The sequence below is a fragment of the Muntiacus reevesi genome, chromosome 15, assembly GCF_963930625.1.
Source record: "Muntiacus reevesi chromosome 15, mMunRee1.1, whole genome shotgun sequence".
In the NCBI taxonomy this organism is placed as follows: domain Eukaryota; kingdom Metazoa; phylum Chordata; class Mammalia; order Artiodactyla; family Cervidae; genus Muntiacus; species Muntiacus reevesi.
This window is the reverse complement of record NC_089263.1, coordinates 51711145-52629566: the sequence shown is the minus strand read 5'-3', so window position 1 is coordinate 52629566 and position 918422 is coordinate 51711145. Positions and strand designations below refer to the sequence as shown.

The following is a 918422-nucleotide window of genomic DNA, read 5'->3' as shown; positions in this document are numbered from 1 at the left end:
GGATCCAACCAGTGAGCCTTGGTCAGACTTCAAGAAGCCACCTTTCTGTGGCTTTCTGTGATATCTCTCTTTTCTCTTTAATGGATAACAAATCATCAAATCCACAAATAAAATTCCCCAGCGTGGACTATATGGAGGCAGGGGGATGGATAATCAATTCCTAGCAGAATCTGACATACTCAAAGCCTCAATGTAAATACATCTCATCCATGCCTGTCACAGATGACTGAAATTCTGTTAGCAAGTCATTCCTCTGCTTTATCTAAGCAATCCAATTCTGCAAATATAACCTTCAGATGTGTTTAAAAAGTGGATGGGATAATAACAGCAAGTGGCAGCACTATTTGTAGTAAAAACAATTTAGAAAAAACAAATAGAGGATGATTAAATATACGGAGGACTTGTTAAACAGAGGAATAGCTAAATTCTGTTACATCCATATCATCTGTCCATACCATACATAGATAATATGCAACTTAATAATTAAAAGAATGAGCCTACTCTATACACCTCAAATGAAACAATCTCCAAAGGTGTACAATGAACAAGGCAAGACGAAGAAGTCCATGTTGAGTAACACCCACACAATCGATCAGTTCAAATGCATGGAGACCAGCTCTGGAAGGATGGAGAAGTTTGGTATCGGTGGTGGCTCCAGGGAGGGAAATTGGGTGGATGGGAACCTGAGCAGGAGTAGTGGCTGCCACACTATTTTTTGTGAATGGCACCCTCTGGAGTTGTGCCATAAGGCGGTCCTGGTGGACAAAGGACTCTGCAACCTTGACTAGCACAACACATAAGTATTACCTAATAAAAAATGAAATTTAAATTTAAACTTATGCTCAGAAGGTACTCAGGTCATAGTACTAAAATAAGCTATTCCTTATACTTCTGAGGATTCACTTATTTTTTTCATTCATTCAGGAAATATTTATTTAGTTCCAACCATGTAGGGTATGCTGAGTACACAGAGGTGAGTAAAAGAGACCTTACTCCTATGTGAAAGGCATGTATTCCTGGGAGTGTGAATATCATCAGCTATCACTCACCGAGTGCCTGCTGGGAGCCCAGGGTCCATGCAACAGGCATTGTGGTCCCAGCACTGTTTCGGGGCTGGCTGACTGCATGCTAAGCCTGCGTCTCCACTTAAGAGGGGATCATTCACCCTCTGTATCTATTTTCTCATCTGTAAACAGGGACTAATAACAGTTTATTCCTCTTGAGTTGTGATAAGGATGAAATTAGCTGACACTTGTGTGGTTCTTAGAACAATTCCTGTCTGGGCTCACTGTGCAAGTATTGTGTGTGTTTATTACTCCTTGCCCAGCCCAGCATGCAACAGATACAGCAGGAATGAGACAGCCACAGCCCACATGCACAGAGGGTTTACCATCTCTGGAGACAGACATTAAACACATCATTACCATTGTGTCTGTCTCCAAGGGAGAGTCAGAAAAATAAATAGGTAACTATCACCGCTGAGCGCTCCTGGGCCATGAGGACTGCAGGTGGAGGAGGAAAAATGGCTGAGCCTAAAGGAAGAGTCGGGGTTCAACTAGCAGAAGGGTGGGGAGGAAGGGTGTTCTAGGCCAGGGCACAGCTCGGGCAAAGGCACGGAAGCACGTGGAGGGAACAAGCTTCTGGTGCTGTTGGAGTGTATGATGCAAGGGAGGAGGTGCTGGGCGCAAGGGCTGGAAGGGTAAGCAGAGGCCAGCTCGTGAAGGAATTTGGATTTATCCCCAGAGCAATGGGAACTCACAAAGGTTTTCAGCAACAGAGTGACTCAGTAAGACTTGCCTTTTATGAAGATGGCTCTGACTACAGGTAGCATTGACTGCAGGGAGGGCAAAGCTGGAAGCAGGCAGATGAGAGAGGACGCCAGGTCAGAGAGATGAGCATCTAGAAAGCCTCCCGCCCAGAAAACAACACTGCAGGACAGAGGCTGCCTTAACTCCTTCATGTACCCTGCTGGACCAGCCCGTGCTCAGTGGACGTTACTCCTGTGAAGTGGGGACAAGGGATCATACACACAAGGGAGAAGGCTTTCTATTTCTCTTCAGTTCTGCCAGGACAGGCCTTTTGGTCTGTTTTATTCCTTGCTGTATCTCCAGTGCCAACAACAGGGCCTGGCACATTAAAGGCACCCAATAAACGCTCACCATCGGGGAGGTGGGGATGGCCAGAGCAAATAGGATGTACGAGGGCAATCAAGAGGATGCAACCAGGGAGGCAGGAGATAAACCATGAGGTTCAGCAGCCAAACAAGCAAGTATTTCAAGGATTGATTTGTGGTCACAAATTTCAAGGAGGATAAAATCTTCCCTGGAAGTCCAGTCATTAAGAACCTGCCTTCCAATGCAGGGGACGATAGTTTGATCCCTGGTCGAGGAACTAAGATCCCACAAGCCACAGGGCAACTAAGCCGGAACATTGTAATTACTGAGCCTGCGCTCTACAGACCATGCACCCCAACTAGAGAAGCCTCTTGCTGAAACTAAAGAGGCCTGCTTGCCATAACAAAGTCCCAGCACAGCCAAATAGCAAAAAGGGAGGATAAAGTTCAATAGGCGTCCATCAGATTTTGTAACTCTACTACCATGACAATGCTGTCACAGCTCTGTCAGCCAACAAGCACAGGGAACATCACATACAAACACATACAGATCGTATCTAGGACCCGACCTTGAGGGGTACAAAAATAGTAGAAGACATAGCCCATTTCCTTGATGCTCACCGTCTAGTCAGGAAGATCTCTTTATTCACAACATAGTTCACAGTATTTAAAGAAAAAAAAGAAAGTGAAGTCGCTCAGTTGTGTCTGACTCTTTGCAACCCCATGGACTGTAGCCTACCAGACTCCTCTGTACATAGAATTTTCCAGGCAAGAGTACTGGAGTGGGTTGCCATTTCCTTTCTCCAGGGGATCTTCCCAACCTAGGGCTCAAACCTGGGCCTCCCACATTGCAGGGTAAAGCAGACGCTTTACCGTCTGAGCCACCAGGGAAGCTCTATCACAGAATTACAAAACTCTATTTCTGATTTCTGTAGCTGTCCCCTGGATCACTTCACAAGAGTCCTATAACTTGATAATGTAAGCATGGAATAAATAGGTTTACAGACCTTGTTTTCACTCATTAATTCTTGAGGTAGGACTTGCTCAGTGTTTGCCAAGAAAGTTGCCTAAATACAACTGCGAATTTGCAAAATATATGTTGCTGTAAGGAAGAAGGCATCCTAGCTGTACAAATATTTCATAAAAATTTTTTCATTACAATAGCAGAGACAAAGGATTGGGGAAATGCTGGCAGTCATGATTAGTATTGTCTAATTAATAGGTCAGATACAAGTACACCCAATATGCAAATGACTGTTAACAATAACAAGTATCAATACTTTGAACCAAAGTCAGTAGCGGTCCCTTTTACTTCTTCCTCCTAAACAATTCAGTGCTAAAGTCATTAAGTGGAGCAGAGAGGTAGGAGTTCCTGGCAGGAATGGAGGGCAGGAAGTCATGAAGGCCCAAAGTGGGGGTCAGAGCCCAAGTGACAAGGAGGACTTACGCAGGGAGAGTGGCCTGGCCTGTGCTATCACCAGCTGATCAGGGTAAGGGGGGGATTCTTCAGAAGGCTGAGGAATGGTTGCCTGGAATGTGGTGTCAGAGGGTAAGGAGTGTATCTGTGTATATATGTGTACAAAGGGTAATTATATTCCTTAGCTTTGCCTGGGAGCAGCAACATCTCAATAGGAATGAGCACATCTACTGTCCAGAACTTGGATTCTAAATACCATTTTCCATTAAAATGTGGGACTTCCCTTATGGCTCAGTAGATAACAATCTGCTTGTTAATCCTGGGGACACAGGATTGTGTCCCATCCGGGAAGATTCCACAAGCTATGGAGCAACTAAGCCCAGACACTACAACTCCTGAAGCCTGCACACCCTAGAGCCAGCAAGTTGCAATTACTAAAGCCCATGTGCCTAGAGCCTGTGCTCTGCAATAAGAGAAGCCACTGCAACAAAAAGCCCATGCCCTGCAACTAGAGAGTAGCCCCCGCTGTCTGCAACTAGAGAAGGACCACATGCAGTCAAAAATAAATTAAAGAAACAAATACAAATAAACATAGCAATGTGTACATGTCAGAAAATTTTTTTAATTAATTAATTTATTTATTTTACTTTACAACATTGTATTGGTTTCGCCATACATTGACTTGATTTTTTAAATGAATTAAGTCTCCTTGGAAAAATGACTGATTCTAGAACTGGGACAAGGACAAAAGATGAGCCTATAACATCTTGTCATTCCAGAAAGTGAGGATGTGCTCAATGAATGATGGGTCCATGTAGGAAGGGCACAGATCAAAGGTGTTCTCACTAGTCAAACTGGGAATAAAGTGACCTTTAAAATAAACAATGAAGAAAAAATAAATAAAATAAATAATGATGGGAATGGAGTATAACTCACTAATATAGGAATCCGTAAGTCCACAAGGATATAAAAATAAAGCTGATGAGGCATGGGATGTTTACCTAGGTTCCAAGTATCTCCCCATAAAATACCTATTAATTACAAAGAGGTAAAGACTAACTTTATAATGGAGAACCCTGGTAGACACCACCTTAAATCATGGGATCAAAGCACTCATCATTAGTATAGGAACAAATCAAAACATTGAACCTCTTGCCAGGGTGTAAGGAGAAGAAGGCAGTGTCACTGCTGTGACATTTCTGCCAGAGATGCATCACCTGAATCTGACCAAGAGGAAACCTTAGAAAGACTTCTACAAAGTCTGTGATCTTCAAAATGTCAAGGTCATGAAAGTCAAGGATAGACTGAGGGGCTGTTCTTCCAGCCTGCAGGAGACCAAAAGATATCACTTCACGCAAGAGTGATTCTGAATTGGATCCTTTTGTGATAAAAGACACTATTGCGATGACCGGCAAACCCTGGATGAAGTCTGAGGCTTCCACGGTGGCTATGAATCTGTGTGAACTTCCTGGTGTTGGTGGTTGTTTGATGAGGTGGAAGAGTATTTTTGTTTATAGAAAAACACAAGAAAGCTTGGGGCTGGTGCACTGGGATGACCCAGAGGGATGGGATGGGGAGGGAGATGGGAGGGGGGTTCAGGATGGGGAACACATGTACACCCATGGCGGATTCATGTCAATGTATGGCAAAACCAATACAATATTGTAAAGTAATTAGCCTCCAATTAAAATAAATAAATTTATATTAAAAAAAAGAAAGCATGAAAAGATGATAAGGATCAGGGTATCTTATTCTCAAGCTGTCCTTGCAATTTTTCTGTCACTTGGTGACTGTTTCAAAATTTTTAAATGATAAGAAATACAGAAAATTTAAATGGTAGGTAAACAAAGTGCGGTATATACATACAATGGAATATTATTTAGCCTTTAAAAGGAAGGCAACCCTGTCACATGAGGCAACATGGGTGAATTTTGAGGACATTATGTTAAGTGAAATAGCAGGTGAGCAGGTGAAGGTCATTCAGTCATGTCTGACTTTTTGTGACCCCATGAACTATACAGTTCATGGAATTCTCCAGGCCAGAATCCTGGAGTGGGTAGCCTTTTCCTCCAGGGGATCTTCCTACCTCAGGGATCAAACCCAGGTCTCCCGCATTGCAGGCAGATTCTTTACCAGCTGAGCCACCAGGGAAGCCCTCGTGAAATAAGAGGAGTAAGTCAGTCACAAAAGGACAAACACCATGTGGCTCTATTTATATGGGATACGAGAATAGGCAAACTCACAGAGACAGAAAACAGAAGAGTGGTTGCCGAGGTGAGACAGGCTTGGGACGTGGGACTCTTTGCTGCAGTGCTGCAATGTTTGCACCTGGACACACCTCTTCTAGAGCAACAAAATGCAAAAAAAAATTATGAGACTGAAAATAACTTCATGCATGTGCAGTTGGGGCAAATTCTGGACCCAAAAAGGTACAAAGAGATAAAAAAAAAAAAAAAAAAAAACCCCACCTGCTACTTCTGAAGAGCTTAGAACAAAAACAGGATGCTGGGACTTAAAATAGGATACTGTTCATGCCCCTTGCACTCAACACCACCCAAGGGGTGGGCAAAATACCTAAGCCACCCCTCCTGCTGGACCCCTGGACACTCCCCTACCCTTATTCCATATAAAGAACCAGCTCACCCACACCTGAGAGAGCAAGCAATCAAGGGATCCTGTTGTTTGTTCTCACTTCCCCTGCTGAAGCAGGGGCCCCAGTAAAGCCTTGCTTGGCCTCTAGTCAATTTCTTGTCTGGCCTCTGTTGTTCGATCGCTAAGTTGTGTCCAACTCTCTGTGACCTCATAGACTGCAGCACGCCAGGTTTCCCTGTCCTTCACTGTCTCCCACATTTCGCTCAAACTCATGTCCATTGAGTCAGTGACACCATCCAACCATCTCATCTTCTCTTCTGTGGTCCCCTTCTCCTCCTTCCTTCAATCTTTCCCAGCATCAGGGTCTTTTCCAATGAGTCGGCTCTTTGCATCAGGTGGCCAAGGAATTGGAGTTTCAGCTTCAGGATCAGTCTTCCAAAAAATATTCAGGACTGATTTCCTTTAGGATTGATTGGTTTGGTCTTGCTGTCCAAGGAACTCTCAAGAGTCTTCTCCAACACCACAGTTCAAAAGCATCAGTTCTTTGGCACTCAGCCTTCTTTAAGGTCCAACTCTCACATCCGTCCATGACTTTTGGAAAAACCATAGCTTTGACTTTATGGACCTTTGTCGGCAAAGTGATATCTCTGCTTTTTAGTATGCCATCTAGATTTATCATAGCTTTTCTTCCAAGGAGCAAGCGTCTTTTAATTTCGTGACTGTAGTCACCGTCAGCAGTGATTTTGCAGTCCAAGAAAATAAAATTTGTTATTGTTTCCACTTTTTTCCCATAGTCAACTTTTATTGACTGAGGAAGGCCAAGAGCTCTGGTTGGTAACATACAGCTGGGGGGAGGGGGGAATGGGGAATTACTGCTTAATGCGGACGGATTTTAGGACAGGGATGAAGAAAAAGATCTGGAGGTAGATGGTGGGGACTGTTGTACAATGTGTGTGTACTCAATGTCACTGAACTATACACTTAAAACGGGTTAAGATGCTAAGTTTTGTGTTATATATACATTTTTCCCACAATAAAAATTAAAAAGGGAAACCGATGGCTAAGTTACACTCACATTAAATGTTTAGTTTCAAATTGTTGGTGGGAAAAGTGACACCTGAGTTTATGCGTGTCTTGAATTAAATATCAAATAGTCTCTAACTCAGACTTCCTGTTCCAACATCATAGGAAGAATCTTATCTTGGAAAGGAAGGTTTCTGTGTTTATGTTTCACATGGCCAAACATTAACTTTATCACTCTGAAAATTTGGGAAAACTCTTTCTGCCAAACCTGACTGTGAATGTCCATTCTTAGAGAGTTACAGAAGATTTGAGAGCCTTGTTCTTCAAAGCAAATCTGCTTGTAGTTACTAAGCCAAATAAAGCAATCCAACCCAGTGGCAGAACTCCAAGGTATGACAGTGTTATGGTGAGAAAGGCAAGCCTGTCTATTTCAGAGTTTGCTTGGCCTGAAAAACTGCAGCACACATGTTTGCTTATTAAGTTCAGAGATTCTGCAGTGCTCAGTCACACCCAATTCCTGTAACCACGAAGCAGGACACAGGGGACCCAGAGGCAGTTTACATGTACGATGCTACTAACAGTGAGTGTAGGGTCATGTGGTTTCACGGATGAGTCCTAGGGATAAACCAGGAAGTTGTTTTAATGTCTGACTACCCTTCCACTGCACAGATCCACCAGTGGCATGACCTACAAGCCTCCTTTAAGGTCACCACTCTCTAGTTGGATGAGCGGAAGGCTCCATGAATGTCCACTGCTTGGGAAAGGACTGGCCGAGTGATAATGACGAGACACACTGCCTATATCCACAGAAGATATACTGAGCTAAATAGCCAAGCACTTCGATTCACTGGGGCTCAGCCTCATCATGTCAAGTCTCAGATATGCCAGGATAGACACTGCTTTAGAACCTTCCAATGCAATGATTTTCTTTTTGTTTGGCATGTGGGATCTTAGTTCCCTGACCAGGGATCAAACCTGTGCTCCCTGCTTTGGGAGTGCAAGTCTTAATCGTTGGGCCACCAGGGAAGTCCGCCAATGCTATGATTTCCATAATCTGTAATTACCTAGGCAGTAATTCGTGAGTTGATGGTGGTATGATTATCAATTTTTTTTAAAAGATTCATTTCTTAAGAGTATGTGTGTGTTTCTTTAATTGAGAGCAAAATTATCTTGAATTGGTCATTACTTATAATTACTAGTCTCAGAAGTATACTTTAATTCAGAATTATAGTCATGCTGCCCTGAAGGATGTATGCCATCTGACAGTGTAAATGTATGAAAACAAACGTATATAATAGAGCCCTATTGCAGAAGAATATATGATGGGACACACATAACATAAGTCCTTTAAACCTAATCCTCTTATGCCAGGTCTAATATAAGACAGTTCAGTTTAAAGGGCATTTGTACATACGGGTTATATTTCAGAAGATGTAAAATTGGCCTAAATCCAAACAAAACCAAGCTGAGTTCCAAAAGGATCATTTACATACATCTATAGACAGCAAGGAGATCCAACCAGTCCATCCTAAAGATCAGTCCTGGGTGTTCATTGGAAGGACTGACGCTGAAGCTGAAACTCCAATACTTTGGCCACCTCATGCGAAGAGCTGACTCATTGGAAAAGACCCTGATGCTGGGAGGGATTGGGGGCAGGAGGAGAAGGGGACGACAGAAGATGAGATGGCTGGATGGTATCATCGACTCGATGGACATGAGTTTGAGTAAACTCCGGGAGTTGGTGATGGACAGGGAGGCCTGGAGTGCTGCGATTCATGGGGTCGCAAAGAGTCAGACACGACTGAGCGACTGAACAAAACTGATAGACAGCAATGGGCTTCCCCAACAGTTTGGGGTAAAGAACCCGCCAGCAATGCAGGAGCCACAGGAGAAGTGGGTTAGATCCCTGGGATGGGAAGATCCCCTGGAGAAGGGAATGGCAACCCACTCCAGTGTTCTTGCCTGGAGAATCCCATGGACAGGGGAGCCTGGCAGGCTACAGTCCACGGGATTTCAGAGTTGGATACAACTGAAGCAACTTAGCGTGTACCTCACAGACAGGGATGCTGAGACGGTTATATTGATTCTACAGGATGGCTCAACCAGTTCTTTCAAAGGGTGTTTCAGTGCATCCAGAAACAGCAGAGACTGGGCCTGAGTCTGTACTGCCCGAGGGAGGGTTCAGAAACTGAAAGCACAACCTGAGATGTTAATAATCCCCTTCCCGCTCTGCTCTCTGGTTGAGAAATCCTCTGAGATTTCATTTTATGAGTATTGCTGGCCACCAAATGTCTGGGATTTGATCCCAGTTGTAAAAGCTCTTTATTACCATTGCATAAAACCAGGCACAGTTCCCCACCCAGTCAGGATGGGGACAGGGCGCTCCCATCAGTGGTGACAGGAACCTTGGCGGTGTTAGTTTAGAGGTCACTATTGGCCCAGATTGCTTCCCAGGTGGCTCAGTGGTAAAGAATTCACCTACCAATGGCAGCAGACTCTGGAGATGTGGGTTTGATCCCTTGGTCAGGAAGATCTCCTGGAGGATGAAATGGCAACCCACTCCAGTATTGTTACCTGAAGAATCCCGTGGACAGAGGAGCCTGGTGGGCTACAATCCACGGGGTCACAAAGAGTCAGGCAGGACTGAGCAACTGAGAACTGCACAATTGGCCCAGATGAAAGCCAGAGCTACATAAGCAGTCTCTGGGTCGACTCAGAGAGGGGCCCCTCAGGTGCCCTTGGAGGGAGGTGTGCAATCAGGGAGCTCAGACAATCATGAATACTTGAACTGTAACTTCATTAAGCAAGGAACTATTTTTTTGTGAATGAAGACCAAAGGTTTCTGCATTTTGGCTTCTTCTTTGTAACAGAATAACGTTCCCTTTGACTAAAGTTTGTGTTCCTCTTGGCACAGGCAAGGCATGCAGTAATGTTAGTTTCTCACGATGCTTTAAGTTTCTCTTAGTGTTTTCCTTTTTTGTTCAGCTTCAGTGATTTCCACTATCCTGCCTTCCAGTTCACTGATCCTTTCCTTTGCATCATCTAATCTACTATTGATTCCTTCTAGTGTACTTTTCATTTCAGTTATTGCATTCTTCATCTGTTTGGTTCTTTTTTATATAATTTCTCACTCTTTGTTAAAAACTTCTAACATCTCACTCTGCTCATTCAATCTTCTCCCGAGTTCTTTGAACATCTTTATGCTCATTACCTTGAACTCTCTACTGGGAAGATTGCCCGTCTCCACTTCACTTAGCTCTTTTGGGGTTTTATCTTGCTCCTTCATTTGGAAGATATTCTTCTGCTGCCTCATTTTGCCTAATTTACTGTTTTTATTTCTAAGTATCTGGTAGGTTGGTTTCATTTCCCAACCTTGGAAAAGTGGGCTTTTGTAGATGTCCTATGCATCCTAACAGCACACTCCCCTCTGGTCATCAGAGCTACATGCTCTAGGGGAGCCCCCTATCTGGGTTACGTGGGCCCTTCTGCTGTTGGTGGTCTACTGTGGGCAGTCTGATAGGTACGGCTGGCCCTCAGTTCCATTGGTTACCAGGCCTTTCCTTGTGTGGAGGCTGCTGGCCCCTGGTTGGTGAGGCTGGGTCACAGGCTACTGGCTGAGGGGCCTGGGATCCTAAGGCTAGTGTTGGCCCACTGGTAGGTGGCACCAATTCCTGACACAGCAGGTTGCAGGGTCTAGGGTGTCTCAAAGCTGCTGCTGGCCCACTAGTGAGTGGGGCCGGATACTAGGATAGCTAGCTTAGAGGTTGAAGGTGGTATTGGCCTGCTGGTAGGTGACTTTGGGGCCCAAGAGGTCCCAGAGACTAGTGATAATGTGCTAGTAGGCTGAGCAGGGTTCCTGGGTCTCTGATTGTACAGCCCTGGGGTCTTAGAGCTGGTGGTGGCCTGATGCTCAGCAGGGCTGGTACTGGCCTGTTGGTAGGTGGGCTGGGTCCTGGTACAGGAGGCTGCACTATACAATTCTCCTATCTGATAAATGTATTCTGAATATGTCTTCCAACCCATGACTTGCTTTTTCTTTCTTTCTTTTTTTTTAAGTAGTGCCTTTTGTGGAGCAAAGGTTTTAATTTTGATAGTCAAATTTATCTATTTTTCTCTTTATGGTTCAAGCTTTTTGTGTCCTCAAAAACCCACGCCAGTCCAAAGTTACAAATATTTTCTCCTGTTTTGTCTTCTAGAAGAGTTTACGTTTACTTTTTACATTTAGGTCCATGATCCAGGTTAATTTTATTTGGTTCACTGGCACATGCCAGGTCAGAAGTCAGAGGGCTTCGTGGTCGATGTTCCAAAAGGCTGGTATATCAGAAAAGAGGCAAGAAGCTATGAGTCAAAAACACAAACAGAAGTACAGAAACAGGAACTGACATGACATAGAAAGGCAGGCGAGGAGACAAAGGTTAGCAAAGCAACGCATCTGGAACAGTTTGGGTCAGAAGACAGTGGGAGACAACAGTAGATGGAGGCCCTCCATGGAAGACCTTAAAGGCTAGACAGCAGAATTCTGATCTGACACAGTGAGTGATACAACTATTCCAAAAGTAAGGTTGGAGGGAGATCTGGTTTGCTTAACGGGGTAGGACTAACTGAAAGAGTTCAGGGCAAGAAGACTAGTTAGGAAGCTCCTGCTTCCTTTCCAATCAATTCTCTATTCTGCAACCAGAGTGATTTTTTTTTAACTCAATTTGATCAAATAACGCCTCTGCATGTTGAATCACTGAGTCTGAGACGCTCAAGATATCAAAGATGATACCAAAATTTCTAACCTCAGTCTCAATAATGGCTGCATGAGCATTACAGGGACCAAGAAGGTAGCAAAGGGATGCAGCCTGGAAAGGAGGCGTGAGCTCTGTATGGTTTATGAATAATTTGACGTAGTAGTTAAATGACAGCTAGAATTTGGCCAGGTTATGACGGGGGAGGCAAAGGCAGGAATTTTCATGTGCAGAGTGTTAGAAGAACTGCACAAGGCTGATTTTCAAATTACAGAGGCAGGCATCAGTGAAGGAGGAAATGGCAACCCACTCCAGTATTCTTGTCTGGGAAATCCCTTGGACAGAGGAGCCTGGTGGACCACAGTCCCTGGGGTTGCAAAGAGTCAGACACTTTACAACTAAACAAATAAAAAGGCAGGTGTCAGGGAGTCAGCGGAGACAGGCATGAGAGGAGTTAACTATACCTGTTTAGAAATGGACCAGGAAAGGTGGCAAGAGGAGAGTCAGACAACCAGGAGCAAAGGGCAAAGCAGGCTGGCTAGAACTGGGACCGGATCTTAAGCATGAACACAGACAGAATCCCATCCTGGAAAGAAGGCAGGTCAGAAATAAGGAAGTAGTTGTGGAATAATAGCTAACTTAACACTAAACATTTCTTTTTTTGCTGTTGTTAAACAATGTGGTAGACATTGTTCAAAGCATTTAATGAATTCATTTATTTAAACTTCACAAGAATGAGAGAGGTAACTATTATTGTCCTCATTTTATAGATGTGGAACCAAGGCACAGAGAAGTGACTTGCCCAAGGTTCTACACATATTAAATGGCATAGTCAGGACTTGAGATCATGGTAATGAACACTTATTTCAAGCCATGGTTTTTACATATATGCATTTGTTATGTATATGAGCATTGTGTACATAAACACACAATAAGGGTATTTAAAAAAAAAGCAATATGTTTCCCACCCTCCTTCTGGCATGTGACCTTTTCCCTGTTCAAGCAAATGTATGTAATGCCTCAAGGAGGATTATGGTTGTTAAAGGGAAAAGAGGTCATTTACTGTTAGGCTTCAAAACTCAAAATTGATTTTCTTTTTTTTCCATCTGTAACAAAACAACAGTTTTGGGAAGGATTTTTTCTGTATTCAAACAGCTTTGATTTATCAAGAGCTTGCCTTGGCCCACCATAACTTTGGTACAAGATACAGGCAGGAAGGATTCAAGTTAGGATAGGAGAAATAGCCCACACCCAGGAAACAGAAGAAAGGGTCTTTCTCACAGAATGAGGAAAGAAAAAGCAGCGTGTGTGTCATAGATTCCCTCTTGTCATGGGCTGAACTGTGTCCCTGCAAACCCACACACTGAAGTCTCAGCACCTAGTACCTCAGAATGTGACCTATTTGGAAATAAGGTCTTTAAAGAGGTAATTAAGTTACAATGAGGCCATTAGGGTGGGACCCTAATCCAATATGACTGGTGCCCTTATAAGAAGAGGGAGAACCCCAGGGATGCAGGAGCACAGAAGGATAACCATGTGATGACAAAGCAGCAAGAAGGAGGCCATCCGCAAGCCAAAGAGAGAGGCTCCAGAAGAAACCAACCTGCTAGTATGTCAACCTTGGGTTTCTAGACTCCAGGACCAGCAGAACATAAATTTCTGCTGCTTTTAGCCAACCAGTCTGTGCTGTTTTGTATGGTAGCTGGAGACAACTAACACACCCTTCTAGACTGAAACCCTTTAGGGAGGAAGTTTAAAAAAAACAACAACAAGGTAAATATGGGGGGAATCCCAGAGAAGTGGACCTTGTCTCTCACTTCCAAGGACAATTTCAGGCTCCCTTAAAGAATTTCTGTGTTCTTATGATTGCTAGAGGGAAGGGATAGTTAGAGAGTTTGGGATGGCCATGTACATACTGCTATATTTAAAATGGATAGCCAACAAGGACCTAACTATATAGCACAGGAAACTCTGCTCAATATTATGTGGCAGCCTGGATACATGTACACGTATGGCTGAGTCCCTTCACTGTTCATCTGGAGCTGTTATAACACTGTTAATCGGCTATCAGTTCAGTTCAGTTGCTCAGTCGTGTCCGACTCATTGCGACCCCATGAATCGCAGCACGCCAGGCCTCCCTGTCCATCACCAACTCCCGGAGTTTACTCAAACTCACAACCATTGAGTTGGTGATGCCATCCAATCATCTCATCCTCTGTCGTCCCCTTCTCCTCCTGCCCCCAATCCCTCCCAGCATCAGGCTATACTTCAATACAAAATAAAAAGTTCAAAGTGTAGGGGGAAAAAAGAATTTCTGTGTTCTAACAGCCCAGGTAACAAACCGAAAATGGCAATTCAGAATAATAAATTGGAAGATACACAATGTCACCTTCCTGGTATTTATGAAGCAGGGATTTCAAGATTTCCAAAGATACTCTGATAGTAGCAATCAGTACACCTAGCACCTAGACTTTGTCTCTAATATTGTTTTCTAATAAAAGGAACTAGGGCTCTGTGGAGAAGGATTCTAGGACTAGGGCAGGAAGTATACAAAATAAGCCAGAGCATCTTGTAGTGACAGAAACTAAGGAAGGGGTTTGTGACAATGATGGGGTATTATGTCCAGAGGCAAATGAAAGAGCTCCCAATGGCCAAAGCTGGAACAATTTGAGCAACAAAATAAAGTAGCGGTGAATTATAAACTAAAGTATAAAATAAATATCCATGAGTTCATACTGAGATAAATAAAGAATTGAATAATAAATAAGGGAGAAGAGACAAAGGTCCATGCAGAAAAATTGCAACTAATTTACAGAGATACTCTGCCCTTAAGGAGACAGAATATAACTCCCAACTCATTAAGCACTGGCTGCACATAGCAATCTCCTTTCAAAGAGAAGCATGGAAAAGGAGGAAAAAAGAGTAACTTTACAGCGAAGAAACCTGACAAACACTACCTCAAGTCAGGTGATCAAGGTCAACATTGAGAGATAAGTCATCTTGAGAGATGTTCTCTTGATATGATGAGAATTGTACTTCATTCTGCCATCTTCCTCCCCCAAACCATAACCTGAGACTAATCCTGAGAAAAGAATCAAACAAATCCCAGTAGAGTGGCCTTCTACAAAACGCCTAACCAGTAATCATCAAAACTCAAGATCAGGGCTTCCCTAGTGGCTCAGTAGGGAAGAATCCGCCTGACAAATGCAGGAGATGTAGGTTTGATCCCTGATCCAGGAAGAACCCACATGCCATGGAGAAACTAAGCCTGAGCTCCAGAGTCTGCAAGCCACAATTACTAAGCCCACGTGCTGCAACTAATGAAGCCCACACACCCTAGACCCGTACTCCACAATAAGAGAAGCCACTGCAAAGAGAAGTTTGAGCACTGCAATTAGAGAGTAGCCCCCCTCGCTGCAACTAGAGACAAGCTCATGCAGCAACAAAGACCCAGCACAGCCAAAAATAACTAACTAAATAAATAAAAATTACAAAAAAAAAAAAAAAAAAACTGTCAAGATCATAAAAAATAAAGTCCGAAAATAACTGGAAAAAACTAAAAGAAGCCTAAAGAGACATGACAACTAAATGTAATGTAGAATCTTAGATGGGATCCTGGAACAGAAAAAGGGCATTAGGGAAAAACTGAGAAAATCTAAATAAACTATGGACTTCAATTATTAATAATGCATCAATTGTGGTGTTCAGTCACTCAGCCATGTCCGACTCTTTGCCACACCATGACTGCAGCATGCCAGGCTCCTCTGTCCTTCACTATCTCCCAGAGTTTGCCCAAATTCATGTCCAATGAATGGGTGATGGCATCCAACCATCTCACCCTCGGTTGTCCCCTTTTCCTCCTGCCTTCAATCTTTCCCAGCATCAGGGTCTTTTCCAACGAGTCGGCTGCTCACATGAGGTGACCAAAGCATTGGAGATTCAGCTTCCGCATTAGTCCTTTCAATGAGTATTCAGGGTTGATTTCCTTTTGGATTGACTGGTTTGATCTCGGGACTCTCAAGAGTCTTCTCCAATACCACAGTTTGAAAGCACCAATTCTTCAATGCTCAGCCTTCTTTATGGTCCAACTTTCATATCTGTACTTGACTGCTGGAAAAACCATAGCTCTGACTATTTGGACCTTTGTTGGCAAAGTGATGCCTCTGCTTTTTAATATGCTATCTAGGTTGGTCACAGCTTTTCTTCCAAAGAGCAAACGTCTTTTAATTTCATGGCTGCAGTCACTGTCTACAATGATTTTGGAGCCCAAGAAAATAAAGTCTGCCAGTTTCCATTGTTTCCCCATCTATTTGCCATGAAGTGATGGGACCCATTGCCATGATCTTAGTTTTTTGAATGCATCAATAGGGGTTGATTAATTATGACAAATGTGCCTCGTTAATGTGAAATGTTAATAACAGGAAAAACTAGGTGTGGGGTATGAGGAAACTGTACTATCTTTGCAATAATCCCATAGATCTTAAATGTTCTAAAATAACTTTTTTTTTAAAGGTAATTTGAACAAGGGCCACCTTGCCAAAACTCCCTACACACACATCATACCTAAGGCAGCTATCTCATCAGGACAAATGGAGTTTTGGTTTGGAACATCCACAGAGTGGGGAAGGGTATACAGGGAGGTAATGCGACCTATGGATCCTGATCTCCAAAAGGCTGTGAAGCAAGTACCGAGTCAGGCATCCAAACACCACTATTGATCTTAAGATAAAGTCCCTTGAGGAACCCTCAAACCACATGCAGATTTGAGGCCGCTGCCCACACTTCCCTGGGGATATAGAAGATCTAACCTACATCTCAGATGACACATCTAACCACTGTGACAATGAGAAACTTAATAGTCAGGATACCTTAGTTAGGCTGTAACTAAGGAACTCTCAACGTGACTGGCTTATACAATGGGAATTTTTTTTTAATTTTGTTTATTTATTTTTGGTTCTGCTGGGTCTTCAATACTGCTCTGGCTTTTCTCTAGTTGTGGCAAGCAGGGCTGCTTTCTCGTTGCAGTGCTCGGGCTTCTCACTGTGGCGGCTTCTCCTACTGAGGAACACAAGCTCTAGGATGCACCGGTTCTGGGGCTCTAGAAGACAGGCTCAGGAGTTGTGGTTGCACGGGCTTAGCTGCTCCAAAGCATGTGGGATGTTCCCAGGTCATGGATTGAACCCATGTCTCCTGCATTGGCAGGCGGATTGTTTACCATTGAGCCACCAGGGGAGGCCCCAAGAATTTTTCTTTATTTGTGCCAATTTGCTGTTGTAACACTCTGCCATCTTCATCTTCAGTGCCTCAGCCATTCCTTAGCTAACTATTCTGGGACTCTGGTTACTCTGATTTCAGGTATAATGTGGTGAAGCAACAACATCTGGCAGAAGAGACTGCCTCTTCAAGTGTGACTCTTCGAAGAGTACTTCTCAGGTATTTAGTAGAATGTCCCTGAATGTGAGTTTGTCTGATGCTTTCTCATGATTAGACTGGAGATTTTTGATTTGGGGGAAGAATATCACAGAGGTGCAAGTACAACTCTTTCAAGGAGCAAGGAAGTTTCCCCTCACAACTCATTGCCAGCCCCTTCATACACTAATCACTGGGAATAATGAAATTACCATTATCAGTTTAGACCAATCAGGACATAGCCCTGAGTCATCAGGAAGGATATACACAAAACCAAAGGGGTACAAATGACTACTGAAGGGGTCAGCACCAGTGTGCACTATATGTAAAAACCCTGAAAGGCAGAGAGAGCTTTTGCTTTAAAGAGACTACATTCACATGATTAAACATGAAAACAAATCTAGTTTAAAAAGAAAGACACTAATTGTCAAATTTACTTCTTCCTCCAACATTATCACCATCCAGAAGGATTTTAGATCATTTACACATGATAAATCTCTCTTCTCAGCTCTTGAGGGAGCAGCAGGAATAAAGGAAACACCTCTAAAAGGAAAATTTCATCTATGGATCATCTAGATACCTAGGGCAATGTTTCCCAAACTAGCGTGCTTTGCTACATTCTTCTGTACCATGGTAACAACCAGGCCACGAAAACAGTAGTCTGTGATCAAATTAACTGATACAGAATAAGTTAAACAAAATTAAATAGGCTTCTTTACTAACTCATCTCTCAGAGCCTTTATATGCTAGCAGGATTATAAATTCCAAGAGGAGGATATACTACTTACACTGTTCAACATTTTCCTCCAAAAAGGTTTTCCTTTTTTGTCCTGACCATCTATGAACAATTTCTAGGACAGTATTCTATTTAACACCACCTTGAGAAATACTGCTGTAAGGGGAAAACAAAGACCCAAGAATACAGTTTATTATTATTAGACAGTTGCGGGGTGGTGGTGGGGATAACTAGAAAGGAATAAGCATACTGAAGAAGAAAGGAAGCAAATCCACAGAATTCAATGATAAAGATGCAAGAAAGGAGATAGTTTCCAAAATGTTACGACAATCAATTGAGAAACTTAACAAAATAAGAATAAAAATGCTTTTTGATTTGACCAGGAAGACTGCCATTTGTGACCTTCAAGCAAATAGCTTCAGAAAAGAGGAGGAAAGAAGGATGGTATACAGAATGAAAAAAGTTAGGATGGGGGTGAAAAAAGAAATACATGAAACATTTATAGACCACCACTAACTAGAGTTTAGCAAAGAAAGTAAAAACAAAGACATTGGTTGATTGGGAGAACAGAGTATATAGAAGAATACAAAAAATTTTAGAACAGCGAACACCTACATGTGGTTGAAGGTAAAAGTGAAAACCTACTGAAAGAAACTGATAATCACAGTCCAATAGAAGGAAGAAATGAAATCCAGAGTATAAATTACTAGAAAAGACTTATCTTTCTTTACAGATTGTAGAGAATTTGACGAGTAATGCCTAACCATCCAAGTCTGAAGATCTCCTTTTAATACTCCAAAATTTCATGGATTTCTGCATATTCCACCCAAGAGAATTTTTCAGTGTGTAGCTAAGTTTGCTGATCTGTTACTCCTCTCAGAAGCTATGTTACGGTGAAGGTGTATCCTGTTGAAAAGTACTTACCTGAGGGCCTCAATCTTCATGAAATAAGAAACGAGGTAGAGGCTGGTGACAATAAGAAAGTTGGGAGCGCAGGAGATTTTAATTCATAATGATTAACTATAAATAATTGACATACAAAATAAAAACATATAATGGAAACACACACAGACACACACAAAAACAATGTGAAGATTAACAGGGTCCAGAAAGAAAGGTATGTATTATACTTATCCCATCCAGAAATTTTCACAGGTCTGGCATATCAACAAAAATTGCATACATCGTAAGTTAATAATATAGTTCCCAATATGCTGGTGAGAAGAAAGACTACTCAGCATGGGTCTAGTTACAGTCTAGCTTTAAAGTTTCACAATTTAAACCAAGTATGGCTTCCCAACAGTAACCCTAAAAGTTAAGCATACAAAATTGCATTATTATTTCCTTTTGAGGTCAGTTAGACAACCCACTGCAGTATTCTTGCCTGGAGAATCCCATGGTTGGAGGAGCCTTGTAGGCTACAGTCCATGGGGTCACAGAGTCGGACACGACTGAGCAACTTCACTTTCTTTCACTTTCAGGACAATGATATGAGATTCTGTTGCTTAGAATGTATTTTTAGATTATTTCGGGCTAATTTCACAAACAATTCAAACTGAGTGCATAGTTTTGAATTACCTATATCCAAGTTACAAGTGTGGCTCATATATGGCTTCACAACCCACCTATAAAAATATTTTAATCACAAAAAAAGGCAGCAATTCTGACTCTTTAACTCCTTAATACATAGCCCTATAGAGATTTAAGAGAAGTTAGACTGCTTAAAAAAATATATGGTGATCGCCATAAGTATAAGGGTTAGAGGAGGCCACATTCTTTAAATAAAGAAATTAATAATGATCAGTGTGCACGAAATAAAGGAAAAGGCAACAATACTCACACCAAATTTGGCAGTCTCTAGATCTGTGTATCTTTAAAGGTAAGGCGTCCAGCCACATAGATAGGCGAGATGATTAGCAGCTGAACTTGGAGAAAAGGCGGCATCCACGTAGACGCCACTCTGAGAACCAAACACTTAGAAGTTTCATCTAGCAGGGACCGGAAAATGTGGCAGTGGTAAACCAATTAAAGCCTGACAGAAATAGGGTTGTTAGCAGTAAAGAGAGCCTCCAAGGCTGCAATTCTGGAAGGCAGAGGCAGCCACGGCCAGGCGAACACCCCCACCACGGAGCTGAAAGAAACTACGGGGGCTGATGGAAAAGGGTTCGTCCTTACCCTGTCAACCCACATCTTTCCCCCAGGCCCTCCCTGGTCTGCAGCCGGCTGCTGAGGCGGCCCTAATCGGCCTCTTTCTGGTCAACCTGTTTCTTGTGCGAGTCCACCTAGAGCAGGAGGTCCGAATTGGGTTTTCCTGGCGCCCGCGGACCACCTCGGTGCGCAGGACCCGGCCCTGCACTTCTGCCAGCTCCTCCTGAAGCAGGACGTGGCGGGAGGAGATTCTCCAGTAATTGAAGGCGGGGACCGCGATCACCGCCAGCAGGACCAGCAGACCCAAGGAGGGCAAGGCGGCCGGCCCGCCGGTTCGCCCTGAAGCCCACCATGGGGCCGAACCAGGCTGTGCCCCCGAGCCTAGGCGCCGACACCTGCGGGCAGAAGCCCATGCCTCGGCTGATGAGTTGCCTCGGGGACACGGACCCAGCGCCCACTGAAGCTGGAGGCGGCGGATCCGCCCGCCCGCGAACAGGAGAAGGGGGCGGGGCCGCAAGCCGTAGACCCTCCCCGTCCCCGCTTCAAATCCTGCCAAAGCGCGTTCCCTAGGCTTTCAACTAGACCCCGCGCAAGCTGGGCGGAACCAGGAGAACCCGGCAGCCCGCACCCCAGGCCCAACACCTCAGGGTTAGGAGGCGGGAAAGAAACCGGAATCGGGTGGGCTTAATTCTGGCCCCAACCATTGGCTGGCTCCAGGTCGCCAGGGGAGCCCTTTCCTAGGTTCCCCTGACTGTGGCTCACATGACCTTCTTCTTGTCAAATTCAGACTTAAATTGAAGAAAGTAGGGAAAACCACTAGACCATTCAGGTTATGACCTAAATCAAATCCCTTACGATTATGCAGTGGAAGTGACAAATGGATTCAAGGGATTAGATCTGATAGACAAAGTGCCTGAAGAACTATGGATGGAGGTTCGTAACACTGTACAAGAGGCAGTGATCAAGACCATCCCCAAGAAAAAGAAATGCAAAACAGCAAAATGGTTGTCTGAGGAAGTCTTACAAATAGCTGAGAAAAGAAGCTAAAGGCAGAGGAGAAAAGGAAAGATATACCCATCTGAATGCAGAGTTACAAAGAATAGCAAGGAGAGATAGGAAAGCCTTCCTCAGTGATCAATGCAAGGAAATAGAGGAAAATAATAGAATAGGAAAGACAAGATCTCGTCAAGAAAATTAGAGATACAAGGGAAAATTTCATGCAAAGATGAGCACAATAAAGGACAGAAATGGTATGGACCTAACAGAAGCAGAAGATATTAAAAAGAGGTGGCAAGAATACACAGAACTATACAAAAAAGAACTTCATGACCCAGAAAACCATGATGGTGTGATTACCCACCTAGAGCCAGACATCCTGGAAGGCAAGGTCAAGTGGGCCTTAGGAAACCTCACTACGAACAAAGCTAGTGGAGGTGATGAAATTTCAGTTGAGCTAATTCAAATCCTAAAAGGTGATGCTGTGAAAGTCCTGTGCTCAATATGCCAGCAAATTTGGAAAACTCAGCAGTGGCCACAGGACTGGAAAAGGTCAGTTTTCATTCCAATCCCAAAGAAAGGCAATGCCAGAGAATGATCAAACTACTGCACAATTGCACTCATCTCACACGCTAGCAAAGTAATGCTCAAAATTCTCCAAGCCAGGCTTCAACAGGACATGAACCATGAAATTCCAGATGTTCAAGCTGGATTTAGTAAAGGCAGAGGAACCAGAGATCCAATTGGCAACATACATTGGATCATGGAAAAAGCAAGAGAATACCAGAAAAATATCTACCTCTGCCTTATTGATTATGCCAAAGCCTGTCACTGTGTAGATCACAACAAACTGCAAAATTCTTCAAGAGATGAGAATACCAGACTGCCTTACCTGCCTCCTGAGAAATCTGTATGTAAGTCAAGAAGCAAGTTAGAACTGGACATGGAAGAACAGACTGGTTCCAAATTGGGAAAGGAGTACGTCAAGGCTGTATATTGTCACCTGTTTATTTAACTTCTATGCAGAGTACATCATGCGAAATGCTGGGCTGGATGAAGCATAAGCTGGAATCAAGATTGCCAGCAGAAACATAAACAACCTCAGATATACAGATGACACCCCATTTATGGTAGAAGGTGAAGAACTAAAACGCCTCTTGATGAAAGTGAAAGAGGAGAGTGAAAAAGTTGACTTAAGGCTCAACATTCAGAAAACTAAGATTATTGCATCCGGTCCCATCACTTCATGGCACATAGATAGGGAAACAATGGAAACAGTGACAGACTTTGTCTTTTGGGGCTCCAAAATTACTGCAGATGGTGACTGCAGCCATGAAATTAAAAGATGCTTGCTCCTTGGAAGAAAAACTATGATCAACCTAGACAGCATATTAAAAAGCAGAGACATTAGTTTGCCAACAAAGGTCCACCTAGTCAAAGCTATGGTTTTTCCGGTAGTCATGTATGGATATGAGAGTTGGACTATAAAGAAAGCTGAGCGCCAAAGAATTGATGCTTTTGAACTGTGGTGTTGGAGAAGACTCTTGAGAGTCTCTTGGACTGCAAGGAGATCCAACCAGTCCATCCTAAAGGAAATCAGTCCTGAATATTCATTGAAAGGACTGATGCTGAAGCTGAAACTCCAATACTTTGGCTACCTTATGTGAAGAACTGACTCACTGGAAAAGACCCTGAGACTAGGCAAGACTGAAGGCGGAAGGAGAAGGGGACAACAGAGGATGAGATGATTGGATGGCATCACTGACTCGATGGACCTGAGTTTGAGTAAGCTATGGGAGCTGGTGATGGACAGGGAAGCCTGGCGTGCTATAGTCCATGGGGTCACGAAGAGCTCTACACGACTGAACTGCTGAACTGAACTGAACTGTTCACACCTCCTCTTCTCGTGAGAAAGTGGACTTGTCTCGCTCCTTTCAGTCTTATCTCGCGCGATTTACCTCTGTGTGGAAGTGTGTGGTCCGTTTGGTTGTCTGGGTTAGCTCTTGTACCTGAACTGGAAGGTCTTCGACTTTTACCTGGTGAATGTCCTTGACCCACGGTTTAGGCCCTCATGAGAGTTTTTGTTTTTGAGGACGTCTGAGGCTGTGACCGCCATGTAGGGAAAACTTAGGTGACCCGCAGCAGAAGGGGAGACAAGAAAGATTTTGTAATTGCTTCAGTAGATTTTCTCGCTTGTGCTGACATTGTGAAGAGAAGAAAACAACCAAAAGAAAATGACCATGAAGTAGCAGTGTCCCAAATTACAGAGAAAAGCAAGAAGAACTAGAACTAAACTTTATGACTGAAAGGGGCGGTGCCAGCCTGGTTTCCAAGATTACTGCCTTCACACTAAGCGAAAGAACTTCAGAAAGGGTGAGCTTTTAGAAACTGTTCCTAAACTCACTGTTGCTTTTGCCTCGAGCTAGGCTTCCAAATAGAAAGTCCAGAGCTGCCCACAAAAAATAATAACTCATGCTGTTACTAATAGCAAGCATATTCTAGGAGAAAGATAATAGCTCTCTTACAAATTGTTTCTGCGTGCTTTGTTGTTGTTTAGTCAAAAATTTGTGTCCCATTCTTTTGGGATCCCATGGATCCCAAAATCCCATGGATTTTCCAGGTAAGAATATTGGGTGTGGGTTGCCATCTTCTCCAGGGAACCCTCCTGACCCAAGGATTGAACTAGTGTCTCCCGCGTTGGCAGACAGATGTTTTACCATCTGAGTCACAAGGGAACCCCGTTTCCATGTTATCCTCTCAGCAACACAGTTTTATGGATGAGCACAAATATGTCCCAGAAACTTTTGCAAAGTCCTGTATCTTGAGACAGAATTAGGCTTGGATTCGGATCATTGGTATCTAACATCTTTCTTTGCTCTTTGCGTTATAAGAGGCTACGAGGCTAACTGTTGCTATATGTTCGGCTTTAATTACAGTGATGCAGAAAAAGCCCCTACTTCTTTTTGTTTTTTTCTGCATACTTCCTTTGTCCTTACATGAAAGTTTTAAAAGTTATTGACTCTATCCTGTTTAAGGAGAAGGTGGAGCTGATTTATTTTTTCAGTCATCAGGTTCAAGAATGTACATGTGCATAAAACCCCCCAAATGCAAAAACTTTGGTATCTTCATTCAAATCAGAGTGGTATGATTTTGAGGCAGGAAGACTTGTCATAGAATAATTATTCTGTGCTTCCTATCCATTTCAAAAATAAAGTTACCTGCCTAGTAGTCCTAGAGTAGCCTGGAAAAATTATTACACCCTCAAAGAGTGATGATTTCTCTCTCACAGGTACCAAAAAAACCCCCCAAATTTTTAGTATTTACTTTACATCTAGCTTGAGTCCTTTGCTCTGGCTTCGTAAGATCCAAGAAAGGACAACCAGACTTTGGCAGGAAAAAAAAAAAGCAAGGCCAAAAATGGGAAATCCTTGATTATAGTGGACACCTATCCTTTCCTCAATTTCATATTGGCCTTGCTTTGCTTAGCCCAGCCAATGAAAATTAATCTTTAAAGTGATGTCAACTGCTTAAGATGTTACTCTTTCTTTATAGAAAGTGTTTTCATTTTTATATGAGATTCTAGCATGTAAAAGTGTGTTATGACTTTCACATTCACATACATTTTTTCATCAGGTGCTTAACTCTTTGCTACCATTATTCCATTTTACAGATGTGGAAGTAATTTGCCCAGAGTCATACATTTAGTAAGTGGCAGGGCTGAAGCTAGAAAACCAATCCTCTTCCCACCCTTTCCCCAGGGAAAAAAACTTATTTTTAATCTGCTTTGATGCTTACTTCTTCAAGTTCTTCTCCCTATTAAACAGCCCAAACCAGGTATTACCAAGACAGTGTACAAATGCTCTATTTAGGGGCTTCCCAGGTGGCTCAGTGATAGAAATCCTTGTGCAATGCAGGAGATGTAGGTTTGATCCCTGGGTCAGGCAGATGCCCTGAAGAAGAAAATAGCAACCCAGTCCAGTATTCTTGCCTGGAGAATTCCATGGACAGAGGAGTCTGGTGGGCTACAGTCCATGCGGGTTAAAAAAGACTTGGACATGACTTACGAACTAAACAACAAGACAGCATAGATGGTTCTGAATTCGGTATTAAACAAATTGAGGTAAAAATCAGCTCTTTAAACCAGGTGGTCAAGGTTAACAGCAACACTGATAAGTTGTGTTGGTAGTATGTACCTTTGATATGTGCTGAGAGTAGCGCTCTGTGGTCTTCCTCCCCAAAACCCTGTGACCCTATCTAATCACAAGGAAAGCATCAGACAAATCTCAACTGAGGGACATTCTGAAAAATGCCTGACCAGTAATAATCCTACATGCTATCAAAGTCAACAAAAAGAAGGAAAGTCCGAAAAACTTTCACAGCCAAAACAATGTTATGTGGTATCATAGATAGGATTCTGGAATGGAAAAAGAACATTAGGTAAAAACTAAGGAAATTTTAATAAACTTGGACTTTAATTAATAATAATGTTTTCTTGGTTGATTGTCACAAATCTACCATGCTATTATAGGATGTTAATAACATAGGTGACTAGATGTTGAGTATATGGGAAATCATATTTTTACAGATTTTCTGTATTTCTAAAATTTTAAAAATTAGTTTAAAAAAGTTCCTATTGGGGGGATATCTTTTATGATACCAAATACAGACATAAGTATATTCATATAATTGGAAAGGCAGTATAATCACAGACAAACAATGTTTTAAGATTTAAGGGAAGGGTAAGAAGCTATTACAGAGTAGCAAGGGAGATTAAATCATAGGAATTTTGTTTTTATATGGGGTCTTCCTTAAAGGCAAAAATTATGTCATTTATTTCTCTTTTACAACTCTGACATTATCTTGAGCTCCAAACACTGGCAGGTATTGTTTTCAATATATGTTGACTCATAAAAAATTTAACTCCCCGGATTTGAGCAAAGTAGACTATTTTGTTGCTTATTCTTCAATATTTAGGATATTGAGTAGAACTAGGTTAGAGGAGGTGGCAGCTCATAGAAACAGAAAATACACAGATGTCTAGGCAAGTTGTTTCCATTACAAATGAAAAAAAAAGAAACAAAATGGTTTAAACAATAAATAAATAAGTAAAGTTGTGTGTGTTTGTGTGTGTAAATAGATTCAGTTCAGTTCAGTTGCTCAGTCGTGTCCAACTCTTTGCAACCCCATGAACCGCAGCACGCCAGACCTCCCTGTCCATCACCAACCCCTGGAGTCCACCCAAACCCATGTCCATCGAGTTGGTGATGCCATCCAACCATCTCATCCTCTGTTGTCCCCTTCTCCGTCTGCCCTCAATCTTTCCTAGCATCAGGGTCTTTTCAAATGAGTCAGCTCTTCCCATCAGGTGGCCAAAGTATTGGAGTTTCAGCTTCAACATTAGTCCTTCCAATGAACACCCAGGTCTGATCTCCCGTAGGATGAACTGGTTGGATCTCCTTGCAGTCCAAGGGACTCTCGAGAGTCTTCTCCAACACCACAGTTTGAAAGCATCAAATAGATAGATACTAGGATAATTCACAGTACTGTTGGATGAGCAGCATGAACTGAGTTTTTCTTTTTCTGCCCTCTGCTTGAATTTATTCTCTCACTTCAGAGGGCCTTTTTCCTTGTAGACAGAAAATGTAGCCCCAGCATCCTTAAGGATACATCCTGTCAGTCCTGTGATCTGAGAAGCAAGGGAGTTCTGTTTTCTAGCTTTCAGTACAAAACTGACCAGGGAAGGATTCTAGTGTCCAAGCCTGATCATGTGCATGCCTCTTGTACGCATCACTGTGGCCAGAGAAGTGAGGTGTTATGATTGACCCATTGACACTCCTCTGTTGCCAGTGGGCAGTCTGATACCAAGAAACAGAGTGTTGGATAGACCAAAACAAATTATGTCGTGGCTTGCAGGATCTTAGTTCCCCAAACTAGATTGAGCCTGGGTCCCCCAGCAGTGAAAGTGCCAGCTCCTAACACTGGACCACCAGGGAATTTCCACAGTTTTCTTTTTCTTGATGTGTATTACCTCCCTTCCAATTAAAGTCAGTGATTAAATAAAGACATGATGAGGTCACAGGTTGGGTTCCCCAGGAAACAAACTCTGAGATTGAGTTCAGTAATAGGAAGGTCTTTATTTGTTTGTTTATTGTTAAGGCAGTATTCCTTAAAACTTTCCACAGAAAGAAAGGATGGGCAGAGAGAGAAGTTGGGCTGCTGTGAAGTCAGAGAAAGCCTCAGCCAACTCCCTGAAGAGCTCTGAAGCTGGGATGACCCTTTAGGGTTGTCCTGAGTTGGATGGGTCCAGACTCTTATATCCCAACATGGACCAGGTTTTGGATAGTTAAGGGGAAAGGTCACAGGCACAGGAAAGGGCATGATATTAGCATGGGTGATGGCCACCAAGATGCACCACCCAAATCGCCTTTCAGAAAAGAAAGACTTTCCCCCCTAGCTGCTAGGAGTGCTGTCCACAGATAGCACTCAGTTATCAGCCCCCCTCAGAATTACTTCAGTTGAAAAGCATTACCTTGTGAAGAGAATGCCCCCTTCCCATGGCAGCCAGTAGTCGTCAAGAGAACGCACAAATTTGTTAAGCTACTTCCCTTTATCAGACCCATTTCCTACAGTTGTAGAGCAAGTGGCAATATACTGTAAGGGGTAATGTGGGCTCTGGAGTAAGAATGTGTGAATTAAAATTCTCCCTTTGTTCTCAATAATTTTGTAACATCAAGCTAGTTACTTAAACTCAGAACCTCAGTGTTCTCATTTTCAAAATGGCATATCAGTTAGGATAAAGTTCGACTCCATATAAGGGGGGAAATTAGTAACTTAAATGAGATAGGATTTTCTTCTTTTTCACATAAAATTAATTCAGAACCAAACCATCTAGGACTGGTATGGTAGGCTTCTTCCAGATCACTGCTCTATCGTCCCTACTGTATGGACCTCATCTTCACTTCCAGACATTTTTGGTCCAGGAAGCAGGAAGGAGAAAGGGTACACCTTCCTCCAACATTTAAGAAAACCTCTCCAAGTGTACATTTTCGTTTATTTCTAATGGCTCTAAACTTAGTCACACAGTCACCACAGCCCCTCCCCAGAGACCAAGGAGGCAAGGAAATATATCTTCCAGCAGTAATATCCTCATTTGAAAATGAGGGTCTTTTAGTAAAGGAAAAGAGAAGAAAGGTATAAGGAAGCAAAAACAAACTGTTATAAATAGGGTAATCATAATGTTCATCTCATATGGTCGTTGTGTGAATTAAATTAGTTACACATGTGCAGCACTTAGAACAGGCACTTAGCAAATATTCAATAAATGTTGCTACGGCTGTGCTCACTTTGGCAGCACACATACTACAATTGGAACAATGCAGAGATTAGCCTAGCCTCTGTGCAAGGATGACACGCAAACTCATGAACCATTCCGTAAGTTCTTGTAGAGACATGGATGGACCTAGAGACAGTGAAGTAAGTCAAAGAGCAAAATAAATACCATCTTTAATGCATATGAGTGGAGTCTAGAAAAATGGTATAGATTATCTTATTTGCAAAGCACAGAGAATAAATGTATGGATATCATAGGGGAAAGGAGGGGTGGGAGCAATCAGGAGATTGGGATTGACATGTATACGTTATTGGTAGTTTGTATAAAATAGATAACTAATGAGAACATACAGTCTAGCACAGGGAACTCTGCTTGATACCCTGTGCTGACTTAAATGCAAAGGAAGTAAAGAAAAAGAGGAGATATACGTATATGTATAGCTCATTAAGTTTGCTATGCAGCAGAAACTAACACAACCTTGTAAAACAACCATAACCCAATAAAAATTAATAATAATAATGTTGCTACTACTGTTGCTATTACCATAGCAGTGGTTTTCAGTTTGTGGTGGGGGCATGAGTGAATCTATTTGTTCACTAACCTTTGTCTGTATATTGAATAAATAATTTCTGCATAATCTCACCACTTTTTAAAAAAAATCTGATCTGCTATGGTGATGAATAAAATAAAAACTTTAAAAAAATTACTAGTGACTTCATAACCTTTTCCATTATATATTTTCTTAATCAGTGAACACTATATATATACTTACTCTCACATGAGTATAAACTATCTGTACAGTTTCTGACATTATAAAAGAAGTTCTTAGAGTCAAAATATTGGTAATCTCAAGCCTAAAGGGTTGTGGTTTTAGTAAGACCGTAACCCAGCATCTATCAGCCTTTCCAGCCTTATTTTTCCCCTGTATCTTATGCCCTAGCTCTAAGGATATCCTGTTTTTCAGGCTATATTATGTCTCTGACCCTTTGTTTGTTTCATATTGGAAAGCTTCCCCAACTTACTTTCTTTTTTTCATTACCATTTATTGATGAATTTCTCCATTATTAATTACAGTAGTACAAATCTCTCAGATACCCTTATGATCACAATTATATTATTACTATAATTGTTGATTGAGAAAATACTCACTTGAAAATTTTATTATGAAGTGAGTCATCTTCTAAATGAAAATTATTTTTTTATTGAAGTATAGTTGATTCACAACATTGGGTTTGTTTAGGGTATGCAGTGTGATTCAGTTATATATATTTTTCAGATTATATTATGTTATAGATTATTACAAGATATTGAATGTAATTCCCTGTGTTATACAGTAAATCCCTGTTACTTATCTTTTTGATGTATAGAAGCTTGTATCTCTTAATCCAGTGCTGCTAATTTGTTTCTCCTTCCCTCTTCACTTTGGTAACCATAAGTTTGCTTTCTATGTCTATTTGTTTCGTATATAGATTCATTTGTATTATTTTTTAGATTCCACGTGTAAATGATATCACATAGTATTTGTCTTTATCTGACTTACTTCACTATAATACTCACTAGGTCCATCCATGTTGCTGCAAATGGCACTATTTCATTTTTATGCTGAGTAATATTCCTTTGTATATATGCACATATGTACATACCGCGGGCTTCCCGGCTGGCACTAATGGTAAAGAACTCATCTGCCAATGCAGGAGACATAAGAGACACGGGTTTGATCCCTTGGTTTGGAAGATCCCCTGGAGGAGGGCACAGCAGCCCACTTCAGTATTCCCGCCTGGAGAATGCCGTGGACAGAGGAGCCTGGTGGGCTATGGCCCATGGGGTCACAGAGAATCAGACACAACAAGCAATTTAGCACGCATGCATACATACCACATCTTAAGCCAGTCATCTGTTGATGGGCACTTGGGTTCTTTCCATGTCTTGGTTATTGTAAACAGTGCTGCTATGAACACTGGTGTGCACATATCTTTTCAAATTAGAGTTTTCATTTTTTTCCAGATATATATCCAGGAGTGGGATTGCTGGCTCATACAGAAGCTTTATTTTTAGCTTTTTAAGGCACTCCATACTATTTTCCATAGTGGGTGCACCAATTTACATTCTTACCAACATTATACCAGAGTTCTCTTTCTCCACACCCTCTCCAGCGTTTATTATTGGTAGACTTTTTGATGATAGCTATTCTAATTGGTATGAGGTGATATCTCATTGTGATTTTGATTTGCATTTCTCCAATAATTAGCAAATGTTGAGCATCTTTTCATGTGCCTGTCAGCCATCTGCACGTCTTCTTTGGAAAAATGTTTATTTAGATCCTCTGTTGATTTTTTGATTGGATTGTTTGTTTTTTCAATATTGAGTTGTATGAGCTATTTGTATATTTTGGATATCAACCTCTTGTCTGTTGCATCATTTGCAAATACTTTCTCCAATTGTGTAGGTTGTCTTTTCATTTTGTTGATGATTTTCTTCACTGTGCAAAAGGTAGTTTGATTAGGCCCATTTGTTATTTTTTGTCTTTTTTCACTCTAGAAGACTGATCTAAGAAGATATTGCTGTGATTCACATCAGAGAATGTTTTGGCTATGTTCTCTTATAGGAGTTTTATGGTGTCATATCTTATGTTTTGGTATTTAAATAATTTTGAGTTTTATTTTTGTATATGGTATGAAGGAGTGTTCTAATTTAATCAATTTATATGCAGCTGTCCAGTTTTCCCAACATCACTTGTTAAAGAGATGATCTTTTCTCCACTGTATATTCTTGCCTTCTTTGTCATAGATTAATTGACCATAGGTGCATATATTTATTTCTGGGCCTTCTATTATGTCCCATTGATCTATATGTCTGTTTTTGTGCCATTTCACTCTGCTTTGATTAGTGTAGCTTTGTAGTATAATCTGAAGTCTGGAATGGTTATCTCTCCAGCTTTGTTCCTTTTCCTCAGAATAGCTTTGGAAATTCTGGGCCTTTTCTGGTTCCATATATTTATGATTAGTCATTCTAATTCTGTGAAAACATCATGGGTATTTTGATAGGGATGACATTAAAACTGTAGAATGCTTTGGGTAGTACAGCTATTTTAACAACATTAATTCTTCCATTCCAAGAGCCTGGAATTAAATGAAATTTTTAAAAAATTCACTATTATGGCGTTATGTTATTGGAATCCTTGAACTTTGTTCAAGGCTTTATATCATGGAGTGTGCATTAATTAAATTCACTAATTACTTAATCAAATGTTGAGTGCCTGCTGTGTAATGAAATAATGTTATAGGTAGGCGGGGGTCTCAGAGCACACAGCAGAGCCAGAAAGATCCTCCTGAAGCTTTTAGTCTCTTCTTCCTTTACCAACACCCAACGAAGAAACTATTCAGTCTACCTCCTTTAAAATGCTTTTGACACCTCCCATGCCTTGGTGCTCCCAAGTAGGAATGACTACTATCTTATTGTGCCTCCGCGATGTTCTTTAGGTTTCTACCATAGCAGTTTATTTTGCCATGACATATCTGCCAGCTACTAGACTTTTAATATTAGTAAATATTTTCTGAAGGACAATATTAACTGTTAGTATGGAGTAGGCTGTGATTTTGTTTTGACATCATATCATTATGCTTTCTTCCCACTTCCAATAGCAGCCCACTTCTTTCTTCCCAGTTTCTTTGAATTTGTCTGAAACACTTTCTGAATACTCTTAACCATTTCACCTCTAAAAAAATATTCTGAAATTATGGAATTTTAGAACAGGAAGGGGTTTTAAAGACTGCTTAATTTGAAACTTCCATTTTGTAAATGAAGATGAAAATCAAGAGAAATAATGTGACTTACTCAAAACTATTCTAATGGTTAAAGACTGACCTCAGATTAGAATCCAAGATTTCTTCAAGATCCAGTGTGAATCCTCTCTGAGATCTTCCTTCAAGTTCCAGCTCAGTTCATATCTTTCTCTTCTGAATTATGCACTCATTGTCTACAACTGCATCACTTTGGCAAAAATCATTTGACCTTACACTGTTACTTTGTTCTTTCACATTGATGTATCTTGCCTGGCCAGTTAACTATAAACTCCACAAAAGACAGATTTTGTCACTTTTATTTTCTCTCTTATCAGGTAACACAGTAGATAGTAGACTGGCAGTAGGAATTCAGTAACTATTCATTAATCAGCACTTCTCACACGTCTTTCCAAAATAGAGTGGGTCTTGTTCCTTAACATTTTGCTTCCATTTCCTTTGTAAATTTTAAAAACCAGATTTAGATTCTTGGCAACCAATGGAAAGCTTGTCATGGCTCTGCACAGACTGCTACAATGTGTTTTTTTTTTTCTGGACTTGCAGAAAATTCAAGGTTTCTGCCCCCCCCCCTCCTTTTTTTTTTTGGTACTGCAATTCATCTAATCTTCTAGCTGTTTGATGGCTTTCTCTGCTAGACATTGCTCTTTAGTCACCCAATTAAATATGGTCCCATTTAATGCAGTGAAACTTTATGTGAGACTAATTTCAAGTGATCATCCTGTAATTTTCCAAACCTCCTTTTGTTAATTTTCGTCCCCTGATACAGTGTACTTGCTGCTGTTGCTAGTATGGCACCCCAATAAATCATCCTGCACTGATATTCAGGCAGAAGACACAGCTATGAGCAGGGCTAGTCATATGTCATCTAGTGCCCTTTAAACAGATCCTCATTTAGCCATTGTCTATGCTCTAAGTAGAAGCTAAAAGCTTTTTTCTTAACCTACATAATTTTTCACCGAATCTGTTAATTTCAACATGTTTGTGTTGTTCTCAGCAGTGCAGTCCACTGATCTATATCAAGTAAACATGATGACGGGTTGAACTCACTTCACTGTTCCTCTTCAGGTACTGTGTTTTGATTTGTCAGTATCTTGGAGATACTGATAACTCAATGAAACTTTGAGCCATGGCATGTAGGGCCACTCAAGACAGACAGGTGATAGTGGAGAGTTCTGACAAAATGTGGTCCACTGGAGAATGGAATGCCAAACCACTTCAGCATTCTTGCCTTGAAAACCCCACAAACAGTATGAAAAGGCAAAAAGATATGACACTGAAAGATGAACTCCCCAGATTGGAAGGTGCCCAGCATGCTCCTGGAGAAGAATGGAGAAATAACTCCAGAAAGAATGAAGAGATGGAGCCAAAGAGAAAACAACACCCTGTTGTGGGTGTGACTGGTGATGGAAGTAAAGTTTGATGCTGTAACGAGCAATATTGCATAGGGACCTGGAATGTTAGGTCCATGAATCAAAGTAAATTAGAAGCGGTCAAGCAGGAGATGGCAAGAGTGAACATTGACATTTTAGGAATCAGTGAACTAAACTGGACTGAAATGGGTGAATTTAACTCAGATGACCATTATAGCTACTACTGTGGGCAAGAATCCCTTAGAAGAAATGGAGTAGCCATCATAGTCAACAGAGAGTCCGAACTTCAGTACTTGGGTGCAAACTCAAAAACTGCAGAATGATCTCTGTTCGTTTCCAAGGCAAACCATTCAGTATCACAGTAATTCAAGTCTATGCCCCAACCAGTAATGCTGAAGAAGCTGAAGTTGAATGGTTCTATGAAAACCTAAAAGATTTTCTAAAACTAACATGTCCTTTTTATCATAGAGGACTGGAATATAAAATTAGGAAGTCAAGAGGTTCCTGGAGTAACAGGAAAATTTGCCCTTGGAGTACAAAATGAAGCAGGGCAAAGGCTAACAGAGTTTTGCCAAGAGAACACACTGCTCATAGCAAACACCTGCTTCCAACAACACAGGAGAAGACTCTACACTTGGATATCCCCATATGGTCAATACTGAAATCAGATTGATTGTATTCTTTGCAGCCAAAGATGGAGAAGCTCTATACAGTCAGCAAAAACAAGACTGGGACCTGATTGTGGCTCAGATCATGAACTTACTATTGCCAAATTCAGACTTAAATTGAAGAAAGTAGGGAAAACCACTAGACCATTCAGGTATGACCTAAATCAAATCCCTAATGATTATACAGTGGAAGTGACAAACGGATTAAGGGATTAGATCTGATACACAGAGCGCCTGAAGAACTATGGACGGAGGTTCATGACATCATACAGGAGGCAGTGATCAAGACCATCCCCAAGAAAAAGAAGTGCAAAAAGACAAAATGGTTGTCTGAGGAGGCCTTGCAAATAGCTGAAAAAAGAAAAGAAGTGAAAAGCAAAGGAGAAAAGGAAAGGTATACCCCTTCGAATGCAGAGTTCCAAAAAATAGCAAGGAGAGATAAAGACTTCCTCAGTGATCAATGCAGAGAAATAGAGGAAAATAATAGAATGGGAAAGATCTTTAGATCTCCTCAAGAAAACTAGAGATACCAAGGGAACATTTCATGCAAAGATGGGCTCAATAAAAGACAGAAATGGTATGGACCTAACAGAAGCAGAAGATATTAAGAAGAGGTGGCAAGAATACACAGAACTATACAAAAAAGAGCTTCATGACCCAGATAACCACGATGGTGTGATCACCCACCTAGAGCCAGACATCCTGAAAGGTGAGGTAAAGTGGGCCTTAAGAAGCCTCACTACGAACAAAGCTAGTGGAGGTGATGAAATTTCAGTTGAACTAATTCAAATCCTAAAAGATGATACTGTGAAAGTGCTATGCTCAATATGTCAGCAAGTTTGGAAAACTCAGCAGTGACCACAGGACTGGAAAAGGCCAGTTTTCATTCCAATCCCAAAGAAAGGCAATACCAGAGAATGATCAAACTACTGCACAATTGCACTCATCTCACACGCTAGCAAAGTAATGCTCAGAATTCTCCAAGCCAGGCTTCAACAGGACATGAACCATGAACTTCCAGATGTTCAAGCTGGATTTAGTAAAGGCAGAGGAGCCAGAGATCCAATTGCCAACATCTGTTGGATCATCAAAATAGTAACAGAGTTCCAGAAAAACATCTATTTCTCCTTTATTGACTACGCCAAAGCCTTTGTGTGGATCACAACAGTCGAAAATTCTTCAAGAGATGGGAATACCATCTGATCTGCTTCCTGAGAAACCTGTATGCAGGTCAGGAAGAAACAGTTAGAACTGGGCATGGGACAACACACTGGTTCCAAATCAGGAAAGGAGTACATCAAGGCCATTTTGTCACCCTGCTTATTTAACTTATATGCAGAGCACATCATGCAAAATGCTGGGCTGGATGAAGCACAAGCTGGAATCAAGATTACTGGGAGAAATATCAATAACCTCAGATATGCAGATGATACCACCCTTATGGCAGAAAGTGAAGAGGAACTAAAGGGCCTCTTGATGAAAGTGAAAGAGGAGAGTGAAAAAGCTGGCTTAAAACTCAACATTCAGCAAACCAAGATCATGGCATCTGGTCCCATCACTTCGTAATGAATAGATGGGGAAACAGTGGAAACAGTGACAGACTTTATTTTGGGGGGGCTCCAAAATCACTGCAGATGGTGACTGCAGCCTTGAAATTAAAAGACACTTTCTCCTTGGAAGAAAAGCTATGACCAACCTAGACAGCATGTTAAAAAGCAAAGATATTAGCTTGCCGACAAAGGTCCATCTAGTCACTATGATTTTTCCAGTAGTCATGTATGGATGTGAGAGTTGGACTATAAAGGAAGCTGAGCACCGAAGAATTGATGCTTTTGAGCTATGGTATTGGAGAAGATTCTTGAGAGTCCCTTGGACTACAAGAAAATCAAACCAGTCCACCCTAAAGGAAATCTGTCCTGAATATTCATTGGAAGGACTGATGCTGAAGCTGAAGCTCCCATACTTTGGCCACCTGATATGAAGAACTGACTCATTGGAGAAGATCCTAATGCTGGGAAAGATTGAAGTCAGTAGTAGAAGGGGATGACAGATGATGAGATGGTTGGATGGCATCACCGATGCAATGGACATGAGTTTGAATAAGCTCTGGGAGTTGGTGATGGGCAGGAAAGCCTGGCGTGCTGCAGTCCATGGCGTCACAGAGTCAGACATGACTGAGTGACTGAACTGAACTGAAGAGGCAGCACATGGCATCCCAAGACAGAACAGAAGCCAGTGTTTGCAGAAGAACACATTTTCAACAGAATAGTGTAGTAACTTTGAAATAGTAATATGTTTTGAAATATGTCTGTAAACACTTTCTTATTAACATTATATCAGTGTTCACAATGTTCTTTCTTTTACCATCTGGGCCTTATTAGGATTATTTAAAGCCTATGTTAAAAATCACTGCTATTTTAAAGAAAATCTTTAAAAATCTTAAAAAATTTTTAAAACTTTTTAAAAATCTTTAAAAAATCTTCATTTCCATAGCCACGTAACCTATTGCAAATTGTATGTGACTAGATGACACCCTGTACACAGTATGCTACTCCGTGCCTTGAACACATCCTGTTTCATTCTCTTTCCTTGAAAGCGTTCTGTTTTCATTCTCTAAGCCTTTAGGGATCCTGTTTAGTTCCCAGAACCCATTCCCCCTGCACTGGAGGTGTGGAGTCCTAACCACTGAACCACCAGGGAATTCCCTGTGATCCTATTTGAACATATCTTCCCCAGTGATTTCTTCTTTGTGTCCTACTGCACCTAACTCACATGTCTGATAGTACACTTATTATACCTGTATTACAGCATTTAGGTTATATATTTATAGAGTTTATATATATATAGTTTATATAAATATAAATACATTTATATTTATATAAATAAATAAATCAATTTATAACTAATTTACAATTCATCTAACTATAATTTATAATTAAATAAATATATTTATATATAATTAAAATTAAATATAATATACAATATACATGTAATTTAATAATTTCTCTCTATATGACAATATATATGATTTAATAATTTTTAAAGATTTATATATAATTTAGTTACATATATTACATATAATTATATTATAATTATATAATATATAATATTATATATATTAAGTATATAGTATATGTATTATAGATTATATATTTATATATTATAATATATATTACACTAATTACAATTATATATATAAATAATTTATCTATTATATATTATAATTATATTATATAATTATATTTATAAATTTATCTAATATGTATTTAATATATAAATATATATTTATATATAATATGTATTATAAGTACATATTATATTTATATAAATAGATATAATAAATACAATATATAAATATTAAATAACATATAATATATTAAATGATATGTAATAGAATATGTAATATATAAATTAATATATATAAATATATATATAATATATAGATTATATATCAATATTTTATAAATATACAAATATAATATATAAATATAATTATATATAATTTTATTATATAGAATATATTCTATATAATATATTATTATAATTATATCAAAATTATTATAATAATATATAATATTATATTATAATATCACTTTATATAATATATATTTATTATATTTATATTTATATAATATAATATATATTTATTATATTTATATTGATATAATATAATATATATTATGTATATATATTACATATAATGTATATTAATTTATATATTACATATCATATTACATGCTACATATTATATAATACATTATTATATTATATATTGTATTTATTATATATATTTTTATATATTGTATATATAAATATGTATGTCATATATATTTATATAAAAATATATAATTAAATATATATAATGATATAAATATGATATAAATAATATATATATAAATGTTTATATAAACATATATAAAATATATATTATGGCTATATAAATGTATAATATATAACTATATAAATATATATATGTATGATATACATAATAATGTATAAATTTATAAATGTATAATATATGTATTATATATTTTATATTTGTATATATATTATATATTTGTATATATATTTGTATATATATATGTATTATATTTGTATATATATAAATGTATTATATTTATATAAATATATATAAATGTATATATTTATATATACATTTATATATTTGTATAATATATACATTTGTATATATTATATACATTTATACATTATACAAATATATATATTTGTATATATATTTGTATATATATTTTACATTTATAAACTTATACATTATTATGTATATCATATATATTTATATTTATATATATATTTATATATATATATTATATATATTATATTTATATATATTTGTGTTTATTTATATATTTATTTATATATATATTTATATTTATATATTATATATATTTGTATATTATATATTTTTATATTATAAAATATATATTTATATATATATAAATATATATATATAAATATATATTTATATATATAAATATATAAAAATATTTTATAATATAAAATATATAATATATAAATATATAATATATTAATATATAGATATAGAATATATACAATAATATATAAATGTATAATATAAATATACATAATATATAATATGTTATAATATGAATATAATATATTATGTATAATATACAATTATACATAATATAATATAATACATATTGTATATCAAATTAATATGTAATAAATAATTTATATAATATATAATATAATTAATTTATAATATATTATATACATAAAATATATGTTCAGAGAAAGCTTTGGTTTTTCCAGTAGTCATGTATCCATGTGAGAGTTAAACTATAAAGAAAGCTGAACACTGAAGAATTGATGTTTTTGAACTGTGGTGCTGGAGAAGACGCTTGAGAGTCATTTGGACAACAAGGAGATCAAACCAGTCCATCCTAAAAGAGATCAACCATGAATATTCATTGGAAGGATTGATGCTGAAGCTGAAGCTACGTACTTGGCCACCTGATGCAGAGAACTGACTCATTGGTAAAGACCCGGATGCTGGGAAAGATTGAAGGCAGGAGGAGAAGGGGGCGACAGAGGATGAGATGGTTGGACGGCATCATCGACTCAATGGACATGAGCTTGAGCAAACTCTGAGAGATAGTGAAAGACAGGGAAGCCTGGCATGCTGCAATCCATGAGGTTGCAAAGAGTTGAACACAACTTGGCGACTGAACAACAACCACAGAATCAGAGAAAGGAACAATGAGGGCATCGCCGGGAGAAATGTTCACAGCTCATCCTTATTTGGTTTCTACTCTTTTTCTGCCCGAGCCTTGCTGTATTTTGTTTTAAAGCTTTCCCATTTTTGTTGCTACCATGCCTCTCCATTGACAAGAGTGAGATGCATTGAATCCCACGTTGATTCTGAAAGAGAAAGTGTTTTTAAATTGATACTAATGAAATTTGAGGGTATTACGTCTCCGTGGGGGGTTGTCCTGTGCATATATTCCTAGCTTGTACCCATTAAATGTAAATAGGATCCCCTCCCCTCAATTATGACAACAAAAAGTGTCTCTAGACATTGCCGAATATCCCTTGAGGGGTAAAACGACCCCTAAATTAGTACCACTGCAATAGAGGCATGAAATGTCTTTCACCTTTTAACTCAGTTTAGAGAAAGAGAAAATGTATTTAAAATAAAAGTTAAGGACTTCCCTGGTGGCTCAGTGGTAAAGCCATCCACCTGCAATGCAGGAGATGTGGAACACACGGGTTTGATCCCTGGGTTGGGAAGATCCCCCCGGAGGAGGAAATGGCAACCTACTCCAATATTCTTGCCTGGAGAGTCCCATAGACAGAGGAGCCTGGAGGGCTACAGTTCATGGGGTCGCAAAGAGTAGGACACGACTGAGCATGCAGGCAAGGAAACTAGGGGGGAGAAGAAAAACACAAAATTATAGCATTTAATAAACAGTTGTGATGGTTATTCAACATTGATAATGTGTATCACGCCACTGAATTGTTCACTTAACAACCGTTAAAAAGGTAAACTTCATGTTTTGTATCTTTTACTACGATCATTTTCAAAAGCATAGTATTGGTCAAGAATAGAGTTTTCTGAATCTAATTTAGCAAAACTTCAATAACAGTAATGAGATGAGCATTACTACTATAGTGTCATGTACCTAGACTGAGATTCTTTCCCTTCCCTTAGCACTGTCTAAGGAGCTCTGTCTGAAAGTCCACTTCTTGGAAAGCAAATATTTTAATTTCTGTTTTACGCCAGCAAATATTTTAATTTCTGTGTTGAGGCAGACCTCCTAGCCTCAAAGGTTGCTGATTAGCTCATGGCTCACCATTATAAGGACCATTGTAACAGAAGGGATCTTGGAACTGAGCCCCCCACACAGCAACACTGAAGCCCAGGCACCCTAGAGCCCGTGCTCTGCAACAATAGAGACCACCACAATGACAGAACCGCAACTAAAGGGTAGCCCCTGCTCGCTGCAACTAGCGAAAGCCCCAGTGCAGCAACGAAGACCCACACAGCCAAAAAAACAAAGGGGGATCTTGGATATCTTGTTTTACAAGTATATAAGGATTAAGCCTTACTCAGTCGTGTCCAACTCTTTGTGACCCCATGGACTGTAGCCCACCAGGCTCCCCTGTCCATGGGATTCTCCAGGCAAGAATACTGGAGTGGGTTGCCATTTCCTTCTCCAGGGGATCTGCCCAACCTGAGAATCAAACCCAGGTTTCTTGCTTTGCAGGCAAACTCTTTACTATCTGAGCCATCAGATGGTAAGCCCAAGCCATCAGGGAAGCCCAAGTTGAGGTCAAAACAGGTTTTGTGACTTGACCAAGATCACAGAGTTCCCTGAAGGATGTGCCAGGACCAGAACCAAGATATCCTACTCAGAGTTTGGTATTCATGTTTCTAAATAAATCATTCTAAAGCCTGTCCATAGAGATATATTTTTATCAGAGACTGCTGATGCCTTTTTTGAATTATCGTTATTTTTATAAAAGGGAAATGTCTAATGGGAAGAAAATGAATGCAGATTTACTGCAGCGAAAGCAACTAAATAAATATATCCTTGAGAAATGACTGAGGAGCAACAGCATCTATTGTGTGGAAATAAGATATACTAGTTCTACAAATGAGATGGATATGCATTTGTATTGTTTTAAAAGATTTTGAAGACTTTCTTTCAAAAAACTCTGTTTCAACTGTGCATTTTAATTCCTATTCTCTGGGCTTTCGAACATACATTTCCTGCCAAGGTTTCCACTACATCCTGATCTGGAGGTGCCTATTCATCTTCAACATCTGTAGACACCTTTTTCTTTACTTAAAACACAAATCAAATGTGAAAACTACCCTGAACTTCAATTTCCCTCCAAGAAGGTATTAGACATTTCCCTCTCTGTGTTTCCATAGCAACTTACATACATAGACATTTCACCTACAATTGGCTTTCATACTACAAACTAGATGTAATTCAATATGTAAAGAATGTGAATTGCAGTGCCTAGACTAGCTGCAGGTTCTTGGCAGCTAGGAAACTGCTGCCGCTTGTGTTGCTGTAGGAATGTATGGCTGAACGAATGGCTGGCGGCTCAGTTCATGAACTGGACTGGAATTTGTTTTGCCTCTTATTTCACTTATATCTTTTATCACAATGGGTAATAAAAGTGATAACAGTGTGTATAAGAAGTGCTGGATTAATGATAATATTGTGTACAGCTAGGAAAATAAAGGCCATGACTTGCACAAAAGTCAAGGGTAATAGGATCTTTCAAAAGATATGCAATGTCATTAGAGTGTTGGATTCATATCATTAGAATAAATGAGTTGAAAAATTATCTTTCTGAAACATAAGTGCTTGGAAAACTTCAGTGCCAAAGATGATACCAGAAATTTAAAAGTTTCAGTGTGTGAAGTTAAAGGACCATGAGAAACGTTCAGCCTTGTTTTTATTTTTTCTGTTTTAATCAACCAATCTGTTATTTTAGGCCAAAATAACAAAAACATCTTCATTACTGAAAATTCTAAAGAGCAATAACTTTATTATTTTTCTTTGTTATATCTCAATTCTTCTCACTGAAATAATCACTTAAAAATATTTTTTATTGACATACAGTTGATGTAAACTATTATTTAAATTACCTGTGTATGATATAGTGATTCACAATTTTTAAAGGTTTTATTTATTCCATGTATGGTTATTATAAAATATTGGCTTTATTCCCCATATGGCACCCTATATCCTTAAAACTTATTTTATACATAATAATTTGTACCTCATAATCTCCTTCTTCTTTCCCTTTCTCCACTGGTAATCACTAGTTTGATATATCTGTGTCTGATTCTTTCTCATTATATTCACTGGTTTATATTTTTTAGGTACCACATAGAAGTGATTTTATATAGTATTTGTCTTTCTGTTTCTGACTTCTTTCATTTAGCATGATACCCTCCAAATCCATACATGCTGCTGCAAATAGCATAATTTCATTCTTTTTTACAGCTGATTAATATTCTATTTTATATATATACACCGTATCTTCTTTGTCCATACATCTGTTGGTGGAAACTTAGATTACTTTTATATCTTGGCAGTTGTCAATAATGCTGCTATGAATATTGGAGTACATGTACCTTTTCAAATGAGTGTTTTTCAGATATAAATCCCTGGGCTTCCCTGATGGCTCAGACAGTAAAGAGTCTGCCTGCATTGTGAGAGATCTGGGTTGGATTCCAGGGTGGGAAGATCCCCTGGAGAAGGAAATGGCAACCCACTCCAGTATTCTTGCCTGGAGAATCCCATGGACAGAGTAGCCTGGCTGGCTACAGTCCATGGGGTCTCAAAGAGTTGGAGACTGAGTGAGTAATACTAATCAGATATATATATGCAGAACTGGAGACACTTTTATAATGCAATTTTTAGATAATGTAACATTTAGTAGGAACCCAACTAATGCAAATAGCAAAATAGTATCTTTATTTGTTGCTCATTTAATCCTACCTTGTAACACTTTGTGTATCTCTCATCTTTTTAAGATTGTAAGTTTCTCAAGAACAGGAATCATGAGGTGCATTTTTTTCTAAATTTTTTTACTGGAGGCTAACTGGAACAATAGACTGGTTCCAAATTGGGAAAGGAGTATGTCAAGGTTATATATCATCATCCTGCTTATTTAACTTATATGAAGAGTACATCATGCGAAATGCAAGGCTAGATGAAGCGCAAGCTGGAACCAAGATTGCCGGGAGAAATATCAATAACCTCAGATACACAGATGATGCCACCCTTATGACATAAAGTGAAGAGGAACTAAAGGGCCTCTTAATGAAAGTGAAAGAGGAGAGTGAAAAAGCTGGCTTAAAACTCAACATTCAAAAAACGAAGATCATGGCATCCGGTCCCATCACTTCATGGCAAATAGATGGGGAAACAATGGAAACAGTGACAGACTTTATTTTCTTGGGCTCCCAAATCACTGCAGATGGTGACTGCAGCCATGAAATTAAAAGACGCTTGCTCCTTGGAAGAAAAACTATGACCAACCTAGACAGCATATTAAAAAGCAGACAAAAAATAAATAAAATAAAAAAATAAAAAGCAGACACATTGCCAACAAAAGTCCATCTAGTCCAAGCTAGATTTTCCAGTAGTTTTTCCAGTAGTCACATATAGATGTGAGAGTTGGTGCAAAAACAAAGCTGAGTGCCGAAGAATTGATGCTTTTGAACTGTGGTGTTGGAGAAGACTCTTAAGAGTCCCTTGGACTGTAAGGAGATCCAACCAGTCTACCCTAAAGGAAATCTGTCCTGAATATTCATTGGAAGAACTGATGGTGAAGCTGAAACTCCAGTACTTTGGCCACTTGATGTGAAGAACTGACTCATTGGAAAAGACCCTAATGCTGGGAAGGATTGAAGGCAGGAGGAGAAGGGGATGACAGAGGATAAGATAGTTGGATGGCATCACCAACTCAATGGACTTGAGTTTGAGCAAGCTCCAGGAGTTGGTGATGGACAGGCAAGCCTGGTGTGCTGCAGTCCAAAGAGTTGGTCTCGCCAAGAGTTGGAAAATTATGAATCACTCACAGGTATCATATGTCCCCTCCCTTTGAACCTTTCTCCCATCTCCCACCCCATCTCACCCCTCTGGGTTGTCACAGAGCACTGGGTTGAGCTCCCTGTGTCACACAGCTAATTCCCACTGGCTCTCTATTTTACATATGGTAATGTGTATGTTTCCATGCTACTCTCTCAATTCATCCCACCTTCTCTCTTCCCCACATGTGTCTAGAAAAAAGGTACTGATGAATCTATTTGCAGGATAGCAATGGAGATGCAAACATGGAGAATGGACTTGTGGACACGCATCTTTAAATCCTATCCTCCCCTTGGCGTCACTAGAGGAGCACCAAACCTAACATAGAAGCAGTCAATACTTTTCTTCCTCCTACAGAATATAATAGAGATAAAAGATTCTGCTCTTTAAAAAAATAATAATAACAACAACCTTTTTTGGTTGTGAAATAGGACTCTCATTTAGCCAAGTGCACAATACAAAAATGAATAGCTCAGCAAATTATCCCAAAACAAACTCCCATGTAACCACTGTCCAGTTCAAGAAAAAGAACATCACCAGCAAGCCTCTCTCAATTATTGTCTCCTTTATTCTCCCAAAGGTAACCATTTTCTTGACTTCTCCAAGCATGAGCTCTAAAACCCTGTTGTTCGGTCTTCCCTGTTTTTTTAAAAAAACTTTCTACAAATGGAATAACACATTATGTATTCTTTGGTAGTAGTTTCTTTTATTCATCTTTATGTTTGTGAGGTTTATCCATAATGTAGGTTATAATCGGTTCATTTTAATTTGCTGTATATCTTTCCATTATATGAATATATCACATTACATATTTATTCATTCCACTGTTGATGTCATGTTTGGGTTGTTTCCAGTTTGGAGAGAATACAAATAATACTTTCATGAACATTTATGTACATGTCTCTTTGGTATACATGTGCATACATTTCTATTGTGTGTCAGACAGTTGAATTGCTGGGTCATGGGATATGTCCTTAACTTTAGTAAAGTCAGATAGTGGTTGTATCACTTTTGCCAGCAGAATATGAAAATCCCCAGGGCTTCACCTGCTTACCAACCATTGTTATGGTTAATCTATTTAAGTTTAACTATATTAGTGAATATGTAGTATTATCCAATTGCAGTTTTAATTTGCATTTCCTGATTACTAATGAACCTGGGCAAATTTTACATCCTTTGGCTATTTTATTGGCTATTGGCTTATTGGCTATTTTACATTTTTTGTGTGTGTGAAATGCCTGTTCAAATCTCTTGCATATTTTTCAAATGGATTGTTTACCATATTTTTAATTGATTTCTAGTAGTCATATACTCTGGATTCAAGCCTTCTGTCGGTAATATATAATATAAATTATCTTTTTGTTATCTTTTTGTTGCTTGTCTTTTCATTCTCTTAATAATGTCTTGTGATGAATCCGTTCAGTCAGTTCAGTCACTCAGTCGTGTCCGACTCTTTGTGACCCCATGGACTACAGCACTCCAGGCTTCCCTGTCCTGATGAATAGAAGTTCTTAATATTAACTTGAGTCAAATTTTCCAACTTTTCAAATTTTCCAACTTTCAAATTTATATTTAAATTTATGTGTCATGTTTTTGATGTTTTCTTACACCAAAATCATGAAAATGTTCTGTTTTATTCTCTAGAAATTTTTTTTTAGCTTTTAAATTTATATCAACAATCCATCTTGAATCGATCTTTATGTATGCATGCGTGCTAAATCTCTTCAGTCGTGTCTAACTCTATGCAACCCTACGGACTGTAGCCCACTAGACTCCTCTGTCCATGGGATCCTCCAGGCAAGGGTACTGGAGTGAACTGCCATGCCCTCCCGCAGGGGATCTTCCTTACCTAGGGATCGAACTGGACTCTCTTAGTCTCCTGCATTGGCAGGCGGGTTCTTTACCACTAGTGCCAACTGGGAAGCCCTGGTCTTTATGTATGCTATGAGTTAAAGATGAAGTTTCTTTTTTTCTAAGATTCTACTATTATTTATTGAAAAGACTGTTCAATCTGCACTTCTCTGCACTACTGTCTTTGTGAAAATCAGATGTTGATCAATGTACGAGCTCTATATTCCATTCCATTTGTCTATCCTTGCACCAACACCACACTGTCTTAATTCTTATAGTTTCATACTGTCTTTATATCTGGGAGAATAAATTCTCTTTTCTGGTTCTTTACAAGGGTCTTGGTTGCTTCTGCTATTTTGTATTTCTACTTAACTTTTAGAATCAGTGTGTCCAGTGGCGCTTTTATCTCTCTCCTAAGGCTGACTTTCAGCTAAGCTTCACTAGGATGATGTTTAGTGAGAACTTGACTGGCACTGGGCTTCCCTGGTGGGTCATTAGGTAAAGAATCCACCAGCAATGCGGGAGACCTTGGTTCAATCCCTGGGTTGGGAAGATCCCCTGGAGGAGGGCATGGGAACCCACTCCAGTATTCTTGCCTGGAGAATCCCCATTGAAAGATGAGCCTGGTGGGCTGCAGTCCATGGGGTCACAAAGAGACACGACTAAGTGACTAAGCATAGCACATTTACTGGCACTAGCACTTTGAAAGGATATAACATAGTTAGGAAAACATGGGCTGTGGAGTCAGACTTGAATTGGAGTTTATTTCTGCCATTTTCTATTAGTTGGGCCATTAGAAGAATCTGGGCTAGTTTTTGTCTGTTTTGATCAACCATCTGTTACTTCTAGTCCACAATAACAAGAATATCTTTATTACTAGTATTAAAATTAGTATTAAAATTCAGCACTGCACAGGTATGTTGACATCAGAATGGATGTTTCTCAGCCCTGCTTAGGAATGTGTCAAAGCTATCACAACAACGTGCAGACATTGTGTTAGTCAACATCATTGATCATAACACAATGATAGGTCAGCATCATTGCTTGGGCAGCGTAACGGTAGCTTGTGCCTCAACTTTTGAACTTGACATTTGTAGTTGCTTATAAACCAATTAAAATTCTTTTCTTATTATCTTTTTACCATACTCTCAGGACATACATTTTAACTCACAAAACACAGTATCATATATGGAAATTATAAAGTTATAATGAATACCCACGGATCTAACATCTGATATCCAATCATGTACTCCTCCTCTGATATGTTAACTGGCACCTTATTCAAGCATCTTTGAGAATTTGACCTCTCTAATTTATATTGTTCATTTAATACTCACTTAAAGTATTCTTAAACTTAGTATAGACAGCTGCATCCAGCTTCAATATGTGATTATTTTTTCAGCTCATTAATGCTATGAAATCTGTGAACATATTTATTTAGAAAAATTGGCAGGCAGGAGGTTTTGTCTCCAATTCTATCTACACCTCTAAGTGTCTGTGTATAACTGTGGCTGCATATGGCTTCTTACACACATTCAGAAGCGAATCCCAGTTTTTCCCCTTTCTCTGTATCTCTCTCTCTCACACACACACATATACACACAGGAAAAGGATTTAGAAAAAGAAAAGATAAAAACAACTTCCATCTGATCCATCCACCATCTGTCCTTTCTACCTATCACTGGAAAATTGGGTAAAATATTCAATCTTGTACTCATTTCCCTCTTTTAGTCCCTATTCTTTTATTCATGCTCGGTGGGAGACAAAGAGGGTGAGCAAAAGGGCAGTTCATTTTTTCCCACTGCATTATTTCCTTTCTCAGTCACCCCTTCTTGCTGTCAGCTGGCAGGAGCCATCAAGAGATGCTCTTTTAGGTGACGTAGGGAACTCTGGGCATTTTGTGGGATGAGTCTCATAGGAGAAAAGCAGAGAGGCTGTCAGCCAGGGCTACTACTGCCTTTCTGTCACCAGGTGGCACAGGAAAATGTGTTCTGTCGAGTAGCCCAAAAACTTATCAGACAGATGGGTTTGTAGCATCAGAGCTTATACAACATGCTCATTTAATTCATGGGACGTTTATTTTTTGTATTTGGCTCTTCAGTTTCAGGAACACATGTCTTTATGGCTGCAACATTTTACTTCCCTCTTACCTTGATATGCATATGTATTTTTGTGTATTAGTGTGTGTATATAATATACATCTATATGTGTGTCTATATGGGCTTTCCTCATGGCTCAGCAGTGAAAAGTCCCCCTGCAGTGCAGGAGATGTGGGTTCAATCTGTGGGTCGGGACGATTTCCTGGAGAAGGAGATGGCAACCCACTCCAGTCTTCTTGCCTGGGAAATCCCATGGACAGAGGAGACTGCCAGGCTACGGTCTATGGGGTCTCAAAAGTCAGGCATGACTGAGCAACTAAACCACCTCCACCATGTGTCTATATAGTGTAGTTCAATTCAATAGGCATCTATTAAGTATTCAGTACTTACTATGTGTCAGGCATCAAGCACGCAGGATAAATAAAATATGGTCCCTGCTCTCAAGGAGCTTATGATCTAATAGTATTTGTCTTTCTGAAGAGAAGCTTTTATACTTAGGAATTATGTTCATTAAGTTATACCACACAGAGTATTAAACCTAACAGGACTTTTGAGAAGGCACAGTTCAGTGATAGGAAGAAGAGAACTAATTTGTGTATTATTCACATACAGTTTTTAGTGTTTTAATTAAATAAAAAATAGTTTTAGGCTTGTAGAAGAGTTGCAAAGATAGCACAAATCTATATTCCTTATACTCTTCCTATACATCTACACGGAAATTCCTACATACCTTCTTCCTAGGTTCCCCTAATGTTGGTATGTAGCCATGGTACATTTTTCAAAACTGGGATATTACCATTCGTACATACTTTTACCTGAACATAGACTTAATCAGGATATCAGCAGTTTTCCACTAGTATACCTTTTCTGATCCAGGATCCAATCTAGGCTCCTACATTGCATTTAGCTGTCATGTCTTTTAGTCTCCTCTAATCCCTGACAGTTCTTCAATCCATCTTTGTCTTTCATGACCTTGACACTTTTGAGTAGTACTAATCAGAAATTTTGTAAACTGTCCCTCAATTTAGGTTTGTATGATGCTCTCTCATTATTAGATTGATGTTAAAAATTTTGGAGAAAAACCTCACAGAGGCAATGTCCTTCTCAGAGCATCCTTTATCAGGGTTATGTGATACTGTCATGTCTAATTACTGGCAATATCAACCTTGATTATTTGGTTAAGGTGCTGTCTGCCAGGTTTCTCTACTGCAAGGTTACTATTTTTTTTCTCTTTGTAATTGAGAATTGGAATTTTGTCTTTGTAATGTTCCACAATAGTTAAGAATAATTTAAAATTTACAGAAAGGTTGCAAAGATAGTACATAGGGTTCCTATAGACCCTTCACTCATTTCCCCCTATTTTTAACTCCCTACATATACATTTATCACAGCTATTGAGCCAGCATTGATACATTACTGTTGAATAAGCTCCATACTTCATTTCAATTTTACTATTTCTCTCAGTGATTTTGACATTTGATGATCTTGCCTATAGCAATTGTTACTGTGGTGTTCTAATGGTGATTTTCTATTTCCCTCATTTTAAAAATATAATTAATTTGAATACTTCTGAAAGGAAGAGTTGTTCCTTCTCCCCCTTTTATTTGTTCATTTAATCATTTATGCATATCAGTGTGGACTCATGGATATATATTCTATTCTTCAGGTTATAATGCTGTGCTGTGCTCAGTTGCGTCCGACTCTTTGCAACCCACCAGGCTCCTCTGTCCATGGAATTTTCCAGGCAAGAATATTGGAGCAGGTTGCCATTTCCTACTCCAGGGGATCTTCCCAACCCACGGATCAAACCTGGGTCTCTTTCGTTTCCTGCATTGGCAGGTGGATTCTTTACCACTAGCGCTGAAATCATTTACCTCGGATTGGGACTTGAACCTACATGGTTGGGATTCAAACCCAGCCAAAACCCATTTTGGGACTTAAACCTACTTGGCTGGGACTCAAACCCAGCCAGAACTCTGCTTGGGACTTGAACTCAGCCAAACCCCACAGTACCTGGTTTCAGGACCTAATGAAGCTCAGGTTCTTGATGTCTCATCGCAGAAAGAATTCAGTGACAGACAAAGTGATAGGTAAGAAGTGGATTTATTCAGATACAGAGAGAAGCTCACTCCACAGAGAGAGTGTGGGATTTCGCAGAGGGGGAATGCGGCAGCAAAATTTGGTGTGGTTAGTTTTTATAGGCTGGGTAATTTCATATGCTAATGAGTGGGAGGATTATCCCAACTATTTTTGGGAAGGGGTGGAGATTTCTAGGATTTGGGCCACTGCCCACTCCTGGTCTTTTAACAGTGGACCTGTCACGGCACCTCTGGGTGTGTCGTTTCACTTGTTGAGGATTAAGGTCTAGCCTTGTCTGCCATCTTGGTCCCATTTGATTCTAATCAGCTTATGTTGTGTCCTTGGACTATGTCACTCTTTCAAAAGTTGTCCCTGCCCCTTTCTCTTCTGTTACAGCACCACCGGGAAAGCCCTAATGTAATAATATTTTACTTTATTGACTATAAATTATTCTAGCTCTGGCCACTGGGAGCACTTTCAGGTCACTTCTGTGTCCTTTTGACATGCTTCTACCTCTTTTCCTTTTTTCAGTGAGGGAGCCCTTCCTTACTTTCTGGCACTGTGTGTATAATTTTTATGTAAACCTAAAAGACACTGTCATTTAGGAGGTTATCTTTTCATGAAATTCTTATTATTTTCTTCCTGGTTGACATCTTAACCTTTTTTTTTTTCCTTTCCTTACTCTTATCATTCAGACATTATGAATATCCCAAATTACACTGAAAGGTCAAGGTGTGGAAAATATACTGAGAAGGGAAAGAGGATAAGATCTATGTGGACAGGGCTTGCTTTCCTGTTTCTTTTTCACTTAATGCCCATGGGCAAGTTGCCCAGCCTCTCTAAGTCTTAGTTTACCCTTCTATAAAATAGTGATGATAGTAATGATATTTGCTTTGTGAAGTCATAAAGATTAGATAAATGTCATAAGATTTTAAAAGTACCTTTTTATTAATAAAGTTTTATATGAAAGTTATAGAGTTATCTCGAGTTATCTCTGTATCATAGTACAAGAGCTCTGTATCCTATCCTTTTAATTATCTGGTACTGGTTGTTAAGAAAATGTTTTTATGGTTACACAGAGAGTTTCATTCAAGGGAGAATAATGAACAATTGAAATTGTGCTAGCCAAAAAAAAAAAAAATATGAGCCTGGAAGTGGATTAAAGTATTTACTCAGATGTTGTTTCACATCTATAACTCTATTTATTCAGAAAACCCAAGGAGTATGCTTGTAATAAGCATGACCCCTCTGTCTTTCAGACATAAAATGAAGCCCTTGTCCTTATTAAAATAAAACTATGTCAGGATCAAATTTTTTTTTTTTCTCCAAAGCCATGCAGTATGTTCACTCAACAAATATAAACCATCATATGGAAACAATTCAAGTTGGAGAGTCTGGTGGTTTGCTCAGAGCGATCACCCCTGCCTGTTCATCAATTGGTGAGATTAATGGAGTACTCATAACATACAAACAATACCTGCTGCAGGAAAACACCCAGGAGGTAACAGCAGTTGTAGCTGCCCTTGGCCAGAGTGAAAACCTACCCATCATTTCTGGAACTTGAAGCTAAAGAAGGAAATAGTTTTGATGGGGCTTTCTCAAATCAAGTTGGAATCTAAAGCTTACGAGAATACGTATAATGTGACTACAGAGAAACTTACATGGGAGCCAGGAAAAGACAGAGTGAACCAAAAAAACCAAGATCAATGGAGAAGAGTTTTGTTTTCTCTTTTTTTGTGGCCCTTTTCTTTTTCCCCTCTCTTTTTTCTTTCTTTCTTTTCTTTTTTTTTTTTAAAGTCTTTATTGAACTTGTTACACTATTGCTTCTGTTGTTTATGTTCTAGTTTTTTGGCCCCAAGATGTGTGGGATCTTAGCTCTCCACCTAGGGATGAAACCCACACCCTGGCAATGGAAGGCAAAGTCTTAACTGCTGGGCTGCCGGGGAAGCCCCTCTCCTCTCTTTTTTTTTTATCCAATGTCTTATTGCCTACTTTAAACTCTATTTGACTTGATCCAATTCTTGATGGACAGAGAATGACTCTGAAGATCAAATGAGTGTTTTATGGTACAATATTTGAAAGAAATTTGAAAGAACATTATTAATCCTTTAAAAAATGTTTATTAGCAGCACATAGTGTCCCTTTATGGTTTAGCAAATCTAAAATAACTCAGTAATATACCATCTAATCTTTTGTGTATAATAAACTAAAAATTGGGCTAATACAGTGATACTATTGAAAACTTACAGCTTCTGATTCTAGCCTCGCTCTGGGGCCCTTTTCCCTCCCCCATGAAGTCTTGAGAATCCCTTGGACTGCAAGAGATCAAACCAGTCAGTCCTAAAGGAAATCAACCCTGAATATTCATTGGAGGGACTGGTGCTGAAGCTGAAGCTCCAGTATGTTGGCCACCTGATGTGAAGAACTGAGTCATTGGAAAAGACCCTGATGCTGGCAAAGATTGAGGGCAGGAGGAGAAGGGGATGACAGAGGATGAGACGGTTGGATGGTGTCACCCACTCAATGGACATGAGTTTGAACAAGCTCCAGGAGATGGTGAAGGACAGAGAGGCCTGGTGTGCTGCAGTCTGTGGGGTCACAAACAGTTGGACACGACTGAGCAACTGATCAACAACAATGAAGTCTTAGCAATGACATTAAAGCAGTGATTTTGAAAGGAACTGCAGCATTATCAAGAAAGTAAAGAACACAGATCAGGAACCCAAACTGGTTTACCACATAGTAGCCAGAGCCTCTCCTCTTGATCCCAACTCTGGCCTCATATTTGTTGCCCCAATTTTTTTTTATTGTTTTCAGCACAAACTCTGAAGACTTTGAACTTCAAATTCTCAAGTTGAATATGATCTCCACATACCTGCCTAAAACCAAAAAGTGGTCAATGGTTCACCCCTTCCTTGATTTTTGTGGCTGTGGAACTGTAACCAGTCTGCACTATGACATTTCAGCACTAAGTGGAGCCAGACACCCAACGGCCTTAAAACTTTCAAATCAGCTCACTTAACCTAAGTTTTCTGTGGGGTTTACAAATGGATAGAACTGGAGTTTTATGGTGAATCATTTATTTAGTATATTTGAATGCCCAAGCCTCAGGGAACAGACACCAGGTGAACAATTTGTTTAGCTCATCTCCCATGGATTAAAGAAAACGGATCAGATAAACACAAACTCATTCAATTGTTTGTACATCACAATTCCCAAGCGCTCTACCCTTTGTTGCAGACTTCTGCATGACAAAGGCCTAGCCTTTGGTGATTCAGATCTGCAAGACAAGAATGGGCCCATCTGGGGAAGAGCCCTGGCTAAAAGGAAGATTTGTGAGAATGTTTGTGTGATGCTTTTGCAAGCAACTATGTAACTGACATTGGGACAGATTTGGCCAGGGCAGAATATTGAGTTGTGGGAGTAGGAGCCAGTCATGGGGTGATGATGACCATTGAGGTGACTGGTGGAGGAGTGAGAAAGAGTCACAGGCCAGTCTTATCTAGAAACAGCACAGAGACTGAGCAAACCGTCTAATTCTTGAGAGACACTGAGGTCCTAAGTGTGAAGGAGATGAGCTGTGTGCAGTTACTCTACAGCTTTCTGCCTTACTTTCCTTGTCTGTGACAGGCAGTGAGAACGCTTAGTTCCACCTCCACTTCTGTTTCAGAGACATGGTGAAAGGAAGTTACAAGGTTTAAAAATCCCTATTTTTCAGTTTCTGGGGACTAAGAAACTATCTTATGTGTGAGGAACTTGGTAGGACGTGCTACTATAAAGCCAAATGCATGTGGAATCTAAAAAACAAAACAAACAAATGAATATAACAGAACAGAAATAGACTTACAGATTCAGAAAACAAACTAGCGTTTACCAGTGGGAGGAAAAGGGGGGGGGCAGGGACAAGATAGGAGTAAAGGATTAAGAGGTACAGACTTGTTGCTGTTCGGTTGCTAACTCAAGTCCGACTCTTTGAGACCCCATGAACTGCAGCACGCCAGGCTTCCCTGTCCTTCACCATCTCCTGGAGCTTGCTCAAACTCATGTCCATTGAGTCGGCAATGCCATCCAACTATCTCCTCCTCTGCGTCCCCTTCTCCTCCTGCCTTCAATCTTTCCCAGCATCAGGTTCTTTTCCAATGACTCAGTTCTTCGCATCAGGTGGCCAACATACTGGAGCTTCAGCTTCAGCACCAGTCCTTCCAATGAATATTCATGGTTGATTTCCTCTAGGATTGACTGATTTGATCTCCTTTCTATTTTACAGAAACTTTTAGTACAGTACAATCTGTAAAAATATTGAATCACTAAGATTACACCTGAAACTAATGTAATATTGTAAATCAACTATACTTCAAGATAATATTAAATTTTAAATGAAAAATTACTAAAGTTAGGCTTCCCTGATGGCTCAGTGGTACAGACTCCACCTGTTAATGCAGGAGACATGTGCTCGATTGGGTCAGGAAGATCCCACAAGCCAAGAAGCAACTAAGCTTGTGTGCCACAACTTTTGAGCCTGTGTTCTTGAACACAGGCTTGCTCCGCAGCAAGAGAAGCCACCACAAGCAGAAGACTATGCGCCACTGGAGAGTAGCCGCTGATCTCTGCAGCTAGAGAAAAGCCCGAGGAGCAATTAAGACCCAGCATAGCCAATAAATAAATAAAATTATTAAAAAAAAAATTTAAAACGTCAAGTGCCTACTAGAAGCCCAGCACTGAGCTTGACAGTTATCAGCTAGGATGACCGATGGCCAAATGAAGCAGTACTTGATGCTTTCTCATCCTACTTTCCTTTATTTACTCCTTTGTGCAATGAACATTTACAAATGCCTCTTTTATGTCAGGCCTGTGATTGGCACTGGGAAGCCAGCAATGAAAACCTTACTATTCCCACAAGAGCTTGTTGTCTGTATTATCTGACCAGTAGTATATTACCATATGAGAAATAGATCACCAGTCCAGGTTTGACCCATGAGACAGGGCGCTCAGGGCTGGTGCACTGGGACAACCCTGAGGGGTGGGATGGGGAGGGAGGTGGGAGGGGGCTTCAGTGTGGGGGACACATGTACACCCATGGCTGATTCTTGTCAATGTATGGCAAAAACCACTACAATATTATAAAGTAATAAGCCTCCAATTAAATAAATTGTTTTTTTAAAATGCTAACAGTTACAGGGAAATGCAGCAAGTGCTATGATTGGGTGGGAAGAGGGTTCAGTGCGGGGATAGAGTCTCATGCAGACTGGGGTCAGAGAGGGCCTCCAAAAGGCTGTGGCATTTGAGACAAACCTTGGAGAATATAAACAGAAAACTAAGGGGAAAAGCTCAGAGGCATGAAACAGCCTACTAGTAGCAGTATCTAATAATAAGCTACAACTGAAAAGAGTATATGAAGAAAGGCTAAAATGAGGAGTGCAGAACAGAGTTGCCTTGAAAGGATCAGAGGAGCTCACCATGAGGTCCTGTTTGTCCCTTTATTAACGCATCACTTCCATTTGACTTATTAAAGGAGGAACTGTTCTGGACATTCTCTTCCAACTTACGGTTGGAAGGAGTGGGGTAACTGTTTATGATCAAGTCCCTAAGGGCAGCAGAGTGAACTGGTCTCCCTAACGCCATTAGCTCAGGCCTTTTCTCTCTCTCCTTCCACTGTCAACTCCTAAAATGTGTGAGACATGTGAGAGGAAGACCCAGGAGGGAGGGGACATATGTATACATAAAGTTGATTCGCTTTGCTATACAGTAGAAACTAAAAAGCAATTATATTCCAATGGAAAAAAAAAAATAAAATGTGTGGTCCACACTCACTGTCCCTATCTACTTCTCTCCTATCCCCTTAGTCTCTTCTTGAACTTTGACTTCCATCCCTGAGAGTGCTTTCTATAAGACAACCAGTGTTCTTTTTTCCTTTCAATGTTATTTAGCTCATATTCTCTTTTCAGCACATATTCTTATGACCACGTACTCTGATGGACAAACCTCTCCTTTAGTGTCTTTTCACGGTCCATCATTATCTCCTTTGTCAGCCTGCCTCCCCCCTTTCAATCCGCACTTGTGTATGGCTCTAAAGTGGTGTCCTTGACCTGACTTTGTATTTATTCTCTTGTTCATTTTTTTGTTCCTCCTATTGCCTCTATATCTTCTTCTCACAAATTCTAAGACTTAAATTTTAACCTGTGCTTAATTCAAAAGGCACAATTATGTGCAGGTTAAAAGCATGGATTCTAGTGTCAGAATGTCTGAATTCAAATCCTGACTCTTCTACTTACTGGCAGTGTCCCCTAATTTCCCTGTATGTAAAATGGGAATAATAATAAAACTTAACTTCATTGGATTATTGGAGGATTAAGTAAGCTCATAGTAATATGCATAGAATGGTGCCTGTAACTCTTACATAGTTTATAAATATTGATGATCATTATTATTAGATTCTAGAATAATTTTTTAATCTGCTCTCAGTACATCTTCACTTGCATGCTCCTTCAATCTATTTATTTCTTACTTTCAATTCCTACAGCTCCTCTCTTTTCCTTGTAGAGAAGTGGCTAAGAGTATGGTCATTTGGGTCAAACATGAGTTAGCTTTTCAGTTCTACTTCTTACCAAAACCATATGACCTCTTATTAATGTACTTCATCTCTCCAAGCCGTCTCCTTATCTGTATCTATATCATAGGACTGCTGTGAGGATTAGATGAGGCAGTGTATGTAAAGGAGATAGTATAAACAAAGTAAACAGTTAACAAAGAATAGTTATTCCATTATTGTTACCACCAGATCTTCTGCATTTAGCACAAATACTACTAAGCACAAAGCAGGCTCGGGTTGCTCCAAGCAAAGTGCTACCTTCCTCTTCTGAATTTTTGTATTAATAGCATTTGTTATCTGTAACATTTATTTGACAGTTAGCTTATATCACTGTGTATTGTCATTTGTGCTCAGTCATTCAGTTGTGTCTGACTCTTTGTGACCCCATGTGCTGCAGCCCACCAGGCTCCTCCATCCATGGAATTTTCCAGGCAAGGATACTGGAGTGGGTTGCCATTTCCTCCTCTAGGGAATCTTCGCAACCCAGCAACTGAACCCATGTCTCCTGCAGTGGCAGGTGGTTGCTTTACCACTGAGCCACCTGGGCAGCCCCTATTGTCTTCTCTTCCTGGTTTAAGTGTAAGCTCTTTCAAGATAAGGACCTTCTCTTACATCTCCTGTAGCTTTAGCATCTAGCTCAGTGTTTGGTAAATAAATGGTGATGGACAATCCATATTCTCTTCAAACTTCAAATGCCAAATTGGAGCTGATTATCCATACCCCTTCTCAATTCCTCCTCCTAATTCAGAAACCTTTGACACCACTCATGAATTTCTCATGTACAAAATCTTCCTGTGTTCCCTCAATTCTGCATGTGCCTGGCTCAGTGCCTAGCACAGAGTACTTGCTCAGTAAATGTTGAATGATGATTGAATGAAAATTGCTAGATGCTCATTTTATATGTGTTAGATTTTCCTCTTTTTTAAATTCCTAATCATACTGCCCTAATGCAGATTCTCATTGATTGTGTCCAGAATATTGAAATAGCTTTCTATCTGGCTCCCTAAAGTGAAAGTGAAAGTCGCTCAGTCGTGTCTGACTCCTTGAGACCCCATGGACTATACAGTCCATGGAATTCTCCAGGCCAGAATACTGGAGCGGGTAGCCTTTTCCTTCTCCAGGGGATCTTCCCAACCCAGGGATCAAACCCAGATCTCCCATATTGCAGGCAGATTCTTTACCAGCTGAACCACAAGGGAAGTCCAAAAATACTGGAGCGGGTAGCCTGTCCCTTCTCCAGCAGATCTTCCCAACTGAGGAATCCAGCCGGGTCTCCTGCATTGCAGGCGGATTCTTTACCAACTGAGCTATCAGGGAAGCCAATGTTCTTCTTTAATTTTAATATAATTTACCTGTTACTACTATACAAATGTTCCTAAAATACCATTTCTATGCCCAAATATTACCTCATTTAATTCTTACAGCAATGCTAGGAGGGTGATTTCTCTACAGTTTGTGGCGCTTTTTTAGCTGTGGAGTTTATAAGTAGCAGTTTACCCTCTAAGACTAGTTTTCAAAGTCTTCCCGGTCTGGTCGCACTCTACTTATGCCAGTATTTTCTCTCACCAACACCCCTCACGAACTCCATGCTTCACTCTGAGCTGGTAGCACTAGTTCTACATATTTTCCTTCATACCCACTCCTGATACTATCCCAAACCCTGTGTCAGTGACGGTCTCAATCATGAAACACCTTTATATGTCTTTTTACTTCAGAGTTTCCCCATCTTTTATTTATTTATTTTTTCATTTATTTTTATTAGTTGGAGGCTAATTACTTTACAATATTGTAGTGGTTTTTGCCATACATTGACATGAATCAGCCATGGATTTACATGTGTTCCCCATCCCAATCCCCCCTCCCGCCTCCCTCTCCATCCCATCCCTCTGGGTCTTCCCAGTGCACCAGCCCTGAGCACGTGTCTCATGCATCCAGCCTGGGCTGGTGATCTGTTTCACCCATGATAGTATACTTGTTTCAATGCTGTTCTCTCTAAACATCCCACCCTTGCCTTCTCCCACAGAGTCAGAGTTTCCCCATCTTTAAAAAAAAAAGTATTTATTTTATTTCCTTGGCTGCGCTGGGTCCTAGTTGTAGCATGTGACCTCTGAGTTGTAACACATGGGATCTAGTTCCCTGATCAGGAATCACATCCAGGCTCCCTGCATTGGGAGCACAGAGTTTTGGCCATTGGGTCACCAGGGAAGACTCTCCCTATCTTTTAAAAAGAAAGCAGAGTCCTGTCATGAAACTTTCTTGGACTTTTGAAACTTCATTTATTTCTGTCTTCTGCATATAACTCCCTTGTAAACTTATATAACTTCCATATAAAATCTTTATTATTCTACTTAGCATTTAAGTATTTACTCCAATTTATTACTATACAATTATTTTATGTGGGTTAGTTAGTATAGTCTCCCTATTTGTATCATATATCATTAAGAGACGACTACATGAGTTACAAGTCTGTATGTTCTTCTGTGTCTAAATGAGCTAAGTACATAATAGAAGCTCAAAAACACTTGGTTGATTATACTGTAGAAGCTAATTTGATGAAGTTGGTGTTTTGGGAAACACAGCTTTCTCAAATCTTGATCCAAGAAAAGACCTGTAATATTTCCAAATAACTTAATCAAATGTCAGATTATAATGTCTGTCTCCTTGACTAAATGTCTCAATATCATTTATTTGAATATGAAGTTTGCCATTGATGAAAACTCTCTCCCAGATTTATATTTTTCTTATTTGAGTGTGATAAAAAAAAGTTTCATAAAAGAGAATGAGAAATTACAGAAACCAAACAACACCTTAAGTTTCTGTTTCTAAAAGCCAGCTCAACAAGTAAGCTCAAAGATGTTCCTTTCAATCCTTCCAACATTAATACCATGGCGAGTGCATGGTTGCTCTCCCACACGATGCGTCCAGGTTCCAGACATGCCAAGACCTGAAAATGTAGAGAAATCTGTTAGGCCCAACTGCAGTGCTAGCTGTGTTGGATGCTAAGAAAGGCATTCTGCTATGAGAAAAACAGACCAAGACTATAAAGTGCTTTCCTTTCAAATCCTAGTGGAAATCTGAGGTTGTATGTCTTGACATAGTGTGCCACACTGTTTTATTTTGTTCTTCCTTAGGGAAATAGCTCACATCTTTTTTTCTGAAAACTCAGAATTCATCGGGGTCATCTACCTACTTCAGTTCAGTTCAGTTCAGTCGCTCAGTTGTGTGTCTGACTCTTTGCAACCTGCATGAACCGCAGCACGCCAGGCCTCCTTGTTCATCACCAACTCCCGGAGTCCACCCAAACCCATGTCCATTGTGTCGGTGATGTCATCCAACCATCTCATTCTCTGTCATCCCCTTCTCCTCCTGCCCTCAATCTTTCCCAGCGTCAGGGTCTTTTCAAATGAGTCAGCTCTTCACATCAGGTGACCAAAGTATTGGAGTTTCAGCTTCAACATCAGTCTGTCCAATGAACACTCAGGACTGATCTCCTTTAGAAGGGATTGTTTGGATCTCCTTGCAATCCAAGGGACTCTCAAGAGTCTTCTCCAACTCCATAGTTCAAAAGCATCAATTCTTCTGCGCTCAGCTTTCTTTATAATCCAACTCTCACATCCATACATGACCACTGGAAAAACCATAGCCTTGACTAGATGGACCTTTGTTGGCAAAGTAATGTCTCTGCTTTCTAATATCTACCTACTTAGAAGTTAACAAATATAATAGATATTAAGCTATACACCAAAACCTCAGCTTGTATGTATCTAGGGGAAGGGGAGCTTGAGATGCTGCCCTCTTCCACGTGATCCTCTATCACTCCTTGAGTATATGTGAAGCTAGCTGGGCAGGGGTGCCTGTGCTTAAGTAATTCTTATCCCACCTCCATGGTTTTAGCCAACTATTTTTCCTTTAAATTGATTATTTTTATTTACATACATTTACCTAAAAGGAAAAATGACTCTATATTACTCCTGAAAATAGAAAAATCCCGTTTCTGTTGCTGTAAGTAGAATGTAGCCATGAATATAAATGTAACAAAAACAAAACCTTCTCATCAAATTCCAGCTAGATACTTTTGGTTTCTGAGCCCTACTTGGCTCACTCAGTGTTATCGAAGCAGATTGGTAGATGTTAGAGAGGTGTTAAGACATAATGATGTTAAAATGAGATTTTTTTTTTTCTTGTCAAAACCAGTGTTATTATAAGAGAGGTGAAAGGGAAATAATTTTCTCATTGCCCAAGATAATTACGATGTCATCACCACATATCATTTAAAATTATCTCCAGTGTATCTCCAGATTGGGATATACTAGGCTAGAGAAAATTTAAGTTGAATCACTTTTTTAAAAAACTGAGAGAGAATCCTCCCAAAGGAGGTATCCTTATGCCATTAAAGATTGTCATACACTTGTATTTTTAAATCCATAAAGCACAGTTCTGTTAGCTTTTTTTTTATTCTAGGATTCCACATTAGAAAGGCTAGGGCTAATAAAAGAAGTCCTTTCAGTGTAGGCATATCTCCTTTTTTGAAAATTCAGAATTCATGGAGGTCATCTAACAACTAGAAGTTAACAAATATAATAGATATTAAGCTATACAACAAAACTTTGGCTTGTAAGTCCATAACGATTTGAAGGGAAACAAGTCAGCAGAGGTAAAATGGAGAAACATTTTAGGATTGTAATAGAGGAATTGGGAAAAGGCAGGAAGGAGAAAAGTGCATTAGGAAACCTGGGTAGGTCCAAGTAAGTCTTCTGTTATTTTTTAAAAGGCGTTTTCAAAGTAGCATGATCAATTGTCCCGGTTTTCCTGAGACTGGGGAATTCCTTGGCACACATGACTTGTATAATTGGGAAAGTCTTGGCAAACTGAAAGGAGTTGGTCATCCTCTTTCAAAATCTTTCTTCAAGGGCTTCCCTGGTAGCTCAGAGGTAAAGAATCTGCCTCCCAATTCAGGAAACACAGTCGATCCCTGATCTGGGAAGATCCCACATCAGTTCAGTTCAGTTCAGTCTCTGATTCGTGTCCAAATCTTTGTGACCCCATAGACAACAGCAGACCAGGCCTCCCTATCATCACCAACTCCCGGAGTGTACCCATACTCATGTTCATTGAGTCGGTGATGCCATCCCACCATCTCATCCTCTGTCGTCCCCTTCTCTTCCTGCCCTCAATCTTTCCCAACATCAGGGTCTTTTCCAATGAGTCAGCTCTTTGCATCAGGTGGCCAAAGTATTGGAGTTTCAGCTTCAACATCGTTCCTTCCAGTGAACACCCAGGACTGATCTCCTTTAGGATGGACTGGTTGGATCTCCTTGCCATCCAAGGGACTCTCAAGAGTCTTCTCCAACACCACAGTTCAAAAGCATCAGTTCTTCGGTGCTCAGCTTTCTTTATAGTCCAACTCTCACATCCATACATGACTACTGGAAAAACCATAGCCTTGACTAGATGGACCTTTGTTGACAAAGTAATGTCTCTGCTTTTTAATATGCTGTCTAGGTTGATCATAACTTTCCTTCCAAGGAGCAAGTGTCTTTTAATTTCATGGCTGTAGTCACCCTCTGCAGTGATTTCAGACCCACATGCTGAAGAGCAACTGATCATGTGCCCCCAACTGTTGAGCCTGTGCTGTAAAGTCCGGGAGCCCCAAATACTGAGCCCACGTGTTGCACATACTGAAGTCCTGAGCCCTGGAGCCAGTTCTCTGCAACAAAAGAAGCCACAAGAATGAGAAGCCTATGCACCACAACTAAAGAAAGCCCACGCAACAACAAAGACCCAGCACAACCAAAAATAAATAAATAAGCAATTAAAAAGAAAAGGTTTCTTCAAGCATACGTAACAACCAGCACAGAAGTAGACGTTTTCCTTCTGTGGGTGTCGGAAGGTATATTAGATTATTGCTATAAGAGCATCTGATAGACTTTGCCATTCCCAAAGTCTAGAAATCACTTTGGGAATATTATTAAGTACCAAGCCTTTTCCTTAAAATTGTTATTAGATTTTTCTGACTAATAAAACTGATGAATGTCCACTTCCAACACCTTCCCCTTTCATTTACTGTCTGTCCCCTAAGTGCTAAGTGCTGCATACATAATAATCCCTCTAGGGATTTGGGGCATTATCTGTACATGGTTGAAATAGAGTAACCAGAGGCATTTCAGCAGGAAAACTCTCCAGTTCAGCTTGCCAGTGTCATTTTAACAAATCATCTACTTGTCTCTTGACTTCTTACCACTTAGTTTATAGGACAGTGTGATTAAAGTAGTCACTAAAATGCCTCCTTTGTGCAAGAAATTTTGCTAATTTAATTCTAAGATCTTTTTATAAACCACATGTAAAACTGAGTTATACATCTCTACTTTATTGAAAATCAAGATTTGGAGTTTTTTCAGATCTGTGCCTTGAAGATATCAATTTTCTATAGGGAAATGATTACCGTGAAATTTCTTATTGTATATTTTCCAAACATCTCTCATGAAAATTCTAACAGAATTTCCTAGGTGGAAAATACAATATAGTATTATTATTCCACTGTTTGTTATATAGTAACATCATTTCTTCTTAATGGCATTCTTCTCATTCATTTATTGCATTATTTTAAAAATTAGTAAACACTTTCTTTGACCCAGTAGTAGGAACTGCAGATACTGGAACAATACAAAGTCTTTGCCTTTGTGGAGCTCACGTTCTGGTGTCTTTGAGACACTTAAAATGGTAAAAATAGGAGGAAAAAGTCTCTAAAGCATGAAGCTCTGTGTACTTACAGGAAAAGGATTAGCTAGCCAAATAAATCTTACCTATTTTTAGTCATCAGATCTGAGGTATCAAATGAATAATTTAGAACAGAATAGTTTAGAATAAGAAGTGATTCATACTGGAGTAGAATCAGAATAAAAAGAAAATAAAAGTTAGACTATCCACTCTTTCTGTCTTCCTTGGAGTAGAGTTCTACAAAAAGCAATCTTTTGATGTGAACATAAGCTTACCTTCCCCTGAATCTTTTCTTTAAGTTTTTTTTTTCTTTTTTTTAAGTTTATTTATTTGGCTGCACTGTAGAATCTGGGTTTAGTTGCTTTAGTTGCTTTGTAGCATGTGAGACCTTTGTTCCCAGACCAAGAATGGAATCCATGTCCCCTGCATTGCAAGGCAGAATCTTAACCACTGGACCACCAGGGAAGTTTCTTTCCTGAATTTTGTCTAAAGTTCTTGATAAACAGCTTTGCTGAATATAGCTTGTTTTTTTCCTTAAGTTTCACTATTTATCTATTACACATCTTCAACTTTGCTTCATGGATAATCTTCTGTGTCCATGATATTCTTGAGAATATCAAGAATTTTACTGGGCTAGATTTTATAAGCAAATTTTTTGTTTTCTTTCTATTGATACAGGGCCTTACCACTGAATAAAAAAACAAAGGAAACTATATGTCATTTCAAGATTCTTTTGGCAAGGAACATAACCACTATTACACACAATAATAATGAATTCATTATGCATCAACAATGTGCAGGAAATTAAAGATAGTAGAAAAGATAAATAAGGTACAGTCCTTGGTCTTAAAGAAATTACCATTACTGTGTCACATTCTAGGGACTAGTAGAGATACAGAAGTATTCAGGAGGGTTCTGGAGTAGACGAATTTTTATCCTGATTTTCCTTACTAACAGAACTCTGGTTTTGACCAAGAATTCACCCTTCCATATGCCTCAGGAGAAAGAAATTCAATTCTATGTTGGATACTTGATTAATTAATTAATTAACTAATCTAATTAATCAGGATAGGTGGTAATTTAGTTGTTAAGTTGTGTCCGACTCTTGCAACCCCATGGAATATAGCCCGCCAGGCTCCTCTGTCCATGAGATTCTCCAGGCAAGAGTACTGAAGTGGGTTGCCATTTCCTTCTCCAGGGGATCATCCCACCCCAGGAATCGAACCTGGGTCTCCTGCATTGCTGGGAGATTCTTTCTCAACTGAGCTATGAAGGAAGTCCAATCAGGATAATCCCTCCCCTTTTCATATAATTGACTTAAAAAGAGGTTTGTGAACAAATTTTAACAAGTCATAGGTGTTTGTGGAAGCTTCTGGAAATGGAAATTCATTGATCTGGCAGGATGTTAAGAAGTAGAATGTAGCCTCAAAAGCTATTGACAACGATCTTAAGATTACTGAAGAAGAAGAGAGGGTAGCCTGAGAATGAAGCTGTTATTAAGGAAGGCAAGGAGACCTATGGAAAAAACTTGAGTCCTTGATCACAATTTTTCCACGGGGTTAACCGACCCTGAAAGATTCTCCCACATCACTCTGGCTTTCCAGTTTTGTGAACCCATCTACTTTCTTATAATATTTACAGAGAACATCCCACTTGGATGCAGGTTCCAACTTTGAAAAACATAATCTATTTGGGGAGGCAGAACTTACTGTATTTCATTGACTTGACAATCTACTTCATTTTCCCCACATATTAGTATCTCTGAAATCAGGATGTATCTCTGAAATCAAGGTATTGTCATAAAACTGTTCACAGCCAAATGGCAGCCTATCATAGTTGCCAATGCCTGTGCATGCGTGCATGACCTTCATCATACCATTCATATTACTGATGCTTAAATTGTAGGTATTATTTGAAATACATATATTAAGTTTGTGTGTGTGTTTAGTTGTGTCTGACTCTGTGACCCCATGGACTGTAGCCCGCCAGGCTCCTCTGTCCATGGCATTTTTCAGGCAAGAATACTGGAGTGACTTGCCATTTCCTACTCCAATATGTTAAGTTTAATTGCCATTTAAAATTAATCATAGTTACATCATGATTCAGAACTGAAATAAAAGCTTATTTTATCTGCAGTAAAGCAGTGAAACATACATTTTATATAGATGAGCCCATATTCATTCTTGAAGGAAATACAGTTTCATAGTTTCTCACAAATACTTTATAAGGACCTTGGAACTAAAGACGCCCACAATAAGTGAAGCTGTGTTGCATTCTGTCATTGACATTCATGCAGAAGGAATGCCCATGATACACCAAACAAAACACCTGAAAGTAAGAAAAAGATTCAAGTTCTTTGGGAAAGATACAAGAAATTTCAAACTCGTGAGAGGCTTGTGTTATGGATTCATGCATAAGGCACTGTGTCATAGAGAATGGAAATATTACCAGCTATCTTTTGCTTGTAGGAAACATTGCCAAATTGGTTTTTGGATAGATTGTGGTTATACCAGCTGCATATGAGAATTCATTTTCCTGAAATAGGGAAAGAGTTTTTAATAATTTGACTCTCTATTATTACTTTTGTTCTCAAAAGCCAGATCAGCTTCTTTTCTTTACATAATTCAGGCATTTTGTTCTCTAAATGAAAGGACAACCCTGTTACTGGAGATAGTATTATTTAGCCCTGATAAAAATCTGTTTTGGGACTTTCCTGGTGGTCTACCGGTTAAGATTCAGTGTTTCCAATGCAAGGGATTCAAGCTTGATCCCTGGTTGGGGAACTAAGATTCCACATGGTGTGCGGTATGGCCAAAAACCCCACATCTGTTTCAAATACTATGTGGTATCACTTAAATGAAGAATCTAAATTTTTTTAAAAAAAGGTCAAACTCATAGAATATGAGAGTAGAATAGTGGTTGGCAGGGCTTGCTGGGTGGGGGAACAGGGAAAGTTTTGTAAAAAGGTGCAAACTTTTTTTCAGTTATAAGATGAATAAGGCCTGAGGAGCTAACATATAGCACAGTGACTACAGTTGATAATACTGTATTGTATAACTGAAATTTGCTAAGAGAGTGGAACTTGGATATTCTCAGACCCAAAAAGAGACAAATAGGTGAGGTGATGGATATGTCAATTTATCCTTTGGGGGGAATTCTTTCACAATGTGTACACGTATATACATTAAATCATTATAATGCACACTTAAAATATGTTACAACTTTGTCAATTATCTATCAATAAACTGAAAAAAATAAGAACCTGAGAAAACCACTCACACATTGCAACCTGCACCTCTCAGCATCAATTGAGCTGACTAGATCCTTCTTTCTCCTGGAATTCTCATCTGTAGTATCCATAGGATGACCTGTATTTCCCTGGAAATGCTCATGTGTGGTAGAACGGAGGTTTCTTTATTGTTTGTGTGTTTGAAATGTTTACAGACATATGGAGAGCGTGGAGAGACTGCTATCTACTGGAACTAGATCTCTAGATAGTCCCTAAGAGATTTAATTCTACACTACGGAGAATATCCTCTTCAAAGCCAGATCTGATACTCCTGCCTGTGGAATCACGGACAAATAGCTCAGTCTGATATACAGTTTGATAAAGCTAGCCTAAATTTCCAGCTTTATCTTGCACCACACCCTTCCAAAAATGCCATTCCTCAGTCACAGCGGAGTACTTGCCTTTGCCCAAATCTCCCTGTAGTCTCTTCTCTCCATACCTTGGCTCCTTCTTCCTTGTGGAGTCCTTTGCCATCATCCTTCTGATGGAGTTCCTCCCACCAAGTACTGCTATTTTACATCTTCTTAGTAAGAGCTAATGTCTCCCTTCCTTATTTTTCTACCATTTTCTTTGCATATTGTGTCCCGCTTACACTTAGTTTATCTTGTATTAAAATTAAGAGTGAAACAGATCACCAGCCCAGGCTGGATGCATGAAACGAGTGCTCAGGGCTGGTGCACTGGGAAGACCCAGAGGGATGGGATGGAGAGGGAGGTGGGAGGGGGGATCGGGATGGGGAACACATGTAAGTCCATGGCTGATTCATGTCAATGTATGGCAAAAACCACTACAATATTGTAAAGTAATTAGCCTCCAACTAATAAAAATAAATGGAAAAAATACATAAATAAAATTAAGAGTGATGTGTATGTGTGTGTGTTTGCTCAACTACACTGTGGGTTTCTGAAAGCAGTGAACCAATTTTTAATTAATTTTATTCATTCAATAATGAATGGAGACAGCCTCTGCCTTAAATGCAGTCATGAAATTTCTGGTCCATCAGAAAAGTCAGACATTAACCAATAATTATAAGTATGTTGAGTATAATGATGGAGAAATGCAGATTTTTTAAAAATACATTAAATTTTTATTTATTTTTAAAATTTTTGGCTGCCCTGGATCTTTGTTGCTGCGCGCGGACTTTCTCTGGTTGCATTGAGCGAGGTGGGCCACCCCCCATTGTACTGTGCAGGCTTCTCACTGCAGTTGCTCCTCTTGTCATGGAGCACAGGCTGGAGGGTACACGGCCTTTGTTGCTGCATGGCATGTGGGATCTTCCCAGACTAGGAATTGAATCCATGTTCCCTGCATTGGCAGACAGACCACCAAGGAAGTCCCAGAAATGCCGATTTTAATAAGAGCGTATAATATGGGACAAAATTTAGTCTGAGGAATTAGGGAATGCTTCCTGGAAGAAATTATGTTTATAGCAAATTCTAACAGAGAGTAGGAAATAGCTAGGTGAAAGTGGGAAGGAAATTGAAAAAGTGCATGGGAGCAGTCTCTAAGAAATATGAGACTTCAGAAATAATGATATGTTCTAAGTACTGGAAAAAGTCAGGGTTATGAGGATTTAATGAATGAGGAGGTGTGACTTGATATGAGGCCTATAGAAGTAGTCAGGAGCTAGCTCATGCAGTCCTAATAATTTATTATTTTATCCTATGGGGAATAAGATACTGGAGTTTTTAATCAGGGGAATGAGGAGGTCAGAATTATGTTGTTAAAAGTGCACATGACTGCAATATGAAGAATAGATCGGAGCCATGAGTAGATGTGGGAATGTCAGTTGTTTAGGGGTTTTTTGAGGGGGAGAGGAGAGGTTAGGACTGGTTTTGTTTGTTTGTTTTTTGGTAATAATCCAGACAAGAGACAATGGTGATTTAGATCATTAGATCTTCGTAGGTCCCACAATGTTGAGTGCAAGGGCTTCTGTCCAGTATAGTTAGTTACAGAAATGCTTCTTGAACTGAAGTATGTTAATTGACACATCACATGTAAATCACAAGACAATGTCAGGAAGGCATTTCAAACAGTCGGGCGTCTCCTCCCGGTGACCTCCTCAGGTCGCTGAGTCCCAGGGTCTGATGCGCTAACTATACTTATTTAGGGGATTCCTGGAGATTCCATATCAGGAAGAAACTGCTGTAGCTAAAACTACTGCCAGCTACATTTTATGCGAAACTCCTCTGCAAAGGTCAGTTGTTAGGTATTGGTGGAGATGACATTCCTTTCAGCTTTGAGGAAGGAAGCTCATACTTGCTCACTAGCTGGCTGCTGCTTTGGTTGCTAATGTTTCAAAGTATGCAAATAAAATCTCTCCATTAGCTTACTACATAAAAACACCGGACTATGCTTTTCACCTTTTGCGAAGGTAGAAAATCATATTCCAGGTGTGAAATTTGATTATTTTGTACCTTAGTATTTTTTTTTAATTTCAAGATAACCATTTACCATCAAAAAGGGAAGCATTGTAATGGGTATGCATAGGTGTGATTCAAGAAGAAAAGTCAAGGATAATTTCTTCTTTTTCACATTTTTATCTTGAAATGAACTTAATTACAATATATTAGAAAATGTTTTGAATATTTTTTAAAAAGATGAACAGAGGGCGCAACAGCCAGTTATCTAATGCATAATTATCCAGGGAAGCTGCTAAGTATACCTATATCTATATGCTTTCAGTTACCAAATGTTACAATATAATGACTTCAAAAAATAATTTTACTTATTTTGGGCCGTGCTGGGTCTGCGTTGCTGCGTGGGCGTTTCTCTCGTTGCAGTGATCTGGGGCTACTCTCTAGTTGCAGAGCTTTGGTCTTCTCTTTTGCCTCCCAGACTCTAGAGCGCAGGCTCAACAGTCACATTGCTCGGGGTAGGGGAGGACTTAGCTGCTCCTGCGGCTTTGGCGGGCGGATTCTCTACCACTGAGCCACCAGGGAAGCCCTATAATTACCTTTCGATCAAGCTTCTTCTCACTGTGACAAAACAAAAAGGTTGATGCCATTTCCTTTCAACCCAGTGTTCTCATCTGTAAAGTGGGGATAATAATATGTACTTCATGAAATTGTACAGATTAAATTTTTTAAATGCTATATTAAAAAAGTACATAAATATTTGACTATTAAACTAATATATAGAAATCATACTAAGATGCTCTGAAAACTAGCTTTGCATAGCTAATCTCCTCTACTCAACCTGAAAGATTTGATATCATTAAAGAAATGATTACTTTACAGATTGGATTAAGGGAAATTTTTATATAAAAATTTTCCAGTGTTACTGAAATATAATTGGCATATAACATTGTAATTTTAAGGTGTATGTATGTTGACTGATGTATGTATATATTGCATAATGATTATCACCTTCAGTTCAGTTCAGTCTGGTTCAGTCGCTCAGTCACGTCTGACTCTTTGTGACCCCGTGGACTGCAGCATGCCAGGCCTCCCTGTCCATCACCAACTCCCAGGGTTTACTCACACTCATGTCCGCTGAGTCGGTCATGCCATCCAACAATCTCATCCTCTGTCATCCCCTTCTTCTCCTGCCTTCAATCTTTCCCAGCATCAGGGTCTTTTCCGATGAGTCAGCTCTTTGCATCAGGTGGCCAAAGTATTGGAGCTTCAGCTTCAGCATCAGTCCTTCCAATGAATATTCAGGACTGATTTCCTTTAGGACTGACTGGTTTGATCTCCTTGCAGTCCAAGGGACTCTCAAGAGTCTTCTCCAACACCACAGTTCAAAAGCACCAATTCTTCGGCACTCAACCTTCTTTATAATCCAACTCTCACATCCATGCACAACTACTGGAAAAACCATAGCTTTGACCAGACAGACCTTTGTCAGCAAAGTTACGTAGCTTTAGCCAAAAGTATCATCACATCACATAATTACCATTTCTTTTTTTCTTGTGAGAACGTTTAATATCTTCTCTCTTAGCAACTTAGAAGTATATAATATGGTATTATTAAATATAATCTCCAAGCTCTACACTTAGACCCCCAGAACTTATTAATCTTATAACTGTAAGTTTGTACCCTTTGACCTAGACAAATTTTTAAGTAGTTGCAATTAGTCTTTGATTCACTTGTCTGCTCCTTTTCATTCTTCAGCTGCTCCCTGGTTCATTCTCTTCCATATTCATGGCGTTCTCATGATGATTTCTGGTTGCTCATTTCTTCCTGCAGCAGTCTTTTCAGACCTAATCTCTCCCAAGGTATTGAATAATATACTGAGTTGTCTTTTCCTCTAACCTTATTTAAACTCTCAACCTCTTCTTGGGACTGACCTTAGCTAGGTGTTAGGAAGAAAGTACTCTTACTAAGCTAATTTGAATTGAAGCGTTTACTTAATTTTGTCTTTCTGGGTATATTTACTTTGAAAACAGGATAATCATTAATCTAACTTGTGACTTGGTAGTGGAATTTTAAACTCTGTATAGGAGATGTTTTTAGGTCAGGGAACAATTTTGCCTGGTGGGTTTTCCTGGTGGCTCATTGGTAAAGAATCTCCTGCCCATGCAGGAGACGTGAGTTGACATGGGTCCAATCCTTGGGTCGGGAAGACCCCTGGAAAAGGAAACGCCAACCCACTCCAGTATTCTTGCCTGGGAAATCCCATGGACAGAGGAGCCTGGCAGGCTACAGTCCATGGGGTCCCAAAGCATCAGATGTTACTTAGTGACTAAACAAAAACTTAAAGCGGTAGTTCTCAGTCTTAGTTGTATGTTAGAATCAAGCTTTTAAAAGATGTCTATTGCCAAGACCCCACTTTTGGAGATTCTAATATAATTGGTCCACAGCGGGACCCAGGTATTAACATTTTAAAGCTTCCCAGAAGGATTCTAATATGTAGCTAGCATATTAGATTTGAGAACCACCAGGTGAAAATGACTTTCTTGATTTAACTTTCAATACTAAAAAATTTCCATTTTTATGTTATGTGAGTTTAAAACATATCAATTTATGTTTACTGTATCTGGTAAAAAAGAAGACTAGGAAAAAAATTAATTGAAAGATAATAGAGGGAAGCCCAAATAATTATTTATTATTATAAGTAATTATTTATAATAATAGTAATAATAATTATTGTGTCATCAAAGCCAAATCCCACAAATTATTAATGAGAAAACAGACTCACATTATTTAAGTTACACAGAGATAGAGCCAGGATAAACTTTAAATGACAAATGATTGGATATTTTAAAATACCCTACTTTTTGAAATTTAATTCACTTATTGATGGACTAATGGCTCAGATGGTAAAGAATTTGCCTGCAGTGCAGAAGATGAGGGTTGGATCTGTGGGTCGGGAAGATCCCTGGGAAACAGGAATGGCTGCCCACTCCAGTATTCTTGCCTGGAGAATCCCATGGACAGAGGAGCTCTGCAGACTACAGTCCACCTGGTCTCAAGAGTCAGACATGACTGAGCGACTAACGCACGCAATGGACTAAACTTACTTTAGAATATGATTCATTATGTAAATGACAAAAATCCAAGCAATGCACAAAGATATAAAATGACAAGCAAATCTCCAAAACCACTTCAAATCTCACGTTCAAAGGTTGCTTTTAAAAAATTTTCTCCACAAAGAGTATAACCATTATCTTCCACAAGGCGGCAGTATTGCCTACTCTTCAACAACCTCCCCAAGGCCTGATGGAAAAAAAGTGAAAGTCGCTCAGTTGTGTCTGACTCTGTAAGATCCCCCGGACTGTGTAGCCTGCCAGGCTCTTCTGTCCACGGAATTCTCCAGGCAAGAGTGGGCTGCCATTTCCCTCTCCAGGGGATCTAACTGACCCTGGGATTGAACCCAGGTCTCCTGCATTGCAGGCAGATTCTTTACTGTTTGAGCCACCAGCTCGACTTCCCTATTATCCAGGGTGGACTTTGAAGACTCAGGCCCTCCCAGAGAAGAATCAGGCCCTTTCACTAAAATGTCCCATTAAAGATTCCTGATCCGGGATGAAAACCAGAAGTGAACAAAGAAGCTGTAACTGTATGAACAAATGGTGGGCATAGATCAAGATCTGAGGCAACCAATGGAAGCACAAGGCAAGGGGCTTTCTGGAAATCTGTGGGTTACCCCTCTCTGTGGAGGTATAAAGGGCTGGGTCCAGTTTTGTGAAAATGTGCATCCAACTCTGTCATGCACAAAAATTTCCTTTTGCGACAGACTGATCTGAGGCTGTAGGACGCGGTTAAAGGCTTCTATGGTATCCCTATGGCTCCAGGAGGATGTGGGCTGCTAGAAAAAAAGCCTGGATCTTTTGATAGTGCCTTTGTAAAATGTGTTGAGGGGATCATGTTTGGGTTTCTCAAACCTTGTAGATTCCCAGCTGGGAACAGATGATAAACAAACATGTTCTAGTTTTTGTCACTAAATTCTAGATTCATAAGGAGAATAATTTCTATGTAATAAAATGTATCTTCTAGAATGAAAAGTTTATAACTGGAGGCATCTTTAAAGAAGAGAATGACCCTTCTTTGTGATGTTCAGAAATGGGCTTCTCCATGACCTAGGAGGGGATGCAACTGAAGAAAATCATAATGTGATCAGATCTTAGGAAGAAAACTCTTTTTAATGTCCTTAGAGCCTTGAGATTATTGAAGCAGGGATGGGACCTGGGGCAAGGAATGGAATATGAGTGAGAAGGGTTATGGAAGGGAAATTCTATCCCCAAGGAGAACCTAGGCAAACCAGAGTAAAAGAGATATGTGGGAAACACATGATGGACTTTGCCAGAAAAATCTCTAATAACTTTGAGCGATAGTGATCTGTTTGGGATCCTTTGAAGTAAAGGGTTTATTCTCCAACACAGAACATAGAGCAAGGACCAAGAACTCGATTTTTGCTTTTCAGAATCAAAGGACTGTCTAAAACCTTCCAAGCTCTTAGATCAACTAACTTATAGTTGAAAAGGTCGTTTGGTAACCAGTGGCAGATGCTGTGCCTAACTGCAACGAGAAGCTAGACAGACATCATATTAAAGATCATGAGTGATGACGTCAGTTCAAGTTAAAATCCTTACTTTCTACGAGCATTTTTCATTTTAGGACCCCCTGTTGTTCAGTCGCTAAGTCGCTTCCAATTCTTCATGACCCCATGGACTGTAGCACGTCAGGCTCCTCTGTCCATGGGATTCTCCAAGCAAGAATACTGGAGTGGGTTGCCGTGCCCTCCTCCAGCGGATCTTCCTGACCCGGGATCAAACCCATGTCTCCTGCATCTCCGGTATCGGCAGGCAGATTCTTTGGCAGGGAAGAGTTGAATTGACGTTTTGAGACTCACAATATTTAAGGCACCCTAGTGATTTCCAAATGATGTGCCTGATTTCAACTATGAAGTTACATTCTTTTTTTTTTTTTGGCATATGGTATCCGAACTTCACTCTATGTTAGGGCAGTTGGCAATGTGTCCAGTCATCATGGCTTATAACTTTGACCATTTCCTTCATGAGGCTTAGAAATCCTAATTTCTGCCTAGTCCTGGCAGAAATTTGATTGATAAACAAAAGAAATGAGATGTTGACCTGCATTTTCTGGGTTTGAAGCTACAATAAGTTTTGCACAGGGTATATATAATGTAAGTAATCCCATACCTCAAATTGGAAATATGAAACCTGATCAGAAATCAATAAGGAAACTTGATGTGCTCCAAGACACTAAAGGAGAGGCCCGTGAAAGGAATCTTGTCAATAATGCAGGCAGAATGCCATGATCATTACCACAGAGTTTGTAGGACTATGAAAAAGTATTTTTAAAAAGACCACTGTGTTCTCTTAATTTCACCTGAATTCAAGTAAAAGATTAGTGTAAAAACCAAGAAGGGAAGAGCAATGCCAGTGTCCTGTCATGCCCTTCTTTGCTCTGGAGCCAGGTGCTCAGTAACCAAGAAAGATGCTCTTAGTGATCAGTAAGAGCGTGTATGATTCATCATCTGAGAAGATTTCCTGCTTGATAGATTGCTCATCAATATCTCGTTCCCCTTCTTGTGGGGGGATCACATTTACCCATCCTCATGAACTCAGATGTCACCATGTCTTACTCTGGCCTTTGATATGTGAGTGGAGTCTTTGGGGGTTCCTCTGGCACAAGTTTTAAGAGTCAAAGCAGGCTTTTTTCATTTTGTTCATGTTCCCTTTTTCCTCTGCCATGATTACCAGTAATATTCCAGATAGAAGTTGCTCTAGCAGCCTGGGTGCTAGAGTAAAGGTTTGTGATGTAGAGCCAGTCTCCTTTCTTGATGTCTATTGCCCCTGTTGTGCAAACAAGATGTGAACTTTTATTGTTTTAAGCCACTGAAATTTTGGGGTTGCTTGTCACTGCAGCACAACTGGCCCATCCAACCAGTCTGATTTGTTCAGTCTATTACATACATTCTCAGTGGAAAGAATATTGCCCCCAATGGGGCAAAAGTTGATTCTTAGAGGGCAGAAGAGCCTTACTCTTATGTATAAAGCAGAGATATACATACAATATGTAATAAATATACAATGTATCTGTGGTATTAAATTTTCACGGGGCTAGGGGTGGGGAACTGGACTTCCCTAAAGGCTTTTCTGGTGGTTCGGATATTCAGGAATCTGCCTGCAATGTGAGAGACCTGGGTTCGATCCCTGGGTTGGGAAGATTCCCTGGAGGAGGGTGTGGCAACCCACTCCAGTATTCTTGCCTGGAGAATCCCCATGGACAGAGGAGCCTGGAGGGCTACAGTCTGTGGGCTTGCAAAGAGTCAGACATGACTGAGCGACTAAGCACATGGGGTGGAGAACTAGGAAAAAAAAGTCTAAAAATGCTCATTTGGATACAATAATGAAATAAAGGTTGAGAAACACTGGTCTGTTGGCAAAAAGTAATGGTCAGCCTATCTTTAAAGAGTCTAATCCAGAGATTCTCAATTCTGGTAGCATATTTGAAGCTCCTGGAGAGCTTTTTAAAAACACTGATACCCAAGTGTGGTTCTCAGAGATTCTAATTTAACTGGTAGAATCCACATTTTGGTATTTTTTTAAAAGCTCCCAAGTAATCCTATTCGCAGATGGGGTTAAAAACCACTGGACCAGACATTCTCTAAGACAAAGCAGCATTTCTTTCCCCAGGAGAGGTACCACATAAATAGCAGAGAAATAGCACAGTGTGCTGGAAATAGCTGGCGTGGAGTACAACTCACTTCTATTTTAGAAGGGCTATTCTGGCCTCACACCAGGTAACAAAAAGCTGGATTCATCAAGGAGAGACAGCAATGTCCAATTTCTGTATCTTATCTTTCCCATTTCATGACACACTATTTGAATGCAGAGGGTCTTTTATGACTCATTTGGAAAACACAAGAAGGGAAAAAATATGGCTGTAGTTATTCCTGGGTTAGTACCCATAGTCAGCATTTTCTGCATAGATGCAATTTAGAAATCATCTCTATCTTCAGCTCCTAAAATTTTAAATTCTTACTGAGTTAAAAAGCTATTCAGCATGGAATCTTCTTTATCCTCTATACCCAGGGGAACTCTAGATGCCAGGGGAACACTTTCACATAGATTGTGCAAACTAAAACTTACATAATTTTTTTGAAAATTAAGAAGATAAAGCCCTTTATTCTTCTTAGAAAGGGATCTTGGTAGCTAAATAACAGTGGCGAAGGATTATCATGGCCGAATTCAGTCATTAGATAGATGTACCATCACTTATTCTTTCCTGAAATGTCACTTGGAATTGACAGTGATATGTCTGTCAATGACTCCATTTCCAGCCAGGAAATCAAAATTATAATGTATTGATTAAAAAGGATATCACTTTATATTTTCCTTTTATATATCTTCACAAGAGATGGCATTTACACTGGTCTCACTTTTTTGGAGGTTCTGACTAAAAGGTGTAGATTGTCTTTCTTGTTATTTTTGGTCACAGAACACTTAGTTTAAGGGCAAAGGGTGGAGATACTTGCAGGCATTACTTGTGAAATTTCTTGAAGCTGGAAAGCAAAATTTCTAGGAAATTCTTCATGAGAAGGAGAGAGTCAGCATCAGTTGTACAAGTTGATAAATGCTCACAACTAGCTTGTCAACACTTTGTTGATGATTTAGGCACATGCAGAAATGAGAAAATCAAGTGTTTAAGGTTATCTATAGAGACAGGGTAGATAGATGCAGAGAGGGATAAAATGTGAATCTAAGAAAGTTTAAATGCTACCTCATCTGTGATTCATCATTATCCAATTCACAAGAAAGACAACATTATATTATAATAAATCCTTTTCAAAATGCCTACGGTCCCCACTCACTAAAGGGAGGAGAGCAACTGAGTGTCATATGATGCTGCTCCCAAAACCATAGCTCATTGGGCAAGAAGTAGAATCTTGGCCTGAGTGAGGTTGGGCTAATTATATCCCCTCTCCTGGATATTTGGAATTGGGATTTATCTTGGGCAGTGGAGCTAGTAAGTGACAAAGAGCTGGGGCTAGACTGCTGTTGTCTACCAAGAGACTGCAGCAGAGAAAGTCAATCTTCAAGAGAAGAAAAAGATATTATTGAGCTTAGAAGAGATGAAAAGACTACCTTTAGTCCATGACTTTAGAGTTCCAGGTCAAGTCCCTTGCATGTGAAGTTCCATGTCAAGACCTGGTTGTCCCATCATCCTTGGTTCTGCAAGATACTCCTGTATCCTTTTAATCATTACCCCTTGTGCTTGAGCTAATTTCAGTGGGTCTCTGTTCCTTCTGAGCAATTATCCTTGATTACGAGTGTTCTCCACAACGAACAGCTAAAATCTATGAAGGACATAGGCCACATTTACTGCAGATGTTCAGCTTCTTAAAATTTTGCTTTAAATTATCCACATTAGCCTTCTGGTCGATGAACTGGCTGTTTAGTATAACAGATGCGGCAGGCTTTGTGAGCAAATGGGTCAGAAAGAAGTGCTGAATGGCATGAAATCTTTGTAGCAATGGGCACATGTTTTACCATACATGTTCAAAACAAAAAGGCAAAGATCCAAACATGCAAAACCTTATGGTTGCATTTTTCCTTCTTTAACCTAATTAAGCCCTTAATAATATAGCTAGATTTAAAGGAGATTTGCATAGCAATTTAATGTCTCCATTATAAAGGGTTTGAAAAGATGGTAAGGTGGATAGAATAATCAGCTCTATCAGTTCCATTAATTTCTGGCCCCCTTTTGCTTCTGCTTCAGACCCCTGACACCAATTATGCAAATGTGTTCACACAGTGTCTGGTTGCTTTTGCATTGTAATTTAAATGTAGGTGTCTTATGAAGACAAAAGGAAATTCATTGTCCTTTTCAAAATTTAGAATTTTAACAGATTCACTGATTTTGTTCCTGTCGAATTACCAGGCAGCTGGAGAAACAGCTGGACCAGTTTCTGAACGCCAACAAAAAAACCCCACAAGACTGAATTACAATAGGGGTTTTCATCAGAATTTTATAGTATTGTTAATAAATACAATACACACTTTAGTAGTAGTTGGCTGCTTTCTTGTTTACATTAGCAAATGTATTGTAAAGATGAAGTCAGATGCACTAGGAGTTGCTTGATTCACTGAGAGAAATCATTTTGGACTTTATTTTAAGGATTACAAAGACCATCCTGAAGGAAGATCTAAAGATCTCTGTCTTAGTTTCCTAGGGGCGGTAGAGCTTGGTGGACCTTGAGGATTGCTTGGTTTAACACCCAGTTCCACCAGCCGTGTGACCTTGTAAGTTACTTGACCACTCTGTGCTTTCATCTTCTCATTTGTGAAATGGGGATAAAACAGTGCCCACTTCAGTGGCCAGTGGTGAGGATTAAATGAGTTTGTTTATAGCACTTAATATGGCGCCTAGCTTGCCTGGTGGCTCAGACAGTAAAGAATCTGCCTGCAATGCAGGAAACCTGGGTTTGATTCCTGGGTTGGAAGATCCCCTGGAGAAGGGATAGGCTACCCACTCCAGTATTCTTGCCTGGAAAAGTCCATGGACAGAGGAGCCTGGTGGGCTGTTACAGTCCATGGGGTCGCAAAGAGTCGGACATGACCGAGTGACGAACACACATAGCATACATACATACATACAGTATGTATACATACATACATACAGTATCATTAGTCATCATTATACTCCAATATGCAAAATCTTATTGTTTTCCTAAAATTTCAGCCAGTGGAACTAATTGTTCCAATTAGTGCAATATCCTGTCAAACCCAGTTAGTGATTCAAAGTATGGAAATAAACATATGTCTGCCTTTTTACAGGCAGACCAGTATGGGTAAGGAGGGGTATAGAGTCATGCATGTATATGCTGCCTTGATCTCAAAGATCAGGCTTCCTACTTCCTTATGAGAAACACATCCGTCCCAGTAGGTTGGCTGGATGACTGTCTCATCTTGAGACAGGGCCAGCACGTTCTGGTTAACAGTAAGTGGACAAGGTACACTGGGTCAAGACAGTACAAGGTGGACCCAACTGCAGGCTCTGGGAGGAAATCCTTGCCTCACTGACACACATCGGAAAGACATGGAAATAGGGAAGTGAGGGTGTCCTGGGGAGGCAGTTGATGACAAGGAGAAATAACTCTGGTTAGAGAGTTTACCTAAATTGTATTTAGGTAATCCAGGTAATCTGTGTCAGAATTAGAGTGTGTTACTGGAACCACAGCAGCAACGGCAAATTACACTGGGTGTTGGGGTACAGCTTGGTTAGGATGGTCCTAGGGGTGGTTTGCGTAGAACCTTCATGTCCAACTGGAAGGGGGAGGAAGAAAAGAATACCAGGATGTTTACGAAGGAGTGAACTAGTCCTTTAAGTAGTTTCTTTCATCTTCTAAACTGTGTGGAACAGAAAGCACCATAGATCTTCTGGATATTTTCTCAATGAAGGAATGGAGATCTTTAGGAATACCTTATATCAGTCCTGCAAACATGTCTGAGTAATAGGTATGAGAAACAAAATAAAAAGAACTATGCTCCTACAGAATTATTAGATTTCTCCAGGCAGTAAACTCTGAGAGATTGAAAGCTTCCTTCTCTCTCTCCCTTTCTCTTATGTCCAGGAAAAAAACTGCTTCCTAACATGCAAGGAAGAACTAGACTTATTTAGCATGACATAAAAACCTACTTTGAAAATTCATATTTTTTGATCACCAAGATTAGGGAAGCACAATGGCTTTTGGAATCAGAATTGCACTAGTTGCAAAGGAAACTGATCTTCTATGAGAGTTGTTGTTGTTAAGTCACTCAGTCATGTCCAACTCTTTGCGACCCCATGGACTGCAGCACACCAAGCTTCTGTCCTTCACTACCTCCCAGAGTTTGCACAAACTCAAGTCCATTGAGTCAGTGATGCTATCCAACCATCTCATCCTCTGTTGCCCCCTTCTCCAACTATATGAGGTGGATACTGCTCAAATATCATTGTGGTTGCTCTTGAGCTAATGAGCCTCCCTAACTATCATTGATCATAACTATTTCTTGTTGCAGAAAAGAATTCCTTTTCATACCTACAATCATAATCTGTGTCTAAATTATGTAGGCAGATAAACTGAGCATTTGGAAATCAGAGACTCTAAGGAGTGTACTCGGTAGTCAATTAACATTTGCTGAATGAATGAGATGTTCAGCGTGCATTACAAGATAATGGTGATGACAATGGTTAGAAATGAAGGAGGAAAAGGAAAGAGGCAGGGAGAGGAAAGAAACAGCTGTAGCTCTAAGGCAGCTGGCATAGCAATTACTGCTGCTGGAGCGACCGCAATACACTTTTAAATTATTCTGAGGTTGGTTCTCCAGTTTGCATATCACCTCAGATTTTTGCTTCAAATGTCCCCTCCTACTGATTATCCTTTAGTTATCCATTTAATGTCTATTAACCCATAGGGAAGATGAGGGAACAAAAGATTAATGTTAGCGAAAAGTTTTCCAGTATTTTCTTCATTTCATTCTCACAGCAACTCTATAAGAGAAGGTCTCTTGTCCTTGAAAAACCCGAGGCTTAGCAGTAGTCTCATGGTCACAGGGGTAGTATGGAGCAGAGCTAGAATTTGAACCATGGGCTGTCTGAAACTAGAGAGTGTGCTCTTACAAGTACACTTTCCTGCTTCCACGCTACTCAGACTTCTAACTTGATTCCAGTCACTGTAAATGTTCCCAGTACTTTATAGTTTTGGAAGAAATTTATTGGAGTAGGGTTGCTTTACAACTTTGTTGTAGCTGCTGCTGCACCAAAGCGAATCAGCTATACGTATTCATATATGCCTGCTTTTTGGGGATTTCCTTCCCCCTTAGCTCACCACAGAGCATTGAGTAGAGGTCCTTGTGCTATGCAGTTCTCATTAGTTATCTATTTTGTACATAATACCAATAGTGTATCTGTCAATCCCAATCTCCCAGTTCAGCCCCTCCCTACTTTCCCCCTTGGCATCCATACATTTCTTCTTTGTGTCTGTGTCTCTATTTCTGCTTTGTAAACAAGATCTTCTGTAACATTTTTTTTTTCAGACTCCACCTATATTCATTAATATGTGATATTTGTTTTTCTGACTTACTTCACTTTGTTTGACAGTCTCTAGGTCTATCATGTCTCTACAAATGACCCGATTTCCCCAGTGCTTTATAGTTTACAAATGTTTTCATACTCCCTCTTCCTCCTTCCCTCCCTTCCTACCTTCTTCCTTTGTGTGTGTGTGTGTGTGTGTGTGTGTGTGTGTGTGTGTGTGTGTGTGTGTAAATGTGTCCCGCATTGGTCTCTTACATTAATTTTCTTCTTGTATCTTTTGGACTCTTAAGCCTCAAGGTGCCCTGTGCCGAAATGTTCTGAAGTCAAAAAGTTCTACAAGGTCTATTAACGAAAAGAGCAATTCCCTAGGCCCCGACATTCTCGGCCCGCTCCCCCAGAGTCAATAACTGTCAGCTACTTCAGCTGTTTCTTTGGGTATTTGTTTCAGCATTTCTAAATAAGATGCTTATATTGCTACTTTCAACTACTTCAACCTCAGCCTACTCCAGTTGCATACTTACACACTTTTCTATCCACTCTTCCAATACAGTTATATCATTTTGTTGGTTAAGTCAAATCAATATGTATGTTATTATGACTATGTAAATGCCTACATACTTACCTTTCCTTTCTGTTTTTCATGGAGTTATAGACGGGGCATCTCTGGTGGCTCAGTGGTAAAGAATCCACCTGCAAAGCGGGAGACGTGGGCTCAATCCCTGGTTCAGGAAGATCCCGTGGAGGAGGGCATGTCAGCCCACTCCAGGATTCGTGCCTGGAGAATCCCATGGACAGAGGAGTCTGGTGTGCTGCAGTCCATGGGGTCAAAGAGTCAGACATGGCTGATGCGACTGAGCACCAATACATAGAATTATAAACACACGCTTTGTTTTTACTTTTCACTTCATTTCAATTATCACTAGCTCATAGCCAAATTCTCCGCTAAAGGTGTATTTCTTTTCAATGTAGTCGGACACATTAGGTAGTCTATCAATTTCGCCTTCTTTGAGACACGTGAGAGCCTTCTGGTTTTCACCATTTTGACTTTGATGCTTCTCTAGACTTGCTTCACAGTTGTTATTCTGGGATCGAACTTCGCCATTATTCTGAGAGTTTACATGTTTCTTTCTTGTGTCAGATCTCATTCCCAGAATCCTACATGTCTTAGCTTTTGATGTTTTTTCCTTTCTTTTATCTCCTTTTTTCCAATGATGATTCCAATATTACAAGGGCTAACAATAAAAAAAGGTTTTTTTCTCACTTTCAGTAGATATCCTCTGTAGGTTGGCTGTAGCTCTGCTCCGTGTTAGCTTCTTTCCAGGATCCAGGAGCAGTCCTGATCTGGCCCACACCCACCTTTTGGGAAAGAAAAGAGCAAAGATATCCATAATTTCCATTTGCATTTAATTGTTCAAAGCAAAGTAATAGCCAAGTTTGATGTCAGTGGGAGGGGAAATATAATAAAACTGTAATTCTGATGGAGAAGGGCAGGGCATATTCTGAACACATAACACACCTTCTATGTGTTCCTCCTTCATCTGCTCCCACATTTTTGGACAGCCATCCTCCAAAAGCTTTCTGAAGAAGGGTGCATAAAAGCTAAATTTGTTGAGATCCTGTATGTCTAAAATATCCCTTTTAATCAGTTAACAGCTAATTTAGCTATAGAATTTTAGATTGAAATGATTTTTTTTCTCAGAATTTATGGGTATTGCTTTGCTATCTTCTTGATTCCAGTGTTGCTGTTTAGAAGTCCAATGTAACCCTAATACTTGTTTATAACCTTTTTCCCTTCTGAAAGTTTATTTTTGTTCCCACTGATCTGGAATTTCACAGTGGTGTGTCAGTGTGGACTTGCTTCCATCCATTGTGCTGCATACTTGATAAACTCTCTAAATTTGGAAATTTATGTCCTTCAGTTTAGAAAATTTTCTTGAATTACACCTTTGATAATTTCCTGCCCTCCACCATTTTACCCCCATTTCTATTCACATCTATTGTCATGTCTCCTGTCTTATTTTATACTTAGAAAGGCTCTTTTTAATTATCTGAATGTGTTTTTTTCTAAATGGCATTTGACACTTACTTAAAGAATGCAATGTCTTCTCCTGTCTCAATTAGGATACCTGTGCTCATGTTCATCGCTTCAGTCACGTCCGACTCTGCGACCCCACGGACTGTAGCCCTCCAGGATTCTCTGTCCATGGGGATTCTCCGGGCAAGAATACTGGAGTGGGTTGGCATGTTTTCCTCCAGGGGATCTCCCCAAACCATGGATCAAACCGGTGTCTCCTGTAAACCGGTGTCTCCTGTGGCTCCTACACTGCAAGCAGATTCTTGACCACTTAGCTATCTGCGAAGCCTCTCTATTAGGATGTTTACTAATAATTTGCTTTTTGAACATTTCCTTTTTCCTGCTTAGTCTTTTCATCCTTTAAGTTTCCTGTTCCCTTTTTGTTTTGGCTCCTATATTTTATGTTAGAGTAATTACTTAAACTCCTCAAATTTCCGGTGATCCCATCCCTAGTTCAGAAATGCTATTTTGCCCTTTTCAGAAAATTATTTTCCAGCAAGTGGAGAAAGGAAGTCTCTTGGCTGCACAGAGTAGGGTAGAGAATGATTTCTTAAATGGACTTTCAAACAATCTTCCTGCTTTCAATTTTGTCTCCACTTCCTAAAGCACCTGTTGCATCAGTTTCTAAATATTTTGTGAGTTCTACATGTAAATCAGATTGCTTCTCAGCCTTCTCCTCTGCTAGATTTGGATTCAACTTTCTTGGGTCTGCTCAATTATTAACTCACCTATATGCTTTCTGGTTCCCAGAATGGTATTACTATGGCTCATTTCACATTGGTCTTGTAGGTTTACACTTTTAAAAAATCCCTTATTATTGTTTTAATAAATTTGGAATGAAAGTAGAGGTAAATGCATGTGCTCAACCTACTACTTTTAAGCAAAAGTCTCATGACTCTGTGAACAACCAGGGAAGACATTATTATCCCCATTTTTTTTTTTTTTAAAGGAGAAACAGAATTCAAACGACTTGTCAGGATTACACAGCATATAATGCTGGATCTAGGGCTTGTATTCATTCTGGTCATTTGACTCCAAGTCCAACGCTCTTTCCACTAAATTCCTAAAAAAGAAAGCTGTATAATGTCATTGTTAAAAGCACCACCTTTGGCACCAGAGACGTGGGTATGAGTTCAGGTTTTGCCTCTTGATAGCTTTATTCTTTTGACAAATTGTTTAGTCTCACTACAATGAAAATTTCTCATTTATAAAATGGGGAGGATATCAACAGCACAACCTCACGACAGTGTTTTGAGGATTCAATTAGACAATATATGTAAAGTACTCAGCAGAGCTTCTGGCATATAGTGAGTGCTCCCTTATTACTGTAATGGAAAAATTGAAATGATAAGATATAATAATGATTTGCAGTTTTAATTAACTGAACTATGTTCAGGGAAACTTTTAAATTAATTCTGCAGACATTTACTGAATAATTAGCATGTGCACTGTGGAATGTTTATTCTTCCTTTCTCTTCTATGCGAACCTCTTAATGAAAACATCTTTGATTAATATCTACTCCAAAACTAGTTGAGCTTAGATGACAAATTTCTGAGTAAGGATAGAAGAATTGGGCAGGGTCACAGAGTTTTCTATCCATCAACATAATTAACAGCAACCAAAAGGCATTTACAAAGCCCCAAATTCACCAGCAGCTAGAACAAGGTAAAGAATGAAACCTTGCTCATAAATGAAACAAATGTTATAAATTACTGATAAGAGAAACAGAGTATTCTGGTGGTCAGGTGTGGCTTCTCTCTCTGTCCCTATTCCTCAGAAGAAGAAGAACAAGAGGAAAAAAGTGTGGGTTTTTTGAAATTAATTTTTTTATTGGAGTATAGTTGATAACAATGTTGTATTAGTTTTTGCTGTATAGCAAAGTGAGTCAGATATGTGTGTGTGTGTGTGTGTGTTGTTGTTGTTGTTGTTCAGTCGCTAAGTCCTGTCCATCTCTTTGCAACTCTGTGGGCTGCAGCACTCTAAACTTCCTTGTCTTTTACTGTCTCCCAGAGTTTGCTCAGACTCCTGTTCATTGGGTCAGTGATGCCATCCAACCATCTCATCCTCTGTGTGTGTATATATATATACGTATCCATTGTTTTTAGATTCTATTCCCAAATAGGTCATTACAGAGTACTGGATACAGCTCCCTGTGCTATAGAGTAGGTCCTTATCAGTTATCTATTTTATATATAGTATCATGTGTGTGTCGATCACAATCTCCCAATTTATCCCTCCCCCTGAGGGTAGGGGATTTGACAACATTCTGAGGTTCTCTATCATGCCTTCACTAATTTGTGAAGAATTCTGAGGGTGTAGACAAGGGAATGAGTAAAGAAATGGGGGTACACAAGAAAATTGTTTTAGAATGGAAGTCTCCATAAATCACCATGGTACCTCAGCAGAGATTATAAGGGCCTCTAGAGCTTTCTTTTTTGGGGGGGCTCCAAAATCATGCGGATGGTGACTGCAGCCATGAAATTAAAAGATGCTTATTCCTTGGAAGGAAAGTTATGACCAACCTAGATAGCATATTAAAAAGCAGAGACATTACTTTGCCAACAAAGGTCCATCTGGTCAAGGCTATGGTTTTTCCAGTGGTCATGTATGGATGTGAGAGTTGGACTGTGAAGAAAGCTGAGCACCGAAAAATTGATGCTTTTGAACTGTGGTGTTGGAGAAGACTCTTGAGAGTCCCTTGGATGGCAAGGAGATCCAACCTGTCCATCCTAAAGGAGATCAGTCCTGGGTGTTCATTGGAAGGATTGATGCTGAAGCTGAAACTCCAATACTTTGGCCACCTCATACGAAGAGTTGACTCATTGGAAAAGACCATGATGCTGGAAGGGATTGGGGGCAGGAGGAGAAGGGGACGACAGAGGATGAGATGGCTGGATGGCATCACCGACTCGATGGGCATGAGTTTGAGTAAACTCCGGGAGCTGGTGATGGACAGGGAGGTCTGGTGTGCTGCGATTCATGGGGTTGCAAAGAGTCGGACATGACTGAGCGACTGAACTGAACTGAACTGAGAGCTTTCTACTTCCCAGGTAACCAAGTTGAGCAAAACTGATACAAAATACACAAGAGTATAATACACCCCTGCTTGGTTATATTGGGCTGAAACTGACCATTTTACAAGAGAGCAGAACTAATAAGATTAATAGCATGGAGGAAAGACTTGTGGAAATCACAGTGAATAAAGAGTGAAAAGGCATAGAAATTTAAGAATTTGAAAGAAATGAAAGATATAGTCAAATATAATCCGATACAGGGCTAATTGGAGTCTCAGAGGAAGAGAACTCAACAAATTCAAAATAATAAGAGGTATTATACGAAATCCCCCACCATCTACAGGAGGGAAAATTGATTTAGAACAATTAACATAGAGATACGTTATACTCTCATTGAGTTCTTAAACTTCAGGTTTAACTGTATATAGCCTTCAGGAATCTTGGAAGAAAAGAAAATCACCTATAAAAGAAAAATTTTGACTCAACTCAGACTTCTTCAGAGCAAATGTCAGGGAAAAAAAAGACACAAAAGACATGGCTACAAAATTCTGAGAGAAGGAATGTGAAGAAAATGTGTGCCACAAGTAGTATTTCTGCTCAAGTATTTGCTCAAGGCAACAGGCAGACAAAAAAGAACTCAGGGAATGTGGCCATTAACCATTCTTGAAAAAACTATTTAGTAAAGAAATCCCACCCATTCAGGTTGTGAATAAAAAAAATAAAAAACCCAGGAATGATGATACTAGGAAAAAAGAATTGGTGGTAAGCACTGAATCCATTTGAATACAGAAGTGAGACTAAACAACTAAACATGGTTGCCAAAAACTGTAAATGTTATAAACCCTGACAAAATAGAAATGGTATAAACCACAAAAATTGGGAGTTGAAGTACAGAGGGTGGGAGGAAGTATAATAATGTTAATTACCTCATTTTGCTGAACAAGTAGTTAATTGACACTATTAATCAAGAAATATGGGCTGTACTGATTTTTTTGTTTGTTTATGTATTTTCTTTGCCCTTATTTTTGGGCTATTTTTCATATCTTTGCTGCTGCTCCCCTTTATGTCCTTTTTAAAGCCAATATGCATTGAATATTAATCTACATAAACTGAATACTTAATAAATGTTGTTGAGGCGATTTTGCAAACTTCATGGGACTGTAAATTCTTGAAGATTGGGAATATGTTTTATTCATCTTTGAATTCTCTCAGCACCTGGCATGGAAACTTGCATATGGTAGATCATCAGTAAATTTTTTTGAATAAATGAATTAATTTGCTTTGTTTCATATACATTTTGTTGCTAGAACAATGGCTGGCTGGAAATATAAGGAAAATGAACCATAATTGGAGAATACGATAAAGCCTGTCACCCACATCTGAGAGACCTATTATAAATGTTCCTGATGCCTCATTAAAGACATTCTATTGTTTTCAGAATGCATTTTTCCCCAGTAAATAATCTCTGCTCACTCTAATTTAATCATTCATACAGCTTTCAGAATGATCATTTCCAAACTCAGCTCTGATCCTGTCACTTCTCTGCTTAAAACTTCCCCATGCTCCCCTACTGTCTATAAAACAGAATCCAAATTCCTGTGCATAGCACTGAAGGTCCTATGTGACCTGGCCTCAGTCCATCTCTTCCCAGCCAACGCACCTCACATGTTATCCATTCAGGAGTACTTGCAAGTTTTGGAACATGCTATATACGAGGATGAGATGGTGGGATGGCATCACCGACTCCAATGGACATGGGTTTGGGTGGACTCCGGGAGTTGGTGATGGACAGGGAGGCCTGGTGTGCTGCGGTTCATAGGGTCTCAAAGAGTCGGACACAACTGAGTGATTGAACTGACTGACTGACTGACTGATATACATGTGTGCTTCTATATCTTTGCTCATGCTGTTTCCTCTACTTAAAATGTCACTTTTCACCCCATATCCTTCTCTTTTCTTGCTGTCAGCAACCATCATGATACTGCTCCTTTCCTTAGAACCCAACTCCATTACTTTCTCTGTTAGGCTTTGCTGTCTCCCATGCTTAAATAACTGTACTGTTTGTGGTTCTTCTTTCTTTCTATTATATTTAAAAAATTTTGACTGTGCTGGGTCTTCATTGTGGTGCTCAGTCACTCTCTAGCTGCAGGGCATGGGCTCTAGAGTGGGAGGGCTCAGTAGCTGCCGTGAAGGGGTAAGCTGCCCCATGGCACGTGGCATCTTAGTTCCTGGACAGGGGATTGAACCTGAGTCCTCTGCATTAGCAGGCAGATTCTTAACCACAGAACCACCAGGGATGACCCTGTTGTTCTTCTGTAGTACTTGCTCATGCTCCATTTACTGTATTGTTTAGTCACTAAGTCATGTCTGACTATTCGAAACCCCGTTGACTGTAGCCTGCTAGGCTCCTCTGTCCATGGGATTTCCCAGGTAAGAATACTGGAGTGGGTTGCCATTTCCTTCTCCAGGGGATCTTACCAACCCAGGGATCAAAGCTGCCTCTCCTGCATTGGCAGGCGGATATTTTACCATTGAGCCACCAGGGAAGCCCCTCCATTTATTGCATTATAGCTAATTGGACATGTATCAAACACTGTCTGCTCGCTCGTGATCTTCTTGGTTTGTACATTTCCTTTCCCCATATCCTTTGGGCTGTGTCTTATGTATTCTAGAAAGCTGTCACAGAGAATGTGCCTGACACATAGTAAATGCTCAATGGATGTCTGTAGCTTGGAATTTAAAAAGTACATGCATTTCTTACATTTCCATGTAAAAATAGTAATTTTAAGTAATGAGGGCTAAACTGAAAATACTAAGGGTTGGTAGAAGGTAGAAAAGCTGTCTCTTAAGCTGTGGTTTTCTGTCCTGATAAAAGAGAAGTCTTTAGAGGTAGACTGCTCTGGGAAAACTCTGTGAGTCGTTTTGCTCCTCAAATTAAAACAAGTATATGTATATTACTCTTGGAAAACTATGAAGTAACCATTACCCTGATTGTAGATGCTTTACACTGAAAAGCAGTACTCCATTTGGATATGCATGTCTTTGGGTGTGGAGAAGGAGCCTGCTTCCCCCGACACTGATGCGGACAACTACAGAACTGTTTCTTCCCTCTGTTGACTCAGACCATATAAGTATCAATATGGGTTTCCCTGATAGCTCAGTTGGTAAAGAATCCATCTGCAATGCAGAAGACCCCGGTTCGATTCCTGGGTCGGGAAGATCCCCTGGAGAAGGGAAAGGCTACCCACTCCAGGATACTGGCCTGGAGAATTCCAAGGACTGTATAGTCCATGGGGTCGCAAAGAGACAGACAAGACTGAGCGACTTTAACTCTCTCACTCATATGTCAATATATTGTTGCTTCTATAGAGATATGGATATCCTTGCTTGAGTTCATGACCTAGGGGAACAGAAGCTGAGGTCTAAAGGATACATTAAAGCAAAGACAGGCATGATCCCTCCCACTTCCTGGAGAAACAATTATGCATGGTACTAAACTGGTTTTGGTGAGACTCTACCTACAAAGACTAAGTCAATCTTTGTGAGAAATGCACTGTTGTTGGACTGCTGTGTTCTAAGGTGATAGCCTAGTTGGGTCAGAGGTCAAGGTCACAGTCCTGGGGCTGGAGGATGGGGTTTCCTCTGAAAGAGCAGATATTCCTATGGTCTGTCATCCAAGGGAGACACTATACCTGGGACAAAAAATCGGCCTTTGAAAGTGGACCTTAAACTGGGTGAAGAGAGTTGTTTTCTTCTCTGAGCTTCACAGTGGTTGGGCCTGGATGCTCCAGACATGGCTAAGGGAACTCTTGATTGAGAGGGGAGCTGCATGAACCCAGACATATGGACCCAGGCTGGAAACTCAACAGTAACGCAGGCCTGATCTAGTCCACAGGGCTCTGAGAGCAGTCATGTCATACCCGTGTTAGTGATGTCCTGGTGAAGAGAGGGTAGTACCCCTTCCTACCAAATCCCAAGGCAATGCTGAAGATGGCATTGGCTGGAGAGAGCTCAGTGTCCCAGAACGCCAGGGTGTGGGACATCTGAAGCAGAGGCAAGAATAGTTCAGTTATTTCAGGAATATGTGGGTGACAGCACCTCTCCTACAGACTCCTCTGTAGTGGAGAAGGGAGGGAAACTCCAAAGGGGGTGGGCTGACATCTTGGTAATTTGAAAGGTGGGAACTCAGAGCTATTGTAGCTGGGGATATTTTTGAGGGGAATTTTATTTTAAATATGACTTCCCTTATAGTCGAAAATTCATGAACACTATGATACTCTGATTTTCAAGGCCATACAAGGCCTTTTATTGAGCAAATCCTTTCCATTCTGGGTATCCTGCTCAATAGGCTTGAGAAATACAAAGGAAAATAAAGTATTCCTCTATTTGATTTTACACGAGCCCTTTCTTTTTTTGTTCCTCTTAGGCTTCGGTACTTGAGCCTTTTTGTAGAGGCATAGGAGAAACCAGAAACTAACTGATGGACTCTTGCTTTTCTTCTATTATTTTTCCATCCTCTGTTTTCTTCACAAAATGTTCTGTATCAGAGAGTAAGGGAGGGTTTTAAGTTCTTTCTGGATATTATGCATTAGCATGATGAGTATCTGACTGGTCTTTCAATGAGGTGAGCTGACATGATTTTCTTAGGCTAGGCAGGAATGTTACTTAATGCACTGGCATAGCAGCCACAGTCTCATCCCTGTCGATTGTATTTACGGTCATACTTTGAAAAAATACTGCATTCAGCTCTGTAGAGCTATCCTAGATTCATGGTGCTTTGTCTTTTTATTCTAACAGCTGCTTATTTGCATAACCTGTTAAAGATGCTTTCCTGTCATCACACTACTGGTCTTCCTCTAGCTTTTTGGACATTTTTTCTTGCTTGTGTAGATTTTACATCAAATATAAACTTTTCCTTCAATAAAACTTTGCCCATCTGAAGACTTTCATCATCTTCTCCCAACTACACAATAAAGTTGAACTCTATAGAATATCACTTTGATGTATTAACAATTGCACTTGTCTCTAAGACCTTTCTGAAATTCTCTTAGTTTCTTCTCTTGGGGTTTAGATGCAGTAAAATATCTATCAATTCCATTTACTTCATTTAAAAAACATTTATTGAGTATTAATATTATGCTGCAGGGCTAGGCTATCTGCTGGAGCTACAAAATAGAATAACTCACACCTGGTTTTATGGATAGACTACTTGGCTTACTGGTTCTAGTTTCTAAAATAATGCTTCCAGAATTGCACTATGAACCTCCTCTTACAGCACCTGAATGCCATTAGGGAGAAAGCTACTCATAATGAGGAGAGCAATCCAAGATACAAAGGAGGACAGGGTGGGTCAGATGCAAAAAATAAGGGGCGGGGGAGGGGGAATAAATCCTGGAATACAAAGATACTAGAGAAGAAGCATACTTTAATGGTTGAACATTTTTCTTGGTTAATGTAGGGTTTTATTATTGTTATGCTTTACCTGCAAACAATAGCATAATTGAAAATAACAGGAAATTATTGTATTTCATTATTTTTCAATTAATATATTTATAAATGTTCTTTGTTGCTTTGATCCTTTTGCAACATTTCCTCCCAAAATCTTTTGGGAGAATACTGTCTCAGTGAAATTTTTGTAAAGAACATGAAGTCTTTAGATATGAGGTCAGAGAAGGCAGGAGATAATTTTTTTCCTTTGTGATGTGTACCTCCTTACATACTCTGCTGTTTTGTTGAGGAAGTACGAAAACATGATAATTCTAGTCCTAAAGGTGTAGGTAGAGGATCCATCGTTTCCTCTGCATTATATCGGCTGAAGGACCACGTCCCAGTCTCTTCCTTTTGTCTTGCGAAAATAAAAGGAGGAGGCAAACGGTGTTTGAGTGGAGGGTTTCTAGGGTTAACCCTCCGCGAACCCTGCAGCTTTTACTTAAGCAGCCCCTGTAAAACAGATGTTCTCCAAAATAAGAGGCGTGGAGCAGAGAAGAACGTCCGGCTGTCGTGGGGTTCAGCAGCGCAGGTGGGGGCAGCCGCCTGGTCCAGAGCCGAAGGTGCCTGCATTCTGCAGGTGCAGGCACTGGAGCTCTCAGCGCTCAGGCACCAGAGAGGCGGGAACCGCGGCGTTGCAGAGCGTGCGACTTGGGCCCTGAAGACGAGGCCAAATATATTCCAAACAGCTGACATTGATCATGCCGATTGCCCGCACCTGGCCCGGGGGAGGGAAAAACAGCCTCTATCCGAACCGCAGAGAGAAAAGGAGCCCCTGGTTTGGGACGCCAGAGGGCGGGTCTGACTCCTCGGTCCAACTGCTTTGCCGCGATTGCTTCCCTGACCTGTCTATCATCGCAGTGTTCTGTTTCTATTGGCTCTTCCGTCTGCCACTCGGTTCCGCCGCGCTGACCCCCATTGGCCTTCCTCCGGCCGAGTCTCCGCCCCACAAGCAGGACACGGGCAGTGGGGCGCGGAGCAGAGCGAGTCCGGCGCTTGCTCTGGGCTGGGGGAAGGCGGTGGCGGAGAAGGAGGAGGAGCCGGGCGGGCAGGAGGCAGCGGCGGCGATCGCGCTGGGGTGATGGGGCAGGTGCCTGGGGCCGGCGCGGAGCTGCCCGGCTGAGGGGCGCCTGGTGCGGGGTCCGCAGCGCCGCCGCGTCTCCCCCGGAGGCGGGCGGGCGGGCGGGAAGATGCTGAGCAGGTTGATGAGCGGCAGCAGCAGGAGCCTGGAGCGCGAGTACAGCTGCACCGTGCGGCTGCTAGACGACAGCGAGTACACCTGCACCATCCAGGTCAGTGCGCGCCGCCCGCCCGCCCGCCGGAGCCCCTCTTCCCCCGAGTCTAGCCGGCTTGGCCCGCGGCCGCCCCCCGGGGGTCGTCCCAGACCCCAGCGCTTTGTCCGCCGCTGGCTGCGGCGGACGGCCCCGCCGGTGCAGGGCGCCTGAGCCCGGGTCCGGGGTTGGGTACCCGGAGCTCGGCGCCGCTGCGGCGCGAGTCCAGGCGTCCTGGACCCCCCAGCTCGTCCCCTGCGCTCTCCCGAGGTGAGGGCGCCCCAGCCTGGCTCCTCGAACCCGCAGATGCGGTGAGCACCTTCCGCGGGCGTCCGGAGGGGGGCGGAGAGGGCTGGAGGCTCTTTCCCCGGCCGCCCCGTCGGGGGACGGGGAGTGGAGGGGGAGCGGTGCAGGCTTTGGCTTTCTGGCCGGGCAAGGACGGCTGGCGGCTTTTCTCCTATCTCTTTGACTGGAAGGATGATGGTGTATGTCATAATCTCCCCCCCAGCATTTGTGAGTCAGAGCTCTCCGAAGGTAGAATTGAACGCGTAGCCCATACAGAGTGGCCTGTTGAAGGGAACCCAGCCCCTTGGGCTTTAAAGATTTAACCCCCCTATCTCCCCGGCTTTTCGCTCCCCAAATCTTATTCAGCTGGGCAATTCTGGGGGGCGCGAGGTAAAGATTTAGCAACAAGTCCCAGCGATTTGAGGGTTGGCATTGGCGAGAATCGGTGACTTACAAAAAAAAAAAAAAAAAAAGGGAAAAAACGCCAACAATACGGTACTGCTGCACGGCATTCTTCGGAACCTGGTGTTTTTGAAGGGATTTTTACAACCTCCTGCTGGGTGGCACGTCAGGAGTAGTAGTCTTGCCCAGGAATGCAGTCGCTGCCCTCTCTCCTCCTCTATAAAGTCAGGAATAGAAACCGCTGACAATGCTCCGGCGCGTAGTTCTCAGTCGAGAGGGTCCTGTGTTCACCTGCCCCGAACTGCTCTTTCTGGAGAAGCAGATTGAGTTGGACCCGGAGGGTCTCACCTGATCTCTCGCCTCTGCAGCAAAACCCCGAGAGAGCTTCTCATCTCAGATGTGGCAGGCAAGAGCTGTCTGCCCGGGTCCTACTCTCTTTGTCTCCCTCCCCGCCTCCCCCCAACCCCCATTAATTATTTTTTTTTTTGCTGACAATGCTCAATAGCGGAAAATAGCGGTGTGTGAGAAAGACGCTGGATAGTATATGAGAGCAGCTGCTGTCTGCTGACTCCGTGCTCAGTTCTGCCTTCTCTCCACTTTCCTTTTTCTCCCACCTCCAAAACCCAGCTCTGGGCATAAGTGCTGACCTCTGCCAAAGATTTATGAGGGTAGGGAAGGAGAACAAAATCTCTTTTTCAGGCCCCTTAAATACAGATTAAGCAGTCATAAAGATGCTAGCCATAAAGTGAAAGGATTTTTGTAGTAGAATATGACAGAGAGATGTTGTGTATTATATCCTTACTGAATGAGTGACATGCTACTTTTTGTTTCTGTCGTATCTTTATGTGTCATGTACAAGTGTTTTGTTTTTGGTGGGAGTGGGGGGAACCAGAGAAAACATAGATTGAGTTGACATGTTTACTATTTGAATACATTGTGTAGAGCTTTAAAAATCTTTATTTTAAAAATTAAAGCATCTACCACAATAGCATATCAAGGGCAGTGTGAGATTTAGATTTTATGAGTTTAAAAATACTTTTGGGATATATGGTGAGATAAAATTTCTGGGGCAGATTATTAACTTTTGCCGAGATAGAAAGTACAAATAGAACACCTCTCCATTTAGTGATAACCTTGTGGTTTTAAGGTATCACAACAAGGCAACTAGTTATTTTTCCCAGTTAGTGGAAAATCCAGTTGGCAGATTGGTATTATACTTGTGGGTAGTTTTTATTACTGTTGAGGAAAATATTTTTAAGTTGATCAGGAGTTATTGGTTTTATGCTTTCTGTGTGCTACTGTGGTTGTGTTTATTTTCCTGCTGGTCTTAATTTTACATTGTTACAATTTAATATGTTATAAAAATTTAGGCTGCTTAAAAATTAAGCCTGATGTAATATGCCCAGACTGTCATAAGTGTTCACTATCTAGATGTGTCAATGATTGTGCATTGTGTTTCTTTTATGAAAATTTAAAAACACAGAAATTCTAAAGTATATGTATTATTGTCATTCTTTGGTGCTACTACTGTGAATTGCTTTTGTTTTTACCCATGTGAGGAAATGTGGATAAGACAGTATTTTAAGTGAAATTAATATTTTGAGCATATACCTTTTTTGAGCATTTAGAGGTTGAGCTTTTCTTAACAACTTTTCCCCCTTGTATATTTCTATTATGTGTGTGTGTGTGAGAGAGAGAGTGCACACATGTACTTATTTGTCAAACACTGGGCACAGGGTCTTTTTTTTTTAAATCAGTGTGTGTCACTTATTAAATTAAAGCAATATTTACATCATTTAGGAATTACAGTACCATATATTATATTAAAAAATTGGTGATAGTTTAAACTTTTCCTAAAAGTGTTGTATGTCCGTGTTTTTCTTGAAAATAAGGTATCTAAATGTCAGTACTTCTTGAGGTGATCAGAGACCACATAGGGTATTACAGAACCAGAAGTGTATTATTGGCTTAGAGTGTTAGTTACATTTGGTAAATTTCAGTTTGTAGGAAATTCTGTCAAAGTGTTGGTCTAGCCTTTTGTATTGCAGCAGTTATACTGATCTGGCATTTATGATGTGATTATTAAGGTAATAAAAATTCCTTATATCCTCTCAATGAAGGTTGCCACAGTTACCAGCCTGTTCTTTTATTCTTTCTGATATGCAAGTATATTTGTGGACCATGAGAAATGAAAGTATACATAGAAGGGTTGTAGTATAATTGCCTCCTTGTGAAGAACATTGTTAAGAGTTCCCTGCCAGTTTTGAAGGTCATTGCCTCATAAGTGCAAATCTGGTCCATATTTTTCACAAATCTCTTTCTCTTAATCACATTTATTTAGTTACCACATTTACTACCTTACCTTATTACTTTATTTGGGAGAAAATAGGAAAAATGAAAAGGCTACCTAGTATTTTTGAACTCCCCAAATGGAGTCATTTAGGTGCTTAGGCATGTAATATCCTCAAGAATAGATTTTTAAACTATCTTTCAGGCTATAATAGTTTATAAAATATTAAGACTATCACAGAAATGCCGGTAGAAGTATGTATCAAAAATATATATTGCCAAGTCAGAAATATTAATTACGTTTTTTGGTTATTGGTGAAAAGTAAAGCTACCCGAGAAATGAGTCTGATTTTACTGGGAACATACTGAAATAACAACTGATTAAGCAGTTAGGTTAGATTAGTTTTTCCAGTTAAATAAGGTACAACCATAAATGAAATGTACATGCAGAGGCAGTTCTAAAGTGGAACCAAGATGCGGATTTGATTGTGGCTCAGCCACTTAGTAACTGTGGGACCTGGAGTACGGAAGGGAATGTTGAGGGGGAGAACAAATGTGTTGATCCTTGCACCTGCCAGGTGCTTTGCCTGTATTATTATCTCATCATCCTCACATCAGTGTTATGGATTGATTATAGACTCATTGTACCAGCTAAAGAAAATGGGATTGCGGATTGATGGGAGAGCCTGTATTTGTTGAATGGCTAACTGTGTACTAGTTTCCTGCCAGGTGCTTTGCTTCTACCTTACATCACCCACTGAGAGGTAGGTGGTATTGTCCTTATTTTACAGATGAAAATCCCAGATGAAGGAACTTGCTCAAAGCTAGTAGGTGGCTGTACTCTAAACCACAGTCCTTTTGCTTCTAAATCCCATCTTTGTTCCTTTTCTCCATTCTGACTCCTTAAGGCACTTCACCTGTCTGTACCTTAATTTCTTCATCTATAAAATGGAAATTTAATACTTACATCACAGTAAAGACAAAGTTACTTGGAAAATTACTACAAATAATAAAGAACACTTAAATAGCCTACTGTACTTACTTTGTGCTTTAGTCTATTCAATTCAGAAATAGAACTGAAATGTTTTACTGTTTTAGAAAAATAAATGAACTTCAGCTGTAAGTGCTTTTAAAATTATTTATGATTAATTTCAATAAAACTGTAAAATCCTGTGCTGGCTTAAGTGAAATCTTTATTAGAACTCTTCTTTAAAATCAAGAGTTCAGGTTTGCTTTCCTTCTACTCTACAAGGTCTTTGGCTTTAGAGGGACGTTTATTGCTTGAACCATGGCTTGTCTTTTCTAAGAACTTCTTGATAAGTGGAATCCTTGGTTTCATTAATGCAAAAGGGATGTTCTTAGAGAATTAGGGTAATTTTATTAACAGACGAAAACACAGAGCTGATGTATTTTCATGAATATTGGTTTTTTAAAACTTTATTTTAAAAAGTAATTATGCAGTCTCAGGATCTCTGTTACAATAGCAAGTCAGTCAGAATCTAATTCTTAAAACTAAGTTCCAAAATTAGCTTCCTAGGATCCTAAAAGCACTTGTATTCTGTTTCTTAATTGGTGCATTAAAACATTTATTGTATAAAAGTAATGCAAGTCAGTCTGTTTGATACAGAAGGTAAATTCTAGGCATGTATTTATGCTTTCATTCTTTTTGATTTTGAAGAAGTCCTGTTTAAGGAAGTGTCAGTGTTCATCCAAGAGGAACCTAGAAGCAATCACTACAGAAGATTTTACTCAAGGGTATTTGTATGAATTTGCATTTTGTTAAAAGCTTGGAATGAGTATGCTAGATGAGGCAATTCACTATAGTGTATAATAAAATATAATGTGGCTTTTGAGTCCTCTGTTATATTGTCCAGAGACAATGTATCATGTCTATGATATTAATGTCATACTTTAAAAAAGGAAGTGTTTGCCAAAATAAAATCAGACAACCCGAGGCAAAAAAACAGTAGTTTTTCATGTTTGTAGTGATTTATGTAGAGGTCTTAAAATGTGCAACCCAAAACAAGAAGCATGACATTATTTTAGAGGCAATTTACCAATGATATATTAAAATATTTTTGATTATTTTAAGAAATTTATTTTCTGATAGATCACACTTTAATCTATAAAGGAGAGAGTAAGCGGAGGCTATAAATCTTAAACCCTCAGAATTACAGCACCTAGTTCAGTGCCTTCCATAGTTTTAGTTCAGTAAATACTTTTTCTAATTTGTGCCACGGGACTGCTGGGTTAACTAAAACACTTTAAAAGTTATTACACCTGAAAACAATAAGCATTTTCTAACAGTTGTATCAACGTAACCCTTTCTGGAGTTTCAACCCATTCCATTTCAAACCATTTTGCTGTGTAGCCCCCCTTTCTGATGAGAAATTACAGTATGTAAATGTGGTATTTTATGAAGCCTGATAACTTTTTGTCATTGTCCTCTGTGGAATTAGTGGGGCTTCAGTCCAAAACCACTATGATTTTTTTCCTGTCTCTTAGGATGTCAAGCCTTTCAGGTACCCTCACTTCCCCATTTCTGCAGGTTTAGAAGGCTTGCATGAAATGAATACGGTGTAGTACAGTGTACATGGGGGTAGTACAGTGCTTCATAGGTGTAGTGTATGTGTACAGTGTACATGGATAGAGGTCTGCTAGAATTAGGATACTGAGTATAGGTATCACCACAGCCACAGAAATCTTCACTCCTTTCCCTGACATCAGCACCGCATAAGACAACCTCCTCACAGTCTCATTTCCTAACCTCTTGCCCGGACAGGAAGTGAACCATGCTTGCCAATCTGTTTCTAATTATGCCTATTTCAAGTTGAATTCATGTTCTCGCTGATGGGCTCATCTGCAACATTCTGTTGGACTCTGCAGAGGCTGTCTCCCGGAGCAGCTTCCTGTGGGTGTCTCTCCCTCAGCTGTGCCTAGCCAGAGCTTGTACAAGAGATGGGAATGTCATGGAGGATTGGCAGCAACCTTACAGCTTCTGTATCTCACCTGCATGGTGCCTGGGGAGGAGGGTGCTGCTCTCTCGGAGGCCAAGACGCAGTTGTTGCTCCTTTGTTTTATGGGGCGCAAGTCAACCACCTGAATGGTTTTCTCATGCAGTGGAGAAATTTGAAGAGTACTAAAGCATCTCTGTCCAGGTGGCGCTAGTGTTAAAGAACCTGCTTGCTGTTGCACGGGGCGTAGGAGACGCAGGTTCAATCCCTGGGTGGGGAAGATCCCCTAGAGAAGGAAATGGCAACCACTCCAGTATTCTTGCCTGAAGGACCCCATGGACAGAGAAACCTGATGGGCTACAGTCCATGGGGTCTCGAAGAGTCAGACACGACTGAAACGACTTAGCATGCACAAAGCATCTCCGTCCTATGTTGTAAAGTGAATGGTGTTTCTCCTAAGAAAGCAGAACACCTTGTCATATGTCCATTCTAGCTACTGAAGCAGACCTTCCATTCTTTTAAGACCTAAGCCGTGGTGGCCAATAGGTCATTTTGAACTTTGACAGACATTTTATATTTGGGTAGAGCCAGAGGTAAACTGGGGTGAGCAGTTTCTCTGGGAGGATAATCCCCAGATTTAAATTATGGACCTCTTGCCTCCCAAGGCAGCCATGTGATCCTCATTATTGCCAATATTTTGAACAAGATAGGCCCCTTGCTGTACTGTTTTACTTTTGTGGTCCTTCCAGCTTAGTTGTCTCATATCCTAGATTTGGCAGGTAGGAACGTGAAAAGATTCTTAGGTTCAGATTCTCCCGGCCTTTGCTTGCTACTGCCGGACTAAACATCAGCTTGTGTGAAGTCCTCTAAGGAGATCCTTCTGTGCCATGCTCATACAGGCAAAATAATTGGGCCACATGCTTGGCAACCACCGAGTCTGTGTACAATAGCTCCATTCACTTGTCTACAGAAAACACCCCTTTGACAAGTGATTATAGCTTTCGTGCCCCCCTCTGCTTCTGACTCCTGCATTACCATGACCTCATCTGTTGCTCTGTATTTAGAGGCACTCTGGACCACTCCAGAAATGCTTTAGTACTTTTCTCTCATATGTTCAAGATCATTTCAGGTTAGGTAACCACTGCCTACCCAGGGAAGCCAGAACCCAGGATAAGGACCAAACCTAGCTATCCTTCTACCTTATTTGAGCCGTCTTACTGTGTCACAAGTCAGGGGCTCATTTCTTTTTGTAGAAGTCATGAACCGTGTTAAAAGTAAGGAGAGTGGGTGGTTTAAAGTTGCTGCTGCTAAGTCGCTTCAGTCGTGTCCAACTCTGTGTGACCCCATAGACGGCAGCCCACCAGGCTCCTCTGTCCCTGGGATTCTCCAGGCAAGAACACTGGAGTGGGTTGGCATTTTCCTCTCCAATGCATGAAAGTGAAAAGTGAAAATGAAGTCACTCAGTCGTGTCCGACTCTTAGTGACCCCATGGACTGTAGCCTACCAGGCTCCCCCGTCCCTGGGATTCTCCAGGCAAGAATACTGGAGTGGGGGTTGTCATTTCCTTCTCCATTGGTTTAAAGCAGTGGTTCTCAAAGTGTGGTTCCTGGATGAACAGCGCCAGTTTCACCTGGGTGCTTGTTAGAAATGCAAATTCTTGGCTCCGCTGCAGATCCAGCGAATCAGAAAGTTGGGGGCTGGAGCTTAGCTGTTTGCTTTAACAAGTCTTCCAGCTGACACTTAGCTTGCTGAGGATTGAGGATCCCTCCTGGGTCACACACATATTTAGTAGGGAACATTGATAAATATTATTGATTGATTGGATATTAAAAGTGCAGGAGAAGCCAAGAGTGAATCTCATATTTCTGACTTTCTATTTCTGAATGGCCTTAACTGATTCTCTAACTTTGAAAGGCAAAAGGTTATTTGCAGATATGCATACCCATTTTCAAGTGGGCAGGAGTCTAAAGATGGGTCTTAATTCCAATTTGTTGCTCTTACATTATTGATTATTTTATTATTCATCTTCTCTGACCTATAAACAATATGATTATTTCATATTTGTATACTGTTTTTCAAAAGAAATCTTCACAACTTAAAGCACTAGAGGGACAGGAATTGTAAAGGTCCCTGTTGTCCAAGGTCTTACAGTCTAGAGAAGGACTGCAAACATGTAAATAGCAAACTATAAAACATCACAAAATTCAGGGCTTATACAAGGTGATATGCTGTGGCAGTGCAAATGTGGGGGACTTGAGACTAATAAATATTTTTCAAAGGAGATGAGGTTTGAACTGGGTCATGAAAAGTTGCCAAAAGTAGAAAATGGGCTATGGGGATGGGTAAAGGGCATTCCAGGCTGAGGTAGCAGCAGGCTCCCTCTAGGTAGAAAAGCTAAAAGTGTAAAGCCAAATATACTTAATCTTTCTTTTACTATGTTGATCTGACTTGGTCTGGCACAGTTGAGTCAAAGAACAGGAATCTACTTGCCTAGGAAAAATTACTGTCAGTGAATTTCAATCATTCTTGACAAGCTCAGAGGAGTGAATGTAAACTAAAAATAAATGCATAAAGCTGGCATTGAATTAAATCTAATTCCAAAACTGTAACACAAATTAAGATTCCTCATAAAGCGATGGCATCATATAAAGAAAACGTGCATTGGGATAGCAATCTCAATTCTGTGGCTGCAGCAAGCGCATGTGAATTTTATTTTCAAGAAATGTCATATTTGGCATCAATTTGTTACCTGACAAAAAAAGAGGGTATCAAATTCTAACATCCAGCTAATATTTGAAAATCCTTTGACCGATACAGTGTAGCCTAGATCGTGTATTAAGAGTCTGGAAATGTGACCCATGGAGTCCTAAGAGGCACTTTTTTTTTTTTTTTTTTTTTTAGCATTTCTAACCCAAGTGGCCACCCCAAATAGCTTTTCTAGAGGACAGAAGAGTACTTCCCTGGATTCTTCCATGTGCCCCTGCCTGCCAGCTCTGAAGTTCCCAGCCCTACACAGGGTGCACTTTTAGCACTCAGCACAATGCCAGGCTAGAGCTTTGGGGATGGGAACCTCCAAGAAAGCACTGTTTGGCATTTGGGCAATCAATGTTCGGCAGAATGCCAATGCTAATCGGTTATTTTGCTCTGGAAAAGGAGAAAAAGGAGGGATAGTCTACAGACTGATGAATAGGGGAATGACTGACAATATGAGCACCGCATATTGTTGGAGAGATTAAGGAGGCTTGCTGTGAAGTGGTGTTATGGGAGCCAGATAAATTAGCAAAAGCCCATGGGCCCAAGACCTGAAAGAAGTAGTGGTGCCTCAAAGCAGCATGCCCCAGGGCACACTCAGATGTCTGGCCATTTTCATTGAATTTGTGGTAGGAAAAAGCCAGATCATTCAGTTCAGTTCAGTTGCTCAGTTGTGTCAGACTCTCTGCAACCCCATGGACTGCAGCACGCCAGGCCGCCCTGTCCATCACCAACTCCCGGAGTTTACTGAGACTCATGTCCATTGAGATGGTGATGCCATTCAACCATCTCATCCTGTCGTCCCCTTCTCCTCACACCTTCACTCTTTGCCATCATCAGGGTCTTTTCAAATGAGTCAGCTCTTCACATCAGGTGGCCGAAGTATTGGAGTTTCAGCTTCAACACCAGTCCTTCCAATGAGCACTCAGGACTGATCTCCTTTAGGATGGACTGGTTGGAACTCCTTCCAGTCTAAGGGACTTTCAAGAGTCTTCTCCAACACCACAGTTCAAAAGCATCAATTCTTCGGTCTTCAGCTGAACACTCTTAGTCTGGTACTCATTCTGGCCCTTAAAAGTCTGGCAAATTATCCTTTGCCTCCAAACAGATGCAGAGCCTGTTTCTCTGTAGCCTGATTTTAACTCAAGGGCCTTTAGTCTGGGCCCTAGCCTAATTCTGAGGACGCCTAAGTGGAAGAGTTGACTCCAGGAGTCCCAGAGTATTCCAGATGCTCTAGGCAGGAGGTGTTAGAAGATTCTTATTTTGTCACACAAGAGGTAAGCCAAGCAGGTAAGGACATTGATCACCACACAAGGAAGCAGAAATAATCAATTCACTGAAGGATCTCAAGTATTTCTAGGGGATGAATGAGGCTGGAGAAGACATCCAGCCTGCCTTCTTTCAGATTTTTGCCTCTAGAAAATTCTAAAACTCCCTGAGGTTGTTTTGGAATTAGAGGTTCATAGGTCAAAGGACCTATGGACTGGCAGTGATGCCTGGAATGTTATCTTGAATCTGCAGTTTCGCAGTATACACTCATCTGTACAATGGAATATCCCATCAGCACTCTGGGAGGCCACTGAGAAGAAATCTGTCTGTGTGAGAGAGAAGTCTGATCAAAACATAAGGTAGTTCCGTATATTAAAGGATGTGGATTGCATTATGCTTCAGTGTATATTTACATACATCACAATCACACCTTTTTTTTTTTTTTTTTAACACTTCCCTCCACCAACAGGAGGTGTGGTCACCACACAAAGAATATGACCGTAAGCAAAAATCTAAATCTTCAATCTATGCCCAGTTTCAGATTCTAGTACATGTGCAGTAAGTTAAAAAAACAAAAGTGAGCATTTGCTTGCTGTAACTATATGACATAAGTTTGAGCTGACTATTGTCATGTCAGATTTTATAAGCAGAATAGCTGATCAACATTTCCTTTGCTTATTTTTAGATACACCTTGGATAATTTAGGTAATTTAGCTTCTTTAAATGAATAGCCATAGCACAGAAAACACATCTAGGAATTGTTTTCTAATAACTTTATGGTAAAGGAGAACACATATTACCTGTATTCCAATTTTTGATATTGGTGCTAGACAGTCTGATTATTTGAAAGAGACAGATGTAATGATATTATATTGTCTTGCTGCAAATTATATCTTTTAGTATGTCATAAAATGTAATGAACTATTTCTACTAATAGTGTGTCTCATATAAGATCCCTTTAGCTTGTGGTCAAAAGAAAATGGCAAAAGAAATTGAAAAACTTTACTTTGTCTTCACTTCTTGATTTCCACAATTTTCCTTCCATCTTTTCTGACATGATAGCTCTTCTGTCCATCTCTTATTATGTTCTTTGTTTTATGCTAATTTATACTCTAGGCCATTCATTTAATACATTCTCTTATCACCACTTTTAATTGGTATCACTGACAAGTTATACCTTTGCTTATGGTCAGATTCTTTGTGTGGTGGCCACACCTTCTATTGGTGGTGCGAGGTGTTAGGAAAAATAAATGTGATTGTAATGTATGTAAATACACTGAAGCATAATGTGATCCATATCCTTTAATTTTGTTGTTTAACACAAAAACATATGTTGGTTAATTAGAATTTGAGACAGTGCAAACAAATGAAAATCTGTATTGTATAAAGTGATATTTTGAGGCTGGACTGAATATTGTATGTTTAGATTTTCTATTAATTTTTTGCAATTATTTATAGTTAATGGGCTTCCCTGGTGGCTCAGATGGTAAAGAATCTGTCTGCAACACAGGAGAACTGGGTTTGATCCCTGAATCATGAAGATCCCCTGGAGAAGGGAATGGTTACCCACTCCAGTAATCTTGCCTGGATAATTCCATGGACAGAGGAGCCTGAGGGGCTCCAGTCCATGGGATCGCAGAGTTGAATGTGACTGGGTGACTCACTCACACACACACACACTTACAATGGATTAATAGACCCAATGTCTACTGTAACTTCAGGTCTGGTTCTTGAGGCCTGGATGGACATGGTAGGGCTGTCCATGGCCAGGAAAGTCTTTATACTGGACAGCTAAAGTCAGTGAAACTGGAGAGAGAGTTAAAATTGTTGACTAGAGGGAGAAACAAAAGATTAAAACCAGAGAAACTGTTGGGATAGAGCAAGATGAGCCATAAGCAGAAATATCTGGTCAGAATTTGGAGGGAGAATCTGGGGAAGCAGGATGGGGATAATGAAAGCATATTGGAGATCTGTTTTTTTGTTGTTGCAGCTGAATATGAGAAGATGCTTAATGGTTTAAAGGAGGCTTCTGGGCTTGGCCCCCATGTAGAGGTGATATTTAAGATGTCTACCTCCCTGACCAAGACTCCGCCAAAGAGCACTGAAGTTGGGTCTAGGGTCCTCTACTGGGTTCAGACAGTAAATATTTAGTGCTGAATCATGGGAGGTGGGGTTGGGGGTTGGTCCCAGGGAAGAAAGGAGAAGCCGCTGAGGGCAACGGCTATTTGTTAACTGGTAGAGAGAGATTTCAATATTTCTGTGATCATCACGGTCTTATTGATAGCATGCCAAGCTGAATTCACTCCTCACTCCCTCGGGCTTCTCCTGTTAGGTGGGGTGAGATGGGAACTTCCAAGAAGTCACAGGAGCTCTGCGTTTTTGAGGCATGATGGTGCTCTGGATGAATTCAGCCTTTCTCTTTGGACTGTAGCCTTGGTGATGGCAGGAATCAGGGCTTCCATTGTCTTGCCCGGCTCTGCATTTGTGCCTGTCAGATACAGGGTCTTTAAAGGTCTAGGGTGAAAGTGCCTCCAAATGCAACTCTGATCAAATCCTTCGAGCTTTTCCCATTGCCTACTGGTTTATTATTTAGTTAGGCCTTTGGCATGGCATAGGAGGCCTTCTGTCATCTCTGCCGACACTCTCCCAAGCCTTGTCTCCTGCCATCCTCCATGTGCGTTTTCTCCCGCTGCATGAATCAGTCTCCCATCACCTCCTCCTTCCAGGGTAGATACCCAGTGTTTCTCGGTAGTGCCTTGGGGGGACCTTATTGGAGACCTACCACACTAAATTGTGAGTGTTCACTCACACATCTTCCTTTCTCTAGACTGTGAACTGTTAGAAGGGCAGAGGTTATATTTTTGTACAGTTCGTATGTAAAGTCTCACCTTGGAGTCCAATAAATATTGATAATAGATGTGCATGAATGAAAATGTTAGCTCTGATAAAGGGGATTATTAATAATGCAAATGTAAGGTTACCTCTGACTTGAAATAAATAGATTTTTAAAAATGAACAGATTTTCTGGTCTTTAGAGATATGTTCTGGTGACTTAAAAGGTGGTTATTTAGTGATGCTAGCTTCACAACTCTAGATATATACTAAAAGCCACTGAACTGTACTCTTTAAAATGGTAATCTTATGATGTGAATTTCATCTCAATTCACATGTCAACTTCTTAGTTTTGACAGTTTACTGTAGTTATATAAAATGTTACCATTGGGGGAAGTTGGGTGAAGGACACATGGGACATCTTTATACTATCCTTACAATGTTTTCTATCATGATATAATAATAAAAAGTTTTAAAGTGGTTAAATTAGTTTTCATGAGCAAATATGTTTATTGTTTAGTTAGGATTTATGGTTTAGAATGACTAGAAAGTTTCCTCGCTTGATTAGGATGCAGTTACTTTTCAAAATTATGTAGAGTTTTTAATAAGCAGATAGATACATTTTGTCATATGACACTTGAAAATAAAATGTTTTCAATTATATTCTAATAAGACAAATTAAGGGATAGAAATGATATCTCAGTAGTCTTTTTTGCATCCTTTTTTCCATATGATTTTCTGTTCCTCTCCTTATGTTTTTGTGACATGATTAATTACAATTAAAATGAACGTACTGACAAATTATGTGTATCATAACATGGTGCCACTCTTATGTGTTAGAGAGTTACTTGATATAGTGTCCATATTATGTACCTTAATTGTACTATGTGTTAATTGATCCATTTAAAATTTTATTGAGTACTTACTGTGTTTTGGGCTCTGTGATGAGCACTTTATGTGCATCGTTTCATTTACTCATATATATTTAATAGAAAATATTATTGCCCCTAATTACAGATGAGTACAATAAGGCTTAGAGGTGTTAAATAACTCACCCAGTGTTACATAGCTAGTCGGTGCAGGAGCTGGGATTTGAACTTGTATCTCTGACCTCAGAGTTGTTCTTACTCACTGCTCTATGATGAAGCAAGTAATATAGTCCAGTGGGAAAAACACTGATGTGGGGGAGTCAGGAGCCCTGTGTTAAGTGCCTGACTGTGACTGATTTACTCTGAGGCCTTGAACAGGTAACTTAAGCTTTAAGACACAACTGAGCCTCTCATCTGCAAAATGAGACTCAAATAGAAAACCCCTCAAGTCTCTTTTAGCACAAACATTTGTCCATGGCTCAGTAGTGTTTTTCTTCGTGTTCCCTCTGTGAAGGATATTCTTTATAAATGCAGATATTCCTTTTAAAGAAAGAGATGTCAAAAAAAGAGCTTGGTGACTGCTGCAGTCTATGTTCTGGGTCTGTGTTTTGCAGAACACAAAATATGATTTTCTGTACTCATTCAACAATTAGATCTGGGGGATTGACTTATGCCCATCAAGTCCTAAGAACTTTTTTCGGTAATCCCGAATCTGTTTGTTAATCATATAGTAAGGTACTGAAAACTAGTTTCTGCCATTGAAGAAACTTCTTTTTGGATCAGAGACTTTGGAAACCCAAATTAAAAGCTATTTTGGAAGGCAGAGAAAATCAGATGATTTTGAGGGATATTATTCTAGGTTGTGCCAAAGCCTTGTAAGCTGTCTCTCTGCTCCATAGTAGGGTTCTAGTAATTGTGTATCTACCAGAATCAGCTTTTCTGTCTCCCTTGAATGGTGCTTACTGAATGCTCATGGTCTTCTCTTTAGCCCTTTGCCCACTTCTGCCCACTTCATGTAGATTATTGTACATTTGTTAATAATGCAACTTAAGTGTTTTGTAAAGTTTTTTTGAGGTATATCCTAGATGATATTCTGTTTGGATGTTTCTTAAGACTCTACCCGAAATGCCATTTTTCCCTCCTTAGTTAGTGGACTTGGCCAGAGAAATTGATAATATGTTTGTCTTTCAGGAGGCCTTTTTAAAAAACTGATCTCGAATGTTAAGGGGGAATTCTGCCATAGTCCTCAAATACCACTCTGCCATATAGAGTGGTATGGAGAATTCCATGGACAGAGGAGCCAAGTGGGCTACAGTCCATGTAATCTCAATGATATCCATAGGAGGCATGCTCCATATATGCTGTGGGCTACAGTCTATGTAATCTCAATGATATCCATAGGAGGCATACTCCATATATGCTGTGGAACTTAAAGAGTCAATTCTGATGTGTTTTAAAGGTTTCCACTATTTTATTTGCTCTCAAGTTTCCAAATACTGTTTTCCACTTTGCCTACAATATAAACCTGCCTTTTAAAAAAGTCAGATTATTCAGATTATTGGGGTACTCTTTACATAGAGTAAAAATTCACTCTTTTATAGGTGTACAGGTCTTTGAATTTTAACAAATATGTACGGTTGTATAACCAACATATATAGAATATTTCCACTATCCCATAAAATTTCCCACGCCCTTTTATGGTTTCTCCCCTCCCACTTCCCTGGATCTCTGTCATGCACTAATTGGGTTTCTGTCCTTATAGTTCTGCCTCTTCTACAATGCTGTAGAAATAGGATCATACAATACATAATCTTTTGAATCTGACATGGTAAAGAATCTGCCTGCAATGCAGGAGACCCAGGTTTGATCCTTGGTTCGGAAAGATCCCCTGGAGAAGGAAATGGCAACCCACTCCAGTATTCTTGCCTGGAGAATTCCATGGACAGACAAGCTGAGTGGGCTACAGTCTATGGGGTTACAAAGACTCAGACATGACTGAGTGACTCACTTTTTTTCTTTCACTTAGCATAATGCTTTTTTGAGATCTCAATGCAAATTATATATCATAAAGTTAGTCTTTTTAAAGGATACAATTAAACAATTTTTAGTATATTTACAGAGTTGTACAATAATCAGCATAGTCTAATTTTAGTGCATTGATATAACTTCCAATTAGCTGTCATCCTCATTTTCGGTCTCCTCCTCCCAACTCTCTGCCCCTGGCAAGCACCAATCTCCTTTCTGTCTATAGATTCTGGACATTTCAAATAGATGGTATCACTCTATATATATGGTCTTTTGTAACTGACTTCTTTCACTTGGCATAATGTTTTGGAGGCTCATCCAAGTAGTAACTTATGTAGGTACTTCTTTTTTATCACCAAATGATTTTCCATTGTATGGACGTATCACATTTCCTTTTATCATTCATTGGTTGATGGAAATTTGTGTTCTTTTTGGCTTTTATAAAGTTTTATTTTATTTTGGGCTTTTATAAAAAATGCTATGATCATTTATGTACAAGTTTTTGTGTGGTTGTATGTTTTCATTTCTCTTGGATATGCTGTGAACATTTACATACAAGTTCTTGTGTGGAAATATGTTTTTATTTCTCTTGGATAGATACCTAGGAGTGGAGTTACTGGGTTCTATGGTGACTTGATGTTTAGTGTTTGAGGAATTGCCAAGCAGTTTTTCAGAGTGACTGCATGAGAGATCCAATTTCTCCACATCCTTTCCACTCACTATTGTCTTTTTGATTATAGCCATTCTATGAGAGTGAAGTAGGATCTCATTGTGGTTTTAATTTGCGCTTCCCCGATGACTAAAGATGTTGAATATCTTTTCATGTGCTTATTAGCCATTTGTGTGTCTTTCTGGGAAATGTCTAATCTCTTTTGCCCATTTTTTAAATGGGTTGTCTTTGTTATTGAGTTGTAAGAGTTCATTATGGATACGAGCCTTTATCAGATAGATGAATTCCAGATATTTTATCCTATTTTGTGGGTTGTCTTTTATTTTCCTGGTGATACCTTTTGAAGCATAAAAGGTTTTAATTTATTTAACTGAATTTATTTGGCTGCACTGGGTCTTAGTTGTGGCATGCGGGATATAGTTCCCTGACCAGGGATTAAACCTGGGCTCCCTGCGTTGGGAAAGCGAAGTCTTAACCATTGGACCTCCAGGGAAGACCCAGAGGTTTTAATTTTGATCAAATCCAACTTTAATCTTTTTTATTGCTTGTGCTTTGGGTGTCAAATTTAAGGAATCACTGACCTAACTCCAGATCAGGGTTTACTCCTGTATTTTCTTCTAAGAGTTTTGTGTTGTTAACTGTTACATTTGAATCTATGGTCCAAATAGAGTTAATTTTTATGTGTAATGTGAAGTAGGGGCCTAAATTTATACTTTTACATGTTGACATCCAATTGTCCAGCAGTTTTGGTTGGAGAGACTATTCTTTCCCCATCAAATTGTCTTGGTCCCTTTGGCTGAGGCTCAGTAAGACCATAAATGTATGTGTTTATATCTGGATTCTTATATTCCATTGATCTATCTTTATGCCAGTACCACACCGTCTCACTGTTTGGGTTGCTTTAGCTTTGTGGTAAGTTTTGAAATTGGGAAATGTGAATCCATCAACTGTGTTATTTTTAAAGATTATTTTGACTGTTCTTAGTCCATTGCATTTCTTTATGAATTTTAGGATTTGCTTGTCAATTTCTGCACACACACACAAAATTCCAGATAGAATTTTGTACTGAACCTGTAGATCAGTTTGGGGAGTGTTGCCATCCCCTTAACAGTGTTAAGTCTTCTGATATATGAACATGTGGTGTATTTCAATTTATTTTGGTTTTTTAAAACAATGTTTTGTAGTTTTTCAGTGTAAGCATAGTGCTTTTGAAATATCTTCACATTAGTGCATGTGTCAGCATTTTGTTCCTTGTCATTGCAAAGTACTATTCCATTTTATGGATTATATCACAGTTTGTTTATCCATTAACCAATTGATGGACATTTGGGTTAATTCTATTTTTTTTGGTAATTATGAATAAAGCTGTAGATGATACTCACATGTGAAAGTGAAAGTGAAGTCGCTCAGTCGTGTCCGACTCTTTGTGACCCCATGGACTGTAGCCTACCAGGCTCCCTTGTCCATGGGATTTTCCAGGCAATAGTACTGGAGTGGATTGCCATTTCCTTCTCCAGGGGATCTTCCCAACCTAGGGATAGAACCTGGGTCTCCCGCATTGTAGACAGATGCTTTACCATCTGAGCCATCAGGGAAGTCATTCACATGTAGGTTTTTATTTAAACATGCGTTTTCATTTCATTTGAGTAAATACCTAAAAATGGAATTGCTGGTTGTGCATAAGTATATGTTTACCTTTATAAGAAACTACCAAGCTGTTTTCCAAAGTAGTTATACTATTTTGCATTCCCACCAGCAATAAATAAGAGTTTCCTTTGCTCCAAGCCCTCACCCGCACTTAGTATTATTAGGTGTTGTTTTTTAAAGTATTTTGATAGGTGTGTAGTCGTATTTCATTGAAATTTTCATTTTCATTTCTCTAATGATATATGCTACGGATCGTAAGGTTCATGAAATCCTAAACTTTTGGAGTTGGAATAGACATGAAAGAGTTCATTCTTGGTTTTTATGTTGTGTTCCTCAGACATATTTCATGGGCTGTCTGAGGCTGGGCTTGGAGGTTGGGGGACCTAGGAGCATTCTGAGTGCGTGTGGATCTGAGCTCCCTGCCCAGAAGAACTCTACTTTTCCCATTTTTATATTGAATTCCCATGTAATATGCTATTAGAAAAGAGATACCTCTGTGGGGGAAAAAAAAATGTTTGAAAGCTAAAGAATTCTTTCTCTAGAGGACAAAACTGAGACCCGGAGAGGTAAATTGACTTAAGGTCATATAGATAGTCTGGCATAGGCTTATAATCCAGTGATTTTTATTTTGCAAAGTATTATCTTGTCATGACTCTAAAATTCTAGTATTTATTGACTTGAGGAAGAATTATGATAAAAAGCCTCATTAAGATTTGTTTAAATCATAAATATTTAAAAAACAGGTTTCTCTTATACTGAAAAATAGTACATCAAAACTAAGTCATCTTTCATGAGTTAGCTGCACTCAAAGTGTTTTTTTCTTCTTCTTCCTTTAGGAAACCAATTTATAGTACAAAACCTTTTAAAATTATTGTGCTTAGTTTCTAAGTAGTGTTGAAAATGTGGCACAACTGTCAGAGGTTATAAATGACAATACATTATGAAAATAGGTGAGGGAACAAGAAGGGATTTACCTTGGGGAAACAGACATTATATTTTGTTATCAGTTTTGACAAATACCAGCAATGGCTCATCAATGTTGAAAGGGTAAAATTGAATTCATTAGGTGCAATCATAATGGTTAGAATAAGTTATCTTTTAGAAGAAGGGTTCAGTTCTGAAATCCTTCCTTTATTGAGATTTTCCCAGAAATTACTAGAGTGTGAAAGCAATTCTATGCTGACAGTCTGAGATTGAATTCAGGACTGATGAGTAAGCAGTGCATGATTAGATTGAGCAGAGTTTTATTAGAATGCCTTCGGTGGATTTGAGTAGAAGTTTTATTTAGTAATGATATTGTTAAAGGTGCATCATATTTGGACTCAGAAAACTTAAAACTCGAATCTTAGTTCTGCTTCATATCACATTTGTGACCTTGAATGAGTTACTTCTGTGACTTTTTCCTATGTTTTTTTTTTTTTAATTCAATTGTAAGGGATGACAGTGATATCCACCCAGCCTACTTTTCATAGTTGTATAAGGAGAGAAAAAAAAATCAGAAAAAAATATGAAAGTACTTTGTAAATTTTAAAGTATTATTCAGATATAGTGTTATAAAAATTTTTAGAATTTTGATATATGCAGGATTTTTAAATGGTTTTTCTTCCTGATATTTGGCCATAAGTTACTTGTTTTTTTTTTTTTTTTTAATTGAAGTGCAGTTGATTTACAGTGTTGTTATATCAGGTATAGAGCAAAGTGATTGTTTCATATATATCATTTTTTTTCAGATTCTTTTCCATTATAGGTTATTGTAAGACTCTGAGTACAATAGGCCTTGTTGTTTATAGTAGTGTGTATCTGTTAATCCAAAACTCCTAATTTATGCCCCTGCTAACCACAAATTTGTTTTCTATGCCTGTGAGTCCACTTCTGTTTTGTAAATAAGTTCATTTATGTCATTTTTTAAACTTCCATATATAAGTGAGAGCATATGATATTTGTCTTTAACTTACTTCACTTAGTATAAATCTTTAGGTCCATCCTTGCTGCTGCAAATTGCATTATTTTGTTCTTTTTTATGGTCGAGTAATATTCCATTTTGTGTATATGTGTGTGTTTCTATATATATACTTCTTCTTTATCCATTCTTCTGTCCATGGATAATTAGATTCCTTCCTTGTCTTGGCTTTTGTAAGCAGTGCTTCTAATGAACATATGGGTGCATGTATCTTTTCAAATTAGTTTTCATTTTTTCCAGATAATGCCCAGGAGTGGGATTGGGGGGTCATATGATAGCTCTATTTTTAGTTTTTTAGAGGAACCTCCATGTTTCCCATAGTTTCTGCACTAATTTGCTTTCCCACCAACAGTTTAAAAGGGTTCCCTTTTCTCCACACCCTCTCCAGCATTTATTATTTGTAGACTTTTTAATGATGGCCACATGACTGGTGTGAGGGGATAGGAAATACCTCATTGTAGTTTTGATTTGCATTTCTTTAATAATTAGCGATGCTGAGCATCTTTTCATGTGCCCATTGGACATTTGTATGTCTTCTTTGGAGAAATATCTGTTCAAGTCTTTTGCCCATTTTTTGATTGGGTTGTTTGGTTTTTTTGATATTATGCTGTTTGTATATTTTGGAAATTAATCTCTTGTGGGTCAAATCATTCACAAATATTTTCTCCCATTCCCTAGGTTGTCTTTTCATTTTCTTTATAGTTTCCTTTGCTGTGCAAAAACTTTTAAGTTTAGTTAGGTTCTATTTGTTTATTACAATACTTAGATTCTTTTTGCTTCTGTCTCATGCCTTTGGTTTCTATGGTAAGTTTTCCTCTTCCTTAGTCCTCCTCTTTTTCTTTCAAATAGATGACCCTTCCTCACTGGTGTCTACTAGAAGAGATGACTGTGTTAGTTTCGTCTTAAGGAAAAGATGACCTATCTTATTTTGTACAGATATTTTGCTTAACAAGCCTGGCTGAAGTATTAAAGCTATAGGCTGCACATAGATTTTTAAAATTTGGTATTGAATTTCCCTCCCTCACGGTTGTAGAGTTTCTTATACTACTTACTGTGTTTCCTCTGGGCTGTCTGCTCCCTTCAGGTGTGTTTGACACCTAATACACCTTTACTTCGGTTAAGTCCATTTGTTGGTTTATAGTAGTAATCAGATACCTTATCAAGATTTACTTCGTGGACATGAATGGTGGAGTCATACATTTCCACTCCCCCAGTACTGTCGAGAGATTTCATTTGCTGATCTGGCTCCTCTCTCTTAGATGGAGTTAAGGGTCTTTGTCAGTCTTCAGAAACTGTAGACCCTGGAAACAGCTGCCTTCTCTGTTGGAGAGATGGCAGTATCTTCCATTTCTGATATCTGAGCTGATGAAGTTGTCAATCATAGCATTCTTTCTTTTCTTTCCTGGTTAAGAGAAGAGAAAAATTTTACCTGAGAATTTTCAAAGTCATTTTGAGTGGCTACTCACTGTCTGTCTTATTAATTTCTTTTTTTTTTAATTAAGTTATTTTAATTGGAGGATGATTACAATATTGTGATGGTTTTTTGCCATACATCAACATGAATCGGCCATAGATTTACTAATTTCTTTTTATTCAAGTTAATTTTTAAATAGTCGTATAATTTAAATATTGAAATACTACTTCATTATGAGACTTATTAACACTTCTTTCTTAGGTTTGCCTTCATCATTTGAAGTAATTTAAAAATAACACATGCCATTTTTTAAAATTAGAGGCTAATTTTTTTTTAAAAAGTCAGTGAATTTAATTTTAAAAGCAAAGGAATAGAAATACTAGTGTATTCATAATTTATTTTGAACTACCACTGGGTTATGTTACACTTTGCATTTTAGAAAACACCATTCATATACTTAAATAAAAAGAATTTATAGGTTAGGAGTTTGAGATTAACACACTACTATATATAAAATAGATAAACAACAAGGGCTTATACATACTATATAAAATAAATAACAAGGACCTACTTTATAGCACAGGGAACTATATTCAGTATTTTGTAATAACTATAACAGAAAAGAATCTGAAAAAGAACAGATGTATATGAAACTGAATTAATTTGCTGTATAACCGAAATTAATGCAGCATTGTAAATCATCTGTACTTTAATAACAAGAAAAATGATACATAGGCATACTGTGTTAAAAGGCAGCAGGTAGCAGTATTCTCTTCAGTGATGATATTCTAGGGTCATTTTGTTCACAGCAGTCTTTCTTGGGGGTTGGGAAGAGAGAGCCTGGAATGGAGTAGATGAAGGTGCCTGTGCCAGTTGAATTCCTCATTGGGAATTCAAAGGTTGGTATATGCTTTAATCATTCACATTTAGGGGAAAATTATATCTTGGCCTAGAGAAATCTAATTTCTAAAAATACTACAGAGGCAGCATTCTCAGTATGCATTATTGTATGCTCCATAGTATATTAAAAACAAAACCAGAAATGCTGGATCCCAAAATACAGCCTTTTAATTATAACCAAAAGCTCACAGTTTTGAATACTAAGTAGATTAGAGAAATTCATAACCAGTAAAATCGGGCAGTTTGAACAGCTTGATCAGTAGTTTGGTTGCCAATAGAATGACTTCTCTAAAATATCACTTAGGCTTAGTTATAGTGGGAATTATAACATGGCTTTCATGTTTTTCCCTAATCTATAAATTAAATTGAATTCTAAAAGTGTCACCGTTTTGTGGTAACAGTGTGTTTTGTATTTAGATGTTTTATGCAAAAAAAAATGTGCACTAACAATTTAAGAAGAGCAGGTTCTTCTGCTTAGGACTATAGGGCATCTCTGTGAACTTGTGACGAAGCTGTGAGTACTGTAGATTTTAATAGTTGTGTGTCTGTGTGTGTTTTAAACAGAGCCACATGAATGGGATATGTCAACTAATGTAAGTATATCTTGAGCCACAGAATAGATGACTTTTTAAAAAAATTGATTGTAAATGGAAGCATTTTTTTTCATTTTTATTTATTTATTTATAAAAAAAAATTTTTTTTCATTTATTAGTTGGAGGCTAATTACTTTACAATGTTGTAGTGGTTTTTGCCATACATTGACATGAATCAGTCATGGATTTACATGTGTTCCCCATCCCTATCCCCGCTCCCACCTCCCTCCCCACCCCATCCCTCTGGGTCTTCCCAGTGCACCAGGCCCGAACACTTGTCTCATGCATCCAGCCTGGGCTGGTGATCTGTTTCACCCTAGATAATATACATGTTTCGATGCTGTTCTCTAGAAACATCCCACCCTTGCCTTCTCCCACAGAGTCCAAAATTCTGTTCTGTACATCTGTGTCTCTTTTTCTGTTTTGCATATAGGGTTATCGTTACCATCTTTCTAAATTCCATATACATGCAGTAATATACTGTATTGGTCTTTATCTTTCTGGCTTACTTCACTCTGTATAATGGGCTCCAGTTTCATCCATCTCATTAGAACTGATTCAAATGCGTTCTTTTTAATGGCTGAGCAATATTCCATGGTGTATATGTACCGCAGCTTCCTTATCCATTCTTCTGCTGATGGGCATCTAGGTTGCTTCCATGTCCTGGCTATTATAAATAGTGCTGCGATCAACATTGGGGTGCACGTGTCTCTTTCAGATCTGGTTTCCTCAGTGTGTATGCCCAGAAGTGGGATTGCTGGGTCATATGGCAGTTCTATTTCCAGTTTTTTAAGAAATCCCCACACTGTTCTCCATAGCAGCTGTACTAGTTTGCATTCCCACCAACAGTGTAAGAGGGTTCCCTTTTCTCCGCACCCTCTCCAGCATTTATTGCTTGTAGACTTGGATAGTAGCCATCCTGACTGGCGTGTAATGGTGCCTCATTGTGGTTTTGATTTGCATTTCTCTAATAATGAGTGATGTTGAGCATCTTTTCATGTGTTTGTTAGCCATCTGTATGTCTTCTTTGGAGAAATGTCTGTTTAGTTCTTTGACCCATTTTTTGATTGGGTCATTTATTTTTCTGGAGTTGAGCTTCAGGAGCTGCTTGTATATTTTTGAGATTAATCCTTTGTCTGTAGCCTTTGACAAAATTCAACATCCATTTATGATTAAAACTGTCCAGAAAGCAAGAATAGAAGGAACATACTTCAACATAATAAAAGCTATATATGACAAACCCACAGCAAGCATTACCCTCAATGGTGAAAAATTGAAAGCATTTCCCCTGAAATCAGGAACAAGACAAGTGTGTCCACTCTCACCACTACTATTCAACATAGTTTTGGAAGTTTTGGCCACAGCAATCAGAGCAGAAAAAGAAGTAAAAGGAATCCAGATAGGAAAAGAAGAAGTGAAACTCTCGCTGTTCACAGATGACATGATCCTCTACATAGAAAACCCTAAAGACTCTACCAGAAAATTACTAGAGCTAATCAACGAATATAGTAAAGTTGCAGGATATAAAATTAACACACAGAAATCCCTTGAATTCCTATACACTAAAAATGAGAAAACAGAGAAATTAAGGAAACAATACCATTCACCATTGCAACAAAAAGAATAAAATACTTAGGAGTATATTTACCTAAAGAAACAAAAGACCTATACATAGAAAACTATAAAACCCTGATGAAAGAAATCAAAGAGGACACAAACAGATGGAGAAATATACTGTGTTCATGGATTTGAAGAATCAATATTGTCAAAATGGCTATACTACCCAAAGCAATCTATAGATTCAATGCAATCCCTATGAAGCTACCAATGGTATTTTTCACAGAACTAGAACAAATAATTTCACAATTTGTATGGAAATACAAAAAACCTCGAATAGCCAAAGTAATCTTGAGAAAGAAGAATGGAACTGGAGGAATCAACCTGCCTGACTTCAGACTCTACTACAAAGCCACAGTCATCAAGACAGTATGGTACTGGCACAAAGACAGTTCCATATAGATCAATGGAACAGAATAGAAAGCCCAGAGATAAATCCACGAACTATGGACACCTTATCTTTGACAAAGGAGGCAAGGATATACAATGGAAAAAAGACAACCTATTTAACAAGTGGTGCTGGGAAAACTGGTCAACCACTTGTAAAAGAATGAAACTAGAACACTTTCTAACACCATACACAAAAATAAACTCAAAATGGGTTAAAGATCTAAATGTAAGACCAGAAACTATAAAACTCCTAGAGGAGAACATAGGCAAAACACTCTCCGACATGAATCACAGCAGGATCCTCTATGACCCACCTCCCAGAATATTGGAAATACAAGCCAAAATACACAAATGGGACCTAATGAAACCTAAAAGCTTTTGCACAACAAAGGAAACTATAAGCAAGGTGAAAAGACAACCCTCAGATTGGGAGAGTATGGAAGCATTTTTAAACAAACTATTCACGAAAATCTGTGGCAAATCCTGTAGTTAAATGAAAAATCATATATAAAGTAATATATAGCTCAACCTAGTTTTCATGGTATAGGTGTTGTATAACCAACTAGGTAAAATAACTCTTTTTGGAATAGCAGACAAAAGCCAATAGCTTATCTAAGGGCATAAGCTCCATCAGAATTTGCTGGTAGGGGTCAGAGAGAGAGCCTGATTTGTTTGCCAGTGATCCTGGGCCTTGAAATGCTTTGGGGGCCAAAAAGAAAATGAGTAAATATAAGGACTCCCAACTCTACCAAAAGGGAAAAATCTTGGGAAAATGGAAATTTATTTCCATGTTTAAAGAGATAGCTGAGAACAATTAGGGAGTTTTTAAAAATGGTGGGAAAAGTAAGTTTTGGAAAATCTATATTTGAGAGGAAAACCTATAAAAGTAACATTTAAAAATCAGAAGGAACAGTTTATGCACTGATTCTGTATTCTCTGCAGGCATAAAGGGGCGTGCGGCTGCTGTATGCAAGGCAGTAGGCAAGACTGAATATTCTACCTCTGCAGGGATTTCAGTAATGACAGTATTATTTTCCTGTAGTATTACTTCTGTATGGAAAGGAGTTTTAGTACTGTATATAAACAGGGAAATAGTTATAGTTACCGTATTTTTTAATGAGTATATTCAGATAATCTAAATTTGGTATTATCAGAAATTATATATAAATAGCTACCATACTTGTGACTACGAAATTCCTCATTTTGTCTTTGTGTCATATTGGAATTCACGTATTTTGATGCATGGTGATGAAGCAAGGGTCTCCAGCAATCTCCTGCTGTCAAGTAAATTCCTATAAAACTGACTGAGCAGGTCCTGGGGTGGCTTCATGTGACACCTGCATTTACTTGGAAGAGATGTGTACTTGAGTATTTTCAGGTTAACTATTCTCAGCAGCTCTCTGCCAGTTCCTTTCCTTCCTTTCAACTCTATTTTCTCAGAAATTTGATTTCTCTAAACTCCTTCTTCCACTTGGTGATCTTAGATCTCAGAGATTTTTTTTTTTTAAGTCTCCTCAAAATATTTTTTGGGAATTCCAGTTCCAAAGGAGTTATTTAGTTAAAGGTAATCTTCATGTAGGGTCTGGAGGAATGGAGGAGCATCTTGGAGATCTTTTTATATTTTCCTGATGGAAGACAAAGGATGTTGCATGTCCTGAAGGATTACAAGCGGGGTGAGTGTTAAGAGATGATTAAAGCCTTACAGGAAGCCTGGAGTAATTGGAGATGAAGGGAGTAGATTCAACTGTAACACAGAAATATGTGTTTTATTAGGTGCATATGTTTTATACTTATCAATTTCTATTGAATAATATTAAAGCTCCCTCATCCAGGGCTTGTGCATTTTCCATGTGAATTCTCTGGCCAGTGATTGCACATGAGTGCAGGAGAGATCAAACACAGCAATTTGAAATAAGTGATGGGGAGGAGTAGCCTAGGAGATCTTGACATGATATCGATCAGTGAACAACAGGGAGAAAAGAAATCTTTGAAGTAAAGGAGGCCTGTAGCAGCAGGTGAGTGTATGATGGAATAGCACTTATTTAGTTGGCTTGGCAGAAGAGGAACTAGGGTATTAAGATCAGCACAAAAAAAGAAAACTACAGGCCAATATCACTGATGAACATAGATGCAAAAATCCTTAACAAAATTCTAGCAAACAGAATCCAACAACATATTAAAAAAATCATACACCATGACCAAGTGGGCTTTATCCCAGGAATGCAAGGATTCTTTAATATCCGCAAATCAATCAACGTAATACACCACATTAACAAATTGAAAGATAAAAACCATATGATTATCTCAATAGATGCAGAGAAAGCCTTTGACAAAATTCAACACTCATTTATGATTAAAACTCTCCAGAAAGCAGGAATAGAAGGAACATACTTCAACATAATAAAAGCTATATATGACAAACCCACAGCAAGCATCACCCTCAATGGTGAAAAATTGAAAGCATTTCCTCTGAAATCAGGAACAAGACAAGGATGCCCACTCTCACCACTACTATTCAACATAGTGTTGGAAGTTTTGGCCACAGCAATCAGAGCAGAAAAAGACATAAAAGGAATCCATATAGGAAAAGAAGAAGTGAAACTCTCGCTGTTTGCAGATGACATGATCCTCTACATAGAAAACCCTAAAGACTCTTCCAGAAAATTATTAGAGCTAATCAATGAATATAGTAAAGTTGCAGGATATAAAATTAACACACAGAAATCCCTTGCATTCCTATACACTAACAATGAAAAAACAGAAAGAGGAATTAAGGAAACAATACCGTTCACCATTGCAACAAAAAGAATACAATACTTAGGAGTATATCTACCTAAAGAAACAAAAGACCTATACATAGAAAACTATAAAACACTGATGAAAGAAATCAAAGAGGACACAAACAGATGGAGAAACATACCGTGCTCATGGATTGGAAGAATCAATATTATCAAAATGGCTATTCTACCCAAAGCAATCTATAGATTCAATGCAATCCCTATCAAGTTACCAACGGTATTTTTCACAGAACTAGAACAAATAATTTCACAATTTGTATGGAAATACAAAAAACCTCGAATAGCCAAAGTAATCTTGAGAAAGAAGAATGGAACTGGAGGAATCAACCTGCCTGACTTCAGACTCTACTACAAAGCCACAGTCATCAAGACAGTATGGTACTGGCACAAAGACAGAAATATAGATCAATGGAATAGAATAGAAAGCCCAGAGATAAATCCCCGAACATATGGACACCTTATCTTTGACAAAGGAGGCAAGGATATACAATGGAAAAAAGACAATCTCTTTAACAAGTGGTGCTGGGAAAACTGGTCAACCACTTGTAAAAGAATGAAACTAGAACACTTTCTAACACCATACACAAAAATAAACTCAAAATGGATTAAAGATCTAAATGTAAGACCAGAAACTATAAAACTCCTAGAGGAGAACATAGGCAAAACACTCTCCGACATAAATCACAGCAAGATCTTCTATGACCCACCTCCCAGAATATTGGAAATAAAAGGAAAAATAAACAAATGGGACCTAATGAAAATTAAAAGCTTTTGCACAACAAAGGAAACTGTAAGTAAGGTGAAAAGACAGCCCTCAGATTGGGAGAAAATAATAACAAATGAGGAAACAGACAAAGGATTAATCTCAAAAATATACAAGCAACTCCTGAAGCTCAATTCCAGAAAAATAAACGACCCAATCAAAAAATGGGCCAAAGAACTAAACAGACATTTCTCCAAAGAAGACATACAGATGGCTAACAAACACATGAAAAGATGCTCAACATCACTCATCATCAGAGAAATGCAAATCAAAACCACAATGAGGTACCATTACACGCCAGTCAGGATGGCTGCTATCCAAAAGTCTACAAGCAATAAATGCTGGAGAGGGTGTGGAGAAAAGGGAACCCTCTTACACTGTTGGTGGGAATGCAAACTAGTACAGCCACTATGGAAAACAGTGTGGAGATTTCTTAAAAAACTGGAAATAGAACTGCCATATGACCCAGCAATACCACTTCTAGGCATACACACTGAGGAATCCAGATCTGAAAGAGACACGTGAACCCCAATGTTCATTGCAGCACTGTTTATAATAGCCAGGACATGGAAGCAACCCAGATGCCCATCAGCAGATGAATGGATAAGGAAGCTGTGGTACATATACACCATGGAATATTACTCAGCCGTTAAAAAGAATTCATTTGAATCAGTTCTAATGAGATGGATGAAACTGGAGCCCATTATACAGAGTGAAGTAAGCCAGAAAGATAAAGAACATTACAGTATACTAACACATATACACGGAATTTAGATAGATGGTGGCGATAACCCTATATGCAAAACAGAAAAAGAGACACAGAAGTACAGAACAGACTTTTGGACTCTGGGGGAGAACGTGAGGGTGGGATGTTTTGAAAGAACAGCATGTATGTTATCTATGGTGAAACGGACCACCAGCCCAGGTGGGATACATGAGTCAGGTGCTCGGGCCTGGTGCACTGGGGGGACCCTGAGGAGTAGGGTGGGGAGGGAGGTGGGAGGGGGGATCGGGATGGGGAATACGTGTAACTATATGGCTGATTCATGTCAATGTATGACAAAACCCACTGAAATGTTGTAAAGTGATTGGCCTCCAACTAATAAAATAATATTTAAAAAAAAAAAAAAAAAAAAAAAGATCAGCACCTAGGAGGAAATCAGATAAAGGGTGGGTAGAGGTGGATTCAGTGTAAAACCTCGACCATCAAAAATGAAGTGTCTTTGGGAAACTAGTCAATTCCAATTCTTTGTTTTGTCCCAGCCTCCAAACATAAATGCGTCTATAATTTTAACTCTTATTAACTCCCATATATTAATACATTTAAATAGATTCCTGGATTCTGATTGGGCAGTAAAAATATAGTTTATGTTCATTATCAGGTAGTGGAGCTGTTCACAAAAAAAAGTTTTACACCAAATAACTGTTCTTGTCATTACTACTATTGTTTCAGTAGTGTTTGCCACCAAAAATAAAACTGACTGTAACACACAAAAATCAAACACAAGAATTGTGAAATTTCTTTGAACTGGGCAGTGAGCAAGTTTGTATGCATGTGATTTTCCTACCAGTCCTTGTGAGAACTTAATTAAGTGCATGATCTATGTGTGAAAGAACTTTAAACTTGGAAGGAGCCTCATACACAATGTGGTCTGACTTCAGAGTTGTGGAGATTGAAAAATGATATTAATTGAATGAGAACATTAATTTCCTCTTAATTGAGGAATCAGTCAGCCTGAGACTTATATTTAAACAGCTGTATAGACTACATCATGGTCTGTTCTTTTCTGTGTAATCGGTTGCTGCAAGAGGTATGCTTTCTCAGTGTAAACAATTTGGTTTATTCTAGCAGTTGTCCTAGTAGTTAAATAAATTGCCCCGCCCCCTTCTTTCAATGAAAGGTTGTTAATTTTTAATTGGCAATAGGGTTTCTAGTTACTTGATTAGAAGATTGAACTATTCATTGATATTAGCGTCAGACTTCTTAAAACAGAGGTTAAATAGCGTCGGTGTTCTGCTTTGTTGAACATGGACTTTCAGTGACTTCACTATACATTTGAAGTTAAATTTTATTAGTACAGAGCCTTATTAAATTGCTTAGAAAGCCTCAGAGAGAGGGACCTTGGAATGAATATCATGTGGTCACCCATAAGGTACCCAATAGATATCTCTGATATGCCAGACACTAGGCCAAGTATAGAGGATGAAGAATGAAGGAAGTCAGGGTCACCAGGTGTCATTGCGAGAGAGCCTTGTTGCTGTCCTCTCCTTTTTGGACCATCGTTAGTAATGTGAATACTCTCCCCTGCTGAGCACTTTTCTTAACCCAGTGCACTGGGCAGCCCATACCAGTTGCTTGGCAGTGCAACCTGTTGGCCCTTTTGTCTATTTATTATTATATTGAAAAGCCCCATTGGTAAGGACTGTTTTATTAGAAAAAAGTTACAAATTATGGAGTAAATTGGACTGAAAGAGGTCAAAAGATATTAAACCTTTGGTCTTTGTATCAGTTGGGATGATTCATTGACTTTCAGAAATATCAATGAGTTTACTCAGAAGCAAACTGACAAAGTTTACTAAAAGCAAAGTCAGAAGGCAGTTTCTCACTTTGGATAAGCTTTAATTTCTAAATTAGCAGTAAGAGGAGTCACTAGAAGAAATTAGAAGTATTTGTTTAATTTTTGCATTTAATTTTTGCATCTTAACTTTCTAAGAAAGATAATGGAGGAAGGAAGAGATCAAAAGATGAATCACATGAAAATCAAAAATTTCATCATGTCAGAAGCATCAAAAGCAAAAGCTAAATGGTAAGCAAAAATTTAGAATTTTCCAGTTTATTGTGATCCACACAGTCAAAGGCTTTGGCATAGTCAATAAAGCAGAAATAGATGTTTTTATGAAACTCTCTTGCTTTTTTGATGATCCAGCGGATGTTGGCAATTTGATCTCTGATTTCTCTGCCTTTTCTAAAATCAGCTTGAACATCTGGAAGTTCACGGTTCACATATTGCTGAAGCCTGGCTTGGAGAATTTTGAGCATTACTGTACTAGTGTGGGAGATGAGTGCAATTGTGCAGTAGTTTGAGCATTCTTTGGCATTGCCTTTCTTTGGGATTGAAATGAAAATTGACCTTTTCCAGTCCTGTGGCCACTGTTGAGTTTTCCAAATTTGCTGACATATTGGATGATTGCAGCCATGAAATTAAAAGATGCTTACTCCTTGGAAGGAAAGTTATGACCAACCTAGACAGCATGTTAAAAAGCAGAGACATTACTTTGCCAACAAAGGTCCGTCTAGTCAAGGCTATAGTTTTTCCAGTGGTCATGTATAGATGTGAGAGTTGAACTATAAAGAAAGCTGAGTGCTAAAGAATTGATGCTTTTGAATTGTGGTATTGGAGGACTCTTGAGAGTCCTTGGGACGGCAAGAAGATCCAACCAGTCCATCCTAAAGGAGATCAGTCCAGGGTGTTCATTGGAAGGACTGATGCTGAAGCTGAAATTCCAGTACTTTGGCCACCTGATGCAAAGAGCTGACTCATTTGAAAAGACCCTGATGCTGGGAAAGATTGAGGGCAGAATGAGAAGGGGACGACAGAGGATGAGATGGTTGGATGGCATCACTGACTCAATGGACATGGGTTTGGGTGAACTCCGGGAGTTGGTGATGGACAGGGAGGCCTGGCATGCTGCAGTTCATGGGGTTGCAAAGAGTTGGACACGACTGAGCAACTGAACTGAACTGAATCATGTTTGCAAAAATCTGATAATTCAGAAGGTAATTTAATAAAAATTTAAATGTATATTATAATCTGAACTGTAGAAAATAAGTCATAGAAAATATATAAAGATATATTAATTTCCTGTTAGCTGTTGTTGTTACCACAAACTTGGTGATTGAAAACAGTAAACATTTATTCTTTCAAGTTCTGGTGGCCAGAGATTCAAATTAGTATCACTGGGCTGAAATCAAGATGCTGGCCAGTCTGTATCTCCCTTCAGAGGCCCTAGGGGAAAATCTGTCCCTTGCCTTTGCTGGCATTCCTTAGCTTGTGGCTGCATCACTCCAGTTCAGTTATTTTGCCTTCGTCTCTTCTTCTGTGTGAAACCTCCCTTTGCCTCTCTTGCATAAGGACACTTGTGTTTTATGCATTCATGGCCCACTTGGAAAATTAAGAATAATCTCCTGAATGTGACTTAATCACATCTGTAAAGACCTTTTCCAAATAAAGTAACATTTTCTGGTTCCAGGGATTAGAACTGGTATCTTTGGGGACAATTATTCAGCCTATTACAGAAGGTTACACATCAAAATTTTAATGGTTTTTATCTCTGGGTATTGAGATTATGGAGGATTTAAATTTTATTTCTTATACCCTTGTCTTCCAGGAAGGCTTAGGGAAATATTAACTCCATGAGCTTCTCTTAACCTGAACCAGACAGGATTTAAACTTTTTTAATTCTTTGACTATCAGGTCACTCTATTTGGAGGTTCAGAAGGGATTTAAAAATATTAAAAGTGTGACTCTTTTCCCCTTCAATTTTATGATGGTTTGATTTAGAAGTTGTACCCAATCAAGACAGTTAAATAGAACTCCATTATTATTTGGCCTGCCATGGATTGCTTTTTAAAGACTTTCAACCACTAAACTATATTTAGTAATAATTGATTTTACCATTTTAATTAATGAAGGACATATGTACATGTCAACTAGAATTTCTAATTATTATGAATAACCAAATCAAAGAAATCTTGAGTCAATATAGAATTTTCATTGGGCTCTTTAAAATATTGAAAATACATCATAGATTATCACTATTCTGTTTGCTGGGGTATCTTTAATTGACATCTTTATTCCTAAATTTTATAAGAACTCTGGGTTAAGAACACCCTTAGAATTTATTTCTTAGAATGTTTTTAGTAGGTATTTTAATTATTATTCTCTTTCTTAGGGAAGTGTAGTATGAGTATTACCTACAAAATTAACTGTTGAATCAAAAATTAAACTTGTAAGTTTCTTTATCTTTGATAAAACCATCTGTGCTTTTATCAGTATCCTTTAACTTTTGGATATCATTTAGAATTTCTGTTTTTATATTATTAGGTACCCCAATTTACCTTTCATCTTTAACTCACTTTTAACTTTGCTTAAACTGTCTTCTGACTTTTGAAAGAAGCAAGTGTTCCGTTTCATTTTGATGGACAGGTAGCAATGTGGTGAAATTTTAGAACGTAAAGACAGGGAAACTCAGCTGTGTTTATAACCGTAGGTGCAAATAGAGTCTGACCTATTCATTTCTACTCAGATTTGGTACTTCTTGAAGGTATCTTCATTCATTTCCAGGATCACGCAGGAGTTAGGTACCCCAGGTTGCTAGAAGGTTGAAATTATTCCCATCCAGCTGAAGATTTCTATTACTAATATTGCTACTGTTGCCACTTTTATGAAACCTTACTATTCTCTTCTCCTTTGAATTCCCCAAGGCCTTTTTTTAAGAAGTAAAGAAAATGAGGGGGAACTTTAATATTAGGTTTGAGACTACATAAAAAATGGTTAGCTTGTGAGGTAGAGAGTGGATTTTGATTCTTTAGGTTATTTTGCTTTGTTAAATGTCAAGGTGGTCATTGACAAGTCACATATAACAAATATAAAATAAAATTTAACAAGTATTTCCTTTGTGTTACATTTTACACTAGAGTTATAACAGAGCAGGAAGATTTCCTGCCTCAAAGAGTAAGTGTGTTATAACCAAGTTCAAGAGTTCATTTGTGAGGTTTATTATAGGCTGCAGTATCTAGCTTCCCCTGATTTCATGCACATTGGATAATATCTCCATAATTTATCCAGAATAGTGCTATTTCACCAATACTAGCTATTTTAAGTGGATAGTATTATTCATCATTAAAATAGTATTATTTCACCAACTCTAGCTCTTTTAAGTTGACTTTCCTTAGTATGGGTATAAATATATACACTGAATGCCTGAGAATTTTAATATTATTTTAAGCATTAAATTACATTTAATTATGATCAATGCCTTAGACTGGAATTCATGTGTTAATACTTGGGAAACATGCTTGCAAAATGACCACAAAATAATAGGGTTAAGCAAATCTATAATTTTGAGAACTTCCAAAGGTCTAGCAAAAGATAGTAGGATTCTGACAGGACCAGGGTGCTTGCTTGTAGTATGACCAGAGGAGAGTAAGTGCAGAGGTCGACCTTTCATGCTCAAACTGTGTCAGCAGAGTTAGGATTAGACTTCTGTATTTCACATAGAAGTGTTAAGATTTTTTTTTCTGAGCTAGCATTTTTTCTACATATTGAAACATGTATCTTAACTTTACCTCTTTTAATACTTAGAGGCTGAATGGATTGGAACAGCCCTTGGCCATGTTTTTATAAACTTGAGAGTCATGAAAATAGGTTTGGAGAATGATTTTTCTCCTGTAGAATGAATTACCACAAGATGAAAACTAGTTGCAGCTTGGAGTTGCTGTTAAGTTGGGAACCTAGTTAATTTAAGACAGAAGGTACTGCTGAAGTAGCATTCTGCTTTTTATTGTATCCTGCCGTAATGATACTGCTGGCAAAGGAGAAACAAAAGTGAATTTATATACATATATTTATTTAACTTTTTCCTGAACAATTTTTCTTATAATTTTCTTGTGAAATTGAGAGGGATGCTATCTTTATTTTTACAAATGTGCCAAAGGGGATACTTGAAGAAAAATTAAATATATATATCTGAGCATATGTCAGTCTTTAAAATGTTTTATGCTTGAAAAAAATGTTTCCTCTGAACATCCCATCCTATCAAGGGTGAAACAGATCACCAGCCCAGGTTGGATGCATGAAACGAGTGCTCAGGGCTGGTGCACTGGGAAGACCCAGAGGGATGGGATGGAGAGGGAGGCGGGAGGGGGAATCGGATGGGGAACACATGTAAATCCATGGTTGATTCATGTCAATGTATGGCAAAACCCACTACAATATTGTAAAGTAATTAGCCTCCAATGAATAAAAATAAATGGAAAAAAAGAAAAAATGTTTTATCTTGGAGAAAAGTACCTTATCTCCTCTGTATTGTCTTAAGATTCCTACCATTTAAGCTTCCAGAAGTTAGAGTATAACTATTTTGATAAAAACATAGAAATTTATCAAAATAATTTTATCTTCTCTCCTGTAGGTGAGAGCTCAAATATCCATCAACTAGTGAATGGATAAGCAAACTGTGGAACAGCCATAAAATGGAATAGTACTTAGCAATAGAAAGTAACTAGCCATTGATTATGCAGCAACGTGATGAATTTCAAATGCATTCCACTAAGTGAAAGAAGCCAGATACAAAAGGGTTACATGCTACATAACTACATGCTATGACATTCTGGAAACAGCAAAACTGTAGGGACAGAAATCACATCAGGGATTACCAGGGATTTGGGACAGAGAGAACGAATTGTCTACAAACTAACATGGCAACTTTTTTAGATGATGGAAAATGTTCTATATCTTGATTGTGCTGGTGACTATATGACTGTAACATTTGTCAAAACATATTACTTTAAAAAGGTGCCTTTTACTTTTTGTAAATTATGTTCCACTGAATCTGACCAAAAAAGAACTGTAAGTGGGTCCTCAAAAAAAATATTAATTTACTGTGCTTCGATTAATGTCTGCTACCTGTTAACCATTAGCCCATGGTATCAAAGTTTTTAGTTGCAAGCAACAGAACTGACTTTGGCTGATTTGAACAGTCAGAGAGAAATATAGTGAAAAGACATTGGCTAGCTCAGAAAATTTATATAAGAGAGGTACAAAGCAGGTTTGGAAAATGGACAACAGCAAGGCCGGGTAGGCAGCACCCGGAACCAAGAATAACACCATAGAGGCTATCTGGAGAGGACCCTGCTGCCTCTGTCTGTGATGCCACACGTTGCCCCACTGTTGTCAGGGTACTGAAGCTAGGTACCAGGGCCACATTGCTGCCACTTTACACTCCATATTGGTGCCACAACCTTCTTAGCTGCGTGTGTCTGCCACCAAAGTGTATTCTTCTTGGTCCCTGCTGCTTCACTATCTCAGCTTCAGAGTCAAGGTCCAGGGCCGAAGTGTTTGATTGGCCAAGTGGAAGTCATGTGCTCTATTCTAGCTACAAGGAAGGCTAGGAAAGTGAGATCTGACATTTTCAGTTTCTATAGTATCCCCCACCAAGGCTCATAAAGTTAGAAGGCAGAAAAATCCATTATGTCTATGCATCAAAATATGGGGTAAGTTTTAAACTTTACTTTCTGTAGCCCTTATCCTGCTAGGGAATAGGCTAACATTCTGTTAATTTTTATTATTGTATGATACTCTCTTTGAGTATGCCACAGTCCAGTTTCATATATAATCGCTGATTTACAGGCTAATTTCTGAAAGCCTCTATTATTTTTATCTTAGAGCAGTTTTAGGTTTATGGCAAAATGGAGAGGAAGGTAGAGGGATTTCCCATAAACATGTAGCTTTCTCCATTATTAAGGCTAATTTTTTTCCTTTAAAGTATTATTTATTGAGGCAATATTGGTTTATAACGTTATATTAAGTTTCACGTGCACAACATTGTATTTTAACACCATACAGTGTGCTCACCACCGGAAGTCTCGTTTCTGTCTGTCACCATACCATTGATCCCCCTTACCCATCTCTGTCTCCCCTCTGATGTCCCACCGCACCTGGTAACCACTACTCTGTTTTTTGGTATCTATGTGTTTGTTTTTGTTTGTTCATTTATTTTTACTTATTTTTTATGCCCCATGTAGAAGTGAAATCATATATTTGTCTTTCTCCATCTGACTTCTCTCACTTGGCATAATACCCTCAAAATTCATTCATATTGTCACAAATGGCAAGATTTTATCTTTTTTATGGCTGAGTGGTATTCTACTGCATATATATATTTATATTTATACACACACACCACATCTTATTCATTCATTCATCTGCTGATGGACATTTAGGTTGTTTTCATATCTTGGTACTATAAACAGTGCTACCATGAGCATAGGAGTGCATGTATCTTTTTGAATATTTTTTCATGTTCTTCAGATAAATACGCAGAAGTGGAATAACTGGGTCATGTGGTAGTTCTATCCTTAATTTTTGGAGGAATCTCTGTATTATTCTTCATAGTGGCTGCACCAATTTGCATTCCTACCAACAGTGCATGAAGTTTCCCTTTACATCCTTACAAACATCTGTCATTTCTTGCTTTTCTGATAATATAGGCTGACTTTAAAGAATAGTTCTGAATCTGCAAAGAATGACCAATAATGTATGCTTTGAACATGGTAAGCAGTCAGTGTGTGTGTGTGTGTGCGCACACTCAGTTGTGTCCAACTCTTTCCAACTCCGTGGACTGTAGCCCACCAGGCTTCTCTGTCCCTGGAATTTTCCAGGCAAGAATACTGGAGTGGGTTGCCGTTTTTCTTCTCCAGGGGATCTTCCTGACCCAGGGGTCGAACCCAGGTCTCTTGCATCTCCTACATTGGCAGGCAGGTTCTTTACCACTAGTGCCCACCTGGGAAGCCCAAGTAGTCAGTAAATGTTGTTAAACAAATCCATAAAAGTTTGAAAGAGTATGTTTTTCTTATAACCAAAAAATGTGCTTAAAAAGACAAAAATAATCAGTACACAAAAGGAACTGATCGTGGGTACCACAATCAATTGGTGGAATCTCAAGCTAGATCATCATTTGGAAATGCATCAGTAGACTACATGTCAAAAGATGAATTGAGAGAAATCTTGGCCTTGTCTTCTAGGGATTTGCTAAGGTAATCACCCCAGGCACTCATAAGTAAGGATGTTCAGGAAAACTGAAGAATTCACGATGGGGATGAGCAGATACTGTTTGGGAGGAAGTGAGGCTGCAGAAATGAAGAGTGGCGAGGACAGTGAGGAGCAGGAGGTAGAGAAGCCTCTCGTCTTGCTTTCCTAGGAGATGGTGCAGAGGCTGAGGAGCAGCTTAAAATGGAGCACTCAGATCTGAGAGGCTTCTTGTTAGAAGAAAGGCAGAGGTAGAGAACGTGGGGTTAGAAATGGATGATGATGTCTATCAGCATTTAATTTGGTTGTTATGACTTGAAGTGGAGGCACTTGACTAGGCAACCTTCAGGGCTCTAATCAGCTGCACAATTCCTTATGCAGCAAGAGAGGTGGCCTCGTGAAAAATCCCAGCACAGTGGAGAGGAGTGGGAGACAGGGCCGCGTTTTACCCTTACGTGAGCCCCTGCAAACGTTGTTAATCACTAGACATTTGCATTCTTCTCTTTCGGATCCGGTAAAGAATGAACACTTGGGTATTTCATGCAGGTTTGGTTAGCATCTTGGCAGTCTTATTTTTCTAAATGACGTATCAGTATTTGTTGTTAGTTTCCTGATGGCGGTCGAGTTTGTGCTTTGTACCTTATGGCTGTTTCTTATATACAAATAGATCGCTTATGCAGTTCCTGAGGTCTTACCTTCATCCTGACTTTCTAAATGTTCTTAAATGTCCCAGATGTATATCAGCATGCTTTGTTTACCAGCATTTGTCTTTTAAAAAGCAAAATATAAGAGACATAATTTAGTTTCTATACAATTCACCCTTTTAAAGAGTACAGTTCACTGGTTTTTAGAATATTCATAAAATCGTAAGTCTGTTTCCACTTTATATTTTTATTCTTGCCACCCCCAAAAGAAACCCTTTAACTGCTAGCAGTCACAATCTATGACCTCCTATCACCAGATCCTGGCAACCACTAATCTATTTTCCATTTCTATGAATTTGCCTGTTTGGGGAAATTTCATATAAATAGGATCATATATTAATGTACGTGGCCTTTTGTGAAAGACTTCTTTGACTAGCATAACGTTTCCAAAGTTCACCTACTTGTAGCATGTATCAGTACTTCATTTTCTTTAAAAAAATTTGTGAAACATACATAATAGAAAGTTCAGCATCTTAACAATTTTGAATGGCCAGTTCTGTGGCATTAGGTACATTCACATTGTTGTACTTCGTACTTCTTTTTTTTTTTCTGAATAATAGTCCACTGTATGGACATACCACATTTTGTTCACCAAGTCCTCATTTGGTGGACACTGGATCATTTCCACTCTTTGGCTGTTATGTTCTGCTGTGAACATTTGTATACTAGAATTTACTTTCAATCTGAAATATTTCAATCATGATGAGGAAGAATGAACTTTGTACTTGTATTTTAAGCACATCTCTTAGATTGATGAGATAATGTTAATGTGTCCCTGGGCAATCACCTCCTTCTCTTGGCCTATGAGCAGGTGGTATTATCCCCGTTTTGGAGATGAGAAGACTTTGTGTAGCTCTAAGTATTGTTGTGAAAAGTAAATGAATATGTAACAGTTAAGACCAGTGAAAGTTAAGAGATCTCTTCACACGGCAGGTCCAGGGGATAGAAATTGGCTTTTATTTGTTTTGGCCGTACTGTGTGGCTTTGGGATTCCCGAACAGGGCTCAAACCCATGTCCCCTGCAGGGCAGAAGCACAGAGTCCTAGCCATTGGACAACCAGAGAATTCCTGGAAGTTGGATTTTAGAAAAGAGGGAAAGAAAGGAGGGATGCTTGGGCACTATTTGATATTTAAAGTTAGTTTTGGGGCTTCACCCAGTTTTTTTCCTCTTTCTGTTGTCATTCCTTCTCTCATCACCGGAACTTTCTGACAACAGTTCCACGTGCTCCTCTTCCTCACTTTCCCTCGAAACTCTGCCCCTGATATGATGAATTGTCAGCATGTTTCACCCACCTAAGTGAACAACAAACCTATCTTGCTTAGTTTGTTTGTTTTTTGGTGGCAGGTGTGTGTGTGTGTGTGTGTGTGTGTGTGTGTGTGTGTGTGTGTGTGTGTGTGTGTGTGTGTGTGTGTGTGTGTGTGTGTGTGTGTGTGTGTGTGTGTTAACCGGAATGAAACTGTAAATGATGGAAATGCTTAGTAATCTAAAGGAGAGATTTTGAGGCAGGACAAGTTTTCTTCATTCAGGGGGGTATGGGTGTGTGTGTGTGTGCGTGCACGCAGGAACCTGAATGAAGATGTAAATTATGGAAATGCTTAGTAATCTAAAGGAGAGATTTTTGAGGCAGGACAGGTTTTCTTCATTCATACCACTCAACCTACTGCACCTCTTTATTTAAAAAAGATACTTCAAGTAGGGAAGTAAAGGAGAGGAGTCTGAGGTTCTTATAACTCTTTAAGGAAGTGTCTACCTAAAAATCCCAGGGAAGAATGGCAGATCATAAGGCCCATAAAGGTGACAGACAGTTCATTACAAAATCAGAGTCAGAGGAGAAAGTCTCTTGGCTGAACCTCATTTCCAGAGAAAATAATGATTTTAGTGGAGAGTTTGTAGAAGGTGGGAAAGGAATGTTGGAATAGGGAGCAGATTTGGAGTTTGGGACATTTATTTTATTTTGGGGGGGGGGCATTGAAATAGAAGCAGGACTAGTTGAGATCAGTCCCATCTCTGATGGAGAAAGAAGTTGATCACCACCAACCAATGGAAGTATGCCATCCCAATGCCTTCCAGGAAATTACCAACGGTAGTAATTTATACAATCACTTATTGTTTGCTTAATTACCATGCATCACTATAATGATTATGCACTGTCAAATTATTGTTGCATTTTATTTTATTAGAAAACTGTACTTAACCTTCATAGTTAGGCATGTCGTTCAGTTATTCTCAATAGAAAGTATTACTGGTGGGTTAGAGTGTTGATATTCAGGTGAGACTTTGTGGCACTTTTTAAATCTTAGCATTTTTTAGCAATCATTTAATGAAGCAATGTGCTGGACCCTGAGTATTACCGTGAAAGCCAAGGTTTCAGCCTAAAAAGGCTCCTAAGCAGGTGAGTGAATATCAAATCACCCTAATAAACTGTGCTAAGTATTCAGAGGTATGAACAGGACACTTGGGGAACCCTTGGCTCAGGATGGAGTGATCAGGGTAGCTTTCTAGAAGAAATAACAGTTGAAATGTCTCAAATAATAAGTAGGAGCTGGTTGAGCACAGAAATTGAGGGAGCTGAAGGACATTACAGATAGAAAGAATGGCATGGACACAGATGGAGGCATCTTTGCCTACATGCGTTGCCAACTTGGGCTTCCCAGGTGGTACTGGTAAAGAACCCTCCTGCCAGTGCAGGAGACATAAGAGACATGGGTCCGCTACTCGGGTAAAGAAGATCCCTTGGAGGAGGGCATGGCAACCCACTCCACTATTTTTGCGTGGAGAATCCCATGGACAGAGGCTACAGTCTATAGGTTTGCAAAGAGTTGGATATGACTAAAGCCACTTAGCATGCAAGCATCGCTAACTCAGGAAGGCCAACTCAGTAAGTGTCCATGGGATAGGAAAGGACATAAAAAACAGTACCCTTGATCCTGCTGACAAAGAGTACATGGTTCACTTACTGGAGATGCATTTATTCCTTTGTGCCACCAGGGGGTCATTTAGTGAATTACCTGCCTCTTCCATTGTACAATATGGTACGCTAGTGGCTTGATAAAATTAACATACCTGCAACAAGTGAGCAATTTACTTTCTTATAAAATCAGGCCTTGTAAATTGCTATGTATTCTTTTTATCTGGTTATATAGGTTTTAAAAAAGAATCCAAAGAATTTCATGGACAAAGAATCTTCAAATAAAATGGTTAGATGTTCCTAGTTGTCATGAAAATGTGCTTAATTGGTGATGATGGCTTTAATGCTTAATAGTTTGAAAAGCTCTACTCAAACCTAAATGTCCAACAATAGGGGATCGATTGAATAAATCATGGCATATAATCAGATACTGTTTAGCCTTAAATATGAAGTTATGGTTGAGTGTTATGACATAGATGATCACCATGTTGCTAAATGCCCAAGAGGAGCCTGCAAAAGGGTTAGTGAATAACATCGTATCACTTTTCTAAAATGTGTATTAACTGATACACAGGCCTCAGTAGCCTGGAAGAATAAAATAGGTCCTTTTTATGTTCTGTACTTGTTATGCTATGTGCTCAGTCATATCCAACTCTTTGCAACCCTATGGGCTGCAGCCCTCCAGGCTCCTCTATCCGTAGGATTCTCCAGGCAAGAATACTGGAGTGGGTCCTCATGCCCTCTTCCACGGGAACTTCCTGACCCAGGGACTGAACCCCCATCTCTTAGATCTCCTGCATTGGGAGGTGGGTTCTTTGCCACTAGCGCCACCTGGAGTCTCCCAATGACAATAACTCATCTTGCCCTTTCCTTCCCAACCTGTCAGATTCCTTTCTATCCTGTGAAACTTCCCAGTTATTTCTGAGAGTCCTAAATGTGACAGTGGCCGCTATGAAGTGGCAGCCTTGTTGTTTGTCTTTGACTCACCTTTGTTAATAGATGCTGCCCTTGATGAGCCTCCCCGAAGGTACTGCTGAGAACTTCAGGGCCTTGACAGATGCCTCTTTCCGCAGGAGTCTATCAAAGCCCTTAATTTTGGCGTGACAGAGAGGTGCTGGGCTCTGTTCAGAGACGTGGAACAGTGGCTTCTCCACAGAGCTGGACTTTGATGCAGAAGTCCACAGACACACTTAAGAAATCCTGCAGTTCCTCTAACTGCTGGTCTTCATCCTTCATTCAGAAGGGTTCAAACTTGGAAGACCGAACCAGAAGTTACCATGCTCCCCAGTCCACCTACTTTCACTTTCTGAGTGAAGGGCATCAGAGAGTGCCTTTGCTACAGCCAGAAACCTGAGAGGCATTCCAGACTCCTCCCACTCCTTCACATTTAGCCTCCAAGTTTACTTATTCTTCTGTCATTCCATCTTGGAAATCTGTTAATTCTTTTTGTATCCACTGCCTCTCCAGAGTTCAGACTTTGATTTTTCCTCTGGTTTATATTAATAGTCTCCTAATCACTCATGAATCTTCCAGTCTTTCCCCTCTTCTAGTTATCTTTTATACTCCATTAGCATGGAATATATAGCCCTTTATGGTCTAGCCCAGGGCTTCCCTTGTGGTTCAGCTGGTAAAGTATCCGCCTGCAATGTGGGAGATCTGGGTTCAATCCCTGGGTTGGGAAGATCCCCTGGAGAAGGGGAAGGCTACCCAGTCCAGTATTCTGGCCTGGAGAATTCCACGGACTATATACAGTCCAGGGGTTGCAAAGAGTTGGACACGACTGAGCGACTTTCACTTCTATTTTATGGTCTAGCCCTGATACAGCGCGATCATTTTTCCTGCCACTCAGTCTTCTCTATAGATATCTCATTCGGTGTTTCTACACACTCAGACATCTGTCTTTATTTCTTTTTTAGCATTTTAAAATTGAATTTGGCTGTGCTGGGTCTTCCTTGCTGCGAGGACTTTTCTTTAGTTGCAGAGGGCTACTCTCTAGTTGTGGTGTGCAGTCTTCTCGTGGCAGTGGCTCCTCTTGTTGCAGAGCACAGGCTCTAGGGTACTCAGGCTTCAGTAGTTGCGGTTCCTGGGCTCTTGCGCACAGGCTCAGTGGTTGTAGCACACAGGCTTAGTTGCTTTATAGCATGTGGGATCTTCCCGGCTCAGAGATCGAACCTGTGTCTCCTGCAATGGCAGGCAGGTTCTGCACCACAGGGCCACCAAGGAAGCCCCATCTGTGTCTTTTTAAATGGTGGTAAGACATACATAATTTTTTTTTTTACCATTAAAAAAACGTACAATTCAATGGCATCAAGTACATTCACAATATTGTGTAACCATCACCACTGTCCATTTCCAGATCTTTTTATCATCATCCCAAACAGAACTGTTATGCCTTTTTTTGCCTCACTGCGAGGCATGCAAGATCTTTGTTCCCTGACCAGGGATGGAACCCGTGCCCCTGCAGTGGAAACGCAGAGTCCTAACCCCTGCACTGCCAGAGAATTCCCTGAGCTGCTGTGTCTTTTACATGCCATCTTCCTCCAAGTAGAATGCCCTGTCCCCACCATTCCCACCTGGATTCCTTCTCAGTATCTCTCCACACTTAAATCTAATGCCACCTCATCTGAGAAACTTACCCCAATTCTTTAAACTTGAGTTTGGTGCTTGCTTTTTTGTCTTCCCATGCCACTCATAAACCTGTCATGATGTATCTATGATATTATGATTGTTGACTTATGAGGTTCTTTTCCACTAGACCCTTGAGCTCTTTGAATGACAAGTCTGACTTTGAATGAAGAGTCTTTTATCTCTGCATCCTTAGCTTCCAGCACTGTGCCTGCTGTGAATAAATGATTGGACTCAGCTTCCTATCAGCTATGCAAATTAGCGCTTGCTCACATGCTAGCTTTGAATGAAAATCAGGTAGCAGGTCTAAAAGAAATTTCATAAATATAGGCTCTTTCTCCTTTCCATTAGCTATTCATGGAAATTTGTTTTTGAGGGCTGCTTTGAGTAGGTAATTTCTCAGGCAGTTGCACACAGTCTCCTGTTTATGATTTTAGAGAGTGATGGGCTGAGTTAGGAGTAAACAGTAACTGGGTGGGGGGCGGGGCGTGCTAAGAATTACAGGGAATGAAAATTTTACAAAATGCTGCATGTATGTGTGGTCTTCAGTATCCAGAATAGTGAGTTTTGCAGAAAGAAACTCACAGATGGTTGCTTTGGGGGGAAGGGATAGTTAGAGAATTAGGGAAGGTCATGTACGCACTGCTACATTCAAAATGGATAACCAGCAAGGACCTACTGTATAGCACAGGGAACCCTGCTCAATGTTATGTGCCAGCCTGGATGGGAGAAGGGATTTGGGGGAGACTGGATACATGTATATGTATGGCTGAGTCCTTCCGCTGTTCACCTGAAATTACCACAACATGGTTAATCAGCTATACCCTAATATAAAATAAAAGTTTAATGTTTGAAAAAAAGAATAGTGAGTTTCCAAGACTACTGTTTTGTCAAGTTATGAAGTATGAAAGAAGGAAATGGGCATCTTGCATGCGTGCTAAGTTGCTTCAGTCATGTCCAACTGCATGACCCTAGACACTGTAGCCTTCTGGGCTCCTCTGTCCATGAGGATTCTCTAGGCAAGAATACTGGAGTGGGTTGCCATGCCTTCCTCCAGGAATGGGCATCTTACCTTGGTGCTATTGGATGGAAATTCAGAGAAAAGACATTGGAATGAGTCAAGATAGTAGGCAGGGCTTAAGGGCACGGCAATTGCTTTTTCTCTTCTGTTCAGTTTTTTCTCTCAAGAACCGGAAAATAGACAGGGACAGTTCTTAAAAGACAGAGCCACTACCAATTCTGTTTTGGAGCCCTGAACTTTTCATGGTAGTAGTTCAGTGTTTCACTTCTGGTTATAACCTCACTCTGATGTGAAATTCTGACTTTGTCAGAAGGAGTGGGACAGAGGCTCTAAAATTCCTAGAATAAAACTTAGGTATGTGGATCTATCATCCATGCACTTTTATTGCACTTCCGTTTGCTTTAAATTGAGTGGAGTAAAATCCTAAGCATATCATTTAAAATCCTGTTCAGCCAGCTGCTTGGCTAGAAAGGTCAATCTTCATCACTCCATTTACACTGAACAAACATATTTGTGGCAGCAAGAGAGAAGATCTGAATCAAGAAAAATGTAGTCCAGTAGAGTGATTCAATTGTCTAATCAGGCATCTGACTTGAACATAATTTGAAGGGTCCTTGAAGTTTCTTTTTTTAAAGGCTTGAAATTAGAAATTCGCAATTGACACAACATGAGTCATGCAGATCTGATTGAGGTTCCTGCATTTCCTTTTTCTTTCAACTCTTGAATTATACTCTCATTTTCTTTCCTATTTGGTGTCTAGCGGAAAAAGGAAGTGAGAGTAAAGTGAAATTAGATGGTACATTTTCATATTGTAGATCTAGTGGTATTGTGGATTTATGATTTATGATATAATGACTTAGTAGTTTTTCACACAACACATTTAGAAATTTCTATTTCAATACATTGAAAAAGTAGTGACTTAGTGTGATTACCTGTTTAGGACTTTCTAAGTCATCATTGTTACTTAGATTCTTTTCTTTTTTTGCGTGTTTTTTAGCTCTCTAACTTAAATATGTATGAAACAACCTGATTGTTGTTTTTAAATGCCTGTCTCTAAGATTTAGCCTAATTTATCCACTAGTAATTTAGGGTCACATTGTACATTGATGTAACTGAATGTCTTTTTGCTCCCCAAATACGTCATTTAAAAAGTAATTAGCAACTCAGTAAAAGGGCGTTCAACAGGAGTCCTTTCTTCTAGAGTGCTTATCAAAAGCACTTAGTTTAAAGATGTTTTATGTTTTCTGAACAAAGCTGATACTGTAATTTTGTTGATTTATTTGTCTAAAAGTATGTACAAATTAGAGGAAATGCTTTTCAAGAAAGAAAGCATGTAGGCACTGTTGCCTGCAGGGTACCATGGTGGTACTAATAATTTAAACATCTGTTAGGACATTCATATAATCAAATGATGCACAGCTATTTAAAGAGGAGTAATTCTGAAGAGTTAGTCCTTAATGTGAAGGAACCTCATAGATCACAAATATAGAGTATGTCTTACCCTGATGCTGATGAGTTATTCTTGAACATTTGGTCAGTGGGGAGTACTTTGGATCCTTTAAGTGTTTGGCAACATGACCTGTGCTTTATAAGAAGCTGAGGATGCGGACTTCTGAAGAAAGGAGGCTTCATACAGAGACTTAAGAATGAAACGTATCTGAAGGCGTTTGAGTTCAGCTCAACATAAAGATAATTAATGTATGCAAAAGCTATTGTGTAGGTTTAACATGATGTGGAAGATGTAATCATAATGACATTTTAAAATTTGAGAATAGAATGAAGAGTTGATCTCTGTCCCATCCCTGACCTCCAGTCTCCTGCCTTGCCCTCTCAGTGACAGCTACTGTTACTAGCTTCTCGTGTGTCTCGAAGTGTCAGTTTAAAAGGTGTATTCTCAGTATTCATCACAGTGCCAAACAGAATTCCATTTTCATACTACCAAATGGCAAGGGAAAGATGAGACTTCGCTTTAGAAGCAGGAGCCTATACTGAGGACATATAGGTATTTTTCAACTTTCTTACATTATGTGTTACTGGAACACATATAAAAGTCAAATGGTGAACCTCAAAGAAAAATATTAAGTGCCAGAAGTTACCACAAAATCCTGAACTTTGTGCCTACTTTATAAAGAATAATCTTTGAGCCATATTTGCAGTTTAAAAAATTATTAATATATGTACTTTTTTTTTTTTTTTGCAATTGGCATATAGTTGACTGGCTTTTGTCCATTGAGATGAAACATGGTCTTTTTCAGTACACTGAAAGCTTTAATCTTTGCCTCACTGGTTCTGCTTTTATGATACTATACTGTTTATCACTAGTAGCAACTTTTTTTTTCTCCTTTCCTTTGGAGAACTGTCTGCATGTTTCATTATACTCCTTACTGCATCTAAACAGTGGTCACTATAAAAAAGTGGGGGAGGGGTTAAGTTCGTGAATTAAAAATATTTAAACTTTTGAGAGCATAGAAGATGCTTGTTATGGATGAAGGTTTAGGGATATTTTAAAATTGAGAAAATCATTCTAGGTCAAAGTTTCCCAAACATGTTGACCATGGAACATTTTAAAATGTAAAAATGAAATATATGTGATGTATAATTAATGCAAAACTGTTTTACAGAAGTGTTAGTTTCTGTTGGAAATCAGAATTTGAATCTTTTGCTTTTTTCTTTGTTATAAATATAAAGAGTTAATTCACAAGCAAAAAATTTAGTTAAGAACAAAAAGAAAAAAAATTAAAAATATTTTATAGTTTTTGGTTTTAAAAACCAAGTTAAAAATGAAAATAGTATTTTGTATTTTGTCCATATCTACTGTTTACTCTTAGGAACCATGTTGCTTAATCTGATCCTCATAGCAGATATAACATCAAACCTATTCATTAATTTTGTTTCTTGTACCATAAGCCCATTTCAGAAAGACTTCTTATAACAAAGGAGAGAACATGAGCTTCAGGTTTTCAATCATCAACTGCTCTTGAAGTATGCAGCCCTAAAAATTATAAATTATTTCATGTTGGACAGCTCATCTTCGAATTTTTTAGAAACCAAGTACTGTGATTATTAACTTCACATTGAAGTGTTCTGGCTTTTTGGTCACTTGGGTCATCATATATGGATTATGAACTAGCCATAGGTCTATGTGGTATAAATATTCAGTACAATAAAATACCACAAATATAACTGAAACAGAATGACAGAATTCACAACACAGACCAGCATTTATTGAGGTGGCTATACATGTTCGTAACTGTTTGTTGGAAATTTTCTGGGTAAATAATTGGTCACACTTTCTTGGCATTGTCAAGTATGGTGCTATTGTGTACCATTTATTTTTTCCCTCACTTTTAAAAAATAAACTTTCAAGCCAAAATATAGTATTTTTATGTACACATATTTATAAAGGAAAATGCAGATAATAAATGTGTAACTAGAAGAGTTATCACAAGGTAAACATGTCCATGTAACTAGCACCCAGATCAAGAAATAAAACTTAACACCCCAGAAGCCTCCCTCATGACTAACCCTTTTCCCTCATTACTACCTTTCTTTCTACCAAAAGGTAATCACTGTCCTAATAGTGACATGTTACTTTTGACCATTTTAAATTACTTTATTATATGTCTTTTGTATCTGTTTTTTCCTCAACATATTATTAATCCAGTTTTATCTATGCTGCTGTATATGTTGGTAGTTTATATTAATTACTGTTATATTCCAGTGTATAAGTATACCATAGTTTATAATGAACTTTTGTTCTCAGTTTCAAGCTATTACAAATAATTCTGCTATGGACATTCTTATGCATTTTTTAATATATGTATGCATGGTATATATATCTAGGAATAGAATTGCCAGGACATACAGTATATTTATATTCAACTTTAATATCCTACCAAATAGCTTTCCTATGTGGCTTTACTACTTAAATGTTTTTCAGTAGAATATGTCTGCTGTGCTACCTTCTCACCAACACATGATATTATCCATCTTTTATTTTAGTTCTGGTAAGTCTGTGGTGGTGTCTCATTTTGGTGTTAACTTTATATTTCTCTGATACCTACTAAATTTGGGCACCTTTTCCATGTGTTTACGGATGGTTTTTTGGATGTCCTTTTAGTGAAGTATCTGTTCAAATACTTTTTTTTCTTCTTTTTACATGTAGCTTTACTGAGGCATAATTCACATACTATACTAGTCACACATTTAAAGGGTACAATTCAGTGGCTTTTAGTATATTCACAGAACTGTACATTCATCACCACATCAATTTTAGAATTTTTCTTTGTGCCTAATAGAAACCTTGCACTCCTTAGCTGTCGCCATCCAACCCTTCCTTCTCAGCACACTCCTCCCTGCCTGTCCTGGGCCCATGGCAACCACTGATCTACTTTCTGTCTCTATAGATTTGCCTGTTGGACATTTCCTATAAATGGAATCATACAATATGAAGTCCTCTGTGATTGGCTTCTTTCACTCCACATAATGATTTTGAGGTCCATCTATATTTCATCATGTATCAGTACTTTTTTATTACTGAGTAATATTCTGTTTTCTGGATATACTGTCTTCTTTTTTATAAACATTGATGGGCATTTGGGTTGCTTTCGCTTTTTGGCTATTATAAATTATGCTGCTATGAGCATTTGTATATAAGTTTCTTTGTGCCAGAACAGGTTTTCTCTCTCTTGGGTTGTGCATTATTTCTTAAAAGATTTGCATTCAGCAATTACTCTGTAAAGGTGTTCACTCTTTTGATTAGATATATATTTAAAATAATATTTAAAATAAACATTGCTAACGTCTATCATGTTGAACATACTTTCCTGTGGCATACCTTTGTTTCAAGGAACACAGTTTGAGAGAGATTTCTAAGTGGTCATGCTCTTCAGTAAAATGATATGTGAGGACAGGAAAGACGGGAGCCAAGAATCAGTGAGTAATAAGTGCTAAGCTTTGGATTCTCATTTCATAGAATATATTTCAGTTTGAATTTCATTGTTGAAGGAACCATAGTCAATACTGAGTGTTATTATCTCTTGGAATGGGATTGAGGGTAAATAAGGATTTTATAGAAGCCAGAAGATCTAAGAAACAATTGGGAAAGAACTGTGATTTCTGTAATTTTTCTGTGAGATATTTAGGGCTCTTCATCTTTTAAAGCTGTCATAACTTTATAGAATTTGCTTCATACAGGCCCTTCTTTATAAAGTATCAGAGTATGAATTATCAGGACAGACAGAAAAGACATTATATACTGGTTGCGATAAAGGCTTTATCCATAGTGTTGCCTGTTTTGCAATGAAAACAGTTCCCTAAAACTTAATTAGCAGTATATACCAAGCCATTTTCACTCAGAACCCTCTTATAAATGTGCTCTGATTATAAATCATAAATACTGTTTTATACTATTGAATAGGATTGAAACTCGAATTAATCTCAAAGAAAAAGCTTTTGGTTTCCTAAGTAACCAAACATGTAAACAGATAAAGAAGTAACATGGTAATTAGGGAAAACCAAAAAATTTGGGTACTGAATAGGTTGGTCTGTTCTTGACACCCATTTTCTAAGTCATGTTAAAAGACAGAATTATTTCAAGTTAAGTTCGCATCAAAGTGAGAATTCAATTCCATTCTCATTATGAAAAATCATAATGTATTAATTTTCTCCATGGTAATAGAGCATTAAATTTTAAGTTGCCATTTCCATATGGAGAACTCCTTTGTGTGATATACATTTTTTCTAATAAAGATGATTAAAATGAAAGACAAGGGGCCGATTATATTAGTGGCCAAATGTGTTCACTACATTACATGTATTAAATCTTGAACTTTCTCATTCAGTTTGGCAGAATTATCCTTGGTAACCATGTGTCCCTGCTGCTTATTCAACATCATTGGACCGCTAGTGGATGATCAGAACTGTAACTGAGCCACATGCTGCCGAATCCCAGACTCTCAGTAGTGACTTCTAGGGCTGGGTTTCTTAGAACTGGAGTCCTGTTCAGATAAATGTTCCCTGAAATGGATTTCACTCCACATTTTCTGTTTGGTAACGTACGTTTCCATTTACCTTGTGCTGACAAACCTTATTCTAAACTCTTACCAGCAACTAAGCCCTGGTAGGTTTAGTGATATAAGAACACTCCATTTATGAAACTTTTGCTCAAGCAAACACAGTATGAATTGTTAGTCACTCAGTCATGTCTGATTCTGTGTGACCCCATGGACTGCAGTCTGCCAGACTCATCTGTTCATGAAATTTTCCAGGCAAGAATACTGGAGTGGGTAGCCATTCCCTTCTCCAGGGGATCTTCCCAACCCAGGTCTCCTGCCTTGCAGGCAGATACTTTACCAGCCCAGCATTTATGAAACTTTCATTCAAGTTCAAGCAAATACCATAGTGAGAAGTAATATACTAACTGAAACAACGATTTTAAAGAGATGTTAGACTTGAGAGAGTTAAGTGTTAATGGGCACACAGGGTGATGGTGACATGACAGATGATCATTTCTCATTCCCACCTTAGCCTGTGGGGAGTCGCTGGTGCATTGGGTTCTGCTCAGCCTTGCTATCAGCCAGCTCTCTGATGGCCTGGGGCATTAGGGCTGCAGGACAGATGTTTGCAGGAGGACTTTCCGGGTAGGTCTGTCATCCAGAATCATTAGTGAAGCAGCAGTAACAGAGAAGGAAACTGCTGTAGCTTATATATCCTCATGGGAGTCTACACCAGACATTTTTATTGTAAATCTTAGTAAACTGAAAAGAGTAAGAGCTTTCTGCCTCCAGAACACCTTACCAGGATAAATTCATAAGTCTGTGATGCTGTGACTCTGGTCAGGTTTCACCTAGAACTCTTTCCTCGCTTGTCTTTCACCAAACACCAGCTTTCTTTGCAGCCTGGCACAATAAGGGAGGGCTTCCCAGGTGGCACAGTAATGAAGAACCCGCCTGCCAATGCAGGAGACGTAAGAGATGTGAGTTCGATCCCTGGGTCAGGAAGAGCCCCTGGAAGGGGAGATGGCAACCCACTCCAGTATTCTTGCCTAGAGAATTTCATGGACAGAGGAGCTTGGCCAGCTATAGTCCAGATGGTCGCAGAGTTGGACTTGACTGAGCGCGCACACACACACACACACACACAAAATAAGGGAACAGCATGGGCTTCCTCAGTCTTCTCAGAGTTTGGAAGGCTTGGATGCCATATGAACTTGATGCACTGCATTGCAAGTTCTTCCATCTAGAAGGATTTTGTTTAGAGAAAAGGAATGGAATGTCTTAAATATAACTGTCGAATATTTATGAATTATGCAAGCATTCAAATGTCAAGCTGCTTATGGGAAGATGTGTTTGAAATAGATTTGTGCTAAAAGGTGGTTACATTTTCAAGCTAATCCACAGAAACCATTTAGCTCAGGATGTACCTGCAAAGAGAAGTTGTTATCGCCTAGAATCCTTTAGGGTGCCTGAACCACCAAGTCCCCTGGGCCCAAGACACTTGATAGCTTAGTTTTGCATCACACAAAGTCCCCTGAGTGAAGCAGTTCTTGCCTCTGCTCACTGATTCGTTGCCAGACTTTTGTCTCTCCCATGTCTCAGCACTGCCCACTGTCCATGTCTAGTTGGATAAGAGGCAGTGAGCAGTCAGCCCAAAGGCTGATAGAATCAGAGGCCGAGTGGGCGTTGTTTATTTATTTACAAGTTCCTTTTCCAGAGGGGTTTTGCTTTTTTTTTTTAAAAGAGATATTTATGAAAACAATATGACTTCCTATATATCCTCAACATACAGAGCTCTTGTTCTTAAGCAGAAGCTATGTTTTCGTGTGTTTTGTCTTGCTTTTTTTAAGGGAAAGCAAAGAGAAGAGAAGCCCTGCAGTGAGGTGTGAAGAACACTGACCTGGGCATCAGTACAGTTAGTTTTTAATTCTGATTTCGTGCTCCACATTGGGAGCCTGTACCAATGTCTTAAACTCTGTTTATGTGTAAGAGGTAGAGAGATGGAGGGACAATCTACGGATTCCTCCAGTTCCCAGATACTCTGACCATAGCACCCAGTGTATTCTGCACCTTCTTAGAGTTGTAAGGGTTTGTGAAATGTCGTTGTGGTGTCTGATGATGTCCAGTGAAGCTTGAGAAGGATGAAAAAGGATGAGTCCTACTTGAAAGAGTTAGACCCTGGAAAACCAAGACTGTGCTCGTGATAGTGGAACCTCATGACCCGGGTTCTTGCTCCAGTTCTGTTACGAAGTAATCGTGAGACTTTGGGCTCTCAAATTCTTTGGGTCTTTTGTTTCCTCTTTAAAGTTTAGGTGGTTACATTAGGTGGCTTCTAGATTATCCTTCTGTTCTCAGATTCTACTGATATCTCTAAGAAACTAAGTGTTGTGTGGTAATCATGACATCTAAATGATTCAGTCATCCTCATTTAGCTTCTGGTATAAAAGAAATTGCCACACAGTTCAGTTCAGTTGCTCAGTCATGTTTCGACCTCACGGACTGCAGTACACCAGGCTTCCCTGTCCATCACCAACTCCCAGAGCTTGCCCAAACTCATGTCCATCGAGTCAGTGATGCCATCCAGCCATCTCATCCTCTGTTGTCCCCTTCTCCTGCCTTCAATCTTTTCAGGGTCTTTTCCAATGAGTCAGCTCTTCTCAACAGGTGGTCACAGTGTTGGAGTTTCAGCATCAGTCCTTCCAATGAGTATTCAGGACTGATCTCCTTTAGGATGGACTGGTTGGATCTCCCTGCAGTCCACGGAACTCTCAAGAGTCTTCTCCAGCACCACAGTTCAAAAGCATCAATTCTTTAGCACTCAGCTTTCTTTATATGGTCCAACTCTCATATCCAAACTTGACTAGTGGAAAAACCATAGTTTTGACTAGACTGACCTTTGTCAGCAGAGTAATGTCTCTGCTTTTTAATATGCTGTCTAGGTTGGTCATAGCTTTTCTTCCAGGGAGCAAGCATCTTTTAATTTCATGGCTGCAGTCACTATCTGCAGTGATGTTTCTTAGCTCCTGGTGGAAAGGAAATTACTGCACAGAAACAGACAAAGTACAACACTATGAATGCCTATGGTATTAGACACTAGTAGGCTCTGGAAGACTTCCATAATCATGCATAGTAACTGGCTATTGTGGTTAGCTTTAGGGCTTCTGTATTTCCATTTCTCATTCACAATCAAGAAAAAGAACTTTAGGCAAAGGTAATACTGTCTCCAATCCAGTATTGTACTAGATCCCTCTGGTATAGTTTGTTGGGAAATACCTATTTCTTTGTCTCCAGACTTGGTTTTTGCAGTTAATAATTCTCTAACAATATCTTGCTTGTCCTCTAATAATTCTCTGATAACATCTTGATTATTAATGGAGCCCCTGGGAAGGTGCTTTAAGTAACAAAATATTTATTCTAACTAATTTATTCTAACTCACTTTATGGGAAGTGAAAACTTTTGATTGTGTGTCCCTCTCTATATACACAGTATCTTTATAGACAGCTGAGTTTTCAGTCCCAGAGTGGACAAGTCTGTATTTAGAGATGCCAAGAAAGCTAGCTGGAAGTAAATCTCTTAAGTGCTCATGTGTGAACTCAACAGGGAGATCAAATGAGAAGTGGTTCAAAGTTGGGGGATGTACGAGGATGGCAGACTAATTTTTAATCTCCAGTTTCAGTGTTCGGGGTACACTGTGAGTGACGTTTTCTCTGTGGTCAGGCAGAGTGTCTTCTGTTGTCTTGGAGCTGAGTTTTCCAACTCTTTCTGGATTGGGACACATCTTTTACCCTCCACTTAGGAAGAAGTACAAAATTTGCCTAGTCATATCCAGTACACCTTCTCCTAATTTAAATAGTCAAAGTAATTCTTATGAATTCAGTTATCTTTTTATTTTACTTATTTTTGTTGTTGTTGTGCTGAGTCTTTGTTGCTGTGCGTGGGCTTATAGCTATGGGGAGCAGAGGTTACTCTTGGTTGCGGTGCACGAGCTTCTCATTGTGGTGGTTTCTCTTGTTGCGGAGCACAGGCTAGAGGTTGACTGTGAAGCTCCAGGCTTCAGTAGTTGCGGCTCATGGGCTTTAGTCTGGCTCAGTAGTTCTGGCACACGGGCTTAGTTGCTCTGCAGCATTTGAAATCTTCCTGGACCAGGGATTGAATGCGTGTCCCCTGCATTGGCTGGCGGATTCTCACCCAGTGTACCACCAAGGAAGTCTGCTAGTTATCCTTTAATATTTATCACCCTCCCCATACGCTTCCTACCCCACAGGGCTCCATTTCTTAGAGTTACTAGTTTAAAGTTATCATTATGTGATTCTGGCCTACACATTTGGCGAGATACATTATGTCTTCCATAGAGATTATGGTAACTATGTTATAACAGTGTGGAGTTCTCATAATTTGGTCTTTTGTAATTTATACTAATTTCTAATGAATATGCTTATGAAATTCTTAATAAACTATGAGCATCTGAGAGAAGCAGCACAAGTTATCTGATGCTACCATCGTTTACCAAAGCCAAGTTATGTCAAAATTCGTGTTACTTCTTCTCAGAAAGGTTTAGTAGGTTGAAAGATCATGGCAATGCAATAAGAACAGTTTCTCTAAAACTCAGTAGAACATGTACCCACATGTCATAATATTTTTAAGGTGAGATGGAAGAATGCAGACTGCTAATATAAATAGGCAGATGAGTATTAATGAGTCAATGGAGGAAATTTTCTGTTATCATACCTATAGGGTTCTCTGTTTAGAACTTCTTGATCAACATTTTTGTTAGTTCTTTGGATAAAACCATCCTTAAAAGGCATGCTTGTAGATTTTATGGATGACACAGTATGGAAAAGGGTAATGAATGCATTGGATGACATAGGAAGATATAGAAAAGGTCACCACAGACAAAGACAACTGAATTAATGATAGCATTAAATAGATTTAAAAATAAAGCCTTCCATGTGGAGGAAATAAAAAACCCTATAGGTATAAAAAACCCTATGCAAATAAACCCCCAATGGAGCAATTTGCTGAAGTGTAGCAGGCATGAAATGATTTAGAAGTTTAATATTGACAGATGGCATGTACCGCCTCCATCAGTTCTATACTATAGTAACCAAGTAAAGCTAGTGTGGTCTTAGGTAGGCTGTGTTACCAGCAGTCTAATAACAGGACCGGGAAAGTGATGCTCCAGCCCTACAGCTGCCAGATTACAAGGAGAATGCAGTTACAAGGAGAGTTCAGAGTGCCCTCAAGGAGAGCAACTAGGATTGTTTGGAATTTAGAAACAGAATCAGGAGGGAAAGTCAAAGGAACCACAGTGTTGTAACTCCTTTCGGAAGTTCTCTGGTTCTGCTTTTCACATTTAATTTTTTTTTTTCTTCCCATCAGTTTTACTTGGCTATATGGTAGGGATCTAATTTGCCATTAATTGCCAGTTATTCCAGCACCTTTCATTGAATAATCTATTTTCCCCCTCAATTTGGACTGTCATCACTGTCCAATATTGTTTCAGTGTACGCGCTTGAGCATCTTTCTGTTGGTTTGCCTGTCTATCCCTGGGTTAGTATCTCATGATTTTGATTATTTTACCATTTTATTCAAAATTATCTTGGCTATCCTTGGCTTTTCATTCTTCCATGTGAATTTTAGAATGAGCTTATTAAGTTCTCTAAAAATTCCCTATCAGAATTTTTGCTGGAATTGTGTTGATTTTTTTAAATGGAGTAATTTGAGAATTGATAACAATTCCTTCAAGTATTCCTGTTTATGTACATTGTATATTTCTTTATTTAGTTCCTCATTTGAGACTTTAATACAGTTTTATACTTTGTCAGATTCACACACATAATTTGTTGAATTTATTTCCAATTGCCTTATAGTGTTTATTGCTGTTATACTTAATTTCTTTTTTATTTTATTTTTTTAATTTTTAAAATTACATTTTGAATTAGTTACTACTGGTACTTAAGGACACGATCAGTTTTATAATTAGTTAATTTTTGGTTGCACCGGGTCTTCATTGTTGTATGAGGGCTTTCTCTAGTTGCAGAGGCCGGGGCTACTCTTCATTGTGATGCACAGGCTTCTCATTATGGTGGCTTCTTTTGTTGCAGAGTTCAGAATCTAGACACATGGGCTTTAGTAGTTGCTATATGCAAGCTCAGCAGTTGGGTCTTAGTTATTCCACGGCATGTGGAATCTTCTCGGACCAAGGATCGAACTCATGTCCCCAGCATTGGCAGGTGGATTGCTATCTCTTGTGCCACAAGGGAAAGTCAGAACAGTCAATTTTTGTAAGTTGATTATACACTCAGCAACCTTACTGAATTCTCCGTTAATTCTGATTGCTGATTCCCTTGGATTTTTTTATGAGAGAGTTGATAGCATGCAAATAATGACAGCTTTGACATTTCCTTTTAAATTCTTTTATCTTGTATTTTTTCTTCATTACTGTCTGGGATCTTCAAAACAATGTTGACTAGAAGTGGTAATAATGGACATTGTCATTCTCGATTATCTCTCTTTACTCCTTTAGCTGCATTTTTACAAAGTTTGATATGTACTACTTTCATTATTTTTCAGTTCTAGTATTTCATAATTTCTATTTTGATTTCATCCCTATGAGTCCATTTTATTTATGAATATAATTTATTTTTCAGTACATTTAACATTTTCTAAACATATGATTGTTCTTTATTTACTGTTTGTGTTTTTGATTATCTATATTGTACTTGAGGAATGTGATTAGTATGAGATTTATTCTTAGAAATTAGTTGATGCTACCATTGAAACCTAATTCATAGACCAATATTAAATGTCTTATGTATGTGTTTATTCTTTTTCTGTTTGGTGTTTGGTTGTGTGTGTGTGTGTGTGTGTGTACATAACATCAAATGTTGTTGTTGTTGTTTAGTTGCTAAGTCATGTCTGACTCTTTTGTGACCCCATGGACTATAGCCCACCAGGCTTCTCTGTCCATAGGGTTTCCCAGGCAAGAATACTGGAGTAGATTGACATTTCCTTTTCCAGGGGATCTTCCCAACCCAGGGATTGAACCCACGTCTCCTGCATTGGCAGATGGGTTCTTTACCACTGAGCCACCAGGAGCCCCAGTATCAAACTTCATATTGTGTTTAATTTGCTGTATTGTTAGGGAATTTTTGTCTGCTTGGCTTGTCATTTTCTGATAGTGGAATGTTAATCTCACAACTGTAGTTTTGTTACTTTATCCTTGTTAATTGCATATGTTTTCATTTCCTACACATCTGAAGAGACTATATAATTGACTACAAGTCCATTTTATCTTTGTAGAATATCTCTTATCATTATATAGTCTCTTTTGTTCTTATTTTTGTTTTATATTTTAAGTTCTGTTTTGTCTGTTAAGATTGTTTTGCCAGCTTTCCCTTGTTTAATATTTACCTGATATATTTTTTCACCATCTATTTTCAGATTTTCTGGATCATTTTGCTTTAGATATGTCATTAGTTGGATTTGTTAAGTAGTCTGATAGACTGTCTTTTAATAGATGAGTGTGTGTGTGTGTGTGTGTGTAGAGAACTGAACTCCTTTTGCCATTTTTATTTTCTCTTTATTTTCTTAATTTCTTTTGTACTACTTTTTAAATTTAGACTTATAAAATTGTCAGTATCTTTTTTTGGTTCCTCCACTGATTTTAGAAGCCATAGATGGCATTTCTGTTTTTGTATGATCATTCCTAAGTTTTTAAAAAAATTTTTAAATTGAAGGATAATTGTTTTATAATATTGGGTTGGTTTCTGCCAAACATCAACATGAATCAGCCATAGATACACACATGTCCCCTCCCACCTCCCTCGAACCCGTCTAGGTTGTTACAGAGCCCCAGTTTGAGTCCCCTGTGTCTTTTAGCAAATTCCCATTGACTATTTTACATAGGTGATGTATGTTTCCATGTTACTCTGTCCATCCCCCACCGTGTCCATAAGTCTATTCTCTATGCCTGTGTCTCCATTGCTCCTCTGAAAATAATTTTCATCAGTACCATCTTTCTAGATTCCATATATATACATTAGTATACGATATTTCTTTTTCTCTTTCCGACTGACTTCACTCTGTATAACAGACTCTAGGTCCATCCAACTCATTAGAACTCACTCAAATGCATTCATTTTTGTGGCTGAGTAATATTCCATTGTATATATGTACCACAGCTTCTTTATCCATTCATCTGTCGATGGACATCTAGGTTGCTTCCATGTTCTAGCTATTGTAAATAGTGCTAAGTGAATATTGGGATACGTGGGTCTGTTTCAATTTTGGTTTCCTCAGGTTATATGCCCAGTAGTGGGATTGCTGGGTCATATGGTGGTTTTATTCCTAGTTTTTTTAAGGAAATCTACATGCTGTCTTCCATAGTGGCTATCTCAATTTACATTCCCACCAACAGTGCAAGAGGGTTCCCTTTACTCCATACCCTCTCAGGCGTTCATTGTTTGTAGACTTTTTGACGATGGTCATTCTGACTGGTGTGAGGTGATATCTCATTGTAGTTTTGATGTGCATTTCTCTAATAATGAGCGATGTTGAGCATCCTTTAACATTCACGCATAACTACAAAATTTTATATCAGAGTTTAAAAGGATCTTGGTATACTTGAACCTCTCCTTCTTTTCTAGTTCCACTTGTAAAAACTGCTTAAGGTATAATTTGCATATCTTCCAGTTCATACATTTAAATGTACAATTCAGTGTTTTTTTAGTTTATTCATAGAGTTGTTCAGCCTTCTCCATGATCTAATTTTATAACACTTCTGTCCCCCTTAAGAGAAATTCTGTTCCCTGGCCTACTCTCCATTCCCTCTTCTGTCCTCCCAATCCAGGCAACCACTCATTTACTTTCTTTTTAGATATACCTATTCTGAACATTTCATATAATTGGAATTATATAATATGTGATTTTGTTTGTTACTGGCTTCTTTCACATAGCCTATTTTCAAAGGTTCATGCACATTACCACTTTTTTTAATCATGAAAAAATAGTTATTTTATTTATAATCTATAATTATATACATTTGATAAAGCATTTTATCAGTTTGTGGTACCATCAGCATACCTTGCTTCCTTCTTTGAGCTCTTCTTTCTGAAGTACATCCTAAAATGTATCAATTCCTTACTGAGAATCTGTTAGTGAAAAACTCAGAGTCATTGCAGGTCTCAAAATGTCTTTATTTTGCCCTCATTCTTATGAACCTTACCTGGGCATTGGATTCTAGCTTGAGTGTTCTTTTAACACTTTGAACATATAATTCCATTTTCTTCAAGGCATCTATTATTGCTGATAAAATATCTGCTGTCAGTCTAATTGTTATTTTTGAGTAGGTGATATTTTTTTTGGCACCTTGATGTTCTGCAGTTTCACGATATGTCTCAGTGTGGATTTATTTGTGTTTATCCTGATTGGTACTGAGACTGCACTTTGAATGTCTGTGTTTTATGAATGCTTTCCCTTTCCTTATCTCTTTGAGGATCCTGATATTTTAAGGTCATTTCAGATTGTTCTATTATTTTCATTTTGTCCTGAGTGAGTTAATTTCTCAATAGTTGATTTTCTTGGTAATTGCAATGTCAGTTTTCTTCATGTATTTTGAAATTTTGCTTTGACATCTTAACTTGAGTGAGAATTATTACCCATCTCACCTTACTGAGTCCAACCTACTGCTTTTGTGGATGCCTCCATCTGGTTGCACTAGGTAACTCTGGATTCCTGATCTTCATAATAATGGTGATAATGTACAACAGCCACCGAGCGAGCAAGTGGCTGGCTTGGATCCTGCCGCTCTTGGTGTAGAGTTTTACGTAAACTGCTTTATTTCCTTCAGTCTCATTTCTGGAGTTCTGCCCACTCCCTGGTTTTAAGCAATGAGCCTGGCTCCAGTTCCATGCCTTAAGTGAGGCACTTTTAATTCTCATTAACCTACAGAAGCTGAATTCCTGGCCCTCTTTCCTTGTTTCTAGACCTGGAGCTCATTAGACCTCACTTACTGCTTTGTGTTTCTGTTCCATTTATAGTCCCTGGAAATATTTATGTGTTTATTTAATTTTTACTTTTCAGCTGTGCTGTGCAACACATAGGACCTTAGTTTACCAACCAGAGATTGAACCCATGCCACCTGCAGTGGAAGCACTAAGTCCCCGCTGCTGAATCTCCAGGGAAATCTCTGAAAATATTTATTTTAGCTAATGTATTGCAATAGACCATAAAGAAGGCTGAGCACCGAAGAACTGATGCTTTTGAACTGTGGTGTTGGAGAAGACTCTGGAGAGTCCCTTGGACAGCAAGGAGATCAAACCAGTCAACAACTGAACAACAGTAAAAATTACAATAGAATTTAATAAGATTTACTGTCATATCCCAAGGTTTGGCTTTGGCATATCTTCAGTTCAGTTCAGTCACTCAGTTGTGTCTGACTCTTTGCGACCCCATGAACTGCAGCACGCCAGGCTTCCCTGTCCATCACCAACTCCCAGAGCTTGCTCAAACTCATGTCCATCGAGTCAGTGATGTCATCCAACCATCTCATCCTCTGTCGTCCCCTTCTCCTTCTTCCCTGTCTTCAGTCTTTCCCAGCATCAGGGTCTTTTCCAGTGAGTCAGTTCTTCACATCAGATGGCCAAAGTATTGGAGGTTCAGCTTCAGCATCAGTCCTTCCAATGAATATTTAGGACTGATTTCCTCGAGGACTGACTGGTTGGATCTGCCTGCAGTCCAAGGAACTCTCAACAGTCTTCTCCAACATTGCAGTTCAAAAGCATCAGTTCGTTGGTGCTCAGTTTTGTTCATAGTTCAACTCTCACATCCATACATGGCTACTGAAAAAACCATAGCTTTGACTAGATGGACCTTTGTTGGCAAAGTAATGTCTCTGATTTTTAATAAGCTCTCTAGGTTGGTCATAGCTTTTCTTCCAAGGAGCAAGCGTCTTTTAATTTCATGGCTGCAGTCACCATCTGCAATGATTTGGGAGCCCCCCAAAATAAAATCTCTCACTGTTTCTATTGTTTTCCCATCTATTTTCCATGAAGTGATGGGACCAGATGCCATGATCTTCGTTTTCTGAATGTTGAGTTTTAAGCCAACTTTTTTACTATTCTCTTTCACTTTCATCAAGAGGCTTTTTAGTTCTTCTTTGCTTTCTGCCATAAGGGTGGTGTCATCTGCATATCTGAGGTTACTGATATTTCTCCCAGCAATCTTGATTTCAGCTTGTGCTTCATCCAACCCAGAATTTCACATAATGTACTCTGCATAGAAGTTAAATAAGCAGGGTAACAATACACAGCCTTGACGTACTCCTTTCCTAATTTGGAACCAGTCTATTTCCCCATATCTGGTTCTAACTGTTGCTTCTTGACCTGCATACGTATTTCAGGAGGCAGGTCAGGTGGTCTGGTACTCTTTTCTGTTAAAGAATATTCCATAGTTTGTTGTGATCCACACAGAGGCTTTGGCATAGTCAATAAAGCAGAAGTAAATGTTTTTCTGGAATTCTCTTGCTTTTTCAATGATCCAGTGGATGTTGGCAATTTGATCTCTGGTTCCTCTGCCCTTTCTAAATCCAGCTTGAACATCTGGAAGTTCACATACTGTTGAAGCCTTGCTTGGAGAATTTGGTCTATCTGGTAGATGAAATAACCGAGTATATGTTTCAGTCTCCTTCTAGTATGCCTTCCTTTATCACACAGACTGAAAAATAAATATTTTGCAGCATGTTTCCTTACATCTAGAGTTCCTGATGTGATTTGGATTGTATTGATTATATTCACTTCTAAGAAACTTGAATTCAGAACCGAGTTAAGTGTAGTATATAGTATAGAGAAAGGATATCTGATGCTGGGAAAGATTGAGGACAGGAGGAGAAGGGGGTGACAGAGGATGAGATGGTTGGATGGCATCATTGACTCAGTGGACATGAGCTTGAGCAAACTCCAAGAGTCAGTGACAGACAGGAAGCCTGGCATGCTGTAGTCCATGGGGTCACACAGAGTCAGACACCACTGAGCAAACGGAATAACGGTAGTACATCTGACGTAAGTTTTGCTGGAGCAAATCCAGTGGCTTAAATTTTGTGGCTATTTATGTTCCCCACATTGTAGCCCTCAGTTCCCTAGAGCCTACATTCCTGGCAGCAACTTTCTGATCTCTCTAACTGAAGCAAAGGCATCTTGTTCTTTGAGCCAGCAGTCACACTGGTGGCTGCCTAATTTCTGGACTGTGGCTAAGGAGGTAGAATCTGGTCCAGGACTTGGCACAGCAGCACCCTGCTTCCTTAACTGTCTGATCGTGGCCAAGGTGGCAGTTCCCTTGGCAGGCCATTTCTGGGTGGACTCTGAGACTTGTTCCTTAGGGTTAGTATAGAGGCTGTTCTTCCAACCCTCCTAGTTATTTTGTTAGCACCTAAGTATGAAATCTGCTTCTGCTTAAAGTACCAGAAGATTTTCATACCTGCAGCTGAACCCTAACTGAGATGGCAGCTAGGATTTTACATTTTTTGCTGTTTTATTTTTTGTGTATTGCTGTTATGTGAGTAGTGCAGAAATACTGAGGTTGGGTGTGGAGGTGGAGGGAGCCATGTGGCCTTCAAGTGCGAACTTACACGAATATCTTATTCAAACTCTCTTTCTCTTGTGTTGTTTTTCAATTCCAAGTAATTTCTTTTAGGTCCTGAACATGTAAAACTCTTCTGATTTATATAGCTTTCTGAACCATAACATTCTAAAACTGAAATAAAATGGTGGCTGTTACCCTTGAGGAGAAAGAAGTCAGTATATATTCAAGGTTCCAGTGCAGTTTGATTGGCCTAAAGACATTTAGAAGATGTAGCATGTCTTTCTGCCATTGGAAGGTAATGAAATGGTATGTTCTTTGAAGATTATGATGAATTAATATGACCAAAAAGTAGAAAACACCATATAGTTACCCTCCCTGTTTTCTATCTACTTTTATTATTATCATAGCCAGTTTGCTAGTTATAGACCTAGAGAAATAAAACTCTTCCCTAGGATTTATAGAATAAAAGTAAATATTCACTCTATCCATCTTTTTAAGACTCTTCTGGAATTCCTGAAATTCCAGTAACATTATGAAAATGTTACTTGCATTTGACAGAAAATCTTCCTTTCATAATTTTTCTCACATGTCTTTGTGGTCACCAGAACTTTCCTGTATCAGGTATGCATTTTGAATAATATTGTGACTCCAATTAGGGAAATAGGCAGAAATGTCTTTTAAATGTTATGCCTCATTTACAACTTGTCTCATTGTTCCCTTTCCCTTGCAATTATTTAAAAAATTGTGCCAGAGTCACAACACAGAGAAATGTTTATAATACGGTGAAATCTAAAACAATTAGGCCTTAACAACATGTCAACATTATAATTACTACTTTGAAAAATTATTTATGTGCAGGACTAAGGACTGGAAAGAAATATGAAAAAAATTGGAAAGAGATGATGCATTCTAGAGGGCTTGTTTTGTTTAGAGTAGACTTGTTTTGACTCCTTGTTTCTGGAACCTGCCTTTCCTCTCCTCCATTTGTGAAAACTAGGAAAACATTTATCTCTAGGCTTTGGCACTACTCTAGTTTTCTGTAAATTGTAAAAAAATTATTGACAGTGGTTCTGTGAACAACATATCTGTATATTAAAAAAAATATTCTGAGATGTCATTTATATAGACTTGAGGACTCTCCAACTCCATACAGATGGTAAGGGACCACTTAAGTCAGTTCGTTCATTGAGTACCTACTATGCCCCAGGTTCTGATCCAGGCACTGAGCATGTAGCAGTGAACCAAGCAGACAAAATCTTTGCTTTCAAGGTACTTACGTTCTAGTGGTGTAAATAGACAACAGATAAATATAGGATATAATATTCAGTGATGATAGTACTTTAAAGAAATAAAGCAGTGTGAGAGGATAGAAATACTATTTAGATAATCACTGAAGGCCTTTCTGAGGAAGCATTTGAGCAGAGACTTGACTGAGATGGGCATGCGGGCTCTGGGAGAGAGGCCCTGAGGCAACAGCAGATGCAAAGGCCCTGAGTTGGCAGGATGCCTAAGCGAGAGACAGCAAGAAGGTTACTGTGGCCAGAACAGAGGGAGCAAGGAAACCAGCAGTAAGAAATGAGATTAGAAACATTAGACCAGAAGGGGGTTTGGATAGACGTAAAGTTTGGATAACTATATAAGGCTGAAACCTGGCTTGGATTCATCCTTTGGTCAGTAGAGGTCATCTGTGCCAAAGAAACAAAGCCTTATTTATTTATTTTTTTTTAATTTACCTATTTACTTACTGATCGTGACATTACTGTGAAATTTGTAGCATAGAAATAAGAATTTCTTTTCAATGTTAACACCAACACATTCAGGCCAAGCTGGTTTCCTGTTTGCTTGAGTCAGGGTTGTAAATACATCTATATGTATGTCTGTGCACCCTGTTCTTTGAAGTTCTAATTGCGAAAAGCTACACAAGAGATGCAGCTATATTCTCTCCCTTTTTGTTTATCTGCAGTGGCTCCATAGTTGTAAACCAGTTTCTATGCTATAACTTGTGTTAGCTACTCAAAGTTTGAAAGAAATAGGCACCTTCTTAAGTGCTGATTTTACAAATTCCCAAGTAGGCGTCACAACTCTAACAAGTAATGCACAGTATGGAAAGAGTTCTTCTAGAGTCATTTGCTGGACTTCAGCACAGGTCCACTTTGCCCGCCCTGCACCACACTTCCCCATTTTCTCTTTAGTTTCCTCGAGTCACCCGAGAACGGCTCTCCCTCTGTAGCTTGGATGTCTCACTTGGAACTTTTCTGGGGTGGTGAGACAGAAGTGTAATCCCTGGGAACATAGGTAGGCAGGAATGTAGGCCGGGTCCTGGGGAGGGCTCTGACCCGCATTGCCCGTGTGGGGCAGACGGCTGTGAAGGGGAAGCGGAGCTGCTTGTTGAGGGCCCGTGGGTGAGTCGCGCTGCCTCCGGGGGTGACGGGAATGCCAGTCTGTCACGGGTCTCACCCGGCATGGGGCACAGGTGTGGTAATGATGGCAGGTGGAAGTGACCTGCGGGGGTGTGATGGATTGAGAGGCGAGAGGCTGATTCTGGTAGCGGTGTAGCCCGCATGGAGCTGCAGGAGGGGCGACCATACTAATTATCTAGCGAGGCCCAAGCCGCCCCATCATCTTCACGGGGAAGGGAGGGATTTGTGTGGGAAAGAGCACCCACGCTGTAGGACATTGACATTGAGAATCCTTGGGTGAGCTCCCCAAGCTGGGATTCCTCAAGGATCACCTATTACAGAAGTTTGCTGAGTCATCTGTGTTATCCATGGCTCATTTGTTCCCTTGCCAGAAGGATCCTAGACCCTCACCTGGGGAAATGCTGCAAGTCAGAGCTTCTAGACTGACCTTCCTGCTGGAGAAAGAGCAGTGCTGGGAAAATCAGAGAGGAAAAGGTTCTGGGTTCTGTTCTGGGCTCTAGTTAGGTTTATTTTTGTGGTGTGGACTGTTGTGAGGAGCTTTATCCTTTAAGCTTATCCTGCAGAATCTCTTGATGTCCTTGGAAATGACTCTAAGCTGTCTCTCCTTGTTTGGAGCTAATGGGATATTGAGGAGGAAATTGAGTTATATTGTCATCTGGGGACTGCAGGGAATCTCTAAGGATTACTTTCACTTTTTGTTTATTTTAAATAAAAAAAAAATGCCTTTGAGGTATGGATGGCAGGGTAAAGACATAATTACAGGAATTGCTGTCACTCCTCACTGGATTCTTCAGTCACAGCCCAGAGTTGTTGCTAAAGTTCCATAGCCCTAGGGATAATGTCTGTGATTCCTTTGCTTATTACATTTTTGGGACAATGATTCTTGCACTTGTAGAGTTTGACTTCTGGTAAATCAAAATGGTCAGGTTCCAAGCTTATGAAGTGGTTATTAAAGTGCACAAAAACTGAAGCTTTTACTTTAGACACAAAATTGCTTTTTACTAGATGGAATTTCTTGAATTGATTTTTTAAAAAATTCTCTTTAATTGGAGGATAATTGCTTTACAATGTTTCATTGGTTTCTGCAGTACAACAATGTGAATTAGCCGTAAGTATACGTATATACCCTCCCTCTTGGGCCTCTCTCCCTTGAATTGACTTTTTATTTTTTTTAAATTTATTTATTTTAATTGGAGGCTAATGACAATACTGTAGTGGGTTTTGCCATACATTGACATGAATCAGCCATGGGTGTACACATGTCCCCCATCCTGAACCCCCCTCCCACTTCCCTCTCCATCCCATCCTTCAGGGTCATCCCAGTGCACCAACCTTAACTTTTTAAAATGGCATGTAAGTAGGCATCTGTTTGTTCATTTTACATTGCACATTTTTCCAGTAAAATTGACCTTGATCCTTCAGGACTACTTGGATTAGGGTTAGTCTGTAGTCTCAGTTGTGTTATCTTAAAATAAAACTTGTTTGAGATTTTTTTATAATGTAGAAATGTTTTATGCCCAATACTGTTGACTTTTGTCTCTGTAAGAGTGTTAGAGCTTGACTAACATTCTGCTTCTATGTCTTAATTTTATAATCCTGTTCTTTTTTTCAATGATACTTCTTTGTGAAAATTAATTTCTTAATTCTTTAGTACTAAATAATTATTATTAAAAATAGCTGTCCATCTTGGGCAATTTGGGATGATTACCCTTTTTTTCCCCTCAGGGGAATCATTAAAATATGACTGCAATGATTCCGTCTGTACATTGGGGGTGAAATTACCTTTTCTTGTACCTTGGCACAGCTGCTGAAGAAATTAATTAAAAGTTGAAGTGTAATTAAAAATGGAGGCAGAGTGGGAAAGCCAGATTCCTCCAGCTGCCTCCTTCATAGTCGTAAAGTTCTCTTAAAATGACAATAACATCTGGTGGGTTATTTTTATTAATGGGTCTCATTTAAGGGAAAAAAGAGCCAACAAGTTGGGAGCATTCAGTAGTCATGGAAGTGGGAGGTGGTGATGGTTAGTCAGTGCCTTTCAGTTTTGGGAATGGTCGCTGAACACACCAGATTGGGATTTGGATATTTCTCTCTTATGACTTCCATAATAAAAAAGCATTTGTTAAATGACTGTATGTGAACATGTTTTGTTTTGTGCTATGTGGAGAGAGCGCTCCTTTCTGGGTGTTTGTGTTTTAAAGTGAACAGTCACGGCTTGAACACTCATTAGGATCAAACGTCATATAGATACTTGAAGTGTTTATAATGCATGAATGCAGTCGTCCCCAGTGACTGATCTGAGGGAATTTTATTAGTTTAACAGTCTAGTGGCTGAATGTTTCCTTCACTCCTTGTTACTTGGAAACATTTTTGTAAAGAAGACTAATTTCCACAGTGATTTAAGTGATGGCTGGTCAAAGGGTTGGTCTGCTGAGAGTAGGAGGGCCGTAGTGTGTGAGACAGCCAAGAGACAGGATAAAATGATGGACTGGTGAAGAGGATGAGGTTTAAATACATTTTAATGAGGAAAAGGGTTTATAGGAGAGTAAGAAGAGATGAGGGTCCTTGAAGTGCAGTGACAGGAATGTGAAACTCAGATGATGGAGTTGGTTCCTGGTCAATAGGATAATATGATGTTCCTGCAAAAGTATATGAAAGGATCTCACCAGTGTAAGGAAGAAGAAGCTGTGTGTTTTGTTTTGTTTTTTTGATTCCACATTTTATTAGGAGCTGTATGACACTTCCTTGAATACATTATAGTCTCTAAAACTGTGACATATATGGACACCTTATCTTTGACAAAGGAGGCAAGGATATACAATGGAAAAAAGACAACCTCTTTAACAAGTGGTGCTGGGAAAACTGGTCAACCACTTGTAAAAGAATGAAACTAGAACACTTTCTAACACCATACAGAAAAATAAACTCAAAATGGATTAAAGATTTAAATGTAAAACCAGAAACTATAAAACTGCTAGAGGAGAACATAGACAAAACACTCTCCGACATAAATCTCAGCAAGATCCTCTATGACCCACCTCCCAGAATATTGGAAATAAAAGCAAAACTAAACAAATGGGACCTAATGAAACTTAAAAGCTTTTGCACTACAAAGGAAACTATAAGTAAGGTGAAAAGACAGCCCTCAGATTGGGAGAAAATAATAGCAAATGAAGAAACAGACAAAGGATTAATCTCAAAAATATACAAGCAGTTCCTGAAGCTCAATTCCAGAAAAATAAATGACCCAATCAAAAAATGGGCCAAAGAACTAAACAGACATTTCTCCAAAGAAGACATACAAATGGCTAACAAACACATGAAAAGATGCTCAACATCACTCATTATTAGAGAAATGCAAACCAAAGCCACAATGAGGTACCATTACACGCCAGTCAGGATGGCTGCTATCCAAAAGTCTACAAGCAATAAATGCTGGAGAGGGTGTGGAGAAAAGGGAACCCTCTTGCACTGTTGGTGGGAATGCAAACTAGTACGGCCACTATGGAGAACAGTGTGGAGATTTCTTAAAAAACTGGAAATAGAACTGCCATATGACCCAGCAATCCCACTCTTGGGCATACACACTGAGGAAACCAGATCTGAAAGAGACACGTGCACCCCAATGTTCATCACAGCACTGTTTATAATAGCCAGGACATGGAAGCAACCTAGATGCCCATCAGCAGACAAATGGATGAGGAAGCCGTAGTACATATACACCATGGAATATTACTCTGCCGTTAAAAAGAATTCATTTGAATCAGTTCTAATGAGATGGATGAAACTGGAGCCCATTATACAGAGTGAAGTAAACCAGAAAGATAAAGAACATTACAGCATACTAACACATATATATGGAATTTAGAAAGATGGTAACGATAACCCTATATGCAAAACAGAAAAAGACACAGAAGTACAGAACAGACTTTTGAACTCTATGGGAGAAGGTGAGGGTGGGATGTTTCGAAAGAACAGCATGTATATTATCTGTGGTGAAACAGATCACCAGCCCAGGTGAGATGCATGAGACGAGTGCTCGGGCCTGGTGCACTGGGAGGACCCAGAGGAATCGGGTGGAAAGGGAGGTGGGAGGGGGGATCGGGATGGGGAATACGTGTAATTCTATGACTGATTCATATCAGTGTATGACAAAACCCACTGAAACGTTGTGAAGTAATTAGCCTCCAACTAACAACAACAACAAAAAATATATATATATAATAAACAGAAAAAAAAAAAACTGTGACATACAGTCTCGGATGGCCTGCTCTGATACAATCACATACAGACTTAGGTTATTTCAAGGATTTATTGTATTAATTTATGCATTTTAGTTTTTATCACAATGTTTAATCTAAAGTGCTTTTTATAGTAAAGAAGAAGTGAAATCCATAACACCTATCTTAAGGAAATACTATTATCTTTAACACTAAGCCTGGTTTTCTGAGCTGTCAGTTGGAGCCATGTTTCTTGAAAAACTTTTTTTAAACTGACCAAACTGGATTGTGTCATTTTAACATGGTAACATATATATCAGGTAAAAGGACAATGTGATCCTGGGACTGATTATCACTGGGAAGCAGGTTAAGAGAGGTGAACTTTTAATGAGACTTTGGTGTGCTTATGATACACAAAATCATTGCAGTAGCTGACCTGACTTATATTGGTTTTTTGATAGCATCTGCTTACAACTCTATGGGAATTTCTTCAAGTGAAAGGTAATTTATGGAACTTACTGATAAGACCACGTACATTTTAAAAAGCTTCCTATTGCTTTTAGATATACTCAGGAAAGGCCAGGATGTCCAGGGCTTCACCGTTAATGTGCTTACCCTGTAGTCAGTGGTGGCAGTATAGCAGTGAGTCAGTTCTAAATGAAAGCAAAAATAGAATTGGTAGGGCACGATTGGTGCCCAGTGCTTTATCCGCTGACCATTGACACACAGAAGAGGTCGTAAAGATGATGGTGGAATTTTGAAGCTTCATGAGAAAGAGTGAGATTTTATCATCTTCGGATTCTTTTTCTTTCTTTAGCAGAAAAAAGGCTTTCATTTCATCTGAATGTCAAATTGAAAGTAGTTGGTATTCATCAGACCACCCTTCTCCCTTCTAATGTCTAAGAATTTTAAGATCTCAGAAGTTAATAGCTGAAGCTTCATCCTAGGTTCCAAAGGCCTCTAAGTAAAGTAAAGAAATTTTAAAAAGTCAGCTTAACCTCAGCATTTAGAAAGAAACTGAACAAATCGTCTGTCACTTACAAGAACACAAGGTACTAGGGCAGTAATCAAAATGACTCTGAAAATCAGTCATGTCAGATCCATTTCCTATTCTATAACAGGACAAAAGACCCATAGACACAGATGAAATAGTCTGTCTCATGGATTCTGTTTCACACCAGGACCCATGGATGCTCAACTACTTTGTAGTAAATGGCACGGTACAGTTGACCCCCCCACATCCGTGAGTTCTGCATCTGCATGTTTTGAGGGCCAACTGTATTTTTTCTTTATTCTTCCTTTCTTCCTTCTCTCATTTCTTCCCTCCTCCTTTCTTTTTTTAGGGTTCTGAATATTTCTTTACATTCTTTATATTGCCACCTGGAATTATTGGATCATAAAATGTGAACAGTTTTATAATTCTTACTGATTACCTGTTACTGATTATTTTTCAGAAAGATGGAGCTAACAAATGGTGTCACTAAGTCTGAAATAGTTTATTCAGCATCAGACTTCTATAATTTCTGTTTTGCTAGTAAAGCAGTAGTATTTACAGCCTATTTTAATGAGCATTTATTTAATTGCTATCAATGTGTTTTCCCACATGATTAAACTTTCCCATTTGTATTTTCCTTTTCAAAAATTTTTTCTTTGACCACTTGTGGTTTTTGTTTTGTCCTTATTGTATATTTCATCTACATTTATGGACAAGAAATGTTTACCACTTTTTAAAAATTTGTATTCTTTTCTGTATCACTATTATAGTTTAGTAAACTGATGTGTCCTTTAAAATTTTTTTCTCTGAGATGTTTTCTTAATCACCACAAAAGATTAATTTTCTGGTTTATTTTATTTTAAAAATATTCATAGAAATTACCAATATACTAGGCAAGATGTCTCCAAATTTTTTGTACTAATTGTTCTAATGTTCAGTTATTCCAACATTTAAGTGGTGATTTCTTTTCCCAAATGATGAGTTACTATTGATTTCTCACTTGTTCTATATTAAATAAGCAATATCAAATGAATCTATCCCATTTTGTGGATCACTTATTAAGTCTGTTTCTTATCATTTTGATTAATGTTTACTTCATTGTATCCATAACTTTTTTTTCATAAATACTTCTTGCCGTCTTATTTTCCATGTTTCATCAGGCTGATAATCCATGAAAACACAAAAATATTTTAACTAGTGTTAAACTAAACTTATTTTTCATTTAGGAGCTTTATTATCTTTGCAATGCTTATTAGCCTTATCAGTTTGAAGTACAGCTTTTTACTAATTAATGTCTTCTTGTATTCTGCCATCAACAATTAATCTCTTTCCTTAAATATCTTAAATTTTGTTAAAGGTTTTTACCTTTTATTAATGAATTTTTATTTTTCTCTACATCTTTTAGTTACATGTCACTATAAATCAAGAATGCAGTTTGAATACATTTATTTTATATCTTATAATGAAAAGCATGATATTGTCTAGACTATTTTAACCATCATATAAAGAATATTTTTTAAGAATCTTCTCCCATGAAGCCTGGAGACATTCAGGAAAGATACAGCAAGTTATAGAATTTACCAGGAAAGGGTCTGGCAGAAGGCAAAGAGGGCAGGGAACAAGAAGTTAAGAAACAAGCTTTAGAGGCTTGGTGGTTGGACTCTTGTCCATCTATTGGAGACTCCTAGACTTAGTCCTACTACATTTAGACCAATGATTATTGGCTTGAAGATTGAAACCAGATTGATATTTCAACACTAGTGCGGCAGTAGTGTTTTTAGTGGCCTTTCCCACTTTGTGAAAGTGCTTTTCTCCCTCTAATCGTTGTTTGTTGTTCTTTCTTCCATAGCCAATTTGAAAAATGCCTCCTCCTTTGGTTGTTTTTACTTCTTTGGCATTTATTCACTTCACACCCACTGACATCTGGCTTTTGCCCCCACTCTACAGAAAAGCCCTAGTTAATGTCACCAGTGATCTAACTACTAGATGCTGAAGATAACTTTTCAACCCTTATCCTAATTGGCCTTTTTGCAACAGCTAACATATGACACAGCTAACCATTTCTTATTTGATGCTTTCCCCTAAATCAGTCTAAACATTTCTCTTTTTCTGTTCATCCTTTTCCACTTCTCTGAATTGGTTTTTTTTTTTTTTTTGCAAGTTCTTTTTACTTTCTCCATGTTGGAGATTCACAGAGGTCTGTACTTGAATTTCTGTTTCTCTCTTTATTTTCTTTGAGTAGTCTTACCCTTGGCCTCAGTTTCCACTACCACTTAAGATACTGATGACTACCCGACCTGTAAGTTTATTGAGTTCAGGTTGTATTCCTAAGCCCAAGATATGTACACTCAAACTCAGCACGTCCAGATTGAACTCTTCATCATACCTTCAAGATCTGCTGCACTGACACAATCACTGCTTTGAGAGAACATCTTTATTATCCATCTAGTTACCTAAGCCAAGTGTGTAACTTATCCTGTAATCCTTCTGTCTCACTTAGGCATTAATCTGTTACCACATTCTGTGTTTCCTCTTTAAATCTCTCTTAAACTTGGCCCACCCACCTTACCCTCTTTGCTACTGTCTTATTTCAGGTCTTCATCATTCATGCCTAAACTTCAGTAGCTTCTTATCTCGGCTTCTTGCCTCTGGACAGCCATTTCCTAATTAATCTATACAGTGATTCCAGAGAGATCTTCCTAAAACTCCATATGCTAATGTCATTCTTTTTCTTGGGAATTCTTTAATGGTTTTATTACTGTCAGAATAAAGCCCAGACTCCTTAGCATGATCCATAGGTGCCTTAATGATTGGAATCCTCCATACCTGTCCACATTGTGTCCTGGCCTTCCCTGACAGGTGTTTTATGCTCAGGCCATATTGAATTATCTGTACATCTCTTGACTATTCCTACTTTGTGTCTGCAGATTCTGTTCCCTTGAGTTATGCTTCCTCTTCTTTACTTACTCACATCCTTTGAGAAGCTCATTCATTCATTCAGTATTTTTTTACTACCTGTTGTGTGCTAGCCATGTTTCAGATGTCAGAGATAGTAATAAAACAGACCAGAATCTCTGCCCTCATGGAACTTTACATTCTGGAAGAACTAGAACTGGGTTAGGTGCCTTTGTCCTTTCACAATGTCTTATCCATTAAAAAAAAAAAAAAAGAAAAAAACCAACTTTTTCTTAAATTCAGCATGAAGTAGAGGAAGTTAGCCTCTGTGATTCTAGCATATCTATTCAGGGCCTTTCTTCTCATATCCTCCCCAGGAGACAGTGTCACTGCTAATGCATAAATTGCCCTCTCTCTCATCCATTATCAAAACCTGTTCTCATGAAAGGAATGGAAACTTACTCCTTTTATAGAGGGTAAAAATGAGAGTTTAAGTACCATCCCTCCCAGGAATATTCCATTCCAAAAAGGCCAGAGAAACCTTATACTTGCATCAAATTGCTTAAAATCAAGTTTAAATTTTGGGACAATCTGCATTTTTCAATACTGTTAAAACTGAAAAAAAAAGAGAAAGAAAGTAAAAGGATCCTGAAATAGAACCAGTTAGGTTAAGGTGTAGTCACTCTGAGTCTGAAGTCAGTGGCCTTCAGTTTTTAACATTGTGACTTATTTCATGAGAACCTTGAGCCCATTCATACGACTTCTTTATTCCTAGTTGTCAGCTAGGGACAAAAATACTGTTTACTTTCTTTTCTTGGATCTTGGGAAGATTGGTAAGCCATTTGGGAGGAAAAGTGTCATATAAATCTAATAAATTGTAATAAATCAACAATAATAATTTAAAACTATTCTTAGAGAACAGGCTCTGTACAAAGTTCTCTGTAACACCTTTATGTATGCCATTGGGTATCTGATTGATTCTGAGCTTGTGACTGCCTAGTTTATGAAGATTTTCTGCTTGGGGTTTGGGTTTGAATTCGATTTTGAATAAGAGAAGTAAATAAGCTGATAAATGGAGGTAAGAATTCAGTAAAGTGAAAAATATAAGGGTCGGAAGGGAAGAAAAGAGAGGTTCTTGGGAACATGAGTATGGGGAGCAGCAAGAAAGTGATTAAATATGAAGATAAGATACTGCAGAAATTGCAAATGAAGCACCTATGATAAAATAGTAAATAGTATTAAGCAAAGTTGGCCTTGCAGTGGTCAGAGGAGGAGACCATCAACATGTTTTGGATTTTTCAGAGCTTGAGAAAGACACCTCCCTCTGCTTTAGAGTATATTTTCCATTTACTAGGCCGAACATCCTTTTAAACGTCTTTGGCCTTGGGCAATGCATATATGTAGGAAGAAAAAAACTTAGGCTCTTTGTTGACTAACTTGGTCTACCTTGAGATCTGGCTTAGGGTAGATCGTGCTCTGGAGTTATGTACTATTAATAATATGGAGTTATCTGGGACCTATTAAAGAAGTTTTCATAATTGTTTCTTTAATTTCTTCCTCATAGTTTTATTCTAAATCACAAATGGAGAGCTACTAGAATATATGAAGCCTCCTCAATCTCCAGCCCTAGCAAGCTTCATTAATCTTTGAGATATTTGTTTCTGCAAAGAACAGTGACAAAAAAAATTGAAATGGAATCCATTATTTATTCCTTCCTCTAATTCCTCAAAGCAGACCGTTAAAGCTGTGTGCACATTTGAAGAAGAAGGTAGAAGACATATTAGTGATTGAAACTGCTGCTATATTTAGAAATGCCTTTTAATTTTAATGTTTGCGACATAAGTATCTTGGGCAAGAAGTACAAATAGCTGCTAGAACTCCTGACTGTACCTACATCATTTTCCTTTTCATCTGTCCTGGTCACGCCAAGTCCCTCATCTTCATGAAATAGGTACTGCTGGACCATCTCTGCAGAGTTGCATACATGGAAGCACAGTCCAGCAACCAGGAGGAATTAAAAAGGGATCTCAGGCTTGACTTGCTTCTCTCAAAGAATATGAAATAAAAATCTAGTTATGTTTCTTGCAATCCCCTCTATTCTTTTCTCCAGATCTTTTACCTTAGGGCTGCTCGGACATCCCTTCCTTACTTAAAGACTGAGCTATTTTTCAACCTGATTGTTTTTGTTTTCAGGTAGTCTCTACACTCTTTATTAGATAGGCAGACTTAGTCTTTCTAGCTTCTTTAATTATTTTTCTCCATTCCTTGTCCATTATATTACATTCTCTACATTACATTTTCTACAACGAAACAGACCACCAGCCCAGGTGGGAAGCATGAGTCAAGTGCTCGGGCCTGTTGGGCTGGGAAGATCCAGAGGAATCGGGTGGAGAGGGAGGTGGGATGGGAGACCGGGATGGGGAATTCGTGTAACTCTATGGCTGATTCACATCAATGTATGACAAAACCCACTGGAAAAAAAAAAAAAAAAAAAGATAAATCCAGAAACTGACAGAATAGGCAGAAATGCTTCCCTATTTCCTCTCCAGTTCTGCCCTTCTCTGTTCATTCTCGTGATTCTGAATCACAATAAGTCCTGGCAAACTGGGCATTACAAAACAGAACTTTCCTTAGCTGGCTGTGAAAGGGGTGAGGGGCAAGTTGAATGGGTGGAGACAAAATGAGTTTTGTCATCTCCTTCTCCGAGGAGTGCATTCGCACTTTAATAAATCTTGTCGTGGTTATATAAGTTGCTTTGAGGATCCAGGAATTCTATTTTCTGGGTCCAAGGGAGGAAGGATGCAGACAGAAGAGAGCAGTAACCAGCAACAGGGGAAATGGGAGCATAAAGGAGATAATGCTAGCTTGTTCTCCCTTTCTCCCACCTTGTTCAGTTGCAAGGAACAAGTTCCTTCTTTAACCCTTTAGCTGGTTAACAGAAGTCTGTTATGCTGGCAGCATCACATCTAACTGACACATTCAGATCCCCTGGCTGTTAAAGCCTCATAGGGTGCAGTCTCTGCCAATTATTAAGAAAAGATAAATATATATTGAAATATTCTTCCATATTCCCAAATAAATCATCTTTCCTTCTCTTCTTTATCCCCTCCACTTCCCTTGGTGAGCACATATATATTATATTAGCATGTCACATTGAAGAAGGCAGATACAAGTGATGGGAAAGAACCTGAACTGGCAACAAGCGATAGCTTAGACTTCAATGATCATATTAGCTGCTTTGATCAGTCATCTTATTAGCATAATCCAGAGAAGGAAGGACTTGTCTTACTGTTCCTTGTGTACTTTTTCATCATGATGATTGCCTCAGAACCTCTATCTGCTCCTTATTCCATTGACTCTAAGTTTGAAGCCCCTTGAAACTGCGCCTACCTTCACAGCAGCATTTTTTTCCTGCAAGTGTTTAGAACTCAGCTTTCCTCTGATCTTGTTTCTCTGATCTGAGTCCACCTGCTTCCTATCCTTTAAGAAAGCCTCAAAATTTGTGATCCGCTTAGCCCTCTTCCTTGCTTTCACTGGAATTCTGAATTCATTCTTTTAAAGTATTTTCTTTCATCTCATTGGCTTTAGAATAGAAAGGGGTTTAGTTTTGATGTCTGTAAGGTCTGTTATCGCAATCCAGTCTTAGTTTTTATTATTTTACATATATTTCCATGGCTTTGCTTAATGTTACCCTCTATGTGTGATTGACTAAAAACATTCTTAAAAATCTGAACATTATTCATAGTTTTCTTTGCTGGAAAGAAACACATTTCCAGCTCAAGCATATTAAAAACTATCAAATATATTAAGTTGACTTTGTAAGGCAGTCCTAGATTTAAAAGAATAAAGTGCAGCATGACATAGTGTCTGAGTAGTGCAAATGACTAATGTTTTCATGGAGATAAAAGTTGATATTGATAACAAACTGTTTTCCTGATTTAAAGATTTTACAAATTTATTTATATTTGGCTGTGCTGAGTCTTTGCTACTGTGCGGGCTTTTTCTCTAGTTGTGGCTAGCAGGGGCTACTCTTCAGTTGCAGCTAGCACAGACTCCTCTCTAGTTGCAGTGTGCAGGTTTCTCATTGCGATGGATTCTCTTGTTGCCAATCATGGACACTAGGGCACTTGGGCTTCCGTAGTTGCAGCTTCTGGGCTCTAGGGCACAGGAGTGGCACATGGGCTTGGTTGCCCCATGGCATGTGGAAGTTTCCTGGATCAGGGATCAGACCTGCGTCTCCTCCATTGGCAGGCAAACTCTCCACCACTGAGTCACGAGGGAAGCCCTTTTCCTCATTTATATTCCATGTGACACATGGACGATATTAGGATAGATCTGCTTATGGGAAGAGTACATTGCATTTGTATAATTTGGCTTATGTTCTAGCATTTTGTGCTTTTAAACATTATAACATAAGCATTTTTCAAAGTTGCAGGGCAGGGTTCAAAGTGGCAGACTCCAGGCTAAATCCAGGCTGTACTCATGTTTGTTTGACTCTCATAATATTGGCTCACTCAGTGTTTGTTTGTTTTTTTAGATTGAATTGTCAATGTCTGATGTCAAAATATTTCAAAGAGATTTTCAAAGAGATTTTGACTTCCAGATTCTTTTGAAAAATTAAAAGATTTGGCAGCATTGGATCCTCTTTCTCCCATGGCAGTGAATGAGTGGTGGCGGTGGCTGCCCTTGTTGGCTAGGAGTTCACCATAGTCTTCCTCATTCTCTGTTGTCTCTTAAAACAGTCTGTTTCTATTTTTATCCTTTCTTTCCTGGTCCTGTGGTCATTTGAGTTTGTGACCCCTGCTCTGTGTAGTCTTTGTAACCATTGTTTTAAATTATTAAGAAATATCTGTAGAGTAAGTGTACTATAATGACAGTTTCCTTTGCTTTTTTTTTTTTAAGTGTATATAATTATGTGATTTTCAACCTAGTAAACATATTTTTTCCACGTTGGCATTATACCCTAGAAGCAAGTGTATGGATTCAGAAAAGTGAAAACAGTTATATGGCTCTTGATAAATACACAAGGACCTCCTCAATAAAGTTAGCTAATGTTGGAATTAGAAAGAGGAACCAACAGAGAAGTCAGAGAAAGGCTGGCTTCTCATCCACCGTGTCCTGGTGGGGATCACATCAGTTTAATTCCAGTTTCTATTTTTATTGATCCAGTTAGTAATCCAAAGATAGCTTGGTGAACACTGAATCAGAGTAAAGGACTGCAAATAGTTTTTTTTTTTTATTTAATTTTTATTTTATATGAGGTATATAGTTGACTTACAGTGTTTTATTACAGATGTACAGCAAAGTGGTTAATTTATACATACACATATATCCATTCTTTTTCAGATTCTTTTCCCGTGTGAGTTATTACAGAACATTCAGTAGAGTTCCCCATACTTTGCTGTAGGACTGTCTATCTGTTTTTATATAGTAAGGTGTATTTGCTAATCCTAAACTCCTAATTTATCACCCTCTCCACCTTTCTTTCCCCTTTGGTAACCAATACGTTTGTTTTGAAAGTATGTGAATCTCCAAGTAGTCTTGAAAGCACATTATATTATATTTCAGTGGAAACTGACATGTTAAAATTGCTTTATAATATAGAACATCTCTCTCTCAAAATCATAATGCCTGCTGAGTCAGTATCCATTTCCCTTAGTCAAGGCAGGGTAAATACTGCCATATTCTTCTTTGTAACACCTCCCTCACCTTTCTAGAAAATCTACTTATACTGCCATCTTCTTTTAAAAAAAAAAAATTATTTGGTCTTAGTTGTACCACGGCTTCTCAGGTGGCTCATGATAAAGAATCTGCCTGCCAAGTTGGAGGTGTGGGTTCGATCCCTGGGTCAGGAAGATCCTTTGGAGAAGGAAATGGCAACCCACTGTGGTATTTCTTACCTGGAAGATCCCAAGGTCAGAGGAGCCTGGCAGGCTATAGTCCTTGGGGTCGCGAAGAGTCAGACACCAGTTAGCGACTGAACAACAGCAGCAGCAGTTGTGGAATGTGGGATCTTTAGTTGCAGCCTGGGGAATCTAGTTTCCCAACCAGGGATCGAACTCGAGGCTCCTGCATTGGAAGCACAGAGTCCTAGCCACTGGACCACCAAGAAAGTCCCTGCCGTCTTCTTTTAACACATTCTTTCTTCATACAAATTTCAGTAACATTAGGTTACAACTTTATTTCAAATAAATCATTTTTGCTGAGCTACCTAATCATCTTACTGGACCTGAAGTAGAGGGGCCCAAATGGCCTCTTTATGATGGATGACTTTTACACAGGACTAATGCCATCCGTTATGTCTACCCTTTCTAGATTTGTGTTCCGTTTTCATCTTCCAAGCTCTGTGTAATCTTGGTTCTTATGTGCTGATTAAACCAGTCCGCCCAATATAGTTCACATATATTATTTTATCCCTTTCAGTCCCTGTGTCAGTCCTCAGAATATGATGAAAACCATTTTTGAAAATGAAGAAGTTGATGATCAGAACATGTAAGTGACTTGCTTAAGGTCAAAAAACTAGTTTGCAGTGGAGTTGAAAATTATACCATGATTATACAGTCTATGGAATTCTCCAGGTCAGAATACTGGAGTGGGTAGCCATTCCCTTCTCCAGGGGATCTTCCCAACGCAGGGATTGAACCCAGGTCTCACGCAATGCAGCCGGATTCTTTACCAGCTGAGCTACCAGGGTAGGCCCAAGAATACTGGAGTGGGTAGCCTATCCCTTCTCCAGCATATCTTTCTGACCCAGAGATTGAACTGGGGTCTCCTGGATTGCAGGCAGATTCTTTATCAGCTGAGCTACCAGGGAAGCCCTACACCAGGATTATCTCATTTCAAGTCTTTGTTTCCAAAATAAGCAGTAGTCTGGAGGCCAGAAGATCAAGACAGTGACCTCAGTGATTCAGAAACTATAAGGAGCTGTGATCCTAAAGTGCAGATTGTTCATTTGAAGGTCTCTTGTGCTCCTGTGGTGACAGCAGGCTTCTCTGGATTGAGTATAAGTGGTACAGAATGCCACACGAGGGTTTCTCAGGGAGGTAGCTGCAGTCTGTTGGTGAGAGTCTTACGTATTAGGTACCTCTGGTCCTGTCAGAGCAGCTGCAGGACAAAAGCTGAAGAGAGATTTTTTTACAGAACCATTTCTGTAAAGACCCCCTTCTCATCTGGCTAGACACAAAGGTAGTCACTAGTAAAGCTTCACTTGTCCCTGAAGCATTTTTATTTTAAAAGACAGTTTCGAAATAAGACAGAAGGGACAAATCAGAAGGGATGTGATGGTAGATGGGGGATTCTTTGCTCATTAAAAATTTTTTTCAAGATACTGAGAAGATTGAGTTATGAATTTTAAAATAATGAACAATAAGCCTAATATAAGAATGCCAATATTCCCTTTAGGCCTTTTATTCTCTTAAAATTATTTCTAAAATTATATAATAGAAAGATTTTTGTATAAAACTAATTTTATTATGAGTTCATTCTAGTTCCTGTACACTTAAGATAGTCATTATAGCAAAACCTTTAAATATAAAAATGATATATATTTCTGTCTCCAGGGACTTCTGGCATTTTTGTATGAAAAAGGAGGAAGAAGTATTCAACAAATCATTTTTCTGGCATATGGATTTCCAAGTTGGCGAATATATTTCCTAGCTTATTATTACACCCCAAATGACTGAGAATGGGGGGAGCACTGAAGTAGCATCTATTTCTTTTGTAGAGACTAGAAACAAGATACTTGTTTTACTTTTTCAACATGTTAGAATGAGTGATTAAGAATAACTAAATATTTTATTAGAGTTGAAATAAAGTTGGAATCTAGCTTCCATAGGCCTAGTGACCTTGAGATTTACAGAGAAGCTTAAACTCTGTCTTTATTGACTGGTATGTATTTGAAATCTTTGAAATGTATAGCTGAATTAGTTTACTTTCAGTGCATATATATAAATCATAATTAAAATTACTAGTCTACTAGTCTCTACTGGAGCAAGGTCATCATTCTAATCTTGGTGGCTGAAACCTTTGTAGGCATGGAAAATTTGTTTTCCATGAAGTCTGAAATGATTACTAGATTTGTATATACTTTAGCTTTAGTAAAAATTTGAGACTACCTTCAAATGTGTGGAACTTTTTGACATGCAAGTTACTTTAAGGGAAGAACCTTCAAATGATCTGCAAATGCTACCAAATGCATTTCCAGATGATACTAAGACAAATAGACATGTCTTCGTAAATAAGCGCTGTCCTATGGACTTAAAAAATTCTTTACATTTACATTTTTATGTAAAGAATTTTTAATGTCCATAGGACAGCATTTTTAAATCTAGAGATCTTATTTTTAATAGTCTTTTAGTCTTAGGATTACCATCATGAAAGAACACACGCTCAGTATCTCAAGGATACTGCTAGCAGCTGCATCAAAATATTCGTAGGGACTTTGTTTATAGACAGGATGAAAACTGAAGATCAAGAGAAAAAAAAAACTGATCAAGCCCTTGCAGGAACAATTTATCACTCTGCAATACCTTTGGCAATTTCTGAAAATGCATGCTGGCAGGAAGTTTTTTTAATTACCAAAACCATCAGATCATTTGCTTGGTTCTTTTAGAGTCAGTGAAATATATGAGTGGGTAATGGAGTCTATCCAAGAAAAAATGAGCTAAGCACAGCGCCTGGCACTGTCTCTGTTGCAGATGGAAGGCCAGATGAGCAGGGGCAGTCAGCTGTCAATCATTAGGCTCATATATAGAATCACATGTATGTGCTACATATATATGTGTGTGTGTGTGTATGTGTGCGTATATATATGTTTGCTTGCATGCTCAGTCTTGTCTGACTCTTTATGGCCCCACAGACTGTAGCCTGCCAGTCTCCTCTGCCTATGGTATTTCCCAGGCAAGAATATTGGAGTGGGTTGCCATTTCCTTCTCCAGATCTTCCCAACCCAGGGCTTGAACCCGCATCTCCTGCATTGGCAGGCAGATTGTTTACCACTGAGCCACCAGGGAAGCCCATATATGAGAGTTAAGAAAGAAAAAATATTATGTAGTGCTTAAGAAGACATTATACTTGCAGTGGTTTGCATTCCTGGAAAAGGCATTTTAAGTGGAAATGATTTTTTATTTTAATTTAGCTTTCTTTTTACAGTAACATTATTATAAGGGTTATATGCTTGACTAGAGGAGAGATACTTGAGTCTTTATACAATTGGCTATAACTGTAATACTTAATCAGCTATTAATGATAGAAAACTATAATAATGATGGCCAGTCACTTTTCAAAGATAACACATTTTCTCATTTAATTCCTCACACTGTTATCTTCATTTTGCAAATGAGCAGACTGAAGTTTGGAGAGGTTCAATAATCTAAGGAAGACCATAGGGCCAGGAAGCACTGCAGCATGGCTTCATTAAAGGGATTAGGAAATGCTTACTCCTTGAGAGTTTCAGAGAGAGGTATAAGGAGCAATGAAAACAACTGAGGCTAGATGGGTTATGATGGAAAAGGACAAATGGTCTGTGCTTTTGCTGGTTTGAAAGCAATAATGGGATGTCTTTCCCAGAGGGTTGTATAAGTGATTTACTTAGCAGAATGGCAGTAAATTGAGGACTATCTGTACTGTAGTTGTGAAATATATGAAATTCTTAGAAACATAGGTAACGAAAGAATTTGCTTTGCCGGAATAATAATAGTAGCAACTTAAAAATAGTTTGGGGCATCATAATGAATAAATACCTGCTTATTATTGCAACAGGATGTGTACTCCATGGTACAGATTTGCTCTTGGTGCATGATGACATTCAGTGTATCTGTAAAATAGATTAGAAGAGCGAAGGTAATTATAAAGTGTCTGTGAGCTATTCATAACCGGAGTATTCAAGAATAAGATGGGACAGACATACAGATGGGTCTAGTATGTAGAAAACTAGAAAGAGTGTTGCTCTCATAACACCAACCGAAAAAAGTCAGATAATATACAAGACCATAACTTTTCTTGAACCTATTAGAGAGCTGAGTTTGTGAGCAATCAACTAGTCTAAAATATAGGGATATACAGGTACCTCCAGGGAGGACAGGATGCAACCCTGGCTTACCTGTGGCAGAGCATGGGAAGAGGATGGGACCACCACAGAAGTGAATAAGAACTCAGCTATAAATTATGACAAATTTTTAAAGGTGGAGTGTGGGCTAGGATGGAACGTATAGAACACCTAAAAGTTGCAGACACAAAGGGTATTTGTGCCTACTTACAGTTCACATCAGGATCTTCTTTTGTATATTCGTTGGAAAGTTTGGGAGCAGGAGTGGCAGACCAGAGAAATCCTGCCTCAGTTCTGCAGGAATGGGGAGGGGACCAGCTGCTGCTGTGGATAAGATACAAAGCTCTGCTCATACCCTTCTCTAAGAAGAAAAAAAAAAGGCCTTCATCTTTTTGTCCCAGTGGACAGGCAGAAACCCTTTGTGGTTGGGCAAAAAGAAGATAAAGTACTTTGTAACTATGAGGGAATAAGGGGGAACAATCTGGGATCCAGACCATTAAAAGTCTTCTATGTGATATATTCAATACAAAAAGTTATGAAATATACAAAAAGACAAGGCGGCGGGGGGGGGGGAAGCCCACTTTCAAGAGACAAAGCAATCAACAGAACAAGACTTAGAAATGACCTAGATGTTTTAATAATTATACAGGGAATTTAAAATAACTGTGATTGATAAGTTAAAGGATCTAGTGGAAGAGATGGACAACATGCATGAATAAGTCGGGAGTTTCAGCACAGAGGTAGAGCTCTGAGAAAGAATCAAATGGCAATAGTAAACATTAAAAACACAGTCATAGTGTTGAACGCCTTCCATGAGCTCATCAGTAGACTTTCCATAGCTGAGGAAAGAATCAGTGAACTTGAAGATAATCAACAGAAACTACTTAAATAAAAAACAGAAAGAGAAAAAAGAATGGGAAAAAACACCCCAAAACAGAACAGAGCATGCAAGAGCTCAAGAACAATATCACATGATCTAATATTTTAATATGCCATATAATTGGAATCCCAGAAGAAAAAGACAAAGAATGTGCAGAAGAAATATTAGAAGATATACAGTTGAGAGTTTTCCAAAATTAATGAAATGGAGGACATTAAACCATGGCTCCAAAAAGCTCAGAGAATCCCAAGTAGGATAAATGCCAAACAGAATACACACATCCTAGCTAGACATATCATATTTAAATTTCTGAAAACCAAAGATGAAGTGAAAATCTTGAAGGCAGCCAAAGAAAAAAGGCACATTATATGCAGAAGCAGAGATATTAATTAGAGCAGACTTCTAGTCAGAAACTTGGCAAGTCAGAAGACAATGAATGACATCTTTAAAACGCCGAGAGAAAAAAAAGAAAAACTGACACAAGAAACAGGATATTAAATAATAAAGGTCAGTCCTCTAGGAAGAAAGAAAAATTGTTTCTGCACCTAACCTCAGAGCACCTAAATATGTAAAGCAAACATTGACAAAACTGAAGAGAGAAATAGACAATAATATAATAACAGTGGAGGACTTCAGTACTCTACTTTCATTAATGGATAGAATATTCAGATAGAAAATCAGTAAGGAAACATTAGATTTGGATTGCAATGGAAATAAGGTCATATGCAGAACATTCCATCCAACAGCAGCAGAATATTCATTCTTCTGAAGTGCATGCAGAACTTTCTTCAGGCTAGATAGCATATTAGGTTATAAATCAAGTCTTCAAATAGTTAAGACTGAAATCATACCAAGTATTTATTCTGATCAAATGGAATGAAACTAGAATTCAGTAGCAGAATAAAAATTTGAAAATTCACAAATATGTGTAAATTAAATAACATACTCTTGAACAACTAGTGGGTGAAGAAAAAGAAAATTAGAAAATACCCAGCACAAATGAAAACAAAACAAAACATACCAATAGCAAAAGCAGTACTAAGAAGGAAATTTGTGATACATGCCTACATTAAAAAAAAGAAAATCTCAAAAAACACAACTTTATACTTTTTAGAGCTAGAAAGATTCTTAGACTCCTTAGCCTTTAGGACAGACTAAACTCGAAGTTAGCAGAAGGAAGAAAATTACACAGATTGGAGCAGAAACAAATGAAATAGAAAACAGACAAAAGAAAAAAAAATCAATGAAACCAAGAGTTGGTTTAAAAAAAATTGACAAACTCTCAGCTAGACTAGCTAAGAAAAATGCAGAGAAGAATAATGTCCAAAATGAAAGAAGAGGCATTACAATTATGTCACAGAAATAAAAAGGATAAGAGATTACTATGAAAAATTACATGCCAAGAAACTAGATAACTGATAACAATTGGATGAAGTCCTAGAAACATGCAACCTATCAAGACTAAATATGAAGAAATAGAAAGTCTGAACAAACCTATAACTAGTGTGGAGATTGAATCAGGAATCCAAAACCTCCCAACAAAGAAAAGCCCAGGATCAGATGCCTTCACTGGTGATTTCTACCAAATATTTAAAGAAGAATAAATGCCAAGTCTTCTCAAACTCTTCCAAAAAAAAAAAAAGAGGAGAGAATAGTTCCAAACTCATTGTATGAGGCCAGTATTACCCTGAAAGCAAAGTCAAAGAAACATTGGATTTGAATAACAATGGAAATAAGGTCATATATAGAATATTCCATCCAATAGCAGAAGAATATACATTTTTCTCAAGAGCGCATAGAACTTTCTTCAGGGCAGATAACATGTTAGGTTACAACCATAAGAAAAGAAAACCACAAGCCAATATCCCTGATGAATATTGGTGGGAAAATCCTCGATAAAATACCAGCAAACTAAATCTAACAGTACGTTAAAAGGATCACATAGCATGAACAAATGGGATTTATCCCTGCAGTGTGAAGATGATTCAACATGCAAAAATCAGTTAATGTAATGCAATATATTAACAGAATACAGGATAAAAACCGTATGATCATCTCAATAGATGCAGGAAAAGCATTTAATAAAATTCAACACCCTTATGCAGATACAACACAAAATGGATTAAAGTCTTAAACTTGAGACCTGAAACTATAAATAAACTCTTGGAAGGAAAACATAGGAGAAAAGTTTCATGAGATTGGTCTCGGCAATGATTTCATGGCTATGACACCAAGAGGACGGATAGCAAAAGCAAAAATAAACAAGTGGGACTATATCAAAATTAAAAAAAAAAAAAACTTCTGCATAGCAAAAGAAACAACATAGTGAAAAGGAAACCTATGGAGTGGCAGGAAATATTTGCAAATCGTATATCTAATAAGAGTTTAATTTCCAAAACATATGAGAAACTCCAACAACTCAATAGCAGGGAAAAAACCCACCTAATAACCCAATTAAAAATTAGTTAAGAATTTAAATAGACATTGCTCCAAAGAAGACAATCAAATGGCTAATAGATACATTAAAAAAATGTAAACCATCACTAATCATCAGAGAGATGCAAATCAAAACCGTAATAAGGTATTACTTCATACCTGTCAGGATGGCTATTATAAAAAGAGCAGCAAAACACAAGTGTTGATGAGACTGTGAGGAATTTGGACTGTTTGTGCACTGTTGGTAGGAATGCAAAATGGTACAATCACTATGGAAAACAGCATGGAGATTCTTTGAAAAATAGAGCTACTGTATGATTCAACAGTCCCACTTCTAGATATTTATTCATAAGAATTGAAATCAGGATCTCAAAGAGATGCTGGCATTCCTGTGTTCAATACAGCACTATTTCCAATAGCTGTGACTTGGAAATAATCTAAACACCCATCAACAGATAAATGTTAATAGTTAAAGAAAATGTATTATGTACATCCAACGGATTACTGTGTGTGTATGTGCTCAGTCTCCAGCAGTGTCCAGTTAATTCTTAACTTACCCCATGGACTGTAACCTGCCAGGCTCCTCTGTCCATAGAATTTTCCAGGCAAGAACACTGTAGTGGCTTGCCATTTCCTACCCCAGAGTATCTTCCCAACCCAGGGATTGAACCCACCGTCTCTTGCGTCTCCTATATTGGCTGGTGAGTTCTTTGTTACTACACCACTTGGGAAGACCGTAATGGATTATTATTCATTCTTTAAAAGGAAGGAAATTCTGCAATGTTAACAACATGGATAAATCTTGAGAACATTATGTTGAGTGAAATAAGCTAGCAACAGACAAACACTGCATGATTCCATTTAAATGATATATCTAAAATAGTAAAATTTGTAGAAACAAAATGTGGAATGGTGGGTGCCAGAGGCTAGGGGAAAGGAAACTTGGGGAGTTTATATATATATAACTATATATCAATGGATATATAGTCTTGCATAAGCAAGATTAGTTAAGTTCTAGAGATCTTCTGGGCAACATTGTACCTATAATTAATACTATATTGTGCACTTAAAAATTTAAGAGGGTAGGTCTCATGTTGAGTGTTCTTAACACAATTAAAATTTAAAGGAAAAACTGGTAACTTTTTAAATGTATATTTTACTACAGTTTAAGAAAAAAGGAGAAATCAAGATTTTTCGAGAATAGGCAGGATGAAAAGAATGAAAAAAATTAGTGACAGCAATACTTCATGGTTAATGTGATTAAATAAGGTTTAAGCCATGTCTTCAGTATTGAGAAGTTAAAATTATTCAAGGAGCATGCTTATTAAGGATAATAAATTACAGGAATAACAATATCAAAATTAATAAGAATAGTGAAAGTTAAAGTGTTAGTCGCTCAGTCGTGTCCGACTCTTTGTGACCCCATGGACCGTAGCCCACCAGGTTCCTCTAGTAACTAACATTTATTTAGCATATATTATGGACCAGACACTGTGATGAACGCATTCACAACTTTTTTGGTAGTGGACAGGAAATAGTTTTGGCTTTGCAGGTCACATGCAGTTTCTTTTGCATATTGCTCTTTGGTTTTTGTTTGTTGGATGATTTTGTTTTGTTTCTGCATACTTTTTAAAAGTGTGAAAACTATTCTTAGTCTGAAGACTACACAAAAGCAGTCTGCAGGCTGAATTTAGCCTGGGTCTGTATTTGACCTGCATCTGGTCTTGACCTTAAGTGTTTGACCTCTGCACATAAGACTGCTTAACAAAATTCAAATGAGTTGTATATCCCTGAAAAGTTTGTGTAAAAGACCAAAAGCAAATGCAAGTTGAAAATTAATTGTCCTATTTCCGTGGCTTTTGTTGCTGTAGAAAGGATAATATCATGATATTAATGAAATAGCAGTATAACCAAGTCCATATTACTTTCCAGTCCTGGCCTTCATGTAGCATATTTTTAAGGACACTAATTTTTAATGCATTTTCAGAATGTAAAAATAACTTCAGCCTTCCTATTTTAAAATCTTACCATTTTTATGATCTAATAGGATGTTAAAATTTTATCAGTTGGATTCCAATCATGAAGTTCCATCAGAGCTGTCGCTCTTTTTACCCCCTGACCATATAGCATTTGAACAGCTTTTTTCAGCCAGTGGTGTAAGGCAAGAGAGAACAGTTCCACAGAGAAGAGTCCTGTAAAAAAGAGCACATGAGGGTTGAGAATGCCAAAGAAGTGAAAATGGGATGAGATGGAATTGTCAAAATGGTGCATTTCATACCTAAAAGATCAATTTTTATTTAAGCTTTTGTTCAACTTTTGGCCTGCAGCATTGTTCTTGTTTTTGGTTTTGTTTGTGCAGTTACTTATAGCTTCTTTATTATTTCTCTGAATACTGGTACTGGTGTATTATACTTTATTTTTGCTCTTCCTTTTCTTTGCCTCCTTGTCGCCAGTAATTTTCCCTAACTGTGATAAGGTTGTCTCTTCCTTCCCGTCTGAGATCTTTTCATTTGCCTCTCACTCCTCTCAAACACTGTAACTATTATATGAATGAAAATACATTTATAATTTAAGAAACGAAAACTTCACTATACCATATATTATGGTCTGGGCCCTTGGGGTTCCCGAGACCCTTTCAGAGAGTCCTGGGAGTCAGTTATTTTCGTAGTAATGCTCAGAGTTACTTATGTCTTGGATTAATATATGTTTTCCAAGTTTATCAGTTTTAACTTCTAATGTGGTAGTTATTTATTGATATTCCATATAAACAAAAGCTTTTAAAATCCTTAGTCATTTGTAAGCAGTATAAATGGCTTTAGAAATATAAATCTGCTAAGAGAATAGAACTTAAGTGTTCTCTCACACACATTCAAAAAGTAAGGTGGTAGGTGTGGTGTGTTAGATGGGGCATCCTTTCATAATATATGTCTATATCAAATCACCCCTATGTACACTTTAATTAAATTGCTAATAATTTTATATGTTCATTGTATTGATATTTCAGTAAAGCTGGAAAAAAAAAAAAAACCTCACAGTTTAGTGGAGAAGACATACTCTTCAAGGAATAAGTATAGTTGGAGGCAGTAAGTACAGATTCACATATCATGAGAATCCAGAGAGAAGGACACTTAGCTAATTGTGATTATGTTAATGGTAGTAGAAGGGATCAGTGAGAAGTTAGAACCACATCTGCTAAGGCTTCCCAGAGGAGTTGACCACTGAACCACTGATTTTAAAAATCAGAACAACAACAACAAAAAAATCAGAACAAGTTAGCTAGGTGGAGGACATGATAAACATTCTCAAAGAAGCAGCAGAAACCGAAGAATGAAGACAAAAGTGCAGTGTGTGCAGGCAGACACAGACACTCAGTGTTACTGAGTGTCAGGTGGGTCTCATGGAGGATGGAGCCGAGGTCAGAAAGGTGGCAGCTGGAGGCTAAAGAGACCTTGGCCATTTCTGCAGTCAGGATGACTGCTATCCAAAAGTCTACAAGCAATAAATGCTGGAGAGGGTGTGGAGAAAAGGGAACCCTCTTACACTGTTGGTGGGAATGCAAACTAGTACAGCCACTATGGAAAACAGTGTGGAGATTTCTTAAAGAACTGGAAATAGAACTACCATATGACCCAGCAATACCACTTCTGGGCATACACACTGAGGAATCCAGATCTGAAAGAGACACGTGCACCCCAGTGTTCATCGCAGCACTGTTTATAATAGCCAGGACATGGAAGCAACCTAGATGCCCATCAGCAGACGAATGGATAAGGAAGCTGTGGTACATATACACCATGGAATATTACTCAGCCGTTAAAAAGAATTCATTTGAATCAGTTCTAATGAGATGGATGAAACTGGAGTCCATTATACAGAGTGAAGTAAGCCAGAAAGATAAAGAACATTACAGCATACTAACACATATATACGGAATTTAGAAAGATGGTAACGATGGCCCTATATGCAGGGCAGAAGAAGAGACGCAGAAGTACAGAACAGACTTTCGAACTCTGTGGGAGAAGGTGAGGGTGGGATGTTTTGAAAGAACAGCATGTATATTATCTATGGTGAAAGAGACCACCAGCCCAGGTGGGATGCATGAGTCAAGTGCTCGGGCCTGGTGGGCTGGGAAGACCCAGAGGAATCGGGTGGAGAGGGAGGTGGGATGGGGGACCGGGATGGGGAATACGTGTAACTCTATGACTGATTCATATCAATGTATGACAAAACCCACTGCAAAATAAAAAAATAAAAAAATAAATAATAAAAATAAATAAAAAAACCTAAAAAAAAAAAAAAAGAAAAAAAAGAGACCTTGGCCATTTCTGGCCTTTTAGGATGTCCTAGAAAGGAAAGGAATTTTTAAGTCTTTTCAAGCACATATTCGGTTTTAATGCTTTTTTCTATACTTGAAGAGTTTGGTTTATTAAAATAATAAGAGCTGATGAGTGTCAGATTAACTTCTAAATATTTCACACATATCAATACTTTGTAGTCATCCTCATTTTACATATGAGAAAATGAAAGCTCACAGAGGTAAAGGATGCGTAGCTATCTAGAGGGTGAAATGATATTAAGTGCAGGCAGCCTTCCTCCAGAATCAGCACTCTTCACCAGTATGCCCTAGCACCTCTCATACAAAAGGAAAGGAGGAAGGTCTGAGAGGTGAACAGCTAGTTACAAAACTGTTCTCAAAAATGAAAACTAGCTCTGTGAATGTGCTGGAAACTACTGAAGTGTGCAGTTTGAAGGGGTGACATTTCTGGTTGTGTGAGTTATACCTCAATAAAGGAAGATCCTTATGTTGAGATGCACAGAGCTTTTATAGATACAACTCAGATGAAAAAAGTCAGTCTCTGGCTTATACTCTGACAATAAAGCCCTTTTATTAACATTTGTTGATAGACATTTAACAAATGGGATCTTAATAGGCTTCTGTGAAAATAACTGCTTGGAAGCTTCAGATATGGGTTATGAAGATATATGTGTAAACCGGGTCATAACCCTTACTTGGTATATGTGACAATTCAAAGATTTCTGCATGAATGAGTATGAAATTAGCTTCCTCCATATCGTGACTTTGTCTTTCTGTTTAGTTTTCTACCAGTGACCTTCTACTGCATTCTCTGCTTTGTGTTGTCTGTATGTGGGTTTATACTTTTGTTTTAAAATCAAGGGCTTAATGTCTTTTAATGTTTGTTTGTAAATATTGGTTTCTAATAGGCTCTGTGATACCTTGAAACAATAGGCAGAAAAATAAGCTTTAGTATACAGTTGTTTTACTCCAAATTGAAAAGCACTTTTGAAGTTTGTGGTTTTTCTTTGGAAAGCATTTAATTTTATTTTTCTGTGAAATAAATTTAACCACAACTTTAAAAACACAGTAATGAACTTAATAGGAAGGAATCGTGTGGTAAATATTCACCATCCATTTAGTTCTAATGGGCAGTAATGATGATGTATTTTCTTGTTAAAGCTAATGAATGTAAAAAATATTTCCAGCTTTTGAAAGGCCAAATTAAGAACTGCTAGAGCTAAGTAGGGTATCCAGGAAAGAAAGAATGACAAGTGACACATAAATAGTGGACAGGTAAACCAATCTTTAAATCCTCAAACTCAGCTCAGCAACAAATGACAAAACATGTTAGCAAATCTGTCTCTTTTTGTTTTGTTTTGTTTTAGCAGCCATTTAAGTCTAACTCTGACAGTTTCTTACAACTAGCGCATTTCATTTTTTAGACATTTTGCTTTGCTGAACTTTGAACTAATTTGAGTGATAGGTGGGTCTTCCCTGGTGGTCCTGTGGCTAAGACTCCACAATTCCAATGCAGAGGGCCTGGGTTCCATCCCTGGTCAGGGAACTAGATCCCACATACTGCACCTGAGAGTTTTCATGTCACAGGTAAGAGTTTGCATGCCACAGCTAAAGATCCATGTGCCACACCTAAGACCTGGCACAGCCAAAATAAATATTAAAAAAATTTTTTTTAACTTGAGTGATAGGCTCTTGACTTCTAATAAGGTACTATTTATTATGAATGTTTTAGCAACATTATTCATAATACTCTAAAAGTAGAAACAACCCAAATGTCCATCCACTGAGAAACTAGGTAAATAAAATGTGGCATATCCATGCAATGGAATATTATTTGGCAATAAAAAGAAATATACATTGCAGCATGAATGAGCATTGAAAACATCATGCTAAGAGAAAGAAATCAATCACTTAAGACTGCATACTGTATGACTCCATTTGTATGAAATGTCCAGATTAGGCAAATCATGGAGACAGGAAGCAGATTCAGGAAGTCGATTACTGGTTATCTGGGGTGGAGGCGGGGTAAAGTTGGGAATCAGTAGTAATGGTGTGGGGTTTCTTTTAGGATGATAAAAATGTTCTAAAACTGATTGTGGCGAAGTTTGCACAATCCTGTGTATATACTTAAACTCATTGAATTATATATGCTTTAATTGAGTGAATTAGTGTGAAAGTGAAGAGCGTCAGTCACTCAATCATGTTCGACTCTTTGTGACATGATGGACTATGGTCCTCCAGGCTCCTCTGTCCTTGAAATTCTCCAGACAAGAATACTGGAGTGGGTTGCCATTCTCTTCTCCAGGGGATCTTCCTAACCCAGGGATTGAACGTGGGTCTCTTGCATTGTGGGCAGGTTCTTTACCATATGAGCCACCAGGGAAGTGTGAGTTATATCTAAATAAAGTGATTTGATCTATCCATCCATCTCTCTCTTATCTCAACAGTTAGATCGGTAATTTGAAGACTGAAGGGTTTGAAAATGCATGTTGTGAAGGGAGGAAAAAGCTAAAGACTATATAGTTCAGATACATTACTTTGCCAACAAAAGTCCGTCTAGTCAAGGTTATGGTTTTTCCAGTGGTCATGTATGGATGTGAGAGTTGGACTGTGAAGAAAGCTGAGTGCCAAAGAATTGATGCTTTTGAACCGTGGTGTTGGAGAAGACTCGAGAGTCCCTTGGACTGCAAGGAGATCCAGCCAATCCATCCTAAAGCAGATCAGTCCTGGGTGCTTATTGGAAGAACTGATGCTGAAGCTGAAACTCCAATACTTTGGCCACCTCATGCGAAGAGTTGACTCACTGGAAAAGATCCTGATGCTGGAAGGGATTGGGGGCAGGAGGAGAAGGGGACAACAGAGGATGAGATGGTTGGATGGCATCACCAACTTGATGGACATGTGTTTGAGTAAAGTCCAGGAGTTGGTGATGGACAGGGAGGCCTGGCGTGCTGCCATTCATGGGGTCGCAAAGAGTCGGACATAACTGAGCGACTGAACTGAACTGAACTGATATAGTTTGGAGTATGTCTCATCAAAATTTTTCCATAAAACTGCTTAATAATTTGAATAGAAATTTTCCCCATGGAAGGTTAAAAGCCCCTATATTGTGTGGTCATTTTATTAATATTTAATTCCTGGTTTTTTTCTCCTTCTGGAGAAACTTTGAACCCTGGCAGGTCTATATTGATCCAACAAGGTCTCAGAGACTTGCACTGTTGGAGCCGTGGATACCTGACCTGGCTTTGTTCCCAAAGCTATATTTAGGTTTGGGCAAGTGACATGAGGACGAGGTAGTCAATCTATTGGCCACAAGGAGGTTTTTCTTTGATTGACCATATGTGTCTCATTGTCTTAGCCAGGTCTCTCTTTCTTGGATAACAGAAGGAAAACCTTCCAACCACATCTTCTGGAATTCTTTTCTATCCCTCTCCAGTCTCCCAGGGTATGAGGGTAGGTGTAAGTTTTCTTCCAAAGTCATCATCTCCTTTTGTCCATTTCCCTTCTTCATTCTTTCTAGGGCTCTAGGCCTTGGACCAAAAGATTGTGACTGGTGAGCTTTTCTGACTTGTTCACTCTTTCAGGCACACACAGTGGACAGCTGGGAACCCAGCCAAGCTCTCTGTCTTGTTGCTTGTCTGAGTGGTCCCCAAGTGAGTCAGTGAGCCCCTAAGTCCAATGCTAACCATCCATTTGATTAGTGGGATGAGTAGGCTGGACTGGAAAACCTTCTGAACTCATACAGAGTTACCTTTGGATTCTTTTTTGTCTGCAAGACAGAATGGAAGGTTGCTTGGGAATTTCTGGCAAGTCTCTTATCTTCAAACAAACAAGCAAATAAATAAAAACTACATTTCATTTCAAGCGAGGTCAATTTCTTCCTTTCCTTTTCCTGTCAAAGAGTAGTCTTCATTTTCTTACCCTGATTTATCCATGGCTCTTTCAATTTAGCTTTCATTTCTATTGATTTGCCAGATTGGTTTACTGGAAATAACACTCTTATAAACTGAGGACCTCCTTCAAGCCCAAATCCACAGTCTGCATTCTACTTTACATTAGTTATAATGCTCCAGACCTCTCTCTCCTTCTCAAAAACTCACTCTTCCTTGGACTGGAACTGAACTGATGCTTAGTGGATTCAACCTTTTCTCACACTAAAGCACCAAGGATTACTTCTTTCAACAGATCCATCTTTGTCTCTTGCAATGAACTCTCATCCCATAATTGGAGTATTCTCTTAAGGCTCTATATATGGGTGCATGACCAACTGCATCTTGTATATATCTAGACCTTGTGGTCCAGGGCGCTGGGTATGTCCAACAGGTTAAAGATACCTGCAAATAATGGATATTGGTATTAAGTTAACCCTAAAAATGCATTCCAGGGACTTCCCTGGCAGTTCAGTGGTTAAGACCGTCACTTTCCAGTGCAGGGGCTGAGGGCTTGATCCCTGGTCGGGGAGCTGTGATCTCACATACCTCCCAGCCAAAAAACCATAAAACAAAAGCAATATTGTCACAAATTCAATACAGACTTTAAAACATGCACTCCAGCCTATAGCAGGTGCAGGCAAATACTGTTTGACTCTACTTGCTAGAGGTATATAGAATAGTCAAATTCATGGAGTCGAAAGTACACTGGTAGAAGCTAGAGACTGGGGGTGGGAGGACGGGGAATGAGGACTTTGCGTCTAATGGGGACAGTTCAGTTTAGGAAAGTGAAAAACTCGGGAGATGGTTGACAGAGTTGCACAATGATGCGAATGTACTTGGTACCACTAAACTGTACAGTTAAATATGGTTGAAATAGTATGTTTTATATTATGTGACTTTTACCACAGTTTAAAAAAAATTTTTTTTAAAGAATAGATAATGGTGCCAAGTGCACTGCTCCTGCCATTGTGTTTGATGTGGCAATCACTATAAAAATCAATTAACAAGGCTTTCAACTTGTCAGTATTGTTCAGCCCTGTAGTACCTTAAGTCAGGGTTCTCTAGAGAGTGCAGGATAACAAAAGGTAATGGTTTAAAATAAAATTCTGGATTCCCTCCAAACCTGCAACTCATGGTCTCTTGAGTGGGGCCCAGGAATTTGAATTAAAAAAAAAAAAAAAAAAAAACCCATCCAAATGATTCTGATGCAGTTGTTCCGTTTATCACTCTCAGAGCCAACAATATTACAGTCCCCTTTTCTTTAGTTATAAGCTGGGCTTCCCTGGTGGCTCAGCTGGTAAAGAATCCACCTGCAATGTGGGAGACCTGGGTTTGATCCCTGAGTTGGGAAGAACCCCTGGAGAAGATAAAGACTACCTGCTCCAGAATTCTGGCCTGGAGAATCCCATGGACTATATAGTCCATGGAGTCGCAAAAAGTCGGACATGACTGAGTGACTTTTACCTCACTTCACTTAGTTATAGGCTACATCCCTAGGGAATAAGGAAAAACTAATGGTAATTTGTAAAGTATGGTGTAAATTACCTAGGACCTGGAATATATCTATTTCTGAAATAACACAGCACTCATCACCTTATATTTGTTCATCCTCGCCCTGGGAACAAATACATCCGTTACCATTCTTTATAGTGAAGATCTAACGGAAGCAAGCATACCAGTTCTATTGGTCTATTTCTGCCTTCACAGGAGTTTCAGAATCATCTGTAAAAGGCCTGGAATTCAGAGGCACCCACGGGAATTAGCAGCAAGAAATATATAGTAAGTAGGTTAGTTAATGAGGTTATGGTGTTAGTGTTGTTTCACATTGTTTAAGATACTGCACTATGCCTGCATTTGGGGGCAAACGTATATCCTCTAACATTCTGACTTGATTTGTTTTGATTTTGTACACTGCTTGCTATCTGCAAGCTTTCTCTTTGCTCCCCCTTTCTGGGGGAAAGTCCCACAGAGTTATATGAATAGCTGCCGGGTCACAAAGCTGGCTTCTCTAGCGTGACACTGCAAAGCCTGAAGGGCTAGCTTATTTATAACCACAGGAGCTAGTTCTCTGGTCTAGACTTTTTAGTCCAACAAATAGAAAGAATCCAGAAAAATCAGAATTCTTTCTGTACGGCACCTTCTTCGGGAGGCAGAATCTCAAGCTCAAAAGTGAGGCTGCCTGTGGCTCCCATCTGTCTTAGGAGATATCAGGTCCTCATTTGCTGTCTCATTGACAGGGTTGTTGCTTTCTTTGGTTACCTTCTTTGGTACCCAAGAGGCCTTGGGTGTGGTGTAAGCTCAGTAAAATTAATAATGTAGGTGGTTTTTAGTTCTGAGGATTAACTTGTCAACAGTTTATATTTTTAAAAGTTGTACTAGGAGAAAGTATATTGTGTTCATAGGGGCATGTGCTTCATTATTAGTAACTTTCATGCCTCTGTGAGTGCTCTGATGTACCCTAATTATTTCTAGTCCTTTGGATTCCGTTTGCTGCTAGGTGACAATGTGGATGTTTGGGATGCAAAATAGTAATTAAGGAGGCATCAGATACAGTCAGGGTGATTGGGTTTCAGCTCTAGTAAATAAAATGTAAACTTTTCCCCTCAGTCCTCTATCTTTTAAAATGAGACTTTTGTATATCCTCTGATGTTGTGTTCCTACTGTGGCTAGACTCAGAATTTAGGACGGGTTTCAGAGTGTTAAATACGCTAAGCCACCAAGAGGCAAAACCAGCAAAAATTGCTTAGTCACAATAGTTTGGTTAAACTCACACAAGGTTGTCTTTTTAAATGTTGTAGAACTCAGTGGTTCTTCAGGGACAGTTCAGGGTTGTTTAGATGTGTGTCTGACTCCAGAGACAGTCTTATGGCTGCTTTCATGGCAAGCCAGAGGCCATCCTAGGGCTAGCCTCTGTAGTAGTTGCAAGTAGACAATGAAAGGCAATGATTTTGTATCTTGGATACTGGTGAGGCTGGGCAACAAACAATCTCCATATCTCCTAAGGGAGTCAGGCTACCCAGTCAGTTTTGAGGAAAGGAAAATAGGATGACGATATGAGTCAAAACATAGCCCAAGATCCCAACTTGGCCTCTTTTTCCTGTTCTCTAGAACTGGACTACACTTGGTTTAGTGCCTTTATTTCTTCTGACAGTCACATGATCGAAATTCATGTGGGCCAGAGAAATTACATCGGTCTCCCAAGACGGGGCATGGTAGAAGGCTTTGATGTGTACTCAAAATGTGGTCCACATCCTAGCAGCACCGTCATCACCTGGGACTTTGTTATACTCTATAATCCTCTTCCCAGACCCACTGAATCAGAATCTGTATTTTAAAAAGATCCTCAGGACTTCCCTGGCAGTTTAATGGTTAAGACTCTGAGCTTCCAATGAAAGGGGCATGCATGGGTTCAATTCCTTATCAGGGAATTAAGATCCCACATGCTATGTGGTGTGGCCACAAAAAATGGAAAGAAAAATCTCCTAACGATTTGTATGCATGTTAAAGTTTGAGAAGTACTGACATAGAGAATTATGGCTAGTACTTATTGATCATGAACACACTACTTTCCAACCTCTTTTGATCATTAAAATGTCTGTGATCTTGCCAGAACTTACTGGAACTACAACATATTGATGTGAGGGAAGTGTTTATATGTGGGAGTGATTGGCTTCCATACAGAAGCCTTGTAACACCCAGCATAAACCGTTTTTGATGATACTGCCCTTAACTTGGGAACCTGAAGGATAATGTCATATTTTGGATATCCTGCTCTACTTTGATACACTGAGAAAGTGGAAAGCAGTTCCCTGTTCTTCATCTGCAAAGCAAGCAAATTTACTCTAGCAAATAGTTGATTTTAGAAACACGAAAGATAATTTTTATATAAAGTTTTGTTCTGCACTAAGTATGTAATTTGTTGGCAAAAGGTGGCTTTTGCCACCTTTAATTATGCCTGATGCATATGTCTAATTACTATAAGATATTATTTTTAAAAGAATTAAATGAGTGTAAAAAAAAATATGGGCAGTAAGGTAAGGAGTAGGGGCTCACTTTAGGTCACAGTTGTGTAGTCTGCCAGGCTGCTCTGTCCATATAATTCTCCAGGCAAGAATACTGGAGTGGGTTGCCATTTCCTTCTCCAAGGAGTCTTCCCAACCCAGGGATCAAACCTGGATCTCCTGCATTGCAGGCGGATTCTTTACCAACTGAACCACCAGGAAAGCCCACAGTTGTGACAGGATCTCTCTATGTGGCATCAGAAATATCAGATAACTGTTGGTAGGGAAATGGTACATTTGCATTTGGGGTTCACAGTCATCCAACCCTGTAAGTGGAGGCAGACCTGAGGCTGGGCAGAAGCTCCCTCCTGGATTGTTTTTCTGTCGGTGTCTTCTTTTCTAGAGAGTATGGTTTCTGTTCAGTGAAGAGTCCAGTGACCAGGGAGACTCACATGAATTAGCACTGAAGCTTAGACTTTAGATTCGGTTTGTTTTTTTGTTACTCTGAACTTTGGGGAGTATGACATTTATTTTTGGGCTGCTTTAGGCATTTGGCTTCCACTGATGCACATACCACAGGGTCACACCAGGTCTGGGCCGCTGCGGGGCCTTCCTCCTGTCCTTTAAGAAGATGACATTTTACATTAGGATACAGGACACATGTCATTCAAAGGCCATTCCGCAGCTCCCAGAACACAGGGACTCACTGAGTTTGCCACGGTTGCGTGCAAATGTTTGAAAAGTCAAATGCCTGTCTGAAACAGTGTGTTAGGCTGTTGTTGAAGGAAAACAAGAACAAGCTAAAATCAGTGGTTTTGGGGAAATATCTGGCATGATTTCTCTGGCAAGCGTAATTTGTCCTTGTACCCATCTGGACACACATAAGCGGTCTTTTTGTCCACAGAAGAAGTTTGCACTCAGTTGACAAGTTACTAGTCTGAATCTCTAGGACACACGCAGATCATTCCCGCAGGTGTATTTGTTTGTATACACACTTGTGTATTATCACTATAGAGCACCGAAGACAGAGCCTCCCCCCGGCTGCCTTGCCTTCTTCAGAGAACCTCTCTGTAGCTGGCACTGGCAGCACTTTTTGTTTCTTCCAAGGTTAGTATACGTGTCAGGCTGCTGGTGCTCCGCTTCTTGCCTGCGTGGCCACATCATTCCAGCTGTTGCAGTCTGGGCTCAAGTAAGTCTTACAGCCCAGACTGCCTCCCCAGTGTCCTCCAGACAGCACAGTTGCAGAGGAGATTGACACCTTAGAATTTGTCATTAAGCCTGTGGTTCCTACCAGGTGAGAACAGCTAGTCCTTTTCTCCACTTGGATGGTGGTGGTTTAGTCACTAAGTCATGTCCTACTCTTGTGACCCTGTGGACTATAGCCCGCTGGGCTCTTCGTCCATGAGATTTCCCAGCAAAAATATTGGAGTGTGTTTGCCATTTCCTTCTTTACGGGGTCTTCCCGACCCAGGAATCAAACCTGGGTCTCCTGCATTGCAGGTGGATTCTTTACTGACTGAGCCAGCAAGGAAGCCCTCTCACTCATCAATCCTGCCAAAGTGTATTTTACCATCAGAAGTCCCATCTTAGACAACAGGGTGGTTTTTTGGACTTCTTGTTCTCTCCCTATCTTATGTGGAGAGAAAGAAAATCCTGTGTTCCATAAACTAAAATGATGGCATAAAAATTTACGTGATATCAATGAGTCTGTGAATAAATTCCTCTTGCTATCCATCCTCTAATTTTTGGCGACCGATTCAACTATCAGGTTTTTTGCACTTTCCAAAGCAGACCCCACACTTGGTGGTCGGGAGCGCCTAATCAGATGTGACGAGGGTCACTCACTGCCACCCCCCCCACTGCCTCTCTTCTTGCTTCCGTTGTGTTCCAGTGAGTAGTGGACATGTGGGAAACAGTCCTGACTGTTTGCACAGTGACCTTAAGCACATTTGTGGTTTATGAAATGGGCTGACCAAGGACTGCCTTTTTGAAAACTCCCATCTACAAAATTGATTTCAAAGAAACTACTAAATCAATTCTTCAGTAGTATGCTGGGGAATTTGCTTCAGTCGGTATTTTTAAAGTGTACATACAGGAAGAGTTCTGCCTATTTGATCAAATAGGTCATTTTGAGTGGGAACGATGGACATCGTTCACTCTCACGTGTATGGCTGGCATGTTGTGCAGCCTTCCTGGGGTCTGCTTTGCATCAGGGTGGGCTGTCAAGGCCAGGCCATACCCCATCAGGGCTGCCTTGAGGGCAGCAAACAATTGGAGGGGCTCTGGCAAGAAGGCGAAAGCATAAAGGGGCAGGTCCTTCATGACTGGGTTTTCCAGTTGGGCAGACCGGGAGAAGCAAGGTTGCTGAGCTCTGGGAAAGCTCCAGAGCCTTGCTGCAGGAGGGTGTGCTTGGAGAGGAGCCAGAGGGTTTAGTGAAGGTCAGAAAGCATGAGCCAGAGAGAAGATGAAGTATAGGGGAATGAGAGCCCTGTTCAGCCACATCTGACAGGGGCTTTCTCTTGGATGTGAAGTCAGGGTCGTTCTTAAAGTCACACCTAACCATCTGGAGAAACGGAGTCCTCTGGGGATCCTCAGTGTAGCATCCTCGGCCTGTTCCTCAGAGATTATGACTCGTTGGTGTCAGAGCTGCTCCTGAAATCTATGTTTACCAGTCCTCCAGGTGAGTCTTAGGATTGGGTGATTTTGGGAAACACTGCAGCTGGACTACATTTATTTTGTTAGATGGCTGTGTTGGCTGGCTCCTCAGGGATCCCTGTGAGTGATGAACAGTGAATCACTGCATCATGGTAATATTAAATCAATAGATGTGATAATTCCTTTGATGCTTCCCAAAGAGGCCAATTCAATATGTCCCTCAATGAATTTTCCTAGAACTGTTTATCAGCCCACTTGAAATTTGCTAGATGAACTTGGTCTAATTAAAGACAGAAAAAAATGACTTCTCTGAACTCATTGCCCCTTCATCTTTCAAAATGTCTTTCAGAATATTCATGTCCCTATATCCGCACCTCAGAGTGAACACTAGCAATAAAATGAAACAGCAATCCTAGGCTTTGGACTTACATTATGGACATAAAGCTTCTAAATACGTGTAGGCGAAAATAATTTCTGCTATAATAAAAAAGTTAAATAGAATGGAAAATAAATCTCTTAGAGTTCAATACACTGATGGTAGATAACTTGTGAGTTGTAGCGGCTTGATCAACAGTGAAGGGTTTCCAGCACACTGGTAAGGAGGAATTTTGTGACTTAGTACGTTGTTTATATCTTAGGAGTAGCTGGCTATAGGTGTCTGAAAGAAACTTGAGCAAGCCTTAGCAGAAAGAGGGGTTTGTGATAAGGATATAGGGGTTGGCAGACCAAGAACAAGAGAGCAGCTGGGCCTTAGGAAGATAGCGCAACTAGGGGGCAAATAGGAAGCCAGCCCAGATCTGTGGTTCTTGTGCTCCTTCTTCCTGTGTTTTTGTTTGCCCATCTGCTTCTTTCTTATCTGTGTGTGGACTTGTTTCTCTGCACCACCATCCACTTGGTACAAAAATGACTACCCCTGATGGTACCTAAGTTACTATGTCACCCCTGTTACAGTTCCAACCTCTTGGAGACCTTCCTTGACTTGCTTGTGGTTCTTGCTCCACACTCTCAGGAGAGGAAATCTAATGGGCCTGGCTTGAGTCAGGGTGCCTTCCTGGGCTCACGGTAGATACAAGGATGCCAAAGTCCATATGTCTCTGGAAATACAGAGTGGGAGGTGGAGATGTGATCCTTGAGAAAGGAGGATCCTTCTGAGGTGATCTGCTCACCCCAAAACACAGTTACTGTGATATATATTGCTGAAGATTTCTGTGACTTTTCTTTTCCCAATGAAACAAAATTGTATTTCTCCATTAAGATATCAGCATGGTGGCAGTGTTTTATCACCAAGGTATAGCTTCTCTGTCCTTTCTCATATACTAACAGATTTTGTCATTCCTGCCTTTCTTCATCTGACTGATCCCTGTTCATGTTCAAGTTTCAGATTAAATGACTCTTTTTAGGAGAAGAACTCATCAGTCAGTTTTCCTTGCTTTTATATATATCCTTCCCTTCCCTTATCCCTGTTGAGATAAATTATTTTTGGATTGAAGGAGGAAAGGAAAAAGAGTTTAGAAATGTGCACATCCTTGAAAATGAACCCTAGGCTTTGTACTTCCTACCTAATTTATACAAATTTCCATGCTAATAAAAGAGCAAGACAGAGCTAGAACAAATGCACAATTGCTATTGTTGTCATTTAGTCTCAAAGTTGTGTCTCTTTGCAACCCCTGAGATTGTAGCCCACCTGGCTCCTCTGTCCTTGAGATTTCCCAGGCAAGAATACTGAAGAGGGTTGCCATTTCTTCTTCCAGGAATCTTCCCGACCCAGGGATTGAACACAGATCTCCTGCTTGGCACGCAAATTCTTTACTGCTGAGCCACCAAGGAAGCCCAGCAATTACTATGATATAAAGCAAAATAGAAGTTCCAGAAGAATGGTATAGGAGATAACATAAGGATATGGGGTCATTGGAAGTCTCTATGAAGGGAATTTTCCTTGAGACAGACCTTGAAATACAAGTTGACTTTCTAGAGGTAGAAGTGGCAACAGAGAGAGGATCCTAGTTACAGAGGTCAGAATAAACAGAAGCATAGATGTATCTGAATTCAAGGTGTGCAAAATTCGTTTCACTAGAACTGAGGGTAAAGGTGCATTCAGAGAATAATCTAGAAAATGTCGCTTAGGGTATCCTTCTTTGGGCAGAGTTGAAATAGGAGGGAAGGGGGCACAACCTTTGAAAGAATGACATAGTCATAGGATATGACATAAACTGGTTAGAGCCAACTAGGTCCAAGATGGCAGAATATTCCTCTTCCAGTGGACCCTGAGCCTCATTATCCACTCATTGTGTTGCTTTCACATTAAAATGACACACCCCCTAGCAACTTGACAGTTCTGAGGCTGACCTTAAAAGGTCAAAAAGTGGTCAGTGGCCTAATTCCTGGAAACCCCCACCTCTTCCCTGAAATAGTTAGAATAATCCTCCCATTCATTAGCCTATAAAGTTACTCAGCCTGTAAAGTGACCCACGCTCTGTCTGTGGAGTGTGTTTTTCTCTAAATAAATCCGCTCCTTTCCTATCACTTTCTCACTGAATTTTTTCCGCAATGAGACATTAAGAACCTGAGCTTCATTGAATCCTGAGACCAGGTGTGTGATCTCATTGAAAAGACTGTGGGTTCAAGTCCCAATCTGAGTTGCACAGAGTAAAGAAATTACACTTAATTCCATTGGCAGTAGGGAGCCATTGACAGATTTTGGATAGAAGAAATACATCATTAGAATGTAAGCTCTGTAAGGTCAAAAACCAGCATGCCCTTTTCTCTGAATTTTTAGCATCTGCCATTGCATCCGATATAAAGAATGTGTGCTTAACAAGTATTCGTGACTCCATGAATGATCAAAACCATTTTTTAGCAACATTGATCTAACAGCACCAGATAGAACGAGTTACAGGGGAAGATTGGAAACTCCAAGAGCAATTTGGAGATGAATACACTAGTTTGGGTGAGAATTGATGAAGACCTCTCAGCTAGAACAGAAAGGATGGAGGCTGCCTGCAAGATACCTTGGAGGTAGAATCTGAAGGACCAGATACACCAGAGGGAAGAGACCTTTTCATTTAAGGGCTTGGGTTCCTAAAGAGGTTGAGGACCATTGCAAAACCTGAAATGTATTGTTTTATGAGAGAAAAATAGGAAATATTTTATTCACCTGATTTTTTAAATTAAAAGTTGAGAACATTTAACCTAGATCAACCAAGTGATTTAAAAAAAGAAAAATTTGGCTGTGCTGGGTCTTAGCCTTGACCCATGGGATCTTTTTTTTTTTTTTTTCTTTCTTTTGCGGCATGCCATATCTATTTCCCTGATCAGGAATTGAACTTTGGCCCCTCTGCAATGGGAGTGTAGAATCTCAGCCCCTGGACCACCAGGGAAATTCCAGAAGCAATTTTTAAAAACATATACTTCAAAGCCTGCTTGCCTGTGGCCCTGTGTCTTCAGACAGTGAGCCTCTCCCTCGATGTTCCATGGAGGATGTCAGGCCCGAACTTTATCCTAAAATTCTTTCATCCATGGGCACTCTCTGTATTTTCCCCTTCTTCTCTTGACTGAGGGGGGAAACAGGAGAAAGAGAAGGAAGGGCTGAGGCAGCATACTGTTCTAAAGAAAAACACACAAAAACTCAGTTACAAAAGCTTGCTGTATGCAGAAGGAAATTAAGAGCTGCAACTGGCCTCCGGTTTCCTTTCTCCAACAACAACAAAAATGTTTGTGGAAAAAATGAGTTTTTAATGAAGCAGCCACCCTTCTTATAAGGGTATAGATTGTAAATCTCCTGAAGATAACCTTCTGGGACTTACTATGGTACGATGCTTTCAGTCACTGATACCCATTTTTTCCCCCTCATAAAATCTTGTTCACATTCATGTGCTGTGATTTCTCTTCATTCAAAGCCACTTGTGTTTAAGAAGGTGGAGGAAAATGACTAAGAGAAGCTTTCATTAAGGATCGTAGGCCCTCTGCTAGGTACTAGTAATGAGAAGTCAGTTCAGTTTTCTTGCACTTGAGGAATTTATAATTCTAGTTGAGGAAACAGAAAAACATACATATATGAAGTAAATAATATTACAAAGCATATGCTAAGTGCCAGATGAGCCTGTTTTCATAGTATTTGCTTCATAAATGGAGCAAAACCACCAGTCAGGTACACCGCACCACTTAAGTGGATTTAATTTATCATTTTCTTCTCCTTAAGGAAAACACTTAAGGATTTCCTACAGATCTCATTGAGAGAGAAAATCATGTTTGACAAATTAAATAGAATAGAATTATTAGTAGCTTACAGTTGCTATAAATTGATCTCAATTGCTTGGTACTTGAATAATGACACAGGTTCTTTGATTTATGCTGTAACTCCAGTGCCAAGAGTTTCCATAGTTACAGCGCCCTTTGCGCAGGGTCCCTGAGCTGGTTGTGTTAGATAGTCTGAAATTGCCCATTTTCTCAGATTGAGTATTTGCCGTCTATAGCAATGGAAAGAATTTAGTAGTTGTGCTAGGGATCCACAGTGCTCTTTTTAAAGATTCAAAACAAGGAAGGTAGAGTGATTAAAATATAGCCTTTCCTTTGGAAATGAGTACAATAAGACTTAATTTAAAGACTCACACCTTCAGGGGAAAATTGTGGTTATTCTTCTCTCCGGTAATTCAGAGAAGGCTTCCGCTGCATTTTGTCTTTAGTAAAAAGTATCTTGAGCTGGCTGAGCTGGCTGTTGTGGCTAAATATTGTATGTGCTGAAATAGAGTTACACATCAGAATGTAAAATCTGGCTGTAATACACATAATTAGAGTTGGTAACATATGTGGGGTGTCTAGAGTGAGAAGTACTCACTAGGTATTTTATTTATGCCATTTCAGTAATTTCACAGGTGAGTCTTTTGAAGCTCTAAGAGAGGAGTTAACTTGCTTATGGCCCTGCAGCTCAGAAGTGCGGTCTAAAGTTGTCCCCTGACGTAGCTGACATTGACCAGTACCACAGGTTTTTAGATTCCTGGCATCGCCATAGTCTGCCTCTGGCTTTAACTCCAGAATCGCTGAGTTTCACATGGAGATGGAGACTGGAGGAGGAGTTCCCTAACTCACAAATTTAGTTCCAGTAAATTGAGGGTGCATTGAGTATGTGTGTGTGCAAAACACATTTGTGTGTACACTGCTGAGGGACAGTGTTGGCAGTCTTTGCTCTCTTTAGAGGAGGACGGGTGGAAGAGAAAACGTTACTAGGCCCTTAGATCTAATCATCTGCTTTCTCATCTCTCCAGCCTTATAATATGCAGTTCTGTCGTCTTGACTTAGCTGGCTGCGTGTACTGTAGGCATCCTCCAATGAAAGTGTTACTGTTCCTGACCGTCACAATTATTTTCCTCTGCTTGCTCTGACTGTTGAAATCCACCCCAATAAAATGCCACCTGTTAGAAGGTGATCAACTTTTTAAAGGATAAGCAGGAGCATGCTTAGTTATCTCCTGGGACCCCTGGTATTGACAAGGAGTGGCAGTTCCACATTGTATATATACTTATAACCCTTGTAATAGCTTTATGTCGGCTTTCTTCATATTTTACTTAGCAGTTTGGACCCACAGAGAATTTCAAAGCCTGTCTGAGATTGTGAAGTAGGTTAGCGCTGAGAGCAAAAATAATTTTGGGAAATATAGGTAGATCCAGAGACCAGGGTCACTGCCTTTCTGTCCTTTGTTGATACATTCTTCCTATCAGCCAGCCAGCTTTTACCTTTCTCTAGAATTCTGAGTTTTTAATGTCAGTGTATTAAAAAAATTAGGATTAATATGAAAGTTTATCTCCAATATTGTACTGTACAGAATGGAACATCTATTAGCAATTAGTGAACCTATAGGACACATCATTGCTAACCAAAGCCCATGGTATGTATTAAGGTTCACTGTTGATACTGGACATTCTATAGCTTTGGATAAATGTATAAGGACATATTTCCATCGTTGAAGTATCAAACATAGTTGTGTCACTGCCCTAAAAATCCTCTGTGCACCACCTAAAAACCCACGCTTTTAACTATTGCATTAAGTTGTTCCTTATAATGTTTCACTTTGCATATTTCAGAGGAGCTGTCCTGTGTCCTAAGTACTTTCCCCTCTGAATTCATGGTATATGTCGATTACATGTTCTTAAATTTTTTTTTCATTTATTTTTATTAGTTGGAGGCTAATTACTTTACAATATTGTAGTGGTTTTTGCCATACATTGACATGAACCAGCCATGGATTTACATGTGTTCCCCATCCTGATCCCCCCTCCCCATGTTCTTAAATTTTATCTTAGGTTGTTTTTCATTAGTATATTATTATTTTCTGTAAATCCTGCTTACTAAGCTTGATTGTAAAACCGGTGGGGTGGGGACTAGCACTTAACCTCTGTCTAACCCTGACTCTGTGTGGCCCTTATGTTGTCAGTGCTGTGAATGATGATTTTGTGCAATGAATGGAAATCCTCTCCAGAGTAGCACTCTTGGAAGGCCACCATCCCTCTTGCAATATGATGTTTCTTAAAAGTTATAATTTCTGCTTTTTTAATGACACTCTCATCCTCCCTCACCCCTACCAGTTCTACCTTTTAAATATCTTCATGGAAGTGTTCCCTCAATAGGCCAGTCCCTCTTTTAAAAAATTGTAGTAAGAGACATAAAATTTACCATTGTGATAATTTTTAAATGTGCAATTCAATGGCATTAAGTACATTTACAGTGTTGTGTAACCACCACCACCATCACCACTATGTAGTTCTAGAACATTTTCTTCATCCCAAAAGGAGACCCCCTTTTCATTAAGCTGTCCCTTCCTGTTTTCTCCTACCCAGGCAACCACTAATCTCCTTTCTGTCTCTATGGATTCACCCATCCTGGATATTTCATATAATGGAAACATACAATATGTTGCCTTTGGTGTCTGGTATCTTTCACTTTGCATAATGTTTTTAAGATTCATCCACTTTGTGGCTTGTATTAGTACATCGTTCATTTTTACAGCTGAATGATATGCCCCTGTATGAATATACCACATTTTGCTTATCCATTCATCTGTTGATAGGCACTTGAATTCTTTCCACGTTTTGGTTGTTGCGACTAGAGGTCCTATGAGCATTTGTGTACAAGTATTTGTTTGAACACCTCTTTTTAGTTCATTTGTGTATATGCCTAGATGTGGAATTCCTGTGCCATATGGTTATTTTATGTTTAGTTTATTGAAGAATTTTCAATATCCCTTCTATAATGTTACATATATTATATAACCCATAATGATACTGCTACTTGTAATTAAATACCTCCCTTTCTTTCCTAGAGCTAATTGGTCAGTGTGTGAGTATGTGCTAAGTCACTTCAGTTGGGTCCAACTCCGTGTGACCCTGTGAACTGTGGTCCTCCAGGCTCCTCTGTCCATGAGATTCTCCAGGCAAGAATACTGGAGTGGGTTGCCATGTCCTCCTCCAGGGGATCTTAGAAGGTCTTCTTAATCATACCTCTGAAACCCCTTTTCTCAACTTCATTTAAGCCATCAGACTCTTAATGTATCTTACCAAACCAATTGCTGATTATGTGACTTGAGCAAGTTATCCTTTGTGTCTCAGTTGCATTATTGATAAAGTGGGGGAAGAATCTCCATATAGAGGTACAGTAATAGTAAAGTGAGATAATATTGATATAGGCCATGCTCTTAGTTTTATGTTGTCGCGTGAGGACTCAGTGAATGTAGCTGTTGTCAAGAGTCTTCTAACCTGTCTCTCTTCCTCCGGTCCACTAGCCATATTGCTGCAATAATAATCTTCCTAAAATGCAAACCTGACTGTGTTGCCTCCCTACATGTTTTCAGGTTTACTGAGCTATAATTTGACAGCTGTTACTTTATGTCCTTTTAAAACTCTCTCTGTCTTCCAGACAAAGTCCAGACTCCTTAACTTAATTTGAGACCCTCTTAGTTGGCTTCCATCCTGCGTGGACCCTTATATTTTCATGACCATGTCTACACACCCCCATCCACAGGGCTTCCTTAGCATCAAGTCATTTGTTTACTCTTCTGTTTTTTTTAACTTAATGTTTTATTTTGGTCTCTGAGGAATTCGATTATTTCCTTGAAAACTTGGCTGTATATTTAAAAGAATCTTCTCTGTATTTTATTCTGAATTTCACTGAGATAGTTTCAAGGAAGCTTTTCAGATTCCCTCTATTGTCATAAATAAAAAGTCCTTTTTATAGTTCTCATCTCATCTCCTATCTCTTCCCTTTGCCTTCATACAGGACTCCTCTGGGCCTGAAACTGGGGTCAATTCATCTTTATATTACTAGGGTCTGGGACTCAGCTGTTATATAATACATTTAGTGAATTAATGAGCATTCTCCAGGCTACAGTGTTTATTTGGAAGACTTGTGAATTTTTAAAAATTCACAACAAGCTACTAGCTGTAGTTGTTAAATAATAATCTATATAAATGCCAGCTGCTAAGTGAAGTTTGTTCACATGGGAACATTTCCCAGTGGCCGTATTAGATTTCCAAGGGTAGATGTCTTTGTACTCAGATCACAGGAATTTATGTAGCCTGATCCCTGGATGTGGTTTACACATGCTGCTTCCCAGACTGTGTACTGTAGTCACAATATTTCAGCAGAATTATAAATATAATTCCCATGTGAGTGATGGCCTCTGAGTTTTATATTCAGGGGGGTACCCTTAGAGTTGCTGTCAGTTACTCGCTAGAGACATAATAATTAAAATAATGTCTTACATTTCCATAGTTCTTAAAAAAAAAAAAAAACTCTATTGAGGTATAACACATATACCATACAATTCATGCATTTAAACTGTATGTTCAGTGTCTCAGTAGATCCACTGAGTTGCGCAACCATCCTCCCAATTGGTTTTGGAACATTTTATGCTCCCCTTGTATTTATTTTTAGTCATTTCCTGGTCTCCTCTTCCCTCAACCTGGTCACCATTAATCTACTTCACGTCTGTATGAATTTGCATGTTGTGGACATTTCATGAAAATGAATTTATACAAAATGTAGTTTGTGTCTGGCTTATTTTACTTAGCATGTTTGAGGGTCATCCATGTTGTACGTGTCAGTTCCTTTTAGAGGCTGAAAAATATTCCATCGTATGAATATTCCACATGGTGTTTATCTGTTCATCCATTGCTGGCTGTTTAAGTTGTTTCTACTTTTAGCTAATATAAGTAATGCTGCTATGAACATGTGTATACAAGGGGATTTTTTGGTGGATGTATATTTTCATTTCTCTCGTGCATATACTTGGGTCATATGATACCTCCATGTTTAACCATTTTAGGAGCTGCCAGATTATTTTTTCATGGTTCTTTTAATTTAAGAAAATAATACTTACATCTCCTGGCTTATTTTTATAATATCTTAGATATTTAGAATTGTTCTTCTCTCCATTTTAGAAATGAGAAAACCGAGGCACAGGAAATTAAACTTGTTTGCCAGTGGTTACACAGCTAATAAAGATTGTGTCTTCTAACACCTGTAGTGGCCATTATTCACTGAGCTTCTCAGCTACCATTTGTATCTAGCTACAAATAGAGGGTGGGGGACAGGGAGCTGGATAGCAATGCGTTAAAAATATTAAAAAGTGTCAATCTCATAAGTTATGTGATCTTAGTTATGTGAATAGAAACATCTAAATAGGTGTTTGAAACAAGGGAAGATATAATGCATTTGTCCTTACTATTTAACTATTCCATGGCTAAAATATTAGTTTCCATCTAGGATGATGTACATTAAGACAGATACTGTCAACCTAGAGTTTGTTCAGCGAAGAATAGCCAATGAAAGGCGTGAACACCATTAAATAGGATTAAAGGTTATATTCTCCAGTGATAGTTCTGGAGAGAAGACTTAGAAGAATGTGGTAGCCTCTTTTGTATTAGAATATCTCTCGTGTAGATCCTATATAAAAGAAAGGTTTAGAGATGGACTGTCTTGTCCCAGAGGGAAGAAGTAGGAAGTTACAAGGAGATAGATGTGTTCCAATATTTATATCTGAATTCATATCAAAATAATTTCTGACAGTTGGAGTTAGTTGCAAATGAATTGGGCTCCCTTGGGAGTTCGTATAATTCTCTGTCAATAATAGTATCCAAACAGGAGCAAGATGACTGCTAGTAGAGAATTCTGTTCAAGTGATTCAGCATCCTGTGAGTTGTATTAGATGATTTTTGAGGTTCCTTTCAACCACAAGAAACTGCTATTTTGATGTCTAGAGAAAACAAAAGTAGAGGAAGCTAAATACAGCCTGGAAAACAGTGGGCGTGTAAAAGGTAAAGATGGGTTCATGATCATACTCTTGAAATTTGGTAGCCAAATCTTTAAACTTCAGTGCAGTGAGGGACCTCATTAATCACTTCACCTATGTCCCCTTATTATATAGATGGGGATACAGATACAGAGTTTATTCACCTTCAGGTCAGTTCAGTTCACTCAGTCGTGTCCGACTCTTTGCGACCCATGAATCACAGCATGCCAGGCCTCCCTGTCCATCACCAACTCCCGGAGCCTACTCAAACTTATGTCCATCGAGTCGGTGATGTCATCCAGCCATCTCATCCTCTGTCGTCCCCTTCTCCTCCTGCCCTCAATACCTCCCAGCATCAGGGTTTTTTCCAGTGAGTCAACTCTTCACATGAGGTGGCCAAAGTACTGGAGTTTCAGCTTCAGCATCAGTCCTTCCAGTGAACACCCAGGACTGATCTCCTTTAGGATGGACTGGTTGGATCTCCTTGTAGTCCAATGGACTCTCAAGAGTCTTCTCCAACACCATAGTTCAAAAGCATCAATTTTTTGGCGCTCAACTTTCTTCATAGTCCAACTTTCGCATCCATACATGACCACTGGAAAAATCATAGCCTTGATTAGACAGACCTTTGTTGGCAAAGTAATGTCTCTGCTTTTTAATATGCTGTCTAGGTTGGTCATAACTTTCCTTCCAAGAAGTAAACGTCTTTTAATTTCATGGCTGCAATCATCATCTGCAGTGATTTTGGAGCCCAAAAAAATAAAGTCTGACACTGCTTCTACCCAAGGTCAAATGCTCAGTGAGTGGCAGAGTCTGGACTAGGATCCATGTTGTTTTAAAATAAATAAAAGAATTATTCATGTCAACAATTAGAGAAAGCACAAATAACTTACTGGATAGAAATACTGACGGATCCAAGGATCTGGTCATAACCAGATGTATTATTAATGAAAGCTAGATATGTTCAGGATGTCTTTCTAACCTTTAGAGGGCAAAATCAAAGAGCGTGAATGACAAGCTTTGCCACAAAACTCACCCTGGTGCCGCTGCCAGAAGATATTGAACTGAATGAACCATTGATCTGACACGGTGTGGCCCTCTAAACTGTGCTCTATGTCTGTATGTTTCTTTCTGTCTTTGCCTTCATCATTGTTTTTGAACGTCCTATTATTTTCATAGTTTGGTCCTATGGATCTTGCTTTGTTCTAGGTTCACCTTTATCTGAGTGTCTTAAGTGTTAACACACACAGCAGATGCACTGAACAGCAAAGGATTCAAAACTTCTAACACTGATAGCAGTAAAAAAAAAAAAAAAAAAAAAACACAGTAAAGCATTCAAGAGCAATGAAATAAAAATAGTGGGGGGAAAAATTCCTGCGCTCAGTGGAAACCCTGCTAGGAGCTTGCCAGCCGGTTCGGAGGCCTGTGCAGGACCACCAAAGTGGTCAGGTTATGCTCAGGTGTGCCAGACTGTGAGCAGACGGCAGTTCTGCCTCCCAAATTTAGGCGCAGAGCCTGAGGATATCATGACAATTAGTAACCAGGTAAGACTGGCGTGAGAAATGAAATCTAATCTTGATCATTATTTTGAATATTTTAAGAGGAGTTTATCAAATAAGTTTTCTCCCTTAAAATGGATGCTGTTTAGGGTCCTGGGGACGTCTTGATTCCCTCCTGCTCTTTTCTGTGGGACTGCATATCTTCATCTTCCCCACAGCATCCTAAAGAGAGTATTAGTTTGCATATTTCTAGTTTTCTTTTTGCTGTTTTGTTATCACTTGAAATACCCTGTGCTACTTACGTATATCCACTGAGGTCCAAAGGTAAAAAGAAGGGCATCTTGATCTCTCCTTTAAAGAGTATGATGAGGGCTTCCCTGGTGGCTTAGCAGTAAAGATATGCCTGCCAATGGAGGTTTCATCCCTGACCGGGAAAGATCCCACATGCCATGGGGCAGCTAAGCCCGTGTACCACAGCTACTGAATCTGTGCTCTGGAGCCCTGGAGCCACGACTGCTGAACCCACGTGCCGCAACTTCAGAAGCCTGTACACCCTGGAGTCCCTGCTTCGTAATGAGAGAAGCCCCCACAGAGAGAAGCCCTCCCACCACCACTAGAGAGTAGCCCCTGCTTGCAGCAACCAGAGAAAAGCCGGTGCAGCAGTAAAGACCCAGCATAGCCAAAAGTTAATAAATTCTAAAATGATAATAATAAAATAAAGCAATGCCTAAAAATGCTTAAAAAAAAAAGTATGATCAGAAAGCGTTTGAGAAGCCTGTCATGAATTATGAGTGTTTTCAGTAAATCGTTGACAGAGTATCTTCAGCCACAGAATCCTGAGAAATTTTGTTTCGTAATTGCATCACACTCCTTTGGTACCATTCGTTGGAGTCAGAATTCACTGGGGAAAACACTAACTTAATTGCCAAACTTTATCTCGCCTCCTTTCAGCACACCTGCAAAGTGCTTATCATAATAGGAATTATGCTTGTTCCAAGGAGAAGCTATCCTTGTGAATTAACCAATTAGCCAGTGTTCCATATCTTATCTTTCATTCCCATGCCTATGAATTTTTTCTCTCCAAGTACCGACACTTGTTTGTGAGCTTGTAAATTGAAATGTATGTATTCCTTTGCTTGACATCTCATCACTGCATAATATGACCTTCAGCTATGCTTTCAGGAAGTGATTATTAATGTCTGGGTAAAAAAATCTGCAGGCTGTATGTGGAAACTGATTTTTTTTTTTTAATTTTTTAAAGAAAACTCCCACCTTACAGTGTTTCTTGGCATATGAAACAAGATAATCTTCAACAGAAATAAAAGATACTGGAATGAGATTTGTACAAACATGTTTCTGAAAAGTCAACACATTTGACTGTCAGTTACAGAGAAGATCACCAGAGATAAAGCACTGATCCCTCCAGGGAGGAGGACTGGTTGTCACTCGGCAGGAATCCTGGCTGACCCAGCATGGGTCACACTCTGGGGTGAGGGGAGGGTGGGGCGATATCACTCCAGAAAAGTCACCCGAGAGGACTTTCAAAACAATGCATTTGTTTGGTTTTGCCATTTCAGACTTATTCGTGATTGGTGGATCGAGTGTATTTGAAGGAGATTTGCTGCAACCCTAAAACTCTGTCTGTGTTCTGATATGAGCTAGTGGAGGAAGGGGGCTCTTTACTTTGTTTTTCAGAGTTAACATGAGCAAGAAAAAATTTGCATTAAACTTTGATCAGTGTTCAGAAACCAAAATATGCAAAGAAATTGTTTTGTTGTCTCCACATTATCTCCATGAAAGAATTCATGGAAAAAGCAAATTTCAGAGTAATTTCAAAGCCTGTTGCGGTCGTGAAAGATCTTAGGATGTTGGTGGTGATGTTCCGGGTTCACTTTCCCTCCTCATTGTCCTCTGAAGCTGTGTATATGCAGCAGATGGACCAGCCTGTGGCACAGCTGACCCATTAATTTTGACCGTGTTCATTATTAGAAACTTTCATTGGTTGTGCTGCAATTCACAGCAGCCACTGAGATGGCCAAAATAAATGGATTTTTCAACACCTTATAAGCCATTCAGTTATGGCACAAAAACACAGACAGAAATGTCGGTCCAGAATTTTATTTGAGAAGGGACCTAAATCAACTTGAGCAATAATTTTTAAACACATACTAATAATTTTTTTTATTAATCCTTGAGTTCCTAAGCACAGAGAAGGAATCTCAAAGGATCTTAGTAAATGTGAAATTAATTACATGCTATGCTTAGTCGCTCAGTTGTGTCCAACTCTTTGCGACCCCATGGACTGTAACCCACTAGGCTCCTCTATCCATGGGGATTCTCCAGGCAAGAATACTGGAATGGGTTGCCATGCCCTCCTCCAGGGGATCTTCCTAACCCGGGATCAAAGCCAGGTCTCCTGCATTGCAGGCAGATTCTTGACTGTCTGAGCCACCAGGGAAGCCCGTTATATACATTATAAATAAGGAAATGAGCCGTGGTTCACTTTTGTATGGGAAAGATTATAACTAGTGACTTCTTCGTGTTTATTGTTACTGGCTTATTGCTGGATTCCACCTAACAGTCTCTTTGTTTCCTGGAAAGATGATCTCAGATGTCTTAAAGAATCACAATACTGATTTGCTTTTCATTGTGTGGAACAGTGAATTTTGCAGCTACACATACTTCTCCAGGTTCATAGTAGAGGATTTTAAGCAGTCAGTGAAGGCAGAAAATTAAAGGAGAGAAAAATCCAGTGCAAGCTGTTCAAAACCAATCAGTAGGAAATTATGTAAACTTAATTAACTAGGGCATCAAGGGAAGGACTATGGAGTATAATGAAATATTTCTGAAATGAGGCAAAGCAGCCAAACTAAAACAAGGTTAGCTGAAGTGTTTCCAGAAGGAAGGGGAGGAATATCCTCCCTGCAGAAGGATATGCTTGACCTTGTGCCTTATTTTTGTCTGTGAAAACCTGTGCCAGTATTCTCAAGAAGAGATGGACGTACCAGGACAGTCCAGAGCCAAGTGACTCCACAAGGGGAAGGTTCTGGTTTGTACTTTTTACCGAATGATGTTCATGTAGCAAAATGGATTCTGAAATAAGACATTATGGTCCAGATATAAACCTCTGACCTTCCATTTACAAATGGACCAGAATAATTAGCCAGGATTTAGATGAAATCTGTATATTTCAGGTCTAGGTAGACCAGATGGAGAAAGACTGTAGGTTCTATCCATTGCTCAGATGCAGTTAAATTTTTAAAAAATATTTATTGAACCCCTTTTCTAGTGATGTGCTAATGCTGCATGGGACAAAGAGCTGAGTAAGGCGTTCATTCTATTGCCCTTTAAGAGTTTCCAGTCTATTATGGAGGCTGAGACAAGTACACAATATAACAGACAGAGGTACAAAATGATACTCCAGTGACAGAAGACTCCTACTTATTTGTCTTTAGTCCTGTTTTCTTTCTTGAGGCCCAGATCTGAAGGGTCCACCGCCTTTTGGACTTCTCCCTTCAACTTTTCCTCCAGTTTTTAAAATTATGGTAAAATATGTGCAACTTAAAACTTACCATCTTAACCATTTTCAAGTGTACAGTTTAGTGGTATTAAATAACGTTGATACTATTATACAACCATCACCACCATCCATCTCCATTACCTGCTTAAAAATAACTTCCTACTCTTTCCTCCCTCCAGCCCTGGCAACTACCATTCTACTTTCTGTCTGTATGAATTTGACTATTTTAAATACCTCATGTAAGTGGAATCGTACAGTATTTGTCTTTTTGTGACTGGCTTATTTCACTTAGCATAATGTGATCAAGATTCACCCATGTTCATAGCTTGTATCAGAATTTCCTTCGCTTGTATCAGAATTTCCTTCCTTTGGCTTGAATAATATTCAAGCCAAACTTCAACAGTACGTGAACTGTGAACTTCCAGATGTTCAAGCTGGATTTAGAAAAGGCAGAGGAACCAGAGATCCAATTGGCAACATCCACTGGATCATCGAAAAAGCAAGAGAGTTCCAGGAAAACATCTACTTTTGCTTTATTGACTACGCCAAAGCCTTTGACTGTGTGGATCACAACAGACTGTGGAAAATTCTGAAAGAGATGGGAATACCAGATCATCTGACCTGCCTCCTGAGAAATCTGTATGCAGGTCAAGAAGCACAGTTAGAACTGGACATGGAACAACAGACTGGTTCCAAATAGAGAAAAGAGTCAAGGCTGTATATTGTCACCCTGCTTATTTAACTTATATGCAGAATACATCATGCGAAATGCCAGACTGGATGAAGCACAAACTGGAATCAAGATTGCTGGGAGAAATAACCTCAGATATGCAGATGAAACCTCTCTTATGGCATAAAGTGAAGAAGATCTAAAGAGCCTCTTAATGAAAGGGAAAGAGGAGAGTGAAAAAGTTGGCTTAAAACTCAACATTCAGAAAACTAAGATCTGGTCCCATCCCTTCATGGCAAATAGATGGGGAAACAGTGGAAACAGTGGCAGACTTTATTTTGGGGGGCTCCAAAATCACTGCAGATGGTGACTGCAGCCATGAAATTAAAAGACTCTTGCTCCTTGGAAGAAAAAGCTATGACCAACCTAGACAGCATATTAAAAAGCAGAGACATTACTTTGCCAACAAAGGTCCATCTAGTCAAAGTTGTGGTTTTTCCAGTAGTCATGTATGGATGTGAGAGTTGGACTAGAAAGAAAACTGAGCACCAAAGAATTGATGCTTTTGAACTGTGGTGTTGGAGAAGACTCTTGAGAGTCCATTGGACTGCAAGGAGATGCAACCAGTCCATCCTAAAGGAAATCAGTCCTGAATATTCATTGGAAGGACTCATGTTGAAGCTGAAACTACAATTCTTTGGCTATCTGATGCGAAGAGGTGACTCATTTGAAAAGACTCTGATGCTGGGAAGGATTGAAGGTGAGAGGAGAAGGAGATGATAGAGGATGAGATGGTTGGATGGCCTCACTGTTGTGATGGACATGAGTTTGAGTAGGCTTCGGGAGTTGGTGATGGACAGGGAAGCCTGGTGTGCTGCAGTCCATGGGGTCGCAAAGAGTTGGACACGACTGAACTGAACTGAATATTCTGCTGTATGTATATACCGTGTTTACTTAAACATTCATCTGTGGATGCCATTAACTTTTGAGCAGGGAAAGAAACGTAAACTTTGATTTCCTGGTTACATCAGAGGTAGTTAGAAACCTAGAAAAACACACTCACAAGTGGTTTGTTTCCTCAAAGCTCTTGTTTATTTGAGTAGTAAATATAGAATTTAAAACTTTTAGGAACCCATGGGAAATTATATTTATTAAATATAGATATGGGCTTCCCTGGTGGCTCAGATGGTAGACCCAGGTTTGATTCCTGGGTTGGGAAGATCCCCTGGAGTATGGATGTGAGAGTTTTACTGTAAATGAGGCTAAGCACCAAAGAATTGATACTTCAAATTGTGGTACTGGAGAAGACTCTTGAGACTCCCTTGAACAGCCAGGAGTCCAAACCAGTCAATCCTAAAGGAAATCAACCCTATTGAATATTCATTGGAAAGACTGATGTTGAAGCTACTCTGGCCACCTGATGCAAAGAGCCAACTCATTGGAAAAGACCCAGATGCTGGGAAAGATTGAGGGCAGGAAAAGAAGGGGTCAACAGAGGATGAAATGGTTGGACGGCATCATGGACTCAGTGGACATGAGTTTGAGCAAACTCCAGGAGATAATGGCTTCCCTGATAGCTCAGATGGTAAGGCATACACCTGCAATGCAGGAGACCTGAGCTTTTTCCCGGGGTCTGGAAGATCCCCTGGAGAAGTAAATGGCAACCTACTTTAGTATTCTTGCCTGGGAATTCCACGGACAGAGGAACCTGGTGGGCTACAGTTCATGGGACTCACAAAGAGTCAGACACGACTGAGTGACTAACACACACCAGAAGATAATGAAGGACAGGGAAGCATGGCGTGCTGCAGTTCATGGGGTCGCAAGGAGTTGGACACAACTTAGTGACTAAAAACATCAACAAATATACGTACACAATCTCCTATACACACAAATCCATTGTGAAAAGGACAGACTCTCGAAAATCCTGTCAAGTTTTGAAAGATAAACAGTGCATATATGAACTCTTAATTTAAAAGTTAGGTTTGGAAATACATATAAAATTTTATAAATAAAAGATTTACAAAATGTTATCTACTTGTGATCTCAGAGACATACTATTATAGATTGAATGTTTGTGTCCTCCCCAAATTCTTATGTTGAAACCCAATCCCCAGTGTGACAGTTTGGGGCCTTTGGGAGGTGATTAAGTCATGAGAGGGAAGTCTTCATGAATGGGATTAGTGCCTTTATTAAAGATACCCCTGGAAGCCCCCTTGCCCCTTCTGCCGTGTCAGGACACAGAAGACGGTAGTCTGTGAACCAGAAATTAGGCCCTCATCAGAAACCAGACCTGCTGGCATCTTGATCTTGGAATACCTAGCCTCCAAAACTATGAGAAATAAATTTGTTTTGTTTACAAGCTACTCAGTTAATGGTATCTTGTTACAGCGGTCCAAAGATACTAAGACACATGCTTTACATTTTTTTAAACTGTGGTAAAACATACATGCCATTTTAATCACTTTTAGGGATGTAGCTAAGTTCCACTACGTACATTCACATTGTTATGACAACATCACCACTATCCATCTTCAGAACTTTTTCACCTTCCCAAACTGAATCTCTATACCTATTAAATAATAATTTTCCATTCTGTCTTCTGTCTCTCTGAATTTGATTCCTCTAAGTACCCCATTTATGTAGAATCATATAATATTTTTTTTGTGATTGGCTTATTTCACTTAGCATAATGTCTTAAAGTTTCTTCTGTGTTGCAGCATGTGTCAGAATGATATTCCTAAATACCACATTTTGTTTACCCATTCATCTGTTTATGGACATTTGGTTTGCTTCCACCTTTTGGCTATTTTGAATAATGAGTATACAAATATCTGTTCAAGTCCCTGGTTTTTCAATTCCTTTGGGTATATATCTAGAAATAGAACTGCTGGATCATATGGTAATGCTATGTTTAATTTGTTTAGGAAATAACCATATTTTTTCAGAGTGACTGCCCATCTTGCATTCCCATGACCAATGAAAAGGGCTCCAATTTCTCCATGTTCTTGCCACCACTTTTTATTTCCTGATTTTTGAATACTAGCCATTCTAATAGGTGTGAGGTGATATCTCATTGTGGTTTTTTAAAATATAACTTATGTATTTTTGGTTGCAATGAGTCTTTGTTGCTGTGCATGGGCTTTCTCTAGTTGCAGCGAGTGAGGGCTTACTTCATTGTGCAGGGCTGGCTTCTCATTGCAGAGCACAGACTTGAGGTACACAGACTTCAATAGCTGTAGCATGTGGGCTCAGTAGCTGTGGCTTATGGGCTTAGTTGCTCTGTGGCATGTGGAATCTTCCCAGACCAGGTATGAACCTGTGTCCCTTGCACTGGCAGGCAGATTCTTATCCACTGTACCGCCAGGGAAGTCATCTCATTGTGGTTTTGATTTGCATTTCCCTAGTGATGAGTGTTGCTGGGTGTCTCTTCATGTCCTTATGAGCCATCTTTTTTTTTTTTTTTTTTTTTTTTTTTGCGAGGGGTGGGGGAGAAATGTCTATTCAAGTCTTATTCCCATTTTTAAATTGGATTATTTCTTGTTGTTCTTTATATATTCTGGATATTAATCCTTTCTCGGATGTGACTTGCAAATATTTTCTCCCGTTTTGTGGGTTACCTTTTCAATCCATTTATAGTGTTTTTTTGATGCACAAGAGTTTTTAATTTTGATGAAGTCAAATTTATCCATTTTCGCTTTCGTTGACTGAACTTTTGGTTGTCCTGTCCAAGAAATTATTGCCAGATCCAGTCATAAGCTTTTCCCCTATGTTTTTTTCTAAGACTGTTATAGTTTTAGCTCTTCTACTTAGGTCTTTGATCTATTTTGAATTGTCCTTTGTGTATGGTGTAAGATAAGGGTCCAATGTCATTCTTTTACCCACAAATATCTCAACATCATTTGTTTAAGAGACTATCCATTTCCCAGTGAACAGTTTGGCACCTTTGTTGTAAATTGTTTTACCATATATGGGAGGGTTCATTTTTGGGCTCTCTATTCTGTCCATTGATCTGTTCCTTATGCAAGTACCACACTGTTTTGATCTTGTACTGTAGCTATCAGTTCAGTTCAGTCGCTCAGTCGTGTCCAATACTTTGTGACCCCATGGACTGCAGCACGCCAGGCCTTCCTGTCCATTGCCAACTCCCGGAGTTTACCCCAACTCATGTGATTGAGTCAGTGATGCCATCCAACCATCTCATCCTCTTGTCATCCCCTTCTCCCACTTTCAATCTTTCCCAGCAACAGAATCTTTTCTAGTGAGTCACCTCTTCGCATCAGGTGGCCAAAATATTGGAGTTTCAGCTTCAGCATCAGTCCTTCCAATGAATATTCAGGACTGATTTCCTTTAGGATGGACTGGTTGCATCTTCTTGCAGTTCAAGGGACTCTCAAGAGTCTTCTCCAACACCACAGTTCAAAAGCATCAATTCTTCGGTGCTCAGCTATCTTTATAGTCCAACTCTCATGTCCATACATGACTACTGGAAAAACCACAGCTTTGACTAGATGGACCTTTGTTGGAAAAATAATGTCTCTGCTTTTTGATATACTGTCTAGGTTGGTCATAACTTTTCTTCCAAGGAGCAAGTGTCCTTTAATTTCATGGCTGCCATTACCATCTGCAGTGATTTTGGAGCCCCCCAAAATAAAGTTTCTCACTGTTTCCGTTGTTTCCCCATCCATTTGCCATGAAGGGATGGGACCAGATACCATGATCTTAGTTTTCTGAATGTTGAGTTTTAAGCCAACTTTTTCAGTCTTCTCTTTCATTTTCATCAAGAGGCTGTTTAGTTCTTCTTCACTTTCTGCCATAAGGGTGGTGTCATCTGCTTATCTGAGGTTATTGATATTACTCCCAGCAATCTTGATTCCAGCTTGTGCTTCATCCAGCCCAGCATTTCTCATGATGTGCTCTGCATATAAGTTAAATAAGCAGGGTGACAATATACAGCCTTGATGTACTCCTTTCCCTATTTGAAACCAGTCTGTTGTTCCATGTACAGTTCTAACTGTTACTTCCTGACCTGCATGTAGCTACATGTGTGTGCTAGGTCGTGTCCGATTCTTTGCAACCTTATGGACTGTTGCTTGTCAGGCTCCTCTGTCCATGGGATTTTCCAGGCAAGAATACTGGAGTAGGTTGCCATGCCCTTCTCTAGGGGCTCTTTCTGACCCAGGGATTGAACCCACATCTCCTGTGTCTCCTGCATTGACAGGCAGGTTCTTTACCACTAGCACCACCCATAGTAAGTTTTTAAAATTTGGAAATGTGGAGTCTTCAACTTTGTTCTTTTTCAAGATTGTTTTGGCAATTCCAGTTCCCTTGAGCTTCTGTATGAATTTTAAGATAGTGACATGCTTACTTATGGTCTTTGAAATATTTTATAGAAAGTCTTTGACATTTTTATATAAATTTCCTTTTGAGGTAATCCTCTCCTGCTTATCTGAGTTTAGAGTATGCAAGGTCTGATGATTTAAGCCAATATAGGGCTGTATGGTTTTCTCTAAGCCCTTAGAAGAAAGGGGTTATAGGATATAGGATTTGGAAAATATATTTCCTTTCTAGAGAAAAATACATTAAAGAAGAGGTTACCCAGAGGAATCAGGTGGAGAGGGAGGTGGGATGGGGGACCGGGATGGGGAATACATGTAACTCTATGGCTGATTCATATCAATGTATGACAAAACCCACTGAAAAATAAAAAACAAAAAAAAAAAAAAAAAAAAAAAGAAGAAGAGGTTAACATGTCTTTAGTGACTTAAAAAAAAAAAACAAACAACTCTAGCTGGAAAATACTTAGCATTTACCCTGGGAGTAAACTTTATATCTGTTCCCCTCCCTCCACCCTCTGTTTTCTCAATAATCTTATTTTTTACTTTGCAAATGGATAAGATTGGGAGATTTGTCTGTAACAGTCTATATAACACATGTGTGTAATATGCAAGCTATGCAAAATTACCTAAATCTTTAGGGGCTGCCTTTTGTTGTTTAAGGATACATAAATCATGATAACTTTTAGATAAGTTCCTCTCATATTCATAGCCTTCATGAAGTCTACATCGTTATTTTCTGAAGCAGGTGTTTGTTAATTGTTTTTCAGTGAAATTTTAAAAAGAATTCATATCTATTTTATCCTGTCCAATAATAGGCAATGTTTGAAAGAACTTTTCGGACTTAGAGTTGCTCAGTATGTCTAGTTTTCTCTCTTCCCTATTCAAAGGAAAAGTACTTATTAAATTTGTTAGTGATCATGTTTTTGAGTATTCCGGACTCTGTTTAATCACTTTGGTAAAAAGTGAGAAGTTTATATTTTCCTGTCAATTTATTTAAATTGTCAAATTTCTTTTGGTTTTGGACTCCAGAATGCTGCAAATCTTTTTTAATTTTGCTGTTACTTATCTGATCACTTATGATCATTTTTTTTATCATAATGCATGTAAGAAGTTCTTTGAATCCTCTTCAGCAGGTAGAGTAAGACCAGCTCTATCCTGGGGAAATCTGGAGTATCTCTATCATTTTTACTGGTATCTCCTCTACCATTCAGGTCATGGTGTCCTCTTTTTGGAATAAACCTGACCATCCACATATCTCACGCACATTTAGAGGTTGTGGAGATCTTGCCAGTTTTCAAAATACTGTGGAATTTAATTTGCTCATTAAAGGTGGCAGCCACATCAATTTTACCTGATTAATTTCCAGTAAGTTCAAAATGTTGTAGATATCTTAATAGATACTGTGTAACTTGTATATTTAAGACAGGTTGTTATCTGTAAGTCCAATTTGACCACTTGAATTTTTTCAATTATAATGAGTTATTGCAGAGTAACTGGTCTCACTGCATGGTTGATCTAGTTTGGCTACAGGAGCAGTGGGAAAAAGACAAAAATTAATGGGAAATGATTTATTTTGCCATGCTATAAAGCTATGATCTGGATACAAGAAATGTAAAATACTCTTTTAAATGAAAAGACACATATTTAAATACATGTGTGTACTTAAGGTTTTTTAAAAAAACATTTAAAAATAGTCAGTGAAAGATCAATGTGTAGATTTTTAAAGGTGTGAATATGTCCATCAAAATATCTGAAGTGGTCCATAAAATGTATGTTTTAGATGTCTAGGATGGTTCACCCATGTAAAAATGTGGTCTTTCCCGCAGTTCAGAGGCCTTAAAGACCCACAGAGTGCACACTGACTCGGCTGACACTGCTTGAGGTTTGGTCCAATCTTCTGGATCATAGACATTTTCCAATTTTAGCAAAACCCAAATGAACTGTGGTTTGTGTCACTGAAATTTCCTTTATCATCATTGTCAACAATTACTGTTTATTCACCATCATTAATATGTAATACAAGAGAACTAAGTGCATACAGACTGTACTTTAGAGATTCCTGGACCACTCGTCTGAGTTGCTTGGTGAATTTAGATAGCTAGTTTCATTATTATCATGGGCTTACAAAATTGTCAGCTATGAAAATTTAGCCTATAAAAGGATTCCTTGTCCTTTAAAAAAAATTTTTTAACTGCTTTACAGTTCCTGCCATCCATCAACATGAATCAGCCATAAGTGTACATATGCCCCCTCCCTCTTGAACTTCCCCCCAGCCTTCCACCCTATCCCATCTTTCTAGGTTGTCACAGAGTTTGAGTTCCCAGAGTCATATAGCAAATTCCCACTGGCTATATATGGTGTTGGAGAAGACTCTTGAGAGTCCCTTGGCCTGCAAGGAGACCCAACCAGTCCATCCTAAAGGAGATCAGTCCTGGGTGTTCATTGGAAGGACTGATGCTGAAGCTGAAACTCCAGTACTTTGGCCAGCTCATGCGAAGAGTTGACTCATTGGAAACGACCCTGATGCTGGGAGGGATTGGGGGCAGGAGGAGAAGGGGACGACAGAGGATGAGATGGCTGGATGGCATCACCGACTCGATGTACATGAGTTTGAGTAAACTCCGGGAGGTGGTGACAGACAGGGAGGCCTGGCGTGCTGCGATTCATGGGGTCACAAAGAGTTGGACATGACTGAGCGACTGAACTGAACTGATATATGGTAGTGTTTATGTTCCCATGTTACTCTCTCCATTAGTCCCACCCTCTCCTTCCCCACCTCCCCATGTCCATAAGTCTGTTATCTATGTCTGTGTTTCCATTGCTGCCCTGCAGATATGTTCATCAGTACCATCTTGATTCTATATATAGTCATTAATGTACAATCCTTGTCCTTTCAGCACAGAGAATTCCAGAAACACTTTATTTTCTATTTTTCTCTTTCCAGTTGAGACTGAATGTAATAGTGCTTTTCGGAAAACTTGCTTCCAGGAAAGTTAACTCAGAGATGTGGTGTCCCTTAGTGATTAACGGTAGTCAAAGATACAACTTTGGAGTTAGACCTGTGTTCAAGTCCCAGCTCTGCCACTACTGCAGTTTCAAAATGGGAATAATTATAGTCTCATAAAATTTTGGTGAGAATTAAATGAGATAATTACTGAAAAGTGCTTATTTATTCAATCTGGCACAAAATAAGTACTCAATTAAATATGACTTTTGTTACTATTGTGATTCATTGTTTGTTCTACATATAAAAGCAGTATGTCTTCTTTTGGAAATCTTGGAAATCAAGATGAAACTTTAAATCACACATATCATACCATGACAGTAATAGTGATAAAATTATTAGTGTATTGCTTTGTAGTCTTTTCTTTATATATATGTATATATAATTTGGGGTATGCATATGTACACAAATGTAAGTCTGCAGATAATAACTGTTCAGTAAAGAGTTTTTGAATGCATTCGATATGGTAGAATATATCCTTAAAAAATAGTTGCAAATGTTTTCTCATAGCTGTACCACATTTTATTTAGCCAACTCCCTATCCCTAAAACAATAGAAAGATTTTTCTATTACAATAATCCTTCATGTAAACATTTGTATTTATAAATCTTTATATATGTATCTAATCATTTCTTTAAATGCACCTTTGTAGAATTACTGCATCAGCAGTTATGAGCTTTATAAAGTTTTGGAACATATACCCAAAATGTCCAATATGAAAGTTGTCCCAAGAACTGTGTTGACTTTCTAAATGTTGCCAATCCAATATGTCAAAATGGTCTTCTGCTGTTTATTTTTTACAATCTTTTATAGTTATGATTCATATTTTTGCTGTATCACAATTGAACATTTTTATTCTATATTTAAGAGTATTTTAAAGAAATTCCCAAATACAAAAAACCTCGAAAAGCCAAAGCAATATTGAGAAAGAAGAATGGAACTGGAGGAATCAACCTGCCTGACTTCAGGCTCTACTACAAAGCCACAGTCATCAAGACAGTATGGTACTGGCACAAAAACAGAAATAGAGATCAATGGAACAGAATAGAAGCCCAGAGATAAATCCACATACCTGTGGACACCTTATCTTCGACAAAGGAGGCAAAGATATACAATGGAAAAAAGATGACCTCTTTAACAAGTGGTGCTGGGAAAACTGGTCAACCACTTGTAAAAGAATGAAACTAGAACACTTTCTAACACCATACAGAAAAATAAACTCAAAATGGATTAAAGATTTAAATGTAAGACCAGAAACTATAAAACTCCTAGAGGAGAACATAGGCAAACACTCTCCGACATGAATCACAGCAGGATCCTCTATGACCCACCTCCCAGAATATTGGGAATAAAAGCAAAACTAAACAAATGGGACCTAGTGAAACTTAAAAGCTTTGCACAACAAAGGAAACTATAAGCAAGGTGAAAAGACAGCCCTCAGAATGGGAGAAAATAATAGCAAATGAAGAAACAGACAAAGGATTAATCTCAAAAATATACAAGCAACTCCTGAAGCTCAATTCCAGAAAAATAAATGACCCAATCAAAAAATAGGCCAAAGAACTAAACAGACATTTCTCCAAAGAAGACATACAGATGGCTAACAAACACATGAAAGGATGCTCAACATCACTCATTATTAGAGAAATGCAAATCAAAACCACAATGAGGTACCATTACACGCCAGTCAGGATGGCTGCTATCCAAAAGTCTACAAGCAAGAAATGCTGGAGAGAGTGTGGAGAAAAGGGAACCCTCTTACACTGTTGGTGGGAATGCAAACTAGTACAGCCACTATGGAGAACAGTGTGGAGATTCCTTAAAAAACTGGAAATAGAACTGCCATGTGACCCAGCAATCCCACTCCTGGGCATACACACAGAGGAAACTAGATCTGAAAGAGACACGTGTACCCCAATATTCATTGCAGCACTGTTTATAATAGCCAGGACATGGAAACAACCTAGATGCCCATCAGCAGACGAATGGATAAGGAAGCTGTGGTACATATACACCATGGAATATTACTCAGCCATTAAAAAGAATTCATTTGAATCAGTTCTAATGAGATGGATGAAACTGGAGCCCATTATACAGAGTGAAGTAAGCCAGAAAGATAAAGACCAATACAGTATACTAACGCATATATATGGAATTTTAAAAGATGGTAACGATAACCCTATATGCAAGACAGAAAAAGAGACACAGATGTACAGAGCAGACTTTTGGACTCTGTGGGAGAAGGCGAAGGTGGGATGTTCTGAGAGAATAGCATTGAAACAAGTATACTATCAAGGGTGAAACAGATCACCAGCCCAGGTTGGATGCATGAGACAAGTACTCAGGGCTGCTGCACTGGGAAGACCCAGAGGGATGGGATGGGAGGGAGGTGGGAGGGGGGATCGGGATGGGGAACACATGTAAATCCATGGCTGATTCATGTCAGTATATGGCAAAAACCACTACAATATTGTAAAGTAATTAGCCTCCAACTAATAAAAATAAATGAAAAAAAAAAAAAGAAATTCCCATTCCTTCATAATGATTTTTCTCAAACAAAACCTCAGCTGCTTTAGTAATATCTCCTGTCCCAGAGTGGTACACCATCATTCCTGAGAAGAAAAGGAAAAATGATTGTGTGTGTGTGTTAAGTGGAAGGTGGCTTCTTTGATTTACATAAACATAAAGCCATGATAGGTAATGACAGTTTACTCTTAAATTGTGTTCACTTACCATTGACATGGATGTGCTACAACCTGTCATCCTTGGCTTATAGATCTCCCCAGGGGAAATGTTCCAGGACAGTGAGCAAAAGAAATGCTTTCTGGGGAAAGAATCAGGGCAAGAGTGTTGTGATTTCAGACGTCACAACTTTTCCCTCTAGCAGTTTATATCCAAGAGCAAATCTCTGCTAGCCAAGCAGATGAAGCCAGCATTTCTGAGTATATGTGATGGCTGGAATTGAGATTTCTGGTGACAACTATGGGCCTCTATCAGATACCCGTTTCTGAACATCTCAGACTGGGAGATGACTAGAAGGAGGATTGTTTTACACTCAGAGTCCAGGAACCTTCTATTCTTGTTCATAGGGTTTTTAATTTTTCAGAGCATTTTCCTCTGCCTATCAGGACTTATGTGCTCACAAATTCCTGCCCTCTCACCAGGGGAAGGAATGACTGAATTTAGAGAGTTGGTTTTTTGAATGGGACTATGATTTTCCATATGGAACTTCTATAGAAGAAATGGGTCAAATAGAGGACTTACAGGGGAAGCAACTCTGAATGTTTACATGGATACATGCGTGTTTGTTTTCTTTGATAGGTTAGAACCTATGTAAAAGGAGCATACTGTCTAAAGTAAGAGGATAGTGTTCTATGGTCATATCATCATTTGAGTATTTGTCACTATGTTTTTCATTACAAATTTCAAAAAGCATATTGGATCAAAACTCACTTAAATTAAGAGGGGAAATGTGTTATTTTATGATACTTAAACTCTGTATTTGGAAATAGAGGATTAAGAAACATCGATCCTTTAATATATGTAATAAACTCTAACCATTCAAGGGTTGAGCAGTGTCTTGTTAGAAGCAATTTATTTTCCATTAAAATGGATACCACTTAGAATTTGCAGTTTGAGGTCTACTTGGCTAAGACTGCATTTCCACCCAATACTTTAAAATTGTTGTTCTCCAAGCCAGGGAAATGATATTTTCTGGGCCTACATATGATGGCTCTGTACCAAACCATCAATATCTAATAACCTTCCAAGGCCTGTGTGGTTTCTCAGAGATTTATTATGTAGAGGGGAGAAGCGAGCAGGTTCTGTTTTATACTGTTTAGGACCTAAGAATCACCCTCTTCCCTCAGGATTCACTTGTACTGAGGCCTAGGCACAGAAAAGCTGGCTGGTCGTCATCCTGAACTGCCTCAGTCCTTGCTTTAGTTCAGACTGGAGCCTCATGAGGGACCCCTCAGTGCTCCATTTCTTTGTGTTTGAGGTATAAGTTCTAGATTTCTGAAATGTACACCTAGGGATGCCTGGTGAGTGCATTAAAGCTGACATCATTATAAAAAGTGAGTAGGAGATGTGCATTTTGTGAGAAAGTTGAAATTTTCTTGTATCCTAACTACAGTTAAGGGGAAAATCATAAATTAAAATACCACACCACCAACAACCAACTTCCCCATTAACGGATAAATAGACTTTGCATACGGCAGTTGGAAGGCACCTAATCGATTATCTCCTTTATTGGATTGTGACCATGGACGTCTCAATGTTAACCCTGTAATACTAAGGCCTAGAGGAAAACCTGGCTCAGGTAAATATACAGTGAATATTAGCTGAAAGAATAATTCAGTGACCTAGCTCTGTGATTTGCATTTTTTTCCTTTGCCAAAGATCTTTTAAATTAATTTTGTTTCCCATGGCCTTCGAAATTTAAAAGATATCCTGCCTTGCCTTGATCAAGTAATAATTGATTTGTTTTCTTATTTTATTGACTGAAACCAACCAGGATTTCTAGTCTACATGAGAAAATCATGGTCAGTTAAGACTGTAGTTCCAACTCAGAAAAAAAGAAATTTGACATTTTATTTAGATGATGTAGCAAATAAACTTTTCAAAATAAAAGTATTTTACAGCCCAGTATTACTTTTTGGAAGTCTCCTATGAGTGTGAGCATCTAGACTAAAAATTAATGATTTAGTCTAACCTACGTATCTTATAAACTTGTTAAAGTGTAAAGAATTAGGGTGAAATGAGTTATTGGCAAAGTCAGACTAATTGATTCCCATTTCCCAGTGTGAAGCATCTAGTGGTTATATAGGCTAGGGCTTAGAGAAGATACTCTGGAATGAAGGCTTAAGCTACTGGCTCTCTTTTATGAATACTGTTCGGATTGTGCTGATTAGAATAGGTTACAAGTAAAATCCCATTTTAACACATGCTTTATTATCTCATACTTAGTTGCATATAATGTAATTGCATATCCCCATGATCTAGCTCATAGTTCATACTAATGTTTCGTTGTTAATGGATCCAAAATTCTATAAGGTAAAAATAATTCATTTGAATAGGTGTCATAGAGGACCCATTTTGTCTGAGAAGAATGCAGGAACACCCCTTTATGGCCCCAGGAGAGGGACTTGCTTGAGGGAACATATCATCAACTTAAGATCAGGCTGTGACCCCAGCACAGATTGATTCGAGAACCAATGGCATTGGCCTTTGTATAAAGCCAACAGAGAAAACCAGGGGTGAAGCTATACAGTGAAGCAACGTCAAGGGTTTGAAGTGGGTCAGGATTCTAGTGTCTGTGATGTTTTGCATTTTTACTGTTACATATTCACTTGTCAGCATATTAATAGATGGTCAGTAAAACTTGAATATCAAAAATGTTAACCACAAGTCCCTATTTGTGCAGAGAATAGAGAGGAAATCATACAACGGGGAGAGAAATACCAAAACTTACCTGAGAGATGAAATTTTTACAGTTTTCATGTTTTAAAATGTTTTTGAACTATAATTTATAGGCAGTAAAAAGCATAGGTTTTTTTTTCTAGGGAAAATTTGGGACAATGTTATCTTTGAAAGAGACTTTATCTAACATCCAGAATCATAGTCCAATTAGTGAAATGAATCTCTTCCAACCTGAGCATCGTCATTTGGATGTTAGTATGGAAAAAAGAAATGCAACACGGCAAATTCTGGAGTCCTACAAAAGCAAACACGAGAACTTCTCACTGAAAGCTTTTATAATGGACATTAGCAGTCACCAATTCTAAGCTTTTTAGATCTGGTTAAATTGTCCAAGACAGTAAGTTTCCATGATAATTTTTACCTTTCTCACCTTTGAAGGACAAGATGGTCTAGCTTGTTTCAAATTCCTGTATTTAATTAACAAAGGAAAGTCTTGCAGGCAGTGTTGTGACAAGTGGCAGGAAGGTGCAAACATTTGCAAGATGGGGTGGGCTGGGCTCCTTTTCCACCAGGCAGTTCCCACGCACTGCGAGGCATGCCCTGCTCTTTGCTCTCTGACTGTTTTATGTCACACACAGAACTGCTAGGTTTTAGAATCATTAAAAGAGGACCGATGAAGTTAATAAGTCCGAAACATGTTCTCTGACTATTTGTATAGTCAACTCTTAAGAAATATCTTGAAGTTAAAAAGAAAATCCAGCATTAATAGTAAAGATGCAGTTTTTGCATATAAGCACTTGTGTGTGTGTGGAGAAGGCAATGGCAACCCACTCCAGTACTCTTTCTTGGAAAATCCCATGGACGGAGGCGCCTGGTCGGCTGCAGTCCATGGGGTCGCAAAGAGTCGGACATGACTGAGCGGCTTCACTTTCACTTTTCACTTTCCTGCATTGGAGAAGGAAATGGCAACCCACTCCAGTGTTCTTGCCTGGAGAATCCCAGGGACAGCAGAGCCTGGTGGGCTGCCGTCTATGGGGCTGCACAGAATCGGACACGACTGAAGCGACTTAGCAGCCCCAACTTGTGTGTGTAGTGGAATATTAAAAGATTTTTTTAAATGTTTTTTCTGATTATTAAGAATAAGATTAGTATACCTTCATTAAGACAATGCATGACACAGATTCAAATAAAACTTGATGGGCTGAAATGATGGAACAAAGCTTAAAGAGATGCTTCAAGACATGCTTAAGCAGAAATAAATATAAAATCCTGAACTTAGGTTCCAAAAATCAACTCTGGGTATATAAGATGGAGACAATAGCATTTTATGGCCAACCCCCCGCCCCCCAAGCCAAGAGATTTTAGTTAATTATAATAAGTTCATTGTAAAGCAAAGTAGTAAGACATTAGCCCCAAATGCTTATATTAAGTTGCATCACATAGGGAGGAGAGAGTTTTACAGTACCTTGTGTGTTATTGTCAGAACATTAGTTTTGTGTTCCATTCTGGGGGTTACATTTTAGGAAGGGTGTTGACCAACTGAGGCAGACTGGAAGGATGGTGGCAAAGTAATGAGGGGACTAAAAAGTGCCCGAGAGACTGAATCAGAATAACTGGGCAAAAGCATAAGTAAAATCATGGTTCTTGCCTCTGGGGGAAAAAACCCTAGAGATTATTTAATCTGGGACTCTTACTTTTGACATGAGGAAACTGTCCTGGGTCACGGGGACAAGACAGGAGCAGACTGGTTTCCAAAAGTGTTACATGATGAGAGAGCAGGTGCCCGGCACATGACCTGCTGTGTGGAAGGGGGCCCATGTCTTTCCTAGCTTGAAAAGTCGGAAGCAAGACCAATATTTGGAAGTTGGAGGAAGGATTTGAGCTAAAAATAGAAGCAACAACTTCTTAGTGATTGCACCTGCCTAAAATTGAAATAGACTGCCTTGAAAAGCAGTGAGCTGCCCATCACTCGATGTGCTCAAGCAAAGGCTGGGAATGTAGAGGTGATTCCTTCTGTGCAGGAAGGGTTGGGTTCCACTAGTTTGTTATTGCAGTAACTTTTAATTGCAAATAAGAGCTAACATTTATTGAGTACTTATGGAGTGCTGTGCTGAAGTAGCCTATATGTATTACCTCTTTGATTCTTAAAATACACGAGGAGGCTGAGCCCCAGAGGACCACTTGTTTTTTTGCCTATGGTCATGTGTTAGTACCTGGTGAGGTGGGATTCAAATCCAGGGCGATCTGCCTCCAGAGGCACTTTTGCTAATTTCTGTGCCGCAGCTGACCCTTAACTGCAGTTCTCTGACTAACATACATATGTATTAGATCCATTTAGGTCCTTTCTTTCATGACTGACAACATTTATGAACAGAAGGAGTCTCTCAGTAAGAGAGCCAAGTTTGCATTTGGGGGTCTGGTTTCTTGTGGGATTTAGGTGTCATGAATGTGCCCTGCAAGCCTGTGTGCATTCATGGTCCTTGATAATAAATCCTCTGGAAATAGACAGCCATATGCAATTTCTGAGCCATTTCAGGAATGGTCAGCATGATATTAAACTACCTGTTTATCAGATCACCAGCCCAGGTGGGATGCATGAGTCAAGTGCTCGGGCCTAGTGCACTGGGAAGACCCAGAGGAATCGGGTGGAGAGGGAGGTGGGAGGGGGGGATCGGGATGGGGAATACGTGTAACTCTATGGCTGATTCATATCAATGTGTGACAAAACCCACTGAAAAATAAAAAATAAAATAAAATAAACTACATGTTTATCGTTAAGAGAACTCTTGTTCCAGAATCTACTCACTTTATATATATTTTTTAAAATTTCTCCTTGGTAGGTGTTCCAATCCCTGTATTATAAATGTGAAAATTGTATGTAAATTTTGATCTACCTGCAGCCCAAACTGAACTATTTTTTAATTGAACTTTTTATTTTGACACAGTTGTAGATTCACATGCAGTTTTAAAAAAATAATAAGAGATATCCAATGTACTTGCTAACCAGTTTACCCCCAGTAGTAGCTTGCAAACCTATTGCACAGTATCACAAGGAAGGTATTGACGTGGATATATAGTGAAGATAGAGAACGTTTCCATTACCTCAGGGATCCCTCTTATTGTACTTTGCTCTCTTTCACCCTCCTATCTCTTGCTCTGACAACCAGTAATCTGTTCTTCACTTCTATACTCTTTGTTATTTTAAGAGTCTCATATAAGTGAAATCATACCATATATAACATTTTGGGGTTGTTTCTCTTCACTCAGCATAAATTCCTTGGAGATTCGTCCAGGTTGGTGCAGGGTAACAGTAGTTTTCTTTTTATTGCCCAGAAATATCCATGGTATAACTCAGGTTGTTTAACCGTTACCTGTTAAAAGACATCTGGGTTGTTTCAGTTTTCAGTTACTGAATAAGGCTATTATAAACATTTGAGTAAACATTTTTTTTTAATTTCTCTGAGATAAATGTCTGTGAGTGCAATTGCTAGGTTATATGGTAGGTTGGTATTTTGTTTTATAAGAAACTGCCCAACTTTATTACAGTGACTGTACCATTTTATAATTCTATCAGCCAAGTATAAATAGCCCGGTTCTTTGCATCCTCGCCAGCATTTGGTGTTGTCATTATTATTTATTTTATTCTAAGAGATGTGTAATGATAGCTCATTGTGGTTTTAATTTACATTTCCCTCGTGGCTAATGACGTTGAAAATCCTTTCATATGCTTATTTGCCACATGTATATTCTCTTCAGTGAAATGTCTGTTCTTCCCCCTCCTCCATTTCCTGATTGGATTGTTTGCCTTTTTACAGTTTGGTTTGAAAGACCCCGAGTTTCTATAGAGATTTCCATTTCAACCATGTGCTCTTCATTCCTTCTGTCATACCTGCCGTGCCAATTCCTTGCCCAGGGTAACTACCGTAGTCTGACTTGTGTGACATTTTAGAGCCTAGAAAAGTCACGATTCCATTCTGAAGAGATGTAGAACAAAATACAGGTCGTCTGAATTGACAGCTTCCTAACAATCTTTTTTCTTAGACACAAGTCACATGTCATAAAATTCACTTGTTTAAGTTGTACAAATCATTGATTTCTAGTATATCCCCGAAGTTGTACAAACATTATGCTGTGTAATTCCAGAATATTTTCATCACTACAAGAAAGAAACCTTGTTCCTATTACAGTCGCTCTGAATTCCCCTATTCTCCCATCCCTCCAGTTCCTGGAAACCACTAATCTTACTATCTGTCCCTGTGGATTTACCTGTTCTGAACATTTAATATAATTCAGTAATACAATACGTGTCCTTTGTGTCTAGCCTCTTTCAATTAACATAATGTTTTCAAGGTTCATCCATGTTATGGCTGATATCAGTATGTCATTCCTTTTTATGACTGAATAATACTCTGTTATATGGCTATCCCACATTTTACTTAGCTGTTAGTCAGTTAATATTTCTACTCTTTGTCTATTATGAAGAATGCTGCTATGGATATTGTGTATAAATTTTTGTGTGGATATACATTTTCACTTCTTTTGAGATATACCTAGGAATGAAATTACTATGTCATATGGTAATTCTTATGTTTAACTGTTTGAGAAAATGACAAACTTTCTCAGAATGGCTGTACGATTTGACATTTCCACCAGCAGTACATTTCTCTTCACCTTCACCAATACTTGTTATTTTTATTACAGCCATTTTAAAAAATTTTAAATTTATTTATTTGTTCACTGAAGGATAATTGCTTTACAGAGTTGTGTTGGTTTCTGCCAAACATCAACATGAATCTATAGTCATTCTAATGGGTGTGAGATGATACCTTTGTGATTTGCATTTCCCTAATGGCTAATGATGTTGAATATTTTTACATATTCTGGTTGGATATTTGTATTACTTTGGAGAAATGTCTATTCACATTCTTTGACCATTTTTAACTTGTTGAATTGTAAAAGTTTTATATTTATATTCTGGATGCTAGACCTTTATCAGAGGATTTACAAAGATTTTCTCCCATTCTCTAGCTTGTCTTTTCACTTTCTTAATGATGTTTCTTGGAATCACAAAGGTTGCTAATTTTTAATAAGCTCATTTTAACTATTTCTCCTTTGGTTGCTTTTTTTTTTTTTTTTTAAATATTATTTATTAGTTGGAGGCCAATCACTTCACAACATTTCAGTGGGTTTTGTCATACATTGACATGAATCAGCCATATAGTTACACGTATTCCCCATCCCGATCCCCCCTCCCACCTCCCTCCCCACCCGACTCCTTTGGTTGCTTTTGTGCCTTAAGCAGTTTTTAAACAGTGTTCTTTTACTCTTTATTATGCCCGCTTTGATCTTTTCCAAGTGCTCCGCATTGACAGTAAATAGTCAGTCTCCCCCTAGTTCCTTTAGTAGATGCAGATAAACTTGCCTCCGACTTTCTGAGAAGGCTGTGACTACTTGCCATAAATTCCCCAGCTTCCTTGGTCCCAACTTCATAAGTTTCTACTTTTCGTTCTCCCTCCTCTTGTCACATTCTCTTTTGGAGAGAAAAGTTTTGTTTTTCCTTTTTAAGATGAACACCTCCATCTGGGCTATTTATTTCATCCCCTCTTCTTAGACTTTGATTCAATGACTGGCCTTTCTCTCCCTTCTAGCATCAATAATCTCTCCTCTACTCTTCTTTCTTTTCTCCCTTCATATAACCTCAGCTCCCTGTTTCCCTTTTAAAGAAAAATAGGGAGGGGAACATTCCCAAGTTTTATTTTTCCTTAAACCTAACAACCTCTTTGCCTTTTCCTTTTCATCTTGAAGGAGCTGTCTCGCCTCCTCTGAAATATTGCAGTAACCTTTTCAGTGGTCTCCAAGTCCCGAGTCTCCCACTTTGACTCATTGTACACACTTTCCATCATATAAATCTTCCCAAAATGAAGTTCGTCTCACCTAACTCTCCAGCCTAAAAACTTTTGATGACTCATTTAATACCGAGTTATCCCCGGGACTCCTCAGACTAATTTAATTCAGAGTCTTTGTAATATCCTGTCAACCCTGCCCTGAACATAGCTCTTTAGTTTCCTGTCTAGAGTCTGCTCTTCTGAATGCCTGTTTTCCTGACTCTTCTATGAAAATTGTCTTTACTAGAATGCCTTTTTTCAACATCTCCTCCCCCTTCCACCAGAGGGCACTCTATAATCTTTAAATCCCTACCGCATTGCAAAGTTTAATGTGACCCTTATTACTTGCTGTATAGGACATGGAACTCTGCTCAATGTTATGTAACAGCCTGGATGGGAGGGGGGTTTGGGGGAGAATAGATACATGTAAATGTATGGCTGAGTCCCTTCGCTCTTCAGTTGAAACTATCACAACGTTGTTAATCGGCTATACCCCAAAACAAAATAAAAAATGTTTTAAAAAATGGATTGTAAGCTCTCTGAAGGCAGAGACCAGTAGCTTGTCTACCTTTGGATCTTCTCTAGTAACCAGACAGAGCTTTTGCACTAGTAGGTACTCAGTAAGTATCTCTTGACCTGATGAAATTTGAGTTGAAAACAAGAACCAGGGCCATCCACATCCTTGGAGAAAAATCTGGAAAAGATAAGGCAGAAAACATGAGGTAGACAGGGACTGGTGAAGCTGAGCAGGTAATTTATGCTTTAGCTTTACAGTGAATCAGAGTACAAACTCAAAACCTCATTTTTCTGAGTGTCGGTTTTAAAACTAATCATTGCTTAGCAGATGTATTCTTTATTTTCAAAACCCCAAGGGTAAAACACACATGCATGCAAACACACACACACACGCAAACACACACACACACGTATACAGTGGAACCAGTTGAGTAGAGGATGATGTAGAGTCACCTTATGTGACAAATTGAATCATCTGTTCAGAAACATGGCCCTGAATTGTTATGAAGGATGTCGTGATCACTTCTCGATTATGGAGAAAGGAAGTAGTGAATTGCAGGAACTTTGTAACCTCTAAAGTAATATATATAAATTTACCTTTAAAAGTTTAAAAGTATTTCCTGCAAAGTGTGGTTCAATTTTATATGCTACTAGTTGGTGGGTAGTGGTGGTCTCTCAACTGCCTTTTGAAGCAACTCAATGAATTTGTGGGTCATGAAATCAATATCATCAAAATCAATGTGTACTCAAGGATAAACCTAATTTCAAATTTTTATACTGAAAAACTTTTAGGTCAACCCATACACTAGAATGTATTCACACCTCTTTTATTTGCAGAGTATTAGGTTTCTAATAGTATCTATTAGGTATTCCAGTAAGGTAAATTGATTAAATATTTCCCTGTTTGGATAGGATAACTGAGAATTGATTTTGTTTACATTTTTAGGGCTGAATAGGAATGTGATGCTCTTCTTACTTTATCTTTTTGGAATATTCAAATTTGTTTCTAAATAGTAAGCTATTAAAATCCAGGAAACTGTTTTTCTTTCTTTCTTTTTTTTTTTTTTTTTGTAACCTTTTCCCTAACAGAACTCCTTTGGTATTGCCCTTAGTCAATAATACTAATCATGACAGTCCCTTTTATCTGTTGAGTGCTTGCTAAGGGGTAGACACTTTCCTAAACAATGTGTACCTATTATTCCTTTTAATTCTCGTAGCAAGTTTGTGAGATACTTTCCTCTCTTTTCAAAGGAGAAAATGCTGCTTCAATAGTTGGCTCAAGGTCACACATTACATAGGTGGCGGAGCCAAGACTGGAACCCAGGCAGTCTGACTCTAGGGTCTGTGCTTCCAACAACCACACCATTTTCTGCAATAAATATGTATTCACAGTGATGCTAATTAGAACCAAGCTGTGCACATCGCATATGTGCAGTGACATCCTGTCTATGTTTTTGTTGTGTAATGTACCCAGGATACTATGAGCCCACAGCTGGTGTCCATTAATGATAATGGTGTGGGAATTCAAAAATAATTTCCAGAGCATCCTGGGTACAAGGCATTACATAATTTTCATTATTCAGTGATCTTTAAATTCTGGGGCTTAAAATATACTTGTTATTTGGAGACCCAAAATAGTTCTTTTTTTAAAAGTTGGATTTGAAATGGAAGTAATGGTGCAGTATGCTATTTCAGTTTTACTTCTTCTAAGCTGTTTATCTACTTATGCCTCTCTGAAGGGAGAGGTAGAGGCAATTTTCAGATTTTCTTTATTTCAAACTTATTGGATGGGAAAAAGTAAATATAAGTTTTAAAACTTCTTAAGGAACCTTTGCTTTATCTTCAGGTAAAAGTACTATCCAATTTTCTACCACTACTTTTAAATACATTATAAGTATCTGGATAGGAAATAATAAGTAGCAATGAAAAAGAACGAGGTAAAACATCAATAAATAAATAAATAAAATAAAAAGAACAAGCTAAATAGATATGTTCTCACAAGGAAGGATGTGCAGAATATAATTTACTAGTGTAAAAAGAGCAAGTCCCAGAAATATGTTCAATATTTTTCACCTTAAGAACCTATTAATATAAAGAAAGTATATTTGTAAATGTATAGAAAATTGTTTGGAATCATATACACCAAGCTGTCAACTATGGTTAACTTTAGGAAAAAGACTGGGATGGAGGGAAGGAATGAAGTAGGACTTTTAAATTCTATATATTTCTGTTTTATTTGAAATTATATGTGCTTTTATTCCTGTTTTGGTTGCATTGGGTTTGTTTGTCTTAAAAAATAACTCTCTAAATACAAAGAAGTACAAAGATAATAAAACATACTCTCATATACCAGTCACCCAAAATAATGCTCATTTTTTTCTCATACTTTGGAAATTTTTAAAAACTAAAATTATATAGTTGAAGTCACCTATGTTCTCTTCCCAGTTCTAATACTTTGTTTTCTTCCCTGAGGCTAACAACTAGCATCAGGATCTGGCCAGGCCAATATCTTCAGGTCTAGTTAAAACATTTTTAGTACTGCAGTGGGCCCTCCATTTCTGTGGGTTTCATATCTACTCATCCTACCAGCTGCAGATCAAAAACATTTTGGGAGAACAGTTTTCTAGAAAGTTTCAACAAGTAAAACTTGAATTTGCCTCGCTCCTACAACTATTTACATACCTTTTACTTTGTATATACAATTCTTTATCATTTACATTGTATTAGGTATTACAAGTAACCTAGAGATGATTCAAAGTGTACAAGAGGGTATTATAGATTATATGCAAATATTATGTCATTTTATACAGGGAAAATGAACTTCCACAGATTTTGGTGTCCCTGTAGTCCTGGAATCAATCCCCCACAGATACTAAGGGAGGAGTATATATTGTATCCAATAATGTGAATATATCACAATTCATGTCACCTTCCACAGAAAGATATTCGGGCTGCTCCCCTCATTTTTTCATCTCCTATGGATGGTTCTTCAATGGACATTCTTTATGTACCTGTCTTTTTATGTACCCGTGTGAGAGGTTTTCTAGGTCCAGGCTTCCCAAACTTTTTGTCTGTCGAGTCAAAGAATTTTTGCACGGCAGACTGGTAAGCAGATGAGAGGTAAATGACAGGGTCTCTGGCTAAGCCCAGCCGCCATCCCAGTGGCTCAAGGAGTCATTATTTAAGCACATCAGGACCATCTTGCCATATCACACCTTTTGAGAAATTCTGCTTTGGGGCCTTATCTCTCAAACTTCCTTTATTTTTAAATTTTCACTGGAGTCGAGTTGATTTTACACTGCGTTTCTGCTATGCAGCAAAGTGAATCAGTTACACATGTACATATATCCACTCTTTTTTAGATTCTTTTTGCATACAGGATATACTCATTTTCAACTTTGCTAGATTCAGTTGACCCTTAAACAACTTGGGTTTTGAACCGTGGGTCCGCTTACATGTGGGGTTTTTTCTACAATGGGAAATTCCCTGATGGTCCGGGGGTTAGACTTTGTGTTTTCAGGGCCGTGGGCCTGGGTTCAATACCTGGTCTGGGAACTAAGAACCTGCAAGCCATGTGGCACAACCAAAGAGAAAATAAATAGTAAGAACAAAACGATAACAAATACTGCAGTACTACATCAACCTCAGAATGGTGGAACCCGCAATTGTGGAACTTTGGACATAGAGGAACCATTACAGGAGGTCTATACATTTGTCACTGTGCAGTGGGTCAGAGATCCTAACCCCCATATTATTCAAGGGTCAACTATATTGCCAAATTACTCTTCAAAATGATTGTGCTGGTTATTATTCTTCTGCCAAGCATATACAGGGATTCCCTTTATTTCTATTTTTTCACCTGCAATTAAAAGTTGTCAAGCTTTTTTAACATTTGCCAGTCTGGTCTGGTGGATTTAATTTGCAGTTCTCTAATTACTAATGAGGCTGATCATCTTTCCATGTTTACTGGCCACATGAGTTCCATCTTCCATGAATAGCTTAATTTTCTTGTTGATTTGTGGTAGTTCATCACAAAGTCTGGATATTAATTCTTTGTTATATATCTTGCAAAGGATTTCTCCCAGTTTATTCCTTATCTTTCTTTCTTTTTTTTTCATTGAGGTATAGTAAATTGTTAGTTTCAAGTGCACCACAAAGTGATTCAGTTATATGTGTATAAAAATTATATATGCACACACACATATTCTTTTGCAGACTATTTTCCATTATAGGTTGTTGCAAGATATTGAATTTACTTCCCTGAACTATGCAATAGGTCCTTGTTTATATTGCTTTTCTTTTTAACTTCATTTTTGATGTAAATTGATTGTATAAAAATTTATACTTTTAATGTGATCAACTTTATAAGCCTTTTAAAATATGCCTTATTTAAGAAATCCATTAAGGTGTCTATGCTGAATAAAGATTTTCCTGTACTAGCTTTAAAAGTTTTATACCTCAAATTTAGGCCCTTCTACCTATTTGGTATTTATTTTTGTGTAAAATATAGGGTGGAGTTCTAAATATAACACATATAATTTTGTGTGTGAGTTTGCAAATGAAAAACCTGTTATCTCATCCATTTATTCAACAATTCATCCTTTCTCTGATTCTTTGAAATCTTTCCCCTGTCATATGCCAAGGACCATGCCTGTTTGATTGTATTATGCTTTTTCTTTGTTTTTTTTTTTTTAGGATTGTTGAAGATGATTATCAAGGTCACTAAAGTGGTAGGAAAAACTTAGAAAGTCATCCTGATACTGATATGAGGCAGTGAGTTATGCCTACATTGACAATATATTTTATCATCCTAATTCACTTCTGAGAATGAAAGTGTATTCTTAAGATAATTAAAATTACATAATTTTCAAAATATTTACTTCTTGACTGAAAATTGGTTTTATTACATTGGACTATAAGACAACCTGTTCAAAAACCATTTTCCTAAAATATTTTTTTCTAAAATATATAATACATATACATTAAAATAAATTTTAAAAGCTATGTATTGATTATCTGAACTTTCAGAAATAACAATCAAAACAGTTATTCTTGGCATACTCACTCTAAAAACTTTATCTGTTAGCATGTCATTGGTCTTTTTCTGAAGAATATGTTTTAAATGACCTTATTGTTTTTAGTTTTTGTTTTAGTGTTTTTACTAAATTGCTCATGCTTGTCTTCAAAGTTGCATTGTATGGTTCATAAATGTAGCATTATTGACTCTTCTATATAAACCACAATATTATTAACTGAAAAAAATACTTCCTCTAAGATGCTGAGATACTTAATAAACTCAGAACAAATTCTATTAAATGGAGTCTGTTTTTTGTTTTTGTATTAAAGTATTTAAGTACATGAATAAAATCATGCCAATGAGTTTGACAACGTAAATGAGATGACAAATTTCTTGAGACATCCAGGAAGAAATAACTGGAGTAGCCTCATATCTTTTTAAAAAATTCAACTGATAGTTAAAAATCTTGAAACCAGGAAAAAAAATCATCTAGTCCTAGATAGATATAGTGATAAATTTTACAGTTGTATACAAACTCTTCCTAGGTGGCTTTTTAAAGAAGAAACTGACAAACTGATGCTAAAAGTTGTATGGAAATGCAAAGAGCCAGAAATAGCAAAAACAGTTTTGAGAAGGAACAGTGGAGATGGAGGTCTTATACTACTTGATTTTAAGACTTAATGTAAAGCTACAGTTAATCAAGATGATATGCTTTAGACTCAAGAATAAATGTCAATATTACATCAGTGGAACAGAGTTCAGAGTCTAGAAATGGACCCACACAAAACAGTCATTTGATTTTCAACAAAGGTACCACGGAAAAATTGGATATCTAAGTATGATAAATGAAACCTCAACCTTATCACACTCCTTATACAAAATTACTTCAAAATGAATCATAGTCCTAAACATAAGAGCTAAAATTTCTAGGAGAGAATATAGGAGAAAATCTTCATAATGATGGGTTAGGCAGAGAATTCTTTGAAAGGACACATAAAAGGCACACATCATAAAAGGAAAAAAATTAATAACTTGAACTCAATTAAAATTTGTAACTTTTGGCCTTTGAAATACACTGGTAAGAAAGTGAAAAGACAAACCACAGGCAGAGAAAACTTTATAAAACATATGTCTGATAATGGACTTATGTCCAGAATATATCAATATCACAGATCATTAAGACTATAAGCTCAGTTTTTAAAACACTTTACCAGTGGAGATATACAAATGGCCAATACCCACTTGAGAAGATCCTCAGTGTTGTTAGTCATCAGGCAAATGCACATTAAGACCACATGATATGGCAATACACACCCACTAGAATGACTATAACTAAAGATTTATAATATCAAATGTTGAGAATCTGGAGCAAATACAATTATCATATACTACTGGCAGGAGGGCAGTGTGATACACCCTCTTTGGAAAGCGGTTTGGCCATTTCTTATGAAGGTGAACATACTCTAAGAATATGACTCGTCAGTCTAACTCCTAATGTGTGTCTATGTAAAGATTTATATGCAAATGTGCATCAGATCAGTTCAGTGCATAGCAGCTTTATTCATGATAGCCCCAAAATGGAAATAGCCCAAATGTTGTTCAGCAGGTAAACTGTAGTAAATTCATATAGTAGAATACTACTCAGCAGTTACTAAGGCAGAAACTCCTGATAAAGGCTACAGGATGGGTGAATTGCAAAAGCATTAAGATAACAGAAGCCAGAAACAAAGGATCATATACTGTACTATCCAATTTTTTTATGAAATTCTAGAAAAGGCAAAACCATGGGGACACAGAACACAACAGTGGTTTCCAGGAACTGGAGAGTGGTGAAAGGATTGACTGCAAAGGATACAAGAGGACTTTCTGGAGTGTTGTGAATGCTTTATATCTTAATTGTGATGATTGTTACATGACTGTATACAGTGAGTCAAAATTCATTGAATGTATATACATCAATACTATTGAGGTGTGAAATATTATTGTCAATAAACTACATCTATAGAAGTTTAGAAATATTTCAACCCAAATATTTTCATAAACATTGTCTCTTTGCCTCCATTCAGAATACCTTCTTAGATAAATATTATTACAAAACAAATAAGCTGTATCTTTGATTCTTTTTAATGTTCAATTTAGATGCTGTGAAACTATATGCTTTTTCAATTTTATTCTAGTGCAGAACATAAATTCATCCAGTTAAAATTAGGTGTACCAGCTAAAGATTCTCCCCACAAGTTGAGATTTTTCAAAACACACTTGAGAACAAACTTCCATTATTGGAATTAACTAATTTTCTGTCCAGAATTGAAATGAACGAAAATAATTTCACTATTGAAAATGAGCAAAATTAATTTAGAATAGTCATTGATCTAACTGAAAGATCATGCATCACAGAATATTATATATCTTATATATTTTCTGCAGCTGCACTTAATTTTTTCAGGCACAAGTTTTTTTTTCTTTGTTTTTACAACAGCTACTAACTTGTTGGCTAGAAGCTGGTGGCTTGGCTTCCCTGGTGGCTCAGATGGTAAAGAATCTTTCTTTGATGCAGGAAACTTGGGTTTGATCCCTGAGTTGGGAGCAACTCAGGTGATTTGGGGCTCCAAAATCACTACAGATGGTGACTGCAGCCATGAAATTAAAAGACACTTGCTCCTTGGAAGAAAAACTGTGACCAACCTAGACATCATATTAAAAAGCAGAGACATTACTTTGCCAACAAAGGTCCATCTAGTCAAAGCTATGGTTTTTCCAGTGGTCATGTATTGATGTGAGAATTGGACTACAGAGAAAGCTGAGCGCCAAAGAATCGATGCTTTTGAACTGTGGTGTTGGAGAAGTCTCTTGAGAGTCCCTTGGACTGCAAGGAGATCCAACCAGTCCATCCTAAAGGAAATCAGTCTTGAATATTCATTGGAAGGACTGACTGAGGCTGAAACTCCAATACTTTGGCCACCTGATGCAAAGAATTGACTAATTGGAAAAGACCCTGATGCTGGGAAAGGTTGAAGGCAGGAGGAGAAGGGAGTGATAGAGGGTAAGATGGTTGGATGGTATCACTGACTCGATGGACTTGAGTTTGAATCAGCTCCGGGAGTTGGTGGTGGACAGGGAAGCCTGGCATGTTGCAGTCCATGGAGTTGCAGAGGGTCAGACATGACTGAGCGACTGAACTGAACTGAATGTACAGAGTGGTGACTGATGAACAATACTATATTATATACTTAAAAGTTGTTAAAGATAACTAATTGTGTGCACATGTAATTGTGTGGGGGATGGATGTATTAACTAACTTTATTATGGTAATCATTTAACTGTGCACATACATATAAACACACACACATATATATGTATATATATTTTAGAAAACTTCACAATGTACACCCTAACCTGATAAATGTTCTATGTCAGTAATGTCTCAGTAAAGCTGGGGAGGGGGAAGACCACCCAGATTTGAAATGTTGTTATGAAATAACTTAAAGGTGTATGCATGCTATCAGCATGACTTACTACTGGTGATGTAAAACTTGTCACCTGACCAAAGCCGTGTTTGCCAGATTTCTACCCGGTGAAGTAACTTATCCTTCCCTGTCCACCAGCCCTCCCCCCACCCCCCGCCCCAGTCTACCACTACTATTTGTCATACTTCTTTGGAACTCACTAAGTCCAGCTCACACTCAAGAGAGAGGAGGGAAGAATTAAGCTCTATCTCCTGCAGTGGGCGGGGGCACGGGGTGCAGGGGGGTGGCGGTATCTCTGTAAATTATTTAGAGTTCTTTTATAAGGAGGATTTATCTTCTCTCTCCCATTTATTTATCTATTTTTCTATTTATGTCAATATCAGCTCAGGCCTATTTATATTCTACTTTGTGTTGTAAACCAAACTATGTTATTTATTTTATTGCTCGGATTGTTTGAGCTTTAGTCATTCTTTCAGGTTGGCTCTAAATTCCTTTGACACGCCCCTGTCCTTTTGTTTTATTATGTACTTCCTTAACCTTATGGTACTGCTATTTGCTCTGGGCTTATCTTGCGCTTTTGCCCCAGCCTTAGAATCATTTATTTACTCAAGGAACTCTGGTTTCTTTTATCATAGAATGGTATTTAAAAACCAAGATCTGGGCCCTAGGTGTGCTTACTGTAGTAGTGTGACTGCTCCTAGGGTCTCTCAGCAAACAGAGCTAGGAAACGTCTAAGATATATATATTATTATTCTGTATCTATCTTCATGTATATTAAGCTAAACATGAGTTTATATTCATGTCTTTGACTCTAATAATATTTATAATATTTTTAACTCTTAACTCAGTACTACATGGCTTACTTTGGCCTGCCTCCCTTGCATCCTTTCTAATAGTAGGAAACCTAAATCCCACCACCCACCATTCATTTACTTATTCACTCGACTCCTCTGTATGTGCGGCTACTAACTTTTGAAGTAAATGCCAATATTTCTTCATAAAGATTATATCTTCTAGTTTTAGTTCGGGCAGTGATATCTCTACACCCCTGCTCTGGTAGATGGAAGATGTCAACAAATGTTTTGTGTAGGGTGCCTGCTCATAATCCACTTACTTGAGAAAGGAATTTGGGACTTAATTTTTCATTAAGCGTGCACATTTTAAAAGCTCATTGCTGCTGAAATGAAAAATGAAAAATTTTGCAAAGTATTACAAAATGAAAAAGCACCCCCAAACAGTAAAATACAGTCTTTGTTTACTCCAGGAAAATTAATGACATAAGCACTGTAGAAGGAATACTCTACTGTTTAAATACTTTAGAATGCGACTTAGACTGTGTTTTCTTCACATATATCTAGCCTGTTGCTTCTTATATTTCCCACTGACCCTGGAAGCCTGGCACCTTTATGTATCTCATAACACATGGATGGCATGGGTTACAGTGTGATTGGCTTGTATAGCAGGTGGATGGCAGTGGGCAGCAGCATCAAATACTTCTCCTGTGACCGTCAAGACAGGGTAGGATGAACTGTGCCTAGCCACTGTGTTCTTGCACATTTCATTTTACCAGCAGGCACCTTGCATGATGTCTCTGAAAGGGCAGTGCTAGTTGTTTGTATCAGGAAACGATGGTGCAAAATGATTGCTGATCACCTTGCAGATTAAACAACATACAGAAAATGTATCTCACCACTTGACAAGACCATGGAAGAGGCTGCAGAGTTCAAAACAAAGAGCCTACCACACCTGTCACAGCCTATCCAAGCTTATTTTATTGTGGCGAAAAAATAATACTTTTTGAAAAGTAGATACTCTGAATCAAATATCAGACTCTATGGAATTCCCTGATGGCAGGTGTAAACTGTAGTGGGGGACAGTTGGGATGAATGATCACACATTTATGACCTAACAGAAGTCTTAGACGCTTCAGAGTACAGGGGATAATGATAACACTCTGCAAAGGGTGAGTCTAATAGTGGCAGACCATGGGCACCCTTGACTGCTTTTTATCTTGGTGAAGCCTGGGATTACCCCACAACTTCTCTTTAGGACTGAGCCTCTGGGAGTAACCAGGGGCATTACAGTTTGCCTTCTTAGATCCCAGACTGATACTACAAACTCTCTCAAATGGCTTGAAACCTGTCCCAAAAATCTGCCCCTAGATTTTGACTGCGGGGGAGTCAGAGTTAAGTCACTGTGATGTTGAGAGAAGCTGGCATGTTTGGGAGTTGCGAGAAAAGAGCACTATGATAAAATCACATTTGTAAAGCACATGGGGGAGCGAGGTGAGAGATGTGGGATTTCCCCATTGATGTATCTTTGAGTCAAGAGCTGACAATGTGGGAGGATACTGTTGAACTCATCTGAGCTAATCAAAAGCAGTAGCTAGTACACAGTGAGAGCTTCAGTTGTTAAATGCAGGGAAGAGTGCACTAGTTTGGAAAGTTATATTACATGCAAGAGAGGATGTCCAAGAACTATGGATGATAGAATCATCAGTTTCTTCCTTCACTGAGCTTATATTTTTAAAGGGATGTAAAATGTTTTCACATAGGAGCTTGCCTCATCTACTCTCTAGAGCACAGGCTCTTAAACCAAGTGTTCTGAGATTCAGATTTGAAGAATAAGTTAGTATTCCAGGATTTTCTTTTTTTCTTATTTTGCATAGTTACATGTCTTCCGACCTAGGCTTTTTTTAGATCAGCCTCATAGAATGTGTGCATGTTAAGCCGCATCAGTCGTTTTCTCCTCTTTGCGACCCTGTGGACTGCAGCCCGCCAGGCTCCTCTGTCCCTGGAATTTTCCAGGCAGAAATACTGTATGGGTTCCCATTTCCTACTACTTTTCCTTCTCCTCATAGAATGATCGTTTCTATCTTCTTCTTCTGTTATGGAATGAAATTTCTGTTGTGCCAGGTCATTAAGGAATAAGCAATTCGGGGCCTAAAAAATAAGTTTGCTGTATAGTTGAGGATTTGATGATGTATGTTCCCAATTTTTTACTTTAATTTTGAATGAAATTGTTTCTGAGAGGTGCCTTTTTAAACAGAGATGTTTTTTGGCCAAAAGATATGTGAGATCTTAGTTCCTTGGCCAGGGAGCACAGAGTTTTAACCACTGGACCACCAGGGAAGTCCCTAAACAGAAAGTGTTTATCTTGACTTGATCTCTTCTTGACTCAGGGTCATGTTTAGGAATGTCAGTGTTTTGTGCTGTGCGTATCTATGGGGCTTGGGACATGGAGCTGATTTATTTAGTCTGCAGCTACAAAAGCTCTGTGGGCTTCCCAGGTGGGCCTTAGTGGTAAAGAATCCATCTGCCAAGCAGGAGACATGAGTTGGGAAGACGCCCTGGCAACCCACTCTAGCATTCTTGCCTGGGAAATGCCATGGACAGAGGAACCCAGCAGACTACAGTCCACAGGGGTCGCAAAAGAGTCAGACAACGACTTAGCAACTTAACAACAGAGCTCTGGCTATGAACAGCCCCCTTTCCCCAGGGCCCCTTGAACTGCCTTGATTGACAGGCTTCTGGATGGATGTGCGTGTCCTTAGACTTTTTTTGCTTTCTCTTTCTCCCCTGCCTTCCCGGGCTGTTGGTGAGCTGGTAACTCTTTGTTGCCTTAGACTGTAGAATGAATTTCATTTGGGCCTCTTTCTGCAACTGGCTTTCTTCTGTGCCAGTGTCTGCCACTTGCAACCTTGCCACCTAATCTGTCACTGTTTGCCATCTCTGCTTCTGCTTCCAGTCTCTGTAGCTGTCTGACAGCTCTTTCCCCTTCACTTCTTATCTTTTCCTATCCTTTCTCTTCTCCTTTGTGCTCATGGACATTGTCAGTAAATCAGAGAAAGGCTTTTCCTACAAATAGCCATCTGATCAGCCTGCAGCTCTTTAGCACTTTGGCCTGTTTTTAGAGCCTAGTTTTTGTAGCCTCTGAACCTTAAATACGTTAAGAAAAGAAGATGCTTCTGAACTTGAAGCCATGGACTTATCAAGTGACCTGTCTCCATATAAATGAAGTTTTATTCTATATCTTGCGAAGTGTGGTCATCCTAGAGTGTATCTTTTGTTTTAAAAAGGTAGACTAATTTAGTGTTCATGTTTCTTACCCCTTCTTGAATGGATCCCATTATTTGTTTAATTTTTCAAAATATGACAGCGTATTGGATTGATATTCTCAAATGTTTGAGGCCCAGAGAAAAGACCAGCTCTTCCATTGGAGTCTTGCTAAACCTTCCTAGTGTCTGTTCAGACTCTATCACAGCATTTATTCACCTGGCCTCACAGTATGCATGTTCTGTCTTAGCGTGTTAGGGGCTCTTTGAAGAGGAGAGAATGGGTATATACTGGTGTCATTTTTTAATTTCTTGCTTTACTACTGCTCTTAAAACAGTACCTTGTATCTAATAGCTGTCCCCAAACTGTTCTGTTGACGTGAATAACCCACTCTGCCTCCCAGGTGCCTTTTGTAGTTTGAGCCTGAGGCTAACTGAGGGCGTCTCCCACTTGGGTCATTTCACACTTGCTCACATTGAATCTCCTCTGCCAGTTGCCCAAATTCCTAAATTCTTCCTACACTCTATCTCCAAAGAGTCTGGCTATTTTGCTGCTTAGAGGAACTTAGTGTCAAACAGAAACCAGAAAAAGTTACTCTGTACATCCTCTTCTACAGCCTTTTTAAAGATATAAATAAGGTCTTTACAGATCTCTGTCCTTAGGGATAAATGCTCATTTGTTCTTCACACAATTTTTTTTGTCTCTGAGCCAGTGCACTCCCCACAATAAAACAGGCCCACTACTTTTTAAATAGCCTTATTGAGGTATAGTTAACATAGTATACAGTTCACACATTTAGAGTAAATAATTCAGTGTTTTTTAGTATATTCACAGACTTGTGCAACCATCCCCATAAACTAATTTTAGGATATTTTCATCATCTCCAAAAGAAATCCCGTGCCCATTATTAGTCATTCTCCATTTCCCCAGTTTCCAGTTCTAGGTGATCAAGAACCTACTTTCTGTCTCTACAGACTTGCCTATGCCAGACATTTCATGTAAATGGAATCATACTATATGTGGTCTTTTGTGACTGACTTTTTTCACTTGATACTACTGATTTTTAAAAAGACTCTTGTATTTATAACTTTTCACAAAACAGATGTGGTCTTAGAACACTCATAACTCCTTCTGTGGCCTACTTTTATCGGATTTGTGATATTTGGTTAAGTTGCAAAATATACTGTCACACATCAAATAACACTGACTGCTGATGGTATTGAAAATGGCCCTGTTTCAGAGCCAAGAGAATTTTGCACAAGATTCAGTTAAAGTTATATTTCATCAGTCTGCTTCACACTATTGCTGTGATCAAATGAAATGGGATACAGTAGGACTCAGTGGTTTTCACACTGACCCGTGTTCTAGTGGGTTATTTGAGGCTTTGAACTGTATAATCCTAAGGATCATAAAGCGTTGGAGCTGGAAGTGACCCAGCAGTCACGGTTTAATCTCTTTCTCTGACTCCTATCCCATTTCACAGGTCTCAGAATGTTACAGATCTCAGAAGGTCAACTAGTTAATTAATAGAGCCAGTTACAGCAAGATTAGAACTGTGTATCTCCGTTACTAATCCAAGGTTCTTTCTCTTACTTCTTTTTGGCCTGACTGCTGTTTTAGCCTCGGTTCTCTAGAAGCCAGAGCCTGAGGGCAGGAGTTCAATGAAGATTTATTTGGAGGTACAATCCCAGAACAGTGAGAGTAAGAGAAAAGCAATGAGAAGGGAGAAGCTTTGAGAAACAAAGGGATTGGATTGTGCTATCATGACGAGCCTCAAAGGGATTACACTGGTTGTTCAGCAAGTGCGTGTGCTCGACCTTATGTGGTGTCTCCAGACAGGATAGATGGACAGTTCATGGGAGCAGGGAGGGAGAGGGTGTGTATCTGCCTGGACCCTTTCTGCTGTTGTTTCTGATTATCAGAGGTCACCTTGTGGTGAGTTAACTCATGGTTCCGAACTGTGTCATCCTGCCTCACTGATAATCACTTGGAAAGCCAGATTCCATGCCTTCACATAGAATTTTATCCAAGTTCGAAAGTGGTAGGAGAATCTAGAAACTCAGTGTACATGGCTAGTTAGCAGTCAACGGGGAGGATCTTCGTCCCCAGCAGCGTCCCTGCTTGGCTTCAGGGACAATGAGCCAGTGGTCTGGAGGGGAATTGAGGAGGTGCAGAAGCTAGTGGCTCAGTTGGTAAAGAATCTGCCTGCAATGCAGGAGACCTGTGTTTGATCCCTGGGTCAGGAAAATCCCCTGGAGAAGGGAATGGCAACCCGCTCCAGTATTCTTGCCTGAAGAATCCCATGGACAGAGGAGCCTGGCAGGCTACTGTCCATGGGATCGCAAAGAGTCTTAGACATGACTGAGCAACTAACACAACATACAACAGAAGTTGTGTTTTATGTCTTGGCAAGATAATATCCTTCCTAGCTTAGGCTCCTGAAGTCATTCATGAGCTAATACATCTGAAGGATTTATTTAGATTGACAGTGACCATCTTTGTTCTAACGAGATGTTGTTTCATGTTGCTGTGGTTGAGACTCTTCAGAGTATTGAATATTTAGAAACCCGTAACAAAAACCTTTAATTAGGAAACTTGTACTATTGACCACCTCTCTTCTCTACAGTATAGAAAACACCTGGAAAGACTTTTCATAATTACAATTGCTCAGTACCTAGGTGTCTGTATAGGTTGTTCCACATGGAGAGATCTACTCTGCTAGTTAGATTCGTATTCTTCTCCAACTTATAATTGAGATTTCTTCTGCTCTGATCTCTTAAAATTTGCTTTCACTATATTTACCCTACTTTCTCTCATTTATATATCACTTCAGAATTATTCTCTCCTAGTTTGATTCTGTGGTAATTTTCACCCTAAATGTCATTTGCTTTTTATAAATTCTCCTGCTTCCTAGAGTTAAAAATGCTTGTTGACTGTCTAAACATGGGTTAGAGTACTAGGTTTGGGCTAAATTGTCCAGAAGAATCTTGACAGTGGACAAAGAGATGATTAAATCTTTAAGCTTTTCAGTGAATAATAGCTATTGAAAAATTTAAAGTGAGCTTGGAAACGTTTGGAGATGAGAGGATCATATATTAATTAATGAATAAAAGAGGAGGTTATTTCAGTGTGGGAACAAATGGTAAGAAATACCATGACAAGGAGGCCAAAAACAGTGGTTAAATGGTAACTGTGGTATAGAAAATGAAGATCACACAAAGAAAAGGAGATTTTTGTAACAGTAACACTAGTAGAATCAGAGAATTTCAGAGCTGGAGGAGGCTTTAGAAATAATTTAGTTCAATCCAGTTTATGCAAGTGAAGAAAATGAGGCTGAAAGAGGTTGAGTGACTTAAGGCCAAACAACAGGCTCAGATCCAAGATTTGAAGTCAGTTCTTTAGGCGGATGGTTGTTCCTCAGCTGCTTTGTACCACAAAGTACCACATCTCCTCTGAGAATGTTCCTCGCTTCTTTTCCTAAAGACTTCTACAGTTATTTTGACTATTTGGTGGTTTTTTTTTTTCTTTTTACCACTGTATTTGGTAAAATTAAAGATTTTTGACTTTTTATTTACTTTTATTTATTCAAAAATTTTATTTATTTATTTTGGCTATGGTGGATCTTGGTTGGTGTGTGGGCTTTTCTCTAGTTGCAGAGAGTGGGGGCTACTCCCTAGTTGGGGTATGCGGTCTCCTCGCTGTGGCGGCGCCTCTTGTTGTAGAGCATGGGCTCCAGGGCACACGGGCTTCAGTGGTTGTGTGTGGGCTCAGTCGATGCCATTCCTGGGCTCTCGAGCACAGGCTCAGTAGTTGCAGCACACAGGTTAGTTGCTCCATATCATGTGGGAATCTTCCTGGACCAGGGATGGAACCCGCGTCTCCTGCGTTGGCAGGAGGATTCTTTATCACTGAGCCACCAGGGAAGCCCTTTATTTACTTTTAACGTCTCCAAATACATTGGGCATTAGAGCTTAGAATTTATATAATGACTTCATACTAATAGTGTAGTATCAATGGAAAAGCTTCATCAAGAAAATCAAGCCAACTTCATAGCTGAGGAGACCATTAATAGTTTAATAAATGAATTTTAATGGTTGCTTTTCTCATAACTTCTTTTCAAGACCATATATAAACCCAGATCTGATCTTAAAGATATTTGTCTGGAGTTCAAGCAGTTTCTCTTGTACGATCCTTCTGCAATGCTTCTATAGCATATTGGTGCCAATGGCATCAATTCTGGGCCAAACAAAATAAAATACCTCTCTGCCTCCCTTCCCACAACACACACCCTATCTTTATTCAAGCTCTCCTAGCCCTTCCGCTGGTCACAAGACTTTATGAGAGGAACATGAGCTGAATTTCAGACCCCCATGACCAGGTGCCTCGGGCAACTCACAAACTGTGAAATCTTGGGAGACAGCTCAGTGTTTTTGGAGGCAGCTCAACGTTTTTGTGTACCCTTCACCTTTGTGATTTTAGGATTATGTTTATGAAAACTGACATATTAAAATTGTATCCTAAAGAGTTTGCATCTCATTAAATATGGGTACAATCTAATTTTTGAAACCATGTCCAGTTCTCTATAAAGAAGCTAATTCCATTTTCTGGAGGAAACCCCTGTGAAAATAGCACTTGGTCACAATCTATTAAATAATTCTTTGTACTAAATGTTTTCTCATTCATTCAAATCAGTTTCTATAAAGAAGATGTTACTTTGTCACTTATGTTTAGTTAGTTAATATGTATTTGAATAGAATTTAGGTAAAATCTGGCAATCTTTCCAAGTTACAGAGGTTCCGATTTTTGTGGTTTCAAATGTCTCTGGAGGGCAGACAATTGCAGCGAAGAGAATATGGAGCCTGGGATGTGGGCTGTTCTGCACCTTAATTCTTTCTTCCCTCAATGCCTCATTCTCTACCTGTAAGTCAGTAAGTAGGAAAACAAGATGACATTAAACCAATATTATTCTTCATATCATTAATAGCTGTTAGTCTTTTACCATAACTACCAGAGATTTTGTGTTTTTCAAGTAATGAGTAATGGTATACACTTTATGTCTTGTTAAGGCACAAGGAGGTAAACACCTGTGCACATATCCCTTTGGAGTGTCTTCTATGAAACACACAATATTAATAGCAGTAACTAGCGTAGTTGGGGCTTACAGTTTGCCATTTGCTTTTACATAAGTGATGCCATTTAATCCTGACTGCAAGTCTGTGAAACAGGAATTATTATTAATCTGATTTTGTAACTTGACTTGCCCAGTGTGGTTCCTCTCCGGTACAGTATCCTTTCCTATGCTATTTTGTTTATGTTCGTGGCTTCAGTTATCACCCAGCTGTATCAAATTTATGTCACCAACCCTGAGCTCTAGATTTTTTTAATCCAATGATATTTTTGGCCTCTCCACTTGGATGTCTCATAAATACCTCACATTCAGCAAATCCAAAACTGAACTCATGGCCTCCCTGTCAAACCTGGTGCTCTTCCAATATTTTCCTTATTAGGGAATGACATCACCATCCACCATCCAATTGTGCAAAACCGGAAACTCAGTTCTTGCCCTGAAACTGTTCTTTCTCTTGCCTCATAGCCCAAGTGTCACAGTTCTTTCAATTTTGCTTCCTATGTAGTCCTCAAATATGCCCACTTCTCTCTGTTTCCACTGTCACTCCTCCAGCCCAAGCTCTCCAGCATCATTTCTTCATCCTGCTCCAGCAGCTTCACAATTGTTCGCCTCATACTAGAGCTTCTTGCCCACTCATAATCTATTCTCCACACAACATCCAGAATGATCTTTACAAAACACAAATCTCAAAAGGTCACTTCCTACCTCCTCCCTGCTTAAAACCCTAATGAGTTTTACTTCAGGAACTTCTCGTTCCTCTTAAAATAGAGACCAAATCTTTTATTTGGTAAGGACGTGTGATCTAGTCCCTGCTTCACTTCCATCCTCCTCTTTTGCCAGGTTCCTGAGTGCTCTTCTCTGGGCTTTTTAATACACCACGTCCCCTCCTGCCACTGACCATTGTACATGCTTTCCCTTTGTTTGGATTTGTCTTCTTGCTGCCTGTCACCCCGTTACCTGCTACTCTACCTGGTTTTAGTACCATGAATCCTAAGTCCCCAGCAGATCTAGACTCCCTACAATACTCTCTCACACTGTCTTCTTTCTCTTCTTATGCACCTGACTACATGGGCTTCTCAGGTGGTGCTAGTGGTAAAAAACAAAAACAAACAAACAAAAAAAAACCTGCCTGCCAATGCAGGAGACATAAGAGACTCGATTCCCAGGTTGAGAAGGCCCCCTAGAGGAGGGCATGGCAACCCACTCCTGTATTCTTGCCTGGAGAATCCCATGGACAGAAGAGCCTGGAAGGTTACAGTCCATGGGGTCACAAAGAATTGGACAGGACTGAAGTGACTTAGCATGCACGCGTGCACCTAGCACAGTTGCAGCGCTATACTTATTTGTGTGATATTTTAAAATTAATATTCATCATTCTCACCAGACCATGAGCTTCATATCACGGACTGTGTCTGGTTTTGTGTACTATTGTATCAGCACATCTAGGACTGTGCCCAGTACGTAGTAGGTCCTTCATATGTGTTTGTGAACGAGTGACCCAGAGAATTTGATACATACTTTCTAAAGCCTTTTCTGGTCCTTACATCCTCTGATTCTGTAAGAGGCAGAATGCCTCTGGGTAAGTATGCCATTAGGTAAGTATTGCTGAAGTCTAATCGTTCACCCTTTATGAGAAATGGTAACAATATCTTTTGTTGAGATTGAAACTGATCCATGGGAGTGAGGCTTCCTAGAGATCAGAGAAGGCTTATTGGTCTCTAATATCATTCCTAGACTCTATCACAGGGTGCCCTGAACATTCTGATTCTGAAAATGGAGAGAAATGTATAAAAAGAAGTGGCTGTAGAAACAATGACACTCAAGTAGCGACTAGCACACAACAAGTGTAACTAGCACGCAGTTTTTGGGTGCTAATCCTTTCTCCAGCACCAAAGATCCTTGGAGAAATGGCTGATTCCAGGACTGGGGCAGGAAATATACAAGATGAGCCTGGAGCATCTTTTAGTGCTGGAGAGTAAGAAAGTGTTCAAGAGAAACTCATCCGTGGTATATATTAAAGAGACACAGTAGCCAATGCAATGAGTTCCTACTGGTCAGCTTGAGCAGCAAAGTAAAATAGTATTGTATCATAACCCAAGGTATGAAATAAATATACATGAGTCTATACTGATACAAATAAATGAATGCCTAAACAAATGGGAGAAAATAGAAAAATCTGTAATAAATGAATGATGATGAAAGGACAAATCTCCCATGCAAGAGAGCCCAAGTAATTTATGTATCTCCTTTGCTGTCAAGGAGATGAAGCATAAATCCCCACTCCCACACTTAGGGTGTGTTGTTTATAGTGACTTCCTTCCAAAGGGTACAGCGTAGAATGGGAGGGAGGGAAAGAGTAACTTTATAATATGGAACCTTGACAAACACCACCTTTGCCAGGTGATAAAGATTAATATCAACAGTGACCGGTAGTGTTCATTATATGCACTTTGGTATGATGCGATGAGAATGGCACTTTAACTCTCTGGTTTTCCTCCCCCACATTTGTAACCCCAGAATGATCATGAGGAAAACTTTAGACAAATCACAATTGAGAGACATTCTGCAAAGTACCTGACCAATATTCCTACAAATAGGAAGATCATAGAAAACAAGGAAAATCTTAAAAATTGTCACAGCTAAGAGGAACTTAAGGAGACATGACTACAAAATGTAAAATGGTTCCTTGGATGGGGTTCTGGAACAGAAAAAAAGAACATTAGGTTAAAACTAGGAAAATACGAATAAAATGTAGATTTTGGTTAAAAATAATGTATCAATATTTGTTCATTAATTGTGATGAATGTGCTGTACTAATGTAGAATGGTTTAATGGGAGAAGAAACTGGGTACAGGATAAATGCACTGTTTTTGCAAATTTCTGTAGCTCTAAAACTTTTAAATTATTTAAATGTTCTTTTTAAAATGTAGCTGAATATATAAACTAATTAGGAGATGAAACATGGGGAAGAGTTAGAGAACACTGTGAATTTCAGGGTCAATAAGAAATCATCAGTTTAGGATCTAATTGTTTGCTTTGTAGGTGTGTCTGTGGCCCACTTGGGGTAGATTTCGGATAAGTTTTTCTTAAAGGAAAATACCCTTTATTCATCAGATATCCCTCAAGTATAACTCACCCATAATTTTCTGTTTCTAGCGTTTTGAGTTTCTTTCACATGAGCTGAAAAAGTCTAAAAATGTAACCACCCCCTTTTTGGCACTCTGCTGAAGTTGAGAAGAAACCATTTATATGGAAACTAGAATAGCTGGTATTTCAGACTAAGGTAATAAGCTTCAGCATTAACAATTCATGGATGTAATTTTTTGTGAAAATGTGGTTTATATTAATCTTCTACTGGTGTTTCTAAATTTGATATTTTAAAAACTCCATTCACTCAACTAAAGTTGTTTGTGTATTCACATACAGGGTGATATGGTGGTCAGGAATGCCACTTATACACAGATCCTGCTCACAAAGAGTTTTATCATTTAGTGCTGGAGACAAGATATGTTTATCAGCAACTATATTCTTCAGTAGAAGTTTGTAACTTTCCAATAATGATGTAGATAAAGTACTGTCCAAGATAATTAGTGGAAGAGAGGTTACGCCAAATAGGACTCATGAAAGAAATAGTAGTTTGACTTGGTCTTTAAATAATTGCCGACTCCACTAAAGCAGAGTTTATGTATTATTAATTTGTGTACATCTTGCACATAGTAGGTATTCAACAACATTTGTTGGATGACTGAAGACTTTGTAAATGCAGAGATGGGAGGAAGGAAAGACCTTTTAGTCCTACCTGTTGCTTCTAACCACGTGATAGAAGCCCAGTGCCTCTGTGTATCTTATTTTTTCTTTGCCAAGTTGATTCTTAGTTAACACCTGAGTTAATTTGATTTTGTCAGTTGCCGTTCTTGCATCTCAACAAATATATCATTTACAAATACATTATTTGCAAAGGTTTTTACAGTGGCTAGGATATGGAGTGGAGGAGCAGAGCCAGTCTTCTATTCAGTCAGAGGGTTCTGTTTTTCAGGAGCCCACTGTCCAGGCTGAGATTTATTTTGGCTACTTATAGTTTTGTTTGCCTTTTTTCTTTGGACTGCTTTAAGGCTTGTGGAACTCTCTACCATAGTGGTACAGATTCAGGGAGAAAAATAAAAATCAAATGAGTCATCTGCTTCTAAGTAACTCTGATCAGGGTTCTGGTGAAGGAGGTTCAGTTAAGTACAGTTCAGCCGCTCAGTCGTGTCCGACTCTTTGCGACCCCATGAACCGCAGCACGCCAGGCCTCCCTGTCCATCACCAACTCCCGGAGTTTGGTGAAGGAGGTTAAAACTGCCTAAAATAAACATTGCGTATCATCTGTGGATTTCAGTTATATGGGTTCTTTCTCTCATTTCTATGGATCTTTAAGAGGTAGCTGATAGCATATCTCAGCCATTTTTAGGAGGTTTTCCATTATTGTACTATTGTAATTTAGTTTTTTTTTTTTTTAAGTGATCCAAATTTTTAATCTACAAGTAGTGACAATAATGCATCCTGCTTTTCCCCCACAAATACAAAGTACTTTAATGGTGGATTTCTAGGGATACAGCTATAATAAAAAGTAGCATAGATAAAGCACCAAAACCAAAAGTTACAAAATAAAAGATAGGTACATTAGACTTCATTGGGCTTCCCAAGTAGCATAGTGTTAAAGAACCTGCCTGCCAATGCAGGAGACACAAGAGACGTGGGTTCAATTCCTGGGTCGAGAAGATCCCTTGGAGTAGGAAATGGGAACCCACTCTAGTGTTCTTGCCTGGAAAATTCCATGGACAGAGGAGCCTCTAGGGCTGCAGTCCATGAGGTTGCAAAGAGTCAGACACAGCATATATGCACTTAGACTTCATTAAAATAAGAAAGTTTTGTGGTATAAATGATACCATCAAGAAAGTTTTCCAAATAAGATGTACAAATGGCCAGTAAGCACATGAAAAAGTGCTAAGTATCATTAGATCTTAGGGAAATTAAAATCAAATCAAAACCAGAATGAGATGCTGTTTCACACCCCCTCGGATGGATATAGTAATAAAAAAGAGAGATAATACAAGCCTTGTGAGGGTGTGGAGTAACTGTAACCCTTCCGTATGATTGGTGAGAATTAAAAATGGTACAGCCATTTTGAAAAACAGTCTGGCAGTTCCTCAAAAAGTTAAATATATAGAAAGTTACCATATGATCCAGCAATACAACTCATAGGTACATGCCCAAGTGAAATGAAAGCATATATCCACACAAAAACTTGTACACAAATGTTCATAGCAATTTTATTCATAATAGCCTAAAAGTGGAAACAACTCAAATGTCTATCAGCTGAGAAATAGTTAAACTGAATGTGGTGTATCCATGTAGGAGAATATTGTTTGTCAATAAAAGAAAGTACTCATGCATTCTGCAACATGGATGAACCTCAAAAACATAAGTGAAAAGAAGCCAGACACCCCCCCAGAGGTCATGTGTTATATGATTTATTTATATGAAATGTCCAGAATAGGCAAATCCATAGAGATTCAAAGTAGATTAGTGGTTTCCAGGGGCTGGTAGTTATTGGGAGAAATGAGAATTAGCTGTTAATGGATATGGGGTTTCTTTTAGGGGAGAAAAGTGTTCTAAAATTAGATCCTGATGATGGTTGTACAATCTTGTAAATATACTAACTACCACTTAATTATATACTTTATATGGTGAATTAAAGAATCAACCTGCAATGCAGGAGACCTGGGTTTAATGAGGAGGGTATGACAACCTGTTCCAGTATTCTTGCCTGGAGAATCCCCATGGACTAAAGAACCTGGCGGGCTGCAGTCCATGGGGTCACAAAGAGTTGGACACGACTGAGCAATTAAGCACACACAAAGTATGTGAAGTACATCTATGTCAATAAAGCTATTGTCCTCAGCATAGAGACAGTACTGGCATGCTGGACATGTACAGCTAACTCTAAATAAATGTTTTCTTTAAAATGGTTGCGTCCAGTATTGGTATGCAAAAGTTACAGGGAAGTCCTTTCTCAGCCTGCACGGATGCTCCTCGAATTTTAGAATTAAGGGAAATTGAATTTGGCTAACCTTAATACAGCTTTCAAATGTATTAAATTTATACACTGTGTAGTTTCCAAGAATTAGCAAATTCCAAAAATGTGAAAAGGTTAGGAACTGCTTAGAAACATTGTAGTGACCATTGCTATTCTTAGAAAGGTAATTACACCAACATTGTATTTCAGTTCCAGAGTCAACAGAAACTATTTCAAGTAACCTTGCAAAAGCCAGGAAAGCTACTAGGAAGGAAAATTAGGAAATTAAATTAATATTAGCCTCTTGAGTCAGTACTTTTGTGTGTGGTCCATTGTACTTTTCGATTTGCCTTGAATTGACTTTGGTAACTAGATGTTGAATTAAGGAAACAGGTGGAAATGCATACCATATTGAAAATATCCTTGTAGCAATAAAGCTCTTAATACATTTTCCATCATGTGTCTTGAAACATTATTTATGCTGGATGTATGATTTGTCTACTTCCATTTTTAATATAACGTAATAGTACATTTGTAACTATTTGTTATTTTTTCCTCTTTTCATTTTCTTTGACTTCTGTCCTACTTGGTCTCTATTCAGAGCTAAATTAAACATGCCAAAGCTTTTCCTTTTGTAGAACATTGAAGAAGAGAAGAATTAGACACCTCTCTCCCTGCTTCAATGAAAGGAGATCTTCATTCATTCAGGAATTGTTTATTGAGTGTCTGCTCTCTGCAAGGCATTAGGCTCAGTCAGTTCAGTTAGGTCTCTCAGTCATGTCCGACTCATTGCAACACTATGGACTGCAACATGCCAGGCTTCCTTGTCCATCACCAACTCCTAGAGTTTACTCAAACTCATGTCCATTGTGTCAGTGATGCCATCCAACCATATCGTCCTCTGTCGTCCCCTTTTCCTCCCGCCTTCAGTCTCTCCCAGCATCAGGGTCTTTACCAATGAGTCAGTTCTTCATATCAGGTGGCCAAAGTATTGGAGCTTCAGCATCAGCCCTTTCAATGAATATTCAGGACTAATTTCCTTCAGGATGGACTGGTTGAATCTCCTTACAGTCCAAGGGACTCTCAAGAGTCTTCTCCAACACCATGATTCAAAAGCATCAATTCTTCGGCGCTCAGCTTTCTTTACAGTCCAACTCTCACATCCATACATGACTACTGGAAAAACCATGGCTTTGACTAGATGGACCTTTGTCGGCAAAGTAATGTCTCTGCTTTTTAATATGCTGTCTAGGTTGGTCATAACTCTTCTTCCAAGGAGCAAACGTCTTTTAATTTTGTGGCTGTAGTCACATCTGCAGTGATTTGGGAGCCCCCAGAAATGAAGTCTGTTACTATCCCCATCTATTTGCCATGAAGTGATGGGACCAGATGCCATGATCTTAGTTTTCTGAATGTTGCATTTTAAGCCAACTTTTTCACTCTCCTCTTTCCCTTTCATCGAGAGGCTCTTTTGTTCCTCTTCGCATTCTGTCATAAGGGTGGTGTCATCTGCATATCTGAGATTATTGATATTTCTCCTGGCAATCTTAATTCCAGCTTGTGCTTCATCCAGCCCAGCATTTCTCATGTGGGCTTGATGTGCTCTGCATATAAGTTAAAATAAGCAGGGTGACAATATACAGCCTTGACGTACTCATTTCCCAATTTGGAAACAGTCTGTTGTTCCATGTCCAGTTATAACTGTTACTTCCTGACCTGCATACAGATTTCTCAAGAGGCAGGTCAGGTGGTCTGGTATTCCCCTCTCTTGAAGAATTTTCCACAGTTTATTGTGATCCACACAGTCAAAGGCTTTGGCATAGTCAGTAAAGCAGAAATAGATGTTTTTCTGGAACTCTCTTGCTTTTTTGATGATACAATGCTTGTTGGCAATTTGATCTCTGGATCCTCTGCCTTTTCTAAATCCAGCTTGAACATGTGGAAGTTCACGGTTCATGTACTGTTGAAGCCTGGCTTGGAGAATTTTGAGCATTACTTTACTAGTGCGTGAGATGAGTTAAATTGTGCAGTAGTTTGAGCATTCTTTGGCATTGCCTTTCTTTGGTATTGAAATGAAAATTGACTTGACCTTTTCCAGTCCTGTGGCCACTGCTGAGTTTTCCAAATTTGCTGACATATTGAGTGCAGCATTTTCACAGCATCATCTTTTAGGATTTGAAATAGCTCAACTGGAATTCCATCACCTCCACTAGCATTGTTTATTTGTAGTGAGCTTCCTAAAGCCCACTTAACTTCACATTCCAGGATGTCTGGCTCTAGGTGAGTGATCATACCATCATGGTCATCTGAATCATGAAGATTTTTTTTTGTATAGTTCTTCCATGTCTTCTTACCACCTTTTCTTAATATCTTCTGCTTCTGTTAGGTCCATACTGTTTCTGTCCTTTATTGTGCCCATCTTTGAATGAAATGTTCCCTTAAAAATATCTGTAAATTTCTTAAAGAGATCTATAGTCTTTCCAATTCTATTGTTTTCCTCTGTTTCTTTGCACTGATCTCTGAAGAAGGCTTTCTTGTCTCTCCTTGGTGTTCTTTGGAACTCTGCATTCAAATGGGTATATCTTTCCTTTTCTGCTTTGCCTTTCAGTTCTCTTTTCTCAGCTATTTGTAAAACCCTCCTCAGACAACCATTTTGCCTTTTTGCATTTCTTTTTCTTGGGAATGGTCTTAATCCCTGCCTCCTGTACAATGTCATAAACCTCTGTCCATAGTTCTTTACACTCTGTCTATCAGATCTAATCCCTTGAATCTATTTCTCACTTCCACGGAGGAGATGCCCCTTGTTCAAGGGCAGAGAAGCCCCAACAAGACAGTAGGCACTGGAGTGGCAGCTGCTTGGCGCTGGAGCGACTTTGAGGAGATACCCCACGTCCAAGAACAAAGGGGAAGCCCCAGGAAGATGGTGTGAGGGGTGAAATCATGTTTAGAATCAAACCCCGTACCTGCCAGAGATGCTCAGCGGGCTCGAACAAGCCTTGTGCACACCGGGACCCAGAGACCCCACGGAGACTGAGACAGAACTGTGCTTGAGGGTCTCTGGAGGAGGTACAGGTCAGCAGTGGACTGCCGCAGGGACAGGGCTCTGGGTGCAGCAAACTTGGGTGTGGCGTAAGCCCTCTTGAAGGAGGTCGCCGTTAACCCCACCATAGAGCTACCAGAACTTACACAGGACTGGGGAAACTGACTCTTGGAGGGCACAAACAGACCCTTGTGCGCACCTGGACCCAGGAGAAAGGAGCAGTGACCCCACAAGAGACTGACCCAGACTTGCCCGTGAGTGTCCGGAGCCTCCAGCAGAGGCGTGGGTCGGCGGTGACGTGCTGCAGTGTTGGGGCACTGAGTGTAGCAGTGTCTGCATGGGACCTTTTGAAGGAGGTCACCATTATCTTCATTACCTCCACCATAGTTTGGCCCCAGGTGAATAACAGGGAGGGAACACAGCCCCACCCATCAACAGAAAATTGGATTGAAGATTTACTGAGCATGGCCCCATCACTTCATGGCAAGTAGATGGGGCAACAGTGGAAACAGTGATAGATTTTATTTTGGGGGACTCCCAAATCACTGCAGATGGTGATTGCAGCCATGAAATTAAAAGACGCTTACTTCTTGAAAGAAAAGTTATGACCAACCTAGACAGCATATTAAAAAGCAGAGACATTACGTTGCCGACAAGGGTCCATCTAGTCAAAACAATGGTTTTTCCAGTAGTCATGTATGGATGTGAGAGTCGGACTATAAAGAAAACTGAACACCAAAGAATTGATGCTTTTGAACCATGGTGTTGGAGAAGACTCTTGAGAGTCCCTTGAACTGCAAGGAGATCCAAACCAGTCCATCCTAAAGGAAATCAGTCCTGAATATTCATTGAAAGGGCTGATACTGAAACTCCAATACTTTGGCCACCTGATGCAGAGAACTGACTCATTGGTAAAGACCCTGATGCTGGGAAAGATTGAAGGTAGGAGGAGAAGGGGATGACAGAGGATGAGATGGTTGGATGGCATCACTGACTCAGTGATCAGTTTGAGTAAACTCCGGGAGTTGGTGATGGACAGGGAGGCCTGGCGTGCTGCAGCCCAAGGTGTTGCAAAGAGTCGGACACATCTGAGCAACTGAACTGAACTGAGTATGGCCCCACCCATCAGAATAAGACCCAGTTTCCCCCTCAGTCAGTCTCTCCCAGCAGGAAGCTTCCATAAGCCTCTTATTCTTCTCCATCAGGACAGACAGACTGAAAACCACAATCACAGAAAACTAACCTATCTGATCACATGGACCACAGCCTTGTCTAACTCAGTGAAACTGTGAGCCGTGCCATGTAGGGCCACCCAAGATGGACGGGTCATGGTGGAGAGTTCTGACAAAATGTGGTCCATTAGACAAGGGAATGGTGAACCACTTCAGTATTCTTGCCTTGAGAACTCCATGAACCAGTATGAAAAGGCAAAAAGATAGGACACTGAAAGATGAAGTCCCTAGGTCGGTAGGTGCCCAATATGCTACTGGAGATCAGTGGAGAAATAACTCCAGAAAGAATGAAGAGATGGAGTCAAGGCAAAAACACCACCCAGTTGTGGATGTGACTGGTGATGGAAGTAAAGAGCAATATTGCATAGGAACCTGGAATGTTGGGTCCATGAATCAAGGCAAATTGGAAGTGGCAAAACAGGAGATGGCAAGAGTGAACATCGACATTTTAGGAATCAGTGAACTAAAATGGACTGGAATGGGTGAATTTAACTCAGATGACCATTATATCTACTACTGTTGGCAAGAATCCCTTAGAAGAAATGCAGTAGCCCTCATAGTCAACAAGAGTCCAAAATAAGGTACTTGGATGCAGTCTCAAAAACAACCGAATGGTCTCTATTCGTTTCTAAGGCAAACCATTCAGTATGAGAGTAATCCAAGTCTATGCCCCAACCAGTAATGAGGAAGAAGCTGAAGTTGAATGGTTCTATGAAGACCTACAAAACCTTCTAGAACTAACACCCCCAAAAAAATGTCCTCTTCATTAGAGGGGACTGGAATGCAAAAGTAGGAAGTCAAGAAACACCTGGAGTAACAGGCAAATTTGGCTGTGGAGTACAGAATGAAGCAAGACAAAGGCTAATAGAGTTCTGCCAAGAGAATGCACTGGTCATAACAAACACCTTCTTCCAACAACACAAGAGAAGACTCTACACATGGACATCACCAGATGGTCAATACCAAAATCAGATTGATTATATTCTTTGCAGCCAAAGATGGAGAAGCTCTATCCAGTCAGCAAAAACAAGACCAGGAGCTGACTGTGGCTCAGATCAGGAACTCCTTATTGCCAAACTGAAACTTAATTTGAAGAAAGTAGGGAAAACCACTAGACCATTCAGGCATTGGGCTAGGCTTCAGGTTTTTCTAAAAATAGTCAAGGAGATTACTACAAAGCTGAACTCTGCAACACAGTTTAATGTAACATCACAGTGCCGTGAATGATGGTAGCAGCAAAGAGACAAGACTGTTGTAGGTGAGAGAGAGAGATAATTCCATTGAACTCTCTGTGACAGTGACAAATGGCAGCAGACCCTGTTCAGGCCCTAATCATGAGCTGAAGAATGACTGCATTTCCCAAGGGTAAGATAGTGCTTTGACCTGATGTTAAAGCCAGCTGTTCTCATATTCAGGATATAACAGCATTGTATTCATATATCAAAGAGAGTGGATGACAAAATGACAATCACTGTATTTCTCCTCTCTACTCTTCTCCTTCTGCCCTTTTCTTATCCTCTAAATGTCCTTCCTGACCTTTCCTATCTCAGCTTTATTTCTCCTCCTACCTATATACTGTCTATTGAAGGATAGTCTACATTACCAGTTTTATTATCACTAATATTTCTGAAGAAATTGTCTGGCTTTCCATATTGAGCTTAAAGGACATATAGATAAATATGGACATAAACATAATCCACTTTTTATTCCGTTTTCCCATTCTCTTTTACCATTTTAAATTGTTTTAACTACGGTTGATGTGGGTTGAGCAGTCTTTTGGCATGAATCATTTAAGCATAGTCAGAATACACGATACACACCAGAGGGGGGGAGTGAATCTGTCATAACATGTTAGCCATTTCTCTTCTATTAGAAAAGACGTATGACAGGAGAAAGTCCTTTCCATAAATGCCATATCTAAAAATCTAAGGTTAAATTGAAAACTATCTCGTTAAAAATGATGAAGTTTGCTAATTATTCAGTAATGCCACTTCTAATCCTCCTGGAAAAAGAGAATTGCTTTCCTGGACACATCTGTCTAATCCTAGAGAGACTGAATTCTAACTCCTGATGAGTGAGTGAAAGTTGCTCAGTCATGTCCGACTCTTTGCGATCCCATGGACTACACAGTCCATGGAATTCTCCAGGCCAGGATACTGGAGTGGGTAGCCATTCCCTTCTCCAGGGGATCTTCCCAACCCAGGGATCGAACCCAGGTCTCCAGCATTTCAGGCGGATTCTTTACCAGCTGAGCCACAAGGGAAGCCCAAAGTGAGGGCCTGCCCTCTCTGAGGTATAGGATTTTGTAAATTATAAGACTACAAACTGAATTGGATAGTTCAACTAATTTTTCCCACTAACCAGTGAGTGTAGTCTTGGAAGGAAAGTCAGATTAGTTCTAAGCAAAATAAAGGAATTTTGTTTTTCTTTGCAAATCAGATTTGCACTGTGAGCTGTTGTGTGTTGCAGATTATATTTAAGTGTCAGAGGAAGTGTAGTCATCAAAGGAGTTGAGACAGAATATTCAGAAGTAGGCATGTGTTCATGAGAAGCAAGGAAAGCAAGAGTTAAAAAAAGAGCTGTAGTCATCAATGTTGCACGATAATTAACAGGGAACATGATGATTGAGATGCGCCTGTTGGATTTAACAGCAAGGAGGATAGTAATGGACTTTGTCAGAACCTTTTAGTGGCCTCGTGGGGCAGGGGTCCTCATTAAAACACAGGACTGAAGAGAAGAGTTAGTATCTAAGGATTCTGAACAGCACTGCTTCTCCTCACTGGAAGCCCCTGAATAAAGCAAAACAAAAACAGAAGAGTAAGGCTTAGAAAGAGACAAAAATAACATTGTTACAGATGATGCAGTTTTTCTTTTTTTCTACTAGAAAAATCCAAGAGACTCTACAAACTACTGAGTACAAGAATATATAAAAATCAGAGTTTGATTTTTCTTCCACGCCCTTGGCATGTATTTATCTTGTTTATGCCTCTTAGTAACTACACTGAAGTACAGTGATCATCCCTATTCTATTGATAAGGAAATGGTGGTACAGAGAGGTTAAGTAACTAGCGCAGTCACACAGCCACGTGGGTAAGAGGACTTGAGTCCAGGCTTGTCCAGCTGCGGGACCCAAACTCTTAACCACTGCTCCCCACTGTCCTCAAAGACAAGGGACAGAGTAGTTAGAAGAGACACGGGATACAAGGAGAGGGTTTTTTTTGAGGTTTTTTTTTTTTTTTTTTTAAGAGATAGGTGAATGTTGAGTGTGCGTGTGAGTGATGGGGATGAGAGAGACCGATTAATGGAACTTAGATCTGAAGGAGACAGAAAAAAAAAATGAGATAAAAAAAAAAGAACCACCTCAGGTCACATTCGACCTTGGTGGGGAGAAAGGATGTGTCCTCCACTGACACTCGGTCAGGAGTGGTGCTGTCTGAGCAAACGGTGGAGTTTGGAGGATGGCATTTCTGGTGGTGTTCTACCCCGCTGACGAGCGCTCTCTGACCGGCTGTGAAGGGCAGTGCTGGGTTAGGAGCTTTGCCTGTAATTTTTGTGACGTGTGACTCAGCTGCTCTCGCCAGAGGCTTCTCTCAGGTCAGCACTCATTTCTCACTTAGTTCAGCCAAGCAGCGTCTTCAGAGAGGGTTTACTATGGGGAAGGTCTGTCAGGGGCACCCATGTGACATTTTTGAGTCATTCTGTTTAGTTGGCTCTAGGACAGAATAAGGGCCTCTCAGCAGATGAATAAGAAATACCAGACTGACCTCAACTTCCTGAGAGACTCGAAGATGGCACAGAGCTTCTTCTCGGGTTTGTGATACATAGACAGAAAATAGATCTTTCGACTTAAGCTCAGCCTTGTTCAGTTGGCAGTTGGTTCGAAGGAAAATAGAGTAAGGCACCAAGCCCTAACCAGGGAAGCAGCCGCACGATTGCACATCACTGATGGTGTAGATGGCAAGGAGTCTCCAAATCCTGTTCCTTCTGTGGGCTAACAACACTAGTAGGCAGATAATAATCAACAGACCTTCTTTGGATAAGAAAGTAAAATATCCTTCAGGAGACACAACACATTTTGACACCTCCAAGCAAACGCCAGAAGAATTTGGCAGAAGACATTCCAGCAAATGCCAGCCTCTCAGTCAGCCAGGAGGCTGTGTGCTTGGCTCACAGCCAGCCAGGCACATGCACAGACTCAGGGGTCCTCCCTGACACCCCGGGGGTAGCACGTAGGACCACGTGCCCGGTGTAGTATGCGTTCAAACCCGAACTCAGACTGAGCCTTGGTAGTATACGACCTACTCCAGGGTTGATTTCATTGCTCCGTGATTATAAATTTCTTAAGAGTCTCTGTGGCCTTCTGTCAGCTTGCCATGGCAAGACAACAGCAACAAAAAATGTACACTGTGGGTTTATGGAGAGCGTCCTCTGGGGATGGGCACTGCATCTTGTGACTCAGCCAGTTACAAGAAGAGCCTCCGGTGGCAGGGTGGCTGCCGGCTCCTCCGGGCGTGGAATGGAGTCTGGAACCTGTTGCGTGTGCTGGGAGGAAGTTGGCCCTTCTAGAGGTAGGACAGGTCGTTGGCAAAAGTGGAAAGGGGGAAGAGGAGGATTCTAGCGAGAAGTGGTATCAGCATAAAGCAGTGGCAATGGGGACTCTTCGAGTCAGCCTCATTCAGTTTTTCAGGGCCAGAGATCGCCAAAAGAGGGGACTGATGCACAGGCGGATGAGGGGGAGACAGGCTCTGTAACTTGGGTTCAGGGAAAAGGGACTCCTGATTACAGGCAACCAACTGCTAGGTTAGAGCCCGACTGAGCCTGATAACCGAACTCGTTAGTATTGAACCAGGGCTGCTTTTATTATTATTATTGGAATATAATTGATTTACACTGTTAGTTTCTGCTGTACAATAATGTGGATCAGCTATGTGTATACATATATCCCCTCCCTCCTGAGCCTCCCTTCCACCCCACCCCCATCCCACGCCCCTGGGTCATCACAGAGCCCAGAGCTGAGCTCGCTGTGTTGTGCGGCAGCTTCCCACTCGCTATCTCTTGTATGCGTGGTAGGGTGTATATGTCGGTGCTGCTATCGCAATTCGTCCTTCCCCCCTCCCCCTTCCCCATGTCCACATGTCTGTTCTCTACCTCTGCGTTTCTGTTCCTACACTTTGACTAGGGCTTCTTAAATCTCTTGCCTCTCAGCTCCCAAACTTCAGACTGACCCAAACCCTAGAGAAAGAGCTAGATTTGAGATAGTTGATGTTTCTGAGGATTTGGTATGGAGATTGAGGCTGGGGGTGGAGGGACATGGAAACAGGCAAGCCCTGTATCTCCCTACCCCAAAGAGTGCTAACTAAGGGGGAGATACTTTCTCTGGGACAGATGCACACATAAGCCCATTAACACCCAAAGGAGTAAGAAAGGGGATACAGCTTTCTCTCTATAATCCCTTACTGTGAAATTGATGCAGAAACAGGTGCTAAGGCAGGTGGTCAGTGAGGGCAACGTGACTCCATTTACCTGTCTATAGAAGTCCGTGAACTTGAGCGTAGGCCAAGCGGGACTCCAAGGAAAATACACAGACATTACTTGGTCAGGCTAACAAAGCATTTAAGTCACTAGTCTGATCATTCTAACTGGAAGACCTGAGAACCTAAATTACTTGGCTGGAGAAGGAAGGTTGAATGAACAGTAGTCTTCCCTGCATGACTGGTGACCTTTAAGATCCTATTGTGACAAATTCTATCACTGTTCTTTTCAAGTAAACCAGATTCAATTAGACACCTGCCTGAAAAGTATATTTTCGTTGACTTTTGATTATCAAAATTGGAATCTTTTCACGCCCAGACTATTGCCAAGGAAGCAAGAGCAGAAACTTCGACTCTGCAGCCTGGCTACATTCCAGAATCCTGTGTGACCAGGCATACTCCTGAAATCTTTCTAACCACCAACTTCAGATACGCTGTATCTGTGACCTGTTGTGTTTTCCTGTATGTTGCGAGTGCTTCAGGGAAAATTTATACTCTACATCGAGCAGGTGCAAATGAGTCATAATCATCATTTACTGAACATTTACTAGATATGGGATACTGTGCTAAGCCCCAAACATGAATGATCTTGTTTAATTTTTTAATAAATCTTTAGGGATGAACCATTTTCCCTATGTTATAGAGAAAACTAAACTTAGCTCAAATAACTTGCCCAAAGTCACCAAATTAGTAAAAGGACTAGAATCTGAACTCAAGGAGTTTGACTGCAGTGCCTATGATTTTAATCATTGTATTCCATTGCCTTTCATCTCTCTACTTTTGAAATTAAGTCAGAACTAAAACCATTTTTTAGATACTAGAAATGTTTAGCTATGTCGTTTCCTGAGGGAAAAAAAATCTCACAAAGCAAAAGGAAATAATGGGATAAATGAAAGCCTCTATTGAATATGCACAGTGCAAATCATAACACATGAAAATATTAAGCATAGCGCTCACTAATGCAGTATCAAGAAAGAGACTTATGTAAAAACTATCATTTGTGGTATTTGTTGAGACACTTAGAAGAGAATTTGTCCTTTATTGTCAGTTTGAGAAGCTTTAATAGTCTGTTTTCTGGCCTGCTGGAATATTTAAAAAGCTTCTCAAGGGACTGAGCTGGCTAGTATACAGCCTGCTCCTGGCCATGTTATCTGTAGAACAGGGACAGAGTCATCAGTTGAGAAAAACAAAAGAAGACGTCCCTGTCTTTAGTTTCTCTAATGTCTTTGAAACATCCAGGTAATCTTAAAGTTAATGCGGAAGAAGGTGCACAGTGACTAAGGAATACCACAGATACAGCCACCAAATACTGGAGTACACGAAACAGAACAGAAGAGCACTAACATCACTGATTTTGTTTCTGTGTTTTCGTAGGGAAATAATGGAAGAGCTGTCATTTCCACAGTTTGTGTTCCTGCGGATGAGGGGCCCCAGGCAGACTCACATTCTTGCTTATTTCGAGGAATTCAAAGGCAGCCTTCATGGGCTGCCTTGTGTGATTGCTTTCGTCAGCCAGGGCAGGGGGGGCCCAGAGCACGTGGGGGTCTAATCACTCTGCCAGGCCTTCTGATTAGGACACTCAGTCAAACTAACAGCCCTCCTGCATGCTCAGGGCTTCTCCTTCCTTCCCTCCTTACACTGGCCCCTTTTGAAAAAACTTGTAGTCTGAAAGCTCCTGTCTTATTAGCCGAGAATAGATTTCTCCTCCCTCTTCGGTTCCAAGCCTTTCTTCTCTCGCCGGCCTGCCTCAGACTTCACCTTCTTTTGTTCGGCATCCCTCGTCCCTTCCGTGTAAGCTCCATGTGATAGACTGCAGATCCGCCCTCAGACTCTCCCCAGGGTCACACTGTGCCAGCCTCCTCCTTCACCTCCTCTTTTTGGGGGGACAGAGTGGGATCCGTGGTGTGGCTGAGCTTTGCTGGCAGGCAGAATTGCCTGTGATTTAGAATCTAACTAAGAAAGCTTAGAAAGCAAAACGTGTTGCTTTTTCCCAGCATTGGCTTCTGTTACCACAAAGCTTGAGCATAAAGCAACAAGGAGCTCGAAACTGCAGTAAGCCCATCCAGGTTTGCTTCACTCATCCAGGGCTTTGGAGTCATTAACACATCAAACATTTCTAAAAGCACGGGTGCCTTATATCATAAATCGTATCAGTAACACCAGGTATTTTCCACTGTACCTTACACTGCTGTCCAAGGAGAAGTAAATAGAAAAATAAACAAATGATAGAATGAGGCAGCTTTGTGATTCTCCTCTTTGTCATACCCCAGTGTAGGATTGCGTTACGCAAATCTTATCAAAACACCAATTTCCTTGGTTCCCCTCCCTTAACCCTGCAAGTTCAACAAAAATTCATTTCATTTAGTTTTTTTAAAAATGACTATGGTAATGACCACATGTGTGTGTGTTAGTCGCTCAGTCATGTCTGACTGTGGGAATGAACAATGACCATGTATGTCTGATATTCTGCTAGGAATTCTGTTAGGAAGTATATACAGTATATATCTGCTATCAACTTTTTTGTTTCCCATGTTCAAAATTTTGTGAGAGATCAGGTTACCAAGGCAGAGTATTTGTGACTCATTCATCCATTTATTCATTCATTACAAGACACACTGGAGGTTAGCACACAAAAATAAGACGTAGTCCATACGCATGAAGAGTTTATCATCTCAAGGAGCCTTTTCATTCATTCATAAATGCAGTCCTTGCTGATCATGTTCTCAGGCGTTCTCACTTGCAGAACACTCTGGTCAGAATGACCTGTAGGGCTTTTAAAAACTGGTATTGCCCAGACCCCACCCTGCTTAGTCAAAACTGCCAGGCATCTGTTTGATTTTTTTAAGCTTTACAGGTGATCCTGGTGTATAGTTAGAAGCCTGAGAAGCAGAGTTCATTGCGGTGGTTCATTGTTTCAGTGAGCACACATCCCCACCTCAATCCTGTGTAACCTTGTATTTTATTTACCATGTTTTCTCTGTCATTCCTTGTGATGCGCTGCGTATGAATCCTAGCCACAATGGTGCCTACAGGCTCAGTAGCTCCAGTCCTGAAATTATCTTGGGGCAGGTAAAAATCAAGTTGCCACGAAATGCCAAAGTTAGTTTATTGGTTCAGACATCACCCATTCGGGTTCCATAACCCTCAGTGCTCTCTTGTTGTGACTGCGAGGTTGAATCCTACACAGCTATTCATGTTTTGCTTTGTTTTGTTTTTCCCTTGAGGCAAAAGGTGCAGCAGTTATCCAAAGGGCTTTGAAACAGGGAAGCAGATGTAAGTTAAATATGGTGATGGGAGCCATGTCATAAAGATTATAAGCTTGTTTCAGGAATGAAGTGGGGGGTGCGTTGGCTTGATGCCACGAAGAAACTGGCATTGTCTTCTTAATTCAGTCTGCCTAGCTGACACCATTACCTATTAATCTATCTCCTCTCATGTGTGGCCTCTCATTCATTCCTTCATTCAGTGAACATTTCTTGAATCCTTACATCGGGCACTGTGTTAGGGCTGTGGATATAACAGTGGACAAAATAGAAGTTGTTCAGCTTATTTCTTTGAGCCTTCCCGAGAGAAAGAAGTAGCCTTCATTATTTTGTCAATATCACGATGTCCATCCTTCTGAGCTTCTACCACTGATTGGCAGGGAAGACAAACCACCTACATATCCAATCCACTTTAAAGCTTCGGCTGACACAACGATTCCAACAGTCCCTTGAGGTTGTGTCACACAAATAACAAGCCTGTCGGTCTCTGGGTCCTGGGGCACTGTCCCTCATCCACTTGAGTGCTGCCTGCTCTGCGGGCATCGCGGCTGAAGTGTGGCTGGAGGCTGCCTGCTCAGAACCCTGCCCAGCTCACTCTGGCTGGCTGGGCTTCACCTTGACTTCTTCCAGTTGCATACCCCTGAGTCTTCTTCCTCTTGTCATCTTGCAGGATCTGAGCCTCAGGGGACCTATGGGGTCTCAGGACACCTAAGCATCAGGCTCTTCTCTGCCAGCCCCGCTGTAACACTGAGTTGCCAGGTCGGTGCCCCGTGTGGTAGTGGAGGCCACCTGAGAATTGATCTTGTCCTAGAGTCTCAGACAAGCAAGAAGAGAGAGCAGGCACTCAGCCACTGGTTTCCTCCTCACTTAACAGGTCCTACGGATAGGGAAATCAGAGCTGCCTTGCTGCCCTTCCCCAGATCTCCCAGGCTCTGCAAGGACAGGGCTTTCTCTGACATTATATCCTCCTCTCTCCATAGACCTCCTGTGGCTGAAGAGCTAGATGGGATATCTTCTCTACATTCTCTTTTCCGGTAGGCTTGTTGGTTAATAAAGCAAAGGGAGCGGTAAAGGATTGTGGAAAATCCTCTTGCAAAACACCTTGGCTTGCAAGGCTGCTGTCTTCAGGCAGGGTGTCCATTCTGTTGTTGTGTGCAGTTGTTCATTCTCCATTCCTGTTGCCATGTGACTTGCGGCACCTCCTACGAGAGGAGTGCAGAGCCTTGCCCCATTGATGTGGGGCGGAGACAAGTGCTCTTGTTGGTCAGTGGCATGTGAGCAGGTGTGATAGGGGCTGCATCTGAGCAGAAGCCTTGCGAGTCGGCGCTGGTTCCACCAGCCCTCTTGTTCTGTTCCTTCTTCCATGAGGGGGCCCCACCAAAACAGGAGCTTCTCTGTCAGCCTGGGTCACACAACAAGCTGACCCTGGCCTGCAACCAGGCTCTAATGTGAGTAGGAAATAAAATTTTGTTGCTTTCAGCCACTGAGATTTGGGGTTATTTGTTGCTGTATAACAAAGCTGACTAATATACTCCATAAAGTTTTGCATATCAAAAGCCAAATGTCACTTCCTTCTTTCTATTTTATATTCCTTCTCTAATAAATCGTTATCTCTCCCCAAGCAGATGGACGCCTTGAGCTAGAAAGGGTGAAGGTTATGCATTCAGAAAGGCAAAAGAATAAAGCATCTGAATTCTTTTCAAAATATTGCCTGGTTACATGAAGAGAGAAACTTCATATGGAAAACAAACTGTGATATTTTGGGTTTTGTTTATTTTTGATTTTGTGTGTGTTTTGCTTTTGGGGTTGTTTGCTCCGAAAGAAAAAAGTAATCATCACTGTGTGTGTGTGTGTATATATATATACACACCATATATACATGATGTGTATTCTGTGCATACAGCACATGCAGGTGACAATTAGAAAGTGGTTATAAAAAGAAAGTAACATTTTGAGGTTATATTGTTACAGAGAAGTAATATGTAGAAGAGGGTGTTAACTTCATACCTGTGCATGTGCTCAGCTGTGTCCGACTCTGTGACTCCATGGACTATAGCCTGCCAGGCTCCTCTGTCCATGGAATTTTCCAGGCAAGAATACTGGAGTGGGCTGCCATTTCCTTCTCCAAACCTCATACAGTGGCCAGTAACTTCTGTGCTATGGTCTTAGAGTTACGATCCATGGTTTGTGATCAACCACAGGATCCTTCTGTCCTTATTGTTTGATTGAGCTCAGATTCCAACAAACAGCAAGGATTATTCTTGCCATTTTTCATCCCATTGTATTTTAGGGATTTGCAAGCAGGTAAGACTAACTTAGTGGTGAACACACCTGCTGTTTGTTTGCTTATGGCAGAGGCAAACAGAAGAACTGAGAGACAATGAGGAAAGAACTGTTGGTCCCACAGTGATTATTTTGGCTGCACCTGTGCCCAGGCAGTAATCACCTCGAGCAGACAAATGTTAGAAAAGGTAGGAAAATGTAGTAGCTTTTTCCTTTAGAAACGCTTAGAGTTCTGCTGGGTTTGAGCAATTGGAAGATTTCCCTGCTGCTGTGGTTCATTTCTGGCCTTGCATACAGAACTGCCCACTATTTTCTGTTTAAGGAAAAGCATTTCTCCATGCTCAAACCTGGGATTTGGTAAGAAAAAAAAAAAACAGGAAACTGAGTGGGGCCCTCCTGGGTACCAAAACTCTTCTGTGTTCCCTGTTGTTTATAGGGAAAAAAAAAAATTGAGGCTCTCTTTTAGGCCTTCAGTGAGTTCCAGAGAGCGGACTCAAGCATTGACAAGACAGCAAAGTCACAGGACCCCTAGTTCCTCCTGAAGGGATATAGATAGCAATCTGATGCATATCTTTGAGTTATTCTGCAAAAACTAAGACCCCCACCCAGGTGGAGAACAGTGAGTGCATGCTGACCACAAGTACACAGAGCCCCGACAGCTTGGAACCAGAAGATTAGGATTCTGGAGACGCTACCCTGTTACCTCACCATCAGCCAATCAGAAGAAAGTCACATCCTTACAGCACCTGCTCCAAATATTGCCTTTTAAAACTCTTTCCTGCAAACAGTCAGGGAGTTCGGGTCTTCTGAGCATGAGCCACCCATCATGCTCCTTGCTGGGTTCTTGCAATAAACCTTTCTCTGCTCCAAACTCCAACATTTCTGTTTGTGTGGTCCCACTATGCATCAGGCACACAAACTTAGGTTCAACAACAAAAATAACAGTCCTAATATTTTTGAAGTCCAGCTTCAGATACTGTGTTGTGCTGGACAAACTTTACAGCTGGATTTGATAATTGACCTACAAATCTTATGAGTAACTAAATTATAAACCTAAGAAAAGAGTAAAGTAAGGCCTGCTGCTGCTGAATCATTTCTAAAATAATGTGCTATGAATGTGGAAAGAAACCAACTAGCTCATGAGAAATATAGTAATAGATATTCTGGTATATTCCGGTACAGTCAAATGCTATTTTAAATTATAAGTAGATAAAAGTATAAGTGGAGCACATTTTATTCAAAATAAAACATACTTAATGAAATTTGTTTCAGTAAAAAAAAAAAAAAAAAACAGACTGGGAATGATCGCCTGGGCCTATATAAACAAAGGTCATGAGAAAACGCTGTATTTTTTCTTGGTCAAATTTCAGAATGCACCTTGTTTAAGAAAGAAAAATCATGCCTTGCTGATGCCCAGAAAGTCAGCAAGTGAGCAGCCACCAAACCTGGCTCTCTGGACCAGCGGCCCCCTCGCCTGTCACTCATTTGCCATCTGCATCTATTTGCTGCCTCTGTGCCAGTCAGATGCTCTGTCTCCTATTCTCCTAACCCACCTTTCTCTGAGTAATTCTTCCACTGAGTCTTGTGCACCATATTTTATTCCAAAGCCAACAGGATTCCATATTTATACTCAGCATATACCTAAGCCATGAATTACCTCTTAGTGCATAGAATACTCTGATAACCAGAAAAATGAATGCTCAGTTTCTAAGTCAGTTGTCCCTGTATCTTGGCAGACTGGAGATAGATGTATCTAATTTCCATGCCTCTCTGCTTTGTCTGCTGGAACAGGGGGCTCTTTCATTTCTATCTTCCTCCAAGGCCTGTTCATACGCCGTTTCTCTGTGGAGCCTTGGTCACTTCTTCTGAACCCCAGCTGGATGTTATCACTCTTATCTCTGCACTCCGCTAGCACTGAATCACTGTTTTTCTCATAGAAATGTTAGCGATACTTGGCTCTATATTACAGTTATCTGCATTCATTGTGTATCTCTCCTCATAATGTTGATGGTGATAGCAGCCACCATATGTTGAGACCTTTCTGTTTGCCAGCCCCTGGGCTAACACTTTATATAACGGGTGTGCTCAGTTATGTCCGACTCTGCAATCCCATGAACAAGAGCCTGCCACATTCCTCTCCCCATGGAATTTTCCAGGCAAGAATATTGGAGTGAGTTGCCATTTCCCGCTCCATGGAATCTTCCTGACCCAGGGATTGAGCCCATGTCTCCTGCGTCTCCTGCATTAGCAGACAAATTCTTTACCACTGTGCCACCCAGGAAGCCCTTATACCTCTCAATAACTCTGTGAGTTGAGTATATTATCATCTCACTTTTACAGATGAGGAAATTGAGGCTAAAAGACCTTAAGCAAGGTGGGCTAAGATCATAGAGCTAAATATGGTAGAGTCTCCTCAACTCCAGAACAAGTGCTTATAATCACTCCTCTGTTACTAAGTTATGAACTTCTTAAGATTGTGAGTTGAGGGAGAATGGTGGAAATTCAACTTTTACTAAATATTTAATCTGTACCTGATGCTTGAGTCGGAGCTTTCAGGTACATTATCATATGAAGTAATGTTATCTTCTCCATTTATAGATGATTATAGTTCACAGTGAACAAAGCTAAGAAGTCATGGAATAGACTTTGAAAGATATTTATGGTATGTGTAACTGGAAAAGAATTGAGAGCCAGAATATAAGCAATAAAGAAAAGACCAACTTCCTAATTAAAAACATGAGCAGGAAGTTTACTGAAGGAAAACCCTGTAACAGACAAAAACACTTGAAATATTCAACCTCTTTAATAATTAGGGAAATGTAAATTAAAGCAATGAGATACTACTTCATTCCCATACTGTTGGCAAATATTAAAATGCCTGACATCTAGTGTTGGTGAATGAAAATGCTCCTACAATGTTGGATGCAAAAGAGGATAATATATCAATCTGGAGAGCAATTTGTGGTAGGAAGATGATCATACCCTGTGACCAGCAATTCCACCTTTAGATATACACCCTAGAGAGAGTCTCCTAGGAGGCATGTTCAGTGCCAGTATTATTTGGGGAATTGGATAAATTGTAGTATTTTCATAAAGTTGAAAATCATAGGGAGTGAAAAGAAATGGTTTGCCAGATATCTGGAGGGTTCTTCTCTTTTTTTCCCGTGACTGAAATTTTTATAACAGAATAAAAGATGAAACAAAGCTCAGATTTTAGACCAAGTTTTGTACATTGTAACACCTAATAATTGCTTTTTGAATTAAACATAGTGCATAGCGTTAACAGCAGTCACAGTATACGGAATGCTTTCTTATTCCTAGGTGCTGTATATACTTCACACTCTGTTTTTCCAACAACCCTACAATGCAGCTATTGTTAGATCAGCTAGTAAATGAGGCCCAAGGAGGTAAAGTGTGTCTTCTTTTTTGATCATGCTGATTCTCAGAAATGCACTGAGTATTACCTTTGTATATTGAAAGCATTAATGTTCCATATTTTAAAATCAGCTAATAACTTGATCTCTCAGAAGAGCCTAGTTTAATATTAGTAAAAAGTGAAATTCAAATGCTGCCAAAGTTATATTCTCAAAGACTTTCATATTTGTTAATCCCCCTTATAATTTCATTTTCCTTTCATCCTTCCTTGGAAGGATCAACGCTTTGTTGGGAGTGTGTGGACCATAAATAAGTCCAACTTCCTTTAAAGAGGGTTTTCAAAATTCAGTCTACAGTTTTTTAAGTCTAGATGTAAACAAATGTTGAGAGAGAGACTCATTTCCTACAGAAAATAGATTAAAAAATGTGCTAAAACAACCTCTTTCTCACAATAAGACATGTTCTTCATCACAAGGTTCAGAGTGCTTTGCAGTGGTTTGCCTGTTGCTATCTCCCTCTTCTGGCAAAGCTATTTTCTATCCAAAGCCCTTCGCTTTCTTGTTCTTGCCTCTGAGCCTTGGTACATACCGTTTTCTCTGAATAGAATGTTTTTTCTCAATATTGTTGCTTAGGACTCCTTTATCAGGCTATCGCTGGTAATGCCTCATTTGTAGCATTTCCTAAGACACCCTCCAGATAGGAGGTGCTGGGGGACCTGAGGAAATTTACGAGAGATAAAGATATCCTTGGTAGTACATTGACAAGGCAGGGACATCTCTCAGAAAATCTTGATCACAACCTAGGAGTGTGCATAATTGGTGAAGACCAAAGAAAGGGGCTTTTTTAAAAAGTTGAAGCTTAGTTGATTTATAATATTGTGTTAGTTTCAGGTGTATAGCATAGTGATTCAGTACTTTTGCAGATTATACTCCATTATTAGTTATTAAAAGATAGTATAATTCCTTGTGCTATGCAGTAAACCCTTGTTGCTTATCTATTTTATATATAGTAGTTTGTATCTGTCATTTTACTACCCCTAATTTGTCTCTTCCCACTTCCTTCTCCCCTCTGATAACCACAAGTCTGTTTTCTATATCTGTGAGTCTATATTTTTGCATATGTATTCATTTGTATCATATTTAAAGTCCACATGTAAGTGATATCATATAGCATTTGTCTTTCTCCAACTCATTTCACTTAGCATAGTATTCTTTTTTTTTTAATATTATTTGTTTTATTTTTTTTTTAATATTATTTTATTTGCATAGTATTCTTTAGATCCATCCACATTGCTACAAATGGCAGTATTTGATCTTTTTATGACTGAGTAATATTCCTGTGTGTGTGTGTGTGTGTGTGTGTGTGTGTGACAGAGAGAGACAGAGACATCTTCTAAATTAAATCATCTGTCGAGGCATATATGGGTTGCTTCCATAGCATATAGTGGGCTTCCCTGGTGGCTCAGTTAGTAAAGAATCCGCCTGCAATGCAGGAGAATCCAGTTTAATGGGTCAGTAAGATCCACTGGAGAAGGGATAGGCTACCCACTTCAGTATTCTTGGGCTTCCCTTGTGGCTCAGCTGGTAAAGAATCCACCTGCAATGCAGGAGACCTGGGTTTGATCCCTGGGTTGGGAAAATCCCCTGGAGAAGGGAAAGGCTATCCACTCCAGTATTCTGGCCTGGAGAATTCCATGGATTGTATAGTCCATGGGATCGCAAAGAGTTGGACCTGACTGAGCGATTTTCACTTTCATAGTATATAATACAATGAACATTGGGGTACATATTTCTTTTAAAATTAGTGTTTTTGTTTTTTTTCTAGATATATACCCTGGAGTGGAATTGCTAGGTCATGTGGTAGTTATATGTTTAGTTTTTAAAGAAGCCTCCAGACTGTTTTCCACAGTGGCTGCATCAATTACATTCCCACCAACAGTGTACAAGGGTACCCTAACCTTAATATCATCTCCAGCGTTTGTTATTTGTAGACTTTTGATGATAGCCATTCTGACAGGTATGAGGTGATTTCTCATTGTAGTTCTGATTTGCATTTCTCTAATAAATAGTGATGTTGAGCATCTTTTCATTAGCCATCTGTATATCTCTTAGCCATCTGTCTGCCTGTTTTGGAAAAATATTCAGATCTTCTGCCCATTTTTTAATTGGTTTTTTTTTTTAATTGGAGTATATCTGATTTACAGTGGTGTGTAAGTTTCAGATGTACAGCAAAGTGATTCAATTATACATCTATTCATTCTTTTTTAGACTCTTTTCTCATGTAGGTTGTCACAGAATATTGAATGGAGTTCCCTGTGGTACATAGGAGGTCTTTGCTGGTTATCTTATCTTATATATAGTAGTGTGTGAATGTTCATCCCCTTTGTAACCATTAGTTTGTTTCCAATATCTGTAAGTCTGTTTCTGTTTTTTTAATAAGTTCATTTATATCACTTTTTTAAAAAAATTACATTCCACATATGAGTGATATTATGTGACTTTTGTCTTTGTTTGACTTCAGTTCAGTCGCTCAGTTGTGTCCGATTCTTTGCGACCCCATGATCCACAGTACACCAGGCCTCCCTGTCCATCACCAACTCCCAGAGTTTACCCAAACCCATGTCTGTCCATTGTGTTGGTGATGCCATCCAACCATCTCATCCTCTGCCATCCCCTTCTCCTCCTGTCCTCGATCTTTCCCAGCTTCAGGGTCTTTTCAAATGAGTCAGCTCTCCGCATCAGGTGGCCAAAGTGTTGGCATTTCAGCTTCAACATCAGTCCTTCCAATGAACACCCAGGACTGATCTCCTTTTAGGATAGACTGGTTGGATCTTCTTGCAGTCCAAGGGCTCTCAAGAGTCTTCTCCAACACCACAGTTCAAAAACATCAATTCTTCTGCGCTCAACTTTCTTTATAGTCCAACTCTCACATCCATACATGACTACTGGAAAAACTGTAGCGTTGACCAGACGGACTTTTGTTGGCAAAGTAATGTCTCTGCTTTTTAATATGCTGTCTAGGTTAGTTATGACTTTCCTTTCAAGGAGCAAGCATCTTTTAATTTCATGGCTGCAATCACCATTCACAGTGACTTTGGAGCCCAGAAAAATAAAGTCAGCCACTGTTTCTACTGTTTGCCCATCTATTTGCCTTGAAGTGATGGGACCGGATGCCATAATCTTAGTTTTCTGAATTTTGAGCTTTAAGCCAACTTTTTCACTTTTATCAAGAGGCTCTTTAGTTCTTCTTCAATTTCTGCCATAAGGGTGGTGTACTTAATATAATAATCTGTAGGGTCATCCATGTTGCTGGAAATGGCATTATTTGATTCTTTTTTATGATTGAGTGATATTACATTGTAAATATGTACCACATTTTCTTTATGCATTTCTCTGTTGATGGACATTTAGGTTGCTTCCATGTCTTGGTCATTGTTAATAGTGCTGCATTGGATGTTGGGGTGTGCATGTTTTTGGAATTACAGTTTTGTCTACATATATGTCCAGGAGTGGGATTGCTGGGTCATATGGTAACTCTATTATATTTTTAGTTTCTGAAGAAACCTCTATACTGTTCTCCATAGTGACTGTACCAGTTTACATACCTGCCAACAGTTTAAGAGGGTTCCCTTTTCTCCACACCCTCTCCAGCATTTATTGTTTATAGACTTTTTAATGATGGCCACTCTGACCAGGTGAAGTATTATATCATTATAGTTTTCATTTGCATTCCTCTGGTAATTAGTGATGTTGAGCATCTTTTCATGTGCTTCTTGGCCATCTGTATGTCTTTTTTTAATTTTTATTTTATATTGGAGTATAATTGATTAATAGTGCGTTAGTTACAGGTTACAGCAAAGTGATCCAGTTATATCCATACAGGTATCCATTCTTTTTAAAATTTTTTCTCATTTAGGTTATTGTCGAATATTGAGACAAGGGCTATACAGTAGATCCTTGTTGGTTATCTGTTTTAAATATAGTAGTATAGGGGATTTCCCAGCATCAGGGTCTTTTCCAATGGGAGGGATTGGGGGCAGGAGGAGAAGGGGACGAGAGGATGAGATGGCGGGATGGCATCACCGATTCGATGGGCATGAGTTTGAGTAGACTCCAGGAGTTGGTGATGGACAGGGAGGCCTGGCGTGCTGCGATTCATGGGGTCACAAAGAGCCGGACACGACTGAGTGACTGAACTAAACTGAACTGATAGGGGATTTCCTGGTGGTCCAGTGGTTAGGACTCCATGCTTCCACTGCAGAGAGCACAGGTTAGATCCCTGACTGGGGAACTAAGATCCCACATGCTGTGCAGTGTGGCCAAAAAATTAATTAAATATAGTAGTGTATATATGTCAGTCCAAAACTCCCAATCTATACCCCCCACACCCTTTCTCCCTGATAACTATAAGTTCATTCTCTAAGTCTGTATTTCAGTTTTATAAATAAATTCATTTGTATCACTTTAAAAAAATTAGATTCCACATATGAGTGATAGCGTATCTTGGTCTTTCTCCGTCTGATTCACTTCACTTAGTATGATAATCTCCAGGTCCATCCATGTTGTTTCTTTCGAATCACGGCACAAGGGGTTCTCTGGTTGTGGTGTGTGGTCTTAGTTTGATGTGGGATCGAACCCTTGCCCCCTGCATTGGAAGGTGATTCTTAACCACTGGATTCTTACCATCAGGGAAGACCCTTTCCCATTCTTTAGGTTGTCTTTTTGTTTTGTTGATGGTTTCCTTGGCTGTGTTACAACTTGTTTTCCTTTTGAGTTTAATCAGAACCCATTTAGAAGGGGGCTTCTTCCTTCTCCCCACTGCAACATTCCTGCATATCTACAGATTGAGCAGCTACTAGACCTACTGACTCCTTCTGTTCTACTCTCCCATCTTTATTCTCTCCAGAACTTCCTGCATCCTTTTTCCCCAAATTCACCATCTTTACCTTTGAGGCATTTTTTTTTTCTGATCTCCATACAGCCATCCTATAACAACCAGATATACCTTGGAACTTTCTGATACTAATCTGATAGTTATTTGCTTATATGGAAAACAGTATGTTGTCGTTCAGCCGCTGAGTTGTGTCGGACTCTTTGCGACCCATGGACTGCAGCACACCAGGCTCCCCGTCCTTTACTATCTCCTGGAGTTTGCTCAGATTCATGTCCATTGAGTGGGTGATGCTATCTAACCATCTTATCCTCTGCCACCCTCTTCTCCTTTTGCCATTGATCTTGCCTGGTATTAGGGTCTTTTGCTACTGTAGAAATAGGGCTAGACCACTGGAGGATCTAGAGTTGGACTGGATCTTCCATTTCATGTATGACCCTGAGCCAGTCTCTTTTACGCCTCCCTGTTAGAAGGAAGGCAAGCTCATTGGTATGCTGGAGCCAGCCTGTCCTGACTCACAAAATCTGATTATTAAATTTTCAGTAACTTTGTCAGCTGTTGCTTTTTTTTTAATTTTTCAGGCATCAGAATATTCCTTATTTTATTTCTTGCTCTTTTTTAAATTGTGTTGAAATTTATATATATAATACATAAAATTTTTATTTTAATAATTTTTAAGTCTGTAGCATTAAGTATATTCACATTATTGAACAACCATTACCACTTTCCAGCTCCAGAAACTTTTCATTATCTTGAACTGAAACTCTGTATTCATTGAACAATAATTCCCCTTCTCCCTTCCCCTGAGCCCCTGGTAACAGTTATGCTACTTTCTTTTTTAAAAAATCTGTTTATTTTTATTTGGACGATAATTGCTTTACAATGCCGTGTTGGTTTCTGCCATATACAACCATGAATCAACTATAGGTTTACACATGTCCCCTCCCTCTTGAACCTCCCTCCCACCTACCACCCCAGCCCACCTCTCCAGGTTTCCAGTTTTCAGTTCAGTTGTCATTTAGTTGTGTCTGACTCTTTGCAACCCCATGGACTACAGCACACCAGGTTTCCCTGTCCATCACCAAATCCCAGAGTTTATTCAAACTCATGTCCATTGAGTTGGTGATGCCATCCAACCATCTTACCCTCTGTCGCCCCCTTCTCCTCCTGTCTTCAATCTTTCCCAGCATCAGGGTCTTTTCCAATGAGTCAGTTCTTCACATCAGGTGGCCAAAGTATTGGAGTTTCCACTTCAGCATCAGTCCTTCCAATGAATATTCAGGACTGATTTCTTTTAGGATTGACTAGTTTGATCTCCTTGCAGTTCAAGGGACTCTCAAGGGTATTCTCCAGCACCACAGTTCAAAAGCATGAGTTCTTCAATGTTCAGCTTTCTTTATAGTCCAACTCTCACATCCATACATGACTACTAGAAAAACCATATCTTAGACTAGATGGATCTTTGTTGGCAAAGTAATGTCTCTGCTTTTTAATATGCTGTCTGAGTTGGTCATAATTTTTCTTCCAAGGAGCAAGCGTCTTTTAATTTTGTGGTTGAGGTCACCATCTGCAGTGATTTTGGAGTCCCTCAAAATGAACTTTCTCACTGTTTCCATTGTTTCCCCATTGTTCCACTTTTTGAGTACTGCAAATAATGCTCCCAAGGACACTGGTTCAAACGTTGTTCAGTTCTCTTAGGTATATGGCTAGAAGTGGAATTGCTGGGTCATATGATAATTCGGTGTTAAACTTTTGAGGGACCACCATACTGTTCTCCACTACAGTTAAACCATTTTACATTCCTGTTTACAGTGTGTGAGAGCTGCAGTTTCTCTGTACCCTTGCCAGAGCTTGTTATTTCTGGTTTTTTCTGTTTTGAGTTTTTTTGTGTACCAGGAGTTATCCTAGTGGATGGGATGTGATGTCTCATGTGGTTCTGACCTGCATTTCCCTGATGGTCAGTGATAGTGGACACCCTCTCACGTGCTCACTGGCCATTTCTGTATCTCCTTTGGAGAAATCTCTATTCAGACCCCTTGCCCATTATTAACTAGGATTGCTTGCTCTTTTGTTGTTGAGTTTTAGGAGTTCTTTACGTATTCTAGATATTAATCCCTTATCTGATACGTGACTTGCCAATGTTTTCTCCTGTGCATTGCCTTTTTACAAAAAAAAAAATGAAACAAAAGAAAAACACCATGCAAGCTATTACAAATTAACCTATATAAGCATAAAATTAAGTTATATTTTAAAAACATAAAATGCTCAAAACTTACCATTTTATAATTATCTGTGCTCTCGCATGCATTTACGGCTATTATCTGAGTGGCAGAAGTACTTTACAGTGGTGCGCTGTTGTCCTTTTTTTCCCCAACTCTGAGTTAAGTGACTTTGTACTGATAGCATAAAATTGGTCATGATAGGAGTACTTATAGCACCAAAATCATCCAATGCTACAAATCAGGGTCTAGTTTATTATTTTGTTGATGATCTGAATTTAAGAAAATGATGAATAAAATGTTCATAATTTACTGTCTATGACTGTCACATGAATAGCACGAAAATTGAGAAAATATTCTTCTAATGTTTGAAAACTATTAATTTAGCAAAGTAGTCACTCAGATTATTGAGAAATGAGTGACATTCCAGCATAGGACTTTGCTGTTTCAATTTTGTCATCTTCGTGAACGTGAAGGAAAATGTTAAGTCATACCTTCATGGTGAACTTACACTCAAAGAGTTGCTTACTTACAGACACCACTGAGTAAGCTCCATAAGAGCAAGAACTTTGTCCTGCTCATCACTATGAACAGGGAACCTAGAAAATACCTGACTTGTTGAACAAGTGAAGACATTTAACTTCTCAATGTCTCAACTTCTCACCTGTAAATTAAGGGCAGTGTTCCCAAGCTACTGTCACATTGGGGTGAGGGAAAAGCCAAGGTGATAATAAAGATGAAAGTGCTTTATAAACAAACAACACTAAACAATGTAAAGTAGCGTTATTAAGATATGATGTGATATGATAATACACACTGAGTATGTATTTTCTTTCTATGTTGGTTAAAGGACTCTTTAATGAAATAAAGATTTTTATACAGACCATTTGTTTCACCCAAAGAAAACATATATTACTCACTCTATCTCTCTGAATACTTGGCAACTTTTTCTTTTGCCTGGTTCAATTCTAGGTGCTCTAGAAAATACCAGAGAAATATATTCCTTGCACTGAATGGGTGTATAATCTGCTTATAATGATAATTTACATTAACTAATCTGGAGAACAGAAGAAAATTAAGTAATAAATGTTTGGTATTAGGCACTCTGCCAAGGATTTTAATGTGTATTCTTTTTTTTTTCTTAATAAGATGCTAAAGATACTGTGGATAGTATAATTTTTCTGATTTTAAGAACTCTCTGTAATACCTCTGAAGTAGCATAGATTTTCTTGTCCAGGGCATCTTGAATGGTGGTATTTGATCATCATCAGTAAGCATTTAATAGATGATTGCTGTGTACTCTCACTGTGCTAATAAGATTGTCAACGTTATGATTTACGAAGTTGGGTGAAATACAGTCTGTTAGAGAATAAAAATAGACAGCGGAGAGGCATTAGGAATATATATCCACACAAACTATTAGCCATCTCTCTGACTCTTAACAGTCTGTCTTACTCTGCCAAAAATTATTTCCCTGGAATAAGCTGTCTGTGTCAGGAGGACCAAAACATGGGGGGCCAAGGGATGTACAGGGCAAAAAGCTGTATATTTTCTACATGATAAAATATAATGGAAAAGAAGAGGATTAGGGTCAAGGAAGCTAGGACTCTCTCCTCCACCCCTGTATACTTTGTCTCACTCCTTAAAATCAGACTATAATTCTTGGGGTACAGTCCCTGGCTGCTGGTTATGGTCTTGGTATTAAACAAGTACATAGTTTGAGAAGTTAGTGACAGGACTTTTTTTTTTCCATTTATTTTTATTAGTTGGAGGCTAATTACTTTACAATATTGTAGTGGTTTTTGCCATACATTGACATAAATGAGCCATGGATTTACATGTGTTCCCCATCCCGATCCCCGCCCCCCACCTCCCTCTCCACCCCATCCTTCTGGGTCTTCCCAGTGCACCAGGCCCGAGCACTTGTCTCATGCATCCAACCTGGGCTGGTGATCTGTTTCACCCTTGATAATATACATGTTTTGATGCTATTCTCTCAAAACATCCCACACTCGCCTTCTCCCACAGAGTCCAAAAGTCTGTTCTGTACATCTGTGTCTCTTTTTCTGTTTTGCATATAGGGTTATCATTACCATCTTTCTAAATTCCATATATATGTGTTAGTATACTGTATTGGTCTTTATCTTTCTGGCTTACTTCACTCTGTATAATGGTCTCCAGTTTCGTCCATCTCATTAGAACTGATTCAAATGAATTCTTTTTAATGGCTAAGTAGTATTCCATGGTGTATATTGACCACAGCTTCCTTATCCATTCGTCTGCTGATTGGCATCTAGGTTGCTTCCATGTCCGTGACAGGACATTTTTAATGATATGCCCCAAACTTGCATTCTTTCTTTTCAAGGTTCCATATGCACAGACCACAGTCAGATTTTCCTGCTAAGGGTTATTTACCCACATGCCTAACCTTAATCAAATTGCCCCTCATCACTTCATACAGACAGGTATTAAAAGTAACTCCACATTAAAGGAATTGGCCCTCCCCTTTTTAAAAATCTAAATCCCACTGAGACATGGAACAAACAGATTTGTGTTTAACTGCTTAACTGTTCCTTTGAGACAAAAATGATATTTTATGTTTATATATTCTATTTATATTAACTTTTGTGAAAAGGGTCTTTTGAAGTTTATTTCCATTAAGTCTCAAAGTCTAATCCCTTGATCTAAACCACATTAAATACTTTGATGGCAGCCTGTGCTTTGAACAAATATTTCAAGTAGATAACATTAACCTAAATAATCCTGTTGTCTAATATATTCTCAGATAAAATATTGATTTAAATGCTAATACAGATGTACAAGGTTCTATTTACTTATTGCTCTTTCCTTCTACACAAAATGGATGAACATTTAGCCTTTCTAGACAGTGGGACTTGTTCTGCAGCCTGCAGCAGGATTTGAGAGCCATGTTTACCTTCCCAAAGGCTTCAAGCTATTAAATCAGTGACTTGCCAAAATCAGTACTTGATACATATGCTGACTGATTTACAGTATACCCTGTGATCCATACTGATTAATATAGTGAGTAAGCAGACAAATATAATCATGATAATAAAGAACTGGATCTGAAAGGTCTTAACAATTTACAGAGTACTTGCACATACGTGATCCTGTTTGAGCTCCTCCAAAATCCTATGAACTCGATTCAGCAGGTATGATTATCATCCCTTTTTATCCAAGGCCCCCTGTTTCTAATGAGCTACACTTGAACCCAAGTCATCACACTCCAGGGCCTGTGCAGTTTCCGTAATGCCATGCTGTATCTCTATTACCTCAGTCAGTTCAGTCGCTCAGTCATGTCCAACTCTTTGCGACCCCATGGACTGCAACACGCCAGGCTTGCCTGTCCATCACCAACCCCCAGAGCTTGCTCAAACTCATGTCCATCAAGTTGGTGATGCCATCCAACCATCCCATCCTCTGTCATCCCCTTCTGCTCCCACCTTCAATCTTTCCCAGCACCAGGGTCTTTTCCAAGGAGTCAGTTCTTCACATCAGGTGGCCAAAATACTGGAACTTCAGCTTCAGCATCAGTCCTTCCAATGAATATTCAGGACTGATTTCTTTTAGGATTGACTGGTTGGATCTCCTTGCAGTCCAAGGGACTCTCAAGAGTCTTCTCTAGCACCACAGTTCAAAAGCATCAGTTCTTCGGCGCTCAACTTTCTTTATGGTCCAACTCTCACATCCATACATGACTACTGGGAAAACCGTAACTTTGACTATACAGACCTTTGTTGGCAAAGTAATGTCATTGCTTTTTAATATGCTGTCTAGGTTGGTCACAGCTTTTCTTCGAAGAAGCAAGCGTTGGAATATCACCTATTTCAGGGTATATTGAAGAAATACAGTATTTGCATATAAAAACATTAACTGTCTTATATAAAGACTATAATGGTTTCTTGGTAAAACACTTCATTAGCATAACAAATTCCTGTTACACAGCTTGGTACTTGTTGGTCTGTGTTCTAAGCCATTTTAGTGGTTCTTAGTATTTTCCGCTCTCTGATCAGGTCTGCCACATTTTGTCATCTCTTTGGGTTTGCAGATGATGTTGTTTAATGCAGTTGCTCTGTAGAAAATGAGACAGTGGTGAGGACTGCTAGCATAGCTGGTAGGCAGAGAGCAATGCTGCTTTGGGTCCTGTGAGCTGGCTAGTCTTTCCTGTTAGACACTAAACAAGGAATTTCTTCACATCTTGTCACTTTCTAGACCCGAATATTGCATTCTAAACCTTTTTCTGTGCTCTAGCAAGATAATAAGGGTAATGCACATATGAATCAACCTTTCATTTCCTTAAAAGGATAATCCTGCAGTAAAGGAGGAAATGACAGCTACTCTGATCTTCGAATACCAGGCAAAAGAAAACCATTCCTAAGCACACAGTCCTTCAGTATAATGTAACCTTTTCATTTAACAAACATTTTCCCCTAGTAACTCTTTCTGCTGGCACACCATGAAAGGAAGCATGTAGACTTGGCAGTTGAACCCTGAAGTTTGTGTCTAAAAAATTATTGCAATTTATGTGCCAGGAGTTTAAATGACATTTGTCATTTGGCTGGGCAAAGACATTTCCAAAATTAAAAAGGATGACCTTATTTCACTTAGTGAAATGAAAGGAACTCTTTAATGGAACCCATTTTGAGTAGTTGTTCATAGTGCAACGCTGTCAAAAAAAATGAGAGAGAGTTGTATTTTATATTTTTTGTTATCAGAAGAAAATACACTCCTAAAATAGTCTCAGTAGGACTTGCTTGGTTCTCACCGAGAACCTCATAATGCCATTTAAAAATTCCTATTCCTAGGTGAAAATTTGGCACAAATTTTTTTTTGAGTTGAAAAAAATGGTCACAGCACAATTGATTATCTATAAGAGAAGCACTGATAAACTCTGGGAATATACCTTTTTCATAATTTAGATGTTTCCAGTAATGATAGTTTTAACTTCTGGTATTTGAGAAAAATTTAAAAGTTGGAAATGCAAACTGCAAAATATTGACTTTCAGAAATCAGTGTGTGCTTTCATTGGAGAACAAACTTTTACAAAATCTCTGAGGTGGGGAATGAGACAGGAAGGGGGCAGGACACAACCTTTAAAAGAATGATGTAGCCCTGGAGGTCACAACGCAAGCTTGTTAGAACCAACTGGGTCTAAGATGGTGGACAAGTTGACTTCCACTAACCCTTGAGTCTCATTATATGCTCCTTGTAATACATTAGGTAATTGACACACCCACAGGTGCTATGACAGCTCCAAGGCAGAACACAAAAGGCCCAAAAGTGGGTGGTGGCCCAATTTCAGAAAATCCCCTGCTTCCGCGAAATAGTTGAAATAATCTTCCCACTTATTAGCCTATAAAATTATCCACTCCTATAAAAACTGACAACCCTGTACCCTGGGACCTCTCACCTTTTGAGATGGCCCACACTCTATCTATGGAGTAGTATTTTAGGTAAACCCCAAAGATGATCATGTTAAACTTGGATTAATTTATCTCCCCGGCAAGTGGACATCCTATTAATTGAGATCAGTGAATGCCACTAGTGGCATGTACTGTGATTCTTTCCCCCAACGCTTCTTAACATCATATCTTTTCAGTGCAGATGTTTGGGAAATTGGTCACTGAATTTGAAAGAAGTGTATCTGTGTTATGTTTTTTTTTTATATCTATAAATAGGGGTGGCTAGGCATGTTTAATTTGGTAGGAAAGCTTTATCACTTAATGCCATTTTCTGTTACAGACTTGAAATACATTCAAGTTCTATGATGCTTCCTCACTAAATGTAATTAAAAGTGTGTAGCTTGCAAAACCTAAAGTTGTCCAGAGAACGATGCTGTCTGCAATCTTGAGGGAGATTTAGAGTCTGTGCAATACCTAGGAAGACTGTGGAAGTTTGCACTCACGCAGTCATTCATTCATTGGTGCACACATGCATGCTTGCTGTGGCGTTGATCTCTCCCTGTCCCACTTCCGCCCCAGCACCCGTGATGCTCCCTGTTATCCAAAAGGCTCAAGGTCCATATTTACTGCTTCATTAGGAGCAAGTCCAGTCTGGAATGAGTCTTTTGCTTCCAATCCTGGCTGGCATTCAAAAAAGCATTTAGTCCTCTGGAGCCTTGCATGAGCATCAGACTTTAGTCTTCCTGACTGACTCCACCAAGTGAGGCTGGTCTCCCTACCAGACCTTTCTGCCCACCTCCAAATAGACTTGCATGAACCTCCCAACAATAGCCACCAAACACCAAAAACTGTGGTACTAAGATCTTGACAGGCTCCATCCTGCCATAACCAATTTCATGTCTGATTGCTACTCATCACTTATCTTCCATGTACAGAAAGCTGGTCATAAGTGACCCCAGTACCTGCATAAGCATTTCTGCTTTAACACGTTCACCCATCCTCTGGACTACTTTCTCTCTGTCTGTCTCTTTCTTTCTTTCTTTCTGATGTTCTCACTCTCTCCATAGCCTATCAAAAGCATCCCACCTCTGTTTTGAATTTCCAATGATCTCCACCTCACCCTCATTTTCTATTTCACTTATAGACATTACCACACTTATCAGGTGGTGTTCCTCTATTTTCTATTCTATGTCAACCTTGAGTCTTTTCATGAGATCATAAACTCCTGTGAGGCCAGAAATGATTTCAAATGCTTCTTTTGTGTTCCTTATTGTCTCTATCAATAATAAATACTTATTCAGTAAGTAGCCCTTGGTAATACCCAGTGACATAATAGTGATAGAATTTATTGAGCCCTTACTCTGTATTAGGCACCGTGTACATTATCCTGTTTAGTCCTCCCATCAACTCCTTGAAATGAGAACTCTGATTACATCCTTTTTTTCACTTGACACTCAGTGAAATTACACAGGTAGTAAGTGGTAGGGGTGCAAAGGTTTAAATCCAGACCTGTCTGACTCACAGCCCGTGAAAATAAACAGCTACATTTCATTCGTCTTGGGTGTTTCTTCTCCTGGGGGACAAAATCTAGACAAGCAATAACCTTCTAGGAGCCTGGGGATTCCTAGAGGGACTTATTCATTCATTTTGTCAATATTTGTCAGTATCTATTGAATCCTTAATAGGAAGAGGCTTTAGAAACTTGCACATAATTGTGGAAGTGGACAGATGGTGAGTTCAGGGAGGAAAAAGAAGAGGCAAGCAGTAAAGACAGATGGATGCTCACAAATATGAATTGAACAACTCATTTGTTCCCTCTTTTTAAAAAAAAAATTTTTATTGGAGGATAGCTGATTTACAGTGCTCTGTTAGTTTCAGATGCACTGCAAAGTGATTCATTTCTATATATACTAATATTCAGTCTTTTTCAGATTCTTTACCCATGTAGGTTATTACAGAATATTAGTTCCCTGTGCTATACAGTAGGTCCACTCATATGTAGAATCTAGTTAGAAAAATGATACAGCTTATTTACAAAACAAAAACAGACTCACAGATTTAGAGAGCAAATTTGTGGTTACCAAAGGGGAAATGTGGGGGAGAGGGGATACATTAGGAGTTTGGGATTCACGTACATACACTGCTGTATACATAAACTAGGCAGCCATCATTCCCTCTCTAACCCTGGAGTTGAAACCTGACTTGTGACCCTACCCCACGCCCAGTGAAACTGCTCCTCGAATGCCCGGCAGCCTTTCCCCAAGTCCTGTCCTCTCATCTGGCTGTGCCCCTCCGGAGGTGACCGCCCACGGCTTCCTGAGCCTCTTGCCTCGGTTATTTCCTGTGACAGTCTGCTGAGTCTCCGATTATTGCCCTGCCGACTGCTCTCTCTGTTTCCTTGTCAGGCCCGTTTTCTCATCCTCTTTGCAGGCATCCCCTCAGGTTCTGCCCCTGACCCTCGTCTGTCCTTGTAAACGCTCTCCTTGGTAGCTCTCCTCCATCTCCGTGGTGTCAGCTCCCATTTGTATGCAGGATGCTCTGTCATCGGTAGCTTCAGCAATCCAGACCTCTCCCCAAGGCTTTAGTCCCACGTTTCCAACAGCCTGTCAGGTAGCTTCAGTCAGTTCAGTTCAGTTCATTCGCTCAATCGTGTCCAACTCTTTGCGACTTAGCACTTCAGTATATCCAAAACCGCACATCATCTGTTTTCTCAAGCCTCCTGTTTCTCTCCTGGGGACCCTTTTCTTGAGAGACATCAGCATTCTCCAAGTGACCTTTTACTCGTCTCTCTTGATGATCCCCACGGTAGTCAGCAGTCTGGACCTGTTGACTGTATGTCCTCAATAGCCATTGCCTCTGTCGCTTAATTTCCATTCCCACAAACTTCGTTACTACTGGGTTAAGCTCTCTGGAGAGTAGCTCTGAGCATCATTAATTCTCTAGTCAAAACTTTTAAGGACATAAAGTATTAAGAAGAAAGAAATGAAGGGAGGGAGGAAAGAAAGAAGAAGCCTCCTTAACTGGGCACCCAAGACCACAACCTTCCTTCCTTCCTTCCTTCTTTCCTTCCTTGATCCACCAGCCACAAGCACAGACCTCTGCCGCCACTGGCCACACACTCTCATGACCTCTCTAAACATATGTGTGTCTGGATACCTCTCACTTGCATTTCAGTTATTAGCGTTTATGTTCCTCTCCACTATGAGAGATGCTGCTGCTGCTGCTACTAAGTCACTTCAGTCGTGTCTGACTCTGTGCGACCCCATAGATGGCAACCCAGCAGGCTCCTCCGTCCCTGGGATTATCCAGGCAAGAACACTGGAGTGGGTTGCCATTTCCTTCTCCAATGCGTGCATGCATGCTCAGTCACTTCAGTCGTGTCCGACTCTATGCAACCCTATGGACAGCAGCCCACCAGGCTCCTCCGTCCGCAGGATTCTCCAGGCAAGAATTCTGGAGTGGGCTGTCCATTTCCTTCTCCAGAGAGAGATCATGGGCTGTCATCTTGTTCACCTAGGGGCCCCGATGTACCCAGCAGCGTGCTTTAATGCATAGTAGGTACTCACGGAAGTGTTGATTAATGAAGTGTAACCTTGACTGCGCCTGCCCCCAGTTACTGCTTTTGCTCAGCATAAAGGGTAAATGGAAAATTTCTCCATTGTATGTGGCTTAGGTTTACCTCTGTTGCCTCTTTCTTTGCCTCTGTCAGGAACATGGTTTGTGGGGTCTGATGTTTGGGGGAGGTTCTTGCACAGCTTCCTCTATGAGATTAGCCGTCACTGAAGCCATGTAGAGCCTCTGTCATGGCTATTTCCAGGCAACCCACCGTGTTCTGCAGCCACTTTGGTCTATTGTTGAGTGTGAAGTGGGGACAGAAGGCAACTTGCTGCCCTCTAGAGTATTTCGGGTAATTCATAGCCAAGCCATCCATGGCAGAAAGTTCCCTTGGCAGAACAGATGCAGCCAATTCCAGAGATTGAATCTGATCAATCTTCGTGGATGGCTCTCTTATAAATAGAAATGAATCCTTGTGGCCAACATGGTGCATAAATTGTATAATAAATATTTCAAAGTCCCTTCGAAGTTCAGGTTATGCTATTAGAGGAGTAGCCTGTTTACCCTGACTAATATATTCAGGTTCTAAAATGATACATCATAAATCCAGGGTTTATTCCTGGACAGGGTTCTTACTTGAATTTCTGCCTTCTTTCCTATCCTGATGAACGACTTAGAAAGGAACATAAAGGTATTATCTATCACCTTTTCCCCTTAAACCTAAAACCTGAAACAAATTCTTACAAACTATACTCTGGGCCTTAGTACCTCAAAGTTCCTAGGACCCATTGCCCACCCACCAAAAAACACCATAACTTTAAAGAGCTACAGAAATACAAATGTCTCTCCCATCTCTATGATTTCTTTTCCACTCCTATGGAGGTTCCCCGACCCAAACCTGGCGATAACTTCTTGGAGTAGTTCTTACTCTCGGAAACATCATCATTTAGATGTCCTTGATGTGCTGCTATGATTCATCTCCTCAGAAACCTTGAGAAAGGAAAGAGAATGTGAGCCAAGGCAGCAGTGATTCATTTCATTTATTCTTTACTTATTCACTTCTTTTTGTTCAACAGCACATTATTTACTATTTGCTAGGCACTGAGGTTTGAGGATGGGAAAGACATGGTTCCTGCCCTCAGAAAACTTACTGTTAATGGAAGAGTGCCACTAAATAGTCAAATGTAATGTTTCTTAACTTTTTTTAGGTCAGAGACTCCTGTGAGAATTTTAAAAATATTTGTTTGTTTATTTGGCTGCATTGGATCACAATATCTTCACTGTGTTATGTGGGGTCTTTCATTGCAGTGCATGGACTCTCTAGGTGTGATGTGCAGACTTCGTTGCTCTGTAGCATGTGGGATCTTAGTTCCCTGAACAGAGATTGAACCCATGTCCCGTGTATCACGAGGCAGATTCTTAACCGCTAGACCAGCAGGGAAAACCACTCCTTCAAGAATTTAATGAGATTATTAACTTCTCCTTCCACCACTGAAAATAGATACATACAAAATTTTGACTACAAAAACCACTGATGTACCCCACGTGAAAAATATCTGGCCCTCATTACCACATGTAAAATAGATAGCTCGTGGGAAGTTGCTTGTATAACACAGGGAGCACAATCTGGTGCTCTGTGACAACTTAGAGGAGTGGGATGGGGGTGGGGTTGAAAAGAGCTTCAAGAGGGAGGCGACATATGTGTACTTGTGGCTGATTCACGTTGTTGTATGGTGGAAACCAACACAATATTGTAAAACAATTATCCCCCAATTAAAACTAAATTAAAAGAAAAAACCTATTATTGTAGGTGCTAGGAAATGCAGTGTGTTAGGATGTTAATCTCCATTTTTATCAGCAGACAGAGAAGTGGAAGATTTTTTAAATAGTGCTCTCAAAATGGGAAAATTCATCAAATGTGTACATTAACTCCTAATGAAATAAATTCTAGGCCCTCACACTATTTAGAAATTAAAAGCAGAAGCCTCGTATGTAGATTCACACAAGTTATATAAAAGCAATCCAATTTTCTCTGGAACTCTTATTTGATATTTATTTGAAGCCCCTTGGACCACTGGAATGGAAATGTTATTTACGGAATTTCTGATGAGAACACCTTCCTCCTTGGGGGAGAATGAATTTGAGAATCATTGGCCCAAACTGCTGTTATGCATTAAAAATCAAATTATGGCTTACAAAAAATCTATAATCAAGCTATACTGCCAAAATAGGAGATGAAGTAATTCCTGGGGCTGGAACCTCACTAATTTCTTCATTCAACATTACCAAATGTTTGTTGAATGTCTACTGCATGCCAGGCACCATGATGGACATGTGGAGTACCTCAGTGAACAAAACAGACAAGAATTCATGCTCTCAGGGAGCTTAAATTCTGGCTGACAGCCAGCAGTGGATGATGAATAATTAACATAATAAATGAGTAAATTATATGGTATGTGAGAAGGTGCTTATTGTTAGAGAAGGAAAAAACTTAGAGCAGCATAAGGAGGATAGCCCTGGTGGGTGAGGTGTAGTGTCAAACCCAGGAGTCACTGTGGGCCTCATTTAGCGAGATCCAGCACTTGAAGAAAATGAAGAATTGTTTTTTGCAGAGCAAAGGGCTTACATGGGAGTGTATGGCAGACAGCAAAGACGGTTGAGACGAAAGTGAGACATGATCATGTAAGGCCATTTGAGGCCATTGACTTTGGCTTTTACTCTGAGTGAAATGGGAGGCCCTGCAGGGTTTTAGTGGAACAGTGATTTGCATTTTATTTTCTTTCAAAACAACTTTATTAGAGTTGATTTACAATGTTGGGCTATCTTCTGCTGTGCAGCAAATTGTGTCAGCTATGGATGTATGTGCATATATCCACTCATTTTTAGATTCTTTTCCCATGTAGGTCATTTCAAAGTATTGAGGAGAGTTCCCTGTGCTATCCAATAGGTCCTTATTAGTTATGAGTGAAGTAAGTCAGACAAAAAGAGACAAATATCATATTATATTCCTTGTATGTGGATTCTAAGAAAAGGGAACAAATGAACTTATTTACAAAACAGAAATAGAGTCACAGACACATAAAACAAATTTATGTTCACCAGGGGAGAAAGTGGGGAGGGAGGGAAGGATAAATCGGAAGACTGGAATTGACAGGTATACACTACTATATATAAAATAGGTGACCCGCATTTTGTCTGGCTCCTGTGTTGACATAAGATTAAGATGCAAGGAGGTCAGGTGGGAGAAGTCTAAGCCTGAGATAGTGGTGGTGGCTTGAATCAGCATGGTTGGTAGAAGTGGAGGTGTTGGAAAGTAGTTAGGTTGTGAATGTATTTTGAAGGTAGAAATGACAAGGTTTCTTCTCAGATTAGATACAGGGTATAATGCCAGGCTGGATGAAGCACATGCTGGAATCAAGACTGCCAGGAGAAAATGTCAATAACCTCAGATATGCAGATGATACCATCCTTATGGCAGAAAGTGAAGAAGAACTAAAGAGCCTCTTGGTGAAAGTGAAAGAGGAGAATGAAAAAACTGGCTTAAAACTCAACACTCAAAAAAACTATGATCATGGCATCCAGTCCTATCACTTCATGGCAAATAGATGGGGAAACAATGGAAACAGTGACAGACTTTATTTTGGGGGACTCCAAAATCACTGCAGATGGTGACGGCAGCCATGAAATTAAAAGACGCTCCTTGGAAGAAAAGCTATGACCAACCTAGACAGCATATTAAAAAGCAGAGACATTACTTTGCCAACAAAGGTCCATCTAGTCAAAGCTATGGTTTTTCTAATAGTCATCTGTGGATATGAGAGTTGGACTATAAAGAAAGCTGAGCCATTGCTATCCAAAAGTCTACAAGCAATAAATGCTGGAGAGGGTGTGGAGAAAATGGAACCCTCTTACACTGTTGGTGGGAATGCAAACTAGTATAGCCACTATGGAAAACAGTGTGGAGATTTCTTAAAAAACTGGAAATAGAACTACCATATGACCCAGCAATACCACTTCTGGGCATACACACTGAGGAATCCAGATCTGAAAGAGACACGTGCACCCCAGTGTTCATTGCAGCACTGTTTATAATAGCCAGGACATGGAAGCAACCTAGATGCCCATCAGCAGATGAATGGATAAGGAAGCTGTGGTACATATACACCATGGAATATTACTCAGCCGTTAAAAAGAATTCATTTGAATCAGTTCTAATGAGATGGATGAAACTGGAGCCCATTATACAGAGTGAAGTAAGACAGAAAGATAAAGAACATTACAGCATACTAACACATATATACGGAATTTAGAAAGATGGTAACGATGGCCCTATATGCAGGGCAGAAGAAGAGACGCAGAAGTACAGAACAGACTTTTGAACTCTGGGAGAAGGTGAGGGTGGGATGTTTCGAAAGAACAGCATGTATATTATCTGTGGTGAAACAGACCACCAGCCCAGGTGGGAGGCATGAGTCAAGTGCTCGGGCCTGGTGGGCTGGGAAGACCCAGAGGAATCGGGTGGAGAGGGAGGTGGGATGGGGGACCGAGATGGGGAATACGTGTAACTCTATGGCTGATTCATATCAATATATGACAAAACCCACTGAAAAATAAAAAAAAATTAAAAAGAAAAAGAAAAATGATGTGACGATAAGGGAAAAAAAAAAAAAAAAAGAAAGCTGAGCCATGAAGAATTGATGCTTTTGAACTGGGTTGTTGGAGAAAACTCTTCTGAGTCCCTTGGACTGCAAGGAGATCCAACCAGTCCATCCTAAAAGAAATCAGTCCTGAATATTCGTTGGAAGGACTGCTGCTGAAGCTGAAACTCCAATACTTTGGCCACCTAAGGCAAAGAACTGACTCCTTGGAAAAAACCCTGATGTTTGGAAAGATTGAAGGCGGGAGGCAAAGAGGACGACAGAGGATGAGATGGTTGAATGGCATCACCAACTTGATGGACATGAGTTTGGGCAAGCTCTGGGAGTTGGTGATGGACAGGGAAGCCTGGTGTGCTGCAGTCCATGGGGTCACAAAGAGTTGGACACGACTGAGCAACTGAATTGAACTGATTGATGTGAGAGAAAGAAAGAATCAGGGTTGAATACAAGATTTTGTCCTGAACAACTAGAAGCATAGTGTTGCCATCAACTGAGTTGGAAAAGGCTGTGGGTGGAGCCCATTTGGAATGAAAGAGCTAGAATTTAATTTCCCAGTGTTACATGACTTGGGAATTCTCAAACTACTTTTGGTGCATCTGGGATTAAGCTCATAAGTAAAGGTGAGGTCTCTCCCTGTCAGAAAAGGGAATTACAAGTGTGGAAAGAGGAAAGACTGGAATGGACCATGTGATGTTGGATTAGAATTGTAATTATCAGTATAAACTCACAGTTTTTCATATATAGATACATAGGTATAGAAATGGATATAAATATACATTCTCAAACATATTTTCTTAAAACTCTATCACTGAAAAGGCTGGAAAGGAATGGCATTCCACAAACAACGAGCACACAGCACCTAGATGTAGGTTTTTAAATATCATTCTCCACTAGAGAAATCAGGTACTCTGGAGAAATAGCCGATTCCCGACTGGGTCAGAGAAAGTAGATGAGTCCAGGACATCTTACTGCGCCAGGAAGTAAGAAAGTACTCAAATAATAATACAGGCATGTTGAGAAGACACAGGAACAAACCTGAAAGAATTCCACTGGCCAAATCTGGGACTATAGCATTAGCTTAAATATGAGTATGACCTGTAGATAAGATAATGTTATTGTATCAGTATTACTCTCCTGATTTGGATAATTGCACTGTGGTTATGTTGAAGAATGTCCTTGTTCTTAGGAAACATCATAAGTATTGGGGGAGTAATGAGCCATCATGTCTGCAACTTACTCTCCAATGGCTCAGAAAATAACACTGATATATATCGCCACATATATGGGTAGAGAAAGAACGCTTAAGTAAATATGGGAAAATGTTAACAGGGAATCTTGGTGAAGGGGATAGAGGATTTCTTAGTATTATTCTTGCAAGTTTTCTGTAAATCTGAAATTATTTCAAAACAAAAAATTACAAAGAGAAGTTCGGTGTTGGACATACGGAGTTTGCATAGCAGACATCTAAATGGAGATGTCACACAGACAGTGCCATATCCTGGAGTTTGAGATAAAGGTTTGGGCTGAAGATAAACAATTGAGGGGTCTCCATTATAAATGGAGTTTAAGGCTATGAGAATTGACAAGACTACCAATGGATTAAGTTAAGGTAGACCAGAACCAGGGACTGGGTCCTGGAACAATTAAATAATTTATATTTCCCTCCAATAATGCTCTTTACTTCACTTTTAGTCAGTTATCAGAGATGAAGAACTTGGGATTTGTCTAAAAGCCAGTTGTAAAGCTAACAGGGACACTGTTAACAGCTGAGGCATGGAATTGATGTGTGTTTCTATCTGCAGTATTCAATGACCCCCAGCTCAGTTTTTCTGCAGATGTTTTGGTGCCTGATTACCAGCAGGTTGTCCACAGAGATTATCTGTGTTCTAGAAAGCAGTGTCATCTTGCATGGTGAATGGCAGCTGGGTAGAAACAGGCCTGCCTATCTCACAGCAGGGCAGAATTTGGGAATGCAAACAGTCTTCCTTTCAGAAACTGCAGGCAAACTTTGGGATGCTGAAATCAGCCCTCCTCGCCCAAGTCAGTTTCCCAGTAGAAAGCGGCTGTGCTGCTGCAGATAGAAACCCCTGGCTGGCCGTAATTAGGTCTAGAAGAGTATCCCCTTGTTTCCGCTTTAGTGTGCAAGCCTCAGTGTCAGCCACTGTGACTGGCAGTGGGATTTGGGGGACTGTACTTAAAGTGAGTGAACCAGTGAGCCTGACAGTCCTGACAGTCCCCGCCAACTACTGGATCACGTATATACTGTCTCTGATCGGTATGCTTGTTTGAAACTAACGTCAAAGGCAGTGTGTAGTGTTGGCACTAATTTTTGACAAGAAACTAGAAATAAACCCTTTGTTCACCGGTCCAAAGATTTGCCATCAGAGGAACTTCTGTCTATCCTTTGATACCTTCACTGTGCCCTGGAAAATGTTTCTGTGCTTATCTTCCAGGAAGCACCATTCTTTCCATCCAACCAGTAATAAGCATATCTCAATCTTATACAGCACTTTGTAACTTACAAGCCCTTGTATATCCGTTGTCTCATTTAATCTTGACAACAGAACAGAGAGAGCCTTATCCGCATTTTATAGAGAAAGAAACATAGCTGAGATCATATACCATCAGTAAGCAACTGTGACTCCGTTTTCCCTGGTGGATTGGTATAGAAAGTATCTGAGTTTCCACATTGACCCAGTTGAGGAAATATAGTTTTACTAATTGCAATCATCTAATAAAGTCTCTCCAAGTCTCTGTGATGGAGGAAATACCTCACACAGAACATACAGGAGAGATGGACATACACACATTATTGACACTGTGTGTAAAATAGATAACTGATGAGAACCTGCTCTATAGCTTGGGGAACTCAGCGCTCTGTGGTGACCTAAATGAGAAGGAAGTCTAAGAAATGGGATATATGTGTACATGTAGTGATTCCTTTTGTGCTATAGTAGATACTACCACAACTATACTCCCTATCACAAAGTTGTAAAGCAACTATACTCCAACAAAAATTAATTTTTAAAAAAAGCAACATCAAGGAGAAAAAGTTTTTAAAGACCTACTGGAGACGGATGGAACTTCTCAGTCTCGTGAAACTTGAGAAATGTTATCTTTTGTTGTTGTTTGAAAACAACAGAATCATATGAACTGAAATGATTGTTGCTTGTGTTGTGTATGACCATCCTGGTTTTTCCTGAAAGAATGGAGATGTTTTCTTATCATTATTGGCAAGTATCCTCTAAATTATCAGGACAATACTATCACTGTTAGACGTTAGCATTACAAAGACTTATCACTGGCGCTCAAGCCCAGGGAATATAGTCATTCACTTGGGCAACAGAGCTACATCAAGAAAACGCAGGGGAAGGGAGACTGTAGGCAAGAAGAGAATTTCTTATATGGAGAAAGACTAGGTTCCATCAGCGGTTCTGGCATCCTGGGTTGTTGCCAGTAGGCACCCTGAAGGAGATGTGACGAATGATACAAGACAATGCATTGGTAAGAATATATCCTTTACAGCCTTACTGTAGAATGAGGAGTTTCTATTGTGATCCATTCTGCTTTCCTAGAACCAGAAATATGTTTTCTTGAGAAATGCTAAGCGTACTCTTTCAGTGTGGTTTGGGGAGAGGAGTGGGCGAACAGGACAACAATGAAGCTTTAGAGATACAGAGCAAAGATGCTGTGAAATACACCATTTTTGGTGAAAACCAGATAAAACTTGAGAGACACCATCTAGGCCTTTATTATCACAAAGATCATTTTCCTTCTGGTGCCAGCAACATTCTTCTCATAAGATTGGCCCCCTGTGTTTCCCCCCTTGAAACTGGGAGCTCAATCCTTCTCTCTTTTCCTTGGACCCACCCTGACCAGAGTACACCCAAGCGATTCTTAGCTGTGTCTGTGCATTCTAGCTCCGTGTCTCTCACATTAACCCCACACTGGAATCATTGAGAGCTTTAAAGAAATACTGATATATGTATTATTTTTTAAAGAGCTCTCCACATGATTCTAATGTGTAGACCAAGTGGAGAATTCTGTTCAAGAGCAGTGATTCTCAAGCTTTGATGTGCAAGTGAGTCATCTGGGGATCTTGTTAAACGGAAGTTTCTGGTTTCAGTAGATCCAGGCTAGAGCCTGAGCTTCTGCATTTTTAACAAGGTACCAGGTGATACAGAACACTTTGAGTAGCAGTGTTCTACAACAAGGATTCTCAAATTCTGGTCATAAGAATTTGACAAGTAACAAGTAACAGGATCACCTGGAGAGACTTCTCGTATCCTATTCTGCATGTAAGGAGCTTAGAAGTCACCATCCTGTCCTGAAAGTTAAAAAAAACTGAATAGTCTGAAAATTCAACCACTCTTCTTGGATCCAAAAGAGAGGAGAGGATACAGGGCAAATCAGTGCCCCTACCACCAAGATTATAGGGAGTGAATATAGTGAATATAGGGAATATAGGGAGTGAATATAGGGAGTCACAACTTACCAGAACAGAAACTTCCAAGAGGACCAGTGTCCTGGTAGAAAAATCTGAACTATAATTGACAAATTGCAAGAAGTTCAGCATGGACAACTATGAGAGTTAAACTCTAGGGGACCCATACATAGGAGGTTTCCCATAACATTGTGAGATTTGCCACCAGGAGCTCCTCCAGGTTCACACAATAAACATCAGAGAAAAATTTCCTCATGTTTCCTGCAGGCAGGCCGGAGGAGTGGAAGTGGGGATGAGAAAAGGGACCATTTTTACATACACCAGAGCACTCTATTCTTCTTAATAAGGCTGACCCTAAGAGAAGCTAGTTAACCAGATGGGGCTTCCCTGGTGGCTCAGTGGTAAAGAACCCGCCTGCCACTGCTGGAACATAAGTTCGATCCCTGGGTCAGGAAGATCCCCTGGAGGAGGAAATGGCAACCCATTCCAGTATTCTTGTCTGGGAAATCCTATGGATAGAGGAGCCTGGTGAGCTACAGTCCATGGGGTCCAAAGAGTCAGCCACAACTGAGTGACTGAGCACCCACACATGCAACCTACTCAGATATTATCAGAGCCTAACTGACCTAGGGAAAGAAAATACCCAACTCCAACCCTCTGTAGCCATCCTATCCCAGCTAAACAGGGGGAGGAAAAAGCTGAGAAATACTTCTGAAGCTCACAGTCCAGAGGCACAGGGTCACAAAAAGACTGAGGTCTAATCGTAGGAGTTTAGTATGCTTCCCCTCACACATGCCTTCTCATCATATTACTAAAAACTTATTTATAACAGTTCCCTGTACCCAGTACATCATGTCTGGCTATCAATTAAAAATAAAATACAAGGCATTCTAAAAGACAAATAACGCAATTTTAAGAGATAGAGCAAGCTTCAGAACCAGACATAGTAGTTGTTGGAATTATCATACTGGAAATTTAAAACAACTGTGATTATTTTGCTAAGGGCTCTAATGGATAAAATAGGCCCATGCAAGAATGAATGGACATTGAAAGCAGAGTGATAGAAATCCTAAGAGCCAAAAAGGAATACTGGAGATAAAAACTGCTATGGCATAAATGAAGAATGCCTTTGAAGGGTCTATTAGCAGACTAGACATGGCTGAGGGAACATTCTCTGAACTTGAGGATTTCTCAATAGAAACCTCCAAAACTGAAAAAGCAAAGAGAAAAAAAAGACTGGAAAAAAAAGTGTATCTAAGGACTTTGGGACAACTACAAAAGATGTAACATACATAATGGTAATAACAAATGGAAAAAAAAAAGAATAAAGTATTTGAAATGATAATGACTGAAAATTTGTCCCAAATTAATGTCAAAACAAAGATCAAGGAAGCTTAGAGAACACCAAGCAAGACAAATGCAGAAAAGACTACACTTAGTCATATCATTTTCACATTACAGAAAAATCAAAGAGAAACAATCCTGGATTTTGTAAACTATGGATCTGGGGTGATTATGCTGTATCAGCCTAAGTTCATCAATTGTAATTGTGTACCAGTCTGCTGGGGGATATTGATAATGAGAGATTCTATGCTTACTGGAGAGCAGGAGGAATATGGGAAGTCTCTATATCTTAGTCTTAATTTTGCTATGAATCTAAAACTGCTGTAAAAATTTTTTAAATCATCTGGTGAATTTAGAAAGCAGACCAATAATGATCCCTACTCAGACTTATGAAGTCAGAAGCAATAGGAGGTAGGGTCTAGCAAGCATGGATATTTTTTAGGCTCCCCTAGTGATTCCACTCTGTAACTAAATACGGGAACCTTCTGATTCCACTCTGTAATTAAATATGGGAACCTTCATTCTAAATCGGCATTGTGTTGTTGTTTGGGCACCAAGTCGCCTCTGACACTTCGGCAACTCCATGGACTGTAGCCTGCCAGGATCCTCTGTCCATGGAATTTCCCAGGAAGGAATACTGGAGTGGGTTGCCATTTCCTATGCCAGGGGATCTTCCTGACCCAGAGATCAAACCCACGTCTCCTGCAGTGCCAGGTCGGTTCTTTACCACTGAGCCACCAGGGAAGCCCCAAATCTGCATTGTTACTAGCCACTAACCACTTGTGGGTATTTCAATTAAAATTAAATTAGACAAAAAAAATCAGTTTCTCAGTTGCATTAGCCACATTTCAGGTTGCATCAAGCCACAAAGTGGTTAGTGGCTTAGAGAGTGCAGATATAAAACATTTCCATTAACGCAAAGTTCTATCAGCCAGCACTGTGAAAACTCTAGACGCAGCTCTATACAACAGTCTGAAAATAGAAGTTCTCTTATTTCTAAACTGTTACATTCTGTTTTCTTAGTTTTAAAAAGATCAAATTTCATCCAAAAAGAAGCCAGATAAACTGTTTGAGTTTATAATAGTCGTTTTCAGACAACTCTGTTCTCCCATCTCCTAAGAGAATGTTCTGTAAGCTTGTAAAAAATACATTGGTTGATCAGTGCTGTCCGTTCTTTATAAACAGAGATACCTGTGTTAGAAGTTGAAGCAAGGTTTGTACATGTGTGATAGGATGTGGGCTAAAACATTGTCTGTTAAACTCTAAAAGTGTTTGGTGACATGTCAACATTAAATTTAAAAGAAAAAAGAAGTAATCTTATAATCTAAAGTTCTTTTCTTTTATGAATTCACAACGTTCTCTTCAAATAGACAATCGGTCATACTCAGGTCATGTCCAGCCAAAATTGGGTTGTTTCTGCTGTAGGGACTATTCTCAAGTCCAGGGGTCCCCAGCCTCCAGGATCCAATGCCTGATGACCTGAGGAGGAGCTGATATAATAATAACAGAAATAAAGTGCACAATAAATATAATGCACTTGAATAATCCTGAAACCATCCACCACTCCCGAGTCTGTGGAAAAATTGTTCTCAATGAAACTTGTCTCTGGTGCCAAAAAGGTTGGGGACCAGTGCTCAAGTCTGAAACTACACATCAAATTAAAACAAAAGCAAACTCAGAAAAACCTCCCTTTCAGTCCGCTGAAAGAACAATTTCAATTCTGGTGTGAGACTCCAGAATGGAGAATATTTATGGTATTTCTGAATCAAAATTTATAACAGAAAGCTAGTATTCTACTTCCAATCATATGTATTTTTTTAAAATCAAAGACACTTTATTTTCAAGTAACTCATAATTAATGAAGTTCTGTGCCTCTCATACTTCATCTTGCTGGGAGCTATGGGCAGTCAGAGTTTGGGTTTTGTCTATCACATGTTTTCCCCCTGGAAATCCAGTAACTGGAAGAAGGTTGCAGGGCTAGGACATTACACTGTGTTAGAGATTTTATTATCAAGCCATCTCCTGAAGAATACTGGAGTAGATCTCAAGTTTTAGCAGAGCTGATATTTAAATGGAGATCGGAGAATGGGAGAATGAACAACTCAGTGTCCTGTTTAAAAATACCCAGTCTTCCCTCACCTGGTAGGCCTGATCATTCTTAGAGGTGAAGAGATTGTGTTTCTTGTGGCAACAGTTGTCTGGGTTATAGTTCAAGAATTGTCAGAACTGAAGAGAGCGCAAAAGGTCTGGTTTTGTCTTTACTGTGAATGCTTTGTCCCGGGAGGGCATTTGTAAGCCGGGTTTGGGAATCAGTTTCTGTGAGTATCTGTGCTTCACACCCATCCCAGGGCTCTGAGGCAGTGCTGGTCTGAGTGCATGGGATGCTGCAGGAAGGAGCTGTCCCAGGCACTCAGGGCTCATTTGTATGGATGTGCAGATGCTGTGGGAGCTGTATGCATCTAAGCTGCTGCAGTCCCCATCATAGAGCCTCGTAGAAAACAGGATTGTTCCACAGCTTTGCTTTCCCATCAGCGTTCCACCTCACAATCTAGCACCCTTTAACCAGAGAGGATCCGGGACAAAGAGCCCTGAATGTACCAAGCGTAGAACAATTTAAGTACAGTGCTCAGAAATAATTGGCCACTTAGGATAAGATGAAGTCCCGTAATGGTAAAAAATCATAGCATCTTAGCTCTGGCAGAGACCTTGAAAGGTCATACAGACCATCTTCCATTTGCCTGTCTTCAAAACTTAAACCATTCTGGGTGGATAAGAACCGATTCTGTGATGTAGGCCCTCCAGGAAGAAAATCACACAGCTCTCTGTGCGAAATGTTCTGATATGTAGTACCTTTCTCATGGTTTGTAAGTTCATTCTTCAGTGAACCCAGATCAGTCCCATTGCAGTTAAAACTGGTTTTTATTGGTTTATTCTTTAGTGGAGATGTATAATGACTAGTCAGTATCTCTTAAGACAAAGTCTCTGAAGATCAGCCATAGGTAAATTAGCACTTCAACCTTCTTTTCAGACAGAAATCTCGGGTTTTTTGCATATTTTCTGATGGCCTGTTTTTTAGCCTCTTATTAATTATTGTTTTCATCTTCTCCTTCCAGTTCTGTATGTCAGTCTTTGGTTGTAATGTCTGAACTGAATCCAGTGCCGTAGAAATATCTGACAAGTACATAGTATAACAACAAGCTCACCTCCAGTTCCTAGATACCAGAGGTTATTGCTTTGCACAGTAGTGTGAGGCTGTAAGAATGACCATGCAGTCTGAGACTGGATAGTATGGTTTTAATAACTGGTGGGAAAATTGATACATAAATGTGTGTTGAAACCTTTAAAAAAAAAAAAACTGTGGCTGTTGGTTATATATGTACAGAGATATTAAAAAACCATGGTCTAACTAGTATTAAGATACTGTAATTTAAAACATTAAAAATTTAAGTGCCTCACTTCTTGGTAAAAGACTTTTCCTGGGACTTCCCTGGCCGTCCAGTGGTTAAGACTCCACACTTCCCCTAAAGGGAGTGCGAGTTTGATCCTTAGTTGGGGAACTAAGATCCCACATTCTGAGTGGCGAGGCCAAAATTTGTTTAAAAGTTAGATAAATAAATAGGGCCAAGATGAAAAAATACTGAAAGAGGCAAGACCAAACAAACCCAAAAAACCACACCCAGAGTGGTGTGAGTAGTTCTTGCTTTGTCGTATGACTTGCATCCTGGGCACACATCCCTTGCATGCTTTGGCAATTTGGTACACTCCTTCCTAAGTCTGGATCAGCTTCCAGCATTTTTTTTTTTTTCCTTTGTGCTATCAGTGTCATGAAATAGCTCCAAGAGCTGCTTTAATGTGAAGTTTTTTTGCCAGCTTCCCTTCCTCTGGGACATCTTCTGCTTCCCATCACAGCCACTTTCCTCATTTGTGTTGATGAGTTTGCCTTCCCTCGGTTCCCCTGTTGCGTGTGTGTAGTCTGATGCAGCAATGTCAACAACTCCCGCTCAGCTCCTCCTTCTATAACTCTGCTTACATTCCAGCATTATCACTTTTCTCTTCTTTATTTTTAATGTGCGTTTATTTATTTATTTTGGCTGTACCAGATCTTACTTGCGGCATGTGAACTCTTTAGTTCCAGCATGTGGGATCTGATTTCCCCACCAAGGGAAGTGGAAGTGCCGAGTCCCAGGCACTGGGCTACCAGGGAAGTCACTGCTTTTTTTATTCTTTGCTACATGTTCATCTTTGTTGACCGGTTCTGTTTTCCCATTATCAGGTTCATCACTGGGGGAGGCAAGGAGACACCCCATGGGACACTCTGTTGTTTGTGTGTAACAGACCCACAGCGACCAATCACCATCAGATTTTGGAAGAAGAGATGTGATTTGTCACCAATCATGACACATATTCGTTATTTATGCTGTGATATGTGAGCTGAAGAGCAAGCAGTGAAATTTGTACCTTCTCACGTACAGCTACTGTCCCTTGGCTGCTGAAATTGGAACCCTGTTCTTGGAGAACTTGTGTTATTTAGCTAAACTACTGTAACTGAAATTCTGGCATTTTAGAACCATGCAAAATAAGAATGGCCTTATTCAGTTCCTACATGTACCCCAGGTCAGTGCTAATGTTCTGGTTCCTGGTGTTTGTTATCCACGCTAACACTTAAGGTCTTTTTCTGACATACAACCCTGCCAACTTCATCATAGTGACGTTTTCTTTTCTCACCAGGGATACTACATTAGGTTTTTCCCCTTTGATTTCATATTTTTGTTTCCACTAGGCAACAATCCTTCAGTCTCTGAAGTTTCTTGGAATTGATTCCCCTCCCAAGTTTACTAGCATTTGCAAATTAGACATTTCCCCACTCATTAATGTGAATACTAACTATCCTCACAGAATGTCAGTTCCTTATTACCTCCCAGATTGACTCGGCCAGTTCAGAGTTATCCTTTTGATCATGCAGTTCAGTCAGTTCTGTTAGCTTAAGGCCAGTGGTTCCTGGTTATTGTTCAGCATTAGGATCTTCCAAGGAGTTTTACAAACAACTCCCCAAGCTCTTTGAGGGTCTGGGGAAGGACCTGGGAGTCAACGTGCCCCCATGTAATTAGCTATGTTTGGTCTATAATATAACCTTGTCTTCCTAGTTCTTAGTAACCTTATCATAAACTAATAGAACTGACACACATGTTAGAGATCATTTTGTCAAACCTACTCATTTTAGAAGTGAGAAAAGAAAGAGACACAGAGACGCCAGATGACTTGGCCATGGTCTCATAGTTACAGAGTGAGAACTGGAACCCGTGTTTCCAGACTAAATTCAGTACCCTTTCTCCCTGATTTCCATTAGTTAGATCACAGTCAGGATCATTGACTATCATCTTAAAGCTCTACTGTGGTAATTTTTTTTTCCTTGGTATGAGTGAATCTGTGTATTAACTTGTGAGGAGAGGTGCTTAACTAAGGTTCTCTGTTATGGATGGGCAGGGTGGAGGTCAGGATTTTTTACCTCACAGGTGCCGTGGGCCCTGGAGAAGCTTTGGGGACTTCAGTTCTGTCAGGCTCTGGGGCTTGTATCCTGTCGGCTCTGCGCCTGCCCGCTGGCGCCCAGCCTTCCGCCTCTGATATGCTTCGATATCTGCCTGAGTTGTACACAGCGTGTCTTTCCAGAGGCTGTTTGTGTAACTACCAACACCGCCTGACAGGAGTCGGGGAACGCGGGGTGGGGTGGGGATGTCCTAGTCTGTGAAGCTTTTTCTATTTCCACAAGACATTCTTACAACTAAACTAAGACTCCAGCCTTCAGGTTTGCTGACAGAGGAAATTGAGTCTGTCTGTCATTCTGAGAGAAGAACTAAGGAGTCAAGCATGTATCCCTTTGATATGTCTTATGAGTTCATGAAAAATGAATGGGGATTGCCGAAGAGAATGTATGAACAGTTAATGTTTACATTCTAAACCTGGCGTGGAAAAAAAACAAAAACCGAATTTGTCTACCTCCTAATCTCCCTGAGCTCCCCTGTCAGAGGCAACAGTGTTTGAAATGTTAATGTGTCTGGTAGCCATTTTAAAGAAGGAGTTGCTGCTTATTCCTGTGAAGCTGAAATCCAGGGCCTTGCTTCTACATTTTCTCACCTTCTCTCAAGCACTTGCTGCCCCCGCCCCAGCTTCCCGCTAGACCCCAGAGGATAAAAGACAGTATTTCATTGAACCATGGCATTTTGGAGCTGGAAGAGGTATTAACATTGTGTTTCAATTCCAGATTCTTAGTTTTCTCCCCTGAGAGCCCAAGGGGTCAACCAATTTGGCCACGGTCACGTGACTTGTTTGGAACTGGACCTGACTAGAGTCTGGCGCAAGGCTCCTGACTCACAGGCCAGTATGGTTTTGACTGCATCGTATTGCACGTAATAAAGCACATTTTTCAGGCTTCTTTTAATACAGAATCCTAGTGATTGGGCAGTTGTGAGTTTTGGTCTCCATGACAGACTTTGAGAGGAGATGGGACTGCTGTCCTACAGCTGGAGAAGGCAGATTAGTACTTTTCTACTGAATAGAAGATGGAATTTGGAAAGTGTCCTGTGTGACTGGCATTGAGGTCCCTGCTGTCTGGGAGATGGGCCCGGACTCCTTGCCTAACGCCAGGGGCCAGAAAGGGACTGTTCAGTTTCTGGTAAGGGTCCGCTCACTCAGGGCGGGGCCCAGAGTTAGGCTACTTGTAAAGCACAGAAGCCCCAAGCCAAGGAAACTAATGTGAAAACTGGTCCAAAGACTAAAGGAGAAAACAAAAAAACAGCCATGGCCACAGCCTCTCCACTGAGATGACTTTTCAACTCAGGGCCCCAGAAGGATTCTTAAAAAAGGCAGCTCTCCCTGGAGATGAGCTCACAGGAAAAACAAAACCCATTTGCAGACAAAACCAAGAACCTACAGATAACAGAACAACATGAAAGAAATTTTAGAATAAGTCCACTTAAAATGTTCAAGAGGCAAAGAAGAAAGTCTTATGAACAGCACATTAGGAAGGATGTTCTTCATTATCCAATTGATTCTACGTGGAGATATTTACCCAAAATGTAGTATTTCTGAGATTGGTTTTACAGGCAAATCAGGTTTGAATCCACTGAATATTCCTTGGTGATGGTGATTTTCCCCCTTTTAAATTGTTTTTGTCTTTCCCTATCTTCACCATAACTGATGTATAAACACCATTTAGCTTCTAAAAGCACGCCCAGCTTCCCTGAGGGTGGGTTCCCTGTATAGACTGCCATTTCCCTTGCTTGGTCCTTGGAAGAATTAGTTCTGGAATGTCATCTCTCCACGTCCCTGGTGTGTTCCATCTCTGATTTATTCTGACATTACCAGCTCAGTCAGTATTGCAGGCTGAAACTATTAAGTGACAGACTTTACCCTCCACATTCTTTTCTATGACTCAAGTTTTTCCAGAAAGTTCCTGGAACCATAAAGAATTATCCATGAGTACCTTTCACAGTAACATGTGTGTGTGTCTGCACATATATGTGTGTGTGCTCAGTCACTCAGTTGTATCTGACTACTTGTAACCCCATGGACTATAGCATACCAGGCTCCTCTGTCCATGGATTTCCCAGGGAAGAATACTGGAGTGGGTTGCCACTTCCTTCTCTAGGGATCTTTCCACCCCAGGGATCAAACTCACATCTCCTGCGTTGACAGATGGATTCTTTACCACGAACCCCCTCTGGGAAGCCCCCTTCATAATAGCACACTCTTTTAAAAATATTCCCAGGCCCTACTGAGAAGTTGTAAAAAAGATTCCACTACTTATTTAAGTTACAGCTCACCCTGAAGACAGACCAAAATATACAGAAACATCTATTTTGATTATATGTAGATGCATCCAATCCTGGGATGATAGGGAAACATCTTAAAAAGCTAGAAGTTTTGGAAAAGAAACCTAGGGAAATTTAATTTGCAATTGAATGCTCAGTTTTATCTTTCCCAGTAAAGGTTAGCTTCAATTAATAAATATTTTTAACATGAAGTCATATACCCTCATAAACAAAGAAACGTTACCTTCTGTTCTTTGGGAATCATACCAGCAGTTGATTCTAGGTAATAGTTTTCTTTTTATTTTCTGTTTTCTTTCAAAGCTTTTCAGTATAATTTGTGAGTAGTCAAAGTGTTCTTTGGGGTTTCCCTGGTGGCTCAGTGGTAAACACTCCGCCTGCAAGTGCAGGAGACATGGGTTTGCTCCCTGGTCCAGGAAGATCCCTTGGAGAAGGAAACAGCTACCCAGTCCATATTATTGCCTCAGAAATCCCATGCAGCCTGGCGTGCTACAGTCCATGGGGTCACAAAAGAGTGGGACATGACTTCATGACTCAACAACAACCATAAAGTGTTCTTTGAGCTCCTAGTTGGGTTCTTTAAGCCCCATTTCTTTCCCAGTGAAGTATGAAACTAAGTTCTCTAAACAGAAAGCAAGGTATATAGAATATACTTTGAGAGAGAGAGAGTCTATACTGTATATAGAACCAGGTATCTTCACCCCGTTCTGTGAATGCTATCTAGTTCTCAGCAGTCCTGCCATCTCTATGCTCTATTTAGACACCTGAAGTTTTCTGTGTCTTTCTAGTCCCTGACTTTGCAGAAGCAGAGATCAATCCAGTTTCAGTTTGGTATTTTTAGCTGGTCACTAGTTCAAGTGTTACAAAACAGTATTGTCAAAGACTTTCTTCATAAGATTTAATGAGGACCAGAAACAACGTGTTCATCCTAAGTTACTTCAGTCGTGTGCCACTCTTTGCAACTCTGTGGACTGTAGCCCACAACGCTCCTCTGTCCATGGGATTTTCTGGAGTGGGTTGCCATGCACTCCTCCTCTAGGGAATCTTCCTGGCCCAGGGACTGAACCCGCATCTCTTACATCTCCTCCATTGGTAGGCAGGTTCTTTACCACCAGCACCACCTGGGAAGCCTGGGATTTTCCTGGAAGCAATGTCTTTCCAGAGAAATTTTAAAGTAAGATACCTTTAAAGGTCTTCCAGGTCTTCTTTCAAATTTTCTCCAAAGATAAATGATCATGGAGGGAAAAAAAAAAGATTAAAGTCTGTAGTGTCCTGGCTTTATCCTACATGAAAGCATTTAATTTTACTATAAGTAAGACCTTTTCTTCACTACTTTAAAATTCTTGTGATCCATGCTTTCTTTAATACAGTAGATTATGTGGCATTTTATAAAGTTCTCTGACATGCTTATCAGATAATTTTTCTGCTACTGTGAGATATTTTTCTGTTTCTTCTCCAGAATACAAGATGATTCTAAGAGCTCACCCAATCTTACTGTTCATGTAGAATATAGATATTTATTAAGACATTGTATAAGTTTTAGAATGAAAATGTACTTTCCCCCTTCTCAATAGAAATATCCTTAGGCAAACTCTATCTCAATAAATGGACCTCCCATCTCCCCATCTCCACTCATGATCCTTCCATCACCAAGTCCTATCCATTTTAGTTTCTAAGTGCGAGTGAAGTCACTCAGTCGTGTCAGACTCTTTGAGACCCCATGGACTGCAACCTACAGGCTCCTCAGTCCATGGAATTTTCCAGGCAAGAGTACTGGAGTGGGTTGCCATTTCCTTCTCCAGGGGAATCTTCCCAACCCAGGGATTGAACCTGGGTCTCCCACATTACAGGCCGACGCTTTACCATCTGAGCCACCAGGGAAGCCCTCTTTTAGTTTCTAAAGAACTGTCAAATCTGTCTACTTCTCATCTTTTGCCAGAGCCATTGACTAGATGGATGGCATGCTTGCTTAGTCGTGTCTGACTCTTTGTGACCCCATAGACTGTCCTCCACCAGGCTCCTCTGTCCATGGAATTTTCCAAGCAAGAATACCATAATGGGTTGCCATTTCCTACTCCATGGGATCTTCCCGACCCAGGAATTGAACCTAAGTCTCTTGCATCTCCTGCTTTGGCAGGCCGATCCTTTACCACTGCATCACCTGAAAGAGCCGCCTAACTAGACTCCATAATTTTGTTCCTTTGTGATAACTCATAGTCTGATCCTGTCAACTCCTTTGCTTAAAAACTCTTCAGTGGCTTTCTTTTGCTCTTAGGGTAGTAACCCAGATCCTTAAAATTGTCTCCAAGGCTCTGTAGCACCTGACCTCTATCTCTTCTTCCACATCTGCCCCACTCAGGGCTCAACCATCCTGCTCTTCCATCTCCTTGAATGTTCCTCATTGCTTTTCTATTCAAGGTCTTTGCACATCTGTTCTTTGTGCCTGGAGGACTCTGCTCACCATTCTCCTTTCACTGGGGTATCGTCCATACGTCCTTCACATTAAAGCTTTTCCTCAAAGACTTCCCTAACCCCCAGACCAAGTCAGATCTCCCTCATTATTCCTCTTCTGTTGTCCCTGTAGTTTTCCAGTGTGAAACTTTCGTAGTAGATTTGAGGATCTGTAGACCTGTGCATTATTACTGTAATAATAGTTACACCAGGGGTTACACCATTTTGCTTATTATTCTGTTTGCAGCCACAAGCACAGTACCTGTCAGGGTAGGTGCTAAATCAATGTTTTTTAATAAATAAATGCCTTTTACATATAGTATACATATAATGAATACATGAAATGAGTACCCACGGTGTCTGGCCAGGGTCAGCTCCAGTCTTAACTTTAATGAACCCTTTCATTCATTGAAAGTGAAGGTGTTAGTCACTCAGTCGTGTCCTACTCTCTTTGACCCCATGGACTGACTGTAGGCCACCAGGCTTCTCGGCCCGTGGGATTCCCCAGGCAAAAATACTGGAGTGGGTTGCATTTCCTTCTCGAGGGGATCTTCCCAACCCAGGGATCAAACCCAGGTCTCCTACACTGCAGGCAGATTCTTTACTGTCTGAGCTGCAAGGGAAACCCCTTTCCTTCATTAAAATAGCATATATCTTCAACTTCCTGAGGTGCCCCCAACTGAGAACCAATCTTATTTTTTAAAATTAATTTACTTGGCTGCACTGGGTCTTAGTTGCAGCAGGCAGGATCTTTAATTGTGGCATACGAACTCAGTCGCAGCCTGTGGGATCTAGTTGCCTGACCAGGGATCAAACCTGGGTCCCTGCATTGGAAGCACGGAGTCTTAACCACTGGACAATCAGGGAAGTCCCTGGAACCAATCTTAAGATGAAGAAGACTGATTTCTGATACATGGTTTGGGTGTTTATATATATGTTCACATGATTACTTTGTTTCACATGTAAGAGGGGAAAAAGTCAAAAGACTAGAGAGGTGTCAAAGTGGAATACCCTAAGTCAGGGTGCATTAAGAGAGAGCCAGGGAAGGTTCTTTTTTAAAAAAATAATTTTGTTGATTTGTTTATAGCTGTGCTGGGTTTCATTGCGGAATGGGCTTTTCTCTAGTTGCAGCAAGCGGGGCTACTCTCTAGTTGCAGTGCACAGGCTTCTCGTTGCAGTGGCTTCTCTTGTTGCAAAGTGCTCTAGGACACTCAGTAGTTACGGCCCATGGGCTTCAGTAGTTACAACTCCCAGGCTCTGGAGCACAGGCTCAACAGCTGTGGCACATGGGCTTAGTTGCCCCACGGCTTGGGGGATCTTCCCGAATCAGGGATGGAATACATGTCTCCTGAATGGGCAGGCAGACTCTCTACCACTGAGCCACCAGGAGGCTGCCAGGGCAGGTTCTAATTGAGTGCTTTTTGACTCTGATTTTAAGGAACCAAAACAACTTCAGTGGTAACAGAAAAGACATAAGGATGTGAATAGGGAAATGGTAAAGACTTATGAGGGATATTGTGGTAAACATAATAGGTTATTTTCACTTAAAGTAACTCTTCCTAAAGAGGGCACATTTGCTTTTCTAATGCCAATAATCTAAAGATTGAATCTCTTAAGCCCAACCAGTACTGTCCATTTTCTGAAGGACTTCTGCACAAGTGGAAGGCAGAACTTTCTGTTACAAAAGCTGAGACCATTGAGTCCTACTTACACTTAAGTAGTTCAGTTCACTTCAGTCGCTCAGTCATGTCCAACTCTTTGAGACCCCATGGACTGCAGCACACCAGGCCTCCATGTCCATCACCAACTCCCAGAGTTTACTCAAATTCATGTTCCTTGAGTCAGTGATGCCATCCAACCATCTCATCCTCTGTCATCCCCTTCTCCTTCTGCCTTTAATCTTTCCCAGCAACAGGGTCTTTTCAAATGAGTCAATTCTTAGCATCAGGTGGCCCAAGTATTGGAGTTTTAGCTTCAGCATCAGCCCTTCCAATGAATATTCAGCACTGATTTCCTTTAGGATGGACTGGTTGCATCTCCTTGCCAGTCCAAAGGACTCTTAGGAGTCTTCTCCAACATCACAGTTCAAAAGCATCAATTCTTCCGTGCTCAGCTTGCTTTATAGTCCAACTCTCACATCCATACATGACTACTGGAAAAACCATAGCTTTGACTAGATGGACCTTTGTTGGCAAAGTAATGTCTCTGCTTTTTAATATGCTGTCTAGGTTGGTCATAGTTTTTCTTCCAAGGAGCAAGTGTCTTTTAATTTCATGGCTTCCGTCACCATCTGCAGTGATTTGGGAACCCCCAAAAAATAAAGTCTGTCACTGTTTCCATTGTTTCCCCATTTATTTGCCATGAAGTGATGGGACCAGAGGCCATGATCGTAGTTTTCTGAATGTTGCATTTTAAGCCAACTTTTTCGCTCTTATCTTTCACTTTCATCAAGAGGCTTTTTAATTCTTGTTGGCTTTCTGCCATAAGGGTGGTGTCATCTGCATATCTAAGGTTATTGATATTTCTCCCGGCAATCTTGATTCCAGCTTGTGCTTCATTCAGCCTAGCATTTCTCATGATGTACTCTGCATATAAGTTAAATAAGCAGGGTGACAATATACAGCCTTGACATACTCCTTTTCTTATTTGGAACCAGTCTGTTGTTCCATGTCCATTTCTAACTGTTGCTTTTTGTCCTGCATACAGGTTTCTCAGGAGGCAGGTAAGGTGGTCTGGTATTCCCATCTCTTGGAGAATTTTCCACAGTTTGTTGTGCACAATCAAAGGCTTTGGTGTAGTCAATAGAGCAGAAATAGATGTTTTTCGGAAACTCTCTTGCTTTTTTGATGATCCAGAGGATGTTGGCAATTTGATCTCTGGTTCCTCTGCCTTTTCTAAATCTAGCTTGAACATCTGGAAGTTCACGGTTCACGTACTGTTGAAGCCTGGCTTGGAGAATTTTGAGCATTACTTTGCTAGCCTATGAGATGTAAAGGCATTACTTTGCTAGCATGTGTGATATAAAGACAATATAATGGTACATAAAATGAATAAACAATTATCTTGGGAAATCATGCTAATAATCAATGAATTTATAAACTAGTATTTCCAAGTGGCAACTGGAGGAATTCAAATGGAACATCTGAGAGTCTGAGCAGTGAATGGACTTTGAATTCATCCGTAAGCTGATATTTCCCAGTTCCTTTATCCTAAATACTCTATTCTCCAATTGGAGGTTGGTTTTGTTCTTCAGCCTTGCCCAATTGAGAATAATATAATTATAATTATAATATAATTTAGAATAAAGTTTTGGAATACAACTTGCCCAATTCTTGTGTTGTTGAATAAGAAATATTCTCCCTTATCTCAATATTTTATCATTCTGGTATATTTTCCAGACTTACTTAACATTTGTGAAGAACAGTGGGTAAATGTAAGCAGAGATCACTGCATAAATTCTTAATAAAACAGAAAATATACAAAATACTCAGAGTACCTCCACTAATGCCTCATGACAATCCGTTTGGACTTTGGGGACCAAGAGAACGAAGCCACCCAATAGTTTTGTGTATCACTGTCTAGGTTTCTTTCTGGTCAGTAATGTGGTGATGTTTGCAGATTTACTATCTCTCCCCCGACCACCGCCCCAACCCATGTGGAGTAAACTATTTTGAATCCGGAAGGAGGTTGACTCTTTTAAGCCATGGAAGGCTGTGTTTAATTCCCAGTTCCTTGACTCTAGTGTCTGTCCCTTCTCCTGGGAATAGAATCCAAGTCATTATGGGTCAGAATATGTCTGTAAAAGCCTAGGATTATAGAACAAACCCTAGGAGATAGTGAAGGACAGAGAAGCGTGGCGTGCTGCACTCCATGGGGTCACAAAGAGTCGGGCATGACTTAGCGACTGAACAACAGCAACAAGGGTTATAGAAGCTGCGTGAACAGCAACAAGGGTTATAGAAGCTGCGTGAACATGCCTTGGGAAATAGATTGAACCCTTTGTGGAAGCAATTTCTACAGTGTCAGAAATAGTGCATTGCCCTCGAAAGCACAGGCTTATTTATTGGCATTTAAGGGAACAGTACTTTCATATGCCTTTAAGCAAACTTCATATGTAAAAACTACACTTATTCAATAGTGAAGATTAAAGAACTTTTTGTTTTAAAGTTGGCAAATGTTTTATTTAAAAAATCAAATTTCCTGGTACAGTTTTTAAAACTCTTTTTATTATAAAATAAAACACAGACATGGAAAACCATGTGAACCAAATGTATGGCATAGTAAATTATTATAAGGTGAACACTACCACTTTAGACTGAATATTTGATCCTTCCCCAAATTCATAGATTGAAGCCCCCATCCCCTATATGATGGTATGTGGAGTCGGGGCCCTTGGGAGATAATCAGGCCATGAGGGGAGGGTCCTCATGAATGGGAGTAGGACCCTTATAAGAAGAGACACAGAGAAATGGCCTGACTCTGCCATGTAGGGACACTGAAAGAAGACAGCCATCTGTGAACCAGTAGGAGGGCTCTCGTCACTTCCCAGCCATCCTGGTACCCTGACCTTGGATTTCCCAGCCTTCAGAAGTGTGAGAAATAAAACGTTTGTTGTGTAGGCAAGAACTTTATTACAGCAGCCTGAGCTGGCTAAAACAACCATCCAGGTCACCCAGTCCATGTCCCCATCCATATGCCCTCACTCAGTCATAGTCCTTTCCTTTCCTGATAAGTAACTACTGCTCTGACTTCTGTAGAAATCACTTTTCCTTGCATTTTTATCATCTTATCACCCCAGTGTGCATTCCTAGACACTATACTTGAGTCGTTTCCATTTTTTGTTGTTGTTGTTTTTTAATTTTGTTTTTTTAATTTAAATTTATTTTTAATGGGAGGATAATTACTTTACAATGTTGTTTTCATTTCTGCCACACATCAACAAGAATTAGCCATAGGTATACTTTTGTCCCCTCACTCTTGAACCTCCCTCCCACCTCCCACCCCATCCCACCCCATCCGGTGTCACAGAGCACCGGATTTGAGCTCGCTACATCATAGCAGCAAATTTCCACTGGCTACCTAATATTACATATGGTAATGTGTATGTTTCCATGCTACTCTCTCAGTTCATCCCACTCTCTTCTTCCCTTACTGTGTCTACATGTCTGTTCTGTGTCTGTGTCTCCACTGCAGAGAGGTTCATCAGTACCATCTTTCTAGATTCCATGTATATGTGTTAATATATGATATTTGTTTTTCTCTTCCTGACTTCACCCTGTATAATAGGCTGTGGGTTCATCCACCTTGTTAGAACTGCGAATCGTGTCCATTTTTCTCAGTGCATTTTAAATTGTTCAGTTAATTTCTAATTAACTTACAATTCTTTCAGGGAAATGTTATATAAAAGAGGGCGCACCTTAAGTCCACTTATCTTTCCCATTATAGTAAAGGCATTTGTGAACTGAGACATGATGCCATTACTCTTGAAATTCATGGAAAATGGCCTCAGCCAATTTGCTTGCTTTGTTTGTATGGGCGTGTGAAGGGCACCCCCAATAGGTATGACTGACTGTCTCCAAAAAGGAAAAGAGAAGGAAAATCTAAAGAAGAAAATCTTAAGGGACAAAGAAACACATCTTCAGTTATTTATTAGTTAGTGTGGCAACATAAGGGTAAAAGGAGAGAGAAGGGAAAGGAGATGATGTCACATCCTACCACATCTCAATTTGCTTAGACTCTGAATTTTAGAAAGTGTAAATCTTAGAGAAGGAGTAAATGGTAGATGAAAGATAGGATTAGGAATCAGAATGTGGTCATTGCAAATATTCCCATAACCCAGCTCAAAGGCGGATTATCAGTATAAATTATAGAGAAGAAATAAATATCACCAAATGAGTAGTTTGGATAGGGTTAATTATAAAAAGGACAGTCCCTGAAACTTCAGTTGGAATCATATAAAATTTTAAAATGAAATTAGATAGATATAATAATAAATACTATCATTTTCCACAGCCTATGAAAGTGCAGGAACTTCCCCCATTTACACATAGGTTATATTCCAAAACTTTATTCTAAATTGGTTTATATTATAGAAGCCTATATTATTCCAGAGATGTAATATTGTAAATGGTCATGAGATTTTTAGGTTAGCCCACAAAATATCATTGAACTCATGGAATAACTAGTGAACTGTATTTTTTGTAATGAAAAACAGCAGAAATGCAAGTGGTTATAGGACAGTTTGTTTAAAAAAAAAAAAAAGAAAGAAACCCAGTATTAAATAATACAGTTTTTTAAAGTTTTGAATGTGGTGCTTAGTGAAAATCACATTATCAGAGGCTAATATGGGGGCTGATGGAAAGTTTTACAGGATTTTGAAGTAGGCTTTTGGACATTTTCAGAGGCTGTATACACGACTCACTAATTTTTTTATCATTTCTTCAAGTCATGTCACTTTCATGTTTACTGAAACCAGCATATAACTAGATCTTACTCTTATAGCTATAATTTGGATCATCTTTGTGTTTACAAGCTGAGTGAAGAATGAGAGGAGAAAGGAAAAGATGAAAATGTTTTGAGTTGGAAAAATTGTATGATAAGATAAATTGTGGGAATTGTGGACACATTTTTCTTTTCTTTATTAATCCTTTAGCAGTAAATATGTTTTACTTTTATAATGAAAACATTTAAAATTTCTTTTTAAAGAATGTGTAGAATGAGGAAAACACTGCCGAGATGGTATTAATTAAACTGGAGTTCAGGAGAGAGATGGGTCACCAACAGGGGCAGTTGAAGCTATAGAAGTAGATGGAAGGGAATTCCCTGGCAGTCCAGTGGTTAGGACTCTCTCCTCCCACTGCCACGGCCCAGATTCAGTGCGTGGTTGGGGAACTAAGATCCCACAAGCTGCAGAGTGGGACCAAAAAGAAAAGAAGTGGATGGGAAATCTCAGACTTCATAGAATAAGGAAAGAGATTAGAAGAAGAAACCATGAACAGCAGCAACCTTTAAGGGGTGAAAAAGAAAAAGAGTCTGAAATAGTAAACAGGAGACACACCAACCAGAATAGTACCCTAGAGGTCTACATGGAAGAATGCTTTAAGGAGGAAGTATTTGTCCATTATCCACAGAGACGAGGAGAGGCTGGGGGTGCTCACAGGTATGGCTAAAAGAAACAATATCATTCTTTCTACACTCCCAGGACACTCTCAGTTGATTGCTGGTAAGGAAAAGGCTCTCCCTGCTGACTGGCAGGCTTACGGGCACTGACAAGAATGACAGTTTCTGTTCATCAGCCTTATCATTACAGGCCCACAGCACTGTACAAACCAATCACAGATTTCATCTAGTAAAACTAATTGCGTATTTAATGTGGGGAGAATAATTTTCTCCCACCTACACAAGGCTGAAGTCATAATTAGCTTTCTCTCTCCAAAGGGGGTTTAGAAAGAGTGTGATGAACAAACAGTATATGAATCAGGAGGATGCAAGCTTAGAGCAACCTAGGAAAAATGTGTGGGTCTATTTCTGGGCTCTTTGTTCTGCTGTGTTTGTTTTTGTCAGAACCATGCTGTCCTGATTATTATAGTTTTATGATACATTTTGGATTCAGGTAGTATTAGTCCTCCAAATTTGTTCTTCTTATGCAAAATTGTTTTGCCTATTTTAGGTCCTTTGTATTGCCACATGAATTTTAGAATTGGTTTGTTATTCTTCAGAAAGACTGCTGAGATTTTGACAGCAGTCACACCAAATCTATGGATCTATCTGGAGAGAATTAATATCCTAACAATACTGAGTCTTAAAACCCAGGTACACATCCCTGCATTTGTTCAGGTCTTATTTAATTTCACTCAGTGATGTTTTGTTGGTTTTGGTGTAATTGTTAGAGTTTTTAATATTGCTAATCACTTGCATGTGAAATGTTATCTCGCTTAGGTTTTAGTGGAGGTCCCTGATCACTGCTGGGATCAAGCATCTTTTGAGTGATTATTGGCTCTTCAGGTTTCCTCTTCCCTGGATTGCTTTCATATTGACCCTATGTTGTATTTAGCAAGAATATCTCCATTTGGATATTTTTAGGGTCCCCCATTTTTCAACTATTTTTTTGTTTTTATTGATAGTTTAATTTTTTGTTGTTGTTGTTTAGCTCTCAATACTGGTATAGTAATTTAGGCTTAGGCGCAAATACCTCTTTACATCTTTCCGTTCCTTATTAATTTTATCCTCTTCTGCTTTCTGCCAGTTCCAGTCTTTCTCCTGTGTCCTGGATGTTCTAACTGAGATAACTTTTGAGAACTCTGATTTGAAAGCAAAGCAGGAGGTCACTTCACTTGTCAGCGTCCCTTGAGCGATGCCTAGTTTATCTCTTTGCTCAGCTAATCTGCTCATTCCTCGTGGTTCACTGCTCTGGACATTCTGTGAGTCTGTTCCAACTGAGCACATTAAAAGAGAGAGACAGTTGTGCGTCGCTGGGCAGAACTTGGGTAGCCTGGGGTTCTCACCTTTGAGGCAACAGGCACCTTGGCTGCTTGCTCAGCGACTCTGGGTGGTGATTGTCAGAGGCACAAGAGCCTCAGTCATTGTCCTGTGAACTTGCTTTGAGCAGCGGAAGGGATCTGCCCATACCAGTTAGTCAAGAAAAATTTGTTGATTGATTTTTTTTAATTTATTTTTTAATTGAAGGATAATTGCTTTACAGAATTGTAAATTGCTGCACATTGGTTGATTGATTTTGGTTTAAAAGTTTGGTTTCCGTAGGCTATAAAAGAGGCATCCTGTGATTTCTGAATCAGTGCTACCTGGGTCTGGTGGTGTCTTACAGAACATTCTTTACGTGAATTACAGCTTATAAATTGGTAAGTTTTGCTTTTCAATACTTCAGACATTTGTTGAGCACTTACTGTGTGCCGAGCAGCGTGTCAGGGACCTGCATTATCAGGATGAAGATAGGGTGGTCCTTCTAGCTTACAGATGCCAGAATGTAGGCAGAAATTAGCTAACTCCAGTGCTTTCTCAGAGAAAGAAAAGGGAAGGTAAAGGCAGGAGTAGCACCATTCTAAGACGCAAAAAGCAAGCAGTGTTTACTTATAGAAACTTGGTCAGGAAGAATAGCTCTAGGGAATTAGATGAATATCTGCAACATGTGGTTTCTGGACAACTAGACTGGAGACGAAAAAAACAGACATTGAAAGAAGCTGGCAGTCAGATTTCTGTGCTCCCAGACACTTGCTCACACTCTTCTCTTCTAGAAGATTTTCCATGACCCTTTCCATTTGGCCAGCTCCCACCCATCCTTAAGGACTCATCTTAGATTTTATTTCCTTTGGGAAGGCTTTCCTGCTTACTTCCCACCTCAGCTCGGGGACCCTCTTATGCGCTTTCATAGCGCCCTACCATATGCCCTGACTGTTCCGTTTACCACGCTCCATCACAGGTGCCTCTCTATTTGTGTGACTCCTCCCAGGAGACCACAGACACGCCTTGCTCACCATCATATTGATCAGTGCTGTGTCTAGCACTGTATAGGCCTGTGGCAGGCACTCATTAAGTAGCTGATGAAGACATGAATAAACAGCGAAGTATGTGGTAAGTAAATGAATAATGATGAACAGATGAAGGGTGGTGAGGGGGAGTGTTTAGCCCAAAGAAAGAAAAAGCCTAAAGATGAGGATAAGGCTGAGGGGACTGAAGCTGGAGGGACAAACACTGTGAGGGAGCATCAGTAACCGGAGGAGGGACTCGCTCTCTTTTTGCTTCTGATTGGGATCAGTCTCCGTGTCCTCCACGGTCCAGGTTAAAGTTATCAAAAACTGATTATGTGCACTACTAATATGTAAATCAAATATTCTTCAGTTAAGAAAAGAAAAAGCCAATTATGTGCCTGGCTGTGTCCTACATGTCCTGGGAATTACGGTCTCTCCTCGAGGGTAGGCTGGTGCCTTCTGTCATTACCTACTGGAATAGATGGGATTAAAACATAGAGCTCCCCTCTAGATCTCCTTGCTCTATTAAGCAGCACCTTTTAGAAAATAGTTGTTCAAATGGCTATAAATCAAACTCACCCAAGAGATGACCCTCTATCTTGATGGCGTGCTTTGTTCAAAGCCTGATTCACTGTAGCTATGACCTTTCTCTGGCTGAGCTGTGGAGTGACTTCCAAAAAAAATTTAATTTGATATGTTTCAACAGGATCTTGATATACTGAAACAGTAGGCTAACGTCCATGTAAAGAAGTGTACTAGGCATAATAAGCCCCATATTTAGTTCTAGCCATTAATTGTACAAATCGAAGATTGAGGAATGTCTGGCTTAGTAAAGGAATGCTTGAAATGGGGTTCTAAATACACACAAATTGAACAATGTAAGTTTCCCTAAAATCAAATACGGGTTTAGGGTTTTCTTAAGGGAACTATAGTGTTCAGATCAAGATTTGATAGCTTTACTGCATTAGAAAGTTATAATATCCTTGGAGTATCATGTTCAGTATGATCTTCTTAGTTAAAGAATACGAGCAAACTAGAAAATAACCTGGGATATTCACCAAGACCTAGAAATAAGTCATGTGAAGATCCAGTTATGAGAATTAGGTATTCAGCCTGGGAAAGGGAAGACGTGCTATAGTATCGTATCTGAAGGGCAATCTTGTGGAAGGCTGAGTAGAGGATATTTCTGTTCCTTTGGAAGCAAAATTAGGATCGGTGGATAGAACTTACAAGAAGGCATTTCTTCTCATTGTCAAGAACTTGCCACAGTCCACACTGTTCAGAGATGCAGTGGACTAGTATGTGAGGTGATTATTTCTCTGTCCCCCAGGAGAAACTGGAAAGCACCCTGAGAGCCGAGCTTTATGGTCGTGCAGGTTGGTTAGTGCACAGGGCGACTGGCCAAGGGGGCAACTAAGGCTGATGTCCAGCCAGTGCTGCAGTGGTTACATCGTGTGTCCTGGCCTTGGTCCCCTAGAGGAAGAGGCACCTTTATATAGTTCACCAAAAGGTACTCCATGTCTAGCAGATACAGAAAGATTTCCTCATCAGGTAAGAAGACAGCTTAGTAACTGGTAACTCCCTGATAACTTTTACCATTCAAGAAGAAAAAGTTAAAAAAAAGCAAATAGATTTTATTTAACCCCAAAGAGCATAATTTAATTATACTTTTCAAATGTTGGTGCATTCGAAGTTCTCCTTGACTCTCTCCCCATGAGCATCTTTGCTGCGCTATGCAGGAGGGGATGAGAAGGATGGAGTTGGATGGTTAACTCCATCCAACTTAATAAGTTAATAAGTGCTTAATAAGTGCTCCCAGTAACAAGGGTGAGCCATGCTATGTTTGAGGCATACCCAGTGCCGAGTCATATCTTTCTTTGGAGATGAAACACTGTTCAAATGTTCCGTGCTAAAAATTCTTATATTTAAGTGTAAATTTTTAAAAGCCGGATATAAAATTGTACATATAATATCACTTCAACTCTGTTGCATAGAAATTTTCTTGAACCAAAACAACCAAATAGTAACAGAGATCTACTCTCTGCAGGATGGAATAATGGGTGAGATTTATGTATTTTGTAAATGGAAAACAAATACTTTAAAACAACCTTTCTTTCACTTTGAAAACTATACATTGAAACATTTCATTTCACCCTGTTTCTCCACATATGATATTTAAAAAAAAAAAAAAGTTCTCTTTTTCAACTTCCCATGACCCAAACTTGCCTGCTATACTGAGCTGATGGATTGGGTTGGTTGGGTGAGTTACCCTGGAATGTCTAGACTGATCGCTGAATTATAGTTGAATTATCTTACTAGCACATCAGAATTTGATTTTGATTTCACCCGCCCACCCTGTTAGAAGATTACTCACCAATGGGATTCACACCTTCTACATTCTCATTTCTTTGATTGCATTACTACCACATACTACCAAAACAAAGTGCAATTAAAATCTTTGAGGGAAAAAGACACCTCATTGACTGAGGAAATGCTCCTGAAAATGAGCTTCAGAAACAGACCGGGGTAAAATGTTATATCCAAGAAGAGTGAGTTTCCCTAGATACCATACATGTTGAAGCAGGAGAAGGCGTAAGCTGAAAACAAACATTTGATGCAGTGCTTTTGACTCCTAAGCTGTGTTCCGTCTCCAGTCCAACACTGGAAGAGGAACATTTCAAAGACAAAGAAAAGAAGCCTGAAGCAGTTTAGCGAGAGTGAATCGTCAGAAGTGCTGGCAGCAGATAGGCCCCGAGCATCAGGCTAGCAACCCGGGTTGTCTGTGATGTTTCTGGAAATAGAGGTTTATCTTAAATCTCCACCTAGTTCCCATTTTTAATTTTAGAACTCTCTTTATCTAGTTCATCAATCACATTACAATGGAGTAATTGTAGAAAATTAAGTATAGAATCCAGTCTCCCCGTTTTCTGTTGCTCTCCCTTTTATGAATCCAATCTCCCCGTTTTCTGTTACTCTCCCTTTTATGAATCCAGTCTCCCCGTGTTCTGTTACTCTCCCTTTTATGATTGCATTTTGTCAAATGTAGTTTGTGTCTCAGTCAAGACACTCGTGTGACTGTGTCTGCAGCAGTCTGCTTTGACTTCATTCTTGTGTGTGATCCAGGTGCGTCACCAGCTACAGGGCTTGTTCCAGTTGCTGACATGCTGCCAGGACAGAGATTTGCCCCAAGTTCCTACTGATTCCCACTGAAAAAAGACCCTCACTCTGGGGAAGGGACAGAAAAACTGGCAATAATTAAAGCCAGTTGGCAGGTTTCATGATGAAGGGCCCCGTCTGAGAGAGGAGGTAGTCCTATTGGAAAGCAGAAGAAATGAAATTACATTGCTCCAACAAAAGCATATCTATAACCATTATAGCTCTTACCTCCAGAAAATCTTAGGAGCGAGCGTTAGTGTCATTCATCTTTTCTTAACCAGGAAAACATCCAATTAACTAATATAGGCCCTTCCTATTCCCATAGTTACAGGCTTATCAGTGGCATATGTTCTATCTGGAAAGTCATGGATTTGGTTACAGGCCACATACAATCCTCTCAGTCCTAGTTACAGTTATTTATTGGCTAAGACATTTAAAATGAGCCCCTTTAAAGAAGACCTTTCAGTGTTTTTGAGTATATGAGACAATTTGTATTTGTAGATTGCAATCAAAAGATTGCAATATGAATTTGTAGAAATCCCACTAATTTATTTGGAGAAATACCACCTAGGGGGAAGGACCAAATCTGTCTTGTTCTTTATCTGCATCCTCAGAACCTCATACAGAACCTGGGTACAGTAGATGTGGATCAAATGAATGAATGAATCTGCAAGGCTATCAAATTCCAAATAAAGAATCAAAGCAATTTAAACCTCTTTTTTTGGGTGTCTTTAACAAAGTATATCCTTCTCTCTAAATCTGTATTAAGGCCTCTGGATAAAATTGATCAGTTCTTATTCACCCACAGTCCTGTCTCACCCCTGGTAGCATAAAGTAATGTTACTTTAGGTACCAATTCAGAATAAAAAGACAACTAACAGGATTTGGGATGAAAGCAAAGATTTTTCAGTGTCGTTCAGTTATTAACTTTAAAATTCTAAATAGAATTTTTCCTGAGCAATGTAAGAATAAATGATTATAAAGTTATTGTGCCCCAAGCAAAGGAAATCTTTTTGCAATTTTAGGAAAAACTTGTTAAACATAGAAATATATTATTTTCCCCTCAGAGTACAGAAAGAAAAACAGCATCCTTTAGTCCCTAAAATTACCCTGCATCTTCCGTATCCATTCACAGTAGAATAATGTGGATGGATCCAAGGCATTCTATTAAAACCGCCTTTAGGAAATCTGCTAGCACTTTATGTACAGTAAATGGATTGTCATCATTCCAGCTTGGAAAAGAGAAACATACAGAGTAGAATGGGAGTCAGGAGAACAAAAGAAATATATTTCACGTACGAGAGGCTTGCAAAAAATGAAATTCCCAGGAAATTCTTCTGAGAAAGGGGTCAATTGCTTTGCTCCTCACTTTCTCACATCTCGGTAAGAAAAGTGCTCTGCAAGACAGCATACATCCTCCTCAGTTTTTCAATTAAAGTTAAAGATAGAAAATATTCCATTGTAAGGAATACAACCAATTTTGAGTTCTTCTTTAAAACATCAGCTGGGCCTTAAGCATAAAAGAATCACCATGTGATTTGAAGGATTTGCTGCAAATAATCAGGAATGGGAGACTGCAGATGAGACTAGAATGGTTGTGAGTTTATTATTGATAAAGCTGGGTGATATGCATATAGGAGTTCATTGTACTAGTCTCTCTACTTTTGTATATATTTGAAATTTTCCATTAAAAAACCTAAACATTAATCCTTCAAAATAAAAAAATCTGAGATTAGCATGGTAGATACAGGTACATGGAATATGGAATCAGAAGCCCAATACTTCTTATGCAGGTGTCAGTCCCAAAGTGTATCAATACTAACAGTGTGACCTTGGGTTTGTTACTTCGGGTCTCCAAACCATGGTTTCAACATCTGAAGAACTTACCTAGCTCGTGGGGTGTCATAAGGATAAATGAATGAATATTTCTAAAAATACTATGTAACTTGCAAATTTATACAAAACTGTAAAGTTAAATAATTCTTAATAGAACTATAAACCCATCCAAAGTTATTTGTGCATTACTTTCCCCAAATTTAGATTTAATTAAACCAGTTCCATCCAGAACCAAGCTCAAGTTTTTCTACATCTAGAGCAGCAGAACAAAACTGAAATATCTTCTTTCCCTCTGTTTCTATCAGAGATCTGAACTGTTGCTCTGCGTGCATGCCTGCTAAGTCGCTTCAGTCGTGTCTGACTCTTTGCGACGCTCTGGATCATAGCCCACCAGGCTCCTCTGTACGTGGGATTCTCCAGGCCAGAATAATGGAGCGGGGTGCCATGCCCTCCTTCAGGGGATCTTCCCAACCCAGGGATTCAACCTGTGTCTCTTAAATCTCCTGCATTGGCAGGCGGGTTCTTTACCACTAGCACCCCCTGGGAAGCCCCTGAGTTGTTCTTCTAATCAGCTCCTAACTGATCTTCCTACTTTCCCTCTGCCCTCTGCAATCTTCCTGAGATCTACTTGCAGAGAAGTCTTCCTAGAACACCACTTAGATCATGTGATTTCCTTGCTCAGAAACATTCCTGGATCCCCACTGCCCCTTAGGATTAAATCCAGTTTACCTAACCACCCTCTCACAGTTTCCAACATTTGGACTCTAACTTCCCTTTCCAGCTACCTCACATTGCTCACGTTCTCTTAACCTTCAGCTCCAAGCAACAGGCTTACTCTATGGTGTTTTTGTTCCTCATTTCTCTCCTTGGAATACAGTAGCCTTTTACTCACTGTCTGCCCAGATTTTTTTTTCCATTGGATGCATTAATCTTCTCTTTACTTTCTTTGTAATTAAATTTATTTAATTTTAATTGAAGGATAATTACTTTACAATATTGGGTTGGTTTCTGCCAAACATCAACATGAATCAGCCATCGGTATCCCTATGTCCCCTCCCCCTAAACCTACCTCCCACCTTCCTCCCTACCCCACCCCGTAGATTGTTGCAGAGCCCCGCTTGAGTTGCCTGAATCATATGGCAAATTCCCATTGGCTGTCTATTTTACAAAAGGTGATGTGTATGTTTCCATGTTACTCTTCCCATACATCCCACCCTCTCCTTCCTCCCTAGCCTACTGTGTCTATAAGTCTGTTCTCTATGTCTGACGTCTGTGTCTCCATTGCTGCCCTGCAGATAAGTTCATCAGTACCATCTTTCTAGATTGCATATACATGCATTAATATATGATATTTGTTTTTCTTCTTCTGACTTACTTCACCCCATATAACAGGCTTTAGGTTCATGCACCTCATTAGAACTGACTCAAATGCATTCCTTTTTATGATTGAATAATATTCCATTGTGCATACGTACCACAGCTTCTTTATCCATTCACCTCTCAGTGGACATCTAGGTTGCTTCCACGTCCTAGCTGTTATAAATAGCACTGCAATGAACATTGAGGTATATGTGCCTTTTATTTTGGTTTCCTCAAGGTGTATGCCTAGTAGTGGGATTGCTGGGTTACATGGTGGTTTTATTCCTAGTTTTTTAAGAAATCTCCATACTGTCTTCCAGATTGGTATATCAATTTACATTCCCACCAACAGTGTAAGGGAATTCCTTTTTCTCCATGCCCTCTCCAGCATTTATTGTTTGTAGATTTTTTGATGATGGCCATTCTGACTGCTGATATTTCATTGTAGTTTTGATTTACATTTCTCTAATAATGAACGATGGTAAGCATCTTTTCATGTGTTTATTAGCCTTATATGTTTTCTTTGGAGAAATGTCTGTTCAGGTCTTTTGTACATTTTTTGATTGGGTTGTTTGTTTTTCTGGTATTGAGTTGTATGAGCTGCTTGTATATTTTTTTAAATTATTACTTTATCAGTTGTTTCATTTGCTATTATTTTCTCCCATCTTTTCATCTTGTTTATAGTTTCCTTTGCTGTGCAGAAGCTTTCAAGTTTAACTAGGTCCCTCTTGGTTTTGTTTTTATTTCCAATACTCTAGCAGGTGGGTCATAGGAGATCTTGGTGTGATTTATGTCATAGACTGTTTTGCCTATGTTTGCCTCCAAGAGTTTTATAGTTTCTGGTCTTACACTTAGGTCTTTAATCCATTTTGAGTTTATGTTTGTGTATTCTGCCCAGATTTTATCAATCCCTAAGAGTCAGCCTAAATCCTTCCTCCTCCAGGATGTCTTCCTAAACCTTTTGAGGCTATATGATGTCTCTTTTTTCGCAGTCTTAAATATGTTTGCTTTGGCAATTAATTGTGTGTTCTGTCATGATATCACTTTCATTGTTATATTAAAGAGTTATACCTGCTGTTATTTAACTTCCTAGCCTGTTCAATTAGATTACAGACTCTTAGAAGGAAAGAATTGAGACTTTTGTGTCTGCGTCAAGACCCTGTGCTTTGCATATAGCAGGTACTTTGATTAACTTATTAATATTAATAAGTGCTATTTTTAAATATCACTTGAACTAAAGTAGAATTGTTTAGTCCCTGGTGTGGCCAATAGTTAGTGTTTTAATACTGCCCTCATTTGTATTTTTTTGGATCTTAAAAATGACCTCAATTTTAAAAAAATTTTATGTGCTACCTTATAGAGTAGAGTTGTGGGGGAAAGTTCAGTCTTACGTGTTCCACAGATCCAAATTCAAATCCCAACCTAGACACATTAGCTATGTGAAATCCTGGCAACTTACATGACCTTTTTATTCCTTATCTTCCTCAGTCATAAAGTGGAAGCAATAGTAATAGTTGCTTTGCACAGTTGAGCACAATAGGTATACAGTGCCTGGTCAATAAAAGGCAGATAATATCTTAGTGTACATCGTAGGGTTTTGATAAATTGTCAAAGTGAAAGATCATGGTTCTATCTAACTCTTGTGGGTTAGGATGCAGCAAACATAGAACAGAGTCAGAAAAAACCTCCACCCCCTTCTCCAAGCCTTGCCTCGATGCTCTCTGTTTGCACTCGTACATCCTCAGCCATAAGGATTATGGGCTGAATATAGCTGCAATCCCTAATTGTCAATTTAAAAAGTCCTACGTCCCCAGACCATTTTTCATCCCATTCTGTAGCAGGTGAGTTCCCCTAGTGCTTATTTGGAGGCGCCCCCTCAACCCAAACCATAGCTCAGTTATACCCTCTTTTTTTGCTTGCTCTTTTATCTCATAGCAACCGTGATCGTACTTAGTTCTTGCGCATTCTTCTACCTGCAGTTATATTAGGTTTGCCAGCGCTCAGTCTGAACCATGGGCTGTAAATCATCATGTTTTCATTTATTCAGTGATCCAGGGTTGCCTCTTCTAGACGAGACCCACAACAATGATATAGACAGTCTTCAGCCATAAAGCCCAATATTGTCTATACTTCTGGATATAAAACTAGCAGAATACAAGGGTCGAAAGAGAATTATCATAATCTGAAATTGGCCATGCTCTGTCCTTTGAGAGCATGCTTCTGGATACGTGCTTGCTTACACATATGAAAAAGCATCAGTATGTGGAAAAGGCCAAAATCTAATATGCCATTATTGAAAATCCTTGTTAATATCAGGATTCTGTTATTATGGCCATTTTTAAAAATATTTAATACTGTATTATTTTCATGCTTGAAAACAAACAAACCAAAAAAAATGTTCAGAAAAAAGCTCAGGGAAAAAAATAGATGCATAGTTATCAAAGAAATGAATAGTGGAAATCAAATCATAAGAGGATCATGTTATGATATATAAGGACTTTTGATTGTTGAGTCCCACCCATTGTGTGGAGTGCATTTCTGAGATGGATCCCTTGTGGCTAATCTATTTAAAATTGATCTATAACCAGCAAGTGGTCGTCTTATTTAATCTATGGTTATAACAGAAGTTGCATTCACAAATGCTTTTAAAGGGGCAATTTTAAAAATAGGTTACATTTTTTTCAGATACAAGATTAGTCTTCAATTTGTCCACTTTTGCTACTCAGTCTTGAGTCATAAAAATGGACTCAAATTCTAAGTTATATTTGTTTTTCTACTGCTCATTATCACTGATCATTTTTTACTTATCTTTTATTGATTGTAAAACAGACCAAAGGAAAACTGTTGGTTTCCATTATATGGACCTCATTTTTTAAAAATAATCATCTAATTGGAGGATTTTAGTGAGTGTGGATAGAAATAACTTGCTCTTTCATTAGTACCAAGTAATGGGTCTTGCCAACTAGAACCCATTAAAAGAGAAGAGAAATATTGAACTTAAGTCCATTCACTGTATTTTGCTGGTCTTTTAACAAGCAAAAAGGTCCAGAAAAAAGTTTTAGAGGATTGCCAGGAATCTCAACACACAGTAATACTATCAGTGAGGTGCCCTTGGAACCTGAAAGGCAGCCATATGTCTATGGATCTAAACACATCCCTAGAATGATGGAGCATTAGTCCCGGTAGGGACTTTGGTCATCGTCTGAACAACCAGAGTTAAGAACCCTTGGGTCTCCTATCCCAGTTCACCCTGCATTCATCCCACTGCTGTATTTGCAAAGTTTTCTGTATCAACAATTAAATAAGTCCATTGCAATTATTTTCAGGCACATAATGGCAGTTTTGCTAACACTACCTCAGTATCAATCGATTTCTTTGGAACTGCCAGGACTGTATTTGGTTTATTTTTAAAGCCAAGCAGTTTTTTAAACCTTAAAATACTTCGTTTCCAAAACCTAAAATGCTCTTTATTTAGTCCATGATGAATATTTGAATAGTGTTAAATTTATCATCCTGGCAGTACTCACATTGTACTTGTCATTAATTGTGACTCATCAAAGAATGTTTTGATGTTGAGTCCTTGGCTAACAGATGGCTCCGTTGAGAGGAACTGAGGTAGTCAGCTACGAGGTCCAAGGAGAGAGACTTCTTACATAATTAGTCACTAGAAGTTGTTTGAATTTGTAAGAAAGCAGTTTTCTGTGATGGTGGGGAGTGGGCTTTGTACTAAGATAAAGAAGTCCTCCTCATTTCTACTCTGTTCAGAGAATGGATGGAAGAGTTGACCGCAGTGTTGTTGGTATGCCCAGTGTGATTTGGATTAACATGAGTGGCCAGCAGAGAGACACAAAGTCTAGCACTAAGATGTTCTGTTTCTACCAAGTCTGTCATTCTGAAAATCCTTAGTCATAGAGACCACCACGCAGGAAAGAACAGGCCCTCAAACAATAGTGGTGTCAGTAACAACTCAGTAACAGTGTGAGCCGACAAAACCTGCTTTTAAAAAGCATCATGTCGGAGGCAACAGAAACAGGCAAAACCTATCCCCTTCTTCCTCTTTCTTTCACCTTTTCCTTTTTTCCTTCCAAGATTACTTTTCCTTACCTTTTTACTTAGGTACATCAATGGTACTCAAGCATGAGCAGCCCTCAGTACTTAATTCAGCATCTGTGTGCCAGCATTTATTAACATGAGTCTAGAGAAGGAAATGGCAACCCACTTCAGTATTCTTGCCTGGAAAACCCCATGGATGGAGAAGCCTGGTGTGGGCTATAGTCCATGGAGTCACAAAGAGTCGGACACGACTAAATGACTTCACTTTCACTAATAGTCTGAATCTAGTGTGTGCACAAGTGAGTCATTCTTTGGAGTGGCATTTGGTGCTTCTTTAATTTATGTAAGATGAAAAGGAACATACATTGTAACATAAATGGAATGAAGAAAAATCTGATAAAAATTTCAAATCCTCTTAGATCACAAATAGCCTTAGTTTCTTCATCTATAAAATAGGATAATAATATATACCCCCATGGAGTTACTCAAGAATTAAGCACAGTGTCTCGCTCACAGTAAGGATTCAGTAAATCTTCTCTGTGTTTAGAAAGAAAAGTAAACTAAGTAAGTAGGTGGTGATGTTTACTTGCTTGCTAGCACAGGAAACATGGGGAAAATGATAAGAAATCAAGGCAGACTGGTAGTTGAACTAATAATCAGTGCGAAGAGGTTATTTTAAAAGGATGTTTGGCAAGAACGTGGCATTCAACGTCAGGTGGTCATGCTGTGACTACATCACTGGAGTGTTAGTTTGGTTTGGAGCGACAAGCCTTTAAAGCCCTGAGAGAACTAAATCAAGTTATATAAATGCCTGCGTGGCTTCTGGAAGGTCCATAAGGAACAATGGAGAGAATCAAAGATTTGACATAGAGAACCTGGATGTGAGCCTCTGCTCAGCACTTTCTAGGCACTTAAGTGGCTCAGTGGTAATTCGGATTCCTACAATGTAGGAAATGTGGATTCATTCCCTAAGTTGGGAAGCTCCTCTGGAGAAGGAAATGGCAACCCACTTCAGTATTCTTGCCTAGAAAATCCCACGGAGAGAGGAGCCTGGTGGGCTACAGTCCATGGGGTCGCAAAAGAAATCAGACATGACTCACCAACCAAACAACAACAGCAAGCTAGAAATTATCACAGATACTTTAATAGGCAACACACAATCTCACTTAATTTTCATATCTATAAAGAAGATTAAGGATAATTTAAAAATCTCAGATAATTTCTGTAAATATGCACTTTGTAAACTGCAAAACACTATCTGAATCACTTTTTAAGGAGATAATGGGGGAAGATATTTACTCCCCCCAAAAAAGGTTGACTAAACTCCCTCCTGATAGTACAGGTAAAAGAATAGATAAGGAGTAGATGATGGTAATTCTTGTTTTCATAGAGGAGAGTTGAAAGAAATGAATTGATAATTGTATAGTCAGTGTTGGAGATACAAAAGAGAAAAGGCCTAAATATAAAGTTATATAAACAGTGGACAGAGATTAATGAGTTTTGCTTGTTCCTCTCCTAAAATTCATAGATTCATAATTTCCAGCCTTTGGGGAAAGAGACAGACACACACAAATAAAGTGCTATGTAGCATCTTTAACAAATGAAAATGGTTTCAAATTCGTTTTATTTGATGCTTTGGAATGTTGCCAAGTTCAGGTTCGGAGACCATAAGATAGGCAGTTATATTTGGGAATGTTTTAGTTGACATGTGACCCAGGAATGGTATCATAGATTGAATGGCTTCTTGAGATTCCTTCGTTCAATCTATTTTTCTTAGTTGAGCAGATGTTTCTAAGCAACTGAGATGCTGAAAACTTTGGAGCAGAAAATGTCATCTCACATCATGTGTATTTTAATTGGTTTGATTTCATTTAATTTTTTTTTTTTACACAAAACAGCTGAATATAAAAGAACTAAAATTGTGGAGGAAAATTCTGATTTCCCTTCTGATGAGCTCTTTGTACAAGAGCTGATTCAGTCCCTTCAAGTATTAAGGGGAAAAAAATGTGTCTGGATTAAAACATTAAAAATAGAAACATAAATTCCAAGACTTAAGTCTCTTGAGTTATTTGACATTTGAAGTAATTTCCCCAAAGTAATTTCCTTTGTAAAGGTTTATAAATTTATGAGAGAAAATACCTTACCCTAGCTAGAGATTACTGTGTCAAATAAGAATAAACAGGGATTAGAGAAAACCAAGCATTAGTTTAGAAATAGATCTGCCCTAAGTGTGATGGGATCATATTCAAATTATTAAATGAAATAGTGAGTTGTGCCCTCCTTTCTTCTTATCTAAAACTTGAATGACTGTAGCTCTGAGTGACTTTCTGAAGACCTGTTGTTTACATGTACCAGTTACTTTTCCTTATATCTTTGCTTTCTTTGTTGAGAACTTCCCCCCAAAATACACGAACTCCAAATGAACCCCAAGTTATCCATCTGAAATTCTGAAAACGTTTGGATTCTCTCATATATCCAAGACCCCAGGAAAACACTCTTTGAAGTTGCCACCTTATTCTTGGTTATAACCAGAGTAGATACAGCCCATTGGAAAACAAGCAACATATTGAACAGAAAAATAATGTGTTCCTTTATTGGAAACTAACATATTTTTCCCAGAGATTGATTGCTTGCGAAATGTATTAAGAAGTTGTATGCTGAGCAAGACAAACCTCACTTAAGTTTCATGGTTTGCTGATCTACACACAAAAACAGCCCCTTTTGCAAAGCAGATCCCTTCAGCAATTTTTCCATATTACTCTACATGCATACAAAAATACAAATCAGACCTTCAGCCACTCACTGTAGAAAGCTCATAAGATCAACAGAAAATCCCTCATGATAACTGAATCTCCACTGGCTTTCTCTGCTTGGTCAAATGCTTAGCATTTTTGGTTTGAAATGATAACTTTATTTTAAGCCTGAGAGAGCAGTTGACTTGCCCTTGATCTAATGATACTGAGCAGCTGCCAAAGCCTGTTTTATATCCACAGGAGAAGACTGTCCCCTGAGAGGGGACACGTAACCATGCACGTCTCTTTCAAGATGTCTCTTTGGGTACCATGTCAAGAAGTGACTTTCCAAGAGGGGGGAAGGATCTGTGTTTGGCTTTTTTTTTAATTATGCCTCTGTACGCAAAAGAGAGACTGTGTTAAAAATTTGAGATTTTAAGAAAATTCTTATTACTTAATTTGCATTTACAGTGCACCTAAAGCTTGGGACAAAATTTTGGATTTTTTTATTTTTTAAGCAAAATATACCAAAGACAAAGAAGTGGATTCTCATATACAATAAAATGACATTTTTTTCCTTCTAAGTTCCAGAATCAACAGGGACATGATTTGCATCAGGAGATGCAGGAAGAGGAGGCATAGTCCCTTTAGCTGATAACAATTATAGCTTCAATTTTCTGATGATTTCTCATGTAAAATGCTTAGCAAACTACCTAACACACATAAGATTCTCAATAAATGTCTATTAAATGAATGAGTGCTAGGTGCTATGCTAAGTATGTTATATAATTTGTCATGTTTCATTTCACATGAAGATGCATATATATCTTCATGATAAACATAAAAGACACTGAAACTTCATTTAAAATTTACCCACTGTCACACAGCTACTGAGCATGGCAGCCAGGATTCCACACTAATCTGACTCCAAAACCTATACGTAATATATCACACCCACCTACCTACCTACACGCATGCATACACACACACAGTGTCTGAGTTCACTGTCTTTTCAGATTGTCATGTTTCAGACTGTCTTAGTGCCTTTCCTGTACTCTCCTTGTCAGATTTACTCAACACTATTTTATATGCATTTAATCTCATTTCAAGACATTCCCTAAACCAGACCCTGTTGTACGAGAAACTCCCCCCTTATTCTGGGAATTGTTCTTCCCATTATTTGTGGAGCATCTTAAATTGTATTATCCCAGAAAGTCTTCCCTGAGTATTTTGTATTTTCCCTGAGCCTACAACATGCTGAACTGTTACTATTAGTCACTCAGTTGTGTCCAACTCTTTGCGACCCCATGAACTTAGCCTGCTAGGCTCCTCTGTCTATGGGATTTTCCAGGCAAGAATACTGGAGTGGGTTGCCCTTTCCTTCTCCAAGGGATCTTCCGGACCCAGGGATTGAACCCGGGTCTCCTGCATTGCATGCAGATTCTGCACCGTCTGAGCCACCAGGGAAGCCCTACAACATCCACACCTCCTTTTTCATGTATGAATTATTTCAATATTTATTACCTCCCCCCCCCCGCCTTCACTGACCTCCTGTTTTCATTTATCCAACATTTTAGATTTATTGTTTCGTAACTAGAAGGAACTTCAGCAATCCTCTAATCCTAACTCCTGATCAGTTTCTCTAGCTTTGCTTACACCATGTGCCTGAGACAGGAGGACTCTACATCTGCTTAGTTGCTGCCACAGAGGTGAGCTCAGTGTGGTCGAGATTACCTTGGAGAATTGCAGGGGAATACTGAGAGAGGTTCCAGCGTAGATGAGATAAAATTAACCCATGTCTGTTGCACAGCGTTCACGGAGCACTCACCGTGGTCAGGGCATTACTTCCAGGCCTTGGGGTGGGCAAACAGTGAGTGGGACACAGTCCCCACCCCCGAGAAGCCTAATTTAATGATTATTCCTTGTGGGGTAATGAGCCTGCTGCACGAATGTCTGTCCAAAAAAAAAAAAAATACATGAGTTTAGAGGCAAATGTTTTGAGCCTTTAAAGGAAGGAAATATCATTGACAATTGGAAGGAATTTGAGAAGATTTCATGAAGAAAGGTAAACTCATGTTAGGCCTAGCAGGATGGTAGGAACAGTCTTGTTAACGGGACCCTGCTAGACAAGCCTATTTCATCTAGCCAAGGGAAGGCGGATGTGGCCAGTGCCAAGCTCAATAGAAAAGAGGTGCTACAGAAATGCAAAGTAAAATGTCATAGTTGTTGTTCAGATATGGCAAGCCAGGATGAGTCACCTCCCCTTCCCCACACACATTGTCACCCAACACGTATTTTGGGATGGCGTCGGGGTGAGTAAAAAGCAGCACTGTGTACCTTTTGGAATCATTCTTTGGCCTACCCTTTATTACTCATCTTACTTTGGCCCCCAGATTCTCACTTCATCCTCTTGCTCAGCCGCTGTGTTTGGATAAGGAATCACATGGGGCAGCTGAATAATTTGGGGTCTGTAAGGCAACCATTGAGTCACTGTGCTTGGGTAAGCCAGGGGCCATGCCATGTGCTTTGGTGATCTTGCTCATCTGCCTCGGGCTTCAGCCTCCAGCAGACCTCCATCTCCTCGTCAGTGGACAGACAGAGGCATCTCTGGTCCAGAAGAAGGTCCTGGATCACTGTCCGTGTGATTCTGTGCCCATCCCCACGACAGCACGGGAGCAGGATGGATAAGAAGTGCACAAGCTGAGTAGCCCTCTTCCTGGTGACATTTAATTGAATCTGGGCGCTAACCAGGCTTGGCTGAGGAGCTTTCTTCCCATTGCGAGTCGCTCAACTCTGCCAGATTGCTTCTGTAATGATCATTCCACTGAGGCAGCACAGAACTTTTTCATAGAATGAGTCCTTGGGTGAGGATCAAGAAACCTGGGAACTGGTTTCAGCCGTGTCACAAACTTTAGAAAGTATTAGTTGCTCAGCTGTGTCTGACGGTTTGTGACCCCATGGACTATAGCCTGCCAGGTTCCTCTGTCCATGGAATTCTCCAGGCGAGCATACTAGAGTGGGTAGCCATTCTCTTCTCCAGGGGATCTTCCTGGCCCAGGGATCAAACCCAGGTCTCCTGCATTGCAGGCAGATCCTTTACCACCTGAGCCCAAGTCACTTAATTTCTGTCAATTACATTTTCTTCATTTATAAATTAGGAAGAATGCCCACCTTGCCAGTCGCCATGAATTTTTTTATGAGACTGTAAAACCACATAAGAGCTGAGAATGCCCTTTGAAAGGTTAAATATGTGCTGAATATTACTATGACTGGAGTCTTACTGTTAACACACCTAAGTGCAAATAATACCGGCCCTGCAGGTAACACATGAAAGGTACAATGTGGGAACTTGCTAAGCTGTCTTTCTGTTTACACAAGGAGTGTAAATTGTAACGAAGGTGTGAGGTTATTGTTGTTGCTATTGGCAGGGAAAGTTGAAGATGTAATGGGAGGGAAATGGGTGTGAAGAGCAGGTGCGTAGGAAGCAAAGAAGGATCTACAAGGCTTGGTGAGCAGCATAATCTGTGGTGGTGATTCAGGACGTCAACCGCGCAGAACAAAGTGTCGGCAGTGTAGACCAAAGGAGTGGAGATTCTCCATTTGTGTTTCCCTGTGGCTCTCTGACCAAGCCTTCTCATTGTTGATCTTTAGGTTGTGGGGTAGACGCGGCACTTGCTTCCTAGGTGTGCTTGCCTCTGCCACCAAGGACTGGGTCTTACTTGGATGGGGCAATGCTGCCAGAGAGAAGCCCAGAAAGCAGGAGTGAGGATTTTTGTAGGGAGTGGGGGTGCTTTGCTGGGGCTTTGTTTTGGCACGAGGGCTCTCAGTTGTGGCACACGGGTCCACGAGTTGCACCACAGTACGTGGGATCTTAGTCCCCAGGCCAGGGATCGAACCTGTGTCCCCTGCATCGGAAGGCAGATTCTTAACTGCTGGACCACCAGGGAAGGCCCGGAGCGAGGGCTTTTAATGCAGCCATCCCATCCCTTCCCCCTTTCTCTACCTCAGCAGGGTCCGGAGTTGTGCTTCCCTGGGAATGCTCTGAGAATGCTTTAGCAGAAACCAAGACTGCACTCTCCCTCATGGCCCCAAGCAGAACAGCAGGTAAAGAAGAAAGTCATTCCTGAGACCACAGGACAGAGGCTCAGTGGAACTTCTCAAGGTCTAGCCCCTGGCTTCCCAGGTTCCCCAGCAGTAGCAGGCAGAGACCCATCTTCCTGATCTAGATGACTTCCTGATCTAGATGACTTAAAGCAGATTTAACGTGCTTCTCAGCGGCCCTTTCTTTCTTCATTCTGCTTTCTGCTGATCTCCAGTTTTCCTCAAGGAGGCAAATAAACTATTTTTCAACTCTATTCACTTCTCCTGCTCACCCCTCTTCCCTGATAGATTGTCCAGGTTCCAGCTGCCTCCAGCAGCCTCTGACCGAGGTGCACCCTGCCACATGTGTCCCTTTGACCATCCTGATGAAAGAGGACCCAGCTCAAAGGTTGCATGCCCCCTTTATGTTCATAGAACGTCTTCCTGAGACATTTCAGGAAAGTGCAGTCCTCATCCCTGAAAGCTTTTCTGCAGTGCCGAAGCCTGGGTCACCAGGCATTCCCTCTGCATGATGGCTGCACTCCCAGACCATCCAAAATGCAGCAGTGCACTGAGAGAGACAGTCTGCTGAGGTGGTTTTGGTTTGCCATACCCTGATAAGGAGATTTCATTCCCTCCTTGCTGGCCGAGTTATATAGAGTCATTACATAAGTACTGCCGTGACACTGGGCGCAATCTCATTTAAAAAAAAAAAAAAAAAAAAAAGCTGTATAAAGAACAATTGAGTTGTGATGGAGAATATTCATTTTATTCCAGTTGACTCTGATCCATGTAATAGAGCATTAGCCTGAGCACGAATGCCGGTGTTTCTCTGGCTTCCTGATGAAATGTCTTTGGAATATATATTTAGTGCAGCTCACGCTTATGTGGGGCAGGAGAGAGAGTCAGATTTTCCCACCTGGGGAGGAAGTCGCTCGCTGTGCTGAGCAGATTGTTGCTTGATCCTGCTCCTCCCCGCGGAGCCGCTCGGCCAGCTGGGACGGGACAGTCTGTGGCAGGACGACCACAGGGCGGCTCTGAACCACTCACACCTACAGACGGATGCCCTGACAGACTTGGGCCTGGAAGAGTGTGAGGCCGTCACAGTTCAGCCTTCCCTCTAGGATGGGAGAGAGGCCTGGCCGAGAGAGAATCCATCACAGGTTAGTGTTTTTCTTCAAAGAGGTATAGTGGGCAAGCTCTTTTTTAGTACAAGGATGTTCTTGGTTGATGGCCTGTGAATTATCCCTACTGAATACCACTCACCATAACAAACAAGAGCCATGCTAGGACCTCCCTGCTGATCCAGTGGTTAGGAATCCACCTGCTGATGCAGGGGACACGGGTTCGATCCCCAGTCCTGGAAGATCCCACATGCCTCGGGGCAACTAAGCCACTGCAGTGAGAAGCCCAAACACCAAAACTAGACAGTAGCCCCCACTTGCCACAAGTCGAGAAAGCCCATGTGCAGCAACAAAGACCCAACACAGCCCAAAATAAATTTTTTTTAGAAAAAGAGCTATTCTAAATAGTTTTTGATATGGCAGCCTAATACTCAAAAGCACTGAGGAGCAACAATATCTTAATACATTTGTACCCCCTCCTGTGTGTGACATGCTTTAAGAATTCAGTTGCCTGTGTTTAATTATCCAGAGTCTAAGCCATCTAATACCTGAAATCTGAGCACTATGAATTCTTTTACTTTAAATATTTTTCATCACACAAAAAGTCAACCTCACGGAACATTTAGAAATTATGAGAAAAGCTCTCAACCTCAGCATCTTAAAACACTGATATAATTATCATTTGCTCTTATTTCCTTCTAGTCTGTTTTCATCTTCGTTCTTGTATATGTAATCAGAATGCTCTATATTGTTAAGTGCTTTTCCTCTGCCCAGGTCGCCAGATGGCCCCACTTGAATTTTATCTGGTCACATGCCATGTTTACAGGAAAGAAACTAAGGTTACTCAGTCTCTGTTTATATGAAGAGCATTATATCGTAGCGTGTATATCCCTCTTGTTCAAAATCAGTATCACTTGGCCCATAATCAAAGTACCAGAAAGGCAGTTAGGGGAGCACTCTGTTAAGCACCCAGCTTCCTCTCTGGTTATGAAAATAGCTGAGCAAGGCAACTGGAGAGAACCATCGAGAATCTGGAGTTTGCTGTCACTGGCACGGATGCCCCAGCTGTGCTTGTTGGTCAAGATCTCTTCATCATCTCAGGATGCCAGGTCCCAAGCTGAGCTCGCTCTGAGGGGCGGGGGACTCAGCTCCATCAGATGGAAATGCTTGGCCTCTGCCTCTGTCATTTAGGAGCTGCAGGTGAAACTGAGGCTAAGAAGCACAGTCAGTGCCTCTCTTACTGTGACCCTGCCAAGAGGCTTGTGTGTGCGTGCCCGCACACGTCCTGTCCCCAGGCATGCCTGAGACAGCTGAGAGAGAGGGCGCAGATCCATCATCACCAGGGATCTGTCATCAGCTTCTGTCCTGGTGTAGTTCAGGCAAAGGTGTTCATCTGCACAAATGCATCTTTTAAAGGGTGAAGCCAATGTCTGTCCCCAGACAAAGAAGACCTGCTGTCCTTTCTCTTGAGAATGGGAGTGGGTATAGGATCTCATTCAAGGAGGACGTGCTCCTCCCTGGTCACGTGCTCCTCCTGCCCTCACCCCTCCAGACTCACTGTCCTGCAGAAGGTTCTGGACCCTGTGTGCTCCAGAGATCTGAGGGGTCTCTGCAGGGGCTGCACCAGCTGCTGCTGCCTCTTCAGGAAGGGTTGGGACCCCTGAGCGGTGGGGGTGTTGGTCATCAGAACCTGCAGTGTAAGACGGCCTCCCAGCCCTGCTGCACGCCAGAGGGGAAGAAGGAAGCGGTTAGAGACACTGAGGCATCCTCGTGTGGAGCAGCTCATCATCACGAGAGCCAATACACGTTCCAAAGCCCCTGGGCCTCCCTGCCAAGCTGTGGTCTCCATGCAACATGCAGCTGTATTCTTTCTTTTCTCGTCCTTGTTTTTCTTACAAGTAAGCAGAGCTCCCTGAAGTGCATTCACTTTCCAAACATGTACACGTCAGGACGTGAGTGATCACTTCTGTCTGTAATGGATCCTTGTGTCGAAGGTATTTTCCTTGTGTATCACGCTATTCAACTTAGGACTTCTAATGCATGATTCATGTGTGTTTAAACAGTCATTGCCTAATCGGACTGTTTCACCTTTGGGACACAAGTGAGTATTCAAAGCAGACGTACAGAAAACGTCGTCAGCCTGTGCAGAGTAATCCCACAACTCCAGCGCTGCACAAGGAATGAACCTCCTGAGACTCACATGGTGCCCGGCCAGAGCTATGATTTCCACTGAGCTGCAGTGTCTTCTCTGTTTGCAGAACCATTTAATTCAGTGTTTACTGAACACCTACTAGGCAAGGCCCCATGAGTTGTAGAAAGGGGATAGGATGTGGGCCCTACTAAAGGGAGCTTACAGTCTAGTGGGACATAGAATATGTTCATGAATAGTCACAGCACTGGGTGGAAGGTTAGGAGGAGGACCTTAAGACTGATGTAGAGGAGAGATGGAAAGGCCATTGTGGAGGGGCCTCACGTGGACCGTGAGTGTGTGGATGGGCCTGAGGGGAGGAGGGCAGGGAGTGAGGAGCTTGCAGTTACCAGGAGCAAGCAAGTTACAGAGAACTTCTCAGGAGCCGTGTGGGGGCTGTTCGAGGCCTGAGTCACCCACACAAGCATGAGGAGGTGAGCTCACGCTGGGGCCTGCGGCGCCCCCTCTGTGAGCCTCCTGGAGTTCCTGCCCTGTGGGCGCTGCTCCCAGCTCTGCAGCCCTGCTCCTGCTTGCTGCTGCTCTGGGCCTGTGAGGCTGGAAAGCCAGAGGAGTGGCCCCGCATTCTAGATATTTATTTACAAAAATGTGATTTGAACCTAATGATCTGTGGGCAGATGGCAAATAGGAAAAGACACTAAGGTGGCTGACTCTGAACATTTCAGTCATTTTCATTTTATCTCGTTTGCAGCCCATCCAGGGCCTTAGAGGATACGCATGTGACTCTTGACAGAGTCCAGCCCCTTCAAGTGGGTCATGCCTGAAAAATGGATGAGGACTCTCGCTCTAAGGGATGTTAGCGAAGGGACAGGGTCGGGCCTGTCCTTTTCTGAGAATTCTTAGAACCGCTTGCACATAAATAGAACCTGAAGAAATGGAAACTTGGCTTGAAGATGTCTTATAGGGAGAGAGTATTGGTATGTGTGTATATTTATGCATACTTCAAAAAAAAAAATGACACCCTCTTTCTGGAAACTGCTTTAGAAGTTAGGCTCATAATTGCTACATGATTCAACCACCAAATTACTGAAATGTTTCCCTCAAGGAGTATTTGACATTTTATAGAAATTTTAATAGACTGAAGTGAATATGTCAAAAATTCAAACATTTTAAATTCTTTCACTTATTCATACTTGACTCTAGAAGGAAGAAGAGCTTCCAGTAGGTTTCTTTTTTTTTTTTTTTTCCTTTGACTTAAAAATAATGGTGGGGATCAGAGTCTAATCTCCAGGAGGACTCAGGACTTCCACCACGATGTCCTAACAGATTTCCAGGTGGCAGCCAGGTGTTAAAGTACCACACATTCGCAGTCCCTTTTTATCCTGTCAACCAATTTTTGGTTATTTTAGAAAATGCCATATGGCACGGTGATTTTGTATTTGGGTTCTATAGTTAAACTGCCTGATTCCAGCTCCTAGCTCAGTCACTGACTGTGTAATAATCATCACATTGCCAACCTTCCCTGTGCCTTAGCTTTTCTGTCTGTTTAATGGGCTTGATAATAATGCCTGTCTCATACGGTTGCCATGACGATGAAGCAATACTTGTGAAATGCTTAATACAGGGCCTGACACATAACACTCGGTCAGAGCTGCCTTTCTTTTTGCTTCCCTCCCTGCCTCTCGTACTTATCCACCTGCAGGAGGATAAACACGAAGATGGCTATTTGAAGAGCAGCAGCCTGGCCGCTTTTTCGCTTTTGCTAACAGCTGGGGTAGAGGGGTTTGAAATGTGGTTAGGGTTTGAGTTGTCTCTTAATTTTCAAATATCCCAGCTGCCTCTGCCTCATCAACAAGAAAATTTAATTTATCAAAACTTTAACTTTCCCGGGATGACTCTCTCCCTCTCTGGCATAATGTGCAGCTGAGCTTTCTCCCTGGATCTGAGGTTTGTCCTGCCTTTGCCTTTCTGAATAGCTCTGTCAGTGATTCAACTCACCAGTTCCCTTGACTCCGTCTCCATCATCCTTCATCACTTGTTCATTCTTCTTCCTCTTTTTCATGCCTTCTTTATTCCTTGAAACCTCCTTAAAACCAGAGATCATAAAAACCACCATTTTAAAACCAGAATTTTAAATTTCGAATGGATTTTCTTTTGTAAATTGCTTCTTACCACACAACACCTAAACTCTATGGGAAAGCAGTTTTAACTGTCGTATTTTGCCCAACTTGAAGTTGTCAGCATGAAATCGAGATGACAGCTTTTAAATATGTGGAGTTTGGAACACAGTATAAATGGTAATTTTTGTAGCCATGCGTGGCTTTTTGTAATCTACCAGTAGTATATTTCCAAGCTAATATTCTTCACACATATGCTCAGATCCAAGATAAATATCCAGCAGTCATCCCTGTGAAAGGCTTGCTAAAAATGAATCATTCAAGACGTTTATGCCAGGAAATGTAGGTTTTAAAGGATATCATACAATAAAACAGAAGTCACTTAAGTACCAGTGTTCATTAAATTCTACTCAAGTGACACATTTACAAGCAGTCACTTCTGTAGATAGTTTTTGTTTTCTTTTGGACTTGTTCACCCCAAATTGACAAGATGCTTAGAAATTTAAAAACTTGTCCTCTTTAGCATGTGGTGAAGCAGGAGAAGTAGTTAACTACCATTTGAAATGGTGTCATTCAGTATTTGAAAGACCGAAATTTCCTATGAGACTTCCAAAGTATCTACTTTAATTAGCTTTAGTGCATAAATTAATCGAGTCACCATTCAGAGTGCCTGCCTCTGTCTTTAAAAACGAGCTGGGGGAGAGTTTGAGGCACAGAGAGGCTGTGTGACCACCCCTGGCCAGAAGGGGAGCGAGCAGGACAAGATGAACCAAGACCCCAGTCAATCCCTCTGTCCCTGCCTCATCGAGGACTCTTGCTATAAAAAACTTCTTCCCTCTGCTGCCCCAGCCCCCAGACCTTCCTTCGGAGCCCAAGACAGCCCAGCCTCTACTCCGTTTCCTCTTCCCACCAACTCCCAGACGTATCGTTCATGTTTTCTTTTGCATCTTACATTAATACGTTAGTGACATCCGAGAGGCTAGGACAAAGGAGAACAAACAGGGGCTCTGAGCCTGAAGTTTCTCATCTGAAAGATGGAGAGGATTGGAAACGTGTGTGCATACAGTGCGTGGCACACGGTTAGCTCAGACTCTGTCGTCCTAAAATGCCCCCCTTTCCTTCCTGTTATTTCCACATGTATATAAATATGCAACTGTGACAGGAGAAAGCTATTAAGTGATAACTATTTACAGTCATGCGGCGCACCCACACACGTAGACGCACCCCACCACACCAGGAGGGAGAGCATCCTGCCACTGAAAAGCTCGACTGCACTGTCTTTGTTGTGATGAGCAGAGAGCTGGATAGAGCTGCAGATTTGAAGCAGTTGAGAACTTTATCTGCAAAAGAGAGAGAAGGGAGAGGGGGCTGGTTGGGACCTGGAAGAAGGAGATGTGAGAGGGGAGGATTTGAGTTAGCTACCTGTGTAAGTGAGACTGGGAGAAGACTTGGGAGAAGACTTGGGGAAAGCTTTACTCTCTGTCATGCTGTGAGCCCCGCACTCCACTCCCTAAGAAATGTTCACAAGGGCTGTGTTACACTCCAGGATGTTAGGAGCTGGGTGCCTGTAGTTGACCGTACATGACGCTGAAGGCGTTTTTGGTATCGGTGTCCTCACGGCGGGCGCAAAACAGGAGTGGCGGGCATCAAAGGGTCAGGTTCCAGCAGCCTCTTCCCTTCCTACTGATATTTAATGTTATAGGCAAATATAAGTTCATATTTTCTTAAAAATTGAGACATCCTGAGTGGTAATTTAAATCAGTGCCCCTCCGCTTACAAGTGGCGATGGCTTTGACTTTTGTGTAGTACTCTTTCTAATTCTTTGGGTTCAGAAGCAACATATATTTTTTGCTTTTGTGCTGGGTCTTCATCGCTGCATGGGCTTTCCTCTAGTTGTGGCAAGTGGGGCTCCTCTCTAGTTGTGGACTTCTCGTTGCAGTGGCTTCCGTTGTTGTGGGGCTCATGCTTCAGTGGCTGTGGTTCCCAGGCTCCAGAGCACAGGCTCAGTAGTTGTGGCACATGAGCCCAGTTGCTCCAAGGCATGTGGGATCTTCCCAGACCAGGAATCAAACCTGTGTCTTCTGCATTGGCAGGCAGATTCTTTATCAGTGATCCACCAGGGAAGCCCTTCAGGAAAATTTTTTATTTAAAAAAAAAAAAGAAGGTGAGGGTGGGATGTTTCGAAAGAACAGCATGTATATTATCTATGGTGAAACAGATCACCAGCCCAGGTGGGATGCATGAGTCAAGTGCTCGGGCCTGGTGCACTGGGAGGACCCAGAGGAGTCGGGTGGAGAGGGAGGTGGGAGGGGGGATCGGGTTGGGGAATACGTGTAACTCTATGGCTGATTCATATCAATGTATGACAAAACCCACTGAAAAAAAAAATTAAAATAAAATAAAAAATTTTAAAAAAAATAAATAAAAATGTAAAAAAAAAAGAAAAGAAAAAAAAAACCAGCGTCAAAATGTTTAGGCAAAGTTTCTGCTTCCTTTAATGGCCAAGTACTTCCTATTGAACTAACTCACCACAAATAACAACTATAGATGCTGGACAAAGTATAAAACACAACCACTTCAAGCCTCCAGGGCATGATTGGAAAGCAGCAGAAACTAAAGGAGGGTCTACTTTGATGGTGAGAAAATAGCAGTGGGGGGTCTTCCCATTCTTTTACAGCTTTTCGCTTGAGGGTATGACCCATTTGCTGTCATGTAAGGCAGAAAAAACTCGTAGAAACCCACGGTTTCTATCAAACCCACAGAGATCATAGTTTGGGATAACCACAGCAGCTGGAAAGGGGAGAAGAAAATTCTAGTAAGGAGAGACACAGACAAGGGAAATTCTGTGCACAAATTCTCCCCAAATCTCTGGCTGACCCTTGACTATTCACGCCTGGGAGAGACTCCAAGGAGCCCGTCTGAGACTTAAAAACTCAAAGCTTTATATCTTCTCTAGGTAGCATCTCCTTTTTTAAATGATGCAAGTAAATTCTTAGTTTATTGACCTCTTGGTTTGGTGTGCAGCTGTGTGCTGGGGCAAGTTAAGGATGGTTGAAATTTGACTTTGAGACCATCATTTCCAATATTAGTGAAATTCCATACACACATGAAACCATAACAAGGATGTTTATGTGAAAACATGAAATAACACAGGCCACATTCAGGGCCAAAGGTCTGTCATGCGCAAAGTGGGACTTTGCCCTGAAAGAGTTGCATTAGTTTCCGAGGGCTGCTATAACAAATAATCACAGACTGAGTGGCTTGAAACAACAGAAATTTACTTTCTCACAGTTCTAGAGACTGGAAGTTTGAAATTAAGGTGTCAACTGGGTCATGTTCCCTCTGAAGTCTCAGAAGAATCCTTCCTTTCCTCTTCCTAGCTTCTAGCGGTTACTAGCAACCCCGTGTCCATCTTCATCTGGCTCTTCTGTCTGCCTTCTGTCTACTCATCTGTCTCCATGTGGCCTTCTTATAAGGACGCGATCCATTGAATTTAGGGCGCATCCTAATCCAGGATGCTGCTGCTGTTGCTAAGTCCCTTCAGTCGTGTCCGACTCTGCGCGACCCCATAGACAGCAGCCCACCAGGCTCCTCTGTCCACGGGACTCTCCAGGCAAGCGTACTGGGGTGGGTTTCCATTTCCTTCTCCATAATCCGGGATGACGTCATCTTAACTAGTTGCAAAAATCTTATTTCCAAATAAGGTCACATTCTGAGGTTCTTGATGGTGGTGGTTTGGTCACTGAGTCATATCCGACTCTTTGCAACCCCATGGACCGTAGTCCACCTGGCTCCTCAGTTCATGGGATTCTCCAGGCAAGAATACTGGAGTGGGTAGCCATTTCCTCCTCTAGGGATTCTTCCTGACCCTGGGATTGAGCCCGTGTCTACTGCTTGGCAGGCAGATTCTTTAACACTGAGCCACCTGAGAAACCCTCTGAGGTTCTTAAGTAGACCTAAATTTTTGAGGGGGTAAGAGGAACACTTTTCTACCCAGTACAGAGGTGAATAAAAAGTATTATGAAATATCCAGAACTTCAAGTTCTGGGTCTAAATAATCCTTAAATATTGAAGCACTCTCTATCTCGTGAAACTCTGTTATTCAGGAAAGTGTGTTGTGTGTTATGATGATGAATACCTAATTACTCATGACTCATCTATATTTTAACTTTTGTTGTCATTAGAAGTAACAACAGTTTAATTTTATCATTATCATTTAAAATTAAGACTCTGCTAAGTAATCCTGGCCTTCTCCTGGCTATTTCTCCCTTCCATTGTTCCAAATGAGTAAAGTTAAATGAATTTGGGGGAGAATAGGGTTATAAAGCCCTTGACATAATCTGTTCTCTAAAGCAAAGCTATTCCATTAAGGAGACCTAAATTTAGGCTGTCAAACCCCCATAGACTGAAAAGCTAGTTGTTAAAACTTATAATGAGTTTGGAAATGCCTGCATCTCAGTGGTGGCCCTTGTACTAGATTACTCTCGGAGAGGGAGGGGGAGGTAAGGACTCTTGTCTCTGAGGCTGTCATTTCAGAGATTAGTTGGAATTCCATATTTTTGACCTTCACAAATTCTTAAATTGTAAATTCATAGCAGCTGTAATTTGTAAAAAAAAAAAAAAAAAGAAAAAGAAAAAACAGTATATGGACAAATCACCTAATGGCAGATCAGAGATGACTAATTTAAAATATTTAAATCAATTTAAAAGAACCAAAGAGGAAACATCCTCTCTCACCCCACCCCCACCCTTATGCCAGCCACCCTGGCATTTTCTTAACAATATCCCTGAGTTAGAGAAAATGCAAATGAAGCTTTTGAGATTCAACTTAAAGGGAAAACATTTTGCAGCTGTCACGGCTAATTTGGCGATAAATATAAGTACCAGTCATTCTCTTAATATATTTCTTGAAGAAGAATGTTAGCGATGAGAAAACCATTGCCTCCAGAGCGCCTACTGATAGGCTAAGTCATGAGATGTGTTTTTGTATTTCCCTATGCCTGAAATCAGCTCTCCTTGGTGTGAAAGTGATCACCGATCTAACACTTGAAGTTGGTGCTGAGGCTCAGCTGCTGGCGGGAGAGGAGCATCCCCACAGGGTTTTGTGCACAATTAGTCTCAGTTCTGCTGAGGCCAGTCCAGGGAAAAGGCACTCTTAATGGGATTTGTTAGATATACTTTACAACTTTTAGTTTTACAGCTTTTATTCAGTCAAGACTTCTTTTCTTGAGTGCTTGCTGTGTTTCAAGAACCAGGCATACCAAAGGAGTAAGACAAGGTCCCTGTCCCCCCACCCTGCCCCCATGACAAATTAGTAGATCATTACAACATCTTGAGAGGGGTGGTATGCCCAGAATACCATGGAAAATCACAGGAGAGCATCTAAAGCTAACTTTAAAGAAATGTACAAAGCTCTGTTCATACAAACGTGACTTCTGTGTCTTAATAATTGAATTCAACAGTGTTACCTATAAGGAGGAAATGTATTCTAGTAAACTTATTTTTTTTAAGACAAGATTTCCCAAAACCACTGTGCTCTAAAAATAAACTAATGTAATGACTGATCTGAGACATCTTAATTATTTCCTTAATTAATTCAGTAGTCAGGTCTTGGAAGAATTAATGACCCACTCACCAAAGTCATTGTGATAATGCTCAATTTAAAGATAACTTTGCAACCTATTCTCCCAGGCTCCTTACTGAACTGAAATTGTGGACCTTGCCTTCCAGTTCTACTTGTCAATCACACCTCTCTTCAGATTTGTCACTGAAGCACTGTGTATTCTGCCACCTAAATATTTCTTTGATCTATCCTATTTTTATCCTCATCATCATTATCTTAGTCTGTGTGTCCATCAAAGCTCATCAGGGGACTTTTCTGGCCATCCAGTATTTAAGACTCTGTGATTCCACTGCAGGGGGCATGGTTTGATCCCTGGATAGGGAGCTAGGATCTTACATGCTGGGCAGCACAACCCACAAAAATTTGGAAATAGTTTTTTTAAAAAGGCTCATATGGACCGTTACAATGACTTTCTATCTGATCTTCCTTTTTGAAACAGAGAGTCTTGTTTTTAAATGAATTTTTATTGGAGTATAGTTGCTTTACAATATTGTTAGTTTCTACTATACAGCAAAGTAAATCAGCTCTCCATATACATATATCCCCTCTTTTTTTGGTTTTCCTTCTCATTTGGGTCACCACAGAGCCCTGAGTTGAGTTCCCTGAATTATACATTAGGTTCTCATTAGTTATTTGCTTTATACATAGTATCAATAGTGTATATAGGTCAGTCCCAATCTCCCGATTCCTCCCACCCCACCCCCTCCCTCTTTGGTGTCCTTACACTTGTTCTCTATGGGTCTCTATTGCTGTTTTGTAAATAAGATCATCTATGCCATTTTTCTACATTCCATATTACGCATTAATATACAATATTCATTTTTCTCATTCTGACTTATTTCAAACTCTCTTAGAGTCTTGCTGTCTTCTAATCCTCCATCAACATGAAACCCGTTTACATCTTAATTCCCACTTAAAATCTCGGCACCCCTTGCCATCCCTGACAGAATAAAGTCCTTAGCATAGCACATGCAGCCATTCAGCACCTGAGCCTTATCTGCCCCTCTGTATTTCACCTTGATCTCCTGCAGCAGACCCTGTGCCATGGCAGGTGGTAAAACCCCTAGGACATGCCCTGCTCCGGGCGTGCTATTCTCCGTGCGTTTCTCCCACTCGTGGGCTGGCAAGCTCTGTGCATCTTACAGGACTTGGTTTGTCAGTCCCTTCCTTTGTGAGATCTTTCTGGTAGTCTCATTCTGTCCCACTTTCCCGGTACATACCTCTGTTAGGAAATTTATCTCCTCACTGTAATGTGTGAGAAATTCTTCCCCTCGCCAAAATAAGGTTCACCTCTAGTGAAGGGAAAATGGGGAGGATCACCCCTTCACTCTTCATCTCTGGAGTCCTCCTGGGCAGGGAGATGAGGTATCAGTCATATGGCTTCAAAAGAATTCTTCTTTTTTTCCATTTATTATTATTAGTTGGAGGCTAATTACTTTACAATATTGTAGTGGTTTTTGCCATACATTGACATAAATGAGCCATGGATTTACATGTGTTCCCCATCCCGATCCCCCCTCCCACCACACTCCCCACCCCATCCCTCTGGGTCTTCCCAGTGCACCAGCCCCGAGCGCTTGTCTCATGCATCCAACCTAGGCTGGTGATCTGTTTCACCCTTGATAATATACATGTTTCGATGCTGTTCTCTCAGAACATCAAAAGAATTCTTACATGAGGTGCAGGAAGGACTTGAACATACAGAGAGACTGCTTAGACCCCATTCCATTGGCTCTGTCCTCTTACACAGTTTGATGTCACCTGCTTTCCTCGGTAGACACCTTTGATAAGTTAAAAGGAGCACCTTGGAAAACAACATGTTAGACACTCTACCTGAGGAGAAAGACCCCTAGAGCCCAATAAACTTGGCATCAATGCATCATTTTGCTGGGGCAGCAACATGTCTTGCTATGAACTGATGACTTCCTCTGGCCTGTACTTGTATTAAAGATTAAGGATGTCTGGAGTGTGCAAAGGAAGAATAAGATTGATAATAGCCTTTAGGGGGATGGAAAGATCGCGTGTGACCTCTCGTGTGACACCCAGCCCCTGGCTCAGCTCCCTTATCTAGGGGATTCAGGGTTCGTTACCAGTTGATCTCTAACCTCCTGTGTATAAAGATTTGAAAATGTTCTGATCCCCTCAAAAAAAAATCTAAAAGAAAAAAACATAAGAAATCTGGCTTTAAATGCTGCTTATTTCTTATTCATCATTTTCAAACACTATTGAGTAAGTTATTGGTTTCCTGTTAGGTTTTGAGGAGTTTTCCCCATTTGCTTAGCCTCTTGGAAAATCCTGGCGTCTCTTTTTCCAGCAGGAATGGCTTTCTTTTTTTGTAATTTTGGTTGCACTGGGTCTTCGTTGTGGCACACAGTCTTAGTTTCCCCATAGTGTGTGGGATCTTAGTTCCCCAACCAAGGCTCAAACCCATGTCCCCTGCATTGGAAACTGGATTCTTAACCACAGGGCCAACAAAGGAAGGTCCCAGAAGTGGTTTTCTGCTTGAAGCAGGCCAATAGTGCCCAGGTCTGAGAATCATAATAAATTTCAAGCAGTGGGCTTTAGCTATGCATTTGGACATGAAGTCCAAGGATATAAATCCAACCCTAAAGTGCATGGAAGGATGGAACTGTAGGTTCCTTCCACAGGGGCCATATGAGAAAAACTGATAGATGGGAGTCCAGGATAATGGAAGGATGTGAACTTTGGGGCAAGGCAAGCCTGAATTTGAGCCCCGTACACTAGTTGTATGGTCCTAGATATGTCATTTAACTCATTAGGCCTTGGTTTCCTCTTTTGTAAAATAAGATTAATAGAAACCTTTCAAATGGAATTGTTAGCATTAGAGAGAATGTTTGTAGAATGTTTTGCACATTTCTCTTAAGAAACAGTAATTATGATTTTGGTTTTGTGTTGAGAGTGACATAGTGGATTCTGATGTCCCGCCCAGTCCCCCGGGGGTGCCATTGGCAGTGGTCCACATCCCGTGATTGCCCAGGGAGGGGTGTACAAGGCCTGGCTGTTTTGGTTCTGAAGGACCGTTCTAGCTCCAGAGCTCACCGTGGTGTAGCCAAGTCGACACCCGGCCTGCCTCACAGTTTGCCTTCTCCCTCTGCCTAGCCCAGCTTTCTTTCCATGGGTGTCAATTCCACGAGCACTCCTTAAAAACATCCTGTGTGCTAAACCCCATTTATCACCTGTTGATCTGAAGCCCAAAGATCCTGGGCACCTTGGCCAGGCATCAGGAAGTATTTTAGAAAGACAGGCAGAGCATCAGAAAAACTGTGAGAGAAAGAAGAAACGCCTAGAGACATGAAATTTGCCCATAGGGAGATGTCTGATAATTTCCAGAAATTAAAAACATCCTGAATCCTATGCTCCATGATCCTAGGAGCACGGCAATGTTTTCCAACATCAGCTGCCTGAAAGGAACTTGGCTCCGAGAGTCACATCAATATAATTACGCAGATGTAATGATTAGTCTTTTCCAGTATTGAACTTTTAATTCCCTTTCCAATGGCAGGGACCCAGCTAGAGACCTTCCTGGAAGCAGAGCTGTGTTTCCCTTTCCCTGGAAGGATCTAAGAGGACTTTTCCGTAGTTCACAGCAGAATGTAAAATGACCAGACTCATTGAGTTATAATAGTTTCACGTAAATGGTCTTCACTGTCTCAGACCTGCTAGAGGCAGTTTCCAGAATTGAATGAATTCTGTTTAGTTACTCTTCCCATTTACTTTGAGCAATGACCCTGAGTTTTTTTAAATTAATTAAACTAGCAATAAATGTCTTAATAAACATTACTTTGTAAAATTACTGGATTTACCCTTTTTTTCCCCACTCCTTTTTTTTAATTCTCACTTAAGACAAACCTGGAGCGTGATAACTCTGGTCAACTGAAAAGAGAATCAAGGACTCTGGGCCACAAGGGGACATGAGATTATTTAGACAGAGGGAAACTGAGGCTCAGAGAGAGAGAGGACTTGCCCAAGAGATGGCACTCAGGATTCGCCTTTCCTTACTCCCTCATGCGCCAGCTCCCTGCTCAAAGCTGAACACCGAAGACTTGCATCCCTGGCATGGAACCCATCTCATCCCCATCCACTTCCCCATCCCCTGATAGAGGTGCATCTGTATCCTCTCCCAGCAAAGAGAAAGGAGAAGACTGGTTGGTCATGACAGCCCAGACAGAGGGCTGACTGAGAAGCCTTATTAAGGAGCACAGATCGGGAAGGAGGCAGCAGCAGGCAGAGGTCTGGGGCAGCTCCCAGCCCACCTCCTGGACAAGAGACCCTGGAGACCAAGAGAGAAAAGTTCTGGAACAGACTCTAGCCCCTGGCAGAACTGAGGCGAGAAGGGAGCTCTTTCTCTGAATTGGGTTTGATGATACCTGCCAGCTTTATTTTCTGATGATCTAGTTCATGGCAAAAGGGCAGTGAATTTTGTGCTACTTAGCCATTGAAAGTAGATGGTAATTGGGGACTTGAACTTTGCAGCCAGAATTGGGCAGCTGCCCACTGTCATGAAAGGCAGAATTTGGAAACCTGGCAGGAAAGAACAGAGTGCCTCTTAGTATTAAATTCCCAAGCCTAGTGCACTGAAGTTGGTACTCTTGGTACAAGAGAACTTGAAAGATAAATAAAAGTGAGAATCGTACCAACAGAGTTGGATTGTGATGGAGTTCAAATACCTACTTTCTCTCCCCCACACTCCGGCAGACTTTGCCCTGTAAGCTGCTAGTGACCAACAGGTGCTGGAGAAGGGTGGATCTAGCCCTGTGAGCCCCAGACCATCAACTTTGGCATCACTGGATCTCATTAGGCCCTCTCCAGACCCACAAAACCAGATAGTCTAGAAGAGGGATGCAGCATTCTGTTTTAACAACTTTCCAGGTGGTTCCAGTACAGGCTCCAGTTGGCAACCACTGGTCCAGAGCATGGTATGGTGCTGAATTTATTAAGGAAACTCTGTTTTCAAAAGAGCTAGCCGTTGCCTCCTACCTCACCTCTCCTCTCCACCCCGCTCCACCACTGACATAGCTGCTGTTGGGAGATTTGGGGTTTGCCCTATTGCTTCCACCAGCCTCAGCATTTGCACAGTAAACCATCTTCCCACCATCTGCTTGTCTTTTGGCCCCAGCTGTCTCACTCCTCTCCTGGGACTTCCAGTTTTGTTGTTCCAATGAAGCTGTCACCACTTATTGCTGGGAAGGGGGGTAGGGCATCCATCAGTGGGACCAGAGACCAAGAGCTGGCCCTGGAGCCCTCCCTCAGAGTCCTGTCTGCTCTGATGAGAGACTTTTCAAGGGAGGCCCTGGCTGTCCTCCTCAGGAGAAGCCGTGAGAATGACCAGTCTGGTCCTAGCTAAGGACGCCAGCAGCTGTGAGTGACTGGGTGAGCTCCAGGGAACTTGGGCATCCTAACTGGGAGCCGTGAGCTCTACTTGTCCCTACCTCCCCCTTCACCTGCCAGCAGGATGGACAGTCATCTGCGGACTCCAGGAGGAAGTCCACTGGATTCTTCTCCCGTGTAGGTTATTAGAGAGTATAGAGTAGAATTCCCTATGCTGTCCAGAAGGTCCTTATTAGTTATCTGTTTCATGTATAGTAGTGTGTCTATATCAATCCCAATCTCCCAATTTATCCCTTTCCCCGGGGTAACCTTAAATTTGTTTTCCACATCTGTGACTTGATTTCTCTTTTGTAAATAAGTTCATCTGTACCATTGATTTTTAGATTCCACATATAAGGAATATCATATGATATTTGTCTTCGTCTATATGTCTTACTTCACTCAGTATGAGAATCCCTAGGTCCATTCATGTTGCTGCAAATGGCATTATGTTGTTCCTTTTTATGGCTGAGTAATATTCCGTTGTATATATGTACCACATCTTCTTTATCCACTCCTCTGTCGGTGGACATGTAGGTTGCTTCTATGTCTTGGCTATTGAAAACAGTGCTGCAGTGAACATTGGGGTGCATGTATCTTTTTAAACTATGGTTTTCTCTGGATATAAGTTCAGGAGTAGGATTGTGATCATACAGTAGTTCTCTATTTAGATTTTAAGGAACCTCCATACTGTTCTCCATAATGGTTGTATCAATTTACATTCCCACAAACAGTGTAGGAGGGTTCCCTTTTCTCTGCACCATCTCCAGCATTTATTGTTTGTAGGTTTTTTTTGCCATTCTGACCGGTGTGAAGTAATACCTTATTGTAGTTTTGATTTGCATTTCTCTAATAATTAGCAATTATTGAGCATTTTTCATGTGTTTTTTGGCCATCTGAGTGGTCTTTGGAGAAATATCTATTTAGACCTTCTACCTACTTTTTGTTTGTTGTTGTTCAGTCACTGAGTCGTGTCTGACTCTTTGCGACCCCATGGACTGCAGCATGCCAGGCTTCCCTGTCCTTCACTATCTCCCAGGGTTTGCTGCAACTCACATCCATTAATTCAGCGAGGCCATCCAAACATCTCATCCTCTGTTGCCCCCTTCTCCTTCTTTCCTCAGTCTTTCCCAGCATCAGGGTCTTTTTCAGTGAATCAGCTCTTCACATCAGGTGGCTAAAGTATGGGGAGCTTCAGCTTCAGTATCAGTCCTTCCAGTGAATAATTTAGGATTGACTGGTTTGATCTCCTTGCTATCCAAAGCTCTCTCAAGAGTTTTCTCCAGCACCATGTTTAGAAAGCATCAATTTTTCGGTGCTCAGCCTACTTTATGGTCTAAATCTCATATCCATATGTGACTACTGGAAAAATCATAGCTTTGACTATATGGACCTTTGTTGGCAAAGTAACATCTCTGCTTTTTAATATGCTGTCTAGGTTGGTCATAGCTTTTCTTCAAGGAGCAGGTATCTTTAATTTTGTGGCTGCAGTAACCATCTGCAGTAATTTTGGAGCCCAAGAAAATTAAACCTGTCATTGTTTCCATTTTTTTCCCCATCTATTTGCCATGGAGTGATGGGACCAGATGCCATGATCTTAGTTTTTTTATTTATTTATTTTTTATTTTTTTTAACATTTGGACATAATTTTGTCTTTAGAATTTATTATAGATCTTATAGAATTTATAATATATTTTTGAATTTTAGTTTTTTTAATATTGAGTTTTAAGCCAGCGTTTTCACTCTCCTCTTTCACCTTCCCCAGAGATTTTTGTTTGAGTTGTTTGTTTTTTTTTGATATTGAGCTGCATGAGCTGTTAGTATATTTTGGATATTAATCCCTTGTTGGTCACTTCATTTGCAAATATTTCTCCCCTTCTATGGGTTGTCTTTTCATTTTGATTATGGTTTTCTTTGCTGTGCAAAAACTTTTAAGTTTAATTAGGTCCCATGTGTTTATTTTTGTTTGTTTTTTTTCATTAGGCAGTGGATCAAAAAAGATACTGCTGCAAAATTGTGTCAGAGAATGTTCTGCCTGTGTTTTCCTTTAAGAGTTTTATAGTGTCTGTAATTACATTTAGGTCTTTAATCCATTTTGAATTTTTTGTGTGTATGGAGTTAAGAGTGTTCTAATTTTCATTTTTTACATGTAGCTGTCCAGTTTTCCCAGCACCACATATTGAAGAGACTGTATATTCTTGCCTCCTTTGTCATAGATTAGTTGACCATAGGTATGTGGGTTTATCTCCGGACTGTCTGTCTATTCCATTGATCTATATTTCTGTTTTTGTGCCAGTACCAAACCGTTCTGATCACTGTAGTTTTATAGTATAGTCTGAAGTCAGGAATCCTGATTCCTCTGGCTTCATTTCTTTCTTTATTAAGATTGCTTTGGCTGTTCAGAGTCTTTTGTGTTTCCATACAAATTGTAAAATGTTTTGTTCTAATTCTGTGAAAAATGCCATTGGTAATTTGATAGACAATACATTGAATCTATGTATTACTTTGGGTAGTACAGTCATTTTGACAATATTGATTCTTCCAATTCAAAAACATGGCATAGCTCTCTATCTGTTTGTATCATCTTTTATTTCTTTCATCAGCATCTTATAGTTTCTGCATACAGGTCTTTTGCTTCCTTAGGTTTATTTCTGGGTGTTTTATTCTTTTTGATGCAATAGTAAATGGAATTGTTTCCTTGATTTCTCTTTCTGATCTTTCACTGTCAGTGTTTAGGAGTATCAGAGATTTCTACGTATTAATTTTGTATCCTGCAACTTTACTGAATTCATTGATGAGTTCTAGTAGTTTTCTTGTCATGTTTTTAGGATTTTCTATGTACAGTATCATGTCATCTGCAAATAGTTGGTAGTTTTACTTCTTTTCCAATTTGGATTCCTTTTATTTTTTTATTCTTCTCTGATTGCCATGGCTAGGACTTTCAAAACTATGTTGAATAAAAATGGTGAGAATGAGCACCCTTGTCTTATTCCTAAACTTAGAGGAAATACTTTCAGTTTTTCACCGTTGAGAATGTTAGCTGTCAGTTTGTTATATATGGCTTTTATTATGTTGTGGTAGGTTTCTGGAGAAACTTCTATGCCCACTTTCTGGAGACTTTTTAACATAAATGGATGCTGAATTTTATCAGAAGCTTTTTCTGCATCTATACTAGATGATCATATGGTTTTTATTCTTCAGTTGGTTAGTGTAGTATATCTCATTGATTGATTTGCATATATTAAAGAGTCCTTGCATCCTTGAAATAAATCCCACTTGATCATGGTGTATGATCCTTTAAATGTGTTGTTGAATTTGGTTTGCTAGTATTTTGTTAAAGATTTTTATATCGTTTTCATCAGTGATATTAGCCTATAATTTTCTTTTTTGTGATATCTTTTGTTTTGGTATCAGGGTAATGGTGGCCTCAAAGAATGAGCTTGGAAATGTTCCTTCCTTGGCAATTTTTGGAAGACCTTCATAAGGATAGATGTTAACTCTTCTCTAAATATTTGATAGAACTCATCTGCGAAGCCATCTGGTCCTGGACTTTTGTTTTATGGGGTAGTTTTTTAATCACAGTTTCAATTTTAGTACTTGTGATTGGAATGTTCATATTTGCTATTTCTTCCTGCTTTAGTCTTTAAAGTTTGTACCTTCCTACGAATTTGTGCATTTCTTTTAGGTTGTCCATTTTATTGGCCTATAGTTGCTTGTAGTAGTCTCTTATGATCTTTTGTATTTCTGTGCTGTCCCTTGTAACTTCTCCTTTTTTGTTTACAATTTTCTTGATTTGAGCCCTCTCTCTTTTTTCTTGATGAGTCTGGCTAAAGGTTTATCAATTTTATCTTTTTTAAGAACCAGATTTTCGTTTCATTGATCCATTCTATTGTTTTCTTCATCTCTACTTTCTTTCTATTCTGATTTTTATGATTTCTTTCCTTCTACTAACTTTGAGTTTTATTTGTTCTGCCAAGCCTCCAAAGGGTTTGGGTTAATTTCATATATTTGATATTTTCTGCTTCTGACCTTGTCTGGGAAAAATAACTTTGGGATAAGGCCAAGATGCAAATCTGTGCCTTGAGAGCCCCATGGAGAACATTTCCAAAGGGGTGGCCATCCCCACAAGCTCAGGGGTGCTGCAAAGGTGGAAATGTAGCCAGGCCCCACCTGAGTGTTCTTGTCCAGGGAGAACATAGCCTCGTCACTAAGGCCTTGTCATGTACAAGTCCACTCAGCCTAAAGGAAGAAGAGGTTACAGGAGGCAGAGGAAGTTAGTCGGAAAAATGCACAGGGTCCTTATGCCTGTTATGTCTCTGGTTTTGATCCTCGTAGTAATCCTTTGAGAGATGTAGTGTTAACCTTGTTTTGTAGCTAAAGAAACAGAAGCTCAGACAGATTAAGGGACAGGCCCGAGGTCACAAGCTGAGGAGTGCCGGAGCAGGGCTTTGGCTCCAAGCCCAGGGCTCATCCTCAGTGAGCCTTCCCAGGGCCCTTCCCCTCTCTGCTCTCTTTGCCTCCACCTCAACTCCAAGGGAATACTAGTGACCTGATAGGATAACTGAAAAGGCGACTGTACCAGGACTTAGAAATCCTGGCCTCTTTCATCATGGGATGTGTCCCACTGAGAATTCACCACGTTTCTTGGTAGTGGCCAATAAACAGTTCCCTGCTGAGGGTCTGAGAGGCTGAGGGAAAGGCTGCAGGATTGTGAGAGCCAGTGAGGATGCTGAGCTTGACACGGCGCTCCTGACCCCAGCCACACAGGCCACTCCCCGTAACCCCGGAAATTCCTGGGCTTGACAAATAGCATGTGCATGTGTCCTTTGGGAGAAAAAAAAAAGATAATAAAATGTATTGTCAGTTTACTGTCTTTAGCGTTGGGTGCAAGGGGATGTCTGTTTTTTTTTTTAAGTAGTTGTTTTTAATTTGTTTTATTGAAATAGTTGATTTACAATGTTGTGCTAATTGCTGCTATATAGCATAGTGATTCAGTTATGCACATATACATTCTTATTAACATTATTTTCCATTATGGCTTATCACAAGATATTGAATAGAGGTCCCTGTGCTATACAGGAGGACCCTGGTGTTCATCCTTTCTGTATATAATAGTTTGCATCTGCTAGTCACAAACTCCCAATCCATTCCCCCTCTTCCCTCCCCCTTGGCACCCATGAGTCTGTTCTCTCTGTGAGTCTGTTTCTGTTTCACAGATAAGTTCATTTGTGCCATGTTTTAGAGTTCACATAAAAGTGATATCGAATGATTTTTGTCTTTCTCTTTCTGACTTCACTTAATATGGTAATCTCTAGATCTGTCCATGTAGCTGCAAATGGCAGAATTTCCCCCTTTTATGCCTGGGTAGTATTCCCTTGTGTGTGTGTGTAGCCTGTCCTCTTTACCCATTCATGGGTCAACAGACATTTAGCTTGTTTCCATGTCTTGACTGTTGTGAATAGTGCCGTTGTGAGTGTAGGGGTGCATGTTATCTTCTTGAATTATGTGTGCCTCGTCGCTCAGTTGTGTCCAACTCTTTGAGACCGCAGGGACTGTAGCCCACCAGGTCCCTCTGTCCATGGGGATTCTCCTCCAGGCAAGAATACTGGAGTGGGTTGCCATGCCCTCCTCCAGGAGATCTTCCCAACCCAGGGATCAAACTCAGATCTCCAGCATTGCAGGCAGATCCTTTACTGTCTTTTGAGTTGTAGTTTTGTATAGATATATGCCCAGGAGTGGGATTGCTAGATCCCATGGCAACTCTACTTTTAGTTTTTTTAGTTTTTTAAGTTAATTTATGTATTGGGCTGTGTTGGGTCTTAGTTGCAATGTGCAGGATCTTCCACTTCTGTGCACAGACTCCAGTTACGGAGCATGGGCTTCAGTAGTTGTGGCATGCGGGCTAAGTTTCTCCAACCCATGTCCCCTGCCTCGCAAGGTGAATTCTTAACCACTGGACCAACAAGGAAGACCCAATTTTTAGTTTTTTGAAGAACTTCTGTACTCTTTTCCATAGTGGCTGTACCAGTTTGCACTCCAAGGGAGTGTTTATTTGCCCCCCAAATGCTGGGCTTTTCTTACAAATAACCTGATGTCTGACATAATGTGGTATAGAAGGCATAGTTTTATGAGAGGGGGTGTGTGTGTGTGTGTGTGTGTAAGAGAGAGAGAATATGAGCTTCACACATAATGCTGAGTTGTTGTTTTTTTCCCCTAACAAGTTTGGCTGAGTTTTCGTAATTCTACAGCTGTGACATGACTAAGTCCACTGAGATATTCAATACTGGCTGGAAAAATACAACTGAAACTTATTCAATCAGCAGCAAGAAACAATGACACTTCTAAGAGTCACTTTTCTATAAAGGTGGTCTCAGTGTAGGAAAGATGGACACGCTTGCTCTTCTTCAGGCTCAGCTCAGATTTTTTTTTTCTTTCTTTCTGGCAACTTCCCCAAGTACAAGGAGTCCACACAGGAGCAGGGGCGCCTTGGCTGTGAAACATCATCACTGATAACTCAATAAGTCTCACCCTCTCCTTTGCCCTGCTCTTACGAGCTGTCTGACAGCCGCTTTGAGGGGTCTGCTCAGAGGATCTTAATCGCCCCTGTGGAGTCTGGCTTGGGCCATCTGTGCTGACAGAACGTGTTGCCCTCCCTCCCGTGACGCTGACTTGGGCATGGGGACCTCCATGTTGCAGATGGAATGTGTTTTCCCTGCCCTGCGTGCACGTCCTCTGCCCACCACACCACGTGGCACCGAGCTGACCCGAGCCAGGTCGGCCAGCGGGGCTCCCTGAGGCTCCACGCCTGGCATCGGAACCTACAGATGGCTCTTTGCATCATGGAAAGCACCCCGACTCTCTCAGTCTGCCTGTAGAGTGGGGAGGGGCGGGCTATTGGTTTAAGAAGGTGCTGTGTTTATTAAGGACTAGCCGGGCAGGCGGCTGCAGGAGTCCGGGTGCATGCCGTTCCTTTCTCCGTCTGAACTCCGACTTCCCTCCTTAGGCCCCGGTCTCTCCCCCAAGAAGCCACATGGCCACTGGTCCCAGGGCGGTGCTGGGACCTCCTGGTGCTACAGTCTAGATGCCAAGTGCTTGCACGGGCCCCTGCCTTGCTGCCAAGCCCTGGAGTCTGTCTCCGCTGAGAGATGGGAGCTAGGGCTCCTCTCCGGCCCTGCCCTGAGCTGCCCGGCATTTCTCCATGGAGTTGAACATCCACCCCCCCACCACCCCATCTCCTCCCGGAGCAGGCCGTCTGCTTGTCTAACTGCAGCCTCAGCAGTTCCTGGACAGATTTTGTTGGTTTACAACTAAGCAAGAAAAGTGGGCTCCTGGGCCCAGAGCTTGGCAGGAGTTCTGGCCCTTCAAAGAAAATGGAAATGGAAAGTGCAGCGGTGAAGCAATCCAGGGCCCTGCTGGTCGTGTCTGTGCCCCAGAAGGCCCGGCCGCTGTAGTGTGCAAACACCGGGGCAGAACGGCACCACAGGAATCGATTCACACTACTCGGCTCCGCGTGCTCACGCCCTGGCCCTGAGGAGATGAGCTAACGTGGCTGTCCCCCTGTGACATTAAAGTACTTTCAGCATCTGCTCCTGAACCCGGCAGCTGGCAGTGCTCACATGCCCTTGGAGGACACAGATGAGAAAGCCAGTCTTGAGCCCACAAGGAATGTAAAGTTAGGCCAGAACAGAGGCTGGGGTTTCCTCCCACCCCGGTGCCTCACCCCTCTGAGACCCCCAAGGACAACTCATTCCACTCGTGCTCCCTCCATCCTGGCATGGCCTTTCCACACCCCTGGACTCTTGTGTTTTGGGGACGGGGGAGCTGGTGCCACCTCCTGCAACCCTCCATCTCCCCTCTACCTTCTCAAAGGGCCCTGAAGCCATGGCATATATATACTATATCGTCCCCTTAACTGCCTGGGACCCAGGATCTGAGGAGGGCGTGGTGTCTCTTGCTTTCTTCATGACTCAGGTAGTTGGCACTTACAGTCTGCCTGCCTTCCGGATAAGTGGGATTGCACAGGGTGAGGCCCAGTGAGTAGGGGGCTTTCTACATGTTAGCCCCTCTGATCAGGGTGCACCAGGCCAGAGTCCCTGGGATCGACCCTGTGATGGCTTTAAAAAAACTGTTCTCCTGCCCAGGGATATTGATTGTAAGGCAGAAAATGCGATTAACCTTGAACAGTTTAGGTCACTGGCCCAGGCCTGCCTCCTGCCTCAATGCTTTCACTGGAGAATAGACAAACCGTGGAGAACCAGACCAGGCACTCCAGGAAGGCGCACGAGTATGAATTCTCCAGACCTCAGAGTTGCAGAACGGATCTGAGGGGATCATGCATCATTCTGGACACCGTCTAGACAGAATTAAGAGGTTGCCTGTCTATGCACTAAATATGTGTGTAGGTGCTGCTGTGGTTCATAAAATGTAAATTTATGTCTTAGATGGGTGCTGCATACGCTCTTTTGCCCTTACTCATGTCCTTGTGAGGAGAATCACCTCCGAGATTTAGCTGGATTCAGGCGCTCTGCCTCGGCTCGCTTGTCCCGAAGATAAACGGCCTCGGGCTTGGAGCCCCGGTTCTGTGACTAAACAGTAATCACCTGTCAGCGTGAGTGCCTGTTTCCCCAGTGTAATCAATGGCACAACATCCAGCACAGAGCACCCGGGCGAGCGGCGGCCAAGGGGGAAGGAGGTGGGCTCGCTGGGCTTTGCCGTCCCACCAGAGGAGAAGGCTGGCTGCCAGACAGTAGTCCGGGAAGCGCCCGCTTAAGGTGGGGAGACCACGGAGAGGGACTCCTAGACACGGCGGGCATCTGTAAGTGCAGGCCAGGAAGTTTTCAATCTCCAAACGCTAGGCGCTGCCAGAGGCCTGTTGTGGGGACCCACCACGAGGTCCCCCTGAATGTGACTTCCCCCAAAGGCTGCCTGGGGCCCAGCCACCAGCCATCAGCCACAGGCCCGGTGCTCCAAGGGAGGGTGACTGCAAGTCTGCATGGCGGGTGCCCCAGCGCCGCCTTTGTGTTTCTGCTGGGAATTTAAACTCCATGGGGTTCTCCTCTAAGGAAGAGCTCTGCCCACGCCTCCCTCCCCTCCTTCCCTCCAGCCTTGGTGACACAGCAAGGAAGATGCTTGTCTTCATTAGTCTCCGTGACTAGCTCAAAACCATGCGTCCACCACAGGTAGGGTAGGCAGGAACCTGAGAGAACTCTCACTTCATGGTGGGGAGCAGGGTTTTCACCAGATGCTGGGAAATAGGAAGAGACCCTTTTGTACTGATACAGGGATGTACATGTGTGGCTGATATTGTTGTTGTTTTTTGTGACTACCTGGAGAAAAGCCAGTGCTTCCTTTTCCTTCCTGTGAAGTGGAACAACTCCAAGGTTGGATCTACCGAACTTAATGTTCTTACCAGCTAAGAGCCATGCAAGTGTATTTGAGCCACCAACTTGTGAGACCAAGTTGTTTTTATGGAATACGTAGTTCTTATTTAAAAGTCTGTGTGATTTCTATCACAGAAGCACAATTTCCCCATGGCTGCCTCAGGCTCCTGCTAGTATGGTTGTTGTGTGCAAGAAAGCCAACTTCTTCAGGTATTAAATCTTCCCCCAGGGTACTTCCCTGGTGGGCCAGGGAAGTTAAGAATCCGCCTGCCAGTGCTGGAGGCACAGGTTCCATCCCTGGTCCAGGAAGATCCACAAACCAAGGGCCAACTAAGCCTGTCCGCCACAACTGCTGAGCCCATACACCCTGGAGCCCAGCTCCACAGCACGAGAAGCCTGCAACTAGAGAAAGCCCAAGCGCAGCAGTGAAGACCCAGCACAAAATAAATAAATAAATAATCAATCTGAAAAACTCATCCCAGGATAGACAAATTAGGGGTGTCGGATTAACAGACGACTATAGGGCTTCCCTCATAGCTCAGTTGTAAAGAATCCGCCTGCAATGCAGGAGACCCTGGTTCAATTCTTGGGTCAGGAAGATCCCCTGGAGAAGGAAACAGCAACCCACTCCAGTATTCTTGCCTGGGGAATTCCCATGGACAGTGGAGCCTGGCAGGCTACAGCCCATGGAGTCGCAAGACTCAGACACGACTTAGCGACTAAACCACCACCATATATAAAATAGATAAGCAACAGGGATATACTATATCATGCAGAGAATTACACCCATTACCTTGTAATAGCCTATCATGAGGTATAACCTGCCAAAATGCTGAATCGCTCTGCTCTTCACCTGAAACTAACATAATCTTATAAATCAACTGTACTTTGATTAAAAAAAAAAAAAAGAAACCTCACCCCCAGCTGATCACAGTGTAGTAGCCAGCTTGGTACAGAGGAAAATTGGTAGAGAAAAACGTTCATAATATGCGCTGTCTCTTAGTATTCCATTTCAATTGCTTTGAGAGGGAGAATAAGTACAGGACATGCTGCTTGAGATAGGGTTAAGCCTATTTCCTCCGTTTAAAAATGAGTTTAAGCTCCTCTCACCCTCCGGTCGATCAGTAAGGAACGAGTTGACAGCCCTGCCCACAATGACAATTGTTCTTAGAGTCCTTTGAAAGATCTGGTTTTATGGCCTGTCATGCTGAAGTTCCAGGGTGATTCACGACAAGGCTCTGTTGTGAGAGTAGCTTTTTCTGGTGGGAGACCCAAGGGTGTAAGAATGGGGACCGCTGCCTCGGGGTTGTGTCGTGAGAGGGAGTGCAAGGCCTGCAGAAGAGGAGGGAGAGGTGCCCACGTGACACCGCCTTCCTTGGTTGAGCTGTCCCCTCGCTCATCCTTCCAATCCTGCAAGGATAAGCTTCTTAATATACACGCTGAGAGATCTATTATCCTGCCCTAGTTCTTTTTGAAAAGTATCAGGTGAGCTGGCAGAAGGGAAATAATGAGGGGTAAACTATTTTCTTTTATATTTTTTTAATGTATTTTTATTTGTTTGGCTGTACCGGGTCTTAGATGCAACATGCAAACTCTTAGTTGCAGCATGTGGAATCTAGTTCCCCGACTAGGGATTGAACCTGGTCCCCATGCATTGGGAACATGGAGTCTTAGCCATAGCACCATCAGGGAAGTCTCTGAGGGGTGAATCTTCTGAAGAGGTCTTGAAGATCTGCCCATTCTTAGAGCAGGACCAGGCCCTCCCATAACACCCCATGGCCTTGGGCCTTGTCCCAGGTGAGATGGTTCGGATCTTACAAGACCACCTTGATTTCGATGCAGCACTCAACACAGATCCCCCAGAGACGAGCATCTTGGCTGAGCTGCAGAGACCGCTGGGGAGAGGCCCAGAGACGCTGACTTGCAGAGCTCCCACTGTCCTGACACTTACCTGCAAGTCATTCTCCTCCCAGCCCATTCCAGGCAGGTCCCTGAAGGAGAAGGTTATGGGTTTGGAAGTGAGGGACCTAATTTCCTGACAGTCTGTAAAACCTTCTGGCCACCCCTCCACCTGCTATTCACGGATTCAGCAAATAAGCATTGAGGACGTCCCTGCCATATGCCAAGCCCTGTGCTGGATTCTGAGGGATAGCTTCTGTCCTCATGAAAACTGTAGTCTAGGAGGAGGAAATGGCAACCCACTCCAGTATTCTTGCCTGGAAAAGTCCATGGACAGAGGAGCCTGGTGGGCTGCAGTCCATGGGGTTACATGACTGAGCATGTGTGCACGAGGGTGGAGGGAGATGGGTTGGTAGCAATAAAGTGGTAGAACTAAAAAAAAGAAAAGAAAACTGTAGTCTAGAAAGGGAGCAGATGATAGTAAAAAGTAATGAACAGTACACTGACAGACTGTGGTCAGTGCCATGAAGGAAATAAACAGGATAAATAAAGGACCTACAAAGAGACGAGGAGGGGCCATTCTATAGGGGAGAGACTTTTCTGCACCAGAGACATGTGAGCTGAGACCTCAGGGAGATGAGGAGTGGAGGGAGGGCATCCTAGGCAGAGAGGACGCAAAGATGCAGAAGAGCCTTGACATGCTCAGGAGCAGAAAGACTGTGGCCAGAGATGAGGGAGAATGGTTTAGGGGAGTTCAGAGAGGAAGCCAGAACTAGCTTATGCAGGGCCTTGAGGCCACGGTCAAGAGTTTGGATTTTGTTCTGAGAGCAAGACAAGCCCCTTGCTGACAGCATTATGCAGGAGCGATAATGTAATTAAAGATCACAATGTGCTCACTGCAGTTAAAAACTGTGAGGCGTGTGTATATGCGCTGTTACAGGAAGAGTCACAAGAGACCCTACGTGGGGAAAAATCCCAAGAAACAGAATTACAGTATAAAATATGCCGCTGATTTTTTTAAAAAGAGAAGATGTATATGTATATATAGGCTTGCCTGGGTATAAAATATAACCACATTAAAGATACACAAGAAAAGAAGAAGATCCAAGTTTGAGATGAACTTTTGGGAAGAGAACTTCTAACAGTGTATTTCAAATTGTAGGTCACAACTCAGGAGAGGTTCTGAAATTACCTTAGTGAAGTCATAGATAGCACTTAAAATATCAACCTACATCTTGCATAGTAAGGAGAGCATTTTGTGAACGTTGTTTTAATTATGTGTGTATATACATAACACATGTACACGTATATAAGTGACATATATACATATTCATGTACATATGCATACATGTGTTGGCTTGCAGTATAAAATGTTCTAAACTAAGCATTATACAGTTGAAAATGTTTGAAAAATACATCTTGAGGATCTTCATGTGGAAAAGTTGAGAAACGTGACTTAGTGATTTTTCACTAAGTTTTCTTTACTTCTGTCTTAGTTTCCTCATCAGGCTTCTCTTCCAGATAATCCTCTTCAAATTAAAAAGAAAAAAGTCAAAACCAAAAAAAAAAAGAAAAAAGATACCCAAGAAGCTGGTAAGGGTTTGCTCCTGGGTGGGGAACTGTAGCACAGGGAGTGAGGTCCAAGGGAGACTTACTCTTCATAGTATATGCTTTTGTATGGTTGACTATCTTACTATGTGCCTGCATTATTTATTCAGTTAAAAAAAAAAAAGTTTATCTAAATGGTGGTCACCCTGGCCGCCGTGTGGAGCGAGGGAGAGCCCAGAAGCAGAGGACCAGCTAGAAGGCTCTGGCCGGGTCCCCGGTGAGAGACGGTGATGGCTTCATCTGTGGGGTTGGTGATGGGGATGGAGACAAGCTAGACTCGGCATGTTCCACTCAACAGTCTCAAGGAAAGCTGTGTGCATTTGAGGAGGGGACTGGGCCTGCCTGACTCTGTCTGCCTTCTCTGACATCTTTGTGGAAGGAAGGGTTCTTGAGCTCTTTCCAGGTGCTAAAAGCTTCAGAATTCCCAAGAATGTTGAACCCATCACAACATGGAGGACACAGTTATGGACATAACTGTGTATCCCTTTCACGTCCTCACGCAACTGTCACAAGTGACCTTTAATGACCATCAAAACACAGTTACACTCCATTTCTCAGTGGAGCTTGCTTTCTTTGCAGAGAGATGCCAAAGGCCAATACCTGTTTGACCTGCTCTGCCACCACCTGAATCTACTGGAGAAAGACTATTTTGGGATCCGCTTTGTGGACCCTGATAAGCAGCGGGTAAGTCCATATTCAAAGCATGGATGGGGGAGAGGGTCAGTCGGTAAGCTTGAGGCCTTGTCATTCATGTTCAGAGCTTAGCCTCAGCAGTCGGGGGGCCAACTGGACCCTGCAGTTGGGTGTCATCTCTCCAGATCATGTCGTGAGACCTGGAACACCCTGCAGCAGAGCTCACCGGGCGTGGTCCATCGATTGTTAGACACTGAAATGACAACCTGGAGAGCTGAAGTTGTTGTTGTTCAGTTGTTCATTCGTGTCCGACTCTGCGACCCCTTGGACTGCAGCACACCAGGCTTCCCCATTCCATCTCCCGGAGTTTGCTCAAACTCACGTCCATTGAGTCAATGATCATCCAACCATGTGGTCCTCTGTCAACTCTTCTCCTCTTGCCCTCAGTCCTTCCAGCTTCAGGGTCTTTTCCAGTGAGTCAGCGCTTTGCATCACAGGGCCAAAGTATTGAAGCTTCAGCTTTAGCATCTGTCCTTCCAGGGACTATTCAGGGCTCATTTCCTTTAGGATTGACTGATTTGATCTCCTTGCTGTCCAAGGGACTCTCAGGAGTCTTCTCCAGCACCTCAGTTTGAAAACATCAATTCTTTGGTGTTCAGCGTTCTTTATGGTCCAGCTCTCACATCCATACACAACAAATGGAAAAACCGTAGCTTTGACTATACAGACCTTTGTCAGCAAAATGACGTCTCTGCTTTTTAATATGCATGAGAGCTGAAGAGATTTGCCCAAAGCTGCCCAGTTAGAGGCAGAGTGGCTGGGCTGGTGTGGTAGCCCCAGAGCCCAGGGCACAGTCTGAGGCTGTCCTGCCCCTTCCCCGGTAAATGGGCACACTCGCCTTGGTCTGGTTAGGAGGGGCCTCACCTGAGTGCCACAGCAACCCTCTCCGGGCAGGACAGAGATGGAGCCTAACTGATACAGGCTTTTTGGCCCTTGCAAATCCTGCAGTTCTTCTTCACCTTCCAAAGACAGTGGTGTGTGAAGAAAAAAAGGGTAAAATGTATCCTGTTCAAGGGTGAAGTGTGTCCTGTCCATTGTTTTTCACTTAGAATGTGTTTGAGGATAATAAGAGAGTATGTTGAGATTACAGAGATTTAAAGCCAAAGGAGATAGAGAAAAATAAGGAAAAGGAGAAATAAACTTTGATGGAGTGGCTGCCGTGTGCCAGGCTCCATGTGGGCACACACCTAGACCTTTGAGCCGATGGATGTTGAGCGCTGAGGTGTTATGCATGAAGCTGAGAGCTTCACATAAGTTATTGCATCCTTCCCATGAATGAGATGCGTACCGGCAGTTGACCATCCACTCTCCAGACAAGTGAACAGTCTCCCGCAGGTTGCCTCACTTGCCCAAGGCAATTGACAAAGCCTGTCTCCTGCTCGGACCTGCCTGATGCCAGAGCCTGTGTGGTTTCTGGGATTCCCTGCTGAATTCCTGCCCTATAACCTCTAAAGTGACCTGATTCTGTGCCTTTGTTGAGGGTTTAAGCAGAGCAAGGAGGCTTGCAAGGGTCCTTGAGCATTGTGAGGAAACAGACCAGTAGAGAACTGTCCTTCTATATCTACTGATCATGTTAGAGATGGAGGAGGTGAGCTCCCCAGCTCCCCTTAGACCTCTTTCCCCGAGCACCAGGGAGGCAGAAGCTGGCACTCACACCCATGACGTCACTTCCTGCTCTGCGGGGGTCTCTGTGGGGTCTGGGATTCCTCTGGCTACGCTTGGAGGAGCTGCCCTCACTCCCCGTCCTCTGTTGTGCCTCGGGCCCTGGGCTCATCCTGATCTCAGCCTGTCCTTCGAGGCCCCCAAATCTGAAGACTACCACACGGGTCCATTCACCCAAATACAGGTGGAAGCTCCCATCTCTGAACCTTCTTTTTACTCTTCTCCTAACCCCCCTCCCCAAGCCAGTGTTATGAATTTGCTAGTGATTCTGGGACCCGGATTTAGCCAGACAGCTGCAAAAGGTCACCCTGACCCTCACCATATTTTGAGGGATGCTCTCAAGATTTTTCTACCAGACCCTTGAAGTCCCTTAGACAAGCTTTCCACTGCCTGGTCACCGCTCTGAGTCTCATCCAGCCTCACTTCTTTCAGGAATCTCACTCCAGTACAAACTCTTCTCTCCACCTACTGCCCAGAGGAATAGCCTCTTGTCATTCAGCCTCTCTGCCTTCTGCTGATGACGGATCTGTCATTGCACTTAGTTGTGTTGGTGGGGTTGTGTCAGTCACTCAGTTGCGTCCGACTCTTTGTGACCCCCTGGTAGTCCACCAGGCTCCTCTGTCCATGGAATTCTCCAGGCATGAATACTGGAGTGGATTGCCATGCCCTCCTCCAGGGGATCTTCCTGACACAGGGATGGAACACAGGACTCCTGCATTGCAGGGGGATTCTTTACCATCTGGGCCACCGGGTCAGCCCACAGTCTATCTGCCTTTGCTTATTTTAATCTATGGGTCCACTGCCCCGGGCATTCTGTCTTCTGAGCCCCAGACATGTGCTGTGTTCATCTCACTGTCCACAATCCTGGTGTGCTCTGCACCGGCTGGCCTCCTCCGCCTTCCCAGGCACGGCCTGGAACCCCAGTCATTTCCGTGCAATTTCATCCCATGCCTTTCCTTCCCTGGGAAGCCACGCTGCGGTGGGCCGTGTAATGTGAGAAGGACCTCTTAACCACATTGAGTGGCTATAATGAGTTGCCAGCCTCGTGGGAACTCAGATCAGAGGGAAGCAAGAGAGCCGAGTGTCAGCTCAGATTATCCACGTGGAGCTGATGGGAGAGCTGGCTCTTAGTGGGTCCATTAACTGCACGAACCGCGGCCCAGCCCAGAAGGTGAGATCTGGGCACCAAGGGAGGCCAGGATGTGTCTGCACGGCCCCGGCTGCTCTCCTGCCAGAGAGAGGACTCTGCCAAGATGCTCCACGGGACTGAGTAAAAGTCGCCAGAAAAGAGAGGTGAGGACTAGCTCCTCCATCCATCTTACAGCTGAATGTTGAACGCCGAGCTGGTCACCAGTGACACAGCGGGAAACAGGCAGAGTTTCCTGCCCTCCCAGAGCTTGTGGTCAGTGCTTTTAAGCTACTTCCAGATAATCAAGCCCCGAATATCAGCTCTTCCAGCTCCCTGCAAATTTTCAAGTTTCCTGATTAGCACAAAAGCAGCAAACATCAATAATGCATTTTGTAAGGCATCCATGTAGAAGTGGGAAACTGATAGAGACCCGTCTCCTTGCTTCCTTACCCAAACATAAGTACCTTGGGGGGGAAGAAAAATGTGTTGCTACTGTGTCCAGCCTCTGTGAAAATCCAGGGAAAACAGGATACTACATTAGTTGTGGTTGGGTATCTTACAAGACTTAAATTTTAAACATCCCTGGATGCCAAGGAATTCTGAGTATGTATTCCCTCACACGAGGGCTGGCAATGCGTTGCTCAAACAAAAACGAAATACACACCAATCCCTGCCTTCTCACCATTTATGAAATTCCACCTGCCAGCGCTTTCGAGAGCTGCTCCCAATAGCCTCTGTGTGTGTCATCACTTCCCCACAACCCCACCGCATCACACAGACACACACAACCCATTAAAGGGAGCCGTTCGCTACCCAAGCCAAGTGGAGTTCTGTCCCCAGCACACACCCGAGCGTTCACTGCTGCCCATCGGTACACCAGCAACATGGCTCAGAACCCTGGCGCCCCATCTTGGAAGGCGGCATTGCTAGGGGGCCCCAGAAATGGCATCTGAAGCTGGAACTCTTCCCCCCTTCACAGCTGGTTCCGTGGGGAGCTTATTTCAGAAAATCCTATCACTCTCTACTCTCCAAACGTGCATATCACAGGCTCCTGAGCCGCTTTCACCCTGGGCTACAATCTGTCTAGCTATTTAAATCGAATGCAGCAAGATATATTTGACACTGCTTCTCATTAGGGTTTTCTTGGTCTGTGTTCTCTGTTTCAGCATTGGTTGGAGTTTACAAAGTCTGTGGTGAAGCAGTTGAGATGTAAGTACTGTCCATGAAAAGCTGGAAGCCTCACCCCCAGGGAGGGCGGGAGGAAACCTCCCCCTTGTAGTGTGTCTTGGGAGCCTTCCTCTGTTCTGAGCGGAAGTCGGCCCTAAACATGAGAGGATCTTCTGATGGTCCAGAGTCCTGTGCGTCCAGTGGGGCAGGGAGTCCCGTCGTCTTCCGGGGAGGGTCTTTGCTAATGGACACCTCTTTTCCTCTGCAGCCCAGCCTCCATTCACCATGTGTTTCCGTGTGAAGTTTTACCCTGCAGACCCTGTGGCCCTGAAAGAAGAAATAACCAGGTAAGGCTGGTTATTACATCCCTCAGCCTCCAAGACCTGTTGGGAAGGATAGGAAAGAGGGGCCATAACTTCCTAGGTCCTCTGTTTGGAAAGCTCCTAACTTGGCTAGGCAAGAATTCTTCCTAAATATAGCCTTGCTTCTACGTTTCATTTCTGCATGCTCTCTTTGCTCATCTTCTCAGTAGAATTGCAACAGATAAGGTTCTTTCCTTCAAGAAGTGTGAATACTTCATCTTAATCTGGTCATCTGCAAAGGTAACTGGAGTAATGAATTTCTCAAAAGCATTTTTTTCTTTCACCAATGATGTGGTCACCAGGGATGTTTTGGGAGAGGGCTGTGTTGCTGCTTATTGGGGGGCTTGAAATAGACTCCAGCAGCCTAAATGGCAAAGCAAGAAACTGAAAAACAAGCCGGAAAACGCTGAAGATTTTAAATTCAAGTGGGAGACATCCAGGGTGCTGATGGCCCAGGCTCGTGATAAACTCTTCATTACGGGGATCATGTTACAGAGAAGGCAGGCAGCTGCATGGCAGGAACCATGTCTCGTCCAGCACCACTTGAGGATGAGAAAAAACCTCTATGCCCACGCCATGCTACAAGAGGTTCAGTGAACAGGAGAGGCACCGCTTCCTCGAGGGCTTGGTACATCTGAGCTGAATTCACTCTAAAAGTCTTGCCTCAAAGGTTCGGGCACTCTCTGAACTGGGACTCTTAATTTTTCTATTAGAAAGATCTGATTTTGACATTAACAAAACCTTGACGTTTCCCTGTAAAGGGTGGAGCCCTCGGTAAAGATTCGATGCTAGGAAGTCCTCGAGCCAAGGAGGAGACGGCTACGCCAGCCGGCTCTAACCCCTCCCTTAAAATCTTAGAGACAACAGGGACTTTCCAAGTGGTCCCCTGCAGGAGGCGTGGGTTCGATCCCTGGCCGGGGAACTAAGATCCCACATGCAGAGCAGTGCAGCAAAAAACAAAACCAAAAACCCTTAGAGACAGCAAAGACTGGACGAGGTCGTTGCCAGTGCAGAGACTGCTGGTCCTCTAAGGCCTTGAGACCTGTTTCTAAACCCTGAACCCGCCCAGCCTAAAGCACTGGGGACAGTACCTTGTGCAGTTAGAACCAAATCTCATGCCCCTGAGCTAGGCACCTGCAGACTGCAGGCCCTGCTCATCCACACGGAAGTGGGCGTGCCTCCCACTTGGCTTTCGAAAACCAAGCTCATCCATATTCAGGAGCAAGCCTGTAGCGTTAGGCAGGAGAGTGAGGGGTGAACCACGGTGTTTAACCACTTAAGCAGAGAAGAGTTTTGGCAAAGCACTGGCCTGGCCTGCCCACGGGACACTAGTGGGAAAGAACCTGCCTGCCAAGGCAGGGGACGCAAGAGACACAGGTTCGATCCCAGGGTTGGGAAGATCCCTCTGGAGGAGGGAATGGCAACCCCTCCAGTATTCTTACCTGGAGAATCCCATGGGCAGAGTGGCCTGGCGGGCTACAGTCCATGGGGTCAGACACAGCTGAAGCGACTGCGCACGCCCTGCTCATGACTTCCAGAGTGTTTGCCGTAGCTCTCCCCTCCCCCTTCCCTCACCTCCCTCCTTCCCCCCTTCTCTCTGGAAAGAGGTGGGGAGGCCAGGGCCAACCCTGAAGACCACGCTCCTGTCCATGTGTCAGGGCACGTTTAGCACACCTTTGTTGAGAGCCTAACTCCCCGCCTCCTAACACCCAGCATCAGGATCACCTCGTCCACACCTCCCTGGACTATCAGAGAGGATGAGAGGGATTGGTCTAATAACCCAGAGGGCTGCCCACGAGAGCACGGCAGACACACGGCCTTCCGATTTGATTGAAAGACAAAAATACACAGTTCTCTCGGCCGTTAAGAGGAGATCTTAACCATAGACTCTTCTAAAGCAAATGTCACTGCATAATACTCATGTGCCCCCCCTCCAAAGGCAGCAGAGACCTGGGGGCTCAGATCCTGTTCTGTTACTTCTGTGTGGCCTTGAGCATAAAATCCTTAACTTCAACAACAAAAAGAAAATCCTTAACTTCTCTGACCTTCAGGTTCCCTATTTAAAATGAGGATGGCAATAGCACCTCACAGCTTTGTCGGGAGGATTAACCACTACACCGGGTCTTATACTTTTTAATGCACCCCCAGGGAGCCTTGGCATTGAGCCAAGGCTCACTGTTCACTGCCAGGTCCGTCACATGGCCTGTGGACCCCAGGGGATCCGCACAGGCCACAAGTTCTGGCTTTGCTCCCTTGTTGATGTGATAATCCCCACCCCTCTTCTGTCCCAGCTAGCGTCCTGACACTTAAGCAGCTGAGGCCTGAGAAAGCCAGGGTCAGGCTTCTCTTCAAGCCAGCAGACTTTAAAGACAATGGCAAGAGTGTGAACTCCACCCCGCTCCACACACATGTATGCCCACCGTCCTCCACAGGGGCCCCCAGCCTCCAGGATCTAATGCCTGATGATCTGAGGTGGAGCTCAGTAATAATAATAGAAGTAAAGTGCATAAGAAAGGTGATAGCTTGAATCATCCAGAAACCATCACCCTCCACCCTCCCTGGTCTATGGAAAAGTTGTCTTTCATGAAACCAGTTCCTGCTGCCAAAAAGGTTGGGGACCAACACTCTACTCTTTTCTCCCTGCTCTCCGCCTCAGCGGCCCTCCTTCCCTCGGGCACATTTTTTCCAGGCGTTGCCAGGAGTGTGGCTCTTAGGGCGCCTGGGTCTGCTTTGGAGTCTGTGTCTCTGCTCCCTGAGGCATTCTTTGGAGGCCTGGGCTTAGCTGCATCTAAGTGGGTGCCTGCCCTCGCCTCATTCAATGCCCACAGTTCACTCCTGGCTTAGAGCCCTGCACCCCACCTTCCTGCCAGACTAATTTAGCTGTCAGTGTGTTTCTTCCGGGCAATATTGGTCCTAAATTTCACCGCCGTCTCGGCTGTCCCCAGAAAGCCAGGCTGAGAGGAGGGATGAAGTAGGGAGTAAAGAACTGTGCTTCAATTTATCTCTTGGATTCTTCCCAGATGATAAATTTAGTTGCCAAGTCCTGATTAATCTCTTTTGTCATTTTTTAAAGTAATAAATAGATTTTCTTGTCTGAGCTAGAGACCAGGCAGAGAAAATGGGGATTAGGCACCAGATTTAGCTTTTAACAACGGCTGCAGGTGTTCGAACTGGTTGAAAGATCAAGCGATAGGAGGAGACTGAGTGCCAATAGGGCCCCACCTTCCAAGGAAGCAAACAACCCCGACACATGTTTGAACAGGTGCTCAAAAAATGTTAATAGATTTTTTTAGGCCATTTAAAAAAAATGTTAATAAAGTGTATAGGTAATTTATTCCAACAGTGAACATCACTTGAGCTTTGCTTAGGCTAAGATGGGTTGGCAAACTTTTTCCGGAAAAGGCCAGATAGTAAGTATTTTAGGCTTTGGGGCCATATGGTCCCTGTCACAACTACTCTGTTCTGCCATTGTCATGCAAAACCAGCCGTAGACAACACATCCATGAATGAGCATGGCTGTGTTCCAGTCAAATGTTGTTTCATCTCACTGGGGACCCTGGTCGCAGGCTTAGTTTGCCAGTCCTGGGCAAAGGAATCAAGAAGACCTGAGTTCAAATCCCAGATCGTTCTTTAGCTGGATATGGGACAAAGCAAGCAGCGCTGCCTCTGATCATTCCCTCTCCTCGTGTAGGAGACAGGGATTACAAACAGTAACCACCTCATCGAGTTGCTGTGAGGATTAAATGAAAGAGTGCATGTTAAAGGCACACAGCATATCTAAAAGATGACGGAGGAAAATCTGAGTAAACCACTGGAATGTGAGCTCCATAGAAGGAGGACTCTGTTTCTCTGCTGTATTCCCAGCCGCTGTGCAGTGCCTGGTACAGGCGTGTGCTCCAAACTGGATGGGTGGGTGGGAGGGAGGGAGGGAGGGTGAAGAGGCATAGGATGTATAAGCTCTCTGAAAGTGAAAGTGAAGTCACTCAGTCGTGTCCGACTCTTTGTGACCCCACGGACTGTAGCCCGCCAGGCTCCTCTGTCCATGGGATTTTCCGGGCAAGAATACTGGAGTGGGTTGCCATTTTCTTCTCCAGGGGATCTTCCCAAGCCAGGGAGCAAACCCAAGTCCCCACATTGCAGGCAGACGCCTTACGGTCTGAGCCACCACGGAAGTCACAGGCTCTCTAGAAGAATGTTAAAGGTAATGAAACATGAATCTCTAATTCCAAGGAGCCCACAGTCTAGTATTGGGGAGGAAGACATACTAAACTTGATCACAGTCAGGGAAAAGGAGGGCAGAAAATTGAGGAAGCCAGGGACAGAGAGGAAGACAGGGCCAAAGGGTCTTCTGGAAGAAATGCTTCAGAGGCCACCAGTGCTTTCTAGAGTTCAGACCCTCTAATTGTGGGAATATCTCTGGATTCATCCCTACCCTCTGATGTCAGAAATCACAATGCCAATGCTAGTACCTCGGACGTACGTGTTCCAGAAACGCTTGAGTTTTCCTCTGTCATCTTTTAGGCTCTCGCACAATCTGCCTTTCCATGGTCCTCCATCCATTTAGGACAGCCTGGCATCTAAACAAAATTGGAGGTGAGGTAAAGCCTCTTTGAAGCAAAAAGGAGAGAGGCAGAATTCAACCAAAAACATGTGCTAAAGAGCAAGCCTTTTTGTCTTAAACCTGGTCTAAAGCTGATTGATCTTTTTTTTCCAGTGAGAATTTCTCTCTGATGACAAGGATTTCCCCTGACTTCATTTAGGACCTTTCTCTCCCTAACCATAGCTCACTGAATTAACCACAGGGGTAGAAAAAGTATCAGGTAGAAAAAGCTTCTGTTTCCTCAGCTCTGAAATGTGGGAATTAGGCTCTGTGACTCCTCTGAGGTTCCGAGCCTGGGTACCCAGCCTGCCTGCTCGTCATGAACAGCTGCTCTGGGCAGCCCAGCAGGCTGACCCCTCGCCTGGCAGCATAGCAGCCCTGAGGACAGAGCCCCCGGCAACGAGACAGTCTTCCTTAGGTCTTTGTGTGGCGGGGGAGAACATGTCATGGCATCTTGGGGATAGGCATAAGGATGCTATGAGTCATGTGAGATGGATTTTCATGACCGACCACACTGGGTCATTGGTTACCTTCTCAAATGAACAAAACACCAAGCTTGATGGAAGCCGCTGGGGCAGAAAAGGAAGGGGGGACCCTGCTGGTAACTCCATTTCGTGGAGCCATCATTTGCTTCTTTCATGAGCTTATCTCTTCCCATCCTCTGAAGACTGCGGTGTGCTTCTTTAGGATGCTGGCATGTCCCTCCCGTCCTGTGATCGCACCGTCACCGGACCGCGTTCCCACGGCCTGCCCCTTGACCCCCTGTAGCTGTTCTGCCTCCAGAAGGCTGAAGGAAGCCCGCCCTGCAGTGGAAAGCCTCATTTCCTCTCCGGCTCACCCGAGGCCCCTGTCTTGCACCGATTGTGGTTCTCGCTGTGCGGAGGGGTGTATCCCCCTTAGGGAGCAAATCAGAAGCTCTGGAGAAGCCTTTTCAAACCCAGACTCACGTGCTCCCCACCCTGGGGGATGTTCTCCTCACCACCACATTGAGGATCGTTGCCCAGGGCCTCTGAAACCTCTCCTTCAGTCCAGGATGTGCTGTCCCTGAATGTTGGACCCAGACAAGCAGAGGGGTGTGGGCGAAGTAATGTGTGAACTCAGGTCCAGGAAGTGATCCACGAGCAGGAGGCAAAGGCTTGCTGCCACGTCCTCCCAAAGCCTGTGGCAGGTGGGGGCTGGAGGGGCGAGAGGAAGAGAAGGCCCAGCCCCTCCCTTCCACGCATCTTGTGACATTCCACCATGGGAAGCAGAGTGTAGACAAACTGGATTTGGTGGTGGTGGTTGTTCACTTGCTCACTCGTGTCTGACTCTTTGCGACCCCATGGACTGCAGCACGCCAGCCTTCCTGGTCCTTCAGTATCTCCCGGAGTTTGCTCAAACTCATGTCCATTGAGTCGGTGATGCCATCCAACCATCTCATCTTCCATCGCCCCGTTCTCCTCCTACCCTCAATCTTTCCCAGCATCAAGGTCTTTTCCAGTGAGTCAGCTCTTTACATCAGGTGGCGAAAGTATTGGAGCTTCAGCATCACTCTTTCCAATGAATATTCAGGGTTGATTTGCTAGATTCAGTTTAAAAAATTACTATTTACTGCATGACGTAATTTTCCTTCAGTTTTCCTTGGCAAATACTGGGTCGGTCGGGGATATGGTCGGTGGGAAGAGAAGGGGAATTCTTATTAACTTCCACACTACAGTAGTCACCTTCCCTTTGGTTTGAGGAGGGTGGTCCATCCGAATGTGGTTAGAAGGATGCTTTTGAATTTCCTAGGGACAGTGCTTCATAGATTTTAATCTATGTCCAGATCACCTGGGGATCTTGTTAAACTGATTCATTAGGTCTCACATGTACTTGATTTTCCATTTCCAACAAGCTCCCAACTACTGTTGATACCTCTGTAAGATGGGCTACACTTTGAGTAGCAGGGCTTGGAAGAGAATGAAGATTACTCCATTTCTATTTAATTACTTGAATCACCAAGCCCCAGGCTCTGAGTCACCTGCTGGTGACCCCCCTCACCCTAGAAGTTGTGGTCTGCTTTCTTTTGAGCATTCTCACATGATCCAGGGGGCATGGAATCCTCTGTGTTATTCTTCAGCCTGAAAACAGAAGCATGGAAACTTCAAGTTGTCCAGGAAGAGCCTAATTTCTTTTTGGTTCAAGCTAATGAAATTTAAGGGAATTTTACTATATTCCCAGGGCTTCCCTTGTGGCTCAGCTGGTCCCTGGGTTGGAAAGATCCCCTGGAGAAGGGAAGGGCTACCTACTCCAGTATTCTGACCTGGAGAATTTCATGGACTAGATAGTCCATGGGGTCGCAAAGGGTCAGACACAACTGAGTGACTTTCACTTTTCACTATATTCCCATTACTCCTGTAGGGATGCTGTAGTTATCCATGACTGTTTAACAAAATGCCACAAAACTTAGCTTAAAATCACAAGTATTTCTCGTCTCTGAGTATCTGTGGGTCAGGAATTCAGGGGCATTTTAGCTAGGGGGCTCCGGCTCAGGGTCTGTCTTGGGGTTGAAGCCAAGAGGTGGGCCGGGCCTGTGGTCATCTGAAGTCTTGACTGATGCACTTCCACCATGGTGTACGCACATGGCCGTTGGCAGAAAGCTTCAGTTCACTTCTAGCTGTTGGCAGAAGGGCTCAGTTCCTCACCACATGGACCTTTCGGCAGGACTGCGTAAGTGTCCTCGAGCAGAATGAGTGATCCAAGAGAAAGAATGAGGAGGAAGCTGTAGGGATGTTACGACCTGGTCTCAGATGTCAGACATTATCACTTCTGCTTTATTCTGCTTGTTTGAAGCAAGCCACTGAGTCCAACCCACACTCAGATGGAGCAAATTAATACTCCACTCTGGAAATGTGGAGTATCAGGGAATTTCTGGACTTTATTTTGTTTTTTGCCTCACCGCATGGCTTGTTGGATCTTAGTTCCCCAACCAGGGATTGAACCCACACCCTTAGCAGTAAAAGCATGGAGTCCTAACCACTGGACCACCGGGGACTTCCCTGTGGACATGTTTTAAGCCACCACAGATGCCCCCTGGCCAAAGAACTGCTGTGGTGGGTGACTCACTTAAGGGCTTGATACCCCTGGCTTCTGCTCTTCTCAGGGGATCTGTGACGTAATGAACATCAGAGACTCCACTCCTCGCAAAGATCTTTCAGAATGGAGTGTCAACAATTGCGTGGTCACAGGGTCCACCCAACCACTTGTGAGACTACAAACCAGCCATGGCATAGTGCCGAGAGGGAGGGATAACGTGGCGATGAAGAGCCGACCTCGGTCTTGAACCTGAATCCTGGCTCTGCCACCTTCCAGTTATGTGCCCATGAGAAAATCACTGAAGCCTCAGTTTACCTTGTAAAAAGGGGACAATAACAGTATCTGTTCTCAGAGTGGTATGTGCAAATTAGCTGAGAGGCTGCCGTAAAGTGTATAATCCCTGGACTGGCAGATGGTAAGTGCTCAATACACGTCAGCCACCATGCATGGTTCTTGAGAGTCGGCCTGCTTCCACCTGACGTGAGAGCTCCCTGTGGTTGAAGAAATACTAGCCACAGGTTTCTGTCCATCCCTCACCAGTGCCTCTTCCCACAACTTATTCAGATTCTGAGAGATCTGGTCGACCTCTGCCAATAACGAGGGCTGTTGCACACAAGGGCAGGTCCACTGGCACGCAGAGGCAGATCCCTCCCGTGGGCCAATTCCTTCACCACACTTCTGCTTCTTTATTGGTTACTTCCTTCCCTGTCTACCTACCTGCACTGGGTCTTAGTTGCAGCACACAGGATCTTCAATAATCGTTCGTTATGGCATACGGGATCTTCAGTTGCGGCACATGGGATCTAGTGCCCGACCAGGGATCGAACCCGGGCCTCCTACATGAGGAGCGCCAAGACTTAGCCACTGAATCACCAGGAAGTCCCCTGCTTCCCAGGAGATGTCAGCGAGGGTCCAAGGTAGAGAGATGCTCCGTCAGCCCCTCTCTCATGACGCAGGTTGCTTTGTCGGCGCTGAGTGGCTGGGGTTGGCTCCTTCCAGAGCCCAATACTGGGTACAGTGCTTTTAACCAGGAAAGACCATTTCTGTTTTGAGCTGCAGAAGGAAACTGACAGGTCATTTGGAATTGAACTTCAAAATCAGTTCAGGGCAGAGTGCTTGCAAGAGTCTAGTCCTCAGGGATATGAAAAATGTATTTGTTCTGGGGCATGTTTTGAGATTTTTGTTTTAAGGTAGTAAAAGTGTCCTGACAGAGATTTTGATAGGCTGATATTACATATTTATGTCTTTAAAGCAATCAAAGAAATCCTTTATAGTTCATTCTCTGTTTTCTCTCCAGGTATTTAGTCTTCCTGCAGATCAAAAGGGATCTCTACCACGGCCGCCTCCTCTGTAAAACATCAGATGCCGCCTTGTTAGCAGCGTATATCCTTCAAGGTAATGACTTTTGACGGGATAAATTTGCTTTTCATGCTAAGTACTGATTACATTATTTCAGTTACCACAGATGACTACCTCTTGGATATAAACAGCATCTAACTTGAAACAGAGTCCAAGTTAAAGGACTTGGCCTGGACTCCCTTGATCCAAAAAGCTCTGACCACTCAGCCTCAAGTTGTCTGTACCTCAAGTCTTTCTGGCAGCCCCTTCAAGCCATTCAGACTCTGTTTGGGGGCGAGGGCATGTTTCCCTGAACCCTTGGTTGATAAAGTTACTAAGTCTCTGGAGAGTCATCCAAATCTGTTTGTTTTGTTTTTTTTTTCCTGTCCTTCTGTGCAAATCTCAAAGCTGTGAAGCGTCTTGGGATTCTGGTGTCCGTTTCAGAGACTTCTCCCTTCAGAGTGCTCAAAGTTGAAAATGTTTCCAAGTTACAAACCCATTTTCTACACACAAATAGGAGTTGGAGCTGTACCCAACCAATACCCAGACTGGCTTTTTTTTTTTTTTTTTTTTTTTTTGCAAAATAGAGGGAAAGGTGTGCACTCTTCATACATCATTCCTTCTCCTTTCATGAGATGCAGGAGATTCCTAAGTGCCACTTCCTGGACTTCTCTTAGTCCTTCAGCCTGAAACTGTCACTGGGTTATTTTGGATCATAGCGCTAAAATCGTGGAGTTTCTACCAAAGAAACTGAACTCATAATCGGAAATCTGTGAACTCCAGGAAGCTACTTTGTGAATAGAACCTAAAAAAAAAAAAAAAAATGCTTGCCAATAAGAAACTAAAGTTCTTCCGGCAAGAAAAATGTCACAGCTGCGTTATGAATGTAAAAGTCATTCTGTTGCAACTTTGACTTCTGAGTCTCCTGTTTTAAAAATCTACCTAAGTAGGAAGTCTGGAAGGTGCTTGCCAACTTTAAGGTACCCAAAGAGATCCCTTTCTTTTTAAAGGAAAACCTGGTCCCATCTAAGTGAAATTGTAAACTCTAGTCTTTTCTTTAATTTTACCCTGACAGCCATATTGAAATTTTTTTGTGTGTTTTAAAGAAGTCACTGATATCCAACATTGATGCTTCCCACTGGGAGCTTTCTAAGTAAAATTATAATAAATGACCTCATGACTCAAGGTCATTTCAGACATTAAGCCCCAGGAAACGTTTAGTCTCTTGCTAAATGATAGAAATTCCCAAGTAATTTGGAAGATGCTATCAGGAGACTAGTGCCACAGAACAAGACTCAGTTGTGAAAAAAGGGCACATATTTTTCCTTAATATTTACTCCTCACTCAAGACTTCTCCTTCACTGGCTGTGGTTCTCACTAGGGAAGGAGAACAGACAACCACACAGCGGCCGAACTGCTCAACATCCTTCCTCCTAACGTACACACAGCGTTCCCTGTGGAATGCTCCATGTGGAGGAGGCTGGGTTCTGACCTGGAGATATACTGTGAGCAGAGTTCACAGATCTGAGGTCTCAGCAGTTGGGGGATGGACTCTAAATTTTCAGGAGCAGGAAGCCCCGCTCCCCCACAGGGAACTGAGGAGTCAGCCTGGGGACCCGATGCTCCTGAACCCCGTGGCACTCTCCATCACAGCCAATCTTCCACTCTGCAGGCTTCTCCAAGGGGCCTGCACCTGGTCAGCCCTCAGTGAACAGTTACTTAGAGGTATTCACTTGATCTGATTTGGACGAGAGTTGAGTTCTGAGTCAACTTGGGTCATGACTCCGTTGGGTCATGCCTCAGTCATCATTTGGCCGTGTCCCTGCTAAAATCCTCAAAACGAGATTTAGACTTCAGATGTGGCCGAGGCCCAGAAGGTTCTGATCTCCTGATCCGGCTCACAGTTTCCTTCGCTGCCACAGAGAGCTTCGCTCGTGGCTGAGTGGATGTGGGCGTGGTGCAGGGGTCTGCTGTTTCCCAGCAGTGCTACACGTGGTGGCCTCAGAGCACAGGCTCAGCTCCACTCTCTCCATGTGGCCCTGAAACCAAACACAGTCCATGTGCACGTGAGGGAAAACGAAACTGGGCCTGCTCCCGAGGACCTGCCCTCTGCCCCCCCACAGTCGTGCTCAGGATCCCTGTTCTCGGCAAATCTGGTGCAGACTCTGGCTTTCGCTGTGCGTGTTAGCCTCCTGTTGTGTTGCCAGTGACGATTTACCTGTCTCCACAATTGTCTTCCTCTGCTTTCCTTTTGCAAGCGGAGATTGGGGATTATGACCCAGGAAAACACCCCGAAGGCTACAGCTCCAAGTTCCAGTTTTTCCCTAAACATTCAGAGAAGCTGGAAAGGAAGATCGCTGAGATTCACAAGACAGAGCTCAGGTGCGTGTCCCTCGGCTCAGAACAGGCCACCGTCTCCCCCACAGCCCATGCACGCAGCGCCGGCTCCGGTAGGCCCAGCCCTCCTCACTCCAGGATGTAACGGTGTTCCGTTCTCGGTGATCCACTGACAGTACAACCTTAAGGCCCCCTCTCTAAGAACAGTGGTGCAGGCTGAGGCTTAAAGGCAAGAGAGATGCTATACTGTAAGGAAAACGGAGAAGGATTTGCCTCTGAAAGGTATTTGCTTCACTAAGATAAATGAAGATACTGGGGCGGGGCAGAGGGGGCCCGTAGGGGTGTGTGAAGCAGAAGCATGAACCGGGGGGAAGGAAAACATAAAAGAAATAGCAAAAGAGAACAGAGAGAAGAGAGGAGGGGTTAAGAAAATGGGCCCACCTCCACCCCCGGTCTGTGACTCTGGGTCAGCGGGTAGGACCGAGCTGGGCCAGATGCTCTGGTTGCCCAGAGATTCCCAGTTCGGGGGGTGTGACTTTAACGCTGCCTCCCTCAACCCCACACCGCTGTACCCAGGGAAGGAGGGGAGAAGCAGCTAGAAGCAGGGGGTAAGTGTCCTCCTCAGGTTGCCCTAGCTCACCCAGAATATGCCCAAGTCCATAAAATAGTATTAATGCATCCTTTCATCCATATGAAATAAGGTTTTCTACAAAGGTTGATTTTTATCTAAAAATAAAAAAGCAACAAAAGGGTGTTTAGGCTCTCCTTTGTATGGCATGCTGGAGTTGATGCTCCAAACTGGTTAACTATGAAGAAAAAATTTACATTCAACACAGCATATTAATATAGTACAATTTTTAAAAATCTTCTAACATATTTTTGTAGCTACATTTCTGGGGAAGAACAGTGCCCAACAGGAGGGGGAAAATATTCCTAAAGATAATATTAATATTATCATTAATTAATATTAAGCTTAAGCTAGTTGCTAACTGATGCCCCCCCCCAAAAAAACCCAAAAATATCCTTCACCTGCACTCAAAGATTTTACTTAGAAATATGTCCCCAAAGCCTCCTTATCCTTATAAACAGACCGCCTGCCCGCTGTGTATGGCCGGGTTGGACCCCACCCTGCCTAGAGGAATGGAGACCCCCATAGAGGTGGAATCCCAGCCCCTCCCGCGGCTCCTCCGATCAGTCTTAGCGAATAGCGGCCCCTTGTGGTAAACGTCAGAATAGACATAGATGATGACGGCTGATAGCTCATTCAAAGGAGAGATCGGGGTTTGCTGGAACTGCCCGGAGGCGCTGCCAGGAAGGTTTTAGGAGAAGTCAGAGCACTGGGGACAGTCCTCCAGAAACCTAACAGAAGTCAGGGTGACCCCCCCCGAAATGATGCCCATCTGGAGGGCCCCAGAGGGTTGGGCCGACTCCAGGGGTGAATGGAGCCCACGGAGCCCTGCAGCCTCCAGACTGGGAGCAGAGCCTCCCTGGAAGGGGTGTGGGTGCTCAGTGGCCTCGGGGGCCTGGCTTTCTGCCTGCTGCGCCAGCGTTTTCCCAACACGTTCCCCGTGTCCCTGGTGCGCTGGTGGAGGTTCGTGTCTGCGGTCCACAGAGCCCTCACTGCTCACACAGGCTCAGCCTCATCTTCATCACGTAAAACTGGTGTTTCCTCCCTCCGGCTCTGAGATCCTTGAGGGCCCAGGCTGTGCATTATATTCTGTGGAATGTTTCACACCTCGCCACCCAAAGGCTGCTGAGGTGTTGATGGATTGCTGCCTCTCCAGAAAGGCAGGAGCGGGAATCCGGGGCTGCTGCTCCTTGGGCGGGCTTGTCCTCCCACCCTGCCATAGGACTTGAGGCAGGTGATGACCGTAGAGAGTTCCAGTCCTGTCCAGCAGCCGTGGGAGTTGTTGACTGCACAAACTGCCCACCCCCTCCTGACCCTGAAGCCCACCCCCCATCAGTGGAAGGACGTCAGCTTGCCAGGGCGCTGAGCGCTGAGAGCCCGTGTGACCCGGCCTGCCCGGTCCTGTGCGGAGCCCGTCCGCGCCCCTGCTGAGGAGACAGCAGGAGGGGGACGATGCTCAAGGCTGCTGCTTCAGAGGGCTTGGTGCCAGCACTGGTTTCTTCCTTTTTCTGCTTGTTTCCTCTTCATAGTCCTCAGCCTGTGGGCAGGCAGAGCTATGGTGGAGTCTGGGGAGCTCGGCAGCGTCTCTCACTGCATCTCTTTTCCTTCCAGTCCCGTGTTCCCTTCTGGTAAAGGAAGACGGTTAGGCAACAAGATACACAGGTCCTGTCTTAGTATCTCAGTCTAGATCAGACGGCCTGCAGGCAGCCTACAGGTGTAGTTTTTTCTGCCCCCATCATACTTAAAACTGGGAAATGCCACATCAAAATCAGTATGCCTGAATTCTCTTTAAAAATCACACCTAGCAATGCTGGACCCTGCTTTCCAACACTACCATCTTGGAGCTGGAGAGCAGCTTCCCTCATTAGATGGGGCGGCATTCCCAGTTTGCCACCGTCCCACCACTCCCTATGGTGTTACACTCAGCCCATGTCATTCATCACACAGCCTGCCTCACTCTGAAAACATCTGAGGGTTTGACCCTAGAGTACGGTCTGTGAAGTTGGTCCTAGGACAGAGCAGGGAGCACACCCCGTGGAAAAAAATAAGAGCGTGAGAGACCCTGGGCACTTCTTAATTGAGTTCATCTCAGGGGAACCTATAGGAGCAGGAAATCCTGAATCGCTTCATTTTCTTTATTCCAGTGGTCAAACACCAGCAACTTCAGAGCTGAACTTTTTAAGGAAAGCGCAGACATTGGAGACGTACGGAGTGGACCCCCACCCGTGTAAGGTAAGGCACCCCGGTGGCTGGAGACTGCACTGATCTTGCCCCCTGCCCACCAGAGGATGACAGGCAGGGAGGGACCTCATGCCTGCATGCCCCCCACCCCGACCCTTCAATATTGGGATGATTGGCTTCATTAGTGACAGAGGCCAGAGAAAACATCTCATGGTGAAAACTCCTCTGGATTGAATGCTGCAGAATCTTGTGCCACATCAGAGCTGAAGCATACAAGCCCAGTCCATCTAGATAACAAATCCGAAACCAAGGGCCCGCCTTTGGCAGCCGTGGGTAATTTGGTGGAACCAAGGAGAAGCGGAATGTGGGAGCCCCCCCACCCTCAGGGAATGATCGGAGGCAGCTCAGCGCACGGCCCACCCTTCCCTGACCCGTAATCTAGTTTCTGTCCAGGAGTGGGTTTTATTGACTGTAGAGCTGCAGTGGAGTCGCACTTAATTCCATTATGCGTCTGTGAGGGCGGGACAGGGACCAGCCCGGGAGGCTCTGCCTGGAGAAACCCTCTGTAATTACTCACTGGCACTTGGGAGATGAGCTCAGGCAGCCGTGGACACCGAGGAGAGCGGTGGAGACCATGGCCCTCTCTCCCTGTCTGTCTGTGGCTGGATCTCCGCACGTCATCTCATTCCAGCTCTGATGCTTCTGGTCTCTGCCTTAGTCTTCTGGATCTGTGCCTCTTTCTCTCCACCACAAGAGACACCCCAGTAAAACTGACTCCTAACATTGACCTCTCGTTCCTACAAAGTGAGGGGCAGCGTAGGCTTCCAATGAGAAAGAGCAGAACAGAAACCAAAGAAGCCAGAATTACCTTTCTCGTGCTGGCCCCTTGGTGAGGAGATGCTCTTGCATAGGATTAAATGTCAAAACTTCAGTTAACTTTGAGAACATTCTGGCACTCGGTAACCTGGCCACCCTCCCAGCTCCACAGTTCCTTGTCCACCAGCACAGTCTACTGACAGATAACCCATGTTCTTGAGGGCCAGCACTGTCAGAAAATACATTCATGCTGGTTTATACCAAAAAAAAAAAAAAAGATATGCGTATGTGCAAATAAATTAGCAAAGCTTCCTGAATAATGCCTTCTGCACCACCAGCGTAGTTTAACCTGCATCGATTGCTCAGATACCAAGGGCAGAGGGCTGCAGAGGACCAAAGAGAGCTTTGGGGTCAACCGGCCTTGGTTTTAGTGCTGGCCTCCTCCTTACTGGGGCCTTCAGAGGCTTCTCTGAGCCTCCCTTGCCTTGTCCGTGTGAAAGCCCTCAGCAGATACCCCTGAGTCACTTCAGGACCTTAAGAGACACCGCTGCCTTCTTTTCTCCTCCGCCATCCTGTGCATGGCTGAATTTGTTCCGCGTCTTCTCACAAGACTTTCAGGACTGAGCGATTCCTGGCCAAGAAACAAAAGCAGAATCATCCCGTTTCCCAATGGATTCAAATGAAAACTGGTAATAAAATCAGGTACAACCCCAGGAGAAGATGCTGGAGAAGAACCAAGCTGGGTCTTTCAGGAGCCTCGCACATGAAGCAGCACACATTTAGGCTGCGTCAAGGCCACGTGCATCTTATCATTATCACTTTGAGAGCATCCGTACTGTCTGACCTGCTGGGTGTGTTTTATTGGGAAAATGATTTTTCTCTGTGTCAAGTGTTTCTGCACTAGAACTTTTGGCTTAGTAATAAACACGTGAGACCTTTTGTTGCGGGGGGTGGGGGAGAAAAAATGTAGCTACCTAAAGATGAATATGGTCCACAGAAGATGCCAGGTCACCTCTGCATTTGACCCCACATCTGTTCGGTCCCTTTGAGGAGAGGAGGGTCGCTGGGCAGGGCCGTCACCTGGTGGCATGTGGCCTGGGCGTGACAACTGAGTGGAATGGGTGAAGATTCTCTCCTGTTGTCTCGGGAGATCTGGAAGCTAAGGGGCAGCCCGCTTGGTGTCCAGCCCAAATCCACACACACCCTGGGGCTGTGGGGCTCCTGGCTCAGCCCTGTCTTTGAGCCTGTCCATCTTCGGACACAGAGGTGAAGAGGCTGCAGGAAGGAACCAGCGTTCATACCGGGCACTGCACGAGGCCCAATCCCGTGTATCACATCATTTCAGCCCCACAGCACCAACTCCAAGAAGGAGGGAGGAAGAAGAGGCTTGTGGCACGCCTTTCCAGGCAGGCCCACTGGAATCCTTTCACATTATTTTCTCATTTAATCTTCATGCCAGCACCGGGATGTAGATATTATTCTTCCTGATTTATAGGCAAGAAGATGAAGGTTCCAGCAGATCACAGTGTGCAAGGCCCCGAGTGGCAGAGCAGGAATATGAACTAAGGTCCCTTCCTGTTGTGCATAGGAGCAGAAGTGCCCAGGAAACTTCCTTGAGGAGAAGGTGGGAGCAGTCGTCTCACTGGGCTTCTACTCCCTTGTTCCTGGGCTCCATACTTCTTGCTGGTGCAGGGCCCTGCTGCAGGCCCCACGGCTCATCTCCTTGGGCTCCAGCTCAGGATCTCCTCAGCCCTCCTGGGCAAGGAGAACAGTCTGGAAGCCTTTACTCTTGCCACTAAGTAGAGTCACTTTGGTGATAGGCTACCAAGCACTCGCTTTAATGTTGCTACAAGGGGAGCCGAAGTAAGCTGGAGCGCTCGGTGTAATAAATACTGATGATTTCTATTAACAGAGAGGCAATTACTGGGCCCTGGGAATCTGGGGCACGCAGCCCTAGGGAGGCCAGAAGAAGAAGAATCGTTTCGATAATTAAATGAGAGCAGAACAAGGCTTCGGCTGGGCTCTGTGCTCCTGGACTGATTAAGAAGCTGCTGTTCTTCCTGTCCACGCTGATGGTTTCTTTCTGCCCAGCGTGTCCTTGCCTGGCCCTGGGACGAGGAAGAGGGGATCCTACTAACTCTGGGTGGAACAGCCAGAGGGCTCCAGTAGCTAGCTGTCTTACACTAATACATGAACCCTGAATTCAGAAGCTATCCTGAGCTCTCTGCCTTTCCCAGCTTCTGGCAGAAGCCCCCAACAGACCAAGCCTACAGCTGCTGGAGGAGAAAAATGGAGCAAAGCGCTGACGGCCCAGGCTTGTGCCTGCCCCGCAGCCTGACACCTCTCCAACATCAGGGGACACCATCTTGCTCCTTCCAGGGAGCCTGAGCCTGCTGCTTTGCCCTGGTCTCCAGACTGTGGCCCCCTGCCCTGCCGAGGTTCGTGGACTGGTCAAACCCATCACATGAGCCCCTCCTTATCGTGAGTCTTGAAGGTGCCATTTATTGAGAGCTGGCACATGCCAGGCATGAACACACAGTGTCTCATTTCATCTTTACAACTCTGCTAAGAAGACATTCTTCTTTTTAAGATAAGAACACTGAGCTTTGAGGGACTGACATGTCCAGAGTTACTGGCAAGGACGGTACTGGGACTCGAAGCTTCGATGTCTACATGTGGTGCTCTTCCAGTTGTCGTTCATGATCTTCCACCTGGAGAGATGGCATTTATTTAGGAACAAAGTGGGACTCACAGCCACCTCTGATCAAGAGAGGACAAAAAGGCCTATGAGACTTTTGAAATCATCATAGGAAAATGTAACATAAATTGATGAGGTGGTTTTATGCCTGTTCCGTACAGATCAAGAAAAAAGCTGACTAAAGCAAGATCTTGATGAGATCAACCACACAAATGCAAGCTAGTGCCATTTCCTTGCTCCTAAAGTGGGATCGTTTACTTTCATAACCCAGCTGCATAGGCTCCTCTGTAAGTAAAGCTGCCCCCCATCTTGACACATCACCCCCGCTCCCCGACCTCAGAGAAGCAGAACAAGAGGGATCAGCGCTGACTCGCCTCACCCTTAGGTTGACCCCTCTTGGCTACCAGGCAGAGAATGTTAGGTTTACTATCAAAATGAAAAACTCGACTAAAGTCACTTAAGTGGCAAGTTTCTGCCAAGGTTTGCATTTCTGAGCTCTCATGGGTGGATGTCAAGCCTCTTCGAGGGTGCTGCCTGCTCTCCTTATCACCACTGTACCTTCTTGTGACCATGTTTTTTGTTTGTTTAGACTTTTTTTTTTTTTTGGACATGCCTCATGGCTTAGAGGACCTTAGTCCCCCAACCAGGAATCAAACCCATGCCTCCTGCAGTGGAAGTGCAGAGTCTTAACCACTGAACCACCAGTCCCATGACCATGTTTAAGTATGTTGAAACTGGGTGACTCTCATGATTGACTTCGTGTGAAGGTCCCCCAGCTCCAAGCTCTTTCAGGAATGGACATCACTATCCGGAAGAGCATGTGCAATCTTCTTTACTAAGGTTTTGTTTGTCTGTTTAAGAATAATAGAGGCTTCATTCACCCACACTGAATTAGTTTCAGTCGGGTCCAGAGGAAGGACTGTCTGACCTTGAGCGGCATAACAACGGAGAATGCTGTGTTCCTGACCCAGTCACCCCCGGGATGTCCTCCGGGGGTGGGGGTGGCAGACAGAGCCTATTTCATTGTATTCAGAGGTGGGTCTGGGCAAAGGTGGCCAGGTGTCCCCATTTCCAAGAACCTGTCAGGGCTGATTTCCAAAAATCCTTTTCTGGGCAGAGTGATCATCTCAGGGTGAACAGTTGATGACTGATGGATGCAGGTTAGGTCTCATGGTGGGTTCCATATGAACACGTGAATGACTCTGCAAATTCATCCCCTCCCCAAGAAAAACACAGTTGGCCTTGTCCTGGCAATATGTCATTTAGGCCTAAAATCAGACAGAAATAATATTTTTTTCCTTTTCTAATAAAATTTTTTTTTAATTATTTGGCTGTGCTGGATCTTAGCTGCGGCATGTAGGATCTTTAATCTTTGCTGCGGTGTGCAGGATCTTTAGCTGTGGTTTAGTTACGGCGTGTGAACTCTTAGATACGGCATGTGGGCTCTAGTTCCCTGACCAGGAATGGAACCTGGGCCTTTGCATTGGGAGTGAGGAGTCTTAGCCACTGGACCACCAGGAAGTCCTAAAAGTAGTATTTCTTGAAGTATATATGGTGGTCCTCATCTTACAAATGAGGAAACTGAGGCCCAGAGGAGCAAGGAGGTTACAGAGCAAATAAGAAGCATTGCTGGGGTCCTAAACCAGGACTGAAGCTCCTTCCACAGGGATGAGAAGCAGGGCTGGTGATAACTGCTGTGTGGCTGGCAAGACCTGGGTGTTTATTCCACTTCCCAGATCACTAATGGCTCAGTCCCGTGTGTGCTGATTGCGTCAGGATGGAGGGGGACAGGGAGGAAAGATGACTGAGATGGGGGACTGAAGATCAGGGCGCAGCTGTCTATGTGACTTCTCTCCTTGTCCTCATTCCTTCTCTTGTCATGTAACGTGTCCCTGCACACACAAACCCCAAGGGCCGGCTCACAAGGAGAACGGCTCGGTAGAAGAAACAAACTGGAAAGCTTCCAGAGAGGGTGTCGGTGTGGCCGCCTGTGTGTTTTCACGCTGGTCCAGGTGTGAGGCTTCTTGCTGTCATTCCAGTCCCACTCCTCACGTGCAAAGACAAGTAGCAAGTATCCCAGCTGCCTGGCCCCCGCCGTGGATGCCAGGTGCCAGGCCCCTCAGCAGCTGTCTGCAACTGTTGCATCAGAAGCAGTCTGGATAACTGCTCTCTTCAAATGAGGGGATGGGTGGGGATATAGCACAGGTGCTATTATTATTTACTGGAATGATAAGTGATATTTACTGGCGTTTAATCGGGGTTTCTTAGCACGCTTGCTCCCTCTTCCTAGTCAGCCTGTCTGGTCAGGAGAGACTGTTTCTAAGCCCAACACACCCTTCACTCAGAGGCCAGCCCTGGGGTATCTGGATTGTGCAGCGACCAGTGCCAACCGAGGAACCCAGCCAGCACCACCCAGCTCGTGGGAGGACCTGCCCTGCCCTTCGCTCTGTCACCACAGTGACCCTCCAGAGGTCTGACTCCTCCGGCCTGCCCAGTTAGTGCTGGGTCCCCTGGCACACCTGCATTGTGGGCAGTGCTGGTGTTCAGCCGTTAGCACGCACCACCAAGCCCTGATGACAGGCAGGGGGAAGCCCAGCCCCACGGCTTCACAGTATCTCCATTCGGGTTATTTTTAAACAGCTTTTTGCCATGCCCATGGCTTGAATGATGCGGTGTTTGCAGCCAAGTGTTGGGGTCACAACAGATCACGAGGAAAGGACAATACCAGCTGTACATTCATTCAAATGTCTGCAAAATGTATATTTGGTTTATTCCCTGGGCCCAATGTTCACACCTGTAACCCTGGCTCGAAGAGACAGTTTTAAGGCAAAACTGTACTTTTTTCTTGAGGCAAGGCCCATGAGGCCCTGCAGAGCCCCCTCTGTTCTCAGGACTGATCAGGCTGAAGGGCTATGCCAGTGAGGCAAAGCCGGAAGGTGGGAGAGGCTAGGAGAGCCCCACAGCCACAGCCCCCATTTGCACGCATCACACCAGGGACCCAACTCCGACCCTGTGGCACCATCTGAGTTGCGTCTCAGATGACTGTCCTGTGATCAGTCCCATTCAGTCAGCATCCAGGCATAATTTTCTGGCCCCCTGCACACACTCACCCCCCAGCAGAACAGATGCTCACCTGTGGCCATTATCAAGAAGGAAGCAGCTCTGAGAGAATGTACCCCAGCAGCCAGCATTCTGGGCCCCATCCCAGCCTCGAAAAGGCCTGGGCCTTCTGGAGTCCGTTTCCCACAGGAGGGAACCACCTACAGCTTCTCCCGCACCTTCTCCCCTTTCTGCCCAGCAGAGCCTCAAGCCTCGTGTTTACCGGCTGAAAGTGACAGGTGATCTCTTGGTTGGCTCAGGCGACACAGGGCTGGCAGTAACTGTTCCACTTGGCTGGTCGCTTCTTATATTTTCTTCAGCTAAACTTTCCTGAGGGAGTCCAGCGTGTAAGGCCGTCATGATACTGATCACTGCTATTCTCACTCACTCAGAGCAGCTTTCTCGAAATATAATTCACACATCAAAACAATCCATCCTTTTCAAAGTGTGCAGTTCGATGGTTTTTAGTCTGTTAACACTTGCGAAACCGTCACGACTATCTAATTTTAGGGTATTTCCATCATCCAAAGAAACCCTGTACCTGTTATCTGTCACTCCCCATCCCCGTTTCCCCACAGCCTCTGGCAACCAGAAGCACACTTTTTGTCTCTGTGGATCTGCCTGTCCTGGACATGTCATATAAATGCAAGCGTATACTGGGTGCTCTTTGATTAACTGGCTTCTTTCACTTAGCACAGTGTTTCCAAGATTCACCTCTATCGTTGCAGGTGTCAGAACTTCATTCCTTTTTACTGCCAAATAATATTCCATTGTATGGATGTGCCACATTTTGTTTATTCATCTGTCAGCTGATGGAACATTGGATTATTTCCACTTTGCAGCTGCTATGAATAATCCCGCTCTGAACGTTCATGCACAAGTTTCTGCGTGAACATATGTTTTCAGTTCTCTTGGGTACATACCTAGGAGTGGAATTGCTGGGTCATACAGTAGCTCTGCATTTAACAGTTGGAAGAACTCCCAAACGGCTTCCAAAGTGACTGCACCATTTTACAATCCCCTCAGCAATGTGTTTCTCTGGATATTCGCAACAGCTTTCTAAGATTGGTATTATAATCTACAACTTCAGTTAAGGCCACTGAGGCTCAGGAAAGGTAAGAAACTTGGCTATTACTTCCAAATGCCAAGCTCTTCCCTCTGTGACCGGTTGCCAAGTATTAACGCTGTATCCTCAGAGGACAGCTGCGTTCTTCACCCTTTCCCTCTATGCCTGCACCACCCTGACGAGAAATGTTTATGTTACAGGACGTGTCAGGAAATGCTGCGTTTCTAGCCTTTACTCCTTTTGGGTTTGTTGTTCTGCAAGGAAACAAGAGGGTCCACTTCATTAAATGGTGAGTATCTTCATTTCCGAAACAGGCTTTTTACCCCTCACCAGCTGGGGAGGGCTGTGGTTCCCATGTCCTTTGTCTGTGAGTGGGCGAGTTCTGATTCTGAACCCTCTCCTAAGCCTTGCGTCCGTAATGGTAACTGGTGAAGGTAGTGGTCTCTTCTAGGGATCCTATTCTTCCAAAGGGGTGTTCCTGAGAGCCATCAGCCTCTCCAGAGAGAGAAAAGGTGTGGCGACTTGGTTTCTAGGTAAGACGAGAGGTCTAGAGCTGGAGCCAGTGTCGGGGAAGCAAAGTTCCCATGAGAAGAGAGTCCTTGGGATTCTCCTCCACTGGGGGCCATAGCATCGCAGAGAGGGCCACTCCATACCCTCTCCTAGTGAAGGAGGGCTTGTGGTGACCCCTGGCACAGACAGAAGCGACCCTGTTACTTTGCAAAACGCCCTCCTTGGACCGAGCCCCTCAGCGGGCACTGCCTGAGGGAGCAGATGCCGCTCTGTCTCCCATCCCCTATTGGGACTTAAGGGTCCCCGGCCCCCAGGAGTCACATGGCTCCCTTTATACCCCCCCCCCCCACTCCCATCTCCAGCAGGCAGGAGCCCCCGCTGCAGCTGCACGGACCGCTTCCTCCCTGCCCGTCTGCCGGGGTCTGTTCTGCAGCGGGGCTCTGTGAGCTGAAGCCGCAGACTCTGGTTTGTTGATGGACACTTGGCTCTCCAAGAGACTCTTTCTCGGGCCCACGCAGACACCTGGCAGCCTCATCAGACCCTGCTCCACATTCTCCTTGGCCCCTGCAATCCCCAAACCTCCCTTTAGGCTTGCCAGGTCTGAGCTGGTCTGCTCCTCAGGGGCTTGGACAAGCAGCTTTCCTTGGCCCAGCAGAGCTAGCCGGGGAAGCCCGCTGCTGGCTCATCCCCTTGGCCTTCTTCAGAAGAGCCGGTGGGAAACCTGAGGACAGAGCTCTCCGTGGTGAACTTTCTGCCAGGGGTGCTGCAGGCCAGACACCCCCTTTCCAACCCTCATGACTTTTGTGAAGCTTGGAGACACAGTCATCATCAGAGTGCTCGTGAAACTGCTGCTCAGATGTGCCTGGCCAGGCCCCATTCCCCAGAAAACCCCTTCCGAGTGGGCCTGCTGCACTGCCGTAACCAGGGTGCACCCCAACACGCCCATTTGCCCGACCTTCCCAAGTTGGCCCACTCACTGCACTCTCTAGGTGAAGATGGTGAGGGTTTGGGGTCTTCTGTCCAACCAGATCTTTTCAGACATTGAGCAGGGTCAGGCACCTCTCTCCTCATTAGGGGTACTTGCCGCATGGAGCCTCTGGGTGGTCTGATGTCCCCAGAGCACCCACATCCTGGCCACACTCCAACCAGGCCAGCTGTCATATGAGCCAGCTGGTAGGGGACATTTTAGCTAAAAACACGGAGGACTCGCCTGTTACCGGGGCCGGTGGTCCCTAAAGGACCCTCACCCTCCAGAAGCCCTACTGCAGCTCTCCAGGCTGCCCCAGACCCTTTTCCTTCTCTGCCTTCTCTCACAGCCCACTTCTTCAGGAAGTCTCTTCATCTCTCTCAATGCCAGAGTAACAGATGTAAACTTAACCTGACTCCCAACAGAAAATTTTCTACTTTTCTACCTTGTTTGTTGAAGCCGAGATGATACATGTGCTTGCTTATCAATCGATTGATGAGTACGGTATTCTGTATGAGGTGGATTGCCTGGGAGGGAGCCTCACAGGGAAGGCTCGCATGAGCTCAGAACTGGTGGTCAGAGGTGCGAGCTCTCATCCTGACCTGGCCGCGGCTTCCAGGGAACAAGTGACCTTCCTCAACTTCCACGAGTTTTGTCCAGGAGTAAACCGGGTACACTGTTCTCACTACCTTTCTGCTACCTTTCTAGGATGTTGAGGAAAGCTCCCTAGAAATCGCAAAGAGGAAGAAGCCAAGTGGAGGCAGAGATGCATGGTCAGACCTCCCTGCGGTGGGAGAGGGTAGAAAAATAAAGATTCTGCCCCAGTGAGCTAGGAGGGGGCCTTCGGGCTCCACAGGGGAGAGGTCAGGCAGGTCAGTGGAAGGGAAGTTGAGGCCTCCGTCAACCCTGAGGCCTAGTCCTCTGGCTCTCAGGGACAACCACCTAAGCTAAGACCCCGTTCTTCCACTTTGTAAATGTCGCCAAGGCTGAGAGCAGGATGTGGAGGCGAGGTCGAAGCCGTGCCATGTACAGTAACCATGTCACTTCTTCTGATTTGTGTCTGTCCTGCGGGCGATGTACCCCAGTATCCTGTTTGCCTCTTTTACTGCAGCCATTCACTGGGCTGGTGGCTTCAAGGATTTTTCTACACAAACCCCTAAGCCCCTTTCCTGGTCAGTACGCTGCATGACTGTTCCATGTAATCTGTCCTCTCTCTGGTATGTTGCCCTGCCCCCTCCCCGAGATCGTCTGACATTTGTCTGCATTTAACTGCATTCTCCATCCAGTGGCACCTGAAAGACTCAACTCCCTCAGAACCCGGTTGCATTGTTTCTCATTATTTGCTGTATCTTGAACTTTGGCCTCATCAGCTACCTGTGGCATCTTACATTTGACAGTCCCATCTAGATAATGCACCTGTGTTATGAACCAAATCCTGAAATGGCCCAGGACCACTCTACCTAGACTCACTGCCCGTGCAGACATTTCCCTTTTACAGCCACTGTTGATGAGCCCGAAATCCTCCTATCACCCTATTATGATAGTGTGATTGACCAGAAAACTGTGGATTGAACTGTTTCAGCAACTGTTCTCTAAGGCCCCTGCGCTGCTGTCTTGTTTCGGTTCTAATTTTGGCTAAAACTGTGTCTGTGCCTGGAGCCCCTTCCAGTCGGGGTGGGCTGTGCATCTACCAGACTTAGCTGTGAACAGGCAGCCCACAGCGAGCTGACAGGCGCTCTCTTTGTGCTTCTAGGAATGAGGTGACCAAGCTGAAATTTGAAGGAAAGACCTTTTATTTATACGTAAGTCAGAAAGAGGTGAGTGCCAGTTTCCTTCTCTTCAGGGAGGGCTGGGGCTGAACCAAGGTGGTCCACCAAGGTAGAGCTAAGCCCCCTGCAGGCTAAGTCAGGACCAAGGGCAAGATCCGGAGGTCAGGAATGGAGGTAGCTTTGCAGCACAGGCTTTGTCAGGGACGCTGATGACCCCTCAGGTTCCATACCTCCAGGAAGTACAGAGTAAGGTTCTTTTGCTTCCATATGAAAATTCCAGGAAGATAAATACCCCCAAAAAGAAGAAGAAAATCTCAGATGAGAGTGGCGCTTTCCCTGGGGAGGGCTTGCCTGGTTCACACTAGGCCAACGGAGACTCGTTCCGACGGGACCTGACTGCTGGGTGTGCCCTTGTGCACGGACCTGAGCTCCGTCTGTGGGTGCTGAGGCTCCCCTCCCCACCTGAAGCAGGTCCCTAGGAGCGGTAGGGAACCCTCAGACAGCCCCGGGGTCAGTGTCCTGGCCCACTTAGCCCTTCACATCTCCATCCACACTCAGCTGTTCCTATGTGGGATTTTTTGTAGGAAAAGAAAATTATTCTCACATATTTTGCTCCAACTCCAGAAGCCTGCAAGCACCTCTGGAAATGTGGGATCGAGAACCAAGCCTTCTACAAGTGAGTGAATACCTGGGGTGGGGGCTGCCTTGATCAGGGCCAGAGTCAGAGAAGCAACTTCTAGAGCAATGATGGGCAGGAAACCGAGAATCTCTGACAAAGGTGAAGATGAGATGACAAAGCTGGGCTTCCTTATAAAACCCAGAGCCCTTTCTGGGTGACTGTACCAGCTAGAGGGTCAAAGTTGAGGTCTGGGAAAGTGCCTCAGAAGAGCTACCCAAGGGGTCTACCTTGTGATGTCCTTGGACAGCCAACCCCCCCCCCCCATCCCCCATGGCAGAGCACTTCTGTCTTCCTAGGGGAAGACTTGGGCCAGAGAAAGCCCATGGGTATCTGACTGTAAGCTAGCCCTGTGGAGCCATTGAGAGGCCTGGGCAGCCCAGAATATAACAGCTCCATGAAGGAGCAGGCACAGCCCAGAACAGTTTCCTAAGTCTTGGAGAGACTCCGGGGCCCATTCCCCCGTGGGTGGCCTGGTGCTGAGCTGGAGTGAGGCCCAGCCCTTCCTGGTATGGTGCTGACAGAGATGTTGCCAGTGACAGGCCAAGTGCCCAGGAGCCCAGCACTGGGGTAGCTGGAGGGAGCAAGGACTTGTCTGTTACTGAGATACCAGCTTTGGGTCAAAGGCACAGCTTACCAAACGATTTTGTAAAGTTATACTGAGGCTTTTGTGCCCAGTTTTCAGAAAGTGGTTATAAAAGCTTTAGGAAGCAAAGAAATAGCCCATCAGGAAACCAGGGTGATGCCAGAAAAAGTATGTTTCGTTAAAACTCTTGGTCTTGTTTTTAAAACAGAATGTAATGATTTATCCCTTAATAAGCTGCATCTTAATCAGAACAACAAAGACAGAATGTGTAGTATATTCCTCCTCAGACAGGCCATAGTTCTCCCTGTCAGGGGAAGGGGGCTGGGCAGGGGGCGGTCAGGGGGTCCCATTCTCCCCACTCCAAGGACTCTGCTACCTGCTGTGGGATGTCTACCAGGGCCCCAGAGGCTGTTCCTTGGGCAGGCTTTCTGAGCTGTGTAATAACCTCTATGCATTTGATACCAGAATTGGGGGGAGGAACTGAATTGGCAGCCTGAACTGGCTTGAGTAGGCTTCTTTCTTCTCGTGGAGAAGGCACTCGAAAGACTTTGATGTGGTCCCATTTCCCTCCTATTCAATCCCCGGCTGTCCGAGGAAAGCCAGGAGAACATCTCAGCATCATTTTTGGAGGCCTGCCTTTGTTTTCCCCTCTGTGCCATGGGAAGAGAATTGAGCTTCTGAACCTGTGACCAAACTCAGTTTCTGAGCCTTTCGTTAATAGATCTCCATACCTTGACAGCACCCACAGTGGAAACCAGGGCTGCTTGCCACTGTTTTCCACTGACTACTAATTAAGTATTAGAAGCCTGCATCCTGGGTCAGATCCCCACTTATCCCAAGTCTCTAGCAAGAGCCACTCTGGCCTCACTCTGAGCATCTGCCATGTGCTCAGATCCCTGCCTTGCTTCTGGCCTAGGGTTTTACAAGGTGCTGGGTCAGACTCAAAAACGTGCTCAGATAAAAATGTAACTTTACGTATCTGACACGTATTAAATATTTTGAAGCAAAAAAAAAAAAAAAAAGAATGTGCTTAGGCAGGAGGGCAGGTATGCTCAGAGCCTCATGCAGCCCTGACCCAGGTGGGGATGGTGTCCCGGAAACTGCTGTTCCTGGGTTACATGGACACCTCCCTAAGTGTCTGCTGACCACTCAGGACAGAGGCTTTGGACCAGATGGGTTCCCAGCTGGGTTAGTACGACACGCACCCAGGGTGTGTTGTGGGTGGAGTTGGGTCTTAGGGGATTCAATCTGGGGAGCTCTGCCCAAGCTTCCTTGTCCAAGTGTGAGAGGACTAAAGAGGTCACAGAGGTCACTCAAGAGGATGGACAGGCTGTCCAGAGTCTCCGCCTCAACTATCCACAGCCTCGGAAGCGGTGTTAATAGGTATTCTGAGAGAGGGCAAATAGCTCCGAGTTCAAATAAACGGTGGAACTTGTACTAAAGTTCAGCTAGTTTCTTCATTTCAGGACTTCTCAGAGTCTCTAAAGTGATACCACATCATAGTTTCTCTCCAAGGAGGAGACGGAATAGGAAGGCAGACTCTGCTCTCTTCTCCACCCAGTTACCCAGATATCGACATCAACTCTCGATGCTGGGTCTGGAAGGGACTCCTGAGGTCAAGCAGCCCCAGCTCCGGTTTTATAGAGAAGACTGGGAGAGGAAAGAGAACCTGCCCAGGGCACGCTGCTAACCAGAGGCCTGGCTGAGATTCAGCGGGTGGCGTTCTCTTCCTCGCCCAGGCCCCCGGCCCTAATGTTTATTCTCTCGGTCTCCCTGGAGAGCCCCATCCGGCACTCTTGAGGAGCCCCTACACTCCTGATATGGAAGCAGGTTGCAGCCTGCCCGCCCCGTGCACTGAGGCCGTGAGCGTGGCCCTCAGGGGCTAAAGGAGAGTCGGAGAGAAGCTGGGCTGTGAAGGGCCTTTTCCCAAAGGGTTTCCTCAAGTAGCCTTTGGAAGGAGCTGGGGATGCACTGCCTTAGGCTGTGAGGCCTTGCAGGCCATCTGTCACACTGGACTTTGCCTTGCTGCAGGCTGGAGAAGTCAAGCCAAGTCCGCACAGTGTCCAGCAGCAATTTATTCTTTAAAGGGAGCCGGTTCCGATACAGGTAAATAGTGACAGTAAGTAATCACTACGGACCTATCTTCAGACCCTTCCCTGGAGCACAGTGGCTCAGTGGTCCTTACCCTTGAGAACACAGATGCTGGGAACCTCCAGAGAAGCCTGTGGTTTCCATCTGGTTCTCCTATCTCCTAACCCTTTGATTATTTCCTTCTCTGCAGCTGTTTGCCTGTAGGGCTTGACAATATGTATCTTCTCCTGCTTAAGAGCAGCAAAATAAGAACTGTAACAGTGATGCTTCTCATTTTTGTCTAAAGATCTTTTTGGGGGGGCAATATTTTTGGAACATGCTGGACAATGAGGAATCATTCTTAAATGAGAACGGAAGATCCCAAAGACTCCAGATAGAGAGCTGTCGTGATGCCTTAGGGCTCTTTGACCCCACAAGCAAGCCCTTCTCAGCGACCTGAACATTGGGATGGGGTAGGCCAAAGAGGCTACTTCCCAGGGCAGCCAGAGTTCTCTGAGCTCTTAGGAGCGCACCCTGGAACGCGGTCTCACCTCCTGCTGCGTGTCTTCTTTTACTACCTACAGTGGCCGAGTTGCAAAGGAAGTCATGGAATCCAGTGCCAAGATCAAGCGGGAGCCGCCGGAAATCCACAGGTGGGCTGCCGGGGCGGGCCATGACAGCTCCCAAAACAGGCGGGAGGCTGAAGAGACCAGTCTCTGCCAAAGGCCTGGGGAACAGGCTGACCCTGGTTCCCTGAGCCCTGATGGAGAATGAGGGTAGGTGGGTGAATGCAGCCAAGAGAATACATGGGACCCAGGAGCCACCTTTCCAAGGCGGGTAATTCTCTGTCATCCCAAGTCCTCAAATTAGCCACAGACCTCAGAGGACACGCCCAGGCAGCAAGATTTCGTGGGTTCTGTAAATCAGACATGTCCAGGAGTCTATCTCCTAGGACCTGACGAGACCCAGGGAGAAGACGATTGGCTAAAAGGGCTGGGGTTGCCGCCAGCCTGACCTCTGCGAATGGGAGAGGTCATTACTCGTGCCTTCACACGGAGCCGCAGCCACCAGCAGCCCCTGTGGGAAGTCAGGGGAGGCTGCAGAATCGGACTTAGGCTCCTTTTTAGGAGTGCCGCATACCCTGGGCTCTACCCCCTGACAGTCCTGCCTAGGGACTGGTGGCACCATTGCCACACTAAAGAAAGTTTCCGGTGGGTCTGGGATGTTAGGAGGTTGACAGGTTTGAAGTAGTGTCTCTGACTGGGATCTGAGGACTAAAGGCAAAGAGCAGGTAATAATGATTAAAAAACAAAACACAGCCAGGCAATTCTAGTAACTAGAATACAACTAGTCAACTCTACATCTGTCTGTGCACTGAGTCAAGAGTTTTCTTTTTCTTTAACCTCAGAGCGGGGATGGTCCCCAGCCGCAGCTGTCCTTCCATAACCCATGGCCCAAGGCTGAGCAGCGTCCCCAGAACCCGCAGGAGAGCTGTTCACATCTCCATCATGGAAGGTGAGCCCGAGCTCTGGAGGTGACCCAGGGTCCCTCTAGATAGCAGGCTTTCACTTATGTTCCAGATCTGATACCCGGTCTCTACAGCCTAAAGGATCAAGGTGGGTGAGGCAGTTAACCAGGAAATGAAAACTCTTTTGCATTTTGCATGGCTCTGAAGCATTCCAGTAGCTGCCACCGTTTGTAGAAATCTGCCTTCTTGATGGAGGCAGGAAGAAAGACAAAGTCTGTGTATCTTCACCCAGCAGCTGAGGCTGATACCTCTCTCCAGTCTCTGGGCTGTTAATACCATGAGGCTCTAGGACTCTTGCTCTCCAGCTGTGCTCACTGAGCCGGGTTCCCCACAGGCCTGATAGAGGTATAAAGTTGAGTGCTTTCCTTCCTGAAGATGACGTTTTGTAGGGACTCAGGTCTCAAGGAACAGGACACAGAATACGCCTGCTTCATACCTGTCTCTGTCCTGGAGGCTGGGGAGGGAAGGCCCTCTGCCCTTTCTGTGGGAATGCTGTTTGTTAATGAAAATGGAGAATCGCTTAGGTTAGGAAGGACATTGTTCTGCTGCTCCTCTGGGAGGATCCCGGGCTTGTGCTTAGAATTTAATGATGTGTAAGTGACTGCATCACCCAAGTATGCTACAGAACTACAAATAGGCTAGGGGTTAAGAACCCTGGCCGGGCAACCACCATCAACTGCCTTAATTATGAGAGTATCATAGTGCTCCATTTGTAAAACTCCATGGGATTGTGAAGAAACTGGTGTATGTGCAAGTACTTTTCTTTATTATTTCATTGTTTTTGGTGGCACCAGATCTTCATTGTTGCGTGTGGGCTTTCTCCAGTTGTGGCAAGTGGGTGCTATTCTTCGTTGCAGTGTTCGAGCTCCTCAGTGTGGTGGTTTCCTGTTGTGGAGAACAGGTTTAGTTGCTCCGAGGCATGTGGGATCTTCCTGGACAAGGGATGGAACCCATGTCCCCTGCGTTGGCGGGCGGATTCTCAAGCACTCCTGTGCAAGTACTTTAGAGATGAAAGCATTTACTGGGCAGCAGCAAGCACCGTGCAGAGAGCCCTGGTCCAGAGAGCAACGAGGAGGTCAGAACAGGAGCTCTGCCACGCGTTTTCCGGGGCAGACTGCTTGACCTCTCTGAGCTTATTGCCCCCACTGCAGAGGGGGGAGTGGGCGTCGGCTGGGGGTGGCCTTGTAAACTACCAAGTATAACTGCGGTGCGTTGTCGTCAGACACTGCCCCCTGCTTTTCCCTCCTATCTTACTCTTCGGTGGAGAACTGAGCCTGGCTCTCTTCTGGGGTGTGCATCTCAGCAAAGTGAAATGTCTTCTCATCTTTTGAGGACACATATCTTCCTCCCCTCTCTGAGGCCCTTCTTGCCATCTGTCCTGAGGCTGAAGCCATCAGGTCCATCCCAGGACTCCTGCAGGAAGTCGGGACAGCTGCCCTCCCAGAGAGAAGGCCACCCCCAGGGGGAGCTGGCAGTAATAGAGGTATCACAGAGCAGCCTCGGGCATTACTGCTCCCCAGTACAGGGAAGAACATCAAGAAAACCAGCATTCCCAGAAGAGGGAGACTGGGGCCATCCAGGTGGGGACAGAAGTCATCGGGAGTAACTGCAAGCAGGGTTAGCAACTCCACAAGGGTGGGAACACTGTCCTCAAGCTTCCCCAAGACGATCGATGTGGCCGCCTCAGCTCCCAGCCAGCCCTGGCTATGCCTTCAGCCTCCTCCCAGAACCTGTCTTCTCCCATCATAGCAGCAGTAAGCTCCTCAACATCCCAAAGTCACCTGAGCTTGCAAAATGGCCAAGGACAATGCAGAGGCCACGCGAAAGCTGGCAGAGCAGAGAACCCCCTCTCCCCAGGGCCAGGGCCCGGCCTCAGAAGCTCAGCCTCAGAACTTGACACCTGGCAGATGACAGCCCAGCAGGCCTCCGTCCCAATGCTTCTCCCCAAGCCACCCTGCTCCTCACACCCCATGCCCCAGGCTGCCTACAGACAAGCACAGCCTTCATCCCCACCCAGGGCCCATTTAGACCCAGGAGGGAGTAGGCAGCTCAGAACTGCCCCGGCAGGAATAAACTCACAGGCAGAATGAGAGTCAGGATGAGAAGAGGCAGATGGACATCTGCCTTGGAAAAATACAAGACTTCAGCAGTTAAGTGGCTCTTACCAGTGCGTGCGTGCGTGCTTAGTCGCTCCAGTCATGTCCGACTGTCTGCGACCCTGTGGACCATGGCCTGCCAGGCTCCTCTGTCCGTGGGATTCTCCAGGCGAGAATACTGGAGTGGGTTGCCATTTCCTTCTCCAGGGGATCTTCCTGACCCAGGGATCGAACCCGCGTCTCTTATGTCTCCTGCATTGGCACTGCATGGGCACCTGGGAAGCCCAGAAAGTAAATGGTTTCTTAAACAGAGTAGAAGAGCGGTATGTGCCATGTGCTTAGTCACTGAGTGACGTCTGACTCTGCAACCCCATGGACTAGGGCCCAGCCCAGGGATCAAACCCACATCTCTCGTGTTTCCTGCCCTGGCAGGCAGATTCTTCACCACTGTGCCATCTGGGATGTATAGGGGTCATGAAGCCTAGTGAAATAAAGAATGGATCATTGCAGGAGGAGAGAGTTCAGCCGCATCACCTCTGAAGGGAGGTTTTGCCTTTAAGCCCCTAACATGGCTGATCCCCACTGTCCACCCAACCAGGCAGGGAAGGGTAGGAGGGACGTGATGGGGGCCTCGGAGAAATGGCAAACCATCAAAACTCCCAGGAAGTTATGGACATTTGAAATGGGTTCATGCTCCATCAGGAGTTGTCTTTCCTGCAGTCCATACACCATATAAATTGTTATCACAGAAATCATTTGCCTTTTCCAGGGGAAAGCTTTGTTTTTCTCGAAAAAATGGGGTAAACTGCAAAAGTGTTAACGTAACATTATAGTTTGAATGAAACCATGTAATCTCACTGAACTGAGACCTTTAAACAGAAGCCTGGGCCTGCCCTCTGCTCTCAGGGATGCCAAGATAACACGTTAGCACAGGCCTGACCCAGAGAGGACACTCAGGTATATCCATTCCCGTCACTCACTGTACCCCCGGGACACCAGTCAGCAACCAGACTGCACAGAGCCCAGCGGAGAGGGCCCATTTCCAGCCGCAGAGCCCCTCCTCACACCTCACAGCCTAGCACCACAGGCCCCCTGCCTCTGCGGCTTCACATCCTGGGTTTTCTGGGGCAGTCCCGCTTCCTCTCCCCTCTGGCATCACCCCTGCCCTCTCGGTCCCTAACCCTCTGAGAGGCCTGGGGCCCCGATAACGGGCCTCAGGGAACCAGCTCTACGGGCTGGGAAAACATTACTTTTTATGGGTCTAAGTGCTTCTGACTGAACCCAGGGCCCTGATAAGCCTGGCCTCTCAGAGCCGCTCGGCTGTCTCCGGCACGGGAGGCACTGTAACGGGGCTGGCGTGTGATCAGTGAGAGGCCCTCCTCCCTGCTTGGGTTTCCATCCCTGCCCCAGTACCTTCTCCTCCTGGCTGGCCCCATGAGGAGACCAGCTGGTTTCTGCTGAAGACGTGCCTGCCTTCCTGCGCCGCCATGGGGAAGAGCCTGATTAAGATTCACACGCGCGTCCGAGTCCAGCTCCGGCTGGCTAACCACTGCCTCCGGCCCCTGAGCGTGCGCATCCTCAGCCTGGGGCCCCGGCTCCGGGGGCGGCTCCTGACCGCTGTGCCCCCCAGCCCGCGGGGAGCTGACTCCAGGCAGGGCGATCAGCCGGAGCGCCTCCAAGGTAAAAAGACGCCCTCTGTCTTGCTGTGCCGCCCACCCGAGCCATCCCAGAACAGGTTTGAGGCGAGTGATGGTTTCTACTGAAACCTGAAGGTCTGTACAGGACCAAGCTGGCACAGGAATGATGATTTAAGATCACCTCGCAGGTGGGTCTGTGAGTGGGTGACCTTTCCCTTCTCCAGGGGATCTTCCCAACCCAGGGAGCGAACCTGGGTCTCCTGCGTTGCAGACGGAACCTTTACCGTCTGAGCCACCAGGGAAGCCTGCTGTGGGAGGAACAGAAGACCAATATTTACTGAATAATTCTGTCTGTCGGGCGCTCTCCTTAGGGAAAAACGCACGTGTAGCCAGTGTCTTGCTTACTGAGAGCACCAGCAACTCACGATGAGGTGGCTTCTGTGGCCCTGCTGATTACGCCTTCTCATGCCACGGCCTTGGCCTCTCACCTTCCCCAGCAAGCTTAGAGCTGAACTGTAGGTCAAGCTGAGACTGCAGTGAAGTGGCTTCTGGCAGCTAACCTGGTCATATGCTGCAAGGTCGGCCATCAGAGCTGTTCTTGTGAGGTGTAAGGGAGCAGAGGTTCCAGAGAACGGAGAGCCACAAGAGGATCTGAGAAAGGAGCTGAGCCAGCATCCTGTGCAGTCAGGGCCTGAAGAGGTTTCTGTTTTATCAGGAACCCATTTCACACTCCCAGGTACGTGTTTCTCATGTTACACGTGCAGTGGGGAAGGAAGGGAGGAGCAGAGAGCAGAGCAACATCAAAGGCGCTGCAACAAGGGACAGGCTCTTATTTCATGACGGTTTCTTGGGCAACTTAAATCTAAGGCAGGTGCAGGCTGTTCACTTAATTCATCCTAGCCTGCTGTTCCACACCCCGGAATCCAGCTGGATGGTCATTAGCACCATGGAATAGAAAGATGCTAGGACTCTACTGTCGCCTTTGCCAGTAACAACCAGCCACATGATTCTGGCAAGTTCTGTAACCTCTTGCCCTCTCTAGTTCAGGAAGAATGGTGAAAGATGAAAGTGCTTTGAAATGTTTAAAACATTATATACAGATTGAAGAGTTTAGAGCGTAGAGACAAAGGAAATACAGCCAGGACCATGAAGCTTCTGAAAACAGGAGCTGAGAGCTGTGGCAAATACACTAATGGTGATGTGATGGGGGGCAGAGGCGGAGAACGGGAGGCTGCCGTCTCCCCCACCCACCCCAGCCACTCGTTTGTTCCTCTGGAGAACCTGTAACTGCATACACGCTGAGACGGGCTGAAGCAGCCTGGGCAGGCAGGTGGCCTTGCCGCAACTGGCTACTCTACAAGGAAGCTAATGAAGATGAGACACACCACTTCTGAAAGGTGACTGGCACCTTTTAAAAGAGACTTTTGGGCTTTTGAAGCTAACCCTGAGCCAGAAAACTCCCTAAGCAGCCCCGGTTAGGTCAGATCTTTACTACCCGAGAATCTGGTTCAGTCTGGGGCAGTCAAGGTCGATTTCAGAGCAACAGAAAGGGACAAGCTTCTCTTGATGTGGACCACAAAGGTAGGGAGAGCCACTCCGGCACCACCAGTATGTCCAGGAATGGGAAATGCAGACACTGAATCTGAAACAAGAAGCCTTTTTCTTGGGAGCACTCTGACGGGGACCACACTCGGCCAGTCTGAGTCCACATCCTCAGGCCTGGGTGGCCGCTGTGTGGTTGAGGGAAGTAACCAGTTCCTGTTTTTCCCTACCAGAAAGCTCGAGCTCTAGAAAGAGAAATGTTCTAAGAGAATAATGAGCGGTGTTAGGGCCAAAAGACCCTTCCTCCTAACACACGTTAAGAGAATTTCCCACTGGTCCTCTTCTCAGAGACCACTCTGTACTCCAGGCTGACAGCTTCTGTGGTTTTACCTATTCTGGACACAGCTCAATTGAAGGTGAAAAGAGAGGGCAAGCACTTAAGAAGAGCAGGATGGGTTTTCACCCCACTCAAGGTCAGTACAGCTAAAAGTAGAGGCTGAACAGACTGACAGCAACTGCAGAAGTCCAAAAGATGAGCTCACAAGTTCAAGGAGCAGTGTGTTCGGGTGTCAGGAGGACACTCAGCTCCAGAATAGGTAATTGATGAGGCCCCACTGGGCAAAACAGTCTCCTCCTCATTCCTGCCTGTTAAGACCCTCGGGGCTCCCTGAACCAAGACCCCAGTTCTGGGTCAGAGATAGTCTGCAATTCTCTTTCAGCTTGGGATAGAGCCAGGACACCAAAGACGGGAAAGGCAGAATCAGTAACAAATTGGCCAAAACTATAAACAAAAAGGGGTGGGGGGGGCGGGGGACAACAATGTACAACCAGTGACCCTGTGATTCCTGCTGCTTCTCTGGCCCTATTCTTGATACATCAAAACAGAATGTAGGAGTGACGGCGGCTAGCCACGTGGGGCTGCAGAGGGGCTTCCTAAGACTTCAGCGACCAAACAGAATGGAGCTGCCTCCACCAGACAAAGCGTGCGCCAGTACACAGAAAGCCTGCTCACTTCCCCTTTGTCTTTCCAGGCCTCGAGTCCCTGCGGGACAGCGCCCACTCCACCCCGGTACGTGCCTCCTCCCACGGGGACACCTTCCTGCCTCACGTGAGAAGCAGCCGGGCAGACAGCAACGAGCGAGTCGCCGTGATCGCGGATGAGGCCTACAGCCCGGCGGACAGCGTGCTGCCCACCCCTGTGGCCGAGCACAGCCTGGAGCTCATGCTGCTCTCCCGGCAGATCAACGGGGCGACCTGCATCGAGGAGGAGAAGGAGTCCGAGGCCAGCACCCCCACTGCTGCCGAGCTGGAGGCCCTCGGGGGCGAGCTGAGGGCCCTGTGTCAGGGGCACGGCAGGCCGGAGGAGGAACAGGTGAATAAGTTTGTTTTAAGTGTCCTCCGTTTGCTCCTTGTGACCATGGGACTCCTCTTTGTTTTGCTTCTCCTCCTGATCATCCTTACTGAGTCTGACCTTGACATTGCCTTTTTCCGCGATATCCGCCAGACCCCCGAGTTTGAACAATTCCACTATCAATACTTTTGTCCCCTCAGGCGATGGTTTGCCTGCAAAATCCGCTCAGTGGTGAGCCTGCTCATTGACACCTGAGAAGGCATGAATCCTCCCAATAACTAGCCAGGTGGACCAAGGAGCCCGGCTACCCATTCCCAGCAATGGGACCCATCGCGGAACCATCGGCACATGTACCAAGTCCTCCTCTCATGACTCAAAAAGTCCACAGCCTAGGAGGGTCGTTTCCCAGAAGAAGAAAGGGGATAGGCACACGCCTTGTCTAAACTGGGAAAACGCATTTCCTTCAGAGGTTCTCTCAAGAAAGGCTCAGCAACTCCGTTTCTCATCCTCCCAATTTGCAGGATAATTTTTGGTTCTGATTTTTGATTTTTCATAGATGTGTATTATTTTGAAAATATCAAAAATAATTTATTTTGTTATTACTGATTCTCGCAGTAGTGTCGCCCAGCAGACGGGACACTAGTTGAAGACTAGAGGGCTGGCGTCTTCTGTTCTGCTGGGGGCCCAGCAGACTCATCACTGCAGCCTCAGCGGGGCAGGTCAGGGGCTGGGACAATGGGGACTGTCTAGGTTTTCTTCCCAGACAGAGCTTTTAAAAAAAAAAAAGTAAACATCCATGTAGAACGATTAAATGGAAAGTTGCTTCTTATGACGGTCTGAGTTGGATTTTCTTTTCCTTTTCTTTCTTTCAAATCTGAGCAGAGTGGGCATCTGAAGGGACCACCACTAAAGCAGCAACAGCAGCAGGGGTGGGGTAAGTCTGTCCCCTTAGACTAGAGCCTAGTGAGCATCACCATGAGTTCTGTATAATGAACTTAGACTCCCGTGATTTTTTTCTAAGGACCTCAAGACTTTTACAGTGCTCCAGAAGCAATAGGTAAATTCAGTGGTGCCAGGGGTAGACAGCACTGTCAGACGTTGGACCAAGTACAGTTAACAGAAACCAGAGCTAAGGGAGCAGAGACTGTTGAGATCAGATAGCAGTACTTATTTTGTATACCCCTCTCCCCCAAGAAAAGACTATTTCAATTTATATTTTAACAACAAAATGTTATTTTCTTATCAATTCACCTTTTGTTTTTACTTTATGGAGTAAGAAAAATAGAGCCTGATGAACTTAAAAGATGCAAGAAAGAAACTGATCCTGACAATGAAAAGCTTCAGAAAATAGAATTCCAAGATCAACCAAACAGCCTTGGAAGGGACCAAGAAAAGAATCTCATTTTTTTTTAAACAAGAGTTCTAAGAAATGCCTCCAAAAGAAGGTGAACGTGGCAAAGACCAACACTTAGCTGTAGAAACACTGCCCCCTAGGGTCATCCGCTGCACCAGGAAGATGAAAGCTGTAGGAAAGCGCTGGCTCTCTTGGCTGAGCCGTGGAAGCAGGCGGAAGTGTAAAGGGTGAGTGTGGAGTCTGCGGCCCAAGCTCCACAACACTTACAGCCACTCACACAAAAAACTTGTTTTCATCTCAGGGAGAGATTTCCAAGTCATCTGGGGCTGGAGGATGTAGGCAGGACGGTCCGTGGACAGATTCCTGGGGCACGCAGAACAGAATGAGTCACATGCAGGTCTGCTTTGCCCCAGTGTGTCCTCTGAGGTGGCAGAACCATATCCATGTACAGAATATCACAGCCATGGAATAAACAGAGTTCTTCTTTTTGAAGGTGGGTATTGCAAAATTTCAAATGCCCTTTTATCTAGACCAAGGGTCGGCAAACTTCTGTAAAGGGCCAGGTGGTAAATATTTTTAAATTTTGGTTTTGAAGGCCATACTCTGTAGCAACTACTCCACTCTGCTGTCTTAGCACAAAAACAGCCACAGGTTATACATAAAAGAGCAAGGCTGTGTTCCAACAGAATTTTTATTTATAAAAACAGACCGTGGGAAAAAAAAAAACAAGACGGTGAGCTGAATTTGGCCCACAGGCCGGAATTTGCCAACCCCGATCTAGACAACAGAACTGTTTCTTACCAGTGTGTGAGCAGGAAGGCCAGCTCTGCTCTGATTCCTGACAGGTAAAGACCCAGGATCATTTCCCGGTAGAGGCGCTGGGCTTGCTTGTTTAAAGGGTGCTCGAACAACCAACCAGCAGAGATGTCTGATGCCATGATGAGCAAGATGAAGAACTGTAATGCTAATACGCAGCCAGAATCAAAGCCTGGAAGAGGGCCTGTCTGATCATTTCCATACCAGCAACAATTTGGGCAGAATTACAAACATCTGTTTTCCAAGCGACAAGACAAAAACTAAGGGAGATCCTAGTAAAGATCAGGGATCACTCAGATCCAGAGAGCCACTGCCACTTGCCATCTACACAGGAAAGGCTTTACTAGCAGAGGACTTGAGTGAAAAGTAGACTCAAACAGGACAGGCTGTCAGGAGACAGGGGGCTGGTTTTACCCTGGATATCTACTGTCTTATGCAACATAGCAGATTACCTGTTAGTGTAGTGTTCCTACCTCAGTCTGTAGAATATGGTGTTTCTATGCAGTGAGTGATAGCCTCGACTCTGACCTTTCACATTCACATTAACGAAAGATGCAGTATTCCATATCGTGGTATGTTACTTGTATCTAGAGTTCCAACGGTACAACAGTCCACACCACTTCCAACAGCGGGATTTGCTCTCTGAACAGAAACTTGTGGGTTATTTTTTTCCAGAGCTTATCCTACAAATTACAGATAGAAAAGTCTCCTTCAATTTGCTTTTCACATAAACGCTTGAATAACAAACCTCCTCTGTTGGTGACTAGTCTTTTTTGGTATCTCCCCCATCATTAAAAGTTGTTCACGTTTTTTAACCTAGTTTTACTGTGTTCCACTATGTCTATTTTCTCTCAAAATTAGTTTGATCTCATTGTAGAAAAAGCAATGGTTTCCATAGCTTCATCTATCAGAGGAAATAAAACTCTTACTGAAGAATAGTGTACTGCATCTTTAAGCAGTAGAAGGTAAACTACCTGCAAATGTGAATTTCTTAGTTTCATTAAAAAATATATATATAGTTGTTAACCTTTCGTGTGCCAAAAATTCTAAGTTACATTTTCCTTCAAAGCAATGTACTTTTTTCTACATATGCAGTATGTAGTTAGCATAAAATCACTGGTGCCATGAAAATTATTTTTAAACTTAAATAAATATTTAAATATCATAGAAGAGAGTGGACTCTTTTTTTGTTTTTAACCGACAGCCGGTCTCACTTTCTCAAGTTAATAGCCCATAGATAAAAGGACACCAGTGGGGTTTACACAGCTGACTGCTGTCTGTGACTGGAATTATTTAAAAGAATCACTTTGCTTAGAGTCATCTATTATCCTTATTCCTCTCCCCCAGATAAATACTATTAAGAACTTAGGGACATATGTATACCCATAGCTGATTCATATTGAGGTTTGATAGAAAACAAAATTCTGTACCAGCAATTATCCTTCAATCAAAAAATAAATTTTTTAAAAAAAGAACTTAGAAGCTGTAAGTGTGGAATGATTTTAAATATGAATTGGACCTCGTTTTTCTGATGAGGAAAAAACAAGAAATTATTTTCCCAAGGTTACACAGTCTTAGAGCCCAGAGGAGACCCTAGACGGTCCAACTTCTGAACTCCTATTAAGTCTGGAGTAAGAAAGAGAACAGAAAACACTTCCTATAGTGAAGTTCCTATAGGGAACAGGATGACCTCACCACTACAGTGACAAGCCTTGTACTTACAAGTACTTTCAGCATCCATTCCTTTAACACTATCTCATCTCATATCTGTAACCACTCTGTGGCTACAGGATGGTAATGGTCTTCTAAATTCCATGAGCATAAAAGATGAAACTAAGGTCCACTGTGCTACTTATTATCTAATCATCTTGTTTTCAATTCTACCTGCCCTCCAACCCTCCATTCTGCCACTAGACCATCTTCTGAAAGCAGTCACCTCCAAATTTTAAGAGATTCCTGTTACCTTTAAAATGATATCCAGTATCCTGTCTCCAGTGAAGTTTTTTTTCCTAATTGACAAAAATCTTTGCTTAAAGTGAGCTGAAAAGGAAAAAGCATGAGAACCACTGGATAAGAGTGGTTTCCCATGATGCTACAGATTCACAGCTGCCACCCTTCCTGGATAACTGACGAGGACTCACCTGTGTGCACATCCTTTCGGGGCCCCTGTCCAGACGCCCACTGCTTCGGTTTCCTCAGCCACAACCACGCTGCCACGCCTGAACACATTTCTGCTCTTAGCTCCCGAACAGGTTTCCTCTACACATTCCTACCACGTGCTGATGGAGTGAAGTAAAACACCCCAAAGATACTTATAAAACATTTCCTCACATAGATTCTATTTTAGGAAAACATATATTAAGATGTTTTATTTCTCATTCTGGGTAACTGTACTAAATGTTGTCTTCCTCACAAAACTCCACCTTTTAATTTGAAAAGTCAAACACAGCCAAATGAACCAGAATTATGGGTCTATGCTGTCTTATAACTAAAACTCACGATTGGCCACCAGTGAAGTGAAAGTCACTCAGTCGTGTCCGACTCTCTGCAACCCCATGGACTATACAGTCCATAGAATTCTCTAGGCCAGAATACTGGAGTGGGTAGCCTTTCCCCTCTCCAGGGGATCTTCCCAACCCAGGCATCGAACCCAGGTCTCCTGCACTGCAGGTGGATTCTTTACCAGCTGAGCCACAGGGAAGCCCAACTCGGTATTAAAAAGGAAAACCAAAACAAGCACTAAATCAGATGGGACAGCCTAACAAATGCGATGCCTAAGTTTCTGGAATCTGAAGACAGAGGGTATCTGTTTTTGCCTCTCAAGTTTGATACAGAAGGCACTTCTCTGCCCTCCTCCTCTTCCCCTGTACACTGGCTGAAAATATTTAAATCTTTGTATCCACAGCCCTAAAGTTCTCTGCTTTCTTGGAGAAGTGTCTGTGCAAAGTCTTCTCTGTGGAAAGGTAACTCAAAAGCCAGAATACTAAAACAGGTCTTAAGCAATTAAGATTTTATCAGTCCCTAATCATTTGCAGTTTCTCTTAGTCTGACCAAGTCTCCACTCACCCCAAATGAGATCATCTTCTTCCTCCTCAATGTCACATTAAAAAAAGAAGTCGGGCATCTCAAAGAAAATAACACCAGTAGAATTCACAGCTTACGTGGTTATGAGATATTATAAAGGCCAACTAACACAAAAGGTTTATCCGGAAAGGAGAGAGTGCAAACAAAACATACACATAATTACAGAAGCCACATGACTTTAAGCAAGTCTCTGGGAAAAGTGCCTTTCACAACAGAATACAGTTTAAGCATGTCCTAAGGGAGACAATGGTCCTTTATGTGCTTTCTAGATTTAAACAATTGTTTCATTATAGAGCTTACTGTGAAGGAACAAGCCCCCTACTCACTCTCCTTCCTGCACTGCCTCAAGAAGACAGAACTCTTGAATGGATATAAATAGCACAGTTTATGAACCTACAATGGCAAGAGAGACCACAAAAGTGAGAAACATCAAGAATTTTCTAACATTTATAGCAGAAACCAGGCAATTACCATGAAGTATTCAAGGCTTAAGTGACAGTACTAATTTGATTAAGAGTAGTTTTCAACATGTTAAGAAAAAGAACAATTCCCACAGAACCAGCCACGACTAGAATCTATAAAATTAACTGGTGTAGAAAAGGGAAAAGGAGCCTAAAGTCTTCATTTAACTATTTCCAGAACAGTTTATAACATACCTCAACCGCACATAGGGCTTCCCAGGTGGCTCCAATGCAGGAGACATTAAGAGGTGCGAGTTCTAGTTCGATCCCTGGGTCAGGAAGGTCCCCTGGAGGAGAAAATGGCAACCCACTCCAGTATTCTTGCTGAGAATCCCATGGACAGAGGAGCCTGGAGGCTACAGTCCATGGGGTCACAAAGAGTCTGATAGAACTGAGCATTTAAGCACACGCACCTGTACAACTTCATAGAGCCTTACTTTGTATTTCATAAATTAACATTTCCACCTTGCTTATCAATTCCTGTATTCCAGCACCAAGAAAAGAGAGAAGCCCTATTCCTTATAAATACCCATAACCTTTTAATAAGCTTCAAAACTTATTTAGTCTTTAATTACAGAGAAGGAAATTATTTAAGAAAAACGTCGGAACTTCCCTGGTGGTCCAGCGGTTAAGACACTGTGCTCGCAATGCCGGGGTCCAGGTTCAATCCCTGGTCAGGGAACTATATCCCACATACTGCAGCTAAAGATCCTGCATACTGCAATGAAGACTGAGGATCCTGCATGCCACAACTAAGACGTGGCCCAGCCAAACAAACAAATAAATAAATATTAAAAAAGAAAAAAAAATGTTATTCAAGGAAATTATATATATCACTTTATTTCTGTGACATACAATTCTGAAAAAATCCTCTTAGAAATCAGGCATATTGCTGAAAGTATTTACAACAGTTTTTCAGTAGTCGTTTGGCAATGAAGAACAACAGAAAATGTTGGATAGATAATAACACACAGTAATCTCAGTCGCTGATTTAGTAGTGTCCAACAATAGACACATTCAAGTTGCCATAGCTTCTGAAAACAAATATTTTTAATGAATAAATGCCAGAAATGGTATTCCATAACACTTTACCAGGCTACTGAATCTCCTCTGGAGAGTTTAAAACACAAGGACACATAAAGCTGGCTGGGACCTTCTAAGGTAGGAGCTCTTCTTTAACTATGACCCACAGTACCATAGTAATAAAGAAATACATTTTACATCATAAAATACATATGCATGTATACCTATAGCTATGTATGTATATGGAACTAAGCTTCACAAAAGAATATTTGTTCTAATTTTGTTTGCTATTCTATACTATTCGTCTCCTTTTCATTTTTTTAGACACTGGTCATGGTCACTTAACTTACATCAATAGCTACAACCCAGAGTCTGGGAAACAGTGCTCTGAAGGTAATCTCACACTGGGTGACAGGGATTAGTATATTCCATCCCTGTGCCTGCAAGCCCTGGGACTCCCTGGCTGTGTCTCAGGAGCCATGGAGAGGAGGGCAGTGAGGAGAAGGTCAACACAGGGACCCAGGCCCTGCTCAAGTGAACCACAGCTTCTCAGCAATTATCTTGGGATTTCATGTAAGATTTAATTTAGAGGCAAGGGGGAAAAAGTGCTCAGTTTAAAAAATTAAAAGTTTCAAAATCACTCAAATGACATAACCTTTCAGGATCCCTTCCAGTGTATATTAAGTCTAGAAATAAATATGTATTTCAAACTGTAAAATAAACCACAAATCTATATATGACTATAGAATCAAGGCAACAAAACCAAAACACTGATCACTCAAAGCTTTGTAATTTATAACGAGAATTTCTCAACATTCTGCCTGGTTAAAAGTACTGAAGGCATCACAGCCACCCCTCCAATGCCCTCCCCATCCTACAGAAACAACCTCCAAGGCCTCCCTCTTCCTAAGAGTATATTCTGCTCATAATTCTTATTTACAAAGCAAGTTTAAATTCGCTAAATAGTACATATTACCAAGTAAACAGACTAAGCCACATGAATTACTAGGCTCCTTAGACAGATTAATTTGAACAAATTGGTGTTTCCAAACCCAAAACTCCACAACTTTCTTAATTCATAAAAACATGTACCCTCCCACTGGAATTACCTCCAGCCAAAATATACCGAGTTGGGTGCATAGCATTGATAGAACACACAGAGGCAAGGGTTTCTCCACCCAGAAAAGAGTGCACCCACTTTCCTGTCTCGTGGAAGATTTCCACTCGCCGTGGATGGGCCATGCTGCCAACTATGACACAGTCTTCCTGCTTAGGGTCCCACACAGCTTGGAACCTGGTCAGCCATCGCCCAGTGATGGTGTTGTGCCTAATGAAAAAACAATTGAAAGACAGTAAGTGTTAAATAACTCAAAATAGCATGGGCAGAGGGTAAAGATGGCATTGCTCCTAAATGCTGGTTTTCTCTGCCAAGTTTCAAGTTACTGAGTCATCGACGACCTAATTTTATCCTTCCTACAAGACTGAAACTCAGGAGACAGACGTTGTCTGCATTTTTGAACCTCCAGTGCTGAGTTCAGTGGTTTGTGCTCAGTGGATGGTCACTAAACATACTGAAATGGCACTTTTTTGTTCACTGTTTCCTAACTCAATGCACCCCCCTCCTTTTTTTTTTAGCACATGCAAATACAAGACCTAGAATAAAGAAATAGACAATCTAAGTTATTGCTGTTTAACACAATCTATTTCCCATATTTGTATTCCCCTAATAACCAAACCCTGAAATCATTTTATAGTTTATACAACCTTAAGGTAAAACGTACTTTGGGGGCCCAAAGAAAAAAATCACAAGGGAAATTAGAAGATATCTGTACACAAATAAAAATGAAAACACAACTACCAAAATCTATGGGAGCTATGAAAGCAATACTAAGAGGGAAATTTTTAACAGTAAACATTAAAAAAGAAGAAAGATCTCAAAATCAACACTCTAACTACATCTCAAGGAACTGGAAAAAGAAGAATAATCAAAACCAAAAGTTAGCAGAAGGAAGAAAATAATAAAGATTAGAGGTAAAAGAATTAGAGAATATAAAAACAATAGAAAAAATAAACTAATAGTTGGTTTTTTTAAGAGAAAAAAACTGGCAAGCTAGACAAAGAAAATAGAAAGTGCAAATAACTAAGATAAGAAATGAAAGTGGGTCATTACAACTTATGTTACAGAAATAAAAAGGATTATAATACTATGAACAATCCATACACCAATAAACTGGACAATCCAGAAGAAATTAATACATTCCCAAACACATAAAATTTACCAAGACTAAATCATGAAGAAATAGAAAATCTAACTAGAATTATAACCAGTAAGGGGATTAAAACAATAACCAAAAACTTCCCATCAAAGGAAGCCCAGGACCAGATGGCTTCACTAAAGATTTCTATGTAACATTTAAGTAGAATCAACACCAAATGCTCCTCAAACTCTTTCAAAAGACTGAAGAGGAAGGAACACGTCTGAACTCATTCTATGAGGCAAACACTTCTAATACCAAAGCCAGACAAAGACCCTACTGGGAGAAAAAAAAAACAAAAAAGCCCTACAGACAAATATTTCTGATGAATATTGGTGTAAAATTCTCCAGAGCAAAAAAATTCAAACAGCACATTAAAAGGATTATACAGCATGAATAAGCTGAATTTATACCTGGAATGCAAGGAAGGTTCAAAACACAAAACCCAATTAATTGACATACCACATAAACAGAAAGAAGGACAAAAATCATAAGATCCTCTCAACTGGTACTGAAAAACCATCTGACAAAATTCAGTACCCTTTCATGATAAACACTCAACAAACTAGGAATAGACAGAAACTATCTCAACATAATAAAATAGGGGTCATATGTTAAAGGCACACAGCTAACATTATACTCAATGACGAAAGACTGAAAGCTTTTCCTGTAAGATCTGGTAAAAGGCAAAGATGCCTTTCTTGCCATCTAGTCAACAAATTTAACACTAGAAATTCGGTAGAACTAGAAAACTGGGTAGAATTAAAGACTACACACACACACACTGGGTAGAATTAAAGACTACACACACACACACACACACACACACACAGAGTTAAAACTAAATCTCAGCAAATTTGCAGGATACAATCAACACACAAAAATCAATTGCATTACTACACACCAACAATGACCAATACAGAAAGGAAAACAACTCCAGGACTTCCCTGGTGGTTCAGTGGTTAAGAATCCACCTGCCAATGCAAGGGACATGGGCTCAACTCCTGGTCTGGAAGATTCCACATGCCATGGGGCAACAAAGAATATGCACCACAGCTACTGAACGTGTGCTCTAGAACCCATGCTCAACAAGCTACCACAATAAGCCCATGGACCGTAGCCCCTGCTCGCCACAACTGGAGAAAGCCTGCACAAAGCAACAAAAATCCAGCATAGTCAAAAATAAATAAATATATTTCTTTAAATCCCATTTGTAATAACATCAACAAGAACAAAATATTTTGGAATAAATTTAACCAAAGATGTGAAAGATTTGTACACTGAAAACTACAAAGCATTACTAAAACAAAGTGAAGTGAAGTCACTCAGTCGTGTCCGACTCTTTGCTCTCCCGTGGACTGTAGCCCGCCAGGCTCCTCTGTCCATGGGATTCTCCAGGCAAGAATACTGGAGTGGGTTGCCATTTCCTTCTCCAGGGGATCTTCCCAACCCAGGGATCGAACCCGGGTCTCCTGCATTGCAGGCAGACGCTTTATCCTCTGAGCCACCAGGAAAGCCACAAAACAAATAAAAGACACAAATAAATGGAAAGACACAAATAAGATACAAACAAAGACACAAATAAATTGTCTGTGGATTAGAAGACTCAATATTGTTAAAATGTCTGTACTACCCAAAGTGATCTATAGAATTCAACCAATGCAATCAATCCCAAGGGCATGTTTTACAGAAATAGAAAAAAAAATCCTAAAATTAATATGAAAGCTCAAGGGATTACAAATAGCCAAAATAATCTTTAAAAGAACAACAAAGTTGGAGGCCTCATATATCCTGATTTCAAAAAATATACTACACAAAGCAACAGAAACCATGACAGCATGGAACTGGTATAAAGACAGATACTATGGACCAGTGGGATGGAACAGAGAGCCCATAAGGAAACTCTCATGTTCCTGGTCAAATGATACTTAACAAGGGTGCCAAGACCGCAAAATGGGGAAAGGAGAGTCCCTTCAAAAATGCTGCTGGCAAAACCGGATATCCACATGCAAAAGAATAATACTGGACAGTAACCCTGATGGATCAGTGGTGAAGAATCTGCCTGCAATGTAGGAGGTGAGGGTTTGATCTCTGGGTTGGGAAGATCCCCTGGAGGAGAAAATGGCAACCCACTCCAGTATTCTTGCCTGGAAAATCCCATGGACAGAGAAGCCTGGTGGGCTACAGTCCATGGGGTCACAAGAGTCACAGATAACATAGTGACTAAACCACCATAACCTTATACTATATACTAAAATCAACTCAAAGTTGATTTAAGACCTATACCTAAGACTTGGAACTCTTAATAAAACACAGAAGAAAACACAGGGGAAAGTTTCAGTACACTGGATTTAGCAATGATTTTTTGGATATGACACCAAAAGTACAGGCAACACAAGTAAAAATGGACAAATCTACATCATACTTATAAACTGTGCAAAGGAAACAATCAACAGACTGAAAAGGCAACCCACAAAATGGTAGAAAACATTTGAGAATCATATATTTGATAAGGGACCAATATGCAGAATATGTAAGGAATTCCTATAACTCAACAACAAAAATGATATTATTCAAAAATAAGAAAAAAAATAAGAAAAAGACCTAAACAGACAATTTTCCAAAGAAGATAGACAAATGGTCAATAAGCATATGAAAAGATGTTTATCATCACTAATCATTAGAGAAATGCAAATCAGAATCACAATGATATATTACCTCACAATCATCAGGATAAGTATTGATAAAGAGAAATTAGAACCCTAGTGCACTCCTGGAATGTAAAATGGTTTGGCACCTATGGAAAAACAGTATAGACGTTCCTCAAAAAATTGAAAATAGAATTATCAGATGATCCATTAAAATCTCCTTTCTGGGTATTATCCAGAAGAATTCAAAGTAGGACCTTTACACCCATTTGTTCACTGTAGCATTGTTCACAATAGCCAAGAGGTAGAAACAACCCAAATGTCCATCAAGAGGTGAATGGATTAAAAAAATATGGCATATATGTGCAATGGAGTTATTATGCAGCCTTTAAAAAGGAAGGAGATCCTATTACATGCTAGAACATGGATGAACATCGAAGACATTATGCTAAGTGAAATAAACCGATCACAAAAAAACAAATACTATATGATTTCACTCATATGAAATATCTAAAGTAGTAAAAATCATAGAAATGCAAACTAGACACATGTCTGCCACAATCTGGAAAAGAGGGAGAGAGGAATTAATGTCTCATGGGTCAGGTTCAGTTTTGCAAGATAAAAAAATTCTAGAACTCTGTTGCACAACAACGTGATCACACCTAATGCTAATGAACTGTATACATACAAATAGTTAAGGTGGCTGACTTACTGTTGCGTGTTTATAATCACAACTACAAATAAGGTAAAAAAACAATTTAAATATATGTGGGGCTCTTCACTGCTCTCCAAAGCAAAAAACAAAGCACTGCCCTCTTATTCTCTACACTGCAACACCAACAGCCCTTTCTTATTAAAGGATGAACAATGGAGAACCACATTTCCCACTGCCATTCAATGATCTTATTTCTACTGACCCCAAAATCATCACCCTAGGTAATTTTTTAAAAATACACACTAGAAGTCAATAAACCAGAGTTAATAAAGTTTGAAAAAGGAAACGAAGAGGGGAAATTCTATGAAAAAGAAAACAAGCATATTAAATATAGCCTCTGCTGTTGCTGCTAAGCCGCTTCAGTTGTGTCTGACTCTGTGTGACCCCATAGACGGCAGCCCACCAGGCTAAGCCGTCCCTGGGATTCTCCAGGCAAGAGCACTGGAGTGGATTGCCATTTCCTTCTCCAATGCATGAAAGTGAAAAGTGAAAGTGAAGTCGCTCAGTCATGTCCGACTCTGCGACCCCATGGACTGCAGCCTACCAGGCTCCTCCAGCCATGGGATTTTCCAGGCAAGAGTACTGGAGTGGGCTGGCACTGCTGTCTCCATATATAGCCTCTATAGACTATAAAACTCATGAAACAACAGTTAACATATATTGCATACCCTGTCCCCAACTTTATAAATGCTGATAAAGAAGTATGTGTAGGAAGTAGACACTGAGTAAAGTTTGATGTACAACACATATATTAAAAGTAGCAGATGCAAAAAGAGGATAACCAAACAAAGAAATAGGAAGATGGGGAAGCTAAGCCCAGAACAAACAGGCGCAAATAAAGAGTGCTTCAGCTAGCCTCACGAGCAAGTTAGTCTCAATACAATAACATGAGTAATTCAGTTTTGAATAAAGTCATTCACTTTAACCAAAAATAACCACTTGGAGGCAGAGAATAGCTGCAGACTAAAAGAGAAAGAACCTCTTTGTATACACAGGCAACCTGGAAGCAAGAACCCTTCTGGATGGGATAGGAACAAGTAACCAGGAACACTGCAATATAAAATCAGACCTATATATCTCTTTGATAATCAGATGTCTAATGTATGCAGTCCAATAAAGAGCTCATAGTAATCCAGGGTCCACATTATTTGGCATATGGAAACTGACCTGATAGTGGTGATAAGAGGAATCTTCGAGGATATACAGCTGCTGTCAAAGATTCTGCAAAATAAACAGCAAGAATAAAGAAGCACACTCTTTTTATTGTTTCTTGAGATTTTTCTGAAATATCATCAAGGTATTTAACAAGCTTTTCATTGGTTCATGATATGAAATGGTTGTTGTTTTAAACTATATAGGATCAGGCTCTAATAAACCTGAGTTAGCTAATATATTTATAAAAGTGACAAAGAATATCATAAAATTCAGTGCTTAGAGTTTAGTGTGGAAACTATTTAAACACTATTATTCCAAACTTAAATGTACATTCTACAGTGATAATCCAGACTCTATAATCAGATCCACAGTAATACAGGTCATGCATAACGGATGTCATCTGCAAATGCACAAATAACATAGAAGTGCAGGCATGTAATCAAGAGCAATTTCCCCATGAGACTTATCAGTTGAGGGCGTCATATTGTCACTCCCAGGCTCTGGCAAGACTGACTGGCCAGTAACTAAGGGGAGGAACTCGTGGGGCAACTGGAGGAGCTCAGAAGCCTCCACGAGGCACCCTGGCAGAAAGTAGCCATGTCATCACCACCTCGCCCTTCTCCTTGTGCCTAGCTATCCCACTGCCATTTCTTGGCACTAGAACTTATTAACTAATTAGATTACCAGAAAGCCAAATCACAAGAGTAAAGTCTGCAGTGCAAATGAACAGGAATGGGACAAGTAAGTGGCTTTTAAGACACAGAAAACAGCATGGGTGGAAAGGGGACACTGGGCTGACACTGCCCAGGGATTAAATCTCTTAATGTACTACCTGGTAAGGCTCACAGACTTTACTAGGAATTAACAGGGCTCCTGTTACACACTATAAAGCACGTTCTTCCCAATATATGGGTCTAAACAGAAATTAGGTGATTTTCTAGAGCCCAGCCCATAGTATGCATTCAACAGACACCTGTTGAATGAATAATCAACACATTCCAAAATCACTTAAGGTAAAAGTCTCATAAACTGAGAATTGCTTGCAATGTTAAGCAAAATTGGGGATTTTAGAAGAGAACAAAATTATTTTCTTCATGGTTGCATTAACATTCTCCACGTTTTAAAAAATTGGCATTATTTTCTATTTTTGTTCAACTGGCTTACATTACATTTTAAAATCCATTTTTAGGTAGTAGCTATAGAAAGGTACTAAAGCTAAAACCATAAAATTTTATCCAATTTTATCCCATTTATCCAACAGAAACCCAGTTTTTGCTATCTTTTCTGCCTGCCCATGGCCAAGGGCTCTGCAACTTCAGTTCAGCACTTGACTTGTGGAAGGGATCCCACTATCCCCAGAGTAAGAGCATCTTCCTATGCTAAAATTATCTTCTATCCAAGATATCACACAGAAAAGCTTCCCTGGTAGCTCAGTTGGTAGAGAATCCGCCTGCAATGTGGGAGACCTGGGTTCAATCCCTGGGTTGGGAAGATCCCCTGAAAGGCTACCCACTCCAGTATTGTGGCCTGAGAATTCCATGGACAGAGGAGCCTGACAGGTTACAATCCATGGGGTCACAGGGCTGGACACGACTGAGTGACTTTCACACAAGCTATCACAAGCCTGATTTCATTAGATTTCAGTGCTAAAAGGAAAACCTGGCATCATTCCCCAGGGTAGTTACAGACCTTCCTTGCCAATCTCAAGGAAATTTACAGATTCCAAAACTGCTGAAATGCCATTAAGTACAGGTCGTTGATCTTTGGGAACCTAGACATGGCTACAAAACAATTAACACTAGTGATGTAATAAGGAGTAATAGTAAACAAAGCTACTGGTTAACTAAGTAATTACAGACTCTTAACGACGTATTTCTGTCTTCCCAATTTACCTCAGCTTGCAGTCAGCACATGTGGTTACTACTCTGTTACCAGTAAGAGGTGAAAAATAGGCTGAAGCGATGCTCTTTGTGTGTTCAGTTAAAGAAATCAAAGGTTGGTTTCTACTGCGATTCAGGCATCTTGCATCATAAATATGAATATCCCTGTAACAGGAGGAATACCTCTCAGTGTTATCACAGTACACGGAGTAAGCCTCTACAACAGCACGGAACATAAATCAGACACTCAAATACACACTACACTGAAGAAGAGTTAAGACAGGCCCCTCTAATCTTTGGTATTAATTTTTTTTTTGGTATTAATTTTAAAAACATGGGTATAGATTAAAAATTAGAAAAATTCCAAAATTATAGCATATATATGTGACCAGGTGGGTATAGAGAGACAAGATTCTAGCTGGTTTTCTCATCTCTTCAAGAAAAAAGTTAACACAGACTAATAAATTGCAGGTCCCATTTAACTTGTATTTTTTACAGATTTTCTTCTCAAAAGACTGAAGTAAATGCACGAGACCAAGGAAAACAAAAATGTATATTTGTTTCATCCCACCCTCGCCTTCTCCCACAGAGTCGCAAAGTCTCAATATTTTCACTATGTATTAAATCTCATTTTAAAGAATCACAAAAAAAACTCAAAAAAAAAAAAAAAAAACACCCTCAAATTAGCATAGACAGGAAAATTATTTGGTCTGTGGGTATCACAAAAAAGTCTTTTGTCAATCAAACTAAACATTATTCCTAATGTTAAAAGATCTATATCATAAAATTTTATGAAGAACATACCTTAATCCCGCAGTGATAAAATACTGTCTATGCACTGGGTGCACATGAACAGTTCTTATTTTGCTCAAAGAAGATTTGATAAGTTTCTCACAAGAAGTTCCAGGAGTCCGCCTATCCACTAGTGACATGCGTCCATCCCAGTGACCTACTATTAAAGTGGAGGCATCTTCTGTCAAGAAGTCAAAGGAGGAAAAGCTGCTTCTTTCATCTCTATATACCTAAGGATATAAGGAACAATCTACTTAAGTAACAATCTTCTTTTTAAAAAAGCCAATGCATGGATTCTTTGCTAAAAAAGCAACAAAACACTTTACCCCAAATACCTCATTTATCCTCCCATCATCCCCACAGGAAGCACAGGACAAAATGGTCATCCTCTTTGGCAGAGATGGAATTGAAGGCACTGATCAACTCTAAGACTTGCCAGCAATCAAACAGTCCATCCACCCATGTTGGGGCTACATCCCAAATCTCTTAAACCCAATAAACCTCAGTTGCAGATCTACTCTGAAACTTACTAGGAAATGGATTAAATTTGATTTCTACTCAATTGAAGTACAAATTGAAACTCAAAAAGATATATGCACCCCAGTGTTCACAACAGCACTGTTTACAACAGCCAAGACATGGAAGCAACCTAAATGGTGCAGCCACAGTGGAGTGGATAAAGAACATGTGGTACATATATACGATGGAATATTCAGTTTCAGTGAAAGTCGCTCAGTCATGTCTGACTCTCTGTGACCCCATGGGCTATACAGTCCATGAAATTCTCCAGGTCAGAATACTGGAGTGGATAGCCATTCCCTTCTCCAAGGGTTCTTCCCAACCCAGGGATCGAACCTAGGTCTCCTGCACTGCAGGCAGTCTTTACCATCTAGGCCACCAGAACACCCTGATGGAATATTAGTCCGCCACAAGAAAGAACAAACTAATGCTACTTGCAGCAACATGGATGGACCTAGAGATTCCCATTCTGAGTGAAGTGAATCAGATACAGACAAATATCATATATTGCTTACATGTGAAACCTAAAAAATGGGTACAAATGAACTTATTTACAAAACAGAAGTAGAGTCATGAATGTAGAAAATAAACTTGTGTTTACCAGGAGATGGGGGAGATGGATAAATTGGGACTGACATATACACACTAATATATATAAAATAGATAACTATAAGAACCTGCTATATAGCACAGAGAACTGTACTCAATATTCTGTAAAGGTCTATATGGGAAAAGAATCTAAAAAAAAAAAGAGCAGATAATATGTATATGTGTAACTGATTCACTGTGCTGTACATCTGAAACATAACACTGTAAATCCACTATGCTCCAATAAAAAATTTTTTTTTAATTATATGGGCAGTAGTAACATCAGTGGTTTCCAGGGGCTTTGGGAAACAGGAGAGGACTAACTGCAAAGAATTATGAGGTAATTTTTCAGGTGATGGAAATTTTCTGTATCTTGACTGCAGTGGTGGTTACATAAGTTTGCCAAAATTCATAAAACTGCACACCTAAAATAGGTTAAGTTTTACAGTAGGTATTGTATACCTCAATAAACCTGATTTTAAAAAAATAAGTTGAGAACTTTGACAACTCAATACTAAAAACACAGATAACCCAATTAAAAACAGGCAAAAGATCCAAATAGACATTTCTTTAAATAATTACAATAATTACTAATAAGCAAATCTCCATCATGAACAACAGCCTTGTCATGGTAAAGGGGCTTGTTTAACTCAATGAAGCTTGTTTAACTCAATGAGTCAGGCTGTGCAGGGCCACCCGAGACAGACAGGTCACACTGGAGAGTTCTGACAAAATACGGTCCACTGGAGAAGGAAATGGCAACCCACTCCCGTACTCGTGTCAGGAGAACCCCATGAACAGTATAAAAAGGCAAAAAGATAGAACACCGGAAGACAGACACCACCCCCCTCCAAATCAGAAAGGGTCCAACATGCTATGAGGGAAGAGCAGAGAGCAATTACTAACAGCTCCAAAAAGAATGAAGTGGCTGGGCCAAAGCAGAAATGATGCTCAGTTTTGGATGTGTCTGGTGGTGAAAGTAAAGTCCAACGCTGCCAAGAACAGTATTGCATAGGAACCTGGAACGCTAGGTCCATGAGTCAAGGTAAACTGGACACACTGAAGCAGGAGATGGCAAGATTGATCTACAGATTGAGAATCCCCAAAATGATGTTATTTACCCTTGACACCATTTTACTAGACCAACAAAGCTCAGCCACAAACCAGGAGCCTAAAGCTTTAACTACTGACACCTCTGTCTCAACTTCAAGGCATCTAACAGCTGTCTGTTGACGGAATCAAGTCTGCACGTGGGTTTGGTTTGGCTCACTGTCCTTTTTTTTTCCCCTTCATAATTTCTTTTTACAGTTTTACTGAGATGTAGTATTTCCTATACCATAAACTTCACTCTCACCATGTTCTTTAAACTATGACTTAGTTCACAACACTGACATACTAGAATATATTTTTTTAAATCTTAGGATAACTTAGGAGTCAGTGAACTACAATGGACAGGAATGGGCAAATTTAATCCAGATGACCATTGTATCTACTACTGTGGGCAAGAATTCCTTACAAGAAAAGGAGTAGTCCTCATAATCAACAAAAGAGTCTGAAATGCAGTACTTGGGTACAATCTCAAAAATGAAAGAATAATCTTGGTTCATTTCCAAGGCAAACCATTCAGCATCACAATAATCCAAGTCTGTGCCCCAACCACTTATGCCAAAGAAGCTGAACAGTTCTATGAAAACCTACAAGAACTTGTAGATTTGACACCAAAAAAAAAAAAAAAAAAAAGTCCTTTTCATCATAGAGGACTGGAATGCAAAAGTAGGAAGTCAAGAGATACCTGGAGTAACAGGATAGTTTGGTCTTCGAGTACAAAATGAAGCAGTGCAAGGCTAATAGTTTCACCAAGAGAATGCACTGATCACAGCAAACACCCTCTTCCAACAACACAAGAGACCACTCTACACATGGAGATCACCAGATAGTCAATATTGAAATCAGACTGATTATATTTTTCGCAGACAAAGATGGAGAAACTCTATATAGTCAGCAAAAACAAGACCTGGAACTGACTGTGGCTCAGATCATCAGTTCCTTATAGCAAAATTCATACTTAACTTGAAGAAAGTAGGGAAAACCACTAGACCATTCAGGTGTGACCTAAGTAAATCCCGTATGATTATACAGGGGAAGTGAAGAATGATTTCAAGGTATTCCATCTGGTAGACAGCGTGCCACAGTCCTTCAAACTATGGACAGAGGTTTGTAACACTGTACCGGAGGCAGTGACCAAAACCATCCAGAAGAAAAAGAAATGCAAAAAGGCAAAATCGTTGTCTGAGGCAGCTTTACATACAGCTGAGGAAAGAAGAGAAGTGAAAAGTAAGGGAGAAAGGGAAAGATATACCCAACTGAATGCAGAGTTCCAGAGAACAGCAAGGAGAGATAAAAAGGCCTTTTTAAATGAACAATGCAAAGAAGTAGAGGAAATCAACAGAATGGGAAAGACTAAAGATCTCTATAAGAAAACTGAAGCTATCAAAGGAACATTTCATTCAACGATGGGCACAATAAAGGACAGAAGCAATATGGACCTAATGGAAGCAGAAGAGATTAAGAAGAGGTGATAAGAATACACAGAAGAACTATACAAAAAAAAAATTTTAATGACCCAGGTAACCAAAATGGTACAGTTACTCACTTAGAGCCAGACACCCTAGTAGGTGAAGTCAAGTGGGCCTTAGGAAGCATTACTTACAAACAAGCTAGTGGAGGTGATGGAATTCCAGCTGAGCTATTTAAAATCCTAAATGATGCTGTTAAAGTGATGCACTCAATATGTCAGCAAATTTGGAAAATATGTCAGCAGTGAACACAGGACTGGAAAAGGTTAGTTTTCATTCCAATCCCAAAGAAGGGCAATGAGAAAAAATGCTCAGACTACTACTGTACAACTGCACTCATTTCACATGCTAGTCAAGTTATGCTCAAAATCCTTTAAGCTAGGCTTCAGCAGTATATGAATAGAGAACTTTCCGATGTACAAGCTAGGTTTAGAAAGGGCAGAGGAACCAGAGATCAAATTGCCAACATTCACTGGATCATAGAGAAAGCAAGGGAATTCCAGAAAAACAGCTACTTCTGTTTCACTGACTACACTAAAATCTTTGTTTGGATCACAACAAACTATGGAAAATTCTTTTTTTTTTTTTCATTTATTCATATTAGTTGGAGAATAATTACTTTTCAATATTGTGGTTTTTGCCATACATTGATATGAGATGGTTTCTCTCCTGAGAAACCTGTATGAGGGTCAAGAAGCAACAGTAATAACCAGTAAGAACAGTAAGAACCAGACATGGAACGACTTACTGGTTCCAACTTAAGAAAGGAGTATGACAAGGCTTATACTGTCACCCTACTTATTTAACTTATATGCAGAGTATATCATGCGAAATGCCAGACTGGATGAAGCACAAGCTGGAATCAAGATTGCCAGGAGAAATATCAACAACCTCAGATATGCAGATAATACCATTCTAATGGCAGAAAGTAAAAAGGAACTAAACAGCCTCTTGATGAGGCTAAAAGAGAAGAGTGGAAAAAGCTGTCCTGAAGCCCAACATTCAAAACTCTAAGATCATGGCATCCAGTCCTATCACTTCATGGCAACGAAAAGGGGAAAAAGTGGAAGTAATGACAGATTTTATTTACTTGGCCTCCAAAATCACTGTAGACGATGACAATGGCCATGAATTTAAAAGACGCTTGCTCCTTGGAAGGAAAGCTATGACAAAGCTAGACAGCACATTAAAAAGCAGAGACACGTCACTTTGCCGACAAGATCTGTATAGTCAAGGATATGGTTTTTCCAGTAATCATGTACAAATGAGAGAGTTGGACCATAAAGAAGGCTGAGTACTGAAGAACTGATGCTTTCAAATTGTGGTACTGGAGAAGACTTTTGGGAATCCCTTAGACTACAAGGAGATCAAACCAGTCCATCCTAAAGGAAATCAACCCTGTATATATTCATTGGAAGGATTGATGCTGAAGCAGAAGCTCCAACACTTTGGTCATCTGATGCAAAGAGATGACTCACTGGAAAAGATCCTGATGCTAGGAAAAAACAGAAGGTTGGACATGTTGGACTGCAAGGAGATCAAACTGGTTGGTCCATCCCAAAGGAAATCAGTCCTGAATATTCATTGGAAGGACTGATGCTGAAGCTCTAATATTTTGGCCACCTGATGTGAAGAATGGACTCATTGGAAAAGACCCTGATGCTAGGAAAGATCAAAGGCAGGAGAAGGGGACGACAGAGGATGAGATGGTTGGATGGCATCACTGACTTAATGGACATGAGTCTGAGTAAGTTCCAGGAGTTGGGTGATGGACAGGGAAGTCTGGCGTGCTGCAGTTCATGAAGTCACAAAGAGCTGGATACAACCAAGCAACTGAACTGAACTATTACTCACTTAATACCATTGTATCATGATTGATCAACAGAAAAATAATAGAATTCTCTATCACCAAAGCTACCATTTAATAGAAAAACCTATAATCACTTTTTAAAATCCAGATGCATATCAGAATTACAAATGCCTAGGTATTGCTTTTTTGGCCAAAGCTCCAGATATGTTTCTAATGAGCAGTCATGTTTAAATCCAACTGGACTATATGATGATCTTTTACTTTCATCTAGTTTGTTTCACTTTTTCTATTTCATACTCAGTGCTCCATTTCATTCAGTTTAGGTTTTCCAATTTCTCCATCTCTTTTTCTTTTGTTCTCTCTCAAGCCTTTATCAAGCATAGCACAAAAACTTTTGTATACATATATATATGTTATGTGTATTTTAGAAAACTTATGAATTTTCACCTAAGTAAAAAATTTATGACATTTTGATTTCACTTGTTTGACTTAGTATGAAGAGAATGCTAGATTTCTAATTTTAAAAAAATAGATGCAACAAGTAACAAGGGTTTACTGTATAGCACAGAGACCTATAATCAATATTTTTTAATAACCTATAATGGAAAATAATCTGAAAAAATAATATGTATATATGTATAACTGAATCACCTTGCTGTGAACCTGAAACATTGTAAGTCAACTATGCTTCAATAAATATATGTATTAAGAAAAACTCCTATAAGTAATTATGAATAATCTGTACACAGAACATTAGAATAATTACAAAGACATCAGAATGTGTTAATTTTGAGTACCGGTTTACATAAAAAATTAAGGCATACATAAAATTAGGTCATCAATTAGTATTTATGATGATAAATCATAACAGTGGTGATACTGTGTTTTCTTTACTGTTTATCACATATAAAATTGCCCTAATACTGAGGATGTCTAAAAACTTCAAAAGTTCCATTCAAGGTAAGTTAAAGGGTGAAAACCTACATCTAAACCATGCTAAACTTCACAAAGATTAAAATTCACATTGAAAAAGGGTTTAATTTATAAGAATTCTCTTAACGAGAAAATCTAATACGGTTAATAAGCAAATGTGAAAGCTCACTTGAAATGACATGTTTGTTGTAAGCATTAAGTAGTAGATACCTAAGTAGGAGACCAAATGTAATCACTAGGATCAAATATTGTAAGGATTCCTCAGGCCTTTGGAAGCTTCTGGCCCACCCAACCAGAGGTCAAATGGATTGAAAACCTTCAAGGGGTAAAGTCTATTTATCTTGGTAGAGTATCTCTAGGTAGATGGATAGTCACAAGTATGAGCCTAATATTTTTCAACTATTCTTAAACAGACTTCAACTTAATCTGACCTCATAGGGGCTACATTAGCCCAGGAAAAGACCTTATCCTCAAGAGGTAGTTATGAATAAACCTGGCCTAAGATGTTCTGAATGAAATCGCCTGGGTGTCCATTTTTGGCCAGAGTACAGTTTTATCACATCCAATTGCAGCATTTCATTCTAACTTCACCAGACAAAAATAACTGAGCTAATCTATTAACAGATATATATATGGCATGTAAGACATGATAAATCTTAGCTAGAAGACAAAAAAAATTTTATAGTTTCTGTGTTACATTACTGGCCATATGTTTTACATATAATGTGCTATAGTACTATTTGTTATGTGATGAATTTCTCTCTAGTCTTTTCTGTCACATCTAAGACTCAGCCTCACAAAATTCATATCTGCAAAGGCTAGAAATAATAAACAAAAATATAATAACATTCTCATATTTTTCCTGAATAAAACATAAGTTTTAAGCCTTGCAACAGAAGAAAAGGTTATTGTCTTTCAAATATTTTTGCAAAAATAAAAAATAAGAGAGAAAAACCTATCATGTGCCAGGCTCTGTTTTAAGCACATTAACTCGCTTCATCCTTATGACAATCCTGTAAGGTAAATAGTATTACTGTTTCATTTCAAAACTAAGGAAGTTGAGACACAAAGAGGCACTTGCCAAGGTCAAACAAACAGTACCAGACGGGATATGGATTTAGGCAGTATAGTTCTAAAGTCCCTGTTCCATACCAGCTCATCCAGTCTGATGGTATAATAATCACTCACGTGGCATTTCATAAAGAATCTAGAATATCATCTAAGGTCAATATGTAAACATATTAGCATTTACCTCTTCAAAAACAGCCCTGGAAAAATCCCCACAGCGTAATGTGCCATCATAGCTCAGTGACAGAAGGTGAGCCGGATTGGCAGGCGAGAAGTAAAGACAGCTAACCGGCTGACTGTGGGGCTGAAAAAGATAAACTCCATCCTCTTTAGGTTGGTGAGTCTGGAAGAGAGTTAGGGGTGGGGAGAGAGACAAAAAATGGTGAGAAATAGTAATATATTCCATGTCATTAAGTTGTTAAAATGTTTATGTCTGTATTATATTCAGTCTTTTCTCAGACTTTCTAACCTCCCGATTAGAAAGTCAGAACTAGAAACTTTATACTCTAAGTTATTTTCCTAATTTTCAACCCAACAGAATGGTCTCATTTATTTTAATAGTTTCCAGTTTTTTGCAACTAGACAAGTAGTTTTTCATAATGCAGAGGGGAAATAATTACTGCTTATTCTGACTTCATTTCACGAAATCCTCAGGAAATGTGAGATTTACTTTTTATTTCACACACAGGATAATTCCTTCCTACTAAAATACATCAATGTCACTTCTACTTTGCTTGCTAAGTATGCTTCTATATGAGTAAATCATCCTGGGCACAATTTTTGTAAGGTGTTTGGTTCTGGCACAAAATGATAAGTTTTTAAAATATTTTATCCCCTAAAAACTCTGGCCACCTGATGCGAAGAGTTGGCTCATTAGAAAAGACCCTGATGCTGGGAAAGATGGAGGGCAAGAGGAGAAGGGAGCAGCAGAGGATGAGATGGTTAGATAGCATCACTGACTCAATGGACGTGAGTCTGAGCAAACTCCAGGAGGTAGTGAAGGACAGGGATGCCTGGCATGCTGCAGTCCATGGAAACACAAAGAGTCAGACACAACTTAGCAACTGGAAAAAAAAAAAAAAAAACCCACCAAATCCCCTAAATACCCCATGAAAAATGCATGTATTTGAATTTCTATAATAATATTACTGCTTCTAAAGATTATCCTTTCACTACTGGATTATCAACTCCGAAATCATCATGTTTTGAATTTCCATATTATATTCCTATACCACATGTCATATCATGAACCAACGACTATCATCTCCAAATCTAGCTTAGTCTGTTCTGAAATACTCAAGCATTGTTTTTGTCTTTTTTAAGTTTTTAAAGAGAAAAAAATCTTAAAGAAAAGAAAGAAAAAATTTTTTAAAAAAGGAAAAAAATTACAATAACGCAAACTCTTCCTCCTACCCAGAGTTAACCACTGTTAACACTTTGGCATCTTGTCCATAGCATATATTTTTTTAGAAAAACAATACTCTACAGACAAAAGTTCTGAAAAATCATTCAAAACCCAAAATTGACCAACATTATCACTGAAATACTAAGCAATCATTATATATGTCTTTACATGTAGCTACTTATATGGATAGGATAGAGAAGAAATTTGGGGGGGAGGGGCAGGGGAAGGCCACTTTTAATAGTATTAAATTTAACTATACTTTAAAAAAATAAAAGAAAAGCAAGCTGAAGGAATTTTTGAATTTCAAGTATTTCTTTACAAGAGTTATCTAAGAAGGAAAAAGTATAAAGCACTTACAGTCATTAAGCTTTATTTTTAAATTTAACTATGTATGTCTCAATTTCAGATTTCTATTGATTGAGGACACTATTTCCCCCCCCGGCCCAATCTCCCCTTTTTCTATCTCTAGATTTATTTTTATTTTGTCCAGGTTAACAACATTCATATCTAGTTCTGTAATCATAATTCATATTGCTATTTAATATTAGTTCCACATTTAAATGGATTTAATACTCATCATTGATTCTTCTGTCAAGCTTCTTCTCTCCTGAATTCTTAATTTTTACTTACTTTTAAACTGGCTGAGATTTTCTATCAAGCAGTTTTCCAGATAGACTCACAGGTCTTGAATTTCTAGAGTTTTTTCACATGTGAAAATACCTACCTGCTGCCTTTACATTAGAATAATATCCTGGGCTACCTATGTATTCCAGGCCACACTTCCTTCCCTCAGAACTTTGTAGACATTACATGAAATGTTGTAGAAAACTGAGGCAAGCCTGACTTCTCCCCTTGAATATAATTTGTTTTTCCTACCTGAAGAATTCTTTGTCCTTTAAGCTCCAAAGTTTCTGAGAACATGGCATACATTTTCAAATGTGCCAATCCAATTCTGACTTTTCTCTTAAAACTTTTTTTCATCTGTGTTTAAGATAACCTCAAATCTTTCCTTTAATATCAGTAATTTTATTTTCAGCAATGTCTACTATTCTGTTCCTTCTAATCTATTAGTTTCACTGATTTTCTTATTTGTTTTCTTAGTTTTGCTGGCTCCTTCATTCCATTGTTTGTTATCTTATCTTTGAGCCTTATTTTACCAAAATTAACGTTGTTATTAACTTATTCCACAGCATCACTGTCCAAAAGAACTTTCTGAGATGACAAAAATAATATATGTATGCACTGTCCAATATGGTATCCACTAGTCATGTGTGGCTATTAAGCACTTGAAATGTGGCTGGTATAAGTGAATAACTGAATTTTCTATTTTAATTACTTTAAAAATAAACACAGGTATTCTCGCTATTCAGAAGTTTGCTTTTTGCTTTATATCACTTCACTCTTACAAAACACCTATATTAATACCTATTTTTGCCAACTGAAGGGAATCCAAGAGGATTTTCATTTTTATGAGAAAAGGTAAAAAATGAAAATAGCATTCAGCATTTGTTTTGCAGGAAGCTGTCACAGAGGCAGCGCACCCCAAGCCGCAAGGGGCACCACCAAGCTCTGAGCCAGGGACCTTACACTCAGCATCTCAGCGTGAAGCCGCTCTCGGCTCTGAACTGTGTCTGACAGCACCTGTACTTTATCTTGATTTATTCTGTGCATGTATTAGCAAGACACCTTAAGGTAATTGCCTCTTTCATTATACCATTTGAGTTTACAAACGGTTTCATAGTAATACTCTACTTTTGGAAGAGGAGGGAAACCCATAGTCCAAATTTCATTTCAGTCCAAAAATAACAAGTGTGCATCTAATGACTTCAAACCGAAATGAGTCCAGGACCAGTTTGGTTTGAGCCTAGAAATGACTGTCTGTACACAATGGATTGGAATATGAAAACTGAAAGTACAAGCACCAATAAAGACTATTACAGTAATCCCCAAAAAGAAAATGTAGCCCTCACTAATGAGGTGTTACCCAGGATAGGAAAGGGGGGGCAAAACCATTAAAGGATTTTACTAGATATAAGGAATGAAGGGACAACCTATTCCATGGCTTCCTCTTGCTTTTAGGATAAAAAGCGAAATTCTCAACAAAATTTATGAAGACATACATCTGACCTATCTTCCCACCTCTGTATTTCCCACCCCCACTCCACGCATCCCTTCCATCCATGCCTTTCTTGTCCATGCTCCAGCTACACAGGCATTTTTTCAGGTCCTTGAACGTAGCAAGCAGGCACCCTACTGCCGAAGGTCCTTGACATTCTGTTCCTCTTTCCTGAAATGCTCTTTTCCCTTTGTTTGCTTGATTTATTCCTACTTAGCTTTCAAATGTCAACTCGATTCTCACTTCTTCAGGGAAGCCTTTCCTGATCCTCCAAATTAGGCCAGTCTACCTGCTACGGAAAAATATCACTCTTCCTTCACTCCATTAATCACCGTATATAATTCACTCCACTTATCAAACATATAATTACTTCACTCATGCTGCTTTTGCCACTAAATTCCAAACCCTATGAGAACATGGACAGTCTTTCCTCACAAATATAGCTGGGGTATCATTAGAAGAGTACTTAACACAAAACACTCAGTAAGTGTGGAATGAATGAATGGGTCCATGACTGACCAAATGAATGACAACGCAACTTTTCCTAGGTGAGACTAGGAATCTGACAAAAAGTTAAGTGGAAAACTGAGGGACTACCAAGGCAATTCAATGTAGTAAAGGAGTCTTTTCAACAAAAAGTGCTGGGACAACTGGATATACACATATAAAAAGATGAACTGGGGCCCTTACTTCAGAGCATATACAAAAACAATTCAAAGATAATAATAACTCAAGGTGGATCAGTGAACTAAATGTGAAAGCTTAAACTATAAAAATATTTAGAGAAATACATAGAAGAAAAACTTCCTGACTTTGGGCTACATGGAAGATTTCTTAGGTGACACCAAAAACACAATCAATTAAAAATTTGATGAATTGGACCTCATCAAAACTCAAAACTTTTGCACTTCAGTAGCGTTAAGAAAATGAAAAGACAAGGAGAAAAATTTGCAAATCAAGTATCTGATAAGGATGCACATCTAGAGTATACAAAGAACTCTTATAACTCAACAAGAAAACAAACAATCCAATAAAAAAAACTGACAAAAGACTTGAATAGACATTTCACCAAAGACACCCAAATGGCAAGATAAGAGCCTCAACATCATTATTCATTAGACAAATGCAAATCAAAAACAGGGAGATAAAACTTCACTAGGAAGATAAACCGACTTGAAAGGCTATAATCAGAAAGACAGACAATAATAAATGCTGGTAAGCATGGAGGAAAACTGGAACCTTCATACATTGCTGGTGGGAATAGAAGATGGTGCAAACCCTTTGGAAAGCAGTTTGGCAGTTCCTCAAATGTTAACCAGTTACCATATGACCTAGCAATTCCATTCCCAGGTACCCACTCAAAAGAAATAAAACACATTGCCACACAAAAATGTGTACACAAATATTTAAAATCGAATTATTCAGAACAGTCAGGAAGTGGAAACAACCCAGATGTCTACCAAGTGACAAATGCATAAACAAAATGTTGTATAATCAAACAAGGAAATACTATTCAATAATAAAAGACAGAAGTGCTGATAGATTAGCATCTACTAGCATGGTATAGTAACATAGATACAACTGAAAACCATACTAAGAGAAAAACACCAACATAAAAGACCATGTAGTCTATGATTCTATTTATATGAAATATCTAAAAAGTGCAAATTTGTAGAGATTTGCCTGGGGATAAGGGTAGAAACAGGGATTAAATGTAAATAGCTGTGAGGAATCTTACAGGAATGATGAAAATGTTCTAAAACTGAATTGTGATGATGGTTACACAACTCAATAAACTTACTAAAAATCATTAAATTGTACATTTTAAATGTGTGGATTTTATAAAATATGAATTATACCTCAACAAAACTAATTTAAAAAACAAAAACTAGGGGAGGACGCCCCTGGCTGTCCAGTGGCTAAGATGCCCCACGCCCTGTGCAGGGGGCTCGGGTTTGTTCCCTGGTCAGGAAACCAGATTCCACATGCCAAAACTAAGAGTTCACATGTTTCAACTAAAGATCCCACGTTCCACAGCTAAGATCAAAGAACCCATGTGCCACAACTAAGACTCAGCACAGTTAAATAATAAAAATAAATATTAAAAAAAAAACTAAGGAAGTTGGGGAGTGAGAACAGGATAGCTAAGACACTGACTTTAGACTTACTCAGTCTGTTGAGATAACCAGGTGTCCTGAAAAACTAGAAAGTTGATAAAAACATTGCACTGCAGACATCCAATAAAAAAGATGTTTGGAGTCATCAGAAAAGACACGACAAATGGACTGTTCTACATGTCTTCAACTCTGCTATACATCAACACCCACCCTGAAAAGGTACTCACTTGACTATGCTAATTTTCTATTTTTCCTTTTCTAAGTTCTTCAACAAATAGTCTATCCACTGTTTTCATTTCTTCTTCTACTTCATATTTTTAAAATTTTTGTTTTATTTATTTTTGGCTGCACTGGGTCTTCATTGCTACATGCGGGTTTCTCTAGTGCAGTGAGTGGGGGATACTCCTGATTGGGATGCTCAAGGTTCTTATCACGGTGGCTTCTCTTGTTGCAGAGCACAGGCTCTAAGCACTCAGGCTTCAGTAGTTCTGGTTCACAGCCTTAGTCGCTCCACAGCATGTGGAATCTTCCTGGAATAGGGATCGAACCCGTGTTCCCTGCATTGGCACGCAGGTTCTTATCCACTGCACCACCTGGGAAGTTCCCTACCCCGTACTTTTTTAATCTCCTAAAAGTCTCTGTTCCTTCCTTACCTTATTGTTGAAGCTATTCTCCCAACTCACTAATCAGACCCTGTGTCAAAACTAACAGCCCTTTTTTCTGTTCCCACCAAGTCATGTCCAACTCTTGCAACTCCATGGACTATAGCCCTCCAGGTTCCTCTGTCCCTGGGATGCTCCAGGCAAGAATACTGGAGTGGGTTGCCACTTCCTTCTCCAGGGGAATCTTTCCAACCAAAGAATCAAACCCGGGTCTCCTGCATTGCAGGTGGATTCTTTACCAACTGATCTACAAGGGAAGCTGCCCATTCTTCTTAACTCCTCTGAAAAAAAGCCCTGTCAGACTCCCATGCTTGAAATTCATCTCTTAGCTTATACAACCTTATACTATTTCTGGTCCTCTTCCCACTTCCCTGCTTCTGTTTTCTTTACCAAATCCTTTCACCTCCTACCCCTACTAACATCTTATCAAAATAAGCAAGAACCTATGCACTCAAAATAAAAGAGAACTTGGTTTTTATTTCTTCTCTTCTCACAAAATTCATTTTATTTATTAACCCCAACCCTCAACAAGTCACAATGGCTTCTCCATCTCCATTAACTGTCCTTAAGGCATTTTTCATGTCTTTGTCCTACTTCCCCAATTAGAAAATAAACTTCAGGGCTTCCCTGGGGGCTCAGTGGTGAAGGATCTGCCCGCCAATGCAGGAGACATGGGCTCGATCTCTGATCCGGGAAGATCCCACACGCTGCAGAGCGACTAAGCCGGTGTACCACAGCTACTGAGCCAGTGCTCTAGAGCCCAGGAGCCACAGAGCCTCTGCAACAAGACAAGCCACCAAAACAGGAAGCCTGAGCTTCACAACTACAAGGGAGCTCCTGCTCACCGAGCCTGAAGAAACGTCCAACAGCAAGGGAAACCCAGCAAGGCCAAAAATAAATAAGTAAATAAATTCAGAGGACATTAACTTGGCTTTCTTCAATTTTGTAACCACTAAAAGCAATCAATGCATTATTATATATGTAATGAAAGAAATTTAATATCAGTTTCTGACTCATCAAAAAACGACTAGAATCATCCTAAGAAGATCCATGGGAAGATATTTTGATCCAGTTTGAAAATTATATTTTAAACAAAATTAGAAAACTAAGAACTTGCTGTGATATTTTCATATATACATTTAAAGCTGTAATAAAGTTTCCTGGCAGGCATTTATGCCCAGATGACTAATGATATTCAAGCTAAAAATGTCAGAAGTTCTATAAAGTAAATTTAAATTCCTCTAGGTTTCTAAAATTTGGAATCACAAAGCAATAAATCTCAAGTAACATCTAGAAACACATGGCTCTAGGCTGTTCTTTCGCAGACTATTTCCTTTAGTCGAATTTCAGTATCTTCAAAAAAATAATAACTTACCAAATCCCAAAGTCCAACTTGCCCATATTTGGCCCCAGCTGCCACCAAAGTCCTCATTTCTGATGGGTGGATGGCCATTGAGGTAATTGAGCCTCTGGTAACTTTACAGACAGTATCTTCACTAATGACCATGCCATTTAAATTGACTTTGTAGCTGAGAACATTAAAAAGTTAAACTTTAGAAGTAAAACCAAACTCAACGGTCAAAACAATGAAAGGTGATTTAAAAAAGAAAAGTCACAATAAATGTGGGAAAATATTCAATTTCCTGGCAATCAAGGAAACCAAATTAAACAACAGGGTGCTATTTTTCACTCATAAAAGTTAGCAGGCTATAGTTAAACATTCATATATACTAACAGCAGAGTAAATTCATATAAGATTTTCAGAAATTTAAAAAAAAAAAGATTTTGGAAAACAATTTGGCATGTCCTAAAGGGGGACCCAGATAACCACAATGCTATGGCCACTTACCTAGAGCCAGACATCCTGGAATATGAAGTGAAGTGGACCTTAGGAAGCATCACTACAAAGTTAGTGGAGGTGATCAAATTCCAGTTGAGCTATTTCAAATTCTAAATGATGATGCTGTGAAAGTGCTGCACTCAATATGCTAGCAAATTTGGAAAACTCAGCAGTGGCCACAGGACTGGAAAAGGTCAGTTTTCATTCCAATCCCAAAGAAAGGCAATGCCAAAGAAAGCTCAAACTACTGCACAATTGCACTCATCTCACACACTAGTAAAATAATGCTCAAATTTCTCCAAGCCAGGCTTCAGCAATACGTGAACCATGAACTTCCAGACATTCAAGTTGATTTTAGAAAAGACAGAAGAACCAGAGATCAAACTGCCACCATCTGCTGGATCATTGAGAAAGCAAGAGAGTTCCAGAAAAACATCTATTTCTGCTTTATTGATTATGCCAAAGAGTTTGACTGTGTGGATCACAATAAACTGTGGAAAATTCTGAAAGAGATGGGAATACCAGACCTGCCTCCTGAGAAATCTGTATGTAGGTCAGGAAGCAACATTTAGAACTGGACATGGAACAACAGACTGGTTCCAAATAGAAAAAGGAGTACGTCAAGGCTGTATATTGTCACCCTGCTTATTTAACTTATATGCAGACTATGTCATGAGAAACACTGGATGAAGCACAAGCTGGAATCAAGACTGCCGGGAGAAATATCAATAACCTCAGATGTGCAGATGACATGACCCTTATGGCAGAAAGTGAAGAACTAAAGAGCCTCTTGATGAAAGTGAAAGAGGACAGTGGAAAAAGTTGGCTTAAAGTTCAACATTCAGAAAACTAAGATCATGGCATCCAGTCCCATTACTTCATGGCAAATAGATGGGGAAACAGTGGAAACGGTGACTGACTTTGTATTTTGGGCTCCAAAATCACTGCAGAGGGTGACTGTAGCCATGAAATTAAAAGATGCTTACTCCTTGAAAGGAAAGTTATGACCAACCTAGACAGCATATTAATAAGCAGAGACATTACTTTGCCACCAAAGGTCCATCTAGTCAAGGTTATGGTTTTTCCAGTAGTCATGTAAGGATGTGAGAGTTGGACTATAAAGAAAGCTGAGCATCGAAGAATTGATGCATTTGAAGTGTGGTGTTGGAGAAGACTCTTGAGAGCCCCCCCGAACTGCAAGGAGACCCAACCAGTCCGCCCTAAAGGAGATCAGTCCTGAGTGTTCATCGGAAGGACTGATGTTGAAGCTGAAACTCCAATACTTCAGTCACCTGATGCAAAGAGGCTGATTCATTTGAAAAGACCCTGATGCTGGGAAAGACTGAAGGCAGGAGGAGAAGGGGACGACAGAGGATGAGATGGTTGGATGGCATCACCGACTCAATGGACACGAGTGTGGGTAAACTCCGGGAACTGGTGATGGACAGGGAGGCCTGGCGTGCTGTGGTTCATGGGGTCACAAAGAGTCGGACACGACTGAGCGACTGAACCGAACTGAAAGGCTATTAAAAACGTCCATAATATTTGACATATTAACCTCACTTCTGGAATCTATCCTAAGGAAATAAGCCATTATCACAATATAATCTTCAACAGATACACACATACAAACACTCGAAACTAAATAGAAAACAACTCCAAATACCAAGAGGTTAAGCAAATTTCATCTACTGAATGAAATATTACTCAATTATTCCATAAATTTAAAGAGTAGTAACATCCAACCACAATGTTAATAGAAAAGCATAATGCAAAACTGTATATATATTAAAACATAATGAAGCAAAAATGTATGTAATTATACTCATTTATTAAAAACTGAATGAATATATATTATGCACCATGTACTTTTCTGGCTATTGAGATAAAATTCATGCATTCATGAAGCTTGTGTCCCAGTGGTTTTGTATATGGCAATATTTGAAAGGAAATCACACAAAAAAACAGTTGTTAGGGTAGAAACATGTTGGATAATGCTTTTCACCTCATTTTCAAATTTCCTCTAATGGTACATAGTCTTTATAATTTAAAGATCTCAGGAAATGTAAAACAAAGGCAAGGGATTTTAACTCACCTTTTAATGCTAGATAATTCCTTCTCAGTGTTTTTACTTCTTGTCTGAAACAATGGAAGAAACCAAAAAACTAAATTAACGCATGAACTGAAATTTGCTTAAAAGCTTGGGTTTACCCTCCCAAGTGATACCTTGCTCAGTTCTGCCCAAGTCTGCAAAAATCCTTTAAATAGTTCATCATCATCATCTCGATTTTCAGGAGTCATTTCTAAAGGCCCAGGAGGTATCAAAGGCTGTTATAAAAAATAAGGAAAAAAAAAAACTTGGTTGTCACTCTGCCCTAGAATTCAAGCTTGAGGATTCTCTTTACTTTCAATATCTACAACAAGGGTGACATATAGTCAGCAATCAAAAATATTTGTTTAATGAATGAATGCCAAGTATCCTGTAAAGTAATAACATGTATTATCTCATTTAATTCCCTTAATAATTCAGTGAATGAGATATCACATTTCAAAGACAGCAGAATGAAACATAGAGAAGTTAATCTGTCCAAAGTTATACTGTCCATATTTATGGAGTTGCTAGGAATTGATTCAGATCAGTTCAATTTCATTACTCAAAAGTTATTACCCTGTATCATTTTTTTATATCAGGGATTGTAACCCACAAGTCATGAAATCATTTTAATATGTGACAACCAACAGTGTGTTTTACTGAATGAGAAAAGAACAGACCAGAAAATACAACAGTATATCATATGTAGTAAGAGTTAAATATCATTTCACAAAAGGTTTGTTTCAGGGGTGTGTGTGTGTGCGCGCGAACGTGCGCGCACTCGGAGTAGATTCAATGTATTTGGATGCATAAAGGCTTCAAAAAAATGAGCTACTCTATCCTTAGCAACTTAATTTCCAATTAGCTCTCAAAGCACCAGGCTAATGAGTGCTATCTTCCAAGTTATAATTAAGCACTTAGATAAAAAGTATTAAAAACAGTAGGTGCTCCTGAATAAAAAATAATCTTACTCAGACAATAAATTTGGTAAATAAAACTCTTTCCACTCACTGACAGCATAAATTAACTACAGTATAGGATCCCCATCATTATTATCACATATTATTATTAACACCACCATTTATTGCTTACTTACTAAGTAATATAAAACATTCAATATAATGTAAGGACCTTAATCCCTCATAACACCCCTTGTGAGAGGTTTCTGTTATTGTTGCTATTTTAAAAATAGGGAAACTGGGGCTCAGAATGGCTAAGCAGTTTACCCACAATCTGACATTGGTAAGTCTGCAGAAATAAATAATCCAGTCTTTCATGAGTTTGAAATCTTACTCATTAAACCATATTACAGTCAAGTATTAAATTAATGAAGTACAAATTAAACATACTTTACTTTTACTCTACTTTCAAACACTTCAAATTTTTCAGTATTTTATTGAGTTAATATATTGTATTTACACTCTTTCTTACATTTTCATCTACTTCTAATACTGTCTGGGTTGGGGCTGCTGGCAGCGGGACTCCTGAAGGATCAACTTTTAGTAACCGCATTGACCTTCTACATCCAGTTCCATTTTCTTTTTTCTTGGGCTTCTTCCTAAGGATGGAGGGAAAACCATGTTATACTCATAAAAGAGCTATATGTATTTATTACTCCCAAGGTGATAACTTCTAGTAATGTATCTCATACATACAGTCAAACACTGTAAAGATACATATACATACCTAATTTTAATTAAAAGTTTGGAAACACAGTAACGGTTCACTATGGGGAGGAAAGGGGTATTAAATTAAGACATTCATATCTAGTCAACATAAAAAAGAATGAAATAGATCTCTATGTTCGACAATATGAACTCTAAGATATAAGAAGCAAAAGAGAAGGTACAGTATATGTTGAATATGGTAACATTTGCTTTTTGACAAAAAAAGACTTAACTATTTCATTGCATTCGCTTCCATATAGTTTACCTTGTAAAATCACAGATATACCCTACTTTTTATTTATTATTTTTTCATTTAAAAAGGTAGTTCAGAGGCTTCCATGGTGACTCAGTGGTGGGAATACACATGCCAGTGCAGGGACAGAGGCTCAATCCCTGGTTTGGGAAGATTCCACCTGCTATGGGACAAGTAAGCCTGTGTTCTGCAACTATGAAAGCTCGCAGCCTAGACCCTGCTAATTGCAATTACTGAACTCACGAACCAAGACTACTGAACCCACGCACTCCAAAATACATGCTCTGCAACGAGAGGAAAAAAAACAAAACAAAACCTGTGCACAGCGAAGACTCAGAGAGCCAATAAATGAATAAATAATAAATAAAATAAAAATCAAAAACCTCAGAGAGATAAGATGCAGCAATCATGAAATAAAAACAATGTGCTTTTGGACTTCCCTAGAGGTACAGTGGACAAGAATTCCTCCTGCCAACGCAGGGAATATGGGTCCCTGCTCAAGGGAGATTTCATGCCACAGAGAAACTAAGCCTGTGTGCCGCAACTCCTGAGCCCACGTGCCGCAACTACTGGAGTCGGCTTGCCAAAAGTCCAGTCTCCACAAGAGAAGCCACCACAGGAAGAAACGCACACTCCACAGCGAAGCACAGACCCCACCCATAGCAACTAGAAAAAAGTCTGTGCAGCAACAAAGACCCAGCACAGCCAAAAGTAAATAAACTAAATAAAACTATGAAAAAACAATTATAATCAGCCTAAATTAATTTTAAAAAACAGTTCAGAACTACCCTGGTGATACACTGGTGAAGAATCCATCTGCCAAAAAAGGGGACATGGGTTCCATCCCTGGTCTGGGAAGATCCAACATGCCATGAACAACTAAGCCCATGTGCTGTAACTACTGATGCTCTCGATCTATAGTCTGAGTTCCAACTACTAGGCCCATGTGCCACAAATACTGAGCCAACATGACCAAGCGCCCAAATTCTGCAACAACAGAAGCCAACACAATGATAAGATCATGCACCACAACTGGAGAGTAGCCCCGGCTCTCAGAAACTAGACCAAAAAAAGCCTGGGCACAGCAACAAACATCCAGCACAGTCAATAAATAAATAATAAATAAAATAAAGTTTCACATAGACAACACACTGTAATCATGAAATAAAAACAATGTGCTTTTGGATGTCCCTGGTGTTTCAGTAGATAAGAACGTTCCTCCCAATGCAGGGAACATGGGTTCAATCCCTGCTCCAGGAAGACTCCACACCACAGAGCAGCTAAGCCTGTGAGCCACAACTACTGAGCCCCCTTGCCACAACTACTGAGGACCACTTACCTAGAGCCCACACGCCAGAACTACTTAGAGTTACAAATTCCAGTTCCAAGGCTAAGACTCCACGCTCCCAATCTATGGGGCCGAGGTTCAACCCCTGATCAGGGAATGAGAATCCACACACCACAACTAAAAGATCCCACATGACACAACTAAGACCCAGTGCACCCCAATCAATAATGAAAATAAAATAAGTATTTTTAAAAACCAAGACAAACTCCAGGGAAAACTAGAGAGCTATAGATAAAATATGAAATTAGAACATTTTGTCATACCATATAAAAAAATAGACTCAAAATGGATTAAAGACTTTAACGTAAGACCTGAAACCGTAAAACTCCTAGAAGAAAACATAGGTAGTACACTCTTTGACAGTGGTCTTGGAAATATTTTTTAGATATGTCTCCTCAGGCAAGGGCAACAAAAGCAAAATATAAAATGCAACCTAATGAAACTTAAAAGCTTTTGCACAGGAAAGGAAACCAACAAAATGAAAATGCAACCAACTGAAGGAAAGATTTTTGAAAATGATATGTCCAATAAAGGGTTAATATGTGGGGACTTCCCTGGCAGTCCAGTAGTTAGTGGGTTAAGACTCCAAGCTTCCATTGCTGGGGACATAGGTTCAATCCCTCGGGAAACTAAGATCCTGCATGCCACGGGGCACAGTCAAATAGAAGGGTTAATATCCCAAATATATGAACAGCTTACACAATATATTAAAAAAAAATCTGATTAAACAATGGGCAGAGGATCTGAACAGGCATTTTTCCAAGGAAGAAATACAGATGGTCCACAAGCATAAATTAAAAGATTAGAACTACCATATGATCCAGCAATTCCACCCCTAGATTACTTATGCAAAGAAAACAAAAACACTAATTTGAAAAGACATATGCACCCCAACATTCATAGCAGCATTTTTTATGATAGCCCAGTTATGAAAGCAACCTTAAAGTCCATCAACAGATGACTGGATACACACACACACACACACACACACACACACACACACACACACACACACACACACACACACACGAATACTACTTAGCCATAAAAAAGAACAAAGTCTTGCTATTTGCAACAACATGACTGAATCTGGAGGGCAGTATACTTGATGAAATAAATCAGACAGATAAAGACAAATACTGTATGTTATGACTTACATGTGGAATCTAAAACATAAAATGAATGAACATAACAAAACAGAAACACACTGACGGATACAGAGAACAAATTAGTGGTTATTAGTAAGGAGAAGGAAGAGAGGAGGGGGAATATAAGGGTAAGGGAGTAAGAGGTACAAACTACTTTGTAAAAAATAAGCATATATTTATAGCACAGGAAATACAGCCAATATTTTATAATAACTATAAATGGAGTATAATCTATAAAAATTTTAAATGACTATGTTGTACACCTGAAATTAATACTGTAAATCAACTATACCTCTATTTTTTAATTAAAAATAAACATAAATTTTAAAAAAGATATGCAACAGAATTAAAAAAAAAAAAAAAAAAAACTCCAGGTGGTCCACACAAAAGCCTACACATAATACATGTTTATAGGAGCTTTGCTCACAACTTGCCAAACTGGGAAGCAACCATGATATCCTTTGATAAACCAATGGACAAATAAACTGAGATATTTCCAGACAACAGAAAAATCAGTTCAGTCATTCAGTCAGTGTCCGTCCGACTCTTTGAGACCCCATGGACTGCAGCACGCCAGGCTACCCTGTCCATCACCAACTCCCGGAGCTTGCTCAAACTCACGTCCATTGAATCGGTGATGCCATCCAACTATCTCATCCTCTGTTGTCCACTTCTCCTGCCTGCAATCTTTCCCAGCATCAGGGTCTTTTCCAGTGAGTCAGTTCTTCGCATCAGGTGGCCAAAATATTGGAGTTTCAGCTTCAGCATCAGTCCTTCCAATGAATATCAAGGGCTTCTTTCCTTTAGGAATGACTGGTTTAATCTTCTTGCTGTCCAAGGGACTCTCAAGAGTCTTCTCCAATACCATATTTCAAAAGCATCAATGCTTCAGCACTCAGCTTTCTTTTATAGTAAAACTCTCACATGCATACATGACATACATGACTGGAAAAACCATAGCTTTGACTAGACGGACCTCTGCCAGCAAAGTAATGGCTCTGCTTTTTAATATGCTATTTAGGTTGGTCATAGCTTTTTTTCCAAGGAGCAAGAGTCTTTTAATTTCATAGCTGTAGGCACCATCTGCAGTGACTTTGGAGACCCTAAAAATAAAGTCTCTCACTGTTTCCATTGTTTCCCGATCTATTTGCCATGAAGTGATGGGACTGGATGCCATGATCTTCATTTTTTGAATGTTGAGTTTTAAGCCAACTTTTTCACTCTCCTCTTCCACTTTCATCAAGAGGTTCTTTAGTTCTTCTTCACTTTCTGCCATAAGGGTTGTGTCATCTGCGTATGTGAGGTTATTGATATTTCTCCTGGCAATCTTTATTCCAGCTTGTGCTTCATCCAGCCGAGCATTTCTCATGATGTACTCTGCATATAAGTTAAATAAGCAGGGTGAGAATATACAGCCTTTATATACTCCTTTTCCTATTTGGAACCAGTCTGTTGTTCCATGTCCAGTTCTAACTGTTGCTTCCTGACCTGCATACTGATTTCTCAAGAGGCAGGTAAGATGGTCTGGTATTCCCATCTCTTTCAGAATTTTCCAGTTTGTTGTGATCTATACAGTCCAAGACTTTGGCGTAATCAATAAAGCAGAAGCAGATGTTTTCCTGGTATTCTCTTGCTTTTTCGATGACCCAACGGATGTTGGCAATTTGATCTGGTTCCTCTGCCTTTTCTAAATCCAACTTGAACATCTGGAAGTTCACGGTTCACGTACTATTGAAGCCTGGCTTGGAGAATTTTGAGCGCTGCTTTGCTAGCATGTGAGATGAGTGCAATTTTGTGGTAGTTTGAACATTCTTTGGCATTGCCCTTCTTGGGACTGGAATGAAAACTGACCTTTTCCAGTCATGGGGCCACTGCTGAGTTTCCCAAATTTGGTGGAATACTGAGTGCAGCACTTTCACAGCATCATCTTTTAGGATCTGAAACAGCTCAACTGGAATTCTATCTATATGGAACTATCATATTCACTAACAAAAAAATCCTAGGAGAATGGACTACAATTGCAGCCTAGCTTCCCATTCATCCCCATCATTATTAAGATCAGTCAACAGGAACTGAGCATATATTGGGAATTTTAATATGATCTTGAGTAAATAGGATCCAGAGATAACGCTTTCCCCCCCCCCTGGTGAGAGAGGTTCACAATTTAATAAAGTATATGACCTATTTATATGTACTTAAACTGTACTGCTGGGCTTCCTTGGTGGCTCAGACCTGCAATGCGGGAGACCTGGGTGCAGTCCCTGAGTTGGGAAGATTCCCTGAAGGAGGAGGGCATCGCAATCAACGCCAGAATTCTTGCCTGGAGGATCCTCACGGACAGAGGAGCCTGGCGGGCTACAGTCCGTGATGTCACAAAGAGTCAGACACCACTTCTCGACTCAGCGCAGCACAGCACACTGTACTGCTATGACAGCTAATATGAAGTCCAAAACCTGGGCTAATTTCTTGCCCAGGCCTTAAAAGGACTGTAACCAGCTCCTTTTAACTTAAATGTTACCACTTTAGGACTTCCCTGGTGGCACAGCAGGTAAGAATCTGCCTGCCTACACAGGGTACACTTGTTCAATCCCTGGTCCAGGAAGATTCCACATGCCGTGGAACAACTAAGCCAGTGCACTGAAACTACTAAAGCCCGAGTGCCCTAGAGCCAGCAAGCCATCACTACAGAGCCCACCTGCTGCCACTACTGAAGCCCGTGTGCCTAGGGCCTGTGCGCCCCAGCAAGAGAAGCTACTGCAATGAGAAGCCCGTGCACCACAACTGGAGAGTAGCCCCCAATCTCTGCAACTAGAGAGAGACCACATGCAGCAAAGAAGATCCAGTGCAGTCAAAAATAAATAAAGAATTTAAAAAATAAATGTTATCACTTTAGCTTAACAATGAAGTATTAATATAAAACAAAACCAGGTATACTTGCTATATACTTAGTTAAATACTGGTTAAATTTACCAAAGATTCCTGCAGAAGTCTTTGGTAGATTTAACATTCATTATTAACTTTCATGAGAGTGAAAGTGTTAGTTGCTCCATCATGTCCAACTCTGTGAACCCATAGACTGTAGCCCACCAGGCTCCTCTGTCCCTGGGATTCTCCAGGCAAGACTATTTGAGTGGGTTGCCATTTCCTTCTCCAGAGGATCTTCCTATCCCAGCAATCAAACCCAGGTCTCCTGTATTTCAGGCAGATTCTTTACCATCTGAGCCACCAGGGAATCTCTATGAAAATTCATAGTATTAAAATATTACAGGTAATGTGCCAACTTCAGAGTCCTCTAAATCTTCTGTCAGGAAGATAATGATAGCATCATAAACAAAACTAAAACCTGGTATCACATATTACTATAACTGACATTTATTTCCAAAAGGATTTGATCTATGGTAACTGAACTCTGTAAAAAGAGAAGGCTGTCAGTTGGAGAAAAGTAGGTCTGTCACATTACTTAGTCAATGGCAGTTTCAATGTAATTTAGCCTCAATCTTTTTGCTGAAATGATCTAAACAACAAAAGATTCATAATAAAAGTATATGGGGAAAAAAAGAAATGAGCTATTAAGCCATGAAAAGACATGGGGGAAGTTTAAATGCATAGTACTAAGGAAAAGAAGCCAATCCGAATGAGATTACATACTGTATGATTCTAAATACGTGACGGCACCAGACAGCAGCCATCACCAAAAACCTACGAATAATAAATGCTGAAGAGGGTGTGGAGAAAAGGGAACCCTCTTATACTGTTGGCGGGAATGTAAGTTGATACAGCCACTATGGAGAATAGTACAGAGGTTCCTTAAAAAACTAAAACTAGGGATTTCCCTGGTGGTCTATGTGCTCCCCATGCAGCGGGCCCACATTCAATCCTGGTCACAGAACTAGACCCCACATGCTGCAACTAAAGATCCCACCTGCCACAACTAAGACCAGGTAGAGTCAAAATAAATTAAAAAATTTTTTTTAAAAACCCTCAACAACAACAAAGAAAACTTCATTTATAAACGGGCCAAAGACCTTAACAAACATATCACCAAAGAAGATACACAGATGGGAAATAAGCATATGAAAAGATGCCTCACATTATATGTTGTCAGAGAAATGTAAATTGAAACAATGAAATACCACTACAGCCATATTAGAATAGCCAGAATCCAGAGTTCTGATGCCTCCACATGTTGGTAAAGATGTGTATCAACAGGATCTCTCATCAATTGCTGATGTAAATATAAAATGATACAATCACTTTGGAAGACAGTTTGGTGGTTTCTTACAAAATTAAGCAAACTCTTACAATACAATCCAGCAACCATGCTTCTGGGTATTTATTCAAAGGAGCTGAAAACACACAGAAACACACACTCGGTTGTTTGCAGCAGCTTTGTTCGTAACTGCCAAAACTTGGCAACAGCCAGTAAATAAAGTGTGGTGCATGCAGACAACAGACTATTATTCAGCACTAAAAAGAAATGAGCTATCAAGCCATGAAAAGACACAGAGAAAACTTAAATGCAATGAAGCCAACCTGAAAAGGCTACATACTATATCATTCCAGCTACGTGACATTCTAGAAAAGGCAAAACTGTGCAAACAGTAAAAACATCAGTAGTTGTTGGAGGGTAGTTGTGGGGAGGGATGAAAAAGCAGAGCACAGAGGATTTTCAGGGAAGTGAAAATACGGTGTATGCTATCTTAATGATGGATACATGTCATTGCACACTTGTAAAAATCAACAGGAAATACAACACCAACAACAAAACCTAAGATAAATTATGGACTCTAAGTGATTATGATGTGTCAGTGTAGGTTCAACCTTGATAATCTACCAGTGTACCATTCTAATATGTGATGTTTACAATAGGGGAAGCTTCAAATGGGCAGGGGTAGAGAATATATGGGAAATCTCTGTATCTTCCTATTATGCTGTGAACCTAAAACTGTTCTTTAAAAAATTAAGTCTTAAAAAAAAGTAGTTCATTAAAAAATGTTGGGGAAAGAGAAGCCTCTGAAATTACTTCCAAAACTTTGCATGCATAAATCTCAACCACAGTCCACATTTGTTTAGAAGATGAGTGATAACTACTATTTAAAGTAGACTGTGTGGTAGAAACTATACTAAGCATTTAGTACCTCACTTAACCAAAAAAAAATCCTCAGCATATGGGAAAATTTGGGTTCTAATGTATAATCCTCCTAGAGAATCCATCTCAGAGAGAAACTCTTCACACATCAACACCAACAGAACTTAAGACTGATCAGAGCAGCAGTCTTTATAATAAAGGAAATACGATGTATAGAACAGACTTTTGGACTCTATGGGAGAAGACTAAGGTGGGATGATCTGAGAAAACAGCATCGAAACATATATATTATCAAGTGTGAAACAGATCGCCAGTCCAGCTTGGATGCATGAGACAAGTGCTCGGGGCTGGTGCACTCGGATGACCCAGAGGGATGGGATGGGGAGGGAGGTGGGAGCGGGGTTCAGGATGGGGAACACATGTAAATCCATGGCTGATTCATGTCAATGTATGGCAAAAACCACTACAATATTGTAAAGTAATTAGCCTCCAACTAATAAAAATAATTGGGAAAAAAATAAATAAGTAAAGGAAATATGAAGACAAATTCAACTGTCCATATTCAAGTCAACATAGTGCATTCACAGGGCAGAAAAAAACAGGATGAAGTAAAGCTCCACACAACAACATGAATGAATTTTAAAACACATAAAGATGTAAAAGTTAGCAAAAGAAAATTCCAGAATATAAAAATGGCATCATAGTATATGTTAATATAAAAAACAGGTAAAAATAAGTAAAATACTGTATTAATATTAATATTATATTACAATACATTCATGGGTGGTAAAACTATAAATAAATGTAAGGAGTGATTATCACAAAATTCAGCATAATGACTGTTACCTCGAGGAGGGCCTTAAAAGATACTATAAGTTTCTATTGACCTGGATGGCAGATATATGGATGGATGCTTGAATTATTATTATTTTTTCAATTACATAAATATTCATATGTGCTTCTTTGTATGTATATTTAGTAATTTTTAAAAACCCCTCTAGATTGGCATAACGTCAACTTTACAGATAAGGAAAGAAAGATTATATAAACTGTCCAAAGTTAATACCGCAGTTATAAGTTGCTGAATTGAAACTTGAAATCAAGTTTGTGAAATTTCAACAGTTATGCTCTTTCTTCTATATAACTTCTGCTCTAGCTGCTGGATACTAATCTTTACACAACTATTAAGTGCTGGAACTTTGTGACTTAGGTGATTTAAGGAAAAAAAAAACACTAATCTTTGCTAATAAAATAATATACAAAGGGAAGTAAGATCCCACATGCCACACTGAGCAGCAGCCAAAAATATATAGATGTATGCAAATATAAAGCTAATGATCAACTGACAACAGGACAGGTGCTATTATCTTCCAGTGTTAAATGCTGTTTGTTCCTCTTGTAACAATTTTTCACACTTGCAAATACCTGGTCATAATTAAAAGTTCAGCCTTTCTCAAGCTAGTTGACCTATACCAGAATCAAATCAATTAAATGATGTTACATTAGCATCCAGTACTAAAACAATGATCTAATGATGCCAAGATTTTCAGTTTCTTCATTTATACATAAGCATTGTGAAAATGCAAAGAAGAGAACCTAAGGCATCCTGGAGGTCAAATCCTGAAGCTTCCACCTAAAAGCTAACTTTTTTTTTTTTTGGCCATGCCACATGGTATGTGGGCTACCAGCTCCCTGATCAGGTATCGAAGCAGCACCCCACCCCCTGCATTGGAAGTGGGGAGTTCTTAACCAGTGGACTGTTGGGGAAGTCTTTAAGAGTTACTTTGACCTTGAGCAAATTACTTTACCTCTTTGAGTCTGTTTTAGATCTCACAAAATTTTGGCCAGAATTAAATGAGATAATATAGGATAAAAATGTTTAGGTCACTGCACTGTTATTTCAGAGAAGGAAATGCAACCCACTCCAGTATTCTTGCCCAGAGACTCCCATAGATAGCAAAGCCTGTGTCCACAGGGTCACAAAGACACGGACACGACTGAAGTGACTTGGCATGCATGCATGCGCTGTATTTCACAGATGTGCAACAAATGTTCATTTCCTTCCTTTTATTCTAGGAACGGGAAAGAAAAAAACAAAAAAATAGAGGAATCTTTAAAAACAATAGTTTTTTTAGGGAAAAATAAGAACAATTCAGTGGTAAAAAAGATTTATCTCAGAGTTCCCTAGTGGTACAGTAGATAAGAATCCACCTGCCAATGCAGGGCACATGGGTTCGATCCCTGGTCCAAGAAGATCCCACATGCCATGGAGTAACCAAAGCCCGTGTGCCACAACTACTGAAGCCTGTGTACCTAGTACCTATGCTCCACAAGAAAAGCCACTGCAATGAAAAGCCCATGCACTGCAACTAGAAAATAGCCTGTGCTTCCCACAATTAGAGAAAGCCCATGTAGCAATGAAGACCCAGTACAACCAAAAAAAATAATATTTTTAAAAAAAGATTTCCATTAGCAGCGATAATAAATATAAATAAAATTCAGTTCTCAATATTTTATTTCCTCTACAGTCCTTTGATGAAGATGAGAACTTTAGAGTTAATAAAACATAGTATTCCCTCAGAGAGATAAACGATTAAACCAAATTACTGTTTCTGATCTGCTACTTATTATACTATGTAGAACCATTATTTCAAATTATGAAACAACTCAGCAACATATCATGGCATAGGAAACATAAACCCAATCTTTTACCTTTTGGATTCAGGAGGCTGTCTCTTCTTTATCATTTCACGGAGCCTTGCAGCTGACTACAAAATACACGAAACATAATACATGTAAAAATACTATCTTATAAAAAAAATAATACTGTAACTACATAGCTTACCTTCTAAAACATTTGAGTATCTGCTACTATCTGTACACTAAGCCAAGATCTATACAGGAAGTAAAGAACCTTGAGATATGACAACTGTTCTTGGTAGTAGACATGAGATAAATACACTATCAATAATAAAGAGAAGTATATAATACCGTCTAAAGTACTGACATTCTGGTTCCTGGGACCAGGCTACTAACAAGTTTACATAAGTAAACATTTATTAAATATGCTATTACAAATTTCCAAGTTTAACTTATACTTCAGGCAACCCTTTGTGGGTGTTTTCCAGAAAAGTTACAGGATGTACTTCCATAAATCAATAGTAATTTCTGTTAACTAAAGTCAAAATCAGAGATATTTTTGTCTCCATTTCCGATGAATTTTCAACTGTGAGTGACTCAGCAATTTAGTGCCTTATATTAACTCACTCTCCCTCCCCTCAAAATGCAAAAAAACACTGAATATTTAGGAATTTGCTATGTCCAGAAACTATTCAATAAAGCCAAGGGTTTAATGTATTTTGGGGGGAAACATCACACACCCTCCTGGACAGCTCTTCTCACACACATAGAAGTTTGACTCCAGTGTGAAGACCTTCAGTGTAAAGTATACCTTTAGTAAAGATGATTAGAAAATATTAGCATACTTATGGCCATTAACCCTTAAAACTTACAATACTAACCATATCTCCTCTATTCTTTTCTTCAGTTTTGGCTGTGCCTCGAGGCGTGTGGGGTCTTAGCTCCCTGACCAGGGATAGAAAGGAGTGAGGAGCTTCCAATTACAGCTTTAATACAACAGTTTAAAAAAAAAAAAAAAAGTCTTGGAATCAATAAAATACGGTAAACTGTATTAAGTGAAATCTTGCTAATTTTACCCTCCCTCATTTGACACTATGAAACCTGATACTATGAGTATTTTACTGACCTACTAGCAAGAGGAATAGTATCTCAGTTTAGATTAGAAACTTCAAACAAACCTCAGACAACTGAAGAGAAGCAAAAAAGTTTGCATTTTCTGATATGTTCTTCAGTCTCTTCCTTTCGTATGGTGACAATTCTGAAAAATCATCCTATAAAATAACACCAAAAAGATTCTGTTATTTACATAATCCACAGCAAAAATACCTCACAAAACTAGTTGTTGCATTCTCCACATGTATATGTTCCTTCAAATTGCACCTACTATGGTTATTTTATGTTATCTTACCAAACAGCACATAAACTTTGCTGCACTGGGTACTAAGAGAAAGAGTTTGGGTTTGGGATAATTGCAGGATATATGCATGGCTTCCCAACTAAATAACAGGTGATCTGATATCAGAAATCAAGTAGGATAGCCCAATAACACATTATTTCCTACTGGCCCTTAACTGTATTATTTCACAAAGTGACCTTTTTATTAAGCAAAACAAGAAAGAACTCAAAAACAGAAACTTTTAAATTCACTGAGATTAAAGAAATTCAATAAAAAAGAGAATCACATGAGCAGAAAGGACAGTTTTAAACTAGAGAATCTTGGAGGTCCGATATCCAACTAATAGTTACTGTGTGTGGCGGGGCGGGGGGAGGTGGGGAAAGGAGCAGAGAAAATGGAGGAGAGAAAATCATTAAAGAAATAATACAAGAAAGCTTCTCAAAACTGAAGAAATGAATTTCCAGATTAAAAGGGCCCAACATGTATACAACACAATGAATGAAAACAAGACTCAAGCCCAGGCATATCATCACAAAATTTCTCAATACCTGAAGATGAGTGAAATAAAGAGAAGATCCCAAAAGTTTGCAGAGGGAAAAATAGACCACAAAGAACCAAGAATGATAACTTCATAATATCCAGGAAGCTAGAAGACAAAGGAAGAATGTGTTAAAAATGCTAAAGAAAAATTATTTTTAACTTACAATTCTAAATTCAATAATGCCAACAATCAAATGTAAAGCATAAAGACTTTTTCAGACATGTAAACTATCTTTTGGGCTGCCCAGGTGGTGTGAGTGGTGAAGAATCCACCTGCCAATGCAGCAGATGCAAGAGACCCAGGTTCAATCCTTGGGCTGGGAAGATCACCTGGAGAAGGAAAAGGCAACCTATTCCAGTATTCTTACCTGAAAAAATCCCATGGACAGATGAGCCTGGCAGGCTACAGTCCATGGGGTTGCAAAGAGTCAGACATGACTGAGCACTTACCAGCAGCAAACTATCTGTCATACACCAGCTTTCAGGAAGTTACTATAAGCTGCACTTCATCAAAATTAGACAATAAACCAAGAAAGAGAAAGACAGGATCCAGGCTACAGAAGTCCAATACAGGAGAGAGAAAAAAAGAAATTTAAAGAAAAACAGTAAAGAGAAGGCCAAGAAAGAGAAAACAGTCCAGAATGATGGAGGGTCCCAAAAACATTTCATGAGTTATATACATACATATACACAGATATACAATATATATAAAGCCATTATAATTCTTTGATTTATACTAAGAAAAATTTTACAACTCAGGTAAAGCTTGGACTATATGTAATGCAGAAGGTAAAAACATGGAAGGAGGAGACAGCACACATGTGTAAACTTAATCTTCTATAGTAAGTCAACAGATAATGTGAAATAAAAGCTAAAATGGCCTAAAGTATAATTTGTCTGTTGAGCAGTAATCACAAATAGGTATGTAACAGAAAATTGTTGGCTGTTTAGATTTGGTTCCGTGTATACATACATGTGTGTAGATATGGAATTGGGGCTTCCCCACTGGTTCAGTGGTAAAGAATCCACCTGCAATGCAGAAGAGGCGGGTTCAATTCCTGGACCAGGAAGATGCCCTGGAGAAGGAAACGGCAACCTACTCCAGTAGTCTTGCCTGGGAAATCCCATGGACAGAGGAGCCTGGTGGGCTACAGTTCATGGGGTCACAAAGAGTTGGACATGACACCATGACTCAACAACCACCACATATGGAATTACCTTTGTGTGAAACTAAGATCATGGCATCCAGTCCCAACACTTCATGGCAAACAGACGGTCAAAAAAGTAGAAACAGTGACAGATTTTATTTTCTTGGGCTCTAAAATCACTGTGTATGGTGACTATAATTATGAAATTAAAAGATGCTTGCTCCTTAGAAGAAAAGCTATGACAAACCTAGACATCGTATTAAAAGCAGAGACATCACTTTGCCAACAAAGGTCCATATGGTCAAAGTTATGGTTTTTCCAGTAGTCATGTACAGATGTTAAGAGTAGGACCATAAAGAAGGCTGAGCACTGAAAACTTGATGCTCTCAAATTGTGGTGCTGGAGAAGACTCTTGAGAGTCCTTTGGACTGCAAGGAGATCAATCTAGTCCATCCTAAAGGAAATCAACTCTGAATATTCACTGGAAGGACTGATGCTGAAGCTTCAATACTTTGGCCACCTGATGCAAAGAGCTGACTCACTGGAAAAGACCCTGATTCTGGGAAAGACTGAAGGCAGGAGGAGAAGCAGGCAGCAGAAAATGAGATGGTTAAATAGCATCACTGACTCAAAGGACTTGAGTCTGAGCAAACTTCAGGAGACAGTTAAGGACAGAGAATCCTAGCATGCTGCAGTTCATGGGGTTGCAAAGAGTCATGAACAAGTGAACAACAACAAATATATATACACACACACGGAATTATGACTTACTATGACTTACAGGTATGTACATGTATCAATTTGACCAAAATGAAGATTTTTCTCACACACATAATAGTGGCAGCAAAGGTGAATGGTTATTTTGTCATTGCCTTGAACAATGCCTCTCAGAGGAAAACATTACCACCACCATCATCAGGGACTTTCTAAGAATCTATCTTAAAATGCTGCATTTGGACATCAAAGGAACAAAATTTAAATGATTGTAATTACCACAGGAAAAAATAAGAAAATTTATTAATAAAAATCAGACTTTTTTCAAGGTATGAATCATTCAAACTATTCTCACCCATTACCTGCCCCTCCAGAACTTGTAACATCAAAGACCAACCAAAGAATATCAAAGTGGGCTCTCAAAGTAAATATAGGAAAAAGAAATGTTTTTAATCCCATTAATGTTTTATCTTCAGAGACACTTAAGCAGTTACTGCATATATAAAATAAGAGGGAAAATGCTACCTTTAGAAAACAAAAGAAGAAAAGTAACTTGAACTAAAAATGTGCTTGATGCCAAAAATTTACCAGCTGTGTGACACATATATAATGTTCTCCAAGTGACAACAGTGTAGAAATGGAAAACAAATCAGTGGTTGCCAGGGGTTAAGGCTGGGAAGGAGGGCCGTGGGCTTAACTATAAAGGGGTAGCCTAAAGGAGACCTTTATAGAGATGAACAGTTCTGTATCACGATTGTGGTGGTGGTTACACGAATCTACACATGTGATAAAATCATATAGAACTGGACACACACCTAGTACCAATATGAATTTCCTGGTTTTGACACTGCAGTGTAGTTATTTAAGAGGTACTCACTGGGGGAAATTTCCTGGTTGCCTAGTGGTTAGGACTCTGCGCTGTCACTGCACTGGTTCAATTCATGGCCAGGGAACTAAAATGTGACAAGCTGTGTGGCACAGCCAAAAAAGTTAATTAATTGATAAATAAAATAAGATGTACTCATTGGGGGAAAACTGGGTGAAGGGTAGATGAGACCACTCTGTACTATTTTTGCAAATTCCTATGAATCTGTTATGGAGAAGGAAATGGCAACCCACTCCACTGTTCTTGCTTAGAGAACCCAGTGGACAGAGGAGCCCGGTGGGCTGCTGTCCATGGGGCTGCACAGAGTCGGACACGACTAAAGCGACTTAGCATGCATGCATGCATCTGTTAAACACTTCGAAATAAAAATGTTAAGAAATATACGTTTCTCAGCTAACATCATACTTAACAGTGAAAGACTGAAAGCTTTTCCCCTAAACTCAGGAACAAGATAAATATGTCTGCTCTCACACTTCTATTCAACACTGTACTGGAAGTTCTAGCCAGGGCAATTAGGCAAAAAAGGAAATAAAAGACATTCAATGGGAAAGGAAGAAATGTAACACTCTTTACTGCCAATGACATGATCTTACATGTAGAAAATCTTAAAGAATTCACACACAAAAAAATGAGAGTAAACAGTTTCAGCAAAGTTGTAAGATACAAGATCAATATACAAAAATAAGTTGTGTTTCTGTATATTAGCAATGAACAATCAGAAAATGAAATTAAGAAAAAAATACCGTTCATAATAGTATCAAAAATAATAATATATTTTGGGGACTTCCCTGGTGGTCCAGTGGTTGGGTGTCTGCCTGCCAAAAGGACATGGGTTCCACCCCTCATCCAAGAAGATCCCACAGGCTGCAGGGCAACTAAGCCCCCAAGATACAACAAAGGAAGCCACTGCAAAGAAAAGCCCATGCACCACAACTATCAGTCAGTTCAGTTCAGTCGTTCAGTCGTGTCCGACTCTTTGCGACCCCATCAATCGCAGCACGCCAGGCCTCCCTGTCCATCACCAACTCCCAGAGATTACTCACACTCATGCCCATCGAGTCGGTGATGCCATCCAGCCATCTCATCCTCTGTTGTCCCCTTCTCCTCCTGCCCCCAATCCCTCCCAGCATCAGGGTCTTTTCCAACGAGTCAACTCTTCGCATGAGGTGGCCAAAGTATTGGAGTTTCAGCTTCAGCATCAGTCCTTCCAATGAACACCCAGGACTGATCTCCTTGCAATCCAAGGGACTCTTGAGAGTCTTCTCCAACACCATAGTTCAAAAGTATTAATTTTTCGGTGCTCAGCTTTCTTCACAGTCCAACTCTCACATCCATACATGACCACTGGAAAAACCATAGCCTTGACTAGATGGACCTTTCTTGCCAAAGTAATGTCTCTGCTTTTTAATATGCTACCTAGGTTGCTGCTTTCCTTCCAAGGAGTAAGCATCATTTAATCTCATGGCTGTAGTCACCATCTGCAGTGATTTTGGAGCCCCCAAAAATAAAGTCTGACACTGTTTCCACTGTCTCCCCATCTATTTCCCATAAGGTGATGGGACCAGATGCCGTGATCTTAGTTTTCTGAATGTTAAGCTTTAAGCCAACTTCTTCACTTTCCTCTTTCACTTTCATCAGGAGGCTTTTTAGTTCCTCTTCACTTTCTGCCATAAGGGTGGTGTCATCTGCATATCTGAGGTTATTGATATTTCTCCCAGCAATCTTGATTCCAGCTTGTGCTTCTTCCAGCCGAATGTTTCTCATGATGTACTCTGCATCTAAGTTAAATAAGCAGGGTGACAATATAAAGCTTCGATGTACTCCTTTTCCTATTTGGAACCAGTCTGTTGTTCCATGTCCAGTTCTAACTGTTGCTTCCTGACCAGCATACAGGTTTCTCAAGAGGCAGGTCAACAGAACTATACACAGCAACAAAGTCCCAGTGCAGCCACAAATATATATAAAATTTTTTTAAAAAAGAATATACTTTGACACAAATTTAACCAAAGAAGTGAAAGACTTGTGCACAGAAAATTATGAAACATTGAAGGAAATTAAAGAAAATCTAAATAAGTGGAAAGACAGTTCATGTTCATAGACTGAAATACTTAATATTTTTTAAATGGCAATATTCCCCAATCTGATCTATAGATTCAGTACAATCTCTGTCAAAATTTTTATTTTTATTTTTTATTTTTTGAAACTTAAAGAGTATTTTATTCATTTTCGTGGTTTAACAGGACTGGTAAAAACAGTGGTCATTATGGGTAAGTATATAAAATGAAAAAATAACCCCAAGTCTTCCTTGACTCCCACCCTCCCACAAAAAAACTAGCTGCTACCGCTGTATATGGCAAATAACCTTTGTAGACACTATGAGACACATATTCACTTTGTAGTGGTGGATGGTTTAGTTGCTAAGTCGTGTCTGACTCTTGCAACCCCATGGACTGTGGAGCCTGCCAGGCTCCTTTGTCCATGGGGTTTTCCAGGCACGATTACGGACTGAGTTGCCACTTCCTTCTCCTCACTTGGGGCTTCTGAGCAGTAACAGCTACATCACCCCAGCTTTAACACTTGCTTCTGGACATCCTGAGCTTTAAATAAAAAAACACTGTACTACTGTACTCTGCACAGTCGTGTACAGCACACAAAAGCACCAGCGCCGAGGATGCACGCGTACGGCGACATACAAGAGACTCGTGAGCTCAGTGGCTGAGTGTCCAAGTGCGGGTCTGCATCTTTGAAGGTTCACAACTTAAAAAAAAAAAGGAAGCAAATTCACAACTTAAAGGTTCCAAATCATCGTATGTAAGAGACTTACGGTATTTTAAGCGTCTCTGAAAGACTACAGAAACAAAGGATTAGAAGCTTTAAGAGTATCTAAAATTTAAATATTAAATCTTTCACAGGAACTTTTTTTTTTAAATGAAAGGTACTAAATCCAATCTAAGTTACACTGAAAGCCAAACATAAAATAGCAACAGAATAGGCATTTTCCTAAAAGGAATAATCACTATTGGGAAGAAATCTACATGTATTTTCTTGCTTTGATACAACTAAAAAAATAAAAATAAATTTCATGTCTAAATTTTTAGGCTTATAATATACAATTCTGGTTTTACAGGTAGTCAACTAGGGGAAATAAGTTAGCACAATCATTTGAATGGGCTGCCTACATACTGGACAGGGCTTATTCCTTTTTTTTAATTTCTTTGCACATGTAAAGCATGCCATAAGATGTCCTGTTTTGCCATGGACGATGCAACCATTTTTAGGTCGACCCTGGCAAATTACACAAGGTTCAATGGCATTAAGGGGAAAACTAGACTCCACGCTTTCTTCTTTGTCTTGAGCTTCTTCTCTCTCAAACTCTTTGACATCTTCTTGGCTACTGTAAATGATGCTATTAGAAGTCGATGGCTGAGAATAGTCCTCACTTTCTTGAGAAAGAGAGGCTTGTGTGATTCTATCATCATTTTCTTCAACACATGATTCTCTAGAATCACTGACCGTAGATTTCTTACAGTCAGGGACATCAAAGCCCTCTTCTTCTTGCATCGAGTCTTCTCGTTTGGCTTTCTCAGACATTTTCCCTTTATCTTTTCCTTTATCTTCAGGAAGCCAATTTTCACGAAGGGCCCAACATCTGTTGCAATGAGGTGGAAGGGGAGGATTCATTTCATTGCACGAAGTACACTTCCAATAGTCAGCTAAGGAAATTTCAGGATCTTCCTCAAATGAATCTGTATCACTCTCGCCTGCCTGATACACAGTAACTCGATATACCTCATCATCTTCATCTGAGAGTTCTTGTCCTTCTTCACTAAGGCTATAATCTTCTGAATCAAGAGACTCAACTTCAAATTCTACACTGAATTGATCTGAAACTGAATCCTGATCCAACCAATCACCTGAATGTTCACTTACACCAGCATCCAGATCCGGATTTGATGGAGTTCCTGTCGATTCACTGCTACTGCTTCTTTCACAACATATCTCCCTTATTACATACAGAGCAAGGCTTTCATCAAAGGAAAGGGAAATATTATCAGATTTGTGGCGCTTTCTCTGTCGGTCACCAGGTAATTCATCTGAATTTTCTTCTGTCTCACTAACTGCTCTCCTTCTAGATGAGGTAGATGGTCTAGAAACCATATCTGAAGATGAAGGTTTCTCTTCCTGCAGCTCGTGCACAAGGTCCTTTTGATTACTCCCTCCTTCAAGGTGACACCTGTTTTCACTCATAGACGTGCCTGAATCTGATGGTTCTTGCTGACTGACTACTACCAAGTTTCTGTAGATCATTGTATATATTTTCCTGTGCTCCTTCACAGAGAAGCTTGGCACTCCAAACAAATCCCCTAGAAGATCATTTGAACAATACACAATATGTTGTTGTTTTTAATCATATAATCGTTTGGCCATGATATACTGGCCAAGATAAAATATAACCTCTTTCATAGTATAAGTGTCCTTCTGTGCACCAACAGACTTCAACAACTTCAAAAGCAATGGCTTTGGTCTAACCAGGGTCTCTTGTTCCGAAGCTGGAATCTGTGAGGTGCTTACAGCACCATCAGTAGACACAGACATGTTGGTATTGCACATTTGCCTGATGCTCACTGACTGGGGTTTTCCGCGGCTGCAGTCGGAGTTGGGGGGGTCCCCCGAAGCTCCCCAGTTTCCGTTACCGGGCACACGGAAGCCCGACGCCCCGGGCCTCGGCGACCATTCCACTCGTAGGGCCCTGGCTGGCGGGGCGCTCGAACGCAGTAGATCCGGAGAAAAAAGAGGCTCCTGGCGGTGAAAACGGCAGGACCTCGGTCAGAGGGGTGAGGGCTACCCCTCAGACTAGGTTTTTTGCTCCATTTTCCTTTCAGTCAGACCGGGCCGCATACGCCCCCGAACCTGCCGAGCTGGCCGAGGTGCGCCGGATGCGCGCCCCCTGCCGTCCGAGGACCCCGCGCCGGAAGCCGCGGCCCATCCGGGCTTTTGAGCGCGCGCGCGCGCGCCTCTGTCAAAATTTTAAATGTCATTTTTGCAGATATGGATAAGCTGATCCTAAAATTCATACGGAAATGAAAGGAACCCAAAAGAGCCAAACAATCTTGAAAAAGAATCAAGCTACAAGACTCACACTTCCTGATTTCTAAAACTGAGTACAAAGCTACAGTACTTTGGCCACCTGATGCGAAGAGCTGACTCATTGGGAAAGACCCTGATGCTGGGAAAGATTGAGGGCAGGAGAAGGAGACGACAGAGGATGAGATGGTTGGATGGCATCACTGACTCAATGGACATGAGTCTGAGCAAACTCAGGGAGAAAGTGTTGGACAAAAAAGTGTGCTGCGGTTCATGGGGTCGTGAAGAGTCGAACACAACTTGGCAACTAAAGAACAATATTAACAGTATTTAAAAGAGGGTGGTACTGGCATTCGGAGAGGCAGACAGATCAACTGAATAAATCTGAGTCTAGAAATAAATCTATACACCTATGGTGAATTTATTTTCATTAAGGAAGTCCAGACCATTCAATGGGAAGGAAGAGTTTTGACAACAAATTGCTCTAAGACAAATGTATATCCACATGCAAAAGTATGAATTTGGATCCTTATCTCATGTCATATATAAAAATTAACTCAAAATAGATCAAAGACCTAAATTTAAAAGCCAGAACTACAAAACTCTTAGAAAAAAATATACATGTAAATCTCCAGAAACCTGGATTTGGCAATGGTTTCCTAGATATGACATCAAAGCATCAGCAACAAAAGAAAGAAAAAAAAAAACTGGACTCAAATTAAAACTACTGATAAAATTTCTAACAATTAAATTTAAGGACTCCCCTGGTGGTCCAGGGGTTGGGAGTCTGTCTGCCAGGACAGGGAACATGGGTTTGATCCCTAGTTCAAGAGGATCCCCCATGCCATGGAGCAACCAGATCCGTGCAACAAAACTACTGCCAAGTGTCACAACTACTGAAGCCTATGTGCCTAGAGCTGATCCCCCAGAAGAGAAACCACTATGAGAAGCCCACACACAACAAAGAGTAGTCCCCATCTGCCATAACCAGAGAAAGCCCATGAATAGCAACAAAGACCAAAAATGCATAGAGCAGCCAAAAATAAAAATAAATTTTTTAAAATTTAAATTAAAATTCAAAACACTTGTACAAATGACCCTGTCAGGAAAGTGAAAACAAAGTCCCAGCATGGGAGAAAATATTTGCAAATAATATATCTAGTAAAGATCCAGTGTCCAGAATATATAATTACAATTCAACAAAACAAAGACCAAAAAAAAAAAAAAAAAAGGACAACTTAATTCTTTTTAAATTTTTTAATTGAAGCATAATTGCTTTACAGAATTCTGTGGTTTTCTGTCATACATCAACAATAATCAGCCATAGGTACATCCACGTCCCCTCTCTCTTGAACTTCCCTCCCATCTCCCCCCAGCCCACCCTTCAGCCTGTCACAGAGTCCCTGCTTGCCTTCCCTGAGTCACCCAGCAAATTCCTACTGGCTATTTTACCTGTGCTATTTTAAATATTCATGTTACTCTCTCCATACACCTCACCCTCTCCCCCCTCCCCTTCCCCAACATCCACAGGTCTGTTTTCTCTGTCTGTTTCTCCATCGCTGCCCTGGAAATAAATTCATCAGTGCCACCTTGCTAGATTCCATATACAGGTGTCAGTATACAATATTTGTATTTCTCTTTCTGACTTACTTCACTCTGTATAATAGGTTCTAGGTTCATCCACCTCTTTAGAACTGACTCAGATGCGCACGACCTAATTTTTTAAATCGGCAAAGAACTTAAATAGACATTTCTCCAAAGTACAAATTGCAAGCAAGCACATGTAAAGATGTTCAACATGATTAGTCATTAGAAAAATGCAAATCAAAACCACAATGAGATACCACTTCACATCCACTAGTAAGGCTATTACCAAAATAGTTAAGGAGTGAAGTAACGGTCACAAAAAGACAAACACTGTAGGATTCCACTTATATATGGTACCTATAGTAGTCAAATCCATAGAGACAGAAAGGAGAATGGTTAGGGGCTGAAAAGAGGTAGGGGAATGAGGAGTTTTTTAACGGGTATGGGCATGTGTGCTAAGTCGCTTCAGTCGTGTCCGACTCTGCGACATTATGGACTCTGGCCCTCCAGGCTCCTCTGTCCCTGGGGATTCCCCAGGCAAGAATACTGGAGTGGGCTGCCATGCCCTCCTCCAGGGGATCTTCCCAACCCAGGGATCAAACCTGGGTTTCTTATGTCTCCTGCACTGGCAGACAGGTTCTTTACCACTAGTGCCACTTGGGAAGCCCTTATGAGAATAGAGTTTCAGTTCTGCAAGATGAAAAGAGTTCTGGTTTTCCAATATGTACATTTACATAACACTACTGAACTGTACACTTAAAAATGGCAAAGAGGTAAATTTTATATTGTGTATTTTACTTCAATTAAAAATTTTAAATGTTAAAAAAGACCTAAGTATTACTGAGGGTATACAGAGATTGGATTTTTTTTCCACACATTGCTGTTGGTTATGTAAAAATAGCGCAGTCACTTTAGAAAACAATTTGACGATGCCTCAAAAAGCTAAACACAGTTACCCTATTTCACTCCAAGGTGTGTGTGTGTGTGTGTGTGTGTGTACCCAAGAGAATGGAAAACGTCACATAAAATCTCACAAGTAAATGCTCATGGCAGCATTATTCTTAACAGCAAAAAAAAGTGAAAACAACTCAAATGTCCATCAACTGATGAATGCATAAATAAAATGTGGTATATCCATACAATGGAATAGCCATGAAAGGAAATGAAGTACCAATACATGCTACATGAATGAACCCTGAAAACATGCTAAATGAAAGAAGTCAGACCAAAAAAGTCATATATTGTATAATTCCATTTATATGAAATGTCCAGAATAGGCAAATATACAGAGACATATAGTAGATAAGTGGTTTTCCAAGGCTGAGAGAGGGAGGGGTAAGGGTTTATAGTCACTACTGACAGGTATGCAGTTTCTTTTTGGAGTGATAAAAATTTATTAAATTGGATAGTGATGATGGCTGCACAGCTTCATGTATATACACAAAAAACACTGAATTATACACTTTAGTATATGTGAATTCTGTCTTAATAAAGAAATAAACATACGCTTGGTGACAGAAACCAAATATTTACATAGTCTCAAAGTATCTTCCTCAAAGTATTCAGTAATTACCAAGGGAAAAATATTAAGTTTACACTGGAAAATCCTGGCAGACACCACTTTAGCTAAATGATGAAGGTCAACATCACCAGTAAGATATCAACATCACGTACACTCTGATAAGATACACTGAGGAGTGCACCGTCACTTCTGTGGTATCCTTCCCCAAAATGCAAAATCTTAATCTGATCATGAGAAAATAGCAGATAAACCCAAACTGAGGGCTTCCCACGTGGCTAAGTGGTAAAGAATCCACCACCAAAGCTGAAGACTCAGGTTCAATCCCTGTGTCAAGAAGATCCCCTGGAAAAGGAAATGGCAACCCACCCCAGTAATTCTTGCCTGGGAAATCCCATGGACAAAAGAGGCTGACAGGCTACAGTCCATGGGGTCACAAAGGGTCAGACACAACCTACTGACTTAACAACAACAACAAACACAAACTGAGGGACATTATATGTCTTTGATGTGACAAAAGCCATCCTTCATTTAGAAAGAAATAAGCTTATAAACTAAATACTGTTCCTAAAACATGGTACCATAAATTTTTACCCCCAAACGATAATTAATGAAAGGGAAGAGAAAAAAAGAATGAAATGTTCTAAAAAAGATGTGAGATCTTTCAGCTTGTCATAAGAAAATGTATGCTAAGCATTTATGACTCTGTTTGACTATCTCCAGTACTATCTCATGTTCTAATTTCTGACCCCATTTGTTGCTGTTGTTTAGTCGCTAAACCATGTCTGACTCTTTCGAGACCCCATGGACTGTAACCCGCCAGGCTTCTCTGTCCAAGGGATTTCCCAGGCAAGAATACTGAAGTGGATTGCCATTTCCTTCTCCAGGGGATCTTCATGACCCAGGTATTGAACCCGAGGGTCCTGCATTGGCAGACAGACTCTCCACCGCTGAGCCAAAGGGAGAAGCCCTATTTATTTTACATCAAAACAAAATCTGCTTTATATTAAGCCTCAAATACTCAGAGTCTAAGAAGCAAAAGAGACAATCCAGTCCACTGGCTCTCAAAGTCCAGTCCTGGACCAGTCTCTAGGAAGTTATTTTAGACATTCAAATTCAACACTCACTCAAAACTTCTGAATCAGAGACAGGTGGTGAAGCCCTGCAACAGGGTTTTAACAAGCTCCCCAGGTAATTCTAATACAGGCTAAAGTTTGAGAATCTACCAATCTCATCTAATTCCCTCACCATAGAAGTGACTTGCTTAAAGGTACACGGTTTAAGAGTGGCCATGCCTAAAACCTAGGCTTCCAACCCCCAGTCCAATGCATTTCTGACAGCCCACACTGTCCCACCACAGGTCCTAGTTCATTACAACACTGCCTCAATTATCCTATCTCCCTTTCCCTATCATCATTTTCTGTTCCAGTTCCATCTACTTCTTATCACATGGTAGGGTCATAAAACTTGTCACTTTAAATGAAATACAACATTCCCGGTAGGCAATAAGAGCCAAAAGAGTTAGATGCTTAATTCTTAAACTGATTCGAACTATCATTTCTAACAGAATTAGTGTTTTTCATGTATCTTCTCTACTACACCGTTTGTCTCCTTTACGTAATTAAGGGAATTATTCAGCACATCAATGCAGTCAATTAATGGTGATTTTCCCACCTTAACATCGAGTTACTCAAGTACTATATGTCCTTTACAAGTCAACCTCTTCTGGTATACTATGCATAAACAAGTAAAGGCGAGCAAGACACGGTAAAGTAGGAGTAAGCTCAAAAACAAGTGCAGCAAACTGAGAAAGAGAGAGAGGCAAAATCAATCCTCTCCTTCACAAACCAAAACCAAGAGCCTCCCAAAGAAGGAAAAAAACAAGAGCCAGATAAACTCAAGGAAATTGTCTGTTGTACATTTAAAAAATGAAATTTCACTTAAGTATAAATTAGATGGTAAAATAATTTGAGCTAAAGAGACCCTTGATAACCCTGGCTTAACAAAACTCCAAATTTTGAAACATGAAAATCTGAATAAGCTAGTAATTAGATTCTTACCAGGCCTGGTGTGGTGTCTTCATCACTGTCTCCTCCCTGGCTGCTTTCTGTATCAGCACTGAGAACCACGGTATCTGAAGGGCTCTTGGCCTGCCATTTGTTGCTTTCAGCAGGAACATCCAAGGATGATTTTTGCAGAGTGGATTCTTCCTTGGAAGATGTGGCTTCCATCTTTGGAGTTAAAATCCTTCTGCAACTTTTCTTTATTTCAGCTTTCTTAGATTTCTTACATGTCACTTCATTGTTAGAATTCTTATCTAATAGGGATTTGGGGCGCTTAAGTTGGCCTGTCTTGTAGTTACTGAGTGAAAAGGGGACCAGATACACCTTAGCTGTTTCTACTAAAACTGTAGTCTGTACCGGTCTCAGAGATACATCAGCGATGTTTTGGTTTTCCTTATATTCATTCACCTATTCAGGTCAATAAAGGAAAACAGTATTAAAATTCCAGGTCCTGAGCCTTATCTTAGTCTTTACAACCCATAGACTCCAGCCCACCAGGCTCCTCAATCCATGGGTTTCTCCAGGCAAGACCACTGGAGTGGGTTGCCATGCCCTCCTCCAGGGTTATCCTCCCAACCCAGGGATCGAACCCACTTCTCTTCTGTCTCCTGCATTCTCGGGCAGGTTCTTTAGCACTAGCACCACCTGGGAAGTCCCACAGATCTGTGTAAGTAACTCTAATTCCTATTTCATAATGACAACATCAATCCCAGCTGACAGCCTGTAAGGAAACTTTTTTCCCTCCAAAATCTAGATACCTAATTCATTAACCTAAATAGAATTATTATACTGCGCACATTTCTGAGCCATGAGTCCCCCAGACCAATAATAAAAATGACTACAATTTGTAATTGAGAAAACTGAGTAACTGGAACTGTTCCAAGAGTGGGAAACTCACTAAAACGACTGCAAAAGCAAACGCAGACTTCCTGATCCCAGCCTGACGCTGTTTCTGGGGTTACTGACAGACATCTTCCTTGGGGCTAAGGGCCCAGTTTCCATAGAGGAAAACCAGGACAGGCATCCCCGCTTATCTTTTGAAGCAGCACCCGGAAAAACCCAAAACCCGTTACACTGAGAGATGCCGCCAAAGAGCGGGAAGTAGTTTTGCAGCAAGGAGGTGCCGGTTGGCAAGTCCTCCCCGGCCTATGCCAGGCATATCCCTCACGAAGAATGAGGCAGCAACACACCCGAAAGGGACAAGCGGTTTCTCACATTCACCTGAAGTCGCTGTCTGGAGCCCCCCTTCTGCTCAGCCTCCGCGCGGGACCCAGACATCTTTCCGCAGCCTAGCTGCTGGCGTCTTCCCGCCAAGACTGCGGCGAGGCGGGGATGCGTGGAGACGGGAGGGGCGGGGAGGAGCCCTGCGCCGGGGAGGCGCGGGCGGCGGAGGGCGGCGCTGCCCCCGGGGGGCCGGCGGGAGGGCGAAGGGGCACGGGGCATTGCATTTCCGCCGAGGTACGCAAGCTTGCCAGCCTCACCCCAAACTCAAATTCTTTAGGGAAGTGAAGGGACCGAATCGACATTTTTACCTTGGATCCCGGTGGTTTTTGACGCTGCTGATGCCTGTATCTTACTTTGAAAACCACTTGCGCTTCTCCTAAAGAAAAACCACCTCGCCTAGCAATGTGAGCCTGGAAAAGATTCAGGGTTACTTAGTTGCCAGATGAACTAGAGAAGAAATGAAATCAACCTGCCGGCTTTACCTCGACCCGATGGTTCCTTGTGATGCCCCCACCAGAAAATTATGCCCTATGGCTACCGTATTCTCTTCTTCCTAGGAAGGAAAGTATTTTGACTTTTTTTCCCCCCAAGAGCTGATAAGGTGGTTTAAAACTTCACCCACCAGTTAACTAAGATTCTAGTGATGACTTTACAAAGTCCAAGGACAGGGGGAAAGTCTTAAATAATTTTTGTATCACAAAGTACCATAAATAAGATTTTAGGACACTTTATTTCTTATAGTCATTGTCATATGAAAAGTTGTTTTGTTGTTTTCTATTTTCTGGGTTGCCAAGAGCGGAAAGAATTGCCTTCCCATTAGATTTACTCCCTCGGGATAGCATAATTTCAGAGCTGATATATTTACAATACAAATTTCTATCAACTCTACTTTTACAGTACTTTGTAGCTCAAAATTTGTGTCGTGCACTGTTCTTTGATTGAGACTTGCCAATTTTATTTCTTCTCCCAGCCCAATTGTAGAACAGGTGAAACCACTTGAGAAGTAATGCTACTAACAGTACCTTCAGAAAAGTTCCCTTCAGCAATTTTCACTCCCAGACTCAAAAATTACTGATAAAATCAAACTTCACAAAGCCTGATATATGCCATATTTCTGGACTTCAAGACTTTGCTCACACTGTCCCTTCTCTCCCTACACAGCAGTTATAAAATCTTTTCTACAGTGCGTGTGTTCTACCAACTAGCCTTTTTTTTTTTTTCTTAACACGATCCACCTAGAAAATTGGGGTTATTTGTTCCTATTCTATGAACCCTTTAAGGCTTAACAAAATAAAATTCAAGTTGCTGGAGGACACGAGCCTTTTAACAATATTCCATACTCCTTAGAGAGATCTAAGTGAGCTAAACACAAGTGCTTAATAATCACTTACGGACCCATACACAAACATTCCAGCCAGGAATATGTTGTAATAGGCAGTCTCCAGAAATGGACAGAACGGAAAGCTTAATAGTGTTCGGATTTCAGACATTATTCTAAGCCGCTTGGGGGATTTTTTTTTTTTTTTCTCTTGCCACTGGCCTAAATTACCACCACTTACCCTCAAGTGACCAAAAAATACCTCACCACAATCCGCTCAGCCTCATCAACTGAGCTAATCAAGTGCTGTTAACGGGATTTCTATTCCGATTAAACTCTGAGCTTTCAAATTTGACAATCTGAACAAACTGCAGTTCATTATCTCCTGAGTTTCATTATTCATCACTACCCTATAATACTCGGGTTCAGACCAACCTAACCAACAAAACCTTTACTTGAGACTTCCCTCGTCGCAGAGTCTTAACAGCAAATCCCAGTGGAGCCAACTTCCCGCACGGAAGACGCGTACAAACACTGCGAGGCTGCGAACGCCAGAGCAGTCTATGGACATGCGCCGTAACAGACTCCGCCTTCTAGTCCTAGGCGTCTAGAAGTCCTCCACAATCCCACAATCCTCTGGTCGCGTACTTCCGGTTTTTCTAGCTCTGCCGTAGGTGGTGTTTCTATCAGTCGCGCAGCAGTTTCCAGTGGCCCTAGGAGGAGAGGGTTTTCTCTTTTCGTTGACGTTGTAGCTGTTCACTTTGAAATCAGTCGAGTTTCGGGAGCCACCGCCGCTGTCGTCAACATGTCGGTCCCAAGCTCACTCATGAAGCAACCGCCCATTCAGTCAACGGCTGGGGCCGTCCCGGTTCGCAATGAGAAAGGTACTGTGTTGAGCGATTTTCCAGTCCGATCTTACCTCTTTCGCCAGCATATTCCAAACTTACCCCGGGCCCACCACCTTATCCCCAGCAATCCTTAAGACCCTGCCCCTATTTCTTCGACTTTCCCCGTCAAATTCGGATCCGATCGCGGTGCTACTTTTAGAACTCATCTTGTTAGTAGAACCTGGGTGCTCTCTCCACCAATAAGTTAGGCTAATATAGTGAATGCCTGCTATTTGCATGGCGTTGTGTGGCATTTCATTGTCCATTGTCTGATTTTGGTGCTTTTATAACTCGTATCATTGTAATTACGTGTCCACCTCCGTCTACTACATCGTAAGTTAATAACCTACTTGAGGCAGGAACTCTATCTTAAAACTTTTTATCCCTTTCAGCCATCGCAGTGACTGTATTTGTTAAATTGAATACAGAATGGTGTAAAACTGTGGTGTAAGGAACTCACAGTCTGTAGATGTGAGACATACAAAAGGAGGCACATTCTGAACAAGTTTGTGGTCTTTCCCACCTATAAAACCTGTCACATAGTTGATATAAACGAAATGCTTTGGGAGGACAGAGAAGGAGTAATCTCTTCAGATTGGAGTATTTAACTTGATCTTTAAAGGATGAGTAGGATTCTTATGAGTGCAGATGGATGAAGGAAAACTGTACTTGTTCGGGGAGTCAGACTGAAAGTTCTAGTTTTTTCAGTAAAGTATTTGGAAAATAATGTCAGTTCTTTTTATCTTTTAAATATACAGTATCTATCTTTGTGTATTCTGCCCTTTGTTGTTGTTTTTTCTTCTTAAATCAACATGACTTTGCAGAAGTGTCCTTTGGATACATGAAGATCTTATTCATTCATTTTAACTGCTTGTTGTTTAGTCGCTAAGTCCTGTCTGACTCTGGGACTCCATGGGACTGTAACTCACTAGTTTCCTCTGTCCTTGGGATTTCCCAGGCAAGATTACTGGAGCAGGTTGCCATTTCCTTCTCCAGGGGATCTTCCCTACGAAGGGATAGAACCAATGTCTCCTTCATTGGCAGGTGGATTCTTAACTCTGAGCCACCAGGGAAGCCCTTTAACTGCTTATAAGTTCCATTGTATAATTAAACCACAGTTTGATCCCTGTTGAGGGACACTTAATTGTTGTTTTGTTACTTTTTTTCCTTTTACAAGTAGTGCTTAAACATGTCTCTTTAGTGCACTTACGTAAAAATTTCTACTAGGGTAGTGTGAATCTATATTGACACATCATTTATCATTCAGTCAGTAGTTTACATTAAGATTCACTCTGATGTACATTCTATAGATTTGGACAAATGTATAGGGATATATATCCATCGTTATGGTATCACACAGTATTTTCACTTAGTAATATGCATTTAAGGTTCCTGCATGTATTTTCATGGCTTGATAGCTCTTTTTGTCTTGTTGTTGCTGAGTAATATTCCACCATCTGGATGTACCATAGTTTACTTATCCATTCACTGTGTGAAAGACACCTTGGTTGCTTACAAGTTTTGACAGTTATGAACAAAGCTACAATATCCATGTTCAGGTTTTTGTGTTTTGCTCCTTTGTATAAATAGCAAAGAGCAGAAATTAGATCATATGGTAAGAGTATGCTTAGTTTTGTATGAAACCACCAAACTATCTTCCAAAGTGGCTGTGCCATTTTGCACTCCCACCAGCAATAAATCAGAGTTCCTGTTGCTCCACATTCTTACCAGCATTTGGTATTGTCAGAGCTCTGGATTTTGGCCATTCTGTGTGTAGCAGCAGCTCATTTTTTTTTTTTTAATTTGCATTCCCTGAAGACATATAAGGGCTTCCCATGTGGCTCAGTGGTTTAAAAAAATACTGCCAATGAAGAAGACAAAGGTTTGATCCCTGGGTAAGGAAGATGCCCTGGAGGAGGAAATGGCAACTCACTCCAGTACTCTTGCCTGGAGAATCCCCATGGACAGAGGATCCTGGCAGGCTACAGTCCATGGGATCGCAAAGAGTCGGACATGACTAAGCCACAGAGCATGCACGAAGACATAAAATGTGGACCATCTTTTCACATACTTATTTGCCATCTGTATATCTTCTTTGGCAAGGTGTCTGTTAAGGTCTTTTACCTCACCTTGTTCTTCAGAATTGTCTTGGCTCTTTTTGACCTCCTGTTCTTCCATATGATTTTAGAATCAGCCTGGAGACGGCTTTTAATGAAATTACATTAAAATTATAGAGCACGCATTTATTGATTTACTTGGGCACAGTTGCCATCTTCTCATCTTTGAACATGATACATTTCTTCATTTATTTTGATCTTTTATATCTTTAAAACAACTATATTTTATATTTTTACTCCTATAGCCTCACACATCACTTGTTGAATTTATTCCTTAGTATCTTATAGATTAGTTGCTATTGTACATAGTATTTTTAAAGTATTTTCTAATTATATGTAGCCAATGTACAGGTACATTTATTTTTATCTAGCATTTATACACCTTTCTACTTGAATTTTTTAAGCTTCTCTGGTTATCTTGTATTTTCTACATAAGTAATCATATTGGCTGCAAATTGTGGAAGTTTCTTCCTTTTTAATTCTTACCTTTTATCTCTTTCTTTTCTTATTGCCCTGAAACCATGATACAGTGTTGATTAGAAGGTATGATAGGGACAACCTAATGATGCCCACTGTTTTTTAAAAGAGTACTTCTAATATTTATCATTAAATATAATGTTTGCTGTACCTATTGTTAAGATTGTGTGACTGTAAGTATATAAGCTTTAAAAAGTACATTACTTTTTCCCCTGTTAATTTTCTAAGGTTAAGCCATCCTTGTAGTCCTGGGCTAAATCTTTAATTATGTCCCTATAGCTTAGAGGGGCTTCTTGGTTAGTTTTTATGTTGCCTGTATCTATGTTTGTAAGTGAAGTCCACCTAAAGTTTTCCCTTGAACTGTCTAGCTTGGTTATCCAGGTTGTATTCATCTTAGAAAATGTGTTGGTTAGTTTTCACTCTTTTTCTGTTCATTGGATTGTAAAAGACAGATAATCTACTCTTGCAGGTTTGGTAGCACATAAGCTAAAAGAAAAGGTAGAAATAAACATTAGAAGATCAAGTTATGTGGTAATAGATTATATAGAGACTGCCAGAGAAATATCTTGAGGAACTAAAAGAATGACCAAACACCATTTCAATCTTATATTCCCACTTAGGTCGCCCTTACTGTGTGCTGGGCACCGTTACAAATAATTCACTTAAGCATATAGTTAAGGTGGATGTAGTCTCCCTGTTAGGAAGGACTTTGTATTGTTTCACTGCCCACCCTTCCTCCACTCACTGTACCCAAGCTAAACCTCATCATCATTAGTGTTGGTGTTCACAGGGACGCCTTCTCATGACTTGGCCTTTGTAGGAAAAAGATGTAGTTGAATAGATGTTTGGGTCCGGGCTCCTTCTCCTGCTTGGACTTGGTTTGCCAGGAATACAGGGCTTTTTCACCTGGAAAGGCCAAGGGTTGAAGGACATTGGGGAAGAGGTTACTGAAACGTAAGTTCTGTCTCTTATCCAGGTGAGATTTCGATGGAAAAAGTGAAGGTAAAACGTTATGTGTCGGGAAAGAGGCCAGACTATGCCCCTATGGAGTCCTCAGATGAGGAGGATGAAGAGTTTCAGTTCATTAAGAAAGCCAAAGAACAAGAAGCAGAGCCCGAGGAACAGGAGGAGGATTCATCTAGTGACCCTCGGCTGCGGCGTTTGCAGAACCGTATTAGTGAAGATGTGGAGGAGAGGTAATGACGAGGGCTGTGTTATCCTGGACGTGAACCCAGCAACAATTGCTAATACTTGAGTAGTACTTACTGTGTACCAGGCACTGTTCCTGGTATATTACTTTAACTAATTGTTGTAATCCACATGATTTTATGAGGGTATGATTATCCCCATTTTTACCAGTCAGGAAACTGAAGCAGAGTGGGCTTTGGAAAATGATTCATTAAGGGGATTGAAAGCACAGATCGCTGGTTGGTTTGTTGAGGGGTCTTTTTAGCACAGAGATGTTTTCTAAAATTTGAGAAATTGATCTTTTCCAGGTAATTATTCTAAAAGCTAATGAGGAGAAATGATACCGATGAAGTAGGAGAAAAGGACTGATGAGTGGTCTCACGTCAGAAAAGGACCCCTCCCAACAAGGGATTTTGTGTATTTTGTATCGACTGAGACATTACCTTACAGAGTAGCCAGAGGTTCCCAACTTTTACAGTTCACATTGTCTCAGGAGTTTTTTCACAGAGCCTGTGGGCCCAAACAGTTCTTTTTATTTTATTAAGTAGTTAAAGCCAAATGATTTAATAAATATTTATATCCTAGCAACTTAGGTACTTGAAAACTTTAATACCTATAAGAGAAAAAATATTTTTATTTCATTTTTATATAACCACAGTTACTTACTACTGGGGGTTTTTTTGTGTGCCTCTTGGGCACTGACAACTTCTCAAACCTCAGAGTCACATTGACACTGTCACCCATTTCCAGTTCTATATTGACTTTCATGCAGAACTTGCTTTTTATCACAGCAGCCCAAAAAAAAAAAGAACAATTTCACAAAGATACGATACCACTGAAAGGAAATATAATGTGATCTGCTGTTGAAAGTCAACTACTTTGAGCTTTACAGTATATCCCAGGGCACCCAGCTAAGCTTGGTCCACTGCCCCAGGGTGCCTCAGCATACATGTAATGTTTTAGGTCCAACTGGACTGTTTCTTTTGACACTGAGTTAGTTTCTTTAATCTGCCCCTCAGTTTCCTAATCTCGAAACTTCAGTACTAGTAAAAGGAAGCGTCACGTCCTGGTGCCCTGTGACTAAGGAAGGGTCGTTTTTGTGAGGTTGGTATTACAGTCGGACGCTGTCTTTCAGGTTGGCTCGACACCGGAAGATAGTGGAACCTGAAGTGGTTGGAGAAAGTGACTCCGAGGTAGAAGGAGATCCTTGGCGCATGGAACGAGAAGATAGCAGTGAAGAAGAGGAAGAAGAGATTGATGAAGAGGTATGATTAAGGAAAGTGGGAAGTTCTTTCTGGGTGGAAGAAGAAATTAGGGCCAGTGCTCCTTTGTTGAGCCCTTAGAAGCATAAGATATCTGCTTTTGGCAGAAGTCAGATCCAGTGTTCCCTACTTGTTTTGGATAGGATTGAAATAGAGTGGTACTAAGTTGCATTTACTCAACCAGAGTTTGTTGAGCTTGATGAGGTAAGAATAAAAAGCCACCGCAGAGCACAGGCTGTTTGGCTGACTGGCTTGGACATGTAACTTGATAGGAAATAGAACGGCGCCGTGGCATGATGCGCCAAAGAGCACAGGAGAGAAAAAATGAAGAGCTGGAAGTCATGGAGGTGGAAGACGAGGGACGTTCTGGGGAGGAGTCCGAATCAGAGTCTGAGTATGAGGAGTACACAGACAGTGAGGATGAGATGGAGCCTCGCCTTAAGCCAGTCTTCATTCGGAAGTAAGTATTTCACAGACCTGGCCTGAATCCACATAATTACTGCTTTCTGGGTCTGAAGAGGAAAGCCTCTTTTCTGACTCATGCTCTTCTGAAATGCAGGCAGTAAGTGAAAGTCTTCCACCCGGTGCCCCAGCTCAGCAGAGTGTTTGCTGAGGAGTGGCTTGGTGCTGGGCTTCCCAAGTGGCTCAGTGGGTGAAGAACCCACCTGCCAATGCAGGAGACATGAGTTCGATCCCTGGGTTGGGAAGATCCCCTGGAGGAGGGCATGGCAACCCACTCCAGTATTCTTGCCTGAAGAATCCCATGGACAGAGGAGCCTGGCAGGTTACAGTCCATGGGGTCACAAGGAGTCAGACACAAGTGAAGCGACTGAGCACGCACACACGAATGTTGGTGATGGTCTGAGTTAGTTTTCACATCTCCTTTTCCACTTAAAGAAAACATACCTGCCAAGGTCTTATATTATTTTAAATACAAAATCAAGCTTAAGAGCAAATTCCTATTCCTTTCCTAATGGCTAGAAATCCTACAGTCCAGCAGGTTTCTTGATATTCAGGCAGTTCAATGATGATGGGATTTTGATGTTCTAAAGACCGGAAATGATTCCCACTTTTAGCTCTTTGCAAATAATAAAGCCAGAAACCATTTGGCTTTGTCTGGTTTGAATGCAACTTGATTTAGGGAACAAAGAGCCCCACTCTAAGGACTTTGGACAATTAACAGGACCTCTGTGCTGCAGGAAGGACCGGGTGACGGTTCAAGAACGTGAGGCTGAAGCGTTGAAACAGAAGGAGCTGGAGCAGGAGGCCAAACACATGGCTGAGGAGAGACGCAAGTACACACTCAAGGTGCTGGGCATGGCTGTGAGGACTGAGTGTGAGGAGTTGTGTGTTTCGGTCTGTCTGAGGGAGAATAAGGAAGTCCAACAGTTGAATTGTTCTCCCTATCCAGATTGTAGAGGAGGAAACCAAGAAAGAGCTGGAGGAGAACAAGCGGTCTCTGGCTGCCCTGGATGCACTCAATACTGATGATGAAAATGATGAGGAGGAATATGAGGCCTGGAAAGTTCGAGAGTTAAAGAGAATCAAGAGGGACAGAGAAGACAGAGAAGCGTGAGTAATAGGATGAGCTTAGAGCTTAATACCGCTGGGTGGTCATGTTCCTACCAGGGTAGCTCTCAGGCTCCACACCTACTGTAAGTTCCATTCTAGCTTTCTTCAGGGTTCCTACAGCTAGGTGTGTTCCCCATAACTGAAATGTGGCTTATTATAATAAAATCAGGGAAGAGAAACACATTTTGTCAGTGTTTCTCCACGATAAGAGTGCAGCTGATACTCCCTTTAGTAGTTTCCTGATAGACACAAACTAGTTACTAGCTTTAATCAGTTTTCTGTTATTGCATAACAACCCAACCCAAAAGTATGTGATTTAAAACAATTATTTCTCACAATTTTGGAGGTTACTATGCAGTTCCTCTACCATACTCACTATTAGAGCAAAATCATCTTGGAGCTGCACCACCCATTCCTAAAAACTACTAGGAATGCTTTTCTTTCTTTTTTTTTTTTTTTTAAGAAAAGGGACCTGTGAATCTGCACCTCCCAAAAAAGGTTAAAACTGCTGCAATCTAGTTAATGATGGTAACCCTTGGTTTGTGACATGTAAGCACATTACTAAAGAAATACCAGTCAAGTCTTCTACAGAATTAAATTCTGATTTTTTTTTTTTAAACAAAGGTGGCTCTTCAGGGAAGGGAAATTCGTAATGTTATAAAATCAAGCAGTAGTAGTATGCCTGAACCTCAAAAAGACTAGAATCAACTTTCTGAAGTTTGCAGTACCTGGTCTTTGTGCATAATGAAGACTACCTGACCTTTTTATGTATTAAACTTCAGATCTTAATTCCTAACAGTAAGCAGAATTGATGAAGATAGATAATGCTTGAAAGGAGGTGGGACTGTGTCATATGTAGATAACTGGGTCTTTCTGAAACTAAAATAAATAGTTTTCATTCTCTGAACAGACTTGAGAAGGAGAAAGCAGAAATTGAACGAATGAGAAACCTAACTGAGGAAGAGAGGCGAGCTGAGCTTCGGGCAAATGGCAAAGTCATTACCAACAAAGCCGTTAAGGGCAAATATAAGTTCCTACAGAAGTACTATCACCGGGGTGCCTTCTTCATGGTAAGAAGTGAAAAGAGACTGGAATAACCCCCCATTTTCCTACCAGTGGTCAACTTTCTCATTTGCCTTTTGCCTGTGAAGAATAAAACCAAACAGAGGAAAGCACTGGCAGCAGGATTTCAGAAATGGCAGCAGCTGTTGTCTTTTGGCCCCAGCTCTCAGGAGGAAATGATTAACAGCAGAATTGAGGAACTGAAAGAGAGAGTGATCTAGACTAGACTAGACTACTTAGGTCCCCCAAATCACTTAGATATCATTTTTCATAGCTGAGAAATTTTGGTTATGAGAAAACCAAGCTCTGTAAAGAGCTTTAGATTAACTCATGTTTGGGTGGTTTAAGTTTAATTCACTTCATTCTCAGTGGACAGAAAGTGACTAAATCTGACCCGAAAGTTGTTAATTATCTAACCATTATTTGTAATGCCATGATCTTTGTTCTTTATATAAAAACCAAAGTCAAAACAGCAGTCTGTTAACCCTGTATAAAATGAAAAGGACTGCTTCCAAATTATTTGGATTAGCACTAGTGATAATTCCTTAGTAGAGAGATAGCAGGAAAGGAAATGGAAGAATTGATGACATTTATTACTCCAGTGGCATGTGGTTTGTTAAATTATTTCCTGATACTAAAGAAGTTTGTATCAAAAAGTAATCTAGCTTTTACAGATGCTGTTTAGCAAACCTTAAGTATCTCCACTGCAGCTAAATTCCTGCCTTTTGCTGTAGATACCAGTAAAATTTTTAAACTTTTAAAAATAAGGAGGATTCCTTATTCTTCTCCCACCAAAATCAGTCTATCTAGTCAGCAGGAAATGTTTGCTTATTATGTAGTTTTCCAGCCCACATAACTTTCTAGATAGGAGTCAGTGGAGATTATTAATTACTTCTTAGATTGCTTCAAAGTCATAAAATATCATTGCTTTAGCATTTCAACAGTTTTAATAATCAACCTCCTTAGAGAACCAGTGCATTCCTGACTAAGATACATAAGGGAAGGTTCATGTGAGTCTTTTGGTGCACATACTCAAATATCAACTCTTCACATCTGGACAAGGAAGGTGAAGTGGAAATGGCTTCTGAGATTAAATGAGGGACTCTCAGGCTCTAACAAGGAGAAAAGTTGGTCTCATGAAAGGCCTACCTTTAAACTGGGCCTTTCAAGAGCTGACAGGAACAGAGTATCCCAAAACTGTTTGGTTAAAAGATTCAGCCCTTCTGTGAAACTTTCCTTAAGATGGTACTGTTTTAATTCTTTCAGTACATATGTTTATGATCTGTATCACAACATTATAGTTGTATTTATATGTTGATTTGAAACTACTCTATAGTTGTTTTATACAGTTCATTAGATAAACCTTTTAAGCATTTAGCGTATGAAGGGTAGTACTGTTTAACACAGCCATAGCTCCTTGCCCTCAGAAGGCTTACAATCCAATAATAGAGCTAAGGCAAATAGATACTGTAACATAATAAGGAGTGAACGTACTAAAGGACTTCTGAAGAGAGAGGTGTTATATTTGGTAGGATTGAAAAGGATATCAAAGAGATGACATGTAAGATGTATAGACTTTCTAACATTTGGTGGTAGGAAGAAAGGAACCAGAAGAAATGGAGGCAGAAAGTATCATCTGTAAAGGCAAGGAGTACATTAAGGCTATGAAACATTTGGCCTTGACTAGTACACAGAGGAATTATGCTTATTTAGTAAAAGAAAGAACCTCTGAAAGCTTTTGAGCAGGACAAAGGTATAATGAGGGTTGTGTTTTAGGAAACACATTAATCTAATGAAATGTGTAAGGTTGACTGCAGGCAAAAACTGTTAATAACCAAAGTAATGAGAATCTAGAGAGAATGTTGGTCCTATTACAGAAGTTAAGTCAGGAAAAGGCTGATTTGGAAAATTTCAGAGATGTGGTTTTCACTTTAGTTGTGAGTTTGAAATCCCAACAGAATACCTAAGATATATATTGGGCAGTAGAAGAATCAGGATTGGGGATTTGAGAGGCCTGTATAAAGTTGAAATCATGTGAATGAATGAACATATTGAGTGAAAAGAATATAGCCAACCTTTAAGAATTAGCTACATTTAAGAAGGAAAGAGACAACACAAAGGAAAAAAGGAGTATCATCTCCTCAACTTGATGTAAGCTTTTGGTTCAGTAGGTTCAATGCCCTCTGGTTTCTTTTTATCCTTTGTTGTAAAATTTAATGAATTTGTAGTTTGAGGGACTTCCCCTGATAGTCCAGTGGTTACAACTCTTCGCTTAAACTGCAGGGTGGGGTGTGGGTTTAATCCCTGGTCAGGGAACTAAGCTCCTATATGCTGTACAGTGCAGCCCAAATAAATAAATAAAAATAATTTTAAATGGTTTGAAAAATGAGAGATACATAATAAAACCACAAGATTGATAAGACTTTTTTTACAGGATGAGGATGAAGAAGTATATAAGAGAGATTTCAGCGCACCTACCCTGGAGGATCATTTCAACAAAACCATTCTTCCGAAAGTCATGCAGGTACGGGGAACCTTAATGACATGAGAGAAAAGTAACGTATTGAGGCTGGACCATGATAAATCTGGTGGTATAACTCATCATTTATCCATACAGGTCAAGAACTTTGGACGCTCTGGTCGTACCAAATACACCCACCTCGTGGATCAAGACACCACCTCCTTTGACTCAGCATGGGGCCAAGAGAGTGCCCAAAATACAAAGTTCTTTAAACAAAAGGCAGCCGGGGTACGAGATGTATTTGAACGGCCATCTGCCAAGAAGCGGAAAACTACTTAGAGTTCAACTACTTGTTCTTCCAGCTGTGGGACACAAGGGGAAATCTCAGCATCTGGTCCTTGATTTGTTTTTACTACTATTCACATGGCCCCTGTATCCAGCCTGCTGAACCTACTGCCATACTTGTGGCACTGGGCAAACCCAGTCTTTGAAAGTGCTTTGTGGGGTTTGGACTCATGCCGAGAAGCCCACAAAAAAGCACTGTCCAGGTAGGATTAGAGGCTCCCACTTAGGACTATTTCTGAGAAATCTTGAATGTCATTACTGCTCTGGCTTCCCATATTCACTTGGGACTGTTCCAAGTTTCTTTTTCCAGCTCTGAGCTTGGGTTAGAAACATGGATGGACATGTAAGTGGACAATGTATTATTTCTACCTTACAGGAAGTCTAAAGTCATTGAAAACCTGTTTTGCATTTTTGGGTAAATTTTTCTAGGCAAACATACTTTTTGATCCATTTATGTTCAAGTGTCAAGAAATAAAAAAATCATACACCAAGAGGTTTTTTAGCATATCAGAAATAAAATGTGCAAGCTGACAAATAGCTGCCTATTAACTAAGATAAAAGACAGCAGGGAATTGCCAGGCAAAGGATGTTTCACATTTTAATCATACCCTTTCATCTCAGGAACAAGCACAGATGCTAGACAAGCTATATTGTAAATGGCACCTAGAATTATTCCGTGAGCAAATATGTGATTGTCATTGCTGTCTAAACTGTAGCTGTATATAGAACAAAACAGGACACACAAAACACGGACTCTAAGCAGCACACCAGTATCTGCTTGCCTGGCTCATGTTCCAAGGAGGGCACAGTGCTCTTGAGCTGCAGTGTAGTGACATCATGCTGGATATCACTGGCAGAGTTAAATTTTTCATTTAGTATGTACTACATAACCACCCTGCATATGGCAGAATATTAGGAGGCCTAGGGGTTATAAACAATGACATAACCAGTGGGAAGACTTATCTCTACATTGCATTTAAAAATGAGAAGGGCAAGGTCTTTTCACAATCTTTAAATGCCCCACTAGCAGAATCATTCATAAATCCTTAAGTGTCCTAGGATAAAAATATGAGTGTAAATAATTACTATGAAGTAATAAACACAAAGATGTATATAAGTCACTGTTGTATGTGCCAGGAGATACAATCTAAGAATTATCCTAGAGCCAAAATAAAAGTAAAAGCTACTTGTACCTGCTCATCACTTCTTAAAACAATCTATCAGATATGTATCATTTTACAGCTGAAGAAACAGAAGTTTAGCAAGGGTGACTTGGCCAAACTTGATCAACTTTTAAACTGCTTTCTCTCTAGGTTAGAAAATGGAATCTTAAGGTTTAAGTGCTGTGGTTCAGAATTAAAATAGTAATTAAATCAAAGTCTTTTCATAAATTAATTCTAAGACATAACCTTTGATAATTTCTTATTGTAGTTACCTGTTCCCACCTCAGTACCTAAACTGTAACTCACAGTGGCTTATGAACTGGATTGGTGACTTATATCTGTATACAGTGGCTCCTAGACAGGTGCTGGCCTTTCAGCTATTGATGAGCTACCCTAGAGACACATGCCATGGGGTAAACTTTACTGAGCCGCTAAGTGCACTTTGAATATTGCTGAGAATTAGTCACATGAATGAGCCTGGTCTGGTACCTAACATCTGAACATGAGGTACTCTTCTACACTAATCCTCAACATAGGTTCATTAAAGGTTATACACCAAGATGTAAACTTTCCACAATAAAATGTGATATATATTATACTTGGTCCAAAATGATAAAACTGCAACTTAAAAAAAAAGACATCTTTATTGAAATAAGTTAATCCAGTGGGTCTGAGAAAACCCAAATCAGTTGGTTAGGGCAATAAGAGCTTCCACCACGTTGCCCATGTGTTCCCTCAAGCTTCGTTCTGCTGCTGCTCGGGAGATCTCCATCTCTGTCATCTGCAGAAAAATGATCAATGATTTTACCGAAGTCTCCTCCTGGGCAATAAGGTACCAGCAAAACGTGAGAACTCCACTTGTTTGAGCAAACAAAAGACATTCCCCACCCACAGAGTAGTTACCCATTACTACTCACTATCAGCTCCAGATCTTCCTTCTTGATGGTGACTTTTGCCAGTTCCTTCTCCCTGAAAATATTCAGGTACTTTAGTCCTCATTTTCTACCTCCACCATAAACTCCCAGAAAGGATCATTCCCAGTTGTGCCTTACAAATAAATGACTTGATAAACATTGTTGACTGAAAATACAAAAGGACTCCCGCTCCCTCGCCTAACATCCCATCCCACCCCATCCCCTGGAATATTTATAGCAGGCAGGTGTAGCCAGGAGGTCTTTCCTTCCACCAACAAAACAGTAAAGTCGTAAATCTTAGGTCTGCAGAAATTGGTGACAGAGTTGAAGAACAGTACGAAGTACAAAAGCCTAACGATGGCTTTTTTCTGAGTGGGGCGGGTAGGTACGACTTACCGCTCCTGCTTGGCTTTCTGCTCCCGGGACCGTCTATCTCCAATCACGGACATAGCCTATGGGACAGACAGATCTAGTTACTGCTCTGCTACTCACAATTCCTAACAATCTGAAATACCAGTAACAAGCGAGTGAGGTGTGGATTCATAATGACGAGCGAACCAGGAACCCGGGCCTACGTTTAGTTCAATTCTGCGCACCTGAGACCCATTTTAAACCCTATCTCCATCAAGCTCCTTTTCTCAAGCGGAGGGGCCCAGTGACGGTTCCGTTTCCCTCTCGCCTCCTCCCACCAGCGGGATGTGGGCCCTTCCTGGAACCAGGCTAGCCGTTTCGGCCTCCGAGCCCCGTGTGCTCTCAGCCCTCCCAGACACGCTGCCCGGCCAACCTCACCGTCTCCAGATTGGAACTCTGGATCTCCTTCTCTTCCGCATAGTCGGTGACTCGCTCCAGGTCCGCCGCACCACTGTCATGCTTCCGTGGCTTCTCTGGAGGCCGCTCCGGACCGCTCGTCTCTGTCTCCAACTCCAACTCCACGTCCCCCTCCGTCGCCATATCGATCCCAACGCACCGCCCCACAGGCCCGGCCCCGCCTTAGAACGACTTCCGGCAACTACCTCGCAACTTCCGCCGGGATGGGGGGCGGGGCTGGCCCTCGGCCACACCTTCTTTAGTGCGCTGGTTCTAGAAGCTTCAGCAAGCAAAGCGGTTCGGCTCTCGGACTTTCTTTCGGACTTGTACAGTGTTTTATGGCAGGCCGTGTCCCAGACCTAACCCGTCACCACTGCACACCATCCCAGCCTTTCTTAAACTAGGTCCAGCCCACACACCCCAAGGAACTCTGTTCAAAATGAATGACGTCTAATCCTAAACCAATTAAGAATGCTAATCTACAGACCAGATAGGCAAACTGCTCCCTAATCTGGGGAGAACAGCCTGAGTAGCCCAAGGACTCTGGGAAGAAAGTAGTTTCACAAGGTATCTGCATTTTCCACGACCCGGGGGGGTCGGTGTTCTTTTCCTGGTATCCCTCCCCATTCTGCCTTAAACTGGGCAAACAGCCCGGGATAGCAGGAGTCCAATGGGCTGAGGACGAAGGAAAGCTTCTACTTTCTCATCTGCCTTCCATCTCGTGGACCTGGGCCTAATCCCTGGTATAAGGATGGTGGGTGCAAAAGCGGTCACAAGTCCCAACACCTCCCTCCGCCTGGCACCGCAACGCAGGGGAGTCAACAGTGTCATAGTGAGTCCTCCCTTCTATCAGGTGAGAGGGTACGTGGGCAGAGAACTCCCTGGAGCAAGAGCTGTCTGAAAAGGGGAAGGGAATGGTGGCTGAAGCTGTGGAGGAAAACCCACGGGAGCTGGTAAACATGGCAGACTTGCCATTTGCTGCTGAGGCCTTCTGCTTCTTTGGATCTAAAACTACTTATCATTAAACCTCTCCTCCTATTTTCCTGGTACCAGATATTTAGGACCTGGGAAAGATTAGAGGTCAGATGTAACAGGCTCTTAGGAAGTTCTGCCAGTTATGTTAAGCTCTTATGATGAAAGCTCTACCTGAGGTCAGTGGAAAGCAATCCTAAATAGCTTGGAGCCAGACAGTCTGAGAATTCCTAAATGAGAGAAGAGAGGGGAGGGGGATATTTTGGAATTCAGCCTCATGGGTTTACCTCACAAACGTATTAATGTAAGCCTATCCTCAGCAAATCTCTACCTTGCTGCCTTGCATCTGCTCTACCCTCAGGTGTCCTGCTGTGGGTCCGTTCCCTGTACCTGCTGCTGCCCTTCTAGGTGGCCCGCTCTCACAGAGTCTCCCTGTAGCCGCCTGTTCTACATCCTCCTCCACGTGGGGACCTCAGCAGTCTGCTGCCTCCTGCTGTCAAGGACAGTGGTGGAAAGAGTCTGGGGCAAGGCACATGGGGTACGTGGGAGGAGGCTGGGCTGCAGCGGGAAAGGATAAACGGAGAAAGTCTAAGGTAAACGAGATTTGGTTTGAGGGTAGGATACACATGAGTGGACGTACCCACGAGTAGGTACTTCTCTGTGCATGACGGCTTGTCCAGCCATTTCTCACATGTACCTTCCCTCCAGATCCAGATGCCCTCAGGGCTGTGTACCCATCTGTTTGGCCTCTCTCACTGCCCAGTGCTTAGCGGCTCTGGGGCTGTATACCGAGTATGTGCAGGAACTGCCACCTTCCACCTGCTGCAGGCTGTGCTGCTGATCGACCTCCACTCCCGCACCAGCCTAAGAGCACAGCTACATAATAGGTCTGTGTGTACTCTTTGGGTGGGCAGAGGACAGGGAGGGAAGTAGACACAAGCTGAGTAAAGGAAATTTCCAGATGAAGTCATAGCACTGTAAAAAGACAGAGAACAGGTTTAAGTCCCTGCTTCCACTATATTTGCTGTGTAACCACAAGCCACACACTTACCCTCTTTGATCTTCTAGTTTTCTGAAATGGAGAGAACAGTGGAGTTACTATATGCAAACCCTGTCATCTCTAGAACACTGTCCAGATGTTATTTAGGTATCAGAGTTTGGAATAGGCTGTGATCAGCCTGTCCCCAGCCCCTCTCACATGGGACTGGTTCCTCCCTTCCTCTACTTAGTTGTCTCTCTTCTCCCCTTTCCTATAGTTCTGCTTTCTCCTTTGCCTATTCTGAGACATTTTCTTTCCTTCTTAAACCAGTTTCTGGCTCCTCAAGCTGCTATTCCTGCTAGGTCTCTGTGCTGTTGCCTTCTGCATCCCTGATGAGCATCTCTTTCCAGGTACGTTCTATTTCATCCTGATCAGCAGGTGTAAACTAAAAGATTTTCTAAGAAAAAAATCTTCCCTGGTAGTCCAAATGCTTCCAATGCAAGAGATGTGGGTTTGATCCCTGTTTGAGGAACTAAGAACCCACAAGCCTCACGGCACAACCAAAAAAAATAGGGCAGGAAGAGGACCAGGAGTAATGATATGATCAGTTACATTTTTCTACTGGTGCCTCACTTGCAGCCTGGCATTACATTGGCATATGTGGCGGCTTCACATTCATTCTGCTGCAGTTGGTGCTTATTACTGCCTTTGCTCATTCCTGGAACAAAAACTGGTAAGGAGCACATAACCCTGAAGGCTTCCTGGGAAATCTGACATTACTAGACCCAGTCAGGTTGGGCAAAGGACATGACAGGTTGATGATCCCAAAGCTTCCAATTAAGCAATATGGAAAAGCTCAGGAATATGATGGCTATAGGCCAAGTGGGATAGGCAAGTCTCACCAATCTTCTGGGAGAGAGGGAATAGCTGATAATGGGTAAAAGCAAGAGTTGGGAACCCCAAGCCACTGCCCACCTCCCACCCTTAGGCAAACAGGTGCAGCCCAAGACTGCCGCTGGTTCTTCGCTGTGCTGCTGACCACCTTAGGATTCTACAGCATGGCAGGCGCAGCAGCCGTGCTCCTGTTCCAACACTACACGCACCCAGCTGGCTGCCTGCTCAACAAGATGCTGCTTAGTCTGCACCTTTGTTTCTGTGGCCTCCTCTCCTTCCTCTCCATTGCTCCCTGCATCCGCCTCAGTAGGTACATGCCTTACAGCATTAAAGACTTGGGGGGCCTTTAGTATAGCAAATTCCACTGTACTCAGTCACCCTTTGCAACTCTATGGATCACAGCCCACAGGACAGAGGACAGGCTCCTCTGTCCATGAGATTTTCCCATGGCAGATTTATCATGGAGCCACCAGGGAAGCCCAGATAGCAAATTTCATTTGCCTCCCTAATCTCAACCAATTCTCTGCTTCCTCCAAAGCGGGGGGAGACAGAAGCACAGGTGAGGGTAGCAGTGAAGGAAATTAGTACCCAGTAGGCTAATGCAATGATTTCCCTTCTCCCCAGAGCAACCTCGCTCTGGCCTTCTACAAGCCTCTATCATCAGCTGCTATATCATGTACCTGACATTCTCTGCGCTGTCCAGCCGTCCTCCAGAGAGTGGTAAGGAAAGGACCTGGATTCTTAACAAGGTTTACCCATGCTAAAACCTTTTTCACTCCTGCCAAATACCTAGCTCTTTGTTCTTATCATCTTTCTCTTCTGTTGCCTTGCCCTTTCTCAGTAATCCTTCAAGGACAGAATCACACTCTGTGCCTGCCTGGCCTGAGTAAAATGGAATCCCACACACCAGATACTTCTCTGGCAATGATGAGTGCTGGCATCATGTATGCTTGCGTACTTTTTGCTTGGTGCGTAAAAGTGTCAAGGGAAAGGTGTGAGAAGGGAGGATGCTCACAAGGACAGGGATGGTTAGGAGATAGTCACATGGGGCCATGGTTTATTTAAACTTTAAAGGAAGGTAAGAGGAAAGCTCCCCATAAAAACAATTTCTAAGAATAGCACCCGTCAGATGATCTGTATGAGAGGAAGGGGACAGGGGAAGTGACCTGAGAAACTTTAAAAGCACAAAGGATTTCAGGGCCCCACGTGAAAAAATTTCAAAATTTTGGGGGGAAAGGGGCTTTGGGAGATCACTACCCTCCTGAGTTACTAATAGGGACCAGCTGGGAGTAAATGCCATCAGGTAACCCTCCTGCTATTTGACTGTATCAACTTTGAGAACTGTCTCTTCTCAGCAACGAGGCTTCTTACCTGGCTGAGGTATTTGGGCCCTTGTGGATTGTCAAGGTTTACAGCTATGAGTTCCAGGTGAGGATGGATAGCTCAATGTCCCCAATACCCCAACCCCCTTCACACATAACAACACACACACACATCCTATCAACCTCTACCCAAAATGCTCAGATTCTAGCTGCTGTTACCTTTTATTGAGTACCCACAATATGCTAGGCACTGTGCTACTTTACATACACAATCTCATTTAATTTAATCCTCACAACAACCCTGTGAGGTAGGTAGGTGTTTGCTCCATTTTACAAATGGAGAAATTGAGGCACAGAAGGTTAAACATCTTACCAAAGTTCCCATAGCCAGTCATATACTGGAGCTAGAATTTGAACCCAGGTGTGCCTCCACTTGTCACACCACACCAATCTTTTTAAAGAGGAGGAGTTTCCTATACTATTACCCAGACATTCTTTTTCCAAAACATGCTGCTTTTCATTTTACAGAAGCCCTCGCTCTGTTTCTGCTGCCCTAAAACAGTGGAGCCAGAGGAAGGTGAGTGTCAAGTGAGGATCCTTAAGTGTAGATTTCTGCAGAATGCCAAAGAGTGCAAATGCCTTCATGAAAGAGGATGGGGGAAGGAAGAGGTGTTTCAGCAGCTCTGCTACCAGCAGTTCTTTCCTTTCTCCAGGGCCAAGTGGTGTGGCTGCCAGGCCAGCTGACCAAGAGACCTCTCCAGCTCCTCCAGTCCAAGTCCAGCAGCTTTCCTATAGCTATTCTGCCTTCCACTTCGTCTTCTTCCTTGCATCACTTTATGTCATGGTTACCCTCACCAACTGGTTCAGGTAGGATGGAGGGGGGCCTGGGATACTCTTCCAAAAACCTAGTTGTTTTAGGGAAAAGAGCACTTCAAGGCCAGTCCTGAGTTCTCCCGAGACACACACGAGTCTACCATGTTCTTTGGTGGGGCAGTAGGCTGAAAGTCACAGCCCTGCAGATTCTCTAACCAGAGACTTTGGTTCCACAGCTATGAGGGAGCAGAGCTGGAAAAGACCTTCACCACAGGTAGCTGGGCTACCTTCTGGGTCAAGGTTGCCTCATGCTGGGCCTGTGTACTCCTCTATCTGGGGCTGCTACTAGCACCATTCTGTTGGTCCCCAACCCCGGACCCCCAGCATCCTATCTTCAGGCGACATTGTCATCGTGTCAGTATTGCCAAATGACAAATATCCAATCTAGGTACTTTTCATAAACTGGAATTCCCTTGAACTGGAGTTCCCAAGTCTTAACTCACAGGAGCTGTCCAGCCCAACAGATTCTTCAAAGACACAATGGGAAGTTACCTCCCTTTAAGTTGAAGTCAGTAGTTACTTCTGACTTGAAAAAAGTGGCCACACATACCCTAATACCCTAGGCAGAGTATCTGATTCACTGGAGCTACCATTACTTCTTCAACCCAGCTGAAGAGCCTGTTTCCAAGTCAGCAGCTCAGGAATCACTGCTAACCCAGCAGACAGTGTGGCACCAGTTCATTCCTGGCTCTCATGGTAGAGATGGGGGCAGGGAAAGACCAAAGGGGACCAAAGACTTACTTGGCTTTGCCTCTGGTGATAAAAAGGAAAACAGGAGTCCACCCCTGAGTACAGGGATGTAAGAAGCCCAGAACCCTAGAACAAACCAGGACATAGGAAGAAAGGCGCACAGAGACTACCCTACGTTTTAATCCTGATGTTGAGGTCAAAGGAAATGGGAAGACAAAATCTACCCTCATTCCATGAGGAATGACAGAAGAGAATGTGAACACTTGAGAGCAGCTAACCATGGGAACTCCGTCAACAGCAGGGTTTGGGCCAACTTTCAAGCATAGGAACAAACAGAGGAAGAATGAGCAAGAGGGAGCATAAATTTAGGTCTTGCAGCCTTCCTTCTCTGGACCTCAACTCCATCCTTAGGATGATGTCCGAGGTCTGAGTGAGGGTCAAAAACCACGAAAAAGAGATCCCTACAGTTCTTAAGAGGCTATCTCTACCACACACCCAATACCTGTCTGTCTGCTGCAGTACAATAAAGAATTTTTCTGTGATGTTTAAACTTAGCCTACATATCCACAACCTTTCAGAGTATGAAATTCCCTTCCCTTTTGGTGGGAAAGGGTAGTCATTCCTCCATCCCCATCCCCCCAAATCCCCAGTCAAACCAGGCGCTCAAGGAATTACAAAGCTACTTTTAATACTTTGGGGTGAGCCCCACAGGAATAAAAAACACTGGGAGGGGGTAACCCCCTCACCCCCAGGAGTGGCCCAGGGGGAGAGAGGCTACCTGAGGGGAAGGAAGCACAAAAGGGACCCGCTGCAGAGTCAGGGCAGAGGGAGTGCCATCGGCGCTGGGACCCGTGAGCACTAGAGGAGAAACCGCGAGCGTGGTGGGACTGGCTCCAGGCACACAGGCGAAGGGCAAGAGGGTTGGACACGAAGCCACAAAGCTACTTGGGTTCCTCCTTCTTCTCGTTTGCCTTTTTCTGCTTCTGCTGCATGATCTCCGAGTCCCTAGGGGTAGAGATGATGGGGCACTGGGAGGTACCAGAGGGCAAAAAGGACAAGATGCAGGGGGATGAAGGGCACAAAGGATAAGATGGAAGTGGATGGGACAAAATTCAGCATATGGCTGCTGTATTCCCACCCTAGGAGAACAAGAGGAAGAGAGCTGAGGCTCAAAAGGCAGTCAGTCTCTATCTGGCTGTTGCCCAAGGGGTAAGAAGTCTGGCCACACAGGCCCAAGGCTATTCTGTGCCGTGTACCACACCCCGCCACACCAGTGAGAAGGTTGGGAGAAGGGAGGGCAAATGAACAGCAAGGAGGGCCAAAAGTACGGGGCTGTCATAACCACTACTGCATTTGAAATGTGAAACTCCCTGCCCTTGCCCTTAAGGTCAGACCTGGGGGCACTCAGAAACCAGACCGAGGGCAGCACCCGTCCCAGTCCCTTCCTGTAACGCTGTGAACTAACAATTTAGAGGGTGAGAGGAATAAAACCCTAGAGCAAACAATGCACTCTGCCCCTCACGGCTAGTCCAGATGTAAGCTCAGAGCTAACTTTTCCAGGTACAACCCTCGGTCTAAACCCAGGTCTCACCCTCCCCTCCCCTCCCCTCCCTGGGGCTACCTCTGCTTGCGGGCGGCAGCAGAAAGCCCGTCATCTCGGCGCTTTCCCTTAACCGAGTCGCTCTGCTTTTTCATGTTCTTCTGGCGGGCGAGCTCGCGCTGGTTACCGCCTAGAGAAAAAAAAAATTAAAGGTGAGACGCGAGGGCCTTTCCGGTCGCACACCGGCGACCTTCTCCCCTCACGAGACACCAATAGGCTCCCACACTTCATTCCCGGGGCGCCGACACCGGCCCGTTTCGGGGCCTGGGCTGCAGATTCGGCGGGGGAGGTGAGGGGGGGGGAGCTGCCACGGGGCAGGTCAAACTGGAGAGTGGACAGAGGACGGTTCTGAGGAGCCTGCTGGAGGCGTGTTTCGCATTTCGGCGCAGCATGAGGACCCAGACAGGTAGTGGCGGTGTCTGCAGACGGTCTGGGTCTCTGTGGGGGATGGGCAGGGATCCGGAGTAGGGGGCTCTGGGTCTATCACAGGCGCGCAACTCTTCCCACACCGCGGAGAACCGAGGAGGGCCTTTGCCTGCCAAGGAGCCGGGGGGTTGGGGGGGGGGAGGTTCCCAAGAAGTAGCGGTGGGCAAAGGGTCGATTTCCGGGCTCCGAGTGTGAGGGTGGCTAAAGAGCGCTCCCAGAGAAAGGTCTCCCTGGGAAAGCCAAGAGGAGATCAATGCCGAGGTTCGGCAGTCGTGTTCAGGGTAAAGGGGGAGAAAAGGGCAAGGAGAGAGGGTCTCAATGCTCACGGGTCATGGCGACGGCAACGGCTCCGGCCTGCCTCCGTTGCGTCCCCTCGTTCAGTACGACGTTACAGGCCCCGCCCCTTTCTCGCAGCGTAACGAAGTCGTCTTTTACTCCCCGCCCCTTCGCGCCCTGGCGCCGATTCCTATTGGTCAGGAAGAAACACATGTGGCCACGGGCCACGCTGGAAGCCCGGCGGACGAGAAGGGGAGGTTCGCAGGCCAAGCGCGCTGCGTGGGGCGGGGCTTTCCGAGCAAGTCGTTAGGTCGGGTGGAGCGAAAGTAGGCCAGGTCACGTGACCAGGGTCGGCGTGGGGGAGGTGGAGGGGTGCGGCTGGCGATGTGGCACTCCCGCGGGCTCGGGCACGTGACTTGGCAGAGTGACCTGATACGGGGACGGTCTGGGACACAAACTCACCCAGAGGGAACGCTGGGGGAACAGAGTTGGGGAGGTTTCGCGGGGGCTGAGTTGGTCCGACTGGTGCTGTTACCAAGACTGGAACAAAACGCCGGTATTACTTAGGATCCTTCCCAACTAACCATCTATTTGAACACTTGAGTGCACAAAATCATGTACCAGAACAACTTAACAAACTGCCTTCCAACATGTTCGCCCATCCCAAACTCCAATACAGAGATTCGCGGCCACATCCAGTATGTACAAAAATCTTGGCCCTGCTCATTTGCCCACAGAAGCTTTAAATATGTAGCTTGGCAGCATTTGAGGACCCCAAAGTCACGGACTGTGGCCTTGTATCAGGGACTCAGAGACTGGGAAATGCACATAGTATGTTCATTTTTCCTTTGGCATTTCCTCCACTATACTGTATCTACCAGCAACACCTGGTTTTAATTGGCAGTTGAATGGGGCGGGAAGCTTAGATCTCCCCCTCTCATTCCCAGATTCACTTATATGTCTACAAGACTCCCCACCAGTCGTGAGGAATTCACTGGATAAAGGAGAAGTGTGTTATAGTTGCCCTGTCGTTTCCCGCTCTGCGACCCCATGGACTGGGGCTAACAGGTTCTTCTGTCCGTGGGATTCTCCAGGCAAGAGTACTGGAGTGGGTTGTCATTTCCTTCTCTGGATAAAGGAGAAATGCTTAGGAGATCTCAGAGGAGAGGATTAGTTGTAAATTTCAACTTATCCTCTCCAGCTAGTGCCCACAGTAAAACCAAGATGAGGCTAGAACTGCAAACTGTCTTCTCTCTCAACGTGAAACTGGGCCAGGGAGGGGCGCAGTAAACCTCATTCAGTACTATCCTCACAATTTTTGCCATACCCAGGTATCACCTGAACTACTACTATTTATTACTTGAAACTTTCATATTTGTAAGGCGGAAGTTGTGCTGCCCTGCAGTGCTTATGGGGGTTTCAGTTCCCTGACCAGGGATTGATCCTGGGTTGAAAGCACCAAATCCTACCACAAGACCTCCAGGGAACTCCTTGTATCAGTTTCAAATGCAGGATATAATGCAAAGTTCATATTTCTTTAGTAAATTAAAAAAAAAAAAACAGCATCTGGTGATTCATCACTTCTGATGCTAAAAGACATAGCAACTTTTGCTTTCCTCTCTCTCGGATCACTGGCTCATGGAGAGCCAGCTGCTGTATCAGGAGGAGAGGCCCATGGGGTGAAGAACTATGGTCACTGGCCAACAGTCAGAGGGTAGAGAAAGTACTTCCACTTTAACTCAGGTTGGGAGCTGGAGTTGAGAGTTAGGGACTAAATTGGAGAAAATGGAGATCCAAGGCTCTGAAGCGGAGAAGGAGGTGAGGTGGGATTTAAGGATCCCACATATACAGTGAGTAGATGAGGAAACTGGACTTCAAGGATAGGGACAGCATCGCAGACCTAGAGCCACAGACGGACCACGGTTCACAAAAAGAAGTGGGACTCTCTGCTTTCCTAGCCCCAGGTTCCCATGGTCCCCTTGCATTTAGAGAGACTACAGAGCCAGCCCCGTGGAGAAAGCCTAGCTAGCCAAGGATAAGTGAAATAGTGCAGGATGAGGAAGCAATTTCTCTCTTGGCTCATGCTACCTCTTTATCAGCTCCAGCAGAGAGAGAGTAGAACAACCCTGTGACCAGTCTCCTCTTATTTAACTTACCCAACACTATCCCCTTGTTCGAGAGTCTGTTTCCCATCCTAACAAAACCTAGGCTGATTGCCACAACAACTTCTAACTTTTCCTGAAATTGCCAAAGAAGCCACTCATTCTTTGGACAAATATTCATTGTGTTATGCACCAAGGATGTACCATCTATTGTATTAGTCACTAGGTTCACAGTGATGAACAAAACATATGTTATCACCAGACTCATCGAACATATAGTATAGAGAAAAAGAAGAAGCTCTCTCTCTATATATAATATATATATAAGTATGCATGCATGCATGCTAAGCTGCTTCAGTTGTGTTCAATTCTTTACGACCCTGTGGACCATAGCCCATCGGACTTCTCTGTCCATGGGATTCTCCAGACAAGAATACTGGATCGGTTTGCATGCCAACCCAGGGATCAAACCTGTGTAAACCCATATATCTTATGTCTCCTGCATTGGGAGGTGGGTTCTTTACCACTAATGCCACCTAGGTTAGTCGATAGGTAATAGATAGTATAGACAAGTAATAGGCAAGTCAACTGATGCCTGGTGAGCATGGTATGAAACTAGGTCAGGAAGTAGGCAGGGTAGTTATATGCTCTGAGTCACTACTGCTAATACCACTACTAGCTAACATTAAGTGAGTGCTTATTAAATATACTTTTCTTATTTGGACCTTACAATGACCTTTTGAGGTGTCATTATCCCCTTTCTACTGATTTAGAAATTTTGGCACAGTCAGGTTAAATAACTTTCCCAAAGAAGCACAGACAGTAAAGGGTGAGGCTGAGAGTTTAACCCAGCCTCTGATAGTCATCAGGATGTAAATTTCTTTTTTTAAGCGATCACTCTGTGGGAAGGAAGTGGATTAGAACAGATAAATGGAAATGGAGAGACCAGTCAGGAGGCTCTCACAGACATCCAGGATGCTAGACCTAACTGGGTAACAGATCATTGAAATGAAGTTAAGATCAATTTAGGCAGAAAGGGGAATTTATTGGTTTACGTAACCAAACTAGGACATGGGCTGCAACGTGAATGATTGTAGGGGAAACTAAAACCAATAACAGGGAGATGCCTCCCCATCTCTTATTTTTGCTCTGTTCTCTCAGATCCCGATCCCTTGACCTGATAGGAAATGGCTTCAAATGGTTCCTGCCCTCAAATTTCACACCATGTCCAAGAGAGAAGTTCTGAGTCTCGTCCTTTAAATTGAGTGTTTAAAACCCCAGGTCAGAGCCCTTATGGTTTAGGTGCCCACCTTTGTGGTGGGGAGGTGGTTGTGAAGCAGAATATAATGAGAGCAGCCCCCAGCAGAACCATTTGGTTCTGCTAACCATTTGGTTAGTATGGGGAAGGAACAGGTTTATCAAAGAAAGAGAGTTTGCTCCCCAGAAAAGGAGAATGCTAGACAGATAAAAGATGTCCATTACATCAGGGCACAGAAGATAGTCACTTAGGCTGAAATGGTGGCAGCAAAAATGGCAAAAGTGTGCAGCTTCCAAATATATTTTTGGAGAAATTGTCCTGGTGGTCCAAGAGGCTAAGACTCTGAACTCACAACCTAGATCCTACATGCCACAGCTAAGTTTGCATGACATACTTAAAGATCCCCCATGCCAGGATGAAGATCGAAGATCCTGTGTGCCACAAGTAAGACCTGATGGAGCCAAATAAATAAATAAAAGGAAATATTAATATATATGCATATATATACATTTGGAGATTCAGTTAGAGAGGAAGATACTATTGATTCCTGGGTTCTTTCATATTCTTCATGGAATTCTCCAAGCAAGATTACCGGAGTGGGTAGCCGTTTCCCATCTCCAGATCTTCCTGACTCAGGGATCAAACACAGGTCTCCTGCACTGCAGGAGGGTACCCCAACACTTTAGTGGAGGATGTTTAACAATTTACAAGTAGCCAAACCAAACAATATGAAATTACAGCTTACTTTAAGTGTTAAAAAGAAACAAAAGTGTAAGGACAAAGAATAATGGGAAAAACCCACTTCTGTGTTGACTTTTTTTTTTTTTTTTTGGCTGTGCCACGCAGCTTATGAGATCTTAGTTTCCCAAACAGGTATCAAACGTGGGCCCTCTGCAGTCAGAGCATGGAGTCCTAAACACTGAACCACCAAGGAATTCCCTGTGGTCACTTTTAAACTGAGGCCTGGAGCCAGCTGTAGGAAAAGTAGAAGAGGGTTCCAGCCATGCAGCTGAATCCCTAACATTTCTAACATCCCTCCTTTAACAAGGAAGAGCAATGGTTTTAGGAACTTCTTTCCTTCCTCCCTGAGTTCCAAGGGTGGAACTGAATCGCTAAGTCAATCAAAGTAAATTCATCACTCTTAGCATTGATTGTCTCAGGAATCCCTCCCGTGCATGGTATTCATCTGGTGATGGTTATTGGTTCGAGAGTTAGCCTGTGACCTAAGTAGGTCTGATCAGAGTGAAACCAAGCAGAGTGCTGTGGGGCTCCCAAAGATGGAAGACTTTCTGTTCCCCATTTCTTGTAGGCAAGACTCCAGCCTCCGTGTTTGGAACACTTGAGAATTGAGGGAGGAGAAGCCAAGAAACCACCTGAGGCAAGACTAAAGGGACCAGCAGAAGCTCATAAGATTAGGAGGGGCTTCCCTGGTGTCTCAGTGGTAAAAGAATCCACATGCTGATGCAGGAGACACAGGTTCAATCCCTGATCCAGGACTATCCCACATGCCTCAGAGCGACTAAGCACGTTCACCACTACTATTTAGCCTGTGCTGCAGAGCCTGGGAGTTGCAACTGTTAAGGCCACCTGCTGAAACTACAAAGCCCACATGCCCTAGAGCCCTGCCTCACTAGAGACAAGCCCACCCAGTAATGAAGACCCAGCACAGTCAACAATGAATAGATTTTTTAAAAAAGATTAGGAGTTGAACCACCTGAGAGGATATTAAAGGAGTGCAAGCCCTGCTCACACCCTAATCTTGTCAGACCCCACTTTTGACCCACTGTTTTAAAAATCCTCGTCAACTTCTCTGGGGTGCAGACGGTTTTTCAAGGCAGAAGCCCAGTGCATCAATAAGGCTATCCTTTTCTGCATCTTCCAAAACTCTGTGTCATGTTAAAGGGACTTATATAGTCAAGAAACACAAGAGAAGAAAAAAATATCTACAAAATCAACCCCAAAACTCTGTCTCTAAGATTTGTTTTTGTTGTTGTTACTGTTTTTTTAAGTCGCTCAGTCATGTGTAACTTGCAACCCTTTGTAGCCTGCCAGGCTCCTCTGACCATGCGATTTCCCAGGCAAGATTGCTGGAGTGGGTTGCCATTTCTTTCTCCAAGGGATCTTCCTGACCTAGCATCTCCTGCACTGCAGGGGAATTTTTTACCACTGAACCATGAGGGAAGCCCTGTATCCAGGATTTGATTTGCCACCAGTGTACAGGCCTAGCTTTTGGTAACAAGACCAAAGGGAGAGACTTTTGTTCCATTGTGGAGCTCTTTCTCTTTGACTTGAATAAGGATTCATTCACATAGCCCTTAACTGCTTTTGGCTTCTTTGAAGCACAATCCTTAAGTTGAAGCAAAGTGAGTGGCAGGAGGAAATTGGGTCCTTGATGATGCTCTTGGGCCACTGAATAAATCAACTGTAACATTTGTTCTCTCTCTGAGCTTCCTGCTATGAAAACCATCATATTTGTTTTTTGAGTAAAGTGTCTTGAGTCAGATTTCTGTTACTTCCTCCAAATACTTTTTAAGCAATAGACAAACAATAGAAATAGCATATGCCAAGGCCCTGAGATGGGAAAAAGCTTGAATAAATAGATTAATTGGAGGGATCACATAATGAAATAATCCAGTAAATTTATTGTAAACTGCAACCAGTCCTCTCCATGAGTACTAAACTTCTAGTTAGATTTTAGTGCCTTGTAGATATGAGTAGATAGCCGAGGATCAGCAAGCACTGAAGAAAACACTCAACATAAAAATAGGTCAAAGCAAAACAGAAACAGAAAGTAAGCTCAAAGAGGATTAGAAACAATTCCAGGAACAAAAAAAAAAAAAAAAAAAGAAAGAAAGAAAAGGTGGGGAGAGGGGACTGTAATTACTATCCTTAGAAATGAAGAGGCTATTGAACAAAAACAGGGGAGCTAGGGGGAAAAAAAAAACATTCAGAAAATAAACAGCTCTTGGAAATTAAAAATATGATAGAAGAGTTGGAAGATAAAAGTTGAAGAAATAGTCCAGAAAATTAGGCCAAAAAGCAGTCTGGTAAAGCTTAAGGATCCCTTCTAAAAAAAAAAAGGTTTTAAAATACACCAATGGGGGACTTCCATGGTGGTCCAGTGGTTAAGACTCTACCTGCCAATGGTGGGGACATCAGTTCAATACCTGCTCCGAGAAGATTCCACATGCTGTGGAGCAACGAAAGCCATGTGCCACAACTACTGAGCACCATGGAGCCTGTGATCTGCAACAAGAAAAAACACCCCAAGCAGAAGCCCATGCACCACAACTAAAGCGAGGCCCCCACTCTTCGCAACTAGAGAAAGCCCAAGGGCAGCAATGAAGACGCAGCACAGCCAAAAATAAAATATTTTTAAAAACACACCAAAGGTATCTGTACATCCATATTCATATTATTCACAATAGCCAAGCAATAAGAAGCAACCCAGATGTCTATTGACAGATTAATGGACAAAGAAAATGTGGGATATACATACAATGTAATCATATTTAGCCTTAAAAAGGAAGGAAATCCTGACAGATGCTACAGCATGGATGAACCTCGAGGACATTATGCAAAGTGAAATAAGCCAGTCACAAAGAGACAGATACTATAAGACTGCACTTAGGACGTATCTAAAGTAGTCACATTTAGTGAAACAGGAAGGAGAAGGGACTTTCTGTCGGTGAGAACTGGGAGAAGGGGGAAATGAAGAGTTCTTGTTTAATAAGTACAGAGTTTCAGTTTTACGAGGTGAAAAGGGTTCTGAAGATCGGTTACACAGCAATGTGCAAGCCCTGTGCAATTAACACTGTGTGCACACTCAGTTGCTAAGTCATGTCCGACTCTTTGTGACCCCATGGACTGTACCTTGCTAGGCTCCTCTGTCCATAGGATTTTCCAGTCAAAAATACTGGAGTGGGTTGCTATTTCCTCCTCCAGGGGATCTTCCTGACCCAGGGATCAAACCTGTGTCTCCAGGGTCTCCTGTATTGACAGGCAGTTACTTTACCACTGAGCCACTTAGGAAGCCTTACTATTAACACTACTGTACTATTAACACTACTGAGCTGTACATTTAAAAATGATGAAGATGAAAAAAAAATGGTGAAGATGGTAAATTTTGTTATGTGTATTTTGCCACAATTAAAAAATTAAGACTGTATGGGACCATAAATGGCATAAATGATTATATACATATATAGTTATCAAAATATTAAAATGCTTCTGGTATAGTAACTGCATTTTTATCAATGCATAATATAAAAGATTGAGGCAATAAGAATTGTAATGGTAATAACAACTGTAATTATAAAGTGGTGATGAGTGCAGATGGGGTTTAGATATCTCTCCAACAAATGTGATATGAAATGAAAATACTTCTCATTTCTCTTTGTGAGAACATCATTACTGCCAGTACAAGTGGTTTGTGCCTACATTCATAACTGAAGGAGATGTTACATTTTATTAAGGTTACTGAAAATAAAGGTGTCATTTTCCCCTTTCCAAGCTCACAGAATTCCTGAGTTCTATGGTCTGCAGACACAGTTTTAGAACCTCTGCTCCGTGACCCTGGGTAAGCTCCTCTAAACTTTGGTTTTCTCTTCAGTCCTTAGTATTGGGCACATTCCTAACTCACTCACCCTTCTAGGCAGTTATTTCACATCATTTTTATCCCTCAACTCCTATTGCTCCTCCTTCATCCTCATACTCTTTCTCAGTTGCTTCCTGCTTCACTGAGAAGACAGAAGCAATCAGAAGAGCACTCCCCCAGACTTTCTCCACACCTATGAGTCTTTTTTGTTTATAATTTTGTTAATTTTATATTTGCCTGCCCTGGGTCTTTGTTGATTTGCAGGGCTTTCTCTAATTGCAGTGAGTGTGGGCTACTCTTTGTGGTGGTGCTTGGGCCTCTCATTGCAGTGGCTTCTCTTGTTGCAAGAGTGCAGTCTCTAGGAACTTGAACTTCAATAGTTGTAGCACACAGGCTCAGTAGTTGCCCCATGGGATGTGAAGTCTTCCCAGACCAGGGATCGAACCCATGTCCCCTGCCTTGGCAGGCAGATTTTTATCTACTGTACCACCAGGGAAATCCACACCTCTACCAGTCTTTTGCACCTGCACCTACCTTCTCTGTCCATGTGGCCTTCTCCTATAGATGAACCATCCATGCTCCTTTGGGAAGCCAATCCTGAATAGATCCCACTGCCTCTGTCCTACTCAAGAATGCCACTTTAGCAACCCTCTTCTCTTTCCTACATCATCAAAGTTTGGGGAATATTCCCCAAATAATTCTCACCAGTATACAAATATGCCCTTACTCCCACCATAAACCTTTCTCTTGATCCTATTTCCCCTAACAATTGACTCCCTATTTCTTTGCTCTATATTTAGCAAAGCTTAAGTCCCTTATAGCCTCTGTAGATGCCTTATCTATCATTCTCTTTAAACCTTCTCCAATCAGGCTTTCACCTTACCATTTCACCAGAACTGCTCTTATGAAGGTTATCAATGAACCCACATTGCTAAACCCAGTGGTCAATTCTTTTCTTCTTCTGTAATGGTTTTGTTGAAATATAATTCACATATCATACAATTAACCCATTTGAAGTGTACACACAATTTTATGGTTTTTAGTGTAACCCACAGATGTGTGCAGCCACCACTACTGTCTGTTTTAAAATATTTTCATCACAGTGGTCAGTTCTTAATCTTCATTTTACTTGGCCTGTCTGTGGCATTCTAAAAAATTTATTTATTATTTATTGGGCCACACCATGTCTTAGTTGTAGCACTTGGGATCTTTAGTTGTGGCATGTAGGATCTAGTTCCTTGGCTAGGGATCAAACTGGGGCCCCTTGCATTGGGAGGTTTTTTTGTTGTTGTTTTGTTTTGCATTGGGAGTTTAGAGACTTCACCTCTAGACCTAGACCACCAGGGAAGTCCCTCTCTATGGCATTTGACACAGTTCTCTTTTCTTTGAAACATAGTTTTCACTTGGCTTTCAGAACATCACACTCTCTTTTCCCTCCTTTCTCACTACCTTTCAATTGCCTTTACTTTTCTTCCCCCGACTTATTTCTAGAGATTGGAGTACCCTAGGGTATAATCCTTGAGGCTCTTCTATGTCTTCTTGGATGAGTCATCCCGTCCTATGGCTTTAAATATTAGGTTGGTGAAAACCTAATTGTGGTTTTCAAATTGTGAATTTTAAATCATTATAACTAGGCTCCAAACATCTTTATTAATCAAAATAGAAACCATTACAATCAACACATCTTTGCCAATGAGAAATAAGTTGATTTATTCCTGTGGCATAAAAATACGTGCTTCAGGATTTGAGGAACTTTTGGAAAGCATTTTCTGCCTCCTTGCTGGTTGTGGAAGCATTTTCTCTGCAAAAAGTTGTGGTAGTTGATTGGCAAGAGATCAGTTGAATATGGCAGATGAGGCAAAACTTTGTACCCCAATTTGTTCAACTTTTGAAGCACGTGAGACATGTGGTCAGGCATTGTTGTGGAGGAGAATTGGACCCTTTTGGTTGACCAATGCTAGCTAGATGCAGGTGTTGCGGTTTTTGGTGCTTCTCATCCATTTGCTGAACATACTTCTCAGATGTAACGGTTTCACTGGGCTTCAGAAAGCTCTAGTGAATTAGACTGGCAGCAGGCCACTAAACAGTGACCTTGACCTTTTTTTGGTGGAAATTTGGCTTTGGGAAGTGCTTTGGAGCTTCTTGTAGGTCCAACTACTGCTTCTAGGTACAATCCACTTTTTGTTGCACATCACAATCTGATCAAGAAATGGTTCATTGTTGTTGAATAGAATAAGCAAAGACAACACTTCAAAATGATGATTTTGTCATCTCATGAGGCACACACGTATCGAGCTTTTTCACCTTTCCAGTTTGTTTCAAATGCTAAATGACTGTAGAATGGTCGATGTTGAGTTCTTGAGCGAATTCTCGTGTAGTTGTAAGAGGATCGGCTTCAGTGAATCTCTCAATTGGTGGTTCCAATATCAAATGGCAAAGTTCAACAATGCAATGCTGCAATTACTTTTGCACCAGCCTAATACTATGTATCTGTTTAGTGCTACCAAGTGTACATCTCTAGCCTGATCATCCCTCACCATCTCCAAACTTATCTGTACAACTTCATGCTCCACACCCCCATGTAGATTCTAATAGACAACTCAACGTGTTCAGAAGTAACCCTATTCCACCAGCAATGTTTCCTACCTCAGCTGATGACAATTTCATCCTTCTCGTTTTTCTGGGCAGAAATCCCAGTTATTCTTGATGCCATTTCTCTATCACATGTCACATTCAATCCATCAGGGAATCCTGTCAGCTCTACCCTCAGCATGTCCAGAACCCTATCCCTTCTCCCACCTCTGGTCCTGGTGCAAGTTGCCACCATCTCTAGCTTGGATTACTGCCATAGTCTCCTAACAGGTCATGCTACTTTTATTCTTCTCCCCTACAGTCTATTCTTAACAACAACCACAGTGAGCCTTTAAAAATAGCAGTGACTTCATGTGATTCCTCTGCTCAAAACCCCCTGCTTCTTACTTTCCTGACTTCATCTCTCACTACTCTCTTCCTCGGTTACCTTGTTCCTGTTACACTGGCCTTGGCTGGCATAGCCACACTATCCACACATACTCCTGCCTTACAGAGTTTGCACTGGCTAGTTAGCTCCTGTGCCTAGAAAACAGTTCCTCCAACTGTGTAGCTTGGCCAGTCCCCTCACTTCCATTAAGATATTGCTCCCCTCCCCCCCCCAAAAAAAAGATATTGCTCCCACTAAAAAAAAAAGTGCCTGTGTGGGGGGTAAATTCCTTGGTGATCCAGTGGTTAGGACTCAGTGGTTTCACTGCTGAGGGCCTGTGCTCAAAACCTGGTTGGGGAACTAAGATTCTACAAGCCACGCAGCATGGCCATTTAAAAAAAAAAAGGAGGGGGGGGGAGAAAAAAGAAAAAAGACATTGCTCAAATTTCATTTTCTCCGCAAGGCCTTCTTGGATCACCTTACTTAACATACAGTCAGCCCTCTCCACCCTCTTCTTCCTCCTCCATTTCCAAACCTTCTACCTTGCTCTCTCTCTTTCTTTCTTTCTTTTTTTTTTTTTACTATAACTTTTATTACCTTTTAACATATGCTATATTTTTTGTTTTGTTTTTACTTAAACATTTTTTTAAGTTTTCTTTTTTTTTCTAATATTCACTATATTTCTTATGTTTATTTCTTTGATGCATATCTACTGTCTCCTTCCCCTCTAGGATATAAGTGCTCCCAAAACAAGAATCTGTTCATTGATGTATCCCAAGGATCTAGTACAGTGTCAGGGACAGAATAAGTGCTCAGTAAATATTTGTTGAATGAATAAATGAAAAATGTGGATAATGATACTCACTCTAAAAAAAAAAATGATACTCTAAAAAGTTGCTGTAGGGATTAGGTAACATACAGAGATCCTGACACTCTGTTAGATCCCCACCTCCCTTCTCTCTTCCTCAAATATCTTCCCTAGTTGCCTCTTACAGCATTGCTTCTTCCCTCCTCTTTGGACATTTTAACCCCTGTAATCACTCCTTTGAGTTTAAATCCAGGAAAATCCAACAAAAGGCCACAGATATCATCTGAGAATCAAAAGAACTCTGGGAGACCAACTCTACCCACTACCGCAACTGTTTATCAAATTAGGAAATTGTTACCCAGAGAAGCAGACAGCCTGAGGAGAGGGCTAGGTCAATGTTTTGTTGTTGAAGTTAGATTTAAAAATCAACTTTAGGGAGCTTTCACTTAAAAAAAAAAAAAGTAACCAAGCAACTTTATCGAGGTATATTTACAGACATTAAAATAGATACATTTTAAGTGTACAATTTGATGAGTTTTCACAAATGTAAGGTCACTAAGGTCATCAGGGATTTAGCAGAGGTATCCTGGCCGGGAAAGAGAACACCACCAGGGCTTTTGGGAAACAGGGCCAAGCAGAGACATCAAGGGCCGACAGGATATTATTGGTCCTGGGGTTTCACTGCAGTAGGACCTGAACCTCTGGGATGTCTGGCAACTTCGCGGCACCTCTTGGTCCTCACAAGGGAGTGAGCCAGCTCTCTTTCACACCAGTCTCCACCAATCTCCCGTGTACAGGCCAGGAATGGAGACCTGGGACTGAGTTCTGTCTCTTGCCTGTCCTGCAACTCCCGTCATCAACCACCGCCCGCATCTCTGCCCATCAATGGGGGGCGCTCCAGCTTGAGAAGTCAAGCTTCTCTCCTGCCGCCACACCCACCGGGCCCGATTTCCTCTTCATTCTTAGTTAGAAGCCGGTTTCGGGTCAGCAGGAGTACCGCTGGCTGGGAAAAGTCAAAAGGCTACGCCAGGTGCTGGCCTCGGAAATCGCCCCTCGGGTCTGCCCTCCTTTGGTTCCTTGGGGCTCTTGGCGTGATGAGCTGGCCCCGCCCCGCGACCCGTCGCTGTCTCCAGCCCTTCTGCATCTAAAACCCTCTAGGGGGTTGCAGGTTCAGCTTCACTTAGAGACCGCAGCTCTTGAGTTCAAATTAGGTAGAAAAACTCAGGCAGGACTGGGGACTCGGGTGAGGCGTCTGAAGCGGGCCGCAGACTTTCTCTCCGGAACTGAGAGAGCCTCTTGAGAAAGCCCAAATTGCTGCCCGCCCATCCAAGGAAAAAAAACGCTGGGGTTGGTGCTGCTAACGTCTGGGGGAGAGCGAGGTGCCGCCCCCGGCGACTGGGAAATCCCAGGGGTGGCGCCGGCTGTGGGTGGGGCCGGGGGTGGGGTCCCGGCGGAGGGCGGGGCCTACCTGGGCACCCGGGAGTGCCAGCCCAGCCCTGCACAGCCGAGGTGGTAGTGGCCCGGGGCTGTGGCTCCCGCTCTACCTGCCCCTGAACCTCGCGGCCATGGAGGGACCCCAGGAGCTTCTGAGTGGGAAGCTCCAGCTCTGCTTCACCCCGGCTGCCCGGACCAGCCTCCTACTGGTCAGGCTCAACGACGCAGCGCTGCGGGCGCTGCAGGAGTGTCATCGGCAACAGGTACGGCTGGCAGGCCCCATCCTCTCTATCCTCTGCCTCTCCGGAGGTCGGGCCTCAGCCGGCCACTCCGGCGAAGGGACCTGGGGGTGGATAGCAGCATCCTCGGGCTCTGGCCTCCCCATCTCTTCAAGTGAAGCCCGTTAGGCAGGTCCCCCCACCTCGGGTTCCCGACGCCGGATCCTGGGGACGCCGCTTCTGCTGCTCTTGGCTCAAGTCTCTGCTCTGCCCGCAGGTTCGGCCGGTGATTGCTTTCCAAGGGAACCGAGGGGTAAGCGCGGGTCTGGGGTGTGTGGAGGTGAAGAGCAGGGACAACAGACATGGGCTTCAGGAAGGGACCGTCAGGGCGAGAGGCTGAGAGCAGTCACGGTCTGATGAAGTTTCGAGAACTGAACCCAAAATGGGGGAAATAGGGGCTGCTGGGGGTGATCCCAAGAGGCTGCGGTTGAAGAGACTTCGGCGACTTAACCTCCTGAGGAACTGGGGCCCAGCTGCACCTCGTGTGCTAACGAGCCCCATGGGACCCATCTCGGTCTTCGGCTGGTTCAGGGAGGAACAGCATTGGTTGGGGAGGAGGAACTGACTTTCATGGGGTTTACTGTCTGCTTTCACCCACAGTACCTGAGGCTCCCGGGTCCCCACTGGTCCTGCCTCTTTTCCTTCATAGCGTCTCAGTGTGGCCAGGAGGGCGCTGGTGGTCCAGGCTTGGACCTTGTATGCCAACGTCTAGGCAGGTAAGGAAAATGGGTAGCAGGTAAGAATTTGTGGTAAGTCAGGGAAGGGGATGTCCACAGTTCCTTAAAAGTTCTCCGCCCTTCTGTTTTATGTGTGTGTGTGTTTTTAACCGCCTTTTCCCAGGTCTGGGTCTGACCGTCTCCACTGCCTGGGTCCACTCAGGGAGCGCCTCACGATTTGGGCAGCTATGGATTCTATCCCAGTTCCATCTTCAGTTCAGAGACACAACCGCACTGGAGATGCCAGGGATCGTGAAAGCTGGAAGAGTGTGGGAGACTATCCTGAAGGAGACACAATTTCAGAGTCACAGATGGCACTAGAAGAGGTGAGGCCAGAAAGTGCAGGGAGTTAGGATAAGGTGGGGCAAAGCCTGAAACCTAGGGAGCCATGTGCCCCTGCCACTTTCCCTGCCAGGTGCCAGATCCACTGGCAAGCAGCCAAGGACAGTCACTCCCAGGATCCTCGAGGGAGCACATGGCACAGTGGGAAGTGAGGTACTTGGAGCAGGTGGGACTAACCCAGGGCGCTCTGGTATTCCTCTCTAAATGCTGTGATAAGAGATGGAGCCCTACTTCCTACCCTGGGCTTGATCTCTCCTATTCCCTCTCCTAGGAACCAGACCCTTCTTCCAAACAGAGATCCTGATCAGGCACTGCCTCCCTCTGCTAGCCAGAAACATGTGGACAAGGTAAGTTGTAATAGCAAGGGTTTTTCTGAGAGAGTTGTGTCCAGTGAGGCTAACATTTTAAAACTGAGAGCTTATCATTTTCATGCTCCCAGAGCTCATTATATGGAAGTAATTTTCAAGAGAAGGGCACAATAGGAGGCTTCTGGCTTACTGTTTATGTTCCTGAGATATGTTCCCAACAGAAACGTCCAGCGTCTGCAGCTATGGTAGAACTAAAACAAAAGAGGTTCAGAACTCTAGCTCCAAGTCCCCTCCAAGGACTGCCCAGTCAGGACTTACAGGAGGAAGATTGGGAGCAAGAAGATAAAGATGAAGATGTGGGTCCCAGGCTGGAGCACAGTCCCTCAGTTCAAGCAGGTGAGTTAAAGAGAGGGTGAAACTGCCATTGTGGGGAGGGGAAAAAAAAAAAGTGTTATCATCACCTTCATGTCTTGTTTCCTTTCTAGATTCTGAATCCCCAAACCCTGAAGAAGTACCAGATTACCTCCTGTGAGTCCCTTGCCATTTCCAATTTTATCAAGCCTTGTGCATTCCTGGGAGCTGGAAGCTTTGGGGGGTCAATGATACTGATGGTGACAACACTCTGCTCCTGGCAGGCAATACAGGGCCATCCACAGCGCAGAACAGCAACATGCCTACGAGCAGGACTTTGAGACAGATTATGCCGAATACCGCATCCTACATGCTCGTGTTGGGGCTGCAAGTCAAAGGTTCATAGAGCTGGCAGCTGAGATGAACAGTGTTCAGCGAGGAACTCCAGAACACAAGGTAAGGACTGGATGAACCCAGGCTGGCTTTCAAGTTCTACTGGCCATAAACTCCCTGCTAATTGCCCATAAGTATGTCTACTCAATGACCAAAGTGACAAGCAAGTCTGTTTTGAGAAAAAAATTAAGTCTGCATAATTTGACATAACATGAAGTTACTTTAGTCCCTAAGAGAGTTGGAGATTTTTTTCTCAAGGTTAAACTTAGTGCTAATATTTTCTGTTTCAGGTGCTGGAAGAAAAGATAGTCCAGGAATATAAAAAGTTCAGGAAGGTAAGACCGGGCCTGGGAATGGTAGCAAGAAGGCAGAATTGACTTTTTTTTTTTTTTGACATGGGCACTTTTTCTCTGCAGCGGTACCCAGGTTACAGGGAAGAGAAGCGCCGCTGTGAGTACTTGCATCAGAAACTGTCCCACATCAAAGGTCTCATCTTGGAGTTTGAGGAAAAGAACAGGGGCAGCTGAAGCGGACACATGGCTCTTTGCCCTAGTGTGATATGGAAGAAAACAGCAGCTATTAACTAAGAGGACAGTTGTCTGTTCTTTGTATTGCTGAGTCCATAATGGCAAGTAGGAGAGCTGCTCTAGGTTCTTGAGGTTTGGTTTTCATTATTACCATATTTAAACTTTTAGGGCATGGGCACAGTGCCAAGACTCCACAGCTGTGCCCAGGAGTTATCCAGTAACTGAAAACTAGGAAAAGTAGCAGAGGCTTGGCTTTTCCACCTTTAGTTCAGCCAAGTCATTTTCAAATCCTGAGAAGTGACACCATTTCCAAGACAAGATACCTTGAGAACATTAGAATTTACCTGGTAGTCTCCCTGAAAAAATCTTTGGTAACAAAGCTAAAGGAACTAGTAATACAACAGGATATAATGGGAAAGGGCTTGGGTGTTACCCATGTACTAGAAGTGAATTCTTTTACAAACATGGCTAAAAAAATTAAAACTGATTGCTTCTGTGTCGTTTATGTTTTCCTTAAATCCTCCAAGATGGTGGTTCTCACCGTTGCTTGTGTATATGAACCACTTCTTGGGCTCTCTAAAAAATTAGATCCTTAGATCCCAGCCCAGGTCATTTTTAAAAATATATATTTTATTATTTTATTTGGCTGTGCTAAGTCTTGGTTGTGGCATGTGAACTCTCAGTTGCAGCATGTGGGATCTAGTTCCCTGAACAGGGAGATCAAACCTGGGCCCTCTGCATTAGGAACGTTAGTAAACTCTCCTGAAAACATGGAAGATGAGGATCACCTACAACTAGGGCTCCTATCTAGAATTATCCAGTAACTCAAAACTATAACTGTGGATAGGATTAGTAAACTCTCCTTTTCCAAACATGGAAGATGAGGATCACCTACAACTAGGGCTCCTACCTACAACTGGGGCTCCTATCTAGAATTATCCAGTAACTCAAAACTATAACTGTGGATAGGATTTGGATTTACCCAAAAAACGAAGAGGGAAATGGTTCAATTCTTTTGCCAGTCCTATCCTTTTTGTTCCTCACTTATGCACTTTTGTGCATAAGAAAGTGAGTATTTCACTCACAACCAGGAATGATACTGCCTTTCCCGTTTCCACTGGAGGAGGAAGTGGGGGAGAGAGCTGTACCAGTAGTGCCAGCAATTCCTAAAACAGCTTGAATGAACCCCAACCTGATGCCACACCCACACAGGGCATTTCTGGGCAGAGAATAGCCCTTGGGAGGTATAAATATGCTTAGCTGCATGGCAAGGATAAATAGCAACCCAACCTTAAGGTATGGGGGGCCAGAAACAGCCCAAGAAAGGTCCCTCACCTGTTCTAATCATCAGGCTAGGGTCCTGTGCAATAAACACATAAGGATAGAAGGAGATGAAATTTGGAAAGGATTTACAGGTGATTAACCATGGACCCAGTGCAGACAGCTGTGCGGACCATCATGGTAGTTACTCGCCCTACACATAACTATTTAATGAAAACCTAAAATATGGTTCTAGCTTCATTTCAAATGCTCAACAGCAATAGGTATTGAGCAATGAAGTTACTGAACATGTCTATCATAGCAGAAAGTTCTACTGGACAGTGCTGGTCTAGAGAACCTTTGGTTTCCCACCTCATGGAGAAAAGACAGTATAAAGGGGGTGCATTTATTGTCACTGTTCCAAATGTACAAAAAAAATTAGAAAATAACCCCCCAACTCAATTCCCCCCACCCCCACAACATTCCCCCCCAACACAAATAATTTTTTCCAAAACCACAAACATAAACTGGTTCTGGTATTTTCATAAACAGTGCAGCTAAGAAACAGTTTAGAGAAAATTTAACAGGATTCAGATTATAACCATTCTGCCCTCTCAGCCCTGAGAGGCAATAATTTCATACGGGTCCCAGTCCTCCCCATTGGTTTTCCCATCTCTGGTGGAAGAGTCCTTTGACAAAGTGGTATGATGTTTGGCTGCTGCTTTAGAGGTCCTCCTGTGCCTTCTTCTTCTTCTTGGGTTTTTCTTCTTGAATTACAGGGGGGTTTGTAGCCTCTCGTTTTAGATAGCTAATAAAATCACTTAATTCACGGCCACCCTGAAAACAGAAAGATAACTCTGAAAATTTAACCTTTTAAAAAATCCACAATTTTCCTCCCCTCCCCGCCCAATAGGAAGCCTTTTGTATTTTAAAAAGCACATTAACAACCACATATATGGACCATGAGAGTTGAGTTTCCAGTTATATAAACTCAGTTAAAGAACTGGATCTGTATGTGTGTGTCTGTATGTGTGGGGAGATGAGAAAATGCACTTACTTCATATTTCTTTGGATTTTGCTTCTTGTTGGCTGGAGAAAAGTAGATGGTAGGAAAACTGGGAAAAGAAAAGATGAATTTCAGATTTCAGAGTAACTCTAACATACACTTCCATAATAACTGTTTCCATGAATAATTTCTCTTCATGATTTCTAATCTGACCAGATACGATTGTCCATCAGTGACGAGGTTACATCCTATTAGAACACAGGAATATGAAAGCTCACAAGGTCTGGGGCAGTCATGAGGGGCCATGTTGCAGAAACTTTAAGCCAGGAAGGCACTGGTAGTTCTGTGTTCAATTGGAATATAAGGATTCTCCAAATTAGGCCCAATATAGAAATGGTTTACAAGCTCATTTTTCCCTATCAACTGCCTAGATACTTTTACTAGTTTTTAATCTACTTACCCTCTGACTTCATATGGAGAAGGCACATCGTTGGCTGTGGCATCCATCTTGGCTATGACAATATTTGGATCTTTTCTGAGCTGTTAATAAAAAGGTTAGGTCTTTGAGTTTCAAGTTTTCAGTGACGGACACAGTCAATTTAGGACTTAAGACCATTAATGGCTAGATAGGTTTTGCTGCTGAGATGGAAAGAGTAGTGATACTTTCACAAGTATCAAACTTCCCATAAACTTCCCTTTTCTCTCTTGGTTCCTACATATTAAGATTATATACAGACAGCTGCAAAATTACCTGGCCTAAGTAAGACGTCAGCTAAAACAAGTGATTTAAGATGGGGAAATATAATGAATTCATATATGCCATTACCAAATTCAGAAGTCAAGGTACTTTTTAATCAGAATCTAGATTGAGTCTGAGGAGTGGAAAGTTAAAGCAGGTATCTAAGGCACTGAGTAGGCTCAGAGTGCAGTCAGGAGACAGTACACAGGAGATAGCTGAACGAAAATCCACCAGTGCTTAAGTTCTGAAATAATTAGGGTAACTATTAATCAACAGCCAATGCTAACTTCCAACTCAAATTCAACTTTATAATACAGTTCACACTTACCTTCTCTCCCAGTTCTTTATACTTAGGCTCCAGATTCTTACAGTGACCACACCAAGGAGCATAAAACTCAATCAGCACATCTTTATTTTCATTATTCACTATTTCATCAAAATTCTCTGCTACCACTACCTGGAAAACACAGAAGATTCTCTAGTTGGTAAGGCCAGTTGAATACATTCATGACTTTGTTTCTGGGCTCAATCCCTCTCAAATTTGTTGTGTTGCCACCGAAAAATACATTATTGAAATTCAACTTGCACTTACAGGCTTTATTAAGATATTACCATTCCCCAGAAGGCAACTCACTCCCATGTCTGTCACCTGTCAGACTAAGCTGAAGAAGTCACAGGAAACAAGTGCTACCCAACTCTTCCTTAAAATAATCTCACAGCAACAATCTTAATACTCCTCTTAGCGGTTAGCTTGTTCTGTCCCACAGAGTCACCGAGCCCTAATACAAATATCATAAAATTCTCCTGCCTCTATTAAGCATTATGAGCTCTGCCAAAGCTTAATTTATGATGAGAGAGGCTAAGGACAAACAAAAACAGAAACTCAAAAGCCAACCTCATCTTCACTTAGACCCAGCATTTTGGGAATAAAAATGTGAGGAGAGGCAGCTGTGCAGAGGCCTGGGGACACTGTGAGCACCTCACCTTTACAGGCCCATCGTTGCTCTCTGGGATAGGCTCAGACTTCAGGTATCTCTTCAGGTTGCCGTCAAAGTAATCCTGCAGGAATCTCTCAAGAGCCTTGCCATCACGCCTGATATTAGAAAGACAAGGATGAGCTTCTTAACATACTCCCACCAATGAGAGAACTAAAGGCAATTTTTAGAATAGTTTCCACTTTAGATTAATTGTTTCTGTTCTAGCTTAAGTTTCAACGCTAGGAAGTAACTGGAAGTTTACAAAAAAAAAAAGAGGGAGCCCTCATTTCTCAATATGCAGAACTACAGACTGAGTAAGAAACCACCACCTGCTTGTATTTCTAGTGTGTACTTTGGGAATTAGAAAGGCCAGAGAAAGAAGAACACATCAGTCCTTCTGGAAATTCAATTCTGCAAAAGAACCAGGTCTTACTTTGTTGCTCTGGAGAACAGTGCCTATTTATGGTATCTTGTTTTACTGGCTTCACTCACAGGAAAATTTTCTCTTGTTTTAATCTCCCGAAGTCTCAGAAGGTGATGGTCAAAACTCTGGTTTTGTCTTAAGATGTCTCCAATTTCCTGAGTTTACTTTAGGCCAAGGTGGTATTCCAAGAAAAAAGACATTCTGTAGGGATGGGAGGGGACTGGTTTGGCCTGAAATTACATCAGTCTCGAAGAGGCTATCTATCTAGTGTTCTCTATTTACTATATTAATGGCAGGGTGGAAATAGTCATGTAAGAATTCCAAGCTGCCAATCTTTTTGCTTTTCAAAATTCATTAAGAATCATGATCCTTAAAATATCTATAACTAATTAACTGAGAAAAACGACAGTCATGGGTCTTAACCTAGCTTCACATTCCAATGTTCTTCTTTATACATCCTCAGTAGTGTCAAAGGCTGTAATGGTGTCTCTGCAGAATCAAATCCCAAATCCAGGCTAACTTGGAACTCACGAGAACTCCTCCTGCATGACAAACTTCTCTCCTTTTGCGGTTCTGATGGCAACAACAGGGATCTCTCCAGCAGTGCTTTCCAAGCCAAAATCAGAAAGCTCGTGGCTAAAGGTTTTGCGGCTGGCTACAGCAAAATAGAGTTTCTTTCCAGCATCCAGGAATTTCTTTGCCACCATCATCACTCTGTGGGAAACAAGGGAGATTTACGCCAAGAGGACACCAGGACGGCAGAGCACTTCTGAAACCGAGCAGCGAGAAAGCAGAAAGCAACATTTAAGAGTCCCTGCAGGCCTCGGGGGTCGGTCTGAACTTGTGTCCTTGTGCACTGACATGGGATTAGGGTGTACTCCAATGTCTTACTGAACCTCACCGCCAAACTGGTGGTATCCAAGCGAACAGTCCATTCCCACTGAATGCTGCCATATTATATAATACAAAACACTGCAGGCATTAATAACTAACCCAAAAAGAAAACCTCCAAGGATAAAGTGCACTGAGGGTGTCAGTGGGCAACAAGGCACAATGTGTTAAAGGACATTTCAGATGGCATTTGAATATTTTCTGGGAGGGCAGGAATCAGCTGTGTCGTAAGGCAAAGGAACACCTATGGAAGATATGCCCAATAGTTTTTGGAAATAGTTTATTTGTCCTTATAGCTTCAAATGATCACACATGGTAACAGGATAGTCAGAAGAAACTGTTTAGGTACTGCGTAAACTCAAAGGGGAAAAATTATTCTTTTTTACCTGTTTCTCCAGTAGTTGGAACCTTTAGCATTCTTTTCATAGTCCACATCATAGTAAGCGATAAGTAAATCCTTGTTCTGTAGTAAATCTTTATTGTCTTCTGTCATGTGAGGGCAGATACCAAAACTGAAATGACAGAATCCATTATCAAATCTGGCAGGTTTTTATCTATATTATGAAATTAACATTAAGTAGCTGACAGTATGCTTAATAACTAAGATTTAAAAAGACTAAAATGAAGCCAAGAAATGCCAAAAAAAAGTATAAAGATGTACTCACATGTTTTCCTGAATAAATCTTTTAATCTTCCCACTGGTCATTTTCTGTTCTGTATATGCCACCGTCTTGTCTTCAAACTTGTTCGTCAGATGAGAAGGACGAAACAAAGTGATACCCCTTAAAAAAACAACAAAACTTAGTAGGTAGACAGAGAAGAACTATCTCCCATCTTTTATTGTTTGAAGCTCAGACTACCTACACTTGCTGCCACCTCTACTGTCACCACTTAAGCCCATAAGGACTTTCTTCTGGGACCCCAGCCCTGGCAACAGGACCCTCTCATCAACACTGAGGAGCTAACCACTCTAATCTCAAGTGTAATAATTGGTTTTAATAAACCTAGGTTGGAAGGTTAGAGGACCTTACTTCTAATTCTTATTCTACCAACTAACTTCAAAGATCTTGGGCCACGTTATCAGTTTAATTCTTCTGGGCTTCAGCTTTTACATCAGTACGAAAGGGGGTTAGAGTAGACAATTTCCAAACCTTTAAAAACAATAGAAAAAAGTACCAAACTTACCCCAAAGCCCTAATATGTACAAATAAGAGAAAGCAGAAGGTACCTTGCCCTGACACTCTCCTTGAAAATTCAACTTTCCCATACACTAAGAAAATTACTTCAATAGAGAAAATATAGTTAAGACCCCTTCCAGTTATAGAAATTCTATAGGTATAATTCTATGATTATAGATAAGGTTTAGGTTGAGTTCATTAGAAATTTCTCGGTTCTAGATTTCTCTATCCCAGTATACCCAGTTTACGTAATTTTCCCTCGCTGGTACTACTTTGCCTCTCTCCCTAAGCCAAGTTTTCCTCATTCCACTGAACATCTGAAGGAAATTCCTTCTTTACTTTCTAGCCTTTTATTCAGCTAACACCGAACTCCAATTTGGTTCTGAGTCACAGATTCACATCTAATACAAACATTCCCAGGAAATATCACTATTCTAACCATTAATATCTTGCCTCTTGCTTTTGCTTCTCCTTCATTCATTCCTCCTCTCCATACTAAACACACCCATAGTTATATCACTTGTTTTGGGCTACGTGTCAGCACCTTTAAGTCCTTACAGCCCCCTCTCAACTCTTCCAACATTAACTATGAACTTTATGTCAATTTTAAAACGCAGGTATTTTCATAGCATAGAGGGAAACTACACAGCGAAAAAGGACCTAATACAAACATGCTGGGCAACCAAGAATCTAAATCCAAGACTTTCATTTTTTAAAGCGGTGTTACCAGTTTCAGAGCAGCTACTGTCAAAAAACTGCAATCAGTTCCAGGTGTGATCTTAATGATGATATGGCATTGGGGTACACATGAAGGCCTTAGGACCCCTTCTTATAAGGTCTTCTAAATAAGACTTCTGATCAGAGGCTGATCGCCACCTTTAATGGCAAGTGTGAGAGGCAGACACAGGGAACAAACCTAAGGTTAACAAGCCAATATGTGGTGTGCGTAATGAGCAGTAGAGCCTCATGGCTAAGCCCAACAGCTTTGCAGTCAGACCTTCTGGCTGCAAAGGTTCCACCCTAGTTCTGCTATGTATAGCATGTGAAGCTTAACCTCCTTGTATGCACCCTTAGACTCTCTTGACTGCCTTGCCATCCCTCCCCTTTCAAACCTCCACTATATGAGTGCCAGTGACTTTTCCTCTGAAACACAAAATTCATCACATTACTCTCTAGCTCAAAGCCTTTCAATGGCTCTCCAATGTCTAAAAGATAAAACCTACACTTTTCTGTATGGCACGTAGGTCTTCTCTAATTTGGTCTCTGCTGACCTCTCCAGCCTCACCTTTCACGATGACCTCATCTATGAACAATACTCCAGCAGTAACACAGGTTCCAACACACCTAGGTTATTTCACATCTCGAGGCCTTCCCTCCTGCTGCTCTACATGGAATAATCTTTATCTCCCACCATAACCTGCCCAGAAAAATTTATCTTTCAAGATACACCTCAAGAGTCACTTTCTCTATGAATTTTTTTTTTCTGATACTACTCCTGATCCCTCCTATGTACTTCTGGTACTCTGCCTAATTTCTATCGCAATACCTGTAATGCTCACTGACACTTGTAGTTTTAAATATGTTTACTACCTCCTGCTACTAGATGCCCCTCAAAGGCAGCAACAGTTTCCAGAACTTAGCTTACTGCCTAATAGGTACTCAATAAAGTTTTTGGAAAAACTAGGCTTAAAAACCACCAGTTCAGTCCAGTCCAGTGGTTAGGATTCCACCTTCCAATGCAGGGGGCTGGGTTCGATCCCTGATCAGGAAACTACAATGCCGTATGCCAAGAGGCATGGCCAAAAGATTTAAAAATAATCTTAAAATAATAAAAAATAAAAACACCACCAGTTCACACAATAGTACTTGGTTAAGGTGCATATCTATAAGGGCATTCAACTCAGTTACTTACTCTCCATCATCATCATATTTGTTCACCAGAGATTCAATATTGGTGTGTGCAAACCGGTAGTTATCCCTCAAGTTGCTGGCTGCTTTTAGAAACTCAGAGTGAGCTTCACTGAATAAATCCTTGAAAAAACCTATACAGAAAATACCAAACACAAGGAAGAAACAGTAAGTGCTGAGACATATTCAAAACTTTAAAACTCCTCTATTCTTCAAACCCTTTATTATGGATAAGCAAAGCAAGATAGGAAGAAGGATCAGTTCTGCTTTGCCATGACTACTGAGGATATTCGACAAAATATTTAGGATAAGAATTCTTTCTCTACTCTTAAAAAAAAATTCTTGAGAAAGCCGAGGGAGAGAATTTGTCAGGGTTCAAGTCTTAATTCTAGTTTTTCACAGTTGAAAAATTTGAGCATATTGCTTAACTCCTTAGAGTTTCAGGGACTATTTTAGGTGTCAGAGGAGTAAATAAGGCCGTATGTCAAAATAAAATGTAAATTAATTCACCATATTTTATCTATGTCTAATATCTTTAGAACTTCAAATCTAGTAAAATGTTCACTAAATGTCTACTTATGGTTAACTCCTTGTAAAAAATACAGACTCAGGGCTTCCCAGGTGGCAAAGAGGTAAAGAATCCACCTACAATGCAGGGGACATGGGTTCGATTCTTGGGTCAGGAAGATCCCACATGCAGCAGAGCAGCTAGGCCTGCACACCACAATTACTGAGCCTGCACTTTGGAGCCCGAGAACTGTAACTACTAGAGCCCAAGCGCCCTAGACCCCATGCTCTGCAGCAAGAGAAGACATTGCAATGAGAAATCCTTTCACCACAACCAGAGAGTAGCCCCTGCAACCAGAGAAAAAACTTGAGAAAAGTCTGCATAGCAACAAAGACGGAGAACAGCCTAAATAAATAAAACACACATACATACACAGAATGAATAAAATCTGGATAAGAAGGGACTTTTAGTCAAACTTAAGTTATAAACCATCCTCTACTGCCAGAAAGTCAGTTTTATTACAATAACAAGGTGATTAAGAGAAGCACAAAACTGTATGCTTAAATTTATTTTTAAGTCAAATGTGTTATACATTACATTTAAAACAAAGAACACTCAAGATGTAAAACGTGTTTAATTGGCTCAAGTTATTTCAAAAATAATGAGATATGATAACATCTGGAAAAGCAAAGATTACTGTAAAAATACATACAAACGCCAGCAATTCACTCTTAATTGTAAATTCTTCTACAACTGTGAAAATAGCAGCTACAGAGGTTTATCATTTACCTATACCCTCCCCCTTTATTTTATTATTTTTTTTTACCCTCCCCCTTTAAAACCCCATTTTCAGTCTTATATTATTATTTGAGTTAAATCTCAGGAGCTTAAGAAGTAATAGGAAAAACTAAAGCTATTCCTATTTTAGTTCTTTGACATTAAATCTTTGCATCTGTAAGAATATCAAGTCACTCAAATAAAAAAACACTTTTCTCCCATATTACATTAATAGTAACGCTGACCTAGTTCTTCAAGTTGTCTTTTAACTGCCCATGAGGTTTCGTAAACAGTTTTAACTTGATTGTTTACTCAGACTTAGAGGACTTTTAAAACCATGTTGATGATTTTGTGGCACAATCAAACTTGCTACTTACCCACCACAGAAGCATCTTTATCATTAATGAACTTTTCAAATTCTTCCTCAGTCTTGAGAGGAACTGAAGCTGGTCCAGCCTGTTTCTTCAGGTGGCTGACAATTCCATCTTAAAAAGACAAGATGAAAGATTATAGCAACACAAATTTATAATTTTTGAAAGGTAACCAACCATTCTCACATGATTTAAAGTTGGAAAAGTTAAAAAACATACACAATGACATTTTCTTCCTGTCCCTAGTTACCCAGTTTCCTCCCTGTAGGATAACATGCCATTTAACACAATTTATAGATAATTATGTCAGTAAACATAAAGAGTTATCTCAATCTTCTTTATTGCCACATAGTATTTCACTGTATGGATGTAACATAATTTATTTAACCAGCCACAATTGATGAACGTTTGTTTCCAATTTCTTGCTGCTATGAAACTGCCATAAACAACCTTGTACTAATGTCGTTTTACACATGATTGAGCGTGGTAACTTCCTAAAAGTGGATTCACTGGGTCAAAAAAAGTGCATACATTTATAACTGTTTAACTGGCTCCCAGTGAGACAGTACTTATTTATATCCCTACCAGTACTGTAGTAAAGCGTTTACAACCACATAAGTGATGCCCTTGTGCATTCGGTTCCCTGCCTCAGTCTTTCAGATAACCACCTGGCTTCCTTCCTCACTTCCTCCTTTAGGTCTTCATTCAAAATGTCATCTCCTGGGGGTAGAGTGGGTAAGAATCCACCTGCCAATGCAGGGCACAAGGGTTTGGTTCCTTGTCTGGGAAGATCCCCCATGCTGAGAAGCAACTAAGCCCATGCCCAACTACTGAAGCCTGCATGCCTGGGGGCCAAGAGCCGCAGCCACCGAGCCCCTGTGCGGGAGAGGCAGCCCAGCACTAGGCAGAGAAAGCCGGTGCGCAGCAAGCAGAAGGTGAAGGAATACAGTCTAAAAACAGGTACACTGAATCAGGTCACGTTTGTTTGGCCTGCAAGGGGACAGTAATTACCATATCACCATATAAATTATTATCAAGAACTTTACCTCAGGGGTATGATGAAAAGTGTTATTTTTCTTCCTGAGTATTTAAAATTCTGAGAGGTATAGTGGGAGTGCTGAGCAACCAGTTTATTACTGATCTCCTGGAGCTTACAATATAAGTAAATCTCCAACTAAATCCCCAAATAAGTAAGCAATTTAAAACATCAGATAGTGGGACTTTCCTGGTAGTGCAGCGGGTAAGAATCTGGCTCCCAATGCAGGGAGTTTGATCCCTGGTTGGGGAACTAGATCCCTCATGCATCCTGCAACTCAGAAGTCCACGAGTAGCAACTAAGATCCAGCACAGCCAACAAATTAATTAAACGTCAGAGTTAGGCAGGGGCCATGGCATGTAGAGCTTTGTGTATAAGTAACAATCATACATACTGAAAAAATCCCACGTCACCTAAAATGCCCAAACTGAGCGAACCTTCCTCTTAGTTTTTCATCAGAAAAAGGTAAAATATGCCCAGTTAATTGTTAAGACTCAAGATAAACCTGTCCAAAATATATTTTCTCATCCATTATGGGCCCTAACAATGGGGCCAGACCACTCACCTCCTAAACCTCTCCTGTCATCCTTGCTAATTATATTTCAGCCACAAGGTCCTTCTGTCCCTTGAACACATCAAGCTCAGTGATGTCTTAGGGTCTTTTTGCACCTGTTTTCCCTCTGCCTGGAAAGCTCTGGTCCACATAGTCTCATGGCGAGCCCCTTCCTAGCATTCAGCTCAAAGGTTACCTCCCTAATCACCCTTATAATAATGTGGTACTCCCACCCCCAATCACTATCACATCATACAGTTTTATTTTCCTCCTTTTTAATGCTCTTATAACTAACTGAATTTATCTTATCCATATAGATTATTTATGTGCATAATAATAAAGCATACACACTTTTTAAATTGTGGTAAAATATACATAGCATAAAATTTGCCATCTTAACCATTTTAAAGTACATAGTTCTGTGGCATCAAGTACATTCACACCGTTGTTCAACTAATTTCCAGACTGCAGAAATGAATTGCTTTCATCTTGCAAAAGTGAAACTCTCTTCATTATAAACAACTCCCCACCACCCTTGTGAAGCACATTCTACTTTGTCTCTAGGAAACTGACCACTCAAGGAACTTCATAGAAGTGGAATGACATAGTTTTGTCTTTTTGTGACTGGCTTATCTCACTGAGCATGTCTTCACGGGTCACCCATGTCACAGCACATCAGAACTAACTTTTTAAGGTTGAATAATATTCCATTGTATTATATACAATTTAAAAATAATTCTTCCAGACTCTGCTATTAATTCTTTTAAGTATATACTCAGAAGTGGAACTGGTGGATCATACAGTAATTCTATTTTTACCTTTTCAGGAACCGCTGTGCTGTTTTCCACAGTGGCTGCATGCATTATTTTATGTCAAGTTCACATCAACATTGCACAAGAGTTCCAATTTCGCCACATCCTTGCCAACACTTGTTCTTTTCTTTTTCAGGAGTAGTTACCCTAATGGGCGTGATGCGATTATCTACGTATGTGTATTTCATGTGGTGCACATAGTGCTACGTATGTGTGCTGCCTTCACTGCCCAGAATCTGAGCATCACAAAAGTGAGAACCATGGCTGCCTTATTCATCAATAAATTCTGGGCACCATACTTCAGGATCTGGCACAGTCAGTACTCAATAAATATTTGTCAAATAAGAAAATGCCTGGTAAACCTTATAAATCAACCTCAAGTATTTTCTATATTACTTACATAATCTGTTCAGTTAGAGAAGTCTTTTGTCAAGTGTCCACACTGACCTCCTGGATGAGGAATTTTTAAATATGTTGTATAGAAAATGTCAAGTTTCCACTACAAAGAACAGAGGACCCAAATAGTTACAGTTTCCAGGACGTAACTCAGGGTCCTTACCGGCAGTCCTGGGCCCATCGTAGGCCCCTGACTCTTCACCATCTCTGAAGATCTTCAGGGTGGGGTACCCGCTCACTCCATACTTATTACAAGTGTTTGTGTTGGCAGTACAGTCCACCTGAAGATGCAAACACGTGAGCCACTTGTTATCCCAAAGTCTGCTGCAGGCTTTCCCACATTCCCAAAACATGAAGAGCAATCAAACCAAAATATCAAGCAAATCCTGACACACATCCCACAGAACACTAGATTTTAAAGGCAGACTGGTGCTGGTCTAGTTACATCAGAACCACCTAACAGGAACTCTAAAATTTAGATTCCTAGGCCTCATACAAAATGCACAAATGACTATTTAAATTCTACCCTGGGAGTCTCTATTGTCTAAAGCAATGTTTTCCACCCTTTCCCCATCCCTTAGAATATTCGAGAAATAAATCACTTAAATTAGTAACAGTGGCTTACTTTGATAATGATAATCATCACTGGGATGTATGTATTGATATATAACCATCAGGTGGGGTATAATTTGATTTAGCAAGTCACAAATGGTTATTAGCAAAGGTACTGATATTTAAACAAGTTCCCTGAGCTAGTCTGAATCTGGGCTAAACTATAACATGACAGACAGATCTGGTGAGGCCTACCAGGAAGACAAAAAACAATTTTCCGTTTATTTAGCCACTTATTCCAAGCAAGGTAATGTGGCCAGCACTTTGCATGTATCACCTCATTTAATCTACACAAGATTCTGAGGCATGATCCCAATGCCTTAACATAAACTGAAGTTCAGAAAAGTAATGTATCTACAGTAATGCAGGCTACAGCTACATGAGGCAGGAACAAAGTCATGACAGAAACTCTTTCTTTTTTAAATTAGTTTACTTTTTATTGAAGGATAATTGCTTTACAGAATTTTGCTGTTTTCTGTCAAACCGCAACATGAATCAGCCATGAAAGTGAAAGTGAAGTCGCTCAGTCGTGCGACTCCTTGCGACTCCATGGACTGTAGCCCACCAGGCTTCTCAATCCATGGGATTTTCCAGGCAAGAATACTGGAGTGGGTTGCCATTTCCTTCTCCAGGGGATCTTCCTGACTCAAGGATCAAACCCAGGTCTCCCACACTGTAGGCAGACGCTTTACCGTCTGAGCTACCAGGGGAATCAGCCATGGGTATACATATATCCCCTCCCCTTTGAACCTCCCTCCCATCTCCCTCCCCATCCCACCCTCTAGGTTGACACAGAGCCCCTAGTTTGAGTTTCCTGAGCCACACAGCAAATGCCTGTTGGCTGTCTATTTTACATACGGTAATGTAAAAAAATATGGAATGCTTCACGAATCTGGGTGTCATCCTTGCGCAGGGGCCATTTAATCTTTCTCTGTATCGTTCCAATTTTAGTATATGTACTGCCGAAGCGAGCACTGAACTTTTTTTTTTCCTATGGCAAGTTGCCATAGAACATCGGGATTAAAAGTAGCTTTCAGGAATTCCCTGGTCATCCAGTGGCTAAGAGTCCATGTTCCCAATGCTGGGGGCCAGGGCTTGATCCCTCATCAGGGAACTAGATCCCACATGCTGCAACTAAAACCCAGTGCAGCCAGAGTAATAAATTAAAAAAAAATATATATATATATATATATCAGTTTTCAAAAACAGTCCCATATAGGCATGAATTATTTACTTGAGGCTGGTAAGATATGAACTTTTAGACTGGAGCAACTAGGAGTCTGCAACCCAACAATGACAAATTGGAAGCATTACTTTGACTGTAAAAGCAAATACTAAGTTTACAGTTGACCAATTACTCACTTAACATCCTTTTGTCATCTTCCTATTCCCATCACTGTGACTAGTGTATAGTAATTTAGGGAACTCATTTACTCAATGAAGATTTTCCTCTAATCTTGTCTACTGTAATTTTACTTTCCATATTTGCCCCTTAACTTTTATTTACCATATATTTTACTTTTTTCATATGCCAGTATTTCCCTTAGTTTTACCACTTTTAATCTTTCAAACCCATAATCAATAGTCAGTCGTGTATTCGCCCAGAACCCCATTTTCTCTCCTTAGCAAGTATGAACAAAGAAAATCAATGTTAATTGCTAACCAATAACTATTTAAAATACTTTTGTTTCCTTTAATGAAGAATTTGCCTATACTCACCTTTGCTAATGGGACTATTCCTTTTAATCTGGTAGCTGCAGCTTCATACTCTGGGGCAAGCTTTTTGCAGTGTCCACACCTATGTAAATATATTAAAGAAAAAGCTTATATATCCTGTAAGTTTGTTAATTTTGTTTCTCTAGGAAGGACTTCAAATTATCCTACTATTTTGACTATTAGCTGCTCCCAAAAGAAAACACATCACCTGAACAAAACCCAGTACTGATAAGGTTAATCAGATCTCTCAGAAGTAAAGGTACAATTATCTCAAGCCTGTGATCTACTCTATAGGACTGGCTCAGTCCAGAATAGCATCTATCTTCTCAATTAAAAGTGCAATGGGGGTGGGGGGATAAACTGGGAGTCTGGAAGTAACATATACACAATACTATATAGTAAACAAGGGCTTACCATATAGCACAGCAAACTATATTCAATATCTTGTAATAACCCATAATGGGAAAGAATCTAAAAGATGTACCCAAGAAGCAAGCCTGATTTTTATGGCTGCAGAGTTCACCTGACTATAACAGCTGACGAGGATAAAGCATTATGTCAATTAGAGTATTTTCCCAGAGGGCCGTCGTAACACCTGCTCCTCTGCCCAGAAGTCCTACCAATCCCTTAGGCACACTGTACTTCCAACGTGGGGAGGAGTACATCAGTACGCAGCTAGCACCACCATATATCATCTCTTCAAAAACCAACAGGTTGCAGAGGGAGCCCTTAGAGAAGGTAGTTCTTCAACCTCCCCACAGACAGCAAAAATAGAATTAGAAAACATTAGGAAACAAGGAAGAAATCTGAGCTGATATATTTCATAGCCAAAAGTCACATATTTTATTTAGTAATGGATGAATAAGTAACTCTGAAACATTTTGCCCCCTAAAACTTGTTTAAAACAAAATAAAGAATTTATATTCTTCAAGATCCATAGAAGTCCTACTCAAAAATAATTATTAGAAAGCTGACAGAGAAAAAAAGAGTAATAGTAAAAACAAACTATAACATTAGATGTTGCTTAGGGTCGCTGAATAATTGATGCTTTTGAACTGTGGTGTTGGAGAAGACTCTTGGAGAGTCCCTTGGACTGCAAGGACATCAACCCTGAATATTCACTGGAATGACTGATACTGAAGCTGAAGCTCCAACACTGACCACCTGATGCGAAGAACTGACTCACTGGAAAAGAACCTGATGCTAGGAAAGATTGAAGGCAGAAGGGACGACAGACGATGAGATGGTTGGATGGCATCACCAACTCGATGGACATGAGTTTGAGGAAGCTCTGGGAGTTGGTGAAGGACAGGGAAGCCTGGCGTGCTGCAGTCCATGGTGCTGCAAAGAGTCAGACAGGACTGAGTGACTGAACTGAACTAGGGTCACAGACATATTTACTAAAAGTATAGAAGAACCAAATGATAAAAACCAAATTCAGGACAAGGGAGTGTGTAACATGGGGAAAGGGCACGTAGGGGACTTCAACTGTATTCACTTAATTTTTAGACTGGGCGGGTGGTGAATTAATAGTATTCCTTATACTGTATTTCACAGATGCACATTTACTGAATCAGAACATCAGAAACTGGGATATGTCTTACAATCGCGTCATGGTTTCAGTGGTAGCATTTCTCTGTGAGACATAAAATATGGTATTACTCATTATATCCTCTGTATTCCATAGTATATTAAAAAATTCATGCACGTGGGTTGTAACAAAAATACACAAATTCCAATTGATTTAATAAAATAACCAAATTAACTAGGTTAAGCCTAGAGAAATCTAGGCTTCTGGGAATGTAATACAGGTGCAAAGGTTAAAAATCAATGTGTATTAAAGAATTGATCTGGGTCTTAAAGATATAAGGCTTCATACAGGACAGGATAGGGTATTTTAGAGAAGAGAATAGTAGGGTAAAAGTAAAATTACTAGTAAGAATGATTCATTCAAGAGAACTATGAGGGGCTTTTTTTTTTTTTTTATAACAGACAATAAATGTGTTATATGTATTAAGAGATTTCTGTTGAATACATTATGTAGTAATTGTCCAAAGAGACTGAGGCAACAGATTTCTGAATAGTTTCACTTCAGCTACCTTTAAACATCTGAAGAGGAAAAAATAGCATAAAATAATTAGGCCAGACCAGTGGGTCTCAACACAGATGCATATACAAATTATCAATTAAGCATTAAAAAAAAAACCCAAAACCCTATGCTGAGGCACCCCCCCTAGGGCTTACTGAATGATTCCTCTGGGAATGCAGGAGATAATCAGAGGGACTGGACTGGAACTAAAACCCTTAAGCTACTATCTACCAGTAGTAGACACTACTGCTATCCATAATATCATCAAATACCCAACAGGAGTTCCAGTAGAGGAGACTGCCTCTTTAAAATTCATCAGGAATGGAATTTAGGTGGATTTTGAAGGTGATCATCAAATTTTACCACTACTTCTTTCACCTACTACTGGATAATACTAAAACACAAATAATCCCATTCACCTTCAGGGATGATGCTGCTGCTAAGTTGCTTCAGTCGTGTCCGACTCTGTGCGACCCCATAGACGGCAGCCCACCAGGCTCTTCCGTCCCTGGGATTCTCCAGGCAAGAACACTGGAGTGGGTTGCCATTTCCTTCTCCATCAGGGATGCTACCTAGCAACTAATCCAGGTAGTTTAAGGAATCCCAACATACATTCACCCAACAATCATTACTTCGTGACTGCAATGTGCCATATGCTATTTTAGCTTTTGACAGAAGAAAAACTGATATAGTCCTAACCCTGTAGAAACATCAGTCTCGCAGGGTGATAGATAGTATTATTAGGTCCTGATAGAGGGAGCAACCAGTGAGTGGTCCAGAGAAGGAAGAAGTTAACTACTGAGCTAAATCTTATTGAAAAGACCAAACGGGGGTGGGAGAGGGGAAGGGAGTTCCAAGGAAAGAAATCAGTATGTGTAAGAAAAATAGTAACTGATCCACTTCATGCTATCTTTTTCTATATCTATAAACACAGTAGCAAGTATCATTAATACTACTGCCCCAGAGGACAGGGCACAAACCTATAACACACGCAGATGCTGAAGACTTAAAACCTCACACTGACCAATAATTTTCAGAAATTATCACATTTAAATAGTTCTATTTATTCCCCCAGAAATTCAGATACTCCCATTCTTCCAAATTACATAGATGACGACTTCATAATGGAAACATTAGGCTACAGAATCAGCTGCAAAGAAATCTCTCACTTTCACTTGTAAAACGAAAGTGGAAAAAATACCCTAAGACAAATGAGAAAAACAACTTGCTCAAAACAGGTCCATTTTACTCTTAAGAAGGCTTCTTTAACTGTTCCTATCTCACGTGTAACAAGAGTACAAAGGAATAATAGCAGCTGGAAAATATTTTCAGCTAAAATATTAATAAATAAAAATAGCTGAATGTGAAGAAATAAGGACATCATCAACAGAAGACTTCCTTGATTTCAAATTACTCATTCAGCAAACTGATCCTTCCTGTAGGCATTGTGGAGGATGACTCTTTACCTTCCAGACCAGTTAAAAGGTGACACCATAGCAGAGGTCCACCCAACTTCAGGGACAGTTTAGGGCACGATGGGCTGTGCAGTTCTTAGGGAAGCACATACAACAATTTAAAGTAGCATGTGCATGAGTGCGGAGTCTCTGCAGTCGTGTCCTGCTCTGTGCGACCCCATGGACTGTAGCCCGCCAGGCCCCTCTGTCCAAGGGATTCTCCAGGCAAGAACACTGGAGTGGGTTGCCACGCCCTCCTCCAGGGAATCTTCCTGACCCAGGGATCGAACCTGAGTCTCTCATATCTCCTGCACTGGCAGGCCGGTTCTTTACCACTAGCGCCCCCAGGGAAGCCCATAAAGTAGCACAGACACCTCAATTGTAAAAATAAAAATCTGCTTTAAACTAAGTCTGATAGCCCACCATTCTCCAGCAATTCACTTCATATTCACCCCTGTAGTCACAGAGGCACCTCCCAGTTTTGATACAGCTCCATACAGCCATTCTAACTACAGGAAAACCCCCTCAAAGTCAACAGCATTGTTATGTGATTGGGACCAGTTGTTTCTGAGAGAATGGGAGTTCCAGAGATGTATAAAGACCACCTATGATGTGTAATCAGCACTCCCAGTTAGTCATGGGAACGCCCTAGATGCAAGTCTATCAGAAGTTGAAAACGTGTTGCTAAATAAGCACACCCTCTGGTTCAGGTGGTCTTCAATACAGGACTTCTAGTGTACCCTCAAGTCGGCTGAGCCCCTGTAGAGTGAAGACCAGAGTTACTGACAGAAGTAAATGCAAGTTATCCACTAACTTTCTTTTACTTAGACTTCTGAATACAAAGTTTTTAATTAAGGGTCACTGTGGCAGGAGAAAAATTAAGTACTGTAATTAGCATGGTTATATTGAGCCATCCCCAGCGTTAAGATAATCATTGTTTGCTATGATAAATATCTTGGGGGTAAAAAAAAAAAAAAGCCAACATTCAGGTTTCCTGGGCCAGAAATTCTATTTGCTCTCTCCCCACCCCCACCCCTAGTCAGTTGTATCCTAAGGAACTTACACCCTAGTAAAGTCACCCTTAGGTGCAGTATTTCTCCAACACTGCTTACTTTCTCATTGGGGTCTTCTTTGGCATTTTCCAGAAATGCTAATTGAAACTGACCATTTCGACAGCTTCTGGTGGAATTAATCTGTTCATCTACTCTTTCTAACTGAATTCTGCTGGTACTGAGAAGCATCAACTGAACGAATAAAGTCTGCACCAGGCGATGGACACAATAACTGCCTGCCTTAAGAAAGCAAAGTGACCATTCTGCAGCCACTTGAGTGACCTTGGCTAGAAACCAACGGCTGCTTGGGGCAAGAAGAAAGGAAGTACCCTGGGGGTCCAGGGCCTCTGCATTTGGCGAAACGTTAGCTTTCAATATAAGGTCTCGCGAAGCCTAGTCTGTAGAATGGATAACAGTAGCCCTGACTCACGCAGAAACTCTAAAGATACCATCGAAGCTGGGTGGAGGGGGAGGGGGTGGTTAAACCCTCTGCAAATAGGAAGTGCGGTAGGAGCACCGAGGTAAGGATGTGGCCCTGCGCGAGAGGGGCCTTCGCTTTCTCCTTCTCGGCTCTCGCTTCCAGGAGGATCAGCACCGACGTCTCCGCTCTCGGCGAGGCAGCTCGGGTCTCCGTGGGCGGAAAACCTGCCGGCCGCAGCCGTGCTCTCCGGAATGATGGAGGGCGCCGACGCTGCGTAGGCCCTAACCGTTCCCGCGCCTTCGCCCCCTGCCCACCCGGCCGCCCCTCTGACGCCCCGGCTGAGTGGCCTCACCAGGGGGCGAAGAACTCGACCAGCATGAGGCCCGAAGAGCCCGTGTCGGTGATGCGACTCTCGAAGTTGTCGTCCGTGAGTTCCAGCACATCGGAGGCAACAGCGAGGCGGGCCGCGGCGAGGAGCAGCGCCAGGCCCGGGAACAGCGGTAGGCGGCGGAGGCGCATGGCGACGAGGTGAGGCGGGGGGGCGGCCAGGAGGGTCGGGGGCTCGGCGGGGACTGCGGAGACCGGGCCGGCGACCGCGCACCCTCAGCCTGCGATCGCGCGTCTGGCCCAGGCGGACCTGCAGCCGGAGGTCCCAACCCCCCAGCCCGGCTCGGGCCGCAGTGTGGCAGCCGCCGATTGGCTGTGCGGCGCCTGCGTCGGGCGGGCGGGACCAGCTGGTAACCGCCGAGTGGCCGGAGCGCGGGGCGGGGCCGAGGCGGCGAGCGTCGGGGCGACCGGGGCTGCGAAGGGGGGCCCGGAGCGCTGGCTGCTGCTGGCGGTGGGTCCGGGGGCCAGCCGGAACCGGGACCGGGCGGGACCGCGCGGGAGCCGGGCGTGTGGCGCTGCGGAGCTGGGAGCCGACCCTGAGCTCGTCCCGCCTGCGGAGAGCCGACCTCAGGGGGCTCCAGAACCGGAGGCGGAGGAGTTGAAGTCAGGGCTGAGTGGGCGGAAGAGAGCCTGCGCTGAGATGAGGCCCAGGAGCGGGAATTGAGAGAAGGAGCTGGCGCCCGAGGGAGCGCGTTGGAGTGGTCACGCTTGGGATCGGACACATCTTCAAAATGTCAGGCTGTTGCCTTTTACCCAGTTCCTCGTGGAACTGGGTTTTTCTTTTCGGGGGCAGTCCCTGGGCCCTCCCTCTGTCCCACCTCACTGCATTACCTGACTCCTTCAGGTCCAGGTGGTGCTTGAATCCCTCTTTGTCCAACCCCGGGACTCCTACCTTTTGTGGCTGCTGCATTTAACTAGAAACGCTGTCACACGGGTGAAGGCGCCCGGCCGCCTAGTCAACTACGCAGATTCTTTAATGACTCCTGGCTCCTTTTGTTTCAAAAGGCCTTGAGTCTGAGTACAATGTATTTGTCTTCTTAAGCGCGAAGATCTTGGGAGAAAAGGAAGAGAATCTCCAAGTCTTGGTGCAACTCCAACAATGAAATGACACTCTTTTATTTTCTTAACAGACATGGCCACTTATCACCCATCAGGACACATGCAACTACCCCGGGCTGATGCCATTCGTTCCCGGCTTATTGATACTTTCTCTCTCATCGAGCATCTGCAAGGCTTGAGCCAAGCTGTGCCACGGCACACAATCCGAGAGATACTTGGTCAGCAGCCTGTTTCTTCACTAAGACGCGTTTAAGGCTCCCATCCACACCCGTCCCAGGTGGCACAGTGGTAAAGGATTCTGTCTGCCAATGCAGGAGATGCGGGTTTCATCCCTGGGTGGGGAAGATCTCCTGGAGGAGGAAATGGCAACCCTCTCCAGTATTCTTGCTTGGAAAATCCCATGGACAGAGGAACCCAGGGGGCTACAATCCATGGGGTCGCAAAGAGTGGGACACAGCTGAGTGACTGAACACACACACATGTAACCACACCCTCCAAAGAGTAGCAAGCAGAGAAAATTTTAAGGGTGGAAAATTCAGGGGAGATTGGTTTGGTTGCATCTTTAAAAAGTTACACCAAACTTGATAAAGACTTAATAAATAAAACTCTGAATCCAGGAGATAGAACTATGTCCCTTGTTTTCAGGCCTAGGATAGCTAGTAGTCCTGGCTGGCCTGGATATTTCTACCAAGGACACATAAAACTTTGAGGGTTGAACCTGTAACTTATCTTGGGAATGAACAGTATTGGTCATAAGCAATAGGTTAGCTCTTACTTCAAACTAGTATTAGGTTGTTGTGTGAAGGAACAGCAAGGTAAGCCCTTATACTCGGGGGCTGGGTTGGAGTCCATTACTTAAGTGTTCCTGCCCCCCCAACGCTACCTGCTCTTAATACTCCCAAAGATTTCTTTTTATATTTATCCACTGTCTCTTTTATTTTTGATGTAGATTCTTCCCGTCTGAAGAATCTTATGTTGGGAGATCAACACCAGCTTGTGCGCTTCTCCATAAAACCTCGTCATGTAGAACGGATTACACATGCCCAGAGGCTAATGAGCACCCTTCGAGTGCGATGCAGCAAGAGGCCACCTCTTTCCTTATGGGCTGGATGGGTCCTTGAGCGTATCCTTTCATGCCACTTTTTTTTTTAAAAAAGCTTTATTTGTTATTGGAGTATGGTCAGTTGACAGTGTTGTGATAGCAGACAGCAATGGGACTCAGCCATGCATATACATATATCCATTCTCTCCCAAGCTCCGCCCCCATCCCGGCTGCCACAAAACATTGAGCAGAGTTCCCTGTGCTATGCGGTAGGTCCCTGTTGGGTGTCCATTTTAAATATAACAGTGTGTACACGTCGATCCCAAACTCCCCCTTCCTCCTATTCTCCCCACCCTCAACAAGAGTTTTTTGTGGTTTTTTTTAATTTTTGGTTATACCCCATGGCATGTGGGACCTTAGTTCTCGGACCAGGGATTGAACCCAACCCCCTGCATTGGGAGGCAGAATCTTAACCACTGGACCACCAGGGAGGTTCCTCTTTCCACTCATTTTTATCCCATTTTACTCTCTCTTGCCTCATCATCTCCCTAAGGACTTATTTTTTTCCTTCCCAAACTCCATTTTATTCTCATTAGGGTTTTATTGCCCTAATTATATCACCTGCGTAAATTAGAAAGACCTTCATTCTGCATGTTTTCTTAAGAGAAAACAGGTCCTATCTTCAGAAACTTTATCATCTTCCTCATCTTTTTGAATACAATTGTGCTGATGGTTGAAATAGGTGAGAACTCACATTGAATGAAAGGATGGGAGTCATTTTCCTTCAAGTTGATCATTTTACACTTTTGAATGTTATTTGAATTGTGATAGTGACAATTATATTAAGTCTCCTGGATTTGTGCAACTGCTAAGGCCTAGAAACATTGGGAGGCCTCTCATAAGTAGTCTAAGTTAGTCCAGACACTTGGAGGTAGGGGTAGTAGACTCCTAAGGATTTGGAGATGGGAAAACCAGCTGTAGTTCTTGTGTTAGTTTAGTCTAATACAGGAATTCCCCTACATATGAACGAGTCATTCCAAGAGTATTCATAAGTCCAACAAAGTTAGTCAAGGTACCCAACTTATACCATCTGCTATATAGTGCTACCACACTGTAATAGGTTTATAATACTTTTCACACAAATAATATGTAAAGAAAAAACAAATAAGGTCTTCCCTGATGGCTCATGGTAAAGAATCCATCTGCCAAAGCGTGAGACACAGGTTCGATCCCTGATCCAGGAGGCTCCCACATGCCATGGAGCAACAATCCTGGGTGCCACAGCTATTGAGCCTGTGCTCTGGAGCCTGTGTACCCTAGAGCCTGTGCTTTGCAACAAGAGAAGCCGCCGCAGCAAGAAGCTGTACACCTCAACTAGAAAGCGTCCCTGTTCATCACAATTGGAGAAAGACCATGCAGCAACAAAGACCCAGCACAGCCAAAAATAAATTTAAAAAAATTTGAAAACTGAAAAAAATAAAATATTTTAAACCTCACAGTACAGTACCTTGAAAGGTACACTACAAGATTTGGCACACAGGAGTTGGCATCAAGTGAACAAGCAAGACGAGGTACTGACGAGGAGGGAGAGGAGGTGGGAAATGGTAGAGCTGAAGCATCATCGACAGTAGGAGATGGAGGGCAAGGTGCAGTTTCATTCACGCCTGATGTTGATGGCAGATGTTGAAAGGTTCTGGTTCCTTGCTGAATTCACTTCTATCTAGGCTCATGAAAGAAACGATCCAGTGATGTCTGGGTCATAGCTCTTTTTTTTTTTATCTTGTCCCAGATGACACGGGGGCACTGGATTGTGTTCTGAACGGCTGCTGCAACCTTTTGTGTACTGTTCTATGTTCGGGTTCTGTGCCTCAAAAGCTAATAGTATCTCAAAGAAAATCCCCTCGCCATTTCCTGCGTTGTGACTCTCTCTGGTTCTCCAGTTGCTTCTTTCTCTTGTCTCTCTTTGTTCCTTCCTCTGAACCTCCAATTTCTGGTGCCTCTTAGCAGTACCAGCTACATCACCGCTGTTTTACACTTGCTTCTGGACATCCTGGTGTTGAAATAAAGATACTGTACTCTATGTGGTACTGTACAGTAAAGTACACAAAAGCACAACCGCTTGTAGAGGATGCACACACATGACCGTGTACACCAGACACATGAGCTAACTTACGTGATTGGATGTGTGAACACACATTGACATCTTTGAAAGTTTGCAACTTGAAGGTTCGTGTGTAGGGGACATACTGTATTTTTTTTTTTAAATAATCTCCTAATAGAGATACTGAGTGCCTATCAGCGGGTGATCCAACATTTACACTTTTAGAAATAGATTTAGAAAGATTATTTAAGTACAAATAAGAAAGTTCACAATGTATGTAAAGGTACAACTAAGATGTTAGATGAGCCAGAAGAATGACTTAAAGAGTAAATGACTCTAAAACCTGTCATAAATTTTATGAAATGTATAAAAAGCAAAAGAATATTTGGAAAATCAATGAACTCATTTGATTATCATCTCAAACCACTCAGAAAGGATAGTAGAAGTACTCACTTCCTTGTTTCATCACTATTTGGGGGAAGTTTCCCACCTTAACAGTAGTCTTTTAATGCAGTCAGGTCAAAAGTATTTTAAAAAACAACAGTAATTGATATCATTGGCCAACTCCAGTATACTATATGCTTTAAACTCTTTTATTTCCTCCCCACTGTGGTGAGGATTTTACCCACATTTCCTGTTTCTTGTTAATCATGATAATTGGCAAGTGTTTACCTTGTAGGATTAGGGGTATAGACTTAAGCCTTAGAATAAAGTAAATATATGAGATTGCCTGGATCTAATGGGCAGTAAATATATGGAACTCCTTGGATCTCATGGGCAAACCAAAATAGAACAACACTAACCATTCTTTTTGATAAAACAGCTGAATATGAAATATGATTATTGTGCCAGAGGATGGGTGGACTACCTTTGTGGCAGCCACCTGGCAAGATCATTAGGTACCTTCTCATGGAAAGAACCCGCCTGCCAATGCAGGAGACATAAGAGATGAGGGTTTAGTCCCTGGGTTGGGAAGATCCCCTGGAGGAGGGCATGGCAACCCACTCCAATATTCTTGCCTGGAGAATCTCATGGACAGACAGAGGAGCCTGGCGGGCTATATTCCATAGGGTTGCAAAGAGTTGGATAGGACTGAAGCAACTTAGCATGCACACATGATAGAAAGGCAGGAGGGATTTGGCAGAGGGAAATAATTTGTGACAACAGAGTTTTTTTAATTAGACTAATTTGTGTGATAAACATGAAAACTTTGTTTAGATTTTTAAAAGCAGTTTTCCAGATCATAAATATTACTGCTAGAGATAGGGAGAAAAATAGTAATGTAAGTAACCGTTCTCTGAATCAAAGCTCCCCAATCTTTGTTGTCCTATGACTTTGTTTCCCAGGAAAACATATATAACTTTGAAAACCTCCTTAGTAATTATAATCATTTTATTTTACCATGTTTTTTTTCTGTGATATGGAGAAGTAAACTGAAGTAAAAATAATATTTTAGAGTAACGTTACTATTTTATTTTAGTGTTATATAATTTTAATAATAAAATGTGAGTAAATTTATACTTTTTCCATTTTATAAGTGATCATGCTTTTTTTAAAAGAAAGTATATGATTTGTCTAGAAATGAATTTTTATGTGGCATTATATATTGAGTCAACAAAGCTAGTGGAGGTGATGGAATTCCAATTGAGCTATTTAAGATCCTAAAAGATGATACTGTTAAAGTGATGCACTCAATATGTCCGCAAGTTTGGAAAACTCAGCAGTGGCCTCAGAGCTGGAAAAGGTCAATTTTTATTCAAATCCCAAAGAAGGGCAATGCCAAAGAATGTTAAACTACAGTAGATTTGCACTCATTTCATACGCTAGGAAAGTGATACTCAAAATCCTTCAAGCTAGGTTTCAGTAGTACATGAACCAAGAACTTCCAGATCTACAAGCTGGGTTTAGAAAAGGCAGAGGAATCAGAGATCAAATTGCCAACATTTGTTGGATCATAGAGAAAGCAAAGGAATTACAGAAAAACATCTGCTTCATTGACTACGCTAAAATCTTTGACTGTGTGGATCACAACAAACAGGTGCCTTCCTTACCTCTCTCCGTAGAAATCTGTGTGCCAGCCAAGAAGCAACAGTTAGAACCCAACAAGTGACTGGTTCCAAATTGGTAAAGGAATACAAGGCTGTATATTATCACTCTGATTATAAATCTATATGCAGAGTACATCATGCAAAATGCTGACCTGGATGAATCACAAACTGGAATCAAGACTTCTGGGAGAAATATCAACAACCTCAGATTTGTAAATGATGCTGCCACTCTAGTGGCAGATAGTGAACAAGAACTAGAGCTTCTTGATAAGGGTGAAAGAGAAGAGTGATGTGATCTTAATGTTTTTTTCCTACAGGATGATATACATCTATTAAGTGTATAGAAGAGGTGAAGAGGGTTGAAAGATGAGTTGAGGAATCAAAGTTAGCAAATAGATAGGTTCTACAGAGGGTTCAGTTTGGATTCAGTTTGCAGAATAAAATCAATTTTAGGCAAACTAGAAAGGGAAAGTTTTAAAACTAACAAAAGGACTTTCCTGGTGGTCCAGTGGTTAAGGCTCTGCCTTCCAGTACAGGGGACATAGGTTCAGTCCCTGGTCGGGAAACTAAGATCTCACATGCTGAGAGGCAGGTAAACTCACCTGCATGACTAAACCCACCCACGAACCACACCTAGAGAGAAACACCTGTGCTGGGAAGCCTGTGTGCTGCCCACGTGCCCCAATGAAGACTCAGCACAGCCAAATAAATAAAAATAACCAGGTAATTTCTTATTATAGCCTAATACATCCCATGAACTTGGTTTCTCGTGCCTAGATATGTTATAAAACACTTTCCTTGCCATGACCCTACATTTTCATTCTTTTTTGACGGCCCATTGCTGCTTTGTGAAGTTTGGTGTTCTGGTAACACCAAACAATGAACAGCAGGCAGCGTTGGCGGTAGTTAAGCAATTCCTTGGTGATTTTCTGACCCCAGAGTGAGAAGGCAGTAACTTGTAGCTGTCAACACATACTAGTACCAACAGGAGATGACTTGAAGCTATTTTTCATGTTCAATTAACTCTGTTTCCTAGGTTGAAGCAACAACAGTATTAAGGAGAGAAACTCCTTCATTTTCCAAAAGAAAAATGGCATAGCAGTGGGCAAAACTGTGGCTTTTTAGCAGTTGCTAATCATTCTCTATCATTCAACTTCCCCCTTCTTTAAGCTTTACTCATCCTTTGCTCTGTTCTCACAGAATTGCTCGAATCTGCAAATACCCGATTGGCGACACTGAAGCTGACTCTGGAGGTGGCAGCTTGGTTCATCTTGCTTGTTTTCATCTTGGAGATCCTTCTTATGTGGCTATCCAGCTTTTCCCTCTTCTGGAAGAATGCCTGGAACGTCTTTGACTTTGTGGTCACAGTATTGGTAAGGACAGATAGATATCCTGAAGATTAATTTACTGGACTGAGAAAGACAAGAAAAGATAATTACAGAAAGGAAGAAACTAATAGAAATGTAACTAACCTCCTTATTTTGGTTGTTTTTTCTCTAAAACTAAAAGTCAGGCATTGCAGGAATTGTTTTTAGAAGCAAGGAAGAATCTAATCACATTAACCTCGGCAGTAACTTCTATCAGGCACTTATTAAATGTCAGGAACTATCCTGTTTTACTTGCTTTTTTTTTTTTCATTTGAGCTCCACAGTAATCCAATGAGATAAGCACTGCATTTATCCCCTTTTTACATCTGAGCAAGTTGAAATGCAGAGTTTAAGTAATTTTTTATAGGGAAACTGAATAGGAAACAGTCCCCAGAAAATGCTGTTCAAAGGATGATGACCCAAGAACTATGAAAAAGAAGAGATAAAAAAGGGGCAGCTGTACTGGGTGCTTTGAGGGGTATACTTTACTCACAACCTGTGTTTCCTACAGTCCCTGATACCTGAGATTGTGGTGCTGGCAGGGGTAACAAGCCAACCTGTATGGCTCCAGTTGCTGAGGATCTGCCGGGTGCTAAGGTCTCTTAAACTCTTTGCACGATTCCATCAAGTTCAAGTCATCATTTTGGCCCTGGTCAGGGCCCTCAAGGTAATTTGACTATTGCAGCTCTATCAAGTGGGCAAAGTGGAAAAACATGGGGGTATAACATGAAACAGTCTGGGTGGGTGAAAGAAGGCAATAAGAGACCCTGTGAAATGTTGTCCACGAGAAGGGGCTGGGGACAAGCCACTGTTCAAGAGATGACTGGGCCGAGGCTAGAAGCGAGGGTCTGGTGGGGGATTTGCAGGGTGGGCCAGACTGGGCTGCAGGTGGCAATCAGCCTAGTCTGGCCCAGCTCTGACTCAAGGTCATGGCCCTCAGAGCATGACCTTCCTCCTGATGTTGCTGCTCATCTTCTTCTACATTTTTGCCGTGGCTGGTGTCTACTTCTTCGAGAATTACACCCGTTCACCTCGCCAGGACCTGGAGTATCATGAGTGCTTCTCGTAGGCAGGACCGGGTGGTGGGGGAAGCCTGGAGGGTGGGGGAGAGAATCTGGACATGAGACTGGGAAGCGAACCCAAAGTGCAGTAATACAAGTATAGTCTGTTGTAAGAAATGGGAATAGAACACTGGAGGGAGAGGGAAAGAGAAAGCAAAGAATAGTGAGTGGTATTAGCTCCAATTTTGAGAATAGGGCAGCTAATTCCTGGTTTGCTCTGGGTTTTGCAAATTCAGACTTACCCTCATCAACTATCTTTAAAAAGCAGTATACTCCAGTGGTTAAGCCCTGCTGTCTATGCTTCAGTTACCTCTTTTGAAAAATGGGATTAAAAGTAGCATAACTTCATGAGTATAGGGATAAATGATGTACTTTATTTAAGCACTTACACAGCATTTCACACATTGTTAGTGATCAATAAATGTTACCATGAGTCTCAAGCTTGGTCACTGGTTTTACTGCAATCTCTCAGTGTAGAAATTACACATGAACATACTTACACTCTTTCAAAAGTAAAATCCTAGTAATCTCTGTCTAGAGAACTCTGATTACTAGTAGAAAGTCTATTTGGATTTAGAGGAGACAAAAGTTATTTATGAATTGGAATCCAATCTTGTCAGCACTTCTCTATCTTAGACTAACAGGTGGTTTTGTAAGAGTATTGATTTAGGGAAGTCATAGAATTCATTCTATTCAGGCTCTGATGTTTTCAATAATTTGTATATGGAGGGATAGCAGGGAAAATTTAGATATCTTCTGAGATCTTTTGTGCTATATTCATCATCATTCATTATCTGGAATCACATGTTTATGCCACGTATCCATCCACTTACTCGGCTATCAATTCATGCAGCAAACCAAGTAGGCATGATGTTTGCTAAATTTGTGACTCTACTAGGTGAAGTCCATACTACACTGAAGGACAGTGTAGAATGAATGTGCAAAAATAATATGTAGCTGGTGATTCAATTTTTAAAAATTTATTTATTTTAATTGGAGGCTAATTACTTTACAATATCGTGGTGATTTTTGCCATACATTCACACGAATCAGCCATGGGTGTACATGTGTTCCCCATCCTGAACCCCACTCCCTGGTGATTCAGTTTTTAAACATTCAGTTAATACCTATGTATTGAGTACCTACTGTGCTCCAGGCACTGATGGAATACTGAGAAATATTCATAGATTATTCATAACAAGGGAAAAGCAAGTAAAACAATCTCAAACTGAAGATTAGGTAAAAAAAAAAAAAAAAACGAGTATGGAAGAAAAGGAGCCAAAGTCAGAGCAAAACTGCAAAGAAGTGCTCTTATGTTGCTGTGGGAGTATGAATGATAGTGTTTCGTGGAGAATTAGCTCCCTCTGTACTCACATCTCCTTTTCCTTTAGGGACCTACTGAATTCTGTAGTAACCGTGTTCATTCTCTTCACCCTGGATCACTGGTATGCACTGCTTCAGGACACCTGGAAGGTGCCTGAGGTCAGTCGTGCCTTCAGCAGCATCTACGTCATCCTCTGGTTGTTACTTGGTTCCATTATCTTTCGAAATATCATAGTAGCCATGATGGGTAAGCATAGAGGAGGTGAAACTTGGTGGGAGGGGGTGGTTGGGAAGAAGTTAGAGTGAAAGCTAGGCTTGCTGGATTACAGAGGGAGGAGAATCTGATGTAACAGGAACGTGTGGGCCCTGGAATGGATATTTCACTTGGTTTCTCCCCACCCAAGCGGTCTCCCCCCGTCTAGTCACCGCCGCCTTCCGACTCCTAATGGCCCTTTGGGGCAGTTACTAACTTCCAGAACATCAGGAATGAGCTGAACGAGGAGATGACACACCTGGAGGTCCAGTACAAAGCCGACATATTCAAGCGGCAGATCATCCAGAGGTCTGCTGCCCTGTTTTCATACACACCTTCAGTTCTCGAGGGTTTCCTGATCTCACCCCCTATTTCTACTCCTTGGCCTTCATCCCATTTCCCGCTGTGTGACAGATTTGCCTGAGTTAGAATTCCCCAGCTCTAAAATACTGCCTGATTCTTTATCCACTTTCAGGGCTTTCCCACTCTTTTTCACTCCTATACTACAACTTGTTCTCCTCACTCAGTTTTCTTCACTTAATGATCAGAATTTTTCTTTTTCCTTACTACCCTCCTGCTTCAGTGTAACTCTCTTCACTGTTTTGCTTTTTTTTTTTTTTTCTTTTCAGGAGACAAAACCTAATCCCTGAGGCACAGAGGTCAAGCATTAGCAAACTGGATGCCAGGTTAGGAGTGAAGTGGGATGCACACCTGTGAAAGAGGTAGAAAACCAAAGGTGAAGATTGGCTTTGAGAGAGGGTTCTGTTCCTTCAATAACTACTTATTGTATCAGGTTGAACGGTGGCCTCCAAGAAGATATGTCCATGTCTTAACCCCCGGAACCTGTGAACATGACCTTATTTGGAAAAAGGGTCTTTGCAGATGCAAATAAATTAAGGATCTTGAGATGTGATCATCCTGGATTATCCAGGTGGGCCATAAGTCCAGTGACAAGGAGCCTCATAAGATATGGGAGAGAAGACATAGACACAGAATAGGAGAAGTTGTCAAGACAGAGACAGAGATTGGAGTGATGCAACCATAAGCCAAAGGAAGTCAGTGGATGCCAGGCAACTACCAGAAGCTAGAAGAAGCAAGGAAACTTCTGTCCTTGAGCTTCCAAAGGGAGGATGGCCCTGTTGACATGTTGATTTCAGATTTCCAGCTTCCAGAATTGTGAGAAAATAAATTTCTGTTGTTTTAGATTACCAAGTTTGTGGTAATTTGTTATCACAACCATAGGAAACTAGTAAAAGTACCTTCCATGAAACACTTGCTATTCAAAGCCTTGAATATTCAGCAGTAGACAAGAGAGCAGAAAGAAAAAGAAGAAATGCATCAACTAATAATTATTGAATACTTATTAGTTGCTTGGAACATATCAGTGAACAAAATAGACAATAATGCCTGTTCTCATGGAACTTATATAAAATAGTAGGAGGAAAGAGACAATAAACAATGAACATATTAAAAAGAAAGTTAATATGTTAAAATATGATAAACATTTAATATAAAAAGTATATACGTGTATAACTGAGTCACTGCTGTTGAGCAGAAATTAACCCAACATTGCAAATCAACTATACTTCAGTTAAAAAAATTAAAAAATATGATAAGCATTATGAAAAAGTAAAATGTAGAACAGGTTAAGGGGGATTGGAGTATAGGGTGGGGATTTATTGTGGGTTTTAATTTTAAACAGATAGAGTGACCTTATTGAGAAGGTAACATTTGAGCAAAGACTTGGAGGACGTGAGGGCATTACTACGTGGATATCTATGGGAGGAGTGTTATTGGCAGAGGGAACAGCTAGTACAAAGGTCCTAAACAAGAAGCATGCCTGGTGGTGGTTGAGAAATGGCAAGGACACTATTGTGACTGAAGCAGAGTGAGCAGGGGGGAGAGTGATAGGAGATGAGGTCAGAAAGACAATGGGGACCTGATCCTGTAGGGTTGGGGGGACCACTGTAAGGACTTAGGCTTTGATTTGGGGTGAAAAGGGGAACATAGCAGAGTAACGACATGTAATGACTTATGTTTAAGAAGGATTAGTCTGGTGACTTCCCTGGTGGTCCAGTGGTTAGGAATATACCTTGCAGTGCAGAGGATGCAGGTTTGATACCTGCTCTGGGAAGTAAGATCCCACATGTGTTGGGGCAACTAAGTTCACACACTGCAACTCAGACCCAGTGCAGCCAAATAAATATTTTCAAAAGAGAGAAGGATTAGTCTGGTTGCTCTGTTGAGGATAGACTGTAAGAAGAACAAGAAGAGAAGTGTAGAGATGAGTTAGGCTATGCTGCTATCCAAGCAAGAGATGATGGTTCAGGCCAGAGTGGCACCAATACTAATGAGAAAAGATATAGATATATATATATATATAGATATATATATATATTTGTTTTTTTTTAAAGATATATTTTGAAGGTAGAATCAACAGGATTTCTTGGTGGGTTGGATGTAGGTTATGAGAGAAGAATTAAGGATGAGAGTTCTGACCTGAGCAGGAAGGGTCAGTTAGCTGAGATGGGGAAGACTGTGAATGGAAGATTGGTGGGAAAAGAGTTTAGTTTTTATTGGATTTAAGATGTCCATTAGACATTCAAGCTTTCTACATAAGTAAAAGTTATATATTCAAGTCTGGTTTAAGGAGTGAGATCTGGACAAGGGGCTTAAATTTGCATCTGAAGTGAAAGTGTTAGTCACTCAGTCGTGTCTGATGTGACCCCATGGACTGTAGCCTGCCAGGCTCCTCTGTCCATGGAATTCTCCAGGTGAGGATACTGGAGTGGGTAGCCATTCTCTTCTCCAGGGGATCTTTCAGATCCAGGGATCAAACACAGGTCTCCTGCATTGCATGTCGATTCTTTACCATCTGAGCCACCAGGGATCTAGGAGTCATTTAAATTCAGGAGATGAGATCCCCAAAGGAGCAACTGTAAATGGAGAAGACATAAAGACCTGAGCCCACGGTCCCTCTGATAATGAGATGGCATCGAGGGGGCAGGGGCCATAGTTGTGGTGTAATAGACCTAGGGCCAAGGGCTGTGGGTGGGGCTAAAACTCTGAAAAATAAGGTGGAGTGTGGAATGTGAAAGCCTGGGTAAGATTGAGCACAGAAATTATGCAATGAAGGGCACTAATAGAAGTGTATCCCATTGGTTAATTTAGGTCAGATATGCTTAAGCTTAGATCTTGGCAGTTTTTTAGGAGTGAGGTAGAAATTCAGAGGCTGAGATGCCACAACAGAGATGCCTCATTGCTTTTAAGTTCTACTTTTAGGCCAGGGCCAGGACTAGAATAGTGATAGAACTAGTTATATTGTGTAGATGTATTTGAAGCAATGAAATTTCCCTTTTCACTTACAGAGATGCCAGTCAACGAGGGAGAGCTTCAGACTTAACAGAAGCTTCTAAACAAGAGTCTAAACAGAGTGGCACTAGAAAGGGTTCAGAAGCATCTAAGTCAATAACAAAGTCCTTGTCCAAAAGGGGAAAGTCTGCATCTTCCTTCTCTTCCTCCTCTTCATCTTACTCCTGCTCGTCTATTTCTAGCTCCAGATATTATGACCCTATCGGTAAGCAGAAGGTTTCTTCCAGTTGAATTCAGACCCCTCTTTTCCATGAGACATCCCAAAATCTTAATAAGAGTCCTCCCACTGTGTGTTATTTCCCCATTTTCTCCACCAGTCCGATGTTCTGGCCTTGATTACTTTCTTCACACCTCTTCATTTCCTCTGTGATTCTGCTGCAGTTTTTAAAAATATGGTGTGGCTTTCTTTGTTTACTGTAAAAGTGGTTTCTTGGTGCTACACATTTTTTTCCTTCTCTCCTTCCCACATCCTCTTTCATCCCTGCTTTCTCCACCTCTACCCCCATAGAATTTATCAGCTTTTATCCAACTTCCATGAATCTCAATATATTTTTAAGAAGCATTCCTCCCTCCAGGTCAGCTGGACTGGGAGACTCACGTGCATCAGAATCTGCCTGGGCTAATGGACATGGATCAGGATGAACGTGTTGTCTGGCCTAGAGATTCACTCTTCCGGTATTTTGAGTTGCTAGAAGAGCTTCAGTATAACCTGGAGGAGCGTAAGCGGTTACAAGAGTTTGCAGGTATGCCATGGATGCTAGGAGTTAAGTTCATCAGAACAGCATATATAACTGGGAAGATAGAGCATGTTCACTCTTGTGGCATCTCGGCCTCTGAATTTCTACCTCACACCTAAAAAAGGCAAATTCAGCATTTGGCATATCACTTTCTGGGCATATGTCCTGATTTCTTCTAACCTAGTGAAGCCCTGGCAACTCTGCTTCTCTGTTGTTATTGTTTAGTCACTAAGTCGTATCTGACTCTTTGCGACCCCATGGACCATAGCCCGCCAGCCTCCTCTGTCCATGGGATTCCCCAGGCAAGAATACCGGAGTGGATTGCCATTCCCTTCTCCAGGGGATCTTCCCCACCCAAGGGTCAAACCCGCGTCTCTTGTGCCTCCTGCATTGGCAGGCAGGTTCTTTACCACTGTGCCACGTGGGAGTCTCCCTGGTAGGGGACACAAATCTTGTGATGTCTGAGAGCTGATTTCCCAAGAGAAAAGTATCCAGTTCCAGCTATTGGGAATTAGGATAGTAAGGTGGGCTTTTGCTGTGTTTGGGCAGCCCACCTCCTTTTGTAATGCGTGTTTCCTCTCTTTGAAGGTCGCCTTTCAGACCCAGGCAGTAAGGGCCTCAGGCTCAAGTTTGATAGCTGTGAGGACTGGATAGTTGGCAGAAAGCTCTCAAGAGCCCACTGTCCTCAAGAGATTTATGAATTCTCTCCCTTTCTGTCCTTTCTAGAGTCGGCCGATACAGAGACAATATGTGATTGAGATAGCAGAGTTTGATTTAAGCTGAGAACTACCTGCTCAAAATTATCTTTCCTTATTTCTCACTTGAGATTTCACTACCTGGAGAGGAATTTGGATCAATGAATTTTTCCTCTAAAAATACAAAAACTAGATGAGTTAGGGACATTTTTATACTTTTACAGTTTAATATGGATTAGTGTTACCCTCCTAATACCTGGCTAAAATCAACGCAAAGTGAAAATATCAATGGGGGAAGAGGAATGTGTCCCCCAGAGGTGGGCACAGGAGAGCAATAAGAGGAGTTTGTAACATTGAAACATGGAATTGAGAGCAGGATGTCAGACAGGTTTGCCTACTTCAGAATGGTGCATTTTTCCAGTTGTCCTGGCCTTGCCTCCCCATGTGTTCTGCGGAGAACAGGGTAAAAGAGAGGTAAAGGTAGCAAGGTGGTTTCTTTAAATACTGGTTAATTCATCTGTGGCCAAGAGGACAGACTCATACAGCTTAATTTAGAGTAAAGATTAGTAAAGATGAGTAGGAACCTAAAACCCAGAGAAGCAGGATCTTCACCAAACATTTGTATGTTCTGAATATTCTCAGGTGTCCAGCCTCACCGTCTATTTGTTTCTTTACAGTGCAGGCACTGATGAACTTTGAAGACAAGTAAAGCTGACAGTGGATGGCTTCACTATTTTTGGCCAACATAAATGAAGGAAATAGCTGGAAATGTAGAATTCAAAGTCTAATAAATCCTGTTGATAACTGTGCAGTGATCTGTCTCGGAGACAGAGGGGATGCTAAAACGATAATAAGATCAGGTGAAAGTTGGTTCAGATGCCGCTGGGGGCCCCAGTCATTGGCTTTCTACCCTTTCCACAGCTCCTGAGTCTCACTCTTCCCTTGGCATTGTCACTATAGCCCCCATCATTTCTGATGCATCTACTTCCTGCTAGAATCCTAATTTACCTCACTAGTGGGTACAGGTCCCTGGGGGTTGGGGGTGAGGATACCCCAGAAGCTGTGAGTGTAACTAATCGAAAACTCTTGTTGCCGTTGCTTTGGCCACCTGATTCAAAGAGCCAACTCACTGGAAAAAGACTCTGATGCTGGGAAAGACTGAAGGCAAAAGAAGGGGGTGACAGAGGATGAAATGGTTAGATAGCATCACTGACTCAAGGGACATGAATTTGAGCAAACTGGGAGATAGTGGGCAGGGAAGCCCGGTGCTGCAGTCCATGGGGTCAAAAAGAGTTGGACGTGACATAGCGACTCAACAGCAACAACAGTCGTTCCCATTGCTACTCTAAGAACATTGCTTCTCCTGTGCACCGTCAACTTTACTCAAAGTTTTAATCAAAGTGTTTTCACCTGTTTCTGGGCCAAAACTGAGTCCCTTTTTTCCATTGCTATTTCTGAGGGCATTGAGTCCACTCTGTAGGGGGCAGGGCAAATCAGTATGTCCCACAGATTTTTAGTGTTAGAACGGACCTCAGAGTTAATCTGTCTCCCATCAAAGTAGCAAGACTTTACAGAACATCACTGAAAGGGGGTTATCCAATGTTTGATGTTTCTAGTTACTGGTAACATTATCTAGACAGGATCCTGTTGAATGACTCAAATCTTTAGAAATTTTTGTTATTAAAAATTCTATTACTTGTTGAGTGTTAACATGTATGGACATATATATGTATGAGGAATATTTGAAACACTAAATTGTATACTCTAAAATGGTAAATTTTATATGAATTAAATCTCAATTTTTAAAATAAAGTAAGGAAAGATGATCTAAAACTAAGAACTAACATTATGTTTCAAGGAAAAGCACTTTAGAAATTTCCCATAAAGCATGGAACAAAACGCAAATGTTTGAAAAATGAACGTCAGTATTATATTTAAAATCTTGTACTAATGGACTTCCCTGGTGGCTCAGTGGTAAAGAATCCACCTGCCAATGCAGAACGCACGGGTTCAGTCCTTGAAGTGGGATGATCCCACTTGCCACAGAGCAGCTAAGCCCATGAACCACAACCATTGACCCTGTGTTCTGCTACAAGAGAAGTCACCACAATGAGAAGCCTGTGCACCTCAACTAGAGAGTGGCCCCCACTCACCACAACTAGAGAAAAGCCCAAGCAGCAATGAACAGCCAGCACAACCGAAAATAAATCAATAAAATTATAAACTCGTATAAGAAATATGGCATCAATATTTGGAGCGAAGAACTACAGATACAATTTTAGATGCCCTTGTAGACCTAGCAACCTCAAAGGAATCAACCAGAATTAGAGATAACAAAAGATTTCCATTTAATTAGCGCAAATAGAAGAAAAGTGGACTGGAGTCAGAAGCCTGGGAAACAGGAACGTTTGAAGGATAGGAGGAGAAAGAGGAGCCAGAAAGAAGTCTGAGAGGAAAAAAAAAAAGTTTGAGAGGGAGACTTCTCTGGTGGTCCAGTGGCTAAGACTCTGCACTCCCAATGCAGGGAGCCCGGGTTTGGGCTCTGGTCAGGGAACTAGATCCCACATGCCACAACTAAGAGATTCCACATGCTGCAGCTAAGGCCTGGTTCAGCCAAATAAATAAATATATATACATACACACTTATATATACAAGGGGTTAAAAGAATGAGGCAGCAAGCACAGGCCATTCATTTAAGAAGGTTAGATATAAAAAGGGGAAGGGGAATCAGTCATCATATAGCCATAATGTGCTTTTGAAATTTTAATGTGTGTATGTAACACTTGATTCAATAGGCCCCGAGGATGGGACCTGAGATTCTGTACTTTCTAACATGTCAACAAGGGAAGCCAATTCTGCTGGTTCTCAGACCCTACTCAGAAAAACTACTCAAAGACGCTCCTCACGGAGTTCCCTGGCAGTTCAGTGGTCAGGACTCCGCACGCTCACTGCCGAGGGCCCAGGTTCAATCCCCGGGTGGGGAACTAAGATCCTACATTCCACAAGCACCACAGGCACGACCAAAACATTTTTTTTCTGACGAAATAAAAATATTTCAGGGCCTAAGGATCAAGCCCCACTGGCAATGAGTCCATTACTCCTCCAGCTTCCTTTTTTATCCTTTCTCTGACCTAGTATCCCTGCTAAGAGTGAGTAAAGATCTCTCAGTTGTGTTGGACTCTTTGCGACCCCATGGACAATATAGTCCATGAAATTCTCCAGGCCAGAATACTGGAGTGGGTAGCCTTTCCCTTCTCCAGGGGATCTTCCTAACCCAGGGATCAAACTCAGGTCTCCCACATTGCAGGTGGATTCTTTACCAGCTGAGCTATCAGGGAAGCCCGTCTATAGCCCATCTATAACTATCCTTGAGTCAAGGAAGAGATTCAAACTCTATGCCAGGTAACTATGATGGTTCCTCAAGAGCATTTTGGAAGAGACGTTAGGATTTAGATACTGTTGTGATGTAATTAAAATTTTTTTGCATATGGTTTGTAATAAGCTTTAATTTTGGACCGTAGTTTCCCCATTTGATCTCCAAACATCTTCAAATATCAGTGGATGGATACATAACTTTGGTTATGTGTTTTTATTTTACCTATGGTGTTTTTATCTTAAACTTTATTTTGTATTGGAGTTATAGCTGATGAGTAATGTTGTTACACTTTCGGGTGGACAGCATAGGGGCTCAGCCATACATATACATGTATCCATTCTCCCCCAAACTCCCCTTCCCTCCTGTATGATGTTTTTCTGTAAGGTGTTTCTGTTTAAAGACACCTTACTTAATTATAATATGTTGTTGGTTCAGTAGCATTGGCCTCTTTCAACAGTACTATAACTCATACTTGAATAATGTTTATCATACACACATTTTCTCGTAAGGTGCATTGCAGACTTCTGTGCATTAGGAGCATGAAGCTGGGAGACCATTTTAAACAGTGAAATTACTAACAAAAAGCACAAAAAATACTAAAATTGTGGCACTAGATAGATGGTGACAAGGACACGTATTTACAGTGTGAGAAGAAGGTAAAGTATTGCCTTGTTTCCCCTCCAAGTGCCAACCAGCGGCCCTGCCTAGCTCCCGAGATCAGAAGAGACGAAGCACGTTCAGGTTAGTATGGGCACGGAGGAGTACTGCCTTGTTTGACCTCAGCTAGGGATGTGCACATCAAGCGACTCAGATTTTTCACCACTCTGCTCATGTCTGTGAATGATTGTGAGATTGCCATGGATACTGATTCTGGGGTCACAAATAAATTTTAGTAAGCAGAGGAATCCGCAAAGACAGCGTTCGCAAATAAGAATTGACTAAATGCTGCGTGATAAATCGGGGCTAATTGGCCTTATGATACTGCTGTCTCAACGTGTGGTTTCCAGGTTACCTCAACAGCCTCACTCACTCACTCTTAAGCTCTTTGGTCATTTACTATCCATTAGCCAAGACTAATCACCTGACTCCACCTAACTGCAAGAGATCTGGGGGTTGCTTGGGTCCTTAGTGAGCCGTATATATCTATATCTCAGTTATAAAAGGCAAACTGGAAAGGGAGGAAAATGGGACTTCCCTGCAGTCCAGTGGCTAAGACGCCGAGCTTCCACTGGAGCGGGCACAGGCTCAGTCCTGGATCGGTCGGGGAACTAAGATCCCAAATGCTTTACAAAGAGAAGCCTGTGTTCTAATCAGAAAGCGCCCTTGGTTGGTTTGGGGAATTGGGGATGTTTCAGATCTCTCAACTCCCTTGGCTTCTCCCAAGTATCTCCATTCCAGTTGCCAGATCACAGAGCATAGTAATCACCCCACTAATCTAACCCACTTCACTTAAGCAAAGCACATGATTAATTTCCTGCTCCGAACCCCTGTCCCTTCAGTTTGTTGGTTCCGGATTGCTCTTACCATTTGCTTATCCATGGATTGGAACTTGTCTTGCTTTTGTTGAACTTTTCCCAGACTATAAGCAGTAACTTGCTTATATTGAATAAGGCTGATATATTTGCTATAAACCCTAAGCACTTCACCCTCAGTTGGCACATAGTCTGAATCCTTGGCAGCAACAGGACTGATTAATCTGCTCCACCATCTGGTGGACTGCCAAGCATTTCCCATTCTGGTTTGAGGAAGTCCTCATTGTTCCCTTCTCTGCTTGACTCAGCTAGTTCCACACTTATTCTAAAGGTCTTTCACTCCAAGACACTACCTCTTGGTAACAACTTCTGTATTAATTACAACTCTTTAGCTTCAAATAAAAGAATCATATTGAGCTAGACTAATAATAATAGTCACATTTAGTGAATGTTTATTCTGTACAGTGCCTAGCACATGATAGGTAGTTATTATTATTTTTTTAATGAATTCCAGGCACTGTGCTGAATACTTTAAATGCCTTACCAAATTTAATACTCATGACAACTCTATACTAGTATTTCTCATTTTGGCAGAAAAGAACACTGTGACACTGAGAAGTTTAGAAACTGCCCAGGACACAATGCCAGTATATGTGGGAGCCAAGATGTGAATCCAGTCAAGTCATATTTTGCTACCTTATCAGCAAAAGGGAGAATTTATTTTAAGAGGGTTGTTACAGAATGAAGGGCAGAAATTTAAGTGGATTGCAGGATGGGTTGGAACCAGGAATAGAAAACTGTTGGGAACCCAGGCATATTCTTCCTCTGATTCTCCTCTCTGTTTTTCAGACTAGATGTGGTAACTTTGATGAGCAAAGAGAAAATACTGGCAAAGTGACGCAATAGATCGTTTCACTGGTCTAACTTTTTGACTCACTTTGGAAAATCCCAGCACCGCCCTCACCTCCTTTGATTGCCGTGGGCCAAGTTATTCCATTTCTTTGGGCTTCCATGTCCTCATCCATAAAATGAGAAGTTTTTACCAGAGGATTTCTCAAGTCTTAGAACAGAATTTTGGACTCTATGGGAGAAGGCGAGGGTGGGAAGTTTAGAGAGAACAGCATCGAAACATGTATATTATCTAGGGTGAAACAGATCACCAGCCCAGGCTGGATGCATGAGACAAGTGCTCGGGCCTGGTGCACTGGGAAGACGCAGAGGAATCGGGTGGAGAGGGAGGTGGGAGGGGGGATCGGGATGGGGAATACATGTAAATCCATGGCTGATTCATGTCAATGTATGACAAAAACCACTACAATATTGTAAAGTAATTAGCCTCCAACTAATAAAAATAAATAAAAAAAAAAAGTCTATGATCTTAAGTGAAACTTCTAGGACAGAGGTGCAGTAATAATGGATTTGAACATAAGGGTTTGGGCGATAGAATAAAGAAGAGTTCTAAGGAAAGAAGAAGAGAATATGGTTTGAGTGAAGCCTTGGTGTTGAATTACTCTTTAGAGCTGGTGTCAAGTGAAGGCCTTGGGGATATATAAACGGCGGGCAGACAAGCCTTTTCACCCTGACCAGATCAGAGAGATGGATCTCTCTGATCTAAGAGCAGTGTCCCTTTCTCCCTCTCTCTGTGTGCATACACCTGTGTGTGTGAGGAGTAGCCCCCTTGCGTAGTAATTTAACCTGGTTTCTTTCTTTCTTTTCTCACCTCAGAATTTTCTAAGGGCTTTCACCTGGGCCATAGGAAGAAGGCCAGAAGACAAATCCAAACCCTGGAGTGACCGAATAAGCAAGTCACTCCTCTCTGGGTCTGTTTTCTTATCCATGGCATGAGAGATTTGCTCTATGTCATCTCTGAAGTCCTGCTCAACTCTTAACATTTTGTGGCTCTGGGTACTGAATCAAAAGCCCCTCTCTTCCCAAATGCTCCATCCTTGGACCAGACCTTTGTCTTCCTGTATCCACCTGACTGCTCAGATCCTTTCTCCTGGCCCCCCTTTCTTCCTCAATTCCCTTGAATTCTACTTGGGCCCTTTTTCCCCCTTATATTTCTAATATTATTGTTTATTTCATGTTATATATATTTCTGCAGACCCTTCTAGATTACATTCCTGATCTCCAGAACTGCTCCATCTCTATGTCTGCCTCCTCTTATCTGCATCCTGGCTCCTAACTGAAGCTATATCCTCGGGTTCCTCCCAGGGTCCCCTGGGATCCCCTATCACTGGTCCCTCTGACGGGGCACTCCTTCTCCAAAGCCAAAGGATCAGGTAGTCAGTGGCTCAGGTGACAAACCTGCTGTCAGGTTACAGATATTGTTTCCTGAAAGACCACACTACGGTGTCAGCGGAGCCTCGGGCTGCCTGCCGTGCCCCGTCCTCACCTGGCTCTCCCACACAAGGTAAGAATAACCAGAACTCACCTCTAGTACCTGCACTCTTCTGGAAACATGGCTCTGAGCCTCCGGCCCCTGCTGCTGCTATCCTGTGCAGGTGAGGGGGACAGTGAGCTGGGCTCGGCATGATGGGGATGGCTGCTGGAAAGAGACTTAAGAATGCAGAGATTAACTGGTTAGAGAAAAAAAATAACTGAAGGTTAAGAAATCAGGCCAAGACTTAATGTGGGTTGTTGAAAGGGACTCAGCTCACCATCTTTTGCACCTCGTCCAGGCAGGGACTGGGCTCCTGGCCAGGGCTGAATTTGGGTCCTAGGCTTTTCCGCCCTTGATGATTTCCGGTTTTTCTCCTTACAGTGACTCTGGTCCCTACTGGATCTCAATCCCTGGACTCAGGTCTCTCCCTCCTGAAGTCAGCGCTCTCTGCTCTGGACCAGGCTCCCCAGGGGTCCCTCAGCCGCTCACGGTTCTCTGCCTTCCTGGCCAACATTTCTTCTTCCTTTGAGCCTGGGAGGATGGGGGAGGGACCGGTGGGAGAGCCCCCACCTCTCCAGCCCCCTGCCCTCCGGCTGCACGATTTCTTAGTGACGCTGAGGGGTAGCCCAGACTGGGAGCCCATGCTAGGGCTGCTAGGGGACGTGCTGGCCCTGCTGGGACAGGAGCAGACCCCCCGGGACTTCCTGGGGCACCAGGCAGGTGTACTGAGTGGACTTGTGGAGGTGCTGCTGGGAGCCTTTGTTCCCGGGGGACCCCCTGCCCCGACCCGGCCCCCCTGCACCCGTGACGGGCCCTCTGACTGCGTGCTGGCGGCTGACTGGTTGCCTTCTCTGCTGCTGCTGTTAGAGGGCACGCGCTGGCAGGCCCTGGTGCAGGTGCAGCCCGGCGTGGACCCCGCCAACGCCACGGGCCTCGACGGGAGGGAGCCAGCCCCCCACCTCTTGCAGGGTCTGCTGGGTTTGCTTGCCCCCGTGGGGGAGCTGGGCTCTGAGGAGGCTCTTTGGGGGGGTCTGCTGCGCACAGTGGGGGCCCCCCTTTATGCTACCTTCCAGGAGGGGCTGCTGCGCATCACTGACTCCCTGCAGGATGAGGTCTTTTCCATTCTGGGGCAGCCAGAGCCCGATGCCAGTGGGCGGTGCCAGGGAGGTGAGTGCCACCAGGTCCGGGGCTGGGCTGTGGCAGGGCCAGCAAGGGGGAGACCAGGCTAGTCCTCTTCCTTTCCCTTCCCTCCTAGGCAACCTTCAGCAGCTGCTCTTGTGGTGAGTAGGGAGAGAAGAGTTCTGAGGGGTGGGGCCTGGGAAGTCATGAGCCTCCAGGGCGGGAGAGGAAGCTGATGGAAAGGCTGTGGTTTAGTGGTTTGGGAGGGTGACTGTTGGTGGTTGGCGACCCAGCTTCACCTCCTCCTAGCCATGTGACCTTGGGCAGGTTAGAGTCTCATTCAATGCCTCAGTTTCCCCACTCATCAACTGTGGGTAATATTAACTGCCTTGGAGTTTTTGCAAGGGATTAAATGAGTTGATACTGTGTCAACCACCTAGAGGAAGTGCGTGCGTGCCAAGATGCTTAGCCCTCCTGGCTCCTCTGTCCATGGGATTCTCCAGGCAAGGATACTGGAGTGGGTTGCCATGCCCTCCTCCAGGGGATCTTCCCGACCCAGGGATCGAACCACGTCTCTTACGTCTCCTGCATTAGTAGGCGGATTCTTTACCATTAGTGCCGCCTGGGAAGCCCGTGCCTGGCACATAGTGCTTGATAAATGTTAACTAATAAAAGATAGGGTATGGAAAGAGAGGACAAGGTTTGATTCCTCCATACCTTACTGATTGGGTACAACAGTACCAGACCACAGGTGGACATATTCAGTTACTGGGCAGATTTCCTGATCTGAGGCTAACCAATGGTTTTATTTAAGCTACCTAAAAGTGGGTGCCAAAAGGAGAAAGAAGGGGGCCAGGTGGACAGGAGGGGCTCTGGCTGGTCAGCTCCGGGTGACTGTGCCTTGGCGGGACAGCTCTCTCTCCCCTCCCCCATCCCAGCATTTAAACCAGTATATCACTGTGGCTCCCAGGGACCTCACTTTTGGAAAAGCCTATGCTTGTCACCCTCCCTGCAAGGCTCTGGGCCAGGGCCAGAAGCCTCAAGTGGAGGAAATGCAAACTGACCAGCTGCTTGCCTGCTCCTCCCTCTGCTCCCAGGGGCATCCGGCACAACCTCTCCTGGGATGTCCGGGCACTGGGCTTTCTGTCTGGATCACCACCCCCGCCCCCTGCCCTCCTCCACTGCCTGAGCACGGGGGTGCCTCTGCCTAGGACTTCCCAGCCCTCAGCCCACATCAGCCCTCGCCAGCGGCGGGCCATCTCTGTGGAGGCCCTCTGCGAGAACCTCTCAGGCCCAGCACCACCCTACAGCATCTCCAACTTCTCCATCCAATTGCTCTGCCAGCATGCCAAACCTGTCACCCCGCGGCCCCCTCCCAGCACCGCTGCCATCTGCCAGACAGCTGTGTGGTATGCAGTCTCATGGGCGCCAGGTGCCCAAGGCTGGCTCCAGGCCTGCCACGACCAGTTTCCTGAGCAGTTCCTAGACGCTATCTGTGGCAACCTCTCCTTTTCCACCCTCTCGGGCCCCAACCGCCGCCTGGTAAAGCGGCTCTGTGCCGGCCTGCTCCCACCCCCCACCAGCTGTCCCGAAGGCCTGCCCCCTGTCCCCCTGACCCCAGAGATCTTCTGGGGCTGCTTCTTGGAGAACGAGACCCTGTGGGCCGAGCGGCTCTGTGGGGAGGCGAGTCTGCAGGCCGTGCCTCCCAGCAACCAGGCTTGGGTGCAGCACGTGTGCCAGGGCCCCACCCCGGATGTCACGGCCTTCCCCCCTTGCTACATCGGACCGTGTGGGGAACGCTGCCCAGATGGGGGCAGCTTCCTGCTGATGGTCTGTGCCAACGACACTATGTACGAGTCCCTGGTGCCCTCCTGGCCTTGGCTAGCCGGCCAGTGCAGGCTAAGTCGCGGGGGCAATGACACCTGCTTCCTGGAGGGGTTACTGGGCCCTCTTCTGCCCTCTCTGCCGCCGCTGGGACCGTCCCCACTCTGCCTGGCCCCGGGCCCCTTCCTGCTTGGCATGCTGTCCCAACTGCCACGCTGCCAGTCCTCTGTGCCAGCCCTTGCCCACCCCACACGCCTACACTATCTCCTGCGCCTGCTGACCTTCCTCCTGGGGCCGGGGGCCGGAGGGAATGAGGCCCAGGGGATGCTGGGTCAGGCCCTGATGCTCTCCAGTCTCCCAGACAACTGCTCCTTCTGGGATGCCTTCCGCCCAGAGGGCTGGCGCAGCATACTGCGGACGGTTGGGAAGTTCCTGGAAGAGGAGGAGCAGCCAACCCTGGGCTTTGGCCCCCCTGACAGCCCCAGCCCCACTTTAAGCAAGATGGAGCTGCTGGCCTGCTTCAGCGTGAGTGATCTGCCAAGGTGCAAGTTCCCGGAGCAGAGGGAAGGGTCTCCACAGGAATTCTCTATGATCTCACCGAGAGGCAGCAGTGCAGGGCAGTGGTTAAGCCCGCAGCTCTGAGTCATCCAGGCTTGGGTTCACATCTTAGTTCTGTGGTCAACCCTGGACAAATTTTCAGTGTCATTTATAAACGAAAGGTGGAGGGACTTTACTGGCCATCCAGTGGTTAAGACTCCACGCTTCCATTCCAAGAGCACGGGCTCGATCTCTTGTTGGGGAACTAAGATCCCACATTTGTGTGGCATGACCAAACAAAAAAGTGTCAGAAAAAACAAGTGGTGGAGAATAATGGTGCCACTCTTTTTAGAGTGACTTTAAGGATTACATCACATGACACAGGCTGTGGGCTTAGCGCTAGTACATGATATACAGACAACATGTAATAAATATTATCTCATTATTCTTCCTGACTCTTTGATTCGTCTCCTTTCTGCTCCAGAAAGGAAAGGGATCAAGTTAGAGGGCTCTAATTCTGTCTCTAGAGAGTGAGAATTGGAAACTGGTAAAATATAGGAAGATAAGGCAGAAATGAGAAAAATTCAGGATGACCGCAAATCAGAAGTTTTAGGTTTGACTATGCCATAAGCATAGTCTTAGCCAGTTTACTTTGATTTTCCTGGGCTTTGTTTTCTTCTCTGTAGAGTGAAGGGGCTGGAATATGTGAACCCCATAGTTCATTCATTGAGTACCCGTTATGTGTAAAGCACTTTGCTAGATGCTGTGGGGAATGTAAAGAGTCCTTACTCCATGGTAGGGCCCACCTTTCTCAATTCCTGGGACCAGTGAAATGTAATAATTTGGTTCATGTGCGTGCATGCTAAGTCGCTTCAGTCCTGTCTGACTCTTTTCTACTCTATGGACTGTAACCCTCCAGGCTCCTCTGTCCATAGGATTCTCCAGGTAAGAATACTGGAGTGGGTTGCCATGCCCTCCTCCAAATTTGGTTTATATCTCCAAATATTAACTGAGCCAGCTATGGCGAAGGCTATAGAAGAAGTTAGAGAATGTGGTCCCTGACCTAAAGGAGACACACACACAGCTTCAGAAGAAGGACAAGAATCCTAGTGAGTGGACCTGGGGAAGCTGCGGGAGGGACAGAGGGTACAACTCTCCTGGCATCTTGTCTGTCTCCCCACCAGCCCGTGCTGTGGGATCTGCTGCAGAGAGAGAAGAGTGTTTGGGCCCTGCAGATTCTAGTGCAGGTAACAGATGGGGGCAGGGTGTGTGGGCGGGCTGGGTGACCCTTGCCCAGTGAGGCCATAACCACCATGACCTCCCGTGCCCAGGCATACCTGCACATGCCCCCGGAAAACCTCCAGCAGCTGGTGCTTTCGGCAGAGAGGGAGGCTGCTCAGGGCTTCCTGACGCTCATGCACCGTTCCTGGGCCCAGCTGCAGGTGGGCATGGAGGGAGAGGGGGACAAGGGTGGCGGGGGAAGTCTAGGCATCACGAGCACCTGGAACTAGGCGGGCAGCAGGCTTGCTCCAGCAGAAGGAGGAACACAAGAGGGGCCGGGGCCAGGAGAGTGGGCATCTCCAGAGCTGGCATCTGTTCCCGTGGCCCCCCAGGTGCCACCATCTGAGGAGCAGGCCCTGGGTCGCCTGACAGCCTTGCTGCTGCAGCGGTACCCGCGCCTCACCTCCCAGCTCTTCATTGACCTCTCACCACTCATCCCCTTCTTGGCCGTCTCCGACCTGATGCGCTTCCCACCATCCCTGTTGGCCAATGACAGTGTGTAAGGACTCTGTGCTCCTCCTCCCGATCCTGTCAGGGTCAACCCCACCCACCCAGAGCTGTGCGGTGCTTAGTCACTCAGTCGTGTCCAACTCTTTGCAACCCCATGGACTTTAAGCCCACCAGGCTCCTCTATCCAGGCTCCTCTATCTTGCCTGGGATTCTCCAGGCAAGAATACTGGAGTGGGTTGCTATTCCCTTTTCCAGGAGACCTTCCCAACCCAGGGATTGACCCCAGGTCTCCTGCATTGCAGGCAGATTCTTTACCAGCTGAGCCACCAAGGAAGCCCGCACACCCAGAACAACCCTTCTATTAAAACTAGGGAGTTCTTCTTGTCCATGTCAGCGGGGCTGCACAGAGCCAGGGGACAGGGTGAAGGGGTGAGATCCACTCTCTTCCCAGCCTGGCTGCCATCCGGGATTACAGCCCTGGAATGAGGCCTGAACAGAAGGAGGCTCTGGCAAGGCGACTGCTGGCCCCTGAGCTGTTTGGGGAAGTGCCTGCCTGGCCCCAGGAACTGCTCTGGGCAGCGCTGCCCCTGCTCCCCCATCTCCCTCTGGAGAACTTTCTGCAGCTCAGTCCTCACCAGGTATGAGAAGGATTTGTTTATTTGACTAGCCCGCTTTCGGCCGGGTGGGATGGCAGTCGGTGGCCTGTCTCCTAGTGAGCCCCTTCCCACAAGCGTCCCACAGTGATCCCATCACGAGATGATCTTCCCCACCCCAGATCCAGGCCCTGGAGGACAGCTGGCCAGCGGCAGGTCTTGGGCCAGGACATGCCCGACATGTGCTACGCAGCCTGGTGAACCAGAGTGTCGAGGATGGAGAGGAGCAGGTGCGCAGGTGAGTGCCCGTGGGCCAGTGATCACGGCCAGAGCGGCGGAGAGGCAGGTGCAGCTGCCAGGCTGGGGTGGGGTCCCAGGAGGGAAGGGGCAAGAGAGGAGGCAGTGGCCCCGGGGCATCACAGGGCCCTGGGAGAGAGGCCTGTTTGTGGCCCCCACGTTTCCTAGTTTAGCGGTCAGAGTGCTTGTTCCCTGTACCCACACAGTCCCTGCCTTAGTACCAGCCTCACTGACCACATGAAGGCCAGCTTCATGCCCTCCTCAGGCTGGGGCCCCTCGCCTGCTTCCTGACCCCCGAGGAGCTGCAGAGCCTGGTACCCCTGAATGATCCAATGGGGCCGGTAGAACGGGGGCTGCTGGAATGTGCGGCCAACGGGACCCTCAGCCCACAAGGACGGGTGAGCCCCTTGGCCCAGGTCCACAAGAACCCCAGGCTTTCCGTGGGGGTTGGGCCGTGCGGAGGACGTGCCCAGTCATGTCAGCCAAGCTGGAGCACAGCTGGAGCCAGCCCTCATCCCACCGCATCCACCTTCGTTCTAAATCTCCTCACTCCGTGGCCATGCTTACCTGTCACCACCTCTTCCTAACTCTACTCCTTCTGGTCCACGACATCGCCAGCATTTCCTTTGATGACTTGAGCCCAGTCTGCTCCTGTCCTATCCCTGGTTCCAAGCCACAGCCCAGGCTCTGGAATATCCAGGTGTGGGATTAAAGAGGAGGCTTTAGGTTCACCTGTCTTTTCTCTCCAGACCCAAACCTTCTTTGGTTACAGGTAGCCTATGAACTTCTGGGGGTGCTGCGCTCATCCGGAGGAGCGGTGCTGAGCCCCCGGGAGCTCCGGGTCTGGGCTCCTCTCTTCCCTCAACTGGGCCTCCGCTTCCTGCAGGAGCTGTCAGAGCCGCAGCTGAGGGCCATGCTTCTCGCCCTGCGAGGAGCCAGGGTCACCCCTGCCCAGGTGGGCCTGGCCCACTCCCTGGCTTCTGTCTTCCATCCCCCGGCACCTCAGTCAAGGCAATTACATTCAAGGATGCTGCTGCATCCCCCACCCCACCCCCCGAAGCCTCTTCTTCCTCTGTCCCAAGAAGAACGCCCTCATCCCTCTTGCTCAGATGAGGAAGAGCCCAGAGCCAGGCTGGTCATGGGAGTGGTGGAGAGGGAGCTGGGAGTTTGGGAGGTCGGGCCCTGGGGACCTGTTCGGGGACCTGGCTGCCAGGCCCTCAGCGCGGTTGTTTCCTGTCCCCTCCCGCCTTAGGCTGTCCTGCTGCTTGGACGGCTCCTCCCGAGGCGTGACGTGAGTGGCAGCAACCTTTCCGTCCCCGTCCTCCCTGGCTCCCGCTCAGCGGCCCTCACCCCTGCTGCCTCTCTCTAACTGTGACTGTCCCCTTCCCTGCGACCTGGCCCGTCTCCTTCAGGCCTCTTGTCTCTCTCGCTCCCCAGCTGTCCTTGGAGGAACTCTGCTCCTTGCACCCTCTGCTTCCAGGCCTCAGCTCCCAGATGCTCCAGGCCATCCCGAGGCGAGTCCTGCTGAGGGCCTGTCCCTGCCTGGCCCCTGAACTGGCGCGCCTCTCAGCCTGCCAGACCGCGGCGCTGCTGCAGACCTTCCGGGTACGAGAGCGGCAGGCAGCCGGGGAGCAGGGAGGAGGGCTCTGGTTGGGAGGGGTCATCTTCCCCGTGGCCAGGGAAGGACCCCCAAACCTCCCCACTTTGTACACACACACACACACACACACACACACAGAGCCAATTCTCATGCAGGTGAAAGATGGTGTTAAAACTACCGGTGCAGCAGGAGCCGGCGCAGCTGTGTGCACCCCCGGACAGGTACGTGCGTGCATGTGTGTGTGCGTGTGTGTGTGTGTGTGTGTGTGTGTGTGTGGTTTCTGCCAGCTAAGCTCCTCTCCCCTGGCACTGCCTCACATTCTCCCCCTACAAGTGGCCCGAGTGTCTACATCAGCTCTGTGCCCTCTAAGACCTTAGCAGCTCTCCCAGTCCCGATGCAGGACGGCATAATGTCCTAGAACGTCAAAGCCCCGAGAGTCTGGGGAATCCTTCAGGCCAGTCACCCTGCTTTCAGACAAAGAGACCGAGGCTCAGAGTGACTAAGGGAGTCTAGTCCATCAGGTGCCTAGACGGCAGGGACCCTTGACCACAACTTCGAGGGTTCTAGAGTGTGCCCTGCTGGGGTGGCACCTGCCACTCCACCCTTCTCCTAGATTCGGGACCTATTAACTCCCAGCTTACTTTTTTATAAAACCATGTGTTGTTTTGGTTAAACGTAATAGCCCAGCAAAATGTTCCTTGTAGTTTAGGAGTCCATAATGTTTTGGTTCATACAGAGTTAAAGATGCTTGGATTTTATTTTTCAAACCCTCGTATTTGTTTAGGAACACTGATAACGCTCAGAGGACCCAATATGTTTTCATATTTGGTACTTAGTAGTAAGTCTTTTGGAGAGGGAAACGGCAACCCACTCCGGTATTCTTGCCTGGAGAATCCCAGGGACAGGGGAGCCTGGTGGACTGTCATCTATGGGGTCGCACGGGGTCGAATGCGACTGAAGCAACTTAGCAGTAGCAGCAGCAGCCTGCCACCGTAGTTCCCCTTCTTCCCTGAGGCCTGAGTCCAGACGCTCTCACCTATCACTACACCGCTATGCTTTGCCCCTCCGACAGCCCATCCCCACCATCTGGCCAGACTGCCTGCTGCCCCTGCTCCCGCTAAAGCTGCTACAGCTGGATTCTGCTGCTCTGCTGGCAGACCGAAGGCGCTATCGGGAGCTGCGCTGGTCTGAGCAGCAGGTGATTCTTCCCACTAGCCTAGAACTCCCTTCTCTCAACATTTTCCACCTCCTTCACCCATCTCTCAGCCCTAGATTGGGCACCTTACCCCCAGCAGCCTTTAGGATGCTTTTCTCTCCTCCCCTTCTCCCCTGCCTTTTGTCTCTTTCCCAGGGAATGGGCACTGGGGAGAGTAGGAGGCTGGTGGGACCCACAGGGTGGAGTGGCAGCTCTGGATCCAAGGCATTCCAAGGTTCCTGGGCAACATCTCTGCTGGGAAGCGGCTCCTCTTTCTTTCTCTTGTAGGCACAGTTTCTCTGGAAGAAGATGCAAGTGCCCACTAACCTGACTCTCAGGAATCTGCAGTGAGTAACTTGTATTGAGCTGTGAGTTTAATTCAACTTTGTTTTTGGAGCACTTACCGTGTGCCAGGCACCATGTGATATCCAGGGGTGGGGATGGGAGGTGTATGAGGATCAGTGACCTGTAGGTCAGCCTGTCGGTCTTCTTCTGGTTCCTCTTCTCCTGACTCTCCTGCCCTTCTAGAGCATAGCATCCATCCTGAGTGGATCTCAGGGATTTTCAGAAGACCCAGATTCAGGTCCTAGCCCTGTCACCTCTTCATGATCTTGGGCAAGACGTTCAACCTCTCTAAGCCTCATTTTCCCCTTCTTTAGAATAAATATTGAAATGGTACCGACCTCATAGGTAGTTGTAGAGATTCAACAAGACAAGGCATATAAGGTACTTAACATAGTGCCTGGCCCAGTGTAAGCTTCTGATAGATACTTGCTGATTAACCCCTCAGAGCCACTGACCAAGCAGGAATTAACAGGATCAAGGAACACTTTACCTGCACCCCCAGCAAAAGACCCATGGGCTTCTGAAGTTGTGGTTCTAGCCTCAGTTGACCACATTTCTAGTAGGATGATATTGGACTGTCACTCGACCTTTGTAAATCTTTATTTTCTTCTCTAATAAACAGTAATGATGTGGGAGACCAGTGAGAATTATCTATGGAAAAAAATATTTCTCAAACTGCAAATTACCGTAAATGAACATCTGTCTTTTTGTTGAGAATGTTAATATAAGGAGCAGACAGGCTGTGGCATGTGTTGAATGAGCATGTGCCTACTCACACACCTACAGGGCTCTGGGTACGCTGGCGGGGGGCATGTCCTGTGAGTTTCTGCAGCAGATCAACTCGATGGCAGACTTCCTTGAAGTGGTACACATGATCTATCAACTGCCCACTGGTGTCCGAGGGAGCCTGGTGAGACGAGTGCTTGGGCATTAGGGGGAGCAGGGAGGCAGGTACCCCGGGTCGAGAACCGAGGCTCGGTATTCAGCTCTGACCTGAACCTGCCTCCCTACTCTGCCCCACAGAGGACCTGTATCTGGGCAGAACTACAGCGGAGGATGGCAATGCCAGAGCCAGAGCTGGCAACCCTGGGGCCAGAGCTGAGTGGGCTGGACACCAAGCTCCTCCTGGACTTACCGTAAGGCTACGACTGGAGATACTGGATTCTCAGAAGGCTCAGCCTGGGGTGGAAGAGTCTGCCCTTAGGAAACACCCCAGAGGTGGTGCTTTTCTGTTTGATTGTTCCCTGGCATCAGTTACAGCCTAAGGTGAAGGATGCTATTCAAAGTTGCTCTAGGTGTTGACTGGCTCCCCCAACAAGACCCCCAAAATGGGGCAGCTGAAGGTGGCAATATTGTGATGTGACTGCCAAGCGGTCTTAATATAACCTAGGCCCTATTAATAGTGGTAGAATATGTAAAATGAGGGAAGTGAGAGTTCCCTGGTGGCTTAGTGGTTAGGATTCTGGGCTTTTATTGCCATGGCCTGGGTTCAGTCCTTGGTTGGGGTTATGAGATCCCACAAGCTGTGTGGGAGAGCCAAAAAAAAGTAATGAAAATTAAATACATAAAATGAGGGAAGTAACGGTTCAATCCTACCCCCACAGGACTGTCGTCTCCTTAGGGCACTGTGTTCTCAGTATGTTCAGAGGAGTAGGTAAAGAGAAAATGTATGAAACATGTGATAAATGTGTTCAAACACCCCAGGAGCCATCAAATAGAAAATAGATCGGCATATTTCTGAACAGCCCCACTGGGCAGGACTAACACCAGTGAATGAAAATCAGAGTTTTGTACAATATGAGGAAGATTGTGGTGGTGAGTTCTGGCCATTGAGCTAGTCAAGCCTAGTCTGGATGGCCCCGCAGCAGGAATGTTACAGAGCAGATTGAAGTATGGGTGAGGAGAGAGACAACTGATGAACCCAAGGCTCCTCCTAAACTAGAGACTCGGAGTTTATGAGTATCTCACTCACAGGTTTTTTTCCCCACCCACTTCATCCCCATCCCCACCCACTGCCAATTGAACTGTAAATCAGAGCAGGAAAAGGTTGGAGTCAGTCTTTCTGGGAAGGAGCTGACTCTATCCTTACATTTTTAAAGGTCTTTCCACAGATTTGGGCTTTTGTACTACCTGACCCAGTTCCAGACTTGGCAACCTTAGGTAGAGTATAGAGTATCACTCTGAATTTTCTGCAAAAAAAAAAAATGGCTTTTTAAAAATGCCATTCAAATCCATTTGTGAAAGAGAGATGGTGATGGTAGCGGTTTGGTCTCTAAGTCATGTCTGACTCTTGTGACCCCATGGACTGTATCGCCTGCCAGGTTCCTTTGTCCGTTGGATTCTCCAGGCAAGAGTACTGGAGTGGGTTGCCATTTCCTTCTCCGAAATACCTCTTACCCCCAGGTTTTGCCAGGAAAATCAAATGAGATAACACCTAAAAGAACTTTGGTGCATGAGGGCTAAGTCGCTTCAGTCATGTCTGACTCTTTGCAACCCTGTGAACTGTAGCCGGCCAGACTCCTCTATCCATGGAATTCTCCAGGCAAGAATGCTGAAGTGGGTTGCCATGCCCTCCTCCAGGGTCAATTGTATAGTACTCTACAAATCAGAAGGGGCATTCTCACAATAGATAGAGGAAGGGTAGTCCTGTGGCAAATAGGAATTGAGAGTAAGACCCCACCATTTGGTCTCTATGAACCTGTTTTAAGTTTTTATTTTATTTACTTATTTTAAATTAAGTTAAATAAAAAATTTTCTTCATTGTGCTGGGTCCTCATTTCAGCTCCTGGCCTGTGGGATCTTAGTTCCTTGACCAGGGATTGAACCCACGTCCCCTGCATTGGAAAGTGGATTCTTCTTTTTAAATTAATTAATTTGGCTGCATCAGGACATAGTTGCAGCACTGGAGATCTTCTTGGGGTCAGGTGGAATCTTTTTTTTTTCCTTAGCTTTTATTTTACTTTATTTTTTAAATTGAGGTATAATTGATTTACAATGTTGTATTAGTTTCAGGTGAATTTACTTCTTTTTTAATATATAAGTTACATATGTGTTAGTCACTCAGTTGTGTCCAAGATATGTAAAAATTCTTAGGTATAATTTCAACATTGTAAATGACTATATATATGCTGCTTTTTTCCTTACCATATCATTTTCTCTCCATTTTCTTTGTTTTTCCATTTATTTCTATTAGTTGGAGGCTAATTACTTTACATGGAATCTTTCTTGTGCACAGACTCTCTAGTTGTCATTCTCAGGTTCCAGAACACACAAGCTCAGTAGTTGCTCTGTGGCATTATCTTAGTTCCTCGATCAGAGATCACACTCATGTCCCCGGCATCACAAGATGGATTCTTTTTTTTTTTTTAATTTCCTTTTCTTTACAAGGTGGATTTTTAACCACTAGACCACCAGGAAGGTCCATATGAACCTATTTTTAAATCTATTAAATGGGGGAGGGGATTTAATGATACTTAACATCTGGGCTTTTTGATTCTATTAGATGAGGTAGGATTGTTCGTCATTTCTTCTCAAGAAGACTGGAAATAGGTCTCTCCTGTTGTTCTCTTCCTGTAAGCACTGTGGTGGAAATTGGATCTGGGTATGTTAAGTATCAGTTCCTATCCAGGGCCACAGGGCATGTTCTGGTGTGACTTCTAGTCTGGGGAATGGGGCATTCTGTGGTTCCCTTCTCAACTTGGCTCAATTCTGACTCCCCCTGTTTTCAAATTGCTACAGAGTCCAGCTGATGGATAGATTGTCCAATGAATCCATCATGTTAATGGTGGAACTGGTACGAGGTGCTCCAGAGCAGCTGCTGGCCCTTACCCCACTCCACCGGGCAGCCCTGGCAGAGCAGGCACTCCAAAACCTGGTGAGAATCTCCCCACCTAACCTTAACCCTAACCCTAAACCCCAACCCTAACCCTAGCCCTGACCCTAACCTTACCCTCACCCTAACCCTCACCCTAACCCCTAACCCTAACCCTAACCCTAAGCCACCAGACTCAGAACTGTGGCCTGGGCCATTGCTCTGTCTTCTAGGCCCAGACTTAAACATTTGCTGCCAGGCAGGTTTTTGTCTACAGGGCCCTAGATCTACCTTTGAGTTCCATTCCTTGATAGTCTGCTTCATGCTTCTTGTCCATATCCCTTGGATTACTAGAAATTCCTTAGATTCCACCTCCCAGTCTTTCCACCTGCTCCTGTTTGGGCTCATAGTTTAGAAAAGTGAACAGTGGCAATAAGCTTCATAGGATCTTGGGTCGAGAGCTAGAGGGAGGCAAGGTCAGAGATCTTTGTGTCTTGATCAAAGAGACTGGTCCTCTGAGTCAGAGGTGTGTTGTCCCAAGGCCTGATCCCCCTCCAGGCCCCAAAGGAGACAACAGTGTCAAGGGAAGTGCTGGAGACCTTGGGGCCCCTGGTTGGATTCCTGGGCATAGAGAGCACACGGCGGATCCCCCTGCAGATCCTGCTGGCCCACCTCAGTCAGCTGCAAGGCTTCTGCCTCGGAGGACCGTTTGCCACAGAGCTGGGATGGCTGCTGCTGCAGGAGCCTGTTCTCGGGTATGGGCCTCCGGAAAGTCCAGATTCTAACTCATCCTACACCCACCCTCTCAACCACCCTCCTCAGAGGCAGCCCATTCAGTATACAGGCCCTTGGAGCCCTGGATGCCCAGTCTCAGCATGTCTTTCCTCTTCCTTCTCTTAACAGTCCATTCAGCATCTTGATCTTCTTTCTGTCCCTCAGGAAACCAGAGTTATGGAGCCAGGATGAAGTCGAGCAAGCGGGACGCCTAGTATTCACTCTGTCTCCCGAGGCTATTTCCTTGATCCCCAGGGTGAGGTGAAGGAACCCGGGAGGGAGTGAGAGCAGAGAGGGGACTGGGGGGCTAGGCCCAGTCAGGGGGGTGGCTAAGGCCAAGGCAGTTGAGGGCGGCTAAGGCCAAGGCAGTTGAGGGCGGCTAAGGCCAAGGCAGTTGAGGGCAAAGGATGTGAAGCCTGAATTGGGGGGAGGCTGCTGAAAAGAGGACTCCAGAATTACAACTGTAGCAGCTGCTCCTGACGGGCCTGGTTCTGCCCAACCTCCTTCCACCTTCTCTCCCAGGAGGCCTTGGGCCCGGAGTCCCTGGAGCGACTCCTCGAGAAGCAGCGGAGCTGGGAGCAGAGCAGAGCTGGACAGCTGTGTGCGGGGCCACAGCTCGCTCCCAAGAAAGCAGCACTGGTAGCTGGGCTTGTGCGACCTACTGCAGAGAACCTCCCGGGTGAGACTGCCCGGATGCCCATACATCCAGCCAGGGGTACAGGAAGAAGTAGCCAACCACGCAATCAGACTTGTGCCCTTGGAGCAGATTTGTGCAACGTCACTCCAGGCTGGGGTTTTCTAATCTATAAAGCCCAGAGCAGTGAGGGGTGATCTTCAAGGATTCTCCCAGTTGTGGGGTTCTATAGTTCTGTGAATTTATCACTCTTTACATTATTAGCGCTGGACTCCCCTTTCCCGGCTCCCCTTCTCAGCCCTGTTAACAGCTAGCTCGGCTCTAGGCTTGGATAAGTGTGGTGCTTTCTGCTGGGAAGGTGCTTAGGATGGAGAAAGGTGACACTGGGGGGCTAGGAACCTGAGTTTCAACCTAGATCAGCCACTCAGTCAAGCTCTTCAGTCTTCCATCTACACAATGAGGGGCTCGTCCTCCCCATTCTAATACCTGTGTGTCCTATAAATCTCACACTACAGTAATCCCTTGAGCCATACTACCCATATTGGCCTGTCCTTTAAAGGTTGGAGGGGTCGTTCCATCTATAGACATCTCTCTGGGCATTTTTTTTTCCCCGAGAGGAGGCCCCCACCCACCATGGCACCCACCCTTCATGCCCCTGGACCTGACCACTCTGGGCATGCTTTAATACTACATGGACCCCTTGACCCTGCCTTCCTCCTTTAGAACCTGTGCCAAACTGTGCAGATGTACGAGGGACATTCCCATCAGCCTGGTCTGCAACCCAGATCACAAAGATGGAGCTCTTGGACTTCGAGGACTGCCTCACACTATTTGCAGGAGACCCAGGACTTGGGTCTGAGGAACTCCGGGCAGCAATGGGCAAGGCAAAACAGGTTAGTGATGGAGAGTCCAGTCAGGGTTGAAGGTTGAACATAGGAAGTTGGTTGGGTGTGGTATGGGACACATGGAAACGGATAGCTGCATGAGAGATGAGGGGCATAGGACATAAAAGATGGTTTGGATCCTGAGTAGGAAGTCAGAGGGGATGGATACTGAGGACAGGAAGCTAGTGAAATGGGTAGAGAACTAGAAGTCATTACCAACATTAGCAGGTATCAAAATCATCTGGGGAAAAAATTATTAAAAAAAGAATCATCTAGGGAGCAGGTGTTTGAAATGCTTGACGATACCATTGTAGACTTACTGAAGAAAGATTCTCTGAGGATCAGGTCTGGGCATCTGTATCTTGCCCCTGCTAGCCCCGTGTCTGGTGCACATTGGAACTCGTGGACTAGAATCAGCTATTCTTTCCTATTGAAACTCTACAGTCTTTCAATAACACCTTAGTCAGAGGAACCTTCAGCCAATCCTCTCATTTTACAATTGAAGAAACTAAAGACCCAGAGAAAGCAAGGGATTTGCTTCGAGTTACACAGTTTAAGTTGGAGGCAAGACTGACCCTCAGCATTCTGACTCCTAATTCCGTGCTTTTCCCATTCACACCATTCCTCTCTTTCTCCAGTTGTGGGGTCCCCCCCGGGGATTTCGTCCTGAGCAGATCCTGCAGCTGGGTCGGCTTTTAATAGGTCTAGGAGAGCGGGAACTCCAGGAGCTGAGCCTGGTGGACTGGGGCGTGCTGAGCACCCTGGGGCAGATAGATGGCTGGAGCGCCAGCCAGGTAACATCTTCCTCCTCTCTACCACCTTCCGAATGCCTCCAGGCTGTCTAAAGCCCAAGGAATTTCTTGGGCTGTCTTGTGACCATACCTGGCCATGCTTTTTATCTTTTCTTAATATTCCATACTAGTAGGAAGTTAGAGCAGTGATTTATTTACTGAGGCCCTAGACACATAATACTTCCTCCTGCCTCCTTTCCCCTTGGCCTCCTCTTTTCCTGTCTTCTTTTTTTGGATCCTCAACCTTCCCCATGGCTGTTGGCTTTTCAGGCTACCCTGGTCGCTTAGATGAAGAATCTGCCTGCAGTGCAGGAGACCTGGGTTCAATCCCTAGGTTGGGAAGATCCCCTGGAGGAGGGCATGGCAACCCACTCCAGTATTCTTGCCTGGAGAATCCCCATGGACAGAGAAGCCTGGAGGGCTACAGTCCATGGGGTCGCAAAGAGTCCAACACGACTGAGCAGCTAAGCGCAGAATAGCATTGGCTCTTCAGGTCTTACCAATAAAAAATCCAGTAGCCCTTGTCCCTTCCCTAAGCAGATAGTTCCCCATCCATGAATTCCTCATGACTTTTCTCCTTATCCTGTGACCTCTACCCCAACCCCAGCTCCGGGTGGTGGTCTCCAGTTTCCTGCGGCAGAGTGGTCGACACGTGAGCCACCTGGATTTCCTCCACCTGACTGCACTGGGCTACGCACTCTGTGGACTTCGGCCTGAGGAGCTACAGCATATCAACAGTTGGGAGTTTAGGTCGCACATAGAGGAGGGTGTGGGCGGTGGTCCTGTGGGGAAGGTGGGCTCACTGGGGAAGGATCATGTGGGAGTGGTCCCGTGGAGGAAGCGATCTCCCTTAAAGTCATCACTACCACCAACTCATGACCATGGACCCTGTCACCGTGGCTGAATCCTCTTCCCACGCTTCCACAGCCAAGCAGCTCTCTTCCTGGGCAAGCTGCATCTCCCATGTTCTGAAGAGCAGCTGGAGGTTCTGGCCCAGCTCCTGGTGCTGCCTGGTGGTTTTGGCCCAGTCAGTAACTGGGGGCCCGAGATCTTCACTGAAATTGGCACAATAGCAGGTATAGGGAGACTGGGCCACTGCTGGGGCTGGTTCCGCATCATGGACAGACTGGGTGGAGGACTGCTCTGGAATCTTAAGGTGGGAGCCGAAGACACTTAGGTTGAGAGGTTAGAGACGTGCTGGGGAAGGTCTGAGGAAGAGTATTTTGGGAGTAGTTAGAGAAGGCCAGTAAAGGATAACATCTGGAGGCCCATCCCACTTGCCTTGACAGCTGGAATCCCAGACCTGGCTCTCTCTGCACTGCTTCGAGGACAGATCCAGGGCCTTACCCCTCTGGCCATTTCTGTCATCCCTGCTCCTAAATTTGCTGTAAGCACTGATGGGATGGGGTCTGAGGTGACCACAGAAGAGGGCCACTGTGGATGTCCTGATGCCCGCTCCCGTCCCCAGGTGGTGTTCAGCCCCACCCAGCTATCTAGTCTCACCAGTGTCCAGGCCGTGGCTGTCACTCCTGAGCAAATGGCCTTTCTGAGTCCCGAGCAGCGACGAGCAGTTGCACGGGCACAGCATGAGGGGATGGATAGCCTGGAGCAGGAAGGTAAGTTCTTAACTGCACAGACTGAGTCCCCAACTCCTGACCCGGAACCAGAACCCTGACTCAGGGTTAGGGCTCACAGAATCCCTCAGGGAGATCTGAGAGTGACGGGGTCTACAGGCAAATAGTCTCCAAGTATCAGTGGCTCCTGGGGAGCAGAGCTGTGACATTCCTTCCATTCTCTGTCTCATTACAGGTCGAAGCACAGCCTGGGGTCTCCAGGACGGGTCACAACCCTCCTGGGCCCTGGCATTGACCATCTGCTTCCTTGGCAACCTGCTATGAGCCTGTCTCTGCAGTTAAAGAGATTTGTTGGGAAAGACATTTGAAGTAAAACGAATAAAGTGCAAATGGAAGTGCAATTTAATTATCCTAGGAAGCTGATGGAATATGGGTAGAATGTTAATGCTTTCCACCCACCTGAGAATCAGTGTTCCTGGCATGCCATATCTGGAGTCTCTTTTCATCATAAACAATCCCATTGCCTTTTTATTTTCTCCTGGAAGCTAGTTCCTCCTCATCCCACCATTAGAAATAACACAGACAACTGAAGCATAGCATGGAGGCTTTACTAGGACAGGGGGGTGGGGGTTGATGGTGGCACCCAGGCCAAGGAGAATGGGCTGCCATTAGAATGGCAGAGGTCCTGGGAGTCTTGAGTCATCCGCTGGGGACAGGAGTTAATGCTTGTTGGGGAGAGGTGGAGGGATGCGGATATCCTGGCCTCTCTCCAGACGCCGTTCACAGTCAATCAGGTAGTTTACTCCATCGATGACCAGCTGCACCAGCTCCACCTGGATGATACTGACTCTTGATCTCTGCTTCCCACAACCTGACTCTCTTTAGCACTGATTTGCGTGCTCTGGGAATTCATTGCCAGTTTTCCCCCAGTCAACCTGAGTTTCATTTCAAATTCTGTTACATTCTTGAGGCTCACTCGTCAAATCACCCCCCCACAGACCTATCCATAATCCCTGAGAATCTCACCTCTGACTTGCCCAGTCGGTCCAAATTAGAGATATCAAAGACACTGCCTGTGGCAGCTGTGTCTACTCCTCCAGTTCCACGTTTTTGGAGTCTTAGGTTCTCGAGGATCTTTGGGAAGCGGCTATCCTAGAGGGGAGATAGAGATTTGGGGGCAGGATCAATAGAGGCTGAGACTGGTCCTACCCGAAAGAGCCCTGAACCTGCCCAGAGCTCTTTCCCTTGACTCGAGCTACAATGCCTGCTCCTTTCCAAAGCGCACAATCCCTTTCCCACCCCACATGGCCACTTCCTCCCTCACACCCCTCTCTAGCCCCACAACTCTTTTACCTTGCTCAGCAGGGGCAGTTTGATGTGCACTCCTGCCCGAAGCCCGGTGCCCAGGTTAGATGGACAGGTCAAGATGTATCCCAGACGCTCATTCCACATGAACTCCCAGCCACGCTCCTGGATCAGCCGCTCCACCTGTGTGCACAAAGCCTGCGTTAGGGACATGTCAGGGCTGTGCAAACCCTCCCTTAGCTGGACCCATAGGAGCTCTAGAAATATGTCTAGAACCAAAGATTTGACATGTGAAAGAATGACACTGCTTTTTTTTTTTTTTTTTGGTGGAAATGGCTCATTATTATCATGCATAAAAGATATTTTTGATGTTGCAAGCCCATCATGATGAGATTGTGCAAAAATATCCTGTGTGGAAGAAGAGAAACTTCAGGGAATGATGTGCTAAGGATGATCTAGGGAGATGAACGGAGGTGGTAAACTGAACTGAGAAAGGATTGATTATTCAGGGAGTTCTGCATGCATTGACATCTTTACTTTGCTAATGAGCTAGAGCTTGGAAGGATTCTTTCAGCCAGAAAATGAGGGTGTAGGCTTTGCAACAGGAAGAGGCAAGAGAGCCTGTTAGCTGTGGAAAAAGAGAAAGCAGAAAGGTGAAAATGGAGCAGAAAAGCTGGACTCATACTTGTGGAGGGTGCGGGAGGAGGGTGGGAAGCGTGTTCTTGTTCCACTTAAACATCCCAATCATGAAGATGACTACTAGAGTTGAAGAGATTGGAGACCTGCCAGGGCAATATTCATGAAGACCGCTATGTAACCTAAGGGGAACCCTGTTCATAGTTCAGAAAGAACCGTGGCATGGGGGATATTAGACATGCTGAACAAGGGGAAATCCTTCCATCTAGAATAATAACTGCAGCTAACACTTGTGAACATTTACTGTGGGCCACACGCTTTATATCTCACTTAATTCCCACCACTTAAATGTAGGAAGTCTTCTTACCCAATTTTACAGATGAGAATACTAAGACATATCAAAAGTACCTGCCTACCCACTTAAAGTCAAGATATGTTACCTATTACTTGCTAAAAATAATAGGAACCTCCCAGCTAAGATTCTAAAAGAAGGAGAGTTCTCTCCCTTTACAAGTCCAAAACAGAACTGTATATATGAGACTATACAATAAGGATTGGATTTATGGGAATTTCTAATCTAGACTCGAATATGGAGACCTAATTCCTATAGGACTGAGGATTCACTTCAACCCCTCATGTAGAGCCACACAGTCTGGAACTTAAACCATTCCATCCTCCACCTTCCCTGTTTTCCCTCCTAATCAGCTTAAAATCTAGACATGCTACTTTAGTGAGAATGACAATCTAGAGTAAAGGCCTACCTTGGCTCAGAAATGGGTGGTTACATGAGAATCAGGAACATACTAACCCCTCACTCCCTATAGTCCTCCAAGCTTAAACCTTCCCCTTATATCTGCACATCCCACAACACACCCCCCAGGCACTGGTTCACCACCTCAATTCCTTCTTTGCGTTATTTGGCAACTGCTTTGTTTACTTCCTTAGATTCCTGACAGTCTTTCTTTCTTCCTATTCTTAGGATGACCATATACCCAGGTTTATGTATACCTGGTCCATATATACCAGAACCGTATACCCTGGACAGTTCTGATTTATACCTACTGTCCTCCTAGAGTGATTGGTCGTAATCTCTTTCACTAAGTGTCCTGGGTTAGTTGATAAATTATACCCTCCATCTACCTATTCTAGTCTTTGTTTCTTCCCTAAGTCCTCCCACCTAGTTCCCTTATACATTCTTCTCCAACCTCTTTGAGGCCTCGGCAGAATCTTTCAAACACTTTCTTCATGTTGCCTCCCTTCTCCATGGAGATGACCCGTGTATGATCCTCCTCATTCACCCAGATCAAGAAGCTCTTTTCATTGTTGTGCCTGAAGGCAGGAGAGAGGGAGGGACTGGAATTAAGAGGCAGGGCAAGGGAGAGATAGAGAAAAAAGGGGCACTTATGGAAGCCTGGGGTAAGCTAAGCCTCATACCAGATTCCACGCGCATCTGGCCAGTCTCGAGCCATTCCTGCTGCGGTCAATAATGGGGATACAGGCTTATCAAACAGGAAGTGGTCCTGAAGAGAGTTAAAGGGACTTGGGTTAAGAATCTAACAGTAGCCTCCGGGCTTCTCAGAGCCCGTCTACCTCATCTGGCCCCAGCCTCCCTTGACTCTCTAGTCTTTCCATCTGCCCCTCCTGCCCAGCTCTCTCTGAAAGCCTCTCACATCAATTAGCTGCTGCTGCTCGGCCTCTGTCATCTCACTGAGCCGATAGTAGCGTCCAGCCAGGTCACCCTTCAGGCCACTCAGCGCCTCCACGACGACACGTTCCACCTCTCGTCGCTCTGCCCGAGTACAGGCTGGAGGCAGGCTGAGTCCCCGGATACTTCGACCAGTTCTGACTCTCGAGGACAATACATACCTCTCATCAAAGTAGCCAGAACGGATCTGGGGAATAGTAGAGATTAAGGTAAGTCACAGAAACAAGGTGGATGGGAGCTGAGGGCCTTGGGAAGGAGAGGCCGTAAGGACTAGAGGAGTCTTCATTGCCTGCACTGGAAGGACAGCCCATTGGGCAAACACTCCAACTGAAGGGGCATTCACGGTGAACCCTCCCCCACACTGCCCACCTTGGGGTGTGGCCACTCTCAACGCCTGCTCCTCTCCACAGCGGCTGCTCCTTAACATACAACTCTTTCCCCACACTGAGACTTGAAAGCTCAGCAGTATAATGACTATGAGTCAGGGAATAATTATGGTTGAAGGGACTGGAGAAAACAGTATGTTGTCCAAAAGGCAATGCAAATCAGAAGTGGGATATTTGACCCACCTTGCTGGCATCCAGGTCGGTGGTATGTTTCATCGTTCGGGGGTCATACCCATTGTGTCGCTCTTGGATCACAGGGTCAAACAGCTCAGCAAATACCTGAGGGGGAGTTGAGAGGGAGAAGGTGGTTAAGGAGAGGGAATCCCTTCCCAAGCTTTCATTGCAGATTGATTTCACCGGGTCAGAAAACACGAGTACGGATGGTCCAGTCTTAAGGGAGAGTGAGGGGCTTCAGGGGGAAGGAACTGGGATTGCTGGGAAGATGGACAGGGTTTGACCAGGAAACTCTGGGGCCCCCTACCTCATAGGTCTCCTCATCACCAGCTACCATGCCCACAGTCTTGATGAAGGGGTGGCCAGGGTTGTCCACGCCAGTCTGGATGCACTGATCTAGCGTCCAGCCAGTGGGTGTGGTCTTGTCGCAGAGCCGGGCATAGACTGCCGGGGTCAGGTGGCTGGCCATGCAGTTGTTGTGCTTGCGGAGGTCTGGGTACTCAGCACTAGGGAGGGGGTACCCAGTAACCATGGAGGGAGGGCACAGGGGGCCTGGGCCCGGTGCACTCAGCTGGGAGCATGCCTGGCTTTGCTCCTTGGGAGGAGGGGAGGCTAGAGTGGGGCTAAACCTCGGTAATCTCATTAGGGACTTGCAGGATCTATTCTTTCCCAAGAGTTCTAGCTTCCTCTGGCTGGAGGCTCAGTTCTCCCGTATCTGCTCCGTCCTTTTCTCCCATGGAAGCAGCATTAGGGATGGGGGAGGGGAAGGACTAAGGAGGGGAATTCAGGAAACCGGAGAGAACAGCAGGAAAGGGAGATGGAGGAGAGCGGAAAGGATAGTTCCTGGTCTCTCAATTAGGAATTTGAGCAGAGTAGGTGCAGCCAGAACTCGCAGGGCCAAGAGCTGGCCTTGAGGGCGGGAACTGCGGGTTCCAAGTCCCCAGGAATGCTTTCACCTTATGGCTTTGGCCTCCCCCCACCGCCACCCCAGTGAGGTTTCCAGACTGCACAGCGCCCCACTCCAGAACCTTCGCGATTATACCCCTTCTCTATTGCCCAGATTCTCATCTCCACCCCTATCACCACCTGCCCGACCTCCCCCCTTCACCCCCCTCCCCCGGAGCGCCCGAGACACTGATACCTCGGGGGATATAGCCTCCTTCGTTCACTGGCGGCTCGAACAGGTTCCGATCGGAGCAGAAATCCAGCGGCGAGAGACCCAGCTCCAGCCAAAGCCAGGAGCCTGAGCCCGGGGCGCGCAGACAGCAGACGAGAGAAGGGACCAGCCATGGCTTGAGGGTCTGCCTACGAAATCTCAGGGCAAGAGCTGCTGGCTCAGGAACCGGGAGGAGGGGGGCGATTCAGACAGGCTGAGAGCCGGAGCTGAGTGCGAGGCGAGGCTAGAGCCGAAATGGGGGCTGGAGTGGAGGCTGGAGCGGGAGTGAAAGCCGGTGCCGATCAGACTGCAGGAGAGGCGCAATGAGCTAGCGGCAGGCGGGCGCAGGAGGCAGCGCTGCAGTCTCCAGGGGTGGGGCTCGTGCAGGCCCCGCCTTCCCGCCTGCCACCGCGCTAGGTGTGCGGGGGCAGAGGTAGGCACCACCTCCCCAGGTAGATTAGGGAGACTGGCGATTTGCAGCCCTGGGCCCGGAAATGGGCCCACCGGAGGTGAGGCCGCCCCGATTTCAGCACCAAGTGGAGGACAGCACCCAAGGGGACCAGCGAAACCCTAACACCCTTCCCTTAAGTCTCGGTTTCCTCGGAAACCCCCGTTCGTGGCCCCGTTGGGTGGAAGAGGGTGACATTGCTCAACCTGCTCTCGTTTTTTTGTTTTTTTTTACGGCCTGACCCTTCAACCTCTCTGTCTCCCCAGGGGAGGCGGCCTCGGGGAACCCGTGGCATAAGCAGATACCAGGGAAGACACACAGAGAAAGCTCACAGGCAGACGCTGAGAAAGACACCCCGCTGCCTCAAGGTCACCTCTTCCTTCGAACCAGGAAGAGCACCACGGCTCCTCCCTGTCACACCTGTGCAAGTCTCCTTACAAGGTTATGCAAAGATTCCCTGAGAGAAATTGGGGAAACACGAACTCTTACTCCATCTGTGCTGTTTTCCCCACCCCCACCCCACCTTGCCCCCAAGTCTGCAGCCCTGATGTGTCCTTCCTCCACTTCTTAGGATCCCCCACTTTCCCCCCCTTCTCCATCCTCCTCTCCACCTCTTACTTCACCTTGGATCTCTTCTCAGCGAAATTTCCAGGCTCGGACCTATTTGCTGATCACAGGTCTCCCTCTGAGTATTCTCGGCAGGCTTGCCTACCTGCTGTCTGTGCTGGGTGTGGGGCCAGAGTTGCGCAGGGAATTATGTTTCCTCCTCCTCCTTCTCCCCTCCTCTCTGTAGCTCCCAGTTCCTGAGCTGAAGGGGAGTGTAAGGTGAGGTGAAGGGTGTGGTGAGATGACGGGGTGTAGGACCGGAACAGGCAGGCACAGGTCTCTAACCACCACATGTGTTTCCTCTCTTGGCTCCCTAATGCTGTTTAATCCGGAGTGTAAGGAGGAGGGGTGTCCAAGGGCAAAGGGTCACCAAGGAATCTCTGCCTTCCTCTTGGTCTCTTCTCCTCCTCCTCTCTCCTCACATGGTGCAGATTCAGATTTGAGAGGGTTTTGTTCCCGATCTCCAAGTGTGACTTGGGTGTGACTTGACCTTTGTCCTGGCAGGAGAATGAATGCTTGGAGCTGAAATAGAGTTACGAGCTTCAGCGTGGAGGCTCAGTTAAGGTGGGGTAGGCATGGGGGCATTAGTCCAGTCTGTCAGCTATCTTGATGTACCCATAAGACAGTAAGAAATTTGTTCATCTTAAGAGAGTCTTTGAGAAGAAGAAATCCCCTTCACCTTGTCCTCTGGCCTCACTGATGAGACCCCATTCCATCCTTTTACTCTCATTCATTCCTCTCAGGTTTCCCTAAAAGTGCTCAATTTCCTGCCTTCCTCTTCTGTGGGTATCCTTAGAAGCTAATCACCTCTGTTCTTGGTCCATCAATTCCTTCTCCTGCTAAGAGAGTAATTATCAGAGACTAGATGGAGTTCTGCAGTTGTGTACCTGAAAACTGGGTTCACCTTTTGGTGGGTAGAAAGCCATTAGACACAACCAAGCCAAAGAACAGAAGAAGGAAGGACTTATTATTATTTGCTGCAAGTAAGTGGAACCCTGGGGATCTCTCCCAAAGCAGTGTCACCCCAAATGGCAAAGTTGGTGAATTTTTAAGCTAAGGATACTTGCATACTCATAAAGGGGTGAGACCAAGCAGGACCCAGGGTAGGCGTCCTGGAAGTCTTACTGTGTCCCCAGTTTCTTGATTGTGGAAATAGGTTTCAGCCTCCAAGAATTTCCCTGGGTTCCAAAGGGTAGACCCAAACAGTTGCTAGTCAAGGAAGGGAGAGGAAGCAGAAACAAAGGAGGAACAATGAAAAACTATAGTGCAGGTGATACAGTTTACCTCAGACTGGGACTTGAACTCGTGTACCAGGACTTCAACTCAGCCAAAAGCCAGTCTGGGCCTTGAACCCGCATGGCCGGGACCCAAACTCAGCCAAAATCGGTCTTCCAAATGAGGTCACAGACCTGGTTTCAGTACTTAATGAGACTCAGGTTCTTGATGTCTTATCACAGAAAGAATTCAGTGAGAGACAAAGTGATAAGTAAGAAGTGGATTTATTCAGAGAGAAACACACTCCACCGAGTGTGGGCCATCCCAAGAGGGCGAGTGAAGCCTCAAAATGTGGTGTGGTTAGCTTTTAAGTATTAGTCGCTCAGTTGTGTCGACTCTTTGTGACCCCTTGGACTGCAGCCTGCCAGGATCCTCAGTCCATGGGATTCTCCAGGCAAGAATACTGGAGTGGGTAGCCATTCCCTTCTCCAGGCGATCTTCCCAACCCGGGGAATGTTGATGCTAATCAGTTTATGTTGTGTCCTCAGGCTATGGCAGTCTTTAAAGGTCATGCCCTGCCTCCTTCCCTTCTGTTTCACAGGCCTTCCCTGGTTGCTCAGTGGTAAAGAATCTGCCTGCCAAAGCAGGAGACTTGGGTGGAAGGTCCCACCCCCCAGGTGGAAGATCCCTGGTCTGGGAAGATCCCATGTGCCTCGGGACAACTAGGCCCAGGAGTTGCAACCACTGAAGCCCAAATGCTCTAGAGCCTGTGTTCTGCACCAAGAGGTGGTAGGGGGCGGGCGTTGAGTCGCTAAGTCCTATCTGGCCCTTAGCTACGACCCCATGGGCTGTAACCTGTCAGGCTCCTTTGTCCATGGAATTTCCCAGGAAAGAATACTGGAGTGGGTTGCCATTTCCTCCTCCAAGGCATCTTCCCAACCCAGGGATCAAACCCTCTTTGGATTCTTTACTGCTGAGCCCCCATTCCCTGGTGACCCCACAACAAGAGAAGGGACCACAATGAGGAACCTGCACACTGCAACTAAAGAGTAACCCCTGCTGGCCACGGCTAGAGAAAAGTCCATACAGCAACAAAGCCCCAGCACAGCCGAATCAATTTTTAAAAATTACATATACACATATACATAAATATATATATACACACATTTACATAAATATATATATATATATAAACTATAGTGCAGCAGTTAAAGTAGGATCCTGGTTCTTCCTAAAGGAATATACATAACAATATGCTTAGTTCTACAGGAACAAAGCCTCCTCCCTTGCCAGTTCAGTTCAGTTCAGTTCAGTCACTCAGTCATGTCCGACTCTTTGAGACCCCATGAATTGCAGCACTCCAGGCCTCCCTGTCCATCACCAACTCCTGGACTTTACTCAAACTCATGTCCATCGAGTCAGTGATGCCATCCAGCCATCTCATCCTATGTTGTCCCCTTCTCCTCCCACCCCCAATCCTTCCCAGCATCAGGGTCTTTTCCAATGAGTCAACTCTTCACATGAGGTGGCCAAAGTATTGGAGTTTCAGCATCAGCATCAGTCCTTCCAATGAACACCCAGGACTGATTTCCTTTAGGATAGACTGGTTGAATCTCCTTGCAGTCCAAGGGATCTCAAGAGTCTTCTCTAACACCACAGTTCAAAAACATCAATTCTTCGGCGCTCAGCTTTCTTCACAGTCCAACTCTCACATCCATACATGACCACTGGAAAAACCATAGCCTTGACTAGAAGGACTTTTGTTGCCAAAGTAATGTCTCTGCTTTTTAATATGCTATCTAGGTTGGTCATAACTTTCCTTCCAAGGAGTAAGCGTCTTTTAATTTCATGGCTGCAGTCACCATCTGCAGTGATTTTGGAGCCCCCCAAAATAAAGTCAGGCACTGTCTCCACTGTTTCCCCATCTATTTCTCATGAAGTGATGGGACCAGATGCCATGATCTTGGTTTTCTAAATGTTGAGCTTTAAGCCAACTTTTCCACTCTCCTCTTTCACTTTCATCAAGAGGCTTTTTAGTTCCTCTTCACTTTCTGCCATAAGGGTGGTGTCATCTGCATATCTGAGGTTATTGATATTTCTCCTGGCAATCTTAATTCCAGCTTGTGCTTCTTCCAGCCCAGCGTTTCTCATGATGTACTCTGCATATAAGTTAAATAAGCAGGGTGACAATATACAGCCTTGATGTACTCCATTTCCTATTTGGAACCAGTCTGTTGTTCCATTTTCAGTTCTAACTGTTGTTTCCTGACCTGCATATAGATTTCTCAAGAGGCACGTCAGGTGGTCTGGTATTACCATCTCTTTCAGAATTTTCCACAGTTTATTGTGATCCACACAGTCAAAGGCTTTGGCATAGTCAATAAAGCAGAAATAGATGTTTTCCTGGAACTCTCTTGCTTTTTCGATGATCCAGCGGATGCTGGCAATGTGATCTCTGGTTCCTCTGCCTTTTCTAAATCCAGCTTTTCTAAAATCCTTTGCCAGTTACCTAGTGGCAAGTTGATGACACTGGACTCTCGATGAATCTGCCTGCCAATGCAGCAGACACAGGTTTGACCTTCCCTGGTTGGGAAAATCTCCTGGAGGAGAAAATGGCAACCCACTCCAGTATTCGTGCCAGGAAAATCCCATGGACCGAGGAGCCTGGTGGGCTACAGCCCACGGGGTTGCATAGCATTGGACACAACTGAGTGACTGAGTACACACACAAGCCACCTCCCAACCCCGCCCTCAGGTGGAAGATGGTAACTTCAGGCTGAATAACATTCCTGGAGCACCGCCCTATTACCTCACCACTCACCAATCAGAGGACAGTAACATATCTGCAGCCCCCCTGCTGGGAATTTTGCCTATAAACACTTTTCCCCAAAAACCTTTGAAGCGTTTGGGGTTCGGGGGCATGTGTCACCTGTTCTCTTTGCTTGGCCTTGCAATAAGCCTTTCTCTGTTCCAAACTCTGGCCTTTCAGTTTGGCCTCACAGAGCTTCCAGCACACAAACTTGCTTTGTAAAAGAACTTGGAATTGTCTTGACCAGGGAAACCTGAGTGAGGATGCAAAGATAACAATACAAACACATGCAAGAGGCTTTCATATAATCAGTACTCTGTGAGTTAGAGTTTCCAGTCCTACTCTCTCACAAGTGAGAAAACAGAGGCTGAGGGAAATTCAGTGACTTGTCCAGGGCTGCACAGCCACCAAAGGCAAGAGAGCAAGCAATGTGTGGAGATAGGAATCAACTTGTTCAGCCTTCCAAGTCTGTCCATTTTATTGTCTCCTTCATAAATAAGTCTCTCTTCCATCTCTTAAATTTCTGATTTGTTTCTGTCTCTGTTTTTGTCTTCAGAACCACTTTCACTCTTCTGTTAACATTTGCAATGTACATTTATTGGATCCCTAGTGTGTTGAAAATCAGAGACATTACTCTGCTGATGAAAGTCCGTATAATAAAAGCTATGGTCTCCCAGTGGTCACATACGGTTGTGACAGCTGGACCATAGAGAAGGCAGAACACCAAAGAATTGATGCCTTTGAACTGTGGTGCTGGAGGACTCCCGCAAGTCCCTTGGACAGTAAGGAGATCAAACCCGTCAATCTTAAGCGAGATCAACCCTGAATATTCACTGGAAGGACTGATGCTGAAGCTGAAGCTCCAGTGTTTTGGTCATCTGATGCTAACAGACAACTCACTGAAAAAGTCCCTGATGCTGGGAAAAACTGAAGGCAGAAGGAGAAGAGGGCGTCAGAGAATGAGATGCCTGGAGGGCATCACCGATGCAATGGACACGAACTTGGGCAAACTCCAGGAGATGGTGAGGGACAGGGAGACCTGGCATGCTGCCGTCCATGGGGTCACAAAGAGTCGGACACGACTCGGCGACTGAACAACCACATCTATCATATCATCTATCATATCCCGTTTTATTTTACAAGACAAACAGAAGACCTGGTTTTGTCATCAGGGATGTGCAATGGCAACAGACTCTGCCTTTTTCTCTGCATCTTGCTCCCCTCCCCCCCGTCCAAATTCGTCTCACTGGAAAGTCTCTGTCTAGACCAAGCATATGGACTGTGGCGACGCAGTTAGAAATCGGAGAAAGAACGTCAGGTTGCACTCCCTCCCTAGAGCCACTAGAGGCCACCCGCCTCCGCTCAGAAGCGCCGGCCAACGCAGCCTGACTCCGCAGCCGGTGCGCGCCCTCCGCTGATTGGTGGCACCGAAGAGAAGGTGCGCTTTGATTGGGCCGCTGTCAGGTGTCGCTGCCGGCAGGTTCGGCTGCGCGAGCGCAGGGAGGCGGGTGAGTGAGGGCCCGGGGCGGTGGGGGAGTGGCTGGGGGCTGGGGGCGGTATCTGAGGGGGTGGGCTGGGTGGAGTGGGCTCCGTTGGTGCGGAGGGCCCTGGTTGGTAGTGGCCGGGGGGCCGCTCTGGGAAGGGAGGCAGCGGAGAGGCCTCAATGTCAGCGAAGGGAGAGTGAGGCGGGGAAGGCGGGGGCGGGCAGAGGCTAGAGGAGTCAGGATGGGCGGTGGTAGTCGGGACCGGGAGCGGAGTGAGGCGGGCGCAAAGGAGGGGGGTCCGCGAGAGAAGAGGTGGGCGCGTGCGGTCTGCGTGAGGAAGAGGGGTCCTGCCGAGCCAGGGCGTCTGCAGGGGAGAGGGTCAGAGTGGGCAGGTCCGCGTGGGGCGAGGTGGGAATGGAGTCGGACCGGAGAGTCGGCTGGAGGAAGGGGGTTGGAGAGAGGAGAGAGGTGAGCCTGGAGGGCGGGCGGGTGGGGAAAGAGTGGCCCGCAGACAGCCTGTGGGAGTAGGGGGTGGAAAGCTCTGAGGGTTCCAAGTACATTTGTTACCAAGTGCGGTGACTCATCGGGGTTTGAACGACTACCTGAGGCTGGGGAGGCCGTGAGGGAGAGGGTTAGTCGGATGGTTCATTGGATCTGTTGATCAGTGAGGGAGGAGAGAGTTCAGGGAGTCAAGGAAGAGTCATTTTAGCAAGTAGGGAAAAGAAAGCGGTACGAGGGAGTTGATAACGGAGAACAAGGGCATCAGCACATTTCATCGGTGCCAGAAAAAGTTAATGTATGAATCATTCAAGTCTGCATCCAAAAAAAAAAAAAAAAAAAGAAAAAAAGAAAAACACCCCAAACAACAACAAACAAACAAACAAAAAACTGCATCAAGTAGGAACTAAGGGGTCCACTGTTGAAGGAGACAATGTTGATGGTTTGAGGAGTTTTAACTGTGTTGGAATTATTTCTGCCTGGACTCTGTACTGACCTTTCTCTTTCACCACTAATGGGGCCCTGCAACAAGTGCATGGTGGTTAAAGAAATTAGAGGACTAGGCAAGCAGCTCTACATTCTAAGGGGTAAAGAAATTAACACAGTTTACCCTCCCTCAGTTGGTAGAGAATCTGCCTGCAATGCAGGAGACTTGGGTTCCATTCCTGGGTCAGGAAGGTCCCCTGGAGAAGGAAATGTCAACCCACTCCAGTATTCTTGCCTGGGAAATTCCATGGACAGAGGAGCCTGGCAGCTTACAGTCCATGGGGTCGCTAGAGTCGGACACAACTTAGCGACTAAACCACCTACTCTCCCTTCTGGACTTCCCTGGTAGGTCAACTGGTAGAGAATCTGCCTGCAATGCAGGAAGAGCCCCTGGAGAAGGGATAGGGTATTCACTCCAATTCTCTTGCTTGGAGAATTCCAGGGACAGAGGAGCCTGGCAGGCTACAGTCCTTGGGGTCACAAAGAGTCAGAAGCGACTAAGCATAGCACAGCACCCTCCCTTCTATCCCCTCTCTTAAAACCTGGGTCTTCTGTGTTGCAGGCAGATTCTCCAATATCTGAGCCACCAGGGAAACCACATCCCTTCTCTAGATCCAATTTAACATAGATGTTCATGAGGAGATTGTGCCCCTGCCCCTCCCTCTCCTCACCGACTGTCTCCTCCCTCTCTCCCTCACTCCCTTCCACATTGATTCAGGCCCCAGTAAGACTTGCCCTTTAGCCAACTGTAGAGTCTGAAGTTTTCTTTTGCAACAAAGTATTAGGAAGGAGGGAGGAGGAAGGGGAGAAGAGCACAGAAACCAGCCATGGCTGTTGGAACACCACGTTAAAGCCCCGCTTCTCCCAGAGGTACATCTAAATAAATCCTGGCTTATTTCATAGCTATTTCTGTCCGGCTTCTATTTCTGCTTTGTTAACTATGAATTTAGACCTTTCATGTTCCTTCAGCCCCACATTTGTGAACATGTTTTCCTTTGCTATTCTATTGCCATCTCCTGTTATAGAGTTAAAATAGAATTTCAAGAATGTGATCGTGTACATTCAGTAACAGACCAGGAAGGGCTTAGTGGCAGAAAGTGTGAAGGGTTAGGAATCTTAGACGTAGAAAAAGCTCCTGCTTCAGAGAAAGGATAAAGCCTGCCACAAACTTCGGCTTGCTTAAACTGTACAAGGACCTTGAGAATGTCACAAGTCATGGAAACTGGGTCAGGTCACTAGGAAGGAGTTCAAAGAAATAGCCTGTAATCAGGAGGGGTGTGTATGTGTAAGGCCTACGGTGCACATCTGGAAATGCTAAGTCTAAGGAGAGCGTTGTCTGGTGGTGGAAGAACAGAGAAAAGTAGGTAGTGAAGACTAGAAAGGTCAAGATCTGTATAAGGATTAGCTGTGCCTTTCTAATCAAAGCTTCAGAGTTCACTTGAAGTGTAAGGATTTAAAATAAAAATACAGAAAGGAATTATTGAGGACTACTGTACAAGTCTGTAAGACTAAATCATTCCGTTTACTTACAGAGTTTGTGGTTTTCATTAGATCCATTGGTCAGAGTTTCTGAGAACTTTTGCAGAATGTAGAAAATTGCTGATATGACTCAATTTCATTTTGGGAGAAAAGAATAACAGGTACTTGTATCCCCAGGATCTAGTGTTAACAGATGTGTCTAATTATATATGCAGTCGTAAACATTTGGAGTATTTTTATTTGTACAAGTAGAATTGCCCTTCATGTATATTTCTGCAGTTTGCATTTGGAAGCTGTTCATGTTTTATATAGCTTTGATTCATTTTTTAAAAATTGAAGGATAGTTAATTTACAATGTTGTGTTAGTTTCAGCAAACTGATCCATATATATATACATATACACACGCACATATACATACACATATATATATTCTTTTTTCAGATTCTTTTCCATTATAGTTTTTTTGTTTGTTTGTTTGTTTTTTGGCTGTACAAGGTCTTAGTTGCAACACTCGGAATCTTTAGTTCGTGGCATGTGGGATCCAGTTCCCTGACCAGGGATCAATCCTGGGCTACTTGCGTTGGGAGCACAGAGTCTTAGGCACTGGCCCACCAGGAAAGTCCCTTCATTATAGATTATTACAAGATATTGAGTAGAGTTCCCTGTGCTATGCAGTTGGTCCTTGTTGTTTAGTTATTTTATATAGAGAGTGTATATATCTTAATCTTCAAGCTCCTAATTTATCCCCCAATTCTCTCTTTTTTGGGGGGAGGGCAGTGCTGGGCTTTCTTTGCTTTTCTCTAGTTGTGGAGAGTGGGGGCTAGTCTCTAGCTGCAGGGTGGTGGCTTCTCTTGTTGCAGAGCACAGGTTCTACGGCACATGGGCTTCAGCAGTTGTGAGACGTGGGCTCTGTATTTGCGGCTCCCAGGCTCTAGAGCACGGGCTCAATAGTTGTGGCCCACAGGCTCAGCTGCTCTGAGTCACACGGGGTCTTCCTGGATTAGGGATCGAACCCAAGTCTCTTGCTTTGGCAGATGGATTCTTAACCACTAGACCAGTAGGGAACCCTGCCCCTGATTCATTTTTAATAATTGCTATTAGTCAGCCATTTGTATATACTGCATTATATTTATCGTTCTTTAACTTGTGACCTCTGAATTGTTCTTAGGTTTTACCCTTACCAACAGTAGGTTATGAATATTCTTGCACATGTCTTCTTACGTGGGAAAATTTCTCTACAGGGGGTTTCTCAGCCTTGGCACCACTCACATTTTGGACTGGACAATTCTTTGTTGTGGAGGTATATGCTATGCTTTTTAGAATGTTTAGCAGCATCCCTGGCCTCTACTCCATAGATGCCAATAGCACCTCCCAAACTGTGATAACTAGAAGTGTCTCCTGACAGTTGTTTCTTGCACAGTATAATCACAGTTAGTTAAGAACCACTACTTCTATATGTGTGCAAAAATGGAACTTCCAGGTTGTTCTGATTCAATTTTAACTAAGATATTACCAGAGCTTCCCAGATGGCTTAGTGGCAAAGAATCTGCCTGCCTATGCAGGAGACACGGGTTTGATTCCTGATCTGGGAAGATCCCACATGCCACAGAACAGCAAAGCTCTTGTGTCACCACAACTGAACTTGTGCTCTAGAGCCCAGGAACTGCACCTACGGAGCCCTCATGATATAGCTACTGAAGCCCTTGCACCCTAGAGCCCATGCTCCACGACAAGAAAAGCCTCTGCAATGAGAAACTCAAACTGCAACTAGAGTGTAACCCCCACTCACTGCAGCTAGAGAAAAGCTCTCTCAGCAAGGAAGACCCAACACGGCCAAAAATAGATACATAAAATTATTTTTTAAAAATATATTCTCACTGATAATGGCTCTAGGTAGGATTTTTTTTTTCCTCGTTGTAGCTTCTGTTGTGAAGGACCTTGGCCTAGACCAGCCTTGTGTCTGTGTACCCTGTGACAGTAGAGAGAAAATTGAAATTTCAGTTTGAGAATGGGTTGGGACCTGTTGTATGGATGCCTGTATCCTCAATTTCCCAACTAGTACTAGACCTTTTTTCTTGAACAGATTTTCTGGAATTGGGTGTCTTTCTCTTAAGGTAAAGTAGATAAAGGAGAGTGGCAGGCAAAGGGATTTTAATGTTCTTATACAATGCTTAGAACATACGGTGCACCCAATCAATCAATCAATGTTTTTTTGAGTTAGTCCTTGGTAGGAATGAAGATAGAGGTGAAGAGCAAAAGCAACTGAGCTCTCTCATTCCTCTGCTCTTGTATTGTTGTTGTTCAGTAGCTAAATCATGACTGACTCTTTGTGACCCCATGGACTGCAGCATGCCAGGCTTCCCTGTCCTTCACTATCTCCTAGAGTTTGCACAAATTCATATCCAATGAGTTGGTGATGCCATCCAACCATCTCATCCTCTGTCACCCACTTCTCCTCCTGCCCTCAGTCTTTCCCAGCATCAGGGTCTTTTCCAGTGAGTCAGCTCTTCGCATCAGGTGGCCAAGGTATTGGAGCTTAGCTTCAGCATGCTTCAGCTTCAGCATCAGTCCTTCCAATGAATGTTGATTTCCTTTAAGACTGACTGTTTTGGTCTCCTTATGGTCCAAAGGACTCCCAAGAGTCTTCTCTAGCATTGCAGTTCAAAAGCATCAATTCTTCAGTGCTCAGCTTTCTTTATGGTCCAACTCTAACATCCGTATACAACTCCTGGGAAAACCATAGTTTTGACTTTACCGATCTTTGTCGGCAAAGTGATGTCTCTGCTTTTTACCATTAGGAGGTAGAGGAGGACTGGGAAGATTTCGAATAAATCCAAAGTTGAAATGTCACTCTAACCTTCTTTTCTGGTAGGAATCACCAGTGGCCCTCCATGAAGAACTGCCTTTCCCATTTGCTGCTGGAGTTAATGATTTTTCCTGCTGGCAGAATCAGGGACATGCCGGCACGGTAAGGGTTAATCCACTGATTCTCATCCCAGGCTGTGGTTGGCCGTGGGGTGAGCAGGGAGAAAAAGGGAAACCTTGATTTTTTCTTGGGGATCTTTAGTCATTGCCAGTCACAGCCCACGTGTCTCCTTCCCTGTTGATCCTTGTCGCTGTAGCTTTGTTTCCTGTTTCCCCTGGGTAGTTCCCTCTTATTTTCTCATTCCCCATCCCCCATCCCCACCCACTACCATGGGACTTGGATTCTGAGCTAACGGGGATACCCTCCATTTCAGGGCGGGATGAGCGGGTGCTCCGGCGGGGATGTGGTCACTGCCGGCCAGTGAGGGCGAGAGTGCCACAGCCCACTTCTTCCTCGGAGCTGGAGATGAGGGGCTGGGCCCCCGTGGACTCGGCATGAGGCCAGAAGAGAGTGACAGCGAGCTCCTCGAGGATGAGGAGGATGAAGTGGTAAGACTGGGGGCCATGATGTCACTTGGTGTCGGGACCCCCGCCATAGTGGAGATTCTATAGGATTGAGATGCCGCCTCCCGATCTTCCCAGATGCTTAGATGCCCTGTCATAAACAGGCCCTCCTTGAAAGGCAAGGGCAGTGGAGACTGGTTAGACTGCCTCTCCTTGAAGCCCCTTATGCTTTTGCCCGCCTCCTGCTGTCTCATGATTATTGGTTCTCTGACTCTTCTGCCTGAGTACACACTGTGGCGGGAGGAATCCCTGCAGGAACCCCAATCTAGGCCTGAGTTAGGAGACAGCCTTAACCCCCCAAGTCCAAAGTCCTGACAAGAAACTCTGCCCTAAGGAGATGATGAGTCAGTGTTCCCTGATAAAGGCGGGTTCAGGTGAGAAGTTCCTGAGTTTTTGACGGCACTTCCTCCTGGTAGCCTCCTGAACCTCAGATCATTGTTGGCATCTGTGCCATGACCAAGAAATCCAAGTCCAAGCCAATGACCCAGATCCTAGAGCGACTCTGCAGGTTTGACTACCTGACTGTTATCATCCTGGGAGAAGACGTGATCCTCAATGAACCTGTGGAAAACTGGCCATCCTGCCACTGCCTCATCTCCTTCCACTCCAAAGGTTGGTGTCTGTGAAGGAAAACGGGAAGGAGTGGTGTTGGGAATGCTGGACTGGGAGATGAGGCTCTTACTGTCAAATAGTAAAGAAGTCGTCCTCTCTTCCCGACACTAGAGAACAGTGCAGAGGGGTTTGCTTTTCCTACATCTTGGAGAAGTTGCTGGGGTTAGTTTAAAGCCCATGTTCCAACCTCAGGACAGCTCTAAGAGTCTTCAGATCTCTGACAGAATTGGTCTCTGGAAGGACCCTACAAGTAGTTTCTGTTTTGCTTTTTTCCTGATGGATTTTCTAGACTTGAGAAGTTGGGCAGGAGGATGAGTGCTGGGTTGGACGGGTTGTGGAGCTCAGTGGCAACGAATAGCTTTAACACATTTCTCTGTTTCTCTTGCTGTTTTCTCACTGTTTCTCTCACTTTCTTTCTTCGACCTCTCTATTTCCTCTCTCCATCCCAGGCTTTCCCCTGGACAAAGCTGTTGCTTACTCCAAGCTTCGAAACCCTTTTCTTATCAATGACCTGGCTATGCAGTATTACATCCAGGATAGGTACAGCTTTCTGTTGACTGGTGGGATGGGTGGCCCCGAGATCACGCCTGTTTTAGAGAACCCACTCTGGGAGGGGCAGAGTCAAACAAACATGCTGAATTGTTGTACCAAACCCTCTTGAGTTCTGTATACGGGTGTCTCCCAATTCCTGAGTGAATGAAATCCCTAGCCTCTCCCCTCGTCACCTGCCTCCACCTCTCCCAGCTAATTTATTCGGGGGTAACAGGAGGGAGGTGTACCGGATCCTGCAGGAGGAAGGTATTGACCTGCCTCGATACGCTGTGCTCAACCGTGACCCTGCCCGGCCTGAGGGTGAGTACCTGGCCTTGTCCAGTCCTACCCTGCCCCGCTTTCTGTGACTGAGCCCAGTTCTCCATTCTTTAGACAGCTATGTGCCACCTGTCTCTGGGAGGCTTTGGTTACTGGACTACGGGTAGAGCTAGAGCCATAGGTCTTTGGACAGAATCTGAGACCTCTCATACAGATGTTAGTTACCGTATCTATTATTAAAGTATGGTCATAGAAATTTGAGGATTATGGAGATTAAAACTCAGAGAAATGGGAGTTGGAAGCATTCTTGGGCCCTAGGAATGACCGCACACTTACCTTTCAGAGTGCAACCTGATAGAGGGTGAAGACCAGGTGGAGGTAAATGGAGCCGTCTTTCCCAAGCCCTTTGTGGAGAAGCCCGTGAGTGCAGAGGACCACAACGTTTACATCTACTACCCCAGCTCAGCTGGTGGAGGAAGCCAGCGCCTCTTCCGCAAGGTGTGGGAGACATCTGGGGAGGCAGAGAAGTAGATGGGCAAGAATGAAGTTGTGGGAAGGGAAGCTGGAAGACTTGGGGACAAGTTAGAAGCAACCTTTTTTTTCTCTTCCCCTTCCTTTTTCTCCTGAAGATTGGCAGCCGAAGCAGTGTTTACTCTCCAGAGAGCAGCGTCCGAAAGACAGGCTCATACATCTATGAGGAGTTTATGCCAACAGATGGCACAGATGTCAAGGTTATGGTGGATACGGGGATTTAAGAGGTTATAAATGTCTGAGTGGGGTGGGGTGCTTGTGAAGCAAGTAGAAGTGTAGGGAAGCAGTTATAAAAAATAAAGTGTGAATGGGATTGGCTTTCATATGTGGGTGAAGATAAGGATTGGGGAAGTGGGTATTTATATTGTCACTATCAGAGCGAGGGCAAGGGTAATGTGGAAAATGCAATAATGTTGGTAAGTTATTTCTTAGTGTGGACTAGGCAATAGTTTTAGAGTCCCATGGAGAAACTTTCTTAATGATACTGAAGTTCCATCTCAGTAAAAAAAAAAAAAAAGTCAGTCTTCTTGTTCTTAATATTCAGGGGATTTGTTTGTTTTGTTTATGGGAAACTAGCCTACAGACATGACGCTCATATTGCCTTCTTATATACAGGGTGAGCTGTGGGCATACTCAGTGATGCTATGTACCTGCAGGTGTATACAGTGGGGCCAGACTATGCCCATGCTGAAGCCAGAAAATCTCCAGCTTTGGATGGGAAGGTTGAACGAGACAGTGAGGGGAAAGAGATTCGATATCCAGTCATGCTGACCGCCATGGAAAAGCTGGTGGCCAGGAAAGTCTGCGTAGCTTTTAAGGTGAAGAGAGGCCCCTTGGCAGGGAGGTTGTGCAGGAGCGGGGTGCAGGGGAGGGGCTCTGGCATGAGGGAGAGGTTGGCGGGGCGAAGCTGAGAAGGAAGCGTGGCGCTCTTGTTCTCATCTTCCCTTCTTCCCCTTGCAGCAAACAGTTTGCGGTTTTGATCTCCTCCGTGCCAATGGTCACTCCTTTGTGTGTGATGTCAATGGCTTCAGTTTTGTCAAGAATTCAATGAAATACTATGATGACTGTGCCAAGATTCTAGGGTAAGGGACACAGTGGTCTGGGCTGGGGAGAATGGGCTTAAAGAGGAGGATAGTGAAGTTTTTACTTTAAAGACACCTTATTTTGTTGCACTTTGCAGGTATTGTGTTTTTTTACATTTTGAAGGTTGTGGCAACCTTTGAGCAAGTCTATTTTCACCATTTTTCTAACAGCATTTCCTAACTTCATGTCTCTGTGTGACATTTTGGTAATTCTCACAGTATTTCTAGCTTTTTCATTGTTATTATGCTTGTCATAATGATCTGTGATCAGTGATCTTTTTTTTTTTTTTGTGATCAGTGATCTTTGATGTTACTATTGCAAAAAGATTAGAACTTACTGAAATTTCAGATGATGGTTAGCACTTTTTAGCAATAAAGTATTTTTTAATTAAGGTATGTACATTTTTTTTTAGACATAATACTATTGCACACTTACTAGACTATGATAACTTTCATATGCACTGCCAAACAAGAAAACTCCTGTGACTCACTTTAGAGAGATATTCACTATATTACAGTGGTCTGGAACTGAACTCTCAATGTCCCTGAGGTCTGCCTGTACTTTAACTGCTGTAAAAATGATTTAAAAGTGAAAAAGGAAAGTAGAGAAAGGGTTCCTCAACTCTCTTGCCTTCCCAACATTGCTCTCCCCAGAGGGAATTAGTGTTAACTGTTTTAGGCATAACAATATGTCTTTTTCTTCTGTATGTAAACAGACTACTTATTGTACTAAATATGATCATACCATAATACTGTCTTTCACCTTGACTTTTTAATATGTAAAACATTCAAAAATGTATAAGGAATGATGGCTACGGTGAGTATCGGTATATTCACCATTGAGCTTAAGAAATAAAATATTAAGAATATAGTTGAGGGAATTCCTTGGCAGCCCAGTGGTTAGGACTTGGCACTTTCACTGCTGAGAGCCCAGGGTTTAATACCTGGTTAGGGAACTAAAATCTTACAAGCTGTGTGGTGCAACCAAAAAAAAAAAAAAAAAAAAATCAAGCACATAGAGTTAAAGCCCCTGCATAACCCTTACTAATAACATCTCCTCCCCTCCCACCAAGGTAAACACAATCTTTATTACAAAATAGGAATTTTTTTTGCAGGTCTTTAGACTTTATATTAATGTGTTGTTAGTTTTTTTGAGCTTCATTCAGACATGTAGTTCTTCATTCATGTTCATGTGGGTTCTTCATGTTTCTCCTTCTAGAAACACCATAATGCGGGAGCTTGCCCCACAGTTCCAGATCCCGTGGTCCATCCCCATGGAGGCTGAGGACATTCCCATTGTCCCTACCACTTCCGGCACTATGTGAGCAAAAGTAAAATTTAAAAATCTGGAGTAACCACTCAAAACACCTAAGCCAGACCAGTGCTCACTTTCTGCCCCCGTGCCATCTGACTGGTGGAGCCTCCCTGTGTTCCTCATCTCAGATAGTCTTTCCTGTGTTCTTCGACGTGGCGAGTAGGATGAAATGGGTGGTGATGTGGGGTGGGACCGGGAAGAGGCTCTGACAGCATTCCCGATCCTAGGATGGAGCTTCGTTGTGTCATTGCAATCATTCGTCACGGGGATCGTACACCCAAGCAGAAGATGAAGATGGAGGTGACACACCCGAGGTAAAAAGCCCAGTGTTCTCATCTGGACAAATAGGTTTTTGTAAGGGAAATGGGGAGGGGCACCTCTCAGAGGTTTTTGCCTTTCTCAGCCCATACTGAAGCTTCTCCTCCTTTCTTCAGATTTTTTAGTCTATTCGAAAAACATGGTGGCTACAAGACAGGGAAATTAAAACTGAAGCGGCCAGAGCAGCTACAGGTAAGATGATGAATCTGGCTGGCAGGAGCAGTGCTATGAAAAGACAGAGACCAGGATGAAAGCCTAACCAGCCGGACTTGGCCTCCTGCGTGGACACCCTATTATTTCCTCCAGGAGGTGCTGGACATCACACGGCTGCTATTGGCTGAGCTGGAGAAAGAACCCAGTGGTGAGATCGAGGAGAAGACAGGGAAATTGGAGCAGTTAAAATCCGTGCTGGAGATGTGAGAAAGGGAATAGGAAAAAGGGGGCCAGTAGCAGTAAGAATTGGGTGCTGGGGTAGAAAGCAAACTGTGGGTTTATCCTGCAGGTACGGTCACTTCTCAGGCATCAACCGGAAGGTACAGCTGACTTACTACCCTCATGGAGTAAAAGCTTCTAATGAGGGGCAAGGTGAGACATAACACTTCTTTCCCTTACCACTCATATCCTTTATTCTTGAATCCTCAGATGACCTCTCTCCCAAATTACCTTTCTGGGCTCCTCAGAAAACTTAACATTTAGATGTCCCACTGTTTTCCTTGTGCTTCCCCATTTTCTCAACAGTAAAGAATCTGCCTGCAGTGCAGGTGATGCAGGTTCGGTCCCTGGGTCAAAAAGATCCCCTGGAGGAGGAAATGGCAACTCACTCCAGTATTCTTGCCTGGGAAATTCCATGGACAGAGGAGCCTAGTGGGCTACAGTCCCTGGGGTTGCAAGAGTCAGACACCACTGAATGACTAAGCACACACGGTTTTCCTTAGGTCTAGACCTGTTCACTCCTTCTTATTCCTGCAGATACGCAGCGGGAGGCTCTGGCCCCATCCCTCTTGCTGGTACTGAAGTGGGGTGGAGAACTGACCCCGGCTGGCCGTGTTCAGGCTGAGGAGCTGGGGCGAGCTTTCCGCTGCATGTACCCTGGAGGACAGGGTGAGTGTTTGTTGACCGGGGATGTGGGGGGTGTAGACACACAGCAGGGCCGAGATAAGATGATTAGAGAGTAAGTTGAGGAAACAAAGGAACAGAGGTGTTGGGGAGGTTAAAGGGGAAATGAGCACTCTTGGGTGTGTATAGCCGTCCATTCCTGGTCCTCCCCTTTGCCCGCAGGTGACTATGCTGGCTTTCCCGGCTGTGGGCTGCTTCGTCTCCATAGCACTTTCCGCCATGATCTCAAGATTTACGCCTCTGATGAGGGCCGTGTCCAGATGACTGCCGCAGCCTTTGCTAAGGTGCTCGCTCTAGTTCTCCCACAGTCCCAGCTTCCATTAGGTAGAGAAGCAGAGTTTGGAGAGCTAGTCAGGAAATTTCAGAGGGTTTGTGTGCCAACTCAAGAGAAGTTTCTGCTTCTCATAGGAGTACATCCTATGCTACTGAGAATAATTAATGGGGTGGGCCCCTTGATCTGCACCCCAGCTCCCCCAAGCCGGCTCTCATTTGATCTCTGGGACCATTGAAGCCTAGGGGAAGTAGAGCAGAAGGAAAACTGATACACTTTGTGCTTTCCCTCCAGGGCCTTCTGGCTCTAGAAGGGGAGTTGACACCCATTCTGGTACAAATGGTGAAGAGTGCCAACATGAATGGGCTCTTGGACAGCGATGGGGATTCCCTGAGCAGCTGCCAGCACCGTGTGAAGGCTCGGCTACATCACATTCTGCAGCAGGACGCGCCCTTTGGCCCTGAGGATTACGATCAGGTCAGGCTGTCCCTATCTTTGTGCCCAATACACACCACTCCCAAATTCCTAGAGTTTTAAATAATGGCAATCAATAATGGTACTTGTGATGTCCCAAGCACTGTTTTACATGCTTTCCATACACTCAGTCATTTAATTTCATCCTTACCCACCCTTTGAGGTAACTGTGGGTCCACAATCTGTCATCTAGAATTTTGAAAATCAGAAAGATTTTTATAACCTTGCCGCTAAGACTCCTTTGGCAGGGAAGCCTGGTGGTCCAGTGGTTAAGAATCTGCCTGCCAGTGCAGGGGACACAGATTAAGTCTCTGATCCAGGAAGATCCCACATGCCTCGGAACCATTAAATCCATGTGTCACTACTGCTGAGCCAGTGCTCTAGAGTCAGGGAACTCCAACTGCTGAACCTGAGCGCTGCAGCTATTAAAGCCCGCATGCCCTAGAGCCTGTGATCGGAAACAGGAGAAGCCACCACAATGAGAAGCCCCTGCTTGCCACAACTAGAGAAAGCCCAACAACAGAGACCCAGTGCAGCTGAAAATAAGTGAATTTAAAAAGAAGAGATTCCTTTGGCAGCAAACCCAACATGACGACTCTTTCTAATCTCTATGTATCCCATCTTGTGTGAAATAGTCATACACATAGATATGTATATACATATATGTATGTATGTATCAGTTCAGTTCAGTCGCTCAGTCGTGTCTGACTCTTTGCGATCCCATGATTCACAGCATGCCAGGCCTCCCTGTCCATCACCAATTCCCGGAGTCTACCCAAACCCATGCCCATCGAGTCGGTGATGCCATCTAGCCATCTCATCTTCTGTATATATATACATATGTATGTACATATATGTATACATATATACATATACATAGAACAGTGTTTGGTTATGCCCTAGGCCCTGCTGCAGGTATTATCTAACATATGGCATATGCTCTGTATTAACTTCTTAAAGTCCAAAAAATTCTCAGTTCCATAACACAGCCTATCCCAAGGATTTTCAATAAAAGAGTTTTTCAATTTGTCTACTGCTGTATTAAAAACCACCCCAGATCCTTTTGCAGTTCATGAGCATGATGATTGGGTGTTCATGCTGCTGCGTGACATGTGCCTCCCTCTAAACCTTGTTACGACATCGGCACATTACCTGTCTGACGTGAAAAAAAAAAGAAAATAAATAAATAAATAAAAATAAAAACCACCCCAAACTCAGTAACTTAAGACAAAAACCATTTTTATCTTCTCACTCTTCATTCTAGGCTCAACTAGTCTTACTTAGGATCTTTCTTAAAGTTGCCTAGATGCTTAGGGTCTATTCTAGAGAATAGCATTTTCTGTGTTCTTCTCTGAGCAGGCCTTGATAAAGGGGCAGGACCTTGATACCTTATTTTCCAATTCATTGCTCAATGTCAAATCAAAAAAAGCTAAGGCATCTTTCCTTTTTCCCTTGCTACCCTTTACCAGCAAGAATGGAACTTGTGACGATCGGGGTAGAATGTGCTTTCCACCTTCAGTGTTCTCTCTCCCTCCCCGTTTTTCATTGACTGGGACCATCTTACATGCTTGAGTTGGACTTAGTTCTGAGGCAGCACCTCTGCTGTAGGTTCAAGCTAGTATCTTATTTAGAGGAATAAGATAATGTCATTTCTATTATCCACTCATGAAAACATTCTGTGGGGATTTGGGTTGAATCTTTATTCCCCAGCATTTTCTCTGAGTGTTTTAGAACCTCCAAGAAGACTTAGATCTGCTTTATTTCCTCTGGACTTCAAAACTTTTAAGATGACCCGTTCTCAGGTAGCTGTGTGCTAGGCCAGTCCCCTCATTGGAACTCTAGTGTTCCCAGAAGCCTGAGAATGCTTGTTGGAGCAAGCTGACTGACAGAGCCAGTTTGCTGGCAGTCTCTGTGATGAGCGCACAGGAGCCTGGGCAGTTGGCACTGAGTCTGTCTTGCTCTCCATCTCTCCGTTCTCCACAGCTGGCTCCCACTGGAAGCACTTCCCTGCTCAGCTCCATGGCTGTTATCCAGAATCCTGTGAAGGTCTGTGATCAGGTATTTGACCTGATTGAAAACCTCACTCACCAGATCCGGGAACGGATGCAGGACCCCAAGTCTGTAGGTGGGTTTGAACACTACTGTCTCCCTTTTCAGGGTTTGGGTGTGGACGGGTTCCTCAGGCCACCCCATGCCCTCCTCTACGTGTCCGAGACAAGTCATCCTCATCTCTCTGGCTCTGCTTCAGATGTGCCAGGGTCTTCGGTTAGAGGTAAATAAAGCGTCTGGTTCTCTCTGACTGACTGTCCGCCTTCCAGACCTGCAGCTCTACCACAGCGAGACATTAGAGCTGATGCTGCAGCGTTGGAGCAAGCTGGAGCGCGACTTCCGGCAGAAGAGTGGGCGCTATGACATCAGCAAGATCCCTGACATCTACGACTGTGTCAAGTATGATGTCCAGCACAATGGGAGTCTGGGACTTCAAGGCACCGCAGAACTGCTCCGTCTCTCTAAGGCATTGGCTGATGTAGTCATTCCCCAGGTGTGTCTCACGGAAGGGATCGAGTCTGGGGCCCGGAGCCCTGGGGCAGGAAGGAGAGAAGAGGCAGAAAGGAAGCATGGTGTGGGAACCAGGGGGAGGAAGCTAGAGAAGGAATTAGTTGAGTTGCTATAATCGTGGCTCTGAGGAAGCCGAAGAGGCTAACTGGGGAGAAACCTAGGGAGGAGGAATGCAGTGAACTGGGAAGAAGCCCGAGACCTGAGGTAAAAGCAAGCATGACCTTGGGCCTGGGAGTATGAGGCAAGAGGAAAAAGAGATTCGTTGAGGTGCTTATTCCTGGCTTGTGGCCCCTAGGAATACGGGATCAGTCGGGAGGAGAAACTGGAAATTGCCGTGGGCTTCTGTCTCCCACTGTTGCGGAAGATACTACTTGACCTGCAGAGAACCCACGAGGATGAGTCTGTCAACAAGCTGCATCCCCTGTGAGGGAGGGCTGGGCGGGGTGCTGGATGGAGGGAGGGGGCATGTCAGGGAGCTCTGGGGGACCCCAGGCCGGGACCCCTTGGGGAACCAAGAATGGAAGGGGGTTCTGGGATGGAAAGGAGGGAGGCTTTGAGGCGGGAGGGAGGAGGGAGTTTGTGGCGGGCCGGGAAGACAATGGGCCGACAGTGTGAGTGACCCGGCTGTTGTCTCAGGTACTCCCGAGGGGTGCTCTCTCCAGGCCGCCATGTTCGAACACGTCTCTACTTCACCAGCGAAAGCCACGTGCACTCCCTACTCAGTGTCTTCCGCTATGGGGGACTTCTGGATGTAAGGATCTTCCTTCTTCCCTCAGCCTATGAGCTTCCTGTCCCAGCGTTCTTTTCCTCTCCTCCTCACTCTTCTTTTCACTGCAAGCTTCCTCCTGTCTCCCCGCCCATTCGCTGACGCCCTCGTCCTTGGGCCCTGGCCCTCCTCTTCTCGCGTTTGGCAGGAAACCAAGGATACACAGTGGCAGCGAGCTTTGGCTTATCTCAGTGCCATCCCAGAGCTCAACTACATGACGCAGATTGTCATCATGCTCTATGAGGACAACACCCGGGTGAGGAGCTAACCGGGCAGGACGAGGAGAGGGCCCCTTCTTTCTCTTCCATCCCCTTTTAGGGAAAAACTTTCTCATCCTTAGAATCTGTGGAATCCAGTATCTAAGTGCAGCATGCAGAGCATGTCCAGGAGGTTCCCCCTGGAATGAAAGACATATTCTGGGTTGATGTTGAGTCAGAGAGATACCAGAGAACAGAGCTCTGCCATTAGGGAGAGCATGGAATTTGAACAGTGTTATAGTGAGAAAAATAATGTTTCTCCTCTCAAACACTGTTACACATATACTTTCTTCATCTGGCTCCCCAAAGATACCTTTAAATGTGCTGCTGTATGTACTGTTGCAAAGCTGAATTCCTGCAGGAGATGGTTGGGGGAGATTCCCCATTCTACTTCCATTGTCAAACTGGAAGTTGGAAAGTCACGCGGAGATGATGGCATGAGGATCCCATGAGACTAGACTGTGGGGAGCTGTTACTGTAGATGAGGGTGAGACACTGAAACCTCAGCCCTCCCTGCGAGGCTGTGACCTCTTGAGTTCCTCCATTGTCCCTGCCTGGGCTTCCACCACCACACTCAGCTTCGCCAACTTCCCCTTCTTCTGGTGATGCCCCGTAGGATCCCTTGTCGGAGGAGCGGTTCCACGTGGAGTTGCACTTCAGCCCAGGAGTGAAAGGCGTTGAGGAAGAAGGCAGTGCCCCCACTGGCTGTGGATTCCGTCCAGCCTCTTCTGAGGTGGGTCAGAGAACTGGGGTTTGGGACAGGAGGATTTAGGAACCAAATGGAGGAAAACTCGGAAACAGTACAGGGAAGTTGAAAGAATTGGAGAGACTGGAGTAGGAGGCTGGAGGCCATTAACACCTCTCCCTTCTGTGCCTGCTGTTGGGTAGAATGAGGAGAGGAAAGCAGACCAAGGCAGCGTGGAGGACCTGTGCCCCGGGAAGGCATCAGATGAGCCAGACCGAGCATTGCAGACCTCGCCTCTGCCCTCTGAGGGCCCTGGCCTCCCAAAGAAATCACCCCTCATTCGTAACCGCAAAGCCGGCTCCATGGAGGTAATGGGAGGGGCCTGGGAGAAGGAAGTGGTAGAAATGCTCGTAGGACAATATCTGTGAATCTCTGAATCCCTTCAGTGGAATTCTTGGACCTTAAGCAGAGTCCTCCTGCCCCTGATGTGTATGTAACCCATAAAGTCACTTTCACAGCTGGTCTCCCCATAAAGCTCCTTTAAACTGAAGGCTCCTTCTGAAGTTAAAGAGATGCTGGTGAGGGCTGTCTGAGAGACAAGGACTTCAAGAGATGAGATTGAGGAGGAGACCTCTGGATACATTTGAAAAGGCAGTTCTTTAAAAGAAAATGAAGAGAATGTAATAGAAACAGCATGAACTCTGGGCTAAAATCTTGTTTGATAGATGCTGTGTGACCTTGGACAGGCAGCTTCTCCAAGCCTCAATTTTTTTCATCTGTAATATATAAATACAAGTAATACTCATCATATAGATGCTCAGTAAGCAGTTGGCAATGAAGACAATACAGTTGATTAAAGGCCAAGCCCTCTCCATCTTCTTGTTGTCTTGGGTAAATATTATGGCTCTGATAGTAGTAAATATCACTTTACTAAAAATGGCACTTTCATTTAACCCCTTTAGAGTTATCTATATTCTCATTCCAGAAAGGGAATCAGGTCTGGAGGTCTGTTTGTCTCCCCTTTGTTTGGATGAGGTTTATCAACCTGGGCCTGTGTTCTGCTGTGCTTGGAGTTTGTGTCTAGCCCTGGTTCTAGCCTAGAGGAAAGGATTTTTGTAAATCTTACATTTTATCCTTGGGTAGACACCAAAGTTCTGGTCTTTTCTTCCTGGAGAGATCCTTTCTTTCTTTGGCTCATTGACATTCTTTGACCCCATGATTTAGCCCTGTCTCAGGACCATGACTGGTGTGGATCCTGCTTTGACAGATGAACCTGTTCACTTGGTTTGGTACCAGTTCTCTGTCTTAGAGGAACGGGCCTTTCCATTTTGAAGTATGTCGGAAGAATCTATGATTAGCTTACAGAGGTTCAGCCAAAGGTTCATGGTTCAGATTTTGGAGCAGACAAACTTCAGCCTCTGTTTTAGACTCATCTTTTTCTTCCCGATTATGTTAAGGTAGACTTGACGTCATGAATACTCAGAGTTTCTTTTTTTTTTATTTTTTTTATTTTTCAGTGGGTTTTGTCATACATTGATGTGAATCAGCCATAGAGTTTCAGAGTTTCTTTAGCTGGGTATGTGTCATTCAGTCCTTGAGATATAAGTTAACTTAGTATCCACAGTACATTAGAACCCTGCTGGTTCATTTGGGTAGACCACATGGACAGAATGACATGTAATTGTCCAGTAATAGACTTCTCCTCCATATCCAGTGTCTTCTCCATTTGTGTCAGCCTCTCTGGCTCTGTTGTGCTGGACCCCCTTTTCTTCTGATTTAAGCAGCCTGGAGACATAGCAAAGCAGAGCTCCCAGTGTATTATCTTCCCAACTTGATGAAATTGATTTCTTTCTTTCAGGCTTACAGGAAGCTCCCTGTTGTCATCAGATTTCTATCTCTGAGTTACTGGTACTGCTTGTACCATGGCTCTGCAGGCTGATGGTTGCCCAAGATATTCTCCTCAGCTTTGCAAGAAAATCTTCTCTCTGCTGTTTGTTCATGCAACCTTTTCATATTAATAGTTCCTCTCCTTGTTTTATAAGTATAAACATCACTAGTCTTATTCTTATCAACTACGACCCTTCTCTCCATTCCTTCTTTTCTTATGTGTTTGGACTGGTTTAGAATTAAAAACCTGTGACCTTCATAGCAGCCGTCCCCTAGGTGATCGTCCTCTCTGGCTCTACAACTGCCTCTGCCCAGTGGGCATTAGGGCTTTGGAGAGCCTGGGGTGTAAGGAGCCATGACCGGTTTTCCACCCGGCCTGATTGCAGGTCATGAACATTCAGTGCTCAGCAAGCCTGGACCTGATCCCCTTGAGGGGAGGGCACCACCAGAGGTCAGGGGACCTCCCCTGGCCTTCCCCCACCATCAGCCTACAGTCCCGGGCTGTGTCCACCGTGCGCCTGGCCTCCTGCACACAGGTGTCCCGTGTACCTCATCTTCCTTGATTGCCTTTGTCTTTGCCTTCTGGGACTTAGGGACTGAGAACGCTGCTGAGGAGGGTGTGTGTTGGGGGTTGTGTGACTGAGCCCTTGTAGGCTTTTTGGAAATTCATTTCATGTCTCTAGAAGTGGAGGGGAGGGCTTCTGGTTCAGATAAGAAACTAAGTATGAGGACTTCTGAAGGTCCAGTGGCTAAGACTCCATGCTCTCAGCGCAGGGGGCTGGAGTTCAATCCCTGGTCACAGAAGTAGATCCCACATGCTGCAATGAAGATTGAAGACCTAGCATGATGCAACTAAGACCCAGTGAAGCCAAATAAGTAATTTTTTTTTTTTTAAAGAAACCGAATATGGTTGCTATAACCACAACTGTCCCATGGAAAGAAGTGGGCATGGCCGGGCTTTACTACTTACTGTGGCTGAGCTACTGTGATTGGCTTTCTGAGTTCTGCGTAGGGATATAAAGATGAAGGAACTGTGCTCTGCTGTGAACTGAGAATGGTTGACTAATGATTTCTCAGATTTGGGATTGGAGGGCTGCAGGGACAGGCATCTTGGAAACAGAAGTACTTTCTAGTATAGAAGATTTCCCTGGGCAGTTTCCTCTGTAAAATGCATTCTTAGACTTTGTATTTTTCTTCTCCATAAAAGTACTCTGGCTCTTAAACTTTATGACATTGCTTGGTTTCATAGGGGCAGGAATTCAGGACCTGGGTTTTAGACTGCTCCACTGAAGTGTCTCAGTGGTCATACAGAGTCCTCTTTCCCCAGGTGCTTTCTGAGACTTCCTCCTCGAGGCCTGGTGGGTACCGACTCTTTTCATCTTCACGGCCACCGACAGAGATGAAGCAGAGCGGCCTAGGTATGGCTTTCCAGCATCTCTGACCTGTTATTGGGAAGGGGTGTCTGTCTGTTCTTTAGAGTTTTGTTGTGGGAAACCGTAGTCATGGGAGTTGGGGTCATCTAGTTGGTGGAGTTGTTGGATGGGGCTGGGGAGGATGTAGTGGGAGAAACCATATTCAGATATGAACTTTGACCCCAGATGATTGTCTCCATTCTAGGATGGTGTTTGTGTTTTGGTTTTTTACACCAACCCCCATTTCTTTGACTGAGGGCATTTTTCTGGCTTCACTTCTTATTCCTTATCTGTCCCTTCAGTCTAGCCCAGACATTAAGGGTCCATAGAGATGGTGACTGTTCAGAGTCATCAGAGATAAAGCTGTAAACAGATGTACTTGTGAACCCCCTCCCCTCCCCCCCCCACCTCAATAGGGGTCATGATCCTCATTTGGAAAACTTGTGCCACGTCTTCCTTTGAGACCTGTGTTTATTACATCCCTGCTCTGGCCCCTCCTACCTCCACGCCCTCCCCTTCATCCTCTCCTAATCCTGTAATTTTTTTTCCTTCCTTCCTGAAAATTGAGGGACAAATCTGAGACTGATGTAGTGGCAGAGGCTTCTCTCAGGACTTTGAGGGAATGTCTCTTGATTTTTTTGATTCCTGGAGAGGGGTGGAGAACATCATTCAACCTTTCCTAAGAACACAGACTACAGGAAGAACCAAGCCTAAGAGGGTATTGTATTCTTCGGGAGTGGGGAGTGGTCCTTGGGAGGGGCTATCTTTGGACAGTGCCTGTGAGCCAGTACCCAGACCTGGCAGTTAGACACATGTTGTGGGGTCTAGACTCTGTTTTTTTCTCTCTTGTCCCATTATGCTCCTTTCATTATCTGTTACTTTTCTCCTTGGCACTCAATTTCCTGGCCCCCAAATGGCCAGCATTTGGACCAGCAAGGAAAAGAAAGGTTTGGGGGGAACTTTCCAGGCTAATTGTATGGGAGTAGGTTGTCTTCTGGAGCCCTAGAAAGAGGTAGATGATTTGGTGCATGAAAAATAAGTGACAAGTGTCTAAATCTATGCTATGGAATTCTTTCTCCCAGAAGTCCCATAAAAGACTGGGTTTCAGGTAGGTTGGGAAAGAGGATGGGTATATCTGGCCCAGTTAAGGGGCAGTGCTGTCAAGAAGAAGGCAGAGATCTGAGTCTGGTGGACAGATGGTGGTGGTAAGGTAAAGACTACCCCCTGAGACGATCCAACGCTGAACAGTATGGCACTGGCAGGACTACACCAGAAAAATCCCCTAGTGGAGGAAGTGAATGTAGAGCAAAGCCTGGGGGTGGTCTGGGACAGAGCCAGCCAGTTTCAGCTTCTCTGAAGAAAAGCAGACATATTTAGCAGTCCTTGTCTCTCTCTCGAGCTCTGTCCTAGAGGTGGTTTGCACATGAATTGTAGGAGAAAATGACATATAGAGAAATGGTGCTCGGTTCCAGGGTAGAAGTTATCAGCCATCAGAACTTGTTGATATCTGTGATGACCCTGAAGTGTTGGGGCCCCTGAAAGCAAGTCCCTTCTCTATGGGCTTAAAGGAAACCGACCTCCTCTCCCTCTGTCCATTTCCCGTATGAATGTCAAGTTCCCACACCAAACCCAGGGTCTTGGCTAAGATGGATCTAGACATGGAGGAGAAGATCCCACAAACTGCAATGTTTATCTTGTTTCCTCCTGCCCATTGTCTCTATGTGGGCTGTAGTAGGTAGGAGAGGGGACCATGGAGGGGCCCAACCCTCCTCTTGATGAGGTATTTGAGACATGACTCACTTGATGTACTTGCTTCAGGGATTTTTCAAGTTTTATTTACTCCTCTTATTGGCAAGAGCTCTCTTTGCTTTCTTTGAACTTACATTGTGAGCATCTGGCATTGAGCATAGGACTTACAAGACAACAAACTTTCAAGAGCAGAAAAAAACATGAGATTTGTGCTGTTTTTCTGCTCATCAGGTTTTCCTGAGTAGGGTGCTCAGCAGTTAGTAGGCATGTTCTACATAAATCACCTGGGCCCTCACATGCCTTTCAATCCGTGTCTATTTTCACTTCAGAAACAATGCTCTGTTTCTTTCCAATGAAAAAAAATCATGATTTCCTTTCTAACAGCACAGTTGATCAATCCTAAGAGTTAGGAGACCCGGATTCTAGTCCAGCTTAGCTCTGAACAAACTATATGACCTTGAGCAAATGACATCCTTTTTGAACCTCAGTTTCCTCATCTCTAAAATCAAGAGGTTGAACTGGACAATCTTTAAATCCATGCCAGCTTTAAAAATTTAGTGAGTCTCATACTTTCTTGGGAAAGGTTAAAAGGCTAAAGGAGAACAGAAAGGAGGGAATGTTGGATGAAAAACTTAGGAAGAATTGGAACTTAGGAGAACTTGGTATTTGAGTTGACTACTCAAAACTTAGTCTTTAGTTCCAATCAAAGCTCTTTCCTTTCACACATGTAAGGGACTCAATCTCTGGGTTCTTCTAACCCTATTTCAAGCATAAGGAACACTGAATTATGTCTAGGGAGAGCAAGAGGAATCCACCTGTTCTTTGAACATTCCCGGGAGCCACCTAGAGAGCACAGTTTACCCCTCTGAGTAGCTTTGTTCCCCTAATATGACTAACCCTGTATTCGTAGTGGCCTCTTGTATCCGCCAAGCAGACTTTCGGGAGACTCCTCACTGGCTTGCCCAGCGTGGCTGTGGACAGTAGTGATAGCTGTCTGTGGTTATGTGAGGTGGCCGCTGGCCAGTGGCTCTGAATGATTGTGTGTGTGTGTGTCCTGATGTCACGTGAAGTCGTGTGTACTTCTGTGTGGTAATTGCAGCTTTGCGTGGCTACTAATGCACTCCCGGCCTTGCAGGCTCACAGTGCACGGGGCTGTTCAGCACCACAGTGCTGGGGGGCTCCTCCAGCGCCCCGAATCTCCAGGACTACGCCCGCAGCCAAGGCAAAAAGCTGCCACCCGCCAGTCTGAAGCACCGAGATGGTATGTGGGTGGGTTTTGGGGGGGCAACGCGTTTCTTCACGCGTCCGCCAGCAAAGACACAGCTCAAGGACGATTCATGCTTAAATGGCACTGACACTGGCCTTATGACAAGTTTCCTGCATCAGTTATTGAGGGGAGAAAGAACCAGGAACCCCCACCACCCCTCCATTTGCATTCCCTCTCGCCATACGAGTACTACTTATTTATGCTTATCCCTTCATAATCTCCCACATACAGCCCTGCCGCATCAGTTTACTCCACCTTTGTATTCTTTCCTGGATTCTGGCCTGTAGGGGTAAGGACCAGAAAGGGCGACCCATGGTCAGGAAGAATGCAGTGGTACCTTGAAAATCTAGGAGGTCAGGGATGGGGAAGTTGTTCAGCCCAGGCAGGAAAAACCATCTGGGAAGAGATTGGGGGAAGGGATGAGAGTTTCTACAAAGGTTTTTATTTCTGAATGACCAAAAAGAGGATGTGGTGGTGAGTTTAGGGCTGTTTGTGGGGCCTTATTGTGGTAGAGATGACACACGGGTTCCTGAGAGGAGATTATCCAAAGGAAAAGATTGAAATACAGTAGACAGGGACCTACAGGGTGGGGGTGGGAGCAGATTGTTACGAACAGTAAAGAACAGAGTATGTTGTGAACAAATTCCAGAGCAGAGGGCGGGGACCGCGGTGGGTATAATCCCCGTGATGTCTTTTCTCCCCAGAGCTCTTGTTTGTCCCGGCCGTAAAACGATTTTCTGTGTCGTTTGCAAAGCATCCGACTAACGGTACGTTTGCTTCTGACTCAACGTCATTCCTCCTCACCATGTCACTGCCAGACACTTAACCTCTGCGTTCTGACACTGACTTTCCTCTCCCTCCACTGTGTTGACACCCTGCTGTCTGTGATTGAACCACTCACTAATTGTCCCTTCTGGGGTACACCCCTTGTTGTGACAGACCTTAGTCTCAGCCACAGCCTGGCTGCCCGATCCCTGGGGCAACTCACGGTCTTACTTCTGTGGTCACCTATATCACCATTGTGTCACTTTTTTCAGCATTGTCACCAAAACATGAGTTACACCTCTTCCTTTCCCGTCACATGACTGCCAGGCTTCCTACAAACATGATAATGGTTTCCCTTCTTAGGAAGAGAGTAGTATTTCCTGTATCATCCCCATTTCTTTTCTCTTTTTTTCCCCAACTCCTCAGCTTATATAATTTTGACTCTCCTAATTTTTTCACCAGTTCTTTTGTTGGAGTGGACGACTAATTTGCTTGTGGAACAGTGCTGCGGTTCCCAGTTCCCAAGCCTACCCAAAAAGGGCATTAGTCTTGAGCATATTGTGTTCCATCTCTATATTCCTGTCTCCCACCATTGTGTGTATTTTGTGTGGCTCTTGTGCTCCTGACATCTGCTTTATGTTACTACTAACCTAGGGCCTGGGCCTACAAAACAGGAGCCCAGATTGATTTGGGATAAAAGAGAGAAAGAGAGGAGTAGGAGGTAGTAGGTTCAGGAAAAAGAATTGTGCCTTGAGGGTTTACATGTGGTTTCCATGTAGCCCCAGCCTCAGTACTGGGGCCTCAGAGAAGGGGAAGAAAAGAGTAGAGATGTCTACTGGGGGTTCTGGGGGAGCTTAGGAATAAATCATATTTCAAGAATATTGAAGAACAGTGTCTGCCCACTCTAAGGTGGGAGAGTTTAGAGATCTGTGTAAACTCCAGACTGAAGGGCTGTGGTCTCATTTGTAGGGTCTGGTGAGGAGCCCAGGACTTCCCCTTTGTTTTATCCTTTGTATCCTTAGTTTCTCTCTGCATTGTATCTTGTCTTCAAGGTAAATCCAATTTTGTTTGATATGATTTTCTTCTGTTCAAGAGCTAAGACTCTCTGAGGGAGGTGAAATTAGCCTGGCCTCCTGGCTGGAAGAAACTCCAGGTACTGATCACCTGCTCCTTAGCCAGTGGCAGCTGCTGGATTTCAGCCAGTTTAAGCCATACCTCTCCACTCTGCACTGCTGAGGTCTCCCTAATCTGACTAGTCTATACATCTTCAGTTTACACCCCACCCCCATCCCCTGCTCCCATTCATGCCTGTGACAGGATCTTCCCATTCCGAGTGGCCTGTGTGGTTAGCCTCAAGCTCTTCTGGCCTTCATGCCACAGTCATCTCCAGAGTATAACCTCATGCACCAACCCCCAAACTACAGCCTTGGATTTGGACTTGGAGGCTTGTTACTTAGGTGGGGTACAGAAGATAGTACTAGGAACTTGGGCCCCTGACCTTAGAGCTAAATCACAACTCTCCTAAGTAATTTGTGAGAAAAGATTCAAATTCCCCAAATAGATCCTTAAGCCTCTGTATGTATGGTTTCCTGAAGCCTTGGTTAGCAGCTTTACCAATTGAAGAAAAGAAGAATTAATTCTACCAAAAGGAGGAGAGGAAGAAAGACCTGGACAATTACCGTGCAGGAGAGTAATTTCAAGATCCCCTCCAATACCCTGCATGCATCCTCAGGGCTGTGCTGGCCTTTGTTCTTGAACTTGAGCTTGAAGGCTAAAGTGTCTGAGGAACCAGAATCTGGGATCTAGGAGAAATAGACTTGAAGTTCTTATGTCTCTTGATGGAGATTATCCAGATTTAATTTGGCCCTCAAGACAATATGAGGGCTCTACCCCATGGCCAAATGTCACTGGACCGACCCAGCAATTACAGAGCAGATGCTCTGTCCGCAATTGCTTGCAGCAGCTTAGTTCACAACAGTGTACCAACCTACTGTCCATCACCACCATCTCTTTGCCATGACGCGTGGCTTTGAAATAGCAGCTGGAGAAACTGGACCTGGCTTTGAGAAGGAGGCCAGGCAATGCTACTTCCTTGCTTTGTTGGGAGAACATCCCTCCGCCCATCCCTGCCTGTATTCCTGGTAAGCTGCCATCACATCCTCTGCCTGCCTCAAGTAGGGAAATATGGCCCCTTACTAAACTGCACGCTGAACTTACCAAGGTGAACTAATATAGTGGGAAAGAGACTGTGGCTCTCCCTCATCCAGAGCGTCAGTGTGCCCACCAGATCTGCTCAGCTCATTCTCTTCTAGGGACCCACACAGTTGTGTGCCTGTGGATACAGAAATCTCTTGACATCCGAACTAGGGTCTTTGGGCACCATAGTCACATAGGTCCACCCTGTGGAACCCACCCCTGGTCTGGGAGTTGTGAGCAGTTGTCCTCAGCTCCCTTGATCCTACTTTCTCTAGATCCTATCATCAGTTTATAAGACCCTGTACCTTTTTAAAGGCTGTATATTTGAACAAGAGTGAAGGATGATTAATCAGTATTGGCATTTTTACATATTGATTCCATTTTTTACATGCTGTTTTGAAGGTCACCTGGTTTCCTGTTCATCTATGTCAGCTGCCTAACACCAGCCTTGTCTGTGGCTGGCTTAGAGTCTGATCCAGACGACCCGGTCTGAGTCTTTAGGAGCCTTTTAGCTTCAGGCTTTATCTCGATCACCTATACCATTTTTGACCCTCTTCTCCGAGTGACTTTGAATCTTTTCATCTCTATCCCAACCTTGTAAATACATTCATCTGAGAAGCAAGCCCTAACTAGGGTTTGTCCAAGAACGATCAGGGACACTGGAGTTCCCAGCTACAGAATGGCCAGCTCACCCGGTCCAGAAAGATGTGACTGCAGTCTGTAAGCACTGACTGAATTCTGCACAACGAGAAGCGGGGGCGGGGCTGCTGCCCGATGGGGTCTCACTTGCCCGTTCTTTTAGACTCACCTCTTTCACACTTAGCATGATGCCAGTACTCTTCCCCCCTGCGAGGGCTGCCCCGTGGCTCTGACCATGGCTCTGATGTCTCTGCTTCCCTCTTAGCTCACCTTGGAGCTGAATGGCCCCGCCTCCCAGGAATGCTTCTGTCATCCAGCGCCCCGCCTCACTGTCTCTCCCTCTTCTCTCTCTTTATCTCCGTGCTTCCTGCCGTGGTCCCCCAACCCCTCCAGAGCTGCTGGATGACCAGCACCCTGTGGTCCGGTTGCTGCGCAGTTTTTCCTCTGACTGCACAGGGGGCCGGCCAGTGTCCTTGGATGCCACGCTGGCGCATCACCTGCACCAGTGCTCCTACCACCTGCGCCTCTTCCGGAACTGGCTGCGCTCAGGCCAGGATGACCCCGAGTGCCTCTACGGTACCCCCTGCCACCAAGCGGGCTGCTGCCACTGCGCTGGCTGGGACTGACTGCTTTGCTTCTTGCACTTCTGGCAGGAGCGCCCACCTGCTCCTTTCTCCTCTCTGCCCTGAGGTTATGTGACTTGCATTTAGTTGCTTGGATGGGACTGGGGCCAGGCTGCCTGCTGGCTGTAGTGCTGGCTGCTCATCCTCTTCCCACTCTCCTTCCTCACTGCCTCCTAATGTTACCTATTCCCAGTGCTATTCGGTACAGCAGCAGTCTCTTGCCCTGGAATCTATTCTTATCTCTGTGACCACCATCTTCAAATCCAGATGTTTCTCTAGCCGCCCTGAGCAGCTGGGGACTGTACCTCTCCTGCCCTCCTGCCATTAACGGAGGCACAGAGGTCTCAGTTGCATCCTTGAAGGACCAAGGGCCAAAGGTTAGAAGATGGTCAGGTGTAATCCTTTTGAGTTATGTAGGTTTTAATCATTGTCAGACTCTAGGCTATGTCTTGCATAAATGTTGCTCTCCTGCCTACCCTTAGTCCCTCTAAAGAGCTATAAAGGAAGCATAGGAAAGATGAGGTACTGAAAAAGTGGTTGAGATGTATGCTTCTTGATTTTCTAACGGGACCTTTTTTTCCATCAACAGGCCCTGAGATTAGAGTCGGTTTATCCTTCACCCTACAGTGTAGATCTACATTGGAATTGTGGGGTTCAGAGCAGAGAATCAGTATTTATTCTTTTTTCTAGGGGGTTTGCCTCATTTTCCTGAAAGAATAGAGAAATCCTAGCAAGTCTGGGGTCTGCAGTGAGAGCAGAGGAAAGAAGCTTTGATGTGATGGAAATAACCAAGAAAGAACTTCCATCCCCCAACCTGTTCATGCATGTGTTTTCCTGAGCTGAGCTTCACATGTATTGCATGCCCTCCAGCTTCCAAATATCCTAGCCTTTCTACCCACATCCTAAATGTGCATGAACCCCTTCTCAGATCCCGAACCCTCCTCCTTAATCTGGTTCTCTAGTATGTGATCCCTGGAATCTGCTGTTTCTTCCCAGCTCCATGACTCCCTACCTCTCATTTAGACCTACAGTTGCACCCCTTCCCTCTGGACCTTTGTTCTATTCCCCATCCACATCCCCCTCCACCCCTGAAAGTCTAAGAAGAGTATGGGTGCTTACCTTATTGGGATTGTGTTGATTTTTCCGTGGGACATTGAAGGCTTTCCATAGGTAGGGTGAGAGGTGATTCCACTCACCCAGAGTTGGGGAAATTTTTAGGAAATCTGGAGATGACAGAGATAGACTCCTGTAGGGGCTCTGGAGTTCCCTCTCCCGAGAATCTTGGATAGCCCACACTCCAAAAGCCACAGACACTCCTGATGGTTCTCAGAGACTCTCCCTGCTTCCTTGGCCAGTTGGAGTATATCCAGCAGGAATAACACTGACTTTGCCCATCTCTTTTCTAACAGGATTTGAAGGGTGCTCCATGGTGCCTACTATTTACCCCCTGGAAACACTGCATAATGCCCTTTCCTTGCGTCAAGTGAGTGAATTCTTGAGTAGAGTCTGCCAGCGCCACACTGAGGCCCAAGCACAGGCGTCTGCAGGTACAGCGAATCCTCTTATCTTGAACCACTATCTCTGCCCCCACTCCCAAGCTCCCCAGAGCTTGAGTGGTAAGTTAAAAAGATAGGCACTCCGAAAAAGTAGACTTGAAAAAATGTTTAACTGCATAGGTCAACTCAAAAGCATAGAACTATCACTCCTTTCAAAGTTAATTTATAAATTTAATGTGATCTCAGTAAAAATACTACTGTTTTTCTAAAGTCAGACAAACTGACTTTGAGGTGCTCATAAAACAAACAAATGAGAATAGCCAAGGAAATCTTGAAAAGAAGAGCAATGAAGGCATGTTGGCCCTACCAGATTTTAAAACATTTTATATAACATCTATAGGGAAAACAGTGTAGTATTGGTACATGAATGGACAGAGACCAAGCAAACAAAATAGTAAATACAGGGATAGTTGAAGTTAGCATTTCAAAATACTAGGGGAAAGATAGAATTTAAGGAATGGAGTTGGGACAATTGAATAGTCATTTGACAAAATTTAAAACTGAATCCATACTTCATGTTATATACCAGGATAAACTCCATAGGGATCAGACTGCAAGTAAAAATTAAACCATGCAAACTTCTCTGGTGGTTCAGTGGTTAAGAATCCTCCTGCCAATGCAGGGGACACAGGTTCAATCCTTGGTCTGGGAAAATCCCACATGTCATGGGGCAGCTAAGCCCATGGGCCACAACTACTGAGCCCGCACACTCTAGAGCCCGTGCTCTGCAACAAGAGAAGCCACTGCAATGGGAAGCCCATGCACTGCAACTAGAGTATAACCCCTGCTCACAGCAACTAGAGAAAGCTTGCATGTAGCAATGAAGACCCACCACAGCCAAAAATAATAAGTAAATAAAAATGGGGGAGAAAAAAGGAAGTGAAAAGACAGCCTATAGAAAAGGGGAAAAATATTTGCAAATCATATATCTGATAAAGATCCAGAATGTAACACTTCAACAACAAAAATACAAGCAGAGACTCCCCTGGTGGCACAGTAGATAAAAATCTGCCTGCCAAAGTAGGGGACACAGGTTCAATCCTTGGTCTGGGAAGATTCCATGTGCTGTGGAACAATAAAGCCTATGCACCATAGCTGCTGAACCCATGCTCTAGAGCCCATGCTCCACAACCAGAGAAGTCACCACAATGGGAAGCCTGCATACCTCGATGGAGGGTAGCCCCCAATCACTGCAACTAGAGGAAAGCCTGTGCAGCAACAAAGACCCAACCCAGCCAAAAATTAGCTAATTAAAAAGACAAACAACCCAACTTAAAAGTGAGCAAAGGACTTGAGTAGACACTTCTTCAGAGAAGATATATAGATAGCCAAGAAACACATGAAATACTGTTCACCCTCAGTAATCATTAGGGATATACAGATCAAAGGCACACCCACTAGGATGGCTATAATTGTAAAAAGGAGAGAAATAGAGTAAAAGCAAGCTGAAAATAAGTGTTGGTAATGGCATGAACAAATTAGAATTTTTGTACACTGCTGGTGGAAACGTAAAAGGGTGCAGCCTCTGTGGAAAACAGTTTCACAGTTCCTCAAAAACCTAAATATAATATTACTGTTTGACTCAGAAGTTCCCCTCCCACATTCAAAAGAACTGAAAACAGGTACTGTAACAAACATTTACACACAAAAGTTTATGGTGACACTATTCGTAATAGTCAAAAGGTGGAAACGACTGAAGTGTACGTGAATGGATAAACAAAACGTGGTATACGCATATAATCTCCTAGTACCATAAGAACTATGAGAAGGAGTGAAGTACTGATACATGTTGTCATATGGATGAACCTCAAAAACATGACAAGTGAAAGAAACCAGAAAAAGTCACATATTGTACGATTCCGTTTATATGAAAGATCCAGAACAGAGACAGAGAGCAAATTGGTGGTTTCCAGGGATTGAAGGTAGGGTAGAATGGGGAGTGACTTCTTAATAGATACTGGTTTTCTTTTTTGGGGGTAGGGGGCTGTGATGAAAATGTTTGGAACTAGATATAGGTAGCAATTGCACATTGTGGATGTGCTAAAGGCCACAGAATTATATACTTTAAGATGTTACCTTTGTGTTATGTGGCCTTCACTTCAATAATAATAATAAAAATAAATAAATCATGCAAGTACTAAAAGTAAGCAGGGGTCATGGTGGTAGATTCCTTTATCACTGGAAAATAAGGAGAGCCTAATTGTGACTCAAATTTTGGAAACAATAGGAAAAGATTGATAAGTCATATAAACATTTTTTTAAAATGTTGCAAACCAGTGGCAGCATCATAAGCAAAGAAGATTTTTTTTTCTGTATTTTTTATATCACATTTAGGCTTAATCATCCTAAAATACAGAGAACTCTTACATGTCAGAAGGAAAAGACCAAAAGTGTGATTTTTTAAAAGAATAGTTTACAAAGAATGAAATGCAGTGGCCATTACATTTATGAAATGATGCTTAACCTTGATCATAAGAAATGTGCAAATTAAAACTACACTGAGATATCATATCTCACCTATTAATTTGGAAAAAAAAATCCAAAAGTTTGATAACACATTCTCTTGACAAGTCTGTTGCAAGAGAGGCAGTTCCATACATTGTTGGTGGAATGTATGGTGCAACCTCTATGAAGGTAGATTTTGTAATGTCTCAGAGAATTACAGATACAGTTACTTCCTTTTCTAATAATACAATTTTAGGAATTTATTCTGAAGGTATTGTTCACAAAGTTGAAATAACATTTGTACAGAGTTATTGATTTTGTACAGAGTATTGGTTTTGTAAACAGTTATTGTATGCTGTCTATTATTATTTTTGGAAACAACCCAAAGGTTCTTCAGTACAAGAGTGGTTGAATAAACAGTGGCATGTCCACTCAAATGAGTGCTGTGCCTCTGTTAAAACTAGTAAGGAAGGTCTGTTGTTTGTGGAGGGGGGCGGTATATGTGTCTTGATATGAAGTAATCTCCAGGATATATTGTTAACTTAAACAAAAAAGGTGTAGGAGAGTGTTGATAGTACATTACCTATTTTATAAGGAGGGGAAATATAGGGAAAATATACATATTTGCAAAAAGAAATTCTAAAAGTAAATACCAGAAACTAACAAAAATGTTTACCACTGGAGAGCAACAGAAGTGGAGCTGACGGCATGAAGAAAAAGCAACTTCCTCTGAGTATGCCTGTTTATAAATCTTTGACTTGTGAACCTGTAAATGCTTTTCAGAATGTAAGACTAAATCAAAAGAAGCAAATCCTAAAATCAAAAAAGAAAAAAAAGGAAAGAAATTACCCTAACTGTATATCAAAATAATAATATAATCACATAGGGAAAATCATTTTTCAAATAAGTTTGAAGTACTGTGCTTTGCCTATAAATCCTTTAGTGGAAAAAAATGAGGATTATAAAATAATTATAATCCTCATTCAATGGTTTGTTAATAGTGAGATTGATACTATTTTGTAACGTACATGTCATATGCACACACACACATATGATAGAGTAATGCAAATAAGTAATTATGTTCCTATCAAGAATAAGAATTTTCAAAAATAAATAAGATACAAGTAAAAATTCAAAAATATTTTTAAATATTTTAAATACTTACTTTTTAAAGTATTGTAATAATAAATTTGAATCAATAATATCAATATAAATTCTGTTTTTTAATGCATTTTGTAACTTAATGCATTACAAACAGTATAAGTGAGCTCCCTTAGCACCTAGATTTTGGTTTCCACATATCATCCCCCACCAAAAGCAACCAGGATTCCATGGTTGTATTCTTGGTCTAGGTCCATGTTTTTTAACCTTTTCTTTTTTTTTTTTTTTTTATCACATCCTATCCTATAGAGTATTTTTAGACTCTTTCCCTCCAATCACTCTCCACCACATGAAATTTTAATACTACAGATTAGTTTATATCTGTTAATGTAATGTCACCATTTGAGGGACCACAAACCGGTGAAATATCTTAAGTTTTTTCACTTTCACCAAGAACCAGTTTTATTGAGGATGCATAATCTGGGGCACGGAAAGCTCAAGGTGATCCTGAGGCACGCTGTAACAAAAACAAGGAAGCACTCAAGCCTGAAGAGGCTGGCACTGACCAGAACTGGATTATTTTAGCATTAAAAAGAATAATTTACCATAATCTATTAAAGTGCACTAAACATATGAACATTCACAAGCTCATAATGAATCTTACATGAAAGAGAACAAAAATAATAATCATCTGCCACTATTGGTGAATACTTTTTACCAACTCTTTCTTCTGAAAACTAATTAAAGGGAAATAAACCCTTATCCTCCCTGTTCAGTAAGAACTGCAGTTTTAATGTAATTAAATGGCCCCAGTTGAAGAGAGAAAGTTCTTCTTTACAGAAAATATGCCAGCTAATAAATATAGAAGACTTAATAGAGTTAGAAAATCACTGCTTGACACTCCTAATAAAATAATCAAGGATCATCAGTGGATACTAACACAAAGAAATGTTGATCAGGTTCCACAGTGCCAAAGGATCATCTATAATCAGAAGGGGAAACCTTTTAAATGGTGAGATCTTGTGAGCCCTACTTGAACCTCATTAGTAAACTTAGCCTCACCTACCGATTTCAGGAGATACAGGAGACGTTGTTTTGACCCCTGGGTCAGGGAGATCCCCTGAAGTAAGAAATGGCAACCCACTCCAGTATTCTTGCCTGGAAAATTCCATGGACAGAGGAGCCTGGCAGGCTACATACAGTCCATGGGCTTGCAAAGAGTTGGACACGACTGAGCATGTATGCACGCCAACTTAGTCGTAACTTAGTGGGATAATGAGACTTTATGTGCCTCCAATATGATGGACATATTCAAGAATATTCTTTAAGTATTCTTGCCAAGGGGCTTCCCTGGTGGCTCAGAAGGTAAAGAATCTGCCTGCAATGTCAGAGTGCCAATCTTCAAAGTCTACAAATAATAAATGCTGGGGAGAGTGTGGAGAAAAGGGAACCCTCCTTGACTGTTAGGAATGCAAATTAGTGCAGCCACTGTGGAGAACAGTATGGAGGCTCCTTCAGAAGCTAGGAATAAAACTACCATATGATTCAGAAATCCCACTTTGGGGCATATATCCAGAGAAAACCATAATTCGAAAAGATATATGCACCCCAGGATTCATAGCAGCACTATTTGCAGTAGCCAAGATATGGAAGCAACTAAATGTTCATCAGATAAATGGATGAAGAATATATGAATATTACTCAGCCATAAAAAAGGATAAATAATGCCATTTGCAGCAACATGGATGGATCTAGAGATTATCATACTAAGTGAAATAAGTTAAAGATAAATATCATATGATATCACTTATATGTGGAATCTAAAGTATTATACAGATGAACTTACTTATAAACAGAAATAGACTCATAGATGTAGAAAATAAATTTATGGTTACCAGAGGGGAAAGGGGCAAGAGGGATAAATAAGAAATTTGGTATTAACATATATACACTACAATATATGAAGTAGATAACCAACAGGGACCTACTGTATAGCACAGGGAATTATATTCAATATCTTATACTATTGAATTACAGTACATCCACAGTGGAAGTACAAATATCCACTTCCACTTCCAGTGGAAATGAATCTGAAAAAGAATATATATTTATATTTTGATAACTGAATCACTGTGCTGTATACCTTTGTTGTTTACAACATTAGAAGTGAACTATGCTTCAATTTTTTAAAAAATTATGAAAACCTAAAAAACATTTAAAATGTAAGCATTCATTTTTATACTACAGAAAAGAAAAACACTTGAATCATTGAATCAAGACTTTTATATCTGACTTCCAGTTTATAGGGATAGTGAAACAAGTTAAATGAATCTATGAGGAGGCAATCAGACAAATCCAGAGAGTGGAATATGACATTCTATGAGATAGCTGGCCTGTTCTTTTCAAAAAGTCACTCTGAAAAAAATAAATGGGGGAAGCTGTATTCTAGATTAAAAGAGACTTTGAAGACATAATAAAATGGAATGCATGATCCATGTTTGGATCTTACTATGAAAGACATTTTGGGAATAATTGGGGGAAATTTGAATATGGATTGGGTATTTAGATGATATTAGGGTATTTTTTAAGTTTATCTGGTGTATGGCTATATAGAAAAAATGTCTTATACTTTAGAAATGAATACTGAAGTATTAGATGTGAAATGTTTCAAAACATTTGTCATTTATTTTAGAAAACTTTAGCATGAAGAAATATATGAAACAAATACGGCGAAGTGTTAACATGTTAAATAAAGAAGATGAATATATAGGTATTGACTGTACTAGTCTTTCAAGTATTTTTTAAAAATATGTTTGAAAATATTCATAACATAGTTTAAAATATTAAAAATGGTTTGTGTGAAGGGTCCCTAAGACATGCTCCTTCTCAGCCTGAGGGAGTGTAAGTCAGATTAGACTTATATTTAGAACCTGTGGCTGTTGAATTCTTCTTCATGGGCTTTTTTTTTTTCCCTTCCCTCTCTCTCCTTCACCTGTCCAGCCCTCTTTGACTCTATGCACAGCAACCAAGCCTCTGACAGCCCGTTTTCTCCACCTCGCACTCTTCATTCACCTACCCTACAACTCCAGCAGCGCTCTGAAAAGCCCCCTTGGTGTAAGTAATTCTCTTGGAACTGTGTAGGCAAGGCCGAGAGGGGATGGGAGGAGTGGAGGGATTGGTGAATGAGAGACATCCCAGGAGGGAAACAGAGATGAGGGCTGAAAGACCAGGAGTAACCAGGCAGGAAGGCAGTCACACTTGCTGCTCCCAAGATGAAGGGCACCTCTGTTTCCTCTCTCTCGTCCATCACCTCTGTCCTCCATATCTCCTCTGTCTTACTGGGAAGAGAGTGAAGGTGCTAGTTGCTCAGTCGTGTCCGACTCTTTGCAACCTACGGACTGTAGCCTGCCAGACTCCTCTGTCTGTGGAATTCACCAGGCAAGAACACTGGGGTGGGCAGTCATTTCCCTTCTCCAGGAGATCTTCCCAACCCAGGAGTTGAGCCCAGGTCTCCTGCATTGCAGGTGGATTCTTTATCTCACTGGAGGGGCTCCTAAATGATAGTGGCCGAGGGGGTCCTTTGGGGAAGAAAAGATGAAGCCTGTGTTCCCCTTAGATCCCCATTTGGTTGTCCACAGCCTTCTCAAGTAAAAGTGACTTGGGAGTGACCCTGGATATTTAGAAAAGCTGGGAGAAAGGAACTAGAATCAGCTACTACTTTCTAGATGTCCCTCCTTTCTAGTTGTCTCTTATTTCAAGTTCAGGTGGTGCTTTTTCCCATCTCTTCTTTATAATCTCAGCCTATCACTATTTATCCCTGGTAACAGGGTGAACAGTGGAACCACAAGGAATTCTTAGGGTAATTGTAGGTAGGGAGAGAGACCAGTGGTGATCTCTGGGGGATTAGGGGCAGAGACACTGGCAGTGGAAGAGTCCTCCAGGGACTATCTAAAATCAAACATGGCTTTTATTATTTTACTTGGATAGAACTGGAGCAAAGATTCATATTTTAGCATTGGAGTAGACTTGTAGAATTTTATGCTTCTGACACCCTTTATGCAGAAGAAACTTTCCTTCCTGACAGCAAGAATTCTTCCCCTGAATTTCAAATTATTCTACACTCACCTTGCCATTAAGCCTTTTTCTCTGTCCAGTAGTGTTTATAGGTTCTGTGCCCTAGAAATCTTACCTTTTTTCAACTTCTGTTTTCTGTCTGAATTCTATGATTTGTCTGAATCAAACTACTAGCTGAATATTAAGGCTACTACTTCATCATCCTTGGGTGAACTCAGCTTACATCTGTTTTCTTCTTTTTTAAAAAAATCTCAGCAGCAGATGTGTAGTTCACTTATAAACATTTTCTTTGGGGTCTATCTGCCCTAAATAGGCCTTGTTGACCCCAAGCCACATTCCTCTTTTTTTTTTTCTGCTTGAAGCATGCCTCCTATGATCCTTTACAGAAAAGAGATAGCTGGCATTCCTTAAACTCAGTGACTAATGAATCATTGAGTTTTCAGGCTCAGGCTTACCAACTCTCCCAGTTCTCCTGATGGCAATATATTCAGGCGTCCTTTATTTCCAAAATCTGTCATTGTTGATATGAGAGTGGTTTAAATATAAAGCTGCAGTACCGTCAATAAATAAAATATTTACAAAGGGAAAGGTAAATTAGTTCCCTGTAAGGATCAGTGAAGAAGTAGAGGTTGGGGAAGTAGTTGTCCCACAGTGTAATTAAAGACTTAAGTCTTTCATTTGACTACTGTCAGAATCTAGGAAATTCATGCTTATATTTTATATGTCTATAATATCCATAAACCTGGAACACTGTGTGTCCCAAAACTTGGAGGGTCCTAACCCTGGATCTATGGATGGATTTCAGGGTAAAGTCTAGAAACTCTAGGAATGATATGTAAACATTAGCGAGGATGTCCACATGCACATTTTTCTGGGAAGATAGTCTATGACTTTCATTAGAATTTCAAAGGAATCAGTGACCTCCAGAAAGGTTAATTAAGAACTCCTGCTATTCTGTGGCAGTCTTCCATCTTTGAGTAAATCACTTTGCTTCCTAATGCTCTGATTCACAAAGTTTTTCTACATTTTCCTGCTTACTTGTTCCTTGGGTAGTAAACAGTGATTACAGCTGACCCAAAAATAAGTTTTAAAGAAATAATTCTTAACCAAAAATGTTTGTCAGATTTAACTGGGAGTGTTTTAACATTCTCTACCTTTACTCTAAAGCTACAGAATTTAAAACAACAACAACAAAAAAAAAACCTACAGAATTAGGATTTCTGAAGATAGAACCTGGAAATATGTATTTTTTTTAAATTTCCCATAATTTTGGTATGTAACCGTAATTATGAACCACTGATATGAAGTGTTCATATGCTTCTGAAGTGGGAATGAGGGATCATAGGAATTTGGAGTTGGAATGGGCATACATTTATGAAAGAACTGGATGAAGTGGGCCTCAGTACTCACTCTGAAATCTTAGATGTCCCTTAGTGTTACTCCAGTAGTACACATTAGGCCAGAGCAACAGTTCCAGGGTTAGGCTAACTTAGGAGTCTCTGCATAACTTAGGAAGAATTCAGACCCTCATTCCCCAAGACATGAGTAATAAAGACCATCTGTTCTGGCACTTGAGCTACAGACGCGGTAGAGCCTGTGCTTCCAGCTTGTCTGACTTGGTCTCTGTCTTTGCTTTGCAGATAGCAGTGGCCCTTCCAGCACTGTTTCCAGTGCTGGTCCTTCTTCCCCTACTGCAGTGGATGGTAACTGCCCTTTCGGCTTCAGTGATCAGCCCTCCCTAAGCTCACACATGACTGAAGGATATCAAGACCTCAGGCTGCTCCAGGAGGCCCCTGGGAGTGGCGCACAAGAGCCACCTTTAGAAGGGCAGCAAGAGCCTTTTGAACAAAACCAGTCCCCACAGGAACCACCTGTAGAAACCAACCAGCCACGCCAGGAGGTAGCTGAGGAAATCAGCCAGCCATGTCAGGAGGCCCCTGACAGCAGCCACCCATGCCAGGACATCCCTGAAGAGGTCAGCCAGCCGTGCCAGCAGCTCTCTGATATCCGCCAACCATGCGAGAACCGCGACGATGTTAAGCAGACTTGCCAGGAGGTCCCTCAGATCAGCCCACCATGCCAGGATGCCAGCCAGCTATACCAGAAAGTCTCCAAAGAAGCTTGCAAACTTTGCCAGGAGAACTCTGAGGAGGTCAACCAGCCATGCCAGAGGGTCCCTGTAGAGACTGGCAGGCTGTTCCATGGGTTCCCTGTAGGGGTTGATGGCCCAAGCCAGGAAGTCCTTGGGGAGGCTGGCAAGCCCACCCAAGAGATCCCTGAGGAGCTCAACCAATCATGCCAGGAATTCTCTGTGGACATTGGCAGGCTGACCCAAGGGGCTTCTGCAATCAATTTGTTGTCTCGGGACACACCTGAGGTTGATAACCCGCCCCTAGAGTTCCCTGGGGAGGTTGCTCTGCAGGCCCAGGAGGTCTCAGAGTGGGTGAATCAGCAGCAGTCCTATGTGGTCCCTGAGCTGATTGACCAGCTATCTGGAGAGGACGTTCCCCAAGTCCAGTGTCCACCTAGCAATGCAAACCCTCAGAGCCAGTCTCTAGCCCCTGACCAGAATGCCCCCCTTCCACCAGCAACGTGTGAGTCATCATTTTCTCATTAGTGGTGTCACACCATACCAGCCATTTGAGCTAGCAACTTGTCCTGTTGCCTAACTCACCTGCCAGCATTAAGGCCTTGAATCTCACCAGAGGTGTCTGAGGAAGCAGTCCTTTTGGCATTGAAGCACATCTGTGCCAGGGCTGGGCATGGGGAGGAGCCAATTTCATGTTCAAAGCAGCCATTGACTTCTCACCCAGCCATCAGACTTGAATACAATTTCCTTCAAGGGTTAGACGGGTCTATCATTACCTAACATTCTCTGATCATCCCAGGAAATCCAAAACTGGTAAAGGAAATACCACTTAACTGCTGAAGACACCATCTACGGGTGCAAAAGGGACTCCAAGGTCTCCACTTTTCTGGGAAGTATTCACAACTTTTCAAGGTACCCTTAGACCATATGTGTACTTGGGGGACACTTGTCTTTGTTAGCATCCTCAGGTGGGCCCAGGATGGCTGTCTGAAATGTCTGGGAAAAGAGAGCTCCTTTCCCCAACAAACATCCATCATGACCACTAATTTTTAGATTGGGCTTGTGGGTGTTTCCTTATCATCCCCAACCGCCCTCTCGGCCCTAGTCCTGTTCCTCTGGGCAGTAGCTCTAGGGAAAAACAGGTATTAGATTGCTGTGAAAATTTCAGAGTAAACTACTTAAAATGCGGTGGGGTTCTTGGCTAATCTGTAAAGCTGGGCCTCCTTTTGTTGAGAAGCTGTACGGCTTAGGAGATGTTGTAGTAGAGAAAAATCAGGTTCTATTTTAAGCAATCAGCAGAGATCAATATTGTACAGACACGAGCAAAGATTATATATATATATATATTTCTGTAGTCACGCCAGGGACAGACTGGCCAAAGACCAAATACTCCAGGGTCCCCAAGAGATTTGTCCTTATATTATTATGTCTTTAGGGCCAGATGTGATTATGAAGCTTTTCCCAAAGACCTGGGGTTGGGAATGGAGATGAGTAGAAGAGGTTGGAGGGGAGGGCTGGAACATTATGAGTGCTCAATAAATAAGAAATAATAAGAATCATAGTGATGGTGATGATGTCCTTGTGAATTCAAGAATGATTATGAATGTAGATCAAGCATGTGTGTTGACTGAATTAATCTGAACCAGTCAGAAGCCATTGTAGTTGAGCAGAAATGGGGTATAAAAATATGGAGATCAGGCATCCCAGGAAGTCTTTATGGCCATCAGCCCACCATCCCAAAATTTCTTAAATAAGTCGTGTTACCAGGAAGAGAGGTTCTATCTCTGTGAAGCACCAAAGGTACAATGCCTTCTCACCAGATTGTTGGAATCACTCTCATTTTAACTCTGATGCTTGGGAGTGTCAGGAGGAGCTGATATATAGGGGTTATGCTCTTTCTTTACTCCCTTCATGTCTTTACACTGGGAGAGCCGGAAACACTAGGAAGGCTGGAATCTCCCCCTCCCCATGTGTCCATGTATTCACACTTATAATGTGGCCTCTCCTGACATACCCAGGACTATAAAGGGTTTCACTGCAGGGGAAAATCCAACAGTTTACTTGCTGGAAGTCCTGACTGCACAGGTAAAAGCTGTTTACAATCTCAACAGGCTCTGGATCTCATAGAGCCCCCTCAACTCCTCTCCTCTTTGATGTTCTCCTGTGCAAGGTTCTCGGGCTTCCCTGGTGGCTCAGAGGGTAAAGCGTCTGCCTGCAATGTGGGAGACCGAGTTCGATCCCTGGGTTGGGAAGATCCCCTGGAGAAGGAAATGGCAACCCACTCCAGTATTCTTGCCTGGAGAATCCCATGGATGGAGGAGCCCTGGTAGGCTACAGTCCATGGAGTCGCAGAGTCAGACCCTACTGAGCGACTTCACTTCACTTTGTGCAAGGTATCTGACGCTAGTTATTCAGCCCTAAGGTCTTGACCCCTTGGTACGCAGTTCCCGTTCTTCAGAGACACTGCCTTCACCCCCACCCCCTCCAGCTTCTCTCCCCTCCCCCAAACCAAACATGTGTCCCTACGCTCAGTTCCTATTCCCCATCCTTGGGCACTCTCACCTGTTTTTAGAAGTTATGCTGGCTTCCCATAACTTTTTCGCCCTTCACCCACCCTATATTCTTAGGCCTGCCTGGGTCTTGGAACTGCCTCCAGTCATCAAAGGCACTGAGATAAATGACAACACTGGTAGAAGCAGAGAGGCAGAAGCCAGGGCCCAGCAACTGAGCAATGTGTAGAGTCAGAAAAAGCCTAAGCCTCACTGGAGCATCTGTAATGAACTGGATTTATTGTTAGAGTTGGAGGCGGCTCCGTTACAGCAGCTGGGAACTAGAGCAGGGAAGAGTGGGGAGGAGCAGAACACAGCAGCATGGGAGAGTGGGAGCTGGAAGAACACAGGCGGCTCGATTTGGTTTCCACACAGTCATTTGGCAGAGAAGCCGAGTCCTGACATGAGCGTCTGGATTTCTCAGTCCCGCAGCAGTCTGGCAGAGCTCTTACTGGCTTGCTTGGGGTGAGGTCCTCTCCCGGGGTGGTATTTTCAGCCTGTTTTCATCTCCTTCAGTCAGAGTTCAGCCTTAGCTCAGTTTCCTCTCCCTCTTTCCTTCCTCCCTCTCCTTTTCCCCAAGTCCTCTGGCATGGCCTCCGCCTCCCAGATCCTCTGTCCAAGAGTGTGGAGCTGGAAAGGCAGCCAGCGTTCCCACTTCAGCTGCAGGATGGCAGAATGGAATGTTTGGGGAGTCACACGTTGCCGGGGGTCAGGCAGTGGCTTTTAACCCATTACACACCAGGCCACAGCAGGTGACCACATGCAGATAAGCCAAGCAGGTATGAGAAGGGATCAGGAGAGTTGGAATGGGCGGGTGAAAACCTCCTAAGATCAGGGAGCTTGGAAAGATTTCGCGAGTGGGGCCGGGCTCTCCTCGCTCCTTTGTGTTGCCCAGCAGGCCTGGTCTGGGCATGGTTCTGGGATGTGAATGGTATGAAGCAGGGGCTGGGAGGATAAGCTCCTTTCTTCTCCTCACCAATCTGTTGGTCAAAAAAGAGCTTCAAGTTTTGGATTGAGACATTCAGACATGGAGGGAAGCAGTGGGACAGTGGAGCAGTGGCCGACCCCCAGATCCCTGCGGGAACCCAGACTCTGACGGGGAAGGGAATGGGAGATGGACTGAAGGGTGCAGCTCTGAACACCTTACTGACAGTACCCTGCCCCCGGGTCACATAAACTACTACTGGAAGTTCTTCCATGGGATGCTAAATTAAATAGATTAAGAGATCCCAGGGGCTGGAGATATGACCTCCCTCCGTCAGGGAGGAGGCTGCTCGCTGAGGCCCATCCTCACACTCCACTCCATCACCAGCATTGGGCAGTGCTAAGAGAGGGTGTCACTTGAGGGTCCTCAGGCATCAGATGACCTCATGCCCTAATTTTGCATCCTCTCCCTATCCTAATCCTGGTTACCTTTGGTTTGGAGACTCCTTTCAGATGTGGATGAGGGGGAAGGATGACCCCTCCCACTAAGCCCAGCCTAAGTTCCCACAAGACATCCTGTCCACCCCACCCCCTCCCCCAACTCCCATGTCCCTCGACCCCAAAGGACTCAGCAGTTGCCATCATCTAGGGGAGCTGGGGGAGCGGATCCTCGGGGAAGGGAGAGTCGCTCTTTCAGAACTCAATCTTGCAGGCAGGGAAGGACTCGTCCTGCATGACCACGGTGCTGCTGCTGGCCAGGACTAGAACGTTCAGCTGCTGCTGCTGCTCATGGGTCTGCTGGTACCACTCACGCGTCACCTCCGTGTCATGAGTAGGGATCAGAGTCACCTGGGCAGGAGACAAGACCGCCTGAGGTGAGAATGCGGAGGGACGGGAAGTCGGGGGATGGCACCTGTTAGTTCAGGAAGGACCAGAGCAAAGGCTCCGTCCTCCTTTCGGGAACAGAGACTGTGTTCACTGCTGCTCTGAGCAAACTCGGACCAGACCGCCTCCCTGGTGTTCCCTGCCACTCACCTGAAGATTCTCCCCCCACTGGGCCTTGCCCTCCAGCAGGGCATCCAGCACAGCCCTGCTTGGCTCGCCGTTGGCAGGGTCGTTCCCACTGACCACATAGTAGGATGCACGCACTCGTCGGAAGAAGTCAAGGTCGGCAGTCTTGCCGCTGCAGTGATTCGGGATGTAGGCAAGATCCACATAGACAGGGGCACCAGAGCCGCCCTTGGAACCCAAGGCCGCTGTGGAGACAACACAGGACTCATTGCAGAGGGAGAGAATTCTTTTGGCAACTGTCTTCCTTCCTCCCACTGGAGCCCCTGACCAGCCATACCCAGACCCAAACCAGTCTCCCACGCTCCACGTTATACTTACTTGGTCCTGCCTTGAGTCCGTTGACTAAGCCTTTGGACATGGGGCTGTGTCCATCCTTTTCCTCTGCTGGGGTGACCTGGCTTGGAGTGCTGCGTGGCCGGGGTGGGACCCGGGAGGCTCGATCTGTAGTCCCTTTACCAGGGGTGGGTGAGCGTTTTCCCCGAAGATCCAGACGGCGGGCAGGAGATGCTGGCTTGGCCCTGCCTGGGGCCCTGCGACCAGCTCTCCCCTGTGCCTTCTCCTTCTCCCGTAGCCTCTCTACCCTTCCAGACTCTGAGCTGAGCCCCTCGGGATCAGCCATGCACACGTCAGGTCGGGGAGGGGCTGGCCGAGGGTCTGGCTGGGGGAGCGGGGGCGGGTCATGGCCGGGCCTGGGATGGTGAGTCCCACTGACCCCACCAGCTTTGTCCACAGGTAGGAAGTCCCCATCTTCATCTGAGTCGAGGGCTGCCTCAGCCGTGATGGATGGACACTCCTCAGTTTCTGGCGGAACATCAGAATCTGACTGTGAGGAGCCTGAGTCGCTGGCTGACGTTGGGGGTGTCTCATCTGCCATGGGGCACGGGCCCCCTGTGGCCCCTGGGGCTCCCGCCCGGCGCCGCCCCCCTCTCCCTACCAGCCGCGCCTCCTCAGTTGAGGGGTCGCTGTCATCCGTGGACCGAGGCAGAGGAGGGTTCAGGAAGGAGGGGGAGAGCTCCCCGCGGTGGGCCCGGGGTTCAGCAGCACAGCCCTGGGGCCCAGCCTCCGTCTCTGGGGAGCTGCTTCTAGGCTGGTCTCCAGGGGCTGCTCCAGGACACGGCGGCTGCTCAGGAGACAGCAGCGTGTCAGGTCGGGGGCTCCTCTCGGCTCCCTCAGGCCAGGCGCCACGCTCCCAGGCAGGGCAGGCCTCAGCCTCGGCCGGGGCAGGGCCCGGGGGCTTGGGGCTGGTTTCAGTTGGACCATTGGTGGCACCATCCCCGGAGGGACCCTGGGAGGGGCTTGGCTTCTTGGCAGCTGCCCCCGAGCACTCCAGGCGACAGGGCAGGGTGCCGTCATCCATGTCCCCGGGCAGGCTCGGAGCCGGAGCTGGGGCCAAGTCCAGGGACGCTGGAGGTGCTGGGCTCAGAGGAGCGAGGTCCCAGAGGTCATGGGCAGCAGCCTCCATTCCTGGGACCAGCTCTCCGGACCCTGGTTCTGCAGCTCCCAGACAGGGAGGGAAGCGCTCAGCCACGCTTGAAATCACAGGTGTGGTGGCCTCCGAGGAGGAGCCTTCAGACAGGGCGGGAGAGGCAGGCCTTGGCAGACTGGAGAGGAGAGGGGCGCCGGGAGATCCGGGTGACGGGAGCTGGGGCAGTGAAGAGTCCAGGCTGGGGGCCTTGGTCACTTCGAGGTACTCATCATGCCGGGCTCTGGTGGGGGGTCCTGGAGCCAGAGCCAAAGCCCGGTCCCCAGAGAAGGCAAGCGACCCACAGGGTGCCGAGCGGGGTTCCGCTGGGGAGGGCAGCTGTGGAGGCGCCGGCTGCAGTGAGGAGAAGCCAAAGGCTGACGCAGGGAAGTCCAGGCTGGGTCGCGCAGGACCCAGGTGTGAGTCTGAGGAAGGGCTGGTACGTGCCTCGCTTTCGGGCCACAAGGCGGAGGGGCCAGCAGGCGTGGGGTACGGGGGACTTGGGGACTGGGCCTCTTTTTCAGGTTGCTCCCGAGCCCCCTTCTCCAGCTCCGAATCACTCGGGCTGTCATCCCAGGGACCACGGCCTGGTTCCTTGGGGGAGGGGGTTCTCCGATCTGGGCTGCAGCTCAGGATGTGACCATTCAGTGGCGGGCTTGGGCTTTGGCTCTGGGGGATAGGAGCACGGGGGGGTACCGCAGGTGGGGTGAGGCTGGGGTCCATGCCTGGCTCCGGCTCAGGCTCCTGCCTGGGGGGCACAGTGGGTCCCGCCAGAGCTGCATAGCTGAAGGCTGGAGTGTCGAATTGGAGGCGGTGGGGTGAGACAGGAGATGAAAGCTCCTTCTCTGCAGGCGTGTCTCGGCCAGCAGCTTCCTCCTTGGTTGAGATGTGGGGGGGCCAGTCCCCAGCGGCTCCAAGAGGAGGCTCTCTAGTGGGGCAGGCGGGGCCCAGCCCCGTGAGCATCATCTGCTCGTAGATGTCTGCGTACTGGAAGCTCCGCTCGTCCGGATAGGGAGTGGGCTCTCTCTGCTCTGGCTCGGTCTGCTCGGGCTCCTCAGAGGCATGGCTCTCGCTGGCCTTGGGGACCTGTGAGCTCCGGGGGCTGTGGTCAGGAACCCCCGCTTCTTCTTCCCTTTCCCCTTCGGCCTTGCGGTAGTCCTTCCCTAGTGGGGAGTACGGCCCGCCTTCCAGCTCAGCTGCCCCCTCCTGCACTGCAGCCACCACACCCTCCTCCTCGGCTGTGCCCCAGGAGAAGGGCGCAGGAGTGTGTGGCTCTGGGGCAGGCGTCGGGGGCGCAGGAGCTGGGGAGAGGGGTGCAGGGGGCAGGGGTCTGTCCTTGGGCACCCATGGTGGGATGTCAGCCAGCCAGGAGCGGGTGGTGGGTTCATCCCTCACAGGTGGCAGGAGCTTAGGATCTGGGATGGGGCTCTCTTGCCCCGGGGCCGGCAGAACCCTCTGTCCAGCCATCTCCGGCGGGGAGGCCGGAGGAGAGATGATCTCAAAGGGGGAGCGGGTCAGCTTGTCCTCTTCCTCCGGTGGCAGTCCGACTGGTGACTCCGCAAGCCAGCGCTCCACCTCCAGTCCCTTCTGTGGTGCGGGCTCCTGAAAGCCCTTGAAGTCCGAGGCCCAGGGACTCTGGGGTGTGTGCTCCAAGGGGGGCACTTCCTGCTCATCATCCGGCCCCTCATCGAGGAAGGTGCTCTCCCGCTCTTCTGTGTACCGTGGCCGGGCTCCGGGGCCCCCCAGCTCATGAGGGAACCAGACCTTCCGCTCACAGCTCAGCTCCTGCCAGTACGCGTCCTGCCCCAGGACCACATCCTCCCTGCCCCTCCAGTACGTGTCCTCCTGCTCAGGAGATGTGTCCTCCCATGTCCGCACAGGCTCCTTCTGTTCTGCAGCCGGTTCGCTACTGCTTGGAGATGTTTCTCGCCACTCCTGGACCACATCCTGCTCTTTCCGGTACTTCTCCTCCTGCTCCCGGGCCTTGTCCTCCTGCACTGGGCTCTCTTCCAGCCCCAGAGCTTTGCTCTTCTCCAGCACAGCTTCTTCTTTCTGTTCCACAGCCTTGACTTTTTCTGGAGATTTTTCCTCTAGGATCTTCTCCTTCGGTGCCATGGTTTTATCCTCCTGCACAGGGCTCTCCTGCTCCTGAGTTTTGTCCTTCTCTTCCAGAAACTTATCTTTTTGTTCAGCGGCCTTAATGGTTTGTTCCAGAGCTTCAGCCTTCTGTTCGAGGGCCCAGTATTTTTGTGCTAAGTCCTGGTCCTTCTGTTCTGGGGCCTGGTCCTTCTGGGCCTTGTCCTTCTCTTCTGGGGCCTTGTCCTGTTCAGAGGCTTCATCTTTCTGTTCTAAGGCCTTGCCCTTCAGTGCAGGGACTGTGTCTTCTGGAACTGTGTCTTTATGTTCCAAGTCTCTGATTTTTTGTTCTAAGATTTTATCTTTCTCTTCTGGGACCTTGTCCTCCTGTTCTGGGGCCTCGTCTTTTGTTTCTAAGTCTCTGTCTTTAGGTTCTAAGTCTTTGTCTTTTCCTTCCGGGGCCTGGTCCTTCTGTCCCAGGGCTGTGTCCCTGTGTTCTAAGCCTCTGTCTTCAGGCTCTAAATCTTTGTCTTTTCCTTCCAGGACCTGGTCCTTCTGTTCCAGGGCTGTTTCCCTGTGCTCCGAGTCTCTGTCTTTAGGCTCTAAATCTTTGTCTTTTCCTTCCAGGGCCTGGTCCTTCTGTTCCGGGGCTATGTCCCTGTGTTCTGAGCCTCTGTCTTTAGGTTCTAAGTCTTTTTCTTTTCCTTCTGGGGCTTGGTCCTTCTGTTCCAGGGCTGTTTCCCTGTATTCTGAGTCTCTGCCTTTTTGTTTCACAGCCTGATCCTGTGGCTCCCCAGCCTTATCCTTCTCTTCCAGAATCTCATCTTTCCGACAGATGGCTGTGTCCCTCTGCTCCATTACAGTGTCCCTCTGCTCCAGAGTTTTGTCCTGCTGCTGAAGGACTTCATCTGTGGGCTCGGGTCCCTTCTCCTTCTGCTCTGGGGGTCTGTCTTTCAACTTTGGAGCTTTGCCTTCCCACTCCATGACGATATCCTCCATGGCAGGGCTTGGCAAGGACTCAGGGCTCTTAGTGAGGGAGCTATCAGGTGTGAGAATGTGTTCACCCAGGCTTGTGATCACTCCAGGTGAGCGCCTCCCATCTCCTAGCAGCGCAGTGGGAGAGAAGGAACTGGCGGGCAATTTTCCATCAGGGCTCTCATCTGTGATGTCTGCCCGTGCGGAGTATCCACTGGTCCCATCTGTGGGAGGCGACACTGTGGCTGCCCGGGCTTCTGGAATAGACACAGGGGCTAGGTGGCAAGCGGCGTCCTCAGCCTGCATCAGAGGCCCTTTTTCTTCCTTTCCAAGGCTTAGTTCCCCAAACTGGAGGGTGCCAAGGCTTTCTGGAGACAGCTGCTTGGAAGAGATGTCTAGTGAGGTCTCCTTGCTGGGACTCTCCTCTGAGAGAGACAGTGACCGGGTGTCTTCTGGAGATCCCTGCGGCCATAGGTCTGTGTGGAGGCGCTGCTCCATCAGGCCACAGGGAGACCTCGGGGTGGCGTCTTGCTTTTTGGCAGTGTCTGGGGAGACCACGCTGCGGACAGAGAGGGACTCTGCCTCTTCAGGGGAGAGGCCTCGGTCAGGAATTTGGAGCACCTCCTCTTTCTGAGGTTCTCCAAGTTCTTGTAGTGAGGTTCTGAAGTCTCCGGGTAGGGCTTCTGTTTCTGGAACCGGGCCTGCGGGCTCTCCTGCCTCCACAGCCTCGAGGACGATGGCTTTGTCCTGTTCTGGCAGCAGCTGGATGGTGCAGCTGGGCTGTCCCCCAGCTAGGCTGGTGGGTACCTCCTGGGCCTGGGGGCTCGTGGGAGGAGGCGCCTTCCCTTCCTCCTCCAGTGCGCCCTCGTCAGGCCCTGGCTTGGCGGCCTCCTCTTTCGCAACTTCCTTGCCCACACCTGGTATACTCTTAGTATCTCCCCAGGAGTCTGCTTCCTGAAAGTCTTGGGGCTCAGACTTTTCCTCCACTGGGGACTGATGAAAGGGCGTGTGGGTGGCACTGGGTGGGCCAGACGGTGGCGGAGAGGCCATCTTCACTGTGCTGTCATCCGGGCTGAGGCAGCGCTCCTCCGCCTCTCCAAGGGCTGGTTCCCCTGGGTGAAGGGCGTGCCCAGGGGCGGCAAACATCGGGGGTCCATACTGACCATGCAGTTTCTCCGACATCTGTACGTTGGCGGTCTCCTCCTCCTCTTCCTCCTCCACAGCCCTCTCTCCAGACAAGCCTCTCCCTACCATCTCTCCTCTCTTCTCTGACTCCCCGGTCACAGAGAAGTCGTCATAGGGTGGTGACTTGAAGCCTTTGTCTTCTTCCAGTGAGGAGGTGGGTGAGATGGTGCCAGCCGATGGCACGTAGTCCAGGCCTTGAGTGGCTTCAGTGCGGGATGAGGGGATGCTTGTGACTGTGTCAAGCAGCAGGGAGCTCTTGCCCGTCTCCTCTGTCTGTGGGGCTGTGAGTGAAGCCACGGACTGGTCCTCGGCCACGGACGTGGCAAAGGAAGAGAGCTTGTCACACTCGGTGATCGAGGTGGCCGAGGACACGTGCTCCTCTTCCGCCAGAGGGGCGGCCACCATGTTGGGGGGGTAGGTGAGTTCCGTCTCAGGTGCTCCGTAGGCCTTGCTGGCGGTGGCGGGAACAGCGCTGTCAGCAGGCTGGCTGGCCTCAAAGGGGCTGGGACCTTCAGGCCCAGGGAGGTCATAGGTTCCTGTCGGAAACCTAGGTGGGGCCGCGCGCTCCTCGGGCTCGTCGTGGATCTCTTCATCCGAGATGGTCTGCTCGGTCTCGGAGTAGCCAGGGATCGTCTCGTCCTGGATGTAAGACACGTGCTCGGTGGCTCCTGCCGGGGTGGCCAGGCTGCTCAGGAATGACGAGGTCTCCTTCTCTGGGGCCTTGCCTTGGAGTCCCGGTTCCCGGCCACCGAGAGCCTCCTTGCCCCTGGGCGTCACCTTCAAGGCTTCTTGCATGTGCTTTTGGTAAAAACCCTCCGCCTTTGTCTCCTCCTCTTCCTCCTCATCGGAAGGGGGCAGCTCCTCCATCTCCTCTAACTCGGCCTTCTCTATCACATCTTCCTTTACCTCAGGTTCACTTTCCTCTCGGGCTTCTGTTCCGTCAGGGACACCCTCGGCTTCCTTTGGCTTCTTTTCCTCCCAGGTATCTTTCTCTTCCTCTGTTTCTGCCCCAGAGTCCGGGCCTCTGTCCTTGCTGCCTCGTTCCTCAGGGACGTCTGGGACAACCTCTTTCTCCTTCACCACAGGCGCTTCTGCTTCCGGCCCAGGGACAAAGGGTGGTGCCACCTGGGCCGCTGTGCTCGGGAGTCCCTCCTCGGCAGTGTCCGGGGGGAGCGGTTTCTCGCCTAGTCTTGCGTCCCTTTGTTCGGTCAGCAACTCCCTCTCCTCACGTTTCAACTCCTCAAAGTCCTGTGTGAGGTCCTCTGGTGAAGACAAGGCCAGCTCCCTTGCTGGGAGGGGTGCGGCCCCCTTCTGGGCCGGGGGTGTCCGGGGCTCAGAGGACAGCTCCTTGTCGCCACGGGTAGCCCGGCTCTTGTCCGTCTTGACTCTGCCGGGGGCCTTGGCTTTGTAGAGGGTCTTCCGCACCTCCGGGGTAAAGGGCTTCAGGTCTGGCTTGGAAATCTTTTTGACCTCAGGCTTGGCGTCTTTCTTCTTCTCCTCCTTCTTGGCATCCTTCTTCTCCTCCTTCCTTCCTTCATCCTTCTTGAGCTCCTTCCTCTCCTTTTTGATCTCCTTTTTCTCTTTGTCTTTTTTCTCTTCCAGCTTTGATATCTTTTCTTTCGGGTGCTTCTTCCCCACTTTGTCTTTGATTAGCTTTCGCTTCTCTGCCTTCAGTGCCTCGCTTGACTCTGTCTTCACCCTCTCAGGCTTGGCGGGCTTCTCCGGGGGCTTCTCAGACGACTCTTTTGCCTTCTTTTCGGTCTTGGCTAACTCTTTGGCCAGTTCTGAGCGAGCCTCCTTGGCTCCCTCTTCGGCCACCTCCTCCCGTTTGGCCAGTTTTCCCACGGGTGTCTTGGTCGTGGCCTTGAGGCTCTCTTTGCTGTCAGCCCGCTGTTTGATTTTGCTGGGTTTGAGGTTGGCAGGCACAGCCCCAGTGGCCAGGTCCTTCTGTGTGGCCACAGGGTAGCGCAGGAAGTCCAGGTGTCGAAGCTTTTCCAGGCCCTCCAAGATCTTGTTCTGGGGGGCATTCCCTGGGAAAAGGACGCGCACGATCTTCTCAGTGGGGTTGGCTGGCAACCAGACCACCAGAGCTGTGATAGAGGTCAGGTACGGCACCGAGATCTCAGCCTCCTTCCCGTTAGCCAGCACGATGCCCGTCTTGGCTTTACTGTTGCCCGCCCACTTTTGCATGAGGAACTGCATCTCCTTGCTGTCCTTGACAGGGTTGAGGACGTACATGTCCAGGCGGCCCACACCCATCTTGTGGAAGAGGGTGAGAGGCTCTATGGTGTTGCTGACCACGCGGTAGAGCGGCTCGGCCTGGATGCCCAGGCGGTTTAAGTGCTGCAGAGTGAGGCAGGCCTCCTCAATGCTGCGCTTGGCCTTCCGCGAGGCATCCGGCAGCCGCAGCTTATCGGGCACGTTGAAGAAGACAACCCCCAGCTCGGGGGAGATGAGGTTCTTCACCCAGTCGCTGTAGCTGCTGGAGCCCTGGGACTGCTCCTCCTCCAGTTCTGCCACTTTGCGCTGCAGAAGCCCATTGATGCCTGGCAGGTTGTCAGCCCCGATGTGGGTGAGCAGCACCGAGTCGATACGGTCCAGGTGCCGCACCAGCTTCCAGAAGCAGGACTTGCGGTCAGAGCCACCGTCCACCAGGATGTTGAAACCATTCACGGCAAAGAGGGCCGAGTCCCCGCGGCCGCCAGGGAAGATGTAGCAGCAAGGCTTGGAGAGCTTAAGGAAGCCCCCTGAGGTAGGGGGCTCCAGTAGGTCGAAGGGGGACGGCACGTCCACGGTCTCAGAGACGTACTCGGAGAATTCAGCCACGCCGTCCATGGTGGGCAGTGTGGGCTCAGGGTTTAGCCGGAGGTGCAGGGTCTCCTGGGAACCAGCTAGCCCCAGGTGGCTCCAGTCGCCCTCCCCCAAGCAGGACACGGTGAGGAAAGCCTGGATCCCAGGGTCTCTGTTGCTGAGCAGTTGGGCAATCTGGAGGAATGGGAGACAAAAGGCCTGATCAGGTCACCGGGGTTGTCTCAACCTAGCTCAGATTCAACCTGCTAGTCTCCTTCTCTCTCCGAGGTGATCTCTTACCATTCTGCCAGCATCCCCGGTGGTCAAGGGCCATAGGATTTTCCCTTCCTTGGATCCCTCCCCACAGCTCTAGTCCCACCCTGTGTTCTGCTCCTCCTGGACACTGGGACATAGGACTCACCTCTGGGTTGTGAAGGACCTGGGCAAAGTTTTGATAGGAGTAAGTGCCACTCTGTAGGATGAGGTCTCCCCCAGGCTCTAAACTCTGCCCACTCAAGATCAGCAGTTTGTGAGCTGATGGGCTGCTGAGGAGGTGGTGAACCTACAGCAGAAGGAGAGGGCTGGTCACAGACGGAGGAAGCCCAGGAAAGGGCGCTGCAGGTTCCAGGGCCCCCTCAGTAAGGCAAGGACACGCCCCCCACTGGGAGCCCCTCAGCACGTCCAGGTGGGACTGGGATTGTGAGGCCGCTTAGATGGCAGAGAGAGCGTGGTTCAAAGCCAAGCCCAGGAGTTCTTGGCACTGGCTGGGGTGGGTTATGGCGCTTTCAGCAGGCCCAGTGTGGCTCAGGCCCTGGCCTTACCTCAGAGCTGATGCTGTCGGCACTGGGGTTTACGAGGATGATGGTCTCTAGGATCTCACTCTGGTGGCAGAGGGTCCTCTGGCCTGAGGGAGAGATGTAGGAATTTGTATTGAGGGAAGTGGGTAGAGACTAAAGCTGAGAGGCCATGCGTAGGGCAGGAGAGGAAAAACTGCACTATCAGAAAATGGGGCTGGGGGAAGGAGTAGCCTGGCTCTCCTTGATCCAGCCACTTTGAAACCTGCTGAGTAAGGTCTGGGGACTGGCTCCGGCTGCAGCCCTTCCCTTCCAGGGTTTCCTCCTCTCGCACTGGCTGTCTGCTCCCTCCCCTCATCTACACCCCCTCTGCCTGGAACTCCCGCCTCAGGCTGCCCTGCTGACAAGAAGCTTTTGTCCCCCTCTGCCGCTCTGGAGCTCTAAGCTCCTGGTGCTGCCTGGGGATGGGGGCCTCAGCTGGAGGAGGGGCTTCTGCGACGTTGATCCTTCCTCAGCTCTCTGCTCACTAGCTTGCATCTGCCCAGGGCTTTCTTGCCAGAGTGCCTGGAAATAAGGAGACGGCAGTGGGTACGAACTCATCCTCCTTTCAAACTCCCATCCGAGGCCCAAAGTCTCATTCCAAAGGACTCAGAGCAGTCTGAGCTATCTAAACCCTAGGGAGTTACAATGCAGAGGAGAAACAGGACCACTTAATCTGTTTTCTGGTTCCTCGGAGGCCGAGCCTGCACTTACAAACACACACAGTCATCCTGTTCCCACCGCAAAAGGTTTCACGCCCTGTCTCCCACCTCAGCTCCACGTCCCCAGGCTCCTGGTTCACTCTCCACAACCCAACCTCTCCGAGAGGACAACAGTTTCTCCTCTCATTCTTGCGCCTCTCCCATGGACCTTCTGTCATAGGGAGGGGAGTCTGGGTTGCACAGAGAAATAGTTAAGATAGGAGAGGTTCAGAGCGTTCCCCAGGCTACGAGGGTGGGGTGGGGGGGACAGAATACACCCTCAAATCCCCTCTCTATGGCCCTTATCCAGACTCACATGAAACACCAAGCAATGCAGCAAAGAAAGTGCCAGGTTAGAGAGGAGATCCCGAAGAAGGGTGCTGCCAGCCCTGGCTCCTCCTGCCCTCACCGACTGAATAGGTGGTTGGTGTGGATGTGGGCTGTCTGAGGATTCTGGTGGGAGGACTCATAACCTGTCCCCCAGACCCTCTTCTGTGACCCAGCACTCTCTCCTCTTTCTGGGGCTCAGACAAGAGGACCCCGGGGCCAGGGCCTTTGTTAAACGGAAGAGCGATCGTGCCAGGATTGGGCAGATCTGGCAGCTGCAGGGAAATGAACTACCGATGGTGTCCAAAGACCAAGGCCCATGCAGGGTGGGCGGGGCCCATGCGGAGTTCAAGGGTTCTCTTCTATTAACTTGGGAATTGAGGGACACTTCGAGGTCAGTTCAGAGGATGAGAACCACCTCGGAGTCACGCAGGGGCAAGGCTTGGACAGGTGAAGGATGACGGACTTAAAGGTTCAGGGAGCAGCCAGCCCTGGGCAGCTCTAAAGTAGTTCAGATTTTGAAGGGCAGTTCAACCACCTCCCTCGCCCCCAGCACAAACGCCCAAGGTCAACAGATCTGAGTTAGGAGGGTCAGAAAAGGAAAAATCTTGGGATACAGTCCAATTTGCTTTCTCTCCACTACCTCTGTTCCCCCAGTCTGCCATCGCCTCCCACCCCGGCCCCCTAGACTGGTTTATAACCACCAATTCTGGTCTTGGCTAAGACCCTATGGCTCACCCCGGGCACTCCGGCTGTGACTGGCCACTACTAAATGGTTTCTATCCCGCGCCCCTCCCTGAAAAGAAGGAAGGGAGGAAGCCCTCTGCCTCTCCCCTGCTCCCCTCGCAATCCCACTGAAGGCCACGGACTTGTTTTTCCGCGTTTCTCGGAGAGGACTTCTTTGAGGCAGGGGCACATCCCCAGGCCAGGGATGGGGCTAGTGGGGGGCGGGGGTGGCTGCGGGTGGGAGCCGAGCCGGCGCGGCCGGGAGGGCAGGTGTCTCCGCAGCGAGGCGGCGGGAGGGGGCCGGGCAGCTGCAGTGTGCCGCAGTGTGTGAGTGTGCGCGCTGAGCTCCGGCTCCGCCCCCGCCCCCACCCCAGCATGACAAGTCATTTTCTTGGCTGCCTCTGCATGGGGGGCGGGGAGGGAAAGGGGGGGACGCAGAGAGGGAGAAGAACCGGGCTCCTCTATTCGGAGCCCCCATCTTGGGAAGAGAAGCGGAGATGGGGGTTGGGGGTGGGGCCGTGACTGGGAGCCGGCGGGGTTGACAGCACTGGGAATGCGGGCAGCTGCTGCGGAGCGAGCGTTCCCCATCTCCCGGGCGGCCTCTCCATCCCCGGAGGCAGCCAGAAAGAGGGGGCTTCGAGTCCAAGTTTCAAGCTCGCTGGTTGCCGGGAATGGGTGTGGGGAGCACACCGCACACCCGCTGGTCTGTGAGGAGGCGCGTGCCACGTCTTAACGACCCTTTCCTCCCTTCTTTTCCAAACTGTCCCCCACCGTCCCTTACTTGGCAAAAACTCGCGGTCCCGTTCACCCCCCTGCATCGGAGCAGCTGAGCAATCCAGCAGCTGACACCCAGAGACCCTCCCATTCGATGCATTCCCACAACATCCGCCTTTCCCTCTAATACTTCTGTCCCTACCAGAGACACAGCCCCGAACTCCGTCCAAGCCCCAGGCCACCGGGCAGAGCCGGTGCCACCGCCCTCTGCGGCTGCCCCTGGGCGGCTGCTCCCAGCTCAGCCCAGTCCGCGCGGTGGCTTGTCACAGTGCCGGCCCCACTGGCCTCCGCTTGGTTCTGGGTCCTGGCTGGCCCCACAGTCAGTTCATCTTCTCGGCATCCCACCCTGCCCACCCCCGCCAGGCTAGTTCCAGACACAGCAGATAAGGTTATCAACTCCCTTCCCGTTACCCGCATCCCACCTCCCCATCACAGCATCCCCCACGATCCATGCCAAGTCCTTCGGCCCGGTTGGGTTCTTACCCGGGGATGTGGGAGGGAGACCCTCATGGAGGCTGCTGCTCCGGCCTCAGCCGGCAGCTTCAGAGAAGAGTCTGCGGCACTGGGGTGGGAGTGGGGTGGGGGTGGGGGGGGGCCTTGATGGTGAGGGCGGCGCCAGGGCGGGGAAGAGGGGCTGGTCCATGACGAGGCTCTAGAGACTTAACTGTTTCTTTGCCTTCACAGTGTCAGCTCTCTAGTGCTTCTGCTTGGCTGGGGGCTGAGGAGTCTAGCAGCTCAGAGTGTCAGGGTGGTCTCCAGTGGCCTACGGGGTCCTTCTCCCCCAACCCTGCTTAGTTAAGATGCATTCTTTTAGCATCAGCCAAAGACCCAAACTCTGCACTACACATTGCAGGGGATATAGGAGGTTGGGCCCTCCCCTTTCTCTGAGGAACCATCTGCTGCCTCTCACCTCAGACTGGGGGAATGACCTTCAATTCCTGGAGGAGCAGGAGACAAGAGGCTGGGGGCCTAAAAGCTTAGGGTAGGAGTGAAGGGACTGCTTGAGAAGGCTAGGGATAACAGAAAGGAGGCAGTTGCGCTGAGCTCTGCTGTCTGCTGAGCCACAGCTGTAGACATGGGGGAGGGAATGTGGCAGAAAGAAGTCATTTTAGGTGGGGGGGTAGTTTGAAATTCTGGGGTGTACACACAGTCCCTAGTCCATCTCTAGCCCGTCTGGGGTGGGGCACAGGGGCCCTAAGACTGCCTACAATTCTGTGCCAATGCAGCACAGCACTGCAACCACACGGGCACTGATATTTGGAATTCTTGTTCTCTGGGTATGAAGAGGCATTTTCTGAAGTTTCAGGGCACATTCTACCTTTCATAGTAGAAATAGTTAAAGGGATTGAAGGAAGATCAGCAGGGCCCCAGGCCTATAAGAGTTTCTTTCTATAGACCAATTATTAAATGTCACATAAAGTACTCTTTGGACTAAAAAGATCTTAATTATAAGATTATAAGACTTATAAGATTATAAGATTACTTTGCAGGGTGTTGGGTCCCTGTTCTTGTCTCTGTACTTTGCTAAGTCTCTCTGATGCCTTCATTTTATAGGGTCTTAATCCTTTTAACGTTGGTCCTGTTTCCCTTAGTCTCTTCTTCTGTCTCAGATTTGGTGACACGTGCTCTAGGACCCAAAGAGAGGACCTAGGGAGCTCTAGCGCTGAGTTCCAACCGCTGATACTCAAGTTCCCGCAGGGTCCTTCCCTGCCCTCTTCCCTCCCATCAACCCTCCCCAGTGCTGGGCAATTCCTACCGCTTCCTCCCAATGACATCCACCCACTCTTACCCCAGCACCCGCTCCACCCTTGCCCCTGGCTGCCAAGAGCTGCTTTTGAAGGTCAGAGAAGCCAAAATAGTCTCTGCTCTCAGTATCCCCATCCCCCGTAAACTGCGAGGAGAGGAGGAGCTGAGTCACCAGTGGTGGGGGGGGGGGGACTAAAGAGGGGGAGGAATCTTTGCTCAGATCCGGGGATGCAAAGCAGTAACATGGCAACAGCCCCATTTGGATAGAGGAGGCCATCTGCAGAGACGTACAACACAAACCAGGCTGAGTTCCGAGCATCACAAAGGGAAGACACTTCCTTTCTGCAACTTCATAGTTATTTTCTCCCACCTCGAACCTTCTCTCTCCTCCCTGATTTCTAGAGCTCTCTGGAGTGTGCTAAGAGGGAAACTTGAGTAGACATGTGGTTTGAGAACAAAATAACATTTCCCACACCATTGCAGAGCCCACCCTTATTCTCAGCTGTCACCCCCCAAGGGCCACACCCTGGGCAAGGTTCCAACTCACAATGGAGTTTTCCTTCAGCCCTCACCCTCTGAACAGCCTACCCACCACAACCACACCTCCATCCGCTGTGTTCCTTGGCTCTGCTGCAATGAAATGGTGAGAAGCCAAGGAAGAGAGGCCTGAGCTCAGACACAAAGAGAGATCAGAAGTCCTGGATCTGAGATCTGACTCTGCCATTTTACTAATCATGTTTTTAAACAAGCCACGTAAGGTTTCTGAAAGATTACTCCCTGAATTACAAAATGAGTATAATATTAGTACCATCCTCTAATAACGCCACAAGGAGTAAATGACATTAAAAGATGAAAAAGTGCTTCATTCCTAGAACCTTAAACCCATAATGCACAAATGCCACTAGAAGTCTGTCTCCCTCTTGTGGAAGATTTATGAGAGGTCACCTAGGTAATCAGGAACTCCTAAACCAGACTATCTCAATTCTAGAGTAACTTAGCTCCCAGGTAAAAGATTGACTCAAAGTGCCTGTCAGAAGGGACTTCACGTACTCTTCATGTCCCTCCTTTCCCATTTCTGACAGCAGTGCAAACCCCAATTCTAGGGGCCAATGAGCTGCTGTATTAATTCAGAATAGTCTTCATGTTTGCAGAAGTAACAGAACTAACACTTACTAAGCACATCAGTGGTGATGCAGCATCAGACAGAAGGCTTCCATACTGGTCCTTCAGCCTGTGTCTTTTTTAGTCCCAGAATATCAATCATGAATTATAAACTATGAAACCCTCTTCCTTTCCTATATGTGCTCAATAGTAGAAGTAGTGTCACAGTGTTATTTAAGCTCAGTTTCCCACTGTTCTAATTGTTTTTGGGTTTGCTTTAAAATGCTTTGAAACTCCAGAGTTGTTGTGTTTTTTTTTTTTTTTTTTTTTTGCAGGAGTTAGAAAGGAAGCCTCCAAGTAACCATTGGAGACCAAAGTGGTGCAAAATTCACCTTGGAAAGCCTTTATCACATTTGACCACTAGAAGGAGCTGGGCCACTGACTCTCCATCAAAGGGTCCCCTTCGTCTGTGTGTGTGTGTGTGTGTGTGTGTATGTGTGTGTATGTGTGTGTGTGTGTCTGTGTAAGGGGTGGTGGCAGGAATGATTGTACTCTCCCTAGGGCTTGAGGAGAGGTGAGAGTGATGGGGTGTGTGTGTGTGTGTGTATGTGTGTAAGGGGTGGTGGCAGGAATGATTGTACTCTCCCTAGGGCTTGAGGAGAGGTGAGAGTGATGGGGTGTGTGTGTATGTGTGTAAGGGGTGGTGGCAGGAATGACTGTACTCTCCCTAGGGTTTGAGGAGAGGTGAGAGTGATGGGGTGTGCACGTGTGTGTGTGTGTGTGTGTGTGTGTGTAAGGGGTGGTGGCAGGAATGATTGTACTCTCCCTAGGGCTTGAGGAGAGGTGAGAGAGATGGTGGCCCAGCCTGTGGGGGTGGGCAGAAAAGATAAAATCCTAAGGTACTAGCATATGCCATGGAGTTCATCCCAGCAGCCTGGTTCCCTTGGCTTCCCTACTAATGGAAGCTGAAGGGAGGGGCAGTGTCTGCAGCTGCTCTGGGCTGACTGTTGTTTGTGGGGACAGCTGAAAGAGGAGCCAGTAGGGGTGGGACTGTGGCTGTCCTGAGCCATGTGGGTTTTTCCAGGAAATTATCCACTATTCTCCAGGGACATAGACAGGCCACCGTGAAAAATCTCCAAGCCTAAAAAAATTCAGAAGTAAGCCCTGATATTGGGTATAATTGTCCTAAGCTCCTTGAGGACACCATGGTAAAACCCTTTGATTTAAAAGACCTGGTAGGTGTTTGTGTATCAGTCTGAGAGGTCCCTGAGAGGAACTGTGCATCTCCCTGTAAGTATTTTCCCAAGCATCCCCAAATCTTCATCTGAAGAATGGCTAAGTTTTTTGGTTCAAGTTCTGTTCATTCTTACATCATTCCAGAAAGCATCCTTTTCTTACACCCATGTCCAAGACAAGGTTCAAGAATTCAGCGTGAATTAATAACATCAGCAGATACTTCCCAAACTTCAATTGAGTCATTAATTTCATCTGCTGTCATCCCTTTCTCCAGCCTTGCACCAAAGCTCCTAGGATTAATAAAGTGGTAAAACTGTCAATTTTAAAATCGTTAGAGCTAATGGAGGAAGCCATGACATAAGTATACTAAACAGAAGGAAGTCTCAAAACAGTGACAGGTTAGCTTCATAGGAAGCCAGTCACATCAAGAAGATGCCAGCCTCACATTTTTGAAATGTTGCACATAGTTCTAAGATAATATAGCACTAGTCACATTAAACTTGTCTTCTCTCTCCAGGAGCAGCTCTAAAGGAATAGGTGATCAGGGCAATGACCAATGATGTGGCAGTTAGCAGGAGGAGCAGAAAAAGAAGGGGAAGTGACTGCCTAATATAATGGATAATTGAGAATCATCTGCATAAGACACGAATTCAGTCATTTGATGGTAAGGACTGTTGAACTGGGTGGATTTATATTCCATAGAGACACTGGTGTATGAATTGGCTTGCCGACATTTACCAATAACATGACCAGATGCCCAAGCATTTTTATAATGGGATGTAGAGCTTTCTGCAAGTCTTCCCATAGATACTGTCATGGAATAATAGCTTCTAAAATGTTACTTTTCTCAAATTCCTGACCATTTCTCCCACACAGCAGAATGGGAAACTGCATCCTGCAAACTTTTGATCTCAGAGTCAAATCTCAAACTATGGCTAGCTCTTTCAGCAGTGAACCCAGGAAACCCTGCTTCCACTTTGCATTTAATGGTGCTCATCAGCCTTTGGGTCAAGGTTTCTGCTCTGTTCTGAACATTTGCTGACTGAGCCAAAGGAGGAACCAGAAACCCTAGAGGCTGGAGGATAGGCTATGCAGCCTGAGGGAGAGTGCTAAGCAAGGATCTGGAAAGGTGAGTGGGGGAATTCAAGGGTCTCTGTAAAGGGAAGCAAGGAGCCCAGAGTATACAGAAAGGGGAACACAAAAAAGAGAGTGAACTTTTACATAGGAGATGATTAATCACTCAAGAGGTACCTCATTCCCTTAGTGCACGTTGGCTGTCCATAAACCACCCCCTTCTCAGGTAGAAATTACATTCTCCAGGCTTTCTCCACCATCATACCATTTGTCTGTGAAGTGACCTGGGTATGTGGAGATCGCTATGGAGCCCTACAGCATTCCCCTCAGGAGCCCCTCCCTTCTCCCCAACCCAAACTTCCCACAAGATCAGTTCTGCCAGAGAGACTGGACCTCTGCTCTTCTGTGACCACCCCTCACCCACAGCACTGAGACAAATGACACTAGTCCTAACCTTTAACCTCTGAAGAGAAGTGAGCTAGGTGCCGGGTAATGAAGAGTCTCAATTGTTGGTTCAAGTCAATGGATGATAAATCAATGTTCCAGGAGAGAATGCCTATGAGAGAAAAAGAAACAAAGAGGGACCTAGATAAGGTCAGAGGCACTGGCCTTCGGGGAGCATTTCCAAGCTCACAGAAGGGGTAAGGAGAGGGAGAGGATAAGGATAGTTGCCATGATCAGCCTCACTAATGTATTTATGAAAGGTGGCCAGTCCTATGTCTAGCTCCCATCCTGTACCTTTCTTGGACTTTGCTTGAGCTAGGGGAAGGAGGGCAGAGTTTAGGCTAAATTTGGTCATTGGTGTTTTGTATGTAGGAATTTTCTTGCAGAGTTGCCCAATTGTGATAGAAGTGACACCCAAGGGCCCGTTCCCAGATACTAGGGGCTGCCTTCCCAATACAGGTAAGCAGGATCCTGGACTTTCCTCCTGTGGCCCCCTCCTCGCTGCCACTCCTCCGTGGCTTGCTTCCACCCGCAGGTGGCTCCGCAGCACTGCGCCACAGGCAGTGCAGGGCTGAAGAGCTTGTGGCCACGAAGGTCACTCTTTCAGATTGCCCGCTAGCACTGGGATATTTGAAATCTGTCTGCAGCGTTCAGAAAGCATACTGTGCCTGTTCAGGAACCCTAAAGAAGAAACTAAGGTAGGGACATGGACTCTTCAGGGGATGGTGAGGACTTTCAGGACCTCTGGCCCAAGACACTGCTGGGGAGAGGGGTATAACCAGAGGGCATCCCCACTCAGGCAGTGCCAGCTCCCCCACCCTTACCCCCACCCCTGCCTCAGGAAGATTGCGGAACGCCGTGGGGTGTGAGGGAAGGATGGGGTTGTGAGATGTTGGCAGTTTGGGAGGATACGAACGCGTGACATAGAAGATGCAGGTGACAGGGGCTGATGATTCAGATTAACAGGGCGCGCAGATTTCAGGAAATGCACACTAGGGATAGGGGATGCAGACGGCAGAGAAGCACGGGATGGAGGATGTCCGGAGCGCAGCCAGGACAGCAGCTCACCTTGTTCAAGGTGGGTCCGAACGGCCCTCAGCTGACTCTCTGTAGCGATATCGCCGATCACGATGAGCAAAGAGTGCTTCCTTAGGTCCCAGCGTGCCGCCGCCACCACGGCTCCGGCCTCGCGCAGCGGCTCCGCGGGGTTCTGAGTCGGCGGAGAGCCGGGGCTGCGGAGCCCTAGCCCGGGACTTGTCTCCATGGCAACGCCGCGAGGCTGCCCGGGCCCAGCCTCGGTCTCCATGGAAACTCCGTTGGCGCGCTAGGCCGGCCGCGTCCTCTGCGGGGAGAGTGCGCGCGGTTCTTAAAGGCCGGCAGCAGAAGCCGCTCATTGGCTGCTGCCTGTCAGGGGGCGGAGCACTGGCGCCGCAGGGGCGGGGCTGCGGCCGAGACGCTCCGGCTCTGCGGAGTCGCTGGGCGTGGGGGGCGGGTACCGAGCTGGTGGGGGTTGGCTTTCCCACCCCGTCGTCACTCGTTTTCCAGAGGGAGCTGATACTCGGACTAGAGTAGGGGTGGGGGCTCTGCGGGCCGGGTGGAGGGGCGAGTTTGTTGCTTCCGCGCCAGAAGAAGCTTCTAGGTAGTCTGTTTCCCGGATAAGTGCTGTCTGGCAATTCCGCAGCCTCGCCCGTACTGAGGGGAGCCATCTTGTCCCTCTGCTTCCGAGTTTGGTGTATCCTTCAGTCGGTGTGTCTGTATTATCATTGTTTGGAGGTGTTTTTTTTTTCCCCCCTCCTGTCACTGCCTGCCAGGGTCCTAGATTCCGTCCTCGGTTTTTCTGTCCTCATTGCCCCAGGCCCTGGGTGTGAGCTCTGGAAGGCTGTGCACTATCTGGACGGACAGAATGACCTTCCGGCCCTGAGTCCCTGGTGAGTTGTTATTCCGAAGATAGAGGTTGGCTTGTCTCCATCTCTACTGAGTGCAGTGAGCTCAGACTGCAGCAAGGGGGGTTTGAGTAAAACCCAGGAAAGTCCTTCCCAACTACTTGTGACACAGTGAATTGGGTAACCTTGGAGACAATGGTATTACCTCCCCCAGGGAATTCTCAAAACAGAAGGGACAATCTTTGAACAAGGGAAGAGGTTGGTCCTTCAAAAAAAAAAAAAAAAGAAGAAGAAGAACCAAAACCAAAGGATGTGAAAGAGGACTAAGGAGGCTGGCACTGTTTTATGATTGCCTGGAACATCCTGTGAAAATGGTGTGGTGCTGAAAGCCTAATCCACCCCCCACCCCCTCCTTTCCTCAGCCTGTCTCCACCACCTACTCTGCACTCCTGTATCTTCTTTTACCCAGGATACTGAGTCATTCTGTATGTGTATCCCACAGAGCAGAGCTTGCCTTCCGCCCCAGGACTCCAGCAGTACTTTTGTGGGTTCCCTGTGCCGTACACTTTCCGGATGGTGCAGGGAGGAAAGAAGCACAGTACCTGATTCAGCACGGCTCTCTGTGAACCACCTTCTGATTCACCTCCTCTCAGGAGGCCGTGAGGAGGGTTGGACAGTGTCTGCATTTTAAGTACCTCACAGGAGCCCTGGTTCTTAGCCATGGAGCATTTGTTTAGCAAAACATCCATCCTGCAATTTGGATATGGCCCTATCTGAAACTAACATAATGTTATATGTCAGTTACACCTCAAATTAAAAAAAAAGAAACAAAAACATGGACAGGGCCCTGAAAATCCTTTGTGTAACAGAAATAATACCGGTGGAATATAAAATGGTGGGGATGCCTCACCCTATATGACACATGAGACAGTGCTCTGCTCTACCTACCCCACCCCCCATTTGCAGACCTCAATCTGGCAAAGAGCACAAATGGATGTGCAAGCCTCCCCTTTTCTGCGATCAGAAAAGAGTGCCACATGGAGGCAGAGCCAGAATAGGTTGTAGGGAGAGGAAGGGGACAGTTACCATAGCAACTGTAGAGATGAGGCCTTTAACTAGCACAGGGCTTCAGTATAACGGTCATCTGCAGTTAACCACAGGCTCTGCTTTCATCAATTTTGACAAAGATTAGACAATAGATCTGAATTCTGTAAGGAAGGACCGCACACTGATCAGATGATAGGGGCAGCAGTTTAGGCCTGTGATGTCAGACCCTGCTAGAATTGGCTTTTTTATTAATTAGAACTGTAAATACAGACTGGTAAAGGAAAGTGAAAATGTTAGTCGCTCAGTTGTGTCCTGACCCCATAGACTATAGCCTGCCAGGCTCCTCTGTCCATGGGATTCTCCAAGCAAGAATACTGGAGTGGGTTGCCATGCCCTTCAGGGGATCTTCCCGACCCAGGGATCGAACTCGGGTATCCTTCATTGCAGGTGGATTCTTTACTGTCTGAACCACCAGGGAAGTCCCTAAATACAGATTGATGGGACTAAAAAAAAACCTGGAATGTTAGTATCTATGCACCAGAATTTTGCAACTGCAGACAGAAAATTCTGATTGCATATATGTAGAAGGCCATAGAAAGCTGGGTAAAGGGGGCTTTCCGGGTGGTTCAGTGGTAAAGACTTTACCTTCCAAAGAAGGGGGTGCAGGTTCGATCCTGGGTCAGGGAGTTAAGTTCCCACATGCCTCATAGCCAAAAATCCTAAACATAAAAAAAAAAAAAAGAAAGAAAGCTGGGTAAAAATTTTAAAGAAATACATTTATACATGAATTGCAAAGTATTTAAAACCCTATTTTGTGTTTAGGAATAGTTTGCTGTGGCAGGAGCATTCAAAGACCCATCCAACTGAGAACCTATGATATATGTGATTGTGAAGCATGTTCAGTAGTGTGTGATGGTTATAGAGCCCACTGTAGTGTTTTATTTAACTGTTTACCCCTCAAACTGACCAGGTATGATCTTTTGGAAATTCTGCTATTCTATAGTTTCTTCCACATTCTTGTCATATAGCATTGGTAAATATAGTGGTTACAATCTGTGCTTTCCAAACTATTTGTGATGAAGGACTCTGAATTGTGGAAGGGGTCTCTAAGGATCTATCACTGAAAAAGGAATTTAGGGTAGATATCAAAGGAAGACACATTACAGGCTCTTTGCTTGGGTATGCACTGGAGTGGGCACAAGGCAAAAGGTATTACAGATTGTAAATGGTTTGAAAGGTAATTGTAGCCTTGGCTAAGTTTAAACCACTTAAGGGATCCTCAGCGCCCAGACCTTTGTCAGTTCATAATATATGGTGATAAATAAGCAACAGGTAAGTTATACACATACTTAGCAAAGTAGGAGGGGCATTTCTATGTTTTTGTGGAAATAATTTCATTTTTGGTATTTAGATTATTGAAATTATCCTCAGAGAAAATGAGAAATTTACTGGAATGAACTACTCTCATCTAGAATTGTGTATGTGTGAGAGAGGAAGACACCATCATCCTTTGAATAATTAGGGTCTCCATAGGACTTAGGCTAGCTCTGGTAATTGATAAAGAAAATGTACTGGCTCCTCCCCGCTAGTCCAATGAATGTCAGTTTTCTGGGGATCTCAGCTCATTTGGCAGAATTCCAGCTGGCTGTGCTGGATTGCATGGTCTTATCAACCAAGATATACAAAAGGAGCTGTATGCAGCTTACATTCCTACCCTGTGCTCAGCTGTGCCTATTAAAGCATTCTTTACAAAGAGAGAGGTGTGTTGAATTACAGGATTGCTGTGTCAGAGGCTTATCCTTGGCCTTTGGGGAGAATACTAGGGTCATAATACATACCAGCAACCATAGGGTCACCTTTTTGCATGGTTTATCTGCAAAGGCGCTGAGTGAAATAACCTCTAATGAGGCAGAGTAAAAATAATCTCTAAAAAGTTTGAGATGGGGAAGAAGTCTGCATTTATTACTACTCTATCTTGCACACAGAAGCAGCCCACAATAAACATTTGTTGCATAATTTTCCTAATTATTATTTGTTCACTAAGTAATGGGAAGATCAGGGCACTGGGTTTCCCCTCTCTGTGCAGAGCATTCAAAAGAACCATGAAGAAACTTTTTCTTCCCTTGCTCTTCACACTCTTCTCTTAAAGAAAGTCATTTCCAAAAGTAAAAAAGAAACATTTATGGATATTATTTTCTCTTTCCTGTTTGATTAGTGTCTAAAATGAAAGTTAGTGTTTGGCTGTGGTCTCTGATAACCACCTTTTCCTTCAGTCTGAACGAAGTTGCTCTTACTATAGGAATCTCTAAGGATTTTCATGTGATGATGAAGAGGACGGTGGTAAAGAGGTGCAAAATGTATTACTTAGTTTTGAGGCCATGCCTATGTGTGAATTAAATTTTGCATCATTTTTTCAAGATTTCAAATAATAAAGCCACCTTCCTTCAAGGAGTACTTAACTTGAGTTGCATAAATATTGTTACCTTTACAACATTCAGTTCAGTACAGTTCAGTTGCTCAGTCGTGTCTGACTCTGTGACCCCATGGACTGCAGCACACCAGGCTTCCCTGTCCATCACCAACTCCCGGAGTTTACTCAAAACTCATGTCCATTGAATCGGTGATGCCATCCAACCATCTCATCCTCTCTCGTCCCCTCCCACCTTCAGTCTTTCCCAGCATCAGGATCTTTTCAAATGAGTCAGTTCTTCGCATCAGATTGCCAAAGTATTGAAGTTTCAGCTTCACATCAGTCCTGCCAGTGAATATTCAGGACTGATTTCCTTTAGGATGGACTGGTTGGATCTCCTTGCTGTCCAAGGGACTCTCAAGAGTCTTCTCCAACACCACAGTTCAAAAGCATCAATTCTTCTGTGCTCAGCTTTCGTTATAGTTCAACTCTCACATCCATACATGACTACTAGAAAAACCATAGCTTTGACTAGATGGACCTTTGTTGGCAAAGTAATGTCTCTGCTTTTTAATATGCTGCCTAGATTGGTCATAACTTTTCTTTCAAGGAGCAAGTGTCTTTTAATTTCATGGTTGCAGTCACCGTCTGCAGTGATTTTGGAGCCCCGCAAAATAAAGTCTCTCACTGTTTCCACTGTTTTCCCATCTATTTGCCATGAAGTGATGATACCAGATGCCATGATCTTGGTTTTCTGAATGTTGAGTTTTAAGCCAACTTTTTCACTCTTCTCTTCCACTTTCATCAAGATGCTCTTTAGTTCTTCTCTTTCTGCCATAAGGGTGGTGTCATATGCATATCTGAGGGTATTGATATTTCTCCTGGCAATCTTGATTCCATCTTGTGCTTCACCCAGCCCAGCATTTCTCATGATGTACTCGGCATATAAGTTAACTCAGAAATAGTTTGTCTTCTCATCAGTTCTTTTTTCTTTTGGTTGTACTGGGTCTTGTTGCTGCACTTGGGCTTTCTCTAGTTGGTGTGAACAGGGGCTACTCTTCATTTCAATGGGTGGGTTTCTCACTGCAGTGGCTTCAGTAGTTGTGGCTCACGGCCTTTAGGCCTGTGAGCTCAGTAGTTGTGCAACACAGGCTTAGTTGCTCTGTGGTATGTGGTATCTTCCCAGACCAGGGATTTAACCCATGTCCTTTGCACTGGTAGGCAGATTCTTAACCAATAGGCCACCAGGGACTTCCTTATCAGTTCTTGATCCTTCATCATATGTCTTAACTTCCCTTTCTAACAATACTTCTTCCAAATACCTTGCTTTAACCCCTTCATTTAGTCAGTCTGAGCCACTTGCCTTTCCCTCAGTCATTCTTATACTTTCTGTTCAGGTTGTCTCTTTTCCCCTCAGAATGCCCAGAATTCATTTTTAAGTCATTCATTCAGTGATGTGTATTGAGCACTTACTATGTGCCAGCAAATGAAACACAGAGGTCCCTGCTCTTGTGGAGCTTATGTTCTAGTGGTGGGGGGGGGACAGATAATAAATAATAAATAGGTATATAGTATATCAGAAGGTGATTAGTGCTGTGGCAGAAAAGAAAACATCATGGTAAGTAAGGGTGACTGAGATGCTGGAGCAGGGTGTGGTGATGGGGAAGAATGGTGAAGTGGCAGGAAAGGTCGCAATTTGAAAGGGGCTGGTCAGGGTGGGCCTTATTAAGATGAGACTACAGCAGACTTAAAGGAAGTAAGGGGGTTTGGTCATTGGGATATGTGGTAGAGAGTCTTGTAGGCTGAGAAGATAGCCAATTCAAAGTCCGTAAGTAGCAGTATGCCTGTTACATTCAAGGCATAACTGGAGCCCACTGTGCCCGGAGCAGAGGAATGAAAGAGAAATAGGAGACGAGACTGGTAATAATAGAGGCCAGATCACATAGGGCCTTGCTGGCATTGTTAGGTTTTTACTCTGAGTGAAATAGGAAACATGTAGCCTTTTTTTTTGTAACTGTGCTGGGTCTTCGTTGCTGTGCGCCGGCTTTCTCTAGTTGCCACAAGCAACGACTTGTGGGGCTACCCTCTAGTTGTGGCGCTTCTCTTGTTGCAGAGCATGGACTTGGGGCAGAGTAGTTGTGGTACACGGGCTTAACCGCCTGGCTGCATGTGGAAGCTTCCCGGACCAGGGATTGAACCAGTGTTCCCTGCATTGGCAGGAGGATTCTTAACCACTGGACCACCAGGGAAGTCCCATATGCAGGCTTTTAAACAGAGGAGTGAGAAAAAATAATAATAAAAAAATAAACAGTGATATAATTTGACAGATTTTTACAGTATCACTTTGGCTGCTGTACTGAGAATAGACTGTAAGGTTGTAAGGTTTAAAGTGGGAAACCACTCTCTTCATGACCATTTCTGGACTCTGATCACCCCAGGACCTTTGACACCTGGGGGTCCGAGGGGCCCTGGTTAAAAATAATAAAGTGGTAAACAAGTCTTGTTTACCTGGGTGAGCAACGATGTAGCTCAGATCAGAGCAAGGTCAGTGAAGATGGTGAGATGTTAAAAACACAGTATTTTAAAGCTAGAGCCAGTCTGATTTCCTGCCTTATGGCATGGGGAGTGAGAGAGAAAGAAGGTAAATAGTGACTCCAAAGATATACAAAAAACTTTTTAAAAGTTACCTCTAAAAAAAAAAGTTACCTCTAGGAGGAAAGAGAAACAGATTGTAAGGCAGCCAGGGATGGGATGGAAGGTAGATTTTAAAATTTTATCTTATTTTGTAAATTTGACATTCAGTTCAGTTCAGCGTAGTTGCTCAGTCGTGTCCGACTCTTTGTGACCCCATGAACCGCAGCACGCCAGGCCTCCCTGTCTATCACTAACTCCTGGAGTTTACCCAAACTCATGTCCATTGAGTCCGTGATGCCATCCAACCGTCTCATCCTCTGTTATCCCCTTCTCCTCCTGCCTTCAATCTTTCGAACATCAGGGTCTTTTCACATGAGTCAGCTCTTCGTATCAGGTGACCAAAATATTGGAGTTTCAGCTTCAACATCAGTCCTTCCAATGAACATCCAGGACTGATTTCCTTTAGGATGGACTGGTTGGATCTCCTTGCCATCCAAGGAATTCTCCAGAGTCTTCTCCAACACCACAGTTCAAAAGCGTCAATTCTTCGGTGCTCAGCTTTCTTTATAGTCCAACTCTCACATCCATACATGACTACTGGAAAAACCACAGCCTTGACTAGACAGACCTTTGTTGACAAAGTAATGTCTCTGACATTAGAATCATATAAATGTTTTACAGACGTATGAAATAAATCAAAGTGACCAATCTGACAAATAACCTATTCCAGAATATATTAAAAAAAAAAACTCCTACAAATGACCAGTAAGTATACAAAAAACTATTTAATATCATTTGTCCCAAGGAAATGCAAATTAAAACTAGTGAGAAGTCTCCTTCTGGCCTAGAGGTTAGGTTTCAGGCTTTCACTGGATTCAATACCTGGTTGGGGAACTGAGATCCCATAAGCCCCATGGCATCTCACACACACACACACACAACATACACACTCTATATCTATATCTATATAAACCTACAGTGTAACATTACTTATTCACAAAATGGCAATAATTTAAAAACCAGTAATATCAAATGTTAGAAAGGATGTAGAACTCTCATATATGGTTAATAGTAGTATAAAATGTTATAATTTCTTTATAAAAGGTATTTGGAGCTTTTTATAAATCTAAACCTTTATCCTATAACACAGAAATTTCATTCTTAGGCATTTACCCCAGAAAAATTAACACATATATGTTCACAAAAAGATTCGTGACAGTTTTTCATAACAACTTTATTCATAATAGCCAAAACCTGGAAACAACACAACCATCAATTAAAAAATGGATAAAAAAATTGTGTTACCTTCATGCAACAGAATACTACTCAGTTATAAAAAGAAACTACAAGTATACACATCATAGATGAAAAATTAAAAAAAAACATTATGTTGAAACAAAAGAAAACACAAGACTGTTGTATTGGTCTCCTGAGAAGTAGATACCAAGATGTGGTTAGATGTGCAAGAGATTGGTTAGGGGAGTATATGGGTTATTTTGGCTTCCCTAGTGGCTCAGTGGTAAAGAATCTGCCTGTCATACAGGAGACACAGGTTCAATTCTCCAGGGGTTGGGAAGATCCCTGGAGAAGGAAATGGCAACCTACTACAGTATTCTTGCCTGGGAAATACCATGGTCAGATGAGCCTGGTGGGCTACAGCCCATGGCATGGCAAAAGAGTCAGACAGGATTGAGTGACTAAACAAGGACAATATTGGTTATCTATTGTTTTGAAATAAATTACTCTAAAATTCAGCAGCCTAAAATAACAAATATGTATTATCTAACATAGTTTATTTTTTTTTAAAGATTATTTATTTTTGGCTGTGCTGGGTCCTTGTTGCTCCCTGCCTGTTTTCTCTCTAGTTGCGGTGAGCAGGGGAGAGGTGGGAGCAGTCTACTCTTTATCTCTGTATCCGGATTTCTGACTGCAGTGGCTTCTCGTTGCAGAGCACAGGCTCAATAGTTGCGGCACACGGGCTTAGTTGCTCTGCAGCATGTGGGATCTTCTGGGACCAGGGATCGAACTTGTGTCCCCTGCATTGGCAGGTGCATTCTTAACCACTAGACCACCAAGGTAACACTCACACAGTCTCTAAGGATCTGAAATCGAGGAGCAAATTAGGTGAGTGGTTTTGGCTTAGGATTGTAGTCCTACAACCATGAGGTTGTAGTCAAGATGTCAGTTGGGGTTACAGTAATCTGAAGGCTTGACAGACTGGATGATCTGCTTCCAAGATGGCTCATTTAAACGGCTATTTGCAGGAAAGCTCAGCTCCTCACCATGTAGAACTCTCCATTGGTCTACTTGAGTGTCCTCATGACACAGCAGCTGGCTTCTCCCAGAGCCGGAAAGTAAGGAGGGAGCTACAATGCCTTTTTATTACAAAGTATTTGAAGTGAGGTGCAGCATAGGTTCAAGAAAGCTTTGGTCAGGCTGATGAAGAGTCTTCAAGTCAAAGGACCTGTTGGAAGAATTTTTTTAATCACAGGATTAGGCCTGCCTTTGTAGCCCTGCTCTTGTCTGGCACTGGCTGGGATCAGCCTAAGGAAGTGTGGCTTTGGTGCAAATGTGGGAGTAGATCCAGAGTGGCAGCAGGTGGGTTCATCAACCAAATATACTCTCTGAAAGAAGATTTCAGTAGTGCATATTCATGGTCACTATGAGTACCTACTGCATGAATAAGTTTTTGTGGAGTTCTAGAACGGGCAAAGCTTATCTACAGTGACAGAAGGCAAATAAGTGTTTCCTGATGCTGGCGAGGGGATGGGAACTGATTGCAAAGGGGACACAAGGAAACTTTTGGGGTGATGAAAATGTTCTGTACTTGATTATGGTAGTGGTTATACACATATATACATTTGTTGAGCTTATCAAACTCTACACTTAAAATAGGTACACTTTGTTGAACATAAATGATATATAAAATTTACTGAAAAACACAATGAGATACCACTTCACATTACCGATACCAAACATTAGTGAGAATGTGCAGCACCTGAAGCTCTGATAGGTTGTTAGTGAGAGTATAAAATTATACAACCATTTTGGAAAGCTGTTTGTCATTTCTCTCTCAAAAGTTAAAGAAATGCAATTTGTTTAACTGCAGCAGTTCCACTCCTGGATATCAGCCCAAGAGAAATGAAAATGTATGTTCCCAAAAAGACTTATTTATGAATGTTCATAGGAGCTTTATTTATAATGGTCCACATGACCCAAAGATCCATCAACAGGCAAATTGATAAATTGTGGAACATGTATACAATAGAATACTGCAGAGCAGATATGTCAACAACACAAATGAATCTCAAACATGTATTGAGCAAAGAAGATGCATGCAAAAGACCACATACTGTCTGATTGTTTGATTTGTCTCTCAGTTGTGTCCGACTGTTTGCAACCCCATGGACTGTGTAGTCTGCTAGGTATCTCCTCTGTCCATGGGCATTCTTCAAGCAAGAATACTGGAGTGGGTTGCCATGCCCTCCTCCAGGGGATCTTCCCAACCCAGGGATTGAACCCAGGTCTCCCACATTGCAGGCAGATTCTTTACAGTCTGAGCCACCAGGGAAGCCCTTCCCTGTATGATTACCTTTATGTAAAATTATTGAGGCAAAACTAATACATAGTAAAATTGTTGAGGCAAAACTAATACAAAGTGATAAAAATTAGAATATATTTGCCATGAAAAACTCTCTGGAGTGAGGAAGATATTTTTATATCTTGATTGGTATGTAAGTTTAAGAGATATATATGTTTATCAAAACTCATCAAATATACAACAAAGAGCTTTGCAAAAAAAAAAGAGCTTCGCATTTCACTGTATTTAAATTTTACCTCAATAAAAAAATAAATCACTAAAAATAAAAATCAAAGTGAAATAAATTAACCTCTGTGTTAAATTGGTGGAATTCTTTCAGATGACTTTAAAATACGGTAGTTTAACTGCACGTTGTTTCACAAAATTTTATTGTGGTAAAATACATGTAGAATTTACTATTTTAATCATTTTAATTGTATAGTTCAGTGATATTGAATATGTTCATGTTGTGGAACTATCACCACCATTCATCTCCAGATCTCCACCATTTTTTTTTAAACCTACGGTAGTCAATAATCCCAGGTGGTCTCCCATCCCTGAGTTAATTAGATCCAACCCTGCTTAGCCTCTGAGATCACATGAGATCAGGCACACTCAGGAGGGTATGGCCATAGCCTCCACACTTAACTTTTTATCTTGTGAAACTGAAACTCAATATATGCATTAAATAATAACTCCCAATTCTCCTCCCTGGAGAATAGTACCCACTAGTCCCTGGTAACCACCATTTTACTTTCTGTGTCTCTGATTTTGACTATTCTAAATGCCTTGTATAAGTGGAATCACACAGTATTTTGGGTTTTTTTTTTGTGTGTGTGACTGTCTTATGTCACTTAGCATAATGTCCTCAGGATTCATCTATGTTGTAGCATATATCTTAAGTATACATTTTTATGGGATATACCCTAAGGAAAGAAATAAACTGCAAAAAATGTTAAACTGTTTTCATTAGTCATCTTATTAGTAATAATATTGGAAGTTTTTTGAAAGGAGTTTTATAGATGTAATGGAATAAAATAAATTGTGCTAACATTAGGAATCAAGTTGTTGATTATGCTAAAAAGAGATACAGATATAGAATCAAAAAAGTTGGATAAAAACCCCTGAAACCCTAAGATTTAGTTAGAAAAAACCAGTGATCAACTCAGTAGCAGTAAGTAGTCCAACCATCCAGATTGTAGTCTTTAAATACCATTTACTACTAAATGAATCAAGGCTTCTTAGAGAAACATCCGATTCTAGATCTGTGGCAGGAAATCAACAAGATGAACCTGGAACATCTTGTTATACCAGAAAGCAAGAAAGTCATTCAAGAGTACTGAAATCATGTCAGAAGAACTTTGGAGCTAATCTGAGAGGCCTTCCACGGTCCAAAGATGGGACAGTAATGCATTTCAAAATGAACAATAATTGCAGTGGTTTGAAGCACACCAAATGTGTTAAAAATACAGTTAATAGTGATACTAAAAACAAAACTCTCTTAAGTAATCTTTGGGGTATGCTGGAAACCTCATTATTTAGAGAACTATATTACATGGAGAACTTCAACTTATCATTTTGAAAACTAGTAAATCAAAGGAAAGAAACATTTGTCCTGCCTTTCCCTGAAGTGAAGTGAAAGCCGTTCACTCATGTCCGACTCTTTGTGTCCCCATGGACTATACAGTCCATGGAATTCTCCAAGCCAAAAGCCAAAATACTGGAGTAGGTAGCCTTTCCCTTCTCCAGGGGATCTTCCCAACCCAGAGATTGAACCCAGGTCTCCTGCATTGCGGGCAGATTCTTTACCAGCTGAGCCATAAGCGAGGCACTGGAGCAAGTAACCTATCCCTTTTCCAGGGGATCTTCCCGATCAAGGAATTGAACCAGGGTCTCCTACACTGCAGGCGGATTCTTTATCAACTAAGCTATGAGGGAAGCCCTGCCTTTCCCTCACTAATCAAATACTTGACTATTCTAAATGTTCAAATACTTGACTATTCTAAATGTTGAAATACTTGACTATTCTACAAGTTCTTATTTATAGAAGAATTCCAGCTAATAAATGAAGGTAGTATGTTAATTTTAGAATATCACTTTTTTACAGCCCCTAGTGAAATAATGCACCTTGGTTATGATTATCAATGACTGCTAAACTATCAAGTAAAAAGGTGGTAATATTTGAACCTGATGGTCAATTGTAACAGAACAAAAATACATTAAACCAAATGTTATTAATATATACTTCTTGATGGGATGCAATAGGAAGTTTATGATACCAGTTATTCTTACCAAAAAAAAGAAACATAAATATGAACAAGCACACCTCTCTGCCCATTTATAAAAAATAAAAAGGAAAATACTGTAAATGACATCACAGGGACGCAATAAGAAAAATCCACAAAGTTGGAAATTTTACAGAACAAATGATGTTGTTTCATCAACAAATTACAGGAAATAAGAAAGAGGAAAAACTTACAGATTAAAAGAGGCCTAAGATAGTGTCATCCAAATGCAATGTACAAATCTTGTTTGGAATTGTAAAAGAAAATTATGAGACAGTTGGAGAAACTTAAACACTATACATTTGATAACATTAAAAAATTACTGTTAGTTTTCTTTGGGTGTGTTAACTATGTTGTTATGTTTAAAAGATTCTCTGTAACACACATATAAATATTTATGGATGAAGTTTTATGATATCTGGGATTTTCTTATAGATGATCATTTGGGTATAAGTGGGTGGGGATATAGTTGAAAAGATTGAGCATTTATTGCTGGAGAGGGCGTGGAGAAAAGGGAACCCTCCTACACTGTTGGTGGAAATGTAAAGTGTGGAAGCCACTATGAAAAACAGTATGGCCTTTCCTCAAAAAACTAAAACTAGAGTTGTCGTATGATCCTGCAATCTCACTCCTGGGCATATATCTGCACAAAACTATAATTCAAAAAGACACATGCACCTCAGTGTTCACTGCTGCCCTATTTACAATAGTAAAGACATGGAAGCAACCCAAATGTAATCAACAGATGAATGGGTTAAGATGTGGTACATATATGGAACACTACTCAGTAATAAAAAAGAATAAAGTAATGCTACTTGCAGCAACATGGATGGACCTAGAGATTATTTAGTGAAGTAAGTCAGAAAGACAAATGCTATATGATATCACTTATATGTGGAATCTAAAATGTGATACAAAGAACTTACCTACAAAATAGAAACAGACTCACAGACATAATGTGGTAGCCAAGGAGACGGGGAGATGGGGGAGGGATAAACTGGGAATTTAGGATTAGTAGCAGAGAAGGCAATGGCAACCCACTCCAGTACTCTTGCTTGGCAAATCCTGTGGATGGAGGAACCGTGTAGGCTGCAGCCTATGGGGTCGCTAAGAGTCGGACACGACTGAGTGACTTCACTTTCACTTTTCTTTTCTTTTTTTTTCACTTTTCACTTTCATGCACTGGAGAAGGAAATGGCAACCCACTCCAGTGTTCTTGCCTGGAGAATCCCAGGGATGGGGGAGCCTGGTGGGCTGCCATCTATGGGGTCGCACAGTCAGACATGACTGAAGTGACTTAGCAGCAGCAGGTGCAAACTATTATATATAGAATGGATAAACAAGGTCTTATACTGTATAGCAGAGGGAAATGCATATTTGATATCCTATTATTACATGGAAAAGAATATGAAAAAATATATACATATGTATAATGGAATCACTTTGCTGTACAGTAGTAATTAACATGTAAATCAACTGTACTTCAATAAAATAATTTTTTACAATTAGGAATTTGTTGATAATTGTTGAAATTGGATGATAAGTACATAAATTATTTTTTAACTTACTGTTAAAAAAGAGTATCTATAAGTTTTTTGTTATAAACAGCAGGAAGGTTGAAGTTGCCATCAACTGAGATGGGAAAGGCTACAAGTGGAGCAGATTTGATAGAATGAATTCAGTTTTAAGCATGTCGAGTTTGAGATGTCAGTTGGAATCTAAATGGAGATATTGACTAGGCTGTTAGGTGTAGGTTCAGGATTTGGGAAAGAGGTCTGGGCTGGAGATATAAAGTTGGGAGTCTCTGGTATATAAATGGTAGTTACAGTATGAGACTGGATGAGATAAAGCAAGGAGTGAGAGTTAACAGAGCTTATGTGTGCGTGCTAAGTCGCTTCAGTCGTGTCTGACTCTTTGCAACCCCATAGCCTGCCAGGCTCCTAGAATATAGTAAATGCTCACTAGATATTCATTATAACCACATGACTAAAATTCTTCCTTTTTATTTCTCCCTCCTATGCATTCCTATAGCACTTTTATGGTGTCTTATAGTTATTGAGCTCTTTAGGATAAGATGACATTTAGCATTCTTCCATTTTGGGGCTTCAGTTTTTGCTATAGTGACTTAATTTTGAAAATAGTTAATTTCTTTAGGCTTCCCTGGTGGCTCAGATGGTAAAGAATCTGCCTGCAATGTGGGAGACCTGGATACAATCTCTGGGTTGGAAAGATCCCCTGGAGGAGGGCATGGCAACCCACTGCAGTATTCTTGCATGGGAAATCCCATGAACAGAGACTATTTCCTGGGCTCACCTGTCCATGGCGATTCTCCAGGCAAGAATACTGAAGTGGGTTGCCATGGCCTCCTCCAGGGGATCTTCCCAACCCAGGGATTGAACCCAGGTCTCCAGCATTGCAGGCAGATTCTTCAGAGTCTGAGTCACCAGGGAAGCCTAGTTTCCATCTATCATTATAGAGTTGACCCTCTTAGCCACTTTGTCTTCACCCAACCCCTTCCCCTGTGGTGACCACTATTCTGTTCTCTGTATTTATGTGTTTGTTTTGTTTGATTTGTTCATTTGTTCACTTGTTTTTTATTTGTCCCACATATGACTAAAATCATATGGTATTTGTCTTTCTCCATCTGACTTACTTCACTTATCATAATACCCTCAAGGTCTATCCATGTTGTCATAAATGGCAAGATTGCATCTTTTTTTAGTGGCTGAGTAGTATTCCATTCTATCTCTGTCTACCTCACATTTTTTCCTTATTATCCATTCATCCATTGTTAGTTTGCATTTAGGTTGTTTACAGGATGAGAATTTTAAAGAGGAGGGAATCAGCAACACCATCAAACATGATAGAGACCAAAGCTAATGAGGTGACTTGACAAGAAAATTTCAGAATCAGTTATTCACAGTTTTAGAGTAACTGCTTTGTTCCAGGCACTAGATTTGTGGGGATTAAACCCAGATTGTAAATGATTATGGAGTTATAAGTATGGAGAAAGTGGAATTTGGAGGGCAAGGAGAGAAGAAAGGTCTGGAGCTTGATAGAAGTGTAGAGGGAAGATGCTGCCAGGATGTGGTGATTTGAATACTTCTATAAGGAGAGGGAACAAGCCAGGGAACGGACCATGGCAAGCCCTGTCAGTGTTCAAGTAGGTGAGGATTCCATTTCATTCCCCCCTCATCCCACAGCTTCCTGTTTGTACCTCTCTGTTTCCAGATAAGCAGCTTCTGGTGGAATTAAGCAGTTTGGGTTCAACAGGTGGAAGGGAGGAAATTGCAGCTAATTCTGAAGTCACAATTGTGCTTCATATTGTGTGTTTGAGAGACTCAGGCCAATAAGAGGGCCTACAGCTAACTGGTCAGTGGGAAAATTAAGCAACCTGGAAGAGGTGGCTGCCTTGGTGGGAGTCTGCTAATATGCCTTCAGGGCATCATCTGTACTTGGGTGTGGCAAAGTTGGAGTTCTGGAAAAGTTTGAAAAGTGGGTTAAAATGAACAAGGATGATAAAATGCGATACATACCTACAACGGAGTAAGTGTCTTTTAATTTCATGGCTGCAATCACCATCTGCAGTGATTTTGGAGTCCAAAAAAATAAAGTCAGCCACTGTCTCCCCATCTATTTGCCATGAAGTGATGGGACCGGATGCTATGATCTTAGTTTTCTGAATGTTGAACTTTAAGCCAACTTTTTCACTCTCCTCTTTCACTTTCATTAAGAAGCTCTTTAGTTCTTCACTTTCTGCCATAAGGGTGGTGTTATTTGCATATCTGAGGTTATTGATATTTCTCCTGGCAATCTTGATTCTAGCTTGTGCTTCCTCCAGCCCAGCGTTTCTTATGATGTACTGTGCATATAAGTTAAATAAATAGGGTGACAATATACAGCCTTGATGTATTCTTTTTCCTATTTGGAACCAGTCTGTTGTTCCATGTCCAGTCCATGAAATTAAAAGATGCTTACTCCTTGGAAGGAAAGTTATAACCAACCTAGACAGCATATTAAAAAGCAGACACATTACTTTGCCAACAAAGGTCTGTCTAGTCAAGGCTATGGTTTTTCCAGTAGTCATGTATGAATGTGAGAGTTGGACTGTAAAGAAAGCTGAGGGCAGAAGAATTGATGTTTTTGAACTGTGGTGTTGGAGAGGACTCTTGAGAGTCCCTTGGATTGCAAGGAGATCCAACCAGTCCATCCTAAAGGAGATCAGTCCTGGGTGTTCATTGGAAGGACTGATGCTGAAGTTGAACCTCCAATACTTTGGCCACCTGATGCGAAGAGCTGACTCATTGAAAAGACCCTGATGCTGGGAAAGATTGAGGGCAGGAGGAGAAGGGGACGACAGAGGATGAGATGGTTGGATGGCATCACTGACTCAATGGACATGGGTTTGGGTGGATTCCAGGAGTTGGTGATGGACAGGGAGGCCTGGCGTGCTGCGGTTCATGGGGTCGCAAAGAGTTGGACACAACTGAGCGACTGAACTGAACCGAACCGAACCTACAATGGAATATTATTCAGGCCTAAAAAGGAAGGAAATTCTAACACCTGCTATTAAAATTACAACATGGATGTACATTGAGGACATTTTGCTAAGTGAAATAAGCCAGACACAAAAAGACAAATATTGTATGATTCCATTTGTATGAAGTACCTAGAATAGTCAGATTCATAGAGACAGAAAGTAGCATGGTGGTCGCCAAGGGCTGGAGGGAGAGGGGAATGGGGAAGTAAGTGTTGAATGGATAAGAGTTTCAGTTTGGGAGGTTAAAGAAGTTCTGGAGATGGATGGTGGTGATGGTTGTACATCAGTGTACTTAATGTCACTAAACTATACCTTTAAAAGTGGTTAAAGTGGTAAATTTCATGCTATACATATTTTACCACAATTAAAAAATAAATAGGAGCCATGTGGCAAAGTATTAACAAAATGTGAATCTAGGTGAAAGGGTTTATGAGAGATCATTATACTGTTATTTTTTAATTACACTCTTGTAACTTTTCTGTATGAATTTGAGTAAACTCCGGGAGTTGGTGATGGACAGGGAGGCCTGGCGTGCTGTGATTCATGCGGTTGCAAAGAGTCGGACACGACTGAGCAACTGAACTGAACTGAAACTTCAAAAAAAAAAAAAATCTTCCTTAAAATTAACAGGAGGACTTTCTGTAGTGATGATAGAGACCAGTTAAGATTGCTTCCGCTGCAGGGGTTGCATGGCCCATTAATCATATCAGACTGGTGTTAAGAAGTTAATATATCAGAAGCAATTATTGACTACCTTAGGAAATTTGCTTTCACATTTTGATCATCGCCTCTTTGTTGACTTAATTTCTTTATAAGGGAGGGAAGTTGACAACTTTTCATTTTTCTCCATATCATTTTTCTCTTCATATTATTTTAATTATTATGAATTTCTAGGACACTAGGGATACCCATATTTAGTACTCAAAAATACATTCTAAAATGAAAAGTTTTGTATTAACTCTTTTGCCATTTCTCTGTTAACTGTTCCTCCTCAATCATGTATATATAAATCAGACATATATATATAAAATATATATATGTAGATCAAATATATAAAATGTCTGAGGTTAGATTGGGTTCTCACAGATTGTGAGACATCATGCAAATTATGTTATCTCTCTAATTTTGAGTGTCCTCATCTGTAACCCTCAGAGTTATGAAGCTTTTAGGTGAGATAGTGAATGTAAAACAGAGCACATACTGGACACACAGTAAAAATGTAATACAGTTATTAATTATATCAATATTATTGGTATATGCCTGGATATGACTGTATAGGTCCAAGTGCAACAGAAGACAGCCTAGAGGTCAATCAATTATATGTTAAATGTAAGTTAGTTTGTAATAATTTAATATTGCAGTTTAAAAGGGATATATTTTAGTTTATCATTAAATTTACTTATCTTCAGTAAAGTTCTCTGCTGCTGAGCTTCAGGGAAAACCATGAAGCAAATATAAAGGCTGGTGAATAGTGTCTGTGAGGTAGGATTAAACCATTTAGGGTTCTTTTGCTTAGAGAAGTCTGTGAGGAGTCCTCAGGAAAAGACTATCAAGCTCATTATGTAGCATTTATGTTCATTGTTTGATTGGTAGAATTATTGGGCCAGCTGAAATGATCCTAGCCTTAGAAGAATTTGTCCAGGTTGTTAAAATTACCAATTAAGGACAATCTGAGTGAAAATGGCTCTAAGTTCTAGAATAAAAAATTTAGATGATTAAAAGAAAAATTTCTGACAATGAGTTTTGTTAAACTCCAAAGTGACTTAACATGGGGTCTGATGGAATTTTCTTGTTTGGGAGAACTTTAGAGGTAGATTAGATTTCTTGGGGGTTGCTTAGGTAAAGATGCACCTGTAGACAGGCAGATATGCTGATGGTCGTTTGCAGTCTAAGAGTCAATAAAGGCCTTTGGCTCACCTAAGTCTGATCAGTCACAGCCTCAGTGGGTAATCATCCTGCCTGCATTTTCTGATCTCTTTGGGCAATTTAATGATTAATTTAATTATCCTGCTTAACAGGGAATTCACAGTTCTTTTTAAAAAAGCTCTTGTTTTATTTGGTAATGGGAATGGCTCAGGCGCATTTATCTATTTTTAGCCACGTTTGTGCTCAGTTGTGTTAGACTCTTTGCAACCACATGGGGTGTAGCCCAGCAGGCTCCTTGTTCATGGAATTTTCTAGGCAAGAATACTGGAGTGGGGTCCCATTTCCTTCTCCAGGGATTGAACCCATATCTCTTCCATCTCCTTCATTGGCAGGCAAATTCTTTACCACGGGGTCACCTGGGAAGCCATGCTTATTTAAGTTTATTTACCCTTTTTAGTACAGTTTTATATGTTTTCACAAACACAGTTGTTTGTCAAATAATCAAGAAAGTCTACCTATTTATGTCTTGCTGGGAGATGGAAGATGCAACAGCAGGACAAAAAAGATCCAAAATATAGTGACTATGGAGAATTTTTATGGGAATCAAGGTCAAAATTTGCATACAACAGGACATGATTGTTTGTGCCCTCTTAAATCAAGCAGATGAATTCACTTTGTCTATCTATGTAGTCAATGTTGACCTTACCTGGTTCTTGTAGGACTGCATTTATTTGGTCACTGGTCTTCTGCTACACTAGGAGTAGGAGGGAAGACAGGAGTCAGTTATAAAGGATTTGAGGATTAAGAAGTGGGATATGTCTCTGTATGCTTCTTTCCATTTTTGCTCCACTAATAAAACATTCTGGGGACCCTAATTATATTCTAGTTATAGCAACAATAGATTCTAGATTTTTCAGGACAGTTTTATTTCAAAGAGTCTATCCTTTTGTTCCCACGAGTGATGTATACACAGATGACATGCTTTGATTTTTGTTTGGAAAATATGATCAATGTAATTTATAACACCAGGGAGAAGATTGGTTGATATGAAGCTCCACTTCAGCTTAGCCTTTATCAAGTGTTGGGTATTTTCCAGAATTGGAGAATCATGGTTGGACTGTGCTTAAGTCATTCTGAGTCTGGGGTGAAAGTGAACGTGAAGTCGCTCAGTCGTGTCTGACTCTTAGCAACCCCTGGAGTGTAGCCCACCAGGCTCCTCCGTCGATGGGATTCTCCAGGCAAGAATACTGGAGTGGGTTGCCCTTTCTTTCTCCAGGGGATCTTCCCAACCCAGGGATCAGAACCCAGGTCTCCCACATTGCGGGCAGACGCTTTAACCTCTGAGCCACCGGAGTCTGGGGTAGAGAGAGAGAAAACGACTTCCTATTGAATACCTACTATGTATATGCTTGGCAGGGTGCTAGGTGCTTTCCCTATTGACAGCTGCTCTGGCTAGAATTCCACCTCAGATCCAACTACCTCTTAAATTAAAAACAAAAATACACTCCCAAAACAATGTATTCCTCATGGGACCTCCTTCAGTAATACAAGTCACAGCTGCCACACCCTCTATAAGACCCTGGCACCATAATTAGGATAATAGACTCTCAGGGCTTGGAGGGATCTTTGAGGTCATTTAGTTAAAGGGCAGCAGCTGTTCTCTTCACCACCGACAGTTACTGTGCTCAGTTATCTCAAACGGAGGTGCAAAAAATGTCTGGGGCCATGGTCTCTGTAGGCTGCAATTCCACAAAAGATAGGTCACCGATAAGCAAATGTGAAGCTTGAACTACGTTCCAGACTGAAAAGGGCAATGGGGAAAATATGGCTTACCAGGGCCCTCAGACAAGGTAAATAGAAAAAATAAAATAAAAAAGAACTGGCGGAGACGTACTTAATGTGTGCCCTTGAATTCAAGTAGAGACCCAAGAAGGGGATCCTGGTTGATCGGGCAAACCCCAAAGAGTCCTCTCTCTCCTCAGTTTCACCAGCTCTGAAATTCTAGCCATCCTGGATCTTCTTTGCCCTTTTATTAGAAAGCCAGGAAACCTCCTTTTCCACGGAACAGGGTGAGAGTAGGGCCTTATGGTGCATGAACAATAAAAAAAAACAATGCCTTTTCTCTTATGTCTGAGCAGTGGTACAGACAACCGTCCTGGAGCGGCAGGGGACTATATTTCAGGCCCTCTCAAGGTCCCTTCCGTTCAAGGATACTGTCATTCTCCAGCTATACTAGAGGGAGGGCCTGCAAAGTCCAGGCTGCCATGGAAACACGCCGCCGTGTCCCTTTTTCTTACGTGGGGCGGGGCACTCCGACTCAGTCGCCAGTTACCCACAGCCTTTCTTGAGTGGCGGGCAGCAGCAGCGAATGAGCGGGCCGATGCTGCGTGACGCGACGGGAAAGGGGGAGTTCGCGGCCGGTGGCGGCGGTGGCTACAGCGGCGACCGGGGGATAGAGCTGGAGGGAGCTGGGGAGCGTGCGGAGACCTCTAGCACGAGCGCGAGGGATCTCCCGCCGGGATGCCTGGTACCGTGTGGGGAAAAGTGGGGGAGCAGTCGGCTCTGAAGGCTTGGGCTTCGCGTCTGAAGGGGTGGCAAAGCGGAGGGGGCGGGGTGGCAAGCATGGCGGCGGTGACGGGGGAAGGGTTGGAGGGCCCCAAGGAGGGGGTGGGGTAGCACTCGCTTGGAAGACCCGGGTGCTCGTGAGGAAGCGTGAACGGCTGTGGGGGTTCAGACGAGCAGAGGTTTTCCAAAGATGCTTTTTTGGGGAGCGGTAGAGGCGCCTGAAGGACGTAGGGAGAGTTGTGGGGGATGGAAAAAAGGGGCGGGGAGAGTAGAGGTTAGGAAGGAGGGGAAAGGGTGTCTACGCGAAGGTGATGGAAGGGGAGAGAAGGGTAGGCAGGCTGATTGTAAGCAGGAGGAAATCGGGCCGTGGCAGGTATGACAGAAAAGTGCTTGTGTACAATGTTATAATAGGAAGAGTCCTACACTCGTCCCCCTTTCCAGGTCTCCTACTTAACTGCCTCATTATTTTAAGCTCAGACTGCGTGAGGAAGGCTAGTAGGTTACACGGAACTGATCTTTTGTTATTCCATTCCAGGGGAGCAGATGGACCCTACTGGAAGTCAGTTGGATTCAGATTTCTCTCAGCAAGACACTCCTTGCCTGATAATTGAAGATTCTCAACCTGAAAGCCAGGTTCTAGAAGATGATTCTGGTTCTCACTTCAGTGTGCTAGCTCGACACCTTCCGAATCTTCAGACGCACAAAGAGAACCCTGTGTTGGTGAGTGGTAGGTTGCTTGGAAATGATTTAGGAGATTCCCACCCCACCCCACCCCACCCCTAACCTAGACCAGTCTGCAAATGTAAGTACTTAGGAGATCACTATCTTTTGGGTAAAGTTGGTTGGAAAATGAAATCTATATTTTCGCAAAAATATATCTCATTTTGGATTATCTTATTGTGTGTGTATATTTTTTAGAATGTTGAGTCCAGTACTGAACAAACAGCTGAAGAAGAACAAGGAGACAGTAAAAGTGGCTTCAATGAGCATCTGAAAGAAAAGAAAGCTGCAGGTGAGATTGCTTTGCAAGGGTGCTCTTATTGGAGTTGGGTAGATTTCAGTATTATGTGATTGTGGTGAGGTATGTAAGGAAGTCTAGCACAGTATCTGGTGTGTAGTAGGTACTCAAAAGGTTGGTTTTCTAATACAGCTCATTAGATTGGTATTGTACACATTCCTGAATTTGTGTTAAAGTTTGGTGGTAAATGCCTTTTGTGCTAATATCCAGTTATTTTTTTCAGACTCTCTGGATTCTTCTCATTTGGAGACGCATGGTTCCTTCAGCCAGGTCATTGAACAGTTACCTCAGCCAAATAGGAAAAGCAGGTATATTAGTATTTGGAGAAATTTATTTAAATGTGTTAATGGATCAGTTCTTTTATCTGTGTCTGTTGTCTTGCCCTAAGGATAAAAGGATTTATTTTTGTGGAGCAGGAAATTCAATTTGAGGATTGTTTTAACTAGCATTCTATTGGTATTTAAGCTGGAATCTCTTTTTGTGAAGGTAGCAACTTTTTTGCACCTATGTTGTCCAAATTGTGATCTGTCTTGTGCATGTGAAACAAAATAAGAATTCCTCATTCTTAGCTTGGATACGACTTATTAATAGGGAAAATAATAAAAAATATTAAGATATATTATCAAAAGTTAGGCATGGTTTCTACCTACCAACAAAAGAATCTTCACCAGTTTTAGACCCAGAATGTTTAATTCATGCCCTTAACAGTATTCACTTTTTACTTTGTCTCTTGTAAATGTTTAACATTGCCCATTTGTGAATTTATTCTCTGTTAGACACTGGATCGGATGTTTGATTACATACTGCCATTTAATTTCATCCTTAAAGCAGCTGTGTAATGAACACATTACATTACTTCTGTTACTTACTGCTTTTGTTCTTAAACCCAAGCACTTTAGTCATTTATGTTAGTTAGTTGGGGGAGGGGAGGTAGTGATGGGCAAGAAGTTAAAAACCTTACCCTAGAATACATTGCTAGTAAGTAGCAGACCTGGGTTTTGAGTCCTTGTAATTCAAGTGCCTCTCTTTTTTTTATGATTATTCAGCGCCCAAATTCTTCAAAGATCAAAGAAGAACGCTAGAGTTTTAGAGTGAGTGGTGGAATAGAAAAGGGAGGTTGTTAGGAGAATGTTAGTTTGGGGTGAAAGACTATGATTTTTATCTCAAAAATAAATACTCGTGTGTGTGTGTGTGTGTGTGTGTGTGTTCTATTTAATGCTCTGTGTTTGCACTTAAAAATTTTCTCTCGAATCATTAATTGGATACTTTAGAACAATCCGCAAATTGGTGGAGTTACTTTGGCCTGCAGGTGGGTTCTAGTTGGCCCATACATGGTGTTTAAAATATATTTGAATTAATTGATAGAGTTTAAAAGTAGGGAAATTTCACATGGAACTTCAATTTCCAGTTTCTGGGATTACTAGTTCAGAAGTAACGCAACTGCTGTATTATTGGCAACAGTTGGCTGGAGCTGTGAGTAGCAGCCAATCTCTGCTTAGATGGGACATGAGTGCTGTGGGCTGTCATAGTGCCTGTAAGTCACTGTTGTACCTGGACACTGAGGCCAGCTGTTCTTTTTTTCATTTTCCTAGGACTTGTGCTTTTGTTCTTAAACCCAACCACTTAAATCATCTATGTTACCTTTCTTACCTTTTGTAGGGGTTTAAGTTTTTCTGATACCTCTTTAGGATCCACGTGCCAGACTTACCTATGTTTTTGTGGCTCAGGACCCGGGTTTGAACCACTGAGGACAGAATGCGTGCGTACCCGTTGTTATAAATGGATAGTATTGTTTTGAGAATTCTCATGCTACTACTTTTCCCTTTTTGCATGAACATGATGCTCTTTCTTTTAAAAAAAAAAAAAAAAACTTGAATGCTTGCATTCAGTAAACGTGCAGGCACTGGCGCGTGTTTTAAATCATCTCTGCCATCATGGAGCTTACACTTTAATAGGAGAGATATGTTGAATAATTACATAAATAGTTAATCAGTGAAAATTGTGATCATTGTAAAGAGGGAAAAAATAGGATATATGACCTAATCTGGGAGATAAGGGAAAATCTTTTTGAGAAGAAGATGTAAATTATAAATACAAATTTGTTAGGCATAGTTGAAGGGCTGGGGAGAAGTGTGGCATGTGGGAGGAGGAACTTTCCAAACAGAGGAATAGCATGTGAAAAGGCCACGAAACTGCAAAGAATGTAGGGTTGATTCCAAAAGAATGAAAGCTCTAGAAAACACATGTGTACTGACCTCTCTATGTTGTCTTTATTCGTTACAGCAGACATTTTGAAAAGCTGCTTGTGAGTTTTATACAACATAAAATTCCAAAAGATCTTCCTCTCTTTATCTGTTGTCTTGCTGATGTAAGCCTTTAGTTCTAAACATGAAGCATTGTAAAATATGATGCCGAAGATATTTTTATTTCTGTTAAAAACTTAAAAAATTGAGATGATGAATATTTATTTTTATTATTTGGACATGCTGGGTCTTGGTTGCGTCAGAGCTGCGGCACGCAGGATCTTCGATCTTTGTGGTAGTGTGCGGGATCTTTAGTTGTGGTGTGCAAACTCTGAGTTGCAGCTTGTGGGATCCAGTTCCCTGACCAAGGATTGGACCTGGGTCTGCTGCATTGGGAGTGTGGAGTCACAGCCGTTGGACCACCAGAGAAGTCCCAGGATGATTAAAGGTTCACATGCTTTTTTAAAAAGTAGCACATAGATTTTTTTTTTTACTTTTCCCAGTTTTCCCCAATGGTACCATTTTGCAGAACTGTAGTATAATTTCACAACCAGAATATCAGCATTGCTAAAATTCAATGAAATTATTCAGAGTTTTCTAGTTCTACTTGTACTCAGGTGTGTATAATTTTTATACTGCTCAGTTGTCTGTGTAGGTTTATCCACCACTGTGACCAAGATGCTAACAATTCCAACACCACAGGGAGCTCTAGTGTTGCCCTTTTACAACCACATCCATCCCCTTCACCTGCACTTGAACCCCTGGCAACCGTTAATTAGGACCATCCTCGGGACTTCCCTGGTGGTCCAGTGGTTAAAACTCTGCTCTCAATCCTCGGTCTACAAGTTTGATCCCTGGTCGGGAAACTGAGATCCTACATACTGCAAGGAGCAGCCAAAAAAAATTAAAGACCATCCTCCATTGGCAAAGTTTTGTCACTTAAAATCTTATGTAAATAAGATCATATAGTATATAATCTTTGAAGGTTGGATGTTTTCAAACTGTGTACTAGAGATTTATCTGAGGAGTTGCATGTATCAGTGGTTTGTTTTATTGCTGAGCAGTGTTCCATGGTATGGATGTACCGCAGTTTGTTTAACCATTTACCTGTTGAAGGAAATCTGGGTTGATTCTAGTTTTTGGCTAGCGTAAATAAAGCTGCTATGAACGTTTGCCTACAGGTTTTTGTAAGTCTTCATATCTCTAGGATAAATGGCCAGGGGGACAGTTGCTAGGTCATATGGTAGTTGCATGTTTAGGTTTTTTTTTTTCTTCAAGAAAATGCTGATCTGTTTTCTAGAGTGGTTGTATCATTTTACTGTCCCACTGGCAGTGTATGAGACATCCAATTTCTGTCCATTCTCACCAGCATTTGGTGGTGTTACTCTTAGCCATTCTGATAAGTGTTGTCGCACTTTTATTTTAGCCATTCTGATAGTGTGTGGTGATATCTCATTGTGTGTGTGTGTTTTTTTTTAAATAACTTTATTTATTTACTTATTTTGGCTGTGCTGGGTCTTTGTTGCTGTGCAGGCTTTTCTCTGATTGCGGTGAGTGGGCTTCTCGTTGCAGAGTGGCTTCTCTTGTTGCAGAGCCCGGACTCTAGGCGCGCAGGCTTCAGTAGTTGTGGTTCCAGAACTCTAGAGCTCTAGGCTCCGTAGCTGTGGCGCAGGGCCTTAGTTGCTCCGAGGCATGTGGGATCTTCCTGGATCAGGGATTGGACCTGTGTCTCCTGCATTGGCAGATGGATTTTTTACCATTGAGCCGCCAGGGAAGCCCTCATTGTGGTTTTAATTTGCATTTCTTTAGTGGCTAATGATGTTGAACATCTTTTCACATGCTTCTTTGCATCTGTACATTCTCTTCAAGGAAGTGTCTGTTCATATTTTTTGCCTATTTTGTAATTGGGTTTTATTTTATTGTGTTTTGAGAATTCTTATATTCTGTTTACTAGTTCTTTGTAGGATATGTGGTTTGCAAATATTTCCTCTTTGGCTTGTCTTTTCATTCTCTTAAGAGGTTTTTTTCATGGAGCATGTTTTTAATTTTGATGGTCTGTTAAATGCTTTTAACAGAAATATAAATGCATAGATTATTTTAAAAATAACTTATAATGAAAATCAAAGAGTCCATTCCCACTGTTGACTCCCTTTCACAGAGGTAATCCTTTTTACCAAAGAGGTAACCCTTTTTAAGTGTCTGTGTTTTTACTTCTCTGGAGGTTATCTTTTTAGCTTTTAATATTGTTGTAAAACTAAGTAACACTACAGTATTGCCATTTCTTGTTTAATCAGATTAAGACATTTGAGTTCTATAATGAAAGATGAGGTTTAACTCACAACAACACTTTTCTAATTTAAAAATAGATATGTTTATTTATTTATGGCTGCATAGGGCCTGCCTTCTGGCGTGGGCTCTGTAGTTGTGGCATATGGAATCTTAGTTCCTTGATGAGGATTGAACCTGCACCCTATGCATTGGGAGGCAGATTCCTAACCGTTGAACCACCAGGGAAATCCCAGCATACTCCTAACTTTTGATAATAATTATGTTAGTTTTTTTATTGGCTAGATTTATATTTCTAAATGGTATATTTAAACATTTGTTTTCTTTTTCCATCAGTTTTGGATAGTGGACAAAATCTGATTTATTTCAGATCTGCTCTGATTCACCTAATCATTCTACAAATATTTACTGCGTATTTCCTATATGCCAAGCACTTTTGAGTTTTGGAGATAGAGTGATCAGAAGAGATAAGAAACTTTAGACCTTAATGTAGCTTATATTCTTTTATGGGATATAGCAGTTATCTGACAGATATGTAAAAATCTATAGTGTCTCACACTCTGATAGGGCCGCAGAGAAAAGTAAAGTGGAGAATTGGATGGGAAATATCAATGGAGTTGCAAGTTTAGACAAGGTGACTTAGGGGATGCTTCCCTGATGTGACATTTGACTAAAAATCTTGTGTAAGTGATCTCTGCTGTTATTTGGTTAAATGTAATCTGCATATAGAGAACAGCAAGTGCAAAGGCCCTGAGGGAAGAGTGTGCTGGAATATTTGAGAAATGACAGGAGGTTAGTGTGGCTGCCTTGGTGTGCTGTAGAGGAGTGGGAAAAGAGGTCAGAGAAGTAAAGGGGGAACCAGAATATATAAGGCCTTATGGATCATTGTGAGGCATTTGGCTGTTACTTTTAGTGAAATAGGAAGGTATTTAATGGTTTTGATCAGAGGAATGACATGCTGTTACTTAGATTTGAACAGCATCACTCTGGTCGCTGGATCAAGAATAGACTAATACCTGGATAAAGCTGGGAAAAATAAAAATTAAAGAAGCTATTCAAGTTAAATTTAAAAATAGAATCTGAAGGGAGAGCAAGGGCAGAGGCAGAAAGACCAGTTAGGAGACTCTTGAAATATTTAAGTGAAATGTGACAGTGGCTGGACCAGTGTAGAAGTAGATGAGAAGTGTGAGCTTCCGGGTTTTTGAAATCAGGATTCAAAGTCAGATTGGATATTAAGTATGAGGGAAATGAAGGAGGTAATGCTGGTTCCACATTTTAGGTTTGGGAACGGGAAGAATGGAGTTGCTGTTGATTGAGATGGGGAAGATCGAACGGGAAGGTCAATTACAGGCTTGTTAAAGTTGAGCTGCCTTTTCAATTGCCAGTTGGAGGCAGTTGATGATGTGAAAATCTAGAGCTCAGGAGGAAGGTCTAAGCTGGAGATTAAAAATTGCGGAGTCATAAGCATATGGATGGTATTTAAGGCCATGAGTATGGATAAGATCACTAAAGGGATGAGTGTAGGTGAAGAAGAGGTTCAAGGACTCATTGTGCCCAGCAGCATTTAGAGGTTAGGGACGTGAAGAAAACCACCACAAGAGGCTGAAGAAGATCCAGGGTGTGTGATTAGTGCTGTCTTTTTCTGCTCTTCTACTTTTTTGTCATACATGCTCTTGACTTTCTTTCCCTGTATTTCCCAGGGTCTTGCATCTGGTCCTCCCAGTTGTAGGTAATGTTCTATTATTTTATTTTGTGAAAGTCTTTACTCAGTCCTTCTTCTCTTCCTTGAATCATGGTTCCCAACTTTGCAAATCCATGTTTTCATCTCTTTTATGCTTATTAAACATACATTTAATGGTCTTTATGTGAAATGTTAAATGGATAGAAAGTTAAAAGGAAACAAAAAATGTCATCTATAATTCTGCCACCCAGAGGCTAATTCCTGTAAATATTTTGGCTTATTTTCTCTCTCTTTTTTTTTTTTTTTTGGTGCACTTGATTTACATAGATGAGATGTGGAAGGTAAAAGTTTGTGTGTTTCTTGACCTTCTTGCTTATCAACATGAGCAATTAATTTTCCCTGACAATTAAAGCTCTTACTAACATTTGCCCCATGATTTTTGTTGTAAAAGTTTCGCATTTTTGTGTGTGTGTGTGTGTGTGTGTGTATAAAATATACTGTTTTGGGGAGCTGGATCATTTGAAGCTAAGTTGCAGAAATCATAGTTCCCCTCAAATACTTTAGAATTCATCCCCTAAGGAACATACATTATCCTGTATAATCATAATACTCTTAGCACACCTAATATCGATTCCATAATACCTGATAATATAGTTTGTATTCATATTTTCCAATTGTCTCAAAGGTGTCTTTATTTTATACACATAAATTTTTTATTTTGTTTGGATTATATATCTCTATTTTGTCTAGTATCTCGTCCAGATATACAATTTACGCATTGTATTTGGTTGTTTTGAACATATTTAACAGCTGCATAAATTCCATTTTATGGATTATGAAATTAGTTATTTACCTACTGTTGGGCTTACAGTGGGTTATTAGTCACAGTGAACTTTGAAAGTTTGTATAAGGATCTTCTCATATTTCAAGCTATTTCTGATAATTGAAATTACTAGGTATGAACATTTTTTAGAGCTCTTGATAAATATTTTCTAGTTGTTCTCCAGAAAGGTTCTATTAGTTTATACTGTCATGAAGAGTATGTGATAATGCTAATCTTACCTCAACAGCACTGAATAGTGGGACAATATTTATGGTTTTTTTTCCTAATTTCATTGGCAACTAATGGTTTCTCTGATTTCTTACGTGTTTAAAGATACTTGTATTTCTGTTTTTTTGTGAGTTGTCTCTTTTGTTGTGCATTTATATCTTAGGCTTCTTATAAATTCCTTGTATTTTATGAAGATGATTTTTTTGTTATATTGTTGCAGATATTTTTTCCTAATTGTTTATGTCTTATACTTTTGTTTATCGTTTTTTGACCTGTGATGTTAACCTGAATTTTTTTCTCACACGCTGTGTGGGTCTATGTTATGTGTTCTAAGAATTTTTGCAAAAATGCCTTTATTAATTGTGTTCTGTTTAATAGCTGTATTTTTAAGCCCCCTCTCTGCACATCTAATGCGCATCTTCTTTTGTCAGTAATTCTCTTGAGTGTGAGATTTTTCTGTCCCTGCTCATGTGTTTTTCAGAGAAAGATAGAAATGTAGTATGTTTGTTTCTCCTTCTGACTCATGTTTGTATTAATTCTGTACAGTGTTTTAGTTGTTAACCTTTTAGGTGCTTTCTGTGGAAAGAAGCAGTAATGGGGTGAGGTTTTTTCACATTTACTTAAAAAGTGGTATTATGTGTGGGGAGTCACAGAAAAATTTTCTTTGAGCAGGGTATCCCATCCTATGGGGGAATACATGATTGTGTCTTTTTGCTGTGTAGTGTTTTGGGAATGTCAGTGGAATCTGCTCCTTCTGTAAGTGAAGAGAAGGAAGAAGAGGTGAAAGAGAAGGAGAAAGAGGAAAAGGAAGAAGATATTCCAGATGATACCACACACTCCCTTACTGCTGAAGGTAGCTTTATGCCTTTTTCAGGATAGTAGAGTGGTCTAGTCCCTTTAATATGAACATTGCAAACACCTCAATTTCTCCTTATCAGGCTGTAGATTTCTCATCATTAAGTTAGGTATAGTCATTAGGAAATTTGCTAGTAGTCTAAGATATTCCACCTAATTTGTTATTCAGGAGTTTTTAGCTCATTGTTTGGCTTCCTTTCTGCATATTGACTTCTACTTCTTTTGTATTCATTTGTTTTTCAAATATTTGGGAGATGTTTGCTTTGTAGGGTGGAATTACAATCTGAACTACACTGCTCTGTGTGTGTGCGTGCGTGCGTGTGTGGCACTTATGTATTTCTTTAGAAAGTAGACATAGTCTGCCTTTATTAGGTGTTTGTAAGGTTTTATAGTACACAGTTTTTTGCTTCGTTATGCATTTCTCCCCTTTGCTTTCAGTGCTTTTTTTCTTAGTTTTGAAAAAACTTGCAGAGGTGGGGCAGGGCTTTGATGTGAAGGACTTAGTTAGTATGGCCTTCTTTTGCTGAAGGGTAGCACCTTGCATAGTGCATAGTATGGGATGATTCCTGATTTCTTGGGGTTTTTTCCCTAGATCCTGCCTCATCACAGTTGGGCTTTGGGGTTCTGGAACTCTCCCAGAGCCAGGATATTGAACAAACTGTGCCATATGAAGTAGACAGAGAGCCTCTACAGTCAGTAACCACCAATTCTGGATATACTCGGCTATCTGATGTGGATGCTAATATTGGTACGTGATGCGTGTTCTGGTATTTAGAATTGCTTATAAGTATTTTCCTCCCATGCTAGTTGTGTTTTCCTTGATGTAGTTTATGGCTATCTAAGTTAAGGTAATCTAAGTATAGTAAAGTTGCAGAGTTGTCTGGCAAATACATGTCAGTTGATGGCTTGCATACTAAGGTTTTTTGGTAAGTGGGTAAAGGCTGTTTTCCTTTTTGGAATGATATACCTGTGTATATTTTCAGTTTGAATTTCTTTCTTTAAAATCTTTGCCCTTTGAAAAGCATTTGGGACTACTTCTAGTATTTTGAAAAATTAAATATCTCTTTCCTATCTTCTTTTAAAACTTCAAGCACTTAAGCATGAAGAACAGTCTAATGAAGATATCCCCATGGCAGAACAGCCTAGCAAGGATGTCCCTGTGGTTGAAGAGCAAAATTCACTGCCTGCAAGGTAAACCAACTTCTTCCTAGAAAGTGTTTTTGGGTGTTTGCTATCGGGTTGTACTTATTTCACTTGGCCAGGTAGAAACATTTTTAGAAATTCTTGATTTTCTTTTTTCCCCCCTTTCCCTGAGCATATTGTCGGTTCAGTAGAAACATTTATTGTTTATGAATTTTTATTATGTCCTTATCTTTAGGCATATTAAAAATCCAGTTTATTGCTGTTGTAATTGTGAGGATGACCCCTGACTTCTTGGTTGCTATTCCTCACTCTTCTTTGTCTGCGGAGGCACCGTCTCTCTGTGGGATGTCTTTCTAGCTTCTTTGTTATAGGAGTCACAGGAATATTGTGTTTGGAAGTCCACTGTTTTTATACCCGAGCAGTACCCAGATTGCCCTGTGTCCTCAGGTATGCTGCATCTGGTAGTTTATGGTGTAGATAAATAGGGAAGTATTCTTTCCACATGTCCTTTAGTCTCTTAACTTGGTAGGAGTGACCAGTTGGTCTCTGTTCTGCCTGTGGTGATGCTGTATCCCAAACAGCATCATCTCTGGTCAGTAGTTCAAGTTTAGATATGGCAGAGGACGAATGGGATGTTTCTCTTTTGGAGGAGGGAATGAATAAAGATTTAGTATTCTGTTGTTTCTTCCTTCAGTTAGAAACAGTGGGAAATACGATATTGAACAAAATTGAATATAAAGAGAGGTCAGCTTTCTAATGCAAAACACCCAGCTAAACTGCAGCTGACTTTTCCCACTCTTCTTTAGGAAATTGTTCTTTAGCTGATTTTGCTATCCTGTTTACTCAGGGGAATGGCAGAGTAGGTAAACCTCATAAGTCTCTGGAAAGAAGCCAGCAGTGAGTGTCTTACATGTGTAAGTAGTATTTGTAGTGAGAGTTTTGATTTGGGCCTTAGGTTGAGTAGATCAAATCAAAAAGGTCAGCAGGAACTTCCTTGATGGTCCAGTGGCTAAGACTCCATGCTCCCAGTGCAGGGGGCCTGGGTTCGATCACTGATCAGGGAACTAGATCCTACATGCTGCAGCTAAAGATCCTTCATGACACAACAAAGACCTGGCACAACTAAACAAATTATTTAAAAAAGATAAAAAGGTCAGCAGAAGATAATGTGTGTGGCTGATGCAGAGGATAATTTACATCCAAGCCCTTTCTGTGGAAGGTCGTTCTTCCTTCTGGCATTGTTGTGGCCTCGATCACACACCTTCATGCACATCTAGATAACAACATGTGTAGCAAAAATCCCTAAACCACTGTTCAGAAATCTTGGACAGCATGCAGCACTGCAGTGAGAAGCGTGGAGAAAGAGATTTTGCTGTGTGAGAGACTGAGACATACTTTGAAAGAGGCTGAGAGCTTTACCTCATTATCAAGAGTAGCTTACTGCACTTTTAACAAATAGTTTTTGAAGGTTTTGAAATTAATAAAGGAAAACACAGAACAGGGAAAGCTTCTTAGTTCAAAGATGAAAGCCTATGAACATAGTAATTTTTTTTTCTGGTGATATGAATTTCCTAGGTCAGAGGACATGCCTTCTAGTCCCAAAGTGTCTGCTGCTATGGAAGCAAAAGAACAGATGTCTGCTCAAGAACTTCCAGAAGGTGGGATGCAGGTTCAGAAGTCACCGGAGCCTGAGGTTTTGTCAACTCAGGAAGACATGTTTGATCAGAGCAATAAAACAGGTAAAAAGAATAATTAGTTGCCGTAGCTCTTCTTTTCTGAATGTCTGAACTTTTATTTCTGTTCTGAGGCTACTGTTTTAAGTTAGAAGGCACTTTGTAGGTATGCAGACTTGTTTGTGATACAGAAGGAAAGTATATTTCTAGCTGATTAATGAGAAGGGCTTTTTGTAAATGATTGCTATTTAACATTTTAGCATAATTTTCTTTCTCTTTTGGAAATGGAGATATTGAATAATAATAATGTAGCAGATTTAATGTTATGGACTGAGTAGCTATTTCTGTTATCATAAGTCTTAAATGATATGATAATTAAGTGAAGATTTTTATATTCAGCTGGGTAACAGTCTACTTATTCATGTTTATTAGTTCATATACGACAAATAGGAAGTTATGATCTAGCAGAAAGAACATAATACTTTCAGAAGACTAGAATGATATTTGTTTCAGATTTTGTTAACCCCCACCAATGCCCTGTTGTGCAATCTCACAGGGCCAAAAAGCTTTAGTCATAATCAGCAAATTATGATGTATTGGCTGTAAGTAGGGAAGGAGAGAAGGTCATATTCCTTTACTATGTTTGTGAATGTTTGTAGGACATAGAGGGTCACCATGAAGCCTTTTCTGGTCTTTCACTAAAGTTACAAGGTTGTGTTTAAGAAATTTCTTTATTTTTGCAATTAAAAAAAACATCAGATACTCAATTCATTGCTAAGGAGAAGGGACCCACAGGAGACTCTTCATAGTATAAATCACTAATAGCTACTCATATATCCTTTTGCTTATGCATTAGTATTTTTTTCTCTCCTTTGAGGAGCCCAGGTTCTAATCATGAAAATTGCTGCATTCATATTATCAGGTGTCATGCATATTGTTTTGATTTCTCTCATCTGCATCATAGCATGAACTTTACTTCACCTTAGGTAGAACTTGAAATAAAAGACACACTTACTGCAATAGAAACATCACAAGAAAGAGCAGCCAAGGAGAGGTTTAAGGGTTCTGGCTTTTCCTCTCCAAGCTTCGATCATTATGGAAAGGACTAAGGAGTTCTTTTTGTCAATTCTTTTTTAAAGAAATTCATAATTTATTAGGGAGGGGGTATTTAATGGTTACTCAAGATTTGTGTTAGAATGGCATTCCGTTTTGTTAGTTGCTCAGTTGTGTCTGACTCTGTGACCCCATGGACTGTAGCCCACCAGACTCCTCTGTCCATGGAATTCTCCAGGCAAGAATACTGGAATTGGTAGCCATTCCCATCTCCAGAGGAATCTTCCCCACTCAGGGATCGAAACCCTGGTCTTGATTGCAGGCAGATTCTTTGCATTCATTACTTGGACTGCAATTAGAAAATAGTTGTTGCCTTCGTGGCAGCCACCCATCCACATGGGTGGATATATGAATATTACTCTTTTTGTAGTACTGAGTGTTTTTTTGTTTTTTGACAGTTCAGTAATGTCAATATGAGAAGTAAATGCAACTGGAATTTTTTTTTTTCTCAGTGGCTACTGATGGTTGCTCTACTCCTTTAAGGGAGGAAGGTGGGTGTTCTCTGGCCGCCACACCTGCTACCACTTTGCACCTCCTGCACCTCTCTGGTCAGAGATCCCTTGTTCAGGAGAGTCTGTCCACGTGAGTAAGCCGAAAATAGCCCTTTCAGGGAAACATGTGCCTTATGGTCTTAAGGCTAAGGTTGATAGAACTAAAATTGGTAGTCCAGAAGTCTTTTGAAGCAAAGTAGTAAACTCTAGGCTTAAGAATTTGGGGGAATAAGAACTTAGTGGAATTATTGAAGGCAGGTAGATCTGCTTTCCCATTTGGAGCCCAAAGGTTTCACCAGCGAAGAAATTGCCCAGTTATTTAGAGACTCTTACATATCTAAAATAAGCTGCTTGCTGCTCCATTTGACTAACAGTTCTTCCCATTTAATGGCATAGGGGTGCTGAAGGGGTTATGCTAGAGTTGATAATAATTGGATTTCTTTATCTGTGTGCAGGAGTGAATATTTGTCTCACGTCTGCAGTTGAATGGTTTTTTTTTTTTTTTTTAGCACTTTCTCATCGTGCTTTTCAGTCATAATGTCCTTGTATCCTATCAGTTACTTGCTTTTGTAATTATATTGCTTTTCCCATAATCTTTTTTTTTTTTTAATTCTCATTTTGGATATGTCTGGTATGAGAAAAATTCTCATTTTGGATATGTCTGGTATGAGAAATAGTTATTGAAGTATTACTCGTGGCTCTTCTACCAATCTCAGCTGTTTGAGAGAAATACTATTAAGTATTGTCTGAATGACTTAGATATTTTTGTTATTGAGAAGTAGAGAACGAATGGAAAACTGTGGCTGTGGTGAAATAACCTGTGATTCTCTCTTTACATAAAGGAATTCCTCAGATCTTGTTGCTCCTTCCCCTGATGCTTTCCGATCCACCCCCTTTATCGTTCCTAGCAGTCCCACAGAGCAAGAAGGGAGAAAAGGTGAGCTCTCTTGATCTGTCTGTTGATCTCAGATTAGAAGTGGAGTAGCTCTTCTGCCATGCAGAGTGTATTGTTTCTTTCTGCATTAGAGCACTGAGAGCTGAACTCTTTACTAGGACTCAAGTCTAACCTTCAGCGTTGTGGTCTAGTGTGAAGTGCTCTCAGTTCTTTGCTCTTCTCTCACTGATTCTTCTGAGTTCTGTATTGACAATTTTTGAAACGACCCTTATGGGAAAATTGTTAAAGTTGAACTCAAATGAATTAATATAATGAAGAATTTTATTACTATTGGCCTAATCGTTTCCAACAACATGGTAACATGTTCCTAGTCAGAGGGAACCAAACATTGGTTCTTTTGTTCTTTACAGGCTATTTTGCTATTATTGAAGCAGTTTTAGCCAGAGTGGTTGGGGCAGGTGGTAGAAATTTTGACTTCATTCCCTTCCTCCTTTGAGGCCCTAGTGATTTTATATTACTTTATTCTTTTTTTACCTATGTTATTATCTAAACCTCTTTTGCCCTGTTCGAGTCACTCAAGATATTTCAGATTCCCCAAAGTCTTTTGCAGTGAATTCCGTGATTTCCCCTTTCCTCCCTCCCGTAGCAGTAACGGCACAGCAGCCAGTGCTCACTGAATGCCTAGTGCGTGGCCGGCGCTGGTCCTCGTGTTTCTCTTTGGTTCTAGGTGCTTCTCCGTGTGTATGTTTTTTTTTTAATTCCTCACAACAGTTCTGAGAAGTAGGTGTTACTTTTATCCCCATTTTACAGATAAGAAAATGGAGGCACAGAGATTTCACAGCTAAGTCATAGAGTCCGGATTTGAACTTGGGCACCTACCACCAAAGCCTGTGTTAGTGGGTTTTAATTTACCTGTGACAGAATTTAATCTTAGACTTTTCTTCTGTCACAGAGTTTGTGTCTGGTTATTTTCTCTTGAAATCAATGTAGGTGTATCCAAATGGACTAACATCATTCTAAGCATAACAGGATTAGATACTTTCAGTGAAAAATAAAAGTGAATCCATTCTATTGATGCAAAAAATACTGTTAATTCAAATTAAATTTGGTTTATCCTTGATCTTATTTTTTTCTATCTATCTGTAGTGTGAACACTGAAGATATGTAAAAAATATATTAAAAATGCTTTCTCCCTGACTGTAAACATAGTACTTAAAAGTTTGGAAAGCATATGGGAAAGTAATGAGAAGAAAATAAAAATCACCTGTGATACCACAACCCACATGTAATTAGTATTTGGATATTCTTATTTCCTTTCAGAGTTTTTCTATGCATGAATATAAAGAAGTATGTTTACAGATTTGGGATCATGTTATGTATATGATTCTGTGTTCTTTTTTTTTTTTCATGTAACATATTGTATTCTCCCTTGTCAATTATATTTTAGATTTAATGTATTTGCTTAATATGTGCATAACTGTGGGACTGTGTATGCTTTTTGTATTTTTTTTTAATGTCTAAGAATATTAACCTAAAGCCTTTTTTTATGTAGCGCTTAGAACAGTCCTTAATAAGTGCTTTGTCATGGTGATGAAGATCAAAAGATATAATGAAATTACTTAACACAGCTGTGGTAGTGTAATAACGGGCTACAGCACCAGTTCCCGAACCTGTCTCGATTGGAGTGTGCATGTGACATCAAGCAGAGCAGCAGGGATAGATAGGCATTGAGGTGGGGGTAGCTGGGAGCTTGATTATAGGGAAACACTAAATGGTGTAGGTAGTATGTGAGAGTGGTCTAAAGGGAAGCCTGTTTGGGGCTTCAAGTTGTAAGATAGGGGAAAAAGGGTTGATGAATCAAATACCTAGCCAGCTAGGCTGACTCTGAGGAAGATCCTGTTAGCCTATAGGTGGATAGAGTACTATGGGAAAGCAGTATTTTGTGTTTTGTTTGTATGTTTCCTTTCTGAGCAGTTTGTCCCAGGGTTACTGTCCTGTATTTAGTTCCTTAATAAATCATTACTGACTGACATTGATAGATTTTTTTTCCCCTCCTCTATTTGTCCTAGCATCCACCTCTGCACCTAACAGTTGTTAATACAAATAAAATGAGTTCATACCTCTCTAGATGTGTACTTAGAGTGGTGAGCAAGTTCACTGCCTTTCAAGGCCTGTGGTTAAATTAGACGCCATTAATCTGGGTGTTCCTGAGCAAAGTATGAAAACTGAACTATAATCAGGAAAGGGGCTCAGAGGAACCAAGTTAATTTGCTATCTGATAGATGGATGGGTGTCCCTAGATGAACCCTGTTTTAATTTAAGGCTATTTAAGGAGTGTGGACTTCCCTCCCCTGGGGGAATAAAGTATTGCTAGATTTCTAGGACTCAATCTTCTATTAACCTATCAGTTTTTCTAAAAATCAAGTCACTGTTTTGTTTTTTTTTTTAGGAATGAAAATATCTGAATATAATTACTAGTGGTATTGGAACATGAATAGTACTGATGAATGCTTCTTTCTCAATTTGTTTTCACTATTTTAAACTAGATGAGCCAATGGATATGTCAGTGTTATCTGAAGGAGGAGAGTCTTTTCAGAAGAAACTCCAAGGTGATGAGCCAGCAGAGATGGAAAACCCCCCTGTCCCCCCTGAGCCCACTATATCACCACAAGCCTCAACACCAGTATCTCAGAGCACACCAGTCTTCACTCCGGGTTCACTTCCTATTCCGTCCCAGCCTGAGTTTTCTCATGTGAGTATTGTAGAATAAGTTTTTTCCTCCTGACGTCTTTTTTTAAGCAACTGTATTGAGGTATAATTTACAGTCCATAAAACCCACCCATTTTGTTTGTGCTTTAGTGATATTTTAGTAAATTTATAGACTTGTGGGAGGTGGTGAAGGACAGGGAAACCTGGCATGCTGCAGTCCATGGGGTTGCAGAGTCAGACGCAACTGAGCGACTGAACAGCAACAGTAGCAATAGACTTGTGCCCCTGTCGGGATAGTCTAGTTTTAGAACATTTCCAGAGTCACCTAATATCTGATGTACTTTGTATGTTTAAGTTTTCTAGTATATCTTTAAACTTCTTGAAATGTTACTTTGAAATTGAAAGGCAGCATTAATCATTATTCTGGCTTAACGCCACGAACTTCTCACTACATCAACCCTAGGCTTTCTACCAACTGTTATTAATGAAAATTTCTTTTCAAGATGTTCAAGGGCCTCAAACTTCTTTTTGAAGAAACCTCTTTTGGGAGCCTCCTGATTTCTCATCTGTGCTATTGCCTTCTATTCCCGGTGCAGAATTGTCACCTCCCTTTCATTGTCTTTGGAGATTGTCCTTACCTGTCTTTGTGTTGGATTCCTCTTGGGCTCCATGTCTTCTTGCTTGATTTATGCCCTCATTTTGGTGGAGGACATTCTTTAGTAGCAGACTTTCTACTCTCATACTTGATTCATAGTTTGTAAGAGTATAGAATTTTATGTTGGAAATAGTTTTCCTCTAAACTTTTTGAAAGCATTGCTTCACCATCTTTAAAGTTCCATTGTTGCTGTTGAGAAGTGTGGCCAGTTTGATTTTTGTTTTTAGTATTTATTTATTGATTTGGCTGCATTGGGTCTTAGTCGCACATGAGATCTATATGGTGGCATATGGGTTTAGTTGCCCTGCAGCATATGGAATCTTGGTTCTCCAGCCAGGGATTGAACCCGAATCCCCTGCATTGCAAGGAGGATTCTTAACCACTCAACCACCGGGCAAGTCCCTGTCCAGTTTGATTTTGATCTTTAATATGTGAGGTGTTATTTTTCCTTGCTGGAATCTTGTAGCATTTTCTCTTTTATCCCCAGTGTTCTAAAACTTCCAGATCCTTGACATAAGTCTGTTTTTATTTTGTATTCGTTAGTTCTCTCAATCTAGAAAGTCAAGTTGTTCATTTCAGGGACGTTTAATTATTTAATTTCTTCCCCTTTGTTGTTCTTTTTTTTTTTTTTAATGGAATACTTATTGTTTGGATATTCAAACTCCTAGAATAGTCTTGTAGTTTTATTTTTATTATTTTATGCCCTACTTCCCATCTCTCTCTCTCCTTTTGTTTAACTTTCTGGATGATTTCCTCAACTGTTTTTTCTTTTTTTTTCAATTAAAAAGCCCTCACTTTATTGAGATTTAACTCATGCACCATATTGTTCAGCCTTTTAAAGTGTACGGTCGGGTGGTTTTTAGTATAAACTGTGCAGTTATTCATGACAATCTTAATTTTATTTTATTTTTTTATATAGTCCTTTAGTTTTATTTATTTATTTATTTATTTTTCCCCAATTATTTTTATTAGTTGGAGGCTAATTACTTTACAATATTGTAGTGGTTTTTGCCATACATTGACATAAATCAGCCATGGATTTATATGTGTTCCCCATCCTGATCCCCCCTCCCACCTCCCTCCCCATCCCATCCCTCTGGGTCATCCCAGTGCACCACCCCGAGCACTCGTCTCATGCATCCAACCTGGACTGGCGATCTGTTTCACCCTTGGTAATATACATGTTTCGATGCTGTTCTCTCAGATCATCCCACCCTCACCTTCTCCCATAGAGTCCAAACGTCTGTTCTATACGTCTGTGTCTCTTTCTGTCTTCCATATGGGGTTATCGTTACCATCTTTCTAAATTCCATATATATGCATTAGTATGCTGTGTTGGTGTTTATCTTTCTGGCTTCACTCTGTATAATGGACTGTATAATGGATACACAGTTGTATCCATCTCATTAGAACTGATTCAAATGAGTTCTTTTTAATGGCTGAGTAATATTCCATTGTGTATATGTACCACAGCTTGCTTATCCATCCCTCTGCTGATGGGCATCTAGATTGCTTCCATGTCCTGGCTATTATAAACAGTACTGCGATGAACATTGGGGTGCACGTGTCTCTTTCAGATCTGGTTTCCTCAGTGTGTATTCCCAGGAGTGGGATTGCTGGGTCATATGGCAGACAATCTAATTTTAGAACATTTTCATCACACACAGCCCTTCCAATCAAAAGACCCCATGCTTATTAACCGTCATTTCCATTTCCCCTACTCCTAGCCCTAGTCAATCACTAATCTACTTTGTGTCTCTGACTTCGCCTGTTCTGGGTATTTCATATACAGTAAGTGGAATTACACAATTTGTGATTGGTTTCTTCGGTGTAATGTTTTCACAGTTCATGCGTGTTGTGGTATGTATTAGAACTTTATTCCTTTTTATTTTGAATAATAACTATGTGTGTACATACCACATTTTATTCATCCATTTATCAGTTGATGGACATTTGGATTTTTACCCCCTTTTTGGTTATTATAAACAATGCTGTGTACATTCATGTACAAGTTTCTCTGTGAATGTGTGTTTTTATTTCTATTATATGTAATCATAATTTATTTCTCTCATTATATATAATTAGAAGTGCAATTACCAGGTTTAACCATCTTTTAACCTTTCTCTGAGCTATTAATTTCTACTCTTGGGTTTTTTCTATACTTTTTTTCTCAAATGTTCTCCCTTTTAAAAAAAGATTAGCATTTTGTCATTTTATGGGTATACTATCTTATCTCCCTAATGATATTAATAGTAGTTTTTGAGAAGTTTTCTCCCTGTAATGGTCACTATTTCTTCAAATAGATTTTAGTTTTGTTAGTTGTATGTTTCACTTTTAAATTAGAGGCTTTCCTCTAATTTAAGAGTGTGATGGTAAATCCTTGATTGTCCACCTTCTTTAAGAGTGAAATCCTAGAAAACTGATTAGAAGTTCTGAATTAGTGGTTGGTGCTTCTTGTTTCTGGTATTTACTGTAGTGTTATCTGTAGGGCCGTTTCTGGGGTCTCCTAATGTCAGTATCTTGATTTATCTCATCTTGTTTAGGTTCCCTCTTGTCTGCCATTACTTTAGAAATCTATGATGAAAGAGGACTGGGAGTGTTGAGAGACAGGTGTAGTAGGTTCTATTCAATGTCAATTTTCATTTAACCTCCCTATTTCCAGTATGGTACTTTCTAATAACTGCCCCCTGTCCTCCAGTTCAGGGATGTTCTGTTTTACTCTCTCCAGGGAGGACAAGGGCCAGGGAGAGAGGATCTGGGGATTAAACTGCTTCTTAAATAGATTTCCAGCCAGCCAGTCAGTCCTCCTGATTTTAGCTCTGCCCTCATCACCACTTCCGGAGTTACCTGGGCTGCTGCCAAGTCCTGAATCTTTTTTGGGGCATGGTAATTCTGCGGTGTAATTTGGGTTACATCTTAGCTTTCTCCACTGCTGTCTTAGGAATTAAGTTTTCACTAGTCTGCTGAATAGATGACCACTCTTCTAAAATTTTACTGTGGTTATCTTTTCTTTGTGTTCTTTTTCTTGAAAATTTATTTATTTTTTTAAATTGCTGTACCATTTCCTTAGTGGGATTTTGGAAAAAAGTTAATGTGTGTATTAAATCCATTGTTTTTATTTGGAAGCTCCATACTTTTTCATTGTGTATCAAACTCCTTATGTTATTCTTAATGGCTCACCTTTGTACATCTGGTTTTTTTTTGTCTGTACATTGGTTACGGGAGTCCAAGTCAACCTAATTTTGATGTTGTAAGATCTGTTTGTTTATAATGATTACTAATCAAGAGAAAACTGAGATAAAGGTAATTTTATGTATTTCTTTCTTTTTTTCCCTAATATATTTGTTAACTGCATAGCCTTTTTGATCCTTCACCAGGGTGTGAGGGCTGAGGAGAGGATTAGCAGAAAATAGTTTGATATTTAACACTTTCTCATTCTTGATACACATACAGACGATTTTATTAGTGGCTTTTAAACTCTGTCTGAGAGCAGTTTTTGACTGCTTGAGTACTATGGCTTTAGGTCTGTATTGAGTCTAGACTGGTTGACTCATTGATCGAAGTCCTGACAATTCTTCATTAGTCTTTATTCAGAGCCCTGAGGGTTGTTTTTTTTTTTTTTTTTCGTTTAACTTTATTATTCTGATTAAGCCTTCAGAGATTATTAGGGGCCAGATACTAGATCCAGGCAGCCTTTAAGAAATAAAGTTTATTGTTAGGCTGGTTAGCCCCTGAAATTTTACTTTGCTGACAGAAATTATGCATATATTGAAAAAATTCTGTAAAAAAATCACATAAATATTTACTTTGATAACTCTTAAAGCATATTCAGAGTGCGGGCAACTGCTTCATGGGTGTGAGATTTCCTTCTGGAGTGATGAAGAGGTTTTCAGAGTAGATAGAGACGGTGGTTGCACATTGTAAGTGCTCACTTTGAGGTAGTTATTTTTATATGAGTTTGACTTTCAAAAACAACTGTTATTTATAATTTTATTAGCAATGTCTTATCTATAAGCCTTTGTGAATTGACTGACTTTTTATTTAAAAAAAATACATAATTTCTTATAAAATGTGTGTAACATACAAGTAAGTGAAACTAAGATCATCAGTTATCCTGTCTCAAATAACTGCTTGTAACTTTTTAATGGTATGTATTATTAATAACTTCAAAAACATGGAAATTATGTAAAAATGTATAGACCACAATAAAATATATATTCATATACTTCTTTAACTAGAAAATGTTTCTATTTAATGCATAGCCTGTTTTTCTATATATTTTTTTAATAGTCATGTGCAATTTTATGTAAGTTATAAAGTCTTCCATCGTGTTAGGTGTATCATAGTTTTTAAATGAATCTCCCGTAGATATCTAGGATATTTCATATTGTTTCCTTTTCTAAATAATTTTAGTATTGAACAGCATTGTAGCTAAATCTCAGTGTATTTTCATCAAATAATTTCCTGGAAATGGAATTATTTGACTAAGAAGTATATAAGGTTTCAAGGCTGTTGTGTATTGTGAAATTGCCATTAGAAATGTTGAACCAATTTTATGCAGGAGTATATGAATCTGAAAGGGTAAACAGACCAAACATTGAAATATCAGAAGTTAATAAATGCACAGAATGTTTGGCAACATACTTTGATTCTCTTAAAAATCATAGGAAATGAATGCCTTACCAACTATGTCTAGAGCTTTTTAGCATTTATGTTGAGCAGAACAACACCCTAAATGTAAATTCTTACATAAAAACATTAAGCTCTGAGTTAACTTTTTTTTAAGATGTTATTTACATAAAATGAGACTGCCATTTTAAGTATATAGTTTGATGAATTTTGGTAGTTGTATAGAAGTGTATAGCCATCATCGCCATCGAAGTATGGAGCAGTTTCCTCACCCTAAAAAGCTTCTTCATAATCCTTTACGATTGATCCCTCCTCGCACCCTCCCGATACCCTTTTCTACTCTGGGCAACCTGTCATCTGCCTTCCGTCACTATAGTTTTATCTTTTCAAGAATTTCTTATAATTGGAATGATAAGTGTATGATGTTTTGTGTTTGACTTTTTTACCCTAGCTAATTTTTGAGATTCATTCACATTCTGGCATGTATTAATATTTTAATCCTTTTTATTGTTGAGTACTATTCTGTGATACGGATATCCCCAATTTATTCACCTCTTGGTGAACATTTGGGTTGCTTCTAGTTTTTGGATGTTTGATACTGCTGTGAACATTTGTGTACACATCTTTGTGTGGACTTACGATTTTATTTCTTTGGGGTTAATAACTACAAGTACAATTTCTGGATCGTATTGTAACACTAATGTATGTTTAGCTTTGTAAGATAGAACCGAACTGTCTTCCTAAGTGGTGGTAGTTTTTGCATTGCCACCAGCAGTTTGACAGTTGTAGTTGTTCCACATCCTCACCAACAGGATGTGATCTTACTACTGCCTTCAGCCTTCCATATTGGTGTGTAGTGGTGTCTGTTGACTAATGTGATTATCATAAACTTTGCTTGCATTTTAACTTTTGCTTTGTGAGTGCCAGCACGTTTTGAAATAGTGGGACATGAAATAAGAACAGGCATACCTCATTTCATTGTGCTTTGCAGATAATTTGTTTTTTTACCAATAAAAGATTTGTGGCAATCCAGAATTGTCAGTCAGTGTTTAGCATTTAAAAAATTTTTTTTAAATTCAGGTATGTACATCTTTTAAAGACACAATGCTATTGCACACTTAGACTGCATAGTTTAAACATTTGTGTACACTAAGAAACCTAAAAACTTGTGTGACTTGCTTTATTGTGGTGGTCTGGAACTGAACCTGCAGTATCTCTGAGTTACGCCGATATGTGTTCCCACTTTGTGAGACCTGAAGTGGACTGTGTAGGCTTATGTTCACATGGTTCTTACGTGATTGACGGCCTATCATACAGGGCATGGTTTTAGTAGTGATAACACAGTAAATTTAAGTTTGTTTTTCTACCTACTTGAATACTTGTAGGTTTTTGTTTGGATTGTGTTTATTCTAGATCAATGATTCACAAGAACAGCATTAAACATTGTCTTATGTTGATGAAAAAAAGACTGGTGATTATGACTTGTATTTCTGAGGTTATGGCCCTGGAGTTTTAAAATTCTTGTGTAATTGATTTAGAAATTTTAGAATTGAAGGACTAGATATAAAAGGAATACGATTATGAAGGAATGATTGTCTGTTTTTGTCCTTTAGGATATCTTCATTCCATCTCCAAGTTTGGAAGAACGATCAAATGATGAGAAGAAGGGTAGAGATTTGCATAGTTCATCTTTGACTGTTGAGTGTTCTAGAGCTTCAGAAACTGAACCAAAGAATTCCACTGAGGATCTGGGACTTTCTTTGACAGGGGATTCTTGTAAGTTAATGCTTTCTACAAGTGAGTATAGCCAGTCCCCAAAGATAGAAAGCTTGAGTTCTCACAGGATTGATGAAGATGGAGAAAATACACAGATTGAGGATACTGAACCCATGTCTCCGGTTCTCAATTCTAAACTTGTTCCTGCTGAAAATGATAGTATCCTGATTGATCCTGCACAAGAGGGCCAAGTAGAACTGAATCAGAATGATGATAAAGCAAAGGGGGATAACACAGAAACCAGGGATGACATTAGTATTTTATCTGCCGGTTGCAAAGGCAGAGAAGAACCTGTAGCGGAAGACGTTTGTATTGATCTCACTTGTGATTCAGGTAGTCAGGCAGTTCCCTCTCCAGCTACTCGATCTGAGGCACTCTCAAGTGTGTTAGATCAGGAGGAAGCTATAGAAATTAAAGAACATCATCCAGAGGAGGGGTCTTCAGGGTCTGAGGTGGAAGAAATCCCTGAGACTCCTTGTGAAAGTCAATGCGAGGAGCCCAAAGAAGAAAATACAGAGAGTGTCACATTGCATCTTTCTCTGACTGAAACTCAGTCACAAGGGCTGGGTCTTCGGAAGGAAGTCCCCAAACAAGAATGCCAGGAAGCTATGGAAGTTGAAGCCAGTGTGATAAGTATTGATTCTCCCCAGAAGCTTCCAGTACTTGAACAGGAACTAGAACATAAGGATCAGGAAGCATGGGAAGAAGCTACTTCAGAGGACTCGAGTGTTGTCATTGTAGATGTGAAGGAACCATCTCCCAGAGTTGATGTCTCTTCTGAACCTTTAGAGGGAGTGGAGAAATGCTCAGATTCTCAGTCGTGGGAGGATGATGCCCCAGAAATAGAACCGTGTACTGAGAATAGAGCAGATATCCAAGAAGAAAAGAGTGCAGAGTATGAAGGAGATCAGAAATCAGTGACTGCAGAAAAGGAACCTGTAGAGGCAGACTCTTCACAGCCTCCTTTGACCTTAGTGAGAGCAGATGGTACTCCAGGACCTGAGCAGGAAATGCAGCAGACCCAACCACAAGAGAGAACCGATAGCACGTTAAGGGAAGACTCAAAAGTGGCTAATGCAGAGCACGTGGGCTCAGGTGTAGAGGCCCAGCAACTGGAGAAAGCCTCTGCCCAGGCTTCACAAAGCTTCTGTGAAAGCTCTAGTGGTAAGTGTGATTGTAAATTGTTGTATGTTTCCAATCAAAGTATAATTTGGAATGGAAGGTAGGCAAGAACTGCATACTTGTTACATCAGGACTGAAAATGAATTTGGATTTATGTTTGTGAGCAGCCAGTAATTAAAATATGGGTTTTTTTCTTTTGTAACTTTAATTATTTGCGGAATCAGATACCATTTGAGGTTTTTATCAGCTTTAGAACTCAGGTGTAATTAGCATGAATTTAGTATTTAGAAAATTGTACCAATCTGGTATTTTCTACTTAAGTCCCAGCCTTGCTCCATATTTTTATATTTTGACAGTGGCCTTGAAGTACAGGGACCTTTTTTGATTACCTTCCACAGTTAAATCATGTTCAAAAAAAGCGTGGTCATTTCTTCCTTACGGATATTCAGTTTCTAACATTGGTTCAACGTATATACATCTTAAACCTTTAACTGGGAAAGTTGTAGTTTGTGTGCTTTGTCTATTTTATTTTTTAAAAGTTTCATTTATTTTTGGCTGTGCTGGGTCTTTGTTGCTTTTCTGGGCTTTCAGTAGTTGTGAGCAGGCTTCTAGTGGTGGCTTCTCTTGTTGCAAAGCACTGGCTCTAGGGTGCTCGGGCCTCAGTAGCTCTAGGGTGCCCGGGCCTCAGTAGTTCTAGGGTGCTCGGGCCTCAGTAGCTCTAGGGTGCTCGGGCCTCAGTAGCTCTAGGGTGCTCGGGCCTCAGTAGCTCTAGGGTGCCCGGGCCTCAGTAGCTCTAGGGTGCTCGGGCCTCAGTAGCTCTAGGGTGCCCGGGCCTCACTAGTTCTAGGGTGCTTGGGCCTCAGCAACTCTAGGGTGCCCGGGCCTCAGCAGCTCTAGGGTGCCCGGGCCTCAGTAGCTCTAGGGTGCTCGGGCCTCAGTAGCTCTAGGTGCTCGGGCCTCAGTAGCTCTAGGGTGCTCGGGCCTCAGTAGCTCTAGGTGCTCGGGCCTCAGTAGCTCTAGGTGCTCGGGCCTCACTAGTTCTAGGGTGCTCGGGCCTCAGTAGCTCTAGGTGCTCGGGCCTCACTAGCTCTAGGGTGCTCGGGCCTCAGTAGCTCTAGGTGCTCGGGCCTCAGTAGCTCTAGGGTGCTCGGGCCTCACTAGTTCTAGGGTGCCCGGGCCTCAGTAGCTCTAGGGTGCCCGGGCCTCAGTAGCTCTAGGGTGCCCGGGCCTCAGTAGTTCTAGGGTCCTCGGGCCTCAGTAGCTCTAGGGTGCCCGGGCCTCAGCAGCTCTAGGGTGCCCGGGCCTCAGCAGCTCTAGGGTGCCCGGGCCTCAGCAGCTCTAGGGTGCCCGGGCCTCAGCAGCTCTAGGGTGCCCGGGCCTCAGTAGCTCTAGGGTGCCCGGGCCTCAGTAGCTCTAGGGTGCCCGGGCCTCAGTAGCTCTAGGGTGCCCGGGCCTCAGTAGCTCTAGGGTGCCCGGGCCTCAGTAGCTCTAGGGTGCTCGGGCCTCACTAGTTCTAGGGTGCTCGGGCCTCAGTAGCTCTAGGGTGCTCGGGCCTCAGTAGTTCTAGGGTGCTTGGGCTTCAGCAGTTTTGGCTCATGGGCTCAATAGTTGTGTCGCCTAGTTGCTCCGCAGCATGTGGAATCTTCCCAGACCAGGGACTGAACCCGTGTCCCCTGCATTGGCAGGCAGATTCTTAACCACTGGACCACCAGGAAAGTCCCTTTATCTATTTTATACAGTCCTGAATGAGAATAATAGCTTCTTTCTGAAATATTTCTAGAATATCATGTCTGATATTAGCTGAAAAGAATTCAGACTTTCTGAATGCCCGAAGTCAGTATAATTTAAAAACAAACCAAAAACCAAAACACAGACTTAAGAAAGCAAGTTTTTAAAGATAATGGAAATGAGAAGCAGTGTTAATGTAGCATCATGGCTATTAGTATGGGTGATCATATCTTTCGATGTTCCTGGTTCTAGTTTATACCTCTTGTCTAGGAGTGATTATTAGTACTTTTTTCATCTCAGAATTGCTCCCTTTGATTAGATTTGATGTTCATATTTTCCCCTCCCTTTTAGAACAAGAAATGAAAAGGAGCTGAAAAGGAGGTTAGGGGTTGTTGGGTTCAGTCTCTTCTTCCTAAAGTCATGTGGCTAGTTAATGATTGAAGTGGGACTGGAACCTCGGTCTCCTGATTCCTAAGTCTGTGCTTTTACCTCCTGTAAAAACCGTATGATATGTGCCTTGTCGCTCAGTCGTGTCCACCTCTGAGAGCCCATGGACTGTAGCCTGCCAGGCTCCTCTTGTCCATGGGGATTCTCCAGGCAAGAATACTGGAGTGGGTTGCCATTTCCTCCTCTAGAGGAATCTTCCCAACCTAGGGATAGAACCCAGGTCACCTGCATCGCAGGTAACTTCTTTACCATCTGAGCCACCAGGGAAGCCCCAAACTGTATGATACCGTTTTTCCGATTCTGCTGAGTTATAGTAAAGAACTGTCTGAGTGACCTAGTATTCTATATTATTAAAGATTTTTATAGTTTCATTTTATATTAAGTACCGTTATCAATCTAAGTCATGTTTTGTAGGAACGTTGCTTTAGTTGTTGTACAGAAAGAATTGTGGGTTGGGGAAAGAGGGAGACTTGAGGCAGGCAAAGTAATTGATAGGCTCTTGTAATAATCCAGAAATTAGGCTTTGAAGACCAGATAATGGCACTGCTACCTGTATAAACCAATATCTATTAGGTTGTAGTGATGCATCAGATCAGTAGTGCTAAGATAGCTTTTCATAAATAATTTTCTGTAATTCTTGCATATTACATTCGTGTATTATGGTTTGTCATGTAGAAGGCTCTACTTAAAGATTATATACAGATTTTCAAAAGTCTGAATGGTTGATCATAATGTGAAGGATAGTTCCTGTCAAGAGAGAGAACAGATGGTTGTTCTGGGAATGAAAATTCTGTAAAGTAGTCTTTAGAGTGTATGACGCTTTGTGAGGTGTATTTGTTTTTTAATTTCTGTATCTTTAAGTTCTTTATTAATTTGAAGGACTTACTTTTTAAAGAATTGCCAGGAAATGAATGCTTACCTACCAGCCCATTTCATTTTGCTATAATTATGGAGGAATTCTTTGCCAGTTAGATGGGACGTTGAGACTTTCCACTTCTGTGCCTCACAGTTTCTTAAGCTGCACATGTGAACTTTTCATCCTTGTGGGAACCTGTGATACAGAGCTGGTTGGTTAGAAGCACAGATAATAGCCTGGACTGTCGATTGGTGTCTGAAGTGGGGGCAGTCTTGTGGGCCTGAGCCTTTAATTTGTGAGATTTGATGCTGTCTCTGTTTCCTTGTTGGCTCAGATGGTAAAGAATCTGCCTGCAATGCAGAAGACGTGGGTTGGATTCCTGGGTTGGGAAGATCCCCCGGAGAAGGAAATGGCTGCCCACTCCAGCATTCTTCCCTGGAGAAGTCCATGCATACGAGCCTGGTGGGCCACAGTCCATGGGGTTGCAAAGAGTCAGGCACAGCTGAGTGACTGACACTAACTGCGTAGACAGTGTCAGAGTTAACTTTGTACGGCAGCCTCTAAATGTCCCCTGGGAATCAGAGAATTGCTTGGTGATGTGGAAAGGACATTAGACAAACAATTTTCACAAGGCATAGTGACTGGGTAAGCCATATTATAGTTATTCTGAGCCATTCCAGGAAACTAAGTACAACTTTTCACATGCCAGGTTTAAGAACAGCAGTTTGGCATAATTCTTTTTTTCTCCCAAATTTAGTCATTTTGTTAAAAGAGATAAATAGGAATTCAGAAAATGTGATTTTGGCCATTGGCTAATTCTGATTAGAAATTTGGAATGGAGACCTAGTTAAAAAATAAAGTTTTGTTTCTAGACAAATGTTTGATAACGATCAGTATGTCTACAATGGGAATGCTCATATATGTGAGAGTTACTATTGCACTGCTGTGGCCTAGAACTGATCAGTACTGCTGAATTGTGAAACCTGTATCTTTCTTCTAGAACCAGTGAGTATTTTGAAGTCCTTTTAGCCCATGAAATCCTTTGTCTGCTCCTTGAGTAGATTGCAAGTTATAAGTATTAGCATCAGACTTTAACGTAGAGAAATCCTACAGATTGGTAAGGCTTATAAATGAACTCCTTGAGATAACATTACACAAAACTAAGATGTCTGGATTTGAAACCGTCCAGCTTACTTCCTGTCTTGGGGCTCAGATGTTTCTGTGTTCCTGTGACCCCGTGTCCCTCAGGGCCTCCAAGCTTTTGGGCTTCCTCTATTTGCCTGCTCCCTAGTTGTCCACCTTGAGTCAGTTCTGTTGATGAGCAGAGAGAGCAGTAGGTCATTGGTTGAGAGGCCTGATGAGGGAGGGGGGTTGGGAATGAGGCAGAATTGGGGAGCAAAGGAAAAGAGTAATTGAGATATTTCTTGCAGTTCTCCTCACTTTTGCCGTTTTTGTACTTCTGTTTTGATTTCCTTTTTGTTTATCATCGGGTTTTTTTTTGTTTGTTTGTTTCTTGCTTTCTCCAGAAACTCCATTTCATTTTACTTTGCCTAAAGAAGGTGATGTTATTCCACCATTGACTGGTGCAACTCCACCTCTTATTGGGCACCTAAAATTGGAGCCCAAGAGACACAGTACTCCTATTGGTGAGTGATTAAATGTAATGATGTTTAAAGCAGAATTTCTGAGATACTGTTCTATGTGCCAGTGATTCTCTTATATCTGAGGAGTTGGGCCTGCCTGATGAGATTGATTTTTGTCTTAGGAAGAATAAGGATATGATGTCTGATTCCATGAGTTAACTCCCAGGAAATGTGAGCAGTGATGAGAGGAAGGAAAGAAAGGATGCAGTGAAGGAAGGAAGGAAGAATATCTGTGAAGATTTTATTCTGTTACTTACAAGGCCATAGTGTCTGAGTGTTAAACAACGGTTTAGAGCTGTTTTATAAGAAAGCAACAGCAGGTAGAGTAGAAGTACTGTGTTTACTTAGGACCCTGGCTGATCAGTCTGCTGCTGCTTGACAGGGCAAGAAAATTTAGATCCTCCTTCCCTGAAGCAGCTAGCAGTCTTCTACATTAACCTATTTGTTTTCTCTAGTCAGTGCTGGGAGGTAACAGTCATGCCGTCTGGAGTCTCCTGCTACCTATGCCTGATGCTGGCAGATGTGGGTTGGCTGAGGGCTCATGCAGCATCCTTTGTCCAGATGCAGAAGTGGAACTGAATCCTGTTGCTCTTCTTAAGACCAGGTGTCAGTACTAGTGCGTAGTTGTTGATACTTGTGACAGGATCTATCCTAGGATTCCTCTTCAATCCTGCAGAGCTGTGGAGCCAAACAGACAAATTGATGACTTTGAAATGTTATTTTTCGTGTTTGTATTTTAGTGTTCTTTCTTTCTTCCCCCTACTTCCCTTCTTTCAGGTATTAGCAACTATCCAGAAAGCACCATAACAACCAGTGATGTCATGTCAGAAAGCATGGTGGAGACCAACGATCCCATACCTGGGAATGAAAAAGGAGATTCTGGGGCTGCCCCAGAGATGGGTGATCAGTTGTGTCTGAGAATGAAATTGGTCAGTCCTGAGACTGAGGCAAGTGAAGAGTCTTTGCAGTTTAGCCTGGAAAGTAAGTTTTATTTATGTTAATCTTGGGTAACTAGTGACTCCAGATCTTCTGGAATTATTTTTTTTCTTCTGGTTTTAATGATTGAAACTTTTATAAATGTTATTTGTAAAGTCTTATTTTCATGAATGTTAATTCTTTGTTTTTGCTAGTCACTGTCATGTTACTGAATATGCTCCATTTTATAATCTCTATGGCGCTGCTTGTATCTCTGTGTTAAACTTGTGTCTGTATAAAGTAATTGGTTTTCATAGTCAGAAATGTCTGAGTTCAGAAGTGACTAGAAAATGTAGGATTGTGGATTCAGGTTGTAGGTTTAAGTTGACTTTCCCACATTAATTGCAAGTTGTTTGGTAGTGCTGGGATACAGAGAAGGTACAAGGGAATGGCTGCAAAGTCAGGACTGGATTCTGAAAAGCCTGTTACATCATGCTGAAAAGCTGAAGAATTTTAAGCAGGGGAGTAATATGGTCAGATTTGCTTCTTTTAAAGGATCAGTTGATTGTTTGAAAAATTTGTACATTATTCCTTTCCTTGCCCATTTTCTATTCTGCTTCTTGGCAAATGCAGTCTTTAACCAGGAAGTGGGATCATTAGTGGTGGGACAGAGATGAGGGGATGAACTTGAGAGATGAATAGCTGAATAGAGGGGATCTTGGGACCAGTTAAAGATGGAAATAATACAAGAAAAAATATAGAATGACTTTGCATCCATATTTTGTTTTCATGATAGCACTCTGTAGTAAATCTCTCTATTTCCATTTTGTTGATGAGAAAACTGAAACTAAGAGAGGTTTTAAACCTACTGTTACAGTAATTGGTAAGAGGTGGAGCAGGAGTTTCAATCAGATCCATCTGACTCTAAAGCTTGTAATTCTTCCACTAGTAAGTTTGTAAATGGGGTTTAATGGAGTTAGTTAGGAGAGGAAAAAGTTTTATCAAGGAGATTGTAAAGGAATATTCCTCTGGATAAGGAGAATGTTCCTTATCTTAGATAAGGAATATTCCTAGATAAGAGGGCCAGGAGAGTATAAAGCCATGGAAGCCTGTGAGGAGGAGAGTTAAAAGAAAATGTCCCATGCAGAAGTGAGGTCTAGAAAGATATATCTGGAAATGTACATTAGACTTGGCAGTTAGGATCCATTGGGTGACTCTAGAAAGAACTATTTCAGTACAGTGGTTTGGGTGGGACCTGTACTGACGGTAATTGAGGAGTAAACGGGAGGAGAAGAGACAGCAAATGTATTCTGCTTTGGAGAAGTTTATGTAAGAGAGGAAGAGAAAATAACAGCAAGTTAGAGGGGGATACAGAACTGAAGGAGGTTGTATTTTTTTCTTTTTTTTTTTTTTAGGCTGAGGGATACCTAAGCAGGTTTAGAGGTTGAAAGGAAATCTCCAAAGGGGAAATGGGTTAAAAATGAGATTCTTCAAAAAGTTGAAAAAAAAAAAAAATGAGATTCTTGAGAGAGAGAGAGAGAGAGAGAGAGAGAGAGAGAGAGAGATGAAAGGGGAGTTTTCAAAGACTGCAGATAGAGTGGGTGGACCTGATAAGAGCTCTGATTCTATGAGATTGAAGAAAAGAAATTTTAACTATGTATTTTGAATTCTTACTATATGCTGCCTATATATGGCATACATGTACAGCTCATTAAATCTGATAACAAACCTGTAAAGTAGATCCTATTGTTATCATTTCATAGGTAAGGAAACTGAGGCACAGAAAGGTTGAGCATGTTCCCTAGAGTCACACAGCTAGTAAAATGAAGTAGCCTGAATTCAAAGCAGTTCCAAGAACCAGAAGTCTGGTTCTGAATTAGAGTGCAGTTCTGCTTCTCAGTGCTTATTGATTTGAAAATTTAGAACCTTAGTAGAAATAAAGTATAACATGTTTTCATCATTATTGTCATCTTCTCTGAAATCAGATAGGACTTAGCAAGAGAGTACATGATAGCTTTGAATCTTTAGATTTGAAGTTACAATTGGGAAGACCTTAAATGGGCTTCCCTGGTGGCTTAGAGGTTAAAGTGTCTGCCTCCAATGTGGGAGACCCAGGTTTGATCCCTGGGTTGGGAAGATCCCTTGGAGAAGGAAATGGCAACTTGCTCCAGGATTCTTGCCTGGAGAATCCCATGGTGGGAGGAGCCTGGTGGGCTGCAGTTCATGGGGTCACAAAGAGTCGGACATGACTGAGTGACGTCACTTTCACTTTAAATGGAGCTAAATGTTAAAGATGACCATATTAGTAAATTTTGCTACCTTTCCTGATAATCGAGCACCATACTAATAGTTTTCCCCATTTTATCCTCACAACAAACCTTTGAGGGTTGGTCGTGTAGCTTGTGGGATCTTAGTTCCCAGACCAGGGGTTGAACCCCAGTCCACAGCAGTGGAAGTGCAGTCTTAACCACTAGACCCCCAGGAAGTCCCTGGGTTAGTCCTATTTTGTCTTTATTTTATAGATGAAGAAACTGACTCAAGATGAGGTTTATCCCCAGCTTGGACGGCTCGCTAAGTGCTGGAGCCAGGGCCTGAGCCAGGTTTCTGTTTCAGAGCCAGGCCTCTGACCGCCAAGCTTCTGCTGCCTCCTTGATGAACTGTTCAAATCATATTGAGTTATGACTGTTTTAGAAATGTTTTAAAGTATTTATTATTTTTTCTAAGGCTAGAGCTAATGGTAAATGAACACATTTTAATCCTGTGGCATTGCTTTGAGAATATAGAATTTTTTTCAGTATGACCTTTAATTTTTTACTACAGGTTCTTTCTTGAAAATTTGTTTTATTTTTCAAATATCTGTCCCAAAAGCTCTTTGGGAAGAATTTGAGTACCCTCTGTGTGTGGGTTCTCTTAACACTATTTAAAATTTGTGCAATTTTCCTGCATAATTACTAAAGTTTTTTCTTTTTAAAAAGATTTTATTGAAGTAGAGATAAACTACAATGTGTTTCAGATTTACAAACTTTCTCAGAAGTTTCTTTAAATTTGTTTTGAAAATTTTAAGTAGAAAATTTTACTACATGATTTTTTTTTACTTAGATGAATTGAAATTCAGAAATTTCATTTTCATTTTTAAATCTTACTTCTTAGTAATTCATTATATTGTATTTCTGGAGAAACTGAGTGGTCAAAATCGGTGGAAGTGAGAAAGACATGTCATTATATGATAAATTTTTTCATGTTCACTTTTTATTCTTCCTTTTTATTATTTGTTGCAAATACTAGTAGATCAGGTTTTTATTTTTATGATATTTTTTTTTAAATGTCATAGTGAAAAGAGGCCTTCAATAGCTTCAGAAATTCAAGCATTATTTTATTTTTTTTAAATTTTTTTTATTTCAAGCATTATTTTAGAGTATCATTGGGGCTGAGCAGGTTTTAAGAGATGGTCTTAAGTTATGATACTGAATTCTGTTTCTCTTTCCTTTCTTTTGTTTTTATTCAGAGCCAGCAACTGGTGAAAGAAAAAATGGATCTACTGCTGTTGCTGAGGCTGTTGCCAGGTAACCAGAGCTGGTTGCTATTTAGAGGAGTTTAATATACAAAGCCACTGGTAATGAGGGGAAGATAATTTATCAAGAGAGGAAAAAAATTTGAAATGAAACTTGAGCATAAACCATGTAGCAGTGTGTTGAATCTAACCGTAGGCTTTCTTATTAATACTTTAATAAAACTTTTGCTGTATTTAGAACTAAGATATTTAATGGTGTTTCCCTTTCTTCCTTTCGTTCATGTGAGCGCCTTTTTTCTTTTACTGCGTGTGAGATTGAAATTGTTGTTACTGTTGGTGAGGAAAAGGGAAGTTAACACTAGGTAGCCATAGACCTTATTCTTTCTGAGGGTTGCCCTTGGCAGCCTTAGCCTCAGGCCATATTCTCTTCTGCTTGCCAAATTAGCTACAGTCCCGTTGTTTTTGCTTTGTCACCAACGCTGTCATAGTTTGAATATGACCCCATTCTGAGGCTCTGGTGGTGAGTTTTGCCATCTGGTGGCCATGAGAATAGAATTGTTTCATTGGTTTTTTGTGTGTGAGTCATCCAATATGAAAATACTAACAGCGGTTGTTGAAGTATAGGTGAGGATTCTTAAATCAGGCTAGACAGGTGCTATAAATAAGTAAAGCAGTCTAGGTGCAAGAGCATGAAATGTTGACAACGATGGCCTACTGATCGTGTGTCTCGTTTTAAAGGGGGGTAGCCTGTGTTCATCTCCAGCCAGTCATTACCATGCAGACTTACTGTTGTGAAATCTTTAAATTTTTAAAGAGAAATCTGAAATTTTTTTAATGAAATACTCCATAAAAAATGTTTATTAAAACTATAATTAACAGATTTATACATACAACACATTTATTCCATTTTGTAAACATACAATCACTATGTCACATTAAATAACAACGTGCTGCTGGACACAGTCAGGTATCCTGTGGCCTGAATTTTTTAAAATAAAATTTCCTGCTTGGTGGGTTACCTAACATTGTTGTTGACTAAGTTGTCTGTAGACTAAATTTGATCCTCACTCATAAGTGTCTGATCCATCTAAATCCTTTGATTTGTGCTAAGCTATGTCTAGAGAGATTAATTATTTTGTTTTTTTACATATTTAATTTGAAAGGTAAGTACCTTTGACTCCTTATTAGTTGAAGACTCTTTAATGTTGAAGAAAGTGGAGTTTATACTTGATCTTTCAGTTTTAACAAAATTGTTAAACTCTGCACAACTTGTTATCACTTTGTACATGTACTTGTTAAGAGGAAACAGTATATGCTGCAGAAACTTTCTAGACCCTTTGGGTGGAATGTAGGGATGGAAAAATAGGGAAAAACCTGAGGCAGAGGGTTGGATTGGAGGATCCATAGAATGAGATTCAGTGATATTGTTGTGAAGCAAATTTCATATAGGAGAATCCAGATTTTAAGAATCTTTGACTTTACCTTTGGGTTCACCATAGTTAAAGTAAGCTCTGTTCCGTTCAGTTGAATGGTTCAGTTGTGTCTGACTCTTTGCGACCCCATGGACTGCAGCATGCCAGGCTTCCCTGTCCACCAACTCCAGAGCATGCTCAAACTCATGTCCATCGAGTTGGTGATGGACTCTGTTAGTGTAGTTTAAATGCCATCTCTGTGTTTAGGTGAAGCAGTACCACTCTGTTTTTAAGTGTTGTCTGTAGCTGGACACTGTTCAGATTACTTGCTTCCATCTTGTCTCTCTTACACCTTTCATTATGGAAGATTTCATGCATATACAAAAGTAAAGAGAATAGTATCATGACCTACCATGTATTCATCACCCAGGGTCAGAAATTACCAATTTATGGCTAGTCTTGATTCATTTATAAATGCTTCCCACACTGTCCACTCCACTGGATTTTTTAAAAGCTAATTCTAGCATTGTATCATTTTTATCTGTAAATATTTCAATGCTGTCTCTAAAAGGCAAGAATTCTTTAATTTGAACTTAACCACAGTACTATTATCATGCTTTTGAAGTTGGCATTGATTCCTAATGTCATCAAATATTTGGTATTCAGATTTTTCAGATTCAGAGAAAGAATCTTATTCTCTCTGTACCTAAAAGGATAATTTCCAGAGAGGTACTTTTCCTTTCACAATTAACACAGTGTATTGCTTTATTTCTTAGTTCCCAGAAGACCATGTCTGTGTTTAGCTGTGTCTGTGAAGCCCAGCAAGAGGATGAGGCTCGAAGTCAGAATTCCTCCTCTGCACCCATCAGGCGAGCATTATTTTCATAGCATCTTTTGGGCTATGTGGATTCACAAAATGATTGGTAGCAAAATCTAGAATATACTGCTGCTGTTTTGTGAACTTGAGCTTACTGTTTTATTTGAGGGACTTGTGGCATATTCTAGGTAGATTTATAAATGAGATGTCATGAGTTTTATTAGATATTTTATAGATAGATTTTTGTCTTTATCTGCCAGTTCTATCAATTTAAAATGATTCAGTCTTCACAACTTATAAAAATATATGATCCTGAATTTCTAATATTATTCTCTTTTACTTAGTTTTGGACATGTTTACTTTTAACAGAATTTTTATTTTCCATTAGTTTCCCATACAGCAAAACTGGGATATTTGACAGCTCAAATTTAAAGTTTATCAGGCTTGATGGAATTAAAATTTTCCAATAATTTCTTTACTCCATCATCTCTTAGAACAGCTGTGAAGCTTGGAAAAATTTTTTGAGTTACACAGTATTTCTTCTGTATTAGAAAAATATCTTGTTTGGAATGTGTGATTCTTAAATTTCCTGTAGGAGAAATAAGTAATGGCAGTGGATTAAGTTTGTATCTTTATTAGGAATTTTGTATCTAGAATTCAGTAATTTGTAATTAGCTACTATAATAATGTTTTGTCATCAGGTATATTCTTTATAGTGTTATTTGCAACAGAATTTTTTTTTTTGGCTGTTTCTAGCTTGTGGGGGGCCTTAGTTCTCCAACCAGGGATTGAACTTACACTCTCTGCACTCGAGTCCTACTTCCCTGCAACATAGTTTATGTGTTCCTTATTGGTAGAAATATTTAAGAGAAGCACATCAGTGCTTTTACTATAAACATTCTGATGATTACACGTGAACTTGTTGGTATTCTTGGGAATCAGATAGTCCAGATCACATCCTTTGTTTTATCGGGAAACTTGTTAGGTGAAGTACCACCTTGTATGGTTTCAAAAGTAGTGTGGCCTTGTCCCAGCAATTAGGAAATTTATTGATTGCATTGTATTGCCTTCCTGTTTTATTAGATGGTTTATAATAGACTAAGATGCTGGTGATTTTTGTTTAACCTGATGGAAGAAGGGCCTGAGAATTCAGGTGATCTTGTTTCCAGTTCCCCCTCAGACAGACCTACCTATGCTGAGAACAGAATGGTTAGACATTTATTAAATATGAAGGTTTATTCTTTCCACATTTCACTTTGAATTAATTTTACCCAGGCTTTTTCTGCTATAATTTGCTTTTTTTGGCTTCAGTTTCTAACCTAACATATAGTGACCAGAGTAGAATTGTGTAGCCGAAACTAATGAAGAAAGGGAAGTGTGGTCCTTTTGAAAACTATTGAATTTCTTTTGTCTGTCTCTTTTCTGGTGCTCAAATTTCCTTCTTTATTGTTTTGTGGGAGATTTAATATACACATCTTTGTGATAGATGTTTCTTGGAGGAAGGTGTGATTTGCACATCCTTTATTTGGTGCTAACACAAGGAAAATGAGTAATAAAATTCTGATATTTGACTGGAATCTGCTGAATGTTGCTGCTGTTGCAGTGAGATACCTTTAGTCTTTAGAGAGAGAGGAATTGTTCTGATTAACAGTTTTGGGGGGAAAGGCAGCCTGTTATTTGTCAAATTAGGAATTAAAAAGTCAAAAATAAAATGAAGCTTTGTTTTAAAACTGAAATTCTATTCAGAAGTTCTGCCCTAAATCAATAGTTTATGAGGTCAAATGTCTAGGCTTGTTTAGGGGTGGGAACAATACAATTGAATTCTTAAAATGGTAAATCAAATCCCGTCCCTTCTAGCTTTTGGCTCAGTTTTATTATTGCTTAGGTGTTGATATGTTAGATGTCTTAAAGACTCAAATGTGTATTCAGTCCATGCTTTGTCATATACAGCTAATACTGATTGAGCATCTGTTGTGTATCTAGCACTCTGCTAAGTAATTTGTATGCATGTTCACTTATAAACCAGGTTGGTGTTGCTCATCGGTCTTCTGGTGATTTTGCTCTTACCTGTTCTTTACTGGGCCATAAATCCTCATTCAGTTGAGGTTCCTGACAGATAGGACCCAAGCTCTTAACAACCAATTGCATTGAATATACCAGGCTCTCTTTGGCCAGAACTCTCTTGTAAACCCTGCTTTAATCTCCTTTTGTGGTAAGCTGTGCTATACAAGATAGAAACTCAGAAATGTCTCCTTTTTCCTTTCTTCTCCAAGATGCAGAGCAAGCCCTAAAGAACTCTTCATGCTTCCTTTTCTGTCTGCTCAGGTCCCTTCAACTTCTTAGGGTGAGAGCTCCTCCCAAGTTGGAGACAGCTTTTTCTGTCTAGATGGCTACCTCTGTCTTTCTGTGGCCAAACACTTACAGCAGCAAGATACATAGTTTCTAGACCGTTTGTCACCCTGAATTTATCTTCTGGGTATATCTCAGTTTATGCTTTGTCAAACATGGCAGCCTGAAACACTCCAGATGTCTTTCCATGATTAGTTCAGAATGGATTCTTTTTGTTGTCTTTATTCTGGCGGTGGATCTTCCCAACCCAAAGATTGAACCCAGGTCTCCTGCATTGCAAGCAGATTCTTATTGTCTGAGCCATGAGGAAAGCCCTTATTCTGGGGGGGGGTGTGTGTACGCAGATGCGTGCACGCGTGTGGTCTTCATTGCTATTCATGGGTTTTCTCTAGTTGCAGTCAGCAGGGGCTACTCTTATATACGGGCTTCTTATTGCAGTGGCTTCTCTAGATGCGGAGCATGGGCTCTAGGTGCACAGGATTCAGTAGTTGTGGCTTATGGGCTTAGTTGCTGCACGGCATGTGGGATCTTTCTGGATCAGGAATAGAACCTGTGTCCCTTGGATTGGCAGGGGCATTCTTTACCACTGGACCACCAGGGAATCCTGAGCCTGCTGTATATTTAATGGAATCTAAAAATACATCAGTATGTTGTTTTTCATAGTACAGTAACTCACTGAATTTATGACTTATTTATTTTTATTTTAAATTTATGTTTTAATTGAAGGATAACCGCTTTACAGAATTGTGTTAGTTTCTGCCAAACATCAACATGAATCAGCCATAGGTATACATATGTTCCCTCCCTTCCACCTCCCTCCCCATCCCACACCTCTAGGTTGTTCAGTTCAGTTCAGTTGCTCAGTCGTGTCCGACTCTTTGCAACCCCATGAATCGCAGCATGCCAGGCCTCCCTGTCCATCACCAACTCCCGGAGTCTACTCAAACCCACGTCCATCAAGTCGGTGATGCCATCCAGCCATCTCATCCTCTGTTGTCCCCTTCTCCTCCTGCCCCCAACCCATCCCAGCATCAGGGTCTTTTCCAATGAGTCAACTCTTCGCACGAGGTGGCCGAAGTACTGGAGTTTCAGCTTCAGTATCAGTCTTTCCAGTGAACAGCCAGGACTGATCTCCTTTAGGATGGACTGGTTGGATCTCCTTGCAGTCCAAGGGACTCTCAAGCGTCTTCTCCAACACCACAGTTCAAAAGCATCAATTTTTTGGTGCTCAGATTTCTTCACAGAGCCCCAATTTGAGTTCCCTGCATCATACAGCAAATTCTGATTGGCTATCTATTTTACATATAGTAATGAAAGTTTCCGTGTTACTATCTCTGTACATCCCATCCTCTTCTTCCTCCCCCAACCCTTTGTCCATAAGTCTGTTCTCTATGTCTGTGTCTGCATTGCTGCCCTGCACATAGTTTCATCAGTATCACCGTTCTAGATTCCATGTATATGCATTAATATACAACATTTATTTTTCTCTTTCTGACTTAATTCACTCTGTATAATAGACTCTAGGTTCATCGACCTCATTAGAACTGACTCAAATGTGTTTCTTTTTATGGCTGAGTAATGTTCCATTGTGCATGTGTACCACAGCTGCTTTATCCATTCATCTGTCAGTGGGCATCTAGGTTGCTTCCATGTTCTAGCTATTGTAGATAGTGCTGCAGTAAACATTGGGGTATATGTATCTTTTTCAATTTTGGCTTCCTCAGAGTGTATGCCTAGTAGTAGGATTGCTGGGTCCATATGGTAGTTTTATTCCTAATTTTCTAAGGAGTGTCCACACTGTTCTCCATTGTGGCTGTATCAACTTACATTCCCACCAATAGTGCAAGAGGGTTCCCATTTCTCCACATCCTCTCCAGCATTTATTGTGTGTAGATTTTTTGATGTTGGCCATTCTGACTGGTGTGAGGTGCTATCTCATTGTAGTTTTTGATTTGCATTTCTCTAGGAATGAGTAATGTTGAGCATCTTTTCATGTGTTTGTTAGCCATCTGTATATCTTCTTTGGAGAAATGTCTACTTAGGTGTTTTTCCTACTTTTTGATTGGGTTGTTTGGTTTTCTGATATGAGTTGTATGAGCTTCTTATATATTTTGTAAATTAATCCTTTGTCAGTTGTTTCATTTGCTGTTATTTTCTCCCATTCTGAAGATTGTCTTTTTACCTTGTTTATAGTTTGCTGTGCAAAATCTTTTTTTTGTGTGTGCAAAATCTTTTAAGTTTAATTAGGCTCCACTTGTTTATTTTTGTTTTCATTTCCATTACTCTAGGAGGTCGATCACAGAGGATCTTGCTATGATTTATGTCATGGAGTCTGAACTTATGATTTATTAAAAAGATATTATGGACATTTTCTAGATGAACACAGTTATATTAAATACAGTTAGTTTATTTAATCTGTAAGTAGATTTTTGCAGTAAATTGATTTCGAGAACATTCTTTTGTTGAAAGTGAATTTATTAAGCACTTACTTTGAGCCTCAGGGCTTCATGGTATCTGGTTTGTAGGAGACATTTATCAAATGCTTGTGGGACATATAAATAAATCACTGATAGCCAAATGGGAAGATTAATGAAAAGGAATACTCTGAAGAATCGAATCATTCTGAAATGGTTTGTTGTAGATACTGCCAGTATAGCTAGCAAAACTAGAATCTCACCTACAATTCTTTCCTTTAAAGAGTGGGTTTCTTTTCTTCAAATTATTAGTCAAGGGGGTAATGTATCTAGATTGTATCTAGATTGCTGGGAGTCATTTAAGGAATGTTAGAACCATTAATAAAGCCAAATGAGAGATCTCGACCTAGCTGATCTCTTTTAAGGTAGATCCCTAAATTGCCCTCATTGTCTATGGCTTCAGTAATGGTTTACATCTTTTGTTGACCTTATTTTCCTGTGTCAGGTTTCAGAGTTCCTCTCCATAGCTAATGGAGAAGAGAAATATGGTGGCTATTTTACTGTCATAGTGGACTAATCCTGTGTACCATTATTTTTGCACAGGAATGAAATGATGAGAAATCTTGTAAGGTGATATACTTGGTCACCTTATTTTCACCCTTCCCTGCATTTCTCAGATCATCAAATTATGGTTTCTCCCTACACACACACACACACACACACACACACTCACTCACTCACTCTTACTTGATATATTTTTTATACACACTCACTCACTCACTCACTCACTCACTCACTCTTACTTGATATATTTTTTTTAAAACATGGTTTCTTTATGTGCTTCATTTACAGGGGAAACTTGCTCCATTTTCCGAATACTCAAGATGATGAGGAGAAGGGAAAGTTGGAAGGTGACCAAGGGATCAGGCAGAGTCACCAGCCCGTGAAGCCCAGTAGTCCTGTCAAAGAGCCTGCTGCTCCTCCCTGCCAGCAGATGGGCACACAGGAGCCCTCCAGTCCTCAAGGGGAAGCAATGGAGATAGATCGGCCAGGAGGCCAGGAGGGAGAATGGAGTCCCAGGCAGGAGAAGTCTAGTAAGGCCTTGATTGCAAGGCCCAGCCAAAATAACGTAGGGATCCAGACCATAGAACGTTCCCTGTGGGTCCCAGAAACTGTTTCAGCAGCGACTCAGACTGTACAGAATGTGTGTGAACAAGGGACCAGTACCGTGGACCAGAGCTCTGGAAGACAGGACGCCACAGTTCAGACTGAGAAGGGGAGTGGCGAGAGAGCGGTCAGTGCTCCTGGGGATGACACGGAGTCGCTCCACAGCCAGGTGAGCGCGCGGGGTGCCTCGGGGCCTGAGAGTTTAAGTTGTGCTGCTTCTGCCTAACAGTCATTCTTAACAGTTTATACAGACCAGTGGTTAAAAGGCAAAGAGTTCATCCAGGATAAGAGACAGGGTGGTGGAGATTATGAGTAGCTATAGCCAAACACTATTTATACAGTCTTTGGTGTTAGAGTTTGTGAAGTAGGTCTTTACTGGATGAGAAAGCCAGGAGTATAGTCTGGGTCCTGTGATATTTTTCTATATTCAGTCTTCTTCTGTCATTTTTCATTCTTTATAACCATCAGAGCTAACTGCTTCTCCCCCAAGTTGATTTCACTATGGTTTCCAGAAGGAGTAGAAGACGTGTGAAGGATAGCATATCACAGTATTGGAAACAGCAGTAACAGGGAAAGTTCCCAGGTAACCAGAAAGAGGCTAAGAGTAGATAGAGTGGAAAGAAAAGTATTGGGGCTGATGAACATGAGACTGGAAGAACAGGTTTTTGGAAATAGAGTCGGGATGTGTAGGAACTAGTGAAAATTGAGGGGTAAGAAGTGGTGGTAGTAATGTACATGCTAACAAGAGGAAGTTCATAAAATTTCATTAGTAACCACTGTTAAATTGCCTTTTCAGTAGAGCATCATCACTTGAAATCTGCCTAGGAAAGCTGTACTAGTGATGTACCTCTCATTTGAATGGTCCAGGTTGTTTGTTTTATAAAAATAACATAGTTCCTATTTATTGAACACCTACAGTATATCAGCACTGTGCTCAAGACAACCCATGAGGTTGGTATTGTTATTCCCATTTCACAGGTAAAGAAACCGAGCTGAAGAGAGGTTAAGTAACTTGCCCAAGATTTTGCCATCAGTAGGTGGCAGAACTGGAATTTGAACTCAGCATATCTGACTTCAGAATCGGTATTCTTTTCATTATGCTATGTTGCTTTTCTATTTTTTAATCATAGCTTGTGTAGTCTTGTTCTGTTTATCCGTGCCTCTCCAAAAATTCTGTTTACATTAGCCTTTAATACTAACACTCTCTGAGACCTAAGACCTTATCAATTCATACAGATTCAAAATAACATAGCCTTTTGGATATAGGAGCTGTAGCACATGAGATCCTATTTTGCAGCTGTTTATTTTCACCCTTAATTTAAAGTGCTTGTATTCTGCCACATAATAATTTGGTTTCTCTGCCTTCATAACAAGGGTTAAAACTTGCATCCTAAAGACAGTAATCACACGAGTGCCACTAGATTGTGTCTTTCTTCACTTCCTCATATTCTCCTTCTGTCAACTAGGGAAATATTTCCTGCTCCTGTGTCGTGACGATGAGGAGCCAGGGAGTGAGCCAGAGTGGTTAAGGAAGGCCCAGGCTTTGGAGTCAGAGTCATCTAGATGTCTTGAAAGTTGAATGAGATTAAGTTTGCAGAGCCCTTAGTGCTGGGTGTGACACATAGTAAATGCTCAGTATAGACTGGCTGCTGCTACAGCCTATTGATTATTGCTTTAAATACCACTACTGCAGCTGTTATCAACACAACCATTACTTATGCTATACTACTCCTATGTCATGCAGAGAGAAACAGCACATTTAAAAAGCTAGTTCCTCCTGCCATGGAAAGAAGAGTGCTCAAAAATACAAATAGGGAATGGGTACAGAGTTTCAGTTGGGAAAGATAAAAAGAGTTATGGAGAAATGGATACAGTGATGTTTGTGAAAGTGTGAATGTACATAATGCTACAAACTGTATATTTAAAAGTGGTTAAAGTCAGTAATTTTTACGTTAAGTATATTTTACCACAATAAAAGAAATATAAATGATGGGTACTGTAACAGAAATTGGGATTGGTATGCCATCTTTTGAAGAGTGATTAGAAAATGTAAGGCTGTATGGACATCTGAATGTTGGTGCTTTTTTATCTCCTGCAGTCTGGGTAGGACTCAGGTCAGGCTCAGAGAAAAGCATAGGCAGCCTACCTGTGACATTCCTTAAATTTCCATTTGTGTGTCAGGTGGCCCACAGCCACTACTTCTGTGAAGTAGAAGTGTGGCTTTATTTTCATTTTGTCTTCCCTTAGTTATAACAAGATCCTCAAGCTACGTATCTTTACAGAAACCTCTTTTCAGAATACTATTGGAAGAGAGTAAGCGTAACTTTCTTTTTATCTGCTCTCTTCCCTTCTCTCCTTTCTTACTCCCGTAGACATGTTTGTTTAGGTATTTCTCTTGATGTGATCACTTACCTGGCTGTTGTAATGGAAGACTACAGGGAGGTTTTGGCTGGATTTTAAGGATATACGTAAGGCACACCAAAAGCTTTTAGACTTCTGTGATGGAGGGCCTCATCACGTGTGGGCAGCTGGCAGGTCCAGGCTGCTATGGTTCTTATGCAGGGGCACCCTGGTGACTAGTGTGTGACAGACCAGTACCGTGACCATTCATTAACCAGAGTTGTTTGTATAGACAGAATTATTTTAAGGAATTGGTTGAATAAGTTTCCATGCACTTTATTTGTATTTATTCACATAATTTTCGTAGATATTTCACCCTAACATGAAGTTGGACTGGGAATTCTTCAGATAAATTACTTTAGGTAAATTACTACCACACTGTAATGAAAAACCAAGCTCATCATTACTGCAGTGGCGCATGTAACTCTTCTGAAGGACACTTGACACTGACACTGACCTTGACACTGATTGCAGAAAGTAGTATCAGTCTACCCTAGGGGAAATCAGGTGGGAGAAAGAAGCAGTTACAGAGCTGTGGTGTAGAAGGGCTGGGGTTGTGGATGTGGATGAATGTGATACAGATGTTATGAGAAAACATGTATGTAATAGTCATAAAAATGTAAGGTCTCATTTAAACTATGTAACTGATTATTGTTTATGATACAACTAGATAACCAAATCCTAATTTGCTAATATCCTCTGTTTCTGGACACTAGCTCAACTCTTTAGTTACAATCTATTATTTGGAATACATTAGATATTTCATATTTAATTCTAGGAGAAATCAATGTGTCTTGCTCCAGGAATAAATATACCATAATTTTCACTTACTAATGCAGGAAAAACAGACTGCACTGAGATTTTCAGATCTTTTTCTGTTTTATATAAAGTTCTAAAGAATGCCTTTCTTTTATCTGAAGACCTCTTGCAAGTATAAATTGTATGCTGATCAAAATTTCACTTAAAAATCCTAGATATAAATGCTAGATGTTATGATTTAGATTTAGACTGAAATAGGGTGTTAGGTGAAACCCATACAAACTCCTCGCAGTAGACAGCTGGCCCATCCCTAGTGTTACCCATAAGTGAATAGAAACAAGGCAGCTGGAAAATGCCATCGCACGAGATTCATGGAACCTGTGAACAGTGCTCATCGTGAAGAAGTTGACTTGTGAGTCTGCCAGTTTGCAGTGAGGCTCATGCCTGTGCGCTCTGTTTTCTGTCATAGGGAGAGGAAGAGTTTGATATGCCTCAGCCCCCGCACGGCCATGTTTTGCATCGGCACATGAGAACAATTCGTGAGGTGCGCACGCTTGTCACTCGTGTCATCACAGACGTGTATTATGTGGATGGAACAGAAGTAGAAAGAAAAGTAACTGAGGTAATACATACTTTGGGTCTATGTGGCAGATTTCTTTCAATAGGAAAATTACCCTGGTTTTCTGCCTCCATCCCTCTTCCCTATGCAGCTAGCTGCTGATGCTTCGTTTCCCTTCCTCCTCCTGTGAGAAAGATTTAAGAATTGGGTTAGAGTTCTGTTTTTCCCAACCATGGGTTTGCTGTCTGACCTTTGGTCATTTAACCAGTCCCATCATGCTTTCCATATCTATAGAGAACAGAGTGGTAATTCTCTGTCATGTATAAAGATTTTATGTGTTATTTTTAATCCTTGGAAACTAATGAAGTTTAGAATCTCCTGCTTAGCACCATGTATTTTCTCATTGTTTCTTACTGTTTTCTCACATGTTACCATTTTTTACTCATTGATCTTGGTCTCCATCCATGGGTGGTTATGAGCCTGTTATTTTTTAGTAGAATTCACCATGAACTCATTGCCAGTGTCAGTGGAATATTGATGTTTATTGACTGTTACAGTGGACAGTGTTGTATGCTGACTTTGTTTAGATCTAACAGTGGCTGAGATTAGATTTTCCAGAATTAAAGATCTGGCACTTTTTTTCTTGGTACATATGTTAATATCTGGTATATATGTTAATGCTCCTATTTAATCACTTAGTCATGTCTGACTCTTGTGCAACCCCATGGACTGTAGCCCGCCAGGCTCCTTCGTCCATGAAGTTTCCCAGGCAAGAATACTGGAGCGGGTAGGCATTGCCTTCCCCAGGGGGTCTTCCTGATCCAGGGATCAAACCCATTTGCATTGGCAGGTGGATTTTTTTACCACTGAGCCACCAGGGAAGCCCACATATGTTAATATCTTGGTACATACAATGATAAAATGTTTTACTTTTTAAATATTTATTTATGTGATACACGGGGTCTTTGTTGCTGCTTGTGGGCGTTCTCTGGTTGCGGCATGTGGAGGCTGCTCTTCGTTGTGGGGGTTTCTCTTACTGCAGAGCGTGGGCTCTAGGGCCTGCGGGCTTCAGCAGTTGCAGCTTAAGGGCTCTACAGTGCGGCCTCAGTTGTGGCCTGCAGGCTTTGTTGCTCTGTAGCATGTGGGGTCCTCCGGGATCGCGGTTGGAACCCGTGTCCCCGGCATTGGCAGGTGGACTCTTAACCACTGGAACACTGGGGAGTTCCTCCAGGAACCATTTGAGTAATTGACAAGAGGCATAGCTATGTTATTCCTTAGTCAAGCGCTTTTCTTTAATTCTGGCAGCTAGCCATATAGGAGATTGTGCTCTGGGAGAATTAAACTGGTAAATAGTTTAAGTGGAACATATTATTGCTGCTATTCATTAATGGGCCATTATGGCCCGCATGTCAGAAAGTATTTAATTTTAGTTTGAGAAATTGTCTTATATTCTTCATTATACACCAGATGCCAGAAATATTTCTTTTAAAATGCTGGTTTACCTTCAATTTTAAAAAAAATTTTTATTTTAAATGAAACAAAGATGAATATTTTTAATGATAAAAGGTACAATTTCACAAAGAAGATAGACATCATAAACCATTAAACACTTTTAACAACAAAGAAAGATAGATACAGCAAATATCAGAAGAAATATAAGGGAAAAGAAAAAATATATAATCATAGACATATTGACATTTCTCTGAGAATATTTTATCAACTGCAGAAAAAATAATAGCATCTTTAATGTCAATAATTTAAATATAATTAATTTATATTAAGCATATCCTACAGAAATATACTTAAAATTTTGTATCTCATGTTATTAGATGTCCATAGGACATTTAGAAAAATTGGCAAGAAGATAAACATTACTAAATTTCAGAAAGAGAATTCTTTTTTGTGTGTGTGATTCAGTTATACATATACCTGTATATTATTTTTTAAATTATTTTCCATTATAGGTATTACAAGATATTGACTAGGTTCCCTGTGTTATACAGTAAACCTTTGTTGCTTGTTGTATATCTTTTTTTTAATTAGAAATCTAGCATTCCATTCATGCTAAATCAAACAAGTGGAATCAAAATGTCATAAAGTTTTTAGTTAGGCAAAAATTCATACATTTTATAAAATATATATATTATATATATGTATACAAAAGCTTTTCTGCTGTGCTTGATAAAGGCTTGAGAAAGAACATCAAAAAAAAGAGATAGAGAAATTGGAAAACATAAACTGAATGAAATGGGAGCACTGACTATGAAATAGAAAAACTGAAACAATAAAAGTAAAAGATCCTCATATAGTCCAGTCATTTTTAAACATGGCTGCCCATTAGAAACATACCTGGACCTCTGGCAAAAAAAAAAAAAAATCCTGGATATTTGTAGTTTTCAAAAACTTTCAAGGTAATTCTGATATGCATATGGACTTTAAATAGTGATTACAGGTTTTTCTATTAAATGATAGTTTAGGTGATACAGAATTACATAACGTTTCTGTCGACCAATCATGATACAGTGGTATTAGGTGAGTAATAGTTACATAATCACAATAGTAAAAGATGTTTATCACCCTCTTTGCAGGGCAGAGGCTGTAGCCCAGCCTAACTGCAGTTAGACTGATACTTCCCCTGACCCAAGGGCCATGTGGCCGGCCAGGTGAGGTAGGTCAATAAACTGTTTTGTGAATAGAAAGCTAAAAAAAAAAAAAAAAAGTTTATCATTTTTCACAATCAAAAGATAATTATAAAAAATAAAATATAATTACAGTTGCAAACCATAATGGGAACATGATTAACTGTAAATATAAAATAATTACATACAATTTTAATTGTATGTAAATATAAAATAATTACATACAATTTTAATTGTATGTAATTAAATTGCATACAATTGGGGGGAGGTCACACGGAGTGATATGGTGAGTGGAAATGCATACATGCACATGTTTTCTTTTTTTTTTCTTTTATTTTTATTAGTTGGAGGCTAATTACTTTACAGTATTGTAATGATTTTTGCCATACATTGACATGAATCAGCCATGGATTTACATGTGTTCCCCATCCCGATCCCCCCTCCCACCTCCCTCTCCATCCCTATCCCTCTGGGTCTTCCCAGTGCACCAGCCCTGAGCACTTGTCTCATGCATCCAACCTGGGCTGGTGATCTGTTTCACCCTTGATAGTATACTTGTTTCAGTGCTATTCTCTCAGAACATCCCACCCTCGCTTTCTGCCACAGAGTCCAAAAGTCTGTTCTGTACATCTGTGTCTCTTTTTCTGTTTTGCATATAGGGTTATCGTTAACCACCTTTTTAAATTTCATATATATGCGTTAGTATACTGTATTGGTCTTTATCTTTCTGGCTTACTTCACTCTATATAATGGGCTCCACATGCACATGTTTTCATCTGCTCAGCCAGTCTATGTCTTTTAGTTGGTGCATTTAATCCATTTACATTTAAGGTATTTATCGATATATATGATCCTATTACCGTTTTCTTAATTGTTTGGGGTTTATTTTCTCTAGGTCTTTTTCTTCTCTTCTGATTCTTGCCTACAGCAGTTCCTTTAGCGTTTGTTATAAAGCTGGTTTGGTGGTGCTGAATTCTCTTAACTTTGCTTGTCTGGAAGGCTTTTGATTTCTCCATCAAATCTGAAAGAGAGTCTTGCTGGGTAGAGTCTTCTTGGTTGTAGGTTTTTCCCCTTTATCACTTTAAATATATCATGCCTTTTCCTTCTGGCTTGTGGTTTCTGTTGAGAAACCAGCTGATAGCCTGGTGGGAGTTCCCGTGTATATTATTTGTCATTTTTCCACTGTTGCTTTTAACATTTATCTCTATCTTCAATTTTTGTCAGTTTGATTACTGTGTATCTCAGTGTGTTCCCCCTTGGGTTTATCCTGCCTGGGACCCTGTGCTTCTTGGACTTGGTTTGTTTATTTCCTTTCCCATGTTTGGGAAGTTTTCAGCTGTTACTTCTTCAAATATTTTCCTGTGGTCCTTTGTCTCTCTTCTCCTTCTGGGACCTGTATAATGTGAATATTGGTGCATTTAATGTTGTCCCAGAGGTCTCTTAGGCTGTCTTCATTTCTTTTCATTCCTTTTTCTATATTCTGTTCTGTGGCAGTGATTTCCACCTTTCTGTCCTCCAGGTCATTTATCTGGTTCTGCCTTAGTTATTCTGCTGTTGATTCCTTCTGGTGTATTATTCACCTCTTTGTTTTTTTCTTTAGTTCTTCTAGGTCTTTGGTAAACATTTCTTTCATCTTCTCAATCTTTGCCTCCATTCTTTTTCTGAGATCCTGAATCATTTTCACTATCATTATTCTGAGTTCTTTTTCTGGAACATTGCCTATCTTCACTTCATTTATTTGTTTTTCTGGGGTTTTATCTTGTCCCTTCATCTGGGACATAACTTTCTGCTTTTTCATGCTGATTAACTTTCTGTAATGTGGTTTTGTTTTGCTCACTGTGTGATTGTGGTTCTTCTTGGCTTTCTGTCTGTCCTCTGATGGAGGAGGCTAAGAGGCTTGTGTAAGCTTCCTGATGGGAAGGACTGCTGGTGGGAAAACTTGGGTCTTGCTCTGGTGGGCAGGGCCTTGCTCAGTAAAGCTTTAATCCAGTTATCTGCTGATGGGTGGGGTTGAGTTTCCTTCCTGATAGATGTTTGGCTTGAGGTGACCCAGCCTTGGGCTCTTAGGTAGGGTTAATGGCGACCTCCAAGAGGGTTTATGCCAAAGGGAACCTTCCCAGACAGCTGCTGCAGTACCCCTGTCCCTGTGGTGAGGCCCTGCTGCTCCAGGCCTCCACAGGAGACCCTACCACACTAGCAGGTAGTTTTGGTTCAGTTTCCTGGGGGCTCACTGCTCCTTTGCTCTGAGCCTTGATGCTCACAAGGGTTTGTTTGTGCTCTCTAAGACTGGAGTCTCTGTTTCCTCCAGTCCTGTAGAAGTCTTTATAATCAAATCCCACTGGCCTTCAAGGTCAGATTCCCTGGGGATTCCCTGTCCCTTTGTTGGATCGCCAGGCTGAGAAGCCTGACTTGGGGTTCAGAAATTTCACAACAGTGGGAGAACTTCTTTGGTATTCCCTTTCTCCAGTCTGTGGGTCACCTACCCGGTGGGTGTGATGTTTAATTTTTATCATGAGTGTGCCCCTCCTACCATCTCACTGCAGCTTCTTCACTGTCTTTGGATGTGGGGTATCTCCTTCTGGTGGATTCCAGCGTCCTCCTGTCAGTGGTTGTTCAGCAGCTAGTTGAGATGTTGGTGCTCTCGCAGGAGATGAGCGCATGTTCCTCTGCTCCACCGTCTTGAACTGGAATGCTACCTTCAGTTTTATGTTTACAAAATTTTTTTCAATGTTATTACTATTTTGGAGAAATTACGAATTTAGCAGCTTTACAGAAAAACAATTTGCTTTCATGACAAGTTTTTGTAACTGTTGTAGTCTACAGAGAAGTCTGTGCCAGGTGCTGTTTTAAGTGTTACACATATTACTTCGTTACTGCATTTATGATGCTTTTTAAAGTATATATCTGGAAACAGTAGGCTTGCTAGATATTCTGAGAGGGAAAAAAATACCATGGTCATAAATATTAAGTTTGAGAAAATACCAAGAACTGTAACCATCTCTTCCCCCACTGTGGGAATTCACAGTGCATATTACATTAAAGGCCTTTAGAAGTCTTATAGTAAAGATACTTATTTTATTGTGTAACCCAGAATTTCCCAAACTTAATTGACCATTGAACATTTTTTACAGTAATGTTTATTATATCCCTATGTTACATAGTTTGGGAAACACTGCCGTAATTAAATAAAATTATAATAGCAGCTAACATTTATTGGAGTTGGTGATGGACAGGAAGGCCTGGCGTGCTGCAGTCCACGAGGTCACAAAGAGTTGGACATGGCTGAGTGACTGAACTAACTGAACTGAGCATTTATTGGTACTCGCTATATGCCTGGCACTATTCTAAGGACTTTTAAGTGATTTAACTTATTTAATTCTCACAACTAAGGTATGAGGTAGATATTATTCTCATTTTGCACTCAAGAAACTGAGGCATAGCAGTTAAAATCACTTGCTTAATTGCTGTATAGCTAATAAACAGAGGGAGTGGAATTCATTCCAGGCAGTCTGATTCCAGAGCCTGCCTTCCTGACTCCTGCAGTGTGCGGTCTCTTTAAGACTGAAAGGGACATGTGTCAAAAGGAAGGTCTGTGTAGGAGTGGAGAAGAGGAAGAAACTTGTCTGAAGGGAATTTGGACAAATCCTTTGGGTGAGGGCCAGAAAGTAACTTAGTGAACACTGAGGTCTAACTCAGTGGTTTTAGATATTGAGCAATTCGGGGAAAGGACATTCCATTTACAAAGAAGCCTTGGGCACAGGCAGAGGCCGAGAGAAGAGAACACAGGTGGGAACAGTCCAGTTGGCAGCCAGGCTGACGGTGAAGGTGGACAGGTCGAGGTCAGAGGATTCTGGGAACTTCCCCTCATCTCTTGTGGCCTTTGATTATCGTCTTTTACTCATTTATTTACCAGCAACTTCTGTGTTGCTGTGTTCCTAGCACTACTACGAAGATAAAAAGACAGTGTCCTTATTCTCTTAGGAGCTTACACTTGGCCTGCAGGAAATCCAGAACTTGTGGTCGCTGCAGTAGAGGCGTGGAAAGGTGTGTGAGAAAGAGGGCACAGAGCCTGTTCGCTTACCTGAAGGTGGCCAGAAGGCCTCACAGAAGATGTACGCTCACGAGTGTGGCGGGTAAGGGGCAGGGGAGAAAGGACATTGCAGGCAGAGTGAAGGAGCTTGTAAATGTTGTAGACAGCGTGGCATGTTGAATGAATATTTAGGCTGCAACAAGAACGAAAGGGTAGGGAATGATGAGAGAGGATGCCCTTGAGGTTGGTGAGGGCCCAGAGCATAAGGCTTTGTATACCATAGAAAAGAGTTTCTATTTTTATCTTATCTTTCTTTGTTTTTTTTTTTAGATTTTTATCTTTTGTGTGAGGGAGAACCTTTAAAGAATTTGCGGGAAAGAAATGATATGCTCAGATTTGCATGGGAAGGTCTAATTGGAACAGTGTAACAGTTGATTGGAACAGGAGAGGCTAGAGGCAAAGTTCTGACCAGAGGCAGAGAGTGTCAAATTAGGGCAGTGGCAGCAGGGATTGAGAGGAGTGAAGCAGATGTAAAATACATGCAGAACATACAGAAGGTGAGATTGATGGGCTGCTGAATTCCTGACCGCAGGGATTATTGGCAGAGGGAGGAACCATACATGATTCCTGGGCTTTCTGCTAGGGCAGATAGATGTGTGCTCTGTTGCTCGGTCATGTCCTACTCTTAGCGACCGTTTGGACTGTAGCCCAACAGGCTCCTCTGTCCATGGGATTCTTTAAGCAAGAAAACAGGAGTGGGTTGCCATTTCCTCCTCCGGGGATCTTCCTGACCAGGGATTGAACCCACGTCTCCTCTGTCTCCTGCATCGTAGGCGGATTCTTTACCCACTGAACCATCAGGGAAGCCAAATAGATGGTGGTACCATTTACTGGGAGAATATAAATAGTACCCTGGTTTATGAGAGAAGATTCCTCCTTCAGTAAATATTATTTAGAGCCACTTTTGTGGCAGGCACTGTGCTATTTGGAGGATAAATCCAGGAAAGAAGATGGTTGCTACTCTGTCTTACTGTGGCCTCTGTATCTAGTAAGAGAACACAGGAAAAAGAATAAGCAAATGCATTAAAAAGATCTTCACAGGCCAACTTGGAACCTGGACCTAAGTCATCATAAGAGCAAGGCCTGAACTTTTGAACAGTTGCAAAAGCAGGTGTAGTTCGCTGCTGCTCTTTGGGTCTCCTGTCTGACTGAGAAGCTACCTGGAGTCCCAGCCCACTGGACTGGTTTTGCCCCCCTGCTCGCTTGCTGTGTTCATGAGAAGGGGTTGACTTAAGTTCTGGGCTCCCAACACATGCTTTAGTTCAGTGACCTTGGCAGATGATCCTGACTCAGATCTGGCTACAGTAGGAGATAAATGATAGGAGTTGGTGAGTGGAGAGGGGTGAGATTTCTGGAGGTGGTACAGGTTCTGGTAATGATGCTGGTGGATGCAGATGCTGGGGTAGAGGAGAGGAAAAGGTTAATGGTGTGATTAGATTAGGAAAGCCTCTTGCTCAATGGGTCATCAGTTGGTTGTTAGCCTCAAAAATGATGATAAACATGGGGGAAAAGGGGAGGCTGTGAACCAGGTGTGTAAGGTGTTCATGCGTGAGAGGGTTGGGAGGGTGTGGGTGAGTAACAGGGAGGCAAGGAGAGAGTTTAACGGAACGGCAGATAATGGTTTGGTAGGAGCAAGAAGCAGGGAGGTAGAAATCATCTGTTAATGGCAATGGGGGGCAAGGAGGCCTCTCATCTCCACATTTTTTTTAAAAAAATATTTATTTCTATTTATCTATTTAGCTGTGCTGAGTCTTAGTTGCTGCACGCAGGATCTTTAGTTGTGGCATGTGAACTCTTAGCTGTGGCGTATGGGATCCAGTTCCCCAACCAGGGATTGAGGTTTTGTTAAGGAGAATCAGACCCTGCTACAGAAAGCTGCAGGGGAAGTGAGAGGCACTAGGGACCTCCAGGATTCATTGAAGGCAAGGAAATGGAGAGCAGTTTGAGTTTTGGAGGAGTTAAGATACAGGTGTACTTCGTACATCCAAGGGTAAGAGTTCAATAGGCATTTGTATGTGAGAGCTTAGCGCTCAGTCATCATTGTGTTGTTGGTAGACAGGTCAGAATAAGTCATGTAAGGCTGGCCAGGGAAAACATGGAAGAGTGAGGAGAGAAATGAGAACAGACTCCTGGGAAATACTAATTTAAAATGAATAGGCAGAGGAAGAGGAGCCAAAAACAAGTGGAGCTAGCTGAACAGGTAGGCTGAAAAGAAGAAAAAGTGACTTTATGGATTTTAGAGAAGAGATTTTCAAGAAAGGAGTGGTGAAAAATAATCATTTAATCAATATCATCATTAAATGCGTGTGCCTGTGCACATTGCGTACTGTCGCCCAGAGAGACTGTACACTCTGAGGGGAGGGTCTGTCCCCGCTTGTCTCCCCATCTTTTCTCTGGCAGCCGGCACGATCATGCACAGACGATCTAGAGGAGGGAGGCAGATGGGCAGCAACTGCCCTGCAATCTCTGTCTTGTGCCAGAGGGGACACTGCCAGTCGGTTCTAGAGCCTTTCCTCATTAAGCCTGGGGATTAGCCTCAGAGGCTGCTTCAAACTGCGCTCCAGGCAACCACTACCAATCCATCAAAGCAGGCACGGGAGTGAGATAAAGTCAGTTCAATATTCCTGTCCTCTGTAGGTATCAGAAATTCATATATTTTGCTTACTATCTTTGTGGTCTTTATTTTTATAAACAGTAATACCATGTTATATCTGTTTTTGCCTGTGATTTTTAATTTCCTTGTTCACATATTGAAATACCTAATTTCAAACAACTTGTCAGCCTGCCCACTGCTGTAATCAGGCACCCAGAAGGGCTCCTGACCACTCTTTCCCACCCCCAACCTGCCTGCTCCCCTGCATTCCTTCCCCTAGGGCGTTACCTCTCTCCTCTGCATTGGAATCTTGCTGGCATCTCAGCAGCCAGAGGTTGTGAACTGGTTCAGTAAATGATAATTTAACTTAGCTCCCGGTAATAGAGGTCCCCTCCTCCTGATCTCGTATCACCTTTGTTTATTTATGTTATTGAAGGATATATTCCCTATAGAATGCATGGGTCTTAAATGTTCAGTTCAGTGGTTTTGACAATGATATATCACCACAATTCCAAGCAAGATAACAGAACCTTTCCATTATTCCAGAAAGTTCCTTCCTAATTCCCACCTCTCTAAACTGAAACTTCTTGCCATCTAGGACTCTCCAGTCATTACAGGAGCATTGTGTTCCTGTGGCGTTTCCAAGCCGCTGTGCCCCTCTCTTCTTTGCAGGAGACCGAAGAGCCGATCGTAGAGTGTCAGGAGTGCGAAACGGAAGTCTCCCCTTCACAGACTGGCGGCTCCTCAGGGGACCTGGGGGACATCAGCTCCTTCTCCTCCAAGGCCTCCAGCTTACACCGCACGTCAAGCGGGACGAGCCTGTCCGCCGTGCACAGCAGCGGCAGCTCCGGGAGGGGAGCCGCGCAGCCCAAAGGGAAAGCCAGCGGGACAGAGCCTGCCGAGTTTGCCCTGCCCAGCTCCCGAGGAGGCCCAGGAAAGCTGAGGTGCAGACAGGGTCTCCAGAGAGAGCCACCGCGGGGGCAGGGTTGCTGACGTGTTCCTCTCACGGGAAGCCCCCATCCTCCTTGGCTCGACCAGCTCCTCTTCCTCCCCTTTTCCTTCCTCTCCCGTTTGGGGTTTGCCTGGGAGGTGGGGGGAGCCCTGTGGGAGGTAGACCTCCTGAGAAACTGTGGAAGACAGGTGAGGGGCCGTTGGGAAGGCTGGCGCAGGCTCCCGCCCCTCACCCCCACTTCCTGCGGCCTCTGGGGGTCTCGGCGGGGGCACAGGAAGCCCGGGGTAGTGGCCCCAGCCTGACGCGTGCCCCAGCCTTTTGTTTTCCTCTGCAGGTGCCCAGAGCCTGAAGTACAAGAGGAGGCAGGGCAGGAGTGGGTGTGCTGTTTTTGAGGGCAGCAGTAGGAAGCTTTGTCAGGAGGGTCTAGACGGGCGTGTAGAAGGATTCCCGCTCCCAGCTAACTTGGTGGTGGGTGTGTGGACCAGCTTCCTGCTGCCCTGGAGGCTCAGCCCTTGCTGGCCTGGCATGTAGTCTGAGGACCGAGGGGAGACTGTGAAGAAAGGATCCGGTAGCAGGCGCTCTCAGACTAACCTGTCTTCATTCTCTAGTCCTAGAAAAGGGGTCAGTCAGACAGGGACGCCAGTGTGTGAGGAGGATGGTGATGCGGGCCTTGGCATCAGACAGGCAGGGAAGGCTCCAGTCACGCCTCGTGGGCGCGGGCGAAGGGGCCGCCCGCCTTCTCGGACCACTGGAACCAGGTACCCGGGTAGTGTGAGATACACTAGTCTGTGACTTGTTCAGAAAAAAAGGGAGTAGAGAGAAGAGAGGGGAGCAGAGAGTATGTGGGGTGTCAGGAGGGAGAAGAGGGGCCCACATGACTGGGGAGTGGGCCGGGATCAGAGTGAGGCCCCTGAGACACCAGGCTTCTGCCTGTGATGGGGTTAGCAGCGAGCGGGCTGGAGACCCATGGCCAGAGTGGTGGGAAAATTGTTAGATCCGTGCTGCTCTTGGCTTATTCTCACTGCCTTCTCCTGTCTCTTATCTCACTTTAGGGAAACAGCTGTGCCTGGCCCCTTGGGCATAGAGGACATTTCACCTAGCATGTCGCCAGACGATAAATCCTTCACCCGTATCATGCCTCGAGCGCCAGACTCCAGCAGACGGGCAGACACGGGTGCTGGTGCTTTGCGTCGAAGCGACTCTCCCGAGATTCCGTTCCAGACTGCTGCTGGCCCTTCAGATGGCTTAGATGCCTCCTCTCCAGGGAACAGCTTTGTCGGGCTCCGTGTTGTGGCCAAGTGGTCATCCAATGGCTATTTTTACTCTGGAAAAATCACACGAGATGTCGGAGCTGGGAAGTACAAGCTGCTCTTTGATGATGGGTACGAGTGTGACGTGTTGGGCAAAGACATCCTGCTGTGTGACCCCATCCCCCTGGACACGGAAGTGACCGCCCTCTCGGAGGATGAGTATTTCAGTGCAGGTACTGGAAGAAGCCAGACCCCTCCTGACGCCTCTGCGGTCCTCTTAACACCAGTAGCATTCACTCTAGCCTCAGTGCTCTTCTCTGTCCTCTGGTCAGAAATTTCATTCCTGACACTGCGTACTCTCACCCCTGTCGTCTTTGTTGTTCTTTGCTCCCTTCGTTTATTTTTGAATAAACTTTGTAGTTTGGAAAAAATTTATATACACGCAGAATCTGCAACACGCAGAGTACTGACAGCATGGAGACTTCCCCTGCGCCTCTCACCCAGCGTTCCCCTTCCCTGTTAACATTTTGCGTTAACCTGGTACCTTTGTGAGAGTGAAGAATACTACCTTGGTACTTTACCAGTAACTCAGTTCCTGACTTAGGGATTTCACCAGCTTTTCCCATGTCCTTTTTCTGTTCCCCGATCCAGTTCAGGATTACTGTGTTGCCTTTAGTCCTCACGTGTCTTTTGTTTTTGGATCTGTAACAGTCTCTGAACCTTTTCTTGTTTTTCATGACCCTGACAGTTTTGAGGAGTACATACTGGTCAGGTATTTTTTGAATGTCCTTCAGTTTGGGTTTGTCTTATATTTTCTCTTGGGTAGGTTGGTGAGTTTTTGAAAAGAATGCTACAGAAGTGAAGTGCCCTGCTCATCACACTGAGTGTGGGAGGGGAGTCGGTGACAGCCAGAGGGCGTCTCTGGGGATGTTCACCTTCATCACCGGTGAAGGTGATGTTTGCCCACTTTCTCCATTGAAAGTTAGTGGTTTTCCTTTTCCATTTTCTGTTCTTTCAACTCTGACTTGGAAACTTACTACCTGTTTTGGTGGGAACCTTAAGTTGGTGAGAGTGGCAGATATATTGAGATATTTGCACTTAGGAACAAGTTGTTAGTGCTGTGTGTGTATGTCTGCACACTCACCACTTGTTCTCTGGTTTGGAGAAGTCATGCCTTTTTTTTTTTTAAACTAAAGTAGCCAGTCCCCTGTACGGTGATGGTGAAAGATTTCTGCCTGTTATGACTATTTCATGTGTCCATTCTTTGAATGTACTGCCTCTTTTCTATGAGGTGATTTGGAGATACATGTTTCATTGAGTTTGTCATTTCAAAACATTCTTTAATGGGGGTTTTTTGGAACAGTGATTGGGATACTGGGCAAAAATGCATCGGTTGAAGTCTCTTCAGACTTTGTTGTGTTTGGACTCCTCAGTAGTTTGCTGTCTGCCGCTTTATTTCATTGTTAAATGAACCACCTCACCTTCTAGTTCTGGGTAACACTTAGCTTCACTTAGCATCAGTAGCACATAGATTGAGATCTTTTATGGCCTGTGACTTACATTTTTTGTGTCAAATGCATTTTTCCTCTTTCCAGTGTAAAGCCTCTCTTGGAAGTCCATGCTAGGCCCTCTTAAGACAGAGACGGTTCTCTATCCTGCGTGAATTGTGGTATTCAGGGGAAGGGGACTCTGGGTCCCATTTATTGCGGCTGTCTACTGATGTTAGACTAGACTGCTTCATTAGTGTGAAGGGTATTGTTGACCTTGGCCTTGTGCTCTTGAGGATTTAGAGTGGTGATAGAGATTTAAGCCAGCAAGTGAACAAGCAAGGGGAGCGTGACTGACTCTGTGGCAGAGATAAGGAGAGAACCAAGGCCTGCTTTCTCCTTTTTTTTTTCCCACTTCCTTGGTACATACTCTGGGTTTTTGTTAACCCTTCATTCAAGCACTGGCTAACAGGAAAGAATACATTGATTTTTCTCTTCATAGGAATGAGAAAGTATTCACATTAGTGCCCTGTTTTTATGTTTATATTTATCTTTACATAGGTGTCTTTTTCATAGCATTGGAAATGGGTCTTGCCCAAGATCACACCGCTTGGTGGCAGCAGAATTAGGCCTAGACTCAGGTCTCCTGAATTCTAGCCCAGTGTCCTTTTGATCTGGAACTCTGAATCTGAGTTCCTTCTGATCTGGAGGCGGTATCTTTAGGTCCCGAATCAGAGCAAGATCAGAGAAGCAGATAATAAAGAGGGAAGCTTAGGGAGCTTCCTTCCTTTCTCTGCTCTGTATTTCTACTTCGATTTTGCTACACAGACTCATGCTTTCTCTTGAGATGATGTCATCTTTCATCTGTGACTTAACTCAAGAATTAACACCCAGCCTCCAAAGAAATGAAGAAGGAAAGGTTTAGTAAGTTATAATGGGACCATTAAGAAACCACATGCATTTCATTTTGAGAACCATTTGAAATTGCTAACAACCCATAAAGGCTGGCTTTAGGAACCTTTATCTTCTAACTAGAGGGTTCCTGCTGCTGGGAACCTTCATGTTCCAATCCCTGGATGGTGTCTGCATGCATCCGGAGTGGTGGTGGTGTGTGGGCTTGACGGCTAGGAGTTTGCTCAGTCCTAACCTCAGTCCTCTCTCGGACCACCTATAACTCCCTGATTCAGGCCTGCTCTGAGAAGATGCCGAGCAGCCTAAACAGGCTGCTTTTATGTTTTTTCCCCCACCCAGGAGTGGTAAAAGGGCACAGGAAGGAGTCTGGAGAGCTGTACTACAGCATTGAGAAAGAAGGCCAGAGGAAGTGGTACAAGCGGATGGCTGTCATCCTGTCCTTGGAGCAAGGAAACAGGCTGCGAGAGCAGTATGGCCTGGGCCCATATGAGGCGGTGACGCCCCTCACCAAGGCAGCAGATATCAGCCTAGGTAAGAGCTGGGCTTCCTGAACTGCTGCCTCTGGACCCCTGGCCTACTCGTGGGCACAGTAGCGGTTTTTAGAGTAAGGGGAAGTAAAGCTTCCTTCAGTCTTATTCCTCTGTGGTCTGTGAGATGGTAATGAACTCTCAGATATTGGGAGCCACTGCATATCTCTTGTTTTCTTGCCAGGACTCAATAGTAAGTCCTCAGATTTTTCTGTCCCCAGTTCTGTAGAGGACCAAGCACACTTTAGTCATGGCAGAAGCTGAAACAAAACAAGGTGGCCTTGGAAGAGATTTCCTGCCCATGTGGGAGGTGGAGGAGAGGGTGTGGTGGTTTCTAAATCAGGCTGTGCTCAGCTTCTTGGAGGTCAGGGCCTCAGACCATGGGAGATGACCTGCCTTTGGCTCATTGTATCACAGACAATTTGGTGGAAGGGAAACGGAAACGGCGAAGTAACATCAGCTCCCCAGCCACCCCCACCACTTCCAGCAGCAGCAGTACAACCCCTACCCGAAAGGTCCCAGAGAGTCCTCGTGCCACCACGGGGGTCCCCTCGGGCAAAAGGAAGCTCGTCACTTCTGAAGAGGAGCGGTCCCCTGCCAAGCGAGGCCGGAAATCTGCCACTGTGAAGCCTGGTGAGTGCTCCCTGTTACCCCCCTACTCCCCCAGACCTTGGTGGAATGCAGGGTCAGCTGCTGGAGAGGTGGAGCCTGGCACAAGCGGGTTCTCCTTCCTGATTACAGAGTTGGCGCCCACATACACCCACCTCTCCATCTCCCAGCAGAGCCCAGTTGGGTACCAGAAAGGAAGGCAGGCTTTGATTGGAAACATCCCTCGACCCCTGTGTCAGTTCTGGGAGGGAGAGGAAATGTGTAGTGGATTTTAGGCAGACTCACAGGAGGTGCAGTTCTTCTTGGACCTCTTCCTTCATCTGGCACTGTCTTCCTCTGGAAGTTCTGCTCCCCTCTCCCTTGTGTTCAGGACCCTCTGGCTTTCCTACATGTCCTGTTGAAAGCTGGTACCTTAGGCTGTGTCTCCCTTTTCCACACTAACCCCCAAACAATCCCTTTCCAATCCCTCAAGCTCCTTGTTAGTAGAGAAGTTCAGTCCATCTGTTGTTTACTGGGTCTGTGCTGACCCAGGCACAGCCTCTGGATGCTGGAGACACAGAGGTAGCATCTCCGGTGTCTGCCCCAGGGCGCTTTCTTAGTCTAGCAAACTGAGGAAGTTGGTTATCGTCACATGTCCTGGTAGATGGCACTTTTGTTTCCTGTGTCTTCTCTGTATCTATTTAATATCTCTGCTGTGTTTCAGGGTATGTAAGGCATGGAGTTCAGTGCTTCATACATTTTACCTCATACAGTCTCTCTGAGTTACAGGTGCTAGAATTCATTTTCTAGATGAAGAATCTAAGGCAGAATGTTGGTTTACTTCCCAAGGTGACACAATTATCCAGAAATCAGACTTAGGCAGTCTGACTGTGAGGTCCAGGCTTGTACATGCTACATCAGACTGTTCTCTTGCTGCTGGTTTTATTTTAGGGAGGCATAACCTGACTGTCATCTTAGCCTCCCAATGAGCCAAGATTCAGCTTCTCCAAGCCAGGTATTTGTGTTTTTCCTCGAGGACTTACTGGGGCACTCCACGCATGGGTGTTCTGGGAGTCCTGGACTGGCCGGTTCACTTCCCATTCCCAGGTGTTGGAAACTGGGGCAGTTGAAGCAGGCTGTCTTGATATGGTTCTGTCATCATATAAAAGCACTTTATTACCAAGGATTCTGTGCACTGTTCTGGTGAGGTTCAGGGACGGGGGGAGTATCTGCTGGGGACATTTCTTGGTGAACCCACCTTTTTAAAGGCTGCTTCAAAATAGCACTAGGCAGGGAATGTGGGCTGAAGGTTTCCAATCATTTTTCACTTTTACTTTGTGTTAGAATCACCTTTTCTTCAGGTGACTTCAGAAGTTTTTGATTTGGCTCTATAAAAACAATGCTAGTTGTGAAAACAATGTATACATTGTGATGATTGTAAAATTTAAATGCATAGAATTCCTCTGCACTGTTAAAAAAAAAAAAAATTTTTTTTTTAAATTTTTCTGAGCCGAGTGGCATGGCTTGCGGGATCTTAGTTCCCCAACCAGGGATTGAAACCAGGCCCTTGGCAATGAAACCTTGGAGTCCTAACCACTGGACTGCCAGGGAATTCCCTCTGCCTTGTGAGTTTGTTTCCAGGTTGTTGGCCATAGGACTGGTCTTTGGTTAATAGCTCAGAAAAGTGCGCAGGACATCGCCTGCCCACCCTGCTGTGCCCAGCCCGTGGTCTGTACCCTGTGCCTCTGTCCTTCCCAGGTGCAGTGGGGGCAGGAGAGTTTGTGAGCCCCTGTGAGAGTGGTGACAACCCGGGTGAGCCCTCTGCCCTGGAAGAGCAGAGAGGGCCTCTGCCCCTCAACAAGACCTTGTTTCTGGGCTATGCCTTTCTCCTCACCATGGCCACAACAAGCGACAAGTTGGCTAGCCGCTCCAAACTGCCAGATGGTCCTACAGGAAGCAGCGAGGAAGAGGAGGGTAAGGCCCTAAGAAGCCCTGGGGGCTCTAACACCCACGTGTGCGTCCTTCCTTTCCATTCACTTCATGAACCATGTTGAGGAGGCAGGGCACATGGCAACTAGTGTCAGGGTCAGGGAAAACGAATTTAACCCTGCTTGCTTTGTGGTTTATAGACTGCTCTCACAGAATTTCTGTTGGCAGTTCCTCAAGATAGTCCTTGTGAGGCAGATGGGAGATAGGTCTTATCCATCTTACAGATGAGAAAACAAGCTACAAGAGGTCAGATAATTGCTTTTTACCCACAGTAGCGGTGGACTCGGGACCGAGAACTCCATTTTCTCCAACACAGTCGGATTCCTGAATGCCCGGCCGCCCTTCCCATTGGGGTTCTCTGGGCCCAAGAAGATACATGTGGGAATGAAGTTCGTTCTCTTGAGTCTGTGTGTCAGACTAGGCAGGGTGGGCTCAGGGTCCCGGGTGATTTCAGACAAGCAGCCTCTAGGCCTTTTCCCCTCTGTACGTCTCTTCAACCTTAAACCTTACACATTGCATTTCTGTGTTGTCTCTTAGGGTCTGAGTGAAGGCTGCAGTGGGGAGAGGTAAAAATTATTTAAACTGTCTAAAGAATGTGTGATCTAGGTGAGAAAACTGGGCAGGTACAAGCGTACATTGTAATACAAGTGACAGCGCAGTGTCCATGTGTGTCTGCTGAGGCTAACACTCCCAGTTAGACCTCTCACTAATGCTGGGCCTTGCAGAAGGGAATTGAATTAGGGAACATGGTTATCAGCAAACAGCACCAACTGCAGATCTGGGATGGTTGGCACTTCAGGTGTGTGGCTGATTTTCCTAATTAACCAAAACTTCATCTTACCAGCTACAGCTCTGTGGAGCTCTGTATGGGGACGTGGGGAGGGTGGTCAGGGAATTGTGGTTGAAGTGTATACTATCTGGAGGTGCATAAATGGTTATCAGTATTGAGGCTTTAGGGTGTGGGAGCGGGTGTCCAGTGGAGGGGTTTCAAGAGTAAGTGTGATCCAGGCCTAGTTTTTCAGACAGAATTCAGGTGTGTGAGGGGATGTAGTTTGATTTGGATCATAAGTGATTGGGTATGTCAAGGTATCAGAACCATATTTGTGGTCTTGTCTTCTTTTGCTTTCACAATATTGCTGGACTCTAGTCTTCATTCTCCAGCACACTCCTAGCCCTTTCCTAGACTAGGACTTCACAATGCAGCTCTGTAGATGTTTTGTGATTGATAAAGAATGCCTAAGAAAACTCACTTTGGTATGAGATGCAGACTGTCAGATTCCTTAAAAATCTGTGAGCCTATGTGAGATCTTAGAAATCTGAGAATTCCTTCCATTCCCTCTTGCAGATATATCAAATATTTTTAATTTCATTCTTACAACCATGAGTGAGGGATAGGTTATGTCTCAAGTGAGGAGGAATTTGAACCTTTTTTTTAGAGGGAGCAGGCCATGTTCGTTGTGGAAAATGTAGTTATGATGAATGGCTGCTTTATATTGCTCCTTCATCCTTACACATTGCTCCAGCAGTACCAGAATCTTTGATATTTTTGGTATATAGTATATTTTAGGGTTCCACAATCTCAGGAAGCAGGGGACATTTGTATTAGAACAGTCCTTTACTAATAAGCTTTTAAGAAACTATGTGATATGTCTTGCAGATAACCAGGAATCTCTTTTATTTGTATCAGGAGCTCAGTAAAATATTTGAATCCATGTTGTGAGACATATTTAGTAATGAGTTAAGAATATGGCACCTGATCTCGTTAGGTGGCACATTATCAGGGACCCATCAGCCACAGGGATTGACTTCAGAGTTAGGTACCTTCATCCTTGATTTAGATGATGCAGTAAATATCTGTTCATTTTAGCCTGTGATTGATCAGGGCCACTCATGAAGTCCAAATTAAAACTAAATCCAAACTGAGAAAAGTTAGAAATGGACTGCCGAGGTAGGGTAATATTTGATTACACAAATGAAAGAAATATAGATGGGGATTAAAAGCTAAACAGGTCGGGACTAGAAACAGTTCTGGATAAGTAGACATAAAATAGAAGTCTTGAGAAAAATAAAGGACCTTGGGGGTCTTGGCAGTGACTCAGCAGTAGAGTGTTGGTGCCAAAAAGTGTGACATGATATATTGATAAGGGCCAAGGATGCCAGGGCAAAACTGAGAAATAGTCTTGCTGGGTTCTGAGTTTCTTACAGCTAGTCAGTTTCTAGTTTGAGTTTTCATTCTGAGGAGAATATGAAGAATGCTGAATCAACAAAAGAGCAATAAAAGCAAATAGGCTGGTCAGTGAGACCTGAACAGAGGCTTGAGTTTGGGCACCAACACTGCCTGAGCAGCTCCGGCAGCAGGGAGGGCACCAGAGGGTGGGGGCGCCTCTGCGGGGGTCTGTTCCAGCACGTCCTCCTTCTGGTATGAGTGGGGGAAGGGAGTGGTCCTGGCACTGAACTTTTTATACATTTGGTCATTACAACTTCAGCCTCATCTCATAACTTGTGCTTCACCCTCAAGAATGTAGAGCAGTCACTGATGTTCAGTGTCCTGAGCTACTTCAAGATCATCAAAGGTAGATAGTTTACAATAAAAGGTTGAATTAGGCCCTTCTGGCTAACCTCCAGTTAATTATATTTTAGAAACCCCATTTTCTTTGAGCATTTTGGTTTATCAGAGTTTTACTGGGTAGGGAGTAAAATGCTGATGGAGGGCACATTTGAAGGCTTCATTATAAAAAGTGCTTATTGGCCATTCTTCATCTCCACAGAAGGCAGAATTAGAGGACATAGGTTTAGTCTGCAAGAGAGATTAGGGCAGACAGACGGAAGAACTTCCTGATGGTAAGGGTTACTCAGGTTGGAGGGTGCATGTCGATCCCCGGGCACAGTCCCCTGACATGTTCTTAGTGCCGAAACCTTCGCTGTTCTCAGATCTAGGACCTGCCTCCATTTCCCATCTTCCCTGCCCTTCCCTACTCCTGCCCCTTTTTGGGGCAGCATTTCTGTAGGCCTCATGACAGGTCTTTCTAACCCACGGGGAAGCCTTTTACCTGTTTTGGGGATACAGTATTGTGGAGATAACTGGGGAGTAGGAAAGAGGACAGTAAGAAGCAGGCATAAAGTAGCAAATGAACCAACTGGTAGTGATTATTATCTTGGTTATGTTTTTTAATAGAATTTTTAGAAATTCCTCCTTTCAACAAGCAGTACACAGAATGCCAGCTTCGAGCAGGAGCTGGCTACATTCTTGAAGACTTCAATGAAGCCCAGGTAAGGCGTTCCTTTGTGTAGCTTCCCAGGAGAGGCAGTAATGCAAGTTCACTTGCTGGACCAAGAAGTGGCTAGATAGAGTTGATAGAGATTGGGAACTGAGACACTGCCAAAATGTTGTATAAGGAAGAGAAGTCAGAACCTTGGGTTACATTTAATAGCATTGGTTCTGTTGCTGGGGCAAAAGCAGATTAAAATTTGTGTTTAACGGAAATCTTTTTCACGGTACTGGCTAAATACATGGGGTGTGGTTGTCTCTTGAGGACTTAGAAAGCTGCAGGTGAGGCAGGGAGATGATCTAGGGAAGCTGCTTGGGTGAGAGAAGAGGCCTTGAGTAGGACAAGACTCAGTCACATTTTGGATAGTATCTGGTGTTCAACTCTGTTCTCTGTGACTCATTAAGGAAGCTATTAAGCGGCTTCCCATCGTCATCACCAGACCCCCTGGTTTTGTGCCTTTTCCAGTGTAACACAGCCTACCAGTGTCTCCTAATTGCGGATCAGCACTGTCGAACCCGGAAGTACTTCCTGTGCCTTGCCAGTGGGATTCCTTGTGTGTCTCATGTCTGGGTCCATGACAGCTGCCATGCCAACCAGCTCCAGAATTACCGCAATTACCTGCTGCCAGCTGGGTACAGCCTTGAGGAGCAAAGGATTCTGGATTGGTGAGTAGCTGTGAGCCCCTCCAGAGCAGCAGACAGGAAGACGGCAAACTTCCAGAGGGGGAGAATCTCAGTGGGAGAGTAAGTATCTCTAGAAACTGGAACAGTCATAGGATACATGACAGAATTTGGGTTTGAGATTATTTTTGCAATTTAGTTTTCCTAGAGTATATGGTTAGGGACCTTTTTAAAAACATGTGAGATTTTCATGTAGATTCAATATTCTCAACTTGTCCGGTGAGGGGACTAAGTTTTAAGCAAGACATTTAAAAATACAGGCCCAGAAATGTGATTTGACTGATTTTTGGGCTTAGGATAAATCTGGAAATCAGAAGGGGGAGATTAGAAGGTCAGGATCCCAGAGAAGGCACATCATTCAAAGAAAGAGGGAAGGGGTGATTTCCTCAGCAGGGTTTTTGAAAGCATTCAGATGTACCCAAGTCCCTATGTAGAAAGGCGGTTGTTGGATATTATCTATTGTTGGATATCATGCTGTTTTCTGACTCCTCCGTAGGCAACCCCGTGAAAACCCTTTCCAGGATCTGAAGGTACTCTTGGTATCAGACCAACAGCAGAATTTCCTGGAGCTCTGGTCCGAGATCCTCATGACTGGGGGGGCAGCCTCTGTGAAGCAGCACCATTCAAGTGCCCATAACAAAGGTACCTGGGAATCGTTGTGTTACTGAGCCAAGGGTGTCCTAGCTCTAGGTCTCAGGCCCGACAGAAACGCACATAAGGTCAGTCTGAGAGAAGAAAGAGAGTCCTTTCATGAGGTGAGCCACCATGAGCGAAGCACTGGGCTGTTTGTGCTTCTCCTGGTGTCCACTGTGTACTTGCTAAACAGAAGGCCAGCATATAGTGAGCACAGCTTTCCACTTTGTGATCAGTGACCGTGTTTGACTGAAGGGCTTTAATTTGGGCAGAGTGGGGTACACTGGTGAGAAGGCTTTCCTGTCTTTTTACTGGAGGGCTAAATTGAGTCTCCTTTCCTCGTCCACCTTCCCCTGCTCCCTGCAGATATTGCTTTAGGGGTGTTTGACGTGGTGGTGACGGACCCCTCATGCCCAGCCTCGGTGCTGAAGTGTGCTGAAGCATTGCAGCTGCCTGTGGTGTCACAAGAGTGGGTGATCCAGTGCCTCATTGTTGGGGAGAGAATTGGATTCAAGCAGCATCCAAAATATAAACACGATTATGTTTCTCACTAAGGATACTTGGTCTTACCGGTTTTATTCCCTGCTGTTGTGGCGATTGTGTTTTAACCAGGTTTTAAATGTGTCTTGTGTGTAACTGGATTCCTTGCATGGATCTTGTATATAGTTTTATTTGCTGGACTTTTATGATAAAATAAATGTTGAATCTCTTTGGTTGTAGTAACTGGGATTTCTTCATCCATTTCTTTGAGCTTAAGCTCAGAACAAATAGCAAGACAAACACAGTAACTTCTCTGCAGTTTTCAGTGGACTTGTTTGCTGTAGGACAGCAGGCCAAGGCAAGTAAGACAATGAACTTTTTATAGTTATCTGTGGTATCACTGTCAGAAGATTAACCTGAGTTGTCTAAAATTCAGTGCTTCCCAAAATCTGATTTTATAATAGACCCAGATTATAGTTGTGCCAAAAGCTGAGTCGAATTGGGCACAGCTTAGTTTTCTGGCAGTGAAAATCAAATCTCTTGAGAGTTGAACTTGCTTACAGCTGACTTGTGGGTGCTATACTCTCAGAGCTAAAAAGGACCAGTTGTTGTGAATGGCTGGTGACTCTAAACTTGATGACCTGCTGCAAGGATAAACATGAGAAACAGTAATAACACTTGAAAATGTTAGCAGCTCTAGTTAGAGGTCAGGATTTTATTGTCACAGTTGGAAGCTGTTCCTTTTTTACTCTTAGCATCATCCCTGTTAAATGTCCTCTTGTTCTCTAAGTCAAGGCTTAAATCTCTAACACCTTCTGTTTTTCCCCCTGCCAAATAGTAAATATTTTAGGCTTTGTGGCCCATTTGGCGTGTCACTACTACTCACCTTTGCTATGATGGCATGAGGGCAACCGTAGACAGTATGTAAGCAAATGAGTGTGGCTCTGTGCCAATAAAACTTCATTTACAAAAACAGGTGGCTGGCCATAGTATGCTAACCTCTGCTCCAGAGGCAGCAGTGGAAGGGTCATCTTTAGCCGACAGTTACAGGGAATAAACATCTATATGTGGTAGAAGATGTAGGGATGGACAAGGGCCATATTGAGTGGCTACAGTGAGGCCAGAATTATCTTTCAGTTTGGAGGCAGTTGTCCAATGCATATTTATTTTGGCTCATACTGATATGAAGATTGATGGTTATCAGTGATGGCTGGACATATTACTCCTGTGGTTCTTCTAAGAAGGGATAATCAGACCTGCATCTATCAGTATTTGAAATCTAACAGTTTTTTGTCTTAAGGACCCTTTTTTCTTTGTTTAAAAAAAAAATACACAAAAAAATAATTGTCAGCAGCAGAATTACCTTCTTAACAGTCTGAAATAATTGGAAGTTACCAGTAGAATTCTTCAGAGTCACAGTTGAAGACCCTTAAGGATGGGAGACTCTCCATTTCAATTTCTGAAAGAGGAAAGGAGGTCTGTGGGGAAACCTAGCTTACCTGGTGTTTTTCTTGCTCAGTGGTAACATCCAGCATTTGACCTATTTATAATTCCTTTTTCACATGAGCCATATTATGTTCTGAGCTGTGTAACTTACTGCTGTGTCTCTCGAAGCTTGAACAGTACCTAGGCATGTAGTAGGTAACCTCTGACAGATGTTCCCAGTGTAACAGACCTTGCCTGGTCAGTGGGTGGGCCGAAGCCACAAGTCCTCCGTGGTGAGCTGAGAACTTCGAGGGCTGGGGCAGAGGCCCCTCCCATGCAGAAACCAGGGGAAGGACTTGCACCCGTGGATGTGCAGTAATGGCTTCTAGGAGAGAAGTCAGAGCTTTTCCAGTAGCTGCAGATGTACGGAGGCCGGTGAGAGAAAGGGGATGTTTGTTTTGAATCTTCTGTCACAATGCAGTGGGATTATTTCAGGTTGTGAACCAGAAATTCTCACATCCCGAAACTAGAGAAAGAAAAAGAGAGCTGCATCAAAATGTCATGCGTTTCCGAGATTTTCTTCAAAAAAGTATGAATCGCACCAACCCGTGATCTAGACAGTCTCATCTTAAAACTCTTTTTGCTAAAATCACTTAGGAGGAATCTGCCTGACATTTCAGAGAGAAAAAGAGTAAGTGCTTTTTTGAATGAGACAGACATCGGAGAAGCCACCTACCATTGAATCTATTGGACTTTTTTTTATCTGTATATCTATTTTATCTATTAGATTTTTTGGAAGTGTAGCGTGTGAAGCAGTGGTTCCCTCCTTTGAGAAGCAAAAGCTCTGAGGGTCAAGGAGGCGGGGGGTGAGGGGCGTTAAGGCTGAGCAGCTGGCTCACGTCAGGACTGGGAGCTGAAGCCGTGCTGCCTCCCAGCACTGCAGTGCACAAGTTAGCCAAGAATCTCAAGTCCATCTCAGCGTTAGGAACTTAAGGCTTTACTTCAACTTCTACTGGAAAATAATCTTTGCTGACGATCAGACACAGCCTTTTTCTTCTCTGAGCCTTGCTTGCTTTGTTTGGACTAGATGATAGCTAAAGTCTCCTTCCAACTCTGGAATTCTACAATTCGTTAAAAAGCCACACACAATCCACCGAGCGCCCTAGAGGCGGTTGTTCTTACCTGCCCAGAGTGCCACCAGCCTGGGTATAATATTTGTTATAATCTAGTCGTAAGAGTAGCTGAGCCAAATCCGAGTTGATCTGATGATTGCGAACACTGGAGAGAATCTTGAATAGGAGTGAAGATTGGCGGCTAAAACCCTGCAGAGAGAAGGACTAAGCTATCTCATGCCTCTTAGATCTGCCAGCTACCCATGTGGAGTGAAGGGGGCCAAGGGGATTCGTTGGAGAAGTCTTCCTGAAAATTCCACAGCACTAACTGGCCTTCTGACAGCCCCATTTCTGTTGACTCCAAAAATGACTTCTTTGTATCGAGTCCACAGAACACCAAATTTCCATGAAAGTACTCTCATTCTCAGTAGGAATTTAGCAGCCAGCTTTAAGTGAGTATATTCTGCTATGTACTGGGCTGGCGAGAACCTGTGTTTTCAGATAACATAGACCTGCCTGTGTTACAAGCAGATAATTATAATCTCGGTGAAATAGGGGTTTAGTTCAAGGAAGTAAGGAGGTTGGATGTTAGAAAGCAGGAACAAAGCCAGTGTGTATTTGGTGGCTGAATAAACCATTTGGGGCTTAACTGCATTTGAACACCAAAGCAGCACATACTTACCTGCTTCAAAAACTGATAAAACATTTTTTACCTTTGTATCTTGTTACTTGTGTGTGTGTGTGTGTGTGCTGGGGAAAAGACTGTGATCCCCCACGTGCAGAACCACCTGTGTCCCTTGGACGGGGCTGCCCCTGGCCAGCGGCCAGGCTGACTCACCTTTACCAGGATGCTGAGCTGGGCAGCCCCTCGTTCATCCAGTGGGCCCAGGTTCTGACTGACCAGTGAGCAGAAGCTGTGGCAGAGATCTAAGATTTCATTCAGGCAGTGAAACACCTACCCAGGAAACAGTTGGCATTAGGAGAAAAAGGGAGATACATCTGTGAAAGATTTGGGACAGTAAGAGCTAACCTATTCCCACCTTGTGGGCAAAGACCCCGCATGAAACCTCCGCCTGCGCCACAATACATCGGTCGCCGTCTCTGGACCCGCCAGGCGTGCGCCCACCCTGCGCTCTGCGCTCAGGGCTGTTCCCTGTGCCCGGGGCACTCCCCTTGTGCCCACTCCCACTGTAGCCTTTAGCAACCCCTCGCTTCCCTCGCCTTTGTATTACTGTACTGTTCACTCGGCGTTTGTTCAGGCCCCCTGTGGTTGTTACTGATCTGTGATGTATGTAAGTCCTGTTTCTCCAACTAGATTGTGAGCTCCTTAAGGGCAGAGCCATGACTATACCTCTTTGTATCCCCAGTGCCTTGCATACAGTAAGCACTCAATAAACATTTGATGATGGTCACCTGCTCTGATACTCTGCTGTTCCCCAAGCATGCTTTCATCCCACGTGAGGACAGTCTCCCTGCCACACTGGTTCCTAGTTGTTTTCAGTTCACAGAACCCTCTGGAGTGGCATCTATAGAACTCTCTCCTTTAAAAATGGCCCCAAATACCATAACAAAAGAGTGTGACTGAGGAATAACGATTAGCTCCAGTCAGAGATAAGGCATAACTATTCTATCAGAAACTACTAGGAAAGCAAAACAAAACATTGCTAGGGGTCCTTTTGATCATTTTGCTTTTTTATCCTTGAACTGGAATCGGCTTGTACACTTTCTAAGACTGGTAAACTGGAGCCTGGGTTCTACTAATGTAAGTGCTCTGGGGCCTAGATTTTTTTTTAAAAAGCTCCCAGATGATCTCATGTGGAGCCAAGGTTGAGAATAACCTCCCTAAAGGAGATATATATGTATGTACATATGCACACACACACATACACAGGAGGAGACACTACTCTAGCTGTCTGGAAAAAAGTTCCAAACTGGTCCATCCTGATATAAAAGATTGCTAAGAAAGTAAACTCTATGTGCTTTTCATTAGTCTTTCTATGGTATCAAAAAAGCTTTTAAAAATTTTCTTTAAATTCTTTTTTCTTGGGACTTCCCTGGCAGGCCAGTGGTTAGGACTTTGCACTCCAAACCTGTGCCTGGTTGGGGAACTAAGATCCCACATGCCGCAAAAAAACAAAAATCCTTCCTTCTGAGGGGTAAGCATATATTATCTATAGCTGCTCACCAGGTCCTATGGTATAATATTTCAGAAATTCAAAGACATTTTAAGTTCTTTTTTAGTATTCCCTCTTAGTTTTTGTCAATTGTAAATTGCTAAAAATGTCTAAAGACAGAGACTGAAAAATTGCTTAATGATAGTTCCCCCTATCCTGGCAAGTCAACGTGTCTAAGTGACCAGTCAGGCTAGAAGCAACAACCAGCTCTACTTACCGGTTTCAGCAAGATAAAGGATTGGGCCAGCAGATTGCTCAGGAAGTGGTCGTGAGCCAGTCGGATGCTTTCAAAGTCTCGGGTTGAATTGATTTGATGAAGCAGCTGTGAGAACTGAGACTCCAGCACGTCTACCTTGATGTAGTTACACAAATCATTTTAGTACCTTGCTCAGTCTAAGGACTCAAGGACATTAAGGTGCCTGAGCAATGACATAGAAATTCTTTGTCCCTGCCCACCTCCAGTGTCTTGGCAGATCCCTCCTAGCCCCATTCCCTCCACTGATTGACATGGTTAAGCCCTGTGAGATCCCCAAAGTTACAGCACACTAGGTTCAACAGTAAATACACAGCATGACTGTTAAGGCCCTTGACTCTTCATTCTCCTTCATCCACTTATTTCTACTTTCCTCTAAATGCCCCCCAAGAAACAGATATAGTGATAAAATCCATGGATTTTCAGACCTCAGTTTTTCACCAACTGCAGGATTCTTCTTCAGTGACTCCTGCCAACCCGGGTTTTTTTTCATACCCCTTCCTTCTGTTCATCCCGGGACACAGACCTGGAGGTAGTACTGAAGATTATCCACCAAGAATGCCATGTGGTTTCTCAGGCGCCACTTGACCGCGTCGGTCTGGTTGGACTTGAGGTGCTTGCGCTGCATCTGTAGGGCCCAGCAGTGCTGCAGCTCAGCTTGCACCCGGCGCACACTCAGCAGGTACTTGAAAACAACATTGTACCTGGACAGGGACAGCGGACTACTGAAGATGAAACGTCACCCCCCGCCTCCGCCCACGTGACAGACCCGAGCACTGTGCTACCCACCTGTCCCCAAACCAGGAAGGATCTCAGAATGGCTAGAAACGTGGACAGGTAAACTGGTTTATTTCTATGATGGAAAACTGCAGAGCCATCAAAATGAAAAAAACTTTAACTATACAAAATGACTCCAAGCGATATGATTGTGAATAGAAAAGGGAAACTGAAAAGAATACATATTGCCTGATATCTTTTTGGTAATGCTTATAACAACTAAGTAGAAAAAAGTATACTTTGGGGGAACATATGTAGATGTTATAAAACTATATAAAAATGACAGAAAACATGGGATTTAGGATAGTGGTCACTTAGGGTTGAGGGAGGCACAGAAGCAGGGCTGAGAAGGACCACACAGGTAGGCAGACATTAGGGTCAGTGTGGTAGGTTTTCTTCTAGAAGTGGTTTCATGGTGTGTGTGTAAGAAGGATGGGAGGAGGGCCTTGCATGGACCAGTAAGAATGTGTTGGGAACCAAGGATTTTAGTTACTGTGATTCTGTGTCCCTGAAGACCAGAGGAGAGAAAAAATTAAGGGCTCCCTGGGGAGGGGAGAATAAATTAGGAGGTTAGGATTAAACAGATACTACTGTATATAATAGACAAGGAGGTCCTACTATATAGTACAGGGAACTATACTCAATCTCTCTTAAAAACCTATACTGGAAAAGAATATGAAAAATATGAATCACTGCTATACACCTAAAACTTAACACAACATTGTAAACCAACTATTCTTCAATTAAAAAAAAAATCAAGGGCTCCCCTCACTGAGCTCTTAAGTAGCTGTCTGATGTTGAGTCCTGTATTGAGAAGATGCATGGGAAGAGCTGCCAATTCCTGGTGGAAATAGGTTTATCTACCTATTCTTAGGTAGGCTTGCGTAAGAACCTGATTCCATCTGGCTTTAAAAAATGTTTATTTCTAATGGAACAATCTACTGAAAATAGTACATACACCTTGTTTGGATTCTGATTTGAACAAATCCAACCATAGACATTTTTTAGATAATAAGGGAAACTTCAATATTGTTACTTTTATTGAGTGTGATAATGGCATTGTATTTATGTTAAAAAATGTTCCTTCTCTGAATTGCATAGTGGTGGAGTGAAATGATATCTGGGATTTGCTTTATAAGGCTCTGGCCAAAAAGAGAAGATGAAGCAAACAGCATGACATGGCTGGTTACTGGAGATGGATGCTGTGTCCATGGGAGTTTGTTACAGTCCATATTTTTGTTTTTATTTGGGAATTTTCATGATAAAATGTTTAAGAAAATACTTCGGAGCTTGATTTCTTCAAGGGTGTTAGAAGCCAATGAAGTGAGGGGAAAAGTGGACTGGGACTTACAGATGCTCTCAGGAGAGAGTCCGGGCAGCTCACTTAGGTGGGCTGTGTCTTCTCCCTGAGCCAGCTGTCTGTGCAGTCTCTCGTACCCTAAGCGTCTCTGCCCCCAAAAGTTGAGGCTTGTGTACAGGGATGGGGAGGATGAGGAGAGGCCACACACTGGCCGCCTGTAAATTGCTTCTTGTGTGTGCTCAGTCATGTCTGACTCTTTACAACCCCGTGGGCTGTTGCCCGCCAGGGTCCTCCGTTCATGGGATTTCCCTGGCAAGAAGACTGGAGTGGGTTGCCATTTCCTCTTCCAGGGGATCTTCCCGACCCAGGATTGAGCCCGTGTCTCCTGCTTTGGCAGGTAGATTCTTCTATCACTGCACTACCTGGGAAGCCCAAATTGCTCCTTATTTTGCAATTAAAAAAAAAAAGGTTTGAAGGGTTTGACCCTCCCAGTCATTGCGGCATTCACTGCCGTCTCACGTACAGCTTCGCTTATTAGTGTTGCCTCCGGCCCCTGAAGGCATCAGAGTGCGCAGCCTGATTTATAGGCTGTTAAACTGTTGGCTGGCCCTCTTGCTCCCACCAGTTCTACTCCTGATGCTTTCTTCCGTGGAAGTAAGCTGGATAAACATTACCTGTGAGAAACAGAAATACTTACTTTTCCAGGACAGCAGGGGTGAAGAGAATGTGTAGTGGCCACTGCACTTTGTAGGAAAGACCCAGGGCCACCCAGCCAGATGCCGGGGCTTCCCGTGGAGAAGTTTCCCGAGAAGGCCCTTCTCTTGCCTGAGCAGCATCTGTTAAGAAGAGAGAAGAAGACTTTGCTCATCTAGAACCAGAGTTTGAACAAGGTGAGAACAGTCATGAGATGAGCGCTCGCTTGAGCCGGCAGTGTGAGAAGCAGAAAGGGGACACAGAAGGACTTGTAGGAGGCAAGAAAACACCTGTGTGGGGTTCTTGCAGGAGATCTTTCAGAGGTTCTTTTTTCAGCCATAAAGAATGGCAGCTATAAATAAACAGACCATTCCAGCAGCATGACGAAAACAAAACCATGGCCTGGCTGTCTCTTAGCATCTGACGACTTCCCTTTTCTTTTGTGTAAAATTAGGGCGCTGGATTAGGTGATTTCTGAGGTACAAAATGATATGGTTTCTGCAGAAGTGGATGGAAGCCGAAGAGACAATGACCAGTAGGCGCAGAGAAGACGCGTGAAAGCAGGCAGACCTTTGTGCTCCTTGCCGTGGTACTCGATCGTCAGGTGCAGCAGGGGGAGCAGGTTGTCGTCGTCCAGCAGCACCTTGTGTGCCGACTGCTGGAAGGCCACGTTCACGTCTGCGGAGGAGGACATGCGGGCTGAGTGGAGGCCTGGCTCTGTAACACATCCCGGCTCCTCCTCTCCACCCTCTCCCAGCCCGCCCATCTCTTAAGACAGAGTACAGTAACATGCAGTTGCTTTTGCCTGACTAGCAAGTATTCCTTCTCCTCTTGCTGATAAGAGCATCCTGGTTTTCCGTGGAGAATCACCTTGGCCGAGAACAATCCATGTCGTTCTAGCAGGGGCCGGTGACCCAGGAGTGATCTACCTTGTCACACTATGTTGTTTGGGGATATGAACATGACCCAGGCCAGGCCAATCCAGAGGTTCTATTCAGATTCTGAAAGAGGGCAGCTCTCTTTTTTTTTTTTGTGAGATAAAGTCAGTAAAGATGTGAACTTGGTTATAGGCCATCTTGCTACCATATGGAGCAGGCCTGTCTCAGAAAAGGCAGAGGTGAAAGATGGAATGACACCAAGTCCTGAAGGCATTCGGTGAGCCTTGGGACAAACTGCCTAGAGCCATTATACCTGTGACCTTTTCAATTATGAGAATCAATAAATTCTTTTTTCCTTTGCTTAAGTGAATCTGAATTGGAAGTGAATGGAATTTGAATTGAGTTTTCTGATATCTGCAACTTAGAAAGTCCTACGTAAGTACAGTGGACGTCTATTGTTTTATAGAGCTAGAAAAATGGTAACCCTGTTTTCACTCCTACGTCTCCCTGTTTTCACAGTCTTACCTCTTATGTAGTTCGAATGGGAATGGTTAACACTTAAATTAAGTGTCAAATTAAGTTTAATTTGACTGCACTGTGAGCCATGTGGGATTATCATTCCCCAGCAATCAAACCAGTGTGCCCTGCACTGGAAGCTTGGAGTCTTAACCACTGGACTGCTGGGAAGTCCCAGATAAGCAGATCTTCATGTCTGACCCCTTTGATATAGGGACAGATGAACGATCTAGTTGGACTAATCAAAACCCCTTCCCTGGAATCCTTTAAGCTGCTACCAGAGAGACCAGGTTTGACTCCCCCATCAGACCGTGAGGTATGTTCTGGGAGCTGCTGGTGGCCATGTGGCCAGATGGAACTGGAAGGCCATCAGCACACACGGGGCACGGACAAGGTAGGAGAGACGCCCAGCAGTCCCTGGTTCCTAGGCCCAGCTCCATCCCCACGGGCTTCCCCACTGGCCTGCCGGTCAAGAGTCCGCCTTTCAATGCAGGAGACACTGGTGTGAGCCCTGGGTCAGGAAGTTCCCCTGGACAAGGAAATGGCAACCCGCTCCAGTATTCTTGCCTGGAAAATCCCTTGGGCAGAGGAACCTGGTGGGCTGCAGTTCATGGGGTCACAAAAGAGACATGACTTGGCGACTAAAACAACAACAAATATCCCTATCCCACTGGAGTTACAGATACAATAGCAAGTAAACTCCCCCTTTCTACCGAGGTTATTTTCCAACATTGACAACGTAAAGAGTTCTAATACAGTAAGGGGCAGTAAGTCCCAATATGGGAACTTCCTGGGTGGTTCAGTGGTTAAGACTCTGCATTCCCAATGAAGGGACCAAGGGGTTCTATCAATCCTTGGTCAGGGAACTAACTTTCAGCATGCATGGCTGAGCCAAAACAAAATGTCCTAATATGTCCCTTAAGAGATATATGGCTACAGGGACTTCCCCAGTGGCCCAGTGGTTAAGACTTTATCTTTCAATGCAGGGGATGCAGGTTTGATCCCCGGTCAGGGAGCTCAAATCCCACATGCCTCCTAGCCAAAAAACCAAAACATAAACAGAAGCAATATTGTCACAAATTCAATACAGACTTAAAGAAAATACATTGCTATAATCTGATGAGATGAACAACTCATTTGAAAGCTTGTACCGCCTCTTCCAGGAAGGGTCATGAGCTGAGGTCGTTCCCAGTGACAACAGTGTGAGCATACCTGAGCAGCCTCTGTCTTTGGAAACACTAACTCACCAGGCTACTTTAAATATGGACCAGCCCTAAATGGTTCAGCAGCAGGCTAAGCCATCCCCTACAACCCTGGGACTTCAGTAAGCTGGTAATTCTCAGGTCCCGGGGCGATTACCATGTTCAGTTACTGCAGTGGGTGGTGTTTTTAACATGTGTTGAGCTGTATCAATGAAGGCCTGAAACAGTTCTCCACGTCCCAGAAGGTAAAAGTCTTTAATGATCTGCAGAAAGAATTTCAATTTTTAATTCAGTAAACCAGCAAGGCCAGGAGCTCTTCACTATCCTAAGAAATTTATGCATATAATTTCCAGTTTCATCTGTTTCAGCCCAGCTTACAAAAGGACATAGGGTTTTGGCATTTTAAAGGAGCATACTTGGTAATGGATGACTGGCGTGTCTTTGATATTATTTATTCAACAAAAACACAGTTATGCCAGAAGAATGTAAACAGCTGAAGCTTTGTGCTAGAGTAAATCTGTAGTGTTAGGTGGAGTTTGCCCACCTGGATGAGGACATAAAAAGCCACTCTAGAAGTCGGGATAGGCAACCAGTGCCCTCAGGAGAGGCTGGAGAATAAAGGCATTGTCCACAGGCATCACTTTAAGAGTTAAAAGAAGAGCTAAGCTATTACCTTCAGTTGACCCAGTAAGTCTGACTCTTCCACCATCAGCTTCCAGAGATGCTGTGAGAAGAACCAACAATACAGGGTCAAAGTTTCGTTACAATGAAAACGCCTACAAAGAACGGTTCTGTGAAAATCCAGCAATGTGTTAAAAAAAAGTATATATACCATGACTACACTGGGTTAATCCCAGGAATAAAAGTTTAAAAGGTAAGAAAATATGAGATGGAAATACTCTGGAATTAGATACTGGTAATGGTTGTACAACATTGTGAACATAAAAACCAGTGAACCTGCCTATTTTTATATGGCTCAAATGTTTAACTTTGGTGTGTGTTTTCAATCTCAAAAAAATTTAATATGAATATAATTTATTAAAGTTAATAACTTTAATAACTATATTAAAGATTAAAAAAGAAAAACCACGATTGCCTTAGTAGATGCAGAAAAAGCATTTGATAAAAAACATATGTTGATGATTTTAGAAAGAAAGCAAAAACTAGAAGGAAATCTTTTTATTCTGATAAAGGGTATATACCAAAATCCCACAGCAAACAACCTATTTCACAGCAAAACATTAGAAGAAATTCCTTTAAAGTCATTCAACATTGTACTAAAGACTTGCCAACATGGGAAAAAAAATTGAAAAGGAAGAAACAAAACTGTTACTGTTGTCAGATAATATCGCTACCTGCATAGAAAGTCCAAGAGAACTGACATAAACTATTAGAACTAGTAAAAGAATTTGGCGAGCTTGATGATGAATATAAAAAATCCACTGCATAGCCATTACCGCATCAAAGGATCCTGACTAGGATTTGCCCAGTGAAGTGATCAGTGTTGATTCAGTGTGCCTGGAATCTCTGCCTGGGTGCTCATACTCTCTCTGCCCTCTCTCACTGGAACTGACAGACTAGGAACTGGCCTTTGGCCCTTCTCCAGTATACAATGCTAGACAAAACAGCTGACCTCCCCAGGGGAATATAAACACACAGGTCAAAATAATTAGACATGGGAGGTGTAAAAGAGGTACAACAGACTAGATAATACATGGGCTTCCCAGGTGGCTCAGTGGTAAAGAATCTGCCTGCTAATGCAGAAGACATGGGTTCACTCCCTGGGTCAGCAAGATCCCCTGAACAAAGAAATGGTAGCCCACTCCAGTATTCTTGCCTGGAGAAGCCCATGGACAGAGGAGACTGGTGGGCTACAGTTCAGAGGTCACAAAGAGTTGAACACGACTAAGTGACTAAACAGCTGCTGCAGCTAACACTGGAGAAGTTTCAGAACTGCCCAGGGGGGTAGTATAGTTAGCCGCCCAGATCTCCCCAGTAAGACTGAGACATTCCATACGCTAACTGTTCAAAGCACTGTCTGTTACTGGTGCTTTTGGCTGAAGGGAGCTACCATGCCCATGGTTCCCTCCTGAGGAACCAATTTCTGATAGATGCAGAGGAACAATGGCCTAGCCCTCTAACCTCAATTTGGGACATCTCTGGAAAGGCCATTCTAGCTTCAGAACTCTCCATAAGATTGGCCAAGGCTTCTGTTGCAACTGCATTACAAGTTTGTTTGCTCTGGAATCCTAACCACTAGGTCGCCAGAAACCCTCCTCTGGCTTTTTCCCCAAATCTAAAATACTCTTTATAGATATGCTTAAGAGGCAAGGATAACAGGAATATAAACAAAAATAAATCATAAAAAGAACCAAGATGTTGGATCAACTGAATATGCATATACAAAAAATTAAAACTTGATCTATACCTTGCACCACATACAAAAATTAATTAGAAATGACTATGAACCTAATTGAAACTAAAAACTATAAGTTTTCTAAAAGAAAACGGTGAAAATTTTTGTGACACTGGGTTATGCAAAGGTTTCTCAGTCACAACACCAGAAGCATAAACCACAAAATAAACAGAAATTGATAAACTAGACTTAATCAAAATCAACACCTTCTGCTCTTGACTGTTAAGAGAATGAAAAGACAAGTCACAGGGAGAAAATATTTGTAAGTCATGTATCTGATAAAGGACTTACAAATCCAGAATACATAAATGACTCAAAACTCAATAGTAAAAAAGTAAAGTTTTTCCAATAAAAAATGGAAAAAAGGTTTGGATGCTTCCAAGAAGATATATGGATGGTAAACAGAGAAATGAAAAAAATTTCAGGCTTCCAGTTCAAGATGGTGGAGTAGAAGGATGGGTGCTCATCTCCTCCTGTGAGAGCACCAAAACTGCAAATAGCTGTTAAACAGCCATCAACAGGAGGACGCTGGAACCCACCAAACAAAGATGCCCCACATCCAGAGACAAGAAGCTGCACAGAGACGGCAGGAGGGGCCCAGTCAACAATAAAATCAAATCCCATATCCACCAGGTGCGTGACCCATAAACTGGAGAACAGTAATACCAAAGAAGTTCTCCCACTGTTGTGAAGTTTCTGATGTCAGGCTTCCCAGCCTGGGGATCCAACGAAGGGACTGGGAATCCCCAGGGAATCTGGCCTTGAGGGCCAGGGGGATTTGATTATAGAACTTCCACAGGGTTGGGGGAAACAGAGACTCCAGTCTTGGAGGGCCTCCTGCAGAGGGTCGGTTGGCAGGGGCTCACCACAGGGACAGGGGCACTGGAAGGTCCCCCTTGGCGAAAATGCTCTTGGAGTTCACCATTAGCCTTACCATAGAGCCGCAGACCCCAGGGCAGGGTCGCCTCAGGTCAAACAAAGGAGGGAGTGCAACCCCATCAATCAGCAGATAACCGGATTAAAGCTTTACTGAGCCAGGCCCAGCCCACCAGAGCAAGACCCAGGTTTTCCCACCACCAGTCCCTCCCATCAGGAAGATTATACAAGCCATTTAGCCTACTCCATCAGAAGGCAGAAGAAGCAAGTGGCAGCACAGTCTCACAGTGGCTAAAACAAGAACCATATCACAGAAAGTTAATCACGATGAAAAATCAGAAAGTTATGTTCCAGATGAATGGACGAGATAAAACCCCAGAAAAACAACTAAATGAAGTGGAGATAAACAACCTTCCAGAAAAATGATTCAGAATAATGAAGAGTGAAGATGATTGAGGATCTTGGAAAAAGAATGGAGGCAAAGATTGAAAAGATGAAAGAAATGTTTACCAAAGACCTAGAAGAACTAAAGAAAAAAACAGATGAATAATATACTAGAAGGAATCAACAGCAGAATAACCGAGGCAGAAGAATGAATAAATGACCTGGAGAACAGAATAGTGGAAATCACTGCCGTAGAACAGGATATAGAAAAAAGAATGAAAAGAAATGAAGACGGCCTAAGAGAACTTTGGGACAATAAATGCACCAGTATTCGCATTATATGGGTCCCAGAAGGAGAAGAGAAAGAAAGGACCAGAGGAAAATATTTGAAGAAATAATAGCTGAAAACTTCCCTAACATGGGAAAGGAAATAGTCAACCATGTCCAGGAAGCAGAGTCCCAGGCAGGATAAACCCAAGGAGGAACACACCGAACACGCATAGTAATCAAACTGACAAAAACTAAAGATAAAATACTAAAAACAAGAGGAAAATGACAACATAAAAGGGAACTCCCATCAGGCTATCAACTGATTTCTCAATAGAAACTCTACAAGCCAGAAGGGAACACCATGACATATTTAAAGTGGTGAAGGGGGTGGCTCAACCACTCCCTGTGGCTGAGCTGTGGTTCAGCTGGTGAAGAATCCGCCTGCAGTGCGGGAGACCTGGAGCCCTGGGTTCAATGCCTGGGTTGGGAAGACCCCCTGGAGAAGGGAAAGGCTAGACTCCAGCATTCTGGCCTGGAGAAGTCCATGGACTGTAATAGTCCATGGGGTCACAGACAGTTGGACATGACTGAGCAACTTTCACTTTAACCTACAATAAAATGATTTAAAAAAAAAGAATAAAATGATGAAGGGGAAAAACCTACAACCAAGAATACTCTACCCAGGAAGACTCTCCTTCAGATTTGATGGAGAAATCAAGGCTTTCCAGACAAACTAAAGTTAAGAGAATTCAGCACCACCAAACCAGTTTTACAACATATGCTAAAGGAACTTCTACAGGCAAGAAACACAAGAGAAGGAAAAGACCTACAGAAAATAAACCCCGAACAATGAAGAAGATGGTAATAGGATCATACATGCCGATAATTATCTTAAATGTAAATGGACTAAATGCTCCAACCAAAAGACACAGACTGGTTGAGTGGATGAAAATGTGTATGTCTGCACTTCTACTTACCGCATCACCCTGCTTGACCTCCACAAATTGTATGTAATTATTTTATATTGTTAAGTTAATCATGCTGGTCTGGATGAAGCACAAGCTGGAATCAAGACTGATGGGAGAAATATCAATAATCTCAGATATGCAGATGACACCACCCTTATGACAGAAAGTGAAGAACTAAAGAGCCCCTTGATGAAAGTGAAAGAGGAGAATGAAAAAGTTGGCTTAAAACATTCAGAAAACTAAGATCATGGCATCCGGTCCCATCACTTCATGGCAAATAGATGGGGAAACAATGGAAACAATGAGAGACTTTATTTTGGGGGGCTCCAAAATCACTGCAGACGGTGACTGCAGCCATGAAATTAAAAGATGCTTGCTCCTTGGAAGAAAAAGTATGACCAACCTAGACAGCATATTGAGAAGCAGGGACATTACTCTGCCAACAAAGGTTTGTCTAGTCAAAGCTATAGTTTTTCCAGTAGTCATGCATGGATGTGAGAGTTCGACTATAAAGGAAGCTGAGCACCCAAGAATTGATGCTTTTGAAGTGTGGTGTTGGAGAAGACTCTTGAGAGTCCCTTGGACTGCAAGGAGATCCAACCAGTCCATCCTAAAGGAAATCGGTCCTGAATATTCACTGGCAGGACTGATGCTGAAGCTGAAACTCCAAAACTTTGGCCACCTAATGCGAAGAACTGACTCACTGGAAAAGACCCTGATGCTGGGAAAGATTGAAGGCAGGAGGAGAAGGGGACAACAGAGGATGAGATGGTTCAATGGCGTCACCAACTCAATGGACATGAGTTTGAGTAAACTCCAGGGAGGCTTGGCGTGCTGCAATCCATGGAGTTGCAAAGAGTCAGACACGACTGAGCAACTGAACTACTGAACTGAAGAAGGTGTAGAGAAAAAGGAGCCCTGTCAGTGGGAATGTAAATTGATACAGCCACTATGGTGAACACTATGGAGATTCCTTAAAAAACTAGGAACAAAGCTACCATGTGACCCAGCAATCCTACTACTGGGCATATACCCTGAGAAAACCATGATTCTAAAAGACACATTTACCCCAGTGTTTATAGAAGCACTATTTACAGTTTTCAGGACACGGAAGCAACCTAGGTGTCCATCGACAGACGAATGGATAAAGAAGATACAGTACATACTAGACAATGTAATATTACTCAGTCATAAAGGAGAATGAATTTGAGTTAGCTATATTGAAGTGGATGAACCTAGAGCCTGTTATACAGATTGAAGTGAGTCAGAAAGAGAAAAATATATATTAATACATACACATGGAATCTAGAAAAGCAGCACTGATGACCCTATTTTTAGAGAAGGAATGGAGACCGAGACAGAGAGAATGGACTTGGGGAAACAGTGGGGAAAGGAGAGGGTAGGACGAGGTGAGAAAGTAGCACTGACATGCATATCGTACCACGTGTAAACCAGAGAGCTCGTGGGAAGCCGCTACATGACACAGGGCCCCCAGCCTGGCACTGTGATTACCCAGGGGGGTGGGATGGGAGGCAGACAGAGAGGCTCAAGAGGGAAGGGATGTATATAACTATGGCTGATTCTTGCTGTTATAGGACAGAAACTCACACAACAACGTAAAGCGATTATCTTCCAATTAAAAAATTTAAAAAATGCTGGAGTGCAAAAAAAGAAAAAAAAAGAATGGAAAAATATTACTTGTTCTGCCTTCCTATGATAGATTATGCTAAGGCCATTACTAAAATAATAAGTAAGGCACTAAATTTAGTCAGAATCAGTGGGTTCCCTAGAGTCACTGCCGGCTATTCAATGGACTCAAAAGGCTGTCTGTCTGAAATGTAAACCAAGATCTTCTTTTATTACTAATTAACTGACTAGCTAACAATCAAACTCCTGTCAGGTGGGAAAAGGCTAACGCAGTTCCACCTCTTTAATAATATTAAAAAAGAGAGAATGCTTTTGTTTTCTACTTCCTGCCCTTTAACTCTCTCAAACACTTCTCTCCCAGCTAAGTTCTAATCACACCAAGAGGAAACAAATCAAGTACTCAATTTCTAGGAAACTAGTCTATTTTCTTCCAAAGAAAATATACTAAGGGGGACTTCCCTGGTGGCCCAATGGTTAAGAACCTGCCTGCCAATGCAGCGAACTAAGATGCCACGTGCCTGCCAGTGCAGCGGACTAAGATGCCACGTGCCTGCCAGTGCAGCGGACTAAGATGCCACGTGCCTGCCAGTGCAGCGGACTAAGATGCCACGTGCCTCAGGGCAACTAAGCCCCTAAGTGGTTGTGTGCCCCTAAGCAGCCACCACTACTGAGGCCCAAGAGCCCCAGAGCCTGGGCTCCACTAGAAAGTAGTCCCTGCTCACCGCAGCTAGAGAAAGCCTGAGTGCAGCAACGAAGAACTCGTGCACCATGACGACGACAAGTGCAGTCAATTAGATACATAAAATAAAGTATATATAAAGACAGACCAACCTCGGCCACGGTACTGCGAATACGATCCACCAGCTGCTCGAAGTCCACCAGGCTAAAGAGGGGCTGCTGCTTGAGACGATGCAACTCTGCAGCAAAAGTGTCCTCCTGGTTCTTCAGAATGGACCCTTAGGACAGGACACCACTCAAGGTCAACGGGAGACAGGGAGCCGCACAGGCTCTTCCCGGGGCTGCCGCTCCTGCACCTGCTTCTCGCGCAAGCGTGTACGTCCTGGCTGTGCCGGAATCTCACAACGTGAAGGTCCCTAGCCACCCCCTCTGCCCAGGCCGACTCTGGGTCCAGCATGATGTCAACTATGCCTCTGAGGATGGACATACCTCGGGCAAGGATATTCCTACCTTTCCTGGTCAGGTTTACATTTTGATTTTCGAACATCTGGACAGATTCTCCCACAAAGAGGATTTTTTCAGCAACCCTCACTGGAATGTAGGACGGCAGAATCTCCACTCGCAGAGAAAATTGTTTGAGAGATGGCGCCAGCATGTTCTCCTCCTCTATCAGGCGCTAGGCAAGGAAAAAACCCACATCAGAGATAACGTATGAAGTGAGAAAGGGGAAACAAGGGGATATTCGGCAGCTCTCCCAACCCACGATTTACAGTTTCTGGCAGCAGGGACTTTAAATCTGAACTTGCATAATTATTAAATCACCAGTGCTAGAGAAAGACATTCCATTTTTAGACAGAAAGATAGCACGGTGGAAATAACAGTGGTTTTATTAACATTAGGATTTTCATTCTCACTCTGCCTTGACTACTATGTAAAAGCTTGTGCATTAGGTCTGGAAATCAGTCTTCTTGTTTGTACCATGGAATAACTGATCTGTTTTTTTCCAGGTTTGCATCTTATGCATGTCTGCTCTGCCCAGCTCTTTACCGAGGCCTGAGTCATATATGTGGTTCTCACAACCTGGCTCCTGGGCCAGTACCACTGGCCTCACGTGGGAGCTTGTTAGAAATACAAAATTTTAAGCCCATCCCCAGAGCTACAGAAAACCTGGGGGGTGAGGCCCAGCAGTCCATGTTTTAATAAGCTCTCCAGGTGATGCTGGGCACTCTACAGTCGGAGAACCACTAATCTAGCCTGTGAAGTCCCAGATTCTTGCCATCTAACCAACCAGGTCCCTGACTTGCTGCTAATTTGACCCTTATCCAAGGTACGGATAAGGAACCCCAAGATCCATTCTCCTGACTTTGATCTCTGCTATCCACCCTTTCAATTTTGGGCTTGGGTGCTGGTGTGCCTCAGGGCACCACCCAAGACCATTTTTTCCTCTCGCTATCCACACTCTTCCTAAACAATCACATCATCTGAGGCTGAACTGATCATAACAGGTATTTTTAATCTTTCTGCATCACAGGACTCTCTGCAAGTATAAAGCAATGGATCTTCCAGAAGAACATGGAAACATACACTTCACAGAACCTCTGAAGCCACCTGTGGACCTCAGATTAGAAACTTTCATATGCTGATAACTCCTAAAACTTTATCTTTAAGCCAGACTGTTCTCATCAGCTCCAGGCTCAGCCCACTGGTCATTTCCTACGAGTATCTCAGTATGTCGAGAGTTAGACGCATCTTCTCCCCTGCCCTCTCCCATCATCAACCCACATTCCTTATCATCACCACTAGCCTATCACTAAAGGCAGGGACTTGGGCATCATCCCTGATGCTTCTCTCTGGACCCTTAGCCAATCAATCACCACAGCCTGCCTGTTCCACCTCCTAAATATCGCTGAAGTCTCTTTCTTCTTCAGCATATTTGCTGTTCCCATCCTTGGCGCAGGCCACTATTATTTTTCAGCTAATGTCCCCAGCAGGCTTCACCGATGACTCAAACAGTAAAGAATCTGCTTGCAATGCGGGAGACGCTGGAGACTTGGGTTCGATCCCTGGGTCAGGAAGCTCCCCTGGAGAAGGAACTGGCAACCCACTCCAGTATTCTTGCCTGGAGAATCCCATGGACAGAGAAGCCTTGCAGGCTACAGTCCATGGGGGTCGAAAAGAGCAGGACGAGACTGAAGCAACTGAGCATATATAATGTCCCAAACATTCTCCTAACTATTGTACTTGCTGCTAATCTTAATTTTTTAAAAAATGTTTTCCCACAGTTTCTAGAGTGATCTATCATGAAGTCTAATGTAACATACAGAGGTGTGTTAACCTGTTGCCTAAAATTCTTCGTGGTTCCCAGCTCTTTTCAGGCTCAAGTCAGAATTCCTTCCCATCATTTACAAGGGCTTTCATGATCTTATCTCTGCTGATCTCAAAAGCTTCACTGGCTGCCACTTCCCACATCCCCTCCAACTGTCCCTTACAGTCTATATTTCCGTCTTTATTTACTTGACCATCTCAACTGAATTACTAATGGTTCCCCAAATGATCCGTGTCCTTCATGGCCTCTGTACTCTACATAGTTCTTCCCTCTGCCTGGAAGGACTGCCACATGTGGCATGTGGGATCGAAGTTCCCATCAAACCTCCGCCCCCTGCATTGGAAGCTCAGTCTTAACAACTGAGAGAAGTTAACCACCAGAGAAGTCGTTCTCCCGAACTCTTTGCACTTAAGACATATATTCCACTCCAGTTACTCTACGTCCATGTTCCCAGAATACCGACACTTGCTCGTCCAGAGCACTTAGTATAGTGTAATATGTCTTCCACTAACTGTAAGCTCTTTAAGGACAGGGACTACTACATTTTATTCGTTTATGCAGTTGTGGCTCCTGGAACAGTTGTGCCTGGCATATAATAGGCATTCAATAAAATGTAACAGGATAAACGAATTGATAAGAACAATACAGGACTTTGGGGAGTCTAATCAAAACTAATCTGCAATGTAAAAGCTCTGGGTACCAACAAGACTACCTAAAGGGACAAGACTTATTATTAGTCTCCTCAATGCATATACCAGGAAAAGGGGAAATGAAAGGAATCTCACAAATGTATTTTCTACTTTAGAGTCTCACACTGTTAGGCATTAAGTTCAAGTATTAAGCTAAGCCAACTGTCTAAATTTATGGAACGTGCCCAGGCCATGGAACGTGCCCAGGCCATGAAGGCCTGGGGCAAGTCCCCGGAAGGTCATCTAGCTGTCGACCTGTCCAGCTTCTGGCAGGAGCAGGCTAGGCTTCCTGCTGGGCTCTCACCAAGTCCTGGAGCTCCCTCAGCTGTTTTCCTGTCAGTCCCCCAATGCCCAGGTCCTCCTCATCCTCTTCTGGCTGGGCGCTGACGTTCCCGGAAGATGGACCCTGTTTGATAAAGAACTCTTCGTGCTGATCCAAGAGGAGTCCATGTAACATCCAGGCTGACAGCTGCTTATACATGACCCCGTGACACACGGCCAGGATCCTGAGTGGAGAGGACAGCAACAGCCTTAGAAGTTCACGTAGAGGACAACAGCACAGGTGGCGTGCTTTAAACTGCTACAGGATAAAAAGAGGCCTGAGAGTTTGGTCAGTCCAGAAGGGAAAGGACCAATTAAGGTAAAAATAATGTGCTAGTTTAACTTCATCTCTGTGGATGAACTAAGCAGTTAAATTTCCAAACTTGTAGCCTATATACTGAAGTCTGAAATGCTCACTAAGGGTTCTGATCGTCTTTTAGAAGAGGCACATTTTCTTCCCGGGAGTAAAATAAGTTTCAAAATGGATGATTCCTGTTAAAATTAAATGGACTTATAGGAGTCTCCTGGAGAAGGCAGTGGCACCGCACTCCAGTACTCTTGCCTGGAAAATCCCATGGATGGAGGAGCCTGGTAGACTGCAGTCCATGGGGTTGCTACGAGTTGGACATGACTGAGCGACTTCACTTTCACTTTTCACTTTCATGCACTGGAGAAGGAAATGGCAACCCACTCCAGTGTTCTTGCCTGGAGAATCCTAGGGATGGCAGAGCCTGGTGGGCTGCCATCTATGGGGTCACACAGGGTCAGACACGACTGAAGTGACTTAGCAGCATAGGAGTCTCTTTTTAGCTAACAGTATTAAGTTTTTACTTTTGTTGGAATCACATAAGGAGAGTAGATCCAGTATGTGACAGGTAGATATACCTGAAAAAGTATTATCCTACAAAATGCAGAAAGGTTGTTGGAGAATGGGATAGTCACACAGTCTCAAGGGATCACACTTCAGAAAACATATCAATGACAAAGCGGAAAATGTTCCTCTAAACCAGACCTGGTGGAAAACACCTAAACACCTAGTGATGAGGCTTTACACCAGTAATGGGACAGAGTTGCTTTGTGTGCATTCTGATACGCTGTAACAGGAAATAATACGACCTCGGTAGTATCCTTGCCAAAAATGTTCAATCTGAATCTACTCATGAGGAAATAATCAGAAAAATTCAGACTGTGTAACATTCTACAGGAAGCCTTTGATCATATTCTACATTTATTTAATAGTTGCAGTCATAAGATACATATAATTTTGTATCCTTTTTTCAGTTACTATTATAAAAATATTTTTACATGTTGTTTCAGAATTTGTAATTTTAATTGCTTTATAGTCTATCAAGTGAATATATCTTTATTCAGCATTCTATTGCTGGTAATTTTCTCATTTCTTAATGTAGCAGACAACATTGCAATGAATAATGATTGTGTATATGGTTATTTTCTTCTTTTGGATAATTTTGTTAGAGTAAAATTCTTAAGAGGATTATAAAGCTACTCAAAATACACATGTTTAGACACAGCTAAGCATCATCTGGAATAGTTAATGGAAATTCTCTAAGGATAATGAGATCCAAAATTGAAGGACTGCCTCAAGGTCACCTAGGCAGCTACGTCCTAGCCTGGACACTCAACACCTTGGAATCCCCTTTCTGTGGTTTCTGAGTCACCGTAAGGCTTACACGGGCTCCTGTACTCACGGGGCTTTTACATCCTGGTCATAACTTTCCCCAGAGGGGAACCCGAGATAACCTGGAAACAGAACTTGGGCCAAGTCAGGTCACTTAACCACCCACTCCCCGCTCCCTGCCCCAGTGAAGCCATGACTTACTTTTCTAGCGCACTGCGAACAGGAGGCAAGCCTCCACAGCTGTGTTTGTATACTGTTTCCAGGATCTGACAGCCATGAATCTGTGGAAAATACAGCCTTGTCAAGCTGAATTCCATTTTAATAGTTCATATAACACAATCTCATATTCTATACTCAATCCAGAGGGCAAAATCCACGAAGAGGGAGGATAAACTCCTAAGATCTATGCACAGTTCCAATTCTGACTCCAATTCCAGTGTGTGTATGGGTGGGCCGGGGGGGTGGGTGGTCGCCCACACCACCAAGCAACTCTGTGACACCAGCTGGGGGTCCTACAACCTAACTCAATCCCTGGGTTCCCCTAATTTGCTAGAGCAGCTCACAGAACTCAGTAAGCCCATTTATCCACTAGATTATCAACTTATTAGGAAGGATACGCCAGGATAGGAATCAACAGCCAGATGAAAGGATGCACACAGCGAGGTCCCGAGCAAACGAGCTTCGTGGGGCACGTGGCACACAGGGGCACTCTGGTTCACCAGCCTAGAAGCCCTCCAGACGCCATCCTCTCGGGTTTTCATGGAGCCTCCCCGGCTCTCTGCCCTCTGCCCGCGTTTCTCGCCAAAGGTCCGGTGGGAAACGTGGGACTGCGAGTTCTAACCTTTCAATCACAGGGTTGGTTCCCCTGGCAACCAGCCCATATTTTGGTGTTTCCCCAAAATCACCTGGTTAACAAGCTCAGGTGTGGTAAACAGGGGTTTGTTATGCATATCAAGATGCCTTTATTGCTCTTATTACTTAGGAAATTCTGAGTTTAGGAGCTCTGTGCCAGAAATGGGACAAAGACCAAATCTGTTTTTCTTATTATAAATCATAGCATCACAATAGTTGTTCTTAAATATGGACCCTCCACCTCCCTGTCCTTCCCCAGCCCGCACCATCCCCCAGCAGCATCTGCATCACCTGGAAAGTTTTAAGAGCTACAAATTCTTGGACCTCGTTCCAGACCTGCTGAATCAGGATCTCTGGCGTGGGGCCCAGCCATCTGCTTTTAACAATCAGCTCCAGGTGATTCTAATGCACAGTGAAGTTTGAGAACTACTGCACTAAGGAAACCAGAATCACTTCGAAATTCCAAGAAAAGAGGTAAAGAAAGCTCTTTACTTCAGATTAAGGCCTAATTCAGACTACTTATAAGGTATACACTTTTCTAAAAACCTGCTTCCTCTCTCAATGTCCTTTTGCCTCTATTTTTTTAAAACCGCTTTACTGAGGTATACTTTATATACCATAAAATTCACCTAAGTGTACTTTCAACAATTTTTAGTAAATTTACAGCATTGTACAACTGTCAACATGACCCAGGTTTGTAACATTTCCATCACTCTAAAAGGACCCCGGTGTGTCTGTGTGCACCCACAGCCTCATTCACTTCGAGCCTTAGCACTCAGCTTCTTACCACCTCCCCGGCAGGAAGGAAGCTTCGCCCATCTGCAGTCCCCCTACTCGTTTTCCACTCTCCTTCCTGTGGCCAATGGGAGCTCAGAGTCAACTGAGATGTGCAGCCGTGCCTGGACTCTTACGCTAACCCCACTTACCTAGAAGGTCCCCTCCAGTTTTGGGGGACAGTTTAGAGAGTAGCTAACAGCACAGTCTGGAGTCAGACAGCCCTGGGTTTATATCCTAGCATTGACTACTTTCTGCATGACCCTGAGGGGCTTCCCAGGTGGTGCAGTGGTGAAGAATCTGACTGCCGATGTAGGAAAAGTAAAGAGATGCAGGTTTGATCCCTGGGTTGGGAAGATACCCTGGAGGAGGAAATGGCAACCTATATAGTGTTCTTGCCTGGGAAATTTCACAGACAGAGGAGCCTGGCGGGCTACAGTCCATGAGATTGCAAAGAATTGGACATGAATGAGCAACTGAGCATGCACGCACACATGCACATGTGACCCGAATTACATTCCTTAACCTATTTGATTCCTTAGGAGATTGACCTTGATAATATATGTGAAGCACTTTGCACAGTGTCTGGTATATAACAAGTGCACAATAAAAGCTTGATGTTATTTGGTTAGGGCAACCAGCTTTGCAGGGTCAGAGAGCACCGTCCCCACTGACTTTGCTGCCACGGAACAAATGCAGCAGAGTGTAGGTTTCTAGATGTATACAGCAAAAAAAAAAAAGAAAGAAGTAGCAATCTGGCCAACTGACTAGTTAACTAGTTATATTCAAGGCACAAATATACCAGCTTAAAAACAGTAATAAACTAAACATATTTAATCTATTTGTCCTTTCTGATCCAATTATGAACCAGCATATTCATCTAATGTAAAAATCTCAAAGCACCTCAGAATTATTAATCCTACTCAGAAAAGACATTCTCTGGACTCTAGAGACCCTCTTCTCAATGCATGATAAAAACTTGTGATAAGAGGCATATTAAACTAATGAACAGCTAGCTGGGTTTCACCCAATGACTTAACAATGCTCAGAAAGCTGCCAGCACCCTAATAATAAATTATTACCTTCTTTCTAAGGATTAATTTTCTGCTTCTCAAGACCCATATCCAAAAGTTCTGAATCCTTAGTGTAAAAAACTCTCACCTTCAAGTATCCATAGCTTTATCCTCTTACCCAGCAGCACTCTTGGGGACATCTGTTACCGTTTCCCCCAGCTTATGGACCAGGAGATGCTTAAGGGCAGGGTCATAACTTATTTTTGCTTTGCTGATACTTAGCATGATAGCCAAGCAGATAATAAATGAATAAATAAATAAAAACTACTGAAAACTAGGGTCTTCAAAAATGAATGTAAAGGAAAATGAATTAAGATTATGTCCTTGGTGCTTACCCCAGCAAAAGGAAAAAGTACTCACCTTTTGACTTTTAATTTGTTCTACTACAACCATCACAGAGGGGAAAAGGAGCTGGAACTACAAAGTAGAGAATGATTAGGATGGTATATATTCAAGCACAAGGAAAACAAAATTAACTCAGGAAATGCCTTTGTTTCTAACCAGTCCCATTTATCATAAAGATGGCAATACCACAGAACAGCCAAGATCCTAAGGCAATCTGACATGGGGGTTGGCTGTAGATAGAAAGAGAACGGCAGATACAAGCAGTTTCCATGTCTGAGGCGCATATTTGTTAATACTGAGACCAGTGTAGAGCATTAACATCAGAGAGTAAGTTTTCATTAAATGTGAAACTCTTCAAACAGCTCTGATCTAGGAAAACATATGAAATAACAAATGCTGGGCTCTGAAACCAGAAGGAAAAAAGTTCTCAAAAATAATATCCTGAGTTAGAGTATTCCAATGATATCAACAGATTCCAAAGCATTTTGTTACCTGATCTAAGGAGTAATTGACATGTGATATGGAGAGATGGGGGTCAGCCAGGAACTGCAACAAAAAGCACTGTGATTAGGGCTCCATTTATAGTATCTTGAGTCTATTTCATCTGTGAAAACTAGAAGGGAATCTGAGAGTAGGCTTAGGGTTCATTTTAGAGTACTGAGAATTGATCATTTACAGAAGATAATTAATTCTGATTTTCTGATGATAACAAAACCAAAGCTAGGGCTCTTCTAAACTCACTCAGGAACCTCAGCCGTGATTCACCTGCCACTCTGACCATGGCTTGGGCAGTCACAGAGAACAAACTTACCCTCTAGCCATGCAGAAAATGGCTCATTCTTCGCTACCTGACCATATCAGAGGACATTTCAGATCAGGAACATGCCCTTCTCTGCAGTCCCAGAGGTGTGGCTTCCCATGCCTCTTCTCACCTCTTGTTCCAAATCAAGCAGTGCTTGGCGGTAAGGCTGCAAAACTGAATCCAGCCCCGTGCAGAAGGCCCTGAGGTAGATTCCATGAGACCCGCCTTGGCCCTGCTGAGACGGATGGTGATCCTGAAATCAACAAAGAGAAGTCAGCTTTTCAGCTCACAGCCTGAAACTGGAGGAAGACATTATCCTTTATTAATGGCATTATTTTTGCTTAAATAATTTCCAATCAAAATAGTGTTTCCATGAGAGGAAAGTCTGACTGAAGAGACAGATTTTGAGTCCTGACCTTTTAAAATGTGATAATGTTTTAATTTCCAAGTGGCTCAGATTTTACAAACTGGGTATTCTTCCACACTGTCACTAGATTTTTTTCAACAACTCAGTTCTAACCTTGTAACGTCTGGCTTAAATCCCTTTGGTGGTTTCCTTTTACCCAAGAATAATATCTAAACTCCTCTATATAGCATACAGCGACTTCTGTATTCTGGCCCTTACCCTCTCTCCAAAATTATTTCACTGCTTTCAACTTCACATCCTCATTTCCAAATTAATCAACAGTTTCCCGAATGTGCCCTATTTCTCTCTCGCACCTCCATGAATCTGAGTGTGTTCTGCTTATAACTGTGTGTTCATGCTTGTGACAAATACCTACTCTTCCTGCGGGACCCAACTCAAGCATCTTTTCCCTGCAAAGCCCTTTCTAACTCTCCCCAGAGAATCAATAGCTCCCCTCTGTTGCTTTTACGGCATCTCTATTTAGTGCTGGAATTGAACTTTTGATTATTTGTTCCCTCACTAGACCAACAGCTTCATGAAGCAAGGGCTCACACTTTATCCATCTTTGCATTTCATCTCCTAGCACAGTTCTTTGAAGAGAGGGTAACTATTTACTGAATAAATAAAATGGCCTCAGTCCTCCTCCTAACAACCCTTCTCCTGTCTCACATGGCAATTCATTAAAAACACGGATCTGACAGCCAACACGGGAAGTTGGAAGAAGCTCACCAAGAGGCTATTTACAAACATGGTTTGTCTTTCAAGAAAGCTGCAGTTTTTCTATAAAAGCAGTCTTCTTCTTCTACATGGGGGAACTGCAGCTAACAGCTGACTTGAGGCCATGATGACTAGCCTTTCTGGGTGGTCGGGCTCTGGTGGCAGTAGATACCATAGGAGGATTAAGCAAAAAGTGTGGTCGGAAGCTTGGGCTCAGGGGTTATAAGGCACAGTGTAGCCAGAGGATGCCACAAAGGATACTAGCAAATTCCTGGAGATAAATGTTCACAGCTATAATAAGAACATGGGAATAGGGTGAAACAGACTGGTTTATAGCCAGGCAGGTTTTTTTTTTTTTTTTTTTTTTTTGATCTTGTATCATTCCAGGGAACTGAATGTCTTCATTTATCACAAAATGAAAGAGAAATTGCTTTTTATTTTTCAAAAAATAAATAAATAAATAAGAGGTACTACAAATAGCTTTAGGAATTAGAAAAGTAGGAATTCACATATAAGATCCACGTAGTCACGTGAATACAGAAGAGGTTAGGTTTTCTTAAAGTGATATATTGTTGTTGTTAGTCACTAAGTCATGTCTGACTCTTTTGCGACCCCATGGATTATAGCCTGTCCATGGAATTTCCCAGGTCAAGAATACTGAAGCAGGGTGCCATTTCCTCTCTAGGGGATCTTTCCAACCCAGGGATGGAGTCCGCATCTCCTGCATTGTGAGTTGAGTTCAATCGCTCAGTCGTGTCCAACTCTTTGCGACCCCATGAACTGAAACATGCCAGGCCTCCCTGTCCAACACCAACTCCCAGAGTTTACGCAAACTCATGCCCATCGAGTTGGTGATGCCATCCAACCGTCTCATCCTCTGTCGTCCCCTTCTTCTCCTGCCTTCAGTCTTTCCTAGCATCAGGGTCTTTTCCAACGAGTCAGTTCTTCACATCAGGTGGCCAAAATATTGGAGTTTCAGCTTCAGCATCAGTCCTTCTAGTGAATACTGAGGACTGATTTCCTTTAGGATGGACTGCTTGAGCCTCCTTGCTGTCCAAGGGACTCTCAAGAGTTTTCTCCAACACCATAGTTCAAAAGCATCAATTCTTTGGTGCTCAGTATTCTTTATAGTCCAACTCTCATATCCATACGTGACTACTGGAAAAACCAAAGCTTTGACTAGATGGACCTTTGTTGGCAGAGTAATGTCTCTGCTTTTTAATATGCTATCTAGCTTGGTCATAACTTTTCTTCCAAGGAGCAAGCGTCTTTTAATTTCATGGCTGCAGTCACCATCTGCAGTGATTTTGCAGCCCCAAAAAATAAAGTCTGTCACTGTTTCAATTGTTTCCCCATCTATTTACCAGGAAGTGATGGGACCAGATGCCATGATCTTAGTTTTCTGAATGCTGAGTTTTAAGCTAAATTTTTCACTCTCCTGCATCATAGGCGGATTGTTTATTGCTGAGCCACCACAGAAACCCCAAAGTTACAAACACTGAAAATTAGAGCCCTTTTCATCTGTATCAGGATATACACAGGTTTCAAATTTGATCATTGTGTTATTATTATGTTTTCATTGCAAACTAGCATTGATTAGATTCTGAGTTCAAGTTTAGCTTATGTACTTTCTCTGCAACAAAATCTCTTTGACAGAACCAGAATCCCTGTCCCAGAAATGAACGTTTATAAGGCATTATCCTCCAACATCTTTGCCCCATAGAAAACCTCCAAGGGCCTGACAAGTGCTTACAGAAGGGGCAGATGGTGCTGACTGCCTTTGTTTCAGAAAAGCACCCTTCCTTTCCCATTCTAGAAGAGAAGCCTTTCTCTTCGACCAGAATCAATCTTTCTACTGGGAAACAGTCATCACTGAATCAGTCACACAACACAGCAATCTTTTTACTTACCACTGACAGAACTGCAGACTGTTAAAAATAAAAGAGAACTTTAAAACTTCTCTTAAAAATCATTTGTGGGTCTGCTGTATACCAGGCACTTCACATGAACTCCCTTTTTAATCCCCACAAACCTAAGAGATAGGGGCCATCTATCATCCCCATTTTATTGGTGAGGAAACCGAGCCTCAGGTTGCTGCCGAGCAGTCTACAGGCAGTAAGGGATGGACAGGACATGAATCTTTGGCTTCTACACTATAAAGCACTGACTTCCAATTCATATTAGTGAACAATATTTATTAAGTTTCACCACATGAACAATATTTATTAAGTTTCACCACAAGAACCTTCTCCAGTTTAACTTTATTTACACATGAAAAAAATGAAGCCTGAAGATTTGAATTGCCGGCCTCAATGTGACTAAGGTAGTTAGAAGCAGAACAACAAAGGAACTGGAAATGATGCCTTGTGTTTTCACCTCTGGAATTGGAACTCTGATCCAATTCAAACTGATTTAATTTAGGTTCCTAAAACTTGGGCAAAGCATACTTTCTCAATCTACCTAAATCGGTCCCCATGTATATTTTCCCCTTTTTGGAGGTAGAGTCCCCTTGCCCTTCACGTGAATAATTCCAGTGGTGAGACATTCATTACTTTTAACACTTAATGTCACCTGAGTTACCAGTGGCATCACTGAAAGTCTGACCTGGCCGCTGCCCGCAGCTGTCGTCCATTCCCGGAGAGGAGAAACCCACCTGCTGCTGCACATGGCCCGTGTCCTGCTCTGTGAACTCGGTGAAGCGAATGTAGTCCGTGCCCAGCCGGCAGAGTCGATTCAAGACACTGGTTTCACTGGGATGAAGAAACGGGAAGTCCTGTGACACCTGGAGAAGAAGAATGCAAGAACGCTGATGCCTGCTAGTCACTGCTCGCTACAACTGCTGTCTCCCTTTGCAAGATGCCTATTTAAGATGGATAAGTTCTGGATAGCAAAAAAAATTTCAAGTCACTACAAAGACCTTATTCCCTAGCCCTAGCCTAATTAGTCACTTATTGAAATGGGTGGTAATGCATGGTAAAGAATTTGAACAATACAAAATGGTGTACATTAAAAATAAGTCAACCTCCTCAGAGGCAGCCACTATCACCTATTTCTTTTTTTGCTAAATGTTATATTGGTTTCAGATGTACAATGTAGTGACTCAGTATTTTTAAAGATTACATACTGTACAAAGTTATTACAAAAGACTGACTATATTCCTGTGCTGAACATTACAAGCCCGTGACTTATCTATAATTGGTAGTTTGTACTTAATACCCTTCACCTATTTCATCCCTCACCCTACCCTTCTTCCTTCTGGAAATGGCCATTTGTTCTCTGTATCTACACCATCTGTTTCTGTCTTGATATGTTTGTTTGTTCATTCTGTTTTCTATATTCCATATGTAAGTGACTTCATACAGTATTTGTCTTTGCCTGATTTCACTAAGCATAATACCCTCCAGGCCCATCCACATTGTCACAAACGGCAAGATTTCATTCTTTTTCGTGGCTGAGCATATTACCTATTTCTTATGAAATCTATCTTCCTGGGATGCTCTATAAGGCTATATGGGGTTTCTGACCTGGTTGCAACAAAGTCTCTTGAGCAATATTGCTCTAACTTGGATCTGCACACTCCAGAGGTTTCTCAAACATACTCATAGGATTTACAAATTCTATATGAAATTTTAAATTTTGTTTTCATTTCAGTAAAATGTAAAGCTTAAAAGAACAAAAAAAGTAAAGTTAATGTAGCATATTATAATCTGTAAGAGCAGCTTAAAACTGGACATATAATTTACTGTCCATATTTTCATTCAATTTTAAAATTTTTAAATTAAATTTTTAATTTAAACCATGGCCAAATGATAACTTAGTATGGTATATAAAGATTTCACAGCAGTTCAAGCAGAAAAATAGTAGTGAGAGAATATATTCATTCAATCAACTTACAAAGAAATTCATGGCAAAATATGCACAGAAGTTATCATTTCAGCCATTATCCAGTGTACAGTTTGGTGGCATTAACTGCATTCACACTGTTGGGCAGCCATCACCACCATCATCTCCAGAACTTTCATCTTTCCAGATGAAAACTCTGTACCTATAACTCTCCATTGTTCCTGAACCCACAGACCCTGCCAAGTACCCTTCTGATTCTGTCTCTATGAACTTGACTGCTTTACAATATTGATTCTTTTGTGACTGGCTTATTTCACTTAGCATAGTGTCTTCAAGGTTCATCCATGTTGTAGCACATGTTAGAATATCTCTCCTTTTTAAGCTGGAATAATATTCCACTGTGGGCTTCTCAGGTGGCTCAGTGTTAAAGGATCTGTCTGCCAATGCTGAGATGCAGGTTCCATCCCTGGGTTGGGAAGATCCCCTGGAGGAGGAAATGGCAACCCACTCCAGTATTCTTACCTGGGAAATCCCATGGATAGGGGAGCCTGGCAGGCTACAGTCCATGGGGTCACCAAAGAGTTAGACACAACGCAGACTAAATAACAACAATATTCCACTGATATGTGTTGTATTTTGTTTAATCACTTCCTTTGTCTATGGACAAACCGCTTCTACCTTTGGGCTACTGTGAATAATGCTGCTATGAACGTGGTGCACAAATACCTATCGGAGTCTCTGCTTTCACGTCTTTTGGTTATATACCTAGGAATAAAACTGCTGGATCATTTGGTAATTCTCTGTTTAATTTCTGGGGGAGTCGCCATATCTTTTTCCCCAGGAACTGCATCACTTTACATTTCCACCAGCAATGCACAAGGGTTCTAATTTCTCTACATCCCCACCAACTCTTGTTATTTTCTGGGTTTTTTTTTGGTAATAACCATCCTAAAGGGTATAAAGTGATATCTCATTGTGCATTTTCCTAAAGAATCATGCTGTTGATCATCTTTTTGTTTACTGGCCACTGAATATCTTCTTTGGAGAATCAACTGAATTTTAGTGACCACCTACTTACCCCAGGCACTGTGCTAACTTTCCATAAATAAAGAGCAAAGTCAGATATATTTACTACTCACAAGGAACTCAGAATATTTCATATTCATATTGTATTGTATTTTGTGGAAGCCATTTTTATATAATAGTAAATGTAATAAATAGGCAAAAAAGAATTCTTCTGTCACTGATTCCACAATAATTTGATTAAGAGTCCATTTAAAGTAGACTTAATGACACAATGTTAACCCTATCTTCAAGTTAATAACTTTTAAAAGGTAGCATGACATAGTGCTTAAGAACCTGGTCTCTGGAGTCAGAATGCTTGGGTTTGAATCCCTGAGTTGCCTCTTACTTCCTTGAAATCTTAGGCAAGCAATACCCCTCTATGCCTCATCTTTCATACCTATAAAGTAGAGATAATAATTTTGAGGATTAAATATGTAAATCACATGTGCCAAGCACACAGCCAAGTGCTCAATACATGTCAGCAATTTTTTATTATTAGGACAGCTCTATTCAGTTATTAAGTGATATTACTATTAAAATTGGCATTTGCACAGTGTTGCAGGAATTTTAGAAAAGTTCAAGGTCTGGGTTATTCTGAAACAGCAAACGATACCTTAAAGTTATTGGTACTATTTAGTATAACCTACTTATATGAACAGAGTTACTGAAGTCAAAATAGAAAATAGCCAGATCGGCAGCAAGATCAGTCTACTATTAAACTCAAGTGTTGACAATTTAGGTTTAGCAAAACAAAAGTATATGCTGCGTTAGCTCAATGGTTCTCAACTGGGGCAATTTTGCTCCCGAGGGACAGGGTAATGTCTGGAGGTATTTTTGGTTGCCAGGGGTCCTGCTGGCATCTAGTGAGCAGTGATCACAGATGCTGCTGAACACCCTATAATGCGCAGGACAGTCCCCACAACAAAGAATTATCCAGTCCAAAATGTCAATAGTGCCAACACTGAGAAGCTGCATGAGACTGTCAATGTGAATTTATCAATTTGACAGCATTATTTACTTTGTAAAGACAATTGGGCTTACAATTGTTCAAGAACAATATGCTTGAGTTTATACTTAGTTTAATGTGTGTACATATTCTATATTACAATAAAATTATTTTTATCAACACAGAACATTCATGACAATTTTACCCTTTATCCAAATGTGAAAAACACTGTTCTGAAGAAAGTACGCAATAATTGCTGGTTTGGGTAAAATTTTTTTTTTCACAAGTACCTTTTTTTTTTAAAATTAAAAAAATGTATTTGGCTGTGCTGCATCTTAGTTTTGACATGCAAACTTAGTTGTGGCATGTGGGATATAGTTCCCTGACCATGGATTGAACCCAGGCTCCCTGCATTGGGAGCGTGGAGTTTAGCCACTGGACCATCAGGGAAATTCCTCACAAATATCTTAATACCTACTCTGTGGCAGAAATTGTTAGGTGCTTCTGCAACACCTATGAAGACCACTGTGGCCTTTGACCCCATGGGCAACCTATGTGAGAGAAAGACTATATATGTAGGTAACAACAATAAATCATATGAGTTATGATGTCGTCTAAGAGAAATAAGTTGCTGTGATGGAAAATAATGGCATTAGAAGTATACTTAAAGAGGTGGTTAGAGAAAGTTTTTCTTACATGGTAACTTTAAAACTGAGAACTTAAAGAGGGAAATATCCAACTGAGACTTTTTATAAGAAAAGAAGGAAAAAAAATGAAAAAAAGAAGAAAAGGAAGGCAGCTATTGTTCCCATATTCTTCATAGTCAAGCGCACACCATTACTTTCTGAGTCTTTTCCTCCTACATGCCTGGCATTGTGCTAGTTTTACAGGTGCAAAGAAATAATAAAAGACGAATCTGTTTGATTTATAAGTTGTAAAAACCAAGAATGTAATTCTTCTGCTCCTCCACAGTTTATACTACCAATTCTCATACAAACAGGCATGGCTTTGTGATCAGACAGACCTAGATTCAAATCTTGGTTTTTAAGACCAGCCACCATAAAGTCCTCTGAGCTTCAGTTTGCTCTTTTGTAAACTAGGGCCAACAATACATAAGTTACTAAGTTATGTAAATGATTAGATAATATTACTGGAAACAGAAGTAGAAAGAGTGGTTCAAATACTGAAGTCAGATAGACTGGGTTCAAGACCCTAAACTTATTAAAGCATACAGGTAAACCATATAGTATATACACAGCCCCCTTGAATATCCCTGGATACATGAAAGGCCTCCCCCGCTCCAAATCTCTTACTGCAGAAATTTTCCCGGCAAGGAGTAATAAGGAAAACACCTTTTCATTCAACAAAACTGGCTGAATCCTTATTGTAAAGTGAAAGTGAAGTCTCTCAGTCGTGTCCGACTCTTTGCGACCCCGTGGACTGCAGTCTACCAGTCTCCATCCACGGGATCCTCCAGGCAAGAATACTGGAGTGGGTAGCCATTTCCTTCTCCATATTGTATATTAGGCACTGTGTATTTGGTCTAACTTTCAAAACTCAGTTTAAAACGTTGTGCAAGCATGAAGATGGGAGAAAGGGCCTCTCTCATTTTTACATCCAGTTCTCTAGCAACTCTCGCCCAGACACTTCAACATTAGTCCTGGTCCGGGATTCCCTCCTCCCCTAAGGCAGAGCCAAAGTGGGTCTATCCTCCGCTTTCCGCTTAGGCCCGACCCTCTCCAGGTGTCTAAACCACCCCTAAGCCCTTAGCGCACAGCCCTCGGGTTACCAGTCCGGGGATACGCCCCCCACGCCTCGGTCCTGGCCAGCCCCGCCTTCTTGCTCCCTCAGACTCCTCCTCCCAAGCGCTGGCTCAGGTCCACCCATTCCGAGCTCGCTAGTTCCCGCGCTCTGAGCCGGACAGTACCTGGAGGCCACTCCGCTTGTTCCAGGTGAAAATGGACCCTGGGTACCCGCTCAGAGCCAAGAGCAGTTCGTGGATCATTCCCACGGCGCACCTCGAATCCCTATATCCGTCGCACCCTCCTCTAGAGCCTCAGCTGGCGACCAAGCAGGCGAACCCTCCCTTCTCTACGCGCGCACAGGTCTCCGGGACGCACCGTTCCTCCCGACTTTACCCGGCAGGGGAGACGGGACGGTGCTTCCCGCCGCGTCCCGGAAGTGCGCCGCGCTCAGCCGGGCCCACTCGCCGGCTGCCGCCGGTGCCCCGCAAGAGTCGCGGGAGCTGCCCTTGCGCATGCGCCTTTGGCTTCCGAGTCACCCACTCTGACTTCCGGTTTGGAAGCTGGACTGGGAGGCTGGCGAGCTCCGGCTGGAGCCAGACCCAGACTGGGTGAGGCTGGCCGGTGGGCAGAGATGCGAGCGGGTTGAGCGATAGCCTGAGAGCGAGAAGCTCTCAGGTGTGGGCCACAGGGTGCTCTCAGGGCGCCTTAGTCCGGTCGGAGGCCTCTGGAGGGACTCACGACGGCTCCGAGTGTGACCTGGCCGGAGGGAACGAAGACAAAGAGGCCGGAACCCCTCACCCGCCTCTCCTAGACCTGAGCTCCGCGCTCGCGAACCTCGCAGCCCTCGGAGCGCCTGGCCACACCCGAGCTTGTCCTCAGGAGACCCATGAGTACTGCCCCCTCGGAATTCCTCTCTCCACCAACTCACTGTGACTCTCACCAAACCCACCCGGACCTCGCTTCAGGAGCCAAAATCAACTTCTCAGTGCGCGAGGGTTCCCGTCAGTAGTTCCCGGATGTTTACTGAGCGCTTACTTCTGTGAGGGAAAGCAGAGACCCAGTGTTCAGTACTTGGTTTTTGTCTGGGGTGGGAATTGGCAGCGGTGGAGTCTCAGGGAGCGGGGTGGGCTGTGAGGGCCTGGGGAAGGTCGGCGGAGATCAGCTGCGACCCGCTGGCCAGAGGCTTTTTGTTACCTTCAGCAGGATGGTGACTTGCCTTTAGAACCCCCCGAGCTCCACGTCTCCCAGATGGTTCGAACTCACTGGTCAGGGGAGCTCAGTGGGTCAGATTTGGGGGCGGTGGAAGAGTAGACAGTACTTTCTGTCCTCTGCTGCTTCTCCGGGCTGCCCTGGGTGTTGCCCAGAAATGCAGCCTTTGAATGGTCTCACCTTCATGCTCAGTTTTGACTTCCTGACCTCAGATGACCCCTTGGAGTATATGGGCAGTCAGGCCAGCTCTATAGACGTATATTCCTTCTGATAGTGCCATCTCTCTCTGCCCTAGGAGGAAACTGCTTACAGAGAGAGACTCATCTGCAGGTGATTCTCCAAGGACATGGAAAGATGGGTGTAAGCCCTGGAACCTAGACCTTTAAGTGAAGGGAAGCTGCTTCCTGCTGTGAACCATGGCCAAACCCACCCTGAGAGGGAATGGCTCTAACTCTGAGGCCTTCCGACAGCGCTTCAGGAAGTTTCATTACCAGGAGGTGGCTGGGCCCCGGCAGGCTTTCAGCCAGCTCTGGGAACTCTGCTGTCGTTGGCTAAGGCCAGAGGTGCGCACCAAGGAGCAGATTGTAGAATTGCTGGTGCTAGAGCAGTTCCTGGCCGTCTTACCTGGGGAGATCCAGAACTGGGTACAAAAGCAATGTCCAGAAAGTGGAGAGGAGGCAGTGACTCTGGTGGAAGACTTAGAAAGAGAGCCTGGAAGACCTGGACATTCGGTGAGCAGGGGGAGGGAATTCAGAAGTATGCGACTGGGAAGGGGCAGGATAAAAGACCAAATTAAGGCACAGTCTCCATTAGCGGTGTCCTACTTCTGGTCCTTCAAAAGGCAACTTTTTCAGACAGATTATTGGGAGATGCCACTTGAATGTAACTTTTCAACATAATGAGAGGGAAGTTCTTTTTTAGTGTGGAACTGGGTTTACTATTTTGTTCTGGAGTTCCAGGTGCTCTAAGCTAACAGTAATGGAGTAAGTAAGACCCTTGTTCTGTTAACCAACCCCCCCACCACCACCCCAACCCTAGCCATGTCCCAAAAGGATGATCTCTTTTGGGATATTAACTAGACTCCTCTGGGAATACCCCTCATTATGACCTTTCAGTGACAATTCATGGGGGTTGTTTCCAGGTCACAGTCTCTGTGAAGGGGCAGGAAATGCGCTTGGAGAAGATGACACCCCTGAAATCATCACGAGAGTTATTAAGTGTTCGGCAGGAGTCAGTGGAACCCCAGCCCAGGGGTGTACCCAAGAAAGAGAGGGCGAGAAGCCCAGACCTGGGACCACAGGAGCAGATGAACCCAAAGGAGAAGCTCAGACCTTTTCAAAGGAGCGGTGAGGAGTAGATTCATTGGGAAGATAGGATGCCGTTCTAAGTTGGGAAGTAGGGTTGGGAGCAGTGAGTGGGAAAGGGATTTCAGGAATGAGTGGAAACAGCATGCAGCTGTTGGGGACCTCCTGAAGGCAAGTAGCTGAGCTCTGCTGCCAGAAGTATTCTTATACTTCCTCTTTTGATAAGTCTGCCAGAGAATGGCTCTCTATAGTTTTTACCAGCACTTGGAATTTCTTTTCTCCTGGTAATGATGACACTAAGTCTGAACTTTCTAGATAAAAATTCTTTTCTATACTTGGCATATCTTCCCTTTAGTCATTTTCTTTCTCCATATTAAACTCCATTTGTTTCTTTAAGCTTTTCCCCAGAAGCTCCATTCTTGAGACCTACTAAGTTTTTGTTATTCTCCTTTGAAAAATTCTTCAAACATCATGTTAATTGTGGAGAATTAAATTATATATAATATTATTCCAGTGAGGGTTTGGCAGGTAGAGGCAGACTAAAGAATTTTACTTTAGAATTTCACTATACTTTCTTTCAGTATAACTCAGTTAATGATTATCATTCACTTGATACTCCCAGGCCTCTTCCTGATTGTCTTTGTGCCTGGTTCTTATTCTTAAACTTGGTTTTGTGGAACTTGTTTTTCTTCTTTGTACTCTGCTGAGCTCCATTTTGTATGTTGTTTTCCTTGAACACTTCTTTAACTTGTTAAGGTTGTTTTGAATTCTGATGTTATCATCCCAGACGCCAGCCTTCTCAGCCAGGCCGGTAGTGGTCTGTCTAGTAATCCAGATGCAGTCCCTCAACCCCACTTGCAAAATCGATCAGTTTTTGAACACCTACCATGTGCTCAACACCATACAGGGTACTTGGAATAAAGACAGGTGCCTCTCAAAGAGCCTACAATATGATTGAGAATGTAAGAATGAACATAAATATGTGCTGGACTGAACTGTATTGAAACAGTGCCAAGCAATGACTTGTTACTTAGTTGTGTGAGTACAATAGGGGCTTGGTAGAGTAGGAGACAGGGGAAGGCTGTTTGGAAGGCTTCAGGGGGGCACTAATGGGTTCAATTTGCATAGAAGGGAGGGAGTTAAAGGCAAGGCGAGGCAGAGTGGTGAATGTGTGCCGCGTTCTGGAGAGAAGAGTATGGTATGAATGGGCTGTGCATGGCAGACACTCAGGTTACGGTTTGGCAGTACAAATAGCATGTGAGCTGATGAAGCAAGAGCCCCAAGTTAGGTAGAGCAGTGACTGCTGCATTACCCAGGTGAGGGAAGATAAGAGGTCTAGACTTAGATGGTGGCAGTAGGAATAAAGAATATACTGAGGGAAAAGCCTCTAGAAGTTACTGACCGAGTGTGAGAGAAATGGAACAGTTGAAGACAGTCTCCTCCTTGCAGTCACTCTTGAGTTTAATTCTCTAGCCCCAACACAGCTGACCCTTGAACAACGTTGAGTTTGAACTGCACGGGTCCACTTATACACAGCTATCTTTCCATAGTAATTACTACAGTACTGTAGTCGGTTAAGTCTGCAGATGTGGAGGAACATGGATACAGAGGGCCTACTGTGAGCTCTACTTGGATTAACCCCCACATCGTTGAAGAGTCAGCTCTCTAGGAGGCAGGAGGTGACTGTTTTCAGCAGTGCCAGGATCTGCATACAAGCAGTCAGGAGAGCTGAGCAGTAACTTGGAGCAGAATTATCTGCTCTGAGCACACAAGAGGACACTTTCCTCTGTCACCCTGCTCTGGAAAGTATTTCTCATTTTTTGAGGTTTTATGTATTTTCCTCACTTTCTTCAACCCACTGATCTGTCTAAAAACATTTTCTTACTTTTCTTTATAAGCTTCTTGGATTAAAAAAAAAGCAAGTCTGAACTCAAGAGATACTTTTTATGATCATTCCAAACTATGATATCCTTTGTTTGCTTCCCTGCAAGCAGGATTTCCATGTTCTAAATCCAGCATGGTCTCCAAGTTGGAGCAAGGAGAGCCATGGATCCCAGATCTGGGCTCCAAGGAGCAGGAGCTCCCAAGAGGCAGTCACATAGAAGACAGACGAGTGCCTGCTGATCTGTTACCGTCCAGGAGGGAGAGAAGCAGCTGGGCAGACCAGGATCCCTGGGGCCTTGAGGATGAGAAGGTGGCAGGTGTGCACTGGGGCCATGAGGAGACCAGAACTCTCCTTGCGATTCTCAGTCAGCCTGAGTTTTATGAGGCTCTCCGAAACTGTCATCGCAACAGCCAAGTGTATGGGGCTGTGGCTGAGCGGCTCCGGGAGTTTGGGTTCCTCCGGACCCTGGAGCAGTGCAGGACCAAGTTCAAAGGTCTCCAGAAGAACTATCGGAAAGTCAAGAGTGGTCACCCACCTGAGACCTGCCCCTTCTTTGAAGAGATGGAAGCCCTGATGAGTGCCCAGGTCATTGCCCTGCCCAGTAGTGGCCTGGAGGAGGCAGCCTCTCACTCTGGCCTGGGAGGCAGTGATGCCGAGACTGAGGAGCCAGAGCCAGAGGGCTGGCACCATGCAGAGGGAGACGCGGCCATGGCTGAAGAGTCTGACAGTGACGCGGTGGGCCGGGAGGCCACCCCCCAGGACCCTGACAGCTCCGCCACACCTGTCCTATTCCGCAGCCAAAGTGGTAAGCTTTTCTTCTTCGCGTTTTAGGATTAGACTGAGGAATTATGCGGTTGGGTGTGGAGTCAGGAAACTTAATGTCACTTGCCAGCTTTGTCACTTAAGAGAATAGAGGCATTTCTCAGTTCTCTATGTATTTCATTCTATTGTGGGAAGACCAGTGAGTTAATAGTAAGTAAAGAAAATATTAGATACTATAAAGAAATACACTCAAAATTCAAGTGAGTCCTGAAAAGGAGTACCATTCCTTCTGTTTCTTTCTTAAAATATATTTTCCCTATAATAAAATCACAAGTACAGAAAATTTTGTAATTTTATTGACCTACCTTAATCCCACCATAGTTACTTTTTATATCAGGAAGTCAGATCCACAATATGATAAACTTTCCTTCCTTCATCTGCCCTAGCAGAGAGGGCAGGTCCTCACAGCCTGAAAGACCAGAGCCTAGACACTGGCCTTCCCCACTTAGATAGAATGTAACCCACCATCTGGTCAAATGCCCTCATTTAGCTGATGAGCTTACACTAGCCGTGCCTTGGCTTAGAGGTCACAAATGACTTTTCTGTGTGATCTTTGACTTCCCTCACAGATCCCTGGAGATGAGGGGTAATTCCCATCCTCTCTGTGCCTGGTTTCCTATGATACACGATCCTGAATTGGGGTGGTCATTAAGCTTTTTATATTCAAACCTAGTTTGCATTTATTATTCAGAAATGCTTCAGAATAAAGCAAAAGGGAGTAGCAGAGAGCAGTGGGGAGAGGACCCTTGCCTCTTCAGTTCTATGCTCTGTAGGGGACATCTGGCCTGAGAAGACCACCTAAGCCCCATAGACTCCCCATTCACCTTTCCCAGTCAGAATCATTGTGTAAATATAAAGTACAAAGGACCTAGTTGATATATTTTAGATTTCAGTTTTCTTGATATTTATATTATATTTTAAAAAAATTAACCTTTGTTCAAAAAAAAAAAAATCACTGACGGCTGAGAAAATCTTAGCAGTATAGTATCTTTAAAGAGAAACAGTATCTGTTGAGTGCCTTATATGAACTGGTGTTTTATTTTTACCCTCCAAACTCAGTTTATTTGGGGTTCCTTGGGGTCTTCCCTGGTGGCTCAAACGATAAAGCGTCTGTCTGCAATGCCAGAGACCTGGGTTCAATCCCTGGGTCGGGAAGATCCCCTGGAGAAGGATATGGCAACCCACTCCAGTACTCTTGCCTGGAAAATCCTATGGACAGAGGGGCCTGGTAGGCTACAGTCCATGGGGTCGCAAAGAGTCAGACACGACTGAGTGGCTTCATTACTTTTACTTAAAAGAGCATAGGGAAGGACTGCCTAAAGTTGGGAAGACATTTTCTGTGTTTCCTCTATGAGATTTGCATCACATATTGGCATTTTAGCAGGACCCAGTTTTGCAGCAAGAATCTTGTTTAACACTCCACTGAAATATTATTTGCCTATGGAACCATCTTTAGATATCACATTATTATTGATGTAATCTGTACAACTATGCTGTTATGGGAAGAGCACCGCACATGAAGCAGGAGGCTTTGTTTGTAATCCTGCCCACTCATCAGCTAGGGGAACATTTCACAGTTTGTGTCCTCAACTGTAAGGTACGGAGAGCTAACTCCAAAGCTGCAGTTCTACTGGGAACAGTTATCTGTTCCTTCCACGTTTTATTATGTGTTGTTACTTTTGTTCTGTTCTAGTCTTTTTGTCTTATACTTTTTCCTTTAAAAAAAAATAATTCTCTTTCCCTTTTTGTCACTGGAATAAATTTAGGTAAATCACAAACATGGCCCATGTGCCAGCTGCTATTACTTTATCTCTGTTCTTTTTGCCTTTTTCCACTGCTTTTCCTCTGTCTTCCAATTATTTCCCTTTTGCTTCACGGCAGAGTGGAGGATAATGGAAGCAGTGTCGTCTCCACCTGGCTCTCAAGTGGGAGGAAGGCTCTTGGACTCTCCCTTCCCTTTAGCTTGAGGGACCTGCAGGGAGCAGAGTCTGTAGTCATCCTGATGAAGTTCTGCCCACGTTGGGGACCAGGAGGTGCTCTCTGCTCTGCTTCCTCCCTCCTTCTGGCTCTGCCAGTCCTCTGCTACTAAGGAGAAGGTGCATGACCACAGGTTTTTACCTTGTACCCTTCAGGCCTTTGCTATTGTTGGGCTGGCTTTTTGAGACTGTGGCCAGGTGAAGAAGGGCCATAAAAGGGAGTGGATTAGGCAGCAGTATGAATCTGAAAGAGACTGTTCCTTGGGATTTTGAGACATTCTTTGAGAGACTTAATTTATAAGGAAGTAGGGCTGGTAGGAAAAGATTGATCAGAGGATTTAAGGATGGCTCATGGCTGACAGTGACTGACTGTAGGTCTTCTAACCAGTTATTTTCTAGTTATGATCAGAACTCCAGAACAACTAGAAGGATGGGGAAACGCCTTCTGTACACTTGGCCTCAGTGTACATATTGATCACTACTGTGATCAGGTGAAAAGACCTTTTAAATTGAATGTAGGAATCAAGGTCTCTGTGAAATTGATATGGGCCAGAGAAGCAGAACATCCTGAGAGTCTGCATTGATTTGGAGACATGAGCCGTTCTTACCTAGGAGCCCAAGCGTAGGCGACTTTTCGTGATGCAGATGCTAGGCCTGAGGGACTGAGGCTGTGAAGCCCTGCATTAAGTGGTGCTGAAACTTCTCTTCTGGTGGTAGGTGTGCACTGGGGCTATGAAGAGACGAAGACCTACCTTGCAATCCTTAGTGAGACTCAGTTTTACGAAGCCCTCCGGAACTGTCACCGCAACAGCCAGTTGTATGGAGCCGTGGCTGAGCGGTTATGGGAATATGGCTTCCTCAGGACGCCGGAGCAGTGTCGGACCAAGTTTAAGAGCCTACAGACCAGCTATCGGAAAGTCAAGAATGGCCAAGCACCAGAGACCTGTCCCTTCTTTGAAGAGATGGACGCTTTGGTGAATGCCCAGGTTGCTGCCCCGCCCAGTGAGGGCCAGGAAGAAGAGATAGCCTCATGCCCCGTGCAGGAGACCAGTGAGGCTGAAGCTGAAGAGCAAGCCGAGCAGGCAGTCGAGGCCATAGAAGATGATTCTGAAGATGATGAAGAGGATCCCGAGATACCTCCAGAGGCACTGACCCGTGCTCCAGTCTTATTTCAGAGCCCCAGTGGTAAGATCCTCTTACTTCTTAGCGCAGAAATAGCAAAGGGAAGGCAGTGGCATCCAGGAGAAAAATCATCAGATTGAGGACCAAGAGAACTGGCCTCTACACCCAATACTCAGGGATTCTTCTTGTGACCACCTTCTCTTTTCTCCAGGTTTCCTGTCTAAGCAGCTAGTTTATATCCCCTTTCCACTTGACTTGCCTCCTCACACTGTAGCATCGATATGAGATGGTTGCAGCCTTTGTAAATGTGCCATCATCTGTATGTGAGCTGCTCAGTTACCTAGCAGGGACTCCGAAAGCTAACATTTCCCAAACAGCGTGTCATGTACACATAGTACATGAAATTGGTTTTTTAAAGTTAATTCTCATTTCTGTTTTTTTCTTCTAGTTTTAGCTTATATACCGTCTGTATGCCTGCTTTATTCATATATATGAAAACCTGATAATCTCTTTCTTCAGACACACTTACCCAAAGTCTGAAATTTCTGAGGGAACTGACCCTTTGAATCTTATTTACTGTTTAAGAAAGAAAAAAAAACAACCAAAAAACAGCTTCATTATGGCTTCCCTCCTTGCAGGAAGAATTCTGATTTTGGAGTCATACATATGTATGTATATATATGTATGACTATATATATATGGACTATGTTATTAGTTGAGTACCTTAAAGCAAGTTACTTAACCCTGTAATTTTGCTTATATATTAAGACCGGCCTCACAAGACTGATGTAACTGAAGTACCACAGTGAGGCACCTAGCACAGTACTTGGGCATTTGATAAAAACAGTTTTCTTTTCCAAAATATTCTTTAGATCTGCATTCTTCAAGTGCGCTCCACAGAGCATCAACTCCATGGAGCTATTAACATGTTCCACTAAATAACAGCTTCGAGGTTTAGGAGATGCTAAGTACCCCTCTCAGAGGCTCATAATTTACAGTCACATATTTAAGTTTCTGAGATTTCAGTTAATGTAATGAACCCCCATTTCATGGGTCTAATCCTAACACTGGGCTTCTGCATAGAAATAGTGCTTTAAGGGGCACATGTTCTCAGATTTAGTCCAGGGAATTGGGATCCAGAGTTTATCTGAAACCTGTGAAAATTCTACAAATTCAAACTAAATTTGCAAACTGAAACTTTCTAAGTATCTACAAATCCTCATGGCCTAGGCCTGGGAAGCCTGGCATTTGGCTCTTAGAGGAACATTAAAGCTTAGTTTGGGCATTATAGTAGTGCCCTGGAACATCTAGTGATTATTTGTTCATGGGCAACGAGAAAGTTTGAGACAGCACCTGCCAAAGTTTCTCTCTCAGAAGGCCTTTTGTTCTTTGAAAGAGAACAGGTGTCTTTCTACCCTGTTTTTATTCTCAACACACAGAATTTGAGGGTGAAAAGGACTCATGTAGCTCCTCCTCAATACAGACGTTCCCCAGTTTCCCTGGGCATTCCTTTCTACCCCTTTAGTTACCGGCAAAGAATGAAAACCCTGACAGGCCTGAGATGAGGCTAAAATACAGCATTAGAAAGTGTCTTTCCTGCATAATCATAGTGACGGTTTTACCTTAAATCTGGCAGGTTTTTCTTGGTATACTGAGAGGATTTTCTGAAGATACCAGATATCCAGGAAAAAGAGTTAAAAGAACATATTCATCAGTTCCCCTGTAGATGAGAAGCATGTGACAGATTACCAAATAACAGGTCTTAACAGACAGTAGTTATTTAGGATCCAGAGCCCCCTAATTTTTATGTTAAGTCATCCAATGTCATACTTACTTCACACTCACACATAATAATTGAGAAAATGGGTAACTTTTAAATTTCTCTTCTTACGTTAGGTTTCGAGGCTGGATTTGAGAATGAAGATAATCTAAAACGGGATATTTCTGAGGAAGTACAACTACATAAGACATTACTTGCAAGGTCTGAGAGGAGAATTCCCCGGCATCTTAATCAAAGGAAAGGCAATGAGAGTGAGTGCAGACCTGGAAGACAGTGGGAAGACACCCCGGGAGAGAGCAAAGGAAAACCAGTGTTCCCTGAAAGGAGTTTGGGTCAAGTTCCAAGTCACCAGAGATCTTACCTGGGGGAGAGATCCTATAAATATCTGAGATACGGCAAAAGCTTTGCTCCAAACTCCCGCCCTATGCATCAGCTAGCCCATCAAGTGGAAAATCCATATAAATGTGCCGACTGCGGGAAAAGCTTCAGTAGGAGTGCTCGCCTCATTAGACACCGGAGGATCCACACTGGAGAGAAACCTTATCAATGTCTTGACTGTGGGAAAAGTTTCCGTGACAGCTCAAATTTCATCACCCACAGAAGAATCCACACAGGAGAGAAACCGTATAAGTGTGGTGAGTGTGGAAAACGCTTCAATCAGAGCTCAAGCCTTATCATTCACCAGAGAACCCACACAGGAGAAAAGCCCTATCAGTGTGAAGAGTGTGGGAAGAGTTTCAATAACAGCTCTCACTTCAGTGCACATCGGAGGATACACACAGGAGAGAGACCCCACGTGTGTCCCGACTGTGGGAAGAGCTTCAGCAAGAGCTCTGACTTACGTGCACACCACAGAACCCACACTGGAGAGAAGCCCTACGGGTGTCGGGACTGTGGCAGGTGCTTCAGTAAGAGCTCCGCTCTTAATAAGCACCGAGAGATCCACACACGAGAGCGACTTCTGTCACAGCCAGCACCCAAGTCAGCCCTTGAGGATCTATGAGAAAAACAGCCTCATTACATGTACTGAAGTTGTTTGGAAACAGTTCTCCAGTAGTGAGATCCATCTCCTAATCTGTGCCCAACTAGTTAAGGAAACAGTCTAGAGTTTACCCCACTGCTTGTTGCTGTGTTTCTCCTGGATCTAGAGTAAGAATGAAAGGAAGACTGGTTCCCTCTACGGTAACACCCTTTCCTCTCAGAGCCTGTGTTGTTCCCCTAAGAGAGGGGACACAGTAGTAGATCCTGTGAATTTGATGTGTACCCTTTACTCATCATGCTATTCAGTTGCATTTCAACTAGAAAAACCCACACTGCAGCATTTCATGGGGAAGTAGTGAGGATTCTCAATGGGTCTAACTCTTTATACAGTAATGGAAATGCAAAAAAGAATGATTTTTTTTTTCCTGCTCACTTAAGTCTGTGCTCAGAATGATATACTTGTCACGCACACTCCTTTACCTTAAAGAAGGAGCCTTTAAGTGTCCAGTCTGGTTCTGACCTATAAACCATTTTGTCAAGAATCTAGGTGTGCTATATGGGGGAGCAGTGTAAACCTTATTAACAGTGAGGTGTGAACCCTGGATTTCTAACTGTCTTCAAAGCCACAGAAGCTCTGGAATAGAGTAACATGGTATTTACAGCATCTAGTGTTTTTTTTTTCTGGTCTGTCTCATCTAAATTTTGTCTGTCCCTTGTGGTCCAGAAGCCCAAAGAGGAAGACAAGTGGATGCAGTCATAGGGAAAGCCGTTAGAATGCCAGAGGGGCTGCCGTAATCCACACACCCTAACACCTGGGTGAGTGTCACGCACCCTGTGGACACAATACTAACGTGCAATGAGCAGAAGCCACTTGCCATGTTCCCACAGGCTGGGAAAACAGACCACTTCGTGCCAAAAACCCTTTACCCTAATGGTAAGGAGGACAAATTATCTTTGGTCAGTGGAGTTGACAATATTTACACACACATGCACACATATTCAACTGTATACATCTATTTTTAAAAGCAGCTCTTCAAACAGGTGTACTTCTGATATCACAAAGATGGTATTGAACTAACCGCCCACATATTCACAGTAGTATGAGCCTGCACAGCACAAGTTAAACAGACCCCCTCCTTGTCCTCACAGCCTGCAACAGGTGACACCGACACGAACAAACAGTACAGCAGCTTTAGAGAAACTTAGAAAGCGAGGTAGTAACACTATGCATAGAAGTTAAGGTCTAAAGCATTAGAGTTGGGGGGAAAAGTGAGAGGCATTTTCTTCTCTTTAATCTGGAAGGTTTCATGAAGCAGGAAGTGCTCAGAGGGAAGGTTTCCTGCGCAAGATGAACTTTCCAAAACTAACTGTAAAACCGCATGCTGAATGGGTGAGACATGGGAAACCGGGGAGCAAGGGAGCAGAGGGCAAAGGGCAGACTGCGGGGAGGTGAGACAAAGCTCAGGGTAGCACAGGATCTGAGGGGAGCACGATACGGGCTGCGCAGGGGGCAGAGAGGGACCTGCCGCAGCTGAAACGTGGAGCGCCAGGAATATCACAGACGGGCTTCCGCCCCCCAGAATACGAATACATCAGGTCCTGTGCTGCACTTACAGACGAGGCAACAGCTGACTGGCCCTGGGTAAGAAAGAGGAGCAGTTTTAGGGGACTAGCTCCTATGGGAGACAAAGGTCAGGAGCCAGTATCCTGAGAGAAGCCACTTCGACTGGCAGGTAAAAGGAGAGAACATGCGCAATGGCTAAGGTCTAAGATAAGCAGCGTGTCACAGTCACATTAATGAGCTCTCAGATAGAAATGAGATCTGGGAGAGAAATGGGGAAATAGGATATTCTAAAATCCATAGCTTACTGTGGCAGATGAATGATAAATTTGAGTTCTGGTGCTGGGGGAATTTCCTAAGTCTTAGGAATTAAGGAGAGGTGGTATCCCAGTTGCGTTGCCTCGACAGGGAGATAACAAGAAATACCACTGTAAAGCAGTGCCTCAGGATCTGAGATAGTTTAGGAAGTGTGCTGTAATGTTTTTAAAAAATGAAAGTACTGTGTTCAGTATGTCTGTGTATAGTCTTGTGGAAAAAGCACTGGTTGTGGTATCAACAGATATGAATTCTGGTTCCAGATGTTTTACATGTAAGTCAGCCTGCCTCCATTTCCCTCTGTGTAAAGCAGAACAATGTTTACACCTTAATTTGACTCTCAGGGATACCAAGTTAATAAAAATTATAAAGTGCCCAGTGGTTCTTCAGGTGTTTTTTTTTTTTTTTTAATGTATATATGCAAATTATGATTAAATCATTCCTGGTAAGAAAAGATAAATCTTTACTTGCTTTTTTTGGCTCCCTGTGTGGGGCTGCTATAAGTATGCCTGTCTAAATCTTTATGTTCTAGGCTGAAAAACAGAATGTGATAAAAGACAAATCAGAATGAAAATTCTTCTTTAGAATCTGTATCCATATCCTTTAGGACAATCCACTGGGACCCATCATAATTGGGCATGGAGCATGAGTCCATCTTGAAAGACCCAGGACCAGCCCTCCAATCTCCAGATGAAGAAACTGTGCAAAATGAATAAGACAAAGGCAAAATTCTTACCTGGGAAAACCCAATCTTATCTCTAACTCACAAACCATTGACTGCCATTCCTGAGGATGGAAGAAGCAAGAAATAATACATAGCCTTCTGACGCTCTAAGAAAGAGAAGCCAAGCCTGCTGCTGGGAGAGCAAGAGGATCTGTGCACCCCTCCCTTTAATTCCTGTCAGGCCCTGGGGACAGGCTGCTGGCATGTGCAGCAGAGGAAGCAAGAATGTCTTAGCAGGAGGTGGACAGTCGTGTCTGTTCTCATGAGTTGTTTTCCTAGTGCTATTCTTTTTTATTTTCCCCATGCTAATGCTTCTTCCCTTTATTGTTTATTCTCTATGGCCAATGCCATACAACTTAACACACACATATACATAGGTTCATATATATACAGATGTATATGTGCGTGTGTATACATAGATACATAGAGAACACTGCCATTTCTCTTTTACTGTAACCTGAGTATAGTGCTGTCCTGTCCGCTCTATAGAGAACTATTTTTATGGTGACAGGGTACGGAAGGGAAGATGAGATATGAGCACAAGAATGGATCAATTCTCTCACCATTATTCAACTCAAAATGTAAAATGTATCTTGACTCCAGAAGGATTAATCATGAGAAGGGCAAAGGCAGATCTCAGCAGCTGGCTTGATCTGTCACGAGGGTCACCCACCAGAGGTTAACCCTGGCTACTGGGCTTCACAAAAATCCATGGTATGCAGTGTAGCCTGGAGTCCACCGTTCTGGGGAATACTGAAGGGAGTCTGATTAAAGGAGGCACAACAAAACATAGAGCTGTCATCACAAGCCAGACAGACTAAAGGTTTTGGTAACAATCTATGTTCCCTTCTCTCCTCAATTTATTTAGACTAGCAATTCCAAAACTTTTCCTGATGAGAACCTACTTTGATTTTCTTGAAGTTTCACGATCTCTAGTGAAGAGGGACTGTTCAGGCAAAACCACTGCTAGAATGGGGAGCCCAGGGTGAGGCATCATTCAAGTCCTTCCTGAAAGCAGCATGGAGGTAAGCCATGCACGCCCTCAGGGCCTTCAGGCAGTTTAAGATGGACTCACTGAGCACCCCCCATTGGAAAGGTGCTGGTGTCGCAGTCCGCAGCACTTGGCTGCTATGGTTCCAAGGGAGGAGAGGCTTCCTGAGTGGGATGTGGCGGGAAGATCTGGGTTGTAATATATACTCAAAAGTAGTTCACCTCATTACAGCTTAAAAATGGGGCTTCAGATGACTCCACTTCTTCTTCAGGTCAGCCTTGGTGCTGTCAGAAGCAAAGATGTAGCTGATGGATTCGTAAGACAGATCCCACACCTGAGACTGGGTCAGATGAAATGTTTCAGCCGCCAGCTGGTACTCTTGAGAAAGGTGTGTAGCAAAAACACCCTTGTCATCAGTCTGTCAATGAAAGAAAGTTTCAAAATGAACGAGGAAATGACTTTAAAAAAAAAAACTCTCAACTTTTGTTGAGAGTATTTTCCTATTTACCATGCTTTTAAGAGTCTAAACAGGGGCCTACAAATGTATCCAGGCACATTTGTAACTGAAGAGTCTTGTTTATCCTTTTTAAGAACATAGACCACCAGAGTAGTGGCTCTCAACCATGGCTGCATGCGCAAAATCACCGAGGGAGCTTTTAAAATGCATCTGTGCCCAGGACTCAGCCCCAAACAATGAAAGCAATATCTCAAGGGGTGGGTGTTGGACATGGGTATTGTTGTCGTTCCCCCAGGTCCTGTCCAGGACCTTCCCCCTCCACACCACCACACACACAAACCACAGTCACGCCTTTGCAGCCTCTCACGCCCCCCTCCTCTCTCACTCCTCCACTTGGGCACCACCTCCCGGCGTGCAAGGCAGCCAGCTAGACAGTGAACGCCTGACCTACAGCAACTCTGGGACCAAAAGGGAGCAAAACAGCTTACACAGATCACGGCAGGATGGGCAATGCTGTACCAGAATCCAAAGTGATGTTGGTCGTAAGATGGAACTGTCTGACTTTTGACGTTCGAGGTCAAACAAAGTTCTAGAACGAGGGGGGAAAGGAAGAAGCTTCTAATTAAAAAACCTATTAGGAGACACATGAGAAATCTTTCCAAGCTATGCTAATTTTTAGTAGTTGACCTTTTCTTACATGTGAAAACTACCATGTGCTGTGGCTTATAGCAGCAGCTGTACCAGGCAGGGAATTAATGTCCCCTTCACGATCATGTGCTTTCCCCCTTTCTTTTATGAAAAAGGAGAGGAAAGAGTGTGATAAGCCAGTCACCATGACAAAGGAGGGACGCGTGAGAGGGGAGTAGACGGACTCTTCACACAGCTGCTGCACTTCTTCCACAGTGGAGGCTGGAGTAGAGGTTAGGAAACAGTAGCAATGCTTGAGGGTTGCATGTTACAAAACTCCAAGAGTAAAAATGGACCTTCTCCACGAAAAGAAAGAAAACGTCCCAACTCCTTCCATTCACTGCCTCCTGCAAAGAAATCTATCTTAAGAATGCCTTCTATGATTACAAAACTCCTGCCTTGAGACGCTGTGCCCGGCTCTTCAGCCGGAGTGAAATGCTTCGCTGAATTGACTGAGGGCATCTGTTCCTCTGATTGAGGCGGCTGCGACCCGGGGCCACTCAGTCCCAGGAATGGGGAACCCAACCTGCCCCTGCTGACTGCAGAGCCGGGACACCACTCCAAGTAAGATCACCAGGCAAGTGGTTTCCAAGATTCTTTACTCTGGTGGATGTTTAAAAATTTCTTTATTAAAAAAAAAAATCTCACCCATTATGAATTGCTGAAAAACTATAAATTAGTTAAAAAAGCACACCCACACAAGTGTTACTACAAACTGTTACATTTGTAAGTGTGGTGAATTCATCATTTAGTAAAAAGGTTTTCAGCCACCTGCTTCTTTCCCTCATCAGAAAGGCCTTCCCCAACCATCCAATCAAAAGTGGTTAGCCTATCACTACTCTACCAGCCTGTTTAATTTTCTGAAAAGAACTTATCACTGATATTTTCTTGTGCATTTGCTTACTGTCTCTCTTACCCATGCTAGAATATAAGTTCCTTGAGAAAGAAACATTGTCTGTTTTTTTTACTGCTCTATTCCCAGCAATTGGAATAGTGACTGGAAGGGAGTAGGCACTTCATAAATATTTGTTGCTAAATAAAAATAGCTCCTGGTATACACATGCAGACAAGTATGTGATGTTAACAGATATATAAAAATATACTTGGAATTTGCAGACGTCTTAATCTTTAAATATATGTTATACATTTTCATAACATAAGTAAACAGGTTAAAGTCATTCCAAAATGATAGATGACCCTTATTACTTCAATATAATACTGAGTTCCAGGAACTGGGGAATGCAACAGTGAACAAGACGGATGAGGGCCCTGGTCTCATGAAGCTTTTATACTCTAATGGGAGCTATTAATAAAATTTCCTGTTACTCAGATAAGGTTGAGAAAGCATCACTTCATTTCTAAATAATATCTATATATTTACAACAGTGCTTCTCTACATATGGGTGGCAAGCTGCAGGCGGGGGAGGAAGGGTTAGAGAGTTGCCTGGAGGACCTGAAGCCTTACCGAGCGGTATCTGGTGTTGCCTCACAAAGTCCACCAGATCCAGGGATCCTTCCTCGGAGGAGTTGAGAAATGTCCCATGCCCAATTCGGTCAGGAAACAGGTTCAGGAGGACTTGTGTTTCTGTTTTTTGGTTTGGAATCTCAAAGAAAAGAAGGGGAGACGAGGGCATCAATAACCTCTTTCAGTGGTTCTTAGAAGTACTTTTTTTTTTACAGCCAGGTACTCTGTCCCTCTGAGAAGGTATTGCAGACATTCTGGAAAGCTGAGTCACTTAACTTTCCAGCCTTCTTCTTTGCCTTTGATCTTCCTGTTCATTTCCCAATATTCTTCTGGATTCATTTCAATGATGATAATAACTAGAGAGCCAACAGTTATTGACTTTTCACATACATTCTGCTTTAAACCTCACAAGAATTATACAAAGTATTAAGACAAAGAAATCAAAACTCAAAAAGTAAGTGTTCAATAACAAAATCCCACAAGTCTATATGCATACGTGTGTTCTGTGTTGTGTACATGTCTTCACACATATTAAAAAAAGAACTGGAAAAACATAAAAACAAAACTATTAACAGGATCAACTCAGGAGCAGAACTGAAGGGGACCTTCCATTTTTTATTTATTTACTTCTACCTTACACTATCTCTCTATTCTTCGATTTTCTTCAGGTACATAAAACTTTTGTAGCTAAAAATATAAAGCATTTTAAAGAAAAGCTGTCCAAATATAAAGCATTTTAAAGAAAAGCTGTCCAAGCTCACAGAGCTAGCATAATGGTAGAGAGAAGGGTGAAACCTGGCTCTGTCTGACTCTGGGGCCTAGACTCCATCCACACACAGTGCATTCATGTTTCATCTGGACAAGGCTCCCTATGTGCATACCACAACCACCACGAAAATGTGCGTCTAGCTGTGCTCTTCAACTCTTAGATGGCCTAAAAGACAAATGACCATAACATGTCGAAATGAAACGTTTTCCATCCAGTGGATCAAATAAGAGAAGAGGAACTAAGGTAAGGGCAGGTTCTCATGCTGCGCACAAAGACCAGAGGTAACTGGCCTCAGGCTGCCTGTTCTGTCACCCTGACCGACGGCTTCAATCTGGCATCAGTTGGGTCAACTAGAGGGTGTCCTCTGTGTGAAACACAGATCCTAGACTTCAAGTTCTGCTACTAGATTACTGACTCTCTGCTTGTAGACATGAAAAACAGTACTGACAAGAAGCTCCAGTTTTTGCTTCAATCTTTATATCATGACCCCATCTAATACTCAAAATAATGTGTGCAGTAGGTAGGTAATATTTCCTGCATTCAAGAAACAATTAAATCCAAATTTATCAAGTTGTATACCTTAATTATGTACAGCTTTTTGTATGTTAATGAAAGAAAGCATTAAGTAGGTAGAAGGATTGAGGTAAGAAAGCAAATCTATCTATAAATGGAAAGGTGCAGGAGAGCCCTCGTTTGCCTCTCAGGGACGTGCTGACTACGGAAGTGACTGTCCTCCAGCTACTGTCCATGCATGATCTGCCCTGCGCTCTTGCTGTCAACTTGGGGGCCATAGGGCACCCGATCTCCCTCTGGGCCTTATAAAAGGATGATGAGCTGCTTTCTTTCTTGCCAGTATATATGATACATTCAGGTCCCTTCCCTGCAAGGACTTGTGAGGCAAACTCATGCTTTTCTCAGTGTCAGTTTGCTGATATCAAGACTGCTGACAAAAATTCATGCATTTTCTCGAACAAGCTGTCATCGAGCTGTTCTAAGGATACAACTGCAGTGTAAGTCAACCCAGGGACTATAACAACATAGAAATGGTAACTCCAGGGACTAAGGCAAGTTATGCCTTTATCATTATAATTTACATAAAGATATTTCTATTTTCTCTCTAAAAGTGTTTTTCCAAGACAGGTTTATCTTTAGCCATGTACAAGTGATTATTAATTTCCATTAGTGATTTTCCACTGTAATCTACCCTCTCCAGCCTAATTTTACAATATTATTTACCTCTGAAATATGCAGTGCCAACTTCAGACCAGATTTTTTAGCTTCTAAAAGAGGTTCCAAGAAGTCTTTTGCTTGTCCTGCCTTGAAGATAGAAGTTAAAATGAGGATATATGAATCTAGGCAAACTGAAGAACTGAGTACTCTGTCTCAATAAACAAAGGAATAATGGCAGGAAATAAAGTGGCAGATGGACTCATTTGTACATTTTGTTTATAGCAATATTAGGGAATTCAAAGCTGGCAAAGTTACTGTGCTTGCCCTCAAGAATCTCAAGTATCAGTGAACCTCAGGTGAATCAGCTAAGCTAGATATAACAGTCACCAAATTTTGTTTCTGGAAGGTTATCTAGGTATCTAGAGCTAAGGAGAACTCACCTGATTCAGGAACACGTATGATCGGCAAAGAAAGCTTCTATCAAATGGACGATGAAATAAGGCCAGAACAGCCCAGGTTTAGTCAAAGCTATAAGAACCATGTTCATAGGACTCTAATTCAATGATTTTCAACCAGGGTGATTCTGCCCTTCAAGGGACATTTGGTGACATCTACAAATATTTTTGGTTGTTACAACTAAGAAGGTGCTGGGATCTATTGGGAAGAGGTCAGGGATGCTGCTAAACATCCTACAATACACAGGACATTCTCCTACAACAAAAATTCTTTGGCCCAAGATGTCAGAGGTGCCACAGCTGAGACACCCTGCTTGAATATGACCTTCAAGAAGCTCTAGGCCAGTTTTTTTCAACTGGGGCTTCTGTGAGATAATTAAGCCCTACCCACAGTTAAGAATTAGTTAAGCATTAGACATGAACTGTAATAAATCAACTCTCTCTCCTATGTATGTAGAATGGTACTAGTTGGGTACCATTTTTAGAAAAATGAAGAAAATAATCATACTGTCATACAAATCTTTTTTTTCTTTTCCTTTTTTTAGAGGGCTTAACTCTTTCACAGAACCCTGGGGAGCAGTTACTGTGGACATTCCGGTCATCCAGGGCAGAATAGGGCTTCATACACACAGGGTGTCTGCTGAACCTCTGGAGAATGCAAGGTGCCCCAAGCTAATCCTTATCCCACAAACTGATTCTACCTTTTAGAAATAAACATATTTTGGAAAAATAACTTACTGCAGGGTCTCCACTGAGGTCAAGGCCAAGAACTGTATCCTCTGTAGAAAGGAAGAACTCTTCAGCAAGTTTAACGGCCTCTTTGGCTGCTGAAGGGCCACCTCTTCTGTCAATTGATATCAAATACCTTTAATGCAAGAAGAACACAGTTGAAATGAATGTTGATTGTGAAGATGAAAAAGACAACTCTGAGGATGGCCAGAGAGGTACAGCAAGCTACCTGCAATGTATCTTATTGGAGAAGTACAGCCTGACTGACTTGACATCTTACTTTGCCAGAGGGAGTGAAACATAAATTTCTCAACAGCACCAGATATCTAGTTACTGTTCAAACTTCTGATTATTTCCTGTTTTGGTTGTTGTTCATGCATTTGTTTTTTAGTCTGTTTGGTTCAGAATCCAACTAAGGTCCACACATCGTTTTGGTCAATGTCTCAAGTCTCTTGTAATCTATAGCCACTTCCTGCCCCCGTCTCCCACCCTCCACCTCATACCTCTCCCCAGCTTCTTTTCTTGAATTTATTTGTTGAGGAAACCAGATCATTTGTCCTGTAGAGTTTCCCACAGTCTGATTTTGCTGATTGAATCCCTATGTTGCTAACATGTTCTCCTGTCTCTTGTATTTCCTACGAATTGGAAACTGGATCCAGTCTAGAGGCTTAATCACATCAGATTCAATAGAGGCCAGAGGAATTAATAGGTGGTGGTTCCTTCACCAGAAGGCTTAGATCTCTTATTTCATTATGGGTTACAAGACTGGTAGTATTCTAACATGTATCCAATAGCTGATACAAATTCATTCTTCATATATTAGCTGGATTCCTACAAGGAATCTAATACCCAGAGAACCCATTAATATTGTGCAATATTCCTCCAGCATTTATTAGTTTATCTATTCACAAAATAAATCCCTCCAACATATATTTATTTACAAAATTTGAATCAACTATATATAAAATGCAATGTCTTTTTTTTCCCACTTAACAATCTCCCCTGCCACTAAATGTTAGAAAACAATACAAATCATATGAGTATAACATAATGTAACTGTCCTCTGATTGCCGGACATTTTAGGATGTTATATAGTTTTTGTTATAAATAACACTATCATGAAGAATCTTAACATTAATCAATCCATTTTCTTAGGATACATTTCTACAAAAGAATTCTGGATCAGAGAGAGAAATATAGTTTTCATACTTGAAACTTTTTTTTCCAAGACAAGTCATATGGAAATTACATTTATAGATCTTAATGCCCACTGCTCTTTAGAAAAGTTTTATTAATTACATATGTTCACCAGCAGTGTACAAGTTCATGAACACTGGTTACTACTTTTTTGGGGGAGGGGGATGCCTATTGAAATGGCATTGTAATTTTTAAAAAAATTATTTGATTAGTGGGACCTTCCTAGTGGTCTAGTGGTTAAGACTCCAAGCCCCCCGTGTAGAGGGCCCAGGTTTGATCCCTACTTAGGGAACTAGATCCTACATGCTGATAAAGACCTGGAGCAGCCAAAAAAAAAAAAAAAAAGAGTTAACATATATTAAAAAATAAACAAAATTGTTTGATTATTGAAGTTAAATAGTTTTCTATACACTTATTGGCCATTTCTATGTTTTGTCTTCTGAATTCTTGTCTTTTGCCTGTTTTGTTTTTTAATTAGGGTATCAGTTTAGTTAAGCTTAACTAAGAGATGTTATAGACAGATTTTATAGCCAGAAAGTCAGCTAGCTTTCTTTTTTTTTCTTCCTTCAAGGACTTACTGAGCCCTAATTATGTTCCAGCTCTAAGTATTGGTGAATCAAAAGACAAGGTCCCTGGCCTCACTTAATTTACACTCTAGTGGGTGAATGTGTATATATATAAATAAAACAAGAAAATTTCTGATTTTGTTAAGAAGAGTATCATAAAGGAAATAAATGGAGTAACTAGAAGATGTGGGGAGGCATGTTAGATAAGGTGGTCAAGGAAAGCCTCTCTGAAGAAGGGACAGCCACATGAGACCTGAGTAACAAGAGGCCAGCCATGCGAGGATATGGTAGAGTGTTCTAGGCAGAAGCAACAGGAAGTACAAAAGTGCTGACATGGGACGACAGTCTTGGCCTCTTTTGAGGAACAGGGGGAAGGTCAGTGCGTGGTGAGTGACCAGTGAACACATGCTGAAGTAAGAAAGGCAGCACGTGGGACCCTGCAGGGCCCAAGAAGAAGTCTGGATTTTTGTTGAAGAGCCATGGGAAGCCACATTTCACTACAGCAACAGGACTCAGAACTTTATTGCCATGGGGAAAAAAATTCATCACTGTATTCTCAACTTTAAACAACAAAGTTCTTGACTTTAACAGATTTATAAAGATCTGTTATACCCATGCTCAAAAGACTAAAATTGTCACATCCTAGTATTTTCAGTGGTGACCACTAAGGTACAATGTTTCTCACCTGACATCAATGTCTACGTTTTCTTCTTTGGACTGTTTTATACCTTCAAGTATAGATTCCACATAAGTCTTTTTAGTCATTCCTGGAAAGGACACAAATAAAACATTTGTAAAGAGATCATCAACAATTTCATCCTTCAACAATCGTATTCCCATATGAACAATTACATTTCGCTTTCTGTGTGGTAAGTGTATGGTTACAGATGAGTTATGGGTGTGTGTGCATGCTGTCTCAGCCATGTCAGACTCTCTGCGACCCCGTGGACTGTAGCCCGCCAGGCTCCTCTGTCCATGGGATTTTCCAGGCAAGAACACTGGAGTGGGTTGATTCCTCTTCTAGGGATCTTCCTGACCCAGGGGTCGAATCTGTGTCTCCTGCATATGCAGGCTTTAGTAAATGCCATTTGTACTTAATGAACTTCCTTGGCAGCGCAGACGGTAAAGAATCTGCCTGCAATGCAGGAGACCTGAGTTCGACCCTGGTTCAGGAGAAGGGGGCAACAGAGGATGAGATGGTTGGATGGCATCACTGACTCAACCAACGTGAGTTTGAGCAGACTTCTGGGAGTCAGTGAAAGACAGGGAAGTCTGGTGTGTTGTAGTCCACGGGGTCGCAAAGAGACACGACTGAGCAACTGAACAACAACAGATACACACACACACACACACACGCACACGCACACACAGTGATATGACTTGGTGGCTGAACAACAACAAAAATACAATTCTGAACAGATGAGATGCTACTAGGTGTATGTGTATCCTATTCATTCATTTAACACTGTATTCTGAGCATGTCTTCAGGTCATTAAAGTGTCTTTGCACATATTTTTAATGGTTACCAAATATTCCATTAAACTTTAACTATTCCCCTATTCTGCACATTTCAGTTAGCATTTCCCTTTGAATCTCCATTTGAAGAGTCAACTAGCATGAATAATCTATGTACTGCTTTTCTCCTTCCCTTTCACTATCCTCACCAGCGTAACTTGGAACTGATCCTAAAATTTATAAGTGTGAAATAAGAATCTTCTGTTCAGGGGGAGGGATAATTGGGAGATTGGGATTGACACATACACGTGACTATGTGTAAAGCAGATAACTAAAAAGGACCCACTGTATTGCACAGGGAGCTCTTCTCAATACTCTGTAATGACCTACATGGGAAAAGAATCTAAAAAAGAATGGATATGTATATGTATAACTGATTCACTTTGCTGTAGAGCAGACGCTAACATGACATTGTAAATCAACTATATTCTAATAAAAATGAAAAACAGAAGAATCTTCTGCTTATCTCATTTCAATACTTACTTTACTATATGTAGTTTAAAATTTCACCTCCTGAATGATGCTGGCTACACATTATCAGGGCACAAAATGCTAAGCAGGACCCAAGGACATCACAGAATACCTCCGAGGGCCCCAGGAAGCTTCTCGAGACCATATCCAGACCCACTCATCTCCATCCAGAGAGGTTTTACCACATCACAGCTTGCTCCTGGCCTAAGATATCATCAGTCCTCAAGAAGAGACTGAATAACTTCATTTCAGTGACTGTCATGAAACACGATTCTACATCCTCTTAGGGGCACTGTGTCACAGGCGCTTGATGCAGGGAACATGAACCAACGTCTATTTAAGAACACAGCTATAAGGAACAAGTGTTCCTTTTTTAAGAGTGAGAAGAGCAAACAAGAATAAACTAAATTTTTGCAGCCCTTTTAATTTCCCTTCAACAGATAATACCTAATCTGGTATTTTAACTTATGAATAACAGACTGAGTCATTAATAACATATGTCATTAATATACATCGGAAGATATGGACCTTTGACCCTACTTTTACAACAGTGTAATGGTAAATGCTGCATAGTCTCAACTTTGCAGGCATGTGCATGATCAAAGCCCAAGGAAAAAGATAGACATATATTGAGAAGTATCAATAGTTAGATTCTACCTGTAGCATTTTCTTCTCTGGGTGTGCTCCTTAGTTCCAGATACTTGACACCATCATCTGCAAATTCTTTAATGACATCTTTTGTCACCTGGTAATAAAAGCAATGCACACAATACTGATAACATTAGTGTAAGGGGCCCAATGAAAATGCCACGTGCTACAGCTTTATTTCACGCATTAAATGACTTGCAAGGAGTAACAAGAGTCTCCCACAAGGTAAAGCGACCTGCTTTTCACACCCCTAGTGGAAGCTGTGACAAAACTACCATGTTTCCAACAGCCTCCCTTACCCTCCTCATTCTCACGTCAAATCCAAATCTGCAAGACCCCTGCCACCTTTTGCTTCTCTTCTTCCCTTTTAACCATTTCTCTATTTCCTAGTGAACAGCAGACTGATAAAACAGAGAAATGAGGCAAAACTTAAACCAGTAAACCATCTCTGAGTGTATAGTACTGGAAAGTTACATATAGAAATAAGCAGCTAAAATGATTAGGCAGTACTGATGTACCATGTAATGTCATGGCTTCTCACAGAGGAAAACATAAGCAGAACACTGTATGACATAAATCACAGCAAGAAGCTCTATGACCCACCTCCTAGAGTAATGGAAATAAAAACAAAAATAAACACGTGGGACCTAATTAAACTGAAAAGCTTTTGCACACTAAAGGAAACTATAAACAAGGTGAAAAGACAACCCTCCTTATGGGAGAAAATAATAGCAAATGAAACAACTGACAAACGATTAATTCCCAAAATACACAAGCAGATCATACAACTCAATGTAAGAAAAACAAACAACCCAAACAAAAAGTGGGCAAAAGACCTAAACAGACATTTCTCCAACAAAGACAGACAGAGAGCTAATAAACAAACAAAAAGATGCTCAACATCACTCATTATTAGAGAGATGTAAATCAAAACTACAATGAGATACTACCTCAAACTGGTCAGAATGGCCATCATCAAAAAAATCTACAAACAATAAATGCTGGAGAGGGTGTGGAGAAAAAGGAACCTTCTTGTACTGCTGGTGGGAATGTAAACTGATACAGTCACTGTGGAAGATGGTATGGAGATTCCTTAAAAAACTAGGAAATAAAACCACCACATGACCCAGCAATCCCACTAGTAGGCATAAACCCTGAGGAAACCAAAACTGAAAAAGATACCCGTACCTCAATGTTCAATGCAGTACTATTTACAATAGCTAGGACATGGAAGCAACCTAGATGTCTGTCAACAGATGAATGGATAAAGAAGTTGTGGAACACATACACAATGGAACATTACTCAGACATAAAAAGGAACGCATCTGAGTCAGTTCTGATGAGGTGGATGAACCTAGAGCCTATTATACAGAATGAAGTAAGTCTGAAACTAAAACAAATATCACATATTTATGCATATATGTGGTATCCAGAAAGATGCTACTGATGAACCTATTTGCAGGCCAGCAATGGAGACACAGACATAAAGAACAAGATTCATGAACACGGGGTCGGGGAGTGGGGAGGAGGAGAGGGTGGGATGAATGGGGAGAATAGCATGGAGCCATAGAGTACCACACATAAAATAGATAGCCAATGGGAATTTGCTGTGTCACTCAGGGAACCCAAACCAGAGCTCTGTAACAAGCTAGAGGGGTGGGATGAGGTGGGAGGTGAGAGGGAAGCTCAAGAGGGAGGGGACATATGTATACCTGCGGCTGATTCACGTTGATGTACAACAGAAGCCAAAACAATATTGTAAAGCAATAATCCTTCAATTAAAAATACATTAAAAAAAATAAAGTTATGGCTTCAGGTTCTTATTCACGTTATTTAGGGATAAGTTGAAATTTTCAAGAATTTCTTTTGGCAGGGTTAAACTCTCCCCAAATGTACTTAGAAAGATTCTTTTAGGCAAAGAAAATGGGTGATAAAATTTGAGTTAAAAAACTATTCAATCTAATAGAAAATTCAACAACCCAAAAATTACTAAACGACCAAGATAAATGATATCTAAAGGCTGAAGGCATGTTTTCCTTCATTGCTATTACCTAAAATGTAAAAATCTAGGAGGAAAAAGAACCAGGTTAGAAATTCTGTGACAACCAGCCCTAGTTAGTCCTTACAGTTGGTATCCTACTCTTAACCTGCTTTGCCCACATGCACATGGGCACACAGATGCGGTGTCCAGGCAGAGGAACAAGGCTGGCTGACTGTACAGACAGTGCCTGACAGGTTGGCATCACCTTGGTGGATTCACTTCAATCCAAGGTCTGGGCCTCATCTTTTTTCTTCATACTAAAGCCAAAATGGAACTTATTACAACATGCATAGAACAGGTGGCTCAGATTCACCAGGAGGTCTGGAGAATCAGCCTTAGAGATCACACAGCTCAGGATGTTACAGGCATAGCCAATTTTGACTCCATGCGGGATCTGTTTCTTTGACTTTAACCTTTGCTTTCTGTTGCTTTTGTTATTATAAGCATACAAAATGGCCTGCCTCGGGGAACCCTGCCCACCTCTGCCTTAATGTCAAACCAAAATGCCTTTGTTCAGGACTTTGCCCACCTGTGGCTGGCTACAGGAAAGAAAAAATTAATATATCCTCTTCTGGAGGCTGGCCATTCTAGAAGATAGTTGTAAGATTAACAGCAGTTTTAACCTTAATCCCTCACCTCTCCCCACCTTTGTTCTATAAAAGAAACTGGCATCCAGACTCCAATAAGATGGTTATTTTGAGACATTAGTCTGCCATCTTCTCCATCTGCCAGCTTTCCCAATAAAGTCATATTCTTTACCTCAACCCCTCGTCTCTTGAATTTATTGGCCTGTTGTGTGGCAAGCAGAGAGAGCTTGGACACAGTAACAAGGACAACACAAAAGCATTCAAAATCACGTGACACCCTTGGACCAAGCAAGACACTACTGCTTCCTCCACCACTAGGCACGACCCTGCAGCCTCTGTACCACCATCAGAGGCACTAGACCACACTGTAGCGCTGGTGTTCCAGAAACCCCACGTTGCTGCCACTGCCATCACCACAGCACAGTGCTCATCTTTGCAAGTTGTGAGGAACTCAGATCTTATCTTCACTCCTTAACTAAGCGGATCCAGAAAGACCAACTCATCCTACCCCAGCTCACAGGAGACTAATGTAGAAGCCTGTCGATAATGTGTGGATTGACAACGAGGGTGAAGGGAAGGTGTGAAGTGATCATATCTACTATCCAGGGCATCCCTTTGCCTGGCAGTGAGGTACCTGTGAAACCTAGAGGAACAACAGAAGGTTGCTGGCAAGCACTGACTGGGAGCCGTGGAAGGAAGACTTTGCTAGGCCACAGTGAGACCCATGGAATCAACTCTAGTTCATATCCAAGAACACTTTTCTAGGGAGTGACTTCCCTTCCCATGTCAACCAGATTCAGTCCTTTCTGCTCCAGGCAGCAACCGGTACTGCAGTCAGCTCTTGGCTCTTTGGGCTTTGTTCTTTTGTTCTCCTATGCTCTGGACTGAGAACATCGACTCAAGTTCTGTCTTCAGATAGAGTACCTCACAGTTAAGTTTCCACTTACTCCAGGGATGTAAGACTGCACATCTCAAATAAGAAAGAACATGGACTCTGGAATCAGACAAAACAGTCAATTCTGCCACTTTAATCATGGTGAGTGACCTTGAACAAGTTATATTTAACCCCTTTAGGCCTCAGTTTTTTTCATCTGCAAAAAGGGAGCAATAAGAATGACCACTACAGGCAAGTCATTTTAAGCACAGAATCTAGCACATGTAATAGTTAATGCTGTTTCAGCCACATTTCAATCTTGTCTTTTTGAGATTACACTCAGTTACTCTGATGAGACTGTTAAGTGATCCTCGTACACTCAGTCCCATATCTATAAACAATTCCTTGACTTATTCCCACACAAGGTTCATTTATTAAAGCTTCTTACCAACTTTTAAAGAAAAGAAACAATGAGTGTGGCATATTATACCCATGGAACTCTCAGAATCTAAAATGTAATCAGTTTTGCTCTGTTCCACTTGACAACAGAGAATGAGACAAAGCCTCCAGTGGTGGACATTCCTGGCAGGGTTCAGCGGGACCTGCTGAGTGGCTGATAAGACAACAAATGCTCCCCAGGGTTCCTATAAACCCCTGTGCATGTCTCCAACACAGAGCTTACCTCTGTTGGATTTACCCTCCTCTGGGTCTGTCTCTGCAACCTGACTGTGGATTCCTGAGGGGCAGGGACCGTGTCGATCCTTCTGTCTCTCAGTCCTAGCAGAGTGCCTGGAACACTGGGGACACCCTTGTCAACTTCTGCTAAACTCTTAAGAGTTAACCTTCTTCCAAAAGGTGATTAATTTACTTAATAATTATCAAGAGAATCAGTTTCAGCCAAGGAGAAAAATTTTTTCTTGACCAGTCAAATGTCACCTCTCCAAAAACACATTATGTTATAATTCTTATTTTGCATTTCTTACTTTGTACTTTTTTCCTAAGAGTTAAGAACACTGATAGGATTCTGCTTCTCTCCAATTAGAAAGAGAACATTTAAAAATGCCATCCTAATCAGATCAATGATACAAATCTAATACAAAGCCAGTCATCCAGCTAAAGGAACACAGCGGAGTCCTCTAGCCCTTCATCTCCAGAGGCAAGGCACAGTTTCCTGAAGGATTAATAATTCAATCTCTAAGCACCTCTTGAACATCTTCATTCTCTATAATGTCCACCCAGAAAGTTCAAAGTATCCTGAGCAATTCAGGTAAAGCCTGTGGTCAGATATTTCATATGATATGATTATATAGAAAGTTTACACATATATGAAAAAAGGACAAGATTTTCTCCTCCACACTGTCCAATTTTCTACCTAACAGAAGATTTTGATCTTGGTTCTTTCCTCATATCATTTACAATTAATATAGTCTTTTGATATTAGCTGTTAGGCAAATGTCTTAACGTTTTTCAAAAGTTACCATAAAAAACGCAAAAAAAAAATTTTTCATCAGACTCTTGAGTCATGTGCAACAACAGAAGGGCATCAATTACTTACTAATTTTTAAACCAGTCTAAAAACTGCTTCATTTCTCACCATTAAAACATCTTCAGGGCTAGTAGTAAGTAGATGAATAATTTGAAATATCTGGAGGCATCTGCAATATGAAAAGTTTTGACATATTTTAGTCATCAAAAACTTCACTAAATTAATTGATTTTAAGCTAGTAGTAATTATATATTTATAAGGAACAATAGAATAGGTTTCTCAAAAATTACACTGATCTGGCTGGATCATCAAAGGACTGAAAATTAAATGTTACTTTTAAGTGGAAAACAAGTTTCCCTTCTTCACCCCCACAACCCCTATCTCAAGTGGAAGCAGGAAACAGGGAGAAATAAAAAATCAAGAAGTCTATATTTACAAATCTAAAGAATATTCCAACATAGTATAATTTCAAAAACAATACAAATCACTAAAATTTGTCAACAGTCTGACAGCTGGAAAAAACAGTTTGTCAAGTTATACTCTCCATACCAGATGGCTACCTTATTCCTTTAACTATAAAAATCTGAATCCTTACATACTATTTACAATCGCAAAATAGAGAAAGAAAGAAGGGCGTCCACACACTCCCTCAAACTCACTCTTCTAAAGTTCTTCTCTTTCCCTTGTCAATCATAGTCATCTGATTGTGGATTTTAAGATCTGGTTTCTTGGCTATTAACTTCTTTATGGTATTGGAACTGATGGATCCATTCAAGTGGGCATGAAGTTCCTAAAATAGGAGAATGCAACCAGTAAAAATCTTCTCAAGTTCACTAGAGTCACCGAATTGCAGCAGGTGTTTGATGTTGGTAGACTACACCAGGCAAATGGCCTAACAGATGCAACTATATAACTTGTAAAATATACAAAGTTTACAAATTCTACCTATGAAATTTATTTCTCTTTTTGTGAAAAGAAGCAACACAGAAGTCATCATACTTTGCAACACTCCAGAATTTCGTGGTTGAATTCTTACCACTTTAGGTAATTTTGAGTAAAAGGTTGTCTTCCATGGCTGTTCTTCTGCCTCCATCATGATTTAGCAGAATAGCAAGGTCTTTCCCCAGCCACTTATTCTTGACATGAATATTAAATGTAGTTCAGTCAGTAAGTTTGGTGGCCTTGAATTTCCTTCAGACTGCTTTACTTCCACCCGTTTTGATAAGATAAACAGTATCCTAGTTCTGGGCTCAGTTTCACCTATTTAAACAAATGTGGACATTTTTAGATGTTGACGCAAAAGCAAAGAAACAGGTTCTGCTAATTTATTCCTCTAATGACAGAAGCTCTCCGAAGCTATTAATAATTTAAGTGACCAACAACCTGAATTAGAAATAAGAAAAGTCCTCAAGCTGATAAGAGGGAGATTAAAATCTGAAATTTAGTAGGATGTACAGGATTAAGGATTACTCGCTCAGTTGCGTCCAACTCTTTGTGACCCCATGGACTGTACCCGCCAGGTTCCTCTGTCCACGGGATTCTCTAGGCAAGAATACTGGAGTGGGTTGCCACTTCCTTCTCCAGGGGATCTTCCCGACCAAGATGTATACCTTTACAAGTAGGGTATATACTTTTACCTATTAGCACTTTCTACAAAACTATGTCTAAAACTAGAAATTTATAAGACCTACTTTGGGGGGCGCGCGGGTTAAAAAAAAAAAAAAAGACCTACTTTGGGTTCAAAAGTTTACATTTTCGAACTGTTTAAAATATATAAAGAAAGGAAAACGGCAATGGAATCAGATGGACCTAGGTTAATCCTTGTACCAGTTCTGCCCTTTAGTAGCTGTGTGGCCCTAAGTCACTTTTAGCTCCAGGCTTCAGTGTCCTTAACTGTAAAAACAGGATTTAAAAAATGGGATAAAAATTCGATAAAAATGCAGAGTAGATAAATCTAGAGCCTGTTATACAGAGTGAAATAAGTCAGAAAAAGAAGAACATCATGTATTAATGCATATATACGGAATCCAGAAAAACAGTACTGATGAACCTATTTAAATTGAAGAAATGGAGACACAGATGTAGAGAAAGAACTTGTGGACACAGCTGGGGAAAGGAGAGGCTAGGAGAAATTGAGAATGTAGCACTGCCACATATACACTTCAGTTCAGTTCAGTTGCTCTGTCGTATCCAACTCTTCGAGACCCCATGGAGCATAGCACGCCAGGCCTCCCTGTCCATCACCAACTCCCAGTGTTTACTCAAACTCAACTCCATTGAGTCAGTGATGCCACTGAACCATCTCATCCTCTGTCGTCCCCTTCTCCTCCTGCCTTCAATCTTTCCCAGCATCAGGGTCTTTTCAAATGAGTCAGCTCTTCACATCAGGTGGCCAAAGATTTGGAGTTTCAGCTTCAACATCAGTCCTTTCAACGAACACTCGGGATATATACGCTATCATGTGTGAAATAGATAACCAGCAGGAAGCTGCTCCATAACACAGGGAGCCCAGCCTAGCGCTCTGAAACGACCTCAAGGGGCAGGATGGTGTGGGGGGGAGGGAGGCTCAAGAGGAAAGGAGATATATATACAATTATGACAGATTCACAGTGATGTAAGCCTGAGACCGCCACAACACTGTAAAGCAATTATCCTTCAAAAAAAAGAAAAAAAAGCAGAGTAGCTGCGAGGATTAATAAAGTAACTTAAATTCACCTCCTCTATCCTCCTGGATAACCCAGTGAGCATGTCTAAGTCAGCATTTTATCACACTGTATCTACATGACTGATTTGTCTTTCTCCCTCACCAGAACTATATAAACCTCCTAAAAACAGGGACTATGGCTTATACTACCTCCCCAGCACCTGAAGGGGATATGGTGAGTGCGTGCTTGCTCAGTCATGTCTGACTCTTTGCGACCCCATGTTCTGTAGCCCGCCAGGCTCCTCTGTTCATGGGACTTTTCAGGCAGGAATACTGAAGAAGTTTATCATTTCTTCCTTGAGGGGATCTTCCCGATCCAGGGATCAAACCTGTGTCTCCTGCATCTCCGGCATTGGCAGGCAGATTCTTTACCAGTGCACCACCTGGGAAGCTCCAGGGATAGAGTAGGATAATTAAATAGTTTAAAAATCACACTAGGGGATTATTAAAAACAGAAAGGGAATTTTAAGGGAGTTTGGGAGACTGTTGTAAGCTAAAGATCACTCAAGAAAAGAATCCAGTAACCTGGTAACAATCTACTTTACCTTGAAGGAAGACTAGGTGCATCCAAGTGCCAGACACACTCAAGCCAGAGATCCTGATAGTTAAAAACACAAGACCATGGATATGGGGTCTGAATCTTGTTGTACAAAGTCAGGGAGTTAATACTCCTTGAAGAGTAGCATTTCTGCACATAGCCAAGACAGAAATATAAGTGAAAGGAGAAACAAACTAGGTAAGAGGAGACATTATACATTAAACTGAAAAGTTCAGTTCAGTTCATTAAACAGAACTACCATATTTTAGTATATGTTACCACCCTTTTGCTAATACATATATGATTTAAATAGCACCATGACAGTCCTGGTTAAACCATAGAGAACCAAAGAAGGAACTAATGATGTTAAGTCTTGACATCTGCCCACGAATGAGGAAGAAGGTGATTCTGGGGCAGAGCCTTTTCATCCATCCATTTGCATTTCTCACAAGTGTCCTCTGCTAATACACTCATTCTTTGCCTGCCACTCTGCCTCTCACTGAAATCTTTCTGCAATGAGACAAAAGGACCTGAGCATCAGTAAATCCTAACACCAGGTAAGAGCAGTTTCAATTAAAAGACAGTGGGTTCGAGTCCTTCCTAAGTCAGAGGATCATGGGTTTAAGTCCCAGTCCATGGGTTTGAATTCCAATTTGTGTTTTGGCTGGGTACCACCAGAGAAAGAGTGCGGTTTCACATCTAGCAGAGTGCCCAGCACATTGTGGATGATAAATAAATCCTAACTTCCCTTTACCTCTGAAGGTCGATTATAAATTAAGACAAAATTTCAAGTGAAATGAAATTTTGTGATTCTTAAAAGTAGCCACCTTGATCCTTTGGGTTCTGATATTAATGGTGATCCTGATAAGAATAGCAGTTTCCATTCAGAGCTTACCAGTTAGGTAGCAAGTGCTTTTAAAAATATTATTTTTAATTCTTGCAGTAACGTTGCAAAATACATATTTTTACCACATTGAAAATCAATCAGTTGACACTGAGAAGGGTTAAATAAGCTACCAAGGTACTAAAATGGGCAATTAAGAAAACGGTTTATATAGGACTCGATGCTTCCCTGGTGGCTCAGACCGTAAAGAATGTGCCCGAAACACAGGAGAACCGTGTTCAATCCCTGAGTCAGGAAGATCCCCTGGAGGAAGAAATGACTACCCACTCCAAGATTCTTGCCTGGAGAATTCCATGGACAGAGGAGCCTGGTGGGCTACAGTCCACGGCTCCTCCAGAGTTGGACATGACTGAGTGACTAACATACACACAACACAGGACTCAACAGCCATAGAAATCCACAGTCATTAAGAGTTTATGCTTCTACAAACATAAAAATATGGTCAACATCACAAATTATTACAGAGATGCAAATCAAAACTACAATGACATATCACCTTGCACCAGTCAGAATGGCCATAATTTAAAAAATTTACAAACAACAAATATTGGATAGTGTGTGAAGAAAAGAGAACCCTTTCGCACTGCTGGTCAGAATGTAAATTGATACAGACCCTGTGGAAAACAGTATGTTCCTTGAAAAATCAAAAACAGAACCACCATATGATCCAGCAATTCCACTACTGGGCATATACCCTGAGAAAATCACAGTGTAGACTTTCCTGGTGGTCCAGTGGTTCAGAATCCATTTGTCCCAATATTTTATCAAATTAGAGCAGAGCCAGAATCAGGTGGTCTCTTCCCAGAGAATTTTTTTTCCTCCCCATCCTCTGTCCCTGCCCCCGAAAGGGAACTCAGAATAATAAATACACTTGCTATTATTTATTAAGCACTCAGTATGAGCCAGATGTTCTGCTAAATGTCTTAGTTGGCAGTTGTACTTAATTCTCATAAAATCTATGAGGTATTACTGTCCCATTTTACAGAAAAATATACAGATTTTTAAAAAATAACCTGAGGGGGAAAAAACAACTGGAGGGAATTCTCTGGTGGTTCAGTAGCTAGGACTCTGTGCTTTCACTGCGAGGACATGGGTTCAATCCCTGGTCAGGGAACTAAGATTCCAGGAGACACCTGTGGTGCGGTTGAAACACACACACACACGCACACACCAGAAAACTGTAAGGTACCCAATTCACAAATTTTGCTCCATTCTTTCTTCTTGAATCACTTTTCTTGATATGTTTTTTACCAAAAATATAGTATTTCTAATATATCATGTACATCTGATTAACTTGTCATATAAAACTTTATTTCTACAGTGCTATATATTTTGTCCAAAGTCCAACATCCCTCTTCTTTTCTCTCTGACTCTCAATCAACCCTGAGACACTTCACTTAATCCCTTCATTTTAGAAATGAACATTTCAAAGCCCAGCAAACTCAGGGGAGTCCTTCTCCCATTTCCTTCAGGGTCAATTTTAAACTCAAGAGCTCTGCTAGACCCAGCTGCCTCACACTCAACTTTACAACTCAGTCACTAGCTTTATAGAGACAACAAAAGCCTTTAGGCATGAATTTCCTGTATTTCTCTCTGCCCTCCCTCACACCTAATCTTATCTGTATTTATACCCCTTCTTCCTTCATGAGTCAGAGAAAGAGGATTCAGTCTCCTGTTCCCAAGACTAATCTATGCCCAACATTCCATTCCTTTTTGTCTGTTCCAAGTCATTACTCCACTAGTTAATCCTCTCACTTTTCCGCAAGTCAACCTCTCTCCACTTGCTAATTTCTCCTAGGGAACCAATATGCAAATACATTACTAGCTTCCACCTTAAAAACTTTCTGTTATCCCCCATTCTTCTTTACTGACCTGTCTATTCTTTCCCTCTGAGCTACATTCGTTGAGCTGCCTCCATTTACTTATCTCCCATTCACGGAAACATGGATTCTGCCCTTACTGTTTCACAGAAGTTGCTCTCCCTAAAGTCACTAAGTCTCGCATGCTAGTAAAGCAATGCTCAAAATTCTCCAAACCAGGCTTCAACAATACATGAACCTAGAACTTCCAGATGTTCAAGCTGGATTTAGAAAAGGCAGAGGAACCAGAGACCAAATCGCCAACATCCACTGGATCATTGAAAAAGCAAGAGAGTTCCAGAAAAACAACTATTTCTGCTTTATTGACTATGCCAAAGCCTTTGACTGTGTGGATCACAATAAACTGTGAAAAATTCTGAAAGAGATGGGAATATCAGACCACCCGACCTGCCTCCTGAGAAATATGTATGCAGGTCAGGAAGCAACAGTTAGAACTGGACGTGGAACAACAGACTAGTTCCATATAGGAAAAGGAGTATGTCAAGACTGTATATTGTCACCCTGCTTATTTAACTTATATGCAAAGTACATCATGAAAAACGCTGGGCTGGATGAAGCACAAGCTGGAATCAAGATTGCTGGGAGAAATATCAATAACCTCAGATATGCAGATGACACCACCCTGAAGGCAGAAAGTGAAGAACTAAAGAGCCGCTTGATGGAAGTGAAAGAGGAGAGTGAAAAAGTTGGCTTAAAGCTCAACATTCAGAAAACAAAGATCACGGCCTCTGGTCCCATCACTTCATGGCAAATAGATGGAGAAACAGTGGAAACAGTGGCAGACTATTTTTTTGGGCTCCAAAATCACTGCAGATGGTGACTGCAGCCATGAAATTAAAAGACACTTACTCCTTGGGAGAAAAGTTATGACCAACCTAGACAGCATATTAAAAAGCAGAGATGTTACTTTGCCAACAAAGGTCCGTCTAGTCAAAGCTATGGTTTTTCCAGTAGTCATGTATGGATATGAAAGTTGGACTATAAAGAAAGCTGAGCGCCAAAGAATTGATGTTTTTGAACTGTGGTGTTGGAGAAGACTCTTGAGAGTCCCTTGGACTGCAAGGAGAGCCAACCAGTCCATCTTAAAAGAGATCAGTCCTGAATATTCATTGGAAGGACTGATGTTGAAGCTGAAACTCCAATACTTTGGCCACTTGATGCGAAGGGCTGACTCATTTGAAAAGATCCTGATGCTGGGAAAGATTGAAGGCAGGAGGAGGAGGGGACGACAGAAGATGAGATGGTTGGATGGCATCACTGACTCAATGGACATGAGTTTGAGTAAACTCCGGGAGTTGGTGATGGACAGGGAGGACTGGCATGCTGCAGTCCATGGGGTCGCAAAGAGTCAGACACGACTGAGCGACTGAACTAAACGGAAAGTCACTAAGAGCTCTTAAATACCAAATCTAAATGACACAGTTCCAGTATCCGAATCAGCTGGACTCCAAAACTCATGCCCTTCACTATTATGCTATACTGCTTCAAGGTAACCATACTTAAGAGACACCCTGATTTCCTTCTCCTTCTAGGCTCCCACAGTCACCAAATCCCAATTAACAAGTTACAAATCCCCCAAGTATCTTTGCAAGTGATTTCCTACTGGTGATGACTCCCAAACACTCAAACTTGAAACTTGATTATTTTAAACTGCTAAGACTCAGAAAGAATAATCACTTCTCTTCTGTGATTCCCTCTTCCACAGACATATTCAATTCTATCCAAGAAGACAGAACTTTGAACGCTGAGGGGAGTATCACTTTACAGCTGAGAAACAAAGGTTGAGTGGTGTATTTACTGTAAGCTTAGCACAGAGCCTGGGATACAAGGGAATCGACAGTATACATTTGTGGGGAAACACTGATTGGGTGAATCACAACTTCTGTAAAGGTTTCTTCATTTTGTACCTGGCCTCACTAACTTGTTTTCAGACGTAAATGGGATCTCTTCGTATTCGTAGTTAGCATCCAAGGAAAGATCGTTTCTTCTCCCTGCCCCCTAAAATTCGTGGTCCTAACCCTGTTTGTCGCTACCAGACACTCAATGCAGGCGCTGCAGTCCAACGAGTTCTGGGTTGTCAGTCCCCACAGGCTCACCTCTGAAAGCTTTTTGTCAACAGTTGAGTCAGCTTATGAAAACTTAAGAAATATTTTCGTTTCAGCCAGGAAGGCTTGTAGAAAAGTGACAATCCGCGCTTCCCCGACACAGTCAACGTGTCCACAAAAAGACGCAGCCGTCAGTCTTCCCGCGAAATCTTGGTCATAGAAAATCAAAGAAACGTCAATCACAGCCGACTGTCAGCGCCAGCTGCAGCCTACTCAATCCCGATTGGCGAGGCGCGCCCTTCCGGAAGTGACGCCCGCCTATCCGAGGAAGAGATGAAACTGGGCGTTGTTTCCCGCCCCCCCCCCCGCCCCGCCCAGTACCGAGTCCGCGAGCTGTACTCGCGGGTACAGGGTACTACCGGACCAAAGGGCAGCTCACCACCCCGACGGACCGCAGCTCCTGACTCCCCTGACCATGGGCTCGCGCAGCCGTGAACGTCGGGCTGAGGCAGTGCAGAGCACCAACGACAGCAGCGCGCTCAGCAAGAGCTCCCTGGCCGCGCGCGGGTACGTGCACGATGCCTTTGCTGCCTTGTTGGTTCCGGGGACGGCGCGCCGCGCGCCGCTCATCCACCGCGGTTACTACGTCCGCGCACGCGCCGTGCGGCACTGCGTGCGCGCCTTCGTAGAGCGGACGTGCGCGGCCCCCGGCAGCCCTCGCGCGCAGATTCTGTCGCTGGGCGCCGGCTCAGACTCACTGTATTTTCGCCTGAAAACTACCGGCCGCCTGGCAGAAGCTGCTGTCTGGGAGGTGGACTTTCCGGACGTGGCCGAGCGCAAAGCGCAGAGGATTCGAGATACGCCGGATCTGTGCGCGTTAACCGGGCCTTTCCAGCGCGGAGACCCCGGGTCCAATCTGTGCTTTGAGAGCTCAGACTACCGCATCCTGGGCCTGGACCTGCGGCAGCTGCAGCGGCTGGACCAGGCCCTTGCCGCCGCCGGTCTTGACGCGGCCGCCCCTACCCTGCTCCTGGCTGAGGCCGTGCTCACCTACCTCGAGCCGGATGATGCCGCGGCCCTCATCGCCTGGGCCGCCCAGCGGTTTTCTAATGCCATTTTCGTCGTCTATGAGCAGATGAGACCGCAGGACGCCTTTGGCGAGTTCATGCAGCAACATTTTCGGCACCTAAATTCTCCCCTTAATGGCCTTGACCGCTTTCCCGACGCGGAGGCCCAGCAGAAGCGTTTCCTTCAGGCCGGCTGGACTGCCTGTCGCGCCATGGACCTGAATGAATTCTATCGCTGCTTTCTCCCCGCAGAAGAACGCCGACGCGTGGAAAATCTTGAACCTTTTGACGAGTTTGAGGAGTGGCATCTGAAGTGTGCCCACTATTTCATTCTAGCCGCTTCTCGGGGAGACAGCCTCTCCCAGACTCTGGTGTTTCCACCTTCAGAGATGTTTCCTCGGATAGATCCGGCTTCCCCTTCAGGAGTCTTCCCTGCCAGTGTAGTCACTGGGGACACGCAGGGCCCGGGCCTTAGGAGATATGGCCACGCCTCTGTCCTTTTGAGCCCAGGCGTTATTCTCAGTGCAGGAGGATTTGGAGAGCAGGAGGGGCGACATTGCCGAGTGAGCAAGTTTCATATGCTCTTAAGATACAGTGACTTTGAATGGAAAGGCAACCAGATAGGCAGCTGGGGAACTGGAGCTCAGTGGGATGGACGCCTTTATCACACCATGACAAGACTTTCAGATACTCAGGTTCTGGTTCTAGGAGGGAGACTGTCCCCAGTAACTCCAGCCTTGGGGATACTCCAACTTTCTTGTGTGAAAGAGGATAATAGCAGTGAGGACCCAAATGTAACAGTCACGAAGTTCAGTCCAGAAGATTCCACCTTGTCACGTTGGCGCCATTCAACAACAGAAGTGTCCTGTGAGAATCAGAAATATTTGTTTGTGTATGGGGGCCGCAGTGTGGCAGAACCTGTACTAAGTGACTGGCATTTCCTCCACGTGGGAACAATGACTTGGGTTAGCATCCCAGTGGAAGGAGAAGGACCTGAAGGTCGGCATTCCCACAGTGCCTGCAGCTGGCAAGGGGGAGCCCTCATTGCTGGAGGTCTGGGTGCTTCTGAGGAGCCACTGAGCTCTGTATTCTTTCTGAAACCAATCACTTGTGGATTCCTCTGGGAATCCATAGCCATCCAGCCTCCCATTACCCCAAGGTACTCCCACACAGCTCATGTAGTCAATGGGAAGCTTTTGCTGGTTGGAGGGGTCTGGATTCATTCCTCCGCAGTTCCTGGAGTGACTGTTATTGATTTGTCTACAGGATTGAGCTTTGAGTATCAGATTGACACAACATGTGTGCCATGGCCATTAATGCTACACAATCATACCAGCATCCTCTTTCCTGAAGAGCAACAGCTCCTGCTCCTTGGAGGTGGTGGGAACTGCTTTTCCTTTGGCACCTACTTCAACCCCCATACAGTGACATTAGACCTTTCTTCTTTAAGTGCTAGACAGTAAAGACTGGCACTTAAAGACTGGACTTCCTTTATATTCAGGACCCACTAAAGTGGACAATAAAGCTTTCCAAAATAGGATTTGACTCTGGCTTTGCATAGTACCACTCCCTCTTCCCACTCATTTTTTTGTTTTTGGTTTTTTTCTTAGCACTTACTCAGTGCAGAAAGGCAGGGGGGGGGGGGGGCGGTTAAACACACCAAAATTCCAAGAGATAGTACAAAAATAGAGTGGTCATATAGTCCTAGAGTAGGATTTGGGGGCCTCTGGATCCCCATATCTAATTTCTTGGTCTTCCTCCCACTTTCTAATCTGTGTTTACCCATTTATTGAGTTACAATGACCTTTCGCCTAAGTAAAGTGAAAAACTTCCCACTCCCAGGCTTTGTGATTTTAAATGGGACCTTGGAAAAAGTTTCACACAGATCCTTGCTAAGAACACAAGGTTGAATATAGGTGAAGGGACATGGTTTTGACTTCATTCTTCATGTACGAAACCTGAAATGAACCCAGTTGCAGTTTGATTAAATCACTGCACCATTTAGCTCAGCAGAGAGCTCAGATAGCTTTAATAAGACATTTATATGACTTTATTGAGACACATGCTTTTGTTCAATTTTTTTTTGGCCACTAGTTCCATACTTATTTATATTTATAAATGCTGATAAAACGGTTTGATTTCTCAGCTCAGTTTGTACATGGTATGAAAATGTTTTGTTCCATATCTATGCTCCATGCTTCACTATGTTCTGTGCCCCAGGATGTCAACCTTTATGAACTGCATCAATGATTTTCTTGTTCTCTGGTTCCTGGAGAGTTCCATCAGTCAAGTACCAGAGAAGAATGGTTCGACAGGAAGAGTGAGTCAGGGTATTCCCAGTGTTTCCCCTAGCAGGCTGAAAGTTGGTGCAGCTGCATTCTTCAGTCAAAAGCCACAGCCATAAGTTGACTCGGCATCACTTCAAAGAATTCAGCATCTCTGTTGCATTAACCACATCTTAAGTGTCCAATAGCCACATGTGACTAATTGTTATAGAATTAGACAATGCAGATGTAGAACATTTCCATCACTGCAGAAAGATCTGGACTCCACTGAGGTACTTCACCATTTTGACTTGGTTTACCTAACCCTGCTCATCCCTTTTTAACTAGTATCTTCATTAAACTCTCCTCAGTTACTACCTTTAAATGAACCATTTTTCCTGGTGAGCCTTCTGAGATCCATAGAACATCTTAGGTATTCATTCTTAAAACTTGAGCCTTAGTTTGTCATCGAAATTGTGTATACTTTGTGACTTCATGTCTCAAAAGGTAATGGCCTTGCTTAAATAAGCTTACCACTTCAGTATTTCTTGTTCATCTTCAATCCTTGAAATCTTAATAATTTAACTTGAGATTCTACAAGTACTGTCAATGTTAACATCTTGATGGACTTAGTATGACCTAGAATCCTTTTCCCCTAAGTATTTCTATTAACAACTTCATATATAAAGTAATCTATGAAAACCAAGTAGCAAACACAAGCCTAGTCCACAGAGAGGGCATTGTTGGCTCTGTTACATGAAGGCTCTCGAGAAGACAAGCTAAAGAAAGTGTTGTCTTCTAACTTCAACTCCCCTGAGACTGCAAGAGCCCTTTCAGGGGAAGTTATTAATGAGTCCTGAGAAACAAAGAGCTTACCATGGGTAGGCATCTAACAAGGCTGTCGGTGGATTAGGTACTGAGTATTAATAACTTGGTAGGACTATGACCAGAAAGGGAAAAGGCTGCTGTGTATTTACTGTTCACCACAAGCCTAACTCCAGTTTTCAGAAGCAGATCAAAGCAGAACATTGATGAAATATGTATTCTCAGCTCTGTAGCAGTTAGTACCACAATTTGAAACTAGAAATAACGCCAAAGTCCTGGAAATGCCTTCCATTATGCTATCTTTTAGAAGGTACCATCAACCATCATTATTATCATCACTTTTGGGCAACACAGAGCTCTGGGGGAGCGGGGAGTGTTGGAGTGGGGGGATGTCAGGAAAACATGGATGTGTGCCAGACCAAAATGACTAGTGATGCCTAGTCTGTCGAGTGCTGCCCAGTATGGGGCATTATGAGTAATTGGGCTTGTTCTCCCAGGAGAAATTATCCACATTTTCTGCATGATTATCAGATTAAGCATGCCCTCCGCCTCTGACCCTATATATGCATCATACTCAGTTAAGGACTTACTCATTTCTCAAGCTCTAGTCATTAGAACACTTAAGAGTTTTGTCAGTAACATTAATTCTGTGCCTTTGGAGCAGCACTCAGTAGTGCTGGATTCTGGTTTCATAAGAGTAATCTGCAATAGTTAAGAGATGTGGGTCAGATTAAGAACTGAATTCGTGGACTGTACTTTTTGCTTCTCCATTTCACCTTTGAATATTTAAAATTCTGGTATGGAGACTCTGGGGTAATTATGAGAGTTAGTAAAAGCCCTTTTCCTCATTTAATGATTGCTGCTTTTTAGACCAGAAAAACTAGTTAAGGGAGGAAGGGAATTTCTTATTTTGCATCTCTGCTCTGTCAGGATCTCAGAAACCCTGTACCTACTAGTGAGGATATGAAAATGAGGTTAAGAACAACTCTTGTAGGATATGTTCTTCAAAGGCCAGAACTGTCACTTCCTTATGTGTTTTCTAGATTTTGCTACAGAATGCCCATTTTTCATCATTCATCAGATTTAAACCTCCTTATTGATATTAGGAAGTTGACATGTAAGAGACGTGTTCCAATGCCCAGGCATTGTGTGTCCTTCTCTTTCGGTGATTTCAGACCTTGAAGTCCTGCTTTATTCCATATTCATGTTGTGATCCTAAATTCACCCTCAAACAACTCACACCTACTCACACCTACCTAAGATGTTCTAGGACCCATCCTAATAGATATCTTCTGGAAAACACTTCTGTATGTGAGCCCCAAATGTAATCAATCACTGTCTTCCTGTGCGAGAGGAGCTTGTGCTCTTTGGACAGTCTGGTGATTAAGAGAAGAACTAGTTACAGGTAAGTTCTTACTCACAGGGACCATCCACTGATGTCTAGTGTGACATTAAAACTAAGTAAGCTTTTTGACTGCAGTGATGAAGAAAGGGGTATAAAATAGCATTAGGCTGGCAAGTTCAGTTCAGTTGCTCAGTTGTGTCCAACACTTTGTGACCCCGTGGACTGAAGCACACCAGGTCTCCCTGTCCATCACCAACTCCCGGAGTTTACTCAAACTCATGTCCATTGAGTCGGTGATGCCATCCAACCGTCTCATCCTCTGTCATCCCCTTCTCCTCCCACTTCCAATCTTTCCCAGCATCAGGGTCTACTCCAATGAGTCAGTTCTTCGCATCAGGTGGCCAAAGTATTGGAGTTTCAGCTTCAACATCAGTCCTTCCAATGAACACCCAGGACTGATCTCCTTTAGGATGGACTGGTTGGATCTCCTTGCAGTCCAAGGGACTCTCAAGAGTCTTCTCCAACACCACAGTTCAAAAGTATCAATTCTTTGGTGCTCAGCTTTCCTTATAGTCCAACTCTCACATCCATACATGACTATTGGAAAAACCATAGCTTTGACTAGATGGACCTTTGTTGGTAAAGTAATGTCCCTGCAAAGTAATGTCCCTGCTTTTTAATATGCTGTCTAGGCTGTTCATAGCTTTTCTTCCAAGGAGCAAGTGTCTTTTAATTCATGGCTGCACTCACCATCTGCAGTGATTTTGGAGGTCATTTATGACCTTGCTAATCATATTTGGATTTGATGTTTAAAGAGAGAAAAAGAATACGTAGAGCAGAAATTATGAAAATTATAATCAGCTTTAGGGTAGGCTGAGATTTCCTTGGATGTCAATAATTATGTACACAAACAAGTTCTGTCATTCCACGGTTTAGTTACAAGACTACTCATTTATCTTTCTTGGACAATGATCTTAAGTGCCTGGTCCCAAAGTGGGAATTATTTGACTAAGCAGAGGGATTATGTCTAGTTCACTTCTCTATCTCCAGCATAGTAGATACTCAATAAATACTTGTTGGTCCAATCTGACACTCATATTTGAATAAATTTTATAAATTTACTGAATATTACCATTGTGCCTACCATGTACAAGTAGATGTCAGAATTCCTTTAATCACCATGTGTTGTTGGGAGGCATTCAAGTTTTAAACATTTCCTGTTTAAAATTCAACTGCCTTGACTTGGGTAATGGTAGTAGACTTCCTTGTGTTAATCCTAGCTTTGCAGAATACTCTTGAACCTTCTCCTTGACTGAGTTTCCAGCTTATCTTCATCCCCTTTTACTCAACAATGGACCATGGTAATCTTGTTCATTGGAAATGAAATGAGCTCACTTTGCCAAAAGGCTAATCTGAGGGAGTAAGAATGTGCAATTAAATACTCTTGTGAGCACATAAACACAGGATCTTCCTAGGATGCTTCACTGGGCATGACTTGGTGTGGAACTCTATAAGTAAGTTTAATAGAGGGAGAGGAAAGACCTTGCCCTAATATTTACGTGAAAAGTCATTTGTCACCTAATTGGCAGTCTAAGATGGAGAAATAAATTGTAGTAATAGTGATTTTTAGGATACTACACTACATACAGCTTTTCTCATTCCCTCCTCTTTGTCCACATTTTTAGGATTTTCTAATGAAAAGCCGAAAAATTGATGCTTTTGAACTGTGGTGTTGGAAAAGACTCTTGAGAGTCCCTTGGACTGCAAGGAGATCCAACCAGTCCATCCTAAAGGAGATCAGTCCTGGGTGTTCATTGGAAGGACTGATGCTGAAGCTGAAACACCAATACTCTGGCCACCTCATGCGAAGAGTTGACTCATTGGAAAAGACCCTGATGCTGGGAGGGATTGGCGGCAGGAGGAGAAGGGGACGACAGAGGATGAGATGGCTGGATGGCATCACTGACTCAATGGACATGAGTTTGAGTAAACTCCGGGAGTTGGTGATGGACAGGGAGGGCTGGCGTGCTGCGATTCATGGGGTCACCAAGAGTCGGACACGACTGAGCGACTGAACTGAACTGAATGAAAAGAGCATCAATCTCTGATACACATTTAGACTTACTATCTCAGGAAAGTCCCTTGGACTGCAAGGAGATCGAACCAGTCAATCGTAAAGGAAATCAGTCCTGAATATTCATCGGAAGGACTGATGCTGAAGCTGAAACTCCAGTACTTTGGCCACCTGATACGTAGAAGTGACTCACTGGAAAAGACCCTGACGCTGGGAAAGATTGAAGGTGGGAAGAGAAGGGGACGACAGAAGATGAGATGGTTGGATGGCATCAACGACTCGATGGACATGAGTTTGAGTAAACTCTGGGAGGTGGTGATGGACAGGGAGGCCTGGTGTGCTGCAGTCCATGGGGTCGCAAATAGTCAGACACAACTGAGCAACTGAATTAAACTGAATTGAATCTCAGGAAAAGTTAACAAAACTGATATCTCTTATTCCTGGATACATCAGCAACCTAGGGAGGAAAAAAACTTTGCCATCACTTTCCCCGTTGTCTTGCTTTTTTCTAATTTTCATTTTTTTCTATTAATTTTTATTATACATATGTTGTAATTCTTCATTAGCTGCTTTTTCATAAAGCTAGAATCTGACACTCTCTGTCTCACAAACTGCACCCCCTGCCATGCCATCTCTCTTTATTGACATCCCAGTTATAAAGAAGGTATACCTGGGTCCCAAAGACAAAATACTGTTACATGCTTCCATTCTTTTACTTACAGTGCTCTTACTGTTAGGACTCTTAATACTGCCTCTTTTACCATACTCTCAACCTCACTATCACAACTTTGTTCATACAACTCCTACGTGACTCAAGGCTTATCTTTGGAAACCATTCCCTGGTTCTAATCCCCCTACCCTTTCAGGCTGGAATGTGTTACCTTTCTGTATTACCAGAGCACCTTGTAACTCTCATCTGTATTGTGTTTTTCTAATGTTAATACAGATTAAATTATTTATCTATTTATTTTTGGCTGCGCTGGGTCTTAGTTGCTGCACACAGGCTTTCTCTAGCTGTGAGGAGCAGGGACTACTCTCTAGTTGCAGTGCGCAGGTTTCTTACCGTGGAAACTTCTCTTGTTGCAGAACATGGACTCTAGGCATATGGGCTTCAGTAGTTGCGGTGCACAGGCTTAGTTGCTCTGCAGCATGTGGAATCCTCCTGGAGAAAGGATTGAACCTGTGTCCCCTGCATGGGCAGGCGGATTCTCTACCACTGGACTACCAGGGAAGTCCCATATTTTGTTATCATTTGTTTTCTCATCTGTCTTCTTACTAGGTATCACCCCTACCCTGGCTCCTTGGGGGTAGAAATAGTATCTCATTCACCATTGTATTCCTAGCACCTGGCACACGATCAACACTGGAATTGAACAGGGATCTCTTATTGTCAGGGTTTAATGTTTTGGAGCCAGACCTTTCTCATATCTTTTTTTTCTTTTTTTGCTGCACTAGGCCTTCGTTGTGGGGCACAGGCTTCTCTTCCTGTAGAGCATGGGCTCCAGAGCTTGGGCTTAGTTGCCTTGCAGCAGATGGGATCTTAGTTGCCTAACCACAGACAGTGAAATTTTTTTCTTATTTTGGTAATTTTTTTTCTTGTTTTGGTAGAAGACAATCATATTAGCTGCATCTTAACTATGAAGATTTACCCCATAGTGACTTGAACCTGAAACTCATCCTCTATCCCAGTTTCCTTTGATTTTTTCATTTTGGCTAAGACTTGCCTATGGCCACTTTTGATTTGAGCTGATGACCTAGACTCACACCAGTTTCAATTCAACTAGAACACACAGCATTGAAGTTTCTATATCTTGTTATGTGTTACCCAACAGATCATTTAAAAAACCCTTATTGTTAAAAAAAAAAAAACCACCTTATTGTTAATGATAAAAACGAACTTATTTACAAAACAGAATCACAGACAGAGAAAACAAACTTATGGTTACCAAATGGGAGAGTGGGGAGGGATAAATTAGAAGTTTGGGATTAGCAGATACACACTGCTGCTGCTGCTAAGTCACTTCACTTGTGTTTGACTCTTTGTGACCCTATGGACTGTGGCCCACCAGGCTCCTCTGTCAATAGGATTCTCCAGGCAAGGATACTGGAGTGGGTTGCCATTTCCTTCTTCAGATACACACTGCTATACATAAAATAGATAACTGAATCACTTTTCTATACATAAAGTGAAACTAACACAACATTGTAAATCAACTATACTCTAAAATAAAAATTAAATTAAAACATGAAACAAGGTCCTATTGTATATAGCTATATATATAGGAACTATATTCAATATCCTGTAATAAACTATAATGGAAAAGAATATGAAAAAATAATATGCATATGTATGTATAACAATCACTTTGCTGTACATCAGAAATTAACACAACACTGTATATCAACTATACTTCAATTTTTTAAAAGGCCATAGATTTAAAAAAATACCCTTATTGTTGTTTTTTATTGTACATATGCTCATATGGAAATATTTTAAAAAGCAAGATCTGTTACATTTATTTTCTAGGACTTTCTAAACATGCTGGAGTCACATTGCATGCTTTTCTAAAAGTTCTAAATAAAAATGTTCATAACCACAAAGAATGCTAACTTCAGGGGCATAGAATGAAGTGATGGATAGGTCTTGTGCATGACTCTTCTTCAGCTAGTGTCTGCATGACAGTTCCTCAGATGATGAATGTCCTCTTTGATGACTGACAGCCTTCTCCTGCTATATCTGGTAAGAATCACTTCAAGTCCCTTAGGTTACTAAGATTGTGAAACTAAGATATATGGTATTATTCATGTTGCTTTTTACAAGATGAGAAATATGGTCTATGAAGTCAGCTCTCAGGAGACCTGAGGAAAAGAACGTGCAGGTGAAGAACCAAAGTACTCTTACCCAAGGTAGAAGAAATATAAAATATTTATATTTTATATTTTATTTATATAAAATATAAACCTGAGGGACACGGCAAATGTGTATTCATTGGCAGCTTGAATCAAAGTCCTCTCATCCTGAAGAACTAACCAGGAAAATAGAGGGAAATCTGGAAGCAGGGTAAAATAAGACACCAGTATCAAATGACCAGTATATCTACTACTGTGGGCAAGAATCCCTTAAAAGAAATGGAGTGGCCTTCACAGTCAACAAAAGAGCCTGAAATGCAGTACTTGGTGGCAATTTCAAAAATGACAGAATGATCTCTGTTCTTTTCCAAGGCAAATCATTCAACATCACAGTAATCCAAGTCTATTTCCCAACTTCTAAGGCTGAAGAAGCTGAAGTTGAATGGTTCTATGAAGACCTACAAGACCTTCTAGAACTAACACCAAAATAAAGATGTCCTTTTCACCATAGGGGACTGGAATGCAAAAGTATGAAGGCAAGAGATACCTGGAGTAACAGGTAAGTTTGGCCTTGGAGTACAAAATGAACCTGGGCAAAGTCTAACAGAGTTTTGCCAAGAGAATGCACTGGTCATAGCAAACACTTTCTTCCAACAACACAACAGATGACTCTACAGATGGATGTCACCAGATGTCAGTACTGAAATCAGATTGATTATCTTCTTTGTAGCTGAAGATGGAGAAACTCTATACAGTCAGCAAAAACAAGACCTGGAGCTGACTGTAGCTCAGATAACCAGTTCCTTATTGCAAAATTCCAACTTAAATTGAAGAAAGTAGGGGAAACCACTAGGCCATTCAGTTATGACCTAAATCAAAGCCCTTATGATTATACAGTGGAGGTGATGAATAGATTCAAGGGACTAGATCTGGTAGACAGAGTACCTGAAGAACTATGGACAGAGGTTCATAACATTGTATAGGAGGTGATGACCAAAGCCATCCCCAAGAAAAAGAAATGCAAGAAACAAAGTGGTTGTCTGAGAAGGCCTTACAAATAGCTGAGAAAAGAAGAGAAGTGGAAGGCAAAGGAAAGAGAAAGATATACCCAACTGAATGCAGACTTCCAGAGAATAGCAAGGAGTAATAGGAAACCCTTCCTGAGTGAACATTACAAAGAAATAGAGGAAAACAACAGAATGGGAAAGACTAGAGATCTATTCAAGAAAACTGGAGTTACTAAGGGAACATTTCATACAAAGATAGGCACAATAAATGACAAAAATGGCTAGGACCTAACAGAAGGAGAAGAGATTAAGAAAAGATGTCAAGAATACACAGAAGAACTGTACGAAAAGGCTATTAATGACCCACGATGATGTTAATTAACCACATTAACCACATGGTTAAACACAATGATGTGGTCACTCACCTAGAGCCAGACATCCTAGAGTGTGAAGTCAAGTGGGCCTTAGGAAGCATTACTAAGAACAAAGTTAATGGAGATGATGGAATTCAATTTGAGCTATTTCAAATCTTAAAAAATGATTTGGTTAAAGTGCTGCACTCATTATGCCAGGAAATTTGGAAACTCAGCAGTGGCCACAGGACTGGAAAAGGTCAGTTTTCATTCCAATCCCAAAGAAGAGCAATGCCAAGGAATGTTCAAATTACTGTACAAATGCACTCATTTCACATGCTAGCAAGATATTGCTCAAAATCCTTCAAGCTAGGCTTCACCAGTACGTGAACCAAGAACTTCCAGATGTACAAACTGGATTGAGAAAAGGCAGAGGAACAGAGAACAATTTGCCAATATCCTCTGGATTATAGAAAATGCAAGAGAATTCCCAAAAAACATCTTCTGCTTCATTGACTATGACTATGCTAAAGTCTTTGACTGTGTGGATCACAACAAACTGTGGAACATTCTTAAAGAGATGGGAACACCAGATGACCTTACCTGTCTCCCGAGAAACCTGTATGCAGGACAAGAAGCAATAGTTAGAACTGGACATAGAACAATAGACTGGTTTAAAATTGGGAAAGGAGTATGTCAAGGCTGTATATTGTCACTCTGCTTATGTATGCAGAGTGCATCATAGAAAATGCTGGGCTGGATTACTCACAAGCTGGGATGAAGATGGCTGGGAGAAATATCAACAACCTCAGATATGTAGATGATACCACTTCAATGGCAGAAAGTGAAGAGGAACTAAAGAGCCTCTTGATGAAGGTGAAAGAGGAGAGTGGAAAACCTGGCTTAAAACTCAACATTCAAAAAATGAAGATTATGGCATCCAGTCCCATCACTTCATGGCAAATAGATGGCAAAAAGTGAAAACAGTGACAGATTTTATTTTCTTGGGCTCCAAAATCACTGTGGATGGTGACTGCAGCCACGAAAGTAAAAGATGGTTGCTTCTTGGAGGAAAAGCTGTGACAAACCCAGACAGTGTATTAAAAAGCAGAGACATCACTTTGCCAGCAAAGGTCCATCTAGTTACAGCTATGGTTTTTCTGGTAGTAATGAATGGATGTGAGAGTTGGACCATAAAGAAAGCTGAGCAACAAAGAATTGATGCTTTCAAACTGTGGTGCTGAAGAAGACTCTTGAGAGTCCCTTGGACAGCAAGGAGATCAAACCAGTCAATCCTAAAGGAATTCAATCCTGAATATTCATTGGAAGGACTGATGCTGAAACTCCAACACTTTGGTCACCTGATGTGAAAAGCCGACTCACTGGAAAAGACCCTTATGCTGGGAAAGATTGAGGGCAAGATAAAATGGGGTGACAGAGGATGGATGGTTGGATGGTATCACTGGCTCAGTGGACATGATTCTGAGCAAACTCAGGGAGATAATGATGGACAGAGAAGCCTGGCATGCTGCAGGTCATGGGGTCTCAGAGTCAGACATGACTAGTGACTGTGCTGAGTCACTTCAGCCGTGTCTGACTCTTTGTGACCCTCTGAACTGTAGCCCATCAGGTTTCTCTGTCTGCGGGATGCTCCAGGCAAGAATACCGGAGTGGGTTGCCATTTCCTCCTCCAGGGGATCTTCCTGGCCCGGGATTGAACCCACATCTCCTGTGTCTCCTGCACTGACAGACAGGTTCTTTACTACTCATGCTACCTGGGAAGCCAGGTGACTTAGTGAGTGAATAACAATATGTAACCCAGGTCAAAAATGACAGGGCTTAAAATAGAGCATTTGCAATAAAAATAGATGGGTAGGAACAAATCCTAGACTACTTGCAATAATAAAATCAGTAGCAGAACTGAATCAAGTACTTACAATGTGCTGGCAGTATGCTGAAAATTATTTATCATAGCGACGCTATGAGGAATTAATGTTTATTTTTCCTATTTTAAAGATGAGGAAATTGAGGTACAGAGAGGCTAAGGCACAGCTATAGGTGGTAATGCATTAAAACAGAAGTGTCAGAATCTTATTTACTGGCGGCTTCTGGGCTTAGTTGTAGCATGTGGGATCTTGCATTGCAGCACAGGGGCTCTGTAATTTGTGGTACACAGGCTCTCTAATTGAGGTGCAGGGGCTCAGTTGCCCCACGGCATGTGGGATCTTAATTCACTGACCAGGGGTCAAACACATGTCCCCTGCGTTAGGCAGCAGATTCTTAAGCACTGGACCACGAGGGGAAGTCCCAAGCCCATCTTAACCAGTCTGCTTGACCATCATGCAGCAATGGGACCAGGTGGCTTCTGAACACAGAGAAAAGTGGTGGAAGGATTAGAGACCTCATCAAGATCTCTAGGTGTGGTTTAGAAAATGGTAACACCATCGACAGAATAGGTAGTTGGGACAGAGGCAGTTTAAGAGTGGAAATGAATTGTTTGGAATAAGTTGAGTGTGTCAGAATGGCAAACACAGATCAGTTTCCTCAGGACTTGGATAGGATTTAATGGGACATAGTGGGTATCTCAGATATAATCTGTACATTTAAGCTTTTAGTTAACCGGGTGGAGAGAGTGATTCCAATCTTCGAATTTGAAAACATTATTTTTGTTAAGCTTGAATCTTCTCTGTTGCATTTACACTATGATTAAATTATTTTTTTAAGTAACATATTTTCTCTTCCTGTCACTGGGGACATTTACTCCATCAAGAAAAAGGGTGAATTTAGAAATCTAGAGCACATAAGTTATCATCACGGTTCTGCACTCAACAGAAAACTTTTGTAGCATCTCAAGTCCTTGACAGGTCTTAGCTACTTTCAGACGATGGACTCAGCCTTATGGTTACTCAACAAACACCTTCACCATTCCTTATTTATTATATCAAATAAGGTCTCAACAACCCATAGTTCTTCCTCTTCATTACCACAAAACCTCAGCAAGTTATCTCATTTGCTGAGATAATCACAATAGACAATCAAATTAGAACAGTGGCTGAACTACCCAGAAATGGGATGGGATGACTGGTAATGAAGTATGTTACCAATAGGTCAACATCTGCAGTCCTGGCTGGCAGCTTCTTCAGCAAAAATAAGGAAGGTTAAGAAAAGAGAAGGCTTCTACTTGGGCAGACAAATGCTTTTTAAATAGTCACAATCACTTCTATTTATTGAGAGTCATTTCTGCCCAGAAGTGGGCCAGAGTGTTTCAAGTATTATCTCCTGTAATCCTCACAACCCTGTAAAGAGGTACTATTATCATGTCCCCTTTGAAGATGAGGAAACTGAGGCTTAGGAAAAAAGGATGTAATTTGTTCATGGATACAGGCTATGATAGAGATGGATTCAAACACAAGTTTGAGAATCCTGCAGTAATCCAGTCTCTGGATAGTTCCAAAGCTTGGACTGAATCCCATACCACTAAACTAATCTGCCTGGTAAGAACCACCATCACCACAAAATGCCTTTGAAGCTAAAGATGCAAACTGGAATAATTGCGCTGGCACCTACAGAAGTGACTGACAATGGGCCGCTGGTTAGACAGGCCGTACAGGCAGCATCAACCCTGCCCCTGAAATGCCAAAACTCCCTTCTTGGCATTGTCAGCCCAGCAACCTGAAACCCATTTCTGTTGACTTTTGAGATTTAAACCTTACATAACCCTTCACTGTCTCTACTCCTTTAATAGGCCCATGATTTCATGCCACAGTGAAGTCAAACAACCGAGACATTGGTTTCTGTTGCAGCAGCCAAACAGAAGCCATCAAGGGGGAACCAAAATCCTTTTGCCCAGAACAAACAGCTAAGCGTGACACTATGATGGAAATGTGTGGTATTTCCTGGGGCTGATGGACGCAGGCAGCCGCTCCAAGTGCCCAGTCTATATGTCATAACTTGATGAAAACCAACTGGGATGGCCAAGTTTGGGGACAAGTGCTGGGGAGTGAGTTAACCTGGAAGTCAATTCTTTCATCCAGAAATTTTGGTTCTGTTCCATCAGGTACCTTAGAAACCAGACTCATTTTAGCTCCTCATTTCATATCTATTACCTTATTTGCTACATAGGTCAAAAGTTAAGAGTGGAGGACTTCCTTGGCTGTCCAGTGGCTGGAACTCCATGCTTCCAATGCAAGGGGCATGGGTTCAGCCTTTGTTGGGGAACTAAGGTCCCACATGTTGTGCAACACAGCCAAAAAATAAAAAAAATAAAACTAGCTTAAAAAAAAAATTAAAGGACTTCCCTGGTGGTCCAGTAGTTAAGAAGCTGCTTGCCAACACAGGGGCGTGGGTTTGATCCCTGGTCAGGGAAGATCCCACATGCCACAGAGCAGCTAAGCCCATATGCCACAACTACCGAGCCCAGGTGCTCTAGGGCTGTGCTCTGGACCAAGAGACAACGTGCCTGTGTGCTAGTCGTGTCTGACTCTTTGCAACCCTTTGGACTGTGGCCTGCCAGGCCTTCCTGTCCATGGGGTTTTCCAAGCAAGAATACTGGAGTGGGTTGCCATTTCCTTCTCCAGGGGCTCTTCCCAACCCAGGGATCAAACCTGCGTCTCCTACGTCTCCTGCATTGCAGGCAGATTCTTTACTCACTAGCCATTAGGAAGCCCCTGGATCAAGAGAAGTCACTGCAATCAGAAGACCACGCACCACAAGGAAGAGTAGCTCTTGCTCACCACAACGAGAGAAAGCGAGTGTAGACAATGAAGACCCAGCACAGCCAGTAGGTAAATAAATAAAATAAGAAAACTTTCATATGTATAATACTTTTTTAAAGTTAAGAGGGGAAACTAACTTACAGATCCTGGGATAACTACCCATGTAGAAAAAATGATGTCTGTCCTGATACTAGACCTTTCTGGGAGGTGTCTTCCTTACCCTTCTTGAGATCACAGATAAGTGCCATTTTCAGGGGTCTGTGAGAAATTCTCTGGCTTTCTGCTGAGTAGGAATAGCTGCTGTTTTGAACCTCGGGACTCTAATTCAAGGTTACACTCAGCACCTCCCTAGGCCCAGCCCCGAGGGGTTGCTGAAGTTACCAGACACCCCAGACACCTTGTTTGATTCCTGAATACTGTCCAGATGCTCTCCTTCAGGATGCTGAGTTAACAAGGAGATGGGGCTTCCCATTGCCCTCCCTCTAATGAACATCCCGAGTTTCTGCCTTCACAGGAGTTCCATTTTATTGATTTATTTATAGTTATTTATGGGGTCATAAATGGTGGTCGGGGAAAAGATGGAGGATCAACAGATTGAGACCAAGATATCTGTGAAAGCAGTAAAGCTTTTGCCTAACCCCAAGCCAACGCCTCTCAAGAGATGAAGCCATCTCTCATTTAGGGCTCTTGGCGAAAGTGTTGAAACAATGGCTTTTAGCCATGCAGCAGTGCTTAAATTCTGACCTGGCCTCTTGCCCAGGTGCAAGGTTTCATCAGCTAAGATTAGAGAACAGCCACACCTTACCCTAATGATTTTTGCCCAAAGTCTGTCCCAACCAATGAAGATTTTGAACCAGAATAATCACTAACATCACCACAGACTTATACAGAGTGACTGTAACCTGACCTTCTGCCAGGTACTAAATAAACCTTCCATCTTCAAGCCTGGTGGCCCTTTCTCTGGTTTTAAAAGTTGTTCAAGCAGTTGCTCAAGTTTATTGCACATGGGAGCTGAATCTCACCAGGACAACAGTCAGGGCACTGTCAGGCACAGGTGGAGTCCTGGACCTGAGAAGGAGTTTAGGAGCTATGAAACCATGGAGGCAAACCAAGGGGTGTCTCCTATTCCTCTGTCAAGAGATCAGAGGGGGGCTTCTGCCTATGGCCAAAACCTAGTCACAGAAACTGGGTGTGAGATGTACTCAGTCAGCAACAGAGGAAATAGCAGAGTGCTGTACTCCTGCAAAGAAATAGCACACGCCCTTTTAGTAGAAGTAGAAAAGGCAAGAACCTTCATGGGCAAATAATATGGGATGTAGAAAGAGAAGACATTTCAGAGCCTGGATTCACCATTGGGTGACCTGAGGGAAGTCACATAATCTCTCTGGGAGACAGTTTTCTCATCTGTAAAACAGGTTTGATGACAGTATCCACCTTACAAAGGGCTTACGAGGATCAAAGGAAGCAAGTGTGTTGCATGGAGTGTGGCAAGTAGGGCACCTTCAAACACTTAGACCTGGAGAGTGAGGCTCTCAGAGTGCCCTGCTCTCTGGAGTGCCTTCCTCAAAGTATTTGAAATGCCTCTCCAGTGAAGACTGACATACTGTCCAGCCTAGACCTGGTTCCACAGGTCCCAGAATGATCTGGGACTAATGTGAACTTTAGGATGCAGAATGTGAGATGGAAGCTAGTGTTTGAATGTGCACCCTTGGTTTGGAATACTACGGATCCAGACTCATAGAAGCAGGAAGTAGACGTGGAAGAGAGAGAAATGGGAAAGAAGTTTGGTGAACTCTTCTCACTCCCTGATCTTCACTTGAGGTTCAGGGTGTGGTCGTCCCGTTTCCTTTCTTTAAAATGATGATTGGCGGCTATCTGTCTACAGCCTAAATTCACCTCCCCAACACAACTTCCTGCCCAGTCAATTTCTTCCACAGGAACATTTTTTCCGCAGCATCAGGATGTCTGTAATTCAGGCCTCTACTTTCTCTCTATCCATCAGCTTCTACCTGCCCTCACCTATCTCCAAATCTAATGAACATCCCAAGTTTCTGCCTTCACAGGAGTTCCATTTTATTGATTTATTTATAGTTATTTATGGGGTCATAAATGGTGGTTGGGGAAAAGATGGAGGATCAACAGATTGAGACCAAGATATCTGTGAAAGCAGTAAAGCTTTTGCCTAAGCCCAAGCCAACGCCTCACCTGTCTCCAAATCTAGTTTAGAATCTATGGTTCATAATTTTAGTCACTCTCTCAAGGCAGTTCTAGATTCTTATTCCTCAGGGCTTTTATTTTATTTTTTTCACAATTCATCTGATAAAACTCCAGCCCCTGGTAAAACCAACACCCAGGTTTCTCCATGGCCATATCCTGAGATGATCCCCACGAGAGAAGAAAAGCACAAGGCCGCACAGATCACTGTGGTAGAGATTATGAACTCCGTACTCTAAAATGTATTCTTTAATTAGAGAACTGATATCTAGTTGGAAACACTGCTGCCAGTCATAACGTATTGTATTTCCCAGCTGTCCTTGTACGCAGGTATGGCCAAGTGTCTGTGTTACAGAAAACAAGGGAAAATGTTGTGTGATTACTGCAGTTAAGTGTAAGAGGGCTGATTCAGTGGAAGAGCCACCCCTTACCACCCAGTGTGGCCCCTCAGGACATCTTGAACCATAAGGTAACCTTGAGGATGGAAGCCAAGAGCCAAGATGCTGAAGCAAAAAGTAGTCATTCTGACCCCTGATACTTTGATTTTTTTTAAAGAGGTCATTAGTTTGGTGTGTTTTTCCTGTTATTTCCAGCTGAACTCAAGCTTAATTAGTATAACCACCAACCTCAGAAGGGCTTGAAATTCTGCCTAACAATCCTATCATTTTTCCCCTAGTCCATTCATTTTTGAAATCTCTGTGTCTGTATCAAATGATGGCTACTCTTCTCCAGTATGTGACTTTCCACTTCCTACCACAGAGTCAACAGATGACTGGGCTTCCTGCTTCACTGCAAAACTGAAGGCATCAAATCCAAAATCCCTCAGATTCCTGCCACAAACTCACCTGCTTGCTTTCACTCCCTTACTACAGGTCCTCCCATTACCATGGAGACCATTTCCCTCCTCCATCTGAGGCAAATCTCTCCACCAGACATCTGGGTCCCTTTCCTCGTATGTTTTAAGAAGCCTTATCCTCTCAGTGTTAGACTTGAGCCATAAAGAAGGCTGAACACCAAAGAATTGATGTTTTCAAACTGTGGTGTTAAAGACTCTTAAGAGTTCCTTGGACAGCAAGGAAATCAAACCAGTCAATCCTAAAGGAAATCAACTCTGTATATTTATTGGAAGGACTGATGCTGAAGCTAAAGGTCCAATACTTTGGCCATGTGATGGGAAGAGCTGACTCATTGGAAAAGATCCTGATGCTGGGAAAGATGGAGGGCAGAAGGAGAAGGGGACAACAAAGGATGAGATGGTTGGATGGCATCACTGACTCAATGGATATGAGTGTGAGCAAACTTAGGGATAGTGAAGGACAGAGAAGCCTGGTGTGCTGCAGTCCATGGGATCACAAAGAGTCAGACACGACTGAGCGACTGAACAACAATCCTCTCAAACATTCCAGAGGCCATAAAACAATGCTGTGGCATAGCACAGACATATCCTATGCTTGACCTATATAGGTTTTTTCCTCTTATTTTTATCTTACTTAAAATAAGGGAAAATGGAAGGTAAAACCTTTCCTCTTTAGTCTATAACTCCACAAGTTTTGATCAAGACATACATTTGTGTGTATACTGCCATCACCATCAAGAACAGTTCCATCAACCCCTAGGCCACCCCTGTGCCTTAGACCAGTATTTAGAAGGAGCCTATACTCTCTAGAGTCTTGCAGTTTCTGCCACTCTCCATTTCTTACTTCCCACTGTATCATTCATTTAGGTCACCTACTGGCCCCTTAGACATTTGAGTTTGAGGCTCCTGGATTATTCCTTCTCTTTCCTCTATCATGTAGCCAATTCCTTCCTACTCATTCTTCCCCATTAGCACCTAGTCATGCTCAATCCTCCAACTTTAGGGGAAATCCCTCCTTTGACCTCTCCAGATGCTATTCTTCCTCACAACCAAACTTCTTAAAATAGCTGTTATTTGGGGACACTCTTGGGCAAATTGCCCTTTATATACCTGATATTCTCCTGAAAATCATCTTATCTTGTTGAGAAGTTTTCTCCACTTTTTTGGAAACAAAAACCAAAAGCAAGTTAAACTAAAATTTGCCACATCTATCAGATGACAGATTTCTCATGTTGCCACAGCAGAATATGTAACATCGCTCCAAAATTCTGGTAAGAAATTTTTATCCAAATCATGCCAACCTGCTCTTTCATGTTAAAATTACAAATAATGCAAGTCTTGCCCATGATAGGTCTCAAATGAGGGAATTAGATGGTATTAGATCCAATGTTATATCTATAAATAATTTCTGTCTCCACTTTCTCTTTGAAGGAATCACCTAGTGTAAGAAATCCTGTGTATTTCTTTTCCCATAAAGTATGGGGTCCACTTGAACATTCGGAAAAGGAAAGGGAGAAAAAACATGAATTTTCATCCACAGAGGACTGAAACAAAGGTGGGTCACATTTAAATATTACTGAATATGGTTTTGAATAGAAAATAAAGGGACAGTGGGAAAAATCCCCTTCAACTGGCCTCTACCTACCCACATACTGAAATTCCTCCTTCATTGATGATTTTTATTTTTATTTTTTTCATTGATGATTTTTAAAAGAACAAAGATAAAGCCTGGCAAAAGGAAGAAAGTCAATTCCTACTTTGCCCACTTTCACTTTCTCCATTTCCTCCCCTCTTACGCAGTCCTCAACTCTCCAGTATCTTTTCCTCTCCCCCATCACATTATGAACATCTCTCACTAAGGTATAATAATCTTTATGTCACAAACTGATGGATAGTTTTCAGGCTTTGTGTTACTTGGTGACTTGTCAGCACCTCATTCCAATAAGCACTGTCTGCTTCTTGAAACACTCTTTGTTTGGCTTCTTGGGACAACCACCTCTTGGTTTTCCTGTCCTCACCCTTCACCCTTCACCAGACTGATGAGGTCCTCTTGAAGCATGCATGCATGCATGTTCAGTTATTCAGTCGTGTCTGACCCTTTGCGACCTTATGGACTGTAGTCCTCCAGGCTCCTCTGTCCATGGGATTTTCCAGGCAAGAATACTGGAGTGAGTTGCCATTTTCCCCCTCCAGGGGATCTTCCTGACCCAGGGATTGAACCAGCATCTCTTCTGACTCTTGCCTTGGCAGGCAGATTCTTTTACTACTGAGCCCCTGGGAAACCTTGGAAACATTTGATGTTATTCAGCCACTGAGTCATGTCCAACTCTTTGCCACTCCATGGACTGCAGCATGCTAGGATTCCCTGTCTTTCACTATCAAACTCATGTCCATTGAGTAAATGATGCCATTCAACCATCCTCTGTTATCCTCTTCTCTTGCCTTCAATCTTTCCCAGCATCAGGGTCTTTTCCAATGAGTCAGTTCTTCATATTAGGTGGCCAAAGTACTGGATCTTCAGCATCAGTCCTTCCAATAAATATTCAGGGTTGATTTCATTTAGGATTAACTGGTTTGATCTCCTTGCTGTCCAGGGGATTCTCAAGGGTCTTCTCCAGCACCACAGTTTGAAAGCATCAATTCTTTAGCTCTCAGCCTTCTTTATGGTCCAACTCTCACATCCATACATGACTACTGGAAAAACCATAGCTTTAACTACTGGAAAAACCATAGCTTTGACTAGAGAGACTTTTGCTGGCAAAGTGATGTCTCTGCTTTTTAATATACTGTCTAGGTTTGTCATAGCTTTTCTTCCAAGGAGCAAACATCTTTTAATTTCGTGGCTACAGTCTCTGTACACAGTGATTTTGGAGCCTAAGAAAATAAAATCTGTCACTGTTTCCACTTTCCCCCTATCTATTTGCCATGAAGTGATGGACTTGGATGCCATGATCTTCATTTTTTGAATGTTGAGTTTTAAGTCAGCTTTTTCAGTCTCCTCTTTCACCTTCATCAAGAGGCTCTTTAGTTCCTCTTCACTTTCTGCCATTGAAGTGGTATCATCTGCATATTTGAGGTTGTTGATATGTCTCCCAGCCATCTTGATTTCAGCTTGTGAGTCATCCAGTCCAGCATTTCACATGATGTACTCTGCGTATAAGTTAAATAAGCAGGGTGACAATATACAGCTTTGATGTACTGCTTTCCCAATTTTGAACCAGTCCATTGTACCATGTCCAGTTCTAACTGTTGCTTCTTGTTCTGCATACACGTTTCTCAGGAGACAGATAAAGTAGTCTGGTATTCCCATTGCTTTAAGAATTTTCCACTGTTTGTTGTGATCCTCATAGTAAAAGGCTTAAGCATAGTCAATGAAGCAGAAGTAGATGTCTTTTCGGAATTCCCTTGCTTTTTTCTATAATCCAGTGGATGTCAGCAATTTGATCTCTGGTTCCTCTGCCTTTTCTAAATCTAGTTTGTACCGGAAATTCTTGGCTCATGTACTGCTGAAGCCTAGTTTGAAGGATTTTGAGCATAATCTTGCTAGCATGTGCAATGAGTACAACTGTATGGTAATTTGAACATTCTTTGGCATTGTCCTTCTTTGGGATTGGAATGAAAACTGACTTTTTCCAGTCTGATGGCCACTGCTGAGTTTTTCAAATTTGCTGGCATGCTGAGTGCAGCATTTTAACAGCATCATCTTTTAGGATTTGCGATAGCTCAGCTGGAATTCCATCATCTCCACTAGCTTTGTTTGTAGTTATGCTTCCTAAGGCCCAATTGATTTCAGACTCCAGGATGTCTGGCTCTATGTGAGTGATCACACCTTTGTGATTATCTGGATCATGAAGATCTTTTTTGTATAGTTCTTCTGTGTGTTCTTGCCACCTCTTCTTAATCTCTTCCGCTTTTTGTTAGGTCCTTGCCTTTCCTGTCCTTTGTTGTGCCCATCTTTGCATGAAATGTTTGAAACACTGCAGGCACTCAATAAATCTTTGTGGAATGAATAAGTGAAAATTACATGCAAATTACTTGAACGCATGCAAATTACATGAACATTTATCAAAGAAGTCATCCAGGAGAAAGGGATGTTTAAGCTGGAGTTCTGAGAAAGAGGAGAAGTTAGGTAGGAGAACAACAGAGGGGAGAACAATCCAGGCAAATGCATGTCAGAAGGCTTAGAGCAGATGTGCCCAAGGAACCAGGGGAGCTCAGAGGAAATCCCAAACTCCTACCCTTAGTTACAGTGAGATCTGGCCCCTCCTTTTTCTCTGATCCCGTCCAGTCATTCCCCACATCTTTCTTACCCGTCACACTGGCTGCCCTTTTCCTCCAACAGTTCGCCACCTCTTTTACCCCCATACCCCCTGCACCCCTGCTTCCAGACCTAAGGCCTTTGAACTTCATGCTTCCTGCCCCTATTTTCAAACAAGTAGGTTTGTTTTGTCACTTAGCTTCAGATCAATATCTAAAGTAGAATCTTGTCTCCAAATATTCTCTTTCATCCCCCTGTTTATTGTTTTTCTTCAGAGCAGTTATCCCCACCTGAGTATATTTTGTCTATTTATCCATTCACTTCATTGTTCATTGACTCTAAATTTAAACGTAGTCTCCCCCACTAAAGTCTAAGTTCCACGAAGGCAGAGACATCATCATTCTTGGTCTCTGTTGTATCCCCGGCACCTGGCACTTAGATGCTTGGCAAAGATTTGTCACATGAACGGAGAGCTAAAGCAGAGAGAGAGGAGAAGGAAAACAGAGGTTGGAACAGGCAAGGCCTTGGGGACTGCTTTATATCTTTTGGATCTTACTCTAAGGGGAATAAGAAGATATGGAAGAGTTTAAGCAGGGAACTGATCTGACAATGTTTGCTTTGGGGTGGGAATGGAAAGAAGTAGAGGAAATCAGATGATGCACAGCCTGAAGATGTAACAAAATATGATTGTAGAATAATTGATGGGATTAACATATCTAATAAAAGAATAAAAATATTTTTGGCTGGACAAATGGATGGGTCTGCTAGGCACAACCTCCAACCCGGTTCTAGCTGCTTAGACAAAATTCCTCCTTTACTCTTCCTCCATCATTTTTGAAGGGCAAGAGAAGATCCTGGAAAAAAAAGGTACCCAGGGACCAACTATGACTAACTCCCCTTGGATGTTTAGTTGTTATTAAAACAAGTTTGATGGCCTGGAGTGGTCCAGACTGAGATCAGATAGGCAAGTGAGGACAAGACAGGTGCAGCTCATTACCAGGAAGGGGCTGTCTGGATAGAAACCCAGACTCAGCAGCAGGGGTTCAGGAACTGATCCCAAGTAGGTGTGGCTGATTTCACTAAGCCCTCCGGCCCCACCCTCCCTGCCTTATAACTGAAGGCCTTTGCCATCCTCCCAGGTTTATGGAGCTGGTCAAGAACCTCTAGCCTGGCAGAGCCAGCTAACTCATCCTTGAAAAGAGTGAGGCTGAGTTCCAAGTCTTCAAGCAGGCACCAGCTGTCAGGAGAGCAGGAGGATTTCTGGAAAACAGTAAGCAACCCTGGGGATGCTCTAGGACTTATGGGGAGGGGATCCCAGGAATTTCTTGGACTTCCTGCTGATTTCATAGGGAAAGGACTGGTGTTGTTTTAATTCAGATAGCACAGAAAATACTATTTTGTAGCGGGCTTAGTCTAATCAGGTGGGATCATCCAAATGACACACAGGAAGAAAAGTTTGAGGGGGTGATGAATTCAGAGTGTGATCAGTGCTGTGAAGAAGGATCCAAGAGTTTCAAGAGAGTAAGTGTGGGGCCTCGGCTAGTTAGAAAAAGCTTCTGTGGGGACTGACATTTTTGCTAAGACCTAGAGAGTGGGTAGAAAGTGTGACCAGAGAAGGGCATGGCTTGGAGAAAGACTTAAATTTGGGAATTGAGCAAACCACCAAAAGAATCAGAAATCAGGTAGAACTGAGGGCAATACAGATGGAGATCTGGTCAGGGTAAATGTGGTGGCAGAATGTGTGGAGCAATACAAACCAGTGACAAGTCTGAGGCAAGGGTATGGTTCAGTCAGTTTATTTATCCATGGGTTCCCCAGTTCCCCTGAGAATAATCTAGCCAGGAGAACTGACAAGACAGATTGAGAGGCTGGACTTGGCTATGACAATTTCTCTGTGGTCATGAATGTCTCCTTGAGCATCTTAGCAACAGATCTTGCCACGTGGTCTTTCACGCAACATGAATCGTACAATCTGAAGGATTGTAAATATTACTATTATCAATGAAACTGGCTAATGTTTGGAGAATACTTTAACACTTCCACAAACACTATCCACTCGATTCTCAGAGGAATTCCATGAACTGAGCACTACTCTCTCAGCCCCATTTTACACAGGGCTGAAGCTCTCATCAGTACTTCCTTGCTCAAGGTTCAATAAAGCCAAACAATCTCAGAAGGGCTGGAGCAGTACCCTAAACCAGGTTCCCTAATTCAGACACCTCTGTTCTCTCCAGCTGGTCACAAGACCTTCAAACAGAAGGTTCCAAACAGCTAACGAAATTTTGTAATATTTACAAAGATGAGTAAGAAATTGTATGAATTTCTGGGGGATGGGTGGGGCTAACGAGTTCAATTTTGAAGATACTGAATCTGAAGTGACTGCAGGATCTTCAAGTGGAGAACCCAGTAAACACATATTAAGGGTGTGGAGCCACGAGAGGATTATAATGTGTCTGTATTTATTTTAGAGTTAAAGATCTCAGAGCTTGCTGTCTTGTAGGACAAATCGAGTGGATTAACCCTAATAGAGGTTAGTTTTTTATCAACACAGAAATGATTCTATGTTTAAAGGGCTTTCCCCCCCTTGAAACTCAATGTAAAACTTGACAGTGTTGGGCATTAGTCTTTAAGGGGAAAAAAAAAAAAACTATAAACAGAATATAATATGGTCAAAGAATATGATTTGCAAAACCATCACAAATTTTATTTTTATTGAAGTATAGTTGATTTACAGTATTGTGCCAATCTCTGCTGGACAGTAAAGTGACTCAGTTGTACACTATATACATTCTTTTTAATATTCTTTTCCGTTATGGTTTATCACAGGGGACTGAGTATAGTTCCCTGTGCTACATTAGGTCCCTACAGTAGGACCTCATTGTTTATCCATTCCCCATACAGTAGTTTGCACTTACCAACCCCAAACTCCTACTCCATCCCTCTTCCTCCTGCCTCCCTCTTGGCAACCCCAAGTCTGTTCTCTGAGTCTGTTTCTGTTTTGTAGATAAGTTCATTTGTGCCATGTTTTAGATTCCACATATAAGTGCTATCATATGATATTGTCTTTCTCCTCCTGACTTACTTCACTTACTATGACAATCTCTAGTTGCATCCATGTTTCTACAGATGGCATTATTTTGTTCTTTTTTATGATTGAGCAGTATTCCATTGTATAACATACCACATCTTTATCCATTCATCTATCTATGGACATTTAGGTTGGTTCCATGTTTCAGCTACTGTGAAGATAGCGGTTCATGTATCTTTTTGAATTACAGTTTTGTCCAGCTATATTTGCAGGAGTGGTATTGCTGGGCCATAAAAACGAATGAATATTGATCATAACTTAATCAATCGATTATAACCTAATTAAAAATTAGTTGCCCCATATAGTTACCTGGCTACATTCCAGGTGGAGTGATAGCACATATAAGAGGCTGGTGTGGGAACTACATTTAATATCCTGGGATAAAGCATAATGGAAAAGAATAGAAAAAAGAATGCATATGTATGCATGTATAGCAGAGTCACTTTGCCGTACAGCAGAAATTAACACAACACTATAAATCAATGATACTTCAATTTAAAAAAAGAATGAAGAAGCTGACCTAAGTAGTGTAATAAATAAAGCTGGGAGTAATCAAGAGCTCAATTTGATGGGTGATGTTAAGTTTTTAAAACTAATCACTAGCATCAAGAAAACTCTAATTTCTAAAGCAATGAAAGAAAAACAGCTTCTTCTTCTTTTTTTTTTTTTTTTTTTTACTATTTTGAAACTCCAAGCCTCTGACCCTTTGCTTTTATTCTCTTTGGTCGATGCAGACAATTCCCAAGCCAGTTTCAGAAGTCCTATCTTTCCCCATTTTCCTTCTTTGTTCAAGCTATGCCTTTGGCCTGGAAATTTTTTTTCATACTATCTCTCTCTCTCTCTGTTTTTCTCAAATCCTCTTCATCCTTCATGACCAGTGGCTGCTCACATATCACAAAGCCTTTCCTGAGCTCCTCCCTAAAACACCCCCATGGTTCTGACCCTACTACTCAGGGCAGGGTCCTCTGTAGAGAATACTTCTGTGTGTTTTATCTCCACCAACATATTAAACAAGAGGTTAAAGATCAGCTTTTACTACCTTTGTGTGCCTCAAGACTACTAACATGATGCCATCAACATCACAGTCATCAGTTCTTAAAAAAATGAAGGAAGGAGGGAAGGAAATTGGGACACTCAGTCTTAATGGGGCCAACAGGATTGACAAAACGGAATTTGTTTGGTTAACCTGGATAAAAATATTGTAGTTATTTTAGGAAAACCTCTTTTCCCACCTAAGCCCCTAAATAAGAATTGAAGGGTTTGAATAAATAATAAATAAATTTTAAAAGTATAAAAGCTTATTTTACAAGGCAAAAGTCATTATATTGTTTAAGGTCATATTTTCAAGTAGAATGGCAAATTGTCTTATATGGAAATTATCATTTTAAATAAGTTCTATCTTAAAATACAGGATGACTGCAACTATGGGAAGAAAACAAACCATCTCAGCATAGACAAAATAACGAGAAGGAAATTTACCAAAATGTATACAGCCCTCTGACACGAGCGAGTTCAGTGTATCCAACTAGGACTATTTCCTTAACACACTCAACACATTTTAAAAAGGCAAAGGATATGACAGAAAGCTTTCGTTATAATAGGCACAGAAATGTGTGATGAATCACACAGATTAACCCAGGCAATTAGGCGCCTCTTACATACCTTGGACAATGATCAGTAAATATGTAAACGTCTCTCTGTTTTCTCTGCAGTACTATTATTTTACCAAACTAAATGCTTCCTCCAGGATTGTTGACTGGATGCTTCCGCTTCTCTCTTTAAACTGTCAGTCTGGTGGAATACTCAGGCCCAGATCTCCAGTCATGGTCCTCCTCCTACGTTTCTCACTTTTTCTATTTTTTTTTTTTCCCTGGGATGTCCCTGGTGGTCCAGTGGTTAAGATTCTGTGCTTGCTTCAGCGGACATGGGTTTAATCCCTGGCCAGGTAACTAAGGTCCCAAATACTGAGTGGTGCAGCAAAAAAAGAAAAATTTTTTTTTCCTCCCTTATTAAAACATGTTACCCTTGCACTATGCGTGTGCATTAGTCACTCATTTGTGTCTGACTTTTTATGACCCCATGGACTGTAGCCTGCCAGGCTCCTCTGTCCATGGAATTCTCCAGGCAAGAATACTGGAGTGGGTAGCCATTCCCTTCTCCAGGGGATCTTCTCAACCGAAGGATCAAGCCTGGGTCTCCTGCATTGCAGGCAGATTCTTTACCATTTGAGCCAGCAGGGAAGACCTACCCTCGCACTGTGGATTTGTTTAATTAAGAAAAGTATAAGTCAAGAAATCGCAATCATTCACAATCTGCTCTCACAAAAGAGCAGTTTATGGTATTTACTTCTGTCTTTTAAAAATGGGTCCACCTGCACAAATAACAGTTTTTACAACATTGGAATAAGCTGCATTATTTCTTTCCTGCTTTTTTCTTCCAGTTAACCTTATATTATAGGCATTCCCCCTTGTCCTTGGAAAGTTTGTCAGATCATTTTTAACCAATAGCACAATAATACACCATTTTAATATACTCATTAAAGATGCAGGATGCAAAGTTCTCTGGTCCTATGGCTATTCGTGAATAACCTTCCAGAGGGTAGCTCCGTTCCTTCCTCATCTCTCTCCTTGACTTAGAGTGAATTGGGTCCCAAGCCTTGAAGTGACAAAGGCAGAAAGTGACAGATCCAAACCACGCCTTGCCTTCCACATCACTTCACTCTCAGCTTAAAAAGGAGACCTCAGAAACAAATCCCTCAGCAATTTTAAAAAAGGCTTTCGACAGAAGCTCTTTTCCTTAAGCTAAGAGGTACCCGGAACAACGGGAAACGTAAGAACAGGAGGAGTACTAGGAGGAGGAGGAGGAAATGCTTGCCCCACCCGCCTCAGGATGGAGGGAAAGGTTCTAGTGAGATGACTAAATGCTTAGAGAGCCAAGTTGGTCTAGAGTCTTAATGCTGATTAGTTGAAAGCCTTGGCTGACAGAAGGAGGGAGATGGATCAGGGTGAGTACTGGGAATCTGACTTTTCTGAGGTGCTAAGTCAAGATAAGGGAGGCGTTTGGAGAGGGCAGGAGGAGAACAGCAGAGACAGGAGACCCTGAATTGACGCTCTTTCTTTGTTCAATCTGCCCCCTTCCTCCTGTTTCCTCATCTTCAATCAGACCTTGGCACAATCATACAGTCATTCCTTTCTTCTGAATGGATTCAGCTTAACCTTGAAGCTATGGACCATCTTTGCTTTAACATCCTGGGACTGGAATAACTTTGGAAGGTCTGAGGAGGCCCACAGGGTGCCTTTGGTACTCGGGAGGTCGTTTCCATGGCTGACTCTGGAGCTGAGGGAGGACCACTTCCAGGATCCGAGACCTCTCCTGGTCCGGCTGCTCCTTACAGAGCTGCCCTGGCCCTGAGCTCAGGCCCCCTCCGAGCTGTAGCCACTCTGCTGCTGGGACGGAGAAGGAGGGCCTGGCAGGCCAGGTCAGCTGGCAGACAGACTCACCGGGCCTGCCAGGGGAGCCACTAAGATGGAGTGTGCAGTTCTTAAAGCTGTGTTCTAAATTATATATTATATAAACTATTAGAAATTAGAGAAACGCACGGTATTTTTATATAAGCCAGAGTTTAGTAGAGCCTTCTCCAGAGACTTGTTCTTATGCTAGATTCCAGAGTACTTTTGTGCTAAATTCTAGGGTATTTCCCCCCTCGGCTATCCCCAATTACTGTAAGCCTAAAATGTTATATTATCTTTTAACATATTATGCTTTAACTAACCAAGTAATATACACACACAAAAATGCTTGTTATAAAATGTAAAAAGTTCATATTTTAGGATAAAAATCCCCAAGTCCCCTTTTATGTACAATGTACTCCCAATCCTCCTCCTTCCTCATTGGAAAGAACTGTCAACAATTTGGCTAACTGCTTTTAAATAACACTAGGTTATATAAAATTGTTTTATACAATAAAATTATATAATATATATTATTTGATGACTTGCTTTTTAAAAAACTTAATCATATATCTCAGAAATCTTTGCAGGCTGGTGCATATTGGTTTATCAATTGGTCTAAATAATTACAGTTTTCCATTCTGGGCATATAAATACAATTTCTTTAATAAATTAATTTTTTTGTACTATGCCTTATTCCTGGACATTTAGATTGTTTCCAATATTTTTCTCTTATAAACAATGCTGCAATACATGCCCCTGTCAATATAACTTTGCATATTTATGTGAAAGATTTCTAAAAGAAGAACTATTGGACCAAATACAATATCCACTTAAGTTTTGATGGATATTTGTAGAGGAGGGAAAACTTAACATTTTTCCCTCTCCCAATTAGGCTTTTTGGCTGGGGACCTATAAATTAGATTGGCAAATAACAGATTAACAGAAAAAAAGAAGTTTATTAACATGTGCACTGCACATGTACAAAGAAGCACTCTGTGATGAGTAACTCAAAGGGGTGGTGAGAACTTGGGCTTATACATCATGTTAACAAGAGAACATACATTTTTAGAAAATGACAAAAGGACAAAACAAAAGAGAAGGACTTTGAGTTTCTAGGGCAGTAGATTGTTGGAAGGTAAATTATAGGAGGGAACTAATGGAAGATAAGGGTTAGTTAATACATTGTTATATAGATTCCTCTGGGGCTATCTCTGGGTTGATGAGGGTCTAGAGCTGTCACTGGTGATTAACTTCTGTCCTTCCTTGTAGAGGGGTGGGGGTGTGCGTGCTCAGTCAGTTGTTTCTGACTCTTTTCAACTCCATGGACTATAGCCCACCAGGTTCCCCTGTCCCTGGAATTTTCCAGGCAAGAATACTAGAGTGGATTGCCATTTCCTGCTCCAGGGGTTCTTCCGAACCCAGGGAACGAACCCGCGTCTCTTGCATCTCCTGCGCTGGCAGGCAGATTCGTTACCACTGAACCACTGGGGAAGCCTGGGGAGCCTTCACAAATTAAGTCCTGCTTTTAGGCAAATAGCAGAGGGCAGAGAGCTTTTCTTTTATCTGCTGCTTCTCAATTGCCTTCGGCTCAAAATAATCTTTATCCTAAAGTGGTGTATTTGGGGATGACATAATCTGCTACCCTTCAGTATCAATCAATTTTCTCTACAAAGTCTATATGAATTTATACTCACACCATATATGAAATATAGGAGACAGTCCATTTCCATATACCCTCACAAAATAGATTGTTATTCTTTTAAGCATTTCTGAATGGATCAAAGATGGAATCTCATTATTGTTTTCATTTGCATTTCTCTGATTATAGCAAGACTTCTTAATATTTATGGCAACTTTTATATATAATGGATATTCATCCTTTGTTACATTTGCTGTAAAAGACCTAATAATTTAACTTGTACAGCCAGTCAAGTAACACTTTTCTCCTGCCAGCAGCCATTTGAATTGCTGAGTACTGAGTGGAAGCAATCAAACAACATAATCATGTAGACACCATTAAATGAAAATAATGTTTCAAAGAAACAACATAGTAGGACATGATTAACTGATAGAAAAGTGGTTCCAAGCCTAAGAAATTGAAGAGCAGGGCAACAGACCAGGCAGGTGCTGGAGCTTGTTCTTCCTTGATTTGCTGGCAATGTAGGATGAGGAGGTTAACAGGGACTGCAGTTTCCACTGTGTTCTTCAGACCCACAGGGCTCTACAGGGCAGTCAAGGGAACCCCCACCCCAGTTCTTCCACCGGAGTTGCTCCTCTCAGGTCTGTATGTTATGTTTTTATTTGAATAAAGCACAATGGTCATTTATTTGGAAAGTAAAAGAAAGTGAAAACCTCCAAACCAACTTAAGAACTAGGTTCTACAATCAAACTGTCTAGGTTTAAATGACAATTTTGCCACTTACTAGGTAGGTGATCCCGGGCAAGTTACTTAACGTCCTGAATCCTCTGTCTGTTCACCCGTAATATGGAATTTGTAATATCTTGTTGGGTAGTTGTAGGGATAGAGAGAGATAATGCATAACACACATAAAGCCTGGCGCTTAATAACACTCAGTAAATGTCAGCAAGATATGAAACTTGTTACAGGTGCGCCCCATCCTAAAATAACAGGGAAGGATTCACAAGGAAGTGGACGCTGAGTTTGCTTGAAGAATGGGTACAATGTGGACACACACAGGTTGTGGAGGGGCAGGCCCATCCAGAGGTAAAGCTGGGCTCAATCTATTGGGAGACCCCAATACACACAGGGGAAGTACGGTTTATTTATGGGCTGTGGGGAGGTAAGGCTGGATACATGTGTTAGGACCCCATCGTGGAGGGCCTTGACTGCTTGGCTAAGGAATGGACTTGCATCTTTAGGTAGTGAGACATTTTCATCCTTATACAGAAATGCTCAGTAGTAATCTCATCACATAGGAATCTTTGTAAGCTCTCACACAGAAGTGCCCTTTCATATTTCTTAAAAGGAAAGAGATGAGAAAGAATGAAGTGTTAATCAAAGTCCCAAACTGACAATAACAATGAGAAGTGGAAAAATAAAAGACGTTGATGGAGAATTGGACTAATTGCAGGGACAAAGGCAGGAGAAGTAAAGGAGCTGAGTCCACCTGACATTCAATGGCAGGTGTCCGCTCCCTCTGCTGACTGTACCAGGGGCCGTCTTGTCCCCTTCACTACCTCTGTCTGGAGCTTTCTTGACCTTTATTAGTAGCCTGCTTGCCTGGGACATTGTGGGCAGTGGATTCTTTCAACTTGCCCTAGTCTGCATCCGAATTAGCCGAGGCCTTAGGAAGCCCAAGAAGTCAAGGTACTTCACCAGAGGTTTACCAGCTTGCATGCCTGTGGCCACCAGTCCCTCGCATACACCAGGGTGGTTCCTCCTTTCTTCCTACCAATGCCTTTGCCGAGATCTCATTAGCCTTTTGCCTAGATTATTGCAATAGAATTCTTACTGCCCTTCATAGCTTAGTCTTTTTTTTTTCATAGCCTAGTCTTGTTTCCCTCTGGTCTGGATTAATTCTGAAGCACAGCTATGATCATGACACTCCTCAAAAACCTGCCTTTAATCAAAGCAACACTTTTCCTTAAAGCAAAAGGAATACATGTTCAAAGCAAATGCTGGGCTGACAGAAAAAACTCAAAGGAAAGAAAAATTTCCCATAATTTTACCACCTGCAGTTAATCTGTTAACATACTGTTTTTTTTTTTTAATTTTCTGTGTTGCTTTCTAAAGTTGCATGAATTATTTCCCCATATCGTTTGTCCTTTTGTTGATTACATTAGGATGAGAGGGATAAACTTTACGTATTCAATTCTGAAAAAGCTGGCTAAAAATGTAACATTCAAAAAACTAAGATCATGACATCCAGTCCCATCACTTTATGGCAAGTAGAAGGGGAAAAAGTGGAAGCAGTGACAGATTTTATTGTGGGGGGCTCCAAAATCACAGTGGACAGTGACTGTGGTCAGGAAATTAAAAGACACTTGCTCCTTGGAAGGAAAGCTAGGACAAACTTAGAAAGCATCTTAAAAAGAAGAGACATCACTTTGCCAGCAAAGTTCCGTCTAGTCAAAGCTATGGTTTTTCCAGTAGTCATATATGGATGTGAAAGTTGGACCATAAAGAAGGCTGAGTACCAAAGAATTGATACTTTCAAACTGTGGTGCTGGAGAAGATTCTTGAGAGTCCCTTGGACTGCAGGGAGATCAAACCTAAAGGAAATCAACCCTGAATATTCATTGGAAGGACTGATGCTGAAGTCGAAGCTTCACTACTCTGGCCACCTGATGTGAAGAGCTGACTCATTGGAAAAGACTCTTATGCTGGGGAAGATTGAAGGCAAAAGAAGAGGATGGCAGAGGATGAGATGGTTGGATGACATCATCAACTCAATGGACATGAGTTTCAGCAAACTCCAGGAGACAGATAGTGAAGGACAGTGAAGCCTGGCATGCTGCAGTCCATGGGCTTATAAAGAGTTGGACACAACTCAGCAACTTGAACAACAACATCCAGTTCTTATTGTGGGATATTTGGGTTGCATTGAATATCCTTATGTTTATACTTTTACACACAAATTGTGATTTTTCTTAGGAAAAATTTCTAGAAGAGGAATTTGTGGATCAAAGGAATTTGTTTCAAGGCATTCTTTCATTTCATAAGAAATGTTGATAAACTGCCCTCAAAAAGGCGTAACATTTTATCTTCCCATTAGGGAGAGTTACACAAATTGAGTGAGTGAGTGAGTGAAGTAGCTCAGTCGTGTCCGACTCTTTGCAACCCGATGGACTGTAGCCTACCAGGCTCCTCCGTCCGTGGGATTTTCCAGGCAAAGGTACTGGAGTGGGTTGCCATTTCCTTCTCCGTTACACACATTACTACTGAGCAAATAGCAGCATCTCAGCCTGGAGTCAAACCACTCCTCATCCTGACCCTGCTGTCCTCGAAGGCCTCTCTCTCTCTCTCTCCTTCTCTACAGCCCCACTGTCGTCCTGCCAGGTTATTCTCCTTGTACTTCACACATATCCATCCATGCAAACATCTCCGAGCACCCACCAGGGAAGGCAGGAGATTGTGGAGGTTAAGGGGGCAGGCTCTAGAGTCAGCCTACGGGGGTTTGATCCCAGCTCTGTCCTTGCTGCATGGGGGCGACAATATGAACACCTCCATCCCAGAGTGGCTGAGAGAACGGAAATGATTTCAGACACTTCAGACAGTGCCTAGCATGTGGTAAGCGTTCAGCGAACATCAGCTGCAATTATCAGCAATTAGGAACAATGGTTCATTCTAGGCAATGAGGGAGGGGCCCAGGGGTGAGAAGATGGCCAAGGTTTCTGCTTCCTGAAACTGATTCTAGATGCTATGAAGTGTGCTCTGCAGAAAGGCAAAAGGCTGCTGTGATGGCAGATGATCATAGGGCAGAGGATGGAGCATCGTGTTCAGTGGTTAAGTCCCTGTGTGATGGTTACGTCTGAGCCAAGACCCAAGGGGGATATGGGGGGTCCAAGTGTTTTGAGGTCAAGAGGTCAAAGAGGTTGGCACCTCAGAGCTCATTGCAAGCAGACAGCTGCTCTAAGGTCTCTATTCACTTTAAGACTCATAATACATGGGGATATATTTTGATCCTTCTATATCCTTGTCTTTGTGTTAGTCAAGCACCAGGAGTCATGCAGCCGCGGCTTATTTCTAATCTTACTCGTCATTAACCCCTGTGGGCTGGTGGCCAAGGTGAGACAGCCTTGTGGGCGTTACCATGTTGTTTTTTACAGTTTTTTTTTACTAATTGATTCTGCTTGATTTCCTGTTTTGTTGAATTTCTTGTTGATCCTCTTGGCTTTCTTTGCTTCCTCTCTTGAAGGCCCTCCCTTTGGTTCTCTGAAGTCACTGTCTCCCTGACATGAAAAGCACTTCAGTGAGCTAAATGCATAATTATTTTAAGTGAACATAATTAATGTAGGATGCATTGTGATATTTTCTATTCTACTCTTTAAAAAAAATATTGGTGACATTTCTCTCAATTAATTTCACAAACTACTAACAGGTTAGAAATGTTTACAAAATGCTGTCTAATTATTCACAGTCATCTGTCTTGGATTGTGCCCTGAATTTTCTGGTTCCAATAATATAACTATTTAAGTGCCTATGTTACATTTAAGAGGTTGAAAAATGTTGTACTATTTGATCCAGTGATTCATCTTTGAATCTGCCTCAAGGAAAGATTGTTACTGGGCTGGGGGGGAAGGTCAAGGGAGCATTGTACACATTCTGTTTTCAGCCAGATGTTTCACAAATTTGTGAGAAAGATGCAAAATGAGAGCTGAATTTGACTTTAGACTGTGAAGAAAATATAAAAACACCTAATCCAAAAAAAAAAAAAAAAAAAAAAAGAAAACAAAACAAAACACCTAATCCAGTTTCCTCACATAAAGAATTAGATGTAGTCACAGCTAGCTGAACAGCTCTACTTACAGAGTATTTCCTAATGGCTCAGTGTTAATGTGGAAGGAAGCTCCAACGGTAATACTCCACTGGCCTTGGATTTAACCCTTAATGTTTAAATCATCGTATGACCAAAGATGTAGACGACAACCTGGAAGACAGTTCAGCCAGTTCCCAGATGGCAAGAGAAAGTGTTTGGGTGAAAGAATTAGGACTCAAAAAAAAAAATTCAACCAGGTAACAAAGACAGGCTAAAACCATCAAAGTGAACTCGTTTAGTGAAATTGTAAAGAACCTTTGTGAAAAAGGAGTTCAAATTGCAAATGGCACAAAACCTGGCTGGAGCAAACATGAGTTTTTCCTTTAGGGTGCTGTTTGGCAGCATCCCCGGCAACCACCCTCTAGATGCCTGTCTCTCCCCCAGTTGTGACAACCAAAAATGTCTCCAGATTTTGCCAAATGTCCTCCAGGGGGCAAAAATTCCCCTGTTTAGAACCACTGAGGTAACTCATGTACTACTGGGGGGAAAGGACTGAATGAATTTTTATCACCAGCAAAAACAGCAAAGCAAACACAACCTGAGGCCACCAGTGCTAAGAGCAACTGCTGATGACTGAGTGCTCAGCCTGCACCTGCCATCACGCTAAGGTCTTTATGTGAATCCTCACTTAATGCCCACGTGAACCCCAGGAGGTGGGCACACGTTATCACCACTTTTCAGCCGAGGACACTGATGTCCAGGGACCTTAAGTGACTTGCTCAAGGTCTCACAGCCAAGATGGCGACATCTTGCACCTTGCCTATTTTGCTTTGAGACTTTTAAGATTATACATTAAGTATACATCTCAGGCAGCAGCCAGGGCCCTCATCCACCTGGAACGTGGCTGAGAAGTAAGAAGTTAAGCTGTAAATAACCCTGTGGTACCCACCTGCACCCACATCCTCAAGCAGGGACTTGCCTGTAGCTGAGGTCCCAGCCTCCAGTCAGTTCTTTGACTTAGAAAGTGCTAGTCACTCAGTTGTGTCTGACTCTCTGGGACTCTGTGGACTGTAGCCGCCAGTCTTTGACTTAATTCATACAAGATTTTAGTATGCTCTTTCTTCTATCATCAGGATAATAGAGCAATTTTTAGAAAGCTTGTCAACAAAAGTGATTAAGACTACAAGATGGCACTTCAAGGGTTAAGTTTCAGTTATCTGGAAATGTTGCGTTGTCTGGGACCTCAATTCTTGAGCTAGGTTCAGAGGTCACTGGAATCATGGTGCTGAATTGCTCTCTGAGTCCTGAAACTAGGCAACAGGGTGCAGAGGTCTAAGATCTGGACAGCAATCATAACCGAGTCAGAGCCAGGTGCAACAGAAATGTTGAAAAGTGTTGGGAACGCTGAGCCCAGGAAGCCACGGCTGTCCCCTTGCCCCATCTCACCCCGCAGTGGTAGCCTTGGAGCTCAGGTCCGTCGACCTGCAGAGCGCCAAGAACAACCAGGAGCATCACACACAGGAGATGGGCCTCCAGCGGCTCATCGTGCGCCGTAGCCAGTCCTTCAGCATCCAGCTGCATTTCAACCGTCCCTTCCACTCGAAGAAGGACTCCATCACCTTTGTGGCTGAGACAGGTAAGCCCACCCCTCCCCGAGGCAAAGGTCATCTATAGGGCCCCTGCCTCTCCTTTTTGAACCACCCTCCCCTCTCTTCTCCTGGGACCCCCCAGATCCCTATCAGTCCACTTAAGATCTGGCTGACTCAGTCAACTAAGATTGTGATAATAACAGACAACTTTTAAATATGCAACAGGCACTGTGCTAAAAATTCATGCACATTATCTCATTTAATTCGTGACAAGACTTTCAGGTGGGTACTACTATGATCCCATTTTACAGGATAAAAACAAAAAAACCTGAGGCCTGCATTGTAAAGGGGCTTCCCAAGTGGCGCTAGTGGTAAAGAACCCACCTGCCAATGCAGGAGACATAAAAAACGTGGGTTCAATCCCTGGGTCAGGAAGATCCCTTGGATGAGGGCATGGCAACACACTCCAGTATTCTTGCCTGGATAATTTCACGGACAGAGGAGCCTGGCGGGCTATGGTCCATAGGGTCGCAAAGAATCAGAAACGACTGAAGCGACTTAGCATGCATGCACATGATAAAGAATCTGCCTCCAATGCAATAGACCTGGGTTTGATCCCTGAGTCAGGAAGATCCCCTGGAGAACAGAATGGCTACCCACTCCAGTATTCTTGCCCGGGGAATCCCATGGACAGAGGAGCCTGGTGAGCTAGAGTCCATGGGTTGCAGAGTCGGACACGACCATCACTACACAGATGTTAAGTGTCTGTCCGAGGACACATAGTGGCAGTAAAAGGATTAGCAAGTTGTGGGAGGAGGTAAGGGTCCTTCCAGTTCCCCAGCAATCATGTCACATAGATTTTGAGCCTCACTGCAGAGTCGTTCTCTCCTACACAGGACCAGCGCCCAAGGAGCTGCTGGGAACCCGAGCCACCTTCTTGCTCACCCAGGCCCGACAAGGCAATGGCTGGAGTGCTTCTGACTTCACCGTTCAGGCCAACTCGCTCTTTGTCTCCCTTTTCACACCGCCTAGTGCAGTCATTGGTCCCTACTCTCTGAAGATGGAGATCTCTCAGGACCCAAGTCATAGCACGACCCACCCTCTGGGGAACTTCATCCTACTTTTTAACCCTTGGAGTGCAGGTATAACGTGTTCACAGGTTGTAATGCTAACTGATTCATTGGGAATGCTCTGTGAGGGTCTACTTAGAAAGTCCTGAAGATAAACTGCTGGACATCTATGCAATGTGTTACCATATGCTCACTAAAAATCACCTTCGCAGAGAATTTTTAATGGCATGATAAAGTTAAGTTCATGGCTTGACGTTAAATGAAATCGATTAGGAAATGGAACACATATGATCTTAATTACATATATGTGCAGAAAAAGAAAGTGCAGACAGGTTACACCAAAATGTAATGATGGGTGTCTCAGTAGTGGGAAGGGGTGATCTTCATTGTCCTCTTTCCATCATCCATATTTTCCAAATCTCTAAGATCAGCTTGCTGCTTTTACAACCAAGAGAAGATGATCTCTTTCTAAAGTATAGATTATATTGCTGGCCTCTAGAAAAGCACATAGACTTTTAAGGAGCCCAGTCTTGATTTCTATTGCCATCAACCCATTGCTTCTCTGATTATCCAGGAAGATACTGTTGTTACTGTATTTTAATTTTATTACTGTTTATTTTTTGGTTTGGGGTTTTGTCCCCTCTGCTACTCTTAACTGCTCAGAGGACGACGTCTACTTGCCAAGTGAAACACTGCTGCAGGAATATATCATGATGGACTATGGCTTTGTTTACAAGGGTCATGAAAGATTCATCACCCCCTGGCCCTGGAACTACGGGCAGGTAACACTGTCACCTGAAGTGGGCCTTAGACAACTCTGTTAGCTCGTGAAGTACCACTAATAGAAGTCAGGTTGTGTAGTGCTAGAGTGAGAGGCACAAGGAAGGAAGGGGAAATGCTTTTTCTTCTCAGTTTTTAATATTTTGTATGAAAAACTTAAAGCATAATACAAGTAGACAGGCTACTCTAATGAACCTCCATGAACCTCTTACCTTCAATAGTGATCAATTTATGGTGACTCTTGTTTCATCTGTATCAAGGATTTACAAACTATAGCCTGTGGCCCACTGCCTGTTTTTGCATGGCCCAAGAGCTTAGAATGGTTTTCATACTTTTCAAACTGCCAAAAAACAAAAATTAAAAAAAAAAAAAAACCACAGTCATCCTTCAGTATTTTCAGGGCATTGGTTTCAGGATGTCTCCACATATACCAAAACCACGCATGCTCAAGTCCCTTATATAAAATGGCATAGTATAATATTTGCACATAACCTATGCACAACTTCTCATGTACTTTTAAATCATCTCTGGATACTTATAATACCTAAAACTATGTAAACGCTATGTAAATAGCTGCTGGAATTGTGGAGCAAATTCAAGTTTTGCTTTTGGGGAATTTTCCAGAATTTTTTTTTTCTTTTCAGAATTTTTTCCCCCTAATATTTTTTATTCTATTGGTTGAATCCATGGATGCGGAACCCACTGATACAGAGGGCTGACTATGTTTTGTGACATGCAAATTATATGAAGTTCAAACTTTGGTGTCTAATAATACCCCTTTATGGGGGAAGGAAATGGCAACCCACTCCAGTACTCTTGCCAGGAGAATCCCATGGATGGAAGAGCTTGGTGGGCCACAGTCCATGGGGTCGCAAAGAGTCAGACATGACTGAGCAACTTCACTTCACTTCACTTCATTGGAACGCAGGCATGCTCATTCACTGAGGTATCATCTGTAGTTACTTTCATGCCACAATGGCAGAATTGCGTGTGGAGACTGAGACCCTATGGCCTGTAAAGGCTAATATAGTTATTATTTGGTCCTTTACAGAAAAACTGCTGATCCCTGGTATATTTGCCCCCATTCCTCCTACCTCATCACTGAATTTTTTGGAAGCAAATTACCACATCATTTAGTTCACTGATACTTCCATCTATAGTTCTAAAAGATGATGACTCTCTGAAAAACTAAACCACAATCCATTATTATAACTAAAATAATACATGCAGTTCTTTAACAACACTAATTATCCAGTTAGAGTACACAGCTGGGGACCTTTGACTCTGGGCAACTTTTCTACTCTCCACCTCCAGCCATAGCTAGGATAGTTTCTCTCTGCCTCCCACTGCCTTCTCAGCCCTGTCCCACACATCCTGGGAGGGGAGAGTGGGGTGGGGGCAGGAAGCAGGGAGCCTTGATGAGGAAGATCAGTTTCCTGTTCCCTAACAACCTGTATAATTTTTTGAAACTTAGAAAACTACCAGGGCATTTGATAGTCAAAAGGGTTAGGATGCATGTACAAATATCCGTTGTATGTCCTGAGTCTACACTGTCTTCTGTGCCCACACCATCCATGCTGAACCCTCTACCTGCCTCCAAGGCTGTCCATGCTCTTCTCACGCCTCACATGCCTAGCCTTACATTTATCCATCTGATCGTTTCCTAACCCCACAAGTCCTCCAGAAGGAAAATCTCTGAGCCTCTCTCTCTGGTACCCACTCCACCCAAAGACCTCAAGTGAACACCCCTACCTAGAGCTCTTCCTGTCTACTTAAGTCTTTCCAAGACCAGCAGCTCCAGTAGTCTTCTGCTCCTTTAAACTGACTCTCATCTCTCTAAATTACATTTACATTCTCCATCAGAAACACACAGGTTAGCTCTTCAAATCCTGAATCTCACACACTCCCAACTTGACTTATAAGCTCCTTGAAGGCAGGACGTGATCTGATATTTAGAACCTACCCCCACCACACATACACCATCCCTAAAAGTCAGTGCTACTGAGTTGGCTTCAGAATTCTAGACGTTTTTACTCTTCTCTTTGTTCTTCCGTGACTTCCCCGGCAAGTTTGAAGAGGACATCATAGATATCTGCTTTGAGATTCTGAACAAGAGCCTGTACTTCTTAAAGAACCCGTCCAAAGACTACTCGCAGCGGAACGACGTGGTGTACATCTGCAGGGTGGTGAGCGCCATGGTAAGGCCGGAAGCTTCCCCGGCCCGCCCCAGCGTCCCCAGGAAGGACACCGCGGAAACTCATCTTTCTGTCCTCTTCAGATCAACAGCAACGACGACAGCGGCGTGCTGCAGGGGAACTGGGGAGAGGACTACTCGCGGGGGGTCAGCCCCCTGGAGTGGACGGGCAGCGTGGCCATCCTGCGGCAGTGGGCGGCCAGGGGCGGGCAGCCTGTGAAGTACGGGCAGTGCTGGGTCTTTGCAGCTGTGATGTGTACGGGTGAGTGAGGAGGGCGGGGTGGGAATGCAGACTAGCTTATTGACTCTTTACGATAACCCTCTGAGGTCGGGCTGGGATTGTCTCTACCTCACCTCGGTTAATTGTGGCTTGTCTACAGCCCTACGGCTAAGGAGTCGTGGACATTCAGCTCTTAAACAGCACACTCACTAGTCTCAGGGAACCCTGCAATATCCAGTGAAGGGCTGACCTGCTGCAATCACTCCACAGACTCCTTGATGGAGCAGTTAGACTATTAGAAGGGTCACCTGCATAGAGGAGCTTCTGGTCCCAAAGTGGAGGCAAAACTGGCTTCTTTCTGCCACTGGCTCAGGCTCCTCAGCTCAAGATGAGCCTGGGGTCAGGGGCAAGTTGGGAGGAGCCTGAGGTGCCAGCAGATGATCTGGGGAAGCCTGATCTCACCTGTAGGCAGAGCTGCCGCCTCCCAAACACCACTGAGAGATTCTTGAGGAGTTACAATTAAGAGATTTACTACTTTGTTAACTCCCCTTAAGGAGCATCCACGTTTTATACGTTTATCAGTTATTTATAATTTAGTCCCAGGTCATCAGTCAGATTATCTGTGAATATGAGGGAAGGATGGAAAGCACTGTGGTGCCTGCTTCTCCTCCCCCAAGAGGCAGGAGTACCTGATACAGTGCTGCCTGTTCCATTGTGAGGCTCGAGAAATGTTTACTGAGCCGATTTGTTGACTCTGAGTTGGAGAATGAGGGAGCACAGAATGGGAAGGGCAGAGACGGCGGCCAAAGTTCTAGAATTTTATGAGAAGGGCAACACAGCTTGGCAGTTATGGACAGGTGCTGCAGACAGCGGAGAGGTTTAAATATGAGTGCTGAAATCAAGTGACCTCACTGTGCTCATTTGTGTTCATTGGAAAATGCTCAACACAGTGCCAACACTTAGTACAGCCGGATTTGCTTTAGGCTGGGATGTCCCCGAGCAGGCAGGAGTTAAGGAGGAGGGCTCAGGCCTTTAGACTCTGTGAAGAGAGGGAGAAGGTCTGGGTCTGCCTCTTTGCTCCACCCCCGGGCCTCTTCACTGCCAGTCCCTAGAATCTGCAGCCTTCACATGAGGGGTGAGCGGCTCCTGCCAAATTACCTCTGGCCACTCGCAGCCCTGGTCTGACTCTCACCCCTGTCAAAGATTTGTGAAAAGCCCAGGAGCTGTGCTAGGAGTGGACAGGTGATTGCAGACCGGTGGCATCCTTTGGGGCTCTTGAATGAATCGAAACAAAAGCCTGGCCAATCTTAATAGTCCTCTTACATTTCAAAGCATTGGCATCCCCATAGCAGCCTCAATGGGCACCATTTGCTCCTAAGAAGGATTGTTGTTCAGTCGCTAAATTATGTCTGACTGTTCGTGACCCCATGCACTGCATCATGCCAGGCTCCTTAGGGGTGGGATAAACCTCTCTCTAAACTCCTCACCTTGCCTTTAGAGGTGGGGACCTGTGTTTCAAAGGTCACATCTGGCTCTTGGCTTAATTTCATCTGCCCTTGATCAGCGGTGTCTGGGGGTGGCAGTAGGATAGTATAATGTCTGCTTTGTGTGATTCCAAAGAAGCCACAAGAAGGTGCTGTTGTCTTATCAAAGATGGTCATTCCCTCCGTCTCCATGCAAGATTTCCTTTGTTGCTGATGTCTTCCATGTATCTCTATAAATCTATCTTGCTCTTCTATCTGTACTCTGATTTCTTTCTTACCTCCTTCAAACCCTTTCATTTGAATTGAGTTACAGATCCAGAATTTCAGAACTGAAAGTCATCTGGTCCAACTCCATTTTGTTACATATAAGCTAAGGACTAAGGCCCAGAGAAGTTAAGCCATCTACTTAAGGTCACACCGCTTCTCTTCTGACCACAGCACAGGTCTCATTTTTTTTTTCTATCAAATTATCAAATGTGTAGGTTCTCTGTTTTTGGTTCGGACAGCTGCTAAATGGGAAAAGCCCTAAATGATCAATTGGGTTGTTGTTAATTGTTTTAAGTGACCCTCAAGTGATTTCTTTCTCCTGGTGGAATGGACACCATGGATAGGACAGGTAGGCCACAAGGTTTCTGGGCCTGGGTGCGGTGCTCTGAGGATAAAGACGGTATAGGTATGGATCTGCAAGCACCTTGGCCTTTTTGTCTCCTCCAGCTTAAAATTGAGAAAGTATGTACGTGAGACCAGTGATTCACTGGTAATGGATTTGGTAATTCCCCCATACTTTTCCTCTCTTTAGTAATGAGATGCTTAGGTGTTCCAACCCGTGTGGTTTCCAATTTCCGTTCTGCACACAACTCGGATGCGAACTTGACCATCGACACCTACTATGACCAACATGCAGAGATGCTGCCAACTCAGAAACGAGACAAAATATGGTAAGGGGCGCTGCCTCCTGCAGATCTCTGCTCCTTCCAGGTAGGGCAGGAGAATTCTGACCTGATGCTCTCTGGCCTTAAGGAAGTACTGCCCCATACATTGTTGCCAGTGCTCAGAGAATAAGTCCTCAGCCAGAAAGCAGTTCTGGCTAACCAGATCATCACCTCAAGCTCATTTCAGACATAGAAGACTATGAGTTAATGTACTGTGAGTTTGGCAACCAAATGAACAGATTGTGTGCCCTCTGAATACTGACCTCATCTTACTCTTCCTTCATTGAGCCTTTCTGTCTGTCTGGACATTTCTCTGTTGCTCTCTCAGGGCAAAGCCAGGACTAGCTGTCCCTGCATACGTACTCTGATCTCTCTCGACCTCTCCTCTCCCTGCCCCACTCTCCCTCCCAGCTGGCATCTGTGTGTGTCTCTATGTGTCCCTTTATTCTTTGATCTCTGGTAGCTTCCCCTGGTTCCTTTCTCCTTTCTTCCACCCCAAATCTCATTTCCTGTTTTTGCTTTTCCAGCCAGTTTCCAGGTAAGACCTTTGAATTGTATCAGAATTAGCTGCTGTCCTTGGCACTCCCTCCCTCTCTGAGCTCCTCAAGGGCTGAAACTTCTCTGGCTCAATGAGCAGTAGTGTATCTGGGGAGGACATACACTCATGTAGAATTCTGTCTGTGGACACACAGCCTGAACCTAATCATGAGGAAACATCAAGTGAGTCCAAAATGAGGGCCACGCTGATAAAAATCAATCAATCAAGGCTGTGTTCAAAATGTCAATGTGATAAAATCAGAGCCTGAGGAACTCTTCCAGTTCAAAGGACACAAAGGGTATTGGACAACTAAATGCAATGTGTGATCCTGCATTGGGTGGGAAAAAAATGTCATAAAGGACGTAATTAGGTCAACTGACAACACTGAAATATAGACCATAAGGTAGATAAAGTCTGAATATTAAATGTGTGAAGTTGAGAACTGTATAAGAGTATGTAAAGGAAGATCCCTATCTAGGAAATCTCCATCTGAAAGAAAGCCAGTGCTAAAGCAAATGGAGCAAAATGCTAACAATAGATGAACTGGGTATATTGATGGTGTTTATCCTAGCCTTGCAACTTTACTGTGAGCTTGAAATTACTTCCAAATAAAATGTAAAAAAAAATAGAAGAAACAATGATATAAAGCACTCAGTATAGGGTCTGATACCTGGCAAATCCTCTAAAAATGTGAGCCCTTTTCTCCTTACTGCCTTCTGCAGGAATTTCCATGTCTGGAATGAGTGCTGGATGATCCGGAAAGATCTTCCTCCAGGATACAATGGGTGGCAGGTTCTGGACCCCACTCCCCAGCAGACCAGCAGCGGTGAGTGAAGACCACTGTGGAAGGGCCTGGGCTCTGTGGGGAGGCCAATCAAAGTGACTGACCCCATGAGCAGGAGGCCAAAAGGGAGCGATGCCTTTCCCACTTCGTCCACTTTCCAAAGTTGTAGCAGAGACAACTTTGGGTCCGGGGTCTAACTTAGCCATTGACAGCTGGGTGGGCCAGTGAGTCACTGGACCTCTCAGTCGTTTGCTCCCCTGTAACGGAGGGAAGATGAGGATGATGCTTCCCAGGGTGGCTGTGAGCATCAGGTGAATTAGTGGGAACTGGAGAGCACCCTGTGGAGGAGCATCATTGATGCCACTGCCTCTCCCCATCCCACCTCCCTCCTCTGCCTCCCATGGCCACGCCCCACTGGCCCTGGTCCACCTGTCAGCAGCCGAGTTAGTGCTCCACAACTCCTATTCCCTGCCCAGGGCTGTTCCGCTGTGGCCCTGCCTCCGTGAAGGCCATCAGGGAAGGGGAGGTCCACCTGCCTTACGATACCCCATTTGTGTATGCCGAGGTGAACGCTGATGAAGTCGTTTGGCTACTGAAGGATGGCCAGGCCCAGGAAATCCTGGCCCATAACACCAGTTCCATCGGGAAGGAAATCAGCACCAAGATGGTAGGGTCAGACCAGCGCCAGAACATCACCAGCTCCTACAAGTACCCAGAAGGTGCCTGGGACCCCAGGGTTTGCAGGGACGGGGGCAGCTGTAACCTCCTTTGCTTTGCCTGGCAAGGGGTTTGAGGATGACTCTCATGTGTAAACCATCACCACCTAACCCAACCACCTCCTCCTCAAAAGACAACTAAGAATAGCATCCAGTGTTTATATTCAGGAACTCATTTAACCCCAATTTTTGGCAACTCTATGAGGCAAGGAGATATCCCTGGGCTATATGTGACAGAACCCTGCACCAAGAGGTGAAGGGACCATGACTGAGCGAGGGTCTGAGCCCAGCGGCCAGCAATACCCATCCCTGTGTTCTCAGCTGTGAGGCTGTATCATCTCCTTCGGCAGCTATTCTTGGGGTTGGGGCTTCGGGAGGGGGTCTGGGAATTTCTGGGTGCCTTGTTTCCCCAAGAAGGTCATTGTTCCTCTTGACTCCTCCCCACTGATATCTTTCCTGGCTCTCCTTTCTGTCAGGATCCCCTGAGGAGCGATCTGTGTTTATGAAGGCCTCCCAGAAAATGCTGGGTGTGCGGAGGACCTCTTCACCCTTCCTAGATCTGCTGGGGTCTGGGGGCGCTGTGGGCCATCCGGCACAGCTGCATCTTCACCTGACCAGGAAGCCTGAGTGGGGCCAGGACCTGCTGCTGAAGCTGCATGCTCAGAGGGTGGCGGACAGAGCCCACCCCCGGGGGCCCATCCACTTGGTGGTGGGCTTCTGTGCACAGACCCTGCTGCACAACGGTGGTACCCGGGAGCCCCTCTGGAGACAAAAAGTGCACTTGACCCTGGACTTTGGGGAGGGTGAGTATGAGGCAGGCCTGGAAAGGCATCTACAGGGAAGGGAGCTTGGGGCCATGAACAAGTCACCCCCAGTACACACACACACACACACACACACACACACACACACTTATTCTCACGTACATCAGGCAGTGAAGCTGCTGTTGACAGGAGGTTGAATGCCAGGTACTATACCTCTGATGCTGCCAGCAGGGAAACACAGCTGTGACCTCAGGGGGCTGGGGTGCAAGGTAAGCACTCTCTCTCTCTCTCTCTCACACACACACACACGTAGATGCACACTCATTCTCTCTCACACACATACACATTTTCACTCTCTTTCTTTCTGAGACCCATTTCTGGACTCAAAATGCATTTTGTCTGTGCTTAGATATACAGTGGCCGCTCTCGCTACCTTACAACAATTACAGAAACAAGCTGACGGATGAAAAGCTGATCCGCGTGTCTGGCATCGCCAAAGTGGAGGAGACAGGGAAGTCCATGCTGGTCTTAAAAGATATCTCCCTAGAGCCTCCCCACATATCTATTGAGGTAAGGCATCTGGACAGAGAAGGGGCTGGGGGGGCCCTCTGACTCAGCCAACCCAGGGGCTGGGGGTACAGCAGCTAACAAGACACAGTCCCTACTCTGGACACCAAATGGATGATTAGAGTGCAGTATGGTGTCGTCTCTGTGCTCTGTGCAAAGGGAAGGCTTCCCAGAGGAGGTGACATTTTATGGAGGATACACAGGAAGACACTCTAGAGAAGTGAGGTGGAAATGAATGCATTTTAAGGCAAAGAGACAAGAAAGGCAGTGTCTGGAAGATGGAGTAGAGTAGACAGGTTTGAGAGAGATTCAGGCCAAATTCCCTGTCATCTGATAAGACAGGGGTGACAAGGAAGAGAGAAACAAATGAAAGGTGAGCCTCACATCTCCAGTTCAGAGGCCTGAGGGAAGGGCAAGGCCATTGCACAAGGAATGAATATAGGTGGAGGAAGGGTCAGTGGAGGAGGGCGGGGATGATGCCCAGCTCCTATCACCAGGGTTTTCCTTCCTCTGAAGCCTCCCTCCCCCACTTTGCCCTCTTACCTGAAGACTCACCCACGGCCTAACCCTCACCTGACTACACCTGGTGGATTTGCCAATAGCATGCTCCACCCCAAGGGGAATGGGAACCGACTGACTCCACGTCATAAACCATCTGGCCACCTGACAGTCTTCTCCTGGGCCGTGAGGTCGTCAGGCAGCCTCCCACGGTGGGGGGTGGGGGCGCTGGGCAGAATCACAAGAGCAGACGCAAGCCTGGGGCTGAAGTGAGGCCCTGCCCACTACACAGAGCCCTGGTTACAGCAGGATCCACTGCAGACACAGCAGATGCCAACTAGGCTATTAACTGGTCCCCGTTGGTAAGAAGGAGATTCCCAGGTGGCTCAGTGTTAAAGAATCTGCCTGCCAACGCAGGAGACGCAGGAGACACAGACAACTTCGATGTCTGGGTTGGGAAGATCTCCTAGAGTAGGAAATGGCAACCCACTCCAGCATTCTTGTCTAGAAAATTTCATGGACCGAGGAACCTGGCAGGCTACAGTCCATGGGGCTGCAAAGAATTGGGTGTGACTGAGCAACTGAGTACATTGCTAAGGAACCATGGAATTATTCGTATGACTCTGCTGGATACCAAAGCTATTTTGATCTTGTTCAACTCTGGCACGCTCACTAGAGTAGAAAGGACTCGTTTCTTTTCTTTGAGTTCCAGGGGAGCCACAGTGTGTTCTTCCTTTTGTGATTCTCTGATTGAGCCAGAACATGCTCCCAGTAGGATCTGGGTGGTCGAGTCATTTCCGTCCAGCACTTGTCTACCAGATAGCCATCATATGGCTGGCACTGTGCTAGGCACTGTGGCTCGAGAAGTGAGCAGGATGGCACCCCTGCCTCCCACTCACAGACCAAAGTCATGATTGCCGTATGACACAGCCCTCACATATGATGGACTGAGTGCACCTGGAAAAACTCAGAGTGGGTCTGCTAATGTACACGGAGACAGAGCAGAGTGGGAGAAAGATCCTGCTGGGGTCTGGAACACCTGGGTCAGCTCTGGGCTCTGCCATTAACATTTCTTGGGACCCTGGCCTCAGAATGACATCATTGGTGGCACATGGATGGCACATATGACACCACTTCCTTATCCCATGCCTGTGTCAGACATTACTAATCAATCACAACTCTCACTGACTCTGGATTGTCCTCAGGATCCTTTTTTTTTTAAATTTATTTTTTAATTGAAGGATAATCTCAAGATCCTTTTTAACACAGCACTCCTATCAGTCACAACTAACAGATTGGAGCTGGCACTTAAAGTTGAAATCTAATTGCCATCCTGAGCTAGATGATGGGGAGGGGATAGATTTCAACTTGGGGCCAATTCCCCATTGGTGGTGGCTTCCAGAAGTACTGTGAGCTTCCAAGACAGGCCAGGGTATGTGATAACCACGAATACCCTGGGCTTCTGTTCTCTCCCCTGCGGCATCTTAACCCCTAAATAAGCAGTCCCTGGTGGTCAACAGATGGATGGAGTTTTCTGACCTGAGTGCAGAAATGAGGCCACGTCCCCACAATATTCTTGTCTTCTCCCCGCACAGGTGTCTGAGCGGGCCGAGGTGGGCAAGGCCCTGAGAGTCCGCGTCTCGCTCACCAACACCCTCTCGGTGGCTCTGAGTCACTGCACAATGGTGCTGGAAGGCAGTGGCCTCATCAATGGGCAGATATCAAATGAGTGAGTCCTAGGGCCACCCACCTGTCTCCTGCTGGTCTTTGCTAAGGGGAGTCTCGTGGGGTCACAGGATGGTCCTTCGTCTCCTGGATGATGCCTCCTTGCTCCCACCTTCCTCCAGAAAAGGTTGAGGTCGGTCAGTGGCGTGGGTGGGGTAGGGTGGGGTGGGAGGTGCTTACTGACCGAGAGCAGAATCCAGAACACCCACCCCAGCAGTTACTCCAGACTCTAACAGGCCCTTTTTGACCTGCAGCCTTGGGACTCTGGTGGCCGGACACACTATCGAAATTCAAGTGGACCTCTACCCCATCAAAGCCGGACCCCGCCAGCTCCAAGTCCTCGTCAGCAGCAACGAGATCAAAGAGATCAAGGGATACAAGGACATCTTTGTTGCTGCAGCCAGGGCTCCTTGAGCCTCATGCTCACCTCCTCAGGCCCTCTAGTTGCCCAGCTCCTCCCCTGCCCCACCTCCAGACGCCCTTTCAGCCCCCCTACCCACCCCTCAGGCCCACCTTGCTCTCTCCTCCTGGAGGTGTGTTTTATCTTTGTTCCTTGCTGTCCTCTTCCTGGCCTACCTGGGGGCGAAGGGAAGCTCTGTGCATCTTGGGAAGAGACAATAAAAATGCTTTATTTATCACCCGTGTTCTTTTTCTGTGCTAACAAGCTACTTGCTGCTTATAGTCCTCTGTGGCCAGGCCTTTCCTGTCTTCTCTCTCCTCCTAGGAGGGCCCCGGCCACAAGAGAGTGCAATGTGATCTCCTCTAAATCAGCCTCTCTGGAATGCTGGATCCCAGTTCTCTCCATTTAGATCAGCTCAGCAAGTCCACAGCAGAGGCTGGAGGGAGGTCTGGGGAGGAGGGCCTACACATTCTGGGAGGACAGTGACTGTGGCACTGCGGGGACCAGGCAGAAGCTGCTGCTGACCTGAGAGCCTGGGGACGGTGAGGCAGGGCCCACTCAGGGCGGTCTCAGGACACCTGGGAAGTACTTCGTAGAGGCTGCCCCCTAAACAGGCCCTCACATTCCCTGGCCCCGTATTTCCTTCTTACTCCCTCGCCCGCTCACTGTTCGAATCTTTTCTTCCTCTTCCAGGTCACACTCAGCTTCTCTTCCTTCATTCATATGGTGTGTTTTTGTTACTTTAAGGATAGGGAGCCACTCTTGTATTTTCTTCCTGTAGTGCTTTAGATCATGTGTGCTCCTCTTAGATAATTGGGAAAGAACAGAAAAGTGAAAAAGGAAAAAAAAAGAAAAATCACTGATCGCTTCCCCATCCCAAAAGAAATCTCTGCTAACATTTGCCACATATCTTTCTGGTCTTTCCTCCCCTTTCATTCTGTTTCTGAAAGTCATCATTACATGTGTGTGTGTCAGTCGTTCAGTTGTGTCCGAGTCTCTGTGACCCTGTGGACTGTAGCCCACCAGGCTTTCTGTCCTTGGATGTCCCAGGCAAGAATACTGGAGTGGGTTGCCATTCCCTTCTCCAGGGGACCTTCCCGACCCAGGGACTGAACCCTGGTCTCCTGCATTGTAGGTAGATTCCTTACCATCTGAGCCACCAGGGAAGCCCACCTTAAACTTATACAATATTATATATCAATCATATCTCAATAAGAAAATAAAAACTAAAGTTACTGTTGCAATTAGACCTAGCTCCATTGGGGGGAAACAAAATCCAGAAGCGCAGGAACAGAGAGCGCCGTCCTATGAGTTCTCAGGGTGGGCTCTTCGACCTGACCTGCCACCCCTCCCTGCTCCTGTTTGGTGGCTCCGAAGTGTCACTTGCTTCCTCTCACCACCCTCCTCCCCTCCCCTCTTCCTCCTCTCTGCTTTTTATTTCTTTTGCTTTCGCAGGCTGCTTTGGGCAGGTAGGGCAGGAGCCTGCACCTCTGCACCCCACCCTGGGTGCCAGCTACGCCCGTCCCCATTAAGTGCCTGTCCGTGCTGTGTTCCGGGTGGCGTCCCGCCCTCCCCTGGGGCGGGGAACCTGGAACCTGGGCTGGTGCCTGCAGAAATCTGAAACCTTGCTGGTCTGCTGAATGCCAGTCCTCCTTTGTTTAGTCATTGCTCCTCCGCCCAGCAAGTCTGCTGGCATAGAGCTCCCTGGCTGGGTCACTTGTGTCACTGGAGGGGGAACTGTAGACTGGATTCTTCCTGGGTGTCCCGGGGCCTCTGAGGGGGTGGGGATATTAACCACCTTGGCCTTCCCAGTTGACCTTTCAAATAATTTCCTCTCTCCCCACCTAAAAGCTGGCTTAAAAAGCATACTCTGAATGTTCTCTTTTCTTGTTTCCACGTGCTTAGCCTGTCTGGTTTCATTTTCCCACCTCGTTTGGACAAGCTTGACTGTCCCAAAGGTCCCATCCCCAGGATATGGGTCCATGCCCACTGCCACCACACACCCTGAGGTTAGCTCCTGAGCAACCCTGCCTCTCTGTCCTCACCCTAATTCCCTGTGAGGCCGGGTGGCTCAGGCAATAGCACCCCCAGATAAACTGGCATAAGAAGTGCTGGGGCCGTGGAACAAAGAGGCCCAAACAGACAAGCACCCTGGCTCCTGACTGCTAGGCAGGAGGGGTCCACGGAGACTGTTCTCAGGTCCTTTTGGCAGGGGGGGGTTGGGGTCCGTGCTGATATAAAGCAAAGAACTCTGGGATGAAGTCCTGGCTCCCTCGGGGTGCAAAATGCTAACAACAATAATAGCAGTGCCTGCCTACCTCCCCTCAGAGGGTTGCTGTGAGGATCAAATGAGAAAGTGTATCTGTAAGCTGTGAAGCACAATATTAAAGACATTAGTTGTGAAGATTAAGCGGGATAGTGCACATGAAAAACCAAAACAGTTCTTTGAAAGCTATTACTAGTTAGTTCTCCAGTGGTTTTACTATTAACCACTATCATGATTAAGTCCTGTATGTCAACAGGACACAGGCCATGCCCTCAATGGGAACTGGGGGAAAGATAGGTAAGTATTTATAATGTCAAGTGGGATTAGACTGATAGAGAATGTAAAAGGAAGCAGCCTTAAGCACCTGGTGTGGTAAAGAGTGTCAGGAAGCTTGAGCTTGGATGCAGAAAGTAGACAAGTGAGGGGTGAAGATTTCAGAGAGAGAAGAGAGAGTGCAATGCATGCACGGGAGAACTGGGGGGCCAGAACTGATAGGGTTTGGCCTCCCTGGACTTCAGGCAAGAGGGGAAAGATCTTGAAGGCTTCTGAAAGTGATATTAAGAAGTTTGGGCTTCACCGTCTGTTGGATCTAAAGCAGAGAGCAGCCTGGTTGAATCGGCACTTCAGAAAACTTACTTGGGAAGTTTGGAAGAAGACTCATTCGGAAGAAGAATGGGTGGGAGACTGGCTAGGAGTCGCTGTTCAGACAAGGGGATTCAATGAAGGGAGGGCCAAGGGCACAGGCAAGAGGGGTCGGTTTTAGGAGTTAACTAGGATTAACCAGGAGTTGGACTGGACAGGGCTTAGTGACTGCTAGGCTAAGCGAGGCCAGGAAGACAGAGAAGGATGAGGAGTCTCCTCTTGAGTGACTGGGTGGACACTGTCCTCACCCACCAAGACCAGAGATGCAGGAGGAAAAGGAGACGGGAGGAGTTCCTTTCTGGACTGAAGCAGGGGGGTCAGACAGTCAATTGTGTATGTAAGTGTATACGCACACTGTAGGAGCTGACTGGGGACACAGAGAGCTGATAGGAGGGTGGACAGATGCTGGCAAATGAGGTTCCTGCAGAGGGAAATTTAGGGTCTGAGAAAGCAAGGGAAGTAGGAGAAAATGTCCTATAGGAGGAAAAGGTAGGGCCAATGTGGGAGTAGGGGCCTTTGAGTATCCCACCCACTCCCTATGAGGAGCCCTTCCCTGCTCCTTCCATTTCTCTCCTCCCATCTGTGTTTTTCTTCCTCCAAAGACTTGTATTTGTCTTACTAGAATCAAGGTCATCACTGGCATTCCCACCCTCTTACCTGTTTCCCAAACTCCTCCAAGAATCTTCCCAAGTTTTCTCCTACTGCTTTTATTTGAGATTCACCTTGGACCAGACATGGAGAAAGAAATGGCAACCCACTCCAGTATTCTTGCCTGGGAAATCCCATGGACAGAGAAGCCTGACAGGCTACAGTCCATGGGGTCGCAAAGAGTCCAACACGACTGAGAGACTAAGACTTTCACTTTGGACCAGACAGATCTCACTCAAGACAGTATCTTCACCAGAAAACGAATACCAACAAGTCATTCCAAGAGTGGGTTCTGTCTGCACACGAGGTCCAGAAAGTGGATAAAAGGATAAAAGAGAGGGTTCAGGTGCCAAGCAGAGTTCCAGTCTGGAGAGTTCTCTTAGGTGACCTATAGTCTTGGGACCCTGATATTCCTTCCTGCAGGGACATAGGCCTCGTCCCTCCTCCTAGAGGCCCCCAGCCCACCTCTCCCGCCTGGCTTCCCCGTCACAGCACAGTACTAGCCCCGGAATGCCCTATTGCCCCAGATTTACTTAAGGCCCACATGGCACAAGGCCCTGACAGTTCATTGGCCTCCATATTTCTTCTCAGCCATGCAACAATGCCAAGAAAAACCCGAGGGCAAGTGAGAAAACCAGTTGTGATCTGCCCAGTGAGCAGGTGGCAGCCTCTCCGCCTTCAGTGTCTCCTGGAGTCTGGAGGATGGAAGGGGAAGCAGACACACCAGGACCGGTTTCCTGACACTCCAGGCCACCCAGCTGTCCTATGCGGAGCAGCCTGGGAGCCAGAGGCAGCCGCCATGGCGGAAGGTATGCAAAGCCCACGGGGCCGCTGGAGCTCAGGGCCGAGGAAGAGGGAGAGACTGCAGGAAATCCAGGGAGGGTGGATTCAGAGGGAGGAATGAGTAAGTCAAGAAGGAGGCAAAAAGAAGAGAAGCTCCAGAAACAGCAGCATTCATCGGCAGCCTGGGAACCAGGAGACCAGGTGGAGGCTGGCAGGTAAAGAGCTGAACAGCCTCAGCATCACCAGGCCTGCTTCCACATCCCCGTGGGCCGGGGCAGGGCCAGGGACTAGGGGGCCAGGGTTCCTACCCTCTCTGCCAGAGCTGATCTTGATGCCGAACGAGTCACTTCTCTAGTTCCCAGTCCCTGTGCCGGACCAATGAGGGGCCTTGGACCAGATGATCTTAAAATTGTCTTCTAGCTCTAGAATTCTCTGAATCTTCATTCTTCTCTTCTCCCCCCACTCCAGAGTATCTGTGACTCAGGTTCTCATCACTACCCTTCTCTCTGTATCAACTCCCTCTCTCTAGAAAGAGCCACTACAAAGATTAAGTGGTTGGTCAGAAACATGTATAAAAGTGAAACGTGAAAGTCACTCAGTCGTGTCTGACTCTTTGCGACCCCATGGACTATACAGTTCATGGAATTCTCCAGGCCAGAATACTGGAGTGGGTAGCCTTTCTCTTCTTCAGGGGATCTTCCCAACCCAGGGATTGAACCCAGGTTTCCTGCACTGCAGGCAGATTCTTTACCAGCTAAGCCACAAGGGAAACCCAAGAATACTGGAGTGGGTAGTCAGTTTATCCCTTTTCCAGGGGAATCTTCCTGACCCAGGAGTCAAACTAGGGTCTCCTGCATTGCAGGCAGATTCTTTACCAACTGAGCTAATGAGGGAAACCCCAAAACCATGTATAAGAATGAGCTAAAAGCTCTACAAATGTAATAGCTTCCTCTTCATTTACTATTTTCATGTTTAAAATTTTAGTTTTAAATTCTTATAAATTTTAATTATACAAGAAATATTGTATAATGAACACACAGTTTGAGTGAAATAAAGCAATAATTACAGATAAACCTACTACCCTGACTACCCCTGACTACTACCCTGACTACCACTTCAACCTAGCCTCATTTCTAGAGAAACCACTGTTACTAGTCTTCTGTCTATACATTCATTTTCATGTATATATGCTCAATGTAATGCATAGGATTAGCTTGTATGGCTTCTTCTTCTTTTTCTTGGCATATCCATGGTATCATCATATTGCACATATTTTTCTACAGCTAGATTTTTTTTAGTCACTCAACAGTTATCTCTTGGACCTCTATCTACATCTCTGAGTACCAAAAGATTTACGTCAGTATTTTCCACTTTGTATAGTATTTCCATAGTATGGCTATAAGTAATTTATGTACCCACTCTTCTATTGGTGGGTATTCAGATTGTTCCCATTTTTCAATTAAACAAGCAATTCTGCAGTGTACTTTCTTATCTGTGCCTCTCTGTGCTCCTGGGAGAGTTTTTCTCTAGGATAGATCTTGAGATCAATTACTTTAAAAGTTTTTCCAATAATTTCCCTTCTACCTCCCGGATCATTTCACCCCATTCTCCCCTCCCATCAAAGAGAATAAAAATGTCCAGTATTAAAGATACCTCCTATTTGGATATCTGATGTTTGGACTGAAGAATAATCCCTGTGCTATAGGCAGATATTAACTTGACCCATGACGCATCCAGAGGATGAGATCTGGCCCCAGTACTGGCTGTCAGGAAGATGCTGCTGCAGCTGTTGAGTAATTTGGGTCACATGTCCAACCTGAATCAGGGCTGGTTAGCAATCCCTGTCTAGGCAATTGGTTTCTAAAAAGGGTGAGCTTCTTTTTTCTGGAAAAAGCTCAGCTGCTTTCCCAGGGGGCAGTGGGTCAGATGTCCTTTCTGAACACGAGTGAAGGCCAGCAGTGGGTGGCACCTGTTGGGTAATGGTGAGGGCACTGGACGTGGGCCAGTTACCCTAGGTTTGACCTTGGGTATGATATTTAGCCTACTTACATCTTGGTTTTCTCATCTTCAAGCATGGATGACACTGACATCTCATCTCCTCAACACTGTAGTGAGTATTCCATGAGATTACTGGCCTAGAGTGGCCTAGAAGATGGCCCACCACATGTAATCAGGTACCCAACAGGTGGTAGTTGAATCTGAAATACAAAAGAAGTTCAGGGGATTATATAAAAAAACAGAGAACTTCATTCAACCTAGTAAACACTGGAGTATCTACAATGTGCCAGTCTTTATGCTTACATTTCTTTTATAATAACAATAATAAAACAACAACTAGTTTATGAGAAAGGTACACATTAACTGTAATCAAAAGAACTTAAAGAAGTTTAAGAAGATAAAGTTTAGCATCTATTAGGGTATTCCGGTACAGTTAATTTAATTCATATTTGTTTTATAATAGCCTTACTGAGGTATAATTCACATACCGTAAAGCTCACCATTTAAAGTGTATAATTTATTGGCTTTTTTATACTAAATTCATGAAGTTTTACAAGCTTCACCACTAACTAGTTCCAAAACATTTTCATCACCTCAAAAATGAAACCCCATACCTACTAGTAATTATACTCTATTCTCCCCTACCCCCAGCCCCTAGCAAACTCTGACTTACTTCTGTTTCTATGGATTTTCCTATTCTGCGTATTTCCTATAAAGTAATTATACAACACATGGGCTTTTGTGTCTAGCTTCTTTCACTTAGCATAGTGTTTTCAACTTTTATCCATGTTATAGTACGTTCACCCTTCCTTTTATATGGTTTACTAATATTCCATCATGTGGCTATACACATTTCATTCATCTGTTAAGCAGGTGATGGACATTTGCACTGTTTTCAGTTTTTGGCTATTATGAATAAAGCTTCAATCAACATTCATGTACAGGTTTTATGTGAACATACATTTTTCATATCTTGGATATACATCTAGGAATTGCCAGGTCATATGATGACTCAACATTTAACATTTTGAGAACTGTTTTCCAAAGTTGAAGCACAATTTTATAATCCTACCAGCAACATATGAGGGTTTCAATTTCTTCACATCCCCACCACCAACACTGTTTTTCTTACTATAGCTATCCTAGTGGATGTGAAGTGCTATCTCATCTGCACTTCTCTAATGACTAATTCTGTTGAGCATCTTTTCATGTCCTTTTTGGCCTTCTGTGTATCTTCTTTAGAGAAATGCTTACACCAGTTGCCCATTTTTTATTTGAGCTATTGTTTTTTTATTGTTGAGTTATACAAATTCTTTACAGTGAGGGAGCATTCTGAGTTGTAGCTCTTGTAGGACCAAAATACAGAGACAGGTAGAGAGCTTTGCTTGGGGATAGACTGGCTGAAGGAGAGGGCCTGTGCTGGGATGAGTGACAGGTGAGAAGGAAGCATAAGTTAAGGCCAGGTCTGCAGGGTCATGAGTGTCACATTAAGAGTGTGTCTTTTGGATGGCAGCCTGGGGGGTATCTCAGGACTTTTAGAGCAAATAGACAACGGAATGATCAAATTGGGAGATAATCTGGAGATGTGTTAAGGGGCAGGTGATGTGCAGACCTGATGGAGGCTGTTATAGTCACTAGTAGTGAGGTGAGGAGGTTGAATTGTGTTCATGTGGAAAGGGACAGATGAACACCACCGATATTTTAAGGAAGGAGTGAAGGGAGTCATGACACATGAATGGATAGAGACTGAGAAGATGTCAACTGCGATTTAAGGGCTATGAACCCAGGTGCTTGGGGACTGAGGTTGAAACATGGCCAAACATGCAGGAGTCGGAAGTGGAGCCCTCTGGGGAGGCACACTTGGAGAACACTGAGATCAGTCTGTGTTTTAGTGGAAGCTGCAGAAGGCTGGGAGTGGGCCTTTGAGACCATCCTCAGCTCTCAACTCCCAAGTCACTGGGCACAAAGCGTTAGTGGTAGTCAGACAGTTAGCAAATCACTTCAAACATACCAGCTAAGCCAGGGACAATTAACCTGGGGCAGCTACCCCAGGCACTTGCTCAGAGCCGGAGACTGGTGCAGGGACAAGGGAAACTGAGCAGTCCAAGAAAGTAGATGCAGGAGTGAAGCTGGAGACATGCTAGACTGAACGGAGCAGTCAGATCTGGCCAGGCCTACAAGATGAGTCAAAGAGGGGCAGAAAACTATGTGCCTCCTTATGGGAGAAAGGGACAGAAGGTCACAGAAGCCGGGAAGGTAGGGAGGAAAGAAGTAAGGGAGAGACACTTGCATGCATGGAGCCTCATTTAGCGTTAGTTGCTCAGTCGTGTCCGACTCTGCAATCTCATTGACTGTAGCCCACTAGGCTCCTCTGTCCCTGGGATTTTCCAGGCAAGAATACTGGAGCGGGTTGCCATTTCCTTCTCCAGGGGATCTTCCTGATCCAGGGATTGAACCCCAGTCTCCTGCATTGTAAGAGGATTCTTTACTTTCTGAGCCACAAGGGAAGTCCATTTTATCCTCACACAAACCCTGAAAGGCTCGTTATATAGATTCTATTTTACCTACTCGGAAACTGAGCTCAGAGAGGCTCAGTTTCTTTTCCAAGTTTGCACAACTACTAACTGGTGGACAGAAACGGACCAGACCCCACAAAACCTGCTTATTGTTTGCCCTCGCTGTCCCATCACAGGGCTGGAGGTGGCCCTCACTGACCTCCAGAGCTCCTGGAACAATGTGCGGCACCGTACGGAGGAGATCAGCTCCAATCGCCTGCTTGTTCGCCGGGGCCAGGCCTTCAACATCACCCTGTTCTTCAGGAACCGGGCCTTCCAGCCAGGCCTGGACAACATCATCTTTGTGACTGAGACTGGTGAGGACCCCGGCTGGCTTGCAGGGTCTGTGTGTGTCTGTCTGTCTGTCTGTCTGTTGGGGGCGATTATCGGGGGGTTGGGAGGTCACTGCAGAGTTCCTCAGCTCTGCTTCCTTCTTAGGACCGCTGCCAGATCTGCCCAAGGGGACTCGAGCCGTGTTCAGCCTGGCTGGTCACCGTGGCCCCAGCCCCTGGATCGCCTCACTGCAGGCCATCGGGGCCAATTCCCTGGAGGTGAGCCTGTGTGCCCCTCCTGTGGCAGCTGTGGGTCGGTACCTCTTGAAGGTTCACATCAAATCCCTACAGGGGCATGTCACAGCCTACCAGCTTGGGGAGTTCATCCTGCTCTTCAATCCCTGGTGCCCAGGTAAGGCGGGATGCCCTCACCGCTGCCTCTGTGTCAGTACCATAGACAGCGAGGCTCAAGGGTTTCCAGGCCCCTTCTCCATAGCCACCAAAAACCTCCCCAGTCCCATGTACCCAGCATCCACCCCCAACTGCCAACAAGCAGGACAGAGAAGCCTTGCTATTTATTTACTTGCTCAGAATTTTAAACTAATGAACCAAGTCATCTTTACTTTAAAAGAAAACTATTATAATCAACCACTGACCACTATTAACATCTACCTTCATCATACATTCTAAAGTTAACTGGAGTTTTTCCATTATAAGAGTAATAAGTACATTCCATTGAAAATTTGTAGAATGAAGTACAGGGTAAAATGAAGAAAGGAAGGTAAGTAGGTAGGTAGGGAGGAACCCCTAGGCTCCAGTTTGCTCATTTCCATCAAGGATTAGTTGAGTGTAGCAGAAAAAGCAGGCACTCAATATGGGCTCTGTGTTCAAATTTTGCTCTACTTATGTGTGATTTGGACCAGTTACTTATTACCCTGAGCCTACTTCCTCAACCTTGAAATGGGGCTAGGATGTAAAGGTGCTTTGTAAACCAAAACATCCCACCAAAGTTTATTTTTACTTCTATCTTCTGTTCCTGTTGACCCTACTGCTGGTGTTGATGGGTGGTGGGGATGGGTCCCCCCCTCACTCATCCGCCTCTTGGAGTCACCCAGCTCTCTTCCCAGAGCTCAGGTCCCATGGGCCTGGGCCTTCTGGAGGGGGACTAGAGTGGGAAGGATGATGTGACTTTTCTGCTTTATGTCCTCCCACTTTGCTCCCCAGAGGATGCTGTCTACCTGGAGAGTGAACCCCAGAGGCAGGAATATGTCATGAATGATTATGGCTTCATCTATCAAGGGAACAAGAACTGGATCCGCCCCTGCCCCTGGAATTATGGACAAGTGAGTCTCAGCTCTGCTCATGGCCCATCCAGGCCCTGGTATCATGGGGAGAGGGGAGCAGGAGCGGGTGGGTGGGAGGGTGCCCTTGATGCAAGATTCATCTAGAACTGCTGACAAGTGGGAATTAAATAGCACCAAGAAGATACGAAATGTGACCCCAGGGAGCTAGGGGAGCAGCTGTAGAAAGGTGGAAGGTATTCTCAGATGATCACATCTGATTTGGATAACAGGACTTAAAGGGGAAGGACAGCTGAAGGCACCCACCCAGGAATTCCACTAAGAGGGTGTGGATGCAGGGATAACAGTGACAATGGTCATGATTGCTCCTGGGTTTTTGTTTGTTAGCTGTGTTTCCAGTGGGGCCCCAGCTACCACACTTACTTCATCCCCATAACCCCAGGTGACAGGCTCTAGGATCCATTTTGTCACACTGGAGAAAATCTGTCCCCTGAACATCTCAGCCAGAATCAGGGCTGATGAGCAGTGGTGTGTCTTCCCCCCTCATTGCTATTGCCTCTTCAGTTATTTGTTTTGATCATATGCCTTTTTCATTGTAAAAGTAGTACAGAGACTTCCCTGGTGATCCAGTGGTGAAGACTCCACACTTTCACTAGAGGGGGTATGGGTTCAGTCCCTGGTCAGGGAACTAAGATCCCACCGTGTCATGTGGTACATGTCCTCCCCCCAAAAAGCAATATATATTCTTTTCCCTTATAGATTATCACAAAATATTGAGTACTGTTCCCTGTGCTATATAGTAGGTCCTTGTTGGTTATCTATTTTATATATAGTAGCGTGTATATGTTCATCTCAAATCCTAATTTGTAACTTACAAGAGAAAAGAATCTGAAAAAGAATATATATGTGTGTACATACATATATGTGAATTATTGTGCTATACACTTGAAATTATCACAACATTGCAAATCAACTATGTGGTGGTGCTTTAGTCACTAAGTCATGTCTGACTCTTTGTGACCCCATGGACTGTAGCCCACCAGGCTCCTCTGTCCATGGGATTCTCCAGGCAAGAGTACTGGAGTGGGTTGCCATTTCCTTCTCCAGGGGATCTTCCCGACCTGTAGATTGAACCCAGGTCTGCTGCATTGCAGGCAGATCCTTTACCCACTGAGCTACGAGGGAAGCCCAAATCAACCATACTTCAACAGAAAATAAAATTGGTATTAAAAAATTTTTTAAAGTAAAATATAATTTGCTTAAAAAACTTTACAAAACATTACAAAACTAGGTGTCTAGAATACGAAGGTCTGTCTAGGTACAGTCACCAGCAAGGTGTGTGTTCCTCTACATTTGGTTCTCTACACATATTCTAAAACATGTGATTTTGTTTGTAAAAACAGCATCATCTTAATTGCAATGCTCTGCAATTCTTGAGTTATTGAAAGCCTGCCTCCCACTGAAAGCTCAGCCAACAGCAGGTGCTCCAGGAAGCCCAGAGCCAGGCTGAGCCCTTGCACCAGAACACTCTGGGGGTCGGTGGGGAGGGGCCAGCTCTGGCTGCTCAGAAGGGGTGGCGGCTGGAAAATTCTGCGGGGGGTCTGTGGTGCTTGTATCAGGTTGAGATGGGTCCCTGTCCCAGACTTCCTCAAAGAGAACTCCAGCACAGGTGGCATCAGGCCCAACGTTGGCCCCCGATGTGGCTGTGGTCAAGATGAGACATGGAAGCCTCAAATGATCCCAACTGAAATCCCCAACTCAGCATGGGCACATGGGGATCCCAGAGGGCCCCGGACAGGAGTTGGCTGTCATCTGTGAGAAACAGAAGTGAGGAGATGCTGCTTTCTGAGTCCTGGGTTTTTCCTTTCTGTCTCTCTTCTTCAGTGAATGCATATTGAATATCTGCCCAGTGCCAGGCAAGGGGCTGGGTGCTAGAAGCATGAAAATGAATAAAACGCTGTCCCTGAGCCCAGTGAAGTGGGGACTCAGTCACATAAGCAGGTCACTTATTATGCAGTGGGATATGCAAAGACTGGGTGCCAGGTGCAGGGTATTCCAGGAGCCTTGAAGAAGAGCACTTGGTTGGGCATGGGGGTGTTGAAGAAGCTTCCTGGGAGAGGAGATGCTGGAACTGAGTTAGCCAAGTGAAGGGAAAGGGGGAACTATCCCAGGCAGGGGGAAGCGTGAGCAGACACAAAGGAGAGAAATGATTTGGTCTGCTACAGGGGTTACGAGGAATCCGATGTTGCTGAAGCAAAAAAAAAAAAAAAAAAAATGAGGCGGTGAGGGTTACTGAGACACAAGACTAAGGAGGTAGAAGGGGGGCAGATCAGGGAGGGTCTTATGTGCCTTGAAGAGGTTAGAGCTTTGATCCTGCAGGCCGTAGGACCTGTTGAATATTTTAAAGCAGAAAAGTCAACCAATCAGACTGTCCCCTGGGGAAGATGAAACAGGGAAGACAAAACAGAGAAGCCTCCTAATCCTGTTTATGTATTCATTTACTCTCATTCAACAAAGACATACAGAGTCCCTCCTATGTGCTGGGCATGATGCCAGATCTGGGGGTAGAGCTGTGAGAAGAACTGGAGGGACACAGCATACAGTCATGCAGGGAGGACAGACCCTGGGTATCTCGTTGTAACGTAATCTGATGAGTAAGAGATACAGCCAGGGCTGTGGAGTGAAACCAGGCTCTGGCTCAGGGAAGGCCTCAGAGGAAGTGGCATTCATTCCAAGCCTGAAGGACAGAGTCAGCCTGGCCTGGCTTGGTGAAAATTTTCCATAACTCATACACTATTAGTCAATCCAAAGCTCCACGGACAAGTCGGTGCCATCGTCTCAGCACCAGCTGCCAATGAAGAGCTGGGTCGGCAAGTACAGGTGGAAGATGAGGCAACATGGCTTTAGCAAGACACATCCCAGGGACTCCGGGAGTGTGGGATTAAAGGGGAGAAGAAACATTTTTTTCAGCCAGTCAGACTCACTGGAAAAAACTCCAGGAATCTGACAGGCAGGAACTACAAACTAGGCGAGCTGTGACCCCAGAGCTTTGAGACCCTGTAGGGCCGTCCATGGCTGTGCTGCCGGACAGTTTCCTTCCAAATGGGCTTGTATCCCACAAACACACTCCACTGGAGAACTGGGTGGGGTGGGTCATGTATTTCTTTTCATATCCACGTGTGCCTAGCCTGGGCACCTTGCCTCTTTGCATCTTTTCTCGCAGTTTGAAGAGAATATCATAGACATCTGTCTGGAGCTGCTAGACAAGAGCCTGAACTTCCAGATCGACCCAGCCACAGACTGTGCCCTACGGGGCAGTCCTGTCTACATCAGCAGAGTGGTGTGCGCCATGGTGAGGTTGGGTCTGGCTCTGTCACCCAGGGCATGCCCAGGGAGGGAGGAAGCTCTGCAGGGGAGCCCTGCCCACTCACGGTTGCCCACTGCAGCCAGGAAAAGAAGAGTCAAGAGGCAGGAGCCCTCTGGCAAAGCCATTTTTGATGAGACTGATGGAAGAATCTGGGTAACTGGTTTTCTTAACTGAGATCTGAAACGGCTGGGTATGACCTTCACCTCCATTAATTACAAACTGTATTTTGGGGAAAGACTAAATGAAGCTCTGGTTTGGGAAATAATCTTTTGTCTAAATTTCCTTGGCTCTGAAGTGTGTTCAAATGCTCTTAGAGCCAAGCTCTGGCTTTGCAGGGATGGGGGGGTGGAGGGGTCAAGAGGGTGGGTAGACACAGAATAGTAAAATAATTAACAGTGGTGCACAAGTCAGAATAGCTGGCTTCCCATCCTCACCCTTTCCCCGGAAGGTCTGGAAGATCCCAGCTAAAATAAGATCAAACCTTCCTGCATCTCAGGCCCAGGAGCCTGGAAGGCAACCCACTTGTTGAGGAAAAGGCTGCTTCTAATGCTTCTACTTTGGCTTCTCTGCAGATCAACAGCAACGATGACAGTGGGGTGCTCAATGGAAACTGGGGCGAGAACTACTCAGACGGCACCAGCCCCACAGAGTGGATGGGCAGCGTGGCCATCCTGAAGCAGTGGCACGCCGCGGGCTGCCAGCCAGTGCGCTACGGGCAGTGCTGGGTCTTTGCTGCTGTTATGTGCACAGGTGAGGAGTGGAAAGTCAGAAAGGACACTGGTTCACGTCTTACCCTCTGAGCCATTCCTGTCCCAGAAACCTCACGTAGTTCCCACCGAGGGACATTTACAAGGAAGCAGAATGTCTCGTCACTGACCTCAGGCTTCACATACCTTGGCTTATCTCAGAGGGTAGTTCGGAGGTGGACATCATACACTTCTCAGAACACATTAGTAGAAGAAAAGTCTCAAAATATGTACTGGGAAAGAAAGCAAATGGAAACTGGTTTGCAGGTGGTGAGAGGAGCAAGCAGAAGGAAGGGGAGGTGAGTGTTAGGGAGGCAACACCTGGACATGAGTTACACACTGGAGGTGGCAGGAGGAGGCTTTCTGCTTCACCCAGGTCCAGACTTGCTTCTGGCCCTCTCACAGCCCCAATGTCTAGGCCAGCTTTCAGCCTCCTGGCAGGTTATCTGTGTAACTGAGTCACAATCAGTCAATTCCTGTTGGCTGGGGAAAGAGGCCAGGTATGACTTTTACTCACAAGGCTCTCTAGGCCAATCCAGGAAGGCCAGATCTGCCCACAGCTCTATTCAGCGCTCAGGCCTTTTGTGTAGAAATTCCCTGTATGCAAAGGCTGGTGAAGTCTGTGACTGTGTGTGTGGTGTGTGAGTGTGTGTTGGACAAGGCTCTTGGAGGAAGCCTACAGAGCCCCAGACTGCCAAGCAGCAGGTGTCAGCCCACTGTTCACTGGGGCATCAGTCCACAGGGGCGTCGGGAAGTTTCTGCCTTCACAGGGGTTGAAGAGAGGGGTAGTCCTGAGCTACTCCTCATCTGCAGCTGCGGAGCTGCATCTGGAATTGGATGCCTTAATGGCCCAGGGGTTAGAAGCCAGAAATTCGATACCTTTGATGCCCAGAGTCACAGACGTCAGGGTGAACTAGGATGTCTGAGTCATCCAGGGAGCAGGCACAAGACTGAAGGCAGAGAATGGAATAATCTTGTATATGACAGAGAAGGAGCCTTCCTGGGACTGGAAAAGCCTAGAGTCTAATGGGTAAGGTGTGTGTATACAGGGAGAGGGCCAGGTGTTTGGGTGTGGTTGTCTGGAACTGGGTAGTGAGAGAGTAAATGGAGATGATGCAATGAGAGCAGACCAATTAAAATTTTTATGAGAATCATGGCCCTTTAGTGACCCTGGAAGCAAAGGGTCGGGCCAAGTTGGTCAAGCGTGGCTGGCTCACCTGTAGCTCAACAACGCCAGCCCTCCCCCACAGGGGCCACCATGCTGTATGTTAATAAGCATGTCTATCAGTTTGGAGAACTCATCACTCATCCAGCAACATTTCTTGAGTCCTTATCCTATGTTAGGCACTGTGCTTCTAATAATCTTGGTTACAAAGATGGGTAACACCCAGCGTCAATCCTCCACTAAATGTCAAGGATTTAGTCAGCCTCTTTAACCCAATAAGGTTGCCAAAACATGCTGTTAAAAATTATTATTATTATTCTTTAACAGTCACAATAGCTGACATTTATTAGAGACTTTCTTGGTGCCAGGCATTGTGCTAAAGCCTTGACAGCCTAGAGTAATTGTGAAACTTGAGTTCAAATACTAGTACTACCATTAAGTGACTGAGTGATTTTGGGGAAGTCGTTTAACTTGTGCCTCAGTTTCCTCAGGCATATGATGGGGAAATTAATAGTACCTACCTCATAAGGTTATTGGAAGGATTGACTGAGTTCGTACATGGAGGGTGCTTAGAAAAATGCCAGGCTACAATGAACAATCAATAAGTTCTTTTGTTTTCTTATTGAATGATTTCATTTATATAAAATGTCCAGAAAAGGCACAGTTATAGAGACAGACAGCAGATTAGTGGTTGCCTGGGGTGGGGAATGGAAGTGGGGATTAATGATAAATGGGCATCCCAGGGGTCTTATTGCAGAGATGAAGATGTCCTAAAACTAATTTATGGTGATGGCAGTAAGTTCTAACTAGGATCACCTTACTTGATTCCCCAAATGACCTTCAGAGACAGGCTCTATCATTATCTCCATTTTACAGATGAGGAAATTGAGTGGCAAAGCTAGTCTCACCTCCAGGTATGGTGGCTCTAACCACTAGGCTATACAGCTGCACGAACGATGCTAGCAGCTCCCGTTTAAGCAGCATCCCCTGTGCTGAAGGCACATGCTGGGCCCTTCCTGATGCTCACAGTCACCTGCAGGTGGTATCATTACTGCCATTTTACAGAAGAGAAAACTGAGGCTTAAGGTGACCACGTAACTCATCTAATGAGACGTGCATACTCCCCTCTGCAGTTCTGCCTCCCTGTGTTTCCTTTTTTTTTTTTTTGGAAAGTGGAATCTGTTCAAGAGCCTCTTCTCTCACCTCTGTATTTATTTATTTATATATATATATATTTTGCTGCCAAATTTTGCGGGATCTTAGTTCCCTGACCAGAGATCAAATCCACATTCCTGGCAGTGGAAACCGCTGGACCACCAGGGAAATCCCATGTTGCATTTTTAAAAATAACATCAGCATACTGACTTCAACTTCCTAAAGAGAAATCACACAAAGAAAGAGACTTTGCATGCATCAAAGATATTATTATAATTTTTTGGATAGATGTTTCCTTGACATTGATTTAGTTGGCTGTTTCTTTGGGAATTTCAGAGAAATCCCTGACCCTCCCTCCCTCCGGTGCTCAGGGCTGGCTGCTCCACAGCTCTCTGTCTCAGTCATCAGGCGTTTCCTGTCCTGGCTATACACTCCATGTGACAAGGCCAGGCCCCTCAGCCCTGGGGTCTGTGAAGTAGCCTGGATGCCTTGCTCTGTAACAAAGGAACAGAGGGAACAGTGATGTTCTATGACCTGAAAATTCTCCCCAAAGCCAGGTATCACCTACTGTATGATTCCAAATATGTGAAATGCCCAGAATAGGCAAGTTTATATAGACAGAGAGTTGTTTCGCAGTTGCCTAGGGCTGGAGGGGTGGGAGAATGGGAGGTGACAGCTAGGAGGGCCTTTCTGAGGTGATGAAATGGTCTGGGATTAGATATGGAGATTGTTACACAACCTGTGGATATACCACACACCACTGAACTGTACACTTTAAAAGGGTGAATTTTGTGGTATGTGGATTATATCTCAGCAAAGTTGTTTACAGAAGAAAAGTCAGGCATCCTGGGGATGTGCCTGATCTGTCCTTGCCCACAGCTGCAGGGGGTGGGGTGGGGGCAGCGAGCCTTGGGCTGAGGCTTGGGATGCTCAGCAGGCCTATGGGCATCGCCCCCTCCTCTGTAAAGGAGGGTTCGGGGCCTGGAGCCACAGAGGAGGGTGGTGGGAAGCAGCCTGGGAGATGAGGAGTCTGTGTGCTTAGGGCTGGGCCCTCCTCTCTTCACCCCAAACTACCCCATGTGTCCATCTTTTATATGTTGGATCCCCACTTATGATCTGGTTCTCACGTGGAGTCCTCTGCTGAGAACAGTTTCAAACACCCCTGGGTTAGAAGTCATCTTTGGTTTCTTCTCACTCACTTATATAGTGGCCTCTATAAAGTGCCTCACTATCTCCATTTCAATACAATAACTCTAATCTCATTGTTTTTACTGAGCCCTTACCTCTCAGGGAGAAGGAAATGGCAACCCACTCCAGTATTCTTGCCTGGAGAATTCCATGGACAGAGGAGCCTGGCGGGCTGCAGTCATGGGGTCGCAAAGAGTCACTGAGCAACTACCATTACCTCTCAAAGATGGACCCTTAGCCAATGTCCCTGTCTTTCTCTGACTTACTTCACTTAGTATGATAATCTCTAGGTCCATCCATGTTGCTGCAAATGATATTTTCATTTCTTTTTATGGCTGAGTGATATTCCATTATATACACACACCACATCTTTAAAAAAAAAAAAAAAATATATATATATTTATTTACTTATTTGGCTGCAATGGGTCTTTGTTGCCGCATGCGGGATCTTTAGTTGTGGCATATGAGATTTAGTTCCCTGGTCAGGGACAGAACGCTGCATTGGGAGCGGGGAGTCTTAGCCACTGGATCAGGGAAGTCCCATCTTTTTTTTTTTAAGTTGAAAACAACTTTTATTATCTCACAGTCTCTGTGGTTCAGGAATCTGGGTACAGCTTAGTTGTCTTATGTCAACACATCTTCTTTACCTGTTCATCTGCCAGGGGACAGTTAGTTGCTTCCTGTCGTGGCTGTTGGAAATAGCGCTGCTATGAACACTGATCTGATACTGTTTTAATCCCTGGCTCTTAGGCTCCAGGGTCAAGCTGGGTCTTGTTCAAGAGTCGTTTCTAGCCATCCACCAGACTTTAGCTCTCCTTCCGCTGTGCTGGGTCTTTGTTGCTGAGGGGGCTTTTCTCTAGATGTGATGTGCGGGCTTTTCATTGTGGCGGCTTCTCTTGTTGCAGAGCACAGGCTCTAGGGCGCTGGGCTTCAATAGTTGTGGTTCATGGCCGCAGAAGTTGTGGTGCACGGGCTTAGTAGCTCCGTGGCAGGGGATCTTCCCAGACCAGGAATCGAACCTGTGTCTCCTGCACTAGCAGGCTGATTCTTTACCACTGAGCCACCAGGGAAGCCCCCTGTTCACCACTATTTTACTTTACTTCCCTCCTTTTTCCCTTGGAGTATTTAGGTTTCAATTAATCATATTCTTCATTTCATGGCATTTATCATAATAGGTCTGCTTCAAATCCCTCTTTTTAAAAATTATTTACTAATTGATTCCCCCCTTTATCTCATAACCCATTCTTATTCACTTCCCCCTACAATAGGGAAATATTTTGATGTGTTTGACATGTAGTATGGTATTTGAATGTGTTCTTACAAAAAAAAGTATATTTTTATCTTTGTGCAATATTTTTCCAGTACATTTTTTGTATTATATATTACACTTTTCATCTTTAGAAGTTCCATTGGGTCTTTTTTCTGTCTTCCATTTCTCTTTTATGTTCATGTTTTCCTTTACCTCCTATTGAATATATTGATAATATTTTTAAATTGGAGTATAGTGTCCAGTTTCTGCTGACACATCAAAATGGATCAGCCATATGAATACCCATGAGTGAAAAGCGAAAAGTGTCAGTCGCTCAGTCGTGTCCGACTCTTTGCGACCCTATGAATTGTACCCTCTGTCCATGGAATTCTCCAGGCAAGAATACTGGAGTGGGGGGCCATTCCTTTCTCTTGGGGTTCTTTCCCACCCAGGGATCAACCCAGGTCTCCCACACTGCAGGCAGATTCTTCACCATTTGAGTCACCAGGGAAGCCCATGTATTTCCCCCACCTTTAAAAAAAAAAATTTCTTTCCCATTTAGGTCACCACAGAGCACAGAGCAGAATTCCTTGTGCTATACAGTAGGTTCTCAACAGTTATCTATTTTATACATAGTAGAGTATATATGTCAATTCCAATCTCTCAACCCATCCTGCTCCTCCTTTCCCCCTTGGTATCCATATATTTGTTCTCTATGCCTGTGTCTCTATTTCTGCTTTGCAAGTAAGATCATCTATACCATTTTTCTAGACTTACTGATAATATTTTAAATAGTTGCTTTAAGGTCCTTCCTTGTCAGCTAATTCCCTTATATCTGTCATTTGTGGATCTAGTTTGATAGGCATTTTTTCCATTTTGAGTCATACCTTCTTGCTTCTTTACATAAAAAAAATAGACTCTATTTTTTAGAGACATTTTAGGTTTCATTGTCATTGGAGACAAGAGAGAATTGTTTGATTTTGTGATGGCATATCTGAAAAACCACAGCAATATTACCATCTTGATTATAAGGGACAGTTAAGGGCATGGGAGGAGGAACAGGAAATGATGTTTTTACCATGTGGAAGCTTAATGCATCTAGGGTGAGACCAAAATATGCTAAAAGTCATCACACTTAAATGCAATTAATTTGATTCTATTGCTTGGGGCTCTGACTGTATTTCATCAGTATAAGCCATGGAAGTGTGGCAGCAAGGCTGACCAAATGAATTTTGATAAATTGAGCTTGAACCTTGCACTGATTTCTCTTATGGAATTGGAGCCACATTTCCCCATGGGGGTGCAGAGGAGAGAAGAACTGGTGGGAACCCTTCATGGCCAGTCCTGAAACAGAGTCCATGTTTTAAGCACACCATCAGGACAGGGTCCCCCACGGGTCAGAAGTGAAGCTGTGCTCCTCAAAGGCGGGACTGTCTTACGTCTCTGTGTAAGCATCAGAGCCACTGCCTGGTTTACCGCAGGGGCTTTACACTGGTCACTGAATGAGTGCCGAATGGCTAAGTGAAGAGACACAGCAATTGATGCCAGGAGTGTCGTGTGGTGTAATATACGTTAGGAACTCTATCGACCTTTCCTGACTCTGAGATCATGTCCATCTTTGTCCAAGCATTGCTGTGTGAAAGTGCATGCAGGTGTATGCACAAGCGCACACACACCCCACAGTGATTTTTCTTTTTTGAGGGATTCAGCTCCCGAATTGTCCATGAAAGTCTCAGGTGCAAAGTCACGTGAGACTCACGTCAAATTGTGAGTCATCAGGACTGATAGTCTGCAGAAGTGAGGCTAAAGAAAACTCATTTCAACACAGATTCAATGAGCATCTACTCTGGCCAGCACTGTGCTGGGAATGAAGAAACACAAGAAAAGTATTTGATCTGAGCCCTACTCTAGTGGAATCTGTAATCTAGCTGACAAAATAGGACAAATGTATGAGATCACAGAGCGCTTCATGCAGTGACAAAATGTGTGGCATTGGTGACTGGAATTAAGTGAAAGCATAGGAAGGAGGATGAGTGGGCATGGAGTGATCAGTGAAAACGTCACAAAGGAAAACGCATTGAGAATAACACGTTGTTGGGACGTGGAGTGAAGCTGCAGTGGTTAGTGAAGTTGTAGTGAAGGCTTGTGGTTAACACTGGGAGGCTTTGAGGTCAGAGATACGGGGGCTTAAATCTTGCCATGGCTTTTCTCTTGCTGCCATGTGATCTCAACCACTCTAAACTTCAGGTTTTTCCTCTTCAAAAGTGGAATAATCACAAGGTTGTGGAGAGGATTAAGTGAGATTATGCCTGGGCAGTGCTTGGCACCATTCCCGGCACCTAAAAGGAAGATGATGTCATCAGCTGGCCAGGAAGCTTGCCAAGAATGGAAGACAAGCTCAGCTGGGGATGTGCTTCCTGACAGCAAGCTCTCCATGTAGGCTCAGGTTTCAAATTTAGGAGTTACGGGCAGAGTGAGAGATGAAGCCACGACAGAAGCCCTTTGTGGGGGGACAGAGATAGCAGGACAGAGGGGGCAAACCCTGTGAAACATGTACGTGCATGACTGTGCAGGTCTGAACACTGCTTCCTTTGCGTGACACTGAAGCTAAAGGCTTGGCCTCTTCCCAGTGTAGAGAACCATTCTTGTCCCTCTGTTGCCTCATTTTGACAGCTATTGTCCCCTATCCCAGTCCTCTCATGAGGCATGATGAGGAAATCTTGAGAATGGATTACTGCAGACCCATTACCACTCATGGAGAAGGCAATGGCACCCCACTCCAGTATTCTTGCCTGGAAAATCCCATGGACAGAGGAGCCGGGTGGGCTGCAGTCTGTGGGGTCGCTAAGAGTCGGACACGACTGAGCGACTTCACTTTCACTTTTCACTTTCATGCATTGGATAAGGAAATGGCAACTCTCTCCAGTGTTCTTGCCTGGAGAATCCCAGGGACAGGGGAGCGTGGTGGGCTGCCGTCTATGGGGTTGCACAGGGTCGGACACGACTGAAGCGACGTAGCAGTAGCAGCAGCAGAAGCATTACCACTCAAAGCTTATGCTCTGTGGAAAGTCAAGCTTGGTATCCACAGCACAGCACACAGCCTTCAGTTAGAAATTGTCAAAATGGGCATAAGGTTCAAGACATTCATTCACTCTTCCAGCAAAGATGCACCCACGTTTCTGCAGAACAGGCCTGCCTTGTATCGTTAATGGTTGTATAATGATAAAGATGACTATCACACAATCCCTGCCCTCAGGAGGAGACTCATAAACAAATCATTACATGCCATATACTATGTGTAGCAGAGAACTCCGAGTGCCATGAGACCAGTGACCTGTGCTTGGGTAGGAAAGTGCCTATCTGGCCATTTCTAGCAGCAGTTGACACCACCACTGACACTTCATGGATTTAGCAATCAGGGTGAAGAATGGAGGCTTGCTCCCTGCTCTCTCTGACCACCCCTCTTTGGCATGTGCTCTTATTACCATAAGTGTTATCCACCCTCCTGACTGTAATCTTAGCATTAATGTGCCCACGGTAATGCTCTTGAGTCATGCTCTTGCCTCACTCCTGTCTCATGTTCCTTCAGTGGCAGCTTTTCCCACCTTCATCCTACTCTTTGGGGTGGTCCTGAGTCACCTCCACCTACAATTCACTATCAGCTCTGCTCATTCCCCACCCTTGTTCCTTGGCCCTGTGCAGACCTGCCACTCCAGGGAAGTGCATGGCTCCCCTTTGGGCTTCTCTCCTCCCCTTCCTGGGCTACGTCCAGGGATGTATCCCCACCCCAGCCTGGACAGGCTGTGTGCCAGAGAAGGACCCTAAACTGAAGACTACAAGCAATTAAATGCTTATTACAAATAAGTATCTAAACTAAAAGTTATAAAGATTTTTAAATGACAGTTGTATTTTTGAAGAACTATTAGAAATATCTATATTTTTTGACTCAGTCATTTTACCTCTTGGAATCTGTCTCAAGGGGGAAAAACAGAAATTGATCTACAGAGATATCCATCATAGCATTAATTACAATAGGGGAAAAAATTAGAAACCAAAGAAATGTCTAAAAATAACCTCTGCTAAAGTTTAAAAAAATATATGAAACAATAACAATACAGTGGGTTCATATATTTTTTTAACTTTAATGCTGTGATGGACATCTCTGTAGATAAATTTCTATTTCCCCCCCCTTGAGACAGATTCCAAGAGGTATAGCAATATCAGTCTTCCTTGGTGGCTCAGATGGTAAAGAATTTGCCTGCAATGCAGGAGACACGGGAGACCTGGGTTCGATCCCTGGGTTGGGAAGATCCGGGGAAGGGAATGGCAACCCACTCCAGTATTCTTGCCTGGAGAGTTCCATGGACAGAGGAGCCTGGCAGTTCATGACATCTCAAAGAATCAGACTTGACTGAGAGATTCACTTCACTTCACTTCATAACAATACCAAAAAATGGGAGAGGGAGATTGAAATGCTTTTCTTTATAGAAGAATGCCAGCTAATACATATTGAAAAAATGATACTGTTAGAATATAACCATTTTGGTACCACCATGGAGAAGAGAATGGCTACCCACGCCAGTATTCTTGCCTGGAGAATACCATGGACAGAGGAGCCTGGCGGGCTACAGTCCGTGGGGTCGCAAAGAGTTGGACACGACTGAAGTAACTTAGCACACAATCAATTGAGCATAGCGTTAATTCAGGCAAGGATTATCAGGAATGCTAAAATTACTTGGTGAAAGATTGTTAGGGAGCAATGTATTTCATGCTAGTGATTGCTTATTTAACGACAAGAAAAATCATAAAGACAGCATTCTACTTTCTTTTAAGAATTTCTCCATTAGGCATAGATTCTCACTTTTCTAGCCTTTGTTACAGCCTCCTTGCCTTCCTGGCTGGATTTGTAAATACTTCCTTTGATAAGCTTCCAAGACAGTACAACCACAGAGAAAGGGAAATCCAAGCAGCAGAACTCTTTGCCTAAGAATCTGATAGTCTTAATCTTTACCACAGGAGGGAAAAAAATTTCAGCTATTTGGTTTGAAGATGGAGATTTATGGCCAGGAGGGAAGTGAGACAAGTCAGGCTACTGAGTTTTGCCAAGGTACCTGCCTCTGCCACTTTGCTGGCTAGGGCAGGGAAACCCCAAACTTGCTAGACCCTCTGGTGACCCCAGGAGAGCTTGTCTGAGCAAGCAGACAAGCTCTCACCTTTGTGCAGAGCATTAGGGAGAGGAGCTCAGGAAGGTGGGGAGGGAGGTCGGAAGTGTCACCAACCTGGTGCCCCAGACAGCTCCTGCCTGCCAAGGGTATGATTTTCTTGAGCTGAGAGCGCTAAGCCCAGGAATCCAAGGCCCACAGGAGATTTCTGCCCTTTCTACAGTGATGAGGTGCCTGGGGATCCCCACCCGAGTGATCACCAACTTCGACTCTGGCCATGACACAGACGGAAATCTTATCATTGATGAGTATTATGACAACACAGGCAGGATTTTGGAGAATAAGAAGAAGGACACTGTCTGGTGAGAGACATCTCTTTCTGGGGCAAACCCCATAAGCCTGCTACCTTCCCATGCATCCCCCATTTCACCAGCCCCGAGGCTTGGTATCCTCAACCCTAAGGCTGGGAAGCAGCTAAACACAAATACAACCATCTTCTGAGTTTAATACATCACATCGTGCTCGCTTCGGCAGCACATATACTAAAATTGGAACGATACAGAGAAGATTAGCATGGCCCCTGCGCAAGGATGACACGCAAATTCGTGAAGCGTTCCATATTTTTGAAATTACTTATGTTTAAATGATGGCTCAATACATGGCCAATTTCTATTAACATTGTATTATTGTAGAGTTATTTTAAATTTTCCTTCACCAAAATCTAAATGCACTAATGACAATTTTAGGTCTATAAAAATACTTTTTTCCCCCACTGGTGATGAAAGTCTGAAATGTACGTTTTTCATGCCCCTCTATCAATTCCTGATCATTTTAAGGTTTTTTGATAAAAAAAAAAAATACAAAAAAAAAAATACATCACATCCCAAGAACTCTCAGCCCTGAGGGAGTTTTCCTCTTTTTCAACCTCCTTCATTTAATACTCAACCTGTGGCTCTGATCACAGGATGGCTTGAAGTCTCACCTCTGGACAAAGGTGAGCCCGTGACTGCCTCTGTGAGTGGACAGCAGACACGAGAAAGGGCTACAAGAGTCTTTTGAGAGAGAGTGAAGGGTTTCCATTGGCTCTGGAAACTTCACTCTTTACAAAGAGAGGAAATCTCCTTTCCGGGCAGGCTAGGCTCACAGAAAGAAGGGTGGTCACCTGCCTCCCACAGAGGTGCACAGGCTTGCAGCACCCTGACTTTCTATCTAGCTGTCCATCACTCATCGTCCCGTGCCTAACTCCAGAAAGAACTCGAGCACCACCAACTCTCCCTCAGCTTCACTTGACACCCACTCCTCTGGCTTCTACCCCAGGAATTTCCACGTGTGGAATGAGTGCTGGATGGCACGGAACGACCTCCCACCTGGATTTGGAGGCTGGCAGGTGCTGGATGCCACACCTCAGGAGACAAGCAATGGTGAGACTCTTGGGAGGACAGGCAGAGCCCACCACCACAGAAACAGCCCTCACCCCGACCCAGCCCTGCAGCCACAGCCCACCGAGGCTCCTCTGTTCCCCTTCAGGCCTCTACTGCTGTGGCCCTGCCTCCGTCAGAGCCATCAAAGAAGGAGAGGTGGATCTGAACTACGACACAGCCTTCGCCTTTTCCATGGTGAACGCTGACTGTATGGCCTGGCTGGTCTTTGGAGGGAAGGAGCAGAAACTTCACCAGGACACCAGTACTGTTGGGAATTTTATCAGCACCAAGAGCATCCAGAGTGATGAGCGGAATGACATCACGGAAGACTACAAGTATGCAGAAGGTAAGACCAAGCCAGGCCCCTGCAGAGTCCAAGTCCTGTAGGCACCTTCCCCAAGGTCCCAGGGAATCTCTCCGCCAGCTGGGACAGTCCTCTGCAGTAGGGGAGCTGGGACCCAGGCCCATTGTCTCCTCAGCCCTTCAGGTTTAAGGGCCCAGTTTGGGTCCCCACTGCCTCGCTTCCTCATGCCCCTCCTCGCCCCACTCCCTACAGGCAGTGAGCACTCTCCACAAGATATTCACGTGGCTGCAGGGCCATTGACAGCCATCATACAGCAATAGTATATGACCTCCTTGCCCCTGTCTTCCTGAAAAATCAAACTGAAAAGGGCAGGAGATTGAGTAAACTCTCTCCTACAAATTAATCTTATTAATTTCATTGAACTTATTGTTTGATTCGTGTTTTATTGGGTGTTTGGAGGACAGGCCAGACCACAGCCAGCACTGCAGCCGATGTAAGGCCAAATGCTCACTCCCACACCCACCCCGTGCAGAGGGTGGTTCTGAGAGATGGGAGCTCTGGCAGGGTCTTCTGACCCAAGCCAGTGGGGCAAGGGGCATCTACATCAGTCAGCTGTGGACTGATTCCTGGAAATTGAGACCAACCACCAGTTTCGACCACTAGGGAGCCAAGAAAAAATATGCAATCTAAGAGGGCCAGAAGCAGGGTGAGGAGCAGCATCTGAGCAGGAGTGAATCAGGACTGTGTGGGCTGGTGGTGGGAGCACCTGAGATTTCTGGAAGTGCCATAAAGTACGTGTTTGTGTTTGTCTATGTGGACCTTTGGGGCCAACACAGAGAAGGCCCAGAGTCCAAGCCTAAGAGACAAGCACTGAACACATCCAGGGTACTGGCAATCCATCCCTCTACCTCAATTCTCTGTGTGGCTATCTTCACTGGGGATCATTTCAAGGACAAGTGGTTTATCAGTGAGGGGATTTAAAAGCTACTGGAAGGAAGGAGAATGAGCAATTGAGATGAGCAAGAGGAGCAAGCCAATACCGGGAGCCTTGTCAGGCCTGGTAGCGCTGTGGATGAGTGGCTGGGGCTCAGTCTGCTGGGGTCCCTTCCAGTGGGGTGACTGAGAAAATGTAGGATGAAGAATGCTGTGGTCTCACTGTGGCCAAATCATTTGTTGTTAATCTGAAATTCAAATTAAACTGCCCTGTATTTGTATTTGCTAAATTTGGCAATCCTATCAGAGATTTAGTGTAAAGTGTAGAACAATACTGCAGATTTATCCCACCCAGGAGGCAAGGGGCCTAGGCTATTTATCCACCAACTCTTTTTGGTCAGGGGTTGGTGAGGGCTGCTCTTGGGGAGCGTAAATTTCCTAGCACTTTCGGTCTGCTCCATGCATGAGGTGAGTCAGTTCTGGAGGCAGAGAAAGCCTCAGACGGAGAGTCTCAGGTGGTGGAATGTGAAATGAGGGCACTGCGGCTTTGCTCTGCCCTCCCAGGTTCTCTCCAGGAGAGGCAGGTGTTTCTGAAGGCTCTTCAGAAGCTGAAGGCTGTAAGGTCCCCAGGCTCTCTCCGAGCAGAATCGCGACCTAGGTCCGTGCCACTGAGCGACAGTCCGCGGAGCCTGGCTACTCCTTCTCTCCAGCCCAGTAATGTTGTCCAGGTCTCCCTGAAATTCCAGCTGCTCGACTCGCCCGACATGGGCCAGGATATAAGGTTTGTCCTGCTGGCCCTCAACATGTCGCTCCAGTTCAAGGACCTCAAAGTGAACCTGAGTGCCCAGTCTCTGCTGCATGACGGCAGCCCCCTGCTCCCGTTCTGGCAGGACACAGCCTTCATCACACTCTCTCCTGAAGAAGGTATGGGCTCTGGGTGTGGGCATGAACACAGAGTATCTTATGGAAATGCCATAAGGGGGGTCAAGCCAGCCAGCAAGGGTTTGGGGGCAGATCCCTGTGACAACTGTCTGCCTCGTGTCTCCTCCAGAACACAGTCCTCCTCCTTCCTTCCTTCCTTCTCCCTCCCTCTCCTCTACTCCTTGTTTCTTTCCTTTAACCTCCTCCTTCTCCTCAACCCTTCCTTTACTACCTCAAGGGATATAGGCCGGGCTAGTGAGGAAAGTCTGTGATTTGAAGTCCTTCAGACCTTGGTTAGAGCCTCAGTGCACCCACATACTAGTAGAATGACCCTCGGCAAGCCATTTCACCTCTCAGCCCCTCCAACAGAAAACTGAATACCTGCTTCATTGGGGCTCAGTACAGGATGGCCTCTCCTATGCGTAGTAGGGTCCCAGAGCCACCCAGGCCCAGCTGATTTCTCTGGTGAGTCTCACCTCATCCTGTGTTCTCTCCCTAGCAAAGACCTATCCCTGCAAAATCCCCTATTCCCAGTACAGCCAGTACCTGTCCACAGACAAGCTGATCCGCATCAGTGCCCTGGGTGAAGAGAAGAGCAGTCCCGAGAAGATCCTGGTGAACAAGATCATCACCTTGGCCTATCCCAGCATCGTGATTAATGTAGGCAAGAGCCCTGCACGTGGCCTGGGGGCTCCTTGGGACTCGCTGAGGGCGGGGGGGGTGGGGGGGGAGGATGGAGACCCCTGAGAGCTTGCTCAAGAGAGCAGCCCCTCCTGTCTCCTGCCTCTTCTGGTGCCTCCAGGAACCTCCCCACCAGGAGCAGGTTTATCAGAAACACTGGATGAGGTCTCCATCCTCTTGCACCCTGAGAGGCCTTATGGGTGCCCCTTGAGCAACTGCCACGGGGAGGTTGGGGAGAGACCCCTCTATTGTAGCTCCTCCCACTGTTGGCCTTCCCCAGGGTCAACATGAGGAAACATGGGCTCAAATGGGAGGATCCTGAGTGGGGGAAGAGAGCTGCCTGAACAAAGGTCAGCTCAGGTTTGATGTGCTAGTTCCTGGCTGTGGATCCTTGGACAAGCCCTGGGCTTCTGCATCGTGAACTGTCATTGATGGGCTTAGACTAGATGGCTTCCGAGGACCCCTCTTTCTCTGACATTCTGGTGGGGAGACGTCACAGGGCTCTTCCTGCCAGTGCTGTTTCCCCAAGGCCACGCAGCCTCCTAGATCCTGCCGGGTGAGCCTGGGGTGCCCCCTGGTGGGGTGCGTCTGGCAAGCCCAGCCACTGGAGTCTATTTTAGGGAGGGTTTCCCAAAGCTGCCTCCAAGTTTCCTGAGGCTACTTCCTTCTCTCTAAGCCCTGAATGATCCACTGGTCTTGACCCACACACTGGTGTGAAAAGAACCTGAGCCAACCAAGATAAAAGGGTGAGAAGAGATGGAGTTAGACTGAAAAGAAAAAACAAAAACTGCCCCCAAATGATCCTATCCACTCAAATTATCCCTGAGAATCCTTTGGAGCTCTTGTTTATTTCACATTTTGATGAAATCCTTGCAGCAGAGGAAATATTACTGAAGACTCCCAAGTCATCAGACCTTTCCATATGATGGGTTGAGTAGAAATATTTTACACAAATGTCCATACATGTATAAGTGAAGTAAAAGTTTCACATAACAATATCTTATGTGATAAACACTGATATTCTATTCTATTTCATTTTAAAAAAGTAATTTAATTATTTTAATTGGAGGCTAATTATTTCACAATATTGTGGTGGTTTTTGCCATATATCAACATGAATCAGCCACGGGTACAAAAGTGTCCCCCATCCTGAACCCCCCTCCTACCTTCCCCCATCCCGAACCCCTCCATATATATATAAATTAATATACTGAATCGGTATTTCTCCTTCTGACTAACTTCACTCTGTATAATAGGCTCCAATTTCATCCACCTCATTACAATTGCTGGGAGGTGGGTCACAGAGGATCTTGCTGTGATTTATGTCAGAGTGTTCCGCCTAAGTTTCCCTCTAAGAGTTTTATAGTTTCTGGTCTTACATTTAGATCTTTAATCCATTTTGAGTTTATCTTTGTGTATGGTGTTAGAAAGTGTTCTAGTTTCCTTTTTTTTACAGGTGGTTGACCAGTTTTCCCAGCACCACTTGTTAAAGAGATTATCTTTTCTTCATTGTATATTCTCCCCCCCCCCCACTTTGTCAAAGATAGGTTGTCATAGGTGCATGGATTTGTCTCTAGGCTATTTTATTCCACTGATTTATATTTCTGTCTTTGTGCCAGTACCATACTGTACTGATGACTGTAGCTTTGCAATATAGTCTGAAGTCAGGAAAGTTGATTCCTCCAGTTCCATTCTTCTTTCTCAAGATAGATTTGGCTATTTGAGGTTTTTTGTGTTTCCATACAAATTGTGAAATTATTTGTCCTAGTTCTGTGAAAAATACCATGGGTAGCTTAATAGGGATTGCATTGAATCTATAGATTACTTTGGATAGTATATTCATTTTCATTATACTGATTCTTCCAATCCATGAACATGGTATACTTCTCCATCTATTTGTGTCATTTTTTATTTCTTTCATCAGTGTTTTATAGTTTTCTATATATAGGTCTTTTGTTTTTTTAGGTAAATTTATACCTAAGTATTTTATTCTTTTTGTTGCAATGGCAAATGGGATTGTTTCCTTAATTTCTCTTTCTGCTTTTTCATTGTTAGCGTATAGGAATGCAAGGGATTTCTGTGTATTAATTTTATATCCTTCAACTTTACTATATTCATTGATTAGCTCCAGTAATTTTCTGGTGGTATCTTTAGGGTTTTCTATGTAGAGGATCATGTCATCTGCAAACCATGAGAGTTTTACTTCTTTGTTTCCAATCTGGATACCTTTTATTTATTTTTCTTCTCTGACTGCTGTGGCTAGCACTTTCAAAACTATGTTGAATAGTAGTGGTTAGAATGGGCACCCTTGTCACGCTCCTGATTTTAGAGGAAATGCTTTCAATGTTTTGCCATTGAGGAAAATGTTTGCTGTGGGTTTGTCGTATATGGCTTTTATTATGTTGAGGTATGTTCCTTTTATGCCTGCTTTCTGGAGGGTTTTTATCATAAATGGGTGTTGAATTTTGTCAAAGGCTTTCTCTGCATCTATTAAAAATAATCATATGGTTTTTATCTTTCAATTTGTTAATATGGTGTATCACATTGATTTGCAAATATTGAAGAATCCTTGCATCTCTGGGATAAAGCCCACTTGGTCATGATGTATGATCTTTTTAATAAGTTGTTGGATTCTGTTTGTTAGAATTTTGTTGAGGATTTTTGCATCTATGTTCATCAGTGATGTTGGTCTATAGTTTTCTTTTTTGGTGCCATCTTTGTCTGGTTTTGATATTAGGGTGATGTTGGCCTCTTCGAATGGGAGTTTGCCTTCCTCTGCTATTTTCTGGAAGAGGTTGAGTAGGATAGGTGTTAGCTCTTCTCTAAATTTTTGGTAGAATTCACCTGTGAAGCCATCTGGTCCTGGGCTTTTGTTTGTTGGCATATTTTTTATTACAGTTTTGATTTCCGTGCTTGTAATGGGTTTGTTAAGATTTTCTATTTCTTCCTGGTTCAGTTTTTGAAGGTTATACTTTTATAAGAATTTGTCCATTTCTTCCAAGTTGTCCATTTTATTGGCATATAATTGTTCATGGTAGTCTCTTATGATCTTTTGTATTTCTGTGTTGTTTGTTGTGATTTCTCCAGTTTCAGTTCTAATTTTATTGATTTGATTCTTCTCCCTTTTTTTCTTGATGAGTCTGGCTAACAATTTGTCTATTTTATTTATCTTCTCAAAGAACCAGCTTTTAGTTTTGTTGATTTTGTTATAGTCTCCTTCGTTTCCTTTTCATTTATTTCTGCTCTGATTTTTATGATTTATTTCCTTTTACTAACTTTGGGGTTCTTCTGTTCTTCTTTTTTTAGTTGTTTTAGGTGTAAAGTTAGGCTGTTTATTTGACGTTTCTCTTGTTTCTTGAGGTAGGCTTGTATGGCTATGAACCTCCCTCTTAGCACTGCTTTTACCGAATCCCATAAATTTTGGATTGTCGTGTTTTCATTTTTATTTGTTTCTATGCATATTTTTATTTTCTTTTTTATTTCTTCCATGATCTGTTGGTTATTCAGAAGCATTTGCTTAGCCTCCATATGTTTGTGTTTTTAGTAATTTTTTTCCTGTAGTTGACATCTAATCTTACCACATTGTGATCAGAAAAGATGTATGAAATGATTTCAATTTTTAAAAATTTACCAAGGCTAGACTTAGGGCCCAGGATGTGATCTATCCTGGAGAATGTTCCGTGTGCACTTAAGAAAAAGGTGAAATCCATTGTTTGGGGGTGAAATTCCCTGTAGATATAAATTATGTCTAACTGGTTCATTGTATCATTTAAAGCTTGTGTTTCCTTGCTAATTTTCTGTTTTGTTGATCTATTCATAGGAGTGGGGTATTAAAATCCCCCACTATTATTGTGTTACTGTTAATTTCCCCTTTCATACTTGTTAGCATTTGCCTTATGTATTGAGGTGCTCCTATGTTGGGTACATATATATTTATAATTGTTACATCCTCTTGGATTGATCCTTTGATCATTATGTAGTGTCCTTCTTTGTCTCTTATCACGGTCTTTATTTCAAAGTCTATTTTTTCTGATATGAGTATTGCTACTCCTGCTTTCTTTTGGTCTCCATTTGCATGAAATATCTTTTTCCAGCCCCTCACTTTCAGTTTGTATGTGTCCCTAGGTTTGAGGTGGGTCTCTTGTAGACAGCATATATAGGGGTCTTGTTTTTGTATCCATTCGGCCAGTCTTTATCTTTTGGTTGGAGCATTTAACCCATTTACATTTAAGGTAATTATTGATAAATATGATCCCATTACCATTTACTTTGTTGTTTTGGGTTCATTTTTATAAACCTTTTCTGTGTTTCTGTCTAGAGAAGATCTTTTAGCCTTTGTTCATGAGCTGGTTTGGTGGCGCTGATCTATTTCATTTTTTAAAAATGTCAATGACAATCCATTAAGTTGTCCATACTTGGAAAAACACAGGCCATGGAAATCTAGTTCTTTAGGAAGCAGATCTAGGGAACAGTGCCCTCCATAAATGTCTGATGAACTGGGGGATGAGACTAATTCTCTGCTCTCTCCTTTCTGGATTTTTCTGTTCAGGTTTTAGGAGTGGCCATTGTGAACCAGCCGCTCTCTATACAGGTGGTATTTTCAAATCCCCTCTCGGAGCAGGTTGAAGACTGTGTGCTGACTGTGGAAGGAAGTGGTCTCTTCAGGAGACAGCAGAGAGTCCTGTGAGTACTGGCAGTGCCTGATAAGTGCTCCCATCTTATCCTCGGGGTGGAACTGTCCTTTGTTCTAGATATAGGGGAAGGGGAAGTGTGGCTTCTGAGTAGAAAGGGGCTCTGGGGTTATCATAATCCCATGGTTTTCTGACAGTCTGTTTTCTCTGCTGCAGCATTGGAGTCCTCAAACCCCATCACAAAGCCAGCCTCACTCTGGAGGCTACCCCCTTCAAGAGTGGCCAAAGGCAAATCCAAGCGAATCTGAGGAGCAACAAGTTTAAGGACATCAAAGGTTACAGGAACGTCAATATAGACTTTGGGTTATAAATTCTGGGACAAAGAGCTGGATGTGTAGATGTTGGGCTTCAGGGAAAGAGCAAGTTCAAATGCAAGCTGTGCCATTCCCCACCCAAACAGAGGCTTCTCTTGGCTCTGATGTGAGCAGCAGAGGAGGAAATGGCAATGGATAGTCACTTGGGCCATTTGCATTGCTCCCCGAGGACTCTGCTCAGGGCCCAGGGATTCCACAGTGTCATATCCAGAATTGTGAGCCTGGTCATGCAGTCCAGAATTGCAGACTTGATTTAATGACCCCCAGATGTCCAGGAAAGAAGAAGACTGGATGAGCAGCTATCCCTTTGACATTGCCAAGGCTACTTCCTTAGTACCAATAAACTTCAGCTCTCATTCTCATCTTTGTGCCCAGACACCCATCACGCCCCCCACAGCAGCTCCATCTGTTCCCTGGATGCTGGGAGTGAGTGTCCTCCTGTTTTACTACTTGAGCCCACTCAACTCATTCAAGAAACATTTACTGAGGAGTTTGGGAAGGACGTGTACACACTGCTATATTTAAAATGGATAACCAAAAAAAAAAAAAAAAAAATGGATAACCAACAAGGTCCTACACGGAACTCTGCTTAGTGTCCTGTGGCAGCCCAGAGAGGAGTGGAGTTTGAGGGAGAATGGATACGTGTATATGTATGGCTGAGTCACTTCACTGTTTACCTGAAACTATCACGACATTGTTAATTGGCTATATCCCAGTACAAAATAAAAACTTCAAAAAAAAAAAAAAAAAAAAAAAAGAGAGAGCGTAAAGAGACATTTACTGAGTGACTGGTATGTACCAGGCACTGTTCTAAGTATAGAAGTGCATGCATGCTCAGTCACTCAGTTGTGTCCTATTCTTTGTGACCTTATGGACTGCAGAGGAAGAGGCAGTAAATAAAGCAGTCTCTGCCCCTCTGAAGCTTCCATCCTGAGGGTGGGGAGACAGACAATAAACATGTCAATAAAAAAGGAAGGCACTTACAGATGGTCTATCAGTCATGACGGACTTAGGAAAACAAACACCTTTGTAGATGTCTCTGCCGCTGCTTGGTTGCTTCAGTTGTGTCCAGCTCTGCGGGACCCTACGACTGCAGCCCGCCAGGCTCCTCTCTTCACGGGGAGTCTCTTGGCAAGAGTACTAGAGTGGGTTGCCATGCCCTCCTCCAGGGGATCTTCCCCACCCAGGGATTGAACCCAGAGTCTCCTGCATTACAGGCAGATTCTTTACCACGCAGATGTCTCTACATGCTACTATCTTTACATCTTAGAAAAAAGTCTGGGCGATCTCTCACTTGGCCATCCTTTGGATCCCTTCCCAAATCACATCTAAGAAGTCCCTCAATCTTAACTGTTCCAACCCCTTGGCTAAAAGTTCACTGGTGCGCTGTGATCCTGAATGACTGCGTTCTGGAGAGAAAGTCGGCTAAATAATACAGTGAGGTAGATTTTGGGTAGGGAGTGAAGTACTCTCAGACTTTGCTATTGGTTGCTGCTGGCGTTTATGGTCCTACTGAGCACAAAGCAACTGTGATCATTGTTTCCCCTGGGACAAGCCCGCTTTCTCACAGCAATGCAGGAAGTTCTGTGTGGAGAAAGGCATGATGCATCTGTCCTCTAGGCACTGGCTACGTGACTGAGGCAGCTGCTTAGGGCATATATTAAATGCCCGCATTAAATCAAAAAGTCAAATACTTCTATTATATATGAACAAAAGGGTAAGTGCAGTTAATCAGAGGGAGAGGGAAGGGTGTGGTGGGAATTGCAGAGTAGGTTGATAGTTCTTTTAAAGAGAGAGCTGAGAACCAGGAGAATTCTGGCAGCATGGAGCTGGAGATAGCCTATAATTATTTCATTCTATAATTATAATCTGACAGTCATGAAAAATGGTTTAAGAAAAACATCATGGAGGGGAGCATCCTACAGAGGCAGTGACCCCTGAAGGACTTGGAGTATTTCTGCTACTGCACTCTCAGACTCTTTCACAAATCCTGATTTTAACACCATATTCATCTACTCTTTTCACCAGTAAGTCTCCACAGAGTTTCTAATAGGGGCCAGGCCCTGAGTTAGGCACCTAGGACAAAAGAAGGACCAAAAACTACCCTTGTGAAGCTCAAATTAAGCATGTTGAGAATGAAAAATAAACAGAAGGGGACTTCCCTGGCAGTTCAATGGTCAAGATCTCACCTCCCAATGCAGGGGGTGTAGGTTTGATCCATGGTCAGGAAGCTAAGATCCCACATGCCTCAGCCAAAAAAAAAAAAACATTAAAAACAGAAGGAATATGTAGCAAATTCGAGGAAGACTTAAAAAAATTTAGTTAAGCAGGAGATTATAATACAGTGTGATGAGAATCACCATAAGGGTGAGTATAGGGTGTTGTGGGAGCATAGGAGGGACAACTAGTCCAGTCTTGTGATTGTGGATCAAGGAATACTTCCTGGAGGGAGTGGCATTTAAGTTGAGCACTAAGACGCCAGCAGTTAGCCAAACAGGGGCTTCCCTGGTAGCTCAGCCTGTAAAGAATCCGCCTGCAATGCAGGAGACCCCAGTTTGATCCCTGGGTTGGGAAGATTCCCTGGAGAGGAGATTGGCTACCCACTCCAGTATTCTTGCCTGGAGAATTCCATGGACAGAGGAGCCTGGCAGGGCCCAGTCCACAGGGTCACAGAGTTGGACATGACTGAGTGACTTTCATTCTTTCAGGCGAGTGTATGCTCCTCGGTTCTTTGTCTCCTCCCAACAAAGATTTGGAGTGACGGACATTAAAGCCCTCAGCGCGTCATAGCTGTTGGGTCTTGGACAGACCATGTTATAGCTCTCAGACAAATCAGTGTTACAGTTTTATTTTATTTAGAAGATAGCTGGAGAATCCATCCTTGAAGAAGAGAAGAGAGTGGAGTAGTGTGTCAGCACGCGGGGGTGGGTGGGGGGGTGGGTTGAGACAGAAAGAGGGTACGCACGCGTGAGGGTGGGGGGGGGGTGGAGAGAGAGAGAGAGAGAGAGAGCGAGCGCTTTGGCTCCTCTTTTTATATGTTTCTCTGTCCCTGGGCCTGTCTTATGTAAATTGGGCCAGCCAGGAGTGTTGTTTGTTTTACCTGAGGTTCTCACTCTGGTCCTTCGGACCTTCCTTTGTTCTATTTTCGCAGGCTTTTCCCTTCCAGGTCTTTTAGCCACTGCCATTCTGGACTCCTTTTTCCTATTCTAACTACCTAACAATTCATTAGCCAAACAGATTCAGCGTTGAAGGGGTGGGACTGGAGTAAAGCAGTCAGGAACTGAATGTCACCGAGATGGCTAGAGATGAGAGCAGGAGGGAGCAAGTTGCAGGAAAAAATGTGGCAATAGCCAGGGAGTCAAAAGCTTCAGGTGGCAGTTTAAGGAATTTGGACTGTGATCATTTTCAGGCATGTTTCCTCTAAACCTCAATTCATAGTCACTGCCTGTGATGTCAGTGCTTAAAGTAAGCAGACTTCAGATGATTTGAGAAGCACTTAAAGGACAAATAGTTCTCCATCCTCGTCTGTCATAGGACCTTACAATCTCCTTCAGAGTCACTCTTTGGAGTTAAGGGCTTCCTTGAATGTCAAGGTTGTCTTTAATCCATTCATTTAATATTTACTGAGTACCTACGTGTAGAATATTCTGGGTCCAGAGGATAGAGCAGTAAACAAGGCAAATAAGGTCTTCCCTGATCCATTCCCAACTCACGACCCCAATGGAATTAAGTACAGAAAGACCTCAGAGATACTGCAGGTTTGCTTCCAGACCACTGCAATAAAGCGAATATCACTATAAAGTAAGTCACACCAATTTGGGGGTTTCTCAGTGCATATAAAAGTTATGTTTACTACATACAGTAGTCTAATAAGTGTGCAACAGCATTGCATGTAAAGGAGTGATGCATACACTTTAATTAATATCTTATTGCTAAAAATGCTAACCATTATCTGATAATGCAGGGTTGTCACAAAACTTCAATTTGTAAAAGACACAATGTTTGCAAAGCGCAATAAAATGAGGTATGCCTGTATAAACGTCCAGCTCAGGCACAAAGGAGCCTTGTAAAGACTTGCAGATGCTGGAAATTATGAATCCTTTATGTGCTTCCACAAGGTTGAACCTCACAACACCTATGAGATCAATATTGTTATTATCTCCTAGGTGGTTCAGTGGTAAAGAATCTGCCTGCCAATGCAGGAGACATGGGTCTGATCCCTGGGTCAGAAAGATCCCCTGGAGTAGAAAATGGCAACCCACTCCAGTGTTCTTGCCTGGAGAATCCCATGGACAGTGGAGTCTGGTGGCCACAGTGCATGAGGCTGCAGATAGTTTCACATGACTGGGCACATAAACATCCCTCATTTTGTAGAAGGAAAAACTAAGTGTCAGAGAAATTTAACTGATTTGCCTTAGGCCTCAAAGCTTGAAAGTGGCAGACCCAAACTCAAATCTAGGCCTTCTAATTCCAAATCTGGGGTCTTTTTTTTCCCCCTGGCAGCACTTTCTTGCTGTAGGTATCGACATAATTAATAACAGCATCTATCAGCTATCTGGCTTCCCAGGTGGCACAGCGGTAAAGAATCCGCCTGCCAATGCAAAGAGACTTGGGTTTGATCCCTGGGTTGGGAAAATCCACAGGAGAAGGAAATGGCAACCTGCTCCGGTATTCTTGCCTGGAAAGTTCCAGGGACAGAGAAGCCTGGCAGGCTACAGACCATGGGGTCGCAAAGAGTTGGACATAACTGAGCACTCCTCACTGTTTCAAATCATCTATTCATCACTTTTCCCTTACATGCCAGTCACATGACCTACATTACATTAACACATCACTGTCTTGTCAGGTAGATATTATAACTCCCATTTCATACAGGAAAAACCTAAGGCACAAAGTGAATGGACGCTCATTGATTGTTCTCGCCTTTCCTTTGGTGACAGCATCCCAGTTTCTTTTGGAGGAACCCCTTTGTTCCTCATGGTCATTTTGGTGGGTTCGTCAGCCAAGGCTCCCTGACTTCCTCTTGCCAAGAGGTGGTCATGTGACTTACACTGGGCCAGTGCTTCTCTCTGGACTTTGGCTACAGAGGGGAGAGAAGGCAGAGACTTGGAGCTGACCACCCAGGCAGCAGAGCCCCAGAGAGAGACCATCCAGCAGCTCCTGCTTCCTAGACCCCCTGAGATGCCCCGGATTCCTCCCTTTCCCTGGTTCTGAGCCTTGTCCTCTGTTTTCTATCAGTTTCTGGAGTTCCCTCAATTACTTGCATTCAAAGGACTTTATCTTGTTCAGAGAGATTAGAGAGCTTGTTTAAGATCACACAGCAGGGATTTCCCTGGTGGCCCAGTGGCTAAGACTCCACACTCCCAATGCAGGTGCCCAGGGCTCAATCCATGGTCAGGGAATTAGATCCCACAGGCCGCAACTAACAGTTTGCGTGCCACAACAAAATAAAAGATCCTGAGTGCCACAACTAATACTCAGCGAAGTCAAATAAATTAATAAATAAGTAAAAATATTTAAAAAGAAAAAAAATCACAGAGCAAAGTCTCTGTGACTCCAAATTCCCGCTACACCAACATATCCAGTGCTCATAGAAGTCTGCCTTTTGGTCCTAGGGGTGTCTTGATTAGTGCCAGAAACTAACCTGAAGTTCAAGGAAGTGGCAGAAACTCTAATTCACCCCAGCCTTGTAGATAACAAGAGAGGCTAGGGCTGGCAGCGTGGAAAAGGGGCAGGTGCCCGCTAGAGCTAGACTTTGTTTTCCAGGCCCTGCTCCTCCTCTGGTCTCTGGCATGACCTTCCAAACCCATCACCCAGCGTTTCTCCCTCACCATCTGCCCAGGGAAACGACCAGTGTGTGGAAAGTAACTGCCTCCCTACCTGCCCATCAGACCCAGCTTTTCAGTGTCTGGAAAAGCACCTGGTGCCAGCTTTGGGCCTGCTGCTTTTTCAGAAGTGCAGACACAAAGAATTTGATTGCAAAGTGCTCCCCGCTTGCCTCGGACCCATAGGATGGGACGTGGCCTCAGACTGTTCACGAGCACAGGCACAAGCACGGAGCTTCCTAAAGGCAGGCAGACTGAGAGCTGGGACCAGCAGAGTGGTTCGGGAAACGTTTGAGTTGGGACAATGCAGGAATCTGTGGGACTGTGAGAAAGAGCTCTGCCATTCTTCACCAAGTTGGAGGGAAAACAGTCAAGATAACAGACAGGGAACGAAAGGCTTTTTCAAAGAAACACATTGCTTATGTTCATTGTATCTGGGGATTTTCTAGTTACCTTTTGGTACCCATTTATAGCCTAGTTCCAATGTGGCAAGATTAATTACTCTATCTGAATTGAATCCTTTGTAATTTGTTGAGCCCTGTGCTGTGGACCAGCATGTGGTTCATTTTGATAAGATGTTTCACATGCTCTTGAGTATGTGTTCTGAAGTTTTGTGATACATGTTTTAAATATATGTCCTTTATGTCAAGTTTGCTAATCATTTGCTCAATTCTATATCCTTATTACTTTTTTGTTTGTTCTATAAATTATTAAGAGAAGTGTAGCTAAAATCTCCCATTATGATTGAGGATATATCTATTTCTCCTTTAATTCTTCCTTTGAGGGGGTATGTTTTGAGGAGAGGGGCTATTAAGGGATGGGCAGGGGTAGGGAATCACAGTAACTGTAAGGCACTTAGAGCTCTAGGCTTCAAAGAGTGAGAGAAAGGGAAGAATGTTGGAAACAAGAGACAGAAAGAGCTTTGTCGGGTAGGCTGCCTGCTGGAAACTGATGTTTGGTGACACTATAGGGAAGGAACCAGAAGAACTGATACTTCAACCATACTCTTCTCCATCCTCTGATTTGATGCTTGTACCCCTTGTCAGGCAAAGAACACAGCTGGGGGCCAGAGAGCCGGGAGCCTTTGTGTATCATCCACACGAGTCCATCATCCAGCTTTGGGGCACAGGGGAAGATACACAGATATGAAGAGTATATCTGGGGCAGGGGGTTGGGGGAGAGAAATGAAAAACATCCAGCATAGGAAGTAACTAATCCAACCTTCTGACTTTAAAGGTACTGAGCCTCAGGAGGAATCCTGGCCTGAAGACTGTGGGTGAGGAGCAGAGCTGGGCCTGGGTGCCACTTCACACTCCTCCACTCTCCATGTGATCTTAAAGGTGTTACTCATACCTTGAAATATAATTGATCTTCAAGTTAGCTGGAAATGGCCCATTTTTCATTTGTGGATGGTGTGTTCTCTAGTCACTCCTCCATGGTACAGTCTGTCTTCTCCAGGAACTACTGTGATACCCCAGCTTAGTTTATTACTGTGTTACATTTGGCAAGGGTGTCGAGGTTACCACATTTTAAGGGGCTATAGTTCAGAACCAAAAAAAGCTTATAGCAGGCATAGATATGTAAACACAATGAACTTGCAGAGCACGCTTGAAGTTCTACAGTAAAGTTTAGCTGCTCACACACTTTGGTGTCCAGCTGGGGCGCAGTAAGGATAAAGAAAGTGCCTCCATCTAGAACCCCAGCTTAGCCCCTGACCTTTAATGAGCTGACAGACCACTCTCTCATCCTACTTAAATCAAGAAATAGCCGTGTATTGACTCACAATTTGCTCAGGCCTGGAAAAATCCTGCAGGAAATGTTGAAAGTCAGATAGATGGTCTTTCAAGCCCCTTTAAATTGAACTGCAAGAAAAGAGTGACTCATTAAGACTCATTTTGTAGGTATTAACTGAGTTATAAACTCAGTATGAAAGATAAGAGATTTGTTGACTTTCAGTTTCCATACATATTTTTAAACTTTATCTCTTTATGGAAATAGGTGACCTAATCCAATTCTTTGGAAAACAGGTTTCTATCAAGAAGCTTCCATCGATCAGTTTCCTCATTTTTCATTTGTTCATTAAATCCATCAGTCCAAAAATGTTTCTTGAGCCTCTGTGTTTGCTGCTGTGGGCAAACAAAAGATAACAAGGAAAATTTGTTTGCCTGGAAACTTATGCTTTCATTTGCTAAAAGATATTTTCTCATTTATACAATTTTAGGTTATCTAGCTTTTCCTTCAGCAATTTTCAAGCTATTATTTCATTAGTCTTCTGGCTTCAATTGTTTTCATTGAGATATCATCTATTTATCTTATTTTACCCCTTTGGAAGCAATGTTTTTCTCTGGTTACTTAAACATTTTTTTTCTTAAATCCTAACTAGAGTTCTTAGGACAACAGGAATTGGTGGTTTTAGTTTGGGAACATTCTTGGCATTATCTCTTCTAAACATTTCTTCTGCCCTATTCTCTTTCTCTCCTCTTCAATTTCACACTTTCCCCCTCCATGCTTAAATGGACTCTCTTCTATTGATCTGTTTTCTAGTTCACCAGTCTTCTCTGAGGTTAATCTGTTTTTAAACTCATTAATGATGTTTTAATTTTAGTTATTGTACTTATCAATACTACAATCTCTGTTAGATTATTTTCTACATATTTCAATAACTGACAATATTATTGTCAGATATCTGCAGATTATAATTTATTTTCTTGAATATAATAATCACATTTTTGTCATGAATAAATTTAATATCTGGATCTTTTATGGGCCTATTTCTATTGTCTATATTTCTCTTGGTTCTCAGTCATTTGGCCTTTTTTTTTCTGTTATTATTGGTAATTTCTCACTGAATGCTAGATATTGTATATAAAAATCATAGAGATAAAGACAGGCTTTGGATAATGTTAACATCCTCCAAAGAAATTACCTTCTACTAGGCACTTAAGGTAGGGCAGAGGACCATAATCCAGGCTGACTTAAATAAGATTTCAGCACAGGCAACAAAAGCAAAAATAGACAAATGCAACTGCATCAAACTTTGAAACTACTGTTCATTGAAGGACAATGACATAGTGAAAAGGCAACCTATGGTTTATGAGAAAAGACTTACAAATCATAAATCTGGTAAGGAGCTAGTATCCAGAACATACAAAGAACTCCTACAACTTAACAACAAGAATTAAGTAACCAAATTTAAAAATGGGCAAAGGATTTGAATAGACATTTCTTCCAAGTTGATATACGAATGGCCAATAGGCATATGAAAAGATGTTTCATATCACTAACTATGAGAAAAATGCAATCAAAACTGCAGTGAAGGGAGTTCCCTGGCGGTCCAGTGATTAAGACCCTGTGCTTTCAAATCAGGGAGGCTAGGTTCAATCCCTGGTCAGGAAACTAGATCCCGCATGCCAGAACTAAGAGCCTGCATTCCGCAAGAAAGATTCTGTTCATGGCAACGAAGATCCCATGTGCCGCAAACTAAAACCTGGTGCAGCCAGATAAATCTTTTAAAAGTGCATTAAAGGGGCAAGAGCAGCCAGTGGCAGTGGTAGCTAGCGGCATCCATTCTACCAGGGCATCCATCTACTGGACAATAGGTCTGGGAAGAATGTGCTACAAGCTGAGGTTCTGGGAAGTAACTTAAATGTCCATTGACAGATGAATGGATAAAGAACATGTGGTATGTATATACAATGGAATACTCAGCCATAAAAAAGAATGAAATAAAGCTGTTTTCGGCAATATGGATGGACCTAGAAATTATCATACTAAATGAAGACAGAAAGACAAATATCATATGATATCACTTATATGTGGAATCTTAAAAATATTATACAAATGAATTTATTTATAAAACAGAAATGGACTCACAGATATAAAAAACAAACTTCTGGCTCATATAATATGTGCAACCTTTAAGATGTTTTAGTATATCTTTAAAACAAAATAAAGTATTTTACATACATGCCACACAAATGTATACACCCATCTATGTATACACATATATAGGTGTTGCTGAGTTTTAGTATTTCATTGACTTGGAGGCATAATGTTATCTGTGTGGAGATTAAGCGCTGATACTGCCTTATGTATATTATAGATTTTAATAAGTTTTTAATTTAATGCATACTGTGGGTTAAGACTGATAAACTGGGAAATGCTAAAGCAAGTATTAAGACCCTACCATCTAAAAGAGATTATCAATATAGTAGAAGTTTCCTCATCCATTTATTCATTCATTCAATAATGTGAGTTGAATTAGTTGAGGTTATATATTATACTTGTATTGTGTGCTGAACTTAATAGGTAATTAGGAATATAAAAGCAGAATGATTTGCATTTGTTGACAGTAGGGAACGGTTGGATGTACCTGATTAGAAAAAGTGACATGATGCAATATACTAGGAAAGTTAATCTGGCAATTTATTTGAGTCAAATAAAAAGAGAAAATACAGCCTAGTGATAATAGCATGGACCTTAGAATTAGAAGGAGTAGGTTCAAATTCCAACTGCATTGAATAGAGAGCCCAAAAATAAAGCCAAACACCTATGGTCAGTTAATCTTTGACAAGGGAGGTAAGAATATACAGTGGAGAAAAGACAGTCTTTTCAGAAAGTGGTATTGGGAAAACGGAACAGCCACATGCAAATCAATGAAGCTAGAACACTCCCTCACACCATATACAAAACCAAACTCAAAATGGGTTAAAGACTGAAACATAAGACATGACTCCATAAAACTCCTAGCAGAGAACATGGGCAAAATATTCTCTGACATAAAGTGTACCAGCATTTTCATAGGTCAGTCTCCTCAGGCAATAGATATAAAAATGAAAATAAACAAATGAGACCTAATCAAACACAAGTGTTTGCCCTGCAAAGGAAGCCATAAACAAAATGAAAAGATAACGTACAGACTGGAAGAAAATATTTGCAAATGATGTGACCAACAAAGGCCTAATTTTCACAATATACAAACAGCTCACACAACAAAAAAAACAACCCAATTGAAAAATAGGTAAAAGATCTAAGGAAACATTTCTCCAAAGAAAAAATACAGATGGCCAATAGCCACATGAAAAGATGCTCATTATCACTAATTATTAGAGAAATGCAAATCAAAACTACAATGAGGTATCACCTCACACCAGTCAGAATGACCATCATCAAAAAATCTACAAATAACAAATGCTAGAGAAGGTATACAGAAAAAGGAACCCTTCTACACTGTTTGTGGGAATGTAAATTGGTGTAGCCACTATGAAGAAGAGTATGGATGTGCCTTAAAAAACTAACAATAGAGCTACCATATGATCCAGCAATCCCACTTCTGGGCGTATATTGGGAGAAAATCATAATTTGAAGATACATGTACCCCAATATTCACAGCAGAACTACTCACAATAACCAAGATATGGGAGAAACATAAATGTCTGTTAATAGATGAATGGATAAAGAAGATGTGGTATATATACAAAATGGAATATTACTCAGCCATGAAAAATAATAAAATGCCATTTGCAACAATATGGATGGACCTAGAGATTATCATACTAAGTGAAGTAAGTCAGAAAGAGAAAGATAAACACCATATAGTATCACAAATAGGACACAAATGAACCTATCTACAAAACAGAAGCAGACTCAGAGAACAGACCTATGGTTGCCAAAGGCGGAAGGAGGGGAAAGATAAATTAGGAGCATGAAATTAACAGACACAAACTACTATGTGTAAATCAGATAACAAGGTCCTATTGTATAGCACAGGGAACTATATTCAATATCCTATAATAATCCATAATGGAAAGGACTATGAAAAAGAATACATACGACAACCTCAATTGGTGTGAAAAGGCACAACCTAATGGTCTGAGATACTGCTCTTTCTTTCTGACCTCAATCTATCATCCAAATACATTATGTTACCATAAGTAATGTGGTTTTGGAGAAGATTCTTGAGAGTACCTTGGACTGCAAGGAGATCCAACCAGCCCATCCTAAAGGAGATCAGCCCTGGGTGTTCATTGGAAGGACTGATGTTGAAGCTGAAACTCCAATACTTTGGCCACCTGATGTGAAGAGCTGACTCATTTGAAAAGACCCTGATGCTGGGAAAGATTGAGGGCAGGAGGAGAAGGGGACGACAGAGGATGAGATGGTTGGATGGCATCACCGACTTGATGGACATGGGTTTGGATGGACTCTGGGAGCTGGTGATGGACAGGAAGGCCTGGTGTGCTGCGGTTCATGGGGTCTCAAAGAGTTGGACACTACTGAGCGACTGAACTGAACTGAATCATAAGTGAACCAAGACTGAGATTTATGCATATTGAAAATTGCTTAGCATTTCTGCAATTTCTGGAACAGCACATGCCATAATGACGGGCATGCAAACTTCTCTGATTTAGAAAGAGTCAACTTAAGAGAGTTACTCTCATCAGGCTTAGGTAAAGTAAGATTCTAAGTCATCCACACCTTATTAACTGAAAAGCTCAAAAAAAAAAAAAAAAAAAATCAGTCACTTGTTTTCTTTCTTGTTTCTTTCCAGACAGGGAATGAGAGAAGATAAAAAGGAAAAGGGAATGGGCTGTTAATCTCTCCCTTGAGGAAGATCTTCAGTGGTCTAGAGAGAGGCTTACTTTTACGCTTTAAATTCTGGTTTCCCAGGGGCTGAAGGGAAAAGGAAAGAGAATGAGAATTAGAGAAAGCATTTCATCAGAAGATGTAAAAGTTCAGAATTCTTTAGGCTTCCTACCTCTCTTGGTCAAGGTCAGATGAATGCAAAGTAATCTTAAATTAGAAAGGGAAGGAAGCTAGTGCTAGAGAAAAGGGAGACAATATGACACAACAGAATACTCTCCAATCACTCAGCTCCTCTCAAGGCCATGGCATATGCAAAACCCACTGAGTCAGCAATGAAGCAACAACCTAGAGTTGCATCTGCAAGAGGAGCTCAGGCCCTGACTTGTGACTGACCTTGCCTCAGTGCCACAGCTGTTTTTCTCCCAGTCTAAGGTGAACTGGGCTGATATGTCTTGCTTAAGTATCAGTCCCACTTCTTCAGAAGGAAAAAATCTGGCATTTGGTGCCTAAATCATAGACATCAGATAAATGACAAACAGCCTCTCTCTGTTCTCCAGGCATGGCATACACTGCAATAATTCCATAAGTTTTTCAATTTGTCTCTTTCAGTACGACCTGATTATAAATTTAACAATTATAATCAAATAAATTAGACTCTTGAACTTTTTGTTCAAATAAGGAACACAGTAAGTTTTGTTTTTCTCTCAGCACATTAATAGTGAAGGAGAATCAATAATTCCTTCAGACTTAACCTTTCCAAGCTTTTTAACTTTCAAGTAGTTTTACATTTCAGAAAACAAAAATGTTAATTTAAATATTATTTTCAGAACAGCAAATTATTATGTAAGATGAAAACATAATTACAGATTTTTTAGAAGTTTCCTCTCCAGAACAGACCAACAATGCATGAAATTTAGACATTTTATAAGACCATTAGAAATAAAATTTGCAATGATGATTTCATGGCAAACAAAATAAAAGCAAAATTCTATGTATGTTCTGCAGATATAGAGGAAGAGGGGATATTTTATTCTTCTTATCTTACTGAGATTTTCATCAGGAGTTGGAAGTCCCTACAATTTAATTGCTAGTATACCAGAATTTCATTAATTAGCATAAAGAGAAAAATAAAGACTAGGTTGAGAAGCTCAGAACTAACAAAATGGGCAAGGAAAAGGACCAAATAAGATTATTAATAATGAAAATTTGGGGCATATAATGGTTTGCATCCTCATCTAACAACTCAGTAATATTATAGTTAAAAAAATAAAATAATAATGCTTGCTCATATAAAGAGGACCCTAGGACGTCCCTGGTGGTCTAGAGAATCTGGAAGGATCTGCCTGAAGAATCTTAAGAATCTGCTTGCCAATAAAGAGGACATGGGTTTGAGCCCTGGTCTGGGAAGATCCCACATGCCTTGGAACATGAGCCCATGAGCCACAGCTACTGAGCCTGTGGTCCAGCACCTGTGCTTCTCAACAAGAGAAGCCCCTGCAATAAGCCCACGGACCACAACTAGAGAGTAGCCCCAACTTGCCACAAGTAGAGAAAGCCCGCGCGCACCAACGAAAACTCAGCACAGCCAAAAATAAATAAACAAATAAATCTTAAAAAAAAAAAGAGGACCTTATTACATAGGAGAATTATGATAATTTGCATGGAGATCAGAAGCTTCAAAAATCTGACTTAACTACAAAATTTGAAGTTAACACATTAACACTCCAGGAGAAGGAAATGGCAACCCACTCCAGTACACTTGCCTGGAAAATTCCATGGACAGAGAAGCCTGGAGGGCTACAGTCCACGGGGGTCACAAAGAGTCACCCACGGCTGAGAGACTGAGCACATTAACACTAGACACTTCTTTTGTAAAAAAGTTGGTAAAAATATACAATGCCCTCGTTTGAAATATAAATGAATGTTTAATTCCTTTAAGGGATTCTGCATTATGTAAAAGGTATTTGAGGTTTATTATAATATGCAATTCTGAGGATCAAGACCCTTTCTAGAAACATAAAATATTCAATTAACTATCCTGCAGAATTTTAAATTATGACACTGAAATGCTAAGCATAGCATTAACATCTATTATTCTTTATGAATTAATATTTTCCAGGACTGCCCATACTGTTGGTTCTACAAAGTAGGGCACTATTTAAGATTTTGGTTACATTTCTCAACTCATGTGAAAGGGTAGTATTTAATTCTGACTAAGCTACCTGTCATAAGCAGTGAAGTATTGTTTCAAATCAAGGAAATATTATATATGCTTAATTTTAAAGGGAGAGTATTTCTAATATATTAGAATAACTTCTTACGAAACTTCAAAATCATGAAGATATTCCAAATTCCCAAAGCTGTGTTGTAAGAAATGATCACCATAATATGCTTCCTGGCTCATTTGCTTTCTTCACAAAAGGAACAACAGGTCCTCTACCTCACTTCCAGAGAACAAGCCAGCTCTGCAGAAAAGTTGGAGACAGTTGGCACAGAGTTGGAGACAGCCTGAAACTAACTGTTGCTGACGTATCACCAAAAACTTAATAAAGAAAGTAGTACCAAAAGGAAGATTCTACTATAGGAAAATATGTATATTTCAATATACATCTTGCTCTGCTCTGTAGGAAAAGACACAAAAGGCTTGTGTTGTTTAAATGTCACTTCTCCTGAGGTGACTGTTCTCCTTCACGTATTTTTATGCTAAAATAATAAGAATTCAAATTGTGTACACTCCAAATGCATACTCTTCCTGGGAAGGGCATACAATTTGTAAGGGAACAGTAAATGTATTTAAAACATACTGCCCCTTGAGAAAAGGTCTTAGAATTTGTTAGTCTCTTAGTTTTCAATAGAGGAACTATCGATTTTGTCCATATAGGTCAGCTACTGTGAATACAGCAGGACAAGTAGAAGGAGAGTATCTGAATGGGCAGATGGAAGATACTTAGCTCTGTCCACCATTTTTGTTCTTCACAAATGAAAAAAATGTTCATGCCTGCAATAAAAGAAACAATGAAAATGCAAAAAAATAAATAAATAAACTTCTCAGAATAAACTTCTTCTGCATGACAATCTTTCAGCTATTTAAAGACAGAATCAAGTCCACATAAGTTTCTTTTCTCCATAGTGTACATTTTTCATCTCTTCAACTATACCTTGTATGATGTAGTTTTAGCTCTTGATATACTCCTGTTGGTCAAAGTCATTTTCAAAATGTGACATCTAGAACTAAATGCAATCCACTGGATGTGAGAAGTTTACAAGGAGGAGAGGATATCATTTCCTTGTGACAGGACCAATGATTTCATACTACTTATTTGAGCAAACTCTGGGAAATAGAGGAGGACAAAGGAGCCTGGTGTACCATAGTCCATGGGGTTGCAAAGAGTCGGACACGACTTAGTGACTGAACAACAACAACAATCTTTGAGAAGAGAACTATCTTTGGAACTTACTAGTCTCAGGTCAATCCAAGTATCCTTTTCTATACTAATCTTGACAGACAACCAGCCACCCCCTTCTTGCACATGACCAACCAACAGAGAATGTGTCATCTATCCATTACCAAGATAATAGTGCAAAAAAAAAAAACCACCTAAAATACAGTGACTTAAAACTATAAGTGTTTATTTAGCTCATAATAAACAACTGGGACAGCAATTTAGTCTGGGTTTGCCTGGGCAGTCCTGGAATTACTCAACTCAAGATGTCTGGATGTTAGCTGGCCAATGCAGAAGATAAAAGAGATGCTGGTTTGATCCCTGGGTTGGGAACATCCCCTGGAGAAGGAAATGCCAACCTATTCCAGTATTCTTGCCTGGAAAATTCTATGGACAGAGAAGTCAGGCAAGTTACTCTCCATGAGGTCGCAAAGAGTTGGAAATGACTGGGCACATACACACACCTTCAAGCACACCACACACCTTACAAATCCAACCCCTGTGTTTTTAATATACAATGCCTTGAAAGCATGTTTGTATTTTAGTGTAAAACCTTAAAAAAATAAAAACTCAGAAGAACAGTAGAAATTAATTACTAATGACAAAATTATAGAGTTGTATAGAGTTCTACCAGGAGAGTTCTTTTATTTTAGTTGTCTTCTATTCACAAGCCTATACTTAGCTAATAGCATCCTTGTCTAGGTTGTAAATCCTTCTTTCCACAATGGTAGTTGAACTGTGCAGAGAATTTATTAAAATTATAGCCTTGAGTGATACTGATTTGGAGGAGATTTGACCTAATGATATTTTAAACATAAACTCTAATGCACATTATTTCTAACGCTATCATCTGTGGTGAGCAGCTCTACATAAAAAAATCCCTAAGGGTTTCAGGTAATCATGCTAGCTGTAACAACACAACATTAAAACAATTTCCTTATGTAAAATCTGGAAGAAGTCAGAGCTTCCAGATATTAGGCTTGTTTTTTGACATACATAGGTTACTATGATCATCTTCTAAGTTTATTTTGGATTCAGCAACTTTATTTCCACTTTTACGACCCTCTTATGTCACTGAATCTTCCCTACAGTCTACAGCTCTGACTCAGTGAACACCAGGTGAATCACAAGCTATACTTGTTTTATTTTTAGTGTGAACCATAATCCTGAGGGAGTTGCAAATGCTCAAAAACAAAAAAACCTTGTAAGGCCAAATAACATTCCTTTACACCAAGGAGTGTCTCCCATTGCCTGAATCTTAATACATGTCAACAGAGGAGGCAGCATGATGCTTTCAGGAGAAACTATGCCCTCTGCACTTTTCTGAGGCCTTTTTCACTGTGACAAAAAGCGCAAATGGCAAAATAAGAATACCACACTTATGAGCCAGGTGAGGAGTCTATCATACAACTTCATTTCTATTACTTACAGGCTGTCCGTGAGATGCACGGGAAAAAAGACAACCAGAGTATCTCCTTTCCAGACAAAACAAACTCTCTTATCAATGATGAGAAAACTGTGCTAAAATTATGCTAAATTAAGGCATGTCAGAAAACAGGTTCCAAACAGGACTCAAAAGCTAGTTTTAAACTAAATGCCAGCTACTTACTCTGGTAGAAAGATTTCCAGTAATTAATTCTACTTTAGCTGTTTCTATTTGCTTTAGAAAACTGTATTTAATCTAGATTATGGTAAGAAGTGAATTATGAATTAAAGCTAAACTTAAAATATTACTGCACAATTCAAGTGTTTTCTTTCCTTCCAAATGAATTTCATATGGATGAAATAACATAATGTCAGGTTTTTAGTTTTAGTGAATGTTTATTTATAGGTACCCTGAGACAACTGGAGCTCAGTAAAAGGTTTTTCTTTACCTTGCAAAAGTATGTAACTTTCCTAACTAGTGGGCCTAATTAGTGATGGGACCTGACTCCCAAAAAGGACAGCCTCGGCTGCCAGAGAGTGACATCACCTCATGGCACTGTGGGATGAAAAAAAAAAAAAGAAACATGACTCAGTAAAATTACCTTTAGTGTAACTCATTAAATAAACACAATACTCAGAAGGAAATGGTCCATTTTTAATTTAACGGCTACTATGTCAGTAGCATTTCTCAAGTTATCGGTTGGATTCAAGGTTCATCTGCAAGATTCGATCAAACAGAAAAATTTTAAGCTGTAAATATTTATCATATATATCAGAAATAAGATATTTTCATATTTTTACCTGTATCATAGTGCCTTGCTACTCAAAGTGTGATCTGTAGACCAGTAGCTTTGGCTTTAGCTCTTAATAGAAGCTTGTTAAAAATGTAAAATCTTGGACCCCCACCCCTACGACCTGAGTCAGAATTTGTATTTTAAACAGATGCCCAGGTGATTACTCTGCACATTAAGGTTTTAGAAACACTGTCACAGTAGACTTTAAAATCTCTTCTAGCTCTGATCTTCCACAACCAGAATCCTATACTCCCATTTAAAGAACCAGAACACATTAATAATAAATGTGTTGTTGAGTCCTGCATTCCTTTTAAATTAACGGGAATAAAAATTTTTATGAAGTTGTCAAATAGTGAATAACTGATTGAAGGGGCAAGAATGAGGTTATGTGAAAACTGTAGTTGATCAGGGAAAACAAACGTGATGGATATGATATTCTTTCAGTGTGCTATTTGTGACGTTGCAAAAGGATGTTACTAAACAAGGTCAAATGAAGCAGCTATACTGAAATCAAAGGAGCATATCAAGGACAAAGGGAAGAAGAAAATCATAATGTCAAACGCAAAGCTTCATTTGGAATAGGAAATAGAATTTTGTGCAGATTTTTGTGGAAATGACAACTGGATAGAAAGTTACGAGGTAGGTCTTACTAGCATCCCTCACTTTTGTCATTCTGCCTCACCCTTCCTGTAGGTTGTAGGGTGAAACCCTTGTCCTATCTCTGGGCAAAGCTGCTGCTAAACAACAACGTGCTCAAGCAATTGACCACTTTCAGGATTTTGCACAAATGTCTTTAATTCCTCTCTATACCATTGTCAGAGTGATTTTTTAAGGCATAAAAAATTACTTCCCAGATTAAATCTCTTCAATGGTCCAAATCCCTCAGCAAGTACACAGATGCCTTTCTGAGAGGCTTATGACTTTCCAGGCTCATATCCTGCCACTTTCACATACCCTACCACACCGCCATTCCACACTGCCAACTCAAATCACTGAGCCTTTACACTGTTTCTCCTTCCTCAGAAAATCCTTGCTCTCGCTTTCCTCAAATCTGCTGGGTGCTCATCCTCCAGGTCTCAGGATTCAGTGAATTACTCTTTCCTTTGTTTTACCAATGTAGCAGCACTTAATATGTTGTATTCAAATTTATTGACATCTTTTTTTTCCCCACTAGGTTAAGTTCCTTGAGCAGAGAAAAGCCTTACTCATCTTTGTAACCCCAGTGCCCAGTACACTGCACTAGGTGCATTTCTCCATTCCTGGGTCCTCTAGTTTGAAGGGAGCTTGGTGTGGCTTCTTTTAAAGAAACAACCTAAATATCCACTGAAGGATGAATGAATAAAGAAAATGCAGTGTATATATATAATAACTCAGCCAAAACTGACAGATGAATGAATAAAGAAAATGTGGTGTATATATATATAACTCAGCCAAAATTGATAGACGAATGAATAAAGAAATGTGGTATATACATATAAATAAATAAATAAATAAATATACATGTATATATATATAAAGGAATATTACTCACTCAGCCAAAAAAAAAGAAGAATGAAATAATGCCATTTGCAGCAACTTAGATGAACCAAGAGATTATCATACTCAGTGGAGTAAGTCAAAGACAAATATCATATATCACTTATAAGTAGAATCTCAAAAAATAATATAAATGAACATATATACAAAATAGAAACAGACTCACAGAAATAGAAAACAAACTTATGGTTACCAAAAGGGAAGGAGGGAAAAGGAGGGAGGGAGGGAAGCACAAATTAGGAGTTTGGGATTAACAGATAAACACAACTATATATAAGGGCTTCCCTGGTGGCTCAGATGGTAAAGCGTCTGCTTACAATGCGGGAGACCCGGGTTTAATCCCTGGGTCAGGAAGATCTCCTGGAGAAGGAAACGGCAACCCACTCCAGTATTCTTGCCTGGAAAATCCCATGGACAGAGGAGCCTGGTAGGCTACAGTCCATGGGGTCACAAAAAGTTGGACACGACTGAGTGACTTCACTTTCTTTACTTTACTATATACAAAATAGATAAACTGCAAGAACCTACTAAACAGCACAGGGAACTCTATTAAATGTCTTGTAATAGCCTACAATAGAAAAGGATCTGAAATAAGAGTATATATACTATACATATATATACATGGCTGAATCACTTTCCTGCATACCCAAAATACTATAAATCAACTATATTTCAATTAAAAAAAGACAATGTAGTAGTTAGGAGAATAGGCTCTGGACCAAACTGTCTAGGCTTGTGTATGCATGTTAGTGGCTCAGCCGTGTCCGACTCTTTGTGACCCCATGGACTGTAGCCTGCCAGGTTCCTCTGTCCATGGAATTCCCCAGGCAAGAATATTGGAGTGGGTTGCCATTTCCTTCTCCGTGTCTAGGTTTAAACCTAGACAATTTATCTTGGGGCTGTGTATATGCTTAGTTATCTTTAAGCCTCAGTTCCCCAATCTCTAAAATGAGACGAATAAAAACATCTAATCTCATTGTTGAGATAGAGGGAGGTAAATGAAACAAAATATAAAAATATATATAGGGCATTTAATGTTTGTCAAATGAATGAATATATATTCTCCAATTAAAATGTTTAAACATCACAATATATTTTCCATTTCAGTTTGAACAACTTGATTCTAAATTTGACTCTGTGAATCAGGGTCTTTGTAATTTTTTGATACAAGTACCACTGTCTCATGCAAAGACTAGGTTTGAAAAAGCAGCAATTTTTGATCTTGGTGCAATTGAGAAATTGAAAGAGAATGCTTGCCATCTAGTGGAGACCTATTAAACTGCAGTGCTGCTTCTGACCGGGCAAATTCCTGGTTTCAAGTGAATTGTTCATTTTACATCTTTTGTGAGAAACTTCCTTCATATAATTTCTCGTATAGATTTATAGGAGGAAAAGGCTCTGTGGTAGAAAAAAATAATGATCATCATCATCAATATCAAGTTATCCTTTGATCAAACAGAATCTGCTTTATAAGACAACATGTATATCATAGTTTGGTTTTTTTTACTTTCACTACAAAATAATTTATTAAAGCACAGCTTCAGCCGCCTATATACAAGCGCACATACTCCCGACTACCCTAACTAGGGGACCCTTTTCTTCTCCCTTGTCTTGCGAACCTCTTTTTTTTTTTTTTTTGTCTTATATGCAGCAAAATAGTCATTAAACTGAGACAGTGTATAATCAAAATTAAAAGTCACATTATGTCCAAAGTTAAGGTACAAAGTATTGCACCAGTCCATTCTAGGGTTGTTAGATGTCATCAGATGAAGAAAAGGCATCACATGCGATTGTTGTCGAAGGTATTTGCAGACCTGGAGAAAGTCTTTTCCTTGAAGTGGAGATGTCCACCATGGGAAACCTTCCACTGATGAAGAGGGGAGTGCTCCGCAGACCCAGCAGTTAGACCGATTGTGGAATGCAGCATACGAGTGAGCCCAGGACAGGAAGGCATTGTCTTGAGGATCAAACGGCAGACTGAGGATTTCTGGAGTCAGCAGAAGTAGGCTCACATAGATTATCAGGCCCATCTTGTCCTGAAGGATCCCGGACGAGGCCCCAAGAGGAAAGGCTGTTGCTGAACGATGAGACGTGGGATTCTTTGGCCTGCGGAGGAGATGAATTCAATCCGGGGCCAGAGACGAGGCTGGATCGCTCAGAGCTTTTGTGTAATAAAGTTTTATAAAAGTACAAAGGAGATAGAGAAAGCTTCTGACATAGGCATCAGAAGCGGGCAAAAGAGTACCCCCGCAAACCTCTTCTATCAGATTTTTAAGATACTGGAATCCCCTTGGCCAAGGAATCTGCCTTCTCTTTCAGAGCCTCATTCTTCTTTTCTAGCTCGTTACATTCACCAGCGAGAGCATCCTGTTCTGCCCTGTTCTTCTGGCGGTACCTAGTGGCTGCTGTCCTGTTCTGCTCCATTTTCTGCAGCTTCTTGTCTAGCTTCTCGCCCTTTACTTTTGCTGCTACCATCTTCTCTCCAGGAGGGTCGTAGGGTTTGGGGCGGGAAGAGCCACCGAAGGCACCTGGAGATAGCAGGCTTTTATTTGGAGAGCCCCTGGAGGTGGAGGGGCTATGCTGGGGAGAGACCAGAGAGAAGTCGGGGCTCATACAGAGGCCACTATCATTATCTGAGGGGGCATCCTCCTCCTTTATGCACTGAGGGATCACAGTAATGCAAGTGGTGGAGTCTGGCTTGCTATCTCCTTCAGAGATAACCACTTCACTGCATAGCTCTAAACTAAAGGAGTCTGGAGTGGAAAACAGGGCCCCTGGGGAAGGGGGAAGAGGTTGCAAAAAGGTGAAGGGGGCACCCTGGTCAATTGTTGGTAAACTTTCTGGAAGATGGCCAATTGGGTTCACTATCTGGGGGGGGCTCCTTGTTAGTCTCCTGGAGTAGGGGATCAAAGAGACCACACGTGTCATCCAACGTGGCCAAGAGCTCATCTGGCATGGTTTCCAGGTCATCTATACTCAACAGGGTATCATTAAAATCAAACTCCTTCAAATCCATTTTCTCCACTATCCAATCTGTCCCGGAGAAAGCATCCTCCTTGCTGTCGTCTGAGAAACTAACCAACCCATCCACAGCCAGCCATTCAGAGGAGCTTGCCTTAGCCTTGTCGCAGGAGAACCCATGAGGTTTGACGAGCTTGGCCCCCTCCAGGTAGTCATCTAGAAGACCTAAGCGATATTATAGTATTTTTAAGTCAGACTTGAAAGAAAATTCCAGAAAATAACCAATAATAGAAAAGAAACATATTTGCTTGAGTTACCAGCATTTCTTCCACAGTACCCACAAAGAGTCAAGAATATAAGTAGATTCTTGCTCCCAGGTTTCTATCTGGTTTTAAGGCCCAGTTTTTCTGTAAGTAGTCTCCATTCTTTCTTTCTATAATTTTTTGTGAATGAAGTTTCAACCTGTTTTATCTTTCAAGGAATCATTTCCTTTTACCATCAAAAACCACCCAAAACAATTTTCTTTTTTCTTAACAGAGTGTTATGTTTAGTAAGTACTTCTTGGGTTGAGTTCAGTATTACTTCTTTAATCACCATAGAGATAAAACCCTGAAGTAGCCAGGTCTTATGAAACTAACTCACATCTCAAGAAACAAATTACACTGGTAGGCTCACGAGCTGTGGCAATGATGTACAGTTCTTGCATCAGAAAGGTAACTAACCTACATGTTGAATAAGGCTCCTTCTCTCTAAAAATGAAGAAACTTGACAAAATATGGATCATAATTCTTAAAAGAGGCAAGTAAGTGGATTCCATAAAATTATTTGAAAGGTTAATAGTTTAAAGACATAATGAGACAGGAGCTATGGTTAGGATGGGGGGAAAGGTGCTACTGAGACAGAGAGAAATGTATTTGTGTGAAGAATAGACAATGGTTCCCAGGATGTTCTATCTTTCAGTGTGACCTTTCAGTGAGGCTACTTTTTATTTTATCTATATTTTGAGCTGCTTATCCATAAACCAAGCTTGAGTTTTTTAGTTACCCTTCAGGTATTCATAGAGAATCCCCCAAAGAATCACAGGCATGTGATAAGGGAAGGGCAGTGATATCACCATGCCATGGGGTCTATAACACCTGTTCATGAAGCTTGTTTATGCTATCTGGTCATGTTTGTGCTTGCTCCCAAATATACCACTTCCATCCTGCAACATACTGTGGCTGGGCCTGTATGACCTTATCACTTGAGAAGTCTGAAAGGACTCAGTTCTAGATAGAAAGTCATCTGATGATCCATGGCCAGGTATCCTGCCTTCACCAGGGACCAGGGGCATATCAAAAGGCACATAATTCTCCATGGAAAATGGCATGGCCTCACTCCCACACTCAGAGTTTACATTATGATTTGCCTACTGAGGCCTGCCACAAACTTCATGCAGCATCTTTTTTCACCAATATTTTTTTTTTTTTAGTCTGCCCAACTGTATGAGCCAAGTGGTACCATGGCCTGAGCTCTGTCTTATTCTAGATCCCATTTAGAAGTTGTCAACCTTTTATGCTTATGGGCAGGATAAGCATTCCAAGTTATAGAATTATGCTTCCCCCAGAATTCAAGGATCCACCACTTATTGCACCTTTTAACTTAAAGATACAATAATTCCTTTTTTACTTTAGAAGAGAGATCTAGGCATACCACTGATCAACTGATCGCTAATGTATTTACAGATGTGGCAGACACTTGACTTTTCATAGGATTTGTCAGCCACATTCCTGCACCATGTCATACTAATACCTCCACAGTACTCTGTTGCAAATTCAACCCAATCAACATAATGTTATCAAAGTAACTAATTAAAGTTATATAGTGCAAAATGTCAAAATGGCCATATCTTCTCAGACTATATTATGAAAGAAGGCAAGAGACTTAAAACAGCCCTGCACAAACCTATAAATGGCTATTATTATCCATTCCATATGAATATAAACTGGTTTGTTTTTTCCTGGGTAAAAGGAAATATTTTGGAGATCAACTTTCTCCTATGACTGAATGGATGTGTCTTAGTTCTGTATCTCATTACCCTGGCCAAGTTGCCATTAATTCTGTGTTATTAAGTCTGGTATGTGTGTAACACACTTGCTAATACTTTGCTGCTGTTCAGTTGCTAAGTCATGTCCAATTCCTTGTGACCCCAAGCACCACAGCATGTCAGGCTTCCCTGTCCTTTACTATCTCTGGGAGTTTGCTCAAACTCATGTCCATTGAGTCAGTGATGCCATCCAACCATCTCATCCTCTGTTGCCCCCTTCTTCTCTCACCCTCAGTCTTTCCCAGCATCAGGGTCTTCTCCAAAATGTCGGCTTTACACATCAGCTAGCCAAAGTATTAGAGCTTCAGCTTCAGCATCAGTCCTTCCAATGAATATTCAGGGTTGATTTCCTTTAGGATTGACTGGTTTGATTTCCTTGCTGTCCAAGAGACTCTCAAGAGTCTTCTCCAGCACCACAATTCGAGAGCATCAATTCTTCAGCATTCAGCCTTCTTGATGGTCCAACTCTCACATCCATACATGACTACTGGAAAAACCGTAGCTTTGACTACACAGACCCTTGTCAGCAAAGTGATGTCTCTGCTGTCTAGGTTTGTCATAGCTTTTGCTAATATTACTCAGACCCAATTATCATTCAAAATATGCCAGTTAATCATAAGAGGGACCATCTGAGATTAGTAATAAAATAGGTCAAATGTATAACTACCAGAGGGCTTCCCTGGTGA

At 42.4% G+C, this 918422-nt stretch overlaps 20 protein-coding genes, 6 non-coding genes and 2 pseudogenes across 60 annotated transcripts; 16 read left to right on the top strand and 12 right to left on the bottom strand.

The window, feature by feature from the left end:
* The first annotated feature begins 28499 nt into the window (after positions 1–28499).
* Positions 28500–28603, top strand: LOC136147555 (U6 spliceosomal RNA). Its single transcript, XR_010659224.1, has one exon. It is a non-coding gene; the product is annotated as a U6 spliceosomal RNA (small nuclear RNA).
* A 64708-nt stretch (positions 28604–93311) lies between these two features.
* On the top strand, positions 93312–410620 carry FRMD5 (FERM domain containing 5). Of its 3 annotated transcripts, none has more exons than XM_065906252.1 (15): positions 93312–93416; positions 368212–368316; positions 372283–372325; positions 372552–372630; positions 381597–381694; positions 383896–384019; positions 386747–386834; positions 394663–394751; positions 397693–397756; positions 398293–398384; positions 401002–401076; positions 401625–401693; positions 402449–402555; positions 408875–409215; positions 410077–410620. In XM_065906252.1, exons 1-15 carry the CDS (start codon positions 93315–93317, stop codon positions 410149–410151), a joined length of 1551 nt encoding a protein of 516 aa, XP_065762324.1. In that variant the 5' UTR covers positions 93312–93314; the 3' UTR covers positions 410152–410620. The 3 variants fall into 3 exon arrangements, with proteins under 3 accessions (XP_065762324.1, XP_065762323.1, XP_065762322.1); XM_065906251.1 differs by lacking the exon at positions 410077–410620 and adding an exon at positions 409395–409847; XM_065906250.1 differs by lacking the exon at positions 410077–410620 and having other exon boundaries at positions 408875–409847.
* TRNAY-GUA (transfer RNA tyrosine (anticodon GUA)) lies at positions 311005–311076 on the bottom strand. Its single transcript has one exon. It is a non-coding gene; the product is annotated as a tRNA-Tyr (tRNA).
* Positions 410621–415519: 4899 nt separating the features above from the next.
* Positions 415520–415591, top strand: TRNAA-CGC (transfer RNA alanine (anticodon CGC)). The gene has a single exon. It is a non-coding gene; the product is annotated as a tRNA-Ala (tRNA).
* A 142-nt stretch (positions 415592–415733) lies between these two features.
* On the bottom strand, positions 415734–471515 carry WDR76 (WD repeat domain 76). The gene is made up of 13 exons (XM_065906737.1): positions 471408–471515; positions 470184–470594; positions 456427–456519; positions 455321–455376; positions 444535–444661; positions 443238–443339; positions 443107–443150; positions 440547–440700; positions 433056–433214; positions 425390–425607; positions 424598–424750; positions 422718–422771; positions 415734–417259 (listed from the first exon to the last, which is right to left on the bottom strand). Exons 1-13 carry the CDS (start codon positions 471462–471464, stop codon positions 417004–417006), a joined length of 1884 nt encoding a protein of 627 aa, XP_065762809.1. The 5' UTR covers positions 471465–471515; the 3' UTR covers positions 415734–417003.
* LOC136147400 (E3 ubiquitin-protein ligase Mdm2-like) lies at positions 463053–464881 on the bottom strand (annotated as a pseudogene).
* Positions 471516–473390: 1875 nt separating the features above from the next.
* On the top strand, positions 473391–485305 carry MFAP1 (microfibril associated protein 1). Of its 2 annotated transcripts, none has more exons than XM_065906383.1 (9): positions 473391–473612; positions 477186–477405; positions 478533–478662; positions 478932–479119; positions 479859–479967; positions 480071–480231; positions 481142–481301; positions 483728–483817; positions 483911–485305. In XM_065906383.1, exons 1-9 carry the CDS (start codon positions 473534–473536, stop codon positions 484091–484093), a joined length of 1320 nt encoding a protein of 439 aa, XP_065762455.1. In that variant the 5' UTR covers positions 473391–473533; the 3' UTR covers positions 484094–485305. The 2 variants fall into 2 exon arrangements, with proteins under 2 accessions (XP_065762455.1, XP_065762453.1); XM_065906381.1 differs by having other exon boundaries at positions 481124–481301.
* Positions 485306–485887: 582 nt separating this feature from the next.
* HYPK (huntingtin interacting protein K) lies at positions 485888–487715 on the bottom strand. 2 transcript variants are annotated; one of them, XM_065906389.1, is made up of 4 exons: positions 486966–487715; positions 486573–486628; positions 486180–486231; positions 485888–486043 (listed from the first exon to the last, which is right to left on the bottom strand). In XM_065906389.1, exons 1-4 carry the CDS (start codon positions 487125–487127, stop codon positions 485948–485950), a joined length of 366 nt encoding a protein of 121 aa, XP_065762461.1. In that variant the 5' UTR covers positions 487128–487715; the 3' UTR covers positions 485888–485947. The 2 variants fall into 2 exon arrangements, with proteins under 2 accessions (XP_065762461.1, XP_065762462.1); XM_065906390.1 differs by lacking the exons at positions 485888–486043; positions 486573–486628 and having other exon boundaries at positions 486172–486231; positions 486966–487158.
* On the top strand, positions 487611–492395 carry SERINC4 (serine incorporator 4). The gene is made up of 12 exons (XM_065906072.1): positions 487611–487836; positions 488317–488493; positions 488664–488842; positions 489265–489344; positions 489574–489667; positions 489923–490134; positions 490453–490548; positions 490670–490796; positions 491184–491256; positions 491679–491727; positions 491864–492017; positions 492200–492395. The coding sequence occupies exons 1-12, from the start codon at positions 487735–487737 to the stop codon at positions 492393–492395; spliced, it is 1539 nt and encodes a 512-aa protein (XP_065762144.1). The 5' UTR covers positions 487611–487734.
* A 981-nt stretch (positions 492396–493376) lies between these two features.
* Positions 493377–495210, bottom strand: SERF2 (small EDRK-rich factor 2). Of its 2 annotated transcripts, none has more exons than XM_065906387.1 (3): positions 495066–495210; positions 494335–494443; positions 493377–493741 (listed from the first exon to the last, which is right to left on the bottom strand). In XM_065906387.1, the coding sequence occupies exons 1-3, from the start codon at positions 495070–495072 to the stop codon at positions 493456–493458; spliced, it is 402 nt and encodes a 133-aa protein (XP_065762459.1). In that variant the 5' UTR covers positions 495073–495210; the 3' UTR covers positions 493377–493455. The 2 variants fall into 2 exon arrangements, with proteins under 2 accessions (XP_065762459.1, XP_065762460.1); XM_065906388.1 differs by having other exon boundaries at positions 493488–493718.
* ELL3 (elongation factor for RNA polymerase II 3) lies at positions 494630–512213 on the top strand. Of its 3 annotated transcripts, none has more exons than XM_065906385.1 (11): positions 508239–508436; positions 508669–508704; positions 509052–509167; positions 509292–509493; positions 509583–509662; positions 509781–509856; positions 510039–510213; positions 510303–510345; positions 510453–510624; positions 510852–510896; positions 510978–512213. In XM_065906385.1, the coding sequence occupies exons 1-11, from the start codon at positions 508305–508307 to the stop codon at positions 511086–511088; spliced, it is 1188 nt and encodes a 395-aa protein (XP_065762457.1). In that variant the 5' UTR covers positions 508239–508304; the 3' UTR covers positions 511089–512213. The 3 variants fall into 3 exon arrangements, with proteins under 3 accessions (XP_065762458.1, XP_065762457.1, XP_065762456.1); XM_065906384.1 differs by having other exon boundaries at positions 510024–510213; XM_065906386.1 differs by lacking the exon at positions 508239–508436 and adding an exon at positions 494630–494719 and having other exon boundaries at positions 508669–509167; positions 510024–510213.
* Positions 512214–512911: 698 nt separating this feature from the next.
* PDIA3 (protein disulfide isomerase family A member 3) lies at positions 512912–531923 on the bottom strand. The gene is made up of 13 exons (XM_065906380.1): positions 531621–531923; positions 526256–526334; positions 524088–524205; positions 521134–521241; positions 519476–519605; positions 517051–517167; positions 516772–516897; positions 516026–516208; positions 515078–515186; positions 514422–514550; positions 513815–513894; positions 513406–513463; positions 512912–513185 (listed from the first exon to the last, which is right to left on the bottom strand). Exons 1-13 carry the CDS (start codon positions 531785–531787, stop codon positions 513072–513074), a joined length of 1518 nt encoding a protein of 505 aa, XP_065762452.1. The 5' UTR covers positions 531788–531923; the 3' UTR covers positions 512912–513071.
* On the bottom strand, positions 525405–525511 carry LOC136147547 (U6 spliceosomal RNA). Its single transcript, XR_010659219.1, has one exon. It is a non-coding gene; the product is annotated as a U6 spliceosomal RNA (small nuclear RNA).
* Positions 531924–532087: 164 nt separating the features above from the next.
* Positions 532088–548442, top strand: CATSPER2 (cation channel sperm associated 2). Of its 2 annotated transcripts, XM_065906782.1 has the most exons (13): positions 532088–532106; positions 532786–532932; positions 533664–533837; positions 534430–534498; positions 539106–539278; positions 539784–539939; positions 540213–540337; positions 541725–541903; positions 542119–542218; positions 542539–542595; positions 545278–545486; positions 545857–546024; positions 547391–548442. In XM_065906782.1, the coding sequence occupies exons 2-13, from the start codon at positions 532788–532790 to the stop codon at positions 547420–547422; spliced, it is 1587 nt and encodes a 528-aa protein (XP_065762854.1). In that variant the 5' UTR covers positions 532088–532106; positions 532786–532787; the 3' UTR covers positions 547423–548442. The 2 variants fall into 2 exon arrangements, with proteins under 2 accessions (XP_065762854.1, XP_065762855.1); XM_065906783.1 differs by lacking the exon at positions 532088–532106 and having other exon boundaries at positions 532797–533002.
* A 5581-nt stretch (positions 548443–554023) lies between these two features.
* Positions 554024–571978, top strand: STRC (stereocilin). Its single transcript, XM_065906576.1, has 29 exons — positions 554024–554066; positions 554327–555112; positions 555201–555225; positions 556162–557413; positions 558610–558672; positions 558757–558867; positions 559039–559205; positions 559608–559794; positions 559932–560047; positions 560312–560444; positions 560819–561001; positions 561299–561337; positions 561484–561651; positions 561802–561867; positions 562719–562844; positions 563130–563188; positions 563973–564096; positions 564210–564322; positions 566925–567060; positions 567556–567752; positions 567937–568027; positions 568294–568450; positions 569129–569298; positions 569928–570083; positions 570688–570830; positions 571008–571156; positions 571370–571467; positions 571549–571696; positions 571890–571978. Exons 1-29 carry the CDS (start codon positions 554024–554026, stop codon positions 571976–571978), a joined length of 5295 nt encoding a protein of 1764 aa, XP_065762648.1.
* Positions 571979–572248: 270 nt separating this feature from the next.
* CKMT1A (creatine kinase, mitochondrial 1A) lies at positions 572249–578295 on the bottom strand. 4 transcript variants are annotated; one of them, XM_065906232.1, is made up of 10 exons: positions 578177–578295; positions 577002–577323; positions 576168–576366; positions 575870–575965; positions 575266–575487; positions 575030–575115; positions 574801–574924; positions 573008–573142; positions 572681–572806; positions 572249–572487 (listed from the first exon to the last, which is right to left on the bottom strand). In XM_065906232.1, the coding sequence occupies exons 2-10, from the start codon at positions 577148–577150 to the stop codon at positions 572374–572376; spliced, it is 1251 nt and encodes a 416-aa protein (XP_065762304.1). In that variant the 5' UTR covers positions 577151–577323; positions 578177–578295; the 3' UTR covers positions 572249–572373. The 4 variants fall into 4 exon arrangements, with proteins under 4 accessions (XP_065762304.1, XP_065762303.1, XP_065762305.1 ...); XM_065906231.1 differs by having other exon boundaries at positions 578088–578277; XM_065906233.1 differs by having other exon boundaries at positions 577002–577290; positions 578088–578277.
* A 5277-nt stretch (positions 578296–583572) lies between these two features.
* Positions 583573–623617, top strand: PPIP5K1 (diphosphoinositol pentakisphosphate kinase 1). 12 transcript variants are annotated; one of them, XM_065906102.1, is made up of 32 exons: positions 583573–583602; positions 588915–589010; positions 589282–589456; positions 589888–590083; positions 590533–590623; positions 590850–590935; positions 591237–591391; positions 591523–591624; positions 592081–592242; positions 592385–592506; positions 593726–593827; positions 594049–594135; positions 594256–594331; positions 594446–594555; positions 594642–594724; positions 595109–595240; positions 595418–595539; positions 595821–596003; positions 597984–598125; positions 598319–598542; positions 598855–598982; positions 599196–599310; positions 599474–599581; positions 600199–600315; positions 600471–600635; positions 603482–603572; positions 606451–606576; positions 607287–607349; positions 610576–610758; positions 612215–612352; positions 618908–619021; positions 621622–623617. In XM_065906102.1, the coding sequence occupies exons 3-32, from the start codon at positions 589310–589312 to the stop codon at positions 622596–622598; spliced, it is 4647 nt and encodes a 1548-aa protein (XP_065762174.1). In that variant the 5' UTR covers positions 583573–583602; positions 588915–589010; positions 589282–589309; the 3' UTR covers positions 622599–623617. The 12 variants fall into 12 exon arrangements, with proteins under 12 accessions (XP_065762174.1, XP_065762166.1, XP_065762163.1 ...); XM_065906094.1 differs by lacking the exon at positions 610576–610758 and having other exon boundaries at positions 598855–598958; XM_065906091.1 differs by lacking the exon at positions 610576–610758.
* LOC136147710 (small nucleolar RNA U13) lies at positions 597058–597162 on the top strand. The gene has a single exon (XR_010659363.1). It is a non-coding gene; the product is annotated as a small nucleolar RNA U13 (small nucleolar RNA).
* A 1220-nt stretch (positions 623618–624837) lies between the features above and the next one.
* MAP1A (microtubule associated protein 1A) lies at positions 624838–645370 on the bottom strand. Of its 3 annotated transcripts, XM_065905978.1 has the most exons (7): positions 645133–645370; positions 644075–644176; positions 635924–636006; positions 635524–635664; positions 626933–635297; positions 626579–626799; positions 624838–626392 (listed from the first exon to the last, which is right to left on the bottom strand). In XM_065905978.1, the coding sequence occupies exons 1-7, from the start codon at positions 645368–645370 to the stop codon at positions 626237–626239; spliced, it is 9306 nt and encodes a 3101-aa protein (XP_065762050.1). In that variant the 3' UTR covers positions 624838–626236. The 3 variants fall into 3 exon arrangements, with proteins under 3 accessions (XP_065762050.1, XP_065762052.1, XP_065762051.1); XM_065905980.1 differs by lacking the exons at positions 644075–644176; positions 645133–645370 and adding an exon at positions 638947–638990; XM_065905979.1 differs by lacking the exons at positions 635524–635664; positions 644075–644176; positions 645133–645370 and adding an exon at positions 638947–639033.
* A 21345-nt stretch (positions 645371–666715) lies between these two features.
* TP53BP1 (tumor protein p53 binding protein 1) lies at positions 666716–735832 on the top strand. Of its 4 annotated transcripts, XM_065905816.1 has the most exons (28): positions 666716–666836; positions 667410–667594; positions 667793–667886; positions 668116–668200; positions 675876–676006; positions 676601–676756; positions 677100–677199; positions 678727–678890; positions 680390–680519; positions 681271–681365; positions 683870–684075; positions 690930–692256; positions 696772–696891; positions 697666–697869; positions 701309–701366; positions 703503–703595; positions 709159–709642; positions 713102–713254; positions 723186–723457; positions 724074–724223; positions 724518–724948; positions 727454–727645; positions 728059–728274; positions 729988–730203; positions 733394–733488; positions 733953–734152; positions 734664–734809; positions 735167–735832. In XM_065905816.1, the coding sequence occupies exons 1-28, from the start codon at positions 666830–666832 to the stop codon at positions 735352–735354; spliced, it is 5898 nt and encodes a 1965-aa protein (XP_065761888.1). In that variant the 5' UTR covers positions 666716–666829; the 3' UTR covers positions 735355–735832. The 4 variants fall into 4 exon arrangements, with proteins under 4 accessions (XP_065761888.1, XP_065761889.1, XP_065761890.1 ...); XM_065905817.1 differs by lacking the exon at positions 696772–696891; XM_065905818.1 differs by lacking the exon at positions 724074–724223.
* A 143-nt stretch (positions 735833–735975) lies between these two features.
* Positions 735976–770873, bottom strand: TUBGCP4 (tubulin gamma complex component 4). The gene is made up of 18 exons (XM_065905827.1): positions 770575–770873; positions 765447–765575; positions 761801–761923; positions 761361–761414; positions 760884–760940; positions 758026–758105; positions 756169–756370; positions 753360–753525; positions 753003–753127; positions 746284–746334; positions 745768–745873; positions 743585–743692; positions 743019–743157; positions 740771–740948; positions 740209–740343; positions 738656–738772; positions 737888–738027; positions 735976–737231 (listed from the first exon to the last, which is right to left on the bottom strand). Exons 1-18 carry the CDS (start codon positions 770650–770652, stop codon positions 737219–737221), a joined length of 2001 nt encoding a protein of 666 aa, XP_065761899.1. The 5' UTR covers positions 770653–770873; the 3' UTR covers positions 735976–737218.
* A 90-nt stretch (positions 770874–770963) lies between these two features.
* Positions 770964–782561, top strand: ZSCAN29 (zinc finger and SCAN domain containing 29). Of its 5 annotated transcripts, none has more exons than XM_065905823.1 (6): positions 770964–771393; positions 771897–772332; positions 772743–772947; positions 774900–775595; positions 778306–778773; positions 780607–782561. In XM_065905823.1, exons 2-6 carry the CDS (start codon positions 772018–772020, stop codon positions 781491–781493), a joined length of 2571 nt encoding a protein of 856 aa, XP_065761895.1. In that variant the 5' UTR covers positions 770964–771393; positions 771897–772017; the 3' UTR covers positions 781494–782561. The 5 variants fall into 5 exon arrangements, with proteins under 5 accessions (XP_065761895.1, XP_065761894.1, XP_065761893.1 ...); XM_065905822.1 differs by having other exon boundaries at positions 770964–771431; XM_065905821.1 differs by having other exon boundaries at positions 771192–772332.
* Positions 782562–782972: 411 nt separating this feature from the next.
* On the bottom strand, positions 782973–808866 carry ADAL (adenosine deaminase like). Of its 4 annotated transcripts, XM_065905832.1 has the most exons (13): positions 808690–808849; positions 808302–808459; positions 801216–801439; positions 800839–800969; positions 800288–800348; positions 795201–795288; positions 793243–793324; positions 790804–790930; positions 789677–789757; positions 787672–787810; positions 786008–786108; positions 785284–785480; positions 782973–783109 (listed from the first exon to the last, which is right to left on the bottom strand). In XM_065905832.1, the coding sequence occupies exons 3-12, from the start codon at positions 801273–801275 to the stop codon at positions 785295–785297; spliced, it is 1056 nt and encodes a 351-aa protein (XP_065761904.1). In that variant the 5' UTR covers positions 801276–801439; positions 808302–808459; positions 808690–808849; the 3' UTR covers positions 782973–783109; positions 785284–785294. The 4 variants fall into 4 exon arrangements, with proteins under 4 accessions (XP_065761904.1, XP_065761901.1, XP_065761900.1 ...); XM_065905829.1 differs by lacking the exon at positions 782973–783109 and having other exon boundaries at positions 783846–785480; positions 808725–808866; XM_065905828.1 differs by lacking the exon at positions 782973–783109 and having other exon boundaries at positions 783846–785480; positions 808703–808811.
* On the top strand, positions 808667–810837 carry LCMT2 (leucine carboxyl methyltransferase 2). The gene has a single exon (XM_065905826.1). It carries the CDS (start codon positions 808726–808728, stop codon positions 810778–810780), a length of 2055 nt encoding a protein of 684 aa, XP_065761898.1. The 5' UTR covers positions 808667–808725; the 3' UTR covers positions 810781–810837.
* A 27649-nt stretch (positions 810838–838486) lies between these two features.
* On the top strand, positions 838487–859333 carry TGM7 (transglutaminase 7). Its single transcript, XM_065906071.1, has 14 exons — positions 838487–838644; positions 843619–843719; positions 846512–846694; positions 847544–847789; positions 848381–848499; positions 850567–850695; positions 850776–850953; positions 853195–853333; positions 854588–854691; positions 855126–855368; positions 855842–856168; positions 856539–856699; positions 858790–858923; positions 859174–859333. The coding sequence occupies exons 1-14, from the start codon at positions 838487–838489 to the stop codon at positions 859331–859333; spliced, it is 2382 nt and encodes a 793-aa protein (XP_065762143.1).
* Positions 859334–863674: 4341 nt separating this feature from the next.
* TGM5 (transglutaminase 5) lies at positions 863675–893077 on the top strand. The gene is made up of 13 exons (XM_065906070.1): positions 863675–863684; positions 868292–868528; positions 868650–868895; positions 869708–869826; positions 873008–873136; positions 873724–873901; positions 884040–884178; positions 885134–885237; positions 885344–885583; positions 887039–887398; positions 887895–888055; positions 892626–892759; positions 892924–893077. Exons 1-13 carry the CDS (start codon positions 863675–863677, stop codon positions 893075–893077), a joined length of 2211 nt encoding a protein of 736 aa, XP_065762142.1.
* LOC136147725 (U6 spliceosomal RNA) lies at positions 884335–884441 on the top strand. The gene has a single exon (XR_010659372.1). It is a non-coding gene; the product is annotated as a U6 spliceosomal RNA (small nuclear RNA).
* Positions 893078–914812: 21735 nt separating the features above from the next.
* Positions 914813–917433, bottom strand: LOC136146982 (cyclic AMP-dependent transcription factor ATF-4 pseudogene; annotated as a pseudogene).
* Between the last annotated feature and the right edge of the window lie 989 nt (positions 917434–918422).

Coding starts and splice junctions, on each gene's coding strand:
- FRMD5 (XM_065906250.1), top strand. CDS start 93,315: ATGCTGAGCAGGTTGATGAGCGGCAGCAGCAGGAGCCTGGAGCGCGAG. Junction 93,417..368,211: donor AGTACACCTGCACCATCCAG/GTCAGTGCGCGC, acceptor CTTTCTTTGCAG/AGAGATGCCAAAGGCCAATA. Junction 397,757..398,292: donor TATACGTAAGTCAGAAAGAG/GTGAGTGCCAGT, acceptor GATTTTTTGTAG/GAAAAGAAAATTATTCTCAC.
- WDR76 (XM_065906737.1), bottom strand. CDS start 471,464: ATGTCTGGGTCCCGCGCGGAGGCTGAGCAGAAGGGGGGCTCCAGACAG. Junction 444,662..455,320: donor CAGCCTCCTGAATCCAAAAG/GTAAAAGATTGG, acceptor CTCCATCCTTAG/GAAGAAGCCCAAGAAAAAAG. Junction 433,215..440,546: donor AAGTTGGACTTTGGGATTTG/GTAAGTTATTAT, acceptor ACTCTCTTCCAG/ACTCACCAACCTAAAGAGGA.
- MFAP1 (XM_065906381.1), top strand. CDS start 473,534: ATGTCGGTCCCAAGCTCACTCATGAAGCAACCGCCCATTCAGTCAACG. Junction 478,663..478,931: donor AAGAAGAGATTGATGAAGAG/GTATGATTAAGG, acceptor GTAACTTGATAG/GAAATAGAACGGCGCCGTGG. Junction 480,232..481,123: donor GACAGAGAAGACAGAGAAGC/GTGAGTAATAGG, acceptor TAAAATAAATAG/TTTTCATTCTCTGAACAGAC.
- HYPK (XM_065906389.1), bottom strand. CDS start 487,127: ATGGCGACGGAGGGGGACGTGGAGTTGGAGTTGGAGACAGAGACGAGC. Junction 486,232..486,572: donor CAGAAAGCCAAGCAGGAGCG/GTAAGTCGTACC, acceptor GAATATTTTCAG/GGAGAAGGAACTGGCAAAAG. Junction 486,044..486,179: donor AGGAAGATCTGGAGCTGATA/GTGAGTAGTAAT, acceptor ATTTTTCTGCAG/ATGACAGAGATGGAGATCTC.
- SERINC4 (XM_065906072.1), top strand. CDS start 487,735: ATGGTGGGTGCAAAAGCGGTCACAAGTCCCAACACCTCCCTCCGCCTG. Junction 488,494..488,663: donor TCTGGGGCAAGGCACATGGG/GTACGTGGGAGG, acceptor CCTTCCCTCCAG/ATCCAGATGCCCTCAGGGCT. Junction 489,345..489,573: donor TGATGAGCATCTCTTTCCAG/GTACGTTCTATT, acceptor CCTCACTTGCAG/CCTGGCATTACATTGGCATA.
- SERF2 (XM_065906387.1), bottom strand. Junction 493,742..494,334: donor GCTGCCGCCCGCAAGCAGAG/GTAGCCCCAGGG, acceptor GGTACCTCCCAG/TGCCCCATCATCTCTACCCC.
- ELL3 (XM_065906384.1), top strand. CDS start 508,305: ATGGAGGGACCCCAGGAGCTTCTGAGTGGGAAGCTCCAGCTCTGCTTC. Junction 508,437..508,668: donor AGGAGTGTCATCGGCAACAG/GTACGGCTGGCA, acceptor CTCTGCCCGCAG/GTTCGGCCGGTGATTGCTTT. Junction 509,857..510,023: donor GCCAGAAACATGTGGACAAG/GTAAGTTGTAAT, acceptor TATGTTCCTGAG/ATATGTTCCCAACAGAAACG.
- PDIA3 (XM_065906380.1), bottom strand. CDS start 531,787: ATGCGCCTCCGCCGCCTACCGCTGTTCCCGGGCCTGGCGCTGCTCCTC. Junction 524,206..526,255: donor GAATAGTCCCATTAGCAAAG/GTGAGTATAGGC, acceptor TTGCATCTTCAG/GTGGACTGTACTGCCAACAC. Junction 513,895..514,421: donor ATAAAGAACTGGGAGAGAAG/GTAAGTGTGAAC, acceptor TTTTATTAACAG/CTCAGAAAAGATCCAAATAT.
- CATSPER2 (XM_065906782.1), top strand. CDS start 532,788: ATGGCCACTTATCACCCATCAGGACACATGCAACTACCCCGGGCTGAT. Junction 532,933..533,663: donor CACAATCCGAGAGATACTTG/GTCAGCAGCCTG, acceptor TTTTTGATGTAG/ATTCTTCCCGTCTGAAGAAT. Junction 546,025..547,390: donor GCGGTTACAAGAGTTTGCAG/GTATGCCATGGA, acceptor GTTTCTTTACAG/TGCAGGCACTGATGAACTTT.
- STRC (XM_065906576.1), top strand. CDS start 554,024: ATGGCTCTGAGCCTCCGGCCCCTGCTGCTGCTATCCTGTGCAG. Junction 555,226..556,161: donor CTTCAGCAGCTGCTCTTGTG/GTGAGTAGGGAG, acceptor CTCTGCTCCCAG/GGGCATCCGGCACAACCTCT. Junction 570,831..571,007: donor ATCAACAGTTGGGAGTTTAG/GTCGCACATAGA, acceptor ACGCTTCCACAG/CCAAGCAGCTCTCTTCCTGG.
- CKMT1A (XM_065906232.1), bottom strand. CDS start 577,150: ATGGCTGGTCCCTTCTCTCGTCTGCTGTCTGCGCGCCCCGGGCTCAGG. Junction 574,925..575,029: donor CCAGATGCGCGTGGAATCTG/GTATGAGGCTTA, acceptor TCCTGCCTTCAG/GCACAACAATGAAAAGAGCT. Junction 572,488..572,680: donor ACCGACTGGGCAAGTCAGAG/GTGAGATTCTCA, acceptor AGTATCATCCAG/GTGGAGCTGGTGCAGCTGGT.
- PPIP5K1 (XM_065906102.1), top strand. CDS start 589,310: ATGTGGTCACTGCCGGCCAGTGAGGGCGAGAGTGCCACAGCCCACTTC. Junction 590,936..591,236: donor TGACCCTGCCCGGCCTGAGG/GTGAGTACCTGG, acceptor CTTACCTTTCAG/AGTGCAACCTGATAGAGGGT. Junction 594,332..594,445: donor AGCGGCCAGAGCAGCTACAG/GTAAGATGATGA, acceptor TATTTCCTCCAG/GAGGTGCTGGACATCACACG.
- MAP1A (XM_065905978.1), bottom strand. CDS start 645,370: ATGGAGACCGAGGCTGGGCCCGGGCAGCCTCGCGGCGTTGCCATGGAG. Junction 644,177..645,132: donor TCGGACCCACCTTGAACAAG/GTGAGCTGCTGT, acceptor TTTCTCTCATAG/GCATTCTCTCCTGGAACATT. Junction 626,800..626,932: donor CGGACTCAAGGCAGGACCAA/GTAAGTATAACG, acceptor TTGTCTCCACAG/CGGCCTTGGGTTCCAAGGGC.
- TP53BP1 (XM_065905816.1), top strand. Junction 696,892..697,665: donor GAGACACAGTACTCCTATTG/GTGAGTGATTAA, acceptor CCCTTCTTTCAG/GTATTAGCAACTATCCAGAA. Junction 723,458..724,073: donor GGAGGCCCAGGAAAGCTGAG/GTGCAGACAGGG, acceptor TTCATTCTCTAG/TCCTAGAAAAGGGGTCAGTC.
- TUBGCP4 (XM_065905827.1), bottom strand. CDS start 770,652: ATGATCCACGAACTGCTCTTGGCTCTGAGCGGGTACCCAGGGTCCATT. Junction 746,335..753,002: donor TTCGCAGTACCGTGGCCGAG/GTTGGTCTGTCT, acceptor TTCTTCTCACAG/CATCTCTGGAAGCTGATGGT. Junction 738,028..738,655: donor AGCTCAGCATCCTGGTAAAG/GTGAGTCAGCCT, acceptor TTCTCTCTGCAG/GGTTTTAGCCGCCAATCTTC.
- ZSCAN29 (XM_065905823.1), top strand. CDS start 772,018: ATGGCCAAACCCACCCTGAGAGGGAATGGCTCTAACTCTGAGGCCTTC. Junction 772,333..772,742: donor CTGGAAGACCTGGACATTCG/GTGAGCAGGGGG, acceptor GGTTGTTTCCAG/GTCACAGTCTCTGTGAAGGG. Junction 778,774..780,606: donor CTTATTTCAGAGCCCCAGTG/GTAAGATCCTCT, acceptor TTCTTACGTTAG/GTTTCGAGGCTGGATTTGAG.
- ADAL (XM_065905829.1), bottom strand. CDS start 801,275: ATGATGGAGGCAGAAGAACAGCCATGGAAGACAACCTTTTACTCAAAA. Junction 789,758..790,803: donor ACCTCAGTGGAGACCCTGCA/GTAAGTTATTTT, acceptor TCTATCTTCAAG/GCAGGACAAGCAAAAGACTT. Junction 787,811..789,676: donor TGGCACTGCATATTTCAGAG/GTAAATAATATT, acceptor CTTTTCTTTGAG/ATTCCAAACCAAAAAACAGA.
- LCMT2 (XM_065905826.1), top strand. CDS start 808,726: ATGGGCTCGCGCAGCCGTGAACGTCGGGCTGAGGCAGTGCAGAGCACC.
- TGM7 (XM_065906071.1), top strand. CDS start 838,487: ATGGCTGACTCTGGAGCTGAGGGAGGACCACTTCCAGGATCCGAGACC. Junction 850,954..853,194: donor TGCAGCTGTGATGTGTACGG/GTGAGTGAGGAG, acceptor TCCTCTCTTTAG/TAATGAGATGCTTAGGTGTT. Junction 856,169..856,538: donor GACCCTGGACTTTGGGGAGG/GTGAGTATGAGG, acceptor GTCTGTGCTTAG/ATATACAGTGGCCGCTCTCG.
- TGM5 (XM_065906070.1), top strand. Junction 868,529..868,649: donor CATCTTTGTGACTGAGACTG/GTGAGGACCCCG, acceptor CTTCCTTCTTAG/GACCGCTGCCAGATCTGCCC. Junction 873,902..884,039: donor TGCTGCTGTTATGTGCACAG/GTGAGGAGTGGA, acceptor CCCTTTCTACAG/TGATGAGGTGCCTGGGGATC.